The sequence below is a fragment of the Sitophilus oryzae genome, unplaced genomic scaffold, assembly GCF_002938485.1.
Source record: "Sitophilus oryzae breed Bouriz unplaced genomic scaffold, Soryzae_2.0 scaffold_815_pilon_pilon, whole genome shotgun sequence".
In the NCBI taxonomy this organism is placed as follows: domain Eukaryota; kingdom Metazoa; phylum Arthropoda; class Insecta; order Coleoptera; family Curculionidae; genus Sitophilus; species Sitophilus oryzae.
Genome location: NW_022147434.1, coordinates 4,935,119 through 5,895,255, shown reverse-complemented (window position 1 = coordinate 5,895,255; position 960,137 = coordinate 4,935,119). Strand labels below are relative to the sequence as shown.

Genomic DNA, 960,137 nt, shown 5'->3' with positions numbered 1-960,137 from the left:
GTATACATTTAAGGAAGCAATCAAATTTTTTAGTAAAGTTTATTTCTCTGGCTGGAAAGTCAGCACAGGAATTAATTCTGAAACGTAATGTACAATGTGTTGACAATCTTTTTTATTATAGCATGCGTATTTAAATATCTTTAAATATCTCAAAAACCAAAGCTTTTAAACATATATTAAACCCTTATAATACATGCCTTATATTATGCCAAGAATCCAAAATTGAAATAAAATACCGGGTGTTCTATAAGAAAAAATATAACTTTGGTATGGATCTTAGTTCTGACGCACCCTGTACATTTGAAAATAATTTTAAATTATGCACATTGCCTCTCTACATTTACCCATAAAAAAATTTGTTCTACATCTTTCCTTTTTCGTATATAATCAACCAAGGCGAATGAGGTGCGTATGTATTATTATAGACTGAATCACTCTGTATTCCTTGCTATATCGAAACAAATCCGTAAAAAAAAACAAATAATATTAGCAACAAAGTACAAAAGTAGAAAATTAAAACAGATTTTAGGCCTATGGCAACATTAATCAGTATTTTAAGCAAAACAAACTCTAATTAATATTGTACTTACATTACATATCCACCGATCAATAATAACACACATTACACCACCATTAAACACATAATTGTTTTTAAAAATAATTAAAAACATAATAATACGCGAGTTAAACGCAAAATTTAACATCTCTAATGAGATATTTTTGACTGTTGTGAAAACAAAAAACTTTTTCTTGTAGCCGTTGTCATAGCGACGCGCGACATCTAGACACCACGGCCACCTTGGGAAACTGTATCGACGCCTAGCGTGCCGCAGATCGGTGAAACCGGCTCGCTGTAGCCATCCTGATGCTTTTCACGTCAGTTTTTCAGTAGATCCGTTTTATTTACGATAGCATGGACATTGTTACTGATGAACTAAATGTACTATGTAACTTTGGTTTTCATTTTTTAATGTTAATCAAATTGTGAATAATAAATAATTAAGTATCGTTAGTGAAATAACTTGTTGAAGTGAAACTTCTTTATGTGCTATGGGAGTTAAAATTCAAAGCCGTAACCAAGCAAGAATTACACGAGCTATCGAAAGTCGTAACGAAACGAAAAGTGGTGACGAAAGTAGTGACGATCGAAAAAGTGGTATGCCAATGAGGAAGTTGAGATTGATCTTTGGAGCGCCGCGCCGCCGCCGTAACTCGGTCCCTATATGAGCTAGGGGGCTGAAACTGGTAATACAGATCATCTTTGCATGATATTTTGGCAACGTTTCGTGCACTATGAAACCCCATCATCAATGGCAAAAAAATTGTCCGATTTAAATAAAATTTAGTATCTCGATAGATTGTGCTAAGGCCAACTTGACCGTGACGACACGTGTCACTGTAACAGTTAGTTTTGACATAAGAAACGTCAAAAGTTGATGTAGTCCAACTCTGCAAAGTTGGATACGACGTTTCTTTTGCAACTTCATCAGTGTGGGACTAAGGATTTGATATTGAAGAAAAATGTGGACGTCCTCGACGTTTCGAACCGATGCCTCTAAATGGATTAAATCATCAGGATTTACCTTAATTATGGATCGATTGGAACCAAACTCGGAACGTGGATAGATGTTTCTTATAAAATGAATCAAATTATTTATTAATTTTTAATTTAGTACTTTTTCAAACATGTCCTTCAAATCCTTCAATTTAATAGCTGTTAGTAAGAAGTTGGACTTTAAAGATTCGCATATAGTGCACATACAATTTTTTTAAGAAGCAAAATTTGAATTATATTATAATAATTATTTCCGATCATCTCTAGCATATATTAAAATTATTTTTTCACATAACCCATTTAGTTTTAAAGAATCGGTGATTAAATTTGTTAGTTAGCCCAAGTACTGATGTGAACTTAGCAGCCAAAAGATAGCGGCCGATTTGCCGAACATAGCCGAAGGGCCAGTGGCGTCGGGTGACTTAACTTAATATGAAATAATAATACAATTTCTTGCAGGAAAATTTTATTAATATTTAAATAGTACTAAAACGAAGTATGCTTCATTATGTTAATAAATTATTACCGAAATTTTTATATCGGATTAATTATTATAATTTCAAATTGACACGCCTAGTGTAATTTTATAAAATATGTATGAATTATACTAATGTAACCAAAATTAAAAAAAAAATAAAAAACTAATTTATTTATGATAGTACTAGCACTACTACCTTTAGCAACAATTGGTTACTATGATATCGACAGAAACAACAAAAAAAAGGTCATGATTTATATCACTACTAACTAGAAACACAAAGTTTCGTGTTAATGATGGACTTAGTTTTCGGTATTTTCGTCAGCAGCTAATTTGTTTATATCGTTTTTCCGATTTTCTCGAAAACAGCGTATACTAACAAGATCAAAATTTCAGGGATTATAGGGGTCCACTAGACTAATAATAATCACCCAGTGGCGTGTTCTTGATCGATTTCGTTTTCGGTATTTTCGTCAGCAGCTAATTTGTTATACCGTTTTTCTCGAAAACTGCGTATACTAACAAGATCAAAATTTCAGGGATTATAGGGGTCCACTAGACTAATAATAATCACCCAGTGGCGTGTTCTTGATCGATTTCGTTTTCGGTATTTTCGTCAGCAGCTAATTTGTTTATACCGTTTTTCTCGAAAACTGCGTATACTAACAAGATCAAAATTTCTGGGATTATAGGGGTCCACTAGACTAATAATAATCCCCCAGTGGCGTGTTCTTGATCGATTTAGTTTTCGGTATTTTCGTCAGCAGCCAATTTGTTTATACCGTTTTTCCGATTTTCTCGAAAACTACGTATACTAACAAGATCAAAATTTCAGGGATTATAGGGGTCCGCTAGACTCATAATAATCACCCAGTGGCGGGTTCTTGATCGATTTAGTTTTCGGTATTTTCGTCAGCAGCCAATTTGTTTATACCGTTTTTCCGATTTTCTCGAAAACTACGTATACTAACAAGATCAAAATTTCAGGGATTATAGGGGTCCACTAGACTAATAATAATCACCCAGTGGCGTGTTCTTGATCGATTTAGTTTTCGGTATTTTCGTCAGCAGCTAATTTGTTTATACCGTTTTTCCGATTTTCTCGAAAACTACGTATACTAACAAGATCAAAATTTCAGGGATTATAGAGGTCCACTAGACTAATAATAATCCCCCAGTGGCGTGTTCTTGATCGATTTAGTTTTCGGTATTTTCGTCAGCAGCTAATTTGTTTATATCGTTTTCCCGATTTTCTCGAAAACTACGTATCCTAACAAGATCAACATTTCAGGGATTATAGGGGTCCACTAGACTAATAATAATCACCCAGTGGCGTGTTCTTGATCGATTTAGTTTTCGGTATTTTTTCAGCAGCTAATTTGTTTATACCGTTTTTCCGATTTTCTCGAAAACTGCGTATACTAACAAGATCAAAATTTCAGGGATTATATAGAGGCCCACTAGACTAATAATAATCCCCCAGTGGCGTGTCCTTGATCGATTTAGTTTTCGGTATTTTCGTTAGCAGCTAATTTGTTTATACCGTTTTTCCGATTTTCTCGAAAACTTCGTATACTAACAAGATCAAAATTTCAGGGATTATAGGGGTCCACTAGACTAATAATAATCACCCAGTGGCGTGTTCTTGATCGATTTAGTTTTCGGTATTAAACAGTATAAACAAATTAGCTGCTGACGAAAATACCGAAAACTAAATCGATCAAAAACACGCCACTGGGGGATTATTATTAGTCTAGTGGGCCTCTATAATCCCTGAAATTTTGATCTTGTTAGTATACGCAGTTTTCGAGAAAATCGGAAAAACGGTATAAACAAATTAGTTGCTGACGAAAATACCGAAAACTAAATCGATCAAGAACACGCCACTGGGTGATTATTATTAGTCTAGTGGATCCCTATAATCTCTGAAATTTTGATCTTGTTAGAATACGCAGTTTTCGAGAAAATCGGAAAAACGATATAAACAAATTAGCTGCTGACGAAAATACCGAAAACTAAGTCCATCAATAACACGAAACTGTGTGCTTCTAGTTAGTAGTGATATAAATCATGACCTTTTTTTGTTGTTTCTGTTGATATCATAGTAACCAATTGTTGCTAAAGGTAGTAGTGTTAGTACTATCATAAATGAATTATTTTTTTTATTTTTTTTTAATTTTGTTTACATTAGTATAATGTATACATATTTTATAAAATTACACTAGGCATGTCAATTTGAAATTATAATAATTAATCCGATATAAAAATATCGGTAATAATTTATTAACATAATGAAGCATACTTCGTTTTAGTACTATTTAAATATTAATAAAATTCTCCTGCAAGGAATTGTATGATTATTTCATATTAAGTTAAGTCGCCCGACGCCACTGACCCTTCGGCTATGTTCGGCAAATCGGCCGCTATGTTTTGGCTGCTAAGTTCACATCAGTAGCCCAAGTAGCATTTTCACGACTTGCGACCACATGTTTTCTAAACACAACGTTGGATTAGTTACAAAAAATAGTTAGCTCCGTACCTTGGGTATTAAAATAAATGTAAACGTTGTTGTAACGTTGTACCGACGTTGAACTAGTACTACAACAAAGTAAAAGCTTCGGCGACGTCGAATAAACGTTGTCTTGTAACCTTTTTTGCTTAAGTGCTCTTTAGATGAATCGGACAACGTAGTTACAATGTTGGGCAACAACCCAAGTAGCATCTATCTAACTTCGAACTAAATCTGACCTGAAGCGACGTCAGACTTTGTGCAAATTTTGGTCGGGTGCTGGTGATACGACCGGTGGCGTCGCTTTCCTATTAAAAGCGACGTCGTTGGATCCGAGTCGGTAAATCCAACGATCTGTCGACGTACAAAATAACAACGTACCATTTTTATTAATTTCCCAACGTCGTTGCCACGTTGGCTTGCACGACGTACATATACTTGAACTAGCCCGACGTCTACCCGTTGTCCGAATAGGATACGTCTCACTGATAATCCCTAAAGTAACGTCAAATTATATTTTGTTGTATTTTATGTTCATATTTATAACCTAATTTACGTATCTCTATTTACGTCCGTAAATACAACCCATTAAGTAGCATTTGCGGCCTAATGAACATCATGAACATAACCTAATAAAAAGTTTTTGTAAACAAACTTAATTTTTTTTTATTATGCCTAAAAAACACTAAAAAGGCATTTAGACATTCATCTACCTTTTACAGAAAGAGGTCGAGGCTTTTGCAAAATAATAATAGTAGTAGGGATGTCTTGCTTCCACCCACGAATGCTTTTTATCCGGAAGAGATGCTGCATTACACTGGTGCATCTTAATTTTATTTTTAGCTTAGGAAACCAGCAGACCCCATCCTCCTTCCACATGTGAGGTACTGGTTCCAATTCTTTTAAATTTTGTATATATACTATCTTAAAAAAGTGGCTACCCCTTTTTTTAAGGAGAAAACAAAAACTAAAATATAGTTGCACAAATCCACAAATCACTGATACGCAAAGTGAGGTTACGTGGCATACGTTGGAATTATATACGTCATAATACGATTGCCGGTCGTCCGGTTTGATGATTACGGTCGTGTGAGACGACTAATGTTGGAGACCCGGTCGGAATTGGTATATTAGTAGTTCATATTAAGTCGGACACAGAAATCCGCCATTCTTAACAAGTATCCGATTGTCAGCCATTTTAAAATCGTTTTTTGTTTTTAAAATTTATATTCACATTCCGATTTCTAGTAGAATAATATTGATAAGGTTGATTTTGGGGGGAACAACAGTACATTTTTATGATTAAACCAACTAGAAAATAAAAAAATATATTTTGCGAGTTACTTTTTTATAGATATTTTTATTTCATAAATCTACCTAATTTTGAAGGTGCTTGTTGTTTTCGGGAGTATTTTAATCAGATATATCAAAAAAGTGACTTCCGTTGACAAAACTGATGTCTGGATTAATGATTCAGAATTATTATAATATAAAATTAGGTAGGCACTTATAGTTATATTCAAGGAGTTATTATGAATCCATTTGTAATTAGGTAGTTTGGTTAGGTTTTTATGTATTCTTGGTAGCGAATATGAAACTAAAAGTAACGTAAGTGCTTAGCGACGAATTTTAAGTGACTAAAATCCAACGTAATATGACGTTGGTAATTGGTAGAATTACATTCCCTATTAGGTCAGATACCGACGTCGAGGCGGCCCGAATCTGTATTCCCCATTTAGGTGCAAATAAGGGTTGTCAGGCGGTCGAACCGACGTTGGTACCCGACGTCGGGTTTAATGAACGCGACGTATACCCGACGTTAGATAACGTCCAAATGCTACTTGGGAAAGAGTTTTCCGACGTCACGTTCAGGACCTATTCCAACGTTATGCAAACGGCGTCTGTTTTACTAATTCCAACGTTGTTTAGATTTCCTTATTCTTACGTTGGTAGGACCTCGAGCCACTACCTTTTTGCAACTGTATTGAACCATAACTTTAAGTCTTAAATTTTCACTTCATTGTTCTGTTCAGTCAGACAGTTCAGTGCTGTTTTTGTTTTTATAAAAAAAACCTTAATTAAAATGGGACGTAAGAAAGGCACATATAAAACTAAATTTAAATATATATATCGACATATTACCGATACTTTATCCACTCCCTCGTTTATTTAGAATATAGAGGGCGGCACAAGCTAGACTCTCGGATGACTAAATTAGGCAATCTTGCGTCTAGTATACTACCTGTTAAGGCTGAACTCCGACTTTATTAGTCCAGTATGCGACTACTCGAACTACTCCATCTTAATCCCCAAAACAACAAAGTGAAAGCCGCCATGTTGTTGAATAAGAAAATGTTTCGTTCCTCAAATAGCAATTCCTGCTTTTTGAATACATTACCTAACTTGAAATATTTGACTCTAAACAACACGCGGAAACAATTTTTTTTTCGACTGCGAATAAATTATTCTCATTTTACTAAAACAAAAAAAAATCAAGAAATTTTTTAAAACTTTAATTTTAAGGCCCATTAGTATTTTTTAAAGTAGAAACAATACATTTATCAATAAAGTTGTTTGCGTTTAACTTTTTTGCCTTGGGTAACGAGTTACAGAGTTGGTTAAAGTGTTTCAATAATCATAATCTTCAAACATCCTCCACACTTAAATATTTTTGTTTTGTTTTCCTTTACTGCCATCTGGCATATATCTCTAACTAAATCATAAAAATAATATTTTTACTATAATTATCCCAATTTAGGATAAAACGCGACTTAGACGCCATGTTATTATAGTTTTGTATTTCTGTGAATTAGGATTTTAAACAAGCAGTTTGTTGCAGTTTGTACTAAATAAGGCTGCTAGCCAACGTAGGTATCCAACGTCGTTTCGACCCAAAAATTATTCTCCAAACTAGTGCAGACTAGGATTGGCACGAGTTTGTGCCGACGTTGCGCACCGACGTTTGGTCGCGTGACACAACGTTGTCCCGACATCCAAAAACTGCTTGGGAGTAATGGAAATTAAATAAATAATAAAACGCTAATCTAAGTAGACTTTTCTGACCGCATTTTAAAAAATAGGTCATGGTAATAATATGGTAACTATTGGTTACTCTACCTTCAGTTTACATTACAAGTAAACAATACCCATAAGAGATATATTGATTTTAAAAATACCAAACACATTTAAAATTGTATATGCTACAGATTAGTGTTATGTATTCTACTAAACTAAATTATTTTATAATATAAAACACAAAAGACCTTATGTAGGTACTACAGGGTGATTTAGGCTTCCGAAAAACCCTGTGAAAAACCTCTATATTAGGTTTTTGGTTTGCGAATTTCATTTTATTTTTTTACATAATACGTGGGAAATGGTAACGCACAGTTTGAAAATATTTTTGTGAACATATAGGGTAATTCAAACATATTTTCAACAAATCAAAAAATATGAACGTGAACCGATGTTTCGGTGTATAGCTGGGCAACGGTCTATGTTGACTTTAATAGTTTTTGTAATATACAATCGTCATATGTATATTAAAAATCGAACGCTCTAGCTATACCGTGTGATGCATCGGAACACGGAACATAGAAAATCTCATGTTAATTTTGAAAAGGTCAAATTTTATCTCCCCAAATGATTTAATGCAAAAGTTGTATTATACTTTTTTGAATAGGCGTTAAACTTGTTCTTTTGTGTAGAATTTCGTTTCATTTGAAATAAGCATTTAAAAGTTATTTACAAAAATCTACCTTCAAATTAGTAAAATTTATAATACGGCCCAGAGAAAGCTACAATTAAAATACCAACACAAATGTGATTGTGTCATTGTCAGATTCGATGTCACATTTTATTTACAAAATTCGAAGATACCAAACAGTAATTATGTATAAAATAATTACGAATTTCGCAGCTTTGAACAAGTTACGACGGTTAAACGACATTTTCTGGTAATAGTATTCCTGCTGTGTTAGATATATGTTCGCAGCTCAATCTCCGGAAAGCCTATACCGAATAAAGGTTGATTATCACTATACCTTCCATATCAGCTCCCTTCCGTTTACATAAAATATTATATCATGTAAATTAATAGGACAATGCACACTATCCGTTTCCCTTCCGTTCCATATCTTTCCATACATTTTTTTTGGCGGACGGACTAAAGCGTATCGGAAACAGCGTTGTCAAGTTCTTACATTTGTACCAGCTCTGTTAAAATTTTGCTGATATTTATTTATTCTTTCACCTCTTAATTAAATCTATTGTCTTTTTCAAAAGATACAAATTTTTAAAATAAAACTTTCGTAATGATATAAATTGTACAATAAAAAGTATGGAACTGATACGGAACGTATACGGAAGCTTACGTATACCGTCAATACAATAAAAATAGGGAACGGATATGGAATGGAAACGGAAGGCATAGTGAGAATCAAAACCTTAAGTCAACAGCTTAAAGAGTAAAGAGTAAACCGGAGGTTTGAAACGAAAGGTATAAAGTAACTATATAAGGAAGAAAACTAAGGTATAAACTAAGGTATTAAACACATGGAAGTGTGGAGACAAAAATAATTAAACAGAAAGAAAATAACAATGACTTGAATAGTCTTCATGTAGAAGAAAGAAACACATTGACTTCCGTTTATTGGGCAATATATCCCCAATAAGGATAGCAAGAGACCACAGGATCTTTCGCCGAACGACTTTTTCCTGTGGAGCACACTCAAAAACCTTTTTTATATGCATATTAAATACAGAAATTTAGATGGAAAAACATGTGGAAAACCACTGTGGAACGCTAAGATTCTCCCCTTAACAGTTTTATATTGTGAGGCGTAAATTTCACCATCATTTGGGGTATTGTTTGGGTGTGAATGGGGAATTAGGTAAACATTTTATTAATTACTATAGTTTATTAAAGTTCCTTGTATTACAAATATTTCGATTATCCCTTGCATTATTGTAGATGTATGTGGTATGAGCAAGATCTGCGAGTGATCGAGTAATGAACAGCAAACAAGCCATATACCGCGAACACTATTCTCAGTTCAACTAATTCTTTTGTAGATGATCATTCCAATTCAGAAAAAATAACCACCTTTTTCAAACCACAGAAATTCTTGTAACCAAAAATAATGTGATATCGAACTTGACAATGACAAAATCATATTTTTGCTGGTGTTTTAATTGTAGCTTTCTCTGGGCCGTATTGTAAATTTTTACTAATTTGATGGATAGATTTTTGAAAATAAATTTTAGATGCCTATTCCAAATAAAACGAAATTCTAGAAGACAGTACAACTTTAACGGCTCTTTAAAAAAGTCTAATACAATTTTTGCAAAAAATCATCTGGGGAAATAATATTTGACCTTTTCAAAATTTACATGGGGTTTCCTATGTCCCGCGTTCCGATGCACCACACGGTATAACCAGATATACAATCTACAGAATAAAGAATCTGATTGGTAAATTTCGTGGAACATTTACTTACCAAATTAAATTCGTACTAGTTACTTCATTAGCATTTCCGGATTTAGAAACAATTACTTTATGTACTTTGTTTAGCAGTTAATCAAGCGTAATCTTTCTTCAAAAAAGTAGAGTTCCTATTGTGCATAACGTTTAAAGAATGTTGGCTAATCTGCTATAGATTGCAGACAATGAACCGATTCAGTTTTATTTTAATTATAATCCAATTTGAAGGTGCCCGGTGGCGTAGAGGTACAGGCTCTCGTCTACCAATCTCAAGGTGTGGGTTCGATTCCCACACCCGGCATTTTTCATCAGCCGACTATTTTTATTAAAATAAAAATAGTTTGGGTACCTAAGTCGACTCAGCCTTAAATGAGTACTTGGGATTCACAATCCTGAGGTAATAATAGGCGGTTGAAGCGTAGCGCTAGCCACATTACCTTCCTTGTATACCGAACGGCTCTAGTATAGCAAGCTGTACCTTGCTACTCCCAAGGCGTTAAACGCTATATACGGGAGCTATTATTATTATTATATTATAATCCAATTTGTAATAGATAATTTTATACTTATGGAACCTCTGACTGGCGACAGAGCTGGGCATTTGCATATCCCATTCACCGTATTGTCTTTTTGTTTACATCTTCTGCAATATGCCACTTAATTCTTGTGGACTTGGTTTGGTTTTGTAATATAAAAAAACACAGCCTGTATATTTTTACTTCATTAAATGAAGAATTAAAAAAAAACAATGTGTAGCACTATGTGCGCATATTTGAAATAAAACTTCTTACTAACAGCTATTAAATTAAAGGATTCGAGAGACATGTTTGAAAAAGTGACATATTATAATACCGGGTGCGTCTCAAAAGTGGCTCACCCCTATAACTTTTTTATTTTTTCAGATAAAACAACAAGATTTGGTATGTTAGTATATGACATAAATTGGGATTGATTGCCCTATTCAATTGTTTTCGGTCACTTCCGGTTTCACCGGCAATGACTACAACTTTTGATTTTTAAATGGCACCCTCGATATTTTTTACTTTAGTCGATAGAAAATGACACTCTGAATCAAATGACATATCATAATATGTCAATTTTTGACATAGTAACTCAAAAACAAATTGTATTTTAAATTTTAATCTAGAGTGCCATGGATGTGTTAAAAACACGAATTTTTAATCAAGGAGCCTTGGAAAAACAGATTTGACCGTCTAATGTATTTAGCGTCTTGTCCTGGCCGGTTAAAAGATGCCCAAATCGTATTTTTAATCATATCTCAATTTTTTCAAATGGAATGAGGGTGGCTCATTAGCATATTTGGAAAAAGAATTTCTTTACGAATAATTTGATACCACACACTTGGTATTTTCAGTCAAATTGTCATTATGAAACGCATACTACAATTTCAAATAAACCATATACTAAAATGTCAAAAGTTGACATTGGATATGTCATTGGATTCAAAGTGTCATTTTCTATTGAATAAAGTGAAACAATACCTAGGGTACCATTTAAAAATCAAAAGTTGTAGTCATTTTTTTTACACATACAGGTGCTTTTTGCACCTAGGTGTATTTAGAAACTTTGAATTTATTGTAATAGGTTAAGATTATTGTTAAGTAAAATTGAACATAGACGTAATGTAAATAAATTTCCGGTAAAACCAGAAGTGACCGAAAACAATTGAATACGTCAATCAATCCCAACTTATGTCACATACTAACATACCAAATCTCGTTGTTTTATCTGAAAAAATAAAAAAGTTATAGGGGGGTGAGCCACTTTTAAGACGCACCCGGTATATGCTGTTTTAATATAAATATTATTTCCAATTTATTTCTGTAATCTGTACAATTTCTGCTTCCTCAATAGCCTGCAAATATTGTAGATTACCAACCAAAATACAGACTTTAAACAAATGTAATAATGTTAACGCTTAAATTTATTTAAGAAGAGAAAAATTTCGAACCTAACCAACAAATTACATTTATAATGGTTTACAATAATTATGTTAAATTATACGATTATTCTCGTTGATTATTGGTTGGAAATAAATATGACAATGTCCTCCAATGAAAATGTGAGTTTCTTAACTCTAGTAAGTCTAATTCTGAGCTAGCAAATGAGCTAAATGCTTTATCTAGACTGTTATTCAGAAGCTACAAACCTATCGATAAAAATATGCATGAAAATTTACTTCCTAGCACAAAACCAGAAGATATTGGTACGCAGGTACAGTATCAAGTTTATTATAATGATTTTTGATGAGTTTTAAATCAAATGTTTTTTTGTTGTTTGTGTGATCCTTACCACTTTTTCTCTCGCTAGCTAGTGCGTCAAGGCCGTATCGTGTCACGGCCTTGAATGTTTATTTCTATTGCTCGTAAAGAAGTTTCACTTTGTAACGTTTTTAGTTCGTTACATGTTTTTTTATATATGATATATGATGTCTGGCGTATCGTCACCCGATTCCGTATCGTTCAGACCGGATAATTTATTTGAGGCGCTTGGCGTAGTTCTACGTTCTCAAGTCGACAATCCTGTGCTGCTCTGTGGGCATTTATTTTCAAGGTCGCTCTCCGCGCTTAACTTCACTTTTTGCCTCTGGCTAGACTGTCACCTTCAGAGCCCTGGCTTAGAGAAATTGCAATTATTTAAATCTTGCTGAATAATTTGCATCAGCTGCCATTTCGAAGCTACAGGATAGTGTTTTGGATTGGCCCACCTTGACTCGTATTTGCGTTTTGTTGGTACATTGGTATTCTTTTGTTTTGTCCTCCAGAATGTTACATGGAAGAAAGGACAGTTTCTTTGTTTATTATTGAGCCCTCGGAAGTAATTCGAGGGTCTTATGGACAGACTGTGTCCAAGGTATGGGCAAGTGTCCCATATATATGTATTCCTTCCAAGGTTATGGTCCATGTTACGGACATTATCTTATGGTTGGATGTCCAAGGTACGGACATTATCCAAGGTCCTCGTAGTGTTCCAAGGTACGGGTAGTGTTCCTATGTACAGATGTTCTGTGGACGAGTGTCCCATGTAGGGATGGTTTATCTTATGTATAGAGTGCCCCAGCGTGGATGTGGCTATGCTGCTTCGATCCTGTTTTTAAGCCTAGTCGATAGTTACGGCTGCATTAGTTCATGGTGTCCTCATCCTGGCCCCTTTTGTTGCATTGGCCGAGAGACAGTACAGAGATGCGAGTCCCACCGCACGCTGTTACTGTTTGAAGCGGGATTGCCTTAAGAACGAACAGCTAAGTTTAGATTTAGGGTTCCCAACCGTCCCGGTTTGGCCGGGATTAACCAGGAATCAGAAAGTTTGTCCCGGCGAAAGTTTTGCCTTGGCCGGGACCTAAAAATCACATTTACAGATAATATATTTTAATTTCTAATATTTAATGTTTTGTTTCAATTATTTAAAAGCTTAAAAATAATTGTCCCGGAATCGCCGATGCTCAAGTTGGGAACCCTATTTAGATTTAAGTTCTGGTTTTTATGTTTTACATTTACATTTTCAGTCTTAAGACAGTAATATAAATCTTGAATAATATCGTACAGACTTTACGTCTAGTGGTTAACTTTTTTATGTCAGTTTGGTATTTAAAATATGATTTAGATCTTGGTTTCTTTGCGAACATTACGTTTTGTAATAGTATTACTTTCTGTATATATTATTGCGAATAACCGAATCGACTCTAGAATCTACGGCTTGCAAGATCTCAGATTTAACATCGTATGAAATATAACAAATTAATTAAAGTAATCCTATTTTTTTTTAATTTTCAATAGCTTTATTTATATTGTAATTTTCCGTAGTCTTTTTCATTTAACATATTTAATACTATTTTTAATATAACTTTCCTCGATATATAACCACTATAGTTGCTAGAATTCTACAATGTTATTTACCATCATCATGAATAAATATAGTCATTAGTTTTAAGTAATATACAACTGTGTTTTCTTTCTCTGTACATGCCTGGCGCCCAATATCTATATTTTTTGTTTATTGTTATTAATTAGTTTTCTTTCCAGTGAAATACCTTATCCACGACTGCTCTCCGATGAAAAGCTGCCGTTCGCAGTGGTAGTGGTTTAAAAAACGCTATAACTTCAAAAATGAAAATTTTTTTGTATTAAAAGTATTTCCAAATTTTTAACGGTTTTGCGGATATTCGTAATATTATATTACATATGGCTTTTTAGTAGTAATTTTTTAACAAAGCTAACTAATAATTTTTATCTGATACCGTATGATAGAAAGAAAACGGCCAGTTGGCTTGGAAATGAACATCTATAAAATGACAGCGGTCTTCATTTCATATCCATCGCTAACGCCGTTTTTTTCGATCATGTTGTATTTTACCGTTGTAAGAGCCATATTTGTAATAAAACGCGAATATTTGCGAAACCGCTAAAATTTTTAAAACACATTAAATACAAAAAATGTTCTTATTTTAATTATCCATCTAACAAAAACAAAGAACTTGTTTTATAATTTAGAAAGTTTGGCATAGAATTTTGAACACGAAAAGTAAGTACAGACCAACTATAGTAAATAACTGGTATAGTATTGATTTCAAGATATCTCTTGGATTTTTAATATTTTTTTAGAAAATACCTATTTTTTTATTGATTTATTAATATCTTTGAAACTATCAAAACATATTTAATAATACCTTAGGATTATGTTAAGTGATCAGAAAGTAAAACAAAAATGCAATAATATACAGGGTATTTAACTTAAAAAACAACATCCCGATCAGTGATGCCAACTCGTAGGAAATTTCACGATTTGTGGGAAATTTCGAGATCCAGAAGGTAAAGGGAAATTTTAACCCTTAAGTACTAACAACCCGTCTCACAGACGCAACGGACTAGCTGGACATATGACATCTCCCGTCCTCTCCGCTTCTAATTATCATTCAACTATGTAATTTCAGTACGCATCAAAACAAGCTAAAGGGCAATTTGCGAAACTGTGTAGTTTTCGAAATATTTTAGTTCAAACTGTCGAATGTAAGATTTTTTTTAATTTGTGGAATGAATCAAGCACCTAGTAGCTGAAACCATGTGACGTATGGAGAGCAAAATTACAAGTATATACTTCTAAACTGGTTTGAACAGACTGGTAGCGATAATATAGCAAAATAGTTACATAGAATCCGAATGTGGTGAAAATTTTGCTATAGAGAGCGATCATGAGAGTGTTCCCTACACACTTTTTTGCGCATTCCAAACAAATTGTTCTCTTTACTTTCTTCGATATTACTCTACTGATCGTTCACATCCATATTTTACCCCATCCATATTACATCCCCCTAAAGCCCATATTTAGGCATTGACATTTTTTTTAATTTTTATATTTTAATTTGCTTTTTTGTGCTTAGTATATAGGGTTTTCTATGCTAAATATAATAATAAATATAGTTTTTCATTGTCCTTTCTTTTTTTTCCCTATCACGATTAGAAACAAAGATATGTGAAAAATCCAAAAACTAGTGCTTTTATTTAAAAATATAAAACATGTGTGCATAATATAAGCATTAGATATTTTTTATCTAGAGTTTTAATGCTAATGATACACTCCACTTACAAAAAATCTGTTAGACACAAAGGAAATATGTATTTTTTTAATGCGTCTCTCGGACGGTCTGTTCGTATTGGCGCGACACGGCGCGACTATTTCAATATGTTAGTATTTAAGGGTTAACCCAAAATTTATTCGTGGGAAATTCTAAATTCATGTATTATTCGTATAAAAATAGTTATCGTATATGCATTTCTCAGCAAAGTGAGTAATTTCCAACTAGCATTACCGCAACTGTATACACATTTTCGGTTGGCATCAGATATTATCAGGGATATTATCCTTGTAATCTCTCGAATACATAGTATATTTTAAATAAGTGCAAATATTTCTAAGGATGGCATATTTCGATCACAGGAAAATGCATGAGTTTTATTGAGCGAAAGAAAAATTTGAAAAGTATAGATATTTCGAAATTTGTTTGGAAAATTTTTGAATTTTCAGTTAAAAACATAATTTCTGTAATGTGTTGACAACATCCCCAAGTAGCATAGGAAGGACAAAAAACTATTGACCACGGAAAATTAACCACTATTTGGTTGGATTTTACTTATATTTAACTTAATAAATTTCTTGTAGGGAATAAAGTGCGAGAAATCTAAAAATGAGGTCGTAAACTAGTTAATAATAACCTAAAATTATGTCTTTGAAAAGTAGCAACGTTGGAGTTAGCTGGCATTGTTAAAATCTAGTTACAGGTCGTTGCGACCTGGTCGTCTTTGAGTTCGAGCCCTAAGACTACAGGGACTTAAAGTAGGCCAAATGTTACTTTATTATAACCTCAAATTTGCCTCGGGGGTCGAAGGCATTGTTTGGTTTTCAAGTTAGGTTAAAATTTAGTTGTTAATAACTTTAAATGGGACCTTATTTGGAGGAGTTCAAATTAGATTAAAAATTTAATTTATTTCGACCTCATAATATGCTTCAAAGGTAAATGTAACTTAGTTTTTTGACTTGGAAGAAAGTGAGACATACGGCAGGTTAAAAATTACCTTTTTTAATTTCCTCGGGGTGATTTCCGTTTAAAATAGTTTTTGAGGGATTATTACGTCATAGCACATTACCTTGTTCCTACTGGTGGGAAATCATAAACTAATGTCACGTACTAGAGATAGATTGGACACTGATATAAAATAAATGGGTCCGTCATTTAGAGCCACCTGGTGATTCGGAAGAAACTAATGCATCCCAAAACTCAAAACTTTTAAAAATAATAAGCAAAGAAAACTAATTTGGTTTTCTAGTTAGTTAGTGTTCTAGTTTAGGCCAGTTCGGTAATTGCATCGGCCAGCAAAAGGATAAAAATTTGACATGTCACGTGACTCTCAATAAATATTGTCATTTTAGGACACATGATTACTGTGAAAAGTTAATCGGATTGCTCGAAGATGTAATTACCGAACTTAGCATAAAATATCATTGTCAACTGTCACTCAAAGAAAATAAAAGTTTTCTGTTTTACCGGCGATACTCCACAAGTCAGGCCTTCGCGAAATGAGCTTCGACCTAATATAGACCATTTTTTAACTTGCACCTCGAAGGAAAAATACCTGAAGCAAGAAATCTTAACCTTTGAGGTTATTAATTTAAAGAAATCTTAACCTCATAAAAAGAAAGCGGACTTTAAGGTTTTAAAATTATGAAAATCCTAACTTCATAGACGAATAGTTAAAAACACCATTAGCGGCCATTTTCTTATCCAATTTGTTTTCAAAAAATATTTTTTTGTGATATTGTTCTAAACTATTGAGAAAAATAAACAGACGTTTATGAATAATACTACCTACCACAAGTTAAATTAACTAATTAAGAACTTTAAAAGTGTAACAAGGAAGTTAGCTGAAAAAAAATTAGGTTAGAACCTTGAAAGCAACGATTTATTCTAAAATTAATTGTTGAAAATACATAAAATTTTAATGGCGCATAATTTTTTAGGGCCTATCATATTTACATCTCAGAGAAAAATTTTCTCCGCAGACATAATTATTTTGCGAATCCAGTAATCCACTTCTTACCAATAACTTATTTACATGTATTAGCATTTACTAGGAGATGCACATATGTAGGTATTTCATCCATATTGGATTAATGTTCAAACGGCCAGGCCAGTTATGACTACACTTGTTTGTCTTCCTGGTTCATTATTGGGAAATTCATTTACATACACATAATAAAAACAAAAATACTTTACCTTATTCTTTCTCTTTTTTTCCATGTTAAAATGTAGGTAGTACACTGATAAAAAAGATAGACTTGAACTAAAGTCGTAATCGTTCTTGAAAAAAAAATTAGTGGCAAGAGAATTTATTTAAGCGTAAAAGAAAATATTTTGCCTGAAGAAAAACTCTCTTAACTCAAGAAAACTGGTTCTCTTGAAAAATTCGAGAATTTCTCTTGAATCTATTTTCATTCAACCAAGTGCAAGTTACTTTGTTTTAAGATAATAAGAAAAATACACTAGGAAGTACTTCATTCAAGAAACATGGCCATTTTTCCAATAGCTAAACACTCTTTTGATGAAAAATAATAACGACACGCAAAGACGATGACGAAGGACGGTATATACAATCAGTCGGCAGTCCGATCAGTCGTACGTCGCATTTCATAGGTCGCACATCATAGTACGGATGCGTTTTGTTGCTTGGAATTTTCCACTTGGAATTTTGCATAATTTGCTTTTTAAACGCAAATTAGTGATCGTTATTAACATGCATTTGTCATTTTTTATGGACAAATTTTAGGATATATGGATTTTTTAAAGGAGTTTCTGAAAAAATGGAAATTAGAGCATTTATTTGCTATATTTGAAGGTAAGAGACATTTACATAATGCACCTGTTTAGATAATGCATGCGTGACTATAGATAAAATAAGAATATAGGTATCAATTTTTTTATGCAAATAATTACAAAAATTTTAGAATTTCAAGTCGCCGTATTAAAAAATTCAAAGTGTGACCAAAGCTTATAATTTTAATAATTTATTTGCTTTACTTTGATTAATCGTGATGTAACATTTTTTTGTAATTTGTAGAGTGATGAACCATCCCAAAAATACGAGTGAAGAAGCAGAAATAACTACTATGGAGGAAAATAATATCAGTTTACTTACTACAGACCAGGAAGACTTAAATTTATCAGAAAATAATATACCTCGTAATATGCCTGTATATGATGTATAGACTTCTTTTAGATCAAAATAAATTTTAGTTGAGTCAATAGTATTCGCTATTGGTTTAGGAAAAGTGTCTCTTTAATCAAGAAATGTCCCTTTTCAATCAAGAATTTTTGCATGAATCAAAGAGACTATTGTTCTTGTAGCAAGAACTTCTTTGCATATTCATTTTGGGTCAAGAGTGAAATGCTTTGGACGGATAGATTATTCTATTCTCTATTGTTTAAAGCTTATGAAAAGATAGTTAATGCTTTGGGTAAAGAAACGTCGTTCTTGGCCCTATTGAAAAGCGCCAATCTTTTGGGTTAAAGTCATATTCATTTCGACTGAGAGATCCTTTTTTTCAGTGTTTAAATTAGGACTATTTTTAGTAAAATTTACCTCTATTTTACCATGTTATGACCTCAGATCGGTTATTTTTGACTTCATAGCCCATATTTCATACAAGACATTATAACCTGTTTTTAACTTCCAAATTACTTTAGTTTTATTCCCCACTTTGGGAATTTTAACGTCAATTCTTGGAAATTTCGACCAATTTGCAGTTGGTCAATAATAGTCCAGGTGGTTAATTTAACGTAATTTTACCTTCAAATGTTTGTTGGGTCACTATATTGAATATGAAAAACCGGGAAATTTTAAACGTTTTCATGTAAAATTCTATTTCAGAACAGTGACTCCGATTCACTAACACTTTTTTGAGCCACTCTGTAAAAGTTAAAATATTTTCGTGAAATACATCCTAAAACATACTTTAGGTTTGCACTTATACAAAATTTCTCATTATGATATGCATGGGCACATGGACGCATCATATCGACGAATTAGCGCATAGTGAGTAGATATATGTATAGGACTTTAGACATTACAAGTATTATATTTGAACTTATTTGAACTTAAAAATTGAATTCGTTAAAGTGCTTTCAATTATTTCAGTATTACGATAAAACAAAAGATAATTAAACAATCACAAATTACATAAACTAACCTTTTATTGCCTGTAAAGGTGCGTAATTTTACGATGAGTATATAAAGATGCAATTATCCTCTGCCATTGCAATTCAACCGTAGTCTTTTCATATTGCGTATTTCGTATTTCATAATATTCAAAGTAATTTATTACAGAATTGTCCATAATGAGATTGTAAATTGCCAGCCTTAACGCAATTTACTAAAGAAATTTCTTTGTAAGGTAAACCCGGATTTTTCTTTATCCTTTTACAAGAAAAGCAAAATTAATCGTAGTTACAAGAATAATACAGTATTGTAGTTTTATAACTTACACTTCAAATTATTTAATATTTTATTATTAGAATGCACTGCTATTAGTTGGTTTATTACAAATTGGCTATATTACCGCCGACGACGGTATTAGACAATTGACGACTTTTTCTTCGTCGTTATACCGCCGTTTTATATATTTATTAAAATTGAATACCGCCGAACAACGAAGTAAATTTATCAAGTGTGGCGGTTGTCGCTATATATATAATCACCATCATCATTTTTAGCTTATTCAACCATTTCCAATTATGGTGTAGCCTCCCTCACATACACTCTTTGTAGTTGGGCCCATTGTTGTCTGTTGTTGACTATGCGGGCAAGTTATCTGTGCTATTTTCCTAATATCATAGTTCCATTTCAGGTTTGGTCTTCATCTATGTCTCTTAATTCCTCGAGGGTACCATGATGTAATAATTGTTGTAGTCCATCTGTTGTCCGTCCTTCTTCCCAGGTGTCTCACCCATTGCCAACCACAAGATATACAGGGTCCGGCAATAGTGTGTCAGGCAATCTAGTAGCTCCTGGAATAAAACACTTGGAAATTTTGTTTAAGTGCTAACCTAAAGTATGTTTTCTATACTAGGATTTATTTCGGGAAAATATTTTAACTTCTACAGGGTGGCTCAGAAAAGTGTGAGTGGATCGAGATATTTTTTTTAGATGAAACACCCTGTATATTATTGCATTTTTGACTTTCTTTCAGATCACTTTACATAATCCTAAGATATGAGTAGATATATTTCGATAGTTTCAGACATATTAATAAATAAATAAATAATATATTTCAGCATTTCTTAAAAAAATTAATAAAAATACAAAAACTGTCCTGAAATTAAAACTATATTATATATTTACGTTAGATGGTCTGTACTTACTTTGCTATAAATATCGTAATGTTAATAAATTATACAGGATGTTCAAAATTCTACGCCAAACTTTCTAAAATATTAAATAAATTTTCTTCGTTTTTTTTTTTAATGGAACACCTTGTATATTATTTTTTAGTAAATGGAGAATTAAAAAATGAACATTTTTTGTATTTACGTATTTCCAAATTTTTAACGGTTTCGTAGATATTCGCGGTTTTATATTTCATGTGGCATTTTCCATAGTACCTAAACTTTTATCAAAGCCACCCCAATGATTTTTCTCTCGTATGGAAGAGCCATATGAAATAATACCGCGAGTATCTGCAAAGCCGTTAAAAATTTTGAAATACTCTAAATACACAAAAATGTTCATTTTTTAATTCTCCATCTATTAAAATAATAATATACAGGTTGTTCCGTTTAAAATAACCAAGAAAAATTATTTTATATTTTAGAAAGTTTGGCGTCAAGTCTTGCCCCAAGACCAAGATCAATACTAAAAACTGCTTACTTCATTTACTACACTAAAATAATAGTTGCCATGACAAAAACAATAATTGTTAAAATTAATAAGTAGAAATTAGTTACCAATTCTTATTTTACCACTTTTCACTAATTATTAACTTTAGTCAAATAAATTAAAATTAGAGACTTTAAGTTTTTGGTTCATTTTCATGTTATGAAAGACGCTTGAGATGCAACAGAAACCAACATATTTATTATATGAAGTCCTCGTTCATAAATAAGATCACAACGTAGTATCCCGTATCTCACCGTACAACACGAATTTTAAAGTAAACAACCCGCACCCCACTTCAGGCCCTTACGATGGACCTGCACCACATAGAGCACATTCTCTGTTTTCGTGCCGTACAGTACGTTGGTTCCGTATATGTCCCACGCGTTTGTTGTTTGTTTTAAATAGATTATTTGTTTACGGGCGGTGTTGTTAGTGAAAATCAAGCAACATGTCGTATAGACAAAGTAATATGTGCTATAATTCAGATTCAAATGAAGAAGATTATATTAGATGGAAGATTTTAGAGTTTATATAGTGGGAAAAGCTAGATCGAGAAACAAGGAATCCGTTTCTCCGTCTCCATCTCTGTCGCTCGCGGGTCTAGCTTAAACGAGCGATCCACTTAACACTCGCAGGTAAAGAAATACCCCAATTTTTTGTTTGACTCTCTGTTGCCAGGAAAAATATTATGCCTTATTTTTCGTTTATAAATGATGGCTGGCTTCTCTAAATTACGTCAGCTTACAACACCTGATCTCCGAGAGCGCCGCAGAGTGGCCCTTCTTCGAAAAACAAAGCTGGAGCAATATTGCGAATGTTGCATCATTGTTATAAGATTAGTCAGTTAAGATCTACTTTCGAACGGTTCACGTAAGACGAATAACACATATTTTTGAGGAAAATAGTGGTTTAATTTAAGTAAAAAGACTAATTATCTGTCCCTAATCTAGCATAAATCAATGGCTGTCTGTATGCATTTCAGTTGGCTCCGAAAATATCATAGTATGTTTTTCTTTTATAAATCAATAGATTTTTGTGTGCCATTTATGTTGGCTTGAAAAATGTTATGATATATTTTTCTTTTATAAATTAGTGGGTATTTGTATGTCATTTATGTTGACTCAAAAATATTATGGAATGTTTTTCTTTTAAAAATCAATAGATATTTGGGTGCCATTAATGTTGGCTCAAAAAATATGATATACTTTTCTTTTATAAATCAATAGATTTGTGTGTGCATTTATGTTGATTCGAAAAATTTTATGGCATATTTTTCGTGTATAAATGACCTATTTATTAATACCTTTCTGATATAGAGCATATTCATGATTATTATTGTCTCTTTTCTGCATTTATGGAAATGTTTATTCTTGTCGTCATGATATAATTGCACTTGGTAAAATATTATGGTATATTTTAGAAAATGTGCTGTGGTGTTTCTGAAGTATTATGGTGTATTTCAGACCCACTGCTCCTACTCTATAATATTGAGCCTATTTAGGACTATTATTGTCCCTTTGCTGCATTTATGTAAATGCTTATGCACTTTGTAGAATATTATGGCATATTTTACAAAACGTGCTGTGGTGTTTCTGAAGTATTATGGTGTATTTCAGACCCACACTGCTCATACTTCTATAATATTGAGCCGATTTAGGACTATTATTGTCCCTTTGCCGCATTTATGTAAATGCTTATGCACTTTGTAGAATATTATGGTATATTTTACAAAACGTGCTGTGGTGTTTCTGAAGTATTATGGTGTATTTCAGACCCACACTGCTCATACTTCTATAATATTGAGCCGATTTAGGACTATTATTGTCCCTTTGCCGCATTTATGTAAATGCTTATGCACTTTGTAGAATATTATGGTGTATTTTACAAAACGTGCTGTGGTGTTTCTGAAGTATTATGGTGTATTTCAGACCCACACTGCTCATACTTCTATAATATTGAGCCGATTTAGGACTATTATTGTCCCTTTGCCGCATTTATGTAGATGCTTATGCACTTTGTAGAATATTATGGTATATTTTACAAGACGTGCTGTGGTGTTTCTGAAGTATTATGGTGTATTTCAGACCTACACTGCTCATGCCTCTATAATACTGAGCATATTTAGGACTATTATTGTCCCTTTGCTGCATTTATGTAAATGCTTATGCACTTTGTAGAATATTATGGTATATTTTACAAAACGTGCTGTGGTGTTTCTCCAATACTATGGTGTATTTCAGACCCACACTGCTCATATATCTATAATATTGAGCCTCCATTTATAGAAATGTTCCTGTCGTCATAAGTATTATTGCACTTTGTAAGATATTTTGGTATATTTTACAAAACGTGCTGTGGTGTTTCTGAAATATTATGGTGTATTTCAGATCCAAACGCTCATACCTCTATTGAGCCTATTTATGACTATTATTGTCTGTTTACTGTATTTATGGAAATGTTCATTCTTGTCGTCTTTGCTTACGAAGGGATATTAATTTGATCATATTAGCTCTTTTGGGTGACGAACAACCATCCCCAGGGCCCTTTTGGATGGACCAAACATTCACAAGGATTTAGCTAGTCGACTGTCGTTTGTCATGTGTAACGCACTAAGCGAGAAGTCTGTGAATGTATTGTTTAAGGAATATTCACCTGTAGAAAAATGTGCTTTTCTGAAAGGACCTCGTGTCAATTAGAGGTTCGTGTTCGGGTTCGGGTTCGCGTTCAGGTTCGTGTCAATTAGAGGTCAATAGACAGGTTGCTAGAATAGATTCAAGTTTCATTGGTCTGCAGAATCAGACTAGTGTAGCATTCTTTCTGCATTGGGTCAGTTAGCAACATCCCTTATTTAAGAGGGGGGGACAGAGCATTCATGTGTGTATATATATATGTGTATATATATATATATATATATATATATATATATATATATATATATATATATATATATATATATATATATATATATATATATATATATATATATATATATATAGAGAGAGAGAGAGAGAGAGAGAGAGAGAGAGAGAGATTGCTAACCTAACTTAACCAGTGACGCTAGCAGCTAATTGCCCTCCATCATAAGTACTCGGTCATCCGTCGGGATTTATTGATCCTTAACTTGCGTAAGGATTTAAATGCCACTCTGACAAATGTGTCTGCAGACGCATGGTTATCTGGAAAGAACCTCAGGAGAAGTTCCAACCACAGGAGAAGTCAATAGACTGGAGGAAGGTGAGTACTATGGTTGGTCCATTGCCTATTTTTTTTTACCAATATGGAAAAAATATTACACAAGATAAAAGTATTTTATCTTGGATTTCGGGCTTAAAGGTCCCTTTTATTGCTAAACAGAAACAAAGTACGGCACTCGGAAAGACGTCGGTCATATATAAAAAAAAAAAAAGAAACTGTTATAGTCCAGGAGTTATGGGACTTTGGGTACTATTAACAAAGTAAAACACTGTAAGAGTTAATACCTCAGCATGATAGTTCAAAACGTTTTATTTTAAACTTAAAATCGCTTAATAAATCTATTAAAGCAGAACACTTTAGGCTTGAGAATCAGAAAACAGTAGGCAATATTTCTATTTAATATTAAAATAAAGAAATGCTTTCATGTCCATTCAAAATTGCATATTATATATATCGATAAGAATTATCGGAAAATTTTCCACTAATCCGTTTATTTTTATCTAATTGGTAAATGGTTTCCTTCGGTATTGTATCTTACTGTTTAGAAAGAACTCTTGAGGAATGCAAAAATATTGTAACAGTAACAATGAACTGTCTCAAGGAAAGGAGTTTTGTTCTTAACTATGAAAAAAAAAAAATACTGACAACTTCTCAAACTTCGATATATAGATACTTCTTCGATATTTAGGTTTCAATAATGATTCCAGGAGTATATCCATTTTTATACGAAAAAAAAAAAACTCCAACTTTTGAAACATATAAGACTTCTTTTGAAGGACTAAATATTGCAAGGTTTGTATTGTTGCCAAATAACTGGAAAAATAATTTCACTATGCCTTTCTGTTCATTTTTCATGTGTATACGCTAAGTTGCTTATCGCGATTGAGCGAAAAAGATGATAAATTGATGTATGTTGACATCATGACATACCTAAGTGTTGGTTTATATACAAAATAAAAATGATATAGTAAATAGCTGAAATTCGATTTGGTCGCCACAAGAAAATAAACAGAACATACATTATTTAGAATTAAGGGTGTGTTTTGGGGACTGAGACGCTGTGCCAGCAACAGTCAAACCCATAATGTTCTTCTGCGAATTGATAACACCACGGTTAGTGCCTGCATATGTAAATAGAATGGAGGCGTTCAGCATACCAAATTAAACTCCCTTTGTCGCAAAATTTGAAAGCGGCGTTGAAGATAGGAATTTCTTAATTTTCTCTTCTTACATTAATTCTAAAGAAAACTTAGTTGCTGACACAAAATCTAGTAAGATAAATTTTGAAACTAAATGAGAATTAAACAGTAAATATTATGAATAAATAATATACAGATTTAGAGTTCCAGTTCCAGGCCATTTTGCATCCGTAAATGGTTGCTTCTTGGCATCCAGATCTCTATGCTTTTAGAGTAGATGCATTTATCTTAATTGGAGGTGATTTAAAATTTATGTTCTCCCGCTCTTCTCGGTAACCCTCAAAGGTTTGCGAAAATTATTGGAGACAGAGCCGAGGGCATTGTAGTGGTACCATTTGGGCTTATGCCCTGGTAGCTCGTCTTTACATCTCTTCTGAAAATGGCCACACTTGTTTTTTTCAGGCTAGTAAGGATTTACTTTTGTATTTTAACAAATCGATAGCTGTACCATTAAGCAGTTTGATTCGGGTCTAAAGCTGTGGTATCAGTTCTACCATTCAAAAAGTGAAAGTTACTTTACTGCATAAGGTCCAGTCGCCCTGGCCTTTTTATAGGAGCAATATCACAGGGGGCATTTTATGATACCCTCAATTCTTATCGGTGTGTGATCCAACTCCTAGGACCCTCACTGACCGAAGACGTTTGCATAAAACGGTTTCTTAAAGGTATTTTCCATTTGAGACCCAGTTTACACAAGTATAGTAGCACTTGCGATCCCTTGATCGTTTTAAATTACCCAAAGACTCAAATTAATGAATACATTTCACTATAGCAGATCTCTTACAAATTAACCATCTTAGCCTCTTCTTTCGGCGCAGAGGGTCCAATCGCTTAATCGCGCTCGCTTGAGCTTGTCAGTATAAAATTATCCACCCAAGGCGTTCAGACATTTATACGCAGTCGTATTAATACAAATTTCTTAGCCGTTCTATAAAAACGAAAAAGTTATTTGTGTGGCTACTACTTTTTATTTCAAACTAAATCTATAAGATATCTTAGGTGTAACAGACTTTTAGTCCATTTCTCGCTAGATCCTTAATGATCTGTGTATGGCTAATATTGACTCTAGTGAATAGGGCTCTCATTCGACCAGATATGCTTCCACTTCGATAGCTGACCGTAAAGGTATCTCGGTAGATATAATTAGGTCGCCTGTCGGCTGGACCGACAATTCGAACACCTTTACGACCTTTTATAGAGATCTGTTTGTGATTCATATGCTTTTGCTAGGGCCATGTTAAAATGGTCAAAAAGTTACTTTTTGTTGTACTTCGTTCAATGTTTCTATTATGTTACTTTATATCATATGACTATTAATGTTTTTTATATATCTTATTTTGACATATTAACTAACTCTTCCGGGTTGGTTTTCCGCCCCATGAGATTTTGCGTTGTTGATCTACAGTGGTACAATTAATATATCTTTAAACATCTACGTTGTGATCTTATTTATGAACGAGGACTTCATATAATTACTAAATCAAACGAACTTACCTGTAATGAAGTTCGATTTTAATTATATGAAGTCCTCGTGAAGTAAATAAGTCCCTCCCTCCCTGTCTGACGTTTGCGTCCCCATCTTTAATTGCAACAACTGTAGATAGGTCTTTAAATAATGAGCTCTATGTGGTGCAGGTCCATCGTAAGGGCCTGAAGTGGGGTGCGGGTTGTTTACTTTAAAATTCGTGTTGTACGGTGAGATACGGGATACTACGTTGTGATCTTATTTACTTCACGAGGACTTCATATAATTAAAATCGAACTTCATTACAGGTAAGTTCGTTTGATTTAGTAATTATTTCATGTTACTTCCAACATATTTTTTGCTGTGATTTATTTAAAAAAATACATCAAAGGATTGGACTATCAAATGGATTATTTTCAACTTTTATAAAACATTTTTTTTTATAAAATTGGCAACAAGAGTTGCTAAACCAAAAATTTGGCTTTGTATATTTTATTGACATTTCAAATGTTATGTAAAATATTTTCCAGGTAAACAGTACAAATATTTTTTTCAATATCGAAGTTGTAGTAAAAACATCAATACCAGACCATATTACGAAAACTTCCAAAAAAGGTGCTTTTGAATTTGTTCAGATTTATTCTATAAATTGTATAAAAACCTTATATGAAAAAAAAAGCCACAGAAAAATATCTGGGGTTTTAGTCGTTTTTAAATATTTCTACAACTTCTCTACAACCCATTTTTTTTTCAATGTATATATGCTTGAATTTCTATTTTTGTGTTAGACTAAAGCCCCATAGTCACTAAGAGCTGATACGGCTTGTCAATGCCGTCAAGCCGTAAATTGTCTTCGTCAATGCGTCAATTTGATGTCTATAACTAACGAATCGCATTGAAGAATTCCATCGACGCGACGCATCGTATCGACGAACCGCATTATACTCTGACACATCATCGTACAGTGTAGCGACCTATGGTAGCGACTATGGGGTTTTATTAGCTGTATTCTTTTTACCTACAGGAAATCTTAGTAAATCTCATTACTAAGATATAATAAGATAAGAACGCATGAACGCAAAGGTTGGCGAAGGACCAATAAATAACATTGTTGGAAAATACGGGCTAATAGTGAGAAACGAGCGTGGAGAAAGATTGATAGAATTTTGTCAAGACCACAACATGACAATTACAAACACTCTATTTAAGTTGCCTAAATGTAGAATATATACCTGGAGATCCCCTCAAGACAATGACATCAGAATAGTTAGGAACCAGATAGATTTCATTTTAATAAACCAGCGATTTAAATCATCTGTTAAAAGAGCAAAGGCGTTTCCAGGCGCAGATATCAACTCAGATCATAATCCTGTTGCTGCAAATATAAGACTAAAATTAAAACTTACTGGAAAAAAAACATTATATAAAAAAATAGACATAGAAGATGTTGAAAAACGAAGACGTAAAGAACAGATTAGCCCAAGAAGTTAACGATGCTTTACAAGGAGTGAGGAACAGCGAAGAAGATATACTATCTGGAACGCATTAAAAACACATTAAAGAAGAAACAATGGATGACGGACGAAATTCTCCAACTTATGGACCAGCGCAGAGAACACAAAGAAGGTCGAGATGCTACAGCAAATAAACGTTGCAATAAGGAAATTAATAAACCAATAAGCTAAAGAAAAGTGGATTTCAGAGAAGTGCGTGGAATTAGAGGAGTTAAAAAGAAACACGACTCATTTACGTTACACAAAAAAATAAAACTGGATCAGCACAACGTTTTTGTCCTCTAACGATTATTAACTCAGATGGTACACTGTGTTCAGCCGTACAAGAAAATATACAAGTATGGGAACAACACATGAAAGGACTTTATAATGACTATAGAGAAGAACCAACAGTAAGACCAACAGTTTATCAAGGACCAGAAATTCTCAATAGTGAAGTATTTGGCAATTAAACAACTTAAAAACAACAAAAGTCCAGGCCCTGACAATATATATCCAGAAATGCTTAAATTAATATCAGAAGAGAACGTAGATATACTGACTAGGCTTTTTAACAAGATCTATGATAGAGAAAAAGTACCTGATGACTGGCTCCACTCAACTTTTGTACCATTTCCGAAAAAAAAATCAGCTCGACATCTCAGTGACTACAGACTTATTAATTTAATTAGTCACGCACTGAAAGTATTACTTACTTAAAATAATACATAACAGAATTTATAAGAAATTTGAGCAAGAAAGCGGCTATGAACAGTTTGGGTTTAAGAGTGCATTGGGAACACGAGAGGCCTTATTCTGTTTACAATTGATGGTGCAGAAGTGTACACACCAACAAAAACCAATGTATGTGTTTCGTAGATTTCGAAAAAGCATTCGATAGAGTCAAACATACGAGACTTATCAAAATGTTGTATGAGTTGGGAGTTGACAACAAAGACGTAACACTTCTGAAAAATATATATTGGCAACAAACAGCCTACGTGAAAGTTGAAAATGACAATTCCAATCCTGTCAATATACAGAGAGGAGTAAGACAGGGATGTGTGCTGTCTCCTTCGTTATTTAATATTTATTCTGAGACGATTTTTCGGGAAGCTTTCTCTTCAACAGATTGCGGTATTAAAGTCAACGGCGAGGTCATTAACAACATTAGATTTGCCGATGACACAGTTCTTATTGCCGGCTCTGATAATGGTTTCCAGAGTTTAGTGGAACGACTTGAAGGCTCCTGTAAGAAATACGGGATAAAGATCAATTCCTCTAAAACTAAAGTCATGGTATTTGGAAAGAACCAAAATGATTTGGAAAGAACCAATTCCTGCTAAAATAGAGGGCAATACCTTAGAACAGGTTTACAAGTTCAAATATTTGGGGTCCTGGATAATTAACACCTTGAACAACGACGTGGAAATAAAAACCAAAATAGAACAAGCGAGAAATGCATTTTTAAAAATGAAGAACGTCTTCCAGAACCCCAGATTGACCCTTGAGTTGAGAACTAGGCTCGTTAAGCGTTATGTTTGGTCAATCTTATTGTACGGAGCAGAAACATGGATACTGAAAGTTCAAGAGATGAATCGCCTCGAATCGTTCGAAACATGGATATATCGAAGAATGCTTAAAATTCCATGGACAGCCCATATCACAAATACCGAAGTCTACAACAGAATAGGCAGAGAAAGAGAATTGCTCAATATAATAAAAATAAGAAAAACATGATACTTAGGGCATATATTGAGAAATAAAAATACAACGTCTTACAATTAATAGTTAAGGATAAAATTGAAGGAAAAAGAGGTCTCGGCAGGAAGAAACTATCTTGGTTGAGAAACATCAGAAACTGGACTCATCTAACTTTTTAAGAACTCATAAGGAAAGCCGAGAATCGATTTTATAATCTCGTTCGTATTTCATTTCACTTAAAATTTTCAACTAAGCCAACTGACAAGCAAGCTCAGTTGGGGTAAGGGGGGACTCTCACTTCAAACTCTGTTTATGACAAGTAAATAGAACATGCTAAATTTACTGAGACAGTTAAGATTAAGTAAGCATCTTAGTTGAACTCAATTTAACTCGCTTAAAAAGGGTAAAAAGAATACAACTATTATTGATTTCACCTCGCAAAACTGGAAATAACTTGCTAGTTGATAGATTATATTTTAATTATTTATAGATAATTTTTAAGTACCTATGGTAAATTACCGTACTTTTCTATAAACATTATTTTCCTCAATAATTACAATTTTGTTTACGAATATTAAAATAAAGAGATCAAATTATTATATAAACTTTTATTTGTTTATAGGACGTCATGTGATAATTATTTAGCGTGTTTCAAACTTATTAATGAATTATTTATAGCCATATACCAGATGTGGTTTCTTGTGTAGGATGGCATTCTTCTAAACTGCAGATTTTCCACGCCAATTTCATTACACAATTGACTTTACTATGGAATTTGTATATGGTGTCTGGGTTTGAAAATGCCGTGTCAATATTAATTAATTACGGTTACTTTATTGGTGATAAAACTAAAATATATGATGTAATTCAAAACATTCCCTGAATATGTTTTAAGTATGTGACCCGCTTAGAGTCCATTAATATATAGTTTAGTGATGTGTGAAAATAGTCTTTCATAACTTCAACTCTAGTGGTTACTGATTTATTTTTTTTTTTCATTTGTTACAAAAAAATATAAGTAAAGGTTTTTTTGAGATGAGTCTTCTTTAAATACCTAAATATTTGCATTTTTTTGGTAGGAGAAACAAAAAATTCACAGATTTTGCAACATGCGCAACCATCATAGGCGTATTGAAAATACCAGACACAAAAGTCGGCGGTGGTCAGCAATCACCTGTTTTTTACATTTTATATAAACTTGTGACGTCATTTGGAAGAGCTAAATAGAAATATGAAAGAACTAAAGCTTGTTTTGGAAAGCAATTTGACATTCGTGACGTCAGCACTCCGGCAGTCTAACGTATCGCTAATTGCCATTCGAAAATATATTCCAGATACGTATAGTGATATTGTATTAGTATTTTGATATTTGATTTTTATCGTTATGGCTTTTTATAAAAGTGAAGAATTTAGTAAGAAAAATATTAATGATGGAAATGAACGTGTACGGATTCATGAATGGTCACGATCACGGTCACGACACTATAGAAATGTGAGGTATGTATATATATATATATATATATATATATATATATATATATATATATATATATATATATATATATATATATATATATATATATATATATATATATATACATAGAATTAATGGCACTAATTTGCAATAGCACCTCGAACTCACAGTTTCATTATGGAGCATTAAACCAATCAGAATGAGTATTATGTTATTATGTTACCGTAAAAGCCCGAATATTGGTTAAACGTAGGGTTACCCACGTAGGAGCCCGAAATATGCAAAAAAGTCACTTTAGGTTAAGTTTAGATTAGGCCTATATTTTTATTAATGCAAAACCAACTAAAACCTAATTCTAATCTAACCTAAACTCACTCCCTCTTTTGCATATTTCGGGCTATTACCTGGGTATTTCTAGGTTTAACCAATTTATGGACGGTCCATAAATTTAAATTCGCTGTACAAAAAATAAGTAATAGTTACTGTAGATAAAAATAAATTAAAATATAGTTCCACGATAACTTAGTTTGTAGCTTCTTTTCATCATACCTAGTAAAAACCTGTCACATTAACCACTACTCATAGTATGTATACCTATGTATTTTTAAACATCATTATGAGATTTAAGTCATAGGTGCCCATAATATGAGTAGCGGTATTGACGGTTTTTTGTTATGATGAAAATGTTGTGTGATATGAAAAAGCAACAAAATATATTATCGATTGCAGCAACTATACCTAGTTTACATTCAGTAGGTCCAATTAATATAGAACATTATAGCTATGCATGATTTTAAAAATTTGCTACCATTATATTTTGCTAGTTGAGTTTTTGAAATTATTTGTTAGCTTCTTAAACAAAACAGACCCATGATAATTCAAATCTTTATCATCCAAGATTTCCAAGAATTATAAAGTAATCTCACGTCAAATTTTTTTAAAATTATTGTCTGCCTTAAATGTTTGCAAAGTTAACAAAAATATGTCTTTGATTACCTTCAATTAATATATTTGGTCCAATTTATCAGTTCTGCATCATATCCGAAATTCAGATTGTGTGTGACATAACGAAGAGTCAACGTGCAACGTGAACGACAAGAAAATGGCAAGTCAAAAAAATTGTAAAGTCTTAATTACTAATTACACAGTCGTTCTCTTTGAGTTCTGCCATGACGACCTATATATATAGGCCGCTCCTCCCTAAGATTTTAAATATAAATGAATTGAAACTCATACAAGTTTTTTGGGAATTTAAACTAAAGATAATTATTTAATTATTAAATCCATAATTATATTAAAATATAACACTTACGAAGTTATTAAATATTAACTATTTCTACTTAATCATTTAATAATTCTGATCCTAAAAACACGCTTGATTATTTATTTTAGAAATCATTTTGGGCTATAATCATTAATATGACTATATTAACAATACTTAAATCAAAATTTATTTGAAGGAATGCTACTGTATTACAATAATTGTAAAACAAGTATGTAATAATAACTCGGAATAATTATGACAAAACTGGTTATCTTATTATAGATGTCTATTATTTTATTAACCGTTTAGCTATAGTTTGATTTCAGATAATGCAGATTTTAATGTGCCATTTGTGTGTTTTTATTGGAATTATTATTTTTAGCATATTTGGTATACTCTATGAAGTTATTTTTAAGTGCTCCTGTCCATTTTTCAATTATTAAAATGACTTTAGATACAATTAAAATCAATTAATTGGTGTATAGTATTTGTATTATGGGTTTGTTTATTTTTTATGAAATGAATTTTTGTCCTATTAAAATAAACATAGCTTACTAAATCACTAGCTAGCCATTTTTAAATACAGAGTGTTAACTAAGTATCTGGCCAAACTTCTGGAGGTGATTCTTTGAGTGTTTTTAAGGTAAAAAGTTCATATAAACATGTGTCCGGAAATGTATAATTTTAAAGATACAGGGGTGTCAAGATGTTTTCTAATAGACCTTTTTTATTAATATCTCAAAGATCCGTTAGCCGATTTTGTTGAAATTTCGCCGTGTTGTGAAATTTAATAAGTTAGCACTAATTAAATGATAATTATTATTTACAACAATATTTAAACGATAAAAACTTATCCCAATAAATATTTTGCACCGCCTTGAATTCATTTGTTTTACGTTGGCGGTGGAAACCATGCAAGCTTTTTCTTTGTCCTAAGTTGTTAATTAAAAAAATAGTTATTGTATAAAAAAATATAGGTCCTAATAGCCTAAATTTTATCAAAATATATCAGCAGATCCGATGAGACCCGAATTATTATATGTTTTGGAACTTAATGATTTAATTAATTATTCCCTTTAATGCATCGATTGTGCGCATTATTCTACGCGCCAAGGAAAAATATTGCATTAGTCTAAATATATTATTTATTTTATTCCGCTCTTTCACGTATAATTTGCCCCCTGCTTCTCATACGGAAAGAGTTAGATTAAAATAGCCCAACTGTACTTAACAACCCATGCCTTGACGCATATTCTTTTTTATAATAATATCGGCTTTCAGAGACTAAACATCCATATCCATAAAATAGTTGGCCCACACTAATAAGACCTCATTTCGGCCCTCGGCCTTGCTCTATTCAGCTAACGACTTACGTGTTGACAAGTTGATTAGGCAGGTTATTGAACTCCATGTCGCCTCTAGCATGTCGTTTTTTCAAAGATGGGTCCCATATAAACGCGGCCAGAAGTATTTTCAATACTAAACCTTTTTCAAGACAATTGTCCACAGATAGCGCAATAATCAAAATAATTCGATTTTGTCTAATACAATGAGTATGAGGTCTTTCTATTCTAGAAGAATTCTCCATTTTGTTTTCTAGGACGGAATGGTGAGAGTTATAAACTGAAGGAATGAAGAGTTATAAACTCAGTTAACAGCGACAAGCAAAAAGTAAAGAGGCAACAAAGCAATGAGATTTTTGAATGCCCTTAGTGCGGTAGACAGATAACATCACGTATCGGGTTTTTCAGTCACAGAAAAGCTCCTGAAAGAAAACGCCTTGCGTTACCATCTTCTGATGCGTGTCAACTCGTCAGCGAGTAATGGCAGTAGTAGTATTAGTATGAGGTCTTTATGAAAATAACCCATACAGTTTTTTCCAAAAATTGAACTTACGAGGTTTTCAAAGTAAGGTATCGATATTTTTATTAAGACTAAAATGCTATTGGTATTATTTTTGAAATGGTCATATAGAAAGGTTTTATTTTAGATGCAATAGATAGTATATCGAAATTTTAAAATTACTCAAATAATCATCCCGTTCATACACTGAAATGTAAGTGAAAATGTTTTATATATTTTGTACTAAGTTGCTACGATACAAATAATTTAATTATGTATTATGTACAACCAATTTTAGTTTTTGTAAATAATATATAATTTAATATTAATTTTACTCCAAAATTCAAATAGGAAGTAATACAACAAAAATACCAGAAATGAAATACCACTTATAGCTGATAGAAAAAAAATATAATAATGTCGTTGTCATCCCTCTGTTTTTCTAAAAGCTAATTAAAACAGTTCCGTGTACGTTAATAAAATATTCATAGTAGTATACGAAACCTGAATTATTTTTTTGTGTTAGAAAAAACACAATAAATTATTAAGGTACCTACTACATGTTTCTAAAGACAAATAAACGTATTTTGGCATTTTGACATTTCAAACTATATCTAAAGACGGTTTTATTAAACATGAGAATAAAGAAAAAAAAATTAATTAAAAAATGACAATAAAATAATCCCTTTTTACCAATATTCTGATATGACATGTAGAGACCGACCTATTATTTATAAACCTTCGGTTAAAATTCGGCTACGGCAAAAATTGATCCGAAGTTTTTGCCGAAAAAGAAAATGTGATCGTCGAGTCGCCAATGATGACTCGTCATCAGGTGTCGATGTTCACAACACAAGAAACGTATAATGGATTTAATGACCAATATGCAGATTATCTAGATTCGTATTTAGCAGAACCTTTGCTTTTAATAAGTGGTGACATTTTTAACTATTGAGATTCAAGTCCGTAAATTCCTTTAAAGGCTTGAGATGAGTCGCCCATTTAAAAGAAGACATATTTCTTTAAATTTAAAATATGTAGTTTTAAGACACTCTGTATACATAAATAAAATTATTGATTTTTAAAATATTATTCACAAACTAGGGAAATCATTCGACGACCAGAGATGATAGTTGTTAAATAATAGTTTTTAGACTACCATTCGAGACGCATTGATATTATTTTGGTTCTTGAGTTTTATGTCAAAGAATGTTATTAAAGGTAAAGTAAATGTTTTCTCATAATTTAACTAATGTTAACTAAATCATATTATTTTGTTTTCCTGTTGTGATTCTGTTCTAAAGTTTTTCTTTATTTATTTGATCTAACAAACATAATATAAAATGTGTATAAAATATATATATCATGTGTATGCATTTAATGGAATCTATTTATGCTGTAAATAATTTTATTTTAAAAGTAGTCTAAATAAAATCGTTTCTTCGTGTAGTGGAGTGCCCAGAGACTTTTACCACTGAATTCAATTACTGTGAATGTATTAATGTGAAACATTCTGTATTGTGTTTTATAGATAAAATACTAAAATGTTTACCTATTTTTTTTTCGTTGCTTTTAATTTTTTATTTTAGTAAATTCTTAATTATTTCCTTCTTAATATTTTTATTTTTTTAATTCTTTTTCTAAGTAAATTTATTGAAATAAATAAATCTAATGCACAAGCTATACCTATTCTGCTTATATTCTAATCATTGAAATTTTGATTGAAATCAAATTATACAGGGTGGCGCGTCATACACGACGCGGTTTTTGCAAGGAGAACAAAAGTTTATATTGAAGTGAAATTTTCTGAGCTTATGTAAGTTAATTTAAAGTATTTTCTAAATTTATGTAGAGTTCTACAGGGTGTCCCCAAAAAAAGTTACACATCAAAGTTATGTTTTTTGTAATGTAAACACCCTATATATTAATTGTTTTTTGAATTCTAGTAAAAAAATAAAGGTTTGTTTCATTAGAAAAGCATATGTCTAAAATGTATAGTCTTTGAAATACATTCACCGGCACGAAAAATGGGCACCTTAAAACTTTGATGTATTTTAAAGGTTAATATATTTTATTTTAATGGGCCGATTTTGATGATTCTTTAAGCAGTATGTTGTCAAATAATTTGACTTCTTAGTATCTTTTTCTAAATTAAAAATGAAACACCCCATCTGTTAATTATACAAGGGGAAACAAAATGTTGATATTTTTGATGAAAGTTTGAAACACCCTGTGAAATATGTTGATACAGCAAGAAATTTAAAAATTGTTTTATTATCTAGATACATCCTTTCATTAGCTTTATTTTTGTTGGAAATATTCGGTTTTAAAGAAGGCACTAACATTTTTCGTAATTTTTACATTAAGACCATGCCTTTGCTTTTGGTCCTAGTTAACACATCTAGTAAGTTCTGGTCCCGAAGCAGGCCTTCTTGACAGGGGTGGATGGGGAAGTGGAAACCGGCCCGGGAATAACAGGCAACCGGCCCAAATCCACAAAAACAAAATGACCATAACGAAGTAACATATATTATTTATTAATATACAGGGTGTCCCAGAAATAAGTGAAGTATTTTAACTGGTAGTATAGTTCAACTGCAGAAACACGCCTATGACATTTTTTTCGCAAAAAAAAAATTTTAAAATTCGAAATTTTTTGGAATTTTATTTTAGTTTCTAGTTAAAAATCATAATTTCTTGACAATATGGCAACATAGACATTAGATTAAATTTACAAGAAAGAAAATCCAGAAAAGATCCAGTGGTTCTAAAATTTTTAGCAAAAAATCATTTTTTGGAAATTTTCAAAGTAAAATAACTCCGTTGTTTTAGACTTATTTAAAAAACGATAAGGAGAAAATATGTTTCTTTTATCGAGGTCTATCACTCCTTAAAATACTTGCACTTATTTCTGGGACATCCTGTATAAGTAAGGGTGTTTTTCGCTCGTGCGTAAAAAGCTTTTTTGCCTCCGGTTTTTTGAAATTGAAATTGTCTTGATCAAATTTTAACAAAGATCAATTTTACTGGGTTCTACTGATTTATTTCTCAGGGTCAGTTTTACAGGGTGCTACTGCTTTATTTCCATTATCGATAAAGGTAATTTGATCTTGAATAGGCTACGATTTTGAGAAACTTTAGGACTTCCTGGTTCATTCAGTTCAGATGGCCCAGTCCTCTGTGAAATACATTATGTTTAGTTTTTCTAGTATATACTTTCTTACACACATTGTAGAAAGAAGTTCTCTCTTTTCTGGTAGAGCAGCATCCTCGTCGTGTATATACGTGTTTTTAACTGAATGAACCGCGGCCACCATTAAAACTGCAGCATTTTTTAGGTTATTATATTAGTTCTTACAATGACTAAAGAATATAAGGACATGTAATGCCCCTATACGGGCTGCAGCAGAATTTGTGACCTTTTTTTTTGTTTTGGTGGCAAACAATGAGTCATCATTTGGTCACCAGCGACAATTTTAGCGATTTTTAGTAGTTTGTGTGTTGTAAACTTTGTATAAACTTTATTACAATGGTGATTAGTTGTTCAGCTTTCAAGTGTAAAAGCAGCAGCGATAAAAAAGAGCCAGGAGTTACGTTTCATAGGTAAATAAACAGTCCACTCCAACTTTTTAGCGTTTTCTTATTGAATTCGATAATAATTCTTCAATTTCAATTAATATCTATATGTACTTGATATGTGCAATACGTCGATACTAGTTTTGTACCTTTTGTTAACATTTTAATATGTTTTTTTTCGTAATTAATTAGGATGATACACCATAGGCGTAGTCAAAACAATTATCAAAAAATATAAATAATTCTTCAAACAGCTAGGTTAAGAAAAATATGTGCTACGGCACTGTTTGGTGTCATCGTCACAATTTGCTCTCGGGTGTTATTTGTCCTTGGATTCTTTAGTCATTGAGTTCTTATCACTTTTCCTGTTATACTTTTCTACATTTGACATATTGTATTGAAAAAAACCTAGACCTAGGCACTGGATATAAATGTGTTCTGAGATAATGCTATGTTACAGTCCATAATAAGAATATTTGGATTTTCCAGACAGAATATTTTATTACCTAATCTAGTTTAAACCTCATTTAACTCTTTTCTTCTGTCTCATTAATTTTTAGTAAAGTTATTTTAGCAACATTTTAAACAACAGTTTAGACCTGGCTTTTAGTTCTCAAGCATAGAGATAGCCATCACAAGTTTTCTCTGTCAACGACAGAGTTCGCGTCAAATTCGTCAATCTTTTTACAAAGGGGAGCAAGGTGTCGCAGCTTTTTCAAAAAAATATTGCACCGAGGCCCCGAGTTGTCAATCTACGTTACCGTATTCTTAGTATACACTTAGATCGAGATTATTTAAATTTACCTAATACGATTCATTCTTTTTTCTGCTGCCACTGAGTCATATTTATTAGTTATTAATAAAAGAATAGTGGTAAAACTATACAAGGTGACTCTTAAGTAAGTGCAAATATTTTGGTATATTTCGACCCCAAGAACACGTCTATGAGATTTTTTTTGCAAAAAAAAATGTTAAAAATCGTGCATTTTCTTTGAAATTTTTCTGTATATTTAAAAACTTTTTAGAACTTCCTGTTCACCGCAAATTTTCTCAGAGAAAGACATCTTATAATAGTTAGGTATTTTACAAATTGGTGTTTATGTTTAAAAGCAACTGGCGATTATACTGATGCAAATTGATTAGTTAGTTATGGAGTCTCTAAGAATCTTGCGTCACTTTAGTTAGAAGATTAACCATTTAAATTTTGCTAATGCAATCTTTTTTTGAGCTCTGATAGGGACCGGCCGGCCCACCGGCTCATCTTTCTACCTACCCACCGGGAATTTTCCCGTTTTCCCATATGGCCCATCCACCCCTGCTTCTTGACATAAGATTTGCTTCATTTAATCTTTTTCTTGTAGTCCGTTAATTAATATGTACGGTTCTTAAGTGCAATTCATTATCAGTTTGAAAAGCTGGCAAACTGCGGTTTCTTAACGATAAATAAGTCGATCGTTTCGATTAGAAGTTCTCATACGAAGGTTCCTGGACGTCTATATTGACGTCCTCATGGACGTGGTCGTAATTCAAAGACTTAATATACTCTATGGTATTAAGGTAGATTTGGAACCAGAATTTTATAGCAAATTCACTAAACTCGAATAAATAAATGATATATATTTGACTCGCCCCGTATATCTATAAAAATGTTTTTGAAATGTGAACTGCCATTAAACATATATTTTGTAAAAGGTTTGGAGTGAAAATCTCAAATAGGAATCGATACAGAGCTTTTCCGGAAAACGGAGCCATCTTGTATGTAAGCTATAATATTTGTATATGTGTGTGTTTATTTAAATACTAAAGTGAAAGCAACGAATTTAAATAGGTAAACTTTGTAATGTATCTTATTAACAATACAATGCAAAAAGTTTTATAAAAATTCGTTCACAGTAAATGAATTCCGAGGTTTGTATCTCATAAGGGCTTAAAGCACTCCACTAGTGCCGATGTTTGTGGCTTGTGGGAATAAGGGCCTTGTTGAGTGTACTAACAATTTTCGACCGTGCATGGGCGAATATCTTAGCTCGTAAAAAGGGCAAACAAAAACAATAAATAGAATAATTTATAAAGATTCTAATATATATATAATTTCTAAAGATATTGGCACCAAACTTTCAACTTTAGTGTCGATTCCGCAACAAGGGACTGCGTACCTACGGGTGGGGACCCGTTAAACTAACAAAAAACTCTTCAGTTTTGAACGATATAAATGTGGCATGTTTAAAATGTACTAAACTATAAAACTAGGTATGAGGACAGTTTCTATATTATTATTATTTCTCTTTTATTAAAGTTCAGGACAGCATAGTTAGATTCTCTGGAATAGTGATCGGGGTTTTCTCTGCCGTGCTCTTTTACTCCTGAATTCCAGGCAGAGTACCGCACTCCTTTCATTTAATAAAATAAGTAGGGCTATTTACAAATTTTAGCGTTTTAATGTAGTAGTTTAGGCTTTCGCGGCCATCGTTTGAAGAATTTTGGTTTTTCGGGTTATTAGGCCGTCGTCGGTTAGAATTGCTTCCTAACGTTTCGCTAGCACGAGTGGCTAGCATCTTCAGAGGTGTGTTTGCTCCGATTGCTCACACTAGTCTTCTAGAGTCTAGTGTGAGCAATCGGAGCAAACACACCTCTGAAGATGCTAGCCACTCGTGCTAGCGAAACGTTAGGAAGCAATTCTAACCGACGACGGCCTAATAACCCGAAAAACCAAAATTCTTTTAGCGTTTTATTTACATAACCTATTCTCGTCAAATTTCCCAAAATATTGCTTCTGTCACATATAAAAAAATATTTAACACAGCGTAGGTTCCTTTCTTTCATTTAAATTTCTTGTTATACAGTTGGCCAAAATATTACCTCTTCAACTTTGTTGACGAATTCGGGTTGTTACACTACAGGCTGCAGACAAAAGTTTTTATCGTCTCTACTAGGACTTCCGGAACCGGAGCTATTTTTCGGAAACGGTGATTTCGTTATCGCGCTCCATAGGAACCGGGATTTCCCGTTTTTTTTTCGGTACTTTTGGTACAAACTAATTTTTGTTCAATGAGTGGCGTAGTTCATCGATCAGAAAGCAAAGGAAAGATTTATTTTTTATCTTTTTTATTTCTTTTTAACATTATTTGCACATTTTTGATAGGTTTTCACAAGGGTTGGAAAAAATCATGATTTTTTTTAAAATCAAAAAAAGTCGCGAAAAAAAGCATTTTTTTTTCAAATGTCACAAGAGTATTAATTTTTGTCATTTCAACGCCTAGGCATAAAAATAAAGCACTTTTACGCCTAAGCATAAAAGTACAAAAATATATATTATTAAACTGATATTAAGCGTCAATTTCAACAAATGAACAAATTGTTACTCGATTACTTACAAAGTATTACTTTTTATATTATTTGCAACGTTTGAAATTGATTAAAAAATTATTTGTAATGTTTGAAAAAATATAGTATATGTATTCTACTCGGAGTAAAAATGTACTTTTATGCCTCCCTGTTTACGCTAGTCCGTCAATCAGAAATCGCTGGAAAGAGCATTACAGCCATATCCTTAACCAAGACAACATCCCCAATATGCAAGCACTAAACACGATACCTCAGTATAACACCATCGATGTATTAGACATCCCAATAACGGAACAGGAAATTAAGGTCTCCATAAAAGAACTTAAAAACAACAAATAGACTGGAGGTAACGCGATTCCAGCGGAAATCTATAAGTGTGCAAGTAAAGAACTTATTGGTCACCTCTCTTCGATGTCATATGGGAAAGCGGAGAGGTACCTCAGGACTTTCCCAACGCGAATATAGTAAATTTAAGAACAAAGGAAGTGCATCAGATTGCGGAAACTACCGAGGAATTTCACTACTCGCTATCGGAGGAAAAGTTCTCGCAAAAATTATGTCAAACCGCCTTCACCCACATATAGAAAAAATCCTCCCAGAATCGCAAACGGGCTTTCGCATCAACTGCAGTACCGTTGATTCCATATTTTCCGTCCTTCAACTACAGGAAAAAGTAAGGGAACAGCAGAGTAAACTTAATGTTGCATTTATCGACCTGCAAGGCTTTCGTTAGCCTTCGACTTTGTAAACAGAGATGCACTTTGGGCAATTATGCAAAAGTTTGGAGTACCCAACAAATTTCTTATTGTGTGTAAAAGCCTCCGTAACAACAAGTCGAGTGTGTCCCATCATGGATCACTGAGCGATCTCTTTCGGACAAATACAGGAGTTAGACAGGGATGTGTCGTAGCTCCTCTCCTATTATAGTAGACAGCAAACTGCAGGAAAGAGGAATGGGTGTTAGATACAGGTATGACGGCGGTCTGTTCAACCTAAAAAGACTCAAAAACACATATACAATTCATCACAGAACTCCAATACGCTGATGACTGCGCTCTAGTTGCAAATACGTTACAGCAATTACAGGGAATGCTGAACACATATATACCTGGGCATACGAGACCTTGGGCCTTAAGCTGAACATCGATAAAACTAAAATCATGTGCACTCCACCAGAAAATCATATCAGCGCTATAAAAATCGGAGAAGAACTATTGGAATATATATCGGAATATAATTACCTCGGCAGTTTGATTTCGGAAAAGGCAAATATCGACTCTGAAATTCAGCACAGAATTACCAGCGCCTTAAGAGCACTCTGGAAATTAAAATACAGGGTTTTCTACAATCATGACTTGAGCACAAAAACGGAAGTTGCAGTGTATCGAGCTGTAATAATCCCCACCATGTTATATGAAAGCGAAACATGGGTGCCGTTCGGCCCACACACGAGCGCATTAAACAAGTTGCAACAGAGACACCTTAGACAACTGTTAAGTATTAAATGACACCACCATGTCTCAAACACACATCAGTTCTTGAAAAAGCAGGCTCCGAGAGCGCTGAAGTCATGATTACTAAATCTCCCTTAAGATGGGCTGGCCACGTATGCAGGATGCAAGAAAACCGCCTACCGAAATCTGTTCTTTACGGTGAACTTGTAGAGGGTAGGAAGAAACTGGATGGACAACTCAAAGGATACAAGGATGTTTTCCATGAAAACTTAAAGGGGATAAGTATACAGCATCAGTGGGCGGAAGTAGCGCACAATAGAACGCAATGAAGGAGAATTGTAAACTCAGTTAACAACGACAACCAAAAAGTAAAGAGGCAACAAAGTAATGAGATTTTTGAATGTCCGGAGTGCGGAAGAGACATCACGTATCGGGCTTTTCAGTCACAGAAAGGCTCATGAAAGAAAACGCCTTGCGTAACAATATTCTGATGCGTGTCAAATATTCGTCAGCGAGTAATGGCAGTAGTAGTAGTAGTAGTCCGTCAAACGTACAATCTCGTCAAAAATAGTATAATTTTTACTCCATACACAATACACTACTGTTTGGAAATAGTCTTAAGTCGAGAATGACATTAGTATTATCTATTGTCAAAATGTAAAATACTTACTACAGGTCGAAATGTCGGTAGAAATTTGGAAAGAACTAGAAGATAAATTGATGAAGGCAGAAGTTATGTTGATCAATATACAGCTGTTTCAAAAAAGATATAAAACAGCATATTTTCTGACGATTTGAAGATATAGTCTAACATCAAAAAGAACCTATTTCAGCACTAGAGGTTGCGAATGAAATGTATTCGAACAGCGTTTTTTTGTCACTTGTACATAAATTTCAAAATAAGTATAAGATAAATTTCAAAATAAGAAAAAATAAATCCCTACCCTTTAGAAGTGTAATGGATTCACACGAAATTACTTCAAAAATCGGCCCAAGATTTTAATTGATGAATAGATACGTAGTAGGTATATGTGTTATACAAATTATTTTGTATATAGTTTTATAACACTTACAATTATTTTTCGATTTATTAAAGTATTTAAACGTTACAATAGCAAATGTAACATTTTATTTAATGAATAGTAGAGTATATATGTTATAGAAATATTTTCTATAGTTTTCTAGGACCCATTTTTATATCTTTTACAGTTATTTTTCGATTTATTGTAAAGTATTTTAAAAAACTTGATTTTTTTATTTAAATCACACGATTAAAATTAAAAAAATCATTTGATTTAAATCATTTGATTAAAATCAAGCCAGCCCCGGTTTTCACACATTTAAAATAAGATCAGGTAAAGTAGATAAGATAAATGAAAATTGCTAGAGTTATAGTTTTATTTCTTGTAACTATTAAATCTATAAAACATACTAAAGCGTACCATGTTTCTTGAAACGGTCTCATTAAACGTGTTACCTTTTTTTAATAAATTTTATTGAAATACTTGCATATTAAATATTTTTAAATATAATAAAAAAAACCTCACGTACTACTTTGTTTTTTGTATCCAATTGGAAATATACATTCTACAATTATATGTTTTTTATAATAAAAACTTGTTGGGCAATATTACTTAATTACTGGTATTATCGGTAGCCACTATAAAAATGAATCATAACAGCGAGCGGAATGATCATTAATGTTTAACGCAACGGAATTGCAAAGTGCATCGGAACTGCTATAGGGTGGTTCTCTGTAAACTGGTACTTTTTGGATCATATCATGTTGGCTATCATCAAAAAATGGCTGGATATTTTGCCATTGAAACAGAAATCTGATAAATAAAAAAGGTATTTTTTGTAAAACGCTAACGGGTTAGAATGCAGCTTCTTAAAGCTGCATTCATGGCGTAGGCATTGCGATTAAAAACGAAATCGCCACCAAGTTAACAGAAGTACCTATTGGTGTCTCCGAACGTCTTATGATCCTAAGGTACCCCATATCAGACAAAACTTACGTCAACATCATTAGTGCCTACGTTCCCACTCTTGACTCTAAAATTGAGGATAAGGATAAATTTTACCAAGCTTTACATAATGCCCTCCAACGAATTCCAAAGCACGAACGAATCATCTTGCTAGGTGACTTTAATGCCCGTGTTGGCAAACAACAGGAAATATGGCCTGACATATTGGGAAAACATGGAATAGGAAACGTAAATAGCAATGGTGAACGCTTATTAACAACATGCGCAGAGTATAATCTTTGCATCACCAATACGTGGTTCATGTTGAAGGACAAGTTTATAGGTACCTGGAAACATCATAGATCAGGCCACTGGCATCAATTGGACCACATAATCGTTCGAAGGAGGCATCTAAAAGATGTTAGGCTCACAAAAGCCAGAATAGATGCCGAATGCGGCACTGACCACCGATTTTTAATTTTAAAAATGAAAATCCAGTTAAAACCCAAACATCCACACTGTAAAAAGCAAAACAACATGACCATATTGAACGTACGGGGACTAGAGAACAACAATACCGCCGACGCCCTCCAGGAAGCCATCAAAGAATCACTTCCACCGATAACTTCAATCTCAATATTGGAAGCTGAACAAGGCTGGACACAATTAAGGGATGCGATTCATAAAACCAGCGAAGCAGTACTGGGAAAGTCGAAAAAAAAAACAACCAGACTGGTTTAACGAAAATCAACCGCATATACAGGCTTTATTGGAACAAAGCATAGATCATATCAAGCATAGATCACATCAAGCAGCCACTGCAAATCCACACAATCCAAGACTGGTAGACAACTTTAAGGCAGGTAACAACACGCTTCGAAGAGAACTGCGCCAAGTAAAGGAAAACTGGTGGTCACAAAAAGCGAATCAGATTCAAGAGTACGCCACGCATCATGATTATCGTAAATTCTTCTAGGCTGTAAAAGAAGTATACGGTCCAACTAAAAAGGTAAGCTGCCCAATCATGGCACAAAATGGCGAACTTCTAAAAGAGGAAGAACAAATCAGAAATCGCTGGAAAAAACATTACAGCCATATCCTTAACCAAGAAAACAACCCCAATATAGAAGCACTAAACACAATACCTCAGTATAACAGCCTCGATGTATTAGACATCCCAATAACAGAACAGGAAATAAAGACCTCCATAAAACAGCTTAAAAACAACAAATCAGGTGGCTGTGACGCGATTCCGGCGGAAATCTATAAGTGTGCAAGTAAAGAATTTATTGATCATCTTAAGGCTCTCTTCGATGTCGTATGGGAAAGCGGAGAGGTACCTCAGGACTTTCGCAACGCGAATATAGTGAATAGATTTAAGAACAAAGGAAGTGCATCAGATTGCGGATATTACCGGGGAATTTCGCTATTGGCTATCGGCGGAAATATTCTTGCAAAAATAATGTCAAACCGCCTGCACCCATTTATAGAAAGAATCCTTCCAGAATCGCAAACGGGTTTTCGTACCAACCGCGGCACCGTCGATTCCATATTTTCCATCCTACAACTACAGGAAAAAGTAAAAGAGCAGCAGTCTAAACTTTATGTTGCATTCATCGATCTAACAAAAGCCTTCGACTCTGTGAACAGAGATGCGGTTTGGGCAATTATGAAAAAGTTCAGAGTACCCAACAAATTTCTTACAGTGTGTAAAAGCCTCCATAACAACAACAAGTCAAGAGTGTCACATCATGGATCACTGAGCGACCCATTCCTAACAAATACAGGAGTTAGGCAGGGATGTGTCTTAGCGCCTCTCCTATTCAACATATTCATGGCAGCGCTCTCCATTATAGTTATACAGCAAACTGCAGGAGAGAGGATTGGGCATTAGATACCGATATGACGGCGGTCTGGTCAACATAAAAAGACTCAGGGCAAAAACACGTACAAAATTTATCACAGAACTTCAATACGCTGACGACTACGCTCTAGTTGCAAACACGGTATAGCAATTACAAAAAATGTTGAACACATATACCTGGGCATACGAGGCTTTGGGCCTTAAGCTAAACATCGACAAAACTAAAATCATGTGCACTCCCCCGGAAGATCACAACAATGCTATAAAAATCGGAGAAGAACTATTGGAATATGTGGCGGAATTCAATTACCTTGGCAGTTTGATTTCGGAAAAGGCCAATATTGACTCTGAAATTCAGCACAGGATTAGTAGCGCCTCAAGAGCATTCTGGAAATTAAAAGACAGGGTTTTCTACAATCATGACTTGAGTACAAAAACAAAACTTGCAGTGTACCGAGCCATTATAATCCCCACCATGTTATATGGGAGCGAAACCTGGGTACCGTATCGCCGACACATGAAGGCATTAAACAAGTTGCAACAGAGACACCTTAGACAACTCTTAAGAGTCCGGTGGTTCCATCATGTCTCAAATGTATCGGTCGTTGAAAAAGCTAACTGCGAGAGTATTGAAGTCATGGTCACAAAATCCCGCTTAAGATGGGCTGGTCACGTATGCAGAATGCAAGAAAACCGCATACCAAAATCTCTGCTTTACGGTGAGCTTGTAGACGGTATAAGAGAAGGCCGGGTGGACAACTAAAAAGGTACAAGGACATTTTCCACGAAAACTTAAAGGGAATTACCATGCAGAATGAATGGGAAAAAGCAGCTCACAATAGAACTCAATGGAGAAGAGTTGTAAACTCAGTTAACAGCGGCAACCAAAAAGTAAAGAGGCAACAAAGCAATGAGATTTTTGAATGTCCGGAGTGCGGTAGGCAGATAACATCACGTATCGGGCTTTTCAGTCACAGAAAAGCTCATGAAAGAAAACGCCTTGCGTGACCATCTTCTTTATGTGTGTCGAATACTCGTCAGCGAGTAACGGCTGTATGTATGTATATGTGTTCACAAGCTTCAATAATTTTTTCGAATGCCAGACTTTATTATGGTAAAATGTTATATCAAAAATAAAAAATAGTATCTATTTCAACACAAATTATACACCTGTCGTCAAAAATGTTAGGTTAAGAGTCTTCTTGTACACGTGAAGGCAGCTAGTGATGTAGAATGAGTGGAAGGGCGACCTTAATCACCGCGACCTTAAAGATCTATTGTGTCCCATTTCTTGAGATATAACTCATCATGCAGTATATAACTCATCATACATGGTGTTCTTCTTGTTGTAGGGGAGACAGGGTATTTTATATCCTCCTCTAACTACAGCTTTTCATCCTCCTAGGACGGGACATCTACCTCCTACGAGGGTATACACCCCTCCACGGTTGGAGTTTAGCCCTCCGTACCTTTTACAGTCGGGGAGCTTGTCTCCGGCTGAGATACCCTTGAGGTGGAGGCTGGAGGATCAGTCTCCATTTTCTCCACCTCCTTAACTTGGTCTCTCTTTAGATCTGATATCGGTGTTGTCCCGGATCTATATAATAAAGGCTACATCTTTCTTTCCCTATTGTCTCCTTGAATTTGAGGTGAATTCTTATTGTGACGACTAAGGGTACGTTTATGTTGGAGCTGCGGTAAACGATAAAAGCAGTGAATTAGCGCTGCTCTTATCGTTGCTCAACTGCCAAGCGTGTCTGGACGCGTTGCTCCAATATAAATACCTACAAATAAATTAATATAATAATATTCTTTGCTTCGCTACTATCACTGCTCTTAGCGCTTATCGCCGCTCCAATATAAAAGCACCCTTAACCATGGCTCTCCTCCCTCGAGTCACTAACTCGATATCCTTACATTAGAGTTCTGGCAAAGCTCGTAGAAATACACCGCAAGAGTTACTTGGTCCACTTCTACAGAGCCCTGCATGTAGATTATGATTAGTTTCAAGTTAACGTCTCCTTTTTGCTGCCAGAGCTAAAGTGGACGGGGCCTACTTTGTTTACACGGAATCCGAACCGCGGTCCTCTGCCTTCTCATGGTCAATGGCCTCCCGACTTAGCGAGTGTCTAAATCGACTCTTGAGTAAGTAAGTAAGAGTAAGAGGGGGGGTTAATCACTGCAATCTTAAAGATCTATTAAATCAAAATGAATCGACTCTTACTAACCAGATATTCGATCTCATCCGGCCACAAACCGGCGTGAATGAGCAGTGTGTGTCAATAGATTTTACACTCTTGCCTTTGGACAATAGCACGATACAGAGTTTCGAACCGGTCACCCGTCCATACACTAGTATCGATTTACGTCGCTTAACTCCGGTATTGTAATGGGAACCGGTGTTTCGACGTAGCTGGGCTATTGCAAGTAAGTTGGGGGTTAGTTGCGTTAGTAAGGGAGACAAGAATATAATGGATTGCCCCCTGGTACCCCAAGATTGACACCCGCAGAAACTAGTCTTCTATCTAGCTACACTGCCACACATCCCGTTGATCTGGTCCTGCTATCGTAGGATTTAGGTTTTTGTGGAGATTGTCTCCTCTTGGTCTGGGTCTCCCCTTGGTCCAGGTTAAGCTAAGACCCCCCCACACCCTCTTCCCGTAATTTTTTTATTTCATATCGTTTATGTATCTATGGTTGTAATTGATAGTTCATGAATAAAGATAGTCTTAAATAATCTAACTGTATGTTTTTATTGCTCTTCTCGTATTTAACTTTTTACTTTTTTATAACATTTTAAAAAATTATAATCTATATAATATTCTGATGAGGCTCAACTACAAAGAGAGTATCTAAAGGTGTGAGGGGGGCTACACCATAATTGGAAAGCCATGAGGATGATGATCACCATGAGGATGATGATATGCTATTCTGATGTATAACCTATATTATTGCAAAGTTTTATTAAAATATACTCAGTAGTTTTTGCGTGAAAGAGTAACAAATATCAACAAAGAATAAATATTACATCCAAACAAGCATTCGCGTTTATAATATTAGTAAGGATTTATGACAAGGTTCTAAAAAATACACGACACAATATTCGTTTTAAGTAAAATATTTTAAGTTTTAATATAATCACAAGAAAAACATGATTAAATATGTTTGCGAGGGTTGGGTTGATATAAAAATTCTATTTACATACTCATAATGTACGAAAAGTAAAAACAAATAGTACAGGACAGAAAAATTCACATGTAAAGCAGAATTACCCATGAATAGAAACAAGCAACAGCAGGGAGCTTTGGATATGCATAAAACATGGATCGCTCTCACCTTGATCGTCGTCGACGAAAAGTCAATGTTAATTTATGCATAATTTGGTTGAGTTGATGCTAGCACCAGAAGGTGGGCCTATAACGGCTAATTAGCATGGTGGAATATTAAAAATGCTTAACATATAATTGATTAAAAATTACATATACGGGGTTTGGTTTGGTTTGGTGAAGAAGGTGGGCCTATAACGGCTAATTAGCATGGTGGAATATTAAAAATGCTTAACCTAGAATTGATTAAAAAATACATATACGGGGTTACGAAATCATTGCACTAACTGCCATAATTTTTATCAAATAAGGTACAAATTCAGTTTCTTAAAAACCTTAGTTGCGGTAACGGAAATGTTGCGGCAAAGAAAGATGAGAGAATTTTAAATCATCATCATCATTATCATTTCCAGCTTTTTCAACTGTTATTTTTTTAACTTATACAGCTGCTTATACGGCTGTGTGTAATGTAGTGACGGGTCAATTATTTCCTTTGCATATAAAAATACGACTACTTTATCATCATTTTAGACTGTTTACAATCGACTTTACCTTTTTTACTTAGTGTTTATTTCCAATAAATAAACAAAACATTCATTCGTCGATAGTTCTTTTTAATTCTCCCTGCAAAAATGCATTGCTTGCTTTTAATTTTATTCGTGCAAATCAGTATTAATTCTGGTTACCCATGGAGCGAAGATATTTGCCTAGAGAAGAAATAATAAGGGCCGTGGGCCTTTTGGATGGTGGCATGACGCAAATTCAGGTGGCCGTCGAAATGGGCTCTAGTCAAAGCGTAATTTTAAGACTTTATGCTTCGAATGACATTATACAAAACATATCGAAGAGGGAGATGTGAGGGAAAGGCACCTGAGACGCGTTTGTATTACAAGCCCTGTACAGGACTGTTTTTTGCAACTTAATGCTCGAAGGCGCCCTACTGTGACGGCACCAGAACTGCAAATCATGCTCCAGCAACTATATAATGCTGAAGTTTCGGCCGATACTGTGCGTCGTCGCTTGAATGAAAACAACCTACGTAGTCGTCGACCTTTGAGAGTTGAACCATTATCATGGGGCAATCAAGGACTCCGACTTTTGTGGGCACAGGAACATTCTTTGTGGCAAAATGAAAATTGGGCAAGAGTGCTATTCAGTGATGAATCCCGGTTTGGAATTTATCCTGATTCTAGAAGAGTTCGCGTGTGGAGAGAGCCTAACAACGCAAACCGCCTCCGCAATGTCCAGGAAGTGCACTCTTTTCGAGGGGGGACAGTTATGGTCTGGGAAGGAACCAGTATCGGAGGAAGGACTGACCTCATTTTGGTGGAGAATTTTTTAACTGGTCGATCATACGTGGATCAGATACTAGCACCAGGTGTTGTTCCATATGCAGCAGTGATTGGTCCCAACTTTTTTTTGGTTTACATGCATGATAATGCCAGACCCCATACTTCCAGGATTGCAACGGAATTTTTGGAGAACAGCAATATTGATGTGTTACCATGGCCAGCTCAGTCCCCAGACCTAAACCCTATCGACCACATGTGGGACATGCTTGGCAGAAGGCTTCTTTGTATGGAAAGACCAAGAGAAAACAGAAGAATTCTTTTTTTAACGCTTCGCGAGGCTTGGAATGAGATACCCCAACAGAACATCGACAACCTTATCCTGAGCATGCCCAGACGGTGCCGAGAAGTCGTCACGAGTCTAGGAGGTCATACCAATTATTGAACCATACGGGTGTTTATTTCTACAATTTAGAAATGTGTAATAAAAAAAATTAGAAATGTTTGACATACATCTCATATATCATATATACATCACATACATGTCATACATTTTTTGACATTTTCAAAATTTTCGTTTTTTTTTTGGGAAAATAAACTGTTGTTTGAAAGTTTCTGATTTGTTTCACTAAATTACAAGTTAATTTTGTATATCAATAGGAAGATATCTATAAGATAAGATATCTATTTTGAAGTGCAGCTCTAGCTGCACTTGAAAAAAAGCTTGCAATCAGTTCATACCACCATACTGTCTCCTCAATGTACACCTCAGTAGATTGAAGCCAAGAAACGACGGCGAATGCAGATTCTGTGGGGAAAATGGACACCAGAACACCTCATCACTGAGTGCACTGGGACGACAACCACTGGTGCCATAAAGTTTGGTACGACTGATATCAAAGATGGAGAACTAACATCTGCAAATCCGTCTCAGATACTGGTTTTTGTCAAAGCCCTGAGACTGTATGATGAATTATAACTCTTTATAACTTCAGAAATGGGGACACACAATACATCTGTAAGATCGCTGTGGTAATTAGTCTCCCTCCCATACAATCTACATTCTACAGTTTATACCACCATACATGGCAAACAACTGGAAAACTATGAAATATGTATGTCTATAAACAAAAGTCATTGAAATATGTAAGTTTAAAAATGGTATACAATGGAAAATGATGAAACAAAATCGCTTCTTGAACTGACATTAGCTATAATATTTAAATTTTACAAAAAGTTTCTGTCATCAAGTGAGAATCTTCAAATTGTCTAAATCCTAAAACTACTTACCTGATATACTTGATATACTAGAGCATAGCATTCAAAGCCTGGAAAAGTGTGGTGCAGTCAACCCTGAGGTTGCCACTAAGAATACCCGCATCAGTACGTTTTATATGTGGTTGCCATATTGTGGAAATTTCCTTTGTTAGATGAAGCTAAAGATGTTATTATTGCTAGATATGAAAACAGGGCTTCTTTATATTTGAACTTTCTCCATTAAAGAAACTAAAACTTTTTTTTGCAGATATCTATTAACAATGACAATCTAAAAACTACATATTTTAATATTTTTAAATAACATTTAATCTAAATACGGTATGATCGAAAAAACGGCCTCCAGTTGGCTGAAAAATGACGATCGATGACATTTCTCATTTAAATTTACATATAAAATGACAGCGATCTTCATTTCATAGCCATCGCTGACGCCGTTTTTTTTTTCGATCATACGGTATATTGGTACATTGAATTTATCTATATTAAAAATATTAAAAATTTACATATTTCCTGGTAGCTGGTAAGTACACCTGCTCTAGACAAAACTAGTTTTTGTAGTTTAAATATGTTAAAACTTTAAAAAGTTTTTTGCCCCGTTCCATCTAAATATCCCCGTCGATGTAGCCGTGTAAAAGGTAGTTTTAAAATGGCACTCACGTATTTTTATATAACCCTAGGGGTTATAGCGGCCTAGAATAAGCATCACTGTGGAAAACGTAGTCTTGCTCTATTTTTTTATACACAGGAAACGAAAAAAGTTAGAATACATACTAGTATTCGCTGTAGGGTGCCGTTGCTCTGCGGCAAAATAAAATTTGTCTCATACATTTATATTACTAAGCAATATAAATCTCTTGACACTTAGTCATAATTTAAACAAGCTAAACAGTATGCAAAAAATAAAATATATTACCAGGGACTTTAAAGCCAGAAATTGGGCAATCGAAGATCAAAATGAAACTTTAAGAACCAAAAAACAAGACATTATTGAGGAGTGGAGATCATATTGCGAAGATTTATACAAAGACAGTGAAGAATATAACTATGTCGACCACCACGAAAATTCAGAGAAAGAACCGGACATCCTTAAAAGCGAAGTTGAATTGGCCATAAACAAATTAAAATACCATAAAGCACCTGGTTCAGACCTAATGACAGCAGAAATAATAAAATCCGTTAAAGAACCTGGATTAGAAATGCTTCATCTGATCTGTAATAAAATATGGCACACAGGAGAATGGCCCGACGACTAGACACACTCCATCATTGTCACTCGCCACAAGAAAGGGAGCATACATAAGTGCAGCAACTATCGTACAATTTCCCTCATCTCACATGCCAGTAAAGTAATGTTGCAAATTATAAATGAAAGACTGAAAGCTTTTCTAGAAAGAGAAATTCCAGCAGAACAAGCAGGTTTCACCAAGGGCAGAGGCACTCGGGAACATCTTCTGAATATGCGCCAAATCATAGAGAAAGCAAGGGAATTCAACATCTTTCTTTATATTTATTTCGTAGACTATAAAAAGCTTTCGATAAAGTCAGATGGCATCACCTGTGGAAAATCTTAAAGGAAGTGGGGGTACCGCAACACCTTATTTCACTTATCATCCAGTTGCATCAGCACACTACAGGATCAGTTAGAATACTGGATTCAGCTTCAAAGGAATTTTCCCTCGAACAAGAAGTCAGACAGGGGTGTATATTGTCTCCGCAACTATTTAACATATACGGAGAATACATAATGAGAAGGTCGCTAGAAACATGGGAAGGAGGCATTTCAATAAATGGCCAAAAAATAAATAATCTACGCTTTGCAGATGATACAGCACTACTCGCTAGCAGTCAAGAAGAGTTAATCAATTTAGTAAATAGGGTAAAAAACGAAAGCAATCGGCTCGGTCTGGAACTAAATACGCAAAAAACCAGATTTCAAGAGCCACCAAAAACCGGCTAGTCAACGGTTTGGTACTTCCAATATTGACGTATGGCTGCGAATCGTGGACTCACAGGCAGGCGGAACGTAAGAAGACCGATGCTACCCAGATGTATATATTGTTATAGACATATGCTCCGTATCCCATGGACTGAACGCCGTACAAACGTTTCCATTATAAATGAACTTAATATTACTAACAGGCTTTCCTGTAAAATCCGACTAAAACAACTAAAATATTTTGGACATAGAATGAGGAAAAGTCCGGACAATATGGAAAGACTAATAATTCAAGGCAAGGTGGAGGAACGTAGACCACGTGGCCGCTCTCCAACTCGATGGATAGACCAGATCACGACTAGCTGTAGCAAGCCAATGCACGATGTCATCGAGATGACAAAAGACAGAGGCGCATGGAGAAAAATCATCCATGATGTTACGCTGACCACTACACTCCCTAATGGGGGTCAGGACTGGAGAGAGAAACAGTATGCAAATTTGCTGTCTTACATTATAAAATGTGTCAAATAATTTCAATTAAGCTTCATTCAGAACCTCGCAATTAGTGGAATAAATTAGTGGTTTCAATTAGCGTAGAAGTTTGTTCTTTTAATTTGAATGTAAGCCTTCAGAACGTTAAAATTAGTGGTAGGAATTTTCAATTAGTGGAAAAAGTTACCAAACTTTTAACTTTTCCACTAATCATGCTTCAAAATTTCAGAGGAATGTCATTTTGGCCTTTGATTATCATCCGCCAAAAGAAAATGTGGTAAGAAACCAATAGTAATTAATGGTTAAAGGCACTCGGTTCCACGAAGTATCTATGTACTCTAAATATTGGATGAGGGTACCAGAGCACGAGGGTCCCAAGGGTAATGAAAAGGCAGGTGAAATGGCCAAACAAGGCTATTCAATGCTATTCATAGACCCAGAACTATTCTGCGGCGTTGCAAAAGCAGTCACGAGAATGGCCACATAACGATCCAAGGTATCCAATAAATCTCTAGAATGCTGGAGAAATTCACCAGGACACAAAATTCACGGCAGACCGGGTGAGCTGACAGAAAAAGACACAGAGCAAAGACAGAAAAACAGTCAAAGCTCTACTGCTTACTAAGAGGGCATTGTAAGCTGAATAAGCATCTAAAGCTAATGGAACTGACGAATGAAATTATGCGCAGGTTCTATCAATCTGAAGAAGAAAAGACAGGACATATTTTATGTCGGTGCGACAGCCTGGCAAATGTGCGGATCTCTCTATGGCAATTATCGTATTATAGAGAATTCAGATTCCAAGTTGCTAGGTTTTATGAAAAGGATAGGACTTGAGAATAACCTAAGGGATCAAAAGAAGACCGCAATTGATCTGAAAAGATCGCAGTGATCAGACCGATAGGCCGATAGCCACCTCGTTACTATCTAAGAATAGCATACTTTGTATGATATTTTTAGTTATTAACCCCTTTTTTGTAGATGGTTTTGATCTAGATGGTTGAAGATTGGACCACTTTTAGAAAAAAAAAACGAGTAAGGTTTTGCAAAATTCGACAAAAAACAATTTTTGTCATTTATTACGTTAAATACCTACTTGACAAATACCCGAGAGTAAGATGGTATTCTTTATAATTTTTAATATAATCCAAAATATTTCAAACCCAAAACTTGTGACGACTTTTCTGTCGTTACCCAAATAGAATGAAAAAAGAATCCGTTGCTCAGGGTTAGAGGAAAGCTGGGTTCGTAGGTAAGGCTTCTGACTCACAGTGACTTTCTAATGTTGTTAAAAAATAAAAAAAAAATGATAATATATAGGCTGCAGAGATTTTAATATTGATGTTAAGAATTCAAATAGGTATGGTCAAAGACAGTGAAAAGGGCGCCACTTACTTTGTTTATGAGAGTGGTAAAGTAAGAAACCAAAAGAAAAAAACGATATCACAACATAGCTAAAATAAAGTAATCAACAGCATTAAGGGTCTATTATGTTTATCAGGAATAAAAGTCAGAAATAACTATCCTACATTAAACATTTATTGAAAACGAACACAAGTATCATCAATTAGTTACAGTGATCCCAATAAAACCGCAAGTTATTTTAAATAGATTCGAATTTAGTAACTGTATTCTTTGAACTAAGTAAGCTGCTTAATATAAAAACAGGTGAAATTTATGTATCTCTCAATACGATGATGTTTCGAAACATGTCGTGTACAAAAACATTTAAAATGAATACGTGTTAATAATTTTCATATAAAATATCATAGCTAAGTAAGAGTGTACTGTACGAATCAAATTATAACTTATAACGTTAAATAAAAAATAATTTTGACTACAATATGTGGGATAAATAGTGATAATTTACCATGTTATTAAATATGTTGTCTCAAAAATTATAAAATAAAAGCGTACCTTGTGTATCAAACTTAAGACTTATCTGTATATAGTTTCTTATGATGTAAACAGGTAGTTAGGTATTCTCCAGACTAACAGAAGTGGATGCAGATGACTATGGCAGGAGAAGTCTTCGATATCAGCCAAAAGAACGATTGTAAAGTCAGGAACACTGTCTTAAGGTCTGCATAGGTCCATACAAAATGAAAGTGGGTGAAACATACAATAATTTCTGCATTATTACTGCATACCATGTGGTAATTACTGAGTACCATGTGGTAGTTACTGAGTACCATGTGGTAGTTACTGAGTACCATGTGGTAGTTACTGAGTACCATGTGGTAGTTACTGAGTACCATGTGGTAGTTACTCTATAAATAAAAAATAGTTCTCAGGACAGATACTCAATAAAAAAAACAACTTACGGTCTGAAAATCAGCTTTACATAAATATATTCAAACCATATGCCGATCCAAACCAGTAATTAAATACTCAAATAAACGAAATAAAAAACGGAAATAACTGAAATAGAATTTAGTTAGATAGGGCTATATAAAATGGCGGATAAACTTACGGTGATCATTCCAAGAAGAAACCAAACAAATACGATCTATACTCTGAATTGCATACTTTACAAGGTTTTCAAATCTCTAAATTGGACACCCATGCAATGGAAATCGAAAAGTGGATTCAGAGTGCTTTTCACTGGAAAATTTGTCGGACGCCGACACACGCGTCTTCTTCAGATCCAAATTCCCAGAAAGAAAGACCTTCTTCTCAGTTTCAGAACCGAACTGTCATAAATGAAGTTTGACATCTAGCGAATAGATGCGCTAATAAAAATTAAATATCGGGACAAGTGAAATACAATTAAGGAAGTTTGGCATATAGCGAATAGATGGCGCTAATAAACAAGACAAGTAAACTGTAATAAATGAAGTTTGATATCTTTGGCATCTAGCAAATAGATGGCGCCAATACTAAGAAATTTAAACAAAAATAGAATTTTAAATTCAATTTTATTAAAGGAAATAAAAATGCTACAAACTATCCCAAAAGTTACATTTTTACCTAAATCAATTAATAAAAAATTATTTTATGACTCAGACATTATATTGTAACATTGTAGATATAAAAATGTATTTTTCTATATTTGTTTGAATTATAAATCTCATTTTGGTTTGATACTTTGAAACTTTAGGTCCTTCAAAAAAATGAACTTAATTATTTACATTTTTATTCTTGCAGCTCTACGATGCAACATCAATTATATAACACCTCGTTGCATAACGCCTTTCGGCATCATTAAGAAATTCCACTGGCACACCAGTTCAGTGTTCCGTACGTGTATTTTAATACGAGGAAGTAGTTGAAACCTGCATCTCATTATAATCGTTGCTAAATTAAAGTGCCCATGCTGATTCTCAATTAAGTGTAGGTATACGTCCAGTCGTAATATACGCAGGGCACATCACCGTATCAGTAGGCGTGATAATTTGAAAACCGTTTTATTTATATCCGAAATACGTGTTTCGAATTGTTAAATTACTACTCAGTTAGGTTTTCATAAAATAACACTGTATTTTATAAAGAATAAATTTTATTTCCATTTTTGATAATAGAATTCCAAATCAATATTTATATTACATTTTAATCACTAAAACAAAACATAAATTTAGTTAACAGTTTGTATAAAACATATTAGTGTGTTTGATTAAAGCAATAGGGAAAATACTATATTTAATTTTTATATCACAATAGTTTCTAGTGTTGTTTTTAGCCAGCAAAATAGTAGTTTTTTTGACTATCAAGCGTTTTAATAAGATGACAATAATCTAAGGGCTGAAACGCACTCACGCATGACGACCAGGTCGCTGCTATCTGTAATACTATTAACAGCGCTTTCAGATGGAGCGGAGCGTCCGCGACGGAGCGTCCGCGACTTCGAGCAAGTACCATGAGTTTATGAACAATTTCACATGGGCGCCTATGGTCCGTCCGACGGAGTTCGTCCGACGGCTATCTTGAAGAAACACGTCCACCACGCGATTTGAAAGCGCTGTAAACCGACTGATGCAACGCTCACTAACGACCTGGCTGTTGGCTGGTCGCTGCGACGAGACTGCACTAAAATATTATTATTTTCTGCCGCTTTTTTCCAAATTAATAATTTTTCAGATGAAATCCCTCAAATTCAACGCAGAATTTTCTATAAGATATAGTGTTTTAATGTAGTTTTTACACACGTGCAGAAAAAAACAAAGAATTGGTATACAGACTAAATCAAAGGGATCTTAAATCTAGTCTTTTTTTATCAAGGGTCGTTTCTAGTTAAAATTCAAAACATTTTTATATGATACTCTATTTATGGTTGATAATTTCCAAAATTAAAAATTAGAAAATATTATTTAATTTATAGTTTAAATATGCTTTTTTTATTTTTTAAAATCGAGTCGTTCGTAAGTTTTAAGTCGAAGGTATAATAAGAGGTATCATACCAAACATAAGTAGAGCATGTCATAAAAATTTATTTTTGAATTTTTACTAGAATCGACCCGATGATAAAAAAAGGGACTAGATTTAAGTTTCCCTCTGATCCAGTCTGTATTCTATTTCTTTGGTTTTTCTGCACGTATGGAAAAACTACACTAAAACACTATATCTTATAGAAAATGTTGCGTTGAATTTGAGGGATTTCATCTGGAAAATTATAAATTTGGAAGCAAAGCGGCAACAACCGGCAGAAAATAATAATGTTTTAGTGCAGTCTACTGGTCGCAGGGACCAACCAACGGCCAGGCTTGGCCGTGGTCGTTATTGCGCGTATCATTTGATTTAATGGTATTAGAGGTAGCAGCAACCTGGTTCCTGCGACCTGGCAGTTAGTGCGTTTCAGCCCTAAGAAGGAAAATAATTAATAATACCCCAAAAGGCTTTGCAAATTTAATTGAAACCTCTATATTCTTCGAAAGTCTCGAAACTCTTTCATTGAAATTGTTCAATACTGCATCTTGGTACTTTCCCGGAGCTTGTAGTTCTTTATCCCATTTATTATTTGCTTGTTTAATCTTCGTTTTGAAGTTTTATAGAGTGATAATATCTTTGATTTAATACGTTATCGCTGCCTCTTTCTTATTACTTTGTTAAAATATGCTTTACTTAAACTTTTAATAATTTTGTAACATGTTGAGAATATTTGTGCAGTACTGAAACCTTCATAAACTAATTCTCTTCTCCGCCATGTATTATAACCTTGAAAATATTCCCATACAAATAAAACAAGTCTGTTTTACTTTTAAACCCACTTTTATCTGGTATTCAAGCTATATATCCTTCCTACGTGGCTTATTCCGCCGGTTAATTATTACAATCTCTTTGAAATCAAGACGGCTGATAGAGCAAATGGATCTCTCTGTCGGTAATGTGTATCATTTATTATTATTCAGTGTTTTACTTAATCAATTTTTTAACCAAAAATTTATTTTTTAATTATTATTGTTTTTCCTCCATTGAAGTTGGTTCTTTTCTACACATGTCAAGCAACTTAGTTCTCTCATTTAGTCAGGGGCGGCTCGTAGCACTGGAAGATGGTGAGGCACATTAGAAGAGAATTTTTATTTGTATGTATATAGGGTGGCCATTAGTACAAGGAAGTTCTATATAAAAAAGTACCATATCCTAAAAAAATATTTTCGTTAAAATTGCAATCGCATTACCATTTTTCTGTACAGAATTGGGTTCAGCATAAAGTTCAGCATACATCACACTATTAATTTATTTGAAGAACTATATATGCGGGATTTCCATGATAATTGATATTTGAAAAATTTCATATTTTAAAAAGTGGTAAAAACCTGGAGTGAATTTAACTTACTGATATATTATTGCTTAAGTACGTATAATATAGCGAGGTACGTAGGATAAAAGAAGAAATCCGAGAAAAATTCAGATTCACAGGGATTTTTTGTTGCGCGGCCAACATTGCAATATTATAATGCTATATCTCATTTTTTTTTAAATGCAATACACACTGTATATTATTTTTAGTATTTTAGATACCTACAGACTTAAAAAGTGCACATTTTTGTATTTAAAATATTTCTAAATTTTTCGCAGTTGCGGAAATAGCCTTATGTAATATAATTCGCAGTATTATACCTATTACATAGGGCTATTGCAACAGTAAATTTTTATCAAAGCGACCTCAGGATATTTTCTCTTATATTTTACTCTGTATGGTAAAATTTTGTTTTTCTACCCATCCTATAAAAATAAAACAAAACGAAATCTGTAACAGGTCGCTTTACTTTTTGACTATACACAATTTATCTAGAAATGATTGGAAAAACTTTACCTGTGGAAGTCGTCTGATGATTCATGGTCGCTCTAAATCATCATATCAATCAACAATAAGTCACTGCCCACTTTTTAGGTATTTACTTCAGTAAGAAGAGTAATTAAACATGCAATTCACATTAAAAAACGTAGATATTAATCAATTAGAGACAAAACAGTGTAATAACCGGCAGAATTAATTCAAACTCTGATTCAAACTAAGCCAAATTCCCAAATAATGCAATTCTGCATTTTCTGCTTGTCGCCTAAAATCTCTCGGGCTGATCGGGAACTGATTGGGAAGTGATACATATTTTTAACGAACGGCTTTTAAGGTTCAAATTTACATTTGAGGCTCGCCTCAATACGGTCTTTTTACGCGCTTCTGCTCCATACATTTTATCTCTCTTCAACTAAAGGTTTTGCCTATGCTTTTTCTTTTCATTCTATAGAGTTAAGATTCCAGTGAACGCTGTCGCTCCGTCAGTGCGATATACCGCAATACGCTAGACAAGGAAAGGCGAGAGGCAAACCTCTGCACATATACTTCTTAAAGAACAAATGAGATGGATATACATCGTCGAGTTTGTCGCATATGGGAACGGAAGCGCGTTTAAAGGAATACCATCGACGTAATTTATTGTAGAATGACGGTTAAAAAATACAATTATTATTGATGCAAATCGGGAAAAAATATAAAATTGTGATTAAAGATATATCGATTAATACGTGTAATTTTTCAAATGTATTGGTGAGGCACTGCCTCATCTGCCTCATAGGACAAGCCGCCCCTGCATTTAGTCTCAATTTCCTTAGGATATTTAGGTAAATGCATATCATCTACGTAGTCCTACTGCCTGCTTGGGCTGTTCTTGTGAACCCAACAAACATGGTTTGTTTAGTTACGATACAACAGTATAAAACTGGAAAAGTCACTGCATGTTCTTTGAGTGAAAATTACTAACCTTTTTTAAATCTATAGTCTTTTTTCAGTTAGTAGGGTCTGATGAATTCAAATCCTGTAATTTAAATAAAAAAAGATCTGGAACTAGTATAAGAAGCGTCTACACTAAGAAGAACAAAAAACAAGATCAGACTCTTTGAAATAAGAGATAGAGTGAATCTACAGAATGCCTTGTGAATGCGGTGAGTCGAATATTGCGGAAAAAACCTTTTTAAGAATGTAATACTTAACAACTTTATCCAAACATATGCACGAAGAGAGGAAACAATGAACTTTGGTTTGGGTAACGTAAATTTAAAAGAAGCTTTTTTTTATATCAAGCAAAAATAATATATTGAAAAAGTATGGGAATGTTCATATTTTGCCAACTTCAACTCGTATCAAACAGACCCATGCTCACTGAACTCTTTTAAGGACGAATGAATTTCTCTGGTATAAGCTCAGTAGCTTTAAGATTTAAAGTTTAGGTTAGTTTAACCTTCAAAAGGGTCAGTGAAACGGGTGATGATGATGAAATCAAATGGTTAATTTTTAGTCTTGTGGAGTCTTGGCTTAACCGTCCGGACCAAGAGGAGAAAACCTCACCAAAAACCTTAAACCCACGATGGCTGGACCAGGTCAAAGGGATGCGTGGCTAGATAGAAGACTAGCTTTTACTGGTCTCAACCTTGTGGCACCAGAGGCACCCCATTGTATTTACCCCATATATATACAGAGCCCCGCATGTAGATAGATGCTTGTAGAAGTAGACTGACTATCCCTAGCGACTCGTGGGAACACTATGAGATCTAGTATTAAAACACCACCGTTGAAGCTATGGGGAAAACCCCTAGAGACACTGGGAACAATACAAATGAAAGTTCCAAGGGACTAAACCCAAATTCCTATCCTTCATTCGCGAATTTCAAGTTCCAGAGCTTTACGCCCTGGGCTACTCGAGAACGGTTCTGAAAGGAGCTGTGTGCGATAACCTGGTACCTCCATATGGCGCGGAACAGTTCTGAACTTTATGACTCAATTGAATGGATTGAGAGAATCGCGTTCTTGAACAGACCTGCACAACTGCGTGAATGGAGGACAGTAAAGGGAACTACATTAGAGGCGGCTCGGCTGACACTTGCGCGAGACCATCCTCCACAAGTGATACACAAGCTAGAAAGGGAGCCTACTGCTAGACTCAGCAAGCGACACAAGCTGCCGCTTCGTCTACCCGGCCTGCACCAACCAGGCGGGCTAGATGACCCATTGAGAGTAGGTCTTAGCGGAGCAGAAGTACGGAGATGAAAACCTAAAAACACTCTTCGAAAACGCAAAAGTAAAAACGTGAAAACACTCTTCGAAAAAAGGGAGAGTAACGGAACCAGAAAACAGCCTGGCGCATCTCCACCAGAGGTCAAGTTCTGGAGCGAGGACTGCTCAAGAACCAAAATAGGACACTCTGTATAGATAAAACAAGTCGTTTTTACTTTTAAACCCATTTCTTTGATCTGATATTCCCGCTATCCTTCCTGCTCGGCTCGCTCCGCCGGCTACCTACTACAATCTCTTTGAAATCAAGACGACCGAGAGCAAATGGCTCTTTTGACGGCATAATGCGCTGCTGTATCTCTCTCCGCCCGCGTGCATGTGTCTGTACTTGGCCGGAATTTGGCCCCGAGATATTGAAAGTAACGGCGCGGTCGAATTTCAGCAGCAGGAATAGCGGCGGTGAAGGCAGCCGGTTTCGCAGGTGCCTTAAGGCCGAACATCGCCAGTCAGAGTGGCCGAATTTTTGCGTAATTTCGAACAGGTCATCGTTGTGTAATCGCACCATCGATGGTATCGCAGGTATCTAAAAGTTATACGGTATAAATATACCGGGTGACAAACGACATCACTGATCAGATCGCCATTTTATTGAATAAATAAACGAACAAAAATGAAATAGTGTGGAAAATTATAAAAAAGAAGAAAAAAATTCAAAATTATTTAAAATTAAAAGAAATTGTAAATAATGGTATATAGAGGTATCACAGAACATAAGAACTCAACACCTATTACAACGGAAGAAATAGAAGAAGCGGTTAAAGAAATTAAAAATGGAAGAGCACCCGGACCTGGAGATATTAGCAAAGCGGAGATATAAACAAAGAAAGATACTCTCGCAATCCATATGTACAACGAAAGGTCTGAGACAAAGTTGTTGTGTGTCCCCTCTTTTATTTAATATTTACCTGGATATAGATAATGAGGAACATTTTCTGACACTTAATTTTGCAGACGATCAAGCAGTATTTGCTCAAGATTCCTTTGACATGGAGTTTATGCTGAGGAGATTATATACTGAGTATCAGGAATGGGGTCTAGAAGTCAGTTTAGAAAAAACAGAATACTTGGTATTAAATTCCGACGCCAAATTTGATATTCTAATTGACGACAACGCAGAAATACAACAGGTAGACATATTCAAATATGTAGGAGCTATAGTTGATGAAAATGGAATCGATGGGACAGATATACGACAGAGAATTCAGAACGACACACACACACTCATACAACCACACCTACACTAGTGTACACTGGTGTTAGAGCCTTCAGGCTTTATCAGTACGGTGAGCAATCAGGAAGCGATGAAAACGATCCCAAAAAACAGAAACCAGGAAGCATACGATGCACGAGGTACCGTGTGCAACCTAGGAGATGCAAAAATGATGAAGAAATGAAAAATAATGATGGAAAATAAAAGGAGCAAACGGAGAACAAATTGGGGGTTTATAGGCTCCCGTTTGCTCCTTTTATTTTCCATCATTATTTTTCATTTGCTTCCTGGTTTCTGTTTTTTGGGATCGTTTTCATCGCTTCCTGATTCCTTACCGTACTGAAGCCTGAAGGCAGTAACACCAGTATACACTAGTATTTATAGATGTGGTTGTATGAGTATGTGTATGCGTGTCTGCCCTAGTGTGCACTTTAGAAAGTTTGGCGTAGAACTTTGGACACCCTGTAGGATTTAAGATTACGATATTTATATCAAAGTATGGATAGAACATCTAAAGTGAATACCTAATAGAGTTTTAATTTCGGAAGGGGTTCTTGTATTTGTAATAATTTTTTTAACCCTCGAGCAGGCGCGTCCTGTATTTTGTACCACAATTTTACTAATTTCGTTAAAACAAAATATCCATTGGACGTAGGTCGGTGGTCGGTGGTGCCATTAAATATTCTTATTTAGGGATATTTGATACCCTGGATCAAAGTAATTTCGTATATAACGATGTTGGTTCAGTAGCACTTCTGTCATAAACCTGACAACTGCAGAAGTTGCGGTACTCCGTGCCGATACGCGCCTCTATTTAATTATTTTGCTTTATTTGGTGTAATTTTAAATTGTTAATTAATTTTTTGTTTGCTCTTATAGTATCTGTTAAATACATATATGTTATATAACCTGTAGTAATACGGAAAGGGCCAGTATACAAACTCTTCCTACAGATTTCCAAGTTTACCTTGCTAAATGTGCTCCAGAGGTAAAGGTCCTAGTTAGAGACAATAAGAAGCGAGTTGAGGTAGGCGCACACTGACCAGCGCCGCGCTCGCCGCACGCGCCGCAAAAGCACGAATCGCACTTTTTTTTTCTCGTCGCGCACACTGAGGCGTACCGAACGATTTTGTTTCTTTTTGCTCCTACTACACCCGTATTTGCCAATCAAATTTCTCATCAGTCGCTTCCAGAGTCCTGTCTGCGGTGATAAGCGTGTTTTTTAATATTTCTCGACAATGAATGACAACGAACAAGAAATAATTATAAGCTCCTTGCTAATAGAAGAAGAAATCATGAGAAAGAATCGAAAGTTATAGGTTCACAATATTTGCAAAAATCCACATTATTTCCATATTTAATTGAGGATGAACTAAAAATTTTTCAATATGAGCCATGAAAAATTTGCGAACTTTCTTAGCATATTGAATTTCTAATCTCCTTGTTGGGTTAACTACGGCAACCCTGTAAAGTGCAGTTAGAAAATGGACTGGTCCAAGAGAGTCCAAGAGGGGAGGACGCATAAGAAGAACATCTTTTGACCTTTGAAAGACATTATCATTTACTTAACGTGAAATTCTAATAATATTGACGCCTATACATAAGTTTTTTGGTCCTTCGAACCCGATATTTGGCGAAGAATTTGGAAAAACAGCAACTACAATTGACAACGCAATTTAATGGTTTTTATTCAACAATTGTTACCACAAGAAGTTTGCTATCGCTACAGGTTAGTGTGCATCCTTTTTTTTTTCCTTTACTTTACCTACTTTACAATCCATTATTTGCTCACTTTATTCGATTTTTATCGATTTATATTGAATTACTTTACCTATGCTGTAATTAACCGATTTAAGCCACTTAACACGTTTCTTGTACTTATTTTAATTATTTTAATTGAGGGATTTAAACAAACATTTACTTATTACATCTTTAACATAACTATTTAAATTTTAAATACGTTAAAATGACTGATGAACTTAAAAACAAAAGACGGGTCATTAAAGCAGCTCTCACACGATTTGAAAATTACTTTAACTTAAAAAAGTCTCTGGAAAACCTTCCTTTTGAAGAAGTAGAACAATTAAAAACAGATTACTTAAGGCTACTACATTTTTAGATGATTTTAATGACGTTCAAATGAGCATTGAAAACTTAGACCCTGAATTTGACAAAAATTTCGATTCACATTCAGAACAACGTGAACATTTTGAAAACCAGTTTTACCGTATTACATCTGAAGCCAAAAAATATTTAGACAATATTATTACAAAACAAAATGCAGAGTTGAACTCTTAAAATGTAAGCGTGAAAAATGCAGCAAACAGGCACTGATAATAATATGACTTTTGCATCGATAAAACTCCCACAAATTAATTTACCCACATTCGATGGTGCCCATGATCAATGGCTTTATTTCAGAGACACTTTTCGATCACTCATTCATAATAATAATTCACTAACATCTACACAGAAATTTCACTATCTACGTCTTTCTCTAAGAGGCATAGCAAACGGAACTATTTCATCTCTAGAAGCTTGTGACGATAATTATCAAATAGTAACTTCAAAACTTGATAATGCTACAAGACGTTCTTGGGAATCTACAATTTTTAACACTGAACTACCAACTTATAACGAACTTATAGATTTTTTAAAAGAAAAATGCCGTATATTAGAAACTATTGAAACAAATTACATATCAAAATCACAGAAGAATTATAAAAATGAACCACCTCTTAAACGCGATTTTAAAACATTTTTAACAACAGAAAATAAATGTTCGATGTGTAAAGGTGATCATACAATTTATAACTGTACTTTTTTCCTAAGTCTTTCTCCCACTGAAAGATTTAGTGATATAAAGAAAAAGAAATTCTGTATAAATTGTCTTGGTTCTAATCATGCAATTTCATCATACTTTATTACATTTCAATGAAAATCCTAGAACTCATGATAAAGTTAGTACAGGAATAGATACACCATCCAACTCAAACACACCTTTAGTTTCACCTTCAACTTCAACAACGCTTACAATTAATAATTTATCGACAAATGTTGCTTTGCTATCAACAGCTAATGTTAATATATATGACTCTAACGGAAAATTACATAGTTGTCGAGTTTTATTAGATAGTGGTAGTCAATCCAATTTTATATCTGAGAGACTATGTGATATATTACATTTAACCAAGGAAAAACATCATTTTCTGTTTCTGGGATTAATCAAATATCTGAAATACTTAAACATAAGGTTATTGTTAAAATACGTTCTGCTACAATAAATTATGAAGCGAAATTGACTTGCTTGCTTGTACCTGAAATTACGGGAAATTTACCCTCAGTATCTTTTGATCACACTTTGTTAAACATCCCAAAACATATACAATTAGCCGACCCAAACTTTAACATTTCAAAACCAATTGATTTACTGATCGGCGCTGACTTATTTTGGGAACTACTTAGCATTGGGCAAATAAAACTGGGAACTGGACTTCCTATTTTGCATAAGACAAAACTTGGGTGGATTATTTCAGGGCCTATAATTAATAATTTTCACAATAAAACAACATGCCATTTTAATCAAAATATTGAACAACTTCACAAATTTTGGGAAATTGAAGATTTTCATAAAAATAAATTTTTATCGACTGAAGAGTCTTACTGTGAACAACATTATTCAAAAAACACTGAGCGAAATTCTGACGGACGTTTTATTGTTAAACAACTTTTCAAACAATCTCAAGACATTTTAGGTGATTCGAAAAATACTGCTATTAATCGATTTTTAAATTTGGAACGTAGGTTTGAGAAAATTCTAATTTGAAAAAGAATACCAAAATTTCATAACTGAATATCAAAATTTAAATCACATGACTTTAGCCAATGATCAAACTGACATATCTGGATTTTTCCTACCACATCACTGTGTTTTTAAAATGGATTCAACTACAACAAAACTACGAGTTGTTTTTGACGGTTCTTCTAAATCGACTTCTGGATATTCATTAAATGACTTATTAATGGTGGGACCTAACGTTCAAGACAGCTTATTTAATATTTTAACACGATTCAGATTTTATCCTATGGTTTTAAGCGCAGACATCGAGAAGATGTATCGACAGATTTATCTCCACGAAAGCCAACGTCATCTACAAAAAATTCTGTGGCGTCCTGATAGAAATCAGGATCTGCTCGTATATAATCTTAATACTGTGACTTATGGAACAGCTTCTGCTGCATTTCTTGCTACTCGTTCTCTTCAGGAGATAGAAGCGAATAACAATCCTAACATTAGTGATATTATTTTACATGATTTTTACGTAGACGATCTTCTCACTGGTGGACAAACCCCACAAGATGTAAAGGAACTAAAAGATAATCTTTATAAAACTCTTCATAAATATGGAATGAATCTACGAAAATGGCTATCTAATGATAAATCTATCACTGCAGATTCCGATGACATATTTATTTCTCTTGATTATGACAACCAAACTAAGACGCTAGGTTTACTCTGGAATTTTCTATCTGATTCATTGCAATTTAATATTAAACACGAAATACCCGATAAGACTACTAAACGCACGATACTTTCTTCAATTGCTCAAATTTTTGATCCAATGGGACTTTTGACTCCAGTCACGATGACTGCCAAAATCATTCTACAGCAACTTTGGAAGATTAAAATTGATTGGGACGAATCTATACCTGCGGATCTGCATACAAGTTGGTCCACATATAGAACCCAACTTATTCAATTAAATAAACTTAAAATTCCTAGATTAGTTCTTTGTGCAAATGCAGTCGAAATACAATTGCATGGTTTTTGTGATGCTGTTCAACCTGGTTATGGAGCATGTATTTTTATTCGTTCTTCTGATGCTCTGGGAAATGTTACTTCTAATCTTCTTTGTTCTAAATCCAGAGTATTGCCATTAGCACTTACTACTATTCCAAGACTAGAACTTTGTGGAGCCCTTCTACTTGCTGAGCTCATGAATAGTATTTTGAATTCTACGAAATTTGATATACAATCTAAGGTATACTGGTGTGACTCCACTATTGTACTATCCTGGCTAAATACTTCTCCACATCTGCTAAAGATATTTGTTGCTAACAGGGTGGCTCAGATTCAATTACTTACAAATTTAAAATAGTGGAGATATATTAATACTCATAATAATCCTGCAGACCTTCTAACTAGAGGTATAACTCCTTTAAAATTTATTGACACTAAAATTTGGTTTACGGGACCTTCTTGGTTGGTCAGTGAAGAAATTAATTGGCCACATTGCAAATTTAATTTTTCTAAGGAAATTGATGAAACAGAGTTACGTAATATAACAGCAGTACACTTAATTAAAAACGATTTAAAGGAAAATAACATATTAATGCTTTTAGAAAATTGTTCAAAATTTACAAAACTTTGTCGTATACTTGCTTATGTCTTACGATTTAAAAACAACATTCGCAAAACTAAAATAACACATTTTAGCGGTCCTTTAAGTTTAGATGAGATATCAAGTGCTCTTTTTATCCTAATTAAACTAGTTCAGATCGAATCATTTTCTGAAGATTATAATACCTTACGTAAAATGAATAAATTACCTAAAGGTTCTAAATTATTTAAACTAAATTCATTTTTTGATGAATCCAATGAAATTATAAGAGTTAAAGGCTGTTTACTAAATTCTGATTATACATTCGAAAGAAAGCATCCTATACTCCTTCCCGCAAAACACAAACTTACAATTTTAATTGCGGAAAACGAGCATATTAATTTATTACATGAGGGTCCTCAGGCTATGTTAGCTTCTTTACGACAAAGATATTGGCCACTTAATGGACGCAATTTAGTTCGAAAAATATATCACAAATGTATGAAGTGTTTTCGATTTAACGCCAAATCCGTACAATACATCATGGGTAACTTACCAAAATCGCGTATAACAGCTTCTCGCCCATTTTCCTTCTGTGGAGTTGACTATGCAGGTCCATTCACAATTAAAGATCGTAATGGCCGTAAATTTAACACCACAAAGGCATATATATCACTGTTTGTTTGTTTCGCTACAAAGGCGGTGCATTTGGAGATAGTTAGTGATTTAACAACTGAATGTTTTTTGGCTGCTCTTCATAGATTCATGACTAGAAGAGGTAAATGTACACTAATGTTTTCGGATCAAGGTACAACTTTTATTGGGGCAAACAACGAGTTAAAATCTTTTTTCCAAATTAATGGTGACAAATTAACAAACAATTTAACAAATCAAGGAATACAGTGGAATTTCATTCCACCTAGAGCTCCACACTTTGGTGGACTATGGGAATCGGCTGTAAAATCGGCTAAATACCATATAAAAAGAGTAGTCGGTAATTCTATTTTTAATTTTGAAGATTTTAACACTATTCTATGTCAAATAGAAGCTTGTTTAAATTCGAGACCTCTGTCCTCTCTGTCTGATGATCCTGATGATCCTACTTGCCTCACTCCTGCACACTTTTTAATTGGAGAACCTGTTACAACTATACCACAAACCAATGTTCTGGGTACATATCCATCTAGACTATCCAAATACCAACACCGTCAACAAATTGTACAACACTTTTGGTCCAGATGGTCGAAAGAATATGTTTCTCAACTTCAAGTCCGTACCAAATGGAGAGAACAACACAATCAAATATTGAAACCAGGTTTGCTTGTCATCATAAAGGAAGACGGCTTACCACCACTCAAATGGCGGATTGGGCGTATTCAACATGTGCATCCTGGGTCAGATGGTGTGACACGTGCAGTAACCATTAAAACTGTCAATGGAACATTCAAACGTCCTGTTACAAAAATTAGTGTTTTCCCGAGCAACGAAGACTAACATCTTTGAAACACGGAGTGCTTTCAAGGGGGGCGGTATGTTGGGTTAACTACGGCAACCCTGTAAAGTGCAGTTAGAAAATGGACTGGTCCAAGAGAGTCCAAGAGGGGAGGACGCATAAGAAGAACATCTTTTGACCTTTGAAAGACATTATCACTTACTTAACGTGAAATTCTAATAATATTGACGCCTATACACTCCTCTTCGGCTACCTATCGTAGAGTGGAAGGAATTGCGTGTAACCTTAGCAGCACTAGTAGCATTTATCGAAAATCATTGTGGCCCAACAATGCTGGCCGTATTTTCGTCGATGCGATTCGTGCGGCTCTGGCTAGTGTGCGCACCTTCATTGAAAGTAACACAAACAATATTTTTCTTCAGTCGGCGCGTGCGGCTCTGGTCAGTGTGGGCGTACCTTTAGTCCCTGCCATGAATGCGAAACCCATAGAACTGCTAGTTTTTGCAACTAATGCAACAAATTTGTTTGCAAAAACTACAGTGATAGACTAATCAATTGTATTACCAGTAGATATCTATCTTATAGAAGAAGACTAAACATTTAGATGATAGTTTCACCTTCTTTATTCCAGTATTTAAAAATATATTTTTTTAATATTTAAAAGGTTCTGATTGGTTTCTTTTATTATAATATATTTGGTATAATTTAGTTTTTGTGTGTTGGCAAAGTTATATATTATATTTTTTTATTTTGAATACTAATAATGTTCCTTTTTTTATAATACGTTTAAGTTTTTTTTGTGTTAATAAAGTAAATATGTATTAAGTTTAAGTCTGGACACACCTTTATATGCGTGTACTTTTGGATACCTAAAAAAATGACGGATATAAAAAACATTTATTTGAATACAGGACCAATAACAGAATAGACCGACCAATGAGATCAACACAGAACATAAAATAAATATTAAAATATTCATATAAAATGACAACGAACGAACAACAAAACTATAAGGTTTGCTTATATGCATGCCTACAAAGGTTTCCTACGTACTTTTTTATTCGCAAAATTATCAATTACTTCATCGTAATTGATAGTTTTTAAAAGGTTTTAAAAGTTTAAAAAGGACTCAATATGTAAAACTGCCAAATGATTTAGACGTTCTGTTTCCATAGTGGACCGTAAATAAGTTCTAATACGTTTCAATGCAGAAAACGAGCGTTCAGCAGAACAATTAGTAATAAAGGTACATGTGAAGATTCTTAATGCTATGAAAGTATTTGGAAACAGCTCTTGAGCGTTTTTTTTATAAATTACTTTAAGAAGCTCTCTAGCCGATGGTTTTGCTGACTTAATGCATTTTAAAAATTCACGAAAATGTATTAATTCATTAGGCATTGACTCATTTAAATCATTTGGATAACAGGTTATTAAATGTCTGGACTTATCGGTAATGTCGTCAATACTTAAAATAGATAAATCACTAAAGAAACTAAATTTGGTTGACAAGTCATTGTATGCACTTTTCCTGTATAGGAAATTTCAAGAATTAATTTATCAATAATAACATTAAATACATTTATCCTAAAATCGTCCCTAGCATTAAATAGAGATGTGTCCTTTATTATCACTGGTTTCATCAAATTGTCGTTTCCGTTTCACTTTTCTCTTTTTATCTGCCGCATATTCTTTCTCACCGAACAATTCTATGGCCCTTCTTTCATATTCCTCAAATGATTTAATATTATCTAGATTTCTAATTTCAGAAAAATATTTTTCCAATGAGCTATGTAAATCTGCAGTAAGATCAATATCCACCATTTGAAGCTTTTTATTGACCCCGTCTAATCTATTTAAAGCGTCTGTCCAAAATACCGCCATAAAACCCATTTCTAGGCTTTTGAATTGTTTAAGGAGACTAGAAGCATCTAATCGGGTTTTAGGCTTTTCGGTATCGTCTTCAGAAATTGACTCCAACGTGGATTTTATTTTATTGGAAGACAAAGATAGTGATTGGCAAGCTTCATTTTGTGCAGACCAACATATTTTTAATACATTTTTTAATGTTTTTGAATTTATTTTTTTATATTCGAGGTATTTATGTACTTATTAACTGGATGCATGGCACAATGCAGTAAAAAATAACCCAAGCGAATTATATATTTAAACAATAAAATAATAGTTAAGTAAATAAATACGCAGAAAAGCTCATGAACATACTGAGAAGTTAAAACAAACCGTTGATGCTCGTCACTCAATTTTTGGCCAAGAGTGCGGCACAGGTAGACTTAAATCCAGACGCCGTTTCCTAAGCCACCCCCTGGATGAACCTCCCTCCCACTACCCCCTTAGAGAGGATCCACCAAATGGTGTTTCTAGCGACTGGAAAACCTGGAGACAGTAAAATCCAATTTGATCAAATGGGGTTTGCTGGACAGAAATGACGACAAATGCGACTGCGGCGCCTTTCAGGACATGGAACATCTTCTTCAATGTCCTGCGTGCCCCCACAGATGTACCCTCGATGACCTATGGCTGGCTAAACGGGAAGCATTGGCAAGGGTTAATAAACTATAATATAATCCGGATTCGAAAAAGTAAAAAAATTAAGTCTTAATTCTTCGTGTTTACCATGCTGTAATTTTTGTGGTCCACCTGTTGTCCGTCCTTCTTGTCAGATGTCCTGCCCATTGCCACTTGAGGGATTCGATTATGTGGATGACATCTATTACCTGGGTCTTTTGTCGTATCCACTCTATTCTTTTATGGTTTTCCTTGATTATTCCAGCATATTTTGTTTTTTGTTCCATTGAATATTGTGCGACCTGCAGTCCAAATAAGTAAAGTATCCAGGTTTCGCATACATAGGTCATGACTGGTAGTACACATTGGTCGAATGTTGTCTTCTTTAGATAAACCCCTAAAAATATTTGTATTTATTTAAGACTCGCACTGTATATTTTTATATGTATTTGATATTATTTAAAAGCCCTGTACAGTAACACCTGCGTCATTTAATTATCAAGTCTTCAATACGGATTATGGCTATCATCGAATATAAACTATTTGATGTGAGCAATCAAAACGGATTTACTTAAAATCTATTAATATGCATAGGAGACGATCTTAAATTCCGAACGATGGGAAAGCTTATAATTAAATATTTCATTCTCAACTGGAGCATTGAAATTGAAAACACGATTGCGAATGTCAATTTATATTCATCATCTTTATGGATAGCAGGAGATTTCGATTAAATGCAAAGCGTACAACTAACCTGAATTTCCCTATTAGTTCGTTTTATTGTTTTAAAATATAAAGCGCAACAGTTAATAACTATTACTTTATAAACGACTTTTTAAGTATCACTGGAAATTCTCTAAATATGTTTTTATTGTTACTTAGAAGTTCCATCATAATTCAATTAACCATAATTATAGTTACTTTTTTTCACTAGTTATTATTTAAACGATAAATATTGGTATATGTTTGGTAGATCCTCCTAAGAATATATTGTCTTGTCAGCTACGTATATACCAGATGTACCTAGTTTTCAGAAATATTTCTTATATTATATATTTATTATACAGGGTTAGTCTTAAATAAGTGTAAATATTTTTAGGGGTGGTATATTTCGATCCCAGAAACACGTACATGAGGTTTTTTCGCGATTTTTTTTTTGAAAATTTGGAATTTTTTTAAAATATAAAATAAAAATATCTCGGTTATTTTGGATTTATTTTAAAAAGGGTAAAGAGAAAAAATATTTATTTTATTGAGCTCTACCAGCCCTGAAAATATTGGGACTTATTTAAGACTCACCCTGTATATGTATTATACCTCAGATGCAAAAAAAACGCAACGGAGAAAATTTTGGTCAAATTTAAAGTGTCTATATTTTTGTTATTTTTAGCCATATTTTCATGAATTTTTTAGCAAACTGTATATTATTATATCAACTTTAATTCGTAAACTAAGTTTTTTTATAAACTTTAGTATTTGGCATATTATACAGGGTTAATCGGGGGATTGTTTTTTTACCTTAACTTTAAAACACCCTGTGCAATAATTTCGTGTGTAAATTTTCCTAAAATATAATTTTACGGCCAGAACTATGACTCCTGTGTATTTTGTTTTTTGATTCATGTCAATAGATGCTTTGGTTAATTTTTAAGAGCGAAATGAACTGATCACGACCAATTTGCAATTTTTTCAATTATTATCATTACTTTTTGATGAAAAGTTTTAATATGACGAGATGGTTTTGGTAACTATTGTCGTAACGTTGTATCACGCTGCATTGGATACTCTATACTAAATTAAAAAACGTTAAAAAATACCCTAATATTTTGTATTGCTTCCCTTGGCTGATATAATTGCCTGTATACGTCCGATCATATTGTCATTCAATGTCGTCCGTCGGACCCAAATACGTTTAAATAAAATATACGACGGCCTTCCCATAAGAGCAATGAGAGGATTTACGTCCCAGTATTGAAGGAGGACAGAAAATCGAGTCGAATGGTTTCAAGACATAGGTTCATCCTTGTTTAGTCAAACCTCCTACAAACCAAGGATAGACTTATGTAGGAAATGCATTGAAATTCTATAGCCATCCTTCAATATCGGGACAGGAATTTAAGCGGTACCCTCCGTATACTTTATTTTAAACGTATTTGGTCGGACCCCAGCACTCCATAAGCGGTACGAAAATTCACCACGCCAGTTGAGGGAGACGCCCGGCCTTGAACGACGGCATTGAGACGGCAATGATGCACGAGCTAGCGAGAGGAAAAGTGATAGAGGCAGTGTTGCCACAGCCACCCCATTCGGGGTAGATCTATCCCTTTATAAAACGATTTAACCCCTCTATCTTGTGATAATCTACACCGATGAAAACTAAGCTTGTGGCAACACTGGATAAGGAAAGAAAATTACTATAATAAACTTGATACTCTACCAACCTTGATGTGTACCAATATCATCTGGTTGTGTGCTAGGAAGTAAATTTTCATGCATATTCTGGTTTGTAGCTTCTGAATAACGGTCTATGTAGCATCTAGCTCATTTGCCAGCTCAGAATTAAAAAAAATAGAGTTAGTAACTCGCATTTTCGTTTGAGAACACTGGCATATTTATTTCAAACCATTAATGAACAACAACATTAATCAATATTCGTATAATTTAATAAAATTACTGTAAAGTACTATAAATAATGAATTGTTTGTAATTGAACTATAATTCCTGTATTATTAATCCGGTAAACTATAGAGATAAACAATTGTGATTAATTAAAATTTTATTTTAAGATGAAAAACTTTTCTTATCAACATTCTGAGGATTCGAATAATGAATTGAATAATGACAAAACAAGTGACGTTTGTCTAAAAAATACAGCGATATAGACAATTTGGTTATGTAAAATTTAGAGTGATAATTTTGGTGATACAAAAGAAATACATATTCTATGAGTCTACTGGTTGCCTAATGATGAACATTAATTTAAAAATAAATCCCCAACATGAATAATGAACAAAACATTTAAACAAAAACAGACCACAGACCGCACAGAACAAATTGTTGGTTAATAGCAGTTAGTAGTGGTCAGAGATATAGTAGATGTAGTAGTATTTTGGTTTAATGGCCACAGCTGCCAGGGCTATCCGACCGAGTGATAGAATTATCGTTTTTTAATAAAAATTAAAAAGCAATATAAAATTATAAAGCTAGAATAGTATACGGTTTTATATTAACTGTAATTTTTTTTATGTTTATAAAAAGCATTTATTAAAACATATATATTCTTCAAATCCTTCAATTTAATAGCTGTTAGTAAGATGTTTCACTTCAAATATGCGCACATAGTGCACACACAATTTTTTTACTTAAACAAGAATTGCCAAGAATTAGAAATTATCATAAAACTAAGTACCTAACTGTATCTTGAAAGGCCGTTAAAATATAAAACTTTAAGTTTTATTTTAAATTAAAATTCTAAAAAATCATCATACTTTTTTTATGAACGGGTTATAGGTTTGCAAATCACAGAACTGAAATATGTAAGTGTATATATTTTAACAATTTGTTTGGCATTGTTCTTCCGGAATTTCATTATATTTTTATTTCAAAACATACATGTGTACGTTGATGAAAACTCGATCTCTATGAATTTATAATTTTCAATTATCGTGTGTAGAGGGAATTTATATAAGCCTATACAGTATTAATTTATTAACTCTGGATCATTTGCATTTTATATTAAACCATTGTTATGTTTAGCTCAAAGTTAGTTTCAAAAAGTATTTAAATATTAAATTCTCTTTTGCGTGTTGCTTTTATTTCTGCTAATTTGTTGAAATTATTTATTTAGTTAGTTTAGAATTGGGATTTGTTCAGCATATCACGAATTGAGAAATATAAACTGAAATTTGTTATATTAATTTCGAGGTTAATTTGATTTATGGAGGAAATGATTGCAAATATATTGAGATTAAGCTACTACTTTTGTATCCGACCATACCAATAGGTATGGTAGGCTATTAAGATCGGCAAAAAAAATGAGTTATTTGGGTCATAAATGACCTAAATACAAAACATTTTCATGGTGTCTGTCCGTCTGTCCGTCTATCCGTCTGTCCGTCTGTCTGTCCGTCTGTCTATCCGTCTGTCTGTCCGTCTGTCTATCCGTCTGTGTGTCCGTCTGTAAAAAGATAACTCAAAAACCTCTAAACTGATTTTAACCAAATTTGGCACAAAAATACTGTGGTATCCGAGAATCTGGCCATTAGTTTTTGGTGGGGGTGGCGGTTGGTAGGGGTGTATGGGAGGGGGATAAAAATTTTAAAAGATCGTAACTCCAAAATTACAGTAGCTAACGAAACATGGTTTTCAATTTAAGATTAGGAATAATATTTGCAACAAAATTTGTAATAACATCAAAATTAGTCAAGGTCGCAGTTTTTGAGATAAAAAAAAATTGGAAAAATTCCTTTACTTTGAAACTAAAAGAACTGCCTACCAACTTTTTAATAACATATTTTAGTATGAGCGTCTATACGTGCCTCCCGGCGCCAATTTTTTTATTTGAAATAACAGCCAGTCAAAAAATTATAAAACTTACTAAGTTTAATATACAGGGTGGTCCGCACTGTATTCCGGGAACTTCGGCCGTACCTGTATAAGGACTATTGAGTAAAAAAATATACATTTACGCCGTTTTTACGTAAAAAAGGTATCTTGGTAAAAATCCCTACGAGTAATGGTTCTCGAGATATTAGGAATATAAATTATCAATACCTAACATGTCGACTAATAGTTATTATACTGAAATCAAAAATTTCAAATGTTTTTGTACCAAAAGTTCAACAGAAACTGTTTTATGATCATCTTTCCGCAAAAAAAATATGATTAATTTATAAAAATAAAAATTTAGAAAATGTATTATTTTAGTCAAATAACTATTTACTCAACGTTTATTTTTCACTATATCGACTATTTCCATTCTAAATATCTTGAGAACGGTTGCTCCTCGTGATTTTTACCAAGAGAAGATATTTTTTACGTAAAAAGTCACGGAATTGTATATTTTTTCACTTAGCAATTCCATACAGGTACGGACAAAAAGTTATTACTCTTCAAAATAATTAAAACACATGTAGGTACCACCCAACAACTATAACCACGAAATAATCATTTCGACTTCAAAACAAATTTATCATATCAAAAATCACCCAGACACTAATTTTCATCGAAATATTGACGTTACTTCAGAAATTACTTGGAAAAAATCGAAATACAAAGGAAATTTATACACCCTGTATCTCCGAAACTAAGCATTTTAGGATATACAATTATTCGAACTTTTTTACTTATTTTTATCTGCAGAATATGCTGTCGAAGTTTCCAGAATATAGTTTGAATCACCCTATATTTTATTATTGAAGGATTCTATTACTATCTTTGGGCATTGCTTACTTCATCAACAAAAACATTTTGTAACAGAGGTATTAAGTAGAGAAATTTATCCAAATATAAAATGTATAATCTAGAATGAGTGGGAGGAGGATTAATCACTGTTGAGTTAACTGAGTTATAACTCATCATACAATCTATAACCCATCATACTTGAGGATTTTCCTGTTGTAAGGGGGACAGTGTATTTCCCATCCTCCTCTGACAAAGGATATTCTTCCTCCTAGGGTATACATCCTTCCACGGTTGGGGTTTGAATCTCCGTGCCTTTCACAGTCGAGGAGCTTGTCTCCGGCTAAGTACTCGAGAGGTGTTGGCTGAAGGATTTGTCTCCATTTCCTCCACCTCTTTAACATGATCTCTTCTTAGACCTGATACCGGTGTTGTCCCGAATCTATAATAGAGGATATATTCCTCTTTCTCTATAACATTCTTGGATTTGAGGTCTATTCCTATTACGGGGATCTGACTATGATCCTCCTCCTTCGAGTTCTGAGCTTAGATAAGACTCAGCAGGTAGGTGATGTCTCTCTCTTTGCTCCTCGGCAGAAAGACCGCTATGGTCGCCCTTTTTATGCTGGTGGTCCCTGCAAATATGAAATAGTATCCCTAAAATGGAATACCGCTATTTCTCTGAAACTAATACGCCTAATTCTAAAGATTAAGATTTTTAATTGCTTTCCATCATTATACTCACTACGTATAGGTTTTGGTTTTGGTTTTGAAGGTTTTACACGGGTTTTGTGACCGCAGTGAGAGTGTTTCTGTAAGAGAAAAGGAATTCAGAAAATAAGTATTTCTTGATACGCGATTACAAATAATATTGTATATTTAATATCAATTAAACTTTTAGTTACGTAATCGAGGGCGCGATTTTTAAATTCATTGTTGCCAACCCTGGAGATATTCGGCGCCGAACTGACTAACTTAAATTTAAATTTCGCGCTGTGAATTCAGGTGGTAGCTCTGCTGTAAAAATTTCAAGTTACCGCATTTATTTATTTATTTCCTGACATTGTCATTCGTTTTGACACTTTATTTTTGTATTACGAGTTTTTGGTTTAAATAAATAGTGTTGTGATACTTTAAACTTAAAAATGTTTACTAGCAGACCTTGCAGTCGAACATTGTTCTTTTTAGAACCTTTTTTAGTGCGAAGTGTACAAGCTTAATAGCCGTAAAAACTCATCGCAACTTTATTAGAATATTGTGAGGAAAAGTGGTAGTAATGGCCTTTTATGTCCTTTAAGTGCCGTTAAAAAGATGAGTTTTGTTGATGTAAATAATAACTGTTTATATACAGGATGGCGCCTCTCATACGCCGCGGAAGCTCCAAGGAGAACGGTAGTTTATATCGAAATGAAATTTTGACAGCATATGTAGGTTAACTGAAAGTATTTTATAAAATATATAGAATTATACAGGGTGTTCTCAAAAAATGTTACACATCAAAGTTGTGTTTTTTCTAATAGAACACCCTATATATTAATTGATTTTCGGATTCTAGGAAAAAAATTCACAGTCCTTTACAAAGATGCAACCGGGGGGGCATTGAAAATGATGAATAAAAACGTAAAAATATGATTAGTGTTAATATGAGTGTATTACATACATATGTTTAAATAACGAACTTAACAAAAAACAACAGATTTAAAAATTCACTGAAAAAGTAGTAATGTTAACATTAAATAAAACATTATCAATAATAATTATGCAATCGCACCTATCCGTAAAACAAGCAAGCAAAAAAACCTCGAAAAAAACAAAATAACATACAAAACATCAGGTTAACATGATGACAGATCATGATCAATAACAGATAAAGAATTCTTACTGAAAGTTACACTTTACGATATAATTTTTTAACTGTTAAAGGCAAACCCCATTTAAACACAAGACTTTTTAATACCTACTACTGTATCTAAAAGACATTTTTTTTAAATTACTAAATTCTTAGCCACGTTTTCTTGGCTGTTGTGCGTCACGTCACAGATTAACAGGCCCACGCTTGCACCACAAGGCGATGTTGCAGACCACTAGGTAGACCGGTCGTAGAAATTTATGTTATACAACTTGTAGTCAATCTACACAAATATTATCAAAAACATTTTTTTCTTTTAAAATGTTTTCAGATTTTGTAAAAAGTATAAGTCAAAATCGCAAAACTTAAATTTGATATGAGTTTCTTAGTTTTTAACAAATATAGTGGCGAATTACAAAAATTCCTTTTCAATGAAAATTAATGAGTTAAATAAAATAATTTAATAAATTACTAGCTTGTTCCCGCGACTACGTTCGCGTTACACCTCAAATCGTTCATGCATTAATTTAAATTATTTTTTACTTCTTTATAGAGAGCTGGTGAGCATAGATGTTTTTTATTTTTCATCTTTTTTTTATTTATTAAGAGCACTAATACTCTCTTTATAGGTTATTTTTTATTCTTTGAAGGATAATTGAGGAAGATATATTTCGTTATGAAGTCACTAAATAAACCCTTGTATAAAATTTTATACTGTCTGGTTTATAATGTTATAGTATTGCATTTTCGTACAGCAAACTTTCATTCCCTATTCTACTCCCTAAGGGTATAAATTTCATAAATTCTCTTTACCTTTGTGCCCATTTTTATGTTTATAATCCAGAGGTCACCAAGTTTTATTTAAATTTTTACTAACTTTACCCATTTGGTTGGTGAATTGTTCCGAGATAATTTTACTCTCTAAGAGGATGAATTTCCTAAAATCGCTTTGTGTAGCTAATTAGCTACAAGCTACACACTAATGTCGTTTAAACGAACCTTTTTGCTAATATTTATGTATCTAAAGCTGGCGGCATGAACTCACTCTAAAATATCTAAAAACGTAATATATAATCTAACTGACACACCACTGACAATGACAAATAATTTATTTCTGGAGGTATTGTGTGTAGGTGTTTTTCAGGTATGTTTTAGTATTTAGTCGTTTTACACAAAGAAATAGCCATTAAGCACTATAAAAATACTTCATAACAAATCTACACATATATACCTTTCATTTAAAAAAAGAATCATCAAGATTGGTAAAGCGGTTTCGGCGGGATGGATGCAACAAAAAAACCCTTTGAGCTTTTATATATGTATGGATTAATTATTTTTCCAACATATTTTACTTTGCAAATTTTTATAAATATTCAGACTCGCCAATATCGTACTCCACCGTGTCCAGCCTGTTTAGCCAAACGTAGGCCGATTCCTCTTCGGCGGCGTCGTGACCCTGGCCGAAGGAAGAGTCTTGAAGACGCTCATCCGCGCATAGGAATAAGTTGACTGCGTAGCGTATTGCGTATTAATCGATTCTGAAACTTTCTATCTCGTGTATAACATGTTACGCAAGTTTATTATTTTAATCTCGATTTTAATAGATAAATGTGTGAAATGCCACCTGAATATCTTCCGCCATGACATGTTTTTACTTTTTTGTTATGGTAAAGTGATTTGTATAAACTTTATTCAATAACGTATATTTTCCTCCATTTGTGATTTTTTAATTTTAAGCGAAAATTAAGTATAACATTTTAGGAAAAAGAAACACTGTAATATTTAAAAGAATAAGAAGAAATTAGTCTTATTTTGAAAGGAAAATATAGAAAAAACTCTTTCTATAGAAAAAGTCTTTATACTAACCAGAATCCGGTGACATATACGCGGTCTCACCGGAAACATTACTTATTACTTCGCATAACTTGAAGAATATCTACTTTTAATAATGAACACTTCAGAAATACACCAGTAAAAACATTTATTATTTGAGATTAAAACTCGAATTAAATTATAAATATTAGTTACCTATGTTGTTATAGCTTTTATAGGCCTGTTTAACGACTTAATAAGTTACCTAGCGAAAAAATCTGTGCGCGTACCTACCACTATTGTTACAGGTTAATTCGTTAAAGAAATATGTTACACAAGTTAAAAACGCTAAAATTTTAATGGTATTACTTGTGCATTATTGGCCTTATAATGTAATTTGTTGGAATTATATCTTCTTTAAATATAATTAGACTTTTTAACGACTTTTAAGTTACCTAGGAAAAAATCTGTGCACGTACCTACCAGTATTGTTACAGGTTAATTCGTGAAACAAATGTGTTACATATTATTCGTGGTATTAGTGGTATTATATTGGAATCAGCTTGGCATTAGTGGGGCATTATATGAGAAATTTTGGTATTTAATTTGTATTTTTGGCATTACTTTGGCATTAGTATACAGACATTTGTCAGCGGTTTACTCCTTGTAGATAATCAAAAAGTTTTTTGATAAAATTTGCTTTTCATGTCAGATCATTTCTATGAAAAATTACATTAGATTTTTATTAAAGACGCTGGGTAATTAAAACATTGACTAATAAACCTTGTCCACTTTAAATACGGGGTCACGAAATATCCTCCTTGGAGTGTTTGGGTTAAGGGGTGTATAATAAATTAATCGTTGTTTTATAATAAAAACCATAAAACATTTATTTGTGAGTAAAATAATGCAATGGTTGGATATCTCTCCTTTATAATTCGGTGACTAAAAATACACTAAAATAATTAGAAAAAAAATCTTGTACTTATTTAGTAATTACGTCAATATTAATTAATTGACTTTCTAGTCTATTTTATTTTATGTACAAATATATTATTAAATTTTAAGCATTAAGTAATAAAACACTTTGTGCCCTCTTATATCGTAAAAGGTTACGAAATATACTCCTGGTTACACCCCTTACAGAAAACAGTGTAAGGGGTGTAAATAAATTGTATAATCACTGTTTTTTATAATAAAAACTATAAAATATTTCTTATTTGTGAGATTAAAAAAACAAAACAATGCATTGGTTAAAATAAGTACATTCAATACTGTTTTCAATTGTTAATTCAATAATGTGTTATAACATAATATAGCCATTACTATTATACTATTATTATTAAAATAATATGTGTGTAACATATTTCTTTAACGAATTAACCTGTAACAGACATTTATATGCCCAGTATATTTTTGTTTAACAAACCAATCAGGAAAAATCCAAAACCTACCGTTATAGGAGGTATAAGACGATTAAACTTATATAATGACAACTACTTATCGGATAACAAATTAATTACTACTGTCAGCTAGTTCAGCTACTGTCTAGGTAGAATTTACCTAGAGTACCTACACCTACCTATGATGATGTAGGTAGATTAAAGCTTATTTTGACGTTACCTCTCACTTCGGTGTCACAAGCTGAATTTTTCAGGGATGGAAGTACAGTACATCACAGTACATGATATGGGGACCCTTATTCCGAAAGTAGTACAAAATTAAACAGGGTAAAAAGGCACTATCATCAAAAATCGATATATTAATACCACCGTATAGAGAAAACAAATACTTATTTTTTGATCCAGTACAGAATAAAGTCTTCGTAGGGAGTAATTTTTTATAATTATTTACAAAAAAACATTTCCATTAGCGCTTATGACCAAAAAAAAACTTTAAACATGAATAATCATTTCAATCATGCGAAAATTTGGTTTAAAAATAGAGATTTTTTTTTAATATAACTTTCATTTAACGAAAAACGAAGGCCTAAATGAAAAAAAGAAACAATTTAAAAGTTTCGCTCATGTCTTGACAAGGTATCAAAGCAAACCCCATATTTTTTGCTTTTAAACTAATAAAGATATATCAATAAACAATTAGCGATGTAATGGTTTTTGCGCGCGCTGGCCGACTGCCGCCGCTGCGCCGAGAGTTCCTATACCCTTGTATATATGACGTCATGGTGTGGCAAATGTAGCATTTTAATTCGATTTGGGCTCCCTTATATAGGATAACAGAAACATTTTCAATGTTAAAATAAAGGTGAGTTTTACTAAAGAAGCGTCCCATACAGCACATCAAATCACATTTACGATGTGTTTACATTATTAGATGTAGACACAGGGTGACACAATTCCCCCGATGTAAATATGCTACGTTTACACATTGTAGTTTAACACGTATGCACAAAGGTTAAACGTCCGCCTCACAATGTAGCCACAGTATATCATTTACGTATACACAAAGTAAGAGATACACAGTGTGCCGTAGGATACACAGTGCTTGTGTATTACCTTTAAATTATGTTTACACATTGCAGTTGTGACTACCGCGTGTATACGTATGTATTTTGCTTCGTATATACAGGGTCCGGCAATAGTGCGTCGGGCATCTGTAGCTCCAAGAATAAAAAACTTAAGAATTTGGTATAAGTGCAAACCTAAAGTATGTACCAGGATGTATTTCAGGAAAATATTTTAACTTCTATAGGGTGGCTCAAAAAAGTGTGAGTGGACCTGGATGATTTTTTTTAAATGGAATACCCTGTATATTATTGCATTTTTGGATTCCTTTCAGATCATTTTACATAACCCTAAGATATGAATAAATATATTTCGATAGTTTCAGAGATATTAAAAAATAAATAAAAAATATATATTTTTCAGCCCTTCTTAAAAAAATTATTAAAAATACAAGAACTGTTCTGAAATCAAAACTATATTAGATATTTACTTTAGATGGTCTGTACTTACTTTGCTATAAATATGAAAATCGTAAATCATACAGGATGTTCAAAATTCTACGCCAAACTTTCTAAAATATAAAATAATTTTTCTTTGTTTTTTTAAATGGAACACCCTGTATATTATTTTTTCAATAGATGGAAAATTAAAAAATAAACATTTTTTGTATTTATAGTATTTCAAAATTTTTAACGCTTTCGCAGATATTTGCGGTTTTATATTTCATATGGCATTTTCCACAGTAAATTTTTATCAAAGCCACCTAATGATTTTTTCTCGTATTTTACCATTGAAAACGCAATATGAACTAATACTGCGTGTATCTGCGAAACCGTTAAAAATTTTGAAATACTCTAAATACAAAAAATGTTCAGTTTTTAACTCTCCATCTAATAAAAATAATATACAGTGTGTCCCATTTAAAAAACAAGAAAATATTTATATTTTAGAAAGTTTGCCGTAGAATATTGAACATCCTGTATGATTTACGATTACCATATTTATAGCAAAGTAAGAACAGACCATCTAAAAAGCAAATACCTAATATAGTTTTGATTTCAGAACAGTTCCTGTATTTTTTAATTTTAATAATTTTTAAGAAGAGGTGAAAAATATATATTTTTGATTTATTTTTAATATCCCTAAAACTATCGAAATATATTTATTCATATCTTAGGGTTATGTAAAGAGTGATCTGAAAGGAATCCAAAAATGCAATAATATACAGGGTGTTATTACTATACCATTAAAAAAATCATCCAGGTCCACTCTCACTTTTTTGAGCCACCCTATAAAGTTAAAATATTTTCTGAAATACATTCTGATACATACTTTATTTGGTTTAAAACAAAATTCTCAAGTTTTTATTCTCAGAGCTACAGATGCCCGACGTACATTGCCGGACCCTGTACATCTTAATGGTAGATAAAACTACTTCTTATGAACGAATTTAGGAAATAATACAAGTTTTGATGCCTAATTTTTCGTTCTTTTAAGAAATATTTATTCAATGATACCAATTATATATTTTTAGAACGAAAATTAGGAATGCAAAACTTTGTATTTTCCAAAAGTATCTCGATCGTAAGTTCAAGAGAAGTAGCCTTAAAATTGTTCCATTTTTGTTTTGTATTAAATGTACCATTTTTCTTCCATAAAATGGATTAAGTGGTTAAAAAATAAAATTCTTATATTTCTTTATATCATGGAACGCAATAGCGCAAATAACACAATAATAATTATTATTTACACTGCAGAAACCAGAAGTAAGAAAACACTGTAAAAGAACAGAATTTGTATTAAAAATATAAGTACATACCTAGTATAACAACATACTAAAATGGTAAACACTGGTATATCGCCACGATTTGGTGGACCTCGTTTAGTCATTTTTTTCTCCTCTTTTCCCTCCAAGCAATTTGTTTATTAGCATACTCATTCATCGAGCACTCTGTTGGATTTTGTTGTATTTTATTTCCAGATTAACAATCTCACCTTTAAATTTTATATGAAACTGATTATTGAATATTAAACATATCTGTATATCGATCCATCAATACCTTACCGAATATCAGTGTAAGAAGTTCTTTGAAGTGTTTAAATCTTTTTTTCTCTGGTCCATTTAGATTTTCATTATTTCCAAATAAAAAAAAATTATATTGCAGAGCTAACTCAGCTAACCTCTTTATCATTATACGAGAATATTTGGAGTTTTCATTCATTGGAGTCAAAGTTTGGTAAATTGGGTATCGAGTAAGGGAAGAGTAGCTGATATAATATTAATAATACTCTTAGGAAGGTGTAACAAGGTAATTAAAAACAAGTACTTACCTTAAAATCTCTTTTAAACTACACACAAACAGAACATTTATATAGAGCTTCCGAATGATAAAACAATAATGGCTGCTAACACATACCACTCATAGAAAGGAGAAAGGAGAGGGACACATTATGATACACTTGGTCGGTGTATCTACGCTGAGGCTATCCGCGCATGCGCACACCTTCATTTCATGCTAGAATGTAGACACAACAGTACACTATTACAAAGTTCTATATAGATATTTATATTGTGTATACGTCACATTTTTACAAGGTGTGTACTATAGGCACAACTATGATACGAAGTATCACACATACATATGACTTATACATTGTATGTCTCATATACCGACGTCAGATTTCATCATTTTAATAATTATTTGTTACGTTAGAAAAAACTCTTTAGAATCTTGAGTGCATACGGTATACAACTAGTAAACACTGTATCACACAATTCTATCAATATAAACCTGCGTGTATCTCATATGTATATGTTAGAACTAGATGAACACTTAGGTTCACTTTAACATATGTTTTTTCTCATGTGTCTCCCTTGTAGAAACGTAATTTCATTTGGACGTGTTATATGGGGTGTACCAAAAATCTAAGGATTTTGACATATTTCACATTTTGTGTAAATGAAGAGTAAATTTTAAATTTCGATAACAGCTACCTTAATTTTAGTTGACCTTGTATAGCCTGATATTTAATTACAGTAACCATTGTATGTTAAACCAATTTGAAATTTGACCCAAAAAGTTACACAGGATGAGACAAAACTAATATGGAACATTAGTCACTTTTAAAAGCAAGTTACTCCTTTATATTAAATGGAACACCCAGTTTATTATTCCGGTGTTCATTGGTGAATTTACATATCTCCAAAATATTATTAAGGTTGCCTTTCCCTCAGACAAAGATTTTCCTAGATATTTTAATTTTTAAGTTTTTGCGTCAGTAGATTTTTATTATTTGAAAAAATCTAGGTGGCTGTGATACACCTTTCGTTAATTTAACAAAAATTAAAGATTTTAAAGTAAAATACTCAACGGTAATAAAAAGATACACGTTTAAAATATATTTTAATTATTACAGAATTAAACCTAGATATAAACCTATAATTATGTGATTAGCTAGATGAAATCAAATGCTCAAAATGCTTCCTTTCCTGTTAACTGCTTCAAATTATTGTCTTTTCAAAAGGATCTTTTCATTTTAAAAGGCATATGCGGAGTTTTACCTCGAAAAGCAGTTACAATAATTTCTCTCAAGTTGTCGACAATAGGTGGTCTAGTTTTATAAACACTGTCTTTAACATATCCCCATAAAAAAACCAGACTAGATAAAATCAGGAGCATTTAAGTATTCTATTAATTGGTGAATGCACACTACATTCACCAACTAATATCACATCAATTCTCGCTGATGTAGCATAAGTTTGCATTTTCGGTAAATTTCTGAGAATTTTTTTTTGTTTTAACTGACACAAAATGAAAATTAGTTGTTAAAGTTGGACTAATTAGACAGCTATGTTGAAGTTACGTCAGACCCCCCATATCACAGCCACTTAGATATTATCAAATAATTAAGATCTACTCAGATCAAATCATGTAAATGAAAATATCTAGGAAAATCTTTGTTTGGGCTGTAGGCAACCTTAATAGTATTTTAAAGAGACATGAATTCTCCATTGAATATCGGAATAATATACTGGGTGTTCCATTTAAAATAAAAGAGTAACATGCTTTTAAAGGTGACCAATGTTCAATATTAATTTTGTCTCACCATGTATAACTTTTTGGATCAAGTTTTAATTTGATTTAAAGTACAATAGTTAATTTAACTGCATATTAGGTTATACCGAGTATATTCCAATTTAGGTAGCTTTTATTGTCATTTAAAGATTGTTCTTTACTTCTAGAAAATGTTAAATATGTCAAAAACCTTACATTTTAGTCATATACTTCTCTTACATACTCACCTTTATTTTTCTCCCAGAATCCGTAAATCAATTAATATATAGAGTGTTCCATTACAAAAAACACAACTTTGATATGTAACTTTTTTTGGGAACACCCTGAAGAACTCTATATTTTTAAAATGTGCTCTGAATTAATCTACATATGCTCACAAAATTGGATTTCAATACAAACTGTCGTTCTCCTTGGAGCCTCCGCGGCGTATGAGAGGCGCCACCCTGTATTTGTTACTAATTTATCTTTCTTTCCTAAAATATTTTGATTAAAATAAAATATGTAAAAGTGGGTTACGTTGTGCCGGTCAAGCTTAACCACGCGACTAAAAGTTAATTTGCTATGAACTATACAGGGTGAGTTTTCTACGATGTTCTCTAGGGGTATCTCGGAAATGTCAACAATGACAGGCTTTAGAAAAAAGCGGAGGACATAATCTCATTAAGGATGTGATTATCTTCAACTTTTATCTGAAAACTTTTTGTCTAAAATAGATTATAATGGAATTAGGGACAACTTTTAAAATAGCCGAAATTTGTTTTTTTCGAAATATGGTAAGCCATGAACTTTTTCAAAAATCTGAAAGGCGCATATTTATGACCCCACAAAACTGCAATTTCTCCATTTAACCGACTCTCTATCTCCAGTAGTTTCCGAGATACCCATAGAGAACATCGTAGGAAATTCACCCTGTAGGCATATTATGACCGTGCATTGATAACATTTTTGTTTTAATACTTTTTTGATAACAAAAAACTCTACAAACTAACTGCCTGAATATATTTCTATAAAGCTAGTAATAATTTAATATCTTTCCTTTGTATGGCAATTTTGTTTTTTGCTTTATCTCTACGTTCATCACAAAAATACAGTGTGCGCTCTTTAATTACCTAATTGTTAACTGGAAACATGAAACCAATTAATTCGTTTGCTTAAACATTGTTTGCTGCAAACCGTATCGAACCTTTATTTGGAATTATCATTCAGTTACACACTGGGCTCTCGTTTATATTAAATCGATAGAAGCGACGTAATGTAATCAATTCAATTATCCTCTTTGTTTGCATTGTTAATTCCAAATGTAAGCAAATTTTTAAATTTTTGCGGTTTCAAGCATTGACGTAGTAAACCAATTGAGTGAATTTCAAAAACACCACAAAGAATAGGAAAAATAAAAACATGTAAACATGTGTTAGCGTTTTATTTTGTCCAACTTTTACCATGTTATAATTTTTGTTTTCATAGAGAAAATATTGCTTAAAAAACGATTAAAAGGATGATAAGGAATTATCAGGGGAATCGGCAAATTTCCATCCTTTTTGTCGGAGCAACTCACGGCACTTTTAACCCCCTCTAATTTCATTGTGGGTAAAGCAAGAATCTTAAATATTTAGTGATATAAATTTTAGTAATATTACATTCAGATGCAAAAAAACACATCGGAGAAATTTTTGGTCAAATTTAAAGTGTTATATTCTTGTTATTTTTAGCCCTATTTTCATGAATTTTTTAACAAACTGTGTATAATTATATCAACTTTAATTCGGAAACTTTTTTATAATATTTATTATAAAATATACTTTATTATAAATTTTTTTTATAAACTTTAGTATTTGGCATATTATACAGGGTTAATCGAGGGGTTGTATTTTTATCTTAACTTTAAAAAATTCACAGTCCTTTACAAAGATGCAACCGGGGGGGCATTGAAAATGATGAATAAAAACGTAAAAATATGATTAGTGTTAATATGAGTGTATTATATACATATGTTTAAATAACGACTGAATTACTTATTACTTTATTATTATTATTATTGACGAACTTAACAAAAAACAACAGATTTAAAGATTCACTGAAAAAGTAGTAATGTTAAAATTAAATAAAACATTATCAATAATAATTATGCGATCGTACCTATCCGTAAAACAAGCAATCAAAAAAAAAGAATTCTTACGGAATTTTTAAGTTACACTTTACGATATAATTTTTTAACTGTTAAAGGCAAACCCCATTTAAACACAAAACTTTTTAATACCTACTACTGTATCTAAAAGACTTTTTTTAAATTACTAAATTCTTAGCCACGCTTCTGTTTTTCTTGGCTGTTGTGCGTCACGTCACAGATTAACAGGCCCACGTTTGCACCACAAGGCCTGAACCTGCCTGTCTTGGATAACCTGCTTGTCTATCGATCGGCTCTGATCATAATATACGTTTACGATTTTGGTTTTGTAATTTCGATTGATATTATTGGTTTGATGATTGAAAAACTTACATATTTATTCACTGATATTATTACTGATTTCGACTTGATATATTCTAAGGCAATAATAGAAACCCTAGCGAAACGAGGTATTGACAGGCCTTATATTATAGAAATGCTCGTCAATATATACAAAGAAGCCAAAGCAAAAGTAATGATAAAAAAACAACGCGAGAATTCCCAACTGACAAAGGAGTACAACAGGAAGATGCGATATCCCAGAGCTGTTGACAACAACACTAGAAGAGATCTTCCGTCAACTGGACTGGACCAACAAAGGATTAAAAACAGATGGAGACTATCTCAACCATCTAAGATTCGCTAATGACATAGTCCTAATTGCCAACCAATATTCCTGAAGATCTACAAGCACAAATTAACGAACTAAATACGGCAAGCAATAAAATAGCTCTCAAAATGAATTTAGTAAGTAAATTAATGTACAACGAACTAGTAGACAAAATAGACGTTCTAGTAAATAGCACAACGCTGGAAATAGTAGAAGAATACTTGGGCTATAATTACTAATACGTATACTATTATTACTAATACTAAGTCATTTTATATGTAAAATTATATGGGAAATGTCATCGATCGTCATTTCATGGCCATCGCTGACGCCGTTTTTATTCGATCATACGGTATATACGGTATAATATTTTGCTCTTTATCTCTACTACCAGATATCAACAGAAGAATTAAGTCAGCATGGAGTATTTATGAAAGAAACTCAATCATTAAAAATTATTCCCAATTAAAATTTAAACGGTGTGGCTAATATTTTAAACCAACCATTCTGTACCAATGTATTTACCAGTAATAAACAGATCATTAAAACTTATTCAGACAATTTCAGACTAAAAAAACTTAATTAAACTTAAATCGCTATGAAATAATGCAGAAAATACTTGTATTAATAACAATCACTGTAATATTTCCCTCCGTAACTTTATACAGGCTATCTGTTTGGGCCCTAAAACTGCTAAATGTTCCAACTGCTTAATATAAACGCTGCAATGCTCAATCTAAATGCGGCAATGCTTCTGAGTTTTGCAACATGACGCCGTGACTCATTTTCTTTAAAAATTTACTTTATTATACTCAACTGATTAACTGAAATATTAACTTTTCGTACTCTTCCAAAGCCACAAACAGGCCACCAATAATCTCGATTTGTAAACCTAATTAGAACCTGTGTACTTATCTTATTCAAATGCATCCTCCAAGTTTCATCATGCCACTCAAAAGCTTATTGTGGTGTAAGCTCTATCCCACTTCGATTTTAGCAATTAAATATTAAAAACACTTTCCGATACACTACAATTCAATACATTTAATCAACTATAAATCACAAATAATACGTCAGGAAACTTTAATAAACACAGACAGCATTGAAACGAGCGTGCTGAAATGTCTGATCACATTGGCGCGACCGACAGCGGTCCGTGCTTATCTTCCCAAAATAAATCAATTTTGCTTATATAATCATATTTCTAACTAACTAAAGTTTGATTTCGACCGCTAGAAAGTATCAATAAACTTTCGCATGTGACAAAAAATAATTTTTTTAATTACTGTTAACGAGTAAAAAAAATCGGTACCGAAGCACCGAAAGAACCAGGAATTTTTATTTCTAGTTTCGGGTTTTTGATGGCTCAAAAGGATCGGAAATTCATTATGCTTTTGAGACTAGGATTTCCCGGTTCTGAAGTTTAATCAACACAAATAAACACAAACGAAAAAAATATAGGAAACTTAAAATTTACACCAAACAACATAAATCAACTTATAACTAAATTTGAAAAAAAAACATTTTCAATTAAAAATGCAAATGCCTATAAAAAATAACATAAAATATAACTAATATATTGAGCAATATTATACTTTAATAATAAAATAACATATATAAATTTCAATAATTGTTAATAAACATTATAGGAACTTCAAAAGAACTTCAGAAATAAAAACAATAAAAGATAACATCACTATTTATTTAGAAGGCTTTGATTTCGATCGCTAGAAAGTTTCAATAAACTTTCGCATGTAACAAAAAATAATTTTTTAATTACATTTTTCTAACGAGTAAAAAAAATTTTGGGTACCGAAAGAACCGGGAATTTTTATTTCGAGTCCCGGTTCTTTAATATTTCAAAAGAACCGGGAATTCCCGGTACTTTCAGTACCGGGATTTCCCGGTTCTGAACCCTAGATAGAAGACAATGAAAAAGCAAGCGACCAAGCTAGAAAAGGAGCAAACCCTCCACTAACTGAACCAGAACAAAATTCAAAAACCTGGAAGACTCCATCCGTAACCTGGAATGGAAATCCTCCAACGGTCTAAGATACTCCAAAGAACTGGCAATGAAATTGCGACCGAAAAAAATCAACGATTTTCATTGATTTAAGTAAGAAAAGTCTTTAGATTGTCACGGGGTTTCTAACAGAACAATTCCTCCTCAACCAACACCTCAGTAGATTGAAGCTGAGAAACAATGGTGAATGCAGATTCTGTGGAAAAATGGGGAAACACCAGAACATCTTATCACTGAGTGCGCCGAGACGACAACCATTCGTGCCATAAACTTTGGTATGGCTGATGTCTCAGATACTGGATTTTATCAAACCCTGAGGCTGTATGATGAGTTATAACCCGCTATAACTCAAGAAAGGGGAACACATAATAGATCTGTAAGGTCACGGTGATTAAGCCCCCTCCTAAATATTCTATATTCTACTTCTACCTTCTATAGTTTCAGTCAAGCCGGCTCAATTTTTATTTTGTATTTAATTTGAAATGTATTTCTCGTGCGTTTTATTGTATTCCGACTTCAACTCTTTCATTTCCCTATTATTATTTAAAGGTAGGTATTTTTCTTTTCTATTTTTTTCTTTAAAAATGGTTCGCTTTTTATTACATCGCCTGATCGTTCTGTAGTTATTCTGTAATGCCACTTCATACGGATTGAACTCTACCGCAGTATGGATCGAACCTGTATTACAGCCCTCGTCTGCAGCACGTTTCGGATCTGAATGAAAGCAGGTCAAATTTTATATAAAACGGCCGTAAACTTGAATTATCTTCGAAAATGTGTGTGTCTTTTGTTTTGGCGACGTTGTAATTTAGTTTCTTTTTTCATTTGACGGCGCGGCGTGCCGGTAGGCCTGTAATAAAGGAAAGAAAAAAAACTTTATAAAAGAAGTTCAACAGCGTCCTCCATGTGTTTTGCCTTCTTAAGGGGGTAAAATAAAACAAAACAATTCTAAAACTTGGGAAAGAGCAATACTATTGTAGAGTTTAAATAAAATAGCTTTTTTTCTAAATTAGAGAATTGTAAGAAAGAAGTTTTACATATTGAAAGTGAAAGATCTTAGAAATTGCTAATGGGTAATCAGTTGTATGTTGCAATATATACTGAGTGTGATCTTTGGCAGCTTCTTTTTATTTTTCTTAAACGAAATTTTTGCCTCCCCCAGAATTCTCGAGGCAGACCTTTTTCAAGGTGTGGGGGTTGACATTCTTTCTACCCACCTTACACTTTCCTTTTCTGTTTTAGAATTCGCCATGTCTCTGGGAGTTTTTAGCCGTAATCTTCCACGTTGGTCAAACGTCTTGAATGATTGGATTTGATACAAACAGGGAATTTTTTAGGTTTGGACAGGGACTGAGGATAGGACAATGGTTTTCCCTGTATAGAATTAGGAGATAAATGAAGGCTCACGTAGGCAGGGGCGCATCCCTGAAGTAGATCTGTCACCTATCATAATTGAGTACCATAATTGATTTATGGTTGCTTATTTTACCATTATTGCTAGGATAACAGATGGACGGTGGACAAAGAGACTTGTGGAATGGAGACCTAGACACGAGCATGACCTTCTAGTCGATGGACAGATATTAGGAGAGTGACTGGAAACTGGATTCAAGTGGCACAAAATAAAAAGAAATGGCTAGAGTTAAGAGAGGCTTTTGTTCAGCAGTAGACGGAATAAGCTAAATGATGATGATGAATCAGTTGTGTTATGACATATTAAATAATTTTTGTTCTTTTACATAAAATTTTATTGTTTCTAATAAACTGTACTGAGTATTTGTTACTTTTCAGAATTTATTTTTAGTTTGTTTTTTTTGCTACTTTTTATTCATAAAAGTTGTTGTTAAACACCATAATATAAAAAACATGTTTTTTATCAACACAAGGAATATGCCAAAACCAAGAAAAGTTTCCACACAATGTGAGTCTAAAATAAGTGCAAATATTTTCAGGGCTGTTTTTATCTTTACCGTTTTTCAATTAAGTCCAAAATAACCGAGTTATTTCAGTTTGAAACTAAAAAATATATTTTTTGCTTAAAATTTCACAGCCAATAATTTTTTTCTGGGTTTTCGTTTGTCTCAATTTAATCAAAACAAGACCGATATTGCCATATTATCAATTTCGTACCCCACGTTGGGCGCCAAAAATTACAGCTCCTTTAAATTCAAAGTTCAATAAAACACAAAGATGACTTAATTCAGAATGAGTTACATAGAGGCCACTATCTTTTTTTTGAAAAAACCCGAATATTCACGACTTCAATTTTATTTCTATGACGCTATTTGAACAGATATATCAAAATGAATTTCATATTGTCATTATTACTTTTTTTGTTCTATAAGATGGTGTTATCAAATTTTGAAACCGACTTTTTATCCTTGAGCTGCCATCATCAACTTTCATTTTTTCGGTATCTTTTTTTTTAGTTTTTTTTTGTATTTGATATTAAACAGTCTTATGACCTATTATATATACCCTACATAAGCCTTCTTAGTTCCATCTACGGTAACGTGGATGAAGCAAGCAAGTCTTATGACCATTTGCACCAATTTGCATTTAAACAGTGTTTAAGCAATCACTGATTATATTTTTATCGATGATTATTTTTTGTTAGATTTGCACCATGTATAATGAAAGCTTGTTTAGTTAATCAGCGAATATTCTTGGCAACAACGTAAATATTTGCTAGGTATCGAACTTGATATTCGTATTTGTACCATTTTCATGGTTTTAAACATTGTATATCCCTTTTTTATGTCAAAGGTCAGGTATTTTTTTCACAGTTTTCAAATTATAAGTTCTGTCTATCTAAGGGACAATTATTTATTTTGTAACACCCGTTGTATTCTTTTAAATTAAGAATAAGTTCGGGACATCGATTGCAATGAAATTAAAAAGAAAAGAGACCGTTGTGTTAGTTTTAGCCTAGACGAAAAAACCTTAATTGCAAATATATGAGACAAATATAAGGATATATTAGGAAAATAAAAAAACTGACAATGTGTTCTTATCAGAAAAAAGTGAAGTGCTAAAATTTAGATTCGTCCATTTCGTTAAAATAGTTAATATACTCCTCAAATAAAATTTTGGAGAAATCAACTCCTAAAATATCATTTTCATCACAATCCATCGTATATACGTTTTTAAATAAAAACTAAGTTTAAAAAAGTACTAAAAGCACAAGCGCTAAAGAATATGACAACATAGCACAGAATAATGAAGTTAGATAATCTACGTTTAAAACCTAAACGCTCAAATATGACTGTTTTATATACCATTATATAAAGGTACGCCTATTTATTTTTTCTATTTTTTTCATTAAAAGTTGTTCGCTTTTTATTACATCAACTGATCGTTCTGTAGTTATTCTATGACGCCACTTCATACGGATTGAACTCTGCCGCAGTATGGATCGAACCTGTATTACAGCCCTCGTCTGCGGCACGTTTCGGATCTGAATGAAAGCAGGTCAAATTTTATATAAAAGGCCGCAAACTTGAATTATCTTCGAAAATGTGTGTGTCTTTTGTTTCGGCGACGTTGTAATTCATTTTTTTATTTGACGGCGTGCCGGTAGGCATGTAACAAAGGAAACAAAAACAAACTTTATAAAAGAAGTTCAGCAGCGTTCTCCATGTGTTTCGCCTTCTTAGGGGGCTAAAATAAAACAAAACAGTTCTAAAACTTGAGAAAGAGCAATACTATTGTAGAGTTTAAATATAATAGTTCTTTTTCTAAATTAGAAAATTGTAAGAAAGAAATTTTACATATTTAAAGTGAAAGACCTTAGAAATTGCTAATGGGTAATCAGTTGTATGTTGCAATATATAGTGACTGTGATCTTTAGCAGCTTCTGTTTATTTTTGTTGAGCGAATTTTTGCCTCCCCCAGAATCCTTGAAGCAGGCCTTTTGCAAGGTGTAGGAGTTGTCATCATTCCACCTGCGATACACTTTCCTTTTCTGTTTTAGAATTCCCCATGTCTTTGGAGTTTTTAGCCGTAATCTTCCACGTTGGCCCAACGTCTTGGAAGATTGGATTTGATACAAACGGAATTTTTTAGGTTTGGACAGGGACTGAGGATAGGACAATGGTTTCCCCTGTATAGAATTAGGAGATAAACCAACTCGCTACCTTGTCATACCACTCGCTACCTTGTCATACCATACGAAATCAAATAGGAGTAAGAGATGCTGTAATATCTGTCTTACATCTTAAATGGAATTGGGCAGGACATGTGGCTAGGAGGTGGACAAAGAGATTTGTGGAATGGAGACCTAGATACGAAGACGATCTCTTTGTCGATGGACAGATATTAATAGACTGGCTGGAAATTCGATTCATGTGGCACAAAATAAAAGAAATGGCTAGAGTTAAGAGAGGCTTATGTTCAGCAGTAGACGTAATGAGCTAAATGATGATGATGATGATGAATCAGTTGTGTTATGACATATTAAATAATTTTTATTCTTTTACATAAATTTTTATTGTTAATAATAACACTGTACTGAGTATTTGTTACTTTTCAGAATTTATTTTTTGTTTGTTTTTGTTGCCACTTTTTTTATTATTCATAAAAGTTGTTGTTAAACACCATAATATAAAAAACATGTTTTCTATCAACACAAGGAATATTCAAAAACCAAGACAAGTTTCCATACAGTGTGAGTCTTAAATAAGTGCAAATATTTTCGGGCCTGTTTCAGGCTGTTCAAATACAAAATAATAACATATTTTTTGCTTAAAGTTTGACAGAAAATGCTTTTATCTGGGTTTTAGTTTCTCTAAATTTAATCTACCTATGTTGCCATATTACCAACTTCGAGCCCCACGTTGGGCGCCAGAAATTGCAGCAATTTTAAATTCAAAGTTCAATAAAACACAAAGATTACGTAATTCAGAAGCTGTTTAATTTTAACAGCCGGATGGTTCGGAGATATTAATAAAAGGGCGCCACGGAAATTATTCTCTATAAAGATGGAACTATTAAGTAGATTTAAATACTAACCAAGTGTTTATTAAACTACACTAATCAAGTGTTAACCAAAGTTATCAGATTTTCAAACCGACTTTTTGTCTTTGAGCTGCCATCATCAACTTTCATTTTTTAAATACTATTCTTGCATATATCTTATATTAATTAGTCTTAGTTTTGATGTCATAAGTATAAATCACAGAAGTGAATACATTTATTTTTAAATTACTACGTCAATTTAATATATTGCTTTAACAAGCTCTATCAAAAACTCATTTAATTTAATATTATTTTTTAATGTTAACAAATTAATTAATCAATATATTCTAGTTACGATTTAGTATTTAAAGTGCCATACCACTAATTAACCAGCCGACATTGGGTCATGCTCGATGCCCCAATAATTAAATCGCGATTATAAAATAAAAGAACCGCAAACGCAAAATAGATAAACAAAATGTTAAACCGATTAGGCATCGGTGCTTTGGCTGACAACTGTAATCTCCGGCTTTAATGGACGAAATTTATAAATGTGCATAAATACATTAAATTAGTTTATAATATCATGTCGTTTAGAAATTCACGAGATTCGGTATATTACAAATAGACTAAATCAGATTGATGAGACTAATTTAATTTGAGTTGGAACTTTTGGTGTTATGATTGTGATGACTAATTTACAACAATACGGCAAGATTTTTTTGGAACTATAAATCAAAAGTGGGGAAAAAAATCAAGAGTGGGGAATTAAAACTAAATTACTATTCAAAAATTGAGCCCTTATACCTGATGCGTTTCAAAAGTGGCTCACCTCTATAACTTTTTTATTTTTGCAGATTAAAAAACGATATTTGTTATGCTGGTATATGACATAAATTAGGATTGTTTCACGTATTCAATTGTTTTTGGTCCCTTCCTATGGCCACTTCTTATTTCACCGGAAATTACTACAACTTTTGATTTTTAACTAACACTCTCAGTATTTTTTTACTTTATTTGATAGAAAATGACATTCTGAATAGAATGACATATCATATGTTAGCTTTTGAAATTCTCGCTTAATTTATTTATTTATTTATTTAGCGTATGGCTTACATCAAAGTATCTTAAGTTATAGGACACAGAATGGTATAAACAACAAAAAAAATGTATATAAAAAAACTGCATAAACAACAAAAAAAAAATGGAGATAAAAAGAACTGCATAAACAAAGAAAAAAAACATACACAACAAAAAATAGGCTAATTCGTCTCATAAACAGATATCCAGTCGTTGTATATAATCAATTGCCTCCTGATTAGCCATAAGGAAATCTTCTGAGTTGCCCATATATGCTCTTATTGAGCAGTCTTGCACTATATGTTTGACAGTCTGCCTGTCAGCTCCACAGTCGCATGCGGCTGAAGGGACTTTTCCCCACCTATTTAGAGAGTCGGCACATCTTCCGCAGTTAGTTTTGATGCGGTTAAGAGTTGTCCATGTTCGACGGGGAAGGTCGAATCCTGCAGGTTCATTAATAACGTACGGTAGACCATGGTACATTGGAGCTGCCTCATTTTCCCATTTCTCTCTCCATCGCTCATTTATATCAAAATTATTTTGGTGCAACTCATGTGCAGTCTTCAATGGAGGGTGTCTTGGTCGTAGTCGATTTCCCTGGATGTGTGGTACGTCATCATGGACCTGCAGCTGAGGGTTATTCATTATTTTAGTAAACTCTCTGACCAAGGCATGTTCTCGGCGCAAATTGGGAGGAGCTATATTGCTAAGAGTGGGCAGCTATATTGTAGGTGTTGGTCGAATTGTCCCTGATATAGTGCGCATAGTTTGGTTTAATTGAGTATTACCATACGGGTGTGTTTGCTATTAAGCCACACACTGGAGCACAGTATTCTGCTACAGGATACACCAAACCCAGCAGATTAAAAAACGATAAAAAATAATAAAAAATCGTATCTTAAATTTCAATCTAGGGTGTCATGGTTATGTTAAAAACACTAATTTTTGTCTTGGCTAGGTTAGGTTAGGTAAAAGATGCCTAAATCGTATTTTAATCATATCTCATTTTTTTCAAATGGAATGGGGGTGGCTTATTAGCATATTTGGAAAAAGCATTTTTTTAATAATTTGATACCACACACTTGGTATAGTCTGTCCAACGAGAAGATCCTTGACAGTGATAGATGTGTCTGTCATTTTAATTTCAAAGTAGTTTATTTTATTTTACAAAGAAATAAGTTGGTACAACTGGAACGCATAGCAGGAAACTAATATATTTAAAATTTGACTGACAAGTGATTACTTCAAAATATTGTGAAAAAACCTGTATAAAACTGAAAGAATGTAATCGAGTTATTTTATTTAATAAAAAACGGCATGTGTTAATATAAAAACAAACAAAAACAAGACACCACATACCAAAAAATATAAAAAAGAACTATTTCTTACTTTCAAGCTTTATGAAACTTCCGGCATTTATGATTATATTTATCAATATAACTTGTGTACAAATACAAATTTGTAATATTCCGCAAGAATAAATAAAACAACATAAATAAAACAAACTATTTTATTAATAATAACACTTACCAAATTTTATACCTTAAAGGTTGATTAATTAACTTTAATTTTAATTTTAACCAGTACCTTTTGACATTATTTTTCTGCAGTACTAAAATCCATTATTATTTACCTATCGTGTGATCGATGTGTTACAGTCGATATTTTACAGCTACTCCAGTTTTTAGTATGTGTTTAGTCTGGTCTTTCTACCATATTCAAGATGCACTTATCTACGACGAGATGGTATACGAACTTTATTGATGGTAACTTTATTGGTGCATAAGACTTTCTACCTGGGCAGAGAGTATTAACCATAAACTGTGCTCTGGGTCTACAGTTAATTTTCACTCGATTTTTCCTCCACTTGACTTCAAAAGACACAAAACACACGTATTAACATGAATCAAAATGCATCATCTTCCAAAAAACAGGGTATTTGACAAAAGTTGACACAAATTTATAACCTATAATTTGGCAAGACTTTGACAAGCGTCAAAAATCTAAAGGCGGGTTCATACGCATCGGCGTCCGTTTGTCGTTCATCGTTCCGTCAAATCAATAAAATTGAAATACGATCTGTCATTTTTGAAATAAACCAATAAATGCTAGCATGCTCGGCATGCTGGGCATAAAAAAATGTAGTTTTTCCTAATAGATGGATGTCCAAATTGCTGGAGCCAGAAAGCTGATTCAGAAATCACTGGAACAGGTGGTGGTTTTATGTTTCTCTTCCCAAGAAAATCGACGATGACAAAGAAATAAAACAAAAGGTTTTCACTGTTAAGAAATAATTTGAATAGCACAAATCACAGTAGACAAAATGGCGATCCAAAAAAAAACTTACCGGCCACGAGCAGATTAAAATCCTGTATAAAACGGCTCAGAGATACTTTTAAAAGGTAAGGTACAACTCAAACAGCAAAAGTATCCCTTATATTTCTAGTCAGTGATTATCCCCAACAAACGGATAAAACAGGAAAATTCCAACAAATTACACTGACCAAAACACCTACTTTGAAGCTGAAGGGAAAAATGGGAAACGTACGGTCGATCCGGTCGATAGATAGATCTATCGATAGAGAGATCGATAGAGTTCCGGTCCGAAGAAATTAGATTTATACTGCAAAGTTGCAATTTAATATTCTGGGAATTTAGAAACATTGCCAAAATAAACATTACTCAGAATTAAATGTAAATTCCAATAACCATTCAAACACAAACATACCAAACCTTATGCCGGTGACGATGCATACACAATATTACGGAAAGGATGTCGATAAATGCAATCAATAATTATCAGAAAATACGAACATCAGAATTTAAAGGAGGTACTGCTCAACCTGACAATAGCGTGTGTGCGCCGAATACACTCATCTCAACTGATCTGGGCAATATACAAATACCGTATGATCGAATAAAAACGGCGTCAGCGATGGCTATGAAATGAAAATTGCTGTCATTTTATAAGTAAATTTATATGAGAAATGTCATCGATCGTCATTTCCAAGCCAACTGGACGCCGTTTTTATTCGATCATACGGTATAAATGACATATTATTAATTAATTGTTAACCTTACAATTTGCAGAAAATAAACAAATGATAAATTTCAAAAAATATGCAGGTAAATATCTTCATTTTGAGCTCTATAATGAAATATAGGATCAAATTATATTTTAGAGACAATCCACACTTGATAATAAATCTTCTAAGGTAATAAAAGGGCAAGCAGTACCGCAGAACTACTAGAAATTACGGCAAATAGGCTAACATTCAGAAACATAAACAAGTCCAGAAATTAAAGGTAATATTTTGGTGAATTTCATTATATTAGCATAAGATAATAAATTTTAATTATATTTCAGATCATTACTGATTGATTACTGATTGATATATGGCATGGAAAGCAAAATAAATTAAGCAAAGGAGAGTAAGAAAGATAATGAAATATAGCTGTAATGAATATTTGTTTATAAAAATTAAATGTAATAAATTTATTTATTAACATAAATAAGAGTTTGATCTAACTTGTAAGCAAAATTGGTATATATTTTTAAACCTAGCTAAAGCTAAATTTGGACTGTTACAACTTTGATATGAAAAATAAATCTTATTTTTACGTGAGAAATCTCTCCACGAGAGATGGCACATGTTTTTTGAAACACCCTGTATATAAGACGATCTTCAGTAGGTACTCCTTTCCACACTTTCCATACAGAGTTTATTGACTTTTCTATATCTCATTATGTTTTTTTGTCAATGAAATCTCAATTATTTTACTATTATTCTCATTATTTCTTCATCTCCATTTGTTTGTGATGCTCTCGAGGCTGCTCTTATCTGTACGGACTATATTCAACTTGTAAATTTTGCATTCTTAGTACTATTATTTATATCTTATTAATCAAAATTAATCGTGATACTACCGTTTAATCGAAAAAAAAATGACGATAAAGACTACTGGGAAATAACAGTCCATCATAATTTTGGCGACGTCAATCTCTAGATGTCATTTACTAAAAATTGACAAAAAACTTGCAAAAAATTAACACTAATTATAGGAAAATTAAAAAAGGATAGAATGTTTACAGACGCACAAATCTATATCCAAAAAATATGTTTTCTCGAATTTTAAACTACACCATTTATAGTTATTTTTTATACAAGACGAGTTAATGGTATTGTCAAGGTGTATTACTGGTTGCATAACTGCATATTGCTAAAAATCCTGGCGCATTCGCCAGAAAGTAAAGAAAATTATAGAATTCTTTAGAAAAATCTAGAAACAACCGCCAGGGGGTATATAAGGCCCGCGCTTTGACAGTTGGACAAGTTTGAAGTTTAAAGTTTTGAAGTTTGAAGTCTAAGTCTGAAGTTTGAAAATACCGCGAAATACCGTTAGAGTAATAGTAGTTGCATAAGTTGTGTTATAAATAGTATAAGTTGTGTACAGAGTGAAACAAATAAATTCGTTAAGTATTTTATCGTGAGTTTAAATAGTGGACCCACGGAATCCGTAACAATTGGTGTCGGAAGTGCGATTCAAGAGGATTTAAGAAGAAATTAAGTGGATTGGAAGATTTTTTAGACCGAATTAGAGTATTTTTTATGGTTGGTACAAGGGAGCAAACGAAGAAAAATGAAGGAAGTAAGCAAATTATTGGGCGATTTTATGGAGAATATGAGAAAAGAAAAGCAGAAGATCAAGAAAGACCTGTAAAGAACGAGAAGAAGAGCGAGCCCGGCTAGAAAAAAAAAGAAAGCAGAAGAACAAGACCGCTTACTGAAAATTCTAGAAAATCAAGAAATTAAACAGGACCGGCTTGAGAACATTTTCGAAGATTTGAAAATTCAACGACAACAAGACAAACAAGAAGAACAGGACTGGCTTGAGAGAATTTTTGAAGATTTAAAAATTCAACGACAACAAGATAAACAAGAAGAACAGGACCGACTTGAGAAAATATTAGGTAATTTAGAAATTCGTTTGGAGGAGCGACGTCATAGAGAAAGACAAGAAGATCAAAATCGTCTTAAAAAGAACTTCGAAGATCTGGAAAAGACAAGAAATACACCTTCAAGAAGCCGTAGAAGATCTGAGGAGCGCCTTCAACAGAAAATGGAAAAATTAGAGAAGGACCTACAGAAGACCAAGGCACAAGCAAGGACACCTGGCGTTCCTGGAACAGCAAACCTCAAGGCCCCGACCTACGATGGACAAACCACCTGGACGATGTACCACCGCCAGTTTGAAGCAGCCGCCGCTGCCAACGGATGGTCCGACCAGGACAAAGCAGCGGCACTTGTCATCGCGCTGCGTGGCCCTGCCTTGGAACAGCTGCAAACTATTCCTGCAGCCCAACAGCAGGAATACCAAACTTTGGTCGCTGCACTGGACAGAAGATATGGCGACCAACATCGACGTCAACTTTACCAGGCCCAGATCAAGACACGCCTGCAGAGGTCCGGAGAGAGTCTGCAGGAATTTGAAGCAGACTTACGTCGGCTGGTACACCTAGCGTATCCTGAGGCACCGGAAGGATTTAGGGAGGAACTCGCTGCTCAGAGCTTTATCAGCGGACTGAGGGACAACGAATTACAGAGGGCGCTGCAAATATCCCGATTTTCTACTAGCAGCGAAGCACTGGTCAGGGCGCTGGAAATTGAAGCTGCTTTTAGCGCCATCCCTAGACCGAAGATAAGATCGGTAACGGTAGAGGAACAGCCCGAGAGTACCCACAGAAGTTTGGAGGAGATGTGTAGAAAATTCGACAAACTATGTGAGCTACTAATAAACAAGGGAGTCAACAATAACCAGACAGAGAACCAGAGAAGATCCCAGGACATAAGGTGCTATAGATGTGGCAGGAATGGCCACATCAAACGGGATTGCCGCGTTCATGCGATCCCGTTCAGCATCCAGAGAACGTAGGCACCAGGAAAACTAAAATCAGTCAATACTAAGGGGCGAGTATTGACTGGGGAGAACAGAGCCCCCAGGATTTTTTCCATTAGGAGTCTAGGAACAACCGCTGACAGCTTGGTGATCGACGGGAAAGTCAATGGAAAGGGAATTCGAATGACTGTGGATACTGGCGCTATGGTATCGTTGGTGCGGGCTAACTCAGTGCAAGGATTGAAGCTGATGTCTCTGGGAAGAAGAGTGTGTTTACGTACAGTTACGGGGGAAATGGCCGTTGCACGGGGAAAGGCTATCGTCGAACTGAAGTTAGGAAATTTGAAGTTTCAGCATAGCGTCTTAGTGGCAGATATTGAAGATGACTTCATCTTGGGCATGGATATGATTCGTCAACATGGATTTTCGTTCGATCACCAGAGAAATATCTTAAATATTGGAAATGAAGAGTTCATGTTATCTCCAGACGAGGGACCAGGCAGAATGGATGTAAGATCAGCGGAAACTGTGGTGATACCTGGTAATACCGAGAAGATCGTATTCGGTAAAGTGGAGAAAATCGCTGGGTGCTGTGTTGGACTGGTACAAAGTGTCGACAAGAAACAAGATAGGTACTTAGTAGGAAAATCATTGGTGAACACCGACAAGAATATACCGATCAGAGTTGCGAATGTTTTCCCGAATTGTGTCAAGATTCAAAAAGGTGACAAGATAGCCATCTGCGAACCTGTAAGAAGTGTCAACCCGATGTGATCAGTGCCGTCAGCTGTTACACAAATGACATCCAAAGAAACACTAAAACATCTAGAGCAGCCATGGGATCACCTAACATCTGAGGAGAAACAGAAGGCTAAGGAGTTCCTGTTTAGGCATGGCAGTATTTTTGAAAAGAACAACAGTGGAAGAACAGATTTTGTGAAGCACCGGATTAAAACTGGTCATGCCCAGCCGATTCGACAACGTCCTAGAAGGGTGCCCCTTTCCAAACAACAAGAAATGGAGACAATGGTAGATAAGATGCTAGAAGATGGAGTTATCGAAGAATCATCGAGTCCATGGTCATCTCCTGTTGTTTTGGTGACGAAGAAAGATGGTAGTACACGATTCTGCGTGGACTATCGACAGCTACCCACTGCCACGTATAGACGACACGTTAACCACACTGGCAGGTTCGTGCTGGTTCTCCACTCTCGACTTAAAGAGTGGCAAGTTGGTCTGGACCAGGAAGACAAAGAAAAGACGGCTTTTTCTACAGGAAACGGACTATACCAATTCAAGGTCATGCCGTTTGGATTATGCAATGCTCCAGCTAATTTTCGAACGTCTCATGGAGGTGGGTGTTAAGAGGATTAACTTGGAAAACGTGCTTGGTTTACCTCGACGATGTATTGGTTATGGGAAGAACTTTTGAAGAGCATTTGCGAAATTTAGAAGATGTCTTCGGCCGCATACGGAATGCTCACCTGTACTTGAACCCGAAGAAGTGTAGTTTATTCCAGCGACAAGTGGAATTCTTGGGTCATGTAGTCTCAGCAGACGGAATTTACACCGACCAGAAGAAAATCGCTGCAATCAAGGATTGGCCTAAACCTCGCGACAAACATGAACTTAGAAGTTTTCTGGGTTTATGCACATATTACAGAAGATTTGTCAAGGGATTTGCCAACATAGCTGCACCTTTACATAAACTTACAGGTGATGAAGTCGGCTACGAATGGAACACCGATTGTGATGTAGCCTTTGAAAGACTTAAAGCGGCTTTATGTTCAAGTCCTATTTTAGCCTACCCACAACAACAAGGAAGGTATATCCTGGATACCGACGCCAGCAACATCGGCATCGGTGCAGTGCTATCACAAGTGCAAGATGGCGAAGAACGAGTGATAGAATATTACAGTCGAGTTCTATCCAAACCAGAAAGGAATTACTGCGTTACCCGAAGGAGCTGCTAGCAATTGTGAAGGCAGTTGATCATTTTCATAAATATCTGTACGGCCAAGAATTTTTAATTAGGACAGATCATGCGGCTCTCAAGTGGCTTATGGAGATGAAACAACCTGAAGGTCAAATAGCACGATGGCTCGAGAAGCTCCAACAGTATCACTTTACCATCCAACATCGTGCTGGAAAAATGCATGGTAACGCAGACGGTTTATCCAGAAGACCCTGTCAAACCGATTGTAAGCACTGCTGTAAAACGGAACAACGTGAAGGCACTGTCATGATAAGGAGTTTTAAACTTGGAACCGATGAACAGTGGACGACGACACAATTGAGGAAAGATCAAATGGAAGATCCAGACATCGGAGCAATACTACGGCTCAAGGAAGGTAACGGCGAGAGACCACCTGGCAGTGATATTGCGGACAGAGAGGGCTCGCTCTTTCAAAGCCTCTTGGGCTCGGACAGAGGTTCTGCTTTTCAAAGCTCTGGGCTCACTGGAATTCACTGGTTATTGAGAATGGATTGTTAAAGCGCATGGGAAAGTGGTGATGGCAGCACAGTAACAACTCAGTTACTGGTACCAAGGAAGAAAGTTACCCAGGTGGCTGGAAGAAATTCACGGTGGTAAAACTGGAGCCCATCTTGGGGTAAACAAGACCTTGAGCAAGCTGGAGTAGATCGCTTTACTGGATTGATTATTGCGAAGATGTCAAGAAATGGTGTCGACAATGTAAAATTTGTGCAGCCAGCCAAGGACCAAGCACTCGATCTAGGGGAAAAATGAAACAATATAACGTTGGACTGCCATTCGAAAGAATCGCTGTTGACATTGCAGGCCCATTCCCTGAAACGCACAAGGGCAACAAGTACGTTTTAGTGGCGATGGATTATTTCAGTAAATGGCCAGAAGTTTTTGCCATTCCAAACCAAGAAGCATCGACTGTAGCTGAAGTATTAGTCAATAATGTCTTCAGTAGATTTGGAATTCCTTTAGAGCTTCACACTGACCAAGGAAGGAACTTCGAGTCAAGACTGTTCCAGAAGATGTGTGATCTGCTTGGTATTCACAAGACTAGGACAACAGCTTTACATCCGCAGTCTGATGGGATGGTCGAGAGATTCAATAAGACCATTGAAGAACATCTCTCGAAAATGGTGGATGAACATCAAAGAGATTGGGATCAGCATATACCACTATTCCTAATGGCATATAGAAGTGCAGTTCACAACACCACCGGACTTTCACCATCGAAGATTTTATTTGGTCGAGAATTACGGTTGCCTTGTGACTTGGTGTTCGGATCACCAGACGACAGCACCACGAACGTAGAGGACTACGCGGATGAACTGAAGGAAAGGTTATTGGGAATTCATAAGGCCGTGAGAAGTAAGATTACGCTAGCCAGTGACCGGATGAAAGCTCGTTACGACCTCAGAGCTAATTCTACGGGATTTCAACAGGACGATATGGTATGGTTATATAACCCACAGCGCAAGAAAGGGAGGTCCCCAAAGTTAACTCCAGCATGGGAAGGTCCTTATACAGTCATCAAGAGGATAAATGATGTTGTGTACCGGATTCAACGCAGCCCTAGAAGTAAGATGAAAGTAGTTCATCTGGATCGATTGAGAGATACCAGACAGGGAAACCCTTGATCGGGACGATCAAATTTGGTAGGGGACAATGTCAAGGTGTATTACTGGTTGCATAACTGCATACTGTTAAAAAATCCTGGCGCATTCTGCCAGAAAGTAAAGAAAATTATAGAATTCTTTAGAAAAATTCTAGAAACAACCGCCAGGGGGTATATATAAGGCCCGCGCTTTGACAGTTGAACAAGTTTTTGAAGTTATCATTAAAAACTCCCTGCGCATTCTGCCAGAAAGTAAAGAAAAATTATAGAATTCTTTAGAAAATTTAGAAACAACCGGCCAGGGGGTATATAAGGCCCGCGCTTTATTGAAGTTGTCAAGCTAGTTTAAAGTTTTGAAGTTTGAAGTCTAAGTCTGAAGTTTGAAAATACCGCGAAATACCGTTACAGTAATAGTAGTTGCATAAAGTTGTGTTATAAATAGTAAGTTGTGTACAGAGTGAAATAAATAAATCGTGTTAAGTATTTTATCGTGAGTTTAAATAGTGGACCCACGGAATCCGTAACAGTATTTTATCGTCGACAAAGATATTCACTCGCGATTTCATCGCTCGTGAATTAATGTCGGGAGACGATAATGCAATTTTATCATCGTGTATAAAAACAATATTTTTTTTCCATAGCGGGTTACGTTTTAAAAAAAAATATTCAGAAATTATTATTTCAAGGAATTTATTACGAGTAGAAGAAATATTGTGAGAATAACCTTAAAACTCTTAAAGTCTAAAGTTTTATTGGATTACAGGTTATAACTATAATCGGTTTATATGGAGCATGGAGTTCGGATGAATTGTACAAATTAGAAGTTGGGAATCTTGATGATCGACATTCTGTTATAGTTGTTTCGCTTCTCGACACTGAAACCAAGAAAGACCGGTCGTTTTGTATTACAGAAAAAAAATTCACAGTCCTTTACAAAGATGCAACCGGGGGGGCATTGAAAATGATGAATAAAAATGTAAAAATATGATTAGTGTTAATATGAGTGTATTACATACATATATGTTTAAATAACGAACTTAACAAAAAACAAGAGATTTAAGGATTCACTGAAAAAGTAGTAATGATTATCAATAATAATTATGATCGCCACCTATCCGTAAAACAAACAAGCAAAAAAACAAAATAACATACAAAACATCAGGTTAACATGATGACAGATCATGATCGATGACAGATAAAGAATTCTTACGGAAAGTTACACTTTACGATATAATTTTTTAACTATTAAAGACAAACCCCATTTAAATACAAAACTTTTTAATACCTCCTACTGTATCTAAAAGACATTTTTTTTAAATTACTAAATTCTTAGCCACGCTTCTGTTTTTCTTGGCTGTTGTGCCAGATTAACAGGCCCACGTTTGCACCACAAGGCGATGCTGCAGACCACTAGGTAGACCGGTCGTAGAAATTTATGTTATACAACTTTTAGTCAATCTACACAAATATTATCAAAAGCTTTTTTTCTTTTAAAATGTGTTCAGATTTTCTAAAAAGTATAAGTCAAAATCGCAAAACTTAAATTTGATATGAGTTTCTTAGTTTTTAACTAATATAGTGGCGAATTACAAAAATTCCTTTTCAATGAATATTAATCAGTTAAATAAAATAATTTAATAAATTACTAGCTTTTTCCCGCGACTACGTTCGCTTTACACCTCGAATCGTTCATGCATTGATTTAAATGATTTTTTACTTCTTTATAGAGAGCTAATGAGCATAGATGTTTTTTATTTCTCATATTTTTTTTATTTAAGAGCACTAATACTCTCTTTATAGGTTATTTTTTATTCTTTGAAGGATAATTGAGGAAGATATATTTCGTTATGATGTCACTAAATAAACCCTTGTATAAAATTTTATACTGTCTGGTTTGTAATGTTATAGTATTGCATTTTCGTACAGAAACTTCCATTCCCTTTTCTACTCCCTAAGTGTATAAATTTCATAAATTTGCTTTATCTTTGTGCCAATTTTTATGTGTATAATCCAGAGGTCACCAAGTTTTATATAAATTTTTACTAACTTTACCCATTTGGTTGATGAATTTCAAAAATTTCTTCTAATTATTTTTGTAGGATTTCATTTTTCTAGACCAAATAGTAAGGAATTTTCATACAGCAAACTGTTCCGACATAATTTTACTCTCTAAGAGGATGAATTTCCTAAAATCGCTTTGTGTAGCTAATTCACTAATGGCGTTTAAACGAACCTTTGTGCTAATATTTATGTATCTAAACCTGGCGGTATGAACTCACTCCTAAAATATCTAAAAACTTAAAATATAATCTAACTGACACACCACTGACAATGACAAATAATTTATTTCTGGAGGTATTGTGTGTAGGTGTTTTCAGGTATGTTTTAGTATTTAGTCGTTTTACACAAAGAAATAGCCATTAAGCACTATAAAAATACTTCATAACAAATCTACACATATATACATTTCATTCAAAAAAAGAATCATCAAGATTGGTGAAGCGGTTTCGGCGGGATGGATGCAACAAAAAAAACCTTTGAGGTTTTATATATGTATGGATTAATTATTTTTCCAACATATTTTACTTTGCAAATTTTTATAAATATTCAGACTCGCCAATATCGTAGTCCACAGTGTCCAGCCTGTTTAGCCAAACGTAGGCCGATTCCTCTTCGGAGGCGTGCGGCGTCGCGTCGTGACCCTGGCTGATGGAGGAGTCTGAAGACGCTCATCCGCGCAGAGGAGCAAGTTGACTGCGTAGCGTATTGCGTATTAATCGATTCTGAAACTTTTTATCTCATTTATAACATATTACGCAAGTTTATTATCTTAATCTCGATTTTAATAGATAAATATGTGAAATGCCACCTGAGTATCTTCCGCCATGACATGTTTTTACTTTTTTGTTATGGTAAAATGATTTTTATAAACTTTATTCAATAAAGTATATTTTCCTCCATTTGTGATTTTTTAATTTTAAGCGAAAATTAAGTATAACATTTTAGGAAAAAGAAACACTGTAATATTTAAAAGAATAAGAAGAAATTAGTCTTATTTTGAAAGAAAAATATAGAAAAAACTCTTTATACTAACCAGAATCCGGTGACATATACGCGGTCTCACCGGAAACATTACTTATTATTTCGCATAACTTGAAGAATATCTACTTTTAATAATGAACACTTCAGAAATACACCAGTAAAAACATTTATTATTTGAGATTAAAACTCGAATTAAATTATAATAATATTAGTTACCTATGTTGTTATAGCTTTTATAGGCCTGTTTAACGACTTAATAAGTTACCTAGCGAAAAAATCTGTGCGCGTACCTACCACTATTGTTACAGGTTAATTCGTTAAAGAAATATGTTACACAAGTTAAAAACGCTAAAATTTTAATGGTATTACTTGTGCATTATTGGCCTTATAATGTAATTTGTTGGAATTATATCTTCTTTAAATATAATTAGACTTTTTAACGACTTTTAAGTTACCTAGGAAAAAATCTGTGCACGTACCTACCAGTATTGTTACAGGTTAATTCGTGAAACAAATGTGTTACATATTATTCGTGGTATTAGTGGTATTATATTGGAATCAGCTTGGCATTAGTGGGGCATTATATGAGAAATTTTGGTATTTAATTTGTATTTTTGGCATTACTTTGGCATTAGTATACAGACATTTGTCAGCGGTTTACTCCTTGTAGATAATCAAAAAGTTTTTAGATAAAATTTGATTTTTTATGTCAGATCATTTCTGTGAAAAATTACATTAGATTTTTGTTAAAGACGCTGGGTAATTAAAACATTGACTAATAAAGCTTGTCTACTTTAAATAAGGGGTCACGAAATATCCTCCTTGGGTTAAGGGGTGTATAATAAATTAATCCTTGTTTTATAATAAAAACCATAAAACATTTATTTGTGAGTAAAATAATGCAATGGTTGGATATCTCTCCTTTATAATTAGGTGACTAAAAATACACTAAAATAATTAGAAAAAAAATCTTGTAATTATTTAGTAAATACGTCAGTATTAATTAAGTGACTTTCTAGTCTATTTTATTTTATGTACAAATATATTATTAAATTTTAATCTAAGCATTAAGTAATAAAACACTTCGTGGGGCCCTCTTATATCGTAAGAGGTTACGAAATATACTCCTCGTTGCACCCCTTACAGAAAACAGTGTAAGGGGTGCAAATAAATTGTATAATCATTGTTTTTTATAATAAAAACTATAAAACGTTTCTTATTTGTGATATTAAAAAAACAAAACAATGCATTGGTTAAAGTAAGTACATTCAATACATGTATTGTGTTTGGTTTGGTTTGGACATTTATATGCCCAGTATATTTTTGTTTAACAAACCAATCAGGAAAAAATCCAAAACCTACCGTTATAGGAGGTATAAGATGACTTATATAAACTTATATAATGACAACTACTTATCGGATAACAAATTAATTACTACTGTCAGCTACTGTCTAGGTAGAATATACCTAGAGTACCTACACCTACATATGATGTAGGTAGATTAAAGCTTATTTTGACGTTACGTCTCACTTCGATGCCACAAGTTGAATTTTTCAGGGATGGATGTACAGTACATGATATGGGGACCCTTATTCCGAAAGTAGTACAAAATTAGACCGGGTAAAAGGGCACTATCATCAAAAATCGATATATTAATACCACCGTATAGAGAAAACAAATACTTATTTTTTGATCCAGTACACAATAAAGTCTTCGTAGGGAGTCATTTTTTATAATTATTTACAAAAAAGCATTTCCATTAGCGCTTATGATCAAAAAAAACTTTAAAACATGCGAAAATTTCGTTTAAAAATATACCTTTTTTAATATAACTTTCATTTAACGAAAAACGAAGGCCTAAATGAAAAAAAGAAACAATTTAAAAGTTTCGCTTATGTCTTGACAAGGTATCAAAGCAAACCCCATATTTTTTGCTTTTAAACTAATAAAGATATATCAATAAAGAATTAGCGATGTAATAGATTTTGCGCGCGCTGGCCGACTGCCGCCGCTGCGCCGAGATTTCCTATACCCTTGTATATATGACCTCATGGTGTGGCAAATGGAGCATTTTAATTCGATTTGGGCTCCCTTATATAGGATAACAAAAACATTTTCAATGTTAAAATCTGGGAACAGCGTTTTGGAGATTATACGAAAATGCATTGCCCGATGCCCTAATAATGTGACGCATAACAAATTCTTCATTAACTATCGACAAAAGAAATGCACTCTTCAACCTGTAGGAATTAACGCCATTTATAAAATTCTCCAGAATATAGCTCAGTTTTTAAAGTTTCCAAATTCAGAAATGAATACTGAGCACTGTTTTCGACGATCTGCCGCTTCGATGGTTGCAAATTCTGGAGCAGACTTGGTCACAGTAAAGCGGTTGGGTGGTTGGCAGTTTTCGGTAGCAGAGACATACATTGAAGAATCGGTGTCCAAGAAGATTGCTGTGTCAGAATGCATTCTTAATAGTGTGGAAGATCGAACCATTGAATCCAATACATATCTAACCCTAACGAAACAAAAATATGATCCTTCCTTCCCATTACATATTTCGGGTAATGTCAAGTGCAGCATAAAAATTTGCATGAATAAAAATAATAATAATGATTCTTTGTAATTTGAATATTTTTAATACAGGATTGCAGAATAAAGTTTTTAACCTATCTTTGCGGTTAAAGTACTATTTTATCTACTATTTTTGATAGATATAAAGCAATTTTAACAGTTATGAAAAAAAAATTCCCAATATAAAAATAAATTACAACGTTCTTAACGCCAACTGACAGTAAGCGCCTTAAAAAATAAAGAAGAGTACGAGCCAAGTAAATGACTTGATCCGGCCATATAGTCATGGCAGCTTATGCCGTAAAATCAATAAAGAATAAAGAAAACTGACTTGATCTGGCCAAAATTATTATCGAATGTCATCGCCCAGCCGTCTTTGACGCCGTTTTTTTATGGTATTGTATATTAGTTGCCGTTTATTAAGAGAACAGCTATATTAAAAATAATCTTGTAAAAATGTATAAATAGTATATTACATACAGAGGAGGGCAGTGTTTCATTACTGTCGAGAGTTTAACTAAATCTCGAGACAATAGTGAAAACTTTCCTCCGTTTGTTTGTGTACTATTTTATTTACAACCACATCATTAATTAAAAAACAGGGACAGTATTTTATTTTGAAAAAACAAAATGCGACAATTTGTCGTTTTCTATTTTGGCATCTCCATATCTGTAGTTACCCGTACTGTTATGGCGCAAACCTTCAACGGCAAAACAAACAACTAAGTGACAGCTTTGAATTTCTCGTTCGCTTTTTCGAATTTATATAACATAGAAAGCCAGAATGTTGTCGGAAAATTCTGATAATGAAGACTACTTTAATATTGGTACTCCACCAGAACTTACAGAAGCTGCAAAAAGAGCAGAAGCTAGTTTACTTCCAGAGAAAAGTAGGGGGCGATATGAAATAGCATTGAAAGTATACGAAAAATGGTGTGCCGAAAGAAATGCTAAGAATATTGCTTCGGAGACAGTCTTGATGGTATATTTTAGCGACATGACGAGGCAAAAAAAGCCATCTACTCTTTGGGCTGCGTACAGCATGATACGGACAATGGTAGAATTAAGGGAAAAGACTGACATATCAAAATATCACAAACTCGTCGCTTTTTTAAAACGCCAGAATGTAGGTTTTAAGCCAAAGAAGTCTAGCATTATTCCCAGGCAAAACTTGGAGGATTTTCTCACGGAAGCACCTCAAGAATTTCTGCCTATTAAACTAATACATAGATATTACAAGAATATTTTGCTTAATTAAATGAGGCGAGAAATAAGATAAACCGAGTGAGGGAAATGGGTGAGGGAAATGGGTGAGGGAAATGGGTGAGGGAAATGGAAGAGGGAAGAAATGTATATAATTTGACACTTTCAAATTTTTTAAGTCAGTAATGTCAGTATTACATAATATGTGGTTGTAAATAAACATATTTTATTAATTTTAATTATTGGATTATCTAATTTTTCCATTAAAATTAGGTCACAAATTTGTTACTTTAGAAAATATATCCATATAAAAAATATATCTATATAGTGTCTGTAATATTTTTACCCAGATATTTTAATAAAACATTTTATGCTACAGAAGCAACGTTTTAATTATTCCGTTGAAATGAACGTTACAGACAAGTTGAAGTGGTACAGAATACAGAGCTCGATAGCAGTTTTAACTGGGTCAACGAACAACACTTCAATCATTAAGGAATATTGAATTTATAGAGTTATTAAACAGATTTATTTAATATGAAACATCACTTTAAACTTTATATAAACTTAAAGTCGATAAAATTAATTCTCTTTATTGTTGCTTTATTTACTGTCTATACCTATAATGCTATCATTTTAAACACTTGTTAAACAAAATCTTTGATAATTGGAGCTGATGATTTAAATTGCCTTTAATTCTTTCGTAAAATGTGATAAATCTTTAATTCTAATAATCCTGGTCACGATATTATTACAAACTTATTAAATTATTGTATCCTTATAGGTCCTTGATAAGTCTGCAAAGTTTCAGTTGATTCTGGTCTTCAAATGGATAAAAATAATGTTAAATAGACATAAGCGTGTTAATAAAATTAACGATCGATGACAGTGTTTTAATATAAAATTAATTGTATACAACTGCTCCAATAATTATTAGTATTACTTTTTTGGTGTACATTCAGAAACAATAAATCATTATTTCTGATGATCCCAGTAAGGGTATTGCTGAACAGTTAAAGCACGGCACAAAATGTATACCAAACTTTTGAGGCATAACAGCAGAAATCTACATTAAGGCAGTGATTGCGTTGAAGTGTAAACAAATAAGAGTTAAAGCACGTATTTTTCGGCCAATCAAATTAGAGGGTTTACTTGGAAAAAAGTGTTGGAGAGCTAATTATGGTCCCGATTTGTTCAGTTGAGATGGAAGATTAGTATCCTAGTTTCGCACGGTTGCTCGACCGCTCGTCGGTCGACTCAGGAGGACCAAAATATGGTAAAGTTCTTGGACTTTTTTCAGATTTTCACCTATAGTTCCGAAACATTGCGTTCTCGCCAATATTTCACAACAAAAATTAAAGACTATTAAATTCTGCGTATAATGAGTATCGATTCGTTCAATTCGGTCCACTAGTATGGCAGAAATCGACAGATGAAGAATGGTGATATTTACCAATTTTTCTGATAAACTCATTAAAGTGACATTCACACGTTCGTCAGACGGAAACGATCATTCTAAACAATAAACCATACAATAAAAGTTACAGAGCAACAAATTATAATTTTGGTGGAGCAACCGTGCAAAACTAGGATACTGATCTTTCATGTCAACTGAACAAATCAAAACCATAATTAGCTTTCCAACACTTTTTTCCAAGTGACCCCTATAGTTGATCTTATTTGACTGGCCTATTTTACGTACCTAAACTTAAAGGCTAGTATTGTATTTCTATAGCTGTATTTCGTGAAACCCTTTTTTAATTTGAAATCTTTTTTCACATAAAATTTCTAAAAATATATAATATCGAAGAATTATCAGTAATACGAATTATGATAATATAGGAAGTAGTCTTAAAATTTTAACTCTTCGAAGAAGTTTCTTAGGAGAATTATGTTTTAATATATAAAACAGTTTTAATTCTTCTAAGAAAAGCGCTTCCAGTACAAAAATAAAAGGTGTGTTTTATTTTGGTGTTGTAACATAAAAGGTTTCAACCAATAACTACCTGTAATCTTCGATGGCTCTACAGTCAACGCAACTGAATTTTTATTTTAAGTTTAGTACTAAGATTAGGTTATGAGGAGCAGGTATCTGGTTTCTTAAATCATGCAAAGCCAATTCAGTTATAGGTTTTTAATCATCTGCTGACGATGCTAACATGGTTATCGAAACGCGTGTTCATTACAAAAGTAAAAGTGTATTGGTGGATATGGTGATTTAGTATTATAAAAAAAAACAACGCTTTATTGTACAAAAAGCCAAAAGAGCTTTATCGACAAAGCAAAACAAAAAAAGCACAAAAACAAATATACAAATAATACAAAAAATGTCATACAATACAAATCAATTCAAAAAAAAATGTACGTCATAAAATTACAAATAAAACATATATGGACATTGCAGAACACAGGCGTATCTAGAAAATTTTACAAAAGGAAAACTGTAAATGGATAAAATCATGTTATAATAACATAAAATCAAGAGTTATAAAATATTTTGCTGTTGTAACACCAATGGTTCCAACCCCCAGCGGTAATGTTTTTAGTAATAAAATATAAGAAAACATAGACATATATTATTATTTTTGTTCACAGAGTATGTTTAGTTAACTCGGATTCCACCTTTTGGAGTCTTCATATAGATTTTAGCCAAGGACTAACATTTGGAACAATTAAGTTGATTGAAAAATGGGAATAGTTTGCTTAATATAATAATGAGCTTATTATATTTAAAAAATTCACAGTCCTTTACAAAGATGCAACCGGGGGGGCATTGAAAATGATGAATAAAAACGTAAAAATATGATTAGTGTTAATATGAGTGTATTACATACATATGTTTAAATAACGAACTTAACAAAAAACAACAGATTTAAAGATTCACTGAAAGAGTAGTAATGTTAAAAACATTATCAATAATAATTACGCGATGCCAGATCATGATCAATAACAGATAAAGAATTCTTACGGAAAGTTACACTTTACGATATAATTTTTTAACTGTTAAAGGCAAAGCCCATTTAAACACAAAACTTTTTAATACCTACTACTGTATCTAAAAGACTTTTTTTTAAATTACTAAATTCTTAGCCACGCTTCTGTTTTTCTTGGCGTCACGTCACAGATTAACAGGCCCACGTTTGCACCACAAGGCGATGCTGCAGACCACTAGGTAGACCGGTCGTAGAAATTTATGTTATACAACTTGTAGTCAATCTACACAAATATTATCAAAAACTTTTTTTCTTTTAAAATGTGTTCAGATTTTGTAAAAAGTATAAGTCAAAATCGCAAAACTTAAATTTGATATGAGTTTCTTAGTTTTTAACTAATATAGTGGCGAATTACAAAAATTTCTTTTCAATGAATTACTAGCTTTTTCTCGCGACTACATTCGCGTTACACCTCGAATCGTTCATGCATTGATTTAAATGATTTTTTACTTCTTTATAGAGAGCTAGTGAGCATAGATGTTTTTTATTTTTCATCTTTTTTTTATTTATTAAGAGCACTAATACTCTCTTTATAAGTTATTTTTTATTCTTTGAAGGATAATTGAGGAAGATATATTTCGTTATGATGTCACTAAATAAACCCTTGTATAAAATGTTATACTGTCTGATTTATAATGTTATAGTATTGCATTTTCGTACAGCAAACTTTCATTCCCTATTCTACTCCCTAAGGGTATAAATTTCATAAATTCGCTTTACCTTTGTGCCAATTTTTATGTGTATAATCCAGAAGTCACCAAGTTTTATATAAATTTTTACTAACTTTACCCATTTGGTTGATGAATTCCAAAAATTTCTTCTAATTCTTTTTGTAGGATTTCATTCTTCTAGACCAAATAGTAAGGAATTTTCATACAACAAACTGTTCCGAGATAATTTTACTCTCTAAGAGGATGAATTTCCTAAAATCGCTTTGTGTAGCTAATTCACTAATGTCGTTTAAACGAACATTTGTGCTAATATTTATGTATCTAAAGCTGGCGGCATGAACTCACTCTAAAATATCTAAAAACGTAATACATATATAATCTAACTGACACACCACTGACAATGACAAATAATTTATTTCTGGAGGTATTGTGTGTAGGTGTTTTTCAGGTATGTTGTAGTATTTAGTCGTTTTACACAAAGAAATAGCCATTAAGCACTATAAAAATACTTCATAACAAATCTACACATATATACCTTTCATTTAAAAAAAGAATCATCAAGATTGGTAAAGCGGTTTCGGCGGGATGGATGCAACAAAAAAAACCCTTTGAGCTTTTATATATGTATGGATTAATTATTTTTCCAACATATTTTACTTTGCAAATTTTTATAAATATTCAGACTCGCCAATATCGTACTCCACCTTGTCCAGCCTGCTTAGCCAAACGCAAGCCGATTCCTCTTCGGCGGCGTCGTGACCCTGGCCGAAGGAAGAGTCTTGAAGACCCTCATCCGCGCATAGGAATAAGTTGACTGCGTAGCGTATTGCGTATTAATCGATTCTGAAACTTTCTATCTCGTGTATAACATGTTACGCAAGTTTATTATTTTAATCTCGATTTTAAGAGATAAATGTCTGAGATGCCACCTGAATATCTTCCGCCATGACATGTTTTTACTTTTTTGTTATGGTAAGGTGATTTGTATAAACTTTATTCAATAACGTATATTTTCCTCCATTTGTGATTTTTTAATTTTAAGCGAAAATTAAGTATAACATTTTAGAAAAAGGAAACACTGTAATATTTAAAAGAATAAGAAGAAATTAGTCTTATTTTGAAAGGAAAATATAAAAAAGACTCTTTCTGTAGAAAAAGTCTTTATACTAACCAGAATCCGGTGACTCACCGGAAACATTACTTATTACTTCGCATAACTTGAAGAATATCTACTTTTAATAATGAACACTTCAGAAATACACCAGTTAAAACATTTATTATTTGAGATTAAAACTCGAATTATATTATAAATATTAGTTACCTATGTTGTTATAGCTTTTATAGGCCTGTTTAACGTCTTAATAAGTTACCTAGCGAAAAAATCTGTGCGCGTACCTACCACTATTGTTACAGGTTATTTCGGTAAAGAAATATGTTACACAAGTTAAAAACGCTAAAATTTTAATGGTATTACTTGTGCATTATTGGCCTTATAATGTAATTTGTTGGAATTATATCTTCTTTAAATATAATTAGACTTTTTAACGACTTTTAAGTTACCTAGGAAAAAATCTGTGCACGTAATTAATTATTAAAATCACAACCTACCAGTATTGTTACAGGTTAATTCGTGAAACAAATGTGTTACATATTATTCGTGGTATTAGTGGTATTATATTGGAATCAGCTTGGCATTAGTGGGGCATTATATGATAAATTTTGGTATTTAATTTGTATTTTTGGCATTACTTTCGCATTAGTATACAGACATTTGTCAGCGGTTTACTCCTTGTAGATAATCAAAAAGTTTTTTGATAAAATTTGCTTTTTATGTCAGAACATTTCTATGAAAAATTACATTAGATTTTTATTAAAGACGCTGGGTAATTAAAACATTGACTAATAAAGCTTGTCCACTTTAAATAAGGGGTCACGAAATATCCTCCTTGGAGTGTTTGGGTTAAGGGGTGTATAATAAATTAATCGTTGTTTTATAATAAAAACCACAAAACATTTATTTGTGAGTAAAATAATGCAATGGTTGGATATCTCTCCTTTATAATTAGGTGACTAAAAATACACTAAAATAATTAGAAAAAAAATCTTGTACTTATTTAGTAATTACGTCAATATTAATTAATTGACTTTCTAGTCTATTTTATTTCATGTACAAATATATTATTAAATTTTAATCATCAAGTAATAAAACACTTTGTGCCCTCTTATATCGTAAGAGGTTACGAAATATACTCCTGGTTACACCCCTTACAGAAAACAGTGTAAGGGGTGTAAATAAATTGTATAATCACTGTTTTTTATAATAAAAACTATAAAACATTTCTTATTTGTGAGATTAAAAAAACAAAACAATGCATTGGTTAAAATAAGTACATTCAATACATATGTATGTGTTATAACATAATATAGCCATTACTATTATACTATTATTATTAAAATAATATGTGTGTAACATATTTCTTTAACGAATTAACCTGTAACAGACATTTATATGCCCAGTATATTTTTGTTTAACAAACCAATCAGGAAAAATCCAAAACCTACCGTTATAGGAGGTATAAGATGATTAAACGTATATAATGACAACTACTTATCGGATAACAAATTAATTACTACTGTCAGCTAGTTCAGCTACTGTCTAGGTAGAATATACCTAGAGTACCTACACCTACCTATGATGTAGGTAGATTAAAGTTTATTTTGACTTTACCTCTCACTTCGGTGTCACAAGCTGAATTTTTCAGGGATGGAAGTACAGTACATGATATGGGGACCCTTATTCCGAAAGTAGTACAAAATTAGACCGGGTAAAAGGGCACTATCATCAAAAATCGATATATTAATACCACCGTATAGAGAAAACAAATACTTATTTTTTAATCAGTACACAATAAAGTCTTCGTAGGGAGTAATTTTTTATAATTATTTACAAAAAAACATTTCCATTAGCGCTTATGACCAAAAAACTTTAAACATGAATAATCATTTCAATCATGCGAAAATTTGGTTTAAAAATAGATTTTTTTAATATAACTTTCATTTAACGAAAAGCCTAAATGAAAAAAAGAAACAATTTAAAAGTTTCGCTTATGTCTTGACAAGGTATCAAAGCAAACACCATATTTTTTGCTTTTAAACTAATAAAGATATATCAATAAACAATTAGCGATGTAATGGTTTTTGCGCGCGCTGGCCGACTGCCGCCGCTGCGCCGAGATTTCCTATACCCTTGTATATATGACGTCATGGCGTGGCAAATGTAGCATTTTAATTCGATTTGGGCTCCCTTATATAGGATAACAGAAACATTTTCAATGTTAAAAGTATATTTTCTGTCACACTCCCACACTCCAAAATTTCTGAAAAAAAACACATAACTACCCAGGATATCAAGTAATTTTTTTTTAGCATTGAAAATGTTTCTGTTATCCTATATTAGGGAGCCCAAATCGAATTAAAATGCTACATTTGCCACACCATGACGTCATATATACAAGGGTATAGGAAATCTCGGCGCAGCGGCGGCAGTCGGCCAGCGCGCGCAAAAACCATTACATCGCTAATTATTTATAGATATATCTTTATTAGTTTAAAAGCAAAAAATATGGGGTTTGCTTTGATACCTTGTCAAGGCATAAGCGAAACTTTTAAATTGTTTCTTTTTTTCATTTAGGCCTTCGTTTTTCGTTAAATGAAAGTTATATTAAAAAAAGTCTATTTTTAAACCAAATTTTCGCATGATCGAAATGAGTTATTCATGTTTAAAGTTTTTTTTGGTCATAAGCGCTAATGGAAATGTTTTTTTTGTAAATAATTATAAAAAATTAGTCCCTACGAAGACTTTATTGTGTACTGGATCAACAAAAAGTATTTGTTTTCTCTATACGGTGGTATTAATATATCGATTTTTGATGATAGTGCCCTTTTTACCCAGTCTAATTTGTACTACTTTCAGAATAAGGGTCCCCATATCATGTACTGTACTTCCATCCCTGAAAAATTCAGCTTGTGACACCGAAGTGAGACGTAAAGTCAAAATAAGCTTTAATCTACCTACATCATAGGTAGGTGTAGGTACTCTAGGTATATTCTACCTAGACAGTAGCTGACAGTAGTAATTAATTTGTTATCCGATAAGTAGTTGTCATTATATAAGTTTAATCATCTTATACCTCCTATAACGGTAGGTTTTGGATTTTTTCCTGATTGGTTTGTTAAACAAAAATATACTGGGCCATATAAATGTCTAACACAATACATGTATTGAATGTACTTATTTTAACCTAATGCATTGTTTTGTTTTTTTAATCTCACAAATAAGAAATGTTTTATAGTTTTTATTATAAAAAACAGTGATTATACAATTTATTTGCACCCCTTACACTGTTTTCTGTAAGGGGTGTAACCAGGAGTATATTTCGTAACCTCTTACGATATAAGAGGGCCAAAAAGTATTTTATTACTTAATGCTTAGATTAAAATTTAATAATATATTTGTACATAAAATAAAATAGACTAGAAAGTCAATTAATTAATATTGACGTAATTACTTAATAATTACAAGATTTTTTTTTTAATTATTTTAGTTTATTTTTAGTCACCTAATTATAAAGGAGAGATATCCAACCATTGCATTATTTTACTCACAAATAAATGTTCTTTGGTTTTTATTATAAAACAAGGATTAATTTATTATACACCCCTTAACCCAAACACTCCAAGGAGGATATTTCGTGACCCCTTATTTAAAGTGAACAAGCTTTATTAGTCAATGTTTTAATTACCCAGCGTCTTTAATAAAAATCTAATGTAATTTTTCATAGAAATGATCTGACATAAAAAGCAAATTTTATCTATAAACTTTTTGATTATCTGCAAGGAGTAAACCGCTGACAAATGTCTGTATACCAATGCCAAAGTAATGCCAAAAATACAAATTAAATACCAAAATTTCTCATATAATGCCCCACTAATGCCAAGCTGATTCCAATATAATACCACTAATACCACGAATAATATGTAACACATTTGTTTAACGAATTAACCTGTAACAATAGTGGTAGGTACGTGCACAGATTTTTTCCTAGGTAACTTAAAAGTCGTTAAAAAGTCTAATTATATTTAAAGAAGATATAATTCCAAATAATTGCATTATAAGGCCAATAATGCTCAAGTAATACCATTAAAATTTTAGCGTTTTTAATTTGTGTTAACATATTTCTTTAAAAAATTAACCTGTAACAATAGTGGTAGGTACGCGCACAGATTTTTTCGCTAGGTAACTTATTAATTCGTTAAACAGGCCTATAAAAGCTATAACAACATAGGTAACTAATATTTATAATTTCATTCGAGTTTTAATCTCAAATAATAAATGTTTTTACTGGTGTATTTCTGAAGTGTTCATTATTAAAAGTAGATATTCTTCAAGTTATGTGAAGTAATGTTTCCGGTGAGACCGCGTATATGTCACCGGATTCTGGTTAGTATAAAGACTTTTTTCTATAGAAAGAGTTTTTTCTATATTTTTCTTTCAAAATAAGACTAATTTCTTCTTATTCTTTTAAATATTACAGTGTTTCTTTTTCCTAAAATGTTATACTTAATTTTCGCTTAAAATTAAAAAATCACAAATGGAGGAAAATATACGTTATTGAATAAAGTTTATACAAATCACTTTACCATAACAAAAAAGTAAAAACATGTCATTCGGAAGATATTCAGGTGGCATTTCACATATTTATCTATTAAAATCGAGATTAAAGTAATAAACTTGCGTAACATGTTATACATGAGATAGAAAGTTTCAGAATCGATTAATACGCAATACGCTACGCAGTCAACTTGTTCCTATGCGCGGATGAGCGTCTTCAATTCTCTTCCATCGGCCAGGGTTACGACGCCGCGCGCCGCCGAAGAGGAATCGGCCTACGTTTGGCTAAACAGGCTGGACACGGTGGACTACGATATTGGCGAGTCTGAATATTTATAAGCAAATAAATATAATTTGCAAAGTAAAATATGTTGGAAAAATAATTAATCCATACATATATAAAAGCTCAAAGGGTTTTTTTGTTGCATCCATCCCGCCGAAACCGCTTCACCAATCTTGATGATTCTTTTTTTAAATGAAAGGTATATATGTGTAGATTTGGTATGAAGTATTTTTATAGTGCTTAATGGCTATTTCTTTGTGTAAAATGACTAAATACTAAAACATACCTGAAAAACACCTACACACAATACCTCCAGAAATAAATTATTTGTCATTGTCAGTGGTGTGTCAGTTAGATTATATATTAAGTTTTTAGATATTTTAGGAGCGAGTTCATACCGCCAACTTTAGATACATAAATATTAGCACAAAGGTTCGTTTAAACGACATTAGTGAATTAGCTACACAAAGCGTTTTAGGAAATTCATCCTCTTAGAGAGTAAAATTATGTCGGAACAGTTTGTTGTATGAAAATTCCTTACATTTTGGTCTAGAAGAATGAAATCCCACAAAAAGAATTAGAAGAAATTTTTGAAATTCATCAACCAAATGGGTAAAGTTAGTAAAAATTTATATAAAATTTGGTGACCTCTGGATTATACACCCCCAATTTGGTCTAGAAGAATGAAATCCTACAAAAAGAATTAGAAGAAATTTTTGAAATTCATCAACCAAATGGGTAAAGTTAGTAAAAATTTATATAAAACTTTTGGCGACCTCTGGATTATACACATAAAAATTGGCATAAAGATAAAGCGAATTTATGAAATGTATACACTTAGGGAGTAGAATAGGGAATGAAAGTTTGCTGTATGAAAATGCAATACTATAACATTATAAACGAGACAGTATAAAATTTTATACAAGGGTTTATTTAGTGACATCGTAACGAAATATATCTTCCTCAATTATCCTTCAAAGAATAAAAAATAACCTATAAAGAGAGTATTAGTGCTCTTAATAAATAAAAAAATAGATGAAAAATAAAAAACATCTATGCTCACTAGCTCTCTATAAAGAAGTAAAAAATCATTTAAATCAATGCATGAACGATTCGAGGTGTAACGCGAACGTAGTCACGGGAAAAAGCTAGTAATTTATTACATTATTTTATTTAACTGATTAATTTTCATTGAAAAGGAATTTTTGTAATTCGCCACTATATTAGTTAAAAACTAAGAAACTCATATCAAATTTAAGTTTTGCGATTTTGACTTATACTTTTTACAAAATCTGAACACATTTTAAAAGAAAAAAAAAATTTTTGATAATATTTGTGTAGATTGACTACAAGTTGTATAACATAAATTTCTACGACCGGTCTACCTAGTGGTCTGCAGCATCGCCTTGTGGTGCAAACGTGGGCCTGTTAATCTGTGACGTGACGCACAATAGCCAAGAAAAACAGAAGCGTGGCTAAGAATTTAGTAATTTAAAAAAAAGGTCTTTTAGATACAGTGGTAGGTATTAAAAAGTTTTATGTTTAAATGGGGTTTTGCCTTTAACAGTTAAAAAATTATATCGTAAAGTGTAACTTTCCGTAAGAATTCTTTATCTGCCATCGATCATGATCTGTCATCATGTTAACCTGATGTTTTGTATGTTATTTTGTTTTTTTGCTTGTTTGTTTTACGGATAGGTGGCGATGGCATTTTTATTATTGATAATGTTTTATTTAATGTTAACATTACTACTTTTTCAGTGAATCTTTAAATCTGTTGTTTTTTGTTAAGTTCGTTATTTAAACATATGTATCTAATACACTCAAATTAACACTAATCATATTTTTACGTTTTTATTCATCATTTCCAATGCCCCCCGGTTGCATCTTTGTAATGGACTGTGAATTTTTTGTTTTGAATATGTACGTTTGATATTTATCGAGTTAAATCAAAACTCTTTCCGCTCGTCACGTTTGCATTTTGGACATACGTAATAATACGCAAACAAGTATTATATATCAGTAAACGCAAATAAAATTTTTATTGTATGTACAAGAGTACAAGCGTACATGCCAAAATACTACATTTTTACCTTTCTTTTTAGTGAATCGAATCACACAGTTCAATTTCTCTTAATTCGAATCAAAATATATTTTTTTAATTAAATCGACTCTTGTGATTCGTTCATTTAAAATATTTCAGAATAAAAATGTGGGTTCTTTTTGTAAATAACTTTGTTATTCCGTGTATTTTATGCCCATGATGATTTTTGGTGAGGGTTAAATAATTGCAAATAATTTTAATTTTTTTTAACTTCATTTGAAAATAATCTTTTTTCTACAAACATCAGTAAAAATGTAATTTTTAACGCATACTATCAGTGCCTAAAATGTGACATTATGTCACCGATGGTAAAAGTAATTTTATCATTTTAGCACCAGTGCTCAAAGTAAGTCACGTGATTTACTTTTAACACTGAAGCGATAATTGAAAAAAAAAGAAACATCAAGTCAACGTAAAATAATTATTTACTCAAATTAAATGTACAATTAGTGAAATTACAATTGGAATAAGTTATTTCATGGCCAATTTCATTTATAGCTGTAGTACAAGTAGAAGTTATCTCTGACGTGAATCTTGTACCAAGATTAGAAGCAACATGGTAGTATCCGCTGAGGTTCTGGATAAAATTTGACCTGGAATACTTGTTTTATTTTGTAAAGAGTCTTCTATATAACCCTCCGCTACGGTACTGGACTTTCATCCACCGTGTCGCTTAATTGTATTAAGATTAGCCACAGAATCTGCCAGCAAACTAGCCGAGGATCTTCGGAAGCAATGTCCAGTATAAAAATGAGAATCGGGCAAATTTAGAAATTTAGCAATATTGGCAGGTATCTTACCAAATGTGTTGATTCCAACTCGAGTCGTGGCGCATTTATTCTTAATATAATTTATAAATATTCTTGAATGGTTGATGGTCGCTGGACGGAGAGCTATGTACTTTTTGTAATAATTCAAATATAATGTACCAGTAATAACAAATGTTCGTTGCACATTAGTTTTTGTATCTGGAATATGCACGATTAATGAAGTTCCTACATCCGCGATATTATTTAATGTCAAGTTGCATAGTTCTTCACGACGGCACGCCTCAAATATGCCGAAAATTACGGCAACTTTTATCATAAGGTATATTTCATCCGTCGCCTCTGCAAGAAATTTGTCGATCTGTGCAAGCTTCTCTGATTGCAAGTTTCCCTTCTCACAAAATAAAATACCACTTTTAGCACTTATATCATAAATAACTATTATGTATCAGAGACACGAGAAAGTTGTTGGTTTTCTATATTTTTACATATTATTCTTTACAAAATCGATTTCTTGACTTTATTCTGTTCTTAGTATTTTTGTCCTTATTATTGTATCTCCCGGAGTTTTCAAGTTTTAGCAATAAAAATATCTGGTCAAGGTGACGTCCTAAACTTCTCATCATATGAATGTGTTTGGATCTAGAGCTATTTTTGAAATAAAGAGTAATGTTTCTCGATTTTGCTGTATTGAAAATCACGAAATTGCACAGCGTCAAAATTTTCCAGCGTCGTTGTATTTTATCTGAAATCAATCGTCGTCGGGACTAAGGAATTAAGAGTTTCACTACTTCCTATTGATTTCGGAAATACTATACCCGTATTTTAATATCATTAGTCTTTACCTAAATACGCACGTCCCGCTTCCTCTCTTCATTTAGCTATATTTGATATCAATTAAACTTTTAGTTATGTAGTCGAGGGCACGATTTTTATATTCTTAGTTGCCATCCATTGACATATTCGGCGCCGGACTTACTAACTTTCAGGTGGTAGCTACGATTCAGGTGGTAGCTCTGCTATAAAAAATGTCAAGTTGCCGCATTTATTTATTTATTTATTTCCTGCCATTGTCATTTATTTTGACACTTTAGTTTTGTAATTAATTTATTTTTATTTCCTAAAATATTTTGATTAAAAGAAAATATGTAAAAGTGGGCATCGCTGTGTCGGTCAAGCTTAATCACGTGACTAATAATTTATTTGGTATGACCTATACCTACTTTATTTCTGAGTCTGGCAAAGCTTTCGTGATTGTAAATGACAGCCGGTCGTGTATTTTCTATGAGATTATAGTACTATTTATCATGTGACAAATTTTCAAATCCGGGAATATAAGAGCAAACATTTTGAAGCCAGACTTGCCAACGACCAAACACAGCCAGACAGCCCATCGTCCAGACTTGCTTTTGATTATAGTTTATGATAGTATCTAAACATATGTTTAATATCAAGCATGGGAAAATAAGTATTACGGTTTCTAAAAATCTGTAAAATTTTTACATCCGTAAATTTTTTGCCAGACTAAAGGTAGGATGTTTTACTTTCCGACACTGCGACATGCGATAACGACGTGCGATAAATCAAGCAACCGACGCGGATTGCTGGTTTGCGACAAACGTGGTTTCTTAGCATGCGACACTTCAATTCAGCAAGTCGTTTGAAGCAGTGCAGTTTATTAAAATAAACGCTATTCTTCGTAATATTGCTGCGGTTCTTTTGCTTTATGACGACGAAGAAGAAAGTTTAGGTCTACTACTTCACTCTCCTGAACCTTTTCAGAAACATATACTCCGAGATATTTTTTCATGCGTTGTCTTTGGCCACCTTATCCTTATATGAGTTTCTTTTCATCTTCCAGAGAACTGGAAATGTACATACACAATCAACAAACGTTCGTCGAAGTCATCATCCCATGTTTGTGATATGGCAGAAAAAAAAACAAATAATTTAACCGCCAAAAATTCCAAATAGACCGACGCCGATGCGGTTGATGCTACAAAAGTACTAGCTACGATGTCGTTCAGATAAGATTTTATTTTTCTCGACGAAGTGCCGCAACGACATCTGCGATGCCTCCATGTCGCTGCCGCAAGTCGATAGATTAAACAACATACTAAAGGTAGGATGTTTTACTTTTTGACACTGCGACATGCGATAACGACGTGCGATAAACTGTGGCGACGCGGATTGCGGGTTTGCGACAAACGTGTTTTCTTACCATGCGACACTTTAATTCAGCAAGTCTTTCGAAGCAGTGCAGTTTATTAAAATGAACGCTATTCGTCGTAATATTCCTGCGGTTCTTTTGCTTTATGACGAAGAAGAAGAAAATTTAGGTCTACTACTTCACTCTCCTGAACCTTTTCAGAAACATACACTCCGAGATATTTTTTCATGCGTTGTCTTTGGCCACCTTATCCTTATATGAGTTTCTTTTCATCTCCCAGAGAACTGGAAATGTACGTACACAATCTACTAAACGTTCGTTGAAGTCATCATCCCATGTTTGTGACATGGCAGAAAAAAAAACAAATAATTTAACCGCCAAAAATTCTAAATAGACCGACGCCGATGCGGTTGATGCTACAAAAGTACTAGCTGCTATGTCGTTCAGAAAAGATTTAATTTTTCTCGATGAAGTGCCTCTCTGCGATGCCTCCATGTCGCTGCCGCAAGTCGATAGGTTAAACAACATACTAAAGGTAGGATGTTTTACTTTAGTTTATGATAGTATCAAAACATATGTTTAATATCAAGCATGGGAAATAAGTATTACGGTTTCTAAAAATCTGTAAAATTTTTACATCCGTAAATTTTTTGCCAGACTAAAGGTAGGATGTTTTACTTTCCGACACTACGACATGCGATAACGACGTGCGATAAACTGTGGCGACGCGGATTGCGGGTTTGCGACAAACGTGTTTTCTTACCATGCGACACTTCAATTCCGCAAGTCGTTTGAAGCAGCTCTTCTACTTCATGCTCCTGAACCTTTTCAGGAATATTCTGACATATACTCCGAGATTTTTTTCCATGCGTTGTCTTTGGCCACTTTATCTTTATATGACTTTCTTTTTATCTCCCTGAGAACTTTACTGGAAATGTACGTACACAGTCTACTAAACGTTCGTCGAAGTCATCATCCCATGTTTGTGACATGGCAGAAAAAAAACAAATAATTTAACCGCCAAAAATTCCAAATAGACCGATGCCGATGCGGTTGATGCTACAAAAGTACTAGCTGCTATGTCGTTCAGAAAAGATTTTATTTTTCTCGACGAAGTGCCGTAGCGACATCTGCGATGCGTCCATGTCGCTACCGCAAGTCCATAGGTTAAACAACATACTATAGGTAGGATGTTTTACTTTCCGACACTGCGACATGCGATAACGACGTGCGATAAACTCTGACGACGCGGATTGCGGGTTTGCGACAAACGTGTTTTCTTACCATGCGACACTTCAATTTAGCAAGTCGTTCGAAGCAGTGCAGTTTATTAAAACGAACGCTATTCGTCGTAATATTGCTGCGGTTCTTTTGCTTTATGACGAAGAAGAAAATTTAGCTCTACTACTTCATGCTCCTGAACCTTTTCAGGAATATTTTGACATATACTCCGAGATATTTTTCCATGCGTTGTCTTTGGCCACCTTATCTTTATATGAGTTTCTTTTCATCTCCCTGAGAACTTTACTGGAAATGTACGTGCACAATCTACTAAACGTTCGTTGAAGTTATCATCCCATGTTTGTGACATGACAGAAAAAAAAACAAATAATTTAACCGCCAAAAATTCCAAATAGACCGCCGCCGATGCGGTTGATGCTACAAAAGTACTAGCTGCTATGTCGTTCAGAAAAGATTTTATTTTTCTCGACGAAGTACCGCAGCGACATCTGCGATGCCTCCATGTCGCTACCGCAAGTCCATAGGTTAAACAACATACTAAAGGTAGGATGTTTTACTTTCCGACACTGCGACATGCGATAACGACGTGCGATAAACTGTGGCGACGCGGATTACGGGTTTGCGACAAACGTGTTTTCTTACCATGCGACACTTCAGTTCAGCAAGTCGTTCGAAGCAGTGCAGTTTATTAACATGAACGCTATTCGTCCTAATATTGCTGCGGTTCTTTTGCTTTATGACGAAGAAGAAGAAAATTTAGCTCTACTACTTCATGCTCCTGAACCTTTTCAGAAATATTCTGACATATACTCCGAGATATTTTTCCATGCGTTGTCTTTGGCCACCTTATCTTTATATGAGTTTCTTTTCATCTACCAGAGAACTTTACTGGAAATGTACATACCCAATCTACTAAACGTTCGTCGAAGTCATCTTCCCATGTTTGTGATATGGCAGAAAAAAAACATATATTTTAACCGCCAAAATTTCCAAATAGACCGACTCCGATGCAGTGGATGCTACAAAAGTACTAGCTGCGATGTCGTTCAGAAAAGACTTTATTTTTCTCGACGACGTGCCGCAGCGACATCTGCGATGCCGCCATGTCGCTGCCGCAAGTCGATAGGTTAAACAACATACTAATTTGATTACTGCTAGATTAAATTTACGGCACACCGCAGTGTCGCACGTCGTTGTCGCATGTCGCAGTGTCGGAAAGTAAAACATCCTACCTTAATTTGATTAGTAATAGATTAAATTTACGGCACACCGCAGTGTCACACGTCGTTGTGACATGTCGCAGTGTCGGAAAGTAAAACAGCCTACCTTAACTTTCCTCCACTTGGGATGTACCAGACTGTTATTTCCATTAATAAAATAATGCACTTTAATACATGTCAAATATTTATAGCTGGGAAAATAAGCGGACTTTATTTTTTTTTTATTTCGTGAACTTGTCCGAAAATGTTAGCCAGACAACCTGTCATTTAATGTCACCTTAATCTATTATATATTTACCCACTGGGAAAATAAGTACAAAAAAAATCACTCTCTCCTGGACTAAAAGATGCTTTGTTTTGGAAATATTCAGTTAAACATTTTTAAACTTAACTCTGGTGCAAATGGGCATTAGTGTACTACGAGTTAGTGCTAAAAAAAATACGAACAAAATTTGACCCACATCTCAAAAAGGTTCGCCATTCCTGCTCTAACAGAACAACTTAACAAATTATTGTAGAGCATCGGTCGTTGGTGAGTGTGCACAGTTTCAATTTAATAGACGTTTTAAAGAGAATACCGTTTAAAGTTTCCATTACATAACTACAAACAATCATCAGGTAAAGATATTAAAAGCTATTTAAAGCTCTATTCGAGATGCCTATAAAAACAAATGGATTACATTTTAAAATTTAATAACTACTTACTTTAATGTAAGCTATGAAACAAAAGCTAAACCGCTTTTGTTACTAGCTTTGTTACATAATCGATGGATTTCATTAAAAGTCACTTCAAGCAATTTGTATTTTGCAACGTAATCCAGCCGCTATGTAGTAAAATTGAAAAGGGACCCTTTATTCACTTTTCCGTAAACAACAGGTTAGAATTGATGATACGAAAATTTGCAGTTTAAAAAATCAATACTTTAAAATTATTTTGCAGATGGTATTATTACATATCAATTTCTACAATTTTCAAAGAATGTAGCTATTGAAGGAGTATATACTTAAATCTCAAAATATATGTTTTATACCAGATACCCATTTGGATTGAGAATCTAGGTAATTGGAACCGTAATATTAAGAGTCTATTACGCTGTACTTTCGGATCGCTTTCAGAGGTCGGGTAAAGCGGGTGTGTGGCCGAAGAAAATATATTATATATTATATTTCAAAAATCTCCCTAAGGCTTAGCCCGATCCTGTCGTGTTAAGCTACACCTAAATTTCCGAACACATGTGCTTTGATTAAGGCTTGATTAAGGTTTGCAGAGCTTCAGCATTTGCCATGAAATAGCGAGTAATTTGTTACAAAACCATATAAATTATATATCACTGTAATTACAAAACTTCAATCTATTTCCGTATTGTAACGGAATTTTAAACTATGTCTTTATTTTCGAGAAAATTTAGTCCAAACATAAGGAATATTTTGTTGATATTTGACCATTAAAATCTTAAAAATAAAAAAGTTGCCTAAAAATGTGCTACAATACAGATATAGTATAATCCGTTATCTTTAATTTCCTTCTCCATTTACGTAAAAATACCTAGCTAGGTTTACATAAACCGTTAAATGCCGAACGCTTAGTTTGCTACTTTTTCGGGATAGTTAAGGGACTCTTAATATTCTTGTGTTGTTGAAAAAAAAAGTTTGATTTATGGAAGATTAGAGTGATAGAGTTAAGTTTTTTTAGGAAAATTTGGTTGAAAAGAGGACATGAAAAAATTTCTTTTTATAAAAATATTCGTAAATAGGTATAATACTAGTATACTAGGTATCGAAAGATGGCGTACAGCTTATCTTGGATAGGAACTATCGGAAACAAAAAATAGTCATCTTATCTGATAGTCAAGTAGCGTTAAAAGCGGTCAACTCAGTATCAATCAATTCGAAGTTGGTCAAAGAATGCATATAGAAGCTGAACAAATTAGGCAAAGAAAACCAAGTCACAATACTCTGGGTACAAGCTCACCAAATGATAGAAGGTAATGAGAAAGCAAATGATCTAGCTAGAAAAGGAGCGAACACTTCACTAACTGGACAACCGTTCTGTTTTCCAAGCGGAAACCAACTAAAAACGGAACGAAGAACTTAGAAGACTTCATCCGTAAAATGGAATGGTAATCTTTCAACGGTCTAAGACACTCGAAGAAGTTTCTAATCACTTACTATCAAGAAAAATTAGATTTTAGATTAGAGACTTACCTCGATTTAATTAATAACAATCTTCGGATTGTCATGTGGTTTTTAACAGGACACTGTCTCTTTAATGAACACCTCAGTAGATTGAGCTATGGAATCATGGCCAATGCAGATTCTGCGGGAAAAATGGGGAAACACCAGAACATCTTATCTCTGAGTGCGCCAAGATGACAACCATTCGTGCCATAAACTTAGATACCAACTGATATTAGAGATGGAGAGTTACCCTCTATAAAACCGTCCCAGATACTGGCTTTGTCAAAGCTTTGGGACTGTATGATGAGTTATAACTTGAGAAAGGGGACACAATAGATCTGTAAGGTCGCAGTCATCAACCCCACTCATTCTACATTCTGCAACTAGGTATAGTAGTTACAAGAAATAAAGTTGTTTTTTTAATATATTATATTCGAAACAGACTTATTATTTTGTACTATTTTTACTTTTTAGAAACATTCCTTACATGTTTTTTTTTTGTTTTTATAATTCCTAGTGCCAAATTATTAAATGTGAACAGATTCCACAATAAAGAAATCAGTTATGACGTTATGCACGCCGCTTATTAAATACAAAATGGCATAAAAATGGAAAAGTCAATAAGATGATTCTCCAATGTAGTTTAAGAGATATCATCGGACTTCAAGTCTCAAATTGCATATGATTATTTATTATTATCACTAAAGATAAAGCCTAGACATACTAAGAAAACTAATTAATCTATACCCAATTATAATTTTTACTTCCATGCACCAGTAGCCGTCATATGTGCCGATTATTAGGACACCACCAGTTTTATTAGACCTAGTAATCTGCACACCAAAATAAACAAAATATATTTTTTAAATCTTGTATAATCGTCTAAGACAGCAAGTTTAATATCCATACAGATTATTTAATATAAAACATTTGTAATTAAACTTAATTTTGTACATTTATTGATCTATCTTATTTTCTTTCCTAAAAGATTATTGATCTATCTTAAAAGTTTGTATGTCTTAACATACACGTTAAAGAACTTGCACAGAACCAACATCGTCCCAATCACGTACCATAAAGTAATGCAGAAACGAATTATGACAGGTATTAAAATATGTCCATGTTTTGGTTTGGTTTTAATCGAAATCGAATAAACGAAATCGTTCAAATAATATCAAATCTGTGAAATACATTTTGATTTATTATTGTTCTGTATAAAAATTTCTTAATTTTTAACAAAAACGGTGATGTGACAAAGAAAGAAAACACTGGGACAGTGTCGATTACTGGTACACTTACCTTAACTATAAAAATTAGCTGTGTCAATTATTTTCTTTACCATAGTCCAGACAGGTCTCACGCAACAGACTCTACAGCCGTAGGGTAACCGTGAGAGAAGTGCCCTATCGGTCAATACGGGGTGCCTTCTACAGTGTCGATTTTAAACGTTAATTTAAATCATAATATTAATTTATTTTTGTATTTAAACATAGTTTTTACCTAACTCTAGATTATTATTACAGACTATTAGCTTTTTAGGAAAATTAAGTTGAAAAAAGGGACAGGAAAATATTCATATTGTTATGCATTGTTGTTTTACGCAATATATTCGATTTCCCTTATATTTTATTAGAAACAGCCTATTTTGTATTATTTTTACTCTTCAAAAAGGTCTTGATATGTTTTTTTCTTCTAATTCCATGTGTCTATTTTTAGGGATTATGTAAACAACACGAATAGCTTCAACAATTCAATTAGAATATTTAGCACATCACTGACCATTCCATAAAAAAAATAAATGGATATTGAACATTCAAAGAACTCAATAGTAAATATCCAATATTATTTATGAGATATCAAACATGGCAAAGTTATTCAGAGAACAGAGATAATTCGAAAAAAATAGCCTTATGCATAAATGGAATTTGAAAAACTCTGGCTGTACGCCTTCCGCTAACGAATCATCTCTATTAATCGAGGAGAAAAAATACATAATGTATTTATTTTTCCAGTAAAAATCGACGCTAAGTCGTCATGGCACTCAAAAACAGCAACGTCAATCGTTTCCGAACCTGTTAAAAAGCAACAGAGGAAAATATACAAAAAAAGAGAACTGGAATCAGCTACTTTGTTTAACAAATAGCAAGACTGAAGTTGAATTAGCCGAAGCACTTAACCAGAAGCACATTAAATGGACTAAAGTCTCAATAGTACATAGTAAAAGTGTCAAAAGAAGTAGAGAACGTCTACAGGCGTGATGGAGAAACAACATCCAACGACGCGACGTTCTGGTAAAAACTGGATTTTGGTTGTTCAACCGAAACTGTTTTTTGCTATGGAACTTAGCTTACAAAAAATGGACACACCTATGTGCACTAGATTCTCAGCTGTTTTTCCGTTTCCCGACACCATGCCTCTTGATTAAGAGCATCTCCTTGTTTATGCTGCGGAACACCATTGTCTCCTGTATGATTATATTCCACGACCTTTTTGTGTACCCCTTTGCCTTCTTCCTTGGGTAGAATGTAGAATGTAGAATGAGTAAGAGTGGGGGTTAATCACTGCGACCTTAAAGGTCTATTGTGCCCCCCTTCCTTGAGTCATCACACAATCTATAACCCATCATACCACTGTTGTAGAGGGGGAAGGGTATTTCCTATCCTCTTTTGACAACAGTTCTTCCTCCGAGGGTACACACCCTTCCAAGGTTGGAGTTTGGCCCTCCGTGCCGCTCTTTACAGTCGAGGAGCTTGCCTCCGGCTGAGGAACCCGTGAGGTGGAGGCTGGAGGATCTGTCTCCATTTTCTCCACCTCTTTAACTTGATCTCTCTTTAGACCTGATACCGGTGTTGCCCCGTATCTATAATAGAGGATATGTCCCTCTTTCTCGATTGCCTCCTTGGATTTGAGGTCAATTCCTATTGGGAGGACCTGACCATGACCCTCCTCCTTCGAGTTGATAACTCGCCAACTCGATGTCCTTACATTGAAGTTCTGACCTTGGATAAGGCTCAGCAGGTAGGTGGTGTCTTTCCCTTTGCTCATCGGCAAAAAACGGTAGCATATTGGGTCTAGAGGTAGGCTCCCGACCCTTGCTGGAGAAGGTGGTAGCTTGTGTGCCACTTGTGGAGGATGATCCCAAGCAAGTGTCAGCCTGTAGTTTCCTTTGAATTTGGTCCCTTGGAACTTTCATTTGTAATGTTCCCAGTGTCGCTAGGGAGCTTCCCCACAGCTTCACCGGTGGTGTTTTTAATACTAGATCTCATAGTGTTCCCACGAGTCGCTAAGGATAGTCGGTCCACTTCTACAGGGCCCCGCATGCAGAAGTAAGGGATAAATACAATGGGGTGCGCCCTGATGCCCCAATGTTGAGACCAGTAATGGCTAGTCCTCTATCTGGCCACACATCCCTTTGACCTGGTCCCGCCATCGTAGGATTTAGGTTTATGGTGAGGTTGTCTCCTCTTGGTCCAGGCGGTTAAGCCAAGACCCCCCCCACATTCTCTACCCGCGAGACATGACCACAGTCAGTAGAGGGTGCCTGGTATGACGGACAGGGGTAGCCCCGTCCGGCATCGTTATATGTCTTGGTGCAATTCCCTGGCCACGACACTACAGCTAGGAACATGACAATGAAATGCTTCTTAGACCGAGCTAAAGTGCTAGAGGAGATTCCTCCCGAAAGGTCGGTCACATTAAGGTATAATTAGCCGGTAATGTATTAGAACGAAGCCTGACGTAGATTCGTGGGTGCCCTATCACTAACCCACTTCTTTCCTAGAACGCCGGCAGTTAGTTTCTTTGCTTTAGTCCAGACAGGTCCCACGCAACAAACTCTACAGCCGTAGGGTAAACGCGCGCCAAATGCCCTATCGTCCGATACGGTGCACCATCTACAGTGTAGATTTTAAAAGTTTATTTTTAATTCAATATTTTTCTTGTTTAAAAAAATGTTCGACTATTTGAAGTTTAAAATGATTCGACTATTTGAAGAGGAAAATTAGGTTGAAAAAAGAGACATGAAAAAAATTTCTATTTTTTGAATAAAAATATGAGTAAGTTGTAGTTTCAAGTTTTTTTATATTTCATTAGAAACATAGTTGTAATATTTTTATTCTTCAGAAACTATTTGTTTTTTTTTTGTTTTTATAATTCCATGTGTCTAATTTAAAAATTACTATATCAATTTTTCCTGTATAGTTTTTTTAGAGATATTCTCTTTTAAAGAAGACACTAACATTTTTTCGTATTTTTTTATTAAAACAATGCCCTTGCTTTTGGTCCTGGTCAACAAACCGATAAAATAATAATAATAAATAAGTCTTTATTGTGCAAAAAGCCAAAATAGCTTGGTCGACAAAGCATTTACACAACAAACAAAAGCACAAAAAACATTCAAATAATAAAAAATACACAATACAAATCATACAATTCAAAAAAAATTAAGTCATCAAAATTACGAATAGAACATACATGGATAATTATTGCAGAACACAAAAAAAGGCGCATCAATAAAATTTTACAATAGGAAGATTGTAAATAATCTTAAGAGTTATAAAATATTAAAAATTTGACCCTTGATCAGTGTGTGAGATGATCAAAATTTTAAAATTCAAAATTGTTCATGATTAAACATATAAACACCGTATATAGGGCTCTCTCCAGTAAGTATGATTTCAGAGCTTTGCAAAATGCGGGAAAGAATGAAAGCGACTTGATATTCAAAAACAGATGATTGTACATTTTTTGGGCATTGTACAGTATTGAACTTTTAACTAGTTCTGAGCTCGGGGTTGGCAGATAAAGATCGTGCTCCGCATTCCTGAGTGGATAGTTATGAGATGGCCTTTTGGGATAGCAGATATGCGGTTGCAGATTAAGCAAACGGATTCAAAAATGAATAAAGAAGAAAATTCTGGTAGTGAGTTCTACTGTTCAGTCCCAGTAGATATCGAACTGCTCTCTTTTGAAGTCTGAAAATATGCTCAAAATTTGTTGCGCAGCAAGTACCCCAGAATGGAAGGGCATAATGAAGATGTGATTCAAAAAGGGCGTAATAGGCTATTCTAGAGGTTGATAAGTTAAGTTCCTTAGGAACTGATCTTAGCGCAAAACAGGCAGAGCTTATTTCTTTGATAGAGCTTTGATGTGAAAGTCCCATTTTAACGAGTTGTCTACAACAAGTCCTAGGAATTTCACAGAGTCCACGACGTCAATAGTGGTGTTATTAAGTACAAAAGGTTGTATAGTACTTTTATATGACAAAACTTTAGTTTTTGATGGCATAGGAGATTAGAATCGCACCAAGATTTAATCGTGCGTAAGTCACTGGATATAGTATTATATAGTGCCGTAACATCTGGGCCGCTCCAAGCGCCAAACTAGTATCGTCCACAATGAGGCAGATTTTACCGCTAATGTCTAGATTTGCAATGTCGTTGATAAACACCCGAAACAAAATAGGGCCAAGTACTGAACCCTGAGGGACACCACATTCTATAGGCTTACAAGAAGACATAGACGTATCAATTCTCACAAGCTGCCTTCTGTTGCCAAGATATGACTTAAGCCATTCGAGCGGCACTTTGAAAAATCATATTATATTATTGTCTGTTAGGCAGTTACTCTCGCAGATGTGGTTCAATGTCCAAAAATTCATCTCTGCCATGATAAATTTAAAAAAGCAATAGCCGATAGTTTAGAACTTAAAACCATCTCCATTAGATAAACTAATAATAATAATAATATGATTTTTTAATGACAGTGAGATTACAAAAATTATAAACACTATTTTATAAGTGTGATAAGGAGGATCCCAAAGCAATGCTAAAATTGCTGTAAATCGTTACTGTCTTATTCAAAAGCGAATATCTCCAATAAAAAAAATCATCAAAATCGGCCCACTGGAACAAAATATGTTAAACTTTAAATTACATCAAAATTTTAAGGTTTCCGTTTTTTGTGCCGGTGAGAGTATATCTGTACTTTTTTCTCATAAACCCTCAAAATAAAAAAAAATTAAAATAATTATAAAATGTTTCGTTGCAAAAATAATTCTGACAAAGGATTCTTTATAACAAGTAAAAGAGCAATATTAGGCATAAAACAGCCAATGAAGGAAGATATATACTTCCTCCCGAAAGGTCGGTCACATTAAGGTATAATTAGCCGGTAATGTATTAGAACGAAGCCTGACGTAGATTCGTGGGTGTCCTATCACTAACCCACTGCTTTCCTAGAACGCCGGCAGTTAGTTTCTTTGCTTTAGTCCAGACAGGTCCCACGCAACAGACTCTACAGCCGTAGGGTAAACGCGCGCCAAGTGTCCTATCGGTCGATACGGTGCGCCACGACGCCGAGCCTTCTTCAGTGCGAGACCGAAAAGCGAGCAACACCCGTTTCTGGCCGCGTCCCACCGAACAAAAAAGAAAAACCAAGTCGTATTTGTGTGGTCCATTTTTGAGAGACAATGTTCCAATACGTCGGGCAATGCTGCATTCGATCCGGCATCTAGGACTATGTGATTGTACCCTTTTCTAAAAAGGTAGAAGTAGTAGTATTGCTGATTTTAAGGTTAGACTTCGGACAGCACAAAGTAAGTTTATTAACAAATCTATACTATTTACCAAAATTAGCACAAGTAACTTGAAACTGGTTATTAAATTGTTATAATTTCTGCACTTTACGCCAGACATTTAAAATGGTTTAAAAGAAATTTAAATTGTTTTACGTTTTATACATACATTTATAAATATTTTTAAAATAATTTCTATATAGATTTGAAATTCTACTTACGACAAAATAATATTTAACTAAGTTTTCCTCTGGGTATTGTAAATTCTACTTTTGCAAAAAAAAATCAGCAACATGGCAAAATTTGCCTGTTACATTTCAAATCTTACACATTTATGGAGTCCAAAGTATCATGTATGCTAAAAGTGGTCGCTTTCATTTTGTAACTAAGGAAAAGAGAATTGTCTACTAGCTCTATTTTTTTAAATATGTAATTGAGATAACAATAAACATAACTTGTACCACATTTGAATTGAATTTTAGCCATTTTTAATGTTGGACTTTTGATGATGTTCAAAATTTCATCATTTTAAATATACGATACGCAATTTGTTGGAAAATATACACTAAAATCTTACATCTAGAAATTAATCTAAAAGAATGTTAAGTTCATTTTCAAATTTCAAATTTATTAATTATAAAATAGATATTACCTTTGGACAAATACGCAATTAGCTAAATAACAATATAACTATATCTTTCTAATCTACGGCATTTATTAGCGTTAGTTATTGCACAATATTAAAAAGGTTTTAAAACTAAAATTTCTAGCATAATGGTGAAACTATGCTGTAATATTTTTAACAGAGATTTAAGTAATAGTTATATTTGGGATTTTAGAATATATCATAATAGAAGAAGAAGACAGTTGACAACTATATGCTTACAAAAATTTTGTTAGTCAGTCATTAGTTTTATTGAGAAAATACTACACCTTAAAAAATGTATGCATTAAAATCTTAATTTAAGCCAACTAAAAATGATTATGGATATAATATATTACATATCAACGCCTTTACAATATTTCACTTCGAAAATTTAGCCAACAAAACGGATAAACTGTTGCCAATTTTTGATCATTAATGAAAGTAAAATTAAGTTGTGTTTGTGTGGTTCATTTTTGAAGACAATGTTCCAATACGTCGGTCGGGCAATGCTGCATTCGATCCGGCATCTAGGACTATGTGATTGTGCCCTTTTCTAAAAAGGTAGAAGTAGTAATATTGCTGACTTAAAGGTTAGACTTCGGACAGCACAAAGTAAGTTCATTAATAAATCTATACTATTTGCCAAAATTAGCATAAGTAACTTGAAACCGGTCTTTAAATTGTTATAATTTCTGCACTTTACCCACGACATTTAAAACAGTTGGGTTAGGTTAGGTTAGGTTAGTTGGTTAAGATACTGCACCTTAAAAAAATTTATGCCAATAAAATCTTAATATCAACCAACTAAAAATGATTATGGATACAATATATCACATATCAACGTCTTTACAATATTTCACTTCGAAAATTTAGCCAACAAAACGGATAAAGTGTTACCAACAAAGACATTATAAAGATAGACCGAACATCTCATTCATAAATACTCGTTGGTAGTGTATCAAACATTCCAATGTGTCAAACAAGGACAGAAGAGACAGAGAAGTCTAAAATTTCCGACCCCGGCAACTAGGCGCATTTGGGAATGTTCTAATGGCCAGTGACGTATCAATCGTTTTTTGGAACGAATTTAATTAGTAAAGTAATTAGTAAAATTTTTACTCCATATTAATATACTACATTAACACTTTTTTGCCAGATGAGTTTTGTTATAAGGTCTAATATAATAATACAATTAATATCCTACATATACTTATGTTGAAACGTTAGTAGTTTTCAAAAATCACTCCAACGTCGATTTTCAATTTAAACTTTCAGTTACTTCTATATAAACTTTCAGTTACTTTTGAATATTTACAGGATGACTCAGGCTTCCGAAACAGTTCTATATTAGGTTTGTGGTTGGTGACTTTTCTTTCAATTTTTGTTTCAGAATATGGAGGCATTTAGGCACATATTAGACATTTTTGTAAACATAGGTGGCCAGTACATATTTTCAAACCAAAGTTGTAGATTTGCCATTAAATTTTCATTCCAGAAATACCTAGGGTTGCCACTTGTCCTTTTTTGAAAAGGACAGTCCTTTTGACTTTTTTTGACTTAAAAAGTCATTTTTATTTACGTATTTTCCCTGAGAAAATTACCTACAGAAAACAGAAATATTCTTTTCGCCCAAATTTAATTAGGAATGTTATAAAACGTAACTTATAAATAAATTTTTCTTGTTTAGAATAGGCAACATTATTTAGAACCTCCCGTTTAATCTCAAATGATAGTTTAGGTTTTAGTTTTACCTTTTTTTATCTTAAAAAGAACTTTTCAAAATTAGTACCTAATTAGTAACGATTTAGTTAGTTCGCAATCGATAGCTTCCTGTGAAGTACTGTGTAATAGTTGTAATCTTGTATTATTAATAGCTTCCTATACCTAAAATCAATATTTAATGAGAAAATTGTGTTTTTTTTTTGAAAATATAAGACAAGATTTGACTTTCGGTCTTCTTCTTGTATTATGATGGCTCTGATACGAGGCAATTGCCTTTTAGTCTCATTAAAAGTATAAAATCTGTGTGCTACAGTATGGGATTTCTGTCGCATAATAATGAATACCTATTACGTTTATTTACAAATCCATTACTTTTAAAGGTAGCTTCATCAGATAATTAAATTTTAGTTAAATGTCCTAATCTTCATGAACTGTATTAAGCATATGTATTGCGGTGAATCACCCTGTATGTTGACAAATATATTTTGAAAATGTGCGTTACAATGGCTCCCATCTTATGTAAAAAATTGAAATAAAAATCACAAACCAAAAACCTAATAGGTAAAATGTTTTTTGGAGGCATGGGTCGCTCTTTATATAGGTATGTATAAAACTAGTAACCTAAGAATTTTTTACAGTTCGTCCCATTCTAAAAAAAGTTAAACACACCGTACAAATAACTCTAGGAAGATGTATTTGTACGGTGGTAAAAAATTGTCTGAACAAGGCCGAAGGGGCAGATATAATAAAGCAATAAAATGTAAAAAAGGTCGGGTAAACTCCTTTGTTTATTTATTGAGCAAAATTCCTTTAGAATATCGTATATAATGACCAAAATAGGACGCAATTTTAAGAAAAAAATGTCACTTTCTGGCTTATAATAAAGTTTCAAATGTAACGTTTATATTCAAATTTGTTATGATCTACAACAGTTAGGTAGTAATTGAGACGAATTATAATTCAATTACCGGCTACTACGTTCTTGTTTTAATAGATCAAAATTCAACAAATATAATTAGAAATTATTTTAATTGTGAGAGGCTCCCTTATGGGACGCCTATGTACGATTACGGCGCGGCGGAAACAATACCTACCTGTGAAAAGACAAATTCCGGTAATTTGAGCTTATTTGTCCACACATTTGACACTGTCGTACCATATTGAAAATTCGCAGATTCAAAAGTACATTAAACAAAAACAAAAACTATTAAAAAACACTGAAAAGTTCACTTCGGAGTTGATTCCGACTTCAAACACACCGTAAGCTAAACGTAGTACGCTGACCATGGGCAGAGGGCCGTCGCGAGGGGTGGTGGGACGCATGTGGGACGGACGGCTCATTTCATTCGGGAAGACTAGCAGCGACGTTGCCAATAGTTCTAGACGTTTCAGCACATTAAACAGTAAACATGTCTTTTAATAGTAACGCATATATCCTCTGGTTAATAACATATTATTACGCATGCTTCTTTAAAAATAAACTATTAATTTAATTAAGAAATTGAGATTTATTGATATCCGGTGAAGGTTTTAAAGTCACCTTTTCTGCAAATCAAACTTAGTAGATAGGCGCAAATTTGATATGTGGCAATGTCGCCTTCTCTATCTCAGTTGATTTTTACAGTACGTAGTCAATCTCCGAATGTTTGATCGGGTTAAAATGCATAATGTGATATCTGTTCTTCCTAAATCTATGGTTACCAATTTCTGATCATTAAAAAAAATAAAATTAAGTTGTGGTTGTGTGGTTCATTTTTGAAGACAATGTTCCAATACGTCTGGCAATGCTGCATTTGACAACTATATGCTTACAAAAATTTTGTCAGTCAGTCATTAGTTTTATTGAGGAGATACTACACCTTAAAGAAATTTATGCATTAAAATCTTAATTTCGGCCAACTAAAAATAATTATGGTTGTTATAATTTCTGCACTTTACCCACGACATTTAAAATGATTTAAAACAAATTTAAATTGTTTTATACATACATTTATAAATATTTTTAAAATAATTACTAGATAGATTAAACATTCTACTTACGAAAAAATAATATTTACCTAAGTTTTCCTCTGGGTATTGTAAATCCTACTTTTGCTAAAAAAATCAGCAACATGGGAAAAGTTGCCTGTTACATTTCAAATCTTACACGTTTATGAAGTCAGAAGTATCACGTATTCTAAAAATGGTCACTTTCATTTTGTAACTAAAGAAAAGAGAATTGTGTATTAGTTCTATTTTTTTTTAAATATGGAATTGAGATAATAATAAACATAATATGTTCCACATGTGGTCTATATCAAAAGGTAATATGCAAATACGTTCATTGATGGTACTTATATAAAAAAGTAGTATTAGAATATAATTTTAGCCATTTTTAATGTTGGACTTTTTATGATGATCAGTAATTTCATCATTTTTAAATATACGATACGCAATTTGTTGAAAAATATACATTAAAATCTTACGTCTAGAAATTTATCTAAAAAAATTCATTTTAAAATTTCAAATTTATTCATTATAAAATGGATATTACCTTTGTACAAAAACGCAATAAGCTATAAAACTATAATATAGTTATATAACTATATCTTTCTAATTTAAAGCATTTATTACTGCAAGTTATTGCACAATATTAAAAAGGTTTTAAAACTAAAATTTCCAGCATAATGGTAGAACTATGCTCTAATATTTTTAACAGCGATTTAGGTAATAGTTATATTTGATATTTTAGAATATATCATAATAGAAGAAGACAGTTGACAACTATATGCTTAAAAAAATGTTGTCCGTCATTCATTAGTTTTATTGAGAAGATACTACACCTTAAAGAAATTTATGCATTAAAATCTTAATTTCAGCCAACCAAAAATGTTTACGTCTTTACAATATTTCATTTCGAAAATTTAGCCAACAAACCGTATAAAGTGTAAACCTAGGTAAAGTTGCCTGTAACATTTCAAATCTTACACATTTATGGAGTCAGAAGTATCACGTATGCTAAAAATGGTCGCTTTCATTTTGTAACTAAAGAAAAGAGAATTGTGTATTAGCTCTATTTTTTTTAAATATGGAATTGAGATAATAAGAAATATAACGTGTACCACATTTGAATTAAATTTTAGTCATTTTTAATGTTGGACTTTTGATGATGCTCAGTAATTTTATCATTTTTAAATAAACGATACGCAATGTGTTGAAAAATGTACATTAAAATCTTACATCTAGAAATTCATCTCAAAGAATGTTAAATTCATTTTCAAATTACAAATTTATTTATTATAAAATAGATATTACCTTTGGACATATACGCAATTAGCTAAATAACTATATAACTATATCTTTCTAATCTACAGCATTTATTGGTAGAACTATGCTGTAATATTTTTAACAGCTATTTAGGTAATAGTTATATTTGGAATTTTATAATATATTATAATAGAAGAAAAAGACGGTTGACAACTATATGCTTACAAAAATTTTGTCAGTCAGTCATTAGTTTTATTGAGAAGGTACTACACCTTAAAGAAATTTATGCATTAAAATCTTAATTTTAGCCAACTAAAAATGATTATGGATATAATATATCACATATCAACGTCTTTACAATATGTCACTTCGAAAATTTAGCCAACAAAACGGATAGTGTTGTCAATTTCAGATCATTAAAAAAGTAAAATTAAGTTATGTTTGTGCGGTTCCGAGCGGTTGAAGATAATGTTCGAACACGTCGGACAATGCAGCATTTGATCCGTCATCTAGAACTATGCGATTGCGCCATTTTCTAAAAAAGTAGAAATAGTAGTATTGCTGATTTTAAGGTATTACTAATTTTTAGACTTTGGGCAGCACAAAGTAAGTGCATTAACAGATCTAAAAAATTTAAAAAAAGTAGCTCATGTAACTTGAAATAGTAATAATTTCTTCATTTTACCAACAGTATTTAAAACAGCTTAAAGGAAATTTAAATTGTTTTAAGTTTTATATATACAGTTATAAATATTTTTAAAATAATATCGAAATACATACGTGCATTAAAAATTCTATTCTATTATTCCACTTTTTTATTTTGTCTTTCGATTCGACACAATAAAATTTAGCTTCATTGTAAAGAACCATGTTGTGTATTGATTATTTTTTTTTTAATTGTGGAATTGAGATAATAATAATTTCTGCTACATGTGGTCTATATCAGAAGACAATATGCAAATACGTCCATTGATGTTACTTTATATAAAAAATAGTAATAGAATTGACTTTGGGAGGTACTCAGTAATTTAATCATTTTTAAATATACGATTTGCAGTTTGATAAAAAAAAATTATCTAAAAATTCATCTAAAAATGTATCTAAATTTTTAAAAATTATTACATTTAAACTTAAACATAAACATTTTTAAGCCTTTGTACAATTACCCAGTTAGCTAAATAACTATAGAAACATAACATTTCTCATCTACATTAATTATTATTGTTAGTTATTGTCCAACACTAAAACGGGTTTAAAACTAAAAGTTCAATCATAATGGTTGAACTAAACTGTAATATTCTTATCAGATATATTATATCTGACAAGTTTTAGTTTTATTCAGAAGATACTAGATTTTAGAGTTTTAAGTCATCAGTTTTATTTAGAAGATACAAACTGGAATGGAAGGCAATGTTCCAATATGATACCAATTTACCAAAAATTATCTGAAATGACTTCTGAAATGAAAATATTATTTAAGTAGTAATCATTTCTGCATTTACCCATGACATTTAAAACGGTTTAAAGATAAATTTCAGTTGATATAAGTATTTTTTATTGTCCCTACGTATTTATGGTCCATGTTAGATGACATTGCATTCAATATTTCGGCATGAAGTTGACGATATAGGCTTAATGAAAAATAAATATATTGATAATTGTTAAATGAGACAAAAACTAAGACCATAACTTTTTAATATATGATTCTCAGCTCTTTATTTATAAAAATATGAAAAGATTACGTTTTGAAATAGATTTATTCCTTATAAGTTTAGTTTACGCTTATATTAGTTAGATATTACTATTTTACATACAAAAAATACCAAATTAAATTGAATTATTTAGCATATAATAAAATATGATAGATATTGGATATACTTTTGTAGCGGGTTTATTTCTTGAAAATATTTCTTTCAAGAACATTTTTGCTATTAATGGCATATCTTAAGATTACTAGGATGGTAAACTAAAAAGCAAAATTATTAGTTCCATTTCTTTAATACCTATTTGTATATTTGAAATTATTTAAATTACAACACAATTTTTTGTCTTTGAATAAAATTATACTTGCTTAAAATCAATATTCAAATATTCCAACTTTGTTCGGATACACAAACATGGAGGCAAACGAAAATAATGTTATTCGCTCAAATGTTTTTCACTTCAAACCAAACCAAACAAAATTTCCATCAAAATTGGTTTAGCCGTTTTGAAGATAAATTAATTAACCTCAATTTCAAGCGAAGATCATTTATACATATAAACAATGCGAAAATACTCATTTGCGGTTTCAAAATATAGAGTTTATTTTATTTGCGGTTTACAATCTTTAGAAATCATATTTATTTAAAAAAGAACAGTGCTTTTAATTAACAAGCTTTTAATTAACTTGCCGTGTTGGTTTTAGTCAAATATTGTGATCTAAATTAGAAGGACTTCTTGTCTTTTGATTTGGCACTAATATGGTAGACTTGGTGACAATACCATATTATGATACAAACCCACAGTGTTTTGGTGGATTTGATTTGCAAGCTTAGTCCTTAAATAATTAAGTTATCCTTGGTCGAATAAAATCTTTAGAAAGACCATTATACAATACGATAAAAAAAACGGCGTCAGCGATCACTATGAAATGAAAATTGCTGTCACTTTATAAGTAAAATTATATGGGGAGAGTCATCGATCATCATTTCCAAGCCAACAGAATAGTTAATGATTTTTTTTATAACAAGTTTTTATTTAAATGCTCTAAAATGGAGGAAATGAATCGCAATTCCCATCAATTGATTACATAACACATCGTGAGATTTATCTTAATCGTGAGATTTATCGGTGTAGATAAACAAGAATACAATTTATGTAACTTAATATTAACATAAGTAGTTCTAAAAAAAGATAATATCTTATACTAAGGGCTGGCAAAGGTTGGTCTTGGGTCGCGATTTCCGTATGTAAGAAAAGTACAATGTGTTTATAATGTACTGAACAAAGAGAGAACAGTAAACACGTTGCCAAACGTATGAAATAAACCGAGAAACTGTACACATTGCTAAGAGACGTGGAAGGGGATATAGCAGATTTGTCCCAGTTGACCGGTCGACCCAATCAGTACCTCTGTCAGTACTTAAGTTCTAAGAAAAGTTGTACATCATGAGTTCAGCTTCACGTTTTACTTACGTCTCGTGATATTTTATTTGTTTTTTTGTTAACGAGTCCTTGTAACTTTTCCTATAGCTTAAAAATTTTCAAGTGCAAGTTAGAAACACTTGCATTTTTGATAAAAATAAGTGGAATTGAGTTACTGTTCGACAGTGATTGCGCTATGAGAACGCTGAATTCAAAAATAAATATTTCGAAATCTATTAGAAATAATTGTATTTTTTTTTAAACTTTCTTAATATTTCTGCTATATTTTCTTCGCAGACAGTATGTGAAAATCTTTATAAATAAAAAAGTTACACGATTGCTGAATATTGCTATGCGCTAAAGGTAAATGGATGGATTATTTAAAATTTTTAAATGGAAAAGAGCAACCTTGTCGATTTTTTCTTATTTAAACATATTGTAAAAGATCCAATTTTCAAAATAATAAAAGTTTCTAAAGTGGTTCTTTAGTTATGGCGTGATATGTATTAAAAAGTTGAGTTTTTTCATAATTCTATTTCAGATGCTGCGAAACATATCTAATGATTTTATCTAGTTATCTTTTCGAAAAAAAAAGTCTTTTAAAAATAAGCGGTTTGTGATCGTGATTTTACTTTAGCTGATAGGGAAAGGCATACCGGCAATGCCGCAACAGCACACCGTCGCATACCTCTCACTCCGACTTCATAAGATCCCCATGCGATGTATTTCCATACATGTAAATACCGACACAAAAGTAACAGTTGCCAGCACGGTAAAATAGTTATATATCATAAATATACTAGATGATATCAGAACCACTCAAAAATGGCTGGCCTTTATATTTTAAATTGTGTGTACTTGAAGTGAAAGTTTTTACTAACAGCTATTTAATTGAAGGATTTGAAGGACATGTTTAAAAAAGTGAAGTCGAAAAAGTAATCAATTATAAAATTATTTTTTTACGCTTAAAAAAATATTTATATAAAAAAAATATTAATTATAAAAATATTTTTTTACGCTTAAAAAAATATTTTTTTACGTGCAACAAATAGTTTTTTATGCGTAAAAAATATTTTTTAGCGTGTAACAAATAGTTTTTTACGTGTAACACAAAACTATTTGGGCATATTTTAACCGACCAGGACAAGACATGAAAAACGTTAGATGATCAAATCGTGTTTTCCAATGCTCCTTGATCAAAAATTAGTGTTTTTTGTACAGCCATGGCACTCTAGATTGAAATTTAAAATACGATTTTTAAAGGAAAATATATGATTTATAGGAGAATATTATGATATGATATTTTATTCAGAGTGTCATTTTCTTCACTGTCTTTCATGTATCATATTCAGAGTGTCTTTTTTTCAAGCGAATAAAGTAAAAAAATACGGAGGGTGCAATTTAAAAATCACCAAGGTTGTAGTAACTTCCGGTGAAATAACCGAAAATAATTTAATACTATAGGCCTATCAGTAAACTTAACATCTTTGCAAAGATTTTCGAATAATTGTTCACTCAAAGATATTTAACAGGTTAAAAGAAAAGCTTACTGATCAACAGCATGGCTTTACTCCGGTAAATCAATAGAAACTAATTTAGCCACTTTTACTGACAACGTCATTGAAGCGATAGATGCTAGTAGTTAAGTTGATATTATAAATACTGATTTTAGCAAAGCGTTCGATAAAATCTGTCATAATTTGTTAATAAAACGGCTAGCGGATGCGGGTGGAATCGATCCGATTGAGATCAGGTGTACCTCAAGGAAGCCACTGGGGTCCACTTTCTTATTATTTATCTAAATAATATTAACTAGTGTTTTAAAACTGCAAGTTTTTTACATTATGCGGACGATTTAAAGATTTATAGTGAAATAAAAAGCCAGTAAGATTGCCATATGTTACAAGAAGATCTGAATGGACTTGTCGATTACTGCCAAAGATAATTTACTAGAAATAAAACAGTTTTTCGCTACGAGTGCCAAATTAAAAATTATATTGTGAAAAGAGTTGGACAGTGAAAAGTGAGAAAGTAAATAAAAAATAGAGTGAAAAGAAAAAATTACTTTATCCCAAAGAAATATTAACATTAATTTTCGCCACGGCTATATTTGACCGTACCTTTCCGTAATACTAACTCCGATCAAAACTTTCCTGTCTGTAGATTGATAAGAACATTTAATGTATATTATGAAGATTTATTTTTACAATTTTCATAAATTATAGTTTTATTTTTATTTTTTTAGTAGTTGTATTAAGTTAAGATAGAGATAAATTTGTTATATATCTATATAAGTATAACCACTGTATATATTAGAATTAAGTCGAGGATGCTTTTTGGGGGATTTTTTTTTCTATTGCATCCCAGTTTTTTTTAATAAATAAATAAATAAATTCGTCAATCAATCGTAATTTATGTCATATACTTTTACTAACATACCAAATCTCGTTTTTCTTTTCTGAGAAAATAAAAATGTCCACTCGGTATTATGATATTTATCATACAAATATTATGAATGCAAAAGTTGTATGTCCTGACTGAGGGAAGCAGTTAGCCTATATATTTCCTATCTGGCGACAAGCTTTTATATCATATTATTCTGTAATGTAATAAAAGTATAGATTTAATTTTTAATTTAAAGTTTATTTTGTTCATTTTGTTACATTTAAATGAAAGCTTGTTTTTAAAAGTTTTTTAAAAACAAAAAAAAAGTTATTTTTAAGTTTTTTAAATTAAAAATTTGACTTCAAATCCAACTTCTAAATTAAAATAAGTATTATTCTATAAAAAAAAGTCAACTTATTATTTACTCTGTTCCAAATTGGATACCACGTATTATAAAGAAATAAAATAAAAACGCTATATTAATAATTATTTTATAAAACCCAATTTATATTTCTCCATTAATTTAGCCAATTCCACAATTTCGAATTGTATTTCTTTTATTTTTAACCTCACCTTTACTCGCAAATGTAAACGAACCTCAAGGTAAAATAATTGGTTGAAAACTTAACAAAATTCAATAAAAAAGAACGTAATTCATTTATCGCAATTTCAATTTTCAGGGAGCAATTCAATTTCCATATTTTGAGGCTTATTTGGGAAAAGTTCATAAAAATTGAAAATTAAATTTGAAAGTGGTTTCTAAAGCTACTTCGGTATTTTTATCCATGTTATAATTACATTAAATTTTGTTTCCTTAAAGTTATCAGATATTTAAGTATTATTCTTTTTAAAAACAATAGAACATTTTTAGAGTTAATAGCGGTTTATTTAGTCCAGTATATGAAGGTTAAAACCACGGCTTAATTCGTCGACAGAGACATTTCAGGTAGATTGTCTACTTTTTGGGGAGTAGTTTTAGAAGGAAACATTGTAACTAGTGATGGACAAAACTGTTATTTTTAGATAACATTTGAAACTGCTATAGTTATTTATAAAAAAACAGCTTAAAAATAACATGTTTCGTTATTTTACTGCTAAATATCTGAAAGAGTATGAGGCGGTCACCGCCAGGCGTATTAACGCAGTTGCAAGTTGCAACAATTACGTGCTCGGTGGTAGTATTTCCAGGGTGTCAAAACATTTCTAAATATCGATTGTTATCTAAAATATCTCTCTAAAAACGGTGGTTGTTTACAAATAAGCGCTGTTTACAAATTGCGATATAAAAAAGCCAAAATTCCGACACTCGTCTATACCTATACATTCCAATCTACCTACGACCTGCCCCTCGATCCGCGTAGGTCCTGAATTGCGTAGCAGTGTACAAGGTATATCTCATTCGACGGGCGAGAAGCTCTTAGTTATGATTTTGCCATTTGCGGTCAAAAAATAGCAACATAAGAAAATATGTAGTATATTCTTCATAAGTAAACCAACTACACACTAGAGTTCGAATTAATTTTACACTTAAACAAGCGTGTACCCGCGACTTCGTTCGCGTCGAATTAATAATTTCTAATGGTGATGATAAAGCAAAACAAGAATTTCCATTAACATACAAACTGGATAAAATTTTCTCACATTTGCCAAAAATAAGCTTTCTAACGTCGAGCAGTTTAAGCAGAATCGTGGTTAATCAATTACTCAACATTTTGGAACACCCTGTATAATTTTTTAAAAAATTTCAAAATATGTAAAAAATCAAAATAAATTATGCGTGTCCAGGCGTTTTCCCGAAAGACTAACCGTTTTTTTAAATAACAAATATTGTAATATTTGAGGGGCGTTTTCACCCTGTTGGAATTTGAGATTCGAAAACCCCCTCCTTATCGAACCTCAACCCCAGAGTCAATCCGTTTGCAAAAAATCAGCTTTAAACATCCAGCAGTTTAAGCAGAATAGTGATTATTCAATGGTCATATTTTATGAAACACCCTGTATATATTTTTAAAAAATTTTAAAATATATAAAACAACATAATAAAATATACATGTTTTAAGAGTTTTTTCCGAAAAACTCACCGGTTTTTAAATAAAAAATATTCTAATATTTGAGAGTAGTTTCACCCCCTTAGAATTCGAATTTCGAAAAATCCCTTCTTATCGAACCTCTACACACTAAAGTCAATCCATTTTTCAAAAATTAGCTTTTTACGTCAAGGGCTTTAAGCAGGATCGTGATTAATCAATGACCAGATTTTTCAAAACACCCTGTATACATTTTTTAAAAATCTTAAAATATTATTCTGAAAATTTTTCAGAATAAATAAATACCTAAATACTGAAACTTAATAAGTAAGTACTGAAACATACAGCGCCATAATATCTCGACCTCCGTCCGTTATGCTCGTAACAGGTTGAAACAGAATGTATCTAAAACAACTGATGCGTTATTCCCCAACCTGTTTCGAACCTCCATCGACAATCGACCGATGCAGCAGCGTTCCTTTCCCACACCGATTATCTCCACCGCCGCCCTGTTATGCTCGTAACAGGTTGAAAAACAACATATCTAAAATGACTGCTTCTCCAACCCGTTGCGAGCCTCCATCGACAATCGACCGATGCAGCAGCGTTCCTTTCCCACTCCTGTTATCTCCATCGCCAGGCTTTATGCCCGGAACTGTTTCAAAAAACCTGCTTCTTTTATATCCTATTAATTTTAAGCTGTTGCAAACCCAATACGACCATCGACGGTATCGACCGAAGCAGCTACGTTCGCCGTAGCGCTTTCCCCACTCCGTTGTCCGTTGTCTCGCCGCCTGTATCGATGGTTGACGAAATAACATGTTTTCCATCCATACTAGTTGTTTTTTGGAATTGGCCAATCTCTACGTGTCGTTATTTTATATCTGTTATTTTTTAGAAGTAGTAACGGTTGCGTTATGTTATTTATAAATAATTGTTATAAAATAACAGATAGTTAAATAACAACCCATCACTAACTGTAACATCGTGCTCGGCCAGCTTTGGCCGAAAGAATGGCCCCCAAATGGCCCAAAAATCAGTTTTTCGCAAATATTTGCCAAAATATGCTATTTACCAATTTTTTCTTGGAATAAAAAATGAAACTTATTAGATTATTACCTACAAAAATGGTCCTTATCATTTTTTACGTAGAATTACTAGTTTTAGAGATATTTAACCTGGAAGATCCCTGAATTTTCTCTGGAAGTCTTAACGCTTCGATAGATTTAATAAGCTTATCATTGATTAATAGGACAAATTGTTTAATAACTCGACTAAAATTTAATATTTTTAGATGATTAAAAGTTCATTTAAAAGGTAGAATCAACAACATTTGTCAAGATTTTTTAACTGGTGGGTGTTATTAGAGTCTCGCTTGATTATTATATATTGAGAAAATATTATATTATATATTGAGAAAACTTGAAGAATTTGTTTAATCACAGTTTAATTAAAAACTATTCGTGAGTGTTTTTTTGCGATTTCCGGAAAATGTCCTAAACAAAAGAAAATTGCATAATTACGAATAGTCGAATTGTTTTTTTTTTGTACGAACAACTTTACGAAAAAAAATGTCAGGATAATTTTTTTAGCTAAGGACCCAATTCTCCATTTGGCGATGAATGAAAATCATCTACATGCCATATTTCGGCCAATATTGGCGGAAACCCCGTTCTTTGGCTTTTTATTTTTTACTTTTTATTTTTGACCTTTTTTTAACCGTTTGCCTGGGATTTTACGAAAAAAAGTGTCAAGATTTTTTTTGTAGATAATAACCTAAACTTCATATTTATCAGAGATTTTATAAAAAGTTTGTTATTTTAACACTGTTTACAATATATTCAAACTTGTGAACAAACAATTTCATTCATTTTCATAAATTAATAAGAACGGAGACAAAAATAAAGTAAATCGCATTTTTTAAGAATTATTGACAATAGAAGTATAACTTGGCTAAGAAACCCATAGAAATTAAAAACATATATATTTTATGATATTCCCGTGTTATTGAATGTACAAACAACTTTAATATGAATCTAAAGTAATAAACATAAATTATCTTCAACAAAACTGCAAACTTTAAATGTACATAACTTTTTCAAATACATATACATACATGCTAACATCACATCTGCAATTGCGCACATGGATCGTGCACATTTGATTCATGAGATTTTTATTTTTTGTCATTTCTCTGTTGACATATTATCTCTTTCGTTTCTGATATTGATTATTCAATTTTCTCTCTTCTGCAATAAAGAGATTCAGAATCGGAGTTATGGTTACTCTTCGGAGAAAAATCAATGTCTCCGATGATCTTCATATCACTTAAGTCTCTTTAAGTTTATCAAACCACTCAATTAATGTTTTCTCAAAATTAGCGTCCCCGTGACGCACAATTTTTGGACTACCCACCATCCTAATAATGAAACATTCTTAGCGTGGTGGTGCCACACCGACCACACTGAAACTTTACCCCCCGCTGGTAGGAAAAATGCTTGATAAAAACAAGTGCTCCTGTAACATTTGCATATGGTTACCCTAACTTAAAGGCAAATGGCGCGGCGAGGCCTAAATGTTAGGCGTAAAAATTTTGCAGAAGTTTAATTAGTGATTGGGGTCCGCTAGACCCGACCACGCCAGTTTAGGGTTAAGTTTGATGCCCTCTAACGAACAAACAAAACACTTGTTTTATAGAGGTAATTGTTTCCAATGAACTTATTTTGATTCCAAAAATACGTAACAGTTCTATGACTGCGGAACAATGGGATATCCTGTAAAACTTAAAAAATACAACACAAAATGTATTTCTCTATCAATAAGAATATTATATATCAATCAATTGAACGGCAATTTTTACAACTTCCAACTTTTTGAAATACTTGCCCAACACTTCCAAACTAATATAGGGCTATAAACTTTAACGCACGCCACTTCAAACCGAAAATTGCCTGTTTAACATTTTAGCTATCCCTAACGAGAATTCTTGCTTTGTGTGAACATTGCTGCTTTGGTAATTTTGAGCAAAGGTATTTTTTATTTAAATATTGGAATTTATGTTTATGTGCTTTATAATTACTTAACCAGCGGCTCAGCATTGCGTCAATACAAGGGGATGTAACTGCATTAACATTTTACCAACAATAATTTTTTTATTAGTCTTTAATTTTGTTTTAAGTTACAAAAAAAATATACAAATAATTCAGGCTACGTAGTAGGTCTCAGAAATTTCTAATTTAATTTTATTTGTCAGTACTTCTGCTACCCATGATATAAAATTATTCTGAAAATCTAACTATACTAATATATTGTTGCGAGCCGGTGTGGACTCGACCTAACCTCACAATATGGCCCGCCCTCGGATGACCTTAACATCGCATAGACACCGCAATGATTCATTCGTTCGAGAAGAATCGAGACCCACTAGAATGGACTAGTACATACGAGAACATTCGAAAACCTTCTCTATGCGCCTAACGATCTATGGACTATTCTAGATTTCTTTTGCTGTAGGTATAAAAGCCGGCGGCAGTGGCCTAGAGAGGGCAGTTATAAATATACAGTTGACGCGCTAAAATTCAAAATAAATTCTTAGTTATAAATCGTTTGTAAATAGTTCTATAAGTCTTTTATCGTTATTATTTTTGTTAATTAGTGTTAAATAAATAGTGTTTAAATAAATTGTGACTTTCTATCCACACGGAACCGACGAAAAACGTAACAATATAAAGTCCTTAAGTGACTGACATACTGATTAATCACGATCCTGCTCAAACCACTCAACGTAAGAAACTCAATTTTGGCATACAGGTTGACTCTAGTGTGTAGAGGTTCGATAAGAAGGGATTTTTCGAAATTCCAGTTCCAAGGGGGTGAAACCACCCCTCAAATATTACAATGTTTTTTATTTAAAAAACGGTCAAGTTTTCAAAAAAACGCTTAAACACGTATATTTTATTTTGTTTTTTACATATTTTAAGATTTTTGAAAAATGTATACAGGGTGTTTCAAAAAATCTGATCATTAAGCAGTTAAAGCGCTTGACGTAAAAAGCTGATTGGAATTTGGAAAACAGATTGACTTTAGGGTGTAGAGGTTCGATAAGAAGGGATTTTTCGAAACTCGAATTCTAAGGGGGTGAAACTATCCCTCAAATATTAAACTATTTTTTATTTAAAAACCGGTGAGTTTTTCGGAAAAACTCTTAAACACGTATATTTTATTTTGTTGTTTTACATATTTTAAGATTTTTTATAAATTTATACAGTGTGTTTCATAAAATATGATCATTAAGTAATCACGATTCTGCTTAAACTCCTCGACGTTTAAAGCTGATTTTTGGCAAACGGATTGACTCTGGGGTGTAAAGGTTCGATAAGGAGGGGTTTCTCGAATCTCAAATCCCAAGAGGGTGAAAACGCCCCTCAAATATTACAATATTTGTTATTTATAAAACGGTTAGTTTTTCGGGAAAACGCTAAAAAGCATAATTTATTTGGTTTTTTTACATATTTTGAATTTTTTTAAGAAATCATACAGGGTGTTCCAAAAAGTTGGGTAATTTCTTAACCACGATTCTGCTTAAACTACTTAACGTAAAAAGCTTATTTTTGGCAAACGGATTTTTACGAAAGTCAAATTCCAACGAGATGAAACTACCCCTCAAATATTACCAAGTTATATAACAATATCACCATATTGTTTTTCTCATGCTGACATAAATGTGATAAAATTTTATCCAGTTTGTAAGTTAATGGAAATTCTTGCTTTGCTTTATCACCACCATTACAAATGATTAATTCGACGCGAACGAAGTCGCTGATACACGCTAGTCAGGTGATAAACCTCGGAAGACTGCGTAGGTCCCCTGAAGAGGAGACTTCATTTTCCCAAAAGATATGTCACATTAATCAGGTTTCCCACAATTTGTCTATTTATTTTTACTCTTTCATTGTGCATTTCAATATTAAGTTTGTATGTATTACTTAGAGAGATTTCAATTCTATTGTTTTTTCTCAAATAAAAGCCAAGCCTTTTCGGAATTTCTGTGCCTCTTTTCCGGCCTATATCATCGTAGCCGGTAGTATTCCAAAAAATGTTCTCCTTTGAAAATAGTAGCCAAGGCCAACAAAAAAGTTTATTGAGTGCTTTACAACCACATATCCAGTATTCGGTTTTGTAAATATTTTCACTAAAATAACGAATACACGATTTTAATTTAGTATTAATATTGAAAATAGGCTGGAGATCCTTCATAGTTTTTATTTTTTCTGAATACACCATAGAACTGCAGGATGATTGAAAAATTATTTCTATTTTACAGCCGTCCTCAGAATCGGTCATTGCGACGCGCGACTGTATTTTTTTATTTTGCACCGTGAACGAAATGTGTTTAAGAAACCACATCACCTACCGACTAAAACAGCGAGACATAATCGCGGCCAGAAAATTCGCTGACCTACCTCGGCTCACGTTCGGCGGCGTTCAAGATGTAACGAGGACAGTCGCGTCACCACCCTGTCGAGATATTTTGTTTTTTATTTTTAGCGTTTAGCGTAGGACTTAGCGTTATCTATAAGAATAATTAAAATTGAATTTAATTATTTGAATAAATTTACTGAGAATTTTAATTTATTATAGGAGATGTCAGTGACTTTTTTAAATAAAAACGTATTACAATATTTTGAAGGGATGCGAGGCACCACCCGCATCAATAAAAGTTTCAACCGATAATATTTCAACCCCAGAAAAACACTTGAGTATTTTTGCGAAAAAAAAATTGTTGAAAATTTTAAATTTTTCTTGACATTTTTTGTGAAATTTTAAAAAACTTTTTAGTGCCACTTGTTTATACACTTGAGATTTCTCTACGGTGCCGGAGTATCAAAAACTTGCAGTGTTACTACCTCCTACGTCATCAATATTCTACATATTTCTATATTTATAAACTCACAGTAATTTTAAATTTCTACACAAAAAAAATTAGGAATGTTAATTTCAATCTTTTATCTAAATTTGTTAATAAATTCACGGATTTTAATTCAAATTTTGATTGATATTTACTCAATTTAATCTAATATTTTTAGATACCTATTGATTACAGAGCAAAGTAAAACATTAATAACAATTATGTCATACTACCCTTTAAATTAGGCAACTGTCTCGACAAGCGTGTTTTGATTGTTTTAGATTCAATCGTTTTGTTTGTTCCCTTTCCTGTTTCGTTGTTTTATTTTTAAAATTCATTACGAATTTCATTGCTTCGAATGCCTTGAATTTAAAATTTGGAACTACGGCAACGTCGCTTTATATCGTCGCATGACGCAAGCTCCCCACGGCAAAATGGATCGAGGAATGTGGACAGATATAACATTTCTTCAGGATGGACTAACTAAAGACCGCTGAAGGAACAGGAGCTGGAGTATTTGGGGAAAGACCAAGGGCAAGCTTATCCTTTTCCTTGGGTAAACACTCAACCGTATTCCAGACAGAAATCTTCGCCATTCTACAATGTGCGAGAGAAAACAATAGAAGAGCTTATTCAGGTAAGCTCATCATTATATGCTCAGACAGTCAGGCGGCACTTGGGGCGCTTATGAGCCCAAAGTTATTGTCGAGACTCGTCTGGGAATGCATGGGTGAACTGGGAGCTCTGGCACAAAGGAACAGAATTAGATTATTTTGGGTGCCGGGCCACAGCGACATCCAAGGCAACGAAAATCCTTACCAGTACTGGGAATACTCAAATGTATGGCCCGTTATGCACTAAAACTCTGGATCAGGGAAATCAGAATGTCCATTGGAGAAACAGACAGGTGCACAGGCACAGCAAGGCTTTTATCCAAGGACCTAGGTCTAAAACCGCAAAAGAACTGCTAATGCTTAGCAGGAATAAAGTGCGGATTACAACAGGCCTCTTAACAGGACACATGGATGTCAAGTGTTACCTGAACAAGCTCAACCTGTATCAAGAAAGTCTTTGCTGCAGACTCTGCGATAAAGATCCTGAAACAGCGGAGCACATAATATGTCATTGCGACGCTCTTGATCGCAAGCGACACTTTTTATTTGAAAAAGCTAGGCTAGAACCGGAGGAACTATGCTCCCCCATCCTATCAAGGACCTGCATAAGCTATTGCAGGGCACGGGGATAGGAGAATGGATGCAAATATAGAAAGGGGACAAACACAATAGGCCTCACAAGTCGCAGTGTTTCCGGCAGAAGACGGCCCCTTTTTATGGAAAAAAAGTTCGCCACGGCCGGCGGCGCCTTTTTTACCAGTTGGTACGTTCTTAGATTAAAACTAGTTCATAAAGTGGCGATAAGAGGCAATAAATTCTCAACATTTATTCATTCAAAAAGGTACTGAAAGTAGTGTGCGCTTTTCAAGGTATTTTGGAAATCAGTGATTCAAATTATGTTGAAGCCTATATGAAAATAATATGTTAGAAATGGGGACTGTTTGGTTTGATTAAGTTAGGTGAAGTGTATTTTAGTTTAGTGTGTATCGAAAAAGAGAGCAGTCACAGTTGCTTTTCTGTCTTTACTAAATCTGTCATAGGTATATTTTTTAAACATTGTGGGTAAGTTTTTTCTTTTAATTTATTTTGTGTAATATTAACACCATCTTATAAATGTAATGCATCTCTGCAACCTCTGCTAAACTCCTCAGGTAGTGTGTTTTTTTATTTATTTTTAAGTATATTAATATATTTTCTTGGCTATACGGCAACACACGACTTCAAATTATCTGAGATCCGGACACCGATCTGTGTTATTGGATGGTGTTGGCGATATCTGCCGGCTGTTATCGAAATGTTGCCATCATTTTTTTTTTAATTTCAAAGTTAAATAACTCTGTTATGATTAATTTATTTTAAAAATAGTAAAGAGAAAATTTGTTTCTTTTTGTCACTCTGTATTTTATTATTATCATCTAAAATATTTAATTCTTTAACAATTTTATTTCATTCTGTTTTTATTAAGTTTTGATTATCTGCTGTTGGCATCTACCAATATTGGATACCATAAACAACTTAACGTTCCTTTTTCCTCCGATATTTTTAAATAAAAACAAAAAATATGGAAAATAAGCGAGTCTAATATTTTATATTGCATATTTTCATCGAAAACATTTTAGGAATTCCTTTAACAAATGTATTCTTCCAGACTGGAAAACAGATCGATAAGTATTGCGCCTTACAAAACACAAGTAAAGTGAGTCCTAACTGTCGAGTTTACTTACGGAAATACGTAGGCGTAATTGATGTATGGGGGCTAAATACAAATGTCGAGTAAAAACAGTACAACCGGGATTTAACGATAATTGTGATGAAAATTTACGGTAATTGTTAGAAGTTAAAAGGGTTAAACTTTCTAAGACAAACATTCGAGGCGAGAACAAATAGTTTAGCGGGCTTAATGGGTAAAACTACATATGAAAATAAAATGAAAAGTTTCTATTGAGATATTCCACAAGATGCTTTGAGGAAGTTGGTGCCCTTTAAGAGGTAAATAAAAATAATATTTTTAATTTGGAGATTCAGATGTTAACCAGTGTAAGTCAATCTCCAATTATATTGACATCATGATGTTTAAAAACAGAATTTAAAAAAATTAAAGTCAAAATTTTTTGACTTTTTGTTGTCTGCGTCTTCTTTTAATATTAAGACGGAACTCAACTAAAAAGCTCTGCAATCTGCTGATATTCGACAGATTGTAAAAACTGGGAGAAAATATTTGGTTACAACTACTCTTTTCCTTCTACTATGCTAACATGGTTAGCGAAATGCGTGTCAAGTGTAAAAGTAATGGTGTATTGTGGTGATTTAGTGTTTTATTTTGTAGGGTGAGAAAAAAAATAAAAACCGATTTTTTCCATTTTCAGCAATTTTTTTAAAATACAATAAAACCTAATAGTATAAGAGCTAGCAACGTTTTCGAGAAAGTATTTTAAGACGTCTGGCTCTTTGATATATCTTTTACTATGCTCTCTGAAACAGCGTGCAGGCCGTCTGGCTGCCGATACACGTTGCGTTCACTACTGCGCATCCAAAGAAGATCCTCTATTTTTTACTTAGCGGTTTAAATTCTAGTATTGAATAAAAACCGAGCAAGTCTCCATTAGCTCGGCGCGTAGAGCTTTTGTCTATGAAGCGAAGGTCAGTGGTTCGATTCCGGCTGGGGTTGAAACTTTTTTATTTTTTTTTTTCGTTTATATTCTGATAGTAAAGTATTAAATATTTGCTTTTTATCACCAGAACGGATAGCGTTTATGGGTTTATGATCCGTAGTGTATATAAGTAGAATTTGATACTTTCATTTGTTTTGAAGGGTTATTGTGGTAATTAATTATTAGATAGGTTTAGGATGGTCTGGCTACCGCGTCGGTAGGTGGCGTTCACTACTGCGCATCACATGGGTACAGGGTGTCTCATTTTCGTGCGTTTTTTGGGATTTGGGATAACTGGGATTTCTCGTTTATGAGTGGAGATACAATGATGCGTTTTTTTTCACATTACTTTGCTAGTTTTTTATGTAACTAAATATTTTACCCCTAGATTTGTGCATTTTCTACACATTAACATTAATCAATCTTATTTAGAAAGTATTATTATTTTATTTAATTTAATTTAACCAGATAATTTTGTTTTCCATCGTTATCTTAACAAACTGAACTGAAAATAAATTTGTGTAGCTTTTAGATAACAATCTGTTAAAAAAAGTATTATTAAAATAATAAACAACAGCTGAAAAAAATATTTTGAAGAAAGACAGGCAGAAATTACCTTAATAAAGCATTAAAATGTTAGTTTTTATATATTATGTTTAAATCTTTAAAATAAAATTATAAACGAGAAATCCCAAAAAAACGCACAAAAATGGGACACTCTGTACACATGTGATGCGCAGTAATGAACGCAACCTACCGGCGCGGCAGCCAGACCATCCTAAACCTGCCTAATAATTAATTACCACAATGATCCTTCAAAACAAATGAAAGTATCAAATTCTACTTATACCCACTACGGATCATAAACCCATAAGCGCCATCCGTTTTGGTGATAAAAAAGCAAATATTTAATCCTTTACTATCAGAATATAAACGAAAAAAAAAATAAAAAAGTTACACCCCCGGCCGGTATCGAACCACTGACCTTCGCGTCATAGGCGAAAGCTCTACGCGCCGAGCTAATGGAGACTTGCTCGATTTTTATTCAATACTAGAATTTAAACCGCTAAGTAAAAAATAGAGGATCTTCTTTGGATGTGCAGTAGTAAACGCAACGGGTATCGGCAGGCAGACGGGCCGCATGCTGTTCCAGAGAGCATAATAAAAGATATATCAAAGAGTCAGACGTCTTAAAATACTTGTTTTCCCGACGTTGCTAGCTCTCGTACTATAAATAGAGGGCCAAATTGCATTTAGAATGCTTATATTAACATCTTTTAACTAGTGATGGGATAACTCGAGCGAAAATTCGCTCGAGTACTCGATTATTGAAATAACCGACATCGCTCGATTATGAACGAGCAATGCAAGTGACGAGTTACGAGCGATGAACGCAAGCGATCCTAGAATGAAATAAATTGAAATCCGATTTTAATGTGACATATTCGATAAAAAACCGAGCGAATTTTCTACATACATTGCAAGTAGCAAATTTATACGACGCCGTATATATATTATTTATCCGTTGCGTATCTGAAGGACAACATTTTACGACCTACATCGACAATGCTTTGAAATCTAAATCAAGCGATCAAGCCAATCGCTCATAGCTTGCTACTTGCCATTCATCACCGAAAGAATATGTGCCCTGCGCACGCAGCCTACTGTTTGGCGCTTGGCGTTAACGAGTACTTACAACAAGCGACGGACGAAAAACCGTATTTTTAAATACGGTATACGGTTAATATTTCGCTCGAGCGATCGCTCGGTTATTCCAATCGCTTGAAACTCGAGTACTCGATTATTGAAATTAATTGGTTTTTCCCATCACTACTTTAACCGTACCAGGTGAGAGAAGTGGAAAAAGTTATAAATAAAAAATTCGATTTTTTTCAAATTTTTTGATAATCGAAATCTTTCTAATTAAATATCTCGGAAACTGTGCATTTTGGAAAAACTATTTAAATAGGGCGAATATAGAGCTCCACTAGCTCTATTCGTAGAGGCTTCACTGGTCATTTAGCTACTTACCGTTTCCGAGAGGAAACATCTTATTTTTATTTACACCTTTATTTTTTTCTGTTGGTATAATTTAATGTAGCGACCAAACGCTAAAGTTTTTAAACTGACTTCCACGCTTAATTTGAACGTTAACATCTTAAAAATTATTTACCATCATAAAAAATAGGCCTCCTTTAAATACACACGGGTTTTCGTAGCTCGATCGGACTATTATTTGTTTCCCCTATTTAAATTGGACTAGGGTCATTGACATATAAAAAATCAATAAATATCCCCAATACGTTCTGTAGAGCCTTGGATACTATTATTATTATGACGTTGAAGCATTGTGAATCAAACAGCCTTCTCACAATTACCTAGCAGACTCGTTTATCCAATTCGAAGAAAGAATGAATATACCCATCAAAATCCTTAAAGTATTTCTGCAGGGTAAGCTGGTCCGAATCTTCAATCCACTGGTCCAGATCTTAATCAGCTCGGGTATTCCTTTATCTTCTGAAGGAATCTGGTAGCTTGACGACGATGTTTCTAGCGAAGTAGGATATACCTCAAATCCGGTGGTTCCGGCACCAGATGATCGCTGAGAAGACAAATACGACTAAGCACATCTTTATCATTTCTCAGTTAAAATATAATAATCAAAACATTTTTGATGGTCAGGTTTTCTACAGAATGGAAAATCTCAATTAATATCTATCTATAATACCAATTTATAAGTTATTTCATAGATAGTTGGAAGGAATGGGAGGTTACCTCTCTTGGGCAATGAAGAGCATATGACAAGTTTCGGAATATTTTCATTTCCTTGGCCTGGACTTGATCAAATTTAAAATTTAACTTACACGTTAAACATACAATTTGACGCTTTTTAATTTTAGTTGAATTTTTCTAACTAGAATGATGTTTTCCATGTGATGGACAATTCAATGTCGCTTTAATGCATTCTCAGCAAAGTGGGTAAACATCACCAATTTTCAAATTCCGATTTTAGCCATACTACAGAACCGATTTGAATGAATATATACTCGTTCGATAGAGAATTTAGTTCTCTTTACTTTACGCATGAAATATTCGCTAAAACTCCACGTTTCGGAACTATAGGAAAAATCGGAGAAAAGCCGAAAAATTTTACCACTTTTTATATCTCCTGAGTCGATCGGTGATTGAGCAACCATCAAATGAATCGATCAAATCAATAATTAGCTTTCCAACATTTTCTTCCAAGTGACCCCTCTAATAAATCTTATTTGACTGGACTATAAGTGATTTAATCAATTAAACAATGATTAATTAATGGCATCTTTTGTTATTTTTAAACACCAATCTATCAATTTAATACAAAGAAATCGATTAGTTCTCTAAGTTACCTCTAACAAGAGAGTGGAATAAAACAAATAAATTAATTAATTGGGAATCGGATGGCATCAAAATAAATCGACTCCTTTTTCGCTTATCAAATTACAGGGAATTTTGTGTTAACTACGCTATTTGGCGAGGGACAGTGTGGGTGTAATTGATATAATGCGAAGTATAAGACTTGGCAACAGCCCAAGAAGGGATTTTGGGATAATGGCAATGAAAATAAATTATAGCACATGACTCATTTGTTTTATGACACAATATTTTTATTATTTGGTTATTCTACGGCTTGACCATGATTGTAAATTTCTTTAAGGATTCAGAGAGTCTGTAATTTTATTTATTAGGACAATTTCTACAGTTTCAAATTATATTAGAGTCACTTGGTCTTATTTATTGCAAAGACACCAAAAATATAATTAGCGAATTACCAGTGAATTATTTTTTATCTAATATAAAACTCATACAAGGTGTTCAAAAACCATGTGCCATCTCTCGTGGGAAGAATCCTCACGTACATACATCAACATGGGTCCGATTCAGCTTTGTTTCGTAGCTACCGGAGATTAAAATCTTCATTTTTTGCGATTTATTATAATTTTCTTCCAAGTGCTTTTAGCAATTCGAATGACATTTGGAGGGTAAAAGTTACTACGAGTGCTATTTTAATGGTAAAAAAAGTGTCAAAAGATTCACCAGACATGTGCAAAACGTTTCTGAAAAAATATGTAGGCCATTTAATATCGATTAAAAGTTGTATCTTAATATTTTGTCCATTTTGAGCTCCTTGATGAGATAAACGCAATTTTATCAATCAAAACTAATAAAATTAAAATAACAATAAAATTAATAAACTACTTATTTAATGGTATCTCTCTCGGCTGTATCTCGGAAAGTATTATTCGTAGAACTTGCGGAAAAAAATATTTATAACTAAAGAGGCTATGAGAAATTGCTGGAAATTATTTTCAAGTTTGTAGAACGGCCGCTACAGGGCGCAACTGCTATAAAATATAAGATAATGGAGTTTTTATACAGTTTTGCCTAGATAACTAGTACTACGAATGATAGCTTCATAATTTTCAGAAAATTTTGAGTATTTTTTCTTAGAAACGTTTTCCCCTATCTGCCAAAATAAAATGCTGGGGGAAGGTTCAATCTGTTTTTATTTAAACGTTAATAACTTCGGACTGGATAAACAAAATCCAACAAGCGAGGGCTCGTTTAAAAGAGCGTTTACTTTTTATTATATACTTACTCTATATTATACCGTATAAACGATAATAATAAGCTTTTGAATGTAGACGCTAGGGGGCGCGGACTTAAAATTTAACAATTTAACATTGCGCGTTTTTAAAAAAAAAATGCTATAATTTTAGCTGATGGTAAAGAGTCAGCGAAAGCTTAAAAAGTCAGCGAAAACCGCATCTTGATTTCTTCTATCAAACCAAAGTTATTAGCAAAATTATAATAAATACGAAAAAATAAGCCCTTAATTACATTATTTTTGTAACACGGTTACAGTAGCCCTCTTGATTATGACCATAAAAAATAAGGTAAAAAAGATTATTTTATTCAAAAAATCGACAATGTACCAGAATACTATAATACTAGGTGTATAAATATCTAATAATTAAGATATCAATGACAGTGAACAAGAAACGACGCCTCAGTTACAGGCATAGGCTTTGGAAATAGCTGCTTTTAAAGGGATAGTTTAAACATCAAAATATTACTATATCAACATTTTGATAGTATCAGCAGCGTTTTTTTATCTTTTGATTGCTTTTCTATAAAAACCTTTCTTCAAAAGAGAATAAAACGCTGCTAAGACTATCAAAATGTTGATCTAATAACACTTTGACGTTTAAACTATTACGTCAAAAGCAACTATCTTCCAAAGCCTACCATGACTTCACTGAGTTCACTCAGGTGTCGCACAGAGGGATATTTGTAAAAATTAGGCGGTCAAATGTATTTTATTGATTTTAATTTGGAATAATAGCAAACTAATGTGAAATTTTGTAATTTACACAATTTGTATGGGTAAAAAATACAATATAAGAATAACAGAAAGAGGAAAATATGGAAATTTAATTATTAACTCTAAAAAATACAAAATAATTATAAATTCCCAAAAACCTTGTCCATTTTTAGTTAGATGATGATTCCCCGTCAGAAGAAAACGTATGAGATGGATCGTCATCGTCAGAGGAATCTTCTGTTGTTATCAAAGAACTGCACCAAAGTTACTAACTTTGATGCAGTTCGATGTCCTTCTGCATGCAATTGCATTTGAGTCGCGTAGGTAAGTAACTTGGCATCTGTTTTAGTAAGAACTTCCTTGGCCTTTCTTCTTTTACTTCTCTCACTCAATTCAAAAAACGACTTTTTAGGTCTTCCCATGTCTGGCCCTGCTTTTGGCAAACAAAAAGATATTTCAAGCCACGGAGCATTTTTTTTGAGAAAATATTTTTTCTGAAAACTTGCTTCTGTTCATTTTTTTTAAACTCGGCCCGAAATTTTGAAAATTTGTTTTATTTATTTTTTAGAGTCATCCGAGAAATCATCGTAAGAAAGTAAAAAGTTTTCTAAAAAACACATTTTTCCTGTTATATTTGGCACACACAATTCTTATTCGTTCATTATATATCCAATAATTGCTTTTTGGTGAATATCTTCATGCCAGATGGTCCTAAAATTAAATAACGAAATAAAAATTAACAAGTTTTATAATTGTGTGAAATTATATGATTTTTTTAAAAAGAAAAATCTTAGAAAATCGGATATTATCGGGTCTAAACTTTTTAAATTCGTGTACTAGACACTACCATCTAGACAATTAAAAAGAAAGTTAGGCGGGAAATACACGGAACTATAACAAAAACGAAGTAAGAAAGGTTTCTTTGTTGTTTTTAGTGTTCCTTGGAAAAGGCAAAAAATCACAAAGAAAGAAAAATCTATATAAACATATATCTTGAATTAAAGAATCTAAAGATTATTTAAAACAGGAGCGATTCTTGCAAATCTAATATTTCTTAGCATTGAGGCACAGGGCACAGAGCATATTTTAACTATGCAAAAATCATAATGAAAGAACCGATACCCGGATATTCTTGGTAAACCCCCCTTATATTATTTTTTATTTATAATTGACTACCGGTGTTGTATCGTCGGGCGGGACATAGGAAATCCCATGTAAATTTTAATGGGATCAATTATTGGCTACCCTAATTATTTTAGAGAATAATTCTATTTAGGTTTATTGAAGAGCACTAAAACTCACATTCAAAAAGAATAACTTTAGATGTTTTTGATTAGCTCGTTTACGAATTATCGCCGATTTCTTTTTAAATATTTCTCCTTTCTTATGGCCCTGTATTTACTTATGAGCACCAGTCAAGGTAAAAGATAACTGTCAAATGAAGTTATCATTTCAGAAATTTACCTATTTAGTGCTTTATTATAATTGAAAACTCATTCCTACATCGGAAATCTTAAAGATGTATTTATAAATACAAATTAATATGAATTAAAGTAAAATAAAGTAATCAATTACAAGGTTAATTATAGTATACAATATTACAATATTCAATAACTTATTAATTTAGGTACTATTAAATTGTTAGAACTTTAGGAGAAGATGTTCAAATATTCCTCCATCGACTGCTAGACAATAACCCCGGCGACCATAAAATTCTCTTTTTATATTCGCTAGTTGGTAAACTGAAATTCTATTGCAATCGGCAGAAATAGCATTTTTTAACTCATCTAGATTTGGGATTCCTGTTTTTTAAATGGCCCCAGAGATAGAAATCATTTGGCGAAATATCAGGAGACCTTGCTGGCCAATTTACTGTATGATTTGGGCCAATAACGTTTTCGTGAAAACTATTTTCTAAATATTGCCGAACAGCCATGTACTATGTGCCGGCCAGCCATCCATTTGGTACCAAACTTCCTGATTTTCCCTAGCGGCATCATGTAAAGCAGGTAAAATATGATTTTCGAGTAGATCCAAATAATATTCTGCATTTAAATTTCGCGTAAAAAATAATGGCCCGATAATATTGTGTCCGAATATCCCTGCCCAAACATTTACTTTCTGTGGATATTGCGTCCTTGTTTCGACAAACCTGTGTTGGTTTTCTTTGTTCCAATATCGATAATTTTGAACATTGGGTTCATTATTTAAGGTAAACGTGCATTCGTCAGTGAAACACATGTTTTTTAAAAATTCCCTATCCGTGTTTGCTCTTTCCATCATATCAAAACAAAACGCCTGCCGCCGTATTTCGTCCCCATCTCGTAGCTCTTGGTGCTTTTCATATTTGAAGGAATAGTATTTATGTCGTTTCAAAATTCGAAACGCTATAGTGTGATCTATTCCTATTTCATCCTCCAGTTTCCTTGTGCTGATCTTTCCATCGTTCTCTTCCACGCACAATAAAACTTCGGAGTCGGTATCATTTCTTGCATCTTGTCTTTGTTCCTGCCTTGCTTCACATCTGCAGTTATTTATTAGAGTACCTTTGGTCTCAAATCTCTGGATATTCTTTGCGAGTGTAGATTTTCCAGGTATCGGTCTATTCGGATACAGAGCAGCAAACATGTCCGACACTTTTTGATAACTATTTCCTTGATAATACCATTTAATCATCAATACTTTTTCTTCGGTAGTGTAATTCATGGCTAATATTTTCGATGTAGGTATGAGTTTTTAATAATAATACTAAAGCACTAAATAGATAAATTTCTGAAATGACAACTTCATTTGACAGTTATCTTTTACCTTGACTGGTGCTCATAAGTAAATACAGGGCCATAAGAAAAGAGAAATATTTAAAAAGAAATCGGCGATAACTCGTAAACGGGCTAATCCAAAATATCTAAAGTTATTCTTTTGAATTTTGGGTTTTAGTGGTCTTCAATAAACCTAAATAGAATTATTCTCTAAAATAATTAGGGAAGTCAATAATTGACCCCATTAAAATTTACATGGGATTTCCTATGTCCAGCTCGATAATGCAACACCCGGTATATACACACATTAGGTTCGACTATAATTCTCCAAGGTCTGAAACATTTTGCGGTACTAAAAGCTAGTGTTTTCCTAACAACTAAAACTATTCTCAACTTTGAAGTTATGTTTATTGTTATTCGTTTGAAATTCCTACGTAACATATTGACCACAAAAACAGCCATAGTTTTTGTGCCCAATGTGTTAAACTAAAATACTTACTAAATATTTTAGAACAGCAGAAATATTTAATGAATAAAATACACATGTATAAAATTAACGTTTTGGTTTATTTTAATCAAATTTATTATTAAATATAATAAATTTCTGTCAAATGCTATTTTTACAAATCTAATAAAATATATGATTTAGCATTTCTCTCTTCAGACGTATACCCTACGTGAGAGTATGGTGACATCATGTCTTGATTCCCTTCACTTCCTCGGACCAAGTTGTTCGACACTGCGCCATATGTGAGGCTTCGAGGAGGTTGTTGCCCACTAGGGTTTTGACTTGGTCTACCCATCTCTTAGGTGACCTTCCACGTGATCGTCTTCCCTCTACCTTCTCCTCCACCATCAGTCTCTCAATTGATATGCCACTTCTGGCAATATGGCCAAAATATCGGAGTATTGAATGATTTAATTTGGTAACCAGACGTGTCTCAATTTTTAGTTCCAAGGCGTTTATTCTTGGCTTATCACGTTCCTTTAGTGTCTATGTTTCAGAGCCATACATAGCTATGGGGAAAATGAGGGAGTTTGCAATGCGCAATTTAGTCTTTCGGGTTATTGCTGAAGTCTTCCATATCTTAGTCAGCTTTATTGTTGCATTCCTCGCCATTGCCAATCTGCGCTTGATTTCAGCCTCGCATCCTCCAGAGTTTCTATCATGGAATCTAAATAGTTGAACTGGCTCACAACCTCGTATCCAGCCACGGTTCGGACATCAGGTTGGTTGTTGCGGAGGCGGTCAACAATCATCGTCTTGGTTTTCCGTTTGTTTAGTCCCAAGCCATATTCTTCACTAATAGAGCACAGTGCAGCCATGACTTCCTGCCACTCTTCTTTGCTGGCGGCTATAATCACGGTATCATCCGCATATCTCAGTTTATTTATCCTCCTCCCCCCACGGATATTCCACCGTTCCATTCTTCTATTATTATGCGTCGATGATACATTTAGTATAGATATTAAACAGGATTGGTGAGAGTATACATCCCTGTCTCACACCTGCGTTACTCTTGAAACCACTCGATAACGATCGTGTTATTAGCTTTGATCTCAGCATTCCTTTTCTCATAGAGCTGTTTGGCCTTTTCTCATAGAGCTGTTTTACTATGATTACTTTTTCCTGATTTTGGTACTGCTGTTAATTTTGTCAACTGCTGTCAACCTTTGTGTCTAATTTCACCTGCTTAAGGGACATATTTTGAAAAATAGATTCTTAGTACCCACGTTTTTTATTTTACGTTATCTAAGGAACTTCTACGCAAAATTTCAGACCTCTAAAACCCATTTTAACAAATTTTTGAGACAACTTTTACCCCTTATTTCACCCTCTTAAGAAGTGAGTTTCACTTTCGGCACTTAAGAAACCTCTAAAAAAATATCATACCCCTAGGACAAATTTTAAAAAAATATATACAAAATTTCACCACCAGTTTTACCCCCTTATTTGTGTGTGAATTTCCAGAAATCGTTCCACAGTACTCAATTATATCACTCAAGTGCACCCACCTCTATGCAAAATGTCATACTTTTAGAAGCGATTTTAACAAATTTTTGTATAACCCCTTTCTACAAACTTTCACCCCTGACTTTACCCTCGTAGGGGATAAATTTCCAAAAATCGAGTATCCACTTTCGTCACTTAAGAATCTCTGCGCAAAATCTTATATTCCTACGACAAATTTAAAAAAAAGCTACAAACTTCCACCCCTAGTTTCGGTAGTTTCATCCCCTTAAAGATTGAATTTCCGAAAATCGCTTCTTAGTGTTCAATTACACCGCACAAGAGACCTCTGTGCAAAATTTAGTACTACTAGAATAGATTTTAACAACTTTTTATGCAACCTTCTATCCTTAATTTCAACCCCTTAGCGGCCGAATTTTCAAAAATCCCTTCTTAGTGCCCACTTATTCGGATTCGGCCAATAAGGGGTTGAAATTAGGGGGTTAATATTGTAGGAATAAAAAAATGAAAATGCGTATGAGTATGAAATATTGCACGGATGCTTTTGCACGCACGGACAAGAAGCAATTTTCGTAAATTAGGGGGTGAAACTACTGAAAATACGGGTGGAAGTTTAACTATTTATAGTATTTATCATTTAGTTTATTGTATCGTACTTATATGCCTTTGCCACACTATGCTCCTCGCGCTGCTCATCACCCTACTCCTCGTGCTACCGCAATATTGTCCTCTCCGCCCACATTCTGTTCCGCTCGCGTAATTACTCTCAACGCTCTGCACGCCGCTCTATTGCCGCTCTATTGCCGCTCTATTGCCGCTCCTTTGACTCGCGCCCAAAAAACCGACAAAACAGGGAATGGTTTGCAGGACGAGGAGCATGATATGCAGCATGACGAGTAATGCCACACTACGTTTCTGCCTCCTTTCCTCGCTACTTCTTATGCCACTCGACGAGTGTGTGGCAGTGCCAATGCGTATACCGAATATGCATAGTATTGTATCGTAAATGCAATCAAATGCGAGTTCTATAAAAATATAATAGTCGTATTTGCCAAATACCCTAGATACTATTATACGACCATTGTGTTTTTATAGAATTCGCATTTGATAACACTTTTACAATGCAATACTATACATATTACGTATAAGTACGACTCATGATAAATGCTAAATACTATAAGTAATAATAGTAATCAAAGTAACGATATGGTTTTAAATTCAGTACTCGTTACTTCGGGTATCGATGAGTAACGAGTACTCGAGTAACGAGTAGTTACTTTTTCAACATCTCTAGTGTACAGTATGATTATACATTCTTACAAAAGATTGTATGTCCCTCATTAAAAGTTTTTATGATACTACAATATCTAGAATTGAGTTTTTTGTTCCATCTACCTATGTCTCTTAATGAGGTTTCTTCGTTATAAATATAAAGGTACTTCTGCACATGCAGGTTGCTAAGCCAAGATGAAACGTTTGAAATATTTTATTTAATAACTATATATTATATATAGAAATAAATAAATTAAAAAATTACCATGAAGAGAATGAATAAGGAATGAAGATCACAACTTACTATTATTTATTGTTATTTGATTTGATTAATCACGTCATGTAGGTATTCTATTAATTTGTTAAATATTTTGAAGATCTGGGTCAAGGTAATAAGTTATTTAAGGAAATTACCTGTGCTAACCCTGTTATTAAGTTATGTTCAATTTTGAAAATACGCGAAAAAAATTGAATTAACTATTCTGCTGCCAACCTATTTTTTATTATTTCAGTCCTGTTATTAATTATTATTACAATTGAGGTGTTTATTAGAAACAAGTAGTAATTTATTAATATTTTCAAACACGTTTAGGTATTTTGGCTTAATATTTATTTTCTGATAAAAAAAACCCTCACCTATAATATACTTACCACCTACCACGAATCCTGCTATATAAAAAATATACTTATTTGGTAAAATGAGCTGGCCGATATTAGATTTACTTTGCTCGAGATGCAATGTAATATTAGAAGGGGATGATATCAAATTTATCATTTTATATAAGCTGAAAATTGAAAAAGTTTGACAAGGAATTTTATAATATGAAAAATATATGAAATACAATAATATTAGAAATCGTAAAGTCGGATATTTTAAACTCGTCATATGTTTACATCTTTAACGGCCATTAAATTTACTTTATTAACATTTTTTTTTATTCTGGTACTGTTTCTTAATTTGTGATATACAGTACAGTACTAATATTTAAATAGATTAATAAAGGCATATTTTATTACTTACTTCAAAATCAGCAATTGTGTTTAGAATTTCAAGTAAATAAGTTCTACTTAAAAACACAATACAAAGTGAATGTAAGTTTTATACATGGCTTGACTGTGAATTTAATGAAGAAGACTGAATATCGTTTATCTAACACATTTGTATAAAAATAGCGTCCAATATACAAACTTTGATTACACAATTTGGCAAGTCTGTCGAATACCATTTTGTGATTTTGATATTGATTCGATTCGTCTTGGATGAAGTTTCATTTGAGTTCGATGTTTTAGGCAGTTATGAAGTTGAACAATCTAACTATTTTGATCATATACAGGGTGAGTTTCCTACGATGTTCTCTTTATGGGTATCTCGGAAACTAATGGAGACAGAGAGTCGGTTAAATGGGGAAAGAATTGCAGTTTCGTGCGGTCATAAATATGCGCCTTCTTGACTAATTTCACTTAGTTGGTATGGCATTCTTATTCTGTTATGATTTATAACTTATAAAAACAGATAGAATATATTATCAAATGGTTCTTTACATTTACATTACACAAAGTAAAACTTAAAAAAATAATATCACACATACACTAAGTTATTTTAGAAAATGTTAAAAAATCCGCCATTGTTTTGAGTTCATATATGCATCTTTTTAAAATTGATGTACTAGCTAGTCTCACAGAACGACTTAATTAAACTTCTCCCGTACCGCCTCTTCGAGTGCCTCTCTTAATTCCTAAGTTCTTTAGTAAACCTCGTTAACCATACCGCATAAAAAAATCTAAAACGAATAGGTCATGTGATCGAGGACCTATGCAGTTGGTTCACCTCTTCCTCTCCCTGAGTTTGCATAATAATTATGATATGAATAATTTTAACATTTCTTTCATTAAGGGGGGGAGTGTCATAATGAATCATGTTGGAACCACTCTATAGAGGGGCTAGTATTGTTTGTTACATATGTCAAAAATGACAGGTTTAGAAAAAAAAATAGAGGACACAAACTTATTAGGGATGTGATTATTTACAACTTTTATTTGAAAACGTTTTCTCTAAAATAGATTATAATGGAATTAGGTTAGGGACAATTTTTAAAATAAAATTTGTTTTTTTTTCGAAATATCTAGTAAGCTGTAAAGCCATGAAATTTTTCAAAAATCTGACAGGCGCATATTTATGACCTCACAAAACTGCAATTCTTTCCCCATTTAACTGACTCTCAATCTCCAGTATTTTCCACGAGATACCCATTGAGAACATCGCAGAAACTTGCCCTGTACAGGGTGGACCATTTTGGTTGTTTCTATAGGGTATCTAGGAAACCGTGAGAAATATTCAAATTTTGATACTGCAGTCTCGGGTTCTTTTTTTGAAAAAAATACAATGGCGCAAACGGATCGTGGCTATCTTGATCGGTTTCGAAGCTACAGGGGGATTCTCAGATTTTGTACTTTTTGAAGATGTTCGATAGTTTGTTTATTTCAACAACCACGGAAAAATGAATTATACATTCTAAAGGCACTTTTCTGTGTAGAATGCAGTGGCGTAGTCAGACTTTTTTCGAAAAAAATATTTTTTGAGATATTAACTATACTTATGTTTTTTTAAATAGAAGCCCCTGTATATTTTTAAATTTTCTTATTCAGCTTGGCATGGGCTTCTTGAAGATATATAACACTCTATATTTATTTTCACTATTAACCTCAACATTTCAAATTTTTCTTAAAATATCCACTTAGTAGATAGTAGGCCGCGCCGACTAACAAACTAAACGGTTGTCATGGTGATCGGAACACACCTTTGATGGATGCGTGGTATTTCATTTTAGCCTTAGATTTTAACAGTTTGAAGTGTGTGTATTTTAAATAATAAAAAATGAGTAAATTTAAAAATTTTGAGAAATATAATGTTAGAATGTTATATTGAGTCTAAAAAACATAATCAAATGGCAGCTGATTTATATATTGAGCGGTATCCAGAGCGCGAGCAACCGGAATTTATTTTAGGGGGGGGGCCAAATCAAAAATAATGTAAAATATGCCTTTTAGGGCGTCCAATTTAATCCAAAAGGCTAATATTTAACCAAACTTACAGATTTTAGGGAGGCGGGCGCCATGGTATCCGCCCCCCTCTGTATCCGCCACTGCACACACTTCAATTTGTTGAAACGAAATGTCACGCATCTATCAAAGGTATGTTCCGATCACCATGACAACCGTTTACTAGTTTGTTACTCGGCGCGGCCTACTATCTACTAAGTGGTTATTTTAAGAAAAATTTGAAATGTTGAGGTTAATAGTGAAAATAAGTATAGAGTGTTATATATTTTCGAGAAGCCCATGTCAAGCTAAATAAGAATATGTAAAAATATACAGGGGGTTCTATTTAAAAAAAAACATAAGTATAGTTAATATCACAAAAAATATTTTTTTCGAAAAAAGTCTGACTACGCCACTGCATTCTACAAGGAAAAGTGCCTTTAGAATGTATAATTCATTTTTCCGTGGTTGCTGAAATAAACAAACTATCGAACATCTTTAAAAAGTACAAAATCTGAGAATCCCCCTGCAGCTTTGAAACCGATCAAGATAACCACAATCCGTTTGCGCCATTGTATTTTTTTCAAAAAAAGAACCCGAGACTGCAGTATCAAAATTTTAATATTTCTCACGGTTTCTTAGATACCCTATAGAAACCACCAAAATGGTCCACCCTGTACATATGTTGTTTACCTGTACCTTTGTTTATTTGCCGTACATTGTTAGTAATTTTGAGTTTATATAATTTACAGTTATGCTGATTTATGATCAATCATTGTAATAATTATTGTAATTGTACGATGTAAATAAACTATATTATTATTATTATTATTATTATATATGTTGCAACTGGCAAATAAATTTAATATTATACAAATTTATATATACAGAGTGAGTCTTAAATAAGTGCAAATATTTTTAGTGTTAGTATATTTGACCCCAGAAACATGTCTATAAGGGTTTTTCTGCTATTTTTTTTCTTAATTTTCAATTTTTTCAAAAAAAATTTAGAATTTTTTTTTTAATTTTTAGTTAAAAAACACAATATCTTCATAATACGGAATAATAAGCAGTAGATTAAATTAACAAGAAAGAAAACCCAGAAAAGATCAAGTGGTTCTCAAAATTTAAGGGAAAAAAAATTTTTTGGCCATTTTCAATCTAAAATATCTCGGTTATTTTGGACTTATTTGAAAAATGGTTAAGAGAAAATATGTTTTTTTTTGGCGAGATCTACCAGCGAGATCTACCATGAAAATATTGCACTTATTTAAGACTCGCTTTTTATATACAGTATATGTGTTACAGTAAAAGGTCAGAAATTCAGTGATTGTAAACATTCACTAGGAAATGCTAACAATTAAGCGTTGTACAAGTGAATGTCGTATTTTAAAGGAATTTGTTGACTTTCACTAGTGATTTCTAACATTCACTAGTAAAAGTAGCATTTACTAAAGGTTTGACAGTAAAAGTTATGCTATTGTATAGAGTGAGTGAACGATAGATTAATGTTCATTAACCCATTTAATTTTACAATTACAAAAAATAATAAATACAAATAAAAATAAAGTTTTTAAAAGTTTCAGAGGGTGCCAAAGTGTACAATTTAAAATTATTTTTAATTGAATTTTCAGGATTTTTTCAGGAATTTCACGATTTCAGGATTCGATAAAAAGTGTGGCTAATTTAACATAGTTTTTTTAATCACAACTTATTTTAATTTTATTTTTAGATTCCGGCAAAATTCTATTATTTTTTGTAATTTTCTTCAACGGGAGCTATTAGTTTTTTCAAACCCCCCACTTCAAGTACGTCAAAACGTTTAATAAGTTTATAGTCGCTAGGTTCCTTAATAACTTTTTCTCTGGCGTGCTTTTAGTTTTTGATATCGTTTCATTATAAGTATTGCAAAAATAAAAAAAAACAAGAACTATTACATTTTTGCGAGAGTCTATTCTGTTTTAATTTTAAAAGAATTTTTTTTCATTTAGTGAAAATAACGCTCACTTTTTACAACGATTAGAGAACAGTTACACATATCCATAAAAAAGCGAATTTACGCCAGTCTGTCAACTTTGCCAGTGTTGAACCCAATTTAATAGTATCCTTATATCGCCTATTATTAATAAATAAAGAAACATAGCGATATTAAACGAATTTCCACTTTATATTACATATTATACATTTATATTATGTCAATACATTATACATTTATATTACACAATTATACATAACCACACAAAAGCAAAGCGAATTTACGCCAGATATCTGTCAACGTTGCCAAGGTTTACCCCAATTTAATGTTATCCTTCGCTTAGAATAAAATTGTATTTTAAATTTCGATTTAGAGTGCCATGGTTGTGTTAAAAACACTAATTTTTAATGAAGAAGCCTTGGGAAAATAGATTTTATCGTCTAATCTTTTTAGTGTCTTGTCCTAGCCGGTTAAAAGATACCCAAATCGTATTTTTAATCACATCTCAATTTTTTCAAATGGAACGAGGGTGCCCATATAACACAACACAATCCTATAGATATCTTGAGGATATCCACCAAGGATATAGTAAATATCTTAGGGATATCCAAAAACCAGAGGAGGATATTTATGGGATATCCAAGTGGGACAAAAAAAGTCATCTTCAAGACATCCCTAGGCAAGCCTTTTACGATTATTTAGAATATTTCTAGGATAATACAAGGATGATGTTGGGAGCATTATAGAATTTTTTTAGGACATTATATGAGGACTGTTATTTGACAATACTTACTTCATCCTTAGTTTATAGTAAAAACGTTCGCGATTTAGTTTTATTTAGCCACATTTTGACGTTATTCATTGGACATTTTTATTAACAGCTCGAAAATATACCTACATAAATATGTAAATGAATTTTGCGTCAAAATTTATAAGTTTATTTGTATGAGTTAAGAGCTTTCAATTTATATTGTACCATTAAAAAAAACGGCGTTCAATTGGCTTGAAAATTACAATCGATGACATTCCCCATATAATTTTACGTACAAAATAACAGCTATCTTCATTTCCAAGCCACCTCTGACGCCGTTTTTTTCGATCGTATGGTATTATACCAGATTATACTACCCTTTATGGAGTCTAGCAGTCTGGTCTAGCAGCAACAGTTTACATCAAAGTTAGCACACAGGATACAGGTATAATTTCTAACACCACACATTCCAGAAACTCACAATTTAAACCCAAAAATAGGATTTCTGTTTGAATAGATCAAACACGAAAATGGGTTAAGGGATGAAGAACAAGCGATTTTCAACAAAGTTTCACCTATAATTTTGTCACAAATTCTTCATTATGAGACCCTGAGTTGTTCGTCGTTTTTCGACATTAGTTGAGGTTAGGATAGAATTTCTTCTAGAACAAGGCTAGAACTATGAGTATAAGAAAAAACCAAGTCAAACTCAACCAGTTTTGTTAGTTTCAGTCATTTTTAAGCCCATCCAATATCGACAGACGACCGAATTCACCTCGAATTTCACTAAATCAAAAACTGAATAATACACGATGCAAAAACAAACAACTGTCGAGATGGATTGTGGGAAATTTTTTGCGCGGGCGTTTCAAATTCTCTGTATTACTGGGAGTGGCTAAGCGCATAAATATCCAGATTATCCAAAAGATACCAACAGGATATTTTGTTGCCTTGACGTAATATATATCTATCTGTATGGTTTATCGCATTTTATGTAATATAAAAAGTACTACATTATTTATTTTTCCTAAATATCTACGATATTGTTAGGATATTTTATTATTGTTATGTTAGGATATTTTATCATATTATCATGAGCATTTTTGGATATCTCAGCTGGATGTACATTAGATATGCGACAGAGATATCCATAGGATATTCTATTCTGAGACATCTACAGGATTTCAGGATGTCTGGAGGATATCCTATAGATGTCTCTATAAGATGATCTTATAATGGGACATTCCGACATTCTATGAATATCCTGCGGTTATCGTGAGCTATATGGGTGGCTCATTAGCATATTTGGAAAATTTTTTTTTACGAATAGCTTGATACCACACATATTTCGAGTGAAATTGTCGTTATGAACTGCATGTTACAGTTTCAAATAAACAATAATATTTGAAAATGTCAGAAATTGACATATGACATGTCATTCTAGAGGTCATATTCTATCGAATAAAGTATCAAAATACCGAGGGTGCAATTTAGAAACCTACAGTAGTTGTAGTCATTTCCGGTGAAACAAGAAGCGACCGAAAATAATTGAATCAGTCAATAAATCCTTATTTATATCTTATAGGTACAAACATACAAAATCTCGTTCTGAAATAAAAAGCCGCTTTTTAAGCGCACCCGGAATATATATATATATATATATATATATATATATATATATATATATATATATATATATATATATATATATATATATATATATATATATATATATATATATATATATATATATATATATATATATATATATATATATATTTATATATATATATATATATATATATATATATATATATATATATATATATATATATATATATATATGAAATGAACAAAATTCTTTAGTGTATATTAATAAATAATATTTTCTTGCCTTTAGCTGTGTATTTTTTCTAATTTCGAAAAATCGAAAGTAGAGAAAAAATTAAAAAAATAAAAAGTAAAACGAAAATTGTTTTGCTTGTCGTAAAGGGGGGAACCAAGCTCCACTCCCAAAACCGGTTTCTGGGCCTACCCTTCATCAGGTGGGCTGTCCAGGGGCTGGTTCTCACCGATACGGCAAGCAAAACTTCTTCTATATCAACAGACGATGTCGTAAAGTGTCGGTGAGATATTAGTGCATCTCCAGTCAAAAGATGGTAAAGAGCGTTTTTCGGCCCGCTCAAATATATGAAATGAACAAAATTCTTACAGCTTTAGTGTATATTAATAAATAATATTTTTTTGCCTTTAGCTGTGTATTTTTTCTAATTTCGAAAAATCAAAAGTAGAGAAAAAATTAAAAAAAAATAAAAAGTAAAACGAAAATTGTTTTGCTTGTCGTAAAGGGGGGAACCAAGCTCCACTCCCACAACCGGTTTCTGGGCCTACCTTCATCAGGTGGGCTATATATTCAGGGGTATATATATATATATATATATATATATATATATATATATATATATATATATATATATATATATATATATATATATATATATATATATATATATATATATATATATATATATATATATATATATATATATATATATATATATATATATATATATATATATATATTGTCAAAGTTTCCCGATTACAATACGGACCACCGTGTATATTTGCCTTACTATTGCCTTTTCTAATTCTAATAATAGTTGTAGTCAAATCCCCCCTATTTTTTTAATATCTTATATTGACTCTATACAAACAGCAGTGGGAGTTTGATAAAACGATGGGTTACATTTTATTTGCTTATCTTAATTTAATTCAAAGTCCGATGTGGAACAAAGTTGGTCTCTAAAGGGATAAATTTTGAAATTTCCGTAATTCAGTGTGGCAGAGCGTCCAGGTAAAATGTTCAGTTTGTTATTTCAGGCCTGGAAACTGGGACACAAAAAGTAAGGGGGAGTTTTATTAATCTCTAGATAAAACTAACTTCCATCCAATTTTACATTGTTTTCTCTGTTATTTGAATTTTATTTTGATCGGGAAGCTAAGCTAGTTGTTTTTGCGCAACTCCAATTTGATTCTCAAGTAATAAATAAATCACTAATTTGAAACAAAAAAAAACACAACAAAAAAACGCCTTTTGCACTGAACGAGCGTTTCGCTAACCATGTTAGCCTCATCAGCATATGATTAAAACTAAACTAATATCTACAATTGACCGTTTATATATTATTATGCGCTCAGTAGGCACCGACTAAGCGTGGACAAACTTGTCAAGCGTGTCAAAATCAACCTAGCGTGACAATTAATTACCGAAACTAAAATATAGGAACAGAGAACTGGAATGAATTGGACCATTGCCTTCTGTTCATACTATCTTTACATTTATTAATTTTGACTCTCTCATATGCCACTAATTGTCTTTGATTTGATACTTGTTTAATTAATTTTAAATTATTAATATTTATACAATGTTCCTTATTACCAATATGTTGAGCAACGCAAGGTTTATCCGGACTACCATATCTTACCAAAAAAATCCTTTATGGGTATTTCGCCACTGCACTGCAAGAAAAACCTACAAAATAAAATAGTTATTTTTTGTAAACACTTCTGCGTTAAACACTGCTTGTCAGAAGTTATGTTTACAGTAATAAAAATTTGCCTAACAAAGAAAAAATGCTTAACATTTCGGAAAGTTTATCTCTTTCCGCCGTCGGGAGCAAAAAAATACAAAGAATAAAGCAATAATGGCAATCGCTTCTTTGATTTTAAAGAACATAACATAAATAAACATAACATACGTAAAATTTAAAAATAATCATACAGAAAGTTTTGGGTTTTTTGGTTTTACTTTATTAAATAATTATTGTTATCAGGTAGTAATTGTTAATTTTGAAGTTTAACTTGATATAATGTCATTTTAACACAACGTCAGAGGTTTCTTATAGACGTATCTGTTTTAAAAAAAAGTAAAGTGTTCTCGAATAGTTTAATTCAAATATTTTAAATAGTTTTTTTCCTTATTCTTTGTATTTTTTTGCTTCCGACGACGGGAAGAGATAAACTTTCTGAAACGTTAAGCATTTTTTTCTTTTTTAGGCAAATTTTTATTACTGTAAACATAACTTCTGACAAGCAGTGTCCGTTTAGGTTTAACGCAGAAGTGTTTACAAAAAATAACTATTTTATTTTGTAGATTTTTCTTGCTGTGCAGTGGCGAAATACCATAAAGGATTTTTTTGGAGAGATGAATCCGCCACATAAGTACAGACATTTTTTACCATATCTTATCTGAGCCATACGTTCTTTAAATCTATTTAATATTGATGCCAACATATTTCTGATTACAAACTGTAGGTACATGAAATTTCATAAATACCACACCATCACCTGACCACACCCGACCATTCCAGTGGGAATGTTTTATCTTTGGAATTACCTAATAATTGTTCTAATTTATTATTAGCACTATACACAAGTTTATAACTGACATTCTTAAAAATTCGTTTTAAACCACTGGATAACTCTCTATCAAATGGTATTGAAAAAAATTTTGACGTATCTTTCCCCACTTGAAAAGTCGAATTTGCAGAAATGGGAAACTTATACCTACAATTTTTTTTAATTATTTTATCAACTAATGAACAAGAATATGCATTACACTCAGCTACATTTCTAATGTAATTTCTTTCTATTTCATATCTTTCGTTGGTAATTGGAAAACTAAGTAATCTGTAAAGTAAGAAATTTAGACCAGGTATCTTATTTTTAATACTATGAAATGACTCATTAGGAATATTCCGGGTGCATCTCAAAATTGGCTCATCCCTATTATAACTATTTTATTTTTACAGATAAAAAAAACGATATTTGGTATCTGACATAAATTAGGATTGATTGACGTATTCAATTGTTTTTGGTCACTTTGTGTTTCACCGGAAATTACTACAATTTCTGATTTTTAAATGATACCCTCGGTATTTTTTACTCTATGCGATAGAAAATGACACTCTGAATAAAATGTCATATCATATGTCAACTTTTGATATTTTCGCATATGGTTTATTTGAAATTGTAACATGCGGTTCGTAACGAAAATTTGAATCGAAATACCAAGTGCGTTGTACCAAATTATTCGTAAAAAAATGCTTTTTCCAAATATGCTAATGAGTCACCCTTGTTAAATTTGAAAAAATTAAGATATGATTAAAAATACGATTTGGGTATCTTTTAACCGGCCAGGACAAGACACGAAAAATATTAGACGATCAAATCTATTTTTCCAAGGCTCCTTGATGAAAAAGTAATGTTTTATTTTTTAATTAAAATTTTATTAATAAACAAAATACAAGAAATAACAAATTAAGGCCTAAGAAACCCTACATATATGCTTATTCTCTGCATTAAGTTCATCAGAGCGAAAGAAACAGCCATTCGACGACCGGTTTCGGAGATTTATCTCCATCGTCAGGCCGACTTTGCTGTAACCCTCAATCTGACAAACGAAAAGCAGAGAATAGCATTTGAGTACAAAACGTACTACTATGGCGAGTGCTAGCCGCTCTCGCCATCTAGCGGCAGCTGTAACAATTACAGATCGTACCGCCAAAATTAAAATCAGCGGTCTACTGGACAAACATGCTTGCTTCATCTACGTTACAGTAGATGGAGCTGAAGGCTTGGTAGGCTTTATATAAATAAACAAAATACGCAAAGAAGCAAAAAAAAATATTTTAAATTTAAATCTAGAGTACCATGGCTGTGTTAAAAACACTAATTTTTAATCAAGGAGCCTTGAAAACATAAATTTGATCGTCTAATGTTTTTAGTCTATTATGATGGCATGGCGGTGAAAATATGCCCAAATCCTATTTTAAATCATATCTCAATTTTTCCAAGTGGAACGAGGGTGGCACATTAGCATATTTGGAAAAAGCATTTTTTTACGAATAATTGGGTACCACACACTTGGTATTTCGAGTCAAATTGTCGTTATGAATCGCATGTTGCAATTTCAAATAAACCATATTCGAAAATGTCAAAAGTTGACATATGATATGTCATTCTATTCAGAATGTCATTTTCTATCAAATAAAGTAAAAATATACCGACGGTGCTATTTAAAAATCAAAAGTTGTAGTCATTTCCGGTGAAACAGGAAGTGACCAAAAACAATTGAATACGTCAGTCAATCCTAATTTATGTCAGATACTAACATAGCAAATCTCGTTTTTTCACCTCAAAAAATAAAAAAGTATATAGGGGTGAGCTACTTTTAAGACGCATCCGGTATATACGTTTAATCGTGTTTTTTCTATACAAAAAGTAGTGTTTTTATTTTGTAGATATTCCCAGTTTTTTTTTTCAAAGAGTAGACATTATAACATGACTACGTATAACAGAAAACATCAAAATAAAATTAAAAATGACACGATCCTAATATACAATTAAGTATGAATAATGATGAACAGAAATAAAAAACAAAAATAAATGCAAATTTGCCTTCTGACCTAACTTATCAAGATATTACAGCATAATATCGCGGGTAACTGACCCAGCTTAAAAGTATAATAAAATAAGAAAAGAAAAAAGGGAGAACAAGTATACGCATTACCAAGAAGCCTGCAGTATGACAGGGCGCTTTCCAGCAGGCGCCTTACCGTGAGATTAATAAATTAAAATGTGCGAAAAAGAAACATAAAAGCTGCGGATTATGACTTCCTAGCCGTGAGGTAAAACTTAATTTGGCTTAATAAACCGTAGGAGAGCAATAACTTGTTGAACTAATTAGTTATTTTACTGTTTTACTGCGAAATGTATTTCAGTTAATATGAAGAATAGGAATAAATAAAATGTATACGTTTGCAGAAAACTTAATATATCTTATGAAATTTATGCAATTAAGGAAATACTACCGTATTTACTAAAATTCTCTGGAACAACAAAAAAGTTAAATACTCGTAAGTTTGAATACATGTACCACATTTTTGACCCATATTCGTCCAAACTTCGTCAGATTTACCAATCGAGGCATTTTTATTCGGAAACCTTGTAGGTTAGATTAGGTTAGGTTACTGGGGCTTGGGATCCTGTTTGATCCCTCACTCGGAGGCCTTGAACCCATTGCCATACTTTTGTATTATTGTACCAAACCTTCCCCTCGTTTTTTTTTGCGTTAAAGCACTTCTAGCTCTTTGCAAAATTCCCGATGTCGCTGATATTGGCTTCTGCTGCTTCCTCTAGTACCGCCAAAAAACCTTGTCCTAAAGTTTTAATACATCGTTATAACGTCGGTATTCTAGTGCCGGACAGTGGCACAGCAACTACTCTATGGTTTCTTCCTCCTCTCCGTATTCTCTACAGTAGACGTTGGAAACTGTCCATCTCACGAGGTTCGTCCCCGTGGGGCAGTTTGCAGTGATGACACCTACAAGTCTGCGTACTAGATTCTTTTTGTGCTCAGTAGGATTAGTAGTTGTTTTGTTCTTTTTGTCAGGAACTCCGATACCAGTCGTACCAAAGTATATGGCATAAACGGTTGTGGTCTCGGCACACTCAGTGATAAGGTATTCTGGTGTTTCCCCATTTTCCCCACAGAATGTGCATTTTTCGTTGTTTCTTAGCTTCAATCTACTGAGGTGTGCGTTGAGGAGACAGTGTCCTGTTAAAAACCTCGTGACAAACCGAAGATCGTTCTTACTTAAATCAAGGAAAATCTCTAATTGTTCTCGGTCGTAAGTTCTAAAAAAAATTGAGATATGAAAGTAGTTTCGAAAAATGTAATAACATTACAGGTAAGAACAACAAAGATAAAATTAAAATTAGAAATATGCTACTACTTTTCGTATGAAATGGCAACACTATAATACTGAAATTAATTTAGAGGGATGGAGCCGGTGCCTTTATGCAATTATCCGAATTTTTAAAAAAATCTTATCACCGGTTCTCCATAAACGTCTAACACGCCATAGTCGTGAATCACCCTGTAGTTGCTGTAGTTGCTGTACCGAATTACTATTTTAATTTAAAGAAAAAATTGTATTGCACTTTTTAATTAACTCCTTAACATAAAAAAATCAATAATTTTTATGAATTTCTTCTTGTTATAGAAAATAACACTCATAAACACACACACAAATAACACACACATAAAATAGTTATTTTTTGTAAACACTGCTACGTTAATCCAACGGAAACTACTGGTCAGCACTTAGGTTTACCGATAAACAAATTTGCCTAACGAACAAAAAAATGCTTAACGTTTCGGAGTTTATCTCTTTCCGTCGTCGGAAGCAAAAAAAAGTTGGCTTGTAGAAATCAGTTATCAAAAAATATCGTTTCAAGTAATTCATTAAAATCTAACAAAAAGCACAATATTGTCAAGAGTTTGCGTAACAAAGTTTGTTTCTATCTAAAAGCTGATAAGGGAAATAAGGTTGTTATATTAGATAAAAAAGACTATTACGATAAGGTTAACAACTTAATCGATAATGGCCCCTACATAAATTTGAAAAAGAATCCTTTGTCTAAGATGGTAGCAGACGTTAAAAAAACTCTAAAAGAATGTAACACCCTTATTGATCTTTCTTTAAAGAAGAAATTGCAAGTATCCAATCCCTCATTACCAAAATTGTATGCTTTGCCAAAAATTCATAAACCGGACAAGTCTATGCGCCCAATTGTTTCGGCTGTAGGTTCTCCGACTTATAATTTGGCAAAATGGTTATCAAGGGAGTTCGAAAATTTACCTGATCATGAACCTTCTTTCTCAGTTAAAAATAATATTGAATGCATTAACAAAATTAAAAATATAACATTGCATGAAGGTGAAATTTTGGTCTCCTCCATTTTTGGTTAATTTATTCATGAGCAGGTTTGAAGTGGAGGCTAAGAATCAGTTTGAGTATTTTCCAAGAGTATGGTTTAGGTATGTGGATGATATTTTTGCTGTTTTTGGCACACATTCAGATACCATAGATAATTTTATTTCTAAGTTAAATAATCGTTTTCCTTCCATTAAATTTACGCATGAAATTGAGAACAACGACAAATTACCATTTCTAGATGTATTAGTTATTAGAAATACTAATAATTGTCTGGAATTTGATATCTATAGGAAAAATACGACCACACGCAGATATATTCCTAATGAATCACATCATAGTGTTGACATAAAATGGCTAGTTTAAATTTCTTAGTTCATAAATTACTTAGTTTCCCACTTTCCAACGAAAGATATGAAATAGAAAGAGATTACATTAGGAATGTAGATGAGTGTAATGGATATTCTCCTTCACTAGTTGATAAATTAATTAGAAAACGTAGGTATAGGTTAATGATTTCTGAAAATTCGACTTTTCAAGTGGAGAAAGATACATCTAAATATTTTTCGATACCGTTTGATAGAGAGTTATCCCGCGGTCTAAAAGGAATTTTTAAGAATGTCGATTATAAACTTGTGTATAGTGCTAATAATAAATTACAACAATTATTAGGTAATCCAAAAGATAAAACACCTCCACTGGCAAGGTCGGGTATTTATGAAATTTCTTGTAAAGATTGTAATCAGAAATATGTTGGGCAAATTAGAAGATCAATATTAACTAAATTTAAAGAACATTTAGCTCAGATAAGATATGGTAGACCGGATAAATCTTGCGCTGCCGAACATATTGTTGATAAAGAACATTGTATAGATCTTAATAATTTAAAATTAATTAAACAAGTCTCAAATTACAGGCCTTTAAACAAAGTTAATACAAACGGTGCAAGTGGGCATTAGTGTTTTTATTTTGCTGTGTAACACCAAAGGTTCCAACCCTCAACTGTAATAAAAAAAAGAACAAAAAATAAACAAAAAAGCTATTTAAAATATTTGAATGCAACTCTCCAGAATACTTCAGTATTTTTTAAAACAGATACGTCTACAAAAAAACCGTTGACGTTCTGTTAAAATTATATTATATGAATTTAAACTTTAAAATCAACATTTACTACCTGAAAACAATTACTTACTAAGGTAAAACCAAAAAGCCTCAAACTTTCTGTAAGATTATTTTTAATTTTTACGTATGTTATGTTTATTTATGTTATGTTCTTTAAAATCAAAGTGGCAATTACCGTACATAACATCTACAGATGCATGAGGAATACATTTATTTTTATTAGATTGTATTAAAAAAACTCTTTTATTTTTCTTTTAGAGGCTTCTTTCATTATAATTTTGGCGTTGTTAAAATTTATTCTGTGCCCTGTATTCTATTTTTGCTTCCGACGACGGAAAGAGATAAACTTTCCGAAACGTTAAGCATTTTTTTGTTCGTTAGGCAAATTTGTTTATGTGTAAACCTAACTGCTGACAAGTAGTTTCCGTTGTATTAACGCAACAGTGTTTACAAAAAATAACTATTTTGTAGATTTTCTTGCAGTGGCGAAATACCCATATAGGATTTTTTTGGAGAGATGAATCCGCGACATGGGAGACATTTTTTAGAAAATTACACTATGATATTTTCATTAAATGTTCTCACATTCTTTGATGTCCATCAAGTTCGCCGTAAACTTGGTGGCTTTCTTTTCTCGATGAACTTTTTATTCATAATATTGTTTAGAATATATTTGATAGATGTGTAAAAAAAATCATGATATTTGGTATAATGTGAAATGAGTGCTGTAAGTCTTAAAAGCTTTAATGAGTTTGTAATAAAAAGTAAAAAAAATACCCATACTAAAGTATGTCAATAAAAAGTTGGTAGGCAGTTCTTTTAGTTTCAAAGTAATGGAATTTTTTCAATTTTTTTTACCTCAAAAACTGCGACTTTGACTGATTTTGATGTTGTAACAAATTTTGTTGGAAATATTATTCCTAATCTTAAATTGAAAACCGCGTTTCGCTAGCTACTGTAATTTTAGAGTTACGATTTTTTAAAATTTTTAACCCCTTCCCATACCCCCCTTACCAACCCCCCACCCCCACCAAAAACTAATGGCCAGATTCTCGGGTGCCACAGTATTTTTGTGCCAAATTTGGTTAAAATCGATTTAGCGGTTTTGGAGTTATCGTGTTACAGACGGACAGACAGACACCATTAAAATATTTTGTATTTAGGTCATTTATGACCCAAATAACTCATTTTGTGTGTCATTAAAAAACTTTTTTTTGCCGATCTTAATAGCTTACCATACCTATTGGTATGATCGGCTAAAAAATAGATGGAAAACTTTTATTTATTTTTAAATTTGAGTATTGCAGATTTAATTTAAAACATTAAAAAAATGTAGCACAATGTAACAAATTGTTTTAAAAATATTAAATTTTTGATCAAGACTTAACTCTCCGCCATGTAACCCCAAAACTGCGTTTTATGATTTTTTCCTTCAATCTCAGCAATATATCATAGCTCCAGGAGAATTACTTTCTGACCGCGTAGCAGTTTTATGAGCTTTTCATAGCCTATTATAAAATTTAATATCATTTTTAAATTATACTTCAGCTGTGAAACTTTTATTACCTGTTGCACCTTAAGCTTTCGAGAGTTTTACAATTAATTTCGTTTTAAACATTTAGTTCTACATCCGCTTCTTTGATGTTTTGCGAGACATTTTATTTTATTTGAGTACTCTTTCACGTCTTATAATAGAAAAGAGTAAAAAAACTACATTGTTATTAAATTAACGTAAAATATTACTCCATAAATTACATTAGTAATTTTTCCATATACTAACATACCAAATCTCGTTCTTTTAACTAAAAAAATAAAAAATTATAGGGGTGAGCTACTTTTGAGACACACCCGGTATAATCTTTAATTTAGTGAAATGTAAACAATGAACTTACCCAATCAGCCATGTTATTTATTGGTATTGAATACAAATTTTAATATACACCTGCATGATGGTAATAAGCGGTCGTAAAAGAATATGGGGAGATAATAGTTGACCTTTTCAAAATTAACACGGGATTTCCTATATGCACCTTTTGCAAGTTAAAATATTTTATTCTGCATATACAATTAAAAGTTTGTTTCTAGATTGTCTTTTTGTTGAGATTTTCTATTTATTTTTTAATACATGAAAATTCAAATAAACACTTTGTAATACAATGATTGTGTACCTGACAGCTAAAATTCTGCATCGCATGTTAGACACCAATCTCATTATGGTGTATTAAGGTTGAATAACGTGACTCTTGGGCATAGACTCATCCACTAGCCAGTTCATTTTAGATACGAATGAATATGGAAAGAGAGAATTCCCTTTCTCCAACCTTTACAACTATTCTCACAAGTGACACTGCACTGGTAAAAAATAATTATTATTATATCCCGATCGAAATAAACGCTGTTGGAGGCTTGGAAATATAGATCTCTGTTATTTTATATGTAAAATTACACAGGGTGTCCCAGAAATAAGTGCAAGTATATTAACTGGTAGCATAGTTCAACCCCAGAAACACGTCTATAAGTTTTTTTTCGCGAACATTTTTTTTTAAATTCGAAATAATTTGAAAATTTTTTTGGAATTTTTTTTAGTTTTTAGTTAAAAAACATAATTTCTTGATATGGCCACATAGGTATTAGATTAAATTTACAAGAAAGAAAATCTAGAAAAAATCCCGTGGTTCTCAAAATATTAGCAAAAAATTTTTTTTTGGAAATTTTCAAAGTAAAATAACTCCGTTATTTTGGTTTGGTTTTTTTGGTTTGGTTTGGTTACTTGATTTAGTTTGGTTACTTGAAAAACGATAAAGAGGAAATATGTTTCTTTTATCGAGATCTACCACCCCTTAAAATACCTGCACTAATTTCTGGGACACCCTGTATAGGATTGTTATTAGTCGTCATTTGCTAGCCAACTTGCCTCCTATTTTTTCGATCATACAGTATTTCGAAATATATATTTTTCAAAGTCCAGGCTCACTTTGTTTTTATGATTATAACATTTTCAAAAAAGGCTGTTAAGAAATATTCAATTTAAAAGTGAAAATTGATTTTTCTTGTTATTGATATGTTATATTAACTTTAAAAATATCTTATTTTTTTATTAAGCATCAATTACACTATATCAAGTTTAAAATTGAGTAATGACTAATTTGGGGATGATGAGATGGGCGAACGATATGCGGAAGTATGCAGGCACTAGAAGAGTGGAAGAGATTAAGAGAGGACTATGTCCAACCCTGGACCAAAGAAGTCTTAATAATAGACAGAGAATAATTAATTTGCGTATTAAAAATATAATAGATTATATAATTCTTTCCGTGAACTGCTATGAAAAATTCTAATTCCACGTTGGTGTTTCTCCATTTCGGGAAAATTAACCAACCTCTCACAACCGGTTTCTGGGCCTTTACCCTTCATAAGATTAGCTCTCACCGATTTCCTAAAATGACAAACACATCGCGAAGAATTTTAATGGGTACTCTCGGAACCTAGCGATTAGATATTAAATCACCAGTACATACTATAAGGAAACTATTTCCACTTTGTATATTCAAGCTCCCGAAAAAAGCTTTAATCGATACGCTTTACCCACGTGTACGCAAGTACGGCCATCACACGGGTAGGTTTCTCTACCATATCTCCACTGGCGATTTAACACCTAATGGCGAGGTTCCGACAGTACCCATTGAAATTTTCCGCGATGTGTTTGTCATGGTAGGAAATCGATCAGAGCTCACCTTATGAAGGGTAAAGGTCCAGAAAACAATTATTCCTTTCTTAATTAATGGCATTAAATTAATATAGTTTAAGTTATAGTTAGTTATTTATAGTTTAATAAGTATTTACTAATTCAGAATACTAGTAGATTAAATATATAATTATTATACTTACACAAAATTACTTATAATTACACAAAATTACAAAACGTATATCATGTTTTTTGAAGTTATGAAAATGTATAATAAATTTTAACGATCTTTTTAAATTCTAAAGGCAACTAATTTGTATTAAATTATGGTTTCATTTTTAATAAAATAATTTGCTATTACTAATTCTATTCAAAATTACAAAATATATAAAGTGCTAAACTTTTGCTGTTATTTTAATAGTTATAATTTTGATTCTTTTAATTATTGAATTAAATTTTCACAAAATTAAAACAAAAAATATTTTTTTCTCTTTTTGACCGTTATAAGCTTATCGACTATTTCATGGCAATATAAAACATTTTAAGCAAATTCTAAGCATTATTGAAATAGGTTTTAATATAATACTGTATAAATATTATATATGAATCCATCCTCTCCACCCCCAAACCGGCCAAGTCCGTATGTTTTTCAGCCATAACAGTTTCTTTCGACCTATCCATCTTTTACATTCCTGTAAATAGGAAAAACGAAATGTTACAGTACCTTTGAACGAACAATAATGTTTTAATTATTTTTTAGCCAATTTGATAAAAAATATAAAGTTCTATTTATCATGTTTTTGACACAAAACTGTTCAAAACTATAATATTAAGACACAAATGTAATATTAACCAAACTTTAATAAACAGAGACCGCGTTTTGCACGAACGTTCTGAAGTGTTTCATAACACTGGCGCGACCGACAGCCGCCCGTGCTTATCTTAAAAAAATAAATCAATTTTACTTATATTTCTATCATTATGTAATTTAGTATTAGATTGATTGAAGAAATAAGAAGATGCGCAACCTTATGAGCGATTTCATGGCACAAAACCTGTTCGAAATGTAGCTGGGCTTAACTGTCCGAGATTCGAGATTTAGTTTAGCTTTGCACCGCTGCGCATTGATAGTCGTGTACAGAGCACTGGATAAAGAATACTGTACCGTAGTTTTGCTTTCAGTGGACAGAGTGAGTGGCTGTCGGAGACAGTGTTACCAGAACTACTGATTAATCCGTAGATTTACGGATTTTGATACAACACGTTATTAATACGGATTTTCTATCATTAAATAATTTAATAAATAAAATATTATATGATTAAACAAAGAAACGGCGTCAGACTTGGTTTGAAAATAAAAATGTTGTTATTTCATATGAAAACTATTATGGTAATTTTCGATCATACGACATATTCAGCACTTAAAAAAGAATTTTTATTTTTGTTTAACACGAATACATTTTCAATACATAAACGCGGATTTTTCATCCAAAGATATTTTCGTCAAACGTATTACAGTATGATTACACATTATAATATGGCAACACTGTCCCTTTTAGATCCACACCGTCTTTGATATGCTTTCACTGCTCGAATTAGTGAAAATAAGTGTTTTGTGCGCTGACCGCAGAGAGATTGGTGTCTCCACCGTACAGCACTTGAAACGTAAGGGGAAATAAAATCAGCCTTGTCACGAATTCGCTCATTAGGTTGCTCATCTTTCCAATTCTTTCAATCAACGGTATTAGTTTTTTTACTGAAACACAATATGTAGTAAATAAAAAATCTAGAAAAAATACGTCTAGAAAATTGAACCATTAAAATTGCTACTGCATTTTTAACAAAATCATAAATATTTTAAAGACGATAGGATTTTAATGAGGTAAACCTTAACCAGATATACCTTTATTTGAATCGCAGAAAATGTAATAATTACAGGATGTTTCTTTCAAAAAATATTACTTTAATATGTTTCCATTTATTTGAGACTCTCCGTCCCGTTTGAATATAATTTAAATTGTAGCTCTAGTAGTCCTTCAATTGTCCCACACCGACAGCTTCTAAAAACCATTTAGCTACAATACTACGTGTCGATTAGCGTGAATAAGCCTGTCGAGGTTTAAAAAAAAGTATGTCGCATTTTGGAAACCAGAGTAGGAATTTTACGGACCTTTGCTACTGTTATCAATGCTGAGACCGGAAACAGAAGCAATTTGACGCTGTACGTGTTCGGGTTCAATATCTGTCAATGCGTCGGTGGCGGCAAATTGGGCCTGCCGGAAGTGAACTCGAGCATATACGGTGCTAATGGATCCCTAGCAACAATGAAAATAAAAAATAAAGGAAAGAGAACGAAAATTCAATTGTATGTGTTAACAGGGGACTGTGTCGAATATTTCTTAGGGTGGGTTATATTTCTGTAAGAAATTACGGGTAACTATCAATTGAAAAATGAACACCAATATGAATTTAACCAACTTTAAAAATAAAAATAAACATTAGAGAGTATTACATAAAAACATTTTATATTTATGTTCATTAATTTTATCTTTGTTTATATTTTTTGGGAAAAAGTTCTAAAATAATTGTAATTAATTTCATTCTTATGTTTATTCTCATAGTCTTGTCCCTGGCTGTAGTGTCGTGGTTAGGGAATTGCACCAAGATGTATACCGATGCCGGATGGGACTGCCCTGTCCGTCATACCAGGCACCCTCTACTGTCTGTTGTCATGTCTCACGGGTAGAGGGTGTGGAGGAGTCTTGGCTTTACCGCCCGGACCAAGAGGAAACAACCTCACCGAAAACCTAAATCCTATGATGCTGGGACCATGTCAAAGAGATGCGTGCCTATAGATAGAAAAATAGCCTCTACTGGTCGCAACCTTGGGACACCAGGAGACAACCCCATTATATCCTCGTCTCCCTTACTTCTATATGCTTGGCTCTGTAGAAGTGGACCGACTAACCCCTGCGGTGTAATTGACTTCAAATCCAAGGAGACAATAGAGAAAAAGGGATATATCCTCTATTATATTTGGGACAACACCGGTATCAGGTCTAAGAAGAAACCAAGTTAAAGAGGTGGATAAAATCAGAGAGACAGAGCCTCCATCCTCCACCTCACGGGTGCCTTGGCAGGATAGAAGGTCCTCCACTGTGAAGGGTATGGAAGGCTAAACCCCAATCGTGGAAGCGTGTATACCCTCGTAGTAGATAGATGCCCACTCCTTGGAGTATTAACATCTGTTATCAGAGAAGGATGGGAAATACCCTGTCCCCCCTAAAACCAGAAGATCTCTATGTATGGTGACGTCTATAACTCAAGAAAGGGAGGCACAATATCCTTAAGGTCTCGATAACCCCCCTCTTACTCATTCTACATTCCACAACAGCGTCTACACTATGCGAGAAACTCTTCGAAACATGTCGCCCCATTCGTTGCCCAACTTTGACGCATTTCGATTTATTTCCAGTTGTCTTGACCCACTTCGGTTTGCCTCGACCTACTTTCGATTCTTAAAAGCGCCTGAAAACTACTCGTGTGGGGGGCGAGGGGGGATTTTTTTGGCGTTCTTTGCTGCCTCCTTCAATTTTGTTTTGTTTTAAGCTATTTCCAAAACGTGGCGGTATCTGTATCCAAGGCAAAGTTTTTTTATGAGTCTCAGTGAAATAAGTAAACCTAAGACGTTTCTAAAAATATGTAATATTTCCAGAAATATTTCGTAAAACATTTCGGGGATAGTGGAGCGGCTGTTGACAACTAGAAATAGATTGTGATGTCACTATTGGTCTTAGCAGATATCATTTAATGTTTTAAAGAAAATTATAATTATTTGAATAGTTCCAAAACAACAACATCAGGTCACCACTAACAAAGTTATTATGATAAACCTTATAGCTCCATGATTAGAGTAGGAAAACAGTTTTTTCGACACCAAGTTGAATAAAGTCAGTTCATCCAACACAGAGACATGAATCTTAAAAAATTAAATTGTTTAAATTTCCCCCACCACTTTATTTTTGGAAATAGGCAAAAGTAGTCTGACGCAAAAGTGATGTAAAAAACCCACACTGATTGTGTGCATTCTTAATACAGGGTCCGGCAATAGTGCGTCGGGCAACTGTAACTCCTAGAATAAAAAACTTGAGAAATTTGTTTAAATGCAGACCTGTAGTCAGCAGACCCTAGTATGTACCAGGACGTATTTCCGGAAAATATTTTAACTTCTATAGGGTGGCTCAAAAAAGTGTGAGTAGATCTGAATGATTTTTTTTAAATCGAACATCCTGTATATTAATTATTTTTTTTTTTCTATTTAAAGTATTTCAAAATTTTTAATAGTTTTCCGGATATACGCAGTATTATTTCATATGGCGCTTTCAATGGTAAAATACGATAGAAAAATCATCATTGGGTGGCTTTGATAAAAATTTACTGTGGAAAATGCCATCTGAAATACAAAACCGCGAATATCTGCAAAACCGTTAAAAATTTTGAAATACTCTAAATGCAAAAAATCTTCATTTTTTAATTCTCTATCTATTGAAAAAATAATATATGGGGTGTTCTGAGATGAACCGCCTATTTAAAAATAGACTATTTATTTAAATTCAAAACATTCATTTTTGAGACACTCTGTATACATAAACAAAGTTATTGATTTTTAAAATATTATTCACAAACTAGGGAGAGAGAAATCAGGTGACGAACAGTGGTGATAGTTGTTGGATAATAGCATTTAGACTACCATTCGAGACGCATTGATATTATTTTGGTTCGTAAGTTTTGTGACAAAGAATGTTATTAAAGGTAAAGTAAATGTTTTCTCATTATTTAACTAATCTTAACTAAATCATATTATTTTGTTTTCTTGTTGTAATTCTGTTCTAAAGCTTTTTCATTATTCATTTGATCTGACAAAGACAATATAATAATATATAACATGTGTATGCATTTAATGGAATCTACTTATGCTGTAAATAATTTCAGTTTAAAAGTAATCTAAATAAAATCGTTTACTGTTCCTTCGTGCCGATGTTTGTGGTTTGTGAGAATAAGAGCCTTGTAGAGTGTACTAACAATTTTCGACCTAGCATGGGCGAATATCTTAGCTCGCAAAATGGCAAACAAAAACAATAAATAAAATATTTCATAGAATAACTTACAATTTATTAAATTATAAGATATTGGCGCCAAACCTTCAACTTTAGCGTCGATTCCGCAACAAGGGACTTCGTACCTACGGGTGGGGACCCGTTATAAACTAACAAAAAACTCTTCAGTTTTGAACGATATAAATATGGCATGTTTTGAATGTATTAAACTATAAACCTACCTTCTCTATTATTTAAGTTCAGAACAGCATAGTTAGATTCTCTGGAATAGTGATCATGGTTTTCTCTGCCGTGCTCTTTTACATGTGAATTCCAGGCAGAGTACGGCACTCCTTTCATTTCATTTAATAAAATAAGTAGGGCTATTTATAAATTTAGCGTTTTATTTACATAACCTATTCTCCTCAAATTTCCCAAAATATTGCTTTGTCGAGGCGCATCCGAGGTAATCACAAAAAAAAAATATTTAACACAACGTAGGTTCCTTTCTTTCATTTAAATTTCTTGTTATACAGTTGGCCAAAATATTACTTCTTCAACTTTGTTGACGAATTTGGGTTGTTACACTACAGTTCCATTTAAAAAAACAAAGAAAAATTATTTTATATTTTAGAAAGTTTGGCGTAGAATTTTGAACATCCTGTGTGATTTACGATTTCCATATTTATAGCAAAGTAAGTACAGACCATCTAAAGTAAACAGCTAATATAGTTTTGATTTCAGGACAGTTCTTGTATTTTTAATAATTTTATTAAGAAAGGCTGGAAAATATAAAATTTTTATTTATAGAAATATATTTATTCATGTCTTAGGATTATGTAAAGTGATCTAAAAGGAAGCCAAAAATGCAATAATATACAGGGTGTTCCATTTAAAAAAAATCATCCCGATCCACTTACACTTTTTTGAGCCACCCTATAGAAGTTAAAATATTTTCCTGAATACATCCTAGTACATAATTTAGGTTTGCACTTAAACAAAATTCCCAAGTTTTTTATTCTAGGAAGTACAGATGCCCGACGCACTATTGCCGGACCCTGTATATCTTTATTAGAGAAATTTAAGAGAAAATTGGCATTTCCACTTGTGTCCAAAGCCTACGCCCAAGCGCAACCAATTTTTGAATTTTATCGAAAAATAATTTACATTGATTTCTCTTGAACGATATACAGGGTGGTCCGAACTGTATTCCGGAAACTTCGCCAGCATATTGTGCAGATAAAAATAGGTAAAAAAGTTCTTATAAATGTATGTCCTAAAATGCTTAGTTTCGGAGATACAGGGTGTAGAAGTTTCATTTTTATTTTGATTTTTTCCAAATAATTTTTGAAATAACGTCAATATTTGGATGAAAATTGGTATCTGGGGATTTTTTGATATGAAAAATTTGATTTTGATATCAATATGACTCCTACTTCTAGAGGGCGCCACCTACATATTTTTTAAGTTGTCTGAAGAGTAATAACTTTTCGTCCGTACCTGCACTGAAAAAAAGGATCTCTCAGTCGAAATGAATATGACTTTGACCCAAAAGATTGGCGCTTTTCAATAGAGCAAAGAACGACGTTTCTTTGCCCAAAGCATTAACTACCTATCTTTTCATAAGCTTTAAAAGATTACTTTAGAGAATAGAAGAATCTATCTGTCCAAAGTATTTCACTCTTGACCCAAAATGAATATGCAAAGGAGTTCTTGCTACAAGAACAATAGTCTCTTTGATTCATGCAAAAATTCTTGATTGAAAAGGGACATTTCTTGATTAAAGAGAATTTTCTTAAACCAATAGCGAATACTATTGACTCAACTAAAATTTATTTTGATCTAAGAGAAGTCTATACATCATATACAGGCATATTACGAGGTATATTATTTTCTAATAAATTTAGGTTTTCCTGGTCTGTAGTAAGTAAAGTGATATTATTTTCCTCGATATATATTATTTCTGCTTCTTCATTCCTTGGTATTTTTTGGGGTGGTTCATCACTCTACAAATTACAAAAAAATGTTACATCACGACTAATCAAAGTAAAGTAAATAAATTATTAAAATTATAAGCTTTGAACCCATTTTGAATTTTTTAATACGACGACTTCTATCTATAGTCATGCATCATCATCATTCTATCTATAGTCATGCATGCATTATCTAAACAGGTGCATAGGTAAATGTCTCTTACCTTCAAATATAGCAAATAAATGCTCTAATTTCCATTTTTTAGAAACTCCAAACTCCTTTTCAAAATTCCAAGTGGAAAATTCCAAGCAACAAAACCCGTGCGTACTATGATGTGCCACCTATGAAATGCGACGTACGACTCGACTGATCGAACTGCCGACTGATTGTATATACCGCCCTTCGTCATCGTCTTTGCGTCTCGTTATTATTTTTCATCAAAAAAGTATTTAGCTATTGGAAAAATAGCCATGTTTCTTGAATGAAGTACTTCCTAGCGTATTTTTCTTATTATCTTAAAACAAAGTAACTTGCACTTTGTTGAATGAAAATAGATTCAAGAGAATCATTTTTCGAATTTTTCAAGAGAACCAGTTTTCTTGACTTAAGAGAGTTTTTCTTCAGGCAAAATATTTTCTTTTTCGAAATGAAAATGAAACTCCTACACCCTGTATCTCAGAAACTAAGCATTTTAGGATCTACATTTATACGAACTTTTTTACTTATTTTTATCTACAGAATATGCTGCCGAAGTTTTCGGAGTACAGTTTGGACCACCCTGTATAATTTTTACACTGTTATTTCATTAACAGTGCTACGGTTACAGCTGATGTTCTCTATTATTGGATCACCTGATACAATAAAATAACTGGAGTTATTGTAATAAAATAATATATCTTCTTCGTCTTGTAACAGAAACAAAAATGGGAGGTGAATTATAATCACACCTCTTGAAAAGCTATATAACTTTTTATTTAGTTTAAAACTCCTTTGTTTAATGCATAAGTCTACGACGTTCTATATTGCTGCAGTTATCAACGGGTCTATCATAACTAAACGAATACTTTCTGCTAGATGGTCTTGACTGCGAGAATTTAATTGCTAGGTTATCAACCTTTGAATAACTTTTATTACGCTGTAAAATATAAGAACCTAGATTATCACGAATTTGTGTCGTTTAATTATGAATATTTTACAACAAACGCTACTGATAATTTTTAGCATTGGAAGTTTTATTTTACTAGTTTAAAGTAAGAAACTTTTTAGAATTTTTTTTTTATTTTATTAAAATTAGTAGTATATTTCAGGCAAGCATAAAATTAACATATCATAACACGACATTGCACAAAGTAGACAATAATTTTGTGATTGTACTTTGAATAAATCATTTTGTTTGCTAACATCTATTTTATTTATTGGTCCCAAAATTTTCCTTCTAATTTAAAGTTCATTTATTAGATAACAATCCTCCTCTAGGAGATGCGAGGTCTTGTCCTTGGTGGAGCAGCTTCTAGTCGGGTACCGGGTAGAATCCCCTCTTCCGGGGATTCTACCTCTTGGAATCCTCAAATTCGGCACTTTGGCTGGTGCTAAGAAGCACCTCGCTGTCTTGTCCCTGGATGTAGTTACGGGGCCAGTGAATTGCACCAAGATATATCATTAATTTATCTAATAAAGATATTTTAAAACACAATCCCTGTGTGCATTCTTAAATCAATTATGCATTTTTGCGTCAGACCACTTTTGCCTATTTATTTATTATAATAATAACCAGGAACCCTTTACAGTCTGTGATCATGTAACACGAACAGAAGGAGTGGGGTGAGTTTTGGCTTAACCGCCCGGACTAAGAAGAAACAACCTCACCAAAAACCTAAATCCTAACCTTGGAGCACTAGGGGGCAACCCATTGTATTCGCGGCTCCCTTACTTCTTCAGAAGTGGACTAATTAACCCTTGAGGTATATCACACATATATTCTCTGTTACAAATCCGGGATAACACCGGCATCAGATCAAAATGGAGACAGATTCTCCAACTTCCACATCAAGGGTACCTCAGCCGGAGACAAGTTCTTCGGCTATGAAGGGCACGGAGGGGCAAAGCCCAACCCTGGAAGGGTGTTTACACTCGGAGGAGGTAGATGTCCACTCCTCGTAGGTTGTTGTCAGACCAGGGGTGGGAAATACCTTGCCCCCCCCCTACACCCCCAAGATCTCCCCAGTCTATAACTCATCATATAGGCTGTATAATGAGTTATAACACATGAAAGGAGGACACAATAGATCTTTAAGATCGCGGTGATTAACACCTCTTCCACTCATTCTACATTTAAAATAAAAAATATAAAATTGCATAACCTGCCTAACTACAATTTTATATTTATTTACTATCATATTATTATGGTTCAGTTTATGTAGGTTAATTAATAATAACTAATAAAAAGGTAGAGAAATTATTTATAGCTACCGTGAGTTTCCGTTTCCTTATCATTATGTCTCCTTTGTAATACCGTTAAATTTGATGACATGAAAGGCGGACAACTATAACTGAACCCTTTAGGTAATAAAGGTTGACAATAATTTATTTTTCCAAGTAGTTAAATTTAGTCGACCTGCTTCCCTTTGCGGACAGATACATATAAATAGTCTGACAATTAATTAGAATTTGTATTAGTGGGATTCGGTAAGTTGGCACGCTTAACTGTCATTAGTTTAGCAAAATAAATTAAATAAAGGAGTACTTAAATCGAATTAATTTACTGTTTAATCTATTTATAATTTCGGTTATATCGCCGCATGAAGTTTTTAGAATTGCTACCTCTATGTTCTGAAATTTAACTGGATATAATGTCATTTTAACAGAACGTCAACGGTTTCTTGTAGACGTATCTGTTTTAAAAAAGTAAAGTGTTCTCGTTAATTAAAATGTTCATAAAGTCTGGGTAAAAGCAAATAAATTTAACATCTAACGCTAACCTCAAAACATTCCCACTAAACCAAGGAACCAAGAGGGTGACGCATTGTCATACCGAAATCTTGTCGAAAAAATTCTTTATTTTCTTCGTAATAAGTAAAAGTTGGGTACTATTTTTTTTAAGTGAAATGCCCACGAGAGGCTTGAGTACGATGCCGTAAATTTCTAATTTTATCTTAATTTGAAGCAAGCACGAACAGTTCCGTATAAAAAGGTATTTATTCTATTGTAAACCAATAATATAAAAAACATTTGTTGCAAACAATTTACATTTTATTTTATAATTTAAATTTCTAGTATTTTCTTTAAACTTTACTTTTTTTAATCACGCAAACCACTGTGTAGGTTGTGGCATAAACTAAATAGAAAATCCAATATGAAGGTATGAGTCACATTTCCACGGCCTGCATGACACCGCTAAGTCTCCAGGGAATTTCTTAGCTAATATATTAAACATTTCCATTTTATGCGGCAGCGCTAAATAAATGAGCTTTCCATGCAATTAGCGTTTTATTTCACCAGATATCAAGGTGTTATTTATTGTATATGCTTCACTCTAAATATTTACTTGCTAAAACAATAATAGATATTTTACATAATATTTATTTACAATATTCAAATATAAATTAAAATTGTAGTTTTTAACAATGTAAAAATTAATTTATATACCTATTTTACTTAGGTAAATGGTATAAAACTGGCCTTTAACAATAATGACCGGTCAGCTAAATAAAACATTAAACACAATACACCAAAACATTTTATTTTTGCACTGGACGAACGTTTTGCTAACTATGTTAGTATCATCAGCAGATGATTAAAACTGATGACAGTAGATGATCAATAGTATGATGCTTTAATATCATGATGATGTTAACATGGTTAATGAAATGCGTATCCAGTGCAAATGTAAAGTGTTTTGGTGTATTGTGGTGAATCAGTGTTTATTTTGCTGTTGTAACGTCAAAGGTTCCAATCCCCAACTGTGATTTTTTAGCTTATTTTATTAATTTTTAATAATGGACGTAAACGATTTCTAAAAAAAAAATGTTAAAACCAAACCAAACCAAACCAAATTACGATGATTAAGAATTATCGATTTATTATTAACGTATTATAAATTAGTTCATTTGTTCGTTTTTTAATTATATTTTTGATGCAAGTTCTCTACGTTTACTTTTATATCATTAAATTAATAATAAAAAGAATTGATACTATAATGTCTATTTAGTGTTTTATTGATCCGTATTTTAATATTTCCTAATACTGTGGTCAATATCATTATTATCCGGAAAATGATTGTCTTTACTCTCTAAGAGGATGAATTTCCTAAAATTGCTTTGTGTAGCTAATTCACTAATGTCGTTTAAACGAACCTTTGTATACATAAGTATTAGATGTATCTAAAGCTGGCGGCATGAACTCACTCTAAAATATCTAAAAACGTAATATATAATCTAACTGACACACCACTGACAATGACAAATAATTTATTTCTGGAGGTATTGTGTGTAGGTGTTTTTCAGGTATGTTTTAGTATTTAGTCGTTTTACACAAAGAAATAGCCATTAAGCACTATAAAAATACTTCATAACAAATCTACACATATATACCTTTCATTTAAAAAAAGAATCATTAAGATTGGTAAAGCGGTTTCGGCGGGATGGATGCAACAAAAAAACCCTTTGAGCTTTTATATATGTATGGATTAATTATTTTTCCAACATATTTTACTTTGCAAATTTTTATAAATATTCAGACTCGCCAATATCGTACTCCACCGTGTCCAGCCTGTTTAGCCAAACGTAGGCCGATTCCTCTTCGGCGGCGTCGTGACCCTGGCCGAAGGAAGAGTCTTGAAGACGCTCATCCGCGCATAGGAATAAGTTGACTGCGTAGCGTATTGCGTATTAATCGATTCTGAAACTTTCTATCTCGTGTATAACATGTTACGCAAGTTTATTATTTTAATCTCGATTTTAATAGATAAATGTGTGAAATGCCACCTGAATATCTTCCGCCATGACATGTTTTTACTTTTTTGTTATGGTAAAGTGATTTGTATAAACTTTATTCAATAACGTATATTTTCCTCCATTTGTGATTTTTTAATTTTAAGCGAAAATTAAGTATAACATTTTAGGAAAAAGAAACACTGTAATATTTAAAAGAATAAGAAGAAATTAGTCTTATTTTGAAAGGAAAATATAGAAAAAACTCTTTCTATAGAAAAAGTCTTTATACTAACCAGAATCCGGTGACATATACGCGGTCTCACCGGAAACATTACTTATTACTTCGCATAACTTGAAGAATATCTACTTTTAATAATGAACACTTCAGAAATACACCAGTAAAAACATTTATTATTTGAGATTAAAACTCGAATTAAATTATAAATATTAGTTACCTATGTTGTTATAGCTTTTATAGGCCTGTTTAACGACTTAATAAGTTACCTAGCGAAAAAATCTGTGCGCGTACCTACCACTATTGTTACAGGTTAATTCGTTAAAGAAATATGTTACACAAGTTAAAAACGCTAAAATTTTAATGGTATTACTTGTGCATTATTGGCCTTATAATGTAATTTGTTGGAATTATATCTTCTTTAAATATAATTAGACTTTTTAACGACTTTTAAGTTACCTAGGAAAAAATCTGTGCACGTACCTACCAGTATTGTTACAGGTTAATTCGTGAAACAAATGTGTTACATATTATTCGTGGTATTAGTGGTATTATATTGGAATCAGCTTGGCATTAGTGGGGCATTATATGAGAAATTTTGGTATTTAATTTGTATTTTTGGCATTACTTTGGCATTAGTATACAGACATTTGTCAGCGGTTTACTCCTTGTAGATAATCAAAAAGTTTTTTGATAAAATTTGCTTTTTATGTCAGATCATTTCTATGAAAAATTACATTAGATTTTTATTAAAGACGCTGGGTAATTAAAACATTGACTAATAAAGCTTGTCCACTTTAAATAAGGGGTCACGAAATATCCTCCTTGGAGTGTTTGGGTTAAGGGGTGTATAATAAATTAATCGTTGTTTTATAATAAAAACCATAAAACATTTATTTGTGAGTAAAATAATGCAATGGTTGGATATCTCTCCTTTATAATTAGGTGACTAAAAATACACTAAAATAATTAGAAAAAAAATCTTGTACTTATTTAGTAATTACGTCAATATTAATTAATTGACTTTCTAGTCTATTTTATTTTATGTACAAATATATTATTAAATTTTAAGCATTAAGTAATAAAACACTTTGTGCCCTCTTATATCGTAAGAGGTTACGAAATATACTCCTGGTTACACCCCTTACAGAAAACAGTGTAAGGGGTGTAAATAAATTGTATAATCACTGTTTTTTATAATAAAAACTATAAAACATTTCTTATTTGTGAGATTAAAAAAACAAAACAATGCATTGGTTAAAATAAGTACATTCAATACATATGTATGTGTTATAACATAATATAGCCATTACTATTATACTATTATTATTAAAATAATATGTGTGTAACATATTTCTTTAACGAATTAACCTGTAACAGACATTTATATGCCCAGTATATTTTTGTTTAAAAAACCAATCAGGAAAAATCCAAAACCTACCGTTATAGGAGGTATAAGATGATTAAACTTATATAATGACAACTACTTATCGGATAACAAATTAATTACTACTGTCAGCTAGTTCAGCTACTGTCTAGGTAGAATACACCTAGAGTACCTACACCTACCTATGATGTAGGTAGATTAAAGCTTATTTTGACGTTACCTCTCACTTCGGTGTCACAAGCTGAATTTTTCAGGGATGGAAGTACAGTACATGATATGGGGACCCTTATTCCGAAAGTAGTACAAAATTAGACCGGGTAAAAGGGCACTATCATCAAAAATCGATATATTAATACCACTGTATAGAGAAAACAAATACTTATCTTCTGATCCAGTACACAATAAAGTCTTCGTAGGGAGTAATTTTTTATAATTATTTACAAAAAAAAAACATTTCCATTAGCGCTTATGACCAAAAAAACTTTAAACATAAATAATCATTTCAATCATGCGAAAATTTGGTTTAAAAATAGATTTTTTTAATATAACTTTCATTTAACGAAAAACGAAGGCCTAAATGAAAAAAAAGAAACAATTTAAAAGTTTTGCTTATGTCTTGACAAGGTATCAAAGCAAACCCCATATTTTTGCTTTTAAACTAATAAAGATATATCAATAAACAATTAGCGATGTAATGGTTTTTGCGCGCGCTGGCCGACTGCCGCCGCTGCGCCGAGATTTCCTATACCCTTGTATATATGACGTCATGGTGTGGCAAATGTAGCATTTTAATTCGATTTGGGCTCCCTTATATAGGATAACAGATTTTCAATGTTAAAACCTCATACCCAAGAAAGGAGAAAAAAAATATATATATAAGAGTAACGTGTTCAATATTGACAGTAATTCATGGACATTTTTGTATGTGTCTGGACTATTACGATATCATCTATTGAAATTGGATATTTACGTTATTAACTGGGTATCATCGTAAATTCCTTATATACAACATTGCCTGTAACATATATACCCATCGTTACATTTGGGTGGTCATAAGCTTCTAAAAAAGGAAATAAAAAATACAGCTTTGTATTTAAAAAAAATCTAGTTGGTGATCTCGGACAAAAACCTCCATATTTTTAACTAAATTGGACCATCTAATAAAGAATAAAAATGACGCTGATGAAGTAGCATTTAATTTAAAATATCTGTTTATTTAAAACCAGAAATGATGTGTTCGGTTTGAATAAATAATGAAATGAATATTATATTTTTAAATTGCAAAATGGCATTTTATTGGTCATAAAATTGGATAGCTTTTCCATAATTTCACCCACTTCTTTATCTTTCCGAAATATGACACCAATGACCATCTTCGAACTTAGGACGACCTGCAAAGAGCATAGCATTACAAGAATAAGAATACCTCTTCAACATTTTTATTACTTAAAGTAAAAGAACGTATTGTTGCGTATTCCCGCAGGTCCTTACTTTTCACACGATAAAACAATTAAGCTAATTTATTACAAGGCTCAAACAACAATAAACTACCAATTACAACACACTAACGGCTATAGTATAAATTGCTTCTACTGCATTCTGGAACGTTCGACTCCCCAGCTGCAGGTTTATCTCGAAACCTGTGAATTTCGAGTCATCTCTCGTTAACCATCATGATCTATATTTAATCTCTTACAGAAATTGTCGTTACAGAAGTTGCTTTTCCGCCAGGGCAAGTCGTTTTCTTGTCTGAAACAGATTTTTCGGGACAAGTAATTGAGGACATTCAGAAGTTTACATATCTGGACAGTATAATAAACAAAGACTGCGAAAACAGTTTGTTCGGGACAAGTGATTGAGAACATTGAGGTGTTTACGTATCTGGGCCTGGGGTCTTTACGTATCTGAGGAGACTGTGGAGCCAGCGAAAATATACAAAACCGAACCAAAAAAAGCCCATCAAGCATTCAGTCAACCTAAATTAGAATGGGCCTCGAGGTCCGAAATGAAAACATATTGCATCTAACGCGTCAAACTGAGATATGTAAGGAAGTGCTCATATGGAAGAGAGGACGAGGAAGATAGGACATACTCTAAGACAACCTGAAAGCAACATCACAAGAAATATCCTTGACTGAAACCCACAGGGACAACGAAAAGGAGAACGCCCAAAACTGACATGGCGCAGAACCGTAATCGAAGAGCTAGCAAAGTCAAGAACATCATGGTAAGAAGCAAAGAACAGAACAAGGTAGAAGATTTTTACTAAAACCATATTTATATGCTCCACTTAGGAACTAAAGGAAACAGTAAGTCGTTTTCTCATTAAATGAGACATAGCAATTTTTGTCAATATCATATTTTGTAAAATGTTCAAACAAAATTACATTTTATTCAAACAAAATTTTCGAATAATCACACGAAACACAACAAAATTTGTGAACTCGAACTCACTGTGCATCATGAAAATTGAGACATCACATCTTTGAGCGGCTTGAGAAAGACAAATTAATTCCTGGACTAATATAAAAGGTGTCTCATCAAAAAAATACCCTTTCAGAAAATAAAAACTAAATAATAGATAAGTTTTTATAAATTTTAAATGAGTTGACTTAAGAGGCACAAGAAGTTTGGTAAAATAGTAATATTTTTAGTATTCCCTTCTAGCATGGAAACAAAAAAGTTCACGAGCAGAGTAGACGACAGTCGACTATAAATTAAATATCGACAATGTCGGGAATGTCGCAGACCCAGCATTGCGGATATGTTTGTTATTAGAAGAGGAGTAATTAATTCCCCTAATTGATTTATTTATTACTCATTTCCCTGGATATTTTTCGATATTTAGTTTGACTTAGACTATCCTTGGAACTTTACAAGCGATGATTATTGTTTCTCTTTCTTCAGTTAATTAATTACATTTGACTTTTGGTCTATAATTATGAGTTATTGAAAATGTTGAAGTGTATCAGTACATTTTTCCTTCTTATTAAAATAAGCACTAAGATTTGTTCATATATAACTTTAAAAAAGAGGTAAATAGGGCTTTATTACTTGACTTAGCGATTATTCGCAAACTGGGATATACACACACCTCTTCGACTGTCATTTGAACATTAAGAAATGTTGGTCCACTTATAGTTTACTTCACAAAGTGAGAACATTGAAAGGAATCTTAATTGTGTCATTTTCGATTCTCATTCAGCATTCATAATCTTATTATACCTTAGGCTTAATAATTTTAACTAGCTATAATTTTTGTACCAAATTATTAGTTATCGACAATGACGACGTCACTTAGGAAATCTACGTCGACACCATAGTTGACACCTCTTTTAACTCTGGTTATTTAGAGACAGATGATTTTTTACGCCAACTGGGATATCAAAAAAAGTTGCTAATATTTGCGAAAACCCTACACTTAGGCTTTGCCAATAAGCTAGCTAAGAATCTTTCGATTGCAATTAAGATGGCATTTCTTAATCTCATCCAAGTAAAAATTAAAGGCTAAAATTGAAGGACACAACACGCGACATGACACGACACGTGAGAGGAAAAGTGGTAAGGACAGCCTACTGTTTAGAAAAAATCGTCCGATTTAATTGAAATTTCGTATGTCTATAGATTGGTCCAAGGCCCACGTGACCCTGTACGACATGTGTCACTGTGACACTTAGTTTTGATACAAGAAACGTCAAAAGTTGATATTGTCCGATCGCGACCAAGATAGCGGCTAAGTTGGATACAATGTTTCGTTTATATCTTCATCAGGGTGGGACTAAGGATTTGATATTGAAGAAAAATGTGGGTCTATTTCGGCATAATTGGGGACGGGCTAAAAGATGACGCCTTCGACGTTTCGAACCGATCGATGCCTCTAAATGCACGAAATTATCAGGATTCTTCTTAATTATAGGTGGATTGAAAATTGAAACCAAACTCGGCACGTGGATAGAGGTCACCGAATGAAGTCATCAGACGTAGAGACGGACAGACGACTATTTAACTACAAATTTTGTGAAAGTGAATCAAGTTATTTATTAATTTTTAATTTATTACTTTTTAAAAATTTCAAACTACACTTTTTCAAGCAGTCCTTCAAATCCTTCAATTTAATAGCTGTGAGTAAGAGGTTTCACTTCAAATATGTGCACATAGTGCACACACATTTTTTTTCTTTCAATTCGGTTTACTGTAACCCATTGAAATTATAACGCCCGCAAGTACGTATAAACTAATCTATATCCACATATCGCGTTGGCATTTCCACGCAAAATTTAACCAGTTGCTTGCCAGGCGTCGCGGTCGCGTTGTCAGAAAATCAATGCTGTTGCGCCATGCCACACATTTTTAATATTAAACCGTGTTCGTTGTAATTCTATATTATTACGATACGGTGTAAGGATTGTAAATTGCGGTGTGTAACAAAATATATTGATTATATCATATTAAATATTAAAAATAAATTATATTGTATTAGAACATTATTAGAAGTTTTAAAATAATCAAATTATTCACCTAGTTTAATATAATCTATTTTAGTAACTATTTTAGTAACGACTAACCTTTATAGCTCATATTGATCAAATTGTTGCGAGTTCATCAAGACTCGTTGGCTTTATTATTCGAAACTATAAACTCTTTGTTGGTTCTAAACCTCTCAATCTGCTCTATTTTTCGTTGGTCAGGTCAAGTTGGTATGGTGCCCAATCTATGAATGTCATGTTGCATTCCTCGAAACAGTACAGAGGCGTTTCTTAAAGCAACTGGCGTTCAGGGAGGAGGGGGTTTACCCTGTTAGAGGTGTGGATCACGTTGAGTTGTTGTCTCTGTTTGATGTGCAACCACTTTCCTTAAGAAGGATCATTCACTCAGTAACTTTCTTGTGGAAGCTGCTGAATGGTCTTATAGATTCCCCAACTCTTTTGGAAACGATACCATTCGGGGTGCCGCGCCGCGACCTGCTTCTAGAGCTAATACCACTTTTGCACTTCCTCGAGCCAGAACTAACGTTAGGTTTCAGGATCCGGTTTTCGCCATATGTAGCAACCTTAACTCTGTCTCCGTTGACTGTGATGTGTTTGACTGCTCTGTGGGTCGTCTGGTCTCACTGGTGGGTGGGGGGCATTAATAGTTAACTATGGTTTATAACAGTTGTTTATAATAATAATTTATAATTAATAATTTGTTATTATTGTTATTATCATAATTGATTCATTTAGGTTTAGATTTGGGTTTAGTTTCCTCTTTTTTGTAATTTTTTTTCTTGGATTTGTTTTTTGTAAATTTGATATTTAATGTTTAGTAACAACCTATTTTTAAGATTGGGTTCTCTTTGTTTTAAGGTGGGCTCTAATTGCCTGTTGGAAATAAACGCTATTATTATTATTATTAGTAGTAAATAGATCCATACCATAGAATGATAATTTTAATTATAAAATTGTCTATAACTTTTTTTAGTTTTCCAATATGAAAGAGGCAGTGATACATGTAACACTGAATCGAATTTAATTCAAACTGATTAGGGAAAATATATTTTTAAACCAATGTTACTTTGAATGTGGTGGACAATAATTCGGTATTAAAACTAAAAGAGTTTCGGACTTCCATTATCTTTATTTTGCTTACACAACCTTTCGGTATGAAGTATCACTGACCGTTATCAAGTGTGAACTAAATCCTAAAACTACTGAGCTTATATACTAGAGCCAAACATTCACCCGTGAATTTATTGGTTGGAGTCGGGCATGAAGTTCTCCGATAAGAACACCTCCATTGGAGCATTTCATGAGTGGTTGCCATATCGTTGAAATTTCCATACTTGAATTGCTAAAGATTTTATTATTGTTAGAAATGAATACGGCTCCTTTAAGTTCGCGCTTTTTCCATTGGGATTCTTTGTGAACAACCCGGCCATTTTATGTTGTGGTGCTTGGACCACACACGATCTACAATACCCGATTTCATTGTTTCACCTCTTTGTGTATGTTTTTTATGATCATCAAGTCGTACATGTAGAGGACGTTTTGTCTCGCCAATATAGGACTCACCGCACTCACAAGGTACCTGGTAGATGCACTCTTTCTCTTGGTTTGATGATTCAGGTTTTGTTTTTGTTAGGACACTTCTTAGAGTCCCTTTTTTCAAGTAGACTTTTCAAGTAGTTGCAGACTTAAAAACAGTTTTAATTTTATATTGCTTATAGCTATTCGCCTGATCTTCTTCGATATTCCTTTTACATATGGAACCGTCAAGAGAAAGAGAGCATCCTCCTCAGGCTTGCGCACCAATGAGTCGGACTTGCAAATGTATATAATATTGTCTAGGGATTTTGCAGAGTAACCATTCTGAATCAAATTGGTTTTAATATTACTTAGTTCAGAATTCAGAGATTCTTGGTCACTATATATAGTGATTGCTCTGTGACATAGTGTTTTAACTATACCTCTTTTGGTTACTTCAGAATGGTTCGACTGAGAATTTAAGTATTGTCCCGTATGTGGGGGTTTTCTATATACACCAGTGCTAATGGATCCATCGCTTCTACCCATACAGCCACGGTACGTACTATGTACGTACCAGGTACGTAATGTTGGGACAAACGTCAGGTCCCTGGTACGTACAAGTACGTACAGGTACGTACTATGTACGTACTAGGGAAGTACATTTTTCAACGCTATGTACGTCCCAGGTACGTCCCTGGGATGTGGTAAAGTACGTACTATGTACGTACATTCCAGGTACGTACATTTTATGTATTGTTTCGGGCCAAAATTGGATGTAAAATGATCGAAAGTACGTACGATGTACGTACTATGGACATAAAATGTACGTACTATGGATATACAATGTACGTACTATGGACGTACATTTTTCAACGACGTATACGACCTAGGAATTTAATTAGAAATAATTCAATGGAAGTCAGCTTATAATATTTATTAATATAAAAACTCAGGTACAGGGTCATCCCTTATGTCTTGATACACCCGTGAGTCTGGCTTCGGTCCGGCAACTACACCCTTAGCGCACTCTGTCTTTTATTATATTTTATCTTACTAACAGCTATTAAATTGAAGGATTATGCCTATAGATATTTTATTTTTTTATTCTCGAACTGCCTCTAACTAAAAAATACAAAAAGAAAACTAAGTATTCAAATATCTAATTCTTGCCTCTGTTTTGAAAAAAATTGAATGAGCCGATTCTCAATCATTCGAGGTTGTGACTGTGTTAGGTGAAATAGTCACATTATATTATTACACTTTAACTTACCTTGAAACAACGAGCAACGAAGGCAACGACAAAAGAAAACAAGGCGGAAGCCAAACAACCTAAGGCCACCATGACACATGACACCCACTTATACAACACAATCGAAAACTGGATCGGAGTAGGTGCGCACTCAGTGTATTGTTGTTTTTATTTTTTACGTTGATTAATAAAAGATGAAACTACACTGAGTGCGCACGTGCGCTCTAGCTCTGTCAATCGAGAACGCCATTAGAAACCGCCCGACTTCCGATTCCGACAAGATTCGAATGTGAACGAATAACTTAGCGGGAAATTTAAACATAGGACTGCATAAGTTTCCTGTTAGGCTTGATTGCATAATATATTGCATTTTTAACCCATCAGATTTCTTCAAAGGCTGTCATGCATTATGGTCATTGGATAATTTAGGAAATCATTTTTTATAGCGGTCGGGTTAGATTTATTAATAAAAGAAGTAGAGGTAGGTTAGAGTGACTTGAATTAACGTTAGCCTAGAAAAGATCCACTGATCCAGTCCATGCATTATTATTGGGTATATCTGACCAAAATAATCCAGTCATGATATTAAAATTAAATAACATTTTGTAATGCGTTTTCAAAAATTTTCAAGATACGTACGTAGTACGTACTCGCATGTACGTCCGTAGTACGTACTCGCATGTACGTCCGTAGTGAAGTCCTACAATGTACAGGGACATCATTTTAAGTGTCTCACTCGATTTATAATTTTCCTGTTTGGTATTTAAAGATAGTAGAAAGATTTTCTAATGTAATTTTTCGCGAGGATGCCGATTCTCTACATCAAAATTTTTGAAAACGTCAATTTTGACAGATACGACGCCATCTTGATTTTTTTTAAATGGAAACCCCCACATATTTTAGCATGGTCCGGTAGACATATTTTAGCTAATTTCAAAAATATATAGTTTAGTGTACTTTGCTCCTACCGTTTTCGATATACAGTGGATTTAAAAATGAATTGTTCCAGAATCATTTTAAGTGTCTCGCCCAATTTAAAATTTTCCTCTTTTCTATTTTAAGATAGTAAAAAGATATTTTAATGTAATTTTTCGCGAGGATGCCGATTTTCTACATTAACATTTTTTAAATCGTCAATTTTGACAGATACTACGCCATCTTGATTTTTTTTAAATGGAAACCCTCACATATTTTAGCATGGTCCGGTAGACAAATTTTAGCTAATTTCAAAAATATATAGTTTAGTATACTTTCACTTACCGTTTTCGATATACAGTGGATTTAAAATGAATTGTTCCAGAGTCATTTTAAGTGTCTCACCCAATTTAAAATTTTCCTCTTCTCTATTTTAAGATGGTAATATTTTAATGTAATTTTTTTTCGCGAGGATGCCGATTTTCTACATTAAAATTTTTTAAATCGTCAATTTTGACAGATACGACGCCATCTTGATTTTTTTTAAATGGAAACCCCCACATATTTTAGCATGGTCCGGTAGACATATTTTAGCTAATTTCAAAAATATATAGTTTAGTGTACTTTGCTCTTACCGTTTTCGATATACAGTGGATTTAAAAATGAATTGTTCCAGAATCATTTTAAGTGTCTCACCCAATTTAAAATTTGCCTCTTTTCTATGTGAAGATAGTAAAAAGATATTTTAATCTAATTTTTCGCGAGGATGCCGATTTTCTACATTAAAATTTTTTACAACGTCAATTTTGACAGATACGACGCCATCTTGATTTTTTTAAATGGAAACCCCCACATATTTTAGCATGGTCCGGTAGACATATTTTAGCTAATTTCAAAAATATATAGTTTAGTATACTTTGCACTTACCGTTTTCGATATACAGTGGATTTAAAAATGAATTGTTCCAGAATCATTTTAAATGTCTCACCCAATTTAAAATTTTCCTCTTTTCTATTTTAAGATAGTAAAAGATATTTTAATGTAAATTTTCGCGAGGATGCCGATTTTCTACATTAAAAATTTTTAAATAGTCAATTTTGACAGATACGACGCCATCTTGATTTTTTAAATGGAAACCCTCACATATTTTAGCATGGTCCGGTAGACATATTTTAGCTACTTTCAAAATATATAGTTTAGTATACTTTTTCTTACCGTTTTCGACATACAGTGGATTAAAAATGAATTGTTCCAGAATCATTTTAAGTGTCTCACCCAATTTAAAATTTTCCTCTTTTCTATTTTAAGATAGTAAAAGAGATATTTAATGTAATTTTTCGCAAGGATGCCGATTTTCTACATTAAAATTTTTACAACGTCAATTTTGACAGATACGACGCCATCTTGATTTTTTTAAATGGAAACCCCCACATATTTTAGCATGGTCCGGTAGACATATTTTAGCTAATTTCAAAAATATATAGTTTAGTATACTTTGCTCTTACCGTTTTCGATATACAGTGGATTTAAAAATGAATTGTTCCAGAATCATTTTAAGTGTCTCACCCAATTTAAAATTTTTCTCTTCTCTATTTTAAGATGGTAAAAAGATATTTTAATGTAATTTTTCGCGAGGATGCCGATTCTCTACATTAAAATTTTTTAAATCGTCAATTTTGACAGATACGACGCCATCTTGATTTTTTTTTAAATGGAAACCCCTACATATTTTTGCATGGTCCAGTAGACATATTTTAGCTAATTTCAAAAACATATAGTTTAGTATACTTTGCTCCTACCGTTTTCGATATACAGTGGATTTAAAAATGAATTGTTCCAGAATCATTTTAAGTGTCTCACCCAATTTAAAATTTTCCTCTTTTCTATTTTAAGATAGTAAAAAGATATTTTAATGTAATTTTTCGCGAGGATGCCGATTTTCTACATTAAAATTTTTTACAACGTCAATTTTGACAGATACGACGTTATCTTGATTTTTTTTAAATGGAAATCCCCACATATTTTAGCATGGTCCGGTAGACATATTTTAGCTAATTTCAAAAATATATAGTTTAGTATACTTTGCATTTACCGTTTTCTATATACAGGGGGCTGAAATCAAGAATTCCTCCAATTTTTATGTATTTGAATATGAATGCCATTCACTTACAACTGAGTGGCATTTGTATCCAAATGCATGAAATTTACGTAAATTGAGCTATCTTATGATAAATGACTAGCAGTTTAAAACTAAATTTTCATTTTTTTTATATACAGGGTGGTCCGAACTGTATTCCGGTAACTTCGGCAGCATACTCTGCAGATAAAAATAAGTAAAAAAGTTCGTATAAATATATGTCCTACAATACTTAGTTTCGGAGATACAGGGTGTAGAAGTTTCATTTTTATTTCGATATTTCCAATTAATTTCTGAAGTAACGTCAATATTTGGCTGAAAATTCGTGTCTGGGAGTTTTTTGGCATGAGAAACTTGATTTTGATGTCAATATGACTCTTATTTGTAGGGGGCGCCACCTACATGTGTTTTAACTGTTTTGAAAAGTAATAAATTTTCGCCCATACCTGTATAAAACTAATGAGTAAAAAAATATACATTTTCTTGACTTTTTACGTAAAAAATATCTCTCGGTAAAAATCGCTACGAGCAACCATTCTCAAGATATTTCGAATGGAAATAGTCAATACATGTCATTATTGACAAAAAAATAAACACGTTGAGTAGATTGATATTTGGCTGAAATAATAAATGTGGTTTTCTGCGGAAAAATGATGATAAAACAGTTTCTGTTGAACTTTTGGCAAAAAAAATTTCAAATTTACGATTTCAGACTAGTAACTATTTAGTCCACATGTTTAATATATGTCAATGATGACAGGTATTGATAATTTTGATTCCCAATATCTCGAGAACCATTACTCGTAACAATTTTTACCAACAGACCTTTTTTACGTAAAAATCGTTATAAATGAATAATTTTTCACTCAGTAGTTTTATAGTACGTATACTCAGTAGTACGGACGAAAAGTTATTACTCTTCAAAACAGTTAAAACACGTGTATGTGGCGCCCCTTAGAAATTGGATTTATATTGACATCAAAATCAAATTTCTCATATCAAAAATCTCCCAGACACCAATTTTCATCACAGTATTAACGTTACTTCACAAATTATTTTGAAAAATCGAAATAAAAATGATACTTCTACACCCTGTATCTCCGAAACTAAGCATGTTAGGACATCTATACGAACTTTTTTACTTATTTTTATCTGCAAAATATGCTGCCAAAGTTTCCGGAATCACCCCGTATGTAAAGGTCATATTGAAGAAGAATCAAAGTATAAAAAAATAAAAAAAATTAAGCGTAGTAATTGTCAAATTTGACATTTTCAAGAATTTTAAAATTCGAAAATTGTAAACTGGATGAGTCACTTAAAATAATTCTAAAAATTTCATTTTTAAATGCACTGTATATCGAAAACGGTAAGTGCAAAGTATACTAAACTATATATTTTTGAAATTAGCTAAAATATGTCTACCGGACCATGCTAAAATATGGGGGGTTTCCATTTCAAAAAAATCAAGATGGCGTCATATCTGTCAAAATTGACGTTGTAAAAAAATTTTATGTAGAAAATCGGTATCCTCGCGAAAATTTACATTGAAATATCTTTTTACTATCTTAAAATAGAGAAGAGGAAAATTTTAAATTGGGTGAGACACTTAAAATGATTCTGGAACAATTCATTTTCAAATCCACTGTATATCGAAAACGGTAGGAGCAAAGTATACTAAACTATATGTTTTTGAAATTAGCTAAAATATGTCTACCGGACCATGCTAAAATATGTGGGGGTTTCTATTTAAAAAAAATCAAGATGGCGTCGTATCTGTCAAAATTGACGTTGTAAAAAATTTTAATGTGGAAAATCGGCATCCTCGCGAAAAATTACATTAAAATATCTTTTTACTATCTTAAAATAGAAAAGAGGAAAATTTTAAATTGGGTGAGACACTTAAAATGATTCTGGAACAATTCATTTTTAAATCCATTGTATATCGAAAACGGTAAGTGCAAAGTATACTAAACTATATATTTTTGAAGTTAGCTAAAATATGTCTACCGGACCATGCTAAAATATGTGGGGGTTTCTATTTAAAAAAAATCAAGATGGCGTCGTATCTGTCAAAATTGACGTTGTAAAAAAATTTAATGTAGAAAATCGGCATCCTCGCGAAAAATTACATTAAAATATCTTTTTACTATCTTAAAATAGAAAAGAGGAAAATTTTAAATTGGGTGAGACACTTAAAATGATTCTGGAACAATTCATTTTTAAATCCACTGTATATCGAAAACGGTAAGAGCAAAGTATACTAAACTATACATTTTTGAAATTAGCCAAAATATGTCTACCGGACCATGCTAAAATATGTGGGGGTTTCCATTTAAAAAAAATCAAGATGGCGTCGTATCTGTCAAAATTGACGTTTTAAAAAATTTTGGTGTAGAGAATCGGCATCCTCGCGAAAAATTACATTAAAATATCTTTTTACCATCTTAAAACAGAGAAGAGGAAAATTTTAAATTGGGTGAGACACTTAAAATAATTCTGGAACAATTCATTTTTAAATCCACTGTATATCAAAAACGGTAAGTGCAAAGTATACTAAACTATATATTTTTGAAATTAGCTAAAATATGTCTACCGGACCATGCTAAAATATGTGGGGGTTTCCATTTAAAAAAAATCAAGATGGCGTCATATCTGTCAAAATTGACGTTTTAAAAAATTTTGGTGTAGAGAATCGGCATCCTCGCGAAAAATTACATTAAAATATCTTTTTACCATCTTAAAATAGAGAAGAGGAAAATTTTAAATTGGGTGAGACACTTAAAATGATTCTGGAACAATTCATTTTTAAATCCACTGTATATCAAAAACGGTAAGTGCAAAGTATACTAAACTATATATTTTTGAAATTAGCTAAAATATGTCTACCGGACCATGCTAAAATATGTGGGGGTTTCCATTTAAAAAAAATCAAGATGGCGTCGTATCTGTCAAAATTGACGTTTTAAAAAATTTTGGTGCAGAGAATCGGCATCCTCGCGAAAAATTACATTAGGAAATCTTTGTACTATCTTTAAATACCAAACAGGAAAATTATAAATCGAGTGAGACACTTAAAATGATGTCCCTGTACGTAAATAGTACGTACATGGGGCACGTACTATATACGTACACTTTTGTACGTACATAGTACGTCCCTAATTGGTCCCGGGACGTACCGACGTAAACTGGACAAAAATATACGTCCCTGGGGCGAAGTGTGCTGTATGGGTACTGACAAGAATATCTAGAAACGGTAGACAGAAGTTTTTCTCTTTCTCAATCGTGAATCTGATTGAGTTATTTCGTAAATTAAGATGATTAAGAAAGGAAACCAACTGTCTATCGGTTCCGTTCCAGATTATAAAGGTATCACATATCGAAGCCAGATTTTGGGTTTGACGACTGCGGTACTAATGGCATTGGTCTCAAACCATTCCATATATAGGTATATTCGCTATCAACCCATTGGTAAAGCATCATTTTGAGCATAAAACTTTTCTTTAACTTGAAAATAAGATTATGCCAAGAGCACCTCAAGAGCTCCATCACTCCCCTAAGAGGCAGCGATTCGGAAGGTTCCTCGCTCTCTCCAGTGAAGGCTCTGTAGTAAAATTAGTACCTAATTGTGAAAAATAAAGTTTCAACCCTAGATGCAATCGTTTTCGTAAATGCCTACTTGTGCGGTTTGAAATTTTGAAGCACAATCAAATAGCAATAACAATCAAATTTTATTTTTCGAGATACTCGCATCCTATGAGAAATGATAGAAAATATACAGGATATGTTAACGATTTTAGAAAATATCATCCGAGCCGTAAATTTGGTACACTAAATAAAAAGAAATAAACTTCACAAATACATTTGTTTCTATATTTTTAAATTTTTTATAACACGAATTTTGCATAGAAAATGCTTAGACGGCAATTATTACCTATATGATACACAGCGAACTCAGTGTCACCAATGATCACTAGTCGAATATTCACCCGCTTACGATTGAATATTACTATTAATAAGCATAGCAAACAAACTGGGCGATAACACACTTTCACGCAACTGATTAGTCGGTTAAATTAAAGTGGTCGATTTAGCGACCATCAACCTATAAGGGATTAAGTTGGTTTCCATTTGGAACGCAGACCGGTTCTGGTCTAGTTGGCTCCTTTTCAAGCTAGGTCGTTTGCTTTTTCATTGTCATTAATTTATCCCTTGGTGAGCGGGCCCCCAGAGTTGGAGGACTTTATTTATTTTTTATTAACCTTGGTATATCACTGACGCCAAGCTAAGACGGGGAAGCAAAACACAAAGAAATAAACCGTCAAAGGACCAAGTTTAACACAAGCCGATATTTAGGATACGTGACATTGCTCATTCGTGCAACTGGGTTTTGATTGCTTTAATTTTAACCTTTGTTCGTGATTATTTTTTTTAATATGATTTTGTCTTGATGTTATGTGCACGACCATTAAAGACGAATTATGCGGTTTTCTGAATATTTGCTTGTAGTTATAACCGATAGTTTCCAACTTTCAGCGGAGCTAATTTCTGTTTGTCCATACCAAAGTTTACAGAATAAAATATAAGTTCCGTCACTTGTGCCGGCGGCAGGTGTCAAAAGCCGCTTCACGCACGTGTTTCCCAGTGTATTACTGGTGTGTGGACTTGGGACCCAGCATACACGGCGGATCACGTTCGGCGTATTCCTCTGATTTTGGCGTTATTATAGAGTGGTCTCGCATGCATATGGAATTATTTTTCAAGTGATTATTTAATTTTCATTGCAAAATATTACTGATCACATTAGCCTTAGTTAATTATTTTATTAGTTTATTATAAAAAAAGCATAATTATTTTTATTATTTCTTAAAAATAATATTGAGTTTTTCGCCACTGGAAAAAAATTATTTAAAATATCTAATTAGAATTATTCAAGAACACTTTATTTTTTTACACGAAAAATCATATACTGGGTGTGTCTCAAAAGTGGCTTATCCCTATAACTTTTTTATTTTTTCAGATAAAAAAACGAGATTTGGTGTGTTAGTATACGACCTAAATTAGGATTGATTAACGTTTTCAATTTTTTTCGGTCACTTCCGGTTTCACCGAAAATGACTACAACTTTTGATTTTTAAACGGCAACCTCGGCATTTTTCTACTTTATTCGATATAAAATGACACTCTGAATAGAATGACATATTATATGTCAACTTTTGGCATTCTAGCTTAAAAAAAATCTTTTAAAATTTTAATATTGAGTGTCATAGCTCTTTTAAAAACAAAACTTTAATCAAGGAGTCCTGGGAAAAATAGATTTGATCGTCTAATGTTTTCCATGTCTTGTTTTGGCCGGTTAAAAGATGCCCAAATGGTATTTTTAATCATATCTTATTTTTTTTCAAATGGAAAGAGCGTGGCTCATTAGTATATTTGGAAAAAGTATTTTTTTACGAATAATTTCATGCCACACATATTTCGAGTCAAATTGTCGTTATAAACCGCGTGTTACACTTTCAAATAAATCATATGTGAAACTGTTAAAAGCTAACATATGATATGTCTTTCTACTCAGAGTATCATTTTCTATCGAATAACGTAAAAAAATACCGAGGATACCATTTAAACATCAAAAGTTGTTGACATATATAGTTTCAGCTTTGAATTTTATAGTGTACGTAATTCGTGTTGGAAACCCATATTACGTACCTATTAAACCTATATTACATACACTCATGGAATACTGCACTCGTGCGTAATATTATTTTTTCCAAAACACTCGTTACGTAATATACTTTTACATTATTTACTGTTGATATTGTGTAGCTTTATTTTTTGTGTTTGTTTTTAAAATTTATTTTATTTTTGCTATATCTTTTTTTATCTTGCCATGTCTAAATATTTATATGTAATACACCAATAAACTGATAGTATATTTTTTCTTTTGCAGATTTACTATTAGGTATTTTTGAAATACCCCACGTTCCCCTGCACCTTGTCGCACATTGCGATCGGTAAAAATGCGGCGTCTATTTACCCCGGCTTCCACTCCTGTTTTCATCGAAGTCCGGCGTATCGGACGAGGCGGCTTCTGGCTTTTGATACGCGATTTTCAAAGTGCCGATGCTAAGTGACCGAACTTATATTTTATTCTGTAAACTTTGTCGATACATACTGGTAAAAGTCCGAATTTATGATAAAATTATTAAATATTCGGTCTTCTCGTTTGTTGTTTGTCGCCATTGACCGATGATAACTTTTAGAGTAACATATACCGAGTGCGTCTCAAAACATCTCTTTTTTATTTTTTCGGATAAAACAACGAGATTTGGTATGTTAGTATATGACATAAAATAGGATTGATTGACATATAAAAATTTTGATTTTTAAATGGCACCCTCGGTATTTTTTTACTTTATTCGATAGAAAATGACACTCTGAATAGAATGACATATCATATGTCAACTTTCGCATATGGTTTATTTGAAATTGTAACCTGCGGTTCATAACGAGAATTTGACTCGAAATACCAAGTGTGTGGTATCAAATTATTCGTAATAAAATGCTTTTTCCAAATATGCTAATGAGCCATCCTCGTTCCATTTGAAAAAATGAGATATGATTAAAAATACGATTTGGACATCTGTTAACTGGCCAGGACAAGACATTAAAAACATTAGACGATCAAATCTATTTCTCCAAGGTTCCTTGATTAAAAATTTGAAACAGGAAGTGACCAAAAACAATTGAATACGTCAATCAATCCTAATTTATGTCATATTCTAACATACTAAATCTCGTTTTTTTACCGAAGAAGTAAAAAGTTATAGGGGTGAGCCACTTTTGAGACGCACCCTGTATTTTAGCTTAAATTTTGAAAACTACTTTCTATTTATTTTCTTTCTCTAAACCTAATCTCCTAAATCTATAAAATTTAAAAATTTTGCAAAATGTTTTTCCAAAAATAGAGAAAATATATTTTTAAAAAAAAAAAACATAGACGTGTTTTTGATATAGAAATACACCAACTCTAAAAAAATGCATTTAGTTAACCAACTATACAGGGTATCCCAGAAATAACTGCAATTATTTTAAGAGGTGATAGGTCTGGCCAAAAGAAACATATTTGCTCTTTGTCATTTTTAAAATAAATTGATAATAACCAAGTTATTTAACTTAAATTTTAAAAAAATAATACATATAACATTTTCAGAGCCGCTGCGCCAGAAGTCGATAATCAGCGGCAAATACCAAGCAATTACCTGGATCTCGGCTTGTTCGACACCCAGTGTCGACAAGAAATATTTAAAAACGACTTAGAAAATTCAGATTAAAAGTAAAAAACTTATCTAACATTAGAAAACGAAACTCCGATAGATAGCAGATCAATGTAATTAGGATAGAGCGTTCTTTTATCACTTTACCTAAAACCGCTACTCTACGCTTAACGACACTTCATTTCAGTTCGATTCTTGACAGCACTACAAAATACCCACGTGTATTTAGCACAAAATACGTTTTATATGCCATCTGAATTATTTAGGATTATTTTTTGACACCTCTCACACTCGTGTTTTTGTGAATATACACCAAAATAATTGATATTTTTATTCGAAGGATAAAAGTATTTTTACAGGCTTACGTTACATTTGCCTCTTTTTTAGTTTTGTCATTTGTTTAGTTTACTGTTTTGAGTAAAATCTCAATCGAATTGTATAACATAAAATTCATCAGCTAAACAGATCAGCTGATTTACATCAGTCAATCTGTTTAAATGTAGGTGTCAAATGTAGGTCAACCGTTGACTATCTACATATCTAATAGATGGCGTTGGAAAAGAAGTGAAAAAATATTTTTTCCACAGCCAGGGCCTATTTTGCCATAAGGCTCATAAGGCCCGGGCCTTGGGCCCGGTGGTCTGAGGGTTGTAAAGGTTGTAAAAGGTTGTAGAGGTTAAAGGTTGTAAATTATTCATAATTTCAAATGTAAATTTACACAGCAGAGAAAAATAAACAGTTACCTCTTATAAGGAAAATAGAATTAAATAAAATAAGCTTTAGATTGATATAATTAATGCATTTTTTTAAATTATTTATAAATTTATATCAAAGATACCGGCACCGGCGATTCCCCAATCTAAAAATAACGTTATATTTTTTTAACCCAAACTAACAAAAGAATTTTTGAATTTTATTGGAAACGAGGGCCCGAATTTTTGCTTGGGCCTAGAGCCCGACCAGATGGAAAATAGGCCCGGTCCACAGCAACTGTTAAAATTGCCTTATATCTATCAAAAACAGTAGATAAAATAGTACTTTAACCGCAAGGGTAGATTAAATGCAAAAAAATCAGTGCAAAGAAATTTCACGTCATCTTCTGGGTTTAAAATTTTTAACTTTTTCGGTTTGTTACATGACTGCTTCAAGAAAACTAAAAGCTTGCTATATCTACAATGTTTAGATGTTACTATACTACTACGGAAATTTAAACGGTATAACTTATCCTTACCTCCAAATATCAATGTTTTTATTGACCAGTATTGTATTTTTAGCATTGAATAGTTCGACAATAAACTGGATGGCTGCATTTTCTTTGATTTTTCAGAAAAATATGCTAAAAGTATCTTTTCACTTGATATTTCTTCTCGTACGTTTTTTAATTGCTTCCATTTTTGACAATGTTTGTATTCCTTTTCATAAGTTATTCTGGATTTAAATGGAAGTAGTTTGGAGTTTATGGCGTTTGTCGCCTCAGCCTGAATATCTGTTGGTAATTTACTTATTTCGATTTGAGCCATTTCTGGCTCCAATTAAATTGGTTTTCATCGCGCGTGAATTAATTTTATCGTCTTGTATAAAAAATAACTATTAATTTATCAAGTGTAGGATCAGTGTCTTCTAGGTGGAATGTTGAATATCAATCTCAGAATCTTTATACCATGAGTTCGTCGGTTCAAAGTTGTTTAAAGAAAGTTTTTAATGTATTTATGTAGAATTGTTTCATGTGCAAAAGTTAAAATATTATTCTGCTAAAAGTTATAATATGTAATGTTCAGTTTAATAGAAATGTGGGTGTGCCCGTGTTTACGTAAGATATGTTGGGTATAAAATACTGTTAAGAGTAAGCACTATCAAAATATTTATATAGACTTGGTGCATTCTCCGCCGGTGCTGCCTGACGAGTTCAACTACGGTAGCGAACATAGTTTTAATCACCGATTTTGCTAGTGAGGCATAAATGGGGCTATTTCGGCTATAACGGAATTTTTTAAAGGTACATAATTATAATTTTAGAAGGTAAAACATTTAATCACTAGTTGATTAAAAAAGTATACCATTAGTATTGCAAATTATATTTTATCCTCTCATAGTATGTCTATTTAATTTTTAGCCGACCATACCAATAGGTATGGTAGGCTATTAAGATCGGCAAAAAAGAAGTTTTTTTTAATTTCACTCAAAATGAGTCATTTATGACCCAAATACAAAATATTTTCATGGTGTCTGTCTGTCTGTCGGTCTGTCCGTCTTTAATACGATAACTCAAAAACCGCTAAACCGATTTTAACCAAATTTGGCACAAAAATACTGTGGCACCCGAGAATCTGGCTATTCGTTTTTGGTGGTGGTGGGGGGTTGGTAAGGGGGTATGAGAGGAGGTTAAAATTTTTAAAAAATCGTAACTCCAAAATTACAGTAGCTAGCGAAATGCGGTTTTTAATTTAAGATTGGGAATAATATTTGCAACAAAATTTGTAATAACATTAAAATCAGTCAAAGTCGCAGTTTTTGAAATAAAAAAAAATTAAAAAAAATTCTTTACTTTGAAACTAAAAGAACTGCCTACCAACTTTTTATTAACATATTTTAGTATGGGCGGCTATAAGTGCCTCCCGGCGCCAATTTTTACTACCCCAAACAGCATTACATCACACAAACCTCGTACCTGAGTGTTTTATAGTCTCAATTACTGCACTAGCAAAAAACTAAAATACCTAAATATTATGACAAAACTACGATTTCAATACTATTTTAATGCGATCAACATGACGGCGGCGTGAAATAGGTACTGATAATTTTTGATTTTTGCCGTTGAAGCGCTGCGGTCGGAATTTTTTGAAATCAAATGAAATGCACCAAGCCTATACGTTATAACTGTTGAGGGGAACTGAAAATATTTCTTAATAGGTATAGCAAAAAAAAAAGCTGGTATAATTGTTTATTATTGAAAGTTTCATTATTTCAATTTACTAAACTGTAAATGATGTTGTACTATAGCGAATAGTAATATACGATGATTAAAAAATCTACAATGAATAAAATTAATTTCAGTATTTTTTTGTCGAAATTTAAAAATGTCAACTTATTACTTACAGAATGTAGTTAACGTAGGAGGTGGCAACAATGCATTCTATCGAAGTACTATAAACAAATTTCCCGAAGCTAAACAAGCATCCAACAAAAAAAACCTCATAGGAATGTTTTTGGGAGCGAACTATACTATGTGCAGTTAAAACACTTGCACTTATTTCTGGGGCACCCTCTATAGTTGTATATATCTCTAATAAAAAGTTTGTTTCAACAGACGCGATTTACGCGGTATTTTCAAAGAACGTAACCCTCACGTAAAACAAGAGAAAATTTAGATACACAACTGCCGTCTAAAAGAATTTTAAACAAAAAAGTCTTTATCTTTTTCACATATAACTTCATCGATTTATTTTATATTACTAGGATCCCTTTTGTTTGAACCGGGATAGTGAAAAAAGATGAGTTTTTTACTATGCCATCAATCAGTTGCTGGACCCTACACGATCGATATCTCATCAATATTCTATAAGCCCCTCGCCTTATTCAACAATCAGATTCATGAATTGTAAAAAGCCGAAGGGTTGGACTTATGCAAAATCTGTTCTCTATTTCTGTAAAACTAAAGTATCGATTTGGGCTCGTATAGTTTATTTTATATCCTTTTGCAGCAGTGTATAATTTACATTAATTTCCTTTAGCCGCTTTAACGAATATAAATTACAATTGGTCATTATATAATTTATATAATATAAAATAAATAAATAATAATGGTCATTATATATTTTATATATTATTATACGCTCATTAAAGTTACAATTCCACCGCACATATATCAGGTAAATTTGTTTATTTGAACTAAAATATTCTCAATCATAAATTCTGCACAATTATAAATTGTTACACGAGTAACACTTTATGGACATTAAATTTATGTATGCATAGTGTCTTAAAGCTCGGTTTTATAATAAATGAAATTATATGAAATGTCGTTCGCAAATTTAGGACCAGGAAATAAACAACCTTTCATTTAAAAATTACCAACGTTTCAACACGTATTTTTGTCTTTATCAAGGCTGCAATACCGTGAAAAAGCCCTATTTAGACTATACAAATTATTGTGGCTCAGAATTCTTGTTTCAATTTTTTTTAAACAGGGTGTTTCAAAAAACATGTGCCGTCTGTCATGGGAAGATTTCTCTTGTAAAATAAGATTTTTTTCCTATTAACATAGGTCCGATTCTGCTTTGTTTGGTAACTACTGGGGGTTAAATTCTTCATATTTTTTCGATTTATTATAATTTTCTTTCAAGAGCCTTTAGCGATTCGAACGAAAACTTGAAAGTAAAAGTTACTATAAGTGCGACATATTTTAATGCTAATAAACTATCGACAATCGACATATTCACCAGAGACGTGCATATGTGTTATCACTAGAATAGTTTTCTAAAAATATATGTGCGCCATTGACTTTTTTTTGTTTTGTTAGCAAAATTCTGTAGACCGATAAATGTTGATTAAAAGTTGTCTCTTGATTTTTCGTCGATTTCGGTCTCCTTGATATGCCAATCTAACTTGACAAAATGTTAAATAAGTACTCATTGATTTCTCTTCAAAAAATATAAAAAAAAGTTCCTATAAAATGTTTTAAAGTTACAGGATGTTAAAACTTTTCAAATTAGGCCTTTTGTAAAATTCCGTTAAATACCATTATTTTTTGGGGGAATTTGCTGTAGGTAGTGTTACAGTGTTATAAATTTGAATAGTGAGTAATAAGTTGCATTAAATAAATAATTTAATATTTTCTTTATTTTTATTTAATTTTATTAATATTAATAAAATGCGTTTATTAGCGAGGAATGGACAAAATATCAAGATACAATTTTTAATCAGCATTAAATGGCCTACACACTTCGGCTAAAAAGAGAAAAAAAGTCAGGGCACCACATAAATATTCCAGTGATATCCCTTATATATATATGTCCCTGGTGAATCTGTCGACACTTTTTTAGCATTAAAATATGTAGCACTCATAGTAAATTTTACCCTCCAAATTTCTTCAAAAAGCACTTGCACAAAAAACACACAAAAAAAATAGAAGACTTTAAACATCTGTAGCCAAGAAACAAAACAGAATCGAACCCAGGAGTGGATGGGGAAGTGGAAACCGGCCCGGGAAAAACAGGCAACCGGCCCAAATCCACAAAAACAAAATGACCATAACGAAGAAACATATTTTATTTATTAATATATAAGTAAGGGTGTTTTTCGCTCGTGCGAAAAGCTCTTTTGCCTCCGGTTTGAAAAAAAATAAAATTGTCTTGATCAAAATTTTCGTAAAGACCAATATTGGGTCGGACATCTGAATTTTTTCTACAAAATGGTTCAGTTTTACAGGGTTCTACTGCTTTATTTCCATTATCGATAACGGTAATTTGATCTTAAATAGGCTACGATTTTGAGAAACTTTAAGACTTCCTGATTCATACAGTTCAGCTGATCCAATCCTCTGTGAAATACATTACTTTTAGCTTTTCGGGTATATACTTTCTTACACATTGTAAAAAGAAGTTCTCTCTTTTCTGCTACAGCAGCAGCATCGTGTACACGTGTTTTTAACTGAATGAACCGCGGTCGCCATTAAAACTGCAGCATTTTTTAGGTTATTATATAGTTCTTATCACGAAAGTTTTCCTCTATACTTTTCTACATTTGGCATCTTGTATGATAATGCCATGACTCAAACGAAAAAAAACCTAAGCATTACCTAGGCAGTGGATATAAATGTGTTCTGATGTAATGCTATGTTACAGTCCCTAATAAGAATATTTGGATTTTCGAGACGTATTAATATTTTATTATCTAATCTAGTTTAAACTTTATTTAAATTCTGCTGTCTCAGTAACTTTTAGCAAATTCATTTTAGCAACAATTTAGACAACAATTTAGACTTGGCTTTTAGTCCGTCCCCAATTCAAGCCTTTTCTCTGTCAACCGCAGAGTTCGCGTCAAATTCGTCTACCTTTTTACAAAGGGGAGCTCGAAAAATATTGCACCGAGGCCCCCAGTTGTCAATCTACGCTATCTCCTCATAAAGTCTCCATTCTAAATTATAGATAAAGACTAGTTTCCCATAAACACCTGACACCGTACCCTTTAATTTGCATTAAACCTTCGATATCCAAGAATAAATTTCTTCGTGTGAATAACTGCGAATTTCGGCAAAATATTTTAAAAAAAATCAGGAGTATTGTTAACGGCAGCAAGCAAAAATTCCCCAAAAATGATGTTTTTGAAAGAATTTTTTCAAATATTTCTCGTGGAGCTGTAAATTTATTTGCAGAATATTTATGGCCAAATTATCATATTTTATCTGTTCTCTTTCTCCAACAGGGTCTCTCGTTTTGTATTGATAATTTATTCAAAACATACATTCGGGCTTTGCTTGGTATTCCATTAAATTTAGCCCTCCTTCATCACAGGAATACTTAAAAATGAGAAGGGAAATATTTGTGTGTAGGTCTCGTAAAGATGTAGAAGATATGGCTTGATATAAATAAGCTGTGTTTTTGTATCCCTAGACCTACTTTTTAATGAAAATTGTGTAACATGGCACATGGTAGGTTTACATCCTATAAGCTATTTAAGTAAAATACTCTTTTAAGTTAATGTCTCTTTTTTGCTGCTTGAGCAGATTTGGTCAATATAATGGTCACGAACTACACAGGAAAAAGAAAATACTTAGTCCATTGTTATTCGTTTTAATTTCAGCATATGATTTGTACAGGGTGTCCCATTTTGGTTGAAATCATGCGGTATCTCCGTTACTAATGAAGATAGAAGGATGCGGTTTGCACAAACCTCTCCCACTTTTTTGTCAAACGAAAGATGCCGTAGACAAAATTTTCATAGCCCTCTTTGTTTCCGAGCTACAGGGTCTTTCTGAAAATTTTGCAATATGGGACACACCCCGTATCTGTATTATTGCTAAAGGTATCGAGAAGATGAAAACTGTTTATTGTAGAACTTTTTACGGACAATACAGTGGCGTAGTCGGACGGACAATACAGTGGCGTAGTCGGACGGACAATACAGTGGCGTAAGTGTTATTCTACGAAAATAATATTTTCGAAGATATGAACTAAAGTTATGTTTTTTTAAATGGAACACCCTATATATTTATAAATTATATGATTTGGCTTGCCATAACCTTCATAAAAGATATATCGCTCTATATTTATTTTTCCTATTTACTGCAATATTTAAAAGTTTTTATTAAAATACCATATTTATTAGTAGACTATGATAGACAATAAAAGCAAACCAAACTAAAGAATTAATAAAAGTATACTGCTATCTGTCTCTCGTTTTATTTTAGGGGCCACTAATAATTTTTTATATATTAGGAACACTTAACTCTCTACCGCTATTTGCAAATCTTGGAAGTTATCGTACCGGAACTTTTAGATATTCCTATAGCTAATTTACGTGCAATGTATTTTCAGCAAGATGGGGTTTTCCCTAACAACTCTGAAAATATTAGAATGTTGTTAAATTATTATTTCTGAAATCAATGAATTGGAACCAATGGACCATTGAACCAATCCCTGATTCCCGGATTTGTCCGTTCTAGATTTCTGATTTTGGGGATTTTTAAAATATGAAATATATCGTGGCAACTATAACAATGTCGAACACCTGGAAATTCTTTAATAATGCAAGCTTTTAGATATTTGCAAACCCCATCCCGTTATAATAAATTCCATTATAAAGAAAGAAAAATATATTCAGAGATTCAGTGGTAACAGTTCAAAAGTAAAATATATCAATACCGAATAAAATTTTAATGTCTGTATAACTATTTTAGTAAATACCATTTTGTATTTATCCATACCATACGTTATTTATCACGGCCTACTAATAAAAAAATAATATATTTCAAATATTGAAGTAAAGATCGAAAATAGATATAGATTGATATATATTTTTGAGAAGCTTATAGCAAGACGGATCATATGATTTATAAATATACAGGGTGTTCCATTTGAAAAAACATAACTTTAGTTCATATTTTCAAAAATATTTTTCCCTAGAATAACAGACTACGCCACTGTATTCTACGTAAAAAATTCTACAAGAATCAGTTTTTACCTTCTCGATATCATCCTCAATAACAGAGATACGGAGGCTGTCCCAAATTGAAAAATTTTCAAAAAGACCCTGTAGCTCAGAAACGAGGAGCGCTACGAAAATTTTGTTTAGGACATCTTCCGTTTGACAAAAAAATGGGACAGGTTTGTGCAAACCGCGCCCTTCTAACTGCACTAATAACAGAGATACCCTATGATTTCAACCAAAATGGGACACTCTGTATACCGGGTGCGTCTCAAAAGTGGCTCACCCCTATAACTTTTTTATTTCGCATATGGTTTATTTGAAATTATAACATGCGGTTCATAACGAAAATTTGACTCAAATATCACGTGTGTGGGATCAAATTATTCGTAAAAAATGCTTTTTCCAAATATCCTAGTGAGCCACCCTCGTTCTATTTGAAAAAATTGAGATATGATTAAAAATACGACTTGGGCATCTTTTAACCGGCCAGGATAAGACACTAAAAACATTAGACGATCAAATTTATTTTTCCGGGGCTCGTTGATTATAAATTAGTGTTTTTAACATAGCCATGGCACTCTAGATTGAGATTTAAAATTCGATTTTTTATTAAGCGAAAATGTCAAAAGTTGACATATGATATGTCATACTATTCAGAGTATCACTTTCTATCGAATAAAGTAAAAAAATACCGAGGGTGCCATTTAAAAATCAAAAGTTTGGCTTGGTTTGGTTTGTTTTGGTTATGTAGTTATTTCCGGTGAAACAAAAAGTGACCAAAAACCGAGCCAAAAACAATTGAATACGTCAATCAATCTTAATTTATGACATATAGTGACATACCAGATCTCGTTTTTTTGTCTGAAAGAATAAAAAGTTATAGGGGTGAGACTATGAAATTCTTGATCACAATTGCTAAAATTGATCTAATATATGTTTGTCTTGAAAAGATTGCTTATATACATCATTTCGAAAAATGAAGTCGCTGACTCCAAAATGATATAGTATTGAAGTATGCGTTTGGCAAATTTAACTTTCAGATCTTAAAGTGGAAAGTCGGATATTATTTAAAAATTAGATATTCTCAAAGCAAGAATGTTTGAAGTTAGAATTTTTTTTCGTTTATTTTAGCAAATATACTAATCTTGTGCTCATTATTCTTAAAATTTACATGCTCACTAGAAATTTAAATAAAACAACATACCTACAGCCCTTTATTCTTAGTAGAAAAATCCGCTTAAATTATTTTGAGGTCAGAAAATTTTTCTTTTTTATTGCATGAAAAATTAAATTTTCTCCACCTTAAGCACTATTTTTATCTTAAAAAACTGAAACTATACTTTATTTTATAAAGCATGTCTTAATTCACGACGAGTCAGCTAATAGGAAATAAACCCATAGATAAATAATGAAAACGAACTTACCTTTAAATCAATAAGCGTTCAGTGACCCAATGTGAGTACATAATCATTATTTAAAATTCTCTACTGAGGGGCAGGAGACTCAACCACACAGTCTTGTATAATTTATTTTATTTAAAATTTCTGCTATTTAAAAAAATCAATCACTTACCTTTAAACGTTTCCATAATATTTGAGAGAAGCCCCAATCTTTGAGGGTACTTTCGAAGTAGCAAAAAAACTATTTATTAACAATCAAACATAAAACAAATTTATTCTTCCTTACAGTGATATTTTAAAATAAACCAATGAACATTATTTCTCTCTTGGAACAAATTTTATTTTCACTCCATCTCTTGCTCGTAGTATTAACTCCTGTATCAATACTAGCGTTTCAGGAGTATCTACTGGTTCCAATATAAAATTCCGAAGAATTCCGCATAAAACAGTCTTAACTTCGAGAATCGCAAATCTTTGTCCTAAAATTAAATAGTATTCAATTTCAAGCTCTGAAAATAATATTATATGAAAGTATACAGGGTGGTCCGAACTGTACTCCGGAAACTTCGGCAGCATATTCTGCATAAAAATAAGTAAAAAAGTTCGTATAAATGTATGTTCTAAAATGCTTAGTTTTGGAGGTACAGGGTCTAGAAGTTTCATTTTTATTTCGATTTTTTCCAAATAATTTCTGAAGTAAAGTCCATATTTGAATGAAAATTGGTGTCTGAAAGTTTTTTGACATGAGAAATTTGATTTTGATGTCAATATGGCTCCTACTAGTAGAGGGCGCCACCTACATATTTTTAACCGGTTTGAAGAGTAATAACTTTTTCTCCGTACCTGTATCTAACTACTGAGTAAAAAAATATACATTTACGACGTTTTTACGTAAAAAATGTCTCTTGGTAAAAATCGCTACGAGTAATGATTTTCGAGATATTTGGAATCGAAATTATCAATACCTGTCATCATTGACATTAATTAAACATGTTAACTAAATAGGTATTAGACTGAAATCATCAATTTGAAATATTTTTGTGCCAAAAGTTCAACAGAAACTGGTTTATCATCATTTTTTGCAGAAAAATTTATGATTAATTAAAAAAAATAAAAATTTACCAAATTTATTATTTCAGTGAAATAACTATCTACTCAACGTGTTTATTTTTCGTCAATAATGACATGTATTGACTATTTCCATTCTAAATATCTTAAGAACGGTTGCTCGTAGCGATTTTTACAAAGGGATATTTTTTACGTAAAAAGTCACAGAGATGTATATTTTTTCGCCCGGTAGTTTTATACAGGTACGGACAAAAAGTTGTTACGTTTCAAAACAGTTAAAACACATGTAGGTGGCGCCCTCTACTAGTAGGAGTCATATTGACATCAAAATCAAATTTCTCATGTCAATAAACTCCCAGACACCAATTTTCATCCAAATATTGACTTTACTTCAGAAATTATTTAGAAACTTCTACACCCTGTATCTCCGAAATTAAGCATTTTAGGACCTACATTTATACGAACTTTTTTACTTATTTTTATCTGCAGAATATGCTGCCGAAGTTTCCGGAATACAATTCGGACCACCCTGTATATTATTATTATTATGTTATATCCATAGCATATTATCACAGTTTAAAGAATATAAAATATAACCATCCACTGCACAAATATTTCTAGTAGACATTTTATTCACAATTCGAACAAAACAACTAAAACACTATTTTTGGTTCACCCTATGCGTCGGGCCGAAAACAAAATTAAAATAAACTTGGAACGCTGTGTACACGTCGAGCAACGGATGTAGACTGACCCAAGTCTACAAGACAGGCGGGGAGCGGTGGGAGGAATTTTGATACGGGCGAAGAGTGGGTCAACTGATATATTTTATATTCTTTAAACTGTGATATTATGCAGCAATAATATAAGTCTGTGATAGATGAAATCCCAGAAATTACAGAACAAATAGAAAACCTTTTATTTAAGATGACACACATCTGGCGCTGTCAGTCATATACCGGGTTTTTCTCAAAAGTGACTCACCCCTATAACTTTTTTATTTTTTCAGATAAAAAGAAACGAGATTTGGTACGTTAGTACCGTATGATCGAAAAAAAACTGCGTCAGCGATGGCTATGAAATGAAGATCGATGTCATTTTATATGTAAATTTCTATAGGTAAAGTCATCGATCGTCATTTCCCAGCCAAATAAACGCCGATTTTTTTTTTTTCGATCATACGGTATAATATGACATAAATCAGGATTAATTGACGTATTCAATTGTTGTGTTTGGTCACTTCCTGTTTCACCGGAAATTACTACTTCCGATTACTAACTTTTGATTTTTAAATGACACCCTCGGAATGTTTTTACTTTATTTAAGTGAAAATAACACTGAATAGAATGACATCTTATGTCAACTTTTGACATTTTCGCATATTGTACGTGAAACGTGATAACCTGCTAACTCCATTTTTTACCTGAATAAGTTTTTTTCTTATACCGTTAGAAAGAGAAAAAAATACTCTATAAATATGGAAAGCAGCTAAAATTCTTTACAAATAAAAAAAAATGTTATTTTAACTCAATAATATCTACCAGTGATCTGAAATAGCCGCCGAAATATTGCTATCTCCATAATTTCCGTTACGATCACGTTGAAGCAAATGCGCGAATTCTTTATTCGTATGTTTCTTTAGTACAGTACGTCGATCCAGGCCAGAGGACTAGGCCAGAGGGGATCGGGTGACATTGTGAAAAGGGTCCCGGATAGAGTTTTTTGCGTATTTTTTCGCCTTGCGTTTTGGTCAGTTTTTCTCTATATATATATATATATATATATATATATATATATATATATATATATATATATATATATATATATATAATAGAAGGGAGAAAACTATCCGCAATGCAAAGTAAACCAAAATGCAATGCACCCAAATTGCATTGCAAATATTGTTAATTAAAAAAAAACGTTTTGGGGATAACCTCAGAATATTACCGTAACTTTTTTCATTTCTATTTAAGAATAAATAATGAACCACTAAGGGGAGCCCGCAAAGGGTCTGGCTGGCAATCGCCAACCTGACTATAGGGCCAGTCAGACCCTGCGTCGATCCATTCTGTAAATACAGAAATTGTAAGGGGAGAAACAAAGTTAACTCTAGACGAGCAATTCGTAGGTTGCTATCTCCAGAAATATATTTTTATTTCTTATTTCTGCAAGACGAATATCTGCTATCTCCCTATTGTGTCTGAAAAAAATGAAGTAATAAAATTCTTATCTCTTTATCATATTAACGCATAAATATACTTCCTACATGTGTACATATTTTTTTGTGCCGTTTTTTGCTCTCCTGTAAAATTATGAATAAATGAAGTTTTGCAGTTTATCACATTTCACCGACGATATGGTTTATTTGAAATTGTAACATGCGCGGTTCATGTCGATATGATGCTTGCGGTTCATGTCGACAATTTGACTCAAAATACCTAATATAATAAAAGTGTTACCAAATTATTCGTAAAAAAATCCTTTTCCAAATATCAATGAGCAACACTCGTTTCATTTGAAAAAATTGAGATTTGATTAAAAATACGATTTGGTCATCTTTATGTATCTTATAAATTGTACTTCCTAACACTTTTAGAATAATTCTATAACAAATTTTTCGTATATTCACTATTTAAACCCATGTCCTTGTTTAGCCTACTAATTACAGTATTCTCCGATGGTGGCAGCACCCGCGTAAATGGCATTTAAAATGTCAAAAATGTATATTATGATTTAAATAATTAAATAAATACGATATATAAGGTTTCCTAAAACCTATACTGCAATTATCCTCTATTACCTATGCAATTTCTTGGTCCTCCACTGAACGGTATATAAGAGTAAGGATGCCTGTCTCTACAGTTTTCCGGCAAAAATCGAGATGGATCAAACTTTTCTGGATTTGGCCAGTATTTGGGGTCCCTGTGGATGTCGTAAATATGAATATGAGTCGATAGACCTTTCGGTATAATTCCAGCCCTTGTTACTATATCTTCACTGGTTACTCGTCCTATAAAAGGCACGCTGGGGTAAAGTCTTAAACTTTCTTTGATACATCTAAAATGTTTTGTTTTTTATATAAATGGCATACTCGGACTGGAAAATGTTAATAAATAGGTTTTAGAATATTCTAATGTAAGAGAGAAAGAGAGCGGATTTTTAAGGGTTGTCTCACTTTAAATAGGTAACTATAACTTTAATTAACTATATATACACGTGTGATAGAAATTACACACCCAATAAATAAAAATATACCGGGTGCGTCTCAAAAGTGGCTCACCCCTATTACTTTTTTATTTTTTTAGTTATAAAAATCGGGATTTGGTATTTTAGTATATGACATAAATTAGGATTGATTAACGTATTCAATTGTTTTCGGTGACTTATCCGATTTTACCAGAAATGCTACAACTTTTGATTTTTAAATGGCACCTCCGGGATTTTTTTATTATATTCCATAGAAAATATCACTCCGAATAGAATGACATATCATATGTCAACTCTTGACATTTTCGCATGTGGTTTATTTGAAATTATAACTTGAGGTTCGTTACGAAAATTTGACTTCAAATACCAAGTGTGTGGTGTCAAATTATTCGTAAAAAATGCTTTTTTCTAAATATTCTAATGAGCCACCATCGTTCCACTTAAAAACCTTAGATATGATTAAAAATACGATTTGAGCATTTTCTAACTGGTCAGGACAAGGCACTAAAAACATTAGACCATGAAATCTATTTTTCCAAGGCTCCTTGATGAACACAGTTGATGAAGAATTAGTGTTTTTAACATAGCCATGGCACTCTAGATTGAATTTTAAAATACAATTTTTTATTAAGCGAGAATGTCAAAAGTTGACATATGATATATGACATTCTATTCAGAATGTCATTTTCTATCGAATTAAGTAAACAAATACGGAGGGTGCCATTTAAAAATCAAAAGTTATAGTAATTTCCGGTGAAACAGGAAGTGACCAAGAACAGTTGAATACACCAATCAATCCTAATTTATGTAATATACTAACATACCAAATCTCGTTTTTTATCTGAAAAAATAAAAAAGTTATAGGGGGTGAGCCACTTTTGAGACGCACACGGTATTTTATGAATATTTTGGGAAGTAGTTGCGATATGTATTGCACAGAAACGCGCATAGATATTCCACAGATATTGCCTAGAGTATGCACCGGAATCCCGGTTTGGAAACCCTACCCCTAACGAAACCCTTCATAAAAGTGGGGTTAACGTAGAGTTTATATTTCGATATAACACTTTTAAAGACTTGAAATCATTATCACTGTTATGAGATAGTTAATGGCCATTACATGTGACTTTGTTATTTTCCTAATTATTCAATACCTTTCCATTAAACCCATTTCTTGCAAATCATTATAAGTTGGTTCCTTTTTCAAGTCTGTACCTAAAATATGTATGATTTCTTCATATACTTCATCCTAAAAAACACTCCTATTCAATTTAGTGGTTTATTATAATAATAGTTTAATAATATAATTAAATATCTATTAACAATTTTTATAGTTTTTGATCATTTTAAAACAAATGGTTAAACTATCTAGTTTACCCACATTTGTTTTAAAATGATCAAAAACGATGAATTAACCAACCTGTATTTTTCTATGACAAGCTAATAGCATTAGCGTAAAGGTCAAATTAACTGCTGTAGTATCGTGACCCTAAAAATAGAATTAAGTTTTTAACGATTACTAAAAATTTGCGAAAATCAATCTGAACCATTTGAGTTAATTGCTATAGATATGACCTCATATAATATACAAAATTATAAAATATATGAATTTGCGTATAAAGATTTTATGAATTTATCGATGTTATCAAAATATTAAGAAATAAAAACACATATATTTATTGCAACCATGAACAAAAAATTATATTTACTAATTTAAAAATAAAACAAATATTTAATTTATGTTATAATTAATTCGAAATCGCTACAGGTGAAGACTTTTTTGTACCTGTAGCGATTTCGACCTTGAGCTTCGACAGGTCTTCGATCTTCGACCTTAGAGCTTCGACAAGATTTGTGGAATGCTACGTCTGGTCGGAACTCCTCTACGGCGTAGAAAGTTGGACACTAAAAGCAAGTGCAATAAACAGACAGGAAGCTTTCGAAATGTGTATATACCGCAGAACCCTCAAGATACCATGGACGGCTAAGATAAGAAACGAGGATGTGCTCAGACGTATTAATAGAGAACGTGAACTCTTCAACACCAGAAAAAAGTAAGGCTGCATACCTGGGTCACGTCATGCGTAACCATAAATACCAATTTCTCCAGTTAATTATCGAGGGCAAGATTGAGGGCAGAAGAGGTTTGGGACGAAAAAAAATGTCGTGGCAGCGGAACATAAAACTGACGGAGCCGCAGTGGACACTTGTGTCTAGCCCCAGCAGGCAACTGTCAAGCCCGACCAATCACGTTAGAGTTTTTGACCAAAAACACAAATGAATTAACACCCTCCAAATAACCACGCTAACCAACCTGATTTGTCAAGCTTAATAGTTGCCTGCTGTGGCTAGACACTTCTGCAGTGCACACGCAGTTATAGTGAAGTATGTACCTCTACTTTGGTGCAATCATCTTGTTCTCGTTGACGTCCCGTTGACGGCGGCGGTGGATAAACGCCCTTAGGGTCCTTTATTACCCTTGAGTGCAGTCAGAGAAGTAAATTTCATTGATAAGCACATTATACCACTTTCAAAGTTAGTTTTTATTAAATTCTGTGATTATTAGTTTGTGCATTAATAGTACCCTCTTACTTGTTATTACCACTTATGGCGTTCTAAGATGTACCTACATCAATAAATAAATAACCCATAATAACGCTTATAATAATTTTCATAATGAACAAGTCTTTGCCAATATGTAATAAGTAAAATAAGATATAAAACAAATAAATCAATTAATCACTAAAATATTAGTTATTAAATGAAAAATAGAATTTAAAACTCTTTAAAAAATGATGTAAAAAAATGTTGTTTGTCAATTTTATATTAAGATTCGTCTCATAAATCCATCACAATCTGGCAGCGCTGTCGTCATCGCTTGTCACTCAAAGTTGATCATGTGCATCGGAAATTGTTTTGCGATTACCCCATATTTGGTTTTGAAAGACAATACATCTACGCCAATCAAAAAGATGATTTCTACTAAAAACGAGTTAAGCAGCATTGTACGAACTGGGAATTACTATTCTAAAATTTTGAGTAGCAGTTGAAATTCGAAAAATGTTCAGGATCTCCAAAAACTGAAACCACAGATCATATTATTACGGGATATAGCACAAGCCATTAGCACGTCCAATGAACATGTTACTCACGTACTCAATCACTTGGGTGTCACCATTTCTTACTTTAGACCAAAATCGTGTTAGTAGTAATCATAGAATAATTTCGAAGGAACATTATGGCGCTGATTAATTAATGTGACAGCATCGTTGAAATGTGTGTGTAGTTTCCTAAGAAAATTTTACAGGGTATTTCAAAAAACCATCAACCAATGTGGCATCTCCTGTGGGGAGTTTCCTCTCGTAAAAGTAAGATTTATTTTTCATATTAACGTAGGTCCGATTATGCTTTGTTTCGTAACTACAGAGGGTTAGTCGGTTTATGTTTTTCGAAACATGGTTTTTCGATTTATTATAATTTTCTTCGAAGTGCTTTTAGCGATTCGAATGAAATTTTGAGGATAAAAGTTGCTATATGTGCAACATATTTTAATGCTAAAAAAGTGTAACATATTCACCAGGGACGTGCATATAGGTTATCACATCACTAAAATATTAAAAAAAAAATATGTGCGCCACTGACTTTTTTTCTAATGTTAACAAAATTGTGTAGACCGTTAAATGGTGATTAAAAGTTGTCTCTTGATACCTTGTCGATTTCGGTCTCCTTGATGAAACAAACACAATTTAATTAATTTGCCTTAATCCAAAAATTCTAATAGCAACTTTTCATCATCATCATCATCGGTCTTCTTCTAGGTCTCTTAATTCCTCGTGGGTACCATGCTGTAATTTTTCTGGTCCATCAGCTGTCCGTTCTTCATGTCAGGTATCCTGCACATTGCCATTTGAGGGATTTCACTCTGTGGATGACATCTATTACCTGGATCTTTTGCCGTATCCATACTGTTCTTTTACGGTCTTTCTTGGTTATTCCCAGCATATTTCGTTGAACTGAGCGTTATGCGACATGCAGTTTTCTTATGATGGCCGTTTTAAGTGTCCAGGTTTTGCATGCATAGGTCATGTCATGCGATATGTCATAGCAACCTTTAAAGAATTTTAATGTGCCAATTTAATTGCCAAATAACTTGCCAAAATTTTAAATAAGTATTCATTGATTCCTCATCAAAAATTTGAAAAAAAGTTCCTATAAACATAAGTGGGGAAATGCATATGATGTCAAAACTTTTAAATAATAGGCCTTTCATAATTATCTTAAATACCATTATTTTTTCGAGATAATTTGCTGTAGGTAGCACCTAATTCAAAAATAGGTTATAAATTTTACTAGAATTTAGTAATAAAGTACATTGAATAAATAATTTTTTAACTTTATTTTTATTTTGTTAATTGTTATTAATAAAATTGCGTTTATTTAATCGACTAAGAGATCGAAATGGACAAAATATCAAGATAAAAAGTTTAATCGGCATTAAATGCCATACACTATTTTGCTAATAAGAGAAAAAAAAGTCACTAGTGCACATATTTTTTTTAGAAAAATATTTCAGCGATCACCCATATACACGTCCCTGGTGAATATGTCGACACTTTCTTAGCATTAAAATATATCATTTGTAGTAACTTTTACCCTATTTTCATTCGAATCGCTAAACGTACTTGAAAGGAAATTATAATAAATCGAAAAAAACTGAAGACCTGCTGTGGCTACGAAACAAAGCAAAATCGGACCCATATTTAATATAAAAATAAATGTTATTTTTAGGTAAGGAGTCACCTACCTCTCCCCACGAGAGGTGTACATTTTTTTGAAACACCCTGTATACAAAAATAAAAATACGTTTAAAAAATGTTTGTATCATTTTGAGGTGGAGAACTTTTCAGAATACCTCATACATACCCGTTATGTTGGTTTACCTACTTCTTCCTTACCTCAAACATAAAGGTGTTCACCTCGTCTCTAATTCCTTGATCATCTATGGAATTATTTTTAATTTTGTCGTTAAGGAGCAAATCCAATAAGGCCAGTTTCTTTTTACGATATTCAAATTGTTCAAAATTATTATCAGTTGATATATTAAAGGTTTCAAAGGTTTTAGCCTTTTTCTTAATAATGTCATCAACAAATCGGTGCACAGCCTTGGTCAGTTTGTATTCGTATCGTCCAGCAGTAGTGATAAAGAAATAAAATATATCATTGAAATACCATGGTCTAAGGCTTCGTAGTGATATACAGTTGGATAATTTGCGTATATTGTTTTGGTATTCTTCTCCACCTTCAACTTGATCCAATCTGATACCCATTGACGTACCTAAAATATATTTTTATATCATTAGATATTCGGCCAGCATAATAATAAAAAAACGTATTTTTTTGTTCAATAAACTTTTTGGAATCCTATACAGGGTGTTCCAGAAATATGTGCAAGTATTTACAGGGGTGATATAGATCTGGCCAAAAGAAACATAATATTTTCTCTTTGCCATTTTTAAAATAAATTGATAATAAGCGAGTTATTTAACTTTGAAAATTAAAACAATAAAGGAAACATTCTGAGAGACCTTGAATCATTTTTTTAGCAGACGTTGCAGGGGTGGGGATTTTTCAGATATCATTTATAATAATGTATTTAAGACCTGTACCAATTTTCAGCTCTATGCAAATTATTGTTATTTAACCCCCTTTTTTTTGTTTATTTTGACTGAGGTATTACTAATCTATAAAAAAGGTAGAATATAGAATAAATGAGAGGCGGGGGTAAGATCTATTGTGTCTCCTTCCTTGAGTTCTCAACTCATCATACAGTCTATAACTCATCATAGATTTTCTAGATTTTCCTGTTGTAGGGGGACAAGGTATTTCCCACTCTCCTTTGACAACAGATGTTCTTTTTCCGAAGGTATACACCCTTCCACGGTTGGAGTTTGGCCATCCGTGTCTTTCAAAATCGAGGAGCTTACCTCCGGCTGAGCTACCCGTGAGGTGGAGGATCTATCTCCATTTTCTCCATCTCTTTAACTTGGTCCCTCCTTAGACCTGATACCGGTGTAGTCCCGTATCTATAATAGAGAGCTATATCCCTCTTTCTCTATTGCCTCCATGGATATAAGGTATGGTGTCTTTTGCCTTGCTCCTGAGCAGAAAGACCGTAATGGCCGCCTCTTTAAAGTATTTAAAATAATGGACGTTGCACTATACCTAATAGTAAGCTACAATGATTAAAAAATATACAATTAATAAAGTTAATTTAAGATTTTTTTTGTCGAAATTTAAAAATGTCAACTTATAACTAATAGAGTGTGGATAACGTAGGAGGTGGCAACATTGCATTATCTCAAAGCACTATAAATAGATTTACCGAAACTGAACAAGCTGTACTCAAAAGTTTTTCGAATAAAATGTTCAGCATAAAAATCTCATGGGCGTGTTTCGGGGTTCGACCTATACTACCAGTTAAAATACTTGCACTTATTTCTGGGACACCCTGTATAAGTCACAGACATAAGTTAGGTTAGGTTAGGTTCACACTTGAATATTTAACCATAAACTATTTGGAATTATAAAATGGTCACCGTTTATTCCATATAGCGTTGCATCTGACGCGATAGGGGCAATATTGACTGGAACATTTAGGTGGTTGCCTTTTATTAATTCGACCATTTTCCTAGTTTCATCATTGAATAAACTTATAAATCCTTGTAGGATGGAAAAATGAAACGCAGGCGTAAGAACTTTTCTTCTGGCTTGCCACGAATCTCCTAATAAATTAATTAATTCATTACGAGATATACCGGGTGGTGCATCGTCGTTGGAAACATAGGAAATCCCATGCAAATTTTGAACTGTCCAGATATTGGCTCCCCTATTGATTTTATAGCGAAGTCGTAAATAATTTTTTTAAGCTCTACGTTTAGTAAACAAACATACCAAATTTGAACAATTTTGGACAAGCCAATTTTGAGTAATTTGAGATAAACTGAATCAGTTTTTTAATTAAAACTTAGGTAACAATCAAACACCAGTCAAAAACCGACATAACTTAAGCTGTCTGCGTCATCCTCAAATTTAATTTTAATAAAATTTTAATATTCAATACAATTTATTGTTATACACAGAAAGAAAAAATGAGCATGATACAATGGTACTATGCGGAAAATAGCTTAGACAGTGTTTCGGTTAATTTCCCCTGAATATTAAAATTAAATTAGATGCTTTTGATAATGCCAAAATCATAGTTTGTAAACCTACCTGATCATTGACTGGTGTTTCATTGTTACCTGTTACGGTTTTAATTTAAAAATAGTTGCAATCTTTTTTAATTTACTCAAAATCGGCTGGTCCAAAATGATTGAAATTTGGCACGTGTATTTACCATAGATAAACCTTTGAAAAATCTATTTAGGACTTCGCTGTAAAATCAATAGGGGAGCCAATATTTGAACAGTTCAAAATTTGCATGGGATTTCCTATGTTTTCGACGACGATGCACCACCCGGTATATGTAACAGATATCTGATATCTTACATACCTGTATTGGTCAGCAAACCCAGACCAAGCCACTTTTTTACAAATGAGTAGATCAGAGATTTTTGGAGGTGCTTTGTAGATGAAACTAGGGCCTATAGGGATATATTCAAATCATTACATTTAAAAAATAAAAACTATATATTTTTAATAAAATCATATAAGGATTCTTGCCACTTAACTATACTGCAAGAAATTTGTTTTCTATTTTATATTTTTAATCTAATATTACAATAATTATTTGAATTCAGCCACAATTAGAAGAAATTTTCCATCAACTGGACTGGACCAACAAGAGATTAGAAATAGATGGAGAATATCTTAACCATCTAAGATTCGCTTATGACATAGTCATAATTGCCAATAATCCTGAAGAACTACAAGCACTAATTAATTAAGTAAATAAAGCAAGAAGGACGAAAACAGATGGACCACAACAATTACGGCATGGTACCCACGAGGAATTAAGAGAAATTATTAAGAGACCTATAGGAAGACCACACCTGAGATGGAACCATAATATTAGAATATTACCAGGAATAATTTGGGCCCGCATAGCCAATAATGGGCCCAATTACAAGGAGAGTATGTGAGGGAGGCTACACCATAATTGGAAATAATAACTGAATGAATAACCTGAAAATGATGAAATGATTTGTATACAGAGAATATTCTTCTAGGAATAAAATCTAAACTAGAAAATTTACCCACAGTCCTGACCTATTCTGAGCGGCTAATATGTCGGCGAATTTTGAATATGCGGCCGGATCTGCGAGTAGTATAATATATCTTACCTCAACTATATCTGGACAAAGAACATTCAGAGCAAAGTACGGCCCAGCGGTCACCAAATAGGCTGGTTTTAGATGTTCAGATTTATTCCATTTTCGTACTGCATTAAATACGTGTTCTGAAATAAATATATTTTCAGTAATTCTGAAATTTAAACAGCATCAAAAATAGGTACCTGTAGGTTAAACAATGATTAAATATAAAAAAACTGAGTAAGTTGCCTTTTAAGTTTTTACAAGTTCGAAACAATGTGTTTTATTGCTTTTTAAAATATTTGCCATTAAAGAGCCGGCTACACGTACAAGCTTTACCACGAGCTTACCTGCACAAACCTGTTTGTATCAGGAATTCGCTGTGCGTAGAGGGTAACACGGTAGCACGCACAAACCAACAAGCGCGGAGGTCAGTCAAGTTTGCCCCCCGTATTAAAGGAAATTCAAAAATAAATATACCACTATTTTGCACACATTTTGCACAATTTTGAACACCATAAATGATATTTTGCACACTTACCTAAGAGAAACCAGGGCCGTTTTTTAAACGGGGGGCAAACTTGACCGTTCCCCCCACTTGTTAAGAAATTGATTTATTTCTATGTACATCGATTCGGCTAATTTTGCACAATTTTGCACACCTGTTTTTGAATTTTGCACACCCTTTTGACGAAAGTTATAAGCGGTTGAAATTTTGAAATTTCCCCCCCATCTGTGACTAAATTGAATTTTGTTTATATCAAACGAATCGGCTAATTTTGCACACCTGTTTTTGAATTTTGCACACCATCCTGATTAAAGTTATGAAGGTTTGAAAATTTGCAATTTCCCCCCCATCAGTCACGAAATTGAATTTTGTGTATATCAAACGAATCTGCTAATTTTGCACAATTTTGCACACCTGTTTTTGAATTTTGCACACCCTTCTGACGAAAGTTATAAGCGGTTGAAAATTTGAAATTTCCCCCCCATCTGTGACTAAATTGAATTTTGTTTATATCAAACGAATCGGCTAATTTTGCACAATTTTGCACAGCTATTTTCGAACTTTGCACACTCTCCTGACAAAAGTTATAAGAGTTTGAATATTTGAAATTTGTCCCTTGTGTGTTAAATGTCCCACTTAAAAATACATAAGTATAAGTCATATTTCGAAAGTGATAGATCTCAGCGACATGAAAAGCTGCACGGAACTTAGATTTCACCTTTTCGATAATTGTTAATTATAAAGAAGAACATTTATGAGACTAAAGATTCTACACACAGATTTGTCCTAGCCCTCTTACTTCCTGAAATACCTGGCAAATTTGAAAATTTTGCATTTTTCGACAACCCTTATATCTCGGTTATCCTATAACTTATCGAAAAGGTGAAGTCTGGGTTCCGTACAGTTTTCCACGTCGCGTCGCTGAGATCTGTCATTTTCAAATATGACTCATACTTATATGTTTTTTAAATGAGACAATTCACACACAATGGGACAAATTTAAAATATTCAAACCCTTATAACTTTTGTCAGGAGAGTGTGCAAAATTCGAAAGTAGCTGTGCAAAATTGTGCAAAATTAGCCGATTCGTATGATATAAACAAAAGTCAATTTCGTAGCAGATGGGGGGGGAAATTGCAAACTTTCAAAACCTCATAACTTTCGTCAGGAAGGTGTGCAAAATTCTAAAATAGGTGTGCAAAATTGTGCAAAATTAGCCGATTCGTTTGATATAAACGAAATTCAATTTCGTAGCAGATGAGGGGGAAATTGCAAATTTTCAAACCCGTATAACTTTAGACAGGAGAATGTGCAAAATACAAAAACAGGTGTGCAAAATTAGCCCATTCGTTTGATATAAACAAAATTCAATTTAGTCACAGATGGGGGGAAATTTCAAATTTTCAACCCCTTATAACTTTCGTCAGGAGCGTGTGCAAAATTTAAAAATAGGTTCGCAAAATTGTGCAAAATTAGTGGAATCGATGTACATAGAAATAAATCAATTTCGTAACAAATGGGAGGAACGGTCAAATTTGTCCCCCGTTTAAAAAAACGGCTCTAGTTTCTCTTAGGTAAGTGTGCAAAATATTATTTATGGTGTGCAAAAGTGTGCAAAATGTGTGCAAAATAGTGGTATATCTCTTTTTGAATTTCCTCTAGTACGGGGGGCAAACTTGACCGACCTCAAGCGCGGCCTGCTTAAACGTCGCGCTGCTAAAGATTTTAGTTTGCGCAAACCAGGGGTGCAACTTTGTTCAAGTTAGTAACCGATCGTTTAGAAGCGATGTCGAAACCAGATCGGTACTATGTTCATTGCAAAACTATTGTCGCTCAAATGCTGCGAAATATGATATCACTATCACACTCTTGCACACGTGTACGACACGGCCTAGGCTATGTCTAGGCAGTCGCCTCGCCACAAAGCGAGAAATCAGAATATCGCTACGAATCGATGTTGCTACTGAACATAGTGCCTCAAGCTACAAATTACTTTACTATCGCTTTGAAACATGAACAAAGTTGCACCCCAGTTTGTGCGGTGATATCATACGTGTAGATGGTATCAGCGAGTTCAAGGTACAGTTTTGTGACTTTTGTGGGTTTTATGTTATTATTTATCAACTCTTAAGGCTCCCTTTCACACGCCAACATGTTTGCGTAAATTAGTTATTAGAACAAACCGATTTGCGCAATAATTTGTGCACGAAGGAGCAAACATTTTGTTTGTACGTACTAAAATAATTGGTTTGGACAAATCTGTTCTGTTTTGATTTTTGGTTTGCGGTTGGTGCATTTGTTTGTGCGTGAAAGTGCAATTCAAACAGGTTTCTGCAGCTATCATATACAGCACATGCGTTATGACGCTAATTGCCCATGTTAACCACGTTTTGTGTGCTGCGCTATTTTCTGATCTGTAATTGCACCGTCTCATGACAGTATCTTCCCTCTTAATGATTGGTGCTTTAAACTTAATAATATAAGATAAGGTTTCTCGTCCATTCGCAAATAGTTTCGAAAGTCGTCGGGTTCATTCCTTAATTCTTTTATTAAATTAGTATGAGCCTATAAAGATCTTTTTTGTAGCCATGATTTGATTTCTCTTCTTTTCTTTTTCTGTAAAATGAGTTTCTTCTTAATAACAGCAGCAGCTGTTAGTAGTAGTTCCCTCTCTTTATCTATATCCATATTATTATTTTTCCTTCACTTTTGTAATATGGATGAACAACATCAACAGTTTACAGTACCTATTTTGTGCCAAAATATTTGAGCGTTAAAAGTATAAACATAGACTCCAACAAGTTTGCAATTATGGTTTGTATAAACCAGATTGCGCAAACATGTTGGCGTGTGAAAGGGAGCCTTTAGAAAATGTCTGATATGCGTACCTATTTATCCCAAGAAGGAGTTTATGACGAGTTTTATTGAAATATATTGATTATTCCGATAGAAACAGAAAAAATTATGCGTACAAGAAAATGGTTTTCTATTTAAAAGCCAGTTTTTACTCCACTTCGATCTATACCGTTTATTTTGCAGTTTTATCTTTAATAATAAGCAATAAAAAAACAATAATTCGTCACTTGACATTTCCACGAACGGAACCACAAATTCAGAATAAAAATAATGATGAATGTATGCTCTTACCTGCATCGTGTGGACGCCGCACAGTGTTCCTTCTCGTTTGTGCAAACTATACCGTGCATGCAAGTCGCTACCGTATAGCCGCCGCTTAAGGTCTATAAATTTTTGCATATGCTCAAACCAATTCTGGAAATATTATTTCCACTCCCTGAAGCAGATGTCGTAGAAACATCGTTTTCACAGTTTTCAACAGCGTCTTGAGGTGATGAAAATCGCTGTCAGCGCATCTTTTGTTTGACAGTGGGAAACAAGAAAAAGTCATTAGGCGATAAATTGGGTGAATACGGGCAATGGAAACACTAATTTTATATTTTTCTCCTTCAAATATTCAGTTGTTTGACGTACATTATGGGAGCTGGCATAGATGCAACGTTATTTTGTTCTTTTTCCTTATATCATCGAAGACCGTTAGCAAACAAATTGTTGTATACCATTCGGCATTAACAGTTCTTTGACCCTCTAATAGAATAGTTACGATGTGTCCAGTAGGTAGAACCGAAGAAACAAGCGATTGTAAAAACTTAAAAGGCAATCTAGGTATTATATTAAAGAAAATGTATAATGGTAGAAACTATTGCTTTTTATCACTACTTGTGTTTGCACACAAACCGTTATCGACGTTTTAAACTTATAGTTTTAATGCATTTGCGGATGCTGTCGCCATCCATGAGCGAATACAATTTGATAAACAATTAAATTGTGCATCTGATTCACGTGAAATATACAAAGTGTTCCATTTAAGTTACATAAGTTATTGCCGTTTAAAGGTAGTAATTATTAAATATAAATTTTTAGACACTCTGTAAAAGGTAGTATAATTTTTTATTATTGCAACACAAAATTTAGTAAATAGAAAGACTTCACTAAAACACTTGGTTTTAAAAACTTAAATAGTCCTAGAGAGAAATGAAGCATTTGCACTTTCACAAAATCCTAAATATTTCAAAAATAGTAAAAAAGTGCGGTAAACCTTAGTCAAATTTACCTTTATTTTATTAGTACAAACTAAAAATGTAATAAAATACAGGGTATTCCATTAAAAAAAACAACTTTGATATTTTATTATTCAATTGAGACACTCTGCACCTCGCTCTGTACCTTTTGAAAATAATTTTAAATTGTAGCTTTAGTAACCCTCTAACGATCCCACTCACAATTTCTGAAAATCTAATCATTTGGCTACAGTTATTCCTTGTCGAATGAATAACCCTCTATAATAATATGTAAAATTATAATATTATACACAGGGTGCTACACAATAAGTGCAGATATTTTCAGGGTTGGTAGATCTCGATAAAAGAAACATATTTTCTCTTTACCATTTTTCAGATAAGTCCAAAATAACCTAGTTATTTAAGTTTGAAAATTAAAAAAAAATTGATTTTTTTGAAAAAATTTTGAGAGCCACCGTATTTTTTCTGTATTTGTATCCCTTTTATTGCCGTAACCATAGAGTAAGCCTTAATTATGGTAATATCAGAGATTAAGAAATTATACTGTGGGAAAATTTGTGGTGAACAGACAGTTCTAAAAAATTTTCGAAAAATATACAGAAAAATTTAAAAGAAAATGCACGATTTTCAACATCTTTTTTTTAGTGATAGGAAAAACCGATTAATTTCAATAATCGAATACTAGAGAATCAAGCGATTGCAATAACCGAGTAATCACTGGAGCGAAATATCGCTCGTATTTAAAAATACGGTTATTTGTCCGTCGCATGTTGTAAGTATTCGTTAACGCCAAGCGCCAAGCAGTATGCTGCGTGCGCAGGGCACATATTCTTTCGGTAATGAATGGCAAGTAGTAAGCGGCGAGCGATTCGCTTGATCGCCTGATTCCTGATTTAGTTTATTTCGAAGCATTGTCGATGTAGGTCGTAAAATTCTGTCTCTCAGATACGCAACGGATAAATATACCGGGTTCGTCTCAAAAGTGGATCACCCCTATAACTTTTTTATTTTTTCAGATAAAATAAAGAGATTTGGTATGTTAGTACATGACATAAATTAGGATTAAATGACATATTCAATTGTTTTCTGTCACTTGCGGTTTCACCGGAAATGACTGCAACTTTTGATTTTTAAATCGCACCCTCCGTATTTTTTACTTTATCCGGTAGAAAATGACACTCTGAATAGAATGACATATCAACTTTTGACATTTTCGTATATGGTTTATTTGAAATTGTAACATGCGGTTCATAACGACAATTTGACTGGAAGTACCAAGTGTGTGGTATCAAATTATTCGTAAAAAAAATCTTTTTCGAAATATGCCAATGATCCACCCTTGTTCCATTTGAAAAAAAAATGAGATATGATCAAAAATACGATTTGGGCATCTTTTAACCGGCCAGGGCAAGACACTAAAAACATTAGACGATCAAATCTATTTTTCCAAGGACCTTTGATTAAAAATTAGCGTTTTTAACACAGCCATGGCAGTCTAGATTGAAATTTAAAATACAATTTGTTTTTAAGCGAATATGTCAAAAGTTGACATTCATTCTATTTAGAATGTCATTTTCTATCGAATGAAGTAAAAAAAAATACCGAGGGTGCCATTTAAAAATCAAAAATTGTAGTCATTTCCGGTGAAACAGGAAGTGACAGAAAACAATTGAATACGTCAATCAATCCTAATTTATGTCATATTCTAATATACCAAATCTCATTTTTTTATCTAAAAAAATAAAAAAGTAATAGGGGTGAGCCACTTTTGAGACGCACCCGGTATATACGGCGTCGTATAAATTTGCTACCTGCAATATATGTAGAAAATTCGCTCGGCTTTTTATCGAGTAGGTTACATTAAAATCGGATTTCAATTTATTACATTCTAGGATCGCTTGCGTTCGTCGGTTAGTACTCGTCACTTGCATCGCTCGTTCATAATCGAGCGATGTCGGTTATTTTAATAATCGAGTACTCGAGCAAATTTTCGCTCGAGTTATCCCATCACTACTTTTTTTAGCAAAAAAAAATCATAGACGTGTTCCTGGGGTCGAAATATACCACCCCTGAAAATATTTGCACTTATTTTATTGACCCGCCCTGTATAGTAAATAGGATAGGAAATCGTCATTTCCAAGTCAACTTGACGCACTATTTATTCACTTTGAGATAAAAATCACATTTTTGTTCTTTTGTATGTTATTCTGTGTCAAAAATATCTGGAATTGATGTAAATATGTACGCAGAAAATCTACAATCTAAATAAATATTATACTAGTAATTAGGGGTAGTTAGGTAATTAGTTTTGTAGGGGTCAGAAATAAGTCCAAGTATTTTAAGGGCTGGTAGATCTAACCAAAAGGAACATATTTTCTGTTTGCCATTTTTAAAATAAATTGATAAGAACCGAATTATTTAACTTTGAAAATTGTAAAAAATAATAGCAATATTTTGAGAGCCTCCGCCAGCAATCGACAATCAGCCGCAAATACCAAGCAATTACCTGGATCTCGGTTCGTTCGACACCCAGTGTTGACACGACTAGAAAGGTTTAAAAACGACTTGGAAAATTAAAAAAAATACCTAACATTAGAAAAAGGGACTTCGATAGATAGCACATCGATGTATTAAAGTTAGATTGTTTATCACTTTACCTAAAACCGCAACTCTACAACAACATTTCATTTCACTTCGATTCTTGACACCACTAAGACCTTTTTCAGACGAGGACACTGTATCCCAGATGCGCGTATCTCAGATACAGAAAAAGCATGTAGTTAAATTGTACCTTATGGTGCGTTTAGACTTGAGCACGCACGCACTGATCCTCCACGAATGCTCAAGTGTAAACGGCTGTGCGCGCACGCTCACTCTGAATCTGTCTATGCGCCTCCAGCCGCGAACGTGAGCCGTCTGGTGTCGGTTTTCGGTCCGTGCTCAAAGGGATTTATGTGTGCGCGCACGCTCAGTTTGCACCGGCAATTTGTTTTGTCTGGGTTTGTGCGTGCTTATGTGATTCTTTGATATATTCAAACAAATCATTTCGTGATATTTCAAACAAATCTTTATAAAGAAACGCAAGTATACCAAATTTTGGCCCTATCGAACACCAGGAAATTATCATAATATTGTACTATATTATGGTACCACTCGATACGCTTCATAATATTGCAATATCATCGAAGATCCGTAGTATACCAAATTTAAGCCCAATCGAAAGCCAGGGAATGGTATCGTAATATGGTACTACATTATGGTACCTCTTCATATGCTTCATGGTACCATAATATTGCAATGTCATCAAAAATACGCAAGTATAATCAAATATGAGCTCAATCGAACGTCAGGAAGTGGTATCATAATATAGTACTATAGAAGGTACCACTTTATATGCATCAAAGTACCATCATATTACAATGTCACCGAACACACGTAGTATACAAAGTTTAAGACCAATCGAACGCCAGGAAATGGTATCGTAATATGGTACTACATTATGGTACCTCTTGATGTACTTCATGTTACCACAATATTGCAATATCATCAAAAATACGCCAAGTATAATCAAATATGAGCCCAATCGAACATCAGGAAGTGCTATCATAATATGGTACTATATTAAGGTACCACTTTATATGCATCATAGTACCATCATATTACAATGTCACCGAAGATACTTACTATACCAAATATAAGTCCAATCGAACGCCAGGAAATTCAATTACAATCAAACGTCACAAAATGATTGTAATACAGCTCGTAAGATTTAACTCCAACTAACATGGCAAGTTAAATACCTAAACGTTTAAAAAAAGAGCTCTGATCTATTTTAATATGTTTAAATGATGTAGCAAATTTGAAGTTAGGCTTTATAAGGAAGTATTACAATATGAATTACACAATGGCAACACTGTGAATAATGTAACAGATGACAACATTGAATGCTGTCCTATAAACAAATTTCCCGAAACTGAACAAGCGGCACTCAAAAGTTTTTCGATATTTTCCGGAAAATGTCAAGAAAAATATAAAATTTTCATCATTTTTTTTCGCATAAACATCCTCGTGTGCGTGTTTTTGGGGTCAAACCATAGACTTAAAATAAAATATAGACTGAGCATCTCATTCATAAATAGCTGGAACATGCGGTCAGACACTGTCTTGTTATTGTTGTGTTATTGTTTTAGGTTATAACGAGTGCGACACGAGCGATAGATAGGTTGTCTCTGTCGTAACGGTCGTTCTTTGACGACTCTGCCGAGAAACAGAATTTAATAAAAGAACTTAACACTGTAGATAACCCCTGTGTATATTTTTATTAAGGTAGGTTCATATAAACGCAAATTTTAAAACGCGAATTGCGAATATTTTGTAATTATATTTTTGTATAATGGACGAAACTACTTATTTTTGACGTAGAAGATCTATTGCAGTATATATTTGTTAATAAAAAAAATAACAAAAATGAAATACATATAACATAGAACAATAATTGGAATATGTGAAATATTTAAAAAGTGAAAACAGCAAGGAGCATATCACAATTTAATGCAATAAATGAGAATTAAAGATGAAAAGAATTAGAAACTACCCAAAAACTACCATAGAATGTCTCTAAAATATTTCGATTCTCTATTTTTGCAGTCAAAACATTAAACTCCGTACTACAAATTAAAAAAAGAAATTAGATTGTAAAAAAATAACTACCTACTAATTATTATGTACAGGGTGTCCCACTAAGAATAGCTCTCGGCTGTATCTCGGAAAGTATTAGCCGTAGGGCCTACGGAAAAAAATATTTATAACTAAAGCGGCTATGAGAAACTGCTGGAAATTATTTTCAAGTTTGTAAAACGGCCGCTAGAGGGCGCAACTGCTATGGAAAATTAGAAAATTGGATTTTTACAGAATTTTGCCTAGATAATGGGTACTATAAATAATAGCTTCATAATCTTCAGTAAATTTTGGATTTTTTTTGTTAGAACCATTTTCCCCTATCTGCTAAAATAAAGTGGTGGAGGAAGGTTAGATCTGTCTTTATTTAAATGTTAATAACTCCGGACTGGATGACCAGAATCCAATAAACGAGAGCTCGTTTAAAAGATCATTTCTTACTCTATATTATAGCATTAAAATAATAATAATAAGCTTTTGAACGTAGACGCTAGGGGGCGCTTTCTTACAATTTAACAAACATAGCGCGTTTTTTTCAAAAAAATTAAATACGATAGTATATGTAATTTTAGCTGATAGTAAAGAGTAGTAAAAGCTTAAAAAGTCAGCGAAAACCGCATCTTGATATCTTTTTTCAAACCGAAGATATTAGCAAAATTACAATAAATACCAAAAAATAAGCCCTTAATTACTTATTTTTACAACACGATATCAGTAGCCCTCTTGATTATGCTCATTCTAATCAAAAAATAAGATAGAAACAGTTAGTTTATTTAAAACCGACGATATACCAGAATACCATAATACCAGATGTATTAATATCTAATAATTAAGATATTAATAACAGTAAACAAGAAACGACGATTCAGTGAAGTCATGGTAGGCTTTGGAAAAAAGTTGCTTTTGACGTAATAGTATAAATGTCAAATTGTTATTAGATCAACATTTTGATAGTCTTAGCAGCGTTTTTATATCTTTTAATTGCTTTTTCAAAATGCCTTTATTATTTGAAGTAGTTGAAGTTGTTGGGCATTTTGAAAAAGCAATTAGAAGATAAAAAAACGTTGCTAAGACTATCAAAATGTTGAACTGATAACAATTTCACGTTTATACTATTACTTCAAAAGCAATTTTTTTCCAAAGCCTACCATGACTTCACTGAATCGTCGTTTCTTGTTCACTGTCATTAATATCTTTATTATTAGATATTAATACATCTGGTATTATGGTATTCTGGTATATCGTCGGATTTAAAATAAACTAACTGTTTCTATCTTATTTTTTGATTAGAATGGGCATAATCAAGAGGGCTAGTGATACCGTGTTGTAAAAATAAGGTAATTAAGGGCTTATTTTTTTGGTATTTATTGTAATTTTGCTAATATCTTCGGTTTGAAAGAAGATATCAAGATGCGGTTTTCGCTGACTTTTTAAGCTTTTACTACTCTTTGCTATCAGCTAAAATTACATATTACTAAATTACATTCGCAAAAATTAAATCAGTCTCAATATGCCCGCCCCCAGATTTTAAATTATGCGAATTCGCAAAATATTGAAACAAATTTCTGTCAATTTTGCCGCCCCTGTATTTTTTTGAAATCGACGAATATCATAACACTATTCGCTATTCGCAATTCGCGTGTATTATGAACCTACCTTTAGCTTTCTGACAAGTTCAAAAATCAACAACATTGTTTTAAGGTTGGAGATAATACTAGGAATAATAATTCTAAAATTTTCGTTGGACTGAGCTTATATAGGGTGATTCACAGCGATGGGACGTTTATGGAGAACCGGTGATAGAATTTTTTGGAAAAACTGGATTTTTACGTAAAGGCACCGGATCAATCCATTTAAAATATTATCAGCATTACACAATTTCCGGATCATTTGAAAAATGGTAGCATCTTTGTTCATTTCAATGGAACACCCGGTATATTATTATATTTTTGGAAACTAGTTTCATATCTCATAATGTTTCAATTACACTAACCTATGCCTATCTCTTATAGTTTTCGAGATAAATAATAAAGTATTCGTATAATTGGCAAAAATATGATCATAAATAAGCAGTGGTAAAATCGTGAATTGAACATTTTCGAAAGTTGAACTTTGGATTGTAAGTTACCGAAGTCGATATATTCCATCTTTCTAAATCAACCTATTGGATATTATACAGGAAGAGCCAAAAATATTTATTTTCAAATTGCCCAAATCTTCGTTATTTTAAATTCGACATTTATGGATATTTTTTTAAAAATCAAAAAACTAATAAAATTGTTTGTCAGCGATATATCATGTTCTAATACATAAACCTTCCTTCTTTTTTGGTAGAGGTACCGTATAATCGAAAAAAGAACGGCGTCCAGTTGACATAGGTATAATTTTACATGTAAAATGACAGCGATCTTTATTTCATAGCCATCGCTGACGCTTTTTTTTTCGATCATACGGTATTTAAAAACTAATAGTTCTTCTATTTATAATTTCTCATCAAAAATTGCGTTGCCATGACAGTTTTACAAATTTAGCGAGTAAAGTTTAATTGATACTTGTAAAGTTTGAATATTTATCATGGTAACCATTTTTGTTTAAACGAAACAATTATAATAGAATGATTATCTATTAAATGACTTTACTGAACCAACTCGAGATTCCAATAGTGGGGATCAAATTTGAATTCCCGTATATTACAGCATAATTTATAACTCATACCTGTTATTTATTTTAAAGTATTATGAACATAAAAATATTAGTATGATAGTATAGAATGTTCAGCCATCCTTCAACGTAAAATGTAGAATGTAGAATGTTTAGGAGGAAAGTTAATCACCGCGACCTTACAGATCTATTATATGTTTCCCTTTCTTGAGTTATAACGATTTATAACTCATCATACAATCTCAGGGCTTTAACAAAAGCCAGTATCTGAGACAGCTCTACAGAGATCAGCTCTCGGCGCACTCAGTGAAAGGGTGTTGTGGTGTTTCCCCATTTTCCCCACAGAATCTGCATTCGCCGTTGTTCCTCAGCTCAACCTACTGAGGTGTTCGTTGAGGAGATTGTTTTTACTTAAATCAAGGAAAATCTTTGATTTTTCTCGGTCGTAAGTTCTGAAGAAGTTTTTCGAGTGTCTTAGACCGTTAATTGGATAATTCCCATTCCAGGTTATGGATGAAGTCTTTCAGGTCCCTCAATTCCGCTTTTAAATGGTTTACGCTTGGAAACCAGAACGATTCTGGTCCAGTTATTAGAGTGTTTTCTAGCTAGATCATTTCCTTTTTCATTACCTTCTATCCCTTGGTGAGCGGGTATCCAGGGTAGGAGAACTTTATAGCATCATTTAACCAACTTCGAATTAATGGTTTGGTCTCAGTAGTTGATCGCGAACTCAGTAGTTGATTGCGTTTAGTGCTGCTTGAGTATTGGATAAAATGGCTATTTCCTTTTTTCGGTAGTTCCTATCTAAGATAAATTGTACGGATATTTCGATAGCGTAGATTTCTACCTGAAGGATGCTAGGGTAGGTGCCCATTGATTCGGAGTATTTAGTTTTCGGCCTAAATACTCCTATCCCTGTCCCTGTTTTGGTTTTGGAAGCATCAGTATATCACGTTATGATATGCTCTTTTACATACTGAGCAAACGTTTCTCTCTTCCCAATCCTTTTTATAACTCAATACTACAGTGAGGTGCTTCTGAAAGTTGTAGAGTTGGAGAAGTGGAGAAGTGGAGAAGTGGAAATTTTCATTTTGAGGTGTTCCAAGCCCCTGACCTGAAAATTCTCCCAGTACTATTTCCGTCAATGACCATTCTAATCACTGTCGCATTGGTATAGCCACAAAACAGTTGTATCTGTGCTGTGGTATAACTACCGACGAAAATATGCAGCGGTGTTAGGTCTAGGTTGACCTCCATTGCTGGTTTTGGGCATGTTCTCATGGCACCTATGATGCAGATGCATGTCAGTCTCTGTACTTTGCACCGGTTTTGCCTTCCTTAGATGTACTGCATGGTTTTAATGTAAAAATTACGAAAAAATGTTAGTGCCTTCTTCAAAAGCGAATTTTGAAGTGAAAAAAATAGAGCTATTGAGATGAACCAAAAAATCAACTATAGAGAAAAGATGCACCTAGGTGATTAATTTTCAAATTCCTTGCTTTTTAACATATTCCACAGGGTTTTCCAAACTTTCACCAAAATAACAACATTTTGTGTTTCCTTGTATTGACAAATGAGAACTTTCATTTTTAATTTAGAATTTCAAAAAGCAAATATTGTCAGTGATCAGTGTCCGTTAATAAAATTATAACCCCAAATCGAACGACAATAACAATTACTGAAAACAATGTGCAGTAATTTACGAAATGCTTTAATGACGTCACCAATCTGAGTCTTTCATCTGGTTGTCAAGTGAAAGAGTTCGACAACATATAACGTGACGTTCAACGATGGCTGGGTAGACCTTAGTAATTATTTTATGTAATTATAAGAATTGACTTACCATTACTAGTAGCAAGGTCTAATAAATTCCCAAGGATGAAAATATTTTCGTCCGCAACGGGAAATTTAAAACTGAGTCTTCTGTAACGAATCCATTCCTTGATGTCCTTGTAATAGTATATAAGTAATAAAGGAATACTACTAATTAAAATAATGAAACACTCCAAGTACATATTTCACTATGTGGTTAAAACTATTTCTTCTTTAACAGATCCGGATGCACTAATGAAATGATAAAAATATCAACTGAGAACTAATAGACTCGATTTGTTTACTAAAGTTTATCTCGGTCAATATGTTTATACAGGGTTTTTTACCAAACGGTCATTGAAAGTGATTTTTATTTAATTAATAATATAAATTTAAATACGGAAGAAGAGTTATTATTCTTCAAACAAGTTAAAATATTATGTAGGTGGCGCCCCCTAAAAGTAAAAGTCATAATGATATCGAAATAAAATTCGCCATGTTAAAAAGCACCTAAAAATCAATTTTCATCCAAATATCGACATTACTTAAGAGAACAAATTTGAGAGATTTGGAAAAAATCTTAATCCCATCAAAAACATAGACTGAATTCCTCCGCTGTAAAAAGTTGTGAGATTTCATGTAAAACAAAGTGAGTTTATTTTATTTAGTCTCTCTTTAAGCACCTATTCAACAATTTTGTTATAAATTGTTAGTATCAATATTAGTCATCTGTATTTCTATAATACTTATAATGACTTGGCAATTGAATGCATGGCACCATAATTATAAAAAAGAATAATCCACTATTTCGATTACTAAGTAAATCTAAACGGTGCACTTAAGAATAAAAATTTTTAGGTACTATAGAATATCATATCGTGCAATTGCCAAGTCATTATAATTATTATAGAAATAAAGATGACTAATATAGATACTAACAATTTATAACAAAATTGTTGAATAGGTGCTTAAAGAGCGAAAACTGACTTGGTTTTACACGAGATCTCATAACTTTTTATAGAGGAGAAATTGTGTTGCATTTTTTTTCATTCTAAGTTTTTAATGGAATCTTATTTCTTTTTGTAGGTTATCCTTCTATTTTTTTTTCGGGACATTCAAAATAATACTAAAGAAGGCTGACTATAATTCATAAACTTTGAGTTATCGTATAATTAATTAAGTCAGATAATATCAATTGAATTAATTCTAGTTTTCTAACGACTTGTGTTTCCGACTTTCATTATAACTCAAATATCAACTTTAAAAATGTTCAATTCATGATTTTACTAATGCTTATTCAAAATTATTTTTTTGTCAAATTTACAATCTCAAAAATTATAAGAGACATAAGAGTAGTTTCCAAAAATGTAATAATATATTTCCATTTAAAATAACAAAGATGCTACCACTTTTCAAATGATCCGGCAACACTGTAACGCTGATAATATTTTAGATAGATGGAGCAGGTACCTTTATATAAAAATCAAAATTTTTAAAACAATCACCGGTCCTCATATTACCATCACCGGAAAGTCGATTACCACTAGCGACTAGACAGCTAACTTTTGAGCCATAAGGATATTTTGAGATTTTTCATTTTTTTCTCCCATTATAAGCTTAAAGCTACCTAAAATTCAAAATTTGAAATTTGTGACACATCTAGAAGTACTTTAGAATTCTGATGACGGCGAGTGAGTCACTGGCGAAGTTAAAGAAGTTTGACTAGAAAAAATTCATAATCCTTGAATTATTGTTTAAGATATGTATTTAACATTTTACAATCAGAATATTAACGAAAATAAAATAAAAAATATCCGGTGTACCTACTAGCGGAATACCTTCGCGCCGCGCTATCAAGCCTTGCTCGATATATGTTCAAGCCTAGCATTTAACATATTAAACTAAAACATAAATAGGGACTTCATTACAAGTTAAAGTCTCACTAGAAAAAATTCATAATCCTTGAATTATTGTTGGTACATTGATATATAAATAAAATCAGAAGAGACCGTGTTTCATCGACTACGAAAAGGCCTTTGATAAAGTAGAACACACAGTGCTATTTAACATCTTGCAAGAAAAAGGTCTAGACGAGAACGATATCCAATTCTTAAAAACACTATATTGGAATCAGACAGCATACATAAGGTTAGGGCAAGACGAAACAGACGAAATACCAGTACAACGTGGAGTTCATCAGGGATGTGTACTGTCTCCCTTATTGTTTAATATATACTCCGGATATATATTCGATTCGGCCCTACAAGATAAAAACATTGGCATAAAAATAAATGGCGTCCCAATTAACAACCTCGGGTATACAGACGACACCGCGATTATCGCTGACAACCCTGAGGCTCTTCAAGAACTTCTAGACGACATAGCTCGGGCGGGAGATCCATTGGGCCTTAAAATAAACACGGCAATATCCAAGATAATGGTCGTTAGTAGGAGAAATATTCCACCACCCAACATACAAGTATGCGGACAATGCGTAGACACGGTAAATAAGTTCAAATACCTGGGATCCTGGCTAACATCGGACCTTGACCCCGACTTAGAAGTTACATCGCGTATAGCGCAAGCTAGATCAATGTTTAACAAAATGAGAAACCTAACCGATCACTCAACATCAACATACATCTGCGTTTTGTCCATTGTTATGTATACTCAATCCTCTTATATGGCTGTGAGACATGAACGATTAAAATTAACACCATGAGACGGTTGGAAGCTTTTGAAATGTGGATCTACAGAAGACTCTTGAAAATACCCTGGACAGATCATGTACGCAATGAAGAGGTTCTTGGGAGGTTTAACAAAGAAAGAGAATTAATTGCAAATATAAAAAAACGAAAGAGAGCATACCTGGGCCATGTCACGCGCAGTAGCAGAGCAAAGCTTCTGAAGTTGATTATAGCAGAAAAGATGGAAGGCAGAAGAGGACTTGGGAGACGCAAGCACTCTTGGTTGAAACACTTACGAGACTGGACTGGATTGAACTCACACGAACTGTTTCGAGCTGCACAGGACAGACAGTGTTTCGCCGCGATTGTTGCTAACCTTCATTAGAAGATGGTACTATAAGAAGAAGAAGAGACCGCTCCGATTAATTCTAGTTTTCTACCTTTTTCTCGACTGTAAAACCAGTTACCGGTAGCGGTTAGACAGCTAACTTTTAATCCATAAGGATATTTCGAGATTTTTCTTTTTTTTTTCTTTGGTTATAAGCTTAAAGCTACCTAAAATTCTAAATTTGGAGTTTGTGACACATCTAGAAGTACCTTAGAATTTTGTTGATGTGCCAGTGAGTAAATGTCGAAATTAAAGAAATTTGACAAGCGATAATTCATAAACTATGAGGGATAATTACTAGATATTTTAATAACCTAGCCAGCTATAGTATGTCTTCAAGTGTAGTGAAAATTAATATTCTTGCTTTATCCACAACGAAGTTACAGTGTGGTCAAAAGTGCCGCTAATACCTTCGAGGAAAGGATGGTACGGCTGTGCTCGACTTGGCGTCTAATAGGAGATAATGTATCAATATTGTTTTGGTAAAATTACTGATATTTTTTTAGTGCACATCTATACTAGTATACTATTTCTATTTTTCTTTCTTAGCAAGAAAAGTTTTAAATTAGCATTTGTCTATAGTTTTTATTCGCGTAGGTAGAAAACCTAAACCCAAAAATTTGGGATGATATAAACATTTTTCTTCTTGTAGTATACTATTTCTATTTTTCTTTCCTAGCAAGAAAAGTTTTAAATTAGCATTTGTCCATAGTTTTTATTCGCGTAGGTAGAAAACTTAAACCCAAAAATTTGGGATGATATAAACATTTTTCTTCTTGTATTTAAACATTCCTGTTATCAAGAAGGGCTAAATTTAAATAGAAATTATCCAACAGGGCGGATGTAGGTATGTTTTGAATAAATTATCAATACGAAACGGGAGACTTTGTTGGAGAACACAGATAAATAACAAAATTTAGATATAAAATATTCTGGCAATAAATTAACAGGCATATAAAAATGGTTTGAAAATTCCTTCAGCGAAAAATAATTATTTAGAGTATTTTTGTGTTTTTAATATAAAAATTCTTTATAAATGCAACAAATTAGTTTACAGTTGTAGTTCCCTAAAATGTTATTTGCTTATTCTGTGTAAATTAATTACAACATACATGTCAATCTCATCTTATATAAATATGTTTACCAGAAAGAAAGTGTAATGTCAGATGTTATATTACTAGGTCAGTTGTAGTTCAGAATATACAGAGTGTTCTATTTTTTCGTACCATTTGGATAAGTTGTCAAACAACTGATACACAAGGAGTGCATGAAATTGCGGCATTTTCAAAATTAGCTTTATCTTAGGAGCTAAGGAAGCCATAACAATTTTGTTTGCCAAATCTTTAGATTCACAAAAAAGTAACTAATATTTTCGAGAAGCGCAAGGTTGTATTTTTACTAATAAGCAATATAAGCAAATAAGGTACTGTGGCACTTCTAATCATCATTATCATTTTCAGCTTATTCAGCCATTTCCAATTATGGTTAGCTTCTCTCATATATTTAAAGAGGGTATCTCTTTATAATTGGGCCCATTGTTGTGTATTGTGTATTGTTGGCTATGCGGGCCCTAGTTATTCCTGCTAATTTTCTAATATCATAGTCCCATCTCAAAATTGGTCTCTTTCTAGGTCTCTTAATTCCTCGTGGGTACCCAAGCTGTAACTTGTGCGGTCAATCTCTTATCCGTCCTTCTTACCAGGTGTCCTACCCATTGCCACTTGAGGGAGTTGATTCTTTGGATGACATTTAGGTCTTTTGTCACATCCACTCTATTCTTTTACGGTCTTTCTTGGTTATTCCCAGCATATGTTGTTCGATTGAGCGTTGTGTGACCTGCAGTTTCCTTATAATGCCCGTTTTAAGTGTCCAGGTTTCGCGTGCATAGGTCATGACTGGTAGTACACATTGGTCGAATGTTTCTTCTTTAGATAAAGTGGCATTCTAGATTTGAAAATGATTGAGTTTTTCCATAAGTATCCCATGCTAACTTCTGTTGATTTCTGGTAGTAGAGAACTATATATTAGTTGTACCAAATAAATATATTCTTCTACTATTTCCAGTATTGTGTTATTCATCAGAATGCCTTTTCTGTCTACTAGTTCATTGTACATTACTTTAATTTTTGCTAAATTTATTTTGAGACCTACTTTATTGCTGGCTGTATTTAGTTCGCTAATTTGTGATTGTCGTTCTCTAGGAATATTGGCAATTGAATCTATGTCATGAGCAAATCTTAAATGGTTAATATTTAAGATATTCCCCATCTATTTTTAATCCTTTGTTAGTCCAGTCCAGTTGACGGAAGATTTCTTCTAGTGTTGCTGTAAACAGCTTTGGGGATATCACGTCTCCCTGCCATACTCCTTTGCCAGTTGGAGGAACCAACTTCGGGGTTGTTTTATATATCATTACTCTTGCTTTGACTTCTCTGTATATATTGGCGAGAGTTTCTTGCTTCTATTACCTTGTTTCGCTAGGGCTTCTATAATTGCTTTAGGATATAACGAGTCGAAAGCTTTCTCAAAGTCTATGGCTAGTGGAAGTTCGTATTCTTGTGTTCGGCTGATCTTAGTGTAAGTATGTGATCAATCGTGCTGCAGCCGCTTCTAAAGCCTGCTTGTTCTCGTGGTTGTGCAGAGCATAGCGTGTTTTGTATTCTGTTGTAGTTCTAATATGATTAGTAATACCAATTTTTTGTTTTTTTTTCTTTTTAACTACTCGTAAAAAATAGTAAAGACAAAAAAGGGAAAAAATAATTATAGAGAAATATAGGAAGTAGCATTAGCTGATTGGACACACTTTATATGACATATCGAAATAATTATTGTACATAAAAACATAATTTGATAAATTTAGAGTGTATTCCGTTGCTTACCTTGGTTATGGTTTTATGTTCCGTTTCCATCGGTTTCCTGAAAGTTTTCTTATTACGGAACACGGTTCCTGAAAAATTCGGATATAACTGTCACCAAATTAACCAGCGCGCGAATGCATTTTTCTGTTTTTTTTTGTCAATCAATGTCATTTTTATGTTACAGAAATCAAGCAAATATTGGAAGTTCGAGTAAAATTCTCATTTAATTTCTAGAATTTGTAATAATATTTTGTATTTACATCCAAAAGCAATGGAGGTAGGCAGTAAAGGTAAATAAATTAACTAAATAGAATGACCTTTTAGGACAATTAAAACTTATCATTGCAGCCATTGTTTCTTAAAGTCAGGAACATTTAAAATGAAAAACAAGACAACAAGTAATCGTCAATGTTTTCTAAGCTATAAAAATATAAATATTGATTAGATTTGTTTACTTATTATTGTGCTGTTTTAATATTGGACCTGGAAATCTTCACTTGAGCTGTCTAACGAGTTTAACAGTTTATTAATAAAGTACTAATAAACTACAATATTAAACTCCATTGAAAAGAAGAAGCAAACGTAAAAACAGAGAATAGGTACATTAAAAATGCATAAAAGATAAATTTAATTTTTAAGAGAGATTTAATTTTTTTTTTATTTAAAGATTATTTTAATAGAGTTATTGAAATTTAGAAAACGTCAACATTTGACGTTTCCAATATTTTACCAAACCGTTCCGTATCAAACCGATGTTTTTCAGGAACCGCTCTTTACCGTAGTTTGCCGGTCTGGTTCGCCTGATTTTGCAGCGGAATACAGCCTGAATGACATCCACACATCAAATTTTAAAATGTCAACCCTTGTTTTAAACCGTTCTAGTAAAAGTCGATAACGATATTATGTTTGTTCAATAAATAAAAAGTAAAACTCATTATTTTTATGCTCTTATTCATTTATACCCTGTATATTGGTGATGTATTAAGGTTTTATTAGACTGATTGTAATAAATGACATAAATCACTGAGAGCTATCAGCAATTTAAAAACTAATAAAATAAAGAAATAAAACGCAAAATTTGTATGGATATCGGTGGTCGTATATCATTGAGGGAAAAATTAAATTTTACTCCCGTTACTTTATTTTATTGTTAACAAGCATTATATCATTACCATTGAAATGTAAATTGCGCGAATTGTAAATGTGCGTTTCAATTAGAACTGACCTTTGTTGAAAGCATGTCGAGTGCGTATTTAGTAGCATTACCACTGTGTATTGTTTATTGTTTATAAAATGGTAATTGGATGTTTTATTTAACAAGTCATCGAATAGGTTAAACTAATAAAAATAAAATATTACAATGTTTTATATAGCAATTAAATTTAGATAATTTTAAAATTAAGAATTTGTTGACAAAACAAAAGATATTCTAGATACTTTGCGAGTGCATTGTAGGTGCTTTGCGAGTGCAATGCTTTAGGTACCAGGTTAAATTATAGTCGTTACAAAAAATAAATTCTAGAATTTATGTCGGACCCCGACTGTAAATAATCAAAGAACACACGCTATGTATTTTTAAAGTATTACCATTACAGATACAGATTAATGTGGGTAATGGAAATTAAAATCTAGACTAACTTACTTAAAATAACCAATATACGTAAAGTCTGTACGATACTGGTTTAAGACTGAACCTTAAAAATATTTTGTCGATGAAGTAGAACATAAAGCTAGACTTATGATCAATATTCTCTTCGTGCAATATTGTGTATTAATATGAGCAGCAACAGCGTGAGATCTGGGAGCCTCTACACTTCTCGGCGTTCACCGTTAACCACGGCGCCAAAACTGGGACCAGGAAGAAAAGAGCTACACGCACGCCACACTACAGACTAATCTTATCCTAAGCATGCCTCTGAGGAACCAGTAGACTTAAATTCCTATGGAACGTACTATAGCCAACATGAAAATTAGAACTTATATCTAAAAATTTTCTATAAACTCACCTCAAAATATTTCGAGGGTTTCCATGAAAAACAAATCCAATTCCTCCTCCATCAAACATTCTGAGGTGAAATCAGATATTTTAGGTGAGTGAGCAAACTTTTAGTCACATTTAGGGAACATTAGGAAACATTAGGGAACATTAAGGAACAGTTGTAACGCAACGTAATAATAAAATATAATTTTATTAATACATTACGGCGACGCGACGGTGCTGTTCGCCTTGAGAGCATTATATGGTGAGTAAGGTTTGTGCTCAAATGAGCGCCACTGAATCTACCTAATAGTTAAATAACATTAAAGATTCAGAGAACTGTTATTAGGAAAATATGTTATTTGCCAAGATGAAACCTCATTCATGCAATAAAACAAGTAAGTTTTTACTCTACTAAATCTAAATATATTAATTAAAATTAATGCTTGATTAAAATACGTTAGTTTTATAACAATCAAAAAATAATGAAACAGGTTTAAATTTTGAAAATCAAGTGAGGTTAAAATATTATTTAAATTTGTAATTAAAATATAAACTTAAATTAAGTGAAATATTACAGATATTGAAAATTACTTATAAAAAATTAATAAAATTAAATCAGACTTAACTATCTATACCTTTTATAGTGTATCCCAAAATAAAAGTATACAAGCCTGGGTAACTTATCCAGCAGCAGCAGCTGAGCACGGAAGGAACTGCAGTTCCTTAAGTTCACAGAACTGCATCAGCAAGGCCACAAATCTTTGTTGAGTTGAAAAACAGGGTGGATGTCTCGACACCATGTAATCACGTGCAAGCCAACGTAAAAATAAAACCATCAAAGCAAGAAAGGAAAACCAGGAAAAAGTAAAAACCGGAAAAAAAAGTAAGCGTAACTAACAATCATCCAGCTACCGTCGACAATAAAATTAACAAAATTAGTGGATCAATTCCAAAATTGTCCAAATACAATACCTGGCCACACGGCACACCAAAAAAACAAATCTATTTTGGTTCAGGCAAACTCCTGTATAAATTTATAATATTCTCCAACAGCATCCAAAAATTCCACTAGCAACCCCAACAGGAACATACAGGTAAGGATTCGACCAAAAAAGACGATCTCCTCCCGATCGCCACGCCAAGATGGCGATTGGAGGGAAAAAGAACAATCATCGACCAAAATAAACCTCCAAAGGTTTGACAATCCAGAAATGACATCAGAAAACGGAAGTTAGCGGCGTTGCCGTACTGACCAAATAACAGGTATCTTGGGGAAAAATATTAGAAAGATAAATTGAAAAGAAACTGTCAACACTGCGTAGCTCGCCCGCTGCTGTTAAATATATATAAAATAAACTATAAAGACATATTTAAATATTATAATTAATTAAGAGAAATTTAGAAACAACTAATAAAAAGAGAAAGGCTCGGAGAAAGGGCGATTATCAAAAAAGGTAGCAAGTTTAAAAAACATGCTATACAGTTACGTATCTGTGTTTTATTGATTTGTATTAGCGGTTACTCGTATTAACGGCCCCGAAAAAGCTACAATTAAAATACCAACAAAATTATGATTTTGTCATTGTCGAATTCGATGTCACATTTTTTGGTTTACAATAATTTCTGTGGTTTATCTGTCAAGTCGCTTCTGTCAATTCTGTCTGAATTGGAATGATCATTTACAAAAGAATTAGTTGGACTGAGAATATTATTCCCGGTCTATGACTTGTTTAATGTTCATAACTATGCTAACCTCGCACACACATACCACATACAATCACAATAATTCAAGAGAAAATAGTATATTTTTAATCGTAATTTGTAACAAAAATAACTTTATTATACTATACTAATTAATAAAATGTTTACATAATTCCCCATTTGCAGCTAAACAATACCCCAAATGATTGTGAAATTCACGCCTTACAATACAAAACTGTTAAGGGAAGAATCTTTAGCATTCCACGGAGGTGTCTTTTTCAGTCCATCAAAATTTCCGTCTTTAGTATTCCCATAAAGACGGTTTTTGAGTGTGCTCCACAAGAAGAAGTCCTTCGGCTAAAAATCCTATGGTCTTTTCCTTCTGTACTCCCAATAAACGGGAGTCAATGTTTTTTTTTTCAACATAAAGAATATTCAAGTCATTATTATTTTCTTCCTGTTCAATTATTTTTGTCTTCGCACTTCCATATGTTTAATACCTTAGTGGCTTTAATTTCAAACCTCAGTTTATTCTTTGAACTGTTGACTTATTCGGTATAGGCTTTCCGGAGACTGAGCTGCGAACATATTATCTAATACAGCGGGAATACTATTTCCAGCAAAATGCCGTTTAACCATCGTAACTTTTTCAGAAGTTACGAAATTCATAATTATTCTATACAAAATTACTTTGTTTGGTATCTCAATTTTTTGTAAACAAAATCATCGAATTTGACAATGACACAATCACAATTTTGCTGGTATTTTAACTGTTACTTTCTCTGGCCCGTATTCAAAATTTTAGTAATTTAAAAGTAGATTTTTGCAAATAACTTTTAAATGACTATTCCAAATGAAACGAAATTCTACACACAAGTACAACTTTAACGCCTCTTCAAAAAAGTTTAATACAACTTTTGCATAAAATCATCTGGGGAGATAATATTTGACCTTTTCAAAATTAACATGGGATTTCCTATGCAACACACGGTATAAAAAAACATGTAACGAATTAAAAACGTTACAATCTACCATTTTCAAACAAACACTTGCATATTTTCGTATACACAATACACAAATTTGACCAAGAGAAAAGTTGGGTACCATAGTAACTGTTTAGTTATTGCGTCAGCTTGAACAGTCTAATATATAAATGTATAACAGTTTCTATGAATTATTACCCAGCAGAAAGCAAAACTCTGAGAAACTTTAATATTAACGTTCTAGCTGGTTTTCCGATAAAAGAAGCCCACCATCTGCGCTTAGGTCATTAATCCGAAGTTATTCTATGCACACTTTTTGTCTTCTCAAAGTTGAAGCAAGCCCTGATTGGTATGTTTCGGGTAGGAGTAACAAAACGAAACTTTTCAGACTCATTAATTTTCCGGGCTCAAAGTACGAAAAATTGGAGGAGGATAATGCCAGGGATGATTAAATTTGGCGTGAAAAAGTTCCAGTGTGCAATTTAACAGCTTTGCTTGTAATAATTTGGTTGTTAATGTTATCCAGAAATTTAAATGGAATTAATATATTTGAATTTATTGTATTTAATTTTATCCTAATGTGTTTTATGTAATGATTATTCGAATAGTTATTTTAGGTGCGGAACAAATAATATGCAAAATGCAGAAACTTTTATGAAAACGGAAATTTGGTTTGATAAATAGAAACACAATTATTATCAGCGAACATTATTCAAACTCTATAATTTAAAATAAATGATTGATATTATTAAAACAATCGATTTATCACAAACCAGTAGTTTGCTCTACATTGTGACAAACGGAATCGTTTGATAAGCCAGCATTTTATTGATTTTTATCGAATAAATACTAACTTGGTCTTATAGTATAGAGTTGATAAAACTCGATATTTCCATTGGACACAATTAAATATTATCGGTTTAGCCGGAGGTGAACCTAAACAAATAAATTGAAGTGCTATTATCTATATTTGTATTAACGTTTAGGCATCTTAATAATTATTTTTTTTATTTCCAAACACCAATACGATATTGTGTAGAAAATTAGGTACTGATAAGAAATTAATAATAAAATACCTTAGAACTAAAGTTAGTAAAGTAATGTAGAAATAAAATGTACGAGAGGAGGACGGGTTAATGACCGCGATGTTACAGATCTATTGTCTCTTGAGTTATAACTCATCATACAGTCTCAGGGCTTCCAGACCAAATCCAATATCTAAGTCGGTTTCCACACATATCAAACCAAAGTCATACCAAAGTCCATGGCGCGTATGGTTGTAGTCTGACACGGTGCACTCAGTGACGAGGTGGTCTAGTGTTTCCCCATTTTCCCCACAAAATCTGCTTTCGTAAATGTTGTTTCTTAGCTACAATCTACTGAGGTATTCGTTGAGGAGACAGTGGCCTGTTAGAAACCCCGTGACAATCCGAAGATATTTCTTACTTATCAAAAAAATATATTTTATTTTACTGTTATTATACTTACTTTTATTATACTGGGTTCAATCCTCAGCCAGTACGGTCGCTTTATTTATTTAAATAAAAATATTTATTTATCTAACTAGAGCGACAAGCGAGCCGCCACCTCAAGGAAGGCAATGGCAAACCAACTTGAGTATGGTTGCCTTGTACAGTCTCTCAAATAGTGCCGTTCGGATTTGGCGATAAACTGTAGGTCCCGTGTACTTGTGAGACACTGATGACACATATCATAAGTACATGCGAGAGGTAGCCGACACTCTGCATAGAGTATGGCACTGTAAGAAGATCTTTTATTATTATCGGTCATAAGTTCTGAGAAATTTCTTCGAGTGTCTTAGACCGTTGTCTTGGACCGAGTGTCGTAACCTTCGAGGTTATGGATGGAGTCTTCCAAGTTCTTGAGTTCTGCTTTAGGTTGGTTTTCACTTGGGAGACAAAACAAGCACGGTTCTGGCCAAGTTTATTTTTTTTATTTTAATTTGTATTTAAAATATTTTGAAGGTTTTTAACAAAGCTATCTGGCAAAGTACATGTTACTGATATGCTGGTTGCTGAAAATTGTCCTTAAATCTAGTACAAAAGTTATAAATTGGACATTTCCTACAATAATTTGATTTGTTTTTAAATACAACAATTCCAATTTCCAATATAAAAATACTATTGAGTGTGAGCAATTTGTTTTATCTAAATAAAGTTATGCATGTGTTAGTAGTTCTGCATATTATTTATTGCGTCTAATATTGTCTTCTTAACAACATGTCACAAGTTGGTATTATTTTTGAAAATGTCGGAATAAAACAATTTTATTTTAAATCAAGGTATGAAATTTTAATGTTACTTAGCAGTGAATAAGTATTATTCCCCTATTTCTGACCAAAATTTGACCGAAATCTAGTACACGCTGCAGAACTAACTATTTTATTTATTTATTTTTATTTTACGGTCATTTATCTAGAATTGGCATTAATGCCACTGAATTTAAGTTCTGACACAATATCCTTCTTTATTTACTACCTCTAAACAAAACCAATTGTAAAATAAATAATAAATAACATCAATTAACCTCAAAAAGTAACAAACCAGCAAACAAACCAGCAAAATTTCACCAAAACAAATTCAAATGTGCCAATTGAAAGATTATCGATTTATCTAGTACATGAATACATGGATAGCATTATACTACTTCCTTAATTTTTTTAATCAAAGTTCATTATAATTTTTCATTATAATCGTTGTTGAAGTCACTCTGTAGTCTCATGAATGTTTGAGAAATCTTAAATTTGCGGAAATCTGTGATTTGTCCATGGTCCACATGTTTCACCAATATACAAAATTTTTTAGATTCACTTAAAAAAATAGTATAATAACAATATATATAAAGTCAATTAATTTGAAATCAGTCATAAAAATAAGTGAATTTAAACAATACTACTAATCGCTATTTTTTTTAATTAATTAAAACCGAAGAATATAAAGTTATACTCATGAAATCGCGCCAGGGCAAAAAACAAATAAAGAAGAACAACCATATACTAATTTCATGTTTGAATGAACATTCTGATGTATATTTGGCGAAACAAAATTGAAATATGAAACCTTAATGAGACCTTGTTCAAAATTGAAAAAAAATATCGTATTAGGAAAATTATAATCAGTTCAACGAACAAAACAAGAATAAACTGTATCGCTTTGTGAAATCCTTTAAAAATTCATATATAAGTAAAACCCATTTAGAAGTGTAAATTAAATCGGCAAAAACCGAATATTTTGTCCAATTTAAAAGCAGTCAGCCATAGCGGTTCCAGCTTTTGTGCGTAATTTTCCGAAATTTAAAACAATATGCCTCTGGAGCTTTGTTTTAACAGCGAACGAAAATGAACGAATGACCCAAAAAGCGACGACAGATGCACGTAATCGTCTATCTATTTACAAATTCATGGCAAATCGAAGGGGGGAGGGTCACATAAACCCTCTCGGTTTTAATTTTGAAAAATTCAATAAAGCTTGGCGTACACATAAACCAGATTGGTTTTGTTTTGTTGGTTTTGGTTGATTCTTATTTCAAAATGTTAATTATTAAGTTCCACCATACATATTTTCTCTCCTATTTTTTTGTTCCTTTTATATCCATTCTCATTTGTAATGTTTTATCCAGGAAATTTTCTACCATTTTTTTATTTTCATTTTCATCTTTTGTTTTAATCTCTATTCCTCGTATACCAACATTTCATATTTCATTTTATACTCTTTCTTTATTACTATTTCCTCTATTTCCCTTGCCTTAACGGGGTCCAAGTTGACTGAACACATCCAGGAACTACTGAAAGACGTATTGGAGAAAGAAGAAATACCAACATAGTGGAAAGAAGCAATAATCTGCCCAACTACAGAGATAAATAATAAATAAATATAAATAAATAAAGCTTTATTGTACCGGGTGTCCCACTAAGAATAGCTCTCGGCTGTATCTCGGAAAGTATAAGCTACGGAAAAAAATATTTATAACTAAAGGGGCTATGAGAAATTGCTGGAAATTATTTTCAAGTTTGTAGAACGACCGCTAGGGGGCGCAACTGCAACAAAAGATATGAGAATGGAGTTTTTACACAATTTTGCTTAGATAAGGTGTACTATAAGTAATAGCTCCATAATCTTTAGTAAATTTTGAATATTTTTTGTTAGAGCCATTTTCCCCTATCTACCAAAATAAAGTGGTGGGGGTAGGTTAGATCTGCTTTTATTTAAATATTAATAACTCTGGACTGGATGATCGGAATCCAACAAGCAAGGGCTTGTTTAAAAGAGCGTTTCTTACTTACTACACTATTGTACCATATAAACAATAATAATAAACTTTTGAACGTAGACGCTAGGGGGCGTTGTCTTACAATTTAACAAACATTGCGCATTTTTCAAAAAAAATAAATGCAATAGTATATGTAATTTTAGCTGATAGTAAAGAGTAGTAAAAGCTTAAAAAGTCAGCGAAAACTGCATCTTGATATCTTCTTTCAAACCGAAGATATTAGCAAAATTATAATAAATACCAAAAAATAAGCCCTTAATTACCTTATTTTTACAACACGCTATCAGCAGCCCTCTTCATTATGCCCATTCTAACAAAAAAATAAGATAGAAACAGTCAGTTTATTTTAAAATCGACGAAATACCAGAATACCATAATACCAGAGGTATTAATATCTAATAATTAAGATATTAATAACAGTGAACAAAAAACGATTATTCAGTAAGTAGTAAGTCATGGTAGGCTTTGGAAAAAAGTTGCTTTTGACGTAATAGTATAAACGTCAAATTGTTATTCGATCAACATTTTGATAGTCTTATCAGCGTTTTTCATGTTTCCAAAAAAAAATTCTTTTTATCTTTTCAAAATTCAAAATTGTTGATGATTAAACATCAACAAAAAAGTCAATTACCGCATATATGGCTCTCTCCAGTAAGTATGATTTCAAAGTTTTGCGTAATGCGGGAAAGAATTAAAGCGACTTGATATTCAAAAGCAGATGATTGTACATTTTTTGGCATTGTACAGTATTGAGCCTTTAATTAGTTCTGAGCTCGGGGTTGGCAGATAAAGATCGTGCTCCGCATTCCGCAAGTGGATAGTTGTAAGATGGCCTAAGTGGATAGTTGTGAGATATAGCTCTCCTACACAACTTCTTACTTTTAATCCGTGTTTATTGAAGAATATCAATTGAATGTACAATAGCATTGTCATTAACCCAAACGCTGACATACGTAAACGCTGACTAATGAAAACAGTACCTCTATTAATGGTATATGATCATTGCAATTACTAGGACCAATGAACTGTAATACGGTCCAATAAATAAAATGCTCCTACAATGTGCCTTATAAAGTACCTGCAACGTATATAAAAGAAATATTAGTGGAGGACGTTGATGAGAAAATTGGAGAGTACCAATGTGGATTTAGATAAAGAAGGAAGATATGGAAAGGAAAAAGACCAAAAGACTAGAGGGTCATGCGCAAAAAGTAGGCTCAGTGTTTAATGAGAAGAAAACTACGTTTATGGAGTGGTTGAATAGGGGTTTTGACTGGGATTTTGAGAAGGGAAGATGTCTACAAATAGATCCTGAGAGAGGGAAACGATACGAGTTTGAGGAAGGAATGTATTTATTTACATACCTATTTATAGACCGTATGTCTAAGGAGACCAAATGAAACTCAGGAAATTGTGGCATAATAATGGCAGGAAATAGATGTGTTAGCGCACTACAAAAAAAGTATTAAGAGTAAGAACATCTCCAGAAGTTTAAAAATCAGAATGTACCAAACAAGGATACGAGCAATAGTGCTGTATGCATGTGAAATGTAGAGATTTAGAAATAAAAAATATTTAGGAAGATTTTTGGAGGAAAGAAAATAGACAACATGTGGACCAGAGTAACAAATGAAGAATTAAAACATATATCGGTCACCGAGTATAACGGGTGTAGCAAGAGCACAAAGACTGAGATGGCTGGGACACATTGAAATAATGTCTGAAGCAAGAGTTCCTAGTATGATATTGAAACGTGAAATGAGTGGTAAAAGAAGGAGGGGTAGACCGAGAACCAGATGAAAAAAAAAATGTTAAAGAGGACTTGAGAAGGATTAGAGTGGATGGGTGGAAGAAAGGCGAAAGGCAGAAATAAATGGCGAAAGATGACCAGTTAATCCATGAGCCTTTTAGACTTTTAGAGCAATTATATAGGGAGTAAATTCATTTCAAAAATATATGTTTGTTAGATTTATTATGTTATGTTCCAAATTAGCCATGCGAATGAAATTTTGAGATTACAGTTGAGGGTTGAAGAGTTTGGTGTTACACAGCAAAATAAATCACTAAGTCACCACAATATACCAAAACACTTTTACTTTTACACTGGACGCGCGTTTCGCTAACCATGTTAGCATCATTAGCAGATGATTATAAACTCAACTTAGTTTATAGTCAAACTAAGTTTATTTTGCTGAAATTTTGAGGTTAAATGATACTAGAGGTGCGACATATTTTAATGCTAAAAAAGTGTCGACAGATTTGCCAGGGACATGCATAGGTCTCAGTGCTAATTTTCTCAACAAAAAAAAAACTGTGCACCACTGACTTTTGTTTCTTTGTACAATTGTGGAGGCCGTTTAATGCCGGTTAAAAGTTATATTTTGATCCTGATCTTCTTGATGAGATAAAAGCTATTTTATTAATCACAATTAATAAAATTGAAATAAAGATATAATGAATACATTATTTATTAATATATTATTACATTTTATTAAAATGTATAACACTGATGGTCAGTGCTACAGCAAATGCCAAAAATATAATATAGATATTTACAAAACTGACGCACATACCAAAACTTAATTACATATAGTGATGAAAAAAAAAGGGGGTGGTAAAGTGTATTTTTTAGAGCGTTTCCTTTTTTCTGCTCTCCCGAAATTTAGCTAATACAATCTGGCAACTCTAGGTAGCGGTTGCATTGGTCAAAGCAAAATTATTAAAAAATGATTTACTCAAATCGGAAGAAAAAGATATTTCAAAAAACAACTTAAAATGTACAGTTAATAATTTGTGAAGTTAAAATTAAAAAACAGTGAAGTTATACTTTTTTAACTAACTACTAGTATTACTAACTATAACTATAATATACTAACTAGTATTTTATGTATTTTTACTTTACTTTCTGGCTGTTCAGGTAAAACCTTACAACTCCTACATTTAAAGTGTTTTACTACCTCCGATAGGTAAGCAGGTATTGGTCCAAATATCTTTGAAAACCCCGTACATTTATTTAATAAATTAGTATAATGAATTGTCTTCCAAATGTTAATTTCACGGAACTTGGTATTCTGTAATATACTGCTATTTACTACCCTCCAACAATAAAGTTCATTAACAAAAACAATGGCTCCAATTAGATAAACTAAATACCTGGAACGGTGCTGCGCATAACAGGCCGTTAATAAATTCATCTCCAGTGCCTTTTGTTGTCCTTTGTCAACAAGCTATTTTCTACAATCCTTGAGATTTAATTAACAGGTCTATTCGACAAATATATCTTCCTTAAATAAAATTTATATACCGTATGATCGAATAAAAACAGCGTTAGCGATGGCTATGAAATGAAGATCGCTGTCATTTTATATATGTAAAATTATATGGGAAATGTCATCGATCGTCATTTCATAGCCATCGCTAACGCCGTTTTTATTCGATCATACGGTATTTATATGAAAATATGTATTTTAAACATTTCCATGATATCTAGTGGTGAAAGCTAATTACAATAAAAGGTGTTGATTGTTTTAATGATGATGCTTAGTGATGATGGTCGTCAAGCAACACTAAAAAAAGAATGGGGCAAATGTTCCGCAGATCCTGACTTACCATTACACCAGGATTGCCTAGATAACCAAAGGCAAAGGCTAAAGTCTAGGAGCCTTTCTTGGAAACTGGGCGAAAGACTAATCCGTGAAGATTTTCTACCTCAAACAGCCTGGCAGAATGAATGGTACATATACGTCAAACCCCGACTCGGCAAATTTAGTTAACGACCCGTGACAAAAGCCCCCGCGGTTCAACCTCCCCAGAAGAACATTTCGACGCCCCTTAACCGTATACGTACTGATCACGGAAGATGCCAGTATATGAAGCACAAGTGGGAAATATCAGAGGATGCTAGGTGTGATTGCGGGTACCAACAACAAACAACATTTCATATTGTCACAGAATGCCCCTTGCGAAAATTTCCGGGAACAATGTCTGACATACATGAAGCTTCCGAGTAGGAAGTTAACTGGATGAAGGTGCTAGACATCCACCTTTAATCAATCCACCACAGTCACTTCATCAAATTATTAGTTCGTAATTTTAGTATTAAAAATACTTCTGGGCGCGTTTATATGGGACCCATCTTTGAAAAAGCGACATGCTAGATGCGATGTGGTACGGCCGAGTTCAATAACCTGCCTAATCATCAACTTGTCAACACGTAAGAGTTTAGCCGACGCGACGCGGCGTTGCAAGGACGTTCCAGGACCGACGCCGAAATGAGGTCTTATCAGTGGGCCAACTATTTTATGGATATGGGTGTTTAGTATGGGCCGGCGGATAAAAAAGCCAATATTATAAAAAAGATTATGCGTCAAGGCATATGGATTGTTAGGTACAGTTTGACTATTTTAATCTAACTCTTTCCGTATGCGAAGCAATGGGAAATTATACATGAAAGAGCGGACTCACGTAAATAATAAATTTAGACCAATGCAATATTTTTTCTCGGCGCGTAGGATAGATAGGTAAATGCATTAAAGGGAATAATTAATTAAATCATTAGGTTCCAAAACATAACAACTCGGGTCTCATCGGATCTGCTGATACATTTTTCTAAAATTTAGGCTATTAGGACTTATATTTTTTTATGATTATTATTTGTTTAATTAACAACTTAGGACAAAGAAAAAGCTTGCATGGTATCCACCGCCAACAGGCGTAAAAACAAATGAAGCCAAGGCGTTGCTAAATATTTATTGGGATAAGTTTTTATTGTTTGAGTATTGTTGTAAATAATAATTATCATTTAATTAGTGCTAACTTATCAAAGTTCACAACACGGCGAAATTTCAACAAAATCGGCCAACGGATCTTTGAGATATTAATAAAAAAAAGGTCTATTAGAAAACACCTTGACACCCTGTATCTTTAAAATTATACATTTCCGGACACATGGTTATATGAACTTTTTACCTTCACTCAAAGAATCACCTCCTGAAGTTTGGCCAGATACTTAATTAACACAAACAATCTAGCTTACAAATCTAATATAATTATTAGCCACGGAAATTTTACTCCCATTTACAAGCAATTTTGTGTCCTACCTCTCTTTCATAGGAGAAGGGTAACTGATCTCATTAAATTTTTAAATGTATAACTGGTCGACTGAATTGTGAACAAATAATAGAAAAAATAACGTTATCCCAAAGAAACATTTACATCAATTTTCGACAATAATTATACCACACCTTTCCGTAAAACTAACTCAGGTCAGAACTCTCCTGTCTGTAGAATGATAAGAACTTTTAATGTATATTGTGAAAATGAAAACATTTTAGATATGTCGATATTTACGGTTAAGAAATACTTTAAAGATTTGTTTTTACGATTGTCATAAATTATAGTTTATTTTTTTATTTCTTTTGCTATTTTAGTTGGATTAAGTTAAGATAGAGATAAGTTTGTTATTTAAGTAAGTATAACCACTGTATATATTAGAATTAAGCCGAGGATGCTTTTTGGGGATTTTTTTCTGTTGCATCCCAGTCTTTTGTAAATAAATAAATAAATAAATACAAGAAACTTTTTATATATGGACATGTATGTGAAATATCTATGAAACATTGGAAACCGACGTTATGCCACGATCCACGATAGTTTTTGGAGTTCACGACACAGTTTTTTAGTTTTTAATGCCACTTTTTCACAATTTTCACGGGTTTGAGTAAGTAAAATTTAAAACAAAAACTCACAAGATAGCAATAATTACTTTGAGAATTAGATCCTTTAAACACTTTTCGGTATTTTTTCAATGAGGGAGGTTTAAATTTTGAAAGATTTTATAATTTTTGAAGATTCTGACTTTGACAAGAAAAAATGATTTCTGTTATTGTTTGCGGTTGTTCTTAGCAACCGCTATAGTGGCGCCAGATCGCGTACAACGGTCGCGCCCCGAAACAATTATATATTTTGACGGGCTTTCCAATCTAAATTTATTTCTTTTATCTATGCTTCCAGATACCAGTTTTCTTCCAAATATTAACGTTATTTCAGAAATTATTTGGAAAAAACTGTAATAAAAATGAAACTACACACTGCATCTCCGAAACACTGTAACAAACTAGGCATTTTAGAACATACATTTATAAAAAAAATCTCTTATATTATTTTTTTATCGGCAGAATATGTTGCCGAAGTTTCCGGCATACAGTTCGAACCCACCCTGAACTATAACAAACTAAAAATCATATAAAACGAACACAAGACGTCGCAATAAAACCGCAATTTTATAAACGTAAAAATCAATGTTAAACAAAACTAACAAAATTGGCCATGAAAAACTGACAAAACCGTAAAAATCCACTATTTTATTCATCATCCAACAAGCTATCAAATTTCATATTTTTTCTTTGAAATTTCGACAATATCCATAAGATATTTCGTATGGAAAATCTGATTTAAATAACAAAAGCGACATATTCTATTAGGATTTAAATTTAAACTTCAACATGCCCACGTCAGCCAATAGGACCTCACGATATTTATAATATTTTATCCTTCTTTTTGTGTATTCTGGCAAATTCGTTTTAATGAACTCGTTGTGTTTTGTGTTTTTAACCTGATACAGTATAAGGTGAACCAAAATGACTAAATACAAGGTTTTCCAAGATACCTCGTGCGATTCTTGTAGTAATTACCTATTGAAGATAGATTGTAGAATGTGTGGGAGGGGGGTTAGTCATCGCGACCTTACAGATCTATTGTGTCCTCCTTTTTAAGTTATAACTCATTTTACAATCTCAGTACTTTGACAAAAACCAGTATCTGAGACGGTTTTACAGAGTTTAGTTCTTCTATATCAGTCGTATCAAAGTTTATGGTAAAAAATAACATAAAATAATATAAAAAATAACATCAAATAACAATAAAAAATAAAAATAACTTAAAATAAAATAAAAAATAACATGAAAAATAACAATAAAAAATAACATAAAAAAGAGAAAAGCTGAGAAAAGCACAACAAATCAGCAAAATTTCTAAGCAGATTCAATTTTGAATCCAAATGAAACATCTAATGAATCTGTCAAACACGGAGGACCATGGTGTCGATTCTGTCTCTAATGCGAAGATTACTGGCACGTTTTAAAACTGAAAATGTTGTGAAAAATTAATAGAAACAACAAATGCGTAATTTTATGCCGGATGTCACATAAAAAGTCATTCAACAGCTAGATATGTTACTAAGATAAAATATTACTATCAACACATTCCGACGGAGCTATAGATTGTTTAGTTTACCCCCGTCACAGTTGCACCGTCATGTATATTAATAAGGAATAATATAATAAAAACAAAACTGGGAAAACTTCTAATTGTAAGAATTATTTAAATATAGCGCCAAAAACTAGGCTGACAACTCCTTCCTGGAAGCATAGAATTATGGGTAGCTTGTTGTTATGGTGTTGTTAGTTGTTATGTATTGAAAAATAAACAAAAATTGGAGAATAAAGTATAAAAATTACATGAAGTCATTTTTATTGTAAATACAATAAAAATTAAGGCTCCCCCTTTTATAACTTCAGGTGTGGGGTTAAATCTGCGTAGTCCCCAAGAAGAGAAGAAGAGTGATAAGTTATAACAATAGTTTGAAGATTACCGGCAATAAATAAAATGGAAGATCAAGACGAAAACCAGAGTCACCAATTTTCTGCTGATGATTTTGAAAGATTTGTGCAAAATAGAGCTGAAGAAAATCCAAACAGTAATGCTAATATTAATCAATTTATGAATACGATAACAACCTTATTGCAACAAAATACTCAGATGTTGCAAATGCTACAAAAACAACAGCAGCAGCCATTACATGCACCAAATCAAGAATCTCCAGTTCGAAATTATAACGTAATGCCAGATCTCTCGAAAACTATAGAAATATTCAGTGCTGAAGAAGAGCCAAGTAAAGCTAAGTTATGGTTACAGCAGTTGGAAACTGCCGCAACACTTCACAATTGGCCAGATGCGTTTATTTTCCAAACAGCCAAAAGTAATCTGATTGGTGCTGCACGCCATTGGTATTCAGGGCGAAGCAGTGAAGTTGTAGATTGGTCATCCTTCCGCATGGCTTTTATTAAAACATTTGTATTTACAAAGAATAAAACCGAATTATGGAAAAGAATGCAAGAGAGGGTACAGTCTGTCAATGAAAATGTAAGCGTATATTTTCATTCCAAAGCATCATTATGCAAAGAGTTAAGTTTATCATTCGAAGAAGAGAAAGAGCAGATAGCTATTGGATTATGGTCCAGAGAATTAAGTAATTTTGTCATGTCCAAATTCCATATAGATGAAGATGCATTATACCAGGACATTATAGCATACGAAAGAATTGTTACTGCGAGGAAAAATAGATTGCCTGAAAGAAAAAATGAAATTAAAAAACCACAGAAGACAATTGAAGCATCTCTGAAGAAATTTACCAGTTTAGATCAAGTTAATAATAAAACCATTAAGTGTTACAATTGCAATTTGCTAGGACATTTGGCGTCGCAATGCAAAAAGATGCCTAGAGTGAGGGGTTCGTGTTTCAATTGTGGCTCAATGGAACATAAAATAAGAGACTGTCCAAAGATTAAAGGAGAAAAAGCCTCTACATCCAAGAAAGAAGTTGAAGAGAAAGAAGCATTGATGGTCGAGAACAAATTCCCTGATAGATTCACCTTGCCTTTGTGTCTTGTAAAAGACAGTAAACAATTATTTATCGAAGTACTAGAAGAGACACCTTTTGAAACAAATCTTAGCATTAGACAATATCAAGATTCAAAAATTAACAAAATTAGAGAGGAATTAGAGAAAACTGAAAGTAAAGATTTTGAAATCAATAACAATCTTGTTTATAAAAAAGAAAATAGACGTTTACTATTTTATGTACCTAACACTATGGAATTAAATGTAATTAGAAGTTGTCACGATGATTTAGGACATGTAGATCATTGCGGGCCTTTAGCAAAAACCAGCGAAAAGAAAAATCGATTTATTTTTGCTATAATTAATGGGTTTACAAAATTTGTAAAAATATACGCATGTAAAACTACCAATTCAACTGAGGTAATAAAATACTTAAGGAAATATTTTGCTGATTATAGTAAACCACTTAGAATAATCACAGACAGAGGTTCTGCCTTCACCTCTAACAATTTTTCAGAATTTCTTCAAAATTATAATGTAAAAACATGTATTAATTGCGACTGGTGTTCCACGTGCTAATGGTCAGGTAGAAAGATTAAATAAATTTATTATTCCTATGATTGCCAAATTAACAGAAACTCCAGAGAAATGGGATGATATCTTAAATGACGTTGAATTTGCTGTAAATAATAGTGTTCATAGTACCACTGGAGAAACCCCTGCTAAGCTATTATTCGGAGTTCCACAGGAAGGGTTAATGAATGACGATTTAAAACAATTTCTTTTAACACATAAGGAAGAAGAAACAGACCTTGATGATCTAAGAGATAAGGCAAATAGGAATATTGAAAAAAAGCCAATCATATAATAAAACCTATTACGACAAAAAAGCATAAAGAAGGTAAAACTTATAGTAAAGGTGATTATGTGATGATACCTAATGTAGATGTGAATCCAGGTATCAATAAAAAGTTATTACCAAAGTATAAAGGTCCTTATGTAATAAAAAAATGTCTGCCAAATGACAGATATTTAATAACTGATATTGAAGGATTCCAGGTAACTCAAAGACCTTTTGAAGGTATTTTTGATTCAAATAGTTTGAAATTATGGTTAAAATTATCTGACACTATTGACAAAGCCATTGACCAAAAATCTTGACCAATGTTAATATTTTGAATCTGCCCAAATTGATTTTACTTAACTTATTTTCCTGAAAGAGTCATATAATATTGGATTGACTTATTTTATTTTGACTTATGAAAAATAATTTAAAATTTAATCACATGAGATAATTTATGAAACATTATGATTATATAATGCAAAAATTTATGATTTTGGTTATGAAAATTATGTTATGATGTACTGAATTAGTTTTATTAGTAATATGTACTAGTTTCTAGTTTAGTCATAAAGATTATGTTATGCAATTAGTTTATGAATTACTTATGATATGATGTTATGAAATCATAAAAATATTATGTTTAGAATTAATCTTATGTATTACGATACTTATGTGTTATGATCAGAATTCTTATGTCTCTTATGTTAAATTTTTTTTGATTATGAATTGCTTATGTAACCTCTTATGTAACCTAAAGTATTATGTTAACGTTAGGATAGAACGAGGTCGTTCTAATTGTCAGGATGGTCGAGTTGTAAGAATTATTTAAATATAGCGCCAAAAACTAGGCTGACAACTCCTTCCTGGAAGCATAGAATTATGGGTAGCTTGTTGTTATGGTGTTGTTAGTTGTTATGTATTGAAAAATAAACAAAAATTGGAGAATAAAGTATAAAAATTACATGAAGTCATTTTTATTGAAAATACAATAAAAATTAAGGCATAATTTAATTTTAAGACATTAAATTAATTTATATAATATACAGTTTATATGAAACTATAAATCCCTCCGCTTACCTGCTTTTGAATTTTCTCATCCATCTTTAATAGCATCGACCTCAAAAACTTTTCCGCAGTTATATAAGCCAGCAAGCGAGGTCTGTTGACAAACTTTTAGAATGGGAAATTTACTTTTACGTTTTCTTGTGCCAGTTTGTCTTTGGAAGTCGGACAATCTAAACAACTGCAGTTTGTTTTATTTCTGCTCGAGTGGTGGCTGTATGATAGAAAAACATAAATTTCAAAACGAGAGCATCGTAAATAATTGAATTCATATACAGACATCAAGAAATAAGAAAATAAAATAAACAAAGTTGGTTCTGTTTTCACTGTGATTTTTTATGTGCTTTAGTAGTTTTCTCTCACTATCAATCTACTAATAGATTTTTTATCAGTACGGGATATCCGATTTTTGTGAGTTTTATGAAGTTTCTCGTTTATGAGTAGAAATGCGTTTTTAATGCGAGTCTAGAGATGCTAAACATTACGCTCTATTAAATGCTATAAATATTCAATATGGCGGTCATAAGACAACTAGGACTCCACTGTTGTATGAAATCTAGAAGTCAGAAGATTTCTTACAACGGCATTTAATTTGCCATGGTTAAAAATATAAAACTACCAACTTAATTTGCAAAGGATACAATAGTTCTGAAGATATTGTCATTTAAAATAAACATATCTTTTTCATTTTTTGGACATTAATTTTTGGAGTTTCGTTTTTACTTTTAGTAACACAACTTTCATCCCATTTAACCAAATTCGTATCTCTTGCGATTTCTTATACAAAGCTGCAAGCTCACAGAAAACTTACAAGTAGTATTTTAAAACAGAGAGTATTTTTTGATTTAAATCATTTTAATGACTTAAGTCATTTGATTTTAAGTCATTTTTGGAAAGCTGACTTAAGGCTTAAAATGTAAGTCTTCAAAACGATTTGTGATATAAATCTTTATTCCGAAATGGAAAAAAAGAAGAAAGTCATTAAAAATATTTGAGTCTTTTTATAAAAGGCTTAAGTCTGATTTTTATATATTTTTATGATACATTTTTAACAGCAGCATTTCTTTTTAAACTGGGTGGCAACCAAGCAGTAGAATAAAAAAGCTTTGCTCAATACCACTAGCAAATAAAATGTTAGTATTTCAGAACCAGTTTTAGTTTTTTGTCGTGTTACGCATGCGTAGTGTGTTTGTTGTGTTTCAAGTTAATCCCCAACTCCGTTGTGTAGCCCGAAAGACGAACAAATGAAATTTATCTCGAATATATTGAAGACTACCTTAAAATCATCCACCTCTTAACTTATGCCATCGATATATTGCATAGTGATCAAAACATATCACCACTTTTAATAGACATGCATTCGATGATATATTGTATAGTCATAGATACATATAAAGTACTACAAAATCGGTTAAATTTTATAAAAAAAATATAATACAATAAAACATATTTTTGTGTTTGTAGTTGTCCTGAAAATTAACCGTTTTATTTTATGTAGTTTTAGTCTCATCTGTACCTACAATAAATTAATAATATGATACTAAAAAATAGCTAATTGGTAATACAAGAAAATGAATATTACCATTTAAAAAGGTACTTAGTAATTATAGTAAGTAATATAGTAAGTAATATACTGAGTAATATAGTGAGTAATTATAGTGAGTAATTATATTGATTTAAGTCATTTTACTGACTTGACTTGCAGATCATCATGATTTAAGTAAAAAATATAGACTTACATCATAAAAACGACTTAAATAACGTTATATTTTTTTTTAGTTTATTTTTTTATAGTTTAGTTAAGTCTTTACAAAAATGTCTTGACTTGAAATAAAATGATTTATGTCAAATACTTAAGACTTAAATCATTTGAACTTTAAGTTGAATTTGATTTAAGACTTAAATCATTTTGATTTTAGAAATGACTTGTGACTTAAGGCTTAAGTCTTTTTAAAACTGACTTATTGCAGCTCTGCCCCTTTATATAGTTTCTTTCTATATGTAAATGAATAATAAAATATTTTTTTTTAGTGTATTTTACGTCAGAAACCCTTATTATTTTAAAGCACTCTAATTTATTATCCCCATTATCGAATAATTAAAATCATTCAGGATTTCGTTTGAACATCAGACAATGCTCTGAAAGGCACATCCAGTCAATATTTGTAGAAGAGCGTCCGTTAATATGACCTAGCCAGTATCCACAACGTGTATTTATTCAGGGCGACAGGATTAATAGACAAACAATAGGGCGGCTACTACATAATGTAATAAATCGATATAGAAATTTGTAATATGGAATGTATTAAAAGCTCGACACATACATAGGCTATATTGTGTATTTTCTAAACTATTAATTAGTGAAGTGAGTTAAGTAAATTAATAGATGTGTATCATTTCTTTAATTACGTTAAAATCCTACCACATAAATTTCAGTAAACATCATATTTATTTATTTTTAATATTATTGCCTTTTTGTAAATACTTTCAAACTTTTAGTTCAGATTCAAATCAAGAGTTCTTCATTCGTCATCCAGACACTTTGTGAAGGTAATCAGTATATAGAAGAAATGGCGTTCGCAGGTTTAGTTGAGTCTGCCATTTCATCTGTAACTTCTTCTTCCTGTGCCTCGTGCTAAGCCGCACGTTGGCGATTGTCTGTACTCGTCATATAATGTGTAGAGTGTCGTTTTCGGCTCTTCGAAATATGGTGGCTGCGTCGCTGATGTTACACCAATCCCGTAGGTTTCTTAGCCAGGAATGTTGTTCCCTTCCTGGGTCTCGCCGTCCCTCTATTTTTCCTTGTAGAATTAGTTTAGGAATGTAATATTTGTCTCCTCTAAGGATATGGCTGGGTAGGAAACTTTTCTTTCTTTAACTATATTAAGTATTTCTCGTTCTTAGCCTGGCGTTCTTAAAACTTTTTCGTTGGTGGCATGTGCGGTCCATGGCACAGCGTAAGAGTCTCCAGAGAGTCCACATTTCGAATCCCTCGATGAGGTTGAAGGTTCTAGCCTTGAGAGACCACGTTTCTGCGCCGTATGGTAAGATGGGCCATATCTAGCATTTTACTACCCGTAATCTAAGCGTTGGCGGTATATAGAATCTAAAATAGTTTTGGACTTTCATTGTCTTTATTTATTTTTACTTACACAACGATTTTGTCAGATGTATCATTGATGTATCACTCCCAGCGAGTGCGTTGACATTCTCTAAATGCATGACTTAGAAACGTAAAAACATAGGCATAAGATGAAAGATATAAGATAGATATTGCAGATCATGTGTGGTCGGAGCCCCACAACATAAAACGGTTGGAACCCCGGGTTAGACAACCCAGGCTTCCAACAAGGAATCTGGTAGTAAAAAATCAAGAAACAATAATATCTTTAGCCATCCAAATATGGAAATTTCAATAATATGGCAACCAATTAGAAAACGCACTTCATACTTGACTGCACCCATCTTTTACACTGGTGAATGCTCTTCCATAGTATATAAATAAGCTCAATAGTTTTAAGATTGATAGAAACGTTGTGTAAGTAAAAATATATAAAGACACAATGAAAGCTTATTAGTTTTAATACTGAATCATTGTCTACCACCTTCAAAGAAAGTGTATTAGGTATAGAGATACAACGAAATCACTTTCTAGTCAGTGTTAATGTGAGATGTTCACGTATAAAGTTCGTCACAGAACAATACGCTGATGACAGCGCTGTAGTTGCAAAAACGTTACAGAAATTAAAATAAATGCTAAACACATTTACCTGAGCATACGAGGCTTTGGGTCTTAAGCTGAACATCGATAAAATTAAAATCATGTGCACTCTCCCGGAAAATCATAACAGTGCTATAAAAATTGGAGAAGAACTAATGGAATATGTAGCAGAATTACCTCGGCAGTTTAATTTCGGAAAAGGCCAATACCGACTCTGAAATTCAGCACAGAATTAGCAGCGCCTCAAGAGCATTCTGGAAATTAGGAGACAAGGTTTTCCACAATCATGACTTGAGCACAAAGACGAAACTTGCAGTGTACCGAGCAATAATAATTCCTACCATGTTATATGAAAGCGAAACCTGTGTACCTTACCGCCGATACACGAACGCATTAAACAAGTTGCAACAGAGAAACCTTAGACAACTGCTAAGAATCAAATGGTACCACCATGTCTCAAACGTATCAGTCCTTGAAAAATCTAGCTGCGAGAGCGTTAAAATCATGATTGCTAAATCCCGGTTAAGATGGGCTGGCCACGTGTGCAGGATGCGAGAAAACTGCCTACAGAAATATTTTCTTTACGGTGAGCCCTTAGAGGGTAAAAGGAAACCAGGTGAACAACTCAAAAGATAAAAAATATTTTTCATAAAAACTTAAAGAGAATAAGCATGCAGAATCAGTGGGAGAAAGCAGCGCAGAAACGAACGGAATGGTGAAGAATTGTACACTCAGTCAACAGTTCTCAGAAATTCATATTTGTAAATCAAAAACAACTTTTTCCTCACAGGAAGAAGCTTTACAGGTTAAGTCATCACCAGTAATTGCCATTTTACATGAATTCCAGGCACATGAAACCTCAGCTATTAACCTGAAATTATGGTTAGAATACGTTAATAAATTACTCAAGTTTGTATGGAGATGATCATAATTAACATTACTTCCTATCACACTTGAACGAACCATCCAGCATCAATTTCAGTATAATGGCGAGGAATTAAAGACCAACAGGCCCATTTTTGAGACAAACAATATAGGATTTTGACATTAACATAACAAAAGACCTTCTCAGAGTATTTTTACCATAATTGGGACCGATTGTAAAGATCAGCAAAGAAGAACATAAATAGAAACCTATTTTACAGATAAAAAGGCATCTACAATTTTGAACAATCTTTATCAGAAGGAATCATAAATATAGGAATTAATTTATTATTAATTAATTAATTAAAATGGGTATACTGTAGATTTAAATAAAGCAATCATTAAGAAATTAAAACAAGTTTTTCAACTTCCACAGCATTAAGAAGTGTTTTAAGCAAAACGAACTTGGAATCATGTTTAAGCTTAAAACTATAGTATCAATATACCAATGTCTTAACAGCATAACAGTATTGACCAGATTTTTTTAAGACATTGAATTATTTACAGAAAATAAATATAAAGTATTTTACCATCAATTTTAGTCTGTTTACAATCTGCATGAAATAAAATAAAAATAAAATATATACTATTTTTAGATTGTTGACGGATATCGATTGAGTTATATTAGCAAATATAGCACACTAAACTAACATAGACTACTAAACCGCAAAATCAATTTCGAGAGAGAATAGAGACATAAAAGCAAGCTAAGAAATTAAATTGTCACAGCACAACTTTATTTACAACTGTCGGCAAAGACATTTCAGATATTTAAATCAGTTATTAGTAAAAAGAAAAACTATCTGTTTTTGTAAGTCAAGAAAAAAGATGAAAAATAAAAAGAAATTCTTCAAGTCGTTGTTCTTATTATATAAATAGTAACAAACTATATATAATAACAAACTTAAAATATAAAAATAATGAACAAATTTCTCTCTTTACGCACATTTATTGTGTATAGTTATTATTACTGTTGTATTATAGTTATTAATGATACAAGTTCGATACGAACATCATAATGAAACGCGTGTAACGTTAAGCCACGAAGCGTTAGCCGAGTGGCTTAGTTACACAAGTTTCATTAAAAGGTCGTATCGAACGTGTATTATTCAAAATTTAATCTACGACGCGACACGAGGGACGATCCAAAGAGATTTGATTTAATTTAAAATATCAGAGATATCCTCATAAAAATTAAAATTCAAAATTATCAGGAGCCCATATTAATCGACGCCGCGCCGTGGTAACCGTGTTTGTTGATTGTTTCCATTTTGACTTTGACATCTCAATTATTGATGTTCAATTTTGTGTTAAACGTTCAGTTTTAGCAAAAAGCAAAAAATAATATTAATATGGGTGATTCTGATTCTGAAAGTGTCCCGGATATTGAAGGCATTGCGCAAAACGTTGTCGATTCCCTACTTCCCGAAAAATCAAGAGAAACATACGAGCAAGTCTATGTAAAACTTGAAGATTGGTGTAAAGGGAAAGGAATCAAGAATAGTAGTAACGAAAAGGTTCTCCTGGTATATTTTGAACCTCTTTGAAAACATAGGAAGGCTTCATCGCTTTGGGTATATTATTCCATGCTACGTTCAGTTATACCAGTGAAGAAAAATACAGATATTAGTAAGTACGTCCATTTAATTGCATTTCTAAAAAGAAAATCGGAAGGATTTCGGTAAAAAAAATCGAGAATTTTAAGAAAAGAAGACATAACTCGTTTTTTGTTGGAAGCCGATGATAAAACTTATTTCCTGACAAAAGTTTCATTGATAGTGGGACTAGCGGGAGCCTGCCGGCGGCGTATCGAGTTGACAAATCTGCAGCTGTAAAATGTTAAAGATGAAGGACAATGCATTCATGTCATTATTCCATTTACGAAAACAAAGATATCACAAGATTTTTTTATAACGAAAGGGAATATTGAAGGAATAAATATGGTGGAAATGGTTCGAAGATATATAGCTATGCGGCCAAGCAACACAGGAATGGAAAATTTATTAAGCAACCCGTTGGCATTAATACTTTAGGGAAAATGCCGTAAAATGCATTAATATTTAGGGAAAAATGATATTAGCATTGTTCCTCAGTCTTCCAAATCCACAACAATACACTGGACATTGTTTCCGTAGATCGTCTGCGTCGTTGCTTGCATATTCAGGAGTGGATTTATTAATTGTTAAAAGACATGGTGGTTGACGCTCTAACACAGTGGCAGAGAGCTATATAGAAAATTCTAGAGAGCTGTAAAGAAAATAAGAAAAAAGTGTCATGTAATATTTTCGGTAACATTTCTGCAATGATGGGTCTTCAACAAGTTCAAGCACTGAGGAAATAAATTTACTTTCTAAAAATTCAACTCACCTGTCATCGTCTGGAATTAACTTAACCAATTGTACTGATATTATAATTAATGTTTACAATAAATAAACGTATCTACTATTTAGATACCTTTTTTTGCTTGTTTCTTATTTTAAAATTTGCGTGTTATTATGAATTCATAATAGCACTAGTGCTATTATGAAAGCCATAATGACATCCAAATGACAATGTTAAAATATGTCATAATGACATTGTCGTAGATTAAATATATAATTTACTGCATTTTATTAAAGTATGCTTGTATTAAATCTAAAATACAAGAAACAATTTTTATAGGTATTTGCCTCTGTTAAATTTAATACATTTTTAGTAGATTGTATTTAAAAAAAGCGTTTTATGCATATAAACTATAAAATTCATTCTGGGCGTACAAATAGAATATCAATGTTTTTTTACGTGAGATAGAAATTGAATATAGAATTGGATGTTCAACTCGGTAATAAAACATTTACCAAAAATAATTTAATTTTAACACATGATAATATTTTTTTCAACATGGACGTTTACCATAAAATGGAGATGGTCTAAACAGCTCCGTTTTGCAAATATTATTAATTATAATATTATTAATTTATAATATGTATATTATTTATTATCGTTTATTTTGATTTTTACCACAGTATATTTAATTTGTATTATAATTTTATTTTATTCCTGAGTAGCATTCGTAAACTTTATACCACGTGCGTCTCAAAAGTGGCTCACCCCTATAACTTTTTTATTTTTTCAGATAAAAAAACGATATTTGGTATGTTAGTATACGACATAAATTGGAATTGATTGACGTATTCAATTGTTATCGGTCACTTCCGGTTTCACCGGAAATGACTACAACTTTTGGTTTTCAAATGGCACCCTCAGTATTTTTTTACTTCATTCGATAAAAAATGACATTCTAAATCGAATGACATATCATATGTCAATTTTTGACATTTTGGCATGTGGTTTATTTGAAATTATTGTAACATGCGGTTCATAACAACAATTTGACTCAAAATACCAATTGTGTGGTATCAAATTATTCGTAAAGGAATGTTTTTTCCAAATATGTTAATGAGCCACCCTCGTTCCATTTGAAAAAATTGAGATATGAATAAAAATACGATTTGGGCTTCTTTTAACCGGCCAGGACAAGGCACTAAAAACATTAGACGATCAAATATATTTTTCCAAGGCTCCTTGATTAAAAATTAGTGTTTTTAACAGAGCCATGGCACTCTAGATTGAAATTTAAAATAGAATTTGTTTTTGAGTGACCACGTCAAAAATTGACATATGATATGTCATTCGATTCAGAGATTTTCTATCGAAAAAAGTAAAAAAATACCGAGGGTACCATTTAAAAATCAAAAGTTGTAGTCATTTCCGGTGAAACCGGAAGTGACTGAAAACAATTGAATACGTCAATCAATTCCAATTTATGTCATATACTAACATACCAAATCTCGTTGTTTTATCTGAAAAAATAAAAAAGTTATAGAGGTGAGCCTCTTTTGAGACGCACCCGGTATAATATCTATGTATAATAATTATTCTGATTTTATCAATTTATTTAGGAAAAAAATAGGAATGATTAACTTCGAATCAAAAGAGTCAACGGCAAAACTGTAATTTTAGAAAAATAATTATATAAAATATTAATTTTTATACCACGTTTATCTATTTATGCTTAATACAGTACTTTTTAATGTATTAGATGTCATTAATGTATCTGTATTTACAGATAAATAATAAATTTTAATTTACAAAAGCGTACTTAAAAGGGTTTTTACAAAAATATGACTTGAAACCAATTACTTCTAAAATCTTCAACAAAATAAATAAACGGCTATCACAGGTACTTATATTATGAAAGTTTTGAATTTTATACTCAAGCAAAACAATGACTAAGAATACAAGGACACGTAACGCCCATATACGGGCTGGAGCAGAATTTGTGCTGTTAGACTCCATTTTTTAGAGACTGCGGATGTGTTACCAGCAACAATTTAGCGATTTTTAATAATTTGTTGTATGTAGTAAACTTAGATAGGAACGAAAAGGAATCGAAAACAGGAAATAGCCATCTTATCCGATAGTCAAGCAGCACTAAACCCGATCGACTCAGTAACTATCAAGTTGAGGTTGGTCAAAGAATGCCTAGAGAAACTCAACAAATTAGGCAAAGAAAATGAAGTTCTACTCTGGGTGCCTGCTCACTAATGAATAGAAGGCAATGAAAAAGCAAATGATCTGGCTAGAAAAAGAGCAAATACTCCACTAACTGGACCAGAAACGTTCTGCTTGCCAAGTGGAAACCAACTTAAAGCAGAACTGAAGAACCTGGAAGACTCTATCCGTAACCTGGAATGGGTGTCCTCCAACGGTCAACGGTCGATAAAGTTCCTCAGAACTTAGGACCGAGAAAAATCAAAGATTTTCCTTGGTTTGAGTAAAAACAATCTTCGAATTGTCACGGGGTTTCTAACAGAACACTGTCTCTTTAGCGAACACCTCAGTAGGCTGCAGCTGAGAAACCACGGGGAATGCAGATTCTGCGGGGAAATGGGGAAACACCAGAACACCTTATCACTGAGTGTGCCGAGACAATGACCGTTCGTGCCATGAATTTTGGTACATCTGATGTTGAAGATGAAGAGCTGACCTCTGTGGAGCCGTCTCAGATACTGGCTTTTGTTAAAGCCCTGAGGCTGTATGATGAGTTATAACTCGTTATAACTCAAGAAAGGGGAACACACAATAGATCTGTAAGGTCGCGATGATTAACTCACCTCCTAAACATTCTACATTCTATATGTAGTGAACTTAGTATAATTTTTTACAATGGTGACTTGTTCAGCTTTCAAGTGTAAAAGCCACAAGGATAAGAAAGTGTCAGCAGTTACGTTTTATAGGTAAATAATTTTATACGGTTTCCTTATTGAATTTGATAATTATTTTCTGATATTATACTAAGGGCTGGCAAAGGTTACTTTTGAATCGAGATTTCCGTACGTAAGAAGAGTACAATGCGTTTATAATGTACTGAACAAAGAGATAACAGTAAAAACGTCGCCAAACGTATGAAATACACCGAGAAACTGTGCACATCACTAAGAGACGTGGAAGGTGATATAGCAGATTTGTCGCCGTCGACCGGTCGACTCAATCAGTACTTAAGAGTGTACATCATGCGTTCAGCTTCACGATTTAATTTATTTGTTTATTTATTAACGACTCGTTATCATTTTTCCTATGCTTGTAAATTTTTAAGTGCAAGTTAGAAACAGGTGTTTGACAGTGGTCGCGCTAGAACTCAAAGAGTTCAAAAATCGATATCTTGAAATCCATTTCAATGCACTAAAAGGAAATGGGTGGTTTTTTATAATTTTTAAATGAAAAAAAAGTCTATCAAATTTTTCTTATTTAAACAACTCGTAAAAGATCCGAACTCCAAATAAAAAAGTTTCAATATCTCAAGCAGTTCTTGACTTATCGCGTGTTATGTGTTAAACATTTGAGTTTTGAAATTATCGCCATTACTGACGTTTTCTCAGTATAAAAAAATGGGCACCCTAACGATATCCTTATAATTCCATTTCAGATGCTCAGAAACATATCTAATGATTTTATCTAGTTCTTTTCAAAAAAAAGTATTTTAAAATAAGGGATTTGCGATCCTCATTTTACTTTATTTGATGGAAATCGCATAACCTAACACACCATCGCATTTCTCTCACTCCGACTTAATAAGATCCCTATGCGATTTAATTCCACACATGTAAATACCGACCCAAACGTAAGAGTTGCCAACACGGTATACTGTCTAGACCACTAAAACGTAAATCAATTTCCAGAAAGAATTGAACAGTAAAAGCAAGCTAAGAAATTATATTGTCACAGCCCAACTTTGTTTACTGTCGGCGAAGTTATTCGAAGTATATAAATCAGCTTTAGTAAAAAAGAAATACTACTTTTGTGTTTTTGTCAGTGACAAGAATCGAGGATTAAAATTGTTCGATTGTTTGCTCGTTTTGTTATGTAAACAACAATAATTGGCTTTTTAATATCTATAAAACTAAAGACAAAAAAATATTGTAATTTTATAGAAAATAACATAATTTTGTTTGGAATAAAAGCAGAAAAATTTAAGTTAGCACTAATGTAATAGTTTTGAGTCACCCACTATAACAAATTATGGTAGAAGTATCGTAGAATAGTTTTTTTATAATATATTCTATTTTATTTCTTCTAGGTGCAGAACTATAGACAACATATTTTGTTTAGTCTGATTATAATATGAATATTTGTTTTTTAACTAAGTATGGAAAAATAATTATATCTTTAATTTCTTATTTTTACCACCTTTTTTAAAAGGACGTTTTTTAAAGGTACAAATTATTTTGTTTTTCTGTCACCAAATAAATAGTCTTTTAGAAAATCTAAATTTGTACTTAAATTATTTCTACACCAATATTACTTAAAACGTATGATTTTTCTATTTCTTCAAATAGTAGTAGTAAATCAGTTCATAACGTTCTTCGCCGTCTTCTGATTTTCAGTCTCCATTGGTCTCTGTCTGTCCAGAGGTTTTCGTCTATTTCTCTTGTTCTGATGTGCCCGTCTATTCCTTCTCTCCAACTCCGTCTAGGTCTCACTCTCTTTCTTTTGCCTTGTGGTGTCCAATTGAGTATTTTCTTCGGGATTCTGCTCTTTTCCATTCTTTGTACGTGCCCGTACCACCTGAGTTAGTTAATTTTGATGTCTTCTGATATTCTGTGTTTAACGTTTCTTCAATTAAAAATGACTAAATGCTAATCATATGTACATATATTATGAAATATTTATGTTGGAAACTGTTAAGGTGTAGTATACACATCGGGACAGGTCAACTCTGTGTATAGGATTTTAACGTGTAAGACAGTGATGTAGGTAGCTTAATGGCAAATCAAATGTATTAAAAAGAGAAAAAAGTTGGGTGGGTATGGGTACGAACATAGTGGAGGAAGGTTTCTGCTTTCCGGCAACCAGCGCCGTCTCTGGGGACCTATTCTTGACCACATATCGCTCACATCTCGCATCTCCGAAAAAGCCATATAACAATACACGTGATGCGTAACTTTGCGTATATGCCGTGTATTGTTATATGGCTTTTTCGGAGATGCGAGCAGGGTTCGGAAGTAGTTAATTAAGAGGAAATTTACCTGATTAACTAACCTAACCTAACCTAACCATATTCAAACGCCGCGCCCGCCGCGCCAGCCCCGCACATAGGAGTATTTGGTCTATAAACCTGGCCAAAAGTGAAATATTTTTATTTTCATTTTTTATCTTAACTGAATACAAATCTATAAATACTAAATATAAGCGCGTTTATTAGCTTTTTTAAGTCGTAAGTTGACTATCAAATAAATAATATATTTCAATTATAAGTATGAATTATCTTGAGTTTGTTCTGAAAATTTTTAAGATTATAAAATAGTGGAATTGTTTGTAGTGCTTTTTTACAAATTGTTTATAATAACTGTCATGATGGATACAGAGCCAGCTGGCAAGTCCTGTTTTATGCCATATTTTTATTTTGAAACGTTTCCTTCTATTCTATTTCTTTATAATGTTTTATATTTAAAAAATCGGAGGCATTTTTATAAGGTGTAAGACTATTCGGCAATATTCCGCATTGAAATTAGTATCCGTTCAGTGCTTAAAGTCTCCAGCTTTGGAATATGTACAAAAATCTTGCCAATATTTGCCACTGCCAAAAAAAACATTGATTTAAATAGATTCTTAAACGAAATAGTCTTTACCCTATAACACCCATCCTCGCTCAAATATCGTCTATAATATACAAATTACTTTCTTGTTCTAGCATCCTCATCCAATTGCTTGGTTTTGCACAGAATGGCCCTATTTGATCGGTGGAAAGGGTTTCAGAGTTTTAAATAGATTCTTAAACGAAATAGTCTTTACCCTATAACACCCATCCTCGCTCAAATATCGTCTATAATATACAAATTACTTTCTTGTTCTAGCATCCTCATCCAATTGCTTGGTTTTGCACAGAATGGCCCTATTTGATCGGTGGAAAGGGTTTCAGAGTAGAGGAAAAAATATTGTGTAGGAAAAACAAAATGAGGTTCCATATTAGCACCCTCTCCTCTAATAATTAATATTACTAGCAAAAAAGCAAAAAAATCATAAAACATAATTTTGGCCAACTTTTAGTTCTTAATACCCTCTGTGCGCCGTCGGCGCCTGCAAAAGCAGAAATAAATAAATTTTCGTTCCGGTAAAAGCGAGAACGCCGATGAACGCTGGTTGACGGCTCCTACCTGCTTTCACTGTGAACTAGCCGATTTGATAACACGCTTTAATTTTTCAAGGTTATAAGCGCGAGGCGGCGCGGCGCGGCGCTACTATGTAACCATATACAGGGTGTCCCAGAAATACGTGCAAGTATTTTAACTTAACTGGTAGTATAGTTCAACCCCAGAAACACGCCTATGAGGTTTTTTTCTAAATATTTTTTTTTGAAAATTCGGAATTTTTTGAAAATATTTTTGGAATTTTTTTGCAATTTTTTTTAGTTTTTATTTAAAAAAATAATTTCTTGATAATATGGCAACATAGGTAGTAGATTAAATTTATAAGAAAGAAAATCCAGAAAAGATCCAGTGGTTCTCAAACAAATCTCGAAGTATTGGAAAGAATATGTAAGGACCAAGAACTATTGACTACAATAAAACGACGAAAAGCAGCATATTTTGGTCATATTTTTCGAAATAACAAATATAGTTTCCTACAGCTGATCGTTGAGGGAAAGATTGAAGGACGACGAGGCATCGGGCGTAAACGGTTTTCCTGCATGCGGAATTTGCGCCAGTGCCATGGTTTAATATAGGAGAGGCAAGTGCAATTATCCGTTTGGCTCAAGACAGGGAGGAATTCCAATTGATGGTCGCCAACCTCCGATGAGGAGAAGGCACATGAAGAAGGTTCTCAAAATTTGAGCAAAAAATCATTTTTTTTGGAAATTTTCAAAGTAAAATAACTCCGTTATTTTGGACTTATTTGAAAAACGATAAAGAGAAAATATGTTTCTTTTATCGAGATCTACCACCCTTTAAAATACTTGCACTTATTTCTGGGATACCCTGTTTATAACAATACACGTGATGCGTATACGCAAAGTTGCGAACGATGTCAAGAATAGGTACCCAGATTGGCGCTGGCTACCAGTAAGCGGCAAACCTGCTTGCACTGTGTTCGCACACTATGGGTGGGAACATTTCTTCTGAGCGGTATTGCCAGATTTTGCATCAAAATTTCAAACCGCATAAGTAGACGTTTCAAAAAATTGTGGTATCTAGGGTTGGATCTGGATTTTCAACAATTAGTTACTCATTTTACTACAACTGTAATAGATTACATTTAGCTTAAATATATTATCTTCATTTCAGTAGTATACATGAACATTTTTAACATAGTTTATTTTATTCTAATTTCTTTAAGACTACGATAATAAACTGGTCGGCAAGAGAAAATCTTGGGTCGTTTATTTTAGTCATCATTTACCTACATGTCTAGAAGTGAATCGCTATGGCAATCTTGTAAGTCGGGGAGAGAAAATGATTACCTATCCACTTAATCCGGAGCTCAACTTCATACGCTTGGGAAAATTCTTGCTCTTTTCTCTTTGTTCATTTATACAATCACAGAGTCTATAGACTCTGTGCACGACAATCGGCACCCAAAGCCGTGTGTACATTATCGGTTATATCATTAAATAAACTAACCAAAAAATATGCTGTATTACGTAGTAAATGGTGCAAATTCTATTGTCGACCATTCTAATCAGTATTAAATAATAATGGAGTGAGCCAGTGTGAAGTGAGACATTAAATGATTGATCTTTTTGTTAAATTACGTGGTATAACTTAACACAATGATGAATCGTTTAATGTTTCATATACACCTCCATAATTATTTAATCTGTAATCATACTGATTACATTGTTCAACAACAGAATTTGCGCTTTTAGTACGTTTTGGAATTAATAGATTATCTGTCTTATTATACAACTAAGGATGTACGTGTCTACGTAATAGTGCATCAGCATCTCTCTCAATATATCGTATTGTACTGAACACGTTGACACACGAGAATCAGCAACCAAAGCCGTGTGTACGCTTCATTAAATAAACTAACCAAAAAATATGCTCTATTACTTAGTTACGTACATCGTCAGTTACATAATAGGACCGATATTCAATTAATTACATAATGTTGTAAATATCACAAATTCTATTGTCGACCGATCCGGATTAAGTGGATAAGTAATAAACTTCTCATTTTTCTCCCGTATTTTATAGTCTTTTCTCTTTCAGTATATCGTATTGTACTGAACAAACGTTGACTTTATTCTTCATACACACGACAATCGGCATACAAAGCCGTACGTTGTACGTTTTATTAAATAAATTAACCTTTTTGTTTATTTATTGGTTCGTTTATGCTTTATTTAATGATTGATATTATTTTGTCAAGTTATACCACCAAGTGCTATAAACTAGTACAAAATTAAAAACTTAATTTTAAGTAAAGTTCTTTGAAATATATCTGTATTACTATTATGAATGAAAACTCTTATCCATTTTAATTTGGAATTATATTAATTGCCATGTGTCATGTTTTATTATTATTGTCAATTTTCTGCGGATAGCTGATAAATTAATCTATTGTCAATTCAATATGATTATATTATGATGTTCAAATACCATTTTGTTATTCATAAAAACGGCCTTTTATTACTTCTCTGTCATACTGATCCATCAATAAATATTTCTTACGTGTTGCAGCAGACCAGCAAAATTTATTAATTTTATGGTCCTTTATATTTACTCATCCCTGATTCCATCCAATTATGACCGCTGATGAAGCGGGAGGTAGACGTTCGCTTTCGGTCATAGGCGTACTGAAAACTAAAATTTCTTATCCTCGTATTCAGAATTATAAATAGCAATAAAAAGGATAAAGATAAGTAAAACTTTATACTGATAAGTTTGCTGTACCAATATTAAAAAAATTGGTAGTAGGAAATATTATTTCATAATATTATGACATGATAATGTTATAATGTAATACTATAAAGTAAAGTAAAAGATTTGAAGTTAACATCTCCTTTTTGCTGCCAGGGCTAATTTGGACGAACAGCGGTCCTCGGTCAATGACCGAGCAAGTGTCTAAATCGACTCTTACTCACGAGATATCCGATCTCATCCGGCCTTGAACCGGCGTGAATGAGCAGTGTGTGTCAAAATATTTTACACTTTTGCCTTTATTGGACAACAGCACGATACAGAGTTTCGAACTGGTCACCCGTCTATCCACTAGTATCGCCTTACGTCGCTTAACTTCGGTGTTCTAATGGGAACCCGTAATACTATAGCTACAACCGTTATAACACTAGTTATACCACCCCGCATAAATTCAGTATTATTATAAATAAGTAATTTATTTCACACCCCTTAAAGTGTAGCACAATTAGAATCATAAAAACGATGCCACTTAACAGTTACATAATGTTTATAATGTTAATTTTAAAGGTCGTTTTAGATAAAAATTGTTTATCTGTTTTTATTTATGATACAAAACCCGCTTGATCATAAAACTTTTTGATCATGTCGATGAGTTTTTTTTTATATTGAGTATGTATGGGGCTTAAGAAGCAGCGTGGTGAAGGCGTTGTTCCACTGTTTGCATCTTAAACATTGTCAGCTGTCATAAAAAAGATTATTATTAAAATTCTAATAAATTAAATTTTACAGAATTCATAAGCAAAACTTTTAAACTAAAATTGGCTGTAATACTAAATCTAAATGAAAATAAAATATTAGTACGCCTATGACTGAAGAGTTTGGTTTGGTTTGGTGGCGACACGTGCGAAGAGATATGCATGGCTTCCACATTTCGAGAGGCGGGGTGAGACAAATCAAGTGGTGGGAGAGAATATGGCCGTAGATGCCAGGTCTAGGAAATATTCCCTAACATTAAGGTTTCTATCCAGGAAATACCTTTTTAGAAAGCATATTTTTTGGACACAATTTAGTGTGTGTATTTAATTTGTTTTCTCAAACTTGGCATTTCTAAAAGTATCATCAGATAAATATTTTAAAAGAATATTTTTGTTGGTTGATTGACCGTGCCAACCAGGCTTCAGGAAATTTTCAAAACTTCATCTGGCAACACTGACAGTATCGAAGTCCTAGAACGGTAGACAGAAATCAAATCAGTCGGATTTTGAAAGGGGTTGGGTGTACATCATTCTACAATATATTTACGATTTTGAAGGTTATCCATACATCTCGAGACGTTTAATCTTTTAACAATAAAAATAATTAAACGTCCGGTTGTATCTATACTGCTCATGTTTTTGTTGCTGTTTCAGCATAAGTTAAAACAAGCATTAAAAAAATGACTAAAAATCAACTTTAAAAAAGGACAATTAGCAAAATAATTATAAAAAATTAAATCAAAGGTTCAAAAATACCTCCCTGTTGTGCTTCGCAATAGCCAAGACGGTTATAAAACTCTGACCTAACTTTAGCTAACATAACAGCGGGGATATTTTCTAACGACTGAACGATTTTTAATCGCAGCTCGTCAATATTCATGGGTCGTTCATGGTTATGGCCATAAATGGAATTTTTTACATATCCCCACAGAAAGAAGTCATTGGGCGACAAATCAGGAGAACGTGGTGGCCAATTAATTGTGCCTTGTGTGGAAATTAGCCGATTGGGAAATGTGGTTTGAAGGAACAGATTTACGTTCCGCGCGTTATGCGCAGGACAGCCATCCTGCTGAAACCACACTTCCTCAAAATTGATTGGCAAATTTCGAACTGCTGGTACAATTTCGTTTTGTAGCATATCCAAATATTTGGCAGCTGTTAACATACAATCAATAAAAAAAGGCCCAATGATAGGATTTTGCAGCATGCCAGCCCAAACATTTATTTTTTGTGGATATTGTGTCCGCAGTGCCATACTAAGGTGCTTATTTTCTCGAGACCAATAACGTACTATCGAAGGATTGTGGTAGCCATGTAAGGGAAACGAGCTTTCATCTGAGAATAATATATTTTCCAAAGATAAATTATTCCGATCGGCTCTTTCTCTTACAGCCTCGCAAAACTCCAGACGTCTGTTACAATCTGCGGGAAAAATTTCTTGCGTGGTACTGATTTTGTAGGACTTATCCATGCTTTTTTAAAACCCTGCGAACCGTTCGAGCATTGCAACCAACTTGTTCGGCTATATTTCGGCTTGAACAAGGTTCGCTTGTTTCGACCGCGGCACAAATATTAATTTCCTTGTCGGGAATCACCTTATCTGCGCCTTCCTTATTGTCACAATTTCTGCACGCCGCAATGCAGCCTGTTTGCTCAAATTTATGGACAATGTTGCGTACAGTTGTGGCACAAGGCACAGGGCGATCTTGAAAGATGAACACAAAACGCCCAATGACCTCTTCCACACTAGACGAAATGTAAAACCATTTAACGATATGCACCTTCTCTTCGGTCGTATAAATAGCCATTTTTGAAACACTTAACGTACATACCGAAACAGCTAGGCGAAAAGAATGATGCAAAAATAGTTTGGATCTCAGGTGATCTATTTCCTTTCCCCACCCTTTCATCTACATAAAGGTGCGTATTCACTATCCGAACGAACGAATGCTACTATCCAACGAGCGAACGTCCAGTCTTGTTCGCGCGGTTCTATAATTTTCATTCGTTTGCGAACGTCTCTGATATACCAACTGAAAACGGATGATGGAGCGAACAGAATGGCGAACGGCCGCATGCATTCGGTTTGCTGTCCAAATATACCGAATTTCATTCCTTTGTTCTTTCGGATAGTGAATACGAACCTTAACATAAAGCACCGCCCCTCTCAATGCGTTCTCCCACCATGCTTATGCTTTACCTTGCCCACACCCGTAAAAACCGGCAACACTGGATCGGTCGCACCGGCTTCTCGCCGGCCCCTTTTGATGCTGTCTCTCTGTCTGTCAACCGGTCATTTATATTATTCTCTGTCTTACACGTTAAAATCCTATACACAGTAATCAAATGACCAGGTCGGTATAGTGTATATCTATTTAGAAAAAATCAGTACACATAAAATAGTAACCAAAGAGTTGCTGAGTTTTAAATATTGTTAATTCTTTGGATCCATCAATTAGGAGAGTAAAATATAGGTAGAGTAGATATTTTTTAAAGAGTTTCTTTCATTACGACATTTGCTGTATTCTAATATCATATTATAAATAAATAAATAAAAGCTATATATGGAAAGCTAATTAAAAATAAATAACATGTGTTAAGTTAGCACAACCACTTTAAAAAAAATGTACGAAACTATGTGGAATAATTGCCGTAAATTAGCCGTAAATTAGCCGTGAAAACGAAAAATTTGCCGCTCTTCGCTAAGTATGTTAAATCGATGGTTGTGCTAAGTTAATATTAAGTTAGCACAACCACCATTGAAAATCAGTGAAAGAACATAGTTAGGAATTTTACAGTATAGCAGGAATTTGCCGTTTTTTTGCCGTTCTTAGATAGAGTTAAAAAAAATATTCTCCGATCATTCTCTATCCCCCTGTAGCAAAAAATGTAGTAGAGTCAAGGTCATATATTAAGTTAGCACAACCATTCCAGAAAACGTTAAGTAGAATGTCTGAAATTAGGTGGAACAATTGCCGTAAATTAGCCGTAAATACACCACGCAAACCAAAAATTTGCCGCTCTATTATTTGTTTATAAAGTCGATAATTTGTTTAATTAACGTAAACGATAACGTTAAATTAGCGCGATTTTTCTTTAAATTCACTAAATGGTATCAATAATGACTTTTTAGTACAACAGGAAAATGCGGTTATATTTCAAAAACCATTAGGTGTAGTATATGACATTGGGATATTTTGAAACAGAAATTTAGTGGCAAATCCACTGAGCTAAAAAAATATATAGTATTCCATTTAAAAATATACAACTTTGGTTTGAAAATATGTTTGAATCACCCTGTATGCTGACAAAAATATTTTCAAAATGTGCGTTACCATTGCTCCCATATTATATAAAAAAATTAAATGAAATTCAACCAAACCAAACCAAAAACCCAACAGAGTTTTTTCGGAAGCCTGAATCACCCTGTAGATTTTATAGAGAAATAAAAGAGCGGAAAATTTTTCGATTTTACGGCTTGTTTACGGCATATTCCTGTTGTACTAAAAAGTCATTATTGATCCCATTTAGTGAATTTTAAGAAAACTCGCGCTAATTTAACGTTATCGTTTACGTTAATTAAACAAATTATCGATTTTATAAACAAATAATAGAGCGGCAAATTTTTGGTTTGCATGGTGTATTTACGGCTAATTTACGGCAATTGTTCCACCTAATTTCAGACATTTTACTTAACGTTTACTGGAATGGTTGTGCTAACTTAATCTATGACCTTGACGCTATTAAATTTTTTGCTGCAGGGGGATAGAGAATGATCGGAGGATATTTTTTTTAATTGTATCTAAGAACGGCAAAAAAATGGCAAATTCTTACTATACTGTAGAATTCCTAACTATGTTCTTTCACTGATTTCCAATGGTGGTTGTGCTAACTTAATATTAACTTAGCACAACCATCGATTTAACATATTTAGCGAAGAGCGGCAAATTTTTCGTTTTCACGGCAAATTTATGGCTAATTTACGGCAATTATTCCACATAGTTTCGTACAGTTTTTTTAAAGTGGTTGTGCTAACTTAACACACGTAAATAAATACTAAATTGTATAAATATTACAAGTGATTTCAACTATACCGAGTGAGTCTTGAATAAGTGCAAATATTTATGGGGGTAGTATATTTCGACCCTAGAACCACAATTATGAGATTACAGTTGGGGTTTGGAACCTTTGGTGTTACACAGCAAAATAAAACACTAAATCACCACAATACACCAAAACACTCTGCTGATGATGCTAACATGGTTAGCGAAACGTGAAAAGTTAGTATGTACAAAGGAAATAAAACAAGTGTAAATATTTCCTAACTCGGCAACTCAACACAATTTGGTGAACTTGAGTAATGGTATCAATGTTTGCAGCTACTACAGGTTTTGAACGTTTTTCTCCGAAGCTGGTACTTTCATGTGTCAATTCAGCTGCCTAAAATTTACCGGCGTGAAGATAGCCACGGTTTCGGAAAAATCCCAACCATAGGAAACATATGGCAACAACGCTTTTTAGTCCGATTTCAGCCACATCCACGGTTCTCTGTGTCGAAACGCCTCAATTAAAATATATCTACAGCCACACTTTTCTGTTACAAATATTATTGAAGATTTAAAAGAATTATATATTAAATTAATAGAAATTGTCAAGTTTATATTTATATATAATGAACAATTATTTATGAGAGATATTATAGATTTAACTTTAAAAATCCTATTATGAAGTTTTTTCGTCGCCATTTTTTTAGTTTTTAGGCACAAAACATAATTTCTTGATAATAGGGAGTAGATTAATTTTACAAGAAAAAAATATAGAAAAGATCCAGTGGTTCTCAAAATTTAAGCAAAACATCCTTTTTTTTCAAAGTAAAATATCTCGGTTATTTTGGACTTATTTGAAAAACGGAAAAGAGAAAATATGTTTCTTTTATCGAGATCTACCAACCCTGAAAATATTTTCACTTATTTAAGACTCACCCTGTATAGTTGGAAATATAATACACAATACCATTAAAGTATAAACAGGATCATAATATAATGAAGTTTTAGATCAACCTTATTATAACACCACTTCTTACTATATCAAGTTCAATTATTTACTCAACATCAAACTAATCTTGAAATCTAGGCTCTCAGATTGCTACCTTTGATAGAATTCATCGGGTAAAAAACGACCCTCATTAGTTTATTACTCTCTGAACTGAAAAAAAGTTGATTGGTTGGAGTCTGTATCAATGTTATTTTTTTAGTTTGATGTTTCTGAAATATGCCGACTCGTTTTCAGTAAATAACACAAATAATGACCTAAAAAAATAAGAATCTCTAGAAGATAAAGAAAAAAATGGATTTGGTAATATGCTGCAGTTGTTCAAAATAACTCAATTATAAAAACTAAATGTATTCAGCTTTTGCAGAGCAACTTAAATATTTATTAAAACTTATATATTGCTAGAAACCAATTGTGAAAAATATTTTAAACTATAGACTGAAAATTGGCAAACCAAATAAATACGAATTAATAAATAAATGCGATGAAATAGTAAGTCTTTACAGAGCTTATTTTTTTTAAATGTTCAATCTAAACCAAAACACAACTAAAAAGTGGAACTGTAAAATTAAAGACTGAAACTTTTCAGTAGCATATTATTAGTTATGAAGTTTGCCTATTCAACAAAAAATCTTATCGCTTCATGTTCTAACCTGTATACCGGGTGGTGCATCGTCGTTGGAAACATAACAAATCTCATGCAAATTTTGAATTTTCCAAATATTGGCTGCCCTATTAATTTTACAGCCAAGTCATAAATAGGTTTTTTAAAAGTCTGCGTATGAACGAATACACATGCCAAATTTGAACAATTTTTGTCAAGCCGATTTTAAGTAATTTAAGAAAAACTCAAAGTAAAAAACTGAACATAATTTTAAATTAACAGATAACAATGCAAAACCAGGCAAATGTCAACGTTGGCAAGTTGTCATCCTATAATTTTGTCAATGGCAAATTATATTTCCTAATTGTTAGGTTTTTGCCTCATTCAAAACAGTTTAAATTACAAAAATGCATTTCGGGACAGTAACCGTAGGAATTATAACGTAGTAGTGTAGACAGCACAACAAATTACATTTGACAATGATAAAATCATAGGTTGACAAATTAAGGTATGTTGTTACACAAAATAACCTGTTTTCCAAGTAGTTGCATAAATAAAACTATTTAAGAAACACTACTTACATTAAAACTTCGAATAGTGATTAAGTATCGAGATAATTTTATTTTTGTATGAAATGAATTGATTAATTAATCTTGTTAATTCAGAGCGAGAAGAGGTAGACAAAAGATGGCTAGTTTTGATTAGATTTCATTCAATAGATATGACGTTAATTAGTTTAAACCTTGCTTGAAAAAGAAATAAACTGGTATAATGAAAAGATACATTTACAAGTTTTCTTTAGGGTGCTCTAAAAGAGTTTTCTTTTAGAGTGTAGCTTTATTGTTATACTAAAGTATTATTAAAAACGCTTGTTAGAGATAAAACTAATAAAATAATTGTGTGTGCACTATGTAAATTTGACATTGAATTATCATCATTTAAACTTTTTCATAATAATATTCGTAGCATAGATCACAATTTTGATGAGCTTCTTCTTTTTACGTGGAATAGGTTTTGAATTTGATTGTATAGTACTTACTGAAAGTTTTAAAATTTGGAATATTGATTTATATAGGATACCGGGATACAACGTTATATATAATGAAGGAAGTCTAAATAAAAATGATGGAGTAGTAGTACTTATAAAATGTTCATTAAATTATTCCTATAAAATACTAGATATAGGAGATAATAAGGCACTGAAAATTGATATAAATATTAATAACCAAATAATTGAGATAATCGCAATCTACAGACCCCCCTCTACAGATCCATATGACTTCATCACAAACTTAGAAACAGTACTTTCTAGAAATACTGCTAAGGGTCAGCTGAATATTATTGTAGGGGATACGAATATTAATTTACACGATACATCTGAACGATTTGTTAACGAATATATGAATGTAATGAATGAACATGGATATGTGTCGTATATAAACACAATTACTAGACCAGCATCAGGCTCTTGCATAGATCACATATTTATAAAATCTCAAATTCCAAATGAACTGCTTAATTCTATACTTTTTAGAACAGATATTACCGATCACTATACAGTTATATTTTCTACCACATATCCATTCAAGACTAAATCGGAAACAAAATGTATAAATGAGTCCTTAAAACACAAACAATACATTAATTACAAAAAATTAAATGATAAATTAGAAAAAGAAACATGGGTCGATATTTACAATGGGAGAGATGCGAATACCGTAGCAGATTTATTTGTTAATAAACTGCAAAAACATATTGATAGTAGTGTTAACATTGTTAAATCAACGCATAAAAATAGAAAAAGAAAGGAATGGATAACAAATGAGATTTTGAATGCAATAAATACAAAACATAATTTGTTTAAACAGGCATTAAAAGATCCAAACAATAAGGAGATTTCTGATAGATATAAAAGATATAGAAATCATCTTAATGACATAATAAAATTGACCAAAAAGAATTTTTATAAAAAAGAAATTGAAAAGCAACAAATGTCGTCAGGTAATATGTGGAAAACAGTTAATAATATTAGAGGTCGGGATAGACAGATATCCCAAATAGCGTCAATCAAGAATGAACAGGGCGTGAGTGTGACGAATGCGTTGGATATCGCAAATACGTTTAATGAGTACTTTAGCGAAATTGGTTCGAAGTTGGCCTCTAAAATTAATGTAACAGAAAAAATGTATCAGGTTACAAATATTTCACATTCTTTTGTATTATTGAAGACTGATGTAAACGAAGTCGGAAACGAAATATTAAATTTAAAAAAGAACAAATCTCCAGGATTTGACGGTATTCGGGCAAACACATTGCAACAAATAAAAGAATTTATTGTTAAACCTTTAACGTACATTTATAATTTATCTCTAAATAATGGCACTTTTCCAGATATATTTAAAATATCTGTTGTTAAACCTGTGTTTAAATCAGAAGAAAAAACAAATATGTCAAATTATAGACCAATTTCGCTATTAAGTAACTTTTCCAAAATTCTTGAGAAACTTATTAAAAAAAGAATGTGTTTGTATCTGAAACAATTTAAACTCCTTTCCGGAAATCAATATGGATTCGTGGAGTCCAAATTCGCAAGTGATGCTATTATAAAACTATCAGAATTGGCTTCGGAGGCACTTGATGCATCCGAGGTTTCTTTGTGTGTTTTTGTAGATTTAGCAAAAGCGTTCGATACAGTTCACCATTAAATCCTGTTATACACACTTAGTAATATGGGTTTTAGAGGAAGGACCAACGATCTATTTAGAAGCTATCTAAATAACCGACAGCAAAGCGTGTCCATCCAGGGTGTTAAAAGCGAAAAAAGGGTGGTCAACTATGGTGTACCTCAGGGCACCTTACTGGGCCCTGTACTTTTTTGTATATACATTAATGAGTTACTAAACTTGAAACTCGATGCACACATTTTGAGTTATGCTGATGATACAGCAATTTTCTTCAGATCAACGTGTTGGAATCAATTGAAAGCAAAAGTAGAAAAATCAATGGAAATAGTGTGCAATTTCTTTAATAATAATCTTCTTACTGTTAACTTTAAGAAAACTTTCTTCTTACCTTTTGCCTGCTATTCAGATACTCTTCCAAAATTCAATTTAGATATAACTTATAACAATAAGCTAGTGACAATAAGCTCAACAAACAAATTTAAGTATCTTGGAGTCATCTTTGATAACCACATGAAATGGAATTATCATATTCAGTTTGTGACTAAAAAGTTAAGATCACTTATTGTAATATTTAAGTTTTTAAAAAGTGTAATTCCTATAGAATTACTAAGAAATGTGTATTTTGCTTTAGCTCAGAGCCATTTACAATACGGTATTGTGGCCTGGGGCTCAGCAAGCAAAAATCAATTATCAAGTGTAAATATAGTTCAGAAATGGTTGCTGAAAATAATATACGATAAAAACTATAGATATCCCTCTGATGCCTTATACATAGAAGCAGCCATTTTTGACGCTAAACAATTATTTTGGTTTAATACATTATCTATAACATTCAGCAACAGAAGTAAAAATAATCTAATCCCACATTCATACCCGCTACGTCGACGCGAATTAACTGTTAATGTACCTCGAATGCAAAATTATCGGACAAAAAAGTCATTTATATGTAGGACCTAAAATTTTTAATGTTTTACCTAAAGAAGTTGTTAATTGTCAAAACATTAATATTTTTAAAAAAAAAAGATTAAAAGAATGGATACTTGGTAAAACAATAACCGAAATGCATACATTTATACTCAGCAAAATGTGAAATATTAAAAACCATTCACAATAAATATAATATTTGAAAAAAAAAATAATGTAATCTTATATGCCTTAGAACTTGCAATCTACTATGTCAATATCTGACCGCTGTGTAATAACTTGTTTTTAGCGTGCTTAAGTGTTGGACAATGAAATATATTAATTTGATACATTTAGATATAGTTAAGAATTTAGTATAAAATATTGTAGTTATTGTTGTAGAAATAAAACTCCTCAGACAAGGTTCTACCTTAAGAGGATATTATGTTTATTCACTATTTTGTATTCGTAAGTTATGTATAAGTCTTGTATATACTTTGTAATTGGATCAGTTTGAATAAACATTATTTATTATTTATTTATTATTTATTATGTGTGCATATTTGAAGTGAGACTTTTTACTAACAGCTATTAAATTGAAAGATTTGAAGGACATGTTTGAAGAAATAGAGTTTGAAATGTTGAAAAAGTCATAAATTAAAAACCAAAGTATTTTTTTACGCGTAAAAAATAGTTAAATAATTTAAATTAATTTAATATTAAAAATTAATTTAAATTTGATTCACTTTCACAAAATTTATAGTAAAATATCTATATTTTTGATAAACACGTGGACTGCTCACAAATACACATCGCGTCACTACGTATTTGTAAGCCGTTTCCATTTTTCGTTACCACTAGCTCCTGTGTAACGACCTTGAGTTTTTACTATCAGCACGCGTAGAGATTGTTTCACTTCAAAAGTAAAAATAATGATCTTCGTCTATTAAGAGAAATGAGTTCAAATTATGATTTAACCCAGTGTTCATGTTACTACTAAGGATAAATTCTCAGAGTTGGTCTAAAAGTTCTTTATTTATAAACGTAAAAAGTGTCTTTATCATTATAATGATATCATCATCACCTTATTCAACCATTTCTAATTATTGTGTAGTCTCCTTTACAAATTTAGATACTCTCTTTGTAGTTGGATCAATTGGTTGTCTATTGTTAGCTATGCAGGCTCAAGTTATCCCTGCTCAGTACCTAATATCTCTCAGTTTGCTCTTCCTCTAGGTCTGTTATTTCCTTGTGGGTACCATGCCGTAATTTGTATGGTCCATTTATTGTCCGTTCTTCTTGCCAGATATCCTGCTCATAGTCACTTGAGGAATTGTAAAAAGTGTGTTTTGATACAATAATTTTAATAGTTTATACCGGGTGCGTCTCAAAAGTGGCTCACCCCTATAACTTTTTTAGTTTTTCAGATAAAAAAATGAGATTTGGTATGTTAGTATATGACATAAATTAGGATTGATTGACGTATTCAATCGTTTTTGGTCACTTCCTGTTTCACCGGAAATTACTACAACTTTTGATTTTTAAATGGCACCCTCGTTATTTTTTTACTTTATTCGATAGAAAATTACATTCTGAAGAGAATGACATATCATATGTCAACTTTTGACATTCTCGCTTAAAACAAAATTGAATTTCAATCTAAAGTGCCATGGTTATGTTAAAAACACTAATTATTAATCAAGGAGCCTTGGAAAAATATATTTGGGCGTCTAATGTTTTTAGTGTCTTGTCCTGGCCAGTTAGAAAATGTTCAAATCGTATTTTTAATCATATCTCAACTTTTCCAAATGGAACGAGGGTGGCTCATTAGCATATTTGAAAAAAGGATTTTTTTACGAATAATTTGATACCACACGCTTATATCGAATACCACACGAAATATCGAGTCAAATTGTCAAAACCGCATATTACAATTTCAAATAAACCATATGCGAAAATGTCAAAAGTTAACACATGATATGTCATTCTATTCAGAGTATTATTTTCTATCGAATAAAGTAAAAAAATAAAAAGAGTGCCATTTAAAAATCAAAAACTGTAGTCATTTCCGGTCAAACAGGAAGTGACCGAAAACAATTGAATACGTCAATCAATCCTAATTTATCTCATATACTAACATACCAAATCTCGTTTTCTTAACTGTAAAAATAAAAAAGTTAAGTTGTGAGCCACTTTTGAGACGCGCCCGGTATATTTGTTCTTTCTGCTTGGACTTTTAACTTGACAAAAGAACTTGGAACCGCGTTTTTTGCAAAAAATAGATAAAAAATGGCACACCCGACTGCATACGTCTTATCATCAAAGCTTTACTAAACAAGACTGATGCACACCACTGCTTCTAGTTGCATAAATTTGGCGCTAAATTTAAAAATGTGACTAAACCATGTAATTATCAATTTCGCCCCCGGTTATCAATTTCGTCCCAAACTACGGTACTCAGTTTTTTAATAAACTTTAGTATTTGGTATATTATACAGGGTTAATCGAGGGGTTGTTTATTACCCTAACTTTAAAACACCCTGTGCAATAATTTCGGGTGTCAATTTTTCTAAATTATAATTTTACGGTCAGAGTCATGTCTCCTGAGCATTTTGTTTTTTGGATCGTGTCAATACATACTTTGGTTAATTCTTAAGTGCGAAATGAGCTTGCCACCAACAATTTCCAATTTTTTTCAATTATCATTTCTTTTTGAAGTTATTTTTCATTATGACAAAACGGCTTTAGTGGTTATTGTGAACTATACACTACTATGAACTGTCCATCATGTTTGACGTTTGGGAAATACTTAGCAAAAGCAAGTAAAAGGGTTAGAAGTCGCGTAGCGTTATCAACTTCATTAAATGACCTTCAGTTGGTCACTAAAGAACAACAGGAAAACATAAAGCAATATGATATATGCAGCCTCAATGAGAGTATGAACGGACGTATACAGGCAGTTATAGCAGCCAAGGGAGGGCAATACAAATTATTAGGGTATTTTTTACAATTTTTGTTTTCTGTTTGTATACTTGAGTATTGCAGATTTTTTTCTTTAATATTGTTAGTTCTGTTATAGTCATTAATGTTATTAAAATCCGGACTGTATCGTTAGTTTTTAATTTTTTTTTTATTTATATGAAGCGTAATATGACGTTACGACAATAGTCACCAAAACTATCCCGTCATATTAAAAAATTAGATCAAGAAGTAAAATGATAATTGAAAAATTGCAAATAAATCGTGATCAGTTCATTTCGCTCTTAAAAATTAACAAAAGCATGTATTGACATGAATCAACAAAAAAAATGCTCAGGACACATGGTTCTGACCGTAATATTACAATTTAGGAAAATTGACACGCGAAATTATTGCACAGGGTGTTTTAAAGTTAGGGTAAGGAAACATCCCATCGATTAACCCTGTATAATATGCCAAATACTAAAGTTTAAAAAAAACTAAGTATACGAATTAAATTTGATATCATTATATATAGTTTGCTAAAAAAATCATGAAAAGAGTGCTAAAAATAGCAAAAATACAACACTTTAAATTTGACCAAAAATTTCCCCGTTGCGTTTTTTTTGCATCTGAGTGTGGTAGTTATGAAAACACACTTTTTTCCTTTTAAATAAAGACCCTTTATATGGTATGTGAGAATTTAATGGTGTTTTAATCTCTACCATCCTTGCTAGTAATTTTATGTAGGAATAGAAATAAGTTTGGCTGATGATCTCCAATAATAGTTTTTAATAAAAATAGAGAAACTAATCATTTGCATGAACTATATATTAATAATATTAAACTCAAGATTAATCTAAAAGGCTCTAGAGAAGCAAAACGGTATCATACTTTTAAGCACCAATTATTGGGAAAGCATTAGGCTAATCTTATCCTTATTAAAAAGACTTATTGACTCGATTCTCAAGTTACGTCGAAGCCCTGGTTTAATCTTGTTTATAATAAAGTGAGGCGCGACAAAGACGATGGCATCGATTAAGTATTATCCGGTAAATCATGAAAGCAATTAGTTTAGGTATCTCTTGAGATAGATAGGAGATTCATCTGAAAAGCTTTATTTCAAAGTTATCTCTAGGATCTGAATCCAAAAAACTTTAGGAATTTTAATATTTTGTAGTATGTTTATTTTTATTATAAGCTTAAAAATTAAGGCTTAAACTTATTTTGGTTGATAAAATACAGCAAATAATAATCTACTACCTTTTTTCCGCAACTACGTTCGCGTTATATCTCCAATCGTTCATGCCTGGATTTAAATGATTGTTTACCTATAGGTAGAGCTAGTGAGCTTTACAAATATCCACTATTTAAACTATGGTTCTAACAGTTTTAGAGCTATTCGTATTTCATATGAAAGTTTGCAATTGTCGATTTTCTGGGTATTATAGAGGGCGAGTCTTGAACAAGTGCAAATATTTTCAGGGCTGGTAGTCTGGAGAAAAAACAAACATATTTTCTTTTTACCGTTTTTCAAATAACTCCAAAGTAATCAAGTTATTTTACTTTAAAAATTTCCAAAAAAATATTTTCTGCCTAAATTTTGAGAACCACTGGATCTTTTCTGGGTTTCCTTTCTTGTAAATTTATTTTTCTACCTATATGTTGCCATATTATCAAGAAATCATGTTCTTTAACGAAAAATTAAAAAAAAATTCTTGAAAAAACCTCATAATCGTTTCTGGGGTTGAAATATACTATTCCTAAAAATATGTGCACTTATTTGTACTGCTGCCCTCTATATTACTTCGAGTCTTTGTGCTGGACTCGAACCTGGTAGTCTTGAACCACTGGATCTTTTTTGGTTTTTCTGTCTGATAAATTTTATCTACTACCTATGTTGCCGTATTATCAAGAAATTATGGATTTTAACTAAAAACTAAAAAAAAACCCAAAAAATTTTTCAAAAACATCCAATTTTTCAAAAAAAAAAATGGAGAAAAAAATCGTGTTGCTGGGGTGATAGTCGTGTTTCTGGGGTCAAAATATACTACCGCTAAAAATATTTGCACTTATTTAAGGCTCGCCTTGTATATCCTTTAAAAAAATCGATTTTGTTATTTTTGACACATTTTTTACTTAAAATTTATAAAGAGCCATCAATAGGCCAATTTCAAGAGCATTTTTATTCTCTTTAAATACTATGTATTTAAAAAAATCTGAATGTTTTAGAACTTGAACCAAATTCGAATTTTTCCAAAATCTAAAAAAAGAAAATCTCTCGAAAATAATAAATAGTGAAATGACTATTTACCCTCTATCTATGGATAGAATCCTTATGGTCCCATATAAATTGTATTACTAAAATAAATAGCTTTGACATATAAAGCTTTCAATTGAATATTTGAGGATTTCAATTATCGCTTTTCTTGATATACTCCCCTGATTTATTTTTATTTTTCAAGATCATTAATATTCTCTTTATACCTTATTTTTTATTCCTAGAAGGATGGTTTGAAAAGAAATATTTCGTTCATATTATTGATGTCACTAAATAAACCCTAGTATAAAATTTTCTACTTCTAGATGTTATAGTAATGCATTTTCGTACAGCAAACTTTCATTCCCTATTCTACTCTATAAGGATGAATTTCAAAATTCGCTATGTCCAAATAATTAACTCATGTCTTTTAAATGCTCCTTTGTGCAAAATATGTATAATCCAGATATCACGAAGGTTTATGTAAATTTTTACTAACTTTACCCATTTGGTTGATGAATTTCAAAAATCTCTTCTAATTATTTTTGTATAATTTCATTCTTCTAAGGAATTTTACACTCTAATAGGATGAATTTCCAAAAATCGCTTTGCGTAGCTAATTCAATAATCATTAATGTCATTTAAACGAACATTTGTGCTTATATTTATGTATCTAAAGCTGACGGTATTAACTGACCCCTAAAATATCTAAAAACTTGATATATAATCTAACAGACACACCACTGACAATGACAAATAATTTATTTCTGGAGGTATTGTGTGTAGGTATTTTTCAGGTATGTTTTAATGTTTATTAGTTTTATACAAAGAAATAGCAATTAAACAATATAAAAATACTTTATAACAAATAAAGACATATATACCTTTCATTTAAAAAAAGACTCATCAAGATTGGTGAAGCGCTTTCGGCGGGATGGATGTAACAAGAAAACCCTTTGAGCTTTTATATATGTATGTATGGATATGGATTGCAGTCAATTGTACTAAAAATGTCTCTTGGGGTAAAGTTTTGGGGTTGTTCTAATTTCTTCTATTTATTATGTTTTTTGGGATGCTGAATTCGAAACTGAGTTTTGCTGGCAAAATCTCCAGACGGAACATGGAGAACAATGCAAAAAGTGGAAAAATTGGATTTTTTATGATTTTTTGATTATATATTTTCTAACTTTTAAATATCAATTTTCGGAATAATATTTCCATTAAAAATTATAGTGCAGATAATTTCCTATAATTTATGTTAAGTTTTTTTTTATTTGAAGAACTGTTGGGGACTCAACAGCTAGTTGAAACCGACTGTGTGTTAGACCGACTGTAATTCAACAATATACCACCTCCGATAAAATGTATATTATATTTAAATTATGGGTAAATATAATTACAGGTTACAGTTACCGATAAATAAATCCACTGCCACATGTTAAAAGAAGTACCTATGTGTGAAAAATAGGTGGTATTTCTTATATTATCTTATTTAAATAAAGTAAAAAAATAAACCTCTTGCAATAATGAACAACTCCATACAGATAGAAAACGGAACTATAATTACAATCCAACCACACTTTTTCAACGAATTGCATCGTAAAACATTCAGATAATGAATTTTTGCGTTTCGAGCTTAGTTTCTATTCTCTTTCTCTCTTCTCATTTTTATTGGCTACTCTGAGAAGATTGCAAACACCAAGGACTGAGAAAGTTCGACAATAATGCAAAAAAGTAATCTGCTTCAATCAATATTATTTACTTACTGAGTCCAGAGTGCCTACTGTCTCACAGAAAAGACAAAATTGTATCACATCAGGCTGAAGAGGATGCAAAGGTCCTTATTACGAAAAGCACTTACGTTGGTCCTATTACATCACAATAAAGGGGGGATATTCATCTTTTGGTAATTTTCATTGGCCTATGCAGCCCTAATATTAATAATGTCTTCGTTCTAAAACCAGACAAAGGACCGGTATATCAAACACTATGTGATACTCTTTCTTGCAGCCGAGAAATTTGTATTCTGATACAATATAAATCGTTCACGCAATAAATGGGTATGGCAGAACTTCGGCACTGTTTAACCAGAGGAAGTTTTACAAAAAAATAATGATTTGAAATCCGTAAACATCAATATTTTTAAATATCTCGAAGCATTTACGGTACAGACAACATATCTTCGTCTATAAAAATATCACATAACAGTGCTTCGCTGCACGAACACTCACTTAGAATTTTCATTCAAGTGCAGGAGTGGTTATCCAACAAAACAGAAATATATAATTAGCAAAAAAAAATCCAAACGAATGGGAGCGATTTCGGCACCGGGTTCAATACTGCGGTACATTTCTTGCAAATGTAAGAAAGGCTGTCAATGCAATTGTGAATGCAGGAAGACAGGACGACTCTATACAATAACACAAATTGAAGTGCTCTATGAATGTAATATTATAAGAGTATTATTTTCAAGTTTTTTTTAATGCAATTGAAGTTTTTTATAAAGAAATATGTGTAAATCCGGTATTTTCAGTTAAAACAAACCATTTTAAAGCCATCGTCGATGGAAACAGGGAAAATCCTATGAAAATTTTAAACTGTTCAAATATTGGCTCTCCTGTTCATTTTAGAGAGAAATCGCAAATGGATTTTTTAAAGGTCTACCAATGCTGGATACACGTACCAAACTTGAATAATTTTGGATTCGCTAATTTTAACTAATTTAAGAAAACTGCATCTATTCTTAAATTAAAGCTGAAGAATTAATAATGCAAAACCATGCAAATGTCAACATACCTTAAGTTGTCAGCCTATGATTTTATCATTGTCAAATGATATTCGTTGTGCTGTTTATACTACTATGTACGTTATCATACCTACGGTTAGTGTTCCCGAAATGCGTTTTGTAATTAAATACATGTTCAAACTAGGAAATTTCTTAACGTATAGAAAATACAATTTGACACTGAAAATTATCGGTTGACAACTTAAGATATGTTTGCCTTTGCCTGGTTTTGCATTGGTGCCTGTTAGTTTGGTTGCCTTCAGTTTCAATTTAAAAATAGATACAGTTTTTAGGCGACCATACATAGGTACTACCTACCATAGGTATGGTAGGCTATTAGGATCGACAAAAAAAAAGTTTCTTTAATTTCACTCAAAATGAGTTATTTGGGTCATAAATGACCTAAATACAAAATGTTTTAGTGGTGTCTGTCTGTCTATTTGTCTGTCTGTCCGTCCGTCTGTCCGTCTGTAACACGATAACTCAAAAACCACTGAACCGATTTTAAACAAATTTGGCACAAAAATACTGTGGCACCCGAGAATCTGGCCATTAGCTTTTGGTGGGGGTGGGGGGTTGGTAAGGGGGTATAGGAGGGGGTTAAAAATTAAAAAAAATCGTAACTCCAAAATTGCAGTAGCTAGCGAAACGCAGTTTTCAAATTAAGATTAGGAATAATATTTGCAACAAAATTTGTAATAAAATCAAAATCAGTCAAAGTCGCAGTTTTCGAGATATTAACATATTTTACTATGGGCGGCTATACGTGCCTCCCTGCGCCAATTTTTCTAATTTAAAAATGAAAGTTTCCATCTGTCAATTATATGAGGGAACGCAAAATATTGTTATTTTGGTGAATGGTTGGAACACCCTGTGGAATATGTTAAAAAGCAAGGAACTTGAATTATTTTATCATCTTTTCTGGATAGTTTAATTTTTGGATTATCTCAATAGCTTAATTTTTTTGGAGGTATTCGCCTTTGAAAAAAAAACACTAACATTCTTTCGTAATTTTTACATTAACACCATGCCTTTGCTTTTGGTCTTAGTCAAAACAGACCTATGAAATATTGTTTATGATTTATGTAATGTCATTGTTATTGAAATATCATATTATTGCTATTGGCTGTTTAAATCCAGAAGTTGTATCCGCTATAGTTGCTTTACTTGAAGATAATAGAGATCAAAATTATGTTGCTAACATATTTAGGTACGCACGCAGTATAGTCGCTTCCTTGAGACAAGTTCATATGCTGAACGCTGAGAAAACTTCGTATGAAAACTTCGAATCGAGACTATCAATTTATTGCAAGTTTATCGCTAAGAAACCGCCATTTCCCAGCTTTTTTATAATTCACCTAAAAAACGTACATGTAAGTATGCGGACTGTAAAAAGAAGAAGCAATCTTATGTCAAGAAGAGCTGCTTTGGTACCACAACTTACTAGGTCTGTTGACAAAGACCAGAAGCAAATGCATGGCTTTAATGTAAAAATTACGAAAAAATGTGTCTTCTTCAAAAGCGAATATCTATCTCCAACAAAAATAAAGCTACTGAGATGAACCAGAAAAACAAACTATCGATAAAGGATGTACTAGTAGTAAAGTTATTTCTAAATTCTTTGCTGTCTTAACATATTCAATAGGGTTGGTTATCAAACTTTCACCAAAATATTAATATTTTGTTTTTCCTCGTATAATTGACAGACGGGAACTTTCATTTTTAATTTAGAAAGTAGTACTATAAAGGTCAAATAACTTAGCCACATATTGCTTAAAAAATGATCAAAATTGGCCCACTAGAACAAAACATATTAAATGTTAAAATACATCAAAATTTTAAGGTGCCCGTTTTTCGTGCCAGTGAGTGTAGTAATCTTCAGACTACCAATTGCTTAACATAACTTCATTTTACATTTTTAGTTTAATGTAATAATTTACGTTAATTCTTTAATTAATTGTCGTTAATAAACAAACCAACAATACAGGCAATCAAAAATAGCCACCCAGTACGAGAAACTGGCAAATGAAACGAGGCACCTGATAATGGTCTAATTTCCTTTAAGTTGGTTATTCCGTATGCAACAAAAAAATCCAATAAAAATTTCTGACTGTAAAGTGAACTGCATGTTAATTACAGCTAGTAAAATTGCGAACTGTAAAGCGGCCTTAACACTCTTTGTATTAACAAATGAAAATATTTGTATTTAATTGAAATTCTTATATCTGTACCCCAGAAGGAAACTATGTGAAGTCACAAAACATAGTTTTGAGGAAAACGAATTTAAAGTTCTTTTTGAAATTATTTTCTAATTCCTCGTTTATTATTAAACCCATGGTTGTAATATTTGGTATATGAACAACTTATTTTGAACTTAAATGAAATATAAAACCAATTTTTTAAATAAATTACCAATACAATTACAAATTACAAAAACCAACATTTTTTTGAGTGATTTAATATAATTTGTATATTAAAAAAAGAAACATTTACAGGACTTAACTTATATTAAGTCCCTATTTATGCCAAAATTAATAAAACTAAACTAAGTCCAAATAAAGGTATGTTACTGATATAATAAGAACATTTAACAGAAAATTGTAAAACATGTATGTAGGTTGCAATTTGGAACCAATTTACTATCTTTATTAAGTTTAAATTAACTATCCTATAATAGCAAAACGGTCAAAATTAATTTTCGCCACTATGCACCTGTGGACATAAGGTTTGTTCCAACCAGCATTTCGGGATCTTTTCGAAATCTTACTCGAATCGGTTTTCTTGCACTTTGTTAGCATGCGCGGGCTTCGAATAGTTTCGTGACGGTGCAAAAAGTATCAACGTTGGAACGCCTAACCCTAACCTAACCCTATTATTTTTGTTTGCAATTTGCAATAATAATTATTATTATTCTTGAACTGGAGAATCAGAATCCAGTAATTGTATATATATATATATATATATATATATATATATATATATATATATATATATATATATATATATATATATATATGTATACCCCCTATATATATATATACCCCTCGCATATATATATTATTATTATTAATATTTTGGCAGTATATGTACTACCCCCTACCCAAGTGAGACACCCCTCGCATTTAGCATACGCTTTAAAAACATATTAACGACTTCGCTATAAAATCAACAGGGAAGTCAACAATTCAAAATTTCCATGCGATTTCCTATATTTCCAACAACTATGCACCACCCGGTGTATTTATATAGCTGTTATGTTCTAAAACTCCACATGTAATACGTATTTTCCAAAAGGGCATCTGGTTTATTACTCTGGATTATTCACATCCCTTTGCTTAATTCTATTAGTTCAGTGTGTCGCTAAAATTAGCTGAAATTAGGATATGGCGCTTTCTCTAAGACTTAATATAGGATAGGGTTCTTCACTCTTTACCTTCAGCTCGGCTTTAATAAATTATGTTGTTGACACTGATGGCGGTATAATAATGCATAATTACCTCCTCATAGAGGGTTGTATAATCAACAAGAGATTAAATTCTAAATTAGAATTCAGTATAATTCTAAATGATGATGCTTCTAAGCTAGGAAGACTAGCTTTTTGATCTTTTCCAAGGAACTACATTAAACGTAGATATTTTTCGTCATTTACACACATACATATTATGCCCAAACATTTAATTACATTAACTGACATTAACAATTTGACACCCACACACATTTTTAAAAATCATAAATAAAATTTCGGTAAGTTTTGGAGCTTAGTGAATTTCAGTTGATTTCAAAAAATTTCGACCGCAACCAAATCTTTGCTATTTATTTCACGCCGCGGTGCACGGCGCGGCTCGCGGTGGTCATTATTACAGAATTAGCTGGTAATAAATACATATTCAAAAAATACATGTTTTAGTGAACAAAATACATGGTCGGAAAGTGATGTAGATTATATAATTAAAATAAATTAATCGTACTTTTATACAGGGTGTTTGTTGAAATAAGTCACTAATATAGTGGATGTTATAAGCGATATGCTAGTATTTAGGAGATGATTCTTAGACCCATTTTAAGAAAAAAACTTCATATGAATGTATGTCTCAAACGTCATAACTTTTAAGATACAGGGTGGTAAATTTTTTCGAAAAGAATATAAAAATTAAAATAAAAAAATATATTTTAGATCATCCTCGCATTCTACCACATACATTGTGTTGAAAACATATGTCAAGACATGAGTATTTTGCTCTTCAAAGGGACTGCCTTCGTACCAAATAGATTTGGTAGAGATAAATCGAATTTTTTATTTATTGACATTATGTTTTTAAACAAATATTTTTGAAGTTCTTGGCACTTCTTGGCAGCCAATTTTAAGGTGCGTATTCATTATCCGAACGAACGAACGAACGAACGAATGAAAGTGCGGTATATTTAGACGGGGACCGAACGCATGCGGCCGTTCGTTCTTTCGTTCGCTCGACCATCCGTTTCGAGTCGGTACATCAAAGGCGTTCGCCAACAAATGCCTCCGGTCTTCTCGTGCGGTCCTATCGTGCGGTCCCCGTCCATACCACTAGCGAACATTCGTTCGTGCGGATAATGAATACGCACCTTTAGAATGACTCTTTAGATAAAAGGATTACTCATAATAAAAACGTCTTTCAAAAATAAATATGAGTAAATCCTGTATTTGGCAAATTACAAAATCCAGTTTTGCGAAAGAAAAATATTTTTTTACGAAACATTTAAAAGAAATACTTTTTTCTATTTTACACGGGACGTAAATATACAGGGTTGTTCACCACATACGACACCGATTATTGTAGCTAAACGATTAGATTTTTACAAATTGTAAGTTTTGGATTCGTTGAAGGACTATTAGAGCTACATTTTAAAAATATTTTTACAAGATACAAAGTGTCCCAAATAAGTAAAAAATATTATAGTTGTATTTTTTTAAATGGAACACCCTGTATATTATTCTATTTTTGGATTCTGCGATTGAAATAAAGCTAAATTTGATTAAGGTATATCACACTTAAACCTTACCGTTTTTGAAATATTTTCAATTTTATGAAATTGCAGTAAAAACATTAAGGCTTGATTTCTCCAAGGGTATCAAAGTTTTTAATAATAAATATTTACTAAACATTATTTGTTGATCAGATATTATGTACCAATAATAATTTACTTTTTACCACACTGTCTAATACACACACAAAATTCAGTTTTTTCAGTTTTCGAGCAATTCGATTATTAATCAACGTAAACAGTCAATTAATCTAGTTTGAATACTGGGATCATATTAATTGGTCCTCTTTAACAAAAAATATTTAAACAGATTTCTTATTTTATTTTTTAATGAAATAAGCGAACTATATCGACAATATTAGTATCTGAACTCTTTAAAAATTTGTTACATCTTTAAAAATAATCAAAAACGTCAATATTCCATGGGTATAGTGATAAATGAGGTCTAAATTATAAGAAAATGCATTTTCTACGAAAACTTGAGGAGATGGGTAAAAATGATATAATACAATTTGATAGACAATTAAATTCTGCATATGATTCACGTAAAATATACAGGGTGTTCCATTTAAATTAAACAAGTTATTGCCGTTTAAAGCTAGTAATTATTTAATATAAATTTTTGGACACTCTGTAAAAGGTAGTAGAATTTTTATTACTGCCACACAATACCTGATCAATAGATAATTTTCAGTAAATATTTATTATTAAAAACTTTGATACCCTTGGAGAAATGAAGCCTTAAAATTTTTACTGCAATTTCATAAAATTGAAAATATTTCAAAAACGGTAAGGTTTAAGTGTGATAAACCTTAATCAAATTTGCCTTTATTTTAATCGTGGAATCTAAAAATAGAATAATATACAGGGTATTCCATTTAAAAAAATACAACTATAATATTTTTTACTCATTTGGGACACTCTGTATCTTGTAAAAATATTTTTAAATTGTAGCTCTAATAGTCCTTCAACAAACCCAAAACATAGAATTTGCAAAAATCTAGTTTACTTAGTCTCGAAAATCGCTGCCTAGTTATGCAAATTACAACTTTAAAAATTAAAAGATAAGCGTCACAAAACCAATAAAGTAAACAATCTAAGAGAAAATCAACTTTGCCGTTGCGCCTAAGCTACCTATTTTGAGATAAAAAAAATTGTTGTTTAATCATGTCTCTGGTTTATTGACAATGACATACAATATCAGTCGTAGATTTTCTGATACCTTATTTTTTCGATTTATTAATTCCTAAAAAAATTAAAATGTTAAGTGCCTGTTACACACAGTTCACGTTGATTGAATTAAAATAATAATGAAATCGTGACTTTGTCATAATATATAAGTATTTTAATTTTTGTGCAGTTATTGAAACTATTAAAACACTCAGGTACAAGGTTTGTGTGATGTAAGGCTGTTCCGTGTAGTAAAAAATAATTGATTTAAACATCTTCTAAAATTATAATTGTGTACATTTAAAACATTTCTTTATAGCCGAAATAGTTCCAATTACACTGAAAAAAATATTGTTCATAATATTAATGAACATTGATTATTAACTGTTGATTATTAACCAAACCAAATCATAGATCGATGTCCGATTTATTAACCGTACGCGGTTATTAATATCATGAATAAAATATTAGGGCTTAAATGTCCGCCATGTTGATCGGTTACTTTGGCACTTTAAAAACGTCTGTGTGGTTGAGTTATTCAGTTAGGCTTTAGTTTCAATAGAGTAGTAAGTGTTCTCTTCAATATTTTAAATAAAAGTCCTATCGTATTATAGTTAATTTGTTGTGTTGTCAAATCAAATTCCGCTGTGTGAGATCTTTGGTGTGGTTATTCATTAAAACAGCGGTTTCCAAATATGTTTCAGAAGATAAAAAACAAAAAGAAGAAAAACATAGCACACACAATATTCTCCGACGGTAACAGCACCGGCACCACTAAAGGTCGATTTATAAACTCTACAGTTGGCGTTGGATTTGCCGTCGACCGTTCGTAGCGCCGCAAAATCGCATTTATAAACTCGACGGTTGACAGTTGGCTTTGGCCGTTTTGGGCAGATCTAACCTTACATTTTTGTTTACTTTTTACTTGAGAGTAGCAGAGTCTATAGTGCGTTTTTAGAGACGAAAGTGTTTAAAGTTTTGGTTTTTGGTTCAAGATTTTTAATTATGGATTTGGAAAGTAATGGTCTTGATGAAACTACCCTATTAGGGTTATTGGGAAAATTTGGAATTCCCGTACTTCAAAACTAGATGTAAACAAAGCATCACGTGATCGCTCTTTACTATTCTATTGGCTGTAACGTCATTTGCTACGTGGTGCTACGGACGGCGAACCGCCTCGAACGGTAAAAAGTTAAACATAATTCAAGTCCGACGGCAACCAGGCGCCAAAGCCAACGCCAACCGTGTTTATAAATGCTCTTATGGTAATATACAGTTTTAAGAAATGGGCGGCGGCGCCAACGCCAAAGCCAAATCCAACTGTGAGTTTATAAATCCTACTTAAGCCTAAACTGCACCAAGCCTAAACTCTAGGCGGAACAAAACTTACTGGAATTTTAAACACCTTTTTTATATTATTTTTTTTTGAAAGGTCCTTTTCTTCTGATTTTAAATACATACAGGGTGTCTCAGATTTTAATCGGGAAAATTTAATAGACGATAGAACTTGCAAAAATAAATCAAAAAGTTCATATCAACTTGTAAGATTTAAAGCTTCCTTTTCGAGATACAGGGTACCATTAGAATCTAATTATAATATTAATTAACAATTAGAATTTATTTTTTTTGCAAGAAGTAAGCAAGATAGACAAAAAAGTCAGGAGACAAAAAAATAATATTTTTAATTACTAAATCCAAAAATAATATTAAACTTCTAAAAAAGCAGTGGCGTGCCTATTTTTTCCTTTAAAATAATTTAACAGTGATGCCCCACCTCCGCCCCTGGCCATTAAATTTAAATCTAATTAAATCAAATTAAGTCCCATAGTAAGTATTATAAAAGGGTCAAGTTATATCAAAATCGATTAAATAGTTTTTCAAATATCTTCATTTTTTTTTCTTTTTTCAGTAACTTTAACACCTTTAACAAGTATCTCGAAAAGGAAGCTTTAAATCGTACAAGTTAATATGAACTTTTTGTTTTATTTTTGCAAGTTCTATCCTGTGTTAAATTTTTCCGATTAAAATCTGAGACACCCTGTATATTGGGTAGTTTTTCTATATTTGCTTGAACCGTTTCTGGATTATTATTTTTGTTTAATCAATGCAACCGCTATCACACAACAGATAGATAAGTGTACTATTTATATGGTCTCCAAGGCACACTATGTATTTTTTGTAAACTAAAAAATATCTAGTGTTGAGTAAAAAAGAATATTTTTTTTAAGGATTTTTTTTTTAATTTTATAAATATTTATTTAGCTTGTAGATGGGGAAAACAGTATTCTATCTATTTTAATATTGAAATATGGCCTTTTTATATGACAATATTACAGATAAAAAGGCAGAAGAGGAGGCGATAAAGAAACCAATATTTTATATCGAGAGAAGAATAAACTTTTATCCATAACCCAAGCTCAAACTTAAGTATTAAACGATCCAGATGCCAAAGAAAACATTTTATTACGCTGATATTGGAAAGCAAACTTCTCAATCCTTATGGCAGTGCCAAAGTCACACAACGGAACGATAAGTGTTTTTCTTGCGGGAAAGTTCTTTAATTTGAGAAAATTGTTTGATGAAGATAAAAATACAGAAGTGTCAAAATATCTATTTACAAATTGATTGGATAAAAAAATTCAGACAAATATTTTAAATAGACAAATCTTGCTGTAGAAAATAAAAACTATAGAAGATATATACAAACCATATGTAAATAAACAAAATAATAGGTTGTTACTTTTATTTTAAAAAATATTAACGAAAATCGTATAAGATTAATAAATAAATTGCCATAGTACTGATTCACTCTTCATTTTCAGCTCATTCAACCATTTCCAATTATGGTGTAGCCTCCCTCACATAATATCTTTGTAGTTGGACCCATTGATGTCTCTTGTTGGTTATGTGGGCCTAACCTAACCTAACCAAACCAAGTTACCCTGCTACTTTTGTAATATCATGGTCCCATCTCAGGTTTGGTCTTCCTTTAGATGATCTCTTAATTCCTCGTGGGTACCAGGTTGTAATATTTGTGGTCCATCTGTTGTCCGTTCTTCTTTCCAGATGTCCTGCCCATTGCCATTTGAGGGATTTGACTCTGTGGATGACATCTACTATCTGGATCTGTTGTCGTATCCGCTCTATTCTTTTACGGTCTCTCTCGGATAGTTCCAGCATATTTCGTTCCATTGAGCGTTGTGCAGCCTGCAGTTTCCTTATAATGTCCATTTTAAGTGTCCAGGTTTTGCATGCACTGGTAGTACACATTGGTCGAATGTTTTCTTCTCTAAATAAAGGGGAAGTGTGTTGAGGGGTTCATGAAATAGTAATAATTTATTTACCACAGCCTAGAGTATCTAATTTCCTTATTGTTTTTGTGAAAAATATATTCTTGAGGGATGTTAGACTAATATTTTATTAAAGTAAAAATATACGTTCGATAAAACGTATAATGTACCCCCCCCCCATAAATTTCAACATAAATTAAAACATAACCTTCAACAATTTAGTTGGACACTTCCGTACACTATTGCCGATCTGCCGGTATATTGTATCACTTTGCGAATAAAATTTGCCGTGTCCTCACAGATCTATTGTGTCTCCTCTTTTTAAACTATAATTCTACAGTCTCAGGGTTTTGAGAAAAGCCAGTATCTGAGTCAGTTTGACAGAGGTTAGTTCTTCATCTCCGATATCAGTCGTACCAAAATTTATTGCACGAAAGGTGATCTGTGAGTTTTTCTGGTGTTTCCTCATTTTCCCCACAGAATCTGCATTCGCCATTATTTGTTAGCTTCAATATACTGAGGTTGTCGTTGAGGAGATAATGTTCTTTAAAAACCCCGTGAAAGTCCGAAGATTTTTCTAAGAATCCTTAAAGATCCCCCCCCTCACCAATTCTCAAATTATAACTCATAATACGCTCTATATCATCCTACATGTAGATTCCCCTGTTGTAGGAGGACAGGGTAATTCCCATTCTGACAACAGATGTTCTTCCTCCGAGTGTAGAGTAGACATCTACCTCCTCCAAGTGTATACACCTTTCCACGGTTGGGATTTGGCCCTCCGTGCCCTTCACAGTCGGAGAGATTGTCTCCGGCTGAGGTACTCGTGAGGTGGAGGGTAAAAGATCTATCTCAATTTTCTCCACCCGTTTAACTTGGTCTCTCCTTAGACCTGATACCGATGTTTTTCCGTATATATAATAGAGGGTATATCCCTCATTATCTATTGCCTCCTTGGACTTGAGATTCTCCTTTGAGATTCCTATTGTGACCATGGCCCTCCTCCCTCGAGTTAATGACTTCTTCTTCTTGCGGTGCCGTGCCTGTCTTCAGGCGTTGGCAATCTCCATGACTATTTCGTGGAAGAGTTCTCTATCTTCTGCTGCATGAAACAGCTTCTCCACCCCCAGACCAGTTAATGACTCGCCAACTCAAAATAACAGGTACATTTGGGTGCACCAAAAATATATTTTTTTTCCTTTTTTGTTGCCGTCAAAATATTGTTCAGGATAATGGAACAAAAATTCTGATAAAGTTTGAGCTTTTAATATTAATATTATAAGGTGCCGCATCGTGATTTTCTATTTCCCATTTATGTATGACGGAGAAACTATTTTCTTTCTTTGAAATTTTATTGCGTTCTAAGAAATCAGCGTTTGGTAAAAATCAATACATATTCTTATATAAAATTGAACGGTCTTCATAAAAGGTCTGATTTAAATTTTCATTTAATCGACTCATTTGAAAATTACTGAAGGTTAAAGTTCAACTTCAAATCGTATACAGGTTGTTAATTGGACAGTTACTTATAGGGGAACAAAATGGAAACACTGCCTATTGAGAACGCATGCCCTTATATTGTTTTCTGCCAACTCGTCCCGTCGCGTCGTCTATCGACGAGCGGGCCGAGGTTGCCATATTTCAACCATAAAGCTCTTGCCGCGAGTAATAAACAAATTAACAACCTGTATGATATCTTCCCCAATTTTTTATATTTTCTCACCAAATGGCTCAAAAACATAATATATGGTATTTTAAATGTTTGAGACATTATTTAATTATAAAATACGATAGGTCATGTTTATGAGCCAATATTACGTGATAAAATATAAAAAAATTGTGAAAGTTATCATTTACGATTTGAAGATGAACTTTAACCTTCAATAACTTTCAAACGAGTCGATTAAATGGAAATTTATATCCGACCTTTTTTGAAGACCCTTCAATTTTCTACAAGAATGTGTATTGATTTTTATCAAACACTGATTTGTTAGAACGCAATAAAATTCCAAAGAAAAAAAATTGTTTCCCCGTGTCATTTAAATAGAAAATAGAAATTCACGAAAGGCACCTCTTAATATTGATATTAAACGCTCAAACTTTACCAGAATTTTTTTTCCTCGTTCTGAACGATATTTTCACGGTAACTAAAAAATATTTATTTTTTTGGTGCACCCTAGGGTACATACAATGGGGAGTCTCCTGGTCCCACAGGGTTGAGACCAGAAAAGGATAGTCTTCTATCTAACCACGTATCCCCGTGACTTGGTCCCGCCATAGTAGTATTAAGGTTTTTGATGACGTTGTTTCCTCTTGGCCCGCGCGGTTAAGTCAAGACCCTCCCACACTGTTGCCTGTTATGACGGAAAGGCTAGTCCCAAACGGCATTGTTATACGTCTTGGTGCAATTTCCTGGCTACGACGCTACAGCCAGGGACAAGACAGTGAGATGCTCCTTAGATACAGCCAAAGTGGGTCTAGCGACTCTGGGCGACTGGGAGCTTCTCTACCAATGGCAGGATCTCGCCTTGCCGTTGAACCTAGGTGTTAGGGGAAGAAGATTGTTATTACTAAAGAAACAAAAAAATATTTAACCAGCACCCTGTATACCTTATTTCTTTATGTCGTAAACTGTTATATTATGAACAATAAATTTTCTTCAAGATTAGTTTTATAATCCAATAAAAGAGTGAAACGAGGGCTTAAAAGATTAGATTGGGGGGCATCGTAAAGATTTTATTTTAAGTTGTGTTCCTTTTGGTTTCATTTATTGCCTCATCCTAACTGGATTGTTTTCCTGAAATTTATTATTTTGTTTCCCTTAACAAAAGAACAAGTTACACATATTTTTTGAGCAGAATTAAGAATAAATCAGAGAATTATGTTCAAGAAAATATCTTGTATTTTCTGTTTGTTTCTTTTATAATGTCAACTATCTGAACCACGTAAGCCGCTTACGTAGGTTTTTGTAGACTAGTTAAACAAGGGATCAATAAGCTCTTCAAAGTCTAACTTTTTCAGATACGCAGTAGGCAGCGTTTTTAACATTTTTAGAGGAATTATACCATGTATTATTTTGTAATTCATAACAATTTTTAAATTTTATTGACTCAATATCATTCCGAAATGATCGGTTTTATTTTAATTTCATAGTTTGTTTAATTCTATTATTTATTACACAATCAAATTACCTTTCTTTTAGAAACTTAATGTAAACATTCTCCCTGAATCTAATGTTTTTGAAAATATTTTATAATCTATATTTCTGGTTTTTTTATTAAGATTTATAGAAATGTTTTTGCAATTATTAGAATCAGTATACATAGAACTAGTGTATTCTAAAATCAAAAAATACGCAGTAATTTGACAAAGCAAATCAGAGTGAAGACGCATATTCAAAGGAATACTTAAAAAATCCCTTAATAATTCTTTAAATAATTCTTATAGCTTAAATAATCCTTTAATAATTTTTATAGCCTCTGTTTGATAGAAAATGACATTTTGAACAAACTAATTTTTTTTAGTTTTAAAAAAAACGAAACTTTTGACATTTTCGACAAAACGAAACTTTTCACATTTTAAAACAAAATAGTATTTTCAAATTTAATCTAGAGTGGCATGACTGTGTTAAAATCGTTAACGTGGCTTGATACAGTTTGTTTAAACTTATATTTTTAAAACTACTGGTGAAATGTAGTTTTTATAATACTGTACGCAATAATCATAACTATCGATCTCTAATATGAATGTTCTTCTCTAATAAGATATTACATATATTACGTGAAAACTTTCAAAACTGACAATCACTTAGACAGAATAACAAAACCATGTCAAATCTATTTTAATTTTAAAATAAAGTAAAAATTGTTTTTAATTTTGTTAAGCTTATTATTTTGTTATTTGAAAAATTGCAATGCATTGCGTGTGGAGTACACACAATATCACAAGGAGATGTATAGGTAGGAAATTTTGAGTTCCAACCACATTATTTTAATAGATGCAAAAAATTATGCGCTCAGAAAATTAACATTGGATAAAGATTGGTTTCTGCTCACAAGGAAGAGTGTCTGCTGACAAGACACTTAAAATCGAGCATAAACAATTTATTACGATCAAAACAGACGTTTCATGTGTTCGTTATTACGGGTATTAAGTAGAGATGTAATAATGTATACTAGTACCAAAGCCATAAGGTGTAATTGTAAAAAATTGTTCTGCTATTTTTAATTAAACTTAAAACCGGTTAAAGGGATGTGTTTTATTCTAGAGTTATTTATTATGTGAATACTGAAATAAATTAATTAATCGTAATGGCACAACTAGTATTCCTGCACTTTATAATACAGCGTATTTTGTTCACACCTTTTCTGAATTACTCACCCCTTTTCAGCAAATTTTGTTTGTTAAATGCATTTTCTCCAATGAAAAATATATATGTCATTTAGGAAGTGGCAATGTTGCATCTCTTTTAGTACCATTACCATGGTAATATCAAAGATTAAGAAATTAATAAATAATATTTTCTTGCCTTTAGCTGTGTATTTTTTCTAATTTCGAACAATCGAAAGTAGAGAAAAAAAATAAAAAGTAAAAAGAAAATTGCTTTGCTTGTCGTAAAGGGGGGAATCAAGCTCCACTCCCACAACCGGTTTCTGGCCCTACCCTTCATCAGGTGGGCTATCCAGGGGCTCGTTCTCACCGATACGGCAAGCAAACCTTTTTCTATATCAACAGACGACGTTGTAAAGTGTCGGTGAGGTATTAGTGCATCTCCCGTCAAAAGATGGTAAAGAGCGTTTTTACGGCCCGCTCAAATATATGTATATGAAATGAACAAAATTCTTACAGCTTTAGTGTATATTAATAAATAATATTTTCTTGCATTTAGCTGTATATTTTTTTTCTAAATATATAGAAAATATTATTTATTAATATACACTAAAGCTGTAAGAATTTTGTTCATTTTATATATGTATATTTGAGCGGGCCGAAAAACGCTCTTTACCATCTTTTAACGCGAGATGCACTAATATTTCACCGACTATATTGATATAGAGAAAGTTTTGCTTGCTGTATCGGTGAGAACCAGCCTCTGGACAGCCCACCTGATGAGGCCCAGAAACCGGTTGTGGGAGTGGAGCTTGGTTCCCCCCTTTACGACAAGCAAAGCAATTTTCTTTTTGCTTTTTTTTTCTCTACTTTCGATTTTTGGAAATTAGAAAAAATACACAGCTAAAGGCAAGAAAATATTATTTATTAATATACACTAAAGCTGTAAGAATTTTGTTCATTTCATATAGATTAAGAAATTAGATCGTCGAAAAATTTGCGATGAACAGGCAGTTCTAAAAGAAAAGTTTAAAGTTTTCGAAAAATATACAGGGAAATTTAAGAAGAAATGCACGATTTTCAACATCCTTTTTTACGAAAAAAAAACTCATAGACGTGTTCCTGGGGTCGAAATATACCACCGCTGAAAATATTTACACTTATTTAAGACTCACCGTGAGGGATTTGATTGGAGCGTACTAAAACAATTAACAATGTAGATACAAACCAAATATGCTCAAAAAAGTTACAAATATGTTTCAAGTGAGGGCTGTAAAGGCTGTAAATGTTTTCAAGGGCTGTAACTTTCTCAAGAACCCTGTTTTCGTAGGAGAAATAAGATATGTTCAGGTGACAGTGTTATAGGGCATACCGTGCTGGCAACTCTTACTTTTGGGTCGGTATTTACATGTGTAGAAGTAAATCGCATAGGGATTTTAATAAGTCGGAGTGAAAGAAATGCGACGGTGTTCTTGCGGCGCACAGTGGTCTAAATGGAAAAATTACGGGGACACTCAATTTTGTTTTTGAAATAAAGGAAATAATTGTTATGTATAATGTTTTTTTGTAAAATTACACTCATCAAAAAGATTTTTTACATTTTTACCTTCCTATTTTATATACGGGTGTTCAATTAGTGCGATAAAGTCTAGTCTCTCGTTTGCTATTTAGAATTTTAAAATAATGCCAATACAAAAGTTATAAGTAATAATGAATTGCTTCTTGTTAAAATATTTTTAATTATACGGGGTGTGTCAGAAAAGTGCTAAAGACCAAACTTCAGTTTTTTAAAGAAAACACCCTATATATTTTTTAAAATTTCAATTCCTGGTACTTTTTCCAGCATTTTGATATAGGGGTGAATGGTTTATACCATGTGTATCAAAGGTTACAGTCATTTTTATTTTTGAAGCTCTATCCCATTTACAGTACCTAACATATTATTCTGTTTTATTGCGTCAGAATGTTACAAGATGGTATTTTGTCATTTTATTTGTTGAATTTACAAGTGAATATTACAACTTAAAACAATGTTGATAATATTGTGTTACTTGGGTATTTTAACTGAATATATTTACTGGTCTACAAAATATCTTTATCAAGGCTTCCTCTGGAGAAAATGGTCGCATCTCGTTGTTTAACCTTTCTAAAGGTTTTATTTTTGCCAACACTTCTGGCCTAGAAATCGTAGCTTTTTTGATGGCAAAAGCAACATTTCTCTTTCCTTTTTTTGTATATTCAGTCTGAGTAGCAAACGCAAGTTCAGCAGGACTACATTGAGAAATCAATTCTTGTGTACGTCTTCTCTTAGTTCTAGTACTAACAGCACTAAATTCTCTTGAGTTCTTTCGCGACGACGTTTTTGCATGTTGCTGAAAGGTGCTTTGGCACTTAGATTTATAAACATATTCGTTAAGCCAAATTACATGTTACTTTAAAAAGTCTTTCTAATTTCGGTAGCACCTTTTCCAACGTAAAGCAATTTGAGTTGAAAATCATGATATTTTGTAGGTTAGGTCATCATCGTCAGCAGTAGGGATGCGTTGTTTGACAAAGTCGGCCATCTTTTTTCTCACAACTAAAGAAGTGGCACTTCCCATCCAGCCATTTTCATTCAAAAGCTCAAATAAGTGTTTTCGACTCACGCCCGAAACTGTACATAATAGGAAAAAAATAAAAATTTCACAAGACTGCACCTATCTGCAGCTCAGTATATTGTTACACGATAGGTAGATATATAGGTAGGAAATTTTGAGTTCCAACCACATTATTTTAATAGATGCACACGCTCAGAAAATTAGCATTGGATAAAGATTGGTTTCTGCTGAAAAGGTAAGACACTTAAAATCGAGCATAAACAATTTATTACGCTCAAAACAGACGTTTCATGTGTTCGTTATTACGGGTATTGAGTAGAGATGTAATAATGTACACTAGTACCAAAAGCCATAAGGTGTAATTGTAAAAAATTGTTCTGCTATTTTAATTAAACTTAAAACCGGTTAAAGTGGGATGTGTTTTTATTCTAGAGTTATTTATTATGTGAATACTGAAATAAATTATTAATCGTAATAGCACAACTAGTATTCCTGCACTTTATAATACAGCGTATTTTTGTTCACACACCTTTTCTGAATTATTCACCCCTTTTCAGCAAATTTTGCTTGTTAAATGCATTTTCTCGAATGAATAATTAAAAATATGTGTCATTTAGTAAGAAGTTGCAATGTTGCATCCCTTTCAGTGCCATAACCATGGTAATATCAGAGATTAAGAAATTAGACCGTAGAAAAATTTGCGATGAACAGGCAGTTCTAAAATTTAAAGTTTTGAAAAATATACAGGAAATTTAAGAAGAAATGCACGATTTTCAACATCCTTTTTGCGAAAAAAAACTCATAGACGTGTTCCTTGGGTCGAAATACCACCGCTGAAAATATTTGCACTCTTTTAAAGACTCACCATGTATAGTAGGGATTTGATCGGAGTGTACAAAAACAATTAACAATGTAGATACAAACCAAATATGCTCAAAAAAGTTACAAATATGTTTCAAGTGAGGGCTGTAAAGGCTGTAAATGTTTTCAAGGGCTGTAACTTTCTCAAGAACCCTGTTTTCGTAGGAGAAATAAGATATGTTCAGGGTGACAGTGTTATAGGGCATACCGCGCTGGCAACTCTTACTTTTAGGTCGGTATTTACATGTGTAGAAGTAAATCGCATAGGGATCTTAATAAGTCGGAGTGAAAGAAATGAGACGATGTTCTGTTGCGGCGTTGCCACATTTCTCCGATAGGCCTTTCCGTATCAAGTAAAAAACTATCGCAAAGCGCTTATTTTTAAAAAACTTTTTTTTTGAAAAGGTAACTAGATAAAAATCATTAGATATGTTTCTGAACCGGTGAAATGCAATTATAAGGATATCATTAGGGTGTCCATTTTTTATAACGAGAAAACGTCAGTAATGGTGATAATTTCTCTTAATCTTAAATTGATCGGATATTTTACAAGATGTTTAAATAAGAAAAATTCCATAGGCTTCTTTTTTTTCATTCAAAAGTTTAAAAAACCAACCATTTACTTTTAGTGCGTTGCAATTTTCAGCAATCGTGTAACTTTTATACAAATTTTCACATACTGTCTGCGTAGAAAATACAGCAGAAACATTAAGAAAGTTTTTGAAAAAACTTCAATCAATTATTTCTAATGGATTTCGAGATATAGATTTTTGAATTCTGGGTTCTAATAGCGCGGCCACTGTCGAAGACCAACTCAATTCCACTTATTTTTACCAAAAGTGCAAGTGTTTATAAATTACACTTAAAAATTTATAGAGAAAATAACAACGACTCGTTAATAAATTAACAAATAAAGTATCACTAGACGTAATCAGCTATATCCCCTTCCACATCTCTTAGCAATGTGCACAGTTTCTCGGTTTATTTGATTGTTTATCAAATGACTCATTATTAATAATGAATCTTTATTAACATGTACTTAAACATTATGCTCGGAGAAAGTACAGTGCAAACCTATATGTGAACTGAACCAGCTGTAATTTTTGTTTATTTACGTACTATTAAGTACATAAAGTGTTTATTTTACATATTAGTTTGGAGCACACAAAGCCGCTGCGAACAATTGATCACCTGCCGTTCATTCACGTGCATGTATTGTAAAGGAGCTTATAATATGAAATGTATTTACGTTAGCGAAATTATTTAATAACCATATATTGATACTCTTTCCATTTGTGATAAAATGCTGTATAATAAATTTAAAGTTTAAATAAATAACGTACCATGTTAAGAAAACATGAAAATAAATGGTTTAAGAAAGGTTCATTAATATAGATAAGTATAATTTTAACTTTGTAGAAATATGTTTTATAAGTTAAGTTAATTTAAAATTTTACGAACAACCCCCCTTAATATTAACCCTGCTCTAGTTTTGAACTTTCTCTAGTTGGCAGCATTGATCTGTCTGTATTATTATCATTTTAGCAGAATCATTTTGGTTTTCTTAGCATCACTTTAAATCCGAAGAAAAAGTCTGGCATACTTATTTCTAGGTTAAATAGATGCTAAAATTTAAGAATAAACAAATTTCAAGTTGCCTAAAGAATGTTTTTTGGATTTATTTTTTTGCAAATGTTATGGATTGCGCAGTAGCGAAATACCCCCAACCTCCCAACCAGACTTAGGATTCTGGGTTCACAAGTTATTAAACTTTATTTTTTTTTGTTATTCTAACTTGCCTAAAATATGTTCTCTAAATATGTCGCCAGCTCTCCGGCTATATGTTCTTCCCGTAAGAATTTAAAGCCTGCTGTGTCTGAAGTTTAAGCATGACTGTATACAATCTGAATGTCCTTTTTTTCCTGATCACAGTTTTGGTGTTCCGGTCCACAATGTGCGCTGGAAGAAAGTAAAAATACTTGACCTCATCTCTTGGTGCCGCTGCTTGAGACAAGTTTTCTTGAAACAAACATCGTACAGTTAAGTCTCAACCTCTTATGTAATTTTATCGATAGCACATATTTCAATCGCAATATTTTTAGTCTTAAATTACTTTTTGGGTAGTTTTTGTTATAGTATTTTTTATTCTGTCACTTTAACATGTAAGTAGCCCAAGGCACGATCCTCAACTTGCAAGTACATCAGCGCGTTCGTTCCCTTCGATGTTCCGGTATCCTGGAATCTAAAGCAAGGTTATGTTGTTCCTACTTGCTGCGTAGGATAACTTTTGATACGTTTTTTGGCTATTTGGAGAATATGGTAGATGAGTTTAGCACCAACATGGCTGCTTGGCTGTCTGTAATTATTGCCATTTTTCCGCCCATAAGATGTTTCCTCGCTCAGTCATTCGTAAGCGTTCCAAATAGCAAGTATCTCTGCCTGGAAGCCTGGAAACGACCTTGCTATGTCAAGATCCTTCAAGAAAACCCCCAAATCTCTATCCCTAAAGCCATCTTATAGCCATCAGTAAATGGGGCAATATCGAATTCCTTCACTAGTTTGTGAGTATCCCTCTCTCATTTCTGATCAGAATTCTAACTAGGAAAAAAAACAGTGATTTCTATCTCAAACCTCAGAATTTTACAAATTAAAGAATAATGAGAATGGTAGGTTTGCAATGACAGTTTTCCTTTATAGCCAATAATTGTTTACATAAAAAATCAAAAATTTTTCAAAATAACCATTTTATCAAGATATATCAATATGGTGCTAATTAAATTAACTACCAAACCATTTGTATTTGAATAGTAAATCCGTTAAACTATCGAAACATCAACATTTCAATAATTGACAAAAACCATCTAGGCGGTTTTAAATACATCCTGTAATTTGCGTGCGGAACTTTCCATTGATTTTCTCATAATTACAAAGCGCACGATGCTCCGGTATTTATCTAAAATTAACATTTTGCTATATTACATTAACCAAACAGAAAATCAGATTTGTGTATTCAGTTGAGGAAATTCCGCTCGTATTGAAAATTTAAATAAATTTTCAAGGCAAGTATATAAAAAGTTAATAAACAAGGTAATAACTTAAAAATTAAAAAAAAACATATGTTATTAGAATTTTACCAACAAATTTTATTCTGTCTTTTGCACATGAAACTTACGCTATTGATTCGAATGTCTAATAAATACTGTAAAAACTAAAATTCGCTCAAATCATGTGTATTGTAATATCTTGAATATACAAGATAGTAAAATATATTAAGTAGTATAAATCCAGAGCTGCCACAAGTCAGTTTTAAAAAGACGTAAGTCTTAAGTCATTTCTAAAATCAAAATGATTTAAATCTTAAGTCAAATTCAACATAAAGTTCAAATGATTTAAGTCTTAAATCTTCAACTTAAATCATTTTATTTCAAGTAATTTTTGTAAAGACTTAAATCAATATAACGTTATTCAAGTCTTTTTTATGACTTAAGTCTACATTTTTCACTTAAATGATGATGATCTGCAAGTTAAGTCAGTAAAATGAATAATATCAATTTAATTACCCTCAAGTCAAGACAACTAGAATTCAATTTATGTACTTTTTTTAAGTGTAAATATTAATTATCTTTTATTGTCACTTAGCGATTTTTTCTACTAATATACCATTCTTTTATTTATACATCAGTCTAAAACCACATAAGAAAAATATGTTTCTTTATAAAATTTAACTAATTTTGTAGTACTTATTACCATTACAGTTTAGATGCCATCGAATACATGTCTATTTCTTAATAGGGGTGATGTGTTTTTATCACTATGTAATGTATCGATATCATAAGCTAAGGGCTGGAGGATTTTAAGGTACTCTCCAATATATTCGAGATAAATTCCTTTAGTTTGTCTTTAGGGCTACATAACGGAGTCGGAGATTCACTTGAAAGAGAACAAACTCACTACGCACACGTAACAGGACAAATAATCAAAATCGATTTTTAAAAACTAACGTTGTATTTGCTAGTGGTATTGAGCATTGTTTTTTTATTCTGCTGCTTAGCTGCCGCCTAACAATTGAAAAAAAAGATAATGCTGCGGTTAAAAATGTATCATAAAAATAGATAAAAATCGGAAAAAGTCTTTTATAAAAAGACTTAAATCTTTTTAAGTCGACTTAAGTCGTTAAGTCTTTTCTAAAAGGAGATTCTTTCTAGATGGGATATCTCGTTATTTAGGTATGATTTAAACATTCGCAAAGTCGATTGATCGGCGTTATATCGCTGTGAACCGCGCTTCGGACCTAGTGTAGAACAGTAAGCCCCGTCCAGACTAGCACTGACAACACAAAGTTGACTTGATTGGTTGGTTGGTTGGTTAAAGTAGCCAATATAAATTTGTCGAACTCCAATTAGCCCAATTTGCCGTTTTCATACCAGTCACTCTGAGACCCTAGGGGTGGTACAACTGTATTGTTAAGTGTTTATAGCCATTCGGTGGCATTCAGGAAACGAATAACTTCCGTTATAAGTTCTTACTTTCAACCCCGGCAACATATTTCAAGATTTACGAAACTATCGCCTCCGAAAAAACAATTTTGGATTCTATAAAAAATCCTAGCAGCGGCATAGGAAACGAAGGACTGTTTCCACTTCATTGGGATTCTTGCAGCTTCGGCAAATTTTGATAAAAGGGATGCCCATTGTCACGACATGTTTACCAATTGTCCAGTGTATATACCGCCGTATGACCTGTCTATTTCCTTAAGCGAATTATGAGCTCTTCCAATAGGAATAACTTCCTATTGAAAGAACTCATAATTCGCTTAAGGAATACAATCTTAGAGAATACTAAGGTTGTATTGGGGCCAAGTTTTCCTTCCTTTTCTGCAAGTACTTAAAGTTTTCCAATTACTACTCGCGATAGAAAGAAAAGGGAGGTAAATCAGGTCATTTTTATGGTTTTGAGAGGAGTAAACATTTCTACTGATATACAGGGTGAGTCTTAAATAAGTGCAAATATTTTCAGGGCTGGGAGATCTCGACAAAAGAAACATATTTTTTACCATTTTTGTCAAATAAGTCCCAAATAACTGACTTATTTTACTTTGAAAATTTCCAAAAGAAATGTTTTTTGCTTAAATTTTAAAAAAGTTTTCTTTCTTATAAATTTAATCTGCTCTTTATGTGGCAATATTATCACGAAAATATGTTTTTTTAACTAAAAACTAAAAAACAATTTCAAAAAAATTCCGAATTTTCAAAATTTTCTTTTTCGCGAGAAAACCTCATAATCGTCTTTCTGGGGTCAATACTATCCCTAAAAATATTTGCACTTATTTAAGACTCACCTGTATAAATATACCCCAAAGCACGATCATTGCCTTGCATGTTTATCAGCGCGTTCGTTCACCTCGATGTACCTGTAGTCTGGAACCCAAAACAAAATTATGTCGTATCTACTTGCTACGTAGGTTACCTTATTAATTTTTTATTATTATTCATTCAACATTCCATGCATTGGGATTCCTGAATTTTGCATGTTACATGTTTATTTATAGATTATTTTACGGTCTACGGTTATTTTGTACTATGCTAAATTATCATTTAAATGTACCTATACTATTATTAAGATAATATCATAAACACACCTAATTCATACCAATTGCTCACGGAGATGATAATACTTCCTGCTATTTGCGTGATAGAGTTCAATAATTTGGCTGTATTTAAGTAGAATACGATTCGTGTGGTGTGCCTGTATAAAATAGACGCTCTGTTAATACTACCTTTAGAATAGAATAGTTCCAAAATAAACATTTATAGATCATGCCAAATAAACCGACACAGCGTTTTAGAAAACAAAAATGAATTAATTATAAATACATAAACAGTTATTATTTACATCAACAAAACTTACCTCTTTAATAGAACTAAAGGGACATAAAGGGCCACTATTACCGCTTTCCCGTTCAAAAATATTCTAATAAGGTTAGGTTGGGTTAGCAATTTCTGCTAGTAAAAAAAATTAACCTTAAAGTATCACAACACAATTCACTTAAACGAAAAACTAATAATATAAAATTAAAGTGTCAAAACGAATCAAAATGTCAGAAAATAAATAAATAAATATGGTAAGTTGACATTTTTTACAGCAGAGCTACCACCTGAATTGCCAGCGGAAAATTTAAGTTTCAGTTAGTCAGCCCGGCGCTGAATATGTCCATGGGTGGTAACAACGAATTTAATACTAACACTAGCTCAGGGCCGATATATACTTTGTTTTACATGGGTGACCTTCACAATTAGGTAAAGCTGCAACTTGCATTTAGCTTTTTCTTCAATAATTTTAAACATCCTGAATTTTATGGTTGAAAAAGTCACGAAAACCAAAATTACAAGGGGAGAAGAAAATTTTTACCACATGGTAAAGAACCAAAATGTTTAGAATTTCGGTGGCGCAGGTGCGAATTCTTTAATTTAGGAGGATTGTTTTAATAACCCACCATTCTGTGTTTAACTTCAAATGAAAGCATTTTTGAGATAAATCTCGAGACCAAAAATTTATTAGGATACAAGTTCCTCTAAAAACAATCTTTTTTAATAATAAAAAGGTAAGTTACCAGTGGCGGAGATAATTTTTTGAAATGTGCGTTTTACATTTTGAAAACATTGAATAAGAAAAATTACAATTTTACAAATAATTTACCATGAAATAGGTATATTGAAAAAATTTACACGTTTAATAACAAAATAAGAAAAAACCTTAGCTCAAAAATAGGATAACTTGTCTTAAGGATAGTCCTCAGTCACTTCCACATTTCTTGGGTTCATACATGTAATGCCATTGCATTGACCACATTCCATAGTGCAGGTGAGTCCCATTCGCTTGCATCTACATGCTTTTTACAGCCTTTACAAAAATTTTGTCTAAAACCCATGTATGAGCAATGGGCTGATCTGAATGCATTGGATTCGTCTCTCGATTATTCAGATTCCAACCCCAATCTTGCGGTGGTAAATTGTTATTTAACCAAGCCTGTACCCTGCGATATTTTCAGATCTGTTTTCCCAATACTATAATTATATAACATATCACTATGGTAAAAATGTGACTGTTGTTTTGATGGCTATGAAGAGATACAGACCAAATTGTGAAAGCAGTATCGCAGATCTGCAGGTAAGAAAATGGTACCAATTGTATCTTTCTCGAATTTATCTGCAGTGAAGGTACCAAAAGCAGATTTTTTGTCAAACAACACCAACAAAAGCAACTTCATTCTTGCGCTCGGAAAAGTATTGTTGGAAAATGGAATCAATGTTAAATTCGCTAATGGTGATGCCGATACTCTTATTGTAACTACAGCGGTAGCAATAAGTGACATTTTACCAGAAGGGACTGTAGCAGTAGTTAGCGAAGATACGGACATTATAGTGTTACTGATTCATTATTGCCACAAGAGACTGTTTATGATTAGTCCGGAGAAAGGTGTCAAAACCAAATAAAATAATCGACATATCGGCCTTACAACAAAAATTGGGGGATCTGAAGAATATGATTCTTAGTGTCTACGCTATATCTGGTTGTGACACAACGTCTGCTGTGTTCAATAAAGGGAAGATTAATTTAGAGAACACCATCCAGAAGAAAAAGTTATGTGAGCTATTAAAAGAAATTTATATTCCCGATTAGAGAAAGGAGAAGTTAGAAGAAGTTACATCTCAGTTTTTTATAGCAGCATATGTTAAAAACTCGACAAAAATACATGCTTTATCAACAGTACGTAGCTAAAAGAAGTCTTAATACCAACTTCAACTTGGCATCATTACCACCTACCTCCAATAGTGCGAAATATCATGGACTTAAGAGTTTTTCATCAGGTATGTTAAATTTATTTTGCATTCAAATGTTAAACTAAATTCTCATTTTTGACTTACAAGTACAGGCTTGGTTAAATAACAATTTACCACCGCAAGATTGGGGTTGGAATCTGAAAAATCGAGAGATGAATCCAATACATTCAGACCAGCCCATTGCTCCTACATGGGTTTTAGAGAAATTTTTTTGCAATTGCTCTTCGGGAGGATGTAAAAAAGCATGTACATACAAGCGAATGGGACTCACCTGCACTATGGCATATGGTCAATGCAGTGGCATTACGTATGAACCCAACAAAAAATGTGGAAGTGTCCGGACTATCCTTAAGATAAGTTATCCTATTTTTGACCTAAGGTTTTTCTTATTTTGTTATTAAACGTGTAAATTTTTCAATATACCTATTTCATGGGAAATTATTTGTAAAACTACAATTTTTCTTATTCAATGTTTTTAAAATGTAAAAAACGCACTTTAAAAAAATTATCTCCGCCTTTGGTAACTTAGCTTTATTAAAAATATCGTTTTTATAGGAACTTGTATTCTAATAAATTTTTTGGTTTCGAGATTTATCTCAAAAATGCTCTCATTTGAAGTTAAACACAGAATGGTGGGTTATTAAAACAATCCTCCTAAATTAAAGAATTCGCACCTGCGCCACTGAAATTCTAAACATTTTGGTTGTTTATCTTTGTGGTAGGAAATTTTCTTCTCTTCAATTTTTTACTCGTGACTTTTTTTCTTAAAATCGTAGTTTTAGAGTTATTAAAGAAAAAGTAAAAAAAGGGCCACCTTTTTACCCCTTGTAGGGGTGGTTTTGGGGTGACGGGCTCAACGCTTCATCGCTGGGGTTTCAGGATGTTTAAAGATCTACAAAATGAAGCTCCATGCCAAATTTCAGCTTGTCTCTAATTTGCTGAACCTCGGCCTGTATAGGCTCTGGGCTACACTCTCAATAACGTAACTTAAAGTTTATTTGATATCGCTTATAGAAATATCGTTTTAAGATACAACATGGTTCTCAAAAAAAATATTAGCTTGCAACAATTTTGAAAATTTGTTTAGTTGAATGGATATATCTGTTTTAGAAGAAATTTATAGAATTGAAGTAATTTTATTATTTAGCATTAAAATATTTTTTGTATTAAATTTAAACTTCGCCGTTTATACCGAAAGTAATATTCAATTGTTGTTTAATAGAAAATATAAATTTTCGTGAACTATACCGGGTGCGTCTCAAAAGTGACTCACCCCCTATAACTTTTTTATTTTTTCAGATAAAAAACAAGATCTATTAATTATTCAATTTTTTTCGGTCACTTATTTTATTATTACGGTTAAATTTCAAATTAGAATGCCATAGCTGTGTTGAAAACACTAATTTTTAATCAAAGACTCTTGGAAAAATAAATTTGATCGTCTAATGTTTATAGTGTCTTGTCCTGGCCGGTTAAAAGATGCCCAAATCTTATTTTTAATCAAATGTTAATTTTTTCAGATGGAACGATGGTGACTTATTAGCATATTTGGAAAAAGCATTTATTACGAATAATTTGATACCACACACTTGGTATTTCGAGTCAAATTATAGTTATGAACCGCAGGTTACAATTTCAAATAAACCATAATATGTAAAAATGTCACAAGATGACATATGTTATGTCATTCTATTCAGAGTGTAACTTTTTATCGAAACTTCCGGTTTCACCGGAAATGACTACAACATTTGATTTTTAAATGGCACCCGCGGTATTTTTTTACTTTACTTATCTAATTTATATTAATAATTTTTTACTTATCTAATTTATATTATGATATGAATTAGGATTTACTGACATATTCAATTGTTTTCGATCACTTCCGGTTTCACCGGAAATGACTACAACATTGGATTTTTAAATGGCAACCTCGGTATTTTTTTACTTTATTCGATAGAAAATGACACTCTGAATAGAATGACATATCATATGTCAACTTTTGACATTTTCGCATATGGTTTATTTTAAATTGTAACCTGCGGTTCATAACGATAATTTGACTCGAAATACCAAGTGTCTGGTATCAAATTATTGGTAAAAAATGCTTTTTCCAAATATGCTAATGAGCCACCCTCGTTACATTAGAAAAAATTGACATATGATTATAAATAAGATTTGGGCATGTTTTAACCGGCCAGGACAAGACACTAAAAACATTAGACGATCAAATCTATTTTTCTAGTCAAATCTAGATTCAAATCTAGTATATGATCTATTCAAATCTAGTATATGTACTAAAATACCAAATCTCGTTGTTTTATCAGAATAAGTAATAAAGTTATAGGGGTGAGCCACTTTTGAGACGTACTCGGTGAATACACTTATTTTTGAAAATTGTTAAAAGCATAGATGAAAATCAATGAAATAATCTTTAGAAGAAAATACAGTTTTTTTTTTGTTTAATGTTCATATGTTCATATGTTAGAATATGGCTATTTAACAAATAAACAGCATATGAATATCTAACAGTGCATAAGGTAATGCGGGTTGATACTAAACATGCAGAAAATAGCGCTGGCAGAAGACGCCAAGTACAGGTTCTGCATAACAAGTGATAAATTATGAGGCATGTCATATGCACCAATTTGAACTATTAGGTAAAAGCACGCTGGACCGAGCAGACCTCGGAAATATATCACACTCGTATAATGTAATTTACCTATAATAAAAGGGTTTTATTTAGTGAAAAAAATCTAGTTTGTAAAATGAAGCCACTAAAAGCTGCCTCGTTCACAATACAGCTTTTGTGTTTTGTGGCTTATTAGTACAGGGTGGTTAGGCGCCTCTCATGGAGGCTCCAAGGCTCCAAGGAGAACGACAGTTTGTATTGAAATTAAATTTTGGCAGCATATGTAGGTTAATTCAGAGCACTTTTTAAAAATACAGAAAATTCTATAGGGTGTCCTCAAAAAAAAACTATATATCAAAGTTGTATTTATTGTATTGATACACCCTATACATTAATTGATTTTCGGATTCTGGGAGAAAAATAAAGGTGAGTTTTGTAAGAGAAGTATATCACATACTCGGACTAATCTGTAATAATTAAAATATGTTTTAAACGTGTATCTCCTACAATTTTTAATTTTTGTTAAATTAACAAGAGGTAAGTATATCACAGCCACCTAGATTTTTTCAAATAATAAAGATCTCCTGACGCAAAATCATAAAAAATAGAATATCTAGGAAAATCTTTGTTTGAGGGACAGGCAACCTTAATAATATTTTGAAGATATATATAAATTCCCCATTGAACACCGTAATAATATACTGGGTGATCCATTTAAAATAAAGGAGTAACTTGCTTTTAAAACTGATTAGTATTCCATATTAATTTTGTCTCACCCTGTATATCTTTTCGGGTCAAATTTCAATTTGATTTAACATACAACGGTTACTGTAATTAAATATCAGGCTATACAAGGTTAACTAAAATTTAGGTATCGAAATTTAAAATTTACTCTTCATTTTCACAAAATGTGAAATATGTCAAAATCATTAGATTTTAGGTATATGCTTCTTTAATAAAACTCGCCTTTATTTTTTTCCTAGAATCCGAAAATTAATTAATATATAGGGTGTTCCATTAGAAAAAACGCAACTTTGATGTGTAACTTTTTTGGGGACACCCAGTATAATTCTATATATTTTTATAAAATGCTTTCAATTAACCTACATATGCCGCCAAAATTTTATTTTGATATAAACTACCGTTCTCCTTGGACCTTCCGCGGCGTGTGAGAGGCGCCACCCTGTACATACAATCATTTTACAAAAAATAACTACTTTATTTTGTAGAGTTCTTTTTCAGTAGCGAAAAAAACAGACAGGGTGTAAAATCAGTTTAGATTATTTAAAACTAAAATATGTAACGTATGATAAAAAAAATGTATAAAACCACAGTAATATAATATATGCTATTTTACATCAAGTTTTTTTTCCTTAGTATGATATTTGAATCGCTTATTTGTGAAAGGATATAAGTCATTCAGGTTTTGAGAAAAATGAGAAAATATGTTTAAAACAATAACCTATTAAAAAATAAAAACCTATTAAAAAATAGTTATGTTTTTAAAGACATTTGTTATTTTTGTCAAATGTTAGCACTTCTTTTGTTTTTTTTTTTAATTTTTGAAGCATCATGTTATTTTCTGAGAAATTTGAATTTCCCTGACTTATATCCATTCACGAATTGACGGGAAGAAGACACACTAAACTGTAGAAATTCCGACTTTATTTAAGTAGTTTCAACAAATAAATAAGAGCTATTTTACAGCTATATAGAACAAAGGAACTGAAACTTTAAACTTGAAGAAAAGCATGATTTACAATAAAATATGAACCTAAAAATTTAATTATTTCAGTTTCCCTTTCCGTATTTGGCCAATCCATACCTGGTTTCTACGACCTATATATATCTTTATTATTTTCAGGAATATATTGAAGTGCTTTTCAAAGATCGTTAATTTTTTTATATTAATTGGAACCTTTTTTTCTACATAGGCTCATTGATCCGGAATTCTCACAACTTGATTGTTTGTAAAAGGTACTTTTCTATTCCATGGATGTATTTTAAAGCCTCAACGCTGCCTTTTTTGTGTGATCGTATCAGAACTCCATGAAACCATGATTCTTTTTCGGACCTTGGAGTAGTTTTTCCACCACTTTCCAACGATAAACAATAAATTTTCACAGTAAATTTCCTCTCTGTTTTGGAATTGCACATAACTTCACAAATTTCCATTGGCGTGTACAGTCTGTCTGTATGCTTCATTTTTCGTTTGACCAACCCAAAATCTCGGTCACAAGGTAGAAATGAGTGACCACGAATAGGAAACTTGTGAAAAACTTTTTCAAACTTGCCTGTATCTGTGAGGGCGAGGCAGAATCTGATCATTACATTGTTTTTGTTCTGGCCTCCGCCGTCGCTATAAAGATGTCCGTCGCTATAAAGATGAAGTTCCTTCACTGTAGCTGGAATATTTTGCTTTATGTACTTTAGGATGAAAGAGCGTGTTTCATTTGGCCCTTTTTTAGCAATACCCTCATGATAAAGAAAGACCTGTGCTGTTTTATTCTTCAAATACTGAATGGAAATACAGAAAGCTGGCGTAAGTAAAATATGTCTTGCACGGGAATGGATGGGAAAGAAATCTTTTGCATATAATCAAAGCAAAGTCCGAGCACGGTGTCATCTTTTGAACATAGTTCTGCCGTCTTCTTAATACTGTTATGAAATTTTTTAGAATGCCCTTTGTGGACTGCAAGTTCAACTAATGCAGTTTTCTTTGCTGCTTCATTCAACGTGGAACTGTTTGCTTTAAGATCAAGCTCTTCACACTTGCAGCAAGTATCTACTTAGGGTCTCCCGAACTTATTTATGGAAACCGAATTAAATTTATGAAAAGATATAAGTTACCGACATATATCCTTTCAAAAATAAACGAAATATTAATAGAAGGCTATTACTAGAACAGCTAGCCGGGACTTCTATCAAATCATTATTAAACAATTAGTCGCTGTTTAGAAAACAAAATTTCATCATATACTCATTTTTCCTAAAATGGTGAGTTATATCCCTTCACAAATAAGCGATTCATTTGTAGACTCAATTGATTAGTAGTGTTTAATTTTCTTTGTGTTTTAAATACAAAACTTTTCATATTTTTTAGTTTTTCATAAACTTTTTACGTTATATTTGATCTGAAGTAATACTTTAGAATTTTGCTTAGTCTTTATTCCAATTATGTACTTTTCTATGTAGTAGCTTTCACTAATGCGCTTAGTTTAAATCGCCAGAATAGAATAAAACATTTACCTCTAATATTGTAATTATTTTAGCAACTTAACCTTACTGTTGTCTGTAGTAACAATCAGTTTTAATTAGGATTTTCAAAGGTAAACAATCAGGTTAATTTACCTTCAGTTTATCTCCGTTAAATAATATTATCCTAATTAACATTCTATACCTTTTCGGTTCGTTCTATAAAATTTAATTAGTTATTTTTAATGAATTATTTAAATATTGTATGAATTTTTACGTTTTATTGTTAATTAAAGTTTCATAGAAATATGACTAACTTTTAACATTTTTTTACATTTTTAAGAAACAGTTTCTAATTCTTTTTCTATTATAAAAAATAAATATAATTTTTATAAAAATAGAAGTAAAAATGTTTGACGAGCGTCAGCGAGTCCGACATACAGCTGAGGTTCAAAAAGTCATTTTTACTCCGAATAGAACATGCAATGTTTTTTTTCGAATGCCCCTAATAACTTTAAACAATTTAAAATGTTCCAAATAATATGAAAATATTTAAAAGCCACACCTTGTATGTAATTATATATCGAGAAATGGTTACGCTCCCTGAATTTTCGTACTTTTATGCCTAGGCGTTAAAATTACTTTTTTATATTGTCACGTCCCAAAAATTAATACTTTTTTAACGTTTGAAAAAAAAAGTTACACATCAATTATATGAAAAGTCAAAAATTGTAGGTATGTTATTGTTTGCAATTAATCATAAATTTTATATAGGCCTAAATGCTTCTGGAGAAGTCAATAGTAATAAGTCGCAACTGATTAATTTTATAGATAACACAAAATCATATATCATATTTAATATTATAAATTAGTTGCACCTTGAATATAATAAAAACACATTTGTCAAAGTAACACTCTAACGCCAAAACATCAACTGAAAAAAAGTATGTTAAAACAATTGGATTTGCTTGAGATTTCAAATAATTTATTTTGATATATTTACAAGAAAATAACTAAAAATATCTACATTTTGTAGCGGGTTTGTATTTTTATTTTACACTATTTGTAGTTTTTCATTATTATTTAAAACATGTAAGTACTATGTATTATAATATCATTTGATATACCTTTGTACTATCAAAAATCTTATGAAATGTTGTTTTAATTTCTTAAGTTATGACAGATAGTATCACCTGATCAAAGTTCTTTCCTTTTGCCGGAGTTACATAAAAATTCCGTAGATACCTAAGATACCCATTAAACTTTACAAAAGTTTATTTTTCTTCAAAAAAGTTGAATAACGATATAAATTACAGATATATTTTGTATACTTAGAAAACTTAGTTTCTTTGCATTTTTACTTTTTCAATTTTTTTAGAAAGGTAGTCTATAAAGTTTCCAACCGGATAATAGTACTAAGCATAAATATTTATTTGACTGAAATTATAAATTTGATTTTTTTTTAATTAATCATAAAGTTTTCTGTGAAAAAATGATGATAAAACAGTTCCTGTTTCAAATTTATAATTTCAATCTAGTAACTATTTAGTCAACATGTTTAATTTATGTCAATAATGACAGGTATTGATAATATTGATTCCAAATATCTCGAGAGCATACTCATAGCGATTTTTACCAAAAGACCTGTTTTACGTAAAAAACGTCGTAAATGTTTATTTTTTACTCAGTAGTTTAATACTGGTACGGACGAAAAGTTTTTAATCTTCAATCCAGTTAAAAAATATGAAGATGGCGCCCCCTACAAATAGGAACCATATTGACATCAAAATCAAATTTCTCATATCAAAAATCTTCCAGATACCAATTGTCATCCAAATATTGACGTTACTTCAGAAATTATTTGACAAAAAATCAAAATAAAAATAAAATATCTGCACCTTGTATCTCCGAAATTAAGCATTTTATGACATACATTTATACGAGCTTTTTAATTATTTTTATGTGCAGAGTATGCTGCCGAAGTTTCCGGAATACAGTTGGGACCACCCTGTATAAATAATTGAGAATCACAAATTAACAAATTATGAAAAATATAAAAATAAAATTAAAAAAATATTTTTTTTTTCAAGGAAGGATGTAAATTTTGTCATACTGGATTTAACGGGATAGCAATTTTAATCAAGTATTTCTATAATAAAACTCAGATAATATATTTACATAAAAATTCCGTAGATACATAAGATACCCATTAAACTTTACAAAAGTTTTTTTTTCTTCAAAAAAGTTAAATAACGATATAAATTACAGATATATTTTGTATACTTAGAAAACTTAGTTTCTTTGCATTTTTACTTTTTTAATTTTTTTAGAAAGGTAGTCTATAAAGTTTCCAACCGGATAATAGTACTAAGCATAGTTTTAACCATATTAACCAGTACAAAAAGTTATTGGTATAATTATGACTAAAATATTTATGAGGAGATGCCCTTCTCTTTAGATAATATTTGTCCTCCAAGCGCAACCTTGATCTTGAAGAATAAAAAGGTTTCATCTTGAAGAATAAAAAATAATTCGAACAATTCCAATTCAATTATATCTCGGTTGATAATAAACCCTTACTCGCAGTAGTAGGTACTCGCAGTAAGTAAATTTTAAACTTAAATATATTTTATTGCTTTATGCATACTCCAATGGTCGTTTGTGTATTCCTGGAGGGAATATTTAAAAATGCTATAGACTTCAAGAAAATTCAATAGAACATTAATTTGTTTCACGTATATTATAAACAATGGGAGCTCTCTGGAGCCTCTACGGTCTGAGCTATATATGCCCTAGATAAAAAAAATAGACACTAAAAACAAATATATTTTAATTGTTCAGACCATATGTAAAACATATATGTTAAGACCATTCCAAAAATGTATGTAATAAATGTTTTCAAAATCATTAATTTTTTTTACTAGCGGCACTAGGTTTAAATTTTGCCGATTAGGCATTTAGAAATAAAACTTCATCTAAACCATTTATGTAAGCAGCTTTTTTTGAGATAAACGTATTACATATTCATTCAATGCCTAAATATCTGTATTTAATTTATTTTAGTATATAAAAATGCACAACTTAAATAAATTCTACTAATTATTTACCCTGGCGCCTCCCAGGCGCCACGCGAGTTCTTACATCTGTAAAACATACGCGAGTACTTAAGGGTTAAATAAAAAAAAATTGATAAAATTTTTTTTTCTTCTAGATCAATACTTTTAATATTGAATTAGTCACAAAAACGTTATTTACTCGAAATTTAATGAATCATTGACTCTAAGTTAGAAAGAATGCAATCATTTTTTGTTTCAATGTACCCAAACATATTGTTGCGAACAAAGCAAGCTATAAAAATATACTCCTTCGGAAATTCCCGCCAATAAAATCACCCTAAAATACGAAGAGAAAGTCACGACGAAAGTATGATTTCCAGAAGAAAATGTGGCTGCAAAATGGTCACGTACATCACGTACCATACGGGACAACTGACCATTTTGCGGGAAAAAATAAAAGGGCCTAACTCTGTCTCTCGACGAGAAAGGTAGTATCGCAGAGACCCGCGACCGTACCCTGCTACGGTTCAGTTTTCACGCGCCACTGAACAAAAAAGATATGTTTCTGCACCAAGGAACTAGTAAAAGTAAAGAATCGAACTGAGTCTCTCACCGACAAGGGTAGTACCACCACCACCAGATTTTCAAAGTTTTCACGCGCCGGTGAACAAAAATTATAAGAGTTTCTGCACCAAGAAACAACGAAAAATACGCCTGTTATTTTACGTCTCATACACAAGTTTTACTTTTCTGCTCCAAGAAATTCTAATTTTTCCAAGCCAAGAAAATTAAATTATTCAGTAAACGCGGAAGTTTAGTGCTAGGTAACTACTCTTTCAGAAACCAGCATTTGTTAGTAGTATTAGGCTAGATATAGTTTTTTCCTAGACTATAAGCTTCCGAACAGTGAATAGTGAGTGATACAAAGTGTGTTTAAACGGCCAGCGAAGTTTATAGCGCAGTATAATATAATCCTTGGGTATTATACTGTGGTCAGCTGTACCTTTTCACCGCCAATACAACTTCAGAAGTGAGGTAACGAATTTTGAAGATTTATTCATGACAGGGTTTTAATGACAATTTTTAATGAAAGTGATTTGGAACATTTACATGCAATTTTTTTATCATCAAGTTTTAGTTTTTTATATTTTCAAAGATCTTGTAACAGATAGTATAAATTTTTGTCTAGCATAAAGAGTATGAATGAGAGAATGTAAGGATTTAGTATAGTAGGAAATTGTGTTTATTTTTTTTATTGGATTAAATATTATTTGTTATTGTTCTACATTTATTTTTTATTCAAATATCCAACCAATATCCTTGACAATACAGTCTATTAAACTAGGTAGTATACGTACTACCTGCTTGTTTGACAAGCTAATACTAGGATCACATATTCTAGAATGTCTGTACGGCAGGAATGACAAATTCTGCTCCGTACACATATTAACATAAGTTTAAAACATTTATTTCTTCATAGAAACTCAAATTTGTACAAATTTTCCCGAAGCTCATAAAATTAATTGGAATTGTTCGAATTCTTAATCAAAAACTGTTAAAATTATTGTGCATTGAAGTTGACGATGAATGTCTTTTAAACCGTTAATTTAATTGACTAATAATAAACAATTTTTGTAGGGCAGTGAATTTTCTACAAAACCATGAGTTACAAAATTCATAAGAAAAAAGAAAACTGTCTTAAAATAATTAAACTTCAACCTATAATAACTTTCGAACTTATCGGTTTACAAAAAAAAATTCTAAGAAAACTTTTTTGTAGGGAATTCAATTTCTTACTAACAATACATGAGACGAGATATTTTTTCCAAATCCTAGATACCGATATATGACTTTTTATTTCTAATAATAAGGAAAAAATAAAAAAACCAAAAGGCGGAAGAACTTCCTATTTAAATTAAGAGCTCATACTAGGAGAGAATTCTTTGAGGCTTGGTTTATATAAAGTGAAAAAAACAGTCGATTTTTTTGGCCCACCCTTGTATAGAGGATATATTACGTTTGTGAAAGTATAAATATAAAAATAATATACTACTGAATTTTCATAACAATTTTAAATAAAGAAAAATGATAGCATTTTTTATTTATTATCACATCATTTCACTTAATAACGTTTCTTAGTAAAAGATACTCATAATAAAAGCATCAAATATTTACTTTTAATTGAGATAGATTGAAGGAAAACGTTCGCTAAGGTAAGGGCAACATTTAATAAAAGCAATTACACTTGTAATTAATTCGGCCAGAGGTCCTATTGTAAATGCAGGAGATGAAGCCTAGATCTAAAATTAGAACATTACGAATTTACCTCTCTAGGGAACGCTATCTGTTTTAACTGTAAAAACGTTTCCGTCGAAGTAGAAAAAAATAGATCTAATTAATTAATTACACAGGACCCGGCAAAAGTGTAAAGCTTTATTCAGAACCTCGAAATTAGTGGAATAAATTAGTGATTTCAATTATACTTTATACTTGAAAATTTACGATCATTTGCAATGTCTAAAAAATATAATTAATATTAATAGAATAGCAACAGCTTGCGGTAAAAAAAATTATATATAGAGCCTAATAATTAGGTTATAAAACAATAAACTTTTTATATTTTCTAACATCAATTTCTCTTGACGGATGATAATCTCGCAATTTACTAGTAAATTTTAAAGTATAATTTAAACATACAAACAAATGTTTAACTTTTTCCACTATTTCAAAATTACTACCACTCGTTTTGACGTTCTGACTACTTACACTGAAATTAGAGGGACAAATATCTACGCTAATTGAAACCACTAATTTCGTCCACTAATTTCAAGGTTCTGAATGAAGCTTAACTAATCTTAAAAAATAAAAATATTAATGCCGACTTGAAAGTAAACAATATTTTTTTTAATCTAGAATAGAAAATCAAGTCAATTAGAGAGGTTCTAAAACAGTACTGGGTCCGCTAATTTTAATTTCTGTTTCCTACATATCAGTGCAACAAAGTAGTTGTTCATTAGAATGTGTGTAATTATCTTTTTAAATTATTTTACAATACATTAAAAAACATTTATAATATACAGGGTGTTTCGAAAAAACATGTGCCATCTCTCGTGGGGAGATTCTTCACGTAAAAATAAGATAATTCCAAGTCTAATAGCAACCTTTAAAAAAAATTAATATCATTAACTTGCAAAAGTTTTATATAAGTACTCATTGATCCATCATCAAAAAATTTGAAAAAAAGTTCCTATAAACATGGGTATGGAAATGCATAGTTTTAGAGTTACAGAATGTTTTGATGACACTTTTTAAGGTTAACTTTGTAATTATCTTAAATACCTTTTTTTATTTGAAATTGCTGTATGTTGGACTATTAGTAATAATAACTAATAGTAATAATATTTAATTATAACTTAACTAAATATGTGATTTAATAATTTTATTTTTATTTTAATTTTATTAATTGTAATTAATAAAATTGCGTTTATTTCATCAAGGAGGCCAAATTGGACAAAATATCAAGAGATAACTTTTAATTAGCATTAAACGACTTACACAATTTTGATATCAAAAGAAAAAAGTCAATGGCGCACATGTTTTTTTAATATTTCAGTGATAACTCATACGCACGTCCCTGATAAATTTTTTGTCACTTTTTTAGCATTAAAATATGTAGCACTTATAATAACTTTTACCCTCAAAATTTCATTAAAATCACTAAAAGTACTAAGAAGAAAATTATAATAAATCTAAAGATTATTAAGACTTTTACACCCTGTAGTTACGAAACAAAGCAGAATTGGACCTATGTTAATATGAAAAATAAGTCTTATTTTTAGATGAGAAATCTCCTAACCAGAGATGGTACATATTTTCTGAAACACCCTGTATGTTAATCTAGTAAAAATAATGTGCTGTGAATTATTTTTATTAGTTTCATACACGTTTGTACAAAAAAAGTACATAGGATAACACAAGTTATTAATAGACAAATAAAAGATGACATTCCTAAAAGTTTTAATAAAATGAGAATCGTAAATGAGAAAATTATGCAGTTCATTCCTAAAGAACAAATTTAAAATCGATAACCTATTATTATAAAACAATATAGAAAACACACTGGCAAAGTAAATGTATATAAATCAATTATGAACTGTTTTTTGCATATTTTATTATTTTATTATACGTTTTTTTTCCTATTAGTTATCAAAATGTTAAACGTTAGCCATATAAAACAACGCAGTTGATATATTACATCGTGATACGGTAGTTCAGTAATTATTCTTATTATTTTTGATTCTCCAAGTACAGGGTGTCCAATTTTGGTTGAAATCATACGGTATTTCTATTATTAGTGAAGATAGGAGGATGCGGTGTGCACAAACCTGTCCCACTTTTTTGTCAAACGGAAGATGCTGTAAACAATATTTGCATAGCTCTCTTCGTTTCTGAGCTACAGAGTATTTTCAAAAATTTTGCAATTTAGGACAGCCCCGTATCTCCGTTCTTGTGAATGATATCGAAAAGGTAAAAACTGATTCTTGTAGAACATTTTACGTAGAATAGAGTGGCGTAGTTCAACGAAAAAAATATTTTTGAAAATATGAACTAAAGTTTTTTTTTCAAATGAAACACCCTATATATTTATAAATCATATGATCCGTCTTGCTATGAGCTTCTCAAAACAAATATCTCACTTTATATTTATTTTCACTATTTACCGCATTATTTAAAATACCATTTTCTTATTAGTAGGCCGTGTTAAATAACACATAAATCAAAACGGTATTTACTAAAATTGTCATACACATTTAACATTTTATTTGGGATTGATATATTTTACTTTTGAACTGTTACCACTGAATCTCTGAATATGTTTTCCTTTTTTTATAACGGAATTTATTATTACGGGATGGGTTTGCAAATATCTATAAGCTTGCATTATTAAAGCATTTTTCAGAGGCTCGACATTGTTGAAATTGCCACGATATATTTCATAATTCAAAAAACCCCAAAATCAGAAATCGGGAACGGACAATTCCGGGAATCATAGAGGCCCTCATATGGGTTCATTGGTTCTAATTCATTGATTTGAGAAATAATAATTTAACCAAATTAAAATTAAAATTCTATTATTTTCAAAGTTGTGAGAGGGAGCCCCATTTTGCTGAAAGTATATTTCACATAAATTAGCTAAAGGAATATTTAAAAGTTCCGGAACGATGGCTTCCAAAATTTACAAATACCGCTAGAGAGTTAACAGGAGTTATGTATCAAGAGAGTATAAAGAATTTATTGGTGACTCCCAAAATAAAACAAGAGACAGATAGAAGTATACTTTTAATAATTCTTTAATTTCTTTCTTTATCAATTATGGCCTACTAATAAATATAATCTTTTAATAATTACTTTTAAATATTGCAGTAAATAGTGAAAATAAATATAGAGTGATATATATTTTTGAAAAGCTTATGGCAAGCCAGATCGTATAATTTACAAATATACAGAGTATTCAATTTAATAAAACATAACTTTAGTTGATATCTTTAAAAATATTCTTTTCGTAGAATAATGGACTACGCCACTGTATTCTACGTAAAAAGTTCTACAATAAACAGTTCTCGCCTTCTCGATATCTTTAACAATAACAGAGTTACAGAGGGTGCCCCAAATTGCAAAATTTTCAAAAAGACCCTGTAGCTCAGAAACGGAGAGGGCTATGAAAATGTTGTTTACGGATTCTTCCGTTTGACAAAAAAGTGGGACAGGTTTGTGCAAACCGCATTCTTCTATCTTTACTAATAACGGAGATACCGCATGATTCGAACTAAAAAAAAGTTATATTTTATTGCCATGTAAATTAAGAAAAGTAAAAGCTATAAAGGTATTAGTTTAAGTAAGTAAAAGACTGTGGTATGTAATACTAATAAACATAAAGTCTCTTTAATCGGGATATAAGTTTATCGGAACATCCAGGTTATATAAAATATTAATTAAAACGTTAATATTGTAAGAATTATTTAAATATAGCGCCAAAAACTAGGCTGACAACTCCTTCCTGGAAGCATAGAATTATGGGTAGCTTGTTGTTATGGTGTTGTTAGTTGTTATGTATTGAAAAATAAACAAAATTGGAGAATAAAGTATAAAAATTACATGAAGTCATTTTTATTGTAAATACAATAAAGACATTGATGTGGTTATCACATTGAGTTTTATAGTGAGCCACCAAATATGAAAATAAACAGACTCTATAACTTAAATTATTTTTTTTATATTTAACAAGTATTATATTTCATAAGTAAATAATATTGTTTCAGAATGAAGCTAGGTGTACCAAATTTACCAAACATACCCAAAGATCGCGAAACACTCCGCAGAGATGGTCTGGTGCTATTTAGTAAACTTATTCGGACGAAAAATGTGGAAGGCTTACAAGAAACCATACCAGAAGCATCAGACGACAGGAAACAGAAATTAACGGTGAGTTTTAGAACTTATTCGTTTTTAAAAAACTCAAACACTGGCAAACAAATTACATATCACTAGCTGTTGGGCAAAGATGGAAAAATTTGCTTGTGCATTTTTTTTTTCTTTTTTAGAGTAGTTTGGCAGATAGTTTACTGGCAACAATAACAACTATTAAAAACAAAGAATTTTGGGTGAATTTATTGCACTATAAAGAAAATTTCCTGAAATATAAACATTTAAGATGCTGCTCATGTTTAGTCAAAAAATTATAAAAAATTACCTATGTGTTGGTAGTAATGTTATAAAAAATAATTATGTTGAATAACATATATAGATGGGTTTTGTGAATTGAATGAAAAGAATGAAAATTGGAAAAAAAGAAACTAATGAAAAATAAATATACCAGGGCACTCAAACGACTTACCTCTTTTTGCCTACACTCTTCGGATGCACGTAACGTTTTTGAGGAAATAGCACAAGTAAATAAAAATCAGTGTCGGATTTCTGCACTAGTGTTTGCATAGTTGGAGTTCTTCTTCTGGCTGTACGCGCACTTAGATCGCGCACACTGGGCAGTACAGAAACCATCTGAGTACGAGTTTCAATTTGAAAAGAAGTTGAGTTTAATTAATCTTAACCAAAAAATTGACAATCGAATATTGTAAAGAGAAATAAACAAAAAATAAACTATTTATTTTTGCACATCATTTATATTGTACTAATAATTAATAATAAGTATTTTAATCCCAAACCTAATTAAAGAAAACTAAAAAAAATAATGAGATGCGTAGGTCTTAAAACCATGTTTGTCGTATAATACTCAAATGTTAAATAAAAAATAAATGTTGCACATTGCTGCATTTCGCAATGTACTAGACAATCTATGAACCCCTTTATGTATACAGGGTTATTTAAATGTATTATATTTATTATTTTATTTTTGTATTTAAAAAAAATAATTAAATTAATTTTTTAAAATAGATTTTAAAAATTTAAAAATTGAGTTCAATAATGTTTTGATACATGTAATTACTGAAGCCAAAAACTGGTGCAGTTCCCAATTCCATTCTATACCGCTTTAACGATATCTTTACTGCTGGACTAGGTTTTTGGGCGGGGTCTATTATGGAAATACTATCGGGTTTTGCCTTAGTACCATAGAATATATATTAAGGCGGATTTTGACGACTCGTGTACTTGGCAAGTACGCCAATAATTGCGTACTTGGCAACTATACTATCTTTGTAAACAACATTTTTTTCAACAAGCTTTACTGTCACGCGGAGCGAAGAGTGACAAATAATTGCGCAAAAGTAAACCGCTCACACGACATGGCAAATATATGCCAGTAATAAATGTTTATCAAGTACACAAGTCGTGAGAGTCCGCCTTTAAATATACAGGGTGGCCCGTCGAAAACGTTCCGCAAGGCATAACGGTCAGGGTAATTTTTTTTTTTTCAGAAAATCCAAAAACAGGTCAATTTTGTTTGTGAGGGAGACAACTTTTGCCCCAAAAATGATTGCAAAATCTTCAACCCTCTAAGCGGGGGTGTCATCCCCCAACTTTTTTCAAATGGGAAGGGGGTCAAGTGGCGCCGCAATGAAAAGAGCTTTCAATTCTCTATATTTCCCTTCATTTTTAAAAATCGGTCGAGTCATTGAGAAAATATGAAATTTGAAAAGTTTATTTAAACATTTATCAGAGTAAATGATAAGGATAAATTCCTTCGACCAATTTACTATTTTTTCTTATTATTTCTAGATGTTTACGCATGTTTTCACTTGCCACAAGGTTGAACGATCAGGTGCGGTCTCAATATCGTTAAACTGACCCACAATAGAATTTCCAAAAATACCAGCCCGCGACGATCAAAATCGTCTTCGTTGACTTCTTGTACCAACTGAATTTTGTACGGGTGGAACTTGTGTTTTTTTAATATCGTTTGGACACTTGTACGATTCACTCCGATCCAGGTCTCATTGGCTAATTTTCTTGTACTCTCAGTACAAGACTCAGCGTACTATCCATGGCAACTTGGCCGAATACGAATACCTCCATAGCTTCATTTACTACAGGATTTTCCCTCTGTCTCTTTTTATTCATAACGGAACCAGTTTCGTGAAATTTTTCTACTAAATCGCGGACAATTTTGCCATAAAGGTGTGTGTCAGGATGGCGTTCATTGAATATCTGCGCAAACCGATTTCCACATTCATTATTTTTCAAAATAAAGTTCGATTATATCCACTTTTTCTGCAAGTGAGTACACCATAATTGTTAAAAAGTTTAACGATATTGAGAAGAACTTCAACGCACAATTTGAAAAAAGTTGAGGGATGACACCCCCGCTTAGAGGGTTGAAGATTTTGCAATCATTTTTGGGGCAAAAGTTGTTGACGTGTTTTCGGATTGACGTGTTTTCGGACAAACAAAATTGACGTGTTTTCGGATTTTTTGAAAAAAAAAATATCCTGGCCGTTATGTCTTGCGGAACGTTTTCGATGGGCCACCCTGTATAAATCTATACATAAAGTTATAATAAAATTGTATAGTAATAGTTGAAATTTAAACTCAAGCAACATATATTAAGATTAATAATTCACTACTTTTATTTTTATATTTTATGAGTTTTTATAGATCTTTTAAATCAATTTGCTTGAAGCAGCATAAATTTCGGTTTCAGCCGACAGCTCCTTGCTATATTAATTTTGAGATAAAGCACGATTAAAAAGTGACTGAACAAATTTAATTAGCGTTATAAATTATATCTGTAGCTTGTCAAGAAATAATATTAACTAATAAAATCTGACAAACTTCACCATTTATTTCATTTCTTCTTCGAGATTTTGACATTTAAAGATATTTTTTACTTGTAAGTCCTAATTATATTTTTTTAAAACAATGCAGAATATATTATTTTAAATATTTAAGAATTTTAAATAAAATGTAATGTGAAAATAAAAAAAATGTTACTTTTGGTATTAGAGGAAAGCAAATTATAGAAATTTGGGAAAAATATGAGAAAACAAATTATTATAAACTATGAATGAAAATATTATAGATATATTTTTATCAACTTATCTTGGATACGAACTATCGGAAACAAGAAATGGCAATCTTAGTCAAGCAAATTAAACAAAAGCAATCAACTCAGTATCAATAAATTCGAAGTCGGTCAAAGAATGTCAAGAGAAGCAGAACAAATTAATCAAAGAAAATATAGTCCTCTTACTCTGGGTGCCAGCTCACGAAAGGATATAAGGCAATGAAGAAGCAAATGAACGCTAGAAAAAGAACGAACACTCCACTAACTAGACCAGAACCGTTCTGCTTTCCAAGTGGAAACCACTTGGACAAAAACTTGAACGCGGAACTCATGAACCTAGAAGAATTTATCCGTAACCTGGAATGGGAATCCTCCATCAGTTTAAGACACTCGAAAAAAATTCTCAGAACAACCGAGGAAAATCAAAGGTTTTCCATGATTTAAATATGAACAATCTTCAGATTGTCACGGGGTTTCTAACAGGGCACTGACTCCTCGACGAACATCTCAGTAGATTGAAACAACGGCGAATGGAAATTCTGTCGGGAAAATGGAAAAATGGAGAGACATTAGAACACGTCGTTACTGAGTGCGCCGGGACGACAACCATTCGTGCCATAAATTTTGGTACGTCTGATGTTGGTGACGGAAAGCTGGTCTCTGTGGAGTCATCTCAGATACTGGCTTTTATCAAAACCCTGAAACTGTACGATGAGTTATAACTCAAGAAAGGGGAACACACAATAGATCTGTAAGGTCGCGGTGATTAACCCATCTCCTAAACATTCTACATTCTACAATATCAATGAGAACCGTTTATTCCCGAATAAGATCTTTCGATTTGTTTTCATTCAGTCCTCATCTTTTGCTACCCCTTACCCCAGAGCATTGACGCCAACGATAAGAATAGTGTAGGAAAAGACGAGAATCACTCACTTAAGTTCAGTGATGAATGATGTCTTTTGATCAAGATGGTTTTGCTATTGACAGTTAAAAAAGCAAACACCTTTCATCGTCAAACTTTATGATCATATTTTATAAACGTTGTATAATTTTTAGTTGATCAAAATTCTTAATTTAATAAAAACACATCTTTAACTATAAAACAGCATACACAGTATGCCAGAAACAACCCGAAACATGTCAAGGTCGCATTTCATCGCCCAACTTTGTACGCATTTCGATTTATTTCCAGTTGTCTTGACCCACTTCGCTTTGCCTCGACCTACTTTCGATTCATAAAAGCGCCTGAAAACTACCCGTGAGGAGAGCGAGGGGGGATTTTTTTGCCTCGTTCAATTTTGTTTTCTCTCCTCGTTCAATTTTGTTTTGTTTTCAGCTGTTTCTAAAACGTGGCGGTATCTGTATCGGAGGCAAAGGATTTTTTTCATAAATCTCAGTGAAATAAGTATATATTCTAATAGACGTTTCTAAAATAGCTGTTGTTACGATGATATTTCGTTAATTACATTTCGTTTTATGTTATATTGATATATATTCCACAGAATTAATATTTCAACAAGCGTTTATTATATGTATAACAGATATTTAGGAACAAAACTTTTCACTTAAACTGCAGAAATAGAATTATGTACAATATTTTTGAGAATTAATTTTATTATAATGAATTAGTATATAAAATTGTATATGATATGTTTGTTTACGACCTTAGTTCATTAATATAAAAGTAGTATTGCTTGATGAGTAATACTGGTACTCAATCATGTACTTACTCATCATGATGATGAGTAATACTGGTAACATTATCAATATATTCGCTTAGCAAAATTATTATTTTACCCGATGTCAACAAAAATATGGTCTACGGACATTATTTAAAAGCAATGTCCTTTTATTGTTCTTAAAAGAAATCTGTAAACGATACTTTTATTAGCACCCAGCATGGTTTGATATACATCCATTCAACTAGTATTGATTATGCAGGGATTTAGACAATTAAAACTTGAAAAACAAAACCAAATTAGTAAACTAAACTTTGCTACAGGCTACAGTTTAAATTCTACTTACTTAAATGTTAACTGTTATTAGAAATAATAAATAATTAGGCGATTTTCTAAATAAGTTTGTGTATATTTTGTTCGTGAGGCGCAATATCGTGGATAATAAGCCGATAAATGGTAGACCGCTAGTTAGTCACTGTTTTATTTTTTTTACTATATTGTAATTAATAATATTAGACAATGATTAAAACTAAATATTCTTCAGTAAACTTCGAGGATTAGCCAATTTAATTTACCATCGGGTGCGTGTTTTTCCATGTTTACTTATTTTTCTGAAGCCAAAACAACGTTTGACCTCGTGCTATTTTGTGATTAATAATAATTTAAATAATAATATTATTATTTTTATTTTTATGCCCGTGTTATAAAAATGAGTTCCCACGTTTCCTGAAATTGATCGAGACGCGCCGTGATCGGTTGTTTGTTTTTTATTGTTAATAAATATACAACTATAATAATTACAAAAGTTACAAAATAACAATAAAAATAATAAATATTAATAATAAAAATCATGTAGCCAATCACGGCTTATATTTATCGTACTATTTCCATAAATATTTCGGGGATAGTGTAGCGGCTGTTTAAAATGTTTTCTTCAATTTACTGTTCAATAAACACACATACATTTCCACTCGTGGCATTAAAATTGAAGAAAAAATATGATAAAAGAACGATTATTACGTTTTTTGATATTTCCACTTTTACCACTTGACACTGCTATCGAGGTGATTGATTGGATACGATGGACACGGTATGGGTCCTTTGTATCCACAGAAAAAGGGTCCGCCAAAACGTCAGAGCTCACGTTGAGGGTTTTAGCCGCTAGAAGATTGATTGAATCCATATCGACAAAAACACTTACGATGTCATATTTTGGCAAATTAGGTTATCTTTAAGTCTGTTTAATGGAAAAATATGACAGGATGGACTTAAAACGCTGTTAAAAAAGGGTGTGAAAGAATGCATTTTAATGAAGAATTTATGAAACAAAAACAAATAATAACCCCTCGATTGTCAATAATATTTCAATTTCTAAACCAAACCTGAACAAAACAAACAAAATATCTTGTTTTGTTTAGTTAGTACGAAGATCCTGTTGCACATAATTAAAACCTAAAAATAGCTACTTTTGTCAAATTCAAATAAATTTAGCATCAAAAAACAAGTTATCAGTGGCTCTTTACTCATTAACACAATTTTCCAACCAAAAAACAAACACTTAATTATTTCGGAAATATATTTACTCGCAATACATTTATTGCGAAATAAATTTCAGCTTTTGTATAATTATCATTGACTATCATTTTATAGTATAGTAATTTAATAAGGCTCATTAATTTATATTACTATGACTATTATTTATCTATATTAAATAGTAGATTATTAGTTATACCGTGCTGGCAACTCTTACTTTTGGGTCAGTATTTACATGTATGGAAGTAAATCGCATAGGGATCTTATTAAGTCGGAGTGCGATGGTGTGATGTTACAGTATGCCTTCCCCTATCAAGTAAAGTAAAATCACGATCGCAAACCGCTTAATTTTAAAAGACTTTTTTTCGAAAAGACAACTAGATAAAATCATTAGATATGTTTCATCTGAGATTGAATTAAACGGATATCGTTAGGGTGTCCATTTTTTTACAACGAGAAAACGTCAATAATCGTGCTAATTTTAAAACTCAACTTTTTAACACATAACACGCCATAACTTAAGAGCCACTTTAGATATTGAAACTTTTTTTTATTTTGAAGATCGAATCTTTTACAAGATGCTTAAATAAGAAAAATTCGATAGGCTTGTTTTTTTCCATTCAAAAATTTTAAACAATTCATCTATTTACTTTTAGTGCATAGCAGTTTTTAGCAATCTGTATAACTTTTTTATTTATAAAGATTTTCACAAACTGTATGCGAAGAAAATATAGCAGAAATGTTCAGAAAGTTTTTGAAAAAACTACAATCAATTATTTCTAATGGATTTCGAGATATCGATTTTTGAATTCAGAGTTCTAATAACGAGACCACTGTCGAACACTAACTCAATTCCACTTATTCTTGCTCCATTTTTTGCTGACTTGCACTTAAAAATTTTCAAGCTATAGGAAAAATTACAACGACTTGTTAATAAATAAATAAATAAATAAGCACGAGACGTAATTAAATCGTGAAGCTGAACACATGATGCCCACCCTTCCCCAGAATTTTAAGTACTGACAGTGATACTGATTGGGTCTTGGGTTAACCAGGACCGCGACAAATCTGATATATATCCCTTCCACGTCTGTTAACAATATGCACAGTTTCCCGGTTTATTTCATACGTTTGGTAAAGTGTTTACTGTTCTCTCTTTGTTCAGTACATTATAAACGCATTGTACTCTTCTTACATACGGAAATATCGACCCAAAACTAACCTTTGCCAGCCCTTAGTATATTCCAGGATAAAGATAAAAAATCTTTCATCTAGTTTAGATGTATATATTTATATCGGCCTCCCCAATTTGTTTCTGTTTCAACAGAGTATTTTTTCAAAGATATATGATTGTTATAAATTCAGAGTTCATTCTTTCAAAGCCTGAATATATCTGAGTCAAAAATAGACTTTCTTTTTATCTGTTTTTTACATATCAGCCTTCGCCGAGATTTTATATTCAGTTCGCCGCATGTTCCTTGGCAACGACATAAAATATATGTTATTTTTATGTTTGGAGAATATTATATCCTGTTTATATCGATGTATATACAAACAATAAATGTATTACTTACAGTTAAGTGGTATTTTAGTATTGTGTAGAGGCTGTCTCATTTTCGTGAGTTTTACAGGATTTCTCGTTTATGAGTAGAGATACGAAGATGCGGTTTTCACATCACTGTGTTACTTTTTAAGAAATTAAAGATGCTACACACAGATTTTCCTTAGCCCTCTTAGTTTCTGAAATACAGACCGAACTTAAAAAGTTTGAATTTTCGACCTCCTTCGTATATCTCGATTATATTACAACTTATTGAAAAGGTGAAAACTGAGTCCCATAGAGTTTTTCACGTAGAATTAAGTGGCGTCAATTGTGTAGCTTTCCAGCTATTCAATCCTCAATTGTATAGCTCATAATAATTACAATAAACTGTTATCCCAACAAACAAAAACATAGAATGTAAAAAATACAAGTTTCGGAACACAATTCTTCCACTATAAAAAGTTGTGAGATCTCATGTAAAACCAAGTCAATTTATTTTATTTAGTTTCTCTTTAAGCACCTATTCAACAATTTTGTTATAAATTGTTAGTATCAATATTAGTCATCTTTACTTCTGTAATAATTATAATGACTTGGCAATTACACAGCACTATAATTATAAAAGAATAATCTTCCATCTCGATTAGTATAAGTAAATCTGAACAGTGCCCTTAAAAATATATTTTTAATTAAAATAGAATATGATATCGTGCAATTGCAAAGTCAATATAATTAGCAGAGAGATGGAGCAGGTGCCTTTATATAAAAATCCAACAATTCTATCACCGGTCCTCCTATTACTATCGCCGGAAAGTCCGTTACCGGTAACGGCTAGACAGCTAACTTTTAATCCATAAGGATATTTCGGGATTTTTCATTTTTTCGTTTCATTATAAGCTTTATAATAATAATAGCTCCCGTGTATAGCGTTTAACACCTTGGGAGTAGCAAGGTACAGCTTGCTATACTAGAGCCGTTCGGTATACAAGGAAAGTAATGTGGCTAGCACTACGCTTCAACCGCCTATTATTACCTCAGGATTGTGAATCCCAAGTACTCATTTAAGGCTGAGTCGAATTAGGTACCCAAACTATTTTTATTTTAATAAAAATAGTCGGCTATAAGCTTTATGCTTATTATAAGCTTTATGCTACGTAAAATTAAAAATTTGAAGTTTGTAACTCTTCTATAAGTACCTTAGAATGTTGATGATGTGTCAGTGAGTCAATGTCGAAATTAACGAAATTGGACAAACGATAATTCATAAATTATGAGGTATAATTACTAGATATTTTAATAATCTAGCTAGCTATAGTATATCCTCACGTATAGCGAAATTAATTATTATTGCTTTATCTACAACGAAGTTGCAGGTTGGTGAAAAGTGCCGCTAATACCTTCGAGAAGAAGATGGTACGGCTACGCTCAACTTAGCGGGGGCACTGCCGTATTTAATATTAAGATCGATAGTTCAAAATTAGATTTCATCATCATCAGCTTATTCAACCATTTCGAATTATGGTGTAGCCTCCCTCACATATTTAGATACTATCTTTGTAGTTGGACCTATAGTTTTTTAAACTCATAGTCCCATCGCAGGTTTGGTGTTCCTCTAGGTCTCTTATTTTTGATATTTGTTTTGATTCTGTGGATAACATCTATTACCTGGATCTTTTGTCGTATCTACTCTATTCCTTTACGGTCTTTTTGGTTATTCCCATCATATTTTGTTCCATTGAACGTTGTGCCACCAGCAATTTCCTTTATAATGTCCGTTTTAAGTGTCCAGGTTTCGCATGCAGAGGTCATGACTTGTAGTACACATTGGTCGAATATTTTCTTTCTTTAGATAAAGATTAAAATTAGATTTAACAATAAAAAAATCATAGATTGACAACTTAAGATATGTTGACATTTGCCTGGTGTTCCATTGTAACATTGTTCATTTTTAGAGTTTTAACTTAAAAATTAATGCAGTTTTCTTAACTTAATTAAAAACGGCTTGCCCTAAAGTGTTTAAATTTGATATGTATATTCAGCATACACAGACCTTTAAAAAATCTATTTACGACTTCGCTGTAAAATCAACATGGGAGCCAATTTTTGGACGGTTCAAAATTTGCATGGGATTTTTTATCTTTCCACCGCCGATGCACCACCCTGTATACCCAATAGGATTTGTCAACAAATAATAGACTTTTACTGTAGTAATTTTGTATCTAACAACCATGGACAATGAAGATGTATTGTGAATTGTTTCTACTATAGCAAATTACACTTCCATGGTTTCTCTATAATTCAAACAAGTTTAGTGCAGTAATTAAAACCGTAATAGGTATATTGCCCAATTTCTCTATTAATGTTTTACTACAGGACTCAAGGAGTATAAAACAAGAATGCATATAAAATTATAAGCACCGTAATTAACTAAGAGTTTCTGAAGTTTAATTTTTTATTAACAACAATAGTACTGTAATTGTTCATTTTTGATATTAGAAATGCTATTTTTTTAAATATTTATTATCAAACAAATCCACTATAAAAACAAAAATCTGAAAAAAGCCTGGGTATTTAGCCACTGAAAGAGAAATTTGAAAACTAAAAAGGTTATACTTTGTATAAGTATATTATTATTAGTTTATTATTTGTTTTTATGTTTTATTAAGTTACGGCTAAAACCCGTATATTGGATAATACTAGAATTATACAGATAATGTTAGTATTATCCATTTCAACTGGATTTATAACACTTAAACCTTGCCATTTTTGAAATATATTCAATTTTGTGAAATTGTAGTAAAAAAATTTAAGGCTTCATTTGTACTCAACTCCAATGGTATGAAGGTTTTAATGCTAAATAATTACTGAGGTTTATTTATTGATCAAATATTGTATTGTAATAATAAAAACAATACTACCTTATACAGAGTGTCTAAAAATTTATTTTAAATAATTACTAGCTTTAAACGGCAATAACTAGTTTAATTTAAATAGACCACCCTGTATATTTTACGAGAATCAGATGCAAAATTTAATTGTCTATCAAATTATATCATACCATTTATTACCTATCTCTTCAAGTTTTTGTAGAAAGTGCATTTTTTATAATTTAGACTTCATTTATCAATATACCTACGGAATATTGACATTTTAGATTTTTTTGAAGCAACTAATGTACAAGGTGGGTCAAATTCGACGCTTTTAAATGGAAACACGCTTTTCTATCGGAGATAGACAAAAACTAATATCGATGTCTGCAGCTCAATTTTTGTCAAAAACATGATGGTGAAAACCGCATATCGATATCTGTTGACGTTTCGGAGTTACGGGGTGTTTTTCAAAAATATGCATTTTTAACAAATCGCTGTAACTTTTTTGCTATGGAAAATTCTGTATTTCTATGAAAACATTTCCAGAGCACTTTTTTACGTAGAATTTAATGGTTTAAGTATAATTTTTTGAAAATAAATAATTTAAGAATTATAAACAGAAAATTTGATTTTTTATATGGGACACTCTGTATATTTTTAATTTATTCAAAAGATTTCTTTCCAAAAGATTTTCTTTCCAAAAATATAACACACTTGATATTTTGCTCGATTCCTCTTCGAGATATAGAGTATATAAAAATTCGCCCGCTTTAAATAGGTAGGCTTTGAACGGCACCGGCTGTAATGCAAAACAATTCTAGCTGTGAGCATCAGTTAAAAGGAAAATAATATTTGCTATGAGAGATACAGATAAAGTTTTATAACAATTTAAAATATATTTAACCAACATCAACACATTTAAACTATATCTAATAACAATAAAAATAAATAGCAAACCAAGACATGAGATTTTGCTACAGGTGTTCGACATATCGACCGTCTTCTGTTATGGACAGACGGGGTAGTTTTTGAACATTTCTCGCGGAATTCATTAACTCAATGGGGATGAGAGATACCCTCTCATCTGGATCTTGGTTAGCTGTTCAATTATTCTTGAAATTGGCTGCAAAAATTTGCTGATAACTTCAGCGTTCTTAGGCGGTGCGTCGTCTTGCTGGAAAAATATGTAGTTCCATTAAGGGCATATCATCAATAAGGGGTCCAAAGCCTACTAGTTAAAAGTGGCGAACTTTTAAAAATTCTGTATTTCGAAGGGGATTATAACAAAATATCAAGTGTGCTATATTTTTGGAAAGGTAATTTTAAATTCTTTTCAGTTAATTAAAAATATAGAGGGTGTCCCAAATAAAAAATCAATTTTTCTGTTGATAACTCATAAATTATTAATTTTAAAAAAATTATACTTAAACCATTAAATTCTACGTAAAAAGGTGCTTTGGAAATGTTTTCATAGAAATGCAAAATTTTCCATAGCAAAAAAGTTACAGCGATTTGTTAAAAATGCACATTTTTGAAAAACACTCCGTAATTCCGAAACGGTAACAGATATTGATGTGCGGTTTTCACCATCATGTTTTTTATGAAAATTGAGCTCCAGACACCGATATTAGTTTTCGTCTATCTCCTATAGAAAAGGATGTTTCCATTTAAAAGCGTCTGACCCACCCTGTACAAAATGCTAAAAATGATAATATTGCAAGCCGATCTGTTTACAAAAATAAATCTATTTAAATCTTTGTAAAATAGTATATCAGTTAAATATACCACCATTATATCCGCCGAAAATTAGTTAATTATATACTTACTTAACCACTGGGGAAATGGTTCTGCATTTCCTGTGCCGCTGTCCGGCTTTGTTTGCACTCACCACTTCAACCAACCAACCAACATACTTAAATGTTTTAGTTAATATAAATTATTCTAAATAAATGAAGATTTTAATCAGAAATCAATATAACAATAAGTTATGAAAATGAACAACCGTTTCCTCGGTGATTACAGCTTTGTAAATCTTGAAGATGTTGCCGGGAAGAGCATAACGGAAGTCACCTGTTACCTTAATGCCACCGAATGGTTATAAACAATTATCAGTCCAACTTTTCCATCCCTAGGAATAGGGTCTCAGAGTGAGTGGTATCAAAACGGCAATTCTGCTAATTGGAATTCCACAAGTAGTCGCACTCACTACTTCAACCAACCAACTTACATACTTAATTGTTTTAGTTAATATAAATTATTCTAAATAAATGAAGATTTTAATCAGAAATCAATATAACAATAAGTTATGAAAATGAACGTCTCTGTTGTTATAAATAAGGATAGGTGCGATCGCATAATTATTATTGATAATGTTATATTTAATGTTAACATTACTACTTTTTCAGTGAATCTTTAAATCTGTTGTTTTTTGTTAAGTTCGTTATTTAAACATATGTATGTAATACACTCATATTAACACTAATCATATTTTTACGTTTTTATTCATCATTTTCAATGACCCCCCGGTTGCATCTTTGTAAAGGACTGTGAATTTTTTTCATGAAATATGCGAATTATATCGACAATATTAGTATATGTACTCTTTAAAATTTGTTACATCTTTAAAAATAATCTGAAATGTCAATATTCGATGGGCATATTGATAAATGGGATCTAAATTATAAGAAAATTGTATTTTCTACAAAAACTTGAAGAGATAGGTAAAAAATGGTATAATACAATTTGATAGACAATTAAATTGTGCATCTGTTTCTCGTAAAATATACTGAGTGTTCCATTTAAATTAAACAAGTTATTGCTCTTTAAAGCTAGTAATTATTTAAAATAAATTTTTAGACACTCTGTATAAGGTAGGTTCGAATTAAGGTTCTTTGAATTAAGAATATTGAGAGGCTTTAAATAAGCAGTAGGAATGTTTAGTTTAAAAACGGTTATATTTAAAAAACCACTTGTTATGGTAATTTTGAAATTTAGTGGTAAATCCACTGAGCTAAAAAAAATACAGTATTCCATTTAAACAACTTTAATTTGAAAATATGTTCAAACCTCTATGTTGGCAAAAATTCATCAGAGACTTTTTCCCATATATGGTTCTCTAAATAACACTTCAACAAAATGTATCGCTATTGTGATTTTTTTTTGTTTGCACTAAGTAAAATTGATCCCAAGTGCTTATTTGTAGTAGTATCTGGAATCCCTATAAATCCAGCAAATAAAAAATATATATAAAGCAAGATAATGGCTCTGGTCGCAATAAATTTGCTTTTTCCATCTGTTCGGCCAAGATAAATGCTCTCAAATAAATAAAAGAGTTACAGCAAACATTTCGGGTGAATAGCCCATTCACACGTGAGTGCGTACCTCGTTTGTTTTATCACATTTCATAGCGTGAGAGCGAATTATACCAAGTGCGTAAAAGCAGCAGGACAAAAAACGATTTTTACTTTATGTTTTCTGTTGCTTTTTTATTGTTCTTTTATGATATATTAAATTAGATGGGGAAAATAACACATAAAAGAAAATACAACAAAGTAACCATAAATGTCGCGATCTTTTTGTAAGGGTTATGTGTTTTATCTGCTTTTAGGAAATGGCTTCTATCAGCCCCACATACACGCAAGGTATGGATGCACTCCAGATATGATATTACATATCCCTCGACTCGATCGTTCAGAGTACAGATATTTTGGTATTCACAAACGCGTATATCTAATCTTTCATATGCGATTCTCAAAGGTATTAATCTCGCAGTTAATGGCAAAATCTTTTGATTTGTGACCGAATTCATCGCGCAATCCGATATTTTAAAGAAGTTCAAAATATCGTGGTAAAATATACAGGTTGGCCCATTAGTGCGAGGAAGTCCAATATCGTCCTAGTTGTCGAAGGTATGAAAACATGCAACGTTTTATACAGATGTTGCATGGTTTATAAAGGAGCATATCTTAAAAATATTTTGTTGTATAAAGGGTATACATACAGGGTATAAAATTCTGCATCTAGTAGACTATTTTTATTTAAAGCACTATGCCGAATGTCAACATTCTATTTCTCATTTACTATAACTTTGGTTAAAAACACTATATCGGAAAAGTGGTTAAAAATTGGAGTGAGTTTCATTTTTTTAATACTTAGTTATACTTTCCTAAAGACCAAGGATAATAGAATAAACCCGCGAAGAAAAATTTACATTATCTAATACAGGGTATTTTTTATGGTGTCGCCCACATCGCAATATTTAAATTGCTATATCTCTTTTTTTTTAAATACAATACCCTGCATATTATTTTTCTTTAAGATGCAGAATTAAAAATTGAACATTTTTTGTATTTAGAAAGTTATTTTTAACGGTTTCGCAGATATTTGTGGTATTATATTACATATGGCTCTTCCAACAGTAAATTTTTATCAAAACCACCTACCTAGTATGATCTTTGTCTGGTATTTTACTGTTGAAACCCCCATATGTAATATAATACAGTGAATATCTGCAAAACCGCTAAAAATTTGGGAACACTTTAATTCGTAAACTAAGTTTTTTATAAACTAGTATTTGACGTATTATACGGGGTTAATCGAGGGGTTGTTTTTTTACCCTAACTTTAAAATACCCTGTGCAATAATTTCGTGTGTAAATTTTCCTCAAGCATAATTTACGATTAGACCCATGACTCCTGAGCATTTTGTTTTTTGATCTATGTCAATACAAGTTTTGACTAATTTTTAAGGGCGAAATGAAGTAATCACGATTTGCAATTTTTTCATCTATCATTACTTTTTGATGTAATTTTTTAATATGGCGAGATGGTTTTGGTGACTATTGTCGTAACGTCATATTACGCTGCATTGCACACTGAATTCTAAATTTAAAAAAAAACGTTAAATTCTAACGATGCAGTCCTGGTTTTAATAAACATTCACAGCGATAACAGAACTAACGATATTAAAGAAAACATCTGCAATACTCAAGTATACAAACAGAAAAAAAAATTGTAAAAAATACCCTAATACTTTGTATTGCCTCCCTTGGTTGCTATAACTGCCTGTATACGTCCGTTCATACTGTCATTGAGGTTGCATATACAGGGTGGTCCGAACTGTATTCCGGAAACTTCTGTAGCATATTCTGCAGACAAAAAGAAGTTAAAAACTTCTTATAAATATGTCCTAAAATGCTGAGTTTCGGAGATACAGGGTGAAGAAGTTTCATTTTTATTTCGATTTTTTCCAAATAATTTCTGAAGTAACGTCAACATTTGGATGAAAATTGGTGTCTGGTAGTTTTTTGACATGAGAAATTTGATGTCATTATGACTCCTATTTGTAGGGGGCGCCACCTACATGTGTTTTAACTGTTTTAAACAATAATAACTTTTTGTTCGTACCTGTATAGAACTACTGGGTGAAAAAATATATATTTTCGTAATTTTTTACGTAAAACATTTCTCTTAGTGAAAATCGTTATGAACAACCCTTCTCGAGATATTTAGAATGGAAGTAGTCAATACATATCATTATTGACAAATAATAAACATGCTGAGTAGATAGTTATTTGACTGATATAAATTTGGGAAATTTTCATTTTTTTTAAATAAATTATAAAATTTTCTTCGAAAAAATGATAATTGCTGATGATTTGGCACAAAAACATTTAAAATTTATGAGTTAAGTCTATTAACTATTTAGTCAACATATTTAATTTATACGAATAATGACAGGTATTGATAAATAATTTTGATTTCAAATATCTCGAGAACTATTACTCGTAGCGATTTTTATAAAGAGACCTTTTTTACGTTAAAAACATCGTAAATGTATAATTTTTTACTTAGTAGTTTTATACAGGTACGGACGAAAAGTTATTACTCCCGCCCTCTACAAGTAGAAATCATATTGATTTAATAATCAAATTTCTCATATCAAAAAACTCGCATACACCAAATTTTATCCAAATATTGACGTTACTTCAAAAATTATTTGGAAAAAATCGAAATAAAAATGAAACTTCTACACCCTGTATCTCCCAAACTAAGCATTTTAGGACATACATTTATAAGAACTTTTTTACTTATTTTTATCTGCAGAATATGCTGCCGAAGTTTCCGGAATACAGTTCGGACCACCCTGTATATCATATTGCGTTATGCTTTCCCATTCTTCTCTAAGAACCAAGCGAAGTTCATTTAATGAAGCTGGTACCGCTTCGGGATCTCTAAGCCCAGCAGTTCCCAAATGTTAAACATGATGGGCAGTCATAGTAGTGTATAGTTCACATTAATCACCAAAGACGCCTTGTCATATTGAAAAATACCGTCAAAAAGAAATGATATTTGAAAAAATTGAAAATTGTTGGTGGCAAGTTCATTTCGCTCTTAAAAATTAACCAAGGCATGTATTGATATGATCCAAAAAACAAAATGCTCACGAGACATGGTTATGATCGTAAAATTATATTTTAGGAAAATTTACACACGAATTTATTGCACAGTGTGTTTTAATGTTAAGGTAAAAAACAACTCCTCGATTAACCCTGTATAATATGCCAAATACTACGGTTTATAAAAAACCGAGTTTACGAATTAAACTTGATATAATTATATACAGTTTGCTAAAAAATCATGCAAATAGGGCTAAAAATAACAAAAATATAACACTTTAAATTTGACCAAAAATTTCTTCGTTGCGTTTTTTTTTGCATCTAAGTGTAGATTTGATTTTTATATCCTGGACTACAAATAAAGCTACTATTTTTACTATTTACTTATTACTAGTCTTATTTACTGCAGTCCAGATTTGATTTTTTGCCATTTTTTCAATAAATCCAATATAGCCCAGTTATGTTACATTCAAAATTTTCTAAAATATATTTTTTTTCTTAAATTTTAAGAACAGCTGAATTTTTTCAGTTTTTGTTGTTCAATATTTAAATAATAGAATATCCAATTAAAACAGACAAAAGAGTAACTTATGATCGAACACAGTGTTAGCTTGGATATGACGATCGATGACATTCACCATGTAAAATGACAGCGATTTTAACTCTGACGTCTGAGTGCTACATATTTTAATGCTAACGTTATGTTTTTCTTTTTTCGATACTATACTATACATACTGTACAACTATACAATCAAAAAAGAAGGCATCAGAGTTACCTTGGAAGTAATGATCGATGTTATTTATATGTATCTAAAATTGTATGGTGAATGACATCAAAGTATCTTGGGACTATTTTTTATCATGCTATAGAATTAGACATATAAAGCTTTTTAGATAATTATTTAATATCAATTTTAAACATTACTAAAATAAAAAAATTATACTTGTAGAAATGAAAACAAATTATTTGCTTAATGAAATTTACAATTAATAGGTAGAATACCTAGTTCAACGGAAATTCAGGAAAAATAAATAATTTTATTCCGGACATTTTTGTTTTTATGTCTGTTTTATTACAATTTTAATTTACAAAAAAAATACACAAAAATGTTTTTGTAAATAACAACAAAGTAATCTAAAACACGTTTATAACGTTCAACAGAAAATTAAATTTAAATTTCGGTAAAGGTAAAATTTATTTGTGTGGAAACTCTTATCCTTTTTTTAATTCCCTTTTTTGTGAACTTCAAAGCAGTCTCTTAAAATTCCATTTGTACAACAAATTAAAAACAAACACTTTCATGTTAATTTGTAATTGGACCGAAAACTTTGTAAAATTATAGACGTAATGAAACTATAGCGTTTTCAACAGAATAGAGAATAGTGCCAATACGAATCTTAGGTTACGGATGTGGATGCGTCTAGTCTTGTCAAATTGTATTTTTTTGAGGAGAAGTTTTGTTGTAGTTCTGATTTATTTTGTTCTTTATGTTTTTTGGTTACATGGTTTTGTGTTTTGAATTAATTTCCTTATAAATATAATATAGATCCTGTTAACTCCAATAATGTATTTTTTCAGAAATAATACCTCTATACAAAATAAAAGTGGATAGAAAAGAATACAAAATAAAAGTAGGTAGAAAAAAGAGATACCTACTAATTCAGTTCTTTATATTTTTTCCTCAGACAATCCGATTAGGCTCTAGCGCTGCGCTGCGCTGGTTCAATCAAGAATATAACTCAATTATATAACTCTAATCAATTGAAAGTAGGTTTACAAATTTCCTTTTTTTTTCGGTCATATTTCTTCTTTGTTTTTTTTTTTAATTTTATATAAGTGTTTATTTGTAACTATCTAATGTACCTAACATGTATTTATTATCAATCAAAAATGCCTAGTACCTAGACCTACCGAAAATCGCAATCTCAAAAGTATCGTAACGACTGTAACGGGAGCATCAACACCAACACCCAGGTAACAGTTCCAGTTACTACAGTTCGCGACCGACGAAAACTCGACCATACGGTCTAGCAGTTGCGCGACCACTGGACTGGAGCGAAATACATGGCTGAATAGATCGTTAGTCATGGCCGGAACAGTGATTTTTTAATAACAGGTACAACCTGTACCAGTTGCAAAATATACCTGTTCCAAGAAACCTGTTGTAGTTCCAAACTGTTCCAAAACGTAAATTAATACCGTACTGGCATCATTTCTGTTTTTCGGTTACATGCTGGTGCGTTTTAAATAAGTGTACATATTTTCAGGGCAGGTAGACCTCGATAAAAGAAACAATATTTTCTCTTTACCGTTTTTCAACAATAGCCGAGTTATTTTTTTAAATGTATTATACCTGTAACAAAAATATTTTTTTCTTAAATAAGAACTACTGGATTTTTTCTTTGTTTTCGTTCCTTTAAATTTAATCTACTATCTACATATATGCTGCTATATTGCAAATATAATGTTGTTTAACTAAAAATTAAAAAAAAATCACAACAAATTTTCGAAAAATATAAACTTTTCAAAAACATTTTTTCGCGAGTATGAGTAAACCTCATGAGTATAGAAATATATATATACTGCTTTAGTGGTGGTATATATACCACCACTAAAAATATGTGCACTTATTTAAGACTCACCCTGTAACATCACCAGCAATTTTTTTTATTATAAAAAAAGTCTTCACCTATTCTGTTTACATTAAAAAACTTTCGAAAAATGCATAAGAAAAATTTAGTTGCATCTTAATTAAATATATTAAATAGCGGCAACGCCGCCCAAACCGTTACATTTGTTTTTTAGGTCTCTCTTCTCTATCCCGATAACAGATAACAGCTGAACGGTCCCGTCCGCTAGACTAGCGAAAGCGATATACGACCTCGATTCTCAACTCAAAACCAGTTCTTTTTACTGTTTCAAGTCCCTAACTGTTCCAAGTCCTAAACTGTTCCAAGTCCCAAACTGTTCCACATGAATAAAACAGTTTCACACTTGTCTTTATATTTATTTTCTATGCTAAGTTGTGGCCGCAGTGTTTTGAAACAGCTGGAACAGTTGGAAGTGGAACTGGTACAGGATAGGACATAAACCTGTTCCAAGCCAGTTCCAAAACAAACCTGTTTCGAAAATAACAGATCCTGTTCCAAAGCATCATGACTATAGGTCGTTACCAGTTACATATATTCGCGACAGATGAAGCAGTCGAGATCGCGCGACGCTACGTACCAGTTCCAGTTACTGTTTACGTTCTGCTTTGCGTTCCAGTTCGCAACTGACAAAATTGCGACGGCTGGAGCGAAACACGGCGCTATGCGGTTACTGTGGTTCGAGCTGATTCCAAGAGCCATAAATAATTTACTTGCAAATTATAAATAATGTATAGTTTTGTCGTTATTATGATCGTCGGTCTTAACTAACAGGTTCCTAATTCGTTGTGGAGCACGACACGACGCGACGTTACAAAAAAATTGGCGCCGGGAGGCACGTATAGCCGCCCATCCTAAAATATGTTAATAAAAAGTTGGTAGCCAGTTCTTTTAGTTTCAAAGTAAATGAATTTTTCCAATTTTTTTTTATCTCAAAAACTGCGACTTTGACTGATTTTGATGTTACTACAAATATTGTTGCAAATATTATTCCTAATCTTAAATTGAAAACCGCGTTTCGCTAGCTACTGTAATTTTGGAGTTGCGATTTTTTTTAATTTTTAACCCCCTCCCATACCCCCTAACCAAACCCCCACCCCCACCAAAAACTAATTGCCAGATTCTCGGTTGCCACAGTATTTCTTTGCCAAATTTGTTTAAATAAAGGTTTAGCGGTTTTTGAGTTATCGTATTACAGACGGACAGACAGACACCATGAAAATATTTTGAATTTAGGTCATTTGTGACCCAAATAACTCATGTGGAGTGAAATTAAAAAAAAATGTTTGCCGATCTTAATAGCCTACCATACCTGTTCGTATGGTCGGCTAAAAATACCGCTCCAAAATCGCGTTACTCAAACACCGACACATCACTAGTTGCAACAAAAAAAAAGGTGAAAAAGACACATTCATAGTATTCATCAAAGTACATTCATAGCATTTAAACATCAGCTAGCATTTACATCATAGCATTTAAATTTATAATGTTGTTGTTTACAGTCCTCCGGTCCCCCTACATCCCGAGAAATATTTGAATTCGAAAATATTCCATGTATATTCAACTGTCAAAAGTATTCCAATACAAGATATTCGATTTTAAAGAGCATCCGATTCTCCCCGTACTAATTGACGCTACAGTGATTTAAGAAAAAAACAACAAAAGGTGACGTTTTAACTATAATCTGAATCAATTTACCATAATATCTCGCATTATTCAAAAAATATAAAACAATGTAAGTATTAAAATTAATTTAAACTTGTGATTGAGTACAATTTTTTTATTGTTGGAAATTTCTGTTACTTCTCGAAAGTATTTTCATTTTGTTGATTGTTAAAATAAATCTCAGCTTCTCTCTAATATCGCTTCCAACAAAGCGCAATCACCTAATACTGTTGACATCGTCTCTATACATTTTTCAGTAGCATTCTACTTCGCAGTTCCAATTGTTAACGATACCTTTAGGAATGCCTTTTATAGATGAAGCATTACAAAATAGAGGAAAATGATTGCAGAGAGAAAACGGATATTTACGATGTTACTGTTTCTAACGACATTTTCTATTCTTTGAAGTAATATTTTTTTTCTTTGTCACATAAAATTTAATAAGGTTGTTAACTATTGTAGAAGTTTATACTAACAATAGTATTATTATCAGTAAGTAGTGATGAGCAAGACTAGTCTTAGTCTTGCTCATTTTTATGCAAGATTAGTGTTTGATCTGCAAGACCAAGACCAAGACCGACCAGTTCAAGCCTTGACAAAACCATGACAAAGACCAAGCATGCAAGACTCTTTTAAGAGACGGTTTTGTGGTCTTGCGATCTTGCATAATTTTTCACGTTTACGTGATATAAGAAATTAGTTATTTGTTCAAAATTATTTATGTTTTTATTATTTATGTTTTAAAAAAGTAAAGTGTTTTCGAATAGTTGCATTTAAATATTTTAAATAGTGTTTTTCTTTATTCTCTGTATTTTTTTTGCTTCCGACAACGAAAAGAGATAAACTTTCCGAAACATTAAGCATTTTTTTGTCCGTTAGGCAAATTTTCTTTATCTAAAAATCGTTATCTAATCGTAAAGCTAACTGCTAACAAGTGATTTCCGTTGTATTAACGCAGCAGTGTTTACAAAAAAATAACTATTTTATTTTGTAGATTTTCTTGCAGTGACCAAATACCCATAAAGGATTTTTTGGAGAGAATCCACCACATAGGTATAGACATTTTTTTCAAAATTATTGTTTTAACTTATTAGAAATAGTGTTTTTCCCACTATTGCATAAAAATGTTGTAGTATAACAACCCAGGGCTGTTCAACAAAGTTAAAGAAGACATATTTTGGCCAACTGTATAACAAACAATTTAAATGAAATAGAGAATCTATATACGCTGTGTTACAACCTAACCTAACCATATCAAGGTTTGAGGTTTAACACACTTAAAACATGCATAACTGAAGAGGTTTTGTTAGTTAGCAGGTCCCCACCTGGAGGTCCTGAGGGTCTTAGATTCGGCTATAGGCTATGGGCCAAGACCAAGGGAGTCATTGAAACATAATCAAAACTAGTTGGGGTAGTTAATGCTGCTTAGACGGCCCAATGTTAGACGCTAAAATTATTATAGAGTTGCACTCTGCAAATCCACATAATTCTAGATTGGTAGACAACTTTAAAGCAGCCAACAACACGCTTCGAAGAGAACTGCGCCAAGTAAAGGATAACTGGTGGTCACAAAAACCCAATCAGATTCAAGAGTACGCCACGCATCACGATTATCGTAAATTCTTCGAGGCTGTTAAAGAAGTATACGGTCCAACTAAAAAGGTAAGCTTCCCAATCATGGCGCAAAATGACGAACGTCTAAAAGAGGAAGGACAAATCAGAAATCGCTGGAAAGAACATTATAGCCATATCCTTAACCAAGAAAACAACCCCAATATAGAAGCACTAAACACAATACCTCAGTATAACAGCCTCGATTGTCAGACATCCCAATAACAGAACAGGAAATAAAGACCTCTATAAAACAGCTTAAAAACAACAAATCAACTGGCTGTGACGCGATTCCGGCGGAAATCTATAAGTGTGCAAGTAAAGAACTTATTGGTCATCTTAAGGCTCTCTTCGATGTCGCATACGACGAGAGGTACCTCAGGACTTTCGCAACGCGAATATAGTGAATATATTTAAGAACAAAGGAAGTGCATCAGGCTGCGGAAATTACCGGGGAATTTCACTATTGGCTATCGGTGGAAAAAATCTTGCAAAAATAATGTCAAACCGCCTGCACTCATACCTATATAGAAAAAAATCCTCCCAGAATCGCAAACGGGTTTTCGTACCAACCGCGGCGCCGTCGATTCCATATTTTCCATCCGTCGCGTCAGCTACAGGAAAAAGTAAAAGAGCAGCAGTCTAAACTTTATGTTGCATTCATCGATCTAACAAAAGCTTTCGACCCTGTTAACAGAGATGCGCTTTGAGCAGTTATAAAAAAGTTCGGAGTACCCAACAAATTTCAAACAGTGTGTAAAAGCCTCCATAACAACAACAAGTCAAGAGTGTCACATCATGGATCACTGAGCGACCCATTCCTAACAAATACAGGAGTTAGGTATAGATGTGTCTTAGCGCCTCTCCTATTCAACATATTCATGGCAGTGCTCTCCATTATAGTGGACAGCAAACTGCAGGAGAGAGGATTCGGCATTAGGTACAGATACGACGGCGGTATGTTGAACATAAAATGACCCAGGGCAAAAGCACGTACAAAATTCATCACAGAACTTCAATACGCTGACGACTGCGCTCTAGTTGCAAGCACGGTACAACAATTACAAGAAATATAGAACACATATAGAACTCATACGAGGCTTTGGGCCTTAAGCTAAACATCGACAAAACTAAAATCATGTGCACTCCCCCGGAAGATCACAACAATGCTATAAAAATCGGAAAAGAACTATTGGAATATGGGGCGGAATTCAATTACCTTGGCAGTTTGATTTCGGAAAAGGCCAATATTGACTCTGAAATTCAGCACAGGATTAATAGCGCCTCAAGAGCATTTTGGAAATTAAAAGACAGGGTTTTCTACAATCATAACTTGAGTACAAAAACAAAACTTGCAGTGTACCGAGCAATTATAATCCCCACCATGTTATATGAGAGTGAAACCTGGGTGCCGTACCGCCGACACATGAACGCATTAAACAAGTTGCAACCTTAGACAACTCTTAAGAATCCGGTGGTTCCATCATGTCTCAAACGTATCGGTCCTTGAAAAAGCTAACTACGAGAGTATTGGAGTCATGGTTACAAAATGCCGCTTAAAATGGGCTGGTCACGTATGTAGAATGCAAGAAAACCGCATACCAAAATCTCTGCTTTACGGTGAGCTTATAGACAGTAAGAGTAGGCCGGGTGGAAAACTGAAAAAGTACAAGGACATTTACCCCTCGGTTAAATATGTTTAAAATCTTTAGTTTTTAAGATATTTAAAGATATTTAAATTTGCATGCTACAATAGATTAGACTATTAACACCCTGTACATTACTTTTCATAATTAATTCTTACGTTGAGTTTAAAGGTAGAGATTACAGTTGAGGGTTGGAACCTTTGGTGTTACACAGCAAAATAAAAACACTAAATCACCACAATACACCAAAACACTTTTACTTTTACACTGGACGCGCGTTTCGCTAACCATGTTAGCATCATCAGCAGATGATTATAAACAGTTTATAATCATCTGCTGATGATGCTAACATGGTAGTTGTACAGTTGAGGTTGGAACCTTGGTATTTTAAGACAGCGGGTGGATTCTTGGGCCCAAATTTTAAAATTGCATTTATGTATAAGGGTTAATCTGTCATGTTTAACAAAGTTAAACACTTTTAGTTTCATCCAGCAGATATTTTTAAACATGGCATTATTAGCATGCTAAATGATAGTCTTTACTATTAACATTATTCTTGCATGCTATTCATAATTACATGTTTACGTTGTTGAGTTTAAAGGTAGAGAAATCACACTTTACTGAAAATGGTATTGGTTTCTTAAATTTATACAGGGCTAACAAAAGTTGCTGATTTTAAGGATATATTTTATATAAAACTTTGTTATTTCAAATGTAACACCCTGTATTTTTTTAAATAAATCGAAGCAGATTCGATGCTCTTCAAACTCTAGATAGGGTTTCCTATATCTATCTAGATGAGATTTTGAATAAAAAGCGATTTTTAAATAAAATTGTAATCAAGATGGCTGGTGTCGCCATGGCAATTTTTTAGTGACAGGTAGGAACTATTTTCAAAGTCGACATTAGTTTATGGACAATTATTATTTATAATTTATAGCAGTTTACTTAAATTTACCTAGTTTAATAAGTAAGTATTCATTATTTTATCAAGAAAAATAAAGCAGTATCTGCTGGCGGAACGAATAGATATGTTACTAGTGACATTATTTTGTGAGGAAAATTGCTTCTTGGCCTCAAGGGCTTATGCTCAAAGATATCCAAATAGGAATCTTCCTGATAAGAGTTTCTTTGAAAAACTTCTTGTCCTTTTTCGCCTGGTAGTGTGGTTTATAAAAAACCTATTAGGCAGAAACTTGTCGTTGGAAGTGAAGAAAATGAATTTGCCGTAATTGGCTCTTTTATAGAAAATCCATGTATCTACAAGTCATCGTAAAATAATTCAAAGACTATTTCTTCGTTTTTCTTGATAGAATAATAAACACATGTTTAATAAATATTATTTATTAAACTATTGTAGGTAAATTAAAGTAAACTGGTATAAATTTAAATAAGTCCATAAACTAATTTCGATTTTGAAAATAGCTACTAAACTGTCACTAGAAACTTGCCATGACAACATTAGCCATCTTGATTACAAGTTTATTGAAAAATCGCTTTTTATTCAAAATCTGAGCCAGATAGATATAGGAAACCCTAATATACTTTGAAAGAGCATTTAAATATGCTTTGACTTATTTAAAAAAATACATAGTGTTGCATTTGAAATAACGAAGTTTTTATGTAAAATAAATATTTAAAATAGACCAGCGATTTTTAATACCCCTGTATACATTTAAGGAAGGAATAACATTTTTCTGAAAAGTTTATTTCTCTACCTTTAAACTCAGTACAAGAACTAATTCTGAAAAGTAATGTACAGGGTGTTAATAATCTATTCTACTGTAGCATGCAAATTTAAATATCTTTCAATATCTCAAAAACCAAAGATTTTAAACATATTGAACCCTTATAATAAATACCTTTTTTTGGGCCCGAGAATCCAAAAATGAAATAAAATACCGGGTGTTCCATAAGAAAAAATATGACTTTGGTATGGATCTTAGTTCTGAAACACCCTGTACAATTCAAAATAATTTTAAATTGTGCACATTACCTCCCCACATATACCCATAAAATATTTTGTTTCTACATCTTTCCGTTTTCGTATAACCAACCGAGGCGAATGAGGTGCGCTACCCTGTATGTATGTACAGAGTTGCCTTAAAATTCGAGAAAAGCTTACAAATTTAATTGCAATTAACGAAATTAAAAATATATCTCAAACATGTAAAGCAAAAAAGTATTCAATTTCAATAAAAAATTAGTGAGTAAAAAATCTAAAAATAGAATATATTTCCTTAAAGATTATTCAAATTAGAGTCTCGGTGTGGAGCTTAACGGCTTTTACGATTCAAAAGAAGTTTTGTTGAAAGAGGGCTTGACTTTGATGTCGACTCTAACTTTGAAAGTAAAAAACGACAATGCAGGAAATAACAATGGTGAAATTAAAAAAATATTGCTTTTTTGGCTGCCACATTTTTAAAGTAGCCTTGAATATATTTACTTCCCTCCCATGTTTTACTTCCGGTAGTACCTATTATATCAAGTTCATAATGATTGTAAAACATTTTTGTTCGGAATATCAATCATAAATAGAAATAAGAATAACATATTTCTTTATTGTGTGTGTGTGTGTGTATTAGATGTAACAAGTGTGTATTAGTGGTGTAACAAGTAACGAATATCAATTAAGTTCAAAATAAAAGTAGGTTCATACCGTGTGGTGTACCGGAACACTGGACAGGAAATCCCATGTAAATTTTGAAAATGTCAATACTACTCAAAACAATTATTGCATATTTGAAAAACAATAATTATTAAGCTTCATTCAGAACCTCAAAATCAATGAAATAAATTAGTAGTTTCAATTAGCCGTAGAAGTTTTAATGTAAGTATTCAGAACGTCATAATCAGTGTTAGTAATTTTCAATTAGTAGAAAAAGTTAACAGTCTTTTGACTTTTCTACTTCAAATATTGCGAGAAATGTCATTTTGGCCATCCGTCAAGAAAAATTTTGGTTAGAAATCAGAAGTTTATTTTTTTATAAGCTAAATATTATGCTTTCTCTATGGATACAGCAGAATACCGCAAGCTGTTGCTACGATATTTTACTAATTTTAATTGTGTTTTTAGACATTGTGAATGATCATAAAGTAAAGCTTCATTCAGATCCTAGCAATTAGTAGAATAAATTAGTGGTTTCAATTAGCGTAGAAGTTTGTTCCTGTAATTTGAATATAAGCATTCAGAACGTCAAAATTAGTGGTAGGAATTTTCAATTAGTGGAAAAGTTAACATACTTTTTACTTTTCCACTAATTATACTTCAAAATTTGCGAGGAATGTCATTTTGGCTTTTGATTAACATCCATCGCGAGAAAATGTGGTTAGAATCCAAAATTATTTGGTTGCAAAAGTGAAAACAATACATTCTTATGGAGTCGATCGGCCGAATATCTGATTGCATTGCGTAGCATTACATAAGTACGTATTGTTTTCACTTTTGCAACCAAATAGTCTGTAGACTAAAAATTGCATGTCAGAGCTTATTGTTTCGAATATTTCCCTTTACAGTATACAAACTATTTAGAAACGTAAGCCAGAAAATTCAAAGTGTCTTGTTTTTCAAATTAATATTTTTGTTTAGAAAATATGCGTTTATTGTTTTGTGTAGCTTATTATCTCTCCAGATAATTTTATTCAAAAGTTGTATTAGACTTTTTTGTAGAGGCATTAAAATTGTACATTCGTCTAGAATTTCGTTTCATTTGAAATCCTCATTTAAATGTTATTTGTAAAAATCTACCTACAAATTAGTAAAATTTAATAATACGGCCCAGAGGAAGTTACAATTAAAATACCAGCAAAACCATGATACAAAAAATACAAGGTATGATATTGCGCAGGTTGGTCACTACATCACAGGTGATAAACGGCACTATTGGTCGGCAAGCTCTGCGCGCCAATTTCAAATTGTCAAACAGATGACACAATAAATGTGAAAATAATTTTTTAAATGTCAAGCTAGATGATTTGACATAACTTTTGGGGTTATGTCCTAATTCTTCCCTATTTTGGATCTTTTTTTTATTAGTGGCAATTGAACATATGGATATTTTTTTGTATGGCGTATGACGTCACAGGTGGTATGCGCAAACTTAACGAAATTGGAGCCGCTATCGATCATACCTATGCAGCAAAACTATGATTGTGTCATTGTCAAATTCGATTGCAATTGTGTCGACTTATTCAAAGTCATCACAAATCAGTTGAAAAAAGCCATTAAAAAATGTAATCCTAAATTTAACAAAAAATAATATATTTTAATCTTAGAGGACTTTGTTTCAGTGCTGATACATCCAAAGCAGTACAGAGAAATACAATAAGATTTTTTTAGAAGAGGATATATAATTTAAAAAATATAGAAATAAAAAAATAAACAAGTGCGAAACATTCCTAGCCACGGAGGACCACCGAGCTGCTCTAATTAAAAATATACGGCTTTAAATTAAAAAAACACAAATTTAGTATACACCATAAAAAATATATAATCTATCAAATTTAATTTATTATTATCTTAAAACGACAAAAATTTAAAACAACCTCTTCTTAAATTTACTTCTTCCTTTGTATAATTTTTGCGAAATGCTATCTTTTAGCTTTACCTCAAAATTAACTTTGTCTGGATTCACTGTTCTTTTGTCCGCCTCTTGGGAATTAATATTTTTAAAGCTGAATTGTTGGAGGCTACCGGAATTATCTAGAAAACAAAAAATCTGTTTTAATTCCCTTAAAAGAACAAAATGCCGTTTCGTTTGATCTTTCTAATTCTAAAGAAAATGAGAAAAATATTTTTGTTTTTTTTCCAATTTCAAGTTCAAGATATTGCCAATAAGAAAATGAGAACAGGAAAGAGAAATAATTAAAAACGTATTTTATTTAGGTGGATTTACTTGGTTGTAATGAATTTTATTTCATCATTACTGTAAATAGCATTGTAAAGACAATATATTGCATTTTATAAATTCTTTCAGAGATGTAGTTAATTTATTCTTGTTAATTTTAAGCTATACGGGGTGCGTTTGTGCGCAAAAGTGGCTCACCCCTATAATTTTTTTATTTTTTCAGATAAAAAAAAAACAAATTTGGAATGTTAGTATATGACATAAATTAGTATTGATTGACGTAGTCAATTGTTTTGGTTACTTTCTGTTTCACCGGAAATGACTACAACTTTTGATTTTTAAATAGCACGGTCGGTATTTTCTTACATTATTCGATAGAAAATGACACTCTGAATTGAATGACATATCATATGTCAACTTTTGACATTTTCGCTTAAATCAAAATTGTATTTTAAATTTAAATCTAGTTAAAAACACTAATTTTTAATCCAGGAGCCTTGGAAAAATATATTTGATCGTCTAATGTTTTAAGTGTCTTGTCCTGGTCGGTTCAAAAATACCCAAATCGTATTTTTAATCATATCTCAATTTGTTAAAATGGAACGAGGGTGGCTCATTAGCATATTTAGAAAAAGCATTTTTTTTACGAATAATTTAATACCACACACTTGGTATTTCAAGTCAAATTGTCATTATGAACAGCATGTTATAATTTCAAATAAACCATATGCGAAAATGTCAAAAGTTGACATATGATATGCCATTCTATTCAGTGTCATTTTCTATCGAATAAAGTAATAAAATACCGAGGGGGCCATTTCGAAAAGGTGTATTCATTTCCGGTGAAACGGGAAGTGACCGTAAACAATTGAATATATCAATCAGTCCTAATTTTTGTCATATACTAACATACCAAATCTCGTTTTTTTATCCGAAAAAAATAAAAAAGTTATAGGGGTGAGCCACTTTTGAGACGCACACAGTATATTGTTTTTATAATAGTTTAGCTATATATATTGTTTTTATGATTTATTAATATACAGGGTGTCCCAGAAATAAGTGCAAATATTTTAACTGGTAGTATAGTTCAACCCCAGAAACACGCCTATGAGTTTTTTTTGCGAAAAAAAAATGTTGAAAATTTAAAATTTTTCTTGACATTTTCCGGGAAATTTGAAAAAACTTTTTAGTGTCACTTGTTTATTCACCTGAGATCTCCCTACGGTGTATCTAAACCTTGCAGTGTTGCAATCTCCTATGTTATCCACATTCTACATAGTTCGACGGAACATAGTTCTACTTTTATAAATTCATAGACAAATTTCTACTCAAAAAATTAGGAATGTTAAATTTAATCTTTTATCAGTACTCATTATTAATAATTATAGAAAAAAAAAACACATTAATTATTTTTAGTACTTACCCTTTCAATGAAAACTTAACAAAAACCACAGAAAATTAACTAAAACATTACGTTTATGACGTTTACGAAAATCTTTGTTATACTGCAAAATAATTTTATTTTGGAATAAAATTAATAAAATGATTCATATTATTCACAATCAGGTCACAAAAAGAAATTCCTAAAATGTCTATCGTAATTTAGAACTCAATTCAAGAAATTTAGAAAACAGCCCAACGAATAATCGATTCATTTTTGTTTTGTTTGTTTTCTTTCATGTTTCTCTGTTTTATTTGAACCACTGTTTTACAAAACACCTTGAAAAGCGCACATTAGTTTGAATACCTTTCTGAATGAATAAATGTTGAGAATTATTGTCTCTTATCGCCACTATACGAACTACTTTCAATCTAAGAAAATACATGTTTCACTCAACAATTATTGACAACGTATTTTTTTAGCTATTTTTTCGATGTATTTCGACAATTGCATCAACAGCCTAACCGGTCGTTCTTCTCTGGCCTAAGGGTACGAACATAGTGGAGGCAGGTTTCGCTTTCTTTCCGGCAACCAGCGCCGTCTCTGGGGACCTATTCTTGACCACATATATTATTATCTGCATCTTGAAAAGCCATATAACAATACACGTGATGCGTAACTTTGCGTATATGCCGTGTATTGTTATATGGCTTTTTCGGAGATGCGAGCAGGGTTCGGAATAGTTAATTAAGAGGAAATTTACCTGATTAACTAACCTAACCTAACCTAACCATATTCAAACGCCGCGCCCGCCGCGCCGGCGCCGCACATAGGGGTATTTGGTCTATAAACCTGGCCAAAAGTGATATTTTTCTATTTTCATTTTTTATCTTAACTAAATACAAATCTATAAATACTAAATGTAAGCACGTTTATTAGCTTTTTTTAAGTCGTAAGTTGACTATCAAATAAATAATATATTTCAATTATAAGTATGAATTATCTTGAGTGTATTCTGAATATTTCTAAGATTACAAAATAGTGGAATTGTTTGTAGTGCTTTTTTTGCAAATTGTTTATAATAACTGTCATGATGGATACAGAGCCAGCTGGCAAGTCCTGTTTTATGCCAAATTTTTATTTTGAAACGTTTCCTTCTATTCTATTTCTTTATAATGTTTTTTATTTAAAAAATCAGAGGCATTTTTATAAGGTGTAAGACTATTCGGCAATATTCCGCATGCAAATTAGTATCCGTTCAATGCTTAAAGTCTCCAGCTTTGGAATATGTACAAAAATCTTGCCAATATTTGCCACTACCAAAAAAAACATTGATTTAAATAGATTCTTAAAGGAAATAGTCTTTACCCTAAAACACCCATCCTCGCTCAAATATCGTCTATAATATACAAATTACTTTCTTGTTCTAGCATCCTCATCCAATTGCTTGGTTTTGCACAGAATGGCCCTATTTGATCGGTGAAAAGGGTTTCAGAGTAGAGGAAAAAATATTGTGTAGGAAAAACAAAATGGGGTTCCATATTAGCACCCTCTCCACTAATAATTAATATTACTAGCAAAAAAGCAAAAAAATCATAAAACATAATTTTGGCCAACTTTTAGTTCTTAATACGCTCTGTGCGCCGTCGGCGAGTACAAAAGCAGAAATAAATAAATTTTCGTTCCGGTAAAAGCGAGAAAGCAGATGAACGCTGGTTGACGGCGCCTACCTGCTTTCACTGTGAATTAGCCGATTTGATAACACGCTTTAATTTTTCAAGGTTATAAGCGCGAGGCGGCGCGGCGCGGCGCTACTATGTACCCATATACAGGGTGTCCCAGAAATACGTGCAAGTATTTTAACTTAACTGGTAGTATAGTTCAACCCCAGAAACACGGAGGTTTTTTTCTAAATAATTTTTTTTGAAAATTCTGAATTTTTTGAAAATATTTTGGATTTTTTGGATTTTTAGTTTTTATTTAAAAAAATAATTTCTTGATAATATTGCAATATAGGTAGTAGATTAAATTTACAAGAAAGAAAATCCAGAAAAGATCCAGTGGTTCTCAAACAAATCTCGAAGTATTGGAAAGACTGTGAAAGGACCAAGAACTATTGACTACAATAAAACGACGGAAAGCAGCATATTTTTGGTCATATTTCGAAATAACAAATATAGTTTCCTATATATAGCTGATCGTTGAGGGAAAGACTGAATGACGACGAGGCATCCATTATTTTGGACTTATTTGAAAACTCCATTATTTTGGGTTTATTTGAAAAAACGATAAAGAGAAAATATGTTTCTTTTTATCGAGATCTACCCCCTTTTAAAATACTTGCACTTATTTCTGGGATACCATGTTTATAACAATACACGTGATGCGTATACGCAAAGTTGCGAAACGATGTCAAGAATGAGTGCCCAGATTGGCGCTGACTACCAGTAAGCGGCAAACCTGCTTGCACTGTAGTTCTGCACACTAACCGTCAGCCAAGAACCGCCGCGTGTGAACTGGTCCTTTGAGTCGCCGGTCGCCGCGCCGTCGTGACGGTCTTGCGTCAGACGACGATGTTAAGCAACGTTGCCGCGGCAGTTACAGCAATTTCAAATTCAAGACATCGAAGCAATCAAATTCGTATTAAATTTTAAAAATAAAACAGAGAAACATGAAAGGAAATAAACAAAACAAAAATGAATTGATTATTCGTCGGGCTGTTTTCGATGTATTGAATTCTGAATTACGATAAACATTTTAGAAATATCTTTTTTGTGACCTTATCAATAACCAATTCATTTGCGTTTTGTTTGTTTCCTTTCATGTTTTTCTGTTTTATTTTTAAAATTTAATTGCTTCGAGTGTCTTGAATTTGAAATTGTTAAAACTACGGCAACCTCGCATGACGCAAGCTCGACACGGCGGCGCGACAGAGGAGCAGTTACCAGTGATGCGCCGCTCTCTTGGCTGACGGCTGACGCAACGATTGGGCTGTCGATGGAATTGTTGAAATACATAGAAAAAATTGCGAAAAAACAAAATACGTATTTAAAATTGTTGAGTGAAACATGTATATTCTTAGATTGAAAGTAGTTCGGAAAGTGGCGGTAAGAGACAATAATTCTCAACATTTATTCATTCAGAAAGGTATTCAAAGTAATGTGTGCTTTTCAAGGTGTTTTGTAAATCAGTGATTCAAATTGTGATGAGGGCTATATGAAAATAATGTGTTAAAAATGGGGACTGTTATTTTAGTAGTTATTATAATAGCATGTACAAGCAGCACAGTGAAGTGTATTTTAGTTTATCATTTTTAGTATATCGAAAAAGAGAACTGTCACAGTTACATCGATCTGTCATAAGTATCTTTTTAATGTTGGGTAAGTTTTTAATTTGACATTTTTACCACATTTTTTAACACATTATTAAACATTTAACTTTTTAATTTATTTTATGTAATAATATCACAATCTTAAAATGTAATGCATCTCTGCAAACCTCTCAGGTGTTGTGATTTTATGACTTACTTTTAACATATACTTTCTTTGTCCCTATGGCAACACATAGTGTGCCTCGAATTAACTGAAATCTGGGTTTGATACAGGTAATTGGATGTAGTTGGCGATATCTGCCGGCAGTTCTCAAAATGTTGCGATTATTTTTTAAATTTTCAAAGTTAAATAACTCGGTTATTTTCAATGTATTTTAAAAATGGTAAAGAGAAAATATGTTTATTTTGACCAGATCTACCACCCTTAAAAATATCTGCACTCATTTCTGGGACACCCTGTATAGTAAATTAAAGCAATATTATTCAAGACATAATATAATGTATACTGTTATTAAATATCATAATTCTTTAAGATGTGATATACATTTTATCTTTTATTGTAAATGTTATTTTTAAGATGTATTAGCATTAATCAATTAACTACGTACTTAAGTTACAAGTTTTTAATAGTAACTTTTAAACATATTATAAACAAAAAGAAAATTAAAAATATACTATAAGAAAAATGGGAGAAATTAACGAAAAACGAAGGCCTAAATGAAAAAAAGAAACAATTTAAAAGTTTCGCTTATGTCTTGACAAGGTATCAAAGCAAACCCCATATTTTTTGCTTTTAAACTAATAAAGATATATCAATAAACAATTAGCGATGCAATGGTTTTTGCGCGCGCTGGCCGACTGCCGCCGCTGCGCCGACATTTCCTATACCCTTGTATATATGACGTCATGGTGTGGCAAATGTAGCATTTTAATTCGATTTGGGCTCCCTTATATAGGATAACAGAAACATTTTCAATGTTAAAAATCTTGCAACTTGTTAAAAAAATAATATAAGGCTGAGAGAATACACTGCCTTTTATTCCCTCGTTGAAGGATATTCACTAAAGTAAATTTAAAAAATAGTTATATTTTTGAACGTACCCGGTTCTAATCCTTCTAAGAAAGCTAACTTGAACATGGGACCATCCTCTCCATCTGCAAGATATAATAAAACACATACATTTATTTCAGTGCTACCGTAAGTAACTTTATACCCACGCTTATTCACTAATATAGTTTAATTTAAATTGTTCTAAATAATAAACCTTAATATGCTTATTTCATTATTTCATCCTTTGTTAAAAATGTTTTTTCAAGACACACTAGACACGCTCTAATTTATTTTTAGCACAAAATTAATTCTAGGTTAAAAAGTTTTATGATCAACAGCGAAGTTTCTTGCAGACTCTAAAAATGTATTAGTTAGCTACTAAAAATACAATATAAATATAGTATACTATTATACAAAATACAGTAAGTAACTGAGTACAAAGCTCGGAGAGAACTTTTATGCGTAGATTTAAATTTAAATCACATATGTGAATTTACTTGCATTTCTGCCATGTGATATTTTTTCTCCAGAATTACATAGATTTATTTATTAGAATTATTTCAAATTAATATAGTAATATACTTACAGTAAAATTTGTCTCCTAAAAAATCATATTTCCAATGATTTTCAGGTTTTGTCGCAAAATTTATTTGTTCCTCGCTCCATCTTGAACATTCATACTCATCTAGAATATAGAATTAGAAATTGATAGAATTAGTTTACTTAGTTTTTGAACTTTTCAAAAAATGTCGTTTAAAAACAAATGGGGGAAAATACGACAAAGAATAATGAATATTAACTAGAACATTTCCAATGTCAATATACTTGAGGTTACCAATAATAAATGTCAATTTTTCAGAAATTTTTAAATATGTCACTACATATTTAAATTCGCCATAAATGATTATGTAGTTTTTTGATATCTCTATAATATTTTTTCCTCATTTGTTGGTATTTTATATTACGCACTGTATATTAAATTTTGTACTTTATTTAGTCCGCGATGAACATTTCAATTTTAAATGGCCTTAAGAATTCGGCATCCATATTTATAACGTTGTTATTCCAACTTAATTTATTGGAAATATTCTCCAATGTTGCTTTGCTCACCTTAGGAGACATTGGATCTTCTTGTCTTGCTCGATTTGCTATTCCGTTCTTGTCCAACAGAAGCGTTCATGATTGCTGTAGCTTCTCTGTATATGTTGGGGAAAATACATATCTACATTCTACATCTTTGTAGACTCCATGGTAGGTTGGGCTATAGCTGCACCATCAAATTAAATGCATTTTCGAAATCTATAAAGGCTAGTTCTAAGTAGACACCCTCACACTCCTTTTCGACTAATATCGAATAATCACTCCTTAGCCATGAGAATATGATCGATCTTACTAAATCTACTTCTAAACTTTGCTTGTTTAACTAGTATAGTGATCTTCTTCTTCTTCATGTGCCTTCTCCTCGTCGGAGGGCGACCATCAATTGAAATTTCTCCCTGTCTTCAGGCAAACGGATAATTGCACTGGCCTCTCCTATATTAAACCACTGACGCAAATACCACAACCAGGAGAACCGTTTACGCCCGATACCTCGTCATCCTTCAATCTTTCCCTCAACGATCAGCTGTAGCAAACTATATTTGTTATTCCTAAAAATATGACCAAAATATGCTGCTTTCCGTCGTTTTATTGTAGTCAATAGTTCTTGGTCCTTATTCATTCTTTCTAATACTTCAAGATTTGTTTGGTTCAGGATATTTTCAACATTCGTCGGTACAACCACATCTCAAGTGAATCCAAGCGTGACATGATCCGTGCCTTCAACGTCCATCCCTCAACTCCATATAACAACGTAGACAGTACATAGCATTTGGTAGCTCGCCATCGAGTAGTCAGATTCAGGTCTCGGTTGTAGGGTAGAGTTTTCATTTTGAAAAAAATGTTTCTGGCTATTTCAGTTCTATGTTTTATTTCTTCATCAAGATCCCATTTATCATTCAGCCAGCACCCCAAGCACTTAAATCTTCTTACCCTTTATATATTTTGATCTTCTACTTATATCCTGATATTTTCAATATTTAGTTTGCTGATAATCATAAATTTTGTTTTGTTTAAGTTTATTTTAAGACCATGACTCTGACTAATACTGCTAACTCTGTCCACCAGGCACTGCAAATTTTTCTCATTGCTAGCTAGGAGCACCCTATCGTCAGCATATCGGAGGTTATTAATCGTGAATTAGTGATAATCCTTGCGAAAATTGTATATCAAAGGTAGTAAGCATATTGGTGTGCAGTTTTGACAAATAGTCTTACTGCTTTTTTATAAATCAGTAGTATATTTGCGCTGTTGCGATGCTGTACTATTGTCGATTTGGTAGCTGGTGTCTGTAGCAAAGTATCTGCTAGAATTGTCCATCATTTTTTTGATTTCATATTTAAACATTTTTGGAAGGCTCTGGTGCACAATAGGTCCCCACGCATTTAACACTTTTTTGGGATTTTTTTGCAAGATTATCTTAAACTGAATATTTTTAAGCATAAAAATTGTTGGATGAATGTGTTTTATCTTTAAAAAGCGGCAAAAAACGTATTTTAGGTACAGGCGACGGACAGTAAATATGTTAAATTTTCATGTCTGTCTATCTTATTATCTGCTTGATTTTCTACTATACCGGCATTACCATTCTCCAGTGCAATAATCCGTCATTCTCATATTATTAAAATTTTCTTTGTACCTCTGTAACTGCTCCTATTCCTGATTTCCATTTCAACTAGTCAATTTAGCTGTGCAAGTCAAACAGTTTCCAATATAAACATTTAAATATTCAAGGTTAATATTATTATTATTATTAACTAAACTATTCTTAAAGGTTAATATAGATATCTGAAAAAAACACAAATCCACCACAACACGCCAATAAAGTTCATATAGACTCTAGACGTAGGTTTTACCAAATGTTTTAGCATTATGTGAAATATTTGTATTTTGTAAAGAAACTCAATGCTAAATCATCTACCTTAAATTATACAAATCTATTAAGTTTTAAATCATCCGGTGATGATTCTAGAATGTCTAGTAAAACGTCCGTTTAAAGTTTAAATAAATATTTTGGTGTATTTTGATATATTTGTACAATTTATTATGTACACCAAAAATATTATCCTAAAGTGTATTATTTATAGATATATTTACTCTTGTCATCGCCTTTATCTGCTTCACTGTTTTCTTGAGGAACAAAATACGGAAAATCACCAATAAAAGCAAAATCTTCTATTTTATTTGGATCTAGCTCAGTACTTTTATCTGACATTTTCTCTTATCTACTTTGACAAATTGCATACCTATATCTGCTGGTAAAATAAAAATACCTATACCAACCTATCACATATTATGTTTGTTATAAAATATGCTTCGTCCAAATACACCATAGCAACAAAAAAGGAAAAGTTAACTTTTTGTTTTAGGGTACCTTATTTCTATTTTCTTACATACAGATTAATAAATAATTCTACTGTTTGTTAATAAAATACTATATATTTTTACGCTGAATACTTAAAGTTGTGTAATATTTTAGTATAGTTTATTATATTTAAATGCATTTTATACTTTATACAGGTTTATAATACTCAATTAAAAGAAATTTGAGGCACAAAAATATCAAACATAATTTTCCAGATTTCTTTTATATTTTAACCCAAATTCTCAAGTTATTTAGTTAATTCCTACATTTTTTATTTAATTATTATCAATACATATCTTATTTTTTGTTCTCTGGAACTTAATAAATTATTTTTATTTTTCAGAAATGTCTTACCACACTAGATTTGACGTCTCTGGGAGTTGGCAGTTGTGTTGGTACCGGAATGTATTTGGTAGCAGGGATGGTGGCAAAAAACGTGGCTGGTCCAGGTGTGGTCATCAGCTTCATTATAGCAGCAATAGCTAGTATATTCTCAGGTAATTTAACTTTGTCAAATGTAGCAAAAATCGTATTTTGAGGGCCATTCGGCTTTAGCTATAATCTAACTCTCTCAGATTTAACAATTTATTTTAATATGCGTATCAGTTATCGTAGAATATCATCTTCAACAACATCTACAAATACAAGAATCTTAAAAATACAAGTAGCATGTAACGGCCAAATGTAGTATTTTGATATGAACTGGAAGACTGAATTCTGTTATAAACAGTGGTGAAGCTATTGGGGATAAAGAGGGGGGGGGGGGGATGCTCCCCCCCAATGTATAATTGAGTTGGGAAATTAGTCATGACAACGCGACGTCTAAATCCCAAATTTGTCAAAAATAAAAAATAAAATTTGCCGCTGCACTAATGTAAAGCAGATATTGCCATCAACTTACTTTTACAAAAACTAATAACAACTTGGGCCACTTTGAAGACCAGACGACTAGTCTATACCAATATATAAAATCCTTAAGTGAATGACATACTGATTAATCACGATCCTGCTCAAACCACTCAACGTAAGAAGCTCAATTTTGGCATACAGGTTGATTCTAGGGTGTAGAGGTTCGATAAGAAGGGATTTTTCGAAATTCCAGTTCCAAGAGGGTGAAACTACCCCTCAAATATTACAATATTTTTTTATTTAAAAAGCGGTCAAGTTTCCGAAAAAACGCTTAAACAAGTATATTTTATTTTGTTTTTTTGCATATATTAAGATTTTTTAAAAACGTATACATTGTGTTTCGAAAAATCTGGTAATTGATTAATCACGATCCTGCTTAAAGCGCTTGACGTAAAAAGCTGATTTTTGGAAAACAGATTGAGTTTAGGGTTTAGAGGTTCGATAAGAAGGGATTTTTCGAAACTCGAATTCTAAGGAGGTGAAACTATATCCCTCAAATATTAAAATATTTTTTATTTAAAAACCGGTGAGTTTTTCGGAAAAACTCTTAAACACGTATATCTTATTTTGTTGTTTTACATATTTTAAGATTTTTATACTATAATAATATCATTTATACAGGGTGTTTCATAAAATATGACCATTGAATAATCACGATTCTGCTTAAACTGCTTGACGTTTAAAGCTGATTTTTAGCAAACGGATTGACTGTGGGGTGTAGAGGTTCGATAAGGAGGGGTTTCTCGAATCTCAAATTCCAAGAGGGTGAAAACGCCCCTCAAATATTACAATTGGACAAGCATAATTTATTTGGTTTTTTTACATATTTTGAATTTTTTTAAAAAATCATACCGGGTGTTCCAAAAAGTTGGGTAATTTCTTAACCACGATTCTGCTTAAACGGCTTGACGTAAAAAGCTTATTTTTGGCAAACGGATTTTTCGAAAGTCAAATTCCAACGAGATGAAACTACCCCTCAAATATTACCAAGTTATATAATAATATCGCAATATTGTTTTTTCTCATGCTGACATAAATGTGAGAAAATTTTATCCAGTTTGTACGTTAATGGAAATTCTTGCTTTGCTTTATCATCACCATTACAAATGATTAATTCGACGCGAACGAAGTCGCTGGTACACGCTAGTTATTAAATAAAATATTAAGGATGGTACGATTTTATTTTAATTTTAGAGTTGTCATAACAATAATTATTATTTATGCATGTTATAATGTTCAATAATGTCAAATTTAAAATTTAAATTAATAAAACAATTTTTTTAGAACAAGGGTTTTTATTCCTATCACGATACATTATTACATGTATAATGGCCTTTAAAAAAAAGTAGGAAGTTGGGAAAATTGCTTGTCCCCCCCCCCCCCCACCCCCCAAAAAAAAGTTCTAGCTTCACCACTCGTTATAAAACCAAGTTAAGCAGCTTGATATGGATACGGATCCATTCCTGAAAAATATCGGTTAAATACAGAACGGTTTGGTTGCAGTTGAAATGTTTTGATTTAATATTCTTATTATACAGGGTATTTTAAAAATACATTTGCTATCTCTCGTGGGAGATTCTTCACGTAAAAATAACATTAATTTTTAATATCAACAGAGGTCGATTTCTGTTTTGTGTCGTAGCCTGTGTCGTAGATACAGGGGGCTAAAATATTTTTTTCGATGTATTATAAATTCGTTTCAAGCGCTTGCAGATATTCGAATGGCATTTTGAAAGTAAAAGTTACTTTAGGTGTTATATACAAACATCCTGTAGAATACGATTAATTTGGTGACAATATTGATAGACATTATTCGGGAACCATGTTTCGTAATAATAAAAAGTTTAACAAAATCAGAAACGGAATCCAACCTAAATACTCTAAATGAAGAAAGACATAAAATTGTTTATAAAATAAGAATAAAAAAAGTGGAGTGAAATAAAGTAAGCTGGAGTTTTTCCACAGAATCGAAAAATCAGCCAATATACAGGGTGAGTTTTCTACGATGTTCTCTATAGCTTTCTCGGAAACTACTGGAGATAGATACTCGGTTAAATGGGGAAAGAATTGCAGTTTTGTGGTGTCATAAATATGCGCTTTTCAGATTTTTGAAAAAGTTCATGGCTTTCTAGATATTTAAAAAAAACAAATTTAGACTGTTTTAAAAATGGTCTCTAATTTCATTATAATCTATTTTAGACAAAAAGTTTTCAGATAAAAGTTGTAGATAATCACATCCTTAATGAGACTCTGTTCTCCGTTTCTTTCTAAAGCCTGTCATTTTTGACAATTGACACAAATTTATGTTTTTTTAAATGGAAACCATATTTGGCCATGACTTCATAAAGAAAGCCATTTTTTAAGCTTTTTAGCGATATAAGCTATAATATGTTTTTTTTTAATTCCTGAATTATAGCCAATTCTTATCTTTCTTGGCTAATTTCACATAGTTGGCATGATATTCCTATTATGTTATTTATTTAATTATTATAATTTATAACTTATAAAAAGACAGAATATTTTATTTTAAACAGTTCTTTACAATTTACATTACACAAACTAAAACGTAAAAAAATAATATCACTACATACACTTTAAATTATTTTAGAAAATATTCAAAAAATAATAAAAAAATAATACCGCATAAAAAAATCTAAAATAGATAGGTCAGGTGATCGAGGAGATCCATGCAATTGGTCCACCTATTCCTATCCTTTTTAAGTAATTATGATATAAATAATTTTTAACATTTTTTTCATTATGGAGGGGAGTGTCATAATGAAAGTCATGTTGGAACCACTCCATTGATGCGCGTGTCTCTAAATTTAGCTTTTCTAACATGTATTGAAAATCGTTCTCTAAAAACGTATGTAACGTATCCTCGAAAATGTATAGTCAAGAAAAGTTGAACTAATAATCTTACACGCTTTTCTTCATTTGTAAAATTCATATTTACAATTTTTGATTATTTTAATTTACAAAGTTTGGATGTGACAGTATGACATTTCTGAGAGCAACGACGAGTGGACTTGTTTCCATGGCTAACTAAGTGAAATTGTTTAAAATTGATAAGAATTGGCTATATGGTTTCCATTTAGAAAAACATAAGTTTTTGTCATATGTCAGAAATGACAGACTTTAAAAAAAAGTAGAACATAATGTAAGGATATAACCTACAACTTTCTACAACTTTTATCTGAAAACTTTTTGTCTAAAATAGATTATAATGGTACCATTTTTAAAATAGCCGAAATTTGATTTTTTCGAAATATCTAGTAAGCCATGAACTTTTTCAAAAATCTGAAAGGCGCATATTTATGCCCCACAAAACTACAATTCTTTACCCATTTAACCGACTCTATCTCCAGTAGTTTCCGAGAAAGCCATAGAGAACATCGTAGAAAACTCACCCTGTATAAGGTATTCCTTAAAATAAATACAACTTTATTATGTTTTTTAGAAAGACCCTGTAGAACTCCAAATAATTTTAAAATGTCGAAATAAACCTGCTTGCACTGATTAATTGATAATGTTGATGGATTAACTGTAATCAAAACCGGAAACCAAACATTTACATCTTTGCTTATGACGAAATTTGAAAAAATGGCCAGACATCGCTCTAACATATTCTACTTTATATTCAAAATAAAAGAGGTTTTTCTGAGCTACCTGTGTCGAGGGATTTACGTAACCGTACGCAGCCGGTTTTTCCAGTCCCTTCAGCGGAAAATAAGCATAAAGGAAAACTTATTTTACGTCTAATCTTGACAAAATACCGCTATATCGCCAAGCTTCTGACAAATAATCTCTTTCTTGAAAGAAATAAATGGCAAACAGCAGATCTTTCACATACGTGTAAAATTTGACTATGCATATAATAAAATATGAACGTGTAAGGCTCAACTTTATGCTTTCATATCACTCAAGCATCACTCAACTTTTTTCTTTATTTGTATATGTAAAGATTAATCTGAAGTCTAATATTTTATTTATATTTATATTATATATATATACACGGTGTCCGGTGGCGTAGAGGTACAGGCTATCGTCTACTAATCTCAAGGTAATAGGTTCGAATCCTACACCCGGCATTTCATCAGACGACTATTTTTATTAAAATAAAAATAGTTTGGATACCTAGGTCGACTCAGCCTTAAATGAGTACTTGGGATGCACAATCCTGAGGTAATAATAGGCGGTTGAAGAGTAGTGCTAGCCACGTTACCTTCCTTGTATACCGAACGGCTCTAGCATGGCAAGCTGTACCTTGCTACTCCCAAGGCGTTAAACGCCATATACGGGAGTTATTATTATTATTTATTATTATATATACATATACAGGGTGGTCCGAATAAGTAAAAAAGTTCGTATAAATATATGTCCAAAAATGCTTGCATAACCTTACATAAACCGAGAAACTGTGCACATTGCTAAGAGACGCGGAAGGGGATATAGCAGATTTGTCCCAGTTGACCGGTTGACCCAATTAGTACCTCTGTCAGTACTTAAAGTTTTAGGAAAAGGTGTACATCATGCGTTCAGCTTCACGATTTAATTACGTCTCGTGATACTTCATTTGTTTATTTATTGACGAGTCGTTGTAATTTTCCCTATAGCTTGAAAAATTTTTAAGTGTAAGTTAGAAACACTTGCATTTTTGGTAAAAATAAGTGGAATTGAGTTGGTGTTCGACAGTGGTCGCGCTATTAGAACTCTGAATTCAAAAATCGATATCTCGAAATCTATTAGAATTAATTGATTGTAGTTTTTCAAAAACTTTCTTCGCAGACAGTATACAAAAATCTTTATAAATAAAAAAGTTACACAATTGCTGAAAACCGCTATGCACTAAAAATAAATGGATGGAATGGATGGGTTGTTTAAATTTTAGAATGGAAAAAACAACCTGATCGAATTTTTTTTTATGTAAACATATTGTAAATGATCCGATCTTCAATATAAAAAAAGCTTCAATATCTAAAGTGGTTCTTAAGTTATGGCGTGTTATGTGTAAAAAAGTTGAGTTTTTAAATTATCGCGATTACTAACGTTTTCTCGTTATAAAAAAAATGGACACACTAACGATATCCTTATAATTCCATTTCAGATGCTCAGAAACATATCTAATGCTTTTATCTAGCTACCTTTTCGAAAAAAAAGTCTTAAAAATAAGCGGTTTGCGATCGTGATTTTACTTTACTTGATAGGGAAACGCGTACCGGCAACAACGCAACAGCACACCGTCGCATTTCTCTCACTCCGACTTAATAAGATCCTTATGCGATTTACTTCCACAACACATGTTAATACCGAACCAAAAGTAACAGTTGCCAGAACGGTATAACCACAGAATATCTAGCTACGCAACAGAAAAATACTCGAAATGAAAGAGCTAAAATTGCACAAATAGAAGATGGCGCGACAATATCACAATCAGAATATAATTAGAAATTTTGAACTTTCGGTTTTGGATCGACGGCTCGTCGACGGCCTTGTAGCTCGGCTAAATATGCACAGTTGCCAGATTCAAAAAGACTTGAATTGGCATCCCATTCTTTTTATTGTGTATAATGCAGTATGTGTTTCTTTCTATTCTTCTTTTCTTGTCAGATACACTTATATTAATTATTCCTTTAGCTATTAAAATACTTTTAAGTATATTATTACAAAACATATACATTTTTAATATACACTACCTTATAATGTTAACTAAGAAAATACCTTTAATTACCTTTAAAATTAATAATAGACAGGGCGATTGATAGTGATATTTATTAATGCTGGAACGTTAGTAATGAAATGTAAGTTTAATAATAATGGAAATGATTTATTAAAATGCAGTACAAGAAATGTTAAATGACTAAAAAATACAATAATAACAAATTTCTTCCGTTTGCCACGTTATTTATATAGACCTAGGTAGATTTTAAAAAGTGACACAGGTTCAATTAATAATATATTATATAATATATACAATGTAACCGAAGATACGTAGTATACCAAGTTTAAGCCCAATCGAACGCCAAGAAATGGTATCGAATTATGGTACTATATCAAGGTACCACTTTATATGCATCATAGTACCATAATATTACAATGTCACCGAAAATACGTAGTATCCCAATAAGTTTAAGCCCAATCGAATGCCATGTACGTAATATAGTACTATATTATGGTACCAGCTGATATGTTTCATGGTACCATAATAATGCAATTTCATCAAAAATACGCAAGTATATATGAGCTCAATCGAACGCCAGGAAATGGTATTGAAGTATGGTACTATATTAAGGTACCACTTTATATGCATCATAGTACCATCATATTACAATGTAACCGAAGATACGTAGTATACCAAGTTTAAGCCCAATCGAACGCCAGGAAATGATATCGTAATATGGTACTATATTATGGTACCTCTTATTATGTTCCATGGTACCATAATATTACAATATCACCGAAGATACGTAGTATCCCAAATTTAAGCCAAATCGAACGCCATGTACATAATATGGTACTATATTATGGTACCAGTTGATATGCTTCATGGTACCATAATAATGCAATGTCATCAAAAATACGCAAGTATACATATATCAAATATGAGCTCAATCAAACGTCAGGAAATGGTATTGAAATATGGTAATATTTTTAGGTTTACCACTTTATATGCATCATAGTACCATCATATTACAATGTCACCGAAAATACGTAGTATACCAAGTTTAAGCCCTATTACCGCCATGTACTTAATATTGCTATGTCATCAAATATGGTATATAGAAGGTACCACTTTATATGTTCCATGATAGCATTATATTACAATGTCACTGAAGATATAGTATACCAAGTTTAAGCCCAATCGAACGCCATGTATCGTAATATGGTACTATATTGTAGTATTAATTGATATGCTTCATGGTACCATAATATTGTAATGTCATGAAAAATAGTATATATCAAATACCGTATGATACCGAAAAAAAACGGCGTCCAGCTGGCTGGAAAAGGACGATCGATGACACTTCCCATATAAATTTACAAATAAAATGACAGCGATATTCATTTCATAGCCATCGCTAACGCCGTTTTTTCCCGATTATACGATATGAACTTGGTATGAGCACAATCGAACGTCAGGAAGCGGTATCATAATAGTAGAACAATACTTATTATATTGTCGCCGAATTACAATAAAAATTCAGGATTCAATTATAAAATCAAACGTCAGGAAGTAATTGTAATTTAGATCATAAGATTTAATTCCAACTAACATGGCAAATTGAAAAAAACAACTCTGATCTATTGTAATATGTTTAAATGATGTAGCAAATTTGAAGGTAGGCTTTATCAGGAAGTATTACGATATGAATTACACAATGGCAACACTGCACAAAATTCTTTTAAATTTTGTTTGTAGAAAACTGTTTTCTTTTAGATTTATTGCCCTCTATTATGTAGTAGCAAAACTACCGCATCAAAATATCTGTCTCCTTTTGCTACCTACAATTTTTTACATGTAACGAGGCTTCTGTTGCGTAGCTAGATATTCTGTGGTATAACTCATGATCAATGAATAAAAAAACACAGGAACGAGCGTTTCGTATCTGTCACTAAAGTATGCGCGAGACAAAATCGGCCATATTGGTCCTCCGAGTATGACTCATTCTGTTGTCATTTTTTATCGCCCCAGTTCGCCAAATCAGAGGCCAAATTCCAGTGTTCCGAAAATATGGTTAGCTGTGCCGCTTGTGGCTATTCCCTGACACCAAAACATAAAGATGATGGTGTTACATTTCACAGGTAAGAATTTTTAAGCCAATAAAAGCTTATTTTATTTAACTGCTTTGTAAAGGTTAACCTAACCTACAAAACTACAAATGACAAAGCTTGCCTAGAATCATAGGCGTAACTTAGGGTTTGTGTTTTGACTGTTTGGGTTAAACACTTGGATATTGATTATCATATTATTATAATATATTTCAGAGACAAATTTTTAACTGTACAAAACTACAAATGACAAAGCTTGCCTAGGATCATAGGCGTAACTTAGGGTTTGTGTTTTGACTGTTTGGGTTAAAAACTTGGATATTGATTATCATATTATTATAATATATTTCAGAGACAAATTTTTAACTGTACAAAACTACAAAAAGAAAATACTTTCATTATTGGGGTTTAAGGTGACCCGGGGTTAAATATGACAATAGGTATTTTCAATAATCTTTTTAAAATTATACTTTTGTTCTAGCTTTCCTAAAAATCAGACGAGAAGATCGCAATGGGTAAATTTTGTCAAAAACCCTGAGTTTATCCCCAAAAACTGTAGTGTACACACAATGTATACGAAATTAATTTTATTTGAAAGCCAATAAATTTGTATTTTTGACTTTTTATTTATTGTTATGTTTTTCGTCGGTTCCGTGTGGATAGAAAGTCACAATTTATTTAAACACTATTTATTTAACACTAATTAACAAAAACAATAACGATAAAAGACTTATAGAACTATTTACAAACGATTTATAACTAAGAATTTATTTTGAATTTTAGCGTCAACTGTATATTTATAACTGCCCCTCTAGGCCACTGCCGCCGGCTTTTATACCGACAGGTAAAGAACTCTAGAATAGTCCATAGATCGTTAGGTGCGTAGAGAAGGTTTTCGAATGTTCTCGTATGTACTAGTCCATTCCAGTGGGACTCGATTCTTCTCGAACGAATGAATCATTGCGGTGTCTATGCGATGTTAAGGTCATCCGAGGGCGGGCCATATTGTGAGGTTAGGTCGAGTCCACACCGGCCCGCAACACTGCCCCCTTCTTAGGCACATGCTCGTCCCGAGATTATACGGTGAATGAAGGTATTTGCAAAGCTGGCCCCTGGTACATTGCGAAGTCTGGTAGAAATAGCAGTCTACAGTTTTCTCTCCCGATCTCAGCTTTGGGTTGTAGCAGCAAACGAGGATCTCGATTCCCGTAAATCTGAACAAGACTTCAATCATGTTCCGGATTGTACGCCAACTCAAACCATCGAGTCCACACGCCAGCTTCGGAATGGCTAATCGTGCAATGTTGTTGTTTAGCAGGGCTTCTCTCAGTTCAATCAGGGTCTTCCATAGATTGAGATAAGTCGGCTTACTCGGGGACCATTCCTTGGTGACCAGGTAGAAGATGTGCCTTGCTTGACCATGTGCATTGTCGGTTAGCCTCAAGACGCTTCCAACCTCTGGATCCTGTCGGCGTAGTTCTCCGACACGCCCAAACTTCTCATTGAACGTCGCAGCGATTCCTCTGGACATCCGCAAATCTCGAGCCACACAATGAGCGAGCGAATAATCAGGAGGCACGGAAAAGAGGTCTCGTTGATCTTCTTTGGTTACACCATAGCGAGCCTTCTCACTGCTGTTGTATCGGGCCATGAAATCGTCAAAGGACATCTCCGAATCAGGGGGATCAAAGCTGCAGGTTCTCACGGTCCCAGCACGATCTTCTATTTCGCCTTGGTAGGGGCTCAAACGGTTGAAATGGACTACCCTCGGTTTTCCTTTTGGCAATTTTCTGATACGGTATACGACGTCATTAATTCTATCCATGACTTCGTATGGCCCTTCCCACGAGGATTGTAGCTTCGGAGATAACCCACGACGTCTCTGCGGGTTATATAGCCACACCAACTTCCCTGGTTGGTATCCTCCATGCTCAGCTTGAATGTCGTAGTGTTCCTTCATTCGGTCACTAGCACTTTGAATATTTAGGCGGACTCTCTGATGAATGTCGTCCATCCTTTGACGTAGTGTGTGGACATAATCTTCTCCGGCGACTTCTTCTCCCGGTCGGCAACCAAATTTCAGATCACAGGGTAGGCGCACTTCCCGTCCCATAACGATGCTGGCTGGAGTTTGCCCTGTAGATTCTTGGACGGATGAACGGTAGGCCAACAGGAACAGGTGAAGAAATTTGTCCCAGTCTCTTTGGTGGTCAGAGACTACTTTGGCCAGATAACGGTTGATAGTTCTGTTCATGCGTTCAACCATCCCATCGGATTGTGGATGTAGAGCAGTCGTCCTGGTCTTGCGGATGTTCAGGACTTCACAGACGCCTTGGAACAGATTGGACTCAAAGTTTCTTCCCTGATCTGAATGAAGCTCCATGGGAACACCAAACCTGCAGATCCATTCTTTAACAAGGGCATCAGCAATCGTGGACGCTTCTTGATTTGGCAACGCGTAGGCCTCGACCCATTTGCTGAAGTAATCCATTACTACCACAATGTATTTGTTGCCATCGTTCGTCTCCGGGAAAGGACCAGCCACGTCGATCGCTATTCGTTCGAAGGGACTACCAACATTGTACTGGCGCATAGGGGCTTTACCACGCTTTTGTGGCCCATTAATGGCTGCGCAAATGTCACATTTCTTACACCAGGCCCTCACATCTTCTTTGCAGTTCACCCAGTAGAACCGTTCACGCAGCTTGCCAAGTGTCTTGGTAACACCAAGATGTCCACCGCTGGTTCCATTGTGAACTTCCTCCAAGACTTCTGGGACCCTCTTCTTTGGAATGACGATCTGCCTTCTCTCTTCTTGTCCCTCCGGTCTCTCGATCACACGGCGAAGTAGTCCGTTATCTATTACCAAAGAATTCCAGTGAGCCCAGTATGACTTTACGTTCGGCGAATATCTGCAAACTTCTTCCCACGTTGGTCTTTGGCCTGCGTTTTTCCAGTTAATTACTAAACCTAATTCTGGGTCACTGGTTTGGTCATTTGCAAGATCTTCGGGTGCCAACTATCATTAACCACAGTTGTTCTTAGGAGTTTCACTTCTTTCTCTTCTGCTCGGGAACAATGCTTACAGTCCTTAGCGCAAGGTCTTCTGGAAAGTGCGTCGGCATTCCAATGGATTGCCCCAGCTCGATGTTCTGTGTCGAAGTCAAATTCTTGTAATTGTTCAATCCATCTAGCTACCTGCCCTTCAGGATTCTTAAACTGCAACACCCATTTCAAAGCAGCATGGTCTGTTCTTAACAAGAACTTTCTTCCATAGAGATACTTGTAGAAGTGTTCCACTGCTTTAACTACTGCTAGTAATTCTCGTCTGGTTACACAGTAGTTCCTTTCCGGTTTTGACAAGGTCTTACTAAAATATCCAATGACTTTTTCTTGACCATCCTGGATCTGAGACAGAATAGCGCCTAACGCAACATTGCTAGCGTCGATATCCAATATAAAGTTTCCGTTGCCAAGAGGGTAGCTAAGTATGGGCGCACTAGTCAGGTCCTTCTTCAATTTTCGGAATGCCTCGTCAGAATCTGAGTCCCAAGAGAAACGCCTCTCGCCTTCGGTAAGTCTGGTCAATGGTTTTGCGATGGTGGCGAAACCCTGTACATAGCGGCGATAATATGTGCATAGTCCCAAAAAGCTTCGTAGTTCATGTTTATCTTTAGGTATTGGCCACTCTTCCACTGTCTTGGTCTTCTGTAGATCTACCGCAACTCCTTGGGAGGAGACTACATGTCCCAAGTTTCAAACCAGAGCTCCCTAGTCGCTTGAAAACTTCTTCCAAATTCTTCAGATGATCGTCAAAGGATTTCCCAACCACTATGATGTCATCCAGGTACACTAAACAGGTAGTCCAGGATAGACCCTTTAACACAGACTCCATTAGTCTCTCAAAGGTAGCTGGCGCGTTGCACAATCCAAAAGGCATGACGGTAAATTGCCACAGTCCGGTGCCCACCGAGAACGCTGTCTTCTCTCTGTCTTTCGGCGCCATGTCGACTTGCCAATATCCACTCTTCAATCTAAGGTAGAGAATATAGTCGATCCCGCCAGCCTGTCTAGAGTATCGTCTATCCTCGGCAGGGGATAGCTATCCTTCTTGGTAACATTATTAAGTTGCCGATAATCAACACAGAACCTGGTGGTACCGTCTTTCTTCTTTACTAGTACTACCGGCGATGTCCACGGGCTGTTAGATGGTTCGATGACACCCTCTTCTTTCATTTCTCGAAGGATTTTGTCAGCTTCTTCACGTTTGGCGAGCGGCAGTCTACTCGGATTTTGTTTGATTGGTCGTGCATCTCCGGTGTCAATTTTATGTTGTACTAAATTGGTACGACCTCTATGTCCTGCTTCTCCTTTATCAAACACATCTTGATACTTGATTATCAGGTTTCTCAATTTTCTACTATCTTCGGGAAATAATCCCTTAACGTTTACTAACTCCTTAACCATTTTGTCCGGAATTTTTGAAATCGAAACTTTGGAGGCTTCCACGCTTCGAATGACTGAGGAGGCCGAACAACAGTACCCTAACAGGGTTCCCTTCTTCAAGGATACAGAATGATAATTCGTGTTCATTACTCTTACCGGTACAGACTTCTTCGCTCGTAGCAGGGGTTTTCCAACAGCGACCCCTCGTCCTATTTCGCTGTCATGGTTCCTTGGCTCCAACAGAATAATACTCCCATTATTCGTTTTACCTTCCAGGCGACCATCCAAAAATATCTCACAGCGCTCAGGGATCGAAACATCTTCTGCTACTACCACGCGAAGCGTCTCCTCACATTTTCGATGTAGAACCACTTCTTCTTCATTTATTTTCAAAATTTCTTGTTTGAGGTTTAGTTCAAAACCTCTAGTGGTCACGATGTCCATTCCGAGAATAAGTTCATCTTCGATGTCTGCTACTAACACTCGATGATTAAAACAGGTGCTTCCGATAACAAAATTAAGATCTACCTCTCCATGGATGAGAGCGCAGCTTCCTGTAGCTGTACGTAGTCGCCATTGTGTTGTTTTAATCCTTTTTGATGTTTTAAGGATATCCGGCCTGATGATCGTTTTGGTCGCACCCGTATCCAACAGCATGGTCCGTAACTCTCCATCCACGAAACTAGCCACAAAAATGCTGTTGAACTTGTGTTGTAGCGATGCGACTTGAACAGTTTTCGTTGGAACCTGTTGGGTACTGCTCCATATGTGTCCCTTTGATTCGACACTTGGCGAAACCGAGTCCACGTCTTTTTCTTGACAGTGACTTCTTACGTGTCCTGCCTGGCCGCAATTCCAGCAACAAGTCGGTCCTTTCTTGCCCATGTACTCCTCCATGACTTTCCGTACAATGCTTTCCACGGATTTGTCGGAACATTGGTTGACCGCCCGTACTCTCACTAGAGACCGAGAACTGTTTCGCGGCCTCAAATTCTAGGGCACGTGCTAAAGCATCCACCAAGCGCGTTGGGTGGGCTAGAAGAAGCGCTTGCCTTGTCTCCCTGTCACGTAAGCCATCGGAGAATGTCTGTACTGCCAACCGCTCCATAACATTCTCGGGCGTAGCAGGATACGCAAGGCGAACCAGGCGGGCTACGTCGGCTTCAAACTCCTGCAGAGACTCATTTGACTTTTGAATGCGATTTTTTAGCTGTGAATGATAGACATGTTCCAAATGAGCTTGGCCGTACCTCATTTCTAAATGTCGTACCAATTGCTGATAATCTCCCTGTTCCGATGGTGACAGTGTCTGCAGGATATCAGTCGCATCTCCTCGCAGTGCGACAGTCAAAGCGGTAGCCTTTTCAGCGATTGTCCATCCGTTCGCTCTCGCAGCGGCCTCAAACTGGCAAAAATAATTGGCCCAAGCGGTTTTTCCGTCAAACTGTGGAGGCTTAATAACTGACTTTGAGATATACTTATTTTCGACTAGTTTTGGTGCCTCTGATGTTTCTTGACATTTTGGTGAATTTGCCTTTGCTATTTCTTGTTTTAAAATTTCGATTTTTTTATTTACATCGTCCTCAATTTGTGTTATTTTGTCTTGTAGTTCCGTAGAATTCTCTATAATTTCTGTTATCTTTTCTTCTAAATTAATTATTTTATTATTAAAGCTGGCCTGTATGTCTTTAAAATTTTCTGCGATCTTATCTTCTAAAATATTAATTTTATTACTGATTTTCTCTCTAAATTAACTTCCAAGTCAATTATTTTACTATTCAAATTGTCGTTTACATTGTCTTGTAAATTTTTCAATGACGAGTCAAGGTCACCTTCCAGCTCGAAGTAAAATGTGTCAGGATCCTCACCTTCCTCCACCAAAACGTCTCTCAGTCTAGCTTGCAAAATGCTTTTCTTTCCATCTGTCTCGCACTCTCTCTCTCCAATATGCATTTCAGTTCGGACACTTTCAAGTCTTTCAACAATTTTTTCAGAGCCATGGTCAGTCTTTTTATTCTTCTAGTCTATCACACACGCCACACTGACACCAATTGTTACGTTTTTCGTCGGTTCCGTGTGGATAGAAAGTCACAATTTATTTAAACACTATTTATTTAACACTAATTAACAAAAACAATAACGATAAAAGACTTATAGAACTATTTACAAACGATTTATAACTAAGAATTTATTTTGAATTTTAGCGCGTCAACTGCACTGGTATATTTATAACTGCCCCCTCTAGGCCACTGCCGCCGGCTTTTATACCTACAGGTAAAGAACTCTAGAATTGTCCATAGATCGTTAGGTGCGTAGAGAAGGTTTTCGAATGTTCTCGTATGTACTAGTCCATTCCAGTGGGACTCGATTCTTCTCGAACGAATGAATCATTGCGGTGTCTATGCGATGTTAAGGTCATCCGAGGGCGGGCCATATTGTGAGGTTAGGTCGAGTCCACACCGGCCCGCAACATTATTTACCTTTTCCCATCCGTTTTCCCTTTTTTTTAGTTACATAATAATATGTAGGTATAATAATATTACCTGTGTTCAATCACTAACTCATTTATAATCCGTTAAATATAAACAAATTAACTCTATATTAAATAACATAAAAGTAAAAATTTATTAAAACTCTGACCTGCCAAGGTTTATCATTTTTTTTTTTTCGTGACTTATTCATAATTATTACTCTACGCCACTGCTACATCGAAAACAGGTCGGCCATATGCAACCTCCACTTTGATCGCAGCGATGTGACGTTATGCTCGTTCCTGTGTTTTTTTATTCATTGCTCATGATACACTGGGATTTTTCTGTTGTTGGAGGACAGGATATTTCCCATCCTCCTCTGACAACAGATGTTCTCCTCCTACAAGGGTATACACCCTTTCAGGGTTGTGGTTTGGCCCTTCGTGTCCTTAACAGTCGGGAAGCTTGTCTCCGGCTTGTCTCTCGTGAGGCAGAGGCTGGATATATTTTCGTACTTTTGTGTTTAGGTGTAAAAAACTGCATTATTTTTACACATAGGCGTTAAATTGACGTTTATGCCTAGACGTTATACTTTTTTATGTTGTCAATCACGTCGTAAAAATGAATACTTTTCTGATGTTTGAAAAAAAAATACATTTTTATCCTCGTCATAATTTATTTAAATTATTTTTGGCTCCTATTTCTAACACGAAATTAAAATCTCGTAAAATTAAAAAGTTTCGTCGTGTAGGTATGTGTATTTATGCAAAAAGCCTCATCAAAATTCTGTAAAAGCAACCATCAGCTTTTTCTCTTTATTTTCATTCGCGTTTAAATAAACAGACCGACGAAAGAAATAAAAAAAAGTGGGATGCGACGAACAAAAATCGAAATTATTTTTCAAATTTCTAAAACTCCAGGGTAAATACCTGCTGTTTTGCTTAAATCAGTCTGTAGATTCAATTTAAAGCCATTAGGGCAAAATTCGAGATTGGATTCCCTATGGACCCGATCCCTAAAACCTCAACTAGTGCTGGTGGTTTCGATTAAGCTTTATATACTATATTGCGATATTTGAGAGCTTCGGAAGTCAGATTTTTTGCCCCTTCTTGGGTTAGAATATATTATATGGATATTGGAGGAATATTTTCCTTGTGAGAGGGTTTTAATGAAAAATATGAAATGATTTATATAAATATATGATTTTAATTCTAACCAGACAGGACCAACAAAAATAAAAAATAGATGGAGAATATCTTAACCATCTAAGATTCGCTGATGACATAGTCCTAATAGCCTAATAGGCAATAGTCCTGAAGAACTACAAAGACAAATTAACGAATTAAATACAGCCAATAAAGTGGGTCTCAAAATGAATTTAGCAAAAACTAAAGAAATGTACAACGAACTAGTGGAAAGAAAAGACGTTCTAGTAAATAACACAACACTGGAAATAGTAGAAGAATATACAGGGTGGTGCACCTCATTCGCCTCGGTTGATTATACAAAAACGAAAAGATGTAGAAACAAAATATTTTATGGGTATATGTGGGGAGGCAATGTGCACAATTTAAAATTATTTTGAAATATACAGGGTGTCTCAGAACTAAGATCCATACCAAAGTTATATTTTTTCTTATGGAACGGTATTTTATTTCATTTTTGTATTCTTGGGCCCAAAAAAAGTAATTTATTATAAGAGTTAAATATGCTTAAAATCATTGGTTTTTGAGATATTTAAAGATATTTAAATATGCATGCTACAAGAGAATTGATTATCAACACCCTATACATTACTTTTCAGAATTAATTCTTGTGCTGAGTTTAAAGGTAAAGAAATAAACTTTACAGAAAAATGTTATTGTTTTCTTAAATTTATACAGGAGTACCAAAAACTAGTGATCTATTTTAAGGACTTATTTTACATAAAAACTTTGTTTTTTCAAATGCAAACACCCAAAACACCCTGTATTTTTTTAAATAAATCAAAGCAGATTCAAATGCTCTTTCAAACTATATTAGGGTTTACTATACCTATCTATCTCAGATTTTGAATAAAAAGCGATTTTTAAATAAAATGGCAATCAAGACGGCTGGTATCGCCATGGCAATTTTCTAGTGACAATTAGTTACTATTTTCAAAATCGATATTAGTGTGGACATTATTATTTAAACAGTTTACTAAAATTTACCCACAATAGTTTAATAAGTAAGTATTCTTTATTTTATGAAGAAAAATAAACCCATATCTGCTGGTGGAACGAATGGATATGGTACTAGTGCTTTTATTTTGTGAGGAAAATTATTTCTTGGCCTCAAGAGCTAACTCAAAGATATCCAAATAGGAATCTTCCTGATAAGCGTTCCTTTGAAAAACTACTTGTCCTATTTACTATTTCGCAGAATTGGGAGTGTCGTTTATAAAAAACCTATTAAGCAGAAACCTGTCGTTGGAAGTAAAGAAATTGAATGTGCCGTAATTGGCTCTTTTATAAAAAATTCATATATCTACAAGTTATCGTAAAATAAAACAAAGAACTACTTCTTCTTTTTCCTTGATAGAATAATACATACATATTAAATAAATATTATTTATTTAACTATTTTAGGTCAATTAAATAAAAGTAAACTGGTATGGATTTAAATAAGTCTATAAACTAATGTCAATTTTGAAAATAGTTACTAACTGTCACTAGAAAATTGCCATGGCGATACCAGCCATCTTGATTGCCATTTTATTTAAAAATCGCTTTTTATTCAAAATCTGAGCCATATAGGTATAGGAAACCCCAATATAGTTTGAAAGATCATTTAAATCTGCTTCGATTTATTTAAAAAAATACAGGGTGTTGCATTTGAAATAACAAAGTTTTAATGTAAAATAAATCAAAATGATTTTAAATTGTGTACTTTGACTCCCCACATATACCCATAAAATATTTTGTTTCAACATCTTTCCGTTTTCGTATAATCAACCGAGGCGATGCGCCACCCTGTATATACAGGGTGGTCCGAACTGTATTCCGGAAACTTCGGCAGCATATTCTGCAAATAAAAATAAGTAAAAAAATTCGTATAAATGTATGTCGTAAAATGCTTAGTTTCGGAGAGTGTAGGGTGTAGAAGTTTCATTTTTATCTCAATTTTTTTCATATAATTTCTGAAGTAACGTTAATATTTGGATAAAAATTAGTGTCTAGTTTTTTGACATGAGAAATTTGATTTTGATGTCAATATGACTCCTACTTGTCGAGGGTGCCACCTATATATTTTTTAACTGGTTTGAAAAGTAATAACTTTTCGTCCGTACCTGTATAAAATTACTGAGTAAAAAAATATACATTTACGACATTTTTTACGTAAAAAAGGTATCTTGCTACAAATCACTACGAGTTCGTTCTCGAGATATTTGGAATCGAAAATATCAATACCTGTCATGATTGACATAAATTAAACATGTTGACCACAAAGATGTTGACTACATAGTTATTAGATTGAAATCACAAATTTGAAATGTTTTTGTGCTAAAAATTCAACAGAAACTGTGTTATCATCACTTTTTCGAAGAAAAATTTATGATTAATTTAAAAAAATAACAAGTTTTGAAATTTATCATTTCAGTCAAATAATATCTACTCGACATGTTTATTTTTTGTCAATAACGACGTGTATTTACTATTTCCATTCTAAATATCTTGAGAACGGTTGCTCGTAGCGATTTTTACCAAGTGGGATTTTTTACGTAAAAAATCACGGTAATGTATATTTCTTCACTCTATAGTTTTATACAGGTACCGACGAAAAATTATTACTGTTCATAACAGTTAAAACATATGTAAGTGGCGTCCTCTACAAGTGGGAGTCATATTGACATCAAAATCAAATTTAAACGTGTATTAAATATACCATCAGAGATATTTTGAAAAAAAAATTAGGAAACTAGAAAAATTTACCACAATTTTATTCATATGAAGTTTTTTTTTCTTAGAATAGGTCCAAGGATCACCTCCTTAAATAGTATTGCCATAGCATGCCATTAAGGAACACCCTGTATATTATATCTTTCTCATTTTTATTTATTCTATTTTTTAACTCAAAAATTGAAAGTAAGGAGAATTACTCACCTCCAAATCTATATTCATTGAGTTTCTGCAGTTTCTAATTAAAAAGGCCTAGAGTTTCTGAATGCTTTGTCTCGCCAACAATGCGTTTAACGAACTGCATTGATTTAAATCCGTCTGCAGCTTCATTATCTCCATAACTCCACAATAGGAACAACGGCCGCTATGAGAGCATCAGATAAAACGCTTCGGCTTATACCGTGTTAATTAACAAAGGCAAAAGCGTTTCGCGTTAATATGTAACTTATTACTACTACTTTTTTTGTAGTGTTTGTAGGTTTTGTAGTGTATTGATTAACGACAACAAGGTAATGAGCAATATATTTCCTTTTAAAAAGGGACTTTAAGAATATATTATTAATAAAACTTATTATGCTACCTATTTAAAAACAGAATTGTTGCAAAAAGTTTAATTTAATTTCTTTTATGAAATTGAATTTGGAAGTTAAAAAAAAAGGTTCTCATGTTTCAATCTTACTAAGGCAATCTGACTGATATTGAAACGTTTTTTTCTTCTAGTTAAACACATTGAGTTGGTCTAGACATTTTTCGTTGAACTTTTAAACATAAAATATCTGCAAAATTACAACTAGTTTTTTGAGAATTATCGAAAAACAGCGTCGTAGATGTAGGATCAGGCTGTGGATATTACATAGAATGTTGCATTAATCGACCTAACAAAGAGATGCACTTTGGGCAATTATGCAATAGTTCGGAGTACCCAACAGATTTCTTACAATGTGTAAAAGTCTCCATAACAACAAGTCTAGAATGTCATATCATGAACCACTGAGCGATCCTTTCCTAACAACTACAGGAGTTATACAGGGCTGCATTTTAGCGCTTCTCCTATTCAACATATTCATGGCAGCGCTCTTTATTATAGTGGACAGCAAATTGCAGGTAAGAGCATTAGATAAGATACGACGGGGGTCTGTTCAACATCAAAAAAACTCAGAGCAAAAGCACGAATAAAATTCATCATAGGACTTCAATACGCTGCAGCACATAGGTATACCTGATCATACGAGACCTTGGGCATTAAACTAAACATTGATAAAACTAAAATCATGTGCACTCCTTCTGAAAATTATATGTTATAAAAATCGGAGAAGAACTATTGAAATATGTAGCGGAATTCAATTACCTCGATAGCTTGATTTCACAAAAGGCCAACTTAAGGCTCTAGACTCTGAGATTCAGCACAGAATTAGCAGCGCTACAAAAGCATTCTGAAATTAAAGTACCTAGTTTTCTACAATCATGAGCACTAAACTGAAACTTGACAATGACATAACAATCATCAACACAAAACCGAAACTTGACAATCATGAGCACAAAACCAAAACTTGCAGTGTATCGAGTCATAATAATCCCCACCATGTTATATGCAAGCGAAACCTGGGTGCCGTACCGCCGGCACACGGACGCATTAAACAAGTTGCAACAGAGACACCTTAGACATATGTTAAGTATCAAATGGTACCACCATGTCTCACAAGTATCGGTCCTTGAAATAGCTAGCTGTGAGAGCGCTGAAGTCATGATTCCGCATAAGATCGGCTGGTTACGTATGCAGGATGCAAGAAGCCGGAACCTCTTTTTTATGGTAAGCTTGCAGATGGTAAGAGGAAACCGGGTGGACAACTCAAAAGTTACAAGAATATTTTCCAAGAAAACTCAAAGGGGATAAGCATGCAGAATCAGTGGGAGGAAGCAGCGCACATTAGAACGCAATAGAGAAGAATTGTAAACTCAGTTAACAACGACAACCAATAAGTTTAGAGGCAACAAAATAATTAGATATTTGAATATCCGGAGGGCGGAAGAGAGATAACATCACGTATAGAGCTTTTTAGTCACAGAAAAGCTCATAAAAGAAAACGCCTTGCGTAACCATCTTCTGATACATATCACATAGTCGTCAGCGAATAATGGCAGTAGGGTAGGGGTAGTATTACATAAAAAATGGAATCGAATACTGTCAATATTCCTTCAAAACATGAAAAACAACAAAAAGTACACGTTCTCATGCTTCAGTTTGTATTGATTGCTCAGTCCATAAAATAAATGTAGAACTAAGTTATACTTTCACTGAAAATATGTATATAATGTTCTCACATTTATTATTCATTCAGTAACGCTGAACCAGTGAATCTGATAGGTGAGAACCCGCCTGTAGATTTATCAAATCTCTGATTTTCTATGCCTGTCATAGAAATTAAATTTTTATAATTGTCTGTGAAAAAGACAATCATATTGATATCTGTATTGCCGGCATTCCATTGTTTTTTTTTCAAAATCCGACTAAAATAGACACGTATAAATTAATTAAATAATAATTGTTAAATTAAACAGAATTTTAAGTTTTATGCGTTAAAAAAAGATTATAATAAATATCTTTTTCCAGAGGTGATCTTGTGATTTGACGTAATAAACTCATAAGTAGTATGTTTTCAGAACCACTACTACTTTTATATTGAAAGTACAGTATGATCGAATAAAAACGGCGTCAGCAATGGCTATGAAATGAAGATCGCTGTTATTTTATATGTAAAATTATATGGGAAATGTCAGCGATCGTCATTTCCCAGCCAACCAGACGCCGTTTTTTTTTCGATCATACGGTATTTACCTATACTATTTCATTTATTAAAACTTTTAATTTCTTCCTTTAATAAACAGTAAAACAATATTCTACAAAGTCCAGCTACTTCACTCTATACTAACGTATTCAGTCGAAAACACAATGAAAAAAATATATAGAATATTTAAAGCAACAATAAATCAATATATAAAGACTAATAAATTATTAAGTGATATTTGTTATATTTCAGTTGGAACAAATAGAAAAATCTGGAAATGTCGACTATAATGAAATACAATCTAGCTATCAAATTCCCAACAATATATGCATTTAATGCAAGAGATGGATTCTCTGGAAACTACTTGAACACTAATTTGATTATAAGGGTTATACCTTAAATAGAATTAATAATAGATATTTCAATCAATTGAAAGGATATTATTTTAACACATAAACTAGTTCATTGCAGATTTGACAAGAAATACTTGTATATCATACTCGATGAAATTGTGAAAAAAATAGATAAGTAATATTTGCAACGGATACATCGGCATATATTGTGTAGAAAATAATTAAATTAAAAAACAACTATTTTTAAATATTAATTATTATTATTATCAAAATAATATTATCAATTACATTATTAACAAGTTATTAACAAAAAATGTTTTTTGTTTATAAAAAATCAATGTTTTTTATAAACTGAAAATAAAACTTAATTATCGATATAAGAGACTACTTTTAAAAGAATATCAAACAAACTGATATACCAAATTTCTTTTTATAGACAAAATGGCGTTAGCAGGTTTAGTACCAGAATGAAATTTAACTTTAACTACCTTTTATTAAAAAAATTGCTGACCTGTATTTTCGTCTTAATCAAGACGACCATTATATCGGGATAAGCTGTTTGATTAAGAACCTTTTAGCTGAAAATAGCCTTGATACACAAAACTACCACATTTTTGTAGACAGTTTTAATAAATTAGTTTATAGTAAATTTTTTATACAAGACGATAAAATGGTATTTTATCGTCGATCGAAAACATTAATTCGGGATCGATGAAATTGCGAGTGAATTAATTTTGTGAGACGATAATGCAATTTTATCGTCGTGTATAAAACAATATTTTTTTTCCATAGCGAGTTACGTTTTAAAAAATATTCAGAAATTATTATTTCAAGGAATTTATTACGAGTAGAAAAAATATTGTGATGAGTTGGCGTTGGTTTCTATGTAATTTGACAAATAAATAAAGCTGTCTCTTTAGTTGTCAGTTTTGAGTCAATATTTTTTAATTTTCTTTGGTGCCGATTGCTGATTGACTTGGAGCCAGAAATGGCTCAAAACGAAATAAGTAAATTACCAACAGATATTCAGGCTGAGGCGACAAACGCCATATTATCCAAACTACTTTCATTTAAATCCCGAATAACTTATGAAAAGGAATAAAAAAAAATTCAAAAATGGAAGCAAATAAAAAACGTGCGGGAATTAATAAAGTTTTTAAACTATCCTCGCTGTTAAATTATCATTTAATCTGCCCTTGCGGCTAAAGTACTATTTTATCTACAATTTTTGATAGATATAAGGCAATTTTAACAGTTGCTAGGGAAAAATGTATATTTATCACTGCAATAAAAATTTATGAAATTACTAAAAGATAGATTATTCTTAAACTCTCTTTTCTTGTAAAATAATATTGACTTATATCATAATAAAAATCTAGACGTTGCAAAATAGTCAATAGATTATTTATTACGAAATATAAAACATAAGATATATTTTTAATTAGAAATGGCGATAAGTATTTTATAACAGAAATAAAGAATTCTACACTACAATCATAAAACCTACATTAATTTAAACTATTTATTGTCAAGACAAGTTTTAATATATTAACATATTTTTATTTAATATTACTCAAAACTGTTATCTTAAATATTAGGGTACACAAAAAAAAGTTTTTTTTGGGTTACCGTGAAAATATCGTTCAAGATGATGAAAAAAAAATTCTGGTAAAGTTTCAGCTTTTAATAATAATATTAAGAGGTGCCTCATCGTGATTTTCTATTTCTCATTTAAATAACAAAATAACACAGGGAAACATTTTTTTTGGAATTTTATTGCGTTCTAACAAATCAGCGTTTTGTAAAAATCAATACATATTCTAGTAGGGAATTAAACAATCTTCAAAAAAGGTTTGACCACCAACCCAAACCAAGCCAATAGTTCGTGCATACGGAGAACTATTATTATTACAATGTAATAATTTACTCATTATTACTCAACATTAGCCAATTACTACTCATATAATTTGTTTCAGGAGCATGTTATGCAGAGTTCGGAGTCAGAGTTCCTCATACTACCGGCTCCGCTTACATGTACTCGTACGTGACGGTGGGTGAGTTTGTGGCCTTTGTTATCGGTTGGAACATGATACTAGAGTACCTGATCGGTACGAGCGCATGCGCGTGCGCTCTCAGTGCCTGCTTCGATGCGCTGTCTAACGGAGCGATCAGCGCAGCTATGCACACGAGTTTCGGCGAGTTTATTGGTAAGTACTTTATTGTATGAATCCACCTAGTAAAAAATAATAAAAGAGAACACAACACACACACACACACACACACACACACACACACACTACAACCAATACTATTTGACATTCACAAAATCATAGGTTGACAACTTAAGGTGGCGTTTGCCCGGTTTTGCATTGTTTAGTTTTAATTTAAAAGTAGATAAAGTTTTTCTTAAATTAGTTAAAATCGGCTTGTCCAAAATTGTTCAAAGTTGCCATCTGTATTTATAATGCAGACCTTTAAAAAACCTATATACGACTTCGCTGTAAAATGACCAGGGGAGCCAATATTTGGACAGTTCAAAATTTGCATGAAATTTCCTGTTTCCAACGACGGTGCACCACCCGGTAGTACTTTACCATTCAGAAGCTTCAAATATATTTTTGCGTACAGGGTTGCTTAGTAATCCGTAGAAGTTCCTTTATTTTTATTTGAAGTACTAGGCGGTGTTGTCATGATATTTCTTACTTACTAAAACATATTCCAATATAACATCATGGATAATTACAGCTGGGGGTCGGAATATTTAGTTTAACATGCAAAATAAAACAGTAATTGACCTGTATAATAATATAACAGATAATTATTATAATGTAAATAAAATGTGTATTAAATCAGAAACATTTAAGAAATAGGGCACCCACGTAAATATCATATTTAGTAATAAATAGTACATTATTCATTTCCTAATCGAATAATCAATATTAATTCCTATAGTATGAATGGGAGTTGATAAATAAAAGATTAAGCTTTTAAGGGTAAATATGAATCGGTATAAATCCATATTTAACTGCACGCTCATATTTAAATAGGTCTTAAAAGTTTATATAATTATATGAATTATTTTCAATTTACAATTTATTTATTTAAAACCACAACTGCAAAGTATGATATAATGCCATAAAATAGGTAAATACTTTTCTTGAAAATACTTTTGGTGTTTTCGCAACTAGAAAGAAATCTACAAACTAAAAAAGTTATATTTTGTAGCAACACCACTAGGCTGAGTCCAATTTGTCAGTGGTATTTTACTGATAAAACAAATTTGCTTAACGCAAAAAATTCTAGTGGCGAAGACCCCAGAAGTATTTTCAAGAAATAAACCCTACACAAAGGTATAGACATTATTTAAATAGTTCTTAGTTAAACCAATACAATTCTATATACAGGGTGGCGCCTCTCATACGCCGCGGAAGCTCCAAGGAACACGGTAGTTTATATCGAAATGAAATTTTGGCAGCATATGTAGGTTAACTGAAAGCATTTTATAAAAATATATAGAATTATTCAGGGTGTCCCTAAAAAAAGTTACACATCAAAGTTGTGTTTTTTCTAATGGAACACCCTATATATTAATTGATTTTAGGATTCTAGGAAAAAAATAAAGGTGAGTTTTATTAAAAAAGCATATTCCTAAAATCTAAGGATTTTGACATATTTCACATTTTGTGAAAATGAAGAGCAAATTTTAAATTTCGGTAACAGCTACCTAAATTTTAGTTGACCTTGTATAGCCTGATATTTAATTACAGTAACCATTGTATGTTAAACCAAATTGAAATTTGACCTGAAAAGTTATACAGAATGAGGCAAAATTAATATGTAACATTAGTCACTTTTAAAAGCAAATTACTCCTTTATTTTAAATGGAACACTCAGTAAATTTGTCCGTTGTGCAATGGGGAATTTATATATCTTCAAAATATTATTAAGGCTGCGTACCGCTCAGACAAAGATTTTCCCAGATATTTTAATTTTTATGATTTTGCGTCAGCAAATCTTTATCATTTTAAACAATCTAGGTGGCTGTGCGATATACCTTTTGTTAATTTAACAAAAATTAAAGATTGAAGAGTAAAATACTCAAGGGTAATAAAAACGTACACGTTTAAAACATATTTTAATTATTACAGAATTAAAACTAGATATAAACCAATAATTATGCGACAAAAATTACCTAGATGAAATCAAATGCTCAAAATGCTTCCTTTCCTGTTAACTGCATATAAGTGCAGTTAACAAGAACTTTTCAAAAGGATCTTTTCATTTTAAAAGGCATTTATGTGGAGTTCTACCTCGAAAAGCAGCTACAATAATTTCTCTCATGTCGACACTAGTTGGTCGAGTTTTGTAAACACTGTCTTTAACATATCCTCATAAAAAAACCAGACTAGATAAAATCAGGAGCATTTAAGTATTCTATTAATTGATACACTATTCATAACTAATAGAATCATATCAATTCTTTCTGATGTAGGATAAGTTTGCATTTTCGTCAAATTTCTGAGAATTTCTTTTGTGTTTTAACTGACACAAAATGATAACTAGTTGTTAAAGTTGGACTAATTAGACAGCTATGTTGAAGTAACATCAGACATATCACAGCCACCTAGATTTTATCAAATAGTAAAGATCTACTCAGATCAAATCATGTAAATGAAAATATCTAGGAAAATCTTTGTTTGGAGGGTAGGCAACCTTAATAGTATTTTGAAGAGACGTAAATTCTCCATTGAATATCGGAATAATATACTGGGTGTTCCATTTAAAATAAGAGAGTAACTTGCTTTTAAAGATGATAAATGTTCAATATTTATTTTGTCTCGCCCTGTATAACTTTTTGGATCAAGTTTTAATTTGATTTATAGTACAATAGTTAATTTAACTACATATTAGGCTATACTGGGTAAATTCTAATTTAAGTAGTTTTTATTGTAATTTAAAAATTGTTCTTTATTTCTAGAAAATGTTAAATATGTCAAAAACTTTACATTTTAGTCATATACTTCTCTTATAAAACTCACCTTTATTTTTCTCCCAGAATCCGAAAATCAATTAATATATAGGGTGTTCCATTACAAAATACACAACTTTGATATGTAACTTTTTTGGGAGACACCCTGTAGAACTCTCTATATTTTTAAAAAGTGGTCTGTATTAACCTACATATGCTCACGAAATTTCATTTCAATACAAACTGTCGTTCTCCTTAGATCCTCCGCGGCATATGAGAGGCGCCACCCTGTACAGATTTTTTTAAATACATTTTTTAAAACATATCTAGTGGGGAGGCTTTTCGCGTGAAAATAAGAATTCTTTATTATATCAACATAGATCGGGTGCTACGTCTGGTCGGTAGGTACTTCTCTACGGTGTGGAAAGTTGAACACTAAAAGCAAGTGCCATAAACAAACTGGAATCTTTCGAAATGTGGATATACCGCAGAATCCTCAAAATACCATGGACAGCCAAGATAAGAAACGAGAATGTGCTCAGACGTATTAATAGAGAACGTGAACTCTTCAACACCATAAATAAAGAAAGACTGCATACCTAGGTCACATCATGCGTAACCAGAAATACCAGTTTCTCCAGTTGATTATCGAGGAAAACCCTAGGTACGACTGATATTGGAGATAGAGAACTAACGTCTCTAAAACCGTCTCAGATACCGTCTTTTGTCAAAGTCCTGAGAATGTATAATGTTAAGGGGACACAATAGATCTGTATGGTCGTGGTGATTATCCCTCCCATACATTCTACATTCTATATTTTACGTTCAGCAAATTAAAAAAAAATTGAGATTTACAAAAGATCTATTTTTTAAAAGTTTTAACATCCTTCCATCCTAACTTAACACGGGGGTTAGGGCAAATTAATAAACTTACGTTTATCTCATTAAGGAGACTGAGACTTTCACTCGGCATTAAGCGGTCTACATAATAAAAATGTTCACAAAAAAAATAAAACGTGCCTACTTCTCATAAAACCATTCATTATGACATGAAAACTCAGTATGCAGAGTTTCATAACATTCCGTAAAAGGTTTATGCCTCAAAAATCCGTGCGTAATTATCGTAATCGTTTGAATTCGCTAAACGCTCACCTATTGGCCTGACGTCACTGCTTCGATCGGTATTTCCGCGCGAGAAACGGTGCTGTCTGGACGCTGTGGAATTTCTAACAGAACAAGCTAGAATACGACATATCGCGTTGTGCTCGGATGTAGTTTGTATATTAAATTTGGTTTATTGTGATTAAAATTTGGAGTTTATTACTAGTTTAAAAACAAAGCTGAGAAACATAGTGAGATGGAGGACGGGTTTACTTGAAAGCGATAACAAACAATACTTGGTTTTTAACAATGCAAAAATTATTATTGAATTTTTGAGCTGTCAGAGGCTAGTATTTAGGAGGAGGAGGCCAAATTTTAATTATCATATTAAACTGAAAATTTCCATGCGTATACAGAAGCTAAGACAATGTAAAATTATCGTATTGTTGATCTGATACAGGGCCGTATTAAGGAGAAGGAGCCAAATCTTAAATTTTAATTGTATTGACCTGAAAATTCGCACACGTATAGGGTGTCCAGTTTAAAACGAGGTACCTACATGGGGAATAATGGGGATCTTGAAGACCGTTAAAGTTACAAGATCGGTTAAATAATACATTATTAAATAATAATATTATAATCAATCGTTTGTGTGTCCAAAAATAATCTATGTCTATTTTATTTAATATTCATATACCGTTACGTAAATACAGGGAGAAAAAGAAAAATGTGCATTTTCTAAACACGACCATATTTTCTTTATTATTTGAGCTAAGGTCATCAAAATTTTAACATAGGGGTAAGGCAATATGGAAATTTTAAAAATCATGTCCAAAAAAGTCTAGGCGTACTACGTTGCGCATGACCGAAATGTTCTTTTGCTTTTCCTATGAGCGCGATATATATGGTTGAAAACATTTTTTATAAGGATTTTTAAAATACCAAATTTAAACGCTCATAAGAAAAATAAAAGCTGACCTCCGCCGTGCGCAACATAGAAGGCCTAGGTTTTTTTATATCATTTTTAAAATTGCAATGTTGCCTTGCCCATATATTGAAATTTTGATTACCTTAGAGCTCCAATAATAAAGAAAATATGGTGTTTTTTCGGAAATGTTCATTTTTTTCTTTTTCACCTTGCATCTACGTAACGGTATGGATTTAAAATAAAATAGACATAGATTATTTTTGGGCACACAAATACGCAACTTTGCTTCCATTTTACCGACTTTGTATCTTCAACGGTTTCCAAGATCCCCATGTACCTCATTCTAAATTGGCCACCCTATAGGACCAAAATTAAGCGAAAAATTTACAAGTGAAAAAATTGATAAAAAAAACTTTTTAAAACCAAGCTTAAAATTAAATGCACTTAAAAGTAGAAAATATGAATGAAAAGCAAGGGGCGCAAAGTAACGATTTAAACTTCTGTGGATTATTTTTTGAAGTATTAATACACCTAGGGACAAAACACCACTTTTTTGAACTCATTTTACTTCTTCAGAACACCAAAACAATGAAAATAAACAATACACCCTCGCAAACGTCTGCAAAAACAATGCGGCAAGTGCACGATCGTACGGACGCCATCGATCGATCAAAGCAGTGACGTCAAAAACAGGTAGCCTCAAGCCGGGCACGTTTTTGTTTTGCGTTTATGTGAGAAAATTATAGTTTTTAAGAAAAATTTTGAGTGCCATGTTTTTTTACTCATATGTAGCTATCGAAATTCATTGAAATTAGATATTAGTGAACATGTCTATTTTGCTAACAAGAGAAAAAGGCCAGTGGCGCACATATGTTTTTTAGATAAATATTCCAGTGATAACCCATAAAAGCACGTCTCTGGTGAATCTGTCGACACTTTTTTAGCATTAAAATATATCGCTGATAGTAACTTTTACCCTCAATTTTTTTTCGAATCGCTAAAAACACTTGGAATGAAATTATAATAAATGGAAAACAATGAAGATTTTAACATCCTGTAGCTACAAAACAAAGCAGAATCGGACCTATGTTGATATTATTATAAAAAAGGAATCTTATTTTTAAGAAAACAATCTCCCCACGAGAGATGCCACATGTTTTTTCAAAACACCCTGTATATTTTAGTTGTTGTTAATCATCCAGAAGATTAAAATATAACGGATGATTCTTTAACATAAAATATCGTAAGTAACTAATGTACAAGATTTTTTATACACCAGGATCAATTAAGCCTGTTATTATGATATTCTGATATATTGTTTTGGAGATGCCCTTAAATTCGTTCATTATTTACGCAGAAAAGTTCTCGACAAAGTGTTAATTATTCAGCGATACCGCAAGCGACGGTGTCAAAATACGCATTAAAAATAGATTTACGGTTATCAATCAGGAATTTGGTATCGACCAACTACCCTTATTTTATTTTGATATTCCTCTTTGTTTCGCCAGAAATTCCGAATACATCAGTCTAAAATTAACATATTTGAATTATTATGGTATATTGTTTTTTTATATTACAAAATTAAAATTGTATATTTTGTTTAAAACATCACAAAAGTATTAATGTTACGACGTGATTGGCAATATAAAATGGTCATTTTGACACCAATAGGCATAAAAGTAAAGCACTCTCCCTCCTAAGCACAAAAGTACAAAAATATATTATTAAACTCACTTTAAGTGCCAAATTCAACTAGGGTACCCATTGCTGCTCGATATAGAGAGTGTCCCAGGCTGAAAGTTCATTAGAAGTTTCTAGAGAACCACAATATCTAGATCGGAGATTTTTTGCACATCATTGTTTTACAACGAGATCTATCGGTTAAAAATATTTTCAATATGGCGGCACTTTCCGAAATACCGGAAGTTGACAGCAACTTTCTTATTTTAAATGGGTGCTCCCATATTCTATTACATACTTAAAATATCTGTGAAATTCTAAGAATATTGATGTTAAACACTCTATACCTAACATTTACCGTTTTTGAGAAAAAAAAATATTTAAAATTTTTGGACGAAAAAAACTACCTGACAAAAAAATTTGTATAGCCTTACAGCGCTTTCAGATGGAGCGGACCGTCCGTCGTGTTTTTTCAAGAGAGCCGTCGGGCGGAGCCTACGCGCCCATGTGAAATTGTTCATATAAACTCATGGTGCTTGCTCGAAGTCGCGGACGGTTCGCTCTATCTGAAAGCGCTGTAAAAGTCAAATTTAGTGATAACCATAAAATAATAAATACAAGAAGAAGTGTCAAGTCAATGTTAAATTATGGAAACAGCGTGGCTGCCTGGGTAACTAATTTTCAGATATGGCGGCTGGGACATTTGACATGATTTGACATGACATAGACATGACAATTTCAATTTTATGAAATTTATTTCCGTTTCCGATTTTTAATGGCGGGCTGTTTAGGAGGTTTAAATGAGGGTTAATATACTTTTTACTCTTTCTAGTAGTAAATAATACAACAAAATTACTCAAAAATATTTATTTGGAATTTAGAACAATGTAAATATGCAAATCAACACAATTAAAGAGCTATAAACACATAAACTACTGTATCAATATTAAAATATTTAAATAACATCAGAGATGCTGTGTTAAAATGAATTAGTAAACTAACAGTGCACTGACTTACAGAAACTTGAAGATAAATAAATGTTTTCACAGCTTCACAGGCGTAAAACTAACTGGAATCAGGAAAAAGACAACAGGAACCCACGCAAAACCTGGAATCAAAAAAAAAAAATATGTAAAAAAACATAATATAGGTACATAAGACTTTTGTGAATTAAATCAAACAGGACTTGAATGAAAATAAAATGAATAAAAAATATGATACATATACATCTAATACCTCATTTGTATTTTAAAAATAATCTACAAAAAAAATAATCTACATACATTGCATTATTGCTATGAATATATATAATAGGTACCTATGTGATATGTAATTACGCATTTCTGTTCATCTTGTAGATAATTAATGTAGGCTTTAGGCTAATAATAGTTCAATAATCATAATTTACCTTGTGTAACTTGCTTTCAATTGCTCAAAATCACCGATCCGTCTTTAAAGTAGAGATACGGAAAAATCCTTGGTAAAGAATATCCCAAGATCCTTGGATCTGAAGCTAAGAAAATATAAAAACAGTTAATACATATATTACCTATTTTTACATATAATATGGCCCATACCTACTACATGCAAAAACGTCGATTTCAGCATTTTCTTCATGTAATTAATATCATATATACTTTATTAAAGTGTTAACAAGGAACTTTATATCAAAAAACATCTTTGTACTTATAAATTTCACCCGAAATATCACATCATATCAAACAAACTCCCAATCAAATCTAAAACGGAAAAAATTAAAATGGCGCCCGACCTTGCCAAAGGCCTCGGGAGTTCACAGATAGCTGACACACAGACAAAAGAAGAGGACGCCGACGTGCATAAAAATGTTCCGTAACAGAAATTGACAGAAATCCATCAGAAATCATATAGAAATATTCAGATTTTTGTCTAGGACAGTCTAGAAGGCCATGCTTTCTGCCTGGGTAGGACCGCGCCAGAACTGTTTCCAATTTTCCGGTTTACTGTCACCCCCTTGGTGTTAACCACAGCCACTGTGACATAAAGAGAAGACACGTGGCTACCCATTTCAAAAATTAAATTGTTCAAATGTCATATAATAATGACGGTAGCTGTAATGGAATTGAGCGATTAAAAAATTATCATAAATATTTTTTTTTTCAAATGGAAATCCACTTTCTTTATTTCACTGATAAAAAGGACTTTCAATTCGTTATTTTTTAACTATACATGTTCCTATCTTCTTCTTAAAGGGCCTATCCTCTTAGGATGTTGACTATCACATTGATCCATATTATATTACTTTGTTCACTGCCGTTCTGAACAAAGCTGTTGACGTCATTCCGGTCCATGTCCGTAGATTTCACAGCCACGATATTCGTCTGCGTCCCGTTGATCTTCTGCCTTCTATTTTCCCCTGCAGTATGAGTTGGAGTAGGCGGTATTTCTCGTTCTGGCATGAAGTGTCCGAAGTATTCCAGTTTTCTGCGTTTGACATTCACCAGAAACTCCTTGTTGATGCGATATAGTACAGTCTCATTTGACATGCGCCGATAGCACCACATCTCAATGATGATGATCAACTATTGAAGAAGGACCTCCATGCATATTTTGAATATTAATACCAAATTAAAATCGTATATTTGTCATATTAGTGAAAATATTTAAAAAAGTGAACACTGGTTATGTGGTTGTAAGACACACTAATAATAATCTCTTTTGTTGGCCTTGTATACTATTTTTTCTAATAGATATGTTCATAGCTTTGTTTTTTTACCTAAATTTAGTTCTTTTTTTAAATTGTTTTGATTATTTTTCAACCCGTTACATTCTTTGTATATTTTATTTTTATAATTTCAAAAGTAAAGAATTTTATAAAAAGGAACTTTATTGTGTTGGTCAAATCTTAATTGCAGTTACTTCTTACTTGCCCTTTTTTATTGCAATGAAAATCGTAGTTTTAACTGAATAAAACGCAGATTTATTTTCAAATTTGTCCAAGAAAATTCAAAGGGTAAAATTAATAATGACAAATGTTAGACTAGAAAAAAAAATTGGCGCCGGGAGGCACGTATAGCCGCCCATACTAAAATATGTTAATAAAAAGTTGGTAGGCAGTTCTTTTAATTTCAAAGTAAAGGAATTTTTCCAATTTTTTTTATCTCAAAAACTGGGACTTTGACTGATTTTTATGTTATTACAAATTTTGTTGCAAATATTATTCCCAATCTTAAATTGAAAACCGCGTTTCGCTAGCTACTGTAATTTTGGAGTTACGATTTTTTAAAATTTAACCTAACCCCTAACCTAACCCCCCCCCCAAAGAAATCTAATGGCCTGATTCTCGGGGGCCACAGTATTTTTGAACCAAATTTGGTTAAAATCGGTTTAGCGGTTTTTGAGTTATCGTGTTACAGACGGACAGACAGACACCATGAAAATATTTTATATTTAGGTCATTTATGACCCAAATAACTAATTTTGAATGAAATTAAAAAAAAAAATTTGCCGATCTTAATAGCCTACCATACCTATTGGTATGATCGGCTAAAAATCGAAAATGACAAATATCAGATCTGCAGAGAAAAATCTTATTACATCTAGCAACAGTTGCCATGACTACCAACATAAAGCTTTTTTATCGGCCATTTCATTTACTTGATGCGACAGCGTCCTGTCTTTTTTTAACCAGGATAAGTTTATAAGAAAAAGCAATAGAACGAAGCAAGTGTGCTTTGAGTTTCAAACAAATTTCGACATTCACTTTTCGTTTGCTGTCTCTATATGTCATTAATATAAAACTTTTTAATTCCTTTTCAGGAAGGGATCCAGATTATCTGGCCTTTGTGATTACCATCCTGATGACACTGGTGCTGGCAGCTGGCGTCAAGAAATCCCTCATCTTCAACAATATTCTAAATATAATTAACTTCTCCGTGTGGGTGTTTATCATGAGCGCGGGCATGTTCTATGTAAATAGCGAAAATTGGACCAAACACGACGGTTTCCTGGCGAAAGGGTGGCCTGGCGTAAGTAAATCAATTTTAGTATTAACTATGAAAGTTATCAGTAGTTTTGCATTAAGGCTTCGTTATACAGGGTGGTACAAATTATATCGGGGAACTTTGGCAGCATATTAGGCAATATATATCCTAAAATGCTTAGTTTGGGAGATACCAGGTCTAGAAGTCATTTTTATTTCGATTTTTTCTAAACTAACGTCATCACAACCCCCCAACTTAGGTTGGAACCTTTAATGTTACAATAGCACAATAAAATCATGAATGCGCTAAAACAATTCACTTTTAACACTGGACTCAACAAACTAGAAGATCAATATTAAGTTGATTTCAAGAATATTGGGCTTAGATAAGATATGATAGAGCGAAAAAAACTTGCGTTGCTGAACATACTTTTGATAAAGGTCATTGTATAGATGTTAATATTTTAAAATTAATCTAAGTCTCAAATTACGAGCAATTAGATACATATGAGAGCGTCAAAATAGTCTCGGTAATTAATTGTTATGCATGCTTCATTTTGACTCGCTTGGCTAATTTTGTTACGCATGATCAGTACAAACCGAGCCCCTATATAAACGCTCAAGTTGTAGATATTAGTTTAGTTATAATAATTTGCTGATAATAGTAACATGGTTAGTATTCAGTTTTAAAAGTAAAATGGTGTATTGAAATTGTTCATATAAACTGCGTTGCTGTACATACTTTTGATAAAGGTCATTGTATAGATGTTAATATTTTAAAATTAATCTAAGTCTCAAATTACGAGCAATTAGATACATATGAGAGCGTCAAAATAGTTTCGGTAATTAATTGTTATGCATGCTTCATTTTGACTCGCTTGGCTAATTTTGTTACGCATGATCAGTACTAACCGAGCCTCTATATAAACGCTCAAGTTGTAGATATTAGTTTAATTATAATCATTTGCTGATAATAGTAACATTGTTAGTGTTCGGTTTTAAAAGTAAGATGGTGTATTGTAGTAAATAAGTGTTTATATTTTGCTAAAGATTCTCTAAAAGTGTATTAAAAACTCAGTTTTGTGTATGTTACAAAATTTTTAACTATAGTCTATCCAACGACAAGATCCTTGACAGTGATAGATGTGTCTGTCATTTTAATTTCAAAGTAGTTTATTTTATTTTACAAAGAAATAAGTTGGTACAACTGGAACGCATTAGAAAATTAATATATTTAAAATTTGACTGATAAGTGATTACTTCAAAATATTGTGAAAAAAAACTGTATAAAACTGAATAAATGTAATCCAGTTACTTTATTTAAAAAAACGGTATGTGTTAATACAAAATAAACAAGACCAAAACACCACATACCAAAAAATATAAAAAAGAACTATTTCTTACTTTCAAGTTTCAAGAAAATTCCCGCATTTATTGTTATATTTATCAATATACCTTATGTACAAATACAAATTTGTAATATTCCACAAGAATAAATAAAACAACATGAATAAAACAATTTTATTACACTTACCAAGTTTTATACCTTAAAGGTTGATTAATAAACTTTAATCTTAATTTTTTTTAAGCCAGTACCTTTTGACATTATTTTTCTGCAGTACTAAAAAATCCATTATTTACCTAACGTGTGATGTCGATATTTTATAGCTACTCCAGTTTTTTGTATACGTTTAGTACGATCCTTGTCCATATACGAGATGCACTTATCTACGACGAGATGGTATACAAACTTTATTGATGTTAACTTGATTGGTGTATAAGACTTTCTGCCTGGGCAGCGAGTATTAACTATAAACTGTGCTCTGGGTCTACAGTTAATTTTCCTTCGATTTTTCCTCCACTTGACTTCAAAAGACACAAAACACACATAACAACACGAATCAAAATGCATCATCTTCCAAAAATCAGATATTTGACATAAGTTGACACAAAATTATAACCTATAATTTGGCAAGGCTTTGACAAGCCTCAAAAATCTAAAGGCGAGTTCACACTTCATACGCATCGGCGTCCGTTTGTCGCTCATCGTTCCGTCAAACCAATAAAATTGAAATATGATCTGTCATTTTTGAAATAAAGAGACGACGTATGACGGATTTATATTTAAACCCATCCATAGTAAACTTAAAAAATATTAGAAACTTTTTTTACTAAAATAATTGGTATGGGATGTCATCTGCTTTTCTACAGTCATCGTCTGTCGAAATCTTACCTGAGATATTTAATTCGCTTTATCTTAGCGTAACATACTTTTCTTGAAATTATTTGTACTTAGTCTACTTGTTCCGATAAAACTAGTTCTTTTGTCCTATAATAAAAAAGTAATTCCGAAAAATTTCAAGTAAATTTAAGATCTATTCCGGGCATTTAACACTTAATCAAAAAATACCTTCTTTATCGAGTTTCTGTTCTAAAAGCTGTTAAAAGTCTCTGTTGCCTAAGACAATTATTTCATTATCGGCGAAGTTCTTCAAGACAGAGAATTCCTTTTATAATGAATTCAATTTCTTTTTTGTCGTGTAGAAAATTAATCTGCCCACTCGCACTTATTTTTAATCTTTTTAGGGTAACATTATACTTAAAAAGTTAGTTTTAATTCTTTTATAATTAAGAATGTAAAAAAATAATCTTTAACAAACTCAAAGTTTTTATTTCTTTGTTAAAATTTTTTTAGGTATAAATTTAGACAATCTTTTAATATTTTAATAATCTTTGTGATTAAGATGTTTTGCAACGTAGGCGTATAAAAATGATTTTTTTTTCATTTAATCTGTTTTCAGTCTATACAGGGTGAGTCTTAAATAAGTGCAACTATTTTCAGGGCTGATGGATCTCAATAAAAGAAACTTGATCACAAAGATAGTAACTTTGTGGCTTTTACTTTTCCTAATTTTGTTGATGAATCGCCATGCACCTAGTCTAATTTATCAGAAAAAAAATGTTTTTCCGAAGCTGATTACCAAAATATACTTATTATCACAGCAAGCGTTAAAATCTAGTAGACGATAATAACCTACATATAGTTGACGAAAATGTGGTATGTTATATCAATCTTACAAATTATGTTTAACAATGAGTGTAGAATGTTGAGGAGGGGGGTTAATCACCGCGACCTTACAGATCTATTGTGTGTTCCCCTTTCTTCAGTTTTAATGAGTTATAACTCATCATATAGTCTCAGCACTTTAACAAAAGCCGGTATCTGACACGGCTCCACAGAGGTCAGCTGCCAGCTCTCCATCCTCACCATCAGCCGTACCAAAGTTCATGGCACGAAGGGTCGTCGTCTCGGCGCACTCAGTGATAAGGTGTTCTGGGGTTTCTCCACTTGTGTCTAGCCCCAGCAGGTAACTATTAAGCCCGACCAATCACGTTAGAGTTTTTGACCAAAAACACAAATTAATTAACACCCTCCAAATAACCACGCTAACCAACCTGATTGGTCAAGCTTAATAGTTGTGTCGTGATCCTGGATTGGACCACCGTCGTCACCAATCTTGTAGTCGCTGCCACCAAATGTTGTAGTTCTCTATTTGACTCGTATCACCACTTGTTGGGAATGTTATTCTTTATTTTTTTTATAATTAAATTCTTACTAAGTTGTTATTACTTTTTATTTTTAAACTTTTAATACAAAATATAAATTTAGCAGTATTACGTCTATGAAAAATTTTTATGAATGTCCCCGGTCCCTTCTGTGACCGTGCTTTTATGAGAATGCCCTCTCGAAAATCCACGGGCGTACCTACTATTTCTTAATAATATTTTCAGGTAGGTTTGCAAAGGGACAAACATGACCATTTCTTAAGTAAATAGAAACCAGACATCGCGTCTGAAAGTAAACGAATTACAAAGGAAAACTAAAAATGATGCAACTATTTATGACTATTTCTTCCAAATTTCATCTTAAGGTAATGGTTCTGTTTATTTGCATCACCCATCTTTCTGAGAAGAATAATAATGTTGATGGTATTTTTCGTACCTTAAATTCTTTAGGCATAGCCGTAGAATAAGGGTAAAAATAATATTTTATACAATTTGTCGAATATACATATACATATAACCATATTAAATGTATGTTCACAACACCTCCCCCCTTAATGAGAGATTTCATGAGGTGAAAGTGATATGAAATCTCAAAACAAATGTTTATATAATTAATTAGTATAACTCAGATGGAAATGAATAAAAGTACATATATAAAAGTATTATACAAGTCTTAACTACTAATTATAACTAACTTACATTCTAACTTAACTAACATTTTTTTTTATAACTATTGCAGATTTAAAAATGTATCAAATGCGGAAATTATTTTTCTTTTAATGGTCGCCTTGATGGTACATACCCAATGGGTCTGCGCGAGGGCGCCTGTAAATTAACATTCTCTTCTTCGGAGTTTTCATAGTTACCTACATTTTCAGAGTTTTGGCTAATATTACGATTATAATGAGCAACATATCTATCACTATTTCTAGAAGATGGTTCCACAGACTGATTAACTCTAATGCATAAGTTTGGAATAATTCCGCAACAGGCTGTCTTGTTAGTACATTTTGTATACAATTTATAAATAATAAAAATAATAGCAAGAAGAGCTAAGATATAGGCAATTACAGATGCTGGAAATGTATAATTGTTTACAAGTTTCCTTTTTAGAATTTCATCACCTAACTTTTCAATATCTTCTAGCTTATGGCTCGCTACATTAAGTTCGGGGATGTGCTTTGTTAATTTCCTATAATGTTCGTTGAGAAATATTTCACTAATGTTTATTTTTTCTTCCTTTATCCTTTCGCAACAATTATCACTAATGTCGAATGGTGGAATAAAATCACTTGAAATATTGGACTGGACTGTATTTCCATGAGGGATTAGCATTGATGATGCGCTATAAGCTTTACATTGTTTACCTATAGTGACACTACCGCAATTTTTTAGTATTACATCTACGTGATTTTTTTTATTATTACATGATATCGTAAGAGTTTCTGGATGAGGAACTGCAATAACCAAGTGTTACTGGTTTGTAGTTGAATAAAAATTGCTCTATCTGACTGAATTATACGTTTGTCACAGATATCAGGTATGATATTTGTGAATTGCAATAATTTAACTTCGCAATTATCTGCCAAATGAGCAAGAGAAACTGGTTTTTGTTGCTTGCAAATAAATTTATTTTCTATAATTTTTAAACAAGTATTAAATTCTATTTCCGACAGTGTAATAAACTGCTGTTTGCTTTCGTCAATTGCTATATATTTAGATGAGGGTTGAATTAATATAAACTGGTTATTTGACATTAATTTTGGAAAGGGTGATATTTTATAAATATAGAATAAATTTGTTTCAATTAAAGGGATGTTTATAATATATATTAATCGTTTGTTTTCGAAATAAACTTGCAACTCGATAACATTTAGAATGAGATTTGCATTGAGCGGATCTAATGGTACAGGAAATTCTAATCCATGAGGTAGAGATTCGGACACATCTTTTAATTCGTTAATTAACCTTAATGGCGTTAATATTGAGGGGTGTAAAACTCCCTTTCTTGCTACTAAAATAGCATTCGTAATCGTCATGATTTCTAATTGTAATTGATTTAGCATCATATTTAAAATAGTGACGTGTTCTTCTATGCCGGTTTTTATATATAGAAAATGAAAATTTTCTTTGACTTTGCTTAATTCATCGCTAATCTTTTTTATATTATTTTTTAATAAATTTTCGTTAAAATCTAAAGTTCCAATAGTATTATTGAAATTAATTATTGTTGATTGAACAATTTTTGTTTGTTCTTTTAAAAGTTGAAGGACTGAAGTTTCGTCTTTATTCATTTGTGAAATTTTATCATTATAGTATTTAGCATCTTCTTCATCTAAAACGCCGAATAAAACTTTAGTTGCTTTTCCTACAATATTGAACCAACCTCGTTTTTGTCTACTTTCTGATAAATGACTATGACCGATCAATTCGTGTAAGACTTCTAGTTCTTTTTCAATTTTTTCGAAAGTGTATTTAGAACTTTTCAAAAATAACTGACAAATATAATAGTGATATTGAGCATTCTCATTATTGCATAAATCTGTAGTATACTTACGGTAATTCTTTAATGATAATAACTTATTACTAATATTTTCTAATTCTACAAAAGTTACTAGTTTCCATTTGTTATTAAAAAACCTTAGTTCGCCCAGGTGCTCAAAGTGTATTCCAGGGTTCAAGTCATAAGTGGTTATATTGTATTCTGAGTGGACTACTGCTAGGATACTGGTAATTATTATAAATAAATTAACCCTAAAACAAAATATATATACTAATAATAAGCTAATTAAAATTTATTAATTCTAGTTTTTATAATCTATATATACTGATTATGTTTAGTTTTAATAATAAAAATATTTTAATCTATTTGCATGAATAGTTTGTTTATTTTTTCCTTTTTGAATTGTATAATTTACATCTGATATTTTTTTTTAATGGTATATGGACCAATCCATAAGGCGGAAAGTTTTTTACTTCTGCCACGTCGAACTGATTCGTCGTAAAGTAACACTTTGTCACCAATTTCGAATATTCTGGTATAACTGTTTTTATCGTAATTATTTTTTGATATGTTTTTACATTTTAATAAGTTTTCTTTAGCTAATTGATTAGAATGTTGCATTTTTTGTTTAAGATTGTTTATGAAATCATCATAAGTATAATTGACTTTAGGTGGTTGTTTAACTGATGTTGGTAATGTAGGAATATGTCCGAATAAAAGTTCAAATGGAGAAAATTGTGTAGCAGTGTGAGGTGTAGTATTATATGTAAATGTTGCATAGGGAATCCAATTATCCCAGTCTGTTTGAGATGTCTTAATGAAGTGTCTTAAATATTCTTCTAGAACTTTATGAGAGCGTTCTAGTGCTCCGTTTGACTCTGGGTGATAACTTGTTGTTTGGATCTTTTTTATCTTTAAAAACTTGCAAGTACTTTTAAAAATATCACTTAAAAAATTTGACCCCTGATCTGTGACTAGCATGTCAGGTATTCCGTAAATGCATATAATATTCGTTACAAAATGATGCGCTACAGTTACAGCTTCTTGATTTCTCATAGGTATATTAATTATATATTTTGTTAAATCATCCTGAAAGGTTAATATGTATTTGTGACCATTTTCGGTTTCTGGTAGTGGTCCAACTATATCTAAAAAACATTTTTCGAACGGTTTTGATGCCGTGGTCGTAATTACCATAGGCATTTTTGTTTTTCGAGACTGTTTATTTTTTTGACAAAGTTCACATTTTTTTATAAACTCTTTTATGTCTTTTTTCATACCTTTCCATGTATATAATTGAGATAATTTTTTATATGTGCGGGATGACCCTTGATGACCTCCTAATGGACAATTGTGATTTTCATTTAATAATACAACTTTTTCAGCATCTGAGGGGTTGATAAGACTGTTGTTAAATATTGTAATTTCTGAATAGAGGTCTTTAAAAATATATCTTATCATAGGAAGAACGATTTCCCATTTGACTAATGAGTTGTAATGATATTTTATAAATGATAGTTCGGTTTTTTCGTTGGATATAATATTTCGTAAAGTTAGTAAGCAAGACCAAATATTTTCATAATTAATATCACTGAATGTATTTTCGTTGTCTGTTAATAGAAATATATTACAATTATTTTGTTGATACTGAAAAACTGACGGCATGTCTAAAGGATTTGTGTTATCGTAATGTTCTAAAAATGTATTAATTTGTTTATTTTTTTCTAGAATTTTAAAGTCGTTTTTGTTGAATAATTTTGGCAAAAATAAAACTATAGGTATAAGTTGTGGTGTTTCAAACAGATTTGTGTTTTTTTCTTTGACTTTGGAATTAATAATTATATGGCTTTCGAGATGTGTTTTAAAATTATCATAATTGGTAATAATAGAATTGACATTTGTTGTGCTAACTATTCTACTCAATGCATCAGCATTTGTATTAATCTTTCCAGCTTTATAAATTATTTCATAGTCATATTCTTCAAGTTTTATTCTAAAACGCGTCAAACGAGAACCAGGGTCTTTGATATTAAATATATAGAGTAGGGGTTTGTGATCTGTAACAATTTTAAATCTTGTGCCAAAAATATATGGACGGAAATGTTTTACTGCCCAGACGATTGCAGTTAGCTCTTTTTCTGAAGTTGAATAATTTTGTTCTGCTTTATTTAGAGTTCTACTAGCAAACGCTATTGGACGATCATGATTAACCTTACCCTGCGATAAAATTGCTCCTACTGCGAAATTACTCGCATCTGTTGTTATAATAAATTCTTTGGTAAAATCTGGGTATTGGAGAACAGGTGGAAAAGTTATACTATCTTTAAGAATTTGGAAAGAATTTTCGCATTTTATACCCCAATTAAAAACAGAATCTTTTTTTAATAATTCGGTTAAAGGTTTAGCAATTTTAGCGAAATTTTTGATAAATTTCCTATAATATCCTACAAGCCCTAAAAAAGATTTTATATCTTTAGGATTTTTAGGTTGCGGAAAGTTTGTTACACATTGAATTTTTGATGGATCTGGTTTAATGCCGTTTTCTGTAATAATGTGACCTAAGTATAAACATTCTTTTCGTAAAAACTGACACTTCGAAGGTTGAAGTTTTAAATTATGTTGTCTAAATCTTTGAAAAACTTCAATTAATCTATCGTTATGTTCATTTAAGTTGTTTGCATAAATTACTATATCATCTAAATAAATAAAGCATTTCATACCATTAAGACCGCTTAAAACTGTGTTCATGAGTCTTTGAAATGTGGCGGGAGCTCCTTTTAAACCGAAAGGCATTCTGTTATAAACGTAATGTCCTGTATTAGTGCTAAAAGCGGTTTTATTTTTATCTTTTTCGTCCATTTCTACCTGATGAAATCCACTAGTAAGATCTAAGGTAGTAAAATAATGAGATTTTCCTAACTGGTCTAAAATTTCTGCTATATTAGGTAGAGGATATGCGTTTCCAATGGTAATTTCATTTAACTTTCGAAAATCAACGCATACTCTAAATTTAGGTGATAATGGGTCGCTTTTCTTAGGAACAACTAGTAAAGGACTATTCCAAGGACTGTCCGAAGCGGAAATTACCCCGTCTTTTAACATTTGCTCAGTTTGTTCATTAATTATTTCTTTATGTTTGAAAGGCAATCTATAAGGTTTTACGTTAATAGGACCTTTATTACTTTCTGTCGGTATAGTGTGTTTTATTGTGTTGGTGCTTGTTAGTTTATCGCCTTCTAAGTAAAAAATATCGTTAAAATCTCTACAAATATCTAATACTGAATTAGTTTCTTCTTCATTTAATTGGTCTAGATTAATTTCTTTTCTTATTTTAGCAAAACGATCGATAATGTCATAATTATATGTTTCTATAAATTCGTACTCATTAAAAGAAATAGGTTCGACATTCACTCTAGGTGTATGGATAGTTTGAGCTTCATTAGAAATATTTAATATGCTAACTAAACATTTATAGTTCTGGACTTTTGTTAGGCTTGACCCTAGATATAAATGTTCGGATAATTGTTTTGAAACTACTATGCCTTCGGACGAAGATAAATTAGCTAGAGCAGGTACAATAATTTGACATCTCGCGGGAATTATTGTAGTTGCTTCTGACGGCAAAATTTTAAAAAAATTGTCTTCAAAATTAATGACTCCGTCTTCGTAATTTATTTTGGCTTTATACTTTTGCAAAAAATCGCGTCCTAATAGTCCATCACTTTTAATCGGTATACTATCTGGCACAATGTGAAAAGGATGAGTTATTGCTTTGTTATTGTTTAATTTAATTGGGATGTTACAAACACCTTTAGTAAATACAGGTTCTTTACTTATACCTTTTAATTCTATAATGCAAGTTTTATTTAATTTTAGATTATTTTGTAATAAGATACATTCTTTCAATAAAGATATATCTGCCCCTGTATCTAATAAAAGATGTAATTCTTTATCTTTTATATCTAAAGAAGGGATTTTAATTATCTCTAATTGTTGGTAACTATCGGAAAATAATACTGATTTATGCGGTATGTCAATTAAGTTTTGCTCAATTTTAATTTTATTTTTATGCTCAGGTAGTGTGTAATTCATAGAACAGCTATTATCTAATTTTAAGAAGCGCTTAATCGGCTGCTCGCGACCAAGGCTTCGCTCTCGTTTCCCGAAAAATTTTGAGATGTGCTCGGTTCTGAAAAATAATTATCTGCTGAATTGATTAACGACTGAGAATTTATAGTTTGAATTTGTTGTGGTGATCTATTATTTGAACTATTAAAATTGGTAGTACTGGATTCATTATTGTAATTAGAAAAATTTTGAGATTGTTGAGGTATCGAAACATTTTGCTGCCGTTGAGGAACTTGTGAGTTATTAAAATTTCTTGGATTCTGAGAATATCTATTATTGTAATTTGAACGAGGATTATTACTGTTATAATTGTTACCATAATTACGATTATAATTACGCACGTCGTTGTTCTGATTAAAATTTTGATTGTTGTAGTTTCGATTAGTGAAACGTCCTTGATTATATTGTACTGTATTTACGTCTTGTCTATTTGAAAAATTATTATTGCTATTAAAATTTTGCGGTGGGCGTGTCTGATTATTGCTAGGTACATTTCTATTATATGAGTTACTATTTTGTTCGTATTGCCTAAGCTGTCTACACTGTGATGTTAAATGATTATTTTTAAAACAAAATAAACAGGAATTATTAGAAGAATGATTATTTAATTGTCTATTTCCACGCTCTACAAAACCTATATTTTTAAAATGCGAGTTTTTAAACCTGTCATTATTCTCAAGTTCCATTTCAATTGCTAATGATAAAGCTTTATCTAAATATGTAGTATTTTCGGCAATAATACGCATTTGAATTTTTTCATCGTTGAGTCCTTTTCTAAAAGTATTGACTAAAATGGAGTTTAAATTTTCTATTAAAACAGTAGCTTCGTTATTTGCATAATTTAAGTGACACGTTTCTTTATATTTATTAAAGAGAATTTGTAATCTATCGCATATTCTTTTTACAGTTTCCCTAAAATGTTGCTTTATATTCATTATTTGTGTTAGAAAATGCGATGGTGGTGTTTTATCAGTAAAAGTGCTCTAATAAGAAATCTTTTAGTTCTTCCCAATTTTGAAACTGTTTATATTGTGTTACCTCTTGTGCCTTCCCTTTTAATTTAGTACCCAAAATTAAATCTACTAGTAATTCTTTTTTTTTTGATCCACTTTGACAATTTTAATATTGAATCACAATTTTTAAGAAAAATTGGGTGAATTTGCGTCACCCTGACCATCAAATGAATTTATTAAATTCAGAACATCAGTTGCGTCTTTACCTCCTGCCATTATTATATTTTATTAATGATTTATTACTTTAGTTTAAGAATTATTATTTATTTTTATAGATGTATTTTTAGTTTGAAGAGAGAAAAAAATATTTACGAATTTTAAGCAATATTTTTTTTTTTTTTTATTTGCAGCCCAGAATTATTATTGTCTTAACTTAAATCTAACTAACTAAAATCAGAAGAAAAACAGTAGCGTCACAATACAGTAAACAAATGAAAGACTTACCCCGTCATCATCTGGTGAAAACAAAAGCTTCCCTGGAGACTTGCTGCTGCGTCTGGCGCTCCTTCAGTGTCCCCAATGTCTACGTCTCGTGTCGGGCTTGCTGCTTCTTGGTGCACCTTCAAAGAACTGCCCGTTGCCTCTATCTTCTTCCAAAAACTGGTAGGTTTTCTGCTGCGTCTGGCGCACCTTCAGGAAACCTTGGTAGTTTTTTTTACCGCTGCCACCAATGTCGTGATCCTGGATTGGACCACCGTCGTCACCAATCTTGTAGTCGCTGCCACCAAATGTTGTAGTTCTCTATTTGACTCGTATCACCACTTGTTGGGAATGTTATTCTTTATTTTTTTATAATTAAATTCTTACTAAGTTGTTATTACTTTTATTTTTAAACTTTTAATACAAAATATAAATTTAGCAGTATTACGTCTATGAAAAATTTTTATGAATGTCCCCGGTCCCTTCTGTGACCGTGCTTTTATGAGAATGCCCTCTCCGAAAATCCACGGGCGTACCTACTATTTCTTAATAATATTTTCAGGTAGGTTTGCAAAGGGACAAAGATGACCATTTCTTAAGTAAATAGAAACCAGACATCGCGTCTGAAAGTAAACGAATTACAAAGGAAAACTAAAAATGATGCAACTATTTATGACTATTTCTTCCAAATTTCATCTTAAGGTAATGGTTCTGTTTATTTGCATCACCCATCTTTCTGAGAAGAATAATAATGTTGATGGTATTTTTCGTACCTTAAATTCTTTAGGCATAGCCGTAGAATAAGGGTAAAAATAATATTTTATACAATTTGTCGAATATACATATACATATAACCATATTAAATGTATGTTCACAACAGTTGGCTGCTGGGGCTAGACACTTCTTGTTTCTCCATTCTCCCCACAGAATCTGCATTCGCCGTTATCTCTCAGCTTCAGCCTACTGAGATGTTCGTTGAGGAGCCACTGTCCTGTTAAAAAAATGTCTATATCTATGTGGCGGATTCATCTCTCCAAAAAAAACCTTTATGGGTATTTCGCCACTGCACTGCAATAAAATCTACAAAATAAAATAGATATTTTTTGTAAACACTTCTGCGTTAAACCTAAACGGACGCTGCTTGTCAGAAGTTATGTTTACAGTTATACAAATTTGCCTAACAAAAAAGTAAAGTTAAAGTAATTTTTTTTCAGGTAGTAATTGTTACTTTTGAGGTTTAACTTGATATAATGTCATTTTAACAGAACGTCAACGGTTTCTTGTAGACGTATCTGTTTTAAAAATGTAAAGTGTTCTCGAATAGTTGAATTTAAATATTTTAAATAGTTTTTTTCTTTATTCTTTGTATTTTTTTTGCTTCCGACGACGGAAAAAGATAACTTTCCGAAACGTTAAGCATTTTTTTCTTTGTTAGGCAAATTTGTATAACTGTAAACATAACTTCTGACCAGCAGCGTCCGTTTAGGTTTAACGCAGAAGCGTTTACAAAAAATAACTATTTTTTTTTTGTAGATTTTCTTGCAGTGCACTGGCGAAATACCCATAAAGGATTTTTTTGGAGAGTGTCCTGTTGGAAACCCCGCGACATGCGACAGTCCGAAGATTGTTTTTACTTAAATCAAGGAAAATCTTTGATTTTTCTCGGTCGTAAGATCTGAGGAACTTTTTCGAATGTCTTAGACCATTGGAGAGCTCCCATTCCAGGTTACGGATGGAGTCTCCCGAGTTCTTCAGTTCTGCTTTTAGTTGGTTTCCGCGTAAAAAACAGAACGGTCCCGGTCCAGTTAGTGGAGTGTTCGCTCCTTTTCTAGCTAGATAATTTCTTTTTCATTGTCTTATATCTCTTGGTAGGGATTCATCAAGTCAAGTAGCTTGATGTTTTTAGAAACTACTTGGCTTGTCCTGAAAAACCAAGTATTATAGAAGCACTGCGCATCCTATAATAGTGATTGGACATTGGTCATCTAACATCGATGATAATATCACTTAATATTATGGACGTTGATAAAACATCGATTGAAAAATATCGATGTTTTAAAACATCAATGGTTATAGTCTTAGAAAAATCAGTTTTATTAGATCTTTAACGATAATCTATATTTACGTTATTATTATCTATTTACGTAAATAAATCGTCTCTTACTTTATTTGTTTTTTATTGTTGTTTTAATCCGCGATTCTTGTTAACATTAGTATTTAGTTTTTTTTCAATAAAGTTTATTATTGCAGGATTTTGGGGTTGATTAAAAATATCAAATGAAACTTAATATAAAGTGAAGTAATCAAGTAGCTTGACATAAATCAAGTAGTTGTGAGCAATTGCTTGACTTTTCAAGTTCTTGAAATTATAACTACTTGACTTGAACTTGACTTGATTTCAAGTCAAGTCAAGTCAAGTCAAGTCAAGTCAAGTCAAGTCAAGTCAAGTCAAGTAGTGAAACCCTATCCCTTGGTAAGCTGACACCCAGAGCAGGAGGACGTTATTTTCTTTACCTGATTTGTTCACCTTCTCTAGGCATTCTTTGACCAACTTCGAATTGATATGGTTACTGAGTTATCTTAAGTTAACAATAAGTAAGCTTCATAAATTTTAAATTAATTAAAGTTTAGATATATTTTCATTGATGACGTTTAACGAACAAACGAAACGCACTTTTGTATAGAGGTAATTTTTTTCAATTTCTATTTTGATTCCAAAAACAGCATCCCAACAAGAGTTTTAATGATCTACTGATGATGCTAACATGGTAAGCGAAACGCGCGTCCAGTTTTAAAGTAAAGTGTTTATTGTGGTGAATTAGTGTTTTATTTTGCAATTATTTAGCGTTTTTGGGAACGATTTAATTTAACTTTTATTAATATTATTCTTATATTTTTTTAATCTCGCTACATTTATTATTTCAAATATTGTCAAACAGAAAACCAAAAAATTGACTACAAATCAGACGCAAAAAGAAGCATATATCTGGTTTCCTTCAATTCAAAATCTATCAGAAATTGAAAATAGAAAAACCCGATCCTCTCTCGCCTCGATTTAATTGCACGAAAGTGCACGCTTCCATAAACGAAAATGAAAATACAATTGAAAATGACGTCAGGTTTATAGACGGAGGCGGCAGTTTTCTCACTGGCAAAATTAATTACCGCCATTCGCAGTTTTTGCGGAACGAATATTTTCTATACCTTCAAAAGTTCGCCGTTCATCGTGAGTAATTTACATTTCTACGGGACGGAGTTTATTTATTCCGAATAAAATTAGGTTGACTAATAAATTAGTAATTACTTGGCATAGGTGGATTAAACTGTTCTGTAAAATTTCATGACTCGGCAAACAACCTGTTATGAACCTAACAAAGGTGTTAGAATTATAACAGAGTATCCCAATGGACCTAGAACTATTATAGGCATCAGAAGATGTTTTTTTAGAATTTAGAATGAGTGGGAGGGGGGTTAATCACTGCGACCTTACAGATCTATTGTGTCCCCCTTTCTTGAGTTGTAACTCATCATACAGTCCCAAGGCTTTGACAAAAGCGAGTATCTGGGACGGTTTTATAGAGGGTAGTTCTCCATTTCCAATATCAGTCGTACCAAAGTTCATGGTACGAATGGTTGTCGTCTCGGCGCACTCAGTGATGAGGTTGCAAGATTCCCATTCCAGGTTGCGGATGGAGTCTTCCAAGTTCTTGAGTTGGTTACCACTTGGAAAGCAGAACGATTCTGGTCCAGTTAGTGGAGTGTTTGCTCCTTTTCTAGCTAGATCATTTGCTTTTTCATTGCCTTCTATCCCTTAGTGAGCAGGCACTCAGAGTAGGAGGATTTTGTTTTCTTTGCCTAATTTATTCAGTTTCTCTATGCATTCTTTGACCAATTTCGAATTGATTGATACTGAGTTGATCGCTTTTAACGCTGCTTGACTATCAGGTAAGATGGTTTACGCAAGGCGTTTTCTTTCATGAGCTTTTCTATGACTAAAAAGTCCGATACGTAATATTGTCTCTCTTCCGCACATTCAAAAATCTCATTACTTCGTTGCCTTTTTGGTTGTCATTCCTTCTTTACTTTTTGGTTGTCATTGCTAACTGACTTTACATTTCGTCTCCATTGCGTTCTATTGTGCGCTGCTTTCGTGGAAAATATCCTTGAACTTTTTCAGTGGTCCACCCGGTTTCCTCTTACCGTCTTCAAGTTTACCGTAAAGAAGAGATTTTGGTAGGCGACTTTCTTGCATCCTGTATACATGACCAGCCCATCTTTAGCAATATTTAGTAATCATGACTTCAGGACTCGTTTCTCGCAGCTAGTTTTTCAAGGACCGATACGTTTGAGACATGGTGGTACCATTTGATTCTGAACAGTTTTCTAAGATGTCTCTGTTGCAACTTGTTTAATGCATTTGTGTGCCGGCGGTACGGCACCCAAGTTTTGCTGCCATACAACATGGTGGGGATTATTATTGCTCGGTACACTGCAAGTTTCGGTTTTGTACTCCAATCATGATTGTATAAAACCCTGTCTTATAATCTCCAGAATGCTTTTGAGGCGCTGCTAATCCTGTGCTGAATTTCAGAGTCGTTATTGGCCTTTTCTGAAATCAAACTGCCGAGGTAATTGAATTCCGCTACATATTCTAATAGTTCTTCTCCGATTTTTATAGCATTGTTGTGACCTTCCTGGGAACTTCACATAATTTTAGTTTTATCGATTTTCAACTTGAGGCACAAAGCCTCGTATGCCCAGATATATGTGTTCAGCATTTCTTATAATTGCTGTAACGTTTCTTGCAACTAGAGCGCAGTCATCAGCGTATTGAAGTTCTGTGATGAATTTTGTACGTGTTTTTGCCCTGAGTCTTTTATGTTGAAGAGACCGCCGCGCCGGTGCCGTCGTATCTATACCTAATGCCCAATCCTCTCTCCTGCAGTTTACTATCCACTATAATGGAGAGCGCTGTTCCTGATGAATATGTTGTATATAGGTATAGGAGAGGCGCTAAGACACATCCCTGCCTAACTCCTGTATTTGTTAGGAAGGGGTCACTACCCATGATGTAACACTCTTAACTTGTTGTTATGGAGGCTTTTACACACTGTAAGAATTTTGTTGGGCACTCCGAACTTTTTCATAACTGCTCAAAGTGCATGTCTGTTTACAGAGTCGAAGGCACTTTTTAGGTCGATGAATGCAACATAAAGTTACACTGCTGCTCTTTTACTTTTTGGCGGACGGAGAAAATAGAAAGATATATGAAACACTGTATATGATACTTGGAACCAACAAGACTGAGTGTTATTATACATATATTGTTCCTGCAAGCAATAACTGCTGGTGACAGAACTTCCGCATTTTTTAATCAAAGAAAACAATATTATTTTCTTGTCATATAACTCATCATACAGACTCAGGGCTTTTTCAAAACCTAATATCTGAGACGGTTTTACATAGATTAGTTCTCCATCTCGAATTGTTGTCGTCTCGGCGCACTCAGTGATTTTTTGTTCTGGCGTTTTCTCATTTTTCCCATAGAATCTGTATTCACCGTTGTTTCTGAGCTTCAATTTACTGAGGTGTTCAAGAGCCAGTGTCCTTAAATCAAGGAGAACTTTTGATCTCGGTCTTAAGTTTTAAGAAATTTTTTATAGTGTTTTAGACCGTTGGAGTATTCCCATTCCAGGTTACAAATGGAGTCTTCCAAATTCCTCAGTGTCGTTTTAAGTTGGTTACTACTTGGGAAGCAGAACGGTTCTGGCCCGGTTAGTGTTTGCTCCATTTATAGCCAGATCGTTTGCTTCCTCATTGTCTTTTATCCCATGGTGGACTAGCACAAAAAAACTAGCACTAGCACCAGAAAAACAAAACAAAGATGGATGACCGATGAAATCTTGAATTTAATGGATAAAAGGCGAAATAACAAAAACAATGCCGCTAAATATAAAGAAATACAGAACCTGATTCGACGGAAGATCAGACAGGCCAAAGAATACTGGGTCCGTAGAGAGTGTGAAGCCATTGAAGAGTATGAGAAAAAGTATGATAGCTTTAACTTGCACAAAAAGATCAAAGAACTGACTGGAATGGCGAAACATAAACAACCGACATTAATAAAGGATAAAAATGGTATTTTAATCATTGATATTAAACAACAGCTGCTTCGTTGGTCTGAATATATAAAAGACCTTTTTTACGATAATCGTCCGGACATGGTGCCCAGTTTCTCAGAAGCCACAGGTCCTACCATTTTGCGAGAAGAAGTATTACACGCAATCAGACAAGATCTCACACGCAATCAGACAAGAAAACAGATCAAGAGTGGTAAAGCGAGTGGTCCTGATGAACTTCCAATCGAGCTTCTCAAACTTATAGATGATGAAGCCATTGAAATTTTGGTTAATTTTTTTAATGTTATATACACTACGGGCATTATACCAAAGGATTGGTTAATGTCTAGTTTTGTACCGATGCCCAAAAAACCCAATGCCAAAGAATGTTCCGACCATCGAACAATTGCCCTGATGAGTCACTCACTGAAAGTGTTTTTGAGAATTATTTGTAATAGAATTTTTTCTAAGGTGGACTCAGAAATCAGTGATAACCAAGTAGGGTCTAGAAGAGGAAATGTGTTAGCACAGAGGTGTATTGATATGAATCAACCTGTATGTGTGTTTTATAGATTTTGAGGAGAATGTCTCCACTCTGCAGTGGAGACATCAACTTAAAGCTTAGATTAAGAATGCTAAGGGGTTACATATTTGCAACTCTACTCTATGGTTCAGAGGCTTGGAAATTTAAAAAGGCTGAAATGGAGAAGCTTGAGGCATTCGAAAGATGGTGTTATCGGCGTATGCTGGGGATTGCATGACTGACAAGGTTACAAATGTAGAACTGCGACGCAGAATTCAGAAGGACGAAGAGGTGATTAACACCCTTATAAAGAGAAAATTTGAGTACTTTGGACATATAATGAGAGGACCTAAATATACCCTGCTGCAGAATAATAGAAGGAAAGATAAAGAGCAGAAGGAGCCAAGGAAGAAGAAGAACATCATGGCTGAAGAATTTGAAAGGATTGTTTGGAATGACTTCAAACCAGTTATTCAGAGCAGCCGTTAACAAAGTCAGAATTGCCATGATAATTTCCAACCTCCATTAGGAGATGGGACCCGAAGAAGAAGAAGGACTAGCACCCAGAGTATGAGGATTTTATTATCTTTGCCTAATTTGTTCAGCTTCTCTAGACATTGTTTGACCAACTTCGAATTGATGGTTACTGAGTTGCTCGTTTTAATGCTGCTTAACTATTGGATAAGACCAGTGACTGATATGATTAATAAAAAATAAAAATCGAATATTTTCTGTAATACAATACACCGGTGTCAACTCAAATTAATAGCCTAAATTTTATTAATCGAGGCAATTTAAAGCGGTGTAAATAAATTCTGCCCTGTGGAAGAGTAATTACACTCAATGAACGACGGCTCTTCCAGCGCATCAAAAATATTCGTCCCACAAAAACTTTTGAAGTCGTCGGCTCCGGATGCGATAATTAATTTTATCAGTGAGAAAATTTCCGCCTCCGTCTATAGACTTGACGTCATTTTCAATTGTATTTCCATTTTCGTTTCGAGAGGCGCGCACCGTCGTCGTGCAATTAAATCGACGCGAGAGAAGATCGGGTTTTTCTATTTTCGATTCCAGATGGATTTTGAATTGAAAGAAACGAGATATGCTTCTGCATTTGATATGGAATTGTTCTTTTTTGTTGTTCTTTATTTAACGGTAGTTGATAAAAAATAAAGTACGGAATTTTATAAAGTAAATCTAACAAATCTTAAAATAACAGAAATTTTTTAGACGAAATACGAAACACTGCCTACAGTAAGAAACACTACACAATTTAATGTAATAGATATGCTGTACTTGCGTTAGGAAAGCTAAAGGAAGATATTAATATTAGTTTCAAAAATATTAATTATAAAAGGACACGCAGTGACGAGATTTTAACCATTCTGAATGTGATACTAAAAATGATCTTTGATCACAGCACCATAATATAAAATAATAATCTACCATCTCGATTAGGGAATGCAATCCCGCAAATGCTGATTCCGCGGGATCAAATTTGCGCGATTTACCGTGCGGGATCTGCGGGATCGACACCAGGGGATTCCTCTTACGGCTTGGCCATTAAAAATAAGTGAAACAAACAGGTTAGTTATTAGATTTCTTTCTGGCGTGCGTAAGTGAAGAAAAGCGTTTAACTAGTACTTGTGGACAATTTCGTCAAATAAACTGCCGGACATAATTATAGGGACAAGCAAAATTTTAGGGTAAATTTAAAGTTGAATATCTCTTAAACTAAAAATTTTTTTGGGATGCGGTTTGGACCAGGTTTTAGATGCATCTATTATGATTAAGATACTATGTGATTTTCGAAAATATATTTATCGAATTCTCGTATACAGGGTGTTTTATAAGAGTGTGAAAATTTGGTCAAGAATCTTTTTTACCTCAAATTTACAGTTTTTAAAAAATCGAAATTTTTACCTAAGAAATTATTTTTAAGTACGACTAATCTGTATTGAAAATACGACATTTTTTCGAAAAATATGCATTTTTAGTCATACGATGGTCCTAAATGGTACAAAAAGCTTTGTACATTCTGCATATGCCAAAAAATTATTGATATAGAATCCGGCAATTTTGCGGATCCGCGGGATTGATTGCTTTAATCCCGCGGGTTTGCGGGATTGAGATTTTGGTGCGGGATTGCATTCCCTAATCTCGATTAATAAGTAAATCTAAACAGTGCCTTTAATTTTTAAATCGTGCAATTGCCAAGTCATTATAATTATTAAAGAAATAAAGATGACTAATATTGACACTAACAATTTATAACAAAATTGTTGAATAGGTGCTTAAAGAGAGACTAAATAAAATAAACTGACTTGGTTTTACATGAGATCTCACAACTTTTTATAGTGCAAGAATTGTGTTGCGAGGCATTTTTTACATTCTATGTTTTTGATGGGATCTCATTTCTTTTTGTAGGTTATGCTCCCTTTTTTTCTCGGGTAATATATCATTCAAAATAGTATTAAAGAAGTTTAACTAGCAATAAGTCATAAACTTTGAATTATCGTATAAGGTCAGATAATATCAAATGGATTACATATTAATAAGCGAATTATATTAAATATAAATAAGCTTAAAGCTAGAGTGAGGCACTGGCGAAGTTAAAGAATTTTGACTAGAAAAAAATCATAATCCTTGAATTATTGCTGGTACATTGATATACAAATAAAATCAGAAGAGACCACTTCGATAAAGGACTCGAACACACTGACGACCAGGTCGCACCGGCCAGGCCGCAGCTACCTCTAAAACCATTAAATCAAACGATATAGCGCACACCACAGCGCACACTAACGTCCTGGCCGTCCCACGGTGGGGTATTAGCATGAAAAAGGTGATCGAAATTCGAAAAAGCAAATGTGTTTAAGATTTCCCAAAAAAACATAAATGATAAGTTAAATCATGTCTGCAATGAATGGCGTTGCTATGGGTGTGTTTAGTTGCATTCATTTGTTTCAACAAAACGTCAAAGTTGTTACTTCTCACAGATAAAAGGAAAATGGCTAAATTTTATGTCTAAAATTATAAATTGTTTTTGTTCTTGTGCTCTTTTTACGTTTATATTATTGTTTTGATTGAAAATGGCTCAGCAAGCTGCAGGTATGTATTCTACAAAAATGTATTATTAATTTTGATATTCTCTATACTAACGATTTTTATTGCAACTAAAAGTTGGGCGTTCAGAAAATTTGATTAAATTTATGACATTTTTATTATACTTAGAGATTTAGTTGCGCATTTCGAAGAATTCAGCATATTGTCTATATACATTTTACTTAGTAAACATTGGGCTTTCATACAGTAAAATAAAATACTGCGACTTTTTGCGACTTTGCTGATAAAATGAGAAAAACATTCTTGGTTTCCTCTAATTTGCCAATCAGTGATATACTAATGCGAGGTGTAAACCGCGATGGAATTGTTGTGTACAAAGGGATCGCATTAGTGCCATTAGCAGTATAACACAATTTGGCATTAGTAGCGACTTTAGTGGTATGGGGATTGCTCGCGGATCAGTCGTAGCATTAGTAGTATTAGTTGCGATATTACTACTGGTATTAGTGGCATTGTCCGTGGAAACACTGATACAGTGATTTCTCTTTCTTTTTTTAGAATCGACGAATTATCCTTTATTTTGTTCATATTATTTCCTCTTTAATTGAAATTAGCAATAATTTATATAAAGTCTACATAAAAAAATTTCAATCAACTATCTGTGTCAAATACCCCACTGTGGCGTCCGTTGGTCGTTGCGACCAGAAGACTGCACGGAAATTGTGACGGAAATATTATTATTTTCTGCCGCTTGTTGCCGGTTTTCTTCCAAATTAATAATTTTTCAGATGAAATCCCTCAAATTCAAGGCACAATATTTTATTTTCTATAAGATATAGTGTTTTAGTGTAGTTTTTGCACACGTGCAGAAAATCCGAAGAAATAGTATACAGACTGGATCAAAGGTAAACTTAAATCTAATCCCTTTTTTTACCAAGGGTCGATTCTAATAAAAACTCAAAACATTTTTATATGACATACCTACTCTATTTATAGTTGGTATGATACCTTTGTTATTATACCTTTGAGTTTCGATGTTTAAAAAATAAAAAAAAATAATATTTAAAGTTTTTCTACAACCACTTGTTTTTTTTTTTTATTAAATTAGTTTTTTTAGTTGTATTGTAGTCATGTACAAAGAGGAGACAACTGTATTTTAAATATGATATTTAATTTAACGTTTTTCAAACAGGGTTCATTAGGCTATATTTTTACTAGGTACATTATTTTGAAAAAAAATTAAGAAAGTAACTTAAACATTAATAAAATTAGAAGTAGTTACTGTTGTAGATTCTTCGTTATATTGTAAACATTGAAATAACTGGAAGCTAAACTTTCTACCTGCTTATATTTAGAGCCAGTGTCTGACGATCTTTTTTTACGATAGCCCTAATATGTTTACTTCTAAAGTCGATAAGAGCCATCAGTAGAAGTCCATATCACATCCATATCAGTAGAAAAAAGAAACAGAATATCTCCCTTTTTGTCGGTCCGCGTACACAATGCTTTTTGTTTGTTGTGAATAGCAACTTTGCTTTTTAGTTAACTCGGATATTTTAACATTTCTGAAACAATATTTTCTAATTGGTAAAACGTAAAAAATCGTTAGATTTGAAAACTCTGTTGAAACTGGTCGTTCATCTGGCCGCAGCAAAAAACGCAATACATCCGGCCAGCCGACGGCCAGGTCGTTGCAACCTGGTCGTCAGTGAGGTCGAGCCCTAATTCGATTAATAATTAGTTTTCTACTCGGTTTTCTACCTATTTCTCGACTGGAAAGTCAGTTACAGGTAGCGGCTAGACAGCTAACTTTTAGTCCATAAGGATATTTTAAGATTTTTTTTAATTTTTTCTTCCACTATAAGCTTAAAGTTACCTAAAATTCGAAATTTGAAGTTTATGACACATCTAGAAGTACCTTAGAATTTTGATGATGTCTGTGAGTCAATATCGAAATTTGACAAGCGATAATTCATAAACTATAAGGTATAATTACTAGATATTTTGGTAACCTAGCCAGATATAGTATCTCTTCATGTGTAGAATTAATATTCTTGCTTTATCCACAACGAAGTTACAGGGTGGTCAAAGTGCCGCTATACCTTCGAGAAAAGCTGTGCTCGACTTGGCGAAGGCACTGCCGTGCTTCCAAGTAGTTTTTAATTTAATTAAAAATATTTTTACTTAACAATAGTGTCAAGACTTAAATAGATGTCAACTTGGGTTTAGATCAAATCGGGAAAAAAGTACAAATAATATAATTCTAGTAAATATAATATAATTCTAGTAAACCAATTTGATATAGGCCCAAGAGATCGGTTACCTGCATGACATCGACCCAGATATGTTTTTAAATAACATTAAAAATTAAACAATTAAAATACCACAATCTCGAGTCGATAATCAAACGTAGGTTACCGGAGTTCGATTTCCTCATACTCATAGCCGGGTGAATGTGATTAGATGAAAACATATTAACGACGTAACCGGCGATGACCACGAGGGATAGAAAATATAAAAGGGTATGCTGAAGAGAGTTCGGGGTGAGTCGAGGTTAGTCCGTTAGTCGAGGTTAGTCAGTCAGTTGGTTGCGAGTGAATCAGTAGAAGACAGAGAAGACAGAACCAGTCAGACAAGATGCTAGTTGTAAGTACCTCTTTGAGTCTTGAACCCTTAAGTCTTGGCATTTCCTAAAATCGTTATCTACACTTATTTGTTAAGTATGTAGTTGTATATTTAATAAATGCATATTTTTCTAATGGTTGTTTTGATTAAAAGAGAGAACCTGGTACAGCGATACTAGCGAACTAGCTAGTATCTAGCTAGATACTAGCAAGTTTTATTTTATAATTTAAAAATCTAAACGTTCGGGTAATGGAAATAAAATCCTCGATGCGCGATTTGGGAAATTAAAACAACTTTCGTTGCACGTTTTTATTTTAGTACGTATTATGATGTGCAACCAAAGTTATTTTAATTTCCCCATATAGTTTATACATTATTTTCACAATTATAAGTAATTTACCAGAAAACTACCATCGTCTATATACTTGACGTAATTTCAATTACATTTTTTATTTCCGTTTATTCATGCGTGCACTCTCATTTAAATCGAGACGAGAGACGATCAAGTTTTTCTGTTTTCGTATATAGACGGATTGGGGAACGAAGCAACAGAGGTTTTTATCTGCATTTGATTTGGAACGGCTTTCAAAGGATCTTTACTTAATGAAATTTATATACTCGGCGTTATACAAAATAAAACAGATAGTAAAATTGCCTATATTTTTTCTTTATATTATTCTACATGATATTTACCACAATAAGAATTAAACAAAGTTAGCCGTCAGATTTTAATCCGACTTCAACTTGTTCTAGTTTAATTTTCATTGTGCAAATAATTCGTTTATAGAAATATTTATTTAATATATTGAGTGATTTATTTTAATGGTAAATCTTAAATTCTTGTTCTCGACAATATGAAAAAAAATATATTTTTGATCCACTCACCTCCCCTATTTTTAAAAATAATACCACCAACTATTATGAAATTTTGATAAACTACCTATATCTTCAATCTATTTCCAATTTTTTGATAAAAATACAACGACTACGTTGTCATCCTTTCTTGAGTAACCCTTTCTTGAGTCACCCTTTCTTGAACAACCAAACCAAACTCATCATACAGTCTATAACTCATCATACCTATATGGGGATCTTTCTGTTGAAGGGGGACATTGTGTTTCTCATTCTCCTCTGACAACAGATGTTCATCTTCCGAGGAGTAGGCATCTACCTCTTACGAGGATATACATACACCCTTCCGAGGTTGGGGTTTAGCTCTCCGTGCCTTTCACAGTCCACGAGCTTGTTTCCGTTTGATGTACCTGTGAGGTAAAAGCTGGAAGATCTGTCTTCATTTTATCTACCTCTTTAACTCGATCTCTCCTTAGACCTGATACCAATTGATCAGATATTTACGAATTAGTCAGATATTTCGAAATTTGGAAAAACTAAAAAAAAGTATATCTTGCTCCCATTTAAATTTAAATTGTCGGTTTTTTTGTATGAGCTCTGGTTATAATCTGAAATTACAGAAAACTAGTTTTGTTTATTTTTTTCTTATTTTTAAGTTAGGAAGGGTGTGAATTTGTTTGACTTATTTTTTTGAATTTGTTTGACTACTAATTTTGGCAAAAACAACGTATGTGACATATTATGGCAATATAATCACGTGGAAACAACAAAGTCCCGTAGCAACTGTTCGAACGATTACGAACGATTACAAACGACAAACAACCAAACCACGACCAGTAGAGGACTAGTGGGGTTTTTACCGTTAAGACTTGTGACTTGTGGGGTTCTTGCGGAATTACGGTATTTTTGATCGTATGCCACGGGCTGACTTATAGCACTTTTTCCGAATTCGTTTGATAGGAACGTTATGACTAACAAATTACTGTCGGATAGCATTAACACCAGTTAGTTACAAACAATTAACTCATTTTACCCATTTTTTGACCAATGGGGTTTTTGCCAGAAACCCCTCAACTAGAAATGAGCAAAACTGCCATTCTCCAATCGCAATTAAAACTGCGATTGCGATTTTAATATTTAAATATTGTACTAGGAATATAATTGTCTACAGGGTGTCAATGAAATGATGTAAAAAAATCGGGGGGTGATAGTACTCCTAAAAATAGTAAAAAAAGTTCCTATAAATATAGGGAGGAAAATGCATATTAAGGGAGTTAGGAACACTGAAAGGGTGAATTTAAAATACGGTTGTTTTGAAATTGTAGGCTTAAAAAGCGAGATAAAATTTTGAAAAAAAATCCTCTGCCATAAATGTTGACCCTAAATCAAGTGGTGATACTGAAAAATTATTTGGAAAAGCGGAAAGGGTAGATTTTGCAAGGGGAGTGTGGTTGTTTCGCGAATAACTTTTTTGAGGTTATTTTTTTTACAACGTGGGTTCATTTTTTGAAAACTACATACTTTTTTCTACAAAAAAAGGTACTCTTGTTGCACATCGCCCAGAGTGATGGTTTTCGAGAAAATTGAAGGCAAAGAGTTTGCTCTGATGGGTTGCTAAATGGTTAATCAACATAAACTTATGAAAGTTATGGCTGTTCAAAAATAACCAATTAGCTATCAAATATAATTAATTCAAAAATCAAAATTTTATTATTTTTAAAACATCTTATTGTTTTAAAAAGCGAAATAACAAAGCTATGGTTTACTCAGTACCGACAAGTACCGATTAATACTGAAGAGCAACTACGGCAACGCATTATTGACTGTTCCAATCAAATTCGGACAACACCAAGGATATTCCACAGAGTACGCAGATTTTGGAGAAGAAGAGCAGATGTCTGCACTGAAATGAATGGTGGTCACTTTGAACATTTACTATGAATGAATTAAGGAATGTATTATTTTAATAAGGAATTTTGGTAATTGGTTTATTTCGTTTTTAAAGCAAAAAGATGTTTTAAAAATCATGACATTTTCAAATCACACATTTTGATATTCCAATTAATTATTTAATAACTACTTGGTTACTTTTGAACCGCCATAACTTTTATAAATTTATGTTGATTAACCAGTTAGCAACAACCCATCAGAACAAACTCTTTGCCTTCAATTTTCTCGAAAACCATCACTCTGGGCAATGTGCAACAAGAGTACCTTTTTTGTAGGAAAGGGTATGTAGTTTTCAAAAAATGAACCCGCGTTGCGAAAAAATAACCTCAAAAAAGTTATTCACGAAACAACCCCCTACCCTTGCAAAAACTACCCTTTCCGCTTTTCCAAATAATTTTTCAGTGTCACCATTTGATTTAGGGTCAAAATTTATGGCAGAGGATTTCTTTTCAAAATTTTATCTCGTTTTTTAAGCCTACAATTTCAAAAAACCGTTTTTTAAATTCGCCCTTTCAGTGCCCCTAATTCCCTTAATATGAATTTTCCGCCCTATACTTATAGGAACTTTTTTTACTATTTTTAGGAGCACTATCACCCCCCGATTTTTTTACACCATTTCAATGACACCCTGTATATAGTTTAACCGTTAAAAAAAGTTAATGAAAATCAATTGTTTAGTTCTTTTAGTAATCGGAGTTAGAAATTAAGAAATTAATTTACATCTATTTCTTTTTTAGGTATTTACGGGAGCAGCAACGTGTTTTTATGCGTTTATCGGATTTGATATCATAGCAACAACGGGAGAAGAAGCAGCTACTCCAAAAAAATCTATTCCACTGGCCATCATTTCCAGTTTAGGAATAATCTTAACGGCGTATGTTACTAGCTCTATGATGCTAACGTTAATCGGTAAGTAGATTTTAAAAGTATACATGTTTTTTTAAGTGATAGACAATGATATATGTAAAATAAAAATATTACTAAATAATGTCTATACCTTTGTGACGGGTTCATTCCTTGAAAAGAATTCTGGATTTTACAAAATAAAAAATTAATTATTTGGAAACAATACCGCGTTGAATCGAAATAAAATCCAACTTATACAGTAAAACAAATTTGCCTAACCGATAAAAAATGCTTAGCGTTTCAGGACCATCCCAAGCAAAAAATATACAGGACAAAGAAAAAACTGTTTAGAATATCCAAATATACTAACTATTCAAAAACAATTCAGTTTTTTTAGTCATTTTTTTCAGTCTACTCGTATTATAAACCGATGACGTTCTGTTAAAATGACATTATATGAAGCAAACTTAAAATTAACAATTACTGTCTGATAACAATTATTTATATACCGGGTGGTGCATCGTCGTTGGAAACATGCAAATTCGAAACAATAAGCCTACGCATCGACCTGTAATTTTTAGTCGGCCGACTATTTAATTGCAAAAGTGAAAACAATACATACTTATGGATATACTCGGTCGACTATTTGATGGCATGTGAGCGCGGCTCCATAAGGATATATTGGTTACAAATATGCAACTAAATAGTCGGCCGATTTAAAAATTGCCTGTCAGCGTATAGCGTAAGGCTACGCGATGCAATCAAATATTGGGCCGATCGGCTCCATAAAAAGATATTATTTTTACTTTTGCAACTAAAAAGTCGGCCAACTAAAAATTATATGTCAGTGATTATATCAGTCCCTGATTATAGGGTTGCCAACCGTTCTCTATTCCAGAGGACAGTCCTCTTTTTGATCTCACTGTCCTCTTTTCCCTCACCAAAAAGTCCTCTTTTTTACATACCAATCCAAACTCAAACTCAAATCAGACCAAACTCAAAATCTAAAAAATATTCGTCTATCGCCACAATACAATGCTTATAAGAAATACTTGTGGAAGCGATAAACATGTTTAACTATTTTATGTTTATTTAATGTTAGCTTATGCTAAAAAAAAGTTTGTTTTATTTTAACAAGTTTTGGGTATAACATTTTTAAGAAAATAAGAAATAATCTCAATGGCATACCGTTGACATAACATGTTGGTAAAAACTGGCTGATATTTGGGCGATGTTTCAAAAAATGTTTCGCCTGTGCCTAGTGATGTAAAGGGTAATATTACCGGTAATTTTGGAAATATTACGTAATATTACCGCAAGATTGGTAACATTGGAAATATTGTTTTTCCCCACTCTACTCTTTTCCTTTTTTTGGTGAAAACAAGATGGGGCTGCTTTGTTTCTTGTCTAAAGAGCTTTATTAGACACTAAACACTAATTAAAAAGCTTAGCAGTTGATGATGACCCAGATATTCCTGATATTCTTTCACCAAACACAGTAAGCCCTGTGAGGGCACAAACGAATTTTGGCTCCAAATACAAGCAACTTATGACTTGTTTAATGCAATCTCTAAGGGGATAACGATTTTTGAAACTAACGGCCAACAATCTCAAAACTTTTACCTGTTTTTCTGAAATAAGGTCTATATTATATAGCAAAGTATCAGATTCATCCGTTGCTAGGTCGGAAAACAAGAAAATGTGTGCAATTTTGGAAAAACGGGCAAGTAAATGTTTAAGACCTGCTATCTTCCTGCCTACCTATTATAACCAAATCTACGCAGCAAAAATTTAACTTAAGGTGAAAATTTAACTGCAACGGAATTCATCTATGAAACTGCAAGGCATCATCCAAAGTATTTTTGACAAGTAGATCTCGTTATGGAAGCACTGACTGACACAATACAAAATTAGAGGTAGTATTTTTGCTAAAGAATTCGTCCTCTCCAGAGAAAAATCTATGTCTGGACTTGTCTAGTGGGTAGGAATTTGCTCCAGCCCTAAAATAACTAAACTACTATAGACAATTTAAATTCACCGTCGTAAACAGCAGCAACCGAAAAAATCTTTAGTGCTTATGGATTTGTCCATCGGCCTAGAGCAAACAAATTTACCGTGGAAAGGGCCGGGAAACTGAATTATATTACCCATATAATTATAGTCCACTAGAAGAACATCCAAAAATGATGCTTCTGAGAAAGAAACGGAAGAAGAATATATATTGATTTCGACGTAATAGACTTGACCCAATTAGAAAGAAGAGCCATATGACAAGATTGAGGATGAATTATCATTATCCACTCTATTACGTACTATAACATAGACCACTCGACTCTGATTAGTTTAATAAACATTCTTATCTTATTTTGTAATGTTTCTATGGTTTGGAAATAAAAAAAACTAATATTATTTAAAAAGCGATTTTTTATAAATCACTAATGTTACCGTAATATTTACCAGTAATATTACGGATTTATAAATTACCGGTAATTTTACATCACTACCTGTGCCTCTTTTTTACCCTCTCGTCCTCTATTTTTTATTTTGAAAGTTGGCAACCCCAATTATTCTAAAAAAACTCATAAGAGAAAGGCAGAAAAATGCATGCTTCGTTTAGAAATATGTAATAAATACTTTTATTCAAATATGCGATAACTGTTTTGAGTTCTAGGAGTCAATTTTTTCAATATTTTCTCAAAACTCAAACACTTCCTGAAAACTGTTGAACAAACCACGAAAAATATAGTTCTTACACTACAGCTTGTCTTCATTGCTTGAAAGTATGAATTTACAGATTATTTTCAATGAAGATGTGCTCTCACGTTCACTATTTTACGTTTCCACTGTATAAGGTCTATTGGAAAACACATTGGTAAAAAGAATGTTAACCCAAAAAGATATTTTATTTCATAATTTACCATCTTCTACCACTTTCAAGCAAATTTTCTTATAAATTGATTTACTAGTACCTACTGTTATTAAACGGCATAGCTTTTAATTATACATTATCTCTTTGTCTAGTTCCCTATTCGGAAGTGGACGAGGACTCGGCCCTGGTGGAGATGTTCGGTCAAGTGGGCGCTTTCCGGTGCAAATATATTGTGGCCGTGGGCGCTCTGGCCGGTCTGACGGTGTCCATGTTCGGCTCCATGTTTCCGATGCCCAGGATAATATACGCTATGGCACAGGACGGCCTTATTTTCAAGTAAGCTATTTTCAATTAAAACTTTGAATGTTATCGTTCAAAAATACCATGATCTGATTGGTTTTATTTGGTTTGGTTTGGTTTGGTTTGAAGTAATAGTAACATAGTTAGCGCAAGTAATTTCAAGTAATTGAACAATGTAAACAGTGTTTCAAGTACTTGTACAAGAATAATTAGCTTGCAAGTAAAATTGACCACAGGTCTACTTTTCTCTTTACTCTTGCGTGCTAGGACTTGCAGAGCGAAAATTTGACATGTAAACATGTTGTCAAGTTTTTGCATTAAAAGTTGCACGAAAAAATGGCACCAAGCAGGCTGTCTGACGACCAAATTATGAGGTTTTTAACAATTTACGAAACGCACGAATGTTTGTAGAAGTCGTTAGAAGTTTTTGTAGAAGACGTTATGTTTGTAGAACGTTAGAAGTGTACACCTTAGTGTAGAGGTGGGAATTTCAGTTCTTTTGGAAGAACTAGTTCCTTAGTTCTAGTTCCTCCATAGGAATAGTTCCTTGAACTAGTTCTTTAATTTAAAAAAAAAGAGAAATTAAAAAAGAAACTCAAATCAGAGTTCAAAAAACTATATCACAAATCAATTGGAGCAAATAATACGAAAAATTTACGAGAAATTGCATTTTTCCTACTTCAAGCTTTTTGTTTTTGCCTAAAAAATCAGAATATCTACTTCGTTTTATAAGATATAAGACTTCCTTCGCGTCGAATTAATCATTTGTAATGGTGATGATAAAGCAAAGGAAGAATTTTCATTAACATACAAACTTGATAAAATTTTCTCACATTTATGTCAGCATGAGAAAAAACAATATGGCGATATTATTATATAACTGGGAAATATTTGAGGGGTAGTTTCATCTCGTTGGAATTTGACTTTCGAAAAATCCGTTTGCCAAAAATAAGCTTTTTACGTCAGCAGTTTAAGCAGAATCGTGGTTAAGAAATTACCCAACTTTTTGAAACACCCTGTATGATTTTTTAAAAAATTTCAAATTAAGTAAAAAATATGCTTGTCCAAGCGTTTTCCCGAAAGAAGTTTTCCCTTCGTATCGCACCTCTACACCCTAGAATCAATCTGTATGCTAAAATTGAGCTTCTTACGTTGAGTGGTTTGAGCAGGATCGTGATTAATCAGTATGTCAGTCAATTAAGGATTTTATATATTAGTATATTTCTTAATTTTAGGGACCTAATGTGAAACATTCACATAAAATATTCAAAGAACAAACTAAAAATGAAAAACAGTATCCACGACAATTTTCTGTGGTAATTACGCCGGCTGCGGCAATAGACAAAGCCGAATCTATCATTCTCACCTTGTATTATATCTCGGATCTGCTGACTGAATAGATTCCCGTGTGATAGTCTTTTTAATAGTTTATCTAGTTCCTCTCAGTCCTTCCGGTCCTGGACAGATAACATACGGCTGGCCTAGCATCGGGCTACGATCGCGCTGGCCGATCGGTACGTAAACTAGTCTTTTATTTAGTTCCTCTAGGTCCGTATACGATAACATACGGTTGGTACTCCCCATTTTTGCCTAGCATCGGGCTACGATAGCGCTGGCCGATCCGTCGCCGTCTCATATTATTATATATCGGTCACAGTCTCCATCCCAGAATAGGTCCTAAGGAACTAGTTCTTTGAGAAACCGTGAACTAGTTCCTTTCATACGGGGTCGGAATAGTTCATTGGAACTAGTTCGTTCACGAACTACACACCTCGATCTTAGTGTACACTATAGAAATCAAAATAGAAGAGATGCTGCCTCTGAAAGCGTTTTGGAATAAATAATGTTTCCTCAGATTTATCCATGGTTTTACCCATACGCAATTCATCAGTTAAGTACGCAATTCATCACTTAACGTATGACAAAATATTTACACCACGTTTAACTAGTGTAAACATACAATTTTAAAATGTTCAATTGCAAGTACTTGCATTCAAGTATTTGCGCAAGAAAAACTTGCATCGTGTAAACGCCGCTTTACTGTTAGAATTATTTTGCATTACAACATTAATAAAATGTGTGTCTGTTCTACTTAAATAAAATTTTATATTTGTATTTTTCAGAACTTTCTCGCAAGTATGGCAAAGTACTGGAACACCAGCTTTAGCTACATTCTACAGTGGACTTGCTGCTGCTGTTGCAGCATTGTTTATACGATTAGAGATTCTAGTAGAAATGATGTCGATAGGTAAGATATATATAATTATATGCAAAAATACTATTAAGAAGTGCTCAAATACTTACATATCAAAAGCTTAGAAGAATAGTCAAAATGAAGTATATTTAGATTAGATTCTTCGAGGTGGCTATCGGCTCACTTTGTCTTTGTACATTTGCTTATCAGGTCGCCGTAAATTTTGGCGAATGTTCTACAATGAACTTTTTCGCCTGCCTCTGTCCTGGTGAATTTCTCTGAGAAGAAATTTTTTGGCCACACCAGTGCCATTCATATGGCACTCATCAATACCATATGAATGGCATTTATGAGCATTGTTTTGCCATTTCATATACCTCTTCGTCACCCTTGTGACCCTTGGCCCCTGGTACCCAGGCTAACATAACCTTAGTTCGCTCATTAGTCTAGACCTCCGTGGAGCCGAGTTCTTTTAGCGCTGCCTGGCTGTCTGTGAAGATGACCATTGAATGATGTGTTCTTGAGGAATAGTCTGGAGGAATACCATACTTATAGTAGAGAAATTTAGCGTAACAATTTTTTATATAATGTATTTTTAATATAAATGTTGTTTTAAAATACTTAGTAAGTATTAGATATTATACAGAGTGACTTTCCTACGATGTTCTCTATGGGTATCTCGGAAACTACTGAATATAGAGAGTCGGTTAGATGGGGAAAGAATTGCAGTTTTGTGGGTTCATAAATATCCGCCTTTCGGATGTCTGAAAAAGTTCATTGCTTACTAGATATTTCGAAAAAACAAATTTTGGCAATTTTAAAACTTGTCCCTAATTCCATATGATCTATTTTAGACAAAAAGTTTTCAGATAAAAGTTATTGATAATCACATACCTAACACAAACTCATTGTTTGTGTTTTCTGATTTTTTCTAAAGCCTGTCATTTTTTACATATGACACAAACATATGTTTTTTTTAATGGAAACCAGAGTTGGCCATGCCTTCATAAAAATTGCAATGTGACAGTTTTGCATTTCTGAAGACGATTGAACTTGTTTTCATGGCTAACTAAGTGAAATTGTTTTAAAATGATAAGAATTGGCTATAACTCAGTAATTTAAAATAAAACATATTATAGCTTATATTGCTGAAAAGCTTAAAAAATGGCGCTTTTTATGATGTCATGACCAACTATGGTTTCCATTTAAAAAAACATGTTTGTGTCATATGTCAAAAATGACAGGCTTTAGAAAAAAACGGAGGACGCAGTCTCATTAAGGATGTGATTATCTACAACTTTTATCTGAAAACTTTTTGTCTAAAATAGATTAAAATGGAATTAGGGACAATTTTTAAAATAGTCAAATTTTGTTTTTTTCGAAATATCTAGTAAGCCATGAACTTTTTCAAAAATCTGAAAGGCGCATATTTATGACCTCACAAAACTGCAATTCTTTCCCTATTTAACCGACTCTCTATCTTCAGTAGTTTCCGATATACCCATAGAGAACATCGTAGAAAACTTACCCTGTAAGTACTGTTTTTTTAGACTTGATCTATACATATATGTAAAACATGTCTTAAGGATTTAATAAATTATTATTTAATAATTTATTAAATAGAAATGGAACAGAACAAAAGTGACGGTAATATTCTGAAGCTATCCCTGATTTGTTTTTTGATTAACAATATTTACCAAGTGATAACTGTGGCATTCGATGACATTTTTGGTTTCATAATGCCCCTTTCGCATTATTGCCACACCAAAAACTTTATATAATATTTAATATTATATAAAGTTATTCTATACTAATTTAAACATTAGGTTCTATATTATCTCGATGTTTTTCGTAAAAAGTTAGACGACGCGTCCCATCAATAAAAATTCGACAAATTTGCAAGTAGCCAGTGATATTAGTGGGGGAACTGTTTGTAGTGACATACTCGTCAAGTCCACATAGTGAGTATGGGCATTTATTTTATAGTATTTTTTCTTGTTTTTCAAGATTAAGAACATTAAAAAAATCGGGACAAAAATGATGCGAAACAAACCAAAAGTTTTCATTTATATAGCTCTAAAAGAAATGTGCTGATTGTTCATGGACAAACACTTTCGCAGCCCATTTAACAATAAATGTATTATTGAACGGTGCCGCAGCTGTAAAAAAATAAAATAACAGATTTTAGTACGTAGACGTTGGAAAAAGCAGGGAGTTCTTTGTTCAGAGAACAATAATAATATAAAGAAAGGGATCCGTCGCCTTATTTTTACGATCTCTAAAAATAACCCTATATGAAAATAATAAAAAAAATATTTTTATTAGAAGGGTATAATAGGAAAATATAAAAAAAGTTTAATTCGAACATGTCAAACAAAATCCGGAGTTCAAAAAGAAAGATGTTTATAAAACAATTTGTATTTATTTTATGACTATAAACTATTTTTTTAAGCAATACGGTATACTCTGTAATGACTGTCAATGATACGTGATACTCTGGAGGTTACTATACCGAAATAATAAACAACAGAATGCAAAACACGCTAGATGCTGCACAACCACGAGAACCAGCAGGCTTTAGAAGCGGCTTTTGCACGAGCGATCACATACACACACTAAGAGAAACTATCAGCTGAATAAAAGAATACGAACTACTGTGAGAAGGCTTTCGACTCGATGTATCCTAAGGCAATAATAGAAGCCCTAGCGAAACAAGGTATTAGCAAGCCTTATATTGAAAATCGCGCCAATATATACAAAGAAGCTTAAGCAAGAGTAATAATATATAAACTGGACCAACTGGACCAAGAAAGGATTAAAAATAGATGGAGAATACCTTAACCATCTAAGATTCGCTGATGACATGTCCTAATTGCCAATAGTCCTGAAGAACTGCAAGCTCAAATTAATGAACTAAATACAGCCAGCAATAAAGTGGGTCTCAAAATGAATTTTATCAAAAACTAATGTACAACAAACTAGTGGAAAGAAAAGACATTCTAATAAATAACACAACACTCGAAATAGTAGAAGTTCTACTATTTCGAGTGTTGTGTTATAGTAGAAGAATCTATTTGGAACAACTAATACACAGCTCTCGATCTCTACTACCAGAAATCAACAGAAGAATTAAGTTAGAATGGAGTACTTATGGAACTCAGTCATATTCAAATCTAGAATGCCACTCTATCTAAAGAAGAAAACATTCAACCAATGTATACTACGAGTCACAACGATGAATGGACCTGTAAAATCGGTAATAACTGCAAACCGAACGGATTGCTGGGAATAACCAAGGGAGACCGTAAAAGTGGAATACGACAAAAGATCCAGGTAATAGATATCATCCACAGAGTCGAATCCTTCAAGTGATAATGGGCAGAACGCCTGGCAAGAAGGACGCCTAACAACAGAAAGACCACAACAATTACAACATGGTACCCACGAGGAATTAAGAGACCTAGAGAAAAACCAAACCTGAGATGGGACCATGATATTAGGAAAATAACAGGGATAACTTGGGCCCGTATAGCCAACAATAGACAACAATAGGCCCAACTACAAAGAGAGTATGTTAGAGAGGCTACAGTAAAATTGGAAATGGTTGAATAAGCTGAAAATGATGGTGATCAATAATAAGATGATAAGAAATGAGAGAAATAGCTTAAGTAATGTACAGCAAAATGTACTATTTAAAAACTACAGCGTACTACTGCGTTATTCGTCCTCTTCGCATTTCTTCATGAATTTTGTTATTTAAATGACTATGTGCTGTAATGTTTTTTTTTATTTTTTTTCTACGTGATATAAATTATCTAGATCTCTATCATTATTTTCTTCAGTCCTCTCCTGATTGTCTAATATACTTACCACTTACCAGTTCTTTCTTACGCATTCTTAGCTTCAAACATTATAGCTTTTTGTATTGTCGACCTGGTAGGAATTGGTCAGAGATGGGTCAGTGAAATTATTAGATTAGAGACTCCGTAAGATAGACAAGACTTTTCTCAATTGTGTAGCTCATAATAATTACAACAAATTATTATTTGTGTTAGGTAAATAGTAAAATCAATATTTTAAAACAATTGACGATGATAAAATCATAGGTTGACAACTTAAGGTATGTTGGCATTTGCCTTGTTTTATTTTTTAACATTGTTCAATGTTAAATTCAAAATAGATGCAGTTTAGATTAGTTAAAATTGGCAGGTCCAAATTGTTTAAAGTTAATTAAAATTAAAAATCCTATTTATGATTTCTCTGTAAAATCAACAGGGAGAACCAATATAGGGATAATTCAAAGGTTAGGTTAGGTTAGGTTAGGTTGCTGGGGTTTGGGACCATATTTGATCCCTCACTCGGAGGCTTTGGGCCCATTGCGATACCCCTGTATTGTTGTACTAAACCTTCCTCTCATTCTTTCTTTGCGTTAAAGCACTTCCAGCTCTTTGCAAAGTTCTTGATGTCGCTGATGTTGGCTTCTGCAGCTTCCTCTAGTCCCTCTAAAAAACCTTACCCTAAAGTTTTAAAGCGTCGGTATTCCAGTGCCGGATAGTGGCACAGCAGGTGCTCTATGGTTTCTCCTTCCTCTCCGCATTCTCTGCAGCAGTCGTCGTCGGAAACTTTCCATCTCACGAGGTTTACCCCCGTGGGACAGTTTCCAGTGACGATACCTACAATTATGCGTACTAGGTCATTTTTGTGCTCTAGTAGCTGTTTTGTCTTTTTGCTATCTACCACTGGCCATAATCTTCGAGCTGTAGCGCAGTCCTCACGGTGTTGCCACGTCTCTTGCTGCTTGGCCTTGATAGCAGTTCCTATAGCTTCCTTCAGTGTGTTGATCGTCACAAGTGGTGGATCATCTCCCACGGCCTCTCCCCTGGCCCCGTCTTTGGCGAGTCTGTCTGCTTCCTGATTGCCCACCACATTGCTGTGGCCTGGCGCCCAGCACAGGCTAGCCCCGCCCCGACGCAGCCAGGACAGTGCTTCTCGGCATTTCATCACAGTTTTCTATCTCACTGATTGCATGTTGATGCTTCTTAAAGCGTCCAAGCTGTCAGACGATATCCCGTATTGATCTAACAGCAATTTTCTCTCGTATACAACTAGCCGCTTCCTTTATGGCGCAAACCTCTGCTTGTAGAACATTACAACCATCCGATAGCCTTAAAGATCGCCGGATGTCTAGTTCCTCTGAGAAGATGCCCATACCTGTGCCTCCTGAAGTTGCAGAAGCATCTGTGTAGACTGCTATCTCTTGAGTGTTCATTATATTCGGGATGCGAATCCTTATATTTTCTCCAAAATCATGTTTGGTGAGCATATAGTCCGTTTTCTGGTCTAGCAGATGTGTACTCGTGTTCACCATGATTTTCACTATCACTGACAATATCCTCTAGTGACTGTAGTTCGTCTGGTTCCACAGATTGGATTCCCTTAATCTTAGGGCACCCTTAGTGGCCAGATCCTTCACGAGCCAGTCGATTGATTGCAAGTCCAGAATTGCCTCTAGCGCAGCTTGCGCTGTGTTGTTCCTTGCTCCAGTTGTACCTAGAGCTGCTGCGGGATAGTTGAAAATTTGCAGTGAATTTCCTGTTTCCAACGCCGGACGGTGACGATAGACCACCCATATACAAAAAATATATCTAAAACCGAGTCTAAAACAATCCCTTTTTGATCCCATCCATTCATTTCGCTTTTTATTTTCTGATATTCTTTTTGGTTTAATATTCTGATATTAGACCAATAAACAGTGAAATACTTCCAGTTAAAAAATAGAAGTTATTTGACATTTTATAATTTAAAATAGTAGTAGTATTTTTATTCGCTTTAAATTTGTTGGTTATTTTATAACATCTTCTGCATTATAATTATATCTAGTAATTCTTCCACGAGTTAGCTAAGCAACACATTTATCTATTTAATGAACAGCCGCCAGCCTCATTAAGAAAAGACAAACTTAAACGGTCCCGTACCATAAAAAGGGCAGCCTTTTCGCATCATTATTTACGTGTTGGCAAACAAGTAAAGTGTTTCTGTGAAAGTTTCATCTGTCAGAAGCAGAAAAGGGCCATAAGGCACACTTATTTACGTTCTTTGTGTGGAAAAAAGAAGGGGATATCACAAAAATATAGCGCTGAATTGCAATGAGGAAGAAAAGCAAACTCCTCGAGTAAAAGGGCAAAACACTTAAGTGCCGTAACTTACCAGATTTTTATTCTTATTATTATTTATACTTATTCTTACATTACATTGTCAACAAAATTGTGTTTTCTTATTCTGGTAACGCAGAAAAGTTCCGCTTTCTAGAGATATTTTTATTTTAATTAAATATAAATATAAAATATTACTTCCGACTCTGTTTCTGCTTTCAGTTGAGATTAAAATTTTCCGAAAAATATACAAGAAATGCTAAATTGTTGAAAGTCCAATTATATTTATGTTTCCCAAGTGTACTTGTGAAACATAAATATACATAAGCGTAAAATATTATTCTGAACAACAAAATTTTTACATGTATGTAAATGGGACTTTTTAAATTTGCCGTCATGAAAGTTGTCACATGACAGGTCATTTTTAGAAAAGAAAGCATCAATTATTTTAATTCATTAAAAAATCCATATATTGCCTGTATTAGGCATGTAGAATTGTGACGACTTTTTCTGTCATCACTCAAACAGAAAGAAAAAGGTATCCGTTGCTCAGGGTTAGAGGAGAGCTGGGTTCGTAGGTAAGGCTTGTGACCTGTGGTGACTTAATAATGTTGTTAAATAATAAAATAAAAGTAATAATGTATAGGCTGCAAAGATTCTAAAATTGATGTTAGCTGCACAGAGTCACAGAGGCCAGCTCTCCATCCTCCATATCAGCGGTCGTCGGTCGTCTCGGCGCACTCCGTGATAGAGTGTTCTGGTGTTTCCCCATTTTCCCCACGGAATCTGCATTCACCGTTGTTTCTTAGCTTCAGCTTACTGAGGTGTTCGTTGAAGAGACAGTGTCCTGATAGAAACCCCGTGATAGTCCGAAGATTGTTTTTACTTAAATCAAGGAAAGTCTTTGATTTTTCTCGGTCGTAAGTTCTGAGGAACTTTTTCGAGTGTCTTAGCCCGTTGGAGCTGTATTAGGCATAAGATTTTTACTTAAATGTTTATTAGTTTGAGAGGACAGAAAAAAAGGTGCTAGAGTTACCAATTTGTGACAAAAATTATACAGCACTCCATACTACAATTTCAGTGTCAAAATGTAACTCCATATATATCAATAAACATAATTGTAAAATGTGCGCTAGAATTGTTTTTATGTTTAATAAAAAAGATTACAGTGGAATTCTCAAAGAGGATACTTTATATGGGGCTTTTTCATAGTTATTGCCTAAGTATGTGCAATAGTTTTTTCATCAAACTAATTTCAAAGTGAATTGTTGTTTCTACATCTACTCTGGCGTCGTTTTTATTGAATCACAGTGTATATATGCTATAACAACAATAAAACAATTTCATTCTTGATTACGGTAAGTGACCAGTCCATTAATATTAGAACATCGTTGGTGTTTCCTCAATCCAATTTACGTCCAATTAATCTAGGCCAAATACCATCTGCCTCGATAGTTTAAATAATTTAAATCAAATTATTAAGTAGGTAATTTTCACTTTAGACTTAACTTTATTGTAGATATATGTGGGCATAAGTAAAATATAATACATAATTTATGTTAAAAATGAAAATCCGAGGTGCTTAGCAACGAGTGCAACATTTCATGAATGCCTGATGTGTTTTTGCAAGACAAATTACGTAAACAAAAATTTGATTAAATAATAGCACACTAATGTCCAGAGATTGTTGAATTTAACTGTTACTATGATATAGAGCGATTATTGCAATTTGTTGTTGTATAACAGCGTCCATTTGGTTTGGAAATGATGATTGTTTGAAGATCGATGACATTCTCCATATAATTTTACATACAAAATGACAGCAAACTTTATTTCATAGCCATCGCTGACGCCGGTTTTTTGTTCAATCATATTGTATTTGTTTCCCGTGCGTTTTGCTTACCATATATTTAAGTTAATTAACTGCGCGGGTGCGGCTTTCCACATTCATAAAATACTTCACTCGTCGCTACGCCTCTCGTAAGCAAATTTCACAGTGCATACTTGTGTAAAATATGAGCCAATTCAAGCACAATGGGAACCTTAAAGATGCAAATGAAGCACGACCGTACCATCCTTTTTCGAGGCAGCTCGCTGTACTTTTGACCCTCCCGCAACTTCGTTGTGGATAATCTTAATTTTTAGTGATCAACACGATATAATATAACTGGCTATATTGCCAGTATGTCTAATAACTTTAACTTATAGTTTATGAATAATCACTTGTCAAAATTGTTTAATTTCGACATTGCAAAAATCCCGGAATGTCATTATTGATTAAATGAAAAACATTGATTATTAAAAGTCAAGCGTCCAGCGGCTACAGCTAACTGACTATCCAGGAAACACAAAGTAGCACGATTTTAGTATTGAAAATACTTCTAGCCGCGTTTATATGGGACCCGTCTTCGAAAAAACGACATGCTAGAGGCGACATGGTACGCGAGTTCAATAACCTGCCTAATCAACTTGTCAACACGTAAGTCGATAGTTTAGCCGGCGTTGATCATCGAATAGAGCAAGGACGTTCGAGGGCCGAAATGAGATCTTATCAGTGGGCCAACTATTTTATGGATATGGATGTGTAGACTGGGCCGGCGCACGGCGGATAAAGAAAGCATATAATTATACATACACATATTTATATGAACTTTTTACCTTAAAAACACTCAACGAATCGCCTCCTGAAGTTTGGCCAGATACTTAATTAACACCCTGTATTTAAAAATGGTTAGCTAGTGATTTAATAAGCTTTGTTTATTTTAATAGGAAAAAAATACATTTCATAAAAAATAAACAAACCCATAATACAAATACTATACACCAATTAATTAATTTTAAATGTATCTAAATAGGCACTTTAATAATTGAAAAATGGACAGGAGCATTTAAAATCGCTTCATAGAGTATACCAAATATGCTAAAGATAATAATTAATAATATCAATAATTAATAAATCAATAAAAAAACACAAATGGCACATTAAAATCTGCATTATCTGAAATCAAATTATAGCTAAACGGCTAATAAAATAATAGAGACAAGACACCGACATCTATAACGCGATGAGCAGTTTTTAATAATTATTCCGAGTTATTATTACATACTTGTTTTACAATAATTATTTTAATACAGTAGCATTCCTTCAAATAAATTTTTGATTTAAGTATTGTTAATATAGTCATATTAATAATTATAGCCCGTATGATTTCTAAAATAAATAATCAAGCGTGTTTTTATCAGAATTATTAAATGATTAAATAGAAATAGTTAATATTTAGTAACTTCGTAAGTGTTATATTTTAATATAATTATGGATTTAATAATTAAATAATTATCTTAAGTTTAAATTGTGCTAAACTTGTATTAGTTTCAATCATTTATATTTAAAATCTTAGGGAAGGCAATATAGATTTTAGGCAGGAGAACTCAAGGGAAGGACTGTGTAATTAGGAATTAAGACTTTACAATTTTTTTTACTTACCATTTTTTCTTGTCGTTCACGTTGCACGTTGACTTTTCGTTGTGTCACACACAATCTGAATTTCGGATATGATTCAGAACTGACAAATTGGACCAAATATATTAATTGCAAGTATTCAAAGAAATATTTTGTTTAACTTTGCAAACATTTAAGGCATGCAATAAGTTTAAAAAAAATTGACGTGAGATTACTTTATAATTCTTGGAAGTCTTGGACGATAAAGATTTGAATTATTATGGGTCTGTTTTGTTTAAGAAGCTAACAAATAATTTCAAAAACTTAACTATCAAAATATAATAGGTAGCAAATTTTTAAAATCATGCATAAGTATAATGTTCTATACTAATTGGACATACTAAATGTAAACTAGGTATAGTTGCTGCAATCGATAATATATTTTGTTGCCAATCGTAACAAATGTATGTATGCACCTATGTATACTTAAATCTCATTTTTTTTTTTTTACTTAAATAATATAAAACTTAAATCTCATAATGATGTTTATAAATACATAGGTATACATACTATGAGTAGTGGTTGTGACGGTTTTTTATTATATATGATGAAAAGAAGCTGCAAACTAAATTATCGTGGAATTATATTTTAATTTATTTTTATCTACAGTAACTATTACTTATTTTTTGTACAGCGAATTTAAATTTATGGGCCATCCATAAATTTACACCGTAAGTTCGAATATTGGTTAAACCTAGGAATACCCAGGTAATAGCCCGTAATATGCAAAAGAGTGAGTTTAGGTTAGATTAGAATTAGGTTTTAGTTGGTTAGGTTAGGCATTATATAAAAATATAGACCTAATCTAAGCTTAACCTAAACTGACCTTTTTTGTATATTTCGGGCTCCTACGTGTGTAACCCTATGTTTAACCAATATTCGAGCTTTTACGGTAACATAATACTCATTCTGATTGGTTTAATCTGGCTCCATAACGAAACTGTGGGTTCGAGGTGCTATTGCAAATTAATGCCATTAATTCTATGTATATATGTTACGGTTAAAGTCCGATGTCCGGGTTTGGTTATGTTTTTGGTTGTTTTGTTGTGTGTTATTCTCGAGATTTACCGGGTAATGTTGACATTAACCGGACATCGGACCTTAATCGTAACATATTCTCATTTCGTTAATCGTAACAACCTCACATTTCTATAGTGTCGTGACCGTGATCGTGACCGTTCATGAATCCGCACACGTTCATCTCCATCATTAATATTTTCCTTACTAAATTTTTCACTTTTATAAAATGCCATCACGATAAAAATCAAATATCAAAATTATTTAACGTTGCGAACGGTTCACTTGTTCACTATACGTATCTGGAATATATTTGCGAATGGCAATTAGCGATACGTTAGACTGCCGGAGTGCTGACGTCACGAATGTCAAATTGCTTTCCAAACAAGGTTTAGTTCTTTTATATTTCTATCGAGCTCTTCCAAATGACGTCACAAGTTAATATAAAATGTAAAAAACAGGTGATTGCCGACCACCGCCGACTTTTGTGTCTGGTATTTTCAATACGCCTATAATGGTTGCGCATGTTGCAAAATCTGTGAATTTTTTAATGATATTAGTCTAAAGTTGAATGTTTGAATTACTCTGTGCCTATAATGATTATAGTTTATGTTAAATAAACACTTTCAAAAAGTTTCAGACATATATCAAACGATTGTTCGCTCTAAAAAAGACAATGGCATTACTTTCACCGATAAATCAAGATTAAACTCTTCTAATACATTTCCGTATAATGGCTCTGATGATAAATTTTATTTGAGCCATTACTCTAATTGATATAATCCATAACACTATTGATTATAATAGAAAAAAGAATTCTTTTCATTTTTATTACAATAAATGTAAAAGGGTAATTTATTGAACTTTGCTTATAATAATTTAAAACCAATGTAATAATACTCAACATTTATTTTTATTATAATGTTGAGTTGACTTTTTCCTAAACATGCTAGTCCGTTTAAAATACCAAAGAAACCACTTGTTGACACCTTATATCATAGCTACTTATTATCTGTTAATTACATATGTGCTTAAGAGAAACGCATTTTAACAAAAGGAAATGCAACAGAATGCAATTTTTTCGAAATTTTGAATTTAGGTATACGCAACTTTAATCAAAGGTACCTTTGTTTTTAACTATTAAAAAAATTAATAATGCAAAAGAAAAAAAATTGAGGTTTCTAAATAAAATAGTCAACTTTATGTCAAATTCAAAATCTCTTCCTTTTTGAATGTAATAAATGTGGTATGTTTTTGAATGTATTAAACCTCAAACCTTGGTAAGAAAGACAATATTTGTATTATTATTATTTATCTTTTATTAAAGTTCGGAACAGCATAGTTGGATTCTTTGGATAATTAATAATAAAACAAGGTTTTCTCTGCCGTGCTCTTTTACTTGTGAATTACAGGCAGAGTACGGCCACTCCCTTCATTCCATTTAAGTGGATCTATTTACAAATTTAGCGTTTGGTTTACATAACCTGTGCTCCATAAATTTTTCAAAATATTGCTTCTTAGTTCACTAAAATTGTCATTTGAAAATAAAAAAATTATGGGCAAGCTGATTTTTTCAGAGTTTGTCAGCGACCGTCTTCTGAGTGTAAAATGAACAAAATCGGAAATTTTCCCCTTGCGGTTTTTGAGCAATAGGGGTGTTTTTTTTTAAACTGTACTACAACAAAATAATTAGACGCTAATTGTACATAAGAACATTCTCTATAAGTTCGCCTAATGATTTTTTTTATAAGTTTATTATTTCCGGACTTAACGGCCGTTTCATGAGCTCTTTGGGGTGGTTTTCAAAAAGTTTGTTTTACAGCAAATTGACCCGTATGAAAGTTGTTCATAATAAATGGACAAGCAACTTTTCCTCATGATGCAAGATTGTAGCTTCATTATTTTAGGAGATAGCTGGGATTTTTGATTTTTGATTTTTTTTAGATTTTTGGGTGCTATCTCCAAAAATAGTCAAGTTACAAAAAAAGTTCATAAGGCAAAGGTATATGTACTCTTATTTTGAACGAGTTTCCTAGGGTGAATTTGCTGAAAAAAGAGTAACATTGAAAACTACCCTAATTTGTTCATGAACTGGACTCTATCTCCAAAAATAATCAAGCTACAAAAAAAATTCATGAGGAAAAGTTGTTTGTCCATTTATTATGAATAACTTTCATACGAGTCAATTTGCTGTAAAACAAACTTTTTGAAAACCACCCCAAAGGGCTCATGAAACGGCCGCGCTATGTCCGGAAATAATAAACTTATAAAAAATTTCATTAGGCGAACTTATAGAGAATGTTCTTATGTACAATTTGCGTCTAATTATTTTGTTTGTGATAAACTCTGAAAAAATCAGCTTGCTCGTAATTTTTTTATTTTCACTCTCTATACGGCGATACAATTTTACTGGATTATCTGTCGTGCGCATCAGAGGTAATTCACAATAAAAATATATTTAACACGACTTAGGTTCCTTTATTTTATTTAAATTGTTTGTTATACAGTTGGCCAAAATATTACCTCTTTAACTACTGTATAGTGAGAATCAATCTTCAACCGGATCTGAATTTAAGCAAAAAATTTAAAATAGCACACTGTATATTTTTTGTATATCTCTAGGAATATTATTTTTTGCGATATATCATAAGCTGGTGTTAATTTTAAAAATGGCAGTGTTTTTATACAGAAATTTTATTCCGTATTCATTAAAGTGCAATTTTGAACTTACCCATGATATTCGTATTTTTTAATGAAAAATATGACGCTAATTTTGATTAATTCAAATATATTTTGAAACTAAGCTTTTAGTGGTTTCCATAAAAGTAATCATAGTCTGACGAATTGTGCAACGATTTTGTTTTCGCCTGGTATAGTTACTTAAGATCCCTATACAGATTTATTATTATCATGAAGAAGCAAATTATATTTTAGATTTTTTTTAAATATATAAAATCAACTAATATTTTTATGGCAATGGCAAGCATTTATTTTTGTCGTTTATTTATTTTTCAGGTACACTTTTAGCATACACTTTAGTGTCAACATGTGTCTTAATTCTCCGATATCAGCCACACTCGACAAATTTGGTAGAACTGCTACCTCAAAGTCTTCGAACGCCTCTACGCGGTTCACCTACAAAAGAGGGATTACAACAAAGTCCAAATAATGCAACAGGTATACAAGATTTTTGCTACTGCTTATATATTCCTAAAATTGAAACCACATTGAAAAGTAATATAAAGTTTTAACATATGACGTATTATAATTTTGTAGTCTACAGTGTAGTATACATATATATAGTGTATACAGTAATGATGGAAGCGACATCATTTGAAATGTCAAATGTTATTTGAAGTGATGTCATTTGAAAACCACTTGAAATAAAGACCCCTTTGCGACCTCTCCCAGTTTCTTATATTTTTAAAATATAAAATGTACTATTCTTGGACCCAAATATTTAAATTATTCAATAATCAAATAATGATGAATTGTGAAAAACCACATAATTAGAAAACTTGACTGATAAGTTATTACATTTTTTTTAGGATTATATGGTAACCAGTTAGCACCAGATGCCTTAAAGCAAGCTATCGATGCGAATTTAGGCCCACCAACTGCACCATCACCTTCACCATCACCGATCCCATCTCAGCCTACTCAGAGGGTGATGGTAAGAAGAATTACAAGAAGGTAAGAGATTCAATTATCCACGTTATTCTAATACGTGATTTATAACAACAATTATTTTTATAGTACGTTGTTACTACGTAGTCGACAGTTACTGGTGTTACTGGTGTTCCATTTTTAGCACTTATGGTGTTATTCATTTAATAAAAGTTGAAGTTGATCAGACAACACCTAACTTTATCACAGTTAGGGGTTGGAACCTTTGATGTTACAACATCAAAATAAAACAATAATTTAAAATATTTTGGTGTATTGTAGTGAATTAATGGCATTGTAGTGAATTTATTTGGCACCTACCTTGACGAAAGAAAGTCAACCCTATTCAAATCTAAAATGTCACTTTATCTAAACAAGAAAACATCCGACTAATGTGTACACCAGTTATGACCTATGCATGCAAAACCTGAACTAAACGAATATGACCTTTTGGAATTTACACTGATGCAGACACGTGTCCACTGATGATTCATACACAATCGAACGGAATCGAAGAACATAGAAATTTTAGAACAAAAATCGACTTGAAGAGAAGGACAGACGATCACTGTCGATAGTCTTATTGGTGTCTCGAGCCATTTAAAATAAATTCAAATTAAATTCCTTAGATAAATAGTTGTAAATAAGTTTGATAGTTCTTAAGCGTATATAGTTTCTTATTTTGTTAATTAGTGAAAATAAATTTTGTTAATTAATAAGACTAATTGAATTATCCACACGGAACCGAGTAAAAACGTAACAATTGGTGTCAGGTGTGAAGTGTCTAATAATTAATTATAGACTAGAAAAATAAAAATAAGACTGACAATGGCTTCGGAAAAATTGTTGAAATACTTGAGTGTCCGAACTGAAGAATATTTTAGAGGAAAAGGAGTGCGAAACGGTTGGCAAGAAAAGCATTCTACAGGCCCAACTAAGAGGCGTTCTGATCGAAGAAGGTGAGGACCCCGACACATTTTTCTTTGAGTTAGAAAGTGACTTTGAGTCGTCCTTATAAAAACTAGAAAATTACAGAAAATTCTCAAAAATTAGAAGATAAAATTATGGAAATTTTACAGGATTTAATCAATACTTTGGAAGATAAGATCATAGAAAATAGGCCAGCTTTATTAATAAAATACTTAATTTAGAAAAAGTTTATATATCAAAATAATAAAAAAAATCCAGGGAATTAAACGGAAATCTTATGAGAAAACTACGGAGTTACAAGACAAAATAACACAAGTTAAGAAGGATGTAAACAGAAAAATTTTGAGGGACGAAATGGCGAAGGCGAATTTAAAAAAAATCAAGAATCTAAAATATCGAAGGACCCTAAACCAATAGATAATAAATCTACCTCAAAAATAGGAATAAAGACACTACAGTTTAATGGGAAAACCGCTTGGGATAATTATTTTTGCCAGTTTGAAGCCGATGTGAAAGTCAAGGGCTGGTCACTCGCTGAAAAAGCTACCGCTTTGACAATTGCACTGCGAGGTAACGCTACTGACATCCTGGAGACACTGCTACCATCGGATCAGGGAGACTATCAGCAACTAGTATCAAGATAGGAGGATTGTTTACATAGATAACTTGATTTAGCTGAAATGTTTTCAGATTAGCGTCAAATATTCAGTGTACTACTTGTATATTTTTTAATTCTTTCTGAACATAGTGGTTTGAATTTGAGGATTGTTAAAGTTTACTGTAAGTTAATTCCTTTATTCCGAAATAGAGTTCTTGTTTCCTTTTTGCTTCTAACGACGATTGGATTCCAGAGACGATATGTCCCTTAAAACATCATGTGTTTTTTTTTTGTTGGATACGCAAATTTCTTTAATTTTAGGTACAAAGAAGAATGTATATTATCCCCCAAATAATAATTTCATACAGAAAGTGAGAAATAATATAAGGCAAATTTAATACCAGGAAGAATATCTAAGGGCAAGATTAATAGAAAGGTGATTTATAGATCCAATCATAACTTTCTCCAAAAGAGAATAAGAAAAGATACAAAATAATATATTTAAAAATTATTATAATTGAACAATCCAAAGTGTAGAGTTTAAAAGAATTTTAAAAGAAAGTGTGATTCGCGTCCTATGATATTATGTAGTGCATTTAGGAAATAGAGGTTGAGTTTCCTTTGTTGAGATCTTACAGTACCATACTCTAAATAGAGCGTCGACTACCTTTCATATGTACTTGTGATGTGTGTCATCAGTGTTTTACAAGTACACAGAACCTACAGTTTATCGCCGAATCCGAACGGCACTATTTGAGAGGCTTTACAAGACAAATATACTTAAGGTGGTTTGCCATTACTTTGCTTGAGGTGGCAAGTCGCTTGTTGCTCTATCTAGATAAATAAATATGTTTATTTTAAATAAGTAAAGCTGGGACAGTACTGGCTGGGGATCAAACCCAATACCTCGCAGATCGACACGTTACTGCTGGACCGACCATGTTAAGGTAAAAAAAATATAAATATATTTTATTCCGTTTTACTTTGAACGACGGATAGAGATAGATTCCCTAACACCAAGTGGTTTGTGTTCGTTAGACAAGCTTGGGTACAAGGAGGAATGTACAAGGATATATATTGTCCTCTAAATGATAATTCAATACGGAAAATGAGAAATATAATGCAAATTTGATACCCTTTGGTATTTTACCCAAAGGAAAAGTTTACTAAAAGGATAATGTATTGATACAATCATAACTTCTTTCAAAAGAAATAAAAAAAAAATTTACAAAAATAAAGTAATTAAGAATTGATAGAGTTTAATAATCCAGTCTGAAGTAAGAATTTTTAAAAGAAAGTGTGACTAATATACTACGATATTATGCATTGAAGTTAAGTTAATTTTTTTTATTTTGAAATATAAAATATGAATGTATTTTTAGTTTTTCCTTTTGCTTTTAACGACGGACGGAGATATATTCCTTAACATCAAGTATTTTTATGATTTTTTATTTTTTATTTATTTATCAATAGTGATTAAGTATTTTTATATTTTTTCAGGGACTTCTTAATAAAATGAATGTTTTAATTATTATGCTTTAGTTGAAGAGTATGTTCTGACATGGAAAATAAATTGTTTTTTTCAACAAGCTTTACAGTTGTAACAAAATTGTATTTTTATAATTATATCCAAACATGTATAATAATATACGACATGATAATGTATAAATATATAACAACCGAAGAAATCACTAATGCTAACATCTGTATTTGGAGCAAAACTGATATTGAACCATATGTTCTTTAAAAAAGACGTTTTGCTATGTTTTCTCTTAGTACTTTACATTTTGTAGATTATTATAATTTTGTAAAAATGGTTAAATATACCGTTGATATAAATAAATTAATTAATATTAATTTTTAATTGATTACAAGATATAGAATGGAACAAAACGTATCATTTCATCATTTCATACCGCTTACAATCCAACATAAAGTACTATTACGATTACAAAATAATTTAATTGTTTTTTAACAAAACTTTTTGCTTTTCTTTACAGTTCGCCGGATAGTGACGACACGTTTGGTGGAGATGAACCTGAAGAGGATTTCTCAATGAGAGATGATCAGTTTCTAGTTTCTGATAGGACAGAAAATAAATTTTATGGTAAGGGCTACAGTTTGCTACAGTATGTTGTTTCCGGTTTAGTTTGTAATATTGCAAAACGGTAATACCTATACAGGGTGGTGACAATTTTGATGCTCAACATTGGCATCTCAGAAACTACGAGAGATACGAGTTCGGTTAAATGGGATAAAAGTTGCGTAATTAGATGTTTGACAACCACCTATAAAGAAAACCCCGGTATCTTGATTAGTTTCGGATTTATGTAAAAAAAAACAAAAATAATACGTTTACATTAAATGACAATATCTTCAGAACTATTGTATCTATTGGAACGTAACTTGGTAGTTTAATATTTTTGACATCGGCCAATTAGATGCTGTTTTCAGAAATTTTTTAAGCCTAACAGTCCGCACAACAGTCAAGTTTTTGTTTTCTTATGGCCGCCATTTTGAATTTTTATACTGTTAGATAGAGCGAAAAAAAGTCTATACGGTGGTATCTAATTTTTATTCATTAGTATGTAAATTCACTAAAAAAATATATTTTTTTTTCAGAATTCGCCGAAGATCAAGTCTTCCTTGGAAATCCAATTGACACTTTATATGTCAGCAAGTTATTTTTTGTTTTAAGTGTCAAATCGGGTTGCACAAAAATGGTATAGTAGAGTTCAATACAGATCAATACAGAACCTAAAATTTTCTTGTCAAAAATGCCAGCCTAGACGTTCAGAGAATATATTACTGTGGTCTGGTTTCTCTAATTAAATGAGGATTTTCTTTTGCACAATAATGTGAATTATTTTCTGTTAAATGTGCCAGAATTTGTAAATAAAGATTGAGCCGTCTATAATATGTTTTCTAGAAAAAGGAGGCTCTTGAACACTTTTCCGGAACCATTTGCAAAATTGTAATCTTCTCTAGTGATCACCAGCATGTTAAAAATGTAAATTTGGTATACATTTAAATTTAAAGTTGCGATATTTATGTTTTTTGATAATTTCCCTACATAAGAATCACTTATTCAACACTCGCGAGTTATTTTACTTTACTACTAGAAGTTTCCGGATTTATTTCAATCTGAATGGCACATTAAAATCATTAAGCCTTTCAAAATATTGTCCTCTTGATTCTTAAAGCTACCAGTAATTGTTAAATTTTTTGAAATCCTTACGAAAATAGTACGATGAAACTGCATCCGTTCAGGATGCAATATTCTATAACTTGCTCATGCCATATCGGAATTTCTATTATTTTTAAGTAAACATCACACGCACATAGGTATCTCGTGTTTCCTCACTGGTATCTCGTGTTTGCTCACTACATATTGTTGACTGTTAATACGTTTTACACTATTTACTATAAATTTTTGTGTCCAAATTTGACACTTAATAGAGCAAACAAAAACTAACTTGCTATCATATAAAATGTCAATTGGATTCCAAAGCAGACTTAATCTTTTGAGCGAATTTTTCAAAAATCTTATTTTTTTAGTGAATTATAAAAATATTAACATAATAATGAATAAAAATTAGATACCACCGTATAGATTATTTTTTGCTCTATCTAGTAGTATATAAATTCAAAATGGCGACCATATGAAAACAAAAAATTTACTGCTGTTGTGCGAAATCTAGAATGCTTAGAAATTTTCTGAAAACGACATTTAATTGGCCGATGTCAAAAATATAAAACTACCAACTTACGTTCCAATAGATACAATAGTTCTGAAGATATTGTCATTTAATATAAACGTATTATTTTCATTTTTTTGACATAAATCCTAAACTAATTTATCCTAAAAACAAGATATATAAAATTAATCCTAAAAACAAGATACGGGGGTTTTCTTCATAGGTGTTTGTCAAACATCTAATTACGCAACTTTTATCCCATTTAACTGAATTCGTATCTCTCGTAGTGTCTGAGATAGAGATGTGTAGTTCGTGAACGAACTAGTTCCAATGATCTATTCCGACCCCGGAATGAAAGGAACTAGTTCCTGGTTTCTCAAAGAACTAGTTCCTCAGGACCTATTCCGGGATCGAGACTGTGACCGATATATATATATATATATATATATATATATATATATATATATATATATATATATATATATATATATATATATATATATATATATATATATATATATATATATATATATATATATATATATATATATATATATATATATATATATATATATATATATATATATATATATATATATATATATATATATATATATATATATATATATATAATATATATATATATATATATATATATATATATATATATATATATATATATATATATATATATATATATATATATATATATATATATATATATATATATATATATATATATATATATATATATATATATATATATATATATATATATATATATATATATATATATATATATATATATATATATATATATATATATATATAATAATAATAATAATGCGACGGATCGGCCAGCGCGCGTAGCCCAATGCCCGATGGTAGGCAGGAGTGGGGAGTGCCAGCCGTAGGTTATCGGATCCGGACCTAGAAAAGACTAGTTTACGTACGTACGGATCGGGCCAGCGCGATCGATGCTAGGCAGGAGAGGGAACTACCAGCCGTATGTTATCGGATCTGGACCTAAAGGAACTAGAGGAACTAAATAAAACAAAAGACTAGTTTACGTATGGATCAGCCAGCGCGATTGATGTTAGGCAGGCATGGGGAGTGCCAGCCGTATGTTATCGGATCCGGATATAGTGGAATTAATTAAAAGACTAGTTCACGGGAATCTATTCAGTCGGCAGATCCGAGATATAATACAAGGCGACGACGATGGATTCGGCCTTTCTATTGCCACAGCCGGCATAATTACCACAGAAAATTGTCGTGGATACTGTTTTTGATTTTTAGTTTGTTTTTTAAATATTTTATGGGAATGTGTCACTTTAGGTCCCTAAAATTAAGAAATTTCTTATAAAACGAAGTAGATATTCTGAATTTTTAGACAAAAACTTGAAGAAATGGAAAAAGCTTGAAGAAACGGAAAATGCAATTTTTCGTAAAATGTTCGTACCTAATATTTGCTCCAATTGATTTGTGATATAGTTTTTTAAAGTCTGTTTTGAGTTTATTTTTTATTTTTTTTTTGTCTGCAATACAACTTACCTATATGTTTTTAACATACACAATTACACGTCTCGTTATATTTCATACATTATAAAAATTATAAAGATCATATTCTGAATAGTTCTGACTGGCAACGAAACCCATTAGCAAGCAACGGGGATGTCAATGTTAGTCGGGAACTATTGTGAACTAAAGACCTAGTTCAAGGAACTATTCCTCTGGGGGAACTAGAACTAAGGAACTAGAATTCCCACCTCTATTCTGAGATGCCAATGTTGAGCATCGAAATTGTCACCACCCTATATACTGTGATATTTTTAGTCTGTCAAAACTCCTTAATCCTTTCAGAATTAATTCATTTACAAAAAGTGCATTTTGTACAACCAATAAAGAATTGACTCGTCTTGTATTTCTAATCATGCATGTAAAACGTTTGTGGCCCTTTTTTGAAGGGATTTTATTTTATGAAGTAAATCTATTTAGTTTCGTAATTTAGAAAATTTTTGCAGGCACTCTACATGGTGCTGGTAGTGCCACTAGTACCAGTGGTGTAGTGGGTTCAACAGTAGGTCCTAGTTTAGGATATATAGGACGTAGGTTGCAAGTAAGTGCAACAATTATAAATATTTATGTTTTGATTTTATTTACTTATTTATTGCTACATTTACGTGAATATTTTGATCAATTTAATTTGTTGTTTTTACTCTTTAGGCCGCTACCTATCTTTGTCCCGCCATATTCCCATGGGTAGACACTGGGCCTGCCACTGCAGAGTCGGGCATGTTTGTGATGAAAATGGTGGGAATCCTCTATATTCTAGTTATCATCTTTGACTTTATTGTTGTATTTGGGATGGACAACATGAACACGACAACGGCGGTTTTCATATTTCTGTTTTTCTTTGCCATACTTGGCCTGTTATTAGTGATTTCAAGAAAGCCACAAAACAGGTAAGAAATAATAATGATAGTTGAAAATCGAGTATATGTTAACAATCGTTGAATTTCGTATTTTAAAGAATGTTTCGCCTTTTATACCACTCAAGCTGGTTCCACACGATGCGCGATATAGCAAACACCTTCCAACGTTGGACACATGAACATTTGCCAATTCGTGTAGGAGGCACACTTGTCAATTGCAATATTGTCGAAACCTATGCTAAACGATGCGTTCAACGTTGGAGGCATTTTATAGGACCGAATTTATTGTTGACAGGCGCTAGTGAAAGTAACATTTACTAAAAGTTATCAATAAAAGTCATTCTGTTATAAAATATGATACATCAAAGTTAGAACATATAAAACTGGAACATCAAACATTGAATCATCTCCATATTTAAGCTAATACACTTATCTTAAAACTACAACAAGTCTTTAAGAAAACAGAAATGTTAAAATTAAAATATTTATGTAATAATTTTAATCTTAAAATTGTATCAAGCATCTAGTCGCTACCGGGTAACTGACTATCAATTAGAGTATTGCACCAATGAGTTTTGATTTTTTTGGTTTCAACCTATTTCTTGCGATTCTCTATTATTTTTACGTCAAATTTTCAATCATCTGATGTCATCTGATGATCGGATAGGCTATGATCGTAATTTTCGGATAGGAAATTACAGGCGGTTTCTATGAGATTAAAAAGCAAAGCAAATGTAAATGGTAGCATTCTCTAATAAACTCCAGTAAATACTAGCATTCACTACTAAAAGCTTGTTTGAAAATTAGTGTTTAACTCCTACAGGGTGTCTCATTTTGGTTGAAATAATTTCTTATCTCCGTTATCGGTGAAAATAGAAGGATGCGGTTTGAACAAACTTGTTCCACTTTTTTGTCAAACGGAACATGCTGTAAACAAAATTTTCATAGCCCTATTCGTTTCTGAGCTACATCGTTTTTTGAAAATTTTGCAATTTGAGACATACCCCCGATACCCCTCTGTATCGATAAACCTCTCTATATCTCTGTTATACAGAAAGGTATCGAGAAGGTGAAAAGGGTATCTTAAATTTCAAAAAGACCTTGTTGCTCAGAAACGAATAGGGCTATGAAAATGTTGTTTACAGCAACTTCCGTTTGGCAAAAAAGTGGGACAGCTCTGTGCAAATCGCATTCTCCTATCTTCAATAATAACCGGAGATATCGTATGTACTATACCATATTACGTTTTCAACAAAAAACGAGACATCCCGTACTGGCGTCTTGTTACTAAATCAGTGAATGTGAGCTTTTACTAGTAATTGTTAACATTCATGGATTTGTTGCATTTACTGTAACATACCTATATACAGGGTGGTTCGAAGACCAAAAAACTTGTTTAACGTAAAAAACGTTATAAATATACATATTTTTACTCAGTAGTTTTATACAGGCTCTGACGAAAAGTTATTACTCTTCAAACCAGTTAAAAATATGTAGGTGAGGCTCTCTGTAAGTGGGAGTCATATTGACATCAAAATCAAATTTCTCATATAAAAAAACTCCTAGACACCAATTTTCACTTAAATATCCACGATAGTTTAGAAATGATTTGGAAAAAATCGAAAGAAAAATGAAACTTCTACACCTGTATCTCCGAAACGAAGCATTTTAGGAGATACATTTATACGAACTTTTTTACTTATTTTTATCGGCCTAATATGCTGCCTAAGACTCCCGAATACAATTCAGACCGCCCTGCATAGAAAGTTGGTAGAATAAAAATAATAATCTATAAGAATCAAAATTTTCATTTTCCTTTTCATCTTTTCATTTGTAGATCTTTTTTGAAACTTATCAAAAATATGAAATAAAAATACATTAAAGCGGAAACATATACAAATAAAAGAAAAACTAAATATTTAAACTATTCAATTTTCCGGATTTTTTCAGAAATACTCTACTCTTTATGACACCAGGTCTGCCTTTTGTCCCTGCAATCGCAATCACAGTCAACATCTACCTTATATTGAAACTTTCAAAACTAACTCTAGTAAGATTTACTATATGGATGACATTGGGCTTTATCATGTACTTCTACTACGGAATCAAGAACAGCACGTTAGAAGAAAAACTGGATGTGGATGGAAATATAGAACTGACAGTTACGGACCATGAAAAGGCCAAATTTAATAGCACGTCACCGTACCGAGGCGACCAGAATATTTTGTAAGTATAACAAAAAAATTGGCGCCGGGAGGCACGTATAGCCGCCCATACTAAAATATGTTAATATCTCGAAAACTGCGACTTTGACTGATTTTGATGTTATTACAAATTTTGTTAAAATATTATTCCTAATCTTAATTTGAAAACCGCGTTTCGCTAGCTACTGTAATTTTGGAGTTACGATTTTTTTAAATTTTTAACCCCCTCCCATACCCCCTTACCAACCCCCCACCCCCACCAAAAAACTAATGGCCAGATTCTCGGGTGCCACAGTATTTTTGTGCCAAATTTGGTTAAAATCGGTTCAGCGGATTTTGAGTTATCGTGTTACAGACTGCAGACAAACAGACAGACAGACACCACGAAAATATTTTGTATTTAGGTCATTTATGACCCAAATAACTCATTTTGAGTGAAATAAAAAAACTTTTTTTTTGCCGATCCTAATAGCCTACCATACCTATTGGTATGATCGGCTAAAAATGTAAAAACGAATAATTTTACATCAATGTTTTAATTTTTGCGCATTTAGATTCTATACAGGGTGCTACAAATTCTAGGTACGAGCATTGGTATCTCGGAAACAGTAATAGATACGAAGATGGTTAAATTGGGGCAAAGTTGCCGCTTTGGGATGTTTACCGAGATTCCATCAAAAAAGTTTTAAAAACTTCAAGGATTGCTGAGTTTTTTGGTAAAAATGGATTTTTTTTGAAAATTAATTTTATTTTTTCCTGTTGTTAATTTTTAGAGAATCAAAAAACTAATTGCATATTCTCATGGCCACTTTATTAGGCCTATCTGTTAGTGTTTTTAGATTTTCAAACTAGCTGATGATTTGTGAGATACAGAGGCCAACTTATTTTTTTTAAATACAGACCTGCATTTTTTATTTCAGGTTTTGAAAGAACTCAATCTCCTGAATACAATGATATGTCACACTTTATACATTTTTTTGTTTTGAATACCGCAACAACAACAAAACTATTTCATTATTATTTAAAATAATTTCAAATCCGACTTTGGTTTTTAATTTTTTTAATCTGATTATATTCATCGCAACAATAACTAATTACTAATTAACATTGAATAAGGAAGATGGAGCCAGTTAGAAGATTCAAATAAATAATGTCCAGGTCAGCAATTTAAAGATTCTTTTACTTTTTTTATTGTGAATTTGGAAATCTCAGTGTGCGATCTAATAATATGCATAATAGTAATCGTATCTAGTTATTATAAATAATCAACTTCTACAAACTAGTTTCTAATGCTATACATGTTCGAAAGGGTTACCAACCTCCCGATATTACACAAATTTATTTTTCGTTCAATTTTATTTATAACTCTTTGAACTTTCTTCTTATACTTCCGAATGCATTTTCCAATACTCCTTATTGTAAAGGTTGAGATGTATTTGATTGTTTGTATTATATTTATACGTATTATTTATTTTATATAATTTTTTATTATTTTTTGCATTTGATTTGCCGTATTGAATGTTTTACTCCACGTCATTGTTAAGTTTGAAAGGTTATCAATATTGCAACGATGAATAGATTAAATATTATAATTAATAGATTGAATATTTTAAAAAAACAGAGCCGGACTTGAAATTAGTTTAAATAAATAACGTTCAAATGTCCGAAACAAAAAAAAATATTAAGTATGACATATGATTGTACTCAGGAGACCGAGTTCTTTCAAAACATAAAATAAAAAATGCAGGTCCGTATTTAAAAAAAATTAAGTTGGCCTCTGTATCTTACAAATTATCCGCTAATTTGAAAATCTAAAAATACTCTCCGATAAACCTAATATAGTGGCCACGAGAATGTGTAATTAGTTTTTTGATTTTCTAATAAAATAACGGCAGGAAAAAATAAAATTGATTTTCAAAAAAATTCGTTTTTTTCCAAAAAAACTCAGCAATCCTTGAAATTTTTAAAACTTTTTCGATGGCATCTTGATGAACATCCGAAAGTGCAACTTTGCTCCAATTTAACCATCTTCGTATCTATTACGGTTTCCGAGATATCAATGCTCGTACCTTGAGTTTGTGGCACCCTGTATAATAATACATAAAGTATAAAACTAGTAACACTATCTATATATCTTCATTACAGCCAAGACCAAGCTACATACGACTGGAATCCAAATACCAGTTGGGATCACACCCCTTCTTGGGCTCTACCACCACAACCGCAAAACAATCCTTGGGGCCAACCTCAGTATCAAGTAGAACAACAGTATAATGTGGAAACGAACAATACCAGGTACAAAAATATCTGAAAATCCAATAAGCAATAATAAATACGAGATATTTTTAAACATTTTTTTGATAGACAAGAAAAAAATATTGTAGACGTATAATTATAATTATTACAGACAATGTAAAAATCATTGATGACCATCGATTAGCGAAATTTGTGTCTGATGTTTAATCAACTTCCTAGGGGGCTACGCTGATGTTATTTATCTTCTTAAAACTATTTTTTATTTTTCTACAAGTCTCTTGTGGACCTACACACTTCTCCCATGATTTTCCGACATACTAAATTTTTATTTTACAAGGTGACGATTCTCTCATACGACGCGGAGGCTCCAAGGAGAACGACGCGACAGTTTGTATTGAAATGAAATTTTGTGAGCACATGTAGGTTAATTTAGAGCATTTTTTTAAAATATAGAGAGTTTTACAGGGTGTCCCCATAAAAAGTTACACATCAAAGTTGTGTTTATATTAATCGATTTTCGGATTCTAGGAGAAAAATAAAGGTGAGTTTCATTACACAATTATAAGGTTTTTGACATATTTAACATTTTCTTAAAATGAAGAACAATTTTTAAATTTCAATAAAAGTTACCTAAATACAAATTTACCCGGTATAGCCCAATACGTAGTTAAAATAAGGATTGAACTTTAAATCAAATAAAAATTTGGCCCAAAAAGTTATACAAGGTAAGATAAAATTAATACTAAAAACTACTCTTTTATTTTAGATGAAATATCCAGTATATTATTTGGATATTCAATGGGGGAATTCATGTCTCTTCAAAATACTATAAAGATTGCCTAACCCTCAAACAAAGATTTTCCTAAATATTTTCATTTTTATGATTTAGTATCAGTAGATCTTTATTATTTGATAAAATCTAGGTAGCTGTGATACGTATAACGTTACTTCAAGATAGCTGTGAAATTAGTTCAACTTTAACAACTAGTTATCATTGTGTATCAGACAAAATAAAAAAAATCTGCAGAAACTTGCCAAAAATGGAAACACATACATCAGAGGAAATTGATATGATTCTATTAGTTGGTGACTACAGTGTGCATCCGCCATTTAATAGACCTTAAATATTCCTAATTTATCTAGTCTTGACTTTTTTAATTGAGGTATGTTATAGACAGTGTTTACAAAACTCGACCAGCTATTGTCGACAACATTAGAGAAATTATTGTAATATATATAGGACGTTCCATTACAAAAAAACAAACTTTGATGCATAACTTTTTTTGGGGACACCCTGTAGAACTTTATATATTTTTATAAAATGCTTTCAATTAACGTTCATATGTTCTCAAAATTTCATTTCCATATAAACTCCTGTTCACATTGGAGACTCTGCGTCCTATGAGAGGCGCAATAATGACATACCCTGTATATCATTATAATTATTGTATAAGTATTTATTTAGTATTATTAAGAATTTCATATTTTTACATGAATCATTTTTATAAATAAATAAACAACGCTTTATTGTACAATAAGCCAAAATAGCTTCATCGACAAAACATTTACACAACAAACAAAAGCACAAAAAAATATACAAATAATAAAAAAATATCATACAATACAAATCAATTCAAAAAAATTTACGTCATTAAAATTACAAATAAAACATACATGGACATTGTAGAACACAGGCCTATCAATAAAATTATACAAAAGGAAAATTGTAAATGGATAAAATCATGTAAGAGTTATAAAATATTAAATACTAGACCTTTAACCAGTGTGTGAGATGATCAAATTTTAAAATTCAAAAATTGTTCATGATTAAATATCAAAAAAAAAAGTCGTTTACCAGTAAGTATGATTTCAGAGTTTTGCGAAATGCGGGAAAGAATGAAAGTGACTTGATATTAAAAGGCAGATGATTGTACAGGATGGGTCAAATTCGACGCTTTTAAATGGAAACACCCTTTTCTATAGCAGATAGACGAAAACTAATATCGGTGTTTGGAGCTCAATTTTCATCAAAATCATGATGGTGAAAACCGCATCTGTTACCGTTTAGGAGTACCCCGTAACTCAAAGTTCGTTTTTCAAAAATGTGCATTTTTAACAAATCGCTGTAACTTTTTTGCTATGGAAAACTTTGCATTTCTATGAAAACATTTCCAAAGCACCTTTTTACGTAGAATTTAATGGTATAAGTATATTTTTTTTAAAATTAATAATTTAAGTCAGTTAGTTATCAATAAAATTGATTTTTTATTTGGGACACCCTCTATATTTTTAATTAACCGAAAAGAATTTAAAATTACCTTTCCAAAAATATAGCACACTTGATATTTTGTTATATTCCCCTTCGAAATACAGAATTTTTAAAAGTTCTCCACTTTTAACTAGTAGGCTTTGGACCCCTTATTGATGATATGCCCTTAATGGAACTCGAAACGATATTTTTCCAGCAAGAAGAGGCACCTCCTCAGAACGCTAAAGTTATCAGCAAATTTTTGCAGCCATTTTCAAGAATAATTGAATAGCTAACCAAGATCCCAGCCGTTGGCCGTCGAGGCCACCTGACTTAGTGCCCATGGATCTAATCCTATAGATATATTTGCGGAAGAATAAAGGTTCCTTATTCTTCCGTATAATCTAGACAAGAATTAGAAATACTTACTTAGCAGTTATGAGAGGGAGTCTCTCACCCCCACTGAGTTAAGGAATTCCGCGAGAAATGTTCAGAAACGGCCCCGTCTGTCCATAACAGAAGATGGTCGATATAACAGAAGACGGTCGAACACCTGCAGCAAAATCTCATGTCTTGGTTTGGTATTTATTTTTATTGTTATCAGATATAGTTTAAATGTGTTGATGTTGGTTAAATATATTTTAAATTGTTATAAAATTCTGCATCTCTCATAGCAAATATTATTTTCGTTTTAATTGATGCTCACAGCTAGAATTTTTTTGCATCACAGCCGGTGCCATTCAAAGCCTACTTAATTAAAGCGGGCGAATTTTCGTATACTCTATATCTCGAAGAGGAATCGAGCATAATATCAAGTGTGTTATATTTTTGGAAAGGTAATTTTAAATTATTTTCAATAAATTACAGATATACAGGGTGTCTCATATAAAAAATCAAATTTTCTGTTGATAATTCTTAAATTATTAATTTTAAAAAAATTATACTTAAACCATTAAATTCTACGTAAAAAGGTGCTTTGGAAATGTTTTCATAAAAATACAAAATTTTCCATAGCAAAAAAGTTACAGCGATTTGTTAAAAATGCATATTTTTGAAAACACGTAATTCCGAAACAGTAACAGATATCGATATGCGGTTTTCACCATCATGTTTTTGACAAAAATTGAGCTCCAGACACCGATATTAGTTTTCGTCTATCTCCTATAGAAAGGGTGTTTCCATTTAAAAGCGTCGAATTTGACCCACCCTGTACATTTTCTTGGCATTGTACAGTATTTAGCCTTTAACTAGTTCTGAGCTCGGGGTTGGCAGACAAAGATCGTGCTATAATATTTTCATATCATCATATTTTCTTTCTATTTTCAGATCGGTCATTAACAAGAGTCAAAAGGTAACAAGCAATCTAAGAACTGGTACATCTTCTGGAAGTAAACCATTTGGTGATACCACGTCAGGTACGACTGGAAGTAGTTTGTTCGTAAGCGATCCCACAGCTTTTCCCACTTGGGATGACTAGTTTGTACAATGGAATAATGAGAATGAATACTAAAAGACGATTTTGTTGTTCTTGTTGAGTATTTTTACATTATAGATAGTTCAAATAATTGAATAATTGCTGAAACTGTTTGACGAAATAAAAAATAATGCTACATTCGTAAAAAATGGTTAGTAATACAGGACGTCCCTCTGGAAATTGATTCACCCTGTATAACAATAAGCCCATTTAGGAAAAATCTAAGAATTTTTAAATCACCTTCGTTATTTTTAAATAAAATCCATATACACTCAGCCTCAGTCAAATTTAAACTACTTTATTTTTGTTAATTTTAGCCCTATTTTCATGAATTTTTTAGCAAGCTGTATATAATTATATCAACTTTAATTTGTAAACTCAGTTTTTTTTTATAAACTTTAGTATTTGGCATATTATACAGGGATAATCGAGGGGTTGTTTTTTACCCTAACTTTGACACACCATGTGCAATAATTTCGTCTCTAAATTTTCCTGAAATGTAATTTTAGGGTCAGAACCATGTCTCCTGAGCATTTTATTTTTTGGATCATGTCTTGGTTAATTTTTAAGAGCGAAATGGACTTGAAACCAACAATTTGCAATTTTTTCAACTATAACTTATTTTTGAAGTTTTTTTTCAATAACAAGGCAGCTTTGGTGGTTATTGTGAACTATATACTACTATGAACAGTATGAACTGCCCATCATGTTCGACGTTTGGGAAATGCTTGGCAGGAAGGTTAAGGTACGCGCACACTGACCAGAGCCGCACTCGCCGCACGAATCGCAGTTGTATTCTTGTCGCGCACACTGAGCCGTACCGAACGCGCCACACGCGCCGCATTATTCGCTATTTTGTTTCTTTTTGCCTCTAAGGCTACGCTCACACGGACCACTTTCCAACGACAAAACGGTGTTTAAGCTGTCGCAGCTATCGACGACGTTACAACCACAACTGCGCGACAAAAATGTCGTCGAGAAGTCGCCCGTGTGAGTTGATGGACGACACCCCAACCACAACTAAATTTTTCATTCAGTCAACACACCTACCACACTCGTTTTCTCATTTTTCTCTTTTTTTTTCTTTATCTTCAAAATTGTTATAAAATTTGGTGCACAATGTCTCCCATGGCATGGATTTTTCAATTCTATTGCTGTATGTATCTTTTGTGTAGTCCCAAATGCAAAGAAGAAGGCGGATTTCCTCTATAAAGAGTTCCGTGTCGAAATCTTCATCCACTTTTTAAGAAGAAGCGTTCAATACGCAGGCAACAGAGGTAATGCAAAAGTAATGTAAAGGTATGACTGGAGTCGGCATCATATATAGATAAGATACTATAATATAATTTACTATAATAAAAGTCGGTCTGGCCATCATCTGGTCCAGTTGTGTTGTTGTTGTCGCGTCGCCGTCGTCGAAAAATACATCCGTGTGAGTTGGATTCACTACTGGCCGACGACAATTATGTGGACGGTATCGACCACGCACGGCGACAGTCGCCGAAACCGACTGCAGTTTGTCGCCCGTGTCAGCGCTTCACCGGATTTCCATTTAAATCCGTTACTCTCCAGAGGCGACCACATTTTTGTGTTTCAAAAGTCGCTGTAAAGTCATCCGTGTGAGTGTACCCTTAAGGTGCGTATTCACTATCCGAACGAATGTTCATTCGTTCGTTCGGTAGTAGTATGGACGGGACCGGATTTTAGAACCAAACGAAAACAGCTTAACCCATTCGTTTGCCAACGCCTTTGATGTACCAACTCGAAACGGATGGCCGAGCGAACGAACAAACGAACGACCGCATGCGTTCGGTCCACCGTCCAAATATACCGAATTCCATTCGTTCGCTCGCTCGTTCGTTCGTTCATTCGGAATAGGCACCTTAATACACCCGTATTTGCCAATCGAATTTCTCACCAGTCGCTTCCGGAGTTCTGTCTGCGATGATAAGCGTGTTTTTTTAAATTTTCTCGACAATGAATTACAACGAACAAGAAATAATTATAAGCTCCTTGCTAATAGAAGAAGAGGAAATCACGAGAAAGAATCGAAAGTTATAGGTTCACAATATTTGCAAATATCCACATTATTTCCATATTTAAGTGAGGATGAACCAAACATTTTTCAATATGAGCCATAAAAAATTTACGAACTTTCTTAGCAAATTGAATTTCTAATATCCTCTTCGGCTACCTACGTAGAGTGGAAGGAATTGCGTGTGACGTCAGCAGCACTAGCGGCATTTATCGAAAATCATTCTGACCCAACAATGCTGGCTGCATTTTCGTCGATGCGATTCGTGCGGCTCTGGCTAGTGTGCGCACCTTCATTGAAAGTAACACAAACAATATTTTTCTTCGGTCGATGCGGCGAGTGCGGCGCATCTGGCTCTGGTCAGTGTGCGCGTACCTTTAAAGGTCGCGAAGCGTTACCAGCTTCATTAAATGAACTTCGCTTGGTCCTTAAAGAAGAATGGGAAAACATAACGCAGTATGATATATGCAGCCTCAATGACAGTATGAACGAACGTACCAGCAATTATAGCAGCCAGGGGAAGAAATACAAAGTATTAGGGTATTTTTTACAATTTTTTTTCTGTTTTTATACTTCAGTATTACAGATGTTTTCCTGAATATTGTTAGTACTGTTATCGTTATTAATGTTTATTAAAACCAGGACTGTATCGTCAGTCTTTAACGTTTTTTTTAATTTAGTATAGAGTATCCGATACAACGTAATATGACGTTACGACAATAGTCACCAAAACCATCTCGTCTTTTTAAAAAATTACATCAAAAGTAATGATAACTAAAAAAATTGCAAATTGATCGTGATCAGTTCATTTCGCTCTTAAAAATTAACCAAAGCACGCATTGACATGATCCAAAAAACAAAATGTTCAGGAGACATGGTTCTAACCGTAAAATTATATTTTAGGAAAATTTACACACGAAATTATTGCACAGGATGTTTTAAAGTTAGAATAAGAAAACAACCCCTTGATTAACCCTGTATAATTTGCCAATTACTAAAGTTTACAAAAAACTGAGTTTATTTATTATATATTATTAAACTGAATTAAAGCTGATATAATTATGTACAGTTTGCTAGAAAATTCATGCAAATAGAGCTAAAAATAACAAAAACATAACACTTTAAATTTAACAAAAAAAAATTTCTCTGTTGCGTTTTTTTGCATTATTAAAATAATAATTTCCGTATAATTTAAAAACATTTTACTTAAAATGATATACAAAATAACGTCGGCATTATAAGGGACTTTATTTTTATTTATTGCCAAATTTTACTTCAACGATATAGTGAATTCGATTAAAACTTACAAGGAAATTTAACTTTCAAAGTAACAAATTGCTAAAAAATGGGCATATTAACCAAATTTTGAAAAACACTTTTGGAACAAATTTTGAAAAACTTTCATCTAGATGGCTGTACCAGTGAACAGTGTATGAAAGCATGTAGGGTTTCTAATTTAGTATAATCAGTTGAAATCTAGTTCCGGCAAAACTCTATAAATTTGGAATATTTTATCCCAATAGCATTCACCATTGTGTATTATTTGAAAATATTCTCAGAGGGACTCCCTTTATATATTAAATATATATAAAATAAATTATATGGTTGTGATAATATTGATATAGATGAAAAATATATTGTAAATGGAGAAGATATCATATTTTATTCGTAGCTGATAGAAAATATGTGTAAAGGCAATAGAGGTACGGTTTTTTTTTTCTCATTTATGGAGAATTATATCTACTAATTTCATTTCTGTAATGATATATTTTTTCTTTTTTCTACACTTATAAATATAAATTATATACTCAGAGAACTTATAACTTAATGCAATTACAATTTTTTATTAAATGTATTTTTTTAATGAAAAGATAATTTATTAAATTTAAAACACAAACATCGATATCGGCAATTATTCAAATTATAGAAGTTGAAATAAATAAAAAGAAAGAAGTATATTATAAAAACGTATATTTAAGAGTATTTTACCAAAGGTTAGTAATATATTCAGGACTAACTAGTGATTAAAAACCCTAAACTAAATAACTAGATAGGATATCTAATTTTAAACCTTAATGTTAAGTGAGAAATTTTTTGTAAAATAATCTTATTAATATTTATTGGTTTGAAGTCATGTGATTCTGTAAGATATATGAATGTAAGCTATATTTGTTTCTTATAGCAACATTTAATTAGTCTGTTAGTGGGCGTCCATTAAATACGTGAAGGAATCGACAATTATTACATAATTTTCGGCAATTATTACCTAATTTTTGGCAATTATTACCTAATTTTTTTCAGGGTAAAAATGTGAGATTTTTTTTTCAATTTAAAGTAAAACATGATTCTAGATTAAAATATGCCGAATGCTAACACAGTTCCTCTATAGGAACAGATTGCTACAAATTCGAGGTACGAGCATTGGTACCTCGGAAACCGTAATACATACGAAAATGGTTAAAATGTTCACCAAGATTCCATAAAAAGAATTTTAAAAATTTCAATGTTTGATGTGTTTTTTGGAAGAAACGGATTTTTTAGAAAATCAAAATACTAATTGCACATTCTCATAGCCACTTTATTAGGGCTATCTGATAGTATTTTTCGATTTTAAAATTAGCTGATAATTTGTGAGATACAGAGGCCAATTTAATTTTTTTTAAATACGGATCTGCACTTTTTATTTCAGGTTTTGAAAGAACTCGGTTTCCTGAATACAATGATATGCCACGCTTCATACTTTTTTTTGTTTGTTTTTTTTGTTAAGTTACTAACAACAACAAAATTATTTAATTATTATTTAAAATAATTTCAAGTCAGACTCTGTTTTTTTAAATTATTTAATCTGATTATATTCACCGCAACAATATTGATCAGCGCTAATTAGCATTGAATAAGAAAAATCGGGCCTATTGCAAGATTCAAATAAATAATATCCAGGTCAGCAAATTGAAGATATTATTTTTAACTTTTTTTATTATGAATTTGAACTCTCCGTGTACGATCTAATAATATGCATAATATTAATCCTAGTTATTATAAACAAATCAACTTCTACAAACTAGTTTCTAATGCTCTACATGTTTGAAAAGGTTACCATAATAGGACTGCTCATCCTCATAAGACGTACGTTCGCCTCTTCCCGCGCTTCAGCTGACAGTTGTGACGTCATTGTAGTCCTTGTCAAAGCCTTCGTGGCCTTGTCATGATAGTGTGTATTATTAGTTACCTATGGTAAACTTATAAAAATAACAGCTGAGAAATTTTGAGTTAATTATTTTGTCAATTTTAAATGTGAAAAAGGTGTCTTTATAGTTTTTAGAGCTATAGAGTGTATAAATACGTTCATTTTGTGTTGTGGATTGTGAGAAAGTGCATACTAAGTACCCACGATTTTGTTTATTAATTATTTTAAAGCAAAATATGAAAGTACTCTAAAAAGAATGCCTGCAAAAGGTGATGCTGGGAACTGCTGTTCTTAAAAATGCATTATCCGAGTATTTAATTCGATTTATACAGTTAATTTTCTATACTGCATACATATAAGGTGTTTAAATAAATAAACTAAATAATGAACGTTTTGCATTCGGTAACCAATAATGCACGTATGTGTATTATTGGTTGCCGGATAAGGACTAATAACCATGACAAGGGCGACAATGACGTCACAAAGCGAGTAGTTTTCGCATGCACCTGGCGGACACTTTTGGCTGATTGAGCAGTCCTATTAGGTTAACTGTTCTTGGGGTTATCACCATCCCTATTGCACAAATTTACTTTTCGTTCAATTTTATTTATAGCTCTATGAACAGATCTTCTTATACTTCCGAATACATTTTGTACTCTTTATTATAAATGTTGGGATATATTGATTTTAAGTAATGACCCACCCCCACCCCGCTTTTTTTTTTGTTGAGGAGGGAAAAAATCAATCTTGCATGAGACACCCAGAAAGGGTAGTGCCGGATTCCTACCGGTTAAAAAAACCTCTTCTGCCCTGCCACAGAACCGCATTGGATTCCTCTTTCGCATTTCTTCAATCCGGCCGCGGCCGTTGTCCTTAATCTTCTTCTATCAGACTTAGCATCATCTGGGACTCCCCCCCTTCTCTTTATTTTTAATAATATGTCTTATAATCATTGTAACTTTGTCCCAGGCATTTTCCCCGTCAACTAAGCTATTTGCTACATTTCCTATGTTGAACACTTTTTTTCTATCTTGCATCTAAGGCATTCAAATAAAGTATGTTCTGCATCATCTTCGACATGACAATATACAGGGTTGTTCACCACATACGACACGGAGTGTTGCAGCTAAACGATTAGATTTTTACAAATTGTAAGTTTTGGGTTCGTTGAAGGACTATTAGAGCTACAATTTAAAAATATGTTTACAAGATACAGAGTGTCCCAAATAAGTAAAAAATATCACCCTGAAGAACACCCTGTATATTATTACATTTTTAGTTTCTACGATTAAAATAAAGGTATATTTGATTAACGTTTATTACACTTAAACCTTGCCGTTTTTTAAATATTTTCAATTTTGTAAAATTGCAGTAAAAATTTTAAGGCTTCATTTCTCCGAGGGTATCAAAGTTTTTAATACTAAATATTTACTGAAGTTTATTTATTGATCAGTTATTGTGTTGCAATAATATAAATAATACTACCTGATACAGAGTGTCTACAAATTTATTTTAAATAATTTCTAGCTTTAAACGGCAATAACTTGTTTAATTTAAACGGAATGCCCTGTATATTTAGGAGAATCAGATGCACAATTTAATTGTCTATCGAATTGTGTTATACCACTTTTTACCTATCCCTTCAAGTTTTCATAGAAAATGCATTTTCTTATAACTTAGACATCATTTATCAATATACCCCTGGAATATTGACATATTTTAGATTGTTTTTAAAGCAACAATTGTACAAAATGTACAGGCTAGCAATATTATCGTTTTTAGCAAAACGGTAATATTACTAGCCCATTTGTCTGCAAATAGGAAACTATTTAAATCTTTATAAAAGATTATATAATTAGTTAAATATTCCACCATTATTTCCGCTCAAATACTAATTAATTACATTCTTAATTGTGTTAGTTAATAAATTATTCTTAATAAATGTGGATTTGAATCAGAAATCAATATAATAATAAGTTATGAAAATGAACGTCTCTGTTGTTATAAACATTTGTCAAAAAATGAAATATCATTTTTAAGGTGTTACTTTTTGCCACACTGTCTAATACACATACAAAATTCATTTTTTAGTGTTTGGAGCAAATATTATTAATCAACGCGAACAGTCAATTAATGTAGATTGAATACTGGAATCATATTAATTGGTCCTCTGTAACAAATATTTAAACAGGTTTTTTTTAATATTTTTTAATGAAATAATCAAACTATATCGACAATATTAGTGTCTGCACCCTTTAAAAATTTGGTACATCTTTAAAAATAATCTAAAATGTCAGTATTCCATGGGTATATTGATAAATTAGTTCTAAATTACAAGAAAATGCATTTTCTACTGAAACTTGAAGAGATAGGTAAAAAATGGTATAATACAATTTGATAGACAATTAAATTGTGCATCTGATTATCATAAAATATACTGGGTATTCCATTTAAATTAAACAAGTTATTGCCATTTAAAGCTAGTAATTATTTAAAATAAATTTTTAAACACTCTGTATAAGATAGTATAATTTTTATTATTGCAGCACAATAACTGATCAATAAATAAACTTCAGTAAATATTTAGCATTAAAAACTTTGATACTTTCGGAGAAATGAAGCCTTAACATTTTTACTGCAATTTTGCAAAATTGAAAATATTTTAAAAACGGTAAGGTTTAAGTGCAGTAAACCTTAATCAAATTTATCTTTATTTTAATCGTAGAATCTAAAAATGTAATAATATACAGGGTGTTCTATTTAAAAAATACAACTTTGATATGTTTTATTTATTTGGGACACTCTGTATCTTGTAAAAATATTTTTAAATTGTAGCTCTAATAGTCCTTCAACGAACCCAAAACTTACAATTTGTAAAAATCTAATCGTTTAGCTACAATACTCCGTGTTGTATGTGGTGAACAACCCTTTATACAATGAGGTGTGGTCTTTTTTTTTTCGAACAAAGAGATATTTACCAAAGCACCCATGACCCGACAACTCTTGCATTATATGTACTAGTCTACTTCTCCGTAGCCTCTAGTAATCCACTTTTCAATGTTCGGGATAAGTTTACGTGTCCATCTGCCATGTTTACCATTTTTCCATTTATTTTGCTACTCAGTAATCATTTTACTTCGGGCTTCTTGCCACAGTAAGTTGCATATCTTTCTTTTAGTAGAAGCTCTATTGAAGGAATTCAATCAGCTACAACGCAAGCACCTTCACCAGATATTGTTCTTTATGCACAGCAAACTCTGATGCATATTGTTCTCTGCACTCTTATAAGTTTTTGCAGTTGTTTTTTATTTTGCGTTATAGTATGCCATGCCGGTGCTGCATACAGTAATTGCGAATGTACCACACTTGTCAAAATACGCCTTTTGGAGTGTTTGGGACCCCTGATATGCGTTTTAACAACGTTTTGTCAATATGTACTCTGAACGTCAGTTTTGAGTCCAGCCATAACAACATACAGCAAGAACACCAAGAAAAGGTACACCAAGACAAAAATGCAGGTCAATATTTAAAAAAATTAAGGCCTCTGTATCTCACATATTATCAGCTAATTTGAAAATCTAAAAATACTATCAGATAGCCCTAATAAAGTGGCTATGAGAATGTGTAATTAGTATTTTGATTTTCTAAAAACTTTTTTAATTGCATGTTGGTGAACATCCCAAAACGCAACTTTGTCTCAATTTAACGTGTTCGTATCTATTACGCTTACCGAGATAACAATGTTCGTACCTCGAATTTGTAGCACCCTGTTTACTAAAATATATGATTAGATGTAAAGTTATTTAGTATTGATATATCGAATATGTGGTCCCTAGGGTTTCCAAACCGGGATCCCGGTATATGTTTATCCCCGAAATCCCGATATTAAATCCCGGGATCTGTAAAATCTCAAATAAAAATTAAATTCTCAATCGAAAATGATTAGTCTTAAGTCTTTCAAACATCATAATTTAATTATTCTAAGCAGAACGTCAATATTCTTCTTCTTTACGTGCCGTCTCTTTCGTGAAGGTTGGCGATCACATTGACAAAATATTCACGATTCTCGGCTTTCCTTATAAGTTCTTCAAAAGTTAGGTGTGTCCAATTTCTGATGTTCCTCAACCAATATAGTTTCCTCCTGCCGGGACCTCTTTTTCCTTCAATTTTACCCTTAACTATTAGTTGTAAGACGTGGGTATTTTACATTTCTCAATATATGCCGTAAATATGATGTTTTTCTTATTTTTATTATACATATTGAGCAATTCTATTTCTCTTAAAGTTATATTTCCGTGTTTGCCATATTTTATATTTTTGTAACAAGAATGGTATTTTTTACTTACTAAATTTGTATAAATGTTACTTTGTTTTGTCTATTTTAATAAAAGTCTTTTCTAATTTTCTTCTTGATATATGTAGTTGCATTATTATTATTATTAAGTATTTCTTATTTTAAATTTCTCATCCTGATGGTTAATCCCGAGATCCCGGGATTATAGGTTCTAATCCGGGGATTTCAAAACGTGATCCCGATCCCGAAAATTAGAAACCCGAGTGGTTTTCCCCCGATTCCATTATTGGTTCGAAAATCTTAGCGCGAAGACGAACTACTGAACTGTGCGCATGTAGCAACGGTTTAGAGTGGCTAAATCAGAGATGGGGGAAAAAATTCTCACAAACGCCACATGTAATTAATGGACACCCCCATATGAAAAAATATATAGAGGATGTTTATTATTAAGAAAGTTCTGATTAATTCTAAACTAAATAAGATATAATTAAATAAAATATCTTATAATCCGAAATTCTTTCAATCGTATATAAATTTTAGTATTATAATACCTACATAACTGTTACATTTGAAATTACTTTTATTCAGCTTTTTTATGTAAACTTTTTACGGCGTTTAGTACATGGTTAACTCTAATATTATACCCATTTGTTGTTGTTTTAAGCAATAATTCCATGCAAGAAATTGTTTAGCAATTAAAAGATTTATATACATTTACCTAATAATTATTTTAGAAATGTTTATTATGTGTTTTGAATTATACCATTAAAAATATAAACTATTCAAAGTATTATCAACGATTATATCTTTTAGAATCTGTTATATACCCAGATGTACATATATAATTTATCTATATAGATCACTTAGAAAGTAATAAGTCAGAAGAACCACTAAAATAGACTTTTATAATAATTATTGTAGATAACTTATTACGAGTATTTTGTTTTTTCTTATATTATTTTATCCATTTTAAAGATATCTCTGTTATACGGGGTGTTTCAAAAAACATGTGCCATCTCCCGTAAGGAGATTGCTCACATTAAAATACGATTTATTTTTATTTCAACATAGGTCCAATACTGCGTTGTTTCGTAGCTACAGGGAGTTAAAGTATATGTGTTATCACTGGAATATTTAAAAAAAACCTATACGTCACTGACATTTTTTTGTCGTTTGAATTACTATAGGCGCTTAGAAAAAATAATTGGAAATTATCATAAATCCAAAAAAAAAAGGAAACTTTAATCCTCTGTAGTTACGAAACAAAGCAGAATCGGACCTATGTGTTGCTATGAGAAATAAATCTTATTTTTACGTAATGAATTTCCTCACTATAGATGGCACATATTTTTTAAAACACCCTGTAGATACAGAATCCTTTTTGGAAACTAGTTGCAAATAATTATTTCAGGCATTATATCTCTTCCGTTTTTTTTAAATCAAATCACTGTATATACAGGATGAACAATTGTTCAGGTAAAGTTCCATATCTAAATTTATATTTGAGATTTTAACAACAATTTATACAGATTAAAAATTTACATTTTTTCGAAAAAAGTCCTAAAAATCTACAAAATAAAATAGTTATTTTTTGTAAACACTGGGAAAACGGGACACTCTATTTTAACAGTGTTGTAAAATGTCATTTAGATACTAAAAGTATCTTAAAAATTACACTTTTACGGATATTTGCAAACAAATAAATCAGGTAATCTGTGTCTGCACAAATATTTTGTAAAACAAATTAAAATTTAAATTATGAACACAAATAGCAGCATATAATATATTTATAATTTTACTTGACTTTGGTTCACCATGTATTACGCATAACAATATTAATATTGAGTATTAATATCAGTTTTCAAAATCCATCAAATTAGCGAGAATCTTAAAGCAAAAAACACTAATACTTATTAGTGCTTGGAATTATTTTTTTATGACATATTACTTTTTAAATAACATATACATTTCCGTCTTCAGCACAATGTATAATAAACTTAATTTTGAAAATTGTGATACTAATTTTATATTTAGAAATGGTTTGTAGAATTTTAGGTTTAGTCGTATGCAAATAGAAGTACATAAGACACAGTATATTAGTAAATAATGATAAAGTTGTCGTTTCTTACAAATTACAGGGTGAATATTAGTTTTTGTGTATTTTTTGGGAAAGATATATCATTAAACGTATAGTATTTGATATAAACCTATGGCTAGATTGTAACTTTTTAACAAATACAAATCTTATAATTTTATAAAAAAATTAAACCATAACTATGTCTTAGAAAGTTTTGATTTATATATGTTATATCAAAATTGAATAACACATTATTTCGCCAGAATCTAACAGAAGATTTTACTTTAAACTTGAGCACATATTAGCCTTAATAGCATAATTGATTTAACTTGGTTATAATTATAGTTTTAATCACGATTGATTGACAGAGTTTGGCATCGACACGTCGACTTATATTCACGACCTCGACAAGTCGACAATAAGTCGACTATGAAGTAAAGTCGACAATGTCGAAAATGTGGTTTGTCATTAGCAGATGAGTGATTGATGATCTCCCCCTAGTTCAGTCATTGGGGATTTTTGCTTGGAAAAAAGACCGGAAGTTTTGAAATTTTGCAGGTTTATATGTTTTGGGGTCGCTAACTGAAATCCATAAAATGCACATTTCCAGACTTGCCGCCGGCGCCGCCATCTTGCCAAGATGGCGCCCAAAATCGGTATTTTGTAAATATCTCGAAAACTATGCGTTTTTCGCATTACATTTTCCTATAAAAAAGGTTCTATGAAAATTTTCGCTAAAGTCAATCGTTTAGGCACAAAATCCCTGGAAATTTTACAATTTTGAGTAAAGTATGATATATGAATGTATAGTCGATTTTCCGAAATCAAATGTCGATTAGGGTTCACTAAAACTAGTTTTAGTTTAGTTTCTTCAATTTTGTCATGAAACAGTGGCGTATCATTAATTCGCTCATTAATTTATGAATAATTAATTTTAATTATTGAAAATATGTACTTGTTTCCACACCACCCAAGAGGTAAAGTACATGGCGCTTTTATTTTAACGTGGTCTCCCCGGAGGCCTACTCCACTAGGTAAATTAAAAACTTTAACTTATCTGCACAAGCCCGACAGACCTGTCTCATTGATGTCAAAGTCGATCGTGTCTGTTGTGCTGGGCTCATCAGGGTGGTCTCTCAATTTGTCCAACTTTTCATCTTCAGCCGCCAGAGGGATATATACAGGCAAGTCCAACTCCTCTTTATCGGATTCGTCGAGTGACACTTTAGTGACGTTGTCACAGGATTTCCCATTGCAGTATGCACAAATCATTGAACATTTTAATCCTGATTTTCTGCATCCGCAGGCTTTACCATAGTTGTTGGCTTTGCATTTACAGGATAAAAATGCCAATAAGGATTTTGGAGCTGGATCTGTCAACGTTGTGACTGGAGTAATGCCTGTTTTTGTTTTCTTCCAACACAATTATTCGGCATATTTGGTAAAACCAGACCAATGCTGAACCTGGTGGTAAGTTCGCTATGAATGCGGTCCAGCACGTCAATTAATTATTCATAAATTAATAAGCGAATTAATGATACGCCACTGTTTTATGACAAAATTGAAGAAACTAAACTAAAACTAGTTTTAGTGAACCCTAATCGACATTTGATTTCGGAAAATCGACTATACATATTATATCATACTTGACGCAAAATTGTAAAATTTCCAGATATTTTGTGTCTAAACGGTTGACTTTAGCGAAAATTTTCATAGAACCTTTTTTATAGGAAATAGTATTCTCTTTAATTTTGCTCTCTTTAAATTTTTGCGAAAAACGCATAGTTTTCGAGATATTTACAAAATACCGATTTTGGGCGCCATCTTGGCAAGATGGCGGCGCCGCGCCGGCGGCAAGCCTGGAAATGTGCATTTTATGGATTTTAGTTAGGGACCCCAAAACCTATAAACCTGCATAGTTTCAAAACTTCCGGACTTTTTTCCAAGCACACTCCTTTTTTGATCCCCAATGACTGAACTACCCCCCCTAATTGAATAATGAGTATTGACTTCTCCGGATATTTTTAGATATTTAGTATGACTTGACTATCCTGTGTACTTTACAAGCGATGGGTATTTTCTCTTTGTTCATTTAACAACAGTACATTATATTTTAGGTCTATATTATGAGTTATTAAAAATGTTGAAATGTACCACTACTTCTTAATCTTTTGCGTTTTTCCTTCTTGTTAAAATAAGCACTAACATTTTTTCAAGTATATTTGCAACACTTTAAAAAAAGAGGTAATCAAGCCGTTATTACTTGACTTAGCGGTTATTCGCAAACTGGGAATACACACTAGACCTCTTCGACTGTCATTTTTTTGCAGCAATAGAATATAGTGTTTAACTCTGCTATTTTTGCTAACAGTGCTAACACTAAAAGTTCCAACCCCTTCTGTACAGCTGTACAGAAGTATAAACCTAAGTTTAGATTCATACGTACTTTCGAAATTGTTTGGGATAATATCACAATTCTAACATATCTACATTATCTATTTAATATTTTTCTTATAAATTATATCACTATACAATATTTTACAATACTCTCTTGAGTCGCCCTTAGAACAAAATTTTATGAATAATGATGTATTATTATTATTCATATAACCACAAACCATTAAATAATAGAACCACTATATGGAACTTATAGTTTTGTTAAATGTATCATTTTATTAAATATATAAATATGTAGTTTTAAACTTTAACACTAAATTATCATTTCACAAAAATAATGAAATACAATATTATCGAGAAAAATACGGCGTCAGCGATGTCTATGAAAAAAAATTTCGCTGTCATTTTATACACGGTGTTTCAAAAAACATGTGCCATCTCTCGTGGGGAGATCACTCACGTAAAAGTAAGATTTATTTCTCATTTTTTTCCAAGTACTCTTAGCGTTTTAAATGAAATTTTGAGAGTAAAAGTTACTATAAATGCGACATATTTTAAAGCTAAAACAGTGTCGACATATTCACCAAGGACGTGCATCTCGTTTAATGCTGGAATATTTTTCTAAAAAAAGCATGTACGCCACTGACTTTTCTTCTCTTGTTAGCGAAATAATGTAAGCAGTTTAATGTCGATTAAAAGTTGTCTCTTGATATTTAGTCGATTCCGCTCTCCTTGATGACATAAACGCAATTTTATTAATTTGCCTTGATCCAAATCTAATAACAACCATTATGTTGAAAATATGTAAATATTGAAAACAATAACTTGCGGAAAAACATGAACATTAACTTGCGATAGTTTTAAATAAGTACTCACTGATTCCTGATCAAAAAGTACGAAAAAAAGTTCCTTGAAACATGGCTATAGAAATGCATAGTTTACAGGAATAGTAATAACAACTAATAGTAATAATATTTAATAACAAATTAGGTAAAATATATATCTTATTAATTTTATTAATTGTGATTAATAAAATTGCGTTTATCTCATCAAGGAGGCCGAATTCGACAAAATATGAAGAGATAGCTTTTAATTGGCATTAAACGGCCTACACAATTTTAATAAATCAAAAGAAAAGAAGTCAGCGATGCACATGTTTTTTTTTAATATTCCAGTTATTACCCATATGCACGTCCCTGATGAATTTATGGACACATTTTTTTAGTAGGTATTAAAATATGTAGCACATATAGTAACTTTTACCCTATGTTGATATGAACAAATAAATCATATTTTTACGTGAGGAGTCTCCTTACCAGACATGGCACATGTTTTTTGAAACACCCTGTATGTAGAATTATATGGGGAATGTCATCCATGTTCACTTTCACGCCAATTCGACATCGTTTTTTTTTCAATCATGCGGTAGTACTGTGTCTATGGATGCTTTGGTTCAGTGATTATTGATATTAAATAAACTTTTTATAAAATGGCGATTCTTCCAACACTTTTATTTATTATATGTATTAAAATACCGTATGATCGAAGTGCGCACGATCCGCATTATACTCAAATCATTGCTAATATCATGAAATAATAAGAGAATTATTAATAGTTAGAAAAAATTGAGAGATTCTGTATATTTAGAAACAAATATTTTGTTATTTTTTGAAAACCTACATTATAACCTGTTTTGTTAATTAAAACTGTACAGCGGGAAGGAACGATTTTGAAAGACGTTTAAAAACTGTATAAGCCTTTGATCAGTAATTTGTAAAAAAATAAATAGCAGTCAGTATTATATTAGCCCATTAGCATTAGTTTAATTATAACTGAAACAATGACTAAAAAAAGATACATATCTAAAATCTTTTCATTTCAATCTATATAAATTACATAAAAAATAACTATAATATATACACATTTAACTGCACAGTATAGCACCCTGTATTTTAAAACGCACACATTTTAGAAAAAAAATATTTATTTAAATATGTATATTTATGTATATAAAATTTTAAACCTACAGAAAATTAATTCTCAAATTCCTTTACTTATATATGTTTCTATTAGTATCTAATATACAGGATCTTTATTGTTTTAAATATCATCCATTGAAAATAACTTCCAGATAATCTAGACATTCAGTGTTAAAGGCGTTTTCTATTGGCAAATTTCATGTAAAATTTGCTAGAATATTAATAAATAATAATAGCTCCCGTATATAGCGTTTAACGCCTTGGGAGATACAGCTTACCATGCTAGAGCCGTTCGGTATACAAGGAAGGTAATGTGGCTAGCACTACGCTTCAACCGCCTATTATTACCTCAGGATTGTGAATCCCAAGTACTCATTTAAAGCTGAGTCGACCTAGGTACCCAAACTAAATTATTTTATTAAAAATAGTCGGCTGATGAAATGCCGGCTGTAGGATTCGAACCCACAACCTTCAGATTCGTAGACGAGAGTTGTTCAAGCCCCCGCCGAAAAAGGGCTAGTGTCCAACCTTTCAAATATATTAAATTTAGGGTTGACCGGTTGTCGGACAACTTTTTATCCGCGTTTGTGTTGAGATTTTGCTGTCTGATCACTAAACACTACCAAAAACTCATGTTTCATTATATTTCAAACCAAAAAGACAATAGCTATTACAAATCACTTATCAAGAAAAAGAAAACTCGGAGATAAGAGGAAAACTGTATTTTTCACCCTTTTAGCTACTTTGTTAATAAAACTAATCTAAAAATCATAATTAAAATATTAATTTGCTATTGATTAATATTTTAATAATCATTCTCCAGATTTTAAGATTGCAGTTAGAAAAAAATATACAGAGAGATCTGAAATCCATTGAGGTATATCTGGTCTACATGGAATAACCACTAGAAAACGCTAGAGCATAAATAAGACAGTAATATAGGCATATATTGTATTTAATTATTTATTTTAATTTTGTAATTTTGTACCTTTGTACATTTTGTGTGTTATTTTCTACGGACACTGCTTTTGTCATGTCTTGATCATTTATACGAAATTATATTTGTCTTTTATACTGTATTTATCTATTTATTATAACTTTTTTTATTGTAGCTGTACGTCATATACGCCAGACATAAATAATTTACAAATATAACTAGCATTTAAGAAATGGACAGGAATAGTAAATTGTTATAATTTTATTTCATTATTTTTAGCAGTACGTTTAAGCTTCCTTCATTTGAGCATAGCAAAAATATAAAGCACAATATGATCAAATACTTTAATAATTGAAACGTCATTAGATACATAAGATGACTAAAGTCCCATACACACTATTCGCTTCTTTGGTTCGTTTGAAAATGATGTTCGTTCTTTTGATGGTTCGCTCAAAAACCAACGTTTCGCCGAATCGCACTGACGAACAAATTCAACGATCTAAATCAACGAATGGTGAGTATGGGACTTAACATTAATCAGTATTTCTTGGGCATTCTTGATATTAAAAATATTAAAAATTAAAAATGCAATAAAATGCAAATACAAATACATAATTTCAACTTTTCTCATAATTTTTTTTATGTTTTAATCATGGGTTGGGTTTTTTAATATTATTTTATAGTTCTAACTGCGGGAGAGTAAATGACAGTGATAATTATCTGACATTAGCATATATGCATAATTTTTTCGGCGAAATCATATAATATATTCTTTTGCTGGATAGAGTGGACATGGTGTCTCATTTTCGTTTGTTTTACAATGTTTCTCATTTATGAGTAGAGATACAAGGATGCGGTTTGCACATCACTATGCTCCTTTTTTATTAAACTAAAGGTGCTACAAACAGATGTGCCCTAGTTAGTTCCTGAAATAAAGGGCGAATTTGAATTTTTTGTAGATTTCTATTCCCTTTTTATATTTGTTATAACTTATCGAAAAGGTGAAAACTGAGTTCCCTAGAATTTTTTACGTAGAATGGCGTAACTAATTTCTCTCGAAAAGCTGTCATTTTCAAGATATGATAATTTTATACTTATTTTCATAAATATGATAAAAAACGCTTCATTTAACTTACTTGATTTTTTTACTTAACCAGATAGTTTTGCTCATGGTATCCAACCCTCATATGGAATCTTGATAAACTCCACTGAAAATGAACTTGTGTAGCTTTTAGGTAACACTAGTAACACTTTAGGTAACGATATTTTTATATGCATTCTACACACAGAAACTAGCGTGGAATAGTCAATAACCAATATTTAATGTCGAATAAATTATTTCGACATTTCGAAGTCGAAAAATGACAACATTTTCAAATTCGTCCTGTAGGTATTTCAGGAACTAAGAGAGCTAGGAAAAATTTGTATGTAACATCTTAAGTTTTATAAAAAGTAGCACAGTGATGTGAAAACCGCACCTTTACTACTTATAAACACACGAAAATGGGACACCCTGTACAGGGTGGGTCAAATTGGACGCTTTTTTTCCTTTTCTATAGGAGATAGACGAAAACTAGTATCGGTGTGTGGAGCTCAATTTTTATCAAAAACATGATGGTGAAAACCGAACATCGATGTCTGTTACCGTTTCGGAGTTACTATGGAAAATTTTATATTTTTATGAAAACATTTTAAACGCACTTTTTATGAAGAATTTAATGGTTTACGTATATTTTTTTTTAATTAATATATCAACAGAAAGTTTGATTTTTTATATGTGATACCCTGTATATTTTTAATTACCTTTTCAAAAATATAACAGCTTCATATTTCGCCGGATTCCTTTTCGAGATATAGAGTTTTTAAAAAATCTTTTAACTTTGAATAAGTATAGACTTTGAGCAGCAATGGCTGTAATGCAAAAAAAATCTAGTTGTGAGCAGCAATTAAAACGAAAACAATATTTGCAATGAGAGATGCATAATTTTATAACAATTTAAACGATATTTAACAACAACACATTTAAACTATAGGTATCTAATAACAATAAAAATTAATACCAAACCAAGACATGAGATTTTGCTGCTGTTTAAAAAGATTCCCTAGCATAAGCGCTAAGTACTTCCAATTCTTGTCTAGATTATACGGGCAGTTTAAAAATAAGAACCTTTATTCTTCCGCAAAGATAAAAACCCATAGGCACTAAATCCGGCGGCCTCGACGCGACGGCTGGGATTTTGGTTAGTTATTTAATTATTCTCGAAATTTACAGCTATTTGTTAAAAATACACATTTTTGAAGAACACCCCGTGCGGTTTTCACCATCATGTTTTTGAAAAAAATTGCTGCTCCAGACACCAATATTAGTTTTCGCCTATCTCTTTAATAGGGGTGTTTCCTTTTAAAATCGTTCATTTTGGCCCAGCCTGTACAGATCTAATTGAAATGTTGAACTGGCTACTGAAAGTTTTGTTTATATCACTTATTTAAATTTTATTTTGTAATTTAAAAAATGTGGTCGCCTAGTAAACAAGTACCGTATGATCGAAAAAAAAACGGCGTACAGTTGGCTTGGAAATGACGATCGATGACATTCCCCATATAGTTTTAGATATAAAATGACAGCGATCTTCATTTCACAACCATCGTTGACACCGTTTTTTTTTCGATCATACTGTACTTATGTCATAATAATTGACTAGCAGTTTCTAAAGATATAAAAAATTAACATTAATTAAAAAAAACGATAGATAAAAAAAAATCTAAGTCAGAGTTGACTTGGAAATGAAGATCGATATAATTTTATCTACATGTAACGTGTAAAGTTATATAGTGAGCATGACTTGTCATTTCCAAGCCAACTTGACGACCATTTTTATAATATTAATAGATATAATATTAAATATAATTTTCAATTACCTAATATATTGTGGAATAAGATTTTAGTAAATTTTCAATTAAAAAACTGGTGGATTTATTTAAAGAAAATGTTTTACACTTTTCTTTGTACCCGCTCTTTGTACACACTCACATCTTTGTGCTCAGTACTCGATAAATAAAAGAAAGATATAAAATATAATCGAAAAAAAAAACGTCGTCAGCGATGGCGATATAAGAAATGAAGATAAGATGTTTTTTTGTAAAATTATATGGGGAATGTCATCGGTCGTCATTTCCAAGCTAACTGGACGCCGTTTTATTTTTCATCATACGGTTTAACATATTATGTATTATAACAATTTAAACATATAATGGGACCACAGATATACTTAATTCTTGCTATGTGACCACATATTTTAATATATGGTTTCTTATTTTTACGAATAACTCTGTAATAAAAATAATACGACCTTTTTAAATATATAATAATAATAGTAAACAAAATTAATAGCCCAATATAACGTACAGGGTGGGCCAAATAAATACTTAATTATAATTAGTTTGTACTATCTTCTTTAGAAAGTGGAATTTCTCTTTAAAAATTATCTAATTTGGCTCATCCTGGACCTTTTTAACTTTCACAAAAATTGCTGAATGATTTATTTACATTTTTGTACTAATACTATGTTATAATTACTTCTTATGATGATTTTTTTTATTTATAATATAGATATATACTTTTCTTTAAGTTAAATTATCGTTAATGTGGATTTAATTTTAATATTAGACTAAACTGAAGTTTAAACTCTCTGTATTACCAATAATCATGTTTTTCTGAGTTAAATATACACACTGTATATACAATAAATTGATGTTGTTCTTCTTCCGATACTCTCTATAATGTAGGCATAAGTTTTAGATAATTTAAAATGTTTATAAATATTAATAATCAATAAAAGTAAAATTAAACATTATTTAATTCCAAGTTTTGAATTTTATTTCTGTTCATATTATATTAACTATATAACCAAAATATAGGTAATTAAAACCTGTGTTAAAACATTTTTTTCCTATAAGCTTCTTATTTTAATAAAATATAAAGAGGATAAAATAAATTTCACATAATGGCGAAGGTGCTGGAATAGGTTAATTTATTAAATAATTGAAATTAACAATGAATATTAAACAGTTTAAATGACTATAAATATAAATTTTTCATACTATATAATAAATGTTGATTTACTTACATATTTATATTAGTAAAACTTTTTTAGTAAAAATACATCGTCATTGATTTTTCATTATCCGCAACCATATATACATAACAAAGAGAAATACTAATAAAACTATTAAAACATTATTAAATGAGGGTTTATTAATACTAAAAGAAAAAATATTTGTTAAATTTATTTTTCTTATTTTTCTAATTCAAAAATTCTCGAAATAGATACGAAAAATTTAGTTCATCACCAACTTTTAAAATTGGCGCTACTTTACTTGTCGTCAGTCAAGCGTCACGTGACCCACGCTCGCCGCCATTTCTTCGAATAAACAACGACCCGGAAGGTTGGTGTGAATTTATTGTGAATTTTTGAAGAACAAATATATAATTTTTATTGTAAAATGTCTGACGTAGAAGCAGCAAATACTAACAATACTGTTAATGATGAACATGATCAGGTAAGTACAGTAATTACTTTAGTTTTCGTGAATCCTAGTCAAGCACCTTTGCAATGTGCACATAATATTGGAGTGCTATTAGACTGTGAAGTGTACCGCTAATATTGTGCATGTATTCCTTTGCTTAAACGGATCTTTGTTTCCCATATCACATTCTAAACGCATCGTGACACGATGCCGTGTATATTATGTTTTTTTAAGTATTTTCGTAATTTTATAGGAGTTTTCTGGGTTGAAAATATAGTCTAGGTTAATAGGGTTATGCATGATAACTTATCAATCCAACAGATCGGTTTAAAACGTTTCAAAAATGGAAATTTCAATATGTACGCTGCATCTTATGAATTATGACTCCGACGTACGTTCAACGCAACTTTCCTCTTCTGAAAGTGGCAGATTTCTTAAAAGTCATGTCGTAGCCTATATGTTTACATTTTGGAGGGAAAATTTAAGAGAGCCGGCTTCAAAATTATCGCATCTTGTAGGAAATTTGTGTTAATTTAATTTATAACAATATTGATTCACTATCTTTTATGATAGGATTTTTTTTAGTTATTAAACGTTTGTAATATTTTCTTTTAGGTTGACAAAGCGACAAAAGCTAAGAAGTCAAAGTCCCCAAGAGTATCTAGAATTGATAGAGCTCGAGAGGAAAGTGAAGCCCTTACCAAGGTACTATATAGATACATAATATAATGAAGTTATTGATCGGACATATAATTAATAAATCACTAATTTAATAACTTTCAATTGGTTATCTCTATTAACTGGCTCAAAATTTCTTGTAGGGTTTAGATACTCCGCCTGAGGGTCGAAGGGTGACTCGTTCAGCTGCTAAAGGTGTTACCGCTACTCCTCCACCACCAGCTAAAAAGGAACGCAAAAGCAGTACTGGTTCGGCAACCGGTGGAAAAGGCAGAGGGAGACGTTCTAAAAAAGTACTGGCAGAAGAAAGTTCAGAGTCTCAGGATGAAAATAAGGTAAAAATAATAATATTTAATAAAGTCTCTGTTATCATAAAGTAAAAAATCATAAGTGTGTTCAATTGTTATAAAAAATAGATTTTAAATTGTTTATAATATATGAAAATAATTGAATATAAAAAGTAAGCTTTTTTGAAGTTCTGTTACTATAGTTCGACTAGAGGTTACATGACAGTGAAGGTTATATGTATATGTCATTTTAGTTCATGGTGCATCCACACCATCGTAGGAAAAGCAGAATGGCTGATTGGCGTATTGATCTCTAGTAATTCTATTGACTAAAATTTGTGATAAATGAATTTTTGAAAATATTTCAGCCTATAGAACTGCTCGAGATTGATATGCCGATCCACTGTTCTGCTTTTTCAGTAATTGTGTGGATGCACCCTCATGAGTAAATTGTATTTTCTGTCATTTTTTCAATGTCTTCTGTCGAAATCTTCCCTGACTTTTCGGACATATTTTACGGACGTATTATTATTATACTAGTGTTTTTTAAATAAATATTATTTAGTAATATTATGTCTGCTAAGTTCATAAGTATTTTTTAGTTTTTTAAGTATGATTTCAAATAATTTCAACATTTCAATAACTAGGTATAAAAGAATATAACAATATTTTATGTAAATTTTTAGTGTCATATAACTTTTTATACAGTTAAACATCTTAAGTTTTGAGACACAGAGTCATAAAATTTTCTTAAAATAAATTTTTATACCTTTTTACATGATAACTCTGATATTATAGATATACGGTCTCAAAAGTTGCTCTTTTTTATTTTTTCAAATAAAAAAACAATTTCTCATTCATCATTTTTTTTTATTCAATTGTTTTTGGTTTGACTACAACTTTTGATTCTTAAATGGCACCCTCGGTATTTTTTTAATTTATTCGAGAGAAAATTACATTCTGAATAAAATGTCATTTCATATGTCTACTTTTGAAATTTTTGCTTAAAAAAATGGTATTTTAAATTTCAACCTGGAGTGCCATGGCTGTGTTAAAAACACGGATTTTTTATCAAGGAGCCTCGGAAAATGGATTTGATCGTCTAATGTTTTTCGTGTCTTGTCTTAACGACATCGACAATTTGGGTTATATAGTCTGTAAAACGAATAACTTTGAATTTGACAGTTCCCGCGGGCTTTTCTAGTGTTAATTTTATTAGGTTATTAACTTGCGGCCATGCTGACGCAATGCCGTCTCTAATAGAATAGCCTCAGAGCGAGATTTATGACGTCATGCTAGTTAGATACTACGGATTAATAAGTCTGTTGTAGAATACATGGAAAACATAATTATTCCTCGTATTTTTTTTTTCTTAGGATAGGCCCAAGAATTACCCACTTAAATATTAGCATGCAATTAAGGAACACCCTGTATATGTATTAACACTTTTATTTTTAAAGGACTCTGCTGTAACTGAAAGTGAAGAGAAACCAGAAAAGGAAGTTGCTCAGAATGATTCACCGGCTGAATCATCAGAGCCCAAATCAGAAGCAGAGCCAATGGAAACAAATTCACATGAGGAAAAAGATGAAGCTGCAAATAACAATGCAGCTGAGTCTTCCAAGGTAAGGATTTTTAGCCGACCATACCAACAGGTACGGTAGGCTATTAAGATTGGCAAAAAAAAGTTTTTTTTTATTTCACTCAAAACGAGTTATTTGGGTCATAAATACAAAATATTTTCATGGTGTTTGTCTGTCTGTCTGTCCGTCTGTCTGTAACACGATAACTCAAAAACCGCTAAACCGATTTTAACCAAATTTGGCACAAAAATACTGTGGCACTCGAGAATCTGGCCATTAGTTTTTGGTGAGGGTGGGGGGTTGGTATGGGAGGGGGTTAAAATGTTTAAAGAATCGTAACTCCAAAATTACAGTAGCTAGCGAAACGCGGTTTTCAATTTAAGATTAGGAATAATATTTACAACAAAATTTGTAATAACATCAAAATCAGTCAAAGTCGTTGTTTTTGAGATAAAAAAAAATTGGAAAAATTCCTTTACTTTGAAACTAAAAGAAGTGCCTACCAACTTTTTATTAACATATTTTTAGTATGGGCGGCTACCTACCTCACGGCGCTAATTTTTTTGCGAAAGTTTTCTCCTATATAATTATGAGGGTAACCTTGATTTTCCTTTAAGTTAAATGTTTCTATTTTATAAATAAGTGAATGTTTTGATGACGTTGGAAGTATCATTCTGTAATTTTTTGATTATGTCATCTTAATTAGCAGATAGGCTGGCTCTTGTGAAATCATAAATTTTAGGTCTGTCCTATTATTTAATTTGTATTAAATTTCATGTAAACAATATTATCTACTAATTGTAAACGATAATAGGGTGGTAATTATGTATTTTTGAATCATAATTATTCAAGATATATATTTTTTTGATAATGTAATTATTTTTTTAATACATTATTGGTTCTTATTTTGCAGTTATTCAGCATCATTTTACTTTGTACTTTGTATCATATATTAATTAGCTGTTTTTTTAATGCTGATTCGAATTTTAATTTGGCTAGTTGTCTGTAAAGGGTACAGTTGATTAATGAATATCGTGGTTCCTCAACCATTTTAAATACCTATCTCATCACCATTATAACTAAATCTTTACACTCGATTTTACCAAGTGACAAACTGCAAGCAAAAAGTTACTTTTAATTAAAATTATTTAACTTTTCAATGTCAAACATATTTAAATGTTGCCAATTTGTACTTGCTGTACCGGGTGCGTCTCAAAAGTGGCTCACTCCTATAACTTTTTTATTTTTTCATATAAAAAGACGATATTTGGTATGTTAGCATATGACATAAATTAAGATTGATTGACGTATTCAGTTGTTTTCGGTCACTTCCTGTTTCACCGGAAATGACTGCAACTTTTAATTTTTAAATGGCACTCTCGGTATTTTTTTTTTTACTTTATTCGGTAGAAAATAACATTTTGAATAGAATGACATATATGTCAATTTTTGAAATTCTTGCTTAAAAAAAATTGTATTTTAAAGTTCAATCTAGAGTGCCATGGCTATGTTAAAAACACTAATTCTTAATCAAGGAGCCTTGGAAAATAGATTTGATGGTCTAATGTTTTTAGTGTCTTGTCCTGGCCAGTTAGAAAATGCTCAAATCGTATTTTTAATCATATTTCAATTTTTTCAAATGGAACGGGGTGGTTCATAAGCATATTTGGAAGAAGCATTTTTTTACGAATAATTTGATACCATACACTTGGTATTTTGAGTCAAATTTTCGTTACAAACCGCAAGTTATAATTTCAAATGAACCATATGCGATAATGTCGAAAGTTAGCATATGGTATGTCATTCTATTCAGAGTGTTATTTTCTATTGAATAACGTAAAAAAAATCGCGAAGGTGCCATTTAAAAATCAAAATTTGTAGTCATTTCCAGTGAAACAGGAAACCTAAAACCAAAATCAATTGAATATGTAAATCAATCTTAATATATGTCATACTGACATACCAAATCTCGTTTTTTTTATCTGAAAATAAGCCGCTTTCGAGACGCACCCGGTATATCTGGAAACGCTGCAATACATCTTTTTTTTAAATGGCGCACTTTATTTACGTGGAATAACGACTGTTTTAGTTGGAAGTTCTGCATTGACGAGAAACCACACATTTCTTATAAGCTAAGCAGAGCAAGTTTTCTTGATTTTCTTTCACGGTAATGAAATTTAGTATACTAAGCTCCAAATATAATTAATTACCAGTGTAAGAGGTTTTCTATTATATGTATTTATATAAAAAATGTTTTTTTTTCTATAATATTAATAAATAAAATGGGTGACGGTTTTGGGGAAATGTCGCAACGGAGCGTACCAAAACCAGTTAAATTCGTTAGTTTATATCAGTTAGACTTTATCGAAATAAATTATTGTTTATGCAGGAACCCGAAGCCACTGAAAATGGAGCGAAGGAGGACAGCGTAGACGCGCCCACGTCCGAAGATGAGAAAAAGGAGGAGGAGCCAGCTAGTAGCACAAATAGCGAAAAAGTCAGCAGCGACGAACCCGCGGTGGCAGAGAGCGAGGCTCCGTCAACGGAGGCCGAAAAACCGGCAGAATAAGTGCGCCAACGCCATTTTCTATTCATAATATGGTAGGTTAATACAATACAATGGTAAAATAAGGATTGTGGGAATAAATTACTGTTTACTTTATGAGATTCGCCGAGTTACACGCGCATCGGGATACTCCAGGCAGACAATTTATTATCATCTCTTCACTCATACTGTATTGACAAAGCATAAATCTGGAATCGAAAATTTATTTCCACACTACACCTACTAACTATACACTTGTTTTACTGCTGTATGGCGATTAAAGAATATTGAGTTTTAATATTCCTAAAAAAAATTATGTAATTACGCTGAACATTTCAGGCCATAAGTTTTATTTGAATTTTTCTTTTTGGTGTTTTTTTTCCGATTGGAATCAGTAATATAAGGTGTAACAGAAAAGGAAAAATAAAAATATATGTTGTGGCCTCGATTTTATAATTTTAAAAGTTAGGTTGTCATGATTTTGTAGTGGGAGTGTGGTTTTCATAAAGAAATATACGGATGCTAATATAGAAAATAATGTTTGATGTTATTTTACCTGTTCACTTTCCTACGTGTTTTTTTTTTTCGATTTTAAAATACATTCAAACATGAAAGTTCTTCTGTATTATCGTCTGTTATTGGCAATACTACAATTAGAAGTTTAAATAATATTATTTTAAATTAAGTTTGAAAGCGGGTCTGTGGTATTTACCGTCGACCCTTCTATTGGGTTAGCATCATTCATTTGTATATTTGCCCTTTGACGTTAATTAAAATTGACTCGACTTTCGCTACGTTAGAGTTTTTTTTTCTGTAAAATTGATGAAAGTAAGTGGGAGTGCAGTACATATTTACATATGTACCTGAATCTCCATTTTATAAACATTTACCTATTTTTTGATAACAATATCTCGACACAGATCCATCAAATAAACCTTATATTAATTTATCGCAGTTACTTTTTGTTATCGAAAAGTATCATTAATTCCATTGATTAATTAATTACATTGTATTTATAGTGTTAAGTGAAACAATACAATTAGTTTTTTTTGCTAATTTATAGCTAGAGGTGAGTCTTGACAGTACATAATAAAATTCATATAATAAATTCCTAAAATTCAGCTAATTTTGATATACTGAGTCTGCCAAAAAGTTTATAACTAATCGGAATATAGAAAATGTTTGTACTGAAATTCTTCGACATGTTCAATAATAATTTGTCTGAGCGACAAATTGCAATAATTTATATATATTATTATGTAAAAACTGAGGTTAGGTGACAAAATGTCAAAGAGAAAAGTTTTATTAATATCAATTTTTTGTTTATTTACAAAAAAGGTAGCCAAACATGTCAAAGCGAATCTAATAAAATAATTGTAAAATCAAATTCCAGATAATTTTTCCCCTTTGATTTTTCGATATTTGTCCCTTAATCCCACTTTGCAAATCTGAAGAAAATTTTTAATTTGTCTTCATGACATTACATCTTTTTATTGTTTACGTAGATTGAATTCTGGATAAAGTACGTTTCGCTACGTTAAAGTTTTTTCTTAAACTCAGTATCTAAGACTTTCCTACTTGTAAACTTATTGACATCTGTGTATTATTTTATCCCTAATATATAACGGTCATATTTTATTAATTACCCTTAAAGTTACATAGTTTTTTATGTTTTAATGTTTAAATTCAGACTCATTTCGATGAGTCGATTCATACTATTAGTGTGTGGCAGCTGAAAAAAAAATTCACTAGGAGAATTATTTTTGAGGCTTGTATCATGAAGTTGAAATTATGTTCTTTTCATAGTCATAAGCATAAGTTCAAAATTAAATAGAATTAAATAACCTCACTTATTGACTTTGTTTTACTTAAACATAAATACAATGGTTCTGACATAATTTAACGCAGTTTGACATTTGTTCCCCATTTTCTTGTATATCATTGTATAAAATAAGATTTCCATAGTAAATATTGTAAAAAATTATACCTTTAGGTTTTATTATATTATGTACTTCAATTGGCCCCAGAAAATTAAATGCTTTCATCTAAAAAGAATTAAATGTAGTGGAGTAATTGTAGATAAAACTAATATTTACTTTGAAGTGTGTACAAGACGGGAAGTAAGAGTTTTAAATATTAATTATTGAATTATTTTTTTCATTATTGTGTTTATCTGGGAACAGCGCAATTGAAGAGCAGTTTTGAACGAGAAAGTGTTCAAAGCTTCCGTCGATATGATGTAAATATTAAATGTAATGATCTATGTAAATAGTATTACTAAAATGACTTCATATGAGGCACGAGTTTTGACATAAATATTTATCTAACATTTCGAAGCTGATCTTCAATGGCGAAATTGAAAACTACTGCTGTATTAATCTTGTTTGATCAGGTAATAAGTGATTATTATTAATTAAATCTTGATTTAAGTCTAAATGGTTTTCATATCATCACATTTTATAACAAGTAAACGTAACCAGATTGTTTTTTTTTCTTTGAACGGCTGCACTAAATAGACTTTTAATTATTCTTAAAATAGTAGTCTAATCAGTTGTTTGTATTTTTATAGAGTTAGTAATATATTTTCTTCATTGTGAAGTTAAAAGTAATGTCTTATTTTATATTTATGTAATAATCTATAATGTATGGTTATAAATGTGAAAATAAACTTTTCATTAGACATCCAAGTGATTTTTTTATTTGACCATATTTTTTTATCTTTCAGTTAAGCGACTAGAGAAAGGGATATTAACAAAATCAGTTAGACCGCTAAGGTGTTTTAAATGTAATTTAGATTTTGGTTTACCGCTTAAGTTCTAATTTATTTAATATGTTACATTATTAAATAGTCTGTCCAACAAATCGGGGAATATTTTGACTGATGGTCCTCAAAATGACAAAAAAATACAATTTACCTATGATTTAAAATGATGGACAATTGTTAGTGCTGTAGATCCTTTCGTTGGACAGACTGAAAAGAGCTTAGACTAAAAAGAAGCTGAAATAAAAGTTGCGAACTTAAAAGCCTTGTATTTTAAAGAGGACTTAAGCAAAATATCAAGTGTGTTAAATTTTTAAAAAGTAAGTTAAAATCTTTGAATAAGAAGATTAAAGCCTCGTTCTCAGAACAGCGACACGTCAAAAGAACCAATGAGATTTGTACAAAATTCAAACAGCTGTCAATTTTAAATTTAGTATAGCTCCCATTGGTTGTTTGAAATGTCAAACTGTGTCGCCCGCGACACGACGTTGTTCTGAGAACGAGGCTTAAGGAAGGAGCATAATGCTATCCATGTATTCATGCATGGTGGGCGGAAAAAGGACTCTAGGGTGGGGATCCTTGACAGTTCTGTTTGACGATTCATTTGACACATTTGAATTTGATTTGAAATTTTGTGGATTTGTCAGTCTTTACGGAGCTTATTTTATGTTATTTATTCTACTACTGATAGCTGTATAAAGGTAGTAAATCTAGATGGAAATTGTGGCAGAACTTAAATTAACAGTGACACTATCGCGATTTATCGAAAAAGACTCTAAAATAGTTGTTTGTGTAGCGTACGGTAGATCTCGGCAAAAATGTGTGAAATAATGGAACAACTTTTCGCTAGTAAGTGACTATATAATATACATACCGTAGTAAACCGATTATTTATGAAATTCATTTAAATTAACTAATTATATATTTTTTCTTGCATTTTTGCTTTTATTATGGAGGCTAAGCTTTTATTTACTACTTGTCAAAGAATTTAGATACGTCAATTTGACTTACCTGCTTCAGTAGCGTATCGGATGTTTATGGTTATAAATAATTATTATAACTTATCTATTTTTATTAGAATTATATATTTTTATAACAATTTTAATAACTACCAACATTTATTCACAACGTAAAATAAAAATAAATATTAGTCTACCCCACGTCTATCCTACATTATAGTTTGACATTTTTTAATTAAAATTAGAACGGCACTGATAAACCGGAATTTATAAGTCGGCCATATTTGAGGCCCATCGCGGTGGACCTAAGATTTTTGATATGCTCCTTCCTTAGTCTTCTTATTCAAAGGTTAAAATCTTTGAATAAGAAGACTAAGGAAGGAGCATAATGCTATCCATGTATTCATGCATGGTGGGCGGAAAAAGCGCCAAAAAAGCTCTCTAGGGTGGGGATCCTTGACAGTTCTGTTTGACGATTCATTTGACACATTTGAATTTGATTTGAAATTTTGTGGATTTGTCAGTCTTTACGGAGCTTATTTTATGTTATTTATTATTTATTCTACTACTGATAGTTGCATAAAGGTAGTAAATCTAGATGGAAATTGTGGCAGAACTTAAATTAACAGTGACACTATCGCGATTTATCGAAAAAGACTCTAAAATAGTTGGTTGTGTAGCGTACCGTAGATCTCGGCAAAAATTGAGTGAAATATGGAACAACTTTTCGCTAGTAAGTGACTATATAATATACATACGTGTAGTAAACCGATCATTTATGAAATTCACTTAAATTAACTAAATTATATATTTTTCTTGCATTTTAGCTTTTATTTATTACTTGTCAAAGATTAGATGTCAAAGAATTTAGATACGTTAATTTGACTTACCTGCTTCAGTAGCGTATCGGATGTTTGTGTTAATAAATACTTATTATAACTTATCTATTTTTATTAGAATTATATATTTTTATAACAATTTTAATAACTACCAACATTTATTCACAACGTAAAATAAAACAACAAATTATTGAGTCTACCCCACGTCTACCCTACATCATAGTTTTACATTTTTTAAATAAAATTAGAACGGCACTGATAAACCGGAATTTATAAGTCGGCCATATTTGAGGCCCATCGCGGTGGACCTAAGATTTTTGATATGCTCCTTCCTTAGTCTTCTTATTCAAAGGTTAAAATCTTTGAATAAGAAGACTAAGGAAGGAGCATAATGCTATCCATGTATTCATGCATGGTGGGCGGAAAAAGCGCCATAAAAGCTCTCTAGGGTGGGGATCCTTGACAGTTCTGTTTGACGATTCATTTGACACATTTGAATTTGATTTGAAATTTTGTGGATTTGTCAGTCTTTACGGAGCTTATTTTATGTTATTTATTATTTATTCTACTACTGATAGTTGCATAAAGGTAGTAAATCTAGATGGAAATTGTGACAGAACTTAAATTAACAGTGACACTATCGCGATTTATCGAAAAAGACTCTAAAATAGTTGGTTGTGTAGCGTGCCGTAGATCTCGGCAAAAATTGAGTGAAATAATGGAACAACTTTTCGCTAGTAAGTGACTATATAATATACATACGTGTAGTAAACCGATCATTTATGAAATTCACTTAAATTAACTAAATTATATATTTTTCTTGCATTTTAGCTTTTATTTATTACTTGTCAAAGATTAGATGTCAAAGAATTTAGATACGTTAATTTGACTTACCTGCTTCAGTAGCGTATCGGATGTTTGTGTTAATAAATACTTATTATAACTTATCTATTTTTATTAGAATTATATATTTTTATAACAATTTTAATAACTACCAACATTTATTCACAACGTAAAATAAAACAACAAATTATTGAGTCTACCCCACGTCTACCCTACATCATAGTTTTACATTTTTTAAATAAAATTAGAACGACACTGATAAACCGGAATTTAAGTCGGCCATATTTGAGGCCCATCGCTGTGTACCTAAGATTTTTGATATGCTCCTTCCTTAGTCTTCTTATTCAAAGGTTAAAATAAATAAATTTCAATTATTTAAAAATATACAGGGTGTCCTGTAAAAAACGGATTTTTCTGATTAATTTAAATGAGTATATGTAAACTATTAAACTCGACGTAAAAAGTTCTTTGGAAATGTTCCAAAAGATACTGAAAATTTTTCATGGCAAAAAAGTTGAGCATTTTTTTAAATTTGGCATTTTTCAGAATAATTCAGCATACATAATGGTCTGGGCCCATGCCTCCTCTGTATCCGCCACTGGGTAACACATAATTTTTTAAGTGAACTATTAGAAAAATCAATGAGGAAAATGCATGATTTTAAATAATGGTTTTAAAAAATAGTTTATATAATTACAAATTGAACAAAAAAAAATTGTTGATATCGGTTAAGAAATGCCTCTAATATAAAACAATTAAATACTATTAATTTAAATGGCCGGGCAAACGCTCTCTACCGCGCCTTGCCGCTGTGACGTCACCCGCCGTTCTTCTGGTTGAGTGGAGCCAGACGCGTGTTTATTCTAAACAGTTTGCTTTTAAACGCTGTTGAATCCGAGTCAAAATTTTAGTTATTTGTGTTAATTAATACATAATTAGAAATTAGTGATATTTATAAATAGTAATGGATGAGCGAAAACAGAAAAAAATGGTCCAAGGTCATGAGAAGAGATGAAAAGAAAAACGTTAAATTATCCTCTATTTTTACGATTTATTGTTGTGAAGATCATTTTAATGTAAATTCATATATTTATGTAAATTGTCTTACATAGATATATGAAATTTGAATGTACAGGGTTATTCATTATATTTTGACACCCACATACAGCCTTAACTGCAAGATTTAGAAGAAAACATTAAATAAAAAAGTTGCATGGTTTATATACATATCATATACTCATACATATATATATATATATATATATATATATATATATATATATATATATATATATATATATATATATATATATATATATATATATATATATATATATACTCTCTTTTAAAATTAATTCTAGTTATACAGGGTGTCTCAAAAAAGGTGGTCCAGAAAATTGTAGGTATTTTTCGCTTTTCAACTGTCAATATTTCGTAACATTTGAAGATATATATAGGATATTATACATGAAATATATCTAGAATATCTAGAAATTTCCGAAGAATCCATAAATATATAGGGTGTTTCACTTAAAAAAATAACTTAATTTTGGCGTTTGCTTATGGGACACCTTGTATAATATTTTCATTACTGATAAACAATTTATTTCCTATAATTTCGTAAAAAAACAATCTTTAAAAATAACAAGGGTAAGGGAGTGTCAATATATAAAAAAAAACTTTTTTTTTTCACGCTATACTCTGGAGTTATTTTTCCACGCACTAAACAAATATTTTTGTCTTTTTTCACTTCTACATAACCTACAGCATTATCTCCTTACGTCTCCCTACCTGATCTGAAAAATAAGTTTATAACATTAATATTTATAACTATATAAAAGTTCGTAACAATATACGTACTTATACTTAAATATGCCTCAGTACTGGAAAGAATAAATGTTACATACGTCTCTGTTTTTTCCTCGTAATTCAGCACCAATAAATTGGGAATTTGTATTTATAAAAGCAGCCAACATAAAAGCATCGACTTTTGGCAAGTTATCTGATTGTGCTTTTACAAACCCGGAATCTGCCATTACTTAAAAAATTCTCAGAACACACAACACATACAAATAATAACTGCACAAAAAGCATAAAAAGCTCCTTCAATCAACGCTAAAAGCAACAAAATGTCTTAGTACGCCACCTAAATACGTACATAAACTGAACACGTCTGGCTGCTGCTGGCCATCGCGCGTCGACGAGAACGGCGGGTGACGTCAGACCAATAGAATATCGTTTCAATTCGCGAGGCGTCGTTTGCGTTATCCATAGTATTTTAATGGTCCGTTTTATAAAATTGTGGTACTGCTTTCAAGAAAAAAGTTTTTTTTTGCATTTACACATATTTATTCTAATAAATTGAACAGTTTCTAGCAAAAAATAAAATATATGCATCTTCCTCATTAAAATATAAAACTACACGTGATTAAACGATATATTTCACACAATCTTTATGATGAGTAACCACCTTTTTTGACAAACATTAGGGAACATTGTATATTGTTTTTTTTTATTATGTTTTTAATATGGAGGTAAACCAGAGAAAATGTACAGGGTGGGCCAAATTAGACGCGTTTAAGGGAACCCTTTCCTATATAGGAGATAGACGAAAAACAAATATCGGTGTCTGGGACTCAATTTTTTTCAAAAACATGATGGTGAAAACCGCACATCGATATCTGTTACCGTTTCGGAGTTAAGCGGTGTTTTTCAGAAATGTGCATTTTTAACAAATCGCTGAAACTTTTTTGCTATGGAAAATTTTATACTTTTATAAAAACATTTCCAAAGCACCTTTTTACGTAGAATTTAATGGTTTAAGTATATATTTTTTTAAATTAATAATTTAAGAGTTATCAACAGAAAAAATGATTTTTTATTTGGGACACCCTCTATATTTTTAATTAACTGAAAAGAATTTAAAATTACCTTTCCAAAAATATAGCACACTTGATATTTTGTTATAATCCCCTTCGAAATACAGAATTTTTAAATAAGTTCGCCACTTTTAACTAGTAGAGGCTTTGTACCCCTTATTGATGATATGCCCCTAATGGAATTCGAAAACATATGTTTCCAGCAAGACGAGGCACATAGGGCGAGGAGAATTTAATGGTTCAAGTTTTTTTTTTAATTAATATTTAATAATTATATCAACAGAAAATTTGATTTTTTATATGGGATACCCTGTATATTTTTAATTTATTGAGACGAATTTAAAATTATCTTCGAGCTATAGAGTTTTTAAAAATTCGCCCACTTTCAATAAGTAGGCTTTGAACGGCGCCGCACAATGGGGTGTATTTGACACCGATAGTTGTTCGATTTTTTTTTATGTTATAGACCTTATATAAATTATTGCTATTTTCAATTAAAGAGGAAATAATATGAACAAAATAAAGGATAATTCGTCGATTCTAAAAAAAGTCCACGATCAATGCCACTAATGCCAGTAGTAATATCGCATCTAATACTACAAATGCTACGACTGATCCGCGACCAATGCCCATACCACTAAAGCCGCTACTAATGCCAAATTGTGCTATACTGCTAATGGCACTAATGCGATCACTTTGTACACAATGCCATCGCGGTTTACACCTCGCATTAGTATATCACTGATTTGCGAATTAGAGGAAACCAAGAATGTTTTTCTCATTTTATCAGCAAAGTCGCAAAAAGTCGCAGCATTTTATTTTACTGTATGAAAGCCCAATGTTTAGTAAGTAAAACGTATATGTAGACAATATGCTGAATTCTTCGAAATGCATAACTAAATCTCTAAGTATAATAAAAAAAGTCACAAATTTAATCAAATTTTCTGAACGCCTAACTTTTAGTTGCAAAAAAAATCTTTAGTATAGAGAATATCGAAATAAATAATATGTTTTTGTAGAATACAATACCTGCAGCTTGCTGAGCCAATTTCAATCAAAACAATAATATAAACGTAACAGGAGCACAAGAACAACAACAATTTATAATTTTAAAAATAAATTTAGCCATTTACCTCTTATCTGTGAGAAGTAACAACTTTGACGTTTCGTTGAAACAATGAACTGAAATGAATGAACTGAAATGAATGCAACTAAACACACCCATAGCAACGCCATTCATGGCAGACATGTTTTAACTTATCATTTATCTTTTTTTGGGAAATCTTAAACACATTTGCTTTTTCGAATTTCGATCACCTTTTTCATGCTAATACTCCACCGTGCGCCGGCTGTAAAGCAAAAAAAATCTATAGCTGTGAAAACTGTGAAAACGAAAATAATAAATAAAATATGCAATGAGAGATGCAGAATTTTATAATAATTTAAACTATATTTAACAACATCAACACATTTAAACTATATCTAATAACAATAAAAAATAAATAGGAAACCAAAACATGAGATTTTGTTACAGGTGTTCGACATGTCGACCGTCTTCTGTTATGGACGGACCGTTTTTGAAAATTTCTCGCGGAATTCGCGTTAACTCAGTGGGGTTGAAAGATACCCTCGCCTAACCGCTAAGTACTTCTAATTCTTGTCTATAAATTATATGGGCAATTTAAAAATAAGAACATTTATTCTCTCGCAAAGATAAAAATCCATAGACGCTAAGTCCTGCGGCCTCGACGGCCAACGGCTTTTGGGTCTTTGTTCGAAATTGGCTGCAAAAATTTGCTGATAACTTCAGCTTTCTGAGGCGGCCTTGCTGGAACAATATGTTTTCGAGTTCTATTAGGGGCAGATCATTAATAAGGGGTCCAAAGCCAACTAGTTAAAAGTGGCGAACTTTAACTTTTAAAAATTCTGTATTTCGAAGGGGACTATAACAAAATATAAAGTGTGCTATATTTTTGGAAACGTAATTTTAAGTCCTTTTCAGTTAATTAAAAATATACAGGGTGTCCCATATATAAAATCAAGTTTTTTGTTGATAACTTTAAATTATTTATTAAAAAAAATAAACTTATTTAAACCATTAAATTCTACGTAAAAAGGTGCTGTGGAAATGTTTTCATAAAAATACAAAATTTTCCATAGCAAAAAAGTTACAGCGATTTGTTAAAAACACGGCCGTAATTCCGAAGCGGTAACAGATATCGATGTGTGGTTTTCACCATCACGTTTTTGATAAAAATTGAGCTCCAGACACCGATATTTGTTTTCGTCTATCTCCTATAGAAAAGTCCTTCCCTTTAGAAGCGGCCATGCAATTTGACCCACCCTATACAAATAAGGAAAATTAAAACTTTTTTTTCATTTACTTATATTAAAATAACACGACTTTATTCAATTTGTATATTATGTTTATCTTTATTATAAACGGATAAATTCATAAATATTATTATTGTTATACATTATGTCCCCGGATTGTCTTTACAAGAGGAAAAACTTTTTTATTATTGATATTTTGAGAAAAATTTATTCTTCATAAAAAAAAATTTGCATATTGTAAAATGGTTAATCCCGTTTACTATACTTTTCCAAATTTCCAAATTTTATCGAAAATAAAAAAAAATATGGTTGAATTTTTTAGTCCTAAAAATCAAAACGCGTTTCTATATGGTATTATAATTTCATTTTCAATCTTTGATAGAATTTTAATTATTATAATGTCTCATTTTTTGCTGTTTAGAATGATAAAGAAACCCAAAAAATTATTTAATTCGCTGCTAGGGACAGGGTGATAATGGTTATCGGAAAAGTGATACTTTAACAGCATAGAATAACTAACTAAATTTAACAGACTTTAACAACAGCAAAAAATATGACATTAATCCATAGATAAAAGAAAATAATCTACTATTCATTAATCAAAATTAATAATAACCATATATCCTTTGCATATATCAAAGAATTAAATCTAAATTATATTACCATAGAAACGGGTTTTAATTTTTAGGATTAAGGAAAAATTCAACCCAAGATTCAACCATATCTTCATGTTTTCTTAATTTTCTTTAAAACAGTATGGAAATTTGAAAAAGTATAAACAGGATTAACCATTTTAGAACAAGCAAACATTCTTATCAAGGATGCAATTTTCTCAAAATATCAATAAAAATTTTTTTCCTCTTTTGCAGCTCTTGTAAAGACAATCCAGAGACATACTGTATACATATTCATATATTATTTATTTTCATTAAAAAATTTATTTTATACATTTATTTTAAATTATTCAATATTTAAATTATTTAAGAAATTGTAAAAGTAAACCAATATTGAAACCATTCTGCATATATAAATCATTTTTGATATTTTTCAATTCTTCAGTAGATAGGCTGTTGACATCTAAAAAACATAAGGAGTAATCAAGGATAATAAACTGTGTAATAAACACTTATTTTATTGTTATTACCAATTATCTCCCTTTCTTTTCTATTTACTGTAATATGGAATGATTTTGATCCATCAATATTCTCAACTGTGACCTGAGCTCTAAATATATCTGCCGTTGTCTCTTCAACTGAATTTATATAAATTCTAAAGTTTGTAGCATACTTCTTAACTACCTTCTTTAGTATACTCATAGTATTTTTCAATTCGCTCATTTCAATATTAGAATCTAAAATAAGTATATATCAAATACTCATAGATATAGTACCTGCAATTTATTAACAATTTCCTTAATAGGTATTAAAGGTGTGATAAAATTATTTGTAATAACAGTAGTTGTATCTGGAAAAGTACATAATATATCGAAATAACATATAAGTATATTATGAACTATTATCAAAGTGTATTGATTTACCTTCATCGAGTTTCATTTTAGTTTCAATAAGAGACTGTATAGATTTAGATATTTTGTTTGTATCTCTAACACAACTTCGTTCCTCGCGTATAAGTTCATAATTTTTGGATTTTTGATCTTTAGCAGCAAATATTACATCTTCGAAACTACTAATACAGAGATCTTTAGGATTACTTGTGCTAGTATTACTTTGAGATTTTAAAACTTCATCGTTATTTATTTTAAGTGAATCAAGTTCATTTAAAAATGCAGCTTCTCGATGTGATATGTTTGCAAAATTTGCATTTTCAAATACTAAAATAGAAAATAAAAATGGTATAATTCATATTATAATAAAATGTAGATTTTTCTTAAGTAAACAGGTACTTTTAAATAATACATACAGTTACTCATATCCTACAACTATCTCAGCATCAACTTCCTACAGAAATTTATTTTTTAATCAATAAATCTCGATAATTTGGATAAAATTATAAATTTAAACGGTAACTGGATTTTAGGTTAGGAAAATTTAAAAATCTTAATTTTAATGCGTGTATAATAGGCTGCATAAATATAGGTGCAAAGCATAGGAAGCTGTATGGAATAAAAAATATAAAATGAGAAACTAATACCCTTAATAAAATATAAATTAAAAAACCGAGTTGCTAGACAAAAAATGAATTATTTTTTCAAAGTATGTAATATTCTGCAATTAAAATTTTTGATTCGTATAAAAATATTTCATATTTTATTTAGAGCATGAACATTGATGTATATTTAGTTGCCTGGGCTATCTAACAGATATTTTATAACTATACTTAAATATACTAAATTGTTTACATTATAATTGACTTGTTTTAATTCAAATTAATTAAATTAATGTTTCTAAAGTAAAAAGGCAAATCAAATAAAGGAAAAAGGCAGTTATTGAATTATTGATTTCGACAGTTAACCTTCTTTCTACCAGTTCCACCAAAAACAACAAACAAAACAGAAAATATTTCAAACAGTTCATGTCGAGATGGCGTCGAGTGTGGTTCTTGTGTTGTGACGTTCTGTAATAGAAAAATTGAAAGTTCAAAATATCGCGGTGTATTATTTTATTTATTACGTTAACTTTGTTTATATAAATTGTTCGGCAATTGAACTAGAGTTGGACGTTAATTTTGGTGCTATTTTTTAACCATAGGTAAGTGATGAATGAGATCTTTTCCAATAAAAACAATCTAGGTAGATGTTAAATCTTTTTTTGCATGTTTTTCTTTAATATTATTTAAATATGCTTTTTTATTATTAATTTTCATACATCTCGGGATGATAGACTTGAGTTCTTGATACTTTTTAATTTATTTATTATGATTTAATTACTTATAGGTAGGTACATAATATAATTTGTTTTTATAAAAGGAATTCCTAATAAAAACAGGTTTTTTCGGTATCAAAATAGTTATGCAGAAAAACATTACCATGAAACATACAAGAAGTTATTGTTATTATTATGTACGAAATTAAATAGCTATAGGTAAGTACTTGATTTACAGAATAAAAGTCAGTGATTACTTAAATTAGGGAAGACATTCTTGACTTCTAAATACTTATAGGAGAGTATGTAAAAAATACTGCTTTAATTTTATTGTAATCCTTAAAGCATGTCCATTTTCTAGGAATTTTAAAGTAATCAATTTAATCTGTTGAGAATACCATGGTCCCAAATCCCAAATACCGTATGATCGAAAAATAACGGCGTTTAGTTGGCTTGGAAGTGACGATCACTGACATTCCACATATAATTTTACATAAAAAATTATATATAATATTAGTATGTGCACTACCTAAGTATGTGCGCATATTTGAAGTGAAACTTCTTACTCCGTCTGTCTGTCTGTCCGTCCGTCTATCCGTTTGAAGACTCTATTCGGGACCCTTATCTTATCCACGTGCCTAGTTTGGTTCCAATTGACCTAAGCCCTCAACCTCAACCCCTTTATGATATTCCCAATGGGTCATATTTTCGCATGGAACATTGGCTGTATCTCAATAATTATACCTTATTGATTTTATATTGAATTAAAAAATTTCCCAATGCTAAATACTAGAATTAATAAATATTTAGAATTTATAAATGTCTCTCCTCAAAAGTTGAAAAAATTGAGATACGAAGAAGGTTCACAGTTCAAAAATAGCTACAAAGCTACAATACTCCGAATGACGTAAATAATTTGTGTATAAATTTCGACAAAATAAATATGAAATATACAGGGTGTCGCAGAAATAAGTGCAGATATTTAAAGGCGTGGTACTTAGATCTGATCAAACGAAACATCTTTTGCCTTTACCATTTTTAAAATAAATTAATATTAACCGAGTTATTTAACTTTGAAAATTAAAAAAAATAATGGCAACATTTTGAGCGTCGCCGCCACCAATCGATAATCAGTTACAAATTACCTCCCAATATAGGAACATATAAAATAAAAGTGAACTGTTATAAATTTAAATAAAGTCCATAAACTAATATCGATTTTGAAAATAGCTACTAACTGTCACTAGCAAACTGCCATTGCGAAACCAGCCATCTTGATTGCTATTTTATTAAAAGATCGCTTTTTATTCCAAATCTGAGCCAGATAGATATAGGAAACCCTAATATAGTTTGAAAAAGCATTTCAATCTGCTTCGACTTCTTTTAAAAAATGCATAGTGTTTTATTTGAAATAACGAAGTTTTTATGTAAAATAAAGATTTAACATAGACCAGCAATTTTTGATACTCCTGTATACATTTAAAGAAGCAATCATTTTTTTAGTAAAGTTTATTTCTCTGGCTTCAGAGTGAGCACAAGAATTAACCCTGAAAAGTAATGTACAGGGTGTTGACTATTTTTTTTAATTATAGCATGCATATTTAAATATATTTAAATATCTCAAAAGCCAAAGCTATAAAACAACAAACAACAAACATATTAAACCCTTATAATAAATACTTTATTTTATGCTCAAGAATCCAAAAATGAAATAAAATGGGTGTTCTATAAGAAAAAATATAAATTTTATATGGATCTTAGTTCTGACACACCACACACCCTGTACAGGGTGGATCAAATTCGACGCTTTTAAATGGAAACACCCTTTTCTGTAGCAGATAAACGAAAACTAATATCGGTGTCTGGAGCTCAATTTTCATCAAAAACATGATGGTGAAAACCGCACATCGATATCTGTTACCGTTTAGGAGTTACGGGATGTTTTTCAAAAATGTGCATTTTTAACAATTCGCTGTAACTTTTTTGCTATGCAAAAATTTTGCATTTCTATGAAAACATTTCCAAAGCACCTTTATACGTAGAATTTAATGGTATAAGTATATTTTTTTTAAAAATTAATAATTTAAGAGTTATCAACAGAAAAATTGATTTTTTATTTGGGACACCCTCTATATTTTTAAATAACCGAAAAGAATTTAAAATTACCTTTCCAAAAATATAGCACACTTGATATTTTGTTATATTCCCCTTCGAAATACAGAATTTTTAAAAGTTCGCCACTTTTAACTAGTAGGCTTTGGACCCCTTATTGATGATATGCCCTTAATGGAACTCGAAAACATATTTTTCCAGCAAGAAGAGGCACCGCCTCAGAACGCCGAAGTTATCAGCAAATTTTTGCAGGCAATTTCAAGAATAATTGAATAACTAACCATGATCCCAGCCGATGGGCGTCGAGGCCACCTGACTTAGTGCCCATGGATCTAATTGTATGGATATATTTGCGGAAGAATAAAGGTTCCTTATTCTTCCGTATAATCTAGACAAGAATTAGAAATACTTAGAAGTTATGAGAGGGTATCTTTCGCCCCCACTGAGTTAATGAATTCCGCGAGAAATGTTCAGAAACGGCCCCGTCTGTCCATAACAGAAGATGGTTGATATAACAGAAGACGGTCGAACACCTGCAGCAAAATCTCATGTCTTGGTTTGCTATTTATTTTTATTGTTATCAGATATAGTTTAAATATGTTGATGTTGGTTAAATATATTTTAAATTGTTATAAAATTCTGCATCTCTCATAGCAAATATTATTTTCGTTTTAATTGATGCTCACAGCTAGAATTTTTTTGGATTACAGCTGGTGCCATTCAAAGCCTACTTACTTATTTAAAGCGGGCGAATTTTTGTATACTCTATATCTCGAAGAGGAATCGAGCAAAATATCAAGTGTGTTATATTTTTGGAAAGGTAATTTTAAATTCTTTTCTATAAATTAAAGATATACAGGGTGTCTCATATAAAAAATCAACTTTTCTGTTGATAATTCTGAAGTTATTAATTTTAAAAAAATTATACTTAAACCATTAAATTCTACGTAAAAAGGTGCTTTGGAAATGTTTTCATAAAAATACAAAATTTTCCATAGCAAAAAAGTTACAGCGATTTGTTAAAAATGCATATTTTTGAAAAACACTCCGTAACTCCAAAACGGTAACAGATATCGATATGCGGTTTTCACCATCATGTTTTTGACAAAAATTGAGCTCCAGACACCGATATTAGTTTTTGTCTATCTTCTATAGAAAAGGGTGTTTCCATTTAAAAGCGTCGAATTTGACCCACCCTGTACATTTGAAAATAATTTTAAATTATGTACATTGCCTCTCTACATATACCCATAAAGCATTTTGTTTCTACATCTTTCCGTTTTCGTATAATCAACCGAGGCGAATGATGTGCACAAAAAGTGGCACTAAAAAGTTTTTTAGAATTTCCCGGAAAATGTCAAGACAAATTTAAAATTTTCAACAATTTTTTTTCGCAAAAAACCTCATAGGCATGTTTCTGGAGTCGAAATATACTACCACTAAAATATCTGCACTTATTTCTGAGATACCCTGTATACAAAGCTCCTACTAATTACTAATGATTCTACAGAAATGAGTATCTAACTTACCTACAATAAATGACTATTAGTGGATGAAAACTATTATGGCCGAACAAATAGCTTATTAAGAATACCCCGTTCTTTATGATATAATTTGACACTTTTTGGTCTTATTCCAAAATCATTTTGATCCAGACGTGTTTGTCCCGTACTTTTAATTGTATTTGTGTAGGTACGTATCGTAGACGTAGATTAAAGCCGGTTTACACTAACAATCAATAGAACTGAATTATACTGCTGTTTACTAGTTTACTGGTTTCATTAAATAATGTTAATCCTGCCGAATATTGCAATTTTTGTGAATATGAGCAGTTATAATAAAAAACAAAATAAAAACACTAAATCACCACAATACACCAAAACACTTTTACTTTTACACTGGACGCGCGTTTCGCTAACCATGGTTAGCCGTCCAGTGTAAAAGTAAAAGTGTTTTGGTGTATTGTGGTGATTTAGTGTTTTTATTTTGCTGTGTAACACCAAAGGTTCCAACCCTCAACTGTAATCAGTTATAATACTTATAATACTATAAGAGACTTGCAGACATTTGAAATAAATATAATTACCTACCTTATAAGAGCTTGTTATGAACTGAGTGTATGTTATATACACTCACCAGCAGAAAAAACAGGCATCTTAAAATGTTGAGGTATTTTAAAGTTTTATACAGGGTGGGTCAAATTGCATTCCCGGAACTTCGGCAGCATATTCTGCAGATAAAAATAAGTAAAAAAGTTCGTATGAATGTACGTATGTCCTAAAGTGCTTCGTTTCGGAGATACAGGGTGTGGAAGTTTCATTTTTATTTCGGGTTTTTCCAAATAATTTCTGAACTCACATCGATATTTAGATGAAAATTGATGTCTGGGTGGTTTTGGGCATGAGAAATTTGATTGCGATGTCAGGGGGCGCCACCTACATGATTTTATATTGATTTTGAAAAGTCATAACTTTTTGTCCATACCTGTATAAAACTACTGAGGGAAAAAATAAGTATTTCCGTAATTTTTTACGTAAAAAATTGCTACGAGCAACCATTTTCAAGTTATCTGGAATGGACATTACTAATACATGGCATTATTGACAAAAAATAAACATGTTGACTAGATAGTTATTAAGTTATTTGACTGAAATCAAAAATCAAAGTTCTCACCTATCAATCATATGAGAAAACACAAAATGTTGTTATTTTGGTGAAAGTTTGGAACACCCTGTGGAATATGTTAAAAAAACAAGGAATTTGGAAGTAATTTTATCATTTAGGTGCATTTTTTCTCGATAGTTTATTTTTTGGTTCATCTCAATAGCTTTATTTTTTTTGTAGATATTCGCTTTTGAAAAAGTTCACCCCAGACTTTGCTAAAAAAATGGATAAATTAGCGAGTTTCCCACATTATCTGTGCTCCAGATAAAGAACATAAACTTTATCGCAAAGCCTACACCAAGTATCATAAATTATGCGGTAATCTTGGCATCAAATAGTCGAAGCCCTCGATGTATATAAGGCCGCTATCATTATCCCCTTAGCATCCTACTATACTTATTCGCAAAAATAAATCGATGGTTCTCTTGCTCACGCCTACCACTAACGTCAGCTTCAGGTCTATATCCATTTCCCTCCACAGTCCAATCTTAGTATTTTCTTACGATATGTTGTCGTAAAAGTTAATAAGGTGATTTCTTTGAATGTGGTAGACGATGATTCAGTATTGAAATTAAAAGAATTTCGGATTTTTATTTGCTGACGTTCCTTTTACATATGGAATAGTCAAGAGTGAGAGAGCATCCTCCTCAGGTCGATGAAGCAATGAGTCAGTTTTATAATTTGATATAATTTTGTTAAGGGACGTCTCAGAGTAACCATTCTGAAGCAAATCCGTTTTAACATTACTTAATTCAACATTTAGAGCTTGAACGCACTGATGGCCAGGTCGCACAGTGTTTTATGACATAGGGTCTACGGGACAAAAATAATTTATTTTGCTATACTGCCGGTATAATAATACTATAACTCTATATTTGTCAGTCATATTCAAGGGTATCTATACACATAACTCATATTTAAAAAATACAATATTCTTAGCAAAAATTTAACTCATAATCAATTTTTGTATGAGTCAATTAATAAAAGAATTCTGCCCACGCAATAATTGATCGTATTAATGTTTTATAGTGGTTTCTTACTTTTTATTCACTGAACTGAAATCAACTTAATACTACATCTATGTATACTTAACACTAAATAGTTTATTCATTTTGCTATTTATTGTATGTTTTTCTGATCGAATCAGTTCCGCTGTTTCTTTCATAAATAAAAAATTGATGGGTCTAGAAAAAAGAGTAGAAGGTCGCAGATTAAACCAAATAATGTTACCACTTAATGCGTCAACTAATCTTAACGGTACAAGAGCCATAAAAAACATATACTCAACGAAACTTGTATTATTCTCAGGAGAAATATTTTGTTTATAACGACTGTGTCCCCCGCTGCCGTCAAATCCCCACTTACACAGTAATTTCAAATATTTACTGTTTCCAATATTACAGATGTTTAAAATACTACTAACTGTTTTCTCAAGCAACTCTTGAATATCAACTTGAGCTGATACATCATCAACTTGTATCTTCTTTGGAAAATACTGTTTTTTTTAAGATCTGTTATTACGGTCATGAACAGCGTTCACCACAGTTCTTAAAATATTGTCTTTCCGAACAGTTCAATTTAAATCAAAATACAATCTTAGAGTCTGTTGAGGAGATAAAGATGTTTTTTGAGGTACTGCTAATTTAGAAGAATTTGAAATCTAAGCTCACTGAGCTGATCTTTCAACAACAAAGCATAATTCTTGAGTTGAATGTTGAGATACCAGTTCCTTTACCTTTCGTTTTTTGATTTCAATGACAAAGACTGAAAAGGTTTTTTGGTCCTACTTCTGGTTCTCTCAAGTTGATCAGCTGGTCCAGAATTTCGGCTAACATTAGGTAACATTATCCTGGTGTTCAGCCAAGTTTTATTATTTTCCACAAAACGCGAGCGAGTTCTATTGCTTTCGCTGCTTCCCTTCCACTTTACGGCCATTTTTAAACAAAAATATTTACTTGTCTGCTGAATGAGTTTCTTTAAATTCGTGTCTTCACCATTGGGTATTAAAAGGTTTCTCAATTTTTCGACAGCACGCTTTATTTTTACATTACTTGGGCTTGCAAACCATTCCCCAAATAAGACCGAATTTTTTACATGAATCTTCCTTCCTAAAAAAAATTAAGAAAAAAGGTGAGGGCAAGTTGGGGCAAATTTGTATTACGGTTTCGAAAACTACATACTTTAAAGATTATTATCAGCCAAAAATCCCGAGGGGGTTTTTGGGGGTATTTTTGAAAAGTTGTAATGAAATTAAAACGATATATTGTTTTTGCATTTTAACAAGTAAAATTCTAGATACATAAATATATATGTATAGAACATAGTTTTTATATGAAAATATTGAAACTATAAAGTACATACCTTGGATAATATTATCCATTAGCTACACAATTATATTGTTACGTTTTTCGTCGGTTCCGTGTGGATAGAAAGTCACAATTTATTTAAACACTATTTATTTAACACTAATTATCAAAAACAATAACGATAAAAGACTTATAGAACTATTTACAAACGATATATAACTAAGAATTTATTTTGAATTTTAGCGCGTCAACTGCACTGGTATATTTATAACTGCCCTCTGTAGGCCACAGCTGCCGGCTTTTATACCGACAGGTAAAGAACTCTAGAATAGTCCATAGATCGTTAGGTGCGTAGAGAAGGTTTTCGAATGTTCTCGTATGTACTAGTCCATTCCAGTGGGACTCGATTCTTCTCGAACAAATGAATCATTACGGTGTCTATTCTTTAATGCGATGTTAAGGTCATCTGAGGGCGGGACATATAGTTAGGTTAGGTCAAGTTCACACGGGTCCGCAACAATATTCACAAATTTACCTGTCACAAAACAACGTCAAAATATAGAAATGACAGAGATGATATGGCGATCAGAAGCCGATCCGAATATCACTTGTTTTCACAGCCTACTTATAACTAAAATATTCTATTGGTGAAGTTTTACGTTTACATTTCCTTCTGATGACCCAATAAGTTATCATAATAAATAAAAATATTATCAACATTGATAAGTAATTTTTTTTATTTTTGTCCATTAGACAAAACACTGTGGGTCGCAGCGGCCAGCCAACGACCACCAATCAAATGAGACAACGCGCACTAACGTCCACGCTTGGTCGCTGCGACACGTAATATCATTAAATCAAATGATACAATAACGCGCACTAGCGTCCTGACCGTTGGCTTGTCGCATGTCGTTGCGATCTGGCAGCTCATATTGCTTGGTCACTGCATATATGGTGTTTGCTAGATGACATAAAGTTTTAACTACTCCTTTCTTAGTGGCTTCAGAATGGTTTGACTGAAAACTTAAATATCGTCCCGTGTGTGTGTGGGTTGCCGAAAAGATGAGACGAATAGCCAAAAAATACGGCATTAAAACTGAGTCTTCTAATCCGGATCGACTCTAAGAAGCGTCTTAACAAAAACAAAGCCGGAATCATTAAAACAAGAGAAAGAGTGCATCTACCAGGTACCTTGTAAATGCGGGAATTGTATATTGGAGGGACTAAAAGTCCTCTAAATGTACGACTTGTACAAAAAGACGAAATAATGGACTTGGGTATTGCGGACCATGTTTGGTCAAAACAGCACAACGTAAAGCCGTCGGAAGTTCGTATTGTCCAGGGAACCTCATTGGAGAAAGCGTACTACTGATAAAAGGCACCAATACAGGCATTCTAAGTGGACAACTTCACGGTTGACTGCACCCATTGGTTCACGGGTGGAATACCTGGCTGTAGTATAAAAGCTCTGTAGTTTTAGGAATTACATTAGATTACACATGAAAAGACATTCTAATAAATAACACAAGACTGGAAATAGGAGAAGAATATATTTGGGACAACTAATGTACAGCTCGGGATCGCTAGTACCAGAAATCAACGAATAAGAATAAGTTAGCATGGAGTACTTATATGGAAGAAACTCAATCATATTCAAACCTAGAATGCCACTCTATCTAAAAAAGAAAACATTCGACCAATGTGTACTACCAGTCACAACCTATGTATATGCGAAATCTGGACACTTAAAGCGGACATCATAAGGAAACTGCAGGTCGCACAACGCCCAACCAAGAGGGACCGTTAAAGCGGATACGACAAAAGACCCAGGTAATAGATGTCATCTACAGAGTCAAATCGATACTATAAAACTCATAGCCATCTGGAAAGCTTTGAGAGAAAAAGGAATACCCGAAAAAATAATCCGCATGATTAAAATGCTTTATCATGATGCTACAAGCTGTGTATTACATAAAGGTTAAGTGGCGGAGAAAATTTCTATTGCAGTAGGTGTAAAACAGGGCTGTATACTTTCGCCGCTACTCTTTAACATCGTTCTGGATGTAGCACTAAATAGAGCATTTAAAGAACCACTAGGGATACAATGGGGACTCTTAAGCAGGCTAGAAGACCTGGATTACGCAGAGGATCTATGTATCTTTTCCCATTCACATTCGGATATGTCTCAAAAACTTCTTAGACTCCAAGAGGAAGCTAATAATGTCGGTCTTCAAATCAACGTGGCGAAAACCAAAGAAATGAGGTCAAATACTCCCAACAACCAAGATCTATACCTCTCCAACCGAGCCATCGAAAGAGTTGATGAATTTCAGTACCTGGGAAGTATGGTTCACAGCGATGGGGGCACAGAGAAAGATACAGAGGAGAGGAAAGGATTTTGAAGGCCCAAAGAGCTTTTGGCATGCTTACACCTGTGTGGAACTCCTCTATATATATAGCAAAAAAACTAAAGTCCAGCTCTTCAATAGCAATGTCAAATCTATTTTGCTTTATGGACGCGAAACATGGAAGGTTACGTGTGGTCTCATGGATCGCCTACAGGTGTTTGTTAACAAGTGTCTTCGAAGAATATTGAGAATTTTCTAGCCCAATCAAATTAACAACGAAGAACTGTGGAGAAGAACATCACAAAATCGAATAGATATCGAAATTAAGAAAAGAAAGTGGGGCTGGATTGGGCACATTTTGCGCAGACCCCACAGAGATATCGCTAGACAGGCACTTGAATGGAATCCACAGGGAAGACGTGCCAGGTGAAGACCAAGGAATACCTGGAGAAGAACAGTAATCTCTGAAGCCCAAGAGGTCGGGAAAACATGGGGAGAGATCAAACAGACAGCTCAGAATAGGATCAGATGGAAACATCTCTTAGAAGCCCTATATCCCACGAAGGGATGACGGGAACATATATATACAGAGTAAAATCCCTCAAATGGTAATGGGCAGAACACCTGGCAAGAAGAACATACAATAGATGGGCCACATAAATTACAGCATGGTACTCACGAGGAATTAAGAGACTTAGAGGAAGACCGAACCTAAGATGGGACCGTGATATTAGGGAATTAGCAGGGATAACTTGAACCCACATAGCTAACAATAGACAACAATGGGCGCAACTACAACGACAGTATGTGAGGGAGGCTACACCATAAAAGCTAGGTTGACACGGGTAGTGAAGCACGCTCGTGTCTGAGTCTCTTTCGTGAGCTACGAAAGTACCAAAAAGCCATTCGTGAAAAACGAAAATCGTCTAGCGATCGTAGGCTGTTTACACACGAGTAGTGAACCACGATCGTGGCCCACACTTTCGTGGACCACGCCTCATGTCAACAGTAGATTCGTGAAAGAAGAATCGGAACGAATCAATACGAAAGACGCCACGATCGTGAATAAGCAAATCATTTAGCGAACTCCGAGCGGTCGTCAACTACCGAGCGCTCGTGATCGGACTTCGCCTTTCCATCCACACATGCGGGTTCTGATAGCAACAACATAGAGACGAGCGCTCGTTCTCGTCGCTGAACGAATCGCCGAACTCCGACTTCCCCATCCACACGCATAGGAAATCGGCGAAGCCCCGATCGGAGATCGCCAAATGCCGCATGTGCGGTTGCGGCAAGTCGCAGAGGAAGTTGAGGTAAAAAAGGCATATTTTGCACTATTCTCGCACTAGAAAATATTGATCGACTTTATAACGACATTATCTTGGTTGCAAAAAAAAGTTCAAATGTTTAATTGTTAAACTGTATATTGAATTGTAATACCATAATTAAAATAAGTATAAATTCAATTTTTATATACAGCAATGGCTCGCAAGTAAATTAGAAATGTCTGTTGAAAAGACGTAAATTAGTAAATATTGGTAACTCTGTTAAGAGATATTGGCATGAATGCCACAATTAATTATTATTTTCACTCGTCTTTTAATGTCGTAATATTTGGCACATTAGTGTACAACCTTCCATGAAAGGAACTTTATAGAAGACTGGCACGTTTGCCGTGTAAACAGCCTACGATCGCTGGACAATTTTCGTTTTTCACGAATGGCTTTTTGGTACTTTCGTAGCTCACGAAAGTGTGGGCCACGATCGTGCTTCACTACCCGTGTCAACGTAGCTTAAAGTTCCTCTCGTGGAAGGTTGTATACTAATGTGCTTAATATTACGACATTAAAAGACGAGTAAAAATAATTCACTGTGGCATTCATGTCAATATCTCTTCACAGAATTGGAAATATTTACTATTTTACGTCTTTTCATCAGGCATTCCTAATTTACTTGCGAGTGTCATTACAGTATATAAAAATTCAATTTATATTTATTTTAATTATTGTTTTGTTATGCACATTAAATTTTAATTTTTATAATCATATACTAAAATATATAAAAAAAATGTAACAATTAAACATTCGAACTTTTTTTTTGCAACAAAGATTATGATCGGAAGTCAATCAATATTATCTAATGCGAGAATAGTGCAAAACATGCTTGTTTTGCCTCAAATTCCTCTGCGACTTCTTATTCACTATCGATTTGGTTCGTGAAATATTTAACACGTTTGATTTGCTTATTCACGAGTCTTTCGTATTGATTCGTTTCGATTCTTATTTCAGAAATCTACTGTTGGCATGAGGCGTGATCCACGAAAGTGTGAGCCACGAGCGTGCTTCACTACCCGAGTCAACCTAGGTTAATTGGAAATGGTTGAATAAGCTGAAAATGATGACGATGATGATGATGATGAATACTAAACTAGTTTTAATCATCTGCTGATGATGCTAACATAGATAGCAAAACACACGTCCAGTATTAAAAGTAAAGCGCTGGTGTATTGTAGTGAATTTTTGTTTTATTTTGCAACGAAATACTCAGTCTATTCTTGGAGTATAACAATTGTAATTCAAAATTAACATTAAATTAGCCACTAAGGCGTGTGTGAAAAAAATATGGTATAATTTAGTTTATTGTATGTGTAAAATTTCTGTCAGATACGTTACGATATCCAACAATACCTCGTATAATTTGATTCCTTCTGGGAAATGTATTCTTTTACAAAAGAAATTGCTTTTCCGATGGCAAAATCACATCCGCTGCAAACAATTGCTATTGACAACGTATATTTTCTGAATCAACCCATTTTCAGATAAGAATGGTACTGTTCTTGAAAATGCGATGTTGCCGAACCGTTATTTTCTGCTTTGTTTATAATTTTCTAAAGTAAATATATTGAAGAAGGTAAAGGTTCATATGGATTTTAAGATTTTAACGTTCTGTTGAATATATGAGCTATGGCAACAGAAAAAGGGTTTAAAACATTACATACATGGCACCTACTTAATCACTTAAAAACCCGAGCTTAAACTTATTATTCTGTGCTACAACTCGGGGGAATACTATAAAGGTCTAAAAAATTTAATTAAGTTTTGCTGCCTTACGTTACCCAACCTACTTCTTAATTTTGAATGCCATCAACACTTGCATGTAGTTTAAACAGGAAATGTTTTAAACAAGTTTTAATTATAATCCCGACTTTAAAATCGTGTTTAAGACAATACAAAATATTTTAAATTTCAAAAAGCACGTATTTTTTGTTTTAAACTAAAAAAAATTAAAGATTGTTTCGAACATGGTTCAAAAGGTTTAGCCATTTTATAGATTTGTGAAAGCTTCCACTATACAGATAATTTGGTCTAAAATGATCATACTTAAGAAATATATAACTAGCATTTCATTAAAAAAAACTACAGTACAAAAATTACAGTTCAAGTTAACATAAATATACATAAAGGCGCGTTTTCACGATCACATCACAATAATTCAACTGATTTGAATCAAATGATTTTCGTATCAAAAAGCTTCTGCTAAAAGAAGAATGTGGGTCAGAAAATAGATTAGCTACCGGCCTAAATATGATGCATCTAATAATTATTAATTTAGTAATAATAATAGTGTCTTTATTCAAGAAAAAGTAATTTTACAATAAATTACAAAAATGATGGCGGCGTTCATTGAAAATGCTCTACCACGCAATCATCTTGAATACGTTATAGTTTGAATAGGTTACTTGAATACGTTACTCGCTATTGTTACGAGATCTTACAGATTAGAAAATATTAAGGGTGGATGCAAACCAATTTAATTTTTTTTTGTTGGAAAAAGGTGCACCTAGAATTATAAACAAGACACATTAATACATAAAGGTGCGTATTCATTATCCGAACGAACGAACGAACGAATGAAAGTGCGGTATATTTAGACGGTGACCGAACGCATGCGGCCGTTCGTTCGTTCGTTCGCTCGACCATCCGTTTCGAGTCGGTACATCAAAGGCGTTCGCCAACAAATGCCTCCGGTCTTCTCGTGCGGTCCCCGTCCATACCACTAGCGAACATTCGTTCGTTCGTTCGTTCGTTCGTTCGTGCGGATAATGAATACGCACCTTAACGTTATTTGCACTCGGCATAAGCTAGAAATCACTCTTCTTTAACTAATTTTGTATTTCGGATTCTGTGAGTTCCATATACACTCATATTTTTCATAAATATTAATAAACTTCACAGACTTTTCTTCTAATCAACCACTTGCCTATGATTCGCCATTAAGCACCACTTGAAGGCCAAAAGTTAAACCGTAGTCAACTGAGACAACTCGTATTATTAATAGACTTGATTTGTCGTATTTAGACGGACATATGAAATGAATTCAAGTGCCTTGATAAGTTGTCTTCACTCATATTTTAAGCTTTAAGCCGGTCCTACACGATGCTTCCAACGTTGGACGCATCATTTGGCATAGGCTGCTACAATATTGCAATTCACAAGTGTGTCTCCTACACGATGTGGCAAATGTTTATGTGTCCAACGTTGGAAGGTGTTTGACACATCGTGTGGGACCGGCTTAAATGCACTTTAAGTTTGAATCATTCTGTGTATTTAACATAGAAACATTAAGATAATCCTGACAAAGAAAATATGAGTAAAACTCTGATTTCGTTGGCATTGAATTGTTCGTATTGTTTATCTTTATTATTTGCATAAAATGAATTTCATTTGTTATGATTCATCTTTGTAGATCTATTTCTCGTAAGAGTGAGTTCATAAGCGTGCTCATTATAAAATCATTATTTTTGTTTGTATTGTCTAACCTTAATTAATATAACACACCCTATATTAAGTTTGATTTTAAATCTATTGCTCAGGAAATTGTTACGTACTCATTATTCAACATTAGTTTTCATACAGTATATCGTTCATTTTGAATTTTCCATTGTTTGCAAATTATAGAACTGTATTTCGGTAATAATATGAATTTTGGTATTTAATTGTATTGTACCGATTCGTTGTTTTTTAGTTGCATAATGCATAATAATGTATTTTATTTTATTTGTGGATTTCATAATTATTTTTAACAAAACTCACGATATAAAAAATGAGAATAAAAAAAATTGTGTGTGCACTATGTGCGCATATTTGAAGTGAAATTTCTTACTAACAGTTATTAAATTGAAGGATTTGAAGGACATGTTTGAAAAAGTGTAGTTTGAAATGTTGAAAATGTAATAAATTAAAAATTAATAAATAATTTGATTCGCTTCTACAAAATTTGTATTAAAATGACCGCTGTCCGTCTGAGGTTTATATTCAGGTACCGCTATCCACGTGCCGAGTTTGGTTCCAATTGACCCATAATTAAGAAAAATCTTGATGATTTCGTCCATTTAACATTAACATCGGTTCGAAACATCGAGGGCGTTATCCTGTAGCCCGTCCCCAATTATGCCATAATCTACACACATTTTTCTTCAATGTAGAATGTATGTCTATATATATATATATCTATGTCTATATAATGTAAGAGGGAGGGTTAATCACTGCGACCTTAAAGATCTATTGTGCCCCCTTCCTTGAGTCATCACACAGTCTATAACCCATCACACACCTGTTGTAGAGGGGAGAGGGTATTTCCCATCCTCCTCTGACAACAGTTCTTCCTCCGAGGGTACACACTCTTCCACGGTTGGAGTTTGGCCCTCCGTGTCGCCCTTCACAGTCGAAGGAGCTTGCCTCCGGCTGAGGAACCCGTGAGGTGGAGGCTCGAGGATCTATCTCCATTTTCTCCACCTATTTAACTTAGTCTTTCCTTAGACCTGATACCGGTGTTGTCCCGTATCTATAATAGAGGATATGTCCCTCTTTCTATATTGCCTCCTTGGATTTGAGGTCAATTCCTATCGTGAGTACCTGACCATGACCCTCCTCCCTCAAGTTGATGACTCGATGTCCTTACATTGAAGTTCTGACCCTGGATAAGGCTCAGCAGGTATGTGGTGTCTTTCCCCAAGTGTCTCTCCCCTTGCTTCTTGGCAGAAAGACCGTGATGGCCGCCTCTTTAGGGATGTTTTCTCCCTTCACCAGTTCCGGCCCTTGCCAATTTTTAAGCTTAGGTGCGATTTCCACCAACCAATTCGCCGATTCTTGAGATACACAATCTATGAGGATCATGCCCACCCGAAAGTGTATCCCCGCAAAACGCAGCTGATCCACATTTTGTAGATTGTTTTGTTGCGATTCGATCGCCACTACTTCGTCCAGGATAACCTCTTCTAGAGACGTTTGCTGGTCGGTGGTCAGGGCAACCTCTGGGAAATCCTTTGGCAGCACCGCCATTTTCACTTGTCCAGTAATAGCGGCAAAGCTGGTGATACGTCCCTGCTTGCTTCCCGGTGTTGGACGGTTTTCCATCCTGGCTTTTTTCTCTCCCTGTCGGAGAAGAGGTGAGAGGTTCTCGCTCCCTCTCTTGCCCTTTGATGGAGATGAGTCAGGTTGTTTCTTGGTTTCTTTACTCTCCCCTTTTCGGAGGAGTGTTTTTGCTTTTGCTTCCTCTGGAGCAAGTCCTTCGTGGAGCAGTCAGAGGTATCTCCGTACTTCTGCTCCGCTAAGATCTATACTCTCAGAGGATCGTCTAGCCCGCCTGGTTGACCCAGGCCGGGTAGACGAAACGATAGCTTGTGTCGCTTATTGGGTCTAGAGGTAGGCTCCCGACCCTTGCTGGAGAAGGTGGTAGCTTGTGTGCCACTTGTGGAGGATGATCCCAAGCAAGTGTCAGCTGCCCCTTTCGTAGTTTCCTTTGGATTTGGTCCCTTGGAACTTTCATTTGTAGAAAAAACGGCATCTAGCTGGTTTGGAAATGACGATCGATGACATTATCCATTTAATTTTGCATATAAAAGACTGCGATCATCATTCTGTGAATACGATTTTTATTAAAGAAAATGATCTGAGAATTAATTTGTTGTTTATTATTTTTTTTTAATGAAAATGATGTCATTTAAAATATTTTAATTTTCATGACAAAACCGTAATCACTCTAGGTAATCACCGATCTCAAAACCTTTAATATACCGGGTGGGGAATGGAAGAAGAATCGTTAGAATTATACGAAATCCTAGGCAAATTTTGAACTGTCCAAATATAAAATCGTAAACACGATTTTTAAAGGTCTGCGTATAGTAAATATGCATGCTAAATTTGATCAATTTTGAACAAGCCCATATTAACGAATTTAGAAGAAACTGTATCTATTTTCAAATTATAATAGAACAGGTAACAAGTTGTTAACCTATGATTTTGTCATTGTCAAGGGTAATTTTAAAATATTAATTTAATGTTTAATTGTTTAATGCTTAATATTTAGTATGTATTGTTGTCCTGTGTACACTACCACGTCATAATACTTACCATGTGGGGGCTTCCCCACAGCTTCACCGGTGTTGTTTTTAATGCTAGCTCTCGTAGTGTTCCCACGAGTCGCTAGGGATAGTCGGTCCACTTCTACAGAGCCCCGCATGTAGATGTAAGGGGTAAATACAATGGGGTGCCCCCTGATGCCCCAAGGTTGAGGCTAGTCCTCTATCTAGCCACGCATCCCTTTGACCTGGTCCCGCCATCGTAAGATTTAGGTTTTTGGTGAGGTTGTCTCCTCTTGGTCCAGGTGGTTAAGCCAAGACCCTCCCACACCCTCTACCCGCGAGACATGACCGCATTCAGTAGAGGGTGCCTGGTATGACGGACAGGGGTAGCCCCGTCCGGCATCGTTATATGTCTTAGTGCAATTCCCTGGCCACGATAATACAGCCAGGGACAAGACGATGAGCGAGACGCTTGTTAGACCAAGCCAAGCGCTAGGGGGGATTCGGGCAATCGGACGACATCAATTTTTGATTTTTCTTACGTCGAAACTAACTGTTACAGTGACACGTGTCGTACACGGTACAGTTAGGTTTGGTCCAATCTATCGACATACCAATTTCAATCAGACGATTTTTTCACCATTGATGATGGGATTTGATTGTGCACGAAATATCGTCAAAATATCATGAAAAGGTCTATATTCCGAGTTTCAAACCTAGCTCAAATAGGGCCCGAGTTATATACGACGCTCCAAAGACCCATCTTCCTGATTGGCTTCCTACTTTTTCGATCAATAATAGGCATTTAAAAAACACCGTATGATCGAAAAAAACGGCGTCTAGCTGGTTTGGAAATGACCATCGATGACATTATCCATTTAATTTTGCATATAAAAGACTGCGATCATCATTCTGTGAATACGATTTTTATTAAAGAAAATGATCTGAGAATTAATTTGTTGTTTATTATTTTTTTTTAATGAAAATGATGTCATTTAAAATATTTTAATTTTGATGACAAAACCGTAATCACTCTAGGTAATCACCGATCTCAAAACCTTTAATATACCGGGTGGGGAATGGAAGAAGAATCGTTAGAATTATACGAAATCCTAGGCAAATTTTGAACTGTCCAAATATAAAATCGTAAACACGATTTTTAAAGGTCTGCGTATAGTAAATATGCATGCTAAATTTGATCAATTTTGAACAAGCCCATTTAACGAATTTAGAAGAAACTGTATCTATTTTCAAATTATAATAGAACAGGTAACAAGTTGTCAACCTATGATTTTGTCATTGTCAAGGGTAATTTTAAAATATTAATTTAATGTTTAATTGTTTAATGCTTAATATTTAGTATTTATTGTTGTTCTGTGTACACTACCACGTCATAATACTTACCATTTTTGGTGTGCCCTAAAAGCATTTTTAGGTAAAAGAAAACGTAGTCTAATTAGACAAAAGTGTGACAGAAATGCAATTTGACAATAATAAAATCATAGGTTGACATATACTTATATTGCCATTTGCATGGTTTTGTATTATTGTTACCTGTTTAGTTTTAATTTAAAAATAGTTGTAATTTTTCTTAAGTTAGTTAAAATCGGTTTGTCAAAAATTGATCAAATTTGGCATGTATTTAGCATACGCAGCTTTAAAACATCTCTTTACTACTTTGCTGTAAAACCATTAGGGTGACAGTATTAGAATAGTTCAGAATTTGCATGGGGTTTCCTGTTTCCAGCGATGCTGCATCACCCAGTATATTATTTAACGTTAATAAGATTCATTCAGGGATTTTGACCACGTTTTCTGGAAATTCGCCTATATGGCTAGTTGTCATCAAGTAAAAACTATAGAAATTGTATCTGTGTTATTGTCTAATATTAACAGTAAATTACTTTTTACTCGTAGTGTACCCAATTTTATTTTCTAATCCATTAGTTATCAGATCTCTTTTCTTTTTTGCTTGAAAATGCATCTGCTATCGAAAGCATTTCATTAGCCGCCTACTGTGTTACACTTCATGACGCTGGGTTTGACAGGTTTGAAATTAAAACTTGCCGAGTAGTTTCAGAAAAAACAATAGCCTCTTAAAAACAATGTGAATTGCAGGTTTCGTGTTCTTATTTAATTCGGTGTATAATAAGTATATAATTATTTTTTAGTCCGCAGATTTTAATTTTTATAACAATGCAAAATAATATAAATGTAACAATAGATATACAGGGTTGTTCACCACATACGACACGGAATATTGTAGCTAAACGATTAGATTTTTGTAAATTGTTTTGGGTTCGTTGAGGGACTATTAGAGCTACAATTTAAAAATATTTTTACAAGATAAAGAGTGTCCCAAATAAATAAAAAATATCAAAGTTGTATTATTTTAAATGGAACACCCTGTATATTATTACATTTTTAGTTTCTACGATTAAAATAAAGGTAAATTTAATTAAGGTTTATCGCACTTAAACCTTACCGTTATTGAAATATTTTCAATTTTGTGAAATTGCAGTATAAATTTTAAGACTTCATTTCTCCGAGGGTATCAAAGTTTTTAATACTAAATATCTATTGAAGTTTATTTATTGCTCAGTTATTGTGTTGCAATAATAAAAATTTTACTACCTTATACAGAGTGTCTAAATATTTATTTTAAATAATTATTGGCTTTAAACGGCAATAACTTGTTTAATTTAAATGGAACACCCTGTATATTTTATAAGAATCAGATGCACAATTTAATTGACTATCAAATTGTATTATACCATTTTTTACCTATCTCTTCAAGTTTCCGTAGGAAATGCATTTTCTTGTAATTTAGAACTCATTTATCAATATACCCATGGAATACTGACATTTTAAATTATTTTTAAAGATGTACCAAATTTTTAAAGAGTACAGATACTAATATTGTCGATATAGTTCGTTTATTTCATTAAAAAATAAAAAAAACTGTTTAAATATTTGTTAAAGAGGACCAATTAATATGATTCCAGTATTCAAACTACATTAATTGACTTTTAATATTTTGATTTTTAATAATAATTACTTCAAATACTAAAAAACTGAATTATGTATGTGTATTAGACAGTGTGGTAAAAAAACTAACACCTTAAAAATGTTATTTCATTTTTTGACAAACGCTTATTTATAACAACAGAGACGTTCATTTTCATAACTTATTATTATATTGATTTCTGATTCAAATCCACATTTATTTAGAATAATTTATTAACGAACGCAATTAAGTATGTAATTAATTAGTATTTGGGCGGAAATACTGGCGGTATATTTAATTAAATGTATACTCTTTTATAAAGATTTAAATAGTTTTCTTTTTAGACAAATGGGCTAGTAATATTATCGTATTACTAAAAACGATAATATTACTAGCCTGTACATTTTGTACATTTGTTGTTTTAAAACAATCTAAAATGTCAATATTCCATGGGTATATTAATATATGAGGTATAAATTATAAAAAAATGCATTTTCTATAAAAACTTGAAGGAATAGGGAAAAAGTGGCATAATACAATTTAATAGACAATTAAATTCTGCATCTGATTCTCATAAAATATACAGGGTGTTCCATTTAGATTAAACAAGTTATTGCCGTTTTAAGCTAGTAATTATTTAAAATAAATTTTTAGACACTCTGTATAAGGTAGTATAATTTTTATTAATGCAACACAATAACTGATCAATAAATAAACTTCAGTAAATATTTAATATTAAAACTTTGATACCCTCGGGGAAATGAAGCCTTAAAAATTTATACTGCAATTTCACAAAATTGAAAATATTTCAAAAACGGTAAGGTTTAAGTGTAATAAACCTTAATCAAATTTACCTTTATTTTAATCGTAGAAACTAAAAATGCAATAATATACAGGGTGTTTCATTTAAAAAAATTCAACTTTGATATTTTTTATTTATTTGGGACACTCTTTATCTTGTCAAAATATTTTTAAATTGTAGCTCTAATAGTCCTTCAAGGAACTCAAAACTTACAATTTGTAAAAATCTAATCGTTTAGCTACAATACTCCGTGTCGTATGTGGTGAACAACCCTGTATAGAAATATTGCACAAAAATATTTCAATTAAAAATTGTATTTTCTTGGAAGGAATTATTTGAATATGAAATAAATATATTTTATTAGAAAATTCATTATTTGTACGTTTTTGTCTTATAATGGAAATTTTTCAATATTGATTCCAAGAATTAATGAATCCCCGTCTTATTTTGCTGTTTCTATGACCTTTGAGGTCACTGGGTGTTGTTTTCAAGTGGAGTTAAGTGGAATTATCTCATTAACTACGCAACATGTAATTAAAATTGACTTAGTTTAAAGCTGTTACAGGCTAAGAACAGAAAAGTATTAGATAATAATATGCACGATTTTACAAAAAGTTGAAACTATAATGAAAAGATACTTCAAAATAGAAAAAATGTAATAAAGTAAAAATACATGATTAAGTATTAGGTATACAGGGTGTCGCCTCTCATACGTCGCAGAAGATCCAAAGAGAACGGTAGTTTATATCGAATTGAAATTTTGGCAGCATATGTAGGTCAACTGAAAGCATTTTATAAAAATATATAGAATTATACAGGGTGTCCCCAAAAAAAGTTACACATCAAAGTTGTGTTTTTTTCTAATGGAACACCCTATATATTAATTGATTTTTGGATTCTAGGAAAAAAATAAAGATGAGTTTTATTAAAGAAGCATATACCTAAAATCTAAAGATTTTGACATACTTATTTCACATTTTGTGAAAATGAAGAGTAAATTTTAAATTTCGACAACAGCTACCTAAATTTTAGTTGACCTCGTATAGCCTGATATTTAATTACAGTAACCATTGTATGTTCAACCAAATTGAAATTTGACCCGAAAAGTTATAGCGGGTGAGACACAATTAATATGGAACATTAGTCCCTTCAAAACCAAGTTACTCCTTTATTTTAAATAGAACACCCAGTATATTTTTTTGGTGTTAAATGGGGAATTTATATATCTTGAAAATATTATTAAGGTCGCCTACCTCATAGACAAAGATTTTCCCATATATTTTAATTTTTATGATTTTGCGTCAGTAGATCTTTATTATTTGAAAAATCTAGGTGGCTGTGTAATATATCTTTTGTTAATTTAACAAAAATTAAAGATTGTAACGTAAAATACTGAAAGGTAATAAAAGATACACGTTTAAAACATATTTTAATTAGTACAGAATTAAAACTAGATATAAACATATAATTATGTGACAAAATTAGCTAGATGAAATCAAATGCTCAAAATGCTTCCTTTCCTATTAACTGCATAAAATAATTGTCTTTTCAAAAGGATCTTTTCATTTTAAAAGGCATATGTGGAGTTCTACCTCGAAAAGCAGCTACAATACTTTCTCTCATGTTGTCGACAATAGTTGGTCTAGTTTTGTAAATACTGTCTTTAACATATCCCCATAAAAAACGAGAGTAGATAAAATCAGGAGCATTTAAGTATTCTATTAATTTGTGAATGCACACTGCATTCACCAACTAATAGAATCATATCAATTCTCTCTGATGTAGGATAAGTTTGCATTTTCGGCAAATTTCTGAGAAATTTTTTTGTTTTAACTAACACAAAATGATAAACTAGTTGTTAAAGTTGGACTAATTAGACAACTATGTTGAAGTAACGTCAGGCATATCACAGCCACCATTTAAAATAAAAGAGTAACATGCTTTTAAAGGTGACCAATGTTCAATATTAATTTTGTCTCACCCTGTATAACTTTTTGGATCAAGTTTTAATATGATTTAAAGTACAATAGTTAATCTAAATACATATTAAATTATACTGGGTAAATTCCAATTTAGGTAGTTTTTATTGTAATTTAAAAATTGTTCTCTATTTCTAGAAAATGTTAAATATGTCAAAAACCTTACATTTTAGTCATATACTTTTCTTATAAAACTTACCTTTATTTTTCTCCCAGAATCCGAAAATCAATAATTAATATATAGGGTGTTCCATTACAAAAAACACAACTTTGATATGTAACTTTTTTTGGGGACACCCTGTAGAATTCTCTATATTTTTAAAGAGTGCTCTGAATTAAACTATATATGCTCACAAAATTTCATTTTAGTACAAACTGTCGTTCTCCTTGGAGCCTCCGCGGCGTATGAGAGGCGCCACCCTGTACAGTAGAATAGAGAAACTTAAATATTATATGTATTTTTTATAATTTAATAAAAATATCTACAGTTTTGTCATTTCAGCTTAGAAATTAGGTTATAGTCAACTTTTTTAAAAATTAAGTACATACCTATTAGGTTGCAGTCAACAAGGTACTTTGGAAGTGCACAACTGTAGTACAACAAATTGTCATGCGAACACGTTCAAAAATATCTCTTTGGCTATCAATTCGTCAATCTAAAGCTATAAATTAAATGATCTTATTTTTTTCATAGACGTAATACTGCTAAATTTATATTTTGTATTAAAAGTTTAAAAATAAAAAGTAATAACAACTTAGTAAGAATTTAATTATAAAAAAAATAAAGAATAACATTCCCAACAAGTGGTGATACGAGTCAAATAGAGAACTACAACATTTGGTGGCAGCGACTACAAGATTGGTGACGACGGTGGTCCAATCCAGGATCACGACAGAATGTCTGGGGGCCGATTCTTGAGCGTAAGAGAATAGAACATTCCCTGGGGAGTGTTTTATCTTTCTATTCTACTGTTATTCTATTTTCACTGTCATTAGGTATTCTTGAACATAAACGAGAGAGTTTCACGGCATGCATTGTTGCCAGTTGCTTAACCAATGAGGACACGGGAGTCATATCATGTGATTATGTTCTTAACAGTTGTTTCTCTTTTAGTAGTTTCTGCCTTGTCATTTCATGGTTATTTTTTTGGCGTCGTTTAAGTGTTACGCACGTGGTAGTAGTTTCGCTATAGAATATACGCTATATATACAATGGAAAATAAAAGAGTGGGAAGTGGGACGATTAAAATATGGTACAAAATAACTAAAATACCTATTTAATGCACTAATATTTCAAGAACATTTATAAATCATTTTTTTTTTCTCAAGAAGATGTCGAGGGTATGTAAATTCGAGGGTACGAGGACACATGTGCATTTAGGATAGGGTTGCCAACTTTCAAAATAGAAAATGGAGGATGAGAGGGTAAAAAAAGAAGCACAGACACAAACATTTTTTGACAACAACCTACAACCTCGCCGAAATGTCTAGTATTTACCAAAAAGTTATGCCAGCGGTATGCGATTGATGGTCTACTAAAAATTTTATACTCAAAATTTATTAAAATAAAATAAACCATTTTCAACAAACCTTTTTTTTACAAAACATAAGATAACAGTAAATAAACATAAAATAGTTAAACATGTTCATCGCTTCCACAAATTTCTTGTTGATAAATAATTCTTCATTTTCTTTTCTGTATATTTTTTATAGCATTGTGGCGAAAGACGAATATTTTTTAGATTTTGAGTTTGGTATGTAAAAAAGAGGACTTTTTCGATGCGTAAGAGAAAAGAGGACAGTGAGATCAAAAAGAGGACTGTCCTCTGGAATAGAGGACGGTTGGCAACCCTAATTTATGCTAGCCTTACAAAACACAATCAATGATATATTAGGGACTGTATTTATAGTCGCGTCTCGAACTGGGTGACCGAAAAGACCGACAAAAATAACAGGCTTCCTGGAGCGTGTATACTCGCGGCGAAACGTAAGCCTGTTAGTAAGCCTGTTATTTTTGTCGGCCTTTTGCATCTCGTGACTGGAGTCGCGCTTTGAGACTTAACTATTAATACGGGCCTAGGAGTTAAATAGGAGAGTAGAAACATTATGGCTTCTGAATTTGGCTCCTTTCCAAAATTATTTTTTGATTATTTATATTTATGTTTCTGATAGTGTACCTACTTAGTTAATTTATAGGGCGATTTCCTACTACACGGCAACGGCCCAGCTACGTCGGAACACCGGTTCCCATTAGAACACCGAAGTTAAGCGACGTAAGGCGATGCTAGTGGATGGACGAAACTCTGTATCGTGCCGTTGTCCAATAAAGGCAAAAGTGTAAAAGCTATTGACACACACTGCTCATTCACGCCGGTTCGAGGCCGGATGAGATTGGATATCTCGTGAATAAGAGTCGATTTAGACACTTGCCAAGTCGGTAGGCCATTGACCATGATATGGCGGAGGACCGCGGTTCGGATTCCGCGTAAACAAAGGGCCTACTTTGTTACTGCGTCCAGATTAGCCCTGGCAGCAAAAAGGAGACGTTAACTGAAATCTTTACTTTACTTTTTTTCCTACTATTTTTAATGTATTTGTTACGGTTACGGTCCGATGTCCGGTTAAAGGTTAATTCTCACCGTGATTCTCACTATACCTTCCGTTTCTATTCCATATCCGTTCCGTATTTTTTATTTTATTGACGCTATACGTAAGCTTCCGTTCCGTATTAGTTCCATACTTTTTGTTGTACAATTTGTATATATATATATATATATATAATTTGTATCTTTTGAAAAAGGTAATAGATTTAATTAAGAGGTGAAAGAGGTTATGAGGTGAAAGCTTAAATAAAAATCAGCAACATTTTAACAGAGCTGGTACAAATGTAAGATCTTGACAACGCTGTTTCCGATACGCGCTTCAATCCGTCCACCAAAAAAATGTATGGAAGGAAAGGATATGGAACGGAAGGGAAACGGAACGGATAGTGTGCATTGTCCTTAATGTCGACATTACCCGGTTAATCTCGAGAATAACACAACAAAACAACCAAACCCAAACATTAACCTACTAATGTCGACATTAACCGAACAACGGACTTTAACCGTAACATATTCACTGTATGTAATTTTCTTCTAGAGTTTTTTGGAAATAAAGGCATAGTAAATAATATTAATCGTTTTATAAACTTGTAATTATGGAGTAATGATAATTATATTAATATAATTAATAAAATTAATTTATTTGCAACATCCAATTAAACCTAACGCAATTAGCTATTAGTATATGTTAATTTACACTTCTTCCATGTTTAAGTTTCAAAACCAAATTGAAAAAAAAACAAGTTTCTCTGCTGTTACGTGGCAGGTACTTAGACTATAAAGAGTGTCTCATATTTAATGTTTAATGAAACTGAGCCCGTTTCTCTCGCCTATTAGTAAATATAAATTCTTAAGGGAATATTCACGAATCTTAGATATAGTTTTTTACAATACATGAAGTGAAAGATGCTAATGACAAAGTTGTCAGGCTCCTTTGGCTTCAATCTCACGTATTCATGATACATAGTTGCAGTTTCGATACAAAGTTGTTATGAAATAGATAAAAACCAATATCTTTTACGTGGAATACAGTCGCTCCGTTAGTTTTTTTGATATTTTTTATTTGTTAAATTTTGACCATTGTTTAGTTTTTCTAAGAGGAAAGTATATTTGTCATGAATTAATTGGGCTTTTTACAGGCGTTTTGAAAAGATTTAACAGTATTGGTCTATGACGACAAAAAACATAATTTTTATTATAAAAACTTACCATTTTGCAGTGGAAGTACTAGACTTTACGCATCAAGAAATACTGGAATGAAACGAACAACTTCGAATGGATCAAGATAACTTTACTGTAAGGAAGCAACAGTGGCATATTACTTAGTGAAGTCCAGAGCAGTATTTGGCCTGTAAGCTGAATTCCAACTCAATGGATACCTTTACAAAATGAAATTAAATGTCTCTTCGTTCCGTTGGGCATGAAAACAGGAAGACGAGACAGTTGTTATGCTACTGACCGGCCCTGTGCTTAATTAGAGAGTATATTATGTGCAAAGTCTAACCTACTGTAGCCATTTTACGGAAGAGACTCGTAAACCACATTTTGAGGATGGTAATGCTGTGGCAAAGTGGCTTAATTCTCCAATTTTTTCAGATTGGGTTTATCATCCAATTTTCAGAATCGTACTAATAATAGACCGCTTTGATCAAATCCCGTGGCGTATATTAAACAAAGTTCGGCCGATTTTTTTCATGTAAACTTATCATTTTATCTTGTCCGGCGTAACGGAAAAGCGCCATTAGGGTCCATTAGACCTAATAACCGATTTGGGTCAGCTCGCCGCGCCGTGCGTCATGAGGTCACTCGCGGACGAAAAGATTTTCGAATTGGCTTGAGGTGTTTATCCTAGACGGTGGGTCCCTTTAATTTACTTTATTGGGGACGCGTCTGTTAGTACAAAGTATGTATTTTCGGTGATTTAAATATGTTTCTTTCGACGGTTAAGCCTCATTGAGAAATTCGAATTTAGTGGAATAAATTAGTGGTTTCAATTACACTTTAATCTTCATTCAGAACTTCGCAATTAGTGGTTTCAATTACACTTTAAAATTTTTTAGTTTACGATCATTCACAATGTTTAAAAAACTCAAATTATGTCATTTATAAATGTTTATAATCATCTATTCTTTGCCTTCTAGAAATTATTAATATTTATTTACAAACAAATGTATGTTATCATTTTGAAAATGAGTCTCTCTAGTTTTTTAAATTCGAAATATATTTGTAAGATTAACTTAATTGAAAATGTTTTCAATTAAGTTAATCTTACAAATATTATTACGTTACATATGTATGTAACGTATGAGCACAAGCGCATACCAGAATTATCTTAAAACAAGTTGAAAAAGTACGAACGAAATTTCTTTAAGTTATTAAGGCTAGTTTCTTAGGGTTAATGTTAAGGGTCAGGCGAGAACTCATACTCGAAGTATGAACCAACCATCGTTGTCTTTATTGACTTACTAATGTTGTCTTTATTGACTTACTACTATTATGAGTGAAAGGGGGGGTAATCACCGCGACCTTAAAGATCTATTGTGTCCCTCTTTCTTGAGTTATAACTCATACATTGGAATCTTCCTCTTATAGGGGGGACAGGATATTCCCATCCTCTTCTGACAACAACTGTTCATCCTTCGAGTGGACATCTACCTCCTCCGATGGACATATACACCCTTCCACGGTTGGGGTTTGCCCTCCGTACCCTTCACATTCGAGGACCTTGTCTCCGGCTCCACCCTTGAGGTGGAGGCTGTAGAAGCTGGCTCCATTTTCTCCACCTCTTTAACTTGGTCTCTCCTTAGACCTGATACCGGTGTTGTCCCGGATGCATATTTGTAAACGACGTCCATGATCGCGATTCGGTTCTAGGCCGAACGATACCGCGTAAACAGCATACGATATCGCAAATCCGTCTGGTAAATAGCATCTGTGATTCCAAATTTTAACTGCCTTAACACCTCTTATAAACACCAGACGATATCGAAATTTATTAATGGGTTGCTCGTAATCAGCATTCAGGATCGCAAATTTTGCTTGTCAACACAAATTAATCGAGCTCAAAATAAAAAAGTTTTTTCAAGTTTCAAGCGGCCACCCCTTCCAATAACAACCACGCATATTGCCGCTTAACTTTCGTGATCGTACGAAAATATACACGTTGACGTGCTGTTGTTTCATAAAAATTTCGATTATTATAGAGGACTATAAAGTAAAACCTAAAATCGTAAACAACAGCAGAAAAAACCAACAATAGATTCCCAGACGACACTATTTTATGTTCAACCAACTTAACATACGTATGCAAATTATTTAAAATAAAATAGAGATATAATATATTTTCCATAGAACTCAATATAAATTTCTAATACCTAATTTTTCTTTAAAAAAATGTGTCCTTATCTATAAAAAAAGATTCAAGAAGGAACTAAGTTACAATCTTCTTGGTCTTCTTGTATTAGAAAAAGTCAAATTTTAGCTGCAAAGAAACTACACAAAGTGTAGTTTTGTTTTAAATTTTCGAAGTAGCTGGTCATTCTCTAAGCATTGGGTTAAATGTCCTGGAAATTAAAAACATTCTGTAACTTCATTTCAGTCATTTTTTGGTTTTGGTTTATAATCTGTTTTTCTTTTAAAGTTAATTTGTTTTGAGTAATTACTCTTGCACTGATAAAAAAGATAGACTTGAACTAAAGTCGTCATCGTTCTTGAAAAAAAAATTAGTGGCAAGAGAATTTATTTTAGCGTAAAAGAAAATATTTTGCCTGAAGAAAAACTCTCTTAACTCAAGAAAACTGGTTCTCTTGAAAAATTCGAAAATTTCTCTTGAATCTATTTTCATTCAACCAAGTGCAAGTTATTTTGTTTTAAGATAATAAGAAAAATACGGTAGGAAGTACTTCATTCAAGAAACATGGCAATTTTTCCAGTGTACTTTCTTTTGATCAAAAATAATAACGACACCAAAGACGATGACGAAGGACGGTATATACAATCAGGCGGCAGTTCGATCAGTCGTACGTCGCATTTCATAGGTCGCACATCATAGTACGCACGGGTTTTGTTGCTTGGAATTTTCCACTTGGAATTTTGCATAATTTGCTTTTTAAACTCATATCGTACAACAAATTAGTGATCGTGTCGCATTTGTCATTTTTTATGGACAAATTTTAGGATATATATGGATTATTTAAATGAGTTTCTGAAAAAATGGAAATTAGAAATTAGATCATTTATTTGCTATATTTGAAGGTAAGAGACATTTATCTAATGCACCTGTTTAGATAATGCATGCGTGACTATAGATAGAGTAAGAATATAGGTATCGATTTTTTTATGCAAATAATTACAAAAATTTTAGAATTTCAAGTCATCGTATTAAAAAATTCAAAATGTGACCAAAGCTTATAATTTTAATAATTTATTTGCTTTACTTTGATTAATCGTGATGTAACATTTTTTTGTAATTTGTACAGTGATGAACCACCCCAAAAAATACCAAGGAGTGAAGAAGCAGAAATAACTACTATCGAGGAAAATAATATCACTTTACTTACTACAGACCAGGAAAACCTAAATTTATCAGAAAATAATATACCTCGTAATATGCCTGTATATGATGTATAGACTTCTCTTAGATCAAAATAAATTTTAGTTGAGTCAATAGTATTCGCTATTGGTTTAAGAAAAGTGTCTCTTTAATCAAGAAATATCCCTTTTCAATCAAGAATTTTTGCATGAATCAAAGAGACTATTGTTCTTGTAGCAAGAACTTCTTTGCAAATTAATTTTGGGTCAAGAGTGAAAAACTTTTGACAGATAGATTCTTCTATTCTCTAAAGTAATTTTTTAAAGCTTATGAAATGATAGTTAATGCTTTGGGCAAAGAAACGTCGTTTTTGGCCCTATTGAAAAGCGCCAATCTTTTGGGTCAATGTCATATTCATTTCGACTGAGAGATCCTTTTTTTCAGTGTGTTAATTTCTGTAACTTACCTCAATTTCCTCCTTTTTAACGAAACGTGTTCTAATAATTTCTTTATCTATTAACTTATATACTCGTTTGGGGGCAAATTGTTTTTTTTTGCGAAATATTATTTAGTACTATATTCTTTGGTAGACATCTTGAACTTGCGAATTTTGCGATCTTGAATGCTTATTACGAGCAACCAATCAACAAATTTTGCGATATCGTCTGGTGTTTATAAGAGGCGTTAAGGCAGTTAAAATTTGGAATCACAGATGCTATGTACTAGACGGATTTCGGATTTTCGATATCGTATGGTGTTTACGCGGTATCGTTCGGCCTAGAACCGAATCGCGATCATGGACGTTCTTTACAAATATGCGTCCCGGATCTATAATAGAGAGTATATCTCTCTTTTTCTATTGCCTCCTTGGATTTGAGGTCAATTCCTATTGTGAGGATCTGACCGTGGCCCTCCTCCCTCGTGGTAATGATTCGCCAACTCGAGTTCTCAGCTTGAATTTTACTCGAGTTCTCAACTCGAATTTCACTCGAGTTCTCAATTCGAATTTCACTCGAGTTCTAGCAAAGCTTGTAGTCTAAGAGCTAGCAACGTTTTCGAGAAAGTATTTTAAGACGTCTGGCTGTGATATATCTTTTATTATGCTCTCTGGAACAGCGTGCAGGCCGTCTGGCTGCCGATACACGTTGCGTTCACTACTGCGCATCCAAAGAAGATCCTCTATTTTTTACTTAGCGCTTTAAATTCTAGTATTGAATAGAAATCAAGAAAGTCTCCATTAGCTTGGCGCGTAGAGCTTTCGCCTATGAAGCGAAGGTCAGTGGCTCGATACCGGCTGGGAGTGCAACTTTTTTATTTTTTTTTTCGTTTATATTCTGATAGTAAAGTATTAAATATTTGCTTTTTTATCACCAGAACGGATAGCGTTTATGGGTTTATGATCCGTAGTGTATATAAGTAGAATTTGATACTTTCATTTGTTTTGAAGGATTATTGTGGTAATTAATTATTAGATAGGTTTAGGATGGTCTGGCTGCCGCGCCGGTAGGTTGCATTCACTACTGCGCATCACATGGGTACAGGGTGTCTTATTTTCATGCGTTTTTTGGGATTTTGGATATCTGGGATTTCTCTTTTATGAGTGGAGATACAATGATGCGTTTTTTTCACATTACTTTGCTAGTTTTTTATGTAACTAAATATTCTACCCCTAGATTTGCGCATTTTCTACACATTAACATTAATCAATCTTGTTTAAAAAGTATTATTATTTTATTTAATTTAATTTAACCAGATAATTTTGTTTTTCATCGTTATCTTAACAAACTGTGAAAATAAACTTGTGCATAGGTTTTAGATAACAATCTGTTAAAAAAAGTTTTATTAAAATGATTATTAAAATAATAAACAACAGCTGAAAAAAATATTTTGAAGAAAGACAGGCAGAAATTACCTTAATAAAGCATTAAAATGTTAATTTTTAATTTTTATATATCATGTTTAAATCTTTAAAATTAAATTATAAACGAGAAATCCCAAAAAACGCACAAAAATGGGACACCCTGTACACATGTGATGCATAGTAGTGAACGCAACCTACCGACGCGGCAGCCAGACCATCCTAAACCTGCCTAATAATTAATTACCACAATAGTCCTTCAAAACAAATGAAAGTATCAAATTCTGCTTATATACACTACGGATCATAAACCCATAAGCGCCATCCGTTCTGGTGATAAAAAAGTAAATATTTAATACTTTACTATCAGAATATAAACGAAAAAAATAAATAAAAAAGTTGCACCCCCAGCCGGTATCAAACCACTGACCTTCGCTTCATAGGCGAAAGCTCTACGCGCCGAGCTAATGGAGACTTGCTCGATTTTTATTCAATACTAGAATTTAAAGCGCTAAGTAAAAAATAGAGGATCTTCTTTGGATGCGCAGTAGTGAACGCAACGGGTATCGGCAGCCAGACGGACCGCATGCTGTTCCAGAGAGCATAATAAAAAATATATCAAAGAGCCAGACGTCTTAAAATACTTGTTTTCCCGACGTTGCTAGCTCTCGTACTATTGTGATACACCGCAAGGGTTAGTCGGTCCACTTCTACAGCACCGCATGTAAAAGTAAGGAAGTAAGGGGACGAGAATACAATAGGTTGCCCCCTGATGCTCCAAGGTTGAGACCAGTAGAGGCTAGTCTTCTATCTAGCCACGCATACTAGGCTTTTGATCTGGTCCCGCCATCGTAGGATTTAGGTTTTTGGTGAGAATGTTTCCTCTTGATCCGGGCGGTTATGCTATGACCCTCCTGCACACACCTTCTGCCAGTGATACATAACCAGAGACAGGAGAGAGTGCCTGGTATGACGGATAAGGTAGTCCCATCCGGCATCGTTGGTGCAATTCCCTGGTCACGAACTGCAGCCAGGAACAAAACTCTTATGATGTTGACACCGAGTTTTCTATTTTCGTAAAAACATTCCAGTCTAGCGTTCAAATCCTTTCCTCTTAGGCCTATCAAAAATAAGCATAATAAACCTTGGACCACTAAAGGTCTACGCATATCTTCTAAGAACATACTTTCATTATCTCGCTTAAAAAAAGTCTCAGACAGTGTCTTTTTCCACAATTACGTAAAACTATACAGAAAAATTTATCATAAGACTATAAGAGGCGCTAAGGACCTTTATTATAGTAGGAGAATAGTCAATTCTGGTAATGTTGCTAAAGAAACACACTGTAAAAAAGCAGCCTGAGTGAACACATATTTCTCAGGGAGTGAATTTTTTGAGTGAAATAATTGAGTACATTTTCATCTAAAATAGAGTAAATTCATCATTTTACTCAAATATGATCTCTATTTAATCAATAGCGATTGAATAAGCTCATGTTCGAGTTATAGCCCCTATCTTTGAGTAATGGAATAGAAAAATTAACTTAAAAACAAATGTTATAGTTTAACACATTAAAAATTTGAGTGAAATCTCACAGTTTAGAGTATTTTCGCTCATTACTAACCATACGTCATACGCGCTTCTTCGATACCGAATAAGCTATTCCCCTGTTCCTCAGTTTGTAATTATCTGTTCGAGTCGTAGGTTGTCTTGTCCCTTCGAAGGTGCCAAGGTCACAAGCCCATAGTGTGTTGTAAAGTGTGATGTAAAGTGTGACTGTTAATAATATGTTTTATGTTAAGAACATTTTTTTTTCACATCGCAGAAATCCGCCCAACATAGCATAGATTCAAATTCGATTGCGCCAATGCCGCAATGCTGATGTTTCCTTGACTAATTAGCGTAGCGAAAATCTAGGTACTTTCTCTCAATCATGAATTGGGAACTGGAACATTTGGCAGAATAACAATTTTTTTTTAATTTTCAGGAGCAAAAGTATCTGGGTTTTCCGAGGGATTTTCGTTATTAAAAGTTAGTTTAGAAATTAGAAATATTCGAGAAGGTGGCCGAACTGACGAATGCTCTTAATAAAGCGGATTTTTGCGATGTGATGCAACTTTTCTAGACATCTAACTTAAAAAAGTTCCTGTATAAAGAGTTAAAAAAACATTTTGATATTATAATAATAGTGTTATATTTGGTTTTATTTGTTTTTTTCAAATAAAAATGACAAATAAAAATATTTTTGAAGGTTCTACAGTTTTTCATTTGGTTTGTTAAAAAAAACGAAATATTCTAAATGATTTTTTTAAAAGCTATATGTAAGCTAACTTCTTATTTTATTACAAGTGAACAGATGCCTCCCAAAAGTGAATTTTAGGAAATGGACATGTTCGAGACCATGTCCTAAACTGAAACTTACCGTTGAAAGGCACCTGCCCACCTGTTTTAAAATAACAAGTTAGCTTACATATAGCTTTAAAAAAATCATTTAGAATATATTTCTCAATACTGAGTGAAATTAATACTCAGATATGAGTACTAATCGAGTTAAGTGTAATACAAAGTTGAGTAAAAGTCACTCAATAAAAGGTGTACTTGAACTCAACACTTAGTGAGTTCACTCATTTTAAAGTGAATAAATTATCAAAATCGAGTCTTTCGTCTAATCTCGATTGAGTGAAAACACTCAGTGCTTTTCACTGTGTGAATTGAAGATTCACTCAGTTCTGTAGAGTAGAAATTTCACTCAATCGGGTGTGGACAGAAATTGAGAAAGTATTGAGTGAAATCTGAGTGAAATTTCACTCAATTTTTTTTACAGTGCATGGTCTATTGTAAATGATTTGAGAAACAAAGCTTTTTCGTCTAGCAATATCTCTACCTCACCTGAGAACCTTAACGATTACTTTGTAAATGTAGCGAAAAACTTAACTAATACCATATGTCCTTCTCATGATCCACTTTCATATATCTCTCTAATGATAATGTATATGTACACAGTTTCTTTTTTTCGCCCGTAGTTTTAGAAGAGCTTCGCAGTACAATTAATACCATCAAAAATAAATCCTCATCTGGGACTGACGGGCTAACTTTAAAAATGTTTTCGAATCTGCCAGAAAGCACTTTGAATCACCTAACTAATTTAATAAACATGTCATTCCAAAATGGTATTTTTCCAAAATGTCTTAAGACGGCAATAATCATTCCTCTGCATAAAGGAGGAGGAGACAAAGATGAAGCTTCTAACTATCGCTCAATTGCACTCCTTGCAACGCTATCTAAGATCATAGAAAGGTTGTTTAAAAGAAGGCTGGTATCTTTTCTGTTTAAGTACAAAATACTGACTGAATATCAATTTGGATTTCTAAGCAACAAGTCCACAAATGACGCTATGTTTTCCCTCCTTAATAAAGTTTACTCCAGCCTAAATAACCATCATTCTACAGCAACAATTTTCTGTGATTTTTCTAAGGCGTTCGATTGTATAAATCATAAGATCCTAATTAATAAACTGCAGCACTATGGGTTCGGGGGAACATCCTCGAATGGTTTAAGTCGTACCTGAGCAACAGAAGTCAACTTGTGAGGGTGGATACCACGTTGTCTTCTAGCAATCCAATAGAATGTGGAGTACCACAAGGCTCAGAACTAGGCCCTATTTTGTTTGAAGAAACAAAATTTTTTCAATTTTTTCGATAAAGCTTCGATATGCATGTCCCATTTCAGAGAATTGTCCACAAAAACCCCTAAGAATTTTACAGATAGAAAGAAGTTTTAAAAGAAGTTTAAAAAGAAGTTTTTAGTAACGACATTGCTAACATAAACATCAGTTACAAAATATGTCTTTGCGCACGACACTAGCTTTACTTGGAGCAACAAGAACGTCACTTCATAGGATTATATCAAATGACTTAATCGTCATTAAATCTTGGTGCGATTCGAACCTCCTGAGTCTCAACATTTCTAAAACTAAAGCTTTGTCGTATAAAAACTCGCTGCAGCCTCTTGTACTTAACAACACCACCATTGACGTCGTAAAATCTGTAAAATTCTTAGGGGTTTTTGTGGACAATTCTCTGAAATGGGACATGCATATCGAAGCTTTATCGAAAAAATTGAGCTCTGCCTGTTTTGCATTAAGATCTGTTTCTAAGGAACTTAACTTGTCAGTGGCTAGAACTGTTTATTATGCACTTTTTGAGTCGCACCTCAGGTATGCCCTTCCATTCTGGGGTACTTGTTGTGCGACTCAATTTGATCGAATTTTCAAGTTCCAGAAGGGAGCTGTTCGATATTCACTGGGACTAAACAGCAGAACTCATTGCCAGGACTTTTTTAAAAAATTAAAAATATTAACTCTTCCTTCCTTATTTATATTTGAATCCGTTTGCCTAATCCGTAAGCATGTATCAGCTTCTCAAGAAAGGCCATCTTACACTTATCCACTCAGGAACGCGGAGCAAGATCTTTATCTACCTACCCCACGCTCAGAGTTAGTTAAAAGTTCAATATTATACAAATCGAAAAAAAATGCATAATCACCTGCCATTTGAAATCAAATCTATAACATCATTTTCTTCTCTCCGAAAAAACCTTTATGGGTATTTCGCTACTGCCCTGCAAGAAAATCTACAAAATAAAATAGTTATTTTTTGTAAACACTTCTGCGTTAAACCTAAACGGGCGCTGCTTGTCAGAAGTTATGTTTACAGTAATACAAATTTGCCTAACCCTCTAAGAACATTTTACCGAGCCAGAAAGTTGACCGAAAAAACAATATTTTTCTTTATTATGTTGTTGGTTGGGTTTGGTTTTTACCATAACTTGATGTTTGTGGGATTTATATATAATATATAATATTATAATTGTAATCTGGTTATCTTTCTTTTCGGGCAACTATTTTTGGATAGTTCGAATTGGCTTTATTTTCGGTCAGTTGTTTTCAAGTAACTTTTCTTCGGTCAATTGTTTTCGGGTAATTTTCCTAGATCCAGTTTTTCATTATAGAGATCAAAACTAAATCTATAATCTTTCTAAAACTCCCTCTTTAACCGTTACTTCCCGTTACCGCGAACCGACAAATGAGCGGAATAAAGCACCAGCGTCCGCGAGCGCCGCCGAATTTCGGGCGCGGCTTCATTACGTCCTCGCATGTACACCCATCCGTCTCCCCGCACTCGATGGGAGCGTCTTCTTCTTCTACGTGCTCTACTAATTGGTTTCAGGGAATCGGGCCAATTAAGGGGCGCCGCCTCGGCCGTTTTGGCGACGGCAAAAAGGGCCGCGTCGCTGGAAAAATGTACCGGCCGAGGCGAGGGGGCACGTCTTCCCTTTACTCAATTTTTCTTCGAACATTGTTTAAATACTTTTTTTCCATAGCAACTGTTAAAATTGCCTTATATCTATCAAAAATAGTAGATAAAATAATACTTTAACCGCAAGGGTAGATTAAATGATATTTGAACAGCGAGGATAGGTTAAAAACTTTATTTCTTCTCGCACGTTTTTTAATTGCTTCCATTTTTGAAAATGTTTGTATTCCTTTTCATAAGTTATTCGGGATTTTAAATGGAAGTAGTTTGGATATGGCGTTTGTGTCGTCTCAGCCTGAATATCTGTTGGTAATTTACTTATTTCGTTTTGAGCCATTTCTGGCTCCAGTTCGCAATCAGCAATCGACACGAAGATAATTAAAAAATATTGACTCAAAACTGACAACTAAAGAGACAGCTTTATTTATTTGTCAAATTACATAGAAACGAACGCTAACCCAGCACTATATTTTTTCTACTCGTAATAAATTCCTTGAAATAATAATCTATACTAATATATAAAATCCTTAAGTGACTGACATACTGATTAATCACGATCCTGCTCAAACCACTCAACGTAAGAGGGTCAATTTTGGCATACAGGTTGATTCTAGGGTGTAGAGGTTCGATAAGAAGGGATTTTTCGAAATTCCAGTTCCAAGAGGGTGAAACCGCCCCTCAAATATTACAATATTTTTATTTAAAAACGGTCAAGTTTCGAAAAAAACGCTTAAACACGTATATTTTATTTTGTTTTTTACATAATTTAAGATTTTTTAAAAATGTATACAGGGTGTTTCGAAAAATCTGGTCATTGATTAATCACGATCCTGCTTAAAGCGCTTGACGTAAAAAGCTGATTTTTGGAAAACAGATTGACTTTAGTGTGTAGAGGTTCGATAAGAAGGGATTTTTCGAAACTCGAATTCTAAGCGGGTGAAACTATCCCTCATATATTAAAATATTTTTTATTTAACAACCGGTGAGTTTTCCGGAAAAACTCTTAAACACGTATATTTTATTTTGTTGTTTTACATATTTTAAGATTTTTTATAAATTTATACAGGGTGCTTCATAAAATATGACCATTGAGTAATCACGATTCTGCTTAAACTGCTTGACGTTTAAGGCTGATTTTTGACAAACGGATTTACTGTGGGGTGTAGAGGTTCGATAAGGAGGGGTTTCTCGAATCTCAAATTCCAAGAGGGTGACAACGCCCCCGTCAAATATTACAATATTTGTTATTTAAAAAACGGTTAGTCTTTCGGGAAAACGCTTGGACAAGCATAATTTATTTGGTTTTTTTACATATTTTGAAATTTTTTAAAAAATCATACAGGGTGTTCCAAAAAGTTGGGTAATTTCTTAACCACGATTCTGCTTAAACCGCTTGACGTAAAAAGCTTATTTTTGGCTAACGGATTTTTCGAAAGTCAAATTCCAACGAGATGAAACTACCCCTCAAATATTACTAAGTTATATAATAATATCGCCATATTGTTTTTTCTCATGCTGACATAAATGTGAGAAAATTTTATCCAGTTTGTATGTTAATGGAAATTCTTGCTTTGCTTTATCATGACCATTACAAATGATTAATTCGACGCGAACGAAGTCGCTGGTATACACTAGTCTCTGAATATTTTTTAAAACGTAACTCGCTATGGAAAAAAATATTGTTTTATACACGACGATAAAATTGCATCATCCCGAATTAATCTTTTCCAGTCGTTTTATCCACCATTTTATCGTCTTGTATAAAAAATAACTATTTGTCTATTGGTGGAATGAGTAAACTTAAGTCGAGTATGGAGTAGAACTGGTATTGATATTACGGCCCTTTTTCAGATCATACAGGGTGCTGACAGGGAGGTATTTTGTATATTTTTATTATCTATGCATATCTAGATTAGATTAGATTTTTAATGTAGCTATCGGCCTGTTCCACTGCGACCTTTCCAGATCTATTGTGGTCCTCGTCTGATCCTTACGTTACATTCTCCAGTCCTATCCTTTTCATCAAACTAGCACTTGGCGACTCAACTCTCCATATGGCTCTTTGCCAATGGTCTATCATTGACAAAGAACCGTAAATTTGCCAGGATGTCGCACCAACGTAAAATGTGTTCTGTCGTTTCTTTTTCAGATTGCCAAAATCTACACATAACTTATACTAACCATAGATACTAACTTATTCAACTATAAACTTTTTTCCGCCTGTCTCTATCCTTGTGAATTTCTCTACCATTCTAAAGATTTGTTTTTTCTTTTTGTTTTGTGGTCATTCTTGTAAATACTTTTGCAACTCCACAGAACGGTTCTGGGCTTATGAATTGGCACTAATGAGCCTTGTTTGGCCATTTCATGAGCCCGTTTGTGGCCCTCGCGCCTTTAGAATATCTAGGATATTATGTTATTTTTTTATTAATTTATAGCATAACTGCTAAGCGCTTTTAGACGACCAGCGTATATGACGTCAATTTTCGCTAAACTCGCACTTGACTACCGATTTGAGTATTCTCATTTAATGCGCTTAGCGTCTTTATCCATTACGCTAAGCGATTTGAAAACGGCTACCTTAAAGGATCGTTTTACTTGTCGAACTGTCAGTAAAAATAGAATGAATTGTGATTTTGTGCGTTCTCTTTAGTGAACACTACTTCTTCTATAAATTCCTCAATAAGTAACTGATAATTTACGACTTGGCAGCTATAAATATTGTTCAAAACATTGAAAATGCGTCTTGAACATTTCGCTCGTATGATAAGAATAATGACATATCCATAGAAAAATAGGTTGACATAACTCAACAAGAGGTTATGAAATTCACGCAACATTGACATTTTTCATTGTTTTATCGACATTTGACTGTTAGATACCTGAGAAATTGCGATGCTGTCAATATGTGCTCAACGCGTATCCAGAACACGATTCGCACGGCAACGAGAATACCAAAATCTTCTGCTTGGCAGTCCGCTAATCGAATACTTTCGCTTACCGCTTTGAAAGCGTAACCTTTTCATGTCAAATTTCCAGAATTCGGGCCCAGGAGATGAATTTCCAGAACTCGATTCGAGAATTTTAACTGTTTGTACAGAATATCACGCCTAACAGCGCTTTCAGATGGAGCGACCGTACGCGCGGAGCGTCCGCGGATTTTTTTTCAATATAGCTCATCCGGACGGAGCATACGCGACCCATGTGAAATCGTTCATATAAATTCATGGTACTTGCTCGCAGTTGCGAACGGTCCGTCGCGGACGCTCCGTCACGGACGGTCCACCCCATCTGAAAGCGCTGTTAGACCTTTGGAGGATTCCCATTCAAGGTTACTGATGGACTCTTTCACGTTCTTGAATTCTGCTTTAAGTTGGTTTCCACGTGGGAAGTAGAAGGGTTCTGGTCCAGTTAGTGGAGTTGGGCTCCTTTTCTAGCTAGATCTTCACTGTTTCATTACCTTCTATATCCCTTGGTGCGTACCTAGTAGGAGGACTTTATTTTATTTTATTGCGTAAGTCAATCAGCATTGAGTTTTATTATAATATACAATATATATTATCTTATAATTATTATTGGCATACATTGTATGCAATAATAATTTATATTATTTTTTGTCTTGACGGATTTCCCGTTCATAATAATACGAACATTGTAATTTGTTATTGGAATGAATAAATTATTATGTATCTATCTAATATCAGCGAAGCAAAAGTTTTTATAAAATTAATTGGTGTAAATCAATTTAAATCAGTAGCGATATAACTTGATTAAAACGGAAATAGTTCATTGAGTAATCCAGTTAAGAATGCATCAATATTAATCTGTGTGTAAATGAATGCAGATTATTGTATTACCAACTTAATGAATGTGAAATTGACAATTTCGCAAGGCATGTGGAATATGGGCAATATAGTTGGTTATTTGGTACCTAATATACATGCAATTAATAGCAGCGTTGTTCATTTTATTTTTTTTTAACTTCTATTGGTGTGATTGATTACCATAGAAAATTGCATTAAATTTTAAAGCATTGAAATACTCCAATATAGCTTTTATATCAATTAGACAACTAATATTAGTATTAGTGAATATTTTATTAGGTATATTCGCATATTTATCGAAGTAAATAAGTGTTTTGTGAATGGAATATCTTTAGTATTAAATACACTCGAATAACGGGAATAACCATTTCGTAGAACAAAAAATGTAATTTATATAGTACCACAGATAAATTTCGTCATACTTATTTCTATTATTTGTTATTTTTTATTTCTATTAATTGATTTAGATGACATTTAACTTTGGTATTAGTTTTTGATTTGAATTGGATTAAAAATGCCATAAAATTAGTGGCGGTGCCCGGTACTATACTTTGGAGGTGCACAACTTGTCTTAAATCAAATTATAAGCTTAGGCTATCAAATCGTTAATCTAAAGCTAATTAAAGCATCTTATTTTATTAAAAAAATAAACACCACACTAATGTTATTTTTGTAGTTGGTGAAATCTGATGACTTAATACGATGCTGCTAATTTCCGAGCTGCAAGTGTACGAATTACTTGTCCACATGTGGGGCTAGCTTAATCATAGATACATAGAATTTCGTTAGAATGTCGCGGCGAACATAGAGTACGGGCAGCCAAAGTTTGACCTGTTAGATCAAATATTCCGATGAGCAGTGAACAAACCGATCAGGCGACGCGGTAGAATAAATATAATAATCTTTCTTCAGATTTATTCTGATTATAATACGCCTGGAATTGACACATTACGCATGTTTAGCATATAGAGCGATTGAGAGTTTTGTGCAAAAAAGGGTCCAGGGGAAAACATGACAAGCGTCATTTTACTAATTTTACAGGAGAGCACTTGACGGCTGGCCTTTATCAGGTTCTTCCCGTGTATTCAATATTTTTACTGGGTATATGTCATAGGATTTAACAACTTATTGCCCTGCAGAGTTTATATATTTTGTAGAGCCCAGTTAGACCTACTATGATAATGTAAATTCTTAAAATTAAGAAACTGGCGCTTATCAAGTTTTTTCCCTGGACCCTTCAAATGTAATAGATAGGTTTATAGGTAGATAGATAAGTATAGTTTGGTCACATTAGAACTATTTTTCTAGTGATGGGATAACTCGAGCGAAAATTCGCTCGATTACTCGATTATTGAAATGACCGACTTCGCTCGATTATGAACGAACGACGAACGCAAGCGATCCTAGAATGAAATAAATTGAAATCCGATTTTAATGTGACATACTCGATAAAAAGCCGAGCGAATTTTCTACATACATTACAGGTAGCAAATTTGTACGACGCCGTAGGTATATATATATATCTATATATATATATATATATATATATTTATATACGGCTATATATATATATATATATATATATATATATATATATATATATATATATATATATATATATATATATATATATATATATATATATATATATATATATATATATATATATATATATATATATATATATATATATATATATATATATATATATATATATATATATATATATATATATATTTATCCGTTGCGTATCTGAGGGACAAAATTTTACGACCTACATCGTCAATGCTTTGAAATAGACTAAATCAAACGAATCGCTGGTCGCTTGCTACTTGGCATTCATCACCGAAAGAATATGTGCCCTGCGCACGCAACTTATTGCTTGGCGCTTGGCGTTAACGAGTACTTACAACAAGCAATGGGCGAAAACCGTATTTTTAAGTACGAGCGATATTTTGCTCGAGCGATCGCTCGGTTATTGCAATCGCTTGAAATACGAGTACTCGATTATTGAAATTAATCGTTTTTCCCATTACTAATTGCAAGCGAGATAAATATACTCACCGGCATGAAAAATAGGCACCTTATAATTTTCATGTATTTTAAAGTTTTATATATTGTGTTCTAGTTGGCCGATTTTGGTGATTTTTATGCAATTTGTAGCTAAATTATTTTACTTTTTAGTACCTCTTTCGAAATTAAAAGTGAAAGGTGTCATCTGTAAATTATACGAGAGAAAACAAAATGTTGATATTTTGTTGAAAGTTTGAAACACCCTGTGGAGTACGTTAACAAAGAAAGGAATTTAAAAATCATTTTATATTAGTTTTTGAAGAAGACACTAACATTTTTTCCTATTTTTTACATTAAAACTTTAATGCTTTTGCTATTGGTCCTAGTCAACAGATCTATAAAATAGTGTTTATGATTTATGTAATGTCACTGTCTTTGAAAAATCATATTATTATTGTCTGTTGAGCAATTACTCACATTACTAGCATATATGGTTTTAAGATCAAAAGTTGATCTCTACGATGATCAATTAAAGCAACTATAGCCGATACTTCAGAACTTAAAACCATCTCTACTAGAGTAAATATTAATAAACAATAATAATATGACTTTTCAATGACAGTGACATTATAAAAATAATAAACACTATTTTATAAGTGTGTTGATGAGGATCCAAATTCAATGCTAAAATTGCTGTAAATCGTAACTGTCTTATTCAAAAGCGAATATCTCCAATAAAAATAAAGCTATTGAGGTAGCAAACTATCGAGAAAAGTCTTATTTAGATGATAAAATTATTTTTAAATTCCTTGCTTTGTTATCATATTCCACAGGGTGTTTCAAAATTTCACCAAAATATCAAAATTTTGTTTTACCTCGTATAATTGACAGACGGAAATTTTGTTTTTAATTTAGAAAGAGACACTAAGAAGTCAAATAATTTAGTTACAAATTGCTTAAAAAAATCATCAAAATCGTGCTACTAGAACAAAATATATTAAACTTTAAAATACATGAAAATTTTAAGGTGCCCGTTTTTCGTTTCGGTGAGTCTAGATGCATTTCATTATATCATTATTATATGATATACATATAGAATACTTAGATAATAGCGATGTAATAATGAATTATAAACGTAAATCAGTTAATAACAAACAAAAATTGTAAAAAAATTGTTGTAATTTTAAAAATGTTTTTTTACAAACTAATATTTTACTATGATTATAGGATTGATATAAATTTTGAAATAAACCTGAATAGAAAATCCATTTAAATTATATTTAGTTTATAAAAGAAATTATACCGCTATAGAATTTATAACATTAGTGTATTATGTTAAATTATACATATAGATTATTATCAATAGGTTAAAATCGTATTTGCAGAAGTTTAGAAAATAATACAGAGAGAAAATAGTTTATCGGTGTTGAATGAAATAGATTTAGTAAATGTTATGTTTAATGCTGTTGGATCGTTTGTAACCTACATTAGCTAGGAATGTGAATGGCATCAAATGCGCTCGAAATTATGTGTTACTTGGTTGAAACCCCATTAGTTTTTTTTTTCTAGTTTACCAAAACACATATTGTGTACATATGTTTTTTGTTTCTTACTTTTACATTCAGTATGGGGCTAATGGAAAAAGAATCATTTCACCAGGTGGATACATGCTTCGAATTAGGCGCGGTTCACATGTGCACATGAACCTAATGTAAATGCTTTTCCTTGAAAAAAAAATAATTTAGATTTTATCACTCTTTCATTAATTTCTGTTTGTTCCAAAAACTATTCGTCATAGACTTGAAATTAGTACAGTAAGGCTTAAGAGTACATTACGCTGTACTTTCGGGTCGCTCTCAGGGGTTGGGTAGTATTTGTGTGTACCGGAAGGAAATATAAATTATATTTCAGAAATCTGCCTAAGGCTTAGCCCGACCCTGTCGTGTTAAGCTACACTCAAAATTCGAAACATACGTGCTTTGATTAAAGCTTGATTAAAGTTTGCAGAGCTTCAGCATATAATAATACTTAGAAATATGTTGATATAGGGAGATCATGGAACAATTATGTTTACATGAAAAATTGGTCAAGTGCGAGTCGGACTCGTGCACGAAGGGTTCCGTACCATTCTTTATCCATACAACATTAGACACTGTATTATTATAAACTTTTTTCCGATTTAGCTGAAATTTTGAATGCGCGTATAAGTAATTTAAAAAAAATGAAGAAACACATTACTAAAAATTGTATTAATCAATAATAAAATATAAAAAGTAAAAATAAATATGTAAAAATATGTAAAAAAAACGGTTAAAAAAAGTCGCCTTGACTAGGATTCGAACCTGAACACTACTCCAACGTCATAGCAGCGTAAAGTCCTAACGCTTTAACCACGCGGCCACCGAGGACTTGAAAGATTCTACGTAAAATTCTTACTTAAAAGATAATGTTTAGTGAAAGTACTTTTTATTTATAAACATTTATTTAATTCTGTTTTTAGTATTTGTTCTTATAGCGGCAACATAGATACATTATCTGTAAAAATTTCAACTGTCTAGCTATAACGGTTCATAAGATAGATCTTTGTGACAGACGGACGGAAGGACAGGGAACTTTTAAGGTTGATTCTCACTATACCTTCCATATCAGCTCCCTTCCGTTTCTTTTTTGTTTACATAAAATATTATATCATGTAAATGAATAGGACAATGCACATTATCCGTTCCGTTTCCTTTCCGTTCCATATCCTTTCCTTCCATACATTTTTTTGGCGGACGGACTGAAGCGTATCGGAAACAGCGTTGTCAAGTTCTTAAATTTGTATCGCAACCAGTTCTGTTAAAATTTTGTTTATATTTATTCATTCTTTCACCTCTTAACTAAATCTATTACCTTTTTAAAAAGATACAAATTTTTAAAATAAAACTTTAGTAATGATATAAAATTGTACAATAAAAAGTATGGAACTGATACGGAACGGAAGCATACGTATAGCGTCAATACAATAAAAATACGGAACGAATATGGAATGGAAACGGAAGGTATAGTGAGAATCAACCTTTAGTAATAGGGTTCCCGTTTTTACCTTTGGGGACGGAACCCTAAAAATAGCTAAAATTAAAATGCAAATAATTATAATAATTAGATATTTACAGAAACTACATATAAACATAATTAATATAATATAGTTACCCTTAAATTATAAAAATACTAATCACCCACGTTCAGAGACTCCCACCTGTTCAAAAGACTGCTTAGATTAAAATGTTCTTCATCTTTCCTCTAACTACGTTTTCAGTCGATTACTTACTTCGCATCAGCCTTACACTTTGCAAGAAGTCACGTGACGTGGCGTCATTTTTTACTAAATATATTATGGTAAATTCACACAAGGGTTTTGTGAATATGTCTAAAAAAATGTCAAAATTGTTTTTCTGATTTATTTTTAATTTTTAAACTCACAAAACTTATTGTGAAAATAATATCCTTTAATCATTTAATATTAATAAACTGTTTTGCAAAATTACATTTTTTGTGTTAAGTTTCTTATTAAAAATACTATAATGTATCATTATTTTTTTTTGTAAAAGTAAAATAACTCGGAGATTTTGAACTTATTTGAAAAACAGTACAGAGAAAATATATGTTCTTTTATCGAAATCTATTAGCCCTGCAAATATTTGCACTTATACTAACTGTTTATGTTATTATCATTCTGTAATAGTCACTAAAAACTCACATTCGTACTTATTAGTCATGTTTGGTCCATTTATTTGGCAAAAAGTAGTTTTTATTTAGACGAACACTAACAGACTGCTTATACTTTACTTAAAAGGCATTTATGTCCGGATGAAATATGATTGATGGACTCAAGTTTTCGACAAGGAAAACCAACTTGGAATGATAAATTGGACCTAGACCAACTGAAAACATTTAGCTTTGTTGTTAACTGGGGATGCTCATTATATACAGGATGGAACACTATACTATATTAACAACATCTAGCCAGTAATGAAATAAGAATAATATATTTATTTAATGTTAGTGTGAGTGTTAAAACAACATTGTTTTTCACGTATTATCTATTAAATGTATAGTAATAAATAGTGTTGCACAAGACAAGAATTCTTGTCTTGAAAATCAATTTCTTGTCTTGTCTTGAAATTCAAGACAAAAAATTTTCAGTCTTGTCTTGCAGATTTCTTGAATGGCAAAGTCTTGTCTTGTCTTGCAAGACTCTAGAAAATTTCTTGTCTTGAAAAATTTTACATTCTAACAAAAAGGTAATAATATTCTATATTTTATTTCATAGAAAGCGTCGTATACAAAATGTAATACGGAAAAATGAACAACAACAATGCTAATTTTAGCAAAAAAAATCTTAACGGACCGCAAACGAACTACGTCAACTCGCCCGTTTGACGAAACAGGAACCATTACCAAATAAAAGCTGTTAATTCTTGTTGGTTTATTATGTTCTATTTTGGTTACCCGTTTGTTACTTTTATTTTTTATGGTATTTATTTTATTTTTTTATTATGGAAGATTGGTTGGAAAAGTTTGGACACACGGTGTACGAAAAGATCATGCTATTTGCTCTATTTGATACTACTTTTTGTTCGCGGGGCAATTTTGTGCATGGAAAGTAGTACCAAATAGCGCAAATAGCGTGCTCCACGAAGCCACCATTAGTTTCAACTACCGTTATTTTTTTTATAATACCATTATACCAATATAATTTTGTGTATAATACCAATTACCAATATACGGTTTGTTGCCTCGACTTTATTTTATTTTATTCTCAACACTAAAACACTGGCTTTGATAGAAAAAAAAATGAACACTGGTCAATATTAATGCCGGTTTTATACAACATTTGCATAAGTCGTAATCATAATCACAGTCTTAATCATCGTCATAATCACAACGCAACGTTAGTTATTTTTATTAAATATTTTCATAATCATAATTTTTATATCAGTGAAGTTGGGTAACATAATTAAAGGCTAAGTTCGTGGTAGATGTCAACAGGTTTATAAGTAGTGGATAGTTTAACTTTTATGATTATGACTATGATTGTGATTACGACTATATAAATGTTGTATAAACCTGGCATAACTTAACATGTTGAGCACGGTGTGGCAATTAACGGATGCCTCACTGCATGTCCGTGTTGAGACGGTGAGGCATGGATGTCATATACCACAGGCACGGCGTGGTTTCATGAGGTCAACACAAATTCAAGGCCCGCTTTAATATAAAGATCAAAAACCTAATATTTCTCTCATTCTTAGAAATAGATGTCCATAACTTTAATCATTCGAAAGGGTAAAACAAAAAATTATTATTTTTTATTATTTCTGACTATATTATTATTGCAAAAAAATATATTTTTTATTATTTCTGACAAAAAGAGCAAACATAGAAAAAAAACTGACTACGCCACTGGATTGTGCCTAAAGTGCCTTAATAACGTTTTTATAAAATTTTATTATTCCGCAAAATAAAAATGTTATGGACAATTTTCAAAATGGTAAAAAATTCAAAAAGACCCCGTATATCAGTTGGCAGTGAAAATATCAACAGGCGGTTTACGCACTTAAACGTTTCTCAGAAATCGAGCCCATGACGTCTATGTCGGTTTTGCTCTATCTAGTCAGGAAATAGGTTTTCTCTATTAAAACAGACCAATTTCGACCACCCTGCACATTGAAATTTAAAATACTATTTTTTGAGCAAAAACGTCAATAGTTGACATTTACAATGTCATTTTTTATCGAATAAAGTAAAAATAACCGAAGGGACCATTTAGGTTGCAAAACCAGGCGAACCAGACCGGTAAACTACGGTAAAGAGCGGTTCCTGAAAAACATCGGTTTGATACGGAACGGTTTGGTAAAATACTGGAAACGTCAAATGTTGACGTATTCTAAATTTCGATACCTATATTATAAAATTTATCTTTTATACATTTTTAATGAACCTATTCTCTGCTTTTACGTTTACTTCTTCTTTTCAGTGGAGTTTAATATTGAAAAGTACTTTATTAATAAACTGTTAAACTCGTTAAACAGCTCAAGTAAAGATTTGCAGGTCCAATATTAAAACAGATCAATAATAAATAAACAAATCTAATCAATATTTATATTTTTATAGCTTACAAAACATTCACGATTACTTGTTGTCTTGTTTTTCATGTTTTCTTTAAATGTTCCTGACTTTAAGAAAGAATGGCTGCATGATAAGTTTAAATGGTCCTAAAAAGTCATTCTATTTAGTTAATGAAATTCATTTACCTTTACTGCCTACCTCCATTGCTTTTGGATGTAAATACAAAATATTACAAATGTTAGAAATTAAAAATGAGAATTTCAAACTTCCAATATTTGCTTGATTTCTGTCACATAAATGACATTGATTGACAAACAAAACCAGAAAAACCAGCCTTCCCGCGCTGGTTAGTTTGGTGACCGTTATAACCGAATTTTTCAGGAACCGTGTTCCGTAATAAGAAAACTTTCAGGAAACCGATAGAAACGGAACATAAAACCATAACCAAGGTAAGCAACGGAATACACCCTTAAATATCTAAAATTGTAGTAATTTCCGGTCAAACAGGAAGTGACCGAAAATAATTGAACACATCAATCAATCATCATTTACGGCATATACTAACTTACCAAATACCTGCCTAACCCCAACCTAAACCCACCTGCCTGTTGAGCCTTATCCAGGGCCAGAATTTCAATGTAAGCACATCGAGTTGGCGAGTCATCAACTCGAGGGAGTAGGGTCATGGTCAGATCCTCACAATAGGAATTGACCTCAAATCCAAGAAGGCAATAGAGAAAGAGGCACATTATCCTCTATTATAGATACGGGACAACACCGGTACCAGGTCTAAGGAGAGACCAAGTTAAAGAGGTGGAGAAAATGAAGACAGATCCTCCAGCTTACACCTCACGGTTATCTCCGCCGGTGGAAAGAAAGTCCTCGACTGTGAAGGGTCAAACTCCAACCGTGGAAGGGTGTGTACCTTCGGAGGAAGAACATCTGGTGTCAGAGGAGGATGGGAAATACTCTGTTCCCTCTAGAATAGGGGTATGATGGGTTATAGACTGTGTGATGACACAAGGAAGGGGGGTACAATAGATCTTTAAGGTCGCAGTGATTACCCCCCCCCCCCCCCCCCCTCACTCATTCTACACTCTGCAAGGTATTGCTGCATTCTCGTCGTTTATTTATTTTTATTTCACTTTCTGGCGGTTCAGATAAAACCTTACAACTGAAGAAAAATTTAAAGCATTTTTACTACCTTCAGTAAGTAAGCCTGCAGATATCTCAGTAAATATCTCCCAAAAACCCTGTACATTATACATTTTTTTACGTTATATGTAAAAAAATAATAAGAACCATTTTAAGTATCGCTTAAATCAAAATTAGTTCATGCTGTTTTTTCTCTAGCCTCCTATATGCTTTCCATGTGTTTTCGATTCAAAGTCACGTTCCGGTCATCGACAGAAATTCAAGAGATGCTTTTAGTGGGGGTCCCGAACAGACCATTTAACTGTGTCAATATCCAATTTGTACTCATTTGTCGGGACTGGAGTTCATGCGACATCAATGGAACTTGATTATTTTCGACCTATCATTATTCCAATTACACGGCTAGGATTGGTCCTTTAATTAGTTAATTGCACGCGTGTTGAAAAAATGAAACTAAATTGCAGATATGTCGATCGATAAATTAGTTTTTTTTTCAACTGGAACTATGGAAACGGCTAAATGAAATAATATTTTATAAATACAGTGCAGCAGTGTTTCGAAAAACCTCCATGTTCGGTTTCCATCGAGATTTTCACTCCGATTTGAGATTTAAGATTTTAGGTAACTCAAAGATATTTTACATTAAAGTAGTTTTTGAAGTGAAACTTCTTTACGCGTGTTGGGAGTAAAAAATTAAGGCCGTGACACACGCTAGCGTCAGGAAAAGTGTAACGGCAGTGTTGTCACAGGCATCTATCCTATTGGCGGTAGATTCTACCCCTTTGTAAAACAATTTAGCTCGCTCTGGGTAATGATCTGTGCTATACGCGGCTAAGAAAACACTATAATAAACTCGATACTTCAATACTGTGTACCAATATCTTCTATAGTTGTGTGCTAGCAAGTAAATGTTCATGCATATTTTCATCGATAGGTTTGTAGCTTCTGAATACCGGTCTAGGTAAAGTATCTAGCTCAGTTGCCAGCTTAGAATTAGAATTATTAGAGTTAGTAACTCGCATTTTCATTGGAGGACACTGTCATATTTATTTCAAACCAATAATCAACTAGAATATTCGTATATTTTAACAAAATTACTGTAAACCACTATAAATACTAATTGTTGGGTAAGTTCAACATTTTTTCTCTTCTAAATAACTCTAAGCGTTAACAGTATTAGACATTTGTATAAGAGTGTGTATTTTGGGTGGTATTCCACAAAATTTGCAGGCTATTTAGGAAACAGACAATGTACAGATTGCAGAAATAAATTGAAATAGCTATTTATGTAACTAGTACCTAAAATGATGTTTTTTAGGACGAATCATTACTGTTTGCGGACGAGGCGTTAGCCGAGTCCGAAATAGTAGATGAGTCCTAAAAAACATAATTTAGGTACGTGTTACATACACTATTTTTTGTCATACGCTTTTTACAGTTTTTTAGAACGCATATTTGCAAATTTTCCATATTTGAAATTATAATGTTTGAAAAAGTTGGCTTATAAATTCATATCTTAGTAACGAGTTTGTTTATTTCATCGCATTTTGACATGTCATTCGAAATTTGTCACAAAATCACACAAATTCATCAACAATTTAGACATTTTAGTCCATAAAGGTTGCCATGACGACCTTTACGGCCTAGGCCGAAAAAGAAACATTTTACGGACTGAAATGAGTCCGTAAAATAGCTGTTTTTGGGAGCGTATGACAAAAATAATATTTATATTAAACAGCAGCATTATAAGTCACTTTTTCAAACATGTCTTTCAAATCCTTCAGTTTAATAGCTGTTAGTAAAAGGTTTCACTTCAAATATGGGCACATAATGCACACACTATTTTTTATCTAAAAGAAATGCTGTATATTTTTCGGTCAGTGTACAGGGTGTCTAATTTTCGTGTGTTTTATGAGGTTTCTCGTTTATGAGTAAAATACATGTGGTTTTGCGATTTTTTATGAAACACAACATGCTACTCACATATTTGTCCTAACCATTTCTGTTCCTGAAATACAGGGCAAATTTTAAAATGTTGTTATCACGTAGAACTCAATGACGTAACTAGATTTCCGCTGAGAGGTGTCATTCTTGAAATATGACCCAAAGTTTATTTTTTTAAAGTCGGTGGTCAGTGCCGCATTCGGCATCTATTCTGGCTTTTGTGAGTCTGACATCTTTTAGATGCGTCCTTCGAACGATTACGTGGTCCAATGATCTCGCCAGTGATCTGATCTGGGATGTTTCCAGGTACCTTTAAACTTGTCCTTCAACATGAACCACGTATTGGTAATGCATAGATTATACTCTGTACATGTTGTTAATAAGCGTTCACCATTGCTATTTACGTTTCCCATTCCATGTCTTCCCAATACGTCAGGCCATATTTCCTGTTGTCTACCGACACGAGCATTAAAGTCACACTGATAAAAAAGATAGACTTGAACTAAAGTCGTCATCGTTCTTGAAAAAAAAATTAGTGGCAAGAGAATTTATTTTAGTGTAAAAGAAAATATTTTGCATGAAGAAAAACTCTCTTAACTCAAGAAAACTGGTTCTCTTGAAAAATTCGAAAATTTCTCTTGAATCTATTTTCATTCAACCAAGTGCAAGTTACTTTATTTTAAGATAATAAGAAAAATACGCTAGGAAGTACTTCATTCAAGAAACATGGCCATTTTTGCAATAGCTAAATAAATACTCTTTTGATGAAAAATAATAACGACACGCAAAGACGATGACGAAGGACGGTATATACAGTCGGCAGTTCGATCAGTCGTATGTCGCATTTTATAGGTCGCACATCATAGTACGCACGGGTTTTGTTGCTTGGAATTTTCCACTTGGAATTTTGCATAATTTGCTTTTTAAGCGCATATCGTATAACAAATTAGTGATCGTTATTAACATGCATTTGTCATTTTTTATGGACAAATTTTAGGATATATGGATTCTTTAAAGGAGTTTCCGAAAAACATGGAAATTAGAGCATTTATTTGCTATATCTGATGGTAAGAGACATTTACCTAATGCACCTGTTTAGATAATGCATGCGTGACTATAGATAGATAAAGAATATAGGTATCGATTTTTTATGCAAATAATTGCAAAAATTTTAGAATTTCAAGTCGTCTTTTTAAAAAATTCAAAATGTGACCAAAGCTTATAATTTTAATAATTTATTTGCTTTATTTTGATTAATCGTGATGTAACATTTTTTTGTAATTCGTAGAGTGATGAACCACCCCAAAGAATACCAAGGAGTGAAGAAGCAGAAATAACTACTATCGATGAAGATAATATCACTTTACTTACTACAGACCAGGAAAACCTAAATTTATCAGAAAATAGTATACCTCGTAATATGCCTGTATCCTGTATATATGATGTATAGACTTCTCTTAGATCAAAATAAATTTTAGTTGAGTCAATAGTATTCGCTATTGGTTTAAGAAAAGTGTCTCTTTAGTCAAGAAATGTCCCTTTTCAGTCAAGAATTTTTGCATGAATCAAAGAGACTATTGTTCTTGTAGCAAGAACTTCTTTGCATATTCATTTTGGGTCAAGAGTGAAATACTTTGGACAGATAGATTCTTCTATTCTCTAAAGTAATTTTTTAAAGCTTATGAAAAGATAGTTAATGCTTATGAAAATATAGTTAGGCAAAGAAACGTCCTATTGAAAAGCGCCAATCTTTTGGGTCAAAGTCATATTACAGTTGAGGGTTGGAACCTTTGGTGTTACACAGCAAAATAAAAACACTAAATCACCACAATACACCAAAACACTTTTACTTTTACACTGGACGCGCGTTTCGCTAACCATGTTAGCATCATCAGCAGATGATTATAAACTGAAATCAATTCAAAGTTATATTCATTTCGACTGAGAGATCCTTTTTTTCAGTGCACCTAGCAAAATGTTTCGTTCGTGCTTTGGAATTCGTTGGAGAGCATTTTGTAGAGCTTGGTAAAATTTATCCTTATCCTCAATTTTAGCGTCTAGGGTGGGAGCGTATAGGCACTAATGATGTTGACGTAAGTTTTGTCTGATATAGGGTACCTTAGGGTCATAAGACGTTCGGAGACACCAATAGGTACTTCTATTAATTTGTTGGAGATTTCGTTTTTGATTACAATGCCTACGCCATGAATTCTCCTTTGTGTTGCGGGGTGACCTTTCCAAAAGAAGGTGTAATGCTCCTCAGTGAGATTACCCTCATCCGCGAAGCGGGTTTCGCTAAGAGCGGCAAGATCTATATTTAGTCGGTGGAGTTCCTGTGAGACCAGTGCTGTTTTTCTCTCTGGTCGATTTGAATTTATCTTGTCCAGTAGAGTGCGGACGTTCCACCCGCAAACGTGAAACATTAATGTTTTTCGTTTCTCCGATGATACGCTCGAGTAGGCACCCCTCCCGGAGATCCGATTGAGGGGGTATTTTACCTCCGGATGATGATTTTGTCCCACTCGAATGTTCCATCATTGATTTGTGTTAGCTGCGTGAAAAGGTTTAACTGTAACGGTTACGCTGCCGCACAGTTTTGGCTGCAACTGTAGCACGGGATGACTATGGCAGAGTGAGGACCGCGACGATAGTTCCCTTGTGCTACGTACTCGGCCGGCTAGGAGTAGTTTACTACTCCTCTTCCTCAGAAAAATGGTAGGTCTGAGGATTGTATAAGGTTATACCGCCTATATTCGGACGTCAGAGCCTCGTTTGTGTAAACAGGGTGCACCGCGTGAAGGTGAGGTTGACTTTTGGGTAAGCTAGGCTATATGTATCGCTTCACTACCCTTTGCACCCCATTGAGCAATAAAAAGGATTGGAAGAGAGAAACGTTTGCTCAGCATGTAAAAAACCATACCATAACGTGGTATACTGATGCTTCCAAAACCAAAGCAGGGACAAGGATAGGAGTATTTGGTTCGAAAACTAAATACTCCGAACCAATGAGAAGCTGATCAAATTAGGCAAAGAAAAGTGGGGTGCCCGCTCACCAAGGTATAGAAGGCAATGAAAAAGCAAACGATTTAGCTAGAAAACGAGTGAACACTCCACTAATTGAACCAGAATCGTTCTGGTCCAATTTGAATAACTTGGAATGGGAATCTTCCAACGGTCTAGGATACTCGAAAAAGTCCCTCAGAGCTAACGACCGAGAAAAATCGAAGATTTTCCTTGATTTAAGTAAGAACAATCTTCGGATTGTCAAGTGGTTTCTAAGGACATGGTTGATATGGATAGAAATTTCATTTTCTTACGACAGATGGCAGTTGTTTTTAGAAACATCCTGTATTTCTAAAGAAAAACAAAATAATATTAGGTACCCTAGGGCACTCTAGGTGCTCTTCGGTAATTCAATAAGGTTTAGGTAGTTTTGATACTCTCTATATTCACTTATAGATAGCTGTCTCCCCCTAATCACAAGTGCCAGGGCGTGTCTATGAGCTTGCAAAATCATGAAATTGAAGTGGATATTTAGTAAAAAATCGTTTCGGGTATCGGTGCGGGCAATTTTTGTTAAGTGGTCGTTATTTCAGCACGATTTATGGCTCGTGTATAGGAAGGAAAAGGAATATCGATATTTATTTCGTAAATATGTCGGTATACGTTATATTGCTTATCTTCCAACCTTTTGTTCTTTTGTATAAAATTTATGATTGAAGGCCTTACACTGAAAAAATTAATTTGTGAATTTAATATCAATATTGATGGTTATTTCTCGCCACATATTATTGTAGTAAATTTGCCATCGCTGTATGGCTAATTTGTGGCATGTATGTAAATATGTTATAATATATCTTTACCAATATTCTTTGTGAATTTATGTGTAAAAAATGTGTATCTCATAGTAAATTTATCTTTTAAAATCGCCAACTTTTTGTACTATTACTATAGAGTAAGTTAAAACATTTTATTACAGTGAATTTACGTAAGTTTTTACGTAAGTTTTATAAAAAAATAAAACACGTGTTTATAATTATAATATTTATTATAAAGTTTAATAAAAAGTCACACAACAGAACTTATGTGTGTAAGTTACTCATTGCCATCATCTCTTCTTGTCTAGAAGAACCTTACTGGGATTTTAAGCTTAACCAAAATAGGAACAACATTGCCATTAGATACAAAATCAAAAAACGTACAAGAAAAAGTAATCTAATCAAAACAGTCCACTTATAAACTTCTGCTATAGAGTTCTCTACTCTGGTTCTCTATTAAATTTGTCCTCCGAAGTAGTAGGAAAAACTTGGAACCGTGGCAACCCCTATTTGCGGCTACTTTTTTTTATTGACACCCTGTTAAACGTGTATTCCCCTATTCATAAATTATAATCGTACAGGATCCGACTCCTAAACTATTAGAACGATACATACTTTATCTAATATTATAAACTTCTGCTATAGAGTTCTCTACTCTGGTTCTCTATTAAATTTGTCCTCCGAAGTAGTAGGAAAAACTTGGAACCGTGGCAACCCCTATTTGCGGCTACTTTTTTTTATTGACACCCTGTTAAACGTGTATTCCCCTATTCATAATTTATAATCGTACAGGATCCGACTCCTAAACTATTAGAACGATACATACTTTATCTAATATTTTTGAAAAAGCAGATTCCTAATCACCAACACAGTTGCTGCGAGATTTCGATCTTTTCTTTTTGTTTTTGGATAATATCGTACCTCGGTTTTCCACCAAAGGTATCTTGGTGAAAGTAGATATTTTTACAGTGAAAATCTATTATCATTTATTTTGTTATTATTGATATAGACCTAATTACTTCGTGAGTCGTGAATAATATCTATATATATAAATCTGACTGTCCTGACTGATACTGACTCATCAACGCCCAGACCAAACCCTTGACCCTAGAAAGCTGAAATTTTGCACAGGGGTTCCTTTTATGATGTTTACGTAAGATAAGAAAGGATTTTTAAAAATTCATCCCCTTAGGGGGTAAAAAGGGGGGTGGAATATTACAATATTTTTTATTTAAAAAACGGTCAAGTTTCCGAAAAAACGCTGAAACACGTATATTTTATTTTCTTTTTTTACATATTTTCAGATTTTTTAAAAATGTATACAGTTATTGTTAGTTTGAAAATGTTCAACTCTATAAACAAAAATAATAAATGAATATATAGGTACGGAAATAATACAAATCCTTAAAAATCGTATGTATTATATTTCTCGTTAAAATAAACCTATGTATTTTTAATAAAATACAAAATATGTTATTTTAAATTCATATTTAATGCATCAGAATAGCCTGTTTTAATATATCGTTGAAATTGAAAAATAGCGAATATTAATACTTCATTAGGTAAATATTTATAAATATATTATTTATAGAGTCGTATTTTTCATTAATACTCTATTGTCAAGACTGCTCTATACCTGCAATCTACACACTTTTCTCAACTTACATTTTCATTTTATCCTTCAACAAAAGAATATTTTCTAGACAATAGATTGAAAGCGGCAATGGACTCTTTATATTTATATACTTTTGTTCTTAAGACGTTTGTATTATGTTCTTGTACAGGGTGGGTCAAATTCGACGCTTTTAAATGGAAACACCCTTTTCTATAGGAGATAGACGAAAACTAATATCGGTGTTTGGGGCTCAATTTTCATCAAACACATGATGGTGAAAACCGCACATCAATATCTGTTACCGTTTCGGAGTTACGGGGTGTTTTTCAAAAATGTGCATTTTTAACATATCGCTGTAACTTTTTTGCTATTGAAAATTTTGTATTTCTATGGAAACATTTCCAAAGCACCTTTTTACGTAGAATTTAATGGTTTAAGTATAATTTTTTTAAATTAATAATTTAAGAGTTATCAACAGAAAAATTGATTTTTTATTTGTGACACAGTCTATATTTTTAATTAACCGAAAAGAATTTAAAATTACCTTTCCAAAAATATAGCACACTTGATATTTTGTTATAATCCCCTTCGAAATACAGAATTTTTAAAAGTTCGCCACTTTTAACTAGTAGGCTTTGGACCCCTTATTGCCCTTGGAATGCCCTTAATGGAACTCGAAAACATATTTTTCCAGCAATACGACGCACCGCCTCTGAACGCTGAAGTTATCAGCAAATTTTTGCAGCCAATTTCAAGAATAATTGAATAGCTAACCAAGATTCCAGCCGTTGGCCGTCGAGACCGCCTGACTTAGTGCCCATGGATTAGCCATTAGCCCATGGCTTAGCAGTTATGAGAGGGTATCTTTCACACCTACTGAGTTAATGAATTCCGCGAGAAATGTTCAAAAACTGCCCCGTCTGTCCATAACAGAAGACGGTTGATATGTCGAACATCTGTAGCAAAATCTTATGTCTTGGTTTGCTATTTAGTTTTATTGTTATTAGATATAGTTTAAATGTGTTGATGTTGGTTAAATAGATTTTAAATTGTTATAAAATTCTGCATCTCTCATAGCAAGTATTATTTTCGTTTTAATTGATGCTCACAGCTAGAATTTTTTTACATTACAGACGGTGCCGTTCAAAGCCTACTTACTGAAAGCGGGCGAATTTTTATATTATACTCTATATCTCGAAGAGGAATCGAGCAAAATATCAAGTGTGTTATATTTTTGGAAAGGTAATTTTAAATTCTTTTCAATAAATTAAAAATATACAGGGTGTCCCATCTAAAAAATAAAATTTTCTGTTGATAATTCTTAAATTATTAATTTTAAAAAAAATATACTTAAACCATTAAATTCTACGTAAAAAGGTGCTTTGGAAATGTTTTCATAAAAATACAAAATTTTCCATAGCAAAAAAGTTACAGCGATTTGTTAAAAATGCATATTTTTGAAAAACACCCCGTAACTCCGAAACGGTAACAGATATCGATGTGCGGTTTTCACCATCATGTTTTTGATAAAAATTGAGCTCCAGACTCCGATATTAGTTTTTGTCTATCTCCTATAGAAAAGGGTGTTTCTATTTAAAAGCGTCGAATTTGACCCACCCTGTACATACATGTTGATGTTATGTCAGATCATCTACATATTACCGTATTATAATCTCAAATTGGACTCAAAAGTCTCAAGCCGAAAAGTTTTGTAGTAGTTTTGATATTTTTCTGTTTTTTTGTGTTTTTGGACCTCTGAATTGAATATTGTTGAATTTACTACAAGTTAAAGAAAACTTGTGTAGACAGTTCTGGTATTAAAAAATTAAAATGTCCTGTCGCCGAATATTTGTGGTTCTGTGTTCTGGTGGGATCCACCATCTCATCATGTGCTCTTCTTCTAACTAAAACTGTTTTCAGGTGATACCTCAATGCAAATTAAATGGGCTAGAATGTAGAATTTGCAATATGTGGGAGGGGGGTTAATCACCGCGACCTTACAGATCTATTGTGTCTCCGTTTCTTGAGTTATAACGAGTTATAACTCATCATACAGTCTGAGGCCTTTGAAAAAGCCACTATCTGAGACGGTTTCACAGATGAAAGCGATTAATCGGAGATGGAGAACCAATCCTAGTTCCCCATCTCCGATATCATTTTTTTTTTTTATCTACTATTATTTATGGCACGAATGGTTATTGTCTCGGCGCACTGAGTGATAAGGTGTTCTGGTGTTTCTCCATTTTTTCTACAGAATCTGCATTCGCCGTTGTTTCTTAGCTTCAATCTACTGAAATGTTCGTTGAGTAGGCAATGTCCTGTTAAAAATACCGTGACAATCCGAAGACTATTTTCACTTAAACCTTTTTAAGAAACTTCTTCGAGTGTCTTAGACCGTTGGAGGATTCTCATTTCAGGTTACGGATGAATCTTCCAGGTTCTTGGGTTCCGCTTTAAGTTGGTTTCCACTTGGCAAGCAGAACGGTTCTGGTCGAGTTAGTAGAGTGTTCGCTATCGTGTTCGACCCGGGAGAACTTATCTATACCCGGAAATCTCGGACGCCTTGCAAACCCTAGCTGTCGTGCATTTTTTATTGTAAGTAAAACATTTTGCTACTCGAAACATACTGTTTTTGTGTTATATACATAATCGGGTTACAACGTTTTCCCGTCTTCCGATTCCTAATCTCAATCACCTCTCTCTATCTCCCCATCCATCTACTTCCAAACCGCTGTACAAAACTTCTTTATTAATACCCTTTCTCCAGCTCTTGCGTGGTCTTCCTCTTTTTCTTCTACCTTGATGGTTCCAATTTAATATTTTCTTTGGGATTCGATGTTCTTCCATTCTTAGTACATGCCCATATTAATTGCTGAGTTCTAATGTCATATACGATGTCGTATTTTAGTTCCATTTGACGTTTTGTGGTTTTATTTAGTATTTTATTTTTTCTGGATTTTCCAGCTGATCTTCTCCAAACGTCCATCTCCGTCGTGGCCTTTAGCGTTCTTTCAGCTTTTTCTTTTAAGGGCCATACTTCAGAGCTGTAAGTAATTATCCTTTTTACGATAGAATTGTAAATTCTTTTTTTGTTTTCTATCGTTATATTCTTATCCCATAGTATTCCATTTAGGATCGAAACTGCTTTTCTCCCTTGGATATTTCTTTCCAATATTGCTTCATCCAGTGTTCCGTCTTTGGATATTTTCATTCCGAGATATTTGTAGCTGTTGTAATGTCTGATGACTTGTCCTGTTGCTAGTCGTAGGTCTTGTTGTCGTCTGGGGCAGCTGTGGGTGAACTGAGTAGCTTATTCGTTGGCACTGCCGATGCCGGTCCCCAGCCCGGATAAAGAAGGACGGTTGTAGCGGTAGGCTAGCTCCCTACCCTATGTAAAAAGCAGTTCTGCTAAAAGACCTAATTTAAAGCCTCGGAACAGGATGGAAAAGGCACGAAGACGGAACAAGCAAAGGATGTTTTTGATTTGCCCGAGATAAAAACTTTTTTGTCTAAAACAGTTTTACTTTTTCTGTGTGTGTCCAGCCTTAGTCCCGCGGTTTTTTATATTAAAAGTGTCTTTATCTACTGATCTTAGATTTTACCTTTGGTTATCCAGGAAACACAGGTTTGTGAGATCATGAGAGCGTCACTCCCAAAGGCAAAATTGTTAAGGTGATAACTTATCTGCGGGAGTCATATGTGGGATATAAAAAAAATATATATTTTATTCATTTAGCAAAAGGATATATCTCTTCCTAATATATGATTTCTAGTTTACATATTACGCTCTACTTTTCTCTGTTTGCTTTCTGTGAAAGTAGAACTTTAAATAGAAAATGTTTAAGTTTGCTTACGATTAAATTAGGTACCTAGGTATATTTAGAAATATTTATAATTTATTAAAATTATCAATATAATGACCTGAAATGCATAATTACGAGGAACTAATTGCAGTAAAAATTATTGCACTTTAATCATATACCTACCGTAGTTATTGATACAAAAGTAAATATTTAAATATATTTTTTTTATTTTACTATATTTAGTCTATATTAATAATACAGGTATACGGAGAATAATTTATTTTGCAAACCTTCAAGTGTCCTATGATTGCTGGAAAATCTTAGATTTGCGAAAATCACCCCTCTGTCAATAATCTTTAAGTTCTTCAATTCGAACACTTTCATGTCTAGATGTTTCATCAATATATTTTTGTTGTTCAGTGTTTTATTGTGGTTCAATGTTTAGTGTTGGTCAAAATTAATCTACCTAAGTGAATTTTCTCTTTTGAAGAATTTTCAAATGTTTATTGTGTTCCAATCGTTCTTTTTTTTTTGAAGCGCCTCGTATGTATCAAACTGCTAGATGTATGATACTACAATACCTGATATACAAGGTGAGTTTTCTATGATGTTTTCGCTATGGATATCTCGGAACCTACTGGAGCTATATATAGAGAGACGAAAAAAAAATTGTTTTTATTAAGATTATAATTATGCGAACATGTAGATTGGAAGAGATGGACCAATTGCATGGGCCTCCTCGATCATTTAACATATCCACTTTAGATATTTTATGCGGTATGGTTAACAACAATGTTTACAAAAGAACTTATGAATTAAGGTACACGAAGAGGAGGTACTGTAGAAGTTTAATAAAGTCGACCGGCCGTTCCGTGAGAAAAGCTTCTAATTCAGTTTTAAAAAGATGCATTTTATGTACTCAAAACACAAAATGGACCAATTGCATGGGCCTCCTCGATCATTTAACATATCCACTTTAGATTTTTTATGCGGTATGGTTAACAACAATGTTTACAAAAGAACTTATGAATTAAGGTACACGAAGAGGAGGTACTGTAGAAGTTTAATAAAGTCGACCGGCCGTTCCGTGAGAAAAGCTTCTAATTCAGTTTTAAAAAGATGCATTTTATGTACTCAAAACAGTGGCGGACTTTTTGAACATTTGCTATATTATAGCGATATTAGTTTTAATTTGTGTAATGTAAATAGTAAAGAACCGTTTAATAAAATATTCTGTCAAAAAAAATATGTTTGTGTCATATGACAAAAATTACAGGCTTTAGAAAAAAATGGATAACACAATCTCATTAATGATGCGATTATCTAAAACTTTTATCTAAAAACTTTTTGTCTAAAGCAGAGTATAATTAAATTAGGGAGCATTTTTAAAATAGCCGAAATTTGTTTTTTTTTCGAAATGTCTAGTAAGCCATAAACTTTTTCAAAAATCTGAAAAGCGTTTTATAAGTTATAAATCATAACAAAATAAGCATACCATGAGTGGCACATTCACCTAATTGAAATTAGTCAAAAAATATAAGAATTGGCTATAACTAAGTAATTTTTCGAAATAAACATATTAGGTATAGCTTATATCGCTGGAAAGCTTTAAAAATTACGCTTTTTATGATGTCATGATCGAGGTCATGACCAACTATCGTTTCCGGTCATGATCAACTATCGTGATATGTCAAAAATGACAGGCTTTAGAAAAAATGGACAACACAATCTCATTAAGGATGCGATCATCTACAACTTTTGTCTGAAAACTTTTTGTCTAAAACAGATTATAATGGAATTGGGGAGCATTTTTAAAATAGCGTTTTTTTCGAAATATCTAGTAAGCCATAAACTTATTCAAAAATCTGAAAGGCGTGTTATTAAAAAATATATTAATTGTTATGATTCATTAATAACAATTTTCATAAATTTAAAATCTGCCCAAAATGAAGAAATATAGAAATATTTTATAGTTTGAGTTTTCATTAACTTCTGCCAGTAGTACTAGTTGTTTCATTTAGCCATTGTTTTAGGTGTATAGTCATATTGTGCTACGTAAAGGGTGCATACGTGTATAATAGGTAGAAACTACCTGACTTGTTATGCAGGTATATATTTTACTAATGAAATCATTGTCTCAACTCCCTGTTTAAATAAATTGCATTTACATTTATATCTGGAGCTTTGTATTTTCCTAGTTGGAAAGTTTAGCGTGGTAGCGTGGAAAGTTCAGCGGCGTAGCTTGGTGTCAATACAAGGGGATGTAATAAGTAACTGCAATTAATATTTTACCAATACAATAAAACATTTTTCTTATTAAAGTCTTTAATTTTGAAGTTACAAAAAATGTAACAGATAATCAAACCTTGAATCAAACCAATTTAAAAAAAATTAGTTAAAAAACAAAGCTTTGAACGCATCTGTTATCTAAAATATTAGACAAGTCCAACAAAACAGTTTATTGCCTTACAACCACATTACCAGTGTTCACTTTTATAAACATTTTCACTAAAATTACGAATACACGATTTTGACGACGATTTAGTAGTATTTATATTATAAATGGTAATTTTTATATAATGAAAACACATAGCTAGATTTAATTAATAATATGGAAGTTTAACGAAACGCGTATATAATTCAATTGATATAAATTCGATTATATCATAATACAACACGAACTACTTCCGGAAGCATTGTTGAGTATTGTGCATACTGATTATATACTTGTAACCTTTGATAACGGAGAACTTCCTATATATAATAGAATGACTAACAAATAAATCATTGTTATATAATTTTCTCTTCATCTTTTAAATTCAGCATAAAAATTGCTTGGCAAAAAAATTGGAGATACAAAAATGTTGAAGGAATCGTCATGTTATCTAAGAATTGCCAAAGGTACCATATTGGATACTATATTTTAGCGATTTATTAACCAATTTGTTTAAAATTCATTTTTTTCTACCCGTTATACAGAGTGTCTCAAAAAAACATATGCAGTCTCTCGTGGGGAACTTAATCATGTAAAAAAACTTTTTTGTTTTTTTGTTGATTTGTTTCGTAGCTATGGATTAAAATGAAATTTTGAGGATAAAAGGTATTATAAGTGCGCCGTATTCTGATGCTAAAAAAGTGTCGACAGATTCACCAGGGACGTGTTATCACAGGAATATTTTTCTAAAAGAAACTGTGCGCCATTGACTTCTATTTTCTTTTGTTAGCACAGTTGTGAGGCCATTTAATGCCGATTAGAAGTTGTCTCTTAATATTTTGTCGATTTCAGTCTCCTTGATGAGATGCACACAATTTTTATTAATTTGCCTTAATCTAAAACTAATAGCAATCTTTAAAAAATGTTAATGTTATATATAATATTAATGTTATAGCTTGCGACAGTGTTAGTTAAGTACTCATTGATTCCTCATAAAAATATGAAAAGAAATTCCTATAAACATGGTCGCGGAAATGCATAGTTTTAAAGTTACAGAATGTTAAATATTTAAAAATATAGGTGGTCTTTGTCAGTTGGTAATCACCAAGAGTGACAAAATCAGTGAAGCGAGATAGAATTAATCGAGGCGTTAACGATAAATTACCCGGACTAGAGCAGCACGGAAACTACGAAAAGAGAGGAAGGTCCATTATGAGGAATTGGTCCATTATCTTTATTTAGATTTTTTGAAGTGAAACTTCTTTACGCGCGTTGGAAGTGACACGCTGCCTTGAATGACGATCGCGAGACGGCCGTGACGCGCGAGCTAGTGAGAGGAAAAGTGATAGCGGCAGTGTTGCCACAGCTACCCCCTTTGTAAAACAATCTAACCCCGCTATCTCGTGATAATCTACCCCGAGGAAAAATAAGCTTGTGGAACGATCTAACTGGGTAACGATCTGTGCCATACGTGGGTAAAAGAATCACTATAATAAACTTGATACTGTACCAACCTTGATGTGTAGTAAATTTGAATGCATATTTTCATCGATAGGTTTTTAGCTTAATAACGGACTAGGTAAAGCATCTAGCTCATTTGCAAGCTCAGAATTAGAATTTGGAGTTAGTAACATGCATTTTCATTGGAAGACTGTCATATTTATTTCAAACTAATAATTAACAAAATATTCTTATAAAGTAAAGTAAAGTAAAGTGTAAACCACTATAAATTGAGTGGCACCTCAATTGAGTAACTGATGGTGGAGGGGAAGGTAGAGGGAAGACGATCACGTGGAAGGTCACTTAAGAGGTGGGTAGGCCAAGTCAAAACCCTAGTGGGCTACAACCTCCCCGAAGCTTCACATACGCAGTGTCGAACAACTTGGTCTGAGGAAGTGAGGGGAATCAACACATGATGTCACCATACTCTCACGTAGAGTGAAGGACTGAAGAGAGAGAGAAGAGAGAAATCACTATAAATAATGAATTATTTGTAATTGAGCTTTCATTTCTGTATTATTAATCCTGTAAATGACGGAGATAAACAATTGTGATAGATTAAAATTTTATTTTAAGATGGAACTTTTGTTAACAACATTCTGAGAATTCGAATAATGAATTGAATAAGACAAGTGACATATGTCTAAAAATAGGCAGCGATTTAGAGTGACAATTTGGTTATGTAAAATTTAGAGTGACAATTTCGATTATGCAAAAGAAATACATATTTTATGAGTTTACTGGTTCCCTAGCGATTAACATGAATTTAAAAATAAATTAACATTTAAACAAAAACAGATCGCAGATCACACATAACAAATTGTTAGTTAGTAGCAGTTAGTAGTAGCACAAGTAGTAGTGTAGTAGTCAGAGATATAGATGCAGAGAGTTATCGTTTTTTAATAAAAATTAATAAACATTATAAAATTATAAAGTTAGAATAGTATACGGTTTTATATTAACTCTAATTTTTTTGAAGTTTATAAAAAGCATTCATAAAAAATATATATTTGAAGGATATACAGGATGTCCCAGAAATAAGTACAAGTATTTTAAGGGGTGGTAGATCTCGATAAAAGAAACATATTTTCTCTTTATCGTTTTTCAAATAAGTCCAAAATAACAGAGTTATTTTACTTTGAAAATTTCCAAAAAAATGATTTTTTGCTAGAATTTTGAAAACCACTGGATCTTTTCTGGATTTTCTTTCTTGTAAATTACACCTACTACCTATGTTGCCATATTAACAAGAATTTATTTTTTTTAAATAAAAACTAAAAAAATTCTCAAAAAAAAATTTCAAAAAATTCGGGATTTTCAAAAAAAAACATTTTCGCCCAAAAACCTCATAAGCGTTTTTCTGGGGTTGAACTATACTACCAGTTAAAATACTTGCACTTATTTCTGGAACACCCTGTATATATTTTTTTATCCTTCAATTTAATACCTGTTACCAAAAAGTTTCACTTCAAATATGCGCACGTGGTGCACACACAATTTTTTTACATGTATTAATTTTGTTAAAGAAAACGGAACCATATTAAACATGCTTCTGTTGGATTTCTCTTATCTTAATATGGGAACCCAACTGGTCAAAAAGTGCATGCTACGATTACTGTATGACGTGATACATGGGAGATATCGCTTAATATTTGATTCTTGTGTATAAACATATGAGGCCTTCGTATAAACACCTTATCTGAAATAGTATATTTCAAAATTTTAGTTTTTCAGCTTAAAAAATACAGCAGAAACATCAATAAAGTTAAAAAAAAAACTCTAAAAAAATACGATACGACAGCGTATTAGACGAGAAAAGATATTTTAAAATATTTCCTTTAAAAGACTCGTCAATTTCCATTTACCGAATGCCTTTAAGAAGGACCGTCTAATCTCTCCACACGTGGAAATCCAATTTGTTCAATTTATCCGCACACATCTTGTAAATTTCCCAGGCAAAATGAAACTGTAAGGCGGGCCGATCCAGTCGCTACATTCATTCCTTGCAACTTCGTATAATAGGTTTTATCATGTTTTAAACACGTTCCCAAGCCCAAAACGTGACGGGTATTTTTGCGGGAGCTTGTGGAGTGGTTGAAATTGTTATGCAATTCGCCTTTTATAGAGTGCAATAGTTTTTACGTTCCGGTTTAATATCTAATAAATGATTGATCTCTTAAGCCTCATTCAGAACCTCGCAATTAATGGAATAAATTAGTAGTTTCAATTACACTTTATACTTTTTAGTTTACGATCATTCACAATGTCTAAAAATACAATTAAAATTAATAGAATATCCTAGCAAGAGCTTGCGGTAGCTAACTTGTTTAGTTGTATCCATAGTGAAAGAAAGCCTAATATCATTTATTGTTTATAAGCTAAAAACAACTTGATTTCTAACAACATTTTCTCTTGACGGATGAGAATCAAAGGCCAAAATGACATTCCTTGCAAATTTTGAAGCCTAATTAGTAGAAAAGTTAATAGTTTGGTAACCTTTTCTCTCTCTCCACTAGTTGAAAATTTATACCACTAATTTTGACATTGTGAATGCTCACATTAGAGAAACAAACTTCTACGCTAATTGAAACCACTAATTTGGAGGTTCTGAAGGAAGCTTTAATCTTAAAATATTAGTCAATTCAATATACGTGGATAGTCTGAAAAGTTTCCGTTATCACAGTAATACAAAAGATTTTTTTTGAAAACTTATTTATATTTTTTTTAAGTTATATTAAGTCTCGTTTTCACGAGTCAAGTGAATTGATCAAGCGGGTAACAGGAATCCAACTTGCTTGAAAGCATTTTCCTTATCAAGAAGCTTCCTACCTAGAAAATCTACTTGTATCTACAAGAACTACCTATTTGATTCAAAATGGTAACAGTACGTAAAGCTGTACCATAGATAAAGGAAATAAATTTAGATTGGAATGCCCGTCAAAATTTTGGGTCGCGACCGTTGTACGCGATCTGGCGCTGGTATAGCGGTTGCTGAGAACAACCGCAAACAAAAACAGAGATAATTTTTTCTTGTCCATATCTCGTGTCAAAGTCAGAATCTTCACAAATTATAAAATCTTTCAAAATCTAAACCGCTCTCATTGAAAAAAATCCGAAAAGTGTTTTTTCAAAAATCCATTTTGAAAGTAATTATTGCTATCTTGTGAGTTTAATTTAAGTTCTATTTACTCTAACCCGTGATAATTGTGAAAATGTGGTATTAAAAATTTAAAAAGCTATACTGTGAACTGCAAAAACTATCGTGGATCGTGGTATAACGTCGGTTTCCAATGCTTCATAGGTATTTCATACATGTCCCCTCCATATAAAATAAAGTTTCTTGTATGCTTCTAATGTAATAATAAATTTGAATAAATAATATTTGGCGATAGAATTCCGGAAAAAGTCGAACCGCTCCGAAATTTTCAAAAGCTTTGGGTCGCGACCGTTGCGTTGTAAGAATAGCGCCAAATAGTGTTTATATTGTCCTTATGGGCACTTTACAATCGGCTGTACTTTAAACTGTCAAAATTTTGTCAACAGAATTAACACAAAGCTTATTGCATAAAAGACTAGGCGTAAATGTCGAATATGGACAGAAAACGAATTAGCTGCAGATCTACTTATGGTGCATAATAATGATTTACTACGTAAGTTGTAATTAGGAATTCCTAGAGATTACAAAAAAAATAAAGGGGAATGCAAACTAATTTAATAAATTATTTTTTGTTTGAAAAAGTTACATCCAGAATTAAAAAAACAAGACACATTAATTTGTATCTCCATTCGTACTTGGCTTAAGGTAGGAATTACTCTTCTTTTCCTAATTTTGTATTTCGGATTCTGTGTGTTCCATATGCACTCATATTTTTTATAAATATTAATAAATTTCACAGAGTTTTCTTCTAACCAACTACTTGCCGCCATTTTCAAAACAGCTTTTACAATAATACTGAACGCCAAAAGATAAAACGTATTCAACTGAGGCATGAATCAACTTGTGTAATTAATTGACATGATTGTCGGGTTTAGACGGTCATATTACATCCATACGACATGAATTCAAGTGACTTCATCAGTTGATTTGACTCGTGTAAAGGCACGATGCCATACACTTTATCCAATGTTTCTACCAATCAACCCGCGTAAATGGAAGTGGACGTCTTTGCTAGTTTTCTTTCCATAGTTAATTATTAACAATTTTATTAGTTTATATGTATATTTGAGCCCCACTCACACGGTAAAAGTATATTTGGATCAAGTACACTAGTACCGTGTCAACCGGGCTTTAATATTAAAGATGTTCAGATTTTGTGTATATGAATTATGCCTTTAGTCAAATAATTATTTTTATTTGTTTCAGATTAAAGTGTTCGGAAGCAAGCACATACACCAAAAATATTAACGTTAAGTAAGTAAAATGTAGTTACTATTCATTACTATTTATAGTTTATCTAGCGCTAAGATCTATCTAGCACCGTGCACATGTACAGGGACATCATTTTAAGTGTCTCACTCGATTTATAATTTTCCTGTTTGGTATTTAAAGATAATAGAAAGATTTTCTAATGTAATTTTTCGCGAGGATTCCGATTCTCTACACCAAAATTTTTAAAAACGTCAATTTTGACAGATACGACGCCATCTTGATATTTTTAAAATGGAAACCCCCACATATTTTAGCATGGTCCGGTAGACATGTTTTAGCTAATTTCAAAAATATATAGTTTAGTATAGGTTGCACTTGCCGTTTTCGATATACAGTGGATTTAAAAATGAATTGTTCCAGAATCATTTTAAGTGTCTCACCCAATTTAAAATTTTGCTCTTCTCTATTTTAAGATAGTAAAAAGATATTTTAATGTAATTTTTCGCGAGGATGCCGATTTTCTACATTAAAATTTTTTAAAACGTCAATTTTGACAGATACGACGCCATCTTGATTTTTTTTAAATGGATCTATATTATACCACATAAACAATAAAAATAAGATTTTGAACGTAGCCGCTGGGGGCGCTGTCTTAAAATTTAACAAACATTATGCGTTTTTTCAAAAAAATTAAATGCGATAGTATATATAATTTTAGCTGATACTAAAGAGTAATAAAAGCTTAAAATGTCAGCGAAACCCGCATCTTGATATCGTTTTTCAAACCAATGTTATTAGCAAAATTATAATAAATAGAAAAAATAAGCCCTTAATTAACTTATTTTTCTAACACGGTTACAGTAACCCTCTTAATTATGACTATATTCTAATAAAAAATAAGATAGAAACGATTAGTTTGTTCTAAAATCGACAATATACTATATACCAGAATATCATAATACCAATGTATAACTATAACGAAGAATAACAGAATTCTTGGTTAAAAGTCGAGCATCTTGGCGAGCATCGCGGCGAGATGAAATGCTCCACTATGTTTGTACTCATGCAGCTTATTTATCCAGGAAACTTGTATGGAGACTCTGGGTAAAACGTTATGTCTAGACCGGGCTTTAGCAAGCTTAGACGTTATTCCTATACAAGGCCACCATTTCAATCACACCGATGAATAAAAAATGGCAACATCACTTTCGTGCCACTCTCGATCGCCGTTACCAGATACGAGCGCTTTAATATTTATATCGGATTACAGAAGTCGTTAAGTTTGACCTGCACCGAAGAAGAAGTAAAAGCGGACCAGATTGAGGTAACAATGTTTCCGTTAGTTTACTCTGTTCGAAATACGCTCGAAAGTTAGTCATCAGTGTGCTTTGAAACGAGGGTAGAAATTTAAACGAATTTGGTACAGAGAGGACGCTGTAAACTCAATAATTTATTTTAAAGTATTTTTGGGTTGAAAGTTTCTTGGATAATGTCCGAAATATTCCGTAAATTAACTTGTTTTTATCCAAAGACATTTGAGTACTATTTACATAGATATTAAAAATTATAGCATGATATATTATTTTTAATGTCTGTCAATCAATCAAACTCAATTTTTTTTTACTATAACAGACACAGTTTAACCTTTTTTTTAAACATTTTCTATAGGCAGACATTAATAAGTGTGTCATCCATGCACAGTCCAAGAAATTTTGCATTTTCTGTTAAATTAATAGTAAATTCAGTAGATAACTTTAAAGAACTTCAGTTTTATACATTTTAACTTAAAATTTATAGCATTTGTTTTCTATCTATTTAGGAGTAATTTATTTTGACACAACCAATTACAAATTTTCTCATAATCCAGCCTGCCATTATCTTCAATATCCATGAAGGGTGATATTAGCAAACCAATGTCTTCAGCAAATGGCAGAGCTTGCAGAGGATGTTTAAGCACGGATCATTGACAAGCATTTTAAAACGCTAAAGTCTCAGTATGCTCCCCGAGGTTGAGATTCACCAACCTTTTTAGCAAATCTGATGACAATGCAGAGATTTCATTTTTAAGTCTCCCCTATGCTTACCTTTCGAACATCTATTATTACCTTTCCTGTTTTTGTAAAAGAATTTCAGTGCATTACTACACATTGCCTCATATCAGTGTCAATAATAATATACAGGGTGGTCCAAACTGTATTCCGGAAACTTCGGCGGCATATTCTGCAGATAAAAATAAGTAAAAAAGTTCGTATAAATGTATGTCCTAAAATGCTTAGTTTCGGAAATACAGGGTGTAGAAGTTTCATTTTTATTTAGATTTTTTCCAAATAATTTTTGAATTAACGTCAATAATTGGATGAAAAATGGTGTCTGGGAGGTTTTTGACATGAGAAATTTGGATTTTGATGTCAATATGACCCCTATTTGTAGGGGGCGCCACCTACATGTTTTTTAATAGATTGAAGAGTAATAACTTTTCGTCCTTACCTGTATAAAATAACTGAGTAAAAAAATATACATTTTCGTGACTTTTTACGTAAAAAATATCTCTTAGTAAAAATCGTAAAAATAAACATGTTGAGTAGATAGGTACTTGACTGAAATAATAAATTTGGGAAATTTTTATGTTTTTAAATTAATTATAAATTTTTCTTCGAAAAAATGACGATAAAACAGTTTCTGTTGAACTTTTGTCACACAAACATTTCAAATTTATGATTTCAGTCTAATAACTATTTAGTCATTTTAGTCAACATGTTTAATTTATGTCAGTGATGACAGGTATTGATGATTTCCGTTTCAAATTTCTCGAGAAGCATTTCTCGTAGCGATTTTTACCAAAAGACCTTTTTTACGTAAAAAGTCACAGAAATGTATATGTTTTCACTCAATAGTTTTATACAGGTACAGACGAAAATGTATTACTCTTCAAAACAGTTAAAAGATATGTAGGTGGCGCCCCCTAGAAATAGGAGTCATATTGACATCAAAATCAAATTTCTAATGTCAAAAAACTCCCAGACGCCAATTTTCATCGAAATATTGACGTTGCTTCAGAAATTATTTGGAAAAAATCGAAATAAAAATGAAACTTCTACACCCTGTATCTATGAAACTAAGCATTTTAGGACATTCATTTATACGAACTTTTTTACTTATTTTTATCTGCAGAATATACAGCCGAAGTTTCCGGAATACAATTCGGACTACCCTGTATATTAGAATAATCTACGTATACAGGGTGGTCCGAACTGTATTCGGGAAACTTCGGTGACATATTCTGCAGATAAAAATAAGTAAAAAAGTTCGTATAAATATACGTCCTAAAATGCTTAGTTTCGAAGATACAGGGTGTAGAAGTTTCATTTTTATTTCGATTTTTTCAAATAATTTCGGAAGTAACGTTAATATTTGGATGAAACTTGGTGTCTAGAAGTTTTTTGACATGAGAAATTTGATTTTGATATCAATATGACTCCTACTAGTAGAGGGCGCCACCTACATATTTTAAGCTGGTTTGAAGAGTAATAACTTTTTGTCCGTACCTGTATAAAATTACTGAGTAAAAATGTATACATTTACGACGTTTTTTACGTGAAAAAGGTCTCTTGGTAAAAATCGCTACGAATAATGGTTTTCAAGATATTTGGAATCGAAATTATCAATACTTGTCATCATTGACATAAATTTAACATGTTGACTAAATAGTTATAAGACTGACATCATAAATTTGAAATGTTTTTGTGCCAAAAATGTTTTGCAGAAAAAAATATGATTAATTTAAAAAAATAAAAATTTATCAAATTTATCATTTCAGTGAAATAACTATCTACTCAACGTGTTTATTTTTCGTCAATAATGACATGTATTGTCTATTGTCTATTTCCATTCTAAATATCTTAAGAACGGTTGCTCGTAGCGATTTTTACAAAGAGATTTTTTACATATAAAGTTACTGAGATGTATATTTTTTCGCTCGGTAGTTTTATACAGGAACGGACAAAAAGTTATTACGCTTCAAAAAAGTTAAAACACATGTAGGTGGCGCCCTCTACTAGTAGGAGTCATATTGACACCAAAATCAAATTTCTCATGTCAAAAAACTCCCAGACGCCAATTTTCATCCCAATGATTAAACGTTATAAAAATATATTGCGAAAAATCGAAATAAAGAAACAGCTCCCAGCAATATCTCAACTAAGCGATTGGTATGCATTTATGCAGGCTTTTTCTGCATAACGCTATCTGCAGAACATCTGCTAGTGCGGAATACAGGTATCGGATAAATATTATTATAATATACAGATGTCCCCGGATTTTCTTTACAAGAGGAAAACCTTTTTTATTATTGACATTTTGAACATTTTGAGAAAAATGCATTCTTCATAAAAAAAATGCCGTCTATATTTTCCCAATTTTCCATACCGTTTTAGAGAAAATTAAGAAAAACATGAAAATATGGTGGAAGTCCTAAAAATCAAAACGCGTTTCTATGGTAATATAATTTCGTGTAACTGTTATTCATAGAATTTTAATTAATATCATATTTTTTGTTGTTTTAAAATGTTAGAAAAGCATAAAATTTATTTAGTACAATGTTACGGAAAGAGTGATGATAGCTATCACATTAACAACAGCAAAGAATATGATGTTAATCCAAATTAATAATAATAATAGCTCCGTATACTACTGAAATGAAGATAATATATCTAAGCTAAATAACATAAAGCCACATAAAGGTGGTTGAGCGGCGATCTCTAGAAACAAGAGGGGTGAACAGAACTATTATTCGCTGGTTTTGGGAAATGCTGTCAACACGACCAGCAGAGGCTCAGATGGGCACCAAAACTGTAGCTGTTAAAACAACGCAAGGAAATCCACAAGGTGGATTAACCTCCCCTTTGCTGTGGAGCTTGGTGGTGGATGAACTACTAGATGAATTAACTCTAGCGGGAATACACTGCATTTGGTATGCAGATGACATAGTCAAGATCGCTCGGGGGAAACATGAAGGCACCTTGTGTGATATTATCCTAAGAGGACTCCGTATCACTGAGAGATGGTGTAGGACTGTCGGGCTGAGTATCAACTCAGACAAAACCGCGATAGTGCCATTCACCAGAAGGCGAAGTCCGAAAAACTTGAAAAGAATCTACCTAGATGGAAAGGAAATACTGCCAACACAGGAAGTTAAATACCTGGGAATAACCCTGGACAGTAAACTCCTGTGGAACAGGCATATTAAGAACACTACCAGCAACGCCATAAAGGCTCTCATGATATGCAGAAGACTGGCCGGAAATAGATGGGGCTGCTCCCCTAACATTTTGCGCTGGATGTATACCATGATAGTAAGAGCCATGATTACTTATGGAACAGTTGCCTGGTACACAAAACTAGAGCAACGGACGGCAAGGCTAAACCTATGCAAAGTCCAGAGACTAGCATGCGTTTGCATCACAGGAGCCATGAGAACCTGTCCAACAGCAGCAGTAGAGGTTATTCTAGATCTAACACCACTGCACATTGTCATTGGTAGATATGCCAATGCAACAATGATTAGAATGGTCACTAACGGAATTAGTACTGGGAGAATTGTCAGATGAGGGGCTTGGAACACCCTCAAAAAGGAAATACCACTCCTGCAACTCCCAGTGGACGACATGCCAAGAACGTACAACTTTGAGAAACATCTCAATGTAGTATTGAGCAATAAAAAGGATTGGAAGAGCGAAACGCTTGCCCAGCAGTTAAAAGACCATACCATAACTTGGTATACTGATGCTTCCAAAACCAATACGGGAACATGGATCGGAGTGTTTGGGCCAAGAGCTAAATACTCCGAACCAATGGGCACTTACCCTAATATCCTACAGGCAGAAATCTACGCTATCGAAAGATGCGTACAACTTATCTTAGATATGAACTATCGGAAACAAGAAATGGCCGTCTTGTCTGATAGTCAAGCAGCGTTAAAAGCGATCAACTCAGTATCAATCAATTCGAAATAGGTCAAAGAATGCATAGAGAAGCTGAATAAATTAGGCAAAGAAAACAAAGTCCTCCTACTCTGGGTGCCTGCTCACCAAGGGATAGAAGGCAATGAAAAAGCAAATAATCTAGCTAAGAAAGGAGCGAACACTCCACTAACTGGACCAGAATCGTTCTGCTTTCAAGTGGTAACAAGTCAAGGCGGAACTCAGAACTTGGAAGATTCTATCCGCAACCTGGAATGGAAATCTTTGTGGTCTAGGACACTCGAAGAAGTTTCTGAGGGCTTATGATCAGAAAAAATCACAGATCTTCCTGGGTCTGAGTAAGAACAATCTTCGGATTGTCACGGGGTTTTAATAGGACACTGTCTCTCGTAGACACCTCAGTAGATTGAAACTAAGAAGAAACGGCGAATGCAGATTCTGTGGGGAAGATGGTGAAACACCAGTACCTCATCACTGAGTGCGCCGAGACGACAACCATTCGTATCCGCACTGCACCGTGCACGAAAGACGAATGAATACCGACCGCCGCGCCAGGGCCGGCGCGGCCACCTAGACTGGTAGCGGGAGGGAATTTAGCTTATAGCTTTAAAATTGTGCACGCAGGGACGGTACTACGTATAGAAAAATCAAGATAATACATTCGGACTGGACGCGAATATAATAATAGCTCCCGTATACTACTGAAATGAAGATAATATATCTAAGCTAAATATAATCTATTACAGTTGTAGTAAAATGAGTAAATAATTGTTGAAAATCCAGATCCAACCCTAGATGCAACATTTTTTTGAAACGTCTACTTATGCGGTTTCAAATTTTGATGCAAAATCCGGCAATACCGCACAGAAGAAATGTACCAACCCAACTTTTTTCTCTTTTTAATACATTTGATTTGCCATTAAGCTGTACGTTAAAATCCAACCCGCAGAGTTTACCTGACCCGATCGGTATAGCGTTTAATGCCCTTGGGAATAGCAAGGTACATCTTGTCTTGCTAGAGTCGTTCGGTATACCAGGAAGGTAATGTGGCTAGCACTACGCTTCAACCGCCTATTATTACCTCTGGATTGTGAATCCCAAGATTCATTTAAGGCTGAGTCGACCTAGGTACCCAAACTATTTTTATTTTAATAAAAATAGTCGGCTGATGAAATGCTGGGTGTAGGATTCGAACCCACAACCTTGAGAATGGTAGACCTCTGTACCTCTACGCCACCGGGCACCATAAGTCAAAATTAATAATATGATAATATAATCATCTATCAAACATCTATTAAAGAATAAAATCGAATTGATATTACCATAGAAACTGATTTTGATTTTCAGGACTTTTCAGGAAAAAATTCCACCATATTTTCATGTTTTTCTTAATTTTCTCTGAAACGGTATGGAAATTTAAAAAAGTACAAACAGGATTAATCATTTTAGAACAAGCAAAAATTTTTATGAATGCATTTTTCTCAAAATATCAATAATAAAGGAGTTCTTCCTCTTGTAAAGACAATCCGGGGACATACTGCAGACATAACATTTCACATACAGCAAAAGAATACCTTAAAATATATTTCTTTACTGACTCTTGTGAAGAAACGTATTCTATTTTTTTCTTCCTTTGTGAATAAATATTTTTAGGATGCAATAATGGGAAAGCAATTTATTTTTAGCTGAAAGCAAAGGCTCGTTACCTGGAATTATTTCTATTGAAATGCTTTTCAATAAGGATATCAACGTTTCCATATACACAACTAACCTTTTAGCTTCAGTCTATTTATTTTAATTCTCTACATTTTAAGTTTGCTAGCTAAAGACGTATGAAAATTATGAATTAATTATTAATATTTAGGGGAAAACTATTTAGTCGCTTCTGTCAAGTTATCAAATAAGTCAAATTAAGAAAATACCTTAAAATATGGCCATATTCATTTCATTGCATTTGAAATTGACAAAAATTTTAAATATGAAATAAAAATTAAAGTTCATATAATATGCTAAAATTTCAGATTTAAAATAATTTCAAGTACAACTTTTGGTTTTTAAATGATTTAATCTGATTATATTCATCTCAACAATATGGATCAGCGCTAATTAACATTGAATAAGGAAAATCGAGCCATTTAAAAGATTCGAATAAATATAAACTCGGTCAGCAATTTAAAGATTATTTTTAATTTTTTTATTGTGAATTAGAAATCTCAGTGTACGATAATAATATGCATTAGGCGCGATTCTCACTATACCGTCCCGTCGAGCCGGCGCGCCGTCTCGACAGATAACATGAAGTAAATGGGAGATGAACGGTGACGTAGGTGTGTAGCACCCTGTATACTGTTTCTAAATATCACTTACAGCTGAAGAAATTGAAGGAATTACAACTGTATTAACTTTTCACTGATAACTTCTAAATGCTATCATGTGTGTACCTAGGCTAATAAATTCTGAAGTAATAAATCTTTCTATAAAAGCCATGAAAGGATAAACATAAGAAAATAGAGACGTATTATATCGAAAACACGCTCAATGAGTCAGAGATTAATTGATGGTATTGAGACCCAATTTTAAAACAATAAAAATGTATTTTTATCCACCTCAAGTCCTGAGGGAACCGAAATAGAAAAAATTAACAGTAAACAGAGGCGGAACTATTAATTTAGAACCATAAACTGTCTTTTTATAGGTGCCTGTCGAAGTCTGGCGCTCGTAAAACTCTACATCAGTGTTTCAAACAGTGGCGTACCCCCCTACAGAACATTCTGGGTGTTTACTCTGCACCGGCTCTTTTTGTGAGCTCAGCAAGGCTTTTGTCTTTTCATACCGTTATATAAGATGTACATTTTTAGGCCTAAGATAGAATGAGAAGTCTAGAGGGAATGAGTCTAAGGGTACGAACAGTGGAGGCAGGTTTCTGCTTTCCGGCAACCAGCGCCGTCTCTGGGGACCTATTCTTGACCACATATCGCTCACATCTCGCATCTCCGAAAAAGCCATATAACAATACACGTGATGCGTAACTTTGCGTATATGCCGTGTATTGTTATATGGCTTTTTCGGAGATGCGAGCAGGGTTCGGATTCCAGAAGTAGTTAATTAAGAGGAAATTTACCTGATTAACTAACAACTAACCTAACCTAACCATATCCAAACGCCGCTCCCGCGCCGGCCCCGCACATAGGGGTATTTGGTCTATAAACCTGGCCAAAAGTGAAATAGATTTTAGCCTTTTCATTTTTATCGTAAATCTGAATACAAATCAGATAAATTATTAAATGTAAGCTAGCGTTTATTAGCTTTTTTTAAGTCGTAAGTTGACTATCAAATAAATAATATATTTCAATTATAAAATGAATTATCTTGAGTGTATTCTGAAAAACTTCTAAGATTATAAAATAGTGGAATTGTTTGTAGTGCTTTTTTTGGTGCAAATTGTTTATAATAACTGTCAAGGGATGGATACAGAGCCAGCTGGAATTCCTGTTTTATGCCATATTTTTTATTTGCCACGTTTTCTTCTATTCTATTTCTTTATAATGTTTCATATTTAAAAAATCAGAGGCATTTTTATAAGATGTAAGAACTATTAAACAATATTCCACATGGAAATTAGTATCCGTTCAGTGCTTAAAGTCCTCAGCTTTTGGAATATGTACAAAATTTGACGTGAGATTATTTGCTATAATTCTTGAAAGTCTTGCCACCAAAAAACATTGATTTAAATAGATTGCCTTAAACGAAAGAAGCTAACAAATACCCTATAACACCCATCAACTATCAAATATCGTCTATAATATACAAATTACTTTTATTGTTCTAGCATCCTCATCCAATTGCTTGGTTTTGCACAGAATGGCCCTATTGCTGATCGGTGGAAAGGGTTTTGAGTAGAGGAAAAAATGTTGTGTAGGAAAAACAAAATGGGGTTCCATATTAGCACCCTCTCCTCTAATAATTAATATTACTAGCAAAAAAGCAAAAAAATCATAAAACATAATTTTGGCCAACTTTTAGTTCTTAATACCCTCTGTGCGCCGTCGGCGCCTGCTGAGAAGCTGTAAATAAAATTTCGTTCCGGTAAAAGCGAGAACGCCGATGAACTTAACTGGTTGACAGTAACCTACCACGCTTTCACTGTGAACTAGCCGATTTGATAACACGCTTTAATTTTTCAAGGTTATAAGCGCGAGGCGGCGCGGCGCGGGTTAGATTGTGAATTAGGTTTCAGTTGGTTTTGAATTAATAAACATATAGACCTAATGTAACCATTATACCAGGGTGTGACCCAGAAATACGTGCAAGTATTTTAACTCTAACTGGTAGTATGGTTCAACCCCAGAAACACGCCTATGAGGTTTTTTCTAAATATTTTTTTTGAAAATTCGGAATTTTTTGAAAATATTTTTAGTAATTTTTTTGCAATTTTTTAGTTTTTATTTAAAAAATAATTTCTTGATAATATGGCAACATAGGTAGTAGATTAAATTTATAAGAAAGAAAATCCAGAAAAGATCAGTGGTTCTCAAACAAATCTCGAATTATTGGAAACATCTATGTAAGGACCAAAACTATTGACTACAATAAAACGACGAAAAGCAGCATATTTTGGTCATATTTTTCCGAAATAACAAATATAGTTTCCCTACAGCTGATCGTTGAGGGAAAGATTGAAGGACGACGAGGCATCGGGCGTAAACAGTTTTCCTGCATGCGGAATTTGCGCCAGTGCCATGGTTTAATATAGGAGAGGCAAGTGCAATTATCCGTTTGGCTTAAGGGATAAAGGGAAAACCTCCGATGAGGAGAAGGCACATGAAGAAGGTTCTCAAAATTTGGGCAAAAAATCATTTTTTTTGGAAATTTTCAAAGTAAAATAACTCCGTTATTTTGGACTTATTTGAAAAACGATAAAGAGAAAATGTGTTTCTTTTATCGAGATCTACCACCCTTTAAAATACTTGCACTTATTTCTGGGATACCCTGTTTATAACAATAAAAATAAAAAAAGCAAAATAAAAACACTAAATCACCACAATACACCAAAACACTTTTACTTTTACACTGGACGCGCGTTTCACTAACCATGTTAGCATCATCAGCAGATGATTATAAACTAACTATAACAATACACGTGATGCGTATACGCAAAGTTGCGAACGATGTCAAGAATAGGTACCCAGATTGGCGCTGGCTACCAGTAAGCGGCAAACCTGCTTGCACTGTGTTCGCACACTAATACTATTTTTATATTCATGCATTCGAGACAAGATCAATGTAATGAGACACCATTTTTTGATAGTTTGACGTTTCACTTTTGAGTTACTTTTTGTTTATATTATTATGGTTTGATGCAAAATGTACAAATTTGCCAGGACTTAGTATTAGAGTGATAGTATTGCGAATCTTTGAAAAAAGCTTCAAAAATATTTTTGTGCAGCGTAGAATTATTGTTTCCAGACAAGAACGTGAAAAATTATGGAAGAATTTTTCACCATTAATTTCTTAATTGTGAAAATATAATTGAGCGTCCGGATTGCACAACGACCTTAGCGCGTGGCCGCGGGCAGCCCAGTAAGCAAGCGAGACAGCGAGCGACGCGCCGCACAGTGCTTCGAACATATGGCTCTAGAGGACAAAAATGCAAAACTTCTCTTTTATAGTAGGCAATTTATTCAAACTAGGTTTATTTGACACAAATGATGAGTACTCTCATTGTACTAAATGATGATGTTCTTAGTCCCATGTTTATGAAAAAAAATCTTATAAATAATAAAAATGTTGGAGCTGTGTTCCATCTAAGGAAATAATAATTTATGGTATGAAAACGGTGTAACTATTAAATAAATCCCTGTGATAAAAAAGAATTGGAATAACATTAGAACATGATTCCTATAATATAAACCTAATATAAGATAAAAATGTTTTTCTTTAATGAAAAAGAAACATTAATGCTATATTTAATTTAAAAAAAAACTTAAGATACTATAAATTTACTTTAGGACAACAAAATGCATAGATCGTAACTACTCTGATTCAGAAGAATCATTGCTGACAGAATCTTCCAAATTTATACTATAAATCACAGGTAGATGAAATATCCTCACATATAAGATATTTCTGTACATCATTTTCTAATATGTTACTTTTTCGCGTTGTTACTGTTCTTTTTGTTGGTATGAGGGGTTCGGATGTTAATAGTTACCTCTCTAATAGACCATATCCATATATTATTTTTTCGTTTTCTTGGGTATGAGGTTTTATAATAAATTGAAAGATGGACACATTTTTTATGCCACGTTTCGCTCCAACATAGTGGGCTCAGGCACAAGTGGTTATCTCATTGGACTGGAATGTTCATCAATATCTAATAAAGAACACATTTTTTCAAATATAAATAATTTTGAGTTCTTGTCCTTATGATGAAGCCAAGTATTAACCAGATCGGCATTGCTTATCAATTTTACTCCATCTGAAAAGTATTATAAAATAAAGTTCGTCGCAAGCAGACGCAGATGAACTATACAAAAATTAAAAGTGTATAAATATGGCAACAAAAATATTCAATAAATACGATATGTTTTGATATGTTTTTTTTTAATGCCTTTTTGAAGTTTGAAAATGTAAAATTTTTATACCCATTTAAGAATCATCTTAAAAAATAAATAAAAACTAAACAATAACGAACTTGTTCAGAAATAAACTTAAAGTACATACCTTGTTTAACAATATCCATAGTGGCTTTCAATTAAGTACGTACCGTTTAACTCCATATACAGAACTACTATGAATGTTATTCTTTTCACTGATATAAGATAATGATCGCAAAATTTATTTTTAGTGAAAATATTTGCTAACAAAAAAACGCTGTTTATGAAAAATAATATACAGGATGGTTGAACATTGCTATAAGTATAAAATTACATATTCAGATATTAGTAAATTTTAACTTTTTTTTCGATTTTTGTCCATGGGACGAAGCACTGTGCGCCGATTTAACAAAATAAATAATTTTAAACCTGCCTCATTTCGTTAATAATTATCGTAGCGTGTTGATTTTTGCACAGAAATACTCATTAGTCTTTAGCGCTTCCGACAAGCCTAAATAACTCGATTATTTTTTTTTTTGTATATTTTCGATTTGTTCACATTACCCGAGCATATTATAACTTTGAGATAAAAATCTCTGTTATAAATTTTAAAACTGACACATATGAATACTATCATTTAATTAGTTATACATTTAGTTACAACATATTCAAAATTTAAGTCTATCGGTTTATGCTAGCAGTAATAACGAGTATAAATTAAAAAATGGTCAGTACAACGCTCGCCGTTTTTAGCGCACGTTCAGCTTTGGTTTTAGTTTCAGCGCTATTTTTACAGAAAATAAATTCTGAACTTTGATCAAATGACAAGAACATTATCATTGCCGATTTCTCCTGGTTATAATGTAGTTCTTTTTTCAAAATATTGCATTGCTTTAGTTTAAAAAAAAAACTTGAATTATGCGCCTTTTTTGCGAGAGCTACCGGAGCTGCGTTAATAAAGAGATGGCTATATATGTCAATCATAGCCACAATAGACTGTAATTTTACCTCGTCACGCGAGATTTTTTGGAAATATTGCACTTCCATTTATCTGGATATCTACTAACTTTTGACCTTTCTTTTCGGTTGCATTTCCCTCTATTTATAATAATAAATAATTTAACAAAAAGCACAAATACTACTGGTAGTAAACAAGCTGTGGCAAAAATTTTCTATACTCCGTGTAAACAAAAGACTATCGCAAATACTGTCTTTCGATTGACGTACATAGCCATCTCTCTATTAACGCAGCGCCGGTAGCTCTCGCAAAAAAGCCGCATAATTCAAGTTTTTTTCCGTTTTTTTTTAAGCTAAATCAATGCAATATTTTGAAAAAAGAACTACATTATAACCAGGAAATATCGGCAATGATAATGTTCTTGTCATTTGATCAAAGTTCAGAATTTATTTTCTGTAAAAACAGCGTTAAAACTATAACCAAAGCTGAACGTGCGCTAAAAACGGTGAGCGTTGTACTGACCATTTTTTAATTTATATTCGTTATTACTGCTAGCCTCAACCGATAGACCTAAATTTTGAATATGTTGTAACTAAATGTATAACTAATTAAATAATAGTATTCATATCTGTCACTTTTAAAATTTATAACAGAGTTTTTGATCTCAAAGTTATAATATGCTCGGGTAATGAAAACAAATCGAAAATATAAAAAATAATCCAGTTATTTAGACTTGTCGGAAGCGCAAAAGACTCATGAGGATTTCTATGCAAAAATCAACACGCTACGATAATTATTAACGAAATGACGGCAGGTTTAAAATTATTTATTTTGTTAAATCGGCGCGTCGCACAGTGTAACGAAATCGGGAAATGCGGGACATTAGCCCAAAAAACAAAAAAAATTAATTCATCAAGTTTTTTATATAGATGGATAAAGGACATCCCAGGGATCCACCATGTTAAAGTTATGGTTTCCTTAATTTACCAAATCTGTACAAAAATTTCATACAATGAAATTTATTATTTTCAGAAGTTTCCTTGTTTTGTTCAATTCCAACATTTTTTTTCGTAAAGAGAGGTCTTTTACCAACAACAAAACTGAAAAAAATGTCCCAATTTTTTTCAAGTCTAGTTTCTACATGTTTATTATGACTTTCAAAAAAACGCTTACATTCGCGCAAGGTTATATATACAAAATATCATAGAGTAAACCTTCTAGTATACTGCTACATATAAATTTCATCCACCTAGATCCGAATCTGGAAGAAAAAAATAAATTTCTTCTGCAATAATTACGTTTTCCATTGATTCGACCGTAGTTTGGTGACATGAAAGAGACGATCAGAACTATTTGTTTCCCTTTACGGTTGGTATTATATGCCTTCAAGCATTCATATGCTTTTGATTCATGGTGCAGATATCTGTGAACGTTTTCAATTTATACCCATCGGCAAAATGTCCGAAGAAGCATCTGAATCAAGAAACAAAGAATTTCGATTGTTCCGCCAAATTTTTTCCAGGAAGAGTGGTCGTAAGGAAACTATTGAAGATATATTGCACAACTTATTGATATATTCAGATCCTCTACTTTCACATCTGCGACCAAAGCACTCTAAAAATAAAAAGTAGACTTGTTTCCGGAAGCGAAAGAGCTCTTGTATATGGACGGAGAAGAAATTGAGAATGCTTTTTAAGCATGTTTTATGTAAGTGCCTTACATATTATGTTATTTTGGAATAATATACACCCCACATAAATTATCGCATCACTTATTAATTTAGAAAACTGCAAAGTATTCTTAAATTCTCTTGGTTAACAATAATCTCAAAAGTTATTTGCATTAATAGCAACTTGTTAAGGAATGGAAAGTATATCATAACTCAGGCAGACCTTAGGTTTAAGTTTTTCACATAAAAATGTTTGAAGCATTTCAAGAATAAATACTACGAAAAAAATAAGAAATTTTTTGTGAGGTGTGTATTATGGTTTCCTTTGTTGAAGTTGAATACGTTTTTTTCGCATACTATCATATTATTTAATACTGTTAAAAGATATTTTCCACTTTCCACTCGTGTCGTTCTCTTTGAGTTTTGCAGTCTTATCTAATTTATCCCTGATTATTTGAATATTTAGGAATGTTGATTGAGTTTTGACATATTAGCGGAGATAAATGATTGTTCGACAGTAATTTGATACGGTTTTTGGTCCATAAGAGCTATAAACTCTTCGTAAATAAAAAAATATACCTCTAAAGTCCTTTTATAAAACTTCGTATTTTTTTTGACCTTCCATTACGCCTTTTTTTACTCTTTTCGCCCTGTAGCAAAAATTCCTAGTCGTATTATTTAATTTCTGTCAAAAAATTTCAGCAAGAATAGTGATAACTGAAGAAAAATGCCATGTCCCACTATTTTAGTTTTCTTTACACTGTGCGTCGCTTTCACGCTTGCCTACTGGGCTGCGTGCGGCCACGCGCTAAGGTTGTTGTGCAATCCCCGAGGGGGGCTTAGTTTGTGAGAGTCAGTTTCATTATAATTTCTGTCAAATTTTTTCAAAGAATAGTGATAACTGAAGAAAAATGCCATGTCCCACTATTTTAGTTTTCTTTACACTGTGCGTCGCTTTCACGCTTGCCTACTGGGCTGCGTGCGGCCACGCGCTAAGGTTGTTGTGCAATCCCGGGGGGGGGCTTAGTTTGTGAGATACAGTTTCATTATAATTTCGATTTTTTCCAAATAAATTCTGAAGTAGAGCGTAGAATGAGTAAGAGGGGGGTTTAATCACTGCGACCTTAAAGATCTATTGTGCCCCCCTTCCTTGAGTCATCACACAGTCCATAACCCATCATACCCCTGTTGTAGAGGGGACAGGGTATTTCCCATCCTCCTCTGACAACAGTTCTTCCTCCGAGGTTACACACCCTTCCACGGTTGGAGTTTGGCCCTCCGTGCCGCCCACGTCCATATTTGGAGGAAAATTAGTGTCTGGGAGTTTTTTGACATGAGAAATTTGATTTTGATGTTAATACGACTACTTGTAGAGGGCGCCATCAACATATTTTTTAACTGGTTTGAAGAGTTATAAATTTTCGTCCATATCTGGATAAAAGTCCTGAGTAAAAAATATGCATTTACGACGTTTTTTACGTAAAAAATGCCTCTTGGTAAAAATCCCTACAAGTAATGGTTCTCGAGATATTTGGAATCGAAATTATCAATACTTGTCATCATTGACATAAATTAAACATGTTGACTAAATAGATAGTTATTAGACTGAAAGCATAAATTCAAAATGTTTTTGTGCGAAAATTTCATAATTTCGATGGAAAATTTATGACAAATTAAAAAAAAATAAAAAATTCCAAAATTATCATATCAGACAAATAACTATATTTACTGAACATGTTTATTTTTTTGCCAATAATGACATGTATTGACTATTACCATTCTAAATATCTTGAGAACGGTAGCTCGTAGCGATTTTTAGCAAGAGATATTTTTTACGTAAAAAATATCTCTTGCTAACATGATGCCAATAATGACATGTATTGACTATTACCATTCTAAATATCTTGAGAACGGTAGCTCGTAGCGATTTTTAGCAAGAGATATTTTTTACGTAAAAAATCTTGAAAATGTATTATTTTTTCACTCAGTAGCTTTATATAGGTACGGACGAAAAGTTATTATTCTTCGAAACAGTTAAAATACATGTAGATGGCGCCCCAAAAATAGGGGTCATATTGACATCAAAATCATATTTCTCATGTCAAAAAACAGCCTGACACTAATTTTCATCCAAATATTGACGCTACTTCAGAGATTATTTGGAAAAAATCGAAATAAAAATGAAACTTCTACACCCTGTATCTCCGAAACTAAGCATTTTCGGACATTTATACGAACTTTTTTTACTTATATTTATCTGCAGAATATGCTGCCGAAGTTTCCAGAAACAGTCCGGACCACCCTGTATATTTTTACGAGTAGTGAAATTATCAATTATTTTAGTGTAATTAATTATGAAATTCCTTTATAATAAATTAATTATGTTTTTATTCTTGCATTTTTGCATTTATTTACAACTTATCAAAAATGACTACTACTGACTACTGACCACAAACTTGACCACATAAAACAAAATTAACGAATTATTGAGTCTACTCCACTTTATATTTTGTTATTTGATAAACAATTCGTTTAAATATGTCCAAAAAGTATGAAAATATCAATAACTAAACCATTGTTTTAAAAAACAAAATGTACGCAAAATTGAAATTATTTAAACACTGGTTAAATAACATTAGGACGCCATTTTTAACCTCGAATTTAAATCAGCTAAATTAAAACCCCACCAATTTTGTTGATATGCACCTTGGTCTTTTAGTCAAAAGATCCCACATTTTGATAATTTTCTGAAGCTGTTGTCTCAAGTTGTTACGCCACTGATTTCGAATAGAAAATAATCTTTTTATTAATAATCTCTTCGATCCGTCTTTCATTATTTGGAGGTTTTTTAAACACGGCTATTATTTGTTTCTCCCGAGGTGGTTTAATATCGCAATACAAAGAAGATAAAAGGGCTTTCTTTTAAAAAGGAATAATTTGTCTATTGTTCGAATTTTCTTTGGTTAAATAAGATATTTTATACTTTTAACTACTGTATTTTTCAATTGATTTTGCTTTGAATAACTACCCTAGTTATTCCAAAATTTGAATATGGAGTATCTGAAACTTAACAAATGATTGAGAGATAACAGATTGACTTCTATGAACTAATAATTGTTTTTGCAATACAAAAGACTTTTCGGGCCAATTAACAAAACTTTGATTGACTTTTTACAATACAGTGTGAGTTAGCGATGGTATATTTCGACCCCAGAAACACGTCTATGAGTTTTTTTCGCAAAAAAGAGATGTTAAAAATCGTGCATTTTCTTTTAAATGTTTCGGGATATTTTAGAAAACTGTTCAGTACTGCCTATTCACCGCACCTGTTTTGCCACGGTGTAATTTCTTAATCTCTGATAGTACCATGGTTACGAAGAAAATACAGAAAAAATCGGTGGCTGTTATTTTTTTTTAATTTTCAAACTAGAATAACTCGGTTATTTTGGACTTTCAAAACGCAAAGAGAAAATAATGTTTCTTTGATCGATTAAGACTCACCTTGTATAGTGTCTATTTTAGTTCAGGGGTTACTCATACCCAGCTAAATTAGAGAATTCTTGAACTTTTGAAAATAGTTTTAAACAGTTCTGCTGGACTTGATCTGATATTTGTCAAAATCATCCAAAAAGAGAGATCGCGGAGACGGAAAAATATATGTCACTGTAAATGTCCGAAATGCGGTAAAACCTAGGATAAGAGTACTAAACCTAGGATTTACCCAAAGCAAGTGGTAAAAGCTCGAAAACTTCTTTATTTTGCTTCCATTTCGGACTTTTACCTGATCCAAACAGTAAATCTTAGGACTTACCACACCGCATTGGTAAAAGTACGAATTATTTTTGGAGAGTGTTAATGCATTGGTTAGCCTGGTTATTTGGGGGGTGTTAATGCATTGGTTAGGTGGTTATTTGGAGGATGTTATTGCATTGGTTAGGTAATTATTTGAAGGGTATTAATGCTTAGCCTGGTTATTTGGAGGGTGTTAATGCATTGGTTAGCCTGGTTATTTGGGGGGTGTTAATGCATTGGTTACGTGGTTATTTGGTGGGGTTAGTTGGTTTTTACTACCACTTGCTTATTCCTACTTTTACCAATGCAGTGTGGTAAATCCTAAGATTTACTGTTTGGGTCCGGTAAAAGTCCGAAATGGAAGCAAAATAAATAGTTTTCGGGCTTTTACCACATTATTAAGGATGTCGATATACAAAGACATCTCTGTTTTTGTTTACTTAGACATTGAAATTTTAACGATTATCGTTTCACGATATCGATTTTTGTAACGTATCAGTCTTATATTTGTTACTGTAAATGTCCGAAATGCGGTAAAATCTAGGATAAACGCGCTAAACCTAGGATTTACCAAAAGCATTAACTAATTAGGTTAGCCTGGTTATTTGGAGGGTGTTAATGCATTAGTTAGCCTGGTTATTTGGAGGGTGTTAATGCATTGGTTAGCCTGGTTATTTGGGGAGTGTTAATGCATTGGTTACGTGGTTATTTGGTAGGGTTGCTTGGTTTTTACTACCACCTGCTTATTCGTGCTTTTACCAATGCAGTGTGGTAAATCCTAAGATTTACTGTTTGGGTCCGGTAAAAGTCCGAAATGGAAGCAAAATAAATAGTTTTCGGGCTTTTACCACATGCTTTTGTTAAATCCTAGGTTTAGCGCGCTTATCCTAGGTTTTACCGCATTTCGGACATTTACAGTAACATATACATCTCTCTGAAAATATGACTTACAGAAAAATCGAAGCTCAGAAAATTTACTACAAATTCTTGTTAGACCACCACCTTTTAGGAGTTACCAGACTCTCATATTGTATTTTACGTATTTAAAATCAAATTACAGTTTAAAATGATGGTATAAAAAAATGCATCACAGCAAACTGTGGATCCATGGTCACGATGTATGGCTATAAACTGATATCTGCAATTTCACTTCATTCCAAAGCGAAATGCCTATTAGAAAATGATTCAACATACAGTTGAAACAGTGGATATTTTTGTGCACGTCATACATTGTTATTAACTTTAGCTCCGACAAATAAATTTCTTTCTTAACTTTAAGCCGGGGATAGACCTGGCGATACGATTATGTTTACCATTTTCTCGTTTATTCTCAGAGATGAAAAGTGAAAACTAGAAATATTTGTGACTACTGTGCTTGTTATTTGTTTAATATTTTAACACCAAATTATCAGCGATTGTGTAGGTTATAGATAGAAAATGGGTTTAACAAATAGAGAAAACTTATTAACACCTGCCTAAGTGTCACTCATAAAATCATTTTAGCGATGTTAATTCCCCTACAAGTATCTACATCATAAATTTAATTTTTACGTAACAGCTTGTATTTTAATGTCGGATTGTTTGTTATTTTTTCTATCATTTGGTGACTTTTATCTATGAATTTAACTACTACTAAAAACTATACTATTATCATTATCATCATTCTCAGATTATTCAACCATTTCCTATTATTGTGTAGCCTCCCTCACATACTCTCTTTGTAGTTGAGCCCATTGTTGTCTACTCTTCGCTATGCAGGCCCAAGTTATCCCTGCTAATGTCCTAATATCATTGGTCCCATCGCAGGTTTGGTCTTCTTCTAGATATCTTAATTCCTCGTGGGTACCATGCTGTAATTTTTGTGGTCCATCTATTGTCCGTTCTTCTTGCCAGGTGTCATTGCCACTTGCGAGATTTAATTCTGTGGGTGTTTTGTCGTATTTACTCTATGCTTTTACGGTCTTTTTTGGTTATTCCCAGCATATTTTTCAGGGCTGATAGATCTCGATAAAAGAAGCTTATTTTCTCTTTACCGTTTTTTAAATAAGTCCAAAATAACCGAGATATTTTAATTTGAAAATTTCCAAAAAATTGATTTTTCGCTTAAATTTTGAGAACCACTATATCTTTTCGTAAAAGATGTCTTTTACGAAAAAGATCTTTTCGTAAAAGATGTTCTTTCTCGTAAATTTAATCTACTATCTGTGTTGCCATATTACGGAGTTATTGTAAGAATATTATGTTTTTTAGTGAAAAATTAAAAAAATATCAATTTTTTTTTCAAAGAATTCGAAATTTTCAGTTTTTCTTTTTCGCAAAAAAACTCATACCCCTAAAAATATTTGCACGTATTTAAGACTCACTCTGTATATACAAATACATCGTATAACATGTCTTATCTTTATATCTTGTTTTAATGTATCATTCGTACCAGATGGTTTAATCTCTAATCAATAAGTTATTAGTTATTCCCTAATGGAAAAACAATACTCTATTACAGCTTAAATTAACGTCTTTAATTGTATTTTTTATAAGAAAATAAAAATTGTTTTCAAATTACTTTTGACTATTCATTATAAATAGATAAAGAGATACATGGTAGTTCAAATTAGGAGAGATTTGCGTATTGATGAGGTCAGTTATAATGTCTGTTGCAATAAGTGTGATATTAATACGACATCATCGGCGAATCTTAGATGATTTAGTTTTTCATCATCAATGTTTACACACTTATCTCCAAAGTCAACTCTCTTGAACATATTATATTCTAACAATGTAATCTTCCCCAGGAGATGCAATACCTTGTCGTTGGTGGGGAAGCTCCTGGTTAGGTGCTGGGGGAATCCCTCTAGTGTCTGGCTTGGTCTAACAAGCATCTCACTCATCGTTTTGTCCTTGGTTGTAGTGTCGTGGCCAGGGAATTGCACCAAGACATAACAATGCCGGACGAGGCTACCCCTGTCCGTCATACCAGGCACCCTCTACTGACTGTGGTCATGTCTCGCGGGTAGAGGATGTTGGAGGGTCAAGACCAAGGCTTAACCTCTTGGACCAAGAGGAGACAACCTCACCAAAAACCTAAATCCTACTACGATGGCGGGACCAGGTCAAAGGGATGCGTAGCTCGATAGAGGACTAGCCATTACTGGCCTCAACCTTGGGGCATCAGGGGGCACCCCATTGTATTTACCCCTTACTTCTACATGCGGGGCTCTGTAGAAGTGGACCGACTATCTCTAGCGACTCGTGGGAACACTATGAGATCTAGTATTAAAAACACCACCGGTGAAGCTGTGGGGAAGCCCCCTAGCGACACATTACAAATTGGATACATTACAAATGAAAGTTCCAAGGGACCAAATCCAAAGGAAACTACATGAAGGGCGGCTGACACTTGCTTGGGATCATCCTCCACAAGTGGCACACAAGCTACCACCTTCTCCAAAGGTCAGGAGCCTACCTCTAGACCCAATAAGCGATACAAGCTACCGTTTCGTCTACCCGGCCTGGGTCAACCAGGCGGGTTAGACGATCCTCTGAGAGTAGGTCTTAGCGGAGCAGAAGCACGGAGATACCTCCGACTGCTCCACGAAGAAATTTCTCCAGAGGAAGCAAAAGCGAAAACACTCCTCCGAAAAGGGGAGAGTAAAGAAACCAAGAAACAACCTGATTCATGTCCATCAAAGGGCAAGAGGGGGGGCGAGAACCTCTCACCTCTTCTCCGGCAGGGAGAAAAAAAAGCCAGGATGGAAAGCCGTCCAACACCGGGAGGCAAGCAGGGACGTATAACAGCTTTGCCGCTATTGCTGGACAAGTGAAAATGGCGGTGCTGCTAAAGAATTTCTCAGAGGTTGCTCTGACCACCGACCAGCAAACGTCTCTAGAAAAGGCTATACTGGACGAAGTAGTGGCGATCGGATCGCAACACAACGATCTGCAAAATGTGGGTCAGCTGCGTTTTGCGGGGATACACTTTCGGGTGGGAATGATCTTCATAGATTGTGTATCTCAAGAATAGGCGAATTGGTTGGTGCAAATCGCACCTATGACAATACAAGCTTAAAAATTGGCAGGGCCCGGAACTGGTTGCAGTGAATGGAAAAAACCTAAAGGGGCCGCCATCACGCCGAGGAGCAAGAGGAAAGACACCACCTACCTGCTGAGCTTTATCCAGGGTCAGAACTTCAGTGTAAGGATATCGAGTTGGCGTGTCATCAACTCGAGGGAGGAGGGTCATGGTCAGGTTCTCACAATAGGAAGTGACCTCAAATCCAAGGAGGCAATAGAGAAAGAGGTATCAGGTCTAAGGAGAGACCAAGTTAAAGAGATGGAGAAAATGGAGAGAGATCCTCAAGCCTCCACCTCACGGGTTCCTCAGCCGGAGGCAAGCTCCTCGACTGTGAAGGCGGCACGAAGGGCCAAACTTCAACCGTGGTAGGGTGTGTACCCTCGGAGGAAGAACTGTTGTCATAGACTGTGTGATGACTCAAGGAAGGGGGACACAATAGATCTTTAAGGTCGCAGTGATTACCCCCCCCCCTCTTACTCATTCTACATTCTACAACAATGTAATGAATAATTTTGGTGATATAACACACCTTGTCGGACCTCCTTCTCGATTTTAAAATCTGCTGAATTCTCGTGGAGCTTCACACCTATTTTACTTTTGCATTGTTGTATATCTGTCTGATGATTGTTATGTATCCTTGATCTACTTGGCATTCGGTTAGGGACTTTAGCATCTTATGTATATTATTAAAAAAAAGAAGCTAATCATGACTGGAAATATGACTCTCATATGAGAGGGCCATATCTGGAACCATCATTTACACTGGTTCCAGATAAACAAAACGTGTTAAATGATTTTTGCCGTCATTAAACGATGAAGCTCAAAAAGTTTCCTTGAGAATGTATGTCATTGAACTTTGCTGTCATGTACCTCTTACAATTTCGAACGGAAGTCAAGACTCTATCCGTAACCTGTAATGGGAATCCTCCAACGGTCTAAGGCACTGAAGAAATTTCTCAGAACATACTACCGAGAAAAATAAAAGATTTTCTTTGATTTAAGTAAGAACAATCTTCGGATTGTCACGAGGTTTTTAACAGGATACTGTCTCATCACCAACACCTCATTAGATTGAAGCTCAGAAACAACGGCGAATGCAGATTCTGTGGAAAAAATGGGAAAATCTAGAACACCACATACTGAGTGCGCCGAGACGACAACCATTCGTGCCATGAACTTTAGTACGACTGATATCGGAGATGGAGAACTAACCGACTCGAATACTGGCTTTTCTCGAAGCCCTGAGACTGTATTGTTGAGTTATATCTCAAAAAAGGGGGACACAATAGTTGTAAGGTCGCGGTGACCTACCTCTCGTCTCACCATTTTTAATTCTACAATTTCGAGATTTCAGTGATGAGCGTCGAATTTGAAACATCCTGTATTAGAGATAAAATATTAAGTCACTCTAATTCACCAAACTAAAATAGGTTTGAAACGGGCTTAGCGCCACGTTTGCTTTATTAAATTTTGATTTAAAATACGATATGAACTTTACGTTTCGAAACTCTGTTGGAGTTGTGAATTTTCAATTGGATTCTACCAGCCAAACCTTTACTACTGGTGTTAATAATTAAAATATACGATCTTCCATATGCATAGATATAATTTCGGAAAAGTTATAACACGATTCCGAAATTTTACTTCGAATATAATAGTAATAGTTACTGTAGATAAAATAGTATATGGATTTTATAAATGTATTATTTTATTAAGAGCTAGCAACTTTTTGAGAGAATTTTATTGGATCGTACGAACGATTTAAAATATGAAAAAACTGCGTCAAAGACGGCTAGAAATGACAATCGATTATACTTTTGGCGAGGTCAGTCTCTAGATGTCATTAATTTACTAAAAATTGACATAAAACTTGTCACAAATTAACACTAATTATTATAGAAATATTAAAAAAGAATAAAACATTTCTCTCTCCCCAGTATGTAGAAGGAGTGATTACTGATTTGTTGTATCCCCCTTTCTTTAATTATAACTCATCATACAGTTCCAGGGCTTTGACGAAAGCCAGTATCTGGGACGGTTTCATAGGGGGTAATTCTCCATCTCCAATATCAGTTGTACTAAAATTTATGGCACGAATAGTTATCGTCTCAGCGCACTCAGTGATAAGGTGTTCTGGTGTTTCTCCATTTTCCTCAGAGAATCTGCAGTCGTCGTTTTTCCTTAGGTTCAATCTACTGAGGTGTTTAATAAGGAGACAGTGTCCTGTTAAAAACCCCGTGACAATCCGAAGATTGCTTTTCAAGGTAATCAAGGTAAGTCTTTGATTTTTCTTGGTCGTAAGTCTTTAGAAACATCTTCGAGTGTCATACTGTTGGGGGATTCCCATTCCATGTTACGGATGGAGTATTCCAAGTTCTTGAGTTCCGCTTTTAGTTGGTTTTCGCTTAGAAAGCAGAACGATTCTGGTCCAGTAAGTGGAATTTTCGCTCCTTTTCTAGCTATATCATTTGCTTCCTCATTACCTTTTATTCATTGGTGAACTGGTACCCAGAGTCCAGAGAAGGAGGACTTAATTTTCTTTGCCTAATTTGTTCAGCTTCTCTAACTACCTAAAAATTAATACTAATTATTATAGAAAAATTAAAAAAGAATAGAACACTTCCAGACACACAAATCTATTTTCGAAAATAGTATATTGTTTTATTAGGAGTAAAAACAATTTTTAAACAATTTCAAACGTTCCAAATACTATAAAAATATTTAATGTATTTTTTACCTTGTATGTAATTATATATCGAGAAACTATGGTTACGCTCGTAAAATTTGACACTTTATGTCAGTTTAATAATATATTTTCGTACTTTTATGCCTAGGCGTTAAAATGACGTTTTTATATTGTCAATCATGTCGCAAAAATTAATACTTTTGTGACGCTTGAAAAAATAAAGATTTTTTCTCAAATTTTTTTCTCGAATTTTAGACAACACCATTTGATCTATTTGTATCTTCTGTGAAAATATAGATTATATGGTACCATGAAGCTGGTTTGAAGATGTGTCGGAAGGTGACCATATACGAACTTCTAAACTAGTCAAGATAAACCTACTATGTTTGGGAGTGTTTGATTCGTCGCTCGGCAAGGTTATGTTGCCCTTATAAATCTTTGGAAGGACTCTTCATCGAACATTTTGATAGTTCTAAAACGTTTTTAGTGTTAAAACGCTTTGATTTGAACAATGATGTCTTAATAGAAATGTACTGATTAAAAGGAAATTAAAAAGTTGAAAATAAAAAAAATCTTTTTATAAACAAGCTTTAATTTAAATGCTCAAAAAGATATATATAAAATTTTAATCAAATTAAATCCATCAATTTAGTACATGACACAATTTGTTTGTGTTACACAAAACTAGCTGTTGTCGGCAAAGGCCAGACACAAACTTTCCTGTTTTTTAATATCAGTGTAATTGGTAACTTATTAATAAAATATTATGTTTTTCACAGAATTATTTATGTCAATATCTAATTACATATTGTATTTTTTATCTGCACAGATAAATATCGCGACAAGCTTTTTTCCCTAAATCGTGTAATGCAATATTGATGGATTTTTTTTTTTTTTTTTGATATTTGCATTTATATAAAAGCTTTTTTAAATATCTTTTTAATTATTAATTTTGTTTAAAAAAAATACTGAATTTTTTTTGCGTTCCTGAATTTATATGGAAATTACTTGATGTACAATGTGCGGAGGCGGGGATAATCGCCGCGATCTTACATATCTATTGTGTCCCCTTTTCTTGCATTATAACGCGTTATAACTCATCATAAAGTCTCAGAGCTTTGACAAAAGCCACTATCTGAGACGGTTTTACAGAGATTAGTTCTACATCTCTGATATCAGTCGTGCCAAACTTCATGACACGAATGGTTGTCGTCTCCTCCCATTTTTCCCCCCATTTTTCACCATTTTTCCTTTTTTTCCACACATGATCTGTAATCGCAGTTGTTTCTTAGCTTCCTGAGGATTCCTATTCCAGGTTCTTGAGTTCCGCTTTGTTGCTTTCCACTTGGGAAGCAGAACGCTTCTGGTTGAGTTAGTGGAGTGTTTGCTCTTTTTCTTGCTAGATTGTTTGCTTTTTCATTGCCTTCTATCATTAAGGCCCGACCGAGATCTCGGTCTCGGTTACAGTCATTCTCGGCTAAAAATCCGTATAATGGACAATCCGAGGAATGAAATACTCGTCCGAAGTTGAAAACAAAAATGAATGGATCATATCTGATCCATATATGATCTGATCGAATCACGAAGGGGATTTCCCGGATGGCTGAACAATCGCCTGGCCTCTGTCTCGGTCTCGGTATCGACCGAGACTAAAAATACAGATTTGGTCGGACCTTACTTCTATTCCTTGGTGGGTTGACAATCAGAGTATAGGAGGACTTTGTTATCTTTGCCTAATTTGTTCAGCTTCTAAAATACTTTGACCAACTTCGAACAAGTGGGGGCTTCACAACTTACAAGCCAAGTATGTACCGCAAGTCAAATTTGGGGATCAAGTGGTAAAATACAACTCTCACCCAAAATACTTAGAAGTCGCATTGGATCGGTTTCTCTCGTTCAAGCCACACCTCACCAAGACGGCTGCAAAAATAAATACTAGAAATAATATACTGCACAAGATGGCAGGTAGCAGGTAGTAGTTTTGTAGCAAGTGCCAGGGTACTTAAAACGACTGCAATGACCCTCACATATTCGGTGGCAGAATATTGCTGCCTTGTCTGGATAAATAGCAGTCATACTCATCTTATTGACACTCGTCTTAACAGCCCGATGAGAATTATAACGAGCACTATCAGAAGCACTCCGATCCAGTGACTCCCCGTATTATCAAACATTACTCCCCCTCATTTGAGAAGACAGGCGGCCCTAGTCAGAGAGTGGAAAAAGTGCACCAGCAATATTCATCTTCCCATCCATGATGATTGCGAAAATTTCTTAAATCGCCTGAAGTCCAGAAAGCCGCCATGGGTATTAGGGCAGCAGCTACTAAATTCCAACTTTCGGATTGAAGACTGCTGGCGAGATGAATGGTCACAAAATCCTGACCTTCATCACTTGATAATTGACCCAGTACTCTGCCCTTCCGGATTCAACTTGCCAAGAAAAACGTGGACAACACTCAATCGGTTCAGAACTACCCATGGCAGAACCCGCTTCTGGACACACAAATGGGGACTAACCGACAGCCCTAACTGCGATTGACATTAACAAAGCCGCAGTTCTCTTTAAATCGTCTTCATGAGGCTGACCTGGATGCTATAGAATGGATCGCAGAGCTAAATCTTGTAGTGTAAATTTATAGGTGTTCGTTTTTACTGTAACATTGTGATATGTCTCTTACAGATCTGATTGTTGATTTTTGAATTGTTTGTATTTTTGTATTGATTTCTTTTTTTTATTTTCTTGATATCATGTGTGGTCTTAATATGTCATACCAAATATAATATATCATATACAACTTTGAATACCAACTTTGAATGATGATTACTGAGTTGATCGCCTTTAACGCTGCTTGACTATCGGATAAGATGGTAATTTCTTGTTTCCGATAATTCCTATCTAGGATAAGTTATACGTATCTTTCGATAACGTATAAATTTTTGCCTGAAGGATGCAGGGGTAGGTGCCCACTGCTTCGGAGTATTTAGTTTGCGGCCTAAATACTCCAGTTCCTGCTTTGGTTTTGGAAACTTGACTCATACCAGAAATAAAATCGAAAAACGATATTTGAACAACTTTTCGGTAGGATAGGTATAGCTTTAATTTTTGAATAATAGGTTTTGCTGAAAATATATATTTTTATGATATGCGTAGCTCTTGTACTAAATTGACGCACGTTATTTTTACGTTTAGTGCAATCAAGGAATTGCAAAATTAAAAGTTGCCTGCTGTGAATGCGTAATAAAAATTAATTTGCTAAATTAATGTAATTGGATTTCATTGATAGTCCACTTTAACTAATGAGATTTTCTAATTTATTGATTTTGATTTAAAAGTAAAAAATAGAACAGAATATCTTCCTCTATCAGTTATAAATACCGGGTGCGTTTCGAAAGTGGCTCACCTCTATACCTTTTTTATTTTTTCAGATAAAAAAAAACGAGATTATATACAGGGTGGTCCGAACTGTATTCCGGAAACTTCGGCAACATATTCTGCAAATAAAAATAAGTAAAAAAGTCCGTATAACTGTATGTCCTAAAATGCTTAGTTTCGGAGATACACGGTGTAGAAATTTCATTTTTATTTCGATTTTTTCTAAATAATTTCTGAAGTAACGTCAATATTTGGATGAAAATTGGTGTCTGGAAGTTTTTTGACATGAGAAATTTGATTTTGATGTCAATATGACTCCTACTAGCAGAGGGAGCCCCCTACATATTTTTTAACTGGTTTGAAGAGTAATAGTAAACTTTTCGTCCGTACCTGTATAAAACTACTGAGTAAAAAAATATATATTTACGACGTTTTTTACGTGAAAAAGGTGTCTTGGTAAAAACCGCTACGAGTAATGGTTTTCGAGATATTTGGAAAATAAATTCTCAATATCTGTCATCATTGACATAAATTAAACATGTTGACTAAATAATTATTAGACTCAAATCATAAATTTGAAATGTTTTTGTTCCAAATGTTCAACAGAAACTGTTTTATCATCATTTTTTGAGAAAAATTTATGATTAATTTAAAAAAATAAAAATTTCCCAAATTTATTTTTTCAGTGAAATAACTATCTACTCAACGTGTTTACTTTTCGTCAATAATGACATGTATTTACTATTTCCATTCTAAATATCTTAAGAACGGTTGCTCGTAGCGATTTTTACAAAGAGATATTTTTTACGTAAAATCTCACAAAGATGTACATTTTTTCGCTCGTTAGTTTTATACAGGTACGGATAAAAAGTTATTACTCTTCAAAACAGTTAAAACTCACGTAGGTGGCTCCCTCTACTAGTAGAAATCATATTGACATCAAAATCTAATTTCTCATGTCAAAAAACTCCCAGACACCAATTTTCATCCAAATATTGATGTTATTTAAGAAATTATTTAGAAAAAATCGAAATAAAAATGAAACTTCTACACCCTGTATCTCTGAAATTAAGCAGTTTAGGACATACATTTATACGAACTTTTTTACTTATTTTTACCTGCAGAATATACTGCCGAAGTTTCCGGAATACAGTTCGGACCACCCTGTATATACCACAAACTTGGTATTTTGAGTCAAATTGTCGTTATGAACCGCATGTTACAATTTCAAATTTGCGAATCATATGCGAAATGTCAAAAATTTTCATCATTTTCACATCATTTTCTATCAAATAAGTAGAGCCTATTGGCCATGGAAAGGGCCAAAATGCTTTTGGCTCTTTCTATGACTGCAATCCTGTGTTCCACAAATGCCTGTGTTCCACATCAAATTGTGCAATTACTTGATAGGATTGGAGCATAGTTCCACCGATTCTATAGCCTGTTATCCAAACTTTACAGTGACATATTATGTGCTCTGTTGTTTCAGAATCCTTATTGCGGAGTCTGCAGCAATATTTCTTTGATACAGATGGTACTTGATAACCATAATGTCCTGTTAATAGACTTGTTGTAATCTTCTATAATATATCTGCTATAAAAATGGGAGAACTATTGGAATATGTAGCGGAATGCAATTACCTCGGCAGTTTGATTTTGGAAAAGGCCAATATCGACTCTGAAATTCAGCACAGAATTAGCAGCGCCTCAAGAGCATTCTGGAAATTAAAAGACAGGGTTTTCTACAATCATGACTTGAGCACAAAAACGAAACTTGCAGTGTACCGAGCAATAATAATTCCCACCATGTTATATGGAAGCGAAACCTGGGTGCCTTACCGCCGACACATGAACGCATTAAACAAGTTGCAACAGAGACATCTTAGACAACTCTTAAGAATCAAATAATGGTTCCATCATGTCTCAAACGTATCGGTCCGTGAAAAAGCTAACTGCCAGAGTATTGAAGCATGATTACACAATCCCGTTTAAGATGGGCTGGTCACGTATGCAGAATGCAAGAAAATCAAAACCTCTCCTTTACGGTGAGCTTGTAGACGGTAAGAGGAGGCCGGGTGGACAACTCAAAAGGTACAAGGATATTTTCCACGAAAACTTGAAGGGGATTAACATGCAGAATGAGTTGGAAGAAGCAGCTCACAACAGAACGGAATGGAGAAGAATTGTCAACTCAGTTAACAGCGACAACTAAAATGTAAAGAGGCAACAAAGCAATGATATTTTTGAATGTCCGGAGTGCGGTAGACAGATAACATCACGTATCGGGTTTTCAGTCACAGAAAAGCTCATGAAAGAAAACGCCTTGCGTGACCATCTTTTGATGCGTGTCAAATACTCATCAGCGAGTAAATGGCAGTATGTATGTATATGTATGTAATATTCACTTAGTCCTGCTGAACATTAGCGATGACCCTCGAGTATATCTTACACAAAATATGTCAGAAATCCAATTAATCTTTATACCCTATTCTATTACCCTTCATATACATTTGAGATCTTCCTGATAGTATATTTTGTTTAAATATTTTTTCCGAATGCTTCTTTACAAATTGCCACCCTGTATAATTACACAACTCGGATCGATATCTATAATGCTAGTCCATTTTAGCGCAAGTTCACAACTTTAGCCGAGTTTCAATTGCTTTTGACCGCTGTAGTACAACGCCAAACTCGACCACTGTGGCTGTGCGGCTATTCCATTATAACCACAATTTATGACATGCTGCAGGAAATTAAAAGTTGCTCTCGCGTTTAGCGTTTGGTGTATTCACCATGGCCGTTTTGATCAAACTTTCGTTTTAGTTGCACTATATTCATAATTGAAAGCATTGTTAATTAAATTACGTCTTTTGATATAGCTTGGTTTGTCGCATGGTTGAACAGTAGGTTCGTATATCGAACAATATCAGTGAGTCAATAATTTCATTGTGTATATTTTTTCAGGCTTGTTTTGTTATAGAGCTGCAACAAGTTAATTTCAAAAATACTTAAATCTTAAGTCTTAAGTCATTTCTCAAATTAAAATAATTTAAATTTTAAGTCAATTTCAACATAAAATTTAAATGACTTAAATAATTTCTTTTCTAGTCGAGTCACTGTCGTAACGACTTAAATTAATATAATGTAATTTTTAAAGTCACGAATTCCGTATATTGAAAGTTGAAACTTGGTTATAAGTTAAGGAAAGTCCATAACTCTCAGTTATATTTGACTTGCTATATTTTCAAAAATTGCCATGGTAACAAATTTCATGAAATGAAAATAATAGAATTATTTGTTTTTAAATGACTCTATTGAAGAAACCGGAAGATTTAGGTGTAGGGACATGATATACTGTTAATTTCATGATAGTTATTTATAAATAAGGATCATTATTTACTATTATAAGATGTTTTTTTTTTATAATAAATACCATACGATCGAAAAGAAGGCGTCCGATGGTTTGGAAAAATTAGAAAATTTCAAATAAATCTATACCTATTTTTTCAGTATTATTTATAATTTTACATATAACGTATATTGTTTTATCAGGAGTAAAAATGACACCTTCTGTGGCGAGGCTGTATGTTTGACATTAGAGGCGAGGCACAAAAGGTCATTTTTACTCCGAATAGAACATGCTAGTTTTTTTCAAACGTCAGAAATAATTTTTTAAACAATTTTAAACGTTCCAAATAATATAAAAAATTGGCGCCGGGAGGCACGTATAGCCGCCCATACTAAAATATGTTAATAAAAAGTTGGTAGGCAGTTTTTTTAGTTTCAAAGTAAAGGAATTTTTCCAATTTTGGTCCGCGGTTATTTCCCCTAACCGTCACCTGGGGTCGCATCCGATGGGAGTTTGAAGTTCTCCACACGAGTTTTCTTTTTTTTTTTTGCTTTATCTCAAAAACTACGGCTTCGACACACTTTGATATTATCTTAAGTTTTGTTTAAAATATATTTCCGTACAAAAAAGTTATAACCGCGTTTTGCTAGCTGTTTTGCGAGCTGCTGATAATTTTTTTAACCATATATTTCATATTTTTTTTTATCTCAAAAACTGCGACTTTGACTGGTTTTGATGTTATTACAAATTTTGTTGCAAATATTATTCCTAATCTTAAATTGAAAACCGCGTCTCGCTAGCTACTGTAATTTTGGAGTTACGATTTTTTAAAAATTTTAACCCCCTCCCATATCCCCTTACCAACTCCCCACCCCCACCAAAAACTAATGGCCAGATTCTCGGGTGCCACAGCATTTTTGTGCCAAATTTGGTTAAAATCGGTTTAGCGGTTTTTGAGTTATCGTGTTACAGACGAACAGACAGACAGACACCATGAAAATATTTTGTATTTAGGTTATTTATGACCCAAATAACTCATTTTGAGTGAAATTAAAAAAAAAACGTTTTTTTGCCGATCTTAATAGCCTACCATACCTGTTGGTATGGTCGGCTAAAAATTAAAAGTAATACCTTGTAAATAATTATACATATCGAGAAACTATGGTTACGCTTGTTAAACTTGACACCATATATAATTAACTAGAAAGAAGTGTCAACTCTGTGTTAAATCGTGGAAACACGATACGCCACCGAAAGTCTTCGTTGTCGTCTGGAGAACTAATTTTCCAATTGACAGGTTGACATGATGGCTTCATTTTTATTTCCGTTTCCGGTTATTCAATGGCGGGCCCTCTTTCAGTTTAAATGTATTTTGTACTCTTTCTTATCATATATAAAACAAAACAAAATTTTATTCAAACATATTTATTTGAAATATGAGACAACGGGACTAAATAAATATAAAAAATAAAGAATTGAATGATTTCTACAAGAATTACTTAATTATATGCAATTTTAACGTAAATTAGTAAGGTATAAGCATGACTTACAGTAATTTGTAAATAAATACACGTATTCACAGCCATCAGAGACAGAAAACGGGGGCAGGAACATGAAAACGGGAGCCTTATACAAAAACCTGAAAACAGAAAAACAAATTTTTTTATACTAAAATTAACAATGTAAAAACATCAATAGGTATAAAATATAAATATACTGTTTTAAAAAAGCGTCCATTATTCCCAAAGAGACCTGGTTTATAAATCAAAAAGAAGCAAAAAGAGACTTTTAGTCGGATAACAATCAGATTGTATCAGATTTACTGCATTATTGACAATAAATCGCACATACTGGAGATAACTAATGTTGGCTATAGTTAAAAATGATTTTACCTTGCTGTAAATTGTTTCCATTTTCAAAATAATCGCCGATCATAAACATAACAAAATTTTCTTGCATCTAAAAAATACAGGAATAGTGTTTATTTACTACCTATTTTTAATATACATGGGACATACCTAGTACTGCAGAAATGTCTTTTTCTCCAGGATTGTTCATGTAATAATATATTTTATATGCTTTATTACCTTTATATTTATAAATTTCTGCCGAAATATCAAATTGAATTTACAAAACAAAACTAACCGGAGAGAATTAAAATGGCGTCGAAATTTGTTCTAGAACAAATCTGAAGTTGTCTCTGAAATCTGTCAATTCTAAACTGTGAAGTTAGACAATAGTTAGACAGAAACATTGCTGTCCTTGCCTAGGCGGCCATACTTGTCGTCAGGAGATGACAGGATTGACACTAATGACTGTTTCCAATTTTCCTATTTCACTGTCACCCCCCTGCTTGACACTTTATGTCAGTTTAATAATATATTTTCTTACTTTTATGCTTAAGCTTGATTTTCATGCATCCGTTATACGTTGATACGATGGTCCGACGGTGCTCTGATTGGTCATAGCGTTTTCTTCATCCGTAAATATTTTACTTCAGCCCGTCAACGGACCCGTTCATACGATAACGGACGTTTTGACACTTTTTTGACAAATTTAATCTCACCTTAATAAAAATATAAGTAAAATAGCAAAATCGTTATGGAAACGAAAATATAAAATGACACCAACGTATATCCGATAAACGGAGGCATGAAAATGCAATAAATTTAAAAACTGCGTTATTTTCTAACCAATGAAAGTCTTTAAATTCTACCAATAAAATTAATATCGTATCAACGTATCGTCGGACATCGGATGCATGAAAATCAAGCTTTAGGCGTAAAAGTGCTTTACTTTTGTACCTAGGCGTTAAAATTGCTTTTTTTTATATTGTCAATCACGTCGCAAAAATTAATAGTTTTGTGACGTTTGAAAAAAAAATATAATTGATCATCATTTCTAATTTCTAAGGTACCTGGACGCAGTTTTTTTTTCATGTGGTATTTATTTAATATACATGAATTATTATTAAAGCAAGCAGTAAACTATAGTTTACAGTATATATACGAAATTGTTGTTTCAGGATTTGTATAAGGTCAAAATAATTATAATGCATTGATTCTATACCTTTTACAGTTTTAGTCGAAACTTTTAGACACGCCAACATCTAACCCAATATTTGCGTTGCTTTTTTAATTTTAAATATTATTTAATACTTACCAACAATTAATACTGTATTACTGTATGATCGAAAAAAAGGGCGTCAAAGACAGCTGGGGAATCACAGTCGATGACAATTTTGGCGAGATCAATCTAGTAAAAGACGTCTGATGACGTAAAAGATTAAAAAAGGATAGAACCTTTTCAGACACACAGATCTATTTCCAAAAAAAAATATTTTTCTTTAATTTTAAACTGCTGCATCATTCAAAAATAAACTTCACCCAATCTAAAAATAAATTATGGCCTTCTTAGGCTAACTGGCATGGCAGTAAGCACCATTAAAAGGGAGAGTACGGGTGTGGTAAGTAAAGTAAATGACGTTTAGGGTTTGACTTCGTCAAAATTATAATCGATTGTCATTCCCCAGCCGTCTTTGATGCCGTTTTTTTCGGTCGTATGGTATAATTACAATATTTTCTTAAAAAAGGATATATCCATAGACTTAAAATAAAATATAGACTACACTATTTACATCTCAACGCGGACTAACAACCTTTTTTGTACACATGTTTACTTCTGGGTACAGTCGACCGAGCCTTCCTCATCCAGCCTATGTTGTCACGTCTTTAATATTATCAATCTTTTTTTTCTTGTTATACACATATATTGAGATATTAATACTACAGTTTAATAAAGTAGGTTTTAATATTCCATAGATGTATTAAATAGTCCTTATACTACTAAATTATAAGTCGGATACTGTTTAATAAGGATAAGTTCTTTACAATATGACAACACCGATTAGAGGCGAGGGAGCCTATTCATTCATTTATTACCTTGTAGTACGTGTCGCACGTTGCGGTAAAGCTTTGTTGCCGCTATCTCCCCGGCTGTATTAACGCATTTTCTTAGCTTGTAGTCCTTAAGTGTTTATTTTATTGACTTTTTCTGTTCAAAAACTATAAAATGGTTCGCCAGTGCCAAATTTGCAAGAAATTTGACTTAAATAATCCATTTAAGTCTTGAAACGACTTTCGACCGGTAGGCAACTCCCGATTTACCCATTGGGAGTCAGTGGCGTTGCTGTAGAAAGGTGCTTATTTAGATAATATTTTAGTAAAATGTAAAATCTGAATTTTTTCTCTTACATTACATTATTTACTTACTTACATTGTAACAAAATCATAATTATAAACCTGTTAATAATTAATAATGTTTTTATTAAAAATATATTCCGGTTTATTCTAAAATTATCTTCAGAATCTAAAATAACATACAAGAATTTTAAAATTATATTACATTATGAAACAATATTTTTTAATATACCGGGTCGTCTCAAAAGTGGCTCAACCCTATAACTTTTTTTATTTTTTCAGATAAAAAACAGATTTGTATGTTAGTAGGTATATGACATAAATTAGGATTTATTGACGTATTCAATTGTTTTTGGTCTCTTCCTGTTTCACCGAAATGATTACATCTTTTGATTTTTAAAGGCACCGTCGGTATATTGCTACTTTATTCGATAAAAAATGACACTCTGAATAGAATGACATATCATATGTCAACTTTTGACATTCTCGCTTAAAAACATGTCCTATTTTAAATTTCAATCCAGTTTTTTTCAATCCACTAAGTTTTAATCAAGGAGCCTTGGAAAAATAGTTTTGATCGTCTAATAGGTTTCGTGTCTTGTCTAGGCCGGTTAAAAGATGTACAAATGTTATTTTTAATCATACATATGTCAATTTTTTCAAATGGAACAAGGGTGACTCATTAGCATATTTGGAAAAAGCATTTTTTTACGAATATATTGATACCACACACTTGGTATTTCGAGTCAAATTGTCGTTATGAACCGCGTGTTACAATTACAATTAAACCATATGCGAAAATGTCAAAAGTTGACATATGATATGTCATTCTATTCAGAGTGTCATTTTCTATCGAATAAAGTAAAAATATACCGAGGGTGCCGTTTAAAAATTAAAAGTTATAGTCATTTCCGGTGAAACAGGAAGTGACCAAAAACAATTGAATGCGTCAATCAATCCTAATTTATTTCATATACTAATATACTAAATCTTGTTTTTTTATTTGAAAATATAAAAAAATTATGGGGATGAGCCACTTTTGAGACGCACCCGGTATAATAAAGACAGTACCGAGTTAAATAAATGTAGTTTTTATTTTATCCACTTCCTATCACCTTTCTTGCTTTAATGGAACAGATTTATGTTTTCTCTAATTTACATAATAAGACATCACTTGACCAGAAAAAAAATTACAACAATCATTTTTTTTTACTCTCCCTGTCGCCGATTCTATTATATCTGTGGAATAGATCCTGTTTTGATTAATATTAGGGGTTGTAAATGTTTGACTAAAATTAATAATTTATTATTAATTTCAAAAATTACCTAATTTCGATTATAAAATTTCTTCTATAACGTGTATTTTATTATTTTTATCCTTTTGGACTCTAAATTGTTTTTTTCTAAAGTTTTATTTAAAAACCTGTCCTAAATCTTAATAAAATATAAAAAGTTTAAATACGATATATTTTTAATTTAATTATAGCTTCATTAAAATAAAAAAATTACCCGGCTATGATACGGAGAGTTCAGGTGTACTTGAGAAACGAAAGACAGTGTTGTGTTTCTCGGCAGAGTCGTCAGGGAACGACCATTACGACAGAGACAACCTATCTATCGCTCGTGTCGCACTCGTTATAACCTAAAACAATAACACAACAATAACAAGACAGTGTCTGACCGCATGTTCCAGCTATTTATGAATGAGATGCTCAGTCTATATTTTATTTTAAGTCTATGGATATATCTATTACGATCAGAGCCGATCGATACAGCAGCCAGCTCCTAACCGAAATTTTGACGCGAGACATTCAATTTTAAAATCAAGACGTCCAAAGCATTTATACAGGGTGTCCCAGTTCAAACGAAACAAGGCAATTGTGGTGTGAAATGGACATAACGGTGAAACACGTCAACTTTATTTTCGAAGGGGAAATAACATGCGACTATTTTTGAAGCCCCTATTTCAAACCCCACGCGGGAGGTGACATCCACCCTTAAAATCTTAAATGTAATGCGCGATCGAGTAGTACATCATTTGAAAGGTTATTAAAGCCTCTTTTCAGCGCCGTCTCATTTTTGGAGTTTTTGTCACATTTGGTGGAATCGGGCTGAAAAATAAACTCTTCATAAATTGATGATGCTTTGATATTTGATTAATTGTACAGGTATCTAAATGGGGTCTAAAATAAGAAATTTAGATTAAATCAACAAGATTTTGTTTAATGAATAATACACAAAAAGTAGTACCCTGCTTTGAAACAATTATGGCGATTTACTGTTCCGTAGATGAAAAATGTACATTCATCCGAAAAGCACATATTGAAAAGAAGACGTGTACTAGCCGATAAGAAACAAAAATGTAATCAAGTTTTTGGTAGGTAAAAAAAATGTTTTTATTAATATCTGATCTTCTTTTGACGCAGTACTGCTAAATCTTTTTCATCTTGTCATTCAGTTTGAAAGTATTCTTAATATTTTGTACGGCTTGCTTAGTATTATCGTAAGAGTATTTAGTATTATTGTGAATTGACGTGATGGTTTATTCTACTGCAGATAAAGTTGAGATAATTGAAACTTTCTTTAGACATGACGGATGTGGCAATTGAACGGCACAGTTATTTAATGACCGACATCCAGATAAACATGTCAATAGAAAGTACGTACTGGGATTAGTAGCTAAATTTATGGAAACTGGAAGTGTTCTTACAAAAAAGCGAAAGTTCCACCTGGTGTAGTTAACAATAAGGCGATGCAAATAGTAGTTCTAGGACAAATCCATGCCGAGAATGAGTGTTAGGCAATTGGCAACAGCCACAGGAATAAGTAAGAGTAGTGTTATTCAATTTATTATTGTTAGTCAATACGCTTTTCTTCATTTGAAATTATAAAGTTTGCATGTGACAGTTTACATTTCTGAGAGCAACGACGATTGATTTTGTTTCCATGGCTAACTAATTGTTTAAAAATAATACTCATTGGCTATAACTCTATAGCTAATATCGCTAAAAAGCTTAAAAAATGGCGCTTTTTATGTAGTCATGGCCAACTATGGTTTCCATTGAATAAAAGATATGGTTGTATCAAATGTCAAAAATGACAGACTTTAGAAAAAAACGGAGAACACAATCTCATTGAGGATGCGATTATCTACAACTTTTATCTGAAATTGTTTTGTCTAAAATAGGTTATAAAGAAATTAGGGACAATTTTTAAAATAGCCGAAATTTGTTTTTTTTTCGAAATATTATCTAGTAAGCCATAAACTTTTTCAGAAATCTGAAACGCGCATATTTATGACCCCACAAAACTGCAATTCTTTTCCCATTTAGCCGACCCTCTATCTCCAGTAGTTTCCGAGAACATCGTAGAAAACTCACCCTGTATAATTTGTTACTGTAAACTATCTTTTAAGAGAGTTAATTAAAATTCTTTGTAATATGCATTCGAAGTTCATCGTGTTAAGTTTCCTTTGTGCTCTGATGTTCTGCATCGATAGGTATACGAATATGACCGATTTTAATCAGCAACTTGGAAATTGAAATCTGCCATTGATTTCGTCGTTCATTTCAAGTACATGTAGGTATGCTATTATTGACAAAAGAGACATCGTGTTACCTTTGTGTCGATATCTGAAATAATAGCTTAAATCTATAGTATACACTACTGGCAAAGGAATATTAGCAATAGGAGGTTTTCAATGCGATAAAAAAAGATGGTAAGGCTGCAAAATACACTGCAGTGCAACAGAGACGGATAAAGTGTCTTTTCCCTACCATCGTATAGGGGAAGTGATCATAGAAGTGATAAGACGAGAGAGCCCCTGCGAGAGGGGGCGCCGGGCGGGTCTTTAAGACGCTTGTGTGGGGGCTACCGCCTACTAATAGAACAGAATCGAAAAAATAGAAACAGGACGGACAGTGTTGCCATTCAATTAAATCGAAATTATGTTGGCTTGTCAAAATCCTAAATCTTCTAATCCCATTATCTTGCCTACTTAATGAAATATTAAATAAAGTACGAAACAATTTTACGAATGTTTTCTCTAGGCACATAACTTCTTTCTAAAACGAAAAGTAACATGCAAAACTTTGATATCATTTCTAAAATAGCAAGTGCAATTCTATGAAATGGCAATACTGTACGATCTTCCTAGCAGTCGCCCCGACACAGTCGGTCGGCGGCGGCGCTTCACAAAGCCGCGGCTGTGACAAAGGAATTAGGCCGAAAAAAACTTTATAAGGAGTAGACGAACAGGGTTGCCGGGTTTGTTAGATTATAATTCCATACGAGAACAAAATTCTCGGTAGATCTTCAACAAAAATTAAAAGTACAGAAACGAAATAAAATATAATATTTAAGTCCAAAATTAGCATTCCTATGTGTCGTAATAATAGATCACTCAAATAAAATACAAATATAATAAATATAACAAGAATTAGAAATAGCTAGGTATATTATTTGATATTAAAAAAAAATATTGAATTAAATAATATTAATATATTAATAAAAACATATAAAACTATAACAAGTAGGGATAGCAGTCACAAATTAGTGTAACAGTCACTTTTTACCTTTGTACAAATTTTGATCAGTGATATCTAAAATTAATTTCATTTCAATGGTAAAGCTGTAGCAACTCTCAACTCTTTTTTCATATTAATAAATTTTTTTGACGGGAAAATCACTAAATATTGTCCGAATTTAGGTTGTTTCTTAACTTAAATTTTGTTTTTGTTTACATTTTTTGGGGGAAAATATGGGTTCAACTTTAGTAGATGAATGAAATAAAATCTTTTCAAAAGATATCAACTTCTTCGGGCATGCCGCCAATCCCGCGCCTAATAAGGAGTAATAAGGATTTTTAGGAATATCTCTGTAACTCTGCAACTAGACAGAACGATGACCTGTATGTCTGTTATTACTAAATAAAATTTAATGAAACAATAATAAAGTCAGATTATATAGATTCCAACGCGGCAGTCGCTTAATTTTTAGTCAAATAAGTCAGCTTTTTAAAAGTGCTTCTATTGTAAAAACTAAAGACGCAGTTGAATATATCGTTGGGTTTTTCTTTAAATCGGTAGATCGGTAGCTTACAGACGAAACCGGTAGACCTGGCAACTCTGTGATGAACTGACGGGAGTGGAATAGCGAGTTGCGGAGGCGCGGGAAGGGAAATAAAATAATGGCGATAAATAAAGGGCAGGGAGATGGGTATCATGAGTGGATGGGAGGTGGCGGAATTTCCAAAATTTGTTATCTTATTGGAGTTTGTCTAAGTAGACAGTCGTAGTGGAAGTGGAAACGGGGAAGTTGTTGTCCATCTCTGTTTAAGCATAGACTTTTTATAGGCGTTTCATTCCAATGCATGCAATTCCTATGCCTAGAGATCCATTGCCGGGCCTGTATAGAGTATGTTTTATATTGTTTAGTGAATGGTTATTCTGTGATAATACTAATTAAATTGTAGGTAATTTCATATAAAGATTAGTTTACTCTTTATAATATTTTTGTATTTATAAATGAAAATTAAGGAAATTTATATATGGTCAGAAATGATTGTCATTTTTTATTTGGAAGCGAGTTTGGAAGTCTTTAACATGGAAATCTTTAACTTTAAGAATATTGAGTATACAATAGAAAAACACAGTGGCATAGCGAGGGCACTTGTATTGGGAGGGGTGTTACCCGTTCAATTTCTGAACTATTTTATTTTGTAAATATTAAACTATCGAAGTCATTTTAATAAATAATCTACATACTTTTAAAACATTAACTGGACTTTATTAAATAAGTTTGTTAATATAAAAAATGGCATCATATATTTATTTTTACTATTAAAACTACTAAGAATTTGTATACAAGGATATAACTAATAAAACAATCAAGACATTCCAATTAATGCATCGAGTAATAATATATTAGAAAGAATCATGATGGTGCAATTAAGGCTTGAAGACAAGAACACGATACACATATTGATCCTGTATGGTCCAAATGAGGATGAAAAAGTTGAAGTATAAAAATGTTGGGATAGAGTTACGGAAATTCCAGACAGTTTAAACGGAGATATTATTGTTCTAGGGGATCTAAATGGAAGGTCGATATAAAGCGGCCCCGAAATACACAACAATCTTAGCAAAAATTAAACTATGGTTTCAAAAACTGGATTAAATAGAGAGACCCAAGAGCAACGTTAAAGGGAAGTAGTCAGGCCGCATACACGGAACAATAGGGATATTGCTATGTTATAGCAAAAGAATACAAGAACTAATTGAAACTCAACCAGGCAATGATGAACAAAATCTAGAAATAATGTGGGAACATTTTAAATTTATACTTAATATAAAAGCAGGAAAAGAAATCGGTGGCACAACGAAAATTAACAAAAGCAAAAACCAAACCGCTTGGTAGAATGAGAACATCAAACATGAAATTAAATTGAAACAATTGGCGCCGGGAATTTTGGTCTGCGGTTATTTCCCCTATCCGCCACCTGGGGTCGCGTCAGATGGGGGTTTGGAGTTCTCCACACCGATTTTCTCAAAAACGGACTACGGAAACACGGAATATCTCAAAAACTGCGACTTTGACTGATTTCGATGTTATTACAAATTTTGTTGCAAATATTATTCCTAATCTTAAATTGAAAACCGCGTTTCTCTAGCTACTGTAATTTTGGAGTTACGATTTTTTAAAATGTTTAACCCCCTCCCATACCCCCTTACCAACCCCCCACCCCCCTCATAAACTAATGGCCAGATTCTCGGGTGCCACAGTATTTTTGTGCGAAATTTGGTTAAAATCGGTTTAGCGGTTTTTGAAAAATAAAGTAAATATTTCAGTTAATGTCTCCTTTTTGCTGCCAAGGCTAATCTGGACGGGGCCTACTTTGTTTACGCGGAATCCTAACCGCGGTCCTCGGCCATATCGTGGTCAATGGCCTACCGACTTGGCAAGTGTCTAAAACGACTCTTACTCACGAGATATCCGATCTCATCCGGCCTCGAACCGGCGTGAATGAGCAGTGTGTGTCAATAGATTTTACAATTTTGCCTTTTTTTGGACAACAGCACGATACCGAATTTCGAACCGGTCACCCGTCCATCCACTAGTATCCTCTTACGTCGCTTAACTTCTAATGGGAACCGGTGTTTCGACGTAGCTCGACCGTTGCCTTAGCGGTTTTTGAGTTATCGTGTTACAGACGGACAGACAGACAGACAGACACCATGAAAATATTTTGTATTTAGGTAATTTATGACCCAAATAACTCATTTTGAGTGAAATTAAAAAAACTTTTTTTTTGCCGATCTTAATAGCCTACCATACCTGTTGGTATGGTCGGCTAAAAAGCGGCATGGAAAAACTATTTATGTGACAGAAACATGGATAAATATGAAGTATACAAGCAGCATAGAGAAAGAATCAAGCAACTTGTAATGTTATCAAAGCAGAAGTCATTGGAATAATTTGGTCGTAAAAAACACGATTTCCATGCAAAAAAAAAGTTATTTTACAAAAATCTTCGATGCAATAACAAAGACCCACCGATGAAACAAATAAACGACAAAAATGGAATACGTATTACTAAAGAATGAAGGAGACATTATTTGGCATCATTAAGAGATGGAAACAATATTTTCATCGTTCAGTTTTTCAGGTAAACTAGATTAAAATAACAATCGAATTTAAACAAAATCCTACTTGTTATTCGGAGCATCGATCCTTTTAGCAAGAAAACTATTTTTAGACATCGACCAAGACATGCAAGTTGTTTGCCAATTTAGATTAATATATTCAGATTTGTCGGCGGAAATCTAAAAATGCTGAAGTTTTTGAGTACAAACAAGTGGCTAGGAAAAATGTCGATAATATCATGTCAAGCCGAAAGTTAGGTTAGGTTAGGATATTTTCGAGAAGCCCATGTCAAGCTGAATCAGGAAATTTAAAAATATACAGGGGGTTCTATTAAAAAAAAAGTATAGTCAATATCTAAAAAATATTTTTTTCGAAAAAAGTCTTACTGCTCCACTGCATTCTACACAGAAAAGTGCCTTTAGAATGATTAATTTATTTTTGCGTAGTTGGTGAAATAAACAAACTATCGAACATCTTCAAAAAGTACAAAATTTGAGAATCCCCCTGTAGCTTCTAAACCGATCCGTTTGAGCCATTATGATTTTGTCAAAAAAAGAACTCGAGACTGCAGTGTTAAAATTTGAATATTTCTCAAGGTTTTCTAGTTACCCTATAGAAACAATCAAAATGGTCCACCCTGTACATGTGCTTTGTGTTGTGAGTCTATGTACTTTTTTATATGTATCTTTTGTGGGGGTAGGGACTTGATATAGACTTAAAGTTATTTATAAAATAACAAATGTTTTATCATTTCCGTAAACCGGGGTAACTTTGGTACGATTTTCAGAGATATAAAAACATATTTTCGTAATTTTAGGGTAGTAGATGTATGGTTCTTTAAAAAAAAATAAATAAAAAGACAAGATTATTTTACTAAAGGATTAACAAATACAGATAGAAAATAAATAAGTTTCACAGATTCTAATGATTAAATATCTAACATAACAATAAAATAATATTTTTGTTGGATAGGTACAACGACGTATTGTCTAAAATATTGCAGCAAAAAAATGTATTATTCTTAAATAAAAAGGCCAATGTATGTGTACCCTAATTTTGGGGATCCAATGACCCAATCAAAAATATCCTTGTTTCATCTTTTAATCTCTTGTAATTCCGTGATTTGGGTAAACGCCCATATTTACGAGACATATTTGTTTTTTTTAATCTCGATTTTTTGGTACATTTGGTACTGACTATTTTTTGTTCAATGGTCATGCATATCATCAATCAGAAAGCAAGGGATGGTTTTTCATAGTAAAATGGATAAAAAAATTGAGATTTTTAATGATAATAATATCAAATTATTAAGTAATCAGTCATGGAAATATTAACATGAACACAAGCAAAAAAAATTATAGGTAACTTTAATTTCACATCAAACAACATAAACCAACTTAACAGAATTTGAGACAAAAGCCCTAAAATATTGAATTAAAATGTAAAGATCTATTAAAACATAACATAATAAATATTATAGGAACTTCAAAAGAGAAAAGCAAGAACAATAAGAAATAGCATCATTACTTGTTTAAGAGAGTTTGATTTCGACCGCTAGAAAGTATCAAAGGACTTTCTCAGGTAACAAAAAAATAATTTTTTAATTATTGTTACTGAGACCAAATTCTGTGTTGGCCAAAAAGATTTGAACCCTAATTGGTAGGTACTATGAATTAGAGCTTCCAGAACCGCACTAAAATATTTTTGTTCAACGATTGTGGAGTTCGTCAATTAGCAAGCAAGGGATGGTTCTCAACAGTAAAACCGATAAAAAATTGAGTATCAACTGAAAATAATGTCAAATTATTAAGTCATGAAAAAGTAAAACATGAGTACAAATTATGAAAACAAACGAACAAAACATAGGTAGCTTAAAAATCAACAACATCAACCAACCTCGAAACCAACTTAACTAAATTAGAAAAAAAACTTAAGATTTTCGATTAAAAAGGCAAATGCCTATAAAAACATAACACAAAAAAAAACTTTCAGCAATATTATACTAAATAATAAAATAACATATATGATATTTAAAGTTCAATAATTGCTAATATACATTATAGAAACTTCAAAATAACTTCAGAAGTAAGAACAATAAGAGTAGGTAAATAAGTAATCACTACTTATTTAGAAGAGTTTGATTTCGACCGCTAGAAAGTATCAAAACTCTTTCGCACGTAACAAAAAATATATTTTTAATTATTATTACCTACCGAGTCCCGAAATTGCCGAAAGAACCGGGAATTAATCATTTCGAGTGCCGGTTCTTTGATGTCTCAAAAGAACCGGGACTTCCCGTTTCTGAACCCTAGTGCCTAGTGTTTCATGTAGAATGGCCAGATTGGGTTATCCAGTCATATTTTAGTTACCCTTAAATAGCATGTAGTAGAGAAAACTTTATTTTTGAAAATGGACGAACATACATTACACAATGTTGAGGACTGTATCAATATGCTGCAGTCTCAAAGATACCCCAGTTTACTGTTTTTCTCTAATCTACCCCGTAATAAATTTAACTGATAAATTTATGAGTTGTGAGAGAGTACAAGTGGTACATACCATGTCCAGTCCCATATAAGTTAGAAGGGGGTGCGACAGGGTTGCGTGCTATCTCCACTCCTATTTAATTTATACTCAGAAGCTATTTTCCAAGAGGCTCTGGAGGACGTGGAAATGGGAGTCAAAAATGGAGTGTGGATTAATAATATCCGCTATGCCGACGATACGGTCTTAATTGCAGACAATATACACGACCTACAACAACTGGTCAACAAGGTAGGAGAACAGAGCAAAGCGAATAAACATCAACATCAAGAAAACCAAATTTATGATTATATCCAGAAACCCAGATGTGTTTATAAACTCCAATCTAACATTTAACTCAAGGCCCATTGATAGAAGAGATAAATTTAAGTACTTGGGCATCTGGCTTTCCGAAGATTGGACATCAGACAAGGAAATTAAATGTCGCATCGAACAAGCTCGGCAGGCATTCTTGAGGTTTCGAAAAGTACTTGTCTGTTCTGATTTTGACATTAGCCTTAGATTAAGATTCGTAAAGTGTTATGTGTGGTCGGTGCTCCTTTATGGTATGGAAGGTTGGACATTGAAAGCAGCTGCCATCAACAAATTGGAGGCTTTTGAGATGTGGCTATATCGCAGAATCCTGAAGATACCTTGGACGGCTAGATTGACAAATGAGGAAGTTCTCATACGTGTTGACAAAGAGCGTGAATTATTTGAATTGATTAAAAAGAAAAAAACCGCATACCTGGGGCACATAATGCGAAACCCCAAATATCAATTCTTGCATTTGTTGATCGAAGGCAAGAATTGATATTTGGGGTTGTGAAGGCCGGAGGTGTATCGGAAGGAAGAAAATGTCTTGGCTGAGGAATATTAGACAGTGGACAGGGCTACTCAATGTTCAGTCGTTAATACACACCGCCCGGAACAGAGAAGCAATGGAAAATGTTATCGCAAACATCCATTAATGGATCTGCACTAGAAGAAGAAGAAGAAGAGAGAGTATAAAAATATATCTAACTAAATCCATTTGAATTGCTCCGCCAACTTAGTCTTTTAATTTTCAATTGTCCAAATTTTGAAAAAAAAATCGTGATAAAAAAACTCATCGTATTTCTAGGGTCCAAATATATTACCTCTAAAAATATTTGCACTTATTTAAGACTCATCCTGTATATTTTGCACTGTAATAAGTTCGATATATTTTAGCTTTAGAATTTAGCTTTAAATAAATTAATTTCGATATCTACCTGTCGGGAACACCTTGTTCGAGAAGAACAAAATGCTATAAAATATGTCATATTTGTGATTATTTATTACAGTGATATTGATGGATTACACCAAAACTACGTATTGTAATCCTATCAAATTGATCTTAAAACGGCTCAATTTGTATACACAAATTTGTACTCATGCTAGACATAAACTTGGCAAAGCTTCAGTAAATAACACCCGCTTGTAAATTATTGTCTAATGTAAATTACCTATTGATGTATTCTCTCGTAAAATACTGAATAAATTATCTTTATGGTACTTGCTGATGCAAGAGTTTTATCATTATATTATATTGTTTTGCTATAGGATGAATATACATAGTCAAACATTTTGAAGAAAAGTATGTCTTTGTTTTTAAATCTAGATTTTTACAATCTATTTATTGTTTTATATTTTTATTGATTTTATCTAAAAAATTTGGCATGATATTTCTAACACTTTTTGATTATTTTCCATAATTCTCAGATTTTAATCAAAATGTTGAAAAATGCTCAGTCCTGCATAATAGCCCAATTAGGTTAGGCTAAGTTAGGCTGCTGGGATTTCGGATTATGTTTGATCCCCCACTCGGAGACCTTGGACCCATTGCGATACCTCTGTATTATTGTACCAAGCCTTCCTCTCATTCTTTCTTTGCGATAAAGCACTTCTTTGCTCTTTGCAAAATTTTCGATATCGCCGATGGTGGCTTCTGCTGCTTCCTCCAGTCCCTCCAAAAACCTTGCTCTAAAGTTTTAAAGCGTCGGTATTTCAGTACCGGACAGTGGTACAGCAGGTGCTCTATGGTTTCTCCTTCCTCTCCGCATTCTCCGCAGTAGTCGTCGTTGGAAATCTTCCATCTCATGAGGTTTACCCCCGTGGGGCAGTTTCCAGTCATGACACTTACAATTATGCGTCCCTTCTTTTGTGCTCTCGTAACTGTTTTGTCTTTTTGCTATCTACCACTAGTCTTCGAGCTGTAGCGCAGTCCTCACGGTGTTGCCACGTGTCTTGTTAGCCTTGATGGCCTTGATGGGTCATCTGCCGCGCCCTCTCCCCTGGACTCCTCTTTGGCGAGTCTGTCTGCTTCTTGGTTGCTCACCACATTGCTGTGGCCTGGCACCCAGCACATAGTAGCCCCGCCGCTTCTCGGCAGTCCATTACAGTTTTCGATCTTACTGATTGCATAGTAATGCTTCTTAAAGCGCCCAAGCTGTCAGAGTGTATCAGGATATCTCCTATTGGCCTATCAGCGATTTTCTCTCCTATACAACTGGCCGCTTCCTTTATGGCGTAAACCTCTGCTTGTAGAACATTACAGCCATCCGATAGCCTTAAAGATCGTCGGATGTCTGGTTCCTCTGAGAAGATGCCTATCCCTGTGCCTCCTGAAGTTACAGAATCATCTGTGTAGACTGCTGTGTATTTCGTTTTCATTACTCGGTTGCTTTCTCATTCTTCTCTTGTCGGGATGCGAATCCTTATCATTTCTCCAAAATCATGTTTGGTGAGCATATAATCCGTTTTCTGGTCTAGCAGGTGTGGACCCGTCTTCGCCATGATTTACCCTTCCCTATCACTGGCAATATCCTCGAGTGGCCGTAGTTGGTCTAGTTCCACAGATTGGATTCCCTTAATCTTAGGGCACCCTTAGCGGCCATGATTCGAATGAGGTCGATTGACTGCAAGTCCAGAATTACTTCTAGCGCAGCTTGCGCTATCTAGCCCAATTATTTTGATTAGTTATTATCACAGTCTTGCCGATATTTATTGATATCGGAAGTGTCCATCTTGGATTTGACTTGTTGAATTGAATTTTCTACAACTTTTCTATGGCCAATTTTTTAGAAAATGTTATTTATTGCAATTAATTAATACAAAGTGGCAAAAATGATGACATGGACGTGGTTTTTTTAATTTTTCGATCGCTTCTAATAAAAATTAGTTATTTAAATACCAAAGTTTTTCCTACGACACTAATAATATAAATGGATAATTTTAAGAGGAATTAGGAACAGTAAACCTCTCTATAATCATTTGTTGGTAGGTACATCTTCTTGACGCATAAAAAACTTTAATACAATATTGGATACTCTGTAGAACTTCCTACAATGTGCCTTTATTAAATTGAACAGTTAAAATCAATAGGAAAGTAATTTGATTAGTGGGGGTGATAATACTTGGAGCAACAAATTACATTTCAAATTTATAACTTGGCGGAATAGCTACCCCCTTGAGTTAATTTTGCTCCTATAAATATTTCAAATTTTTGTTGGGATACTGTACCTTCCTATTCCTCTTTTAAAAGTCACCTTAAATTATTTATAACAACCTCACACACAAATTCTACAATATAATCTTCTTTCCGAAACAATTTATGGCTTAATTGAAAATTACTGATTTAGTTCAATATTAGGTAGAATCAAAATACATATTTAAGCTTAGGTTGTCAGTACGACAGAGAATCATTTTATGTTGAGAAATTTTTGGCCAAAATATATCCTTATCAATATGATACAATTTATCAAAAATGTGTTTTGCAAATCCTTCTACTGTGATTTCGTTATTAATAAAACTATTATAAAACAATGCAATAATAATTGTGTTTCTATTAACAATAGAAAAACGACATGGGATCGTGCAGGAAGCAATTTATTGCATTTATCTTTTAGTATTAAAATATTTTGATATATCAATTCATTTTAATTCATATATGACTGATTAAAATACAAAGAAAACTTTTACAATCATTTTATTAATACATATTTATGTATGTCAAATTATTTTTAGGGAGCCATGGAATGATTCTAAAAGTTAGCCAAATAAATTATTGTCTACCTCTACAACATTCATTGAAATTATTAATTCCGCTTTATAAAAATATAGCGTTTGGCGGAATTTTATTTATCTTATTTATATTTTATTTTTGTTGTTGTAAATAATAAAAATATTAAATAATAATTATATTTATAATTATAATATATTCTGTTATCAAATAATTTGAAAAACTCACAAAAGTGCAAAAATAGTTAAAAAAGGTAAATTAAACGAAATTATCTTATTTTATTATAACAGAACAAAATAAAAATAAAATAAACACGAAATAAAAAATTAAAATAAAAGAAGAAATTAAATTAAAAAAATAATAAAAATTATACATACCTATAACAATTAATTATAATATAATATTAAAATTTATATTAAACATAAATTATACATTGAGTGCGTCTATTCATAATAAATATGTGAGTTTTTTAAAATTTTGTAAGATATGCCACCGCAGTAGCTGATGTAAATAAAATAAAAAAATCAGTATTACATACATATAAAAATGCATTAACCTCAGCAATTTTCTGATAAACTATGCATGAAGCCTAACACGCTTTTTTCTGTATATTTTATATTTTCTATATCCTTTTCCGCCATTTCATGTAAATCGGGAGACCATTGTTGGGTAATTTAATAAATCGTGATTTTTCACGGACTGATAAACAAAATATTTATTATGTGTATGTCGATGGGATTTCACCTTTTGTATATTCATGTAATAAAAGTGCATACAGTAGCCATTATATGGAAAATCAGAGTGCAAAAAATAAAATAAATATTGAATTTTTTTATTGCCCAGATATTTTTTTTTAATTTAAGAATAGAACCATTATTTTGAAATAGTTGCCCGAATAGAAAATAATAGAAGTTTGAATATTTATATTTTTTTTATACCAGGAACAAGAAAAGAAGTGTATTGCATAAAAATTATAGGATATTTTTATGATTTTATAACAATCGGAATATACAAAAATTAGGTAAAATCTATTTAGTTCCTAAAAAAAGTAAGTCTCTCTAGTTTTCTAAATTATGAAAATATTTGTAAGGTTATTTACCTCAAAACAATATGTTTCATATTAGCGCAAGTGCATACTAGAATATTCTTAGGTTCAAGTTGGGGAAGTATGAACAACGTTTCATTATATAGGTTATTAAAATTAATTTCTCTTAAGGTTAATGTTAAGGGTAAGGTTAGAACTATTACTTGAAGTATGAATCGATCATGAGATTGCCTTGTATTGGAGAAACACCATTTTCTTCTTCGGAAGATGTAGCTATAGTATACTGCGATTTATGTTCAGAATTTGTCAAGTAATGCAGTAGTATTCTTCTGTAGGTATTTTTCACTTTCTGAAAATAATCAAATAGGATGAAACCACAAGTGACGATTATCTCTAAACGCATTTTGGAGCAGTCTTCTTCTTTGCAGTCTACTTTATTAATTGCGTAGTACTGCGTTTTAATAACAAATATTTCAAAGCGGCTATTAAAAAAAACAGTTAAACATCGAAATTTGCTGAAATCTTAGTGGGCATCTTTGAAGAGATGTGCCCATGTGAGTTTTTTAGGATATCCTCGTAATATTAGTTGGATATTCCAGATTTGTTCGCGTCCTTAACAGTATCGCTAAGATTTTTTAGTTTTTATTCATCAGCAGTAATCATCATCATCATTTTCAGCTTATTCAACCATTTCCAATTATGTTGTAGCCTCCCTTACATACTCTCTTAGTAGTTGAGCCCTTTGTTGTCTATTGTTGGCTTTGCGGGCCCAAGTTATCCCTGCTAATTTCCTAATATCATGGTCCCATCTCAAGTTTGGTCTTCTTGTAGGTCTCTTAATTCATCGTGGGTACCATGCTCTAATTTTTGTGTCCTTCCCATTGCCACTTGGGGGATTTGATTTTGTGGATGACATCTTTTATCTGGGTCTTTTATTGTATCCAGTCCATCACAATTTTCGATCTCACTGATTGCATGGTAATGCTTCTTAAAGCGCCCAAGTTGTCAGAGTATATCACGATATATCCTATTGGTCTATCAACGATTTTCTCTCGTATACAACTGGCCGCTTCCTTTATGGCGTAAATCTCTACTTGTAGAACATTACAGCCATCCGATAGTCTTAAAGATCGTCGGATGTCTAGTTCCTCTAAGATACCTATACCTGTGCCTCCTGAAGTTACGGAAGCATCTGTGGAGACTGCTATATCTTGAGTGTTCATTACTCGGTTGCTTTTCAATTCTTCTCTTGTCGGAATGCGAATTCTTATCTTTTTTCCAAAACCATGTTTGGTGAGCATATAGTCCGTTTTTTTTGGTTAGGTGCAGATTGTGGACTCGTGTTTGCCATGATTTTCCTGATGACTAGCACTGGAAATATCCTCGAGTGACCGTAGTTGGTCTGGTTCCACGGATTGGATTCCCTTAATCTTAGGGCACCCTTAGCGGCCAGATCCTTCACGAGCCAGTCGATTGATTGCAAGTCCAGAATTACTTCTAGCGCAGCTTGCGCTGTGTTGTTCCTTGCTCCAGTTGTATTTTGAGCTGTAATCGCTGTACTTTTGTGAGGCTTTTTCTATTAGTCTCTAAGTGCCGCTTCCCACCATGTGCTTCATAGGTGATGATTGGTCTAACCATAGCAGTGTACATCCAGTGTACTGTTGCAGACCCCATCTTCTTCTTACATGCATAGAATGCATTCTTCTAGTGTTGCTGTAAACAGTTTTGGGGAAATCGTGGAAGTTAACAACTCATTGAAAACAGGAATTATAAAATACGATTCTGTTTGGGCTGCTACAATCCTGCTTTATCCTGCTTCAAATCCCAACCCAGCCACACCTACCAATTTTGAGCTATAGTTACTTTTATTTTGGTCAAAACTGGTTCCTGCTTGCGCTGCTATACCCCTGTTGCATCCTGCTCGAAATTTCATCCCAGCAACACTTGCTGTTTTTAAGATACAACAAGTTTAATTCTGTTTGGTGACGTCACACATAGCAACACAATAAGAGCAGGATGGCTGAAACAAGTTCCTGCCTTTGCTGTTATAATATTGCCTCATCAGACCCTATATTGCCTGCTTCAAACCCTATACCAGCCACTCTTGCCTTTTTTGAAATACAGCAAATTTCGTTTTGATTACTGCGGAAATCGGGAATTGGGGAATTGGAGTTTTCCAATCATGTAACCTGTAAAAGATCAAATATAAAATGCTTCTAATGATAAGTTAGAAATAATTTTCTGTAACAGTTTTACTATCAACTTATAATCTCATTTCACAATGTATATGATATAAAAGCTTGTTGCTGACTTGTCCGCTAGGCCACGGAATGAAACTTAAAAAACAAAAGTTTAAGGATAGATAGACCGTCAAAAATACTTACGTTTCTTTAAAAAACACACAAAATATCACAAATCACACTTGTGAGAACTATGAATTCAAATTCATAGTAGAAATCTAGAAAATTTGAGGTTATGGTTCGCGGGTACGTTAAGGCGCTTTCTGATATCACACTAAAAACTCTAAAGTTACCCCTAAAAACACTGAACCTGCCTTATTGTGTTCAATTGGTCGGAATAATTATTTATGGCTTGGAAGCTTATACATATTTTAGGCATATAAAGCAAAAAAATAGCAGCCTAAGCTGAGACTTATCAAGTTAAAAAAAATAATTCCTAATCTTGTGCGACTGATTACCAGAAATCGATTCGTTCTATTTTAAAAACGACAAGAGTGGCTGGTATGGGGTTTGAAGCAGGATCAGGCAGGACTATAACAGCCAAAGCAGGAACTTGTTTCAGCCATCCTGCTTTTATTGTGTTGCTATGTGTGACGACACCAATCAGACTTAAACTTGCTGTATCTTAAAAACAACAAGTGTTGATGGGACGAAATTCGCAGCAGGATGCAACAGGGATATAGCAACGCAAGCAGGAACCAGTTTTGGCGATCCTGCTTCCCATGTGTTGCCAACTGGGAAGTCAGCAATCAAACTAGAACCTCATCTGTTTTGGGGGTATCGTGTTTCCCTGTGCATACTCCTTTGTTGTTGGGCCCATCGTCTGTTGGGAACTCTGAGGCTGTTTTATCAGCCGTAATAAATGACGTTAAATAAAAGAATTTTGTAATTTATATTAACACTTGGTAGTAACACTAAAATGCTCTTTTAATTAATAGGTTTATTTTCTTTTGGATTGATCTTTTCGTCCATTATCTAGAGATGTTGGTAACATGACAATAAAATTATAGAAAATTTTAAGTCCGTACTTTGTAGAGGTAATAATATACAATAAATATTACTTTATATATTGTGTTAAACGTCTTTTCATCTTCAAAACAAAACAAAACTTATTAGGAGACAGTTAAATTTTATGACCCTGCCTCTTCGAGTTGTAAGTTATGATCCATTCTTTAAACAATGAAAACAAAAGTGAAACAAGATAATATTGGTGTATATCACTTTGTCAGTTTTATACCTAATAGGACTGCGAATTTACTGGTTGTTTTTGTACAGTAAGTATATAAAGTCTGACTATCAACACAAAGTAAAGATAAAATGAGCATTCTCAAAATATATAGTCGCGAACTTCGTACGTGTTACAACGGCTACTAAAGCCCATTACGATAACCGTTGGGCTTTCCTAATTTATGGGTTCCATTTTTTTAAACGTTTGAAAATTATTGCTCTGCACGTCGACTAAATTTAACTAGTTTATTTTTCACACACTAGCAAGGTAAATTCTTGGCATTTAACAAGTATATATTACTATATACGGAGCGATCAACAATGATTAAAATAATTAGCAATACTGTATAGTTAGGCCAGTCAATCTGGAGGTTGAGGTGGAAAAAATTAGTAACCAACCGATCTCAACGGGAATGTTTAGATAATGATGTCCTATTTAACCCCTCAAAAGTCCCATTCGGTCCCAGTGGGGGAAGTTTGAATAACTTTTTTCAAGAAATCTAAACATATGTTTTTTGTAGAGAATTAAATTTAGAATATTTTACTTTCAATCATTTTTTCCCTAAAATAAATAGAAACAGAGATAGAGCAATTTTTTACTATACGTTTTATAAATTTTCCAGTTTTTTAAACCAATCAGCTATAATTTTTGCTTTAACAGTATAATGTTAATATAGATAAAACAAGTATAAATTTATGCATTAAAACAATTAAAAATAACGTTTAAATATTTTTTATTAAATAAAATTATTGTTAAAAAAATTATTATTAAATTAAAGTTTTAAATAAAATCTGCTATGACGTCATCCTGAGCGTCATTTTCGTCCTCAACTAAAATACAAAAGTTTGTGCAACTGATTCCGTAGCACTGACCACACTTTGAAAAACATTTAAGACACAGTTTTGTACAAGAGCAATTTTTAGAGCACTGATTCTCTTTGCAATTACAAAAAAATAATTTTAGTAGGTTAGTAAGACAGGGCTGTGTGCTGTCACCGCTCTTATTTAATATATATTCAGAGGCTATCTTCAAAGAAGCTCTAGAAGGAATCGAATGTGGAATTAAGATTAACGGGAAAGTGATCAATAATATTAGGTATGCCGACGATACAGTTGTGCTGGCCGAGAATGAACAAGATTTGCAGAGGCTAATGAATGAATTAGTTCGGCATAGTGAAAACTGCGGTCTCCTCATAAATACCACAAAAACGAAGGTTCTTGCATTCACCAAAACACCTGTGCAGATTCACCTGGATATCAACGGTGACCCAGTAGAGCAAGTGTCTTCATACAAGTATTTGGGGTGTATTGTAAATGATCAATGCGACCCGAAGAAAGAAATTAGAAGCCGCATAGAACAGGCTAGAAAAACATTTATAAATATGAGACAATTTTTCACAAGGTCAGATTTGAGTTTGGAGCTACGGGTACGCATGGTCAGATACTACATTTTTTCAGTTCTCCTGTACGGGTGTGAGAGTTGGACTCTTGACATATCGTTAGAAAAAAAAAACTAGATGCCTTCGAAATGTATATTTACCGCCGTATATTAAGATATGGGTGGATATGGAAATCATGGGTCCAAAGAGTTTCAAATGTGGAGGTTCTTAATCGAATGAGAAAACAGAAAGAACTCATGCTTACCATCAAAGAAAGAAAAACACGCTACATAGGCCACATAATGAGGGGTAAAAAGTATGAACTTCTCAGATTAATAATTGAAGGCAAAGTCCAGGGCAAAAGATCTATCGGCAGACGCCAAAATTCCTGGCTAAAGGACATTCGTAGATGGTTTGGTTGCTCATCAATCGACATATTTCGTATGGCTGTATCTAGAATGACGTTAGCTATTTGGATCGCCAACCTTCGAAAGGAGACGGCGTCGTAAGAAGAAGGTTAGTAAGGGCATCTTCTGTTGATTGATTAGGTGTCAGATTGCCTTTTTGATCTTTCTACCATCCATATTGTAAAGAATTTAGATCATATTATAGAGGATTTAGATTGGTAACAAGTTAGCTTGTTGCCAATCTATTCTTGAATCTAAAAAATACAACTTATAACATTTCCTAACTTATTTTTCCTATAATAGATATATCTTTACAGTTGCCTGAAAGTATAGCCTGAGTCAGGACATACTTTCAGGTAACTGTGTCCTGAGTAAATGTAGTTTTGCAAAGTTCTCAGTTGGAGACAAATTAGCTAAATTAAAGATAGTTTTAAGGTCTTGTCTTGATGTAATCCTATTGTATAGAGTGTATCTCAGATGGTTAATATGTTAAATATAGCTTGGGCAGTTTGTTTAGCTTTAAAAGATAATTTAATCTTCACTAATTAAAATACCTTTTAAAGCTATATCACTGCCAAAGCTATATTAAACATATTATCCATCTGAGATACATTCTATAGGTACCCGGTCGGTGGTGTAGAGCTAGAGCTCTCGTCTATCAATTTAAAGGTTGTGGGTTCCAATCCTACAGCCGGTAATTCATCAGTCGACTATTTTAGTAAAATAAAAATAGTTTGGGTACCTAGGTCGACTCAGCCTTAAATGAGTACTTGGGATTCACAATCCTGAGGTAATAATAGGCGGTTACAGCGTAGTGCTAGCCACATTACCTTCCTTGTATACCGAACGGCTCTAGCATGGCAAGCTGTACCTTGCTACTCCCAAGGCGTTAAACGCTATATATGGGATCTATTATATTATTATTATTATTATTAGATATACTCTATACAATAGGATTACATCAAGACAAGCCCTTAAGACTGCCTTTAACTTAGCTAATTTGCCTCCAACTGAAAACTCTGCAAAACTCCATTTGCTCAGGACATACTTTCAGGTAACTGTAATAATATCTATTATATGAAATATTATAAGTTGTATTTTTTAGATTTAAGAATGGGAATTGTAATAAGTTAGATCCTTTACAATATGGATAGAAGAAAGATCAAAAAGGCAATCTAACACCTATTCAATTAACAGACGATGTGGCCTAACCTAACCTAACTAAAATATTTTTTTTTGCAATTGCAAAGAGAGTCAGTGCTCTCTAGAAAACTGGGTCTTAAATGTTCTTCAAAGTGTGGTCAGTGCTACGAAATCAGTTGCACAAACTTTTGTATTTTAGTTGAGGACGAAAATGACGCACAGAATGATGCCATAGCAGATTTTATTTAATAACTTTAATTTAATAATAATTTTTTTAACAATAATTTTACTTGATAAATAATATTTAAACGTTATTTTTAATTGTTTTAATGCTTAAATTTATACTTGGTTTATCTATATTAACACTATACTGTTAACGCAAAAATCATAGCTGATGAAAAAATTGGAAAATTGATAAAACGTATAGTAAAAAATTGCTCTATCTCAATTACTATTTATTTTAGAAAGAAAATGATTGAAGGTAAAATATTGTAAATATAATACATACATTATTATACATTACAAATAATTCTCTACAAAAAACATGTCATTAGTTTTTTCGAAAAAAGTTATGCAAACGGAGATATTTGAAAAAAACGAAAAAATCCAAGATGGCGGTTGTTTTTCTTCCCCCGCTGGGACCGAATGGGACTTTTGAGGGGTTAAATAGGAGATCATTATCTACACATTCCCGTTGAGATCGGTTGGTTACTAATTTTTTCCACCTTTACATATAAAACTCGGCTACGTTTACTGGCCTAAGTGTATAGCAGAGAGAAACTAATAACTAAAGTGAGAGAGACCCACAAAACACATACACAAGAAGAAGTGCGAGCGCCTTGCTAAATATTGGAAAGTGAAATTGACGTTTAAATTTGACACTGTTGACAAGTTTACTGCTACTAGCGCCCCCAATTTCGCTTGTAGGAACTACGGACTAAATTGTCACGCATGGCGGGAAGTTTAAAAAGATAAAAACATTTATTTCTTCATTTATTTTTAATTATGACATATACAAAACCACAAAAAATACACCATTTTTTAAAAATATGTTTAATATCAATATCAAATATACAACAGAAATTAATTTCACCACAATAAATTAATAAAATTAAAAGAATAATGTTACAAGTAGATCAAGAGACAAAATTAATTACAACAAAACTGAAAAAAATGGCGTCATAGATGGCTTAGAAATAAAAGATATATCATAATTTTGAAAGTAAAATTATATGGGAAATGTCTTCGATCATCATTTTTAAGCCAACTGGACGATTATTTCAAACATACAAGCTGAGTTCGTTCATAGTGCTCTGAGAAATCTAGATAAACAAAGAATAATAAATTAAAAGTATTCCAGGGGAAAAGAGAGGAAAAACCTGTATCGTCTCTGATATCTGTCAGGGTATTGTTGAAAGTGTCATCTTTTTGCTCGAAGTTTTCAGGTCGATCAAAAAGATGACATTTACAACAATACTTTGCTGTAACTTTCACAAATATCAGAGAGAGTACATACAGGTATTGCCTCTCTTTTCCTCTGGGATGCTTTATATCTGTTGTTCTTTGTTTATCTATATTTCTCAGAGCATAATGCCGAACACGACTACAGTATATAATAATTTCAATATCCGAAGTGGAAAGAAAAAAGATCACCTTTCTGTTTTGTACTATGGTCCCTTTCTTCCGATGGCTCATCTCGTTGATATTTAGGAAGGATAAATAGGAAGGAAAATATAAAATTCAATTTGATTTGATGATCCTTTTCTGTCACCTAAAATCAGGAGAACGACAATGAGCATGTTAAGATGAAAAAAAAATTATCAACACTTACCTACACGTTAGTCCGAGGAGTTTTATTAAAAACCTATATATTTGCCTAAATAATTTATGTATTAAATTTGCAAAGCAAAATGCAGCGTGTAAACAAAAGAAATAAAATGGCGACAAGTCAACGTCAACGACCCGACAAGGAGAAAAGTGGTGTTCGAATAACAAATTATGGGTCACCAAAAATTGTTTTTGTCTCCTTTCAACGCACACTTTAGAAAGAAAAAGAGATGAACTGGAATACTGAAAGAACGTCAAGGTTTTATCTGTCACTCTTGTCAATAATTTATCGGTAAGGAAGATTCCTAGAAAATCGCTTGTAGTCAAGTTTTCAACCATTGCCAGTTCTCCCATAAGAAGTGTCATCCACCTGGAGAGACCGATCAACGTTAATTTTTGAAGACTGTGTTAGTGGCGCGGCCTTTGGCGTCTAACCCGAACTATGAGCGTATTATCGATATAGTAGGTTGCATTCATACCTATATACAGGCGCCAAAAATTTAAAATTTGTATGTTTGAACCGAATCTTAATCTTTCAAGTTTATAATAAGAAATCTTCGTAGTTTTTTTAGATTATTTCCTTGACAACGAAAATTTATTATTAGACTTTAAAGCATTAAAACCTATAAATAAAATACTGTGTAGGAACATAATAATTTATTTAACTCCAGACTCCTTGCCATACTCCAACTCAAGGCTGCAATCTTCAGTATCTTTTTTATCTAACGTGGTTCGGAGTGAACAGGGAAGCACGGTTTGGAGCTCGCACAGAGTATCAGTCGGTATCCCGTAGGTATTCAATGTTTTTGATGGTCTTTATTCTATAACAAGAACCTAGCAGTTGAAGAAAATAATTTGTATTACTGGAAATAATACCAGGTATAATACCTAGTCGTTCCGTAGGTATCAGAAAAGAATGTGATGTTTTAAATTAAAAAAATTAAATTAGCAATGTACGATTATTATGTGCCTTACTATTATTATTAGGTATGTTAGAATAATTACCGAGATAAAACTTACCTTTAAACGTAACGTTTTGTCTGGGTCTCAACCACAAAACAAAAATTACAAAAATGCCGACTAATCGTGGAATCTGAAATAATCTTGAAATAATCAATAATGACAATAATCTTCTCTTCTGACAAGCTAAAAGAACAGGCACATTCAGTCAAAAACAATTTATTACTCCGGTTTGCTCCGATTATCAACAGATTTTAGTTATCTCATTCTAGAGCTAAGAAATAGAAAAAGCTACTGACGATCTAATTAATCCTGTCAAATGTTTAACTTGCAAAGTTGAAAACTTCCTTTTGTGACCGCCAAACGCTATGCGCGTCTGGGATGCGCGGTGACAAAATAAACTTGTCTACGAAATGCCCTATTTCACAAGCCCTCTCACTTTAGTTATTAGTGTTCTCTCTGGTGTATTGCTTTGGGATTAGTGATTGGTAATGTTATAAATTCATTGACGTCAATTTTTCAGATTTTTCTTTATTTTCATAAACAGTTTTTATTTTATTTCTTTAAAATAAGTAAAAAAATTCGTATAAAGTAACGTCAATATTTGGATGAAAATTGGTGTCTGGAATTTTCATTTTTATTTCGTTTTTTTCCAAATAATCTCTGAAGTAACGTCAATATTTGGATGAAAATTGGTGTCTGGAAGTTTTTTGACAAGAGATATTGATTTTTTGACAACAGATATTGACACATCAATATGCTTGTAGGGGGCACCACCTACATGTGTTTTAACTGTTTTCTGAGTGAAAACTATATTTTCGTGACTTTAACGCTAATCCCATGTATTAGTGAAAATGGTCAAGCGAGAAAAGCCACCATAAAAGATCTTTATGGTAGAAATATTCAGTTCTGTTTGTCATTATTTGACACATTTGAATTTGAAACATGTTGAGTAAATCAGTTATTTTGCCTATTTTGTTTATGATAAATTTTACTACTGATGGTTTATAAAGGTTTTAAATTAATCATGGAAATTGTTTCTTTTCTAAAAAATGATAAAACAGTATTATGTTGAACTTTTGGCACTAAAACAGTTGATCAGATCGAATGATTTCAGTCTAATAGACTAATTTAGTCAACATGTTTAATTTTATGTCTAATGCACGCTGACAGCGTACTGATAATTTAGATTCCAAATATCTTGAAAATCTTTAATAGTAGCGATTTTTCGCAAGAGTGACTATTTACGTAAACATACGTGTAGTAAACCGATCATTTATGAAATTCACGTAAATCTACATTTTTTTACTCAGTAGTTTTTTATACAGGTACGGATGAAAAGTTATTACTGTTTAAAGCAGTTAAAAATGTAGGTGGCGCCCTCTACAAGTAGGAGTCATATTGACATCAAAATCAAATTTCATGTCCAAAGACTTCCATGTCAAATGAATTTAGATACGTTAATATTGACGTGCTTCAGTAAGCGTATTTGGAAAAATCGCGTTAATAAATATGAAACTTCCACTTATCTGCATTTCCAGAATTATGCATTTTTAGACATTTATACGAACTACCAACACTTATTCACAACGTAAAATAAAACAACAAATTATTGAGTCTACCCCACGTCTACCCTACATCATAGTTTTACATTTTTTAAATAAAATTAGAACGACACTGATAAACCGGAATTTAAGTCGGCCATATTTGAGGCCCATCGCGGTGTACCTAAGATTTTTGATATGCTCCTTCCTTAGTCTTCTTATTCAAAGTGTTTTAACTGTTTTCTGAGTGAAAAATATATATTTTCGTGACTTTTTACGTAAATAATGTCTTAGTGAAAATCGCTACGAGCAACCGTTCTCAAGATATTTGGAGTAAAAATATTCAATACATGTCATTATTGACAAAACAAACATGTTGAGTAGATAGTTATTTGCCTGAAATGATAACTACTTACTAATATCACATAACCTACTTGTGGCGCCACCTACATATTGGTGGCGCCACAAGTAGGAGTCATTTTGATATCAAAATCAAATTTCTCATGTCAAAAAAACTACCAGACACCAATTTTCATTCAAATGTTGACGTTATTTCAGATATCGAAATCGAAATATAAATGAAACTTCTACACCCTGTATCTCAGAAACTAAGCATTTTAGTATATACCTACATTTATACGAACTGTTTTACTTATTTTTATTTGAAAATAAGTAAGAAATGCCAAAGTTTCCGGAATACAGTTCGGACCACAGTATATTACGATAAAAAATGGAATTTCTTAAATTTATTGCCAACCAAACGAAGAAAGTCAGAATAGCCAACTATTTCAATTATTGTTGATTGCTCTCTCTCTCTGTATTTTTATTAATTAAAATATATCTTCTTCCACTAATTGGATGTTCACAAATGGTTCTTTTGTATTTATTTATTTTCAATTTTCATTGCTCACAATGGCTATCTGGTTTTGACATCATACGATTAGGAATTTTTTTCTAAGTATTAAATGATGGTATTATAACGTCAATATATGAAATATTAATTAATAAAAAATACTGTATTTCTCGTACTGAAATAAAAACGTCATTGACTCTATTATAATTTTTGACAAAAACAATTTTTTGTTTATAATAAATGAAGGAAAAAGTTATTTTATAATAAAATATGGGTTGTTGCTTATGTTGCCATTTTCTATATCTCTCATATAGTAAAAAAGACAGTATATAAAATTTTAGACATTTACATTTGGCACTATTAAATAATATTTTATAAATAAATATTTTAATAAACAATTTTTTTTTGTTCAATTATTCATCATTCAATTTTCAACTTTATAATTTTGAAATATCTATATAGTTTATTTCAAAATTAGAATGTTGTTTATTACTTTTTATTTTGTTTTTTACATAATTATTGTATCAGTATTTTTGGATAGTTTCAATACAAGAAACGACGTCCAGTTGGCTTGGAAATAAATCGATGTTTATGAATCGACATTCTCTATATAATTTTACATATAAAATGACAGCGATCTTCATTTCATCGCCATCGCTGAAGCTGTTTATTTTCGACCATATTTTATTTATATTATAGGTGATTGTATATGTTGGAGGCAGATGCCGAATTTGGCCTATGTCCGAAATAATTAGACAAATGGCGATTTGTCCATACTAAACTTGTCAGATGCGTGCAACTTCGTGGTTACAAATCTATACGAATACTAGCGTGTACCAGCGACTTCGTTCGCGTCGAATTGATCATTTGCAATTGTGATGATAAAGCAAAGCAAGAATTTCCATTAACATACAAACTGGATACAATTTTCTCACATTTATGTCAGCATAAGAAAAAACAATATGGCGATATTATTATATATAACTTGGTAATATTTGAGGGGTAGTTTCATCTCGTTGGAATTTGACTTCCGAAAAATCCGTTTGCCAAATATAAGCTTTTTACGTCAAGCAGTTTAAGCAGAATCGTGGTTAAGAAATTACCCAACTTTTTGGAACACCCTGTATGATTTTTTAAAAAATTTCAAAATATGTAAAAAAACCAAATAAATTATGCTTGTCCAAACGTTTTCCCGAAAGACTACCCGTTTTTTAAATAACAAATATTGAAATATTTGAGGAGCGTTTTCATACCCTCTTGGAATTTGAGATTCGAGAAACCCCTCCTTATCGAACCTCTACACCCCACAGTCAATCCGTTTGCCAAAAGTCAGCTTTAAACGTCAAGCAGTTGAAGCAGAATCGTGATTACTCAATGATCATATTTTATGAAACACCCTGTATAAATTTTGAAAAAATCTTAAAATATGTAAAACAACAAAATAAAATATACGTGTTTAAGAGTTTTTCCGAAAAACTCACCGGTTTTCAAATAAGAAATATTTTAATATTTGAGGGATAGTTTCACCCCCTTAGAATTCGAGTTTCGAAAAATCCCTTCTTATCGAACTTCTACACCCTAAACTCAATCTGTTTTCCAAAAATCAGCTTTTTAAGTTAAGCGCTTTAAGCAGGATCGTGATTAATCTATGACCAGATTTTTCGAAACACCCTGTATACATTTTTAAAAAATCTTAAAATGTGTAAAAAAACAAAATAAAATATACGTGTTTAAGCGTTTTTACGGAAACTTGACCGTTTTTTTAAATAAAAAATATTGTAATATTTGAGGGGTGGTTTCACTCTCTTGGAACTGGAATTTCGAAAAATCCCTTCTTATCGAACCTCTACGGGAGAACCTACCGGGATTTCCCGTTTTTTTTCGGTACTTTCGGCCCTGGTTAATTTTTGTTCAATGATGGTGCAGTTCATCAGTCAGACAGCAAGGGGTGTTTTTTCAAAGTAAAATGGATAAAAAATTGAGCTTTTTAATGAAAATAATATCAAATTATTACTTAATCAGTCATGAGAAAATTAACATGATCACAAAAATGAACAAAAGCTAAGAAAAAAGCATAGGTAACTTAAATTTCACATCAAATAACATTTAACTGAATTTGAGACAAAAGCCCTAAAATATTGAATTAAAAATGCAAATATCTATTAAAACATAACATAATAAATAAGAGAAAAGAAGCAAGAACAATAAGAAATATCATCATTACTTATTTAGAAGAGTTTGATTTTGACAAATTAACAAAAAAATAATTTTTTAATTATTGTTACCAAGTACCGAACGAACCGGGACCTAATTTCGAGACGCGATTCTGTGATAGCCAAAAAGATCTGAACCCTAATTGGTATATTAATTAGAGTTATCGGAATCGTACTAAAATATTTTCTTTAAATGATCGTGGAGTTTGTCAATCAGCAAGCAAAGAATGGTTTCTCAAAAGTAAAACCGATAAAAAATTGTGTTTCAAATGAAAATAATATTAAATTATTAAGTCATGAGAAAGTAAACATGAACACAAATGAACACAAGCGACGAAAAAACGAAGACACATAGATATAGCTTAAAAATTACATCAAACATCGAAACAAACCTCGAAACCAATTAAACTAAATTTGAAAAAAAATTAACATTTTCAGTTAGAGATGCAAGTACCTATAAAAACATAACCCAAAAAAATATAACTAAGTCGTTTAGCAATATTATAGGTACTAAATAATAAAATAACATATTTAAACTTCAATAATTGCTGATAAACATTGCTGATAAACATATAAGAAACTTCAAAATATCTTCAGAAGTAAGAACAGTAAGAGATAGCATACCTAAAGAACCGGGAATTAATAATTCCGAGTTCCGGTTCTCTAATGTTTCGAAAGAACCGGGAATTTTTCATTCGGAACCGGAAAAAGATTTCCCGGTTCTGAATTCTACTAGCCACCCTATCTCGGTTAATTTTGATTTGAGCGACTTACCGCTCGTCTCAAAAGGGGCTCACCCCTATAACTTTTTTATTTTTTTTTTTAGATAAAAAACGAGATTTGGTATGGTTAGGTTAGGGCTATCGGGATTTCCCGGTTCTGAACCCTATTAAGCATGAATTCCGATCATAGAAAAATAACACCATTATTTATTCTGGTTTTCAGGTGATGGATCCGAAGTTTTCCTCCCGCAATCCGTCGTCGGATCGATAGGATTCTCCCGCCTCGCACCGTCTTCGGCGGCCGAAATGTTCCCGAGCCGAGGCCAGCCGCCATGCCGCCGATAAAATAAGAGGTCCGCTCCGCCACCGCCATGACCGTGCTCAATCGCAATCGGATATGCCGCCGGCCCAGCCCCAAAGGCTTCGCCTTGTCCGCCATCCTGGCCACCGTGCTGCTCTGCATTTATTACACCAGGTAAGAAAGGGTTTGTCGGTCGCGGTCGAGCCACGCTTACTACACCCATTTGCATTTAAATGGATTAGAGTTTGTGTATACAAATGTAAAACACGTCGCGGTAAAGCGCGGAACTCCGCAAACATGACGCGATCACGATAACGATGATGATTAACATCAAGAAAAGAGACAAGTTTGGAACGTTAAAGTGATTTTTTTCTGAAACTTAGTTGCATGACTAGATTTAAGCATAAACAAATACAAAACAATACCGAATCAATGTTTATTAATGCAAAAATGCACTCATTATTATATTGAGAGTGTCAAGGAATTCATATATATCTATTATAAGGGACTAAAAGTGGGTTCCAGTGAGACCCTCCACTGCAGCCGCGAGTGCCCATTGTGGCACTCTGTTCTGCAAACTCATTTCTACATATGTCCACAATAAAAAGTGGTATTCAGGCAGAGTGGGAAATAACAGGAGATGCAAATAAACTATATAAATGTAAACCACAATTCTTCCAAGCTTCTGTGGCTCGGTCATTATCCAGAAATGAAGAAGTCATTTGGAATCGGCTCAGATTGGGCCACTGTTATTTCTCTAATTATTTCCTTTTGAAAAGCGACCCCCTGCCGAACTGCTCTTTTTCTGGCAACCAATTAACAGTGTACCACCTCCTAATAGAATGTCCGTCCTTCATTAACTTAAGACAATCATTTGGTCTGAATGGAGATCTGGCTTCCGTATTTGAAGCTAATAATCTACAGTCTTTGTTCCAATTTACTAGGGCATCTGGTTTGGGTTCATTAATATAGTTTAATTTAACTTTAATTTGACCAATGCCGCTAAATGGCTCAGCAGCTGATGCGACTTATACAAAATCCTTCCTTCCTTTGGCAAACTCTTTAAAAGAAAAAGAGTATTAGAGTTCACCCTCAAGACCCAACCTTTTAACATAGGCTGTTATGCCCGAGTCTCCTAGGTCTGATAGCATTGTTTTGCCCAACACCTCAAACCTGGTCCTGCTCCCAGCGGGGCAGGTACACAAAAAGTGCTTTAGGGTTTTATGATCTTCCATACAGAGTCGGCATTCGGCAGTCCCATCCTCTGCAGGTGTGATCTTAGCCTGCAGTGGGCGTACATTTCTGCCGACCTTTTAAGAGTTCTCCTATTCTGCGTTATTATGGCCCTATCAAGATTTTCTTAGTATGTTCCATTCCGGGACTGTCATTCCAGTCCCGAAACGTCATACCCCTAACCCATTTTCCAGAGCCAGTCTCTTGCGAGATTTTTTCGAACGCTATGCGTCGGTTCTGGACTCACAAATGGCGAATCAGCACCTGTTTTGGCGACATCTAATAAATTGAGAAGTTTCAATGAAGAATCTCATAGACCTGCTTTTTATTGCCTCAAGCGCTTTCAACGCAATTTGACTATCCGAAAATATGTTGCTTTCCCGGCGTATACGTGTGACAACCAGCAGGTGCACACCTCGCCAACAGCATATAACTTAGCTTCGAAAATTGTGGTGAGTTTCCCAAGACGGGCAGGTCTCAGACTTTGGACTGCTGGAATAAATTCCAGTGCCGCAGCCGGTTCCTTTTTCGTTTTTTGATCCCTTCGTATACACCAAACCAAACACATTGTCTCGTAGTGGTGAGGCTCTCTTGGTCTCGACAAGATAAGTTACTCCGCACTCACATGGAATTTTATCAATACCATTACTTAGTATTCTCAACATTTGATTTTGTCTTTACGTGATCGTAAAAATATTTTCTAATTTTGTATTTATCTCCATTCTTTTTTCATTCCAAATTATGAATGGGTCATGAGTATATAGTAATCCAAAGTTTGGTTTATTTGCTGAGTTAAGGCTAATGCCACTTCATGTAAATGTTGACAACTACAGGAGACAATGATGATCTCTTTGTTGATGGTTGATCCTTCTTTCTTTTGAGATTTATTGTTTTTGGTCTGTAGCTCTTAACAACTACTATCAGTATTTTCTGATCACTCTATCTTGTCTTCTGCGGATGAGCTTCACGTAATCACAAACTTAAAATCACAATAACACACTTAATTTTATATACCCGCCTATATTTAAATTAACGAGATAATTTGTACATCCACTGAATCAAAATTTAGAATACAACTAAATTAAATATACAGACGACTAGCGCATCAACACTTTCTTATTAAGATAAAGTTGATTTAATAGCATTGTTTTCATTCCATGTTTGTCTGTATATCGTGAATATATATCGTTGTAAGAAGACGGTTGGGTACTAAATCATATTCTATTAAAACAGCAAGAAATATACCAAAGCAAACAAAGAGAAATGCGCTGTAATTCGTAGTGTTTTATTGCTAGTTTGTGCTGTTAAAATATGCTCAGAGGCAGTTATTCAAAACTTATATGCAAAGTTACCAAATGAGCATAATTTGTAAGCGTTCTAGTGGGAGTTTACGTTAAAAGAACTTGTCGATATATGTATGGTATATATTTGCATTGTCTGGAGTTACCTGTGTAGGCTGTTTAACATGTACTGTATTTATGTAGAGCTTCATGTTTAGGTACAATTCTTCGAACCACTTTTTTATGTAACAAATGATATAAGTGACATAGATATATTATAATATGTTTTTTAAAATATTTATTATACAGGGTGTACCTTAATGACATGCTAATATTTGAGGAGGTGATTCTTGAGCCTATTCTAAGAAAAAAACTTCATATGAATCCTAAACATCCTAACTTTTGAGATACAGGGTGATAAAATTTTCTATTTTTTTTCCAAAATATTTCTGTTATATTTGATACACGTCTTCCACGCATTAAAATGCTTCTTTTGATATACAAAAAAAAATATTTTATTTCTTAATTTCCTTTCAGCTGATGCAGAAATTATTTCCACACAACAGCCATCGCATTAGATTTTCAGCAATTTGAGCGTGAAGGAAACTGACTTTATTTTTTTTAAGTTTTTTTAATTTCTCCAAAAATATGCAATATAAAACCCGTATGGACGGCACTGATATGGCAAATAAAATTCTTTGTACACCAGAAAAGGTATTTTGATGCATAGAAGATAATATGTATGAAGTTTCATAAAGATATATATACTGGGTGGTCCGAACTGTATTCCGGAAACTTCGACATTATATTCTGCAGATAATAATAAGTAAAAAAGTTCATATAAATGTATGCCCTAAAATGCTTAGTTTCGGAGATACAGGGTGTAGAAGTTTCTTTTTTATTTCGATTTTTTCCAAATAATTTCTGAAGTAAGGTCAATATTTGGATGAAAATTGGTGTTTGGAAGTTTTTTGACTTACATGTGTTTTAACTGTTTTGAAGAGTAATAACTTTTCGTCCGTACCTGTATAAAACTACTCAGTGAAATAATATATATTTTCGTGATTTTTTACGTAAAAAAATTTTCTTGGTAAAAATTGCTACGAGCAACCGTTCTAAAGATATTTAGAAAGGAAATAGTCAATACATGTCATTATTGACCAAAAAAAATTGGCGCCGGGAGGCACGTATACCCGCCCGTACTAAAATATGTTAATAAAAAGTTGGTAGGCAGTTCTTTTAGTTTCAACTTAAAGGAATTTTTCCAATTTTGATACGCGGTTATTTCCCCTATCCGCCACCAGGGGTTGCGTCCGATGGGAGTTTGGAGTTCTCCACACGGATTTTCTCAAAAACGGACTACGGAAACACGGAATATCTCAAAAGCTGCGACTTTGACTGATTTTGATGTTATTACAAATTTTGTTGCAAATATTATTCCTAATCTAAAATTGAAAACCGCGTTTCGCTAGCTACTGTAATTTTGGAGTTACGATTTTTTAAAATTTATAACCTCCTCCCATACCTCCTTACCAGCCCCCCACCCCCACCAAAAACTAATGGCCAGATTCTCGGCGCCACAGTATTTTTGTGCCAATTTGTTTAAAATCGGTTTAGCGGTTTTTGAGTTATCGTGTTACAGACGGACAGATAGACACCATGAAAATATTTTGTATTTAGGTCATTTATACTAACCCTCAAGACCCAAATAACTCATTTTGAGTGAAACAAAAAACTTTTTTTTACCGATCCTAATAGCATGCCATACCTGTTGGTATGGTCGGCTAATAAACATGTTGAGTAGATAGTTATTTGACTGAAATGATAAATTTGGGAACTTTTTATTTTTTTTTTCGAAAAAATGATGATAAAACAATTTCTGTTGAACTTTTGGCACAAAAACATTTCAAATTTATGATATCAGTCTAATAACTATTTAGTCAACATGTTTAATTTATATCAATAATGAAGGTATTAATACTTTTTTATTCTAAATACCTCGAGAACCATTAATAATAATAATAATAATAATAAATGTCTTTATTTAAGTCAGTTATAATAACAAATAATGATTACATAAATTTTTAGACGGCGAGATCTAGCATAGCTACTCCATCTAACCGTCGTCGCAGGAAATATGTATAAAGATATAAACAAAATATTTATCCATCTATATGCAAATAGATTCTCCCATTTCTTAAAAAGAATGTATTGTATTTTTTAAATAGTACTTCCTTTAATTTATATTTAAAACTAATTATACTTGGCGAATTTGTTACAGTATCTGGTAACGAATTGAACAGTTTAGCGCCGTTGTAGCTAAATGACCTTTGGAATAATGCAGTGGAGTGTTTTGGTATTACTAATTTATTATTATAGCGGGTGTGCATGCCGTGTATACGAACTATTTTACTTATTTTTGTCTGCAAATTATGGTGCCAAAGTTTCCGGAATACAGTTCGGACCACCCTGTATAATAAAATTAGAGTTATTGTGAAAAAAAAAATAGAAAATTTTACCATCCTGTATCTCAGAAATTAAGATGTTTAAGACGTACAATCACATCGAGCTTTTCTCTTAGAATAGGTCCAAGAATCACGCCTTTAAATATTAGCATGTCATTAAGGAACATCCTGTATAAAGGTATACAGGATGCTTCTTAAAAAGGACTATGGGATTGATATTAGGTTACCTTGTTAGAAAAGCTGGGTCTTGTTCGTCGCTGAAACAGATTTAGATAGATTCTTCGAGATTGTTATCGGCCTGACACACTACCTCTTCAGATGTATTGTCAGATCTGCAGCATAGGAGACTGAACCCTCTCTGTCAATGGCTTGTCATTGTCTATTACAGAGAACTGCGCATTTGTCAGGCTGTCGCACCGACATAAAATGTGTTCTGTTTCAAAAAAAGTAATTTTAGGGTTAAGTCGTCAGTTTTTTGCACACACATCTAGCACCTAACTAGGTGACTTTACGGGAAGCCTGATACTCGGAGTCAGCAACAAATACATGATTTTGTGGCATTTTTCAATAGTAAATATCGTCTTAATGTGGTGTTAACGATTGAAAAATCTATTAAAAAATAATTATTCTTAACTAAGATGTTACTAACATTTATTACTTCTTATTTTTAGTTATACGTCCGATGTCCAAAGAAACAACAATTCCGTTGTTCCCCAAGAAATAACGGCTAAGGAAAGAAACGGACAACAGCAGTTTCTTACAGCCACTGGATTGGTGCACCAGGTCACTCACGGGAAGGATTTGGAAAAATGTCCTCGATTGGTTTCAGCCGATGTGGACATATCCACTTTAGACGTTTATAAAGATTTCGAGTTTCAGGTAAGTGATTTAATTACTTCACTGTTTATTGTAAGGGAAAAAGAAAGTTTAAGATATGGCGGTGTTATGGAAATGACTTGGAAAGCTAGTAGTGATTATTACTTAGACGAACATTTTGGTCCTAAAATTCATACTACGTTTTTGTTTAATACGAAATTCATAGGATATAATGATTTATTGTTAATCAAACAAATATTTTATTAATAAATAATTTGATTATGGTAATAACTTCTAGATATTTGGTATTTATACAGGGTGTCTCAATATTTCGTATACATAGAACTACTACGTAGGTTACGGGTGCCTATGTTTTGCTAAGTGCTTTAACATTTGACTTTCATAAAATTCAAGAAAAAGCCCGGGAAGAGTGACAACTACCCTCACCCCTCCATTAATTTTAGTATAAATATTTTTCAACTCCATCGACAACAGATTTTCTTTTCGTAAAATGGTCCCTCTAGTATTTACTACATTTTTTGTCTCTTGTAAAAAAACGCCACATCGCATAGTTTTTGTGAAAAATATTTTTGGAAAATTTATTTTTCCAGAGCACATATAAAAAATATACAGGGAGTTCCAATGTTCCGTGGACATAGAACAAGTACGTATTTTTTGAATCAAAATAAGTTAATTGCACATAATTTATCTTTATACAAAAGTGTTTTGTTTGGTTTGGTTTCTCCGTTAGAGGGCATCAATAAAAAATAAACCCGAACTTTAATTAATTTAAAATTTATTCTTATTTTAAGCTTTTTATGAAGCTTATTGTCAAATATAATTTGTGGTACTAACATAAAATTCCATATTTTTACCAACCAGATTATTATGCTGAAAGTACACATTCGCCGAGGCGCCCCGAGGCGCGACAAAAAATTAACGGCGAGTACATGGTTATTGGTCGCGCCTCGGGTCGCCTCGGCGAGTGTGTACTTTCAGCATTAGTTCATAACATATTTTATTCGCCTCCATAGCTTGATGTAACAAAAACATTTTTTGGAAGTCACCTTATATTAAAATGTACTTATTTTTGTTAAAAATGCGCTCTAACGGACAAACGAAGCACTTTTGTATATAGGTAAATTGTGTCTTTATTTCTATTCCAAAAATATGTAGTAGTTCTATGTCCACGGAATATTAGGACACCCTATATAGTACGAGCAATATGTAAACCTTAACAGGAACCGATTCCTTTTATGATTATCTAATAGGGAAAACACCTCGGACTATACACGTTTAGTGATAATCAAATATAAGACCAAAACCAAGATCCTCTTGGGCTTGCAGTATACTAAGTAGTCTCGGTCTTGGTCTCAGCAATACTCTAACAAACCTTGCTTTTTTTATATACCGTGTGTTTTACAATAGTGGCTTACCGCTATAATTTTTTTATTTTTTTCAAATAAAAAACGGAGTTTAGTATGCAAGTTTCAAATAAAAAACGGAGTTATAAAAAAAATTATGATATAAATCGGGATTGATTGACGGCATTAAATTATTTTTGATCATTTCTTGTTTCACCGGAACAACTTTTAATTTTTAAACTGTACCTTCGTTGTTTTTTACTTCATTTAATAAAAAATGACATTTTCAATAGAATGAAACATTTGTAATTAATAAATATATTATTAATAATAAAATTAATAATTATATTATTAATTTTCACATTTTCAATTAAAAATAAAACACTTTAAAATTGGATCTAGTATAATTGTCCTTAAGTTGACAACTTAAGGTATGTTGGTATTTCCCTGTTCTTGCATTGTTACCTGTTCAGTTTTAATTTAAAAATACAGTCTGACAAACGGATCTGAAACAACGGGGCAACGGCAAGGGGATCGCAATTTTTATGAAACCCCGCAAGGGGAGCGTGCGGGGTTTCATAAAAATATATCAGGAATTTTTATAATATTTTCCAGTAAAGTTTATAATATTATTTTACTTTAAATGTACCTACATTTTGTTTAATCATTTGCCAGATATAGTAATATTTGTTAAAACGCGTGTACTAATTACAATAAACACAAATCAAGTTAAAGATATAAAAGACAATACAATAACACCGCCACTGGATTTTTCAATAGTAGTGACTGTTTCTACTATTCCTAGAGAGGGGCATAAAGTTGGGGGTAATGGCGACAAGACGTGCGAGAATCTCGACCAATCAGACTGGTTGAATCCGGGATGCCATGATGAATTTTGTCAGCGTTGCCAGCTTACCCTAAGCGGACCTTATCTTAAGGAAATACTTTACCTTTTATAATAGGCAGAATGAACGAAATCAGTTAATTAGATAAATATACATTATTACAATAAGAACTACGTCAACATATTAGCATATATATAATTATGTATGCTGAAATGAACTAAAATATATTCAATTTATAGGTAATATCGAGCAACTTTGCTTTTCTATAATTAAACGTGACAACATCGACTTTTTTGGCCCGCATTCCGCTGTTTTAGATTCGTTTGTCAGATATTAAATGCAGCTTTTCTTATATTAGTTAAAAAACGGCTTTCCCAAAACTGTTTATATTTGGCTAGTGTGTTCAGCATATATAGGATCCTATATCTCCTACGCGAAGCAAAGGGCTTCAGTGAAAGCTTTCCATCGGGTTCTGTTTTTGGCAGTTGTTTTTGCTTCCTTCCGTGTTGACCCTACTTGTTGAAGCTCATCCAGTATGGAACGTCTCCATGTTTGAGCAGGTCGTCCTTGCTTTCTTTTTCCTTGGGGATTCCACTCCAATGCTGATCTCGCTATATTACTATCAGGTTTCCGCAAAGTGTGATCTATCCAACCCCATTTTCTTTTGCGGATTTCAATGCCTACTTCTTGTTGGTTTGTAAGATGAAGCAGGTCGGTGTTACGTATAGTGTCTAGCCAAAAGATTTTAAGTATTTTCCGCAAGCAGCGATTGATAAACACCTTTGGACGGTTGATGGATATTTTTGTCACTCTCCATGTCTCGCAGCCATATAATAAAACTGGTATGACGTTGGAATTGAATATTCTTAATTTTGTTTGTATGGAGAGTTGACGGGAGGTCCAAACTGATTTTAGTTGGCCAAAGACTCGCTGCGTCTTCCTGATCCTGCTGACAATATCCGCGTCTGCGCCACCGTTTGCTGTTAAAATACTTCCCAGGTAAGTAAACTCTGTTACATTCTCGACATGTTTGATTCCTACATTGAATGGAGTGTTGTTTGTGTTAATGCGCATTGACTTTGTTTCGTCGATGTTTATGCTTAATCCTACTTTGTCTGCTTCTGTTTTTTAGACGTCTGAGCATCATTTCCATGTCTTTGAAGGATTGCGTTGTGAGACAGATTATCGTCAGCATAATCAAGATCCGTCAGATGCGATGTCAGAGTCTATTGTACTCCCCTAATGTTTGCTGTGGCTTTAGTCAAAACGCTGTCGAGCACGATATTAAATAAAAGCGGCGATAATGTGCAACCCTGCTTTACTCCTGTCCCTAAGTTAAAACTGTCGCTTGTTCTACCGTTGTGCAGCACATTGCATTCTGTGTTTCTGTAGAGTTCCTTGATTATATTAATTAGTTTTTCCGGAACACCGTGTTCAGCATACGCAGACTTAAAAACCTTAAACAAAAACCTTAAAAAATTGGTCAAGTGCGAGTCGGACTCGCGCACGAAGGGTTCCGTACCATTCATTATCTATACCACATTAGACACTATATTATTATAAACTTTTCTTCCGGTTTAGCTGAAATTTTGAATGCGCGTATAAGTACATAATTTAAAAAAGGAAGAAACACATTACTAAAAATTGTACTAATCAGTAATAAATATGTAAAAATTAAAAAAAAACGATTAAAAATAGTCGCCTTGACTACGATTCGAACCTGCCTTACTACGGCTCCAACGTCATAGCAGCGTAAAGTCCTTAACGCTTTCACCACGTGGCCACCGAGGACTTGAAAGATTCTATGTAAAATTCTAACTTAGAAGATAATGTTTAGTGAAAGTACTTTTTTTATTTATAAACATTTATTTAATTCTGTTTTTAGTATTTGTTCTTATAGCGGCAACATAGATACATTATCTGTGAAAATTTCAACTGTCTAGCTATAACGGTTCATAAGATAGACCTTTGTGACAGACGGACGGACGGACAGCGAAGTCTTAAGGAGGGTCCACATTTAGTAACATATTATATAAAATTGCTATTTAACAAGCTACATATAACATGTTAAAAAACCGGGAGCCGTCCACATTATAGTTTTCGTAATTATGAATCGTTTTGACGAAAAAGAGGTTCTGCTCGCAGCAGCGGCGTGCGTAATTACTTTTGAAGAAAGAGAAAGAAAGTCGAGAAAAAAACGGTTTTGAGTCCGCAAGATCTAGATATAGTTGAACTCAATTAGCTTCTTTTCAATACCTGCCTCGGCTGTTCTCGTGGTGTGTTTCTGTCTTTTAAAAACATTATTAATAACTTAAAAGCAAACCATTTTGAATTATCCACTTCATCTAAACCAGTACCTGAGTTGCATTTCTTTTGTTCCCTCTGGAACTGACCTATTAGATAACGCCTCGGATAACGCATTTTTTCTAAACTTTTTCTTTTCCCAAATACATACTTCTTGCAATTTTTAACCATGCATCATGCTTTTTTTATTTCGCTTTAAATGAGGGACTACGGATATCCCATAACACTGTATGATCTCTATACAACTTAATTACTTGACAAGTCTGCTCTTGGCTCTACTCCATTAATATAAGAACCATACGATCGAAAAAAATGGCGTCAGCGATGGCTATGAAATGAAGATCGCTGTCATTCTATATTGAAAATTATATGGGGAATGTCATCAATCGTCATGTCTAAGCCAACTGGACGCAGTTTTTTTCGATCTTACGATATTATTGACCAGTAAATAAACAAACCAATATCAGTTCACCACAATAAAATTCTGTCGCGTACGTCCCTGAAAATATTAGCCGCTAAACTAGAAATTTAGCAAGTCTGGACGCATTGTTTCATGTTACAATAGCAATGTTGTATCTTTTGATCTTTACCGACTACAAATGGATAACATCTAGCAAGTTATATAGCAGCGAAATTTGCTAAATATGACTAAAAACATGTAACATGTTATATAACTTTGCTATATAGCAGTGTTATATAGCAAGTGTGGACCGTCCTTTAGTAATAGGGTTCCCGTTTTTACCCTTTGGGTACGGAACCCTAAAAACGACTTCAAATCAATAGGGGAGTCAATATTTGGACAGTTCTAAATATGCATGATTTTATTTGTTTCCAACACCGATGCACACACTGTATACAATTCACAGTGCTAAAAATCATAAAAATTAAAATTATTTGGTCCATATATGGACTATTGTAAAGTGTAATTTAAAAACTGAAATTCGATTCGACTAGGCATTATGTTTGTAATCGATACGAAATTAACGGTGCAGTGGTTTTTGATTGTTCTATTGTACCCATAACACCTTTTGTTAACAAAAATATAAATCTATTCAATAAAAGTCAAGCTAATTGGATACCGTAACTTAATATTACGAGTATTAAACATGTACATTCTATATGTGTGTAATGTGTAATAGTGTAGGATATTGTATTGTGCATTTGGGAATTTGGGCAACAATGATACCTTACCTTATAAATAGTAATTAATATCTTCATTAAAAATGTAATTCGAATGAATTTTTGTCACGGTTACAGCAGAGGTGTCAGATTGTCTTAGGAACAAAATTTTCTTCTGCAATTGTTGGTTTCTGCAGTCGGTTTTCGGCGATTTTTGCTTTCAGTCTGTCAATTAATTATGTATTTTCCTGTAATAGTCTGACTAATTTCCTGTAATCTCCTGAGGATAGTCGATTATGGACACATAATCGACTATCCACGTGGCAACATATCATGTGGCCTGTTTGTAGAAACATTCCACTAAGCTAATTGAACTGTAATGGGTCTACTAATAAGAAGGGAATTAAAAAGAAGTATAAAAAAGACTCAAAGTCTCAGTCTCAACGTTTATATTAAGTTAAACAGTGACACGTGTATTGTAAGCTGAATAGGCATCTACCGCCAATGGGATTGATGCACGAAGATATGTGCAGGTTCTGTCAATCTGAAGAAGAAATGACAGAACACATTTTATATCGGTGCGAGAGTCTGGCAAATCTGCGGTTCTCGGTAATAGGCAATGACAGACCATTGCCAAAGAGCTACATGGAGAGTGCAGCCTCCAAGTTGCTAGACTTTGTGAAAAGGATAGGACTATGAGGATCACAATAGTTTGGAAAGGTCGCAGTGGATCAGGGCGATATAGCCACCTCGAAGAATCTAAGAAGAATCAAGATGATGTTTTCTTTGTTCAAGCGCCAATAGATACCTTCACAACTCATATAGATAGATAGATAGATAGATAGATAGATAATAGTTTATTCATTCCAGTAGAAAAAAATACAAATAATGGTCATATGAACGTGGAACCCGTCTAAACAAAGAAAACAAAAATATAATATGCTACTGAATAGGTAGAAAAAAATAACATAAGTCGGTTCAGAACGTTCTACGACGTTTTCCGACACCTAACCTCCACTCTTGTCTATTTAGCCAGAGATCATCAGGTATTTCTCTATTTTCTAGTTCTTTATCCACACCCTCCCTCCAGCTTCGTCGCGGCCTTCCTCTTTTATTTCTGCCTCGAGGTGTCCACAGTAAAATTTGTTTTGGTATTCTGTGATCGGGCATTCGTTGCACATGACCAAACCATATGAGTTGTTTTGTTCTTATGCCGTCCACAATTGTGTGTTCTGCTCCCATAATCTCCCTTACTCTGTTGTTGGTTATTTGTTCTCTTTTCGATTTTCCAGCAGATCTCCTCTAGTAATCCATTTCGGTCGCTAATAGCATGTTCTCTGTTCTGCTTTTCAACTGCCATACTTCGCTTCCGTAAGTTATTATGCTTTTCACTACCGTATTATATATGTTCTTCTTATTAGCTTTAGAGATTCCTTGATCCCACAGTACACCATTCAACATAGATATTGCCCTTCTGCCTTGCATTATTCGATCTTTTATACCCTCGTCGAGTTTTCCATCGTTAGTTATTTTTAATCCGAGATATTTAGATTTGTCACAGTTTTTTATCACGCTTCCATCCTCTAAGACTATGTTCTCTTGTGGCCCCCCTACAGTCATACATTCAGTTTTGGTGATATTTACCTCCAACCCCCATTTCTTATAGATACTCCTCTATTAGCTTCCTTGCCATATATTCAAGGTCGTCGTGATCTTGAGCTAGGACTATCTGGTCGTCCGGAAAAAATAGGTTGTATAGGGTGTCCTCATTTATTAGCGGGATTCCCATTCCTCTACACCTAAGCATCCATTTTTTTAGTGCTTGTTGCAGGTATATTTTGAATAGTATAGGAGATAGGCAACATCCCTTTTAAAAGAAAAAAATAACATAATTTCCTTAAATCTAGATATACATATCTTAGAACTATACACATACATGTTTTTTAATATTCAAATTAAAATCCACTTCCGGCGGCGAGAGCAGCCTAAGCTGTCTAAGAAAAAATCCTGCACTGAATAAAATGCTTTATTTCCTAAATACCCCCTTAAAACGGACTTTAGTTTGTTTCTTGACAAGTTTCTAATAGCCATGGGAAAAGAACTGTAAATTTTTACAGCACTAAATTTTACATTTTGTTGAATAAAGGTATAATTATATTTATCTGATTTTAAATTTTTGTACAGGGTGGGCCGAATCGGACGCTTTTAAAGGAAAACGCCCTTTTCTATAGGAGATAGACGAAAACTAATATCAGTGTCTGGATCTCAATTTTTGTCATAAACGTGATGGTGAAAACCGCATATCGATATCTGTTACCGTTTCGGAGTTACGGGGTGTTTTTCAAAAATATGCATTTTTAACAAATCGCTGTAACTTTTTTGCTATGGAAAATTTTGTATTTTTATGAAAACATTTCCAAAGCACCTTTTTACGTAGAATTTAATGGTTTAAATATACTTTATTAATAATTTAAGAATTATCAACAGAAACTTTGATTTTTTATATGGCACACCCTATATATTTTTAATTTATTGAAAAGAATTTAAAATTATCTTTTCAAAAATATAGCACACTTGATATTTTGCTGGATGATTGAGATATAGAGTATATAAAAATTCGCCCGCTTTAAATAAGTAGGCTTTGGACGGCGCCGGCTGTAATGCAAAAAAAAATTCTAGCTGTGAGCATCAATTAAAACGAAAATAATATTTGCTATGAGAGATGCAGAATTTTATAACAATTTAAAATATATTTAACCAACATCAACACATTTCAACTATATCTAATAACAATAAAAATAAATAGCGAGATTTTGCTACAGGTATTCGACAGGTCTTCTGTTATGGATAGACAGGGCCGTTTTTGAACATTTCTCGCGGAATTCATTAACTCAGTGCATTATAGTATCTGGTATAGAAAAGAGTGTTTCCATTTAAAAGCGTCGAATTTGACCCACCCTGTACAATCATGTATCGTGATTATGATCTCTATTGCATTCTAAAAATAGATCTTTGTTATCAGTTACAAATAACACTGATTCCATGACATAAATACCTACTAATAATAGTTAGGATATTTCTTGAGATAAATACACCTTTACGGCTATCTTTCGAATGGATTCCATACATAGTTCGTATCAGTCTTTTTTATAGTAGAAATATCCTACTAATATCTGAAGAATTTCCCCAAACGATAATTTCATATTTCAAGCGTGAATGTATACTATGCATCATATGCACTCAATGCTACTGTCTCATTCATTTGGTCACGTATAACAATATTTTTTTTCTAAAAAATCTATGTGACATTTCCAGTCTAGTTTTTTGTCCATGTGTCAGCCCAGAAGCACTACCTCGTCTTTAGAAGTTAGATTGTACCCTTTATATGGTATAGATATTTTATCGTTCGACTGGTTTGCAAACAGAAGAGTGTTTTTTGAATATACAAAGTTAGATCATATGCATTAAAATATTCAGTTAGCGTATTAATATTATCGATCACTTTTTTCAATAATATTTCTTTGTCAGGTCCTCACAATAGGAATTGACGTCAAATCCAAGGAGGCAATAGAGAAAGAGGGACATATCCTCTATTATAGATACGGGAGAACACCCAACACCGGTATCAGGTCTAAGGAGAGAGCAAGTTAAAGAGGTGGAGAAAATGGAGACCGATCCTCCAGCCTCCCCCTCACGGGTACCTCAGCCGGAGGCAAGCTCCTCGACTGTGAAGGGCACGGAGGGCCAAACTCCAACCGTGGAAGGGTGTGTACCCTCGGAGGAAGAACATCTGTTGTTAGAGGAGGATGGGAAATACCCTGTCCCGTCTACAACAGAGGTATGATGGGTTATAAACTGTGTATTGACTCAAGGAAGGGGGCACAATAGATCTTTAAGGTCGCAGTTATTAACCCCCCTCTCACTCATTCTACATTTGTCAGATTCGCTAAAAATCAGAGCAGTATCATCCGCGTACATGACTATATACTCAGATGAAATAGAGGGAAGTTCATTCATGTATAGTATATGCAATAATGGTGCTAAAACCGATGGAACACCCTTTTTTATTCAAATTTCATTTGAGTTCATTTGATTTATGCTCTCACATTATCAAGGTTTCTTCTTTGCCTTTAGATTGATTGTCGTTGATTGTCTTAGTGGTTTGTCTTCAAAATTGACTTTGTGCATAAAGGGCCCATTACAAAAAAATAGTCATCACTTTTCTAGGAGAAATCTAGTTATAGCTTTCTTGGAAGCCATTTTTCTCTTAAAAGTCCACAGCTTTGATTGTATTTTTGTTTAGGGTCTATAAAAAGTGATTGAAAAGATTTATACTTGTTTCATCTGCAGTGATTAATCGGCGTTATTTGATGTATTTTCTCTATATTGTGCCAACAGTGCATTGTAGTGATGGCTCTACGATTCTTTTTAGTGAATCGAATCACACGATTTCTCATATTAAATCGACTCTTACGATTTGTTCATTTGAACAAACTACATATAAGGAAAATTAAAATAACTTTTTGGTTGCACATCATAATACGACCATCAGCAAACTCCATAAGACGACGCATGGTGTCATTGATGACGTGCAACGAAAGTTGTTTTAATTTCCCTTTTGCACATTTTATGTATCATAGTATAAATAGATATTTTTTTCTGTAAATAGCTTTCACATGGCTTGCATTTTATATACAGGGTGTTTCAAAACAAATGCGAAAAACTTCAGGGGGTGATTCCTTGTTCAAAATAAAGGGTAGTTTGCTTTATAAACGTTGGGTCAAAAGTCAACCATTAGGAAGATATCGCGGTACAAAGATGGCGGAAAAATAATGTTTTTATTTTTTATCTTAAAAACGAAAAGAGATAGACTAATGAAATTTTATGGAAGCATTACTGTTATGAAAACACACTTTCTGGTAATTTTTTCACTTTTTTAAAATGAGTGGAAGGGGTTGAAATAAACTACCCCTATCATTCTTGTTAACGAAATTTAAAGAAAAATCTTATCAAACACATGCAGAAATTAATTTGGATAGTTCAGTTTGTTTAGAAAATTTTTTATCTCTTGTGTTTTTTTGATAAAACTCACCGATTTGAAATTAAAAAATAAAATGTAAAGCATTACATGTCAGGACAAAAAACATTTTTAGATTAAGAATCTAGTGATAATAACGATAATAATAATCATCTAGATAATAACGTATTGCAGTAGAGTAATGTCAAATAAAATAATATTAGGAACATCCTAAAAGTAACAGCGGCCGACTAGATTTTTCCTAAAAAATTACAGCAGCCCACTAGATTCTTTATCAGAAAATGTTTTTGCTGACATGTAATGCTTTACATTTTATTTTTAATTTCAAATCGGTGAGTTTTGTCAAAAAATACAAGAGATAAAAAAGTTTCTAAGCAAACTAAACTATCCAAATTAATTTTTTGAATGTGTTTGATAAGATTTTTCTTTAAATTTCGTTAACAAAAATGATAGGGGTAGTTTATTTCAACCCCTCCCACTCATTTTAAAAAAAGTGAAAAATTACCAGAAAGTGTGTTTTCATAACAGTAATGCTTTCATAAAATTTCATTAGTCTATCTCTTTTCGTTTTCAAGATAAAAAATAAAAACATTATTTTTCCGCCATCTTTGTACCGCGATATCTCCCTAATGGTTGACTTTTGACCCAACGTTTATGAAGCAAACTACTCTTTATTTTAAACAAGGAATCATCCCCTGAAGTTTTTCGCATTTGTTTTGAAACACCCTGTATAAGATGTTGAGTCTGTTCATGCCTTACTACATAAATGCTCATTCTTTGTAATTACGTTAGCAACTTAATTTTTTAATTTACAAAATATTAGTCTGTATAATTATTCTTCGTTAATTTTTCCGATATTTTAATAGTCATTCTGCTATTAATAATTTAATTAATTAATTATTATTAGGTACGTAATCAGAGCTAGTATAACTGTCGCAATCTTAATGAAATCGAATACATATTTCCGAAGAACTTCATAAAAAACTGGTCTGTGGGACTTCCTTACCGTCGCAGACTGTCGATAATTTCCCAAGTATGACAATTGGCTCATCTCGCACTAATCATGTCCGTTGTTTTTATCCCTATCTGCTTTGTATGAGTCGAAGATACCGGTGTATTGGTTGTAAACAAGCATTGCTGTACCGGTTTTTATACGCTGTCTGGCTGTAAATTATCGACCAATTTCATATATTAAGCTTCGTCTACACGTAACATTTTACCTTACGTTTTACCAGTTTAATCATTGAATCGAATTAAGACCGAAGACCGTCTAGAGAACTGACGGGATCATAGAGTTTTACAACACAACTATCATTTTGCCTACACCGAAAAAATGTAAGTAAATTTGCACAAAATAATATGGATATATTACAGCAGCTTTAATGAGCGACTTTTAAAAATCAATATTTTTGCATGGTTTCACAAATTAGTGAATTTTTACAAAATTTACAAAATGATGTTACTGATTATTATCAAACGATACTATTTTTACAATTAGCTTTGCATGCATGTGTACTTGGGTCTAGAGGTAGACTTCCGACCTTTACTAGAGGAGGTGGTAGCTTGTGTTCCACTTGTGGAAGCTGGCCTCGCGCAAGTGTCAGCCGCCTTTCCTGTATATAGTTCCCTTTGGGACCGGTCCGTTGGAACTTTCATTCATAAATGTTACCAGTAGTATTACTAGGGGGTTTCCCCACAGCTTCACCGGTGGTGTTTTTATGATTGTTTGATCTCATAGTGTTCCCACGAGTAGCTAGGGATAGTCGGTCCACTTCTACGGAGCCCCATATGTAGAAGTAAGGGGTAAATACAATGGGGTGCTCCCTGATGCCCCAAGGTTGAGGCCAGTAATGGCTAGTCCTCTATCTAGCCACGCATCCCTTTGACCTGGTCCCGCCATCGTAGGATTTAGGTTTTTGGTCAGGTTGTCTCCTCTTGGTCCAGGCTGTTAAGTCAAGACCCCCACACCCTCTACTCACGAGACATGATAACAGTCAGTAGAGGGTGCCTGGTATGACGGACAGGGGTAGCCCAGTCCGGCATCGTTATAATATATTGTCTTGGTGCAATTCCCTGGCCACGACTCTACAGCCAGGGACAAGACGATGAGTGAGATGCTTGTTAGACCAAGCCAAGCGCTAGGGGGAATTCCCCCCAGCACCTGACCAATAGCTTCCCCACCAACGACAAGGTCTTGCATCTCCTAGGGAAAGCCATGGTATGGCGAGCTAGCTTTGAGAATCTTATACAGAGATATAATAAAAAAATACTTATAAATGATGTTATTTCATATATTTATACTTATTATACAGGGCATTTCAAAACAAATGGAAAAAAGTTTAATAGGCTATTCTTTGTTAAAAATAATGGTTGGGTTTTGGACAGAAAGCCAGACCAAAGGAGTCTTTGTCCTGCTTTTACATTTGCTCATCACATTTTTTGATTACTTTTTTTGGCTATGCCATGATATATTTTTTAATTATTTTGAATTAAGTCCCCAGCTTATTTTTATTTAAAAATACTTACTAATTTTAATTGCTTTAATTGATCACGTTCCGATATGAGAGGAAAAGTTACGTGGAGTAAGCTATATAAGTCCGTAATTTTCCCTAGACTACATAGTCGATGGTGGCTTTTATTAATGTTTGTTTTAAAGTTATGAAGACCTATCAAAATTACATCGTCTTGAAACTAGTCTGCCTCTGGAACGTTTTAGATCTAATAGAAATTATCCTCCAGTCAGCTGAAGTCTGTCAAAGACGCAAAAGCCGGTTAATTCCTTTACATAGGATGCGGATTCGCTTTGACTGTTGATTTACTTTGAGCTTGAAGTAAGGATACATAACTGCATTTTCTTCCTGTGTATACGATTTGATTTTGTAAGAGACGATGTAGGTCTATGTCGACATTTAAGGTAAATAGAGGAGTAGCAAAGTTTTCAGTCAAACCAAATTCCATCCATCCATTCTAATTTCGAAATTACATGGTGTTAAATCTTTAACGTTGTATTGTGGTAATCTTCACGCATAATAAATATGATTGTGTTGATGCAGCTAAAAATAGTTGTAAAAGAGAAAATTAGTAATAAACATCGATTTTAAATATAAAAAGTATTATAAAAACATAAAATTCGATAAAAACAACCTTTAATTTATTATTTATCATACAGGGGATAACGGAGAAAAATACAGTTTTTCCACTATACCGGGTGCGTCTCAAAAGTGGCTCATCCCTTTTACATATTTATTTTTTCATATAAAACAACGAGATTTGGTATGTTAGTAAATGACATAAATTAGGACTGATTGACATATTCAATACTTAATTGTTTTCGGTCACTTCCGGTTTTACTGCAAATGGCTACAATTTTTGATTTTAAATGACACCCTCGGTATTTTTTTACTTTATTCGATAGAAATTGACACTCTGACATATCATATGTCAACTTTTGCTATTTTTGCATTTGGTTTATTTGAAATTGTAATATCCGGTTCATAACGACAATTTGACTCGAAATACCAACCTAACCAAGTGTGTGGTATCAAATTATTCGGTAAAAAAGGCTTTTTCCAATTATGTTAATGAGCCACCCTCGTTCCATTTGAAAAAATTGAGATATGATTAAAAATACGATTTGGGCATCTTTTAACCGGCCAGGACAAGACACTAAAAACATTAGACCATCGAATCTATTTTTCCAAGGCTCCTTGATTAAAAATTAGTGATTTTAACACAGTCAGTTAAAATACAATTTGTTTTTGAGCGAATATGTCAAAAGTTTGCAAATGATATGTCATTAGATTCAGAGTGTCATTTTCTACCGAATAAAGTTAATCCAATAAAATTGTTATTTGAAAAAAAAATTACGGGCAAGCTGATTCTTGACGGTCTTCTGTGAGTGTAAAATAAACAAAACTTTCCCCTTGCGGTTTTTGAGCAATAGGGGTGTTTTTTTAACTGTCCTACAACAAAATAATTAGGCGCAAATTGTACATAAGAACATTCTCTATAAGTTCGCCTAATGAATTTTTTTTATAAGTTTTTTATTTCCGGACTTAGCGGCCGTTATCTCCAAAAATAATGAAGCTATAAAAAAAATCATGAGGAAAAGTTGCTTGTCCATTTATTATGAACAACTTTCATACGGGTCAATTTGCTGTAAAACAAACTTTTTGAAAATCACCCCAAAGGGCTCATGAAACGGCCGCTAAGTCTGGAAATAATAAACTTATAAAAAAAATCATTAGGCGAACCTATAGAGAATGCTTTCTAATTATTTTGTTGTAGGACAGTTTTAAAAAAACCACCTCTATTGCTCAAAAACCGCAAGGGGAAGATTTCCGATTTTGTTAATTTTACACTCAGAAGACAGTTGCTGACAAAATCAGCTTGCCCGTATTTTTTTTTCACTCTCTAAACGACGATACAATTTTCGTGGATTAAGTAGAAATATACCGAGGGTGCCATTTAAAAATCAAAAGTTGCAGTCATTTCTGGTGAAACAGGAAGTGACCGAAAAGAATTGAATACGTCTATCAATCCTAATTTATGTCATATTCTAACATACCAAATCTCGGTTTTTTTATCTGAAAAAAAAATAAAAAAAATATAGGTGTGAGCCAGTTTTGAAACGCACCCGGTATATTTCAATTTAGTTGACTCAATAACGGGTGTTTCTCAAAAGTAGATCACCCAGGAGATCACCCCAATCACTTTTTTTATTTTTCCAAATAAAACGAGATTTGATACTTTAGTGTATGACATAGATAAGGATTGATTGGCGTATTCAATTGTTTTCGGCACTTTCTGTTTCACCGGAAATGACTACAATTTTTTATTTTTAAATATCTCACTGTGTATTTTTTTGTTTTATTCTATAGAAAATGACACTATGAATAGAATGGCATATTTTTTGACATTCTCGTATAATAAAATCGTATTTTAAATTTCAATCTAGAGTGTTATACAGGGTGGCCCATCGAAAACGTTCCGCAAGGCATAACGGCCAGGGTAAATTTTTTTCAGAAAATCCAAAAACACGTCAGTTTTGTTTGTGAGGGGGACAACTTTTGCCCCAAAAATGATTGCAAAATCTTCAGCCCTCTAAGCGGGGGTGTCATCCCCCAATTTTTTTCAAATGGGAAGGGGGGTCAAGTGGTACCGCAGTAAAAAGGGCTTTCTATTCTCTATACATTCCCGCTTCGTTTTTGAAAATCGGTCGAGCCATTGAGATAATATAAAGGATTGAAATTTGAAAAGTTTATTTAAACATTTACCAGAGTAAATGGTAAGGATAAATTCTTCGGCCAATTTGCTGTTTTTTCTTATTATTTCTAGATATTTACGCATTTTTTCACTTACCACAAGGTTGAACGATCAGGTGCGGTAGTTGCTAGATAGCTGTTCTGTGACTTATGCGTTGAAGTTCTTCTCATTATCGTTAAACTTTTTAACAATTATGATGTACTCACTTAGAAATATAGAAAAGCAGAAAAAGTAGAAATAATCGAACTTTATTTTAAAAATAATGAATGTGGCAATCGGGTTGCGCAGATATTCAATGAACGCCATCCTGACAAACACCTTTATGGCAAAATTGTTCACGAGTTAGTAGAAAAATTTCGCGAAACTGGTTTCGTTATGAATAAAAAGAGGCAGAGGGGAAATCCTGTAGTAAATGAAGCTATGGAGATATTCGTATTGGGCCAAGTTGTCATGGATAGTACGCTGAGTACAAGAAAATTAGCCAATGAGACCGGCCTGAATCGTACAAGTGTCCAAAGAATATTAAAAAAAAACAAGTTCCACCCGTACAAAATTCAGTTGGTACAAGAACTCAACGAAGACGATTTTGATCGTCGCATGCAATATTGTGAAACTATGAGTGAACGAGTGGCGAATGATAATAATTTCCTATTTAATGTGTGTTTTTCGGATGAGTGTACTTTCTTTTTGAACGGTGTCGTTAATCGGTTAAACTGTCGGTACTGGGCTGAGGACAACCCCAGGGTTTTTCACGAGGTGCACACACAAAACCCTCAGAAAGTGAACGTGTGGGCTGGTATTTTTGGAAATTCTATTATGGGTCAGTTTAACGATATTGAGAAGAACTTCAACGCACAAGTCACAGAACAGCTATCTAGCAACTACCGCACCGGATCGTTCAGCCTTGTGGCAAGTGAAAAAAAAATGCGTAAACATGTAGAAATAATAAGAAAAAACCCTCAAATTGGTCGAAGGAATTTATCCTTATCATTTACTCTGATAAATGTTTAAATAAACTTTTCAAATTTCAATCCTTCATATTTTCTCAATTACTCGACCGATTTTCAAAAGCGAAGCGGGGGTATATAGAGAATAGAAAGCTCTTTTCACTGCGGTGCCACTTGACCCCCCTTACCATTTGAAAAAAGTTGGGGAATGACACCCCCGGTTAGAGGGTTGAAGATTTTGCAATCATTTTTGGGGCAAAAGTTGTCCCCCTCTCAAACAAAATTGACGTGTTTTTGGATTTTTTGAAAACAAAAATACCCTGGCCGTAATGCCTTGCGGAACGTTTTCGATGGGCCACCCTGTATAATCATGGCTGTGTTAATTATTTAAGCTAAACTAATTATTAATCAAGGAGCCTTGGAAAAATAGACTTGATCGTCTAATGTTTTTCGTGTCTTGTTCTGGTCTGTCTTGTTAAAATATGTCCAAATTATCTTTTTAATCATAACTCATTTTTTTTTTCAAATGGGACGAGGGTGGCTCATAAGCATATTTGGAAAAGCATTTTTGTACGAATAGTTTGGTATCACTCACTTGGTATTTCGAGTCATATTGTTGTTACATTTATGACCATGGCACTCTCAATTGAAATTTGAAATGCTATATTTTTCTTGAAAATATAATATTTTATTATAGCATTCTTGAAAATGTCAAAAGTTGATATATGACATGTCCGATATGTCATTCTATTCAGAACGTCATTATCTAGCAGAAATAAAAAGTACCGAGGCCGACCGAGGGTGCCATTTAAAAATAAAAACTTGGAGTCACTTCCTGTGAAACAGGAAAAAAACATAGTTTCTGTAAAATTACGCTTGGTTTGGCTTTTTTTCTGTGAACATAATGTATGATAACATATCTATTTTGTTTCCTACCATATAGAATTCAAATCGATACAGGAAAATATAATAAAAATTTAAACATATTTCTTTCCTGTGAACTCTGTAGCATGTGTGTCCTTGTTAACAATTGAACATTTGGGCTCTTTGTTTGGCTTTTATTTTGTTCCTTTCAACAATAGAAGGACGCATTTTGTCGAATTTTTATTTGAATGATATAATGGTCTGTTGAGAGGAAGTTTTCAGGTTGGATACATTTTAATATAATTATTACAAATGATATTGTAATACGAATTTATATAATATTTAACGTGCATTTGTATTTAATTATTGACCTTCTGGTGAACTGCTATTAGATAAAATCAAATTTAAAATTAACAATTACTGGGGTAAACCCAAATGGTTTTATGTGTTTACGTATAAGTTATTCTGTTGATTGTTTAAAGATTTATGTTGTAGAATGTTTATTGTGTGTTCCCCTTTCTTGAGTTATAATGAGTTATAATTCATCATACAATCTCAGAGCTTTAAGGAAAGCCAGTATCTGAGACGGCTCCACAGAGGCCAGCTCTCAATCTTCGACATCAGCCGTACCATAGTTTATGGTACGAACGGTTGTCGTCTCAGCGCACTCAGTGATAAGGTGTTCTGGTGTTTCACTATTTTCCCCACAAAATCTGCATTCGCCATTGTTTCTCAGCTTCAGCTTTTACTGAGATGTTCGTTGAGGAAACAGTGTCCTGTTAGAAACCCCGTGACAATCCAAAGTTTGTTTATACTTAAATCAAGAAAAATATTAAGCAAAAAATATTTGTACGCAGCGGCACTTTGTCGGATGTCCAATATCCTAAGTTGACATAAGTACGTCTAAAGTCGGATGTCCAAAGTTGGCCAAATTAAATTGGAACTTTTTTTAATGCCTAATAATTTTTTAAATGTTTTTTTTTATAATTTTTTGGATATGTTATGGCCTACGATATTAGAATAAAAAAAAACTTTGCAAAGCGGATCTACTTCAGTGGCATACAGACTTTTCGAATTAACGTAAAACTTTTAAAAAAAAAAATAATACATTTTATTAACGCCACTATTACGCCATTATTTTTATTTACGCCACTGAAGTAGAGTAGCTTTTATCTGTAGTAGTATTATCACCGTCACTATACTGTCAAAGTCACTAATTAAACCTCTACGTCCAGGTGTTTGAGGTGGTAGGTATTCTGAACCAGATTCAATTACAAATGGCTCAGATTTGCTGCTCAACGAACCATCACAATCACTCATTTTAATGTTAGATAATAATAATAATAATTAACAGAATTATGTAAATCTGATGATTTCGGCTACGGTAGTATAATGAGCCCAAAGTTTTTGAATTTTTTGAAAATTAGATGCCTGACCCTCGATTTTACGCATAAAGCATAAACATCACATTAACCAATCTCACCGCGACTTTTAAACAGGGGGTTCCCCTTTAATACACGAATTTTAAATGGGGGTTCTCCTTTTGTCAAGATATCAAGAAATTTCAAGATTTCTTGAATCAAGACAAGAAAGTAGTAGTATTAACTCTCAAGAAATGGTCAAGACAAGATTTTTTTTAATTCTTGAAAATATTTCAAGACAAGACAAGAAATTGCTTGTCAAGACAAGATTTCTTGTCTTGCCAAGCAATTTCTTGTCTCTAATTTTTTTGTCTTGTACAACAAAAATAAACTGGTGATATGAGATTTTCAAACCGACGCGACGTTCCTCTGTTCAGGTACCATCCTCAATTTTCTTCTTTAAATACGGCCCTGGAATTTTTTATAACCGATTTTAAGAGCTTCTAAGGCCCCAAAACCAATGCTGTATCGGATTTATCCGAAAAATTCATGTTAATGATGTTCTGTTAAGAAGTTATCAAACATCTCGAACACATTAGTTTTTATGGAAAATGTCATTAATATAAATTTTTGGAATAAGTGTGATACATCATTGATCTTGGGCTCTTAGAAGCTCTTAAAATTGGTAATAAAAAATTCACGAGCCGCATGTAAAAAAAAAGTTGATGATGGCATGTAGGCAGCTGAAAGACGAAACGTCTGTTTGAAAATCCTATACAACTTTCAAAATCCTTTTACAACTCGACTGTTAAATCGCTGTATGGCTAATTTGTGGCATGTATGTAAATATGTTATAATATATCTTTATATTCATCAATATTCTTTGTGAATTTATTTAAAAATGTGTATGTCATAGTAAATTTACTAATAAATAATATTTTCTTGCCTTTAGCTGTGTATTTTTTCTAATTTCGAAAAATCGAATGTAGAGAAAAAATTAAAAAAAAAATAAAAAGTAAAACGAAAATTGTTTTTCTTGTCGTAAAGGGGGGAACGAAGCTTCACTCCCACAACCGGTTTCTGGGCCTACCCTTCATCAGGTGGGCTGGCCAGGGGCTGGTTCTCACCTATACGGCAAGCAAAACTTCTTCTATATCAACAGACGATGTCGTAAAGTGTCGGTGAGATATTAGTGCATCTCCCGTCAAAAGATGGTAAAGAGCGTTTTTCGGCCCGCTCAAATATATGAAATGAACAAAATTCTTACAGCTTTAGTGTATATTAATAAATAATATTTTCTTGCCTTTAGCTGTGTATTTTTTCTAATTTCGAAAAATCGAAAGTAGAGAAAAATAAAGTAAAAACTTTTATTTTACATTTTATTTTTTTTAATTTTTTCTTTACTAAAGGCAAGAAAATATTATTTATTAATATACACTAAAGCTGTAAGAATTTTGTTCATTTCAGTAAATTTACTTATTTATTGTAAATTTATCTTTTAAAATCGCCAACTTCTTGTAATATTAATATAGAGTAACAACAAATTTTGAAATTTGAAATTACTGTAGGTTGGACTAATAGTAATAAAAAATAACTAATGTTAATAATACTTAATAATAAATTAGGTAAAATATTTAATTTATTAGTTTTATTTTTATTTTCATTTTATTAATTGCGATTAATAAAATTGCGTCTCATCAAGGAGGCGGAATTTAACAAAATATCAAGAGATAATTTTTAATTGGCATTAAACGGCCTACACAATTTTGATATTAAAAGAAAAAAGTCAGTGGCGCACATTTTTTTAAATTTTCCAGTGATAACCCCTATGCACGTCTCTGATGAATTTTCAACACTTTTTTAGCATTAAAATATGTAGTAGTTATAGTAACTTTTACTCTCAAAATTTTATTCAAGTCACTAAAAGTACTTGAAAGAAAATTATAATAAATCGAAAGATTATTAAGACTTTAACACCCTGTAGCTACGAAACAAAGCAGAATTGGACCTATGTTGATATGAAAAATAAATTTTATTTTTACGTGAGGAATCTCCCCACGAGAGATGGCACATGTTTTTTCAACTTCAAACACAACGTATATATATATATATATATATATATATATATATATATATATATATATATATATATATATATATATATATATATATTGTAAAATTACTTATGTTTTTTTCCGTGTATATTCTTGTAGAGGAATATTACGTAATTGAATTTGAAAATGGGACAATTTTATCATGCATTCCACTTTACGTTGCATTATGCTCATTACGCGCGCAGCCACACGTCAAAAGTAATTTTAAGCGAATTTCAAAGTGACAAGGCGGTCTTGTTGCTTTGAAAATTTCTAATTTAAGATCGATCGAATTAATTCTATACGTTTAAACCTCTTCAACGACATTTTAGATAAAGATAAAGTTAGGTAAATTCCTCGGTAAATTCTTAATAGATTGCAGACCTAATGATAATTATTAGAGGAAGTGAATGTTGATTATTTTGAATAAAATACATAGCCTGCCTTAGATTACATAAATATGTTGTATGCCATACGAAAGTTTTAAAGTATTTAAAGTAGGCTGTACTTAAACTGCCGTTAAACGGTAGCTTATTAAAATGCCGTTAATAGGTATGACGTCGTTGATGTGACGCACTTGACGGCTTTATGAAATATAGAAATTTTATAAGGACTAACCAACGCTATCCACCCCACCAAATAACCAACTTAACCAACGCAACAAACCTCGACACTGATAAAAAATATAAAAAACAAATATAAATTAGTAAAAATCAACCAACCCCACCAAATAACCAACTAACCAATGAATTAACACCCACCAAATAACCACGCTCACCAACCCGCCAAATAACTAAACCAATCCAACTAAAAAGAGTGAAACCAATGCAATAAGATCACGGTATAAGCAAAAAAAATATAAACAAGTCTTGGTCGGCGTGAGATTTGAACCACGGACCATTCGTTTACGAAGCGATAGCCTCAGCCACTGACCCACAGGTGCTCTTGCAGAACGCTTAAGGCTAGGCATTACTTTCCGCCGACATGAACGACGTCACAATATCTATTAACGGCATTTTAGTAGGCTACATTTAACGGCTGTTTAAGTACATCGTTTAAAGTAATCCAAAGGGATTTTTTCACTCATGAAAAAAAAGTTCAAAAAATCTCTGTCGACGTAACATGCAGGTAATTTGGAATACCACCAAAATAGCAACAGATATGTTATTTGTAAGAATAGGTAAATAAAAGATTGTTTAAAAAGGATCCAAATATTTATTAAAAGAGAAAATTAGGTAGAATAGTATATGTTCCAGCGACATATTGGACACTCATAATTCGCATGTAAAGCACCGATCCCACTTATATGCCCCTTATATCTTTCATTCTTCGAAAAAAAAACATAGATGCTTACTTTTTTTATTACCGCAATTTTATAGCAGAAGAAAATATGAAGAAATTATTTCAGTTGCGCATGCCCTGCAGAATTCTAGGAGGGTTCAGAATCGTAAATAACAAGAACCCGAACAAAGTTACAATCTCTTCTGGTTCTCTATTTAAATCAAACTCTGGAGCGGGTTCTGAGGAGGTCGAAATAATTCAGCTTGCATTAGATTTACTATTTGTTCTTGTCTTCTGAATTTTGCTTGTTACCTTATATCTCTCCTACAATTAAGACAAATCTAACGACACCTTATATAAAATCCATCAAGCAGGTTGAGCTATAGTGCGTGCCGAAGAAATTTACATACATTCATAGAATCGAAAAGCAGCAAGATGAATATTAATTTGGACTATTCCAAATTAGAATCAGTTATAGTATTGATAGTATTGAAAGAAACAGATTTTCCTTAATCGCAACGGAGTTTCTGCCAACGTTGAAGGAACTGGAGTATTAGCGCAATTCAACTTTGACCTTTTTGAAGACTGAGTTAGAATTAACTAATTTGTTAATATCATTAACATTCGTGTTCGAATTATTAATTTCGAACATCTGTGGACTCTGGGACTCTTAATTTTGTCACTGTTTTTGTCGGCGAATTGTCAGCAGCGTCTCGCAGCCAACGAGAAATAGCGGCCTGGGCGCGTAATTATCACGTGACCGTAGGAGTTCACGAAAAGTTAGGTTATCAGGTGTTGAATGTTTGTTAACTTCGTTCCACCTTCGTTCCTAAAACGTTTTCTCTTGCGTTGCTCCTTTTAAACTAATTTAAATGTATTTAATTTTAATTAACAAAGTTAATAAAATAGGGTAGTAACCTCGGTAGTGACCAACAAGTAGTGTGAAGCTCGGTGTTAATTAAAAAAGACTAATTCTTAGCTGGACAGACATGCCGCGAACGTGTAGTGTTTTATATTTGATGTTGTACATATTTTAAAATGTATGAGGAATAACTGGATAAGCAATAGGGTAAGAAGTTGTGTATTTAAGTATCCTGAATTTGAGGGGAATAACTTGGAAAGAGACGTTCAAAAAATTAATTTTTTTGAAGCAAATTTTAAACTTTTAGAACAACTTTATGAAAAAGAAAAAAACTCTTTAATTAAGTATGGACATCTTTTGAACTATAAAGCTTTGTATCCAACTAACATTCAAAAACAAAACGCAAAAATAGCTTTAAGAATATTTAATGAAAAAGACAATGCTGCACTGCGATTAGGCTTAGAAAACAGTGCAAATGTTAGCCCCGCGATTACATTTTGCTGAGCAAATTTCAAAATGATGTGCTTGAGGGCAGGTTTGGAAATTATAGACAATTAAGTGGGTAAAATTATTATATAAGCTATGTTCAAGTTTTAGAAAGTGAAAGGAGGTTACGTTTTAAAAGCACAATGTTGCTTTTTCAAAAAAATAAAGATTTACTGTCAAAGATATCTTTAAAAAGTATATTAACTTCGATTTCCCTTTCAAACCAACTTGATTGTAACAATGAAGATTTAAACAGTTTTGTAGAATGGGCTCTTTCACAAAAAATAAAATACCCAATTCAAGGACAAAATCTGAAATGGAAGACTATTTTCAGTATATTTATCCAAAAAAAAAATAGTTCCATGACATTGAATAATGTTTTTATAGGCCCTCAAAATTGCTTTAATTTGAAATAATTTTAAAGCGCCAATTGATGACGTATGAAAAATACGCCCAATCACATTGCAGAACCGTGCTCGTGCGCCAGCCAACAACTGGCAACATTGCGATTTGATTTGACCAGCACCACCTCAACTCAAGGCCAATCAACATGATATGGGCAAGGCAAATATGGCGGTGAAGGCAGCGCATTATTAAATTGTTTACCTTTAAACTGAAAAGCCGGTAGTGGTTTCTCGTTCCGATTGCATACCAGAAATAATTAATTATCTCTAGTTTGTTGTGCTTCTGGAACAACTCCTCTATTATTAATTATTTTAAGGTAAGAACTAGAAGTAAAAAAAAAAAAATATATGCCTCAAAAAGGCCAAAGGCCAAAGACTCTGTTACCCTAGTGAGGATGTAGTTATGGCTACTGCTTACACTTACCTCACAAGATATTGACAACATTCACATTTGAAAATATAAATGGCCTGGATGTAAGTCTTTTTTTAGGTCACAATTGCCCCTCACATACGTCAGAATTTATTATTAAATCCATCTTGTTCAGAATATCCAATATTTTATTGAAGAACTATGCAAAAAAAGGAATGACGTTATAAAAAGGTATTTAGTTTTTTTTCTATATAAAATCTTGAAACACATATTATATTTTTTATTTATCCTCACCTATTATAGTTTAAATTTATTCCCATTTGTGTAATGCTGCAAAACATAGGAAAAATATTTCACATTTTTTGACCCAAGCCAGTGTAGTTTACACCAAGAGCATTTACCAAAGCTTTTACTAAGACAAGTAACTTCCTATACTGTCCATAATAGTATATATTTATCAAACGTGCAGTAAATTGTAAACTATGGTAGGTAAGTGTTTGCAATTGAATATTTAGTTTAAATTGCTATTTTCTGTCATATATTTCTGGTTATTTCTTTTTCCGATGATCTTGAACACCCTATATATGCTACCTCAAGTTTGAATATTTACACACTAGTACACTATCTACTTATTTTCTGAGAAAGCAGACCTTTTTATAAAAAGTAACTAACTGATGTTTTCATAAAAGTAATAATACAAAAAATTCCATACTTATGTGGAGAGCTTTAGACTCCCTGTATATTAAAAAATTAGTGAAATATTACGTAATCTAACACGACATTTGTGTGAAAAATGTCTATTTGGAAATAAAACAGGTTTTAAAATACGCGCCAAATAAAGCATTCTATCTCCGCCATATCGGAAAAGGTTGAATGGCCTTGTGTAGAGGTGGTAGTGGGTCAGCATTAGAGATGTGTCGTTCGTGAATGATTCGTTCACAATGATCGAATCTTTAGAAAGACCCGTGATTGACTCGGTCACCTCACGTGACCCTATGAACCTAAAATAACGATCGGATCATTGAAGATTAAAATGAAAAACGAACCAAACGAACTCTTTTCACGTATCGCGTCGCGTTGCGTCGTTCGAATTAAACCCCGATCCGTTCAATGATCAATGCAAACATCCGAGCCGCATTTTAATATCTAATTTACCGTAATTTACGTCTTATATTGTTTTCACATTATTAGTTAATCAAGCTAGGCATCGCGTCATTGCGATCGCGATAATATTTCTTCATATAATGATTAAGATAAAATCATTCATGCATCATTTCATTCAGCGTTCCGAGTTTCGAATGTTCTGAATAAGTTACACTGAAACACAGTAAAGCGATCATTCATATGAACGAATCATGATGAACGGGTCATTTCAATGAATGACCTGGTGAGACACACGGTCACGGGAATGAACCGGGTCTTCCATCCCTAGTCAGCATGGTGGCCCGGCCGTGTTGCCGCTTTTCAACATGCCAGGTGTGACGTATTAAAAATAAAGTGCGGATTTTTATTCTGGGCTTTTTTGTTTTTATTTATTTTCTTAAGAACGACTTCAAATTTTTCGAAAGTGAGATAGCAGAAAATTCTAGAATTAATTGCTTTATTCAATTATGCTAATTCCAAAATATAGTGAAAGAGCCCATTATTAAACAATTTTAAAGACTTTTCTCTAGAAAGAATTCCAGAAGAAATACTTTCAATACTAACATATATTGCTGGATATGCTTCACGAAAGGAATTGCGACTTAAAAATTGTAATATATGTTCGGATTGGCTTAATATTACAGGCAAAATTGTTGATGTAGATTTAGAATCTTTACCTTTTGATCTAATCATGGAACAAGACAGGTCAAAACTTACATTACAAAGCGAACATGCAATCTTTGTAGTATCTTTATGCTGAGCACTTTTTCAAAAAATTATAGATGAACACTTTGTAAAATTTATTGAATGTAAAAACCATCTCTCACTTATACACAAAATTAGTAGTTTCTTTTTACAAAGTTATTGTGAAACTTATGACATACAAAATTTTTCATTAGAAAACCCTACGGAATGTATGTGTGGGGAAAGGTTATTTTTAAAACTACAAAAATCAGTTTAGGAGCTTGCAAAGTGTGTTTAAATAATTTTATTAAAAAACAAAATGATGTTCCCGGTAATAATAATAAATCACTAAACAAAGATGATGACACCCAAAGAAAAGTAAAAAAAAACTAAGATCTCAATAAAGTAACTAGTTTAAGGGCTTTTTCTTATTTTGTAAGGGCTTTTTCTTATTTTATATTAAACGATTAATTAGATATTTTAATTTTTGATTTATTTTTTTAATAAAGCAATCCAATAACCAAGCCATTTCATTTAAAAGAGGTTAAAATAACTATGAACTCCTATGATCATGTGACCGCCGATATACGCTATACGCGCCCAGGCCGCTATTTCTCGTTGGCTGCGGCATCGTCTGGACAAAGGAATTAAGAGTCTCAGTATTTCCAATTATCTTCGGGGATACTATACAGGGTGTCCCATTTTGTCAAACGGAAGATGCAATGTAAACACAATTTTCATAGTCCTCTTCGTTTATGAGCTACATCGTCTTTTTGAAACTTTTGCAATTTGGGACACCCTCCATATCTCTGTTATTGAAAGTGAAAAGTATCAAAAAGGTGAAAACTGTTTATTGTAGAACCTTTTACATAGAATACAGTGACGTACATGTCTGTTATTCTACGAATAGAATATTTTTGAAGATATGAACTAAAGTTATGTTTTCTTAAATGGAACACCCTGTATATTTTTTATAAGTTATGTGATCTGGCTTGCCATAAGCTTCTCAAAAATATATATCACTCTATATTTATTTTCACTATTTACCCCAATATTTAACAGTTTTTATTAAAAAATATTTTTATTAGTAGGCCATGATTGATAATAAAAGAAACTAAGGAATAATTATTAAAAGTATAAATATATACTGCTATCATCTGTCTCTTGTTTTATTTTGGGAGTCACTAATAAATTCTTTATACAGGGTTCTTCACCACATACGACACGGAGTATTGTAGCTAAATGATTAGATTTTTGGAAATTGTTAGTTTTGGGTTCGTTGAAGGACTATTAGAGGTACAATTTAAAAATATTTTTAGATTTTACGATTGAAATAAAGGTAAATTTGATTAAGGTTTATATACTTAAACCTAACCGTTTTTGAAATATTTTCAATTTTATGAAATTACAGTAAAAATTGTAAGGCTTCATTTCTCCAAGGATCTCGTTTTCTAAGTTTTTAATACTAAATATTTACTGAAGTTTATTTATTGATCAGATATTGTGTTACAATAATAAACAAAATACTAACTTATACAGGGTGTCTAAAAATGTATATTAAATAATTACTAGATCTAAACGGCAATAACTTTTTTAATTTAAACGGAACACCCTGTATATTTTACGAGAATCAGATGCACAATTTAATTGTCTATAAAATTGTATTATACCATTTTTTACCTGTCTCTTCAAGTTTTCGTAGAAGTAGAACTTTCTTATAATTTAGACCTCATTTATATCCAAGGAATATTGACATTTTAGATTATTTTTAAAGATGTAACAAATTTTTAAAGACTACCAGTTACTAATATTGTCGATGTAATTCGCTTATTTCATTAAAAAATAAGAAAACTGTTTAAATAATTGTTAAATAGTTATATTTATTATTATATTTACTCTCTATTAATAGAATCACAGTATTTAAACTACATTAATTGACTGTTTACGTTGATTAATTATAATTGCTCCAAATACTAGAAAATTGAATTTTGTATGTGTATTAGACAGTGTGATCTGTGGTAAAGAGTAACGCCTTATAAATGTCATTTAATTTTTTGACGAATGCTTATTTATAACAACAGACGTTCAATTTCATAACTTATTATTGTATTGATTTCTGAGTCAAATCCACATTTGTTTAGAATAATTTGTTAATTAAAACGATTTAGTATGTAATTAACTAATTGTTAGGCGGAAATAATAGGCGAAGTATATTAATAGGTATAATTAGTAATAATTGGGTATACTCTGTTACAAAGATTTAAATAGTTGTCTTTTTGTAAACAAGTGGGCTTGCATTATTATTATTTTTACCACCTGTATATTTTGTACATATATTGCTTTAAAAAAATCAAAAATGCCAATATTCTATGGGTATAAATAAATGAGGTCTGAATTATAAGAAAATGCATTTTCTACGAAAACTTGAAGAAATAGGTAAAAAATGGTATAACACAATTTGATAGACAATTAAATTGTGCATCTGATTCATGTAAAATTTACACGGTCTTCTATTTAAATTAAACCAGTTATTGCCGTTTAAAGCTAGTAATTATCTAATATAATTTTTTGAACACTCTATATAAGGCAGTATAATTTTTATTATTGCAACATAATATCTGATCAGTAAACATAATTATTTTTTTCTTCAGGAAATATTTAGTATTAAAACCTTTAATACCCTTGCAGAAATGAAGCCTTAAATTTTTTACTGCAATTTCACAAAATTGAAAATATTTCAAAAACGGTAAGGCTTAAGTGTGATAAACCTTAATCAAATTTACCTGTATTTCAGTGATAGAATCTAAAAATAGAATAATATACAGGGTGTTCGATTTAAAAAAATACAACTATAATATTTTTTACTTATTTGGGACACTCTGTATCTTGTGAAATTATCTTTAAATTGTAGCTCTAATAGTTCTTCAACGAACCCAAAACTTACAATTTGTAAAAGTATGATCATTTAGCTACAATACTCCGTATCGTATGTGGTGAACAACCCTGTATATCAGGGAAACTTAACTCTCTACGGCTATTTGTAAATCTTGTAAGCTCCCGTACCGGAACTTTTAGATATTCCTTTAGACAATTTACATGAAATATACTTTCAGCAAGATGGGGCTCCCTCACACAACTTTAAAAAATAATTTAGAAAATATTAGAATTTAGTTAAATGACTACTTCCCAAATCAAGAATTGGAACCAATGAACCCATACGATGGCATTCCTGATCCCCGGATCTGTCCGTTCTCGATTTCTGTATTTAAGTTTTTTTGAAATATGAAATATTTCAGAAAGTTGTGTTCTGATTTGTTACCCTAGCAATTCTATATTTTAAAGCAAATTTGCTTTAAAAAACTTTGTTATAAACTGGTTTGAATTTTCGCAACTAACTGCTCCACAGCAACTTTTATTAGTTGCAATGAAATTTGTATTAGTTGAAATTATAATGTTTTTTTTCGACGCAATTTAATTCTAAATAATATATTTTTAGTGGATTTCTTGAAACGGTAATAAAAATTATGAATATTTTAATAGCATTATAACCATCAGAAATATTGTAATAAATCCATTGTACTCGTAATAAAAGTTTCAAATAAAGGCTTCATTAATTAACATTATCTGAATTCTGGAAAATTTGGCTTCTGGTTTTCTTCTTTCTTTCTTTATTTTTTTAATGAACTTATTTAAAAAATATTTGATTCAGTATGGTAAATATTGCCAGTGACGCTATTGTTTCTGATATTAAAATACTCAAATTTGGTAGTATAGTTTTATAGAGATAAAGGTTAAACAAATTATGTAAAATATATAATTTATTAATTTTATTTTTATTTTAATTGTATTAATTGTGATTAATAAAATTGCGTTTTTCTCATCAAGGAGGTCGAATTCAACAAAATATCAAGAGATAACTTTTAATTGGCATTAAACGGCCAGGCAGTTTTGATATCAAAAGAAAAAAGTCAGAGGCGTGCATACATTTTTTAGAAAAGTATTTCAGTGATAACCCATATGCACGTCCTCGGTGAATATGCCGACCCTTTTTTAGCTTTAAAATATGTCGCATTTATAGTAACTTTTACCCTCAATATTTCATTCGAAACGTTAAAAGTACTTGGAAGAAAATTATATTAAATCGAAAAAATATTAAGACTTTAACACCCTGTAGTTACGAAACAAAGCAGAATCGGACCTATGTTGATATGAAAATTAAATCTTATTTTTACATGAGGAATCTCCCCTCGAGAGATGGCACATGTTTTTGGAAAAAAACTTTTTAGATTATATGTATTGACTCTTTTTATTAAATATAAACGTTATGATTGTGTAGTTTTAAATTTTAAAATATACATATTTTATACTTTATTCTTATAAGGAACTGTGTATAAATATTATTTTAAATTAATTTAGTTAGTTATACGTGGTTATACTTATAACTTACAAAGTTTTTATACCATGTAAAGTATATAAATTACTCTAGTAAGAATAATATTAAAACCGGAAAGCAAGCAATTCAAGAATTTTACGATATTACTGCTACTGTTGACACTTTCCTACAGTGTAAAATATAAATCATGTACACTTTTTATGGGCCTTACAACATAACAGTTTTAGTGCATGTGACATTATAAAGTCGTGTCACTTGTCAGCTATTCTTTAGTATGCTGTTAAAGAAACGGTTCTTTTATAAGTCGGATATAAAATGCTTTTGTTAAAGAGTAGCACTATATATCTTCTACCATACGATCCAAAAAAAACGGCGCCATAGGGAATGGAAATGAAGATTGTTGTCATTTTCAATGTACAATTATATTGAAAATGGCATCTCTAGACACTTCAAAGCTTACTGGGTGCCGTTTTTACGTTTTACTGTATTTGTGATTGAAGTGTCAATAAGTGAAATAAGTATAGATAAGTGGTCTAAAAATTGTTCATAACTTTTTTTGTTTTTCTTAGTTACAACCATTTAAATACAAAAGTATTTCTTATATAAAACAGCCTCTACACCACATCTACACTATCCCCGAAATGTTTTACGAAATATTTCTAGAAATATTTCGTGAAACATTTTGCTAAACATTTCTGGAAATAGTACGATAAATATAAGCCCGTGTTATAAAAATTAGTTCCCACGTTTCCTGATATAGATCGAGATGCGCCGTGATTGTTTGTCTTTATTGTTAATCTGGGTTAACAAACGTTGTGGTGGCTTCAGAAAAATAAACATGGAAAAACTGATATGAAAACTGTTACCGATGCTAGATTAAATTGATTATTCCTCGAAGGTTACACAGGAATATTTAGTTTTAATGATTGTCTAATATTATTAATTACAATATAGTAAAAAAATATAAAACAGTGACTAACTACCTTTCTACCATTTATCGGCTTATAATCCACGGTATTGCGCCCTCATGAACAAAATATACATAAAATTATTTTAAAAATCGTCTATACTTATTTCTTATTTCTGGTTAGGTTAAAGTAACATTTATACTGTAGTCTGTAGTAAAGTTTAGTTTACGAATTTGGTTTTGTTTTCCTAATTTTGATTGTCTAATTCCTGCATAATAAATACTAGTTGAATGGATTTATATCAAACCATTCTGGGTGCTAATAAAAGTATCGTTTACAGATTTCTCTTCAGAACAGTAAAGGGACATTGTTTTTAAAAAAATGTCCGTCGACCATACTTTTGTTGTCATCGGGTCAATCAATAATTTTTCCAGTCAGCTCGATATATTGATAATGTTACCAGTATTACTCATCAAGCAATACTACTCTTATATTAATCATTTAACCGTAAACAAACATATATACAATTTTGTATACTAATTTATTATAATAAAATTAATTAAAAAAAATATTGTAATTATGTTCCTGCAGTTTAAGTGAAAAGTTTTGTTCTTAAATATCTACTATACATATTATAAACGTAAAATATACATGCTATTAAGCTGTCTTATATTTGCCCCTACCTTTGTCTCGTTATTACCCCTCTGTATGTTTCAAATTTACCCTTTCAAAAAAATAGCTTCTTCTACGAGCAGGGCTTAATTTAAATGGTCATGCCTTTTTAGACCATATGCTATAGAATTAATACTCCTGGTAGTATCAGTTCTATGAGGATCTGGGGTATTAATTCTATGCCATATACCGTAACCTATATAACCACGGACTCGACGAAAGAAGTCGAACGCCTACTACTTCATACTGATGTCACTCTACAAAAGTTTGGTAGTCAGTTTCAAAAGTTCTAAACATTAAAACGAGAAAATGGATTTGGAATTTCAGTTTTTCCATGATCACAAAGATTAGACAAATTATGTTCTGTTCACAATTATTGTTAACTGTTTCTAACAAGAAAACTGACGAAAACTACTGAAGTTTTCAGTAGCTTTATTTGATTGTCTCATTTTTTATCTAAATATGGCTGTCTCATTTTTACACTACTTGACCCTAGTTTAAAAATATTAGGTTTAGAGTTATGAGTCAAAATATAGATAATAGAAACTTCGATTTTTATTAACTATGTTTTAATATACATGTTACGGTTAAAGTCCGATGTCCGGTTAATGTAGACATTAACATGTTAATGTTTGGGTTACGTTATGTTTTTGGTTGTTTTGTTGTGTGTTATTCTTTTATATTTGTTTATTTGTGTGTTATTCTTTATTCTAGAGATTAACCGGGTAATGTCGACATTAACCGGATATCGGACCTTAAGACGGTCCTACACGATGCATCCAACGTTCGAACGAATGTTCGAACCAGCATTTGACACAGTTTTCGACAATATTACAATTGGCGATTGTGTCTCCTACACGATGCTTCGAACATTCGTTCCAACGTTGGACGCAAACCTGGCGCTACATTTGTGAAATTAACTCAGTGTCGTACTTCTTGGCTTGAGCAGATATGGATAATATATTAAGTGCTGGGATTGCCGCTGGTATGAAAGTTGCGCTAAACTGTTAAGAAGCAAAAGAACTAAACAACAGAAGCAAAAGAAAAAAAAGACGTAACATGATTGTATTTCTTGTTACTCTTATGAATCTGTCTATAGCATCATAAGCAAACCTAGATGGTTTGTAAATATCTGCACTCCCAGATCCGGTTGTATAAGAATCTATAACTTTATAACTTTCCTCCTCAACGTTCTATACGTTGCCATTACAGATTCTTTTTTTTTCTTCAATTCTGCTACTGACAAGTCTATACTCATTTCCTGAGAAATATCACGCCAAGCATCATTTAAGGCATTCCGGTTTTTATGCTCGGAATGCCTGGGATTCCATATAATTGTATATTTCTCGTAAATCGAAATAAATTCCATTATCATATGATTATTCCACTCTATTTTAACTAAAAACGGAAAATTTTAAAAGTAATTTTAGTAAAAAGTAAAAACTTATTCACATATCTAATATAAGAAGGAAATCTTGATGAATAGAAAAAGTGAATAAATAAAAGGAAATTTCAGTGTTTTCACTAAAGTAATATAATAACCAAAAATTCTGTCAGATATTTTATATGAAGGAACGAGGTTTCGTGCTCGAGGGTTTTACAGCAGGAGAGAATTACGGATCCCACAGTTACCTCGACAAAATAAAATTGACTGGCTAAATTGATGCCTTCAACGTCAAAATTGGACAACTGAGAATTGGCAAAATGTTCTTTTTTCTGATGGAACCAGAATTGGCCTAAGATCAGATGACCATCGAATTCGGGTTCTTAGAGTTCCAGGAAGACGAGCGAGATTCCAGGCTGCCAAATCTGTACCAAGAAATAGGAAGAACTGTAATGTTCTGGGGAGGTATTTTGCTGGGAGCAAAAACTCCATTGTTACCACTTCAACAAACTTTAACGGGTTGGAGGTATGTTGATTTAGTACTAGAACCAATCGTTAGTCTTTGGAGAGTTGCAATTAGGAATAATTTTAACTTCATGTACGATAGTACACCTCCCCATACCAGCAAAGTGACTAGAGAATGTTTTGAAACGGAAGGTGTCATAGTTTTGGACTGGCCTGCATGTTCACCAGATCTAAACCCTATCGAATACTGTGGGACCAGCTTAAAAGAAGGGTTAGAGCTTGTCGAAACAATTCAGCAAATCTCGCACAGCTTATTGATGCAGCATTAGCAGAATGGAAAAACATACCCCAAGACAAAGTTGATAATTTAATAAGAAGCATGCCAGTGCGGATTGAAGCTTGCATAAGAGATAGAGGTGGCAACAAGGACTATTAAAATTATCAAGTTTCTTTTTGTTTTTGCTTTTTGACCATTAAAAATTTAAATCTTAATTTCGTTTCAGAAACCAAAAAAGTACCATTGTGTTTATTTTAGGAACTGATTATTTTTTTAATGCTATATGGATTATTTTTCATTAAATGTAATTGACAAGGACTGAGTTTTATTCATAAACACAACATTTTTTTATACGTCTCAAAAATTATGAAAAATAATAGACGATTTTCCATATAAGTTTGGTTGTGGTACCCAATTAGTATAAGAGCTTCTATGTATTTATTACAGTTGGGGGTTGGAACCTTTGGTGTTAAGCGCTGATGATGGTTAGCGAAACTCACGTCCAGTGCAAAAGTAAAAGTGTTTTGGTGTATTGTGGTGATTTAGTGTTTTTTTTTATTTTTCTATGTATTTATTTTAAAATAAGTACTTTAAAAGAATTTGCCATATCTACTTATATTCGAATTATTTTTACACGTACGTTATTTTTCAAAGTATTATTTTAAATTCAGTCAACGCAGTCAACCAGATTGAAAACGTACGATATTATTTTTAACTGAGATGCATTTTTATATGTATGTTGCATCCTTAGTATGTCGTTTCCTATTTTTGGTGAACATATATAAATTCACAAAGGAAAAGGTTGTCATGTTTACTGCAAGTTTTTTGCTAGACCTGATTTAAAAATACGTATTCATAAAGAAGCATATGTATGTGCCGTATTTAGCTTTACAGGAGCTGCTAGCAGGGTAAACAATTTTTCTCTTCAGAAAATAAATATTTGCTGCGCTTGTTGAGGAGAAATTATCGTATTGCTTTGCTAGCTCTAGATCTGTAAACACAGTACGTAAATATAGCTTTTAATTAGACACGTTTAGAAAATTGAAATAGCAAGTAAATATTTTGGAATCGGCGTGCTTTAAAGGGCTATTTTTTATTTACTCGATGTTTTCATTTAAGGTAGATATTTTCATATATTTTCATTTTAAAATTTTTAATTAGTTATTTAACGTTTTTTTTATAAATGTGGTATTCAAAACAGAGGTTAGTTGATAACGTACTCAAAGTTATAAGTATGGATTTTGTGAGTCCTTATACTCAGAATAGGGTTTCCAATTTTCGGGTCGAGATACCGTTTTAAAATCTCGGGATTAGAACCTATAATCCTGATTAGAACCTATGAACCTTGACTATCAGAATAAGAAATTTAATCTAAAGAAATATTTAAAAATGCAGCTACATACAGCTACATAAGGGTGGTCCGAACTGTATTCCGGAAACTTCGGCAGCATATTCTGCAGATAAAAATATGTAAAAAAGTTCGTATACATGTATATCCTAAAATGCTTAGTTTCGGAGATACAGGATGTAAAAGTTTCATTTTTATTACGATTTTTTCCAAATAATTTCTGAAGTAATGTCAATATTTGGATGAAAATTGGAGTTTTTTGACATGAGAAATGTGATTTTGATGTCAATATAACTCCCATTTGTAGGGGGCGCCACCTACATGTGTTTTAACTGTTTTGAAGAGTGATAACTTTTTGTCCGTACCTGTATAAAACTACTGAGTGAAAAAATATACTTCTCCGATACTTTTTAGGTAAAAAATGTTTTGGTAAAAATCGCTACGAGCAACCGTTCTCAAGATATTTAGAATGGAAATAGTCAATACATGCCATAATTGACAAAAAAATAAACACGTTGAGTGGATAGCTATTTGACTGAAAAATTAAATTTGAGAAATTTTTATTTTTTTAAATTAATCATAAATTTTTCTGCGAAAAAATGATGATAAAACAATTTCTGTTGTACTTTTGACACAAAAACATTTCAAATTTATTATTTCAGCCTAATAACTATTTAGTCAACATGTTATGTTAATGATGACGTATTGATAATTTCGATTCCAAATATCTCGAGAACCATTACTCGGTAGAGATTTTTACCAAGAGACCTTTTCTACGTAAAAAGCGTCGTAAATGTATATTCTACTCAGTTGTTTTATACAGGTACGGACGAAAAGTTATTACTCTTTAAACCAGTTAAAAAATATGTAGGTGGCGCCATCTACAAGTGGGAGTCATATTGCCATCAAATTCAAATTTATCATGTCAAAAAACTCCCAGACACCAATTTTCCTCCAAATATTAACGTTGCTTCAGAAATTATTTGAAAAAATCGAAATAAAAATGAAACTTCTACACCCTGTATCTCTGAAACTAAGCATTTTAGAACATTCATCTATGCGAACTTTTTTACTTATTTTCATCTGCAGAATATGCTGCCGAAGTTTCCGAAATACAGTTTGGACCACCCTGTATATCAAAAAGAAAATGAGAAAAGAGCTTTATTAAAGTAGACAAAACAAAGTAACATTCATATTTAGTGTAAAAAATACAGCTAACATTATATTTTTTATATGTACTTATAAAATATAAGATATGTCAAAAGTTGACATATGATATGTCATTTGATTCAAAGTGTCATTTTCTATCTAATAAAATAAAAAAAAACCTAGGGTGCCATTTAAAAATAAAAAGTTGTAGTCATATCCGGTGAAACAGGAAGTGACCGAAAACGATTATTGAATACGTCAATGGATACTAATTTATGTCATGTCAATTGTAGTCATCTTATTTAAATAGTTCTTTTATATACTGTTAAACTGTATCAACTACAAAGTCTTTAGCAAAAAGTTATAAGGTAATAAATTTTGTAGATATAATTTATGAAAATTTATATATAAAGATTAGAACACAATCCTCTGAGGGAAAAAGAAATACTGAGAAACTCATTAAATATACTTTATTAAAAATAACAACATACAAAAACAGTCATCCATGCAAACTGTAATAATCAGAACATTATCCACATTATACCTTTATTAAATTTGTGTTCACACTCCTGTCAGGAAAGCCAGACATGTTTGTTTAAATATTAACTTATTTTAAATTGCCAGAAACACATCAGAATATGTCACAACCACAACTATAGGTCTGGAATCAGTACTAAATTTTATACCTAGTGATGCGTGAAGTAAGTTGCTGAAAAATGCATAGATTTAACTTTTTTTTCCAATTTGCTCGGAAAATTAAAAATATCAATTCATATTTTATTTAAATTCAGCCCCGAGAAGAGGTGAAAATATATGCAAGACCAAGCGAGTTTTGGTCTTGCATTTTCATCACTACTTATTACTTAATGAGCATATAATATTATACACTCAGATACAAAAAAAAACGCAACGAAAAAATGTTTCGTCTAGTTTAAAATGTTATGTTTTTTTTATTTTTTGACCTATTTCCTTGATTTTTTTAGCAAACGGTATATAAATATATCAACTTTATTTCATTATTATACGGGGTTAATCGAAGAGTTGTTTTTTACCCTATCTTTAAAACACCCTGTGCAATAATTTCGTGAGCAAATTTTCCTAAAGCTTTATTTTTCGGTCACTTTTGTTTTGTGAGTCATGATAACACATGCCTTGGTTAATTTTTAGGAGCAAAATGAACTTGTCACAAACATTTTGCAATTTTTTCAATTATCGCTACTTTTTGATCTTATTCTTCATAATGACGAAGTGGCTTTGGTGATTATTATTGTGTACGATTGAATAAAGTTCTTAGTTTCGAGGATTGTGGAAAAGTCATTGATTTTGTTGAAGGTGGCCGAAATTGTGAATATTCGCTTGGTCCTTGAAGAATAATGGGAAAACGTAACACAATATATTTGCAGCCTCATTAACAGTATGAACCGATGTCTTCAGACAGTTATAGCAGCTGGGGGAGGCAATACAAAGTATTAGAGTATTTTTTACAAGTTTTGAGTTTGTACACTTTGTCATTGCAGTTATTTTTTTATCCTTAGTTCTGTAAGTATTACTAATATTTTTTAACACCAAGCCTGTATCGTTACTTTTTAACGTTTTTCAAATTTTAATATAGAGTTCTAATCAGTGTCGATATGATATTACGACAATAGTCACCAAAACCACCTTGTGATATTAAGACCACATCATAAAGTAATTAATAATAATTAAAAAAATTGCAAATTGTTGGTAGCAAGTTCATTTTGTTCTTAAAAATTAACCGAAGCTTATGTTGACATGAGTCAAAAAAGGAAATGCTCAGAAGACATGGTTCTGATGGAAAAATTATGTTTTAAAAAAAGATACTCAAGAAATTATGGCACAGGGTGTTTTAAAGTTAGGGTAAAAAATAACCCTTTAATTAACTCTATATGATAAGCCAAATACTAAAGTTTCTAAAAAACTGAGTTTATGAATTAAAGTTGATAGATTTATATAGAGTTTGCTAAAAAAATTATGAAAATAGGACTAAAAGTAAAAAAATATAACACATTAAACTCGACGAAAAAATTCTCCGTTGCGTTTTTTGCATCTGAGTGCATAAATCTCCTGGCGGTCGCTGTTTTGATAAATTAATATAATACGTTGTGACATCAACCTACTCCTCACCATTCCATATATCCTCCATTATTCAGGGCTACTAAATCGCCCATAGCATTCACCTAAACACGGTCAATCCGGTGGAAAGGCCTCGGCGTGAATCCGACGTCCATTGTGTAATTCCTTCTGGCGGACGGACGGATTCATATTCCAGACCTTGTCCGTCGTTGACGCGCCGCGTCGGGACGACGTTGATATTTATGGGAATCGATAACGGTGTGTATTCGGCCGGTGTCATGTCTGGCCTGGGCTGGTCTGTCCCGTTCCTTATAGTCCGGTCGAAATATTTTAAAGGTATCGTGCAAACTTACAATAATTCACATAGAGTTCAAAATATTACTACCAGATTTTACTTCTACTATTGCACAGAATGTGTACTACCAGTCATGACCTATGCATGCGAAACCTGGACTCTTAAAACAGACTTTATAAGAAAACTGCAGGTCGCACAACGCTCAATGGAACAAAATATGTTGGGAGTAACCAAGAAAGATCGTAAAAGAATAAAGTGGATACGACAAAAGACCCAGGTAATAGGTGTCATCCACAGAATCAAATCCCTCAAGTTGCAATGGGCAGGATACCTGGCAAAAAGAACGAACAGATGGACCAGAAAAATTACAGCATGGTACCAATGAGAAATCAAGAGACTTAGCGGTAGACCAAGCCTGAGATGGGGCCATCATATTAGGAAATTAGCATGGATAACTTGGGCCCGCATAGCCAACAATATAGACAACAATGGGCCCAACTACAAAGAGAGTCCAAACATGTGAGGGAGCCATAATTGGAAATGGTTGAATAAGCTGAGAATGATGATGATTCCACAGAAATAAAGATTTTCTTTGGGATAAAACTGCTAACCATAAAACCTTAGCGCACAAGTAATTGTGCATGTTTTACCAAGTCATATTTTACCAAGAATAAGGATGCAGAAAATCGAAGTGATAAAAACAGCTACGGTATCGTTTTAGGCCTGTTGGTGTGAACTATCTCGTAGACAGTGACGGCACATAATTTAAAAGATTGTTTGTTCTGCTCCCTCCAACTTTAGAACAAAATTATCATGCGACCATGCCCAAAATGTAGTTTTGAGCAACAAAAAGGATTGGAAAAGAGAAAAATTTCCTTGTCAGTTAAAAGACCATACCATAACGTGGTATACCGATTTCAAAACCAAAGCAGGAACAGGGATAAGCGTATTTGGGTCGAAAACTAAATACTCCGAACCAATAGGCCACCACCTTACCAGCATTCTTCAGGCTGAAATTTACCTTATCGAAACGTGCGTACAACTTATCTTAGATATCGGAAACAAGAAATAGCCCTCTTATCCGGTAGTCGTGGCCGGCCGTAGCCCAAGCAGTTGCGAGAGATGGGATGGTACTGGATTCGATTGTCAGCCAGTACAGTAGCTGTATTTCCTCCACCTCAAGGAAGGCAATGGCGAATCACCTTGAGTATATTTGCCTTGTACAGCCTCTCAAATAGTGCCGTTCGGATTCGGCGATAAACTGTAGGTCCCGTGTACTTGTGATGACACACATCACGACATCACAAATACATGCGAGAGGTAGCCGACGCTCTGTATAGAGTTTGGCACTGTAAGAAGTAAGATCCGATAATCAAGCAGCCTTAGGAGCGATCAACTCATTAACCATCTCGATTCGTAGTTGGTCAAAGAGTTCCTAGAGAAGCTGAATAAATTAGAAAAAGGAAATAAAATCATTCTACTCTGGGTACCAAGAAATAGAAGGTAATGAAAAAGCAAACGATATCGAGATCGCTAAGAAGCGAACATTCCACTAACTAGACCAGAACCATTCTGTTTCTCAAGTGGAAACCAACTTAAAGCAGAACTCAAGAACCTGGAAGACTTCATCTGCAACCTAGAGAGGGACTTACGATCGGAAATATATAAGATTTACTTTTAAGTAAAATCAATCTTCGGATTTTCACAATTCAATCAATTATCACTTCGGATTATCACAATTCAATATCCAATTTTTTTAACAGGACACTGTCTCCTCAATGAACACCTCAGTAGATTGAAGTTAAGGAACAATGGCGAATGCAGATTCTGTGTCTAATTTAGAAATACTTGTCGACTAGAATACTAACCAGATATAGTCTATTCAATGGGCTCTCGTGATGGGCAATATAATTCTTTTTAGTGAATCGATTCACGCATAGAATAGATCAATAAAACATAAAATGGTATTACTAAAATAATTACTTATCTGTATTTATATCATTGCTGTTACTTATATTACAAACGATTGGGTACTCAAAAGTCACTAACTTACTTTTTATTACTTCCGAGAAAAATGCGTCTAAAGATGATTTGCATTGCATAAAGATGTTATAGTTAGTCACTATACGGTATTAAAATAAAACATAAATAGCCAGAAATCGTAGTTAATGACTTTTGCAATCCATTCTCCGCTTCAAAACATAGTTAGTGATTGAATTTGGTTGTTCGGAAAAATGTTAGTTAGTGACTTTTGGCAGCAATAGGACGATATAATTCTAATATTTATTTTTTAAACAAACTTTTTTTTGTTTGAGTGAAAGAAAATCTCGCATAAGACACCCACCACTAATAACAGTCAACTATTCTTATTGTCGTTAGTGCCTGGTGCATTTTTCTAAACGCCACACGTGATGGCGAATCGGCTCGAGCCGAGCGTCAGCTTCTAAACGCCACCTGAGATCGCAAAACACCCTGCTAAATAGCACACGTTATCGGAAATAATATTTCCTAATATAGTAAATAATATAATAATTTTGACTGACTTCTACATATCTGATTGACTTCAAATTTGTTTACTACGTGTATATCCTTCACGTATTATTCAGAAATCAAAGATTTATCTTGTGTGGTAGGAGTTCAATCAGGCCATGTGTGTTGTAATGAAATTGAAAATTTTTCGGAAAACCATTGGCATATCGTTTGGATGGGGTCGAAAAGCTGGTATGGTTATATGAATTTGTATCTGAATAAAGAATTTTTCTGAGTTTTCTAGCATATACAGTGTATACGCTCTTGAGTTTCATTACAAAACCCATGGCAGCCTGATCAAAGTTGTGCCAAAAAATATAATTAAAAAAAAATAACACTGATAACGTCCCTAAAGTCTCGGCGGATTTTCTTTTAATAAAAAAACAACCACAACTTAAAATATTATATCAAATCCTAAAAAAATTCGGAAACATTAAACACATTACAAATTTAAAAAATATATAAAACAACAAAAATCTACTTCGCGATTTTTCGAGCTCCTAAAGCTCGATTTTAGTTTACACATTCAGCCAAACTATGAGGAGCAAGATTCCCATTCTTCTTAAAATTAACAGGCTTTCTTCCAGTCTTGAACCGTCTTTTGCCACTGAACTTGGTTTTTCTTCGAGCTACACTAGTTGGCTGGACAGAAATGTTCACTCCTTTTCTTCTAGTGTGGACCATTTGTTTTCTTGATGAAGACGAAGGTTTGAATGCTGTGTAAAGTCCACTCAAAAGAGAAGATGAACTATTTATATTTTTTGTGTAGCTTTAAATACAGGCTTGAGCCGAGAAAATTCTCCGGAAAATGAAAATTCTCGGGATCATCTTCAGGGTTCCTCATCACTTTGTTGTCTAGATCAGTTATGAAAGTTTTCCAGTCACTCAATAGCTCTGTAGTTGCGTTGTCAACACTTTTATTGTCAGCTAATTTTATTGTACCGCTAGCGCTGGTATCAAAATCAGTACCACTATTATCATTTCGGTAATCATCAACCGACTGACTACAGCTTTCCTTTTTATCAGTCGGTAAATTTTCGAGAACTAAAGGTTGAAGTAAATGTGAAGGTGGTTCACTACCTGTTGCGATAACTTACTTCAACTTCTTCTCTGGTCCTTAAATTCACTCTGACTGTTTGTTCCGAAGTTATTTTGTACTCGTAAGAATCGGGAAAATCAACGAAACTACTCATTTTGTATGCAGCAAATCAAAACATAACTTGCGCATATCATATGCAGGCTACTTTGCGATAACATGTGCTATTTAGCAGGGTGTTTTGCGATCGCAAGTAGCGTTTAGGAGCTGACGCTCGGCTCGAGCCGATTCGCGATCACGTGTGGCGTTTCGAAAAATGCGTGCTGGGTAGTGCCGGATTCTTACCGGCTAAAAAAAACACGCTACTCTAACGCTGATCATGGTGGAAACCGCTTCCGCATTACTTCGCCATGGTAGCTGTCTGTTTACTGTCTTCTTATATTATTTTCCTTTTTCTCTAATATTTGTCTTATTGTCCCTGCAGTTAGTTTCCACATTTCTTCTGTCCCAGTGAGATATTTCATCATATTTTCCGCATTGAAAATTGAGCCGGTATGAGTTTTATAATCATTACGAATCTAGTCCCATCTTGTACATCTAAACAGTGTATGTTCTGCATCATCAATATTTCCACAGTAGTTGCAACTATCTGATTCGCGTTTGTTCCTTGCATTGTGATCCAATTCAATTCATACGACCCTTTCTTACGACTCGTTCGTTCAAATTTTATAGATTCGTGTTGGCTACGATTCAATTGAACAAACCGTATTCTAAGCAATTAATAAATTTTTACGAACTTTCTACCATTTACGATTTTTCTTTTGGAACGAACGAGCGGTAGAAACGAACGAGTCGCATTGTGATTCGATTCAATTCATACGACTCTCGTTTCGTTGAAATGAACGACTCGTTCAATCTTTGTCTAGCTTAATGGAACCCTCACAAATCAAACAAAATGAGCAGAAGTGGCACACTACTGCTCTAACTCGAACATGAGTAACACACTACTCTACTAGATGTACTCTAACTCGCACATGAAATGTTTCAGTATGCACTATCGTCGATCAGAGAGTCCATTCTGGATGATGATCTGCCATTCTATAGTTAATTTACGGTAAACATCCCTGATTTGCAACTTTCTTTTCTAAACTATAAGTTGTTTCTTGGTCTTAACCACCAATATATAGGTCTCTCGCAGATGAATGAGGAAACTATTTAACTTAAAGCAAATATATAATAAGTAAAAGTTTAGATTTTTTTAGATTACCGAAGATATTTTCAAATTTTTAACTTTATGGGAATTATTGAAAATTGAAATGTCTACTTTTTACCGGACTAAATAGTCGATATCGAAAACTGCCAAAGCGTGTTGGAGAGCTTCATAATCAAGCTGGTATATAATAAATTCGTGGACATACTCCCGAGTGACGCCCAGGAATATATAATAAAAGGTATTAAAATACCTACACAATGCGTGCACAAAAAAATAAATGTTACACTGACGTAAAATAGAGAATAAGCTTAGATCTTTGATTTTAAAACTTACAAACCCTTTGGCCTTAACGTGATACATATCTGATTATTTTTGTAATTTCGCGGCGGGGGTTTCTTGCTTCGAAAAAAATGTGGATATTCGCCAATTAACTTTTTATTTTTACCTTACCACATTACTAACTTTATTTGGGTAGTATTTGTTAATTTAAAGTTTAATTTTATGTAAAGTCGGTTTATTAGAATGTCAACCGTTTTAATAGATCTACATAATATGTATAAAAAGGTATTCTCTAAATAGTTTAAAGAGTTTCGGTTCTTTTTATTTTTTTGCTTCCTAGAGGTACTGACCAGGGGTTCCAACTCTGGAAGATGGATACCGGCTAGATTCGTATATTAAAAACCGCTAGAATCCTCTAGGGGTGATATTGAACCTGAAATTTTGCTTTTTCGCCTATTTTTGAACCTTTTCTTAGAGCTTTCATCACCTGATGAGACGAATTTAACGTCCTCGAAGATTCTAGACTTAGGTACTGTAGGAATATATGACTTTTACGCAAGTATTGAGGCAAATTTTGAAAAAAAAAACGTTTTTTAGAATCGGAGTAATAATTTTTGTGTCAATTTTACTTTATTCAAAAATGGTAAACCTCTAAAAAAACCCGCAACAGTGGTACTGACTTGTTTTGACAGATTTCCGTTTGGGCGCTACTCAGTGATATTTTACATCTAAAAAATATCTTTCTTTATTTTTTAGTTCCGTTTCAGTGGCGAAATACCAAAACAATTTCAAGAATTGATATCAGAAGTTTTCAAAAGCAATATACAGGTTGTTGACTGGACAGTTACTTATAGGGGAACAGAATGGCAACACTGCCTATTGAGAACGCATGCACTTTTAGGGTTTTCTGCCGACTCGTCCCGTCGCACAGTGTAGCGCTCTATGGACAAAAACCAGATAAAACCTGTTTCGCATTTATACAAATATTATTATTTATCGCCTTAGGAAGGCCTATAATCACCAAAAAATATATGAAAAAAACTGATACATGAGCAGCAATGCAAATACCAAAAATTGAATATCAGTATTTTTATTATAGTGGAATTGTGTTTAAGTGATCGCATTTTTCAATTAAATTGGGGTGAATATTGTGCAGTTGAAAAAAATATTTCCTAGCTGCACAAAATGGAGAAAAACACTTATAGTAAGTACATTCTTTTTCCATATTAGTTGTTGTTAAATTCGATCATTGCTTTTATATACATGGCCATTACAAAAAGTCAAATCGAGTCTGAATGAAAATTAGTAGTGTAATTTTATTTAAGGTTTTAAAAAAATGGTATAAAATGGTAAACGAGATTTTTCGTGTAATGTTGTCCCAAGTATTGTACTTTAAAACCATTATTTCAGTTTCTGCGGAAAACTGCGATATTTTAAGTTTTCGATTTTTTTTAGGAGAATGTCCAGTACTTAAAATAAAAGGTATTTTTGAACAATGGTACAATAATGCCATAGAGTGGCAAAAATCTGTGAAAAAATTAAGTTATGTTTACATTTAGAAGATTGTTCTGAAGAAGTTGATTCGTTTTTACAAGAAGAAAGTCGTTTCCAGGTGATAAAGTTCTTGAAGTTTTTCCTTCTTTATCTTTTTTTGTTGAACTTAAATTCTTGTCCTTTATGATTTTAATTTAATTGTTTTAATTTTCAAACTGAGCTTGCCATAATGTTATCTGTGATTGAATAATTGTGATAGAAATAACTTTTTAACCTTCTTTGAAAAAAAAAATGTTTAACCTTATAATTTGTTTTGTGATTGTATTTTATATTTTTTGACCTCTGTATGACTATTGGAATTTGTTTATTATTCTGATTGTAATTATTTTAGCTTTCTTGTGCCTGAAGATGGGAATTGTTAAGTCCTGAAACATGTCGCTCCCTTCTTTTTTTGAAGCAAATTAAATTTAAATAAACATCTCAAAAGATTGTCAGTTTTTTGTCCCCTACCCCTCGTCAGAGGTTTTACTTTCATATGTACACACACTAGGTTGGAGAACGTTTTGTTTTTAATTTGTTATTTACTAATAATGAGAAATAATTACCCTTTAGGCTGCAGGAGATTTTTTCCATATTTGTAAAAATTATAATTAAATTTTTTTTTGCCAAAAATATTTTTAGTTTATTTTTATATCATAAAAATTAGTTTATAATATAAAATATTATGTTATCTTTTATTAGTAATGTAGTAAAATACATTTTCTGGTAGTGAAAATCGAGTTTTCCATTTTTGTCCACTTTCCCCTATACTTCAAAACACTGTGCGTCGTCGCGTCGTCTATCGACGAGCGGGCCGAGGTTGCCATATATCAACCATGAAGCTCTTGCCGCGAGTAATAAACAAATTAACAACCTGTATATTAACTTTATTCATCTCAATAATGTTGAAGTATTAGTTATGTACACAAATACATCATTTTTTTTGCAGCCACCAATAGTTATAATTTATAACTGTCAATAAATTTAGCAGATTCTTTTACAATCAGAATATAAGTTATGTTAATATTTTATGATGTAGCAAATAGCAAATCCTTTTAATTAGAGGCGTTTAATTATTTTAATTTTTTTTTAATTATTTTAAGTTTTTTTATGGCTTTAAATTATTAATTCAATTATTCAAAATCCATTTATTTACCGCAGAGACAATTTTAAAATATATAAAGTAGATATATTATAACGATTTGTGTATATAGATTTGATTAATAATTAATATTTAGTAATTAATATTAATATAACATAACAAATATTGTATACAACGGTGTGGTGCATCGAAACACGGAACATAGAAAATCCCATGGAAATTTTGAAAAGGTCAAATATTTCTCTATGTAAAAAGTAGTACTAATACTAATTTGTGCAGATGAAAAATATACTTTAATAATTTCCGTGATTTTAAAGTATTTAGATCACACTTACAAAATCTGTCATTTTTGCTAACATCAACTTAACCATTACATTCAAAAAACGAACTTTTCTTCTAGCATAAAATGAACGGGTTATTTCTAATTATATTTATTAACTATTTATATAATTTCTTGACCTTGATATCTAATTACATTTTTTATTTCGTAGAATTACAGGAAACCTTACAATAAAATGGTTTCTACGCGTGAAATCTTAGAAATATAAAAAAATGCTTGATTTAAGGAATGTTTCCCGAAAATATATTGAAAAAAGTCACAATGGACATTGTTAAAGAATGTCATTGTGATGGCATGAATTTTTTGTACTAGAATTGGATTTTAATTATTTTTTCACCTTCACAATAATAACTCTAATAAATAGTTTTTTATAATTAGAATAAATGGGTAGATCAGTGTAGAATCCAAATAAATTACAATACGTAAAAATATTTTTTTTCAACGTACGTTTAGCCACAGCCTATTCATTAGACAGCCAGTCGACTTCGCTAATTTTTGAGTGCCCACGCTTTTCCCTACGCGCTTTTTAGGGTTTCGTACCCAAAGGGTAAAAACGGGAACCCTATTACTAAGACTTTGCTATCCGTCCGTCCGTCTGTCACAAGGCTCAATCTTATGAACCGTGATAGCCAGACAGTTGAAATTTTTTACAGATAATGTATCTATGTTGCCGCTATAAGAACAAATACCTACTAAAAACAGAATTAAATAAATGTTTATAAATAAAAAAGTACTTTCTACTAAACATTATATTTTAAGTAAGAATTTTACATAGAATCTTTCAAGTTCTCGGTGGCCGCGTGGTTAAAACGTTAGGACTTTACGCTGCTATGACGTTGGAGCCATAGTAAGGCAGGTTCGAATCCTTGTCAAGGCGACTTTTTTTTAATTGTTTTTTTTTAATTTTTGCATATTTTTACTTTTTATATATTTATTATTGATTAATACAATTTTTAGTAATTCATTCAAAATTTCAGCTAAACCGGAAAAAAGTTTACAATAATATAGTGGTCTAATGTTGTATAGATAATGAATGGTACGGAACCCTTCGTGCGCGAGTCCGACTCGCACATGACCAATTTTTTTATATTTAAACTGTACAATTTTAATCATCTGCTGATGATGCTAACATGATTAGCGAGACGCGCGTTCAGTATAAAAGTAAAAGTGATTTGGTGTATTGTGGTGATTTAGTGTTTTATTTTGCTGTTGCAACACCAAAGGTTCCAACCTCTAACTGTAACCTTGTATATTACTGGACTAAATATATCAACTAATAAGTTTAGAAAGAAATAAGTGAAAGAATTTATACCACTATTTATTGCTCAAAACTCTATTTTCTATATTTATTGGTCAACTCTACACGTGTGGAAGATTACGGTAATCCAATATTAATAAACCTGTTTGCAAATCTGTTTATTTATGTTGTGTTTGTATAAAGATATTTGTTATTCTAAGCTCTATATAACTGGTATTTCTATTGGAAATTGATATTTGACCCATTGTTATTTAGAATATCTCTAATTACACATTCAAATTAATCTAAATCAAATAATATTACTTATTTATTTACATATTTGCAGTTTATCTACTAGACATACTAGAATTACTGTTTTTTAATTTATTAATATTAACAGTATACAGGGTAGTTCTGAGTTTGCGTTAAAAGTTTTTAAAGATATACAGTATTCAGATCATTTGTTGTGCATGCCTTCCAATGATATTTTTGGACTAGAAATATTTTTTATAAGGCGGTACTTCTGTGACAATAATTTTGATGTTTTAAATTTTATGACAATATACTCCCATTTTTTAGATTCAGATTTTTTGCAAATTTGAGCAATTTTGACATTAAACATTGTATCCTTAACATTACTGTTTTTTTTTAGAAATACACTTTACTAGTATAGTTATAGAATGTTTCATGCCATAGCAAAATAAAACACTAATTCACCACAATAAACGTAAACGCTTTAAAAAGTAAAGGCGCGTTTCGCTAACCATGTTAACATCATCAGCAGATTATTGCAGTAGAAACTAGAGTTGAGTTTTTAATTATCTGCTGATATTGCTTAAATAGTTAGCGAGACGCGCGTCCTGTGTTAAAAGTAAAGTGTTTTGGTGTATTGCAGCGAATAAGTGTTTTATATTGCTCTTGTAACACCTAAGGTTGGAACCCCATCTGTATTTTTTCGTGCCATAATTTGTCAAATTTCACTGAGAATTTAGGGTAAAGTTGGCAGTCACTTTTTCCTTCACCCAGAGATCTTAATTCTTCTAATTTAAATAAGATAAATATTTATGCACAACTTTATTTTTTGGATACTTAATACAAAATCACAGAAAGAAGAAAAATATTTATCAAAATGCAACAAACAGTTTTCCGCTTTTTAAGAATTAAGCGTCCCATACAAGGAAGTAGTTCTATACGGTCTATACGTTATAACAAATTATTACTTATTATTATTTTTTGTTATAATGTTATAATAATATTCACCATTAAACCAATATTCGCAATGCAAATATTTGATCCAGATATCCAGATTTTTTATCGTTTTTTTTTCGAATATTTTCCACATCCATCACATTCTTAATTTTTTGATAAATTTTCTAATTTGCCTAATTGATTGATTGAGGGCATTGTTTCTCTTTTTCTTTGATAATAAGCCCGTTTATATAGAAAGAAGGAATGATATATCCTAGAAAAGCAATTAAATTATATTGGTCATCTCTACCTATACCTATTTATACAACCAAAGTTTACAGAATATAATTTTTTCTTATTTATTCTATAAACTTAGCTTCTACATATGGGGTCTGGGGCATCTCTACCATTATGTTGTAAGATATTCCCCATCGTGCAATTTGAAAAAAAATAACAGATAATAACTTTTTGAGATTAGGATGTTGTACTGCATATACAGGGTGGTCCGAACTGTATTCCGGAAACTTCGGCAGCATATTCCACACATAAAAATAAGTAAAAAAGTTCGTATAAATATATGTCCTAAAATGTTTAGTTTCGGAGATACAGAGTGTAAAAGTTTCATTTTTATTTCGATTTTTTCCAAATAATTTCTGAAGTAACGTCAATATTTGGATGAAAATTGGTGTCTGGGGGTTTTTTGACATGAGAAATTTGATTTTGATATCAATATGACTCCTGCTTGTAGGGGGCGCCACCTACATATTTTTAACTGGTTTGTAGAGTAATAACTTTTCGTCCGTACCTGTATAAAACTAACAAATATCTCTTGGTAAAACTCGCTACGAGTATTGGTTTTCGAGATATTTGGAATCGAAATTATCAATATCTGTCATCATTGACATAAATTAAACATGTTCACTAAATAGTTATTAGACTGAGATCATAAAATTGAAAGGTTTTGTGCCAAAAATTCAACAAAAAACGTCATTTTGTTGCAGAAAAATTTATGTCTAATTTAAAAAAAAATTTCCCAAATTTATTATTTCAGTGAAATAACTATCTACTCAACATGCTTATTTTTCGTCAATAATGATATGTATTGACTATTTCCATTCTAAATATCTTGAGAACGGTTGCTCATAGAGATTTTTACCAAGAGACATTTTTTACGTAGAGAGTTACGAAAATGTCTATTTTTTCACTTATTAGTTTTATACAGGTACGGACAAAAAGTTATTACACTTCAAAACAGTTAAAACACATGTAGATGGCGCCCCCTACAAATATGAATCATATTGACATCAAAATCAAATATCCCATATCAAAAAACTCCCAGACACCAATTTTCGTTCAAATATTTACGTTACTTCAGAAAGTATTTGGAAAAAATTGAAATAAAAATGAAACTTCTACACCCTGTATCTCCGAAACTAAGCATTTTAGGACATACATTTATACAAACTTTTTTACTAATTTTTATCTGTAGAATATGCTGCCGAAGTTTCCGGAATACAGTTCGGACCACCCTGTATATAGATCTAATCTGACCAAATTGTGAAAAAAAAACTTTTCGATATTAATATCTTGTACAAACTACTGTAGTAAAAAAATGTGTCTACCTTTTTAAAGAAATGTCATAGTATTTTGTGAAAACTAAAGCTTCATTCAGAACCTCGCAATTAGTGGAATAAATTAGCGTTTTCAATTAGCGTAGAAGTTTGTTCCTCTAATTTGAATACAAGCATTCAGAACGTCAGAATTAGTGCAATGGTAGGTTTTTTTTTTCAATTAGTGGAAAAAGTTACCAAACTTAACTTTTCCACTAATACTATACTTCAAAATTTGCGAGTAATACTATTTTGGCTTTTGATTATCATCCGTCACGAGAAAATGTGGTTAGAAATCAAAAGTTTATTGTTTTATAAGTTGTGTTTATAAGCTAAATATTAGGCTTTCTCTATGGATACAACTGATTACCGCAAGCTGTTGCTAGGATATTCTATTAATGTTAATTGTTTTTTAGACAATGTGAATGATCATAAACTAAAAAGTATGAAGTGTAATTGAAGCCACTAATTTATTCCACTAATTGCGAGGTTCTGAATGAAGCTTAAAAGAATTTCCCAGTACAATTCACTCTGTATACATACATATATAAGTAATAAAACAGGCTAGAATTAGGACAATCTGCATGGTATCGTCAAGGTGCTCTACCAACCAGGCCTGGATTAAGGGGGGGGGCTATGGGGGCTATAGCCCCAGGCCCCGTCATTGAGAGGGGCCCCCAATTTAGGAGAATTTAAAATCGAGATTCATAGAGTTAAATCGAGATTAGTTAAATGAAAATGTACATATATTACGAAAAATACCGATTTGTAACAAAAACCGATTTTTCGTCACATATTGTTATAAATCTTCAATTTATTATAAAAGTAACTAAAACTGTATTTTAAAAACAATAAAAAAATAACTTTAGATTTTAAAAATAATTTTTTTTTCTAGAACTCATTACTAATTCAGCCAGAACGAGAGCAAAAACATCTGCGATAAGATTGTGAAGTATTTTTCAAAGGAAAATCTCTTTTAAATCCTTCTTGTTATTCTTCGAAACATAATCTTATAATTTGTCAAAGATTGGTTTTGATAGTGAACTTTGTTTGGTGAGCTTTATTCTCGTTTCTTGAAATACTAAAGTTGAGAACGAAATAATAGGTACTTACAAGTATTGAAACACCGTATGAATAATAGATAACAATGTTAAAATCAATATCGAGTTTATACATGTATAAAAATTTAATAAACGTGTGTAGATAAAGCACGTCTACTGGATCTGTGTCTATGAAAAGAATGCGGACAAAAAAACATTTAAATAAACAGCAATATATTTTATAAATCGCTACCTATACAGAAGTGTATCACCGCAAAACACTCCGCCCACTCATTTCATTGGCTACTTGCAGATTTGTCGAATTTTTATTGATGGGACGCGTCTTCTATTTTTTTACGAGAAACATCGATCAAACTGTAACAGAGAATATCGGATGCCCCGTAACTACAGAACGGATAGACGTACTGTATATTGTTTATCATATGGATTTTATTCAAGCATTAATGGATTTTATTACGCTCATTGTGTACTATTGAAACGACTTGTAGTAACTGGTTAACTTAAATTACTACTTTTCTGGTATAAAAATGTCATTAAATGATTGATCAATGAATGACCAGTGAGAACATACATGACAGGAAACAAAAAAAATTGTCAAGTGCGAGTCGGACTCGCGCACGAAGGGTTCCGTACCATTCACTACCTATACAACATTAGACACTATATTATTATAAACTTTGTTTCCAATTTAGCTGAAATTTTGAATGCGCGTATATAAGTAATTTAAAAAAAAATGAAGAAACACATTACTAAAAATTGTATTAATCAATAATAACTATGTAAAAAGTAAAAATAAATATGTAGAAATAAGTAAAAATTAAAAAAAAATATTAAAAAAAAGTTGCCTTGACTAGGATTCGAACCTGCCTTACTACGGCTCCAACGTCATAGCAGCGTAAAGTCCTAACACTTTAAACCACGCGGCCACCGAGGACTTCAAAGATTCTATGTACAATTCTTACTTAAAAGATAATGTTTAGTGAAAGTACTTTTTTATTTCTAAACATTTATTTAATTCTGTTTTTAGTAGGTATTTGTTCTTATAGCGGCAACATAGATACATTATCTGTAAAAATTTCAACTGTCTAGCTATAACGGTTCATAAGCTAGACCTTTGTGACAGACGGACGGACAGCGAAGTCTTAGTAATAGCCTTGTTTATATACAAGGGTAATAGGGTTCCCGTTTTTACCCTTTGGGCACGGAACCCTAAAAATCATAGTTAAAGTGGAATCACCCATATCGATATTTTTTATCAGATTGACATACCTAATTTTGTGGTTTAAAGGCGAATTGTTTCTAACAAGAAATATATGTGGCAACGTTGCTCACGTTTCCCTAATTAATGGCGGTGTAATTGATGTAACGAATTGATAGTTACGTGTATTACCTTATTTACTGCACGAACCTTTCCCAGTCTTTAGCTGCTTTTGTTTATCAACATTTTTTCTTTCTTCCAATTAACCAGCTGATAGAAAACATAAATCTTCCATTAATCGATATTAATTCCATGAAAACATTAATTAAGAAATTTCTATACACTTTAAAATTATGTGGGCAAATTTAATTAGATTGGTTTAATTATAGATATTGTTTCGAATATTTTAATTGCTAATTTTACAGCGAGCTTGTTTTTATCAAAGGAAAATTTTGGCAATTAGAACACTGCTTGTTATTGATAAATTAAATGGGTTAGACAAAGTAAATATTTAGAAGCCAAGTGTTTAGTACAGCGAATAAAAAATTAGGTGGCAAGTTTAATTATATTACATAGTGTGAATATTGTTAAGGTCGTCTGCGTTATATTTGGTGAGATGTGCATAAAAAAAGTACGAAAACCGAATATTTACAAATTTGTTACGTTCTTCGCTATACAAGAAGTTTTGTCATTGACCATTGCAGGTGGCATTGAGGCTATTCTAATTATCTACGAATGTTTCATATATTTATTATCCCAATAACTTTAAAATTAGTTGGTTTCTCCACGTTTCTCTTTGACAAGTAGATGACAAAATCACAGTCTTGCTTATAGATTTGATCTTGAGAAAGTGTCGGCCATCTTGAATTTGATGTTTTTTCGATTATACATACTCAATTTGCATTTTTCAACAAAATATGTTATGAACAAGTTTTTAGAAAATTGAATTCTCTAAAATATTTGTACACTCATAAGCAAAAAAACGCAATGGAAATTTTTTTCGTTAAATATAAAGTGTTATATATTTTCTTTAAATTTTTAGTCATATCTTCATGACTTCTTTAGCACACTGTATATCAACCTTAATGCGTAAACTCAGTTTATTATAAACTTTAGTATTTGGCTTATTATACAGGTAATCGAAAAGTTGTTTTTACCTTATCTTTAAAACAACCTGTGCAATAATTTCGTGAGTAAATTTTTCTGAAACATTATTGTTCGGTTAGAACCATAACTCCTAAGCATTTTGTTTTTTGATTCATGTCAAGGCATGCCTTGGTTAATTTTTAAAGGCGAAGTGAACTTGCCATCAATAATTTGCAATTTTTTTAATTTTCATTTCTTTCTTATGTTATTTTGATTACGATCTGGGTTAGCTCGTTAGCGTTCTGTTTACGTTTAGATCCGTTCTTCCTCGTAATTTGCTTCTCTGTTTAGTCTTGTAGAATGTAGAATGAGTAAGAGGGGGGGCGGGGTAAATCACTGCGACCTTAAAGATCTATTGTGCCCCCCTTCCTTGAGTCATCACACAGTCTATAATGCATCATTTGTAGAGGGGACAGGGTATTTCCCATCCTCCTCTGACAACAGTTCTTTCTCCTAGGGTACACACCATTCCACGGTTGGACTTTGGCCCTCCGTGTCGCCCTTCACAGTCGAGGAGCTTGCCTCCGGCTGAGGAACCCGTGAGGTGGAGGCTGGAGGATCTGTCTCCATTTTCTCCACCTCTTTAACTTGGTCTCTCCTTAGATACCGTGATACGTGAGAACCTGACCATGACCCTCCTCCCTCGAGTTGATGACTCGCCAACTCGATGTCCTTACATTGAAGTTCTGACCCTGGATAAGGCTCAGAAGGTAGGTGGTGTCTTTCCCCTTGCTCCTCGGCAGAAAGACCGTGATGGCCGCCCCTTTAGGGATGTTTTCTCCCTTCACTGCAACCAGTTCCGGCCCTTGCCAATTTTTAAGTTTAGGTGCGATTTCCACCAACCAATTCGCCGATTCTTGAGATACATAATTTATGAAGATCATGCCCCCCGGAAGTGTATCCCCGCAAAACACAGCTGACCCACATTTTGTAGATCGTTGTGTTGCGATCCGATCGCCATTACTTCGTCCAGTATAGCCTCTTCTAGAGACGTTTGCTGGTCGGTGGTCAGAGCAACCTCTGGGAAATCCTTTGGCAGCACCGCCATTTTCATTTGTCAGCAATAGCGGCAAGGCTAGTGATACGTACCTGCTTGCCTCCCGGTGTTGGACGGCTTTCCATTCTGGCATTTTTCTCTCCCTGCCGGAGAAGAGGTGAGCCAGGTTGTTTCTTGGTTTCTTTACTCTCCCCTTTTCGGAGGAGTGTTTTCGCTTTTGCTTCCTCTGGAGCAAGTTCTTCGTGGAGCAGTCGGAGGTATCTCCATGGTTCTGCTCCGCTAAGACCTACTCTCAGAGGATCGTCCAGCCCCCTGATGCTCCAAGGTTGAGGCCAGTAATGGCTAGTCCTCTATCTAGCCACGCATCCCTTTGACCTGGTTCCGCCATCGTAGGATTTAGGTTTTTGGTGAGGTTGTCTCCTCTTGGCCCAGGCGGTTAAGCCAAGACCTCCTCTCCCCACATCCTCTACCCGCGAGACATGACCACAGTCAGTAGAGGGTGTCTAGTATGATGGACAGGTGTAGCCTCGTCCGACATTGTTATATGTCTTGGTGCAATTCTCTGGCCACCACACAATAGCCAGGGACAAGACGATGAGTGAGATGCTTGTTAGACCAAGCCAAGCGCTATGGGGGATTTCCCGCAGCACCTGACCAGGAGTTTCCCCACCAACGACAAGGTCTTGCATCTCCTAGGGGAAGCCGTTTAGTCTTAGTTGAAGACTTTTGAGCGCGACAACTTTTTTGGTCGTCTACCAAACAATCATAATTGTATATTGTTTTATTATGAGTAAAAAATGTTACTTTTCGTGGCGAAGCTGTACGTTTAACGGACACAAAAAGGTTATTTTTACTTCGATTAGAACGCTATTTTTTTCATCACAAATAATTTATTAAACAATTTCAAACGTTGCAAATAATATAAAAAGATTTAAAAGTCATACCTTGTATGTAATTATATATCGAGAAACTATGGTTACGGGGTTAGTTGAATTTGACACTTTATGTCAGTTTAATAATATATTTTCGTATGTTTTCGTACTTTTATGCTTAGGTGTAAATGTGCTTTACTTTTATGCCTAGGCGTTAAAATGACTTTTTTGTATTGTTAATCACGCCGTAAAAATTAATACTTAAAAAAACATTTTTTTGTGGTTCTATTCTCAAAATGAATATCTAACTCTAAATATTTTACAGTCTTTTCAACCCGTTTTAAAAGCCACACTCATATTTCTTTACTGCTACCAGTCGCCTTATCGCAACACTTAAGTTTCCCTCTCTTATCTCTCTCCCCTATCCCCTTAATTCCTACACCTCCCACCACCCTCCCCAATCCGGAAACTGTTAGAAATTCCATCGAATGGCAAAGCAAAACGACGAAGAAAAACCCTATCCCTTTTTTCTTTTCTCAACGAGACTTTTTATGGATTTCAATTCCCATTACTTAGCACATCTTTACGAGGAGGACGACGGCTCCGATGGAAGGAGTGGGGGGAAAACTGGAACGAGGGCAGTGTTGCCAACACATAAATCTTGAGTTTATTTGGTGGGTTCTTTCCGTTTCGAGAAAAATGGCTCTAGCCTTGGGGAGATTGAAACAGGGATTTGTTACCTACAATGGTGTGATGTGTGCTTTTCCCATCGTAGAAATGGAATAAAAGTATGGAAAATGAAACTACTTTGGAAATATGTTTTTATTGAAACTTCTTTACGCGCGCAGGGAGTAAAAATTCTAGGCCGTAACACACGAGCTAGTGGTAACGATCTGGAGTGGTAACAGCTTAGAAATATGTAGTGACGGAACGTGTATTTTTGAGCAGTCCACGTGTTTATCAAAAATATTGATGTTTTAATACAAATTTTTTGAAACTGAATCAAATTATACGTAAAAAATATCTTTTATGCGTAAAACTATTTTTACGCGTATAAAACTATTTGTTACACGTAAAAAACTATTTGTTAAACGCAAAAAACTATTTTTACGTATAAAAAACTATTTCTTACACGTAAAAAAATGTTAACGTGTATAAAATATTTTTTATAATTACTTTCAAACGTTCAATTTCAAACGTAAAATTTCAAACTACACTTTTTCAAACATGTCTTTCAAATCATTGAATTTAATAGGTGTTAGTAAGAAGCTTCACTTATGACAAATATGCGCACATAGTGCACACACATTTTTTTATCGATCTTCTAATTGAACACAGAAAAAACTAAAGACAACAAGTCTTAAGCCTCGACTACATATAACGTTTTACCTGTCATCTACGATGGATTAACCTTTACACAAGTTTTAACTGCGGATTTATTAATTATAGCATTGTGTTTAGTGAAGTTGAAAAGAAATTTTGTGTGCAGTGAAGTTGAAAAGTAAATACATAAATTTTTACTACAAAATTGTAGTCTAATGGTCTTGGTTTCGTTGCTAGACTCTTGCAAGTCGGGGCAACAGCCCAGCTACGTCGAAACACCGGTTCCCATTAGAACACCGAAGTTAAGCGACGTAAGGCGATACTGGTGGATGGACGGGTGACCGGTTCGAAACTCTGTATCCTGCTGTTGTTCAAGGGAGAAGTGTAAAATCTATTGATACACACTGCTCATTCACGCCGGTTCAATGCCGGATGAGATCGGATATCTCGTGAGTAAGAGTTGATTTAGACACTTCCTAAGTCGGTAGGCCATTGACCGTGATATGGTCGAGGACCGCGGTTTGGATTCCGCGTAAACAAAGTAGGCCTCGTCCAGATTAGCCCTGGCAGCAAAAAGGAGACGTTAACTGAAATCTTTACTTTACTTTTACTTTTGGTTTAAATTTAATTTTTAAACAAGCAAACCAAATATTCAAAACAATTTCGTAAAATTGAATTTTTTGTGTAATTATGCAAAAATGTTAATTTTTAAAACTTAAAGTTTTTGTAAATGTACTTACATTTTTTTTCAGGGTAGGCAAAATGAAAGTTTTGTTGAAAATCTTGATGATTCCGTCAGTTTTCTAGTTTTGTGTACCGCGGCAATTTTCAAGGGGGTCGGATGAAACCAAAATTAGAGTTGATGACAACTGAACAACTAAGTAAAATTAATAAATCTGGGATAACTTATTATTTCTTGACATGTTGTAGTAAATGCAAAAATAAAAACATAATTAGTTAACTAACTTAGTTAAACAAATTATTAATTTATTGGTATCCTATTCATAAATAATTATTTAACACTAATTACTTAAATGCAATGTTTTATCTTCATGTTGTTAGTTTCGGAAATCATCATACGCTGAGTAACTATTTTTGCAAGTTCTTTCTCATCATCATACAGCCGGAGTCCTATAGCCTTTGCCGCATGCCGTATTTCACTCGCCACTTTTCTCTATTTCGCCATTCGTCATCTCTAATGGCCTTATCTCTCATTGCTCTTCTGATTCCTCCTTCCCATGATATACTGGTCTTCCTATTATTCTTCGATTTCTAGGGGCATATTCTATAGCTCTTTTTGGCCATTGGTCTTTCCCAGCTCTGATGTGTCCATACCATTATTATAGTTGGGGGTTGGAACCTTTGGTGCTGGAAACTTGAGTTTTAATCATCTGCTGATGATGCTAACATGGTTAGCGAAACGCGCATCCAGTGTAAAAGTAAAAGTGTTTTGTTGTATGGTGGTGATTTAGTGTTTTATTTTGCTGTCAATACCAGACAAGTTGTCTTGATTGTATGTTGTCTATAGTAATGTATACTTTCCTTGTCTTTCATCTTATATCTTCATTTCGAATATTTTTTTTATTATTTTTGTTCTTAATATCTGACACACCCTTCTCAAGAAATCCATTTCCACCATATCCATTCTTTTCCTGTTTTTTTAAATTTTCTGACAATTACAGTTTTCTGTTTCCCCATTCCTGAACATTTACGTCTCCTTTCTAAGAATCATAATAATATATCTCAGTAATTTAAAAAAAATCAGAAATTGTTATAACTTCATTAATTCATAATATTAATTAATTTTAGAATGAAAATAATTCACTTCATAATTAATTTAAATAATTAAGTTGTAAATAATTTATAAAATAATCGGAAAAAAACTTCTTTTGACAGTGACGATGAATTAATATACACTGAGGATTATAACATGGATAAAGCTTGACGTTATAAAATTAGTTAACAGACATATTCGATGTTATAACTATTCTTAGGAGGGGTATACCATCAAATATTAAGTTTTAGCGTTTTATATTTACCTAACCTACTTCTTAATTTTGAACGCTATCTATAGGTACTACCAGTGTCTAGATTAAAATTTAAAACACAAGTACAGTTTAAAACACAAGTGTTTTAAACGCAAACCCAACAAGTTAAAATTCTGTTTAAAACAATAAAAACTGATTTAAACCATAAAAAACACGTTTCGTTAAAAAAATTAGCCCTGCCTCAAACCATCACGCTTGGAATTATGAGGTTATATAAATAGAAATTAATTATAGAACGAACTAGTAACTATCGATTTTCTTTTGTTAGTGTTAGTTATACACATTTGAAATGATTTATTTAAACGACAATTTAAGTTATGAAAGTTTTAGAAATACATTTCTAAACGATATCGATCAAACTGGGAGCTGCGTGATATATGGCACTGACAAATTTACCTCTTTATAAACCAAATCTTTCGAGTAATTTTCTTTCATAGAAAATATAAGAATTTGTTTTGATGGAATTTCTAAATAATATTTTATTCTTATTTTCAGATTCAAATTACAAAATAAATATATTTTATTCTTATATACTTAGTTAAAATGAATTAATTATGAAATAATTAATATGGAGTATGTAACAGTTGTCAAACAAGAACTTTAATTTTTCCATCCATATATAAAAAATTAATATAATAATAATAATTTGCGATTATCATGAATCAATTCCTTAAAGTACTTGATAAAAAATACCTTATTATTTTAAGATTTTGCACATAGGACGTATATTACTCTCCATTTTGTTTCGACTAAAGCGTTCGCTATTATTCACGTTAAATTTTTTGCTAACTTATTCAAGAGATGTCGAAAATTTCTGGATATCGATATTTACACGACCTATCGACTTGTTATTAAGGAGGCTAAAAAAATTGAGCTACTTCTCTCTCTTAAGCAGCAATAACTATCAGGCCGCTGACAGGGACTTCCTGAAGTTTCTGAGATGTCCTATAATAAATTAAAATTCTCAGTAAATTTATTGATAACCTGTTATATTATTATAAATTGATAACCTATTAAAACCTGATACCGGTGTTGTCCCGGATCTATAATAGAGGATAGAGGATATATATCTCTTTTTCTATTGCCTCCTTGGATATGAGGTCAATTCCTATTGTGAGGACCTGACCATTGCCCTCCTCCCTCGAGCCGATGACTTGCCAACTTGAGGGTTCTGGCAAGGCTGGTGATACACCGCAAGGGTTAGTCGCTCCACTTCTATAGAGCCCCGCATGTAGAAAACAATGGGTTGCCCCCTGGTGTCCCAAGGTTGAGACCAATAGAGATTAGTCTTCTCTCTAGCCACGCATCCTTTTGGCTTGGACACTTTGGCTGGAAAATTTGCTAGTCCCGAAAGTATCGACAAAACCGGGAAATCTCGGTTCCTTAAAAGCATGGTACCGAAATTTGCAGTTCGGGAAAACAGCTCCGGCACGCATATTTGTAAACAACGTCCATGATCGCGATTCGGTTCTAGGCCGAACGATGCCGCATAAACAGCGTACGATATCGCAAATCCGTCTAGTAAATAGCATCCGTGATTCCAAATTTTAACTGCCTTAACTCCTCTTATAAACAGCAGACGATATCGCGAAATTTGTTGGTTGGTTGCTCGTAATCCGAATTCAACATCGCAAAATTCGCAAGTGCAAGATGTCTACCAAAGAATACCGGGTGCGTCTCAAAAGTGGTTCACCCCTATAACTTTTTTATTTTTTCAGATAAAACAACTAGATTTGGTATGTTAGTATATGACATAAATTGGGATTGATTGACGTATTCAATTGTTTTCTGTCACTTCCAGTTTAGCCGGAAATGACTACAACTTTTGATTTTTAAATGCATGGCACCCTCGGTATTTTTTTACTTTATTCGATAGAAAATCACACTCTGAATCGAATGACATATCATATGTCAATTTTTGACATAATCACTCAAAAACAAATTCTATTTTAAATTTCAATCTAGAGTGCCATGGCTGTGTTAAAAACACTAATTTTTAATCAAGGAGCCTTGGAAAAATAGATTTGATCGTCTAATGTTTTTAGTGTCTTGTCCTGGCCGGTTAAAAGATGCCCAAATCGTATTTTTAATCATATCTCAATTTTTTCAAAGGGAACAAGGGTGGATCATTGCATATTTGGAAAAAGCATTTTTTTTACGAATATATTGATACCACACACTTAGTATTTTGAGTCAAATTATCGTTATGAACCGCATGTTACAATTTCAAATACACCATATGCCAAAATGTCAAAAGTTGACATATGATATGTCATTCGATTCAGAGTGTCATTTTCTATCGAATAAAGTAAAAAAAATACCGAGGGTGCCATTTAAAAATCAAAAGTTGTAGTCATTTCCGGTGAAACCGAAAGTGACCGAAAACAATTGAATACGTCAATCAATCCCAATTTATGTCATATACTAACATACCGAATATCGTTGTTTTATCTGAAAAAATAAAAACGTTATAGGGGTGAGCCACTTTTGAGACGCACCCGGTATACTACTAAATAATATTTTGCAAAAAAAATAATTTGCCCCCAAACCATGAGTATATAAGTTAATAGATAAAGAAATTATTAGAACACGTTTAATTAAAAAGGAAAAATTGAGGTAAGTTACAGACATTAAGATTAATTACTCAAAACAAGTTAACTTAAAAAAAACAGATTATAAATCGAAACCAAAAAATGGCTGGAATGAATAAAGTTACAGAATGTTTTAAATTTGAAGGACATTTTACCCAATTGTTACCCAATGCTTAGAGAATGACTAGCTTTACTTCGAAAATTTAAAATAAAAACTACACTTTGAGTAGTTTCTTTGCAGGTAAAATTTGACTTTTTCTAGTACAAGAAGATCAAGAAGAAAAATAGTTCCTAAATATTTTTTATAGTTAAGGACACATCTTTTTTTTAAGAAAAGTTAGGTATTAGAAACTTATATTGAGTTCTATGGAAAATATATTATATCTCTATTTTGTTTTAAGTGATTTGCATACGTATGTAAGTTGGATGAACATAAAATAGTGTCATCTGCTAATCTATTTTCGGTTGATTTCTCGACACGATTTTAGGTTTTACTTTATAGTCCTCTATAATAATCGAAATTTTTATGAATCAACAGCACGTCAACGTGTATTTTTTCGTACGATCACCAAAGTTAAGCAGGAATATGTGTGGTTGTTATTGGAAGGGGTGGCCGCTTGAAAAAAAAACTTTTTTTATTTTTAGCTTGTTTAATTTGTGTTGACAAACAAAATTTGCGATCCTGAATACTGATTACAAGCAATCCATTAATAAATTTCGCGATATCGTCTGGTGTTTATAAGAGGTGTTAAGGCAGTTAAAATTTGGAATCACGGATGCTATTTACCAGACGAATTTGCGATATCGTATGCTGTTTAGGCGGTAACGTTGGGTCCAAAACCGAATCGCCATCATGGACGTCGCCGCCGCCGGTGCCGTCGTTTACAAATATGCGTCCGGCACCGGAAACCCTAATATCTTGAATTAGGTATCACTGTATATCGATATTTTTTAAAGGTACATTCCTAATAGCTTATTCCTCTCGCCAGGATCTTATTAACGTAAAAGGCACGCTGGATAACAGCGGGGGGTGGGGCGGCGTGCGAGCGGCGATCCTGCGGCTCTTGAATTTATTGCGTTAACCTAATCGGGGTTGAAATTTATTTTTGTGTCGGGATTCGTACCATTAACAACTGAAAATAATTAATTGCCACGTGCGAAGTACGTCGTGAGTAACGTGGTGATGAAAGGGTCAGTCTAAATAATACAATGAGAAGTATATTTTCATATAACTAGCTGGATTCGATAGATGTCCTTCTTCTGTTCAATTTTAATTAAAAGATTGTGTTTAAATAGGTGTTGTTGGAAGTAGTATACGATAAAAGAAAAAGTTTGTGGATATATATTTAAAAATAATAAACAGAATAAAATAACCAGAACAAAAATGGAGTGTTTCATTTAAAATAATCAGATGTTTATAATTATTTAGATGTAATTTGTATATCTAGTATAAGATGTATACAGGGTGCTACAAATTCGAGGTACGAGCACTGGTATTTCGGTAACCATAATTAATACGAATATGGTCAAATTGGGACAAACTTGCGCTTTGGGATGTTCACCAAGATGCCATCAAAAAAATTTCTGCTTATAAAAGGTTGCCGAGTTTTTTGGAAAAAACGTTTTTTTTTTGAAAATCAATTTTATTTTTTTTGTCGTTACTGTTTAGAAAATCCATTTGCATATTCTCTTGGCCACTTTATTAGGGCTCTCTGAATGAGTATTTTTAGATTTTCAAGATAATTTGTGAGATAAATAGGCCAACTTAATTTTTTGAAATAAGGACGCAATTTTGTATTTTTTATTTCATGTTTTGAAAGAAGTCGGTCTCCTGAGTACAATGATATGGCACACTTAATAATAATAATATTTTTTTTGTTTCGGACATTTGAACACAATTTATATATTTAACTAATTTCAAATCCGGCTCTGATTTTTTTAAATATTTAATCTATTCATCGTTACAATATTGATAAACTTACAATAACATCGGGTAAAACATTGAAAATGGAAAACGGAAAATCAAATGCAGTAAAATAATATAAAATAAACTAGCGTGTACCAGCGACTTCGTTCGCGTCGAATTAATCATTTGTAATGGTGGTGATAAAGCAAAGCAAGCATTTCCATTAACATACAAACTGGATAACATTTTCTCAGATTTATGTCAGCATGAGAAAACAATATGGCGATATTATTATATAACTTTTATATATAAGCTGTTTACGTCAAGCAGTTTAAGCAGAATCGTGGTTAAGAAATTACCCAACTTTTTGGAACACCCTGTATGATTTTTTAAAAATTTCAAAATATGTAAAAAAACCAAATAAATTATGCTTGTCCAAACGTTTTCCCGAAAGACTAACCGTTTTATAAATAACAAATATTGTAATATTTGAGGGGCGTTTTCACCCTCTTGGAATTTGAGATTTGAGGAACCCCTCCTTATCGAGCCTTACACCCCACAGTCATTTCGTTTGCTAAAAATCAGCTTTAAACGTCAAGCAGTTTAAGCAGAATCGTGATTACTCAATGGTCATATTTTATGAAACACCCTGTATAAATTTATAAAAAATCTTAAAATATGTAAAACAACAAAATAAAATATACGTGTTTAAGAGTTTTTCCGAAAAACTTACCGGTTTTTAAATAAAAAATATTTTATTATTTGAGGGATAGTTTCACCCCCTTATAGAATTCAAGTTTCGAAATATCCCTTTTTATCGAACCTCTAGACCCTAAAGTCAATCAGTTTTCCAAAAATCACCTTTTAACATCAAGCGCTTTAAGCAGGATCGTGATTAATCAATGACCAGATTTTTCGAAACACCCTGTATACATTTTTAAAAAATCTTAAAATATGTAAAAAAACAAAATAAAATATACGTGTTTAAGCGTTTTTTCGGAAACTTGACCGTTTTTAAATAAAAAATATTGTAATATTTGAGGGGTGGTTTCACCCCCTTAGAACTGGAATTTCGAAAAATCCCTTCTTATCGAACCTCTACACCCTAGAATGAACCTGTATGCCAAAATTGAGCTTCTTACATTGAGTAGTTTGAGCAGGATTGTGATTAATCAGTATGTCAGTCACTTAAGGATTTTATATATTAGTTAATTAATATAAGTATAATGTAATATAAACAATTAAATCATTTCCCCGGAAAGATGAATTGAAAATGGTAGAGCTGTATAATGGCCAGCGGGGTTCCTGGACTTGTCACCAAGGGGCGGGGAGCATTACTTGACATCATTTGTAAAAGTGATATCAATACATTCCAACATTTACAATAAAGAGTACAAAATGCATTCGGAAGTATAAGATCTGTTCAAAGAGCAATATATAAAATTGAACGAAAAATAAATTTGTGCAATAGAGAGGGTGGTAACCCTTTCGAACATGTAGAGCATTATAAACTAGTTTGTAGAAGTTGATTTATTTATAATAACTACGATTGGGTAATATGATGCATATTATTAGATCGTACTGGAGATTTCAAATTCACAATAAAAAAAATTAAAAATAATATCTTGAAATTGCTGATCTGGATATTATTTATTTGAATTTTTCAATTGGCTCGATTTTCCTTATTCAATGTTAATTAGCGCTCATCAATATTGTTGCCATGAATATAATCAGATTAAATCATTTAAAAAAACAAAATCGAACTTGAAATTATTTTAAATAAAAAAAACAAAAAAAAGTATAAAGTGTGGCATATCATTAGTACACGGCAGACCGAGTTCTTTCAAAACCTGAAGTAAAAAATGCAGGTCCATATTTAAAAAAATTAAGTTGATGGCCTCTGTATCTCACAAACTATCAGCTAATTTAAAAATCTAAAAATACTGTCAGATAGCACTAATAAAGTATCTATGAGAATGTGCAGTTAGTTTTTTTTATTTTCTAAAACGTAACGACACGAAAAAATAAAATTGATTTTCAAAAAAATCCGTTCTTTTTTTTCAAAAAACTCAGGAATCCTTGAAATTTTTAAAACTTTTTTGATGGCATCTTGGTGAACATCCCAAAGCGCAACTTTGCCCCAATCTAACCATCTTCGTATCTATTATGGTTTCCGAGATACCAATGCTCGTACCCCGAATTTGTAGCACCCTGTATACAGTTTTTTTTAATTATTTAAAATTGGCTTCTACAAAATTGTTCCAATTTGGCACGTGTATTCAGTATTCAGCATATGCAGACCTTTAAAAAAACTATTTACGACTTCGCTGTAAAAAAAAACAGGGGAACCAATATTTGAATAGTTCAGAATTTGTATGGGATTTCCTGTTTCTAACGCGGCTGCACCACCCGGTATATCAGTATTTTGTAAAACTATTTAATAATATTTATATCGTAAATGAACATTTACGTCAAATATACTTTTAATATTTATTGTATATATTATGAGTAAAACAACAGATAATAGAATAATTTATGTTTTTTGAATTTGGTAGATAAAATATACCAGTTTCAATTATTTTAAAATATGATGTTCCCTATCGTTAAAATACATTTTAATAATTTATTTTTGTTTTTTGCACTTTTATTTGTGTAATGTTTATCAAAGTCTTTTCGATTCGAGGCATGTTACTTTGACATCCACTTAAAATCAAGAAATCAACTTCTGTCTTATTCTTTTTACTTTCCTTTTTCGTTAGAACTTCTGGCGAAAAATCAATGCAACTCCATCACTGCCAGGAATTATCTAAATGAATGTTTCTCTTTCTTTTTATATAAACCAGAAAGTGATTGCTTGAGAATCTTTCGCAGAACATAAATTAGAAAATGCCACAGACTTGCTGTTGATTTATTAAATTCATTTTCTTTTTTAGAAGTAAAACAAAGGCGTTTCGGATTTTTTACTTTTGGAACTGCTGTTTTTTGACTTCTTTGTTTATTAAAAGTTCTACTAAAAAGAGAAAAAACTTTTATAATATTAACATTTTGAGAAAAATGCATTCTTCATAAAAAAATTGTTTGTTCTAGCAATAAGTTCTAGACTCTTAACCGTAGTCCATTTCACTAGTCCGAAAAAGTAGCAAAATAAGCGTTCGGCATTTAATGTTTTATGTAAAACTGGCTAAGTATTTTTACACAAATGAAGGAAATTAAAGAAAAAGGATTTTACTATATACGTATTGTAACACATTTTTAGACAACTTCTTTATTTTTAAGATTTTGATGGTCAAATATCAGCAAAATATTCCTTATGTTTGGACTAAATTTTTTCGAAAATAAAGACATAATTTAAAATTCCGTTACAATACGGAAATAGATTGAAGTGTTGTGATTACAGTGATATATAATTTATATAGTTTTGTAACAAATTACTCGCTATTTTATGGCAAATGCTGAAGCTCTGCAAACCTTAATCAAGCCTTAATCAAAGCACGTATGTTTGGAATTTTAACACGACAGGATCGGGCTAAGCCTTATAGGCTTATTTCTGAAATATAATATATATTTTCTTCAGCCACACACCTGCTTTACCCGACTCTTGAGAGCGACCCGAAAGTACAGCGTAATAGACTCTTAAACCCGTTTATACTTTTCCAAATTTCTATACCGTTTTAGAGAAAAATAAAAAATTGGTCAAGTGCGAGTCGGACACGCGCCACGAAGGGTTCCTTACACATTAGACACTATATTATTATAAACTTTTTTTCCGATTTAGCTGAAATTTTGAATGCGCGTATAAGTAATTTAAAAAAAATGAAGAAACACATTACTGAAAATTGTGTTAATCAATAATAAATATGTAAACAGTAAAAATAAATATGTAAAAATTAAAAAAAAACGATTATAAAAAAGTCGCCTTGGCTAGGATTCGAACCTGCCTTACTACGGCTCCAACGTCATAGCAGCGTAAAGTCCTAACGCTTTAACCACGCGGCCACCGAGGACTTGAAAGACTCTATGTAAAACTCTTACTTAAAAGATAATATTTAGTAAATGTACTTTTTTATTTATAAACATTTATTTAATTCTGTTTTTAGTATTTGTTCTTATAGCGGCAACATAGATACATTATCTGTAAAAATTTCAACTGTCTAGCTATAACGGTTCATCAGATAGAGACTTTGTGACAGACGGACGGACGGACGGACAGCGAAGTCTTAGCCCGTGGTTACATTGGATGCGTGTCCGTACGTTTTTTTGGTCGTACGTGCTCGGACGTGCACGCAGCAAAAAACAAACTAATGGTATCTACGCAGGCGGTTACACTGCATTGGAGTTTGCGCGTCCGTACACGTACGTCAATTTCCGTTGGTCGGATGAAAACAAACTGGTTTGTTTTTCTAATACGTGCACGTCCGAGTGTTCGAATTTTTATATCTCTTGACCCAATACATTCCCGAAAAATTTGAATATTTTTGAATTCCAGGTTTATTTTTATTTTAGATATATTAATGTTGCTGGAAACATTCTAAAATATTCAAAAAAAATGACCGATTGCTGTTTTAATTCACCAAATATTTTACAAATTCATTTTCTTCCCCTTTTCTTGCATATAAATCATTTACCTAACATTTTCTTCTGTTCATAAGTAGTTATTTTAACATTAAATCCTCAGACAGCATCAAAGTAGTGGCGTCCGTTTTGACAAACTCGACACACAGGACACCATGAACGCGCATCTAATATAACCACTAAAATAAAATAGTCGTGCGAGTAAACTCCGTCAGAGCTCCCACGTTTAAAAAAACGCACGGACCCGCGTCCAATGTAACCGCGGGCTTAGTAATAGGGTTCCCGTTTTTACCCTTTAGGTACGGACCTAAAAACATTAAAATTTAGTTGAAAGTCCTAAAAATCAAAGGGCGTTTCTATGGTAATATAATTTTCAATTTACTCTTTCATAGATGATTATTATTAATTTTGATTAACGTCATATTTTTTGCTGTTAAAGTATCACATTTTCCGACAACTATTTTCGCCCTTACCGTAGCATTGAACTAAATAATTTTGTGCTTCTTTATCATTTTAAAACAAATGACGTTAAATATATGAATATCCAAAAAATTTGACGTTAATTAAAATTCTATCAATAACATTATATCAAAGAATGAAAACGAAATTATATTACCATAGAAACGCGTTTTGATTTTTAGGAAAATTCAGCTATATTTTCATTGTTTCTTTATTTTCTCTAAGTAAAACGGTATGAAAATTTGTATAACTATAAATAATATAAAGTATTAACGGGATTAAACATTTTAGAATAAACATTTTTTTATGAAGAATGCATTTTTCTCAAAATATCAATAATAAAAAAGTGTTTGGTCTTGCGACGACACTCCGGAGACATACGGTAGATACTTATTTTTTTGTTTTTATTGATTTAATCTATTTCTTATTAAGGGTTGATAATCAGACTGTTAAAGATTTAAACTTTCTTATACTCTTTGGAAAGTATACTTTGGATAACTTTAGGGTTCATCAGTAAAGAAACCAATCTCCCGGTCCGCTGTCGTTGGCCAAAGTAATCCAAATTAAAGAACTTTTTCTTTTTATACAGATCGAGGAGTGAATTCTGGGAAAATTACTTCGAAAACATAAATTAAAAGATGCCACAAAGTTGTTCGCCGTTCATTTACAATCTGGAAACTCTACGAAGAAAAATTGTAATTTTTTAAATAAAAACATGCTTTCAACTATACAAGTATGTTTAAAAATGGTAGGAAAAATGGACACCTTAAAATTTTCATGTATTTTAAAGTTAAATTTACAGGGTGGTCCAAATCGTATTCGGGAAAGTTCACCAGAATATTCCTTTCGTTTTTCACGAATGGAATTTTGGTACTTTTGTATCTCACGAAAGTATGAGACACTACCCGTGTCAACCTAGCTTTATTCTTTGTTCTTTTCTTCTTATATTATTTCTTTAAACCCACTGAAACATTAAGAATTGTTTTGGTTGGCTAGATAATCTTTTTAACAAGTTAAAAATAATTGAAAAGCTGGATTCCGTTTGGATTTTAATCCAAGTGGCATTATAAAAAAATATTTTATTTTTTAGATCTTTGTTTTTGGGGCGAAATACTCTGGCTCAAGTTTAGTTTACTTGAAATCAGTTATGTAAGAAGTATTTGTTTATTTAGTATTTGGAATTAACTTTTTTTTAGTATTGGCCTTTTTGAATAGTATGCCACAAATTTTTATGCGGAAATGCATAATTTTCAGTTTTTCAACTTTAAAGTAGCTGAAACCAGTTACATGAAATCACGTTTCTGTTTTTTATTCTAGAAATTTTTCTAAACTTAAGACACGCGAAACAACTTCTTGTGGAAGTGTACCTACCATTTTCATTTATTGATAAAATATTGTAAAATATAGCAAGATTTGAAACAATGACTAAAGAATACAAGGATATATATATACGGACTGCAGCAGAATTTGTTACATTAGACGCCATCAAATTGGAGCCTACGGATGAGTCACCACCTCGTCAACAGCGACAATTTGAGCGATTTTTAATAATCTGTTGTGTATAGTAAACTTTGTATAAACTTTATGACAATGGTGATGTGTTCAGCTTTCAACTGTAAAAGCCGCAATGATAAGAAAGAGCCAGGAGCTGCGTTTCATAGGTAAATAGATAGTCTACTCCACCTATTTAGCGTTTTCTTATTGAATTTGGTAATTATTTTTCTGATACTATATGTAGGTACTTGATATGTGCTAATGATCGATACTATAGTTTTGTACCTTTTGTTAAAATTTTACGTTTTTTCATAATTTATTAGTATGATACCACCGCCTACACCGTGCATAGGCGTAGTCAAAACATTTATCAAAAATATAAATATCCCTTCAAGCAGCTAAGTTAAGAAAAATATATGGCCACGGCACTGTTTGGTGCCATGGTAACAATTTGGTCTCGGGTGTTATATGTCCTTGTATTCTTTAGTCATTGATCTGAAAAGTACTTGGCAATTGGAATTCGTAAACAGACGCGTTTTAGCTTACAGCGTGTTTTGATTGCTTTGATCAGGTTTATTTTGGTTTGGTTTGTTGGTTCATTTTTGATTATCTTCGTTTTTTTTTCTCGGTACGATATTGATGTCTAAATTACAGTATCTACTAGGTTAAGTTCATACCTACACAAGAAAAGTGTTTAGAATGTAAAGATTCGGAACAGAAACGCGTTTTCATGTAACTGATTTCAGTTATTCTAAAGCCAGAAAAAAGAGAACGATATATTTCCGCCGAGAAATTTTTATGATTTTGTGTTTTGGGAGACTTCTATATACGGGATGTTTTGTTGTTTTTTAAGTAAGTGGTTTCAAGTAAAAAAAAGTTCACCCAATACTCTTTATACGCGCTTTTTTACGTTTATAACAACAATATCAGATATTTAGATATAGGTCTTCTTTCGTAATGGAACACAACATGTTTTAATCTGACTAGTACATTTGTTTTATCATAGTTCTATATTTTATCGTGAACGAAACTGTCTAAACGGAACTGTAGAAACTCGCAAAAATTAATTCCATACTTTGTCTTTTTCATCTAACAAATAAACTAGTCTAAATGACACAATTTTTCTTGTTTTATTCTATAATTTTTCATTTTTATAAAATATTTATACATTAGTTTCTTAGCTTTTTTGATGCAAATTTAGTTAAAATGGATAGACATTTTAATTTAAGTAATTTAGGTTTCTTATAAGTATAATTTTTTACTGATTATAATAATTGTTTTATTATTTGTAGATATTGCTATGGGTATAAACTAATCTGCATTAAAATGAACGAAATTTTAAATACATTTTAATGAATAAATTTAAAAATTCAAATACATGTTCTTTTCAAAAGTCACTTATATTTCATTAACGAAGTTATTATCATGAATATTTTATGTGTAGAATATGTCTACCCCTTTCAATAGGAACATAGTTTATGCCATACCAACACTTTGATCAAATCTAAATTTATTTTGTTTAGACCAAGGATGTTACGCAACACATCTCTCCAATGATTAAAAATATATTTGAATGTTTAAATTGAAACTGAACCCTTCAGATGTCGCACTTCAACTTATTCTCAACTAAAACTGTAATGTTGTTATAATTAATACAGTTACAGATTCTATTAAAAACTAATTTTCAATAGTTGATTCTTATACTGATAAAATAGGTATGGTATTCAATGCTATAAATAATATGGAATCTTATATTGTCTGTTTTAGTCATTTAGGGTAACCATAAATCTAGATTAATTGTATCTTGTAATTTGTATTACGACTCTGTTATTACGTACTAACGTAAAGAACAATCATGGGTTATCTTTCTTTGCTTTTTAAGAACTGTTTTAGATAATCTAAGTAAATAAAACAAAAGTCAACGGAAAATAGTGGGAAAATAGCATATTCAAACCTAGAAAGGTATTGTAATATATAGAGAATACTTGAATCCAAAGGTAAACAAAAGTGTAGAGCACAAATGACAACAACTGTCAAATCGATTGGTCTCACTCATTCCAAATCATTTGGTCAAGATTTACTAAAAAACTTCACTTTAGAGGTGGGCAAAGATTGAACGAGTCGTTCATTTGAAAGAGTATTAAAAATGAATCGTGAGATTCGATTCATTGCTTGCAATCCGGTTCGTTCAATTGAATCGTGAGCAGCACGGATTCATAACATTTGAACGATGATCCGTAAAAACGAATCGTGAGAATTAAATCGGACCACAATGCTATCGTGCGTTCAAAGAGTCATGAGAATTGATTCATTGCCTACAATACAGTTCGTTCAATTGAATCGTGGCCAGCACGGATCCATAAGATTTGAACGATGAGCTGTAAAAAAGAATCATAAGAATTGAATCGGATCACAATGCGATCGTGCGTTCAAAGAGTCCTGAGAATTGATTCATTGCTTACAATACGGTTCGCTCAATTGAATCGTGGCCAGCACTGATCCATAAGATTTGAACGATGAGCCGTAAAAATGAATCGTGAGAATTGAATCGGATAACAATACGATTGTTCGTCTCCACGGCGCGGCGCGGCGGCGGTTCAGGCATAAATTTTACACCAATATTTAGACTTGAACAAGAGCCCTAAACAAACATCATGGGCATAAAATGCAAACGGTAAGAAATTTATTTATAAGAAAAAAACTTATCTGAGTAGTGCAATTCGGGAGTATCTGCAAAGTATTTAATTTTCACGTTAATATTTTTGTTAAAATAATATTACCGACTATTAAATGTCGGACTAAAAGACGAAATCGTGTTTTTTATAAATATTGTTGGCCTGTACTCAATGTGATAAAAAAACGGCGTCAGCGATAGGTATAAAATGAAGATCGCATCGTCATTTTATATGTAAAATTTTATGGTGAATGTCATCGATGTTCATTTCCAAGCCAACAGGACGCCATTTTTTTTCGATCATGCAGTATTAGGTATATACTATTTATTATGATTATTAAATCGGAATTAAAATATGGCTCTAAAAATATTAAATGGGTATTAAGAAGTCCTTAATAAGTTGGATTGACAGTTTAATATTATTACATTAATTATTATTAAATCCAATTACGCCAGTGTCATAAAGTGTTGAAAAACAAATGAAAGAACTGTATATTTCTTTTTCTGGTCCCTTTAGTAATTGTCCTACCAAATTATCGCCGGTAGTGCCAGTTACGATTCTTGTTTTTATGAAACGTAAATTGTGCATGTGGTTCGTTCAAATGAACGAGTCGTAGGAGTCGATTCAATATGAAGAAATTGAATCGTGTGATTCGATTCACTAAAAAGACTACTACTTGACTTCACAGTTCTGTTGTTAAACGGTACAAAGTTAGCTGCATGGGTCAGCTAGTAATCCCTTTGTTCAAAATAATGAAAGACACACGTTGAAAGAGTTTCCATTTTTATTTCGAAATTCCGAAAGTGTCCATAAAACATTATAGGTGTTGTCTTAGTGTTTTGACGACACAGAACATTTTCCGTTATCTTGCGTCTCCACTAATGAAATCTAAATTGAGATCGACGAACGACAAACAATGTTTTTTTCTCTATCTGTCTCTTGATCTTCAAGACCCAAAAGGGTTTCCAAGTCCGTCTGTTCGCTGCCGGAAAATAAATAAAATTCCGACAAAACTTTCGGGTAAAACTTTTGTTCCTTGTTAGTTCTGCTAGGACCGGTTTTTAAGAAACTTTAAGAGTTTTTCTTCAATATCTGTTTCTCGGGTGGGTTAACGCGTCGCCGTCGTCGTAATGACAAGTATAAATATAATGTTTTTCACTATTATTATTCTTATTATGTATTTGGGAACAAATAAAATCTTAGTAAGACATTTCCGAAAATACGATGGAAAAACTAAAATTTTCGATTTTCGTTATATTTTTTACGAGTTTGTTATTAATAACAATTAAATACATTTTTAAATAAAAGGATTAAGTAAGGAGTATAATGCAATCCCATTTTGACTCTTATATTGACAGTATATACAGGGTGGCCCCTCGAAAACGTTCCGCAAGGCATAACGGCCAGGGTATTTTTTTTTTCAAAAAATCCAAAAACACGTCAATTTTGTTTGTGAGGGGGACAACTTTTGCCCCAAAAATGATTGCAAAATCTTCAACCCTCTAAGCGGGGGTGGCATCTCCCAATTTTTTTCAAACAAGTGGTACCGGGGGTCATTCTCTAGTGGTAAAATCCGAGTCATTGATGAAATTTGAAAAGTTTATTTAAACATTTATCAGAGTGAATGATAAGGATAAATTCCTTCAACCAATTTGCTGTTTTTTCTTATTATTTCTAGATGTTTACGCATTTTCCCACTTGCCACAAGGTTGAACGATCAGATGCGGTAGTAGCTAGATATATAGCTGTTCTGTGACTTGTGCGTTGAAGTTCTTCTCAATATCGTTAAACTTTTTAACAATTATGGTGTACTCACTTGCAGGTACAGTGGAAAAAATCGAACTTTATTTTAAAAATAATGAATGTGACAATCGGTTTGCGCAGATATTCAATGAACGCTATCCTGAACACCTTTATGGCAAAATTGTTCGCGAGTTAGTAGCAAAATTTCGCAAAACTGGTTCCGTTAGTAAAAAGAGGCAGAGGGAAAATCCTGTCGTAAATGAAGCTATGGAGGTATTCGTATTGGGTCAAGTTGCCATAGATAGTACGTTGAGTACAAGAAAATTAGCCAATGAGACTGGCATGAATCGTACAAGCGTCCAAAGGATATTAAAAAAACACAAGTTCCACCCGTACAAAATTCAGTTGGTACAAGTACTCAACGAAGACGTTTTAAAATAAAGTAAAATAAAGTTTATTTTTAAAATAAAGTACGATTATTTCCACTTTTTCTGCAAGTTGAGAAGAACTCAAACGCAAAAGTCACAGAACAGCTATCTAGCAACTACCGCACCTGATCGTTCAACCTTGTGGCAAGTGAAAAAATGCGTAAACATCTAGAAATAATAAGAAAAAACAGCAAATTGGTCGAAGGAATTTATCCTTATCATTCACTCTGATAAATGTTTAAATAAACTTTTCAAATTTCAATCCTTCATATTTTCTCAACGACTCGACCGATTTTCAAAAACAAAGCGGGGAAATATAGAATATAGAAAGCCCTTTTCATTGCGGTACCACTTGACCCCCCTTCCCATTTGAAAAAAATTGGGGGATGACACCGCCGCTTAGAGGGTTGAAGATTTTGCAATCATTTTTGGGGCAAAAGTTGTCCCCCACACAAACAAAATTGACGTGTTTTTGGATTTTTTGAAAAAAAAAATATACCCCGGCCGTTATGCCTTGCGGAACGTTTTCGATGGGCCACCCTGTATAGGTATTGTTACATTTTTCAAAATTACTTTTATATCTCAAAATGTTTCTGTTACACTAACCTATACCAATCTATAATACTTTTCAAGATAAAAAATAAAACATGTGTAAAACTGACAAAAACATGATATTGAATAAGCATTGGTTAAATCATAAATTCAGCATATTGAAAGCAAAATTTGGTTTATATGTTAAGGAAAGTCGACATATTCGATCTGTCTAAATCAACTGATTTGATATCAAACAGGGAGGTCAAAAAATAGTATATTACATACCGAGGAGGGAAGTGTTTCATTACTGTCGAGAGATTAACTGAATGTCGAGACAATAATGCAAACTTTCCTCCGAGGTTTGTATATTATTTTATTTACAGCCACATCATTAATTAAAATAGGGACAGTATTTTATTTTGAAAAAAAATAAATATGCGAAAATTTGTCGTTTTCTGTTTTGGCATTTCCATATCTATAGTTACCGGTACCAGTGGTTGCTATGGCGCAAACCTTCAACAGCAAAACAAACAACTAAGTGACAGTTTTGAATTTCTCATTCGCTTTTTCGAATTTATATAACATAGAAAGCGAGAATGGTGTCGGAAAGTTCTGACAATGAAGACTTTAATATTGGTACTCCACCAGAACTTACAGAAGCTGCAAAAAGAGCAGAAGCCAGTTTACTTCCAGAGAAAAGTAGGGGACGATATGAAATAGCATTGAAAGTATACGAAAAATAGTGTGCCGAAAGAAATGCTAAGAATATTGCTTCGGAGACTTGTCTTGATGGCATATTTTAGCGACATGGCAAGGCAGAAAAAGCCATCTACGCTTTGGGCTACGTACAGCATGATACGGACAATGCTAGAATTAAGGGAAAAGACTGACATATCAAAATATCACAAACTTGTCGCTTTTTAAAACGCCAGAATGTAGGTTTTAATCCAAAGAAGTCATTAAAAAAGCATGTGCGCCACTGACTTCTTTTGATATCAAAATTTTGTAGGCCGTTTAATGCAAATTAAAAGTTATCTCTTGATATTTTATCGATTTGGGTCTTCTTGATGAGATAAACGCAATTTTATTAATCACAATTAATAAAATAAAAATAAAATTAATATATTATATATTTTACCAAATTTTATATTATGTATTATTACTATTAGTTATTATTACTATTAGTTCAACTTACAACAATTTCAAATAAAAGTATTTAAGATAATTTCAAAAAACCTAAAAAGTTTGCACATTCTGTAACTCTTAACTATGCATTTCCATACCCATGCTTATAGGAACTTTTTTTTAATTTTTTTGTTGAGGAATCAATGAGTACTTATTTCAAACTTTCCCAAGTTAATGAGATTATTTTTTTTTAAATGTTGCTAGACTTGGATCAAGGCAAATTAATAAAATTGCGTTAATCTGATCAAGAAGGCTGAAATCGATAAAATATCAAGAGACAGCTTTTAATCGGCATTAAACTGCTTACATTATTTCACTAACAAGAGAAAAAAAGTGAGTGGCTTAAAAAAATTAAAATACCAATGATTTCCAAAAGCAAATCTTTATTGTTTAACTTCAATATAAGTCCTTTTTTACATTTAAAATTAGATGTTAGTTAGATGAATTTCATTATGATAATTAACTGAGTGTTCATAGGAATATGCATTACAAGATAATTAAGAGACTGCCAAATAGAAACAAGTTTCCAAAGAGTTTTCAATCGTCTACTCCAGAAGCTGCAAGAAGGCATTATCTCATCTTTTTACTCTATTGTTTTAGTTCTATGACGACACAGAACACTTCCTTAATCTCTCGTCTCTACTAATGAAATCTAAATTGAGATTTACGAACAACAGCTTGTTTGATCTTTCTCTTCAGCTTGTCAAGACTCAAACGCTTTTGAAGTCGGTTTACTCGCTACCGGAAAGGAAATAATAGATAAAGCTCTTTTGAGTAGCCAAACTTTCTTTTGTATGAGTTTTGCAAGGACTTGGTTTAAATTATTACTTGTTATTATAGCAATTTTGGTAATTAGTTTTTAAAAACAACTATACGATCTATTAAAAACAACTAAGAACTATTCGATCAATCTACAGAGAGTTCAATAATTTTGGTTACAATTTTTTCACTTATTAATAAAGTTAGAAGACTTATGATTTATAAAAAGCGAGTGACTTTATTGTGAAATTATATAAAGAAGTCGCCAAAAAAATTGTCCTGACCCAGTGAGTTGCTAAGCTACAGGGTTATTTTTATCCGATAGTCAAGCAGCACCAAAAACGGGCAACTCGGTAATCATCAATTCGAAGTTGGTCAAAGAATGCCTAGAGAAGTTGAAGTCCTCCTACTCTGGGTGTCTGCTCACCAAGGGATAGAAGGCAATGAAAAAACAAACGATCTAGCTGGAAAAGGAGCGAAAACTCCATTAACCGGACCAGAACCGTTCTGGTTTCCGAGCGGAAACCAACTTAAAGGGGAACTGAAGAGACTAGCAGACTCCATCCGTAACCTCAAATGGGAGTCCTCCAACGGTCTAAGACATTCGAAAAAGTTCCTCAGAACTTACGCCCGAGAAAAATCAAAGACTTCCGTTGATTTAAGTAAAAACAATCTTCGGATTGTCACGAACACCTCAGTAGAGGCTGAGAAGCAACGGCGAATGCAGATTCTGCGTGGAAAATGGGAAAACACCAAAACACCTTATCACTGAGTGCGCCGAGACGACAACTGCTCTTGCCATAAACTTTAACGTGCTATAATAGCTGATGTCGAAGATGTAAAGTTGGCCTCTGTGGAGCCGTCTCAGATACTGACTTTTGTCGAAGTGCTGAGACTGTATGATGAATTATAACTTAAGAAAAGGGAACACACAATAGATCTGTAAGGTTGCGGTGATTAAACTTCCTCCTAAACATTCTACATTCTATAGGGTGATTTTGATATGTTGATTGATTGTTATTTGGATAAATAAAATAATTCTATAGAACTTTTTTCGTATCCATTAACTTGGTTTGTTAGAACTAAGCTATTTTAAAATACAAAAAAAATTTAAAAGACTCTAAAACACAAATTTATTTTTGACATTATACAGGGTGTGAATATAAATAATATTTTAAAAATGAAAATATTAAGAAAGTAAGACTAAGATTACAGTTGAGGGTTGGAACCTTTGGTGTTACACAGCAAAATAAAAACACTAAATCACCACAATACACCAAAACACTTTTACTTTTACACTGGACGCGATCAGCAGATGATTATAAACTGAAGTTTATATCATGTGATGCTAACATGGTTAGCGAAACGCGCGTCCAGTGTAAAAGTAAAAGTGTTTTGGTGTATTGTGGTGATTTAAGTAAGACTAAGCCACTGGATTTCACAAAAAAGTTCTAGTGATGACAAGACTAAACCAAACCAAAACTCTCATGGTTTTGGTCTTGAAGTCTAATCAGTGATCTCGGTCTTGGTTTTGTTGCAAGACTCTTGCAAGTCGTGCACTTTTTTAATTGATTTTTACTAAAGACACTTTCTATATGGAAAATCTTCAAATAAATATTTTTTCGTCATACTATATTGTTATATTATTATAACATAAGCAAAATCAGAATGGAAAAGATGCATATAACGTCCGCCGGACGTTATCATAACGGCCGGCGGCCGTTAAGTTTCTAAGGTAATCGTAACGTCTGTCACCTGCAACAATGACTATTTATTGTCAGTTGGACTTTTCAAAAATTGGGAAAATAGACCATAGCGAGATGTCGCGAGAAATTCCGTTGGAAATACAGGAGGAAGCGGCTGCGGCTACTCAAAATTTACTTCCGACTATAACCAGAGAGAGATATCAGCAGGAATATGACAATTTTTGAAGTGGCGGCAGGATAGAAGTATAAACAGCGTAAATGAAGCGGTATTGCTGGCTTATGCTAAAAGAATGTCTGAAATGTATTCTCCTACATCACTGTGGACAAAGATATCCATGCTGAAGCTTGCGTTGAGAGTATATGAAAACATCGACATATCAAGGTAAAAGCCATTATATTCTTCGATATTTAATCATACTCATCTAAATTATATTTGTTCATAGATTTGGTAAACTGTTCATGTTTCTGAGGCGCAAAAACGAAGGTTATTCACCAAAAAGCCAAAGTTCTGTCGGAGAATGACATAAATAATTTTCTACTGGATGCCGATGATTACACCTGGTTACTCGAAAAAATTGTATTGGTGCTTGGTATTCTTGGAGCTTGTAGGCGCAGCGAGCTTTGGTCACTCACAGTTGATGATTTCGAAGATTCGGAGAAAAATATTCTTGTCTCATTAAGAAATACTAAAAATAAGAAAGATAGGAAATTTCTTATTCCAAAACGGGCCTTCCGTTTGATGCCTATGGTTTATACAAAAATACATCAACCTGCGTCCTCGTAACTTTGACAATCCAAAATTTTTCATTGGTTACAAGAAAGGCAAGTGTGTTAAGCAAATCGTCGGTATACATACCATCGGGAGCGTACCGCAGAAAATTGCAAAATTTTTGAACTTGGAGAATCCAGAACGTTATACAGGGCATTCATTTCGTAGATCATCAGCAACCATGCTCGCCGAAAATGGTGGTGATTTACTATCGCTAAAGGAGCTAGGAGGATGGGAGTCTTCAACAGTGGCAGAAACTTACATAGAAAAATCAGTTTCCAAAAGAATGAAAATAACAAATCAACTTTTTCATGATAGCTCCAAAAATAATGTGTCTTTAGTGGATACAAATATTTGCCATTCTTCAGTAGCATCATCTTCTTCTATAAAATCTGTAAATCCCTGGGAAGGATTACAGATTTCTAAGAACAACAAGTGCACTTTTAATTTCCATGTTCATTATCATGAAAAATGAATTTTAGTATAAGACATTATGTATTTTTTATCCTTACTTGTGTTATTGTTCAATAAAATTTGTTATTAAATAGTAGTGTTTATTGCTCTAAAAAATCTGCAGTATGACGAAAAATCTAGAACGCAACACGGCCGATAACAAATAACGGCCTTGGCTGCTTATGATCCTCGGCTATCGCCTCGGATCACAAACTTCAGCCCGGCCGTTATTTGTTGTTTATCGGCCTTATTACGTTAATAACTATAAAGTAATTCAGTGCAAATAAAACTTTAAAAAAAAGAACAAAATTTGTCTGATGATTTTTTTTTATTATTTTTCAATATACAGATACAGTCAGTATATAAATAAGTGCAAATATTTTTAGGGATGGTATATTTCGATCCCAGAAACTTCCGAAACCCCCAGTTTTTTACCCGAAAATTTATTTTTGAAAATTTGACATCTTTCGAAAAAAAATTGATTTTTTTTAAATTTTTAGTTAAAAAACATAATTATTAATAAATATTTTGATTTTATGGCAACATAGGTAGAATATTAAAATTACAGGAAATTAGCAAAAAATATATTTTTTTATTTTCAAAATATTGAAGATATATAGAATTTTGTTATTTTTTTGTTTGTTGAAGTTATTTTTTTTATTATTTATAATAAATGATTAACATATAAAAATATAAGACCGCAAGATTCATTGCATGCTGGGTCTTGGTCTTGTTGCATAAGCCTTTCACCAGTATTAGTGTCTTACAGATCGAACGGTAGTCTTGGTCTTGCATTTTGTGTAGGAGTAAGACCAGTCTCGCTCATCGCTAAAAAGTTCTATATGAATTCGTTTTTATTTTTTTGGTAAGTTGTTAGGCAACTAAGATACGATGTGTGTCTGAATTTCCAACATTTTCAAACCTGCAGCGTTATAGAACAGCTACACGTTATACATCGTGGAAACTAATGGGGATCATGACAATTTTGTTAACGGGTCTTTGGATCGTAAAAACCACCAAGTCTTCACGATTGCTTTATTAATAAAATAGATTACTTTTAGATCCTCTGCAATATTTCCAATTTTATAGAGTAATAATATTAAATATCTTTCAACTTGTAGGTGGCGGCATCTAAAGGTAATGCCAGGAGCGTCATCAATCTTTCACCTCCGCGCTAAGCAGTGTTGGCGATGCACGGCCAAATCATTTTTCAATATTATTTTATAACGTTAAAATAGAAATATCTAAACTGATGCTCACGAGTCACCGAAACTTCCAATCGCAAGCAAGAGGCCGTCGCAATACAATCGTGTTCTTGAAGACGCCGTGGATTCATCTTTGTAGATTGTATGGGAGGATGTTAATCATCGCAATGTTATAAATCTGTTTTGTCCTCCTGTCTTGAGTTCTCATCGTACAGTCTCAGGCTTTTGACAAAATCCAGTATCTAATACGGTATTACAGAGGTAAGTATTATCTCCGATATCAGAAGTACCAAAGTTTATGGCGCGAATGGTTTTCGTCTCGGTGCACTTGATGGGGTGTTCTGGTGTTTCCCCATCTTCTCCACAGAATATGCATTCGTCATTATTTGTTTGCTTCAATTAACTGAGGTGTTCATTAAGGGGACACTGCCCTGTTAAAAAAACCGTGACAATCCGATGATTGTTCTTACTTAATCAAGGAAAATCTTTGATTTTTCTCGATCGTAAGTCCGGAGAAATTTATTCGTGTATCTTAGATCCTTGGAGGAATACCATCCAGGTTATGGATGGAGTCTTCCAGGTTCTTGAGTTCTGCTTTTAGTTGGCTCCCCTTTGGAATGCAGAACGGTTCTGGTCCATTTAGTGGAGCGTTTGCTCCTTTTCTTGTTAGATCGTTTGTTTTTCATTATCTTCTATCCTTCGGTGGGCTGGCACCCAGAGTAGGGGGACTTTATTTTCTTTGCCTTATTTGTTCAACTTCGCTAGGAATTCTTTAATCAACTTCGAATTGATGATTACTGAGTTGATTGCTATTAAACCTGCTTGACTATCGGATAAGATGGTAATTTCTTGTTTCCGATAGTTCCTATCTGGACTCATCTTTAGACGCGGCCACTCTACAAAATCTTTTAATATAAAACTTTACGTTTTCCAATCTCATTACACTGTCGTCGGCGTTAATACAATGAAGAACTAGATTAAAAAACTTTCCAAGTTTTTTTTTTAAATCAGCCCCAAGCACAAACTAATTTGAACAAAAAAAGGACGAAGTTTTAGCGGGACGTTTTGTGTAAATTTTATTGTCTTCGCCTAAAATAAACGTGAAAAACCTTTTTAGGCTGAGAGATCAAGAGACAAGTTGTTGTTCGCCAATTTAAACTTAGGTATCATTAAAGCGCAGAAAGCAGATTATGGTAAAGTATTCGGATTTGTCTTTGTCGTGAAAGTGAAACAATGTTGCTTTTATGAAATGAAATTTTAACAAAATATAAATGTAAAAGAACTTTTTTCCAAAGGCTGTTAAATATATAAAAGTATTCAAATATTCTTTACTCAAAAACAAGATCTGTAATTCGTATCGGTGGTATTGTAACGTAAACAAGTTTTACTGCCTTGAGTAATTTATAGTTTTTTACTTATTTTTTTTGTCAGCCACACACTTTTTTCATGTTGCTTCCACGTCATCAACTCGTCTAAGTAATTTACCTCTTTGCCAGCAAATAATTGTTTATTCCCTATATTGATATTCTCTGATCGTAGCTTTCGGCTAAAAGGCTAGTAAATGTTGCGATGTCTTTACCTTGCCAGTCTTCACCATGTCATCAAGCTATATACAAAAGATTCAGATGACGCATTGTCTTGCTGAAATAATATTTTCTTCTGCATATTCTGTTTGTCAAGGTTCTGGTTCCTCGACTCATGTGCAACTATTTTGACAGAAGCGTCAATACATTTATTGTCTAACCTGAAACAGAATAAAATAAAACATTAATTCACCACAACACACCAAAACGCTTAACTTTTCCACTGGACACGCATTTCGCTAATCATGTTAGCATCATATCAGTAGATGATTTTTGATGATATCAGTAGAAGATCTTTTGATAAAAGATACAAACCTTAAGTTTTTAGAGAACGGAGATATCAGGGGTATATCTGAAATTGCAATTTTATTAAAATTATCTTATAATTATGGAAACTGAAAGGACCATGACAATTTGCCTAGTATTTGGTATAATAAAGAGTAGCTTACATTTGCACAAACCGTATGATTCTATCTTTGGTACCTACTAAGCAGAAAAAATCAATTCATCAAAATGGGACACTTGGACACTCTGTATAGTGATCAAACAGCTCGTATAGTTGGTTTTGTAAAATAATTAACAAAATTGGTTTAATTAACAAAAAACTGACCTACATCAAGTGTTTGCAAACCTCGTGGAATGAATAGTTTTGCTCAAAAGTTTTATCTATTGTTTTCTTTCTGGGTTTTTACTTTTCTGGTCTTCAGATTACATTCTAAAGTAAAAACAAGACAAAACGGCTTTACTTTGTTTACTACGGATTTGTAACGGATTTTCGAATTAACTGTCAAAAAAAAAATAGGTTAAGAAACTCTCCGAAATGACAGTCGCAGATAAACTGTCTCCAAAATGACAGTCACAAAACCGGTGAAACAGCGTCTTGAAATCGCGATTTTGATCGAAGTGGCGATTATAAAAGGCAAATTGCGTCTCGTGACTGAAGTCGCGTTTTGAGGGTCGACTATAAATACGGCCCTAAATCTGCAAACCCTGTCCTAAACCTAAGTCTGCAAATTAAAGATTTCTGTAAACTTTGCTATCACTGCTCGTTTTTATATATTAGCGGAAACATATAAAGTTAGAAATAAGAATTATAAAAACGTATAGAAAAAATACCGTATGATCGAATAAAAACGGCGTCAGCGATGGCTATAAAATGAACATCGATGACATTTCCCATATAAATTTATATATAAAATGACAGCGATCTTCATCTCATAGCCATCGCTGACGCCGTTTTTATTCGATCATACGGTATAACAAAATAATTAGCGGTTGCACGGAGGTAAATGAGCCGTTTTACATTAAAGAGCTCGCGAGGGCGACCCAGTTCTCGCCGTCCTTCTCACTGAGACGTCTCCAGTGCCGCTTCGTGCGCGATGCGTGTAGAATTTTAACCAGGACACGTTTCTCGCCAATATCTGATATTTTAATGCGGCAGGGCGTGTGAAAAGGACCAGCAATGGAAAAACTGCCACGGTCTTTTCTTCTTTCCCGAGAAAAATGTACTCTCGGGGTGATAAATAAGACGTGGGATAGGTGCCATGCCGGCGGCAGAGTGAATTAGTACGCTTTGGAGGAAGTTCGGGGTGCCAGTCCTTTTGTGAAAAGAGATAGATTGCTTTTTTTCTAAATTTCTCATTAAAAACGGATCAGTAAACGCATGTTTATCTCTAATGATGTAGTGCTGCTTGAGAATCTAACATGTATTATTTTGTATTTTAACAATCGGGCCCAAACCCAACCGGAATTTGTGAAGAACAACAAGGATTTAAAATGAAAAAATGCGATAGAAACTAGAGCAGTGAACACAGTAACAAAACGGCTCCTAAGAACAACAGAAATGCGAAGTTATGCCCTTAGATCAATTACAGGATCTACCTTATATGACCGGAAAAGAAGTGAGGATAGAAGAGAAACATGTGAAATACAGGATGTAGTAAGATGGGCAAGAAACAGTAGAAGAGAGTGGAGATAGCATGTGGACAGGATGCCAAACGACCGGTTAGCAAAAATTGCTACTTGAAAAGACCTAACACGCCTCGACCTCCAGGACGGCCGCCTATAAGATGGTATGAAAGCTGGTCTTCATCATCCCAACTGTTCTTAAGGAACCATTGAAGAAAACCCAGGACTTGGTCCTAACGTACGAAGAAGAACAAGAACAATCGGGCCACAGGCACCGCACAGTGTTTCGATCACTGGACAAAATTAATCCATTTTTTATTAAAATTCTTTTATTGCTTATGAATATTAACATGTTGTTTATACTAAACACACACACACAATAAATGTTTGCTAAATATAACTGGTTTAATTCAGCGGAGCGGCCACTTTTGACAGATGCGCTTAAAAAATTGCACTTGCACATTAAAATAATTTTGATACGCATTCTTCAAACTGAAACCAAACTATATTATGTATCTAGTTCTATAAAATCCCACTTACGCTAAGTATTTCCTTCTGCTTAACATAAACTAATTCCTAACTAATCACTATCAGAAGACTCTTATATTCTGATGAGTCTAATGAGCTACAATCCTCTTGTAACATAGGTATAGTCGATATCCGTATCGGTAGTCTTCTTATTGATATTTATATTATTTACAGAACGTAATATTAATATATCTAAGACTTTGGAAGAGAGATTACCAATATATTTCTTAGATCATCATTCATAAATTTGGGCGTTTCTCAAATCTAGCACTTTTGTTGCTTATGTGACCAGTATTTTCGGTCAGCGCATTGCACACGTTTTACTCAGACATCGTGAAACATGTTTAACCCTAAACTCAATACCACCAATGCTAAACATTGTCAGTAATAGCGATTTTATTTCCTCGAAAACGTTGTTTCGGTCACGGTAAATTAGGTATTTTCTTTTGAAAAAATAATATTAATTGGACGATAGTAGGTACATAGGGCTCAAACTCACTGACGACCAGATCCCAACAACCTGGCCGTCGGCTGGCCGGATGTATTGCGTTTTTAGCTGCGGCCAGATGAACGACCACTTTCAACAGAGTTGTCAAATCTAACGATTTTTTACGTTTTACCAATTAGAAAATATTGTTTCAGAAATGTTAAAAAATCCGAGTTAACTAAAAAGCGAAGTTGCTATTCACAACAAACAAAAAGTATTGTGTACGCGCGACCGACAAAAAGGGAGATATTCTGTTTCTTTTTTCTACTGATATGGCGCCCTTATCGACTTTAGAAGTAAACATATTAGGGCCATCGTAAAAAAAGATCGTCAGACACCGGCTCTAAATATAAGCAGGTAGTAAGTTTAGCTTGCAGTTATTTCAATGTTTACAATATAACGAAGAATCTACAACAGTAATTACTTCTATTTTTATGAATGTTTAAGTTACTTTCTTATTTTTTTTTCAAAATAATGTACCTAGTAGAAATATAGTCTAATGAACCCTGTTTGAAAAACGTTAAATTAAATATAATATTTAAAATACAGTTGTCCTCCTTGTACATGACTACAATACAACTAAAAAAACTAATTTAATAAAAAAACAAGTGGTTGTAGAAAAACTTTAAATATTATTTTTTTTATTTTTTAACATCGAAACTCAAAGGTATAATAACAGGTATCATACCAACCATAAATTGAGTAGGTATGTCATATAAAAATGTTTTGAGTTTTTACTAGAATCGACCCTTTCTCTAGTTTTTCTAGAATCGAAAAAAGGATTAGATTTAAGTTTACCTTTGATCCAGTCTGTATACTATTTCTTTGGATTGTGACTACACTATATCTTATAGAAAATAAAATATTGTGCCTTGAATTTGAGGGATTTCATCTGAAAAATTATTAATTTGGAAGAAAACCGGGAACAAGCGGCAGAAAATAATATTTCCGTGCAGTCTTCTGGCCGCAACGACCAACGGACGGCCAGGATGTTAGTGTGCGCTATATCATTTGATTTAATGGTTTTAGAGGTAGCTGCGGCTTGGCCGGTGCGACCTGGTCGTCAGTGTGTTTGAGCCCATAGTCAAAGATGGTTGAGGATTCTGCCAGATAATATTACTACCTTGGTTCCGTAATTAAAGCGGTACCAAAAAAACACAAACAAAAATTCATCAGTGTGATCGGCAATGGTGAATGTTTGTTTGTATGTGCTGTGACCGAAACTTTCATCACATTCCTACTTACTGATAAGAGTCAATGATCAGCAAGTTTTTTTCCAGTCCATATTTATGTCATAATTTTTTGTTAATTGCAGTAAATAACATTTTTTAATAAAAATTGTAGAGAATTCAATTGTCTACAAATTTGCTCATAACCTTTTTGTCGAAAAATTATAAGAAAGTACCAAAAAAGAAAATCGCCGAAAACCATAAAATCTAAGATGGCGGTAAGACTGTGATTTTGTCGTGTACCTGTCAAATAGAAACTAACTGCGTTAAAATTATTAGTATTATTAGTATTATATTATAGTATTTTTTTATTATTTTAATTAGTAATTGGGCTATCTTTTGGAAATAATGTAAACATAATCTGGAAAAAAAAGAATATACTATAGTTGTACAGGGTGAGTTAACGATAGATTAAAGTCTATTATCACAGTTTAAAGAATACATATTTATATTCTTTAAACTGTGCTATTATCTTATTTGTTTCGAGGTTTACAAAAAAATGTTAAATATAAAAGTTACAGGGAAGGTTAGAATACATATTTTATTGATTATTGTGTTGTAGACAATACACGGTGCTTCAAAATAACATGGCGGATATAATATATGTTTTTCTAAATGCAATACCCTATTTTTTATTTTATTTTTAGATTCTGCGTAAAATTCTATCATTTTTTATATATAATGTTATATACTTAAAATTAACAGTTTTTGCAATGTTTGCATTTGTTTAAACAAATGTTAGATTTCAGTGTGGTAAAAAATTGTCAGTGATGCCATTGTTTGTGAAGTTGGACTACTAAAATTTAGTATGAGAGTTTTCAAGAGGTGAAGAAAAAGATATAAGTAAAGATATTTGAGTTTGTTACAGGATTAGTTGGAGATGCTACAGGGTGTTCAAAATATATTTATGAATTTCAACTAGTTAAAAAAATTTTAAATGGCACACTCTATATTTTATCATTTTTTCTAGTAGATTTTATAAAATTCTTTAACTTTTATTAAGTATATCATATACCTATTTTTAATAGTTTGCGATTTATCCACGTACACTATTTGAATTATCGTCCAACAACCCAAGTAATAAGCACCGTTTAGAATTCAATATAATGTATTATATCACAGAAAATTAACAATGTCTTAAACTTTCTTAATAATTTTGTTAATATCGTCTACACTTTTGTGGCACGTTCATTTCTTGAAATCGTCTGTTTTTGCCACTGAAACAGAAGACTAAAAAATAATAATAGTGTTAATTTCCACTTTGCTGTTTCACTGGCGAAATATCGAGATTCTTCAAGCAATTTCAGAAGGTGTAACAAATTCTGAAATCTGGTTATTTTGACAATAGATTTTTTTTAAATTTTTTTTGCTTTGCCAAGAATACAATTATGATTTATTTCTCTTTCATTTTAGCCTATGTGGATGAGGAGCAAAGAATACTGGGATAAAACGTTCGAGGATCGCTACGAACGGCAAAAAATGGATCCCGAGAGACCTCCTCTAAAAGTAAGTAGCTTTTAGTTCTCTTCTTCGACCCGTAAAACCTTTTTGCTCTTTCGGCTTGTTTTAGCTTAGACATCCGTTTATATATAGCACATTCTATTGTTAGCCTTTTTCTTACTGTCTAATCAAAATATAAATATATCAAGGAAGGAAATTTAGGGGGAAAGTAGCCTATACCGTAATGGCTCTTAAATTGTAAGTCTTAAAAATCTGGTTTAAAATTGCATTTTATTGCAGGATATTTACATTTAGTAATACATCTTATTGAGCATAAGACATCCATTAATACCCAAGATATTTTTCAGTTAGAACTAGTGGTTAAAGAGATAATATACAGGGTGAGTCTTAAATAAGTGCAAATATTTTCAGGATTGGTAGATCTCTATAAAATAAACATAAATACCTTTATATAATCTTTACCGTTTTTCAAATAAATCTGAAATAACCGGGATATTTTACTTTAAAATTTAAAAAAAAATCAAAGGATCTTTTCTGAATTTTCTTTCTTGTAAATTTAAATTACTACCTCTGTTGTCATATGGTCAACAAATTATTTTACTTAACTAAAAACTAAAAAAAAAATCCAAAATTTTTTGAAAAAATTCCAAATTTTCAAAAACAAAACTCATAATCGTGTTTCTGGGGTCGAAACAGTTACTAACCCTAAAAATATTTGCACTTATTTTACTTTTTATTTATTTTAGTCATCCTGTATATCAAGATTCGTTATGCTTGTACTCTAATATTTCAATGACTTAAAATAAGCGATTTTGTGTGGTTTGAGGGAATGTAATTGATAATATAATATGTATTTTTTCTTAAACTAGGGATTAACTTAACTATGCTAAACTTAGCATCATCAGCCAGATGATTAAAACTCAACAATATACCAGTTTGGTCAGCATTTTATTCATCGGCTTATAATGCTAACACGGTTAGCGAAACGCGTGTCGAGAGTATTTAAAAGTAAAGTGTTTTGGTCTATTGTGGTGAATTAGTGTTTTATTTTACTAGAGAATATTTTAGTACATTCCGCATGATTAAATATTACCTTAATTCTAAAAAGACCGCTAAATAATTTATATTGTTATTTTTAATGAAGTATTCTAATATTAAACTTCTGTATGGTTCTATGGCTCTATTATATCTCTGTATGGCTCTATTTGTACCAGTGCGATTTAGGAAAGTATCAGATTTAATAGAGGTACCTTACGGTAGATCTGAAAGTATAACATATGCTACAAATGGATTTTGAAGGTGTAACATCGTCTGTAGACAGAACGGTTTACACAAATGCTGATAAGCATGCTGATGCTGATGATGCTAAAGCATAGTGTTTGTGAAGTTAGTTGGGATAGATATGGAATTGTCGGCGTCCTTCTCGATATAATCTGGACAAATGAATTAAGAGTCAAAGTACTTCAAATTGACTTCGGAAATACTATACAGGGTGAGTCTTAAATAAGTGCAAATCTTTTCAGGGCTGCGGCTGGTAGATATCGATAAAAGAAACTTATTTTCTCTTCACCATTTTTCAGATAAGTCCAAAATAACCGAGTTATTTTGGACTGAGGAGTTTGAAAATTAAAAAAAAATATATTTTTTTTTGAAAAAATTTTGAGAGCATCCCTTTTAGTGCCGTAACCATGAAGTAAAGCTGTAACTATGGTAATATCAGAGATAAAGAATTATACCGTGGGAAAATTTGCGGTGAACGGGCAGTTCTAAAAAGTTTTCGAAAAATATGCAGGGAAATTTAAAACAAAATGCACGATTATCAACATTTTTTTTTGCGAAAAAACTTCATAGACGTGTTCCTGGGGTTAAAAAATACCACCCCTGAAAATATTTGCACTTATTTAAGACTGACTCTGTATAAGATAACCTGCAAACTGAATTAACAGTACTTAGTAGACGTTTATAGCTAGCCAATATAATGAGATAAAATTAATGGTTCGGAAGGTGCTTTTATGATATTTATTAACAAGTTAAAGCCTCTTGGTGATGACTTTAAACCACTTCAGAAGTATGATTAAGCATGAATATTGTAGATATGTTTCAGATAGTAGGTACGATATATAGTAACTACTAGTACCACCGTAGGACTTCGGCAACCGGTGTCGCGAATTGTACTATTTGCAAGACATTTGATATTTCTGTTGAAAAAATGTTATTAAAAATCTAAAAAAAATATGTTATAATGGAAAAGATTAAATTAAATATTTTCGCAATAATCACAACCACCGCATCAGTCAGAAAAATTTGGTAAATGTGTTCACTTTTGTGCAAAGCGATACAGTTTTGACTCTCCCCCTACATGGTTTTTCGGATATAATTTACATAGAAATCTGATGTTTTAGTTTAGGACCTTACGAGGGTTAAGGGGTGTTTCAAGGTATAGTTTCTTTTTAAAATATTTTTCAGTTCCAAGCACGTGAGGTTTAACCAATGCTTATCTATTTTGTCTAGGGTTGGAAAAAATCAGATTTTTTTATTTAAATCAGATTTTTTTTATTTTAATTCAAAACAATATTTAAATCGGATTTCCAAATGACTAGGACTTATTTCCAATTAAAGTCGTATCCTAAATGGCTAAATCTATACCCCGATACCGATAACATTAATAATTCTACGGGGCGTGTCATTTTTCCACATCGGTCACCATATATTCCACAAAAAAGTCGTTCGCTTCAGATCAAAAGGATTTTTTTTCAAACGTTTCAAAAATAGTAATTTTTGTCATTTTAACGCCTAGACATAAAAGTAAAGCACTGTTACGCCTAAGCACAAAAGTACAAAAATATTTAAACTGATATTAAGTGTCAAATTCAACGAGTGTACAAATTGTTGCTCGATTACTGTTTACATTATTTGTAATGTTTGAAATTGATTAAAAAAATATTTGTACCTAATGTTTAAAAAAATAGCAGGTATGTTCTATTCGGATTAAAAATGTACTTTTTATGCCTCCCTGTAACGTCGGAATAGCTTTACAATGGTCCTTCAAAGGTACAGCATCGTCAAAAAAAGTATAATTTTTACTCCTAATAATACATTATTGTTCGGAAATAGTCTTTAAGTCGAGAATGAAATTAGTATGTATTATCAAATATCAAAGTGTAAAGTACTTACTGTAGATCAAAATCTCGGCAGGAATTTGGAAACATATAACCGTTTCAAAAAAAAATATAAAACAACATATTTTCTGACAACGATTGTAGATTCTCGGGAATGAAGATACAGTTTCTATATAAGAAGAACCTAGTTCTACATTAGACTGCGAATGATATGTATTCGAACTTTTGAACAGCGAATTTTTGTCACTTATACATAAATTTTAAAGTCCCTGCGTTTATCGGTCTAATGAATTCACACGAAATTATTTCAAAAATCGGTCCAACAATTAAATTGATGAATAGTTATTTTTATATGTATAGTTTTATAAAGTTTACAGTTATTTTTCGATTTATTGTCTGTTATATCTGTTATAGAAATATTTTTTATAGTTTTCTAGGATACATTTTTATAACTTTTACAATTATTTTTTGATTTATTATAAAGTTTCAATAAAATATTTTTTTTGATTTAAATCACATGATTAAAATTAAAAAAATCCCTTGATTTAAATCATACCAACCCTGATTTTGTCCTTTTTAGTTACATGAATAATACATGATTACATGATGTTATACATGAAATTGAAATATATTTTGTTTATAATGGCCTAAACTTAAGTTTATCCGGTTTTATAATAATATGTATTCACAATTTTATTTTTTAAATTTTTATTTCATGTTTTCAAATGACCAAAAATACATTCTGGAGAATGGTGGGTTCGTACAACAAACTGTATTAACTGGAATCTTTGTAAAAATATAGTTTAAGACTATAATACATTGAGTCTTAATATTTGTCACAAACTTTATAAAAAAATGTGCAATATATTTCTCTATGTGCAAACAAATTATTTCTAACAATATTAATGGAAAATTCAATTATTTAATGTTGAATATATACCGGATGTTTCTCAAAAGTGGCTCACCCCCAACTTTTAAACTAACTTTTTTATTTTTTTCAGATAAAAAAACGAGATTCGGTATACTTATTAGTATATGATATAATTTGGGATTGATTGACGTCACTTCCTGTTTTACCGGAAATGACTACAACTTTTAATTGTTTAATGAAAATCAGTTAAAAATGTCAAATTATGTCATTCTTAATTAAAATAATAGCATTTTAAATTTCAATTTAGATCCATAAATGTAACGACAATTTGATTCGAAATATCAAGTGTGTTAGAATATGGGCTAATCGTCCATTCCATCGTTGTTTCATTTAAAAAAATGACTATGATATTAAAAATATGATTTGGTTATCTTTTGACCGACCAGAACAAGACACGAAACACATTAGACTATCAAATATATGTTTCCCAGGCTTCTTGATTAAAAATTAGAGTTTTTAACACAGCCATTGCAGTCGATTGAAATTTAAAATACGATTTTTTTTAATTGAAAATATCATAAGTTGACATATGATCTGTTATTCTATTCAGAATGTTATGTTTATAGTTTTTGTTATATATCTATTCAGTAATGTTATGTGAACAGAGTAGGTAAAACAAAATACCGAAGGTGCCATTTAAAAATCAAAAGCTGTAGTAATTTCGGGTGAAACAGAAAGTGATCAAAAACAACTGAATACGTCAATTAATCCTAATTTATATCATATACTAACATACCAAATCTCGTTTATTTATCTGAAGCAATAAAAAAGTTATAGGGGTGAGCCAATTTTGAGAAACACCCGGTATAGTTAAAACAACAATACATAGGTATCTAATTCATGAAATTTATATATTATGTATAATCATTTTTGACAAGTAGTAATACAAACTGGGAGAATAAAAATATAATTACACTTAGGCCCTGCGGCACAAAAGACGGACCCCTTAAAATGTGTATATAATTTATTTGACTATTGGATTCTTTAAATTCTCATTTGTTGCGTTGCTCTATGCGAGAGAAAACAAAATGTTGATAATTTGCCGAAAAGTGGAAACATCCTGTGGGATCGTTTAGCAAAATTAGGAATGGTAAGAAGAATGTCATCATGAATATGCATTTCTTCTCGATAGTTTGTTTTTTGGCTCATCTCTATAGATCTATTTTTGTTGAAGATATGCTTTTTTGAAAAAGACAGCAACGATTTACAGCAATTTTAGCATTAAAAGCATGCCTTTGCTTTCAGTTCTAATTAGCACACACCTATGGAATAGTATTAATTTATTGTTTTCTTAATGTCACTTCGTTGAAAATTTATATTATTATTGTTTTGTTGACAAGTTGTTACTCTAGTAGAGATGGTTTTAAGTCCAGAAGTTGATGTTTATCATGTTTATTTAAAGAAACAATAGTCGGTACAACTTCTGGACCTAACACCTAACACCATCTCTGCTAGAGTAACTGGCAACAAGCAATAATACTGTTTGACCAGCGGATCTGAAGCTACGGAAGGAATGCGAGAAAAAAAATCGATATTGCCACGTTTATCTATAAAATTGCAAAATTGCCAGACATGAACTATAAATTTAATATATTTTTATTATATATTGTTACGTTTTTTTTCGTCGGTTCCGTGTGGATAGAAAGTCACAATTTATTTAAACACCATTTATTTAACACTAATTAACAAAAACAATAACGATAAAAGACTTATAGAACTATTTACAAACGATTTATAACTAAGAATTTATTTTGAATTTTAGCGCGTCAACTGCACTGGTATATTTATAACTGCCCCCTGTAGGCCACAGCCGCCGGCTTTTATACCGACAGGTAAAGAACTCTAGAATAGTCCATAGATCGTTAGGTGCGTAGAGAAGGTTTTCGAATGTTCTCGTATGTACTAGTCCATTCCAGTGGGACTCGATTTTTCTCGAACGAATGAATCATTACTGTGTCTACTCTTTAATGCGATGTTAAGGTCATCTGAGGGCGGGACATATAGTTAGGTTAGGTCGAGTCCACACGGGTCCGCAACACTGCCCCCTTCTTAGGTACATGCTCGTCCCGAGATGTACACGGTGAATGAAGGTATTTGCAAAGCTGGCCCCTGGTACATTGCGAAGTCTGGAAGAAATAGCAGTCTACAGTTTTCTCTCCCGATCTCAGCTTTGGGTTGTAGCAGCAAACAAGGATCTCGATTCCCGTAAATCTGAACAAGACTTCAATCATGTTCCGGATTGTACGCCAACTCAAACCATCGAGTCCACACGCCAGCTTCGGTATGGCTAATCGTGTAATGATGTTGTTTAGCAAGGCTTCTCTGAGTTCAATCAGGGTGTTCCATAGATTGAGATAAGTCGGCTTACTCGGCGACCATTCCTTAGTGACTAGGTAGAAGATGTGTCTTGCTTGACCATGTGCATTGTCGGTTAGCCTCAAGACGCTTCCAACCTCTGGATCCTGTCGGCGTAGTTCTCTGACACGCCCAAACTTCTCATTGAACGTCGCAGCGATTCCTCTGGACATCCGCAAACCTCGGGCCACACAATGAGCGAGCGAATAATCAGGAGGCACGGAAAAGAGGTCTCGTTGATCTTCTTTGGTTACACCATAGCGAGCCTTCTCACTGCTGTTGTATCGGGCCATGAAATCGTCAAAGGACATCTCCGAATCAGGGGGATCAAAGCTGCAGGTTCTCACGGTCCCAGCACGATCTTCTATTTCGCCTTGGTAGGGGCTCAAACGGTTGAAATGGACTACCCTCGGTTTTCCTTTTGGCAATTTTCTGATACGGTATACGACGTCATTAATTCTATCCATGACTTCGTATGGCCCTTCCCACGAGGATTGTAGCTTCGGAGATAACCCACGACGTCTCTGCGGGTTATATAGCCACACCAACTTCCCTGGTTGGTATCCTCCATGCTCAGCTTGAATGTCGTAGTGTTCCTTCATTCGGTCACTAGCACTTTGAATATTTAGGCGGACTCTCTGATGAATGTCGTCCATCCTTTGACGTAGTGTGTGGACATAATCTTCTCCGGCGACTTCTTCTCCCGGTCGGCAACCAAATTTCAGATCACAGGGTAGGCGCACTTCCCGTCCCATAACGATGCTGGCTGGAGTTTGCCCTGTAGATTCTTGGACGGATGAACGGTAGGCCAACAGGAACAGGTGAAGAAATTTGTCCCAGTCTCTTTGGTGGTCAGAGACTACTTTGGCCAGATAACGGTTGATAGTTCTGTTCATGCGTTCAACCATCCCATCGGATTGTGGATGTAGAGCAGTCGTCCTGGTCTTGCGGATGTTCAGGACTTCACAGACGCCTTGGAACAGATTGGACTCAAAGTTTCTTCCCTGATCTGAATGAAGCTCCATGGGAACACCAAACCTGCAGATCCATTCTTTAACAAGGGCATCAGCAATCGTGGACGCTTCTTGATTTGGCAACGCGTAGGCCTCGACCCATTTGCTGAAGTAATCCATTACTACCACAATGTATTTGTTGCCATCGTTCGTCTCCGGGAAAGGACCAGCCACGTCGATCGCTATTCGTTCGAAGGGACTACCAACATTGTACTGGCGCATAGGGGCTTTACCACGCTTTTGTGGCCCATTAATGGCTGCGCAAATGTCACATTTCTTACACCAGGCCCTCACATCTTCTTTGCAGTTCACCCAGTAGAACCGTTCACGCAGCTTGCCAAGTGTCTTGGTAACACCAAGATGTCCTCCGCTGGTTCCATTGTGAACTTCCTCCAAGACTTCTGGGACCCTCTTCTTTGGAATGACGATCTGCCTTCTCTCTTCTTGTCCCTCCGGTCTCTCGATCACACGGCGAAGTAGTCCGTTATCTATTACCAAGGAATTCCACGGGCCCAGTACGACTTTACGTTCGGCGAATATCTGCAAACTTCTTCCCACGTTGGTCTTTGGCCTGTGTTTTTCCAGTTAATTACTAAACCTAATTCTGGGTCACTGGTTTGGTCATTTGCAAGATCTTCGGGTTGCCAACTATCATTAACCACAGTTGTTCTTAGGAGTTTCACTTCTTTCTCTTCAGCTCGGGAACAATGCTTACAGTCCTTAGCGCAAGGTCTTCTGGAAAGTGCGTCGGCATTCCGATGGATTGCCCCAGCTCGATGTTCTGTGTCGAAGTCAAATTCTTGTAATCGTTCAATCCATCTAGCTACCTGCCCTTCAGGATTCTTAAATTGCAACAGCCATTTCAAAGCAGCATGGTCTGTTCTTAACAAGAACTTTCTTCCATAGAGATACTTGTAGAAGTGTTCCACTGCTTTAACTACTGCTAGTAATTCTCGTCTGGTTACACAGTAGTTCCTTTCCGGTTTTGACAAGGTCTTACTAAAATAACCAATGACTTTTTCTTGACCATCCTGGATGTGAGACAGAACAGCGCCTAGCGCAACATTGCTAGCGTCGGTATCCAATATAAAGTTTCCGTTACCAAGAGGGTAGCTAAGTATGGGCGCACTAGTCAGGGCCTTCTTCAATTTTCGGAATGCCTCGTCAGAATCTGAGTCCCAAGAGAAACGCCTCTCGCCTTCGGTAAGTCTGGTCAATGGTTTTGCGATGGTGGCGAAACCCTGTACATAGCGGCGATAGTATGTGCATAGTCCCAAAAGCTTCGTAGTTCATGTTTATCTTTAGGTATCGGCCACTCTTCCACTGTCTTGGTCTTCTGTGGATCTACCGCAACTCCTTGGGAGGAGACTACATGGCCCAAGTAGTGTACCTTTTCTTGACACAGATGACATTCCTTGGGGCTAAGTTTCAAACCAGAGCTCCCTAGTCGCTTGAAAACTTCTTCCAAATTCTTCAGATGATCGTCAAAGGATTTCCCAACCACTATGATGTCATCCAGGTACACTAAACAGGTAGTCAGATAGTCCCTTTAACACAGACTCCATTAGTCTCTCAAAGGTAGCTGGCGCGTTGCACAATCCAAAAGGCATGACGGTAAATTGCCACAGTCCGGAGCCCACCGAGAACGCTGTCTTCTCTCTGTCTTTCGGCGCCATGTCGACTTGCCAATATCCACTCTTCAGATCTAACGTAGAGAATATCGTTGACCCCGCCAGCGTGTCTAGAGTATCGTCTATCCTCGGCAGGGGATAACTATCCTTCTTGGTAACATTATTGAGCTGCCGATAATCAACACAGAACCTGGTGGTACCGTCTTTCTTCTTTACTAGTACTACCGGCGATGTCCACGGGCTGTTAGATGGTTCGATGACACCCTCTTCTTTCATTTCTCGAAGGATTTTATCAGCTTCTTCACGTTTGGCGAGCGGAAGTCTTCTCGGATTTTGTTTGATTGGTCGTGCATCTCCGGTATCAATTTTGTGTTGTACTAAATTGGTACGACCTCTCTGTCCTGCTTCTCCTTTATCAAACACATCTTGATACTTGATTATCAGGTTTCTCAATTTTCTTCTATTTTCGGGAGATAATCCTTTAACGTTTACTAACTCCTTCACCATTTTGTCCGGAATTTTTGAAGTCGAAACTTTGGAGGCTTCCACGCTTCGAACGACTGAGGAGACCGAACAACAGTACCCTAAGAGGGTTCCCTTCTTCAAGGATACAGAATAATAATTCGTGTTCATTACTCTCACCGGTACAGTTTTCTTCGCTCGTAGCAGGGCTTTTCCAACAGCGATCCCTCGTCCTATTTCGCTGTCATGGTTCCTTGGCTCCAACAGAATAATACTCCCATTATTCATTTTACCTTCTAGGCAACCATCCAAAAATATCTCACAGCGCTCAGGGATCGAAACATCTTCTGCTACCACCACGCGAAGCGTCTCCTCACATTTTCGATGCAGAACCACTTCTTCTTCATTTATTTTCAAAATTCCTTGTTTGAGGTTTAGCTCAAAACCTCTAGTGGTCATGATGTCCATTCCGAGAATAAGTTCATCTTCGATATCTGCTACTAACACTGGATGTTCAAAACTGGTGCTCCCAATAACAAAATTAAGGTTTACTTTTCCATGGACAGCAGCGGAGCCCCCCGTGGCAGTACGTAGTCGCCATTGTGTTGTTTTAACCTTCTTCGATGTTTTAAGAATGTCCGGTCTGATGATAGTTTTCGTCGCACCTGTATCCAACAGCATGGTCCGGAACTCTCCATCAACAAAACCATCCACAAAAATGCTGTTGAATTTGTGTTGTAGCGAGGCGACTTGAGCAGTTTTCGTTGGGGCATATTGGGTACAGGTCGACGTGTGCCCCTTCATTTCGACCCTTAGTAGTTTTCCGACCTCGACGAAGCCGGTTCTTCGTTCTTCTCCTTACAACGGCTTCGCACGTGTCCCACCTGTCCGCAGTTCCAGCAACGAATCGGTCCCTTCTTGCCCATGTACTGGTCCATTACCTTCCGAACAATCCCTTCCACGGATTCGTCGGAACATTCGTCGATGGCCCGTACTCTTCCTAAAGACCTAGAACTTTGTTTCGCGGCCTCAAATTCTAGGGCACGTGCTAAAGCATCCACCAAGTGCGTTGGGTGGGCTAGGAGAAGTGCTTGTCTTGTCTCGTTATCACGTAAGCCGTCGGAGAATGCCTGTACTGCCAACCGCTCCATAACATTCTCTGGCGTAGCAGGGTACGCAAGGCGAACGAGGCGGGCTACGTCGGCTTCAAACTCCTGCAGAGACTCATTTGACTTTTGAATGCGATTTTTAGCTGGGAATGATAGACATGTTCCAAATGAGCTTGGCCGTACCTCATTTCTAAATGTCGTACCAATTGCTGATAATCTCCCTGTTCCGATGGTGACAATGTCTGCAGGATATCAGTCGCATCTCCTCGCAGTGCGACAGTCAAAGCGGTAGCCTTTTCAGCGATTGTCCATCCGTTCGCTCTCGCAGCGGCCTCAAACTGGCAAAAATAATTGGCCCAAGCGGTTTTCCGTCAAACTGTGGAGGCTTAATAACTGACTTTGAGATATACTTATTTTCGACTAGTTTCGGTGCCTCCGATGTTTCTTGACATTTTGGTGAATTGGCCTTTTCTATTTCTTGTTTTAAAATTTCGATTTTTTTATTTACATCGTCCTCAATTTGTGTTATTTTATCTTGTAGCTCCGTAGAATTCTCTATAATCTTTTCTTCTAATTCCCTGGAATTTTCTGTTATCTTTTCTTCTAAATTAAGTATTTTATTATTAAAGCTGGTCTGTATGTCTTTAGAATTTTCTGCGATCTTATCTTCCAAAATATTAATTTTATCACTGATTTTCTCTTCTAAATTAACTTCCAAGTCAATTATTTTACTATTCAAATTGTTCAAGTTGTCGTCTAATTTTTGAGAATTCTCTGTCATTTTATTTTCTAATTTTTGTAGGCACGAGTCAAGGTCACCTTCCAACTCAAAGCAAAATGTGTCAGGATCCTCACCTTCCTCCACCAAAACGTCTCTCAGTCTAGCTTGCAAAATGCTTTTCTTTCCATCTGTCTCGCACTCTCTCTTCCAATATACATTTCAGTTCGGACACTTTCAATCTTTCAACAATTTTTTTAGAGCCATGGTCAGTCTTTTTATTTTTCTTGTCTATCACACACGCCACACTTGACACCAATTGTTACGTTTTTCGTCGGTTCCGTGTGGATAGAAAGTCACAATTTATTTAAACACTATTTATTTAACACTAATTAACAAAAACAATAACGATAACAGACTTATAGAACTATTTACAAACGATTTATAACTAAGAATTTATTTTGAATTTTCGCGCGTCAACTGCACTGGTATATTTATAACTGCCCCCTGTAGGCCACAGCCGCCGGCTTTTATACCGACAGGTAAAGAACTCTAGAATAGTCCATAGATCGTTAGGTGCGTAGAGAAGGTTTTCGAATGTTCTCGTATGTACTAGTCCATTCCAGTGGGACTCGATTTTTCTCGAACGAATGAATCATTACTGTGTCTATTCTTTAATGCGATGTTAAGGTCATCTGAGGGCTGGAGATATAGTTAGGTTAGGTCGAGTCCACACGGGTCCGCAACAATATTATGTTTAGCATATATTCTGACGTATATTACTAAGGAATTTTAACGTAGTTCATATCGTTGGATATGTTTTATTTAATAACTTATTTCTTTCATTCTGTATAATCTGCTTATTACGAAAGGTGAAGATATTTCAACGATATCATTGGCAAACCGGCATCGCCGCGCATGGCCGCCTATTCATCGAACATGATTGGCGAGAGTACGTCACAGGATTTGTTACCACGCTGTTGCCATGGCTTTTACGCCTTTCCTATTCGCTAGCCTTATCCCCAACTTCACGGTCATTTCTGAAAAGAGTAGAAATATTGAAATATCCAGTGGCGGTGTCATTCTTTTGATCATCATTACTTTCTTTCATTATTTTATACCGGTTATCCTAAACTTTATTCCTACATATTTCGTATATTTAATAGTTAAAATGTGTTTTATTGTTTTGTTATCTTGTTATAATGTTTTTCGTTCGTAGTTTTTAATTATTAATATTAAGTTTGATCGTATATTTATGTTTTGAAATGAATAAATTTGTTAAGGGTAAGACGCTACATAGCCAGGACAAGAGAAATAATAGCTAATTTATATAGGTAAGTAGAATAATAATAATGTAATTATAAGAATACTAAAATTAAATATTGGCTAAAATGAAAAGCACCCATTTTACCTAAATATTTTAGCTAAGCTAAAATAAATGTAAATAAACGTGGATGAAATCTCATTTGGTTTATTTCCTTGTGTTCATAACAGGGTTTTGCGACGAAGAAGCTACAGAGAGTTCGCTTAAGTTGCCGCTTAAACGTAAACTTGAGCGGATATCTCTTTATGCCGGAGTTAGCGTATCGGCTATAAAAAAATTCACACAGAAGATAAAAAAACTGGAAACTAACCCCGATAAAATGATATCCAGCTCTGGAAAGAAACGGCTACGTGAGCTCGACGACTTTGATTTCCAAGTGGTCAGGAATTTGATAAATAGATTTTATCTCGAATTCAAAGTCGTCCCCACAATTAGAAAGCTTTTGCAAAAATTGCAGGAAGAATCGAATTTTCCTTTGGCAGGGAAACGCTTAGGGGGTTATTAAAATCAAATGGATTTTTTTGGCGTAAATGTAATAACAGATAAATATTAATGGATCGGCCCATTATATTGCAGAGAGATATAAATGTATACGCGAAATTCGAAAATATCGCCAAGTATTATCTATTTGGATGAAACATGGGTAGACAATGACGTAACCTTTAAAAAGTGCTGGCGGAGCGATACCATATCTGGTGTAATAGGCAATATTGGATCTACTGGTGAGTAAAATTATGTTTTGTTTGCGCTTCCAAAGTTAACTATTTTCAAGATTTTTTTTTTGCTGGAAATAGTTATATCTAAAATTATGCATTGTAGAAAAAAATATAGTTAGTACAGATATATAAATAAATATACCTCAAGACTCAGTCTTGATCATCTGCTGATGATCTTAACATGGTTAGCGAAACGTGTGCCCAATGTAAAAGTAAAAGTGTTTTGGTGTATTGTGCTGATTTAGTGTTTTATTTTGCTGCGTAACACCAAAGGTTCCAACCCCCAGCTCTAATTATTTCTTCTATTATATTAACAACACATAATAATAAAATTATTCAAAATATTTAAGGGAGCTTTAATAAAAGCTTTTAGTGTGTTCATCTGCTAACTCAACAGTAACGATTCAAACAGGATAAAGTTTTTTGAAAAAAAAATTATTAATCAGAATTTATATTTATGATACACATTATTTTCATAAAAACCGTACGCCCATGCCTATTTTATGAATGAAATTGGGCGTGTCTTGTTTACAACTGCGTTCCCCTGCCGATACCCCGTAGCTACAGATCATAGATTTAGGAAGAACAGATATCACATTATGCATTTTAACCCGATCAAACATTCGGAGGTTGACTACGTACTGTAAAAAGCAACTGAGATAGAGAAGGCGACATTGCCACATATCAAATTTGCGCCTATCTACTTAGTCTGATTTGCAGAAACGGTGACTTTAAAACCTTCACCGGATATCAGTAAATCTCAATTTCTTAATTAAATGAATAGTTTATTTTAAAGAAGCATGCGTAATAATATGTTATTAAACAGAGGATATATGCGTTACTATTAAAGGACATGTTTCCTGTTTAATGTGCTGAAACGTCTAGAACTATTGGCAACGTCGCTGCTAGTCTTCCAGAATGAAATGAGCCGTCCGTCCCACCACCCCTCGCGACGGCCCATGGTCCGTTATAGCGTACTACGTTTACCTTACGGTGTGTTTGAAGTCGGAATCAAGTCCGAAGTGAACTTTTCAGTGTTTTTCAGTAGTTCTTGTTTTTGCTTAATGTACTTTTGAATCTGCGAATTTTCAATATGGTACGACAGTGTCAAATGTGTGGACAAATAAGCTCAAATTTCCCGAATTTGTCTATTCACAGGTAGGTATTGTTTCCGCCGCGCCGTAATCGTACATAGGCGTCCCACAAGGGAGCCTCTCACAATTAAAATAATTTCTAATTATATTTGTTGAATTTTGATCTATTAAAACAAGAACGTAGTAGCCGGTAATTGAATTATAATTCGTCTCAATTACTACCTAACTGTTGTAGATCATAACAAATTTGAATATAAACGGTACATTTGAAACTTTATTATAAGCCAGACATTTTTTTCTTAAAATTGCATCCTATTTTGGTCATTAATACGATATTCTAAAGGAATTTTGCTCAATAAATAAACAAAGATGTTTACCCGACCTTTTTTACATTTTATTGCTTTATTATATTTGCCCCTTCGGCCTTGTTTAGACAATGTTTTACCACCGTACAAATACATCTTCCTAGAGTTATTTGTACGGTGTGTTTAACTTTTTTTAGAATGGGACGAACTGTAGATAATTCTTAGGCTACTAGTTTTATACATACCTATATAGAGAGTGACCCAGGCCTCCAAAAAAGCTTTTTACCTATTACGTTTTTGGTTTGTGATTTTTATTTCAATTTTTTACATAAGATGGGGACTATTGTAACGCACATTTTCAAAATATTTTTGTCAACATACAGGGTGATTCAAACCGCAATACATATGCTTAATACAGTTCGACAGAAATCCCATACTGTAGCACACAGATTTTATACTTTTAATGATAAATGCCTTCTATTGCGAGACTAAAAGGCAATTGTCTCGTATCAGAGCCATCATAATACAAGAAGAAGACCGAAAGTCATATCTTGTCTTATATTTAAAAAAAAACACAATTTTCTCATTAAATATTGATTTAGATTGATGTCGAAGTTATTAATAATACAAGATTAAACAACTATTACACAGTACTTCACAGGAAGCTATCGATTGCGAACTAACTAAATCGTTACTAATTAAGTACTAATTTTGAAAAGTTTTTTTTAAGATAAAAAAAGGTAAAACTAAAACCTAAACTATCATTTGAGATTAAACGGGAAGTTCTAAATAATGTTGCCTATTCTAAACAAGAAAAATATATTTATAAGTTAAGTTTTATAACATTCCTAATTAAATTTGGGCGAAAAGAATATTTCTGTTTGCTGTAGGTAATTTTCTCAGGGAAAATACGTAAATAAAAATGATTTTTTAAGCCAAAAAAAGTCAAAAGGACAAGCTATTCCAAAAAAGGACTGTCCTTTTCAAAAAAGGACAAGTGGCAACCCTAGGTATTTCTGGAATGGAAATTTAATGGCAAATCTACAACTTTGGTTTGAAAATATGTTCCGGCCTACCTATGTTTACAAAAATGTCTAAAATGTGCCTAAATGCCTCTATATTCTGAAAAAAAAAATTGAAAGAAAAGTCACCAACCACAAACCTAATATCGAACAGTTTCGGAAGCCTGAGTCACCCTGTAAATATTCAAAAGTAACTGAAAGTTTATATAGAAGTAACTGAAAGTTTAAATTGAAAATCGACGTTGGAGTGATTTTCGAAAACTACTAACGTTTCAACATAAGTATATGTGGGATATTAATTGTATTATTACATTAGACCTTACAACAAAACTCATCTGACGAAAAAGTGTTAATGTAGTTATTAATATGGAGTAAAAATTTTACTAATTACTTTACTTTTACTTTACTAATTAAATTCGTTCCAAAAAACGATACGCCACTGGCCATTAGAACAATCCAAATGCGCCTAGTTGCCGGGGTCGGAAATTTTAGACTTCTCTGTCTCTTCTGTCCTTGTTTGACACATTGGAATGTTTGATACACTACCAACGAGTATTTATGAATGAGATGTTCGGTCTATCTTTATAATGTCTTTGCTACAGATCCGTTGGTCACACTATAATTTGACTTTTAATTACAGTGACAATACACAATAATAGTTATTTTTTATACAAGACGATAATGCAATTTTATCGTCATGTATAAAACAATATTTTTTTCCATAGCGAGTTACGTTTTAAAAAATATTCAGAAATTATTATTTCAAGGAATTTATTACGAGTAGAAAAAATATTGTGCTGGGTTGGCGTTGGTTTCTATGTAATTTGACAAATAAATAGAGCTGTCTCTTTAGTTGTCAGTTTTGAGTCAATATTTTTTAATTATCTTTCGTGTCGATTGCTGATTGAATTGGAGCCAGAAATGGCTCAAAATGAAATAAGTAAATTACTAACAGATATTCAGGCTGAGGCGACAAACGCCATATCCAAACTACTTCCATTTAAATCCCGAATAACTTATGAAAAGGAATACAAAATTTTTCAAAAATGGAAGCAATTAAAAAACGTGCGAGAAGAAATAAAGTTTTTACCTATCCGCGCTGTTAAAGTAACATTTAATCTTCCCTTGCGGTTAAAGTACTATTTTATCTACTATTTTTGATAGATATAAGGCATTTTTAACAGTTGCTATGGAGAAAAACATTATTTCATAGGTATGTTGATTAGGACCAAAAGAAAATGTATGCTTTTAATGTTAAAATTGTTATTAATCTTTCTATCTTCTTTAACAACCGAATATCTGCAACAAAAAAATTATTAAGATGTATCAAAAAGAAACCTTTTAAATTCCTTACTTTGTTAAACTATTAATCATTAAAAGAATATATAATGATAATTTATCATTAAAAATTATTTTTTATTGATAACTAATGTTTAATTCCGTATAAGTGACCTTGTACCTAAATTTCAATATAGTGGCAAACGCGCTTAGCTTATTTGGAAGCTTTGAGCACTGCCGTTCTTTAAAAGATCAGCCTGGGGGCGGACTTTTGTTTACTTCATCAGCTGTACATACTTAGATATTGGGTTAGATTCCATTTCATATTTTGTCGGTTGATTTTTGGTTTTAACTCTATGATTTTTGGTATTATTTATTATTGTAGCGCAAAAAACTAATACCAGATATATGGTCACTCTCGGTTTCGCATAAAAAAAATAAAAAAATTGAAAAATTACACGTTGTGTAAGTGATTTAACCTAAAAGTGCCCATACATTTTTTACTCATCGTGATTTTTGTGTGTTTTTTAAGACTCTAACAATTCATCAACAAAGCTTAAGTGGAGTGTGTTTTTGGTGCTATGCCTCATCTTTGTTGTTCCTGGTGGAAAGGATAGTTATACTAGGCAGCCTAAAGTGTCCGGAAGAGCAAGAAAAGTGGGTACGAGTTATAAATCAAGAGAATTCTATTGAAAATATCTTTAATAAATTTAAAAATAATATTCTCCCATGATGGTATTAATGAAAACTGGACAATTATGTTTATTTTATTCATATTGTGGAATCTCCACTCCAAGTGTTGTTGGTTCAGCTTCGATAGATTCAAATACGTAAGTAGGTATTATGATCTAGGGAAAAATAAAGAATATATGTATTAAAGATCATGAAAAAGATTATTATTTTGAGTTCAAATTTTAAAAAAGATTTTTGTAAAGACAAGACTGATACAGTTTAAAAGAAGAATGTGTTTTTGTTTGATAATATATAATGCAAAGATATAATGTATGTCAAGTTGTCAAGCATAACATATATTTTTGTCCAGTAATTTTTAATGAATAGTGTTGATTATTTATAATACCAAATTAATATCCAATATTTAAGTGATGGCTGAATACAGTATGAATAAAATAACAATAAAATTGGTATATTTGCATAATACAAAATTAAGTTTTAAGAATAAAGGTGTACTAAAAAAACAAAGAAATTCATATTTCTTTGTTTTAATTGGTCTAATGTTATGTACATTTTACGTAAGAATTATACCGTATCATCGAAAAAAATCGGCGTCTAGTTGGCTTGGAAATGAACATCGATGACATTCCCTAAATAACTGTACACATAAAATAATTAACTAGAATTATACAATCTTGGAAAATTTGATATTCTTGAACCTTGTTTCTAAATATTCTAAATTTTTTGATTTTCTTAAGGATTTAGGTTCGGGAAAAACGCTGATTAAGTTTTCATTTGGTTTTCATTTTTTTATTTGGTTTAAAAAAAAAACGTTTCGGCTAACATTATAGCCTTCATCAGTGTTGTGTCATATGAAAAAAAATAGTGTCGAATATAATTCAAAAATTACATATAAAATATTCACACCACACACATAATGTTTACTGCGTACTCCATAGTCAATGTAGATAATTTTAGTGTTAAGAATAATAATTTTAAAAAATATGTGGTCATCTTTTGATAAGTTTATATTAGTTTATTAATTGCAGTAAACATTATGAGGTGTGAATTATATTGTATATGTAATTTTTTGGATTATATTCGACACTATTTTTCTCATATGACACAACACTGATGAAGGCTATAGTTAGCCGAAACGTTTTTTTAAACCAAATAAAAATAATGAAAACTTAAATCAGCGTTTTTCCCGAACCTAAAAATCCCAAGAAAATCAAAAATTTTAGAATAATTTTACTTAATAAATGCCAGCGATCTTCATTTCATACCCATCGCTGACGCCTTTTTTTAGATAATATTGTATTATTTGTAAATATAATTTTTCGAACATTGATACTTGCAAAATATACATATAAATTTTGTGTTTGTAGTGTTCTACTCAGTATTATTGTTAAATGTAACGGAATGTTCAAGAAATATAGCATCATTACTATGGATTAACAGATCAACGAAGTGTTTTGTTATTCACTCTCGTCGTTCCCTTAAAAAAGTAAGGAAAGGTGGCCCTTCAAAGAATGAAAAAGCACGATTCTACAATTAATAAAGAAACAACTAAATTATTAATTATTATAAAAACATGAGGATTAATAAGAAGCGGTAGCATCCATCTTTATGGTCAAATTTAAGGAATTTATTTTAATTCGGTCCATCATCTCTATCTATAAATTTTAGTCGGATTTGGTTAAAGTTTTAGCCGAGCTCAGAACTGGTTTTAATGGAAGAGAGAGTGTCATCGGTAAACGGCTGCATATTTTGCATAGAATAAATAATAAATATGCAAATTTGAGCAAATTTACTCGGAGCGATAAGCAAAAGCAGCGAATCGACCTTTTAACGGTCCAGTGCCCCTTCAAGAAGAATCACTGGATAGATTTATCTTCAGAAGGTCGTCCGACGCCCATGATTTTATAAATAGGTTTTCTAAAGTGTTTAAAAATAGAGAATAAATTTAAACACCAGTTTTACATAAAAAAGTGTAGGTAATGTATTTTTTATTATAATGTCCCAGAATCCCAGTAGCACACAGGGTTTTTCCCACAGTCCGTTTATTGAAAGTTTTTTGATCTAATTTTGATAGAAATTTGAACTTTATTGTAAAGGGTGGGCCAAATTGGACACTGTTAAACACCCTTTTCTAAAGGAGATAGACGAAAACTAATATCGGTGTCTGGAGCTCAATTTTTATTAAAAACATGACTGTTTTACAGTCATGTTTTTAATAAAAATTGAAACGGTAACAGATATCGATGTGTGATTTTTAATCACACATCGATATCTGTTACCGTTTCGAAGTTATGGAGTGTTTTTCAAAAATGTGCATTTTTAACAAATCGCTGTAACTTTTTTGCTATATACAGGGTGGTCCAAACTGTATTCCGGAAACTTTTTCAGCATATTCTGGAGGTAAAAATAGGTAAAAAAGTTCTTATAAATGTATGTCCTGAAATGCTTAGTTTCGGATATACAGGGTGTGCAAGTTTCATATTTATTTTGATTTTTTCTTAATGAATCCTTGAATTATTTATGAATTAACGTCAATATTTGGATGAATATTGGTGTCTCGGACTTTTTTGACATGAGAAATTGGATTTTGATATCAATGTGGCTCCTACTTGTAGAGGACGCCACCTACGTAAAACTAGTGGGTAAAAAAATATAAATTTCCGTGACTTGAAAATTGCGAGTAATGGTTCTCGAGATATTTTAATGATGATTGACATAATTAAACATGTTGACTAAATAGTTATTAGACTGAAATCATAAATTTGAAATATTTTGTGCCAAAAGTTCAACAGAAACTGTTTTATCATCATTTTTTTGCAGAAAAATTTATAATTAATTTAATAAGATAAGAATTTTTCAAATTTATTATTTCAGTCAAATAACTATCTACTCAACGTGGTTATTTTTTTGTCAATAATGACATGTATTGACTTAAATCTCCATCTTAAATATCTTGAGAACGATTGCTCGTAGCGATTTTTGCCAAGAAACATTTTTTACGTAAGAAGTCACGGAAATATATATTTTTCACTCAGTAGTTTTATACAGGTACGGACGAAAAGTTATTACTCTTCAAACCGGTTAAACCATATGTAGGTGGCGCCCCCTATAAATAGGAGTCATATTGACATCGAAATCAAATTTTTCATGTCAAAAAAAACAGACACCAGTTTTCATCCAAATATTGACGTTACTTCAGAAATTATTAGGAAAAAATCTAAATAAAAATGAAATTTCTACACCCTGTATCTCCGAAACTAAGCATTTTAGGACATACATTTATACGAACTTTTTTACTTATTTTTACCTCCAGAATATGCTGAAAAAGTTTCCGGAATACAGTTCGGACCACCCTGTATATAGCAAAAAAGTATATATTTTTTTAAATTAATAATTAAAAAGTTATCAAGGGAAAAATTGGTTTTTTATTTGTGACACCCTGTATGTTTTTAATTTACTTAGAATAACTTAAAATTACCTTTCCAAAAATATACCACACTTGATATTTTGTTTGAGTCCTTTTCGAAATAGAGAATTTTTAAAAGTTCGCTACTTTTAACTAGTAGGTTTTGGATCCTTTATTGATGATCTGCCCCTAATGGAACTCGAAAACATATTTTTTCCAGCAAGACGAAGCACCGCCTCACAACGCTAAAATTATAAGCAATTTTTTGCAGCCAATTTCGAGAATAATTATTAAGTAGCTAACCAAGATCCCAGTCGTTGGCCGTCGAGACGGCCGGACTTAGCACATATGGATTTTTACTTTGAGGAAGACTAAAAGTCTTTATTTTTAAATTACCCGTATACCCTAGACAAAAATTAGAAGTACATAGCGGTTATGCGGAAGTATCTTTCATCCCTACTGAGTTAATGAATTCCGCGAGAAATATTCAGAAACGGTCCCGTCTGTGCATAAGAGAAGACGGTAGACGGACATTTCGAACACCTTCTGTAGCAAAATCTCGTGTCTTGGTTTGCTATTTATTATTATCGTTATTAAATATTGTTTAAATACATTTTTGTTGTTAAATATAGTTTAAAATGTTATAAAATTCTGTATCTTTGATTGCAAATATTATTTTCGTTTTAATTGCTGCTGACGGTTACCGGCAAATTTTTTTTCTGTATTCAAAGCCTACTTATTCTAAGTAGGCGAATATTTAAAAAGTCTATATCTCGAAGTGGAATCGAGCAAAATATCAAGTAGGTATGCTATATTTTTGGAAAGGCAATTCTTTTCCAAGTTATCTACTTATAACTTGGATGCACCGTATACTGATGAAGGCCATAACCATGTCTGCTGTTGATCCCTCTCTCTAGCAGACTATGCAGATTTTTGCTGGCTTTTATTGTTGTAGAATATATCTAGAGCCCGAGATTTAAAATAAACATATTGGTACTTAATAAAGTGGTAGCCAGTTAAGTGGAAACTACTTAAAAAAGAAAGTACACCTTGAAATATGTTAAATTGAAACAGTCTAATTTGAATTTAAATTCGAATGAAATGAACAGTGTTCGAAACTTTATTGTTTGTTTTGGTTTCATGATTTATGATAATTTCATATTAGGTATTTGTTAAATATTATTTATTATTTCTTTGTTATATTAGGTAATTATAGTGCCACATTCCCATAACGATCCTGGTTGGCTCAAGACTTTCGAAAGCTACTTTCACGTGTCATCGCGTCAAATCATGAGCAACATGGTTGCTAAACTGCAAGAATACAAGAACCTAACGTTCATTTGGTCCGAGATATCATTCCTGAACGCTTGGTGGGAAGAAGCGCATCCCAGCAAGCAGAGGGCGCTGAAAGAACTAGTGGATTCAGGCCGATTGGAAATTACTACTGGCGGATGGGTGATGACTGATGAAGCTGACGTACATTTGTATGCCATGGTTGATCAGCTCATAGAAGGTACAGGAAAAATCATAGTAAAATTCTTACAATAACAATTTCATATATTATTTATCAGATAAATAAAGGACATTTAGTACGTTAGTTTGTATGTATGGTTGTTTCTTACTCTTTCACGCAAAAACTACTGAATGGATTTTAATGTAACTTTACAGTAATATAGCTTATACATCAGAATAACACATAGGTTATAATTTATAACGATATTGTGCGAGTTGTCCAAAATTTAACAAAAATATTGAAAAATAACACACGGTTCGGTTAAATTCTGCCAAAAGACTATCTTTATTCAATAGACTATCAATTACAACTAGACACATGTAATAGGTACTTTCAAATATTACCACTAGGTGCTATAATAAATATTACACTTTATATTAATAAAATTCGAATTTTATGCGGACGAAGTCGCGGGATAAAACTAGTATGGCATAAATCAGGATTATTTGACGTATTCAGCTATTCTTTGTCACTTCCTATTTTAACGGAAATTACTACAACTTTTGATTTTTAAACCGCACTTTCGGTCATTTTACTTTATTCAATAGAAAATGATTCTGATTAGAATGACATATCATATATCAACTTTTGACATTCTTTCTAGACTTATGACATTTCAATCTAGAGTACCACGGCTGTGTTTAAAAACACGAATTTTTAATCAAGGAGCCTTGGAAAAATAGAATTGATAGTCTAGTGTCTTGTCCTGGTCGGCTAAAAGATGACCAAATCGTATTTTTAATCATAACTCAATTTTTTTCAAATAAAACGAGGGTGGCTCATTAGCATATTTGGAAAAAGCATTTTTTTACAAATAATTTGGCACCACACACTTGGAATTTCGATCTTCAAATTGTTGTTACATTATTATTACTCTTAATTGAGATTTTAAATGCTATTTTTTTTAATTGAAAATATCAAAAGTTGACACATGATATGTCATTCTATCTAGTATGTAATTTTCTATTACATGAAGAAAAAATAATACGGAGGGTGTCACTTAAAAATCAAAGTAATCATTTCCGGTGAAACAGGAAGTGACCGAAAACAGTTGAATATGGCAATCAATTCTAATTTTTCTTATATACTAACACGTCAAATCTCATTTTTTTATCTGAAAAAATAATAAAGTTATAGAGGTGAGCCACTGTTGAGAAACACCCGCTATGCTTTTGAACAATATAATTATACTCCTATAATCTATACTTCTTTTTTCGTTTCTCCTAGTCATAGAAATTCAAGAAAAAATAAAAATAAAAATAAATCTGTTCTTCACAAATTTTTAACCTACCCTCATCATCATAAATCACCCTGGATATTTAGACATCATATTTCTGAAGAGGCTTTTTCCAAATTATCATTTCATCAGAAATCTAGATTATATTTTTATCATAACATAACTAATTATAATAATTATTAAAAATTATCTCAAAAAATATCTAATATTTACAGTTAAGAACATACATATAAAAATTGCAATAATTTTTCTTAATTTCCGAAGTGAAATTTAATCTAAAATATATTCTTAATTTATTTATTAACAGGTCATCAATGGTTATGGACAAATTTGGGCGTTAAACCCAAATCAGGATGGTCAGTAGATCCCTTTGGTCACGGCAGTACAGTCCCTTATCTTCTAGGGGCCTCAGGTTTGAAAGGAACTGTCATTCAGAGAATACACTATGCTTGGAAACAGTGGTTAGCTTTAAAACAATACGGCGATTTTCGATGGGTACCTAGTTGGAACTCTGGCGACAATGCCGGATCGATTTTAACTCATAATCAACCATTCGACATTTACTCTATTAAGCATAGTTGTGGGCCGCATCCTTATATTTGCTTAAATTTCGATTTTCGAAAAGTACAGGGAGAATATACTGAGTATTCCTTACATTCGCAGGCAATAACTGAAAAGAACGTGAAAGAAAAAGCTGAACTACTTTTAGAACAGTACGCTAGAACTGGGTCTCTGTTTCCTCATAACGTAGTTTTGATGCCTCTCGGTGACGACTTTAGGTATAATCTCCGAGAAGAATTTGACCAGCAATACTTAAATTACATACAACTTATAAACTACATTAATGCTCACAAAGAACAATATAGAGCTGAAGTTAGTTTTGGAACGCCTAGCGCGTACTTTGATGAAATCTTGAAAAGGTATGATCAATTTCCGTCTCTAAAAGGTGACTTTTTTGTTTACTCAGATATTTTCTCGGAGGGCAGGCCAGCTTATTGGTCGGGATATTTTACTACAAGACCGTTCTTAAAAACACTAAACAGGGAATTGGAGCATAGCTTACGATCGGCTGAAATTCTTTATACCGTAGCCTTAAACAACGCTAGACAGCAAAGATTGCTGGCTTATTTGAAATTATTAGAAAAAGATTACGAAAAACTCATACGAGCTAGAAGAAATTTAGGTTTATTTCAACATCACGATGCGATTACAGGAACCAGCAAATCTTTTGTTATGAAGGATTACGGAATAAAACTTTTTGAAGCTTTACGAGATACTGTTAGTATTCAACAAAATTCTCTACAAAGTCTATTATTTCCGAAAGTCCATGTAAGTAAAGATAATAACCTAGTTCTTAGTGATCTTGAAAGGGAGTCATATGATAAGTTGCCTAACAAAAGTAATATTCAGATAGGAGGAAAACAGAAGAGAAAAATTGTTGTTTTTAATCCACTTGCATATTTTCAAGAATATGTAATTACGCTTACCGTTAACACTACTAATATTAAAGTGACAGATTCTAGTGGGAATGACATTGAATACCAAATCAACCCTATTCTAGTAGCTAGATTAGGAAAATATTGGATAGAATCGAACGAGTTTGAGATTATTTTTATAGCTAAACTGGAAGCGCTAACTGTTACGAGTTTTTATTTAGAACATTCAGAAAATGCAAAAGAAAAATTGGCGACATTGTATTGTAAGAATTGCAAGAAAAATACTCAAATTTTGTCTGACGGTAGCAAATCTGAAGCGCCATTCGTCATTAAGGATATTCCTCCCAGTGACATTCAGCTAGAGAACCACAAAATGAAACTGCTGTTTAGCGGAACTACCGGGTTTATGAAATCGGTTACGAGAAAGCATAAACCGAAAGTAATGCAGTGCAAAATTCAGTTTGCTGCTTACAGGAGTGCTCAGTTCCATTCAGGCGCGTATTTGTTCATGCCCGATCCTAACGAGCGAGATTACGAGAAGGATGTGTTATTGCAGTACAAAGATCAAATGTCTGTGATAATAACAACCGGACCAGTAACGACCGAATTACTGACAATATACGGACCGTTCCTGCTTCACAAAGTCACAATCTATTTAGATGAAAAATCTACGCTGTCCGATGCGATCAGTATAGAGAACGTCGTTGATTTCGAGAGTCCGCCTAAAAATCGCGAAACCGAACTTTTCATGCGAGTTATTTCGGACGTTCAGAACGGGGAACCGCCCGAATTCTTCACAGACTCCAATGGTTTTAACATGCAAAAGAGAGTGAAAATTGAACGTATTGGCATTGAAGGCAACTACTTTCCTATCACGACGATGGCGTACATTCAAGACGAACATATCCGGTTGAGTTTACTTACCAATCATGCCCAGGGAGCGGCAGCATGGCAGCCGGGATTCTTGGAGGTAATGCTGGATAGAAGAACTTTGTATGATGATTCGCGGGGAATGGGCGAAGGCTTAGTCGATAACAGGAGAACGGCGAGCAAGTACTGGCTTCTTGTTGAAGACGTCACGAAGGTTCCGGTTGATAGCGTCGTGCAGCCAAAGAGATTCGATGAAGATGATACATTTGAAAAAGGTTGGTACAGCTATTTTATTACGTTTATTTTTAATCTGTGGTATTCTAACACATTTTCCTTTTTCCTTAGAATCTTGGTAACATTATTCCTTCGTAAAATTATAATTATCTATTTTCTGTTTTTTTACTTAGTAAAGAGTTAAGTAGACAATAATATAATAATACAGGGTGTTTTAAAAAACATGTGCTATCTCTCGTGGGGAAATTTTTCATGTAAAAATTAGATTTATTTTTCAGATCAATACAGGTCCGATTCTGCTTTGTTTCGTAACTACAGCGGGTTCAAGGCTTAATTTTTTTTTTCGATTTGTTACAATTTTCTTCCAAATTGTTTTTCTTCTAACTTTTAGCTGTCGTTGAATACTTTTAGCTGTCGTTGTATTCGAATGAATATTTGAGGGTAAAAGTTAGTATAAGTGTTATATATTTTATAGCACTAAAAAAGTGTCGACAGATTGACCAGGGGCGTGCGTATGGGTTAATACTGGAATATATTTGCGAAAAATATGTGCGCCATTGATGTTTTTCTCTTGTTAGGAAAATTGTATAAGCCATTTAATACCGACTAAAAGTTTTATCTTGATATTTTGTCAATTTCGATCTCCTTCACGCAATTTTATTAATCTTAATAATTTAAATTAAAATAAAAATTATAAACTGATAAATTATTTATTTAATCTATTTTATTATTAAAATTTATAATACTGTTTTTCAATGCTACCTACCGCAAATTCAAGAAAAAATAATGGAATTTAATATAATTACAAAAGACCTATTTTTTAAGTTTTAACATCCTGTAAATTTAAAACTAATCATTTCATACCCTTGTTTATACGATCTTTTTTTCATATTTTTTTATTAGAAATCAATAAGCACTTATTTAACACCAATTGGCCAATTAATGACATTAAATTTTTTTAACGGTTGGTATTAGTCTTGCATTAAGGCAAATTAATAGAATTGTGTTTATCTTATCAAGGAGACTGTAATTGACAAAATATCAAGAGACAACTTTTAATCGGCATTAAATGATCTACACAATTGTGCTAACAAGAGAAAAAAGTCAGTGGCGCACAGTTTTTTTGAAACATATTCCAGTGATAACCCATATGCACGTCCCTGGTGAATATGTCGACACATTTTTAGCATTAAAATATGTCGTACTTATTGTAACTTTTACCCTCAAAGTTTAATTCGTATCGCTAGAAGCACTTGGAAGAAAATGATAATAAATCGAAAACAAATGAAGACTTTAACGCTCTGTAGCTACGAAACAAAGCAGAATCGGACCTATGTTGATATGAAAAATAAATCTTATTTTTACGAGAGAAATCTCCCCACGAGAGATGGCATATGTTTTTTTAAACACCCGATACATATAAGCAAGTAAGTAATGTAATAAGACTTCGACATTCCTTCACTGATGCGGAAGAAGTAACATCACAATTTTTTTTTCATCTGCGCCTGTACTCTAGAGGTCTAGGACGGTTCAGAATCGGTCATAACAAAAACCTGAAGATTAGCTATCATAGAAAACATATCAGTGAAAGGTTCTGTTCTGGAAAGCAACTTTAATATGAGTGATGGTAAAGCATTATTTGGGTACATTTATTAGCTTTTTATTTTAGTAGATTTTTGTTGGATCAGGAAGATATAACATCATATAATATGGGGTTTTACACTGTTCATATTGCCTCTTAAATTTATGTAGCTGTTTATTTCATTTTTCCAAGGATTGTATTGAAGTAAACAAACAAACAAACAAAAGAGAATACAAAACAAGTATACAAATTACATTACATTGTCAGTCTTATTGTTTAAACATTTATAAATGTTTACAATGTCAAAGAATAAAAAAAGTAAGGTTCAAAAATATTTTGAAAGTTTATAGTAAATATAGTAATAGCAAATATTAGACGGCGTAGAAAGCCTTGTCTAGTAAATAAGATTTCAATGCTTTGCGAAATGAAGAAAATGAGGTTATGGATTTGATTTCAAATGGCAGGTGATTGTGCATTTTTTTCGAGTTGTATACTATTGAACTTTTAACTAACTCTGAGCGTGGGATAGTAGATAAAGATCATGCTCCGCGTTCCTGAGTGGATAAGTGTGAGATGGCCCTTCTTGAGAAGCTGATACATGCTTACGTATTAGGCAAACGGATTCAAAAATATAAATAAGGAAGGAAGAGTTAATATTTTTAATTTTTTAAAAAAGTCCTGGCAATGAGTTCTGCTGTTTAGTCCCAGTGAATATCGAACAGCTCTCTTCTGGAGCTTGAAAATGGGGTCAAATTGAGTCGCACAACGCGGACCCCAGAGTGGAGGGCATATCTGAGGTGCGACTCAAAAAGTGCATAATAAACAGTTCTAGCCACCGACAAGTAAAGCTCCTTAAAAACAGATCTTAACGCAAAACAGGCAGAGCTTAATTTTTTCGACAAAGCGTCGATATGCATGTCCCATTTTAGAGAATTGTCTACAACAAGCCCTAAGAGTTTTACAGATTTTACGACGTCAATGATGGTGTTGTTAAGTACAAAAGGCTGCAGCGAGTTTTTATACGACAAAACTTTAGTTTTAGAAATATTGAGACTCAACATACACATACAAACATTTAGCATTGCCTTTTTGGACACGGCCTCACTTTTTTATGCTTCAAGTACGCGATTGTCAGATGCTACACATTGACTACATACAGTTTCATTGCCAATTGTGAACTTGAACCATCTCTTAACATTGACAATAAAACGAACTGCCAACGTCCCTACGAACAGATTTTATAAATTTGCTTGTATATTTCACACTATTAAACATTTGTTTCAACAGAATCCCAAGTGACCTTAATGCTTTAATGAAACACAAATAAATAAACTAACACTTTTATAAGTCTTTGTAGACGATTTGATATCCGCATAAAGTCTAACATTGTTTTTTTAGGTGAAGTTATTCGTTCATTCAACGTTCCCACTGCTCCAGTCGATCCTCCAAAACAAGATTCATTTCCCAGACCCTCGTTATATGCCACCCACTTATCCAACGCACTCAACTACCCTGCGCAGGTCTTCATCATCGATTCAGAGATGCAGTCGTCCACCCCGGAGCTGATCAGATTGACCAAACGACCGCTTCCTTGCGATCTGCACTTGTTCAATCTCAGAACTCAACCCGACTACGAATACTCACAATTTCCGTCTAACAGTGCTTTGCTCCTGTTCCATAGGCAGGGCTACGACTGTTCGGTGAGTCCGAACTATACCTGCGCCGTAACTAAATTAGAAAAAGACAATTATTTTGAATTAGTTAATGTTAAGGAAATGGAATTGAAGTCTCTGACTGGACTGGACACTCTTCGTAAATTGAATTATTTAGGTGAATTGTATATAGAACCGATGTCTCTCAAGACCTTAAATGTAACCTTTGGATAATTTGATGTGATTTTCTAGATGAATTTATCTCACTGAATAAAAATAATAAGATTGGAGTACACCAATGAAATTAGCAAGATCACGAAAATGTTGAAATATTGCTGACTTAAATTCTGGTTAAAGGACGACGCTCACTGAATCGACTCGGACCGGTCGACTCAACTAAGAGCTATCGGCAGATTTTGGTATACATAGAAATAAATGTTATCATCAGACCGGACCCGACCGATAATTACATTTATTTCTAGGTATACCAGAACCTGTCGATAGCTTTTAGTTCTTCTTAATCGTGGTGTTCGATTTTTTAACTCGTTTTAGTATACAGAGTGGTCCAAATTTTATTCTGGAACTTTTCCAGCATATTCTGCAGATAAAAATTAGTAAAAAAGTTCGTACAAACTTATGTCCTAAAATGCTTTGTTTAGGAGATACAGGGTGTTAAAATTTCATTTTTATTTCGATGTTTTCAAAATGATTTTTGAACTAATGTCGATATTTGTATCAAAATTAGTGTCTTGGTGTTTTTTGTGAAATGAGAAATTTGATTTCGATGTTAATAGGAGTCCTGCTTGTAGGGGGCACCACCTATGTATTTTCTAATTAGTTTAAAAAGAAACAATTTTTTGTCCGTACATATAAGACGTAATAGAAATACCGAGTGAGAAAATATACATTTTTATCATTTTTTATGTAAAAAACGCCTCTTGATAAAAACTGCGAAAAAATACGAATAACCGTTCTCAAGATATTTGCTTCTCAAGAAATTATCAATACATGTTGACTAGATAGCTATTTGACTGAAATGGTAAATTTGGAAACTTTTTATTGAAACCTTTTTAAGGATAAAAAACGGCGGAATTGAATATTTTTTCACTCAGTGGTTTTATACAGGTACGGACGAAAAGTTATTTCTTTTTAAATCATTTAAAAAATATGTAGGTAGTGCCCCCTACAAGTAGGACCCATATTGACATCGAAATCAATTGTCCCATGTCAAAAACTCCCAGATACTAATTTTCATCCAAATGTCGACGTTAAATATTATTTATTACCCTGTATCTCCGAAACGAAGCGTTTTGTAGGTACATACATTTATATCAACTTTTCTACTTATTTTTATCTGCAGAATATGCTTCCGAAGTTTCCCGAATACAATTCGGACCACCCTGTAGAGCTGGGTTCACTAAAAGTTTGCTACTTTACATTGAAAAATGGGTGAATATAAAAATAATATTTGAGTCCCTTCTTATTTATTTTATTCAATGATTTATGTGTAGATAATTTCTAACCAATATTTGTATATAGGAATTAAATTAAGTAGATAAATGACAAGACAATTCCTATGGTTTTATGTGATTTTCTGTCTTATGTATAAACGTAATTTGTTTTAGTCATATTTAGACGATGTAACATTTTATATTTACTATTATTTTGTCTGTGTTTTAGATTGTAGGTGTAACTAATTCCAATATTTTTAACTATTAGTCTATTTTATTTATTTATATTTTAGATTCTGTTTCCTAAATACTCTGAAATTCGGTCACCCGTAAATTGATAGGCTAGTTGTAATCTTCTAGTTGAATACATATTGTATTTGGTTATTTAAAATTGCAAAATATGACAACTAAACTAATTAAAGTAAAACAAACAGCTTTTCATCCTGACGTTTTAAACAGGTTCATTGGCGTATACAATGAAGAGAGATTTGCCTCATTGAATATACTACAAAATACAATAAAAAAAAGGGTCAGAGTTGGCTTGGCCACACCTCTGTGTCACTTTATACGTAAAATTATATGTTATGTTGAATGTCGTTGATTGTCATTTCCAAGCCACCTTGACGCCGTTTTTTTTACCATACTACAAACTTATATTTAATATTTTTTAGTCTGTTTTTAATATATAACATCCCATAAAAACCATTGCGTACACCACTAAATAAATTTAAAATACAATATGACCGAAAAAAAAACGGCGTCAAAGATGAGGATATAATGAAGATCGCTGTCATTTTATATGTCAAATTATACGGAGAATGTGTGTGTGTGTGTGTGTCAATGATATTCATTTCCAAGCCAACTGGACGCTGTTTGTTTTTCAATCATACGGTATATTATTGAATATTGGACTTTATACAGGGTGTCCCAATATTCCGTGGATACAGAACTACTACGTATTTTTAGAATCAATTCATTGGACACAATTTACTTCTATACAAAAGTGCTTCGTTTGTCCGCCAGAGGACATCAATGTTTAAAAAAATTACAATTTTTCAGATATTTAAAGAACAGTTATTCCGATTTGAATGAGATTTTGGGTGTCTATGCATTGTGTGCTTTATCATTTGGCTTAAAAATCATTGGAAGTCATCTTTGGATTTTTTTTTCCTGAAAAGTATGCATGGTGGCGTTTTTTACAAGAGACAGAAAATGTAGTAAATACTAGAGGGACCATTTTAAGAAAAGAGAATTGGCCGTCGGTAGAGTTGGAAAATATTTATACTAAAATTTGTGTAGGGGTGGGGGTAGTTTTTACCCTTCCTGTACTTTTTCTTGATTTTTGTGGAAGTTAAATGTTAAAGCACTTGCCAAAATATAGACACCCAAAATCTCATTCAAATTGGAATAATGGTTCTTAAATTATCTGAAAATTGTTAGTTAATTAAAAGTTAGATGCCCTCTAGCGGACAAATGAAGCACTTAGAGAGAGAGGTAAATTGTGTCCAATGAACTTATTTTGATTCCAAAAATACGTAGTAGTTCTATCTCCAGGAAATATTGGGACACACTGTATAAGGGATAATTGTCAATTATAAAAATACTGTTGATGTATATTTTATTAATTGACATGTTTAAGTTTTATTATGATATACAGGGTGGTCCGAACTGTATTCCTGAAACTTCGGCAGCATATTTTGTAGATAAAAATAAGTAAAAAAGTTCGTATAAATGTATGTCCTAAAATGCTTAGTTTCGGAGATACAGGGTGTAGAAGTTTCATTTTTATTTCGATTTTTTCCAAATAATTTCTGAAGTAACGTCAATATTTGGATGAAAATTGGTTTCTGGGTGTTTTTTAACATGAGATATGTGATTTTGATGCCAATATGACTCCTACTAGTAGAGGGCGCCACCTACATATTTTTTAACCGGTTTGAAGAGTAACAACTTTTTGTACGTACCTGTATAAAACTACTGAGTTAAAAAATATACATTTACGACGTTTTTTTACGTGAAAAAGGTCTCTTGGTAATTGAAATCCGAAATTAAGCATTTTAGGACATTATTACGACCTTTTTTACTTATTTTATCTGCAAAATATGCTGCCGAAGTTTCCGGAATACAGTTCGGACCACCCTGTATATCAGAACCATAAACATATAAAAGATGCAATGAAATACTGTATTATCGAAAAAGGCGTCGATATATCTTAGAAATGGCTATTAATTTGTGTAAAACTTATATATTTTCATTTCTGAGAGAATTTCAACCATTTTTTTTCCATCATGCGCTATGTATGTTTTTTGTATTTACGTTTTTTTTTAGAATTTAGAATGAGTGGGAGGGGGGTTAATCACTTCGACCTTACAGATCCATTGTGTCCCCCTTTCTTGAATCATAACTCATCATACAGTCCCAGGGCTTTGACAAAAGCCAGTATCTGGGACGGTTTTATAGGGGGTAGTTCTCCATCTCCAATATCAGTCATACCAAAATTCATGGCACGAATGGTTGTCGTCTCGGCGCACTCAGTGATGAGGTGTACTGGTGTTTTTACGTTACTTTTATATTATTACTTTTTAATTAGGTATTACATTCCTACTACTTTTTACTGTATGTAGAAATTCAGTATATCAATATTTATAATTTTCTACATAAAAGGACTGTTATTTCTTTTTATCTTATATACAGGGTCGTCTTTCAGAATATCTTATGTTTTTCAATAATTTTATTGTCTCTATACTCTGTGTAAAATATATTTGAATGGGTCCAGGGGAAATACATGATAAGCGCCATTTTATCAATTTTGCAGGAGAGTACTGGACGGCTGGTAGTTATCAGGTCCTTTTCGTGTATTCTATTTTTTTACTTTGCCTATATCATAGGATCTAACAACTTATTGCCCTGCAGAGTTTATACATTTTGTAGGGACCAGTTATACCTACTATAATATTCTAAAATCCTAAAATTAAGAAATTGGTGCTTATCAAATTTTTCCCGTGGACCCTTCATTTTTGATTGACAGTTTATGGGTGACCAAGTTTATGTATAGTGAATACATAATAATAGGAAATACAGTGGTCCTAGAAATTCTGAGTCATGATTAAAATTGAGATATGAAGTTGTCAAAAATTAATATTAAATGTAGTTAAAATTATAAACACACAAATTAAAATTAAAAACATAAATCTATTTTGAAAATATGTATATTGTATACCCAACATGGGCATACTTCACATTTTTCATTTTATCTATTTTTCTTTTAAATATTAATATTTGACAAGTTTTTATGTGAAATTTTAAGAAATTATTAACATTTTAGATCGACAATGTAACGCTATTTTATTTATATTTAAATTAATTTATCTTGGGCTTAGATTAGTATTTATTTGGTACAAATTTATTAATACATACCTATACCTAAGTAGAAACAAATTATTGATATGAAATGGGGACAGGTCTGAAAAGAGTAGTCTGAACTGCAGATACCGTATGATCGAGAAAAAAAAGAGTCAAGTTATTTTGGAAATGACGATCGATGACATTCCGCATATGAAATGACAGTGATCTTCATCTCCCAAGGCAACTGTTATACCGTTTTGTTTTGATCATATGGTAGGTAAACAGAAATAGCACAGATTGAGTCTATAATCTGTGGTAGTACTTTGAGATTATTTTATGTTTTCTGTATTTTATTCCCAGGAAGCGATAGCCTCATCTATTCTATTTTTTAGAAGAAAAATGAGAAATTATATGAATGTACATCATTCATCATTATTGTTTATGTAACAATATTTTCTTTATATTTTTGTTGTATCTTGTTTAATTATTACCTACCTGTACATTTTTTTTATATCTGCCACTTTTTTACTAGGAATTTTGTTATTTCCATATCACAAACAAATGTTTATTTTTTATATTAGTTAATTATCTCTGTTGCCAGTAAATTATATAGCTTTTTTACAGATTCCTATATATTCATTATTCAGTGTCTATATAAAGATAACCGATACTATATTATGTAATTTTGTAAATTTGATGTGTGCATTATTTTTTTATAGGAAAAACAGATAAATTGACTGATTATAGTATAATTTTATATTTATAGTTTATTGTTTTCTAGATCTGCCTTCTTCTATATAATAAAATTTCTTTATAGTAATAAATATTTTTTGGGTAATATTTATTTTATTTCGTTATTCAACGATTTTCCCCACCCAGAAACTTTTCTTAACAAAAAATCAGAATTATTTTTTTTCTTCTTTACTCACTGGTCGTCTTGTAAAATAAATCCTTATAAAAGTAACTTATTAGATTTTGGTTTTAAGTGTAATATTTATACTTGCATACAGTACTTACTTACTGCCATTACTCGCTGACGAGTATTTGACACGCATCAGAAGATGGTTACGCAAAGCGTTTTCTTTCATGAGTTTTTCTATAACTGAAAAGACCGATACGTGATGTTATCTCTCTTCGGCAGTCCGGACATTCAAAAATCTCATTGCTTTATTGCCTCTTTACTTTTTGGTTGTCGCTGTTAACTGAGTTTACATTAAGTTTACAATTCTCCATTGCGTTCTATTGTGCGCTGCTTCCTTCCACTGATTCTGCATGCTTATCCCCTAGTTTTCGTGGAAAATATCCTTGTACCTTTTGAGTTGCCCACCCGGCCTCCTCTTATAGACGGAAAGCTGGCTACATAAAAGACCTTATCATCGTTACATGGCTGATTTTTTGTGTGAAGTATCCTTTTGTGTAGCCATTGTGAAATAGTCATGTCTGCCAGCGCGATCCCGGGGCTTAAAGCGGGAGCGGCCAATCGAAAGGGTGAAATTTTGACCCTAAAAATATTATAAGGTACACGAGTTATAATTGCCAAATAGCTTTTGTTTATTATTAAGAGACGTGTAAAATTGTTTAAAGACATTTTTCTCGTGACTGAAATGCCGGCAGACAACGCGAAAGAGGCATAGAATTTTTACAAAAGAAAATCATCGCATACATGCATGTCGATTGGTGGAATGTCATGTTTATTGTTGATTAATTTAAAGAGCCGTATGCAAAAGGGCAGACAAAAAAATCATTTTTGAAATAATAAAAAATATATTTGTAATATAATCGTATATATGATTTATCTACATATACAGTACATCTGCTGGATCTGTGTCTATGAAAGGAATGCGGACAAAAAACATTTAAATAAACAGCAATATATTTTATACGTCGATTTGACGACTGCGTTACCGCAAATCGCTCCGCCCACTCTTTTTATTGGCTACTTGCAAATTTGTTGAATTTTTATTGATGGGACGCGTCGTCTATTTTTTTACGAAAAACATTGAGAGAATATCGTTTCCCCTCTCACGGATACCACGTAGCTACAGAATGGACAGACGTACTGTACTTAAATGTATGAGGCGGCGAGCGTTCCCTGAAAGCGCTTTTGATAACTGTCTGTGATTTAGTCACGATCTTTTTGTCTTTCCTTTTGCATACGGCTTTAAAAAAAATAAATATATGACGTTTCACCAATCGGCATGGAAATAAGCCATATTTTATTTCATTTTTAAAATTGCATGCCTCTTTCGCGTTGTCTGTCGGCATTTTAGCGACTAGAAAAATGTCTGCCAACAATTTTCCACGTTTCTTAATAATAAATAAAAGCTGTTTTTGCAATTATAACTCGTGTATCTTATAATATTTTTAGTGTAAAAATTTCACCCTTTCGATTGGCCGCCCCCGCTTTAAGCCCCGGGATCGCGCTGGCAGACATGACTATTTCATAATGGCTACACAAAAGGATATATCACACAAAAAATTAGCCATGTAACGATGATAAGGTTTTTTATGTAGCCAGCTCTTAGACTATTACCGTCTACAAGCTCACCCTAAAGCAGAGATTTTGGTAGGTGGTTTCCTTGCATCCTGCATACGTGACCAGCCCATCTTAAGCGGGATTTAGTAAATATGACTTCAACGCTTTCGCAGCTAGCTTTTTCGAGGGCCATTTGATTCTTAAGAGTTATCTAAGGTCTCTGTTGCAACTTGTTTAATTCTTATATGCATGTTGATATCTGCTTTTTAAAAGAAGACCCACAAATTTTTAATTTAAGGTTTTTTTCATTTTTAGTAACAATCGGAACATTACATTATCCATATTAGTAGCTGTTAGTAGTTTCTCCAAATATTCAAGAATTTAGAATGAATGTCTAATGTCACCTTTTTTGTATTTTTTTTTGAAAATATCCCATCATTGCAATGTCCCTGCTATGCGATTGAAAAATAAATCACCTTTGAGCTAACTTAATTTCCCGTATAATTTTATATAAATATGAAATACCCTAGATCCCTATTTCAAAGGTAAATTGACACCGTTTTTTTTAGTAGAGGATGTATCCCATACGCCTTGATTCCTGAATGATCGGGTCCCCTATTTGATAATTTGGTATTTTCTTGTATTTATCACATTCTTTAAAAAATTGGAATTTTTCCTTAAAAACTTAAAATTAAAATGAATTAGAAAATAAAAACCAAACCAAACCAAACCAGCAAAATATTTTGTCAAAATTGAAAAACAAATTAAAATTTTAAAGGGGACTTTGTATTAGAACTTTTTCTTTGAAACCCACAAAGATTTTTTAAATCAAAGAATAAATTAAGTACGTTATGATTACGATTTAGCGTTGCCATTTAGAGATGCCACTGTGTTAGATGTATCTATGAAGTATTTTCTGTTTTGTATTCCAAATATTACACATTCAAAAAATTTAAATTCAAAGAAAATTTAATATGTATCTCACGTGTATATCTGGCTGCCTATAGTACATGGGTATTTTTTATTTGGGACAATAATTTTACCCAGATTCTAGTTAATAAGAAATACTTACTTGATATGTGTAAACATCGTATAAAATCTACATATCGACTGTCGGGGTAGGTCAGAGTTAGGAATAAAATACATATTTTCCACATTTATTTTTATTTTTCTGGTAAAGTACCATCTCTTGGGGAGCTTTCTAAACTGAATTTATTTTCTTTCTCCCTTTTTCGTGCAGATGACGCCAGCTGTACTATTCAAAATATTCAAAAATTTATATTTTTAATAAAACTGGCTTTAAACTAAACTATATTTTATTAGCGTTGTAAAACAACATATAGTTGATAATATCTTCAACATTTTATTAATATATTGTTCTCTGTAATAAAGTTTATTAAACAAAATATCCACTTTTGACAGGTGCCCAGCCATGTTTTGTCCGTAACCTTGAATACCACCAATCAGAAATCGAAGCGCGTTTCTCTGACCAATAAAGTTACTTGTTCCATCAGGGTCAACAAAACCTTATGAAAGAACGAAATTTTATGGCGGCCATGTTGAAAACATCGTTTTCTTGGACGTGGGCTATTTTTTTCCGTATTTTCGTTGAGTAAAAAAAAATTAGTGAAAAACTGGAAAAACTAACACCCTCTGACAGTATACTACGGTTATTAAGTGCGAATTTGTGATGACTTTAGTGCGTTTAGGGATTTGTTAACATACTTTCTCGTGTTTAGATATTAAGACCTTGAATTTTGTTTGGTTTCCTTTCGTAGTTACAGGATATAAAATAGGATACATAATGAGCTTCTTGGACGAAATAGGTAAGTGTGTTGTATATGTTATTCCAAATAGTTTAAATTTCGTATTAAATATAGTTATAAAACTAACTATAAATCGATGACTTAAGTTTTAGGTTATGTTCGATTTTGTAAGCTACCGTCTTGTATAACAAAAATCATTAAATGTTAAGAATTAGAGCAATTAAACTACTGTTTCAATAGTTGTATAGTTGCTTAGTGTTCTCTATTAACGATATCTTATTATAATATGCCCAAATTTTCATTAGTTTTAATATTATTGTTGTTTATTTACATGGTAGATTACCCGGTTTGTTTTCAATCGAATGTCAGAATTATTTTTAATTTGGTATGATGTGGGATATATTAGTGATATTTTGGTGAAATATTAGAAATGAACATACTGATTAATATTTATCTTGCATACTGATGAATATTTAATTGTTTCTTTAATGGGTTTTTGGTAAAATTTAATTCTTATTAAGTTTGCTATGGAATTTTAATGTTTGGGTTTTAAAAATGTCGCAATGAGCGTGACTTATTCCTATATTTGTTGGCATTTTAAATTATTGATTTGTTTAATAATAGGTACCTTGTTTATAGATATTTGTTGACATACTTTTGCGAACATTAATTCATAACTAATTAGTAGGTATTTAAGTTAATACACTTCATTGAACACTTATGTTAAGATTGATAATTAACCGATTTTTTAATAGTTCTTGTATGTTTATAAAAACTTAAACGTAAAGTTAAAATCTCATTAGATTTTTTATTGATTTAGTATTTTAAAAAAATATTCTTTTTTACCATTAATAAATTATTTTTGGCCAAATTAAAGAATGACCATAAAATTAGCCATTCTTTATTTTTTTTTTAATTTATCAGAACACTGTGTACACAAGTGCTTAAGTATGACGTAATGAATTTATTAATATGTAGTCTTTGTCTAAAATCACATCCTGGATCAGATTATAATCGTGTTTTGTATAGTTTGAGTTATACAGGGGTGGTCCGAACTGTATTCCGGAAACTTTGGTAGCATACTCTGCAGATAAAAAGAGGTAAAAAAGTTCTTATAAATGTATGTCCTAAAATGCTTAGTTTCGGAGATAGAGAGTGTACAAGTTTCATATTTATTTCGATTTTTTCTAAATAATTTATGAAGTATCGTCAATATTTGGATGAAAATTGGTATCTGGGAGTTTTTTGACATGATAAATTTGATTTTGATGTCAATATGACTCCTACTTGTAGAGGGCGCCACCTACATATTTTTTAACTGCTTTGAAGAGTCATAACTTTTAGTCAGTATCTGCATAAAACTAGTGAGTAGTGAGTAAAAAAATATAAATTTACGATGTCTTTTACGTAAAAAAGGTCTTTTAACAGGAGTGATATTGGCATCAAAATCAAATTTTTCATCTGTAAAAAAACAATTTTGATCCAAATATTGACGTTACTTCAGAAATTATTTGGAAAAAATCGAAATAAAAAGTAAATTTCTACACCCTGTATCTCCGAAACTAAGCATTTTAGGACATACATTTATAGGAACTTTTTTACTTATTTTTATCTGCAGAATATAATAATAATAATAATAATAATAATAATCGTCTTTATTGAAGAAAAAAAGATGTGTAACATTACATATATTATTACACATCATGCAACAAGGGTGGCGAAATTTAACAAAAAAAGTTATTCTTACATTTATCCCATATGCTGCCGAAGTTTCCGGAATACAGTTCGCACCACCCTGTATAGTGTATAGTTTGTTTTGTATTTTTTAAAAATTTTAATAATTTGTTAGAAAATTGTAATTTGGTGACTTATTGTATCCCGGTACTATAAAATAGATACTTACTTAGATTATATTAGATTTGATTCCTAGAGGTGGCTCTCGGCCTGATCCACTGCGACCTTCTCAGATCTATTGTCGGCTTCTGATCCTTAGGTTACATTCTCCTTTTCACAAAGTTTAGCAACTTGCAGACTGAACTCTCCATGTAGCTCTCTGGCAATGACCTATCATTCCCTATTACCGAGAACCGCACATTTGCCAGGCTGTCGCACTGACATAAAATGTGTTCTGTCCTGTCGTTTCTTCTTCAGATTGCCAGAACCTACACATAGCTTTGTTTGTTTGGTTCCATTAACTTTAGACGCCTATTCAACTTACAATGCCCTGTTAGTAGACCCACTAAAGCTTTGACTGTCTTTCTGTCTTTGCTTATCAGGTCTACGTGAGTTTTGGCGAATGTTCTACAATGAACTTTTTCGCCTCTCTCTGCCCTGGTGAGTTTCTCCACCATTCTAGAGATCTGTGAGCCACCCATCGTTCCGTCGCTATTCTCGTTGCCTTTGCAACGCCGCAGAAGGGTTCTGGACCTATGAATGGCATTGATGAGCATTGCTTGGCCCTGAGCGAGGCCCTGAGTTTTATGTACGGTGCTTTCATCTGCTTTTTCGTTACCCTTGTAACCCTCGTGCTCGTGCTCTGATACCCACGCCTACGTAACAATGCTACGTTTACCTAAAATATTTAGAGCACGCACACAGTCCCACACTAGTCTAGAATTGACCTCCGAGGAACAGAGTGCATTTAGCGCTGCCTGTGAAGATGGCCACAGAACAATGTGTTCTTTGTTGCCTTATTATTTCTTCTACGCAATAGTGGATTGCCGTTATTTCACCTGGAAAATTGTGATATCCTTAGCTGGCTTACGTGGAAAGATGTTTCTTGTTTCGGCCCTACTATTCCAGCTCTTACACCTTCCGACGTTTTTCAGCCGTCTGTATACTGCTTCTGTACAGGTTGCCTCAGCTTAAATTGGTACACCTGTACTGTCTTCCCTTCCTGGTATGGTTATCTTGAATTGTTGAAGCTATACCTTGTAGCTGTTGCATCATAAAATAGATAAGTAGATAAGTAATTGATAAGTCTCTTCATGTTTATAATCAGTATGCCTATCTACCTACTATTATTAACTTCAGAGAAAATAGGGAGAAGCGTGATGTAAGCGTCTGTAAGTGGAGCGACTTTGTATTTTGTATAAATACTTTAAAATACATCATTGCTAAAATGTATAAAATTAAGCAATAATAAAGCATTAAAATTATACCGGTCTTGACGCCGTTTTTTTTCGATCATACAGGGTGACAATTTGAAATTTTTTGATAGTATGAAAATTTGGCGAAACACGTCAATTTACATATCAAGGGGGACAATTTATGAGGCATTTGTTGTCGTGTTACTTTCAACCCTTGACCCCCAGGGCACCTACCCCTAAAATTTTAAATAGCAACCCCTATTTTTTGCCATTTTTGTGTGTCTTATAGAATTCTACATAAACTGCATTTTTTTTTTGAGAATTCTATAAGGAACACAAAAATGGTAAAAGAAATAGGAATTGCCATTTAAAATTTTAGGGGTAGGGCCCTGGGGGTCAATGGGTTGAAAGTAACACGACAACAAATGCCTCAAAAATTGTTCCCCTTGATACGTAAATTGACGTATTTCGCCAAATTTTCATACTATCATCGGTAGAGGTAATATTAAATACTGTTCGTTTAAAAATTGTCACCCTGTGTATCCTGTAATGCATAGCGATTATTTACCTATAGTTTTTTTAGTATTTATAAAACTAGCTGATGCCTGCCCACTTCGTTGTGCATAAACCGAGGTATTTTCATTTAAATAGTTGTGAGCTGTATGCCGTCTAATAAGACTAGCAACAATAATTAATTTAACTCTAAAGATATCTGACATGCCATCTACTAGTAATCTGTGTTGTAGCATATTATATTACTAAATCTAATATTTCTCAACCTCTCCGTTCGAGAGCTCTTTTTAGCTTTCCCTTTTATATTATTCTTATTACTTCAGGTACACCACTGTTAGAACTAAGGTGTGTATTAATTGGTTTAACTATTTATTATTATTTTAATAACATTGCATATTTATTATTTCTTACTTAATATAATCTTGCTGTTTTAAATGGACGTGAACAAATGTTTATATTTATGAAGGCAATAAGTTTAAATTAATTGATTGCTAAAGGGTTATATTTTGCATTTCTGAGACGTTAATGTGCAGAGTGGGATATTTATGGGAGATTTAGAATCAGTCGTGTTGTTATAGTGTATATTTTTTTTATTAAGTTATGAAAATTCATGTGCATGTATTATAAAAGGAAGCGTTATTTTAAAATGGTCACTTTAGATCATATAGGATTATTACAATCTAAGATCAATGACAAAATTGTAACAGATTTAGTTACCTAACAAAGAATTATCATAAAAAAAAACTAAATTCTTAGATCCCTGGGTACGGCCACTCGTATTATTCAGAGAGCTGGGTTGTAGGTTCGTTGTATTTTACTAGAGAAGGATTAAAACTACAAACTCACCTCGAATTATTTCGAGGATCCATAGTCAGTACCTCCGCCTTTTTGCTCAATCAAACGTGTAGGAGGATGAGCAGAAAAAACAACGTATCAGCAAACTACCTAATATGGATAACTCAGGTTGATTTGGGCTTAGTCAAAACTCCACCCTAATAATATCCAGTAAAAATAGTGAACCTATACCTACATATCTTAGAAGCGCCAGGCAAGATACAAAAAACAGAGTCGTAGTTGTTTAAAATTAAGGACTATATTCAATCAGGCTGATTTCTAATTATGGTGGCATTGTGAAATTAGTTATAGTAGCCATATTTGTCAGAAAACATTATGTTAAATTGATGATTACATTAAGTGAAAAATATAACATAATTAAAGTAAAGGAAACTTAAAAGAGGGTAGTATTGCTTTATTTAATTGTCCATTTTTATACGATGTTAAATTAAAGCGGACAAAACGAGTTATAAATTCTAGAATTTATGTCGCGCTGTAAATATTCAAAGAACACACTGTATATATCTAAATTAATACCATTACAGAATGTAATGTGCGTAATGGAATTTACGAGCTAGCTCATATATTTTAAATATTAAACTGAGATAAATAAATTAACCACTATATTTAAAATCAGTACGATTGATTTAAGAGTGAAACTGTAAAATATGTTGATACAGCAGAACATAAGGACTTAGCTATCCGTTATTCTGTCCATGCAATCTTGTCCCAAGCAGCGACAGCATGAGATGGGACCAAGATCTCTACACCTTTCCAGCGTTCTTCGTAAGCCGAGACACCGAAACTGGGGTCAGGAAGAAAATGATATCCAGAACGAATACAGTCATAACTACAGACTAATCCGTATACTAAGCCTGATGCCTCTGAGGAACACGGAATACAGTAGGCTAATGTTCCTAAAGGAAGAACTCTTGAAGAAAACTTGGAACCTATGTTTTAACATTTTCTATAAAATCATCTCCAAAGATTTTGATGGTTTTCATGGCCAATACCTCCGCCTTTTCCTCTATCAAACATGTTGGAGGATGAGGAGTAAAAACAACATGCCAGCAAAGTATCCGCAATCCGCAATATTGATAACTCGTTGATTTGGGCTCAGCCAGGGTTGGGTCAGAAATAGTTAACGCTTGCAATCATACACAAAAAACCTTAGATCATATATAAAAAAGAAACACCTAACGAATTAAAAACGTTACAAAATTAACAATGTTTTAGAGAACTAAAAACTCGCTGTTTCAGGATATTAGGGGAAACAACTTTTCAGACCTATTGTGGTTTTCTCATCGCTAGGTTGTAGCGTTTTATTTTTCTTTTTATAAAATTCCAAATTTTAATATTGCTGGCGCCATCTATTCGCTAGATGTTAAACTTCATTCAGTACAGGTAGCGGTTCCTTTCCATAAAAACAAATTTCATTCAGTATAGACGATAGAGTTCACTTAATTGCCTTTGGTCATATGACCTGTCAATTCGAAGACTTCCGTTTTGCGAAAAAGAGGGAAGGAGGCTTTTTCCGAGAGATTGAGATCAGAAAAAGACGCGTGGTTCAGCGTCCGACGAATCTCAGAGAAAAGGGCTTTCTGAAACACTTTTCCTAACAGTAAAGGCACGGGTATCCAAGGGTGGAGATTTGAAATCCTGTAGAATATACTGTTCAGAGCCTAGTTCGTGTTTTTTTGGCCTTTTCCTGGAATAAGATCACAGTAAGTGTATCTACCATTTTGTATCGCCATGTCTAACTAAATTTTATTTCAGTTATTCCCGTTTTTATTTATTTTGATAATGTTTGATTGTGCATTACTGGTTTGATCAGCATATAGTTTGGCTATATTTTGGAATGTGTACAGCTGATTTTCAGACCGTAAGTTATTTTTGGTATTCGGTGACTGTTCTGAGAGTTTTTTATATAAGTAACTGGCGTATAAGAAATTGACGTATAAGTAATTGGCATATGAGTAACCACTTTTGAGACAGTATTTATGACTCTACATTTATTCTACTGATATCGAAGACTCCTGCTACTATCGAAGAGTCTACATCCACTTCCGTTAGTCTGGAGACTGCCTGCCTACCTGTTCACTACGTCACAAAAAAAAAAAAAAAAATACAGATAAGTTCTAAGTTCAACACACAAGGTATTCCCTAAATTTTTTTTACTTTGAGACAATATTTTGAATATCTCTGTAAATTGTTGTCATTTATTCCATATATTATAGTCAAAATTTACCTTTTTTAGTTAACATTATAAGTCATGCTTTGTCCTTAACGGTACGTTTTACTTCAGTATGATCTTTTATGTGAGAATCGCTAACACGGATTCATTTTTGAAGGTTATTGTACACGACTTGTTTCGAAACATCATCGTATTGGTACTTACATAAATTTCACCTGTTTATATATTACGTAGTATAGTATACTGGAGAGAACTCTAACTAAATTTGAGTTTACTTAAAGTAACTAACGATTTCATTTTGATGAACATAATAGACCCTTATTGCTGTTGATTATTTTATTTTAGCTATTTCATGATCAAATTTTCTTACTGGTTTCTTACTTTACCTTTTCATACCCAAAGTAAGTGGCGCCCTTTTTACTGTCTTTGACCATTACTATTTGAATACTTAACATCAATTTTAGAATCTTTGCAGCCTATACATTATTACTTTTATTTTATTATTTAACAACATTATTAAGTCACCACAGGTCACAAGCCTTACCTACGAACCCAGCTCTCCTCTAACCCTGAGCAACGGATACCTTTTTCTTTCTGTTTGAGTGATGACAGAAAAAGTCGTCACACAAATAGAAGAATAAAGAATATGACGCCCTGTCACGTGGGGCTTTACTTGGTTTAATTGGCTCGACTTAGTTTAATTGGCTCAATTTAATTTAATTTGCTTCACTTATTTGGTAGACTTTGTAAAATAATTTTTGTTAGGCTCAGATAAATTTTCTATAAGGCAAAGACTATAGTTTTGAAATTTTATTTTCATTATTTCTGTAATTAAATTCTAATAATTTCAGTTCAACAGCAATTTTTTTGTTTTATAAATTCTTGAGGGTGTTTGTTTATCTATTTAAAACCCAGATAAATAACTTAATACGTATTTCTGACTACATTTTTTATTGACGTTTCGATTTTGATTTAAATATACAGGTATGGTTATATTTTGAATATACAGAGTGGACATAATTTCAGTATACAGGGTAGCACTGTTAGTATTTCATAAAATTTTGGAATTTGTTTCGAATACTTGAATCTTTTTTGGTTTTGACATTGAACATATTTTCTTTCTGATAGTTTGCGCCGAATCATAACAGCTTTTTGTTAAAATTAGTAAGTTTTTCTGAATCATTTAGTCTTTAGTATTTCATATAGCTGAATTACAATGGAGAAAGAATCTTTTAAAGTTAATCATTTACGACAAGTAGAATTAGATTACGAACTTCTTATTAGGGGTATTAAAACATCTAAAAATGTTGACAGTAAACGTAAAATTTTGTCAGGTCTTTTAAGTAGAGAAGTAAATAACCCTTTTTGTTTAGTTAATATGGAAGATTATCCTGTTTCTTTTGATCAAGAAATTTCAGAAATTAAAGCAACTTTAGATTCAATTTCCTTGTCAATTTCTGAATTTGAGGGTGGAGTAAATGATTCAATGTTCAAAGTTATAAGATCTCGTCTTGCGCATTTGGCTGGTAGAATCAAGAGAATAATTTTAGATGAAAATCGTGCTGATGCAGAAACTATTCAAACTGATGTTTATACTAGTTGTTATCAACTTGAAGCTGACCTGCTTGTCAAAACTTCAGACATTAATGAAACTTTAAACGTTAGTTCTGTTCCTTCAGGACCAGTTATTAATGTACCGCCTCCTATTGTTACTTATGTTGCTAAACCTTGTCCAGTGTCAGACTGGCCTATTAAATTTAATGGTAATCCTCAAGATTTATTTTCATTTTTAGAAACTGTTACTGAGCTTTCTGAATCACGTAAAGTTAGTGAACAAGATTTATTTTCTTCTGCAGTAGAACTTTTTACTGGTAATGCTTTTATTTGGTATAGAAGTATTAAACAACATGTCGCAGATTGGAAATCTCTTGTAGAAAGATTAAAGAAAGACTTTTTACCACCAGATAATGATGATAATATTTGGTCACAAATTAAATCTTATAAACAGCGAAAAAATGAAAGTATTTTAATTTTTATAGCAACTTTAGAGAATCTTTTTAGTAGATTAAGTAAATGCCCTAGTGAGGTTACTAAAATAAAAATCATTAGACAAAATTTACTTCCTGAATACATTACTCAGTTAGCTTTAGTTGATGTTTTATCTGTGTCTGAACTGTCTAATTTGTGTAGAAAATTAGAAAATGCTAAACATCAGAATGAAAAACATTCTAGAAATTTAAATGTTTCTGAATTAAATACCACTCCTGATTCTAGCTCGTTTGATTCTCGTCGCGTACAGTTTAGTAAAAAATCTAAGAATGTAAATGCTCAGAACAAAAATAAAAATACTACTGCTAGGTCTCCTTGTTCTGCTGTAGCGTCGTCGTCTTCTGACCCTGATATGGTAAATACTTCGAGTATGCCCCGATCTGTAGAAAATTCAGGTAAGGAAACAGCTTCGCGTTTAGTTTGTTGGAATTGTTCTGGTCCGAATCATACGTTTCATGATTGTCGACAGAAACGTAGGGTTTTTTGTTTTAAATGTGGTAATTTAGGGGTTAAATCACCGGCGTGTCCAAAATGTTCAAAAAACTAATCGGACGAACTCGTGTTTCTGGTCATGTAGTTCAAAAAAAATTCAAACCCAGAAATTTATTTTCAGAATCTGATTGGAAAAAGTGGTTATTATGTGTTAAAAATTTTTATAGATCCACCACTACCAATCATAAAGTTTCTCCTCTTTTTTGTCCTAAGGTATCTGATAACAGACCTTATATTTTAGTAGAAATTCTTGGCGTTGAAATTTGTGGTCTTTTAGATTTTGGAAGTACATCTACAGTTATTGGAGCTGCTGGTATTCCTGTTATTGAGAATCTAAATTTGAATATTAGGGAACCAACTCATTTGTCAATTAGTACTGCAGACAATACTGAAAAGAAAATAGTTGGTGTAGTCGATCTACCTTTAGTCGTTGATGGTTCATGTCAAGTTATCAGTGCTATTGTAGTACCTTCATTGCCTCATAGTTTTATTTTTGGTTGTGATTTTATCTTGCGGTTTGATCTTATGGAAGATCTTAAGAAGAATTGGTGGGAAGTCAACTCTAGATCTCAGCCAAAGTTTTCTTCATTTCCCTATAACACTCATGCAGTAAATATGTTGTGTACCCTTGATGATTTAACACCAAATCAGAGAAAACCAGCTGAACTTCTTATTAACTCTTTTGACAGTATTAACAGTGATCATGGTCTTGGTCGTACCGATAAAATTACTATGTCAATTGACACTGGTGATGCCAAACCATTTCGTCAAAAACCTTTTTTAATGTCACCTTATATGTCAAAAATCTTAAATGAGGAATTAAATGATATGCTTAAACTTGGTGTTGTGGAACCTTCTAATAGTCCGTGGTGTTCCCCAGTGCTTTTAGTTAAAAAACCAACTGGTGAATTTCGTTTTTGTTTCGATGGTCGATCTTTAAATCAGGTTACAAAGTATGACTCCTACCCTATGCCAAATATAGATAGAATTTTAAACTCTCTTCGTGGAGCTACGTATATTTCGAGTATAGATTTGCGTAAAAGTTTCTGGCAAATTCCATTATCAGAGGATTCAAAACCAAAAACTGCTTTCAGTATAGTTGGTAGAGGTCAATTTCAATTCACTACGGTGCCATTTGGTTTGTGCAATGCCGCTCAGACACAACAAAGACTTGTTGATGCTATTTTTGGACCACGTTATGAACCACACATTTTTTGCTATTTGGATGATATAATCATATGTTCACCCAGTTTTGAGGAACATACCAAATTGCTTTCTGAAGTTAGAGACAAGTTAAAAGATGCTAACTTAACTATAAATATAAAGAAGTGTGAGTTTTTCAAGAAATCTTTAAAATTTCTTGGATATATTGTTGGCTCTAATTCATTAAGAACTGATCCAGAAAAAATTTCAGCAATGTTAAACTTTCCTCGCCCTACCACGACGACTGAAATTAAACGATTTATAGGTTTGTGTAGTTGGTACCGTCGTTTTATAAGAAATTTTTCGACATTAGTTTCACCCATTAATGATTTGTTAAAAGGTAAAAAGAAAGGTCAAGGAATTCAGTGGAGTCCTGCCGCTGAAGATTCTTTTTTGAAAATTAAACAACTTCTGGTTTCTGCTCCAATTTTGTCCCAGCCGGATTTTTCTAAACCCTTTATTATAGAAACAGATGCATCTAACACCGGTCTTGGTGGAGTTCTTCTACAAAAAATTAATGACGAAGACCGTGTAATTTCTTATGCTAGCAGATCTCTTACTAGATCCGAGCGGAATTATAGTGTAACTGAGCGAGAATGCTTAGCTGTTATTTTTAGTTTGGAAAAATTTCGTCCTTGGATTGATGGCGTACGTTTTACCGTTTGTACAGATCATTACTCTCTTTTGTGGCTTAATAAATTACAGAATCCTACTGGTCGTCTTGCTAGATGGGCTGTCAGACTTAGACAGTTTACTTTTGATTTAGTTCATCGTAAAGGTTCACATAACGTAGTTCCTGATTTTCTTAGTAGAATACCTGGCGATGATTCTCCTTCAGATATTTCAGATAATGATTCCTTTGTATGTCCACAAATTTCTATTTTGAATATAGATTTAGATCATACTGATGCATGGTATGAGACAATGAAGCGAAAGATTTTAGCTTCGCCTAGTTCATTTCCACAGTGGAAAGTTGAAGATGGTTTTCTTTTTAAGTTTATTCCGGTACAGCTACCATTTTCATCAAATCTTCAAGAATGGAAGAAGGTTGTTCCACGTCCTCAACGTCGTAATATTATCGAATCATGTCATAATCCGCCAACTTGTTCGCATTTGGGTTTCTATAAGACTTTATCAAGACTTCAAGAACAATTTTACTGGCCCAAGATGAGAGCCGATGTTCTTAAATTTGTTAGGAGTTGTCGTGTTTGTGGAGCTCAGAAATCTTCAAATACTATGCCGTTAGGTAGGATGGGAAGAGAAAAACAAGTTAATATGCCTTTTCAGACAATCGCTTTAGATCTTATGGGTCCTTTTCCTAGATCAAAAAAGGGTCATAAGTGGCTTTTAGTTGTTGGCGATTGGTTTTCGAAGTATGTTCTTCTGTGTCCGTTACGTTCATCAAAATCTCCGTATGTTGTGAAGTATCTTGAGAGTGAAGTTTTCCTTACTTATGGAGTACCTCAATATATAATTTGTGATAATGGTCCTCAGTTTGTTGCTAAAGAGTTCAGAGATTTAGCAAAGAAATATCAAGTTCAGAAGATCTGGTATAATGCTGTGTATTCTCCTCAATGTAACTTTGTTGAGCGAATGAATAAAACAATAGGAACAGCTATTAGAACTTATGTTAAACAACATACAGATTGGGATGTTCACTCTCTAATATTCAGTTTGCTTTTAAACACTTCTAAACATGAGGTCACAGGTTTTTCTCCTTCGTTTTAGTTTTCGGTAGGCATATTCCCATCTCTGGTAATTATTATGGTCAAGTTAAGTTCTCTGAAGATTTTGAAATTATGCCTGGCGATCGCAACTCTTACGCTTCAGAACTCAAAAATCTTTATAGTGTCTTTAGCGAAGTCCGTAAGAAACTTCATGCTGCTTACGAAAGAAACTCAAAGTCTTATAATTTGCGTAGACGTGATCTATCTTTTCAGGTTGGTGATTTGGTTTGGAGACGTAATAAGGTCTTATCAAATGCTGGTGTTAACTTTTCAGCCAAGTTAGCCCCTCGTTTTGTTTTATCTTCAGTACGAAAGAAAATTTCGAATTTAGTTTATGTTTTAGTAGACGAGGATGGTAATAACGCAGGCCGCTGGCATATAAAAGATCTTAAACCATACCAAGGTCACACGATGATACAGGAAAAGTCTCTACTACGTCACAGTAATTTAAATAATCTATTATGTCCGATTCCTTTTTAGGGTTTAGTCTAAAGGATACATAGATTATATTTTAGTTTTTTTAGTTTATATTAAAAAGTTATACAACAATTCGCTTATCGTTTTTACGGATTTGTCGCGAATCAGCATAACTATTGTGTTATTTAGTTTTTTGCGTATATATTTTCAGTATAATATAGTATTTCTATTTAGAAATGCGAGCATATAGCAGTATTTTTCTTTTTCCGAGTATTCTACAGATTACCTAATTTTGAGTAAATATTTTGTGGGATGGTAATTCTGTTAATCACTCATATGGTTTTGTGCCATTTGCTCCATTCTATGACATTCAGTTCACAAGAATCTGAAATTTAAGCAATTCTTGTATTTTGAGAACACGACTTCGTGACAAAACGAAAAGTTGTTATGATTCTGATTGCAACCTAATGGTGAGACATAGCTGACCTCATAACTTCGTAAGTTTACTGTGTATTGGGTATGATTGTGATTTTCTTTCCATATTTGCAATAGCGTTTCATAGGCTGGAATCCTATGTTACGGATATTTTGGGTCATTCGTGACAATCTTTTCTCTCTTCCTTTATATGTTTATCTATTGTGATTTCTATTGTTATTTTCCTTTCTTTTTCTCATACAGGTGAGTTACCTTGAATGGTTAACCGGTGAGCACACAGGTTGTGGCGAAGGTAGTTTGTTTTGGTCACGCCAAACTTACCTCTTATAGTGATCCGTAGCATGGCTTTTGTTGAGGTTCTTTTGTTGTTTGTTTTGTTCTCCGCTTCCTTGGGTGTGAGGGGTCGCATGACTGATTACACGCGATTTGTGAATCTTTCGTTGCCTCACACTAGGTGGGTTGAGTACGGACAATCAGCTTGAGGATTTCTTCAGGAACATCTGCGCTTCCATGGGATTCTTTCTTTCTTTCTTTTCCTATCCCATACTTTTTAGGTTTAGATTTAGTTTTAGTTTTCATATATAGTTTATATGAATGTTTTTATTTGGATTATATGGTGATTTGACTTTCCCGATTGTGTAATCTCACTGATTTGACATACCGATTGCGACTTACCAATAGTGACTCCTTTATGGACGTGTGATACACGAAGTTATCATCCACCAAATTTTCATTTGAAAAATCCAAAACCCTGTACAAACTTAGTTTAGTTTTCCTATGTGGTGTTTGGGCGAAAGTCCTCTTTGAGGGCCTTTCTTTTTTTTGGGGGGCAGTGTAGCGTTTTATTTTTCTTTTATAAAATTCCAAATTTTAATATTGCTGGCGCCATCTATTCGCTAGATGTTAAACTTCATTCAGTACAGGTAGCGGTTCCTTTCCATAAAAACAAATTTCATTCAGTATAGACGATAGAGTTCACTTAATTGCCTTTGGTCATATGACCTGTCAATTCGAAGACTTCCGTTTTGCGAAAAAGAGGGAAGGAGGCTTTTTCCGAGAGATTGAGATCAGAAAAAGACGCGTGGTTCAGCGTCCGACGAATCTCAGAGAAAAAGGGCTTTCTGAAACACTTTTCCTAACAGTAAAGGCACGGGTATCCAAAGGTGGAGATTTGAAATCCTGTAAGAATATACTGTTCAGAGCCTAGTTCGTGTTTTTTGGCCTTTTCCTGGAATAAGATCACAGTAAGTGTATCTACCATTTTGTATCGCCATGTCTAACTAAATTTTATTTCAGTTATTCCTGTTTTTATTTATTTTGATAATGTTTGATTGTGCATTACTGGTTTGGATCAGCATATAGTTTGGCTATATTTTGGAATGTGTACAGCTGATTTTCAGACCGTAAGTTATTTTTTTTGGTATTCGGTGACTGTTCTGAGAGTTTTTTTTATATAAGTAACTGGCGTATAAGAAATTGACGTATAAGTAATTGGCATATGAGTAACCACTTTTGAGACAGTATTTATGACTCTACATTTATTCTACTAATATCGAAGACTCCTGCTACTATCGAAGAGTCTACATCCACTTCCGTTAGTCTGGAGACTGCCTGCCTACCTGTTCACTACGTCACAAAATAAAAAAAAAAAAAAAAAATACAGATAAGTTCTAAGTTCAACACACAAGGTATTCCCTAAATTTTTTTTTTACTTTGAGACAATATTTTGAATATCTCTGTAAATTGTTGTCATTTATTCCATATATTATAGTCAAAATTTACCTTTTAGTTAACATTATAAGTCATGCTTTGTCCTTAACGGTACGTTTTACTTCAGTATGATCTTTTATGTGAGAATCGCTAACACGGATTCATTTTTGAAGGTTATTGTACACGACTTGTTTCGAAACATCATCGTATTGGTACTTACATAAATTTCACCTGTTTATATATTACGTAGTATAGTATACTGAGAGAACTCTAACTAAATTTGAGTTTACTTAAAGTAACTAACGATTTCATTGGGATAATTGAAACTGGGTTTAAACTGATTGATAATTGTGTTCGTTTTTAAATAAATGTTCAACGTAGGATAGTTATATCTGACTTTTATTCTTGATGAACATAATAGACCCTTATTGCTGTTGATTATTTTATTTTAGCTATTTCATGATCAAATTTTCTTACTGGTTTCTTACTTTACCTTTTCATACCCAAAGTAAGTGGCGCCCTTTTACTGTCTTTGACCATTACTATTTGAATACTTAACATCAATTTTAGAATCTTTGCAGCCTATACATTATTACTTTTATTTTATTATTTAACAACATTATTAAGTCACCACAGGTCACAAGCCTTACCTACGAACCCAGCTCTCCTCTAACCCTGAGCAACGGATACCTTTTTCTTTCTGTTTGAGTGATGACAGAAAAAGTCGTCACAAGGTTACGTTCTGCAGTCTTTTTTCTTTTTTTTAATTCAAAACTTGAGACTGAACCCTACATATTGGTGTTTGTCAGTAGCTTATCATTGCCTTCCAAGCGCCACACATTTGCCACCGTTTCTTGTTCTGATTAACAAAATATGCACATGGTATCGTCAGTCAGTCCCATTGGTTTTAGATACTGGATTAAGGTTGATTCTCACTATACCTTCCGTTTCCCTTCCGTTTACATAAAATATTATGTCATGTAAATGAATAGAACAATGCACACTATCCGTTCTGTTTCCCTTCCGATCCATATCCTTTCCTTCCATACATTTTTTTGGCGGACGGACTGAAACGTATCGGAAACAGCGTTGTCAAGTTCTTACATTTGTACCAGCTCTGTGAACATTTGATGATATTTATTTATTCTTTCACCTCTTAATTAAATCTATCACCTTTTTCAAAAGATACAAATTTTTAAAATAAAACTTCCGTAATGATATAAATTGTACAATAAAAAGTATGGAACTGATACGGAACGGAAGCATTACGTATAGCGTAAATACAATCAAAATACGGAACGGATATGGAATGCATATCGAATGGAAACGGAAGGTATAGTGAGATTCAACCTTTAACTTGCAGTAGACCAACTACAGGTTTCAGTCTTCCTGTCTACCTATTAGATCTGCTCTAAATTTTGACGAATGTTTTACTATGCTACAACTTTTTTGCCTGCTTTTGGCCTCACCATTCTAGAGTTCTGTTTTGTAGCCAATCTAGTAACTGCTTTTGCAGGGCTTCATAAGGATTCTGGATTTCTCTTGGTAAATTTTCGTTAAGTTCTATCATTCACGGTTACCGAGGTACAATCGACGTCCTCTCTTTTTGCTCTTTTCTGTGCGGGCTACTCTGTGTATTTCATCAATTTTTTCAGTGATATTGCATGATGTTTAGAATGTACTTGCAGATTATGAGTTTTATAATCTTTATCTATTTATTATATCTTTATATATTTTTATTTTTAAGTATGTCGCTGCGGATCTTCCAGAAAATTCTATTCTCCAATTAATTCGTATAGTCGTATAAATTTCGTTTCTCGAAATTTCTGTTAGAACTCGCTTTTCTCCTACTTTGTCTACTCCCCGACAGATGTCGTCATATACCTTGACATTATGGTAATAGAAAGTAGCTCTAAAAAAATAAGTTTAATAAAAAATTACTTACGGGCAGGTTAACTGAAAATAATAATCTTATGACAGCAACATAACGTCGAAACTCCAAAATTATAGTAAACGCGGTAAACTTTACATTTCACAGATTACCTATTTTCACGTTCGTAGATATACATATCTATTCACGTTCGTAGATATACATCTACATGTGAATGTGACTTCACTTTGTGGCCCATCTCTAATAGACATATATATTGTAGTTCACTTTCCACTTTCCACGTGCCTTCGAATATTATTGAAATAGAACCACATTCGATAGCGTTTAACGAAACCTTGTCAACTTAAAATGACTAAAAGCTTTTGCGGAGTTCCCAACAGGCGGTGCACAAGAAATTTCGTATATTATGTATATAGTACCCCCGGGGGCGCCGGGTCCTCTTAATGGCCCCCCCTCTGATCGAAGGACTTTGTAGGCACGTACGAAAATAGCAGAGTGTTATTTAGGCCTTGTTTTCTTTTCCTGGCGATGGTTTGGGGTCCTAGTTATAATGGGCACGCAGCGTGTTTATAGGATAAAAGCGACTTTTCTATTATATTAAGAAAATGTGGTTTAGGGGTAGTTCTATATATAGGTTTCTATACCACTGCAGATTTTTACAGAAATAACTTATTTATAGTAGATAATTGTGACTATCACAAACTGTCTCGTTAAACATACATACTTCTTACAAATTCTTGTATATATTAAAAAAATAATACGCAAAATGAAAGGTATAATGAAACGTATACAGTATACGTATAGTATATGTATATCTTTTTGAAAAGTAGCTCACCTCTATACTTATTACTTTTTTTTCGGAATTGACCACAACTTTTGATTTTTAAATGGCACCCTCAGTATTTTTTTACTTTATTCGATAGAAAATGACATTATGAATAGAATGATATATCATACGTCAACTTTTGACAGTTTCAATTGAATGAAAATAGAAAACCACAAATTTTTAATCTTTTTGAAAAATAGGTTGGATTGTCTAATGTTCTTCGTGTCTTCTCTTGGCCGTTGATCATTAGCATATTTTGAAAAAATCAATTTTCAAATTTGTTGAAAGTTGATACACACACAGCGAAAATTATTGCATATATCGTTTAAAAATATACGAACAGGAATTTAAAGAATCTTTTTTTTTATATATAGCTTTGATAATCTGTAACAAACATTTTTTTTGTTAAAATGGATATTGTAAACAATGTTTATCGTTCAGACCCAATATTATTACAAATTCTTGCACATTTCGATTTGTGGTCTCTTGGGTTTTAGAAGAAATTTGACCATTGTTTTGGCCTTAAAATGCCTAGAAACATTATTTCACAGTTAAATAGAGTCAGAATAGTAACACTGTCTCAACAGGGCTACCGGCAAGTTGCAATAGCTGAAATTGTAGGAGTTAACCAAAGCATTGTTTCGCGAATATTAAAAAAATTCAGGGAGACAAACGAGGTTACAGACCGGCCTGGAAGAGATAGAAAGAGAGTTACTACTGCTGTGCAAGACCGTCAAATATCCCTAATTGCACGACGCAATCCCCTGCTTTCTAGTACTGCTATTAAAAATGAGTTAGCTCGCCTTGAAGGAGTATATGTTTCAAGAAAGACCATAATAAGAAGACTCCATGACAGAGGATTAGATTTAAGTGTAAGGGATTACTCTACGTGTTCCGAAGCTTAATTTACAGCTACAAAATTACGCGACTACAATGAGCTGAGGAGATGAGAGCAAATGGACCTAATTGGAATTTCGTCATGTTTAGTGATGAAAGAAAAATAGGCCTAGTGTCAGACTCGCGACGAACTTTTTTCTGGAGAGCATCTGGAAGATCTGGAGAGCACGCTTGAATGCAGCTCAACCCCGTGCCCGCCCCGTTTCAAGGGGGAAGCATTATGGTATGGGCAGGTATAATGCACGGAGCTCGAACTCCTCTTGTTTTTATTGATGGACAGTGACAGGTGTCTCATATCTTAGAGACGTTTTAGAGCCTATTGTGCGTTCATTTCGAGGGGATGAATTTGTTTACATGGACGATAATGCTCCTTCCCTATCGCACTTTAGCGGTTCGCGAATTTTGTGAGGAAGAGGGTATAAAAAAAACTGGTAGCCACCGATGTCTCCAGATATGAATGCGATTCAGCATGCTTGGGACATGCTAAAACGCCATATTGCCAAAAGGAATGATCCTCCCGTACCTTAAAAGAATTGAAAATTGCTGCGCGCGAATCATGGAAAGCCATTTCTCAACATCTTCTTGACAGCTTAATTGAGAGCATGCCACGTCGTCTCACAGCTTGCATTGAGGCGAGAGGAGACAATATAGACTATTAGTTGTGAGAAATAATTAAATATGTTTTCAATATTTTCTGTTTAAAATGAAATTTGTTTTTGTTGATTTGGTTTGGATTTGATTATGAAATAAAATTATAATAACAGCCTAGTTGCACTTAGATTTTTAATTTTATATTAGTTAGTCGTGTAGTAAGCCAATATGTCCAAAAATATAAAAAGAATCATATTAGGTCCAAAATAAAATAAAAATATCGTTATATGCAATAATTTTGGCCGTGTGTGTATTTTATATAATGATGGGACAAACTGAAATTTCAATAATCGAGTACTCGAGTTTCAAGCGATTTCAATAATCGAGCGATCGCTCGAGCGAAATTTCGCTCGTATTAAAAATACGGTTTTTCGCCCGTCGCTTGTCGCTTGTACTTGCAACTCGTAACGCCAAGCAGTAAGTTGCGTGCGCAGAGCACATATTCTTTCGGTGATGAATGGCAGGTAGCAAGCGACGAGCGACGAGTAATCGCTTGATTTAGTTTACTTTGAAGTATTGTCGATGTAGGCCGTAACATTTTGTAACGCAACGGATAACGTCGTATAAATTTGCTACTTGCAATGTATATAGAAAATTCGCTCGGCTTTGTATCGAGTATGTCACATTAAAATCGGATTTCAATTTATTCCATTCTAGGATCGCTTGCGTTCGTCGCTCGTAACTCGAGCGTCACTTGCATCGCTCTTTCATAATCGAGCGATGTCGGGTATTTCAATAATCGAATTTTCGCTCGAGTTATCCCATCACTAATATTATATGTCATTCTATTCAGAGTGTCATTTTCTATCCAATAAAGTAGAAATATACCGAGGGTGCTAATAAAAAAACAAAAGTTGTAGTCATTTCTGGTGAAACAGGAAGTGACCAAAAACAATTGAATATGTCAATCAATCCTAATTTATGTCCTATACTAACCTCGATACTAACATACCAAATCTGTTTTTTTTATCTGAAAAAATAAAGTTATAGAGGTGAGTCACTTTTGAGATGTACCCGGTATAAATGAGAGTAATATCATAATAACAGAGAGAAGCTATTTAGACGCAACAGTTTCTCCCACCCTTTTTTTGTGAATAAATGTTAATGTCGTTGATAAATGTTAATATGAATATTAGTATATCAACAATATCAGTTGATGAATGTTAATATTGTTTAATTTTTCAACTAAAGAAAGACTTTGTTTTTAAACATAATACATTAAGCATGTTAGTGTATTTGAAAATACGAGTACTGCCTAAATTAATACTGCCGTTCAAAGAAAACAATTATTGTTGCTGGAACATGCAGACGTTTTAAATGACGCATCGCGTACACAGTAATGACTTGCCCTGCGGAGTTTAATCAGCCTGCTCTGGTAGCCACAGACGCATCATTTTGTCTATTTCAATTAAAACGTATTTGTATTTCAGCTTTGAGGTTTGTTGACTCTTTTTTGTTTACGTATGGCCAAAAGAGAAAGCTCGTATTTGTCGAATCTATTTTTGCTTTTTATGCTGGATGTTGTCAAAAAGGTCAAAGCCAAGGGAATTTTTTGATTATTGAGTTATTGAGAAATATGTTTGATATAATATTATGTCATGTTTCAATTAGTGATGGGAAAAACCTATTAATTTCAATAATCGAGTACTCGAGCGAAAATTCGCATCACTATTTTCAACCATGGTGGCAATTTACAAACGCTGTCTTCCGTTTCTTACCTTGGTTATGGGTTTCTAGATTTTGGTTATGAGATTCTAAGATACAGGTATGACGACGGTCTGTTCAACATAAAAAGACTTATAACAAAAGAGGCAAAACTATATACGTATAAAATTCATTAAAGAACTTCAATACGCTGATGATTGCGCTCTGGTTTCAAAAACGTTACAGCATTTACAAGAAATGCCGAACACATATACGAGGCTTTGAGCTGAACATCGATAAAACTAAAATCATGTGCACTCCCCTGGAACATCTTAACAGTGTTATAAAAATGGGAGAAGAACTATTGGAATATGTAGCGGAATTCAATTACCTCGGCAGTTTGATTTCGGAAAAGGCCAATATCGACTCTGAAATTCAGCACAAAATTAGCAGCGCCTCAAGAGCATTCTGAAAATTAAAAGATAGGGTTTTTTACAATCATGACTTGAGCACAAAGACGAAACTTGCAGTGTACCGGGCAATAATAATCCCCACTATGAAAATTTAAAAGGGATAAGAATGCAGAATCAGTGGGAGGAAGCAGCGAACAATAGAACGCAGTGAAGAAGAAACTCGGTTAACAACGACAACCAAAAAGTAAAGAGGCAACAAAGTATTGAGATTTTTCAATGTCCGGAGTGCGGAAGAGAAATATCCAAACCATCTTCGAATGCCTGTCAAATACTCCTCAGTGAGTAATGGCAATAAACAAAAGTATGCAAGGGTTTTGTTGTCATTCGGTGTGTAAGTATTAATAAAAATTATGTTTTAGTTTTGATCGTTTCCAAAAGTTTTAATATTTTCTTTTGTGGGTTGAGTATAGAGTAAAATCATTTGCAGAAAAACAGCAGTGTAGAGTAAAACAGCTACATCATAAGTCAAGTTTGTGCGTATTGAATTTTACAGAGCTTTTTCTAGCTTAACAAGGTGAAAATTGGATCTGAATTTATATTTTCTTGTGGTGGGTTTTCACCCAAATCGCATCGTTCTGAATTTATTTTAAAATATTCGAGTGTTCGCGATTAAGGTTTGCCTACCTTGTTAAGCCGGACCGCTTAAAATTTATGGCCCAGTTTGTTCGCGGAAATAATAAATTGCTAATGCCCCGAACAAAGAAGAGACATTAGTACCGATTTAATGTACGCGTATAAAATATTCAAGGTTTATGTTTCATAAATTCATCCGATAATAAAATGCGAGCTGAAGGTAGCTTATCGAGGGGTTTTAGTACTGAACTAGGTGTAAAGCTCGTCATAAATGAGCGTTTAAAATTTAGTATTTTGTACCAGCAGCGTAAAATGTGCTAACCAAACGAAAAATATAAGCGATTGGTTAATACATCACTATACAGGGTGAGTTTCCTACGATTGTTCTCTATGGGTATCTCGGAAACTACTGGAGATAGAGTCGGTTAAATGGGGAAAGAATTGAGGTACGCGCACACTGACCAGAGCCGCACGCGCCGCATCGACCGAAGAAAAATATTGTTTGTGTTCAAAGACATTATAAAGATAGACCGAACATCTCATTCATAAATACTCGTTGGAAGTGTATCAAACATTCCAATGTGTCAAACAAGGACAGAAGAGACAGAGAAGTCTAAAATTTCCGACCCCGGCAACTAGGCGCATTTGGATTGTTCTAATGGCCAGTGGCGTATCGTTTTTTTGGAAGGAATTTAATTAGTAAAGTAAAAGTAAAGCAATTAGTAAAATGTTTACTCCATATTAATATACTACATTAACACTTTTTCGTCAGATGAGTTTTGTTATAAGGTCTAATATAATAATATAATTAATATTCCATATATACTTATGTTGAAACGTTAGTAGGTAGTTTTCGAAAATCGCTCCAACTTCGATTTTCCTTTTAAACTTTCAGTTACTTCTATATAAACTTTCAGTTACTTTTGAATATTTACAGAGTGACTCAAGTTTCTGATTCAAGTTCTATATTAGGTTTGTGGTTGGTGACTTTTCTTTCAATTTTTTTTTCAGAATATGGAGGCAATGGTCACAAAACTACAATTCTTTCCCCATTTAACCGACTCTCTATCCACACTAGTTTCCGAGATACCCATTGAGAACATCGTAGAAAACTCACCCTGTAGAAAGTGTTCTTCTTTTCTGTATCTACTGTTTGACAGTTGCATGAAGCCGATTACTCATTATAGGTTTCGTCGGTGCACTTTGTTGAAAAGACCATAGACCTACTCATAGTGCATTAATGCTTTTCGATAGGACCTTTGGAGATTCGTTTTACTGTGCGATACGGATAAAATGTAAATAATGCTACAATTGTAAAACCCTTTGTTGCAAAATGTAGTGGTATATGGGCCAAATACAAGTTGTAACAATATTTACCATTTTTTGTAGTTAAAAAGTGACAGAAGCAATTCATAGTTTTGTAGAAGGTTTTAATATGGAAGTATTTAGGGTCATAAACTGCATATCAAGTAATAATTCCTCAAAGATTGTAGTAAAATGCATTCTGCATGTCCGCAATATTTCCGTTCCATTGTAGTAAAAATGACATCTTCGATCTTAACCAAAACTACAATTTGTAGTGAAATCTTTGAAATTGTGTAAATACTTTTGTAGTAATAATTACTACAATACGCTCTTAACCAAAACCACATATTGCAGAGAAAATTTTCGCATTTAGAAATCGATGCGTCGCGGACGACTCCAAATGATAGTCTCGTAACTTCAGTTTGCTTACCCTGTTTACAGTCCCAGTTATGAGTCTTATTTTTCCGAAATTCGGCAACAATTTTGTCGTATTTCACTTTTCTGAGATACATTCCAAAACCCAAGCACAACATGTTCCGCACTCAATTGATGTTTGATCTGCCCAGGAGCCTTATTCTGTAACCTTCTTTAGATAAAGTGGCATTCTAGATCTGATTATGATTGAGTTGCTTCCATATGTACTCCATGTTTTTTTTTTCATTTCGTATAGTAATTGAACTTATTTTTGTCATTTCTAGAAATATGGTTGAAAAACTGAAATTTCCGGTTTTTGATTTTATTTTGACAGTTATTTTTCTAACCATAAACCCATTCTTGAAGAAACTTATAGCTTCATCCTTCTTCACTTTCTGTACAACTTCTTACAGTACAACTCCTTCATTTAATGTTTTTACTTTACTACCTCCAATAAATAAGCTTGTTAGGTATCGCACTAAATATCTGAAAACTCTACATATTTAATATAAAACTACTTTTTTATATATCTACACCTGTTACCATAAACCTCTCAACTATTACTGGATATCAAAAGATCTACAGGTTTATAAATTAATTCCATTTTCTCGGAATAAATGTCAATGATATTTTTAAGGTTTTATTTAGGTTAAGTATTTTTATGTTATTTTAGATGATTATTGGTTTATCTGAAAATAAGTTGTATGCTATTTGCATCTAAATGTTTGTTAATGCTATGTTAAGTATTACGGGGTTACATCTTAAAATGTTATCCGTAAATAGCATCTTATGCAACACTATTTTTCTTTTTTAATTATTTATTTTATGTATCTTATGGCGACTAGTTTTTATTAAGTTTGTGTAAAGTACATTTTGGCAGAATTGTGTTTTTTGAAATTTATACATTATATACAGTTACAGTTACTTATTAATTAGAATATATTGGAAAAAAATGAGTTTTAGAGGATGTATCATCACCATTCTCAGCTGATTCAATCATTTCCAATTATGGTGTAACCTCCCTCCCATATTTAGATAATATCTTTGTAGTTGGGCCCATTGTTGTCTATTGTTGGCTATGCGGGCCCAAGTTATCCCTGATAGTTTCCTAATATCCATCTCAAGTTTGGTTTTCTCCTAGATCTCTTAATTCCTCATGTGTACCATGCTGTAATTTTTGTGGTCCACCTGTTGTCCGTGCTTCTTGCCAGGTGTCCTGCCCATAGGCACTTGAGTTATTTGATGACATCTATTACCTGGGTCTTTTGTCGTATCCACTCTATTCTTTTATGATCTTTCCAAATATTCCCAGCATATTTTGTTCTTGAGAAATTTAATTTTGATGTCAATATGACTTCTATTAGTAGAGGGCGGCACCTACATATTTTTTAACTGGTTTGAAGAGTAATACCTTTTCGTCCGTACTTGTACAGGGTGGCGCCTCTCATACGCCGCACAGTGTTTTATGACATAGGGACTAGGGGACAAAAATAATTTATTTTGCTATACAGCCGGTATAATAATACTATTACACTATATTTGTCAATCATATTCAAGGGTATCTATACACATAATTCATATTTAAAAAATACAATATTATTAGCAAAATTTAACTCATAATTAATGAAGTTTTTTATGAGTCAATTAATAAAAGAATTCTGCCCGCGCCATAATTGATTGTATTAATGTTTTATAAATAGTGGTTTCTTACTTTAAGGTTTTTGACATATTTAACATTTTCTAGAAATAAAGAACAATTAAAAAATAATTTTAAAATTAGAATAAAAGCTACCTAAATTGGAATTTACCCGGTATAGCCTAATATGTAGTTAAATTAACTATTGTACTTTAAATCAAATTAACAATTGATCCAAAAAGTTATACAGGTTGAGACAAAATTAATATTAAACATTGGTCACCTTTAAAAGCATGTTACTCTTTTATTTTAAATGGAACACCTAGTATATTATTCCTATACTCAATGGAGAATTCATGTCTCTTCAAAATACTATTATGGTTTGGTTTGGTATACCAATGGCATACCCCTCAAACAAGGATTTTCCTAGATATTTTCATTTACATTATTTGATCTGAGTAGATCTTTATTATTTGATAAAATCTAGGTGGCTGTGATATGTCAAATGTTACTTCAACATAGCTGTCTAATTAGTCGAATTTTAACAACTAGTTATAATTTCGTGTCAGTTAAAACAAAAAAATTTCTCAGAAATTTGCTGAAAATGCAAACAAATCCTACATCAGAGAGAATTGATATGATTCTATTAGATGGTGAATGCAGTGTGCAGTATATTGAATGTACACTGCATTCACCAATTAATAGAATACCTAAATGCTCCTGATTTTATCTAGTCTGGGTTTTTTATGGCGATATGTTAAAGACAGTGTTTACAAAACTCGACCAACTATTATCGATAACATGAGAGAAATTATTGTAGCTGCTTTTCGAGGTAGAACTCCACATAATGCCTTTTAAAATGAAAAGATCTTTTTGAAACGACACTCATTTTATGCAGTTAACAGGAAAGGAAGCATTTTGAGCATTTGATTTCATCTAGCTAATTTTTGTCACAAAATTATAGGTTTATATCTAGTTTTAATTCTGTAATAATTAAAATATGTTTTAAACTTGTATCTTTTTATTACTGTTGAATATTTTACTTTACAATCTTTAATTTTTGTTAAATTAACAAAAGGTATATCACACAGCCACCTAGATTTTTCCAAATAATAAAGATCTAATAACGCAAAATCATAAAAATTAAACTATCTAGAAAAGTCTGTCTGAGGGGTAGGCAACCAACCTTAATAATATTTTGAAGATATATAAATTCCCCATTGAAAACCGGAAAAATATACTGGGTGTTCTATTTAAAATAAAGGAGTGACTTGCTTTTAAAAGTGACTAATGTTCCGTATTAATTTTGTCTCACCCTGTATAACTTTTCGGGTCAAATTTCAATTTGGTTTAACATACAATGGTTACTGAAATTAAAAATCAGGCTATACAAGGTCAACTAAAACTTAGGTAGCTGTTATCGAAATTTAAAATTTACTCTTCATTTTCACAAAATGTGAAATATGTCAAAATCCTTAGATTTTAGGTATATGCTTCTTTAATAAAACTCACCTTTATTTTTTTCCTAGAATCCGAAAATCAATTAATATATAGGGTGTTCCATTAGAAAAAACACAACTTTGATGTGTAACTTTTTTTGGGGACACCCTGTATAATTCTATATATTTTTATAAAATGCTTTCAGTTAACCTACATATTCTGCCAAAATTTAATTTCGATATAAACTACCGTTCTCCTTGGAGCTTCAGCGGCGTATGAGAGGTGCCACCCTGTATAAAACCAATGAGTAAAAAAATATACATTTACGACACTTTTTACGTAAAAAAAGTCTCTTAGTAAAAATCGCTACGAGTAATGGTTTTCCAGATATTTGGAATCGAAATTATCAATACCTGGCATCACTGACATAAATTAAACATGTTGACTAAATAGTCATTGAGACTGAGATCATAAATTTCAAATGTTTTTGTACCAACAGTTCAACAAAAACTGTTTTATCATCATTTTTTTGCAGAAAAAATATGATTAATTTAAAAAATTAAAAATTTTTCAAATTTATTGTTTCAGTGAAATAACTATCTACTCAACGTGTTTATTTTTCGTTAATAATTGCATCTATTGACTATTTCCATTGTAAATATCTTGAGAACGGTTGCTCGTAGCGATTTTTACCAAGAGACATTTTTTACGTAGAAAATCATGGAAATATATATTTTTTCACCCAGTAATTTTATACAGGTACGGACAAAAAGTTATTACTCTTCAAAACAGTTAAAACACCTGTATGTAGCGCCCCCTACAAATAGGAGTCATATTGGCATCAAAATCAAATTTATCATGTCAAAAAACTCCCATACACGAATTTTCATCCAAATATTGACGTTACTTCAGAAATTATTTGGAAAAAATCGAAATAAAAATGAAATTTCTACACCCTGTATCTCCGAAACTAAGCATTTTAAGACATACATTTATACGAACTTTTTTATCTGCAGAATGTGCTGCCGAAGTTTCCGGAATACAATTCAGACCACCCTGTATATGTATACTTCTACTCTTTTAAATTTTGTGTTATTATTTTTTATATTAATTAGTATTAGAATGTCTTTTCTGTGTACTAGTTCGTTGTACACTACTTTATTGCTGGCTATATTTAGTTCGTTAATTCGTGGTCTGTAGTTCTTCAGGATTCAGGACTGTTGGTAATTAGGCCTATTTCATCGGCGAATCTCAGATCGTTAAGATATTCTCCATCTATTTTTTAATGTATATGAATAAGAGAATGTATAGGGTGTAAACAGCTTTCGTTTTTTTTTTCGCTTGTGTTCATTATTTGTATTCATGTTTACTTTCTCATGACATAATAATTTGATATAATTTTCATTTGAAACTCATTTTTTTATCGGTTTTAGTTTTGAGAACAATTCCTTGCTTGCTTAGTGACGAACTCCACAGTCATTGAACGAAAATATTTTAATACGGTTCCGGAAACTCTAATTAATACTACCAATTAGGGTTCAGATCTATTTGGCCATCACAGGTATAGGGTGCCTTAAATTCGAGCGTCATCATTGAGGTATCGGAAACTAGAAAATCGAAATGTTAAGGTTTAAAAATCCTGAATACTTGAAATGGCGTTTGCAGGTTTAGGACCTTTTATTTTAAAAATTTCCGACGTTTCGATGTGTTATCGCGTCGTGTATTACGAAACGTCGGCAATTTTTTAAATAAAAGGTTATTTATTTTCTGGTCCTAAACCTGCAAACGCCATTTCATCTATAACATAAGGACGCCATTTTTTTCTGATTTTATGGAATTCAAATTAGGTTAGAAACTACTTAATGTATAACGAATCGGGTGCAATTCCGCCATAAAACCTGCTTTTTACGCTGCGCTTTTTTTGTTTATTGACATCCTGAAGGTGTATTATTCGCCGACCTCGAATCTCTAGCGCTGCACCGGCCGGTATGCAACATGACCCAGTTTAATTGTCTGGATGAAAATGAAATCGTTCTGGAAACGGTTCCGCAGCCACCGATGCCTCTCGAATTCCACAGAGTGATTATTTTGCCATTTGAAACTGCGCCATAAATCTGTGGCACGAGAAGACAGAGAGAGAACTGAGCAATCGGGAACGTATTTAAATGCAAATATATTAATAACGCCGTAGTTGGTTTCGGCACGTGGCTGCATGTTGCGTTTGTGGAATACGGTAGGAAATTACTACAGTGAAAAAAACATAAAAGGTTATACAGTATGTCCCTGGGTTGTCTTTAACAAGAGGAGAAAACTTTTATTATTGACATTTCGAGAAAAATTCATTCTTTATAAAAAATTTTGTTTGTTCTAAAATTGCTAATCCCGTTTATACTTTTCCAAATTTCGTTACCGTTTTAGAGAAAATGTAAAAAAAGAACGTCAAAATATAGTTCGAGTTTTTCGAAATTTTATTACCATAGAATTTTTTTACCCATAGAAACGCATTTTAATTTTTAGGACTTCTTATTGAAAAATTCAATAATATATAATCCAATAAAAGACAATCCGGGGACGTACTGTATAATAATAATAATAATATAATTGGATTATATTACTATTATCAACACCTATTCCAATGGTAGTAATAGAAGCATGTGAGGAAATGAAAAATGGAGGGGCATCACCCGGACCTCGAGATTTGAAGATATTGCAATAGAAATGATCGCGAGTGGGGGATAGGGGATAACTTTATGAAAGGATTAAATGCTTATTTAATAATTGTTTACAACAGACATTGGAAAATTGGATATACAGAAACCAACATACAACTGGGACATCCAATAATCGGAACATTCCTCTAACTTCTTATTAATTACGTAGCACGGTGTTTTCCTGCTTTGTCTTTCGCATTCCTTCCTCTTTTAGTAACACGTTTGAACTTGAATGTATAAGTCATTTCGCTTCTGATCCATAATATCTACGCCTGACGATCATAAGTTTCGTGAATCAGTACCTACTTTTATTAGAAATCGAAAGATAATGTTGAAAAGCAAACATGTAACGTTGGAACTTAAAAAGCGAAGGCATTTCAAAAACTGTTTAAGTACTACTGGCAAGAGTGATTTCAAAGGTATAAAAAACGGTTGAATAAATAATGTTTAAACCTTTGGGGTGGGTTCATTTTCTTAGAAAATCCTGGCTGTTATATATCCGCGGAATATTTGTCTGCCGACTGTCACTTGTGAATGATTATACATGCAGAACTAATATCAGCTTTTGAAACCTGTATAGCAGATTATGACTCCAAAAGTTATTATTCTCTGTTATTTTACTAAAAGAGATTCGTAGGCAAGCTGCATTGCAAATAACATAAACAACAGAGAATTACAATTTTTTTAAACTTGCCGACAACGCTGATCATCTACTGCAGCTTGTTCTATGCTACGAAATCGCCGATACCGGAACGTTCCTTTTTTAAGGAACGATACAAAGCTGCAAACCGTTGAAAAACTGAAACGCTGAGAGAACACCAACAACAATCTATATGAGGGACCTCTCTAGCTGACTCGAAGGACCTGTGAGATAGAAGCAGGCTGCCTTTTTATATTGTGCGGTTTTCTTTCAATATTTTAAACGTTAATTTAAAATAAAAAATACTTATAACCAGAAAACACATAATTTAACCCACATCTGCCTCGGAATTTTTCCAATAAAACAAATATAAAAATTCATTTGAAAAAAATTTATTAACGATGTTATTTATATCATATAGGCCAATAAAAGTTTGTATGCAATTTTCAATTTTTTTAGTTGTTTTCCAGAAAATGATGTCTGTTTACATTTCATGGAAATGTTTTATTTTTTCTTTATATTCGAATATTTAAAAATAACTTTACAAAACATTTTTATGGAGGCTCGTTAAATGAGACTGGGTTAATATGTCATTGCATTATAACAACTTGATTGTAATCTATTGTTTTCATTTTAATTAATTTGCTACGTCTTTTTAAAGAAGAACGAGTATATCCTACCATGTGATGAAGAGATGAGTAGGTCCGGATGGATATACATACATCCTACTGAATAACGACCCCTATCTACGGAACTGTATTGCTGATAACCAACGTCGTCGACAGATCAGTATTGGAATAAAGAGGGAAATGTAATTGCTGCTGAGTTACTTTTACTATTTTTAAGTTTACTTTTGCGGAACCGTAACTGTATTCGAAATTGTTTTGTATTATTTGAAATTTATGTCTGGTGTTGTTACTTTATTGGTAAATTCAAGACATTATGGAATTATGATTGTACAGGGACAGGGTTCGTCAAAGAAATCAGCAGACAAGGGCTCCGTTTCAACTTAGTTTTAGTTTTTTTTTTGGTAAAAAAATGCCATTTTATTTCATTAAAATATCTGTTAAATCATTTTGCTCCTAGCATGAAGCAATCGCTGTGCGGCAATTTTGATGGAAAGCGGTAATTGTATCTCGACTATCTTTTATTAGTAGGTAATGTTCGTAATGCTTTGCCTCATAGTCATAAATTTGAATCTTAAGGTACCTCTATATCTATATAAATATTGTTTTAAAACTGTCATTTTGGTTATATTTGATATTTCTGTTTTGTTTATAAATTCCTTATTGATTGCATATAGTATACATTATTAGCTTTTTCTATTCTGTTTCCATTTGCTCCTACGGCAATACCCAGATATTGATAGGTCTCCATCTGTTCTACACTGTATCATCTAACTGCATGTGTATTTTAATTGTTTCTTTTGCTACCTGCATTACTTTGGTTTTAGATTTAGCGAGTTTATACCCTTCTTATTCAGAACGATATTCCATAAATTGATATTATCTTGTAGGTTCTTTGGTTGTGACTAATACCACATCGTCTGCGAAGGCACGTCGATTGGTTGCAAATTTCTGTATCCTATGTACATTGGTCTAATTTTCTTGCTGGTTTTACGAATAATTTTGTCCATATAAATTTCAAAAAATAATACGTTAACTTATACATTTTGCTAAAAACATTTTTTGATATACTTAATTACTAAAGAATGTTTTATTCAGATCCAGTAACTTATTGACAATAATTATTTAAGAAAACATTTAATGTTACATTTCGTATATTTGTAGACATGGAAGTGCGCCAGTTGTTTTTTAAAACAACAAACGTACATCCTGGCCAGATGTTTGGGAAAATGTTTTTCCTCCGGAAAAGCTCATTTAAAAGCATTAGCTGGAAACCTTTTACACGAAACAATGGCTTGGCGTTTTTATTTCTGTGCTAAAAAGGTGCGGTTGTATTTTCTATAAACATGAAGCTCGGATGAGAGTAAATACTAATTACATATTTATGTGTTGTAACGATAATCGAGAGATAGATAGATATAGATAATAATTTATTTCTTCCGAACCGAATATCTGAGGTTACAAAAGCCTGCAGGCATGGAACATTGTTAAAATATATACAGAGTGAGTCTTAAATAGGTGCAAATATTTTCAGGGCTGGTAGATCTCGATAAAAGAAACACATTTTCTCTTTAACGTTTTTCAAATAAGTCTTAAATTTTGAAAACCACTGGATCTTTTCTGTTTATTTTTTCTTGTAAAATTAATCGACTACCTATGTTGCCATATTATAAAGATATGTTTTTTACTAAAAATTAAAACAATTTTTTCAAAACATTCCAAATTTTCAAAATATTTTTTTCCCGAAAAATAAAACTATAAGACTGTGTTTCTGGAATCGAAATATACTACCCCTAAAATATTTGTACTTACTTAAGACTAACTCTGTATACACGGTAGAAAATTAGTAGTACATTCAACAAGGCCCTTATTGCCGCACTAAACCAAAAACATTGGCACGAATGGACAGTAAATGTATTGAAATTGTATTATAATTGTATTTAGATTACTTTTAAATTGAAATTATTCACAGCATAAATCGATTCCATTAAATGCATACACATCTTCTTTATAATATAATTCTCAGATGAAATAAATAAGGTAAAGCTTTAGCACAAAATATAACAACAGGTAAATAACCTATATACTTTAGTTAACACTAGTTCAGCAATGAGAAAACATTTAATTTATTTTAATCGATTCACACGACAATGACCAAAACGTACAAACCGAAATAATATCAATGCGTGTCGGACGGTAGTCTCAAAGCTATTGCCTAACACCTATCATCTCTGTTCGTTGTCTGATTTTCTTCTCCCTAGTTTGCGAATAGTATTTAACAATCAATAATTATTTATGTGTACAGAGTGCCTTAAAATGAAGGTTTTGAATTTAAAGAAATATGTTTATTTTTAAATAGGCGGGTCATCTCAGTATGTAGACATATTTTATGTCTGAGCTATCTGGCCTTTATTTCTCTGGCCTGTTTTTTGTGACATAACAATTATTGAACCCCTTCATGTTTTGTTAACATTTCAATCAGACGATTTCATCTCAAAACAGACAACTGATACGGCGTTAGTTCGTTCTAATTTACGATAGAGAACGAGTACCTGGATAACGGCGTGAGGTGATCAGATTAGTTTATTTATTCCCGCTATTGCTGCGGCCGGCCGCTTGGCTTTTAGTCCGTTCGGGCTTTTATCAATCGTCCAACTAGCTTTATGGCCGGTTTACATGAAAATCTAATGGATAGTGTAGAATTTCCAATTCGCAGATATATAAGCTAGATATTTAGTGAATTATAGGATTGGAAAACAAGCGGTTGTTGTGGCTGAATTTAATTAAAGCTGATTATTATTTTTATTGATTATATTCTCAGTGTCTCTTTATTTAAATACTTGGTCGGCAAAAAAACATAAATAATGTCTATACCTTTGTAGCGAGTTCGTTTCTTGAAAGAAGTCTGTGTTTTTCGCCACTGAAAGAGAAATCTACAAAATACTAAAATTAGTTTTTGTAAACATCGCTGCATTGAACCCAAACGGAAACTAGGTTTTTACTAGTAAAACATATTTGCCTGATCGACGAAAATGCTTAACGTTTTAGAAGTAGTAACAACAAAAATAACATAAGTATAAATTAAAAACACAAAAAATCATATAGAACAGAAAACATTTTTGTTGGTTAGGTAGATACGTTTACTAGTAAAATGGTACTGACAAGCTGGTTACCGTTTGGATTTAACGCAGTGCCAATGGTAAACCAAAAACTCGTAATACAAAACTAAAGTGTCAAAACGAATGACAATGTCAGGAAATAAATAAATAAATGCGGCAACTTGAAATTTTTTACTGCAGAGCTACCACCTAAATCCCCAGCGCTAAATTTAAATTCCAGTTAGTCAGCACGGCGCCGAATATGTCCATGGTCGGCAACAATGAATTTAAAAATTGCGCCCTCGATTACGTAACTAAAAGTTTAATTGATATGAAGTATATATTCATCCGGGTTCATAGCGTCCTACGTTTTATAGTACCCTGTTGCCAGCTCTTCCTATTCTCCCAATCTCCTGGATGAAGATTCCCCTCCTACATAGCTTTTTGAATCCGTCCAATCCATGTTGCTTTTGGCCTTCTATTTTTTCTTCTTCCTGATGGTGTCCATTTCAGAATTTTATTGGTTGCTCATTCTTTGTACATGAGTATACCATACCAGTTTTCTCCCATATTTCGTCTATAATCTCTCTTCATTCATGATTTCCCCTCAGATCTTCGCCAGAAGTCCATCTCCAGTGCTAAAAGTCGTTTCATTCTATTAGTGAGCTGTGAGCTGCTATATTTCACATCCATACAGAACTATACTTTTTGAGATGGAATCTTTATAATAGTATGCTTTTTTTAGAAGGGATGTGTTTAAACCATAATATTGAGTTTAGACATTCGATGACTTTTTTAACTTTTAATATTCTTTCCTCGGTCTCCCTTTCTGTTCGCCCTGTATAATCTATTTCAGTTCCAAGGTAGGTGTATTTACTGCATGTCCCTATTTCCATTCAGATGTAGAGTTTCTGCTCTTTGGCCTATACAGAAACACTTGGTGATTGAAGTACTAACAGTCAATTCCGACTTTTCATACTCGTCTAGTTTTCATAAATGCATAGTCTTCCTTATGTTGTGTCACTACCGCGACTGTGAATATTTTTAAAGTGGTATAGTAGTTTTTTAAGTGGTATTCTCGTTCCTCTGCATGGTCTTTATTTTTGGAGAACTTTGTGCTTTATTCAACTAGATTTTAAATAGCATTGGAGACAGGCAACAACCTTGTCATAGATCCTTAGATACAAGAGAACTTTGAGATAGTGCCGTGCCAAGTTTTATTCTTGATGTAGCTTGGTTATATAGTTATTTAACTGTTACTATAGCTGTTTTATTTATAGAGGATCTTTCGAGGATATGGCACAGCTTTTGGATGGGAACGGTGTCATACGCTTTTTTAGGGTCAACAGAGAGCAGATGTACATCTTTATGTATTGCCATTTTTTTTATTTATATGAACAATATGAACCAATGAGATGATCCTCCAGTATAGGGTTTCCAATTTTCGGAATCGGGATCCCGTTTTGAAATCCCGGGATAAGAACCTATAACCCCGGGATCCCGGGTTTGACTATCAGAATGAGAAATTTAATCTAAAGAAATACTTAATAGAAATGCAGGTACATAGGTATATTTATATCAAAAAGCAAATGAGAAAAGAGCTTTACTAAAATAGACAAAACAAAGTAACATTCATATTTACTAAGTAAAAAAAAATATAATTCTTGTTGTAAAACAAAATAAAATATAGCAAACACGGAAATATAACTTTTAGATATTGACGTTCTGCTTAGTATAAATAAAATATGAACTTTGAAAGACGAATCATTTTACATTGGGCATTTAAATTTTTCTAGATTTTTGGGATCTCGGGATTTCGGAGATAAGCATACACCGGGATCCTGGGATTCCGGTTTGGAATGGTTTGGTTCCTACTTCAGTTCGAAACCTCGCTTGTTCTATTATCACATTCGGTGTATACTCCTTTTCAATGATATTTCGCTGAATTTTTTTATATAATCTATTCATTGTACATGTGACCGAGAGGCATGTATAATTGGAGCATCATCTCTTTTTCCTTTTTTGTGGATTGGTATTATCCATGCTTATTTCCAAGTTGGCGGTATTGGTTTATTGTTTATATACCGCGTTACCAGCTCTTTCAGATATTTAATTCATTTATTAACATATTAAAAAAGTAACTAAAAAATAAAATAAACTAAACTGATACGAGAAAAATACTTTTTTTTAATTTTGACCATTTCGCGAGAACTTGATTGTGAAGCAATAAACATAAAACAGCTCAAACTGAAATTTTATTTTGATGCCTAAGTAATACAATGTTTGTTTTATAAGAATTTATCGATATAATATTATATTTATTCTTGGTTTAGAATTTAATTAACATTTGTTAAATATTTTATTACAATAGGAAATCGGCGCTCGTGCGTGGCACGTCCAAGTATAGATATAAACATGACGGCCAATAACGATGAACGGTTTTTTGTTTGTAATTTTGGCGTAACTAGTCGCGGCAAATTTGCAAGTAACGCAGAGAAATTGAATTTCGGGCCCGTTCTAGGAATTGTTAGGCTAGACCCGATAGGTTGGGAACATGTAATTTACCAATCGATAATTTATTACGAAAAGTCAACCGCTGCTTAGAGCAAGCATCTTAGCGTATTATAGATATGTACCAGGGACGATCAATATATCACTAAAACAAGAAACTAATACTATACACTGAAAAAATTAATTTGTGAATTTAATAATATTGAGGGTTATTTTTTGCCACAGATTATTGTAGCAAATTTACCATCCGTTCTTTAGTTTTACAACTCGTTTGTAAAAAATCGCTGTATGACTAATTTGTGGCATGTATGTTGATATGTTATAATATATCTTTATATTCACCAATATTCTTTGTGAATTTATTCAAATTCATGGTTTACTTATTCATTGTAAATTTATCTTTAAAATCGCCAACTTCTTGTACTATTACTATAAAGCAACAACAAATTATAACATTTTATTATAGTGAATTTACAATACTTTTGTAAAAAATATTGAATAATTTGTAAACTTTTGTTTTAAATAGAAAATTGATTAAAATAAAAAAAATCCGATTAAAATAAAAAAAAATCTGATCAAATTAAAAACGATTTTTTTTTCATCTTTAATAAAAATATCTTGATTTTTTTGCACCAGCGCAAGCGCGCAAACGTCCAGTGTTAAAAGGGTTTGGTGCATTGTGGTGAATTAGTGTTTTATTTTGCTGTTTTTACATCAAAGGTTCCAACGCCCAACTGTGATTTTAGTGGACCCACCCGACCCACATTCTTCTAACAAACTCATGCAGACTTAGTAACACACTTCTGTTTTCTCAGTTCTCATTCATAAATATTATGCATGTCAACGCACATAGCAGTTTACACTATTAGTCTGTAGGCAGTCTAACAAAAAAAATGATCCGCTATCAAAGGAATGTTGACGATCGATTAGTTGACGAATATTCACGACGTATATCAAAGCAATTTGTATAATTTAAAAAAAACACCAAATAATATATGTTCAATATACTATTAGTTATTTTAAATTGTCAAAAAGTAGTGGAAAATCGATTTTGGCCAAAACCAAAACCGATATATTTATTTCTTATACCAAATGTGCTTTATTATTGTATAAATTTAATATCTTTAACATGATTAATCGCAAAATATATTTTCATAGATCCAGCAGCCAGTAGACACTGTGTCGCTGTTTACCTCTCGACTTTCTGGAATGAATTTACGGAACATTACGCCCATCTGTGCGTGACTTGAAAAATGTAGCCGAATCGACATTACGAACACGAAATATATGAAAACACTACTGGAAGTCGTTCCTACGAGAGCTAAATAATTAATAGACCAGAGATGAAAGGATTCGGGTCGAATCGATGCAGAGTTTAGCCAGTGTTTAAGCAATTTACTTTTAAGTTCGTAGAAATACGGTTCAATAAATCTGTACTGTATCATGTATTCATTTTTTCTAGACTTAATAGAGCAATAAAATAATTGATTTAGTTTTGGAAATCAATACGGGCATACTAAATCTTCTATTTTCTAATAAAGTTTTTTTGTGGACAGTGTTTGTTATACTCGAAAATGACAAAATTTAAAAGCCACAAAGTTGGATATTCACGGAGATAATTTTTTATTTAATCGTCAAAATCTGCAGCGACAAAACTATGTGCCTTTAGGAGTGAAATGCCATTTAGACGAGCAGCATCGTCTCTATTGAGCTCTATTTTCCTTTATTCTCTATATACTGAGGGGATTCGATTTAGATTCATTATTCTGTTTTAATATTATTTAATTCAACATTAAGTGATGCTTTGTCTCTGCATATGGTGTTTACTCGATGACATAAAGTTTTAATTATTCCTTTCTTAGTTCCTTCAGTATGGTTTGACTGAAAACTTAAATATTGTCCCGTGTGTATAGGTTTTCTGTATACAGAAGTCTTAATAGATCCCCCATTTCTACTAAAAAGGACATTTAGAAACTGTTAGACAGAGATCCTTCTCGGTCTTAGAGAGGATCCTTTCTCAATCGTAAATTTGATGGACTTATTTTGTGAATTGAGATGATTGAGAAAGGAGTCCAACTGTCTATCGGTTCCGTTTCAGATTATTAACGTATCGTCAACATATCGAAGCCGGATTTTAGGTTTGACGAAATTTTAATTAAAAAATTTGGAACTTTGGAAATTTTAATTAAAAAAGAAGACAAATGCTACAATAAAAGCTAATACCATCGATCGTCATTTTCAAGCCTACTTGACGCCGTGTATGATAGGGCATGTTCTAGTGCATAATAACAAAATCTAAATGACACATAATTCTCTGTAAATAATTTATATAAAAAAATATTACAGTATATATTACAGTATCTAAATTAACCAATAAAATGAGAAGCAAATAAAAACCTTTCTCTTTTTTGCAAGAACAAACATCTAACAATCTCCATTTTTTGTTCTCTTCTCCAGCACTCTTTTTATTCAATAACTCATCACAGTAATACTTTCTGAAAATACGAAATTGTTGCCACAAATCCCACTCTCTTGGGTAAGTAACTACTTTGTGGCCGTGACGTAACAGACAGACGTGCCTGAGTCGCCCAGACATTAAAATTTCGTCACGTTCCCTTTCAATCCCTTAATGCCGCCATACTGCGGCTACCGCTAGAGCTCCTTTTTCTCTCTCTTAAACTCTATTTCGGAAAAAAATCAGTTTATAATTGAAGGGACTTAATGGGAAAACGACTTGTTTCAGAGAGAGTACTCAAAGTAAAATAAAACATCTAGAATTGTGCGGTCGTAAAATATATCGATATTTCATAAATATTGATATTCTAATAAAAAATATAATGTGCATCAGCCAAATGGAATAAAATCTTTCTGGACATGACCTATAATCTTTCTCTAGGAGATGCGAGACCTTGTGATTGGTGGGGAAGTTCTTAGACAGGTGCTAGGGGAAACCCATCTGGCACTTTGATTGGGTCTAAGGAGTCTCTCACTGTCTTGTCCCTGGCTGTAGTGTCGTGGCCCGGGAATTGCATCAAGACATATAACGATGGAGGAGGGAGTTGCATCAGGGCGTATAACTTACATACATACGTATACATATAACGATGACCTGTCCGTCATATTAAGCACCTTCTACTGTCTGTGGTCATGTATCACGGGCAGAGAGTGTAGGGGGTCTTGGCTCACCAAAAACCCAAATTCTACGATGGCAGCACTCTCCTCTATTGGTCTCAGCCTTGGGACACCAGGGGGGCATTGTATTTTCGTCTCCCTTACGTCTCTGTAGAAGTTGACCCATTAACCCTTGCGGTGAAGCTGGAGGGAAATACCCTAAAACACAGAACGTTAATAGTGCAAGTTCCAAGGGACATGTCCACATTCCAAGTCTCAAAGGGAATAACAGGATAAACAGGAAAAAAAATAACAGGATAAACAGCTGACACACTGATAAAAAAGATAGACTTGAACTAAAGTCGTCATCGTTCTTGAAAAAAAATTTTAGTGGCAAGAGAATTTATTTTAGCGTAAAAGAAAATATTTTGCCTGAAGAAAAACTCTCTTCACTCAAGAAAACTGGTTCTCTTGAAAAATTCGAAAATTTCTCTTGAATCTATTTTTATTCAACCAAGTGCAAGTTACTTTGTTTTAAGATAATAAGAACAATACGCTAGGAAGTACTTCATTCAAGAAACATGGCCATTTTTCCAATAGCTAAATAATCTTTTGATGAAAAAAATAACGACATGCAAAGATGATGACGAAGGACGGTATACAATCAGTCGGCATGGCATGGCAGTCCGATCAGTTGTACGTCGTTTTGTTGCTTGGAATTTTGCATAATTTGCTTTTTAAACGCATATCGTATAACAAATTAGTGATCGTTATTAACGTGCATTTGTCATTTTTTATGGACAAATTTTAAGATATATGGATTGTTTAAAGGAGTTTCTGAAAAAATGGAAATTAGAGCATTGATTTGCTATATTTGAAGGTAAGAGACATTTACCTAATGCACCTGTTTAGATAATGCCTGCGAGACTATAGATAGAATAAGAATATAGGTATCGATTTTTTTATGCAAATAATTACAAAAAATTTAGAATTTCAAGTCGTCGTATTAAAAAATTCAAAATGTGACCAAATTTTATAATTTTAATAATTTATTTGCCTTACTTTGATTAATCGTGATGTAACATTTTTTTGTAATTTGTAGAGGAGTGAAGATAAGTTAATATGTAAGGAGTGAAGAAGCAGAAATAACTACTATCGAGGAAAATAATATCACTTTACTTACTACAGACCAGGAAAACCTAAATTTATCAGAAAATAATATACCTGTATATGATGTATAGACTTCTCTTAGATCGAAATAAATTTTAGTTGGGTCAATAGTATTCGCTATTGGTTTAAGAAAAGTATCTCTTTAATCAAGAAATGTCCCTTTTCAATCAAGAATTTTTGCATGAATCAAAGAAACTATTGTTCTTGTAGCAAGAACTTCTTTGCATATTCATTTTGGGTCAAGAGTGAAATACTTTGGACAGATAGATTCTTCTATTCTCTAAAGTAATTTTTTAAAGCTTATGAAAAGATAGTTAATGCTTTGGGCAAAGAAACGTCGTTCTTGGCCCTATTGAAAAGCGCCAATCTTTTGGGTCAAAGTCATATTCATTTCAACCGAGAGATCCTTTTTTTCAGTGCACGTACGCGAGACCAACCTCCATAAACGGCACACACCTCTAGTAAAGGTCTACTTCTATACTCAACAGGCTGCACAAGCTACCTTTTTCTCTATACCCGGCCTAGGTCAAGTAGGTAGGATAGACGACCCGCTGAGTCAAGATCTGAGCGGAGTACGGAGATACCTCGGACTGCTCCACGAAGGATTTGCTTCAGTGGAAGCAAGAGAGAAAACACTCCTCCAAGGAGGGCCATGGTCAGGTCCTCACAATAGGAATTGCCGTAAAATCCAAGAAGGTAATATAGAAAAAGAGATATACCCTCTATTGTAGATTCCGAACAACACAGGTATCAGGTCTAAGGAGACAGCAAGTTAAAGAGGTTGAGACTATGGAGACAGTTCCTCCAGTCTCCATCTCACGGGTACCTTAGCCGGAGACAAGTTCCTCGACTGTGAAGGGCAGGGAGAACCAAACCCCAACCGTGAAAGTATGTATACTTTCGTAGGAGGTAGATGTCCACTCCTTGGAGAAAGAACATGTGTTGTCAGAGGAGGGTGGGAAATGCCCTGTCCCCTATCAACAACAGCAAAATTCGTATATATGATGATGAGTTGCAACTCAAGAAAGGGGGACACAATAGACCTTTAAGGTCGATGTGATTAACCCCCTTTAACACTCATTCTCATTCTAAATGATCTATAATTTTAATATATTTACAGTTCATGGCCAACACCTGCATACATTTACTAAATATTTTAACGTGGTTCTTTGTTGTTATATGTATTTTAATAACCGATTTCTTTCATTCTGGCTTTTACAAATGGTAAAAGTTTTTTTACATCATCTTTACATCATCTGGCTTTACAAATGGTAAACGTTTTTTTACATCGGAATATTTTCTTGATCTCCTGTCAGCATTCAATATTATTTACGACGAAAAAATCGTTATCATGGGTGATTTTAATATTCCACTTTTCAATACACCAGATCAATCAAGGTGTAAAAGCCAGTTTAGCTAACTTTCTCAGAAATTCATAACCTCGAGCAGCATAATAATGTACCTAACTCACTCAATAGATATTTAGATTTAATTTTCTCCAACATTCATACCGACGTCTTGAGAAACGAGGTACCTTTTGTGGATGAGGATGAATATCACCCTTCGCTTCTTATCAGAAGTTGTATAACCTCTACTAATCTTGATAGTTTTCCCATCAACAAGGAGTCGACTCGCTCATTTAATTTTAGAAAAGCAGATTTTCCCAAGATGTATGACTTAATACTTAATGCGGACTGGTCTCCAGTCACAGACACATCTACTGTTCAACATTCGTGCCAGTGTTTTTACAATATATTAGAAAATATTTTTCAAGCAACAGTTCCTCTTAAAATGAAAAGACGTCGCCGGTTGCCTCCCTGGTTCACGAAAGAAATAATAAACAATATTTTCATAAAAGAAAAGGCCTTTCGCAATTTTAAAACTTATAAAACCAATTTCTACTATGTAAAGTATAATACTCTACGCAAAACAATAAAGCGTCAATGTAATCAGGCCTATAAAGAATATATAAGGCATACCGAAGAAAACATACAAGTTGATCCCAAGCATTTTTGGTTGTTTATCCAGAATAAAAAGTCCGCTTCCCTAATACCATAACAGATTCTGATGATAATATTTTTAGCGATCCTCCTGCCATAGTGGAGGCATTTAGCACCTATTTCCAAAGTGTTTATAAAGAGTCAGTAGATGAGGAGTTGCCAGTTTTCACGGATTTATCTCAAACTATTAATTTCCAACCATCGTTGCCAATGATATCGTTATGGCCAGACTCAGAGAAGCCTCAAAAATAAACTAACGGCAGGCGCTGATGGTATACCAAGCTTCCTAGTAAAGGATTGTGTTTCCGCATTTATAACTCCATTGATTCACATATTTAACTGTATATTGAATACGGGGATGTTCCCCGATGTTTGGAAGATTGCAAAGATTTGTCCTGTTCTAAAAAAGGGTGATCGTAGTGTACTTACTAATTATAGGCCCATATCTATACTTTGCAACTTTTCTAAGATATTTGAGGTGATTATTTACAGATCTATTTTTCCCAAAATCAAATACATACTTTCTATAGAGCAACATGGATTCTTTACTGGAAGGTCGTGCCTGACGAACCTGGCTTCCTTCTCTCAGTTTGTATGTGACTCTCTTAATGATAGAAGTCAAGTAGATGTTATCTATACTGACTTATAAAAAGCTTTTGATCAGATAGATCACTTTGTCCTGCTTAACAAACTTCATCGTCAGTTCGGTCTTTCCACTAACTTTATAGAGTTCTTCAAATCGTATTTGCTGAATCGTAGGCAGTTTGTGATGGTGGAGGGTTTTAAATCATCGTCTATCATTCCAACCTCGGGAGTGCCACAGGGCTCAAACCTTGGGCCCCTACTATTCAATATGTTCATAAATGACCTCATATTGAGTCTTGATTGCCACAGATTAGCGTACGCTGACGATCTTAAGATCTTTACTCGTATTGACTCTTTCCCGGATTGTGCATCTCTTCAAAGAAACATGGATATTCTCAGAAACTGGTGTATAACCAATAAATTGAACCTTAACGTTAGCAAATGCTTTGTTGCAAGTTTTCACAGACTAAAAAACCAATCATGTTTAATTATAAAATAGGCGATGCCGAGTTAACAAGGTCATCTGTCTTTAGGGATCTGGGAGTCATATTTGACGAAAAATTTACTTTTGCTCCACATATTGAGCAAATGGTATCTTCAACAGCCAAAACTTTGGGCTTCGTCATGAGGAATTGTCGGTATTTCACCAATTTGCATGTTGTAAAAATGCTTTATTTCTCACTTATTAGGTCAAGGCTTGATTACTGCTCGATAATATGGAATCCAATTTACAATCATCACATCGACTCACTAGAATCAATTCAGAGGCGGTTTCTCAAATATCTCATCTTCCGGGAGGACGGCACCTATCCCGAGAGAGGAATTGCTCACGACCTTGTCCTGTCGAGATTCAACTGTCTACCTCTTAAAAAACGCGGACAAATACAGTCCCTTAAATTATATGCCCTATTTCATAATTCCGTTGACTGTTCCTCTATTCTGTGCAATATCACCTATCATGTTCCTCGTCCTGAAAGTAGATATCATCCAACATTCTATCTCGGTACTGGTAGGTCGAACATATATCAGAATCCTATTTACTTTATGAGCAAAACATTTAATTCAATAAGTGATACATGTGATATACACTTTAACAGCCTAAATTATATGATTGGCTGCTTGATTATCACCTAGGATTATTGTTATATGTAGGTACCACTATAATTTTTTTATTTTTTATTTTTTCTCTTTTCCTTTTCCGAATTAATATCGTCTCTCTTTCTTTTTACTTATTACTGTTATCGGGATTACTGCCGTTCATATTATTATTTTTCCTTGTTCTTTTGAATTTTCGAATATTTAAGGTTTTTGTTTTGTCTTTTTTTGTTAGTTTAATTAAATATGTTAGTTGTAAGTTGTATATTGTATATTTAGAGAATTTCCTGTAAATGGGCCTATATGGCTTGTTGGAAATAAAGGACTTATTATTATTGTTATTATTATTATCCGTGTCGGGCAAGCCGGCAAAGCTCAAAAATCGCTATGGCAACTCGGGTTCAACCCACCTGATTGGTGGAGTTTCACTCTCATCATGTTTCGGTGCGTTGCCTATCCATATCGTTTTCCTATTGGCCAGTGCTACCCTCAATTTTATGATATTTATTTTATAACTTTAACTTTATTTTTGCTGATTATAATTTTTATTTTAATTTTTATAATTATAATGTTTCCCGTAGCATTGCGTCGGTGTTTCAGATTTGCTGGTCATACTGTCTATTTTCAAATATCGTCATAATATTAAGCGGCCTTGGCCATGTGTCGTATGATTGCAGAACAGTAGTTGTCAGTATTTTAGTCGTTTGAATTTTGAGCACTGATGGAAAAAGGAGGTTCATTTAACTGAAATGCCCGAAAATCAAATCTATAGATGATTTGTTGTGCAGATAAATGAATAATTTTTCTGATATACTTACAGTGAACAAAATCAACTACATATTACACCGGCAACTACTGTTCTGCTGCAACGAGAACAATTTATGATACACATACACTGTATATTATTTATATTGTTTATTAGAGTTAGAGAGTTAGAGAGCTGACACCTCACATCAGCGCAAGTATGCACGGTTTGCTTAGACGTTACCTTCGGTATTACGTCAATAACGCAATATACGCATGTGACATGTACATAAAACGCTTAAATAAAATTATTTTAAATTAGAAGATCTCATTAATTATTACGACCTTATTATTACGTTGTAAAAATTTTAGAAAAAGAGTTGATGACCAGATTATGATCTACAATTTCTGATTTTGAGGTCTCATTGATTCCGTTTCAGTGATGTTTTTTTGTTTCCCCTATGTAAGATTTCCCGCATTGTCCACGATTCTCATTCTCCTCACTATTACTTATATTATTAACTGAGTTATTTTATTGTTATTGTTTATAGAAAACAATCCTGAAAAATGGCGTTATATCGAATATTTATTTGTCCTTCAAATTCAGACGTCCATTATACGTCCAAATGGAGAATGTGTTTCGAAAAGGCGATTCTTTTCAGCAATTCTCCAATCACTTCCACTATTCGGTAGCGTGGCGATAAAACGGCCAACGATTTGTTCGTTGTCCGATGGATATCCGACGCCATGAATAATGGATTTAGGGTCTTTTCTAATACGTCTCATCCTTGACGTCAAGTGGAATGAGTTTGAGCTGGACTAGAATGAATCGAATGCATCCTGATTTATTTAGCTATAGGAAGTTATGTTCGTAGCATTTTATTTTGGATTACAAACGGATAAGTGCATATTTAACTCGTACACTCACCGGCACGAAAAACGGACACCTTAAAATTTTGATGTATTTAAAGTTTTATATATTGTCTTCTATTGGACCGATTTTGATGATCTTTTAAGTAATTTATAGATAACTTATTTTTTAGCATCTATTTCTAAATTAGAAATGAATGTATTCAAGTGGTTATTTTACGGAGCACGAGACAGGAAATCCCATGTTAATTTTAAAAAGTTCAAATATCTCCCCAAATGATTTTATGCAAAAGTTGTATTATACTTTTTTGAGGTTGTATTATACTTACAAAGAGGCGTTAACGTTGTACTTTTGTGTATAATTTTGTTTCATTTGGAATAGTCATTTAAAAGTTATTTGCAAAAATCTACCTTCAATTTAGTAAAATTTCTAATACGGCCCAGAGAAAGCAAAATACCAGCAAAAATGTGTTTGTGTCATTGTCAAATTCGATGTCAGATTTTGTTTACAAAAATTTGAAGGTTTCAAACAGAGTAATTTTGTATAAAATAATTATGAATTGCGCAACTTCTGAGAAAGTTACGATGGTTAAACGGCATTTTGCTGGAAATAGTATTCCCGCTGTGTTAGATTATGTTCTGTGATATGTTCGTAGCTCAGTCTCCGGATAGCCTACACCGAATAAGTCAACAGTTTAAAGAATAAACCAGGGGTTTGAAACTAAAGGCATTAAGGTATTAAGCACATTGTAATGTGAAGACAAAAATTATTGCACGGGAAGAAACTAATGACTTGAATATTCTTCATGTTGAAGAAAAGAAAAACATTGACTCCCGTTTATTGGGGATACAGCATCAGGAAAAGACCACAAGATCTTTCGCCGAACGCCTTCTTCCTGTGGAAGACACTCAAAAACCGTCTTCATGGGCATATTAAATACGGAAATTTATATGGACTGAAAACGACGCCTCTGTGGAATGCTAATGATCCTCCCCTTAACAGTTTTGTATTAAGGCGTGAATTTCACAATCATTTGGGTTATTGTTTGGCTGTGAATGGAGAATTATGTAAACATTTTATTAATTAGTATAGTTTAAGTTATTTGTGTTACAAATATTTCGATTATTCCTTGAATTATTGAGAATATACATACATGGTATGAGCGAGGCCTGTGAGTGATCGAGTAATGAACAGCAAACACAAGTCATACACCGCGAATACTATTATCAGTTCAACTAATTCTTTTGCAAGTGATCATTCCAATTCAGAAAAAAATTAACCACCTTTTTCAAACAACAGAAATTCTTGTAAACAAAAAAAATGTGACATCGAATTTGATAATGACAAAATCATATTTTTGCTGGTATTTTATTTGTAGCTTTCTTTGGGCCGTATTATAAATTTTTAGTATGTTGAAGGTAGATTTTTGCAAGTAACTTTTTGATGCCTATTCCAAATAAAACGAAATTCTAGTCGACAGTACAACTTTAACGCCTCGTCAAAAAGTCTAATGCGATTTTTGCATAAAATCATATGGGGAGATAGATAATATTTGACCTTTTTCAAAATTTACCTGGGATTTCTTATGTTCCGCGGTCCGGTGCACCACAGGGTATATTTCAAAAAGAGTAACAGAGTGGACTGAAGATAAAATTTGTCGGAAGAGAAATATCAAGTACTTCTAATTACTCTAAGAAAGACGTGATAGAGAAAGCATGTATGGATGGACCCAATATTCTTTATGATTTCTGCTTTGTCTGCGGTATTTATGATAATTAATGAGATCTTCATCATCCCATTCTCAGTATTCGGAATTGGATATTGTAATTTTTTCTTTGAACTGCTACATCAGCTGATTGAAACTGATTCAGAATGAGTTGCATCCGTGTGCGTTCAGTGAGTTCAGAGTCATTTATAAAAATGTCTATACCTATGTGGCGGATTCATCTCTCCAAAATAATCTTATATGGGTATTTCACCACTGAATGTTATATAGCAAATTTGTTTATCTGTAAACCTAACTGCTGACCAGTAGTTTCCGTTGGATTAACGCAGCAGTGTTTACAAAAAATAACTCATTTTATTTTGTAGATTTTCTTGCAGTGGCGAAATACCCATATAGGATATTTTTGGAGAGAGTCATTTTAGTTGGAAACTGATTGTAGAGTAAACTAGTTTGCAATTTTTGTATCAAAATAGTCGCACTATGGGCGCTCGGCCTAAGCAGTTTGTATTTTTCTAATCTCGTGGTAATGGTGACTTTAAAGTTAAAATAAAATTATATAAGGATTCTTGCCACTTAACTGCTTATATAGAAATTTAATTCTACGCTGTGCCCGTCATAATGCGGATCAACCTGCCCTCACTACCGGTTTCGGAGCCCTACTCCATCATCAGGTGAGCCTTGGCAGATCCACAAAATGACAACCACAGCTCAGGGATAGCTAATTCAAGATATTAAGTCCCGAACGGGAGATAGCGGCCTGCGTGCAATGGTAGTACTTTCATACCACCGGGGCGCAACTATCGATAGTAAAAGGATGGTAAATTAATATTTAACCGACACTTTCCGACAAGTCGGAATTAACTTCTGCGCTGTGGTTGTCACTTTGTGGATCTGCCCTCACCTGATAATGGAGTAGGGCTCCGAAACTGGTAGTGAGAGCAGGTTAATCCGCATTATGACGGGCACAGCGTAGAATTAAATTTCTATATAAGCAGTTAAGTGGCAAGAATCCTTATATAATTTTATTATATACCTATACTGCAAGAAATTTGTTTTCTATTTTATAATTTGGCTTTCCTGAAAAAAAAAACCTTTTACCATCCTCTTACTATCGATAGTTGCGCCCCGGTGGTACGAAAGTACTACCATTGCACGCAGGCCGCTATCTCCCGTTCGGGACTTAATATCTAACCGACACTTTCCGACAAGTCGGAATTAACTATCTCTGCGCTGTGGTTGTCATTTTGTGGATCTGCCCAGGCTCACCTGATGATGGAGTAGGGCTCCGAAACCGGTAGTGAGAGCAGGTTGATCCGCATTATGATGGGCACAGCGTAGAATTAAATTTCCATATAAGCAGTTAAGTGGCAAGAATCCTTATATAATTTTATTAAATACCTATACTGCAAGAAATTTGTTTTCTATTTAAAGTTAAAGTACTCTTAGATATAGTGCATTAATATGTGATTCTATGTGTTTATAAAAAGGAATCAATAACATTTTACAACTTCATTCGATTCAATAGAATTTATCTCACAATATAAAATTATACCTTTACGTTGCTAATTTATTACCTTGTGATATTTTTACGGCCTTATTAGCAATAAATTATTCTGTGTATGACCGGCTCTAAATGTCTATTTAATTATTCATTTTTACGTTGTCGATTTGGAATGTCACCGCATTTACCACCGAGTTACGAAATTGTCGTTTCTACTACTATTTCCTTCTGTTAAATTAGTACTACCTATCGTGTCTACATACACATGCACGTATTTAACGATCTATACTACGAAATTAGAGAATAAATTACATATTAAACGGCGCTGTGTTATGCGAGTCGTTAATTATTATTAGTGATGGGTATGTTTAGCAATCGACAGTTGTTGGCAGAAAGTTTTAATTTGGTTCTTTGAACAAAAATATTAAGGAATGAGTATAATTCTATCCATGTATTCATGTATGGTAGACAGATTTGGGGTCCTAGGGTGGGGATCCTTGACAGTTCTGTTTGACGATTCATTTGACACATTTGAATTTGATTTGAAATTTTGCGGATTTGTCAGTCTTTACTGAGTTTATTTTATGTTATTTCTTATTTATTCTAAAATTGGTAGTTGTATTAGGGTAGTAAGTTTAGAAGGAAATTGTGCCAGAAGTTAAATTATCAGTGACACTATTGCGATTTATCGAAAAAGACTGTAAAATTGTTGGTTGTGTAGTATGCGGTAGGTCTCAATCAAAAATTGAGGGAAATAATGGAATATCTTTTTACTAGTAAGTGACTATACAGGGTGTCCCAGAAATGAGTGCAAATATTTTAAGGGGTGGTAGACCTGGTCAAAAGAAACATATTTTCTCTTTACCATTTTTAAAATAAATTGAAAATAACCGAGTTATTTAACTTTGAAAGTTTTAAAAATAAATTGCGACATTTTGAGAGCCACCGGGGAAAATCGGCAATTTCCCGGATCTCGCCTTGTTCGCCGCCCGCTGTTGCCGCGACTAGAAAGTCTTAGAAAATACTTGCAAAATTCCATAACACTAAGTGGATGATCGCCAGTAGCCATACTTCCCCCATTTCCCAAATTAAATTAAAAGAAAAAAACTTACCAAACATTAAAAAAGGATCCCGATAGAAGATCGATATAATTGCAAAGCTTTCTTTTTTTTTCCATTTTACCAGTCCTAAAACTGCCCTTAACACTACACTTAACTTCACTACAATTCTTAACAACACTTGAATTTTGATGCCACCTGAGGATCCAAACGTCCAAAATCCCTGAAATGCTGAACCATACTCACAGCTCACAGAGTTTACACTTGATAACGGTAAGTGATCTTTCTGAACCGAAATGTTGGGTTAATCAAAATAAATAAAGACAATGGAAGTCCGTAATTCTTTTACTTTCAATATACTCACAAAGGTTCGAGCATTCGTGATCTGTCTATTCGAATACTCTTCGGAATAAAGCCTCATAGCTTCCGCAGCCCCTTCACCTTCCAGGAGGAAGTATGCAAAATTCACACTTTAGGTAGAGTTTAGAAGCATATCCACCTTCTTCGGATTTGTATAGGCCATCGCGATTTACCGATACCGATACCGATTACCGACAAATATGCACTAACGAACATTTTAAACACAATCTCCGATAACTTTCTGGAGTTTTAAAAGCTCGATACTATTAGAACGATTTCTGATAGTCGAACGTGCTGATCATCTTATTTATTAACCAATAACCAAAATACCAAAATTAAACTCAAATCAATTAACCAGCGACATCTATAGAATAACGAATTAAGCTTTTTTGTGAACGGACAATCGGCACTGTGGCGCGCAAGGCAAGTCGTATTATACGGGAGCGGTAGAGGGCCCTACTGCTCTTAACAGTATCTACGATGTCTCGGGGGTTCCCAAAATCATTTAAAGAATGTAAACAAACCAAAATCAACGTATGTTAGTATGTTGTACGTGTATTCGTGTATCGTGCGTGTATCGCGTAAAGTTTTGGCACTTTTGGTGTAAAATCATTAATTTTCTTTTGTGGGAGAGTTCAGTAGAGGTTTGAAGTAGTTATTTTTAACACTTTTTGTTGTATTTGTGAGTTTAGTGTTTAATTATTATGTGAAACATTTTAAAATAATATTTTGCAAGTGATAGATTTGTGATGTTCAGATTATTAGATATTTGGGGTGTATGTGTAATGGAGTATGTTGGATAAAAATACTGATCAATTTTCATCAAAAGGGTAAGCTCTAACTTAAAATTTAAAGATCGAAACGATTGAAAAAAAAATCCTAATATGGCGAAAAAAGAAGCTCTTATAATTTATTTTTTCAGCCTACTCAACTGTAAAAAGTACTTAAAACATTGCGCATTTTCCTAAAATTAGTATTAGCAATGTCCACTAATATGAATAAATTTAGTTTTCGTATTTTTCTATAGAAACTTATGACGGGTTTATACGACATAATCGTAATCATAATCACAATTTTAGTCACAATCATAAAAGTCATAACATCGTAGTAATAACATCGCAGTCGTAATCATAAGCATAATGTAATAACCTTGAAGTTCGTAAATTTTTTAACTTTTTTGATTGTGATTACGACAAAAATCGGTTAGGGGGCATTATTTTTTTTTCATTTTTATGTTTAATAATTATGATAATTTTCGTGTTTAAAAAACCTGAGTAATAAAATTTAAACAAAAATACACTTCTAAAATGATTATGAAATAGAAAAATAAGAAAATTAGGTTACTTTATCAGCTGTATTTACATTCAAGTCACAAGTTATGTGACTATGTTGTATAAACGCATATTAAAATTTTGATTGTGACTGTGCTTATGCTTAATACAAAAATTATGATTATGATTACCACTATGTTGCAGCCCATTAAAATTATTACTGTGAATTTATAAACATTTAGAATGTGGGTATGGTAGGAAGTGGCAACATTGCATTCTCTCCGAGATTCTCTCTATGCACGGTAAACGAATTTCTGGAGAGTGAACAGTGGCACTCAAAAGTTTTTCAAAATTTTCCGGAAAATGCCAAGAAAAATATAAAATTTTCAACATTTTTTTTTCGCAAAAAAACCTCATAGGCGTGTTTCTGGGGTTGAACCATACTACCAGTTAAAATATTTGCACTCATTTCTGGGACACCCTGTATAATATACCATACGTGTAGTAAACCGATCATTTATGAAATTCACTTTAAATTAACTAATTTTTTTTGGCTTTTTTGCTTTTCTTTACTACTTGTCAATGATTAGATGTCACAGAATTGATTGAATTGAAAATTATTTAGTCTACCCTACATCATATTTTTGCACATTTTGAATAAAATTAGAACGGCACTGATAAACCGGAATTTAAGTCGGCCATTTTTGGTCCCCATCACGCTCGACCTAAGTTTTTTTATGAACTCCTTTGTTAATCTTTTTATTCAAAGATTTGATTCCTATATATGTTTTTATGTATATCTTTAAAAAATTATACTTTATATAATATAAATCAAGTGTGACCCATCAAAATACCCCAGACAAAATAGCTTCCACAAAATAGCACCGAAAAAATAGAACGAATCGTCACGTCGGGAATATTTGGTGAGTTTGGGTTACATTGACATTTGACCATTTTGACGTTGACCTACTAATGTTCGGTTTGTGTCAAATTATACTGCGAATTAGAGAAGCTGTTGCATTTTGTTAAACCGTATGTTCTTAAAAGAAAAATTGTGTTAATTTCGTCGCAAAAAGGCAAGGACTTGCTTTTAAAAGATGGCCATCGGTATATATAAATGAAAGAGAAAAAAAGTATTTCGTCTGGGGCTATTTGTTTTGAGGCTGTATTTTGACAGGATATGATTTCAGAAAGGGCCATTATCGACTCTGAAATTCAGCACAGAATTAGCAGCGCCTCAAGAGCATTTTGGAAATTAAAAGACGAGGTTTTCTACAATAACGAAACTTGCTTACCGAGCAATAATAATTTCCACCATGTTATATGGAAGCGAAACCTGGATGCCGTACCGCAGACAGATGAACGCATTAAACAAATTGCCACAAATAGTCTGGAAGCCAGACGAAAGAGCTGGAAGTAAGGTACGGTGAAATTTTTTTGCGGTTTTAGGTCACTAAGTAGGTCTATTTTAAGAATCCGATTGATGCCACTGTCACCCTTGAGCATTTTGAGAAATTCAAGATGGCGCTCAAAAAAGTCTGCAAAAAATATAATTGTGAAAAAAAACGCCCCCAAAAATATTTTAACTAAAAATTTAAATTCAGAAGGCTTACAAACCCCAAAACATTAATTTTTGTATTTTTTGCAGACATTTTTGGGCGCCATCTTGAATTTCTCAAAATGCTCAAGGGTGACAGACCGGCATCAAACGGATTCTCAAAGTAAACATCCTTACGAACTAAAAACCGCCAAAAAACCTTCACCGTACCTCACTTCCAGGATAAGCCAAAAATCTCAGTTTCGCATCCAGACTAAGATACTGCACTTTAGACAACTCTTAAGAATCAAATGGTTCCACATGTCTCAAAGGTATCGGTCCTTGAAGAAGCTGGCTGCAAGAGCGTTGAAGTCATCATTACAAAATCCCGCTTAAGATGGGATGATCACGTATGCAGAATGCAAGAAAACCGCATTTTTATTAAAAAAAACTGTGTGTAAGTGGCTTATTACTCGTAAAATGGATTGGTCCAGCGAATAAACAAATATATGCTTAGCATTTAGAAAAATCGTGAGTAGAAAAATCGTAAAGCTCAAGAATCCAATATCCAAATCTCCTGTGCTAAGTTTTACCATTTTATTATCGCTTCTTCAGGCATCAAATAACGGAAAATTTTAGTACTCGACATATACTGTCTTCAGTTTGATGTGATACCTGTTGTCGTTGTGACTGCAGTCAGTATATTTTGCCCAGCTCTATCTAAATTATTATTTGATCTGGTAACCTACAGTAGACGACGGTTATCAATATAATTATATGAATTTGTTTACGATACCGTGGAAATATTTAAATTTGGTAGTTGTTAATTTATTAGTAAATCGTTCACGATATATTTTTTGATTTTAGTTTATTTTTGTTGCAGGTAATTACCAGCGGCCACTTGTTAACTGTCTGATTTTGACAAATGGGTACGAATATGTTTTCAATATTGTTGAACAGTAAGTACACTTTTATGAGTCTACAACGACAAATGGTATAATTATGAACACAATCTATTAGGTATTTAATATTTATTAATATCATACCATTTATACACGGCGACCCTGTGTTCTGAAAATGCCCCATATGAGTTTTTATATTTAAAAAATGTATTTTTATCGATATACAGGGCGATACAAATATATTTTTATACTAAAATTGTATTAGATTCATTAAATGGAGTGCTTTTTGAAATAACTTTTGCACATTTGAAATGTTCTCATTTTAGTTAAATACAAATGTTTTTAACTGAATGTAATTTTATTTATATTTTTTTATGTATCTACATATTCCTCAAATAAATTGTCATCTCTTTACTTTCTAAGATATAGGGTGATTTTAAAAATGTATCAATTTTAGACACCTTTAGTATCTCAATTGTCTGACAACTATCAAAAAGGTAACAACAGAATTTTATGTACTTTTTACGTGGAAACCAGAGCATGGCGTAATTAGTGTTTTTCTTAATATTTCCGTTTTAAGATTTTTACCTACATATTTATCTACTCTACAATATGATCGATGCATACATCAAATTTACAAAATTACATAATATGGTAACGGTTATCCTTATATAGACACTGAATAATGAAGATATAGGAATCTGTAAAAAAGCTGTATAATTTACTGGCAACAGAGATAATTAACTAATATAAAAAATAAACATTTGTTTGTGATATGGAAATCATAATATTCCTAGTAAAAAGGTGGCAGATATAAAAATAAATGTACAGGTAATAATTAAACAAGATACAACAACAATATAAAGAAAATATTTTTACATAAACAATAATGATGAATAATATACATTCGTATGATTTCTCTCATTTTTCTTCTAAAAAATAGAATTCCTCGGCACCCCCTTGTCGATTTTGTCAAAAATGGAAATATTTCAGATTGCAACTAAAATAAACTTATCAATAGCTAATTTTACATAGAATCCACTGACAAGAACCGCAGAATGATATCTCTAATAGATTTCAAGCAATTTGAGGAAATGAGCGAACAAATCGATACATTTAGCAGCTTAATATATCGAGAACAAAATGTGAAATCAATGAGGATCAATGCGGTATTGATGATCGCTTCCTGGGAATATAAAATACAGAAAACGTATCTAAAATAATCTCAAATTACTACCACAGATTATAGACACAATCTGTGCTACCGTATGATCGAACAAAAAACGGCGTCAGTGATGGCTATGAAATGGAGATCGCTGCCATTTAATATGCAAAATTATATGAGGATTGTCATCGATGTTATTTCCAAGCCAACTGGAGGCCATTTTTCTTATCGATCATACGGTATATTATATTATTTCGGGAATCATAGATTTTCCAATACCATATTTAGCAGCAATTGATGTAATTATTATTTGAAACTTTTGTTGCAAATTTAAAGTTACGTGCTTTTTTTTAGACATTGCTCAACACTTTGCTATACTCAAAAAAAAATTTGCGCGCGGATAATAGGTGGGTGAGCTAAATGCATTAAAAGAGAATGTCATTAAAACAGTAGCGCGTCTGGATTACTGGATATCCGGGTTAGCATTTGTCCGGATTAACGATATTATACACTATAATAATTTTTAAATTTTTGAAAACTACCCTATTATAAAACATCTACTTGCAATTAAAAAGAAATAAAGAATTTGCGGTTTAGGAGAGTGCGGAACATTTAGTCTAAATATGATCTGTATTAAAAAAAAGACTGGGTATACAGTGTATTTAAAAAAACATATGCTATCTCTCGTGGGAGATTCCTCACGTAAAAATAAGATTTATTTTTTATATCAACATAGGTCCAATTCTGCTTTGTTTGTACAGTGTTGCCAATTTTCTGAAATAAAACTTTTTGAAATAAAATTGTGACTCTTGACCCTATTATTAATATATAATTATAAAAAGAACAATGAGTACTTCAGTTTGATAAAAATAACCAGCTCAAGTATGGTCATATTTATGATCTTCAAATAAACAATGGCATAATTAAAATCAGTTATTACTTTGAAATCGTGTGGAGCATAACAATTCATCATCAATGTGTTACCTTTAATTCTTTTGATAAACTAAGATGAATCTTCAGGTATTTGGGTTAAGGTTGGCAAAAATTGCACTGTGCCCAAATATAGCCGTAAGTAACAATCACTCGGCGAGCGCATATTCCTACTTAGGGATGGCAATTTTTAACAATTTATATCGACATATTCTACAGGATTTTTCTCAGATAACTCAAGAGTGCTCTCGCCGTTGGAAGTGAATTATAATTAAACAAATCTATTTTTCTACGACTAGCTTAGAAAATGCAGTTTGACACACGGGAAAGTCGATCTGAAATTGGCGTTTTGCAAACTGTTGATTTTGTTTTGATTTAGCGCACGACATGTGTCATTTTGCACACATGTGCCAATTTTAACATTCTTAACCTCCAGTGTTTAGCTGAAACGCCAAACAAACAGCAACGCAGCCGTCAGAAAAGTGTCATCATTACATCGCAAATTATTTCACAAAACTGGCAAAAACTGAGTGAGTCTGCTGCTGATTTGTAGTCGTAGCAAAATAGCGTAAAAACTCATTCAAAAACTTCTTTGTACACTCGTTCGACTTGTGGCTCTTGCCTGCGGCTCGAGCCAGCAAACTGTCGAACTCGTGTGCAAAACGTCGTTTTCGAAACTCGTTGTTTAATATACTATTTTATTCTATTTCTAAGACATATCTAGATTTAAGGAAATTATGTTATTTTTTTTTCTATCCATTTAATAGCATATTATCGTTGATTGAAGAAATAAGAAGATGTGCAACCTTATGGGCGATTTCGTGGCACAAAACCTGTCCGAGATGTACTGGCGTTACCGTCAGTCTGTCCGAGAATTCCAAAATTTAGTTTAGCTCTGCGCCGCTGCGCGCTGGTAAATAATACAGTACCGTAGTTCTGCTTTCAGTCGACAGAGCGAGTGGTTTCCAGAGACAGTGTTGCCATAGACAGTGTTGCCAGAACTACTGGTTAATCCGTAGATTTACGGATTTTGGGTACAGTATGTAATAATACGGATTTTCTATCATTAAACAATTTATTATGATATTATATGATTAAACCCAGGATTAAACAAAGAACGGCGTGAGAGTTGGCTTGGAAATGAAGATCACTGTCATTTCATACCTAAAATATTATGGTAAATGTCAATAGTCTTTATTTCCAAACGAACTAAACGACTTTTTTCGCTCATACGACATATTCAGTATTTATAAAAGAATTTTTATTTTTGTTGTTTATTCTATGTTTAACACGAATAAATTTTCAATACATAAACGCCGATTTTTCATCCAAAGATATTTTGGTCAAACGTATTACAGATATTACACATTTTAATATGGCAACACTGTCGCTTTCAGATCCACACCCTCTTCGATATGCCTTCCGAATCTATGCTGGCCGAATTAGAGAAAATAAGCGTTTTATGCGTTGACCGCAGGACGATTTGGTGTCCCCACTATACAACTGAGACTTAAGGGGAAATCAAATCAGCCTTGTCACGAATAGTTGCGTATCTTTCCAATTCTTTCAATCAACGATATTATATTTTTTTGTTAGACGGATTCCACGTTAATATGAACATTGTAATTTTTTTAGTGGAATGAATAAATTATTATTTGTCTATTTATCTACCTTTGCTTTATTTCTTGAAACTAATCAAAATGTATCCATCCATCTATATCGATATTTATTTTGGAAAACATATCGATATAGGTATTTAATTTATCGATACATTCTTGCCGGCCCTACATACTAGTGAGTCGTTCGGCATAAAACGGACCAGTAGTCTCTCTCCTTGACCAAACACGGTAATCGTAGATCTGCTATTTGTCTTAATGTGTTTTATCTGACTGACGTTAATTTATTGCAAATCGTGCCTTGCTATTTCGTCTAGATTTTTCAGTCTCGAGTTTAATTTCAATTTAATTGAAAGAATATATTTTGCCCTGCGTTTTAATTTATCGTTTTTCAAGACTTACCTCTCTTACTCTTTAATATTAATAAATAAATAGGTCTTTTATCTATACTAATATATAAAATCCTTAAGTGACATACTGATTAATCACGATCCTGCTCAAACCACCCAACGTAAGAAGCTCAATTTTGGCATACAGATGGATTCTAGAGTGTAGAGGTTTAATAAGAAGAAAGTAGAAAAGTTAAATTTAGAGACTCGCTCACCAATAGAGTGGTTCCAACATGACTTTCATATTGTTTATGACACTCCCCCCCATAATGAAAGAAATGTTAAAAATTATTTATAATTATATATTAATTATTAAAAATTATTATACCAAACCAAACCAAAACATAATTATGCAAACTCGGGGATAGGAAGACGTGGACCAATTGTATGGTCTTCCTCGATCACCTCACCTATCCATTTGAGATTTTTTTAATACGGTATGGTTAACAACAAGATTTACAAAAAAACTTATGAATTTAGAGAAGCACTCGAAGAGGCGGTACGGGGGAAGTTTAATAAAGACGACCCGGCCGCGTCGTTCTGTGAGCTAGTAAAGCTAGTAATTCAGTTTTAAAAAGATGGATTTATGTACTCAAAACAATGGCGGATTTTTTGATAATTTTCTGAAATAACTTAAAGTGTATGTAGTGATATTATGATATTATTTTTTTAAATTTTAGTTTGTATAATGGTGAATCGTAAAGAACCGTTTAATAAAATATTCTGTCTTTTTATAAGTTATAAATCATAACAAAATAAAAATACCTAACCTAACAAAAATATTTATTGTTTTTACAGTTTTGTTTTTACAGTTTTTTTATAATCGCGACACAGTCCATTTGTATATCAATATTTAAAAAAAGGTAAATAAAGTATTTAAATTTGAATTTGAATACCATTCCAACTAAGTGAAATTAGTCAAGAAAGATAATTATTCTCAGTAATAACTATATCTCAGTAATTTAAAAAAAAACATATTATCGCTTATATCACTGAAAAGCTTTAAAATTACGCTTTTTATGAAGTCATGGCCAACTATGGTTTCCATTTAAAAAAACATATGTTTGTGTCATATGTCAAAAACGACAGGCTTTAGAAAAAAAAACGGAGAACATAATCTCATTGAGGATGTGATTATCTACAACTTTTATCTGAAAACTTTTTTTCTAAAGTAGATTATAACGGAATTAGGGACAATTTTTAAAATAGCCCAAATTTGTTTTTTTTTCGAAATATCTAGTAAGCCATGAACTTTTTCAGATATCTGAAAGACGCATATTTATGACCCCACAAAACTGCAATTCTTTCCCCATTTAACCGACTCTCTTAAAAATTTCCAGTAGTTTCCGAGATACCCATAGAGAACATCGTAGAAAACTCACCCTATATGCTGCGAATCTATATTGAGGAAATTTTTGGAAGCTTACAACGGTGGCCTATAGTGATATACACTGTAAACAAATAACGAATTTAAGGTAAGCAGATGATACACTTACACTCGCATTCTGCATGCGAATGCGTTATGCACAAAGTTGCAGGTAGTCAGCGGGAAATATGTGTTAAAATTAAATGAAAGGAAAACACAGTTAATGAATAACAATGAAATAGGAGCTTTCGAAGTTGTAGATCAAATCAAATAGCCCTTTGATATCAAACAAAGGAGGATGTGATGCAAAAATCAGAAAAAAAGACTGTATTGCACGTAATTCCATGACCAAACTTAATAAAATATGGAAAGATTCAGCTGTTTCACTTAAAAACACAAACTAAGACTATTAAGGTCCCTAATTTTTTTTGTTGCCTTTCTTTATTATTCACTAAAAAGAATCGTAATGCCCAATCGTGCAAAGTCATGCAAAATTGGTAGAGTTTGGTAATTTAAAACGTTTACCAACGAATATGTATGAACCTCGGTATGAACTTATAGGAGGGTACAAGTGACAGGTATACGCGATTTAAAAATTATTTTATCGTTGATTGGTAATGTATAAAATTGCATGCTATTATGTCAAAATATTATCGAATAAGTCCATAAATAATTTGTTGCGGTTTTTAAGTAGACGGCATTACTTCTATAATAACTATTTGCATCTTTTAATTTGCAATAATATATAATATTATCTTGATTATTACGCAGCAGTCGTTTCAAAATTACACCACATTAATATTCGAAGGCAAGGTCTTAGTTGGTATTTTTCTTAACGTTAAGTTAATGTTGAATCGTTAAATTTTAAATTGCCAACAGTTTATTTTCTTGATAATGTTGTCTTATTTTGTCGTGTACGCCTTGTGTGTTAATTTAATATACGTATTGTAAGTTTACTTTAACATGGGTGTATATTTACATACGAGAAAATATTTGAGGAGTGTATAAATATTAGGAAAAGCATACTCAGGATAAAATTGTTATATAGTATTTTTCTTCGAAGTAGACCATATATACTTTTTTAAATTCATCCAAAACCGTTCAACGTAATACTTAATTTTATCCCAATTTAGTGGTCAAGTTTTTGAACTAAAGAAAGCTGTCATTTTGTAATTTTAAATGATAATTTCAGTGAAATTTATATATTAATTCGCTTATGTTTTAATGATGAGCAACATAGTACATGTGGATATATATATATATATATATATATATATATATATATATATATATATATATATATATATATATATATATATATATATATATATATTTTTTTTTTATTTGGATGGATCTTAAATTAAGAACTGGAACGTCCAATTTAAAATCACATTTATATTACTCGTAAAAATATCTGATAACTTTTTTGAACCACATAAAAGAGAAATTAACGTATTTATTAAGTTTATATTTGCTCGCGAAACCTTGTCCTATATTGAATTATTTTTAAATGCCCAGTACAGGAATTTATACGTACTTTTACATAAGGCCAAGATTTACACCAGTGCAATTTTAATTTGTATCTGACGACACTTGATATTATATGTTTCATATAGTTCTAAACAAGATTGACAAAAAATGCCACATGAAAAATGAAAAGTGTTTTTCCATCTTCTATGCATATATTCCTGTCGTATATTCCTGTAGTTTAACGTACTTCACGTTATATAAGAGAAGTCGATTGTTTAGTTATATGGAGTTATCAACAATAAATTTAAGAAATTCGAATATCTCTTGTTATCACTAGCGTCAAATAAACTAACAGTTAATATTATTTATTTTCCTAATTTAGTTATTAAATCATCATCATCATCATCATCAACCAGCCTGAAGTGTCCACTGCTGGACGTAGGCCTCGCTCAATTGTTTCCACTCTTCTCGGTCCTGTGCCACTTGGACCCAGTTTCCTCTAAATCTCTTTAAGTCAGCTGACCATCTTGTCGTAGATCTGCCTCTGCTTCTGAGAGCATACTGTTTTGGCCGCTATTCAAGTATTAGCTTGGTCCATCTATCGTCCGTTCTTCTGGCAATATGCCCAGCCCAGTTCCATTTAAGTTTTTAGCAGATATATAACATCTGTTATTCGTGTACGCTGTTTTATAACTGTATTGGGTATCTTGTCTCCTAGAGATATAGCAAGCATTGATCTTTCGTTGGGCTACACGGATTTTTTCTATGGACTTTTTTGTCGGTGTAAGTGTCTCTGCACCATATGTAAGTACTGGCATAACGCACTGATGGAACACTTTCCTTTTTAAGCACATTGGTTGATCTGATTTTAACACATATTATCTTAGTTTGCCGAATGCTGCCCATGTTAGTCCTATTCTTCTTTCTATCCGTCCACCGAGACCTTTCCACTAATAAGAAGATTGGTCATTAGTTTTGTTTTTGAATTATTTATACGTAATCCAATTTCATCTGACGCCCGTTTAAGCATTTCTAGCATATTTTGTGCTTCGTGTATTTTGTCTGTATCAGCACTAAGTCATTGGCAAAAAGTATAGGTTATTGAGCATTTCCCCGTTAATATTAGTTATTATTAATTTCCTCCCAGTTTAGTCTATTGAACATATATTCTAATAGTACTATGAACAATTTGGGGGAAATGGTATCGCCTTGTCGTACTCCAATTATTGAACAAGTGTATTACAACGGTAAATGTTAGATTACGGTGGTCGTAATAAAGTTTGATAATAAAACGCATATTAAAGTGTCAAACTGGTTTTATCCTTAAAAAAATGGTTGATATAGAAGATGTTCAATATACAAATGCGTTTGAAATTAGTAGTAAGAGTTCCTACACATTATTATAAATTTAAAAGGCAAAATGCACTTTTATATGGGTTTGTGATGTTGTTCCATCTTCTTTTTCAGGATGGCTCGTCGTTGTCGCCGATGTTCCGTCTCAATGGTCGCCAACGCACGTTTCAGGCGGTTAATTTAGCTCTGCAGACGTTGGCAACGATGGTACGCGCCTCGGACATTATTACGGACAGTGTGTTAAGACGAGATCGGCTGACCATCAGGAATTTCTCATTGTTTGCCGAATTCCGTCCAGTTTATTTTTTCTTCACTTGCTTTTGGGATTTCTGTCTCTCAATTCGAAAAATGTCAGGTTATTTTGGCCAAAGTTCATTACAAAACTGAAAATTATTAATATGTTACTTAAGATTAAATAACAATTAAAGGAAATTACAATCAATGTCAATTCACAATTTTATATGAAGATTTAGACAACAAGTTTCTACTAGTTATAATTACTCCTATAATCATCAATCAATTTTAGTCATTGTTGATCGTTCCGTATTTTCAACCTGTTTGCAACATGCAAAATGAACGGTTTGTGTGAAAACCGCTGTATCGCATTTACCAATTTGTTCTTCAAGAAATCGTCCTGTCAAAATGGAATGGCATCGGGAATCGAACGTATATCTTCTTAATTGCCTCGACAACAGGGATGGCTTGTCGTTGTCGTCGATGTTCCGTCTCAATGGTCGCCATCCCGCGTTTCCAGGCGGTTAATTTAATCTCTGCAGACGTTGGCAATGATGGTACGCGCCTCGAACTCCATTTGTGTGTCAATATGTTAAGACAAGATCGGCTGGCCATCTGGAATTTCCCATTGTTTGCGGAATTCCATCCGGTTTATTTTTTTTTCACTGGCTTTTGGGATTCCTGTCTCGCGAATTCGAAAAATGTCAGGTTATTTTGGACGAAGTTCATTACAAAACTTATTAACAATTAATATGCTACTTAAGATTAAATAACAATTAAAGCAAATTACAATCAATGTCAATTCACAATTTTATAAGAAGATTTAGACAACAAGTTTCTACTAGTTATAATTACTCCTATAATCATCAATCAATTTTAGTCATTGTTGATCGTTCCGTATTTTCAACCTGTTTGCAACATGCAAAATGAACGGTTTGTGTGAAAACCGCTGTATCGCATTTACCAATTTGTTCTTCAAGAAATCGTCCTGTCAAAATGGAATGGCATCGGGAATCGAACGTATATCTTCTTAATTGCCTCGACAACAGGATGGCTTGTCGTTGTCGTCGATGTTCCGTCTCAATGGTCGCCATCCCGCGTTTCAGGCGGTTAATTTAACTCTGCAGACGTTGGCAATGATGGTACGCGCCTCGAACTCCATTTGTGTGTCAATATGTTAAGACAAGATCGGCTGGCCATCTGGAATTTCCCATTGTTTGCAGAATTCCGTCCGGTTTATTTTTTCTTCACTGGCTTTTGGGATTCCTGTCTCGCGAATTCGAAAAATGTCAGGTTATTTTGGCCGAAGTTCATTACAAAACTTATTAACAGTTAATATGCTACTTAAGATTAAATAACAAAGCAAATTACAATCAATGTCAATTCATAATTTTATAAAAATATTTAGACAAGAAGTTTCTACTAGTTATAATTATTACTCCTAAAATCATCAATCAATTTCAGTCATTGTTGATCGCTCCGTATTTTTAACCTGTTTGCGTAATGCAAAATGAACGGTTTGTGTGAAAACCTCCGTATCGCATTTACCAATTTGTTCTTCGAGATCTCGTTCTGTCAAAATGGAATGGCATCGGGAATCGAACGTATATATCTTCTTAATTGCCTCGACAACAGGATGGCTCGTCGCTGTCGTCGATGTTCTGTCTCAATGGTCACCATCGCATGTTTCAGGCGGTTAATTTAGCTTTGCAGACGTTGGCGACGATGGTACGCGCCTCGGACACCATTTGTGTGTCAATGTGTTAAGACGAGATTGCATCGGCTGGCTATCAGGAATTTCCCATTGTTTGCCGAATTCCGTCAGGGTTTATTTTTTCTTCACTTGCTTTTGAGATTTCTGTCTCGCGAATTCGAAAAATGTCAGGTTATTTTGGCCAAAGTTCATTACAAAACTGAAAATTATTAATATGCTACTTAAGATTAAATAACAATTAAAGCAAATTACAATCAATGTCAATTCACAATTTTATAAGAAGATTTAGATAACAAGATTCTACTAGTTATAATTACTCCTAAAATCATCAATCAATTTCAGTCATTGTTGATCGCTCCGTATTTTCAACCTGTTTGCGTAATGCAAAATGAACGCTTTGTGTGAAAACCGCTGTATCGCATTTACCAATTTGTTCTTCAAGAAATCGTCCTGTCAAAATGGAATGGCATCGGGAATCGAACGTATATCTTCTTAATTGCCTCGACAACAGTATGGCTCGTCGTTGTCGTCGATGTTCCGTCTCAATGGTCGCTATCTGACGTTTCAGGCGGTTAATTTGGCTCTGCAGACGTTGGCAACGATGGTATGCGCCTCGGATACCATTTGTGTGTCAATGTGTTAAGACGAGATCGCATCGGCTGGCTATCAGGAATTTCCCATTGTTTGCCGAATTCCGTCAGGGTTTATTTTTTCTTCACTTGCTTTTGAGATTTCTGTCTCGCGAATTCGAAAAATGTCAGGTTATTTTGGCCAAAGTTCATTACAAAACTGAAAATTATTAATATGCTACTTAAGATTAAATAACAATTAAAGCAAATTACAATCAATTCACAATTTTATAAGATTTAGATAACAAGTTTCTACTAGTTATAATTACTCCTAAAATCATCTAACACGGTATTGCCAATCACACATTTCAGTCATTGTTGATCGCTCTTTATTTTCAATCTGTTTGCTTAATGCATAACGAACGGTTTGTCTGAAAACCCCTGTATTGCATTTACCAATTTGTTCTTCAAGATCTCTTCCTGTCAAACTGAAATGGCATCAGGAATCGAAAATGTGTGGTTACCAAGTGAGGTTAGTCACCAAGTGAAGTTATCCTGGTTATTAAGTGATTTAAGTGATTACCTAACCTACCGTACTTAAATCTTACCTTTTTTGAAATATTGTTGATCTTGTTTAACACTAATTCACCACAATACACCAGAACATTTTATTTTTGCCGTAGCTATAAAATAAAATGTTATTTTTTACCCCACTTTAATACACGCATGGAAAATTAATTACACTTTAGTATTAATTATTGTTTCAGCAGGAATAAAATGTGATCATATTTGATTGGTCCTCTTTTACAAATTATAATATTAAAATATTTTTTAGTGAAATAAGCGAACAATATTTGCAATACTGTAATGCACTCTCTGAAAATGTTTTACTTCCTTAATAATTCGATAATTAATTAAATTTTGCTTTTGATCCTTGTCAAACATAGGTATATAGGTAATCCATTTAAATTGAATAAGTTATTGCTGTTTAAAGCATTTAGAATAATTTTTCTACACCTTGTATACGATGATATTTGTTTTACTGTTGCGACACAATACTTAGTAAACAGAAATACTTCATTGCATATTCGGTTTTGAACATTTAAGCATATGCTTCATTCAGAATCTCAAAATTAGTGAGTTTTGTTTTACGAGCATTCACAATGTTAACAAAATCCAATTAAAATTAATAGAATATTCTAGCAGCAGCTAGAAGCAACTAGCAGCCAAACCACGTTAATGGGGTTATTTTTTGAAAATTACATACTTTTTCTTACAAAAAAGGTATTCTGGTTGCGCATCGCCCAGAGCGATGGTTTTCGAGAAAATTGAAGGCAAAGAGTTTGCCCTGATGGGTTGCTAACCGGTTAATCAATATAAATTTATGAAAGTTATGGCGGTTCAAAAGTAACCATGTAGTTATTAAATAATTAATCGGACAATCATAAATTTCATGATATTTAAACCATCTTATTGCTTTAAAAACGAAATAAACTTCTTTGGTTTTAAAAAAATTTGGTTTACTCAGAATACTGAAGAGTAACTACGGCATCGCATTATTGATTGTTCCAATCAAATTCGGACAACACCATGGATATTCCACAGGGTACGCAGATGGTGGAGAAGAAGATCAGATGTCTGTATTGAAATGAATGGTGGTCACTTTGAACATTTACTATGAATGAATTAAAGAATGCGTTATTTTAATAAGGAATTTTGGTAATTGGATTATTTCGTTTTTTAAAGCAATAAGATGTTTTAAAAATCCTGAAATTTTGATTTTTCAATTAATTATTTGATAACTACTTGGTTACTTTCGAACAGCCATAACTTTCATAAGTTTTTATGTTGATTAACCAGTTAGGAACCCATCAGAGCAAACTATTTTTCTTCAATTTTCTCGAAAACCGTCGCTCTGGGCGATGTGCAACAAGAGTACATTTTTTGTAGGAAAAAGTATGTAGTTTTCAAAAAATGAACCCACGTTGCAAAAAAAATAACCTCAAAAAGTTATTCACGAAACAATCCCCCACCCTTGCAAAAACTACCCTTTCTGCTTTTCAAAATAATTTTTAAGTATCACCATTTGATTTAGGGTCAAAATTTATGGCAGTGGATTTTTTTTCGAAATTTTATCTCGTTTTTTAAGCCTACAGTTTCAAAACAACCGTTTTTTAAATTTACCCTTTCAGTGCCCTTAACTCCCTTAATATGCAATTTCCGCCCTATACTTATAGGAACTTTTTACCATTTTTAGGAGTACTATCACCCCCCGATTTTTTTTACACCATTTCAATGACACCCTGTATTGTGGTGAACTAGTGTTTTATTTTGCTGTTGTAACACTATAGGTTCCAACCCTCAACTGTAATGTTCTGAATGTTTATATTGAAATTAAAAGGAACTGATTTCTACGCCAATTGAAACCACTAACTTATTCCACTAATTTTGAAGTTGTGAATGAAGCTTGACAGTTGTTACTTCATTTTCACAAAAAATATAAAAATGTTTCATAGGTGGTAAGATTTTAGTGAAGTAAACCTTAATCAAATTCAAATTTAAAGAAGGCGTCCATTCTTCTCAAAGAGACCTGGTTTAAATTTAAAAAAGTAGAAAAAAGACTCAATTAAAATAAAAATACAATTAAAATTAATCCAAACACACAATAATTGTTTGTTTTTGATTGACAAATATTTGCCGGTCATTTCAGCCTCATCTCAGCGTTGTTTTAATATGTAAAATGTAAACGTGTGTTTGGATTAATTTTAATTTTATTTGTAAGTTACGGCGACCTTTTTATTATTTGTTATTTATTTAGGTTCTTTCTTGTTAGGTCTGATAATGCTCGTATGAGCGAAACACGTGTAACAGTTTAACATTATATAAACGTTGAGACCGAGACTTTGAGTCTTCTTTCTACTTTTTTTAATCAAATTCACCTTACTTATACATATAGTGCTTCTCTTATCACATACATATACGATGTTAAGGTCTCGTGATTTCTACTTTATAAAATATATCTTAAAACTTTCCGATGCAAATGAAAAGGAAAATTCAAATATCCCAACGATTAAGTTAATGCTTTTTTAAAGACTATTTAAGATTAACTAAATATTCATGACATACTGCTGTAATCGCCGTTCGTTATAGCACTGGCACGAAGCCAACTAGAAAAGAAAGAAGAAAATAAAACCTGACGTTTATAAAGCACCCTTTAAAATTATAGAACAAAAGACAAAAAGAACTCTGGTATAGCCTCATAACTTTCACAAAAAGAATAATGATTAATGACAAGGAACGAAAATGTATATTTTATACTGTATTACTTTGTATGACGTGTATCAAAAAATGTAATTTTTATTCAAACCAATACTTACCTAAAAAATATAAGCTGTCTATCTAAACAGAAATTTGTTTCAGGAATATAAAGTTGAATAATCAATGTTGTAAACTACTTATTTTCTTGCATATAGTTCTCATGTATGGACTTAATTCGATTTTTTTTTTGAAGTGAAACTTCTTTACGCGCGTTGGGAGTAAAAATTCAAGGCCGTGACACACGACCTTGAATGACGGCCGCGAGAAGCATGCGAAACGGCCGTGACGCGCGAGCTAGCGAGAGGAAAGTGATAGCGGCAGTGTTGCCACAGCTACCCCATTCGTGCTAGATCTACCCCTTTGTAAAGCAATAATTTAACCCCGTTATGTCGTATAATCTACCCCGATGAAAAATGAGCTTGTGGCAACATTGGATAACAATCTGTGCCATACACGGTTAAGAAAATCACTATAATAAATTTGAAACTGTACCAACCTTGATTTCATGCATATTTTCATCCATAGGTTTGTAGTTTCTGAATAACAGTCTAAATAAAGCATCTAGCTTATTTCCAATTAGAATTTAGAGTTAGTAACTCGAATTTTCATTGGAGGACACTGTCATATTTTTTTCAAACCAATAATCAACGAGAATATTCGTATAATTTAATAAAATTACTGTAAATCACTATAAATAATGAATTGTTTGTAATCGGGCTGCAATTTCTGTATTATTAATCCGGTAAATGATGGGAGATGAACAATTGTGATTGAATACAATTTTATTTTAAGATGAAACTTTTGTTCACAACATTCTGAGAATTCGAATAATGACAAGACAAGTGATATCTGTCTAAAAAAGACGGCGATTTAGAGACAATTTGGTTACGTAGAACTTAGAGTGACAATTTTGATTATGTAAAAGAAATACTGGTTGCCTGCTAAAAGAAATACTGGATACTGCTCGCCACAGTCTTTAATTCCACCTGAAGATTTAAACACTTACTTTGTTAATGTGGCTAAAAATTTAGTGAACACCATAACTCCTTCTCATGATTCACTTTCATATCTCCCTAAAACAAACGAGAATTTACACAGTTTCTTCTTCACGCCCGTAGCATTAGATGAGCTCCGTAGTACAATTAATAGTACTAAAAACAAATCCTCTTCATGGGCTTACTCTCAAAATGTTCTCTAAACTTCCTGAATGCACATTAATCCATCTTACTACTTTAATTAACGAGTCATTCCAAAAAGGAGTTTTTCCAAACTGCCTTAAGACAGAAATAATTATTCCGCTGCATAATGAAAGAGATAAAGATGAAGCTTCGAACTATCGCCCAATTGCACTCATTGTCTAACATTATCTAAGATCATTGAAAGATTGGTTAAAAAAAGGTTTCTATCTTTTCTCCTTAAATTTAAAATACTTACTACCCATCAATTTAGGATTTCTAAGTAACAGTTGCACAAATGATGCTATGTTCGACCTTTTTAATAATATATACTCTAGCCTGAATAACCATCTCTACAGCTACAATTTTCTGTGATTTCTCTAAGGCTTTCGACTGTGTAAATCATAATATCTTAATTAACAAATTGCAATACTATGGATTCAGGGGAGTGCCGCTCGAATGGCTCAAGTCATATCTTGGCAACAGAAGGCAGCTTGTGAGGATTGATACGTCTGTGTCTTCTTGTAAGTCTATAGAATGTGGTGTCCCTCAGGGTTCAGCACTTGGCCTTATTTTGTTTCTGGTGTTTATCAACGACATTGCAAATCTAGACATTAGCAGTAAAATCTGCCTCTTCGCGGACGATACTAGTTTCACTTGGAGCGGCCAAGATGTTGCGGCACTATATGATACTATATCCAGCACCATTAAATCTTGGTGCGATTCTAATCTCCTATGCCTCAACCTATCAAAAACTAAAGTTTTGTCATATAAAAGTACTATACAACCTTTTGTACTTAATAACACCAGTATTGACGTCATGGACTCTGTGAAATTCTTAGGACTTGTTGTAGACAACTCGTTAAAATGGGACTTTCACATCGAAGCTCTATCAAAGAAACTAAGCGCTGCCTGTTTTGCGCTAAGATCAGTTTCTAAGGAGCTTAACTTATCAACCTCTAGAATAGCTTATTATGCCTATTTTGAGTCACATCTTCGTTATGCCCTTCCATTCTGCTGTACTTGCTGCGCAACAAAATTTGATCGTATTTTCAGACTTCAAAAGAGAGCAGTTCGATATTTATTGGGACTGAACAGTAGAACGCACTGCCAGAATTTTTTTAAAAATTTCAAAATGCTGACTCTTCCTTCTTTATTCATTTTTGAATGCGTTTGCTTAATCCGCAAGCACATATCTGCTATTCCCGAAAGGCCATCCCATAACTATCCACTTAGTAATGCGGAGCACGATCTTTATCTGCCAACCCCGAGCTCAGAACTAGTTAAAGGCTCAATACTGTACAATGCCAAAAAAATGTACAATCATCTGCCTTTGAATATCAAGTCGCTTTCATTCTTTCCCGCATTTCGCAAAGCTCTGAAATCATACTTACTCAAGAGCCCTATATGCGGTAAACGTCAAGTATTTAAAAAATTTAAGATTTTATAACTCTTAAAATTATATCTATTTACTGCTTACTATTCTGCAATTGTCCATGTATGTACTTTTTGTAATTATAATGACTTAAATTTTTTTGAATTCTATGATTTGTATTGTGTATTTTTTGTTGTTTGTATATATTTTTTGTGCTTTTTTTTGTTTTGTGATTGCTTTGTCGATGAAGCTGTTTTGGCTTTTTGCACAATAAAGCGTTGTTTGTTTGTTTGTTGTTTGCCTAACAATTAACAGTAATTTAAAAATAAATCCCCAGAATGGATAACGAACAAAACATTTAAACAAATAAAGACCACAGACTACACAAAACAAATTGTTGGTTAGTAGTAGTTAGTAGTAGTCAGAGATATAGATGTAGTAGTATTTAGGTTTAATGGCCACAGCTATCTGATCGGATAATAGAATTATCGTTTTTTAATAAAAATTAAAAAAAATATATAAAGCTAGAATAGTATACGGTTTTATATTAACTCTATTTTTTTTTGAAGTTTATGAAAAGCATTTATAAAAAAATATAGATCCTTCAAATCCTTCAATTTAATAGCTGTTAGTAAGAAGTTTCACTTCAAATATGCGCACATAGTGCACACACAATTTTTTTTATTTCTAAAACCATCTATCTATATTTTAATTGATTTTTAAATGCTGCAAATTAGTACATTACTTATTTGAAAGTTGTAACATAGCAGAAAAATATGTGAATGCAAAACGCCAGACATTTACATTAAAACACTAAAATATACAATTAGCAAATCAACAATAGCTCATCTGCAAACAAAATTTACTGAATCTGGTTTTAGTAACGTATAGTTAGTTAGTAGTGCCATTTTAAAATTTCATTTCCTGTACCGAATCTAAGCCAATATAGTAAGAGAGATAGAAAGTAGAGGAGAGAACTCGGCAACGATTTGTTCACTGGGTGTAACAATAACGTACTTCTGTCGTTCTGTATCTGTAGTTGTGTGTTGCGCAATTAAAGAAATACGAAGTCGACCGGTAGCATGGGAAACGCGATCAGCTCGTAAAAACAAAGCACAACTGACCTGCCTTAAAGTCATTAATGGATCGAGGCATGCGAGCGTTTTTGCGGAATTTTTATAGTGTCCTATGCATATTTGTTTCCAGCATGTTAGAAAGTGGAATAAATATTCAACGATACCGTGTGATCGAATGAATGATGATATAATAGACACAAAGATAGCTCAATAATTTTGAAGTCGTCATGTTTTCTGATATTGTAATTTAATAATATTCTTGTCTTTAGTTAATGTTCGGTGTTCTTGTAGAACAACTCAGGGTCGTTGATAAAGTTGAAGAGGTAATATTTTGGCCAATTGTATAACAACAATTTAAATGAGATAAAGAAACTACGTTGTGTTAAAAATATTTTTTTTTATTCTGATTACCTCGGATGCGCCCGACAGAAGCAATATTTTAGGAAATTTGGGGCGAATACGTTATGTAAATCAAACGCCAAATTTGTAAATAGCTCTACTTATTTTATTAAATAAAATGAAATGAGTACCGTACTCTGCCTGGAATTCACAAGTAAAAGAGCACGGCAGAGAAAACCTTGATCGCTATTCCAAAGAATTCAACTATGCTGTTCTGAACTTTAATAAGAAAGAAACAATAGCATTTTTAAATAGGGGGATCATCTCATTCTGATTTTTACAAATATAAAATCTTTTTAAAAGTAACACAAATAAAAAAAACATCTTCACTTTTGTGCAGAAAAAATTGCACATCTCCATAACCATCTATCCCACATTGGTTTTACTACACTACAACCTAAATCCTACGATGGCAGGACCAGGTCAAAGGGATGCGTGGCTAGATACAGGTCTGGCATATCTGGTATCTACTGATCTCAACCTTGTGGCACCAGGAGGCAACCCATCGTATTCTCGTCTCTTTTATTTCTACATGCGAGGCTTCGTAGAAGTGGACCGATTAACCCTTGCGATGTATCACCAGCTTTGCCAGAACTCCAATGTAAAATCAACTTGCGGGAGGAGGGCCATGGTCATGGTCACTCACAATAGGAATTAACCTCAAATCCAAGAAGCCAATAAAGAAAGAGAGACATATCCTCTATTATAGACCCGGGACAACATCTGTATCAGGGCTAAGGAGAGACCTAGTTGAAGAGGTGGAGAAAATGGAAAAAATCCTCCAGTCTCCACCTTAAGGGTGCCAGAGACAAGCTCCTCGACTGTGAAGGGCACGGAGGCCTAAACCCCAACCGTGGAAGGGTGTATACTCTCGTAGGATGTAAATGTCTACTCTCCTCGGAGGATGAAAAGCTGTTTTCAGAGGAGGATGGGAAATACTCTGCTTTCCCTACAACAGGCGATACTCTAGAAAGGGGGACACAATAGATCTTTAAGGTCGCGGTGATTAACCTACTCATTAACTCATTCTACATTCTACCCTTCCCATCTTTAGGATGCACGAAAACCTGAATTTTAGGAATAATTTTTGAAACTATCTACATCGCTGTCCATCCATAAGTTCCACGCACATCGCATAAGTTCGAACGTTACATGTTTTCGTCTCAACATTATCTCTCGATTTCTAATGAAAGTGGCGATTTACGAAACTGAGGATCGTCGACTTAGGGATTAAAGATGATGATTATGAATTATTGATGTAAACTGATTTAGTCAAGTTTAAACGTGTTCCTCAGAGAGTACGCTAAAGATAAAGTAAGGAGACACCGTGCTTCATGATTGTAGTTCAAGTTTTTAGGGGATCATTCAGGTTGTGGAGGTAGCGTTCCAATTATTGAATGTTCCAAGTAAAGATATTACGCTATAAAGGGTGGCACCTCTCATACGCCGCGGAAGCTCCAAGGAGAACGGTAGTTTATATCGAAAAGAAATTTTGGCAGCATGTGTAGCTTAACTGAAAGCATTTTATAAAAATATATAGAATTATACAGAGTGTCCCCAAAAAAAGTTACACATTAAAGTTGTATTTTTTCTAATGGATATATAAATTGATTTTCGGATTCTAGGAAAAAAATAAAAGGTGAGTTTTATTAAAGAAGCAGATACCTAAAATCTAAGGATTTTGACATATTTCACATTTTGTGAAAATGAAAAGTAAATTTTAAATTTCGATAACAGCTACCTAAATTTTAGTTGACCTTGTATAGCCTGATATTTAATTACAGTAACCATTGTATGTTAAACCAAATTGAAATTTGACCCGAAAAGTTATACAGGGCGAGATAAAATTAATATGGAACATTATTCACTTTTAAAAAGCAAGTTACTTCTTTATTTTAAATGGTACACCCAGTATATTTTTCCTGGTGTTCAATGGGGAATTTATATATCTTCAAATATTATTAAGGTTGCCTACCCCTCAGACATAAAGATTTTCCTAGATATTTTAATTTTTATGATTTTGCATCAGTAGATCTTTATTATTTGAAAAAATCTAGGGTGGCTGTGTGATATACCCTTTTGTTAATTTAACAAAAATTAAGATTGTAGCGTGAAATACTCAATGGTAACAAAAATATACATGTTTAAAACATATTTTAATTATTACAGAATTAAAACTAGATATAAACCTATAATTATGTGACAAAAATTAGCTAGATGAAATCGAATGCTCAAAATGCTTTCTTTCCTGTTAACTGCATAAAATGATTGTCTTTTCATTTTCATCAATGATTGGATTTTCATTTTTAAAAGGCATGGGTGTGAAGTTCTACCTCGAAAAGCAGCTACAATAATTTCTCTTATGTTGTCGACAATAGTTGGTCGAGTTTTTTAAACACTGGCTTTAACATATCTTCATAAAAATACCTAGACTAGATAAAATCAGAGACATTTAAGTATTCTATTAATTAGTGAATGCACACTGCATTCACCAACTAATAGAATCCTACCAATTCTTTCTGATGTAGGATAAGTTTGCATTTTCGGCAAATTTCTGAGGAATTTTTTTTCTATGTTTTAACTGAGACAAAATGAGAACTAATTGTTAAAGTTGGACTCATTAGACAGCTGTGTTTAAGTAACGTCAGACATCACAGCCACCTAGATTTTACTCTTGTATATGAATTTTTATTTTACCAAATAATAAAGATCTACTCAGATCAAATCATGTAAAATGAAAATATCTGGGGAAAATCTTTTGTTTCAGGGGTAGGCAACCTCAATAGTATTTTGAACAGACATGAATTCTCCAGTAAATATCGGAATAATATACTGGGTGTTCCATTTAAAATAAAAGAGTAACATGCTTTTAAAGGTGACCAATGTTCAATAATAATTTTGTCTCACCCTGTATAACTTCTTGGATCAAGTTTTAATTTGATTTAAAGTACAATAGTTAATTTAATACATATTAGGCTATATCGGGTAAATTCCAATTTAGGGTTGCTTTTATTGTAATTTAAAAAATTGTTCTGTATTTCTAGAAAATGTTAAATATGTCAAAAAACTTACATTTTTTCTCCCAGAATCCGAAAATCAATTAATATATAGGGTGCTCCATTACAAAACCACAACTTTGCTATGTAACTTTTTTTTGGAGATACGCTGTAGAACTCTCTATATTTTTAAAAGTGCTCTGAATTAACCTACATATGCTCACAAAATATCATTTCGATACAAATCGTTTAACAATATACGGAAAGGAATTTAAAGAATCTTTTTTTATACATAGCTTTGATAATCTGTAATAAATTTTTTTTTTTGTTAAAATGGATATTGTAAACAATGTTTATCGTTCAGACCCAATATTATTACAAATTATTGCACATTTCGATTTGTGGTCTCTTGGGTTTCAGAAGAAATTGGACCATTGTTTTGGCCTTAAAATGCTTAGAAACATTATTTCACAGTTTAATACAGTCAGAATAGTAACACTGTCTCAACAGTTGCAATAGCTGAAATTGTAGGAGTTAACCAAAGCGACGTTTCGCGAATATTAAAAAAATTCAGGGAGACAAACGAGGTTACAGACCGGCCTGGAAGAGGTAGAAAGAGAGTTACTACTGCTGTGCAAGACCGTCAAATATCCCTAATTGCACGACACAATCCCCTGCTGTCTAGTACTGCTATTAAAAATGTCCTTGGAGGCTTCGCGGCTTATGAGAGGCGCCACCCTGTATATACCGAAAACCTGCTGACACTGGATGGCGACAGAACAAGTCAGTGAACTAATTTGGAACCGAAGAAAATAAAGATATATCTCTGCCTTGTTTGATGGTTTTGTTTATATGCTCTCCAAAATATATAAACTTTATTACAGGTCTAAATAATCTTGGTTCCCCAATAAGATAGGGAACATAAACTTTAGTACGCTTACAACTAAGTCTAACCAACATCGACTGATGTATTATTGACATTTTTATCAGACGATCCTCGTTTCGCTTTATTTTTCTAGCAAAAATACGGATCTACTACGTTTTATTATATACGTCTGTGTAAATAATAGCGGAATGACGTATTTTACACAACAATTTTGCGGCAGGTCAGTCGAAAACAAACGCGTAGTGCATTATTAAATTCAGATAAACATCGCAGCACCATAAATATTCAAGCTTTAGAGAAACACGTGAGATGTTGGACCTACGTAAATATACACGTCTGAATTACATTTTTAATCCTGACTAAATATTGAAAAGTGCTCTTCTGGCTAGCTAAGTGAAATATACATATTTTATGTTTGTTTTCGTTTTAAGCTATATAAATAAATCGGATGAATGCTTAATACTCTTTCTGCATGCTTAATACTCTATGTGCAACTATAAATGGAGATTGTTGTAAACGTATAAGAATTTGGGGATTTTTTAAGGTTTTGATTTGGGAATTTAGAAATATATTAATTTATATTTTCAACTTGATGACTGTTTGCTTTAACCCTCAACTGGCTTGGTGAATTATCACTTGTCGCTTGTGGCGTTCTGGGGTCCAACAGACCCTGTTTTTTCAGTTAAATATTAAGATATTCTTTGGTTAAATATAAATACTGAAGAGATCTTATAAAAAGGATGTTATTTTAACACTGTTTACGATATACTCAAACTAATGAATTAACAATCTCATTCATTGTTGATAAATTAATAAGAACGGACACAACAATAAAGTAAAACGCATTTTTTAAGACTTTTTGATAACTGAAATATAAGTTGGCTAAGAAACCCATAGAAATTAAAACCATATGTTTTTATAATTTTCTCGTGTTATTGAAAGTACAAAGAAATGAAAGGTGAAGCTAGAGTAATAAATATACATTATTTTCAACAAAACTGCAAACCTTGAATGTATATAACTTTTTCAAATACAGTTCTTGCTAACATACGATCTTCAGTCGCCGCACATGGATCTAATACATTTGTATCAAGAGACTTTTGTTTTTGTCATTTCTCCGTTGAGATAAACCATACATCTCTTTCGATACTGGTTTTGATCATTCAATTCTCTCTCTTCTACAGGTAAGAGATTCAGAATCGGAGTTCTGGTTACTCTTCGGAGAAAAAACATTGTCTCGATGATCTTCGTATCACTTAAGTCTCTTTAAGTTAAGAGAATTCGAATAATGAATTGAATAATGAAAAGGCAAGTGACATCTGTCTAAAATAGACGGCCATTTAAAATGACAATTTGGTTATGTAAAATTTAGAGTGACCTTTTTGATTATGCAAAAGAAATACATATTCTATGAGTTTACTGGTTGCCTAACGATTAATATTAATTTAAAAATAAATCCCCAACATGAATAATGAACAAAACATTTAAACAAAAACAGATCACAGACCACACAAAAAAGAAATTGTTGGTTAGTAGCAGTTAGTAGTAGTCAGAGATATGATGTAGTAGTATTTTGGTTTAATGGCCACAGCTCTCAGCCACAGCCACAGAGTGATAGAATTATCGTTTTTTAAATAAAATAAAAAAAACATAAAATTATAAATCTAGAATAGTATTGTTGAATTTGAATAGTGAATTGAATATTGAATAGTTGATACGGTTTTATATTAACTCTATTTTTTTGAAGTTTATAAACAGCATCCATAAAAAATATATATCCTTCAAATCCTTCATTGTAATAGCTATTAGTAAGAAGTTTCACAAGCAAACATAACAGGCCTCACAGTTCGCTGTCTTTCCGCCAGAGGACAGCCCCTAGTTATTGGAAAAAAAGAAGTTTCACTTCAAATATGCGCCCATAGTGCATAGTGCACAAACAATTTTTTTTATCGAGGTGTCATTGTTCGTTATGTTATGAGCCGTTTGGACTCCGTTATTTTTCGATCATACTGTACTTAACAACGGAGAATGATGTAACTGTTCGAAACGTGTCGCACTTCTGTAAATCACAAAATATCTATTCTGTTTTATTTGAAATGGAATATTGATTATCATCTTAAAACAAACTATTATCCTTGTTATTTTGGGTTTAAACTCTATCTTTGCTGATAAAGATAGGCTACGAAACTAATTGTACTGGAAAACTCGTTTAAAATTAGTTAGCGTGATAATTTATTACCAACCGTTCACAACAAACATTTTATAGAATCTATTAATACACTTATAATTAATTACAAGTTTTTTCGTTTTATCCAAAATTGGTATTGAATCGAATGACATTAATTAGTTTACTAATATGTCTTTGCACTTAGATGGTGTAAAGCGATTAGTTAATAATATTAATCCGTATTATTTTGCATTGGTTGACCTGTTTTTAGATAAACATTTATACCTTTAATTATATAGTATCTGTTAGTCTTACCGTGATTAACACTTTAATAGGAAAATCAATTAATCAGAATTTTTAATAAGCAATTAAATCAGTTCAAGGTGCAGTTTGCAAGAAAAAACTGGGCCCCATATGCTAAAAGTATTTAAGTTAATTTGTATTACTATAAAAGTAGCAAATTGTAGTATTATTAAAACCAATCTTTTTGTAATAAATAAGATTATAGTTTGTTAGTTACTTAAAATGTCTATATGAACTAGCATTTTAGCCGTGGTAAGAAGTTACTTTTATATTACGGTTTATATACGGTCAGTAATGGTTTCACATACGGTCAGTATGCCTGGAACATCTATGCTCACAGCCACACAGAAAGCGATTTTTGCGTTATTGCGTGTTAAGCGCTTTTGCGGTTTTACCGTTTGAAGCTTTTATTTCGATTTGTGTCCATTAAAAACACGCAAAAGAAGCGGCAGGTCTACACTTTCTATCAAGCTGTCGAATAGTAACGAAAAAGCTCTTGGAATATCCGGTCCGTTCAACAATCAAACCTTGAAGAGAAAGAGACAGGCGAGATCGGCGCGGTTAGCGTTGAAAAGACCAAGATGAAAGATATGTTCGCATCAATCGTTGAACGGGCTGGATATTCGACGGCAAACGCAATCTACTGCTAGTGCCAGTGGTGTGTGTAAAATAATTATTATTATCTGCTATTTATTTTAAGAATTTTGGTTTATTTCTGTATAGATTTTTATGTTGTAGTTTTGTGGTTATTTGTGTGTTATAATTGTAATAATATAATTAGGTAATATAATAAATAATTAGAATTATTATGTAATAGACTAGTAAATATTACTAAATGCTAACGCAATTTTAGAACATGATTTATCACACTTTTTGAAGGAAAACTTCTTTACGCGTGCTGAAAGTAAAAATTCAGGGCCGTGACAGACGAGCTAGCGAGACGGCCCTGACACACGAGCTAGTGGTAACGAAAAGTGGTACTGGTGACGCGACGTGTATTTGTGAGCAGTTCACGTGTTTATCAGAAATATTGATATTTTAATACAAGTTTTGTAAAAGCGAATCAAATTATTACTAATTTATTAATAAACTATTTTTATTAATTTTTTATTTTACGCGAATAAAACTTACACGTAAAAACTATTTTTTATGCATAAAAATATATTTGTATATACAGGGTGTCCCAAAAATAAGTGCAAATATTTTAACTGGTAGTATATTTCGGCCTCAGAAACACGCCCATGAGGTATTTTTTGCAAAAGAAAATTTTGAAAATTTAGAATTTTTTGAAAAAAAATTTGGAAATTTTAAGTTAAAAAACATAATTTCTTGATAATATGGCAACATAAGTAGTAGCTTAAATTTACATGAAAGAAAATCCAGACAAGATCCAGTGGTTCTCAAAATTTTAGCAAAATATGATTTTTTTTGAAAATTTTCAAAGTAAAATAACTCGGTTATTTTGGACTTATTTGAAAAACGGTAAAGCGAAAAAATGTTTCTTTTGACCAGATCTACCACCCCTAGTGTTTATTTTTTTATACGATAGGTAGTTTCTGAGATATAGCCGGCGTCCATTCATAGTTGGCCACCCGGTATATATGTATATGATGTATATGAATGTACATAGAAAGCTGGTAGCAAACAAAAAAACCTTTTTACATATTGTTTTATTGTAACCCCCGATAAATTCTTGAGCTGTGCATTTTTGCTGAATCCAAAAATAATTTTTATTTATAGCAGCATTTCAAAGAGTTTTTTAGGCTTCTCCTTGTGTTCGTCGATTTTTTAACTTTAACTCCAAAATTACAGTAGATAGCGAAACGCGGTTTTCAATTTAAGATTAGGAATAATATTTGCAACAAAATTTGTAATTACATCAAAATCAGCCAAAGTCGCAGTATTTGAGATAAAAAAAAATTAGAAAAATTCATTTACTTTGAAACTAAAAGAACTTTGCCTACCAACTTTTTATTAATATATTTTAGTATGGGCGGGGTTCTATACGTGCCTCCCCGGCGCCAATTTTTTAATAAAATCGTGATTAAAAAGTATAGTATATTGAAATAAAAGGAAGAATTATAGAAAAGGAAGCAGGAAAAATTGCTAACACTATGAGCGCTGGCACACACCGGCAAAATCGGTGCCGGAGGCGGCGCCGGCTGCGGCTTTGCACCTGTTCCGACATTTGTATTTAATTCTATTGTATTTGCCTGTCCCCGATTATTTTTCTGGATCGGAGTATGCGAAGGAGCTAATTTATATATATTGTAATCGATTTGATGGCATATTTCAACCTCTAAGAGCGCTCTCACACACGCCGGAAAAATCGGTGCCGGTGTCGGAGCTGAAATCGATCTCAACACTTTATATCTTCCTCTAGGAGATGCGAGACCTTGTCGTTGGTGGGGAAGCTCCTAGCACTTTGGCTGGATCTAAGGAGCATCTCACTGTCTTTTCCCTTGTTGTAGTGTCGTGACCAGGGAATTGCACCAAGACGTATAACGATAATGGGACTGCCCTGTCCGTCATAGTAGGCACCCTCGGTATACTGTCTGTGGTAATGTATCACGGGCAGAGGATGTAGGGGTCTTGGTTTAACCGCCAGGATTAATAGGAGACAACCTCACCAAAAATCTAATACCTACGAAGACGGGACCAGCTCAAAAATATGCTTGTATCACCAGCTTTGTCAGAACTCAAATGTAAGAACATCGAGTTGGCGAGTCATCAACTCGAGGGAGAGGGCCATAGTCAGATTCTCTCAATAGGAATTGACCTCATATCCATGGAAGCATAGAGAAACAGAGATATAGATTCGGGATAACACTCCTCGCATTATTAATTATATGACGCAAAATTACCTTTAGGATTTTCGGTGTAAGACTACGTAAACCTAACTTTTAATGCGTGTATACTATTTTTCAGCAAACATGAATCTAAAAATAATGCCGCTAGTCGCAAAAATAACACATTCATCCTACACATTTGGAACGAATAAGTAGAAAAGAAAACATCAAAGCTCGTACCGATGTTCGTAACTCTTGTGTCCATTTTTACTGGCTACAGTTATTAAATCGTTATGCGTAAATACAAAATACACATTCAGTAATTAAAAGTGAGTATTTATCCAGTTTTAATATATTAAATCTGTTTTAGTTAGGCTTCTCTTTAAATCATTTTCACTCCACCGTTGAATAAAAACTAGGAGTGAATTCAAATATAGTATTCTTGAATTTGGTTTTTAAAAGTCCGTTTCTCTTGTTAGTTTATTTCGACATTTTGTTCTTAACAAACGCTGTTGTATATTTGTGTTTCGTCGTTATTTTGAATTGTTTTTATGATACGGACTAAGTGCTATAATATTTTTGAATTACACTCTCTTCACCAAACCGAGGGCAGAACAAATAAGCATTAAAATCGGTAAACAAAAGAATAGTAATGTTACTAAAACAACCAATTGATTTAGAGTTATAATGAATTTATTTCAAAAAATAAAATCAAAATAACATTACAGTACCAATCCAAACATTTTTTACATCTGTTCACGACTGCTTTTTCATAATCCTAATTATTGTTTAACTATTATTTGCAGGAGAAGTAAAGTTCCCGATAACGATCGCGTTTTGAAGACTCCTCTCAATTTAAAACACACTAATTGACACTAATTAAACGCTCCATTATCGAAGTATCTCAGCCGTTTTAATGGAGAAAGCCAGAATGTAACATCGTTAAATGTCACTCCACATCGGCACATTAACGTCAATTTCTTGTCTTTGCAAGTTTGTGGCACCATTCAGATTAAATCGTGAATTGTGTAACATCAGATTAAGATAATCTAGCTCGGCTTTGGCAATTTGCTTCGTTTCAGAGAAAGTACGGTCTATTAGTATCTGTTAGCAGTATATTTGGTTTTAAGGAACAATTCGATGGTATTCAGTCAGTAAATCAAAATTCGATCAGTATTGATCGGATTTTGCTATTGAGTGTCTATGAATGAGTATATTAAAAAAATATGTTATACGAGGATTGTCTTTTATATTTTGTATACAGGGTGTGTCATTTGGGACTCTAATTATTTTTTATTTTGAATGGATTTATATCAAACCATGTTACTATTATATATGAAAGTATCTTTTATATATGAAATGAACAAAATTCTTACGATTTTTCGAAATTAGAAAAAATACACAGCTAAAGGCAAGAAAATATTATTTATTAATATACACTAAAGCTGTAAGAATGTTGTTCATTTCATATATATATTTGAGCGGGCCGAAAAACGCTCTTTACCATCTTTTGACTGGAGATGCACTAATATCTCACCGACACTTTACGACTTGTCTGTTGATATAGAAGGAGTTTTGCTTGCCGTATCGGTGAGAACCAGCCCCTGGACAGCCCACCTGATGAAGGGTAGGCCCAGAAACCGGTTGTGGGAGTGGAGCTTGGTTCCCCCCTTTACGACAAGCAAAACAATTTTCTTTTTACTTTTTATTTTTTCTCTACTTTCGATTTTTCGAAATTAGAAAAAATCCACAGCTAAAGGCAAGAAAATATTATTTATTAATAAAGTATCTTTTATGTACATCGGGTCAATCACTAATTTTTCCAGTCAGCTCGATATATTGATGATGTTGCCAGTATTACTCATCAAGCAATACTACTGTTATATTAATTAATTAAGGCCGGGTAAACAAACATAACAAACACAATTTGATATATTAATTCATTATAATACAATTAAATAATAAACATATTGTAATTATATTCCTATTTAAATATCTACTCTACATATTATAAACGCGTGTTCAATTATTAATTTTGTGGAATATGAGTATATACAGGGTGGTACGAACTGTATTCCGGAAACTTCGGCAGCATACTCTGCAGGTAAAAATAAGTAAAACAGTTCGTATAAATGTATGTCCTAAAATGCTTAGTTTCGGATATACAGGGTGTAGTGTGCAACTTCTACACTGTAGAAGTTGCATTTTTATTTCGATTTTTTCCAAATAATTTCTGAAGTAACGTCACTATTTGGATGAAAATTAGTGCCTGGGAGTTTTTTGACATGAGAAATTTGATTTTGATGTCAATATGACTCCGATTTGTAGGGGGCACTACCTACATGTGTTTTAACTGTTTTGAAGAGTAATAACTTTTCGTCCGTACCTGTATAAAACTACTGAGTAAAAAAATGTACATTTCCGTGATTTTTTACGTAAAAATGCCTCTTGGTAAAAATCGCTACGACCAACCGTTCTGAAGATATTTAGAATGGAAATAGCCAATACATGTTATTATTGGCAAAAAAATAAACACGTTGAGTAGATAATTATTTGACTGAAATAATAAATTTGGGAAATTTCGATTTTTTTAAATTAATCATAAATTTTTCTGCGGAAAAACGATCATAAAACAGTTTCTGTTGAACTTTTGACACAAAAACATTTCAAATTTATGATTTCAGTCTGATAACTATTTAGTCAACATGTTTAATTTATGTCAATGATGACAGGTATTGATAATTTCGATTTCAAATATCTCGAGAAGCATTACTCGTAGCGATTTTTACCAAGAGACCTTTTTTACGTAAAAAAACTCGGAAATGTATATGTTTTTACTCAGTAGTTTCATACAGGTACGGACGAGAAGTTATAAGTCTTCAAAACAGTTAAAACACATGTAGGTGGCGCCCTCTACAAATGAGAGTCATATTGACATCAAAATCAAATTTCTCATGTCGAAAAACTCCAATTTTCAACCAATTTTCATCCAAATATTGTCGTTACTTCAGAAATTATTTGGAAAAAATCGAAATAAAAATTAAATTTCTACACCCTGTATTTCCCAAACTAAGCATTTTAGGACATACATTTATACGAACTTTTTTACTTATTTTTATCTGGAGAATATGCTGCCGGAGTTTCCGGAATACAGTTCGGACCACCCTGTATATATGAACATAAAATGAGATGTAATTAACGAAATATCATGGTAACAACATCTATTTTAGAAACGTCTAAGTTTTCACTAATTTTCACTGAGATTTATGAAAAAAAGTCCTTTGCCTCGGGTAGAGATACCGCCACGTTTTGGAAATAGCTCAAAACGAAACAAAATTGAACGAGGCAACAGGAAACGTCGTCCACGCCCTCCTCACGAGTAGTTTTCAGGCGCGTTTAAGAATTGAAAGTAGGTCGGGGCAAACCGAAGTGGGTCAAGACAACTGGAAATAAACTGAAATACGACAAAGTTGGGCGAGGAAATGCGACCTAAACCTGCTTCGAAGAGTTCTCCTCATAGTGTAGAGGCTGTTTTAAATTTTGTTATATATGCCACATAAGTTTATATAGAACATTACTTTAGGCAATATTAAAAAAATTAAATAAACGTTTTCCGATATCTTAGCTTGTAATGTGAAGGAATACTGCCAAATAAAAACTATTTTCTGCAGTATTTCATACTTTGCCAACTTTTAAATTTCTTAAAGGTACTTCACATATTTCAGCTAGATGAAAATTAATGTCTGACTTTCAGAACTATTTAAACCGGTTTTACATAGTTTTCCACTACTTACTTCTTTCCACGGGAAATTAACCTACTTCATAGAAGGAAAATTCTTAGGACATGCCTGGTAATTAATGAAGTTTATTGACTTCTAAATGAACCTTCCGAGGGTATTGTTAATAATTAACGAATAGCCGAGCAATTAAAACTTGAAGTGCATTTGCTTTTCGTTTTATTTTCGTTACGGAATCGAGATGTTTCGTGGAATTTCAATTAATATTTATCAAAGTCGTTTAAATGTATAGTCTCGCAAATATTCGAGTGCCTTTAAAGATGATTGAGGGGGTGTAATTAGTTCCAGGTAATTACTTTGAAATATTGGAACTGTCAATCGAATTTTTATTTTTTCGACAAATGTACTTATTATTCATTTATTCTCAGCGTGAAATATATATTATTTCTGCATAATATTGCTTTTTTGTAACGCAAATTTGAATCCTTAAATCCAATTTCTCGTTATATCTTAATATCTTGCATGTGTGCCTATATAATATATTTTATTTACTTATTTTGGACGTGTAAGTATTAAATATATTGGATATTAGAGTATTAAATACATTGGATATTTTTTGCGGTAGATATGAATAAATAAATGCCTTTATTGTCAAAAAATTTTACAATTTGTAGACAAAGGTAAAGTAAACAAAAAAAAAAGAAAAGTAAACAAACAAGGTACACAAACAAACAAACAAAAGATAATACAAAACATTATACAAATAATATTGTCAGCCTTATTGTTTAAAATAAACATTTATAAATGTTTACAATGTCAAAGAATAAAAAAAAAATAAAAATAATATTCAAAAATATTTAGTTAGTTTATAGTAAATATAAATGACCTCTAAATAAATTTATTTCGGTGTCATTGGTAAATATAGCAATAGCAAACATTAGACCAGTGTTTACAAGATCAAATTCGATTATCAAAATATAATTCATTTACGGCGTAGAAATCCTTGTCTAGTAAATAAGAGTTCAATGCTTCGCGAAACGAAGAAAATAATGTTATGGATTTGATTTCAAATGGCAGGTGATTGTGCATTTTTTTCGAGTTGTATAATATTGAACTTTTAACTAACTCTGAGCTTGGGGTAGGTAGATAAAGATCTTGCTCCGCGTTCCTGAGTGGATAAGTGTGAGATGGCCTTTCTTGAGAAGCTGATACATGCTTACGTATTAGGCAAACGGATTTAAATATAAATAAGGAAGGAAGAGTTAATATTTTTAATTTTTTAAAGAAGTCCTGGCAATGAGTTCTGCTGCTTAGTCCCAGTGAATGTCGAACAGCTCTCTTCTGGAGCTTGAAAATGCGGTCAAATTGAGTCGCACAACACGTACCCCAGAATGGAAGGGCATACCTGAGGTGCGACTCAGAAAGTGCATAATAAACAGTTCTAGCCACTGATAAGTTATGCTCTTTAGAAACAGATCTTAATGCAAAACAGGCAGAGCTCAATTTTTTCGACAAAGCTTCGATATGCATGTCCCATTTCAGAGGATTGTCTACAACAAGCCCTAAGAATTTTACAGATTTTACGACGTCAATGGTGGTGTTGTTAAGTACTAAAGGCTGCAGCAGTTAAGTACTAAAGGCTAACTTTAGTTTTAGATATGTTGAGACTCAGGAGGTTCGAATCGCACCAAGATTTAATGGTAATTAAGTCATTTGATATAATCCTATGAAGTGCCGTGACGTCCTTGTTGCTCCAAGTGAAGCTAGTGTCGTCCGAAAAAAGACATATTTTGCCATCGCCACTGATGTTTATGTTAGCAATGTCGTTAATAAAAAGAAGAAACAAAATGGGGCCTAGTACTGAGCCTTGTGGCACTCCACATTCTATTGGCTTGCTAGAAGACAACGTGGTATCCACCCTCACAAGTTGACTTCTGTTGCTCAGATACGACTTAAACCATTCGAGAGATGTGAACTTACTTTCCGTATATGAACTTACTTTCCGTAGATATGAACTAAATAAATGTTGTACTTCTTTAACATTTTAAAACAGCAAAAATATGACGTTAATCATAATTCTATCAATAACAATCTACCAAAGAATGAAAACGAAATTAGATTACCATAAAAACGCGTTTTATTTTTAGGACTTCTTACTATAGGAAATAATTCAACCATCTTTTCATCTTTTTTTTTATTTTCTCTAAAACGGTATGAAAATTTGGAAAAGTATAAACGGAATTAACCATTTTAGAATATTCAATTTTTTTATGAATAATGCATTTTTCTCAAAATGTCAATAATAAAAAAGTGTTTCCTCTTGCAAAGCCAACCCGGTGACATACTGTACATTATGAGTACATTTTTAAATGATGTAACTGGAATTGGATACTAGCGAATAGTAAATAAAACGGATCGAGGTATTTCGACAGATACAACGTTCCTTCAAGACGGATTAACCTGGTGAAAGGGTCAAAAAACGGTAACGGCAAAATAAAACACTAATTCACAATACACCAAATTACTTTACTTTTGCACTGGACGCGTGCGAAACACCATGACCATGTTAGCATCATCAGCAGATGATTAAAACTGTGAGAAATTTTTGAGATTTAATTATCTGCTGATGATGCTAACATGGTTAGCGAAATGTCCGTGCAATTCAGAAGTAAAGCATTTTGGTGTATTGTGTTGAATTAGTATTTTATTTTGCTGTTGCAGCACGAAAAGTTCTAATCTCAACCAGTAATCTTCGCTAACGGTGCAGGAAATGGAGTATTTTGGAAAATACCATGGAAGGCAAGTATATAGCCTTCCCATAGGTAACACAACAACAGACAAACTGTATTCCAGGCAGAAATATTTGCCATTCTACAATGTGCGAGGGAGTAGTAGGAGAACTTACTCAGAGAAGCTCACCGAGATATGCTCATACAGTCAGGCGGAACTTAAGACTCTTATGAGCTCGAAGGTATCGTCGATATTCGTCTGGGAATGCGTGGATGAACTTGGAACTCTGATAGAAAGAAGCAGAATTAAAATATTCTTGGTACCGGGTCATAGCGGCCTCGGATACTATCATCCAGTACTGGTAATACCCAAATGTATAACCTGTAATTGCAGTAAAACTCTGGATCAAGAAAAGCAGACTGTCCACTGGAGAAACAGACAGAGGCATAGCGAGGCCAATCCAAGGACCAATCCAAGTATCCAAGGACCTAATTCTAAATCCACAAAAAACTGCTAAAACTCAGAATAATGTATATCAAATCAGGTCTCTTGACAAGGCATATGACTGTCAAGTGCTTTCAATGGCTGTCAGCAAGCTAAATCTGTATCAAGGAATCCTTGCTGCAGACTTTGCAATAAAAAGCCTGAATCATCAAAGGACGCGAGGCTCTGTATTGCAAGCTGACAGTTTCTATTTGGGAAAGCAAGTCTAGAAACGGAGGAATTATGCTCCCATCTTACCCAGGACTTACAGAAGCTGGTGCAGGGCACAAGGACAGAAGACAGTGCAGACATGGAAAGGGGACAAACACAATAGGTATTACACGTCGTATTGATTCCGACATACTATGGCCCCCAAATATTGAGGAAAACAACATAACCTTAACCTAACCTTTATATATTATATGCTTTTTTAGATTTTACATTAAATTTTAAACATACCTTGTATAAAGTACAAATATATAAAAAATATTTTGTAAAAAGTACTTGTGTGTTAAAGTATAAGTCGAACATTAATGAACATTTTGAAGTATTTTCAATGTTATATCGTAAATGGCATTTGCAATGCAGATGTAAATTATATATTTTTCGGTTTTGACGAATTTTATCATGAATTTATGCACCCTGTTTCTTGATTGTTCTTTATTTTTTATACTAATTGATAAGTCTATCCAACGAGTAAGGGAAAATTTTCACAGACGACACCCAAAAAATGACAGAAAATACAATTTTTCTGTAAATTAAAATGACAGACAACAGTCACTCTCGTGTTTTCTTTCGTTGAACACACTACCCAAAATTACGATAAAATTAGACTTAAAATAGTATAAAAAGTATATTATTTCAAATGTAACCTTTGTTTAAAGTTGTCTCTAATAAATACAACAGGTTTTGAAATATTTGCATATTATTTATTATTGCTAAAATACTATATTCTATAGGCATAACTACTAATTAACACGTCATATATTAGTTATTATTAACTAGTGTCAAGAGCTATCTTTATTTAGATTGCTAATAAATAAATATAAGTAGATTTTTTGTTCATTTTGAATATAATTTTTATCATATTTTTATGAGTACCTTGTATACTATTCAATTAATAGTATACAAGGTACTCTAAAATCTCAATTTTTATACGACATCAATTTGTAAAATAAACACACAGGCATCAATACTCAAATACGTAAAATTTATTCAATCAAGGTCTCTTTTATTCGCTTCCCATTTTTGCATAGTTAGTATTAAGTATATGAAGAAAACTAAAGTTTCATTATTAATTATGTTTTAAAATTTATTTAGATTAAATATACTCCATACCCTGCATAGTTCAACAACATCATTATTAGTTGACTTCTGCCCCAATTATATTTCTATAAAGTAAACCTACTTAAATGGTAAGAGTCCTTGGCTCTTCATTCTTATCTGTTTATACCAAATCCTTAAAAGAGCGAACAGTAAAGGCGATTGTAGATTGTAGGGCAGTAGATTGTAGGGTCGCATAATAAATACATAACATAAAGTTGAAAGGAAATTTTTGTCTTGTTATCTTCAGCTTGTCCTCGTTGGTTTCCCTAATCCTGGGCTGATTGGATTTAGGTCTTTATCGAAAAGGAGAATGTCTCTTTCATACCAGGAACTTTACTAATAATATATAAACATGTTTACCGATTTGTTATTCAGTTCAGCAAACGTTTTTTTTATATGAATAACAATGCAGAGAATTTGTTATTACGAAATTTGACATAATACCAGTCAATGTTTTATGCCCTTTTGGAAGTTTCCATCTAAAAAGGTTTACAGTTAGATCAGGTGTAAAAAACATTGGAACACCCACCAACATAAATTGGTGAGTTGCTTTTCTTATACGTATAATAATTGTATGAACACAAGGTGATCCAATAATGGATTCAAATATTTATGCATATTATAATTTTCCTTAATATCCCAAGAGCGAGTTTGACGGCTTACGAATGTTTTATGTGTTTATCGTGGACTCAGTAATAGTACCCGACTTCTAACAAATATTACTTTAGGTACTATTTAGCAAATGACTAATCACAATGTAGATAACTTTAAAGTAGGTAGAAGTGTATAGTTCGTGAACTAGTTCCAGTGAACTATTCTAACCCCGGAAGGAAAAGACCTAGTTTCCGGTATCTTAAAAGACTAGTTCCTCAGGACCTATTCCGAGAACCGAGACTGTGATCGAGATATAATAATATGCGACTGCGACGGATCGGTAAGAGCCACCGTAGCTCGATTCTAGGCGAGAATGGGGAGTGCCAGCCGTATGTAATCGGTCCCGGACCGAAAGGACCAAGAAGAACTAGAGGAACTAAATAATATATTATTAGTTCACGAGTTCACGGGCGCGATTCACCTGCGCGATCGTAGGCCGATGCTAGGCGGGAGTGGAAAGTACCAGCCGTATGTTGCCGGTCCCGTTCCGAAAGGACCAGAGGTCTAATTAAAAGATTAGTTCACGGGAATCTATTCAGTCTGCAATATTCCGAGATATAATATAATACGGCCGGCATAATTGCCACAGAAAATTGTCGTGGATACTGTTTTTAATTTTAAGTTTGTTCTTTGAATATTTTATTGGAATATTCCACTTTAGGTCTCTCAAATTAAGAAATATCTTATAAAATAAAGTAGATATTCTGGCTTTTTAGACAAAAACAAAAAGCTTGAAGTGAAGAAAAATGCAATTTTTCGTAAAATAAGAGAGAACACTCGTGTTTATCATTTAGCTTCACCTACATATTATATATATTAAGTATTTTATTATTGGCTGCAATTGACTTGTGATATAGTATTTTAAACTCTAATTTGAGATTCTTTTTAAGTTTTTTGTTTTTATCTGCAATAAAATTTACCTAAATGTTTTTAATATACGCAATTACACATCTCGTTATATTTCGTGCATTATAAAAATTACACTGATCATACTATGAATGGTTCTGATTTATAACGAAACCCATGAGCAAGCTACTGGGATATCAATGTTAGTCGGGAACTAATGTGAACTAAAGATCTAGTTCAAGGAACTATTCCTCTGGAGGAACTAGAACTAAGGAACTAGTTCCTCCCAAGGAATTAGAATTCCCACCTCTAAAAGTAAGACACTTAAGATATAGGGTAGAATCATGCCAAGACTGTCAATTTTTAAATAGGGTTAGGTCAACAATTCACTTATTTCCATGTGAATTGTTAATTACTTGGTGAAGGAACCATATATTCGACAAAGTGTTATTTTAGTTGTTAGTGATATATATTGACGCTATAGTGATATATCAGCCGATAAATATTCGAATTTCTTAACTGTATTGTTAACCAAATTGGGCAGATCACTATTGGGCACTACAAACTATTTCAGTCATTGTTGATCGCTCTGAATACTTTATCTGTAGTATACCTATCATTTTTGTTTATATTATACAGGATGCTACAAATTCGAGGTACAAGCATTGGTATCTTGGAAACCGTAATAGATATGAAGATGGTTAAATTGGGGGCAAAGTTGCCTCCTTGGGATGTTCACCAAGATGCCATCAAAAAAGTTTTAAAAATTTCAAGGATTGCTGAGTTTTTTGAAAAATAAACGCCACTTTATTAGGGCTTTTTAGATTTTCAAAATTGATAATTTGTGAGAAGCACATTCTCGTAAAGTGGCTATGAGAATGTGCAATTAGTTTTTTGATTTTCCAAAAAGTAACGACAGGAAAAATAAAATTGATTTTCAAAAAAATCCGTTTTTTCCAAAAAACTCAGCAATCCTTGAAATTTTTAAAACTTTTTTGATGGCATCTTGGTGAACACCCTAAAGGGCATAACTTTGCCCCAATTTATCCATGTTCTTATCTATTACGGTTACCGTTACCAATGCTCGTACCTCGAATTTGTAGCACCCTGTATACCTCTTTGTGTTGATGACATATCAACTTGTTAGATTTTGAAAGGAGTATTAATAGATTATTTTAAATACCTTGAATTAAAAACAAATCACATATTTTATAGTTGTTGGTATTTTGCTTATCAGGAACTTTAAACTTTAAAATCTCACAAATAAATTAAAGGATTAAATGAACTGCGTTATAAATTTGTTTTCAGAACACTTCATGCTCGTCGAATAATAGGAAAAACTTCAAATAGATTTTAACATAAAAGTAACATGTTAATTCAGCTGAAGGCAAGGAAATAGGGTATCTCTTATCTACCTCGTTTATCTCTAGCTTGATTGTCAGTATAGAAGTTTAATGGCTACTTTCTCACAGGTCCCCCCGTGCGTTACATAATGACCATGTTTTCAAATCGTGGTCAGCTTTGGGATGTCGTCACGTGGTAATTGTATGTTATAACGACTTTATCTAACGGTTACGTCAGATGGCGCGTTATATTTTATTGTTTCTTACGTTTGATAGATTTAACTGAAATTGTCGAAGCTAACTAAACAGGTCATTATGAGATTTAAGCCTATTAAGGTGTTTGTTTATAATATGTGAATATATAATTTTCGTTAATGGCGTCTTTTACTTAAAATATCATAAATATTTGATTATGGTAATTTGTCACTCACTATAAATAGTAGAGATTACTATAAAATGTTTTCCCCTAAAGCTATAATTAATTATTCAGGGTAAAAATACTGAATATTTGTTTGTGTAGACCATTTTTCTTTAAACATTTTTTAGCAGTTTTCTTAGGTTTGTATTTTTTTTTTATTTTCTAAATTACGTATTTGGACGTATACTGGGTTGTCGAGATCTAAATATCTTTATACTTTATATTTATATTGGTGAAGTAACGAAAAAGTCAACTTTTAACCATTAAAAGTCTGTCCAACTACTGGAAGATTTCGACAGATGACATCCAAAATATGTCAGAAAATGTAATTTACCTGTAAAAGTAAAATTACTAACCCCCAATTACTGTCTACTCCGGGTGGCAGCTCACCAAGGGACAGAAGGCAATGAAAAAGCAAACGATCTAGCTAGAGAAGGGGCTAGAAGCTAGAACTGGACCAGAACCGTTCTGTTTTTCAAGTAGAAACCAACTTAAAGCGAAACTTAAGAACCTGGAAGACTCCATCCGGAACCTGGAATGGGAATCCGCCAACGGTCTAAAACATTCGAATACATATTTCAAAACTTACGACCGAGAATAATCAGTTTCCTTGATTTAAGTAAGAACAATCTTCATATTCTCACGGGGTTTTTAAGAGGACACTGTCTCCTCAACAATCACCTCACTAGATTGAAGCTAAGAAACAACGGCGAATGCAGATTGTGTGGGGAAAATGGGGAAACACCAGAACACGTCATCACTGAGTGCGCTGAGCACGACAACCTTTCTTGCCATAAACTTTGGCACGACTGATATCGAAGATGGAGAATCAACCTCTGTAAAACCGTATCAGATACTGGCTTTGTCAAAGCTCTAAGACCTTTATTTATGTATTAAATGAAAAAAAAAATATATTAAAAGTTTGAAAATAATCTAAGTACCTACCGCGCAAATTGAGGTAATATTTAAGTAATGGCGATTCGTAGTAAAAATCAAACTACGATATTACTAGATTTAATGTCAAAAACTACAGGGTGTTTAAAAAATATGTGCCATCTCTCGCGGGGAGATTTCTCACGTAAAAATAAGATTTATTTTTCATATCAGCATAGGTCCGATTCCGCTTTGTTTCGTAGCTACAGGGTGTTAAAGTCTTAATATTCTTTCGATTTATTATAATTTCCTTCCAAGTAGTTTTCGTGATTCTAATGTAATTTTGAGGGTAAAAGTTACTATAAGTGCTAGATATTTTAGTGCTAAAAAAGTGGAGATAAATTTATCAGGGACGTGCATATGAGTTGGAATATTCACTGGAATAGTTTTCCAAAAAAAATGTGCGCTACTGACTTTTCTTTGGATATCAAAATTGTGTAGGCTATGCCAATTAAAAGTTTTCCTTAATATTTTGTCAAATTCGGCCTCCTTAATGAGATAAACGCAATTTTATTAATCATAATTAATAAAATTAAAATTAAAATAAAATTAATAGATTATATATTTCACCTAATTTTTTATTAAATATTATTACTATTAGTTATTATTACTATTAGTCCAACCTACAGCAGTTTCAAATAAAAAAATAATGGTATTTAAGATAATTATACAAAAAACCTAATTTTAAAAAGTTTTAACATCCTGTATCCTGTATAACTATATATATATATATATAGCATCACCCATCTTTCTGAGAAGAATAATAATGTTGATGGTATTTTTCGTACCTTAAATTCTTTAGGCATAGCCGTAGAATAAGGGTAAAAATAATATTTTATACAATTTGTCGAATATACATATACATATAACCATATTAAATGTATGTTCACAACAAAGTTAATAATATTAAACATTTTTAAAAGTCGCTATTAGACTTGGATCAAGGCAAATTAATAAAATCAAGGAGGCCGGAATCGAGAAAATATCAAGAGACAACTTTTAATCGGCATTAAATTGGTTACACTATTTCGCTAACAGAGAGAAAAAAGTCAGTGGTGTATAGATCCTTTTTTAGAAAAATATTCTAGTGATAGCCATATGCACGTCCCTGGTGAATATGTCGACACTTTATTAGCATTAAAATATGTCGCATTTTATTTTAGTTTTACCCTCAAAATTTCATTTGAAATGCTAAAAGCACTTGGAAGAAAATTATAATAAATCGAAAAAATATTAAAACTCAGCATCCTGTAGCTACGAAACAAAGCAGAATTGGACCTATGTTGATATGAAAATAAAATTTTATTTTTACGTGAGGAATCTCCCCATGAGATATGGCATCTTTTTTGAAACACCCTGTATTTAAGTTGGTTTAGCTATAAGTTAGTTTTAAGCTATTCGATAAATTGTAGAAGATACGAGGCGTCCCAAATTAAATATTTTCAATTTCGCCTTGCATCAACAAAGCGTAGTAGGTATGACAATTTTGATTATAGGATTGTAAGTTGTACGAAAATGTATCCAAGTTTCTCGAAAACCGCAATCCATTATCTTTATATTTTAATTATATTTTTTAACACTTCTTGTTGAGGAAGTTGGTAACAAGTGTTAAAAGTCAAGGTTTTTGGTACAAGGCCCCGGATGACATAGTTCTAGGTTCCATAAATCCTGTAGGAAAGGACTCTGGTAAAGCACTCCAACAATTTGGCGGTGTTAACTCTGCTGTGATGGCGAGTGCTATTTTTTTTTGTTGTTTTTTTGTAAATATTAAAGAAGCATCTTAACAACGCTTCCAGTGGAGAGTGTGATTTTTACGTTCGAACTTTTGTCAGCAAAAGTCTATTCTTCCAAACGTCATATCCTACGAATTGTCTTGTCATTATCGCATTTTTAATCTCACGAAATTCTACATAAAACTTCAATTAAGCTCATCCTAGTAACTGCCCTCTTTTATTTCCGACCATGACTCACTTTGCAACTACAACAAATCGAAAGAGAACGAACACAGAACACAGTCAGATAAATCAGTGGTATTTCGAGAGGAGGGACACGGAAAAACGGAGAATAATATTTACACACGGTCCGCTTGGGTTATGATGGCGGTGAGGGAGACACGCCAAGCGGCGGCGGCGGCAGCGGCTGTTGACAAGATTCGCCTAGGTTCAGAACCTGACCCGCGCAACCCAATTATTTTTAGACCATTTGAGAGCGCGGCAGTCAGACGATATAGCGATTGTTGGAGATATACTACTTTATTTGATGAATGTGCCTAGATCGTATGGAGAGAATACTTAACTGACAACAAACACATTTTATTAGTATGTTTTTAATGTTGGTGACTGGCGTCAGTCAGTCACAGCTGCAAGCTCACAGAAAACTTAAGTCTTTTTTTTATTTAAAGTTATTCATTCATTAAAATTTAAGTCTTTTTCAAAATGATTTGTGATTTAAATCTTTATTCCGAAATAGAAAAAGATTCAAGTCTTTTTAGAAAAAACTTAAGTCGTTAAAAAGATTTAGGTAAGTCATATTATAAAAGGTTTAAGTCAGATATATTTTTAACAGCAGCATTTCTTTTTAAACTGTTAGGCGACAGCCAAGCAGCAGAATAAAAAACAGTGCTCAAGACCACTAGTAAATAAAATGTTAGTTTTTTGGAACCGGTTTTGATTATTTGTCCTCTTACGCGTGCGTAGTGAGTCTGTTGTCTTTCAAAGTGAATCCCTGACTCCGTTATGTAGCCCGAGAGACGAACGAAAGTAATTTTTCTCGAATATAATGAAGAGTACCTTAAAATCCTCTAGCTCTTATCTGAACATATCACCCATTTGGAAGGAGGTAGTTTGGATATTACTCTTCTTCTTCCTGTGCCTTGTGCTTAGCCGTACGTTGGCGATTGTCTGTACTCTTCATACAATGTGTAGACTGCCGTTTTCGGCTCTTCGAAATATGGTGGCTGCGTCGCTGATGTTACACCAATCCCGTTTGTTTCTTAGCCAGGAATGTTGTTTTCTTCCAGGGCCTCGCCGTCCCTCTATTTTTCCTTGTAGAATCAGCTTAGGAATGTAATATTTGTCTCCTCTCAGGATATGGCCGAGGTATGAGCCTTTCCTTTCTTTAACTATGTTAAGCATTTCTCGTTCATAGCCTGCAGTTCTTAAAACTTCTTCGATGGTGGCATGTGCGGTCCATGGCACACGTAAGAGTCTCCTAGTCCACGAGAGTCCACATTTCGAAAGCCTCGATGCTAAAAAATGTTATTCTTAGTGATACTTTAATAGCAAAAATTCGTCAGAAAGGATGCTGGTGGTAGGACTAGAGAAATTAAAACAGTTTCGTTGCACGTCATCAATGACACCATGCATCTTATGGAGTTTGCTGGTGGTCGTATTATGATGTGCAACCAAAGTTATTTTAATTTCCCGATTATGTAATACAGCGTATCCTGCCGCCTGGGAGAATTTGGCACCGTCCGTGTATATTATATTATCTGGAGGTAGATCTTGAATAATAAAATGACGCTTTGATTAAAGATGGAGGGGTGCTTTTTTGTCTAATTTGATAAGTGTATTATTCATTGATGGAGTAATTAATTCCCAGAGAGGAATACTCCTCAACACTCAAATCAATACTACAACACTCCTCAAATACTACTACTCCTCATGCTATTGCATGGGAATAGTGATGTTGTGATCTTTGCAAAAACTGGAAAAAAATTGCCCTGGACTGGACTATCGGATCTAGAATCTAGTATAATGGTTGGAGAAACAAGTGGTCGAATAAAGGAACTATACGTTGGGATAAATGGTTTGTAGAGATAGCCATTAGCCATTTAATGATGTTGATGTATTAATAGTAGAGATAGCCATTAGCCATTTAATGATCTCGATGGCATTTAATAATCTTGATGGTTTTACTGCAATCTGTTTTTATATTGGTTATGTGTTCGTTCCATGAGAGTCTGTAGTCAAAATTAACTCCTAGAAATTTGACAGATTTTGATGCAATGGGCAGGTTTGAGAGAGGAGTTCTTGTGTCAGAAGTGCGTCGAAAATTTTTCAAAACTTTGGCAATTTTTTAAATAAAAGGTTTCCTGGTCCTAAACCTGTAAACGCCATGTGATTCTCAAAAAAGTTTAACCAAGAGATATGATAAATTTTTTTATATATCTTTTGTACAAATAAAAGTAATGTACAGGGTTAGGTTAGATTAGGATTAGAGCAAGAATTCAAGAATGACTACACGAAAAACTCTATTTTCGACGATTTATAAGATAACCAGATACAAGAGTAGTCGAAATGTCGATGTAACATTTTTAGTTTCATAGAAAAGTAAGATACTAATGTCAAAACCGCATCTTTGTACTTAAGAAACGAACGTAAAAGAAACCCTGTAAAACACACGAAAATGGGATACTCTGTACCTACATATGAAAATAAATTATGATTAATAGAAAATAACATGCTTCAAAATATAATTTCTTTGTGCACGATAAAATATTACATACAAGAGACAAACAAGCTGTAATTAAAGTGTATCCGAATTAGGCTGTTATTCTTCTTGTATTTATATTTGCCTTTTGCAATTACTCAGTGAAAATTTAATTTGGAAGGCAATTAGGCAGAAAATCAAAATATTTGTCATTAAATAAACAAAGAAAATTGTTGACCTTGCACAAAAAATAAATTGTAGAAACAGAGAAGATATGCTGTGTATTGATTGCTATAGCCTAATGGAAAGAAAATGTTAACGTAACGATTTGTTTGTACTGTCTGGCCTGAAAAAACGAAATATTAAATTAACTAGATTATTTTTGGATTTTATTTTTATGTTATAAAATAAATTGAAAAAATAATTTTATTAAAAAGGAGAAGTTATTTATTTACCCTTCCTCCAAAAAATAATAAAAAAAAAGTTTCACGGATACTATTGCCAGCAAATACCTATGCGATTTATGAATGGTAGCCGTCAACAATAAGCCATATTCATATAAAAGTTTTTTTGTCTCTACTTCTTCTTAGTCGGCAGCTTGATTTCAAGCATGAAGTTAAATGATAAAATGTAAAGAAATTTTAAATAAATTAATATCCCGATTTCGCTAATACTAAAATCGATACATCGGAACCTTTAAACGCAAATAACTTGAAAACCGTTCACCGTTTCGAATTAAACAAATTTTAAATTTTTCAATTAAACCTTTTTACATAAAAAAAGTCCTAGCTTTAATTCTCATTTGTTGAAATTACTGTATCTATAAGGATAAAAGAAGTACTACCAGTAGTACCCTCTACTCTAACCTAATGGAAAGTACTATTTCAGGAGAGTTACGGAATTTTACACTATCGCCATTCGCTTTGGCATTAAAATGTAAACTTAAGATAAAGGTTCAACTGCAGATCGAGATTCCTAGCCATGTGGGCATAAGAGGTAATGAAGATGCTCATAAGATTGCTAAGACTGCGGCAAATGACGGAAATTTTATACCACTTGCATTTTCTATCTCTGAACTTAAATTTCTAGATATGTCCACAATAACAGGAAATTTAAATAAACTATATAAATGTAAACCACAATTCTTCGAAGCTTGTGTAACTCGGTCATTATTCAGAAATGAAGATGTCATTTGGAATCGGCTCAGATTGGGCCACTGCTATTTCTCTCGTTCTTTCCTTTTAAAAGCGACCCCCCGCCTAATTGCTCTTTTTCTGGCAACCAATTAACAGTGTACCACATCCTAATAGATTGTCCCTCCTTCATTAAGACAATCATTTGGTCTGAATGGCGATCTGGCTTCCGTACTTGATGCTAATAATCTACAGTCTTTGTTCCAATTTATTAGGGCATCTGGTTTGGGTTCATTAATATAGTTTAATTTAACTTTAATTTGATCAATGCCGCTAAATGGTATGGTAGCAGCTGATGTGGCTTATACAAAATCATTCCTTCCTTCTTTCGAGAGATTTAGTTTAACACTACAAAACGAGACATAGTCGAGATGAGACGAGAACATATTTTATGAAAGTCCTATGACATCACTATTCGACGACTCGGCCAACACGAAAATAAAGCAACACATGCACATAAACGAAGTTAAAAGTGAAATTAAATTCGGCGAAAACGAAGCGTGGGATTTGGCAGGTGGCCGAGCGACGCCATCAAAAATATCGAAATAATTTATGGCGACGGTGCGCGAAGAGCGCTCCCTTTTTTAAACGCGGAAGATTAATCACCGGTAGAAAATGGGAGGAAATCTCGGAAAAAGTAGTACGAGATAAATCTGGTCTATAACGCGCAGTTGAGTATGATTCGCACTCTCGGCGACACATTTTTTTCAGTTATGACAAAAATGAAATCTCTGTGTGTGTGAGCTCTATGTTGAAACTGAGTTACTTGATAACATTTACTGCACTGACAAGCAAGAAATTCAGTCACCTTAAAATTTTAGTGAAGTTTGGGTTGGGCATCTTTATGATTATTTACCAGTTTATATTTTTTATTTTAATAAGTACTGAACATAGAGATGATATTACAGTTCATGCCAAATAAACTTTTAGTCGCGTGATTAAGCTTAACCTGCACATCGTCGCCCACTTTTATATAATATTTCTTTTAATCAAAATATTTTAGGAAACAAAAATAAATTAATTATAAATATACGGGATAGTTCGAACTGTATTCCGGAAACTTCGGCAGCATATTCTGCAGATAAAAATAAGTAAAAAAGTTAGTATAAATATGTCCTAAAATGCTTAGTTTCGCTGGAGATACAAAGAGGGTGTAGAAGTTTCATTTTTATTTCGATTTTTTCCAAATAATTTATGAAATAACTTCAATATTTCGATGAAAATTGGTGTTTTTTTGACTTGAGACATTTGATTTTGATGTCAATACAACTCCTATTTGTAGGGGGCGCCACCTACATGTGTTTTAACTGTTTTGAAGAGTAATAACTTTTCGTCCAAAGCTGTATAAAACTACTGAGTGAAAAAATATAATTTTTCTTGTTAAAAATCGCTACGAGCAGCCGTTCTTAAGATATTTAGAATGGAAATAGTCAATACATATCATTATTGACAAAAATATAAACACGTTGAGGAGATAGTTGTTCGACTAAAATAATAAATTGGGAAATTTTTATTTTTTTAAATTAATCATAATTTTTTCTGCGAAAAGATGATGAATAGTTTTTATTGAGCTTTTGGCACATAAACATTTCTAATTTATGATTTCAACTATTTAGTCAATTGTTTAATTTTATGTCAATGATGATAGGTATTCATAATTTCGATTCTCAATATCTCGAGAATCATTACTCGTAGCTATTTTTAGTGAGAGAGCTTCTATACGTAAAAAACGTCGTAAATGTATATTTTTTTACTCAGTAGTTTTATACAGGTGCGGACGAAAAGTTATTACTCTTCAAATCAGTTAAAAAATATGTAGGTGGCGCCCTCTACAAGTAGGAGTCATAATGACATCAAAATCCAATTTCTCATGTCAAAAAACTTCCAGACATCAATTTTCATCCAAATATGGACGTTACTTTATGAATTATTTGAAAAAAATCGAAATAAAAATGAAACTTCTACACTCTGTATCTCCGAAACTACGCATTTTAGGACATATATTTATACGAACTTTTTTTACTTATTTTTATGTGCAGAATATGCGGCCGAAGTTTCCGGAGTATAGTTCGGACCACCCTATATAAACAGTTGTTATTTACATCCACAAAACGCACCTTAACAATACTTAGAGACATAACGGGCCAATACTACCGCTTTCCGTTCAAAATATTCTGCCGAAAATCTAACTTGCGATGAGTTTTTTACGGCTATTAAACTATCTTCTACCACTTCGCACTAAAAGAGGTTCTAAAAAGAACAATGTTCGACTGCAAGGTCTGCTAGTAAACATTTCCAAGGTTAAAGTATATAAGTGTCAAAACGAATGACACTCTGTTATTTTCAATTTATTTTAAAAATTGTAAAGAGAAAATATGTTTTTTTAACCAGATCTACCACCCCTTTAAAATACTTGCACTTATTTCTGAGCAACTATTTCAGAATTAGGTCACATTGCTGTCTGAAAATGATATCGCTGTCCAGTTCCTTCATGCATTGGGAATCAGATTACATTAATACATGAAAACGTTCGGTATTTTCTACTGTTGGTCTGTTACTAACTTTATTAATCGCAATCGTAAATTATCACAAAGCGCTCAAAATTTAATGACATGAATTTTTATAATATGAAGTAGTTTTTCTTGTTTTTTTTATTACATAGAACGTTCATTAATTAGGTTATATAGTTAGCGTTAGATAGAATGGAGCTATTCAAATAAATAAGAAATATTATATCTACGTCAGTGAGTTAAGAAGCTTTTAACTCTATAACCCACAAAATTCTGGATGTTGATGAATTTAGAAGTATGCTTTGGAATTAAATAAAACAAGATCTTTTTTTTAAATACTACCTATATTCTAACTTATATTAATACAATTGGCTGGCTGTGACAGTCTTGACTATATAAGGTTAGATACAATATAACTGGGATACTTAAATTTTCATCTGCTTCGGTTGGTTCGTTGGTTGGGAGAAAGGCCTCACCCTCTTCGCTGCACTCGTCCGCTGGTGGGTAGCGTAACTGTTCGGCTAACGTTGGAGAGCTTGTGAGACTCCACCAGTCTCAGTCAACTTTCTTTATTTTTTATTTATTCATTTTTTCATAATGACGTCACAGGTGGTATGCGCGAACTGAACGAAATTGAGCCGCTATCGATCATACCTTGTATTCTTTTTGTACCATGGTTATGTGGTAGTGTTCAACAGTACCAAGCCGACTGTCTGTTGTGGCCAATAAAATGTACAATGACAGTAAATTAAAATTTAGATCAAAGGTATAGTTATTTACCTTAACAATATTTAAATTAAATCTAATTACTACTAATAAGAATAAAAATTAAAGCTAGCTTTAAAATTAAAATTAAAATTGATCAATTTTAAAATACAAAAGCCAAAAGGCATCAAAAACAAATTGGTATATAACCAATAAATTGTTAGTCTTCTCTAAAAGCAAACCAATAAAAAAATTATGATTAATAGACAAAATTCTACTATCAACTTGAAAATTTAATATTAATAATTAAATTTAATAAAATTTTAATTTAATTGAATAAATTTTGAAATCTAGCTATAACAGCTTAAATGAAATTAGAATTGAGTATTGTCCAAATTATTTTAAAAAAAATAGGCAAAGATAAAATGTATATCTCTCTCTGTCTCTCTCTCAAAAAAAATGTAAAATCAATTTAATAAAAAAATATCAAGACCACTACCACACTATAGGTACGATTTTATAATAAAAATTGGATAAAAAAACCGTGGTTTTATCAGACAATTATTTATTACTTTGCACGTGCTAAAAAACAAAATCTAAAAAAATGCAATACGAAGAGACGACGATTTAAATTATAAAAAAAATATTAATAATAAATTTACGATCTATTAAAAATTAAGGTAATCGACAGATAAGGCGAGAAAGAAAAATTAGAAAAATCTTATCTGTCGAGGGAGCCCGTCAAACGAGAAAAAATAACCACCACAGGGTCCAGGTATGGAGAAGCATCCTCTGGCAAGTAAAGTTTTTTAAAAGGTGACAATAGTCGATAATAATGATATTATAAAAGCTTTACTTACCAAAGGCCTCCTTTTCCTGGGACATTCCTGATTGTACTCCTGCAGCAGTTGGTTCTCTCGGACAGCCTGGCTCGGTATCGAACACCTGTCTGTGGTTTCCTGTTCCACGTTGTGGCGTCTCCGGATTTATATATAGATAGAAAAAAAAATAATTAGTACTAAATAAAAGTTAAAGGCATTAGAAAAATTACAAAACTACTATACACGTGCTCTCATGAGAAAAAAAACTGTAGCTAGGTATATAAAAAATTTGCAAAAAACAATAGGTAGTTACCTACATTTAGAAAATATATTAAGTAATGAAATAATTGCTGAAATAAATTGTTAAATAGAACCAGATAGTAAAATTAAATAAAATCGTACCTTTAGCGTGCAGTCTTGAAGAAAAAAGTAAAAAATCTCAAACAGATTGGAATAATGGCCAAATGCCCAGAGCAGAGATGAGAAGAGAAGAAGGCAAAATTTTAAAATTTTTAGTTTTATATTAACCATACCCCTTCTCCCGAAAATCTTGACATATCAGATCGAATTAAAAATAGTCATGCGTTGTTAAACTAATTCTCAATAAAATTTCAACTACCCTAATAAAAATAATACTTAACGACTCCTTACATACCTTAAAAATCAAGGAAACAATTGCATCTTAATCAATTAACACTGATAACAAGGAAAATTCACTTAACCTCTGTTGAAAATAAACAAATGAATCTCAAACAATAGGTAGGCAACCAAAAATTGCAACTATTGTATTATGAATTGCCTAAAACAATCTACGGTGTTTTACAGTCTGCAATATTTTGTACACCGTACCATTTGGTGTAATTTGGTACTCCATGGATTCTCGTGATGGATGGCACGATCCATGAAAAGAGCAACTTAATTTATAATCGTTGAACAAAAACATATTAAAATCCAAATAATAAGTTCAACTTTGCTAAGTACCATTGAGAATTATTAAAGAACGATAAAAAATATATTTTAAATTAATTAATTACATTAATTGATTATAACAATTGATTAACGATATATATATATATATATATCCGACGCACAACATCCAACGGGGGAAAAGTATGGTACCGGAAGGTCGAGTGTCAATGCGAGTAAAATTGCAAACTGTAAAAACCTCGTTTAAAAATAAAATAATCCGAAGGCAAGCACAACGAAAGTGAATTTTCGTTACAACTCACGCATTTTGAGTGAGTTAAGAGCCTCTTAACTCACGCATTTTCATTACCGCACTCCTTGTTTAGATGACTACCAAAGAGAGAAAAAGATTTTGTAAAACATTTATTTTGCACTAAATACAAATAAACTGATGATAATAATTATAAAAACGTGAAAACTTATTTATTATAATATGTTGAGTACCTTTTCATTTCCATAGTTGTGTACTTTTTTTCGATGCACTATTTTTCATACTTAGAGTATGTATATTCATACTTCTGTTTCGATGTTGCTGGAAGCAATCCAGAAATGGCTTTGGATGCCTCTTCTTCAATGTGAGAGGGAATACTTTCCGAATCGCTCATTTTTTAAACTAGTGACATCAATATTATTTACTGTCATATTGACATTTTATTTTTTTTTTAATTCTGTTTATTTTTATAACTTAGTTTATTCTATTTTGTTTTTGGGGTCGCACCACTCAAGTGCTAGGGTGGTGCCTTTTATCGGTTTTTTAATCGCGGTGCGATCCCTTTAGACACACGTTTATTAAGAATAATTATTATATTATTAATCTGTGTAAAACTTAATGGGGTCTAATAAAGAAATTTGAATTTGAATTTGAATCTGACATTGCCATGCATGGTGTTATTTGAACAAAGGTGAACAAAGGTAATTGATTTTTAGGATAGGTATATAGTTAAGTACAATAGTTTTTAAAATTCATTGTGTGTTTTTATAGTTAGACGTAGATAAAATATTGTAAAATACACGCGAGTTAACTCCATTAAGATACTTGTATGGGTACTTGTGCAAGTTTCACACGCCTGTCTTAATGATACTGTTAACTCACTTGTATCGTAAATATCTATTATATTTTTATAATATTGAGAGATGTCATAAGAATCCTAAGAGACAACAATATATCTGAAACTTATTGCCGATTAATAACGCAGCTAAACACTGGGAACTCTATCAAAATTAAAACAGAAGATGGCTTTTCTGAAAATGTACCAGTTTCTGTCGGCGGCGCGGGCGGCGTGTGTCAGGGGGACAGCCTCAGTCCTGCTCTCTTTAATATCAAAAGATGCAAAAGAAAAATTAAAGATGCGAAACTCTTGGACATTCGATACAGAATGGGTCAGAAATCCGGCGGAATTGTATGATATGCAGACGATGCAGTACTGATGGCAGAGAACGAGGATGACCTACAGCGACTCCTTTACCGAATAACATATAAAGCTGAATCTCTCAACATGCAGATATCCGTGGAAAAAACGCAATCCATGGTACACTGAAAAAAAGGATCTCTCAGTCGAAATGAATATGACTTTGACCCAAAAGATTGGCGCTTTTCAATAGGGCTAAGAACGACGTTTCTTTACCCAAAGTATTAACTCTCTTTTTTAAGCTTTAAAAAATTACTTTAGAGAATAGAAGAATCTATCTGTCCAAAGTATTTCAATCTTGACCCAAAATTAATATGCAAAGAAGTTCTTGCTACAAGAACAATAGTCTCTTTAATTCATGCAAAAATTCTTGATTGAAAAGGGACATTTCTTGATTAAAGAGACACTTTTCTTAAACCAATAGCGAATACCATTGACTCAACTAAAATTTATTTTGATCTAAGAGAAGTCTATACATCATATACAGGCATACAGGCATATTACGAGGTATATTATTTTCTGATAAATTTAGGTTTTCCTAGTCTGTAGTAAGTAAAGTGATATTATTTTCCTCGATAGTAGGTAGTTATTTCTGCTTCTTCACTCCTTGGTATTTTTTGGGGTGGTTCATCACTCTACAAATTACAAAAAAATGTTACATCACGATTAATCAAAGTAAAGCAAACAAATTATTAAAATTATAAGCTTTGATCACATTTTGAATTTTTTAATACGACGACTTGAAATTCTAAAATTTTTGTAATTATTTGCATAAAAAAATCGATACCTAAATTCTTATTCTATGTCAGGCATGCATTATCTAAACAGGTGCATTAGGTAAATGTCTCTTACCTTCAAATAAAGCAAATAAATGCTCTAATTTTCATTTTTTCAGAAACTCCTTTAAAGAATCCATATATCCTAAAATTTGTCCATAAAAATGGTGTCGTTAATAACGATCACTAATTTGTTATATGATATGCGTTTAAAAAGCAAATTATGCAAAATTCCAAGCAAGAAAACCCGTGCGTAATATGATGTGCGCACAACCTATTAAATGCGACGTGAGACTGATCGGACTGCCGACTGATACCATCCTTCGTCATCGTCTTTGCGTGTCGTTATTATTTTTCATCAAAAGAGTATTTAGCTTTGGAAAAATGGCCATGTTTCTTGAATGAAGTACTTCCTAGCGTATATTTGTTATTATCTTAAAACAAAGTAACTTGCACTTGGTTGAATGGAAATAGATTCAAGAGAAATTTTCAAAGAGAACAAGTTTTCTTGAGTTAAGAGAGTTTTTTCAGGGAACATATTTTCTTTTTCGCTAAAATAAATTCTCTTGCCACTAATTTGTTTTTTCAAGAACGATGACGACTTTAGTTGAAGTCTATCTTTTTTATCAGTGTAATAGCGAAAGAACCAATCAGATGCAAACTTGTAGTGAACAACCAAACGATTAACCAAGTGTCCCAATTTAATTACTTGGGCGTGAATATCTCTGATAACAGAAATCTCTCAGACGAAGCAAGGGTCCAAGCAAACAAAGCAGCACGAATATCTGGCTACTTAAGAGATACAATATGGAGAAATAAATTCATGTCAAGAGAAAGTAAAGTTCGCATATACAAGACTTGTGTTAGACCAGTTCTTATCTATGCTAGAGAGACTTCGGCCGAAATATAAATAAAGACAATACTCAAAACGACAAAAATGAAAGTATTAAGAACACTACGCGGAGTCACTCTAAGAGAGGAACTGGGAGTGCAAGACATAGTGAGGTGGGGAAGATCAAGAAGGCGTTATTAGGAAGACCATGTTGAAAGAATGGACCACGATAGAATAGCAAAATGGGCGCGAACACAAATACCTAACACACCCAGACCATCTGGCAGGCCGCCAAAAAGATGGTACGAAAGTTGGACATGCGGTTCACAAGAGGCTTAAATAGTTGTTTTATACAGGGATAACCCTATAGCAAGAAGAAGAAGACATTACATTTTGAGCGCCCTGTAGAATTTTCGTTTGCGGTAACTTCAAAGTGGTAATGAAAATACAGTAATTTAAATATTTGAAAAATATTTAAAATTATGAAACACACCATTAATTTAAAAGTTTATGATAATGGAAGTAAATGTTACCGTGACGTGCGACATTTTATTTTTCCCCGTAAATCTTTTTTTAATTTGACTTTATTTTTGATAGTGGTACAAACATTTAGAGGAAGCTATAAATTATTTACTTTGATTGTAAACAGTGCATTCTTGGTTATTTCTAACTTTTATTTGCTGATTTGCATTTTTTAAATAAATATAAACAAATCCTGAGAAGGTAATTGACAGTGACAGTTGCCTGTTATTTTAATTTACAGCTATATTGTATTTTCTGTTAATTTTTTAATTAAAATTTATAATCTGTTTGTTAGGCTTTCCATTGACCGGAATTTTTTTTTTTGATTTAGTTATTTTAGTTTGGTCTGGATTTTAACGTGTAAGACAATGATGTAGGCAGCTTAATGGAACATGAAATGTATTAAAAAGAGATAAAAGTTGGGTTGATACATTTCTTCTATGCGGTATTGCCGGATTTTGCAAACCAAATCAAAAGTTCAAACCGCACAAGTAGGCATTATGGAAAATGTTGCATTTAGGGTTGGAACCTTATTTTTCACAATAATTAGTTACTCATTTTACTACAGATGTAGTAGATTATATTTAGCTTAGACATATTATCTTCATTTTAGTATTGTACATGAAAGTTTTTAAAATAGTTTTTTTTATACAAATTTTCCTATACAAACGTCAGAAACCGGCAACACCGTATGTCGCTTTTGATTTTCTCTCTCTGTCTGTCACCCGGTCATTTATATTATTCTCTGTTTTACACTTTAAAATCCAGACCACACTTCTAAAATGACCAAATCGGTATACTATGTTGTCGGCCAATGGAAGAGAGATTTACTGAACTCCATATTTTTGGGTTGGGTAGTTAATTAATTTACTACTTGTAAATTGTTAATTTAGTTGTGTTATAGTTGTAAATTTTTATATAGTTTCAATTTTTTTAATTATACTAGATAATATTAGATTTCTAATTTCTTTTTTTTTGTTGCAGGTATGCATTCCCTTCCGATTTTGAAATGTATGATACACAGAGTAAGTCTTATAATTTATAATACATCTATGGTGATAGAGTAAACTTATTTAGAATAATAAACTTACTTTAGAATTGCCATCGTAAAACTTTCAGATAATGAATTTTTGCGGTTCGAGCTTAGTTCCTATTCTCTTTCTCTCTTGTCATTTTTGATGGCTACTCTGAGAAGATCGTGGAAGCACCAAGGGTATAGAAACATCGACAAGTTTGCAAAAAAGCAATCTGCTGCAACATTATTTACCGAGTCTAGTGCCTACTATCTCACAGGAAAGGCAAACATTGTATCACATTAAGCTGAGGAAGATGCCGATGTCCTTATTGCGAGAAGCACAAGTTGGACCCATTAAATAATTACGTTACAATAAGGAGACCCACTCTTAGTGGCAAAATACAAGGGGGTGATCGGTTATTTTGACTGGCCTAAGAATCCCTTTATAAAGAATGTCTTCTTTCTTGCTAAGCGCCAATTTCTTAATATTTAGGATTTTACAATATTATAGTAGGTTTTACTGGTCTCTACGAATAGTTTAAACTCCACTGGTCAATAAGTTGTTAAATCCTATGATATATGCCTAGTAAAAATATAAAAAAACATAGAATATATAAAAAACATAAAATATATCAAAAACATAGAATGTAAAGAAAAAATGCCAAGTCGCGCAACACAATTCCTCCGCTATAAAAAGTTGTGAGATCTCATGTAAAACCAAGTCAGTTTATTTTATTTAGTCTCTATTTAAGCACCTATTCAACAATTTTGTTACAAATTGTTAGTATCAATATTATAGTTATTTCTATAATTATTATAATGACTTGGCAATTGCATGCACGGCACCATAATTATAAAAAAGAATAATCTACTATTTCGATTACTAAGTAAATCTAAACGGTGCACTTAAGAATAAAGTTTTTTAATTACTATTGAATATCATATCGTGCAATTGCCAAGTCATTATAATTATTATAGAAATAAAGATGACTAATATTAATACTAACAATTTATAACAAATTACCATCACCGGAAAGTCGGTTACCACTAGCGACTAGACAGCTAACTTTTGAACCATAAGGATATTTCGAGATTTTTCATTTTTTCTTTCATTATAAGCTTAAAGCTACCTAAAATTCAAACTTTGAAGTTTGTGACACATCTAGAAGTACTTTAGAATTTTGATGACGGCGAGTGAGTCACTGGCGAAGTTAAAGAAGTTTGACTCTAGAAAAAATTCATAATCCTTGAATTATTGTTTAAGATATGTATTTAATATTTTACAATCAGAATACTAACGAAAATAAAATAAACTACCTTGTTTTCTACCTTTTTCTCGACTGGAAAGCCAGTTACCGGTATAGCGGCTATACAGGGTGTCCCAGAAATAAGTGCAAATATTTTAAGAGGTATAGATCTCGATAAAAGAAACATATTTTCTCTTTATCGTTTTTCAAATAAGTCCAAAATAACGGAGTTATTTTACTTTGAAAATTACCAAAAAAAAATGATTTTTTCCTGAAATTTTGAGAACCACTGGATCTTTTCTGGATTTTCTTTCTTGTAAATTTAATCTAATACCTATGTTACCATAATATTAACAAGAAATTATGTTTTTTAACTAAAAACTAAAAAAATTTCCAAAAAATTTTGCCAAAAATTTCGAATTTTCAGAACTTTTTTTTTGCGAAAAAAGCGTCATAGGCGTGTTTCTGGGGTTGAACTATACTACCAGTTAAAATATTTGCACTTATTTCTGGGACACCCTGTATAGACAGCTAACTTTTTCATTGCACAATTTTTCAAAAATGTAGATTTTCTCAATATAAAATTAATATTCAAATTCTAGTCACGGAAATGTTTATATCATAACTACCGTATGATCGAATAATAACGGCGTCAGCGATGGCTATGAAATGAAGATCGCTGTCATTTTATATGTAAAATTATATGGGAAATGTCACCGATCGTCATTTCCAAGCCAACTGGACGCCGTTTTTTTCGATCATACGGTATAATATACTTTGTATAATCCAGGTTACAGCTTGTTAACTGTAGTTACATTTTAATTGCGCTTGGTGTCAATAATGACATAACGGCATACCACGATCAAGCCAGGATTATACAAAGTTTATCAATTATTTATCCGTCGCTTTCAATAAACAACAGTGTGTGCACTGTGTCATGAATGAATGTGTCATTTCATGTACACTGAAGTCATGTTTTGATATTTAACATTTGTTGAAATTAACTTATTTGAAATTATTTCCTGTTATTTCCCATATGATTTTGTTAATTTTCTAACCTAGAAATCGGTTTATGACCATACAATACATATGAATCAATTCGGCAATTGCTGGTGACAAGTCGATGCCAGAATTTAATTTTCTATAACTTTTCTGTAGAACCTAAATTAATTTGAACAGTAATGGTAAGGGTTACATTGAACGTAGAAAAATACGTTAAAAACACAAAAAATCGTCAGGAAGCTATTCTAGGTATAGGATCATGGGGTACCTATTTTCGCAATCAGCGCAAAATTTCCTATAAAAATGGATCATAAAATCACGCGTAGGAAAAGAATCCTATTCCGTCCCACTGTGAGCCACGTATTCGCCACTTCAACCAACCAACCAACCCTCGTATATTTGATAAAATCTTACTAATAATAAAACTAGTCACTTTCGCTGACTCTCGTCTGACCGCATCTTTCTTGGTCCGATGGAGGGCAGTGTAACAGTCCGCGAGGCTCCAACTAGGAGAAGCGGGAGCATCGTCCAGGCAAGGCCAAGGCTGGTGGTTCGCGTCCGTCCGTCGTTGTTAACAGCATGGCGTACCGCTCCGCTCACTGATCTATGTTTGTTGTTCAACAGTTGCAATTTATTGCACTATCGCCCGGTTTTTCGTTTTGCATCCTTTTTTCCTGCATTTTTTTAAATAATAATTTTATAATGGCCGTTCCAGATATAAATCATTCGGCGGACGACGTGTGTTGTCGAAGTTGTTCGAGAACGGATTCGCTAAAAATTCGTAGAAATACTGGTTCTGCATTCTCAAAATTAATTGATTTTTATCGCTAATGTTTTATTTAGGAGACTTGTTATTTATACATGGGTACTTGGATAGTTTTAAAACTGACCAGCAATTTTGAAAATTAAACAAAGTGCTGTTATTTTGACGGAGTTTGTCCATTCTTGTAAAATTGCAAATAACTAGCAGCTAGATTACATTCTAGTAGTATTCAAGTTAGTATATAGAGATATTTCGAAGTTCAAGTCAAGAATGCTGAACAAATTAAGCAAAGAAAATAAAGTCCTCCTACCTACTCTGGACTCTGGGTGCCAGCCTACTAAGGAATAGAACACTGAAAAAAAGGATCTCTCAGTCGAAATGAATATGATTTTGACCCAAAAGATTGGCGCTTTTCAATAGGGGCAAGAACGACGTTTCTTTACTCAAAGCATTAACTATCTTTTCATAAGCTTTAAAAAATTACTTTTGAGAATAGAAGAATCTATCTGTCCAAAGTATTTCACTCTTGACCCAAAATGAATATGCAAAGAAGTTCTTGCTACAAGAACAATAGTCTCTTTGATTCATTCAAAAATTCTTGATTGAAAAGGGACATTTCATGATTAAAGAGACACTTTTCTTAAACCAATAGCGAATACTATTGACTCAACTAAAATTTATTTTGATCTAAGTGAAGTCTATACATAATATACAGGCATATTACGAGGTATATTGTTTTCTGATATAATTAGGTTTTCCTGGTCTGTAGTAAGTAAAGTGATATTATTTTCCTCGATAGTATAGTTATTTCTGCTTCTTCACTCCTTGGTATTTTTTGGGGTGGTTCATCACTCTACAAATTACAAAAAAATGCTACATCACGATTAATCAAAGTAAAGCAAATAAATTATTAAAATTATAAGCTTTGGTCACATCTTGAATTTTTTAATACGATGGCGACGGTTTGAAATTCTAAAATTTTTGTAATTATTTGCATAAAAACACCGATACCTATATTCTTATTCTATCTATAGTCATGCATGCATTTTCTAAACAGGTGCATTAGGTAAATGTCTCTTACCTTCAAATATAGCAAATAAATGCTCTAATTTCCATTTTTTCAGAAACTCCTTTAAAGAATCCATATATCCTAAAATTTGTCCATAAAAAATGACAAATGCATGTTAATAACGATCACTAATTTGTTATAAAATATGCGTTTAAAAAGCAAATTATGCAAAATTCCAAGCAACAAAACCCGTACGTACTATGATGTGCGACCTATGAAATGCGACGTACGACTGATCGGACTGCCGACTGATTGTATATACCGTCCTTCGTCATCGTCTTTGCGTGTCGTTATAATTTTTTATCAAAAGAGTATTTAGCTATCGGAAAAATGGCCATGTTTCTTGAATGAAGTACTTCCTAGCGTATTTTTCTTATTATCTTAAAACAAAGTAACTTGCACTTGGTTGAATGAAAATAGATTCAAGAGAAATTTTCGAATTTTTCAAGAGAACCAGTTTTCTTGAGTTAAGAGAGTTTTTCTTGAGGCAAAATATTTTCTTTTACGCTAAAATAAATTCTCTTGCCATTAATTTTTTTTTCAAGAACGATGACGACTTTAGTTCAAGTCTTATCTTTTTTATCAGTGAAGATATTCCAAGAAATTTCTCAGAATTTACGACTGAGGAAAATCAAAGGCTTTGCTAGGTTTAAGTAAGAACAATCTTCGAAATGTCACGGGGTTTTTAACAGTCTCTTCAAAGAATGCCTCAGTAGATTGAAACTAAGAAACAACGGCGAATGCAGACTCTGTGGGGAAAATGGGGAAACACATCACTGATTTCGGCGAGACGAAAATTATGCATGGCTATCGTCTCCCACGAGACGTGCCATAAACATTGGCTCGACTGATATCGGAGATGGAGAACTAACCTCTGTAAAACCGTCTCAGATACTGACTTTTGTTAAAGTTATAACTCAGAAAAAACTAAGTTATAATTCAAGAAAGGGAAACAAAATAGATCTGCAAAGTTGCGGTGATTAACTTCTCTCACATTCTACATTCTAGTATAGAGACTATGCATACTAAAAAAGTCTCTGTACTACTTTACCACAAAATTGTATTTTTTTGTCTAAATATCTACTAGTTACACTAAACATACTGAACATACTTCACAGATAGTTTACAAAATATCTATTTCAGTTCTTGTTAATGTAGAGTCTTTAGGTCGGTAGGTTGAGGCAGTTTGATAAATATCATTAATTTATAAATCTATACTAATATATAAAATCCTTAAGTGACTGACATACTGATTAATCACGATCCTGCTCAAACCACTCAACGTAAGAAGCTCAATTTTGGCATACAGGTTTATTCTAGGGTGTAGAGGTTCGATAAGAAGGGATTTTTTTTCGAAATTCCAGTTCCAAGAGGGTAAAACCACCCCTCAAATATTACAATATTTTTAATTTAAAAAACGGTCAAGTTTCCGAAAAAACGCTTAAACACGTATATTTTATTTTGTTTTTTACATATTTTAAGATTTTTAAAAAATGTATACAGGGTGTTTAGAAAAATCTGGTCATTGATTAATCACGATCCTGCTTAATCACAATTTTTGGAAAACAGATTGACTTTAGGGTGTAGAGGTTCGATAAGAAGGGATTTTTCGAAACCGAATTCTAAGGGGGTGAAACTATCCCTCAAATATTAAAATGTTTTTTATTTAAAAACCGGTGAGATTTTCGGAAAAACTCTTAAACACGTATATTTTATTTTGTTGTTTTACATATTTTAAGATTTTTTATAAATTTATACAGGGTATTTCATAAAAATATGACCAACATTGCGATTCTGCTTAAACTGCTTGACGTTTAAAGCTGATTTTTGGCAAACGGATTGACTGTGGGGTGTAGAGGTTCGATAAGGAGGGGTTTCTTGAATCTCAAATTCCAAGAGGGTAAAACCACCCCTCAAATATTACAATATTTTTAATTTAAAAAACGGTCAAGTTTCCGAAAAAACGCTTAAACACGTATATTTTATTTTGTTTTTTACATATTTTAAGATTTTTAAAAAATGTATACAGGGTGTTTAGAAAAATCTGGTCATTGATTAATCACGATCCTGCTTAATCACGATTTTTGGAAAACAGATTGACTTTAGGGTGTAGGGGTTCGATAAGAAGGGATTTTTCGAAACTCGAATTCTAAGGGGGTGAAACTATCCCTCAAATATTAAAATGTTTTTTATTTAAAAACCGGTGAGATTTTCGGAAAAACTCTTAAACACGTATATTTTATTTTGTTGTTTTACATATTTTAAGATTTTTTATAAATTTATACAGGGTATTTCATAAAATATGACCAACATTGCGATTCTGCTTAAACTGCTTGACGTTTAAAGCTGATTTTTGGCAAACGGATTGACTGTGGGGTGTAGAGGTTCGATAAGGAGGGGTTTCTTGAATCTCAAATTCCAAGAGGGTAAAACCACCCCTCAAATATTACAATATTTTTAATTTAAAAAACGGTCAAGTTTCCGAAAAAACGCTTAAACACGTATATTTTATTTTGTTTTTACATATTTTAAGATTTTTAAAAAATGTATACAGGGGGTGTTTAGAAAATCTGGTCATTGATTAATCACGATCCTGCTTAATCACGATTTTTTTGGAAAACAGATTGACTTTAGGGTGTAGGGGTTCGATAAGAAGGGATTTTCGAAACTCGAATTCTAAGGGGGTGAAACTATCCCTCAAATATTAAAATGTTTTTTATTTAAAAACCGGTGAGATTTTCGGAAAAACTCTTAAACACGTATATTTTATTTTGTTGTTTTACATATTTTAAGATTTTTTATAAATTTATACAGGGTATTTCATAAAATATGACCAACATTGCGATTCTGCTTAAACTGCTTGACGTTTAAAGCTGATTTTTGGCAAACGGATTGACTGTGGGGTGTAGAGGTTCGATAAGGAGGGGGTTCTTGAATCTCAAATTCCAAGAGGGTGAAAACGCCCCTCAAATATTACAATATTTGTTATTTAAAAAACGGTTAGTCTTTCGGGAAAACGCTTGGACAAGCATACTTTATTTGTTTTTTTTTACATATTTTGAATTTTTTTTAAAAATCATACAGGGTGTTCCAAAAAGTTAAGTAATTTCTTAACCACGATTCTGCTTAAACTGCTTGACGTAAAAAGCTTATTTTTGGCAAACGGATTTTTCGAAAGTCAAATTCCAACGAGATGAAACTACCCCTCAAATATTACCAAGTTATATAATAATATCGCCATATTGTTTTTTCTCATGCTGACATAAATGTGAGAAAAGTTTATCCAGTTCGTATGTTAATGGAAATTCTTGCTTTGCTTTATCATCACCATTACAAATGATTAATTCGACGCGAACGAAGTCGCTGGTATACGCTGGTTTTATTTATAAAATGAAGTAAATTTCAAAAAAGAAGACTTGTTGAATTGAGTAACCATCAACTTATTAAACTTTTTTTACGACCGTTGTCACTTCTTGAGTTGGGTAATTTTCTACTAGTTTTTTTAAGAAACTATTTATACAGATTTACTTGCGCAATTACAAATTACAGTGATTTCTAATGTGACATCACATTAGAAATCGCTTGTTTCACATTCCGGAAAGTTTCTGAGAAATATAACAAAATTAACTATAATTTATTAGATTTTAGACATCATGAGACATCGTCATTGTAGTAGCACAAGTAGGTATGTGTAAGTTAGTTTCTGAAAAAATTGGAAAATACCACAAAATCGTATAGTAAATCATTACCCAAAGTTAAATCATTAACCAATAGAGACCAAGACATGATGCATTCAGGAGCAGAGGCCGTCCTCCAACAAGATGACATGTCGACTTATTGCGTATCCACAGTAACTGGATGCAAATAGCTCAAGATAGAGAGTTCTGGAAGCAAACGCGGGAAGCGTACGTCCAGCAGTGGACTTTAGTGGCTGTTATTTGATTGCAATATTTCTAGTTAGTTTATAAACTAGCAATATTGTAATTTTTGAGGCGCTGAGGCGCAAAGAATTTGCGCCCAATTTTTTCCTTAAAAAGAATATTAAAAAGATTATTAAATTTGTGCGCAATATTTTCCTTAAAGTATTAAAGTTATTAAATTAGCCAAAGCTATAAATTATTATTTACTAACTAAAATATCTGGGTAATATTAAAATAATATAGTTTGTTATTAAAAAAAAGAAAAATAGGTGAGTTTTTTTCAAAATAACCACAAATTTAATTTACAAAATAGCTAGTTATTTAGGATTAGTGATAACTTCGCTTTTTGGTTTAACTTATGTTACATGTATCCTAATTTTAATATATTTTTTTATCCTTTATCTGGCATTATTCTGTGCACTCAAGGAAGACAGTATATTTTCTAGCCGCTGCGTTCTATATAGAAAAGATCCATTCATCATAATGTCTTATTAAAATTAAGTCCTCGACTTGGAATGGAAAAATAACCGGATCTAGGACACATAAAATAAAGGATACAATGAAGTGCCAGACAAAATTTGAATACACTGAGGCACATAGAGTATTATGTGTAATATGAATGTTATGTCAGTTAAATATTTTTAGACAGAAAATGTGCATTTCTTAATTGAATTTTAAACTGTTTTTTTTTATCTCTACAGTGAGTACAACATTGAAATGACAGTAATTTCTATCTGACTGACTCCTATATGGTGTGTATTTAAAATTGCCAAAAATATTTTAAACAATGTATTAATAAATCATTCCCAGCCTAAATAATGAAAGTATTATCTGTTATCTGAACAAGGTTAGGTTGAAGTTTCTCAAATATGTATACAGACTGGACCACCGTAGTAGTAACATAGGCAGAACCGGACGAATTAGCGTATACCCGTCCGCCGAATAAAAAGCAGGCGAAAAAATGCGATAAAATAAAAATAGGTTGATATGTGATAAGAATGTTTCAGAATTTGTATTTATTCGTGTTTTAATAGCCAAAACGAATACATAGATTCTCGTGACAGTTCTCATATAAAATTTATTTTTTAAGTAAAATAATGGATGTTTACGAAGTTCGTGAGAAAATTCAAATTGTAAAATGGTATTTCCAAAATAGGTCTTATCGGGATATACATACAATTTTTCCGCAAACTTTTGTAAACAGGCCAATTCCATCTTTACCTACTATATCAAGAGTTATTAATAATTTTGAAACACATGGGTACGTGTCCCCACAAAAACACAAAAAGCCTGATGTGTTGATTAATGAAGAACAAGAGTTAAAGCAAGTGTTCATTTGCGCTACCGCGGATCAAAATCCCACGTTTTCAAGTAATCAAATTGCTTAGGTGGTTGCCCTGCCCACAATGCCCGTATTGTTCAAGAATATTTGAACAATACTTTTCCCAACCGTTTAATTAGTGGATATGGAACTATTTTGTGGCTCGCTAGATCACCAGATTTTTCTCCCAATGATTTCTTTTTGTGGGGTTATGTAAAATCCAAAGTGTATGGTCATAATAGGGCTAATAATCTGGATGAGCTTCAAGTAAAAATACGAGAGGCTTTCCAAACTATTAGCCCTAATATGTTAGCCAATGTCAGACGGGGATTTTACGACCGTCTAGGCTTCTGTCTAGCATAAGAAGATAGTCTTTTTGAACACTTGTTATAACTTTTTTTTATTTATAGTAATATTTTAGTTTTTTTTTTTGGTGTTAGAGAATTTATTTATTTTTAGTTTTGGCTTGTAAACACACTCAAAGAAAAAATATTTAAGTATTTTTATTTTAAATGTTGCCTTAAGTGAAGGTATAAACACTTAAAATGAAAATAATAAATACTCGGCACTCCTCGCGTCGTATTCCTAGTCTGTCACGACCGACCCGTCCAAGCACAACTGCAACTGCGTACTGCCTGACCAGCCGACTAGCCGGCAGTGAATCTCGAGTACGAACGCTAATCGGGCAAACGTAAATTCGTCCGGCAACTTGCTATGTTACTAGTAGCCTGGTCTCTGTATATTAGCTGTACGGTACTCTGCAGGTGACAACTCAACACACAGGTCGACTGGTGTGGGATTGTGTGCCGGCTTTAAATATATTGAGAAGTGTCTAGCCCCAGCAGGCAACTATTAAGCTTGACCAATCAGGTTGGTTAGCGTGGTTATTTATTTATGGCGTGGTGTTTTAACTCGGTTTACGACCTCGTCGTTCTAATCATTTACACTCGTTGTAATCATGTTCATAAACACACTTGTACTGTAAATAACTATTGTGTTTGGTCAAAAACTCTAACGTGATTGGTCGGGCTTAATAGTTGCCTGCTGGAGCTAGACACAAGTAATATCTTGGGACATCGTAGCAATGATAGTTTGCCTATGTATCAGGACACAATGGTCACAAGTGTGAAGAAAAAAACAAATTTAGGCAATGTCATTGATGGGCCCAGAACCCTTCTCTGTGGCAAAAGCAACCACAAAACAGATGGCTAACAAATCTCTAGAATAGTGGAGAAACTTACCAGAGCAGAGACAGGCTAAAAGTTAATAGTAATTCTTCATTCGCGAAAATTGACGGAAAACCTGAAAAGCAAAGACAGAGAAAGTGTCAAATCTCAAGGTCAGAACACAAAAGTGTCAAGTCTCAGTGTCAGTCAACAGGGCATTGTAAGCCCATTAGACATCTAAAGCTGATGATATTGACGGATGAAGCCATTTTGCACGTTTTATGTTAGTGCGACAGTCTGGCAAATGTGCGATTCATTGTTTTAGGCAAGATTCCGTTGACAAAGACCTATATGAACGCTTTAGTTTCTAACTTGCTGTAACCTCTTCAAAATATATATCTACCGACACAACAAATCCACCACTTTCACTAAAGCAGTATATAAGTTCTCTATCGAAAAGTTTCGTCGTCCGCCATTCTGGATTAGATTATGTATGTCTAATGAGTATATCTCACTCTCTTTAAACAAAATGTGTTCTGGTGTTTCCCCATTTTCCCCAGAGAATCTGCATTCTCCGTTGTTTTGCTAGGTTAAATCTACTGAGGTTTTCATTGAAGAGACAGTGTCCTGTTAAAAACCCCGTGACTGTCCGAAGTTCTTACTTAAATCAAGGAAAATCTTTGATTTTTCTCGGTCGTCCTGAGAAATTTCTTCGAGTGTCTTAGACCGAGTATTCCAGGTTCTTCAGTTCTGCTTTAAGTTGGTTTCCACTTGGAAAGCAAAAACGGTTCTGGTTCGGTTAGTGGAGTGTCCGCTCCTTTTCTAGCTAGATCATTTGCTTGGCTCACTCATTCGTTGGTGGGCTGGCACCCAAAGTAGGAGCACTTTATTTTCTTTACCTAAGTTGTTCAGCTTCTCTAGGCTCTTCTGATGGTTACTGATTTGATCGCTCTTAAAGCTTCTTGACTATCGGATATAATGTCTATTTCTTGTTTCCGATAGTTCCTATCTAAGATAAGTTGTACGCATCTTTCGATTGCGTATATTTCTGCCTGAATGATGCTGCGGCAGGTATCAATGAAAAATCAATCAAATTATCTTCATCTTCTAAAAAAAATCTGAAAAAGTATCCTATTTGCTTGTAGCCAAGTGCAGATCTATTTTTAATAGCAAACATTCCTAAATAAGTGTAAATAGTCAGCTATTGGTTGAAGCCATATCCAGCAATAACTATAAAACGAGAGATTCTACTTAAGCTGAGACAATAGGTTGGGCGTTATCTCATATTCGAGCCGCAAACCGGAGCGTGTTTACTCTATTACCCCGGGCGGATAATCGAGTAATGGGGTACGTACACAAAAGCGGTTTTGTCGTCGCGCTCGGCACATCCGATATCGCAAAGGTTTCGGGTTAAACGGCAGCCGCTCGTTGTTGCAGACGCGATATCCGTGTAATTTTATTGTCGGATTAATGGCAACGGTGCATATGGACGAACGTGTGGCTGGATAATGTTCGGTGACATTTCCTTGGAGAGCTGTGAAAACGTGATGAGTATCGCTATTTGAATTAGAATATTATGTCGTTTTTCTAATTGTAATAATAAATGAATTAATGGGATTTTGGGCAATTACTAATTTTAGAGTCACGACGATGGTAGCAAATAAATAAAATGTGAACCAGGATGCTGTGGTTGGAATGAACTGGGGATGAATAAAGATTTAGGCTAGTCCTCTTTTTTGAGTTTTGCGTCTAAGGTATTCTGACTTCTGATGATAAAGATTAATTTTGCCTTTAAAGAGAGATTATCTGCTGTGAATGTTATTGTGTACAATGGTGTGTGTTTTCGGTATATGTATTAACTGCTTTTAAGTCTGTAACTGCTCTGAGCAGCCGAGCTCTTAACAACAACCGAGCTCTTAACAATAACAATGCCTGAAACATTGAAAGAACTGTAACTCGTTACACAGCAAATGCGGTGAGTCTTATATTGGGAAAGACAAAACGTCCTCTAAATGTACTGACTTTACTAACATAAGAGGCGAAACAATAAAGTTAGGTACTGCACACCATGTGTGGCCTAAACAGAACAATATAAAGTAATTGGAAGCTTAGGTTGTCCACAAGGAACTTCATTGGAAAAAGCTTAAATTAAGAAGTCGTTAATAATAACGTAACGTAATAAAATAAGTACCTAAACGCCACAATCCAAGTATAGAAATTTCCATATTGTGGCCATATTGTGGCGATTGTTAAAGGTGTTATTGTTTACTATAAAGTAAACAATAACACCTTTAACAATCCAAGTATAAAATTTCCATATTGTGACGTTTAGGTACTTATAAAACTTACCTTTGTTGGCATTACCATAATGCGCAATTACTAAATAATAATCACTATATAATATAATACAATAATCATTATAACGTACCGCCACCGTCACGTCGCCGTACCGCACTGATAAAAAAGATAGACTTGAACTAAAGTCGTCATCTTTCTTGACAAAAAAAAAAATTAGTGGCAAGAGAATTTATTTTAGCGTAAAAGAAAATATTTTGCCTGAAGAAAAACTCTCTTAACTCAAGAAAACTGATTCTCTTGAAAAATTCGAAAATTTCTCTTGAATATTTTCATTCAACCAAGTGCAAGTTACTTTGTTTTAAGATAATAAGAAAAATACGCTAGGAAGTACTTCATTCAAGAAACATGGTCATTTTTCCAATAGCTAAATACTCTTTTGATGAAAAATAATAACAAGACGCCAAAGACGATGGCAAAGGACGGTATATACAATCAGAGTCGACAGTCCGATCAGTCGTACGTCGCATTTCATAGGTCGCACACCATAGTACGCACGGGTTTTGTTGCTTGGATTTTTTCACTTGGAATTTTGCATAATTTGCTTTTTAAACGCATATCGTAGAACAAATTAGTGATCGTTATTAACATACATTTGTCATTATTTATGGACAAATTTTAGGATATATGAATTCTTTAAAGGAGTTTCTGAAAAAATGGAAATTAGAGCATTTATTTGCTATATTTGAAGGTAAGAGTCATTTACCTAATGCAGCTTATAATTTTAATAATTTGTTTGCTTTACTTTGATTAATCGTGATGTAACATTTTTTTTGTAATTTGTAGAGTGATGAACTACCCCAAAAAATACCAAGTAGTGAAGAAACAGAAATAACTACTATCGAGGATGTATAGACTTCTCTTAGATCAAAATAAATTTTAGTTGAGTCAATGGTATTCGCTATTGGTTTAAGAAAAGTTTCTCTTTAATCAAGAAATGTCTTCTCTAAAGTAATTTTTTAAAGCTTATGAAAAGATAGTTAATGCTTTGGGCAAAGAAACGTCGTTCTTGGCCCTATTGAAAAGCGCCAATCTTTTGGGGCAAAGTCGTATTCATTTCGACTGAGAGATCCTTTTTTTCAGTGAAATAATATCAAATTATTTAGTAATCACACATAAGAAAATTAACATCAACACAAATGAACATAAGCGAAGGAAAGAACGGAAAAAACGTAGGTAACTTAAAATTTACATCAAACAACATAAACTAACTTAAATAAATTTGAAAAAAAACCGTAATTTTACGAAATAATAAGATGACATATTTAAACTTAATTTGCTAATAATTGCTAATAAGAGTATGAGAACATCTGAAGTAAGAACAGTCAGAGATAGCATCACTACTTATTTAGAAGAGTTTGATTTCGACTGCTAGGAAGTATCAATGGAGTTCCGTATGTAACCATTTTTTTTTAATTATTGTTACCGAGTCCTAAAAGAACCGGAAATTGATAATTTCGAGTCCCGGTTTCTTGATGTGTCAAAAGAACCGGGAATTTAAGGTACTTTCGGTACCGGAATTTCCCGGTTCTGAACCCTAAGTGATCCATATGACGTTAACATTATGTAAGTCAAATTCTGAAATTCTTTTTGTGGCAATTAGAGTAATATAGACAGATAAAATAGAATTAAAAAAAACAGCCAGAGATGCATTTGAAATGAAGATCGCTGTCATTTTATATTTAAAATTATATGAAGAATATTACCGATCTTTATTATCAAAAAAAAATAACGCTGTAATATTCGTTTATACAGTATTTTTATATATTTTTAAACTCTACTTGAGAAGGTACGAAAATAACATTAATGGGGAAGTTCTTCGTCTAAAGACGGGCTTTATAGCGTCACTCTAAGCCAACAATGGTGCTTCTATTTCGCCCACCGTGCCTCGTAAACGTCTCGGTAATCGTCTCATTTAGAGAAGGAAAAGACCTTTTTAGATGGTGTTCCGATGCCGCCCAAGCGATAAATTTCTTCAGTTATGCGTAGGAGTACGTAAATGTGGCAGGTGGAATTATGTAGATCACTATCTCTGCGGTGCAGCGCTTCAGTTGGTGCTGCCACGAGCCAGGTTGCTCCGGTGACGTAACTAGAGAGAGGATAAGCGTTGGAATGTACGATATGTGCATTTTAGTTTGTAATTTGTTACGGGAAAATTAAATTGTAAAGGAAATATTTCTTCTTTTCAACTTAATGAAAGTATTTTATTTTGTTTATAAACGTGTGCGATATCAATATCAGCATTATTTTTTTTCCATAGCAACTGTTAAAATTGCCTTATATGTATCAAAAATAGTAGGTAGATATAATAGTACTTTAACAGCAAGGGTAGATTAAATGCAAAAAAGCAGTACAAAGAAATTTCACGACATCTTCTGGTTCTAAATTTTTGACTTTTTTGGTTTGTAACCGCTACATGACTGCTTCAAGAAAGCTATAAGCTTGCTTTACTACAAAGTTTAGATGTTACTATACTACTACGGAAATTTAAACGGTATAGCTTATCCTTAATCTTGAAATATCAATGCTTTCGTTGACCAGTATTGTACTTTTTAGCATTGAATAGTACGACCATAAACTGGACGGTTGCATTTTCTTTGATTTCTCAGAAAAATATGCTAAAAGTATGTTTTCACTTGATCTTTCTTCTCGCACATTTTTTAATTGCTTCCGTTTTTGAACATTTTTGTATTCCTTTTCATAAGTTATTCGGGATTTAAATGGAAGTAGTTTGGAAATGGCGTTTGTCGCCTCAGCCTAAATATCTGTTGGTAATTTACTTATTTCGTTTTGAGCCATTTCTGGCTCCAATTCAATCAGCAATCGACACGAAAGAGAATTAAAAATTATTGACTCAAAACTGACAACTAAAGAGACAGCTTTATTTATTTGTCAAATTACATAGAAACCAACGCCAATCCAGCACAATATTTTTTCTACTCGTAATAAATGCCTTGAAATAATAATTTCTCAATATTTTTTAAAACGTAACTCGCTATGGAAAAAAAATATTGTTTTATATACGACGATAAAATTGCATTATCGTCGACCGAAAAAATTAATTTCGCGAGATAAAATACCATTTTATCGTCTTGACTGAAATGATAAATTTGGGAACTTTTTATTTTTTTTAATTTTTCTTCGAAATGTTAAAACAATTTTTGCTGCACTTTTGACACAAAAACTTTCTAATTTATGATTTCAGTCTAATAACTATTTAGTCAACATGTTTAATTTATGTCAATGATGACCAGGTATTGATAATGTAGATTCCAAATATCTGGAAAACGATTTTTACCATAACACCTTTTTTACGTGAATAACGCCGTAAAAAAGACGTGTCGTACTTGGCAATTGCACGATATGATATTCTATTCTAATTAAAAAACTTTATTTTTAAGGGCACTGTTTAGATTTACTTGGTACTCAAGATAGTAGATTATTCTTTTATAATTATGGTGCCCAGCATTGTTTTTGCCCAAGTCATTATAATTATCACAGGAATAAAGATAACTAATATTAATGTTAAAAATTTATAACAAAATTGTTGAATAGGTGCTTAGAAACTAAATAAAATACACTGACCTGCTTTTACATGAGATCTCACAACTTTTTATAATGGAAGAATTGTGTTGCGAGACTTGGCATTTTTTTACATTCTATGTTTTTGATGCGATCAGTAGATGCCCTATCAAGTTTACAAGCATTGCTTGTCAGGTCTCCTATAGATTTTGGCGAATGTTGTACTTACTATAAACTTTTTCACCTTCTTCGTCTCTGCCCTGGTGAATTTCACCACCATTCTAGAGATTTTTCTTTACGGGTAGTTTTCATATAGTAGAGAATCTCCTTGTTATATCAGTGAATAGAAAATGAAATATACAATTAAGCCAAAATGGTATTCTACTTTTATTAATCATTAATAAATGTATGAAAGGAAAAAATGCGAACGGACTGTTTTGAGAATGATTTGTTTATTTTTCCGAATTTCTTGCTAGACCATTGTTTAATGGTTGCGAGCCAGCTCATAAACCATCAGAAAAATGCGGGAGTCCGTGTTCCCGAATCCCGATGTCTCATCGGTCAATAATGCGGTAATGAGTAATTGTAACGTCACGTTATAATTATTGGCTGACGGTTTATTTATGTCGGAACGATATAGAATTATGGTGCAGTAAATCTGAACGCTTCTGCGAGCCGTTTAGCAGCTGGTAATTCAAAACTGGGCTATTAGCGAGCGCTGCGTCGAAAAAGCCTCTAGCAAGGTTATGGTTTGTGGTGTTGGAATAATGTAAACTTGTACGCGGTAATTGGCGTGATACGTTTTTGATATTTGAGTATTATTAGAACCTACTTGTAGTTTATAGGTGAAAATAACAGAAAGAAAAATATTGGCTTTATTTTGAAATAAGAGCGCAAATGTGCACGCAGATACAAAATAATATATCTACTTTAATTTATAAACTCAGTTTTTTATAAAGTTTACGTGTAGTATTTGGCTTATTATACAGGGTTAATCGAAGGGTTGTTTTTTTACCCTAGATTTAAAACATCGTGTGCAATAATTTGGTGAGTAAATTTTCGTATTTATATTTCGGTCAGAAGTCAGAACCATATCTTCCGAGCATTTTGTTTTTTGGCTCAAGTCAACACATGCCTTGGTTAATTTTTAAGTGTGAAATGAACTTGCCACCAACAATTTACAATTTTTTTTTTCAATTATCATTATTTTATATTATTTTTTAATATGACGAGATGGCTTAGGTCACTATTGTCATAATCTTATGTAGAATGTTTAGTTGGAGGGTTAATCACCGCGACCTTATAGAACTATTGTGTGTTTCCCGTTCTTGAGTTATAACGAGTCATCATGCAGTATCAGGGCTTTGACAAAAGCCAGTATCTGAGAAGGCTCCACAGAGTCTAGCTCTCCATCTTCGACCGTAATGTGATATTGTCAATTATATTTTGTATACCTACAACTGAATATGGTCCTTAATGTGGAAGATTGTGTAAAAGCTGTTGTTCTTGCTCATCTTGGTCATCTTGGTCATCTTGGATGGTCGAATTATGAATATGTCGCTAGAGTACTTACTCATCGCTCTACGATAAAAAGGGTAGAGGATCGTTTTAAACAAATCATATCAACAGTTCTCCATAACCGTCTAATAAACCATCGCCATGGATCTATGCTCTATATACCATCTTTAGCCTGGCGATATCCTTACGCGACTTAATTACGAGCTCTCTCGATTTCCTAATGTAGTATTCGGTATTTGGGTCAAGTTTTCCTAGCTATCCTGCTGGTGCCTAAAGCTTTCCATCTGCAAATAATTGTACTACTCTGTATAATTTTTATTAAGGTGGCATGGCAGTTTGATCAGCCAGTGGCATAAAATTGCGCAACTTTGCCTCCATTTAACCGATCTCGTATCTCTTCTAATTTCCAAAATCCCAAGGATGAGGTTTGAATTTTGGACGTCCAGTACAACACAAGATAGATGCAGGTATAGAAAACTTATGATAACCATAGATTATATAATAGCAACTGGAAATAGTAGAAGAATATATACAGGGTGGTCCGAATTGTATTCCGGAAACTTCTGCAGATAAAAATAAGTAAAAAAGTTCGTATAAATGTATGACCTAAATTGCTTAGTTTGGGAGATACAGGGTGTAGAAGTTTCATTTTTATTTCGATTTTTTTCCAAATAATTTCTTAATTAACGTCAATTTTTATATGTGAATTGGTGTCTGGGAGTTTTTTGATATGAGAAATTTGATTTTGATGTCTATATGACTCCTACTTCTAAAGAACGCTACATACATATTCTTAACTGGTTTGAAGAGTATTAACTTTTCGTCCGTACCTGTATAAAACTACTGACTGAAAAAATATACATTTCCGTGATTTTATACGTAAAAAATGCCTCTTGATAAAAATCCCTTCGAGTAACCGTTCTCAAGATATTTAAAATGGAAATAGTCAATACATGTCATTAATGGCGAAAAATAAACATTTTGAGGAGATAGTTATTTGACTGAAATTATAAATTTTGGAACTTTTTATTTTTTAAGTTAATTATAGATTTTTCTCCGAAAAAATGATGATAAAACCGTTTCTGTTGAACTTTTGGTACAAAAACCTTTCAAATTTATGATTTCAGTCTAATAACTATTTAGTCAACATGTTTAATTTATGTCAATGATGACAGATATTGATAATTTCAATTCCAAATATCTCAAGAACCATTACTCGTAGGGATTTTTAGAAAGAGACCTTTATTACGTAAAATATGTCGCAAATGTATATTTTTTTACTCAGTAGTTTTATACAGGTACGGATGAAAAGTTATTACTCTTCAAACCAAATAAAAAATATGTAGGTGGTGCCCTCTAGAAGTAGGAGTCATATTGACATCGACATCAAATTTTTCATGTCAAAAAACTCCCAAACACCAATTTTCATCCCTATATTTACCTTACTTCAGAAATTATTTGGATAAAATCGAAATAAAAATGAACTTCTACACCCTGTAACTCCAAAACTAAGCATTTTAGGATTTATCTGCAGAATATGCTGCCGAAGTTTCCGGAATGCAGTTTGGACCACCCTGTATATTTGGGACAACTAATGCACAACTCGGGATCTCTACAACCAGAAATCAACAGATGAATTAAGTTAGCATGGAGTACGTATGGAAGAAATTCAATTATCCTTCTAATCTAAAAAAATTATCTAAAAAAGAAAACATTCGACCAATGTGCACTACCAGTCATGATCTATGCATGCGAAACCTGGACATTTAAAACGGACATCATAAGGAAACTGCAGGTCGCACAACGCTCAATTGAACGAAATATGGTGGGAATAACCAAGACAGACCGTAAAAGAGTAGAGTGGATACGATAAAAGACCCAGGTAGTAGATGTCATCCACAGAGTCAAATCCCTCAAATGGCAATGGGCAGGACACCTGTCAAGAAGAACGGACAATAGATGGACCACAAGAATTACAGCATGGTACCCACGAGGAATTAAGAGACCTTGAGGAAGACCGAACTTGAAATAGGACCATGATATTAGAAAATTAGCAGGGATAACTTGGGCCTGCACAACAATGGGCCCAACTACAAAGAGAGTATGTGAGGGAGGCTACACCAAAATCATGATGATGATGAGGTTATATTATATAGATCATGAAAATTTTTTTTACGAAAAAAGTGAGAGCACAATAATATTCCACGACACTTTCGAACTCCAGCTGAGTTGCAAAATAAAAACAAATATTAAAGCGGTATTATTTGCCTACAAAGCCTTTGTCAGCTGAGAAATTATCGCCTCGAACGGACCGGAACGCGCTAAAACGAAAAATAATTTCGCCCTCGTTAGAACGAAATTGCGAAGGGCGAAGCTGGACGACGCGCGACGGCACGAGCTCGTTCGCTGCAAACGGCGTCATAGCCGCCTCAATAAAACCATCAAGTTATGAAATAGGGTTAGAGAGAGAGTGCAAAATTTAATAAAGTCCGGAATTAAGTTGTCTGCTTGGCTGCGGAAGGATTTGTATTTTGCCGCGACGAAATGCGGTCAAAATAAATGACAGCAGTTGCATTCCGTAGAATTTTTGCTGGGAAACGATGAGTACTGGAATTTTGTGATTGTATTATATTAAAAAAATCACTTTTAGATTAATTTCTTCTGAAGAAATAAATATTTAAAGTGTAGAAGAGTTAAGTTAACGTGGAATACATATGGAAGAAAGTCTAATCATATTCAAATCTAGAATGTCACTGTATCTAAAGAAGAAAACATCAATGTGTTCGACCACTCATGATCTATGCAGGCGAAACCTGGACACTTAAACCGTGTGAGTTAACCTTTAGTTAACCTCCTGACAGTTGCCCAAATTCTTGTGGAATGTGAACATTTGTCCCAATTTAGAACTTGTCTTAACCTCAATAGCTCCCTAAGCAACATTTTTTCAACACCAGAAAGATCTAAATTATTTGCCTTTTTAGAGGAAGCTGGACACTAGTCCATTTAACAGTTATAAAGAAGAATTAAAAACTAACACTCGAAATACATCATTGATACTGATGAGGGTTCAACCTAGAATTCTTCTTATAAGGAAACTGCGGGTCGCACAACCTTCGATGGAAAGAAATATGCCGGGAATGAAAAGAAGGACCGTAAAAAAATTGAATGAATACGACAAAGGCTATATTATGAAGTAATAGATGTGATTGACAGAATCAAATTCCTCAAGTGGAAATGGACAGGTCACCTGACCCTGACAAGAAGGAGGGATAACAGATTAAGAGACCTAGAGGACTACCAAACCTAAAATGGCACTCATGTATGATAATCCCTAGTTATGCTATGATAGTCCAAGTTATCCCCCGACTAATTTCCATTAGTAGGGATAATTTGGATGTGCATAGCCGGTATTAGACAACAATTGTCCCAATTACAGGGAGTGTTAAGCCGGGAATGATGATTATGCTGTCTTATTTAACTTCTTAGCTTAAATATAGCGAACAGCGATTGACCATCGCAAGGAAGTCAATGACAAACCACCTTGAGTATATTGGCCTTGGAAGATCTCTCAAAGTGTGCATTTAGAATTCGGCGATAAATTGTATACTTCTGAAACACGTATGACACACATTATTGACGTAATAATTTTATATCAAGTGAAGCATTATCTACCACCTTTAAACAAAGTTTGCTTTATATTGAGCCTCACATGCAACTAAAATTCGTTTAAGCTGTCAGTATATCTAAACGAAATAATACCGACCCTAGACAAGGCAGTAATACCATAGCTTGTTATTTTCCCAGTATATTTGTTGGTAGCTATTTTATTACACACCTAGCTAGCGGTCAGACTACTTAGGAAGGCGCGGCTGCAGTAAATACATAAAATGGAGCTCATTGTTTCGCCTATCTGAACATAGAAGCATTAGAGAAGCGTGTCGGGCCACAGACACGCAACCGGTCACTTAAATCCTGCATTTTTTTGTCGTTTTTTTTTATTTGGCGGGAACGGCGCAATTTATCAGCGATACGTTCGGCGTTAGTGTCAGTGATATTACGGTTAGACTAGTTCTGTAGGTTCTATCAAGTGTCTAATAGCCAAGTTCTAATATACCAGGGTAGTGAAACATTTCCGACCACCCAACGATACAAAACATTTTTTTTAATTTCTTTTAAGTTCACTTTCTCCATGCGAAGTCCTACACATGATGGTCTGACCACATCATCAATTCGTTCAAATGATACTTGGCGTCTTTGACCTCAGAAAAATGTTTTTACGAATACGACCTCCTAATTCGACGAAAATCTTTATCCTTCGAGCGTAACTTCCAACTTGTACAATAACACGATGTCGCTGGGAACTAAATCTGGCAAGGAGATAAATGGAGGGTGGCCTGGCTGTTGAAACTTGTGAGTTTTTGCCATAGCAACCATTGGTGTATAGCAGCGTATAGCAATAACGTATAGCAACAACCTCTTTTAAAAGGGTTTTTGCTTCGATTTCTGCTTTCCTTTTCTCAAATAATAATGAATAGTATTCTGAATCTGAATCCTAATAGATTAGGATGGCAATCAGTGGCCATTCCTTTTCCATTTAGTCTTCTCATCCTTTGTAACCATTTACCCTTTAGGAGTCCACTATATTGATTGTTTTTTAATTTTTGAGATGTAACGATGTAGTCATGTTTTGTCGAGCGTGATAAATTGATCCATAACTCTAAAATGAACGTAGGAAATGGCTATTGGACAAACAAACACGTCTTTGGTCAAAAGTGACATCATCCGATGCGCGGTTGTCTAGCAGAATTTTATGAATCTTAGCAATTTATCATGGGTGCCATGGGTGGTTGCTGTTTTTGGGCTTCTCCAGCGTTCAATATTTCGCAAGCCAACATAGCCAAATTTAAATTCAGGTGCACTAAATTTAGTGTTCCAGTAGTAAACAGTACTTGGAAGAGTCCCAATACACAGGGTGCTGTGTACTTAATGCGTTGGGTGCAACTAGTCTTTTTTTGCTTAGGTGTATTTATCTTTCAAAATCAAATATTTCATAACTATTCCATCCTCGATTTTTTCTAATTTCAAGATAAACCTTACGACTCCAGCAACTGATTCCAAAATAACAATTTAGCATTGAAAATTGCTCAAATAACCATGGGCATCTTTCAAAAAATGCGCAAATTATACACTTTTAGTCCTTATTTTACTTTAGTCAATATTATTATTAGCCGTACACATATTGATGTCGGGAACTTTCATGACTTCCCTCGTCAGTGATGCCAACTCATGGGAAATTTCTCAATTCGTGGGAAATTTTGAGATCCAGAGAGAAAAGGGAAATTTTAACTCAAAACACCATATTCGTGGGAAATTATAAAGTTCATGTATTATTCATAAAAATTAGCTATCGGAGAAAAATATTTATTATTATTCAGCAAATTGAGTTAATTGAACCTTTATAATGATGAACAATACCTTACTTTGAAAACCTTGTAAGTTCAAATAAATTGTGGCAAAAGTTATATTTATAGCCTATTTCGACAAAGACCCCATAATCTTTTGTAAGACAAAATCGAATTATTTTGATTATTTTTTGACAATTTTTTTCACAGCAACGAAAGCCCCCCTTCCGAATATTGTCTCTCGACGATACTATAATTGATTTTGAGTAACTTGTGGGAATTTTTAGAAAAAACGGGAAATTTTGACCGTCTTCGTGGGAAATTTTATTTCGGAGAGTTGGCAACACTGACCCTCGTATTAATCAAAGCGGCAATACTTTATTCTCTTGAGTACACTTACTTATTTCCTCTTTCTTTTTTGCCTGTCATTAATAAGTAAATCAAACTGTATGTATTTAGTTATTATGACAGGAATCCTGTATAGAAATTATATACAGTGTGTTTCTTCGGGAATTGCTTGAGTGGGAATGGTGTTTTGGGTTATAGGTTAAAGTATAGGAAACTTTTGTGCAGAATTGATGCTGATGTGACTCTCGACTGGAACAATTTGGATATTGGTATATCTTCATTTCTATTGTAACTAGAAATCTTTCTTAATTTTTTTTAAATATAAAAAATTATTTTTTTGTTTTTTTTAAGGTTCTTGTATATGTAGGTATACAATGATTTTTTTTGAATTATAATATTTTATTTATAGTATATTTAAATTGCAAAAGTACAACGGTGATATTATAATACGTAATATATTTTTACTACATTTTTATGTAAATTAATAATTTTTTAGATAAATTTATTATAAAAAAGAATAATTTTGCATGAATTATAATGATAGCCGTGTCTCCGCCTTACTGAAGCCCACCTTATAATAAAATTTATAGGTAATAATGCCTTTTTAAAGTGCAGTAATAATAAAAGTGGTGTCATTTTCTCACACATGCACTTTTTAAACTACCGTTTTTATAATTTTATTGTCGATTCCTGTATGAATTTTCCATGAGGATCTATTGTGCGCCCAGTTTTAAAGCCTTCTGAATGATACTGCGGTGACGTGTACTGAATAGTGAGCTATCCAACATCCAGTGCGTTGAATAAATAAACTTTATAGCAAATAAAACTGTAGGGGTTATAATTTTATCCGCTCATTAAGAACTTATGCTTTCTATTATTAGTAATAAATAAATTCAGCTGTAAATTATAAAGGTTTAAATATATCTGTCAACGTCTTAATGACATAGACCGGTGACATAATTACTTTATGCTGTTATTTTTTAATATAACGAGGTCGCTTTGGTGACTATTGTTGTAATGTCATATCTTTTTTTTATTAGAACTCATTAATATTACAGTATAAACAGTATTAAAATTTATAGAACGTTAAAAAGTATCAATATTAGTTTTTTTTGTGTGCATAATAAATATTAGTAACACTAACAGAACTAAAGATATTAAAAAAATAACTGTAACAAGTAACTAAGTGTGAAATAAACAAAAAACTTAAAAATTACTCTACTACTTTGTATTGCCTCCCCCGACTGCTGTAAATGTATGTAGACGTCGATTCATACTGTTTATAAGGCTGCAATTATATTGTGTTATGTTTTGCCATTCTTCTCAATGACCAAACGAATATTCATAATTTCGGCCATCTTCAACAAGATCAATGACTTTTGCACAATCTTCGACACTGAGAACCATATTTAATCGTGCACAACAATAATCACCAAAAGCCACCTCGTCATTATGAAGCACCAGCAAACATCAGCAAAATGGGGCATGTTCATTTTGCTCTTAAAAATTAACCGGATAACTGGATAGACCACTGATTGCGCATTCTCATGGCCTAGCCTATTTTTCGTTTCTTAGATTTTCATAGGAACCAGTAGGAAACGATTTAAAGTTGAAATTTGGGCAAAATCTAAAAACGTAAATATTTCCAAAACGGTAAGGACCTAAACTACCAATGACGCCTCTACGGATAGAGCTAGCGAAGCTCTATAATTGCCCATTTAAAGTGTGTTTCGAAAATGCATAGTTTCCGAGATATTTAATTTAAAAGATTTCGATTGTCGATTTTCTGAGTAAACCCCTTTGAAAAAAGTGGACTTTTTTACTTATTAACTTTTCGAACTTTTCTCATCTGGTCCCGTTAGAAGACGTTAATGCAACAATTCTAAATTCATTTTGATCTTTTTTCAAGGGTATGTTGTGTTTTAAAAAAATTGCAGAAAATTAAAAAATCGGTTTTTATTTTTTTCTCACCCTGTATGTACTTTTTCTTTTTTGACATACTGTCTGTACTAAGGCATGTGTTGACATGAGTGAAAAAACGAAATATTCAGGAGACATGGTTCTAACCGAAAAATAATGTTTTAGGAAAATTTTCTTACGAAATTATTGCACAGGGTGTTTTAAAGATAGGGTAAAAAGCAACTCTTTGATTAACCCTGTATATAATAAGTCAAATACTATAGTTTATAATAAAGTAAGAGTTTACGAATTCAAATTGATATATTTATATACAGTTTGCTAAAAAAATAAAGGAAATAGGTCTAAAAATGAAAAAGTATAACAGTTTAAACTTGACCAAAAATTTTTCCGTTGCGTTTCTTTACAAAAAAAAAAATAACCATATTATATACGTGTACATAAAAGAGCTTATGTACTATTCGCACTAACTCTATGCATGGTGTGTACGCCAAAATATACCATAAGTCTTTTTTTTTAATTCCTGACATTTGTCAAATGTCTATCTTGAATGGTTGTTAAGAAACAAACAAAACGTCAGATTGAAAATCTAATAACATCAACTTGTAGAGCAGGAAAAGTAGCAATGGGAATGTGAAATTTGCATTGTCGCATATCTTTTCAAATAAAATGAGAAAAAAATAAGATTGTAATCGGGAAAATTCGGTGTTTTCCAAATATCTTCGGAATTTTAAAAATTTTAAAATGTCATATTGCAGGATTCAGCAAGGCGCAACAGTGGCGTAGCTAGGTAACCAAGGGCCCTGGGGCAAATTAAAAAATGGAGCCCCACTGGTATGTAAACTGATTAGGTTTTATCAAATAAAAATATGAAATATACAAATACTTTAAAAATGCTAAGCTAGCTCTTTTTTGTGCACTGCAGGGCAGGTAATAAAAAATATTAAACAGTAACAACATAAATTACAATTAATACTTGGTGTAGGTTTGGCTAATAAAACGAAATATAGAGAAGATTCAAGGGTTAATTATACAGTGTGAGTTTCCTACGATGTTCTCTATGGGTATCTCGGAAACTACTGGAGATAGAGAGTCGGTTAAATGGGGAAAGAGTTGCAGTTTTATCGGGTCATAAATATGCGCCTTTCAGATTTTTGAAAAAGTTCATGGCTTACTAGATATTTCGAAAAAATCAAATTTAGGCTATTTCAAAAATTGTCCCTAATTCCATTATAAGCTATTTTAGACAAAAAGTTTTCAGATAAAAGTTGTAGATAATCACATCCTTAATGAGGCTGTGTCCTCCGTTTTTTTCTAAAGCCTGTCATTTTTGACATATGACACAAACATAGGTTTTTTTTAAATGGAAACCATAGTTGGCCATGACTTCATAAAAAGCGCCATTTTTTAACCTTTTTAGTGATATAAGCTATAATATCTTTTCTTCGAAAAATTAGTTATAGCCAATTCTTATGATTTTTAAACAAATTCACTTAGTTAGCCATGGAAACAAGTTCAATCGCCGTTGCTCTCAGAAATGTGAAGCTGTCATATCGAAACTTTGTAAATTAAAATAAACAAAAATTGTAAATATGAATTTTTCAAATGAAAAGCGTGTAGATACACGCGCATCAATAGAGCGGTTCCAACATGACCTTCCATTATGACACACCACCCCCCACCCCCCATAATGAGAGAAATGTTAAAAATTATTTATATCATAATTATACGAACGCAGGGATAGAAAGAGGTGGACTAATTGCATGGGCCTCCCCTGACCTATCCATTTTAGAATTTTTTATGCGGTATAGTTAACAATAAGGTTTACAAAAGAACTTATGAATTAAGAGAGGCACTAGAAGTGGCGGTACGAGAAAAGTTTAATTAAGTCGACCGGTCCTTCTATGAGAATGTAGTAATTCAGTTTTACAAAGATGCAACTCAAAACAATGGAGGATTTTTTGAACATTTTCTAAAATAACTTAAAGTGTAGGTAGTGATATTTTTTTAAGTATTAGTTTGTGTAATGTAAATTGTAAAGAACCGTAAGAGCAACGGCGATTGAACTTGTTTCCATGGCCAACTAAGTGAATTTGTTGAAAAATGATAAGAATAGGCTATAACTCAGTAATTTTTCGAAGAAAAGATATTATAGCTTATATCACTAAAAAGCTTAGAAATGGCGCTTTTTATGAAGTCATGGCCAACTATGGTTTCCATTTAAAAAAACATATGTTTGTGTCATATGTCAAAAATGACAGGCTTTAGAAAAAACGGAGGAGACAGTCTCATTAAGGATGTGATCTACAACTTTTATCTGAAAACTTTTTGCCTAAAATAGCTTATAATGGAATTAGGGACAATTTTTAAAATAGCCGAAATTTGTTTTTTTCGAAATATCTAGTAAGCCACGAACTTTTTCAAAAATCTGAAAGGCGCATATTTATGACCCCACAAAACTGCAATTCTTTCCCTATTTAACCGACTTTCCGAGATACCCATAGAGAACATCGTAGGAAACTCACCCTGTATAAAGGTCGGGCCTACCAACTGTAAATAATGTAAATAACAATTATAGTTACAATTTTTTCCTAGCTTTAGTTTTCACAAAAGTGTCAATGACTTTGTTTAAATCCAGGCTTGATGCGGTTTTGTTTTCAATTGCTATTAGCGATAAATAATGTCGGAGTCGAGTTTGGCCCATATCATTTCTTAAATAATTTTTTATTATTTTTAATTTGCTAAATGACTTTTCAGCTGCTGCAGAAGTGACAGGAATTGTAAAGAATAATAACATTGCTGTAAATACTTCAGTTAGGTCGCATTCTGGCACTCCATATTTGCTCATTATTTCCTTCCATAATTGGTGAACAGTCTATGCTTGAGTTAGTTGGTAAATATTAGTAAATTGAAGTGATAAACTAGGGCCTATTCTATCTGAATATTTTCTTTGGAATTCGTCACACTTTTGTAATAAAGTTGCTTCATCAAGATGTAATAAAAATGTTGGTGTTAGAAAATCGAATATATGACAGACTGCACTCATACCAATAAAACGTGTATCTAATTGATATATTACTGTGTCTAGTACATTATTGAAAATCTCAATTTTAAATATTTTTTCTCGGTTTGGAAATCAGTGATCAGCAGCTAATTCATCAAAATGTTTTTTAACTTTTCTTTGCCTTTTTTCTTGAAAATGGGTATCAATACCATATTTTTTGCAGTTTTACTGGCTTTGCAACCGTTCTCGAAAAAAAATCTTAACTCGAATTCACAATAAAACGCATATCGATGAATAATAAAACGCACATATCCGTCAAATTGACAACACTGCCAACCTACAGAAAGAATTTAGGGGAATTCCCTAGACAACTTTTGAATTTTTCTCAACTGGGTTGTCATGATTAAAGTGGGGTTGCAACCTGTCATATTTATTTTGAAAATTGGAGAAATTTCCAAAAGTTCAGTTCGATCGAGATGTTTGGTAAGGCTTCGAGGGCCCCCTGAACTTGAGGGCCCCGAGGCAGTGCCCCGCCTCGTTTATGAGATCCCTGTAGTGTCCAATGCACACTGTGCATTCTTATAGGGGTCACCGTGTATGTACGTAATTTACTGCGTTTAATATCCTGTGTTTTGTCTATTTTACATATGCATAGTGGTCAACGGTAAAAGAAATTTACTTAACTCCGGCTCTGATATCTCTCAATAGGTTTTTGCTTTCGTTTTCATACGTCCGCGTCCTTCCAGGTGGCGCATAAGCCCAAGAGTAAATAGTCGCCCATATAACGCATATTCAAATTAATTGTTTTATATAAAACACTTAATAAAACGGTTAGTATCTATGTTGATTAATTGCTCCGGCTGCAACCGTTATATAAATATGTCGTAGATGCGACAACAGAACTAATTTGTGTTTAGTGCAACATATCTGTATCAAAAACCTAACCTCATTATTATTCTATTTAGGATATTTTAACGGAAAGCTATTTGAAGCTTAAAACTATTCAAAACTTTATTGGTTGGGGTGAGGTTTTCGTTCTGGACTAAGATAAGTAAAACATTATTATGCGTTTTTCTAAATAAATAAAAAATAAGTAGTCAGGCTTTTATAGCAGCCGAATTTTTTACTCATATTTCTTTTGATTGGGTTAGATAAGACTGTTCCGTATTTTTGCTCGTATTTTTGCTTTAAGAACGTTCTTACGACTAACTTATAAAGCAAAATAATTTTAAAAACTAAAATATTTCACTTGCAATTTTAATACGACAAAATGGTTTTTGAAGAGAAGTAATAAAGTAATTATAAAACAGAATAGTACCGAAAGTTGAAAATTATAAAATAAGTGTGCTAGTTGGTATTCGAATGCAGGTCAATGAAGCTTCTGTATACACTATTACATAAAAAAAATCAATAATTACTTAATACCCAAAAATATACTTAGAATTCTTCAGTCTAATGATACTGTCATAATTTAAAACCAAAGACTGGACGATACCTAATTAATATTCTTAACAGTAACACATGATGTATTCGCTCAAAAATAACAGACAAGAAAGTTTCCGACAAAAACAAAATAATTACACGAATAATAAACCGAATTATCCAATTATATCTCATTCGCGATATTCGAAAACAACACCCGACTACGTGACACTACTTTTAAGGACCTAGTCTAAAACAATTATGCAAATAATTCGACGTCCACAGAGCAGAGGCTCCGGCATACGAACGGTACTTGAAAGGGGCGCAATTATCCGGGCCCAGGCCGGAGCCATCACCGAGCGGCGACGTCCTCCATAATCTGCCCGGAATTCCGGAAGAATTGCACCCGGAGTCCGACAAGGAGGCGCCGCCGGAAGAAGACGCTACGCGATACGCTTCTCGATTAAAAGTGAATATTTTACAGATACTGCACGGTTACGTTTATTTATTATTAAATCTTACTCTTTATGTTACGATTAAAGTATACTGGCTAATTTATAGCGTATAGCTGGAGTAAACAACCACAAACTGTCTAAACGTCTGGTTATTTTGACGGAGGGTCATATTTCTACTATACTAGCCAGGAGTATTGGCAGGATATAGACATAATGGTAATATATCTTTTACTTGTGCAAAAGTAAAGTGTTTTGTGTATTGTTGTGAATTAGTGTTTTTATTTTGCTACCTTTTAATAATAAGGAATTTAAATGAGGTGTCAAGTTGCAAAACTCGTCTTATCCCAAAAACGTTGTTTCGAGATAAAAAGCAAAAACTATTTTAGCAAATGTTTGAAGTTTGAAGCGTTATCTTATAAAAAAAACGTGGCCATTAAGTGGAATCATTATTTTGTATCTGGTTTTTGTAGAAATAAAAATTATTTAATTTTTAAAGAGAAAAAACACAAATATAAGTCGGATAAGGGGCGTTTGTTGTAGTTGGTTTTGTTGCAGTTTAATTTGTTGCATCAACTGTAATATGTATGTAGTAATTATCGGGTCATTTTTTTAAATGGATAAGGCGGGTTTTGCAATTTGACACCTCAAATGGACTTCAGGGGCGCTATTCTATAAACTCGTCTGTATCGGTAAGTTACGACAGCTCTCCATACTTATTTGTATATGTAGTAAAAATATGTTAATTGTTGTTGTCATAGTTATCGATCGGCTCTGTGACAGATATCGCATATTTGTACCGACGAAGATGGATATCTGTACCGTGTCCTTGTTAACTCCACGGTAGAGATACCCATAGTCGTCGGTATAAATTTGCTATATTTCCTATTAATGACAGCTAAAACTATGACAACAACAATTACCACAACTCATTGGCCGTACGTACCGATAGCTGTCGGTAACTTACCGATACCGACGATTGTACAGAATAGCGCCCCAGGCAAGGTATTAATTGAATAATAAGTATGTTTAACATTGTATCTGCTTTGAGTATATGATTAGTCTGAAAACCTTTGACAATTCAAAATATTTTAACTCAAAAATTTATCTCGAAAATTTCCTTGAAAAAAAAACAAACATTTCTATCAACGATGTTGCTCATCAACACACTAAGGTCGTTAAATTAAGTTCGAACTTGAGTTCAAGTAAGAGTTCTTTGAGTAAGTTTGAACGCAGAGGCATAAAACGACGTACTGCCTTTGCAAAACATCATTTCCTGTTTCTGTAGATGTGGCTGTATTGAGCGATTTGTTCTTCACTTCGTCAATGTCAAGAAATGATGAATCTGAAAATACTTTTCACTGGACTACTCATCTGATATTAGACTATATGTATACTCAACCAGATATTAGACAAGTGTTAAATATATTATTCACTTAATACCTTGCCTGAAGTCCATTTAAATTCCTTATTATTAAAAGATACCAAAATAGAAACACTAATTCACCACAACTAATACTAATACACCAAAACACTTTTTACTTTTGCACAAGTAAAAAGCATTTTTGTGTATTGTGGTGAATTAGTGTTTTTACTTTGCTGTTGTAACAAAGGTTTGCTGTTGTAAGGTTCCAACCTCCAACTGTAAGTAAAAGATAGTGGTATATATATTTTTACAGTAGGATTTTTTTATGTCTATACCTAAGCACCTACTTATCAGAACAACATGTAAGTATTTTCACGCTTTAAAGCAAATTATTTCAATCTTAACAAGTGTTCGATTTAGTGAACAAATAACAGTTAAATCGTGTCCATTTATCTTCGAATGGTGGGAACGGTACATGTCAAATGCCACCTTGTTACAACATCGATACACAAGTGCCGGTGATATAATTCCGCTTTAGTTCGCACAAATTATCCGTCAAAAACAAGCCATTAGTTCTTGCTGAGTAGTCTAGCACGCTTTTTTCTGATTCAGATCGCACCGGAGGTAGTCAACCGCGACCGGACTGGTCATACGGGCTAAAAGCCACATGGAGCTTTATATTTATTACGTCTTTTTTTATATTACTCTTCCTTTTTTTAGATGAAGCATATTCAGGGTGAGTCTTAAATAAGTGAAAATATTTTTAGAAGTAGTATAATTCGACTCCAGAAACACGATTATAAGTTTTTTGTTCTGAGAAAAAAAAGTTTAAAATTTGGAATTTTTTGAAAAGAAATTTGAATTTTTTTTTAGTTTTTAGTTAAAAAGCCTAATTTCTTGATAATATGATAACATAAATAGTCGATTAAATTTACAAGAAAGAAAATCCAGAAAACATCCAGTGATTCTCAAAATTTAAGCAAAAAATTATTTTTTTTTGGAAAGTTTTAAAGTAAAATAACTCGGTTATTTTGGACTTATTTGAAAAACGGTAAGAGAAAATATGCTTCTTTTATCGTGATCTACCAGCTCTGAAAATAGTTGTACTTATTTAAGACTCACCCTGTATAACTGGAGTAGATTGAGATTTTATTTTATCGTCAAATATTAAGTTTATGGCACAACTAATACATAGCTAGAGATCTCTACTATCAGAAATCAACAGAAGAAGTTAGCATGGAATACTTATGGAAGAAATTCAATCAAATTCAAATCTAAAATGCCACTTTATATAAACAAGAAAACATTCGACCAATTTGTCATGACCGATGCATGCGAAACCTGGACACTTAAAACGGATATTATAAGGAAACTACAGGTCGCACAATGCTCAATGGAAGAAAATACGCCGGGAATAACCAAGAAAGACCGTAAAAGAATAGAGTGGATGCGACAAAAGACCTAGGTAATAGATGTCATCAACATAATCAAATCCCTCAAATGGCAATGACCAGGGCACCTGGCAAGAAGGACGGACACAAAAATTACAGCATGGTACCCACTAGGAATTAAGAGACCTAGAAGAAGATCAAACCTGAGATGGGACCGTGATATTAGAAAATTAGCAGGGATAACTTAGGACCTAACTAACACGCAAAATCGCAATATAACTGTCAGCTGGTCATGATGGGTTATATCTGGCGCAGAATCTACGCTTACTGAATAGTACTTATTGGATTTAATTTGTTTAACTATATTTCCTTTAAAACTTCATTTGATAAAATTCCTATAAATTCATTGCAAATATCTTTTTATAAGAAACGGAGCCCTTTCCACGATTCAAAAATGTTCTTATATGTTCTTTTAGGAAAGGATCATATTCAGACAAAAGTTTTAACGCACCCATGTAATTTCCGTTACGTTCCTCGCCTATCTTTTCAACACTACTTCTAAATGCCAACTCTCGTGTTGCTAAAAATTTTATAACGCTTACAATTCTTTTTGACATATTAACCCAATATTCCTTAACACTGTTAATTTCTTTTTCAAATTCCTTATCAACTCTTCCTATAGTTAAAGAACGCGCCGTATATATCCTTAGATTATTTAAACGGTCGGAACTTCGTTCGTGTTCATCAGAGCTTTCCTTACTTTTGTTCCAGAATGAAAAACAGTTTTTAAACTGGTTAACGGCATTACTGAATAACTTACAATAAATGCAGTACACATTTCCTGTACTTTCAGAAAATATTGCCCAATCTCGTCGTATCATTTCTCCATTGACCAACTTCTTGTAAAAATTTGCTTATTTGCCCACTTGTTCTGTTTTTTTAATGTTCTCTTTGATTTAGAAAAAATATTTTTTTCTAAATTCTGCCCTTTCCAAGATTGTAAAATTATTTCAGTATCTCGACTAGTGTCTCAAATGGCTGGATCTTTAAAGTCTGGTAAAATAAATCTGGTTACCTATTAATACATCATTAATAACTGGACCCGCACAGAGACAATATTGGGCCTACAAGGAAAGTAACTAGATATGTGATGTTTGGAGCCAACACAATAATTGGAAATGGTTGAATAAACAGAAAATGATGTTGATGATTAAGTTTATTAACATTAATCAATGAGTGGGTCTTAAATATATTGAAAATGCAAATATTTTTAGAGGTGGTATAGAGGTGGCAGAAATAGACGTGTTTCTTCCTAGTTATTTTTCCTAAAATATTGAAAATTTTGTGTTTTTCCAGTTTTTTAATTTTCGGTTAAGAACATAATATCTTGATAATATGGAAATATAGGTAGTCGATTAAATTTAGAAGGACGAAAACAAAAATAAAACAGTTCCCAAGTGTTGGACCTATAGCGACGCGCCGAATCCGAACGGCACTATTTGAGAGGCTGTACTGGTCAAATAAACTCAAGGTGGCTTGCCATTACCTTCTTTGAGGTGGCGGCTTGCTGGTCGCTTTATTTAGATAAATACATATTTTTATTTAAATAAATCAAGCGACCGTACTGGCTGGGAATAGAATCTCGCCCAGCAGTCGACACACTACTACTACTATTTCTACTGTCATTACTCGCTGACGAGTATTTGACACGTATCAGAAGATGGTTACGCGAAACGCTTCCTTTCATGATCTTTTCTGTGTTATCTCTCTTCCGCACCCCGAAAAATAAAAAAAATCTCATTGCTTTGTGGCCCTTTACTTTTTGGCTGCCGCTATTAACTGAGTTTTACAGTCATTCTCTATTGCGTTTTATTGTGCGCTGGTTCTTCCCACTGATTCTGCATGCTTATCCCCTTTATGTTTTTGTGGAAAATATCCTTATACCTTGTACTGAGTCTATGCTTGGTTCCTTGTGAAACATCGTTGAAATATTAATATTTTAATAAAACACGCAACTGTTTTAACTAAAGTTTTAAGAAACTCTTGAAAAAGACCTACAAGCTGAAACATATGTATATGTAGAGCTAAAGTTACTTTAACTAAAAAATGTTGATACATCTAAAAGCGTGTTTTATTAAAATACTAATATTCTTGTACCTTTTGAGTTGTCCACCCGGTTTCCTTTTACCGTCTACAAGCTTACCATAAAGAAGAGGTTTTATCAAGGAAATACTGAGATTGTTCCATTGTTTGTTATACAGAGATTATTTAATTATGAACAAATCCGTAATACACTAACAGTTCGTATAACTTATTAATTAACCTTTTAACGGATTCTGATTTCGTTAACGTGCGCTTATTTTACCGCAAATAAACCTCTTCGGCGGAATTATTTGTTCGTACGTGCTGTTTCCGACTGCCAGGATTTAAACTAAATTCTCCTCCGGTCCGGCAACTATTTCCAAACTAATCTCTCAGTTTTCGACCGAAACGAAATACGGTCGAACAATTAATTTTAATTACGGTTTAATTAAAGCGATTTCCAAAACTCGTATTGTGTTTTCGACGCTCCCAACGATTACCATATACGCGTTTCCTAATAAGTTTTAAGTCGTCCGTCTGATGCTTTTCTAATTTGGTTTTAAATTTTTGGGTATCGAAAATATAATTGCTCCGACAACGTTGTTTTGTTTTACTGAGGTGTTTTAATTACTAATCTTAAATGGGCGTAATTTTAAATCATTTCGACCATCAAAATCAAACAAATGTGGCTACCAGCGCAAAACGGCCTAATCCACAAACTCGCAAATTTGAGCTGAATGGTATTTATTTTATTAAATTCATTTTGTATCTAAATAAAAATAAGTTTTAAGCTACAAACTTTGCTTCATTAATAGTTTTCATGCTATTATTAATATTGGCCTATTAACTTTGCAAATAAATACATAAAGAAAAACTGCGTAATCCACATTTTTTAGTAATTAATTAACATTTGTTAAACATTTACTTATGTCTAAAGTTTAGTTTATTAGGTCTTTAGACAAATATTTGCAGGAAAATATCCAAATATTGTTCGAAAATTAAACTAGTAGTGTTATTGTCCCGAAACTTTATGCTTTTAAATTTTCTCAAAACAAGCGCCGTTTTTGAGTTCAAAAACACAATTAAGTTAGTAAAAAAAATTAATTGGTTTTGCCCAGGAACCAAACCCTCGCGCTTCGAATTGGTTAATTATAGTTGTAATTTGGTAATAGTCGTCTGACAGTGAAAATCCGGAGTTTAGCCATAATTTTTTTATTGCAAATAATTAATCTTCATACAATTTTATGACACCCGTATTTTTTGATTTTACTTCAATTTTATCCCATTTTTTTTTAAAATGAATCAATATTAAGATTTTCAAATTTACACTTTTGCAATCCCTGACGTCACCTTCAAAGGTAAATAAAAACCATTTTTCTAAATGTATTTTAAAGTAGATATAAAATTAATTGTAAAATAAAATTTAAGGAACTTACATTAAAATGATCGTCACATCAAAATCTCGTACTATTGCGACATATTGTTGTCTTGCCGCTTCAAACCAGGCTCTTCGACGGCTTTCATCCAAAGGAACAGTTTAATTTTTTTTTCTGGGGAGCCTTCAGAGTTATTTAGACAGCCCTTCACAAAACAAACTTTAACACCCTTTATTACAAAAATAATAAAGTGGGTACAATAAAATAAAACTGAAAACTCAAAGTATTTAACGCCAAACGCAAAATCCACAAAATACAAATCTAACCTCGAACCCTCGAACGCCTCGAACATCCGAACAACTTTGGTAGTGTTTAGTGCTTCGATAAAAATGACAGTAACCTGTTAATTATAAAAATTTTAAGTTTTAATTTCTTGTAGTAAAAAACATAAATAGAGAATAATCCCACATAAAAAACGTATTTTTTAAAGATCTTAATAAAAATAGAAAAATCTAACGTGGTTTTAAGATATATGGTGTAAATAGGGTAACAGAGAACTATAGACACGCCATAATATTATTCTTCAGAGGCTCGCGCCCTCTGTCAACTATTCAGTCAAATACTAATAGGTGACGTCACAATTTTCTACGTGTCATTTCAAACCAGTGAAGTTTGTATTGAATTTGATTTATTATTTATTCCTTAATTGTAACTTCGTTGCATTTATTGTTATATTGAGGGAGTACTTTTTAATCACTTCAATTGAATTTTATATTAAAAATAACAAAATTTACTATGGTTAAACACCGGATTGCCATCATTTTCAAGTTGTCTAAACTAACTAAACTAAAAGTTACGAAATGGCTACTCAAATCCTGGAAGGTAAACCAAGTACCAGTACTGGACACCTCGTAGCAATATTCCGGAAAAGACTTTTAAGTGAAGAACAAGAACGTTAGACCTCCACGAGCAGAAATGTAAATAAAATTCCAGAGACTACTGGAAATTAAGTTTGCCCATCAATTACCTTACAGCGCCAGCGCTTTCAGACCGTCCGCGACTTCGAGCAAGTACCACGAACTGTTCGTTCAAACTGCGACTAAAATTAAAATGAACTCAAAAACGTTATTAAAAAAATAAAAATAATATTTGTTTATTGTGTTACTGTTAGTGGTAATATTCTGTGAATTACTGTAAAAACTTTTTAATAAACATTTAAATAAGAATTTTAATTCGACCGTAGAAAAAATGTTGACCGTGAAGTCATCGAAGATTACAATTGGAACTTTTGGTGTTACAACAGCAAAATAAAACACTAAATCATTACAATACACCAAACCACTTTTTAAAGTTTAAAATCTAATAAAAGTTTAAAAGGTGTTTTAGTGTATTGTGGTGATTTTGTGTTTTACTTTGCTGTTGTAACACCAAAGGTTCCAACCTCCAACTGTAATATTTGTTGCACTCTGCATTTTTGCAGCACAGTGCATCTCTCGACTTCGATTCGAGCTGCAAAACTCATGTGTCGTACAACAAATATGTCCTTTTTGCACTATAGTTACACAGATAACTATTGTGATGTTACTTAATAATTTTTTATATTAGGGTTAGGGGTTAGGTGATATTAGTGATTGGTGAATAGGTAATATTGGGAAACTCCAATTTTGTTACAAAATTTGTAACAAAATGTCACGAAAACTTAAAGGGGACTAACATGCAGAATGAATGGGAAGAAGCAGCTCACAATGTAACTCAATGGAGAAGAATTGTAAACTCAGTTAACAGCGACAACCATAAAGTAAAAAGGCAACAAAGCAATGAGATTTTTGAATGTCCGTGGAATGAGTGCGGTAGGCAGATAACATCACGTATCGGGCTTTTCAGTCACAGAAAAGCTCATGAAAGAAAACGCCTTGCGTGGCCATCTTGTGTCGAATACACGTGGCATGATGTGTGTCGAATACTTGTCAGCGAGTAATGGCTGTATGTATGTATGTATGTAACAAAATGCGTCATTTGTGTCATTTCTTACTCGATCTCTACTTATTCCTTTTATTTTTCGCAAGGATGCCATCAACAAAACAAAACAAAACAAACAACGCTTTATTGTGCAAAAAGCCAAAACAGCTTCATCGACAAAGCACTCACAAACAACAAAATCACAAAAAAATACAAACAACAAAAAATACACAATACAAATAATACAATTCAAAAAAATTTAAGTCTTTAAAATTACAAAAAGAATATACATGGACAATTTTAGAACAGTACGCAGTAAATAGATATAATTTTAAAGTTATAGAATATTAAATACTTGACCTTTGACCAGTGTGTGAGATGATCAAAATTTTAAAATTCAAAATTGTTCATAATCAAACATCAACAAAAAAGTCGTTTACCGCGTATAGGGCTCTCTCCAGTAGGTATGATTTTAGAGCCTTGCGAAATGCGGGAAAGAATGAAAGCGATTTGATATGCAAAGGCAGATGATTGTACATTTTTGGCATTGTACAGTATTGAACCCTAACTAGTTCTGAGCTCGGGGTTGGCAGATAAAGATCGTGCTCTGCATTCCTAAGTGGATAGTTATGAGATGGCCTTTCGGGAATAGCAGATATGTGCTTGCGGATTAAGCAAACGGATTCAAAAATGAATAAAGAAGGAAGAGTCAGTATTTTCAAATTTTTAAAGAAATTCTGGCAGTGAGTTCTACTGTTCAGTCCCAATAAATATCGAACTGCTCTCTTTTGAAGTATGAAAACACGATCAAATTTTGTTGCGCAGCAAGTACCCCAGAATGGAAGGGCATAACGAAGATGTGACTCAAAAAGGGCATAATAGGCTATTCTAGAGGTTGAGAAGTTAAGTTCCTTAGAAACTGATCTTAGTGCAAAACAGGCAGCGCTTAGTTTCTTTGATAGAGCTTCAATGTGAGAGTCCCATTTTAACGAGTTGTCTACAAAGAGTCCTAAGAATTTCACAGAGTCCACGACGTCAATAGTAGTGTTATTAAGTACAAAAGGTTGTATAGTACTTTTATATGACAAAACTTTAGTTTTTTGATAGGTTGAGGCATAGAGGAGATTAGAATCGCACCAAGACTTAATGGTGCGTAAGTCGTGGATATAGTATCATATAGCGCCGCAACATCTGGGCCGCTCCAAGTGAAACTAGTATCGTCCGCAAAGAGGCAGATTTTACCGCTAATGTCCAGATTTGCAATGTCGTTGATAAACACCAGAAACAAAATAGTGCCAAGTACTGAACCCTGAGGGACACCACATTCTATAGGCTTACAAGAAGACATAGACGTATCAATCATCACAAGCTGCCTTCTGTTGCCAAGATATGACTTAATCCATTCGAGCGGCACTCCCCTGAAACCATAGTATTGCAATTTGTTAATTAAGATATTATGATTTACACAATCGAAAGCCTTAGAGAAATCACAGAAAATTGTTGCTGTAGAGTAATGGTTATTCAGGCTAGAGTATAC

General features: G+C 32.8%; 9 protein-coding genes across 9 annotated transcripts; 5 read left to right on the top strand and 4 right to left on the bottom strand.

The window, feature by feature from the left end:
- Positions 1-69,219: 69,219 nt before the first annotated feature.
- On the top strand, positions 69,220-70,506 carry LOC115889593. Its single transcript, XM_030909646.1, has one exon. The coding sequence runs from the start codon at positions 69,220-69,222 to the stop codon at positions 70,504-70,506; it is 1,287 nt and encodes a 428-aa protein (XP_030765506.1).
- A 765-nt stretch (positions 70,507-71,271) lies between these two features.
- LOC115889592 lies at positions 71,272-72,222 on the top strand. The gene has a single exon (XM_030909644.1). It carries the CDS (start codon positions 71,272-71,274, stop codon positions 72,220-72,222), a length of 951 nt encoding a protein of 316 aa, XP_030765504.1.
- A 70,977-nt stretch (positions 72,223-143,199) lies between these two features.
- LOC115889494 (probable cationic amino acid transporter) lies at positions 143,200-500,719 on the top strand. Its single transcript, XM_030909498.1, has 17 exons — positions 143,200-143,353; positions 363,302-363,464; positions 402,514-402,667; positions 426,802-427,032; positions 437,302-437,510; positions 464,968-465,139; positions 468,098-468,281; positions 470,369-470,493; positions 484,123-484,284; positions 484,656-484,800; positions 488,302-488,408; positions 492,024-492,118; positions 492,226-492,464; positions 494,385-494,660; positions 496,784-496,933; positions 500,469-500,485; positions 500,558-500,719. The coding sequence occupies exons 2-17, from the start codon at positions 363,303-363,305 to the stop codon at positions 500,617-500,619; spliced, it is 2,490 nt and encodes an 829-aa protein (XP_030765358.1). The 5' UTR covers positions 143,200-143,353; position 363,302; the 3' UTR covers positions 500,620-500,719.
- LOC115889495 (cytochrome P450 4C1-like) lies at positions 237,359-263,737 on the bottom strand. Its single transcript, XM_030909499.1, has 9 exons — positions 263,502-263,737; positions 249,746-249,861; positions 248,956-249,046; positions 248,000-248,185; positions 246,359-246,738; positions 242,824-242,892; positions 242,558-242,652; positions 240,997-241,253; positions 237,359-237,607 (listed from the first exon to the last, which is right to left on the bottom strand). Exons 1-9 carry the CDS (start codon positions 263,671-263,673, stop codon positions 237,444-237,446), a joined length of 1,530 nt encoding a protein of 509 aa, XP_030765359.1. The 5' UTR covers positions 263,674-263,737; the 3' UTR covers positions 237,359-237,443.
- Positions 392,586-402,041, bottom strand: LOC115889497. The gene is made up of 4 exons (XM_030909502.1): positions 401,903-402,041; positions 399,294-399,392; positions 398,758-398,811; positions 392,586-392,799 (listed from the first exon to the last, which is right to left on the bottom strand). The coding sequence occupies exons 1-4, from the start codon at positions 402,018-402,020 to the stop codon at positions 392,633-392,635; spliced, it is 438 nt and encodes a 145-aa protein (XP_030765362.1). The 5' UTR covers positions 402,021-402,041; the 3' UTR covers positions 392,586-392,632.
- Positions 441,873-449,216, bottom strand: LOC115889496. The gene is made up of 2 exons (XM_030909501.1): positions 449,120-449,216; positions 441,873-443,785 (listed from the first exon to the last, which is right to left on the bottom strand). Exons 1-2 carry the CDS (start codon positions 449,128-449,130, stop codon positions 442,435-442,437), a joined length of 1,362 nt encoding a protein of 453 aa, XP_030765361.1. The 5' UTR covers positions 449,131-449,216; the 3' UTR covers positions 441,873-442,434.
- Positions 500,720-521,919: 21,200 nt separating the features above from the next.
- On the top strand, positions 521,920-528,358 carry LOC115889470 (cytochrome c1-like). The gene is made up of 5 exons (XM_030909458.1): positions 521,920-522,082; positions 522,665-522,754; positions 522,871-523,062; positions 524,475-524,639; positions 526,987-528,358. The coding sequence occupies exons 1-5, from the start codon at positions 522,026-522,028 to the stop codon at positions 527,164-527,166; spliced, it is 684 nt and encodes a 227-aa protein (XP_030765318.1). The 5' UTR covers positions 521,920-522,025; the 3' UTR covers positions 527,167-528,358.
- Positions 528,359-538,671: 10,313 nt separating this feature from the next.
- Positions 538,672-539,800, bottom strand: LOC115889500. The gene is made up of 4 exons (XM_030909508.1): positions 539,678-539,800; positions 539,295-539,588; positions 538,902-539,108; positions 538,672-538,834 (listed from the first exon to the last, which is right to left on the bottom strand). Exons 1-4 carry the CDS (start codon positions 539,685-539,687, stop codon positions 538,734-538,736), a joined length of 612 nt encoding a protein of 203 aa, XP_030765368.1. The 5' UTR covers positions 539,688-539,800; the 3' UTR covers positions 538,672-538,733.
- A 453-nt stretch (positions 539,801-540,253) lies between these two features.
- LOC115889602 (alpha-mannosidase 2) lies at positions 540,254-803,307 on the top strand. Its single transcript, XM_030909653.1, has 8 exons — positions 540,254-540,465; positions 610,048-610,095; positions 676,717-676,968; positions 682,444-682,651; positions 772,343-772,435; positions 794,773-795,079; positions 796,624-798,897; positions 801,837-803,307. The coding sequence occupies exons 3-8, from the start codon at positions 676,865-676,867 to the stop codon at positions 802,322-802,324; spliced, it is 3,474 nt and encodes a 1,157-aa protein (XP_030765513.1). The 5' UTR covers positions 540,254-540,465; positions 610,048-610,095; positions 676,717-676,864; the 3' UTR covers positions 802,325-803,307.
- The last annotated feature ends 156,830 nt before the right edge of the window (positions 803,308-960,137 follow it).

What these genes read in the sequence shown, in the direction of transcription:
- LOC115889470 (XM_030909458.1), top strand. Translation starts at nt 522,026, where the DNA reads ATGTCTGACGTAGAAGCAGCAAATACTAACAATACTGTTAATGATGAA. An exon ending in AGTCTCAGGATGAAAATAAG is followed by an intron (nt 523,063 to 524,474) that starts GTAAAAATAATA and finishes TTATTTTTAAAG; the next exon opens with GACTCTGCTGTAACTGAAAG. An exon ending in ATGCAGCTGAGTCTTCCAAG is followed by an intron (nt 524,640 to 526,986) that starts GTAAGGATTTTT and finishes TTGTTTATGCAG; the next exon opens with GAACCCGAAGCCACTGAAAA.
- LOC115889602 (XM_030909653.1), top strand. Translation starts at nt 676,865, where the DNA reads ATGACCGTGCTCAATCGCAATCGGATATGCCGCCGGCCCAGCCCCAAA. An exon ending in CTCTGCATTTATTACACCAG is followed by an intron (nt 676,969 to 682,443) that starts GTAAGAAAGGGT and finishes TCTTATTTTTAG; the next exon opens with TTATACGTCCGATGTCCAAA. An exon ending in CCGAGAGACCTCCTCTAAAA is followed by an intron (nt 772,436 to 794,772) that starts GTAAGTAGCTTT and finishes TTGTTATATTAG; the next exon opens with GTAATTATAGTGCCACATTC.
- LOC115889500 (XM_030909508.1), bottom strand. An exon ending in TAAAATGAAACTCGATGAAG is followed by an intron (nt 539,109 to 539,294) that starts GTAAATCAATAC and finishes TACTTATTTTAG; the next exon opens with ATTCTAATATTGAAATGAGC. An exon ending in AAAAGAAAGGGAGATAATTG is followed by an intron (nt 538,835 to 538,901) that starts GTAATAACAATA and finishes TATGTTTTTTAG; the next exon opens with ATGTCAACAGCCTATCTACT.
- LOC115889497 (XM_030909502.1), bottom strand. Translation starts at nt 402,020, where the DNA reads ATGTCAGATAAAAGTACTGAGCTAGATCCAAATAAAATAGAAGATTTT. An exon ending in TTTAGGAGACAAATTTTACT is followed by an intron (nt 398,812 to 399,293) that starts GTAAGTATATTA and finishes TATATCTTGCAG; the next exon opens with ATGGAGAGGATGGTCCCATG. An exon ending in CTTAGAAGGATTAGAACCGG is followed by an intron (nt 392,800 to 398,757) that starts GTACGTTCAAAA and finishes TTTGTTTTCTAG; the next exon opens with ATAATTCCGGTAGCCTCCAA.
- LOC115889494 (XM_030909498.1), top strand. Translation starts at nt 363,303, where the DNA reads ATGAAGCTAGGTGTACCAAATTTACCAAACATACCCAAAGATCGCGAA. An exon ending in TGGCGAAAGGGTGGCCTGGC is followed by an intron (nt 437,511 to 464,967) that starts GTAAGTAAATCA and finishes TTTCTTTTTTAG; the next exon opens with GTATTTACGGGAGCAGCAAC. An exon ending in AGTAGAAATGATGTCGATAG is followed by an intron (nt 470,494 to 484,122) that starts GTAAGATATATA and finishes TTTATTTTTCAG; the next exon opens with GTACACTTTTAGCATACACT.
- LOC115889593 (XM_030909646.1), top strand. Translation starts at nt 69,220, where the DNA reads ATGACTTTAGCCAATGATCAAACTGACATATCTGGATTTTTCCTACCA.
- LOC115889592 (XM_030909644.1), top strand. Translation starts at nt 71,272, where the DNA reads ATGGGTAACTTACCAAAATCGCGTATAACAGCTTCTCGCCCATTTTCC.
- LOC115889495 (XM_030909499.1), bottom strand. Translation starts at nt 263,673, where the DNA reads ATGTACTTGGAGTGTTTCATTATTTTAATTAGTAGTATTCCTTTATTA. An exon ending in AGACCTTGCTACTAGTAATG is followed by an intron (nt 249,862 to 263,501) that starts GTAAGTCAATTC and finishes TATTTATTTCAG; the next exon opens with AACACGTATTTAATGCAGTA. An exon ending in TTTGTCCAGATATAGTTGAG is followed by an intron (nt 249,047 to 249,745) that starts GTAAGATATATT and finishes ATATCCCTATAG; the next exon opens with GCCCTAGTTTCATCTACAAA.